The sequence below is a fragment of the Sarcophilus harrisii genome, chromosome 2 (genome assembly GCF_902635505.1).
Source record: "Sarcophilus harrisii chromosome 2, mSarHar1.11, whole genome shotgun sequence".
NCBI lineage: Eukaryota > Metazoa > Chordata > Mammalia > Dasyuromorphia > Dasyuridae > Sarcophilus > Sarcophilus harrisii.
In genome coordinates this window covers 264,923,165-265,994,245 of record NC_045427.1, presented here as the reverse complement: position 1 = coordinate 265,994,245, position 1,071,081 = coordinate 264,923,165, and the positions used below count along the sequence as shown (strand labels likewise).

At 36.3% G+C, this 1,071,081-nt stretch overlaps 19 protein-coding genes, 2 long non-coding RNA genes and 1 pseudogene across 55 annotated transcripts; 11 read left to right on the top strand and 11 right to left on the bottom strand.

Annotated features, from left to right (window-relative positions):
• Positions 1-23,541: 23,541 nt before the first annotated feature.
• On the bottom strand, positions 23,542-105,014 carry CASC4 (cancer susceptibility 4). Of its 4 annotated transcripts, none has more exons than XM_031952219.1 (10): positions 104,303-105,014; positions 87,308-87,362; positions 79,186-79,288; positions 74,798-74,888; positions 71,644-71,788; positions 70,947-71,027; positions 47,894-47,992; positions 45,692-45,868; positions 30,139-30,306; positions 23,542-24,056 (listed from the first exon to the last, which is right to left on the bottom strand). In XM_031952219.1, exons 1-10 carry the CDS (start codon positions 104,627-104,629, stop codon positions 23,986-23,988), a joined length of 1,317 nt encoding a protein of 438 aa, XP_031808079.1. In that variant the 5' UTR covers positions 104,630-105,014; the 3' UTR covers positions 23,542-23,985. The 4 variants fall into 4 exon arrangements, with proteins under 4 accessions (XP_031808079.1, XP_031808080.1, XP_031808081.1 ...); XM_031952220.1 differs by having other exon boundaries at positions 71,644-71,785; XM_031952221.1 differs by lacking the exon at positions 30,139-30,306.
• Positions 105,015-207,450: 102,436 nt separating this feature from the next.
• FRMD5 (FERM domain containing 5) lies at positions 207,451-572,754 on the top strand. Of its 2 annotated transcripts, XM_023500960.2 has the most exons (15): positions 207,451-207,610; positions 504,748-504,852; positions 511,826-511,868; positions 512,105-512,183; positions 528,210-528,307; positions 531,440-531,563; positions 537,963-538,050; positions 545,473-545,561; positions 549,152-549,215; positions 549,694-549,785; positions 556,641-556,715; positions 557,758-557,826; positions 559,378-559,484; positions 570,976-571,319; positions 571,499-572,754. In XM_023500960.2, exons 1-15 carry the CDS (start codon positions 207,509-207,511, stop codon positions 571,544-571,546), a joined length of 1,527 nt encoding a protein of 508 aa, XP_023356728.2. In that variant the 5' UTR covers positions 207,451-207,508; the 3' UTR covers positions 571,547-572,754. The 2 variants fall into 2 exon arrangements, with proteins under 2 accessions (XP_023356728.2, XP_003756111.2); XM_003756063.4 differs by having other exon boundaries at positions 570,976-572,754.
• On the bottom strand, positions 545,339-564,984 carry LOC116421558. The gene is made up of 2 exons (XR_004231961.1): positions 563,547-564,984; positions 545,339-545,526 (listed from the first exon to the last, which is right to left on the bottom strand). It is a non-coding gene; the product is annotated as an uncharacterized LOC116421558 (long non-coding RNA).
• Positions 572,755-576,033: 3,279 nt separating the features above from the next.
• WDR76 (WD repeat domain 76) lies at positions 576,034-618,748 on the bottom strand. Of its 5 annotated transcripts, none has more exons than XM_012546724.3 (13): positions 618,619-618,748; positions 608,672-609,061; positions 606,738-606,830; positions 604,649-604,704; positions 601,175-601,301; positions 598,554-598,655; positions 598,410-598,450; positions 598,155-598,308; positions 589,673-589,831; positions 588,245-588,462; positions 582,394-582,546; positions 578,274-578,327; positions 576,034-576,587 (listed from the first exon to the last, which is right to left on the bottom strand). In XM_012546724.3, the coding sequence occupies exons 2-13, from the start codon at positions 608,933-608,935 to the stop codon at positions 576,332-576,334; spliced, it is 1,677 nt and encodes a 558-aa protein (XP_012402178.2). In that variant the 5' UTR covers positions 608,936-609,061; positions 618,619-618,748; the 3' UTR covers positions 576,034-576,331. The 5 variants fall into 5 exon arrangements, with proteins under 5 accessions (XP_012402178.2, XP_012402196.2, XP_003756110.3 ...); XM_012546742.3 differs by having other exon boundaries at positions 608,672-609,005; XM_003756062.4 differs by lacking the exon at positions 618,619-618,748 and adding an exon at positions 609,504-609,599 and having other exon boundaries at positions 608,672-609,005.
• A 107-nt stretch (positions 618,749-618,855) lies between these two features.
• MFAP1 (microfibril associated protein 1) lies at positions 618,856-629,243 on the top strand. The gene is made up of 9 exons (XM_003756061.4): positions 618,856-619,053; positions 622,506-622,725; positions 623,744-623,873; positions 623,960-624,147; positions 624,854-624,962; positions 625,259-625,419; positions 626,593-626,752; positions 628,506-628,595; positions 628,683-629,243. Exons 1-9 carry the CDS (start codon positions 618,975-618,977, stop codon positions 628,863-628,865), a joined length of 1,320 nt encoding a protein of 439 aa, XP_003756109.1. The 5' UTR covers positions 618,856-618,974; the 3' UTR covers positions 628,866-629,243.
• A 1,850-nt stretch (positions 629,244-631,093) lies between these two features.
• On the bottom strand, positions 631,094-632,589 carry HYPK (huntingtin interacting protein K). The gene is made up of 4 exons (XM_003756060.3): positions 632,368-632,589; positions 632,122-632,177; positions 631,435-631,486; positions 631,094-631,254 (listed from the first exon to the last, which is right to left on the bottom strand). Exons 1-4 carry the CDS (start codon positions 632,575-632,577, stop codon positions 631,159-631,161), a joined length of 414 nt encoding a protein of 137 aa, XP_003756108.1. The 5' UTR covers positions 632,578-632,589; the 3' UTR covers positions 631,094-631,158.
• On the top strand, positions 632,567-638,655 carry SERINC4 (serine incorporator 4). Its single transcript, XM_031952210.1, has 12 exons — positions 632,567-633,426; positions 633,950-634,120; positions 634,326-634,504; positions 634,887-634,966; positions 635,082-635,175; positions 635,449-635,660; positions 635,902-635,997; positions 636,110-636,236; positions 636,661-636,733; positions 636,862-636,910; positions 637,012-637,144; positions 637,449-638,655. Exons 1-12 carry the CDS (start codon positions 633,322-633,324, stop codon positions 637,645-637,647), a joined length of 1,518 nt encoding a protein of 505 aa, XP_031808070.1. The 5' UTR covers positions 632,567-633,321; the 3' UTR covers positions 637,648-638,655.
• Positions 638,656-638,892: 237 nt separating this feature from the next.
• On the bottom strand, positions 638,893-640,650 carry SERF2 (small EDRK-rich factor 2). Its single transcript, XM_031952211.1, has 3 exons — positions 640,466-640,650; positions 639,776-639,884; positions 638,893-639,236 (listed from the first exon to the last, which is right to left on the bottom strand). Exons 1-3 carry the CDS (start codon positions 640,608-640,610, stop codon positions 639,173-639,175), a joined length of 318 nt encoding a protein of 105 aa, XP_031808071.1. The 5' UTR covers positions 640,611-640,650; the 3' UTR covers positions 638,893-639,172.
• Positions 640,651-646,397: 5,747 nt separating this feature from the next.
• Positions 646,398-650,865, top strand: ELL3 (elongation factor for RNA polymerase II 3). The gene is made up of 13 exons (XM_031952208.1): positions 646,398-647,212; positions 647,449-647,512; positions 647,719-647,885; positions 648,209-648,244; positions 648,693-648,805; positions 648,900-649,089; positions 649,203-649,285; positions 649,404-649,479; positions 649,892-650,057; positions 650,137-650,179; positions 650,286-650,457; positions 650,636-650,680; positions 650,758-650,865. Exons 3-13 carry the CDS (start codon positions 647,754-647,756, stop codon positions 650,863-650,865), a joined length of 1,164 nt encoding a protein of 387 aa, XP_031808068.1. The 5' UTR covers positions 646,398-647,212; positions 647,449-647,512; positions 647,719-647,753.
• Positions 650,866-651,377: 512 nt separating this feature from the next.
• Positions 651,378-671,962, bottom strand: PDIA3 (protein disulfide isomerase family A member 3). Its single transcript, XM_003756059.4, has 13 exons — positions 671,606-671,962; positions 664,733-664,811; positions 663,283-663,400; positions 662,168-662,275; positions 660,224-660,353; positions 657,718-657,834; positions 657,276-657,401; positions 656,157-656,339; positions 655,301-655,409; positions 654,403-654,528; positions 653,731-653,810; positions 653,232-653,289; positions 651,378-652,569 (listed from the first exon to the last, which is right to left on the bottom strand). Exons 1-13 carry the CDS (start codon positions 671,779-671,781, stop codon positions 652,459-652,461), a joined length of 1,521 nt encoding a protein of 506 aa, XP_003756107.1. The 5' UTR covers positions 671,782-671,962; the 3' UTR covers positions 651,378-652,458.
• Positions 671,963-672,127: 165 nt separating this feature from the next.
• On the top strand, positions 672,128-690,298 carry CATSPER2 (cation channel sperm associated 2). 3 transcript variants are annotated; one of them, XM_031952206.1, is made up of 14 exons: positions 672,128-672,365; positions 673,261-673,372; positions 673,471-673,621; positions 674,122-674,292; positions 674,537-674,605; positions 683,944-684,116; positions 684,427-684,582; positions 684,841-684,965; positions 687,163-687,341; positions 687,582-687,681; positions 688,028-688,075; positions 688,556-688,683; positions 688,877-689,062; positions 690,150-690,298. In XM_031952206.1, exons 2-14 carry the CDS (start codon positions 673,361-673,363, stop codon positions 690,179-690,181), a joined length of 1,530 nt encoding a protein of 509 aa, XP_031808066.1. In that variant the 5' UTR covers positions 672,128-672,365; positions 673,261-673,360; the 3' UTR covers positions 690,182-690,298. The 3 variants fall into 3 exon arrangements, with proteins under 3 accessions (XP_031808066.1, XP_031808067.1, XP_003756106.1); XM_003756058.3 differs by having other exon boundaries at positions 672,129-672,365; positions 688,031-688,075; XM_031952207.1 differs by lacking the exon at positions 688,877-689,062.
• Positions 690,299-736,871: 46,573 nt separating this feature from the next.
• STRC (stereocilin) lies at positions 736,872-752,695 on the top strand. Its single transcript, XM_031949285.1, has 29 exons — positions 736,872-736,967; positions 737,290-738,072; positions 738,163-738,187; positions 738,635-739,889; positions 741,214-741,276; positions 741,433-741,543; positions 741,754-741,920; positions 742,406-742,592; positions 742,799-742,914; positions 743,767-743,899; positions 744,185-744,367; positions 744,737-744,775; positions 744,878-745,045; positions 745,192-745,251; positions 745,706-745,831; positions 746,108-746,166; positions 746,602-746,725; positions 746,854-746,966; positions 748,185-748,320; positions 748,728-748,924; positions 749,185-749,275; positions 749,496-749,652; positions 750,107-750,276; positions 750,498-750,653; positions 751,177-751,319; positions 751,499-751,647; positions 751,870-751,967; positions 752,048-752,195; positions 752,401-752,695. The coding sequence occupies exons 1-29, from the start codon at positions 736,904-736,906 to the stop codon at positions 752,487-752,489; spliced, it is 5,310 nt and encodes a 1,769-aa protein (XP_031805145.1). The 5' UTR covers positions 736,872-736,903; the 3' UTR covers positions 752,490-752,695.
• An 86-nt stretch (positions 752,696-752,781) lies between these two features.
• CKMT1A (creatine kinase, mitochondrial 1A) lies at positions 752,782-758,463 on the bottom strand. 2 transcript variants are annotated; one of them, XM_003756057.3, is made up of 10 exons: positions 758,254-758,463; positions 757,036-757,372; positions 756,204-756,402; positions 755,858-755,953; positions 755,187-755,408; positions 754,939-755,024; positions 754,694-754,817; positions 753,608-753,742; positions 753,294-753,419; positions 752,782-753,013 (listed from the first exon to the last, which is right to left on the bottom strand). In XM_003756057.3, the coding sequence occupies exons 2-10, from the start codon at positions 757,182-757,184 to the stop codon at positions 752,897-752,899; spliced, it is 1,254 nt and encodes a 417-aa protein (XP_003756105.1). In that variant the 5' UTR covers positions 757,185-757,372; positions 758,254-758,463; the 3' UTR covers positions 752,782-752,896. The 2 variants fall into 2 exon arrangements, with proteins under 2 accessions (XP_003756105.1, XP_031808065.1); XM_031952205.1 differs by lacking the exon at positions 758,254-758,463 and adding an exon at positions 758,106-758,221.
• Positions 758,464-761,926: 3,463 nt separating this feature from the next.
• PPIP5K1 (diphosphoinositol pentakisphosphate kinase 1) lies at positions 761,927-803,606 on the top strand. Of its 10 annotated transcripts, none has more exons than XM_031952189.1 (31): positions 761,927-762,003; positions 765,725-765,899; positions 766,371-766,566; positions 766,937-767,027; positions 767,249-767,334; positions 767,615-767,769; positions 767,915-768,016; positions 768,629-768,790; positions 768,927-769,048; positions 769,192-769,293; positions 769,528-769,614; positions 769,723-769,798; positions 769,962-770,071; positions 770,169-770,251; positions 770,965-771,096; positions 771,283-771,404; positions 771,717-771,899; positions 772,896-773,037; positions 773,238-773,461; positions 773,771-773,898; positions 774,102-774,216; positions 774,400-774,507; positions 775,087-775,203; positions 775,325-775,489; positions 779,091-779,181; positions 782,137-782,262; positions 782,861-782,923; positions 786,502-786,684; positions 788,323-788,454; positions 788,738-788,851; positions 801,758-803,606. In XM_031952189.1, exons 2-31 carry the CDS (start codon positions 765,753-765,755, stop codon positions 802,477-802,479), a joined length of 4,386 nt encoding a protein of 1,461 aa, XP_031808049.1. In that variant the 5' UTR covers positions 761,927-762,003; positions 765,725-765,752; the 3' UTR covers positions 802,480-803,606. The 10 variants fall into 10 exon arrangements, with proteins under 10 accessions (XP_031808049.1, XP_031808053.1, XP_031808055.1 ...); XM_031952190.1 differs by lacking the exon at positions 761,927-762,003 and adding an exon at positions 762,058-762,105; XM_031952191.1 differs by lacking the exon at positions 761,927-762,003 and adding an exon at positions 762,381-762,444.
• Positions 803,607-803,828: 222 nt separating this feature from the next.
• MAP1A (microtubule associated protein 1A) lies at positions 803,829-825,899 on the bottom strand. The gene is made up of 9 exons (XM_031949284.1): positions 825,615-825,899; positions 824,616-824,717; positions 814,892-814,974; positions 814,481-814,621; positions 809,211-814,265; positions 808,445-808,509; positions 806,766-808,288; positions 806,368-806,588; positions 803,829-806,197 (listed from the first exon to the last, which is right to left on the bottom strand). The coding sequence occupies exons 1-9, from the start codon at positions 825,844-825,846 to the stop codon at positions 806,042-806,044; spliced, it is 7,578 nt and encodes a 2,525-aa protein (XP_031805144.1). The 5' UTR covers positions 825,847-825,899; the 3' UTR covers positions 803,829-806,041.
• Positions 817,878-819,059, top strand: LOC116421557. Its single transcript, XR_004231960.1, has 2 exons — positions 817,878-818,384; positions 818,943-819,059. It is a non-coding gene; the product is annotated as an uncharacterized LOC116421557 (long non-coding RNA).
• Positions 825,125-999,612, top strand: TP53BP1 (tumor protein p53 binding protein 1). 10 transcript variants are annotated; one of them, XM_031952184.1, is made up of 28 exons: positions 825,125-825,293; positions 885,577-885,761; positions 886,014-886,104; positions 886,298-886,376; positions 888,091-888,188; positions 888,967-889,128; positions 889,726-889,804; positions 893,300-893,463; positions 898,216-898,339; positions 898,996-899,090; positions 915,034-915,233; positions 917,948-919,292; positions 950,510-950,629; positions 951,659-951,862; positions 956,304-956,361; positions 957,877-957,969; positions 973,419-973,941; positions 979,066-979,218; positions 986,342-986,619; positions 987,884-988,033; positions 988,330-988,760; positions 990,777-990,968; positions 991,323-991,610; positions 992,971-993,186; positions 996,425-996,519; positions 996,966-997,165; positions 998,563-998,708; positions 999,142-999,612. In XM_031952184.1, exons 2-28 carry the CDS (start codon positions 885,585-885,587, stop codon positions 999,327-999,329), a joined length of 5,949 nt encoding a protein of 1,982 aa, XP_031808044.1. In that variant the 5' UTR covers positions 825,125-825,293; positions 885,577-885,584; the 3' UTR covers positions 999,330-999,612. The 10 variants fall into 10 exon arrangements, with proteins under 10 accessions (XP_031808044.1, XP_031808040.1, XP_031808045.1 ...); XM_031952180.1 differs by lacking the exon at positions 825,125-825,293 and adding an exon at positions 825,443-825,463; XM_031952185.1 differs by lacking the exon at positions 825,125-825,293 and adding an exon at positions 826,121-826,195.
• LOC105750030 lies at positions 896,308-897,754 on the bottom strand (annotated as a pseudogene).
• A 619-nt stretch (positions 999,613-1,000,231) lies between the features above and the next one.
• Positions 1,000,232-1,026,866, bottom strand: TUBGCP4 (tubulin gamma complex associated protein 4). The gene is made up of 18 exons (XM_012546622.3): positions 1,026,532-1,026,866; positions 1,021,334-1,021,462; positions 1,019,577-1,019,699; positions 1,018,919-1,018,972; positions 1,018,383-1,018,439; positions 1,017,492-1,017,571; positions 1,015,685-1,015,886; positions 1,014,649-1,014,814; positions 1,014,208-1,014,332; positions 1,013,511-1,013,561; positions 1,012,627-1,012,732; positions 1,012,116-1,012,223; positions 1,011,461-1,011,599; positions 1,009,740-1,009,917; positions 1,009,031-1,009,165; positions 1,007,802-1,007,918; positions 1,002,102-1,002,241; positions 1,000,232-1,001,523 (listed from the first exon to the last, which is right to left on the bottom strand). Exons 1-18 carry the CDS (start codon positions 1,026,607-1,026,609, stop codon positions 1,001,511-1,001,513), a joined length of 2,001 nt encoding a protein of 666 aa, XP_012402076.2. The 5' UTR covers positions 1,026,610-1,026,866; the 3' UTR covers positions 1,000,232-1,001,510.
• A 90-nt stretch (positions 1,026,867-1,026,956) lies between these two features.
• ZSCAN29 (zinc finger and SCAN domain containing 29) lies at positions 1,026,957-1,038,073 on the top strand. 3 transcript variants are annotated; one of them, XM_012546609.3, is made up of 6 exons: positions 1,026,957-1,027,023; positions 1,028,029-1,028,460; positions 1,028,915-1,029,119; positions 1,029,727-1,030,434; positions 1,032,486-1,032,989; positions 1,034,603-1,038,073. In XM_012546609.3, exons 2-6 carry the CDS (start codon positions 1,028,143-1,028,145, stop codon positions 1,035,472-1,035,474), a joined length of 2,607 nt encoding a protein of 868 aa, XP_012402063.1. In that variant the 5' UTR covers positions 1,026,957-1,027,023; positions 1,028,029-1,028,142; the 3' UTR covers positions 1,035,475-1,038,073. The 3 variants fall into 3 exon arrangements, with proteins under 3 accessions (XP_012402063.1, XP_023356605.1, XP_031808059.1); XM_023500837.2 differs by having other exon boundaries at positions 1,026,972-1,027,479; XM_031952199.1 differs by having other exon boundaries at positions 1,026,972-1,028,460.
• Positions 1,038,074-1,038,629: 556 nt separating this feature from the next.
• On the bottom strand, positions 1,038,630-1,065,770 carry ADAL (adenosine deaminase like). Of its 4 annotated transcripts, none has more exons than XM_003756053.4 (12): positions 1,065,529-1,065,770; positions 1,062,841-1,062,918; positions 1,059,083-1,059,346; positions 1,058,700-1,058,830; positions 1,058,398-1,058,458; positions 1,052,835-1,052,922; positions 1,049,640-1,049,721; positions 1,048,106-1,048,232; positions 1,045,346-1,045,426; positions 1,043,275-1,043,413; positions 1,041,802-1,041,902; positions 1,038,630-1,041,144 (listed from the first exon to the last, which is right to left on the bottom strand). In XM_003756053.4, exons 3-12 carry the CDS (start codon positions 1,059,146-1,059,148, stop codon positions 1,040,953-1,040,955), a joined length of 1,068 nt encoding a protein of 355 aa, XP_003756101.1. In that variant the 5' UTR covers positions 1,059,149-1,059,346; positions 1,062,841-1,062,918; positions 1,065,529-1,065,770; the 3' UTR covers positions 1,038,630-1,040,952. The 4 variants fall into 4 exon arrangements, with proteins under 4 accessions (XP_003756101.1, XP_031808062.1, XP_023356615.1 ...); XM_031952202.1 differs by lacking the exon at positions 1,065,529-1,065,770 and adding an exon at positions 1,063,217-1,064,276; XM_023500847.2 differs by lacking the exon at positions 1,062,841-1,062,918.
• Positions 1,065,770-1,068,685, top strand: LCMT2 (leucine carboxyl methyltransferase 2). Its single transcript, XM_031952201.1, has one exon. The coding sequence runs from the start codon at positions 1,065,893-1,065,895 to the stop codon at positions 1,067,957-1,067,959; it is 2,067 nt and encodes a 688-aa protein (XP_031808061.1). The 5' UTR covers positions 1,065,770-1,065,892; the 3' UTR covers positions 1,067,960-1,068,685.
• The last annotated feature ends 2,396 nt before the right edge of the window (positions 1,068,686-1,071,081 follow it).

The following is a 1,071,081-nucleotide window of genomic DNA, read 5'->3' as shown; positions in this document are numbered from 1 at the left end:
TACGACGGGCAGAGGGATATTTGTACGTTAGGGGCCTCCGTAGCCGGCTGTGTTGTGGTCGCGGGGGGAGTAGGGAGTAAAGCGTTGGGGGCGAGGGGGCGGGGACCGGGAGGACGGTTTTTCCTCCTGCTGGTAACGGAACTGCTGGGGCGGGGAGAGGAGGAGAAGGAGAACGCGCCCTCGCCCTGGGGGCGGGACTTAGGGGGACGTCGCGCGCCGTGGCCCTGTGGCTTCGGAGCGAGCCCACGAGCCGGGAGGTGGGACCAGAGCCGCTCCGCGGGGGTGGTGCGCTGCGGGGGCGGGGCCGGCGCCTGGCGCGCGGAAGGAGGACGCTGACTTAGTGTCCCAGTGTGCGGGTTTGGCAGGCAGGCGGCGTGGGGCTCCTGCCTCGGTTTGGGGCTGCCTGTGCCTCGCGCCCTTTGACGTCTGTCCAGCTGGGTTGCCGTGGCGTCATAATTGCTTTGGGAATCCGTTCTTGGCTTATCCCCGAAGCTGCCCTCCTTCCTCTGCCTGGGCTTACTTGGGCCCCCGCTGAGATCGCGTATCCCACTCCCATTACCAACCTGGCCACCACCTGACTACCTGATGCTCGACTTGCACCATTCCAGAGTCAAATGTTCGCGTTCACCCGCCTCTTAACCCGCCCTAACCCCAACTCTAAACCATCTTGGAGCCCTACTCTCTTGCAAGTATACAAGCATCGAGCTTTGCGAAGCCACTCTGTGGTACCTACCAGAACGACCCGAAAGCCTTGCGTTTCAATGTTGTTGGTTTTTTTAAGCTGATAGGGTGCATTTTTTATATCTATTATTTCTCGTGGACTTTGCAACTACCCCCCTCCCTCCCCCAGGGAGTCAGGATAAGTTGAGTACTTGGAATAATGTCTTCCTCTTTTCGTCCTACGATGACGACCCAGCTAGCTCTTATTAGTGCATTTGATCCTTAAAGCCTTTCATTGATTAAAAAAATAAATGCTTCGCCAAGAAACCCTCTGTGTGATCAGGGCATTTATTGAGAACTTGATTGTTTGGGTAATCCTTGTTTAACAGAAGCGTCTGGAGATCACAGACTGTCAGAATCCTAGTGACGGTTTCAGAAATCAATGGTGAAATGTTTACCAAACCACCAGTGCTTCGGGATCCTAGTGGGAAGATGTTAGGTCCAGGATCTGAGTTTGAATACTAGCCGTAATACCAGTACTGGATTTCCGACGTTCCTTCTGTTTCTATATTCCCCTTATTTTCTTTCACATAGTTTTGCTTAATAGTTAATAAATTAGTTTCCTATTCATGTTTGGATACTTTTAAACTATTTTTACATGAATGTGAGCAGTTCAGCTGGACCTTGAGAACCAGAGGAAGAGTAAAAAACAACAAAACAACAACGAAAACGGAATAGTCTGGAGCCAGGTTTTGAAGGACTTTTAATGCCACACAGAAGAGTTTATATTTGATCCTAAAGTCAATAATGGGCCACTAGAATTTACTGAGAGGGGAGGCAGATGGGTAGAATGTGTGATAGATATGTGGAGAGCTGCACTTTAGGAAAAATCACTTTGGCAGGGATGTGGAGGATGGATCAGAGTTGGGTGGAGAACCAGATCAATTAGGAGGACATTGCAATAGTCCAGGCAAGAGGTGGTTTGTTGGAATCTTTTACAAACTGTTAAGCCATTAGAGTTGATAGAGACAATAATTATCTAATTTAGCATGGTTTAATATGATTGATTTGATCCTGGAGATATTTTGGGCCAGAACTTGAAACAAGGTACTAAGTACAACTGATATAACCGATGCTTGTGTTCACACCTTGAGAGAGCTCATAGAAGCAAGAAATATTTAAGTACTCATTGGGGTTCGCATGTTTGGGAGATTTCAGGGTTTAGAAAGAGATATCTGAATTTACACCTCCCTTAAGCCCTGCCTCCAGAAGAAGGAGTTGACCTTGGGAGATCATATATATATATGGAGGAAGCTCTTAGAGCTAAAAGGAATTTCTCAGGAACCTTGACTGGGGTCAGAGAGGTGCACTCTGGGAGGAAGCCCACTAGCCCTCTCTTCAAGGCAAGAGAGATTCATTGCATTTTCCACCTTGGTGCTGGCTGGAGGCTGAAGAAAACAGAGGCAGAAGCCAAGGACAAAGCTGCAAGAGCTCTTGGAACCAAGTAGAGAGACGGGCCTCTGAGCTAATCTGGTTATATTGAAGGACACAGTAAAAGATCTGAACTTTTATCATCTGGTTGCAATTTTGGGTGATTATTTACTTTCAACTAAAACCAAAGCTGCCTCCAGAGAACCTCCCCGAGAAACCTGTTTTCTCCCGGAGAGAACTATTATATTTTAAAGAAGAAAAAACAACAGTGGTTACCCTGTGAGTGGAATAAAGGGGACTGGTTGGAGAAAGAAGAATGAGAATTGGAAGGTGATGAGCCAGAGAGTATCAAATCTGTGACCAAAAGGATGATTGTGAAGCTAGAGCTGAAAGGGTACTTGCAGGGCATCTACATCCAGCCCTTTATTTTATAAATGAAGAAACTGAAGCCCAAGGGAGTAACTTGCCCTGGATAATATGGGGAATATTAGAAGCAGAATTTGATCCACATCTTTAGAATTCAGAGCTATGCTGCTTAGTGCTACCCTCAAGAGAAATACAGATAAGTTCAGACAGAAGAGGGAAGAAAAGTTATGGAATCTACAGTATATATAGAAACCTATCCATGACTACTATATCATGTGACTCACTCTTTCCCAACCAAATTAAAAATGGAGTTGGGATGGGGCTCTTACCTGCCACTACTCTAGAACTCAGAGTTTGTGGAGTTAGATGATGGGAGATAATGGGGGAAGGGAGGAGGAAAGAGGATTATTTATTGAAGCAGAGCAGTGTATGACTGGGTCATCATTACATTGTAATTGCCCTCAGGGCAATGTAGAAGAACCGATTCAAGAACTCTTGTGCAATTTAGAAAGTGGGGAATGTTTCAAGGACAGTAAAGGGTAAATGTAATTGAGATGGAGATAAACCCTACAACTGATTGTTATAGGGCTTATGAGAGGGATGCAGCCCAGTTTATTTTTCCACCATGAGAGTAGTTAATCGTGTGATCAGTTCTTTGGTTTCATGCTGTAATCTTCCTTTGGAGATTATACTTTGGAGATATCCTGGATTAGGGAATAGCTAAGTAAATTGTGATATATAAATAAAATATGATAGTGCTTTAAGAAACAAAGAATATGGAGCAATCAGAGACTCCTTGGGAAGAACCAGAAAAAAAATGCACATAATGACAATATAAATGGAAAAAACAACAAAAAGATGAAGCTGAGTGGTATACAATTAGGTTTGAAAAGGGAAAATTCACCTTCCCTCACCCCCCCCCCTTTTTTTTTTCAGAATTTGTAAGCTATAGACTTGGAACATTGCATATACTTTCAAACTCAGCTGATGTATTAAATTGTTTTTACCCCACATTTTTTGTTGTTGTTATAAGGAATGGTATCCTAGGTCAATGGGGGTAGAGGGAGAATGAATTTGAAAATGAAATTTCAATGAAAACAGAAGCAAGGAATAGGGACTATGATTTCATTGAGATAGGGAGCCCCCAGAGAAGGAACTCTACCCTCTACCACCCAATCAATGCAGGCTGGCACCATCTTTGTAATTTATAATCTTAGAAAGCTCCTGGTAGCACTGAGAAATGAGGTTCACTAATACACCATGACCAAGTAGGATTTATACCAAAAATGCAGAGCTGGTTTAATATTGGGAAAACTACTGGCATAATTGACTATGTCAATAATCAAACTAACAAAAACCGATTAGCTCAATAAATGCAGAAAAAAATCTGATAAAATCCAACATCCATTCCTATTAAAAACACTAGAGAATATAGGAATAAATGGACTTTTCCTTAAAATAATCAGTAGCATTTATTTAAAACCATCAGCAAGCATCATATGTAATGGGGATAAAATAGAATCATTCCCAATAAAATCAGGGGTGAAACAAGGTTGCCCATTATCACCATTACTATTCAATATTGTATTAGAAATGCTAGCTTTGGCAATAAGAGAAGAAAAAGATTAAAGGAATTAGAATAGTTAATTAGGAAACCAAATTATCACTCTTTGCAGATGACATGATGGCATACTTAGAAAACCCTAAAGAATCAACTAAAAAACTATTAGAAATAATCCACAACTTTAGCAAAGTTGCAGGTTACAAAATAAACCCACATAAATCATCAGCATTTTATATATCACTAACAAAATCCAACAGCAAAACATACAAAGAGAAATTCTATTTAAAATAACTGTCAATAATATAAAATATTTGGGAAACTATCTGCCAAGGGAAAGTCAGGAACTATATGAGCAAAACTACAAAACGCTTTCCACACAAAGTCAGATCTAAACAAATAGAAAAATATCAAGTACTCTTGGATAGGTCAAGTTAATATAATAAAGACGACAATACTATTTATTTAGTGCTACACCAAACTCCCAAGAAACTATTTTACTGACCTAGAAAAAAATTACAAAATTTATCTGGAAGAACAAAAGGCCAAGAATTTCAAGGGGATTAATGAAAAAAATACAAATGAAGGTAGCCTAGCTGTACCAGATCTAAAACTATCAAAACCATTTGGTACTGACTAAGAAATAGAATAGTTGATCAGTGGAATAAGTTAGGATCACAGGACAAAATAGGCAATAACTACAGCAATTTAGCAAACCCAAAAACCCCAGCTTTCAGGATAAGAACTCACTACTTGACAAAAACTGCTGGGAAAATTGGAAACTAGTATGGCAGAAACTAGGCATTGACCCACACCTAACACCATATACCAAGATAAAGTTGAAATGGGCTCATGATCTAGACATAAAGAATGATATTATAAACAAATTAGAACAACATAGGATAGTTTACCTCTCAGATCTGTGTAGGAGGAAGGAATTTGTGACCAAAGAACTAAAGATCATTATTGGTCATAAAATAGTTTTGATTAAGTTAAAAACTTTTTGTACAAACAAAACTAATGCAGACAAGCTTAGAAGGGAAGCAATTGGGAAAACATTTTTACATTTAAAGGTTCTGATAAAGGCCTCATTTTAAAAATTATAATTGACTCAAAATTTATAAGAAATCAAGCCATTCTCCAGTTTATAAATGATCAAAGGATATCAACAGATAATTTTCAGATGAAAAAGCAAACTATTTCTAGTCATATGAAGAAGTGCGCTAAATCACTCTTGAGAAATGCAAATTAAGACAACTCTGAGATACCACTACAAACCTCTCAGATTGGCTAAGATGACAGGAAAAGATAATGACAAATGTTGGACAGTTGTGGGAAAAGTGGGACATTAATACATTATTGGTGGAACTGTGAATAGATCCAACCATCCTGGAGAGCAATTTGGAACTTATGCTCAAAAAGTTATTAAACCCTTTGATCCAGATCTTAAAGGAGAGAGAGGGATCCACATGTGCAAAATTGTTTGTGGCAGTCTTTTTTGTAGTGGCAAGAAATTGGAAACTGAATGGATGCCCATCAGTTGGAAAATGGCTGAATAAATTGTGAATTTATTTATTTTTGGAATACCAATTACATGAATACATATATTTATATAATTGGTATATGAATGTTATGGAATATTATTGTTCTGTAAGAAACAACCAACAGGATAATTTCAGAGAGGCCTGGACTTACATGAACTGATGCTAAGTGAAATGAGAAGAACTAGGAGATCATTGTACATGGCAAAATCAATATTACATGACAATCAATTCTAATGGACATGTCTTTCTTCAACAATGAGATGATTCAAACCAATTCCAATTGTTCAGTGATGAAGACGGCCATCTATACCCAGAGAGAAGACTATCAAAACCGAGTGTGGTTCAAAACATAGCATTTTCACTCTTTTTGTTGTTGTTTGCTTGCATTTTATTTTGCTTCTCTTTTTTTCTTATACCGCATAATTGTATAGATATGTATACATATACATTGGATTTAACATATATTTCTATCATGTTTAACATATATTGGATTACTTGCCATCTAGGGGAAGGTATGGGAGGGGGATGAAATTGGAACACATGGTTTTGCAAGGGCAAATGTTGAAGAATTGTCTATGCATATTTTTGAAAAATAAAAAGCCTTAATAAAAAAAAAGAGAAATGAGGGTCATGCCACTAATAATTTTTAGAAGCTGGAATGCCAGTTCTCTATACCCACTTTGCAATGATGATGCTTTTAAAAATATATCACTTAAAATGTTTTTTAAGTTTCATCTCTTGGGAATAAATTAGTTTTTATTATTACTACTAAATAACATCTTACTAGATGTTCCACTAGTCATTATCCTCCCTCAAGATGACCTAGTTCCATTAATCATGGCTCTTTGGATCCAGTTATTCAGCCAGTTCTGAATATATCTTAGAATAGCATCACTTTCAAATCTTTCCATCTTGTGCTGAAGGACAGAATGAGAAATCTTGCTAAAGACCTTAACCAAAATTCAATCAATAAACATTTTAAAACACTTATGTGCCAAGAACTACTGTGGGTGCAAACCCAAAAAGAGATTTCAAGTAGCTTCTTTTGGGATAGATATGGACATTCTGAAGTAAATATAAAATAATGTAATCTGTCAGGGAGAGGAATAATAGCAAGGGAGATCAAGAAAAGTTTTATGAAGAACTTGGAATTCAAACAACTTTGAAGGAAAGGAGAGGTTCTTAGAGAATAGTCCAAGAAGGAAAGACCTCCTGTGCAAAGGAACATCAGCAGGAGATAAGTGCCATGTGTAGAGGACAGCAGGGATAATTTGGCTGGAACATCGTATGTGAAGGGGAATAATTTATAACAAGCCTGGAAAGGTAGCTAGATGTTGAAAGGAACATGAAATCCTTACATGTACTTCTTTATTGGTTGATTTATTTTAGAGACATTAAGAAACCACTTAAGTTTCTTGAAAGTAAGAAAGAACATGGTCACTCTTGTCCTTTAAGAAAATCACATTGCCAGTTTTGTGAAGGATTGAAGAGGGAAGAAAACAAATAATCTAGGAGGGAGATGAGGAGAGCCTGAACTAAGGTGATGAAGAAACAAAGAGAAGGTAATGGATGGGAGACATATTGTAGAGGTAATATCAACCAGACTTGGCAGCTAATTGCCTGTGTGTTATGAAGGAAAGGAGTTGAGGATGATTTGCCAACTTGAGTTAACTACAAAGATGATAGAGACCTTACAAAAAGATATTCATTTTAAATAGAATAGGTTTTAGGGGAAAGATAATTGTGTTGGACATGTATGTTTTGAGATGCCTATGGAATATCAAATTGGAATACTGATATTCCAAAGAGACTAGCCCTTCATAAATATAGATGTATGTGTGATATATTTTACAGAGAACCATCTTGAGGAAGGCACTCACATGGTGGTCAGAAGAAACTAAAACGATTATTCTCACGATCTCTCTGAAGAATTTTGGAATCAGTTGTGTAGCATGAGACCCTGGCAAAGGACCATCCATCATGATATACCTTCATCAAAGAAGTCCATGTGCTCTAAAGTGAAGTAGAATTGCAATAACTCAAAAAAAATTGAGATACTCCAATTTAGAGGCATTTCCACTCCAAATGTTCATGTGAACTATTTATGCTTAGGCTATGGTACAGTATTACAAGCTTGTATTGCTTTGATCAGCCATAGTTGGACACATTGTAGTTTGATTCCAACATAGTGATGTCATTCTGGTCCTCTTTGAGAAAGGACAGCAAACTGCCCTCTCTCTGTATATGTATACATGCATGCAAGTTTGTATATATATATATTCACACAAAGAGCATATATATGTGTGTATATGTACATGTGTGTTATACATACATCATATGTGTGTTTATATGTATGTGTGTTTATATCCATCTATCTGTATATTGCTGTCTATCTATATGTCTTTACATCTGGGGCATAAAATTATAATTAAATCCATAGGTGCTGATGAGGTCACCTAGAAAATTTATATCCAATTTGAAACACACTGGTCTAGTAACTGATAAAAAAAAAAGGGAGGTTTGTATGGCATAGGTGTGGGACTCATGCTGTCTCTAACCAGATTCAGAGGGTTAAGTTTGAGATGAGGCTTTAAATGGTAACTTGGGAAGGAGTCCCTTGGATGCCCAGGACAAATATATATGAGTTCACAATTTCTTCATCTGTGAAGATGCTTCTGTAGTGCCAATCTCACAGGAATGTTGTAAGAATCAAATGAAATAGTTATATGAAGTACTATATTATACTATAAGGAATTAGCTAGTGGGTAATAAATTCAAATTGCTTAGGCTAGTAGGAACATAAAGCAGAATTGGATGAATGAACCTGATTTTTCCTCCCCTTTCAATTAAATGGTATCTCTTATGATTTTGTGAGTTATGCTAATTTTGAATAATAGGCTTATTACATGCTTATCTCTACCCCCCACACAAATGGGACCCAGCTCTGAGTTTTGAAAAAAGTTCACTGTTTCATTCTTGGCTTTGTTTTCCCTATTTTGATGTCAATGTGAGTTATTTTTAGGGATGTAGTAAAGTAAAAGTGAATGGCCCATCAGTAAATAATTACATTATTAAATAATTTTGTGATCTGTACCTATAAATCATACCTCTGAACCTAATGACAAATTACAGAAAGTATTTGGAACTGACAAATTATAGAAAGTATCTGGAACTGAGACCTCACAAAATGACAGAATCTAAGGGTTGGGACTAAAGATTAAAGATCTCATTGGTTTTTTAGTCCATATCTATGTAGAGATTCCCTCTACAACAACCCTAATGAATGATCATACAACCATTGCTTAAAGACCTTCAGTGAGAGGAAGCTCATTGCTTCTTAGGGGAATTCATTCCACTTTGGAATTATTTTTAATTGTAAAGAGTTTTCCTTTATATTTGTGTTATAAACTCTCTCTAGTTTCCTCCTATGTTCTTATGTTCCTCCTATGTTCCTTTGGGGCCAAACAGAATAGGTCTGATCCCTTTTGCACATGACGGAATTTAGGGTATTTGTAGATGGCTATAATGTTCTAAGGGAGGCACAACATATGGAATATTGGGTTTGAAGTTAAAAGATTTGGGTTTGAATTCTAACTGGGTCGTTTGTGTGACCTTAAGCAAATCATTTAAACTCTTAAGATCCTCATCAGTTTCTTCATCTATAAAGTAAGGAGTCAGAATAAATGGTCTCTGAGTTCCTTTCCAGTTCTAAACATATGATTAAATGACCTACTATTGCTCTAGGCTAGCTCACAGTGATCACATTTACATTCTAAATGTACATTCACCATTCTTTTAATCTCAGAATTTTGCAAGGTACCCACATCAAGGCTCTGGAATACTGAATCTTAAGAATTCACTTTATTGCCTTTTTTTGGGAAATCAGAAATTTTCCTATCATTAGGGTTATGACATCTCTCCCAGTCTTCATTTTTTGATCATCAACGGTATCAACAATCCCATCAACCAGCTCTTTTAGTACCTGAATTACCATTTGTTTGGATCCAATGACTTAAATTCATTGACTAAAGCTATGGATTTTCTTAGGCAGCCAGGTGGCAAAGTGGACAGAGCACCAGCCATGGAGTTCAAATCCAGCCTGAGTCAATTACTAGCTGGGTAATCTTGTGTTATGGGCCAGAACTCTGAACTTGAAACAAGGAGCTAAGTCAGTGGAACTGATAGAGACAATGGTTATCTAGTTTAGCATGGTTCAGTATGATTGATTTAATCCTACAACAAATAATGGTTTCCTAGTGATATAATGATTGGTTTATACTCAATGTGGAGCATATAAGCAGGGACTGAGAGGTACAGAAGTGAAACTGGTAGAGGGAGAGAAGACAAAGGACTGGCGGCAGGAACTCAAGCTCTCAGAATCAAGGGGAGAAACTCAATTGGATCTTCGAATTTCCTGGTGGATGGCCTGACCTCCTGTATTTCTCCACTAAGACCAAGGCCAATCTGAAAGGCTCTCCAGAAAGCTGCCCAGCACCAGGAAGGAGATAATAAAGGATTTGGACTTTTAACAACTGGCTGTACTTGTGATTACTCTGAACTGAAACGAAGGCTGCTCCCAGAGACCTCTAGGAAACCAAACCAAGGAGAAGACTACAATCTTGGGCAAGTCACTTAACCCTGTTTGTCTCAGTTTCCTCATCTATAAAATGAGCTGAAGAAGAAATTGGCAAACCATTTCAGTATCTTTGCCAAGAAAACCACAAATGGAGTTATAGAGAATTGGACATGATTGAAATGATTCAAAACCAACATAAAACTTTCTTGCCACCTCCTTGTCTTGAGTTTCAATTCCTTATAAACCATTTTTGTTCCATGTTTCCTTGGGTTGAGATTCTTCTCCTTAGTAACAGGAAAAAAAAAAAAAGAGAGAGAATTGAATAGTCCAGCCCTCTCTCATTCTTTACAGTTGTCCAGTTCAGCTTGAACAAGAATGTTTTGCTCTTTAATTCAGGGGTAGCAAGGTAATGAAGAAGCTAGAATGCTAGTCATGGAATCAGGAACACCTGAATTTAAATTTACCCTTAGACATTTATTAGTGGTATGATTTCAGGCAAGCCAATTAACTTTTGTCTGCCTCCTGTGTCCTCAACTGTAAAATGGGAATAATAATAACACCCACCTCCCAAGGTTGTTGTGAGGGTAAAATGAGATTATTACAGTACTTAGCACAGTTCCTGACACATAATAGATACTATATAAATACAAACTATTTTTTATTAGCTATTAACATGGTCTCACCATAAACCAAAGAGCCTATTTCATTGCCCTTAATTTTCATCAACAGCTTCAGTGTGTGTTAAGCTTTACCACTCACAACACCACTTTTTTTTAAGACCTTGCTATTCTTTTGAATTCATCTTACTTTTGCTTTCATTTCTATAAATAACATTTTAAAGATCTAAATTGGTCACTGGGTTCAGAATGTGTTTACATTAATCTCTTTGGATAGCTCCCTCTCCCTTTCACATTTGAATAAATTGTGTTTTCTCATTTTTTCTTGAATATATCTCATCCTTCTTAGATTAACTTCCCATATAGAATTCTATGTTATGGACTTATACCTACCTATTTTTTTTCTTAACTTTCTTCTCTCCAAATCTAAGGAACTTTCTCATTCTGTATTATGAATGAAGGAATGAAGTTATTAGGGAAATCAAGTCATAGAACTAGTAATTTGCCATGTTATAAAAAGCCAGGGCTAGAACCCAATTCTTCTCTATACTAGCTTAATTCATTTTATACATTATATGTTAAAGAGTCTCTTCTATGCAAGAGACTGTATGCTATACAAAATCCAGAGAAGACACAATCTATTGCATTTTTATGATCCTTAAGCTTGGAAGGAATGTTGTATATATGCAAGATATCCAAGATGCACAACTCCTAACTCTAAATTACCATTATGATTATGATGTTGTAATTTGGTTATCATCTAGTTAAATCATATATGGCATTTTTTACTCCCTTATAGCATGATGTAAAAAATATTGAATTTCTGGGCATCTGGTGGTGCAGTGAATAGAATACCAGCCCTGAAGTCAGGAGCTCCCGAGTTCAAATCTAGTCTCAGACACTTAACACTTCCTAGCTGTGTGACCCTGGGCAAGTCACTTAACCCCCAATTGCCTCAAAAAAAAAATTGAATTTCTGTTCAGTTCCCCTATTTACTAATCATGTTATTCTTTGACTTTTCTGTAAAATTTTAAGTGCTTATCTTTAAAATTGAGGCTTTAACAATGCCTTCTAATTATCAAATGAGATAAGATATATTAATTCAGGGTTGTCCTATATAACTTCTCACCAAGAGACTTGATTCAGGAATTTGGCTTTGTTCTAGAATTCTACCTCCTCATGGTCCAGGAGATCTGGCCCTGGAATTCTGCCTCTTGGTTGGAACCTTTCTGTTGTTCTAGTGCTAGATATACACTCTTGTGTTTGGATAGACATAATGGAGATTTCCACTAATTTTAGCAACTTCTTGGCTTGTCCTTCATAATCTGTCTTGTCTACAGTCACATTTATGCCAAATGTGTAAAATTGGGGCAGTGTTCTTTTCAAAAAGAGTTCTGGCTTTTCCTTTGCAAGCTGCAGAATTGAGAAAGATGGCATTGAGAAGAAGCTTGGTTAGACAATCACATACTATGAAGTAAATTTAGCTATATTCCTAGTCAAAATCCTGAATTGGATGACATTAGAATGGGACTTGATGACCAGGGAGATGACCTTGATATTGAAATATACCTCAAGCATTTTGTATTATTGGGAATACAGATAGATCCAAAATTCCATGAAGTGGCTGCATATTAAAATTTATATTGTATTTTCACTGAGCAGAAAGTGTGAATTTGATTATGTACACAGTTGGGATCTGTTAAAAGGGCAGAAGAATGGAGTACAGTATAAATACTAACAGGGAACAAAGAGCATAATTAAGGGATAATGAGACTAATCCAGTTAATGAAGAGGGGTTCTATGAGAGAATAGTAATTAATATGGCTAGATAGTTAATATTCTTATAAAGCTTTAAGATTTATAAAGAAATTTCCTCAAAACATCCCTTTGAAGGAAGTATTTTCTCCATTCTCTAGTTGAGAAAATTGATCCTTCAAGAGGTTAAATGATTTATTTAGAGTCACATAGTTAGTGGCATAGTTAAGGCTTAAGTTTAGGATGTGAGCTTTAATGCCAAATCTAATGTTAGGACTTTTTTTTCTCCTGAGGCAATTGGGATTGTGACTTGCCCAGGGTCACACAGCTAGAAAGTGTTGTGTCTGAGGCCAAATTTGAACTCAGGTCCTCCTGACTTCAGGGCTGGTGCTCTATACACTGCGCCACCTAGCTGCCCCTTGTTAGGATAAATTTAATGAGGAACTTGAAAGATAAACTGAGATTTTCACTTATATTCCAATAGGCAATAAAGAACAACTGTGGGGTTTGGGGTAGAGAATGAAATAAGATCAGTGTTTTAGAAAGACTTTTTGAACATCTTCCACTGAAATCCTATTATAAACTTATGTAGGCCCTCAAAGACTTTGCCAACACAGAACAGATTCAATTACATTTTACCAAAAATAACTTTCCATTGATAATAGCATCTTCTGGTTTATAAAACACTTTCCTTACAACAAGCTTGTGTGCTAGGTGGGCTGGAGAGGCTGTATGATTAGTAACATATTGGTTGTCTTTTTAAAGAACCAGTTTAGTGTGAAGAGGCTCATCATCAAAAATTAGGACAACAGGTAATATTTTTGGCTACAGCAACTTACTTGAAAGACTATGGTCTGTGTCAATGGAGGGAAAATCCATATTGATGATGTTGGAATCCTAGTGTTAACTCAACTTGAAACAAGGTACTAAGTGGAACTGAAAAACAATGCTTGTGTTCACACCTGTACTCACTGAAGTTCACACTGGGAGATTTCAGGGTTTAGTATGAGATATCCGAATTCACACCTCCCTTGAAGCACTCAGGGCCAAAGAGCACTCTGGGAGAAACCCATAATCCCTCTCTCTCTCAGAAGAGATCCTATATAAGAAACAGACAGAGGCTCTCTCAGGGAGTTGAGCTGAAAACACTGAGAGAAGAGTTCAGATGAATTAGATTGAAAAAGGGAGCGTCAGTCAGTTCAGCAGAAGCCCATTCTCGGAGGCTCAACCAGATTGGGAGATCATATATATAGAGGAAGTTCTTAGAGGTTCAAGGAGTTACTTCGGAACATTGATTGGGATTGGAGAGGAGCACTCTGGGAGGAAGCCCACAAGCCCTCTCTCTGAGGCAAGAGAGATTCATTTTCATCTTCCACCTTGGTGCTGGCTGGAGGCTGAAGGAACAGAGGCAGAAGCAAAGGACAAAGCTGCAAAAGCTCTTAGAACCAAGGAGAGAGAGAGAGGCCTCTAAGAAAACTAACTGGGCTATATTGGAGACAATAAAAGACCAGAATTTTTAGCACCTGGCTGCATTTGGAGTGATTATTACTCTTAATTGAAACTAAGGCTGCCTCCAGAAAACCTCCCCAAGAAACCTACACCCAGAGAGAACCATTATTATTATTATAAAGAAAAAAAAACACCACAGATGAAATAGTGGAGTCTTAACATATCTCAGGTATATATTTGATAGCAGTAGTGTGGTTAAGGGAAGGAGAATAAAGGGAATAAACATTAAGTACATACTTATGCCAGGTGCTATATTAAACATTTTTACAATCGAGATGCTCTATTTTGCAGTTGAGGAACCTGAGAGGCAGAAGTTAAATGACTTATGTAGGGTCATACAACTAAAAAATATCTGAACCCAGATTGATTTGAACCCAGGTCTTCCTGAGTGCAGGCCTCTCTATCTGTTATACTAACTGATAGGAAAAGCATTGAACAAGGTGGCAGAACTAGATTTCAGCTGCTATCCATATTATATTCTAGTTGTGTGCCTTTGAAGGACTTATAAGACCTGACTCTTAGTTGATTCTTTTATAAAATAAGACTAAGAGCCAGAATAGATCATTTAGACAATATTTGTAAAGCAATTAGCACAGTCTCTGGCACATAATAGATGCTATATAAATTCCATATAAAATTATTCCTTGAGGTTCATTACAGTTCTAAGATATATAATCTTATGTCTTTTAAGAATATGAGTTGGATTTGAGTAGAGAGAATACGGATAGGAAGATCAAAAAGGCAATTGACTTAATAAATACAACTGTTATAAAGCTTGCACTTAGGGTAGTGGATGTGAAATTAAAAAGAAAAAAATAAATGTGAAGAGACTTTAAAAAGAATCAACAGGATTGTTACTGAAATCAAAGGAGAGGAAGAAGTCAATTTTAATTTCCAAGTTTTAAGCCTGGAGAATGTGAGAATACTGGAACCTTTAAAAAACTTGATAAAATTAGGAATGGAAACTAGTTTGGAGAAAAAAATGAGTTCAAATTTTCATGTATGGAGTTTTAGATTGATCCAAGTGATAATTTCCAGTAGGTAGATGGAAATATAGATTATCATTAGCATAGAGATAATAATTGAAACCATAAAGATGATAAACTCTCTTAAGGAGTGAGTGTAGAAGAAGAAAAGTGGTATTCTTAAAGCCTATACCTAAGGAAGTATACTAGCTGAAGACAGAAGAAAAGATGAGAAAAAAAAAAAAAAAACAGAAAAGATATGTTTAAGGTGGTCAGTTTCCAAAACTGAGATTTCTCAGAGGAAGCATGTGGTTTACTGGAACCTTATGGTTTGTCCTGACTTCCAAGACCATAGAATATTTTAGAGTTGGAAAGGATTCAGAGGCTTTCAGTTCAACCTGTGTCTAAATATCACTAATAGGTGAAGAGTTATCAGCTGTTGCTTTGGAGACCTCCAGTGAGAAAAGGAATCCCTACTTCTTAAGGTATCCCATTCTACTTCTTTACAATTCTAATTGTTAGGAAGCTTATCCTCTCATCAAACCTACACATCTCTTTGCAACTTGTACCCATTGTTCCTCATACTGACTGCTTGGTGCCAAGCAATACTTGTTTTATGAGAATGGGGTGGTGAACAGTTCAGTGGTGCAGTGGATAGAAGGCTAGGCCTAGAATTTATGGGCTTTTCTACTCCATAAATTGCTCTGTTTAAACTTTTTTCTAAATCATATCCTTTCAAGTCTTTCTCACATTCCAGCTTCTTCATGAAATCTTCCTTGATTATCTCAACTAGAAATGTAATTTCCCTCCTTTTGTAGCATTTATTGTCTCTAATAATCATGAAGCAACAAGCAACATATTCCATTATTATGGAGTTCAAATATGACTCCAGACACTTTTAGCTATGTATTCCTGGGTAAATCACCTAACCTTATTTTCCTCATTTATAAAATGATAACAGCAACAGTACCTACCTCCCAGTTTTGAGGATCAAATGAGATAATTAGAAAATGCTTAACACAGTATCTGGCATATATAATAAATAGTATATAATGATCAATTATTATTATAAGATAATGGCAGAAGAAAAATATGGGCTTTTTTACTCCATAAATTGCTCCGTTTAAACTTTTTTCTAAATCATATCCTTTCAAGTCTTTCTCACATTCCAGCTTCTTCATGAAACCTTCCTTGATTATCTCAACTAGAAATGTAATTTCCCTCCTTGTAGCATTTATTGTCTCTAATAATCAATGAAGCAACAAGCAACATATTCCATTATTATTTATATATGTCTCATTTACTTCCTAAAAGGTCAGGGGGCATATGTCTATATATTTTAATATTTTTTTCACAGTATTGTGCTTTGCTCATAGGAATTTAGAATATAGTCTTTGAATAACAAATGCTAATGATAAGATGTTTTGTACTTTTATGTGTTTAGGAGGCATCTGATGAATTATGAAATATAAACATTCTAATCAATGATGAAATTGGGTAGGAGAGTATTAGGAACAAAGGGAAAATAATAAATGGGCTATCAAGACCATTTTGGGAGAAGTATCCTATAAGTTATGAGTCTTTGAGCCTCAGGAAGTGATAGTATCAACCTTTTTAAATTAGTCTTAGTATTTCAATTGCTATAAAAATGCACAGTGAGGAAAATCTCTTTTATAATTTTGTGACAGCTTGATTAAACCCCCTTAACTAGTCATTTTTTGATTTTAACTATTTGCAGAAGGACATATCTAAATCTTTGTTCTAGGATTCAATTCTTACTTTCTTGTTTTGTTAGTTTCTCAATTCTCTCTTCTTTGCCTTACTATATTATCCCTAGGGAAAACCTGAAGCTTTGGGATTCATCATTTGAGTTAAGTTTTTATTTATCCATCTCCAAGGTTCTTTGCATTAGGGGTTCCTTCTTGACTCGGCTTTTTATCATTGTTTTCTTGCAGTAAAAGCAACTATATCCCTGAATGTCAGAGGCTGCTAGTTGTCACAATGGGTAGAAGGCTGGGCCAGAAGTTGGGAGAACTTGACTTGGGACATTTATAGCTGTGTGTCTCTGGGCAAGTCACCTCCTTTGGCTCAGTTTCCACATCTTGAAAAACAGGGATAATAACACCTCTTTTCCAAGAGTGGTGGAGATAAAATGAAATATTTATGAAATACTTTGTAAACCTTAAAGTGGTGTATAAATGTTAAGGTATTATTTCATACCCACAAAAACATTTTAACTATTGAGCTGAAGACACTTAAAAAAACCCACAAACCAGTAATAACAAAAATATTCATAATGCCATGTGCCTTCTCATAACAGATTATTTTAATAAATCTTGGCCTACTCAACTCTACCCATAGTTAATCCCCCACTGACAGTAGCTGGTTCAGTATCAGTACCCTAGCCTTGTTAGCAACTGTACCGAATTTAGTTCCAAGAAAACAATCTTCCGTTGACATACAAATAAACAACAGAAACTTTACTTTGCAAAACTTGAATGAAGTATTAAAATACTTTATGAAGTATGTCCTAAAGTTATTATACACAGCCTTACATTGTATCAAAAAGCTTTTGCTCTATATCACTTTCAATTTTTCCTCAATATTCTTTACTCTCATAATGTGAACTTTGTTCCATGTTTGCCAGATGTACTGATAGGTAACATGAAACAGTGTGATCTTAAATTTTTTCATAAATGTCTACTCTTAACTTTCTAATCTCCTCCATTGTTATTTTTTCTGCCAAAAAAAGTACATCCAGATTTCTGTGTGATAAAAGGAAGTACTTTGGCTTATTTTACCGAGGTAAAGGAGGACAACTTGGCAAGTATTGAAAAGGGAGTCAGAGAAAGCACAATCTGCCAATAATGGTGGGAGTTGATGAAGGACACAAGAATGGCTGTGACAGTATGTGTGTGTGTGGGGACATTGTAATAATTAGCTAGACTAGTTCACAGAGTTTCTGAAGATTCCACTGTGGGTAATCCAAATGCCTCAGCGGACATTATCATCCCATTAGAGCTCTGGTCAAGCACACACATATGTTAACTAGCTGTTTACTAAATTGATGCACAGGGGAGTCTAGTTTACTCACAAATTCCTTTTGTCAATTATGTTTAAAGGGATATAAAATTTACACAATTATCATGGATATTTATTAAGCCTTCTAATGTGAACACAAAATCTGATAAAACTTGATTACAAAGACATGGCCCCTGCTCAGTAGAAATACACAATATGCTTATTTTACATAGTATAAATTAGACAAATAAAGCACAGTATGTGCAAAACATTCAGGTTCTTTTAAATTTTATTACTATATAGGAGTTTCTTACTTATATTTTTGGTTGTTTCACATTTAACTTCAGAGAACTAGATTGAAAGTAGGAAGGAAGATGATAAAAGAATGAGGTCTGATAGAACAATAATGTTGATTCTTTAAGGATTTTTTAAAAAGAGGGATAGTCTTTTAATGTAAATACTGGCGTCAAAACACATGTGGAGATGTATTTATTCAGAACCACTCACCCACTTAAAGCTTAGGACATTAAAGGTCCTAATGGAGTCAAGGGATCATAACAGGTAGGATTAAGGCAGGCAATAACATAATATATCATTATTGCCATCTTTTCCACATTAAGTTACTGTCACACAAATCCTTTTTCTTTTCCACTGCATATAGAAAGATGTGCTTAAGACACATTTTTTTTTTGTTCTGTTCTCACCATATCTACATCATCCATTTAAAATATGAGCTCTTAGATCACAGTTAACTTAAACTTACTTTATACTGTATAATGTACAGTACAAATCATGTACATAACCTTCTAGTAATAAAAATTCACTAAAATGGCTTTTAACATTGGCACAATATTAGTATACAGCCTCTCTCTATTGAGCCTATTTCATAAGCATGCTTTCTCCTGGGGATATTCTGTTCCTTTGTTCTAAAGGATGTTCTGTGTTGCCTAACTACAAAGTTCTAATTTTAATCACATGACTGAAAATGACACAAGAGAAAATAGATATGATGATTCTTCTTTTTTTTCTGGTAAAATTATTTGAGATAGCATAACAAATGTAATTACTGAAAGAAAGGACTAGTTGATTGCTTAAGTCCATTCCAAATGTGAGTGAGAATTTGTTTATTTTTTCATTCCTAAAAAAAGGTTTAAGGTATGATTGTTCACAATCTCCCTAGGAATCATTCTTCTATTTTCATTTTATATTCTGTATTCCTTTTTCTCAATTCGATATTCCATGACCTGAGCTGTTGATACCTAGATACAACTTTTATAAATAATTTAGTAGTTTGACTGTCATAAGAAAAGTTTTGTACTGGGCCAATGATTTCTGTTTTCTCTATCCTCTCAACAGGAGTACTGGAGAAGGGCTTGACACTAGTCCTTTGTAGCATCTCATCACAATTAATGGTTTGACTAAGCACCTACTATCTATCTGCATAGTACTGAGTTGGGCACTGTAGGGGAAATAAGTATAAGATATGGTTTCTGCTCCTGAGATGCTTATAATCTAATGCTTAGGGAAATTTTCTAAGACATTTATGAATGAAAAGTTGAAGGATAAAAGGCAGTTTGAGATTAGGTGCTAAAACGGTATACTAAATACTATGAGACTTTAAAGGAGAGAAAGATTATGAACAGGAGTTTTAATGAGGGTTAATTGGGAAAAGGGAATTGAATTGGGCCCTTAAAAAAGAGGAGGATGGAGCAGCTAGGTGGTGCAGTAGACAGAGAAACAGCTCTGAAGTCAGGAGGACCTGAGTTCAAATGTGACCTTAAGACACTTAACGCTTCCTAGCTATGTGACCCTGGGCAAGTCACTTAACCTCAATTGCCTCAGCAGAAAAAAAGAGCAAGATTTGGATGGCATGGGGATGAACAGAGAGGATCTAAAAACAATATGAGCAAAGACATAATGAAGGTGATATTGAGTTGTTCAATTTAACTGGAATGGAAGTTTTGACCTGGGAAGTATTAAGTCAATATACTGTAGTTTTAAGTATCAGGCTAAAGAGGTTTCCTGAAAAATAAAGCTAAGGGAGTTTTTTGAGTGGGGGAGTAACATGATCTAAGTCATGTTTTAGGAAAGTGAATATGGTGGTGACATACAAAATTAAAATAGATGAGAAAATAAATTCAAAGTGGATAATTTAGATAATAGTAGTAATTCAGGCATGAGGTAATAAGGACCTAATTAGACTGGTAGCAAAAGGGAGGGGGCACATATGAAAAAAAATTGAGATGTAAAATAATTGTATATAGGAGGCAATCGAGAGTCAAATATGACTCCAAGGTTTCAAGTCTGTGTGTCTGGGAGAATAAAAATAACTTTCTTGGGTATAGCATTTTATTACATAATGCCTTCACATACATTATATCATTTAATCCTCATAATAATCTGAGGTAGGTAGGAACTGAGGCTTTGAGAGGTCCAAATGATCTGATCAAGCTTACTAAGCTAGAATGTACCAAGAGTTCCAATTTCATGTCTTTTAATTCTAGGCAAGTACTCTTTTCACTACACCATATTATCACCACAGCACTGGAAACAGAGAATTTAGAAGGGCAGTTGCATTTCTTTTTTGGGGGGTGATGTGAGTGTGCATGAATGCTCAGGCATTTGCAATCCCAACTAGGAATCCAAAGAAAATGCCTATTGCTAGGTGGAAAGTCATGAACGAAGTGCAGAACGAGGCTAATGAGAGAAATGTAGATTTGAGGGCCATGCATAAAAAGGTGACAACTAGAACTATGGGAGTAAATAGAGTTATCTGTGAATATCAGTGGGAGGTATTTTTGATTAGAGGAAGAAAAATATTATGATAGTAAAACATTCTTTTACTGAACCAGCAACACCCAGGGAAAGAACTCTGAGAGATGACTATGAACCACTACACAGAATTCCCAATCCCTCTATTTTTGTCCGCCGGCATTTTTGATTTCCTTCACAGGCTAATTGTACACTATTTCAAAGTCCGACTCTTTTTATACAGCAAAATAACTGTTTGGATATGTATACTAATATTGTATTTAAATTATACTTTAACTATTTAACATGTATTGGTCAACCTGCCATCTGGGGGAGGGAGTGGAGGGAAGGAAGGAAAAAGTTGGAACAAAAGGATTTGCAACTGTCAATGCTGAAAAATTACCCATGCATATATCTTGTAAATAAAAAGCTATTAAAAAACATTCTTTTCAAAAAAGCTCTATCAATACTCTATGAAAAAGTAACTCACTTTTTGTTTCAGGAATCTCCAAGCTTCACCTCAAAGTATGCCATGGCAAACTTAGAAGGCAGCATGGAATGAAAAATCTGGGGAAATATTGCCCAGAATAATCACTGAAATATTTGTCATGATGAGCTTAAGTTATTCCAATATGTATTCATTCTCATTCTTAGGGAAAAAAATGGAAAAATTCTGACCATGTCTCTTAGGTGATGATTTTAGCCAACTCCTTTTATCTCTGAATTTTAAATATATATATCTTAAGAGTAAAAATTGGTATTTGGGGCAGCTAGGTGGTGCAGTGGATAGAACACCAGTCCTGAAATCAGGAGGACCTTAGTTCAAATCTGGCCTTAGACACTTAACACTTCCTAGCTGTGTAACCCTAGGAAAGTCACTTAACCTCAACTGCCTCAGCAAAAAACAAAAAAAAAAAAAACTGGTATTCCCAGTTTCTGATATTTAAAACTCTTTGCTTTCTTTTAGAAACATGTCCCTAAAACTATTTTTTTCATTCTCAATGCCCTAATGTAACAAAACTGGAATACATATGGTCTTTTTATTTTCCTTTTTCTTAAATCACAACCATTACAAGTTTTTACTTGTTTTTATAGATATATTATTGTATTTTGTAACATTATTTAAAAATTTCAAACTGGCATTAGATTGTAGTTATTTGCTATTACATATATATCATATATATATAACAATATATATCATATATATCAGAGTCAGCACCAATAAAATGAAAAAGTGTTTTTTAATTCATTCTTAATTTAGTAGAACTCAGAAAGTGGTGATTGCAATAGCAGAATTTCCATCAAATTAACACAATGTGGGGCAAAAATACATAAAAAATTAAATCTTAAGGTAGAAATAAACATCACAAAACCAGCATTTCTAATAAAATCTGTAGAATGTCAATCTTAAGAGATATGTTTTTATAGTATTAAGAGAAATTATATCAATTGAATCTAGATTTCTAGGGTTACAAAAATTTTAGATTACTGGTAATTTAACTGTGTAAATAAGTAATGGCTACTAAGATGCCAAGGTGGTGACTGGTTTTAGACCAAAGAAACTAAGGCAAATGTTTTAAAATTCTCATAAGATTGTACAGTATTAGATATACAGTATTCCTAGAAGTCTTTTCAACCTCCTCCAATCCTACTGTTTCCTTAACAGTACTTAAATTGTTTTATAAATTATTTCTCTCCACATCAGGCTTGGTGACAAAAGAACCAATCTTGGGGTGGTGCAAAAAAAGCTTGTTCATTGTCTAAATTACAGTACCTTCTCCTGGTTTACAAAAAGATTGCCAAATAATCTGAAATAGCAATGAAATGAGTGAGTGATCCATTTATCTCTATTATTTGTGATTTAGACTTCAACCTGAGTACAGAAAGAGAAAAATATCTTTGTTTATGTGCTATTAACAGTAGCCCTTCTGAATAGCAGTTAGGGTTAACATTCTTAAATTCTCCTTTAAGTGAAAAGAACTATTTCTGCAAAATTTAAAAGTGCTTTAAACCAGATTATAAAAATTATCTAATTTACAAATTCTAGTGAGATAGAAAACCAACAATGTCAAATAAGTCAAATGTCTTAAGATATCTGCATTTCAATTGATTTTGAGAAACAGATTTAAATATTTATGAAACATATGGGTTTTTAACAATAACATTAAGCAATAGCAAATTATATATATATCTCAGACCTCTCTAATATAAACTTTTAAACTATTTGTAATAAAACAGGTGTAGACTTAATATATTTTTATTAACAGTTTGGACATTCATCAAAAATGTTTTAAAATTCCATATATATTTATTCTGATAAGGTATAGGAAAATACTGCATTGTGGAGAATTCTCTAAAACTATGTAGAGAGTTTGTGAAATACTGATTTCAGGTTTTCCATGAAGCCAATTTAGCTCTATCCAAGATCTGGCATTTAAATCATTACCCATATAAATATTACCATTCTTAAATGGAGATATGAAAAGTGTGATCATTGTTGCTTCTGGTTAAATAGCACTGGTTTTAAAAAAGTAAAAATACAGCCATGCAGTTTTTTTCCCCTTCCAAAATATTTTTGATTGATGAGATACAACTCATCAAAAGAACATGTATTTCTAGGTTATTCTTGCCTTTTGAAAGTTTGTCTTCAGAACACAAAACAGCACCCATGTAAAACAAAAGGGGATAGGGAGGTGATTTTTCATACATACCAATCTCTTATATTCCCCCTCTTACACTTAGGTGTCTAGGTGTCATTCTCCAAAGAACTCAAAATGAGCAGAGGGATGGAGCAGAACATGTATTAAACCAATTAAGAATAAATTTATGTATAAAAGAAAGCTTTCAGCTTGTTCCCACCATTTTGAATATGCTATGATCAACATATAAACTATACAACCATATTTTCAGTTTACCAATTTAAGGAAACAATTTAAACTAAAAATCGAAATAGATACATTAGCTTGCTTTAAATGCAAAAATTACAGTTTTTGTTTGCTTTGTTTATTGGTTCAACTACAAAAGAACCAAAAACATCTCTGGGTTTCATAATATGCAAAAGTTCAAATATATACATATGTACATTTTCTATTAAAGTTCTCTATTAAGTTTCTTCTAGTTGTTTCTTTATAGGTGATTTTAAAAATAAAAGTCAACAAACAAGGAAGCAGAAAAGGTTCCATTTTACAGCAATTCAGGGTTTTTTGCAGTTTTTCTTCCAGTACAGAATTTATAGGACATCATTGAAGTGTTGCTTCCCATAGTCTGCAGGGTCCATTTGAAGTTCACGTTCTTCATCATCTGTAAGTGAAATGTTTACATATCAAAAAATAGACTCTTCAAAAGAACACTGCATAAATTCACTTTTTAAGTCTCAGAACTCTTTTTTTCCCCACTCTGCTTAAGGATAACTGTCTCTGCTCAATTTTTTAAAAAATTAAGATAGATATACGATTTTACATCACTTCCTTCCCCATAAGAAAATGACAGTGGGATAAAGGCAATGAGACACTTATATTTTCCACCATAAACTCATAGCCTTGATTTAATTTTTCAAATATAGGTAACTGATATTTTATGTTTGGTTTTAAAAGGTTGCAACAGAAGTCATCTAAAAACATTTTACAGTAAAATCTCACCTGAAACCTTTGGAGGATAGGTAGTTCTAGGTAAGTAACTTTTATAGTTAGTTGAAGATGTACTCTCTATACACCAAAATATCTTTTATTTTGACTATTTTGCATAGAAATCTTTTAAATTACATTTTCATGCTATATCCAAAACAATTTTTTCTCATTGACTAAGGGACATTATTGTGAATAGATATCAGTTGCCATCATATGCAGCAATATATTGATGCTGTTGAGCCCTAATGGAGGGAGACGGGGGTAGGATTATTAATGTGTATTTGGAAAGGACTGCATAAATTATCTAGTCCAATATCCTAAGTTTTACAGATGAGGGAAATAAAGCATAGATAGGGTAGGTGACATGGCTTAAAGGAACAAAGCTAAGATTCAAACCCAAGTCTCCTGACTATTTCCAGAGCTGTTCCACTGTACTATATTGCCTTACCTGAAACGAAATATTATAGAATAAGTTCACAACCTGGAATAGAAATTTCTAAGAGATATACCATTGTTTCTCTCTATGATAGACCTACCCAAACTGAACATAGACTGGTGGTTATCTTTTAAAGCCAAAAAAAAATACACAAACTAGATACAGTAAACTTCATTTTTGCAAAGAAAAAGTCTATTAAAAAATCTCAATGATATGAAGTTGACACTTGCAGGAAAGAAAACAATTAGAAAGCTATCCACATCTGACTGAAATATTTTGTATTATCTCAATTCCCTTTGCAGCACAAAGTGAAATACTTTTAAGTATAAAGTATGGGGTACCTTCAGGAAGTTGATAATTTTTTTTTTTTTTTTGCTACACAGATTAAATACAGTATACTTCATTTCTGCAAAGAAAAAGTCTATTAAAAAATCTCAATGATATGAAGTGACACTTGCAGGAAAGAAAACAATTAGAAAGCTATTCATATCTGACTGAAATATTTTGTATTGTCTCAATTCCCTTTGCATCACAAAGTGAAATACTTTTAAGTATTAAGTATGGGGTACCTTCAGGATCCTGTTGATAATTTTTTTTTTTTTTTTTTTTTTTTTTTTTTTTGCTAAGTGACTTGCTCAGGGTTACACAGCTAGGAAGTGTTAAGTATCTGAGGCCAGATTTGAATTCAGGTCCTCCTGACTTCAGGGCTGGTACTCTATCCACTGTGCTACCTCGCTGCCCCCATATTGATAAATTTTAAAGAAGTGTCTCAAAAAAAAAAAAAAAAAAAGGTACCTACAATGCATTTTAAAGTTTAATCTGCATCATTAGCATTTTTTCCTTCACTGTTTTAAGTCCAGTCAATCAATAAAACTGAAAATCAGGTCCTGACTTATGTTTGCAGATTCCTGAAGTATAAATGCTCACACTAAAACTTTAAGCACTTCTCAGAGCCAGCTTAAGCTAGTTTTAGCACTCTTCTCGCTACCTCCCATTAAGAGGGGAGGGGGTGTCTACAAATGTCAATAATTTTTTTTCTAGGCTAAAAGTACAATGGTTTTCCTTCATTTTCCTTTTCAAGAGTACAGGCTAACCTATATTACCGCTTTCCAAAGTTATGCAAACCTGGGTATCATACACTTCTATTAACTGTTTCTTTTTTGCATAGTTATTTCTATTTTAGACTATCAATTGAGGTGGACAACTCCATACAATTACTGATGGAAGTTATTTTGATTAAATAATCCCCTGTAAATATATATTTAATGAACTGAATGAAAACAAAAGATACATCCAGCACTTAGTGTGAAAAACCATGAAAAATGTTTGAGGGCCATTTGTTCTTAGTCTTAGAGCATTTTGTTACAAGTTTTGTTTTAAATGATGCTGGAATCAGTTTAGAGGAAAGTAAATGAAATCCCATGTAGGACTGTTTATATCACAGAAAGATAATGAATACAATACATTATGAATAATTATTCTTATTCTGTAGTAGAAAAAAACATTGTGCATTAAATGTGCATTAAATAAAATCAGTTTTTCCAGGGAAAGGCTCTTTGTTTGGTCTCTGACTTAGAAACACCTAGTTTATGAATGACTTACACACAAACTGTTACCAGTCAGTTATAAAGATTTAGTTTCCCCTGGAAAACTAGCTATTGGAATTAGAGCTCTAAGCCCTGGGAGCTAAAGTCCAGTAGTGGCTGGAGCAGTGAGGGATACAGTGTTGTTGTCTCTTTTGTCAGGGGCTCTAGATTTGGTACTGGCTTGGATGGAGGGAGTTCTATCTACAGGTTTAGGGTGAGAAGAGTTGTTCCCAATAGTGGTTGTGGTGGTATTTCTGCTTATGGAAACTTAATGAAAGTTCAGTTCCTACTACTGGTGCTCTTGGTATATCTTGGATTAGAATCTGCAACTTTTAAAAAACAGAATCAGTTATTGATGATAATAGTATGTACCATTTATGTAATGCTTTAAGGTCTGCAAAGTGTTTCATAAATATTATCTCATTATAACTTCATAGCAATCCTAGGAGACAAGTGCCATTATTCATTTACAGATGAGGAAACTGAGATAAGTTTGAAAGTTTAGTGACATGCCAAGGCTCACACAGCTATTAAGTGTCTGAAACTAGATTTGAATTCAGGTTTTCTTGTTTCCAGGTCCTGTGCTTTATCCATTATATCACCTAGCTGCCTTAATAATGGTTAGATTCCTATGCATTATTAATATTATAATTCAGCTACTTTACAGGTCAAGTAGGCCTTTATCACCTGACTTTGAAACCTAAATATCATTTATAAAATGGTTTCTACTGGAAAACATAGGATGATATATTTAGAGTGGAAATGGAACTAAGAGTTTAGCTTTTCCAGCATTATCACTTTACAGATATGGAAACTGAGACTAGAAAGAGAAATAAATGTCAGAACCAAATTCAAACTTAAGTCTTCAAATTGCAAAGTTCTTTTCAACCCCAGAAACACAAAAGATTTCACATACACACACAGGCACCCATACCTAAATCCACATATCCTATTTCTCTTCATAAAGGATGTCACAAAAGCTATTAGAAATCAGTTATTCCCCACTTTTGAAAAATCACTGTTAAATTTAGCCCTAATACTAGATAAGTAGACTACAGCTTTATGTCACAACTTTCCATGCATGCCTATGTTGTATGTGGTTTATGACCTTTGACATGTATTGTGATTAAGAATATGGATCTCCTTTTCAACATTCATTATAATAACTTTTAAGAAATTTGTACATATTTGTGTACAAGCCACATTTTTATGATAGCCAAGCCATAGGAACTTACCTGTTCTTGTAACAGTGACTTTAGAAAGTTCCATCAATTACTCAAAATTATATCTAAAGAAAGATTGTACCTTACAGTTATGTGATGGCAAATGATCCCACTATTCCAAAATATTACTTCTGCCATCTTGAAAATTATGGCATTACCAGCTGTGACTTTCTTTGGCATTTTACTATTTCATACTGTCAAAACCACCTGCCCATAAGAAATCTGCCACAAATAGCATAGTCTTCATCTATCCAACCCTGATTCTTCTTGAGTGTAACTGATATCTTAAAGTTTAGTTCTAAATCCAAAAGAACATTATTTTACTCAAAATTTAAGAGAATAAAGTTTTATGTGATTAGAATAGCAAAAAACTTTTTTTTTTTTTTTCAAATTTATTCAATTCCAAATGAAATTGCCACTTAGGAGTACATGACTGATTATCTTATGCCTGAGCTGTCTTCTGCTTAGTGTGATTTTAAAACTCTGAAATTTTATTTTCTGTTCACAATTACACTGTTGGGGTAATATTAGAGGTCCTCTTAAAAATGAAATAACCCTTAAAAGATAGTATTTTAGATTATGAACATCTGTCAATGAATTTTGCAGCTGTTATTATCTTCAGGTGATAGAAGAGAGACATTTACATGAGAACTGAGCATTTGAATAGTACGGGTACACTTAATGGGGGGGTGAGAGGGAACAGAATGGGTCTATTTCTTAATTTTGTCTAGATCCAGCTTTGAATGAGTATACTATTAAGCTGAAAATTCTTTGGAAAAGTCACTGGGTTTCAGAAAGGTAGCACAGACTTAAAAAACAAATTGTCACTTATAGATGGAACTGAATAATGGATCTAGACAAAACTCCAAAATTACTTTAGACTATGAAAAAAATATGAAAGCTTTTCAGGAACAAAGCTATAAATAGAACTAAATATAAACAATTAAGTTAACGAAGGCAGGAGTTAATGGGACATTCAACCAGCTCACAGTTAAAAGCATAAACCTCAATGAAAGAGGAAAAAGATATGTCAGTCAACAACATTTATTTAGTTCTGCTTAGGGGAAGTAAGTGAAGATTAGAGAAAAAGGAAAAAAAAAAAAAGGAAAAAAAAATGAATTCCTGCCCTCTAGCAGCTTATAATCTAAGTGGGTAGGCATGCAAGAAAAATCTTTGACAATTACAAAACACAAATAACTTCAAAATAATATGATGCAACGAAAGTAAAACAAGGCTGAAGATACAGAATAAAAATGGTCAGTGGCATGAAGTTAATTAAGGCAGCTTTTCTGGAGGAAATGATTATAATAAAGATAGGGAGGTAGAAAGAGAATTATAGCTACTGTAATGAGACAAAGGAAATTTATTCCCATAAGGAGTCTATTTTTATGCCTCTTTCAAATTAATTTAACAACCATGCATCAAAGATTTTACTCTTAGAAAGCTATGGTCACAAGCATAAGCCTATGTGAAATTTGGTGGCTCAAACTTTTTTTTCTGTGAATTGTGCAATACTTTTAAAACCAAATATATTTTCCTTTAAATTTCACAGCACATTTTAAAGTTGAAACTTTAAGTACAATAATGGCAGCAAGGGAGAAATCAAGAGCAAGTTAAACTTACAATCACAAAATTATAATTTCCCATGTATCAGTATTATAAGATACAATAAATAAATTACACATATGCCATTTATTTTCATAATCAACTTTTGTTGAAAAGAAAAGAGTTCCACTGGAAAGCTACACTAAATTACATATCAAATGCCAGAAACCAGCCCAGGCAAAATGGCCACCAAATGACATTCCCTGAGATACATGCAGTATTAAAACATAAAAGGGCACCATGCTCCCTGGCAATTTCTGAACTTTCATTAATTTAAAAGCCCAGAAGTAACACTTAACAAGGAAAATCTGTTGAATCTGCATATTACACCAAAAATTTGCTAATTTTAGTGAACTGATGAGTATAACTGTTTAAATCTAAGGGAAAGAAGCCAAATATTCTCTTATTGTTTAACAAGTATAACTAAATAGATCTTCAGTGGAAAAGTGACCCATTTCCTTTTGTGTCAAAAATCCCTGTAGTCCAAGGATTAGTTTAGGTATTATTTACAAATAGGTCAAATATGCATTTTCAGCATTAGAATCCCCAAAAGAAGGGTGTTGTGTGTGTGTGTGTGTGTGTTTATTTGCCTTAATAAAGTCTAGAGGCATGTGAAAGAACATTAATTCCTATTCAAAGCTTTTGAAGATTTTAAAGTTCCAAACTAACAAGATCATGAAGACATTTAAGGCTATAAGTCAAAATAACAAGTTCTAAAAATAATTTCAGAATCCAAAACTACATCAAAACATTTAAAACAAAAACTGAACTGGAAAATTATACAAGCCACCTTTGTATTAAGGCAGTTTTGCTAATAAATGGGAAAAAAAATTCTACACAAATTCAACTAGTAAGCCAAAGAGGTGGGTTTCACTGTCACAGCATGGAGGTCAGGCCCACGCTCACCTTGGACGTCTTCTTCTCCACCATCACCATCTTCTTCCTCATTGTAAGCCAGCTCAGCCTGCTTGTCTGCCTCATACTCACCTACGTTACCATCATCCCCATTATAATCCGCCAATTTAGAGCCATGCTGCGGATCAACAGGGGATTCATTTTCATCAAAGAACCGGCCTGTGAAGTAGGCAGAGGATTAAGTCAGAAGCAAAGAGAAAAGAAAGAAAGGAACCTACATTGAAAGCCAAGGAGAGGATATGCTAATAAATACTGGCAACTTTAGGGTGCTGGTTGGAAAAGACTATTTTGTGAAGGCAATCGGAATTTCTTAATTTTACTTTAGTGCTCGGTTACTTGATACTACTTTAAACCAAATAGCACCATTCATTTTTAAGTTTGACGGCTTTCTTTAAAATTGAAAGTTCTTCTAGCAAAACTTGGTTACTTTATCACTTTTGATAAAACTAAAATTATAAGGAAAATTGCGTATGGTCATTATTTTGTTATTAGAGCAATAGTTGCATATTTTCCCTTTTCTATTGCTTTTAGATAGTTTAAATTAGTTCTAATTTTCAAAGTGTACCTTTTTCCTCCCTGGTATTATAGATTAGGTTAGTTTGTTTTGGAATACCAAGAAATTTTATTTGAAAATGGAAACAAAACATTTTGAATTTGGACATGAAAAAGTCTAGAAGGTATACATATTGATCTTGTCCAGAAAAAGTAATACCACTTTATGAATCACTCAGAGACAAGTGCAGTTTTTTTTTTTATTAGATATAATGAAAATCCATTGAAGGGAGCTACTTAACTGATAATGAAAAGACAATAATACTAGGTATATCAAAAATATATGGCTGATTCAATATATATTGAGATCAACATCAAATCAAATTAGAGGGCATTAAAATTATTTCTTGGTCTAAATACCAATTAAAAGTATAAATGAGACTAAGGACTTTTTTTTTTTAAGAGAAGTGTATTTGTATTGTTTCTGTGCTTTGTGTTTTCTCTCAAAATGCTTTCTGATTAATTTGGAAAAAAAAAGTTTAAACTTTATTTCAATTTAAATGTTGCCTTAAAAAGTGGCAAAGAAACAAAGCCATACAAGGTTGCAGAAAAGTGTAATTCATTATAAACTAAGTTTTCTTACTAGATATATGATTTATTTGCTAACATGAAACTAAAAAAAAAAGGTTTAGTATATCAAATTTACACCATGTAATTATTTAGGGTTATAAAAACTGTGTTTGGAGAGAGTAACAATGCATTAGGGCCAATATACATTGAAATCATCACTAAGAAAGGTAAAGCAAAAATGGAAAAAAATTGGTGACCTCAGATTACATTTTATAGCTAGTTCATCAGCTCATCTGTATTTCTAGTTTCTGGATAAGAGAAGATAAAACCAGTAAAAATAAACAGTAAAAAAAAAAAAATTTCTAAGGAAAAAAGACATGAGAAGATGAAGTCAATTTGGAGCCTCCCCTCCAAAAAAAGATGACACACAGAAAATAGAGTGAATAAGTAACTGAATAAAAAGAGAGAATTAAGAAATATGACAAGATTCAGACAGCCCACTTTCAAGAAATCCAGAGATTTCTTCACAACAGCAACAATATTTTTGGCAGTACTGACTGTTCCTTTTCCCAAGAGTTACATAAATGGTACAAATGCAAGCAGTAAAAATGATAATATTTCTAAAAAGAACCAACTATATATTTGCTTTTTTTCAACATGCAACATTTAAAATTGTTAAAACAAAGTAAGCAATATTCTTAAATCCTGTTATAGAATTAGCAATTCCTTATGTGCTTTAAGTAACTAATGTGGTAGTGCTTAGATGCAAACAACTCTTTATGCATTCTTGTTACTAAAATTTGGTCAGTTCCTCAGAGTCATTTACTCGGAGTAATTGTTCTAAGAATGCTTTGTCCAAATTTATGAAAAGGAGAAAACTAAGAAAAGCAGAAAATTAAGTAACAGAATCACAAAATAAAACCATATTAATACTACCAGAAATAGTATGTCCACTAAAGAAAGCACAGATCAAATTAGGAACAATTGAGATGTCTTAGACAACCTGAAAGCTGAGGTTTTAAATAAATACATTTAATTAGCCTGGATTCATTCATAAATTTGAAAACACTATTCTAAGGTGATTCTAATAGGTAACTTAAAAGCTAACAAATATAGAAGATAATACATTATTTAAAAAGATGGTAACATGAAGTCCCTTTGCTAAGAACTAATTAGTGCTAAGATATATTCAAGCTTTTCATTTTTGAACAGTTAGCTTTAAAATTATGAAATTTGTATTTTTTTTCCCTGAGATAATTGAGGTTAAGTGATTTGCCCAGGGTCACACAGCTAGGAAGTGTTAAGTGTCTGAGACCAGATTTGAACTTGGGACCTCCTGTCTTCAGGGCTGGTACTCTGCACTACCTAGCTGCCCCTGACATTTGTCTTAAAGGAAACATAATTCCTTTTATTACTCCCAAGCAGGATATTAAGCTTAAAATATTGTTTTGCTGGAATTAAGGACATAAATGCTGAGAATAGAGTTGTATGGCATTTTTTTATTTGGGAATAATAATAATTCTTACAAAAGAGTTTTATATTAAATATCTCATTTTTTATCTTCATAAAAATTCTATGGGGTAAGAATCACAAATATTATCCCTATTTTTACAGATAAGGATAAAGAGGATCAGAAATGTCAAATGTCTTGCTCCTGTTAGAGGTAAGATTTGAACCTAAACTTCAACTGACTCCAAATCCCAGTGTTTCCTCTCTATTTGCTTTCTTCATATTAGTTCTTTTTCTCCACCACACTTGCTAATTTACTAATATGAAATTTTATTAATATTTACTAATTTACTTATATGAAATTTGTGATGAGAATTTACTAGAATCCCATATTGCTTAAGTATGGGTTGTTACTGTCAGATGTGTCACTAAATGGTTTGTCTACTTAGTGGAGAATGGAAGGAGGTATACTAAATAAGTAGGTAAATTCGACCCTTTTATGAGAGAGAAAAAATGACCCTGCTTGTCTTAGCCTACTATTTTATTTAATTTGCATGCTAGAGGTAGAATTCTTAACCCAATATGAAATAGAAATGACCATGACATATAAAAATAATTTTACCTATTTAATTGAAAAGTTTTTGTATGAAAAAATACAGTGTAGCTAGAAGAAAGGAAGCTTTGGATAGGAAAAATCTTTGTTGCAAATATAAAGGTCTCATATCCAAAATATGTAGGAGATTTACATAAATATATATCAGAAAAGCCATTCCCCAAGAAATAGGTTATCAAAATATATGAAGAGGAAATTTTCAAAAGAAGGAATACAAACTATCAACAACCATAAAAATGCCTGAAATCATTAAAAAAAAATTAAAATTGCAAACCAAAACACCTAAGGTTTTACCTCATAACCATCACATTTACAAAAATGACATAGGAAACCTAGGTGATATAATTACAAAAGATGTCAAAAAATTTATCGTTTAACAAATATATATCTATAAAGCACTTTACATACTTTCATTTGATCTTTAAAACAATCCTGTGACAAATATTATTTTTAATCCCCATTTTATAAGGAAACAAAGGCTAAGTAAGGTAGGTTGAAGGACCCACCCAGGGTCACACAGCTAATAGTTACCTGAGGTAGCATTCAAATTCTAATGTTCTGAATCAAATTCTAGCACTCTATTTATACCATGCTATCCAAATGTCACCATATCTCCCTCCTTTTTACTTAGGTGATAACACTGAAGAATAGTCAGAAATCTACCAGCAACAGTATAATTTGTCATATATTTTTATCAATACCACCATACCATAAATCATACCTTGATTCATTTTAAAATAGCCTTTAAAGCATTATGAGTTTTTAATGCTATCAAAGAATCTTCTAATTTGTTTTAAGTAATTAAGTTTCTTTTCTAAGACCGCTTAATGTGCAGTCTCTGTAAAGAAAGGGAAAGCAGTGTATAAAGTAATATATTATAAACAAAAAAGATCAAATAAAGCAAAATATATATATATTCCTTTATGAGGGTTACGTAACCCTCATAAAGGAAGACAAAGTAACTCTCTCTCTTTTAAGCCATATGAACTAAACTTAAATTCCTTATTTAATAATAAAAAAATAAAATTCACTGCCTGCCCTGTCAAGGATTTCCAGTGGTTCCCTGTCATCAACAGTATTAAATATACATTCCTTTGTTTGATAGTCAAAGCTTTTCAAAGCCTGGCTCCTTCCTACCTTTCCAGTTTTCTCCCACTCCCTTCTCTTCCAGGCACTAGATAGCCAGCCATACTGGTCTATTTGCAGGTTCCTCAAACACAACAAACCCTCCGTCTCCCATAGCTGTACCTTTGTATCAACCAACCGTACAAGAAGGAATCCTCTTTCACCTCTTCCACTTAGTTTCTCCAACTTTCTTTAAAATTCAGGTCAGATCCACCTCTCCAGGAGTTTGTTCCCTTTCCCCCCAGCTGCTAATACTTTTCTATCTCCCACCTCCTTCCATCTATTCCATATAGATTTTGAGTGTATCTAGTAGTTTATATGTTATCTCCCACATTAGAATTAAGCTCTTTGAAGGGAAAGGACTGTTTTTTGCCTTTGTATTCTTTGTAGTTATCATAGCACCTGGCACATACTAAGATCTTAATAAATGTTGTCTTGCTTTATGAACTTCCAACTGCCATTGAGTAGCACATTGGAAACATCATAGAATAAAATATATGAAGCATGTACATTTTGACCCCTCTCATTTCTCAGAGGAAAGGAAGCCTAAATGTTATTCATTATAGAAGTAATTAAATATAGATAGATATGAGAGAGTAAGAGACCCACAATAATATCCTCGCTCTGCTTCTTACCACTTGTGTGATCTTTGGCAAATCACTGAGTAGGTGAGATTAGACCTCATGCTTTGAATGTATGACTCTGTGATCTCATCTACCCTAAAGCACAGAACCCAAAGGCAACATCACAGCATTAGTATATTAGAATAATACCATGAAAACATGAGCAGAATACAATTCACCATAAAACATATTTTAATTTTCACCTGACTTTTTGCTAGTCATTATTTAAAATGTTAGAAGTCCTAACAGACATCTAATTTAAATTAGGAGATAAAATGTTGTTGATGGAAAGACAGAAGAGAAATACAAAAAAATTCATTTTAAAAAATGAAAGGATTATGACAAATTTGTCATTATCAAATTTCTCAAACATAAAAAGCTATTGTAGCCTATGAGAGAAAAAAAATTTCAAAGACTATTTCAGCATCATAATACAGCCTAAACTTTTAAAAATCACTAAATGAATCATTTCACTGCTCCATTAACTTGGGACGTTTATACTGTTCGGTTTTCCAACTATACTGCTATTTATAATATCTATTTTTAAAATCTATTTTTAAAAATTATGTCATTCTATTTAAAGTATCACCACCACTTACTATAATCACAATAATGAGTTGTTCTCTGAATGGGCATATTAAAATAAGTCCAGAGATAAGAATCTTTGTTGTAATGATTAATATATCAAATGAAATTTCATACTTTAAATACACATTATACACAGGATAATTTATTATTAAACTAAAAGCCAACATTATTCAAATACGAAATGTACACTTGACAAAAATACTTTTATTATGAAGAACTCACACAGGGCGAGTGCTCATAAGATGTTCAAAAAAAGTGATACAAGTACACCCTCAAGGTATCTCTTAAAAACTTTAGAATTGATTTTTATGACATGAGAGATACTGGCACAAGACTGCCTAGCATGGTGTGCCCTCATCAGAGAAGGGTGCTGTACTCTATGAGCAAAGCAGAATTCAAGCAGCTCAGAAGAAATGAAGGAGTTAGAGAATCCACCTTCAAATGTTCATAGGGACTATTTGTATCTGACCTGTGGCAGAGCATTTTGAGCTTGTATTGGTCTGATCAGCCACAGTCAGACCCACTAACTTGATTTTTAACAATGATATCATTTTGATTCTCTTTGAGAAGGATAAAAACCAACTAGATCTTTTTCAGATTACAAAAGGGGAACACTAATTAAGTGTTAGTATCCTACTAGTCAAATTAAAGGATACATTCCTCCACTAATATGTTGTTGGTGTAGCTGTGAACTGATCCAATCATTCTGGAGAGAAATATGGAACTATGCCCAAAGGGTTATCAAACTGTGCATATCCTTTGATCCCACTAGAGAGTAGTGTCTCTAGTGGATCTATATGCCAAAGAGAAAAAAGAAGGGGAAAGGGACCCACATATGTGAAAATGTTTGCAGCAGCCCTTTTTGTAGTGGTAAGAAACTGGAAATTGAATGGATGCCCATCACTTAGAGAATGGTGGGATAAGTTATGGTATATGAATGAAATGGAATATTATTGTTCTATAAGAGATCAGCAAGATGATTTCAGAGAGGCCTGGAGATATTTACATGAATTGTTGCTGAATGAAGCGAATAGAACCAGGAGAATATTGTACACAGAAAAATTTGGAACACAAGGTTTTGCAAGGGTGAATGTTGAAAATCGTCTTTACATATATTTTGAAAATAAAAAGCTATTTTTTTTAAAGGACACATTCCTCGTTTTTAATAAATAATGAATCTGCTTTCATTCAGGAAATATTTCTTGAGGTGGGGAGAGATATTATGTGGGTGTTTGTAGAGAAATCTGTTAAATCTCAAAACATTAAATATTTTAAAAAATGAAAGTAAGATTATTTATAAATGAGAATTCAGAAATAAATCAACCAACTCAGTATAACCTATTCTTGCCACACACTGCATCAGCCATGCATAGTTGTTGAATAGTAGTTAATTAAATTAGTATGACTCTAGAAATATTATAAAGCAGCACCAATAGTAGCTAGGGTAATTTCTATTGTTCAGTGATATATAAATTCTTTTGAGCATGCACTTTATTAGAAAATAAATGTTAAAGTCTTCTTTTTAAGCCTTCCTTATAGATGAGAAAACTAGACAAAATAGTAAATTGACTTGCCCAAGGTCAGACAGCTATAGGAATCTGAGGCTAGAATTGAACTCCTGTCTTTCTGACAATAGACTCAGGGCTCTCTCTACTGTATCACCTACTCACCAGCCCAATAGGAGGCAAATAGAGAAATAGGGAAGTTCAGAGATAGACTGGGGTTGTGGAGAGGAGATAACTCTAGATCACAATTCTTTCAAGTCTGTTTGATCAGTGTGATTCTCTGTCCCACTAAAAACAAAAAGAAAGGGAAGTGGGCGATGGGGGTGAATTGTCTCTTGGCATCAACCCATTGCTGAGTAGCTTTTAGTTTGGGTTATAATTGCCACACTTGGGCAGTGAAGGTGGGGCTGGGAGGGTAGGGCTGGAGAAGGCCAAAAAATACTGTGGGAGGAGTGAGGAAGGAAGGGGAGAATGCTGAGAAATAAGGCTAAGTGTGATTTTGCTGGAGTCAAGCACCTAGGGGAACTTTCTTCTCATCTTTTGACTGGTTAATCGCATATCCCTTGGGGTCTACCACTAGCCTGAGATGACAACCTTGGCCTTAACTTGAGATGATACTGGAATATTGTATTTACTGGTCTTAAACACTTCCTATTTTGTGAGTCAATAGGATTGTGCACCTCTGCTTTCATTTGTGCCTAATTGCATACATTTGTGGTTTTACTAAAAAGGTTTTACTGTAAAGAGGGTGTTAAGAGGCTTTAACTGTCCCATCCCCATATTTTAAATGGAAGATAATAACATCCCTATCCTCCATGATCAAATTTGTCCTTCCTATCTCCACTTATATTTCCAACTTAAGAAGGATAAAATATGGACATCATTGTTACAAATCATTGCCCCATCTCTGAATTCTCCATTATAATTTATTTTTTTCCTTCAATAGTCTAAGCTTTTCACCTTTTATAACCCTCTCTCCCCATTTTGAGCTAATGAATGTTTTCGATTTCTAACCCATCTACTTCATTAGTCTTCCTACTGTACTAGACTTTGGTCATTAGCACCAGCCTGCTTAATTAACACTCTCTAGTACACTATACTTCTCTTATCTCTTCAAATGTTTCTAACTGTTCAACTCTCTCACCAATACCCATCTTATCCCATCCCAGTCCAGTCCTTGATTACTCTGGTCTCTTCATTCCTATGGCAATGTTACAGTGGTATCAGAGAAAGTTCTATCATAAGGTAAGATCTAGCTCATGGGAGGTTAAAGGTGTCCAGTTGCCCAGGTCACAGATCATATTTGGTTCAAATATACTTTCTCTTCCTTAGAACTGAGAGATTTGAAAGCTGGAAAAGGTCTCAGATCATCTAGACCTGTTTGGCAGGCTAGTGAAGCTTATAGAGCCTTTATCAGAAGTTTGCTGTTGCCAAAAATTGCTGGGAAAACTAGAAAATAATATGGCTGAAATTAGGCATTGACTCACCTACCTTTTACCAAGTTAAGGCTGAAATAGATTCATGATTTAGACATAAGCAAATTAGGAGAACAAAGAATATTTCTGTGGAGAAGAAAGGAATTTTTGGCCAAAGAAGAACTAGAGATCATTATGAAGGCAAAGTAGATAATAGTTATATTAAATTTAAAAGTTTTTGTACAAATAAAACCAGTGCAGCTAAAATTAGACGGGAAGCTGAAAATTGAGAAAAGTTTTTTACTTTCAGAGTTTCCGATAAAGGCCTCATTTGTAGAATATATAAAGAATAGACTAAATTTATAAGAAGATAATCATTTTCCAATTAATAAATGGTCAAAGGATATGAACAGACTTTTTTCTAGTCATATGAAAAAATGCTCCAAATCACTATTGATTAGAGAAATGCAAATTAAGATAACTCTGAGATACCATTTCACACCTCTCAGAGTGGCTAAGATGACAGGAAAAGATAATGATAAATGTTGGAGGGGATGTGAGAAAACTGGGACACTAATTAATACATTGGTGGTGGAGTTGTGAACTAATCCAACCATTCTAGAGAGTAATTTCAAACTATGCACAAAGGATTATCAAACTGTGCATACTCTTTGATCCAGCAGTGTATCCATTGAGTCTCTATCCCAAAGAGATAAAAAAGGGGAAAGGACTCACATATGCAAAACTGTTTTGTAACACCACTTTTTGTAGTGGAAACTGAGTGGAATGGCTGAATAAATTATGATATATAAATGAAATGGAATATTATTGTTCTATAAGAGAAGATCAGCAGAATGATTTCAGAAGGGCATGGAGAGACATCAATTGATGCTAAATGAAGTGAGTAGAACCAAGAGAACATTATACATGGCAACAGCAAGATTATGTGATGATCAATTGTGTTGGACTTGGCTCTTTTCATCCATGAAGTAATTTACACCAATTCCAATAGACTTGTGATAGAGAGAGCCTTCTGCATCCAGAGAAAGGACTATTGGGACTAAATGTGGATCACAACATAATATTTTCATTTTTGTTGTTGTCTGCTTGCTTGCTTTTTCTTTCTCATTTCCCCCCATTTTGATTTGATTTTTCTTGTGCAACACAATAAATGTGGAAATATGTTTAGAAGAATTGCACATGTTTAACCTATATTGAATTACTTGCTAAGTAGAAGAGGTGGGAAGGGAGGGAGAAAAATTTGAAAAGCAAGGTTTTGCAAGGGTGAATGTTGAAAACTATCTTTTCATATATTTTGAAAAATAAAAACTTATTAGTATAAAAAAGAAATATGTTGTTGCCTACATTCATAATTGAAGGAAATGCTAAATTTCATTCAGATGGTAGTAAAAATAAAGATGTAATTTTTTTTCCTTCCTAATTCAGATTCACAGAGCCCTGCAATCTACCCACAACTCACCCTTGGGGAAGCGGTCTATGGATCCTAAGAAGTCCTGAAGTAATCAAACCTCTACATTTTGCAAATGAGGAGCCAGAGATTCTGAAAGGTTAAGTAATTTGCCTACAGTTACACAGAAAGTAAAGTAGCAGACAACACACTCAAATCCAGGTCTTATGAGTCTTAATCCAGTATTGTCTCTTAAAATAAATCTGTGAAGAGATGGAGAATATTTTCCTTTCACATGAATTTAGCCTAAAGGGAATATAGTTTCCGATACAGTTTTTATGTTATTTTTCATGTAAGAAATGATTTCAAAATATTTGTTGAATTCATCAATAGGAATTGTATTTACTTTTCCTGGCCACCCTTCTCTAGCCTAGCCCTCTATGAGCACAGTGTCCTGTTATTGCAAAAATCCTTCATCCTTCAAAAACAAACCAGGTTGTATTTTTTATTACTTTAAAATCTAAAGAAGCAAACAACATGCTCAACAACATATTCTTCTGGGAAGGTATCTAAATGTAGGTCCGAATGAAAATTGTCCAAAACAACATTTTGCTTCTTGGGAAAATGCCAGAATTGAGAATTTAAGGTAATACATTAAGAATTTATTTCTTGATTCAGAAAGATATAATAATAAAATTCTTCATATCATGTTTTCATAAAATGTGTGCACGTACACACCTGTGTGTTTGTTGTCTACACTAATAACGGAAGGAAATACTAAATTTCAGTTGGAGGTTAGTAAAAATGAAGATGTAATTCTCCCTCATCCCCCATTCTAACATTCAATTAGAAAACAGCAAAAGATGATGCATTTAGAACTCAGCTGTATGGCACTTTAGACATACAGCAAGACTTTATGTCTGGATTGATTGGGACCAGATGTTAACTGGACATTTGTTAAATCTATCAGATGTCTGTCATTTCTTTGGTGTACCCAAAAACAAAGATCACTAGCCCTGTAACTTATAGCCTTAGGGTGGTCTGAGGTTTAGAGACTATTAAGCAACTTGCCTACAGTAACAAAGTAATTGACAGGAAATTTGAACCCAGACGTTGACTCCAAATCCTGCACTTTATTCACTGTACAATGTTACCAGATAAACTATCAATACTGATGAACAAGTCTGATAAGTAATTCCTAGCTATATATGTTTTTTTTTTTAAATTCAAAGGGGAAATCAGAAGATCTGATAAGTATGTATCCCCAATTAATTTAAGATAACTTGGGGTTTGCTGGATAGATTTCTTTTTTAAGGACAAACCTTTAAACTCAAATCACTGGCTCTCACCGATTGGCTAATAATAGTCAAGCCACAGTTAGTCACAGTTTGAGTCCAGATTGACTCATATTGAATGTAAATAGCAACTGTTTCCATTTTGGCCAGAACCTCTCAGAGTCTTCCCTTCCCAGACTGATTTTTTTTTCTTTTTTATTAGGTAAAAAAGGTAATTTCTCTCATATCTTGTCTATTCTTAATCACTGAATGGGCATTGTCTCAGTCAAACCAGACTCTGTTAAAAAGGCCAAGGTCTCTTATATCATCCAGGCCATCTCCAATCCTCCTGATTTGTATCTTGATGATTCTGGAGGAGAAAGTGAAGCAGGTGACCTTATACAGCCCTTTCTTACTTAAATCCAATTCGTTTGCATGTCATGGCATCATCCCTGATGTCTTGGTGCTCTTGAGAAGAAAGAACAAATGACAACAGCACACAGAGACTTGAAACTATACACAAAATGAAGCTAAATGATTAAAATGATATATGGATATATCATCAGACATGCAATGTGGAGATCTCACAGAGAAAGTAATTAATGGAACTCACGAGATTTATGGTGGGAAAACCAATAAGTTTGGGACACAGAAAGGGTGGAGGTTATATATGGAGAGGCTTGAATGTCATTAAGCATAAGGAAAAAAGCAAAAAATTTAGCATAATGAAGAGGAACTCTTCCCTGCTCAGGAAACCTTTACCATCTAGTTAAAATCTATCTATAGATAATAGTTTGAGCTTTAAAAAGAAAAGAAAAGAATCTATTTTCCACAGTTGGGATAAGTATATCCCATTTCCCCAGAGTGTACAGAACAACGAACAAGTACTAAACCCTTATAGCAATATATGGAATGGGGTGAAATGTTTTGTTTTTCTTCTCTTTTTCTTTGTGTTTACTTTTCTTTGGTGTTTTCCTAGTGAGTAATCAAAGCTGGGTGAGTTTTGGCTCTAGGGATTAGCAAAGAAATGATTTTAGGATGGAGCTGAATGTTTAATGTGAAATAAAGTAGGCTATTAAGGCAAATTTAAGTGGCATATGCCTCTATTATTGTAAAGAATATTGTAAAAAATCATTTAATCCTGAGGAAGGTTTTGTTATATGGATATTTTTAGTCCTTTTCTATACACATAGGTAAAGTATTAAAATGATTTTGTGGCTAAGTCTATAAAAGTAAAGAATTCTGCTCTTAAATTATTTTCTAAGTAAAATCTTTTTTCACACATAAAACAAGACCGAAATGAAGTCAAACTAACTCTTCTTTAGTTAAAGAAAATATTTAGCTTTTCACAAGACTTACAAAACTTTAAAATCATAATACAGTTTTAAGAACACATAGATTAAAAACCAGCCTAGCTGAAGTATTTTAAAATAAAATGTAGCTTACATTATTCAGTAACATTTTAGTAAAAGATGATTTTTAAAATATCTGTATATATTATCTCTTCAAAAAGTGTGAAGTACCAGCTAGTTTCAGCCCTCTACAAAAAAGAAGACAAAAAAAGAAAAAAAACCTATGTTGGAGGTTAAACAAGCAAATACAAAAACAAAGGCAACTCTCTAAGGCCCTAATTGGCAGAGAAGGTGCTAACCTACTTTAGGAGAAGAAATGTCCTTACCAGAAAGTTCCTTATACCAATGAAATCAGAGGTCCAATCCCTAACCTCTGGTTACTAAAAAACAAAACCATTTATCAATATGAAGACAGCAACAAGGTTTATTTAAAAAGATATTAAAAAGATTTACAGAAAGTAATGAAACAAAATGACAATTTATATTTTCTTATCTAATTACTATTTGTCTACCTAGAATGTTAGTCAAACATGAAGATTTAAGGAAATATATATATAGTACTTAGTCATTATTTTTACAATACTGAGAAGACAAAGTAGGCAATCACAAATACCTAGGGGCAAAAGTGGGAAGGAGGAGGATCAAATAAAGTATATTTTTAATTATTACTTTTTATAAATATTTGTAAGGACTAAATTCTGCTCTCCAAGCTATATTACGTATTTATTTTGTGAAGTCATTGTAACTGTAAAGGCACATGAGGAACTCACAAATGATCTGTTCCATCTCTGATGAACATATGTGCTTTTTACATATTATTTTGCAAAAGATTAGCATGTATATTTTAAAAATATCAAGGAGAGAAATCTATTGAAAAGCAGAGAAAATTAGAATAATTGCACAGGCGTCTGAAATCCAAAAAAAAGCAATTATCACTAAAAAAACGGACTCATAAAGGCTAACACTCTGTAAATACTATTTTAAAATAAAATTCCAAAGATTTAGGTCAAATCAATAAGCACCTATTAAGTGTTTACTATAGGCAGGCTCAGCAGCTAGGTGGATAGAGAAAGGCTTAGAATCAGGAAGACTCATATTTCTGAGTTTAAATCTGGCTTGAGACACTTAACTAGCTGTATAACTTTTGGGCAAGTCACTTACCCTAGTCTGCCTCAGTTCCTCTTCTGTAAAATGAGCTAGAGAAGGAAATGGCCAACCATTCCAATATATTTGCCAAGAAAATCCCAAAATGGGGTCACAAAGAATCATAAATCACAGAAATAGCTGAACAAGAAGTGGGCAGGCATTATGCTAAGTGGTAGTGATACAAAAAAGGACAAAAACAATCCAGACTCTACTCAAGAAGCTTACATTCTGATGGAGAAGACAACATACAAACACAACTATGTACATGCAAGATATATCCAGGGTAAACTGAAGATAATTTTAGAGGGAAGTTATTAGCACTAGCAAGAACTAGGAAAGGTTTCTTGCAGAAAGTAGCATTTGAGCTAGGTTGAAGGAAAACATAAAATTGTATTTTCAAAAAATTCTCTAATTTTTTTTTTTACCTTTTCAATTTGCCAGCTCACCAAAATTTGGTTTTCTTGACTTCAAGACACAATTAAAAATAATCAAAAGCAACAAGAAAAAAACTCATCTGAAATAAGCACCAGGGCACTAGTCTGTTCCGTCATTTCATCTTTATTTTTCCTTTCTTTTTGCTGAGTCAATTGGTGTTAATTGACTTACCCAAGGTCACACAGCTAAAAAGTCTTAAATGCCTGAGACCACATTTAAACTCAGGTCCTTGTATGTGCACGAATGTTTGTGGCAGCCCTTTTTGTAGTGGCTAGAAACTGGAAACTGAATGGATGTCCATCAGTTGGAGAATGGCTGAATAAATTGTGGTATATGAAAATTATTGGAATATTACTGTTCTGTAAGAAATGACCAACAGGATGATTTCAGAAAGGCCTGGAGAGACTTACACGAACTGATGCTGAGTGAAATGAGCAGGACCAGGAGATCATTATATACTTCAACAACAATACTAGATGATGACCAGTCCTGATGGATCAGGCCATCCTCAGCAACGAGATCAACCAAATCATTTCTAATGGAGCAGTAATGAACTGAACTAGCTATACCCAGAAAAAGAACTCTGGGAGATGACTAAAAACCATTACATTGAATTCCGAGTCCCTATATTTATGCACACCTGCATTTTTGATTTCCTTCACAAGCTAACTGTACAATATTTCAGAGTCTGATTCTTTTTGTACAGCAAAATAACGGTTTGGTCATGTATACTTATTGTGTATCTAATTTATATTTTAATGTATTTAACATCTACTGGTCATCTTGCCATCCCGGGGAGGGGGTGGGGGGGTAAGAGGTGAAAAATTGGAACAAGAGGTTTGGCAATTGTTAATGCTGTAAAGTTACCCATGTATATATCCTGTAAATTAAAGGCTATTAAATAAAAAAAAAAAAAAAAAAAAAAAAAAAAAAAAAAAAAAAAAGGGAAAAAAAAAAAAAAAATAAACTCAGGTCCTCCTGGTTTCAGGGCTGATGCTCTATCCACTATGCCACCTAGCTGTCCTTGGTTTTTTTTTTTTTTTTTAAGTTTCATCAATCTTTCAATTAATATTATACTAGTCTGAATATAGATAGAGCTTTTCCCCCCCCAAATCTTGAATAAAACCTGATCTTTTTCCTCCAGTGTACATTTATTTCTTTTTAAAGAAATCTCATTTTAGAGATATAGACTATATTTGGAATAATATGGTAAAAAGCTGGAAAGAACCTCAGTTTCCTCTACTCCATTATTTGACAGGTAAAAAAATTAAGGGTCAGAAAGGTTAAGGTACTTGTCCAAGGTCACATAGGCAGTAAGTGGCAGAGCAGGGATTTCAATCCAGATTCTTTTTTTTAAACGTACCCCATGCTATCTCTGGATTAGAAGAGAATTCAAAAGTGGAATACATAGGTCAGAGGAAACTCTTACTATGGATATTAAGATGCTAAAACTGAAGATCACAATGAAGGCTGAGCTTCAGATTTGTGAAGATGCTAATAAAGAAATGCATTTAAGAATGATAAATGATGGTAACAAATTGACTCTTACTTTGTTTCATCTTATGGAAGTCACCAGCTCTATCCTTTGAAGCCTGCTTTAACATATCTGTCTGAAACTTGTGTTCATTTTCATTTTCCAAATTTGGGCCAGGAATTAAACGCTGAAGAGGATTGGGAGGGATCTGCTTCAAAATATCAGAGTTTCCAATGTGGCTAACATGCAAATCTGTGGCATAAAAACATCAAGTTAATTTTGTATTTTGACAAAGCCCAGCATTTACAACAACAAATTGATTCTGAAAACCTAAAGAAAACTTGACTTCTTAAAGTTGGACACTAATGTGACTCTCTCATCCCGGCCTAGTTCCTACCTTTTGAACTTCATAACTGGCTTTTGCCTAAACTTGGGACTCCTTGGGAGCCTGCAGCTCAATGGCCACTTGGTCCTGAAATATCCAACCACTTCCGTAGTCTTTTCAACCTGGAATATCTTTCTGTAAAACTTGTATTCTTCTCCCCTAAGATTGTTTCTGCTGGCCTTCATTCCTCTCCAGGCTCTCATAACTATTTTCCATCCCCTAATCTCACCACCACCTCAGCTGTTCAGCTCCCTTTTGTGTATTTCCCCTCTCAGACAACAAGGACTGTCTTCTTTTTGCTTGTATTTGTTTCCTCAATGCTTAGTATAGCATGGCACTATCAACCTAATGGAACTGGCTTCTAACCTGTGGATGACTGGAACCAAACAGAGCAGACTAGAGACAGGAGAATCAGGAATTCAATAGAAGTATAATTTCAAAGTGAGGGAAAGGGCTTGTAAGCAAGAACTCATGTGCTAGGGGCCCCGCCTCTTAAGGAGGGAAGGGAAAGAGTCCATTTTCATGTGGTGTCGGGAGCTGTATCCCTGACAAGGAGGGAAAACAGCAACAGTGAGACAAGTGTGATTCAGAGTGGGGCTTCATGACCAGCACATGAACACAGAAGATACTTGTCTGAGTTCAGAGAATACCTGGTCCTGATCAAAGCAATATAATTTTGTCAAAGGGGAAGATCATCCAGAGGCTGAGCACAAAGGACTGTTATGCCAAACTCAAGGCATGGCTTGCTTGCTGGACCTTAGCTCCAGAAAACAGGTATTTCCCAATATATTGATAGCACACAGTAAGGGTTTAATAAATGTTTGTTTCCTTCCCTCCTTTTTAACCATTTTATTATTTCTTGCGTTATTTCTAACTACAAATATGCTTTTAGATATTCATAGAGTATACATCTATCTTACTGATTACCAAAATTCTCTCAAAACCAGATTAACATGGTAGAATACTTTCAATTAATGTAAATATTAGTTTATATTTTGAAGTAAAACTCAATCTGAAAATTAGATTAAAATTACTTGAATACTAAATGAGTCATCCGTCCTGACCAGACTAAACAGTAGTGGGAAAAAAAAGATGTAATTTTTTTCCTATCCAAATTCATAGATTTTTTGAAATCTAAAGACCTTGTGGAACCCAAGAGTTAAGTATTCAGAGGAAAGAATGTAAAAGAGAAATGGGAAGAATGAATAAAAAGGTCATTAATTTTTTAAGAACAATTTTAAGAGAGACTGTTAAATTTTTGAAGTTCTATGGGTAAAAGGGAAGTATGTAAAGTAATTTATGAATCTATCACCATAAATATCATTTTTGGATGGCCATACATTTTGCTAGTTTTTAATTTTAAAAATTACTTTAAATTAAAACTTCATCGCTCTCCGACTCATCAGTCATCATGTCTTTCTTTGTTTCTCGATCTAGGTGCTTTTCAGTTAAGGTGTCAGCAATGAGCAAATGTATATGTCACATAATTTGATGAATTAGTACAGTAAGTGGTGAAGTAAATGGTCTTTTAAAACTGAATTTGGTATGCTAAATAAATATTCAGTCTTCTGATTTACAAAACAAACAAATCCTATAAGTAAAATCCACTTTGTGGATATGGATATTCCTCATGTTTTCATTCTTCTATAAAATAGTACTTCCAAATGAGTACAGAAAACAAATTTTGCACACACCAAAACCCCATTATAAATGTACTACTATTTAGCCTACCTTTAAGTTATCATGCCATTAGCAAATGGGCATTTAAAAATTCTAACAGAAGATGTGAAAATGTAAAAACTGTGTATAATTTCCAGTTCTCAAAAAAGCCAATTTCATTATAGTTTCAAAATAGTTCATAAAATATAATTATAAAAAGTAAAAGTTCATACCTGGTGCCATATTTGGAGGATGAGGTTCTCCAGTTGGAGGATGTACATTTTCTTGATGACTTTCTTGCTGAGAAACTGAAATAAGGGGCTTCTTTAAAGCTAAAGAAAACAAATAGACAAAAACTTGATTTTTATCAAGCAATTAGATATGTATCTACTATAGAAGCATTATGTTCTCAGCATTGTGCCAAGAAGCTTGTTCTCATGTTGAATCTTTTGAAATTTAATACATTTATTTCAACATAATAGGTTCTCAACCAAACATTGAAATATCACATGACCCCAAATACCTTCCCCTATATAATCAATCAATTGTTAACAGGAAAGTTTGATATGCATTTAATTCTGACAATATTGTATAATACTGTTAGTTCAATAAATACAGTAGACAATATTGTAGTACTATTCTGATTTTTTACTGAATTTTTGTTACCTCATCATGCTTACTTTATTTACATTATTGTACTTTTTATATATTCTTATTTGTCCTACTTTTACTAAGCTTATAGTGGAAATATTTAAAATTGCAAAGATTTGGATATTCATGAACTCATTCATCATATTATCTGCCATACATTAGGAAAATCAAAAAGTAAATGTTCAATCACAGTGATCCCCAGTGATCCCCAGAGATCAATATGAACAATATAAATTGAACTCAAGATCTATTAACTAAGCAACCTAAGAAAGTAGCATTCTTTTTTATTCAAACTACATGAATCCTAAATATGACAGTCTACCCTGCAATGTATTCTCTCTATATTGTTTGTACCTAGGTGTTTTAATATGGCTCCTTTATTAAACAGTAAGCTGAGGACAAGTATTGGGATTTTGTTGTTTTGTCTTTCTGAGAAAGACAAATGTCTGCTATCAATTTATATCCTCAAATGCTTTGTAAAGGGTCTGACACATGGTAGGTACATAATACTGAACCCTCCTTATTGGCCAATCAGTCACTTACAGGTGACTGACACAGTATTCAAAGAATCCTGTTGTACTCTGTTCTGGCTACATCATACTTGGAATATTATATCCCAATATTACTGGGAAAATATTCAGACAGCAGGTACATAGTATAGGAAAAGACTATAAGTTCATACATAGAAGAATCAGTTGAAAGAACTAGGGATGTTTAACCTGAATATACAGTTCCACAACATCTTCTGCATGCAAACCCTTCTATTTTACTGCAACACTCAAATTGGGCTCCTGCCTCAAGTTTTCTCATCACTCCAGTCTACCCTACTTAATGCTACTAGAGTGATTTTCCTTAAATACAAATCTGACAATGTGATTTCTCTCTGGGGCTCTTTATTACAAGGAAAGAATAAAATACAAACTTTTTTGTTTGGTTTTTAAAGTCCTGCATGATCTAATATCAATCTGTATCTCCAGACTCACTCAATGTTATTTCCAATATACTCTGTGATCCAGGCAAACTTTCCTTTCCTCTGCTATTCCTTGCACAATAATATCCTATCTTCCATCTTCACATTTTTGCATTGACTATCCCAATGCCTTACCTGCCATGTTGCCTCCTCATGTCTGCCTCAAAGAATCCTTCTCTTCAAGATGTTGCTCAACCACCCACTTAGATATGAAGCTTAGCTCCTTATCTGTTTTCCAGGTCAGTTGTTTTTACATAAATTAGTTTACATTTTCTTCAGACTTTTTGATTTTGTTTTAATATTTCTTGTTCTTTTATGGAGTTACTAGCTTCGATTTGGTGGTCTATTCTAATTTTTAGAGAGATGGTTAATTGGATAAGGTTTTGTACTTCTTGTGCAACACTTAATTCTCTTTCCAATTCTTTATTCCATAGCTCTTATATATTTTTTCAGTTTCTTTCTTCTAATGCTCATCTCAATTGTAAAATCTTTTTTTAACTCTTGTTAATAGATGTCTTGGAGTTATTCTTTTCTATTGAATTTATTTTTTTGAGCATCTTTGTCATAGTTAATAGTTTTTTATGGTTGAAAATTGTTTTTATTTACTTTTCCTCTAGCCTGCTTCCTAATTTTGGCCTTTATGCTAAGTCTGGGCTCTGCACCTTGCTGAAGGAAATTCCTGGGCTGGTCCTGTTGCTGACTCCTTAGGCTACTGAAAGTAGAATTATTTAAGGATCTCAGGGACAGCTTGGGGTAAGGATCTGAAAGCTTTCAGTGCTCTCAAATTGTCTGACGCAAGAAAAAATTAGATATCCACCTACCTGGCCTGAGCTTTGCTAGTTATGGACCTGGGTTTGAGTCTGAGCAACATGCTTGTGGCCTTGTCCTTCATTTGAGTTTCAATAGATTGCTGCTAGATTTAGTCACTGTCAGTCAGCTGGGAAGGTCTATTAGTTTAGAATAACAGAACTGTAGGGTGCCCTTTGGTCTGATATTTCTGCCTTATTGCAGATTTCAGAGAAAGCCAAAGGCTGGAATTGAGACCTTGCTCTAATCCTTCAGTTGGAGCCATACAACTGCTGCTTGCTTGGGGATGTGTTCCTTTTTCAGTACCCAGCTAAGGACATGCAACTGCTCCTTATCCTATAATGTCACCCCTGGTGCAGGTCTCCTTCTTTGGATCTTATTGCTGGATCTATGACCTGGAATTGAGATGTAAGTAACAAATTGGCCAGAGAGCAGTTTTCTCTTCATTCTGCACAAGTAACTTCCTCTACACTGGACTGGAGGGTGAAGAGGACTCTTGCCCTCATACACAGCTCCTTTCTGAGCTGGAACACTTTGTGAGGCCTTTCCTGGCCAGATCCCATTCTCAGAGTCCACAGACTTATCTCTCTCCTTATGCTGACCAGGATTGGCAAAATGACTCACTTTGGGTTTTTTCCTGGATTTCCTGATTAGGGAATATTCTGGTGGATTTTTGCAATCTGGAAGATCTATGGGGTTGTCTTAGGCTGTACTGGTACTCCATCATTTAGGCTCCACCATTCTATATAAATTGGAAATGTGGAAATGTACACGTCTTCCTTATTAAAATGTAAAGTCCTTACTGTTGACTAGGTATTATTTCATTCATTGTATTTTTATCCTCAAAACTTAGCATAGCGTCTGGCATATAATAGGTATTGATCACTGTCTGATCAACTACAGTGGCTAGCCTAACACCAGGCTAGCCCCAACAAAAGAAACAGGAGAAGAAAACTAAACAACGTGTGATTTAATCCAACATTATGTGCATTGTTCCATGTCTGTAGTACCCCATTTCTGAAATGAAGGAAGGAAATTGGATTCTCATATCTTTTTTTCCCCCAATGGAAACATCAAAATGGCTCTATTACCATCCACTTTGTTATTGTACCCTAAGGATAATGGGACTTTTTCATTTGACCTACAGTTGGCATCCTCTATATGTGTTGTCTCTTCAATTAGAATGTGAACTCTTCAAGAACAGAGGCTCACTTTTCAGCATAGTGCTTTGTACACAGTGGATGCTTATGCTTTTTCTTGCTAGGTGCAAAGGTTGGATGTTAATAATTTCTCAGCATTTACTCATTTTTTAAACAGTTTTTTTTTAATAAAGTAGGTTGTGATATCAGAAGGATTACATGTATTCTGTGACAAGGCTACTTACAAAATTTCTAAGTGCAAAAAGCATCAATTGATAGTAGAAACTTTGGTGCTACCTGAAACTAATAATATATTCAAAATCATGTTTAGCAAATAATTAGCAAAGCACTTTTGGGTTGCTCCACTTTCAGATAACATGAAGAAGAGAATTAGCAATATATTTGAGGATTTTTCCATATATTAATTGAGAAACTAACATCTTCCTATTTTTTAGTGTAAGTAGTTCAAGCTACAGATGAAGTTAAATATTTACTAACTTGGATATGCTTGATATGATGTTAGGAAGTTTTCTTCCCTTGAAAATCTTTTGTTGCAATGCCACCATGATGAAAAAGAAAATTTCAATATAATCAAAAGATTCAAAAAATTAAAATAATATAATTTGGGAGAACTGCAATGGATTTTTTTACTGAAGGAATTCAGTTCTCAAAGTAACAACATACACAGACTTTGCCCAACCACATGTAAGTAAAGAATAAAGTGGAATAGGAATTAAATGGATTGAGAATTTACTCATGTAGCAGCTGGGTTAGGCTTAATAGAAATGAGTGATGAGAATATAAATAAGGAAGAACCTAAAAGACCATAGAAAGAATCCTAAAGAAAGCAAGAATGAGTAAAATTGCAAAGAGTAATCAAAGTGATAAAAGACTTTTGTGGGGTCACCAGATATCATGAAAAAAAGTCCTAGTAACTTTAGAATAATTTACAAAAGAAATGAAATTCATAAAACATAAAATTAGTTATAAATTTCAGTCACAGGTTAGAGCTTTCAATGTAGAAAACTGAGCAGAATTTAAAAACACAATTAGCAGACTTGAAAAAATAAATCCCTTATGAACAGACAATTCTCAGATGAAGAAATTGAAACTATTTCTAGTCATATGAAAAGATGCTCCAAGTCATTATTAATCAGAGAAATGCAAATTAAGACAACTCTAAGATATCACTACACACCTGTCAGATTGGCTAAGATGACAGGAAAAAATAATGATGATTGTTGGAGGGGATGCGGGAAAACTGGGACATTGATGCATTGTTGGTGGAGTTGTGAACGAATCCAACCATTTTGGAGAGTAGTTTGGAACTATGCTCAAAAAGTTATCAAACTGTGCATACCCTTTGATCCAGCAGTGTTACTACTGGGATTATATCCCAAAGAGATTATAAAGAAGGGAAAGGGACCTGTATGTGCACGAATGTTTGTGGCAGCCCTTTTTGTAGTGGCTAGAAACTGGAAACTGAATGGATGTCCATCAGTTGGAGAATGGCTGAATAAATTGTGGTATATGAAAATTATGGAATATTACTGTTCTGTAAGAAATGACCAACAGGATGATTTCAGAAAGGCCTGGAGAGACTTACACGAACTGATGCTGAGTGAAATGAGCAGGACCAGGAGATCATTATATACTTCAACAACAATACTAGATGATGACTAGTCCTGATGGATCAGGCCATCCTCAGCAACAAGATCAACCAAATCATTTCTAATGGAGCAGTAATGAACTGAACTAGCTATCCCCAGAAAAATAACTCTGGGAGATGACTAAAAACCATTACATTAAATTCCCAATCCCTATATTTATGCACAATGCATTTTTGATTTCCTTCACAAGCTAATTGTACAATAATTCAGAGCCTGATTCTTTTTGTACAGCAAAATAATGTTTTGGTCATGTATACTTATTGTGTATCTAAGTTATATTTTAATATATTTAACATCTACTGGTCATCCTGCCATCTAGGGGAGGGGGTGGGGGGGGTAAGAGGTGAAAAATTGGAACAAGAGGTTTGGCAATTGTTAATGCTGTAAAGTTACCCATGTATATATCCTGTAAATAAAAGGCTATTAAATTAAAAAAAAAAAAAAAGAAAAAAGAAAAAAGAAATCCTTCAAAGACTCTTTTAGAAAAAGATGCAAAAAAAGAAAAAAATGATGCTATGAGAGAGAGAATATCAGATTTATAACACACAAATACTTAAGTGGAGGAAAATTTGGCAGAAAATAAAAGAATGATAAAACATATGATTCAGGGATAACTTAAGGATTCATAAATCTCCCAGAAGAACAACACAACATAAAAAAACCCCTGAATATTATATCTCAGGAAACAATACAACAAAGGTGTCCAGAATCCCTAAATACAAATAACAAAGCATCAACAGAGAAAATCCATACATTTCCACCAGGAAAGTGATATGCTACAAACTCCAAGTTTGTATTTGCCTAATATTTAAATATGATAATTTCAATGACAACAAAATAAATGGTCAAGAGAAAAACCTTCCAATGCTAAGGAAAAGAAATTTGAATACCACAGGACTATTCTTCATTTGTGAAAAAAATGCAGTAAAAAATGACATAGTATATTCTGAAAAGCAAAGGAATTTAAGCTGCAACCCCAAACAACATAACCTGAACATCTCAGCTTAGTCATCAATGAAAAAAAGATGCATAGCCAACAAAAGGAAGGCATGAAATTTTACTGCATCACTACCTCCAATGCAGTCATGAGCAGAAATTTAGTCTTGCAAATATACCAAACAACAGAAGTACAAGAAAAATAAATATATTTACTAAAAAGAATTAACAAAAATAATTATCTAAAGTTTGTAGTTTAATTAAAATAAAAAGATTGACTAAACAAATGTCAAATAAAGAACACAGTGAATGATAAAGGATAAAAACCATAAGGAACTAGAGATTTAGAGGAAACAATGAAGAGAACTGAAGTTGGAAGAGTTGATTATAACACTCCACACAGTCATTTATAGAAAGAAATTGCAGAATAGGAAGTTGCATAAATGGGGATGAGGGAGGTAAGGAAGAAAGGATGCACTTATACCAAATCTAAGAGTGAAAAATGAAGAAATAGTGACTCCTGTAGTCTCTCAGCAAAGATAGGTGTTATGAGAGAATGGAAGGAAGGAAGAAAAGGGGAGATATGCGATCAAGAACCCAGAAAGGAAGGGGAATAAATGGTTATGAAGAACATTACCATAGGAAAAGAAGTGTGTGATTGTAGTAAGAGAGGATAACCTTGCTGTGGGGGGTTAGGCTTGGGGAGTTAGTCTACAAAGCTACCTTCTCTGACAATATTGCTTCTCAATGGCAGGGCAGCTAGCATAAGAATGATAACTGGGATAAAGTGGCTGAGTTAGGGTAGCATGAAAGCATCCCCTGTGAGAAGGAATTTTATTCCTTCATTATTCATTATAATAAATGAAGGAAGGGGCTGGGAAGGAATTGCAAAGTTTAGGACCCAGAGTAACTTGTAATATGTAACACTGCTCTATAAGATATATTATTTCCTTCATAAATTAGTGTTTCTAAAAATGAGGCACAGAAGGACAAAAAGGAAAGATAAACAAAAATCTACACAGTCTATAAAATAGAAATTACATAAAAGATGCTTTAATTCTATAAGTGACACTGAAGGAACAAATAAGGATACATAAATATTTGATAACTTATTAGTTTATTATTTAATATTCAATAAATGTAACAAACTAGCTATTTATTTAAATTAAATTTTGAAGAAAATTTTTAATAAAATTAAATATTTAAATAATGAATGAATTTAATATTTGACAAAAAGAATAAAATTTATTTAAAAATGAAAATTTAATAAATTAAAAAATTAGGATAGTTAGTAAAAAGTCAGAATAAATTGGAAAGGAAAAGTGGGAAGACAAAACAAAGAACACTTTCTTGTAAAAGAGCAAATAAAAGAAATTAAAAAAGAGGCTGAAAATAAGGATGATATCGTTTAACTGAATGGGGAAAGAAAAAGGGGAAAGAAAAAGGTTAGAAAAGACTAAATAAAAAGGAAAAATAATCATTTAAGTAAAAATAAATAGCTTAGGAAAAGATAGTCAAGAATAGAGGAAGGGAAAAGAGTCATTGAAAACAGACAAGATTTCAAAGCAGTTTAAGCAAAATTAGTAACAGGGACAAAGTAATGACTTAAAAGATGATTTTTTTAAAAAGGCAATGCTAACAAAATAAGCAGAAGAAAAAAAGCCAAATAATTATAATTTTATATGTGAATGGATTAACCAATTAAAAAACCCAAAGAAGGAATAAGAAAACTTAACTAAATAATCTTATATATAATGAATACATCTAAAAAGTAAAGACGCCTTACTAATGAAAATGAAAGGCTGAAACAAAGTTTACTATGGCTCAGGTAAATAAAAAAAAAATTGCACAAGAGGGCAATTAAGCTATCAAAGCAAAAACAAAAGTTCATAACGTCAAAGGATATAAACTGAGAAACTATATTACATAGTATATAAACAATGAACTAACATCAATATTAAATCCATATGCACCAAATGACATGGCTCCATAAAAGAAAAGTTAACTGAATTGCAAAAATAATACAATCATTACAATAATGACAGGAGACAATATTTCTCACTCACAGGTGGACAAATCTAACAAAAAGATTAAAAAAACAAAGAACCGAACATGACACAATTAGAAAGAGTACTGGATTTGAAGTCAGAAGGCCTTACTTTGAATACTTCCTCTTCTATTTACTGTGTGGCCTTGGGCAAGGCACTTAACCACTGGGGTCTCATTATTCTCATCTGTAAAATTAAGGGATTGAATTTCTTGTTGTTGTTGTTTGTCCTTTGAAGAGCATGACATCAGGGAGATGATGCCATGACATGCAAGTGATTTGGATTTAAGTGAGGGAAGGCTGGGCAAGGTCACCTGCTTTACTTTCCCCTCCAGAGCCATCTGGGTTCAGTGGCAAGATATAGATCAGGATGAGTGAAGGTCCTGGATGCAGTGGGAAGCCTTGGCCTAAAAAAGCTCAAGTCTTTAACAGGTCTCAGCATGATGGAAGCTATACCTATTCAGTGATTAAGATTAGATAGCAAATGAGGCAAAGAATAGTCTCTTCCATTTAGGGAAAAAAAAAAAAAGTAAGAATGGAGGAGGAACTTTTAGACTTTAAATTATACCATTAGGAAATAATCATCAAACATTTGGTACTGGTTAATAAAAAGAAGATCTTTGGAAAACACTAGAGAAGGAGGAATAAGAAACAATTTCATAACCTTACTTGTTTAACAAAAATGCTAGGAAAACTCAAAAAGCAGTTAGTCAGAGATTAAGTTTAGACCAACACTTTCACAGTATATTACAACAAGCTCAAAGTTGTTATATATCCTAGATATTATGAGTCAGGTCATCTAAAAAAATTTTAGGAAAAAAACACATCACCATTCACAGCTATGGTTGGGGGAGAATTCTTAATCAAATAAGAGATAGATAAAATAAATAATTTCAATTACATTAAATGGAAATGTTTTTGTACTAAAAGTCATTCCATGAAAATTTATTAAGTATCTACTATGTTGCAGATACTATGCCAAACTCTGGGGAGAAAAAGAAAAACAAAAGTCTCTGCTCTTAAGAATCGCACAGTCTAAAGTAAAAGATAATATGAATGAATCAATCAATCAAACGCATGTATTAAATACTATGCAAAACACTATTATAAGCACTTAAAAGACAGAAAAGTAGGAAAGCTCCTCCTCTTAGGGAGTGCACTTTTTTCACTTAATAGTATTTTTTTTTTCTAATTACATGTAATTTTAGTTTTCAACATTTACTTTTATAAGATTTTGATTCCCATTTTTTCTCTTCCTGCCCTCTCCAAGATGGCAAACAATATGATATAGGTTATACATGTTCAATCATATTAAGCATAGGTCCACATTGGTTATGTTGTGAAAGAAGAATTGGAACAAAAGGGAAAAACCACAAGAAATTAACAACAAACAAAAAAAGTGAAAATGATATTCTTTGATCTGCATTAAGACTCCATAGTTCTTTTTATGGAAGTGGATAGCATTTTCCATCATGAAATCTCTTGGAATTTTCTTTGATCATTGTAATTTGAGAAGAGCCAAGTCTAGCAAAGTTGATCATTGCACAATAATGCTATTACTACATACAATGTTTTCCTTGTTCTGCTCTTTTCACTCAGCATCAGTTCATAAGTCTTTCCAGGTTTTACTGAAATCAGTCTCCTCATCATTTTTTTAGAGAACAATAGTATTCCATTACGTTCATATATCACAATTAATTCAGCCATTCTCCAATTGATGGGTATCCCCTCAATTTTCAATTCTTTGCCACAACAAAAATAGCTGCTATAAACATTTTTATACATGTGGTACTTTTTTATGATGTCTTTGTGATACAGATTTAGTAGTGGTTACTGCTGGATCAAAGGATAAGTACAATTTTATAGACCTTTGGGCATAACTCCAAATTGCTCTCCAGAATTTGGATCAGTTAGATCAGTTCACAATACTACCAATAATGCATCAGTGTTGCAATTTTCCTACATCCTCTCCAACATTTGTCATCATCCTTTTCTGTCACATTAACCAATCTTACAGATGTAAGGTTTTAATTTGCATTTCTTTAATCAATGATGATTTAGAGAACTTTTTCATGTGACTATATGTAGCTTTAATTTCTTCATCTGAAAATGGTCTGTTCATCTCTTTTAACCATGTATCAATTGGGGGAATGACTTGTGTTCTTATAAATTTGGCTTAGTTCTCTATATATTTTAGAAATGAGATCTTTGTCAGGCTGTAAAAATTGTTTCCCAGCTTTCTGCTTCCCTTCTAATCTTGGTTGCACTTGGGTTTTTTTTGGCACAAAATCTTTTTAATTTAATGTAATCAAAATTATCCATTTTGCATTTCATAATGTTCTCTATTTCCTATTTGGTCACAAATTCTTCTCTTGGGAGTGTACATTCTAATAGGGGAGAAGACACATGGAAGTTTTCAGCTCCAAGTCAGATGGGAGTCCAGTGGGCAAAGCAGATGATAATACTGCTTCTTTAATACCATTTTGACTGACAAAATCATACCAGTATCTGATATGTCTTCATATCAGTGTCTTGGTACTTGACCACACCAAGAACTCTGGTGGCAAGAACTTTCCTCTGGTTCTTCAATGGCTATGGATTCAGCACCTACAGGAGCAGGTATCAGACTACATCTCCATAGGTGTTGCCTCCCAGAAAGATGACTGAGGAAACTGTTCTGGAAGAATTTCTCAGTTATGAAAATTAGAAGCCCTCACATGACAACAGATATTGACTGAATCATTTGCAGGTATGAATACTGGATAAGGTATATGTGACTTGGACCAACATCTATAAGAGGATGTTAAAAACTTATAAATTGCTCAGATATTAGCTAGTAAGACTAAGCATGTCTAAATAGGAAAGCCTTATATAGGAAAGCCTAAATAGGAAAGGTTATAACATACTCAAAGAAATAAAAGTGATATTTATATATAGTTCCTGAGGCATGTTTATGAAGTGACATCTTTTCAATCCTGGAGTTCTAAACATACAACAAAGAGAACAGAACCATCTATAGTCTTAATTTTGTCCCTTACCCCACCATCCTCAGGTAATATACTGATAAACTAGTTCAATAATCCACTTTTGGTTCATGTATGATTATATGCCAAGAAATATGATATTGCTACAAGATTACAGATTTAGGTCCTCTAGTCCAACTCCTTAATTCTTTTGTTAATATTTTTTTTGTTAAAGCTTTTCATTTTCAAAACATATGCATAGATAATTTTCAACATTCACTGGTGCAAAACCTTGTGTTCCAAGATTTTTTCCCTCCCTTTCCACCACCACCTTCCCTAGATAGCAAGTAATACAATAAATGCATACAACATATGCAATGCTTCTATACACATTTCCATAATTATCATGCTGTATAAGAAAAATCAGATCAAAAAGGGGAAAATGTAATTCCTTAATTCTACAGAAAAAGAAATTGAGGTTTAGAGCGATTTGCTGAAAATCATATAGGTAGGAAGTGGCAGAGCCAATAATCAAACCTAGATCCTTAGGACTAAAAATGTAGTTCTCTTTTCACTATATCATTCATGATGCCTCCTTTAAAAATCTGAACTGTGTAACAAATGTGGCATCAGATATTTGAATATTGTGTTCATCAACAGTTTAAAAATAATATCACTGAAATAAAGGATATTTAACAACTTAATATTTAAAACAGTTTAACAACTGTGGATTACAGCTCCAAAACATTTTCCAAACTAGCTGGAGGAATTCAATTTTGTTTTTTTGTGGAAAATGTTATGAAATAAAATGCTTATTTTGCATGAATTGATTTCTACACTATGCTTTCCTGGAAGAATAATTTAAATCTAAATTCACTGACTGTGATGTTTTTTATAATAGGCATTTTGTCAATATGTCAGAAACCTGTGATTTTAATAGTATGGGAACAGTCTCTTCTGAATGCAGATCATACTACATTATAAATCATAGGTCTCAGTTAACTGAGGCATAAGATTTAAAAAAAATTAATGTTATAAATTTTCTTCTAGACCTGTGATTTTACCTATATAGGGAACTTCCCAATGAAGCAACTCTTTTGAATAATGAAGACTATCAACTTGCTACACGATTTGCCATCTTAGAGAATTGCCTAGAATACAGAGAAATTAGGTGACTTGACCAGAATCACAAATGTGTCAAAAATGAATTATGAGCCCAGGCTGATACAAATACTGGCTCTTTATCTATATCACTTCTCTAAGTTGTAACAAACCAACAGAATGGTATTTTAGAACTTTGTAGAGAATGCTAGATACATACCACTTTCCTTCTTTATAAGTACTCTATTTTTTATAGAAAGAATCTTTATAATAGTGATTAACCAAAGTATTTCTTTAAAAACAAATCTATTACATTTTCTCTTCCTTGATTCTCCTCCATCAAGAAAAGCATAAATAATATATCTTACTTCTACATAACTTGGTTTTCTCATTAATAGGAAGAACCAATGTCCCTAGTTATTCTAGCTCTCAATTTGATTTTCTGATATGTCATTCCATTTTTTACTATCTCCCCTTTGGAGATTTGCAGCTACTCCAGTGGTTTCAACTCAATTTAAGTTTCTTTAACCCCTAGTAGGCTGATTTCAAAATTTTGGCTGCAAATACTCCATCATTAAATAAATACATGCAGGACTCTTTTTTAAAGGGTACCACTAGAGGGAGTTTTTAACCCATACTACAAATTTCATTACTTCTCCCATATGATGGGCACACATCAAAAGAATGGAATTTCCAAATAAGAAATTATGCTAATATATATTTTCTTAACTTCTAAGGATGACTAAAAAAAAGTATTCCAGGCCTGTCGAGTATTACTGCAAGCAGTCATAAAATTACACTGAGCCAGAAGATTATAAATTCATGTTCTCTAGGAAAAGGTGTGACCTTTGTTTCTGAGCAAACCTTTTTTGTTCTTACAAAAGGCCTCTAATAATTTCCAAAAGAACTGCTCCACATCTTTTCCTCTGTTCTCAAATCTTGTCATGGTCCCTTCCATACCAAACAAATGATCTCTTTCATATTTTACTGACAAGAACAAAACCATACAACATTCGATTTATGCAATGCCCTTCAAAACTTCTGCAACTTCACATACTTTTTTTTTTTTTGAAGAAAATAGAACAATCTTTTACCAAGACCATCAACTGGCTCTTCATCCCATAATCATATGAAGTAGAGTGAATTAAATGTTGACCCTTAGAGTCAGAAGACCAGAATTCCAATTTTAGTTTCTACTTTACTATTTATGTGGCTTTGGTGATATCACTTCAAAGGGGAGTAATCTAAAAGATATCTGAGGCCCCTCCCATAGCTCCAGACCTATTATGCTACCTCTCTAGTAATTGTGACTCCTTCAATCTTTCCTCCTTCTGGTTTCTTTGTTTATATATAAATATAGTCAGGTTTCCCCAATTTAAAATATTCTTTTCCTCAACTCTATTGAGTTTTACATGATCTCTCTCTTTTCTCTGGACACCTTTTTTTCCCTCCACTTCATAGCATTTAATTTTTTTTCTCAACTACATGTAAAGATATTTTTCATTTTTGTAAGATTTTAAGTTACACATTTTTCTCCCTCTCCAATATAGCAAACAATCTGATACACACACACACACACACACACACACACACTCACAAACAAGTTGTATTTCCACATTAGAATGACAGTTTTTTTGAAAGACTATTTTCAAACTTCACTCAATAATCCCTTACAATTTGGTTTCCACCCCCATCACTCTACTGAAACTATACTGAATCCCATTTTGAAGTCACTTTCTAATTGCCAAATACAATTTTTTTCAATCCACATCCTCTTTTTTAAACTTTTAAAAAACTTATCTACAATAGGAATACCTTCTTCATAAGACTTTATTTCCCTGTGCTTTGGGATACTAGATGTCCCTGATTTTCCTGCTTCTTCACAAATTATTCCTCTTTCTTCTTTAGTAGTCCTCCTCTCTTTAGCATACTTTCCCTAAAACTTTATGCTCTAAGTTGTTTTTCCCTCCTTTAGATCTGATTCCCGCCCACTAATTCAATGCAGTCAACTAGATTTTTCTGTATCACAAACTTTAGGCTCTAACTTCTAGACCTGTTAATTCCAACTACTACCTCAATGTTCTGCCAAAAGCTCAAAATTCAACATCTCAAAACCAAAGTTACTATATTTACTTCAAATCTAATTTTTTTCTCTATGGAAAAATTCAATCTTTTTGCATTCCTGTTAATGGCACTCACCACTATTTTGCCATTTACCTACATCACTCAATATTTCTTGAATTAGTTCCCTTCTTTGCATTCTACATCCTCATTCCCAATCATTTTGCCTTGCCCTAGCTTAACCCAACTAACTTCTGCTCTTCCAGACTTCCTTCTTTTTTATAGCTTTTTATTTTTCCAAATATATGCAGATAGTTTTCAATATTCATCTTTGCAAAACTTTGTGTTCCAGATTTCTCTCTTTTCTTTCCCCCCATCTCCTCCTTTAGACAGAAAGCAATCCAATATAGGTTAAATGTGTAATTCTTGTAAATATATTTCCATATTTGTCATGCTGAACAAGAAAAATCAGATCAAAAGGTAAAAGAAAAAAAAATTAGGAAAAAACTACAAGCAAACAACCACCAACAAAAAAGGTGAAAATACTATGCTTTGATTAGTTTGAACAATTAATGTTTACTGACTGATATTACTCTCTTTCATAAAACCTATATTTTAAAACTAATTGCTCTTTTTAGAACTTCCCCTATATTCTGTACTTTCATGCCTTTGCATTTCTTATTCCTTCAATGTCTTCCCAGTACTTCACCTGCTTGCATCCCTTTTGGAATTTACATTCATCCCATATTTTAAAGCCCTGACTCAGGTGTCAGATATTTTTTCAGAAGTCTTTGTTTTTTCTTTCAGTTCCTGACTCAGGTGTCAGATATTTTTTTCAGAAGTCTTTGTTTTTTCTTTCAGTTGGAAAATATTTTTCCTAAGATCTCACACAGCATCCCATATTTTTCTTATGTCCCCATCATATACTGTTGTGCAGTTAATGACAAATGCTTACTGAGTTAATTTAACTTCATGAATTTACATTGTAAATAGAAAGGTGGATTGATTAACCATAAGGTTCCTATAGAATCAAGGTGAATATTTTCAAATCTACAAAGAAATTAGAAGCAGAGAAAATGGTACATTGTGCCAATTATAGGCACATATATAACTGTCTCTCAGTTCTCTTAAGAATACAATTTAAAATAGGCCAGATCTATTTTGTTACAACTGTTGTGAGACTGGTCCAAACTATAATAGGAAGATTGAGATGGTTGAAAAAATAAAAAAAAGTCCCTCCAGAGGGTAGTTAGGTGGTGCAGTGGGTAGAGTACCAGCCCTGAAATCAGGAGGATCTGAGTTCAAATCTGATCTCAGACATTTAACACTTCTTACCTCAGACACTTAACACTTCTTACCTGTGTGACCCTGGGCAAGTCACTTAACCCCAATGGCCTTAAACCAAAAAAAAAAAAAAAAAAAGTCTCTCTAATAAACAGTTGAGAAGTGTGCCATGCATACCTAATACTGGGAAGATTTTACTTCTGAATTCTGAGTGAAAGCTCAGACTTGAACCACGAGGTCATGACCTTTAATCATTTTGGACTCTGCACACATGCTATGCTGACAAAATCCTTTCTTTACTGTAGAACTGTTAATTGTTGTTGCACATTTCCACTCCAACAGAGACAGAAGGAATACAATTCTCAGAAAATGGGAATGGTTTCTGGGCAATAAATGTGCTTTAAAACTTTATAAGACAAATAATTATTAGCATTTACATCTAAATTTCTCTTTCTTCAATATCTGATGAATCACAAAAGAAAATAATTCAACCCAGCAACTATATAAATACAGTTACAAAATATTTTCACATAAATAAAATCAGATCTAAACAACTGGAAAAACATTAATTGATCAGGGTAGACTGAGCCAATATAACAAAGATGACAATTCTACCTAAATTAATTTACTTATTCAATTCCAAACCAATAAAACTACCAAAAATTATTTTATAGGGCTAAAAAACATAACAAAATCTTAGCAATCATAAAAATCATAACAGTCAAGAACATCAAGGTTTAATGAAAAGAAATGAGAAGGAAGGTGGCCTAGTCGTATCAGATCTCAAACTGTATTATAAAAAGGGATTCAACAAAATTTCATGGTATTGGCTAAGATATAAAGTGGTGGATTAGTAGAACAGATTAGGTACATAAGATAATAGTAAATGATCATAATACTCTAGTGTTTGATAAACTCCAAAGCTCCTGCTTCTGGGACAAGAACTCACTACCTGACAAAACTGCAAAACTAGAAAATTGTATGACAGAAACTAGATATAAATAAACATCTGGTATCATATACTAAGATAAGATCAAAATGGGTACATGATTCAAACTTAAAGAGTGATACCATAAGCAAATTAGGAGAACAAAGAACATGTGAGGTATATGAAAAAGGGAAGAATTTACAACCAATAAGAGATAGAAAAATTTATGAGATGTAAAATGGATAATTTTTATTATATTGAATTTTAAAGTTTTTGTACAAGCAAAACCAATGTAACCAAGATTAGAAAGAAAGCAGAAGCTCTTTTTGTAGTGGCAAGGAATTGAAAATTTGGTGGATGCCCATTAATTGGGAAATGACTAAATAAATTATGGTATAAGAATGTAATGGAATGCTATTGTTCCATAAGAAATGATGAGCAGGCTGATTTCAGAAAAGGCTAGAAAGACTTACATGAACCAATTCTGAGTGAAATAAGCAGAACTAGGAGAACACTGTATATAGTAATAACAAAATTATGTGATGATCAACTATGACAGACTTAGCTCTTCTCAGCAATGCAGTGATCCAAGGCAATTCCAAAAGACTTCGGATAGAAAATGCCATCCGCATCCAGAAGAGAAATATGGAGACTGAATGTGGATCAAAGCATAGTATTTTCACCTTTTTTTGGTTACTTGGTTGGTTGCTTTTTCTTTCTAATGGTTTTTCCCCTTTTGGTCTGATTTTTCTTGCACAACATATGTAATAATATAATATGTAAATATTTTAAAAAGAATTATACATGTTTAACTTATATCAGATTGCTTGCTGTCTTGGGAGGAGAGAGGTAAGGGAAAGAAGGAAGAAAAATTTGGAACACAAAATCTTACAAAAATGAATGTTCAAAACCAAAAAAAGGAAGGAAAGCAGAAATCTAGGGGAAAATTTTATAGCAAGTATCTCTGATAAAGGTCTCATTTCTCAATATATAGATAACTGATTAAATATATAAGAATACAAGTCATTTTCCATTTGATAAATGGTCAAAGGATATGAATAGGCATTTTTCAGACAAAGAAATAAAAGCTATTTGTAGCCATATGAAAAAATACTCTAAATCATTATTTTTCAGAGAAATCAAATTAAAATAACTCTGAAATACCATCTCACACTTATCAGATTAATATGAGAGAAAAGGAAAATGATAAACATTGGAGGAGATGTGGGAAAACTGAGACACATTAGTGTCCACTATTGGTAGGGTTATGAACTGGTACAAGTATTCTGAAAAGCAGTTTGTAACTCTGCTTAAAGGACAATGAAATTATGCATATTACTATGTCTGTATCCCAAAGAGTTTTAAAAAAGGAAGGAGGGGGGGAAAAGACCTATTTGTAAAAAATATTTATAGTAGCTCTTTTCATAGTAGCAAAGAATTGGAAATTGAGGGGATGCTCATCAATTGGGGAATGGGTGAACAATGGGAATGATTGTAATGGAATATCACTGTGCTCTAAGAAATGATGAGTAGGCTGATTTCAGAAAAATCTGGAAAGACATATTAAACTGATGCTAAATAAAGGAGGACACTCTACACAAAAACAGCAATACTGTATGATGATCAACTATGAATGATTTAGCTATTCTTACTAATATAATGATTCAAAACAAATCCAAAGGACTCATGATGAAAAATGCTATCAATTTTTAAAATACACTTTTAAATGTAAAAATGAATATTTGAAAATAAAAAACCTTATAAAAAAAATAAGTAAAGAGGGCTTCTAGGCCAGCCATCTTTTTATTTTACACTTGATGCATTTCTTTGGATTGGATTCCATCATTTTCAAATTTTTATTTTCAATATTCCTCTCCTTTATGAAATTTTCATTTATTGCCTACACTAATTTCTTCCTTCCTTGAAGTTTTATACTGTTTTAAATAACACTTTCTTTGATATTTAATAATATATCCACAGCCATATATTCAAATGTTATTCTTTCATGGTACATGTTCTATTTTCCTAGTGACAGTAAATGTTTTTTGGTTTTGTTTTGTTTTGTTTTTTTCATAGTAAGATATATACTTTTCATAAGTCAAGATAATTTTTTTTTGCTGAGGCAATTGGGATTAAGTGACCTGCCCAGGGTCACACAGCTAGGAAGTATTAAGTGTCTAAGGCCAGATTTGAACTGAGGTTTCTCCTGACTTCTGGGCTGGTGCTCTATCCACTGTACCATCTAACTGCCCCTAAAAGTAAACTTCTTGAAGACCTGAACCATGTCTTGTTTTTCTTTTGTAACCCCACAGTGTCAAAAACAGTCATTAGCACATAATAGGCTTTCAACAAAAACTCATCAAATGAAACTGAAAAACTATTCAGCTGCTCAGTTAAAGAGTCAGAAACAACTTCATAGCATTATATGGATGAATTAAGATCCAGTTTTGTGGCACACAGTATGAATTTTGAGTAAGTGATGAAAAAGATATGAAAATACCTTGGAAAGGTAGGCACTAGCATTGATGATTATGTCCAGCCACGCCTCAGCTTTGAATCACTCCTACCATTTGTTGCCTTTACTTCTATACTTATATTACTGAATGAATCAAGAGAGAAAAATATACAACCATTCTGATTATCTCCAAGACCAATTTGTTGCACAACCTCAACTTCAATTCTACTATTCCTTCCTTAACAACTCACTATCATAATGCTCTTCCAAATCTTTTTTCATCTATCTTGAAACTTCCATTGCTCTCTGAAGATGGACATCATCTTTCATCAAAAGTCCTTCTGAATTGTCTTGGATCACTGTATTGCTGAAAAGGAGCTAAGTCTATCATAGTTAATCCCCAAATAATGTTGCTATTACTGTGTACAATGTCCTCCTAGTTCTGCTCACTTCACTCAGCATCAATTCAGATTAAGTCTTTCCAAGTTTTTCTGAAATTTGTCTGCTCATTATTTCTTATAGCATAACCGTATTCCATTATATCTAATGATTTCTTAGTTTCCAAATCCAATGGTCTTTTTCCATCTTCATTTGCTTTAACCTCTCTACAATCTTTGACATTCTTGACCACTCTCTCCTCCAGGTTTTCCAGGATACCCTCTACTGGTTATTTTCCTACCTATTTGGCTATTCTTTCTCAGTCTCCTTTGCTAGATAATCAGGGATTACATCCTTCAATCATAGGCGTCTTACAGGGCTCTTTTGGCCCCTGTTTTCCCTCTGTAATACTTCATTTAGGGATCTTGATAGTTCCTATGGATTTAATTACCATCTCTAAGCTGATGATTCTCAAATCTACCTATCTTGATCCTACTGACTTCCAATATGACATCACCAACTGCCTTTCAGGCTTCTCAAATTGGATTCCAACAGACCTCTTAAATCCAATTTAATTCATCTGTCTCCCTAAACTTTCCACCCTCCCTGCTGCTACAGAGGCTAATATCATGCCCACTTCTCTCAATCCTGGTCCCTCATGCTTGCAATCTAGGAGTCATTCTGGGTTCCTCATTATCTCTAATCCACCCTCATCCTGATATCCAATCTGTTGTCAAGTCCTATTGAGTCACCTTTGCAACATTTTTCTAATATGCTCCCTTCTCTCCTCTAGTGCTGCCCTCATCACCTCACCTACTTGCTTGGTGGGTCTGTATGCTTCAAATCTCTCCCCATTCCAATTCATCCTCTATTCATCTGCTTCTGTGATTTTCCTAAAGCACAGGGCAATCATGCTACCCTACCCTTCACCACTCAACAAACTCAAGAGGCTTCCTATTCCCTCCAGCATTTCTTTACTGGCTGGTGATCTTACTGGTACCAAACCTGAAAAGCAAAACAGTAGGGGAGATAAAAAGGATGAATGGAGAGAAAGAAGCAGGAAGAAAGAGGTAGGGAGAACACAGAAGAAAACAGTGAGCAATCAAAATGGCAGCAGAGATTAGAAGCAGAAATAAAGTTGGCAAAAAGCAGACCTATAATCATATAAGCTAAGGAACAAGAGAAATAGAATAAGAGAAGAAAATACCTTTAACAAACTGCTGGGGGGAAATATTTTTACACCAATTATCAATGAAAAAAAGTCTTGTTAAAAAAAAAAAGTCTTTTAACCAAGACATACAGAAAATTTACACAAAGATGCAAGACCCAGAGTCATTTCCCAATTGTGAAGTTATAATGGATTTGAACAAACAGAATTAAAAAGAAAAACTATAAAGTATCAATGATTAAAACAAAGTATAAATCAAAGAAGAAAAATGCAAATTAATATAGTTCTGAGATTTTACCTTAAATCCAGAAAATGAACAAATATGGCAAAAAGCAGAAACAGTCAATACTGGAAGCGTTGTGAGAAGATGGAGCAGTGAAATGATCCAATAATTCTGGAAAGCAATCTGGAATTATGCAAGAAAAGTGACTAAACTGTTAATTGAGTGATTACACTCTTAAGTACATGTCCTGAGGAGAACAAAAGCCAAAAAGGGTTCTATTATATACCAAGAAATTTCTAATAGCATTTGTATGGTAGCAAGAAAATGGAAATGGTGAAAGTCCATTAACAAAGAATGGTTGAACAAAATGTGGTACATGAATATAATGAAATATTATGAAATAAGAAATGCTAAATGTGAGAGATTTGGATAAACAAGGGAAGATATATGTATAATCTACTACAAAGTAGAACCAGGAAAACAATATACATAGTGACTACAACAAAGTAAATGAAAAGAAAACCAAAAGGAAGACAAACTCTACTTAACTAAAAACTAAAATCAGTTTTGAAGAAAATATAACTGCCTCCCTGGTACAATCAATGAAGGGGTCAAAGTGCTATCTATAATGTCAAAATGGTCACTGTATCAGTTGTTTTTGCTTAACTATTTTTAGTTGTTACAAAAGAGAATTAAGTTTGATGGGAATATGTATCTCCATGTACATTTACAGAAACAAACATGAAATAAACATAAAAGGCATCGACAAAATTTACTTTAAAATAAATATCCTTTCAAAGCAGTTAGTTTTTGCAGTACAAATAAAGAGTAATTGAAATTACCTTTTAAAACCCCATAAAATACAAATAAAATGTAATATGTATAAAAGTCCCAGCTATGAAGGGGTTAGAGTGTCTTCAAAAGAATGCAATATATACCAGAATATAGGGGGAGCTCAAATGGTTTGACATGGTAAAAAAAAAAAAAAAATGCAAATTATAGTTTTCAAATACCCAGGTAAAATGATTGAACAAGGGATACACAAAAACTAAGACTTCTAACTCAAAAAGTATAAAGTAAAAGCCAATAAATACTTAGTTGGCTGGAAAACTAATGATAAAGGAAAATAATACTCTTAAAAGGGTCTCACATAATTGTGATTACATTAATGCAGGAGTTCCTATCTTTTTTGTGTGTCACAGACCCCCTCTGTCAGTTTGGTAAAAATGATGTATTCCTTTTAAGAATCAAGAGATCAAGGAAAATTCCAGGGAGGAGGTGGCATTTGCACCAAGTCTCCAAGGGCATTCTATGAAGAAGGGAAATCATATACAGTAGCCCAGATGTGGGAAAGCACTAGAATTATTCAGGCAATAGTGATTAGTTCATTTCATCAGCAGCAAAGATTAAATAAAAAAAGGAAAGGTTGTAACCAGACATTAAAGAGCTCTGAATACCAACTAAGACTCTAGATTTCAACTTGGTAAAGCAATAGATATCTATTCAGAGTTTTTTAGGGTGATGTGAGCAAACTTTAAGAAAGTAAATCTGGTAATTAAGCATTGGATATGATTACATTAAAGAGAGACTGCGGACAAGGAAACCAGTTAGGCTAAAATAAGAAGTAATAAAGGTTTGAACTGGATTAGTGACAAAATGAGAATCCTGGCTTTATTACTATGTTATAGCATAATACAGTAATTGTTCATAAATTACATCCCTGAAGCATCAAGAAAAAGTTAATTTATAATCTGTATTCTTTTTACTAAGGCAAAAAATACACATTAGATTATTAAAATCTAATATTAAAAATATTAAATCACAGTACAAGAGAAAAGTTCAGGAACTTAAAGAAATAATCCTCAGTTATCTGGGAAGTTTAATATTCAGACCATATTTCCAGACTATACTGGATAATTATTCTTAATGTATTATTATCATTAATAAAATGAAAAAAAGTATTCTCTTTTTACAGAAACAGACATATTCTAGCCAAACTAAACTACATATCCTTACTATTCTCTTACCTCTTCTCTAAAACCAAATCTGTATCTTAAAATATATACTGCATCAATCAACCAAACATTAATTAAAAACCTACAGTATGATATATATGTGTCTTTGATTGTGTTGTCCTGTATACTAGAACATACTCCCTTCCCAACTCCTTCAAACTCCCACCTAAAAGTTAATGCAATTTGTCACAGTACTGGGACAAGACCTCTATTTTATACTTAGTCATATTTTATCTTATATTAGTCACCTGTGTTTATATTTTATTCTTTCTCCTAGATTATAAGCTCCTTGAGAACAGAGCTTACCTCTTACTTTGAATTTATCCTCCACACAAAGCTTAGTATTTTTTTGTAGCATGTACTTAATATATGAACAGTATTTATGCTATCTTAAATTTTTGACTCTTTATAAATTGTCACTAAATAAAAAAGCAGAATCACCATGAAAAACTTTAATCTTTTAAGAACACGTCTAGTCATTCTTACTTACAGGTAGGAAGATCATCAGCTTTTGCAAGGTCATTCTCTTCTATTCCAGGCATGCCTGCATCACCAGCTCGTTTAATTTGTTCTGCCCAAGAAATGACAAAAACATATTTCTTTATTTTTCCAAAGTAAACTGAAAACATATGAGGGGAAAGTAACCTTCTTCATCTAATGAACAATTTCATCTGCTTCCTGATGCTCTCTTTCAATGACTTGGTATTCTGGATCATTACTCCCTGAAACAATAAAAGTTCTAAATCCTGAATCCATTTACTTTTTCCAGCTGTTTATCAAAGGAATAATTATTTACAATTTGAGGGGAGAGGAAGGATACAATTTTGACACAATACTGAAAACTTTACAGGTTTGGAGGCATAGTGGACAGAATACAGCCATGAAGTCAGAGCTATGTGGATCCAAATTCTACTGCAACATAAACTACTTCACTACTGGTAACACATATGTGTATATGTGTCTGTGGGTAAGTATATTTGTGTTTATATGACTATATATACCCACAAATACATATGTGTGGATATGTATATATATTTATAGAGACATGCATATATATATATATATATACATATATATATATATACATATTTTTGAAACTGATATTTAAAACTAAATTTATGAATTTGAATGGAAGATTTACAAATGGGAAGAGAAAAAAAACATACCATTAATATATTTTTAAATACCTTTCCCAAGTGAAATATGATTGGTTGAGGGTTTCTCATTCTTATTTGCAGCATTCTCAACTTCATCTGGAATATTTTTGGGTGCTTCCTGATCTTTTGTATCCAATTCAATTACATTATTCTGCTGAGTCTTTAGGGCTTCCTGCTGTTGAAAAATATAGATTTGGTAATAGGAAATATTTTTCAATTCAAATTATGACTTACTTGTTTACTTCTTATATGTCCAGAAACAATTAACTTTTTCTATATACGTCAACTTTTGAACCCTATATATAAGAAAGTATTACATGAGATATATCATTATACATTGAATGGGACAGGGAATCAGAAAAGCTATGTTCAAATCCTGGCTTTGACATTGGTATAATCAGAGACAAATCTTACAGGACTACTTAGTCTGTTTCCGCATCTGTATGTGTTGGGCATGTGGATGAGGGATGTAGACAGAAATAATATTTAAACTACCTTCTGCTCAGGGTTATGAGGAAAATGTTCTATACACTTTAAAACACTATGTAAATGTAAATTATTGTTATTGTTTAGTAATAGAATAGTATAGTAATAGAAAGTCACAAAAGAATAACACAGGTACTTTTAAAGCCTCCAGTTAAAAAAGTGGCAAAAATGTTAGATTCACTTAATTATCCAATTAAATATGACATGGAAAAATATATTTACTTATATAGCTATTTTTGTAAAAACAATTTTTTAATGTATATCCCATTACTAGAACCAAAAAGTAATGGGAAGAGAAACATTCTCTCATACTGTTAATAAAAGCTTAAACAATGAGAAAAAATGTTTACCTGCCATTACTATCTATTTCACCACCCTGTTATATTTTGACAAAAGCATCTATTATTTCCTAGCAAATTCTAACCTTAGATATATGTATATATATATGGAGAGAGAGGTACATGTACACACACACACACACACATACACACAATATACACATTGGGTATCTCAAAAATCTTATCGCAGTTGTAATTTCTTTTTTAGCTTTAAGAGAAAAAGGCAACTTTGTTACTTTGTGATTTCCTATTACAATGCAATTTAAAATTGCACTAAGATTTTGGGGACACCCTATGTATATGTATTTTCTTTCCTTATCTATAGATATTAGTATCTGAATATAGTGTATGTTACGATATAAAACATTTTCAGACAGAATGTTTAGCCTGGATTATAACCTGTTATACTTTTCATAATGGAATTATAAATTCTTTGAAAAGCTTTCTTTTTCTTTCATCATCTATACTCAAATAGATTTGAACATACAGAGCAATCAGAATTTATTAATAATTTTCTTAACAGGAGATAAAATTATGTTTACTCCAATAAAAAAAGCCATCTTCTATGTTGAACAAACAGAACAAAATTATTCAAAATCCTTTTGCCTACTAGAGGATGATTTTTATAACAGCAGAATTTCAGATGATACTATGTCGCCCTAAAGAGCAGCTTGATAAATTCTGTAGTTCATTTCCACAAGATAAATTTATTATAGGTAGGAATCAATTTTAATATACACATATATATTATAAAGTCTAATTCTATATAATAAGATCATTTCTAGGTTCCAGTTTTCTACTCTTAACAATTTATTCAATCCTTTCCTAATAAAGATATATAATAAAGATAAATTCTATTTAATTTTTTTTTCTATTCAAAAAAATCAAAAGCAATATGCCTGTTCCTAACAATCAGTATCAACAAAGATCTTCCCCAAATCAAGAACAATTCTGATGCCTCACTGTGGCATGGTCAGGTTTCTGGGCTATGTTAACAAAATACAATCTCTTAGAGGTTACACCAAAGTGGAAAAGGTTAAAGTGGGGTACCATACTACCTAGCTTAAGGAAGGTTTATCAACAGACTGGCTATAGGAAGATGAAGTTTTTAGTCATAGTAACTCTTCAAATTTGTCAACCAAGGTAACAGGAGAAATGTAATCTATTTACACAGGTGGAAGAAATACTCACCCTGATAAAATCACAGATTAGTTATTAATAAAAAGCCTCATCCCCATAGAATTAATGCTGAATTTTTTGGCTAGAAATTTGTGAAATTTCTATTAAGGCAAGGAAAGCATTGGATCTATTGTGATGGAATAAGATCATACACTGATGGAAATCAAAGGGGTTTTTGAAAAATAACTATCAAAGTATATGCTGTTCTTCAGGTAAAGTATTTTTGTATGATACTGGGGTCAGAATATATAATATTAAATTTTCTCCATAAAATTTAATTATTTCTCTACCCCTATAAATTGTACTGATAACTGAAGAGGGGATGGAAAGGAAAGAGATTTTGTTTATTTCTAAGCATCCTTTCCTGGGGAATCAGAAAATGCTAGTAAGAAGACTGGTGAATCTTTATAATAAATCTTTAAAATAAAAAGAATAGACTAGATGACCTCTAAGATTACTTCCATATTTAAAATTTTATGATTCTAATTTCCCATCATGAGTTTAGATTATCCTCTGATTAGACTATCTTGACAAAGATTCAATGTCAAGGTAGTTTTAATATGATAAATTGCCTATTCCCTGCAAAAATCTCCAAATCTAAAGTGAACAACTATGCAACAAAATATCCTAGTACCTATAATTTTGCTGTATCTAGCTAATAGAGAGCCAATCCATCATTCAAACAATAAGCAACTTAACATTTATTAAGCCTTTATTATATGCAAGACACTGATTTAAAACACTAGGATACCTCAATGAACAAGTGAGGAAGAGGCAGGGAAGCTTTTCAAATGCCTGATTCTTAACCCTAACCTTACTACCCTCTCTTCCAAATTAACCAAAACTGCTTCTAGTAATTTTTACTTAATTCTAAAATAATATATCTGATGATTATTATATATTGAATCATTCTTCAAATTTAAAAGAAGGCTTATATTCAGTAGGCTATTATTCAACATATAATCGGGCAAATATATTAAAGAAAAATATTTTTAAAAAACTTATAAGGAAAATTAAGCTAATAGTGAAGTAAAATTTTAAAACTGTAGACAATTGTAGCCATGTAAATATTCAATCTACCTGTCAATTTAAAGTGTCACTATAAAATTGATGTTTGAATTTCCCAAGTTTTAAACAGAATAATATATTTCAATAAGAGAAAATACTTAGAAATGATTTACCTTTTGTTCTTGCAAAAACTGATCTGCTAACTTTTTAATATTTTCTTCATGCTGTGCTCTTAGTTCCTTGATCTGTTGCCCACACTGAAAACTAAAATGGAAACAATCATTCTTTCTTGTTACACTGACTTCCTCTCCAAGTTGCCTAGAAGTGGGCACACATTTGAAAAGGTGTGTATGGTTCAGCATGGCAATAGAAATTCAGAAAGCTAGTAGTCAGTAAGAAAAGTATCAGTTAACAAGTGACCAATAAAGCATACTTCAGAAGGAGTAAAGTGTTCCACATCTACTATTATTTTTGTATTGCACACATTTTCTACAACTAGCCTCATTAGCAAGATAGAAAATGATGGCAGCAAGAAATAAAATTACTACCACCATGAACCAGGAAAGGACGAGAATCACTAGCAGAGATTTAATAAGGATTTTCAGGAGGAATTTGTTTAAGAATTAGTACATGCATTCATTTTTAGCAGGCCTGGTAATCTGGAAAAGAAAATTTAAAAGTTCAAATTTAAACAGAGGAATGAAAAGAGAAAAAAAAAAAAAAAAAAAAAGGAAAAAAGAATGACCAGGGGAGAGATAATATGAAAGAAAAATAAAATTATTTTTACAGTGGTCTAATATCTATCTAATGAGAGAATTCTTGCCTTTTTAGACTTAAGCCTAAGCTGAATAGGTGTATTTGTAGGTATATTTAGGAGCAACAAGTAATGAGGCAGAAAGAGTATAATGAGATAGTTTTATTCTGCTTTTCTCTGTTTTCTTCTTCTTTTATGACCTTACAGGTTAGTTCTACTTACTAGCTTCCCTTTCCAAAAGCCAGTTTTCTTTTTTTGTCTTTGCCTTTGATCCTCCACAAACTCCTATTCCAGTGCGCTTATCTTGGCACAAGGATGACCCTAGCTCACCAAGGATTTGCCAGTAGAATTAAAATAATAGTAGGTTCCATAAACAATGTAATATAATGATAGCACTTTACTTCTTTCTGAGGACCAGCCCATCTAAATCCCATCTTTATCCCCTGTGAGATGTTAATTAATAATGAATTCTTAGGCTATGATAACCTACAAGATAAAGAAAAACACAAAATAGCCTGTGTGGCACTCTTCTTTTGAAATGATAGTGACAACGTAGCAAAAAGTGGGACAGAGAATTCAATTGTCCAAATTTAACTTATTATAAAATGCAAGATCTTTGCCTAGTGACTAACATGAATATGTTACAGGGACAAATGAAATATACAATTCTTGATATTCTTACTAAATATAAAACTAATACTAATCAATCAACCAATTTGTTAAATACACTTATTAAACACCTACTATATGCTAAAGACTATGCTAGTTGCTGGGAATAAAAATGAAGCAGTTCCCACTTTCAAGAAACTTAAAACCAGGAGATAAAAGGAATTATAGCAAAATGAAAAAAATGGCTCTCCTAGCAAAGATGAGTTTGTAAAGTGAATTTTATCTTATATTCAAGGGCAACAGGAATAATCATTTTATGGGACATTTGATTAACTTATATTACAATATTCATAATGAGCATTTGCAAAAAAAAAAAAGATTATATAGATTATTGCAACTTATACACCAACATCTGTTTCAGAGGATGAAATAAAGAAATTTTCTATAAACTCAATAAAAATTTCCAAATTTAATCAACATATACTGTAATACAAAAGTGTATATTGAGGAAGACAGTGAAAAATGTATTGAAAAGATGGTTCATGAGTAAATAAGGGAAATTCAAGAGTAAATAAGGAAATCTAAAGACTCATACTCTACACAAAAGTTCCATGCCTTTATGTCATTAATACATTTTTCAAAGTCAGGAGTTGCTGAACAAGGGAAATGACAAATAATACCATAAAGACAGAAGTTAATTAAATTCTGATAGATAGGAAGTGACTGGTTACTGAAGTGGATGGCACTTCTGAACCAGCTATGTATAGTCAGACAGTGAACTTGATAAAGTAAAGATTAAAAAATCAGTGCCTAATTAGAAGAATAAATGTGACAAGACATAGTATCTAAATGATACAACTCCTACCTAATCTATTTAAATAAATTATGAGCACAAGAAAAACCAGATGGACATCACACAGGCTATCATGTTTAATTGTTACAAATCGACTCTCCCAAAAGGAGCTCAGAGAGTCTAAAACAAGCCTCAGACAGCACAAAATCCACCTCCTTGCAATTAGAATAAGATGACAGCCAAGGGCAACCTAGTTCATTGGTAATATCTTGTGAAGAATATAGTGAAAGATTATAAACAATATCATTCCATAAAACCACAAGAAGCAATGGAAGAAACAAAAGTTTGCAGAAAGCTTGGCATCTATGAATGAAACTGGAAAGAAGACAATACACAAAAATTGGAAAAATCATTCAAAACTTCTAAAATAAGTTCCTCCATGAATGACAAGAAAGTTATCATATTTGTGAAGTAACATTACAGTACTTTCTGGTGCACTAAAATAAAGAAACAGTTAAATGACTTTAGCTAGGTTTTTCTGAATTCACTTAATGCTTGAGCATTTCTCTTTGGTTATCTTCAATTCCTATCTTGTTTACATATAGTTGTTTGCATGTTATCTCTTTCAAGTTTTATGAAGTCCTTGAGAAAAGTCTTTTGCCTTTCTTTGTATCTTCTAGGATTTAGAATATTGTCTAGCACATAGAAAATACTTTTAAAAATGCTTACTAACTAAACAAAGATGAAAAGAATAGCTAGATTAGACTACAAGAATAGTTAGATTAGATTAGATTAAGATTAGACCACAAGAGGTCTATGCTAGAGGTAACACAAATCTGAGTTGTAGAAGAATCAATAATCAAGCTCTCTGATGGAGAGAAGGATATTAAACACTTGGGGGGAAAAAATCACAGAATTTATTATCTTTACAGAAAGGAGACTGATAAAATATCAATAACTGCCTTCCATTTATGACTACATTCTCTTTTTTACAAAATTATTATAAAATTAATTCATACAAAAGCAGAAGGCATCCTGGAACAAAGGTATGAAAAGGGACTAGTCCTTTATAAATGACCTTATATAATAGGCCACACCTTTATAGTCACACCAATGACTGAAAGGTGTAGAAAATATAAGATCCTACTAGAAAGGCTCTCTTTCAAATAGGTGTTTTTCATCCATATATCAAAATCACACAAGATTTCCTGAAAGTTGTAACAGCAAAAATATCTTTGTCCAATAACACTATTGTTATTAATATCAAGAAAGATTTAAGACAAATATGTTTTCCCAAAGGCATATATTACTGTCATGGAAGCAGTCCAGAGGACAATATAAGTGAAAATGAGGTCCTCCATACACTTCTATTTGAAGATGGCACTGTACTAATTGCATCAAGCCCTGGAATAGAAATAGTTTTCAAATGGCATTTATACTCATTAAAAAGAGATTAATCTATCCACAGAGGAAAAACTAAGTGAAAAATAAAAGATTTCTGTTGTCCACACTATACTATGCAATAGGAGAAATAGTCTATAGATTATTTGTGTGTGTTGTATGTGTGTACAAATATTCACATAATATGAGTAGATCTGGAAAATTGTTCAGTGCTTTATGTTATAGCTTCAGCTTGTGAAATAATATTGTATCTGATGAATTAAAGTTGCAGGTCACTTAAAGGTAAATGGAAAAGTGCACAGAGAATATAAGTAGTCTGGAACGCAAAATTGGTGAAGATTTCTACAGAAGTGTAAAGGACATCATCAGAGAGAGAAATGTCTAAAGAAGAAGTAGTGTGGTTATGTAACGAGTATGAGGGATATAGGCTTCAATATCCTATAGGCTTCAATAGTAAGTATGTGATGTCACAAATTTGACACGAGGGCCCCTTTAACATGGAGTAAATCCCCTGTAAGAGATTTAAAGGAAGATATGAATGAAAGTCACTTAAGACTATTCTTGTAGATGAATTGATATGTAGTAATGAAAGATAAACACATCAAGGAGCTCCCTGATCTAAATGTAAATTTTTGTCAATTATTATTTGTTAGGCCTACTAATGGATTTTTCTGACTCATAAAGATGCATATGCTATGTTTTCTGAAGGATTTAGAATCTAAAGGAGCTTGTTAGAATAGAACTCTTGGGTTTACATAATATGTAATATGACAGACAGAACATAAATCCTATGTGCTCAGTAAGAGGGACTTCAGTGTTTTACAGTGTGCTAAAATGGAAATGTGTCAAATATGAATTCTAGAAGGACAAAGTCAATGAAAGGAGAGATCTGAAGGCAGAAATAGGTAGATAAGTAGCAGAAAGAAGAGAGTAGAAGCTAAAAAGAGAAGTGTATTTAGGTTTCTAAATTAAGAAATGTGGATAAATACTTCTGTCCTTCTTACCTTTCATACTCTAATCTCTTCCCAAAGTAAGTATTGTTCTTCTTGTAATCGTGAAGTTGATCCTCTTGTCGAAGGAATTCTTGACGAAGCTCAGCAAGTTGTTCTAAATCAAAAACAAATAAATATAAAATAAAATGGAAAGTTCACTCTTTCTGATCCTACAAAATTGTAGCAGGTTTTTAAAACAATAATGTTGCACATTTTCCATTAATCTGTGCATACTCTTACAGGCTATAAATGATATCATTAGAATGGTACACTGATTCTCATATATAAATGGATAATGAAATTTATTTTAAATTTTTGTAGCTTAACTGTATTAACTCATACTAAAAGTAATAAAGTCATACCTCATATAATGTAAATCAAAAATGTAAGTGAAAATATAGTACAAATAATTCCTCCTCCTTCACAAATTCAATAATCTGTGATTTCATCAGCAGCTAAATTGAATAGTAGAGAGATTATAAAACCAGGAGTTTGAAAGACTTGAGTTCAAATCCCATTACATATATTTACTAGTTGTATAATTCTGGACATGCCATTTGATACCTAAATTTCTTTCTTAAAAACCAAGCCTTAAACCAAAACCAATTTGATTTTGGCCACCTAGAGGTCTAAATTTCTTTCTTAACCAAGTCTTAAGCCAAAACCAATTTGATTTTGGCCACCTAGAGGTCCTTGGCCAAGTCTCATATGGTTATTGTTAGGTCTTGAATGACTCAGCTTGAATGTAAATATCAGTCATTTATGCTTTGGCCAAAAATCCTGAGGGTTTTCCCCTCCCAGATACATTCATTTATTTAGATAGATTTTTTTTTGAGGGGGGGCACAAAGTGAAAGAGGAGATTCTTTTCAATTGTTCCCTAGCTTAATCACAAAATGATACAATCTCAATCAAACTGAGACCTGTTAAAGACCTTGCTTTAAAGAGGCCAAGGTTTCCCATTTCATCAAGGGTCATCTCTAATCATCTTGATCTATATTTTACCACTGGATCCTTTTGTCAGGCAAAACAAATTTACGTATTGGTCAGGTCCAAAAATATACTTGTCTCATTCTGGATTCTAAATCTTCCACTTTTTTATCATGGGAAAGGCAGCACATTTTAGCATCAATACTCTGGAACTATGGTTGACCAATGCATTTGTCAAAATTCCTAATTCTTTCAGAGCTGTTTGTCTTTACCATATTGTTGTCACTGTATAAATTGTTTTCTTGGCTGTGTTCACTTTACTTTGCATCAGTTCATACAAATCTTCCTAGGTTTTCCTGAAAATGTGCCTGTTAGCATTTCTTGGAGCACAACAGTATTGTCACATTTATACACCTTAATTTGCTTAGTCATTCTCCAACTTAAAGCATACTCTCAAATTTCTATTCTTTACTATCACGCAAAAGAAGCTAGATGTGCTTAAAGTTCGTTTTACTTAGAATATTTTCTTTAATCTCCTCTCTACTCTTTCCTTTCTCTCCTACTTCCTAATTGAATGAAATGTATTTTTGTACCTTCAACTCCATGTTTGTATATATATTTTGTCCTCCTTTAGTCAGCTGAGTATCAACTATTCTTCCTTCCCACATCTCTCCTTTTTCATTGAATGTAGAAGTTTACTTGTACATCTTGAATATGTGAGATAAATTTCCCTAACTTTCCTTCCCCTCCCAGCGTATTCCCCTTTCCTTCTAATTCTATCCCTTTCTTAAGACCAATAAGATATAATAGAACCACTTCTAGGGCTTCTAATTGGACTCCTTTGACCCTGGATGATAAGGGTCAAAGAAGATACATTATCATTTCCTCATATTTGAATGTATTTAATATTTACTTATTTGATCTTTTTTTACTGTTCACTTGTGATTATCTTTTATGTTTATCTTAATTCATGTATTTGAACTTCAAAGTTTCTCTGTACCTCTGTCTGGCCTTTTTGTCAGCAATGCTTGGAAGTCTTCTATTTATTAAAGATCCATTTTTTTCCCCCCTCTATAGCATTATACTTAAATTTTTTGGGCAAGCTATTCATGGATGTAAGCCTACAACTTTTGCCCTCTGGAATATAATATTCTAAGGTCTTCTAAGCTAAATCAAATATGATCCTTACTGTGACTCCTTAGTACCTGAATTCTTTCTTTATTACTAATTATAGCATTTTTTCTTTGGTCTCAAAGCTCTGGATTTTGACATAATGTTCCTGGGATTCTTTTCATTTGGGATTTAATTTCATTTGGGATTCTTATGAGGAGATGATCAGTGGATTCTTTCTATTTCCACATTGCTTTTTGGTTCTAAAAGACCTGAGCAGTATTTTATTAAGATGTCTTGAAACATAATGTCTAGGGTTTTTTTGTTTTGTTTTGTTTTTGTTTTTAAGATCAAGCCTTTTAGATAGTCGGGTGGTCCTCAAATTTTTTTCTTGATAATTTTTTTCCAGGTCAGTTGTTTTGACTAAAAAATACCTAATAATTTCATCTATTTTCTTCAGTCTTTTGACTTTAATATTTTTTCTTGTCTTGTGGAGTCATTGACATATTTCATTTATTCTAACTTTTTTTCTTTTTAAAATACATTTTATCATTTATTTTTAACATTTGTTTTTAAACTTTTGAGTTCAAAATTTTTTACCTCCTTCCTGTCCATCCTTATTAATATTGAAATTAATTCAATATTATTTATATTGAAAGATATTTGATAGAAGATAGATTTAGACCATTATTTATATTGATACCACAATATAAATTTCAAATTAAGATGAAATTTAAATATGAAGTCACATTAAAAAAAGAAAATAGTTCATTGGAATCATGACTGGATTTCAAGTCAGAGAACCATTGAGAAGAGAAGAAATGTGCTATCAGTTATACATGTGAAATCATGTAAAATATATTTCAATATTAGCTATGTTGCAAAAAGGCAAGAAAAAATTTTAAAAATGAAAAAATATGCTTTAATCTATACTCACACTTCACCTCTAAAGGTAAATAGCATTTTTCATCAAAAGTCCTTGGAAATTATCTTTGATCATTGTATTGTTCAGAATAGCTAAGTCATTCATTCACAGTTGATCATTGTACAATATTGCTATTATATGAACAATGTTCTGAACAATGTTCTCCTAGTTCTTCTCACTTCATTTTATATCAGTTCATATATGCTTTCCCAAGTTGTTCTTAAACCATCTTCCGTCATTTCTTTGTTTGTTTTATTTTGCTTTTTTTTTGGCAAGGCAATCAGGGTTAAGTGACTTGGCCAGGGTCACAAAGCTAGTTAATTGTCAGATGTTTCAGGATGGATTTGGACTCAGGTCCTCCTGACTCTATGGCCAGTGCTCTATCCATTGCAATATCTAGCTGCCCTCTGCTTGTTATTTTTATGGCACAATAGTATTCCATCACAATCATACTACAGCTTCTTCAGCCATTTCCCAATCGATGGATATCCCCTCAATGTTCAATTCTTTGCCACTATAAAAAAGCAACTATAAATATTTTTGAACATACAGATACTTTCCCTTTTTTTAAAATCTCTGAGTTATAGACAGAATTGCTTATTCAAAAGGTATAGTTTTACAGCTTTTGAGGCATAGTTCCAAATAGTTCTTCAGCATGTTGGACAACTCCACCAACAGTATATTAGTTTCGCATTTTTTCCACATCACTACATCTGTCATTTTCCTTTTCTGTCATGTAAGTCAATCAATAAGTATGAGGTGGTATTTGAGTTATTTTATTTTGCACTTTTCTAATCCAAATGAAATTAGAACATTCCATTCTAATTTTCAAGGAACTTGTTACTTGAGTAAGATTCTGTACCTCTTGTGCCAGGCTGTTACTTCCCTTTGTAATTCTTTCTTCTATTTCCTTTTTTCCCTCCAATTTTTCCTGATACTCTCATTTGATAAAAATTTATTCTTAAAATTCCTTCTTCACTCCTTCCAAAAGTTCTAGTTGAATTTATGCAAAAACATTATTTTTCTCTAAGGCTTTACCTGTAGATATCTTGAGTGTCTTGTCACTGTAATAGTTTTTTATAGTGGCATCTTTTCATTTGCTCATTCTTCCAGCCTACATGGTGACATCAGACTTGATGTTAGAGCTAGGCTCTGTGTGCTTCTGGAAGGAAGTCTGAGCCAGTTCATTGTGTCATTCAACTGAGGGACAACTCAGGATGGGGACTTGCAATTTTTAGTACTCCCAAAATAGTCTGATACAGGGCAAAATCTGATTGCTATATTCCTGGACTCAATTTTACAAGTTTTTGACCCAGGTTTGAATCTGAACAACAAGAGATTGCTGTTAAACTCAGTCCCTATCAGCCAGCTGTGAAACCTTGCTTGTTCTGAGTGACATTACTATAATCTTCCCTTTGGTTTAGATTTCTGACCAGATTATTATTATGCTGTCACAATGGGTAGAATCTAGAATTGAGACACAACGTTCCACAACTCGGGTCTGAGTTGGTTCTGCTTGCTTCTGATTTTGATGTTCTCTTGGCACACTGCCAGGGCCTATGACCTATTGCTTTCCTGGAATATTACCTCTACATGTAGGTCCCTTTCTAAGTATGTCCAGATTTATGACTAGGACTTGGAAAGTGACTGACAAAGTGTAGAGTTGTCATTAGTTCCCATACTCTAAAAAGGGTTGGGGTGAGTCAGTATGGGTCTGGGAACTTGTCTTGCCCTGAAGTGTTGCGTACAGTGTGCTCCCAGTGAAATTCTTTCCTTAGTGTCTACAGACCTCTTTTTCTGTTTCCTTATAGTGACCCAAGTCAGGAAGACCTAGATTTTAGTTCTGCTTTGTACACATCCTGGCTATGATAAGTGAAAGTAAGAGGGGGATGAAGTTAAAACTACTCTACCTCTTTTTACCCTTAGTACCTTAATTGGGTAAGAACACATCTCAAATGACCAATAAATTAAAAGACCATGGACAAAGTAAAAAAAAAAAGCCTTGGTAAAAAAAATGAAGTCTCATGGAATACCATATTTTGCCAAAGCAAATTAAACTGAGATGAGAGAATTGTAAGCATGTGGCTTTCCAACACATCCTTGAGAAGGAGCTTCCTCAGAAAGGAAGAGGCCTTAGCTTGGCCAGATCTTTGCCCTTTCTCTTCTCCAACTCTGACTGAAGAAGGACTTTACCAGTTTTAAAGAGTTTGAAGCCATTTTCCTTACCAACTTCCAATTCTTCTGAAGGCAAAGTTTAGGGTGGGTGATTCTGTTGCTATCTTTTGGAGGAATGGGTGTTTTATTATTCTAAGACCTCAGAGACAGGCTGGGGACATACAAGCTTTCGGTATTCCCACCATGGTCTGATCCGGTATAGTCTGATTGTTGCCATCCCAGTCTTGGTTCTGCAATTTTATAACTTGGGTTTGAATTTGAGTAAAAGTAGACTGTTTCTGGACCTTCAGCTCCAATCAGGTAGCTGAAAAACTTTTCTAAATCAGAGTTGCAGAACTGTAGATTCTAATTTGGACTAGGATTCTTGCCCTGGTTATTCTTCTGCAGGCTGGGGTTTATTCTACAAATGAGACCCTACCCTGTGCCTGTGCTGTGTGCTATTTCTGCAAGCTTCTGAATTTCTTCCTTTCTTACGACACTATCCAGTATCTCTCCACTTAGAATACCAACCTTGCATAGATCACCTTATCATCTACTCTGGATCTGTGATCTGAAACTGGGCAGCAACAACAAAGCTGTTAATACATATTTATCTCCATCATAGTTCTCCAGTGTAGATTTGGGACTTACTTTTTAGCTAACGTACAATCAGTCTCTCAGTGCTAGGGTGCTCCCCTATACATGTGGTTTATTTCTGGCCCAACCCTATCCCCAGTGTCAGCAGATGTTCTTTTCTGTCTATCTCCTCAGGCTGAGCAGGGCTGGATAAGTGACTCACTGTAATTTTTTCTGGATTTCTCTATTAGGATTTGGTCTGGCATATTTTTTTAGATCTGTTTGGAGGAATTTTTGTGGAGGAGGTCTGGGATGTACTAATTCCTACCACTTCACTATCTTGGCTATATCTCAACTTAGTATTTTTTTAAATTTTGCTGGAAGCTCTGGACTTTTGACTATAATGTTCCCAGAAGTTTTCATTTTGAGGTTTCTCAGGACATGATCAAAAGATTCTTTTTATTTCTACATTGCCCTCTTGTTCTAAGCAACGTGAGCAGTTTTTCTTTAATGATTTCTTGAGATGTAGTGTATAGGTTCTTCTTTTGGTCATGGCTTTTGGATAGTTCCATGATTCTCAAATTACCTAGCTGATTTCTACTTCAGTTATTTTTGCTGTGAGATACCTTACATATTCATCTATTTTTCCCTTTCTTTTGACTACATCTGTAATTATTATAAATTAGTTTCCTTTTATAATTTATTACTGCTGGTTTTTATAAATATAAAGGCTACCAAGCCTTGTGGAACCTTCTGAGATTTGTGAAATGCTATTTGTGAAATAGTGAAGAGAGGGAAAAAGCACAGAATTTAGAGTATTACATCAGGGTTCAAATGCCAGCTCTACCTATTACTAACTATATGTCTAGGGATGAATTACTTTACCTCTTTGGAACAGTTTCCTCATGTTAAAAATGAGAGAGTTAAAACAGATGACCTGACCACTCCTAGTTCTGAATTTTTGAACCCGAGACCCAGTGCAGAAAGAAAAGGAGATAAAATTCAATTTCTGACTTCAAAGAGTACTCTTTATTCTGGAGGGATAGATATGTATATGGCTAGATAAAGTGAAGCAAACTACATTTTTAAATAAGATTCAGGCATCACTTAGGAGATGGCTCCCAATATAAACTATGCAGAAGAATGAGAAAATTCCAGACCTAGGATATGCCTTGTGCAAAAGCATGGAGACAGATGATGAATGTTGTAAAAAGAAAACATCCAGTTTGGCTTATTCAATGGTTGGCAAACTCTCTCTTTTTCTACTCCAAATCCCTTTCTAAGTAAAAGTTCCTTCCACTCTGCTGGTCAGAGAAAAAGAAAAAAAATCTTTGTACCAAATATTTCTGATGTAAGTTTTATGTTCAAGATATATAGAAAATGAACATAACAACAATAGCAAAAGACATTCCCCAATAGAAAAGTAGTAGAATGATTGAAAAACAAGTTCTCAAGAAATATACAAAAAGGATGCTCCAACTCACTAATAATGAGAGATTATATATAATAACCTAATAATGAGAGAAATTAATACAACTCTGAAGGTTTATAAAACTCAGAAAATTGGGGGGGGGGAAATTACAGAAGATGCAAAATGTCACTATGTCTTTCTGGAAAGAAAAGCATAGTAACACCCTATAATAGAGTTAAGAATTGGTCTAACAATTATGTAAAGCAGTTTAGAATTATATTTTAAAAGTGATTAAGATCTTCATTTCCTTTGACACTAAATTAAGACCATTTACACCAGTAATCTAAATGAGGGTTTTCCTGAGCTTGAGAAACTTAAAAATAAAGAAACTTGATCAATTTCTCAGTTCTTTTATTTGGTGACAAATGCTTTTTGGAAATAAGTGATTGTATGGTAACCCAAATATCCTTATTAGGCAGTGGGAAAAGAAACTCACATACAAAACTTTTATACCCAGACTATATATTTTTTCCAGACAGCAGGAAATAGGTTTAAAGTATTGAAAGTCTCAAATCTGTATCCAGATTGGGGCACTGGGAAAGTTTGGACAGATTGTGGGGTACCTGAACTAAAAAAGTACCTACACTGATGAAACCATTCACTTTTGATATAATGATATAATATTTGAGTAAAATAAAAGTTATACTTGCCCAAGTCAGAAAAGTTAGATCAGACTGGCCTGGTTAATAAAGTCTAGGAACAGGTCATTCATTCAGTTCAGTCTAAAAAGCCTCTGATATATTCTAGTTTAAAACAACAACATTTATAAACACATTTTAGGATACTGTAAAGTAGGAATGACTATAATTATATTTAGTTCTAAGACATTACACACAAGGGTTTTGCCATTTATGTTTATATATGGATCTGATGGTTTTATTTTTCTTATTTAACCCACCATTTCTTGGGTCTTAGTTTTAGACATTTAGTACCAATTTATTTATATTAAGTCCATAGTGAAATTTCTTACCCTTTAAACGATGTATGTCTGCCATCTGATATGATATGTTGTTCTGTAATTTTACCTGAAAAGAAAAATTTTATTTTGTTTTACTAAATAAAACATAGCTATTCATGTTTACCATGGACTTAATAATAAAAAGCAGAGCAGAAAAAGTTTTGATTTTATAACTGCACAAATTTATTTTCTGTTTACATATAAAATATTCCATTTCATCTAGTGTATAGCATACACTACAACATACATTTAGAAGAAAACACTAAATTTGTAATGAGTACTGCTCAATAATTTTTTAAAAGCCCAATCAAAGGCTATACTTTCCAACTCCAAATCATGATAGGAAAGATTAATTTTGAAAGGTATTTGTATTATAATAAGATAGGTACGGAGATATATTTAAAGTATCTAAAAGTAAACTAAGAATATTTAATATGAATTACGTTTTATTATCATCCATTATTAGTAATCGTTAGGTTACTTTAATGTGTTCTTTTTGATGAACCAATTAATTTAGAAATGTAAATAAAGATCTAGATAAACATGATGCCAATTAATAAGTAATAATAATATATAACCCATGGCTCTAAGCCTTCTAAAATTCTTAAATTTATAGGAATGGGTATCCTTCTGGAAACCAAACCTTTAAAAAATTATTTTCTTTCTGGAATATTGCTTCCATTCAAAGTTACTCCAGCAAAACTTCCTAGTATACTCATGATGTAGTTAATTTCTGGGTTTCTCTGATTGTGAATAAAATGGACCCATCATCAATTCATATATATATATATATATATATGTTTATATATAAACACTCATACATAAATAAGTGTATACATATATACTGACATACATGTATGCATGCAAGTATAGTTTTTATTTCACACACAAAAATTAAAGATGCAAAAGACTAATAGAAGCTCACAGTTTTAAAAAACACACAAAATGCTCAACTCATCATAAACCTTCTCAAAAAAGAATTAAATTTGGTATGGACCTTTAACAATCCAGTAAGTCCCAGAAAACTCAAAACTCCTAGTATCATGTGGTTTAGATCTACAGTAAAGATAAATATGCTTTGCGGGCTGTTGAAAACAATCCTCTTTTTCCTGGACATACACTATATATATTGGCCTTACTCTTCAAATAAGACACTGCTCAAGAACTATGTAAATGTTCCTTTTCATTACCCCGAGGAACATGTTTCATTAGGAAAACCCTTTCTCCCAAAAGTCTAATCCTAGAATTTTCTAACTTGAAGTAAGTAGGCACATCTTCTTCTTCTTCCATTTATTTCTTCAGGAACCCTCTCAGAGTTCTGGGTACCATCTTTTGAGCTGGGAAATTCCAGTCCCAAGATTTCCTTTTTTAGTTTGTGTAGAAGCACATGCAAATTTACCATGCACTTCTACAGGAATCCTACTAATGGCCCAGGCATTGTTTTCTTTTTTGGCTATAAATGTCCCCTTAGGATGTTCAGAATATAAGTAAGCACATGTAACATCAGAAATTTCCTATTTTTTTAAAAAAGGTTCTAGTGAGCACATCAGTTCCATGGTAAGATACCTCTTAGAATATCTCCAAAGGCATCTCCCAAAATCTCATTGGAGATTTATGTATGTATTTGGGGGAATAATTGAATAATTCATCACAAAAATGATTCCTCTGCTCAATCTTCCTTACTAAAAGGAAGTAAGTTGACAACAATTAATATATACACAGAATTTCATGAAATGTTTTATATAAACCATCTCATTTGACCCTCACAACAGCCATGAAGTATATAGTGTATTTTCCCGGTTTTATATCTAAGGATTAAGTACAAAAAGGTTAACTGACTTGTACCAGGTTATAAAACTAGGAAGTAGCAGAATCAAAATTGGAAACTAGAGCCTTTGAATCTAAAGTGTTCTTTCCAATGTTTTATAGCTGGCTCTCTAAGAATAATCGTCTAATTTATCTCCTTAAATTCAGATGCTTCATAATATAAGGGAAATAGGTTCACAGATTTAGAACTGGAAAAACTCCAGCGATCTTTTCTAACCCAAATGCCTCATTTTTACATATGAAGAAGCTGAGATATAGGAATGCCCAAGGTTACAAAGGAAGTAAGCAGAAGAGACAAGATTTGAACACAAATAAGTCCAGACTTGTTTTTTTTTCCCAGTGTACTTATTAGTCTTGAAAGTTCAAGGCCTAATCACAGAAAAGAGACCAATAAAAAGATATTAAACTAATTATGAAGTTTCAGGCATGAAGGTGATCCCAGGGAAGCCAATCATCCCCAAATACAATTTCTTACCATTTCAAGAAATGAAACAGGTTGCTTTACTCTCTAAAACAGGTAGATTCACAGTAATCAAAAGTCAGGCTCTCCTTAACAGATTAAGTAAGGAGGAAATGGTAAAAAATATTTTATATCTATATCATATCTAATTCATTCAATTATGAATGAATAGCACCTACTATGTACAAGGTAACATGACTGAGCAAATGATGTCACATTTAAATAAAGACAGTTCCTGCATTCAAGGAGTTGACAATGTTTACAATCTAGTAAGAAAAAGATACCACTATGTACATAATTACAACACTAGTAATATGTGAGAAATATTATGGATATTACTAAAAAAAGTTTGGCATTTTAGTTGAGACAGGAATGGGTAAGATTTCAATAAGTGGATTTGTGAAAGAGAAATAAAAGAAGGCATACCAGGCAGTAAGAGAAGGCATTCTAGGTAGATAATTGATATAGTAAAACCAGCAGAATGCAATGTACAAATGACATACAAAAGATGGCAGTTTGAATAAAATAAAGAGTAGTTATGGGGAAATAATGAAAGAGAAAGTAGAAGGGTAGACTGGAATTAGACTATATAAAACTCTGAGTGACAGAGATCTGGATGCTTTTCTGTGGGGTAATGAAATTTTTTGAGCAGGAGTCTATGAAGCAGTATTTTAGGCAAGTTAATTTCGTGGTAATATACTGTACATATATCCGCTCAATCTTATTTGCTCCTTACAGCTTTTTCAATTATAAAAGGCATTTATATGTTACACACATTATATGTTACACATTCTTTCTTTCAACTTGGTTTTCAAAAGCTCTGCATACCAATTACTTATAAACTCAATGCATAAAAATATCAGTTTTCCTTTTATCTGTTTTACTCACTTTTATATAACACATTTTACTCTTCTGACATTTTTCGTGTATATATCATGTGTATATATATATATATATATATATACACACACACATGTATATATGTTCAAAGGTTTAAGCATTTCTGCTATCCAACAGTCTTTGTAATACTGTAATCTTTTTTTCCCTTTCCTTTCAATAAAATCCTGTAAGCCTTTTCTGTAGTTTGTCTCCTCTGTTCTCACAATCATTTAAAAAAATGTTCCACTTAGGTGAATTCCAAGAGTAAATGTTGCTGTGTTTCCTTTTTTCTATACTCTTTCCTTGGACATGTATTGTCTTTTCTACCACTTCAAATAGGAATTTGTTACTACACATTTCTTGTATTTCTGCTTTGTCCTAGTTCTGTTTCCTGCAGTCTAATGATTTCATCCTCAAATGTATTGATTTCCATTTTATAAGCAACTCCCCCATAATATTTCTTTTTAAACTACTTTTTTTGCTTTCCTTTTTTGTATTCTTGGGTTTGATGTTTCCCTCTACTGTTTTCTTCATAGGTTAATTTACAATACTAACTATTCAATGCTCTTCTCCTAACACAATAGTTGAAATGTTTTCTAATGCCATCCTTCGTATCAGGACAGAAAAGACACTACATCCTTGAAGGAGTATTTTACTTTCAAATTTCTTTAGGGAATACACACATCATCAAATCTGATTTATCCAATTCACAATCATAATTATAAGTCTTCCAAACCAGAGGACATATTTTGGACATCTATAATATGTATTAAAATTTTCACCCTTACTTCTGTAAAGTCAACTACACTAATACATTTTTTTTTTTTTGGTGGAGCTATAAAGAGGTTCAAGTATTCTGGGAAGCAATTTTAAATTATACAAAGAGAATAATTTAAACAACCAAACTCTCTGACCCAGAAATTCTACAGTTAGACTTATACTCCAAGAAGGTCAACAACAAAAAGAAAGGTATTATATAAATCAAAATGTTTATAGTAGCACTTTTTGCTCAGTAAAGTAAATGCCCATTAATTAAGGAATGGTTAAACAAATTATGGTACATGAATGTAATGGAATATTATTGTGGTATTTAAAGTAAAATTTGAAGATATGATGAAGCATAGGAAAATTTATATTGACTGATGCAGAGTACAAAAAACAGAATCAGGAAATAAAAGATATTACTATATAATATAAATTGAAAGAAAACTGTAAAATAACCCAAACTAAATGTTATAAAATGACAATGTGGCCTAAAGAGGAGATATGAAAAACCACCTCCTCTCCCTCTCTATCTTTGCAGAGTGAAGGACTGTAGGAGTGGAACAATATATGTAATGTTAAATATTTTTGATATACTGATTAGTTTAATAAAGTGGTTCCCCCCCCCTTTCATTTATTCTTTGTTATAAATAATTGCTCTGGAAGAGGGAGGAGAAAATTTTCATTGGGAAACGTAGATGATATAAGGTTAAGAGAGCAATAAAAAAAATTTTTTTTAATCCTATACCATTTGGGATGGGATACTAACCACCTTTTCAGAGCACTTTGCTATATTCTTCATGTGAGAAACTGCATTCTTCTTCAGTCCTTATAACATTAAAATTATAGTTTGACTTACCTTATAGGTATATAGACTCCTTTTTCTTCATTTTATGCTATTTGTAAGATTTGTAAGATGCTCCTCCTTTAAATATAATTCTAATTAGTCTTTCAAAGTTTCCTTTGAATTCTCTTTTCCCCTTCCTATTCCCTTATCCTTGCCTCTATCTCTTTACTTATATGAGATTCTATATTACTTTCCTTTTGCTTCTTCAGGGCCTTGGATTCTAGACATAATAAACCGGTAATCTTGTTTTTTCCCTCCATTTATTTTTTCAGGATGCTTTCTCTTTTCCTGCCTTTCATTTTCTGTGATCTTAGTTCAGATCCATTTCTTCTGAAGCAAATATTCCCTGTTTGTTTTTAGTGACGAGCTATCTTCTTACTATTTTTATTTTGCTTCTAGCACCTCTTATAAACCACAAATTACTTTCTGACTTTTCTTTTTCTTTGCACTACATATGGAAACGGGTCTTCTTTATTTTCCTACAGCTTCCTGACACCCCATCTTATTGTCCTTTTCTTATGTTAAGTTGGTTTCTGTTAAGTTGCATAAATACGTTTTTCATAAATATTCCAGGAAAAACTACAAAGGTTACTTGCAATTCTCTTTTTACAAACATTGTAGGGTCTTCCTCATCTGAAAAATTAGGATGATTTTGTGAACTACATTTTTGTCTTTGATTAATGTTGCTACATGCAATTAAATTTAATACTAAAAGTAATGCCTAAAAGGAATTTGCAATCTCCTGGAGGGAACAATTCTATCTAAGTAAGCAAATACGGACTCCTTTTTGCAGGAAGAAAATCCTAATAATAAAGAAATCAAAGAGGATTCCACAAAGGGGTGCCAACTGAACTGATCATCGAAGGAAGGATTCTAAAAGATGAAGGTAGGATATTGTGTTCAAGGCATGGCATGGTCTATGTGAAAGTATGGAGGTAAGAGATGAAATGTTAAATAGGGGATCAATTGATTAAGTTTGATTCTAACACAGTAGACTGCAAGAAAGGAAGTAGAATGAAATAAAAATGGTAGGGCTAGAGCAGATCATAGAAGGCTTTAAATACCAATCTAAGGAGTTTTCACTTTATTTTAGGGCTTTGCTGAGCCACTAAGGTTTGTTGTTGGAAGTTTTGTGAAAGATGGATTGGAGAGAAAGACCCCAGAACCAGCAACACCAATGTTGTTGTTTGTCCTTTGTTTGTGAAGAGGATCAATGACATTATGATGTGATGGGTGATATCTTGACTTGCAAGTAAATTGGATTAAGTGAGGCAGAGCTACATGAATTTGTCAGTCTCTCTCTGTCTTCCAGAATATTAACAGAACAGTGTACTCCCTAAGTCTATGCAAAATGAGGGGGATGGATTATGATTTCCAAGATTTCTTTAAGTTCTGGAGCCATATTCCTATGTTGTGGAGAAAGAATTAATGAAACTTGGCAAATGACTGAAGATGAAACATGAGTGAAAAAGGAGAAGCAAGGATGACTGAGCTTATGAACATGGGTGACTGAGAAGACAGTGATTCCTCAGAGAGGAAGCTCCCAGGAAAGAGATTTATTTTTCAGTTTAATGCTCGCCTGTCAGATTCACTCACTGGATAATGTCCACCTTTTCAGCAAAGGAGGTCAAATAATCTGCTCTAAGTGTGAGGGGATCAGGGTCTGATTTGAAATTGAGATGTAAAAAGTTCTGGAACAGTCACTGTGGGGAGTAAGGCAGTCAATAAAGGTAGACAAGAGAGTTTACGGGACAGCAGTCAGGGTTCAGCTAAAGCTATTCACCACACATTTTAAAAAATCACATTCATTTCTGAAAATAGCATTCTGTTCTGTAGTATACCTTGTTTTAAAAAGAATTATATTATTAAAAAACTTTAAAAGGAAAAAAGAGCAATTCCAGCAAAACACATCAATCATGTCTAATAGTATATGCAATATTCCATACCCATAGTCCCCCTTTGTAAAAAGAAGATAGAATTCTAGACCTTTATTAAATCAATTTGATTTCATGACTTTTTCCAATGAAACTCTGCAACTCAGAAGATAAGAAATTATATGGTAAATCTAACACAGGGTTCATGATTAAAAGATCATGTTTTATCAGTATTAGAAGAATGATGGTTTCTAAAATGGTAGCTAGTAGACATTAAAGTGACAAAGGAAAATAGTCAAAGCTGGATATGGAAGTTAGTGAAACCAGAATAAGAGGGAACTAATTGATTAACACAGAAATGAGAGTGGGAAGGGCAGAAATATAAAAGGTGAGGTCAGGATGGATTTTTTAAAAATTTCTTTTTTGTTGTGGAGTTAATCATACACAAACAAACATTTTAACAAAGAATAGTGAAAGAGGATTATTTAAGAAATCATGAGCAGTTATCTAGTTATTTTAAATTATGTATTTTAATTATATAATGTTATAATTTGTATATTTTAATAATTTAAAACACATATGTACACACAAATTTAAGTAGTGTAAGAGTTGATCAATATGAATACTGAAATTCACTACATAGAATAAATTCACTACAATAGGATTTACAGGAAAAATTTTTGAAGAATGGTGGCAAATGGTTTAGAAGTACAGTGAGTCTAAGAAGCAGCCAATCTACCCAGCCCTGAGAATCAAGGGAAACTAGAAGACTGGTTTTTAGCACTGGCAGTTGAGAAGTAAGTAGGGAAAAATGAGATTTTAAATGGAGGAAGTAGAAGGGATATTGGATAAAAAGTACCTGGAAGCAAGAGAGTATGATAAGAATAGAGTGGACATTTTCAGAGAATCTAGTGCTACAAGGCTAAGAGAAGGGCAAACCCAGCTGGGGTGGGTTGGAGGAGGGATAGAGCTGGTTTGAAGAGGAATGAGAATATAGGAGGGATTAAAAGCTTCTCTCTCTCTCTCTTTTTTTGGTAGGGTTAAGGGAATACTGATATACAAAGTGCTTTACATATATTATTCTATTAGAGTCCTCACAACAATGGTATCCCTGCTTCAAAAATAATCAGGGTTGGAAAGGTAAAATGAGTTGGCCAAGCTCACCAAGCTAGAAAGAATCAGAGAAAGTTTCTGAATCCATGTTTTTTGACTCTAAATTCAGCACTTTATTCACTCAGCCAGGCCAAATCTTCTGATTCCAAATCTAGTAATTCACACAATCTTGCCAGGAGCTATGGTGTATATACAAAGGAGATGAGCAGATGTGGCTTAGGAAAGGGGAAAAGAGAGTCAAGTTCAGGAAAAGTAAGTAAATAAGGAAGCAAAAATGACCTTGTTTTCACAGGTTTAAGAACTTATCATCTTGCATTATATGTGGGACAAACTGGCCTGAGAAAACAAAAGTGTTAATTTGCGACTCAGAAGTAATCATTTGGATATCTTCTAAATGCAATGGTAGAATTACTAATGTGATATATAATAATTCTTGGTGTAAGAGAAATGGGGGGAGACAGACAGACAGACAGACACACACACACACACACACACATACACGGGATAGGGACAGATATAGGAGAAAGTAAAACACAAGAGATGCAGAAAATGACATAACTCCATAGATAGAGATAGAGAAAGGAGAAAAGAGAGATAGAATGACAGACATATCGAGTGACAATGATACAGAAAAAGACAGAGCCCCTTCAATGTTTAGTTTTCCAAATCCCACCTCTGAATTCTGGTAGTTTCTTTCCTCAGGTTGTCAGATATAATTTTTTTTCAAGAAAAGCAACAAATTACACTATTTCAAAGTCCGATTCTTTTTGTACAGCAAAATAACTGTATGGGCATGTATACATATATTGTATTTAACATATACTTTAACATATTTAACATGTATTGGTCAATCTGCCATTTTGGGGAGAGGGTGGAGGAAGGAGGGGAAAAATTGGAACAAAAGATTTTGTAATTATCAATGCTGAAAAATTACCCATGCATACATCTTGTAAATAAAAGGCTATAATAATTTTTTTTAAAAAAAAGAAAAGCAACAAATTGTGTCTTAAAGAAAAAGGCGCTGCATCAAATCTAAATTCATTTGCCATGCAAGTAACGCTTCCCATGAACAAAATCCCACTTCTTCATGTGTTATTGTACCCATTCATAAATGACTAAATAAAAAACATTTTAAAAATACTTTGTGCTAGACACTGTGGCAAGTACTAGGGATATAAAAACAAAAAATAAGATAGTCCCTGCTCTCAAAAAGCTTATAATATCTAAAATAAAAAATAATATGTTATGGTGGCCAGGAAAGGGGTTGTCAGGTTATCCTTTTCAGAATCAATGGCTCTGTTGATTTGGGTGCTGTGACCTGAGCAAGAGGTAAAAAGGGGTGGTGCTGGAGGAAGGGTAGGAATAGTGTATCAGAAGGCAAGATGGCTAAGATATGAAATATAGTTTGAGTTGTCCAGGGGCTAGCCTAGTTAAGTGTGCATTTACTCAAGACAGATCGTCCTTAGGGTGGGAAATAGAATGGTGAAACAATTAACCTCCCCAAGGATTGAGTGATTGGATTTTGAGGGTTTAATGTATAGGGTACTACTGTAAGTAAGGAAAGCAGGGTAGAAGCAATGGAAGGGGATATGGAAAGATAAAATGTGAAGTAGTCTGGTCTAGTCTGGTCTGGGATTGGCTAGCCATAATAGAGTAGCTAAGTTAAGTTAGTATTCTTTTAAGAGTAATGGAGTTCCAGAACTGAGGGTCACTAAGCTGAGGTCAGGCTAGTAATAATTATAATAATCATAATTATAACTATCATATATTATGTGAAGGTTAGCTAAGTATTTTACAAATATTATTTCCTTTGATTCTTACAATAACCTTGGGAAATAGGTAGTATCATTACCCCCATTTTAGATATGAAGAAACTGAGTCAAACAGAGACTAAATGACTTCCCCAGGGTCACATAGCTATTGAGAGTCTGAGATAGGATTTGAACTCAGGTCTTTCTGCTTCCAAGTCATGTGCTCTAAGCATAAGTTTAAAGTACAACATTACATGCATCAAATTGGCAAGATAAAATAATAAGTAGGCACTCAATAAGAGCCTTTACCAAATAGAATCTCCGACTTAATCCAACTAATATAATCCTTTCAACATCAGAACTCCCTTGATGTCAAAGTTCCAAAACAGTGCCAACAAAAATGCTTCAACCAGCTTATCAAAGATCCACTTTGATTAAATACTGGAGACAAAATCAGAATAAAAAAAATTTCCTGACACAAGGTCAGGAAAAGGTAAGCATGATAAAGAAAAATTAATAAAGTGCATATGAGTTTAAGTTCCAAGTAAAATTTCTATCCCTTGTTCCCTATCCTAAAGACTTTCCATTTATATGTTTTTCCATATTTCTCTTTCACTTTTTATAAAGTTTCCCTAGTGGTGCCAGGGAGTTTCCTCTCGCCTCTTTGACGGTCAAGAAGATTGGCTCCTCCTGTTCCGTCCTACTCCTGGGTAACACAACAGATTAAACTCATCTCTTTTATTTTCTTGGCATTTAAGTAACACAAAGTCTTTGAACCTGAATCAATTAAATTTCAATTGATACTATATGTCAATTTTTCTAATTCTATCATCTCTCACCCAATAAGAGTAATAAGATGAACATTATGGAAGAGTACTTTAAATGACTGCAAAATGTCGATTCTCAGATTCCTTATAGTTAGGTACAAAGGACTTTTCTTTTGACATAAAGTTATGAATGAAAACAACTGCTTACCTGATTGTGCTCAAAGAGGCTAGAAGGTAGACTTAAAAAGGCCATAAACACAAGAAAGTAAGTTTGCATGTCTGTAGCAGTGCTAACAAGCATTAACTGCTACAATGCATTCTGTAACACTTGATCTTTGTATTTCTATATTCTTGTTCCTAATGTAATATTTATAAAAGGATATATCTAATATTAAAGACTTTAAAAACCAAACTGGCAGCCTCTCATTACGAATATAAGCAAATTGATATTATGCCATCTTCTTCATGAAGCCTTCTTTGGTTTCCCTACTAGTTAATATCTTCTCCAAGATTATCTTGTCTATATCCTGAATGTGTTTTATAAATATTTTACATGTGTATAATTTTATGTTGTTCTCTCTCTGGTCCCCTACTTTGAATTTAACTCCTTAAGTGGAAAAAATATTTTTCTTTGAATAATGAACACCTAGCACAATACCTGGCACATAGTATGAGCTTATGAAATGCTTGATGATTAACTGCTAGAGATTGCATACATTAATATAACTGTATTGGCAAGTTGAGACCTTTACTCCTTAACATTAAAATTCTTGTGAAGTTCTCTGCCTTAAATACCTAAACTTGGTATAACTAGGTGATGCAGTGGATAGAGTACTGGGCTTGGAATCAGGCATCTTCCCAAGTTTAAATCTAGCCTCAGATACTGTACAGGCTGTGTGAACATGGACAAATTACTTACTCTTATTTGCCTCAGTTCCTCTTTTATAAAATTTCTTTTTGAAAAAGAAATGGCAAATAATTCCAGTATCTTTGCCAAGAAATCTCAAATGGGGTCACAATGAGTAAGACACGATTAAAAAACAAAAACCTAAATTGGTTAGGCCTAAACAGGCCTTTCCCTGTTTTTAAAACTATAACAATACCTGCCCAAAGCAGGGTTGTTTTTTTTAAATGAATCAATTTTATTATTTAAAACAATGAATGTGATTGGTCTCTATTTTTCCTGTTAAAAGAAAAATATTTATAAAATGGATCCAGAAATAAAATCCATTATTATATACTTTCTACAGGAAATATACTACATATAAAATATACATCTAGGTTAACTTAAATATAACTAGGTTTTCTCTGCAGTAGGATACCTCTAATGTTGAAGGTTTGTCTATATCCAAAGGGTTTCTCAAAACTATACACACAAAGCTTTTCATTCATGTGACTTCTGGGATTGAATAAACATTCAGTCTCTGAATGTTTACCCTGATTCATTAAACACATAGATTTTCTCAAGAGTAAGAACCCTCTCATATTTAATAAGGTAAGAGCTGTGATTGAAAACCCTCCCATAAGGATTACATTTGAGGGGTTTCTCTCCAGTACAAATCCTATGAAATACTATAATGGATGAGCACTGACTGGAAGTTTTTTTTTTTCCCCCCCACAATCCTGACATTTAAAGTGTTTCTGTCTAGCAGGACTCCTCAGATGAATAATATCTTGTAGGCTGTTTTTGAATATTTTCCTACTTTTATTTTGTTTACAAGTGTTCTCACCTATATGGATTCTCTGATTTCTAATAAGATTTGTCTGCTCAAGAGAAGTATTTTTCTTTGTACAGTCTTGGTTCCAATAGATAATACATTTATGCTTCTTAAGCAGAGATAAGGTAAGGATTTCATCCTATTCTTACCACCTCATCCAGTCAATCACTGGGAACTAGAAAACTGAAGCAATTCTAAAGTATATTAATAGTAGGAACTTATTTTGTTCATAAAAGGGAAAATTATAAGTCATCCATGATGCTACCACCCAGGTGAGCCAACATCACTCCACTTCATAACATGATAAACTGATAGGAGACTGCTAACTTCTGTGCTGCTCAAATAACAAGCATACAGCTATCTCTAAAGCAATCTTCCTGAGGAATTTTGTCCTACTCTTAGAGTGGCCTTTGGTCATGGAAGCTGGGGCTAGGTGGAATTTGAATGACCCTCCAAATGGTGGGAAAAGCATGTATTTGTGTCTTTACCTTTCTTATGTTAGATAAAAACTGTGATTGAGAATGTGGGTATAAAATTGTTGGATGAAGTTCTTAAGGAATATGATGATGAAATAGAAAGAGTAATGGATATTGAATTAGAGAATAATACTACCTATGTGACCTCATACTTTTCTGGCCTCACTTTGAGCAGAATAGAGTAGAAGGGAGACAGATTGGTGACAAGATAATCAGTCATGGAGGTATTGTAGTAATAAAAATTATATTAAAGGGTTTGACTGGGGTGACTGCATAAGGAACAAGGAGAAAAAATATTAATAGATATTTCAAAAGAATGAACAAGATTTGTGATTTACTACATAAGGAATGAAAGGGAACAGTAATAATATTCTCCAATATTTAATAACAGTATCATTATTAGAGATGAAAAAGTTGAAAATTGGAGCCAAATAAAATGTGAGGAGAGGACAAGTTTTAATGTAACACAAGAGTTTTAAGGTTTGAAAACAACTTTAGTTCAAACTCATTTTATATTAAAAAAAATTAAATCTCAGAGTTAAATGACTTGCCTATGGTCACATAGTTAAAAAATAGTGGCTGTGCAGATTCTAGAATTCAGGTCACACTTCCCATTTAGAGTTCTACAATTCCATACTACAGTCATCTCTTGGCATTCTCAAGTTTCAGATTGATGGTTTTGATTATTCAAGGGTTGACCCTTAAATAATTAAAGGGAATTTCTGGAGATTTGCAAATTATTGAAGAAAATCACAGATGATGCATGAATATAAAGAAAACTAATTTTTTTAAGTAAATCTTAAATGTGTAAATACCATATATTATTATTTGTTCCAATAAATATAGTTATATTTATTAGTTATTTTATTAAAAGTTTCAGTACACAAAAGAACTATAGGCTACACACTCTCTTTAACAACACTTTCTTTCTACCATCCAGACTAAATCATGTTATTTCTCTCTAACTGTTGCAACACTGGAGCTGAAAATTTTGATTCAAACTGTACACTAATTGGGGGCGGGGGGGGGGGGGGGGGGGGGGAAGTTTTGCTGCTAAGTGGCACAGTGGATAGAAAGCCAGGCCGATTCCAGGAAGACTCATCTTTCTGAGTTCAAATCTAGTCTCAAACACTCACTGACTATATGATCCTGGGCAAGTCACTGAACCCTGTTTGCTTCAATTTCCTCATCTGTAAAATAAGCTGGAGAAGAAAATGGCAAACTGTTCCAGGATCTTTGCCAAGAAAACAACAAATGGGCTTATAGAGTCAAACATAGCTAAAAAAGATCTAAAACCAATGAGCTTGATTTTAATTCCTGACAAAATCCTAGAACTTATTATTAAGATGGATGATATGTGAGGATCCACAGAGAAGCAAGAGATCACTAAAAACCAACACAGTTTCATCAAGAATACATTATGCTAGACCAACTTCATTTCTTTTTTTTTTTTTTTTTTTTTGACATGTTCTTTAGACTAGTAGATTAGAGGAGTGTTTTACTGAATTTTAACAAAGTGTATGATAATGTCTTATGTTAGCATTATAGACAAAATAGAGAAATATAGGGTAGACAAATTATAATTTGATGGATTTGAATTAGTACAATTTGGGCCCAAAGAATGGTTAATGGATCAGTATCAATCTGAAAGGAGATTGTGAGCACTCCAGGGACTATGTTTTTGGGTCTGTTCTATTTAGCATATAATCAATCACTTTGACATACTTTCTCAAGTGCACAGATAATACAAGTTAGAAGAGATAGCCAGAGTTTGGGATAAGAAGCCTGAGATTCAGAAAGATTTCAAGCAGGTTAATACAATGGGCTCAATCAAATAAGATTAAATTTCAAATCCACTTTGATTCCAAATACATAATTTCATACATATATAAATACACAAATTCAGAATGCAAGAGATGTACCTAGAAAACAGTTAAAAAAAGATAAAGGAAGTTTTAGTACATTATAATAAGCTCAATGAACCAATCACATGACATAACAGCCATGTAAACTAACATAATCTTTGATAGATTCTTAACTCAAGTCTTCCATATTCTTTCTACCAACACGGACTATAATTTTCTCAAGATATTACATCTTGTGTAATTCCATCCAAATATTTTCATCAATTCTCTGTAGAGGAAGAATGGTATAATGATTAAAATGCTGAGCTTGAAATCAGGAAGAAATGAGTTCAAATCCCAGTTCAGTCAACTAAGGACTTTTGGTTTGGAGAAGAAAAGACTGCCTTCAAGTAGTTGAAAGGTTGTCATATGGAATAGTAAGACTTGTTTTATTCATTATTTGGCAGAACTTGGGGCAAAACACAAAAATTACAAAGAAGGAGATTGCAAATGCAACTCAAAACTTCCTAATAATGAGAGTTGTTCAGAAGTTTAATGGGCGGTCTGAGGAGAGAATAGGGTTCCCTATTAATGGAAGTCTTTAAGCAATGAGAAATGAATATTTTTAAAAGATAAAACAGAAGATGTAAGTTGGACTAAATGAATTCTGAGATCTCATCCAAATCTGAAATTTCAAAGTTGTCAGCACAAAAATAGTAGGTGAAACCATTAAAATGTTAAGCTAGAATCATAGATCTAAAGCTAAAAGAGGGTCAAAAAACCAAAAGTTTTATTCAGAGGACAGGAAGAGACAGAAGTGCCAAGAAAATAAAGAACAATTTGGAGAAATATTGAATATACCCTCTAGGAAACAAATATCACTGAAGGAAGAGAGGAAACAGTTTTAAGAAGCAAATAACAGTATTAAATACTATAGCGAGATGAAGTAGAAGAAAATTAAGATCTTTAATTTGTTCAGGAGGAGATCACTGGTAGAAGAAATCATTAGGGGAAGAGATCAAAAAAATCATTTTAGTAGAGCAGTGTAAAGACAGAAGATACATTCCTGGTGATTAAAAAGAGAATGGAAGACAAGGAAGTAGAGGCAGTTGTAAACCACTGATTCAAGGATTTTGGTAAGAGGAAAAATACAAAGTACAATGAGACAGTAAGTATCAGGGTCAAATGTAAGCTCTTTTTAGGAGATGAAAAAGCTATATATGAAGACAGAAGGGGCTGAGGGGGAGGGGAACAGAGACAGAGATATGAATGATGCTAGAAAAGGAGATGACCAGGGGAAGAAAGATGGGAAAAGATCCAAAATATAATTAAAATAGTTTGCTTTTGAAAGAAGAGGTAGCACTTTCTTTGAAATGCCAAAAAGCATGGTACAAGAGAGTTCAGTGGATTCAGAGTCAGAATATACAGACTGAAATCCTGATTCTAATTATATATGTGTCCTTAGAAAAGTCATTTCTCTTCTTTAGGTCTCAATTTCCTCATCTGTAAAGTCAAAGTAGTGGAACTATAAGATATTTAAGCTCTCTTCACATTCTAAATATATGGTCCTATAATATAAATAGCAATAGATTTTTGTGAAGAGGTCCTCAATCTTAATGTTATAAGAGGTTAAGTTATATGACAAACAGAAGTCTGGCTTAAAAATAATTATTAAATCTAGCAAAATGACATATCTACTTAGGTTTTGATGTGATATTACAGGTATAACTTGTGGTTGGCAAAAAGGATCTCATAAATCACATTTATTTCAGCTATTTGAAGTCCAAAACTAGCAAATTTATAAAATGGTTTTAAATATTTTTAATCTTAAGTCATTTCTCACTTTCTGCATAAAATATAAATGTAAATAAAATATAAAACCCAGAAAACTAAGGAGTAGAAAGTATGCTTTCCTTCCTCACTTCCTCCCAAAATCACGAGAAATACTTTCATAAAATGTTAAGCTAGGCACTAAATCTTTGTCTTACCCTCCAAGCAAATTTAACCACCAATCTGTAAAATAATGTACATTAAATAGATATGGAAGAAATACTTCCAGGTTATAAATTAGGCTCTGATAATATAAAGATGACATTTGGAAATCACCAACATACGGTTTTGTGGAACTGATTATCACTTAAAGGATGTCTTGTATAATAACTCCTGGGGATAGGATGAGTCTGAAAATGAACGACAGTTTTGTTTTTTTTTTTGTTGTTGTTGTTGTTGTTATTAAAAGAGAACGAACGAAGGGAATCGTCTTTCAGAGTGTACCGGAGAAGGATGATAGCAATAATAACATACCAAATCTTGGCAGTCTCTGGATTTATGTGTTTTCCAGTGTGATGCTGCCACATAAGCCTGATGATGATTGCCCCTGCCAGCTCAGCAGCTGAGCTTGAAGAAAAAGGTGGGAGGGAACGGTCCCTCCCATCCATACAAGTCAACCCCAACAGGAACTATACCTACCTGATCCAGTCCAGGAGGGGCCGGGTGATGGAAGACAAGAGTGAACGAGGGATGGATTTTAAACGTCAGAAGTAAAAAATCTGTGGGAGCATCAGGTAAGGCTTACCAGGATGCTGGTAAGCCAACAGCATCCATTCCCCTGGGCCAAGAGAAAGGACCTGGAGTTGAAGGTGGGGGGGGGAGGGGGAGAGGGAGAATGGAAGAGAGGGGTCATTCTTACCTTCTCGTCTTCACATCTCTTCCCCTGGCCTTCCCTGGCCTGCAACCGGCTGCTGAGAAGGCCGTAGTCGGCCTCCTTCTGGTCCATCTGCTTCTTGTGCGAGTCCACCAGCAGCAGGAGGTCCGAGTTGCGCTTTTCCAGGTGACTGCGGGCGACCTCGGTCCTCTGCACCTGGCTCTGCAGTTCCAGCATCTCCTCCTGAAGTAGGACGTGGCGGGAGGAGACCCTCAAGTAGTTAAAGGCAAGGACGGCGATCACCACCAGCAGCCCTAGCAGCACCAGCGAGGGTAGGCGGCCCGCCCGCCGGTTGGCCCCGAATCCCACCATCCTCCCGGCTCCGACGCTGGCGGGAAGCGGGTGGGGGCGGGGGCGGGCAGGTCGGCGAGGCGGCTGCGGGACAAAGGCGGCCGCGGGGCAAAAGCACCTCAGTCGCACCGCAGCCGCCGGGGTACCTGGCCCCAGAGCCCCCAGGCAGGCGGGAGGGATGGAGCAGGAGCCCAGAGAAAGGGGCGGGGCCGCGAGGGGCAGACCCGCCCCACTCTCCTGCCCCTGGCCCCTGGCTCCCCTGCCTGCTCCCGGAGCCTTTCCCTGGACGAGGGCTCAACACCTGAGGAGAATCGCTACGAGGCGGGCTGGGGCCCGAGCGCCTCCGAAATCCTCCCACGTCTACCCACTAAACCCCAGTGGGTCCGAGCGAGCGCAAGGGGGGGGGGGGGGGGGGGGGGGGGGGGGGGGGAGCGGGCGGAGAGAGAGAATGAGAGAGAGAGAAAAAAAGAATCGGAAGGGGCGGGTTTACCTTGGGCCCCGCCCAGTTGGACAGCTCCCGGAGATTGGGAAAGGGGGGGTGTTTTTCCCGGTTTCCGTCGACGCCCTTCTCTCGCGAGAGGGCGGGCGCTTTCTCCTCTGCAGCTAGTGCTCGGGACACTTGGAAGCGCCGTGATCGCCGAGGCTGCTCGCTCTCCCCGCGTCAGCCGGCTGTCGGGAACTCGGGATGGTTCCAGGCTTATCTGTTGCCTGTCTTGAGCTGCCCACCGCTTCACTTCTGGGGCGCGCTCTTCTTCCCGGGCTCCTCTAGGCGCAGCCGCGCGCTTCCCGGTGTCTGTGGGGGATGAGAGCTGCACCTGAGACGTGGCAGCCGCGACTGCAGCGGCCGAGACGGAGCAAGGCTTTTTCTCGTGGTTTGCATGGAAAAAAGTACAAATGTTTTAGGGAAGGGTACCTTGATCCTTCAGGTCACAGTAACCTAGTTTTAGAGGGGGAAAAAAGGGATGGCGGCGATATGGAGAAATAGTATTAATAATGAAATGTTTTCAATAGATATATCGTTTTTGATTGTTTTTATAAAATTTAAGTTTTTTTTTTCCCAATCAATGAAATCATTTTTGGTTTTATTTTTATTTTTTCAATTGACGAAAAATCAACCAGAATATTCTCTCTATTCCACGACTCTCACCCCCCCCCCCCAATTTAGAAAACAAGAAATATAAAACCTTTGTAACGAATATGTATAGCCAAGCAAAATGAATTTTTTACACCGGCTGTGTCCAAAAAAACAAAAGTTTCAGTTTGAATCTCACCTCACTTCTAGGAGGTGAATTGTAGTTTAATGATGAATCCTTTGAATTCTGTGGTTGGTCTTTGTGTTGATTAGAATTCTTAAATCTTTCGAAGTGATATGTCATTTAGGTTCTTACGAGGTTCCGGGCACCGGGGATAAAAAAAAATACCTATAGGCTAGATAGTCCTTACCCTCAAGAAGCTTATGTTCTAATCGGGAGATGCATAAAGAGGATCTGGAAAGAGCACTTGAATCTAAGCTTCCAAGATAATAATAAACACAAGAAAACTGCATTTTAGTATGGGGTTTGTTCTCATTTATTACACTTCTCATACAGAGTCTAGTGGGTTTTTACTAATTAGGTTTAAACAAACATTTTAAGCGCAGTTTGGATTAAGCACAAACAGAGGAGCAGCAGATTGCGACTCATTAGCCCTAACTACAGTGAATTAGAGAAAACCACCCAATTACTTTATCCTCACTGAATATACCCTAGCTCTTTCATCCTCTCTATCTGTGAATGAAATCTCTAAGTATAAGGCATATTACCTTTAAAGCGTGCTGAGTTACCTTGTTTCACAAATCTCATCCTTTTCCTATCTTTCCCATCTTTTTTTTACACCTTATTCTTTTCCTCCCACTCAACTTCCAGCATCAATACTGATATAACTTGTAGTTCCTCAAATTGGATGGTCTTTTCCCCAACTCCCCCTCCCTTCCCCCCGAAATTTGCACCCTCACCTCTGCTTCTTGATTTTTTTGGCTTCCTTCATGTTTCAGTATAAGTCTCACCTTCTGGAAGCCTTTACTGCATCCTCCAAACCCACTACTAAAGCCATCTCCCTTCAGGGTATCTTACACTTATTCCATATATCTTTTATGTACCTTGTTATTTACATTGTTTCCCCAATTAGAATATAACTTGGGAGTCAGGGATTGTTTTTGTACCTGCAGCTTCTGGCACACTGTAAAGCATAATAAATACTTGTTGGGGATTTTCAGAGTAAATATTGAAGAGCTTCTAAGTACCAATGCAGAACTGTCATGGTAAATGGGGTGTCATTTTATTCTGCCTGACCCCAAAAGTCAGGAACAGAATTAACAGGGTAAAGATATCCATAGTTATAGATTTTAGTGCAGATTAAGGGAAAACTTAGATCCATTTTATTAACTTCTTTTAATTTCCTCTATATCCTATAGATATGGTCCAGTCTTCTATTTCATTGAGATTAAAAATACCTAAAAGAGGGGTAGAGAAATGAAGAATTCCCTCAGCCTATTCTTCCATTCCTCATAACTTCTCAACAATAGCATCCATTCCATTCATTCTCTTTGGTAATAGAAATAGGAAGTATTTCTATTTTTCCCTTTCCTCTCAGTAAACTCTCCTCCTTCAAGTTCGGTAAAATTGACATCTATCCAATGTACACACATGCAAACATATACGCATATGTACATGTAAGTGAATAATTAAGGTCTTTTTTTCCTTGTTCAAATATTGATATATTGAGAGTTTATTTTTCCTCCCTTATACAATTTGAATTGGCATTGGCAATTTGGAATTGGCAACCTGTAGAATGCCAAGGGAAAAAGCTGTAAGGATTGTAATTAAAGACCTTTGAGCTTCATTGTAGAAAACAATCCAAAGCCATTCTCCTGTCATTGGCCAGGCAATTTGAAGCAGAACTACTCAAAAAATACTTGGGCTTATATGAATTGGCCATTATCCTTTATATCCATAGAATTTCAATTATTTATTTATTTTACCCCAAAACCAGATCTTATGAAAAGGTCCCCCCAATTTCCTCAATTATAATTTCATAGATTTCATAGATAGCATCTGTGATCAGAGATAAAATTGTCCACGTCTCCTTTGGTAGCTAAACTTAAGTAAATTGGGAAACATTCCAGTCCTATGTTCTCTAGTCCCCTTCGGCCACTTATTGTTCTAAAAGATCCCATTGGATAGTTTTGGAAGCAGAGGTAACAGATAATACTTTGCTTCTCACTAATCATCATCTTGGAACTACCTGTCAATTGGACCAGAACTAGTCTCTAACTTGTGGGTACCAGAGCCAAAATTTAGCAGACTGGAGGTAAGAGAGTCAAGACACAAATAGAAATTTAATTAATTTCAGAATGAGGAAAATGATACCTGAAGGTGAAAATCCATCTTCTCGGAAGGAAGGCTTAATGCTTCTGATGCTGGGACCATTTAGATACAAGAAAAGGGTTGGCCCCACAACATAGTCATTTTTAGAACTTGAGCTAGTTCTCATGGTTAGCATTTCTTGGGGCAATACAGGTGTTTTTTGGTATAGTGGGAACAATATTTTCTCAAATTTTTGAGGGTCATGGCTACCCTGCAGGACATAGAATCAGGGTTCTGTGATAGAAACAGGAGTGCAGTACCTGTTAACAACAAGGAATAGGATTTATCTACATGCAATATACAGCCCTGGGAAGTAAGAGGAATTAACAGTGAACACCTGGTGTTGGTCTAAGTTAGTGATATCATCCTGAGTGCAAAGGATTATGTGGCAAAGGCCACACTTCTGGGCCTTAGCTCTGGGAAACAAGTATCTTCAAAATGTTTTGACAAACCCAAATATTCCTAACACACATCAGAAATGGAAGATTTCCTATAAAAAAAGAACCTCATTTGGGAACTATTGAGGGACCAGGAGGGAAGGAAGGGAGAAAAAAATTTGAAACTCAAAAGTTTTACAAAAGTGAATGTTGAAAACTATCTTCACATGTAATTGGAAAAATAAAAAAAAGTGTCCTTTAATAAATCTTTTTTTGAACATAAGTTTTATGTATTGGTTTTCTCTGTTTCCCCTTCTATTGTAGAGATGCTGAGCATAATTATTCATTTGCCGACAATGTGGGAATCACTTAGGGAGCTCCCAGCTGCAATGGAGTGATCTTAATGTACCAATTTGCTTAAGACTATAAAGCCAATATGTCAGAGGCAAGACTTAAATCTGGATCTTCCTAATTCTGAAGTCACCCCTTTGTTACTACAACCACAGATAGACAGAGATTTAGAGAGGTCAATAGATAGTTAGATACTAGACAGATATTCCAAATGAATAAAGTTGCATGGATAGAGGATAAAGGAAATCATGCTGGATGACATTTAGGAAATTGTCTCATTGCCCATGAGCTCAGGTTTTTCGTTGATTTTAAAACTTCTCTTTAACATTAATATTCTGGTGATTATAATTTTAATTAGGGCTATCAATCATGGAACATCATAGCCTCAGAAGAATAAAAAGTGTTGTTGGCTAAATTAGCAAAGGAATGACCCTAAGTGTATGTGTATATATACATATATATATAGTATTATATAGTAGTTGTATAACACTAGACTCCACATTACCAACTTGCTATAAAAAGTGAGATAAACAACATCATCAAAGAATTGTAGTAAATTAGTCAACTTAAGCACCTACTATGTGCCAGACACAATGCTAAGTGTTGGAGATACAAAGAATGAAAAAGGATAGTCTAGGATTGCAAGAATACAAATCTAATGGACTTGTATGAATTGGAAAATGAGATGGACTGATCTCAAGAATGAGAGGCAGTAGTTGGATAGACTGAGAATCACACCCAAGACATTAAAAGAACCAGAAGATACCCTTCAATATATTGAACAGATGTTAGTCTATGAAGAATTAATAAAACAGAACACATGAAAATTACCTAAGATTCATCTAAGTAAATTCTTTCTCCTAATCTAAGGTATTTTCGGTTTCCTAAAAGTCAAAACTATGACTATTTTAAATTAAAAAAATAATAAAATGAAGAAATACATAGGAATACATAGTTCTATATTCTAGCATATGGCCTATAGGAAATGTCTGTATATATTAACCTTGTTTAAAAAGCATTCTAAAATAAAATAATCCATGTAAAGTATTATACAACTCTGAAGTGCTATGTAAATATTAGCTCTTAGTGGTGCAGTGGATAGAAATCTCACCTGCAATCAGGAAGACCTGAATTCAAATCCAGCCTTAGTTTCAGTTTGCTCTTTGTAAAATGGTATTTGTTTTATGTCTAATGTAAGATCTTTGTAAGAAAAGTGTCTTGTAAATTTTTAAGATTTAAGGAAGTATAATTTACCATTGTTTTTAATGTATTCCTTCCATGTAAAGAGAGCTAAGAGAGCTATCCCTAGGATAATTCAATTCAAAAAATGTATATTAACTAGCTATGTGGTAGTCACATAGGCAAGTCACTTAACCCTATTTGCCTCAGATCCCTCATCTGTAAAATGAGATGGGGAAGAAAATGGTAAACCACTCTTGTATCTTTGTCAAGGAAACTCCAAATGTGGTGAAAAAGTCAGACTGAAATGACTGAACAACAGATTAGTACCTTATAATAAATACAAGAAATAATATAATGAGGAGTCTACCAATCAAATTGGCAAGTGTTACTTAACTGAATTAGATAAGATAAAATTCATATGGAAGGACAAAAGTTCAAGAATAATAAATTCATATATGTGTGTATGTGTATATATGTAAGAATGCACCAAAGGTTGAGGGGGGGTAGGGAAAATATATTTATTTGGAAGTGAGGATAATAAAACATTTTTCAAAAAAAGAGATGATTCATGCCCCTTTTGTAGTGGCAAGAAACTGGAAATTAAGTGGATGCCCATAAGTTGGGGAATGGTTCAATAAGTTCTGGTAAATGAATGTAATGGAATATTATTGTTCTATAAGAAATGATGAGCAAGCTGATTTCAGAAAGATCTGGGGAAACTTATATGAACTGATGTTGAGTGAAGTGAGCAGAACCAAAAGAACATTGTACACAGCAACAAAATTATGCGACAATCAATTCTGATGGACTTGGCTCTTTTCAACAACAAAGTGATTCAAGGCAATTCCAGTAGACTTGTGATGGAAAGAACCATCTGCATCCAGAGAGAGAACTGTAGCATAGTATTCTCACCTAATTTTGTTGTTATTTGTTTGCTTTTTTTCCCTCGTGTTTTTTTTTTCTTTCACTTTTTGAAACTGATTTTTCTTGCACAGCATAACGAATATGGAAACATGTTTAGAAAAATTGCACATGTTTTTACCTATATTGGATTGCTTATTGTCTATGGGAGTGGATGGAGGGGAGAAAGAGAAAAAGTTAGAACACAAACTTTTGCAAAGATGAATGTTGAATATTTAACATGTATTGGTCAATCTGCCATCTGGGGAAGACGGGGGAAGGAGGGGAAAAATTGAAACAAAAGGTTTGGCAATTGTCAATGCTATAAAATTACCCATGCATGTAACTTGTAAATAAAAAGCTATAATAAAACAATGAAAATTTGTTGAAACCTATCTGCATATATTTGGCTCAATAAAAAGCTTTTTTAAAAAAACAAATAATGTATAATGGTCTAATGGAAAGAATGCTGAGCCTGGGGTTTTTTGTTCTCAACTCTACTCTGACACTTGGTAATTATGTGACCATGAGCTGGTTCTTTAACTTTTCTGAGTTTCTTTTTCCTCTTCTGTAAAACAAAGATGATCAAATCTGTTGTATTTAACCTCACAGAGCTAATTGTAAGGATCATATGGGATCACATGTGAAAAATGACATATGCAAACTTAATGGTTATTACTACCAAGGTACAAGAAATTCAGATATTTCTGGCAAGAAAAAGATTATTGGATTTGAATTCTCAATGACATTTATTTGTTGTGTGACCAAGTAAGCAAGTCATTAAATTCTCTGTGCTTCAGTTTGCTCTTTGTGGAATGGGATTTGCTCTGTCTCTATTGTAAGATAGTTGTGAGGAAAGTGTCTTGTAAATCTTTAAGATCTAAGAAAATATGGGCAGCTAGGTAGTGCAGTGGATAGAGCACCAGCCCTGAAGTCAGAAGGACCTGAATTCAAATCTGATCTCAGACGCTTAATACTTCCTAGCTGTGTGGTCCTAGGCAAGTCACTTAACCCCAATTGCCTCAGCAAAAATATATAATTTATCACTGTTTTTATTTATTCTTTCCATATAAAAAGTCATCCCTAGGATAAATTCAATTCAATTCAATAAATGTGTGTTAAACACCTACTATGTGCCAAGTACTCTACTAAGCATTGGGTATACCAATAAGGTATACCCTTAAAGTTTATAGTCTAATATGCAAACAAATACATACAAAGCAAGCTATATACAGAATAAATAAGAAATAATTAAGAGAAGGAAGGCACTAGGAATAAGAGAACTTGGGGAAAGTTTCCTATAGAAAGTAGGATTTAAATTGAAATTTAAAGAAAATCAGGGAGACTGATAGTTAAAGGAGAGAAGAGGGGCATTCGAAGCATAGGGGTCAGCCAAAGAAAATGCCCAGAGCTGAGATGGGGGTATCTTCTTCATGAAACAGACAGGAGGCCTGTGTCCTGGATCAAAGAGTATATATTGGGGAGTGTTAGAATTCTTACAAGGTGCTAAGTCACTGGAATTGATAGAGACAATAATTATCTAATTTAGCATAGTACTTAATAGTTCTCTAGTTCACTAATGAACTTAGTACTTATTAGAGGTCTACAAGATTCACACCTTTAAGAGAGCATATATAAATAAGCCAGGAATCTCAACCAGTATTCAGTCCGGGACATTCAGAAGTCATTCCTTCTTCCATCTTTGTGCTGGCTGGAGACATTCAGAGGGAGCTAGAGGCTGAAGCTGGCAGAGGCAAAGGACTAGCAGCAGGAACCAATAAGAGAGATAGGCCTCTAAGAAAGCTAACCAGGCCCAAGGAAGGAGACAATGCTTGAAAGAGAAAATAAAGGATTTGGACTTTACCTCCTGGCTGCATTTGGGGTGATTACACTGAACTTAAACAAAGGCTGCTCCCAGAAGGCCCCCAAAGAAACCTGCTCCCAGAGAACATTATATTTTAGAGAAGAACATTGCAGGGGAGTAAGATGTAAGAAGACTGGAAAATATAAAGTAAATCAGTATAGTTGCCCTGGGTCCCATGGTAGGAGGGAGATAGAAGAAGGGGAAAACATACTGGACAGTGATGGGATAAGAATGGGGGAAGAAGTGAATATGATGCTATCTGATCATTTAAAAAGGCCTTGGATGTATATGTGAATTTAACCCATGACTCTGAAATGAAATATTGGGTTTATAATGACAGGAGTCATTCTTAGGGGCATTTTCAAGGGTTTTTTTTTATTGGTTTATGCCCTTAACCCGGATCTCCTCTGCAAACAACTGAATTTGGCTCACGGGTAGGTTTCCACATCAAAACGCAAACACTTGGGTTAATAATCTCCTGTACAAACACTTGGGTTATTAAACAATCAAATGTAGACTTTATTTAACCTGACAAAAACTGAAAAATGACTTGCTCCTGAGCCCACTAACAGTCAATACAATTCTCTTTCCTCTCCAATGAGCTTTCACCTTTCATAGAGACATACAAACCAGACAAACAATACTTGTAAGAGACTGAGGGCTCCCCACAGAGGAAAAGTTTTAGCATTGGAGAACTGATCTCTTTCTTTTTATGATCTTGGCTTGATCCGGTATTATTCTTTAAGCTTATGCAATGAGGGGACTAGCATATACCTAGAATATAAGATGGTATCCTCTATGTGGAAGAAGCTGGGACCTAGCTACCAGAATGGAGGACAGGACAGGTAGAGGCATCCTGTATTGGCTTGTCATGCTGTTAAGCCAGAAAGGTTACTATCTTTGAAATTACTTAAATCAGCAACTAGAGTAGCTTTCCCCTGTTGTCAACTCTGAAGGTGAAGGACTCCCCCAGTCACAGAAGAAGGGAACCTAAAGACTACCTTTCCCCCACCCCTTTAAAACCTTATATCTTTGTATCTTTGGCCTTTTCGTTTGTGCTGTTCTATTTTATTTTTTTAATAGTATGTAATTTCCCCCCCCAGTTACATGTAACGACAATTTTTAATGTTCATTTAAAAATAATAATGGCTTTTTATTTTTATTTTTTTAAATAATAGTTTTTTATTTCCAAAGTAGATGCAGATTGTTTTCAACATTTATCCTTACAAAACCTTGTGGTTCCAGATCTCTCTCCCTCTCTTGTCTCATCCCCTCTCCTACATAGCTATTAATCCAATATATGTTAAACATGTACAATTCTTCTATACATATTTCCACACTTTTCATGCTGCACAAAAAAAAATCAGATCAAAAAGAAAAAATGAGAAAGAAAACAAAAAGTAAGCAAACAACAACAAAAAGGTGAAAAACTATATTGTGATCCACATTCAGTCCCCAGAATCTTCTTTCTGGATGCCAATAGTTCTATTGAAGTCTGTTGAAATTGGCATGAATCACTTCATTGTTGAAAAGAGCCACATTCATCACAGTTGATCATCACATAATCTTGTTGCCATGTACAATGTTCTCTTAGTTTTATTCACTTCACTTAGCATCAATCAGTTCATCCAAGTCTCTTCAGGCCTTTCTGAGAATCATCCTGCAGGTTATTTTTTACAGAACAATAATATTCCATAACATTCATATACCACAATTTATTCAGCCATTCCCCAACTGATGGGTATCCACTCAGTTTCCAGTTCCTTGCCACTACAAAAACGGCTGCCACAAACATTTTTGCACGTGTGGGTTCTTTTTCCCTTTTTATGGTCTCTTTCATAATGATATTCTTTCACAGTAGAGACACTGCTGAATCAAAGGGAATGCACAGTTTGATAGCCCTTTGGTCATAATTCCAAATAGCTCTCTAGAATGATTGGATCATTTCACAATTTCACCAACAATGCATTAGTATCCCAGTTTTCCCGCATTCCCTCCAACATTTATCCTTATCTTTTCCTGTCATCTTAGCTAATCTGAGAAGTGTATAATAGTATCTCAGAGTTGTCTTAATTTGTATTTCTCTGATCAATAGTGATTTAGAACATTTTTTCATAAGACAATATATGGCTTTAATTTCATTATCTGAAAATTTTCTGTTCAAATCCTTTGACCATTTATCAGTTGGAGAATGGCTTGTATTGCTAGAAATTTGAGTCTATTCTCTATATATTTTAGAAATGAAGCCTTCATCAGAATTTCCCCCCAGTTTTCTGCTTCCATTCTAATCTTGTCTGCATTGGCTTTGTTTGTACAAAACCTTTTAAATTTAATATAATTATTATTATCCATTTTCCATTTTATAATGTTCTCTAGTTATCCTTTGGCCATACTTCCTTCTCCACCCTATTTTGTTCATAGTATTACTCTTTATGTCTAAATCATGAACACATTTTGACCTTATCTTGGTAAAGAGTAGCTTTTTATTTTTCAGAATATATCAGATAGTTTTCAACATTTATTCTTGCACAACCTTTTGTTCCAAATTTTTCTCCCTCCTTTCTCTCCCACCCCCTCTCCTAGACAGCAAGTAATACATATAGGTTAAACATGTGTAATTATTATAAACATATCTCCACATTCATCATGTTTCACAAGAAAAATCAGATCAAAAGGGGAAAATTTGAGAAAGGAAAAAAACAAGCAAACAAACAACTACAATCAAAAAAACAATCAAACAAGTACTACAACAAAAATAGATGAAAATGCTTTGATCCACATTCAGTCCCATATTCCTTTCAATGAGAATGGCTCTTTCTATCACAGATCTACTGGAATTGCCTTGAATCACCTCATTATTGAAAAGAGCCATTTGATCATTACATAAGCATAAAATATATCAAAAGTGAAAAATAGTATGTTCAATTTATATTCAGATACCATCAGTTCTTTGTTTGAAAGTGGATAGCATTTTTCATCATGAGTCCTTTGGAATTGTCTTAGATCATTTTACTTCTGAGAATAGCAGAGAATACTTCTGAGAATACTTCTGAGAACTATTCAGTCATGCATAGTTAATCATCCTATAGTATTGCTATAATTGTGTATAATGTTCTCCTTGTTCTGCTCATTTTACTTTGCATCAGTTTATATAAGATTTCCAGGTTTTTCTGAAATCAGTCTGCTCATCATCTCTTATGGGCTGTTCCATTTTAAGTGAAATAAGTAGAACATAGTCATGGAGCAACCAGGAATCTATTCTGGATCTTGGAGCCATCCTAGTGAAATTCCTTGAAGACCATTAATTCAAGGTCACAAGCTCAGCAGAAGCTGGCTTCGGACTTGAATTTGGTGGCAGTAATGCCATGAAGAAATTGAGCTAAATTTTGAACCTGATTCCCCTCTCCAACTGAGAGACTAATGGCCTGTGTCATTAGAGTGAATATTTATACATTTATTTTTGCTCTACCTTTGTTATTTATTTCAAATAAATAACACTTTATAACAACAAATATTTAGTGGTTAGCTTAGGTTGTTATTTTAGTGTACTTGCTAATATTTTATTTAAAATGTTTGTATCAATGTTCGTTCATTAGGGATATTGGGCTATCATTTTCTTTCTCTATTTCATCTTTCCCTAGATTAGATATTAAGACCATATTTTTGTCATAGAAAAAGATTGAAAATGTGTGTTCTTTTCTTTTATTGAAAAGAGCTTATATATTATGAGAATTCATTGTTCTTTGGATGTTTGATAGAATTCACTTGTAAATCTATCTGGTCCTAGAGGATTTTTAACTTGGGACTTCATTTATGACTTGTACTATTTCTTTTTCTCATATTAGATTATTTTAATAGTCTATTTATTCCTTTATGAATCTGGGTTTTTTTTATTTTTATAGGAATTCATCTGTTTCATCCAAGATATTGGTGTTGTTATCATATAAATGGGCAAATAGTTTCCAATATTTTCCTCTATTTCTTTTTCAATTATTGTGAGTTCTTTTTTTAGTTTATATGCAATTTGATTTTCCTCTCTCTTTTTAAAAATTATACTTTTTGTTACTTGTTAAAAAGAATAGCTACCATTTTAATTTATTAGTTCAATGATCTTTTTGCTTTTACTTTTATTAATTTCTTCTTTAATTTAAAATTTTTATTTTGTTGCTTAACTGGGAATTTTTGGTTTATTGTTTTTCAATTTTTTTTAGTTCTATGCCCAATTCATCGATTTATTAATTTGTTGATGAAAAAGATATAAATTCTCCTCTAATAATTGCTTTAGTTGCACGATTTAAGTTTTGATATGTTGTTTTATTATTGTTATATTCTTTAATGAAATTTTTTATTATTGCTATAATTTCTTCTTTAACCACCAGTTCTTTAGAATTATGTTATTTAATCACCAACTTCTTTTAAATTATTTCTTCATCCTCTGTTCAAATCTGGTCTCAGATGCTTAATACTTCCTAGCTGTGTGATCCTATGCAAGTCACTTAATCCCAATTGCCTTGGCAAAAATAAATAAATAAATAAATAATTTCTTCAAAGGCCCTTTATCAAAAATGATTTTTATTTCATTATGATCAATAAATGATGTGTTTAGAATTTAGTTTATTAAAAGATCAAATGTATAGGTGACAATTACATAATTTTCTTTCTAATCTCATTAAGTAATCATCAGACAATTAGTAGGTCTAATTTTAAAAAAATTTATTTGAGTACTTAAATTTTTCTTACCTTTTGGTTAGATTTGATGAGGACTAAAAAGGGTACATTAAGGTTTTTCATAATTATAGTTTTATTATTTCTCCAATTTGACTGATTTTTTCTTTAGGTATTTAGATGTTATATAATCTAGTACATATATACTTTGTAAGATGCTAATTTACCTATATTATTTTTAATAATAATGTATTTTTTTTGTTTTTTTTTAATCTTGTTTGTTAAACTATAAGGTCCTTTAAAGTATGGATTGCCTTTTGCCTTTGTTTTTATCCTCAGCATTTAAGCACAATACCTGGCACATATTAAAAGCTTAAGAAATGTAAGTTGACTGACAAAAATGTCTACAGTTACTATAACTTTATTTGAAATCATGGTTGCTGTTTCTGCTTTTTTAAGTTCAGCTGATGCATAATAGATTTTATTTTATTTTATAGATATTATTTTAGATATATTGATATAGACATAATAGATATTATTTTAATTTCATGTAAGTATTTGTTAAAAAATAGATCAAATTCTTTGTTATAGTTTTCTGATATATGTGAGTTTTTTCCATTTATGTTTGATATTATGATTGTTAAACATATATTTCTTTCTATCTTATCCTCTTGTATTTTTTTATCTTTTTGCTACTAACTCTTTCCTTATAAATAAGAAGAAATTAGGAGGGAATTAATTTGTCTAATACTTGTGATGTATAAATGAAATGACCTAATTTTTTTTCTGTTATAACTTTTCTCTTCCCTTTGCCCCATTCCTGATTACAAATTTTGATTCTTTTTTTTCTGTTACTTTTGTCCTTCGTCTCTCTAACTTTCAAGTTTGTTTTGCTTATGACTAATATCTTACCTAACTTATACTCTCTCTTAAAACCCTCTTTCACTTTTCCTATTTCCTTTTGAACTTAACATATTTCTGTACTGCAATCTTTCTTTTATGTTGGCATATATAATTGTATTTCATCTTCCTTTATCTGATTCCTATGAAAGTGAAGTTCATAGTGTCCATTCTCTCTATCCCTCTTCATAATTATATACTCTTCATCTTATTTACCTTTATTGTGTGATCATAATTTTCCTTTCCATTTTTTCTCATTTCTTCTCTAATATAGTCTTCTATGGCTCTCATTTTTGTCTTCTTCTGAAACCATCAAAACCACCCATAGACATGCTATCATTTTATCTTTTCCCTACACCCCCTATAGATTAAAGGTTCTGAAAGAACATTTGTTCCTTATCTCCCATTATGATATAAATACTCCATGTTATATATTCCTGTCAAGTTAAACAAATATGTGTGCACCTGAGTTTCTATTTCAAAATGTCTACTTAGCTCTGGCCTTTTTAATACAAATGCTTGTCAATCTTCCATTCCATTAAAGGTCCATTCCCCCCAATAGGATTATACTTAGTTTTGCCAAGTTATACTTGAGTAAGCTTTTTATCTTTTGTACTTTGAAATAAAAGGTAAAACTTGCTTTTCAGGTTCTTATGTCTTCTAAAGCAGCAGCTGCCAAGAATTGTGTGATCTTTACTTCTGTGACAACTTGGTACTTATACTTTTTATTTTTAGCTGCTTATAGTATTTTTTTCTTTGACCTGGAAATTCTGTATTATTTTATCTATCACACTTGTGGGAGTTTTAATTTTGGAGTTTCTTTCAGGAGGTGACCAGCAGTTTCTTTTTGTGTTAACTTTGCTTTCTGGTTCTAAGTGTTCTGGACAGTTTTCATTTCTCAAAATATGGCATTCAGACTTTTTTTAGTCTTGATTTTCAGAAAGTCTGATTATTCTTAGATTCTTTCTCCTTGATCTGTTTTCAGGCTAGTTGTTATTGATATATTTTTTATGTGTTCTTCTGTTTTTAAATTTTTTAAATTTTGTTTAACATTTCTGGTTGCCTTATTGAGGTTTTTTTATGACTCATTCTAATTTTGGGGACATTTTGTTCTTTGGGTAGTTTTCTACTTTCTTTTCTAAGGTATCAATGCTCCTAGCAATTCCATTTGGTATATCTTGTTTCATTTCTTCCAGGTACTCTTGTAATTCTTGTGATCAGGAATTTTTTTCCTGAGGCTTTACCTGGATTTATTGCAGGGTATCTATCCTTCTCAGAATTCACACTTTGGGTATCTCTCAAACAAAGTATTTCCTCGTGATATTTTCATTGTTTTGCTCATTTCTGCAGCCTCACTATCTAGATTGTAAGTCAAGTTCCACAATTGAATAGCCTAGGTCCTGAATATAATGACCAAGAATAGGGGTTCTCTTTTGACTCTGGGACTGTTCTGATACTAGTCTGTGCCTGGGAAATCACTTTTGCCCTCAGATTTTTAAAATACTGAATTGTAAAATATGGAATGGTCTTTGCTTAGGATTTTTCTTTCACCTCTGGACAATGACCACATTCTTGCACTTTTCTGTCTATTGATGAAAGTGTTTATAAATAATGTTTCTTCTAAGAACTGCTTTCACTATACTAAGGTTTTGGTATGTTGTCTCATTTTTTGAAATTAAATTATCTATTTCTATGATTTATTCTTTGATATATTAATTCTTTTTTTTTTCTGAGGCAATTGGGGTTAAGTGACTTTCTCAGGGTCACACAGCCAGGAAGTGTTAAATGTCTGAGATCACATTTGAACTCAGGTCCTCCTGACTTCAGGGCTGGTGGACATACTAATATTTTAGAATTTAATTACTTAGTATCCATGTGTGTTTTATTCCTTTCTTCAAGACTTTTTTTTGTTTGTTTCTTTGGTGAGACTTGCCATTACAGATTGAAGTGTTTCTATTCTGCCCATTATTTTTGCTTTTCAGGTCATAAATTCTGCTCTCATAATTCTCCTTTCTCTTTAAAGCCATTGAGAAACAACATGTTGCAGTCCTTTGTTCTCAAATTCTAGTGGAACCTCTGTCTCAAATTTCTTTGTTTTGTAGTATTAATTTACAGATATTTGAACTTTTTTCTTAACTAGATCTGCAAGCCATATTTCCTTTTTCTGTTGTTTTCCTTGTAGATTTATTTGCTCATGTTTGTTGAATTTTTTCTTCCTGAAATTTTTTTTGTAATTTCAATCTTTCCCACCTCTTTTACTTTCCTCTGCTATTAATTTTCATACTCTTTCTTCTGTGATGATGGTTTCTCTAGGAATTGGACTTCAAACTCCAAAGTGGGCAATTAATGGTTTAGACAGGGTAGAAAAAGAAAAAGAATCTGATCAACACCAGCAGTCTATAACTGATGTGATCTGTTACTATTCTCTATTCCTCTTTTCTTCCCCAAGCCTAGATCCAGAGTAATGGTTCTTACATATAATTACTCTTTTCAATATCTCCTTTATGGTCAAACCTCCACAGTTTAGAACTTATTTTGCTTGTAACTATTTCCTTCTTAATCTACTCTCTTTTTAATATTCCTCTTCTCTTTCCCAGTCCTTACCTGTTTCTCTGTTTAGTCTAATGTATTTCTAACCAAACTCTTTTTTGTTTGTATGTGGTGTTTATGAGTGTGTGATTTCATTCTCCTTTTATTTGTTTCAGATAAGAACAAATTCATACCAACTCACTCAACTTTTTATTCCATGTTTATATATATTTGTATACTTTAAGTCCATTTATAGGAAATCGTGTTTTCCTTATCTTCCTGATTTAATCTCTATTGTAGTCCTTTCCTTCTCCTTTTCCTTTCTTAAAACCAACAAAATAGAAGAAACTCAGGCCTTGTGTTTGCTTTACTTAATCTCCTTTGTGCCCTTGAAAATGTTAAAAATTCTAAAAAATAAGTCTCTTTTCACCTCATTGCAATGTAAGCGCTGTTTTTTTTTACTTCTTTCTAACTGCTCAAATGTATAGTATTTACCTAGATAGATTAAACTTGCCTCCAATGTTTTCTTTTCAACGTTTGTACAAACCAGACACCCTACCCCTTGTATTTATCTTATTTAACTCTTTTTATGACTCAAAAACATAAAGATTTTGAGGGGGGATCTTGTTCCTTCTCCCACTGTAGAATGTAAACACTATATAATTATTTAGTTCCCTTCCAATTGTTCACTAGGTTTCTTTTGTCTCTTATGTTTCCATTTTCTATGTTTCTGCTCAACTCTGGTCTTTTCGTCAGGAATGCTTTGGTAGTCCTCTATTCCATTAAAAATCAGTTTCCCCCCCAATTTTGCAGTGTAAACTATTCTTGGTTGTAAACCTTTATCCTTTGCTTTTATTTTTTTTTCCCAAAGACATCTGGTGGTTTAACAGGTAGAGCTAAATCTAGAACAAACTTACCAACTGTGTGACCCTGAGCTTGTCATTTAGTCTCAGTTTCCTCAACTGTAAAATGGGAATAGTAATAGCACCTACCTCACAGGGTTGTGGTAAAGATCAAATGATATAATATTTGTTAAAAAAAAGCACCTGGCACAGATCTAAAATTATATTATAAAGCAGCAGTTACCAAAACCATTTGGTATTGACTAAGAAATAGATTAGTTGATCATGGAATAGGTTCAAAGGACAAAATAGTCAATAACTTTAATAATCTAGTGTTTGACAAACCCAAAGACCCCAGCTTTTGGGATAAGAATTCACTGTTTGACAAAAATTGCTGGGAAAATTGGAAATTAGTATGGCAGAAACTAGATATTGACCCATACTTAACACCATACACTAAGATAAGGTCAAAGTGGGTTCATGACCTAGGCATCAAGAATGAGATGATAAATAAATTAGAAGAACATAGGATAGTTTACCTCTCAGACCTGTGGAGGAGGAAGGAATTTATGACCAAAGAAGAACTAGAGATCATTATTGATCACAAAATAGAAAATTTTGATTATATCAAATTGAAAAGATTTTGTACAAACAAAACGAATGCAGACAAGATTAGAAGGGAAGCAATAAACTGGGAAAACATTTTTACAGTCAAAGGTCCTGATAAAGGCCTCATTTCCAAAATATATAGAGAATTGACTCTAATTTATAAGAAATCAAGTCATTCTCCAATTGATAAATGGCGGAATGAACAGACACTCTCTCTTTTTTATTTAATAGCCTTTTATTTACAGGATATATACATGGTAACTTACAGCATTTAATTCCAAACCTCTTGTTCCAATTTTCACCTTTTCCCCCACCCTCCCTAGATGGCAGGATGACCAGTAGATGTTAAATACATTAAAATATAAATTAGATACACAAAAGTATACATGACCAAAAACGTTATTTTGCTGTACAAAAGAATCAGACTCTGAAATATTGTATAATTAGCTTGTGAAGGAAATCAAAATGGGTGTCAAAATAGGGATTGGAATCAATGTAATGGTTTTAGTCATCTCCAGAGTTCTTTTTCTGGCATAGCTGGTTCAGTTCATTACTGCTCCATTAGAAATGATTTGGTTGATCTCGTTGCTGAGGATGGCCTGCTCCATCAGAACTGGTCATCATATAGTATTGTTGTTGAAGTATATAATGATCTCCTGGTCCTGCTCATTTCACTCAGCATCAGTTCGTGTAAGTCTCCAGGCCTTTCTGAAATTATCCTGTTGGTCATTTCTTACAGAACAGTAATATTCCATAATATTCATATACCACAATTTATTCAGCCATTCTCCAACTGATGGACACCATCCAGTTTCCAGTTTTTAGCCACTACGAAAGGGCTGCCACAAACATTCGTGCACATACAGGTCCCTTTCCTCTTTATAATCTCTTTGGGATATAATCCCAGTAGTAACACCTGCTGGATCAAAGGTATGCAAGTTTGATAATTTTGAGATAGCTCCAAACTACTCTCCAAAATGGTTGATTCATTCAACTTCACCAACAAGCACAATGTCCAGTTTTCCCGATCCCTCCAACAATCATATTATTTTTCCTGTCATTTAGCTAACTGAAGTGAGGTGGATCAGAGTTGCTTATTCATTTCTTCGATTAATAATGACTTGGAGCATCTTTTCATATGACTAGAAATAGTTTCAATTGGAACAGACAATTCTCAGACGAAGAAATTGAAACTATTTCTAGTCATATGAAAAGATGCTCCAAGTCATTATTAATCAGAGAAATGCAAATTAAGACAACTCTGAGATACCACTACACACCTGTCGGATTGACTAGAATGACAGAGAAAGATAATGTAGAATGTTGGAGGGGATGCGGGAAAACTAGGACACTGATACATTGTTGGTGGAATTGTGAATACATCCAGCCATTCTGGAGAGCAATTTGGAACTATGCTCAAAAAGCTATCAATCAGTATCAAAAATCAGTAGATTTTTCCTATGTTTACTTTGCCTCTGGTTCTCATATATCTAGACAAATTTCTATTATAATTTCTTGTAATATTGTATCAATTCTTTTCTTTGCTTGTAGTTTTCAGGGAGTTTGATGATCCTTGCATTATCTCTCTTTGACATATTTCCCAAGTTAGTTGTTTTTGACAGTAAATACAGTTCCTTCTATTTTTTCAATGTTTTTATTTTGTTGTAATATTTGTTGTTGTTTAAGTAATCATTGATTTCTGTTTTCTTATTCTATTTCTCAGTTTATCCACTATTTGGGTAAGAGTTTCTATCTTCTGATCTGAACTATATTTTCCTTAATAATTTTTTCCTATCCATCTGTCAATTTCATTTTAAAAAAATTTCTTGCTTCTTTTCTTTCTTGCCAAGGTATTTTTTATTTTGAAGCTCAGCTTCTATTTGTTGTAGGATTATTCCCTTCTTCCAGATTTGCCTTTTATGCTTCTCTTAACACACTGCATTTGTTCATTGTGTTTATTTGTTTCTTTCTTTTTACTCATATTATCAGCCTCAGTTCTTAGACTGGAATTTTGTATTCTGTCAAGTTTCCTACAGCTCTCCTGGATAGATTAGATAGATTTTGGTCCTTTTCTCTCTATAGTTTGAATTATGCTACAGCTATTACTATGGATAGGGTGACTACAATTGGGTCCCATTCTGTACCTTAGTCCTTGACTTTTGCTTTAGTCTTCTGCTGATCTCACTTCAGGTCCAGATCTCATTTTGTTTCTTTTGTTTCTTCTCTTTTCTCAGTTCTCAGGAGTTTTTTGTATCCATTTCTATGCTCCAGATAGACCATAGTGATATGTCTGAAATCTTGCTAGTGTAAGACTCCTAAACAGCCCATCTGGCATTGCTACTCATGCATTTAATTGAACTTGAGGCTTCTTGTGTTATGGGTAGTACACAGCATGGTCTTCTTATATAATGACACATTGGGGCTGGTTCGACTCCTTACTTCTGTTCTGAAAGGCTAAGGTTAGGATCTAGCTTCTGGTGTCTGATTTTGGAAGTCATTGTGGCTTGTGATACTCTTTGGCAGAATGTGAGCTCGCTTAGGGTCCATTTATGGGTTTTGTCATTGGCTTTCCAACTCTATTCACTTCTGCTACTTTCCTGCTCTCTCTCTAGAGTTTGTATTGCTTTCCCTAGCATGACATTCTTCTGCCTGTACTGTCTTCAACTTTTATTAGAGATGATACTCGCTTTCCAAGTTTGTCTTTACTATTAGCCTTTGCTGTCTTCTAACCATATTTTTGTGAAGTTCTACACTAGCAAGGACTTATATCTATTCCTTTTTTTATAATTCTTTAAATTTTTTTTTCTGGTGGCTTTTTAAGATACTTATTGGGGTTTTGAAGTTAGACCTAGATTTCTCTATTACAATGTGTTACTATCTTAATTAGAATAAGCCATTGGATATTATAAAATATGGGGGTAATATGTCACACCTGCATTTTTTTAGTATACAAATTATATAGTGGCATTTGCTGTAATGATAATGACAATAACTAATGTTTGTATAGTGCTTACTATGTTCCAGGCACTGTGCAAAATACTGCAATGATTATCTCATTTGATCTTTGAAACAATCCTGGGAGATAAGTGTTGTTACCATTTCCATTTTGCAGATGAGAAACCTGAGGCAAATAGAAGTTAAGTGACATGTCCAAAAATCATATAGCTAGTAAATGTCTTAGGCCAGAGAACATAGATCTTTCTGACTCCTAATCTAATGCTTTACCCACTATACCACTTAGTTTCCTTATCAATCAATAAATATCTGTTAATGATTACTTCATATGCTGGGTTCTGAAAATATAAATACAAAAGTGAGACAGTTGTCATTTTGAAGTAATGTACTTTTTTTTGAGGCAATTGATATTAAGTATCTTGCCAAAGTCACACAATCAGTATATTTGAGATTTGAACTCAGGTCCTCCTAATTCTAAGGCTGGTTTTTTATCCCCTATACCATCTAGCTAATCCAGGATTATGTATTCTAAAAGAAGAAATACAAAATATATAGGACTGTACTAGTTGGGGAAGAGAGTTTTTGTCCAGTTAGTCACTGGGATTATGAATAGAGCCATAGGGAAATGGATTATCACATTCTTTTTATTTTTAAAATTTTATTCATTAGTTTTCAACATTTACTTTTATAGTATTTTGATTTCTACTTTTTCTCCCTTCCTCCCCCCCCCAAGATAGCAATAAATCTGATATAGATTATATACGTACAATCATTTTATACATATTTCTATTAGTCAAATCACATTCTTTTTAGTAGCAACAGTAATATTTCCAGAGTATAATGAGAGATTGTGAAATCAGTGGGCGATGAAGAGAAGGAAAATGGTAGGATGTCTGCAGTGGGTCGGCTCTAAATATCCTGGTGGATGTCTGGGTGGGATGTGAAACATCATCTGGAGTTAGCTAGATTTAGTAGATATTAATCTAGATCCAGATCTCACTATAAATATAATGTGATATATCATCTTGAGTTTCATAGACTCAGGAAAACAACCATCTACATCAGAGCCAGAATTTTTTTCTATGAAATATGTCTTAAATAAAGTGAGAGAATGTAGACTAGACTTTCTATGAAGAGTTTGGGGGCAAGAGAGGACTCATTGAGTCAATATAACCTCCAAATTGTATGACATTTCAATATTTTAGGTACATAATGTATCATATAAAATTGCATAAGAAGGATCCCAAGAGATTCCTCTGTACTATCCTATTTTCCTACTTTTAGATGACACTTAATCTTGATAGACTCATATAAGATAAAGTTATGTGGTAACATAAAGCCTCTTTTATTAAAAAGTATATACTTTACTTCAGACTTGAGCCTGAAATAATATATACTAAAATTAATATTTTAAAAACTATGGTTGCAATAATGCTTGTTGTCGGGGAAAACTCTTTAGCAAGAGCTATGAAAAGGTCATCTAGAGGACTTTCACTAGATGACTAAGCTTAAGGGCTAGTAGATTAAATATTCGTTCCAGACCTTCTAGATCCCACACTTCTGTAATACCAATAGAGACTGTTAGGAGCCAAGAAGTTAAAACACAAACTCGGGGCAATTTGAGTTCATTTTTATCTCTAGATAGATTATCTGGGACTCAGTTGTGAGTATTTTGGGCAAGGAGAATCTGGTCTAAGATTCTGGTGAAGAGCTCTTGAGACCCTAGAGAACTTCCAAACTTGATGTTTTTAACCTTCTTGTTGGCAGTTTTATTTATTTTTACTTTCTATAAACTACTTTTTAACCACCTAGAGAAGCACTTTTTTTCTGGGGACATGTGAATGTGACTTGATTAAAGACATTATATTTTGCCTGACTTCACATATATAATGGGTATCATATTGCTTGCCTTCTCAATGGGTGGGGAAAGGTGAGAACTTGGAACTCAAAATAAAAAAAAATGAATGTTGAAAAATAAACAAACATGATAGATTAAAGATATTGTTGATTTGAACCCTCAAGCTCTGTGTGATCAATTGCACCAGATGTGGAATCATGACTCAAATATATTCCCAACATCTAGCATAATATTGCACACAATTATGCTTGATAAACAACTAATTGAACTGGAGGTTCTTTGCAATCTTTTTGTTAGTTAAGGACTTAGCCACACCAATAAAATCACAGCTCTTCCAAATTATAAAAGTGTCTTCCTTTATTCAAGAATTTCTAATAGCTCTTTACCGCCTACAATGTAGAATTGTGATATCATAGGTTAAGTCCAAAAAGTTAAGCCCGACAGTCAAGATCCAGCATGATCTGACCACACTTAACCTATCCAAGTGATCTAAAAATGGATAGCTAGTGTTTATATATGGCCTGTTTTGCAGCAATGTAAGCATTTTTACAAATATTTCATTTCATTCTCACAACAACCCTCTGAGGTAGGTCCTATTATTATTCTCATCTTAATAGTTGAAGAAATTGAGGTAAATAGATTTTAGTGACTTTTCAAAGTTATACAGCTAATAAGTATAGGATTTCTCCTCAGGTCTTCCTGATTCTAGGCTCACAGTGCTCAACTGTGCACTTTGTTGCACAGCCTTATTATTCCTCAACATAACCCTGTTTTCCAATTAGACTAATTGCTTTACATTCCCATAAAAGCAGCCTTGTACATTTTCAACTTTAAGTATTTGCCTCTACTTTTCCTCTAACCTAGAATGTCCTTTTTTCTTCCTGACAATCTAAAATTTACCCATAATTCACAATCAGCTCAAATCCTACCTCCCCTTCCCTCATCAGGCTTTGTTTGATGTTCAGTCCACTTCTTTCCAGGTTCTGAAGTCTATATTCCCCCTCTCAATATCTACACAGTTAAAGGACTTTCAAAAAACTCTGTACTTTTTCACAGATATGTGTGTGTGTGAGAGAGTTATATGTGTATGTAAAAATATATGATATATATATATATATCCCTTTTAAAAGAATTCAGACTGACTTTACTTTTATACTACTGCTCACAGTTAGTGTTTTAATTTGTTAGTGTCTTAGAGAATTTAAGTATGTTAGCCCAAGCTTTCTAATTGGACAGAAATCAAAATTTTGTAAAAGATATTAGTATGTGCAATGACTTTGAAATACCTGCTTTCCATCAGTCTCCCCCTTGTTTGGAAACCTCTTTATCTTTCTTTGTTTTCTACATGTAGAATGTTTTCTGGCCTAGAATCTGGGAATTCTGATTGCTAAAAATCTATAATAAAAGTGATTGGTCTTTCAAAGCAGATTTAATAAACCCAGGACCATAGGAAACCACCATCAGTGAGAGATTTGAGGGAAAAAGAGGTTGAAAAGAGGCTTTATTTTGCCTTCTGATAGCTGATGTTTGGTTGGCCCTCTGCACTCTAGCACACATAGGGAGAGCCTTAAAATATAAGACTTTTTTTCAAAACAGAAAGGCTCCTGTGAATGCTCCATTACAGGCTTATCACTGGAATAGAACCAGAAGGCAGAACAAAACTGCAAAGGAAAAGAACAAATAGAAAAATGGCAAGTGAAAATGTATCAGAGGAAACAGAGGGACAGAGAAAGAGACTTTGAACTACTCTGAAGCTTCAGAGGACTTGGTGTGGGAAGTGGCCAAGAAGTGTCTTTCACCTCCCCGTCTCTAACTTTATTTATCCTGCCTATTATTCACCCAACTTTAGTCTATAACACAGAGAAGAGGCAGAAGAGGGCTTGGAGTTCCCTTCTTTGTGAGAAGATATCTAAGTATAGTATACCAGAGTCCAGGTGGGGTGATGATATATATAAACATAAAATATAAATTATATCCAAAGTGTTTGATGAGGGTGGACATCAGTGAAATGAATTTTCCTATTGAATTCACAGTTGATGGTAACTGAACTTAAAAATATCTATTTCAAAAAATAATCCTCAGCATCACTAGTTAGACTTATCAGGAAATAGAAGTGGAGGAAAATTATTCTGTTATTGCTCTTTTGCATATCTATAAATTGGGCTACCTGAGTTGTACCTATTCTTTTTCCTTCCTTTGATTTTACTAATCACCCAAAAAGCAACTGAAAGATGCAGGATAAGGGCAAACAAGCTGTAATCGATTGCCAATAATGACTCGTATATCCTACATGCTGTAAAAAACATTATCAAAGATGCATATACCAAGAAAAGGAGATTACAGATGAATAGCCACCAGTTCATGGTGGAGGAATGCCCCAGCTGATGAGATAACAGCTTCATCTGAAGCCACCCACAAAGTTCAGGCTCCCATCTAGATTCTCACCCTAGACTATGATAATAATCTTGTAATGGTTGGTCTCTCCATTCCAATCCATTCTCCACAAAGCTGTCAAAGTGATTTTCCTAAAGTTCAGATCTGACAATGTTACTTCCTCACCCCCATCAATAGACTCCAGGGCCATCTATTAATAAATATAAGCTTCTTTGTTTGGCATTTATAACTCTTTATCACCTGACCCCATCTTACCTTTCCAGCTTTATTATTTATTCCTCCCCTCCAAGAACTCCATGGTAAAACTCATTTGGCTTTCTTGCTGATTGTCGCACAATTCTCCATCTTTCATCTCTGTTTCTTTGTATTGGCTGTTTCCCAAGCTTAGAATGCAATCTCTTCTCAGTTCTGCCTCAGTATAACATTCTACATGAAGTCTTTCCTGTCTCTCCAATTGCTAATGCTTTCCTTACCGAAGTCACATTATATCTATTTTACATATGTAATGTATGCTCTGGGGGGCTTCTTTCATTCATACAGGCAAGCAAGCTAAGTTCCCTGAGAATACCTACTGTATCGACTCAGGATTCTAAATATAACCCTCAGAAGATGGGAAGTGATTTTCTAGTACAATCAGTTCTGCTCTAAAAGGCTTATGTTTTCCTCAAAATCATCACCCTATGCAAAATAATGCAATAAAAACCATAGGTAATGGTCACAACACTCCAGCTACAGATGTTGCTTTTATTTTTGTGGCATAATTTTTGATAGATTCCTTTATACCTATTTTTTTTTGGAAGCTACAGTACCAGGTTTTCTCTGTTTTCTTTCAAAACAATTATTACTTCAAGCTCTTCTTTAATACTTAAAGCTTTCCTATTGATAATATTGCTTGGCTTTTTTGAACAAATCAGTCAGTCAATAAACATTCATTAAGTGCCTTATATATGCCAGACACAATGCTAACTACTACTAGGGATACAAAGAAAGGCAAAAAGTAGTGCCTGCCTTTAAGGAGTTCACAATCTACTATAACAGGGCAATTAGATGTACTTAGGATGTTGAATGAGAGTTTTATTTTGTTCTAATGTAGAAAAGTTTATAAATATGAAAGAATAGTAAAGCACAATCTTGTCAGAAAATGTGGTGAATTGAAGTAGTTGATAGATGTTTGGGGTCTGTAAATGTGTGCATCTTGTATATCTTTTGTGAATCACTTCATTTGAGTGCTGTTTTCTGCATTCACCTAGAGTTCCTTATAGAAATTGCGCAAAAACTAACGCAAAATTGACATTATATTCAAAGTGTTTTCCAACATTTTAAATGTATTGAAACAAATCTATATTTTCAAAACAAGAATTATAGCAAAACTGAATATTGGAGTTCATGAATCTTCAAGGGTGTGTTTTTCCTTTCCATAATTATCAGTAGAGATCAATTAATCAACTAGACTAAATTTAAAAAAAGTTTTGATAAAGTGACATAATAACAATGGTTGGTATAAAATGTCCCCCTAAAGTCTCTTAACACACTCTTCCACTTACACAGTCTAGGAGAAAATGGGCTCATGCTTAGAAGGCACATGTGGCAAAGGAGTATTCCAGAGTACATTGGAGACAATTTGTACTGGCTCACAAGACCTAATTATTAAATTTTCAATGTAGTTACATCTTGGAAATGGGCAGATGCTACAAATGAGGGCTTGATTTTTTAAAACTACAAACAATAGCAAATTGTTTATGTGGTCCCATATGGGTAGTATATACTTGGCACATGCCCAATGTTGTTTTTGTTACATAAGGGTATGAGGGTATAAAGAGGGGAAAGTCCTTGGAATAAACAGACTCCTTATTTCCATCATTCTTAGGAGTCCCGCCTCATCACTTCTCCACTAAGATGGTATATTTTAATCACTCTAGCATGGGGGGCTGTAGAAAGCACAGTATGTTTTGTCACCCCAACTTGGGGTCTCTAGAAAGTAGGACACAACATTTGGCGCCTAAAGTGGGGCTCTAGGTGAAGTCCTATACACATCAGCTCAACTGACACAATAGGCCAAGTTCAGTGGAGAACTCCCTATGTGTGACCCGGATGGGAACATATAAAAATAGGCAAGCTGGAAGAATTAGTAAGGGCTAATCTCGTCACTTTCATTTTTCAACCAAAATGAGGCAAATACTAAGAAATGAGCCTCCCCCCCAGGGAAGTATGAAGCATGCTTCATTAGGTTAGCAAAGAAGCAAGGTTTATTGATAAAATTCTTTTTTTTTTATTTAATAGCCTTTTATTTACAGGTTATATGCATGGATAACTTTACAGCTTTAACAATTGCCAAACCTCTTGTTCCAATTTTTCACCTCTTACCCCCCACCCCCTCCCCTAGATGGCAGGATGACCAGTAGATGTTAAATACATTAAAATATAAATTAGATACACAATAAGTATACATGACCAAAACATTATTTGCTGTATAAAAAGAATCAGACTCTGAAATATTGTACAATTAGCTTGTGAAGGAAATCAAAAATGCAGGTGGGCATAAATATAGGGATTGGGAATTCAATGTAATGGTTTTTAGTCATCTCCCAGAGTTCTTTCTCTGGGCGTAGCTGGTTCAGTTCATTACTGCTCCATTGGAAATGATTTGGTTGATCTCGTTGCTGAGGATGGCCTGGTCCATCAGAACTGGTCATCATATAGTATTGTTGTTGAAGTATATCATGATCTCCTGGTCCTGCTCATTTCACTCAGCATCAGTTCGTGTAAGTCTCTCCAGGCCTTTCTGAAATCATCCTGTTGGTCATTTCTTACAGAACAGTAATATTCCATAATATTCATATACCACAATTTATTCAGCCATTCTCCAACTGATGGACATCCATTCAGTTTCCAGTTTCTAGCCACTACAAAAAGGGCTGCCACAAACATTCGTGCACATACAGGTCCCTTTCTCTTCTTTAGTATCTCTTTGGGATATAAGCCCAGTAGTAACACTGCTGGATCAAAGGGTATGCACAGTTTGATAACTTTTTGAGCATAGTTCCAAACTACTCTCCAAAATGATTGGATTCGTTCACAACTCCACCAATAATGCATCAATGTCCCAGTTTTCCCACATCCCCTCCAACAATCATCATTATTTTTTCCTGTCATCTTAGCCAATCTGACAGGTGTGTAGTGGTATCTTAGAGTTGTCTTAATTTGCATTTCTCTGATTAATAATGACTTGGAGCATCTTTTCATATGACTAGAAATAGTTTCAATTTCTTCATCTGAGAATTGTCTGTTCATATATTGATAAAATTCAAAAGCAGATCACTGAATTCTTAAATGATTTGGAGTGAACATCTTCATGGCTTTGCAAGAAGGAGTGTTTGGATCCAGAGATGTGGACATTAGTAGGAGAACAATTAATTGAATACAATGAAGTAAAATCCCACAAGTTTAAAAAAGAGGAAGCCAGCCAGACAAGGAAGTATGAGGAGAAAAACAAGCAGAGTTGGTGCCTGTAGCTCCCGAAGGTATAGCACATGGGGCAGAGCTAAGGAAGTCTTTTTTTTTAGCATTTTACTGATTTATTTTGCTTGTTACTGCTCTAGATTATTTGCAGAGCATAGACAGTTGGTCCAGAAAATAGTTAAGTATCTTAAGTACCATTGCTTGTTGGATAGAAAAGTAATTAAGTTCCTTAAGTACCTTGCTGATGAGCTGGCTTTTCACCTTGAAAGCTCATTTTCAATTCTGCCTACACCTGAGTATGCATCCTTAGAGTATTCTCCATCTCCTGACCCTCCTCCCTCAATTCTGCCTTCATGGGCAGAAGGAGAAGGAGTGGGAGGGACAATGACATCATCAGTACCACCCATACAGCAATTTTGCCCACTCTCTATATCCTCATTATAAGAGGCTCCAGCGCCCCAGGCAAAAAACACTTGAGACATGAGGGCAACTGCTATTACATTCATAGTCTTTAAGGTGGGGGAAGGGGATTGCAGATAGGGAGATTAGACTGTATGCTTCTGGGAATACTGAGATATCCCCTGGAGAGCTGAAACCTGTCCCTGTTCAACCTATAGATCCCTTGCCTCCACACACAGTCAGCTTGACTATTTCACCTCCTGAGAGTGCTTACAAAATAGTGTTTATTCATACACTGATTTGGGAAACTGGAGAATGTGTAGCTAATACCCCAGTCACTGTCCAAAGATCACAGCCAACCCTCAATATATGTAGCATAAGAGGATCAATAGCAGCTGAATTTAGTGCTACCCCTTTGAGATGGAAATTTGAAGAAAAACCAGGAGTTTTTACTTCTTTTGTATAAAAAATAATCCTATCAATCTATGGGGAAGAGACATTTTACATCAGTTAGGGTTACAATCAAGTACTTCAGCTTTTTAGGCAGGGTTGCTGTCAAAGACCTGCCAGCACTCACCTGTTTCCATTCAATGGAAAACTGATATATCAGGGTGGGTGGCCCTTAACCAGTGAAAAAATTCAGGCCTTATTAGATATAATACAGGAGCAACTTGACCAAAGATATAAATCTAGAAAATCCATGTTGTAGTGGACACCTTTTCAGGATTCTCTTTTGCAGTACCAGCAGCAAGAGAGACAAGCCCGAATGGTCTCTGAATTTGTTATACAAGCTTTTGCAATTATAGGTGTGCCATAAACAATAAAAACAGATATTTCTAAGCATTTTGCACACTTTTGTGCAGTATCAGATTTCACACACCACTGGCATACCTTTTAATCTTCAAGGACAGGCAATAGTAGAGAGGAGAAACAGACATCAAGATGTTCCTCCAAAAATAAAAGAAAGGAGGAACCACTGGTAATCATAGAGAACTTTTAAACTTAACTCTATATATTAAAAAATATTTTGATTTTTGATGGAGATGCACTGGCTCCAGCAGACATGTTTCATAACCCACCAGAATGGTAGTTTCCAGTGCGAGCAGCTCCAGTATCTTTAGATAATCTCCAGGTGATGTGGAGAGATCCAGAAAGTGGTGAATAGAAGGAACCAGACACATTAACTGCTTGGGGGAGAGGGTTTGCTTGTATCTCAACAGATGGAAAAGGAATGTGATGAGTGCCAATGAGCTGTATCTACCTTGTTCATCAGAGAGAGATGGAAAAAGGGAAGACCCTCAAAACGAAGGAGAAGACCCAAGGTGGTTCGATCTCTGACTGTGCCCACCACTGAAAGAGCCAGGCAGTTAACCCTATTTGTATGGCAATTAATTCATGAACATCAAGAATAATTGTCAATGAGACTGATCAAGGACTTCGCAACCTGCAAGAATCACTGGATTCCCTAACACATGAAGTGATGGACAATAGATTGGCTTTGGACTATCTCTTGGCTGCTGAAGGAGGTTTTTATGTGGTTGTGAACTAATAGTTATTTTCTACACCTTCCTTCTGGGACTCATGGAAATCTTTATAGTATTTTGTTTATTCATATTGTTTGTTATGTTACTACTTGCTTGTGTGATATTACAACTTGTCTGTGGGATTTCTCCCATGGTGATGGATTTAACACTGATAGATATTTGTTTCAATTAAAACAAAAGAAAGGGTGAGATGTAGAGGGCCACAGACAGTGAAGAAATTCTGGGTGAGGTAAAAGACCCTTCAGCCCAGAGGGAACCTGCTGACAATATCTGGTTTGGCCTTCCAATCTCCCTTAAGGTCTCTCAGCCTTCCTTAGAAGTCAGGGGGTGGTGTTCCCATATCACAGTAGCTACTTGGCACATGCCACACGTTGTTTTTTTTTTAACATAAGGGCATGAGGGTATAAAAAGGAGAAAGTCCTTGGAATAAATGGACTCCACATTTCCACCATTCTTGGGAGTCTGGCTTCATCATTTCTCCACTAGGACAGTATATTTTAATCACCCCAGTGTGGGGGCTCTAGAAAGAACTGTACATTTTGTCACCCCAACTTGGGGGCTCTAGAAAGCAGGATTCAATATTTTAATCACCCCAGTGTGGGGGCTCTGGAAAATACAGTACGTTTTGTCGCTCCAATTTGGGGGCCCCAGAAAGCAGGGCACAACAGATATTGGATACAAAATTGATTCAAAATTAGTTTCCTAATACTGTACAAACCCTACAACCAATCTAAACAAATTTTCAGTTGCTCCTAAAGAGTTATTCATAGCTTATTTGACCACCACCCCAGATTAGAAAAGCCACTCTCTGCTTCTAAGAAGTTTACATTCTACATTTCCCTGGGAAGGGAATCAGGTTCCTGTTCATATATAAAACCTCCATCCCTGACTACATTCTTTGATATACTTGTGGGTCCCAGCCTCTTATTTCTTCCATTTTAATTTTCTAATTTAAGTTTCATTTCTCCAGTTTAATGTTTATCACTCTGCAGAAACTAAATCCCCATTCAATTCTCACATAATCTTATTGACTCTTTATGAAGAAGTAGTAGGTTTTGGAAAATGGTTCAGAATGTGAAAAATTCACAGCAGGCATTATTATCATAGTCACTATTAGTGACTATTATTATAGTCGCAAGGGATATTTTATTGACATGAAAAGGCTTATGGGCAAAATCAAAATAATTTTAGCAATGGGTTGTAAATGAGGATTTTTTTTAAGGTCAGAGGGGAAGTAAAGGTGAAATCTAGAGAGTTAGGAAGAAGTTGGGGAAGGTTTTAGTCTTGAACAAACTGCTATGTGCTTATTTCTATGTGAGTAAATGTATATGAGACAGTTGAGTTACATATCCTAACAACACAGTCCTAGACATTTGGCCTCTCATTGTGTGTGTGATATTGATAAGGTTCTGGGTCTGTGGGTATAGCTGGCAGAGAAAGCCTGAAGTACTGATAAGATTACTCCCTGAGGCAAGCAGGGAAGGGCCTACACGGATCCAGCTCCACCTTACAGGCCTATCCCCTATGAAGGTCTTGGGTACCCCTTCCTGTATCTAATCAAAAACTTAACCCCCCCCAACTTAAGCCCCCAGTTAAATTTCCCCTATAAATTTGTCCATGGCCATGCCATCTTTGCTGAAACCTTTTTGTTTAACTCACCAAGGCATTCTGCCTTATGGTGTCTTTCTCCTGATCACATCCCTCCTACTATGTCTCATGGTGTCTAACTATATGCTCTCCGAAAACTATTTCATATTTACCATTCCATGTATCTGTTATGTCTCTTCATTTTATTTACAACCTCTTCTCCTAAATAAATGTCTCTTTTGGCAAAGAAAATGGCCATTGTGAACCCTTCACATGACTGAATCCTAATATTTGGTGCCAAACCCCAACATTTGTTGCCAATTGCTCTCCTAAATCTCATTAGCATGGTTGACAGTGGGAACATGATGGGCTCATTTAACGTTCACATTATACCTGACCAAGAAAACAGGCTGGATTGGTTAAAGTTAAATCATGAACAAAATTCTTCAATAGAACATTTTCTACTGTTCTCAAGTCCCCAGCTCCATATGAACCCCTTTTACTATTGTTGTTCAATTGTGTTCTTTATAAGCCTGTGGACCAACCATCCATGGGATTTTCTTGGTAAATATACTGGAGTGGTTTGCCATTTCCTTCTCCAGCTTTATGCAGAGGTAACATGATTTCTCCATAGTCACACAACTGGTAAGTGTTGGAGGTAAATATGAACTCTGGTCTTTCTTATTCTAGGCCCAGTGATTTATCCACTGTGCCACCTAGCTACAGATAATTCTTATCCTATTTTATTTTTAAAATAAAATCTACTTCATTAATCTATGCTCCTTTACCTTCTCTCCTTTATTCCTCTAAGAATTTCTGAGTTAGAAGATACTAATTGCCTTCTAAGTCAGTCATTAACTTAACAATAATCACCTTTATATCATACCTGAAAAAAAAGTCATTCTTAATACTGAGATGAAGACCTCAAGTGAGGGGAAGCAGAATCTACTTTTAGATAATTCTAACTGGTAAGCAGGTGTTTTGGTTTTTTTCCTTCTCTTTTGATAACAAACCTAAATTTCTTTCTATATATTACTCCTAGTACTTCTGGGATCAGTCTTTCCTCATAAAAGATCTTCAAGTACTTAAATATAACTATCATTTTTTGCTTGTCCTCTCTTCCCTCAATCTTCTTTAAACATCCACTTTTCCTTCAGTTTACCTTCCTATGGAATGAAATTAAGGCCCTTCATTATCCTCATTGTTCCTTTCTAGACATTTTACAATTTATCACTGCCCTTTCTAAATTGTTGTGTCTAGAATGGAATATCATTTGCTAGATGTGTTCTGAACAAGACAGACTATGACAGAACTATCACCTCCTTACTCCTGCATGCTACAAGTCTCTTGAGATAGCTTCAGCTTGAATTAGATTTCTTATTTAAAAAATTAATTAATTATAATAATAGCTTTTTATTTTCAAAGATAGTTTTCATCATTCACCCTTGCAAAACCTTGTGTTTTAAATTTTTTCTCCCTTCTTTCCCTCCACCTTCTCTCCAGACAGTAAGTAATTCAATATAAATTAAATATGTGAAATTCTTCTAAACATATATCCACATTTATCATACTGCACAAAAAAAATCAGATCAAAAAGGGAAAAAAAGTGAGAAAGAAAAGACACAAACAAACAAAAAAAGTGAAAATATTATGTTGTGATCCACATTCAGTTCTCTTTCTGGATGCAGATGGCTCACTCCATCACAAATCTATTTGAATTGGTCCGAATCATCTTATTACTGAAAAGAGCCAAGTCCATCACAATTGGTCATCACATAGTCTTGTTGTGGCTATGTACAATGTTTTCTAGGTTCTACTCACTTGAATTAGATTTCTTATTTCTTAATATTTTATTATTATATTAATATGGTATATTTACATAATAATATACTATATTAATATATTATGGAAATATAGATTTCAATGTTTATCATATTAAACTTGTAATATATCAAAACCACTAGATTTCTTTCAGAACAGATGCTGCTTAGTTATGCAATCTCCATTATGTATCTCTGAAATTAATTTTTTGACTGAGTAGAAGAGTTCACATTTCTCCTCCAGTATCTGTCTTCTCCCATCCTTTATTCTTTTGTCTGAGAAAAGGTGATTTTTTCCTTGTCAATGTTCAACCTAGAGCCTTGATCTTTTTCTTTTTCTTTATCATTCCCCTCCTCATCCCCAATCATATTTTTTCCACTGTTTTCCTCCCCTCTGCCTAGAAATGGGTCTCCACATATTTAAATTTTTTTACTTGACTGTGCTACTATTTCTTTCTGACTGTAGTGTAGTTCCCTCCTTCCTTTCACGTTCAGACTTCAATTCAATTCAATAAACATTTATTAGGTACCTACAATGTGTTAGGCAGTATGTAAAAGGCAAAGATACCCTTTGCCTCATAGATCTTTTAGTCTAATGGGGAAGACAACATGCAAACAAATATATGCAAAATAAACTATATACAAGACAAATAGGAAGCACTCAATAGTAGGAAGACACTAATTAAAAAGTAGTAGGGGAAGACATGTTAGAAGGTAGGATTTTTGTTTGAATTGAAAGGAAATTAGGGAAGTAAGTAATCAGAATAGAGGAGGATGGGAATTCTGGGCATGAGAGACAGTCAGAGATATATAAATATATGCTTAAATACATGCTTCCATTTCCTCACTACCTAGTTATTTCTCAATCCCATGAAATCTAGCTTTCATCTCCAAAGTTCATTTATAACTTCTCAATTACCCAATCTTAACAGCAATTTCTCAGTTCTCAGCCTTTCTATGTCATGACAAATTATTCCATGACAATAGTTTCCTCTTATCTAAGTGGTCACTCCTCTGTCTATTGATGGTTATTCTTCCTTTTCCCATTTCCTGTGTTAGTTTGATGGAGAAAACAATGATCCTGAGCCAATGATGAAGAAATGGAGAAGGCATACACTGGGAGAGAATACAGATATTTCTAGCTAGGTATGGCTGTCAATGAAACAATTACTGATTTATTGTATGTCCTTATAATTTTGTCAATATAGAAAGATTAAGCTCAGGAAAGTGGTGGTGTCATAAATTCATAGAAAAAATTCATAGAGTTAAACATAGAAAGAGAAGTATGCTGGAGCCAGCTCATAAAGGTTTACTAGAGTCAACTGTTAAATTTTCATTGTTCACATTTCCACATTCTGTACATTTACTACCAATGAGAACTGATTTATTAGTTTGTTGATTATCTAAATTTATTAAATTAATGGAGAAAATGTTAATAATACAGATTAATTTTAAAAATATGTTGTGCTCACCTTTTTTTTTCTTTAGAGAGCCTATTATTCCTTTGATTATATTAAATTTTTTAAATGGCTGTTTCCACTGGTATTTTTCCCTTACCCCTTTTACCCTTCTCCTTTGTTACCCTTTTCTCTTTAGAGTTTCATTTGTTTATTCCTTTCTCTTGCTTTTATCTGATTATATATTTTGTTCATCTCTTTTTTCCTCTCAGTTAGTCAAGTAGATTTCTCCATCTCTTCCCCTTCAGCTAGTCTTGCTCATTAATTTTAAAAATTTCATTATTTTGTTCCTCTTTCCAAAAAGGATTTTCCTCATTCTCTTCATTATCAACTTCTTTTTCTGTTTATCCTAGACTCTCATTTATTGATTGATTATCTCTATTATCACCTAGTTTCTTTCCCCTCTATATTCTTAATATAATCAATGTTTCTATTCTGGCCTTTGTAGAGCTTATACCATGAATTCCCCTTTTCCATTGTGCCTCTCATAGGAGAAATTTTTTGGATTTGTATGCTAGGTTACTGCTGCCAAATAAATTCACCACAATGCAAAAATCATAGAGGTAAAAATCTATGTTTAAGCATAGGTTTATAAGGTAGACAAATAGCCTTGAACAAAGATTAGGATTCTGACATAGACAAAAATTACATGAGAGAGATAAAAAGTTTTTGACATACATCTATCTTGTATATCCTTTTAGGCCATAAAAGTCAAACAAATTTATTTAAACAATCAAATCTCATGCATCCCCTAAGAAAATACTCTAACAGATTCTATGCGTAAACTTTATTAGGAGGGTTCACAATGATTGAGAGGGGAGATTTATATTCCTCAAAAATAATTACAGAATCAGGGGACTTCCATCCACAAAACAAATCAAATTACTTGGGGAAAGCTTATCTCTTTTTTGGCTTCTTATCTGAGGAATGTTTTCACATCTCACACAATATATTTCAACAAGTTCAATAACCTCCCAATTAGGAAAAAAGCCTTTGATCCCCTAAATAAAAAAAAATGATAAAAAGAACAATCATCATATTGTGCTTCACTCTCAGAACAGTAACAATTATTTCAAGTGTCAGAGAGGGCACTATCCCATTGAACTCTCCTTTTCCTTCCCCCCCATATGCTAATTTATACACTTTATATTGACCTGTTTCCCCCTAAATTTGCCTGAAAATGCCCTTCTTGTATCCATGCTATTCTACTCTTCTAGTTTCCAGTTGCCTCTTCCTTAATAAAAGTAGACTTTTCAGGCACCAAATCCCTCAGGCCTCATCCAGTGTAAGGCCCTCATCTCTTATCACTAATTGGAACATTCATTAGTAGAACCTTTTCCTTCCTTTCTCTTTTTAATCTTTTCCCCTTGGGAAAGTAAGGTGCTCTCCAACCACTTCTCTATAAACTCTTCTCTTTCTGAGTTCACAGAGGCCATCTTCCCCCCCATTGCTAGCCTTTATTTTGACACTGTGCCTCAATCACTCCTCTCTATTCCCTGCATTTCTACCCCCGTCAAATATCGTCCTGTGTTGTAATGTAGTCCCACAAAAATAAGCATTCATCTGTAACAGAGTATTACCACGTTCTATACAAAATGCTCCCAGTCTACCTCTTCACTGCTACTTCAACTAGAGTTCCATCTTCACCTTTACCTCATTGTATATATTTAGAGAGAAGTTTCTTATTGGTCTTTCTGATATTCATATTTATTTACTCTTCTTGCATTTCTGTTGTTTGAGGTGTACAAGAAGCAAATGATCTCTTTGGTTCTGATTTTCTTTCTTTCTTTCTTTTTCTCAATAGTATTTTATTTTTCCAAATATATTTCCAAATATATAGTAAAGATAGTTTTCAACATTCATTTTTTAAGACTTTGTGTTCCAAATTTTTTTCTCCATCCTTCCCTTATTCTTGCTTCTCTCCAAGACAGCAAAAAATCTGATATAGGTTAAATATATGCAATTCTAGTTTTCTTAAAAAAATGTTTCAAACTCTTCTTTATTAATGAAATTCATCTTTTGTTCTGTATAGTAAAGTTCAGGTTTGCAGGAGAGGTTACCCTGGGTTGCATCCTGAGCTCCAATGTTCTTAAGAAACATTCCATTTCCTCTTTTTTTCTAGTGGGAGCAAAATAGTCTTGCATTATAAGAATGTTCTTTCCTTTGTATCTGAAGGTCTTTCTCCTGAAGGCTTACTGAACTTCTTTCTGAACTGTTAAATTTAACTTGTATCTTGAATTTGCAACCTTAAGGCTTTTGTTTATTTTGTTTTTTTAGAGGAGATCTGTGAATTCTTCCAAGAAGAATATAATTTGTTGTGTTTAGAAGCTCTGGGAAGTTCTCTTGTTTTATATCTTTCATTATGGAACTAGTGTTTTTTATTTAATGGTGTTCTTCTACAATCCTTATGGTGTCTCTATATATCCTGTCTTCAAGATCCATATGTTTTGATTGTATAATGATCATGTTTACTTTTAATGTTTTGGAGTTTATTTGGTTTTTTTGCTTCTCTTCTTCTATGTTGTCCTTCACTTGTGTGTATTTTCATTCACAATCTATTGTTCTCTCTTATTTCTTTGGTGAGATTTGCCTTTGACAATTCAAGTTTTTCTACTCTGCTTATTATTTTTGCTGCGCAGGACATAAATTCTGCTCTCATAATTCTCATTTCTCTTTTAATTCACTAAGAAAGAGCATGTTTTGGTTCCAGGTTCTCCTCAAATTCCACAGGATTCTTCCTGTCTCATCAAGCATTGGATTATTTTCCTTCAATTTGCATTATTTATTCATAGACGTTTGCACTTGTTTACTAGATCAGAAGCCATATTTCTGTTTTTCTTGTTGATTTATCTGTTCATATTCAAGCTCACTGAGATTTCTTTTTTCTGAAATCTTTGGTATTTTCAGTTTCCATCCCTCCCAGCCCCCTTTATTTTCCTTATCATTTATTTCCTGGCTCCTTCCCCTCTGATTATGGTTTCCTTGGGGCTGGCATCTCAGTTTCCTACCATACTTAGCAATTTATGCGTCCTTGCCTAAGTCTCTGTTCCACTAACTATTGGGCGGTCAGAACTGATCCTGTTGAGGTTGGAAAAAGGGGACTCCAAAAGTCCTAAACTGGTGTCGTGAGGTGTCTCAAAAGAATTTGCAGGCTTGAACCCATCTCCTAGTCAAGGGACAAAATTTTATGAGAAGCAATGGTATGCCATTACAAAGTGGACTGAATTCTAAGGGAATCCAGTGAAGAAACAGAAGACAGTCATTTTATCCAGCTTCTACCATAGATTTGCTAATTTTATAGCTCAAGGGCTAGGGAGTCTATCATTGGCATATTAATTTTGCAGCCCAAGGGTAGGGCTAGGAAGTAGTGACCAGATTGAAGTTTGGTCTTTGAAATTTGATTATCACTGACCAGATCATCAGTCAGCAATGAACTGAGAAATAGTCTATTCAGAATCAGACAGATTGGGCGCAGGAGTTTTCCTGAGATAGACTCCAAAACCAAAAGTTTTAGGGTTTCATATGACATCAATCCCATCTGACCATCATGCTTTTCCCCTCAGACATGGTGGAGTATTGCACAGCTACCCACCCACAGGGTATTCTGTCCTCTATTCCTTAATTCTCTGGCCTGGAACCAGCAGTTCAGAGCCTGCTTTCCCTGGCACTGGTGATTCAGCACTATCTGCCGATAGTGACAGTTGGAAGCTTTGTAAAATTGACACTTCCAGGTTGTAGCCCCCAACTATTTTTTGCTCCTAAAGGATTGTGCCCAAGATAGCTGTTGAGGACTGAGAAAACTTTTACTTCCTGGAGGAACGGTCACTACAGCAATGGAAAGGAAGTGGGGGGCCAATGGGGTACAAAAGTGGGTTTTGCTTTAAGTCTGTGTTGTGTCTTTGGATCAACTAGGAAGGGGACTACTGAGTAAGCTCAGGGTCAATGACAATCAAATCCTCTGGGTTAAGATTTTTGTTTATTAGTTTGTTTTTATTTTCTTTGGGACTCTGGGTATCCTAGACCATGGAAAAAGCAGAGGTTGCTTTATTTTTGCAGCACACTTTCTGTTCTGAAGAGGTTTGAAGGATTGTGGGAATTAGATAAAATATCTAGTCCACCATCTTGTTGTTCGTATAGTTCAGACGTCTGACTAAACATTTAATATTTCTATCTTCCTGTAATGCTTTCAACATTGATTATTTCTCCTTTTTCTATTATTTATTTACTAAAATTATGATTGTGAATTTAAATATCAGAGTTGCTTTAATTTCCAATTTTTTTGTTATTAGTGGTTTGGAGCATTTTTCATATTATTGTTGGTCTTTTTGAAAATTTCACAACTTTTTAACTGTTGATCTATTGGGAAATGGCTTTATATTCATACATATGTGTGTGTATAGTTGCATTGAAGTCTAATATCCAAGACATATGGGAAATTGGGGTTTGTGTATATGTATTGTGTTTGGGTATTTACAATTACACACACACACACACACACACACACACACACACATATACATATACACAACAATTCCCTAAATATCTTGGGTATTAGACTTTTATGCAAAGATTTTTTTTAGCTTCAGTAATTTCTTTTTTTTCCTATCCAAAAGCCTTTCCATGATATGATAGATTTAAAGCTGAAAAGGACTTTATAAATGAATCCACCCTACTTCATCATTATACAGATGAGAAAATTGGAGCCTAAACAGGTTAAGTTATTTCTTCAAGATCATGTGACAATAAGTGTCAGAGTCAGAATCTAGGTTGAATCTTTTGACTCCAAATTCATTTCTTCTTCCATTATATTATATTTCTATATTTTGTGATTACTTCTATATCTTCTGTGTTTTATGTTTTTTCCCTTAACCAAAATTATAAAATACATTTCCTTCCACTCTAATTTTTTAATGTGATATTTAAGTCTCATATCCAATTATTCAGTGAATCGATAAACATTTGCTTAAATGTGTTCCAGGTACCATGACACTAGACACTGGGGATATAGAGACAAAAAGATTTAAGATAGTCAAAAAGAATATGGACCATATTCTGATATCTGGCATGAAATGTTGGTCTAAATTTATTTTTTGTCAATCTGATTCTAGTTTCTCCAGCAATTGTTGAATATAGAGTTTTTTATTTACAAAACTTAGTAGTTTGTATTCTTGGGTTTATAGAAAACTAAATTGTAGTGTTCAATTGTTTCTTGATCTTACCTGCATAGTGTATCCCATTAATCTATTTTCTTATATTCTACTGAGTGGACACAATATCTGGGGCCATTATCTATTGTCCTTTTATTATGTCTTGCCACTGGATGCTAATGACTGAAGGAAAGAGCAAGGTTGATATCTTTGCTCAGTTCTGCCACACAAATTCAATTCATCTGCAAGTCAAAACATCCTCCTCCTGATGTCATTGGTTTTCTTTGAGAATGAAGGATAAACATATGTAAAGATCAATACAAAATATATAGAAAATAATTTAGGGGGACAGGGATCAGAAAATATCTCATTAAAGATATGATGAGCTGAACTTTGAAGTGACCTAGAAATGAGAAGAGATGAAGCTTAATAAGGAGAACATTCTAAGTATGAGGAATAATAATTGCAAAGGCATGGAAATGCAAGATGGAATGTCATGTAAAATGTATAGGAAAAGTCACAAAAGTAGGTAGTTTACCTGGAATATAAAAATCAGTCAAGACAGGCTGAAAACAGACTATGAAGATCTTTAAATGACAAAGCAGACAAATTTATACTTTTAATCCTAATGATAATGAGGGGAAAGGGAATATATAAGCATTTATATGGAAACTACTATGTGGTAGGTATCATTGAGACTTTTTTTATTAGCTCATTTGATCCTCACAACAGTCCTGAGAGGTAGGTGTTAATAGGAAACCAATAAAGTTTCCCAAGAAGGGGATGACATGCTCAGACCTGTGCTGTAGAAATATTAATTTGGAAATGGCAGAGTTAATGATTTGGGAAGTATAGACCCTGGATATGGGGAGAACAATTAGAAGACTATTGCAATACTCCAGGAAAGAAATCCTGAAGGCCTGAATAGGGCTGGTGGAAATGTGGGTAGAAAGAAAATGGATATGAGAAAATATTTGGGGGATTGAATTGATAAGATTTGGTAAGGAAGATGAGGGAGAGGAAAGAGTTGGAGATAAATTCAAGTTTGTAAACCTGGGCGATTACAAGTGTGGTAATAACTTTGACAGAAACAGGCAAGTGGGAAAGAGAAGTTTTGAGGAGAGGGTAGATTCTCTCAAGGATGACATGTTGAGTTTATTATGACTATGAGACATCCAGTTAGAAATGTCTAATTGGTATTTGGGTACAAGATGGAGACAAAGGCTTATTACATAGATTTTGGAGTCATCTTCACAGAGGCAGATTATTAGTCTTTTGGGAAATGAAGATTACTGAGAAGGAGTATGAAAAAAGAAAAGAGAAGGGTCCAGGTCAGAGTCTGAAATAGATACCTGCACTGTGGGAGGGTCACGGATGATCCAATAAAAGTACCCAAGAAGGAGCTGCAAGTCAGAGTAGGTCCAGGACAGAGCAGTGGTATAACAAACAGGATGGAGAGAATATTCTGGAGGGAGCTAATAATACTGTTAAGCACTTTGGAGAAGTTAAGAAAAATGAAGACCGAGAAAAGGTCATTGAATATACCAATTAAATTGCAGTTTCAGTTGTGTGGTGGGATAAGAAGAGGTAAGAGGTAAAGAAATGTATGGAATGAGCAAAGACAATTTTTTCTAGGAACTTGGTTGTGAAAGAGAAGAGAAATAGAGGATGATATCTTTTTTTCCCCTATGTTCTTCCAATTTATTTATAATCTCATTCTTTATGCCTAGATCATGAACCCATTTTGACCTTATCTTGGTGTACGGTGTTAAGTGTGGGTCAATGCCTAGTTTCTGCCCTACTAATTTCCAATTTTCCCAGCAATTTTTGTCAAATAATACATTCTTATCCCAAAAACTGGGGTCTAGTGGGGAAAAACACTAAATAATTAAAGTTATTGGCTGTTTTGTCCTTTGAACCTAACCTATGAGGATGATATCTTGAAGTGATGGAAGAGTTAAGCAAAAGCTTTCTAAGAATGTGAAAAATATGAATGTTTATAGGCAGCAGGGAAGGAGCCAGCGGATAAAAATAGATAAAAATGTTGAAAGAAAAGGGGGAACTTACAAATGGACATGAGATGATGGGATCATAGTTGAAGGGTAAGCTTTGGTAAAGAGAAAGATTATTTCCTTCTTTGAGATTGGAGCAGAGAATGAAGAATTTGAGAAGGGAATATGAATTATAGAATGGAAAAGAAGAGGGAGTTCATATAAGATGGCTTTTATGTTTGGCAAAGTGTCAAGTGAGTTCTTCTGCTGAGAGGAGAAAAGGTAGTACCAATGACTTTAGTGGGGAAAAAAGGTTTAAAACAAATACTACTGATAGTGGACTAGAGTGTCAATTTGGAAAGGGTAAAAAGATCAGCATTAAACAATGGGAGAACACATAATATTAGACAACAAAAATTTGTAACAGAGCCAGTCTGCAAGATTGTGGTGCTTCTTACTGTTCATGTGTATAATGTATTCCTACTTCTTGTTTCATTCAGCATCAGTTCATGTAATACTTTCCAAGCCTTTCTAAAATAAATTTGTTCATCATTTTTATAGAATAATAATATTCAATTGCTTTCTATACCGTAACTCTTTCAGCCATTCCCCAGTTGGTGAGCATTTACTCGTTTTTCAATTCTTTGCCACCACAGAAAGAGCTACTACAATATTTTTGTACATGTGGGTCCTTTTCTCTTCTTTATGATTTCCTTGGGAAATCAATCCCAGTAGTAGCACTGCTGGGTCAAAGGGTATGCACAGTTTTATAGCCCTCTGAGAACAGTTCCAAAATGCTCTCCAGAATGGTTGGATCATTTCACAACTCCGCCAACAATGTATTAAGTTCTAATTTTCCCACATCTCCTCCAACATTTATCATTATCTTTTTCTGTAATCTTAATCAATCTGAGAGATGAGGTAGTACCGCAGAGTTGTTTTAATTTGCATTTCTATAATCAGTAGTGATTTAGAGCATTTTCCATATGACTATAGTCATATTTCATTATTTGAAAACTGCCTGTTCATATCCTTTGACCATTCATCAATAGGAGATGTGTTTTTACAAATTTGACACAGTTCTTTAGATATTTTAGAAATGAGATCTTCATCAGAAACACTAGCTATGAAAAAATTTTCCCCAGCTTTGTACTTTTAACCCTTTTTCGTGTTTGTTTTGTTTGTGCAAAAACTTTTTAACTTTTGCATTTCATCATGTTATCTAGTTCTTCTTTGATCATAAACTCCTTCCTCTTCCAAAGATTTGATAGGTAAATTATTCCTTGCTCTACTAATTTGCTTATGGTATCACTCTTTATGCCCAAATTAGGTACCCATTTTGACCTTATTTTGATATGGGGTGTGAGATGTAGGTCCACGCCAAGTTCTGACATATTTTCTAGTTTTCCCAGTAATTTTTGTGAAATAGTGACTATTTATCCCAGAAGCTGGAATTTGGGTGTTTATTAAATGCTAGATTATTATAGTCATTGATTATTGTGTCATGTGTATCTAATCTATTCTATTGATCAGTGGACCAATTTTCTATTCTATTTCTTAGCCAGTACCAAATAATTCTGTTGATTGCTGCTTTATAATATAGCTTTAGGTCTATGCTGGCCACCATCCTTTGTATATTTTAATATTCTTTTTGTTCTTTCAGATGAATTTTGTTATTATTTTTTCTTGCTATATAAAATAATTTTTGGCAGTTTGATTGGTATGGCAATGAACAGTTGTGAACAGTTTAGGTAGAATTGTCATTTTATTATATTAGTTTAGCCTACTCATGAGCAATTGACATTCTTCCAATTGTTTAGATCTGACTTTATGTGAGAAGTGTTTTGTAATTGTGTTCATATAGATCTTGTGTTTGTCTTGGCAGGTAGATACCCAAATATTTTATTTTGTCTACAGTTATTTTAAGTGGAATTTCTCTTTCTATCTCCTGCTGCTGGGCTTTGTTAGTATATACAAATGCTGATGATTTGTGTGGGTTTAATTTATATTCTGCAACTTTGCTAAAGGTGTTAATTGTTTCAAGTGGCTTTTTGGATGATTTGCTAGGATGATTATGGGATTTCTTTCAGTAGCAAGTGAGTATGAACAGAAAAGGCACATGGTAGGAGTAATAGACTGTTGGTGATTTCAAAAGAGTAAAATGCATAGGATAAAGAGGCAAAGGATTTGAGGAAAGGGATTAAAATTGAACTGGTGAGTTTTAATAAAGGGAAACTTTGAGAAGAGAAAAATGTGAGAGAAAGGGAAAATCTAGGAGGCACAGATTGAATGGAGGTTATGGTGAAGCTAAAGAATAAGTTTAGAAGGGTCAGAGGCACTGGGCTTGATGGAAGGGATAGACGATTATGATCAGATAAAAGAATTTCAGAGTTCTTGATTATAGAGATGGAACACTTATGAGTGTTTACGAGACCAAAGTTAAGACTGTGTTTGGCAGAAGTAAAATAAAACTGTAGGTTACAGGAGTTGGCAAATTTGATGAACTGGGAGACCAAAGTGTTTTAAGGGATTTTATCATGTGTATTGGATTTCTTAAAATTAAAATTAAAATTAAGGACAAGGTTTGAGATAGAGAAGAAAGAAGAGAAGAGCCTACATTTGTTCTAGGAAAGGGACATCTTTTCCAAAACAATGGGACAGAGACAAGTACCTATTATTTAAAAAAAAAATAATACACTTACTCTCAACTTGTAGATTCTGAACTTGTATTGCTTCAGCCCCTAATAAAACTACAGAAATCATGATGAACAGATGTTTTACTCAGAACTAATATAGCAGTGTCCTAATTCTAACCCTCCAGGGTTGGTTAAAGATGCTCCCCTTCTACCCCCCACCCCCCCAGTTTCTTTTTGGATCGTTGAGGACCAAGAGCTTAGCTAGGATCCCACAGAAGCTTATCCAACATAAGCCTGGCTCTCTGTAAGGGATGGCATCTTGCCTGGACAATGTAGAAGCAGTTGAAATGGTAATTCTTTCTGGATTTCTTCAAAGAGTTATTTTAAAACTTTTTATTTTTAACAAATGGAAAAATAATTCTGCAAACTTAAACCTTAACTAACAACATTACATTTCAGGTGAGTGTACAACTCAGTTATCTCTTCATTTTCTATATGGCTGAGCTCCTCAGGACTTAGGCATCCTATCCCTTTTCACCTCCACACCCCTTCCAACTTTCTTTTGTGTATTATCTTTGACCACTAGATTGTAAGCTTACTGAGAACAGGATTCTTTTTTAAAAAAAATTTCCAGAGCATACCACAGAATCTAGCACATAGTGGATTATTTAATAAATGTTTATTGACTGACTGAGGCTTGGATTACTGGCAATAGACATTTGACTTACCATAGTGGCAATACGCTCACTTTTGCATGATTTCCTTTTAAAATCACATTATTACCATTCTTCTCTCCTTTGTCTTCATCGAAGACTAATCACTAATCAAATAAGTATAAAAAGTGCTTTTGTGATTCTCAAGACAAAAGGAAACAGGTTGGAGGAACAATAAGCTATAATATATAATATGCTGCTCTTTGAGTTAGGAAGACCTACTTTCAAATTCTTCTTCTGACACTTGCTACCAATGTAATTGTGTAATTTTTCTGAACTTCAGCTACTTTATCTCTAATGTGGATATAATAATACCATGTTGTTGCAAAGTTCAAATAAGTTAATGTATATAATTTGTAAATTTAAAAATTGTATAAATACCAGTTATTTTTAGATGGGTTCAAAGTATCCAATGACTCATAAATATTTCACTAATTCACTAAATGTTCTTCATATTATATCCTGACTATGTGAGGGTCAACTTGGGCAGATAGGGTACAATGTCCTCCTGGTGTGGGGTTTGAATTGGAATACCAACAAGAATATAATGAAAATTTAGGTCAGATTGATTTCAAAGATGGTTTGGAGTGTCAAAAATCCAAAGTGTTGAAACAGAAGGTGGATACTGGTTGCAGAAATTAAGTCTTTTATGTAATTATGTGTACTTCTCCCTCTAATCTTCCTCTAAATCTGTGCCAACATATTGCTATAATCATGAATAGAGTTTGCCATTGAGTTGAAAGTTGAATTAAGCTTCTCTTAACTTAATTATGTCAATAAAGAAGTGGGTTTAGACATCTTAATGAAGATATCTACCAATAACTTAATGACAATGAATATTTTGATACACCTGACAATAGTGAGCATCACAAGTTTAAAAAAAAAAGACCAAAGCAGAGCTTAATTTTATGTTTAATGATTGATCTGAAAGGCTAGCTTCACCTATTTGTAGTTATTAAAAAAATTCTTACTCACCTGCTACCTAATTTCTTATTCAACCATTCTAATATTTCTAAAACCTTGTCCTTTCACATTTCTTTGATTGATTTACTGTTCAGTTGTGTGTTCAACAGCCTGTTATAGACAGCTGCATATAGCTCAAATATGTGGTTACTTTGCAGCTCATTAATGCTATGAAATCTGTGAACCTATTTATTTAGGCAACTTGGCAGGCAGTCAGTTTCATCTTCAGTGCTATCTACACCTTCAAGTGCCTGTAAGCTTGGCTACATATGGCCTCTTACACTCACACACAGACACACACACACATACACACATTCAGAAATGTCTTTCTCACACACAAAGAAGAAAAAAGCCCACAGCTCCCATTTGATCCATCTACCATCTGGCCCTTCTGATCTAGCCCCATCACACAACTGAGCAAAATGCTCACTATTATATACATTTCCCACTTTAGTCCTGATTTCTTTATGCATGCAGGGATGGAAACAAAATGGGAGTGCAAAAAAGCAGCACATTATTTTTTACCATATGATTTCCTTTTTTTCAGTGACATCGCTGTAGTCATTACACATGAGCGATCACAGAGATGTTCTTTTGTGAATACGTAGGATGGGAGGAGGATTCAGATTGAACAATTCAGAGCAAGCATCTCAGGGGAAGAAAGGGGTGATTATGATAGTTACTGCTGTTACTGCAATCATGTGTCACTAGGTGGCAAGAGTATATGTGCTGTCAGATTCATCCGCATAAATGAATTTTAATAGTGGCCCAATAGCTGACCAGAAAGGAGGAAACTAATCAGTTTTTATTTGTTGATCTTATATATGTTAATTTCCTTTGTGAGAATGATAATGCTCATTTGGTCCTTTAAAATTAAAAGATTTCTTCATTCAGAGGCAGTTTATTATTATCTTAGTCCCTTATGGCTTAGGATAATCTTTTGTTTTTCCTTCTACAATCACTTTCAGGGCTTCTCTCTTGAAGAATATGTCACTAGGGCTAAGAAACTCTATTTTTAAAAAAAGTTGCTCTTCATTAGAGTAGTAATACTTTCCAGAAAGATATATTTCATTTTACAAAATGAGAGAATTATGAGTGTATTTTCATTTGCATGTAATTTGTATTAATTAATACAGGAATAAATTAATTGTATCTCTGCAGACTCTATTCTTAGGTACTTTGCAAGCCAAATTTTAATTACTCTTCTCCTGAAAGTTCTCAATCTTATATATGAATTACAATAAGATGAGCAATTAAGTCATTGTGTCTATTCAACCTATAGAGATTTTACAATCTATTCTTTGGCAATTTTCTTTTCTTTCTTTTTTTTTTTCAAGCCTTTTTTTTCAAAATAATATGCAAAGAAAGTTTTCAACATTCACCCTTGCAAAGCCTTGTGTTCCAAATTTTTTTCCCTCCTGTCCTTTCCTAGATGGCAAGTAATCCAATATAAGTTAAACAGGTGCAAAAACATATTTCCACAATTATCATGCTACACAAGAAAAATCAGATCAAAAAGGAAAAAATGAGAAAGAAAACAAAATGCAAGTAAACAATAACAAACAATAACAAAAAAAGTGAAAATATTATATTGTGATTGTCCTCTCTCTGGGTATAGATGGCTGTCTTCATCACAAGATCATTGGAACTGGCTTGAATCACCTCATTGTTGAAAAGAACCATGTCCATCAGAATTAATCATCATATAATATTGCCATTGCTGTATATAATGTTCTCTGGGTTCTACTCATTTCACTTAGCATCAGTTCATGTAAGTCTCTCCAGGCCTTTCTGAAAACATTCTTATAGATATTTCTTACAGAGCAATAATATTTCATAACATTCATATACCATAACTTAGCCATTTCTCAACTAATGAGCATCTACCTAATTTCCAATTCCTTGCCACTACAAAAAGGGCTGCCACAAACACTTTTGCACATGTGAATCCTTTCCCCCTTTTTATGATTTCTTTAGGATACAGTCCTGAGGAGACTCTGCTGGATCAAAGGATATGCACAGTTTGATAGCCCTTTGGGAATAGTTCCAAATTGTTCTCCAGAATGATTGGATCAGTTCACAACTCTCAACAACGAATTAGTATTTAAATTTTCCCATATCTCCTCCAACATTCATCAATATCTTTTCCTGTTTTTTTAGCCAATCTTGAGAGGTATGTAGTAGTACCTCAGAATTGTCTTAATTTGCATTTCTCTGATCAATAGTGATTTAATTTATCTTTTCATATAATTAGAAATGGTTTAAATTTCTTCACTTGAAAATTGTCCGTTTCATATCCTTTGACCATTTATCAATTGGAGAAAGAAATTGAAATTTTATAAATTCGAGTCAACTCTCTCTATATTTTAGAAATGAGGTCTTTATCAGAACTCTTGAATGTAAAAATTTCCCCGTTTATTGCTTCCCTTTTAATCTTGTCTGCATTGGTTTTGTTTGTACAAAAACTTTTTAACTTAATATAATCAAAATTATCCATTTTGTATTCCATAATGTACTCTAGTTCTTCTTTGGCCACAAATTCCTTCCTTCTCCACAGATATGAGAAATAAATTATCCTTTGTTCTAATTTGCTTATAGTATCACTTATTATGTCTAAATCATGAACCCATTCCAATCTTATCTTGGTATAGGTGTTAGATATGAGTCAATGCCTAATTTCTGCCATACTAATTTCCAATTTTCCCAGCAATTTTTGTCAACTACTGAGTTCTTATCCCAGAAGCTGGGGTCTTTGGGTTTATCAAACATTCGATTACTATAGACATTGACTATTATGCCTTATGAACTGAACATATGTTAGTTACTGCTGAATCCACTGACCAACTATTCTATTTCTTATCCAGTAGCAAATAACTTCAATGACTGATACTTTATTATATAGTTTTAGGACTGGTACAACTAGACAGCCTTCATTTGAATTTTTTTCATTAGTTCCCTTGAAATTCTTGGACTTTTATTCTTCTACATGAACTTTGTTATTATTTTTGCTAGATCTGTAAAATAATTTCTTGGGGGGCAGCTAGATAGTACAGTGGATAGAATACCAGTCCTGAAGTCAGGAGGACCTGAGTTCAAATTTGATCTCAGACACTTAATACTTCCTATCTGTGTGACCCTGGGCAAGTCACTTAACCCCAATTGCCTCAGCAAAAAAAACCCAAAATAATAATTTCTTAAGTGTTTGATTGGCATGGCTTTGAATAAGTAGATTAGTGTAGGTAATATTGTCATTTTTATTATATTAGCTCAGCCTACCCATGAGCATTTGATATTTTTCCAACTGATTAGATCTGATTTTATTTGTGTGGAAAGTGTTTTGTAATTGTGTTCATATATATCCTAACTTTGCCTTGTCAGGTAGACTCTCAAATATTTTATATTATTGACAGTTATTTTAAGTGGAATTTCTCTTTGTATCTCTTGCTGCTGGATTTTGTAACATGTAAAATGGTGATCATTCATGTATATTTAGTTTGTATCGTGAAATTTTGCTAAAGTTGTGGATTGTTTCTAGTAGTTTTTTAGTTGATTTTCTAGGATTCTGTAAGTATACCATCATATCATCTGCAAAGAGTGATAATTTGGTTTCCTCATTACCTACTCTAATTCCTTTAATTTCTTTTGTTTCTCTTATGCTAAAGCTAACATTTCTAACACAGTTTTGAATAATAATGGTGATAGTGGCAATCTTGTTTCACACCTGATCTTCATTGGGAATGGTTCTAGATTATCCCCATTATATATGATGCTTGCTGATGGTTTTAAATACATGCTATTGATCTTTTAAAGGAAAACACCATATATTCCTATACTCTCTAGTGTTTTTTAATAGGAATGGGTGTTGGAGTTTGTCAAATGTTTTTTCTGCATCTTTTGAGATAATCATATGATCTTTGTTAGTCTGGTTATTGCTATAGTCAATTATGCTAATAGTTTTCATAATACTGAACCAGCCCTGCATTCTTGGTCATGGTGTATTATTCTGGGAATAACTTGCTATAATCTCTTTGCTAATATTTTATTTAAGATTTTAGCATCAATATTCACTAGGGAAATTGGTTTATAATTTTCTTTCTCTGTTTTGACTCTACGTGTTTTAGGTATCAGCACCATATCTGTGTCATAAAAAGAATTTGCTAAGACTCCTTCTTTCCCTATTTTTCTAATTAGTTTACACAGTTTTGGAATTAATTGTTCTTTAAATGTTTGGTAGAATTCACATGTAAAATCATCTTGCACTGGAGATTTTTTCTTAGGGAGTTGATCAATAGCTTGTTAAATTTCTTTTTCCAAAGTGGGACTATTTAAGTAATTTTTTCCTCCTCTGTTAATCTGGGCAATCTATATTTTTGTACATATTCATTTCACTTTGATTATCAGATTTATTGGCATAATAGTTGGGCAAAATAGTTCCTAATTATTGCTCTAATTTCCTCTTCATTGATGGAAAATTCACCCTTTTCATTTTTGATACTACTTGATTTTCTTCTTTCCTTTTTCTAATCAAATTAACTAAAGATTTATCTCTTTTGTTGATTTTTTCATAAAATCAACTCATAGTTTTGTTTATTAGTTCAATAGTTTTTTTACTTTCAATTTTATTAATCTCCCCTTTTATTTTCAGAATTTCAAATTTTGTATTTAATTGAGGGTTTTAAATTTGATCTTTTTCTAGCTTTTTTAGTGGTATGTCCAATTCATTGATCTTCTCTTTCTCTATTTTATGCAATTAAGCATCTAGAGCTATAAAACTTCCTCTAAGAATTGCTTTGGCTGTATCCCATAAATTTTGATATGTTGTCTCATTATTGTCATTCTCTTGGATGAAATTATCAATTGTATCTATGTTTTGTTGTTCCACCCACTCATTCTTTAGGATTCAATTATTTAGTTTCCAATTAATTTTTGGTCTATTTTCCCCGGCCTTTTATTACATGTAATTTTTATTGCATCATGATCTGAAAAAGAGGCATTTATGATTTCTGCCTTTTTGCATTTGATTTTGAAGTTTTTATACCCTAATACATGGTCAATTTTGTGTAAGTTCCATGTACCGTTGAGAAAAAGTATATTTCTTTCTGTTTCCATTCAATTTTCTCCAAAAGTCTATCATACCTAACTTTTCTAAAATTTTATTTATCTCCTTAACTTTTTTCTTATTTATTTTGTGGTTTGATGTATCTAGTTCTGAGAAAGCAATGTTGTGATCCCCCACTAGTATACTTTTGCTGTCTAATTCTTCTTGCACTCTCAACTTCTCCTCTAGGAATTTGGATGCTATACCACTTGGTTCATATACATTTAGTGTTAATATTACTTCATTATCTATGGTATCCTTTAGCAGAATCTAGTTTCCTGGTTTATCTCTTTTAATTAAATCTTTGTTTGATCTGAGATCAGGATTGCTACCCCTGCTTTGTTTTTACTTCAGCTGAAGCATAATAGCTTCTGCTCCAGCCTTTTACCTTAACTCTGTATACATCACTCTGCTTTAAATGTGTTCCTTGTAAACCACATATTGTAGGATTTGGACTTTTAATCTAGTCTGCTGTCTGCTTCTGTTTTATGAAAGAATTTATTTCATTCACATTCACAGTTAAAATTATTCTTTATCACCATCTCATTTTCCCCAAGTTTCTCTTTCCTTTCTCCCCAATGTTTTGCTTCTGACTACCATTTCTTTCAAACTGCCCTCCCCTTTTATAGTCCCTTCCTCTTTCTTATCCTTTTCCCTTTCTATTTCTGTTCTCCCTTCTATTAGCCTCACCCTTTTCTTTCCCCTTTCCCCTCCTACTTCCCTATAGAGCAAGTTTCTCTGTGAAGCTAAATATGTCTGATATTTTCTCTTTGAGCCAAATTTGAAGAGAGAAAGGTTCACACAATACTCATTGTCCTCCTTTCTTTCCCTCAATTGTAATAGTCTTTTTTTGCCTCTTCATGAGATATAATTTACCTCATTTTACCTCTATTTTCCTCTTCTTCCAATACAATCCACTTTACATCTCTAGTTTCTTTTTTATATCATCACAATAAAATCAAATTATACCTACACCATCCAAGTATACCCATTATAGAGATACTGTTCTCAAGATTGAAACATATCATTTTCCCATATAGGGATGTAAACTTTTTAACTTTTAAAAGAAATAGTTATTTTTTCCTTTCCTTTTTATCTTTTTATCTTTCTCTTGAGTTTTGTATTTGAAGATCAAAATTTTTGGTCAGATATAGTCTTTTCATCAGAAATAAATAAAACTCACCTGTTTCATTGAATGTCCATGTTTCTTCCTGAAAGATAATGCTTAATTTTGCTGGATAGTTGATTCTTGGCTGCAATACAAATTCTTTTAAAAATTATTTATTTATTTATTATTATTATTATAGCTTTTTATTTACAAAACATATGCATGGGTAAAATCCAAATTCTTTTGACTTTTAAAATATCATATTCCAGATGCTTCGAACCTTTAAAGTAGAAACTGCTAGGTCCTGGGTAATCCTGATTGTGGCTCCTTGATATTTGAATTGGATCCTTGCAATATTTTCTCTTTGATCTGATAATTCTGAAATTTAGCTATAATATTCTTTAGAGTTTTCATTTTGGGGTCTCTTTCAGGAGGTGATCAGTGAATTCTTTCAACAGCTATTTTATCCTCTGATTCTAGGATATCAAGGAAATTTTCCTTGATGATTTCCTGAAAGATGATATTAAAGGCTCTTTTTTTTTTTAATCATGGTTTTCAGGTAATCCAATAATTCTTAGATTATCTCTTTAGGATTTATTTTCCAAATTAGTTATTTTTCTAATTAAAAATTTACATTTTCTTATATTTTTTTCTTTTTTTTTTCTTTTTGGTTTTGTTTGACTAGTTCTTGATATCTCATTAAATCATTCACTTCCATTTGTTCAGTTCTAATTTTTAGTGAATTATTTTCTTCAGTTAGCTTTTTTATCTCCTTTTGCATTTGGCCAATTGAACTTTTAAATGGTTTTGTTTATTTTTTTTTCATTTGACAAATTTGGTTTTTCAATGAGTTGGTTTCTTTTTCCATTCTATCAATCTATTTTATAAGGAATTATATGCTTTTTCTATTTCACTAACTCTATTTTTAAGGAGTTTTCTTTAGATAATTTCTGTTTCCTTTTCTAAACTCTCCTGCAAAATTCTCATTTCCTTCTCCATTTGTCTTCTAAATCTCTTTTAAGATCCTTTTTTGAATTCTTCCAAGAGAGCCTTGTGAGATGGGAATCAACTCATACTACCCTTAGAGGCTTCATCTGGAGATGGTTTGCCTTTAGTGTTTTCAAGGTTTGAGGTCTTTTCTTCTCTGTCTCCATAAAAGCTATTTATGGTCAGAGATCTTTTTGCTTTTTTGCTTATTTTTAAAGATTGAGGTCTCCTCTTAGAGAAAAGGGGAGATTGTTCCAAGTATCCAATACAGATGACAGTGACTTTATGCTGCTTTGGGGCTGATGCTGCTGACTTTTTTCCTGTGCTGGATGGGGGTGGCCAAGTCCCGCATTTTTCTGGGTCCAGGGGCTCACTATTTGCCTTTTGTAGTTGCGATGGAGGTCTCACAGCTAGTTTGCTGATCCATTGGCTTCTGAACCAAGACAGAGTAGCCAATGACACAAAGATTCTTCCTCTTCAAGGAAGCCACACCACCCCAGGTCCCTGTGCTGTGCCTGCATTTAGCCACCTTCCTTCCTTCACTGTACCCAATTGAAACAGACCTTTTCTGAAGTCATTCCAAAAAATCTTCTACTGGAAATTTGTTACACTTCATATATTTGTGGGTTCTGTCACTCCAAAACTAGTTTAGAGTTTTGATCTGGTGTTGATCTGAGGGAAACCAGGAAGAACTCAGAAGAACCTGTCTACTCTCTGTCATCTTGACTTGGCTCCTCCTTTAACAATTTTCAAGACAAATATTTAGTACTGATTCACTGAAGTTTGAAATTTCTACATTTATTTCCTCTATTTCCAGCATCCATATCATTGGCCTATGACTAAAACATGTAAAATGCAATAAGAGTAAGGTGCTACAAAAACTTAGCATTTGATAAAGGGAAATAACATGGAGAATATTCTTATCAATCCTATTTTATTATTGTGAATATTAACACACTTAATATTAGAATTGCTTGATCATGATTTTAAATAAAAATTATATTTTTACACAGTGACCTATTCAAGATAGGATAAAGAATATCAATACTTAGATAATCCAAACTAATCATGCCCCAAATAAAATTATCTTTTCTTCTTTGCCTCCCTTCCTAACTTCCATTTTTCTGTAAGATGTAAGATCAATTAATAAAAAATATGCATTTATTGAGCACTTATTATGTGCCAAACATTATGCTAAGTACCAGGGCTACAAAAAAAGACAAAAACAGTTCCTACCTTTAAGGAGCTTGCATTTTAAAGAGACATCATATACATAAAAAGATACAGCTTCATCTCAATTAGTATGAATAATGAATCCCTTGAAGTGGTCTCATTATTCAGAATTCACACTGCATATTTCAATGAGTTGGAACTAATTACCAGATTTTATATAATTATTACTTCAAATAGCATGAATTGGACCACGGAAGGTGATGCATAGTATTATAAAAAAGCAAAGGGGAAAGAGGAGAGCATTTCAGGAATGAGAGACTGCTTATACAATGGTACAGAGATGAGAAATAGAATATGGGCTGTGAAATACAGCAATTGGCAATCTTATTCTTTTAGCCACTTAGGTTTGAAACTTGAAAGTCATTCTTAAATTTCCATTTTTATTGACACTATATCTAATCAATGGTCAAAATGTGTAATTCTAGCTTTTTAATCTCTTAACCATTCCCTTTTCTCTACCCATTATTATCATTCTAATATAGGCTTTTATCACTTCCCCTCACCCAGACTATTGCAATAGCTTCTTAATTGATCTTTCTAATTGCAGTCTCTCCATTCACAGATAACTACATCTAAAGATGATTTAATCTTAGAAATTAAAGTGGCATCTTGGAGATGAAAAGTATTAACACGTAACAAGTTGCTTATATTAGTAACCCCCTAGCTGTGAAGTTCCCCCCAATGGAGGTAAAGCACATTGGCTGATGAAGACTGGTTTTACTCCTGGTTACCTTTTTAAAAAATTATTGCATTTTTTTGAGTTAACATGCATTTATTTTCTCTCCTTCCCATCTTTCCTTCTCCAAAAAAGAAAACCAAATTCTGTGTAATAAATATGCATAGTCAAGTGAAACAAATAAAATGTGTCTCACTCTGCATATTTAATCCATCACTTCTCTGTCTGGAGGTAGGTAGCATTCTTTGTCATCAGTCCTTTGGAATCATAGTAGGCCATTGTGTTGATCACTATTCTTAAGATTTTCAAAGAGATATCAAAGAAAGAAGAAAAGAACACATATATACAAAATTATTTATAGGTCTTTTTTGTGGTGATAAAGAACTGGAAACTAAGGGAATGCCCAGCAATGGGAGAATGGTTAAACAAAGTATGGTATATTAATATAATGGAATATTATTGTACATAAAAGAATGACAAACCGAGAGAAATTTGGGTGCAAAGTGAACAGAATTTGATCACTTTTTAAAAAAAGTGGTTTCCTAAGCTTTGTAGGGAGTCAGATTTGGAGCAGTTTTGTTGAATGCAATCCCCTAACTTAACATCTATGCCAGAGGGCAGAAAGTGGGAGAGGGAATTTCTTCTTTCCCCACAACCACTTCCCTTTCCCTCATTTGCTATGTTTATTGAGCTACTGAGCATAGGAGTGCAGAAATACACACTCTCTAGACAGACTCAGATACAGAGAAAAGGTTAAATTGTCCGGCATGAGGCAGAAAGAGTTTCAGGAAATGAGATTTTTTTTTTTATTTTTTTATTTAATAGCCTTTTATTTACAGGATATATACATGGGTAACTTTACAGCATTAACAATTGCCAAACCTCTTGTTCCAATTTTTCACCTCTTACCCCCCCACCCCCTCCCCTAGATGGCAGGATGACCAGTAGATGTTAAATATATTAAAATATAAATTAGATACACAATAAGTATACCTGACCAAAACGTTATTTTGCTGTACAAAAAGAATCAGACTCTGAAATATTGTACAATTAGCTTGTGAAGGAAATCAAAAATGCAGGTGTGCATAAATATAGGGATTGGGAATTCAATGTAATGGTTTTTAGTCATCTCCCAGAGTTCTTTTTCTGGGCATAGCTAGTTCAGTTCATTACTGCTCCATTAGAAATGATTTGGTTGATCTCGTTGCTGAGGATGGCCTGGTCCATCAGAACTGGTCATCATATAGTATTGTTGTTGAAGTATATAATGATCTCCTGGAGGAAATGAGATTTCTAACAGCAAACAAGAGAACCAACTAGAGACTCAAAAGAGAACTTGTCTAATCCTTGCAATTAGCAATCAGTTTTGTATCAAATTAGATGCTGGGAGCCTACCTATAACCCATCCAGTAGAAATCTTGCTCCCAGGGGAAACACTATGAAGTTTCCACAGTGAGAGAAGGGACACCAAAGTCCCATAGCATCAGAGAAATGAGTTGCCTTGGTTACATAAGTTCTATACATATGTGTCTCACTATAACTGTACTTTTAAGTCATATTTACTCTTCCCATGGACACTGTATTTTGGGGTGAGAGCAGTATGGGCTTATAGAAGTAATTTTTTAAGCTACTATTCTTACAATACCGTTTGAGTAAATGCTTTTGTTTTGAATTAATTGTTTCTTTCAATGGACTAGTAAGGGGAAGTTCTTGGTGGGGATTGTGGGCTTTAGTTTTAGGAATTCAGACCCACAAACTGCAGTCTTATATCTGAGAACAGTAACTGCCCTCTAGGGAGTTAGTGCAAGGGAACACTACATGTATGTATACTGTATTTATTTATTTATTTCCCCACCCCCTGAAATATAAGTTTTTAAAAGACAGGGACTTTTGTCTGTCTCTCCAATGCTTAGCAAGTGACTTGTGCAAAGCAAGCATTTAATAAATGCTTATTGGTGTATAGATTGAATGAATAATTGAAGTAGTATTAGTTAAAAACTTAGCTTAGTAAACATAGTAACTTAGTAAAGCTTAGTAAACATAAACAATTTATTGATTTGATTTTATTTTTATAGATTCATTCACCTAGAAAATTCAGGATTAGACATCTCTAAGCATTTTCATCTATCTTTTCAACATAAAATGCAACTTTTATACCTGTAAAATAAAATGTCAGAAATAAATTATTCCATACCTTCCACTCCTTCACAAAGCTTTCTCATATGTTACTAGGCCACCATGAATTGTTAAGTGAAAGCAAATCCCATCATAAAGTCTGAAACCTTGCTTAATGTAATAATTTAATCAATCAAGTCAGTTAGCATTTTATGAGCACCTGTTGGGGGTAGAACACTGTTCCCTAGATAAAGTAACAGATGAAGTTCCTATTCTGCAATATTTTAAAATCAACCTCAAAATTCCTGAATTCTGGAGCCTAAGATAAAAATAGAAATTGAAAATTATTTCCTTTTTTCCACTCATAGCACCACCATCCCACCTCAGGTTTTTACCTGAGGTTTTACCACTTGCTTAGATTCCTGCTTTTGTTATTGTCATTTTCCAGTCATGTTCAATTCTTCATGATCCCATTTGGGTTTTCTTTTGAAAAGATACTGAAATAGCTCATTTTACAGATGAGGAAACTGAGACAAATAGGGTTGAATGACTTGCCCAAGGTCACACAGCTAGGAAGTGTCTGAGACTGTATTTGTACTCAGGAAGATGAGTCTTTCTCAATTCAGACCCAGAACTCTATCCACTATACCACCTAGTTGTCTCTGTCAGATAAGCACTTCAGGTGTTATTTCCATTTTATAGGTGAAATAAAAAATACTTTTTTTTTGTATGCTTTCTCACTTTTCATGACCTCACTGGGATTTTCTTGGCAGAGACACTAAAGTGGTTTGTCATTTTCTTCTCCAGCTCATTTTACAGATGAGAAAACTGAAGCATATTGGGTGAAATGACTTATCCAATAAGTGTGTGAGGTCTGATTTGAACTCAGGAAAATAAGTCAGAAAGACAGGGACAGCACTCTATCCATTATGCCACCAAGATGTTCAATAGATTTTATTGGTGCTATTTAGTCGTTTTCAGTTTTGTTCAACTCCTTGTGATCCTTTTTGGAGTTTTCTTATCAAAGATACTAGAATAGTTTGGCATTTCCTTTTCCAGCTCATTTTACAGATGAGGAAACAGAGTTAAGTGACTTTCCCAGGGTCACACAGCCAGTAAGTGTCAAAGGCCAGATTTGAATTCAAGTCTTCTTGACTCTAAATCAAGAGCTCTATTCATTGAAATATCTAGCTGCAATAGTTTCCTATTTTGTCTTCTTATCTCAAATCTTTTCCCATTATAATAATCTTCCACACAGTTGCTGAAGTAATATTGATTACTTAAGATTATTTATGATGTATAGATCATTGGATCATTGATTTAGAGCTGAAAAGTAACTTAGAGGCAATCTATTCTATTTTTTGTTTGTTTGTTTATAATTTTGTTTGTTTTTATTTAATATGTAAACCAAATACAAGAGGAAGGCATTATAAAAGGACTATTATAAAATTAACTTACATATTAATGTTATAGATGAAATATGAGAAAATAACCATTTAGGAGCAAGAAATTATAGAAAACCTGAAAAGTTAGAAAATATATTTCACGTTAAGCTTTTTTTTTTTTTTTTAAATTTTAATAGCCTTTTATTTACAGGTTATATGTATGGGTAACTTTACAGCATTGACAATTGCCAAACCTCTTGTTTCAATTTTTCCCCTCCTTCCCCCCATCCCCTCCCCCAGATGGCAGGATGACCAGTAGATGTTAAATATATTAAAATATAAATTAGATACACAATAAGTATACATGACCAAACCGTTATTTTGCTGTACAAAAAGAATCAGACTCTGAAATATTGTACAATTAGCCTGTGAAGTAAATCCAAAATGCAGGTGGGCAAAAATATAAGGATTGGGAATTCAATGTAATGGTTTTTAGTCATCTCCCAGAATTCATTCGCTGGGCATAGCTGGTTCAGTTCATTACTGCTCCATTGGAATTGATTTGGTTCATCTCATTGCTGAGGATGAGGCCATCTATTCTAGCACCTTCATTTATTAGGTAAGGAAACTAAAGACTGGAAAAGGTAAGTTTTTGCATAAAACAACAGACAAACCATCACAGATGAGATTTGAAATCACATCCTTTCACTTCAGAGTCAATTTTCTTTTCATTGTATCCTGATAATGTTATTCCTTCCACAAAATTCTCTAGTAGTTCACTATTGTCTCTAGGGTAAAGTTAAAATTCTTCTATTTGTCACTTATGATCCTTCACAAACTGACTCCAACCTACTTTTCCAGGTTATTTATATATTACTCCCTTATTCAACTTTACTTTTTGGCTAAGCATGCCTACTTACTATTCTTTGTATATAATATCCTATTTTATTTTATTTTCTCCATATCTGCAATGAACTCCCTCCTCATTTTTACCCCTAAGAATCCCCACTTACTTAACTCAAATATCATTTCCTATAACATTTTAGTGTACCTCTCTGCTCCTGCCATGATTTTGTATTTGTTGGCTATACATTTTGTATTTATTTGTGTGTATGTGTACATAAATACATAAATATATACAGAAAGAAAAAGTTTCCACAGATAGAAAGTAAGCTTTTAGAGAGCAGGAATGGTTTTATTTTTATATTTTTATCTCTAGGTGCTGAGCATATAGAGCACATCACTTGGCATGTAGTAGGTTCTTAAAGACACATGCTCTTGATTAAGGATTTTTCAAAACTAAACTTGAAAGTAAAATAATATTCAGGGACATATAATTCAGGAGACAAGCAGGAAATAGGAAATAAACTTGAAACCAAGAGAGCTGTTGAAATGGCTTTATTTACTTCACTTCTTTTCCCTCTTTCTCTTCTGCATTTGCCTGGTATCTCATTTCCTACCTCATATTCTCATTTTTTAAATTAGCCAATCTTACTCTATGCAGAGAACAGATTTCACACATATCTCAGGGTGTCAATGATATTCTCTTACAGTTGTTCTTTTATACATTTTTCAAATCAATGTATCCAAAATTGAAGTGATATATGTATGTATATATCTATATACATCTATATGCATATATATGTACTATTAAATGATTACAAAGAGTACATGATGCACCTGGTATTTTTCTGTAGCAACAGGATGACTCAGTAACTCAAAATGTTTTATTTTTATAGGAAAGGAAAGGCAAGCAGTCAGAGATATATGAACCAACCCAGTAAAGCCAATTAAAAATCCATCTTTTATTTCCAGGCCAAGCTGCTTCCCCTTCACATCTTTTGCCCTATGCTATTCCTCCTCCATGATGAGTTTGATAGGACCATTATACTAGATATGATCTGGCAAGAACTGGCAAGGTTTTTAAAATAACAAATAACAATTTGGCAGTCGTGCGGACTGGTCAGACTTGGCCTCTTCTTCCAGCAGAAGTGGGGAAATATTAAAAGAAACAACTAGAGGTATTGCTGAAGAAATTAAAATAATTCAGGTGTCACTCTTATCTAGTTTTCTGATGATTGAGTTATTCATAAAATGAGCCTAAGCTGCTTGCTTATTCTTTTTTTCCAATTTTAAAAACATTTTTATTTAAAGTTTTTGAGTTATAAATTCTTCCTTCTCCCTCCTCCCTGAGATGGTAAGCAATCAGATAAAAGTTATATATATTCAGTTATATAAAACATTTCTATATTAGTCATTTTATAAAATAGACTTGAATAAAAGGGAAAAAATGAAAGAAAGTGAAAAATAGCATGCTTCAGTCTGTATTCAATCAATATCAATTCTTTTTCTGGAGGTAGATATTATGTTTCATCATTGCTCCTTTGGGAAGTCTTAGATCATTATATTGCTGAGAGCATCTAAGTTGTTCATAGTTCTTCAATGAACAATATTGCTATTACTGTTTTTTTAATATCTTTGGGATATAGGCCTAGCATTGGTATTCCTGGATCAAAGGGTATGGCCATTTTTATAATTTTTTGGGCATAGTTCCAAATTCTCTCGAATAGTTGGATGAGTTCATAACTCCATCAACAATGCCACAGCATCCCAGTTTTCCCACGTCTTCTCCAATATCCAACATTTTTCTTTTTTGTCATAGTAGCCACTCTAATAGGTGTAAGGTAGTACCTCAGAGCTATTTTGCTTTGCATTTCTCTGAACAATAGCTATTTAGAGCATTTTTTCATATGATTATAGATAGCTTTGATTTCTTTGTCTGAAAACTATCTGTTCATATCCTTTGACTATCAATTGGAGAATGAATTTTTATAAATTTGACTCAGTTCTCTATATATTTAATAAATGAGGCTTTTATTGGTCATAATCATTGTACAAATTTCTCCCCAGTTTTCTTATAATTTTGGTTGCCTTCATTTTATTTGTGTAAAACCTTTCAAATTTTATATGATCAAACTTAAATATTTTATATTTTGTAATGATTTATATGTCTTCTTTAGTCCTAAATTCTTTCCTTGTCCATAAATCTGAAAGATAAACTATTCCCTGCTCTCTTAATTTGCTTATGGAATCATTGTTTATGTGTAAATCATATATTCATTTTGGCTTTATTTTAGCATACAGTGTAAGATGTAGTCTATACCTACTTTACTGACATACTCTTTTCCAGTTTTCTCAGGAGTTTTTGCCAAATAATAAGTTTTTGTTCCAAAAGCTTGGGTCTTTAAGTTTATCATAATAATAACTATGATAATTTATTATAAAGTACTTTGTATCTAATCTATTCCACTGAGTTACAACTCTATTTCTTAGCCAGTACCAGATTATTTTGATAATTGCTACTTAATAGCCATTTGAAATCTGATATAGACCACCTTTTTTTTTACATTTTTAATTGATTCCCTTGATATGCTTGAGCTTTTCTTTTTCTAGATGAATTTTGTTATTATTTTTTCTAGCTCTATAAAATAATTTTTGATAGTTTGATTGATATGATAGTGAATAAATAGACTAATTTAGATTAAATTGTCATTTTTATTGTATTGGCTCAGTCTACCCATGACCAATAATATTTTTTTCAATTATTCAAATCTGACTTTTTAAAATTATAGCTTTTTATATACAAAACCTATGTATGGATACTTTTTCAACATTGATCTTTGCAAAAACTTCTATTTCAACTTTTCCCCTCCTTCCCTCCACCCTCTACCCAGGTAGTCCCATACATGTTAAATATGTTAAATACAACATAGGTATACATATTTATTCAGTTATCTTGTTGCACAAGAAAGATCAGATTTTGAGAGAAGATAATGATAACCTGAGAAGAAAAAAACAAAAATGCAAGTAAACAATAAAAGAAAGAGTGGAAATGTTATGTTGTGGTGCATACTCATTTCCCAATGTTCTTTCTCTGGGTGTAGCTGGTTCTGTTCATTACAGATCAACTGGAACTGATTTGGATCCTCTCATTGTTGAAGAGAGTCATATCCATCAGAACTGATCATCATATAGTATTGTTGTTGAAGTGTATAATGATCTCCTAGTTCTGCTCATTTCACTCAGTATCAGTTCATGTAAGTCTCTCCAAGCCTCTCTGTATTCATCCTGTTGGTCATTTCTTATAGAACAATAATATTCTGTAACATTCATATACCATAATTTATTTGGTCATTCTCCATTTGGTGGGCATCCTTCAATTTCCAGTTTCTAGCCACTACAAAAAGGGGTGCCACAAATATTTTTGCACATACGGGTCCCTTTCCCTTCTTTAACATCTCTTTGGGATATAAGCCCAATAGTAACACTGCTAGATCAAAGGGTATGCACAGTTTGATAACTTTTTGTGTATAGTCCCAAATTGCTCTCCAGAATGGTTGGATCCATTCACAACTCCACCATCAGTATCCCATTTTTCCTACATCCTCTCCAACATTCCGCATTATCTTTCCCTGTCATTCTAGCCAATCTGAGAGGTGTGTAGTGGTATCTCAGAGTTGTCTTAATTTGCATTTCTCTGATCAATAATGATTTGGAATACCTTTTCATATGACTAGAAATAGTTTCAATTTCTTCATCTGAAAATTGTCTGTTCATATCCTTTGACCATTTATCAAATGGAGAATGACTTGATCTTTTATAAATTAGAATCAATTCTCTCTATATTTTGGAGATGAGGCCTTTATCAGAACCTTTAGCTGTAAAAATGTTTTTCCATTTTATTGCTTCCCTTCTAATCCTGTCTGCATTAGTTTTATTTGTACAAACGCTTTTTAACTTAATATAATCAAAATTTTCTATTTTGTGATCAATAATGACCTCTAGTTCTTCTTTGTTCACACATTCCTTCCTCCTCCACAGGTCTGAAAGGCAAACGATCTTATGTTCTTCTAATTTATTTATAATCTCATTATTTATGCCTAGATCATGAACCCATTTTGATCTTATCTTGGTGTACAGTGTTAAGTATGGGTCAATACCTAGTTTCTGCCATACTAATTTCCAATTTTCCCAGCAATTTTTGTCAAATAATGAATTCTTATCTCAAAGGCTGGGGTCTTGGGGTTTATCAAATACTATATTGCTATAGTTGTTTACTATTTTGTCCTGTGAACCTAACCTATTCCACTGATCAACTAGTCTATTTTTTAGCCAATACCAAATGATTTTGGTGATCGCTGCTTTATAATATAGTTTTAGATCTGGTATAGCTAGGCTACCTTCATTTATAGATCTCACTTTATTTGTGTGAGAAGTGTTTTATAGTTGTTGTGCTCATATAGTTCCTAGATTTGTCTTGGCAGGTAGATCTCCAAGTATTTTATATTGTCTATAGATATTTTAAATAGAGATTCTGCTGGACTTTGATGGTAGTATACAGAAATGCTAATCTATGTGATTTTATTTTGTAAACTGCAAATTTGCTGAAGTTGTTAATAATTTCAAGTAATTTTAAAATCAATTCTCTAGAGTTTTCTAAATATAATATCATATAATCTGAAAAGAGTGATAGTTTTGTTTCCTCATTGCTTATTCTAATACCTTTAATTACTTTTTCTTCTAACATTACTAATACAATATTAAATAATAGAGATGATAATGGGCAACAACAACCATAACAATAATAGCAATTTATTCTCATTACAGATTATGCTTGCTGAGGACAACTCCTTTTATTCCTATGCTCTCTAGTGTTCTAATAGGAATGGATGCTGTATTTTGTCAAAAGCTTTTTTCGCATATATTGAGATAATAATGTGATTTCTATTAGTTTTGTTACTGATATAGTTGATTGTGCTGGTATTTTTCTTAATATTGATTAACATACCACCCCTGGTATAAATCCTACCTGGTCATAATGTATGATTTTTGTGATATTTTATTACAATCTCTTAGTATTTTATCTAAAAATTTGGCATCAACATTCAGTAGGGAAATTGGCCTATAGTTTTCTTTGTTTGTTTTGGCTTTTTCTGGTTTGTGTATCAGCACCATATTTGTGTCATGAACAACATTTAGTTATAATTCCTTTGTCTATTTTTTTCAAATAGTTTATGTAGCATTGAGAGTAATGGTAGAATTAGCTTGCAAATTCATTTGGTCCTGAGGATTTTTTTGTTAGGAAATTCATTGACAGCATATTCAATGTCTTTTTCTAAGATTAAGTTATTTACATATTTTATTTCTTCTTCTGTTAATTTGGGTAATTTGTATTTTTGTAGATATTTATCCATTTCATTTAGATTGTCATATTTGTTGGGCAAAATAGCACCTAACAATTGTCTTAATTTCCTCTTCCTTGTCAGTAAATTCACCCTTTTCATTTTTGATACTAATGATTTAGTTTTTTTTTCTTTCTTTCTTTTTAATCAAATTAACCAATGGCTTAATTATTTTATTGGGTTTTCATAAAATCAGCTACTATTTTTATTTATTAGCTAAATAGTTTTCTAACTTTTCATTTTATTAATCTCTCCTTTGATTTTCAGGATTACCAATTTGGTGTTTAACTGAGAATTTTAAACTTGTTCCTTTTCCATTTGCATTTAGTTGTAATTCATTGATTTGCCTTTTCCTCCATTTTATTGATATAAGCAAATAAAGATATAAAATTTCCTTTAAGTAGCACTTTGGGTTGCATCCCATAAATTCTGATTTTTGTCATTTTTAAAATGAAATTATTGTTTCTATGATTTGTTCTTTGATCCATTTGTATTTAGGTTTAGATTATTTAATTAAAGCATTTAATTAAAATTAAATTACATTTGAGTTCTCTTTCCATTGTACATTATTGAATGTAATTTTTATTCCATTGTGATCTGAAAAGAATGCATTTACTATTTCTGCTTTTCTGCATTTGGTTGTAAGATTTTTATGTCCTATTAAGTTTCTGTGTAGCTGCCATGAGCAATTGAGAAAAGGTATATTCCTTTCTATTTCCATTAAATTTTCTCCAGAAACTATCATTTTTCAGAATCTTGTTCCCCTCCTTAATTTTTTTCTTGCTTAATTTTGGTTAAATTTATCTAGGTCTGAGAGGAGAAAGTTGAGATACCCCACTGGTAGTATTTCCTCTTGTAACTTGTAACTTATTTAACTTTTTCAAAAATTTGGGTGCTAAACCATTTGCTGCATATATATTTAGCATTGATATGGCTTCATTTGCTATGGTACCTTTCAGGAAAATATAGTTTTTTTCCTTTTTCCTTACTTCCCCCTCTCTCTCCCTCTTTTCCTTACCCCTGTTTTTTTTTGTTTTTTTGTTTTTTTGTTTTTTTTTTTGGCTTCAATTGAAACATAATAGATTCCATTCCAGTCCCTTATCTTACCCTGTGTGTGTGTACTCCTCACAAGTGTTTTTTTTTTTTTTTTTACTTCTGATTACTACCTTCCCTAATATACCCTCCCTTTTATTAGTCCCGCCCTTCCCTTTCTCTTGTCCCTTCCCTTTTTACTTTTTTATAGGATAAGATAGATTTCTATATCCAACTGAGTTTTTGGCTCTTTGAGCCAATTTTAATGTGAGTGAAGTTTAAGCTTTGCTTGCTATCTCCCCTTCCCATCACCCCACATTTCCCCCTTTATTACAGTAGCTCTTTCATGATTTTCTTTGTTACCCTAATATTTAGCACAGTGCTTGGCATATAGTAGGGACTTAATAAATGCTGGTTGATTGGTTACTTTACATCGTTTTAAAATCAGTTTCTGCCTTGTTACTAACTCTGCATTCTACAGTAAAAAAAAAAAAAAATAAAAAAAAATAGAACCCGTTTTCATGCCTTTTCTCCATGGTAGCCTTTCAAATACTTAAAGACTTTCATGACCACCCCCTTCAGTATTATTATCTCACCAATGCCTTCTCTTCTCCAAGTGTAGCACATCCCAATGGCTCAACATTAGGAATTGATAAGGTTTTTTTTTTAATTTAATAGCCTTTTATTTACAGGTTATATGTATGGGCAACTTTACAGCATTAACAATTGCCAAACCTCTTGTTCCAATTTTTCACCTCTTACCCCCTACCCCCTCCCCCAGATGGCAGGATGACCAGTAGATGTTAAATATATTAAAATATAAATTAGATACACAATAAGTATACATGACCAAACCGTTATTTTGCTGTACAAAAAGAATCAGACTCTGAAATATTGTACAATTAGCTTGTGAAGGAAATCAGAAATGCAGGTGGGCATAAATATAGGGATTGGGAATTCAATGTAATGGTTTTTAGTCGTCATCCAGAGTTCTTTCTCTGGACATAGCTGGTTCAGTTCATTATTGCTCCATTGGAAATGATTTGGTTGATCTCATTGCTGAGGATGGCCAGGTCCATCAGAACTGGTCTTCATATAGTATTGTTGTTGAAGTATATAATGATCTCCTGGTCCTGCTCATTTCACTCAGCATCAGTTTGTGTAAGTCTCTCCAGGCCTTTCTGAAATCATCCTGTTGGTCACTTCTTACAGAACAATAATAAGGAATTGATAAGGTTTTATCAATCAACATGCCATAAAAGAAAATTTATTACTACCTTCTTTATCATTGTATCCTAAGGATCACTAGGCACTTCTCCTTCCCTCCCTCCGTCCCCCTCTACCTCCCCCCCCTCCTTCCCCCCCCTCCCTCTCTCTCCTCCCTCTCTCTTTCTCTTCTCCCCCTTTCTCTCCTCCCTCTCTCTCTCTCCTCCTTCTTTCCCTTTTTTCCTTACTCTCCCCTCCCTCTTAACCTTTTTCCTTCCCTCTCTCTCTCTCCCTCACTTCATCCTTCCCACTTTCCCTTCCTCCTTCTCACTTTTTCTCTCTCCCTCTCCCTTCCTCTCTTCCAATAATCATTTAGAGGAAATGTTATATAATGAATAGGGTACTGGAGTTGGAGACAGGAAAACCTGCATTTAAATGTAATTCAGAAACTTACTAGCTATGTGACTCTGAACAATTCAATCTCTTTGAATCTCAATTTTCTCATCTATAAATGAAGGGATTGAACAAGAGAACTTTTAAAGGCTCTTCCACTTCAACAATTATGATTCTATTATTCAATATCATTTATTTTCTTTATGGGAATCTTGAATAATATGATTTGTTGGATTACAAATGAAAATGGGATAGAAATGGTTTTTATGGTTTTGATTAGGCTTATTTTATCATTTTTAAGTGATTTTTAAAATTATCAATGAAACATTGGCTAGACTGCAATTAATATAGAGCAGAAGTCCCTGCTATGTTTAGGTAGGTACACATTGAACTTGATGTTATTATTTTGGTAAATTTCTGAACACATTCACAATTAACTGTTCAATTAAGGAAGAAATGAAGGAAGTGACTTTTCTATGTGGTTAATTTACATATTTTCATGTAGAATATAATGCAACTTTTGAAAGGGATGATGGTAGGGAGAAAAAAATTACTTATGTAGGTTAGATTTCAGATAGAAGAACAAATAGCCTTTACTTCAATAAATTAAAGGACTATATTGTGAGCAAAAAGTATATTTGCATTGAGAAGTGTGTTAAATAAAGGCAATAAAAAGCATTATATACAAATCACCTGAGAATTCCATTTGCAGGAGCTTTCATTTTAAAGCAAGCTCCAAAAGAATTCTAGATATAATGTAGGTAAACATTGTGCTTTTATTGAGTGATAACCTGTATCCCTGAAAAGGAATGTGTAAAGAATTAGTTCTGACTGGGATCCATCTGAGATAAAGAATTGCTTTCTCCACTTGGTATTTGGGAGAATATGTATTCTGCTGCTTTTAAAGGGGTAGCATAGAGCTGGCTGATTTGTTAGTATTTCATTTGCCATCTAAATTAAGGAGAGTAATTCTCTGATGTTATTATTTTTTTTAATAGCCTTTTATTTACAGGTTATATGTATGGGTAACTTTACAGCATTGACAATTGCTAAACCTCTTGTTCCAATTTTTCCCCTCCTTCCCCCCCACCCCCTCCCCCAGATGGCAGGATGACCAGTAGATGTTAAATATATTAAAATATAAATTGATACACAATAAGTATACATGACCAAACCGTTATTTTGCTGTACAAAAAGAATAGGAGTCTGAAATATTGTACAATTAGCCTGTGAAGGAAATAAAAAATGCAGGTGGGCAAAAATATAGGGATTGGAAATTCAATGTAATGGTTTTTGGTCATCTCCCAGAATTCTTTCGCTGGGTGTAGCTGGTTCAGTTCATTACTGCTCCATTGGAACTGATTTGGTTCATCTCATTGCTGAGGATGGCCAGGTCCATCAGAACTGGTCATCATATAGTATTGTTGTTGAAGTATATAATGATATCCTGGTCCTGCTCATTTCACTCAGCATCAGTTCATGTAAGTCTCTCCAGGCCTTTCTGAAATCATCCTGTTGGTTATTCCTTACAGAACAGTAATATTCCATAATATTCATATACCACAATTTATTCAGCCATTCTCCAATTGATGGGCATCCACTCAGTTTCCAGTTTCTGGCCACTACAAAGAGGGCTGCCACAAACATTCTTGCACATACAGGTCCCTTTCCCTTCTTTAAGATCTCTTTGGGATATAAGCCCAGTAGTAACACTGCTGAATCAAAGGTATGCACAGTTTGATAACTTTTTGAGCATAGTTCCAAATTGCTCTCCAGAATGGCTGGATGTATTCACAATTGCACCAACAATGTATTAGTGTCCCTGTTTTTCCACATCCCCTCCAACATTCTGCATTATCTTTCCTGTCATTCTAGCCAGTCTGACAGGTGTATAATGATATCTCAGAATTGTCTTAATTTGCATTTCTCTGATTAATAATGACTTGGAGCATCTTTTCATATGGCTAGAAATAGTTTCAATTTCCTCATCTGAGAATTGTCTGTTCATATCCTTTGACCATTTTCTGATGTTATTTTTAATAACATTCTTTCAAAGTAATATTATTTAAAACCCCCCTGATACAGCAGATGGATGTATTAGGTTGAAGAAGATAATTTCTGAAGCTGGGAGAGGGGTGTATGGGATCACCTTCTCCTGCTAATTCTCAATTTTAGAGCATATATTCTCTAAACAAACAGTTTAATAGTGAGAGTTACTGCCATGCTTCTAAAAGGTAGAAGCTACTGTTATCTCAAGGTGGACAGATTGACCCAGAACTGACTGAGTAACTTAAGAATGGCCTAGAAGAAATTCTTTATAGTTTTATTTTTTAATCTTAAAATAAGCTTCCTGCAAAAGTTACAAAAGGGTAAGAATCTTAAAGGTTTTTAGGCTGGTTAATAAATTACAGTATTTGTGACCCATTAAATGTTCATATGTAAATAGAAAAGGTATACAAAATACTGAATACAAGTATTTCTATTTAGGAAGATTATTTCCCAAAATAAGAGTTTCACTGTGTTCTAGGTTTATGAGCAAAATTTCAGGAATTGGAAATCAGGCTCTTCTATTCATTCCCCAACATTTAGCTGTGAATTCTCTCTAAATAAATAGTTATTTGGTAATTATTATCTCCATGCTAAGGTAAAAATAAAAATCATTCATATTTATATATTCTAGAATCAAAAAGTATGACTTACTATACATACGTATAACCATATATTATATGCATACATACTGTCTATGGATATGATTGACTGGATATAGAAGCTGTCCAGCTCTGCCTAGGATTAGAGCCTGATATGAATGGCTTATGTCTTCTCACCAACTCCGAGTATATTCCTTTATACTTAAGAGTAAACAAGGTACTTGGGCTCAATTTATTAATACACATATCATGAATAAGCTAGATAAGAATGGATATCTGTGTTGGTACAAATTTCTCTGATATCTAATGATGATTCCTAATGTATTCACCAGTAACTCTAACTGTCCTTGGAGCAATGTTTTGTTTCATTAATTCTTATTCATGTCTCTTAATATAAAAAGTAATGATTGGACTTAAATTCAAATCTCAAAGCATTTACTTGGGACAAAAAAACTAGAACTTCTCAATAAAACAACAGAATTTGGAGTTGGAAGGATACTCCTTATAAGTCAGCCAACAAACATTTATTAAGAGCCTACTATGTGCCAGTAATTGTAATGTGGTTATACTAGCATATAAGATAATGTTTCTCTTGGTGATAGCGAGATGTTACCTATTATCTAAGCTTGGAGTCAGGAAGACCTGAGTTCACAGTTGGCTTCAGGTACTGAAGCCTGTGTGACTCAGGACCAGTAACTTAACTTTTATCTAAGTCAGTTTCTTCAACTGTAAAAGGCTTTCTATGAAGCTCAAATGAGATATTTTGAAAGTACTAAAATAAAGATATATTTAAAGTACAATGCCCAACACAAAATAGGTTCTTAATAAATAGTACATTCTAAGTACCTATTCTTTTCCATTCTTGGAGAGTCTGTAGTTCAGATTTCCTAAGTATCCATTTTACCTGGATACAAAGTCAGCTTCACAGATTTTAAGCTTAGATACTGCCTAGTCCAGTGATCAGTGGATGAACAGTTTAACTAGGCTGCTGTGGACATTAAATTTTACAGTTTTATGGAGTTTATGGCAGCATTTCAATTAATCAATCGACAAACATTTATAAAGCATGTATTATGTTTCAGGTACTATGCTAGACTGGAAATGGAAGCATAAAGAATGAAGCAATCTCTATACAAAAAGAGTTAACATTCAAATAAAAGACCTAGTTGATCTTTTCAAATACTGCAATCATCCTGCATTTGTAAAATATCCTTATTGGAACAATGCTAATCAGTCATCTAAGTGAACTTGTGATGGTAGTCACTGCTGCATCAAACAGGAATAAGTTCCCTGATAGAATTGTTCCACTGGGCAAATTAAATGACTAGGTGTTACAACCATAGAATGTTATAAGACAACTTTCTTTACCCACACAATACAATTTCTTTTGCTTGGAGAAGGGGACCAAAACTGACTCTTTGATTAGTGAAATATATAGATGGAGGCACTGAAACTCCCTTCATATATGTTATATTTTAAAAACATACTTTGAAATCCAACAAACAAAGAAATCAGCCAGCACTAAAAAAAATCAAAACAAAGGACTATATTAAAGAATATTTCCTTTAGTATATCCTAGGAATGGCTCCCAGAAGGAGCAAGGCTTTGAGGTTGTTGTTCAGTCATGTTAATCATGATATTTCAGTGCCTCCAACTGTCTGTAGCAATGTCTGAGAGTCTTTGTAGGCAAGTAATAATGCCCTTTAGGCAAAGTCATATACAATAGACCACCTAATAATAAGAAGGGCATCTAGACATTTAGTGCTTTTGTATTCTGGGTTGAGAACAGAATTGGGATCACTCTTAGAGTGTTGTATCTATAGGTAAATATATATGTGTGCATATGTATATACACACAGAAATGTACAAAAATTTTGTATTATTATGATTATATATTATAATGTTACAGGAATGGCATAATTAATGATAATAGACATATTATATCAATAATATTATATTAGATTATTATATAATGTTATCTATCCATAGGAATAGATATGGATAGATAACTACATTATATCTATAGATTTAGATAAGTGGATAATGAGTTAGACATACAGACAGATATAAAACCAGGAACATTAACCACCAAAGGAGGTAAGATTGAGCTGATGACAAATTGCATAGATATCCTTCCAAGAGCAGGAATAGCTCTATTTCAATCCTGTCTCAGAAAAAACTTATTAGCTTATGGTAATGTCATTCATTTTTTCTCATTTATATAAGAAAGGAGGTAGGCTCAATGACTTCTATGTTGCTGTCGATGTTGTTATGTTGCTGTTTAATCATGCCTGAATTTTTGTAACCCTATGGACCATAATATGCTACCCCTCCACTAATTCCCAAAGCCTGTCCAAGTTCATGTTCATGGCTTCCATGACACTTTCTGTCCTTCACATCTTCTGTTGTCTCCTCCTTTTGTCTTTCCTTCCATCAAGGATTCCATACACCTACCTGTGAAAGTCAGAGAAACTGGGTTCAGATCCTGCCTTTGATGTTTATTTCTTGTATGATTTTGGACAAACCACTTGCCCTCTCTGGGTCTCAGTTTTTCCTCAGTAGAATGAATGGGTTAAAGTAGATGACTCCTGAGGGTCCTTTCTAGCTCTAGCTTTATGAGCTAATAAACTGTTCCTTACCTCAGACTTTCAACCCTCAGAATTTTGAACCCCCAAAGCCTGTGGACTGAAGAGGAAAAGTCCATATAACTCAAGAGTCAAAAATGAGTGAAGATATTGCAATTAGATTCTCTTTGTTCCCTCCTATTTTGATTTGTTAAAATATGGTTAAAGCAATTAGGCTGCACTATGACATTTCAGCACTAAGTGGAGCTAGATATCCTACTGCCTTAAAACTAACAATCAGCCAATGGCACCTATAAGCTTGATTGCTGTGTTATAAACAGTGCTGGAGAACGGTACAGCATTCACTAGGGTTTTTGCAGTATTTTAGGATGGGTGAGCATCAGATGACAGATGAATGTAGCTTTTGTGTCTTGTCACATGGCTTCTGGAATACACATAAAACAAAAGTGAACAAATTCAAATTGCCTCTGTGTCATCATTTCCATTACCTTTTCCTGGGGAGAGGGAATGATCTAGAACTATTATCTTGAGTTGACTCTAGTCTATCTTCCCAATATTTTTATCATACTAGAAGCTTCCAGAGGGACAGTGAGATGATGCAGTCAATAGTACCACTGGACGTGGAGTCAGGAGAACCTGAGTTCAAATCCGGCAAGTCACTTAACCCTGTCAGCCTCAGTTTGCTCATTCCTCATAAAATGAGCTGGAGAAGGAAATGGCAAACCATTCCAGTATCTTTGCCAACAAAACCCCACAAAGAGACACAAAATAATTGATTAAACAACAACAAAAGCTTCCAGAGATTTTTTTTTTCATATTGGATTTTATGACATCATATGTTGGGAGGAAGGAAAAGAGCATATAATAAATCTGATTCTGATTAGAGCTGATTGAGGATGAGCTCACATAGTGAGGGGCCAGGTCTGTGAGAAACTTGGAAAGGATTTTTTGATTATTCCTCTCTTTGTAGCCAGGTGTAATTTACTTTAGTTCAAATAAAGTTTTGAATCAAGCTAGGGTATCAGTAGCCCTAGTAAGCTCAGCTGTGAAGTGAGAATTAGCACAGTTGCATGAACATTTCTGGGAGTCTGGTAAAGGAATATGAGGAATAACGGCAGATAACTCTTATCCAGAGCATTTCTTGAGACAGCACTTACAGAGCAAAGTTTTTAATCAATGATAGTTATTTGAATATGTGAGTAAATTGTCACTTCTTTCTATCTAAGCCTCTATATCTGTTAAATGAGGCTAGGAATACTGATTCTCAGTCATACTTGATGTCTGAGGGCCAGAGAAAGATCTCTGAGCTTAGGATGTCACTATATATTGGCTTATATGTCATTTAGGCAGCTCAGTGATGCAATGGATAGGGTACTGGGCCTAAAGTCAGGAAGATTCATCTTTCTGAATTAAAAACGGATTCCAGATACTCTTTAGCTGTGTGACCTTGAGCAAGTCACTTAGCTCTGTTTGCCTCAGTTTCCTCATCTGTAAAAATGAGCTGGAGAAGCAAATAGTGAATCACTTCAGTATCTTTGTCAAGAAAATCCCAAATAGGGTCACAAAGAGTCAAACACCAAGAACAAGGCAAAAGGGGATTAAAAAAAAAAGGCAAAAGCAATCCCTGCCCCCCAAGGAGTTTATAGTCTAGGCTTTTAAAATAGAAGAATTACCAGACAGTATGATGTAAACTCCTTGAAGGCATGGAATAAATAATCTTTGTGTCATTCGTGCCTAGTACAGAAATTTAAATGTTTGCTGAACTGAATTCTTGCTGTATGTGACTGGAGAGGGGAAGAGAGCTTTTTGTGTTATAGTATGATTGACTCAAGACCAATCATATCAAGAAGTATTTTTTATGTGTGCTGAAGTACAAAATTGAAGATACTTTAAAAATTTGGGAAGCTAATTAGGAAGATAAGACATATAAATAAAGAACATTTTATAATAGTATAAAATCAAATGGTATAGGTTTGTTTGCTTTAGAAAGGATATTGCTGTTTCACAATGAGGCTTTAGTCAGGGGGTTTGGAGAGGACATATGGAAATGTTATCATTCCTTGAGCTGAAAATCAAAGCAGAAACCAATAATGAAAACAGTGTCAGATGCTCAGGTTGTGTTTGCGTAGTAATTGGGATATCTTGTTGTCAATATATTTGGTGTCAGGTGAGAGAATGAGATGAAAGACCTTGATCTTGATAAATTATTGTATACCACTTCCTATTTAATTTCCCTTTTACTGCAGTTACTTTTTGCAGTAATTGGAATTTGTAGTTTATTCTTACCTCTTCTACTTCTTCCATTGTTTCCTTTTTTAAAATCTTAAGAAAACACATAAAACCAATAATCACCAACAAAATAACTAAATAAACATGCAAATAAGGAATAAAGCTAAATACTGTTAAGATTTAACTATGTAAAACCAAATGAACTAATAGGAGAAAACAAAAAAAAAATTGCTTTATGTTCCCTTTACCTAAAGTCTTATTTCCTCCCGATTTGTATGTATGTGTGCAAGATAGAGTCATGCATATGTACATATCTATCTAGATATACTGTTATGTCTATAGATAGATATAAATATATTGCTATGCAGATGAATTCTAATATCTTCTCCAGCTCTGATCTCTTTTGCTTTTTCCTCATATTTCCAATTGCCTTTATAATATCTCCATTTAAATGTCTCTCCCAATTTTCCTTCTTTTTCATTTTCACAGTCACTATCTTAGTTCCATAGTCATCCCTTCTAATGTAGATATTTAAAGAATCTCTTTAAAAGATCTTCCTGTTTCCATTCTCTTTCCCCTCCAATCTGTTCTCATACCTCTGTTGGAGTCGTTTTCCTTAAACACCATTTTTATGAATTTAATTCCTCTTTCAAAAACTTTCAGTAGTTTTCCCATTGCCTGTATCATAATATTCAAATTGTTTTGGCCAACATTCAAAGTTCTTCACAATCTGGACCCCATCTACTTTTTCATATTTATCTTCCACCACTATTTTATATAAACCTTCATATTCATTCCCACCTCTGCACCATTGTTCATGCTCTTTCTTCTGTTTATCATGCCCTTCCCCCCCCCCCAAGTTAAGCTCTATGTTCTTTGTGAAACATTCTTTGAATGCATCAATTTGCTGTGAGGTCTCATTCTGTGACACATGTCATTGTTTATATGATAAGCATCATTTGGAATCTATCATGTATGTGGTGCCTTGTACTTATATATATCTTATTCCCCCACTGGACTATAAGCTCCTTGAGATCTATAGATTCTATTGCCTATGTCTGCGATTCTATAGCCTACGTCTGCGATCCTATCTTTTTCATGTCTGTTTTTTGAGTTTCCTGATTTCCTTTGAGGTCTTGATAAAATCCTTTCTTCTACAAGAGGCTTTTAACTTGATTGTACATGTATAACATAGCACATTCCTTGCTGTCTTGGAGAGAGTGAAAGGAAGAGAGGAAGGAAGAAAAATTTGGAATACAAACTCTTACAAAAATAAATGCTGAAAACTATTTTTACATGTAATTGGAAAAAATAAAATACTATTAAGTGAAAAAAGCCTTTCTTCTTAATTTCTCCTTAGTGCCTTCCTCCTGTAATGGTCTGTTAATTATTCTGTCTATGTGTTGCTTATGTTATTTTGAATGTCTCCCTCATTAGACTGTCAACACCTTGAGAGCAGGAACTGAATTTTATTTGCTTTTCTTTGTATTAATCTTTAGCATAATTCCTACTTGCAGACTAATCACAACCCCACAATGTGATCTTTTTTCTCTTTCTCTTTTTTTTTTTAAGTTATAGCATATATCACACTACTTAGCATGCGATTTTATATTAGTGTGTATTCCTCTCTAATGAATTCTGGAGTGATACTCTTTGACTCCCAAACTGTATTGTAAAGTTACTAAAAGTGGCAAACATTGTCTTAAATTTCAGAGGTTAATATAAAAATAATGTACATTCTCGACATTCCCCCGCAATTTCCTCTCAGTTGATTTGTGGGGGTTCTTATAGATGTGAAATGTAGAACCCCTTCTGATTTCATGCCAAGGCAAAATTCTAAATAATTCCAGCTCACTTTGTGGGATGCATATTGTGCTGTCTTAGCCTGGATTAACTAATAGGTAAAATAGGATGCTGTCTGTTTTGAAAAAAGAAAGTAGTCAAATAAACTGTAGAATCTTAAAAAGTAGAAGGAAGAGCATCTACTTCAACACTTAATTTTTCAAATAAGAATTCTAAGCTCCAGAAAGGAGAAATGACATTTGCATAGCTAGCTAGTAGTGTCACCGGAACAGAATGCTGGTCCCCTGACTCTCAGGCCTGCACATATCTTTCCAATATGCTATACTGCTTCAGTTTTTCTCCAATTCACATTATTTATTTGGCTTTCATGCCCCAAGCTGGTTGCAGATGAGGATGGGAGAAGCTATAAAATCAAGAATGATATATAGCTTCTATTTGCTATGAAATGCTAGTTCAACAAGGAAATAAGCAGCAGTCATTTCATTTGTTCTAATGTTCACTAGCACTATGGACAGCTCATAGCATTTTTTGTAGCTGCAGAGTCAAACTGCTGCCTTTTTAGAATCTTGGAAATTTTGAAAAGGAAAGACAATGGAAGAGACAGATATCTAGTACAATAATATATATGGAATAATTTACTGATGAAAATGATCTATAATGAGATGTAGTGGAAAGAATATGTTATCCTTTGAGAAATCGAAGGTGCCGGATTAATTGTATTACATACTGAATTACTCCCTCAGTATGCTTCTGGAAATGAATAGGGAGAACTAAGGTTCTCCTTTCCTGTGTAGAGAATTATTTGGGGGTGAGGATAGTAGTGAGAAGAATCCATTTTTTAAATTGAGAGTGAAGCCGGGCAAAAAGGGCCTAGTTCTTATCTCTCTATTATCTAAAACTTATTAAAGCAATTTATTTTTATATGGATATACCTCTGTATTTTCAAATCTGAAAAATATGATTTAGGGGTTTTGACATTTGAGCTTTATATTAGGTAACATTTGAGATACATGGACAACAGGCTCTGAGCAAGTATTTAAATACACCTCCACATAAGTTAAAATAATGAATTAGTAGAGGTCTTCTTCTCCTTTGGTTCTTCTGACTCTCATTATGTAAATGTAATTGTTGTACAGCTGTGAACAAAAAGCCTTGGCCTATGTTTCTAGAGCGGGTGGAATGAAAACTAAGCAGCAGGATTAAAGAATTCAAATATTCTTTTTTTTTCTTTCCTATTCTATGGAACTCTGTTTTTGTGGGGTTATAATAGTCACAGTAGGCAGATAGCTATGTCCTCTTATAGAAGGAATAGCATTAGGAAGGAAAATTTCTGTGGAGTTTTTAAAAATTATTTTTAAGGCTTCACCAAGCCTTCAGGAAAATGTAATAAAAACAGGCAATATAAATTGCATGTCTCTCTACTGTGTACATTGGGAAACCTTGTAACATAACATCTATGGACCACTTTTAAGTACCTTTCATTCCCATAGCCAAGAGTTATTTTTTGAAGAACTGACAAATTTTCTAAAACTATTAATAAATACCTGAACAGTGTGCCAAAGGGTAATATGATATACCAGAAAAAAGCACTAGATTAGCATATAAAAGACTTGGGTTTTTATTGACTTTTACTTGCAAGTCAGTTTACCTCTCTGATTCTCATTTCCTCATCTGAAAAATGGAGGTAATTTTAGTTTATATCTACATTAACTCTGCCTTACAAAGTTGTTTTGAGAAAAGTACTTTATAAATCTGAAAGTATTACATTATATATAAGTGTGAGTTATTACTACTGAGCTCCCCAGTGAGAACAGTTAGTGTCTTTCCCAATTTAAAATACTAAATGATAATCACATAGAGACTTCTCAGATTGTGAGAAGAATTTTGAAGAAATTAAGGAAGGCATTTAAATGACTAATAACTCACATTTACATCAGAAAATTCTATAACTCAGTATGCTTATTCTACTATCATTCATTTAGCATCATCTTTTCATCAGTCATTTCTATTTCTATATCTAGCTTTCTTTTAAACTCATCATGTTAAGAATATTTTTTAATCAAATAATACTCATTTACTTGAGTTATTTTCCAGGCTAAACTATTTATTTCTATTTTACCAATATCCCCAATTTTGGGGAAATTTCTAGAGAATCTCTTCAAAATTTCAGTTTCACAGCTAGAAAGTTGATAATGTAGTAGTATTACAAGGTAGCATAGTACTCTGTAAATTGCAAAAAAAAAAAAAGTCAGAGAAATCCTTTAGATTATGTGGCTTTTAATGTTATTCATTTCATTAGACAATTAAAAGGACAGAAACAGAAATCTCTATGGCATGGGATACTGACTAGAGAGCTGTTGATCCAGCTCACGTTTTTAGACTTTGTGATCCCATGGTTAGAATAGAAAAGTTTGAAATTGTTATTGGCTTCTTTTGAAATAGCAATAGTTAGCCTTTATATAGTGTTTTAAGATTTTCAAAATGCTTTAAAATATTATTTGATCTTCATAATGAACCTGAAAAGTAGTTGATATTTCCCCTATTTTATAGAGGAAAAAACAGTAAAAACAAGGAGTCTTTCCTAAAGTGATCCATTCTAGATCAGTCAGAGAACAGAGACTTGGAACTTAATTTCTATATCTTCTCTTTTTATCTTGATAAAAATTCTAGGCAAATTAATCATTTCTGAATTTCCGTATATCTAAATCTGTTCCTCCACTGACTCCAATAATGGGCACCTAATTATTATTTATTAAATTGAATGATAAAAAGGGGAATTAATGATAGAGTCAGAAGCTTTCTTAAAAAAAATATTAATCAGAAATCAAGTGTAGGACCCAATATTATGTTAAAGAATAAGCTCATGATGATTCAAGATTCTCAAGGTAATTAAGATCCAGGTGGAAAAAAACAAGACTAAACCACATAAAATAGATAATGTATAGTAGTATATAGAGTTTGAACAATTTTAAGAAATAAGTTAATTCAATCCAGGCATGTTATGCAATAAGGAGACTAAGGCCCAGAGAGGCTAAATATTTTGACACTAGAAGTGAGTTTTGAACTGTGGGCTTCTGGCTCTAAGATTCAATTGTCTTTCTACTACTGTATATTCTTTAAGAACCTGTTTTTCACTTCTTTATGCCCTTCCTTGACTGATCCACATAGCAATCATTTTATGCTTTGGTCTATGGTTTAATGAGTTACTATGTTCATGAAATTTCATCAAATCCTAGACTTTCTTCAAGTCTTAGCCTTTAATTTGGACATTCATCTGAAAAGGAGTTTCACTGAACATAGCAAGGCTGGTATTTTGGACAACAGACATTCAATCTGTTACTTGACTTGTATTGAAAGCCTTTCCAACTAGATAGAAAATACCATAGCCTATATTTCTCTAACACATTCTTTGAGAATCCAGAGTGACTGTCACAAAACAATGAGGCATCAGATTCAGATTTCAATGGAGTTCAGTATATATAACTAAGTAATAAAATTGCATGGACTAATTCTAAGTGCTGTAGAAATTCAAAGAAACAAGTATTAGAATCAATTGGAATAGCTATAGAGGATTTTATAAAGTGGGACATAAGCCAGTATTGAAAAATGGGTAAGTTAAGTATTTGGATAGTCAGGAGGGAGGAGAAAATAGAAGAAGGCATTTTGGTTCCTCACTGATGTTGTGATACATAGTTGTCTATGAATCAATAAGTATTTATTGAGCATTTACTATGTGCCAAGCATTGTGCTGGGAACATAAGAACAAAGAATGAAATAATCTCTACTCCCAATAAGCTACCGCTCTAATGAGGAAGATAGCAAGTACATACAAAATATACGTTTCTGTGTGTATAATACAAAGTTAATAGATACAAATATATGCAAAGTAGTTAAATATAGGGTAGTTTGGGAGGAAGAGTCCCAATATCGGGACAGGAGCATGTGGAATCAGGAAAGGTTTCATACAGAAGATGGCAATTAAGCTTTTTCTTAAAGGAAGAAAGGAACTTTATGAAGTAAAGAGGGAAGGCATTTCAGACTTAGGGGACAGCAAGTAAAAAAAAGCATAGAGATAGGAGATGGAGGCTCAAGAACGAGGTACAAAAAGAAGGTCATTTTGGCTGGATCACAAAACCTTGTAGAATATCCATAGTAGTTTGAGGACATAATGTGAATGATGAGCCAGCAAAGGAGATTAAGGAATGGCCAAATAGGTAGAAGAAGGACCAAGAAAGAGTAGAAGCCCAAAATTCTAGAAAGGAGAATATCTAAGAAGAAAATTGGTTGAGAGTGTCAAATACAGCAGAAAAATTGTGAAGAGTGAGGATTAAGGGAAAAAATCATCACATTTGGCAATTAAGAGGTCTTTCACAAACATAGTCACTTGATCTGATGATATAGTAATACATAGAAGCATTCAGACTAATCTTTTTGACTGGCCCACCTAACTATTATTTCTTGGTTTAAAAATTCTAGATCATATTCTTTCTTTACATATAAATGTTCCTTTGCTTCTTTTAGTTCAGACTTATCAAAATTAAAATAATACTCTAGAAAAATATTAGGAACAGAAGTAAGAATTCTCTGGTACCCAAAGCTACTTTCAATGAAAACCCATTCTAAGTTTGGAACTTATCCTTTTGGCTTCAGCTAAAGCCCTAGGTAATGTGGATGGTTGCTTTCTCCCTCTTGGAAATGAGTATCTTCAGAGTTGTGCTGGAACTAGTTCTAACTAGCTTGTAGAGCAATTATTAAAATTCAATGTGAACATTTACACCTCAGAACCTACCTTACTGTTTTGTTGATTGTCTAGGCTTATTAAGAAAGAGCTAATAACACCAACTATATTGATAAAGAAAGTTTTCACAATGAGAGTACCATATACTCATGAAATTATGGTGGTTAACAAAAGAGGAAAAAATGCTTTTCTAGAAACATCAATGTTTGTTGACTGATCAACTGACTGGCCATGAAGCTATAAGTAGTAAAAGCAAAGCACCGAAAAAATTTGAGAGTTCTTCTTTAGACCATCTCAAAAGATTTGTAAGTCTTTTTTTGTTAGTCTTGGGGCAAGCTTTCTACTCAGGAATAGCAACTGAAATCTCTGTATTAGAAAATGCTACAACTCAAACTACCCACTCAGTCTCATTTCCACAAGAAACTTCCCATAAAGTCCATTTGTTAAACATTGTTGAAGATTACAGTTCTTTCAGCTCTAGAGGAAAGAGCTCATTCTTTCTCATTAGCTGGTACCAGCATTAAATGATAAGGCTCACAATTTTCAGATTAAAAAAAAAAAACACCTCTCCTCTGGTCAATTGTAGGAGGATAAAACTTGAGATATTTATTTTTATAAGGTTAGAAAAAATCAATCTAAATGTGGTATTCAGCTTTCCTTTGTTAAATGTTTTTATACTCAAGTATCTCTCAAGTTATTTTAAATTCCGATTCAATATTTGCTTTTTACAGATATGTGTGTGTGCATGTGTGTGTGTGTGTGTGTGTGTGTGTGTGTGTGTGATGTCTGGTAAAGAAAAACAAATCAAGACAATTTCTAATAATAACATAATAAAGAAAGGATATGAGTTGTCTTCGGAAGTTAGAAACCAATTACGCAGGCACACTGTTCAGGTAGATGGATAGCATTAATTTTTCATCCTTACCAAAGTAATGAACAAGTAGTAGCTTCATAGAACATGAAAGCTTATCTTTTCTTTGGCAAGAGTCATTGAATAACTGACCAACTGGTTTTGACACCATCACATGAAGGAAGGAAAAGCATTAGAATTAATTAATTCATGTATGTATAAGATTAAAGTAAATTTATCAGTATAACAATATACCATGATAAAGATAAGTGAACAACATTTCTGAAGCAGTTTAAAATTTCCTTTTTCTACTCTTCCACATTATTTTTTGTGTATCTCTCATATATTTTCCATATTCCATCTAACTTTTAGTATAAACGATATCCTGCCTCAAAATAAATTTTTTTTAGCTTAATAACCCTCTGTCACCCTTAACTCCAACTTCCCACCCAGTCGTGCTCCTTCCCAAGTGTCTCATGGTCCCAAATGACTTCTTCTTGCTCCCTATGAAAATTCTCATTTCCTTTTAGATATGGTACTCAATACAAACTGAAAATGTACTAAGAATTTTAAACTTGATTTTCTCAAAGGTTTTTGAGTTTGGGGAAAAAAAGAGCTTTTAAACATAAATTATAATTAATAAAATGAGACTTAGGTGGTGTGGTGGGTAGAGTACTAAATTTAGAGTCAGGAAGACTCTTCTTGAGTTCAAATCCAGCCTCAGACATTTACTAGCTATGTGACCCTAGAGGAGTCACTATACTTCAGTTTCCTCATCTTTAAAATGAGTTAGAAAATGAAATGGTCAGCCACTCTGGTATCTTTATCAAGAAAACCCCAAGTGGTGTCATGAAGAGTTGGACATTATTGAAAATGACTGAAGAAGTAAAATAATCAATAGGATTTCAAACTGTATTGAGAAAAGGAAAACATTTCAACCAGTATGAATATTATATCTTACCAACAAGTAGAAATTTTTTTATACCTTAAATGATACCATATAGGTAATATTTACCTTTGAGTAAAAATAGTTATATAATATGCTGTGTTTCCTAAAATTAAGTTTTTACTTCTCGATTCACTCTTGATTGATACTTGGCACCAATATTCATTGCTATGAATTTGAAGGTTTTAGGACCCTAGAAAAAGGTAGGACTCATTAGAGAGGAAGGATAATTATACTGATTGTTAATGAGTTTCTGTGAGTCTTTTTTATGTTTTCTGAATTTTCTCTGAGGGAAAGAGTCTATGGAAAGTAGATCAAACAATGGGAAGATTGCTGGGTCTGGAAAGAAGACCTAAGTTTAAATATAGCTTCACACATACACTAGCTGTGTGACCCTAGGCAAGGCTTGCCTTAGTTTCCTCATCTATAGAATAAGCTAGAGAAGCCTTTGGCAAAGCATTCCAATATCTCTATCAAGAAAATCTCAAAATAGAGTTATGAGAGTCTAATAGGATTGAAAAACAACTGAACAACAAAGATTCCTCTACTCAATATAGACATTGTTACCTTGAATGACTGCATTGTGTCTGGTGTCTGTTTTAATTACATCTTTGGAAATGTAAATATAAGTTATATTCAGCTCTCTAACACTATAAAATAAGATAAAAATTTAGGGTCAAAACTAGTTTTATTACAATAAAAGAAAGGAAAGGACTAAAGGGAAAGGAAGAGGTAGAAAAGAGATGCTGGTGATAGGGAGAACTTCAGAGAGACAGACAGAAATCTAATGGACAGGGTGAAGAAGGGTTAGAACAGACAGAGACAGGGTGAAAATGTGTCAGTGAAAGGGGCCAGATCATCATTAAGGTGGGGATCAAGGATATAGAAGAGAACATAGAGCAGGAAACTGCTAGAGCTTGCTTTTAGGCTGTGTAAAAGTAATAGAAAAGCTAATATTCAAGCTTTCCACTCAATCCCACTGTTTCTTCATATCAATAAACGTTCCTTAATGTGGTAGTAGTCATATTACTTTACAGTTTTCTTTGGGGTAGCAGTGGTCTAGAGCACTGGGTCTGGAGTCAGGAAGTTCCCTTTTCCTGGATTCAAATTTGGCCTCAGGTACTTACTAGCAATGTGATCCTGGGCATTTTTAAGTCAGTTTCTTTACCTATACATAAACTGGAGAAGAAAATGGCAAACTACTTCAGTATCTTTTTTTTTTCTTTTTATTTATTTTTTAATAATTATAACTTTTTATTGGCAGAACCCATGCCTGGGTAATTTTTTTTTCAACATTATCCCTTGCACTCACTTCTGTTCTGACTTTTCCCCTCCCTCCCTCCATTCTCTCCCCCAGATGGCAAGCAGTCCTATGCATGTTAAATATGTCACAACTACTTCAGTATCTTTGCCAAAAATAAAAACAGACACCCAAATGGGGTCATGAAGAGTTGGATGTGACTAAAAAGCAATTAAACAACAATCATCTGTAGGGTGAAATAAAAAAATCAATATATCTCCATGATTTGGGTTGGGAAGTACATGACTGTAATCTCCTAGGCCTCTGTAGGGTTCTCATCAGGCAAAATACAAAGGAATGAGATGTCATGAAGTATCCTGTCTTGGACCTCAGAGACTTTAGGTGTGAAAAAGCTTTTAGAACTTTTGCACTGTCTGGCCCTGTATCTGATATGATGGAAGGCCAGTCCCTGGTGGCACCTTAGTAGTGTGTGGAAAATCTCTCACTTCTTAAATGTTAGATATCCAAAAGTCAGATAGGTTTACTGATGACTCAGATTAGTGCAGTAATATCTAACCTTTTTTTAAAGGAGAAGTTATTTTTAATTTTTCTTGAAGCCTGGAGAATCTTGGTTTAGGAACACTGGCAGGGGGTGCAACAAAGAATAAAATCCCTAATTACATGTGGGAAAGGGTGATACTATAGGCTGCTTTGGTCTAATGGGAATCTCAATAGATCATAGGGAGGGAGGAAAAATAGTAGCAACTGCTTGCATTTGAGAGCTCTAATAAGATCTTGACCTACTGATGTGGGATTCTTAGAATAGATTTGTTTTTAAACTCTTCTTAAATAGAGGAAAGGGAAAAATATTTATTAAGCTCCTACTATATTCCAGGCACTATGCTAAGTACTTTGGAAATGTCTCCATTCCTAGGATGGAAAATGTCATTTGCAATCCAGAAAGAATGGAGACTGAATGTAGCTCAAAGTATAGTATTTTCACATTTTTTGGTTTGTTTTCTTCTTTTCTCATGGTTTTCTCTGATATTTGGTCTGATTTTTTTGTACAGCATGACAAACATGGAAATTTATTTAAAAGGATTGCACAAATTTAACCTATATCAGATTGCTTGATGTTTTGGAGAAGAGGGAGGTAAAGAGGAAGAAAGGAAAATTTAGAAAACAAATTTTTACAAAAATGAATGTTGAAAACTATCTTTACATTTGGAAAAAATGAAACACTATTAAAAGTTTAAAAAAAATAACCAACTATTGTCTCATTTGATCCTCACAGTAACTTTGTGAGATGTGTTATTATTATCCCTATTTTATAGTTGAGAAAAGTGAGGCAGAGGGTAAGTGCCTTGCCCAGGATCACAAATAGCTAATAGGTATCTGAGGTCAACTTTGAACTCTGATCTTCCTGAATCTAGACTCAGTAGTCTATCTGCTGTGTTACCTCAATATTCCTGTATAGAGCATAGAACCAAGAAGCAAATTTTAAAAAAAATACATTATTGGCAATCTTATAATCATTAAAACCAAAAACTAAGTTTTTAGCTAACTTTTGGTAGCTGGGTGGTCAAGAAAAGGCTTCCTGTAGAAGGTGGTATTTGAACTGAATCTTAAAGGAATCCAGGGATTCTAAGAGTTAGAGATAAGGAGGAAGAACATTACGGGCATGGGGGATAGCTAGTACAAAAGAAATGGAATTAGTGTTGGAATTAGGAAGGAATTAGGAAAAAGTTGGCATGGCCAGTAAGCAGACCAGCATGACCAGACCAAAGAGCAGAGGTATCAAATACACTTCTAGCTCAAATCAGACTTGGGAAATATTTAACAAAATAAAGAAAAATACAATAGAGCACAGATAATATTAATATGTGGTTTTCTAAGTCAATATGTGATCCAAAATGATTCTTATATACAGCTTAATAGCTCCCATTTCTAATTGAGTTTGTTGTTTGTCCTTCATTCTTTTTTTGATGGGGGAGTAGGCAATTGAGGTTTAGTGACTTGCCTAGGATCACATAGTGTTAAATGTCTGAGGATAGATTTAAACTCATTTCCTCCTGACTCTAGGACTGATATTCTATCCATTGTGCTGCCTAGGTGGCCTCTCTCCTTTGTTCTTGAAGAGGACTATGACTTCAGGGAAGTGCTATCATGACATATAAATGAATTGGAGTTAGATGATTGACATCACTCCTGAATGGTATACAAAGTGGGACCATGTGTAAACAAACACACTAGAATAATAGGAAGGGGTCAGGCTGTGAAGAGCTTTACCAAACAAGTTTATAGTTGATCTTGAAGGTAATAGGAAGCCTGGAGTTTTTGAATAAGGAGGTGATATCCTTAGGAATATCATTTAGGCAGTTTAGTGGATGATGTATTGGAGTAGGGAGACTAATTAGGAGGCTATCCAAATAGTCCAGGCAAGAATGATGAAGGATTAAAGGGGGGAACCATGTGAGTAGAGAGATAGGGACTTATTCAAGAAATTTTGTAGAGATAAAAACAATGAAATTTAGCAATGGAATGGATAAGTGATGTGAGGAACCACAAATGACACTGAAGTTTTAAAGGTGATGACTAGAAGGATGGGCATTCTAGATAGAAATAGAGTGAAGTTTTTCCCTACTCACCCAGTACACTTCTCCATCAACCAAAAAACACTCCAGACTGAATTCTGTTAGTGAGTCATTTTTCCACCCCAGGACAATTTACTAACATAATCTGTGGCCACTGAGTTAGCAGATGGCCAGGAGTATAGAGTGGGTTCAGGAACATGGAATGTTCCAGCCCCCAGGAATGGAAAGAGAGCTAAGAGAGAGGACCAAGGCAAGAAGTCCCAAGACAGAAAGATTCCAGAGGACCCCCGAATGAACAAGGGGACCGGAATGAGTGCCATGCCATAACCCAGTCCTGGGTCTTAGAGACAGGAAGAATAGGTCACCTTCAGGGTCTAGTTAAATATTGCTGACCAAGGTATGAGTTCTAAAAACTTAGCTGTATGACTCTAGGAACAAAGCAGTGACTAAATTCTGACCTATAAGCCTACAGTAGAATAACTAGGGCAGGAGACAAAGGGGAGCCAGCATTTCAATTGCTCTGAACCTGCAGAACCTCCCAGTAGGTTAATGATGACTAAGTCCAGCAGCGATTGATTGAAACTCACCCAAACACAAGCCAACAAAAGTAATTTTAAAAGCTTAAGGCAAGATAGCAATAAACAGACCTCTCCCTGGTCACAGCATGTGAGTAGCACTGAAAATTGTAGGTCCCCCAGACTGATCTATGAAAGCAGTAGCAGAACATAAAATGTCAAAAGCTCAAGCCAGACAGGAAAGGGTGAGAAATCCAAAATTTCAACACTTAATCTTAAATTAGAGCAATTGTCAGTTTATTCATTCATTAAAATTTGTGATTATTAAATTTGTTCCTTGCTTTCATGTGTTAGTGATGTTAAAAGAGTGTTGTGTGCAAAAATCACTATCCTCAGGGATAAAATGCTACACATAGATCTAGTTCCAGTTTACATTTTCTGGGTTTGATGCCAAAATAAATTCTTTATATCATAAATAATAAAGTAGTGAGAGATCTCTCTAACCTCAGATAGGAAATGTGAAATCTGGCCAAAGAGCCCAGTGAAAACACGCCTACACCCTGTGATGAACTCTGAGAGAGCCTTGGGATTTCTCAGGAAAAACAGCTCTTGTATGTGTACTACATAAGCGGAACAAATTTCCTGGCAGCTAGACAATGTAGAAAGTGGCAAGGAATACCCACAAAGTCTTTACTACTGGTTGTGATCTCACCTCATTTCAACTGTGTGGTTCCCTTTAGTGGAAGATAGGGATGTACAGTAAGAGGGAAATAGCATTGGTAGTGACTTGCCTTACTCAACTGTGGAGTCAGGCCCCCAGCAAGATGGAGAGATTTTCCTGAAGATCAAAGACAATAGGTGGCCCCTAGAGTGTGCTGTCCCCATCTTGATTGCATTGGACTGAGCCTCCTTTTTTATTCTTTGTAAAGACTAGGCCTGATTCAGCCCAACAGGCAGGGGGAAAAAAATGCTAGAATAACTGTATGAGCTAAGCACTCTGAAAGTCAAAGTAGCATTGCTTCCCCTAGAGAGAGGTGTGACACAAAAGCAGACAGACACCCGGGAGCATCAGAAGGGACTGAATGAGAGTACAATTCAGTACTGTCTTATAAGGGCTATTAACATTCTAGCCCCACAATCTGGTGACAAAAGGCTGAATTCACAAAGACAGTACAGCAACAACCAATTCCTGGTATTTTGTCCTTAGAAATTCATGAATTGCAATTTATTTTTTAAAATTGTATCTTCTTTTTCAATTTACAAATATTTATTTTCTGAGTCTCTACCCATCTTCCTCCATTTAAAAGAAAAGTAAAGAAAAAAAAAACATTGCAACAAATATTCATAGTCAATTAAAACAAATTCAATTTTGTTTCATCAATTATCAATTGTCTGTCTGACAGTTATTATCCCTGTCTGAAAATATGTCTCATTCTGTATCTTAAATCCATTGCCTCCATCTTAGGAGGTGGTTGGCATACATCAGTAGCTTAGAATCACGATTAGTTACAGAATTGATCAAAAATCAGAAGTCTTTTAAAATAGCATTTTATTTTTTCCAATTACATGTAAAGACAAAATTTAAAATTCATTTTAACAAACTTTTGAGTTCTAAGTCTCCCTCTCTTCTTTTCCTTTCACCTTCCCTAAAACAGGAAGCAATTTGATATAGATTTTATATATATATATATATATAATCATATATTTCCATATTAGTCAATCATAAGTTTTTTATTTTATTGATCTTTTGTTCTTTTTTAATAGAATTTTCCCCAAATACATGCAAAAAGTTTTCAACATTCGCATTTGCAAAACGTTGTGTTCCAAATTTTATTTTCTCTCCTCTCTTTATCCCCCTTCCCAACATAGCAAGCAATCCAATACAGGTTAAACAATCCATAAGTCTTTTCAAAGTTTTATCTTTATAATGTTGTTATATAAGTTGTTCTCTTGGTTCTGCTTACTCATGAAGTGTGATTTCAGATTTTAAAGGCTTTACTTGGGGAAACAAAATAAGAAATAAAGGTTTAGGTTATTCCCAGACCCAGCAATCAGTTCTTCCTATATGAGATACAATATAGAAATAGTATCCATATTCCCTATGAATTCATCTATTCAGAAGACTTTCTGAGAATTGTTATAACTATGTAAAAGTTTATCTAATTAAAATTGAAATTGTACAATTAAAAAAATAGTAACCAGCTCAACAAAGATGGCTTTCTTTAAACTCCTACTTGTTAATAAGTAGCAGTCCAGCAAGGATTGCTTTGGAAGGAAAATCTCTGGGCTCTGAGACGTATGAAGATAGGACTTCTGTGATCAAAAATACAGAGAATTTAATCGTGCAATATGTAACAGGAAGATCTTAGTCTGGGCTACAATGGAATCAACGTGGTTTAACTGTACACTTTGGCTTCCAAAGACTTGCTCCTGGAGTTGTTACTTGGTTGATTTTGTTTTCAATGACAATATAATCAAATGTTTGTTGGAGCCAGCTTTTACTGATTTGGGAGAGATTGTTAATTTTCTGAATAAGCATTTACACCTTGAAAATCAATAAATGCTTCAACTCAGGACTTTATTTATTTTTATTAATTGTTTAGACTTAAGAAAATAATAGAAATAATATATGTAAAATTTAAAGGTGAGTCATGCTTTAGCGGAGCTGTTTTTTTATTATGGCTTTTTATTTACAAAACATATATATGGGTAATTTTTCAACACTGACCCTTGTAAAACCTTTGCTTCCAAATTTTCTCCTTCTTTTCCCCACCTTCTCCCCTAGATGGCAGGTTTTCCAATACATATTAAAATATATGTTAAGTCCAATATATATATATATATATATATATATATATATATATATATATATACATAGTTATCTTGCTGCACAAGAAAAATCAGCTCTAGAAAGAAAAAAAACTTTGAAGGAAAACAAAAATGCAAGAAAACAACAACAGAAAAAGTGAAAATGCTGTTATGGTCCACACTCAGTTCCCATAGTCTTCTTCCTGGGTGTAGATGGCTCTCTTCATTACTGAACAATTAAAACTGGTCTGAATCAATTCATTGTTGAAGAGAGCCACATCCATCAGAATTGATCATTGTATAGTCTTATTGTTGCCATGTATAATGATCGCCTGGTTCTGCTTGTTTTCACTTAGCATCAGTTCATGTAAGTCTCTCCAGGATTCTCTGAAATCATCCTATTGGTCAATTGTTACAGAACAATAATATTCCATAATATTCATATACCATAATTTATTCGGCTATTTTCCAATTTTTGGGCATCTACTCAGTTTCCAGTTTTTAGCCACTACGAAAAGGGTGCAAACATTTTTGCGCATGTGGGTCCCTTTCCCTAGTGGAGCTGTTGTTAAACATTTACCAAAACACCCTTAGTCATAATTATAACCTATTAAGTAAACATGTATCAATCCATGCTCCTAACAAATACATTAGAAAAAGGCTATGAGGTAAAGTAGAAATACAACCTTGCTTCAAGTCAGAGAACTTGACTTACCTTTGTGAATTTAGAAAGGCATAACTTGCCTGGGTTCTAGTTTCCCATCTTTATAGTGAGGGGCTTCAACCAGAAAAACTCCGAAATTTCTTTCAGCTCTAAGTCCTACATTTTAAAATAGTATTTTAGTTTTCTAAATACATGTAAAGATAGTTTTCAACACTTATTTTTGTAAAATTTTGTGTTCTGAAATTTTCTCCTTCCCTCCTTTTACTTTTCCCCTCCTCAAGACAGCAAGCAATCTGATAGAAGTTAAATATGTTCAATTCTTTTAAACATATTTCCATATTTGTCATGTTGTACAAGAAAAATCAGATTAAAGGGAGAAATAACATGAGGGGAAAAAAGGAAACAAACAAAAAAGGTGAAAATACTATACTTTGATTCATATTCAATTTCCATAGTTCTCTCTCTGAATGTGGATGGCTACTTTCCATCACGGGTCTACTGGAATTAAAGAGCCAAGTCCATCATAATTGATCACATAATCTAGTTGTAACTGTATGCAGTGTTCTCCTGGTTCTTCTCACTTTACTAAGCAAAAGTTCATGTAAGTCCATACTTTTCCAAAATCAGCTTGCTCATCTTTTCTTACAAAACAATAATATTCCATTACATTTATACACTACAACTTATTCAGTCATTCCCCGACTGATAGGTGTTCATTCCATATCCAGCTCCGTGCCACTAGAAAAAGAGCCGCTACAAATATTTTGCACATGTGGTTCCTTTCCTCTTAAATTTCTCTTTGGAATATATGACCCAAAAGAGGCATAGCAGGATCAAAGTGTTTTATAGCTCTTTGGGTATGGTTCTAAATTCTTCTCCAGAATGGTTGGATCATTCAAAACTCCACCAATAATGCATTAGTTGTCCCAGTTTTCCTACATCCCCTCCAACATTTATCATTATCTTTTCCTGTCATTTTAGCTAATTTGAGAGGTATGATATGATACCTCAGAATTGTCTTAATTTTCATTTCTTTAATCAATAGTGATTTAGAGTGTTGTGGTTTTTTTTTTTTTTTTTTCCACTTGTAAGTCCTATATCTTTAAGAAGCACAGGATATTTGCATTTGTATATAAATACTACAGATGGACACTCCCAACATTAGGCTGGGATAACACATTCTTCCCTCTTACCCTTGTTTTGGAGGCAATCAGGGTTAAGTAATACCCATGATCACACAGCTAGTAATTATTTGAGTTCAGATTTAAACCCAGGGCCTCATAGCTCCAAGGCCAGTGTACCACCTACCAGTCCTAAGAAAGCACTGACTTGAGAGGTACTTTCAAGTAGAACTTGTGCACTTTCTCAAAATATGAAAATGAATTTTATTAGAAGTATCTGACTTATTTAAGATGACAAATCACTACAGGTAAATTATCACCATTTAATTGGTATGTTTAGTCTGGCATAGAAATGAGCAGACGAAAGCACTAAGGTCAGAAGGTGGGAGATTAGGAAGGGTCCTGAGGTAGACAAGCATAAAATCAGTGAGCTTGAAGGGACTTTAGAGATCTTTAGTTTTATGTTTTTTTACCTTGCCCAAAGTAAAAAAAAAAATTGAATTAGTGCCAGAGTTAAGATTAGAAGCCCAGATTTTCAGATTTTCTCTTCTTCCAAAATACAAATGAAATGCACCACCAGCTAATACAGGGTATCCCAAAAGTCTGAGTGCAAGTTAAGGCTTTATTAGTTTTGTTTTTAGAACACCAATAATATCCACTTAAACATAAAACTTAGGATAGAGGCCAAATTCAGTATATTCAGATTCTTTATTTTTGACTGAAATAACCAACTTAGACTCTTTGTGCTTGGGCTGGTCAACATAACAAATGTAATGAGCATTGTGAACAAGTGAGTTACCAAGAAGTGTTGATTGACATAAAATTATAGCAGTAATGAGCATAAGCACATCTGCCAATACATACTACATAGTCTAAAGAGCAACTATAGACTTCAATATGAGAAACCTTATGGTTATATTTTCTTTCTTATAATCTAATTAAACTGTAGTAATCTAGCCAGACTTAGAGGAGAGATGAATAACACCCAATCTTGTTATTTTGAATGAGTTTCAAGAGTGACTACATTTCTGGATAGAATAATCAGCACCATCAGCCAGAGCTTCCATTTCTGTTCCCCTTTTGCCTTTACTTTAAGACCCCTGACACCAATTATGTAAATTCATTCACACAGTGGTTGGTCATTTATGTATTGTAATTTAAATGGAGGTGTCATATGTAGACAAAGGGAAATGCATTGTCTTTTTTAGAATTTAGAATTGGAACTGATTCACTGGTTTTGTTTATGTCCAATTACTAGGAAGCTGGAGAAACAGCTGGACTGGTTTCTGAGCTCAACCAAAAAACCTCAAGACTGAACTTCTATGGTGGTTTTCATCTGAATTCCATATTATTGTTTAATAAATACAAAACATACTTTGCTAGTAGTTGGCTGCTTTCCTGTTTATATTAGTAAGTACATTATGAGAAAGGAGCCAGCTTACTGGAAATTGCTTGATTTCACTAATAATTGTCAGGGTCTGGGCCCGGAGAGAATGTAGAACTATAAACTATACCTTGAAACAGTGTTCCCAAACCTCACAACTACCCATCCACTCAGAAGTGAAAAACCATATTTTTTTCCAAGATTTGGCTTATGAAAGTTACGCTATCCAATTTAGCATCTCTTTAAATCAGAAGTTTCTTGGTCCATGGATAAATCTCAGGGGGTTTATGAATTTGTAGAAATTCATTGAGAAAAAATTGAGAAAAAATGACATCTCTATTTTCATTAATTCTTAATTGGAATTTTTCACTTTCTTCAGTTATGGACACTGATAGTAAGACCTCAAAAAAGAAATCCCTGCTTTAAATTAATTCACTGATCTTTCATCACTAAGTCACTGAGTCAATGACTTAAAAGTAGAAATCTTGGATTATATGTTTATATATAAATGTATATATATATATATATATATGTGTATGTGTGTATATATATAAACATCATATGTTCATAGATGGAGGGGCAAGAGGAGAGGAGGGTATTGGAGGGAGGGTAGTTCTCCTTGCCATAGGCTCATAGTAAGGGAATTCTATCCATGGATGAAGACCATGAATGAGAAAGTACACAAATGCTACTTGAAAGTACCTCACTTAAAATGGTATTAACTTGGGGTGGGATAGGTGGTAAAGTAAATAGGATACTGGTCTTGGCTTCAGGAGGCCCTGGCTTAAAATTTGACCTCAGACATTTATTAGCTGTGTGATCCTGGATAAGTTACTTAACTCTGATTGCCTCCAAACCAAGAGGGAGAGGTGGGTGGAAAGACTGTGTTATCCCAGATTAATGTCAGCAGTCCATCCGTAGTATATATTTGTAGTAACCATCTGTGGACAAAAAATTAAGTGACTTGCCCAGGATCACATGGCAATAAATTAGAGAGACAAGATTTGAACCATCTTCCTGAATCTAGTCCCAGGAGATTATTCACTATACCACAATGCCACTATACCACTCCTAGATATGCTAAGATTTATTATGCTGAAAGTGCTGCTACCTGCTCCTAGAGTATAGGAAATACCCTAAAGAAAATACTGTCCAATTTTCTGTCCAATTCTTCTGTATGCAGGTTGAAGCATGGAATATCATAACTCTTCAAATTAAAATCATTGCAGGATTAACTTGGGGGAGAAAAGAGGAAAAAATTTACAGTAGGGGAACTTATAGAATATTCTTCTTTAAGACAAATTAAAATAGGAATTTCCCCTTTCTTGAAATTTGTGTATCACAGGAAGTAAATACAAATGGACATTCTTTAAATTATAAAATAGTGGTCTCTAAAAATCCACTATTGCTTTTCTGTGCATCTCTTTGGGTTATGCAGAAAACAGAACCACAGACGCTGGTTACATTCATCATCAATTTGGGTTTAGTGATTCTCCCTTGGAATCTAAATAATTCAGTATGATCATAGACCATAGGTTTTTAACTGAAAGAGGCCAAAGTCTTTACTTAATCCAACTTTATCGTTTTGAGGAAACTTTTCCAGAGAAGAAATGAGTTGCCCAAGATAATACTGCTTTTAGGAGAGAACATTAAAGGAACCTTGGAAGAGACTTTTTCTCTCCCTTTGTGCTCAAGAAACCCCTTTCCTGGAATACTGAAATTGTATTCACCTTTTTACTTTTAAAGTTTATTGATATTTTTGGTTTTTACAACATCTGCATTTATACCCACACATGTATAAATGCAGATGTTGTAAAAACCAAAAATATCAATAAAATTTATTGATTATTGAATTATCCTTTGTTATAAAGGACAAAAAATGAAATAGAAAAAAAGCACTTCAGCAAAACTAACATCATCTTACAATATACAATATCCTGCATCTATTATCACTGTCCTCTACAAAGAAAAGAAGAAAGTAGCATAATGTTTAAAAGATATATAAATATAATGGATTAATATTTAATATAACAGTACATAAATATATTTGAGAATATAACTTGAACCATCATGTTTGTGGTACTTGTAGACTGGGTTTTAAAATAAGAACTGCTCTGGTCCCAGTAGCAGATTATTTGGACCTTTTGAACCTCAGTTTCTCTTCTGTAAGATGGGGTTAATTAGATTAGGTAATATTTACTGAGTACTTACTCTGTGCTAGCATTGTGCCAAATGCTTTGCAATTATTATCATTGAGCATTATAAAAATCCTGGGATATAGGTACTATTATCCCCTTTTTATGTTTGAGAAACAAAGTTTAAATGAGTTGCTCAGGGTTACAGTCAGTAAATTTCTGAGGCTGGATTTGAATTTAGGTCTTCTCCAGCCTAGGCCTATTGTTGTATTCACTGCACTACCTAGCTTTACTCTTTATTGTGAGACGCAACTAGGGAAATAAATGTAAAGTACTTTGTAAACCTTAAAGCAACTTATTCATGTCAGCTTATGATGTGGGTGGGGAGGTTGATGATTCTCTGAGTGATAGATTGTGATTAAATGTCCAAGCTGTTCTTCCTTTCCCTACCAGCCACCTTCAGCATCACTAATCATAAGATATACCTATTTCATTTGCCATTTTTGATTGTGATGAATAGAACTGCTTTTCAAACACTAAGTTCCTACCGTTAAGACAGAAAGAGGAAGAGAAAGGCAAAAGGTAGTGTCAGAACTGATTTTGTTTCATGGATCACTTCCCTTACTTGGTAAATATCTATCCAAACATAAATATGATGCCTAGCTGAGTCCATCCTAAAATAGGAAATAAAAACTAATGGAGTGCTTCATACTTAGGGACTGATGATAATGACAAGAATTAGAGGAAAGTGAAGGTGGAGGTAAAAGGGAGAGAAGAAATAAATGGAACTGTAATACTAAGGCAGTCAGTTTACCAGTTGCCTCTGCTGTTCTGACAAAACATGGAGTCAATTTTCAATCATTCAGAGCATGATTATCCAGTTTGTGGATCACTTAGATCTTTTGCTTTGCTGTATTATTTCTAGCACCTGTTTCTTGACTATCCACATTTCTGTGTAAAAAGTTAACTACCTATTTCAAGAAAAAAAATGCTGTTAGGTATGTAAGGCCTTTGAATTGGGCAGTCACTTTCCTATTTTAGTAATTAGCTTTAGAAAAGGGAAGAAAAGGAGAAAACAAAATCAATCATCACTTTCTTTTAACCAACAATAAATGACAAAAGCATAGGGTTGAATGTACCCCAGCTTCTTCAACTGTGGTTTGCAATCCCATATGAAGTCTTGTAACTGTAATGGTCATGAAATTATGATTTATTATCAGTAAATGTTTAATTTGTATATCTATTTTATATACCTATATACCTGGAGTCATGTAAAAATGAAGACCTGGGCTATATACAACCAATCAAAATCATTCTTTTGTGTTATTTAACAGTTTGAGGAGACTAGGTTTTTCTTTTTCTTTTTGTTTGTGGGTTTGCTTAAATTTGTCCATTTTATTAAAATAAAACTTCTTAAAAATGAAATAAATCAATCCTCTTTTGTTAGTAGCTCCCATTATTCTTGCTCCCATAATTTCTCTCAGCCTCCTACTGATTCTTTGGTTTCATCTGTGATTATCTAATGGATAATTTTTCCATTTTCAGTTTTCCCCATGAGCTGTTAGGAAGTGAGATAGTATAGCTTGCTCTTTGAAATATGGTTACAAAAATTTATAACTCAGATGAGAATTTGGCTATATACCTAACATCCCTTGTACTAAATAAGAATGGTATTAAACTGGCATGGATGTTCTAATTATTCTCTGTTGATTGCAATACAGTTCTTATCTTTAGTAATCAATTAGTTAATCAACACATATTTATTTATTAAGCCCTACCATATATTAGGTGCTAGGAATACAAAGACAAAAATGAGATAATCCCTATCCTTCAGGAACTTACATTTTATTAGGAGAATCTTAAGTTGTTCATAGATGAGTGCTAAATGTAAGATTTATATAAAATAAAATTTATAATGACTCGGTGGAGGACATCACCAGCAATAGGAATTAACAGCCATCATAGCTGCCTCAGTTTTTGTCACAGCCTTGCTGTTTTTAACATCCCCTTTTTATTGAAGGACAATCTTAATTTCTTCTAACATTGCCTAATCAGGTATATAAGTAGATTTGTTAAAGGCCTTTCCCCACTTCTGTTGTTCATAGATTTAGAATTGGGAGGGCTTTAGTTCAGTTCCCTCATTTTATAGATAAGAAAAATGAGGCTGAAAGGTCAAATATTGAAGGTCACATAGTTGATAGAGCCAAAACTCAAGACCAAATTCTCTGATTCTAAATCCAGAATGACTTTCCACAGCACCATACTAAACCAAAGTATATGTCACAGAATAGTTTTTAAAAAGACTAGTTTAGGTTTTAGGAGACTCTAGTTCTAATCTCACCTATTCATTCATTATGGTTGACTTTATGCAAATTTTTTTCCTGAGGCAATTGGGGTTAAGTGACTTGCCTAGGGTCACACAGCTAGGAAGTATCAAGTATCTGACATCAAATTTGAACTCAGGTCCTCCTGACTTCAGGGCTGGTGCTCTATCCACTGCACCATCTAGCAGCCTCTTTATGCAGATTTCTTAATCTTTTGACCTCAATTTTTTTCATCTGTAAAAATTAGTGGATGACTTCTACAATGTTTAGAAATGTATGATTTCATGATCTAAAAGATCATTTACAAGTTCAAAATTCCCAAAGTCCAATGAATCTCTATGGGTTTTCTACTCATTTTTTAGTGTTACTTGTACCTAATTACTTGTCTTGAATTTAATACACATAAAAAATGTTACAATAGAATTATGGGAGATGAGCTGGGACAATTTATTCCTGGACATTTTGCTTTTTTTCAGGACATTAGTTTTCTTGGCTGCCATATGACATTTTTTGACTCATTGAGATTTTAATGGTCAAAAATCTCCAGAGCTTCTTTTTCAGAGGACCTAATTCCCCCCCACCCATCATTTGCATGTGAAACTGATTGTTTGAATCTAAGTATAAGCCAGTAATGGAGGCAAAAGAGAGATCTAGACAAAGGGCTCTGGGAATATTTGACAAAAGGGGTGTGTAGAAATGTAGGTAGGGGCATGAAGAAAGTCTTCATGAGAAAAGTAGTTCCATAAGTGAACCTTAGAGGAACATGAGGATTCTGAAGACAGAAGTGGAAGAGTGAGTCAATTTTAGTTATAGGATAATTTGTAGGAATGCCTAGAGGCAAGCAATGGAATGTCATGTTCAGGCAACAGCTACAAATGTAGGGAGGCTTGCATGAAAGGAAATAAAGTGAAATACCTCTGGAAAGGTAGATTGGAGCTAAATTGTGGAAGATTTTAAAAGCTATGCTCAAAAGATTGAATGATTCTGAAGTGTCATGAATGGCTATTTGGGAAGATAGTGGTACCATTGACAGAAATAGGGAAGTTAGATGTACTGGTGTAGGAGAAGATGATGAAAAGTTCTATACATGTTGAGCTGAAGTGCTAGAAAGACATCCTGGTGGATATATAGGCAGTTATGTGGTATAGAGCAAGGATTTGGAGTCAGGGAGATTTAAGTCCAAATGTTTCCTCAGAAACTTAGTAAGTGGTGTTGGGCAAGTCACTCAATCTTTGTTTATTGCAATTTCCTGATTTGTAAAATGGTAATAATAGTACCTACTTCCCACAGTTGTGAGGATTAAATGAGATATTTGTAATGTTTATATGTGTGTGTGTGTTTTGTCAAATCTTAAAGTACTATATAAATATTATAGATGCATTGAGCAATTGGAAATGTGGACCTAGGAGCTCTGTAGAGGGTGGAACTTTGGAAAAGTATACTTGAAACAAGGATATTTACAACAAGGTGTTAACTCAGTGAAATTGATGAGATAATAGTTTTCTAGTTCACATATATCTAGTATGATATAATGATATAATCACTCTAGATTGGCTTATACTCAGGATACTGTAATGATGTAATTGTAATAGGATATTTAAACTGGGGACAAAGTCAGACTCAGAGGGAGAGGGAAAGTGGTTGAAACTTGTAGACTATCAGGCTGCTAGACTGCTGGAGAAGACTGAGTTAGACTGAAACTGGCTCTGACTATGACAGAAAGCTAGCCCGAACGTTACAGAGCTCAAGGGAAAGATTACAGCTAGATACAGAAATTTGGGAATCATCTCTAAAGAGGTGATAATTGAACTTATGGGGAACAAATATGTAGAGAGAATAATAATAATAATAATAACTAACATTTGTATATCAATTAATTATGTTCCAGGCATTGTGCTAAGCACTATAATTATCATCTCATTTAATCATAACAATTCTGGGAGGTAGATGCTATTATTATCCACATTTTTCAGTTGAGGAAGATGAAGCGAATAGGGGTTAAATGACCTACTCAGGATCAAACAGGGAGTAAATGTCTGAGGCTGGATTTGAATTCAGGTCTTCCTGACTTTAGGTACTAAGCTATGCCATTTAGAGAAGAAAATAGAAGCTGGATCAGAATCTGGGGGGAATAACCATGTATGGGAGCAGAGCAGTTTGACAAATGAACAGAAAAGTTGGAGGAGAATCAGGATTTTCTGTAGTGACAGAAAAGCCAAGAGAAGAGAATATAGATGAAAGCTAAAACTATTTTTTTTGTTATATTGTTTTAGTACTATATTAGTGTTATTTAATTCAGACCAACCACTATTTACTAAATACTTCCTATATTTTCCCTTTTTTGAGGAATGAAAATAAAAGTTAAATCCCTAGGTATCTCTGGTAACAAATTTAGGCTGTAAAATTAATCAGTAACCATTGGACTCAGATCAATTGCTCCTCTTTAGAAAATAAAAGACCAACCACAATCACCTCCTATATGCACAATTTAGTAGAAAGATATGGTCTATATATGTGCATACATACACACATATATCAATAAACATAAAGCAAAAATGAGACAAAAGATACAAAGCTAAAATTAATTACTACTTGAAAGGATCAGCAAATGCTTTGTGGAAGGAGTAGCATTTGGCTTAGACTTAAAAGATGGTTATGAATTGAATGAGCAAAAGAGTGGGAAATCTTTAAAGCATATGGAATAATGTGAATTTTGGAAAGAATGGGTCTGACATGGAAACAGTTGTTCTTGTTTGTTCTTTGTTCTCAAAGAGGGAATAAGTTAGGTAAAAGGAATTGTAGGAGATAAAGCAGGCCAGGTAGATTATGGAGAACCTTGAATGCCAAATCAAATAGTGTGAACTTTTATTGGGTGGGCTGGAGCTATTGAAAGGTTTTGAGCAGAAGAGTTTCTTAACCAGATTTATGCATTAGAACGACTAGTCTGTTACATTAGCCACCAGTCTGATAAACATTAATGGTTTTGTGAAAAATGCCCACCCAGATGGGTGGGTAATAAGAGTGGGAGTTGAATTTGAAAAACCTTTGATGGCCTCCTAAAATTAAAAAAAAAAGCCCCCCCCCCAAAAAAAAACCAAAGCAAAACAAAACACCACGGTGTCTGTGGGAGGAATAGAAATTCCGTATAATTAGTGAAGCTTCTATAAAATATTTGATAGTCTTTAGATATTTCAGTTCATAAAGGACATAAACGAAGACTCCGTGTTCTGTACAGTCCCTAGGCAACTAGGATACCAGTCTTTGTTCAGAAGTACGAATCGATTAGAATCAGTTTTAAAGGTTCAAGGAAAGCAAAGGTAGAGTACGCCTCTTAGGCTATTTCCAAAAGATTTAAGGGAAAGGGGAGGGATGCAAGAGGTTGCGTATTTTAATGAAGGACGTGCGAGGATGGGTTAAGGTAAGCCCTGACAAGAAGAAAGAATAGCTGACGCTCCTTCAGACTTTGGCTGCTCTTGGTGAATAAACCAGGTGCCCTTCAAACGGATGGGGATAGGGAGGGGGCGGGCCTAGCCTTTAAGGGGTGTGAGGGTGCAGCCTCTCGGGCTGAGAGCAAAAGGCAGCTGGAGTGTCTTCATGCTGCACCGGCTCGATGCTAGTTTCGCGTTACGGGACTCAGGAAGGGAGCCGGACAGTAGTTCAGTAGGGGATCCTGCATCTCCTGCAGAGGAGCCTCAGAGCCGGCAGGTCAGGACAACATAAACCTTATAGAACCCAACCTGGTCCCTTGCTCCTGGCCCGGCGGGAGGGACAACAGCGTTCTCAGAACAGCCAGGAGAAAAGCGCCCCTGGTTCGGGATGGCAGAGGGCTGGACCTGCTCTCCTCGGTCCAGAATCCCTTATTATCATTGGTTCTATTGTCTGTCTTTCACTCCCGGCACCTCATCTTTATTAGCTCTTCCGACCGCCACTCACTCTCGCCGCGCTGGCTTTCATTGGCTTCCTTGTCATAAAAGCCCCGCCCCGCGAGCTGAGCCCGGCAGAGGGGCGCTGAAAGGAGAACGGGGCGCGGAGCGGAGAGGAGCTGAGCAGCAGTCTCTGGGCTTGCTGGCTGCTGGCGGGCTGCAGCGGGGTGGCCGAGGACTAGGAGGAGGAGGAAGAAAAGGAAGAGAGAGAAAGCAGAGGCAGCGCGGCCCGACCGGGGTGATGGTGCAGGTGCCCGGGGCCGGCGCCGCGCTGCCCCAGTGAGGAGCGCCTGATCTGGTCCGGGGTCCGCAGCGCCGCCGCCGCCGCCGCGTCGCTCCCGGGGGCGGGCTGGCTGGTGGACGGGCGGGAAGATGCTGAGCAGGTTGATGAGCGGCAGCAGCAGGAACCTGGACCGCGAGTACAGCTGCACCGTGCGGCTCCTGGACGACAGCGAGTACACCTGTACCATCCAGGTCAGCAGCCCCCGCGCCCTTATCCGCCCACCACCTACCCGGCGCGGGCGCAGCCGTTGGCTCGCCCCCCTCTCTGTCACCCTTCCCGCTGCAGCGGCGGCGGCGGCGGCAGCTCCGGGGTAACTTGGCTCGGGGCCGCTCGCTTCCATTCGCCTCCCTGGGCTTTGTCCGCGGACCGGCTGCGGCTCAGCTGGGGGCACTTTCCCGAGGGGGAAGGGGGAACCTCTCTCAAAGCACTCCTCGGGAGCGGGACGCGATGTCCCCTTTCTTTCTCTTTTCCCCACTTTTGTTTCTCTAGGCTTTCCTGAACAGGGCGGGCGATCTCCAAGTGTGCCGCGGACTCAGGTGTGGGCTCGTGTTCCAAGGACCCTCCCTAGCCCCTTTGCTAGTGCCCCTCCTCTGGAGTGCTTGAGAAAGCCTGCCTTGAGCTGTCCCTGCCACTCTGGCTGCACAAAAAGCCTGCCCCGAGAGGGAGCTGTCCCCTGGGCAGGGCACCCCTGCCGAATGCACTCATGGGGAACAGGTCAGGACGTGTTTGACCCGGCTGCCCCGTCCAGGCTGGGTTTTTGGTTTGGCTTTTTTGGTTTTTTGAAGTCCATGACCAGAGGCAGCAGATACTCATTCTTGGGGTAGCGGGCCGAGTTGCTGCGCCTGCTGTTGGGAAGGGACTCGGGAAGGACAGAAGGACTTGGGGGGCCCTGCGCTGGAGCTGGTCGGCTTTGCTTTCTTTGATGGGAAGAATAATGGTATATGTCATGTTTCATCGTTTTGTGAGTCAGACTCGGAATGTAGGATTGAGCACAACAGTCCATGCAGGGTGGCCTATTGAACAGAGAAAACGACTCCTCTTTCAGACATTTCTCAGCCCCCCACCCCATAAACCCCTTCACACACAGACACACACATAGACCACCGCCATTTACTTCCAATACGATGTTGTGTTTCTAGCAGGTGTATGTATGTGGGTATGGAGGTGGGGTGAAAGAAAGAGGTTGTAGATTTAGTGCAAGTCTCAGCTATGGGGTGGGGGGCGCATGGTAGAGAATCAGCGACTTAAAAAACAACAGCGCTGCACAGAATGAAAAGAATCCCTTCAGCGCCTGGTATATTACGATCCCGTGCTCTTCTGTTCCTCCCTACTGCTGTGTGGTACGTCAGGAGTAGTAGTCGTTCTCAGGAATGCAGTAACAACCCTTTCTCCTCCTTTAGTCAGGGATGAAAAACACTGAAAAACCCTCAGTGCTTAATTCATTAGGAATTCGCAGTTGGAAACTGCCTTTTTCTCCCCCTCCCCAGAAACAAACAGCAGAAATCAGTGGCGTGTTACCTGATTCCCACAGCCCTAGTTGAAAGATCGAAAGCTCTGGGTTCCAAGATGTGGCAGACAGAAACTGTTGGCACCAGCCCCAGTGGCTCTGGCCCTTCTCACACCCTCCCCTTCTGAATTGGGATGTAGCAGTGTGTGAAGGAGGAAGGCGGTTGTGATAGATGCTGCTCTTTGCTGCCTTGGTTCTGGGTTCAGTCCTCAATCTCTTAATCTGTTTCTTTCCTCTTCCCCTTGTTGTCAGCATAACCGTTAGGTGCTACCAAAGGTGCGTGAGTTTAGAGGAAAGAGTAGAAAATCTATTTTAAAGACACAGAAGCACAGACTGAGCAGAATTTGTGATTAGGCTAGCCATCAAGTAAAAGCCCTACTGTATTTGATGGTGATTATTTGAGATGCTGTTTGTTATTTCCTTTTCAGAATGATGAGTTACTTTATGTTGTATTTTCATGTCTCATGGTTAGATTTACAAAAAATAATTTTTAACATTGTGGAAGGAAAAAAAGTGATATATACACCTATTCCATTTGGATATGTGAAACTTATTATGGGCCGCTGCAGTAGATGTTTTAAAGTATGTATATTTTAGTTGGTTTTAAAGTTTAAAGTTTTTTCTAAAAGCATAATTTGGATGGTTTTGAGAACCTCCTAGACAAGTCTCATAATATACTGCTGGGATATGGTTTGTTTGAGGTGAATTTTTGAGAAGTTACTGACACAATTTTTCAGGGCTATTAATAGTTTTTTAGGTTTTACTTAAATTGAAGGATTAATGACATCATCCTTCTAATAGAAATGGCTGGCTATCAAGGATTTTTAATGAATCAAGATAAGTCACTTGATTATTTTCTCTATTAGCTGGAATAATGTCAGGGATTAGTGATTAGATGACTTCATATTATAAGTATTGATAGTTTCTGTGATCTACTTTGAATAAGGAAATACAAATATTTAATCTTTAAGAATGCTGCTTATGATTTGCTACAGAGTGCATGCTTACAAGACCATTTTATACTAGCATACTCTGTTGGTCTTAACTGAAACTAGAATAACCTACCATTGAAAATCCAGGCCTTAAAAAAAAAAGGACCATAGCATCACACAAACATTTTTTGGTTTACTTTTATGAGTTATAAAAATTAGAGAAGAAAAAATCAAAACAGCATATCATATGAAAGGAATATATTCTATGAACATGACTTATGTGTTTGAGAATTATTTTTTCCTTAGCAATTCTTTTCTTTGCTACAATGTGATTTAATTTTTAATAATATTTGGAAGCAATATGGAAAGGATTAGTGAAGCATTTTTTTGTTGTTGTATAAGATCAGTGATTCCTATCATCTTTGGAATTCTAATTCTTTGATTTTTCAATATTGCATTTTGTTTTCTAAAAGTGCCATATAATTCTTGATAACTTTAAAAAATATATACATGAATGTGTACATACAGGTAAGTATGTCTACATACAAAGTATATAAACTCTTAGTATATCGTATATATGTGTACAAGTATACATGTATGTATGTTTAAACTTCTCTAGGAAATAAGAGCAATATATATGAATATATACAATATATATTTATAAAAAGATTGATCTATACACATCTACCTGTCATATTTTGGGGATTATGAAATTTAACACAAAATGTTATTGCAATCTTTTACATTGCTGAATTAGTTACCTTAATCTTCCAATTTGTAAAATGTTATAAAATTAGCCCCCAAATCTTTATATTTCCTAAATGAAGTTGCTTTGTTATCACTTTATTACAAGAATTCTTTCATTACTTATAATATGCAAATGTATTGATAATCTATGATAAAGGAAAGTATGCATTGTAGGACTGTAGTATAATCATTCTCCTGTGAAGAACATTGTTAACAGCTAGGGAATGCTGACTTGAATTTTGAAGGTCATTGCCTCAAAATGCAGATGTAGTCCATATTTTTCACTGATCTATTTTATTTGTGCAAGTTTATATTTACCCACTATATTTGCAACTTTGCCTTCTATTTTATTGGGAGGAAAATAAGATTTATTAAATAACTATGCATACCTCTAATGAACTGAATAGAAATACTGAATGCAGTGCTTGAACATAATAATATGTTGGAAAGTAGATTCTTAGCTGTCTTTAAAAAGTGTAGTAGTTGATTATCAAATGTGAGGGAGGTATATTAGAATATTTACAGTAGAAATATAATTTAAGCAACCCTATAGCTTCTGTCATTTCAAATTGTGTTTTATTGAGAAGTCAAACTCACCTAGTAACTAACTTAATTTTTTTTTATCAAAAACACAAATTAAACAATGTTTTATAAATTTAATTATTAATTTAACACCTGAACAAAATTTGCTTTTGTTATGACTTGTGAAGGAACAACTATTAATAGATACTATACTCTTTAGAGTTATTTAATGTATATTTCCCCAAGTAATTAAAAAGATGAATTCATAATATTTTATGAATATTCTCCTATTCTTTTCAGGAGAATATATCAGCTGGCTCTAGATCTACTTTAAGTTATTTCTGAGATTTAATTTTAATTTAAATTTTAAAAAACCATCCCGATTGAATTAGGTCCTAATTCAAGATTTTTAGTTTGCTTCTTTTGTCTTCCTTAAACTTTAACTATTACCTTTGATGGACTGTGTCTTTCCTAAGAATTTCCTCCTTATATTTTGACTGTAAACAGTTTTGATTTCATTAAGAAAAAATGTTAGATTAATTTTATTCACAGAAAAGAACACAAAGAGGTTGTAATTTAATAAATATTGATTTAAAAAAAAGCTTTTATCTTAGCAATTACACTATCTTAGGAGCTCTGTTAAAACTAGAAATCACTAAGAATATATATCTTTTTAGGGAACTATTTTTTGGGGGGGAAGTCTTAATTTTGAAGTTAGTTTTATAACTTTTACACTAAACAAATTATATTCTAAATGAAAACAATTCATTTTCTTCAGTTTGTCAGGTACAGTACTACATTATTGCCTTTAAAAATATTCTTCACTTAAACATGTGGGACAGAAAGCTATAGAAAATGCATAAGATTTTTGTTCACACAGGCATTTGTATACATTTGTGTTTTAATAAATCTTTAGGACTAATTTACTAAGTAATACAGTACTGGAAAAAATGTGATATGGAAATAGGTATACTTTTGCTTTTGTTTTATGTCAGTAGCCGCATATATTGTTTGCCATAACCTGATTAACATAACCTAATACCAGTGATATAACAGATTTGTTTGAAACACATATTAATATTTGAAGGATCTGTGATTTGATTGGTATTGATTCTCTTTCTACCAGAGTACACCATATCCTTTTGTAGCATTGAGTTCTTTAAGTGTTGCTGTGGTTGAAAAATTCATTAGCTTATCGTACCCAACTTAGTCATACAATTGCCCTAAATTTAGCTAAGTTGATAGTTTTAAATTTTCTTATTCCTCAATATAATAAATAAACCCACCTCCAAAAACAATACCACCATGCCTGTTCCTTCATCATAATCATTTCAGTAATGGCTCCCATGCCTTACTAACATTTTACTATCATCCAATTCCTAACATCTGCCCCACATAACCACTTTGGGCCTATAAAATGAAGGGGTTCAAGTAGTTCTTACTAGTTTTAAATATATGAGTTCTGTTCTTAAAATTCTCTTATAATGTCATTTATTTGATTGCCTACTTATAATATTGTCTATGGAGCTAACTTCTCCACATATAATTAGATATAATATATAATGTTTCACCTAAGATAGTATACTTCTAAAATTATTTGGTGTTCTATCCACTGAACCATCTAGCTCCCTCTGAAACCAATCACTTTCAAACAATTCTCATATTAGGACACTGTTCCTGCCTGCTTTTCTCTCTTCTCACTTTGTCTCCTTAGGATCCCCGAGGTTTACTGCTGATATTGGGAGGGCAGTTTCCAACCTGGAGTGCTCTTTCCAACAAATAAATACACAGAGCATGGATGAGAAGATGGTGAATGCAAACTTAGAAGCACAGATAGGAAGCACATGTGACTAGGACAACTGATGCCTCTGGTAAGGCATAGGACTATCTCTTTGGAGTCTTCATCCTGCTCCTTTTTAGGTGTAGCATCCCTATGGGGTGAGCCATTCAGTGGACTTTCTGTATATGCTACTTTTTTCAGCTGATAATCCATAGCCCATTCTCTTCTCTGCTGCCAGAAGTTTTATTTCTTGAATCTATTTTCTGTCAGTGTCAGTGTGGTACAGTAGAGAGGCCTTCAACTTGGAGTCAAGAAGATGTAGTTTCAAATCCCATCTCAGACGCTTGGTTGTGTGACCTTACAATTAAGTGGAAAAATAGATTGGTCATTCCTGAGTGATCCTTAAAAAACAATTTAAGAAAGAATGGGGGATAAGTGAGACAGATTCAGCAAGAAAAATATATATACTCTCTGTGAAAACAGTATATATATTTTACTTCTCTTTCCTTATCTGTAAAACGAGAGGTTTGGACTCAATAGTTTAAAAGGTCTAAACTTATAAATTTATGATAAAAACTTAGGATCTTCCCTTTGTCTTATGTTTCCATAGCAATTGCGTGACCAATCTTTTTTTTTTTTCCTAGAAATGACCAGGCCTCATCTCTAATTCTTTTTTTTTTTATCATAGCTTTTTATTTACAAGATATATGCATGGGTAATTTTTCAGCATCGACAACTGCAAAACCTTTTGTTCCAATTTTTCCCCTCCTTCCTCCCACCCCCCCCCAGATGGCAGATAGATCAATACATGTTAAATATATTAAAGTATATGTTAAATACAATATATGTATACACATCCATACAGTTGTTTTGCTGCACAAGAAGAATTGGACTTTGAAATAATGTGCAATTAACCTGTGAAGGAAATAAAAAATGCAGGCAGACAAAAATAAAAAGATTGGGAATTCTATGTAGTGGTTCACACCCATTTCCCAGAGTTCTTTCACTGGGTGTAGCTGGTTCTATTCATTACTGCATTATTGGAACTGATTTGGTTCATCTTATTGTTGAAGAGAGCCATGTCCATCAGAATTGGTCATCATATTGTATTGTTGTTGAGGTATATAATGATCTCCTGGTCCTGCTCATTTCACTCAGCATCAGTTCATGTAAGTCTCTCCAGGCCTTTCTGGTCTGGAAATCATCCTGCTGGTCATTTCTTACAGAACAATAATATTCCATAACATTCATATACCACAATTTATTCAGCCATTCTCCAATTGATGGGCATCCATTCAGTTTCCAGTTTCTAGCCACTACAAAGAGGGCTGCCACAAACATTCTTGCACATACAGGTCCTTTTCCCTTCTTTAAGAGCTCTTTGGGATATAAGCCCAGTCATAACATTGCTGGATCAAAGGGTATGCACAGTTTGATAACTTTTTGAGCGTAGTTCCAAATTGCTCTCCAGAATGGCTGGATGTATTCACAATTCTACCAACAATGTATCAGTGTCCTAGTTTTCTCACATTCCCTCCAACATTCCACATTATCTTTCCCTGTCATTCTAGTCAATCCGACAGGTATGTAGTGGTATCTCAGAGTTGTCTTAATTTACATTTCTCTTTACTTGGAGCATCTTTTCATATGGCTAGAAAGTTTCAATTTCTTCATCTGGGAATTGTCTGTTCATATCCTTTGACCATTTATTCATCTCTAATTCTAACAGAGAGAACTCCTTCATACTTTGTAAAGGGATAGTAGAAAGTTAATTGTTCTTTGTACTTCCTTAAATTATTAATAGTTTATTACTTCTTTTATCCATAACTTTTTTTTCCATGATTACGTCAACTGGCTAGGGAAGGTGGGAAGGGAAGCTAAATCCCCCTTACATGTATTTTTACTTGGTTTTATTTATTCAGAAAACTTCCAGCCAAATAACTTTACTTGGTGAAGAAAATTTGTATGTAATTGTTTTATTTAATAAAGTCTTTGAAGTTGCTGAAAATTTTGCTGATGTTTTACAATTAATTTGTAGAGTCAAAATAAGAGTCAAAATGAATATTGGACTGAGAACCAGAAGTTCCTTGTCTTGTTTATGGATCTGAAATATGACGAGTAAAATATAAAATCTTTTTGAACCTTAGCTCCATCTTTAAAATGTGGATAATATGTGCCCTACCTATTTTATAGGAATAATACCAATATCAAATGAGATAAAAAAGCCTCACTTTTTAGTCATCCTTTGTTCCTTCTGAAAGAGCAGTCAGGGGCATTACTCTAGGAAGATAGATGAAATTATGATGAAATTCCCAGTAAAAGAGGACATAAATTCTTCCTAGGATCAGCTGTTGATTCTACTAGTTTTGCTTTGTGATGGTTTAGGAGAAGGTAAGAGAAGTCAGAGGTCCTAAAACCTGAGATGAGGAAGAATCAACTCTCCTGAGCTGTAGGTTGTACCAGAAACCACATTCTTTTCTACTATGCCTTCACTGAAACAAAGCTTTGTGTCTTCATATGATGATTGGTTCTGAGGGAAGTGTGAGTTGAAATAACATAAATAACTGTTACCACAATCAAAAGGACATAAATCATAGATGCATCTTCTCTCCCCTATTCATTTTTTAAAAATAATATTATATAACTGTTAGAAAGAAAATAAATCATTATGTGTAACAAACAGTAAGTACTACCTAGATTTTCTTATATTATCTGTGGTCATAGTTAATCCACATATTTAACTTCAACTACAATAAATAAGGAAGAATATGAAGGAAATGTGCATTGTGTAAATGTACAATTCTAAAATGCTTGTATTTATAATAATTGCACTTCTTCCTTCTCATCCCTCACCACGTGATCACTACACAAAGGGAGTTTAGTCATGGAAGGCAGAGGATAGCAACAAGAAGCAGAAGTAGTAGTAAAGATGGCTATGAGAGTTGTTTTGGGAAAGTGCAAGGCAGAATTTGGGGCAACTAAAAGGCCTGAATCAGGAAGATTCATCTTCTTGAGTTTGGATCTGGCCTCAAATACTTACTAGCTTTGTGCCCCTAGGCAAGTCACTTAATCCTGTTTGCTTCAATTTCCTCACCTATAAAATGAGCTGGCAAAGAAAAATGGCAAAGCACTCCAACATCTTTGTCAAGAAAATTTTAAATGGTTTCATGAAGAGTGAGACATGGCTGAAAATGATTGAACAACAACAAAGGTAGAGCTTGACAAATAGTGGTGTTGGTAATGGAAGAGGAAAGAGAAATACTGGGCAAGATAGGTACAGGCAGTAGTAGGGGTAGTGAAGATAATAGAAACTAGAAACAATTAGTATAGGTGGTGGAGGAGAAATAAAAATGTTTTGCTTCTGTAATTGTGATTTATTCAAGTTAGAAAGCCAATGGGAAGACAGCAAATGTGATATATGGAAGGTGTGGTATAGTCTATATTCTTTTTTTTCCGTAGGAAGGATGCCTAATATCATTGGGTCTGCTGAAAGATCAGATGTATTGTCCAGTTTTCACAGAATGGGAATTTTGAATTTTTCTTTTTTTAATATTATAAAAACTAGTCAAAATAATTTTTAATATTACAATGGCTCTCAAATTATTCATGCTTCTAGATTATACAGAGTGAAAAAAATTAGCACAAGGAGAAGTTTTATCATCAGACTAGACAGAATATTCATAATACCAGAAGATCACACTAGCTTCTGTAATATCTGTATTGCTTAGAACTATACACTAAAATTCCTCTTGGCCCATACTTTTTTTTATTGACATAAATTTTTTTGTCTATTCTTACAACAATTTCTTGGAATTTGGCACTGAGCATTAATAACCTGAAAAAGAATTAAATTTTTACTTCTATTAAGTTTTATTTCTTTAAGTTATTTAACTTTTGGTGCTCTTCTTTCCACACTCCCTTAAAAATTGCTGAAGCATTCTATTGTATATAGCACTACATGTATACTGTGGAACTATACAGGTGGTATGTAACATTTTTGTGGCATACTTTGCAGGTTTTATTGTCAGGTCCTTGAACATTTTTGGCTTGTATGGTCAAATTCCCTGGTTTCTGTGTTGTTTTATGGGCTAAACTCTGGATTAAGGTAGTCTTGGGTAGTTTGTTGTAATCTAGCTTAATTTCAAAAGAATATCAGATGTTTAATCTTGTTTTCCTTTTCCTCTTCTGAATCCTTTCATAGACCATGCTTCTGTCTTTGTACATTCTGCTCAGAGTACTTTAGAAACTTTTAGATGCCTTGAAGCTAGCTGGTGTAAAGTGTCTTTAGGATTAGGAACTGGCACAGGCTTGAGAAGACCATGTGGTGTCTGTCACTCTGTAAAGCTGACCTACAGCGTGGGGCAGGTAGGTTCTACAATTTGGAGGGACCAGGCTGTGAGGGTCCCTAATGGTTGAACTTTTTTTTGCTTCTAATTCATGAAGAGTTCCTTTTAAGGTTCTACTATTTTTATGTAGAAAGACTTAGACTAAGAGACATACCATTTTGTGGGTCTTTTATTGGGTTTTTAGGCCTGGGCTAATTTATCTGGCACCTTTCATTCTGTTACTCAGGAAGTTTCCTTAACTGCCTCCAAAAATGGGAATACCATGTTTCAAGTAATTTCTTCTAATTAATGGAATTTTTGATAGTTCTCAAGTCCTTCTCTCTCTCTCTGTCTCTTACTCACTCTGTCTCTCACTCACTTTGTCTCTCTGTCTCTCACTCACTCTCTATCTCTCTCTCATTCTCTGTCTCTCTCTGTCTCTGTCTCTCCCTCTCTTTGTGTCTCCCCCTCCTCCTCACTTATACCTCCCCTCATCTGTTTCTCCTTCTCTTATTGACATCATGTTGAACATTGATTGTCATTGTCAACCAGGGATTTCTTGGAGGTATCTTAGACTGGAATTTATGAAGTACTAAAAGTGTGTGTATTAATATGAGGGCTTTGGAGTTGAGAGATAATAATGGCAACAATAATAATATCTAACATTTATGTAATACCAGAGAAACACTATTTGGTACTTTAGAAAAACTATTTTTTGCTGGTCTGTAAGGTAAGATGATAAAATAAGTCTTTAAGACCTGAAAATTGAATTCCATGAGTTGTATTTTGCTTCTGACTACTACTTCCCCCAATCTGCCCTCTCTTCTATCAGCCACTCCCTTTTTCTTGCCCCTTTCCCCTTCCACTTTGCCATGGGGTAAAATAAATTTCTCTAGCCAACTGAATGTCTATATTATTCCCTCTTTGAGCCAAATCTAATAAGAGTAAGGTTCAAACTGTGCTCTCTCCCTCCCTTCTTTCCCTGTTCTGTAATGTCTTTTCATGTGATATAATTTATCTGATTCTGTCTCCTCCTTTCTTCTTCTCTCAGTACAATCCCTTAATTAATTAAAAAATAAATCACATCAAAGAGGCCTTATACCATTCTCTGTTGAATATACCCTTTCTAGCTGTTTTAATAGAAATATAATTCTTAAGGGTAACAAGTGTCATCTTCCCATATAGGGATGTAAACAGTTAAATCTTATTGAATGGTATGTTTTTTTTCTTTCCTATATACCTTTTTATGCTTTTCTTGAGTCTTGTATTTGGAAGATCGGATTTTTTGTTCAGCTTTGGTCTTATTACCAAGAAAGTTTGAAAGCTCTGTTTCATTGAATGTCTATCTTTTCCCCAGAAAGATTATGCTCAACTTTGTTGGGTAGCTTATTCTTGATTGTAATCCAAGCTCTCTTACCTTCCAGAATATCGTATTCTAAGCTCACTGATTCTTTAATGTAGAAGTTGCTAAATCCTGTGTAATTCTATCCATGACTCTTTAATATTTGAATTGTTTCTTTCTGACTGCTTGCAGTATTTTCTCTTTGATTTGGCTATAATATTATTCTTTGAGGTTTTCATTTTGCGATCTCTATCAGATGATCAGTGGATTCTCACAATGACCATTTTATCCTCTGGTTCTAGGATATTAGAGCAGTTTTATTTGATAATTTCCTGAAAGATGCTGTCCGGGTTATTTTTTAAAATTATGTTTTTTAGGTAATCCAATAATTCTGAAGTTATCACTCTTAGCGCTTTTTTCCAGGTCAGTTGTTTTTCAAATGAGTTATTTTACATTTTCTTCTATTTTTTCTTCTTTTGATTTTGTTTGACTGATTCTTGATGTCTTGTGGAGTCATTAGCTTGTGCTTGTTCAATTCTGAGTTTTAAAGAATTATTTTCTTCTTTTGTTAGCTTTTGTGTTTGCTTTTTCATTTGGTCAGTTCTGTTTTTAAGGAGTTGTTTTCCTTTGTGCTTCCTTTTCCAAATTGTTGACATTTTTTATAATTCTTTTGCATAACTCATTTCTTTTCCTGATTTTTCTTCTACTTCTCTTACTCAATTAAAAAAACCTATTTTTTGAGCTCTTCCAAGAGAACTTTTTAGTCTTGAGACCAATTCATATTCCTCCTTGAGGCATCACATGTAGGTATTTTGACACTGATGTTCTCTTCTGAGTTTGTGTTTTGATCTTCCTATCATGATAACTTTCTATGGCCAAGGATCATTTTTTGTTTTTTGCTCATTTTTTAAAGTTGAGCTCTGCATTTGGGTAACAGGAGGCACACTATTCCAAATTTTTGCATTAGGGATCAGGGGCCTGGTCACTGGTTTTATGCAGACAGTGCCTCTGAGGCAGGTGACTTGTCTACTACACTAGGATGGTATCTAAGTGTGCCTGTTGTGCCCTGGATTCTGGGACTGGCACTTTGCCTTCTGAACTGGGGCTGGAGGCCTCACAGTTGAACTGCTGTGCCTCTGGCCTGCTAAGCCAGAACCAAGGGGTCCTGGTTAATGATCTTTGCTATGGCTAAAAACCTTTTTGCTGGCTTGCCTGGATGGACACTGCCTGAGAGAGCTAGGCTCTTCTTTTACTCAAGTGAGACAGAACTTTCCTGAAATCCTTCTAATTTTTATTGGAGAGGAAAATTGCTTTCCTCCCTCTTTTTGTGGATTTTGTGACTCCAGAATTCTTTCAGAGGCTTGGCTTGACATTGTTTTTGAGGGAAGTTGGGGAGAGTGCAGGCAACTTCCTGGCTTCTCTCCATCATCTTGGCTCTGCCCCTCCATGACCACTACTTTAGATAAATGGATTATTTACTGCATTTTTCATCTAAGAATTTCTAAGTATTTTTAAAATGCTAGTCAGTACTAGTACAAAGGACATAGTATCATAGGTCCAGAGCTGGAAGGCTAATAGTATAATGCCTTCATTTTATAAGAGTAGAGCTGAAGCCCAGGGAAGTTAAGTGACTTGCCCAAACTTTATGTAAGAAGTGACTTGGAAATAAATTTAATGAACAAAATAAAACAGGATCAGCTAAAGAATTGAGACTGGAATGTTCATTCCTGCTCTTCTACCCTTTGACTTGGTAGCTTCACTCAATAGCACATCATTGCTGAATTAAGTATCTTAATTTGTGATTAATTTCATAGGTGTGATTATAATTGTGAATTTTTTCCTGGGAAAGTAGGTCTCTGCTGCTTGTTTTATATAACAATTTCAGTTGAGATTTTATGCATGCCAAAGGAAAGATTTAGTATATTTGACTCTTTTGTCTACTTAGTTTGTCTATCAGGTAATGTTAATTTCATTCTATATAGTTAGAGCTTTTGTTTGAAAAGAGGCACATAAATATGAGGTAGTCATATTGTTTTGGGTGAGGGAGATAACAATGAAATTCACCTTCAAAAAATAGCTAAACAAATATATGGTCCATTGGCAGAAACCTTACTATTGGAAAATGGATGAGCCTATTGCAAATCAGCTGATGAACTAAATTATAAACAATCATTTAGGAACATTCAAAATAAATCAGTATTAACAATTTTTTTCTAGAAAGAAGACTATTAAGAAGGATGAAAACAACCAGCACTTGAGCTAAGCAGAATACATTTTTAAAAATACACATTAGCAGATGTTTTTGATACTTTAAGTCTGATAACTAGCAGAATTAGTTTCTACAAGCAGGAACATTTTTATTCTGTCCGTCTCTGATCAGAGATATTGATTCTAATGGTTCCATACAGACTTAATAGTTTTTCCCCTTGAATAAAGTCCAACAAAGATAAATCTATTTATACATACGTATATTTCAGAATAAGTATGGGCATATGTATCTATATTTATATCCACATAGGTGAAACAGCTCTTATTCAGAAAAAATTCAATTCTAATAATACAAACATGATAAATTAAGGAACTTGAAATGAGATGGGGAAAAGGAAAGATTTAAAGCAGAATACTCTCTTTTTTTCTGGTGGAATAATTGGGGTTAAGTGACTTGCCCAGGATCATAAACAGCTGGGAAGTGTAAAGGTTCTGGGATCACATTTGAACTTGGGTCCTCCTGACTCCAATGCCAGTGTCTATTCATTGTACCATCTAGCTTCTCCCTAACTTGCATTGTACAATTCTCTGTGCTGCTTCTAAGAATGTTTTCTAGTATAATAAATTTTTAAGAGATAACATGTTGACAAATCACATATCCAGTGTGTTAACTATTGTCATTACATTGTATCATACCCAGTGGAAATATTTATCCTATTCTCTATGCAATAACAGTGTTTTCAGTTCATGTTTGGCATTTGTCATAATTATTTGCCCTATTATTATATATTACTTTAGTGTTGTGTACTTGTTGTAATTCTGGTGTGTGTGTGTGTGTGTGTGTGTTGTTCGAAAATGATATAAGTGATTGGCATGTAGGTTTATTTTTTGAAAACAGAGTTGTTGAAAATAGTATGTACATGCTACTCGCATCTTGACTCCAGTGGAATTTTTTTTTGCTATAATCTTTTTGTATCAGTCTTCTTATAAAATACAAGGTTTTATTGTTTTGCTCCTGGAAATATTTTAAAATTATGATACCATATAGAGCTCTGCATAGGGTGTCTTTGTTCTAGAATTCAGTAGGAATAAATTCTAGCACTTTGTAAAAAGTTTTTTTTCCATAGCCTTTTCACTCCTGTTTGTAATTCACACTTATTTTTGTAAATACTATTTTTTTTTGTATTTCTGACAATGCAGAGTTTCCTAATAATTCATTCTTAGGCTCAGGCAAGATGCTACAAAAAGATTCTATGACTTGGTTTTGCAATTGATGATCCTTCTTCTGTCTACTGGTATATATTTGTCCAAAGGAAGAATTCTGCTGAAATAGTTTGCTGTTTGAGATTTGTCAAAGATGACAATTTTTTTTTACTGTTTAATATTTTTATTTTTCACAAATACATGTTCCACAGTTTCATGTAAAACAATTTTTTACATTTGTTTTTAAAACTTGAGTTCCAGATGCTCTCCTTTCCTCCCCACCTCCACTCCCTCACATGTGAAGTTATGCAAAACATTTACATAAAAGCAAAGACAACAATTTTAAAAGACTTATGTAGTGAGAAATTGTTTGGGGGAAGTTTTTTCTTTCTGATGAGTTATCTACTTTTGCTAAAAGAATGATTATCTTTCTCATATAGGAAACCAAATTATAGTAGAGTGTTTTCTTAAATCACTGTTTGGTTTCTAAGCTTGGGAGAAATGTGGCGCAGCTGTCATTTGTTATAAATGTTATAAATGATAATACATTACAGAACTAGGTGAAGGAACAAGCAAAGGGATTTGCCATAGGAGAACAGGCATATTTTCTTATCGGTTTTGTCAATACTTGCAAGCTCATCAGTGTTGAAAGGGTAAAACTGAAACAACTTGTATGTATGCAAGTATTTGGGTGGGTATACACACATTTTTATATATATATATATATATATATATATATATATAAAATCATTAGGTGTAAGTGTAGTGATCAAAAGAATTTTTTTATTATGAAATATCTTCATTTTTGATATCTGTTCTTTTTGCTTTGTTCCTCCTAGAAATTATCATATTGTTAAAATGATTTTAAATGGTCGATTTAGGATTACCTATAAAATCGAGTAAACAGTGCATAGTAATATCAAGCAAGATTGTAATAGGTTATCTTAAATGGAAAAAATCTGATTTTTGTCAGGTGCATGCATTTTTTAATGTTTTAATGGATTTTTCTCCCTCTTGTTTGGCAATAGTGACCAGTATTTTTTCTGCTTCAAATTACCAGTCACCCTTTCAACCATTATTTTTGGTGGGATTTTGCCTTATGGACCACATTTAGCCTCAGTCAATTCCTTATCTTTCAAAGGCATGATATAATAAGATTCTGGGACCAGCTTTTCTTTGAAATTGGTGACCTTTCTGTTCAGAAAAGTGGTAAGTTAATCAATTTTCAACTGCCTTGTAGTCACTAATTAATTAATTCCACAAGCATTTATTAAATATCTTCTATGTGCTAGGCATATAGCAGAATGCAAAGAGAATGGAATACAAAGAGAAAAACAAATAATCCTTGCCTTCTGGGGGGAAACTATACGTATGCAGATAAATAAATACAAAATATGTAATTTCAGTGGATGAGTATAGTCATAACTGGGAGGAATTAGGATAGGCCTTAGAAAAGGTTGAACTTGAGCTGGGCTTTGACAGAAGCTAGCCATTTCAAGAGCAGGAAGTAAGAAGGAAATGCATTTTAGGAATGAGTGACAGTTTTATACAAAGACTCAGAGATGTAATGTCATATAATAGTTCATTTCTGCTGGAATGTAAGAGTAAAGTGAGTAAAGCTAAGAAATAAGCAATTAGGCTGGAAAGGAAGTCTTTTGAATCCCAAACAGGAATTTGTATTTTATCCTAGAGATAGGAGGGAGCCCTTGGAGCTTATTGAGTAAAAGAATGTGACACAATCAGACCTCCTGCTTTAGAGGTAATGATCCAGCAAAAGAGACTGAGAAGGTTAGGTAGGGAAAAGGAGAACCAAGAGACAAGAGTCATGAAAATGCAGAGATGGGTTGCTCAACTCTCCCAGAGAAATGGTAGTTGGGAGTATTATATATAATTGCAGAAAAGAGAAACTTATTTTTGCCTGGTTGTTCACTCAGTTCAGTTTTGTCTGACCCTTCATGACCTCATTTGGGGTTTTCTTTGCAAAGATATTGGGATTGTTTGCCATTTTATTCTTCAGTTCATTTTACAGATGAGAAAATTGAGTGACTTGCCCAGCATCACAACAACTAGCAAGTGGCTGGGGCTGGATTTGAACTCATAAAGATGTGTTCCTAATTTCAAGCCCAGTGCAACATCCACTGCATCCCACAGTTGGTACAAGTCATAACCATTAGATTCATGGTTAAAGTATTAAGAATATATCATTTAAGTTTTTAATATTCTGATTTCTCTCTGCGTGTCTACCTCACTGGCAAGCCCATTTTATTCCCATGACTTGAAGGAAAAACTTCCATATTGATGATTTCTTGTGTCCAGCCCTGACCTCTCTCCATGTTTTCAGATCTCCTGCTCACCTCCACCATTCTGGTTTTTAAGACTCATATCAGATCTTACCTTCTGCATTTTCCAGCAACCCTCTTCAACTCCAGCTGCTAGAGCTCCCCCCGCCAAGATTATCTTTAATTTACTCTGTAATATATCTTATATGTAGCTAGTTACCTCTTCCATTAGAATTTGAACTCTTTGAAGACAGAGACTATTTTTGCCTTTCTTTGTGTCCCTAGCACTTAGTGCACTGGTTGACATATAATAAGCATTTAATGAATGTTGGATTAATTAACTGGCATCTCAAAGTCAACATAGCCCAAAATGAACTTAATATCTTTCCTTGAAACTTTCTCCTTCTGGCTTTACATTTGCCAGTGTAACTTCTATTTACCCACTTTTAATTTTTTTTATTTTTTCTTCTTCCTCATCTCTAATATCCAGTCAGTTAAAAGGCCTGTCAAGTTAATTTCTGTGATATCTTTTGTTTCTATCTCCTTGTATTTGTCCTCACTGCCACCATCCCAGTAGACACCTGTTCCTTCAACAACCTGGACTTTTGAAATAGATTCCTAATAGGCTTTACTACTTCTATTCTGTTTTTTCTCTCTCTTCTAAGCTATACTTACAATGCTGTCAGACTAATCTTCTTTATGCATAGATCTGGTTATACCATCCCTTTGAAGCTAATGAAAGGGTTTGACCTGCTGAATAAAGTTCACACTCCTTATCTTAATGTTCTAGATATTCCACAGTTTGGTACTGCCTGACCTTTTCTGCCTTATCTCTTTCTGTTTGTCTTCTATGTACATGTGTTCCACTTTTTTGGACAGCCAGGAGCTAAGAATGGCCTTTACATTTTAAAGTCATGTTTTAGTACTTTAAAATGTGAAGATATTCTTAGCTCTCTGGCCACACAAAAACCAGAGGGTGCTAGATTTGACTATTAGATCATACTTGCTGATCTTCCCTTCTCTATGCCTTAACCAAATTGGACCACTGATTTTCCTTTGTACAGATGCTATACTTTTCTGTCTTGATGCTGTAACTTCTTCAGTCCTCTCACCTTGTCTCCATCCTACTGAATGCCTTTTCTTCTTTTCAAAATTGCTGTAGTGGTGACATAGGATTCCTAAAGGCTGTTTGAATGGAGCACAAACTCCCAACAGCTTTATCACACTGGAAGGGCGTCTAAAAGGGACATGATGACAGTCTTTGAAGGCTTAAACAAGTTTAGATATATATGGAGTCTTATCACTGAGACCTTGAGGCTACTGAGTGATAATATTTTTTACATGAAATGGTGAAAACATAAATGATTTCTTTCCATTCCTCATTGATAGAAGTGGTACAGGAAGCAAAAGTGCTAAGAATCACAAAATTCTTAGTATTCTTAACTTATGGTAGTTGTCTGGTTACCAGTGAGATGATATATTACTAGAAAAACTGAACTATAGTCACTTTAACATTCTTTGTGTAAAAGAAACCAGAAGACATAAACAAAATGGTGGCTCACAGTTTTTTTTGGAGAGATGAATAAAGGAGTATGGGAGAGATTTCATTATGAGCCCAAAGGCAACCAAGAATCATCATTTATAAGACACTTGATCATCTTGCCTTATAGAACTAGAAGGTAGGCAGACAGACCACCATGAATGTAATTACAGATTGTGATGCATTTTGAAGCAGAGAATTTCTATGAATAACTTTAAAGGAACATATACTTTAGTTCTTGGTAAATGATGCAAAGGTGGGCCCAAAGAGAATGGCAACATTTGTAGAAAATATAGTTTGGGATTAAGAAATGAGCAGCTAAAGCTTGACTACCTTGAAAGTTCTTACCTTTGTAGCATGAATTTTTTGTACAGAGAAAGATAAAAGGCATGGTATATGATAAAAGCAACTGAAATGTTGACGTAATTTCAATAGTAAGCAAATGACAGGTTTCTGATATAGAGCATAAATAAAGTAAACCTAGAGTTTGAGGAGAAAGAGCAGGCTGTATTTCATTTGGAAATGATGGAGCACTTTAATTCTAAATTCTTCATGGTCACAAAAGCCCATCTTATTAACATTTATATTCTGGTGAAGCTATGTATGCTGCAAGTTACATAATACCACAGTTTTAGAAGAATAAAAATTTCAAGTGATTCAAATGGTAATGAAAAGATTCTTGGTAGATCTAAGTAGGGTACTGCATATTACTAATAGTAAATGTCCCAGGGAATTGAAAAGTAGGTGGTTCTACCATATAGTGAGGGATGATAGGTGGACAACCTAGATGTTGCTCTGATATCCATAAAATATTTAAAGAATTAGAAGAAAGCCTTCAGCATATCAGGTAGATCCTTTGTGGAGTATTTATGGAAAACTTGGAAAAGAATTGCAAAGGATTAGAGAGCATAGACAAATTTGATCTATACACCAATGAGATAATTGGATCCTTTGGTTAACAGATCCATCAAAGTATCAAAGGAAATTTCATTCCACAGTTGTATCTTGGCCTCCCCTTCCCCATTTGTGCGTGTTTCTATGTCTGTGTGTGTGTTCAGCCTCTTTATCTCTCTGTACTATTAGAACCTGAATTTTAAAATAGATGAACCTATTTCTCATAGTGGAGAAAAATGGCAGTTAGAAAATTGTAAACCTTGTCTCACCTCCACCCCAGAATATACATGATAACTAGTGGGAAGAATAAACAAACCCATTGCCTGTGGATCGTGGAGGAGGCAATTATGTAAGTTTTATCAAAAAGAATAAGAGGTAAAATGGCTTTGTTGATCTCTCTCCAGTTTCATAGAAATTGACGTCACTGATATATCTGGACATCATAGTTAGTGTGCCCCCTCTGTATAAAGGTAGCAATTTCAGCACTTCTTATGAAAATGGTCATTCTCCTTTCTTCTTCTCCCTGGAGGAGATAGGTAATGGTTGTTTTAGATTTCTAAAACTGCCTCAGGTCGCGATTTCAACTTGTGTCCTTTGCATTTCATTTTCTTAAAGCTGGGTATGTTAAATGGGGCCGAAATGTTTTTATTTAGAGAGCACTCATAACTAGAGATCAGTAATGGTTTCTTTGCCAGGAGACTTATTTGTGCATCTTCATTGGGTTTATATCATTTTAATAATTACCTTTGGAAAGCAACTACATGAAAACATACTGTACTTTATGTGTCTTTTTAAAAAAGAGCAAAGGTTAAATTTTTGAAAGCCACTGATTATTCTAAATTAAAGCCAAGGAAAGGTATGGATAGAAAACATTCTGAATTTGAAGGTAGATGCTTGGGTTCAAGTGCTCTGCTATATATTTCCTTTGTGTCTTGAAACATAACATTTCATTTCTCTTGATCTCAGATTAGTCATCTATAAAATGAGGTTTGAACTGGGTTTTTGTTTGAGTTCCTTTTCAGCCATAAATCTGTTCTCCTAAATAACTTTGTAAGATGTTGTAATACTATTTATTGATTTGTGCCAATGCTAATTTTTACTTAAATAGCAAAAATTGTCAAAATGTAGGTATTAAAAGTACAGAATATTTAAAAGCTGCATGAATTTATGAGAGAGCAGGGCCAACTTTATCATTTATAGGTATCTCTCCAGAAGAGGTAGAAAAAAGATTATAGGATGAAAGACAGACTTTCTGAGCTCTTTGAATTACTCAATGGAAATTTAAAGATAGTATGTTTTTTAATCATTCATATCTAAGAGGAAATCGTATTATTTTGAGCACTAGAAAAAAAACTGATTTCTAGAAATACGTTACAGCAACATTCATTGGGTTCATTATATGCTTCAATTATGTGTTCAATTATTAAGTAAAACTGTTGCTAAATATAACTTTGCAAAAACATAATTTTAATTTTTAAACTATAACTAAAGACATATAAAGTAAAGCTCTCATCAATCTTGAAACATTCATAATCATTTCATTTAGGTTGTCATGATTTGATCAATGATTTTGTCTGGAAATAGAAAGATGTCTCTAAAATCATTCCAGACTAATTATAGTGGTACATATAACTTTCATATTTTTTCATGATTTATAAGTTGGCTATTTAAATCAATATCATTCTTAATCTTGCTTCCAAATTCTTAGTGAGCCTTTGGACATTATTATAATAAAAAGAATGAATTGGCCTATCTTTTTAAAGAAAAGAATGTTCTTTTGCCTGGTGACTCAGGATAATTTTGAAAGGGCGTGTGTAAATGATCTTTGTTTAGATTGTGTGTGCCATGATATGGTATGCCTTTTTAATAGAACAGTGTCAATAACAGTTGGACAAAATGTAACATATGAACCTGATAGAATAATACAAATAAAAGGACAAATATGAATGATAAAAATAAATATGGGGACATTTACAAAGTGTTATAAAACAGAAAGAATAATATGAAAAACAACATATAAATTGACTACAATTATGACAGTAATAAAAGCATCAAAATTCAGAAAAACATAGAAGAAAGGAAGCTCAGAACATAGGTTGTTTTTGCATTTGTATTGTTAAAATTAAATATATTAAAATCAAATCGTAATTACTAGGTTATTTAATGTATGAATTTTTTCTATTTGCATGTTTGTATTGATGCCTATTAAGTTTAGAATAAATGGAGTCATAACTTTTATATATTTATATCATTAATTGGGTAATTTTAGTAGAAAGTAGGGGAATAGATTTTGTTAAAATTTATGCTTGAAGGAAAGGCATCAATATTTTAAAGCAAAAAAATGAGGAATCAAAATAGTTTGGGGAAATTATTTTATACTATATAAAGAAGTTTTGGATTACTATTAATAAGGGATCTTTGGATAGTATTTTAAGATTCTTAAAGGGCTTTAATACATTATTTTACTTGATTTTCACAAAATCCTTTAAAATAGGTACATGGTAATATTCTTATTTTACAAATAAGGAAACAGATTCAGAGAAGTAGCATGACAAGATGATATTTGAATGTATTTTTGACAATGTACAAAAGGTAATTTGTTACTATTTTTGTCATGGACATTAGTTTCTTCCTGTCTTAAATATTTGTAGCACATTTTTTTTCTACATTTTGAGATGTATTACTACTATTGCTTACGTATTATGCAACAACCATAAGTTTTATTGTTTTCAAGGGTCATGTTAAGGAAATGTTTTCAGAAATGTGTAAATATCTACATATTTATATCTGTAAATAGATAACTTACATTTTTTTCAGTTAACCAAAATCAGCCTTCCCTGGCTATTTCCTCTCTTCCCCATATTGAAAAAGAAAGAACAAACCTTGTAACAAATATGTATAATGAAATAAAATAAATTCCTGAATTGATCATGTTCAATATATGTTTGTATGTGTTTCTCAGTCTATGTTCTGAGTCCATTACTTTCTGTCAGGAGGTGAGTAGCATGTTTCATCATCAAATCCTTTGAGATTGTGATTGGTTGTTACATTGATCAGAGTTCTTAAAGTTTTTGTAGTTTTTTTTTTTAAATATTCTAGACATTATTCTCCTAGGAGTACTGACTTCTCTTTGCATCATTAGTTCATGCACGCCTTCCCATGTTTCTCTGAAACTGTCTCCTTCATTGCTCCTTACAACAAATAGTATTATATCACATTCATATGCCATAACTTGGTCAACCATTCCTCAATTTAGGAGTGTCCCCTCACTTCCCAATTTTTTGCTACCACAAAAGAGTTAGTATAAAATTTTTGTTCAGATGGGTCTTTTTCCTCCTTTTATCTCTTTGGAGAATAGGAGTATTAATGATATCACTGGCTTAATTTTTGGGAATGGTTCCAAATTACTTTCCAGAATGACATGATCAGTTCACAGTTCCCCCGTCAGTGCATTAATGTATTTAATTTTTCACAATCCCTCCAGCATTTGACATTGTTCTTTTTTAAAATTAGTTTTAGTAATCTGTGGAGTAGAACCTCAGAGTTTTTAATTTGCAATTTTCTAATTATTAGGGAATTTGGACATTTTTTCATATAGCTTTGGATAACTTAGAATTCTCCCTCTTAAAACTATACCTCTCCTTTGACATTTTATCAATTTGTAAATGGCTCTCATTCTCATACATTTAAATCAGTTCTCTATATATTTTAGAATAAGACCATTATTAGAGAAATTTGCTGCAGAGATTTCCCCCTGATTTTAGCTAATTAGTTTTGTTTTTGTGAAACCTTTTTAATTTTATGTAATAAAAATTGTCTGTTTTACCTTTTGTGATTCTCTTTATTTCTTGTATGGTCATGAATTCTTTCCTTATCTGTAGATCTGAAAAGTATTTGTCTTCATTACTACTCTAATTTGTTTATGATGTCATCCTTTATAAATATATGCAAAATTGATTAAAATTCATCAGTAGAATCTATTTAATACCTGTTTGGGCACAAGGTGATGACTTTTTCAGTTACAGCCACTCTAAAATATCATCTGCCTACCATGGTCATAGAAGAATTGCAATCTTCTTTCAGTGAGAGACTTAGCACACACTGATGTATCACGATGATGCACTCTTCCTTTAAATATTGAAGTATAAATATTGAAATTTATAAATTTCAGTGATATTCTAATTACATAAATTATATAATTATGTAATAATAATTATATAAAAGTAGAGATTATAAAAATTTAGTTGATTATACAATTTTAGTTGAAGGGTGACAACCACTGCCACACTTGTTTTCCTACATGACTCTCATAAGCTCTATTATAAGAGTAGCCCTGCAAATGATATAATATATATAAAGTCTTTTGTAGACTTTAAAATGATAACGTAAATGTGAGTGGCAGTGATTTTTTTTAACTGTCATCCCTTTTTGATATAAAAGTTTATGGAGACATTTAAAAATAGTTTTTCCTTACAAAAATGTTGTGGTCTACTACCCTGAAACAATGTTGCATTAAAAATAAACTTTATTTGGTACTTGAAATTTAGGAGAATGGAAAATAATCTAGATACAAGATGATATCTACTTAAAGAAGGTTAGAGGCCAGAGACTATCTTTTGAAGGAGTTTAGTAGAAGGTGATTATATCAATATAGAAGGCTTGGGATGAATTAAGAGAGGGAGCTGAACTGAAGATACTATAACTGAGTGAGCATATCTAAGAGTTGTTTAGGAGATAGAAATAAAATAGGTTATTAAGTCTACAGGTTTTATTATAATTACCAGCTTCTATTGATTAAAATCAGAATAAGCTCAACTGGGGTCTATACAGCCTTATAAATACTTAACTATCCCTACCCAATGATATTAATGCCTGCGAGGACAGGCATGCAAGATGGGGACAATAAGTTCAGGAAAAGATGAAATTATATTGATTGTAAAACAATGGGGAGAGAAGAAAACTATTTTAAAATAAAAATAAACAACCCTTGGTTGTAAAATTTTTTTCCTAGATCACTACTTCTCTTCTAATCTTGTCTGCATTGGTTTTGTTTGTACAAAACCTTTTTAATTTAATATAATCAAAATTATATATTTTGCATTCCATAATATACTTTAGTTTGTCTTTGGCCATAAATTCCTTTCTTCTCCACAAATTTGAGAGGCAGACTATGATGCCTTGTACTAATAATTTGCTTATAGTATCATTTTTTATATCTAAACTATGAACACATTTTGACTTATCTTAGTATACAGTGTTAGATGTGGGTCAATGCCTAATTTCTGCCATACTATTTTCCAATTTTCCCAGCAATTTTTGTCAGTAGTGAGTTTTTATTCCCAAAGCTGGTGTCTTTGGGTTTTTCCACACACTAGATTACTATAGACATTGACTATTGTGTCTTGTGAACCTAATCTATTCCACTGATCCACTACTCTATTTCTTAGCCAGTACCAAATGGTTTTGATGACTACTGCTTTCTAATAATAATTTTAGGTCTGATAAAGCTAGGCCACCTTCATGTGCATTTTTTTCATTAAGTCCTTTGAAATTCTTGGCCTTTTATTCTTCCAGATGAACTTTGTTATTATTGTTTCTAGCCCTATAAAATGATTTCTTAGCATTTTAATTTATGCAAAAAAGCCTTTCTCATACTTTCTCTTCCACTTCATACTTAGGATCACCCTTCCCCCTCCTACTAATGTTTTCCTTCTGAGATGACTTCCAACTTATTCTGTAAATATCTTATGTGCACATTGTTTTTGCATATTGTCTCCCCCATTAGAATGTGAGTTTTTTGACAGGACTGCTTTTGCTTTTCTTTACATCCCCAATGCTTAGCATAATGTGTGATAAATAAAACACTTTTTATAAACTTGATTTTGTTAATTATCCAGCAAGAATGTGGATATCAAGCCACCAGCACTGTGCTAATGATTGGTCATTACAAAGAAAAGTAAATAGTCCCTGCCTTCAATGAACTCACATTCTAAAGGGGGAGAAAACCTACACATGACTATGTATATGCAAGATGTGTATGTGCATATGCATGTGCACACACACATGTAGAAATAGATATGAAAGGCACCAACTTTAAGGGATACTGGGAAAGGCTTTTTCCAGAAGATGGAATTTAATTGAGACTGGAAGTCAAGGAAATCAAGAGACATGACACTATCAGACCTATCTTAGGAAGATCTCTTTGGTAGCTATATACCTGAAAGCTATTTAGTCTCTCTGGTAGGATTGCTTAAGTGAATGGTCCAAATAGCTATTTTGTACAGCTTTGAATGACAGTGTTGAGAAGTTTTAAGAGCTCTCATTCTACATTTAATGAAGAGATAATATTGACTATCACTCAGAATATACTAAAAACAGGAAATCTATGGATCTGCACCCCCCCCCACTCACCTTTTGCTTAGAATCTCCTATCCCAATCTTCTACTATTACTTTCACTATCACAGTGACTTTCAGTGTCACAGTACATAGGCATTCAATTGACTGTGGCCACATAATTTATCATGGAAAAAAAAAAAACTAAACTCTCTGTCCAACTGTCTTCTAAAATTATGCTTGCTCACCTTGTTTTTTGGGTACATATGATCACCAGGACAGATTTCCAAAACACATAGAACCATAGTGTGGTTGGTACAGGGATGTGTATCTAAGACATCCCCCCGCCCCATCTTTGAGTCATGGAAGATGCCAAAGGGAAGATGGGAAAAGTGTACCAAGGAAAAGAGCCTTCTTACTTCCTACCAAATCCCAGTAGTATTTCTACTGGGTTTTATAACCTCACTGGCTACACCAGTCTCCACCAAGTGAATATCTAGGTGGTCTGGATTTGGAAAGTGCTAGTTGAATAGCTGACTCCTACAGCGGTTTTTAGGCTGTTGCAGCCTTGTTCCCCAAAGTTGTTTATTGACATAGGAATTAGCAAGCCCAGTTTCCCCATCAGCCATTGAATGGCCCGATACTCCACATGGTAAACAAAAAGTCTTTCTCTCGGGCAAAGAGGTAGGAAATAAGGAATTCTAAGATCTTGTCACTTTTTGATGTCTCACAATTTTGCTGGAATTTTTGGAACTCTCATCTCTACGTTGATAAAACACCTGCTACACAGATTTTTACAAATACATTTGTATTGAAATTTTCATTTATTTTGGGAGATTGTACAGACTCCATAATACTTGAATATTTATTCAATCATACTTGGCTATTTTATTAGCCTTTTGAATTAGTAGAGCTCATAAGCTTCAAGGACAATATGAAGATTTTTCTCAAAGTAAAGCCTGAATGATTTTAACAATAGAAGTATTGCTGCCTTTTTGAGTCCCATCATTTTCTTTTTTCCTTAATTGGCAAATTTTGTTTCCACATATTACCCAAACTTCAACAAATTCTCAGTGGAAGTTGCTATAGTCCTTGAAAACAGTTAAATAAAACATTTAAAGAGTGATTGAATGATACACACACTTTCCCTCAAAAAAGCACTTGATCTTTTCACTTATTGGTGACAAGAGATTCTAATCATTTGCCTTATTAGCAGATCATGTAGATGTTAATTGAGCTAGCAAAAAAGAATCTTAATCAGTGTGAAAATGGCATTATCGGCTTTGGTTTCTTTAGTGTGGTTTTGTACTAAGTGAATACAAACAAGATATGTATTAACAAGAGAATCTCAATTCCCTTGATTACCCACAGAGAGGAGTATAAGTACACAAGGTTATTACTATCAATTGAAATATTGAGCTCTAAGAGAGAATTTTTAAGGGGGTGTTAGAACAATCTAAAATATATTTGTAAATTAATTTGTTAAATTTAAAGACAATGAAAGTTACTGAATAAATTCAAATGCTATTTGCTTTCCATTTTGCCATCTTGTTATTTAGCATTTCATAAGTGATGATGGAGTTGGGATGAAATAAAATAATACTTCCTTGAATTATTGGGCCTAGCTCCTGAAATATGCAGTTTGGAAAAATGAAGGAGATTTCTTTGAAAAGACAAACTTTCTGTCCATTCAGAGGAATAGTGTTTTGACTTTTATAGTATCGGTACTTTGACCCACTAACTAAAAGCCTGGCTATTAAATCTTCCCTTCAGAGTTCTGAGGATATGCTGAGAGGCTTGTGTTATGGGTCAGAACTCTGAAACAAGGATTCTTACAAGATGTTACGTCAGTGGAATTGATAAATACAATGGTTATCTAGTTTATCATGGTGCTTAATATTTCTCTAGTTCAATACATGTACTTAATATAGTTCTGCAAGATTCACACCTATGATAATGGAGTATATAACAGTCAGCATGGACTGGACAAGATTCATTCATTCCACCTTCAGTCAGACACTTGGTGCTTCTCCTGGGGGACCCAGAGGCTTGGAGCAGAGCCAGAGACAGACTCAGAAGCGTTTGGAGAGAGACTCAGAAGGGCCAGACACGGACTCGGAAGGGACCCAGAGATACATTCATTCCATTGTCCACCTTTGTGGTGGCTGGAGGCTGAAGCATAAGCCCTCAGAGTCAGAGAGAGATTCATGTCATCTTCCTCAGCCTGATGATGGCTGGTCTGGCCTCCTGTACTTCTCCACTGAAGCCAAGACAATGGAAGGCCTCTAAGAAAGCTAGCCCAGGCTCCAGGCAAGGAAACTAGATTGTGAAGGAGATAATAAAGGATTTGGACTTTAATGCCTGGCTGTTCTCATGGTGATTACTCTACTGAAAAGAAGGCTGCCCCAAAGACTTCCAGAAAACCACCAAGAACATTACAAGCTTGGGCCTGATTTTTCTCTATAGCCATTGGTACATGGACCCAATCAGCTTTGTTTTATCCATTTATTAGGATATATATGACTAGTACCCCTGTTCCATTTAACCATTTAACATCTTAGCTTTTACAAAGGAATATCTACCTCAAAAGTAATAGCAAGAACAAACACACAGGGTTCATGAATTAGATATAAAGAGTGATACTACAGATAGATTAGGAGGGCGAGAGATAGTTTACCTGTCAGACTTTTGGAGAAGGGAGGAATTTATGGCCAAAGAACTAGAGAACATTATGAAATGTAAAATGGTTAATTCTGATTCATTAAATTAAAAAGTTTTTACACAAACAAAAACAATGTTGCCAAGATTAGAAGGGAAACAAAGCCAGTGTTTTTGATAAAGGTTTCATTTCTAAAATATATAAAGGGCTGAGTGACATTTTTAATAATACAAATCATTCTCCAATTGATAAATGGTCAAAAGGTATGAACACACAATTTTCAGATGAAGAAATTAAAGCCATCTATAGACATATGAAAAAATGCTCTAAATCACTATTGATTAGAGGAATTAAGACAACTCTGGGGTTCACACTTCTCAGATTGACCAAGATGACAAGAAAAGCTAATGATAAATGTTGGAGGGGATGTAATAAAACTAGGACAATAATACATTGTTGGTGGAGTTATGAAATGATCCAACCATTCTGGAGAGCAATTTGGAACTATGCCAAAGGTGTAAAAACAATGCATATCTTTTTGTCCAGACCCCATACTGTGTCTGTATCCCAAAGAAATCATAAAAGAGGGAAAAAGACCCTTATGTGCAAAAATATTTATAGAACTTCTTTTTGTAGTATAGAATTGGAAATTAGTGTGTGCCCATCAGTTGGGGAATGGCTGAATAAGTTATAGTATATGAATGTAATGGAATATTATTGTTTTATAAGAAATGATGAGCAGGCTTATTTCAGATAAGCGTGGAAGGACTTACGTGAACTGATACAAAATAAAGTGAACAGAACCAAGAGAACAATATATATATTTATATAGCAACAACCAAGATTCTGCAATGTTCAACTGGCTCTTTTCAACAATTAGATGATTTAAGGCACTTACAATTAACTTGGGATGGAAAATGCCATCCACATCCATAGAGAGAACTATGTGGATGAAAACACAATTATTTTCATCTTTTTGTTGTTTGTTTGCTTGCTTATTTTTTTTATTGTGTTTTTTCTCTTTTGATCTGATTTTTCTCATGTAGTATGATGAATATGGAAATGTTTTGAAGAATTGCATGTTGGACGTAGCTCTTTTCAAAATTGATATGCTTCAGGCCAGCTCCAATGGATTTGTCATAAAGAGAGCCATCTACATTCAAAGAGCGAACTGTGGGGACTAAGTATGGCTTACAACATAGTATTTTCATTTTTGTTGTTGCTTATTTGCATTTTGTTTTCTTTCTCATTTTTTTTCCTTTTTGATCTGATTTTTCTTGTACAGCCTGATAAATGTGAATAATGTATAGAAGAATAGTACATGTTTAACATATTGGATTACTTGCCATCTAGGAGAGGGAGGGGTAGGAGGAAAGGAGGGAGAAAAAAATTTGAAACACAAGGTTTTGCAAGGGTTAATGCTGAAAATTATGCATAATTTTGAAAATAAAAAGCTTTAAAAAAAAAGAAAAAATGAAATAAGAAGAATTGCATGTGTTTAACAAGATTGCTTGTTTTCTAGGGATGGGGAAAACAAGAGGGAGGGAGAAAAATTTGAAACACAAGGTTTGCAAAGGTGAATATTGAAAACTGTTTTTACATGTAGTTGGAAAAATAAAAAGCTATTAGAATTTTTAAAATTGCATATCATTTGATATGTTACTATTGGATATGTCTATATCCCATGGAAATTATAAAAAAGGGAAAGGATTCACATGTGCAAAAATGTTTATAGCAGCTCTTTTTGTAATGGCACGAATTGGAAATTAGTGGATGTCCATCAGTTGGAGAATGGCTGAATAAGTTACAATATATGAATGTAATTGAATATTATTGTTTTATAAGAAATGATGAGTTGGCTGATTTTAGAAAAACCTGGAAAGACTTATATGAATTGATGCTGAGTGAAGTGAGCAGAACCAGGAGAACATTGTATACATCAGCAGCAAGATAGTATGATGATCAGCTGTGACAGATTTAGCTTTTCTCAACAATTCAGTAATTCAAATAGTTCCAGTAGACCTGGGATAGAAAATGCCATCTTCATCCTGAGAAGGAATTGTTGAAACTAAATGTGGATCAAAGCATATTGTTTTCACCTTATTTTGGTTTATTTGTTTGCTTTTTGTTTCTCATTTTGTTCTGGTTCTCTTTCACAAAGTGACTAATATGGAAACCTGTTTAAAATGGTAATATATATATATATATATATATATATATATATATATGTGTGTGTGTGTGTGTGTGTGTGTGTGTGTGTACACATACATGTATAGCTTATTTCAGATTGCTTGCTGTCTGGGAAGGAGGAAGGTAAGGGAGAGGGAGAAATTGGAACTCAAAATCTCACAAAAATGAATATTGAAAACTATATCATTACATGTATTTGGAAAAATAAAAATATTGAAATTTAAAAAAAGAACAAACATACATTCTTTCCCCTTTCACCTCAATTCTTGGGAAAATAAGTTCAGAACTTAACTCAGTTTTTACATGGCGTGAGTCCTGCTAAGTTCATGTCCAAATGCTACTGGAAACCAAATGAATCTGAGTTTTATCTGGGCTAGAGTCCTGAGAATTACTCTCAGTTTCCTCCTGGAGGCTTGGTTGCTATGCTAGCTGCATACTTATCTATGGAATGCTGGGGTGTCAATTACTGGAACATTTTTCTATTCTTCTATATGATGAAATTATATAAATAGTATTAGTGAAAGCCACTTTTCTCTTTGGCAATGCATGATGCATGAATCTCCATTCTTGATAAGTTCTGTATCACCTTGGTTAATCAGGTTGATTTGAGAAGAAAGCATTCTAAATAACTTTATTTTTTTGGATTACTGGAAGATAATATTTTAAATAACTTTTTATTTTAACTTTTTAATTGAAATAATTCTAAAATATATTTCCCTGCCTTAGTAAAGAGAGTACATTGAATTACATTTAATTCTTTTCTTTCTGAATTAGGGGCATTATACATAGTCATTAGGCTGTTTATATATATGCATATATATATATATATTTATATATATATATATATGGTGAAATTTTAGGCTGAATGTATATTGTTTTCAGGATACACACAGGAAATAAAATACTATTTATCACTGACTCCTTTGTGATTTGTCTATTTCTCTTAAAAGTAGAGGCACAATGTAAATAAAACTGCCTGATTTCCAAGGGGATGTAATGTTTTAATCTTTTTATAAAATTATTAATTCAAAAGCAGTTTATGTCATTCTTAATCATTGTCCTTTTGACTGCTGAAGTCAAAAAACATTTGTTAAACTCTTGCTATATGTATCAGGCATTGTACTAAGTGCTGGGGATATGAAAGCAAAATACAAACCAAAACAAGGAAAAATCCAAACAACCATATCTTTCAAGGAACTCAGGAGGCTGGAAAAGCTGGTATTTCAAAGCAATAATAATCACACCATCCTGCTTTCTCAGTTTCAGTACATTCTTATCTCCACTTGAATTTACCTGTGGTTGTGAAAAATGGAGGAAATATAGCATTTTAGTCATCACACTGTCACATGGTGAAGCATTAAAAAGTTAAAAAGGATTATAGAATCCTGGGTGGTGGTGGTGGGTTTTTTTTTTTTTAAGTAACTATAAGCATGAATGGAACTTTGTAAGTTTTTTTCCTTGAAAATATAGCTGTTTAAGATTTCTTCGCTGACATTTGAGTTTCCTGCAGCAGTAGGTACTTGAGAGTAGGTAATCACTTTTTAATGTAGATTATTTTCTTCCTTCTTTTGGTGGTAAATGATGTACCATTCATTTCTACGACTTAAAGGGATAAGGAACCCCTAGAAATCATCTTCTAGACTAACTTGGAAATGAAGAATTGAGTCTCAGGAATATGAAGTAACTTGCCTAAATTCATACAGTTAGAATTTAAATTTTTCATCCCTTGTTCATTGTACTTTATTATTCTAACTTTCTTATTCCCTGGAACTTTCTTCTCATTTTCCTGTTTACATAGCTAGAAACTCTGGATAGTAGAGCAGAAGGCATCTGATTATAACTCTCTTAGGAAAAGTAACTTAGGAGACTGATTATTACACCTTAAATATTTTTATGGTGTATTATCTTAAAACCAAGGTCACCATGTATTAGGCATAAAAACCTTAAAATCAGATGCAGAAAGGCAGAAATAGTAAATGTATTTTTTCAGATCATGATGCAGTAAAAATTACATGCAATAAAAGGCCAGGGGAAAATAGATAAAAAATTAATTGGAAATTAAATAATCTAATCCTAAAGAATGAATGGGTCAAACAACAAATCATATACACAATCAATAATTTCATTTAAGGCAATGACAATAATGAGGCAACATACCAACATTTCTGGGATGCAGACAAAGCAGTTATTAGGGGAAATTTTATATCTTTAGATGTTTACTTGCATAAAATGAAGAAAGAGAAGATCAATGAATTGGGCTTGCAACTAAAAAAGCTAGAAAAAAAATTAAAAACCTTGAATTAAATACTATATTTGAAATTGAAAGTAAGAAAACTATTGAATTAATAAATAAAACTAAGAGTTGGTTTTATGAAAAAACCAACAAAATAAATAAAACTTTAGTTAATTTGATTAGAAAAAGGAAAGAAGAAACAAGAAATTGTTAGTCACAAAAATGAAAAGGAAGGACTTTCCATTGATGAAGAAGAAATTAGAACAATAATTAGGGGTTATTTTGCCCAACTGTATGACAATAAATTTGTTAATTTAAATAAAATGGAGGAATACCTACAAAAATATAGATTTCCCAGATTAACAGAAGAGAAATAGTCCCATGTTAGAAAAAGAAAATAGAACAAGCTATTAATCAACTCCCTAAGAAAAAAATCTCTGGGACCAGATGGGTTGACATGTGAATTCTACTAAACATTTAAAGAACAATTAATTCTAATACTATGCAAACTATTTGAAAAAATAGGGAAAAAAGTAGTCCTACCAAATTCCTTTTATGACACTAATATGGTGCTGATAACTAAAGCAGATAGGTGAAAACTGAGAAAGAAAACTATAGACCGATGTTGATACAAAAATCTTAAATAAAATCTAACAAAGGGATTATAGAAAGTTATCCCCAGAATAACACACCATGACTAAGTAGAATTTATACCAGGAATGCAGGGCTGGTTCAATATTATGAAAACTATTAGCATAATTGACTATATCAATAACCAAACTAACAAAAATCACATTATTATCTCAATAGATGCAGAAAAAGCATTTGATAAAATCGAACACCCATTCCTATTAGAAACACTAGATAGTAGAGGAATAAATGGACTTTTCCTTAAAATGATCAATAACGTTTATTTAAAACCATCAGCAAGCGTCATATGTAATGGGGACAAACTAGAACCATTCCCAATAAGATCAGGGGTGAAACAAGGCTGCTCACTATCATCATTACTATTCAATATTGTATTAGAAATGTTAGCTTTGGCAATAAGAGAAGAAAAAGAGATTAAAGGAATTAGTGTAGGAAATGAGGAAACCAAATTATCACTTTTTGCAGATGATATGATGGTATACATGGAGAACTCTAGAGAATCAACTGAAAATAACTACTAGAAACAATTCACAATTTTAGCAAAGTTGCAGGATACAAAATAAATCTATATAAATCATCAGCATTTTTATATATTACCAATAAAGTCCAGCAGCAAAAGATAAAAAGGGAAATTCCATTTAAAATAATTGTTGATAATATAAGATTTTGGGGAGTCTACCTGCCAAAGCAAAGTCAGGAACTATATGAACACATCTACAAAACACTTTCCACACGAATAAAATCAAATTTAATCATTTGGAAAAATATCAAGTGCTCATAGGTGGGCTGAGCTCATATAATAAAAATGACAATACTACCTAAATTAATCTACTTATTCAGTGTCATACCAATCAAACTCCCAAGAAATTATTTTATAAATGCAGAAAAAATAATAACAATTCATCTAGAAGAACAAAAGGTCAAGAATTTCAAGGGAATTAATGAAAAATGCAAATGAAGGTGGCCTAGCTGTGCCAGACCCAAAACTATATTATGAAACATTGGTCATCAAAACCATTTAGTATTGACTAAGAAATAGAGTAGTCAATCAGTGAAATACATTAGGGTCATTCATAGGACAAAATAGCCAATGACCATAGTAATCTAGTGTTTGACAAACCCAAAGATCCCCAGTTTTTGTTCATCATTTGACAAAAACTGGGAGAATTGAAAATTAGTATGGCAGAAAGTAGGCAAACCCACACCTAACACCATATACCAAGATAAGGTCGAAATGAGTTCATGTTTTAAACAAAGAGTGATATTATAAGCAAATTAGAAGAACAAAAGATAATTTACCTCTCAGACCTGTGGAGAAGGAAGGAATTTGTGACCAAAGAATTGGAGTTCATTATTGAACACAAAATAGATAATTTTTATTATATTAAGTTAAAAAGGTTTTATACAAGCAAAACTAATGCAGACAAAATTAGAAAGGAAGCAATAAACTAGGAAAACATTTTTACATTCATAGGTTCTGATAAAAGCCTCATTTCTAAAATATATAATTGACTCCAATTTATAAGAAATCAAGCCATTTCCCATTTGATAAATGGTCAGAGGATATGAACAGACAATTTTCAGGTGAAGAAATTGAAACTGTTTCTAGTCATATGAAAAGATGTTCCAAATCACTGTTGATCAAGAGAAATGCAAATTCAGACAACTCTGAAGTACCACTACACATTTCTAAGATTGGCTAAGATGACAGGAAAAAATAGTGATAAATGGTGGAGGAGATGTGGGAAACCTGGAACATTAATGCATTGTTGGTGGAGTTGTCAAATGATCCAACCATTTTAGAGAGCAATTTGGAACTATGCCCAAAGAGCTATAAATTATGCATATCCTTTGATCCAGCAGTATTCCCTACTGTGCTTATATCCCAAAGAGATCTTAAAAGAGGGAAAGGGATGCACAAGTGCAAAAATGTTTTATGGCAGCCCTATGTGTAATGGCAAGAAACTGGAAACTGAGTGGTGTCCCTCAATTGAAGAATGACTGAATAAGTTATGGTATATGAATATTATGGAATATTATTGTTTTATAAGAAATGACCAGCAGGATGATTTCAGAGAAGCCTGGAGAGACTTACATAAATTGATGCTGAGTGAAATGACTAGAACTAGGAGATCACCATACATGGCAACAAGAAGATCATATGATCAGTTCTGATGGATGTGGCTGTTTTCAACAATGAGATGATTCAGGCCAGTTCCTATGATCTTGTGATGAAGAGAGCCATTTCCATCAGAGAGAGGACTGTCAGAACTGAGTGTATTTTCATACTTTTTTGTTGTTTGCTTTCATTTTCTTTTCTTTTTCTTTTTTTTTCATTTTTGATCTGATTTTTCTTGTGCAACAAGATAATTATATTAAATATATATGCATATATTGGATTTAACATATATTTTTACCATGTTTAACATATATTGGATTACTTGCCATTTAGGGGAGGGGGTAGAAGGAAGGGGGAGAAAATTGGAACACAAGTTTTTACAAGGGTCAATGTTGAAAAATTATTCATGCATATGTTCTGAAAACAAAAAGCTTTATTAAAAAAATTAAAAAATGAATGGGACAAATTCTTTAAACTTAAAAAAACCCCAAGGTTATTTTTGTAATTAAATTACTATGAATCTTTCCCAATCTACACATACATGTCTGCCTAAAATTAGAGTGCAGTAATAAAAGTTTCTGGCACTAACATATATGGCATCACAATGTGTCTTTTCTGCTGTTTTATATTTGCCACAGTATCTAGATCCTACTGCATGACCCATTTTATAGGAACATTGCACACATTTTACCTAGAATTGCATTTTTTACCATTATTAATTAGTTGTGCACAAGTGGACTAAATTAAAAACCTTAATAGTATTAGTTTAAACATCAAACCCTAGAAGTTATTTTTTTATTTTCACATTTTAACTATGTTAATTATAAGAGATCAAATATTCTCCTTGATTAGATCTAAGTACTAGAGAAATATTTTTAAATGACCTTGAATTAATAGGATTTCTATTTCTCTTTCATTTCTGACATTTGAAAATCCTATAGAGGTTTACAGGGATATATTAGTAAAACCTCCCAACTCCCCAAGAAACTCATAATTAAGATTATTCCCATTATGACTACAGGAAGATTGAAGCACAGTTCAAACCTCCTATAATAGTAGACCTAAGGTTAGAATTTATAGTCATCTGTTTCATAATTTGATCTTTCTAAGATGAGGAGACATATTTAAAACAAATTGTCATTTTCATAGAAACTCAGTTGACAGAAACCTGAAATATAAAATTATTCATTGTTTCCATAACAAATTGGACAATTAGATATTCAGATTTCACTTGAAAATTTCTTGTAAGGGGAAATCCACTTCCTGTCATGGTAGCCCATTGCCCTTTGGAACAGTCCTAATTGTTAGGAAGCCAATTCTAATTTTATATAGCTCAAATTTTTGGGGTATTTGCCTATGAACTCTTCTTCTCTGCATCTTTTCTCCCATCATTCTTAAGCCTTTTTTCTGAGGCTAAACAGAACAAATCTAATCTTTTCTTTTTTTTTACTTTTTTTCTGTCATTTGACAGGTCTTCAAAATAACCAAGAACTATTTTGCCAACACACATTCGTTGTCTTCTGAATTTCCTTAACTCCTTTCCCCAATCCTTGTATGGCATAATTCCAAGTTCCATTCCACCATTGCCTTCCTCTGGATGTACTTCAGCTTGTTAATGGCATTCTTAAAATGTGACACTCAATATTCCATTACATTCTTATACCACAATTTGTTTAGTTATTTCCTAATCAATGGACATCTACTTTATCTTAGTAAAGAACTAGAATACAAAAAGTGTTGTTATTAATATTTTGCTGTATGGGACCTTTCTATTTTTGAGATTTCTGGGTATGGACATTTTAGGAATTTTTGCTTTGTTTTAGAATTATTCCCAGTTGCTTTCCAGAATGGTTGGACCAATTTACAGCTTCTTCAACAGAGTCCTCATGTACCTGTCTTCCTTCAGTCTCTTCTTTATTAATCATTTTATCTTTGTCAATTTGCTACGTGTGAGATATGAACTCAGAACTCAGAATGTTTTGATTTTAATTTCTCTTATTGCTGATCTGGAACAGTCTTTCATATAATTGTTAATAGTTCACAATTCTTTTTAGAATTCTTCTTATCATTTGATGACTTACCTATTGGGAAGTATTTTTGGTCATCTGTAGTTGTATTAACTCTATATTTTGAAAAGCAAACCCTCATTCTGATAAGGATAAAGTGATACTTTATATTAGCTCCACAACATTTCTTCTTAGTTGCTTTAATTTTGCCCAGCTTTGACTTCTCTGTGGTTATTCCAAGGACTCTGCTGCTATTGTGACCTGTTCTCAACTCCATCTCTTATACACATCATTTTAAAATTTGAATTTATCTTGGGCATGTTGTTGAACCACTTCAATTTCTTTACATATGTTCCCCTTTTTGTGATCAGAATCACAATATTGTTTTCAGTATTTTATTGTTGAGCTCTTCCTATCCCTTTTACTCCATTTTTAAAAGATCTTATGCTATGGGATCCTACTGTTATTTGTCTTCCATTTCTTAGAGAACCAGTGATATCATGGGGTGATGTCTTGGCTTGTGCATGAAGTGGATTTAAGTGAGGCAGAGTTGTACAAAGTTGGCAGCTTCCTTCTCTCTTCCAGAGTTGTAGAAGTCCAGTGGCAAGACAGAAGTCAAAATGAGTGGTGAAGGTCTGGGTTGCATTGCCCAGACATTGACCAATGTCAAGACATTGATGTCCTTGATGTCTGATCCAACTCTCAGTACCCCACAGTACCTGCTTTAGACACCTTCATTGCTATAGGAACAAATTGTTTTCATCTGCCCATTTCACCATGGAAAGTCTTCACATACTTGGAGTAGACATCTTCCTAACAACTGACAGGTTTGAGACCTGTAATCTTTTCTCTGAACTCTGCTTTTCTAAAACCCAGGGTATATATATTAAATTATGTCCAATCTTCCTGGTTTATTAATGAACACTAGGTTATTACTTCTCAAAGTTCAAATTGTTATTATTTCACCAATCATATGACTCTTTAATGTACCTTTTCTGCATTCTGAAAGGTGAAATTATCAGCAAGACAAATCAGCTATATGATAAGAAATGATGAGCAGGGTGATTTTATGCAAACCTGGAAAAATTCATATGAACTGATGCAAAATGAAATGAGCAAAACCAGGAGAACACTGGAGACAATAATAATAATATTATATTGCTGATCAACTGTGAAAGACTTAGCTACTCTGATCAAGACAGAGATCCAAGACAATTCTAAAGGACCCATGATGAAAAATGCTCTCCATTTCCAGAGAGAAAACTGATGAAATCTGCTTGCAGATTGAATCATACTTTTTTTAAACTTTATTTTTCTTCTCTCTGTAAATGTTTCTTTTGCCACATGACTAATAGAGAAATATGTTTTGTATGACTTCACAAGTATAATTGATATTGTACTCCTTGCCTTCTCAATCCATGGGGGAAGGGCAGGATGGAGAAAGAAAACTGGGCACTTAAACTTAAAAATGAATATTAAAATTTTTATCTAATTGAAATACTTAATGAAACACTTAGAATGTATTTTCAAAAAGAATATATCAGCTGCTTTGATTTGCCTTGAGAGAGATCTCCAAATAACCCCTAAATACTTGAAGTTGCCTATAACTATTTTGTCCGATCCTTATACTAGTTTTGTAATTCTTTTCAGAAGCTGTTCATCTAGACACCTCAGCTTGTCATTGGGGTCTGGTAGTCTTTCACTGCTATACAGCTTCTGTTACTCCATCAGTACCATAGAGATAAATTTTGCTTTATTCATTTACTCCTTGTATGACCCTGTACAAATCACTTTTATCTTGATGAGCCTCAATTTCCTAATTTTGAAAATGGGGCTCTACTATATTTTTCTGAGTACATACTAGTCATGTAACCCTAAGCAAGTCAAGTCACTGAAAACATTAGTGCTCTATGCCAGAGGTATCAAACATGCAGCCCTTGACTGTGTAGTACTCCCAGTTATGACTTGAATCAGATGAAAATGCAATTGGGAAATCTGTAACAAAATTTAAAATACAATAAAATATGAACGTCATCACATTTTAAAAATTGTCAATATACTGCTTGCAATAATCCTTTATATATGGTTTAGTGGTCCCTTTTTCTATTAGAATTTGATACCACTGTTCTAGACAAGTGGTATCAAAGTGTCTCTTAAGTTGCAGAGAAGGGGATAACTTGAATTGGTATAAGAAGTTTGGTTATACAGGATTTCACATGCCAATGAAATCCCAAGTTTTTATCTTAATTATAATATTTATATAAAGAGTTGTTTTGAGAATCAAATAAAATCATACATAAAATGCTTTGTAAATCTTAAAATACTCAATAAATATCAGCTATTGTAATTGTGTCCCAAATCAGATTCTTTTACATTCCTCCATTAGGTTTATGGATTTTTCAAACAGGTAAATTTTTTTTGGATATACAGTGCTACCCTATTGCATGCTCTACTTTATTTATTCCTTTGAAATGAGGGATTCCTCTTCACTGCCATACCTGAAACCTAAGAACATATGTTGATGGCTACATAGAGTATATTCTGAAGGAAAGGTAAGATGCACTTATCCTTTTCTCTGTTATGACTGTATTAAGATTCTTAACAGGGATTCTCTTCTTACCATATGGAGAAGGCATACAGATGATTAGATTGTGATTAGCAATGGCAATTGAGTGCACTTCATTAGTGTGAACCAAATGAAATGTTGACAAATGGCCTCATATATTTCTTCCTACTCCTATTTTCTCTAACTTTCATCTGGCAGGGGAAAAGTCTTTCAGACCTTTGGTTCATTTTTATGCTACTCCCTCAGCACGGTTCTTCTTTACAGGATAGCAGAACTGGTAGGCCATAACAGAAGTTGCACAGATCTTAGACTGAGCAAGAAAAATCTCTCTTCTGAACTTTGTTAATTCTCTATTATTTATCATTTCCATCCTCAGTAATACTCCTTTCTTTTGTTTATCCTTACTCTCTTTTTGTTGGTCCTGCCCCACTCCAATTTTCTTGGCACTTATTTATTAATTTCCTTTATTAAGTTTCAAAAGAGTTAAATTGAAATAAATTTGAAGAAATTGAAATATTGAAATTGAAATAAAATCAGAAGAAGCTTCTGATTTTGAATTTTTAATAATTTTTTTGGTCTTGTGAGAATATCTTCCTTTATAGTATCAGTTCTTAGAAGGCAAAGTTTTTTTCATTTAGGTTAATTTCAGTATCTGTTTTAAAAATATTCTGTTATATTTTGAATTTCCTCCCTGCCCCAGATGTCATTTTTAAACAGTATTTTTAGATTTTTAGTGCCAGGCACACATAACTTTTTGTTATTTATTTCTAATTTTATCTCATATTCTGAAAATGTGGTATGTCTGTCTCAGAAGTGGAAATGTGGATATGATAGTGGAAAATTAATCAACAAACATTCATCAAGTACTCTTGGAGAAACTATTCTAAGTCAAAAGTGATAGAAATATATCTTACAAAATTTCAGCCCTCAAGGAGCTTATTGTCATGAAGAGCAAGAAACATGTAAAAGAAAAAAATAGTGGCTTTTTAATGGAGCTTGTGATTTCATTGTATTTAATACAGTTGTTACCAAATATTAAAGGAATAGAGATAAGATCTGGGGGGGGGGACGGAGAGGGGAGAGAGGGGAAAGGGGGTAGAGAAGGAAAAAGAGAGAGAGAGACAGAGAGAAACAGAGAGAGAGAGACAGGGAGAGACAGGGAGAGACAGAGGGAAAGAACTCCTAAGAAGGAAATCCCTTTAATCAATGAAGTATGTGTCAGAGATAGATCTTCAGCCTAGGTTTTCCTGGATTCAAAACCAGCTCTTTATCTACTATAGATGCTGTTTATAAGATAATAAATAAGTGCCAAATTAATGTGAAAGACATAATGGTATTTGGGGAAATTTGATGCTGTTTACAACTTGTAAAATAAAGTGGCATTTTCTAATTTTTAAAATTTTCTTTTAAATTCTTAGGCATTTAAGTAATTGCTTTTCAATTTTGTTTTTAGTGCTCAAATAGGCATTTATTAAATGACATAATTATTTTTGTTTTTACTCCCAAATCATTTCACCATAATAATTTTTTCCACCCTTAAATGAATTCTCCTTTGTTTCAAAGAAAATCTTTTAAATTAAACCAACTGATGCAGTGAATAATTTGATATAAAACTCTGCATTCATAGCATCCCACCTTCTACTCAGAGAAGGGAAGAACCTCTTCATCGGTTCTCCAAGGTTGAGATGGTCCATTACTGTTAATAGGAACTCACCAAACTTTTGCTTTATTGCTTCCCAACATTAATTATATCAGTTTGTTGGATTTTTATCATAGCTAATGTTTGCGTGAAAGGCTAAATATTCAACACCAGTGTTCAGCCTTTGTAACTAATTCAATAATGAACTTGGAATAAAAATGCAGAGAATTTTTATCTGACTGAATCTTTCTTATGTAAATCCTGAAATGACTTTTATCCAGAATGCTAATTCTTCCCTAAATCTTTGGTAAAACTATTTCCTTTCAAGGTTGGCAAAATTGTAATTAGCTTCACAGTTATGGTTAGATTTATTATATTTTTGTAGTTTCCTCACTTTTTTTTTTAACATGCAGGTGTTCAGTAGTGCAAATCTTAAGTCTTTTGGCTTGATTTGCATTTTGTAAATACTTTGTTTCAGGTGTCATTCTTTATTAGGCTATAATTACTTCCTGAAATACTAGAAAAAAAGATGAGGAGACTTGATGAGTTTTAGGCCTGCATGTCTGATGACATATATAATCCTGAGCAGTTAGTTCATTTACTCTCTAAGGGTATCTTCTCTAAAATGGCAGGAATTATACTTCTTCTTTACATCTTAGAGTGTGATGGAGAGTATCAAATGAAAAATAATTTCAGAAAATATAAAATCCTATATTAAAATATCATTACCCTCCTTCTACCTTTATCCTTTCAAGAAAAGAACCCCTTTACTGAATCTGTCATATAGTGATTGGAAAAGAAAAGATGGCTTTCTCTATACCCAGTCCTTTTATTAATCTTATATCAGCAAACCCACAGCTATGATGTATTTCTCCAATAATTTCTGAAAATGGATAATAAAACCCAGATTATAATTATTTATTACAACATAAAAAACCTGCCATACTTTTTGTATGTTTGCATATGGGATAATAGCGAAAACAAAGACTTTGCAGAAGCCTTTCAGATTTTTTTTTAAATTAAGACTATTTGAGAACTGCTTCTCATTTTTTTGTTTTTTTTTCATTTTAATAGATTTTTATTTTTACTAAATACATGCAAACATAGTTTTCAACGTTCACTTTTGTAAAACTTTGTTTCAATTTTTTCACCCTCCCTCTCCCCACCTCCTCCTATAGACAACAAACAATCCAATGTAGGTTAAACATATGCAGTTCTTCTAAACATATTTCTATATTCATCATGCTGTGCAAAAAAAATCAGATCAAAAGGTGAAAGAAAAAAAAAACACAAGGAAAAAAAAACCAAGTAAACAAAGAACAACAACAACAACAACAAAATAAGGGGAAAATACTTTGCTTTGCTCTATATTCAGCCTCTATAGTTCTCTCTCTGGATGTGGATGGCTCTTTCCATCACAAGTCTATTGGAATTGCCTTAGATCACTTCAATGTTAAAAAGAGCTAATGTCATCACAGTTCATCACAAAATTTTGTTGTTGCTGTGTACAATGTTTTCTTGGTTCTACTCACTTCATTTAGCATCAGTTCATGTAAGTCTCTCCAGACTTTTCTAAAATCATCCTGCTTGTCATTTCTTATAGGACAATAATATTCCATTACCTTCATATTCCATTATTTATTCAGTCATTCCCCAACTGATGGGCATCCATTCCATTTCCAGTTTCTTGCTGCCACAAAAAGGGCTGCTACAAACATTTTTGCATATGTGGGTCCTTTTCTCCTTTTTATGATCTCTTTGGGATACAGTTCCAGGAGAGACACTGATACATCAAAGGGTATACACAGTTTGATAACCCTTTGGGTATGGAAGAACTGTTTCTCATTGTACAAAAATATAAAACACTATTCCAAAGCAACTGTCATAGAATAAACCAAAGATTGGCATTTGACAGAAGACGTGAGAGGGTATTTTCTAAATAATTCCATTTACTACTTGAGTGATAAATCAGTTAATTTCCCTTGGATCTCAGTTTCACCATTTATAAAATAAATGCACTTGACTACATGGCCTTTGAGATCCCTTTAGCTCTAGATCCATGAAAGTATAATTTAGAACTCTTCAGACCAGTAGACAATCAACAAGTATTTATTGATAAGGCATTGTTCTATATACTAGGGGATACAGGTATAAGGAAAACTTTTTTGTCCTTCAAGGAGCTAACAGTCTAATTGGAGAAATAGTAGAAAAGAACAGCTATATCAGGCAATTTGTCTGATTTTAAATTTTGTCTATTAGTTATTTCATGTTTATGAGACTTTAATTTTCTTGAGGACAGGTCTTATATCTTATTTATTTCTTCTTCCCCACTGATCTACACAGAAACTAGCACATTTCCTTTTGTTCAATAACCATTGTAGAATGATTGTTAGCCCAGGTTTTCAAATTCAGAATAAGGACTACTTAGAAACATTTACAATCACATTGATAACATAATCAATTGGTCAAACCATAATTAACAGTTGAAAATACTAAGTTGATTATTAGTTTAGTTTCATCACAGGTTCAAATCTCAAACATTATCATTAATTCCATTCCTTTGTAAAAGCCCTGAGACTTAAAAAGAGTGCTTCATAGAAGAACTAGACAGCCATTCAATGGAAAGCAATAGATGTTTATTTGATGTTGCTTTAATTCAAAGGAGAACTATATGGCTTGACTTGAGCAGCACAAGGAAGGGAAAGGGAGTTAAGGACGAAGGAAGGACGTTAAGAAACTCTCTACCTTTGCCCCACCCAGGATGGCACCCGATTACTCCAAAGTGGAATAAGGAATATGGAAAGATTCGATCAAAGATTTCATCAAAACACAAAGGGCTTCATGTCACAGCAGGAATAGGATGTTCATGGTGATCCTGGAGAGGCTTTTCCTTGGGTTGTCATGTCATTATACCAAATTCTTATCATTCTTCTTGGTTTTGATAGACTGTCACTATTTTCAATCCCATCCATCAGGCACTTGAGGGATAGTGATTTTTATATAGAAATGATAATTTCTGTTGATATTTCAGTCGTGATTTCAATGTGGTATTCAATGTCAATATGATATTTCAATTGACTTTCTAGAAAATCAGAAGTTTTTGACATGAAAATTTCTATGCATAGAATAGATTAAAAGAGAAATGATACCTACAAGAGAGAGTATGTATAAAAGAAGAGCCAACTTGTTGCAGCCACAGATATCTTCATAAAATATTGAATGGCAAGACTAACAGAATAGAAATAATTTTAATAATTTTAATTTTTATTCTGAACTTGACAAACACAAAAAAAATTTCATATGTAAATAACAAAAAAATTATGAAATTTCAAATCTCCTAGTATATTTACTTTTAAAAAAGTATATAATAAATTCATTAAGTAAGTTTCAAAGTTGTCCTGTGTGTTTATCTCCCTCTGAAGTTACTTTTTTTTCTCTTTTTTTTCCACTTTCTTTACTTTTTTTGTAATTTTTCTCCTTTGGTCTATTTCATTTTTTTATGACATGATTAATATGAAACTATATTACATGATCGTGTATGTGTGTTTTTGACATGAAATTGCTTAGTTTTAGGAGTGGGGGAGGGGAGGGAGAAAATTTAGAACCCCAAATTATTTTAAATGAATGTTAAAAATTGTTTTTTTATGTAATTGGAAAAAAATTGTGTTGGATTTTTGTATTACTGAGAAGAGCCATGTAATAGTTGATCATCCCACAATGTTGTTGTTATCATATATCAGTGTTCTGATTCTGCTCATTTCATTTTGCATCAATTCATGTAAATATTTCTAGGTTTTTCTAAAATCTTCATGCCCATCATTTTTTGTAACAGAATGTTTACATTTGTATGTCAAAACTTGTTCAACCATTCCCCAATTGATGTACATCCCCTCAGTCTCCAATACAAAGAATTTTTTTTAAAAAGAAAAAAAGAGAAGAAAATCATATTTGATCAGTACATTAAAAAATATGAACACTTTTGAATCTCCTACTTCAGTAATGGGACAAGAATGTCTTCTCAAATTTTCATGCAACCATGCTTGTTTTTTTATAATTTTGTAATAATCCACTTTTGATTTTTTTTGGTAGTGGTTCTTTCAGGTTACATTATTGTAGGCATTGTGCAAATTGTTTTTTTTTTTTTGGCTCTGCTTTCTTCATTCTTTATCAGTTCATGTACATCTTTCCGTGCTTCTCTCTAGTCATCGCATTTATAATGTTTTATAGCACAGTGACATTTCATTACATTGTTTAGACTAATTAAAAAAAATTTTTGAAGTCTTTCTCTGATGCTTCATTATGGTTTGGACTAGGTTACTCTAACATTTATGTTAGCAGTTCTAAGCATTTTCCAATTATCATCTCCTTTTATCTTCACAATAACACTCGGAAGAAGTACTATTATTATCCCAATTTTATAGATGAGGTAACTGACTTAGAAGTTAGATGACTTGTTCAGGGTCACAGTTAATTAATGTCTAAGGCCATATTTAAACTCAGCTTTTCCTGATCTCTATCCCCTGTATCATCTAGCTGCCCCTTATTTAAGTTGATTCTACTAAGTTCTGGCAGGTTCTTTTATGCTGAAAAAATTTTGAATTGAACCCCGATGGTCTATGTGTCTATCTTTTGAGAACCAGCCTGGCTAAGCTTGGAGATGCTTATCACCAAAGGAGTGACCAATAAGTAACAAATTATTTTTAGTCCAGAGAACTAAACAAAGAACCAAGCCTTGTAAACACATCACATTAAGTTAGAGAACATGTCAAAAGGATCTGGGGCTCCCCTGATCAGTTTTCCCCCTCTTAAACTTTAATGTGCCAAAAAATATTATTAGAACTGATATATCTGGTTGAGAAGAATGATTGTAGCAACTGCGGGATGCACTAATGAATTTGTTTTTTTTTTTTTATAGGCTTTTATTTACAGGTTATATGTATGGGTAACTTTACAGCACTGACAATTGCCAAACCTCTTGTTCCAATTTTTCCCCTCTTTCCCCCCCCATCCCCTAGATGGGCAGGATGACCAGTAGATGTTAAATATATTAAAATATAAATTAGATACACAATAAGTATACATGACCAAACTGTTATTTTGCTGTAAAAAAGAATTGGACTCTGAAATATTGTACAATTAGCCTGTGAAGGAAATCAAAAATGCAGGTGGGCAAAAATATAGGGATTGGGAATTCAATGTAATGATTTTTAGTCATCTCCCAGAATTCTTTTGCTGGGCGTAGCTGGTTCAGTTCATTACTGCTCCATTGGAAACGATTTGGTTGATCTCATTGCTGAGGATGGCCAAGTCCATCAGAATTGGTCATCATATAGTATTGTTGCACTATGAATTTGGAAAGAACTTTTTGAGAGAAAGGACTATTTTTTTAATCTTTATATCTCTAGTATTTAGCACAGTGCCTGCTGTACACATAGTAGGCTCTTAATAAATACTTATTGATTGATGAAATTATTTACCCAAAATGCCTTAAAGAAAGATCTAAAATGAGAAGGAACTTCAGAAGTAATCTAGTCCAATAGACTAGACTCACTTTATAAATAGGAAATTGGGGCCTAATGAAGTTATGACTTAACAGTTAGTTGTTGAGTTATTTTTCAGTCATGTCCAACTATTTGTGACCCCATTTGGAATTTTCTTGGCCAAGATATTGGAGTGCTTCATCATTTCCTTTTCCAGCTCATTTTGTAGATGAAGGAACTGAGGCAAACAGGGTTAAGTGACTTGCCCAGTGTCATATAGCCAGGCTAAGACTGGATTTGAGTGCAAGTCTTCCTGTTTCTAGGCCTAGTGCTCTGTCCACTTGCAACATTTAGCTTTACTGATTGCAACTATACCATATCATTAAATATGATGATGGATTAACTTTGTTGAAAGTTTTACTTATAATAGTTTTATTTTATTATAATATGGTGTTCAGACATAGTTGATTGCTTCTGGAGTGTTGTTACCTCTTTACTACTTAAATTCAAGAGATCACTGTTGGTGGAGGAGATTCCTATTGAGCAATCTAGATACCATAAATCTTGCCAGAAAGGTGTACACTACCTGCATTTAGAGTTGTCCCAAATAAGGATGTATGTTCTTCCATGCAGAAGAAAAAAGAGAACTAAAATAGTATATCAGATTCTATTGTCAGAAGACAGTACTTACTGGAGATCCATGAATTCCTTCATGCCACTAGGATGCCATTTAGGAAATCATCTGACTCTTCCAGGTGCCTGTGTATATGGCACCCTAGTGGTTTTATAAATAAATTAATACAACTCCAACCAGTGATCAATTTACTTTTTGTTAATGAGATAAGGCCATGTAGTAGCTTTTTATTCATTGGCACAAGGTGTTTACATTTTTTTTTGGTACAATACTCTGCAAATTATCAAACAGAGTTTACAGGCAAAGACTCAGAGCTAAGAACAAAATATCAATAATAACAAAACTATCTTTTTTTGTTGCGGATGAATCTCCATGCAAAAGTAGATATGAAAAGACCCAGTCCTACATTAAAACTCCAATAGTTCATAAGACTTTGTATCAAAAAAAATATAGAAACTCAGTGGCTAAAATTAATGTAAAATTTGACTTGAGAAACTCTGAATCTCATTTACTCCCAGTTTTCCCATTTTCAACCAGAACTGATTAGACTTGATTTTTTTTGATGTGCCACATGCACATGCCTTTGGTGAAACCAATCACTATGTGGTTGCCATGCGATACTACTTTTTCATTTTGTTCTTACCAGTAAATTCTATAGTCAACTTATTGGTTCATGTCCACCCCACCTCTGTGCCAGAGTTGTATGCAAATTAATACTTCCTCTCAAGCCCAAGGCTTCATAAAAAGCAGGCTACTGTCTAAAAGAATTTGATGAAGTGTCTTTTCTTTTCGTTAGATATTCATAGAGTTTGGTATTTGAAGGTTGGTTAGGCATGTAATTTTGAAGCTTATATTCTTTTATCTTCATGATTTATAGAGCAAGAGAAAGGGTTGGACATGGCCAGGAGTATAGGGTATGTGGAGAGTTGTATGAGAAGGGACAATACCTGTTTTATAGGGTAAAAATGTGGAACTATAGATTCAAAATCATTTGTCTGCAAGCTAGTTTTAGATAAATTCTGTAATTATACTTGGGAATGCTGCATCCTTTGCCAGGTTGAGAAGTAGAAAGGAAAAAAAGAAATATGTCTCTCATTATGCTGTTGGATAGGAAACCAAAAACAAGATGTTGGAATGAATCAAGAAGCTAGGTAGGGCTTGAGGGCACAGCTGTCTCTTCTTTTTTCCTTATGTTCAGTTTTTCTATAAACAGCAAAATAAATGAGAACAATTCTAAAAGGAAAGAGCTACTACTACCTCTATCCCAGTAACAGTTCATGTCTCATTTTTTATTATACTTCATTTTGGTGTGATATGGTTGTATTTATCATATTTTAAAAGTTAAAGAAATATAAGAACATAACTGAAATTCCTAGGATAAAATAAGGTCTGAGTACTTGTCATCATTGAGCTTTAGATTTTATATCACATTAGTAAAAGAAAATTCTACATGCCATTTGAATTTCAGCTTGACCAGCTGTTGATCTGAAAAGGTCAATCTTCATCAGTTCTTTACACTGAGCAAACATATTTGCTGTGGTGGTTAAAAATATGAGATCAGAATCAAGCAATAAAAAATGCTCAGTAAAGTGAATCAATTGTCTAATCAGGCATATGATTTGAATGTAGTTTGAAGGGTCCTTGAGTTTTCTTTTTTTAAAGATGAAATCAGTAATATGCAATTGACACAACATGACTCATGCAGATCTGATTGAAGTTCCCAGCATTTTTTTTCCCTCTTTCAGCTCCTGAATTGAGCTCTTTCATTTTCTTCTCTATTTTGGATTCTAGTGAAAGGAAGTGACAGTAATTTAAAATGAAATTAGACTGTACATTTGCATATTGTAGAGCTAGTGCCATTTTGGACTTACAGTTTATGAAGTAAATTATTTAGCAGTAGTTTTTCACACTGGTTTCCAGAAGTCTACATTTGAACACTTACATTGACTTTCTGGTGTAAATATACCTATTCAGAACTCTTTGAATAATTATTGCTAAGAGTTAAGTTCTTTCTGTTGTGTGTGTGTGCCCTAACATAAACATTAGCCAAAACAACCTATTTGTTTTTTTTTAAATAGCTTCTATTGAGATTTTTAGCTGAATTCATACATCGGATAGATGAAGCTCTGACCTCATACATTGTGTGTGTGTGTGTGTGTGTGTGTGTGTGTGACATACATATATATAAATATGACAAATTGTCTCTTTACTCTGACAATCCTGGCATAAGACATTTAAAAACAAAGCTATTTAAGGGTCCTTTTGTTGTATGCTTAACAGCTATTCTATTATTAGATTTCTGGATTATTTGAATGGGCAGATAATATTGTTTTTCTGATTTAAGTTAGTAAACAAAGGTTTAAACTTCTGTATTTTTTAGAGGAAAATACTTCTGAAGAAAGTAACTTGGCAGTGCTGCTTTCAGGACATCAGATACACTGAAATATATTGAGGCATTTCAAATAATTAAATGATAGTCATTTATTAAAGAGTAATTCATTTACTAAGGAGTAATTTTGAAGACTCAGTATATATCACAGATGTGGAAATATTACAGATATCACAGCTGGAGAAATAAAATGTTTTCTGCATTTACACTGTTGGATAATTTTCAATCTTGGCCAGGCAGAGAAACTAAATTTTAAAAGTGGATCTACCTTAAGTAACTTATGATGATTTTTTTAAAAAAGAAAAACACTTTTATTGGAATATGTTTTGTTTTGTTAAATATTCCCCAATTACATGAAATTTTTAATTCTTTTTTTTAAATTTTGAATTAAAATTCTGTCCCTCCTTGAGAAGGTGAGAAATTTGATAATTATACATGTGAAGTCATACAAAACTTATTATCTGTGTTGTAAAAGAAAACACACAAACAAAAGAAAAGAAAAATATGCTTACATCTGCACTCAAAGTTCAGCACTCAGAATTCATAATTTTCCTTCTGGAGGCGAATAGATTTTTCATCATAGGTCTTTTAAAATTGTCTTGAATGATTGTCTTAATCAAAGTAGCTCAGTCTTTCATAGGTAATCATTGTTACAACGTTGCTCTTATTGTACAGTATTTTTCTGGTTTTGTTCATTTCACTTTGCATCAGTTCATGTAGGACTTTCTAGACTTTCCTAAAATAATACTGCTCATCATTTCTAATATCATATTAGTCTATCACAAGCACATAGTACAACTTATTCAGCTTTCCCCATTTGATAGATATCCCTTTATTTTCCAATTCTTTACTATTACAATGAGAGTTGCCACAAATATTTTTGTACAATAAGTGCTTTTCCCTTTTCTTTTCTCTTTGGGATACAAAATAATCTTCCAAAATCACAATTCTTCATAGTCTTATTTCACATCATTTTATACAAAGGCAAGGAGGTAGGAGATAAGGAAACAATGTTGGAGAACATCAAATAGAGTTTGACAGGTCACTAGAATATTTGAAGAAAATGATATTAAATAAATCTATAAAGCATTACATTCAGATTGTAAAGAGTTTTAAATGCCAGTATAAAAAAAATTCTGTTGATTTTAGGGGCAAAAGGAATCCACTTAAGATTTATGGAAGATTATTTCAGCAGCTGTATAAGAATGGATTGAAGGGTGGAAAGACTGGATGTAGATAAAATAATTAAGCCATTGTAATAAATGAAGTGAGGAGTAATGAGAGCCTAAACTAGGACTGGTAGTAGTGTGGGTAGAATGAATGGGACAGGTGGTTAGCCTATTGTGGAGACAGAGTCTACAAAATTAAGCAGCTGATTGGATTCAAGTGGTGAGAAGAAAGAAAGAGGGAAAAGTCAAATGTAACTGTGAGGTAGGAAACTTTCTCCACAGAAAGAGGAAAGTAAGAAGGAATGACATGTTTTACAAGTACTGTGAAGAATCCTATTTCAGATTGTTATTTCATTTCTAGCTTGATTCATCACTTTCTCAGTTCTTGGAAAATTGTATTGTACTTCAGGAACCATTCTGGCCTTTGATAGGCTCACTTTGGCCTTAATTTGCCCATTTTCAGAACTCCAGAACATCTCAATATTGTCGTCCTAAATGTATTACATCTTCCTTACTCCACTCTTTTTCAGTTCTTCTTTATGTATTGTCTTCCTCCATTAGAATGTAAAAATCTTGAGAAATCAAGGACCATCTTGCTTTTATTTGTATCCCTAGCACTTTCCATTTAATCATATTTTTATTTACTTATCTACTGATATTTATTGTAGCTTTCATTATATTAGTATCTGATGCAGTCATTGAAATATTCCATAGATGCTAAATAATGAATGTAAGGCAGATACACATTATGAATGAAAATATAGTTCAGATAATCTTGTGTAGATGTGTACTTATGTATAGAAACATCTTTACTTATCTAAAGGCAAGAATTTTCAAATTTCCAGGAAAATTATGGGCAGCTAGGTAGCATGGTAGATAAAGTACTGGGCTTGGAACCAGGAAGAGTCATCTTCATGAATTCAAATCTTGCCTCAGACACTTACTAGTTGTGTGACCCTAGGCAAGTCACTTAATCCTGTTTGTCTCAGTTTCCTCATCTGGAAGTTTCTTCATCTTCTTAGCTAGAGAAGGAAATGCAAAACCACACCAGTATCTGTTAAGAAAAACCCAAATGTCATTAAAAGTTGGATACTATTGAAACAATCAAACAACAACAATATTGATATATGTTAGCCCATTTCTCAGCAGTAAGATTTTTGAAGGTGAAGAGAAACATCTTGATCTTCAGTTTGTGAATACAGTCTTGGCCTTTCCTCTGCAATAATATTCAATTCATCTTGTGTATATCTTATTTATACATAGTTTGAATTTTGTCTTCACTATTAGACTGTGAGTTCCTTGAGAGTAGGTATGGGGTTGGTGTTAGAGTTTTATTATTCAACTATCACATGTAGAGTTGTCCGCTAGGCTATTGTTTTCCTCATTCCAGTATATTCTAGTGCATTATTTGAATGATTTCATCTAATTTAGATTATAACTTAGTTCCCCGAAATTTTTGTATGAGCGACCTTGATATGCAAAATAAATGCATTCTAGCAAATTAAGATACATAGTCGATAGATAAATAAATAGATGGATAGATAGATGTCATATTCCTACTGAATTCTACTGGCAGAAAAAAAGAATTGATTTAATGGTTTAAAAATACTTATTTCACACTTATTCTTTGTAGAGCACTGTACTGAGCTGTAGGATAGCTGATGGTAGAAGAATCATGGGGTATTAAGCCAGAAGGGTTGGCAGATTCCTTCTAGTCCAGTCCTTTCATTTTTTACAAAGAATGAAGCTCAGACAAGGGAATTGCTTATAGTCACATGGAACTCGGAGTTGAATCTAGAGTCTCTGCAACAAATCCAATGTTCTTTCTACTCTCCCAACTCTGTGTGGAAGAAATGGTTTTAGAGAACATTGTTTCATCTATTGAGATGACAAGGAGATCAGTATGAATAAAGGGTCAGAAAAATTTTAAGGTGGGCAGAGATTTTTTTTAAAAATAGATGTTGTTTTTTTCAGTGAAGTACCGTGTAATGTCCTAAGTTCTTATGTGAGGAAGAAGTGGGAGGGACAAGTCTCATTAAGGAAATAACATAGGTTTTAAACAGCCAGTGTGGAGAATAGGCTAGGGAATCATTGAAATAAGATTTGGTTTCAGAATTGAGTGAATCAACATCATTATATGTTATCACTTCACTCTAGAATTAACTGTTTTAGAAAGAGTTTGCCTCAGAGCAAATGATGGTTTGTAAAATCTGGAAATTCTAAAGTTTTCACTTAATAACCAGAAAGGAAATAATTCTCAGAAGTCCTCTTTTCCAACACAATATAAATGGATTGTCAGTACACAATCATAAAGGTAGTAAAGAGTAATGTGCTATTTATTTTTAAACAAAACTCTTAAATACCGAGTGGTAACTTCTTTAGGATTGACTTTCTGTGAGTGTAATCTCTTCAGTTATATAGAATGAGTTCTATCCTCAAATTTTCTTTATTCTGAAGTTAATAAACTATCTAAAGGAATTTTATCATTTCCTGCTGAAACAGCTGGATTTAAACCCAACAAAAAGGAGACAAATTTGACTTCAGAGCTATCACTGACTCTTGGTGTAGCATTAAACTTATGACTGTACTTTGGTTCAAAAGGATATATTTTATTCAAAAAAAATAGGATAGATAAAAGAATTCAGGAGCTAAGTAGCATTGTTCATTAAGAAAATATATAATAAAGTAAATAAAGTAGAGGAAGAATGTATGATGGAGAGAGATTTGACTGAAGATCCATAGAAGCAGAAATAGAAATTATATTGCCATAAGTGTACTATGCTGTCTTTAGAATTTGTGGGATAAAAGGAGAGGTTAAACTGAGAATAATATGACATGTAACAGAAATTTTTAAAAAGCATATTTTAAAGGGTCCAGAAAGAGAATACATAGAGCTTCTTGGACTAAAATTCTTAATGGGGATATAAGCCCATTAATGATGGAAAGTTCTTAAAAATTAAAATGTGAAGACACAAAGAGAAATAATTCAAACAAGAAGGAAACAGAGGAACAATCTAAAGAGACTTTTATAGATTCTCAGAATTAATCAACAAATTAGTTTTTTGTTTTGTTTTTTTTTTGCTGAGGCAATTGGGGTTAAGTGGCTTCAGCTAGGAAGTATTACGTGTCTGTGGCTGGATTTGAACTCAGGTCCTCCTGACTAAAGAGCCAGTGCTCTATTCACTATTACATCTAGCTGCCCTTAAAAAAAAAGCCTAAACAAAAGGAGAAGCAATGGCAATTAACAGAGGATGGATGGATACAGAGGTATGGCGTTGTCTTGTAAAAACAGCTCTCTTGCTGGGAGAATTAGATTATAGACTAAACTGAGATTGGCAAACAAGGCTAAAGACTCAAAAACTAAGAATATTAGAGCTATGTTGGGGAGAAGAGAAGTATCAAAAATTATCTAGGATACTTGGGATGTACAGGATGATAACAAAGGAAGAAAACAGAGATTTTAAACATTTTTTAAAAATATTTTTTGAATTGGAGAATTATTTTTGAATTGGAAAGAATGTGATAATATGGGATAGGAGATATATTCTGGAAATGACTAAGATGGTAACAGGAAAATTTTAAAGTTTTTTTAATTCAAAAAAGGAAAACAATTTTTGTTTTGTTTTTTTATTTTAAAAAATGATTAATATTTTATTTCCCCCCAATTACATGCAAAACAATCTTTAACATTTATCTTTTTATAACTTTTTACTAAAAGACATATGCATGGGTAATTATTTTTCAGCATTGACAATTGCAAAACCTTTTGTTCCAAAGATGGCAGGTAGACCAATCCATGTTAAATATGTTAAAGTATATAACATTCATCTTTTTAAAAAAATGATGAGTTCTAAATTCTCTTCCTTTCTCTCCTTTCCCCTCATTGAGAAGGTAATCAATTTGATAGGTTCTACGTGTGCAGCTATGAAAAACATATTTTCAAGTTATCCATGTTGTGAAAGAAAACACAGGATCTGTCCCCCTCTAAACAAACAAACAAACCAAGAGAGATAAAGCAAAGAAAGGGAATGCTTTGATCTGCATTCAGACTCCATCTGTAGTTTCTCTGGAAATAGATAGCATTTTTCATCATAAGTCCTGGAAAGAAGAGGAGGGAGAGAATTCCAGGCATAGGAGAATAGTCAGAGGGAAAATAGTATACTTAGGTAGATTCAGAGTTGGTTGAATGACTAGAATAGACTACAATTGAAGTATTATGTTCCTCTCTGAGTACCACATTTTGGGAAGAGCATTGCTGAGCTGAAGCTTACCCAGGAGATTGGTAACAAGGTTGATGAAGGACCTCAGAGTCATTCAGTATGAAGATCAGTTATTGGAATTGAGGATATTTGGTATGGAGAAAAGGTTTTGGAGTAAGGGATAGGGATGTATACATTACAGTTGCTGTTAAGAATTTAAAGGTTTACTGAGTAGGAGAGCATTTGTTCTTCCTGGAGTCTGAGAGCAGACATAGGAGAAGTGTGTGGAAGTTAGAGTGACAAATTTAAGCTTGATGATATGAGAGAGAGAGAAAAAATTAGCTTCTTATCAATAAGAACTGTATAAAAGAGGAATGGCGTGTTTCATCAGGTTGTGGGTTCTCCTTCACTAAAGGTCTTAAGCAAAAGCTGGATCATTTTTTTCTCCGGGTTGGCTTAGATAGCCCCTGAGATTCCTGTTAACTCCTTTTAAGTAACAGTTAGTTACAGAGAGTTAAGTGTTCAGCTAGTCAGCTAAATTGGTGGTATTATAAACAATAATAGGAAAGGCAAAGGGGCTGTTTCCTAACTTACATTATTGCTTTTATCTACTGTGCATAAGTGATTGATTATTCCAGAAGCTGAGTTCTGAATAGCCCTGCTTTTATGATCTAACAAATATTACCATGGTCTTCTTGTCAAAAAAGAATGTGATTGCTGAATTTTATATAACCCCTGAAATATTATCCTGGAAATATTTTGTTTCAGTCTTGTGCTGAAAAGACAGTTTATGCCCACATTATGGCATCCAAATTGGTAAACAAAACCATTTGGTCTATCAGGATATACATATTTTGGATGGATTATATAGATAGACAGTGGCTGAATCTAGAATTGAATAAGAAATCTGAACTAGATTGAATTTGATAAAATTATGTTTTGCTTTCTATCATCCTAAGTTACTCTCCTTGTTGTTTCAGTACTAATATTCAGATGATGACAGATGTCTATGAACCTCAAAGCACCAAGAATCACAATTATAGGGAAGCCTAAAGGGCAATTGGAAAGGTTTTTTTTTTTGATAATTTATATGGTTCTATCTCCTTTGCTGAAATGTACATTATGAGATGTTAAGGATTTTTCTTGCATATTTAATATGATTATTTTTGTTAATGTTAAGGACAATCTAAAAGATGTAGGATTTATTTAAAGGAATCTCTGGGATGGGTGAGAGAGGGAGGAGGGAGGAGAATTGAGAGAAAGAGAGAGAAATTTATCAAGAGAGGCAGAAATATATATGTGTGTGTGTGTATATATATATATATATATATATAGAGAGAGAGAGAGAGAGAGAGAGAGAGAGGTAGAAATTCATCTATTCTATTATCTATATATTTTTCATTTTGTTTTTAAGATTCGGTCTCCCTGGTTTGTACAAATTATAAAGTGTGTTAGCCCTCACTGGTTTAATCTTACTTCTTATTGGCAGGAAGCTTTGACCTACTCTTTTTCTGACATAAACCCATTAACCTTTCTGGAGGCAGCTCCCTGGGATTTACCATATTGGTATGTACATCTGATAAGCTTTAGCTCTACCATAGATTATAACTTCCAAACTCCAGGGATCCACCAGTCTCAACCTCCCTCACCTAGCAGAGGTAACAGCTTTGCTCCATGCCTGTTTATTCTCTACATTTTTTACAGGTAAGACCTATAGATTAGTTAAGGAGAATAACTTATAAACTAGAGGGACCAGAACAAACATAGTTAAGAGAGAACTGAAATACATGACAGGTCATCTAATACTAGAATTCAAGTCACTTATCCTAGACAAATGACACCCCAAGAAATGAAAAATCTGAATTTTGAATGACAGAGTTATGATTTTGAAAGATGGAAAGTGGTACAAGTACTACAATACTAAAGGTGTTGGTGATAATGCTGATAATAGCTCTTGTATAGTACTTTAATGTTTACAAAATGCTTCACAATTATATCTCATGACAATCCAATAGATAGGTGTCATTATTCTCATTTTACAGATGAGGAAACTGAGGCAAGCAAACTGACTGCCTAGAGTCATACAACTATTAAGTTCCTGAGGCCAGATCTGATTTCAGGGCTTCCTTACTTCAGCACTTTATACCCTATGTTCCCCCAGAGAAAAAGTTGTAGATTTTCAAAAGTGGGAACAAGGGAGATTCTACAAAATAGCTTGGTGAGCTTGATGTCAGTTTTTGATAAGACTCTGGAATAGATTAGTAAATACCCCAAAAACATTTAGAGAGAGAACAATGGTGTTCACTTTGAATTAGAATGAGTTCATTAAATCTTTTTCCTTTCATTAAGCCTTTATATAATTTCACTTTTTTTTTTTTTTTGGACAAGGTTATCTTACTGAGAAGTAAAGAAAATCTGCTATATCAGCAGATATAGTATTTGGGGTTTCATGAAAGGCATTCAACAAAGTCTCTCATTCTTATAGATTCTGAGTAATAGAACAGTTACATGTTTTTGGACCTGGTTAAAGAACTCTATTCTAAATTAATTGTTTAATGAATTGTTGTCCGCTAAGACAGAGCACCTCTAATACCATTCCACAAGGCTCTATCCTTGGCCCTGTTTTTTCTACCATTTTTATTATTTATTTAGAAAAAGGCACAATATTAAAAAGATACACTTATGATACTTATAATTGATATGAAACTGGGGAACTGTGGTTAATATTGGATAATGGAATTGAGAATCCAAACATATCTCAATTAACTAAGATGAAACAAATCTAATGATGATATTTAGTAGGGAGACCATGTTATATAGTGGTTAGACTCCTTTTCCTATGAGTCAGAAATCTTGGCTCTGCTACTTAATAGCCAACCTTGGTCAAATCATTTAACCTCTCCCAATCTGTCTTTTCATTGATAAAAAGAGATAATTTATACTTATATGATTTAACTCATATGGTTGTGGTGAAGATCAGTTTAATAGTTTTTAATGTGTCTATTATATGAAAATCACAATATTAGATAAAGGAGATACAAATAATCCCTCTTCCTAAAGAGCTGCATTCTGCTGGAGGAGAGGAGGAAAGATGTGACATGTATACAAATGATTATTACTACAAGATAGAATATGTTAGGATCAAAGGAGAAATCCAGGCAAGGAACACTAGGAAAATTCTATGTGAGAGAGATCAAATTAGATACCATTACAAAAAGTGCTTTGTAAATTGTAAATCACTATGGAAATGTATGCTATTAATAATGTTCTTACACCCCCATCTTATGTATTATGAAGATGATGATGATATAGTTCCTTCACTGAAGCCCTATTCAATTGCCACCTTGTGAGTCAGGACATAGGCCCACTGTACTCTTTTCTTGTCACACTTTCATTTGGAATATTTTTTTCAGTTCTACTTTTTATGCAGCATGTTGAGAAACTGAAATGAAACCAGAGGATGGTAACAAGGATGAGTGGACCATCCAGGAGGAATGCTTGAAGAAGTTAGGGATATTTATCTAGAGAAGAGTTTAGAGATTACAGGGTGATTACTTGTAAATATTTGAAGAATTGCCTTGTGGAATATTATTTTTGCTTGTCAGAGGACACAATTAGGGCTGTCAAATAGAAATTCTAGGTAAGTGGATTTTGGACTCAACTAAAGGAGGAATTTCACAGGAGAACAATAGAAAGAATGCTAAATTTTTTTAAGTCAAAGCACCTAAGTTCATGTTGTGATTCTTCCCATTTATTGTCCATGTGACTTTGGGAGAGCTTTTAAATCTCTCTAGGCCTTTATCCATAAAATGAGAAGTATTGGACTATATTATTTCTGAGGACCCTTCCAACTCTAAATCTATAATTCTAATTAGAGGGTTTCAAAGATAGAATAGGTTGCTTGAAAGACAAGTTCCATATCCATAAAAGTCTTCAACAGAGCCTAGATGGCTCCTTGTGAATCTTGGATCTTATAGAGGGGAATTATGCTTCAAGTAGGATATTGTTGACTAGATGACCTTTTAAAGTGTTCTATTCAACTTCATGATGATTTACTCGTTAGAAAGTTTTCTGTCTTTGTTATGCTGGCTTTTACAATTGAGTTTTCCAGTGTTTTGCCTAGCAGTGCAATGCTTAACGGATAATTTTTTAAATAGCAGAATAGGGTTACAGCTTTGGTCTCAGTACTTTCAATGAAGACTTTTATTTATACTTGGGATTTACATTTACCTTTTTGTGCTAATTGCTAGCACAGAGACAGTTTGCAAAGATTGGACAGCATGTATATGTGGAATGACTTTCTCAAAGGGTAAAGCAAAATACTTTCCTTAGTTTCTGTATTTCTTACTTAATATGCTTGATATGTAAGCATACACATAAAGTAAGGTAGATAAAAGTGGATCTGTTAGGTACCATCAAGTCAGTTTAGAAAACAGAGAAACTTTGAGATGTTTGAAAGGCTAATATAATTTCAGGTTGATAAAATGTTTCTTAATATCTCTGTCTAATGGTTAGAGTGTACTGGATGCACTATAGTTTATGCAGGTCTGATGGTACTCTCAGTGCCTCCTTTCTAGTCAGTCCTTCATTGCTTAATCTTTATCTCAGTTTAGAACACACTGTACCCTTTTTTTTTTCAAGATGGGCAGACCTTGCTTGAATGCAACTGTGTTTACCTTCTTCCAAACTGATCCACCAAAGCATAAAATTTTGCACTAATTTATTTATCAAACTTTTAATACCCTGCTCTTCCCCCTCATTTCCCAGAATTCCTTGTTTCCCTGAGCCACCAACTCCCTTTCATGCCTGATGGATTTACAGGAAAATTTTCAGCTTTGTTCATAATCTTTTCTAGCTTTGCCTAGAATAATTAAGTCCCACTATGTTAGTGGTGATAAATTTCTTTAAAACAAGATAATTTTCTCAGATATCCATTAATGTTCAGCCTTTCTGTTATAATTATTTTAAGAAAATAACAACTTCTGAATTAATAAATATTTGAAATCCCAGCTATAAACTCTGTTAAAACATGAGCAGATATCATGCTGCAGGCTGGTTAAGTACCAGAAAGAATGGAGCCACAAAAGCAATTCGAGTGAAAGAGCTTGTCTCTGAAGGTTGTTGCTATCTCCCACAAAAGATCTTGGCTGAACTCTTTTTTCCCTCTCTCTCATAGTTGTTAATAATAATAATAATGGCAGAAAATATTCACATAGTACTTACTACATAGCAGGCACTGTGCTTAGTATTTTACAGTAATCTCACAATAACCTCACCACAACCTGGGGAAGTGGGTGCTATTATTATCTCCATTTTACAGATGAAATTGAGACAAATAGATCTTAAGTGACTTGCCCAAGATCACACAGCTAGGATTATAAAGTTAGAGCTGGAAGAGACCTCAGATATGATTCAGTCCCATCCTCATGTTTTACAGATGAAAAAAAATGAGGCTTATGGAGGTTAATTCACTTAGGAAATATGGCATCAAGGGTAGGATCTGAAACCAGGTCCTTTAGATTCAGAATTGATGTTCTTTCACCTGTTCTATATACTTCCTTCCCTTCTATCTTGAAATTCCTTTATATGTCTTTATATATACTTTGTAGTATTGACTCATCCACATGCATGTTGTATCTCCTCATAATGAACTCCTGGAGGTGAAGGATTGTTTGATTTTCCTCTTTATTTAAGTGTCTGAGGACAGATTTGAACTCATGAAGATGAGTTTACTTGGCTTCAGACCTGGCACTAGCTATCACTCCACTTAGTCGTCCCATTTCAGTGAGGAAAGTTTCTGACAAAGCATGTTCAGTATCTACTTCTTACCTCAACTCTTGTCAACTTGGGTATTCTAGTATTGTTAGGTACTGGTGTCTTCTGTTATATGGACTTTTTGGTTGCTGAAAAAAAATCATGTTTTTTTAAAGATGACATTTCTATTAAAAATATTGATAAAATAAGCTTCAGAAGAAATAGCCATTTAGATAAAAATGCTTGAAGAGAGATATAGAGTTTTTTGAGGACCTGAGTGAAAACTTTTCCTCAGATAAATGTATTGAGAAGAACTGTGTGAAGGAAAGCAAATGGCTGATTGTGTTAAACGTGGTTACAGGACCTTGTGGTCATTGTGGCTCATTTACATATAATTTTTCAGAGTTTTATAGTTATAACTTAGGTTATAACTGAGAAATTATAAATCAAATAACTGTGAACTATGGGACAATTATATAAAAACTGTTGAGGTCATGTCTAATAGGTAGGGTTTTTTTGAGTTTCATATAATATAACATAATTTCATTTAATATAACATAGAGATCACTGTTTACAAGGGAGCCCTCATTTAAGGCATTAGATGTTTTAGGAGGGGAATAGAGCATCAGCCCTGAAGTCAGGAGGATGTGAGTTAAAATTCAACCTCAAACACTTGATGTGTACTAGCTATGTGACCCTGGGAAAGTCATTTAATCATGATTGCTTCCCCTCCTTCCCCCCAAAAAAGCTATAGGAGGGAGAAAAGAAACAACTTGATGAAAATCAAAGCAGAGAGGAAGATGATATCAGAAATAGAAGCCAATTGGAAAACCTCATTAACAAAAACAGAATACGAGAATACAGTCATGTTATGCAGCTGTTCTGTGGGAGTTGTGATGATTGGAAGAAAGATATTGCTTGGTTGAGAGCTGATTGACTAGAGAAAGCTTAGTCAGCTTGAGAGAGCAGCTTGAAGAGAGTAATGAGAATGGAAGTCAGGTTACAGGAAGCCTGAGAGGTAATAAGGAAAGCTCTTTGTAAAACTATGTACTATATAAAAACTAGTCAAAGAATAGAGAGTACACATTCTAGATGTTTAGTAATAAAAAAGAATCAAAAGAATGGTAATAACTTGGAAGGTATAAATAATGAGTTCGATTTTATGTATTTCAAATTTGAAGTACAATTAGTTGTCCAGCTGGGAATGCAGAGCTCAATATCTATGAAATTCCTTATTATTATTTTATATTAAAGTACAGTACATATATAGCCTAATCAATTTATTAATTTCCCTGAATTGACATGTTCTTGATGTTTCCAAATGCTGTCATCCTCTTGAAAATGACAGGAGGAAGTTTTTATTCCATTTGTAAATAATATATCTCATGTTCCTTTATGCTACTAAGAAACATGACATTTGACTTTTACCATATCAAAACTTCGAATTTAGGAACATCTGTTGCCTGGTAAGATATGAGAGAGTATTTACTTAAGACTTGCAAGCAAACTGAATGACGTAAGGAAACTTGGAAGATAGATGTGATGTATTTTTTCTGTAATTTGAAGGTAATGAAAGGCTGTGTTCCTTGAAGACTGTGATGAATTAATACGGGTAAAAGTGGAAAACACCATTGAGCTATAAAATAAATCTTACTCTGCTCTTTCCTTTGCTTTTTTATATTTTACAGTAGTAGGCTTGGCATTCTGTACCTAGGGAAATAAAGCTCTTGTCTAGGGTTTGCAGAATAAAAATAAATATTAACTGTAGATATCTTTCTGAAAGAGATTTAGACTTGGATTTCTATCTTGAATGGCTTTGTTTTATTAAAATGCTATTTGCATTTGATCAAAAAGCAACACATTTCATACTTTAGCCCTGGCATGAGTTTTTTTCATATAAAAGTTTGCACGCACCAGTTCAATTTCGTGAGCCTTTTTAGACACCTGTTATTTGTCAAGACATTGGTGATACAAAAATAAAACAATATTTTCTCTCAAGAAGCATACATTCTACTAGCAAGTATGAGGTAGACATGCATATAATAATTATACAAAGAAGAGAATGATGTGGAAAGGAGAAATCAAGCAAAGCATTTTAAAAAATGTTTAGGAAGGAAGATAACATTATTAGCTGGGAGCATCATGCAATACCTTGCTGAACCTTGAAGGATAATAAGGAATCTGAAAGAACAAGATGAGTAAGTAGTTCATCGAAGGCTTAGGGGGGATAGATATGAAAGTATACAGAAGTAAGAGTTATGTTGAGTTTGGAGACTAGCTAATAATCCAATTTTTAAGGAATATAAAATGGATAAAAGAGAATGTGAAATGAGTGGAAAGGTATATGGGAGCTAGGTTATGGAGGGCCTCAAATCCAAATTAAAGATTTTATAAATTAATTTAGAGACAATAGGGAGCCACTGAAAGTTTTTTGAGTAGGGACAGTGATGTGATACCTTTCTTGTGCCTCAAGAAGATTATTTTTTGCTCTATATAAAGGATATACTTTGCTTCTATACTCCAATACTTCAATGGACTGCTGATCTCATTTATGTGTATATTTTCTCTAATCTGGCCCCTCCCAATACATTCATGATTGTTTATCTTGAATAACTCTCACTTGAGTCTTCTCATAAGTTTACCACAGGGTATTTACCCAACATGTTAGGGCCTTCCTCTAGTGAATCAGTCAGCAAATATTTATTAAGTGCATATTATATGCAAGGCATTGTTAATCCCTGGGCATACAAAAAAGAGGCAAAAGAAAATTCTTGCCATCAAGGACCTTACTATTTAGCAGGGAGATCACAAGCAAGAATATATATATGTATGTATATATAGAGAGAGATGCATATGGATGTATGTATATATATACATACATACAAGTTATGTACAGAATAAAAGGAAATAATTAAGAAAAGAAGGCCCTATATTACGAAGGGTTGGGAAAGGCTTTCTGTAGAAGATGGAATTTTAGTTAAGATTTGAAAGAAACTAAGGAATCTAGGAGGTGGTGATGAGGAGGGAGAACATTCTAGGCATATGGGACAACCAGATAAAATGCTCAGAGCAGTGAGGTGAATTTCAGTAGATTGAAGATTATGTGGGAAGGAATAGATGTAAGAAAATGGGGAAGGTTGGAGGGGGGGCTAAGTTATGAAGGACTTTGAATGACAGAGGATTTTATATTTGATCCAGGAGATGATAGGGAGCCTCTGGAGTTTATTGACTATTGACTAGGGGAGTGACATGGTCAGACCTGCAGTTTGGGAAAATCATTTTGGAGGCCTGAATAAAGCATGGTTTGGAATAGGAAGAGATTACTTTGCAGGCAGATCTACCAGCAGGCTATAGCAATAGCCTAGGCTGAGGTGATAATGTCCTGCACCAAAGTGGTGGCAATGTCAGTGGAGAAAAGGGGAGATATCTTAGATAGATGTAGCAGTGGTCAAATCTACAGGTCTTAGCAATTGGAGTGTGTGTGTGTGTGTGTGTGTGTGTGTGTGTGTATGTATAAGAGAGAGAGACACAGAGAAAGAGAGAGAGAGAGAGAGAGAGAGAGAGAGAGAGAGAGAGAGAGAGAGAGAGAAGAGTGAGTAGTCCAGGATGGCACTCTGATTGTGAGTCTGAGAATCTGGGAAGATGATGTGTTGACCTTCACACTAATAGAAAAGCCAAGGAATGGTAGGGAGAGGATTTAAGGTGAAAGATAATGAGTTCCATTTTGGATATGTTGAGTTTAAGATGTCTGCTAGATATATGGTTTGAAATGTCTGAAAAGCAGTTGAAGATATGAGAATGGAAGTCAGCAGAGAAATTAAAATAGGTAGATTTAAGAATCATCATAACAGGTAGAACTGCTAATATTAATCCATTTTCTTGTTCTTTTGACAGTGTAACAATACTAATGGAGCACACCGGCTGTGTATCAATTATCTGTTGCATTTGCTATATGAATCTCTTTTCACTCATTTTCCCTTGTCATTCTTTACAAATCATCTTCTGAAGAATACTTTGAACAATAACAGTAGTATTGTAAAGAGTGAAAGACTTAGTAACTGATCAACACAGTGACCAACCACAATTCAATCTCCCTCCCTCTTTCCTTCCCTCCCTCCCTCCCTCTTTCCTTCCCTTTCTCCTTCTCTCCCTTCCTCTGTTCCTCCCTTCTTCCCTTCCTATGGCTAATGTGGGAATTTGTTTTATGTGATTTTATACACACATATATTTTTATTGAGTTTTATTTATTTATTTATTTTGCTTTCTCAGTGGAGGGGGAAGGGAGGGAAGAGAGGGAAAGGAGAGGAATAAGTAAAATTAAAATTAAAAACTCAACTCCTCAATAATATTATTTGTAATGAATTTCATTAGCTTGAATCTACCATGTACTTAGCAAATAACAAGTGTATCTCTTTTGTCCTCAACTTCAGTTCTTTGAATAGAATAGTTTTTAGAAGCCAAGTTAACAGTACCGGAAGACTACTGGTGTTAAAAGAATGGGTCTCTGTTTCTTTGAATGGAGTAATTTTAAGATTCATCAAAAAGACATATAACACCAAAGATAAGATTGTTGGAATCGATGATTATTGACATCAAGTGAAACATAAAATACACAGATGTATACATATTCATAATTCCAGTGGAGTCCAGTTTGGAGAAGATTTCTATACATATGGTATAGTCCTCTAAATCAGAAGTATCAAACATATGACCCAACAACACTTCTGAGTGTGGCTGGAAACAGATTAAAATGCAGTTGGAAAATATCTAAAATAAACAAATGTACAATAAAACATAGATAATGCTAATATGTGCGGTTTTCTAAACCCATGTGTGGTCCAGAGGGATCCTTAGTGCAAACTCTCTTTGACTATGACGCCACTTCTTTGAATGCTTCAATTTGCAGATTAGGTTTTTGTTTCATCAAACTCTGAAACATTGCAGAGGCTTCCAATAAAATCCATAATCACTCAAAAGAATTTGGCCTAACCATTAACTAGTTTATCAAGAATGTGTGTTGTTTACACTATGATATACCACTGAATAGATGATCTATATCACTCCTTCATTAGGCTGAATTGCTTTGGGAAATTGCAAAGCATTGCAAATAAAAGGTGTTTAATAAACATCCATTAAATTGAATTGCTTAGAAATGAAAGAATTTGGAGGTAGGAAGACAAATTAGGAGGCTATTACTATTTTACTGTCTATGTGAGTAAAGACAAAAAAGTACAGGGGTGAAAAACATTGAAGAGAGAGAACTGACAAGACTTAGCAATGAATTAGATATATAAAGGGATGAGGAGAAAGGAAGAGTCAAAAATGACTCTTAGATTTGAAATTTAGGTGACAAAGAAGTTTGATGCCCTTAACAGAAATATTCGTGAAGTTGGTGAGATGATCAGTTTTGGACATGAGTTTGAAGAACATTATCCAGAAAGAAGTGGCTAGAATGCAGTTGGAAATGGAGGACTAGAACTCCGAAAAGAGATTAGGAGACTATGAAAAATAATGCATTTAATACAGTTCTGCAATAATCAGATTGCCTATAGATATATCTCAACTGTAAACATGCCCCCCTGCTCCTTCCAGTTGTCAGTAATTTAGGCATTTAATCTCTTAACTCATATAGTTTTTGCATTACCATCTTATATATTGTCATTTGCCAAATAATTTCAATTTTATCTCATAGCATTACATATGTAACTCTCTTTATTCCTTACTACTATAAGTCAGGCCCTTGTTATCTCTTTGGCATATTATATTAGGCTCATTATCCATTTCCCCACTCAAATAAAGCCTAGAGAAGTTGCCAGACTACTTAACTATTACATCCCTAGTTAAGTCCAAATTCCATCATCTATCATTTTAAGGTCCTTCAAAAATTGTCACAACCTACTTTTGTAAAACATTATCTAATCTCATTATGACTCCCTTCCACATACTCTATACTTTAGCCAAACTGGACTTATTCACCATTCCCCCAAAATGAACACTATTTTCTTATTCTTGTACCTTTGGGCTGTTTCTTTTGTCTGGAATGCTCTTGCCATTATCCCTTCTGTTGAAATCTTCCTGCTCTTTTATGATGTAACTCAAATGCTATCTCTTCCATGAAATTTAAAAGGAAAATGAGGGAATGTCATGTTAGTTTTATATGGTTTTTCTGAAGATTGACACACTGTAGTATATTCTTAGGGTTCTTTTTCTACTTTCTGCTTTATGTGGAGAAAGGTGAGCTAAAAATGAAATAGACTTTTGGGTGGCCTGCCAATTGGCTTACAATCAAATGGCTTCCTAAATGGCTAAACGTGAGCCTGAAATTTTAGAACTGATGAATGAGCTCAATCCATAGTACTTAAGTAGGGAAATTGCAAATTAGCATAGAGCATAGTGTCATGAACTTCTTTAGCAGACTGGTGAAGTTTATGGATCCCTTCCCAAAATAATGTTTTTAAATTCATAAAATAAAATTTATAAAAACACAAAAGAAATATATTTGTCCAAAATATTTTTAAAACACAAATTCATGATTCCTTGTAATCTATCACAGACTGTTTAGGCATTAAGAATTCCTGGCATAGAGATATTTGGTTCCAAGTGTGCCTTTCTTGGGTTAAATTAAAGCAAAAATAACATACTGTAGTGTATTGATTCCAGGCTTAAGGAATCATTTGGTTACGTAGAGACAGACCAAGTGAAAATTCAGCTAGACAAACATTAGCTTAGTAAGTCTGAGTGCCACTCAGCTCTTCCTGGGTATTTTTTTTTTTATCTATACACCTTGAGGAGGCGGCATGAGCAAGGGGAAGGAATATCAATTCTAGAATCAGAGGCTTTGTACTGTCTCTGATGTTTACTACCTATATGACTTAACCTTAGTGGGTCTGTTTCTTTGTCTCTAAAATAAGGGGTTTGCCAAAGATCCCAGCTTTTGGGATAAGAACTTACTGTTTGATAAAAATTGCTGGGAAAATTGGAAACTAATATGGCAGAAACTAGGCATTGATCCATACTTAACGCCGTACACCAAGATAAGGTCAAAATGGGTTCATGACCTAGGCATAAAGAATGAAATTATTAATAAATTAGAGGAACATAGGATAGTTTATCTCTCAGACCTGTGGAAGGGGAAGGTCTTTATGACCAAAGCAGAACTAGAGATCATTACTGATCACAAAATAGAAAATTTCGATTATACCAAACTGAAAAGTTTTTGTACAAACAAAACTAATGCAGACAAGATTAGAAGGGAAGCAATAAACTGGGAAAATATTTTTACAGTCAAAGGTTCTGATAGGCCTCATTTCCAAAATATATAGAGAATTAACTCTAATTTATAAAAAATCAAGCCATTCTCCAATTGAAAAATGGTCAAAGGATATGAACAGACAATTCTCAGATGAAGAAATTGAAACTATTTCTAGTCATATGAAAAGGTGCTCCAAGTCATTATTAATCAGAGAAATGCAAATTAAGACAACTCTAAGATACCACTACACACCTGTCAGATTGGCTAAGATGACAGGAAAAAATAATGATGATTGTTGGAGGGGATGTGGGAAAACTGGGACATTGATTCATTGTTGGTGGAGTTGTGAACGAATCCAACCATTTTGGAGAGTAGTTTGGAACTATGCTCAAAAAGTTATCAAACTGTGCATACCCTTTGATCCAGCAGTGTTACTACTGGGATTATATCCCCAAGAGATTATAAAGAAGGGAAAGGGACCTGTATGTGCACGAATATTTGCGGCAGCCCTTTTTGTAGTGGCTAGAAACTGGAAACTGAATGGATGTCCATCAGTTGGAGAATGGCTGAATAAATTGTGGTATATGAAAATTATGGAATATTACTGTTCTGTAAGAAATGACCAACAGGATGATTTCAGAAAGGCCTGGAGAGACTTACACGAACTGATGCTGAGTGAAATGAGCAGGACCAGGAGATCATTATATACTTCAACAACAATACTAGATGATGACCAGTTCTGATGGATCAGGCCATCCTCAGCAACGAGATCAACCAAATCATTTCTAATGGAGCAGTAAGGAACTGAACTAGCTATACCCAGAAAAAGAACTCTGGGAGATGACTAAAAACCATTACATTGAATTCCCAATCCCTATATTTATGCACACCTGCATTTTTGACTTCCTTCACAAGCTAATTGTACAATAATTCAGAGTCTGATTCTTTTTGTACAGCAAAATAATGTTTTGGTCATGCATACTTATTGTGTATCTAAGTTATATTTTAATATATTTAACATCTACTGGTCATCCTGCCATTTAGGGGAGAGGGTCTGGGAGGTAAGAGGTGAAAAATTGGAACAAGAGGTTTGGCAATTGTTAATGCTGTAAAGTTACCCATGTATATATCCTGTAAATAAAAGGCTATTAAATAAAAAATAAAAAAAAATAAAATAAAATAAGGGGTTTGGTTTAGGTGACCCTTGACTTCGCTTCCATTTCTTTATAATCCTCCAGATATTTCTATATACTGTTCTTTACCTTGTGAATAAACTTTAGAAAATTAACTTTTTTTCTTTGGCCTGGAGTATGTAGATCCTGGTCTCTCTTGAGTTTTTGAGAGGACCAACATGAACAGAAGTTTGTGTAAGGAATATCATTATGTCAGTGGTGTGAAAGAATAAGAAAATAGAAATGGGAAAATCTGTTAGGAACTCATTGGAATAGTCTAGGTGGGTTATAATGAGGGATTTTATGGAAGTATAGTAGAGAGGAGAGATTGAATCCAAGAGATTTTGCAAAGCTGGAACAAATAGAACTTGAATAATTGAATATAAGACATGAAGGAAATGAGCTCAACATTGTAACTATGAGGATGAGGTGAATAGTGCACCATAGAAAGAAATAGTAAATTAAAAATGAGGAATTAGGTATAAGGTAAGAAAGAAGGAAAATTAAAACAAAAGCTGTTTTGAATGGAAGGCTTATAGAGCATAAAAATCTGATCTTAAAATGTTCTTAAATTTGCTATAGAGGGTCAATATAGCATCCTAGACCTAACTAGCTTTGAGGCCTGATATTACTACTCAACCTTACTGAAATGGAAAGGTAAGTTTCTTAAAAGCACCCCTTGGGGCAAAAGGTGCCCCAATAAATTTGATTCTTCTGGAAAGGTTCTGTCACATTTAAACATAACTGTCCAATCTGGTGTTTACCCTCCTACCAAGCTCCAGTTCTTGATGCTTTCAGACGTTAGTTCTTCACTCTTACAGTGCTGGATAAAATAGTATGACACAGCCCAATTACTATTTGTTAACCATGTTATACAGTACATGATCTTGTACTAGAAGTGAATCAGGGAGGGGGCATCTTTGGAGCTTAGCTGGGAAAATCTTGGACTTGTTTGAATAAGAGAATTCTGTTCTATCTCTTGATACTATTTGTAGGTGATTTCTTAGCTTCTCTTATTTGGAGGAAGCAGAATGTTCTAACTTAATTTCTTTAATATTATCAAGAGAATTCTAGGAATCTCTAAGGATTACTTTCACTTTTTGTTTACATTAAATAACATAATGCCTTTGAGGTGTAGATTGAGGTGGGAGAAGAGTGACAATTAGAGAAATTGCTGTAGCTGGCTTATTTTGTCACAGAACAGGGTTGTTGCTATGGTTCCTTACCCCAGAGAGAGTATTTGCCATTCCTTTGCATGTTACATTTTGGGGAAGATAACATTTTCTATGATAGTAAACCCCAGTTTGCAGAAAAATCAAAGTTCTTAAGTTTTTAACTACTGTGATATATGTTAGACCTTACAAAATTTGGGGTTTGATATTGGAAAAACAATTCTTCCTATCAGATCCTTCCACCTGCTCCTTTTTGTAGTTGTTTCCTCCTTTATTTAACCACTATGGAATCTATTGAGCCTTAGTACCATGAGAATAAAAGATGTGATGGTTTTAGGTTGAGGAAGAAGTATGACTGTCCAGCACACTGTTCCAGTGTATCTGAACTTGTAATTGGGTCAGGGCCATGGATCCCTCAGAGACCATTTCAGTCTGGTTTCTTTTAGCATTTAACACATTAAATCAATAAAGTAAATTTCAAAATGAGATTGGATAAAGATTCTTAGAAAATAATTTTAAGGTTGAAAACTATCAACATTATTTATAGAAGAGCCTCAGACTTCCATGCATTTTCAGCAACAATCACAACATAATCTTGTTCTTAGCCACTATTTTGAATAAGTGAATTAATGGAAAAACATTTTTAAGTCCTTACTGGATACCAAGCAGTAAGTATTTTGATGTCATCTATCTCCTTAGGAGGGAGAAAATCCTTTCCTACATTTCCCTATATAAATTCATATGTTCTATAGCACATCATCCCACCATTTGCTTTCCCTTTATTTCATTTGCTTTGATCAGCTTTTCTTCCAGCTTTTCTTATTAAAGATCTAAAGTTAGCCTTAAATTAGTTCAGTTTTCTTTCTTTCATCCTAAGAGAAAATTGAAGGTTTTTTAATCATTAAACTATCATTCAGATTATGTTTTACAGCTCTTTTCCATTTTTTTGGTATCATTACTCAATAAGAATCCATTTGCTTAAATAAGCACAGACCTTGAAATGTCTTAAATAACTCCAGGTTGAATGCTGCTGAACTTCTGAAGTGGTACTTAATTGTTTTGTACTTGGCTTGTCAACCAGCCAGCTTCATAACTCCATTTCTTTTCCTTGTACCTTCATTAAGAACTTATTTCCTGACTGTTGTATTGCCACATTTATATAGACAAGAAAAAAATCTGCATTTGGAGATAGTTGGGCGACATTTTCCTTTTAGAAATTTTCAGAAGTGATTAAGATGATGCAATATTTATAGGGAAGAAATTTGATCTTTACCCTTATAGCTGGTTCAAAGGAGAGAGTGCTGGGTCTGGAATCAGAAAGATCTGAGTTCAAATTCAACCTCAGACACTTACTAGCTGTATGATTCTGGTCAAGTTATTTAACTTCTATTTGCCTGTTTTCTCAACTGTAAAAAATGAGGATAATAACAGTACCTAGATCCCAGAATTATTGTGAAGATATTTGTAAAAAAGCTTTTAGCAAAGTACCTGGCATATAATTAGAGATATATAAGTTTTAGTTCTTTCCCTTTCCTCTACAATGCTGAAGAAAATAACATTTCTTATAGAAGGAAATGGAGAGGAATGAGGAGGAAAAACAAACTACTCCAATTCAATCTTCTATCCCTTACATTATATTTGACATAACTGTGCAAAAGATGTTATTCTGAAAATTACGTTGACACCTAATATACATGTTTAGCTAATAAACTTTACCAAAAAAAGCAGAACTAAGAATAAGAGAAATTTAGATACTAAGGAATTGGAAAAATGGGAGGATAGTCATTAGGAAAAATGGGAAATTAAGTCAGCTCTCTTCAGTTTTTTAATGAATTCTAGAAACTCTTGATTGGAACTTAGAAATATAACTCTTCCATAATTATTGATATCAAATAGTATCTATGTTCTTGCCTATATGTCCTATGTCTTAGAAATAATTGGAAGTATCAGGAGTAATCAGATAAGTATCAGGCAGAAGTAGAAGGGTGATCTTATGGAGGTGAATGGTAAATAGATTGACTTGAGTGGGGAAAAGGAGATGCTCAGGAGAGTAAGGGTAGAAAAGAGGGGGCAGAAATTCCATTAGATTTAGAAAAGGCCTGAGAAACTGAAAATGAAAAGCTTATTCCTGATGAATATACTATGAAGTTACTATAGAATCTAATAGAACAGAAGGTGAAAAGATAAAAGAAAATTAATTTATTGTGATTTTGATTTCTTGTGCTATACTAATCTCTCTTCCATGCTTGCTTTTAAATATAACACTTCTGTCGTTGAGGAATTTATTGGATAAAGTATCATAGATGACTATTACATGCGTAGTCCATATAATAAAACCACCAAAGAACTACATACACCTAGATAAGCATTACTTAAGGTTTTAAGTATTTTTAGACTTGTTTATGTATATTTTAATCTTAAATTCTGTTTTTTGCAAGTTAGAATTTTTTAAACTTTTTTATTGAGCTAAATACAAGTAAGAAAAAACAGAATGGAAAAAGAAAGACAGAAAAGGAAAATTAAAATAAAAGATTGTCATGACAGAACATCAGGGAGGATTTAAAACATAACAATAAATTTCCATTTCAAGAAAGCATATATATAAATTCTCATTGACTAAAGCAATTGCTATGGAGAACACTAAGATTTGTGGAAATTGAGATCCTTAATTTTATTTTATGCCCTTGTCCCAGATATCTAACTAGAATTTCAGAGTTGGCATTTAGATTCACTTTTCTGGAATCACCAAGCCAAGTTGTGTTCATTTTTAATGTGGTAACACATATCAGAGGAGTAGTGAGAGAAAGGGTATGACACTGATTGACATTTGCAATGAGGGTCAAAGAGGTGGCTTTTAAATGAGTTTTAGAATAGATATGGTACATTTGTCCAAACAAAACCATTGAAATAGCTGACCTGACTTATACTGGATTCTTAATACCATCTGATTGCAATTCCCTTGGAATTTCTTCAAGTGAAATGCAATTTATGGAACTAACTGATAAGACTTCTTATATAAAAAAAGCTTTATTTTGCTTTTAGATACACTGTGAGAAAAGGTCATGATGCCCTAGAATTTACTGGTTACCTTTGTGCCTTCCCTGTAGCTAATAAGTAGCAGCAGTATAGTAGAGATGCAATATTAAATGACAGTAATAGGAAGATTTTCTGTAGTGAGATTTGTGACGTATTCTTAGTTCAGTGAACATTGAAATAGAAAACATAACAGGAAAGAAGTCATTAAGATTTCTTCTATTTCTTTGTAATTTTGAAGATATTTATGGAATATCATTGCTCTCCACATTCTATCCTGTTTCTTTAGAAGCAAGAAAAAACATTTTACTTCAGCTACATATGTATGTCAAAGATCAAACTAATTAACATTCACATAATGCCTCCTTTTTCATTATTAAGAGTTTTCATAATAGAAAGGCTATGGATGGAATATTGATTCTTAATTTCCAAGGCTTCAAGGTAAAACACTACAGGTGTAAATTGTCAGCTTAATGGTGACATTTGGGATGATACTTGAATAAATCATCAAACAATCAATTTTCTATCACTTAGAACAGCATAAGATACTACACACAAATGATGACTTTGTGAAGAACAATTGTTTCTGACCAATTTAATTTCCTTTTATGGTAAAGTGACAATCTTTGTAGACAAAGGGGAGAGTAGTAGATGTAATCTATCTTGATTTCAGTATGGACTGTGATTCTGTCTCATGTATTGTTTTCACTAAGAATCTGGAAAAATATAGGCTCATCCAGTCCACAGTCTCTCTATGGCAAAAAGCGTGGTTGAATGAAAGAATTAACTGGATGACTATCCTAAGGCTTAGTTCTAGTCCTAACTTTGCTATTTACTAGTCATGTGACTTTAGGGGGAAAAATTCCCAACCTATCTGACCCTTAACTTCCTCACTTGTATAATGTATAATAGTACTTTGTCTAACCTGTCTCAGAGAGTGATTGTGAGGATATGATATAATGTATGTAAACATGCTTTGTAAACTGTAAAATATTAAATAAACTAAACATATTAATAACATTTTAAAGCAGTATGCTATTGAGGACTTTTAATATTATTGTAATTATTCTTATGCATTTGAGAAGGAGGAGCTTTTCATAGAATTTCAAAGGTGGAAGGAAATTTAGGAACCCAATTTCCATTTTACTTGTACTAGAATAGGAGTCCTCTCTATCTCATTCCATTCATAGTTTGAATAAATGGCTATCTAGCTTCTACTTGAAGATGTGCTATGTCCTGAGGTGTCCCATTTCACTTATAGATAGCACTTGTTTGATGTTTTTCTTTCCATGGAAATGAAATTTCCCTCTATAATTTCCACCCGTTGTTCCTATCTCTGTTCTCTGAAAGACCAAATATAATCCTCTTCTTATATGACATCCTTTTACTTATTTTTCCCAAGGGTTTAAATAGTATTAGAATTATTTGTTCTGTAAATGTTTAGTAGAATTCACTTGTAAATCTATCTGGCCCTGAAGTTTCTTTTTTTTCTCTTAGGGACTTTATTGATGGCTTGTTCAATTTCTTTTTCTAAAATGGGATTACTTAAGTATTTTATTTCCTTTTCTGTTAATCTGGGCAATCTATATTTTTGTAAACATTCATCCATTTAATTTAGATTGTTAGATTTATTGGCAAACCATTTGGCAAAATAGCTCCTAATTATTGCTTTGTTTTCCTCTTCATTGATGGCAAGTTCACTCTTTTCATTTTTGATACTGGTAATTTGGTTTTCTTTTTTCCTTTTTCTAATCAAATTAACTAAAAGTTTATCTATTTTTTTTCACAAAACCAAATCTTACTTTTATTTAGTAGTTCAATAGTTTTCTTATTTTCAATTTTATTGATCTTTCTTGATTTTTAGAATCTCTAATTTGGTATTTATTTGGGGTTCTTAAATGTGTTCTTTTAATAGCTTTTTTTAGTTGCATGCCCAATTCACTGATCTTCTCCTTCTCGATTTTATTCATGTAAACATCCTAGAGATATTAAGATTTTCCTAAGAATTGTATTGACTGCATCTCAAAAGTTTTGGTATTGTTGTTATTCTCTTAGATGAAATTATTTATTGTTTTTATGATTTGTTGTTTGACCCATTCATTCTTTAGGATTAGATTATTTCGTTTCTGATTAATTTTTGGTCAATTATTCCATGGCCTTTATTACACATATTTTTATATACAAGTATATGTATATATATATATATATACATGTATATTACATATATACTATAATCTGAAAATGATGCATTTAATATTTCTGTCTTTCTGCATTTGATTGTGAGATTTTTATGCCCTAATACTTGGTCAGTTTTTGTATAGATTACCATGGAGAAAAAGATATATTCCTCTCTATTCCTATTCAGTTCTCTCCAAAGATTTGTCATATCTAATTTTTGTAAAATTCTATTCATCTTCTTAACTTCTTTCTTGTTTATTTTGTGGTTGGGTTTATCTAATTCTGAGAGAGGGAGGTTGAGATCTCCCACTAGTATAATTTTGCTGTCTATTTCTTCTTGCAACTTGCTTAACTTCTCTAAGAATTTGGATGCTATACCACTTGGTACATATATGTTTAGTATGGATATTACCTCATTATCTATAGTACACTTTAGCAAGATGTAATTTTCTTACCTTTTCATGAAGGAATGTAAACATTTTGACCTTTAAACACCATAATTGTTTTGTCTAGGGTCTTTTTTTTTTTTTCAGGTAGTCTAATAGTTCTTAAATTGACTCTCCTGGATCTATTTTCCAGGTTTGTTGTTTTTCCAATGAGGTATTTTACATTTTCTTCTCTTTTTTCATTTAAAAAAATTGTTTGACTGATTCTTGATATCTCATTGAGTCATTCTTTTCCATTTATCCAATTCTAATTTTTAGTGAATTATTTTCCTCAGTTAGCTCTTTTTTAAAAACCTCCTTTTGCATTTGGCCAACTGTATATTTTTAAAAAGTTGTTTTGTTCAGTGGTTTTTTTTCCATTTAGCCAATTCTGTTTTTTAAGGAATTGATTTCTTCAGTATATATTTTTGGATTTCTCCAAATTTATTAAGTTCTTTCTGTCCTCTTCTGGATCTATGTTCTAATCTTCCCTGTCACCATAGTAGCTTTCTATGATCAAAGCTCTTTTTTGCTTTTTTGCTAATTTATAAAAGTGCAACTCTGCTCTAAGGACATGGAAGACTGTCCCAAGCTTTTTTTTCCAGGGGGACAGGAGCCCCTTACTGATTTTCTGCTGCCCTGGGGCCGACTGTATTACAGACTTTCCCACTGAGCTGGGTTGATCTGGCCTAGTTCTACCTGTTATGTTTGTGTTTGGGGGCTTACAATTTGCTTTCTGTGATTGCCTTGGAGGTCTCACAGCTGGCTGCTGAGACACTAGCCTTCTGAATCAGGACAGAATACCCAGTGTTGCTGTGTTCTGGCTAAGAGCCTTCTACTAGATTCCCTGCACTGAGCAAGTTCCCTCCTGCTCAATTCAGACAGATCTTTCCTGAAGTACTTTCAAGATGTTTTAAGCTGGAAAATTATTACACTCCAAATGTTTGTGGTTTCTGTCTTTCCAAAATATGTTCAGAGGTTTGATCTATCATTGATTCTGAGGGAAGCTTGGGAGAGCTCAGGCAATGTCCTGGCTTCTTTCTGCCATCTTAGTTCTGCCTCCATATGACATCCTTTTAAATACTTGCATATGGCTGTCATGTTCCTTTTAAGATTTCTCCTATCCAGGCTAAAAATCCCTACTTCCTTCAACTTATTCATGTATGGCATAGTTTTCCATCATCACTTCATCTTTCTAATTACCCTTCTTTGGATCTGTTCCAGATTTCAATGGCCTTCCTTAAATGTAGTGCCTAGAATTGAACATGAGGTCTCACTAAGGCAAAGTGGAATAGAAATATCAATTCTATCATTTCAGTACTATTCCTTGAAAGGTAGTACAAGTTATGTTGTCTTTTCTTTTTAAAAAGTGACTGTAAATGATATTAAACATGAGGAAACCCAATTAAATTTACTTTACCATTATCTACATTTAAATGAATATATCTCAGAATGTTTTTTCCCATCTTTCCTCATAGTCCTTATATTTATTGATCTAGAAATTGTTTTAGCTCCATCTCATAACCTAATTCTCAATCAGTTCCAGAGAGACTTAAGCATACAAAGGAAAATTACTTTTAAAAAAACCTGGACAAAAATGGAATAATGTATTTCTATCAATTATGGAAGGAAGACAAGGGAATCATTAGGCACAAAATAAATGAACTTGATTACATTAAAATAAATTACTTCTGTACAATAAAAACAGTATAATCAAAAGAAAGGGAAAGGTAATGGATTAGAGAAAATATTTAGGGAAAAAATGACAGAGCAAAATTTGATATCTAAAAGGTGCTATAAAATATGCATAGCTAACTTGTGGAACATTGTGGATAAATTGATCAAGGGAATAGGCAGTTTTCAGGAGTATAATGCAAACTCCATTAGGGTAAAGATTGTATTGTTTTATTTTTGTGATCTTAGCATGAAGTGCAATACTCCACAGATACCTGTTAAGTACTTAAATATTTGTAGATTTGAATTGTAGAGATGTAACACATCGTTTAATAATCATTTGGGAAAAATGTTTAGTCTTAAAGAAATGCAAGTTAAAATAATTTTAATATATCCCTTTATATTCACCAACATGGTCCCCCCAAAATCTCAAAGAGAAATATGTCCTTTCATTGTTGGTAGAATAGCAAATTTTAAGACTCCGTAATCCCCCTCAATTAACAAAAATTTATTTTTTCTGCTTCCCACCTCCCTTACTCCATTTGGAAAAAACAAAAATAAAACATTTTAACAAAAGTGTAATCAAGGAAAACAAATTCCTCCACTGGTCATATCCAAAAATATAGCTTTTATTCTACATTTTCATTCTATTCTTTCATTTCTTTGTCAGGAGAAAGATAGCACAGTTAGTTTATCACTGGTTGTTACTGCATTGAGCAGAATTTTAGACTTGTTTTAGAAAACAATTTGATAGTTCACAATAAAAATTATTAAAATCACATACTTAGACTCAATAATTTCATTGTTGGGATTCTTGACAATGTTTTATATTTATATATATATATATATATATATATATATATATATATATATTAAAGAAGTATTTGTTCCAAGATAGCCTTAGTAACATTATTTGTTTTAAGGATGGAGTTGAAATTATTCACACCATTTAACTCTCATCCATTTATCAAGAAGACTTAAACATAGAAAGTCAGTCCAGATTGGCTGAGTCATAAAACATGCCCTTTTGAGGTCTGTATAAAATTATCCAGCTAGTTAGAAGTGAGAGATAATATTGCTTATGTAGGAGAATAGAGCCACACCTGAAAAGGAATCACTTAGGGGTGAGCAGAGTTCTTTGGCTTTCTCATCTCCCTTTAATTTTGGATTTTCCATCAGCACTATCCCAGTGAAATCTGTGAGCAACGGTATCTGCATTGACAAGTGAAAATAGACTGGATTAGATTAAGGGCAGGAAGAAGCCACAAGGATGTTAACAGAAAAGCTATAACCACAATATGTGGTAATACCTTGAGGACTACAGCAAAAGCATTTCCCTCTAGTAACTTTGACTTACTTTTTGCCACAGGTTCTTGACATTTAGCTCACTTTCCTTTGGACTCTTTATACTTAAGGGAAAATACCAGAAACTGTTGGGATAATATTTGTACCAACTGTTCTTTCTATATCACCATAGTAAATATCCCTTTCTGAAAACTAATTAATTTTGGCCAACTGATTTCACTGATAATTATGACAGGAAGCGCGCCAATGTGGGATTGTGAAACATAATAAAATACACCTTCTCCCAGACTCCTTAGGCATTCAGAACTAGAATAAAATGTAATTGGGAAATATTTAACAAAGTCATATTATTATGTGACTAGATTATTGGTCCCCATTTCTATTTAAGTTTTCATTCCTCCCATAGGATTACCACAGGACTTTAAGAGATCTATAATAGCCACATTTTGGAGACCCAATTTGTTATGAGTGAATTAGGATAGTTGCTATAAACAGAATATAAGTTAAATTTGTAATTGCAAAAGACTGGGCCAATTTAATTGTTCCAAAATGGGAAAAAATATTCAACAAATTGTGATATAGTAGTAATGTATTGGAATAGTATCCGACAATTAAGATAGATCATTGTAAGGAATCATTTTAGCTTTTAGGAACAAGCATATATAAAATCAGGAGTAGTCATAAATGCAGGAAAAAACTGAGAGCTTCATAATTAACCAAAAGGTTAAATAAGAGACATTAATGTCAACTCATTAAAAAAAATCAACATGGTAACTGCTGAGATGTTTCAAAAGAAGTCTGATGGGCAACCATCAAAAAGTAATTGTTTCAAGATACTATCAAGATACTCACAGATTTATCCAGGCAGAAAGTTCTCGTTGCAACTTCAAAAAGAAGTAAAATTGGTTTAAATTTTTTAAAAGCAATTTACTATGCTCGCTAGCCCTTATACTATTTACTGTGATCTGAAACACAGTATTTGTTGGCATTGGCTTTGAAATCTGAGCCCAGATCTATTTTTCTTGATTCTACTCCACAGTTCTTTGGTAACTATTTCTGTCATTGATCTCTGTCTTAATTAGCTTATGATTCTTATATCTCCCCTTGATGCTCATATCTTCCCTTGATGGTTAGTTAGCATCAGGTGTCTTCAGGTAGTCATAGGAGCATAGCTCTAGAGCTGAAAGGACCTCAGAGACCATCTGATCCAACAACTGCATTTTATAGATGAGTAAAACTGAGGCCCAGGGAAGTTGTTACTTGCCTAAGGTCGTATGCCATTGGTTGTTTTTGTTCAATCATTTCAGTCTGACTCAGTGACCACATTTGGTTTTTTTGTGGCAGAAATACTGGCGTGGTTTGCCATTTCCTACTCCAGCTCAGTTTTATAGATGAGGAAACTGAGACAGACAGGAATTAGTGTCTTGACCAGAGTCACATAGCTAGCCAGTAAGTGTCTGAGGCCAAATTTGAACTTAGATGTTCCTGACTCCAGTCCTGGCACTCTATCCACTCCTTCATCTAGCTGCCAAAACACACAGGTGTGTTTTGGATCCTGCTTTTTTGGATGATGTTTCTTCTTTGGTTTCATACTTAGGGTCTCTACTGACCAAGCCCTGATGATCAGAGTAGTCTCAAATATAAATTAACAGGTAATATAAGCTCAGCAGAATTGCACTGTCTTCATGGACCATTTCTGAATAATGCAATGCCTGGACTCAAGAGTGATATCTTAACCTGTCCTCAGGTAGACAAGACATCCTGAGCAGAAACATGTACACATGCTGCAGAGCACATGAAGAGAAAGTCTGATGTTGAGGATTGATAATAAGGCAGTTAAAATGAGAGCCCAACCTGTCTTTTTTGCTTTCTCTGTATATTTACAATTAGTCTGCTCTAATGTAATAATAGCAAGAAGCTAATTTAGGCAGCCTCAGGGTAGAGAGTGCTCCATTATTCTGGGCTTTTGATTGTAGCTGCTGCCTTCCTAATCCCACCATCTAACTGTACTTAGTGGGTTGTTTCGTGAACTTTGATTTCCCGGGAATTAGATCCTCATCTGACTCACTTTCTTGGTATGAATCTCAGATAGAGTCCATTGCCACATCTTGTTCCTTTTCCCTCAATCTTAACTGCTGGTACTTCTCCCTGACTCTCGACTCCCCTCCAGTGGCCACTCATGGAACTACCCCACTTTGTGCCCTAGGTTGCTGCTTTTTGAGATGGAAGCAGCTCTTTGATGGGAACGAGATCTTGCTTGAACTTTACTAATGTTGTGTATATAAATTCACTGTGTCTCTGTGCACACTAGATAAAGAAATGGTATAAGGTGAACATAGCTCCAGTAACTGGTAGCAGAGAAATAGAGCTTTAAAGTCTTCGATCTTAATATGATTAGAACTGGAAAGGGTCTTTGAGGTGACCTAATATAGCCCTCAAGTTTTACAGATAAAGAAACTGAGAACTAGAGAGATGAACGTACTAAATCAAAGTCACAAAGAGTAAACGATAGAGTTAAGGTTTTCATTAGAGTAGGTGTTATTTCCATTGTTTGTATCATCTAATTTAGTCCCAGGTAGGTGTTAAGCATTTAAATATGTATTGATTGATATTCTTTGATTTGAGATTCTTTGAAAAACTTATATTCTTACTATTGTCATGATCTTCCTTACTGTCTCAGAGAAGACAGGATTCTGGATCTAGGCTACTTCTGTGCTCTAAACCTATACAGTTCTGAGGAACCCAACCCCATCTTATCTCTCAAAAGACAACTAGACAAATAGATGGACTGAACTATAGGCAAGCAGGTTGATATATCAATGGTTCTGTAGTAAAATGTATATAACTCATCAGGAGGATGTGGGCACCCCAGCCGGGTCCAAAGGGTAGGTACCTCTATGGGGTCACTCTTTGGGAAGTTTTATCATGGGTGACTAGTGTTCCATGTCTGTTCATCCTTAGTATCTTTCCATCCAATACAGATGCTACAGTCAGCCATTCTTTGACTAACATTTAGCTGTGACTGCTGATAGGACTTCTGGATCTTCCAAAATCACAAGGTCCTATGGACATTCTCATCTTAGGATATTCATTTCATAAGATCAGGAAAGAAATATTTCTACCAATATTATTGGTATTACTGAACCAAGCAGTAATTTGTATATATACTGTATAATCCATGAGGAGAAGAAAGTCTAAAGATGTTCCCTCTGTTATATGTACAGCTAGATTTAAGGAGAAAAGTGTGCTCTGTTCGTAGTCTACCTGTAGAATGGTCATTTCCTTCCATGATTCTACTTAAGTTTCAATATATAACCTTTGGAAAACAATTCCCAGACCAATACATATTTCATATTCAGACTTGGGTGGATTCCCCTATGACAGCAATTTCATTAATTAATTGAGTAGAAATTTCTATCTGTCCTAAGGAATTTCCATGGTGGTAGGGATCATTGTTTACTGACTGTTAATCTCATCTCATATGAGGTCTGTCCACTGATCATTGCAACCTGTATTCTGTTGTGTTCTTTGGTATTGCTAGAACTGCCTTAGATAATGCTTTCAAGTGTATATAACCTTGCTAAAGCCAAGGGTTAGACTTTCTCATAGAAGCAAACTCCTGCCATAATTTATCTAATTTAAACATAATATATGTCTCTTTTGACCCCATTGATATTCAGAGGCTGCTCAGAGCTGTTCAGCTATATGAGGAATAGATAAATAGGACTTGACTCCTATAATTGATGGAGTTTTTCGAAAACTACAAAAACTTACACACAAAATAAAGCTGGACCCCAATGCTTTCAGGAGCATGTGACCTATGCTTAGTTTTCAACCCCCTCTCAACCTGCTGCTGGTTATTTGTGCCAATAATTTAATTGCTCTAACACAGTCAGAAACAATGAAACTTTGATAATTATCTGCAGTGATGAGTTTCTGATATAAAAGTGGACTCTTATAAAAATTAAAAGGATCATTTTTAAATGTCTAAACACTTCCCTTGAGCACTACTGGTATTATTTGAGCATTATTATTTGCTGTTAACATGAACTACTCTTCCAGTAAAATGGTGGCCATGTCTAGCCATCAAATTGAAATATGCTTCTGATTGTTACAGGTACTGCAGTTGGATAGTATCACAGAGAGAGATACACTTAGATTTGTTCATTCTTTCCAGTAGTCCTAGGAATTAGCTAGTATGACTAATATGATCTAGTCATGTCCTGAAAATCTTGGGACATTTTTTTTTACCTATTTTTCTGTCAACAGTACCCAGAACCAGCTAGCACTTAACAGCCAGATTGCTATCTAACTTGGCTGTTCCCGAAATACAGGGATTTAGGATGTCTTTAATTTTATTTTTATTCTGAATTTGATGAACACTAAGAAGAAGACATTTCTGTATAAAAATAGAATAGAACAAGATTATGTGTGGAACATCAAATCTTTATTATGATACAGCATGTTTTTTAAATTATATAATGAATTAAATATTCTTTTGGTTACTTTTAAAGTTGTCCTCCTTATCTGTTTCCTTCTGAATTTCTATTCTCTTTTATTTTAAAAAAGTTCTTTAAAATTGAGTGAAATTCTCCAATGACCTTCTTTGTTTTCTCTTCCTTGTGTCTTTTCCACATCTGAGGCAAAGCCTTTGCCATTTCCAACTCTAGTCATGTGCCTATGTCATCAGTTTTGACTTCTATTGATTCTCAGTCTGCTAGACCTACTCAGGTTATGTGCCTTTTATGTGAAGCTGGACATCTGTGGAGCATACAACTTGGCCCTTGTTCAGGAGAGAAATGAGTGGAAGATAGCATTCTGAACCCGATATGGCTTTTTAAAAATACATCATTATGCATTTTGGACTCTGTAATGCCCTGGCTGCTTTCCAGTGTTTTATGAGCATGATGTTCCAAGATTGTTGGACAGAAGCATCATTATTATATGGTTGGATGATATCCTTATGTATTCCTATGACTCAGGATAACACAGTGCCCTCGTCCAGATGGTCCTGGCCTGCTACCAACTCTTGCTAAACCTGAGGAGTGTGGGTTTGACCAGTTCTTGGGCTATGTAATCTACCCACAAAGTTTTGAGAGAGAAAACCTGAAAAGTTAGGATAGTTTTACATTGTGTAAAACCCAGATTCTTAAACTGCGGTTTGCAACCCTGCATGGGATCTCATAATTGAAGGTGGGATTTTTGAAATTATGATTTATTATTAGTAATTATGTGATCTGCATACCTGTTTTGTATTCCTATATACCAGGGGTCATGTAAAAATTTCTCAAGCAAAAAGGGGTTGCAAGTGGAAAAAGTTGAAGAAGCCTTGGTCTAGAAGAATACACCAAATAACCCCAAAGATTTCCAGAATTTTTCAGGCTTACAGAGCATTTTGGAGTCATCATTCCTCATATTTCTATTTTGAATATCTTTTCCACAAATTTGTTCCATAAAAAGAACCAGGTATTTTAGTGTTCCTCTAAAGTCTAGGATGTTTTCATGGAATTGAAGTGCCAGTTTACTTACACTCCATCCCAGCATACTTGGAGCTCAAGAAATTTTTGTGTAAGTGTATGCTTAATATTTTGGAGTTGGGTCATTTTAACTCAGTTAAGTCATCTTTCATCCTTATATAAACTTTTTATTCAAAATTAACTCCACCAAGCAGAACTACTTGATCCAACAATTCTTGGTAGCTGCTATCCTATATTTTATCTCTCCTTGAGAAAGCCATCTATATTAGATGCTGCTACTTCTTGTCCTCTCACTTTCTTCTAAACTCTATGCATTCTGGTTTCCAATCTAATCATCTGATTGAACTACTATCCATAATTACCAAAGATCACCCTATTACCAAGTCTAATGACCATTTTTCAGTCATCATTCTTCTTGACTTTTCTGTCTTCTTTGATACTATTGATTACCATCTCCTCTTGGATTACTCTCTCCTATTTCATATTGGGATTGGTTTGTGATATTGTTTTTATTTATTATTTTAATATGGGTTCTCTTGTATTTTTCCTTCCATCTGGATGATTGCTCCTTAGATTTCATTGCTAGTTCATTGTGATGTTCTTCTTTTCTAAAATATGATTGTTCTCTGTGGGCAGGTTTCTTGGGGAGGTTCTCTGGAGGCAGCCTTACTTTCAGTTCAGAGTAATAATCACCTCAAATGCAGTCAGGGATTTAAGTACAGTCTTTATTTGTCTCTTCCAAAATAGCCTGGTTAGTTTTCTTAGAGGACTCTCTCCCTCCTTTGTTCCAAGAGCTCTTGCAGCTTGTCTTTTAGCTCTTCCAGCTTCTGCCTCTAGCTCAACTCCGACTCCAGGCAATCTTCCGTATTGACTGACTGACTGACTGAAGCTCTTTTTATGCTCTTTTAGAGGTGTTAACTCAAAGGTTGACTCCTCCTCAGAGAGTGGGATTATGGGAGGTGTGAATTTGCATATTTCATACCTGAAATCTCCCAAACATGTGAACTAATGTGTGAGCTAATGTGTGAACTCTCAAAGGTGTTAACTTAAGCATTGTTTCTATCAATTCCATTGAGTTATCACCTTGTTTCAAGTTCTGGCTCGTAACAGTTCATCATTCACAGACTGTTCACTGACCTAGGGTTCAGTCCTCTCTTCTCTTTATTCTATACTACCTTGCTTGGCGATCTCCTCATCTCTATTCAATTATCATCTCTATGCAGATGATTGCCAGAATTGTATATCCAGCCTAATCACTTTACTAAGCCTTAGCCCTTCATTACTAACTGCTTCTTGGATCTTTAATTGGATGCCTCATAGACATCTCAAACTCCACATACCCAAAACAGTGCTCACTATATTTTCCCCTCCTCTCTTCTGAATTTATTTCTTTATTACTATCAAATATAATATCTTTATCAATATCAAGAGCACTATCATCCTCCATGTCATCTGGGTTTAACTTTTTAGTTACATTTATCCCACATATCTAATCTGCTAGCAGTTCTTGTCATTTTTTACCTACATAACATACCTTGTATACGCCTCCTTTTTTTCACTCACCCAACTACCTCCTTTTGCAAGCCTTCATTATCTGACACCTGAACTATTGCAAGAACCTTGATTGAGCTCTTTGCTTCAAGTCTTCCCCTTCCAATTGCTCCTCCACCAGGCTGCCTAATTGATTTTTTAAAAATCTAACCACACCATCTCCCTACTTAATTAATTCCAGTAATTAACCCCCAATCCTCTGATTGGGATTTGGAACCCTTCATAACCTGAATCCTTCCTATGTTTCCAGTCTTCTTATACTTTGTATACTCCTCTATACTTTGTGATATAACTATACTGGCTTCCTTGCTGTTCTTTACACATGACACTTCATCTCTCAACTTCATGCATTTGCAGTCCATGGTTAGAATGTTCTCCCTTCTTTCCTTTGCCTCATAGTTTTTTCCAACTTTCTTCTTCAAGATTCAGCTCAAATATTACCTTTTCTGTGACATCTCTCACAGTATTACCTTTTACCACTGCTAATCTTTTTCTCCCTAAGTTTGCTTTTCATTTACATTGAATATGCATATAGTTATTTGCATCTTGTCTACCTCCTTAGAATGTGAACTATTTGAGGGCAAGAACATAGTATAAATGCTTAACAAATATTTATGTTGAGGCTTTGCTGTATTATGTGAGATGACCTCCTCTTACCTAATAGTGAGTTCAAACTGAAAAACTGATTTATCAGTTCAATTCCTGTTACTTGATTTATTAGCCCTGTGTGCCACAGTTGGTGACTGCATTCCATACTCCGGATTTACTCTAGTTTTTAGTGGTCTCTATTCTATCCTATATAATCTTACACTGCTCTCCTTTTATGCCAAAGATTACTGTTAAAATTGGTCCAAAGAGTGCCTGAATGTCTATATTGGAATGTATTAGACCATTGCTTCTAATATAGACAGAACTTGTACTTTATAGATTAGCAAGAATATGGCCCTGAAGGTTGTATATAAGAATCAATTTCCCATGTATATACCTCATAGTTTATTGTTGATTTTTACCAACCCAGGTCCCTTTTTGTCTCTGAAGATGTCTCAAAGGGAAATATCAGGACCCTTCATAGCTACCCTGGTGAAAAGGGCTTTTAAAAGATCCTTTAGTTAGCCAGTGGGCTTCTGATACTTCTTAACAAAAACACAGTCACTTTTGCTTTTATTGAAGTGATTTTCTGTTACTGCTTACTCTGCTGTATTCCCTGTTATAAGATGCTGGTATGCCAGATCTCTTGCCCTTGACCTGATCTTAACTGTTTCTGGTTTTGTCTACTCTCAACTGACTTTTGACCCTTTTGGTAAATGTATTTGATTTTGGCTTTCATTTCAGACTTCCTTAATTTGTGACTAATGAGCGAATGGCTTCTATCTCTTCCTACTCCTTCCTTCAGTTTGATATTTTGGTGCAGTTATCCCTGTCCTTGTCCTCTGGTTCATAACCCTGTGTTATTTTCTGTCTTCGAGGAATTCTATCCTGACCTAGATTTCTTTCCTAATGTGCGTGTGTGGTCTTAGGCATTTTCCGTCCCAGTAAACTACTGGGATTCCTTATCTTGTAATTCCTTGTCTTGTAATAGCTGTTGAGCACCTATCCCTGACTCAACTGCCCTCCTGTGGACACTTGTAGGACCATGTTTGCATATGAAAGAGGGGAAGAAGAGGAGAGACAGAGGGAGAGAGACAGAGAGACAGAGGGAGAGAGAGACAAAGTCAGAGAGAGAGACAGAGACAGAGAGAGACAGACAAAGACAGAGATAGAGAGGGACAGTCAGGGGGGAAGGAGGGAGGGAAGGAAAGATCTCTCAAAGAGAAGATGGATATCATTATTGGGTATATTGAAAAGGTTTGACTAAGTTACTTGTAATGTACCTTCTAACTTTAGATCTGTGATCCTATAATTTCTGATCTCCAAAATATTTTTGTCTCAAAATCATAAAGCACTAAAGAGAGCTAGTATGTCAACCATAGGCAGTCTGAAAGGGCAGAGAGCAAACTGCTTCTGTCCTAGGACTAGAGCCCCATCTTGCAAGCTAATGCTATACTTTGCAACTTTTTTGTTTATTCCTGTCTTAATTGACCTTCTTGGACTTGATAACTTGGCTGCCAGAACCTGAAGTATCTTCTTAGACCCGTCCTAGTGTTCTGGATTTGGGAGATTAGTCCATCATGATTGGCCTTGACATGACATTTTGGAGAAACTGTAATTTAGCATTTTTGACAAATTAAAAAAAAAAAGATAATGTCAAATTTGCAAGTAAGTGATGCATTAGATAGGAATCTATCCTAGGATTCAGGATATCAGGAAGACTTATCTTCCTGACTTTGTCTGGCCTCAAATAACTTATTGGCTATATAACTCTGGGAAAGTCTACATACCCTGTTCCTCATATGCACAATGAACTGAAGAACAAAATAGCAAAGTACTTCATTCAGTATTTTTGCCAAGAAAACCCTAAAACAGAGTTATGAAGAATGGAACATACTGAAACAACATAGAAACAACAACAAACATGTCAAATTTTGTTGTTGTACTATATTCTTCAGTACGTTGAAATTTAATAAAATGTCAATAAAAAAGACCATGCTTTATAGGAAGAGTTTGAGTTCTGGTAGGTAGGTCTTGGACTTAGTCACCTTCAGCTTTTACCCTAGCAACTCATGTCTTGAATGACCTTCAGTAATTGATGTTTTTCCTTATTGTCAAATGGAAAGAGTAATGCTGTTTATCACACTTTCTGAGATCTTGCGAAGATTAGTGAGCCATTCTTGAAGATAGATACCATATAAATCTAAGAAATGATAATGCAAAAGTGCAATAGCTTAAAAAAATATCTTTTAGAAGAAAGGGCTGTATAAATTCACAGTACTGTCATCCATCAAAATTGCTTTTTTTGGTATGAAAAAGCAAGGTTTATAGAAAGCACACTTATCTGGAGTTAGTAGACCTGAGTTTTAGATCGTGCTTTAAAAAAAACAACTAACAAGCTCTATGTCCTCAGATAAATCAGTTCACTCGTCTGGGTCTTCTTTTGTTCCTCTATAAAATGAGGATGCTAAATGAGATGATATGTATATTCCCTTGCAATTTTAAAATTTTCATCAGTATAAAATTTTAAGGATGGGCATTATCAAAGCTTGACCATGTTATCCACTCCTTATATGACAAGGATTTGATGCATGTATACATTTAAAAATGTATGTTACACAAAATGGAATATACATGTGTGGTTAATAGTCAAACTCTGTTGATGTTGAGATTAATTGCATAAGTTCGGCATTAAACTTGGCCATAACATGCAGTCTTTCTTTATAAGGTACATATGCACTTTCAAATACTATTTTTAAAAAATTGTACACATGGAATTAAAAAAAATTATTAGAAGTTTAGGACAATTGTATTTAATAAAATATTTTAGGATCATAAGATCATAAATTTGAATCATGGAGGAACTCTAGAAGCTATATACAGTGTAAACCCCACCCCTAATTTGGAAGATGAGGAAACGGAGAGCCAGAGACATTAGGAATTTTGTTCAATCACACAAAATAATTTACAGAGCTAGTATTTGAACCCAGAACCATTAATGCCAATTTAGCATTTTCAACTGTACATACTTCATAATCCTTTGACAAGTAACAATGGCTACTAAAGTCAAGAAAGATTGAAATGCATATCGGATGTGAAAAAATTTACCATTTTTTTCCGTCATAAGTTATGTTCCTATCAAACCTGTAACCAAAGTCTAAAAACTGCAAGAAATTTATACAGGTAACACCATCATATTTATAACTTTTTGCATAGTAAACTTTTTCTGGTTTAATTATGAACCCTTGCTATACAATAATTGGAAGAACATGAGCAAGAGTTGCATAATATAGGCAGGTATAAATATAATATAGTCTGCAGCATTAGAAAGAATACCAGAATTGATTCATTTTTGTTTTATGCTCATCCCATGATGCTAATCAACTCATGGTATATGCTAAAGGCATTGAATTGAACTGATGTTGGTCTGGAAGAAAAAATGGCAGAAAAATTAAAAAGAGAATCCATGAAATTTTATCAGACATAAAAAGCATGTATAGACAAAAGCACAGGAAATAATAGTCCCTATAAATTAGTTCAAAAGGTAGGATTCATTATGAACAATTATGTAATCCAAGATAATGCTTTTCTTTGGCAAAAAAAAAAATGATTAGCGACATGGCTTCTATGCTGTATACTATATTTTATACTATATATACTATATACTGTATTCTATACTTTGGTCCTATTTGGAGATAATAGAGAACCATTACAAAGACTCAAGGAGGGAAGTTTCAGTATTCACCTGTACAAGTTTTCTTTTATATCATTTTATAACAGAGGTAGGAAATTCCTTGCATATCTGAGACTTCTTACTCTTAGCAATTTTCATTAGTATTTAAATTTTTCTGTCTGTAAGATCAATGATCCACATTGACACATACAACAATTAATAAAAAAAAATACTTTAATCTAGATTGATTTCCAATTTTACTCCTGTCCCTAATGAAGAATTCCTTAAATTGTATGGCATAGAGATAAATCACTTTAAGCAAAGATATATGTGTATTTATGAGAGAATGAGGGTGAATAGTTTTTATAAATGACTTTAAAGTGCTGTTGTATTTCCAATAGACTTTCAAGTTTTATCTTTGGAGTTTAATAATGTTTTATCCAGAACAAAAAGAGCTAAACAACTGTTTCATTCCTCAGTTTTTTCTTCTTGTTCCCTCTTTTAAGGTTTCATGGAGGAATCAACAACTCTACATTCCCAGTTCAAGGAAGGTCAGATGGAGATGAGAGGGATAAGGAAGGAATTGATAGACAGTTAGCTGAGTGAAATTAAGGGAGAGGACACTTCTTTAGCTATCTTCCTACTCAGTTTTATTCACTTGTAAACAATTGGTTATTCCTTTTATCCTTTGCCTCCCTGAAAAAGACTAATTTCTGGTACAGGGTTGGTAACAGGATTCAAAGAAGAAAAAGAAAGTGTGTGTGTGTGTGTGTGTGTGTGTGTGTGTGTGTGTGTGCAAGGAGAGAAGCATTTTTGCTTAAAATTTGTGTCTGTACAAAATATATATAGTTAAATAAACAGGTTTGGAAAATTACTGTGTATGGGACTGGATGTAGACTAGGGATGAGGAAGTTAATATAGTGTAGGTAAGAAATAATCAGATTCTGAAAAATGGTTCTTTACGTAATCATTATCTAGAAGCTTCTGTACTTTTCTTTTCTCCTTGTCTTTCTCCCAGACTCAGGGTATATTCAATTAACCTCACCTTTTTTTGACCTATTGCCAGTATCTACCACATGAGAATCTCCAAACAAATTACCTTTTATTTATTTTTCACACAGTACCTATATACATGTTGTTTCCCTTCATTAGAAATGTTGCTTACTAAATAAATTTGTAGTAAAATATAGAGGTCTTTTGGATAGGAAGAAATAATTAAATCAAATCAAAACACTTGAGATAAATAACGCTTTCATTCAAATACTGGAAGAAACTTGTGATTTCTGTGTTGTAAATCAGAGATTTTAAAACTTGTGTGATTCATAAAGTAACATAACAGTTTCCATTAGAATTCCAATTTTTCCTTTGTATATAGTTATATTTTAAAGTATTTTTTGAATTTAGAACCAGATTTAAATACAGTTAGATAAATGTTATAATCTTAATATAATTTGAAATTAAGATTATTTCCCCATGTTATGCTTCAGATTTGGGGGGTATATTTTGTCTTCCTTTAGGAAGAAATTCCATTGAAGTTGCACTCTGCTGCCTTATCCTGGCACAGAGGTAATCCTGTATTTTCCAAGTCCAAAAAAACCAGAAAAGGTCATCTTTGGTAGGTGATAAATGGAAAGAACACTAGCTCTGGAGTTGAAGAACGTGGGTTCTCATCCAACTTCCAGTACTATTTGTAGGACATTGGACATACCCCAAAATCACTGTTTCCTTATTTGTAAAGTGAAGGTATTGCCCTCTCTAAGTTCTCTTTCAGCTCTAGATATATGTGATCCTTTGTGAGATCCTATAAAGCAGGAAACAGCAATAGATGTCATGTTTATTATTCAAGGATCAACCTAGCTAAATCTATAAAGGTTTATCACCAGAAGGTTAGCTCTCATACATTTTCCCCAGCCTTAAGAACATATTAGACCATTTACTGAAGCTTAAAGGGGATGCAGATTATGTTGGTAGAGGGAGTGATCTGAATTCACTGATGCTTAAAGTATATCCACAAAGGAATTGTGCATTTTTTCTATGTGATTTGAATAATTCTTCCAGAAACTGAGAAGACATATGTCAAAAAACAGGACCTGAAATGTTAGAGAAGTAAAAATATTTTAAATCAACCCGACTTGAACTGATGAGCTATTAAAAATACGTCCAGTTAAGTTCATTTCTGCCATAATTGCATTGGAAATGTTTCAGTAAAGCAAGAAGGAAAAAAATTCTCTGCTCTCTGTTGCTGATATAAGAACACCTTGTCCTTTCTTCAAGATGTTTACAGCACTTCCTAGGTATTATGGGAACTTCACATCTTTCAGAGGTGCTAATTGATGCGGCTGGTAGAATCTCTGTTATTTAGTGGAATCTCTTTGTAAGTAGTAGAGATCTTGAGTACTCAACTCCAGAAAACTTAGCAGTTTTAAAGTCCAAACCAATTAAATATCCTTGAAGTGTTAATAAGAAACAATATGGAGATGCCCAAGTTGGAAAACTAAAGGTCATGATTGCATAATTTTTAGAGATGCATATTTTGAATTTTTATAATATGTAAAAATGGACTTAAGTGTTCCTATTTTTAAAATGTCATTTTAAAATTCTTATAATTCTATGAAATGTTAAAAACTATATTATTTAGATTCCATTCATGTAGTTTCCCTTCATTAAAGTTAATAAGTTTTTTCCCCCTCTTACTGTATAAATTTTAAAAAGTTACTTTTAGAAAATTGTGTAAATCTCAGAAGAATGGAGAACTTAGTAAAGGAGAGTGAGAACCCTGCCAGAAAGGGCCCAGGGAAGCTAGAGAGGCAAAAAGAAAAAGATGGAAGAAAATAGGATTATCCAAAGAATTTGTTTTTATTATGAAAAGTCAGGTGTTATTTTCTTAAGAATTTGCTTTTACTTTTGGTCTTTTGTGGATGTTCTTAATTTCTTGGTTGTATTCTTCTATTTTGACTTTCTTTTTCCTCCCATCCCAAACTTCACTTAGCATTTTATACCCTTTCTCTATTCTTTTTTGCTCCATCCTCAGTAAGATCCCTCTGGCCAAACCTGGATATCCTATATATGGCTACTACCATCTGTCTACTAACTTCCCTCTCTCCTTGTTCTCTCCCTAATGCCATTATTCTCAGATATATGCATATATTTATACTTTGATCTTTAAAATGGGACAATGATCTCATAGAGATGCGTACTTCCCCCGCCAGTATACATTTCAGTCTCTCTACATCATCTTACCTATCTATAAAAAATCCATGTGGAGCTTAGACAAAGCTTTAAAAGCTTTCTCCTGGTCCTTTTACTTTTTTGTGAATAGTAGTACAGCCTCTGGGTTGTCTTCTTGTTTCCCATTCTCACACTTTTATTAAAACACATAGACAGAAACTGCACAGTTAACTCACATTTCATTGGCAGTCCCCACTGATTCATTGACTTATTTAACTGACCCCCCTTGGCTATTGCCAGTTGCTCCAGCTACTTAGCAAAGTGAAATGGACCAATATTCTTTCTTAATCTTGTTCTTTTTTCACAGACTTTCCACAGCTAAAAGTTTCCTCCCCTTTTGTGTTGTCCATAGGAAAGTTTTTGTTCTATTATCTACTATCTTCTATGTCCATTTACTTAAGGTTCTTGAGGAAAATACAGTCAATTCTCAACGTTCTTTTAACTTTACTGACTACAAGCATTTGTGTAATTTTATTACTAATCCCATCTTCATTTTCTGTATGGCTCCTGTAACCCATTCAAGACTATGTGTAGTAGAGGGGAAAAAATGGAAGATACAATTTATGGAGGGGTTAGTATCCTACTAGGCACTTCACTAATCTTATTCACTTTCCTCTTGTAAAGATCTCGCTGTGCATTGATTGTATATTGTCATTGTTGGCTTTTATAACTCAAATTTTATGTTACAGTTTTATACCCAAAGTATAGTGCGAGTCTTCTAGGCCCTAAGAACAAGTGTAGAAAGTCAGTCATTTAACTTAGTGAGAAAATAAAGGTGTTCAATAAATTTAATATTGGAATGTCTGTAGCCACTGTTGACCGTGGGTTTGATATTAACAAATCAACAATTTGTTACACAGTGCATTGCCTTCACAGCACCATCTGATATAGAAGATAAGATTCTGGTTAAAAGATGTTTTAGTTTTAAGAATTTTATTTGCAGCATAGTATTTATAGTACTATAAATTTCATATGTTACAAAAAATGAATATTGTTAGAAACTATTGGTTTGTTTTTTTAATGAAATGTTAGCACAAAAGATCATAGAATTCTAAGCAAGAAAAAATGTTTTGTATGTTATCAATTTTATTTTATATATGGCTTTATGTGTAATTTCATAGTTACTGTGTTAGGAAAAGTATACATTATCAGAATTATTGTTATAAATAATTATATAGAGAAGAGTGTATTTTCATCAATTTCTAGTGAAAGATTAATTTTGGGGGTTTCAGGAACCTAACTTATTCCAGTAGGTTCAGTGTATCAACCTTCACATTTTTTACTTTTGTACTGTTTTCTAGGAATGTTGCTCCTGCAAAAATTGAGGATTGACTATGTTTTATTTTCTTTCTTTGTGAAAATAAAATTAAAGCATAGTCCACTAACCCTGGTTTTTAGCTTATCCATTTAATTTTAAAAGGCAGCAATAATGATGTAGTTTCTTGTTAAAGCTAATGAACACTAGAGGCATTACTTCTGACTGAAAGGATTCCTGGGGGAGTAAGTCTAGGACAAGGTAATGAGTATAAGGAAAGCAAAGGACAAGCATAATTTACTTAAAATAAAGATGAGGAGTAGAATTTATTATGTGAAAAAGCAGGAGTAGTAATCATGATCTCAAAGTTAAAGCTAAAATAGATTTAATCAAAAGAGAAAAATAGAACAACTATACTATATGTCAGCTATATTAATCAGTATTGTTTTAAACTATTTAAAATAATCAGACAATAAAAGGTTGGAATATTGTTTTAGACTATTTAAAATAATCAGACAATATAAGATTGGAATATGGGAAATGATGAATTGGTAGAGTTAGAAAAATAAGGAAACACTTGGATTTATGAAGGAAGATAACATTTTCAGAGAAACAGAGGACAAATAAAGTTAGTATAGTCTTTCATAGTCATATGAATGTATATGTGTACATATGTGTAAGATTATAGATATCTCTATGTATATATGTCCATATGTATATGTGTATATTTTATGTTACATGTGCATCAATATATCTATATGTATTTATATATATATATATATGTGTGTGTGTATATATAGACACACACACACACATATACATGTTTAATTGTAACCGTCTTGGGGGATGGGAAGGGAAGTGGGGGGAAATAAGTAAAAAGTGCACAGCAGGGAGCAAAATAAAACCTACAAGGAAATAAATATACTATGTAGTATTTATTATATGGACTTTTTTGAAATGAAAATTTATTGCTTTATATTTTGAATCTTCTCATGTGCTCAGTGCACATGGAAATGGTTTCCCTCCATTTTTGCATTTAAGTTTAAAATAAATAATTCTTTTAAAATTTAGCTAAATTTTGGAATTATAAAATTATAGGCTCCTAGAGCTAGAAGGTACCATAGAGAGTTATAACTAGAAATTCTTTCATTTCGAGCTGAAATAGTTGGATAGGTTGTGTTGAAGGGGAGGTATGGCTGTGGCATTGGTGCAGTTGTTAATGAGATTGGGCTAAGAAGTTGAGCATGGTAGCTTTGAAGACAATCCAACTCAGGTATACAGGAAAAAAAGGTGGTATCATAGAAATCACAGCCCTCATCCTTGGGGAGGTTTCTGAGAAAGGCAAGTCTTGGAAGAGAGGTACCAGAATGATGGGGTTATGTGTAAGGTTTATCCCTGCAGCAATTATATCTCCACACACTAATATGAATTAGCAGAAAAGGTGAGGTGCAGGAACAGTGCTCATTATGAGAAGAAAGTTTCTGATGCTCCCCAAACTGGCTCCTTGAGACAAGGACCCATTTGGCCTGTATAAAGTTATAATTTTGCTTATAGATCATTGATTTGAGTCCAAAAATCTATAGATGAAAACTGTATACTTATAAAGGAAGAAATGATTAGCAGTGTATATAACAGAAAGAGCACTTAACTTGTCAGAAGACTATATTTCAAGCCCTGGTCCTGTTATTTACTAGCAGTATGATCTTGGGTAAATCATTTAATGTCTCTGAGAATCAGTTTGTTTCTTTATAAAAGTGGGATAATAATACCTGCCCTATCTACCTCATTCACCAAGTTGATTTGGGAATCAAATGAAGTAATATATATATAAAGTATTTTGAAACTATGAATTGCTATATAAATTAGAGGAGTTATTGAATTTGTAATAAATTAATTTAGACAATTAAACTAAATTTCTCTTACTAGGAAATAGATGATAAATCATGTAGCCAAAAAGAAAGAAATCACAACAAAAAACTCCATTGCTGTGTCATTATATTTCTATTTTATTATCATGTTTAACGCTAATTTTATGGAAATTTATCCTATAAATGGAACATTTGTTTTTCTTAAATTTTGGGTTTTTAAAAAAATGTGGAATAGTTGACTAATAAGATAGAAGACATGGCATATGGTGTTAATATGAAAGTTAAAAACGATTTACAGTTAACTAGAACAAGTTCATTACTGAAAATATTTGAAAATGCCAATGAAGGAGAGGAAAAAGAAAACAGACTTAATTACACAGTGTGTTTAATCATGTCTATTGTATGGAAACTACTCTGAAATTTGAGCAGAAGGGTCTTTTCTGTGGAAGACTAACATTAAATATTATGCCCTTTTCATTATTGTTTAGTTTTAATTTCCTCCTTTTTGGTATAAGTTTGGACTTTTGGAAGAATTCGTTCTCTAATGATTGAACAAATTCCCCAAATCCTCTGTGTCAGGATAGCCAACTCTGGTCTAGCTGATAGGGAAAATGATCACTAACCCTGCCCATGTTCTTAGAGCAATTCTTACGTCAGGGCAAATAGCAGAAGAACAATACTGCCAATTGAAGCAGCCACAAAGAGGCTTTTATTCCTGATTGAACACGAATGTCTTCTGGTGCTGGCATTTTCTTCAGATAATAGAAGGAATATCTTCCCTCCATTCATACTGGAATTCCCATATGACCCTTTCTTGGTATCCCAGGGTAGGGGTACAAGCTAGATTTTTGTTTTGGAGTAATCTCTCTTTTTTTCCTCTCCCCTTTTTACCCTTGTCAGGACCCAAAGGCTTCAGAGCAAAAAGATAGTGATTATTGACTTTGTATGTACTTCAATTAAATCTTACAGGAATTCACATTAGGCATCTGAGAACAGACTGTCACTTAGTCCTATAGGGTCATTTAGATGTTAAACTCAAGAAAATGGAGAGCAACAATTCTTAACCTTTTTTGTATTATGTCCTCTTGTGGCAGCCTGTGAAGGCTCTGGAGCCCTTCCCAGAATAATGTTTTTAAATACACAAAATAAAATATATAGGATTATACAGGAAACCAATTATGATAAGATTTTTTTCTTATCCAATTTCATGGATATCTCTCAAACCTATTTATGGATCTCAGGTTAAGAACCTGTTTAGAGGTTCTGTTCTACTATTTTAAAAAAAAACCCATGTCTTTTCTTGTGTTCATTGTCCTAGTTAGTGAAATAAGCTGGCATTCGAATCCAGTAATATCCTGATGGGTGTCCCGGGTCAATCAAGTTCCAAAGGTAGTCTTTTTCTGGGAAAAACTGACCGAGCAAATGTTGAAGTCAGGAGAAACCTGGTAAATGGTGGTCTTATCACAGTCCCACTGCAGAGGACTACAGCTGTCAGAAGATAAATAATTTGAGAGAGATTCAAGGGAGTAAGACCTTTGGTTAAATCTGCTTGGTTTACACTGGAAAAACTTAAACTGGAAAATGGAATATTAGAGATATGGCAATATAATAATACAAGACACCTAAGCAGTGCAGTGGACAGAGCACCAAGTGGAGTCAGGAAGAACTGAGTTCAGATGTGATCTGACACTTGCTAGCTATGTGACCCTGGGCAAGTCAGGGCAGAAAATCCTGTTTTCCCCAGTTTCCTCATCTATAAAAATGAACTGGAGAAGGAAATGGCAAAACACTCCAGTGTCTCTGTGAAGATAACCCCAAATGGGGTCACAACAAGTAGGACATGATTGAAATAAATCGATATCAACAACAAATGTAATGAAAACTTCCTGCTAGGATTCACATGTCAGATGAGGATTGTGGAAGAAATTCTTGCTCAGATTTGACTTGACAGCCTCTGAGGTCCTTTACAACCCTGAAATTCAATGATTCTGATTCTCAGAAAGGATAAGAAAGGGGGTTTGGGGGCTTCATTTTGTATTTTTAACCTCTTTGGCTACTGGCTATTTGTTGTTTAGTTGTTTTTAAATTGGATCTGACTTTTCTTGGCCCCTTTTAGGGTTTTCTTGGCAAAGATACTAGGTCAGTTTGCCATTTACAAGAAACTGAGGCAAACATAGTTAAAATTCCTTAAGCAGGGTCACTACAGCTACTAAGTGTCCGAGGTCATTTTTGAACTCAGGAAACAGTTTTCCTGACTCCAGACCTTGGTATCACTTAACTACCCATTGGCTACTTGGCTTCCCTTAGTAAATGAATCCCTATCCTGTATTTACCCTTTCCTCATTTATTATTGATCCTACCTTTGTCATAATTGCCTTGATTCTTTGTTTTATCTTCAGTTTGAATTCTATAGTTCTGACATTCCTGATCTGACTTAGAACAAATAGTGGTTCTTTTTAAAAAAATTTTGATAGATGTATTCTACCTTTGTAATCGTAGATATTTATTTTCCTCATATAAAAACATTATTCTGAGGAAGAGTTCAGAGGCTCCACCAGACTGCCCCTCCCACCTCTGACTATGACAAAAGAACGATTAAGGATCCCAGAATTAGGCTTATTAAACTGAAAGCTAAGCCTTCCTTACATATATCCAAATACCTGGACTCCAGGTCACCCTTTTGTGCCTTTCTAGAACTTGTTACCTAACACTTAGACATAGGGGAAAGACAGGTATGTTACTTTTCCCCATCTCTTTTCTGGTGCTCTTAAGAGAAGTTGAAAGTTGTCCTGCCCTTGGTTCCTATGGTACACCCTCAATTTTAGAGGTCTCCAGTATCCCAATTCCATTTAACCACTCAACAGTCAAATTAACTTTTACGAAGAAATATTTACTTCAATGGTATAACAAGAACAAACATAAACATCTCTTGTCTCACCTTGCCCTAGCCCCCCATCATGACTTGGGTGGAATAATGCCTTCTTTTGTACCATGTCACAGGAAAGGAGAAGGGATTTGGGTTCACAGCATAACTCAGTTCCCATGAACTATGGACCCAGCCAAACTCCAAATCCAAAGCTCCCTTGGGTTGATGTCCCAGCACCTGGATTCTCAGGGCTTCCTTGCCAGTTTGGCAGTAACATTCAGCCTTGAGTCTTGCCCCCAAGATTACTATAGCTACTGTCTACCATGTCCTTAGAAAATGACAAAATAAATAAAATAAAGTCTTAGACATATTCCTTGGAGTCATAGAGTCTAAAAGAGGGGAGGAAGAAGTAATTCTCTCCCTTAACTCAGCATCTGGTGTTCACCCATTCTGGATCCTGCTGGAAAATGAGTGAGACTGTCCCATCACGGTATATTTAAGATATAATCTGTTCTGGTGACAGAACTAATTGGAAAAGGTTGTTCCCATTCACATGATAAGGAAGCACAGACTGTCTTTTCCTAGAAAATTAGGTACTTAGCAGCTTCCATGTGGGTACCTCCATGTTAGGTTACCTGAGTCTGCTCCAAAGCCCTATTACATACATTAATAGAATTAATAAATTCTAATAAAAATAATCATGATAAAGCAGTACAAAAAAGGAGATAGACAAATTTATCACATAGAATTTGTTTATTTTTATTGGGGAACTATACCCCAGCATGATTGTCTCCATAGTAATTAATAAGCGTGGAGAGAAATGATTAGTACTGTAGGCTGAAGTTTTCTTCTCTAGAAAGTGGTCAGTATCCCCAAGAAGGAGAAACAGAATTCACCACCTAAAACCCCTGGTGAGTAGATTGACAGTAATACAAGACAAACTTCTGAAACTTGACATTCTCACAGGATTTGCCTTTCCACTTGCTCTTCTGGGCCCCAAAAGAGGCTTAGCTGAAGCCACTGGGAGTTTGCATCATTGCCTCTGTGGCTAGTTTTTGGTGTTGTGCCTTATGGTTTCCAAGTGCAGGCAGTTTTGCCCTTATAGAAGATATAACAATCACATGGGGAATGCTCCACAAGATAGGATGAGCTGAATGAAAAATATCTTGTTACATTGTAAAAGGAAGATTCATGATGATTTGGAAGATCCAAGGTGAGCACTTTGCCTGCTTCCTAAAATTTAGTGTTTTAAATCGACAGTCTTGCTATGTTTGCTAATCTTTACCCCTGAAACAAATAAATTTATTACCTTTATAGCTTAGATATTATGTATATTATATGTTATAAGCTACATAGCTTATAATGTGAACATCTAAAAGGATCATGCACATTAGTCTTTGCTCTCCATTTATATCTGAAACATTTTTCATCATTCTACTTAATTTATGAGCCATTGAGTATATATCTAGAAATTCCAAAATGAGTTAGCAAGAGGAAATATATGATAAATGAGAAACCTAATAAACTATTTTTATTAACAACAATAACAATGGGAAAGGGGGTAAGAGGGGAAGGATGCTTCTGAATTAAAAAATGCTCAAAAATTATAACTGCAATTTTTCATATATGTCCTTTAAGTTAACAAAGCATTTTTCTCACAATGATTCTGTAAGTTTTACAGATGAAGAAACTGAGGCATAAAGCCAGTAAGTGACTTGTCTGTGATCCCATAGTAAGGAAAGTCTCTGACTTCATTATTAGCATTGTTATTGTACCTGTTATAGATAATATGCACACAATGAACAAAATGTACATTTTTGGGCGTTTTAATATCCTTAACTGTTCTTTTGTTTTGTTTCATTTTATTCCTCCTATCTTTCTTTAAATTAAAACCCCCACAGTTTTATTATAGTTTGGCATAATGGGCATGTCTTTATTTAAATTAAAGAAAAACTGGGCTAAAAAAGAAGAGTACTAGATATACGAGATCACGTAATCATACAAACAGCAATGGAACCATAAGACCAATTCCAAAATAAATTTCCATAATGCTTTAAATCTGCCTTGAGAGCCAGTTTGCTTCTGCCTCTTTTCTCTTGGAACAGGGTTAACTCTCTTGTCCAGGGTACTTAACATAAATAGTTGTTGTAATTCATAAACATTGGGCTTCCTTTGCTTAAAACATCTTATTCAGGGAAAATACAGGAAAGAATCTTAGAAAAACATCCAATGCATCTCTGGGTCCCTCTTGGCCATGCTGCTGTATTTGGAGGGGGGGAAGAGGAGGGCTTACCTCTCCTAATCTGCCTCTTTGGTTTATAATAAATCTCCATTGTTCCAAGTGCCCTGATGAGAGAGGCACAGGATAATTAATCTAGTGTTATGAGTTTTGCAAAAGATAAGAATTATTAAGATAGCAGTGATGTTGACTAACTAAAGGTGCAATTTGTCAACAACTTGTCTTTCCTAAATGTTGCCTTGAGACTCTTGTCTGGTTAAGCTTTGTACTTCATTGTTCTCTGCCTTTATGCCTATTTGAATGTCTTCTAAGTACTTTCGTTATTCCAGTATTGCAAGCTTCATTGATTGCTAGTTGAAAATTCTGAAATAGTAATTAAGGAGGCATCAGATATTCTGGTCATAAATAGATTTCAGTTTTTAGTATGTGAAGATTGAAATTGCTTCTTTCATTTCCCCTCCCTACCTTGTAAAATAAATTATATTTAAATATACTCAAAAATTGTATTTATACTATGATTAGAATCAGATTTTCTGCTAATTTTTCATACTAGTTGCACAACTTCAGTTACTAAAATTAAGTAAAGAAGTTGTTTGACTCATGTGTAATTAATTGTAATTTTTGGAGCCATGTTCTGAGGTGTAGGTAGAACTGTTTATATTGCTTTTCTTGTTCAAATTATATCTCTAACACCAAAAATACTTTTCCCATAGGAAGCCTGAAATCAACTGTGGGTTATACTTTTTCTGGAAGGTAGAAGACAAAAATGATGACCCTTATATTTGGTCACTGGGGTACATTGGCAAGAAGCAATCGTCATCTTTCTCAAGGGAACGAGAAGAGCAAAAGAAGAAAGAAGAAAGGATTGCCTGGTGATTTTCTGAGTCAAAAAAAAGAAATGAAACATTCTGTTATTTATTCTCTTTATCTAAATGGAGAGGATTCTATTTCATCTTATGCCTATTTCTTCTTTTTCTAAAATCTCCCCTTCTTCCCTCTCTCCTTCTCCTCCCTTTCTCCCCTCTTTCTCTCTCTCATACTCTGTACATAGTTAAATGATTTTGAGAGTTAATATGTTTAAGAATATAAGTTGTAGATCTGAGAGGTGGTCAAGTCAGATGGCAAAGGTGATTATATAAATTTAATTGATCCTTAGTCAGTGTTTCCTAATATTTTCCCATATACCTGTGACCCTGCCTAGGCCTGTGATACATTGGGAGTGTAGTGGAATATATATTTGTGTCTGTATGGTGTAAGTAGTTGTTCATGATGGCATTATTTCTATCCTATGAATCTGTTGTATAATCCTGTTACATTTATGTATTTAATCACTGTCCTATTACTTTAGTTCCTTTCTTGAAAAATGTTGGAATCTTTACAAACTGCTATTAATATAAAGATGCTTGTTTTTTAAAAAGCGGAATTGTTTATTTTTTAACATAATATTCTTTTTCATGTAATTTGGAAATGAAATGGCTTTGCTTTCATTCCAAATTTTAGTGTCCCAGTTATATGAAACGTATGCTCTTTCAAGTGGGATTTATGAGCTCTGGGCTTTTATCTTTAAGATGAAGACTAGAAACCAAGTCCAACAACTATAGGAAGCCAAAAAATGGGGCAGATAGGTAGCCTCTGGGGAAATCTGTGATTTCCTGACATACCCAGAGTGTCTTCATTAGGCATCAAAGTGTTACAACACACCAGTGTATTAGCAGTTGGGAATCCCTGATTCTTCCTAGTAGGTCACAAGCTGAAGCATTTGGCAAGTTCCCATTGCCACCTTCAAGGTGGCATGGGTGCTACCCTCTCTGTTCCTTTTCCTTTCCATAGCCTCCTTAAATTGTGAATGTTCACTTTTTGTGAAGATTCTAATGACTGTCAGGCAGGTGAGCAGACATGGAAGTTTGTGAACTTTCTAGCAAATGCATATCTTTCCTGGGACATTTGATCCTAATAGCAAAAGTCAGTTTCTAATGCTTGCTAATATGTACGAGTCATACTGAATTTTTTTGCATCTCCACATTCTTTGTCCTATAATGTTTAAAAAGGTGACATTTTGCATAATGCATATGGAGTTCCAAAGCACTTCTGTATCTCTTAGCACAGTAGGGGTCATTGGGTTTTCTGTCATTACTGTGTAGTGAACAGAGGGGAGCTGCTCAGGATACTCCTGATTAATGGCTCTTCCTCCTCCCCCAACCTAATTGATGAAAACATAGAAAATAAGATAGTTTGTAAGAAAGATAACAAAATGTTATGAGAGTAAAGTGCAAAGAGGTGCCTATACCCCTTTATAAGGTTTGAAGTAATTCTCCAATTAAAATGACTGGAATTAAAGGAAGCTAGCTATAGTCTGCCCTAGGATCAATCATACCTTCATTGTGGTCCTTTAAAAATTGAGACATGACTGATTTTTCTTGCACAACTTGACAAATATGGAAGTATGTTTGAAAGAATTGAACATATATAACCTATATCAAATTAGTTGCTGTATTGAAAAGCAGGGAGGTGAGAGAGGGAGGGAGAAAAAAATGGAGCACAAAGTCTTACAAAAATGAATGTTGGAAACTATTTTTACATATATTTGGAAAAATAAAATACTTTTGAAAAAAATTTTTAAATTGAGACATACTCTAACAAAACTTCTTAAACTGTGAGTTGCAACCCCATATGGGGTATGTATAACTGAATGTGGGGGTTGTGAAATTATGATTTATTATCAGTAAATGTTTGATTTGCATATATATGTATATATATATATATATCTGTATTTTATATATTTTATTTTATATATTTTGCCCATCAGGAGTTGAACTGCAGAAAAATAGAGAAAACCTAAATGATTGAAACACCTAAATAGACACTATGCCCAAGGAGACTAGCATGTGGGTAGGACAAGAAGGAAAAGGACATTAGCACCTCACAGTGCCAGAAATGTAAATTTTTTGATATGTCCCCTTCACAAGTATACCTCTCTAGTAGTAGACTCCATGTATGGCTTCATTCTTCCCCTTGACGCCATGGAGTACTGAGAGAAGGTACCACAGATTTAAGGTTGGGGAAAAGACTTCTTACAGTATTATCTCAGCAAATGCTTTTGTCTTCAAGTAACCATGTCTGCTTATTTATTATTGAGGATAGAGGGAATTTATGAACTATAGTTTCAGGAGTCCATGGAATTCTACTGAATAGTTGGCTCTTGCTCCCTCTTCCGTAAGACCCAACTTGAGAATATGATTTGGAAAGAAATCATCCCAAAGATGGTACTCCACATGTAAAGTATTTTAAAAATCAAATCTCTTTACAAAATAGTTTGTCAGACATATCAGAATAAAACAGAACAAAACAATTTATTAAATTTGTTTATTCAATTTAATACCTTAGGGTAGGTAGCACTCCTCATTTTATAGAAACTAAGTTTTAGAGAAGTTAAATAATGCATATTTGAATTGCTGGTGACTGCTGTCTTCAAATTCAGTTGAATTTATTAAACATGTTAAGTGCCTACTATGTGCTTAAGGATAAGGGCATAAAGTTAAAAAAGAAACAACTCCTAACATTGTATTTGTCCTAGTAGATTATAACACTTAAATAAATAAATGAAAAAAAATAAGGATTTTGAAAGGAAAAAAATATTTGGTATAGGGGTTTTGTTTTTCTTTCCTTCTCATTGGGATGGGGAAGATACAAAGAAAAGGGTTTTTAAGGGTTTTTTGTTGATTATAAAAATACAATTAAAAAAACAAAGTATAGCTACAGGGATTTTACATTATATGAAAATTAAAGTGTGAATTTTGCTTTAATGTAATTAATAATAACAGATTTGTTAGGTATTATACAAAGTTTAATGTCATTAAAATTTTAGGATCTGGAACTTCAGCACTGCCTTTGGTATAATCTCAAGTAGGAATTTTTAATCTTAAAAAAAAGTCCCAACAAAATAAAACTGGGGGGTATTAAGCTTTCTCACATATAGCTTATCAACAAATAGGTTAAGGAGTGATGGTAAAAATCAAACCATTTTGGGTACCTTTTTATCTGTGACTTGAATGAAAGCATGTTTTTCAAAATTCAAAGGAAACAAAATTTGGAGAAATTATAATATATTGGATATCAAAATATCTCAGCAGGCTAGAATGATTATCCCAAATCTAATTAAAAAAAATAACAGGGACAAATGTAAGACCTTGTGATTAGGTTCAAAAATTAAAGTGCAAAAAAAGATAACAGTGGCATAGAATGAGACATCCAGAGACTAGAATCGCCTTGGTTGCAGGAGGTGAGCAGATATTATTTCTTCAATAGATGTCTGACTGTTGCAAGCTCTTATACCTTCTGTTCCTATTTGCTACTGATCATTCCTTCTACCTTCATGTTCCTTCCCTCTCTTCCCTAAAGACTCTGGTTTCCTGGTGACTAATACCAGTCTCCCATGTTGGTAATACTGGATCAGCTCCCTTGCTTCCCTCGATGGAAATTCCTTGACAACAATCTGACTTTGAACTCAACTCAGGGAAGGTGAAAACCAGCTGTGTGCTTCCCCATTCCTCACAATAAGGCTAGAAGGCTTACAACTTCACTTGCTGGAGCACCCCAAACAGAGGGCTTTGTTGTCTGCCCTGAGGTATTTATAGCCTGAAGTAAACCAGTATCATGGAAGTGCTGAGTTCCAGACCTAGTTGGAGAACTTCCAAAGAGAATGCCAACATTTAAGACTTGAGAGTTTTAGAGTTCTTGCCAATAGCTAGAACATATTTTCCAATCCTCAATTAGGTTGTTCAGTTCACTGGAGAGGGAATTTTGGTTTTTGATCTAAATCATTCAATTCCTTAAAATCTGCCCACATTGGTCAGGATCAGGTGATAAAAGACAGGTTTACGAATTTTTTTTGTTTAGCTGTATAGGCAATTGAGTGAGCAATGGAATTTTTTTATCAAAGGGAACTACCTAATGAGAAAAGTTGAAAATTTGATCCTTCAAGGGCCAGCGAAAATCATACCTTCTATAAGAAGTAAAAATGCCCCACTCTTATGAGGAAGTAGCTTCAGGAGTCAAAGAGAAGAAAGTCATTTCTTTCTATAATTTTACTGAAAGACAGGGGAGTGAATGGGGGTATAATGGAAAGTGTTCTGAATTTGAGATCAAAGAACTTGAGTTCAAATTCTGATTTTGCTAGTTGGGACCTAAGTTACTTCTGGAAAATTTCTTCAATTCTCTACACTCCATTTTCCTCATCTGGAACATGTAGAATCTCTTAAGTTTAGAACTCTAGCTCCAAATCTCTAAACCTATAGTGAGGATAGTCTTGTCCAGACTATAATAAATAAGCTGAGAATGAAGTGACCCACAATAATAGAGTACAACATAAGGGAAGTCCTTGCTTAAAGGCCTAGACTTCAAGATCCTCTTTCCACCCCCTAAATCTGTGATTCTGATTGTTAATAAAGATTTCAGAGGACTGAGAAGACCATTGATGGTTAGCTAATTCCAAAGGAAGGAAATAAACATTTATTAAGTACCACTATGTTTCAGGGAATCTGCTGAGCTCTTTACAAATGCTACTGCAAACTTAATTTGTTCCTTAAAACAACCAAGTACTATTAGTGTCCTCTCTTTCAGGGAATGGAAGCAGACAGAAATGATTTGCCCAGGATTTCACAGATAAGTAAAATAGTACCTGAGCTCATATTGAGTTCAAACTCAAACCTTCTTTAGTCCAATCCTAATATTCTATTTCTTGCATCACCTAGCTGCCTCCTAATAACTAGAACAGTCCAAAAAAGTAGAATAGATTTGAGAAGTTGAGGGTTTTCTGATTTTATACAGAAGGTCTTCAAGGCTGTATAACTATTCATCCACAAGTGTTACTTCAGGAATTTGTGAGTCAGGAACTGGTTGAACTGGATAGCTTTGGGGATTCCATTTTTAAAAAAAAATTATCACCCCCCCCACAAAACTAGTTACTCTTCCAAATTTCCCTACATCCATTGAAGACACTGTCATTCTTGTGATTACACACATCTGTACCCTCAGAACAATCCTTGGTTTTTTCTTTTCTTTCAACCCTTTCCCTTTCATCCATTTATCCAAACAGTTGCTGAGATTGGTGGATTTTATCTTCTACTCCCTTTCTCTATTCAATCTGTCACTACCCTAAGTCATCATCTTTCACTTATACTGTTGTAAGTAATCTTCAAACTGATTTTCCTACTTTCCATCTTGGCTCTCTTCAGACCATATTCCACACTGCTCCTAAATTAAACTTCTTAAAGCATAGGTATGACTAAGCCACTCCTTTGCTGGAATACCTAACTCCCTATTGCTTCTGTGATAAAAATTCAGACTCCTCGTCTTAACCATTTAACTCTCTCTGCAGTCTGACTTCAATCTACCTTTCCAGACTTCTTTTACATTATTCCTCTTCATATTTTCTACATTACTGCCAAATTGGCTCACTAGCCATTCTTCAAAGATAATATTCTATTTTTCTCTCCCCATGTCATGACAAAGCTTGTCATGCCTGGAAAATTACTTCTTCGTTATCCCCACCTTTTAGAATCCTTAGTTTCCTTCTGTGTGGTTCATAGGTACCACCTCCTTTATTTCCCTAAGAAAAATGTAAATTCCTTGAGGACTGGTGCCCTCATTTTTTTGTGTTCTTAGTGCCAAACATATTATCTTACAAATAATTGGTATTTAGTGTTTGTTGAATTAAATGGAAATAAATTCTGTAAACTATAAATTCTGTAGATGGAGACATCTGGAATGAAGAAAATCTCTGCTACCAGCATGGAATATGCCTATCTTAAACTGCTATTATGCCGATTTTTTAAAATTCTAACTCCTTTTTTCTGCCTGCTCTGATATTGTAAATGTATTCTGACCTATAAGCAAGCGATAAACTTCTTAAAGAATCATATAAAGGAAGCCTAAATGTCTGCTTATATCCTTGAAGCTCTAGTAATAAGTATTAAAAGAATGACAAATGATGCATTTCCTTTTCATTTTATAACTGTAAAGACATATGGGAAAATGTAAAGAAAAAAATAACTTTTCTAAGGTTTTAGAAGGCCAGGGCCATCTTACCAAGAGAAGGGAAGGAAAGAACAAATAACACTTGGATATATTTGGAGATTCAATAGGACAAAGTCTTCCTTTTTCCTTTCCCTTGCCCTTGTGTGATAATTCATTTCACTAGAGGAGCAAATAGGTTTCTGTAGGTGTATGTCAGAGAGGCAGTAAAGTGGAAAAGAAAGGAAAATAAATTTGGAATCAAGGACCTGGATTCAAATTTACAATTCTGCTAGTTATTGTATGTAAACTGAACAAATTGTTTGATTTATTCAGGCTGTAAAATAGGATTGAATTAGATAGTTTCTAACTTCTAGCTTTAAATCTATAATAGTATGATATGAGTTTTTTAATGCAAATCAATGAAAAAACAGAATTCAACATAAAAAATTAGCATTAGAAAGAACTTCAAGAACCCACTTATTTTTAAAATAAGAGTTGTGTACATGTATGTAAAAATGGATACAATTATATGTGCACATGTGAATACATATCTGTGTATATATGTTTCTTAGTCATGACATGGTAAGGGGATAAAATTCTTGGAAAATATTTTCCTTCTTTATCCTTTCTTGATTTTATACCATTTTATCTATACATAAACATAGGTTTTGGGAACGGGGGAGTAGCAAAAGTTTGAAGAGATGATCTGGAACAGTTTTTAACCTCATCAAAAAGGTGTTGGTTGAGGGAAAAAAATTTTTTTAAGCTCTGCTACATTTCAGGCATTGTCCTATGTACTTTACAAGTATTTCATTTGGTTTTCTCAACACCCTGTAAAGTAGACACTATCATGATCCCATTTTACAGTTGAGAAAATTGAGGTAGAGGTAGATAGAAGTGGCTTTCCCAGGGTCACGTAGTTAATAAGAATCTAAGGATAGATTTGAATTCAGGCTTTCCTGACTTAAGATGCAGTCCCTCCACTTACTGTACCACCTAGCTTCCAGATGAAAACTTCCAGAATAATTTGAATACCGTGCTTCCTTGTTAATGTTCATCATAAACATTGATTTTTATACCCCCGAATTGCAAAAGTAATAATATGAAGTATTTTATAACTGTAAGCCTGGCCCAATTCTGATTTCTTCATAGATAGGAATCTGTCAGTGGTGTCAAAAAATCAAATAAAAATGGGGGCTCCCTAAGTTAGACTGAATGAAGAGAACACGTATTGATATAGCAAACCACATATTAACATTATCTATGTTCTATTGTATTTTTATTTATTTTTGTTAAATGTTTCCCAATTATATTTTAATCTGGTTCCAATGGCACTAGGGCTTGAGTGTATGATACCTCTGTTCTGCAGAGGTTTCAACCTTAGGGTTGAAAGGACTTTAAAATGATTCATAGTGACACTCATATACTACCGTTTTGTGCCATTATTTACTGTATTATTTCGAGTTTTTAAACTTTTCATGATTTTTAACAATTCACTTCTCAGTTTTAAATTAAAAATCAGACCATAGACTCATAGACTTGAGGCTAGAAAGGAATTTAAGGACCTTTGAATTAACCCCCGATTTTTGTGGATGAGGAAACTGAGATACAGAGAAAAGTTAAGTGATTTGAACAGAGTTACATATCTACTACACATCTTAGGAAGAGCTAATTCCAAACTGTCTCTATACTTTGTATTCTCCTCAGTGCCGGCCCAGGACCATCTTTGTGGTAGGTGCTGAATAAATATTTGCTAAACCAATGAATAAAATGTGTCCAAAGAAGAGAAATCCTTTGGGTAGTAAGCTTCTCTTAATGACCATTGTTCGTTTTTCAATTATTTACTTGCATCCTACTAAATTTTTACTTTATTTTGACAATTAGGAGAATTGTGAATTTTTTGGTTCCTTAGTTTATTTGAAATGAATGTATTTACTGATAAAGTTTGAAATGATTTTTGAGAGGATTTTTTTTTCTATTTTCTCCTTCACTTGAATACGCTCACAGTTAGAAAATGATGGTGAGTACTTCCCCCTCTGTGTTGTCTAGTGTTATTTTAAGAATGCCGCACCAAATGACTGCAGTCATTAAATGAGAGTCTATGTAAACTCCAGCTGTTGGGTAAAGTCTGTGCATATGGAAATATTTCCGCTTGGCCATATTTTATTTCCATGGACAGCTCTGTATTTAGACTAACTCATATTGCCCTGTGTGCGCTGGTCCCTTACTGTGGCTGAGGTATTATTTTCTCAGATTGTGTGTATTTGTAGAAAACTTTTATAGAATATTTGTAAATGTAGTAAAATCTTATGAATTCAGATTAAACACAGAAGTAAAAGATATGTTTTATAAGCCTAGAAGGTATTATGGAATTGTTCTCTAGCAACAACAAAAAAATTTAATTTTTGCACTGATTTAATTTGTTAAAATTATATTCATATTCATCTTATTTTTATCTTTACAATATTCTTATGGAATGATTAGGGAATTTATCATTATGGAGATGTAAAAGCTGAGACCTAGAAAAATAGAATAGCTTACTAAAGTCACAGTTAAAGGTAGAGAGTCAAGATTATGATCCAGATCTTGACTTTCAGAGATAATTTTTCTGGCATGATTCCATCATTGTGCTAAAAACCAAAATGGAACTATCTAAAAGGATGATGGAGAGGAGTCTTGGGGGGGAGGGTCAAGAAGGAAGGAATCTAGAAATTATACTCATTCCTTGAGATAATTCATTGTGCAAACATCCCTAGAGTATTCTATTCCATTATGGATACCAAGAAAGACAGAATTTTGAGATTAATTGGTCAGTAAGGTATGAACCAATAATAATCAGTAAGGGAGACTATGTTTAGAATATGTCTCTGACATTTTGAGATCAAGACTTTACAAAATAACCCCTATACTTGTCCATAAAACATCTTTCTGCTACTGTCAACAATTTGAACTGTTTTGTATGATAGCTCCCTAATTCTTGTACTCTACTAAGATTCGAATTCATTAACCGATATTCTTATTGGACAACAGCTGGCACAGGGGATAGTGAGTACACTATCTGGAATAAGGCCTGGAACGTAGAAGACTGATCTTTCTGAGTTGAAATTTGGCTTCAGATACTTACTAGTTTTGTGACCCTAGGCAAATCACTTATCTCAGTTTTGTCATCTGTAAAATGGACTGGAGAAGGAAATATCAAACCACTTCAGTATCTTTGCCAAAGATATCCCAAATAGGATCACAAAGAGTCAAAGTGAAATGACTGACCAACAAAAAAAAATTCTTGTTGCCAATGTGACTGACAATGTTGTGAAGAAATTTTAAATTCTAGATTGCCCAACCCAAACTGGTCAATATTCAAACTAGATTTAATGTTGATTCTTTACCATTTTCACTGTCTTATATCTCATTATTCAAAATTTATTCCCCAATACTTTTATTTTATGCTATGAACACTGTTTTTTCCTTGTTTTTATATCTATGCTTTTGTTTTACTGTATTTCATCTTCATACTCAGAGCTCTTGAATATTTAACACAAAAGGAAGGTGTTTTAGGCTCTAAAATATTCAAGATTTTTAACATCTAACCAGTAAAAAAAATAGTAAAAAACAAAACAAAACAAAAACAAACAAATAATTCAAGAACAGTGAAATAAGGTCATGGCTAAAACCACAGACAGAATTTAAGCCCTCTCTGGCTAGTGGAGCCTCAGACAATTTTGATTTGATTTCTCTTGACTACATTACATTGGTCAGGTTTGAACTGACAAGCCAGACCACAACTAAAATAGTTCTCAATTAGACTGGGCCTTTTTCTTCTGGGTAATGCAATTAATCAAAGTATTGCAAAGGCTTCTTAAAAAGAGTATTTTAATTTTTCTAATTACATGTAAAGACAAATTTTGTGTTCCAAATTTTTATCCCTCTGTCATCCTTCTACTCCCATAGATGGTAAACAATTTGATATAGGTTATATATGTACAGTCATGTAAAACATATTTTCATATTAGTCCTGTTTTGAAAGAAGAAACAGACTAAAAGAAAAAAAACATGAAAAAAAATAAAGTGAAAATGTTTTGATCTTCATTCAGACTTCACTTATTCTTTCTCTTGATGCAAATAGCATTTTTCCTTACAAGACTTCTGGAATTATCTTGACTCATTGTATTGCTAAAAAAAAAAAAAAAACGTTAAGTCCTTCATAATTGATCATCATACAATATTGCTATTATTCTGTATGATGTACTTCTGGTCCTGCTCACTTTACTTTGTATCAGTTCGTGTAAGTCTTTCCAGGTTTTTCTGAAATCTACCTGCTCATCATTTCTTATAGCACAAAAATGCAGAAGCTTTTTGAAGCAACATTTTAAACTGTTTCTTCCTTTAATAAAATGAATGCAGATAGTGCAGGACCATAAGAAATTACCCATGTCTGTTACATATAGTGAGGTTATGTAGCAGAGTTACTAGTAAACTGGTATCAAAGTTAGGAAGACACAGGTTGTGATAGCTGTGTTACTCAATGCTTTAGCCTACTAAATCAAAGTAGAGAATATGGGGTAGGGGATCCATATACTAATGAAAATATATATCTAGTCCATACCCAACTTATTTGTATATTTAGATTCAAAAGGAAAAATAAAACAATCAACATTAATATATGATATATAAAAGTACAATATGTTAAATATTTTAAAAATTGGTACCCACATAAAGATGAACATAAAGAAATAAAAGACAATAGTCATTTGGATTTATCTATGCTTGTGTTTTGAATATCAGCAAGGAAAAGTGGTTTGCATTTTTTTAAAGAAGCATTTTTAAAAGCTATACAAGTTCTTTGTACATAGAGAAATCTTGATGGATTCTTTGGTTCCCAGTTATATTGGACTATTAATGAGACTTTAAAAAAATCATATTTTAAAATTTGACCTTCTTTTGAATGATGATATGAAATTCTCAGTAATATGTTTATATGTAGACTTTGGGCCAAGTCAAAGAAGGGGCTTAAAATCCTGCTTTTTTGAATCTGTAGTCAGATGTTTGAAAAACTTAACTTGTATATGAATGTTCTTTTCAGATAGTACTTTATAAGGTGTTTTGCAACCATAAAAACTGTTATTAAAATCCTTAGAAACTTAATTTTGTAATTGTATCATACTTCTTTGCTACCATTGTTGGATTCAGCAATCACTTGGGGAAACACTAACTTAATTGCCAAACTTTATCTATCCTTCTTTCAGTACCACCTGCACAGTGCTTATCATAATGGGAATTACTCTTGTTCCAAGGAGAGTCTATCCTTGTGAATTAACCAATTACTTGGTATTCCTTATCTTATCATTCATTCCCAAACTTCGGAAAATTTCTTTCTAAGCACTGACACTTATTTCTGAAATTGCAAATTGAAATATGTCTCTTTCATTGCTGTATGTCTCTTCACTGCTAAATTTGACATTCAACTGTGGTTTTAGTCATTGTTTGTATGTCTGATTATGGGGAGACTGTGATGAACTTGAGTCTTCTAAAAAATCTTTTTGACAAATCTCTCATTCCCAGTGTGCTTCTTTGCATTTAAAAGAAGTTTTTTTTCACAGAAATAAAGGAGCATTAGACTGAAATTTGTAAGCATCTAGCTGCTGAGGAGTCAACAGATTTGGCTGTCAATTATAAATGAAATCACTAGAGACAGAACTGAGCCCCTAGAATAGGAGAACTGATTGTTCTATAGCAAGAACCACAGCTCAGTCCAGCACAGTTCAGTATGGGATTGGAGGATGGGAGTAGATGGATCTGCTTCCCACTACATGGAAAATCACAGGACTTAAACAACATGGAAGGGTGATAAAACCCTGCTATGACCTTGGGCTAATCACTTTATAGGTAAAATTGAGGTTTAGTTTCTTCTTCTGTAAAGTGAGAGAGTTCAAATTAAATATTTTCCAAGCCTTTCCTCCTCCAATGATACTGTATATCTTAAACATAAAAGACCTACAGTATTAGCCCTTTCTATACAGACAGAATTCACTCACTCCAAAATCTTAATACTTTGTTTAAGGGACTAATTTGCTCTATGACCTTCATAAAATCTTTCTATTTCTGTGTTTCAAAGTCTATTTATAGATATAGATATATAATATAGATATAGATATTTATAAATATCAAAGATATTTATATCAAAGTGTCATTTATATAGACAGAATGATCTGTACTTTTATCTTAGGGCTAACATGAAGATAAAATAGAAAGCATTTGTATACAAATTTTGCAGAAAAATGACCATTTGGAACAACATAAATTTCCAAGAAAAATGGATGGAGGACTTCGAGATAATTTATAAACCCAGCAATTTCATTTCTGAGTGTTACCTATTTTACTTTTGCTGCTTTCTGGATTATAAAAGACATTAAAAGATGAATATTGAAGTTTGGGATTTACTTTTTCTCTGATAAGTACTTTGAAGCTGTCCTTTTGCTCTCAATGGAGCAGAATATGGCAGTCTGATTCATTAATGTTCACCATCATCATGACTGACTGATAATTATCACAAATCCAAACTGATGGTACAAAAATCCATATCAGTTATGAAAACAGCTAAAAATAATTATTTTTAATAAATATACATATAGCTTATGTATGAAATGGGAATTTTCAAAAGAATATAAGATAGCTATAGGTATTGTGGCAGAGTAAGTTGGCCTCAGGATTAGGAGATACTGTCTGTGTGATGTGGGACAAATTAAATTCTCAGTACATCAGTAGCAATCTGAACCATAAATTACAGAGTAGTTAATTATTCTCTCTTGGTAGAAGGGATTTTCTCACTAGATGCTCCTTATTACCAAAGAAATCACAGATCTCCCCCCCCCCAAAAAAAAAAGTCAACTAGAATACCTATGAACTCTCAGTTTTTAGCATTTAGATTTTATTTTGACAGAAATCTCTTCTAATGAGAAGGCATGAAGATATTGTGAACTATACCAATAGAAAGGAGTACACACATTAATAAGATAATAGAACCTGCCAAGTATAGGATGTCTCAAAAGTCTTAGTACAGTTTTAAGCTTTAATAACTATATTAGCTTGTGGTGTAGAAGATGAACTCATAATTCTTTCTAGCAAAGACAGTGAAATCTACAGGAAAAGTATGCAATGGACAAAAAATATTATGTTAGAGAATATTACCAATAACTTCTATTAAGGATTTTTTTATGTTCACTGAAGTACGGTTTTAGAATTGTTATTGAAGCACAATTTGTGACACCTTTATTTTCTGGGAGAGAAACTGATTTTAATTACTTCTCGAAATTATCAGTTGATACTTTTGTTGAGTAGTAACCAGGATAACTTAGAGAATTCCATCATGTATTATAGTGAAGACTGTAGTAGCTCCTTGTTCATTTTTTTCCAAAGGATAGTTTTGAGTATTTTATAAGCTGTGAAACATTTTTAAAGGAGTTAAAATCTAGAACAAGCCATTCCAAACTAATCAGTAGGAAAATTATGTAAACTTAATTAACTAGGTCACCAAGGGAAAGGCCATGGAGTTTAATGAAATATTTTAGAAATGAGACAAAGAAGGCAAACTAAAACAGGGTTAGTTGCAGTGCTTCTTTTTAAAAGACAGTGAGGGAATATCCTTATCCCAAAGCTCTGCACAGGGAACTTTAATTGACCTTGTGCCATATTTCAGCCTGTGTAACTCTATAAAAAAATCCCTTGGAGTGGCAGAAGAGAATCTATATCTGAATCAACTAAGAATTGATATGTAATTAGATAGCTTCAGTTTTTTTATTTTTGTTTGATTGGTTTTAGACAATCATAAGTACATTGAGAGAATTCTTATGGTTAATGCATACCTAATTTATTTTATTATACACAAGTGGGTCAAAACATTTAACCTTGATTTATAGAAAATCTATCAGATGTCCTAAGAAACAATGAATGTGAAGAATTTAGACAAGCAATAAAAGACTTACATGAACTGATGAAGAGTGAATTAAGAAGAACAATGCTAAGCATGGTGCCTGGAACATGGTGGATGCTTAATAAATGTTTAATGAATTGAATTCAGAACTAGCTAAATTAATAGGTACACAGTGACTACAGCAATATAAATGGAAAGAGCAGAAAACAAAACTGAAGGCTATTAATTTATAATGATCCAACCTTCCTCTAGAGACTAACTGAGAAAATGTACTGCTCATCCTTTTTTTATCTCAGTGAAGGACTATGGAATGTCACATGCACTCTCTCAGATGTGGTTCATACATTGGCTGATTTTGCTTCACTACTTTACTTCTCCCTCTTTTTTGTTCTTTGTCAAGCACTGTGTTGCTAATAAGAGATACATTCAGAAACAAATGTTATATAAAAGTCAAAGATATCAATAAAATAAAAACATCTGGCAGAAAGTCTAGGTTTAGGCATCCCAGTTGATAGGCTATAAGGAAGGATCTATGGCTAGATCTAAAATGTCAGAAGACCACATATTTAGTGTTCTGTTGCTATCCACCTCTTTGTGACCCCATTTGGGATTTTTTTTTTGGCAAAAATAACAGAGTGGTTTGCCATTTCTTTTTTCTGGCTCATTTCACAGATGAGGAACTGAGGCAAATAGTGTTAAGTGACTTGTTCAGAATCATATAGTCAATAATTGTCTGAGGCCAGATTTGAACTCAGGATGATCATTTTTCCTAACTTGAAGCTCAGTACCTATACCTTTTCTTGAATATTTTCTTGGGCTCCAGGAATATAGAGATATTCAGTACTTTTAATAAGAATAGTAGCCATACTAAGAGATAAGACTAATTGATCAGTGGAATAGGTTAGGTTCACAGGACAAAATAGTCAATAACTTTAATAATCTAGTGTTTGACTAACCCAAAGACCCCAGCTTTGGGGATAAGAATTCACTGTTTGACAAAAACTGCTGGGAAAATTAGTATGGCAGAAAGTAGGCATTGACCCACACTTAACACCGTATACCAAGATAAGGTCAAAATCGGTTCATGATCTAGGCATAAAGAATGAGATGATAAATAAATTAGAAGAACATAGGATAGGTTACCTCTCAGACCTGTGGAGGAGAAAGGAATTTGTGACAAAAGAAGAATTAGAGATCATTATTGATCACAAAATAGAATATTTTGATTATATCAAATTAAAAAGCTTTTTGTACAAACAAAACTAATGCAGACGAAATTAGAAGGAAAGCAATAAATTGGGAAAACATTTTTATAGTCAAAGGTTCTGATAAAGGCCTCATTTCCAAAATAAATAGAGAATTGACTCTTAATAAGAAATCAAGCCATTCTCCAATTGATAAATGGTCAAAGGATATGAGCAGACAGACAATTTTCAGATGAAGAAATTGAAATTACTTCTAGCCATATGAAAAGATGCTCCAAGTCATTATTAATCAGAGAAATGCAAATTAAGACAACTCTGAGATACCATTACACATCTCTCAAATTGGCTAGGATGACAGGAAAAGATAATGCTGAATGTTGGAGGGGATGTGGGAAAACTGGGACACTGATACATTGTTGCTGGAGTTGTGAATACATCCAACCATTCTGGAGAGTAATTTGGAACTATGCTCAAAACGTTATCAAACTGTGCATACCCTTTGATCCAGGAGGGAAAGGGACCCATATGTGCAAAAATATCTGTGACAGCCCTTTTTGTAGTGGCTAGAAACTGGAAATTGAATGAATTACCATCATTTGGAGAATGGATGAATAAATTGTAGTATATGAATGTTATAGAATATTATTGTTCTGTAAGAAATGACCAGCAGGAAGATTTCAGACAGTCCTGGAGAGACTTACATGAACTGATGCTGAGTGAAATGAGCAGGACCAGGAGATCATTATACTTCAACAACAGTACTATATGAGGATCAATTCTGATGGACATGGCCCTCTTTAACAATGAGATGAACCAAATCAGTTCCATTTATTCATTAATGAATAGAACCAGCTACACCAAGCGAAAGAACTCTGGGAAATGAGTGTGAACCACTAAATAGCATTTCTAATCCCTCTTTTTTTGTCTACTTGCATTTTTTATTTCCTTCTCAGGTTAATTGTATATTATTTTAAAGTCCGATTCTTCTCGTGCAGCAAAATAACTATGGATATGTATACATATATTGTATTTAACATATACTTTAACATATTTAATATGTATTGGTCTACCTTCCATCTGGGGAGGGGGGGTGGGAGGAAGAACGGAAAAAGCTGGAACAGAAGGTTTTGCAAGAGTTAATGCTGAAAAATTATCCATGCATGTATCTTGTAAATAAAAAGATATAATAAAAAAGAATAGTAGCCATAATTTATATAACTCTTTAAAGTTTGCATTATATTTTATAATCTCATTATTTATCCCTATTTCACAGATCAGGAAACTGAAGCTAAGAATGTTTAAGTGACTCACAACTAGTATGTATCTGAGGCTGGATTCAAATTCATTTCTTCCTGATCACCGAGTCCAATAGTTTATAACATCTAGCAGACTGGAGACAATAAGGCAAAAACTGTTCTCCAGAGAAACACCAACAGTATTCCCTACTGCTGCTTCTTTTTGTCTGAACCTATGATTTTACAGGTGTAAGAATCTTCTTTCGAATAAATTCCCTCTATTATTGCAGAATGGAAACTTTTCTGCAACTTACTGTCCTAAAGAGTTTCTTATGAGGCACTAACAAGTTAAGTGACTTGCCCAGGTTTACTCAATCAGTGTATTTCAGAAACAGGATTTGAACCTAGTCCACGTTGTTTTGACTTTGAAAATAGTTCTCTGTCTACCACATCAAGAGTGTTTTTCATTCAGTTCATATATGTAGTTCTTAAAAATGTTTTTTATGTTCCATTTTTCTGTATAATTTAGGAATTTTGTGTAGTTTAAGATTTTTTGCCTCGTTCTATGTATACTTATTTTGAGAAAATGTTTATATGAAGAGAAAAAGAAAATGTCTTCTAATTTAAAAAATTATTATGAATTTAACATTGAACAAACAAACATTTCAGTATATAAAGAACAATAAAAATGTATTCAAAAGAGCCTCTAACCTCTATGGTTCATATCTTTGAGGAACTTTGAAGAATTGACACATTATTATTAGCATAACAGTATTGATAATATATTTGGTTCTGCATTACAAGTAATACAGTGATTTTTTTAAAAAAGAAATATTTGAGTTTTCCTGAACTTTTAGCAAAGTCAAGAGGTTGCCACTCTGATGAACTCCAAAAGAGGAAGAGCCTCCAAATTAATTGGGCAAACAGCATTTTTTTCCCAAAACTACATTTTCTCCAAGTAAAAAGTACTCATTTTAAAATATCAAGATCAAGTTTCATAAGTTTATGAGAAATTACAGTTGTTTCAGAGATAAAGTTTGTACAGCAATGCATGATAAAAAGCAAATCTATTTTTCTTTTTTCAACCAATAGTATTTTTTCCAAATTACATATAAAGATAGTTTCCTAGATTCATTTTTGTAAGATTTTGAGTTTCAAATTTTCTTCCCCCCACCTTCCTCAGACAGAAAGCAATCTGGCATATAGCTTATACACACATCATCATGTTAAACATTTTATATTAATCTTGTTGTAAAAGAAAAATCACAACAAAAGGGAAAAACGAAGAGAAAGAAGAAAAGTGAAAATAGTATGATTCAATCTGTATTCAGTCTCCATAACTCTTTCTCTGGAATGGCAGCAAATACATTTTTCAAGTTGTGTCTAAAGAATAGTAGGATTGTTCATAAACAGAAGGGAGATTGTTCCAAGCAACCAGACTGTCAACATCCCAGATAATGTTGACATCTTTTTAAAGGGTTTGACAGTTATTGTGAAGGAATCCTGCAAAAATATTTCAGGCATATCAATGTTGAGCTCAGTCTCCTTAGAAAGAAGGAAAAAAATATAAGTCTAGATTAGTAAGTATTGAGGAGAATGAAGAAAACTTGCAATAGTTTATACTACCTGTAATTTGCAAAATATAATCAAAAACATTATCTTATGTTTTTGATACAAAAATGAAATCTATAGATAACTTATTTCAGAATCAACAATGAGTTTTTGGTACAAAACGAAGCCTGTAGATAACTCATTTAGTCATCAACATTGCTCTTCAAAAGAATGGCTCATTTGCTGAAATTAGACACAATGAGACCAAGTGTTGCTTGTGCTTTTTCTTAAGCACATAAAAATGACTGATTTTTTCAAGGAAATTATATTGAACATGTATCAAACTCGCTCCCCTGGTCCAACAGTCTACAACAGTAAAGATAAGGAAATCTTTTGGATGGCATCTATATTTCAGAAAAAGGCTCAAACTGATAATAATTTAGAAATTTGCATCAATGCCAAAGACTGTCCTGAGAACGGCAAGCAATATTGTAAAGGTAAAAATGTCCAAGATTTGGCAATTGATTGGATGCATGGAATGAGGAAGAGTGAAAAGTCCAATATAAGGCTGAGACGAGGAACCTCTAAAATACTAGAAAGATGGTTGTTGCCTTCAAAAGAAATGGGGAAGTTTAGAAGGAGGAGATCAAAGGGAAAGATAATGGCTTCAGATTTAGATATGTTTTGTTTAAGATATCTCCAAGACATTGAGTTTGAAATGTCTGATAGACAGTTTTTTAAAATTAAATTAAATTTTTTATCTTTTTAACACACATTGCTTTATGAATCATATTGGGAAAGAAAAATCAGAGCAAAAGGAAAAACATGGAAGAGATAAAAAAACAAAACAGAAAAAAAGAAGTGAACTTAGCATGTATTGATTTACATTAAGTCTCCTTAGTTCTTTTTCTGGATGTAGATGGAATTTTCTGTCCAAAGTCACTGTAAATCACTCACTGAGTGAGTCTGATGAGATTGCTTTAAATCACTGAACCATTGAGAAGAATCAAGTCTTTCATAGCTGATCATGTCTGATAGACCCTTGTCCAAGATTGAAGTTTTGAGGAAAAGACTAGAATTAAATATATAGACCTGGGAGTCATTTGCATAGAGATGATAATAAAACCTATGGGAGTTAAAAAGGTTACCAAGTAGGAGTATAGAAGGAGAAGAGAAAGAGAGCCTGAGAAGAAACCTTGGAGAACAGCCACAATTAGAAGACATGATTTTGATGAGCCAGAGTAGGAGCCTGTGAAGGAAGGCTCTGAGGTGGGAGGTGAACCAGGTGATAGTGTCATGAGAACCCCCAAAGAAGAGAATGTTTGAGAGCAGAAAATATTTGTCTGTCAGATGCAACAGATAGGTCAAAAAGGATTTAGATTGAGAAAAGATAATTACATTTGCAACTAAAAGATCATTGGTTACTTTGAACAGGAACATTATAATTATGTGATGAGGTCAGAAGCTGGATTGCAAAGGGTTGAAGAATAAGTAAGAAAAGAAGTAATGGAGATGATGAATAAATTCAGCCTTTTTTAAGGAGTTTGGCAGATAAAGGAGGAGAGAGAAAAGATAACATAAGAAATCTTTTATTTTTATTTTTGAAGGATAGTAGGGATGTGACCACATTTGAAGACCAATAAGGAAGGAAACAATTCACTGGGAGAAAGTGAAGATTTAAGAGGCAAAGGGAAAGTTAATTGAGGCAGTCTGTTGGAGAACATGGAAAAAGATGTAATCAAGTGGATATGTAAAAAGGTTGGCCTTGGCAAAGGGAAGTGCCACCTCTTTGTTGGATACTAGGAAAAAGGAGATGAGGACTTTTGAGATGAAGAGAGAGAGAAGAGCTTGTATTGAATGGCCTCAATTTTATCATTACAGTGAGAGGCAAGATCTTTAACTGAGAAGATTTGTGAACAATCTTTCATTTCTGCAGAAAAGAGGCAAACAGGTAAAACATCTGAAGTGGGATTTTTTTGACTTTGTAAGGATCCTAATGGAAAATATTCAGGTATTTGTCATTTTTCCACCCTTAGTCTGACATTTCAATCTTTTACATATCCTGGTTGATCACCTTTTTTTTCCTGGCAAGCAAATGAGTCATGTTTTATAGTTTTTAAAATCTAGGACATTAATATATGTAAGAAAATAACATCAACCATAATATTTAACTCTATGAGTTACCATTCTTTGGTATTTAAAAGTCCTAAAACATGTCAACTTTTGGTCTTTCCTGTAATCAGTGTCTAGTACTTTTCAGATGGGGCTTTTCAGATATCCGGTCATGTCACTACTTAGAAAACTACAATGGCACCTTATTACCCCTAGAATAAATTAACACCCCAGTCTTCCATTTAAACTCATCAACAATCGAGCTCTATTGGTCCAGCCATTTTTCACATTATGCCTTTTAAAAAAAATCTTGACAAACTGACTTATTGGCTTTTCCCCAAATTCAGCTTTCTCTTTCTTATTTCCACATATCTCTATGCCTGGAATGTGTCTTTTTCTTATCTTTACATAGCATATGCACTATAGGAATCTTAGAATCCCTAGATTCTGTCTAGGCTCAACTCAGAATAGTTTCCTCACTGAAGTCTTTCCTGACTTCGCAGGTGATTCTTCCTATTTTCAAAATGAACTGTATTTATTATATTCCCTAGTTGAATCTGAGTTTCTTAAGGGAAGGGATGGTTTCATCATTTAGCTTTATATTCTTGGTACCTTGCATCTAGAAAATACTTAAATAAATATTTATTGATTTGGGTGTTTCCCAATTGGAGAGGTGGGGCATGTCTGAAATGATCAAAGACTAATTTGGTTTTTTTGTTGTGGTTTTGTTTTTCAGAAACTATTTGAGTATTAGTTATTCACATGTAATTCTATACTAGTAAATGTACAAATGAAATAATTGTGGTCACTGCCTTTATAGTACTTAATATATACTGAAATTCTCTTTTATCTTCTGATCTTGCTGTGGAGATAATCCTATCTGGGACAGCAGAATGTGAACTCTGGTACATCATTTCAAATTGGAAAAGCTTTAAGTATAATTCCAGAAGTAGACTATTTGGGCTAATCGATTCTACTGCAATACAATTGTCAAAACATTTTTAAAAATAGGTTCACACACCCCAGGTTAAGAATCTCTTTTCTATTCTTTGTGACTCTGTGTCAGTGTATCTACCAGAGACAGAACTAAAAAAGCATGGCTTTGAGAGGTCTGATTAAAATGCTAACAATTCCTATTCTTCATGAAGTGTGCTTCCCATATACCTCCTCACCCTTCTGGCCTGCTCTTCCTTCAGCTCCTTGGACTGGAGTCCTGGGTTCTACCCCAGGTATCAATCTTTGGCTGTCAAACTTTTTCCCTAGTCTGCCTTGCCATAGAGTACAGAGGGAATCCATCTATGTCTCTGGCTGAGTTTGCCCCAGTTTATATACTCTATTATAATTACGTCATTACACTATACTGAGTATAAACCAATCATTATATCACTAGGGAACCATTATTTGTTATAAGATTAAATCAATCATACTGAACTAGAGAACTCACATGGTAAACTGGATAACCATTGTCTTATCAATTCCACTGAGTTAACACCTTGTAAAAATCCTAGTTTCAAGTACATTTCACAATAATTCTGGCCCATTACACATCTATAAGTTAGATGTACATATATATATATGTATATATATACATACTTATGCTATTAAGGGCATGTAAAATTTGGGGTATCTGGAATCAAGTGGGAGGATTAATGACAAAGATAAAACTTGCTGGCCACTACTCTCCCCTTCCAATCTTGTACTTACCTCTAAGTGTATCAAGTCTCTTTTGCAAGAGACTCTTCAAGTCCCTTTTGTGGTGATGCAATGGAAAGTTTGTTAGAGGATCTGAATTCCAGTCTTACTCTGTCACTTACTAGTTTTATGACCTTAAATAAATCACTTGACTTTCCTGGACTTCAGTTTCCTCACCTGTCAAGTAAAGTAAATTAGGTGACCTCTAAGGTCCTTAATATCTCTAAATCCATTATCCTAGATCTCTTACTGCTCCATTCCTTCCATCTTGTGATACTTACTGAAATCCAGCTTGCTCTTGAAGATACCATATCTTTTGGAACACTATCCATGGCTACCTGCATCTTTCTTATATACCATGACACATGAAGCCAGAAGGAGTTGACATATTCTTCTATTGCCATTTAAAGATTTTTCTCTATCACTCCAACTCAGCAGCCAGTTTTCATCCTATAAAATTCATTGCATCCTTTTTAGCTTGTCATTGTGGTCATCTATGGGCCCTCAGGTCACTCTCTCTCCTCCTCAATAAGTTAAATATCTGCTTTACTGGTTTTTTTTATCATCCATACCTCAGCCCCACTCATACCTTGATCCAAACATGCTGTTTTCTTAGTCCCTTATGCTACTTGGCTTCCATGAATCTATGTCCAATCCATTTCGATCATTTTCAGATGGGTTTACACTTTGGGATTCTCAGTGCTATTTCCTGCATATAAAAACATTATTCTGAGAAGGGATACATAGGCTTCACTTACACTACCCAAGGGGTTGTTCCCCTTATATTAGAGAAAGATTTGGCTACAGTGGTTCTATATATTTTTTTCTTTTGGACTGGACCTTTCATTTTATTGGTGTAGAAAATTCCCTTTTCCAATCAGTGCACATTGGGCAAATACTTGCTCAACAAATTATCGTCACAGAAATGTTCTTGGTGGGAATAGGGGATAGGGAGTAGAGGGAAGATATTCAGAAGTTAAATCACTTGCTCAGATTTCCTCAGGTAGGACTTTAACCCATGTTCTCTTGACCTTCTGGAGGGCTTATTACCCATTAGACCATGCTGCTTGCTTCCTATGTCCAGGAACAGGGGGGAAAGCTCATTTTGTCATTCTTTAAATATATAGAAAGTGAGGAGTGTGTGTGTGTGTGTGTGTGTGTGTGTGTGTGTGCTCTGACTTAAAAATTTTAAAATTATGATGCATTCATGGATAGATCAATATGTAGAAAAAATCCTTAAAGACTTCAAAGAAGGGTTTTTAAAAGGCAGTGCCTAAAATATCTGGGAAATGTTTAAGAATGGCTTACCCATGTGAACACATGCCCTTTGCCAGGGTCTGAAAGTCATTCAGACCTGGAAGGCCCTGCTGAGTACGTGCTGGCTTGGCTGTCACTGCCTGAGACAATTTGATCACATTCCCTTAATCATCTGAACTTTTCCTCCCTGAGTCATCTGAATTTTTCCTTCTTTTCCTTTTCTTTCCCTTCCTCTTAATTTCTTCTTCTTTTCTTTGTTCTCCTCTCTTTTGTCTTTCCCTTTTCTTTTTTTCCTTTTTCCTTTCTCTCTCCTTTGCTTTCCCCTTAGACCCTCTTAAGTATTCTCATCTTTCCTACTGCCATTTACAGCTGCAAGTTGACATTGCCTCTTGGTGAGAAAAGAGTGGAAAGATGGGGGAACGAAATACTGCTTTGTTTAAAGTCCAAGAGGGAAGAGAGCACTGGAAAAGAGTCTTGAAATGGAAGGGGGCAAAAGACACTAGACTCTCTACTTTCCAGATTCTAGAAAGAGAAGGTTCCTTCAACTAGTGATTGTCCTGGGATGTGCCTGAGTCTCTGGTGCATGTTTAGTTTTCTAAAAAGTATCTCATTCTGGCACAGGTCTATCGCCTGTAATTTTATCCATTTCATTAGAGGAACCCATCAAATTGACCTGGAGTTAATTTGATCCCTCTGCTTCGCTAGATGGGCAAATGCCAAATTTGTGATGATCAAATGAGATAATATATGTAAAATACTTGGCAAACCTTAAAGTACTATACAAATGTCAGCTATTATATTATGGAAATGTCAATCTTTCAAAATTCAATCTATATGTAGAGATAAGAAAGATAATCTGGTCCCCCTATTCAGAATACTACCAGCTTATTACCAAATTCTTTCTGTCTCAGTAACTGAAATTTCCATTTAATGTTTGACAGCTCTCAATGGAAGTTCAGTTCTAACATCATATATTGGCATAAGAAGTAGTTTTTTTTAAAAGGAAAAGTGTGGACTACCCCATTGACATTAGATCATTGATATTAAGATCACCCTGCAGTTTTTAAAGTGATGAATTATTGTTCTTTGAAATGGAATAGAATATTTCTTTTATTATTCCTGAATATTAAGTTGTGATAACTTAATACCAGTTTTCCTTCTGAAGTATATTCAAGTTCACCATTGATATGGATGATGCCATTGCCTGTCATCCTTGACTTATAGTTCTCCCCAGGGAGGCTGTTCCAGTACAATGAACAGAGGAAATGTTTTAAGGGAGGGATGAATTGAGGCAAGAGTAACTATGATTTTAGATGACCTAAGGTTTCCCAGTAGCAATGTACATCCTGGAGCAAATCTATGGTAGCCAAATGGATGAATGACAAATGACATTTCTGGAAGCAGATGTGATGAGTGGAATTGTGGTCCTAGAGAGAACTGCAGTCTGTTGTCAAAAATCACATTTCTGAAAATCTCAGTCAGAGAGAAAGCTGTAAAAGTTTGGGATCATCTTGGGTTCAGAAATGAGAAAAGCTTTTTATCTATACTTATAGCTTTCTTTTTCTTCTGAGTTCTTCTTTGTGCATGTCAGAATGTGTATTTCTAGTAGCCCTGGTTCTCACACTGCCAGGAAGTGAATAATTGGATTTAGAATCTTGGACCTTCATTTCCTTCTGTATCACCAATTCTTATTTATATGTGGAAATCCTTTCATCCAGGAAATCTATCAGATAGAAAACATAAAGAAAAGCATTACTGCTTATGTAGATTTTTTTTTCTTAGCTTCAATTTTTGTCAAGAAAGACCTATTAAGCACTTGTTATGTATAAAGCACTATGTCACATTTTGGAGAGAAACAAAAATAAAATAACTACTGGCCTTAAGGAGATTATCTTCTACAGTGATTGGGATGGGGAGGGATGCAAAAAGTACTGAGATTAAGAAAATGCAAAGAAATTTGATGAGGGAGAAGATATTTAAGACTGGGGGATTGAGGCTTCCTGTAGGAAGTAACAGCTGAGCTGAGATCTGAATGAAGATAAAGATTCTGAGATGGAGTAATAGGAAGGATATATTCTGGGCATGTAAGATACAGCCTGAAGAGACAAAAGTAGGATACCCGATATTAAATTTGGTGAATAATTAGTACAGTCATTCCTTCCATATCAAAAGAGTTGTGGCACCCCCACAATCTGGAAAATTCATATAAATTTTTTTGACCTTCCTTTCATACTAGAGAAAAAGTACGGATTTTTCTTTTTCTTTTATAGTACCTTATTGTAAAATCTGGGTTAAGTATTTAGTCATAGGCTCTGTGTCATCTGCTGGCCTTTATGTATCATCTGCAATTTCTGCAAAACTTCCCCAAATTCCCATTTAGTTTCTTATAATAACCAGTAAACTATCAAAAACAATGGGGAAAGTTGCAATGTAGAGGGACTAACTATAGTTGTTTGACTGGGACATAAAACATGTGAAAATGTGTATCATATTTGTACCCAAGAGTAATTTTTGACATTTAATAAGATTAAAAGTGGGCCTTTGTTTTGGACTTTGGTGGGTACAAATATTTCCACTGGTTGAATTGAGTCAAGATTTTTTGCAGTTCTGAGTTGCAACCTGGGCCAGCAAAAAGGGAGCAGATAGATCAGTCACAGCTCCAGAGGATGATGTGGAGAAAGCAGAGACTTAAATCCAGAGATCACAGCTGTAGAGAAGAGAAGTAAAAAAAAAAAGTTGCTAGCCCTCAGGATACATATAGGGCTCAAAAACTTTTGCTACATGGTCACTACTCATGCTTATCCCATCTAATGTACCAGAAAATTTAGCTAAAATATTGGAAACTAAGGGGTGGTCTCCTATTAAGAAAAGGCTAAAGAAATTGTGATGTAGAAATAGAATATTATTATGACATTAGAAATGATGAACTGGACAACTTCAGAGAAAACTAGGAAGATATTTATGAACTGATGAAGAATGAAGTTAATAGAAGTAGAAGAACAATTTATTTAATGAGAACATTAGAGAAAAAAAATTTTTTTAAGATTTCAGAACTATGATCAGCACAGTTATAAGCCATGAGTTCACAGGAATGAAGATGAAAACTTCTAATAGTTGATGAACTTAGAATGAAAAAAGAAACTTATTTTTAAAGGCTTGGCTATCATGGGGATTTATTTTGCTAATCTATGTAAATATCCATTGAGAAATTTGATTTTTGGTTTTGTTTTGCTTTTTAACTTGCTAAAAATGGAGGGAAATAGTGAAAATGATAGAATAATAATAATAATAATAATAATAATAAACACTTGGTTCTTGAAAAAAGAAAAGTTAAGAAAAAGTTATTGACCTCATCTGAGGTTACCTGAGGCTGAGGGTACAGGAAATGTGAGAATTTGATCCATTGTGGACTGTGCCAGTATATAGGCTTCACTAACCAGGGACCAAAGTCTCTTGTCTCAGCTATCTCAGAATTTCTTGGGAGATCTATTTTCTCTCTTACATGGCTCCAGGTTGCCATTTCTATCCCTAACAACCTTAGCCAAACTATCTCAGGGATTTAAGAACTCAGACAACGAGTACCTATCAGTGAGATATAATCAAAGTCTTAAGCAATTATTCACCTTTTATCTTTGTTCAGTTGCCCAGGCTTGCTTCTGGTCATCCCTTTTGGAGCCAGTTTAATAAGCTAAAGAGTTGGCATTTTGTGTTTGACCTAACAGGGAATCACTGAAAGTTTTTTCAGTAGGATGATGTGATCAGACCTACGGCATACAGTATGAAAGAAATGCACTCCAAGTAACATTATCTATAGCAGACAGATTTGAAGGGAACTGCTTCATGTTATTTCTTTAACGACTATGTACAAATAAATCCCAGTGTGTTTTCTTAAGCCTTTGTCTTCCTTGATCTTCTTGATTTATTTGATACTGTTGACTACCTCATCCTTCTTAAACCACTTCCTTGACTTCTGTTATTCCAATCTATTAGATTGTAGGACAAATGTGAGGTATCAAATATAGATTTGTTTAAGAAAGTATTTTAGGCAATTTTATCCCTTGTAAAAATCTACCTTCTCCAGTCATAGGTTTAAGAGGCTGTTGCTGATCAGTTGTTTCAGTCCAGGGCTTCATGACCCAATTTGGATTTTTCTTGGCAAAGATGCTGGGTAGTTTGCCATTTCCTTTTCCAGCTTGTTTTACAGAAAAGAAAAAGGAGGTAAATGAGGTTGAGGGGCTTGCTCAGTGTCTTGCAGTAATAAGCTGCAGTTGAACTCAGGTCTTCCTAATTCTAGACCTGATTCTAGTCTAGGGTGCCATCTAGCTGCCCTGCATAATATATGAAATATATATCTTTTGTGTCTTCTTTTTGTCCTCCACCAACTGCAGCATCCTCTCACCCCTCGCCCAGAGACCCTCGCATGGTCTATAGACTCTATATCCCTGTAGTCCATCTCCTTAGCTTGTAAGGCACTTAGATTCATCTTATTTGCCTTAAGCTTGCTAGCATGGGATGAATTTCTTGCCTATGTTGTCTTTTTATTCATTATTGTTGAATGTCTTAGATCCTGGGAACTAAGGAAGATAACGCACAGTGTCTGTTTAAGAGGAGAATACTAATGGATCTCTAATGATGATGGCATGCTCTATCTCCATAGTAGTAGACCAAGATTTAGGCAGTTTAGACCCTGAAATGTTTGATGAACTGGTAACTGAGATTCTGCTAGCTTCCAGGTAAGGGAAATTGTTTTCAGTTTTCTGGAATCTTTACTGACTAGCTATGACCCAGGAACACCTCAAGCCAATTAGAACCTCCCTTCTTCCTCTGAAGTCATTCATACTTGAATCTGGTCTAGATTTAAAGGGGTGCCTCTATTAATTCCACCTCACCCTCACTTACAGCTTAACACAATCTTAACTTATGATCTGGTTTTGTAGGAGTACATTCTCCAGAATTGCTCTTGTAATTTAGGGCACTGACTGTAGATACTTACTAAAATCCAAGTATTAGGAATATTTGATGCTCTGGTAACACATCATGTGTGGTGCTTCTGATTTTAACATCAGGAAACCCGGTTCATGACCTGGCTGTAGAACTTACATGTGACATTGGACAAGTTGTTCCAAGGTACTTCTCTGGGTTTCATCATCTGTAAAGATTATCTAATCTCAATTTTAAAGGTTCCTTCCAACTCTAATATGATATGATTTTATGGTTATATAAATTAGGTTGATGTCTTAGTCATAGATGACAGAAGTCAGTATCCTTTGAGAATAAATTTTTATATATATGATATATATTTTTTAAAATACCCGCATACATATATACACAAATAATGTGTATTAATATTTGTAGTGTAAAGGACTCTATATTTGTACACTTAATAAGCCCTTTACTATGGGATATGTTTACCTTGACTGCTACCATCACTTCTGGAGAATTTAGTCAAGATGAAGTCAGGTTAACAACTCTTAACTGAACATTGTAAGTGAGGAAGGCTATTGTTGTGAGGTCTAAGGTTCCTAGCTCCTAATTCCAAATAAAAACTATTTGGATTATGTTAACCAATTGACTAGGTATATGAAAATAAAAATCATGTTTAACAAATAACATAATATCTGATTATGCATAATAGGATTATTCCATTTCCTGACTGCAGTCTACTAATACTTGACTGCTATAAATATAACAAATCCCATTAGATGAAAAATAATACATTATAGTGATAGTCACAAATCCCTGACTATCTAGCAGTTTATTTAAGGAAGATATTGTCTTTTTGGTACAATATTTAAATACAGTAATTATATTTAAATATCTATAAAATGTGGATATTTTAAATAAACTATGATGTACTTTTATGTATAACCTCAGAGGTGCAAAGATTGTGTCTCAAATTCAGGTTATTTCCAGGATAAGAGCAAAGATTGGGGGAAAAGTGTATGCTAGAAAATTAGAGAAGAATCCAAGATTTAACTGAAAACCTATCTTTATAACTTAGTGGTATCTTAATGTAATGTCAGCTCCTGAAGAGCAGGTATCTTGTAATTGTATATAGCAATATAACAATTTTTCTGCTTTATCAAGCCTATGTAGAATTCAATTAAGTTTAGTTAAGATGATCAAAAACTGTTGTCTGAAAAATTCAATATTTAGTAATTCATTCAACAAACATGTATTCGTTCAAGATACTTTGGAGAAGCAAGAAAACCAGTCTTAGTCAAAAAGTGAATGCCTAGTTCCCAGTTTAAAGACAGTACTTTAACATCTAAGCTGGAAGCTATTTTGATAATTAACTAGGCAATGTGAAGTCATGTAGCTTTCATTGGAACAAAGATAATTTATTTTGTAAAGATAGCATGGTTGGGTCTTGTTTGTGCGGATCCCCTTTCTTCTCCTTAGGAATCTTATATTTTTTATACTTGGATGCTAGGCCTCCTTCTTGTTCCATTGTACATTGGTTATCAATATTATAATGAAGGGTGTTTGAGCAGGGTGGTGCAATACAAAGTCGTTTTTGGAGTCAGGATTTTGGTTAAAATCTTGTATTCCATCATTTACTGTGTATGGGACTTTGGGCAGGTAATTTAGTCTCACATAGACTTGCCTATAAAATGAGGGGTTTGGACAAGGCCTCTCATGCTCCTCCTCTCCCATGATCCCATCGATTGGGAACTAGGACCTCAGCTTTAAGGACAAATATCAGTCACTTCCAGGTCATTCTGCTCTCACTTGAAAAGCTTTTTATTATATATTCAAGCTATGAGTTTGTGAGCCAATTCCCAAAATATGCTCAGAATCCAAAAGGAGATGTACTGTGAGTAAAGGAAAGGTTAAATCTGAAATATAAATATGGAATATGAAAATCAAGGAGGTGAGGAGGAAGAAGAAATCAGTTACCTTGGGGCTGTTCTTGCTGGGGATGCAGCTCAGTGAGGCAGAAGTGAGTGTGAGTGCATGCATGCGCATCATGGTGCACCTGAGGCCACTTTTGGGGTTCCATCCTGCCCCTCCCCCTTCTTCTTCTCCCCCCTCTCCAATTGTGTCTCTTCTGTCGTCTTTTCCATTTCTCTTACTCTCTCACACACACTTGCTCACTATTCTTGCTTTGGTGGCAGCTTGAGTTAGCCAAGAAAAAAAAGAGAATCAAGAATGGGCTGCAAAAATAGCCAAAAATATCAAGCAAATGGAATTGAGACGAATTATTTTCACCATTTGTAAATTATTCATTCCACAAAAACCTGGGAAATCTTTAAAGAAATGATGCTGCTAGCTGAGAAAAACAACTGCCTACCACTAAATGTAAATAAGGAAGAAAAGCAACTTCTCTTTATAGAGAAGTAAAAGGCCATACTTCTCTGCAGATGTGGATACTGTAATCTGAATTGAGGTTTAAGTATGCACCTTGGGTCACCTATTTTCCCCTTCAAATTTCCCAGTTGTCTCTTCTAGATAGAAAATGACAGTAAGTCTCTTTTTCTTTCTTCTTTTCTTCTTCTTCTTTCTTCTTTCTTTTTCCTTCTCTTTCTCCTCCTTCTTCTTTTTCTTTCTTTTCCTACTTTTCCTCCCTTTTTTTCTCCTTGGATCCGGGGTAGCAAGGGTAAGGGAAGACAGAACCCAGCAGTAGTACTACTGCCATCCACAGCTACCTTAGGGGTACAGCCAAAAGTATCTTCAACCCAATATCCCTGGCCTTTGACCAGCAGCATTACCTCTTGGAGATTGTTAGTATTATCATTCATCTGATACTGATTTACTACACTTATGCTAACAGTCTCCTACAAAAATGTTTCTCTTTCCATCCATCAGTCACTTAGGAGCAATCAACTTAATACCAAAACAGATTTTTAAAATTAAAGGAGACAAAATGGAAAAAAAGAGAGGGGGAAATAAATAAAAATAGGAGATTTTTAAAAAATTAATGAAATAGATCCATATTTAATTTGATTTTTAAAAAGAGAAGAAAACTAAATTTCTACTATGAAAAACAAAAAAGGAGAATTATTAACAGTTGAATGCAAAATAAAGGAAGTTATAAAAAATTGTTTTGTCCAGTTGTGTGACAATAAAGTGGATAAATTGGAATAAGTGGATGAATATAAAATATGCATATTAATAGAGCAAGAAATAGAGAATTTAAATAACTCAGTTTCAGAGGGGAAAATGTTGAAAAATTATAAATGAACTCCCAAAGGAAAAAGCTCCAAGACTAGATGGCTTTACCATTGAATTCTATGAAATATTTTTAAAAAGCTAATTCCAATATTACATAAACTTTGTTAAAACCGAAAAATAAATGATCCTACTAAATTTTTTCTATGATATGAATATAATCTTGAAACCTAAACCAGAGAGAGATAAAGTTAAAGTATGTCATTATAGCTAATTAATATTAATACAAAAGCATTAATAAAATATTAACACAGAAGCAACATATTTAGAAAATTATGACTGGATTGGATTTAAACCAAGAATGCAAGGATTATATTAATGGCAATAACAATAGAAACCAGGTAATTATATCAATAGATTCTCAAAAAGTTTTTTATACAATATAATACCAATTTCTATTAAAAAACACTAAAAGCACAGGACTAAATGGGCCTTTTGTTAGTATAATAAATAATACCTATCCAAAGAGACCTCTAAAAAAGGCCTTTTTATTTAAAACAAGAATAAAGAATATATCCATTATCACTACTATTTTATTTAGTGCTAGAAATGCTAACTATAGGCAAAAAAAAAAAAAAAACAAGAAAAAAATTTAAGAAGTATAGGCAAAGAGAAAAGTCTTGGTTTTTGTAATTGAGATGATGGTCTGTTTATAGAGCTTAAAAGGTTCAATTAAAAATTAATTGAAAGAATAATTTCACCAAAGTTGTAGGATATGAAATAAACACATAGGATATGAAATAATCATTAGCTTTTCTATATATATTATCAACAAAACCCAACAGGAAGAAATAAGAAATTCCATTCAAAATAACTACAAGCTATGTAAATATATTTGAGTATCTACTCATGGAGACAAAAATGGTAACTATATTACTATTAGTACAAAACATTCTCTAAAGAAAAAAAGAGCCTCAAATAATTGAAGAAATATTCATTGTTTATGATTAGGCCAGCTTAATACAATAAAAGTTATAATTCTACATAAATTAATTTACTTAATTCAGTACCATACCAAAGTGCCAAAAGGCTGTTTGATTGATCTAAGAAACATAATGACAGAATTGATCTGGAGGAACAAAAAGTCAAAAATATCAAGAAAAATAATGAAAAGGAGAAGGAAGGGAGCCTACCCATAGCATATCTCAAAGTATACTACAAAGTAAATAGTCCTCAAAATAGAAAAGTTGATCAGTGGGGGGTATGAAATATACAACCTACAAAATCAAATTCCCAGTTTTTTCTTCTGGTCTTACATGCCTCAGTCTTCCTCACCTCCCATTCCATCAGTTGCCAAATCTTGGGGATTTCCACCTCTACAACATCTCTCACTTCTAACCCCTTATCTGTATGCATGAATCCACCATCTTAGTTCAGGTCCTCCTCATTCCTTTCCTAAATTATTACAACATGCTTCTCATTGATTTGTTTGCCCCAAGCATCCCCTTGCTCCATTTTGCTGCCAAAATGAGTTTCCGTAAGGAAGATTTGACTATATCACTCTCCTATTCACTTGATTCTTAATTAGGAGGTGGCAATGGCTTCTATTGCCTCTTAAGTAAGATATAAACTCTTCTGTCATTTAAAGCCTTCCTTCCTTCCTTCTTCTCTTTCTTTCTTTCTTTCTTTCTTTCTTTCTTTCTTTCTTTCTTTCTTTCTTTCTTTCTTTCTTTCTTTCTTTCTTTCTTTCTTTCTTTCTTTCTTTCTTTCTTTCTTTCTTTCTTTCTTTCTTTCTTTCTCTTCCTTCCTTCCTTCCTTTCTTTCTCTCTCTTTCTCTCTCTCTCTTTCTCTCTTTCTTTCTTTCTTTTTTCTTTCTTTCTTTCTTCCTTCCTTCCTTCCTTCCTTCCTTCCTTTCTTTCTTTCTTTCTTTCTTTCTTTCTTTCTTTCTTTCTTTCTGCTGAGGCAATTGGGGTTAAGAGACTTGCACAGAGTTACATAGCCAGAAAGTGTTAAGTGTCCGACACCAGATTTGTCTCAGGTCCTCCTGACTTAAGGACCAGCACTCTATCCATTGCATCATCTAGCTGCCCCTATTTAAAGCCTTTCTTAACCTGCTTTCCAGCCTCTTCATACATTTACTTTCTCCTCTTGAAATCCAGATAAAACAGTGTTTTCTCCTTCCTTCACACCAACATTCCATCTATTACTTCTGTTTACCATGCTCAGAATGCAGTTCCTCCTTACCTATTCCTCAGAGATCTCTTTCTTTAAAATGCAGCTCAAACAACACTTTCTATATTAAGTCTTTCCTAATTTCTATTCTCAACTTGCCTCTATTTCAAACTACTTAGTATCACATTTATTCTGTTTATTCTTTTATACATATAAGCCTATGTATATTTGTATAGATGTATATATTTATAGATTTTATATCTCCTTTTAGAATGTAAGTTCTTAAATGGCTTTACATTAATTGTTTCATTCTTTGTATTTGTAGTCCCAGCTCTTAGCACAATATTTGACATATAGTAACTGTTAAGTCTTGCAACAAACATTAAGTATACTATATTTTAAGTATTATGCTAGTGACTTACCAATTTCTTTTATTCAATTTCCATAGATATAATCATCAAAATCAATTTGAAATTTGTATTTTAACTAGTGTTTAAAACAGGCTCTTAAAGAATCATAATTATGTGGTGCAGGAGAAAGAATATTGAACAAACTCAGATCATTCTCTTCTAGTATTGCTTATGTTCTTCCTCATTTGGAACACAGATCCTTGAACATGCATTAGTATGACATGGAGGAATGTGACATGCTAGTCTGTAATGTCCTACAAGGCTAAAAATACTCAGAGCTGTCCACTAGAATTTTTGTATAATGGTCATAAACAGACTCTGGGTTCAGAGCTTTCTGAATTTGACTAAATTGGCCATGGCAGCATATTTCCATATTGTTTTGTGAAGTTAATATGCTTATTCTTCCCACTCCAGGAGAGGTAGGTAGGTTCCATAAGCTTCAAAGTCCCCAATTTGAAAATAATTAGCAGAAAGAAGCAGTCATTCAAATACTGTTATGACAGGTCTTAGAGAAGGTGCAAAACATTTGCAAGGTTGTGTAGAACAGGGTACTCTCTTAGTAAGTTATCATACCTTTCTGAGAAGTATACACTTTATTTTGGCTGTTTTATGTCATATTTTAAATTGTTAGGTTTTAAGAGTCATTAAAAAATATTTTTTCCTCTCTATAAAAGCTTAGTCTCATTTTAGGATTACTTTTTTAGCAAATACCCAGCTCTAAAAATTAACATGGACTATTATAATGTAAATAAGCAATTATGTCTGTGTATGCATTGTACATGTGATGAACTGCTAAAGCAATTTAATTTTAAGATTTCATGATTGTCTAACAGAGCAATGTATTTTAGTTAATATATTGAGTGACAAAAATCAAGAGTCAGCGAAATCTTAGGCTAATAATGGAAGAAAATTACATGATGGAATGTAGTAGGAATAAATATAAAGGGTTATAATTAAGGATTTTAAAAAATTTTGTTACATAAATATAGCATAGGGAAGTTCTGGCTTGAAAGTGGTTCATGTGGGAAAAAAGACCTAACAGTTGATTGTAAATATGATATGAGCCAAAAGTGTACTGCAAGGTTTCCAAAAAAAAAAAAAGCTAATGTGTACTTATAGTTATAATGTCTTGAGCAAATTAAATTATAGTCAATTTCTGCTCTTCCTTAGTCCAGAGGCATCTGGAATATTGTGATAATTTCTGGGTACTACAGTTTAAGGACATTGACAAAATGGCATATAGTCAGTTGGAGTCAAATAGAATAATAAAGAGTCTTAGAACCATGTAATATGAGAAATGGTAAAAGTATGTAAGAATTGTTGGGGTTCCCTTCTGCTTTTCTGAAGTTTGTATCTGCCTTTTAGTACCAGTAAGCCTACAGTGTTGCCACTATATCTGACTGCTTATTTTTGAATTGCAAGGGGTAAATCAAATGGAATAGCTTTGCTGTAAAAATAACTACAAGGTCACCTTTTCTGACAAATTATATTATCTATTCTAAATAAACCTGAATCCATGATCTCATATTTTCCTTCCTATTATAGAAGGTGGAAGAAGCAGGATGTAAGAACATTTTATTTCATGGATTATCATTTGATCTCATAAGGTTAAAAGGGTCCCCTTCAAAAAAATTGGGTCAATTTATGTGTTAAATATAGTGACACCTGGAGAGCAGAGCGTCTCCTCAGCTTGTTGCTTAAACATATGTTAATATTAGCCTTAATGGAATTGGGGCAACCTCTATTTTCAGCTTAAGCATAAAAGCAATATCAAAATTAAGGGTAACCAGTATTTTGTAAAGGCCAATGCCTAAATTTGCATTTTGAAAAATATGTCAATTTATATTTTTGATTTTATTTATATCCACAAGGCATGAAATCTTTTTTTTTTACCATATATTCACTAAGTGCTAGTTGGACTGATAATATTTTTTACTAAATTGGATTTGATGGCCAAGAAACCACTAGTTCTAAAAAAGAAAAACTGGGTTAGAAGAGATTGAATATTGTGAATGTTCCTCTTTGAAGATGTCTGTTATGATGTTAAGTTTGTAAGCTTTTTAAAAGCAGCTAGATAGGACAGTGGATAGTGGGCCTGGCCTAAAGTCAGAAAAACCCATCTTCCTGAATTTAAATCTGACCCTGAACACTTACTAGCTGTGTGACCCTGGGCAAGACACTTAATTCTACTTGCCTCAGTTTCCTCATCTATAAAATGAATTTGAGAAGAAAATATCAAACCATTTTATTATCTTCGCCAAGAAAATCCCAAATCAGGATACAATTTAGCGTCAGATATGAATGAAACTACTTAATGCTTTGTATCTTTTGGTATCCCAAGTTCTTAACGTGCTACAGATATTGCATAAATATTGGTAAGATAATAGATAAATAGATAGATAGACAGATATACACATAGTCAATGTTTTTCTAATGGAAGTCCTTCTCCTTTCTTGGTGGATTTTTTTTTTTTGCCTTTCTCATTTCTTTCCATACAAATTTAAATGTTTTGATAGTTGAGCACAGAAATAGTATCTCTATTTTGTAACATGTAATCTAAAATTCGCTTTGCTGAGCCTATAACCAATCTTTATTAATTAAAATGGTTTGTGAATTCAGAAATAACATAAGTTAACCCTTGTTTAAATTGGGCTATTATGATTAAATGATATAAACATCTTGGATCTTAAAAGGAATTTACTATTTGAATACTCAAATTAACATTTCCTTTTCTGGAAATATGCAAAAATAATATCATTTAAGTTAGGATGAAAATTTTTTCCTCATTAAGCAAGAATTTTCATCAATCTACTTTATAAATATGTTATTTCAGAGACTCTTTTTTCACATATTAACATTAGAGATGTGAATGGCAGAGTGGTACTTCTCTCCAACCCCATCTCTGTCTTCCAGCATTGGCACAGTGATATTGAGCTTCTGAAAAAACTGACTTTAAATTCCCTATCTCAAGCCCAAGTATTGTGGGACCTGAAGACCACATATGTTCTCTTTCATATCCCCCGTTAAAAAAAAAGACTGTCCCCTTGAATCATACCAAATAGATGAGTATATCTGTAAGCACACATCATAACCATCATGTGCTGTATAACTCAATCCTAGATAATTAAACTAAATATGTGGTACATATGCAAGTACATAACATGTATTCTAGACTTTCATGTACTAGACCAGATACATAAATCAGATTCAGAAACCTAATACTTACTGCAAGTAGCAAGGTTATATAGATGTTAGACCAAATGCATAGGACATACAAAATATATAATACATAGCACAGTTAGTAACATATAATATTATACTTTGAAAGTGTAAGTATTAAATTAAATATACAGCTAAGGAAGAAATGTAAGCCATGTATTATTTGTCATGTATATGCATAACATGCACTCTACAAATGTATATTGGCTGCCATTAATTGAATTAACCATCTCCTTTTCCTTCAGTCACTCAACAAGTATTGATTAAGTGCTTGTTATATGCCATATTCTGTACTAGCTGCTAAGGATGCAAGTTTAAAAAATATTAAAAAGAAGAAAAGAAAAATTCCTATGTTTAGGATGTAGAGGAAAAAAAAGAAGCTGATTAATGCTAACAGAGATTTTATGTGTGTGTGTATATATATATATATTTATATACACACACACACACACATACATACACATATTATGTAAGTATACATTATTCAGTTGTGTCCAAGTCTTCATGATCCCATGGACTTGTCTGTGGGGTTTTCTTGGCAAAGAAACTGGGGTGGTTTGCCATTTCCTTCTCCTGTATATCTCCATTTTACAGATTAGGACCTGAGTCAAATAGAGATTGAGTCATAACATGGCTGTTGATTGGTATTATAGTCCATAGAGAACTGGGCCTGAAGTCAGGAACACTTATCTTCATGAGTTCAAATCTGGCCACATACACTTACCAGCTGTATGACCCTGTATCTTTGCCACAAAAATCCTAAATGAAATCACAAAAATTTGAACATGACTGAAAAAAAAAGATTGAACAGACATCTAATGTCAGATTTAAACTCAAATCTTCCCTACTCCAGTCCCAATGCTTTATCCACTGCACTATTTAGCTGCCCATAATTCAAATGGAATTAGGGAATAGGGGACAAAAATACCTTCCAGTTTTCAGGTTAAGAAGCAAAAACGGTAGGAAATAGAGCTTTATTCTATAGTACTAATCAGCCTCAAGCAACAATGTTATTGCCTGAAGGAAGCTTTAATTGTCAGGCAGTAGAAAGAAAATACAATAAAAACTAAATGATGCTTGGAAGTTAAAAAATATTGTAGTCATATATGTGCCATAAGCTTTAGAAGAAACCAAACTTTGATTTTTTTTCTTGGTTTATGACCTGATCACTCCTAATGTGATCCTAATATATTACAGAACTACTCTTCCATACTATTCCATCTCTCCCATCCACATCTCTAATGTTTATATGTGAAAAGAGAATCTCTTAAATAACATGTTTATAAAGTAGATTGATGAAAATTTCCTGTAGCCCCTGGAAAAAGTTTTTATTCATATCCAGTCAGGAGTTCTTGAACTAAGGTTCAAGAGCTCTCTTAAAATGGATTCTCTTAGACATCCATATATAATATTATTTTACACTATTATTTCACTTCTGGGATAAATATGCTTTGTCTCTTCAACAAATGATTGGTTTTATAAGGAGATGGAATTTATCTTATTTGCTTTTCCAGGATGTGTTGAATTAGCATGACTCAGAGGTTCCTCTCTGCATCTTCACCAACATCCCTTTTATTTCTTTGGACCTTAAGGTAGCTTACTCACATTCTTGTTAATTATAGACTCTGCAAGTGCTAGAAATGATAACAATCATCCAATGCAATCCTCTCATTTTCCAGATGAAGGAAAAGGCCCAGAGAGGTTGTGACTTGGTGCTGGTCACCCCAGTCTTAGTTCCTTTTTCAAGCAAGTTTGTAAGTGTTTGTCCTACTAGTTTCGCACCTGTTAAAATATATGTTCACTTATTTAGGCTGTTATTAATTTTACAGATTTTAATCATGTTTCCTTTCTGTTTTCACCTTTCCTGAATTGTTCTAATTCTTATACAGCAAGATTACATCCCTCCTACCATTTTTAGTTTTTATTTGGAGATTCTATAGTTTCATTATCTAATAAAACTTTTGTCTGGGATTTTCTAGAAATAAGTCTTTTTGGATAAGACACACTTGGGAATAGATGTAGTAAGGGGCTCATATTGTAAGAGCATCCCCTCACATGTAACATGGAAGTTTCATCATGTGTCTTGAAGAGAGGCAGAGTAGATATTTCAAACCTCTTCTCTCCCAGCCCCACTCCCTTCTTCTCTGAGGGAAACTTTAATTCCTAAAAGAAGGGAAGCAGAAAAGTAGGAGTAGAAGCCACTCTACTGTCCTCAGATTCAGGGAATACCAAATTAGAGTTATATTTCTCTGTTCCCTTTACATATTGTTAGTCTCGGGGTTTAAATTTTCAGGTTCAAGCTAATTCTGATTGCGTTGAAGGAAAGAAAAGCAGAACCTCAAACTTTGCATCTTAGGCTTTGTTCCTTGGCAAATAGCAGCTCCATAGTGAACCCACATAGTACTCAGTTAACAAATGGATTTATCCAAATTATAACAAAATAAGAGTCAAAATAGATACAGCAAAATATATATCAGCTAATGCAGAATTAATGAGTTCTTCCAATTGGAAGTTAAGTAACTCAGTTCAATCAAAAAGAGTGCTTGATTTCACTTAAGGGGAAGTTATCAAAAGTCTCTGGTGAGGACAGGGTCTTAAAGGAAACTGTCAGTTTCTCTCATCTATTCCCAGAGTCTTTTTCTACAGCAAAGTGAAATGAGATTGGTCTCCTCCAAGATAGCTAGGTGGTAGAGTGGATAGAACACTGACTGGGAGTCAGGAGGATATGAATTTAAATCTGGTCTTAGACACTCGATACTAGCTATGTGACTTTGGGCACTTAACCCCAATTGCACGTTAGAAAGAGAGGAGAGGGAGAAGGATAGAGAGAGGTTTCCTCCACCTTTCCTCTCAAAACTCAGAAGTGTCCAAAGTTCAGAGTCTAGAAGAGAAACCAAAAAAAATCTCAACAAAAACTTGGAGAAGACTCTGTCCTCTTCCACCTTTGCCAACTCTGCTCACTCCTGATACAGGTTCAGAAGATTAATCTCTACCAATAAGGAGAGAATCTAATACCAAGGGGCTTTGAGACTGTGGTTATATATTCTTTGACACCTAACCTACTGAGTACTGATTCTAGTCTTTAATGTTTATGTCACTTCACTCAGAGCCATGATTATAGACATTAGTTGTACTTTGTTGTATGTTATTATGATAGATGTAGATAGTATCAGATGTTGGAATAAATGATTTAGATCAATACTGTAATATATATATCTTCAGATTTCAGGATTGTTTGGCATATCTTCAGAGTGGTACTTGGAGGTCTTTCAGAGATGCTGAAATTGAAATGTCTGTTAGCCTTCATTTCCTCTACAAGACAGAAAAACAAAAATATCCAAATGGGGCTTAAATAGTTCTTGCCTGTCTGTTTAAAGGTTTTTGTAGTATAAGTGTTATAGTATATTAGAGCTCCAAAGAGACCCTCCAAATGACATCCAAAACCTTCATTTTACCGATAAAGAAACATGAAGAAAGTGATGGTGACTTGTCAAAATACTGATTGGGCCTGAGGAGAACCCCATCCTAACATATACAATGACTGTATTTAGTCATTTAATGTTTAAAGGCATACAAATTAAGATTAACATAATAATCAATTCCTAATTCTAAAGGGCTGCCAATAAAATATATTTATCTCCTGTCTGTAGAGGGAGAATAGATTTTGGTTATAGAATACCCTGTCAAATTTGGTAGATAAATAATGTTTGTTTGTTTTTCTTTTCTTAATATAAATTATTATTGGCACCCTGAGACCTTCTGACTAATAACCCAGTACTTTTGTTTCCTCTTCCATGTATCATGAGGGGTTAGTATTGATGCTTGTTTAAGTATTCCTATTTGTCCCCTCACTCCTCTGTAAATTGTTGGATTTCCTGGTACAACTTTTTCTTTCCCATTCTAGGATGTATTATCAAAAGGTCCTTAAACCTTTTTCAGTTCTAATTAGTTCCTAGGCCCAGCAATAAATAGGCTTCTATCAAAACAAAACAAAACAAAACAAAAAAAAAAACTCCTCTGTGAAAATTATTTCTATCTCTTTTCCAGGAAACTTTCCCCATTGGTTTCCTCCTCCCAACTGTATTCCCACTAGCAGAATGCCCAGTATTTAACATTGTTTATAAAGACAAAGTAAACATTTTTAAAAGTAAACAGACTTTCTCTCCTTCAGGGAGAAAGGATTTCAAGTTCCCACAAAGGAGCTCAAGCAGAAAAAGGTGATAGTCAATTATTGTCATTATTTGGGAGGATTTCAATGTTTCACAAGGAAAAGATCAGAATTGAATTTTTAAATTTGATCTACAATATCAAGGGAAACCTAAAAAAAGTAAAAAGAAGGAATAAAACATAAGGAATTCAGTGGAGCTGAGCAATTTACATCTCTACATGGGAAGATAACACTTGCATTTCTTAAAAATTGTACCACTAATAGTAGAGCTAGAAGGAATATACATAAACAAAAGGCATTTGAAGAGATGGCATTAAAAAATGACTAAAGGATGAGGACTCAGTAGGTTCAGAAGTAAAGAAGAAGTAAAAACAAATTATTCCACAATCAAAAGGCACCAAAAAAATCTATTACACTGCAAGGAAAGATGGGAGGATGGGTGATAGGTATTTCTTGAACTTTACTCTCATCATTACTGGCTCAAAGAGGACATAATATGCACAATCAGTTGAATTGAGAAATCTATCTTACCTGACAGGAAAGTAAGAGGGGAAGATATTAAGCAAAAAAGTATTTATGAGGGAACTGTCAGAAAAGAGGACAGACCAGGGAGGCATTAATCAAAAGCAAAAACACTGTCAAGGAGGAAAGGGGTGAAAGGAGAGAGAGGACTAACAGGAAGTAAAATTTCATGGAGGGAAATACACAGTAATCATAACTGTGAGTATAAATGGGACGAAGTCTCCCATAAAATGGAAGGTGGATAGCATAGGGTATCAAAACTCAGAATCCTACAATATATTGTTTACAAGAAACACATTTGAAACAGAGACACACAGAGAGTAAAGTTGGAGCAGAATCTATTGGGCTTTAGTTGAAGTTAGAAAAAAACAGGATTGCAAAAGTAAAAATAGACCTAATTTAAAAATACCATTGACAATGATGTAATATCAATAATAAACATTATAGGCACCAAATGGTATAGCATTCAAAAAATTTTTAAATGTTATTTTATTTTTCCAAATACATGTAAAGATAATTTTCAATATTCATTTTTGTAAGATTTTGTGTTCAAATTTTTTTCTCCCTTACTCCCTTATTTCTCCCCTCTCCAAGAAAATAATCACAAAGATATAGCTTATATAGATTATACATGTACAATACTTTTGACCATATTTCTTTATTTGTCATGTTGTGCAAGAAGAATCAGATCAAAAAGGAAAAGACCATGAGAAAGAAAAAGAAAACAAACCAAAAAATTGAAAATACTATGCTTCTATCCTCATTCAGTCTCTGTAATTCTCCCTCTGGATGAGGATGGCATTTTCCATCCCCAAAATATTGGAATTGTTTTGGATCACTGTATTGCTAAGAAGAGTTAAGTGTAGCATAATTATCATATAATCTTAGCATCCAAATATTTAAAGGAAAAGTTAAATGAATTACAGGTTCAAGACCAAACTAGAGATAGAGAGCATTATGAAATATAAAATAGATCATTTTGATTATATTAACTTAAAAAGTTTTTGCACAAACAAAACCAATGCAATCAAGAAGGAAAGCAGAAATCTGAGAAACAATATTTATAGCAAGTTTCTCTGATAAAGACATCAATTTTCAAATATATAAAGAACTGAGTCAAATTTATAAAAATAGAAACATTCCCCAGTTCATAAATGGTCAAAGGATATGAACAAGTAGTTTTCAGAAAAAGAAATCAATGCTCTTTATAGACAAATGAAGGAGTGCTCTAAATTACTTTTGATTAGAGAAATGCAAATTAAAACGAGTCTGAGGTACACCTCACACCTATCAGATTGGCTAAGATAACAAAAAAAAGAATATAATAAATGTTGGAGAACCTTTCTGAAGAGCAATTTGGAACCATGTGGAAAGAATTCTCAGTGAGGGAATCCTTATTACAAATGCAGTTTACTGCCTTAGAGACATTATCTAAGAAGCTGAGAGGTTTAGTGCCAAGAGTAACAGAATCAGTGTGTGTCAAAGGCAGGACACTGAAAGGTTAGGTGCTCAGGATCATAGTTATTTTTGTATAGCTTTTGATCCAACATAGTTATTTTTGTATAGATAGTGATCTGATATCACTATCAGATCTGTTTCCCAAAGAGATCATAAAAAAGGGAAAAGTAACCACATGTGTAAATCTATTTATATCAGCTCTTTTCATGTTAGTAAAATACTGGAAATTGAGAGGATTCCCATCAACTGGTGTGTAATCCGACAAACTGTAGTATAAGAATGTATTAGAATACTATTGTGTTGTTTAAAAAAAAACCTGGAAAGACTTGTATGAACTGATATAAAGTGAAATGAACAGAACCAGGAAAACATTGTACATAGTATCAAATATACAGCATCAGCATCATCTATGAATGAGAAGTACAAAGGACTCACAAAGGAAAATGCTATCCACATCCAGATATGAACTGATGGACTCTAACTGCAGATTGAAATATACTTTTTTCATTTACTTTATTCTTTTTCATGTTTCTTTTTCCTTTTGTATTGTTTCTTCTTTTATAATAGCACATGTATATACCCTATTTCATATTGTCTACCATTTCAGAAAGAGGAGATAGGAGAAAGAGGAAAAAATTTTGGAATTTAAAATCTTGTAAAAATGAATGCTAAAAATTGTCTTTGATTGATAAATGGTCAAATGATATGAACAGACAATTTTCAGATGAAGAAGTTGAAAGTATTTCTGGTCGTATGAAAAGGTGCTCCAAATCACTATTGATCAGAGAAATGCAAATTAAGACAACTCTGAGATACTACCACTACATACTTGTCACATTGGCTAAGATGACAGAAAAGGATAATGATGAATGTTGCAGGGGATGTGGGAAAATTGGGACACTGATACATTGTTGGTGGAACTTTAAACAAATCCAGCCATTCTGGAGAGCAATTTGGAACTATGTTCAAAAAGTTATCAATCCATGCATACCCTTTGATCCAGCAGTGTTACTACTGGGCTTATATCCCAAAGAGATCTTAAAGAAGGGAAAGGGACCTGTATGAGCAAGAATGTTTGTGGCAGCCTTCTTTGTGGTGGCCAGAAACTGGAAACTGAGTGGATGCCCATCATTTGGAGAATGGCTGAATAAATTGTGGTATATGAATGTTATGGAATATTATTATTCTGTAAGAAATGACCAACAGGATGATTTCAGAAAGGCCTGGAGAGATTTACATTAACTGATGCTGAGTGAAATGAGTAGAACCAGGAGATCATTATACACAACAATAACAAGATTATACGATGATCAATTCTGATGGACGTGGCTCTCTTCAACAATAAGATGATTCCAACCAGTTCCAGTTTTTCAGTGATGAAGAGAGCCAACTACATCTAGAGAGAGGACTGTGGGAACTGAGTGTGGACCACAATATAGCATTTTCATGCTTTCTGTTATTGTTTACTTGCATTTTTGTTTTCCTTCTCAGGGTTTTTTTTTCTTTCTAGATTTGAATTTTCTTGTGTAACAAGATAACTGTATAAATATGTATGCATATATTGTATTTAACATATGTTTTAACATATTTAACATGTTTTGGACTACCTACCATCTAGGGGAGGGGATGGGGAAAGAAGGGGAAGTTTGGAACAGAAAGTTTTAAAAGGGTCAGTGTTGAAAAATTACCCATGCATATGTTTTATAAATAAAAAGCTATAATAAAAAAATTGTCTTGACATGTAATTGGAAAAAAACAAAATATTATTTTAAAAATATATCAGTTGCTTTTTTCTGATTCTCTCAAGGGACTCATTTAAACCTTTATAAAAGGATCACAGGGTAAAGCCAAATTTTTAGAGTTAATTTTTTAAAATTGTCATGTGATTTCTTTTTTTTGATTAGGATTGTAAAATACTAAACTCAGTTACAGTTGAGATTTTGAGGAAACTGAGACTGAAAGGGGTTAAATGATTTAATTAAGGTTAGACTGTTAGTAAGTGCCAGAGTCGAGTCAAGCTCAGGGTTTTTAAATCTGCAACCATTCCTTTGCCCCCTTAACTGTGTTATTATGTGCTCTTCCAGATTGTCAGGCTGATAAAGCTCATGCCCTATCTTACTAGCTGTCTATTACTCTTTTCTCAGAATGTTTGCTTCTTTCTGCTCTGTATATATAATTCTAATTTCCATCACCATTTCTCATCTCTTGTTGCCACAGCTGGTTCTACCACCTCTGCTACTAATCTCCACAATTCTTTTCCCACCTTCTTCTTTTGCTTTTTTTGTCTCTCCTGTCTCCTTCATTACTCTTGTCAGAGAGTTCAAAATGTTTGTTTATTATAGATATTGCCAATTAGAATATTACTTTCCTTATGTTCAAAAACACAAATCATAGCACATTGTATATGGTCTTGGAGTTTTCTCAGTTGTTTTCATTATTCCCAGGTGCTCAGAGATTTTTGTTATATTGATAGAAAAAAAATTTTCTTTGTCTGCTTCCAAATTTGGGGCCATTCTGGATGCTTGAGAGTGCATCCAAGATCTTGTAGTCATCAGGTATTGTCTTCAGTTACACCTGTATGCCAGGTGCAGAAGATCCATAGTTTTATATAATCCAGATGGTAGTTAATATGTTGTTCTTCATTTCTAATATAGTAATGTACTAATCCAGTGTACTCAAAAAGTAATTCAGTTCAACAGCAAGCATTTATCAAACCTCCAAACAATGTAAACCCCTGTATATGACATTCTAGAGAAATGATGACAATTAGGACTCATTCTTTGCTCTCAAGGAAGAGAGATGACATGCACAAAAATAACTACAACACAAGAAAGAGGGAATTTTGTGCAAAAGAGAGATTTGAAAAAAGTTATAACAGAAATTTGAAGAGAACTTATTTTTAAGGGAATGGGGAAAATCAATGAAACTTTTGTGAAGAAGGTGAGACTTAATTGAGGCCTTAAAAGAAGAGAGGGACTAAAGTAGATTGGGAAAGAGGTCATTCTGGCCATGGGAGAATAATAAGAGCCAAGGCACCTAAGCAGAAAAGTGCAAGAAGAGAATTGGGAATAAAACAGAGTATATTTTGGCAAAAATAAAAATTATCTGAAGGGATATATGTAGGTTGTTAATGGTAAAGTAGATTAGAAGCAAATAACAGGATTTTGAATGCTATGATCTGTCATTTATACTTTTTTAGGTTATCCTTTTTTCTGGACATGTGAAAAATCTTTACCTTTATTTGAATAGCAACATTACATGATCTTAGTGGTGCCTTAAAAAGATTATTCAGGCAGCAGTGTAAAAGATGGGTACAGGGGATTTCATACAATGGATGGGATGTGTGAGCTGAGAAGAGAGAGAAAAGAAGGCTCAAAGGTGACTACAAAGTTAGGAATCTCGGTGTATGGGAAGATGGTGGGGCCAATAACAAATACAAAAGTTAGGAGGAGAACCAGGGTTGGGGAGGAATTCTGCTTTGGAAATGCTAGTCTATCTTGGTCCACCAGTAGAACTTTTGAGCAGACATTTGAAATATGACCTGAAGTCTTGGGAGAGAGTTTGGAGAATTACCTGCATAGCCATTATAACTGAAGTCAGAGGAGTGGGTGAGCTCATCAAGAAAGAGAGTATAGGGAGAAGAGAGCCAAAGATGGAATTTTAGGAAGCATCCTTGTTTCAGGAGCTGAAGGAGAATGAAGAGGCCAGCAAAAAGAAGGGTCAGTCAGACAGATAGGCAGAAACCCATGAGAACAGAGTGGAAAGATTTAAAGGGGGATGAGAGAGAAGGAGATGATCTATGGGGCAAGATAACGGAGCTGGTTAGAGAATGGGCCTGAAGTCAATTCAGATCTTGCCTCAGACACCAGCTTGGGTAAGACACTTAACCAACTCTGTTGACTACAATTTCTTTAGTTATAAAATGGGAATAACAATAGCACCTAAATCCCAGAGCTGTTTTGAGGACCAAATGAAGATAGTATTTGTAAATTTAGAACAGTGCCTGACTCAAGCTTAATAAATACTTATTCCTATTCTGTCCCAAATTGTAGGTACAGTTGAAGAGAGGTTAGCTTTATCCGGAAAAGGGATTTTGAGATCTTTCATATAATGACAGAGAAGGAAAGAATGAATGAAAATATCAAAAAGTATAGATGTTCCTCTATCTAAAATGACTCCTAGATTTTTTTTTTCTGGTATTTGACCCAATGACTCAAAAGCCTTCAGTTTATATAGCTGTTGTTGAACATTTTGTGTAATCTAAATGCCTTACCTGGCATTTACCTATATTCAAGCTCTTCTACAGCTTTTCTTTCTTTTGTGCTGGTTCCTAAGATCTCCCTACAGTTTGTCCCTCTGTCATTTTCTTTGCTAACCCCCAGAGGTTTTATTAGCTTTAGATTTAGAGATTTTGTTTTGTGTTCTTTTTTTCAGATCATTGATAAATAATGTGATAAATAAGCTTTATCCTCTCACTAATCCTTGAATGACACCATTTTTATTCTTTTCCACCTAGAGAAATCCTCATTTATCCCTATCTTTTGTTTCCTATCTCTAATTCAGTTTGATAACCATGACAAAATAGAATCCCCCCCAATCCTATAGCAATTTAAAAAAATAACTATGTAGAATCTTGCCAAACATCTAAAAAAAAAGTATAATTAGATTACATGCATGAGGTTCCTTTTTTCTGCTTCCCTCTTTACACCCCCAAAGAACTCCAATAAATTGGCCTTGCATAATTTACCCCTTGCTGAAACCATGTTGCCTTTCCTCTGACAGGTTATTTCTGTGTAAGTGTTCTGAACTTATCCTTAATTATAGATTCTACCAGTTTGCCTGGTGGTTTATTATTAAGACTAATAAAGAGTCTGTAATTCTCTGAGATCTCCTTTGGAATCCTTGCTTTGGGTAAAGGTCACCATTTGTGATTTGCTAGCCCTCCTGCCCAATAACTATAATGGCTAGTTATCTAATCGTGATTACTCTGTTTCATTTTGGACTCCTTCAGAATTCTTAAGGGGATATAGTCTCTGACATCCATCTATATTCCTAATATCAGTTTATCTTGGAGCACTCCAAATATTGACCTAATCCTTCTAGTATGTTCATTTCAGGGGAAATTTTGGATATGGAAGTCTCCTTAATATTCCTCTTTTGGTAAAAAAACTGATGAAAAAAAAAATATATATATATATATAATTCAACCTGTCAGCACCTTATTTTTCCTCCCAGAACCCACAGCTTTCATGAAATTGATCTTTGCTTCATCTTATGAGATAGTCTAATTTTTTTATTTATAATTTCACTGCTAATACAATAAAAAACAAATAATAAACATTTCTATTCTCCAACTTAGTTGGGCTTGTGCTATTTAGAAAAGTTGCAAAATAAACCTCCATACATTTGTATAACTTTGGCTGCATTCAGTAATGAAAATGCCCTGTGTTTCAGAGTAAAGAGAATTTTACTGAGAATGCATTATAGTCAGCTCATGGAAGCATCTAACCTATGGATTGTTGTAGTCTGATACACCAATATTGTATATTCTAGGACTCAGTGACCATCATCTGAGTCCTCTTTTTATGAATTGTAGTTTCAGCTTTTTCTATTTCTGACTTATGTTTATTGTTGTAGAGGCAAGACAGTTTGGTATAATAGTGTTGCACTTGAAGTCAATGAAACCTGAGATCAAATACTATATGTGATGATTAACTGTGTGATCATGGACAAGTCACTTAAATCTCTGTAAACCTTAGTTTTCCTATTAGTAAAAAGGAGATAAAAATTAATTCATAGATTTATTATAAAAGTTGAGTGAAATATGTATTTAAGAACTTGGAAAAACTTTAGAGCATTATATAAAATATTTTCTCATTCTTCAACAACCTTTGACACTATTGATCACACTCTTCTCCTTGATATTCTTTTCTCTCTGAGTTTAAGGAACTGTACTTGAGGATATGGAAAAATTGAGACACTAATTCATTGTTGGTAGAGTTGGAAAACAATCTTGAGTTGTGCCCAAAGAGTTATATAACTGTGTATATACTTTGAGCCAGCAATACAACTATAAGGTCTGTTTTCCAAGATGGTTGGGGAAAAAAAGGAAACTAATTTATATGTTCTGAAATATTTATGGCAATTCTCTTTGTGGTGTCAACTAGAAATTGAGGGGATGTCTTAGTTGGGGAATGGCTAAACATGTGGTATGTGATTGTGATGAAATGTCACTGTGCTATAAGAAATGATGAACTGGCTGATTTTAGAAAAACATGAAAAGACTTGCATAAAATAATGAAGGGTGACAGAAGCAGAATCAAGAGACCATATCATTGTACATAGTAATAGTAATACTGTTCTAAAAACAACTTTGAAAGACTAAATCATTTTCAATATTATAAATACTTTAATTACAAAAGGCCTTTGAAGAAAGATGTTATCCATATTTAGAAAAGGAACTGATGAATAGAAGTATGCATAGTATGATTTATATATGTGTGTGTGTCTGTGTGTGTGTGTGTCTAATAGTAGCCTTCTCTGGAGCCAATGGGAAGGGAAGGAGAGAAAAAATAGAAAGTGTACAGCAAATAACAAAAGAAAGCTTAAAAGGAAGCACAGAAAAGCAATGTGGCTTTGAAAAATGATGTTTAGTATTTATTACATAGTTTTTCCCAAAAAAAGTAAACAGTATTTAATGGCAATTCATGGTTTTATATTGAATCATCTTTTTAAATTGTACTGTGTACATGAAAATGTTCCTTTTTCTCTCTTTTTATCTTGAAGTTCACAATGAATTAAAAAAAATGAATAGTACTCTATCCCCCAGCTTCTTAAAACTGTGGATTGCAATCCCATATGGAGCCTTATAACTGAATAAGAGTGTAGCAAAATTGTGATTTATTATCAGCAAATGTTTGATTTTTATGCCTGTTTCATACACCTATGTACCTGGAGGTCATAAAAAAAGTTCCTTGGGTGAAAAGGGATTGTGAGTGGAAAAAGTTTAAGAATTCTGCTATATTCTCGTTCTCCTACCTATCTAACTGTTCCTTCTCAGCCTCCTTTGCTGGATTTTTATTCAGGTCATGCCTGTAATCATGAGAATTTTGTGAATCTCTGTCCTGAGCCCTCATTTCTTTTTAATCTGAACTATTTCACTTATTGATCTCACCTGCTCCTATAGACTTAGTTTTCCGATTATAAAATTTACTTATCCAGGACTCACCTCTTTACTAACTTCTGGTCTTGCATCTCAAATTGCCTATTAAGCATCTCAAACTCCCTATTAAGCATCTCATACTCATTGTCCCATATACATCTTAAACTCAACATGTTCAACAAACTCACCTAAATCCTCTTCCTTTCAAGTTTCCCTATTTATTGTTGAAGGTACAACCATCCTCCCAGTTACCCAGGCTCTCACTTTGCACTCCTCATCTTTGCACTCACTCTCAACTCTCATATTCAATCTGTTAAGGCCTTTTTTGTTTTACCTATGAAGTATCTCTTAACATCCCCCCTTCTCTCTTGTGACACTGTCATTATTGTGGTATAGGACCTCATCACTTCATACCTGTATTATTGCAATTGCCTCTTGGTTGGACTGATTATCAGAAGTCCCTCTTCACTTCAGTGTATCCTCCATTCGGCCATCAAAATTTTCCTAAAGCACAAGTCCAACCATGATACTCCCTACTCAGTAAACTTCTGTGACTTCCTTTCTCCTTCAGGACCAAATATAAAATCCTATGTTTGGCCTTCAAAGGCCTTCATCACCTAATACTCCCTACCTTTGCAGTCTTTTTACATCTTACATTTTGTGTCTCTTCTACCCACTTACTCTTTGATCTAGTAACACTGGTCTCATTGCTTTTCCTTGAACAAGACACTATCTCCTGATTCCAGGAATTATCACTCATTCTCCTTTATGCATGGAATGCTTTTTCTCTTCATCTCTGACTTCAAGTTCCAGCTAAAATTTATCAATTCCTTTCAATTCTGTTAATTATTTCCTATTAGGTAACTTTCTTGCATGATGTCTCCTCCATTAGGTTGTGATTTTTTTGAGCACAGGTACTGTATTTTGTCTTTTTTTATATCTTCATTGCTTAAAACAGTACATGATGCATAGTAGGTACCTACTATATGTTATTGCCTGACTGACTTGTGGTTAATTTTGTATTTCTCTGGATCAATTCTCTACAATGTTTATTTGTGAATAAAAGATAGATGAGTCTGCAGCATATATTTTAACTGAAAGAGTCATCATCTCTAACAAATGTGAAATTTTTTACCTAGATGGACAATTATATTTTTTCCCCAATAAGATCCTGAAAAGTAATGGTAGCATATTAGGTAAGTGTTTGAAGGATATTATAACAGTGGAGTAAAGAAATTAGAACAACAATAAAACTTGAGATTGGGGGAAAACATCACTGAATTTAAAAGGTTTCTATGTGAAATGCACAGAATTTGAAAGCTCTGTTCAAATCTTTCAAGATAGTTTTACTTCTTGTCATTGCATATTTTTCCTTTTAGGCTCTGGATCTTTACAGTACTTACTGTTTGTCATTAGAGAGTGCCACATAATAGACAATTATGCTAACAGCAGTAAGTTGTACTTTTACATCAGACTGAAGATTTATGAGTAGGTAGAAACTCCCTGATGTAATGTGTTGGTTGATAGCAATGACAGATCAGATCAGCAAAAATGTCATGGTTTCAGTTTTCCAGAAAATATTTTTTTCAAGCTGATAAAAAAGTAAGGGTGAAATTTCCCAATTTGTGGGAAATTTTCAAAGAACATTCAAAAACCAAGCGTAGAGAGGAGTAGAAGCTCTCTGATCAGAGACAAAGAGTATATTTTTCTCCAAGAGACTAGCCAAAGAGTGTTAGTAATGTTGGGGACAAGTCTCTCTGGTTACTAAAGATTGTCTCTTCTTCATGGTGAGGATGACAGTTTGGGCTTAGTAAGACAAGAGATGGCACTATAGAAAAAGAAATCAGCCAGAATCTCCCTTGGCAATTTTGTTGCATGATGATATCCATAACTTGGAAGTATGAAGATTAGGGACTTTATAATCTTTTCCTTGTATAGCTTGAGGTTTTTTTTAATTACATGAGTTTTATTGATGAGTTTTACTTTCATATCACAATCATTACTGAATATAGCTCTTTCCCCACCACTGTCCTTGTACTAATCTTCCCTTCTAACAAAGGAAAACTCAATGACTACATCTGATAGCTTATAAAACATTCTGCATTTGTAATATACTCTCTCAGATGAAGGGAATGGATCCCATGTCATTCTCTGTTTCTATCCCTCCAAGACAGCTACTTACAATTTTTTTGTTGTGTAAAAATGTAATTTGCTTTTATAATGTCATGGACATTGTGTGTATGTTTCTCCTGATTCTACATACGTCAGTCTGCATGCTGCTTGAGATCTTGATTACTAATGTAAAGCATATTTTTGGCCTTCAGCTATGTAAGTCGAGTAATGAGCTATTTCCATTTTCAGGGCTTACCATAATAAGATCACGTTGGCCCTGCTGAATCAGGATGATATGAACTACTAGAACTTGGGTTTGGATAATCCCAACATTGAGCAGATATCGACATTCTCTAGAACAACCATCTACTTACAAAGGAAATCCTCATTCTCTTCCTTTTGCTTCCTTTCCTCCTCCCTGACTAGGAATAGTTCATGTGTCTTAATTCCACAAAGATATGTTTCATCTTCTATAGAACTTTGTGATTATTTTCTATATGATATTATTTATAACATCAGCCTAAATAGTTAGAACATGATGCTTTTTCTGTAACATTGTTGAAAATGGAAACTGGAATAAAGTATATGAAGTATATGAAAATAGCTGGTATTCTAAATCTGAAGAAATAAATATTCATAATAAATAATTTTTAAAAAATCTATGGTCTGCAGATATGCTAAATTGATTTTTCTGAAATTCAAACTATGCTACTTAGCAAAAGTCTTTTTTCTGTTTTCTTTTGTGCTGATTAAAGTGCATATAAATTTATAAGTATATAAGTTTCTGTTTCTAGATTTATCCAAACGAGGTTCGTTGGACCATTTTTGTCTACATTTTGTTACTTAGCAGCTCACATGAATTTATTTATTTAATTGTCATTTCCCCATGTCTATATATCCCACCTAAGTTGCTCTCCCGAGTTCTGTACCTACATCTTCAGCTGACTAATGAACATTTCAAACTGGATATCCATAGCCATTTCAAACTCAGCATTTCCAAAGTAGTACTCATTATCATTCTCTCAAAACTGTTCCTCTTTTAAAATTCCATATATGTGTCTAAGTCACCCCTTCCTCTCTCACCCCATATTCTAGTTAGTTGCAGACCCTTCTTAACCACAAGGTAACACTATCTCTCACATAGTTCTCCTCTCTACTTTCATAGTCACCATAGAGAGGTCCTCATTACCTCTCATTTGGACTTTTGAAACAGCTTCCTAATTAGTGTCTGCCTCAGTTCTGGGTCTATTCCAATTCATCTTCCATATAACTGCTAAAGAAGTTTTCCTAAATAGCATGTTGGATCTGCTCAATAAACTGTATTTGCTCCCTTTACCATCAAATAAAAACTTCTGTTTGGCGTTTAAACCCTCTTAAAACCAGGCTTCACTCCACCTTTTAAGGCTTATTACACAGTACTCACCTTTTATCTACTAATGGTACAGCCAAAGAGTTCTACTTACTGTTCTTTCTTACACATCACTCCATCTCATCTCTTTGCTTCTTCACTGGCCTTAATCCTTTAAAAGTCTCTGGTCACTTTTGCCTTTTAGAATTCCCAGTTTCCTTAGAGAGTCAGCTCAAGTACCACTTTCTAAATCACTGGTTCCCCTCATTACTCTTGAGTTAGTACCTTCCTCCTTTTTTTAACTTGTTTCTATTTTCTATCTATAAGTTGTGTATACCTATATTTGTACATGTCTCTCTCCAATAAAATGCAATACCTTTAAGGACCGGAACTAATTTACTTTTATCTTTATGACTTTAGTACCTACCATACTGTCCAGCAAATAGTAAGCATATAATTAATTCTTGTTAATTTATTAATTTCTGATATTGTCCTATATTATAGTTTAGCAATTATCAAATATCTAGCAATTCTTCAAAGAGAAAATGGTTTTTAAATAGCACACATATATATTACTTGGGTAGTACCTCCCCATCTTACAAAATAGAACCCCCATCTGATTTATCTCTAATAGTCTGCCAGAAGACATAATTAGTTTAAAACAAAAACATAATAAAATAGCATAGTAAGAAAAGTAGTAATAAAATATTTTCCTATAAACTTTAAACACACTTGCTGAATCAGACCTTAATAGTAGGAAAAGTGAACAACATTTAAAGGCATCCTGCATGGAATGGCGCATATTATAGGAAATACATGTTACACATGTAAATGGATTCAAGTAACAACATGTGACCAGGATATTCACTTGAAGGGGAACATATATGGCCAACATATACACATAAAGGGACAATTCCTCTCTCTACTACCTGTCCACACTAGGATATGTTTTGGATGATGTTATCACACTTCTCCCACTCTCTTCTCAGCTATGTTTGCAGTCTCTACCTGATGCTGCTCCTCTGAGAACATAATCTCTGCTAGACACTTAGTTTCTGTCAAATTTTCTCAGGTACAGTCCCACTGAGTAAATAGCTACAAAGTTTCCCTCTGCCCCCCAACTCCCGGCTTCACCTGAATTAATTGACTATATTTGCTATTTCTTCATGAAAAGTGTGGACTCTAAAAAAATATAAAAAAAGAAAAGTGTGGACTCTGCTATTCTCTTTCAAGTCCTGGGGCATTTTTTTAACCATTCTTTCAAAAAAAAAAATAATAGTCCTTCCTTTCCTCTCCATACTAACAGCAAAAATCTAATTGTAAAGGGGGAAAAACTATACCAGCTTTTTTTCTTTAAAGAAAGGCATACTGCTTCCCTTTCAGTGTTGGTTAAAAGAGGCCCATTTTCAGTAGGATATTCTTTGCACCATGTCACAGAGCAGGGCCCTCCCAAACACTTACTAATCTCAGGCTAATTTTTTTTCCTTGGGACTATCTTTCGTAGTTCAAGGCTTGCTTCTGTCAGACTTCATCCTTATTTAAAATGAGCATTCTTCATGCCTAATGATTACCATTATCATCCATATAGAGCTACGGACACACTAATTATTAAAAAGTGATAGGGTTTTAGAATGTCCAAATTTCAACTCCAAAACCATTTCCACTTTCATTTAGATGAATAGGTTAGAGGAACTGTAAATCCAAGGTCTCTCCTACCCATTAAACTATATTCCTAGCTGTTAGTCCCAAAGGAACTTTGTGTTTACCCATAAGCATAATATGGTAAAGTGTGAACAAATCTAGCCTTTAAGAAGATTTGGTTGTTCCATTAATTAAGAACCCTGTTTTGTAGTTTGTGGATTATCCAGGATGAGTTTCCTTTTTTTTTTTTTTTTTTTTTTTTTTAGCTATTCTCAGGCAATTACACGGCTTGTAGAGACTGCCACCAGAGGGTGATGGAAGTACAGAAAGAAGAGAGAGAATTAAAATCATTTAAATGTGTATCATTTGTAAATAGGTTTCATAAAAGGTTTGCTGAGGGGAAAAAAGTTAAACTTAACGTTTAAGAGAAGGTTTGAATATTACTTGTGAATTTCAGTTACTCATGAAACCATCCCTTTCTATACCTAAATTTATTATATGGGATGGGAAGGGATTAAGAGGAGGAATAATTTAGAAAGTTAAGCTATGTTTAAAAAAACAACAACAACAATATTTTTAATTGGCCAATGGTGGAATTCCAGACATTTTTAGAGGGTTTTTTTTCTTCTTAGTTGTACTTAAAATCCTATCAGAGGTAGCACAGTATTAATATTCTGTAGGGATAATTATGTTGCCTTTAATTTTTGTTCTAAGGTCAACAATATACTTTAACATTTGGACTTTTAGGGTAATAATTACATTTAAAACTATCAATATATGGGTGAGTTTCTATTGTAATCTATAGAAAGATAGCTGGTTAAATACCTAACATAAGAATAGAGAGCCTTTTTTCCCCTTTGCAGTGGCTAATAAACCCATAGTTGGAGGGGGGAGGGTCAGTTAAAGGGTATATACAAGTAAAGAGCAATCTTAGTTAGGATTTGGGATTTGGTGGTTTTTTTTTTTTGAATAAAAACAAATCAAAAGTTTTGCTTATCAATGTAATGATCTAGGACAATTCCAATAGACTTGGGATGCAAGATGCTGTTGGCATCCAGAAAGAGAACTTTGGAGACTAAATGTAGATTAAAGAATAATATTTTTACCTTTTTCATTCAGGTGTTTGCTTTTTCTTTCTTATGTTTTTTCCCCTTTTGGTTTGATTTTTCTTGCATAACATGACAAATATGAAAATATGTTTAAAAGGATTGTATATGTTTAACCTGTCAGATTGCTTGATGTCTTAAAGACAGAGGAAGTAAAGGAAGGAAAAAAATTTGTAACTCAAAATCTTACAAAAATGAATTTTGAAAACATTCAACATTTCAAATTTACTTAAGTTCAAATTTACCTAGATTGTGTGATATGGGGCAAACTAAAGGTCAAATTAAGTATAAATATTATAAATATATATTTTGTCCCTTTCCGGTTTTAAAATGCTGACTTAATATTCTATTTTAAGATGTCTTTGTTGTCCTTGACAATAATTCTTACCTTTTCCCCATTCCAATAATTTTATTTATTTTACTTAACATAGACTTGTGGATTTAGAACTAGAAGGGAACTTTAGAGTCGAGGCCCTCATTTTACAGATGATTAAACTAAGTTCAAGTGAGATTTAGGGAGTTGGGGCAGTTATATGATATAGTGGATAGACCACTGACCCTGGAGTCAGGAAGACCCCAATTCAAATGTGACCTCAAACTTTACCAGTTGTGTGATCCTGAGCAAGTCACTTAACCTAAGTAGGATTTGCACAGAGTTATATAGGTAATGTGTCAGAGACAAGATTTGATCTGAGACCCTCTGATTTTAGATTCAGTCATCTGCTTTATTTTCTTGATAGAGCAAATTCAATTCAACAGATATGCATAACTACTTATCACATACAAATCACCACTGTAGACTTTGGGATTGCAAAGATTAAAAACAAAATATTTCCTGTCAGTCCAACAAATAGACATAATTTGTTGTTTTTCAGTAGTATGTGGCTCTCTGTGAATCCATGGGGTTTTCTTGGCAAAGACATTGGAATCATTTGGCATTTCCTTCTTGAGTGTGTCCCCATTCTACTACGAGAAACTGAGACAAATAGGGATTAAGTGACTTGCCCAGGGTTATACTACTAATAAGTGGCCTATTTTGGATTTGAAGTCAGATCTTAAGGCCTCCAGATCCAATGCTCTATTCACTGGGCACCTAGTTGCCCCTTAAAGACATCAGAGACTTTTTTCATTATTGAGCTATTAAAGAGTTGAGGAAAGAGGATGAGGAGGAATGTGGAAAGAAAGAGCAGTGAAATGAAGTACAAGCAGGAGAAAAAATATGCAGAACTAAGCCCTGAAGTAGAACCTAAGGCCATATGACAGCAGCAGAACACAGACCCTACTGCTGTAGGCACATGAAGAAATACAGTGGTTCAGTTTGAGCCAAATCTTGAACTCTCTGAAGCCAACTTACAAAGTAGTAAGAATTGCAGTTCTTATAGACACTAATTATCAGTTAAAGTAAAAAATATTTTGCATAATAATACATTGATATAATGCCAAAGCTAGTTTCCCTCATGCAAAGGAAACAAACTTATTAGCATTGTGTTCAAACAGCTTTAAAAAAAAAAGAACATAATTATCGTTTTTCCTTTCTTTTTTCATTCTGATCTCTTGTATACCCTTATTTCACTTTTGCTAAATATGAAAGATTCTTATCAATATTGTTTGTTATAGAAATATAACCCTTTTTGTTTTATTGATTTTTCATAATATATCTTGTGTTATATAGAATTTATAAGAACATATACAAGTACCCTGAGATAGTAGTTATTCTACTTTTTTTCTCATTTTCCTATTCTCTCATTGCTGCATTTAACTGAGCTAACTATGGTTGATATGAGTTGAGTGGCCTTTTAGAATGAATCATTTGAAGTGTAGCCAAGAATGCAAGCTGCACTAGAGGGAAAAATGGCCCTGTCATAACTTATTAGCCATTTCTCTTAAACTAGAGAAGACAGGAAAATGGGTCTTTGACATAAAATTCATACCAAGATACCTAACGTCAAATTGGAAAGGGTCTAAAGAAAAGGATGGAATGTGGTATGTTCAGACTGTCAACTTTGCCCATCAGAGAGTAGAACAAATGTTCCCCTGGTGACATCTGTCTACCACCTGACCATCTGAAATCATCAGGTCCACCCCCACATATGCACACACCAAGCTAATTTCTGCCTTTGTGTTTTTGCTCATGCTGTTCCCCAGTCTGGATTATTTCCCCATCCAATCTTCCTCCTATCCCATCCCCAGCCAAATACTATTCATCCTGCACTTAGAAGCATTAAAAATAAGTAATTTAAATGCCAATAGTAATCTATTAAGTTCACTTGGTTATTTTGATATTCAAGATTAAATTTTTAATAACACAATTACTTTTTAAATGCTCAGAGTCAGTCTCTTCCAGGAAACCTTCAAATTTTCTGTTGTTACCCCTTTCCACTCCACCTCTTTCCAGGGACCACTTTCTTTTGTATCATAATTTGTGTGCCTTTGCCTCATGCCTTGAATTCTGTTTCCTCCTTACCTCTGCCTCAATCCTAGCTCTTTAAAAAGTTCAGCTCAAAAGACATCTCTTATGTGAGGACTTTCTAATTGCCCCAACAGCTGTTGCCTCTCTCCCCCAATTATGTTGTTATCTTATCGTGTGTTTACTTTGTATGTGTTTTATAGATTTTTTATATATAAATGTGGTTTTCCTCCAATAAAATGTAAGCTTTTTGAGGATAGAGACTATTTCATTTATGGTATCCATCACAATGCTTGGCACACAATTAATAATAATAATAATAATAATAAAGTTTGATATTTGATTACATGGATGTTATTGATCTTTTTATTGTTAATTTTTATAGTGTGTTAGCTTTAGCATCCCAACTAAATGTAGTTCTTTATAGGCAATGTGGTTGCTTTTGGAAAATGCAGTCTTTCGAAAGAAGATGAAAAGTGGAAGCCTTAGGGGACAGGATAAGGCTGGGAACTTTGCTCAGGAAAATTTTGAGCCTCACGGAAAGAATGGTACTACTACTCAAATCTGAACATGATCATGAGAAGTTGAAGCCTTATGTGTCTCCCTCTGCAGCTTAAGCAGTAAACTACTCAGACAGAATTTGTAGTTATCTGTCTACCTGTTATCACCACTGCGACCTGGCAAAATTTATCCCTTGTCCACTTCCATCCCTTTTTCTTGCCTCCTGACTATCTGGCAGATCAGCATCACTCAGAGTTCCTACTCTCATTAAAATTTGTTCATTTGTTGAATGTGCTTTTGCAGTGAATCTTGTATTCAGTTGAAGATAATTTGTTTTTTATTGCATTCTGAGTGTTTGGTGTAAAATAATGGATCACCCAGTTAAGAAGGGAGCCTCTGAACTCATACCCCTAAACTTAACTGTCAGCCTGTATTGAAGTTCATTCTCTTTCTTTGGAAGCTTACTAATATCTTATATTTCTTCTGTAATCCCTACAATATTTAGCATATTGTTGAGCTCAAAAAATACTTTTTAAAATCCATGGACTAACATAATTTGCTGGTCCCTTTTACTGGAATAATTAGATCAGAGAGCCTCAGGCATCTGAGAAACTGGACTTATGAGAATCCATCCTCAACCTCATTTATCCAGTTTACATATACTACAAAATGAAGCCTAGGTATCTCTGGGAAATAGATGGTAATAGGGTTATATTACTTAATTAGGATTCTAGCACATTAGAAAGACTGATTCCAAGTCTAGAAAGTCAAATTAGAAAGAGTCTGGGTTAAGGATTTCACATTCTGTAGAGACCAGGATTGAGCCTTTGGTTTGGAAATAGAGACAAGGTATGACTGATGGAGTACATGGTTGGGACATATGGAAGATCTAAGAAGTCATCAGATCATAAAACCAGAGATTGGGAGCTGAAAGAAACCCTAGAACTCAATACAGAACAACCCCTTAATTTTATTGTTGAAAAACTGAGGTTCAATGACTTCCACAGAGGAGAGAGACTCAGGTCTCATCATTTTGCTGGCCCAAGAATAATCTCTGTATTCCTCCTTAAGGAATCTTGGATATTATACATTATATCTGTCTTTTGTCTATCTCACTTATTCTAGGAGATTTTGATTTTTACCCTTGTTCTTAAATAGTGCTATCTGTTCTCATGGTGGACAGTGTCAGGTCTGGAGTCAGGAAGACTAATTCAAACTTCGCCTCAAACTTGTCTGATCCTAGACAAGTCACTTAATTGCTATTTGCCTCAGTTTCCTCATCTGTAAAATGGAGATGATAATCATAGCTTCTACCACCTGGGGTTGTTGTGAGAATCAAATGAGATGATTGTAAAGTACTTAACTAATTGTAAATGAGCACCTGTAATTGTTGTATAAATATTAGCTATTATTATTATTATTATTATTCCTTGTATATGGCATCTGCCCTAGCTTTTATCCAACATAACCTAATAGGAATATAGCATTTAAAAATTTTTAAAAAGTAATAACATATCACTGATTTATGTAGTAAAGGGTCTAAAGACATCTCTAGTGGAGGAGGAGGTATTTTTTGGTTGTTATATTTTTTTAAATGGATCTTTCTTTCTCTTGAAGTGCTTGGGAAGAACCCACAAACTCAATCAGAGGACGTTAAACTGACATTTTTTTTTCATAGACAATTCCTGAGGCATAAGGATTTACTAAGTTACACTAGCCTCAGTGCTAAATGAACTGCAGGTTAAGTTGAATAGGTTCCTCAGAGATAGTAAAAGCAGTGGTCATTTGGAGAGGGTAATGCACTAGGTAAGTAGTTAACCAAATAGGCTTGAAAAACAAATTGCCTTACAGAAAAGGATAGCTGAACAGTAAGTCATTCTTGTATGATCTATGACCTTTTAAGATCTTATTATAATAAATTATATCATTCAGCTTTCTAGGTCAACCAGATTCAATTAGACACCTGCCTGAAGAGCATATTCTTCATTGACCCTTTATAAATAAGATTGGATCTTTTTGAATCCCAGATCATTGCAAAAGAAACAAGGATAATTATTTCAGTTGTGCATTCTGTTAAGATGCTGGAATCTATGGTCTTAAACTCTTCTTGACCAAACTAGTTAAAGAAAGGTCCCCTTTTCTTTTCTTTTTTTCTATTTAAGTAATATTTCATGAAAGACTACATTTGATTGAAATGGGAATGTGGATTTCTCCTTCAAACATTAAAAATAAACACAGGACTAAAATAATTTTTCTGGGTTTAGATTTTTTAAGTATCAGGCACATTATAAGGGGAAAATTTAAATAGGAAAGAAGTAAATATAATCTTAAATGAAACAATTGTCACTTAAATTATAGACCATTCTTAAAAGATCAATCATAGGTTATTTGGGTGGAATTTCTCTTTGTATCTCTTGCTGCTGGACTTTGTTGGTAACAGAAGTGCTGATGATTTATATGGATTTATTAATTATTTTGTATCCTGCAATTTTAATAAAGTTGTTAATTATTTCTAGCAGCTTTTTAGTTGATTCTCTAGGATTCTCTAAGTATACCATCAGATCATCTGCAAAGTGATAATTTTGTTTATTCATTACCTACTCTAATTCCTTTAATTTTTTCCTTCTCTTATCATTAAAGCTAACATTATACTGTTGAATAGTAATGTTGATAGTGGGCAACCTTGTTTCACCCCAGATCTTATTGAGAATAGTTCCAATTTATTCCTGTTACATTTAATCCTTGCTGATGGTTTTAAATAGATGCTACTGATCATATTAAAGAAAACTATTTATTGGTCAAAGGATATGAACAGACAATTTTCAGATGATGAAATTGAAACTATTACCACTCATATGAAAGAGTGTTCCAAATCACTATTGATCAGAGAAATGCAAATTAAGACAACTCTGAGATACCACTACACACCTGTCAGATTGGCTAGAATGACAGGGAAAGATAACGCGGAATGTTGGCGGGGATGTGGGAAAACAGGGACACTGATACATTGTTGGTGGAATTGTGAACATATCTAGCCATTCTGGAGAGCAATTTGGAACTATGCCCAAAAAGTTATCAAACTGTGCATACCCTTTGATCCAGCAGTGTTTCTACTGGGCTTATACCCCAAAGAGATACTAAAGAAGGGAAAGGGACCTGTATGTGCCAAAATGTTTGTGGCAGCCCTGTTTGTAGTGGCCAGAAGCTGGAAAATTAATGGATGCCCATCAATTGGAGAATGGTTGAGTAATTTGTGGTATATGAATGTTATGGAATATTATTGTTCTGTAAGAAATGACCAGCAGGATGAATACAGAGAGACTTACATGAACTGATGCTGAGTGAAATGAGCAGAACCAGGAGATCATTATATACCTCAACAACAATACTGTATGAGGATGTATTCTGATGGAAGTGGATTTCTTCAACAAAGAGAAGATCTAACTTAGTTTCAATTGATCAAGGATGGACAGAAGCAGCTACACCCAAAGAAAGAACACTAGGAAATGAATGTAAACTGCTTGCATTTTTGTTCTTCTTCCCGGGTTATTTATACCTTCCAAATCCAATTCTCCCTGAGGAATAAGAGAACTGTTCAGTTCTGCACACATATATTGTATCCAAGATCTACTGTAACCTATTTAACATGTATAGGACTGCTTGCCATCTGGGGGAGGGGGTGGAGGGAGGGAGGGGAAAAATTGGAACAGAAGTGAGTTCAAGGGATAATGTTGTAAAAAATTACCCTGGCATGGGTTCTGTCAATAAAAAGTTATTAAAAAAAAAAGAAAACTATTCTTATACTCTCTGGTGTTTTTAATAGGAATAGGTGTTGGATTTTGTCAAACGCTTTTTCAGTGTCTTTTGAGATAATTTCTGTTACTTTGGTTATTGATATAGCCACTTATGCTAATAGTTTTTCTAATATGAACAAGCCCTACATTTCTAGTATAAATCCTATTTGGTCATGGTATATTATCTTGGTGATAACTTGCTGTAATCTCTTTGCTAATACTTTATTTAAGATTTTTGCATCAATATTAATTAGGAAAATTGGTCTATAATTTTCTTTCTCTGTTTTGACCCTACCTGGTTTAGGTATCAGTACCATATCTTTGTCATAAAAGGAGTTTAGTAGAACTCCTTCTTTCCCTATTTTTCTAAATAGTTTGCACAGTATTAGAAATAATTGTTCTTTAAATGTTTGGTAGAATTTACTTGTAAATCCATTTGGCCCTGGAGATTTTTTCTTAGGGAGTTGATTTATAATAGCTTATTCAATTTCTTTTTCTAAAATGAGACTATTTAAATAAATTATTTCCTCCTCTGTTAATCTAGTTAATCTATATTTATCTATCTATCTATATGTGTGTATATTTATATATATATATATTTCATTTAGATTGTCTGATTTATTAGCATACAGTTGGGCAAAATAGTTTCTAATTATCACTCTAATTTCCTCTTCATTGGTGGAAAGGTCACCCTTTTCATTTTTGATACTAGCAATTTGATTTTCTTCTTTCCATTTTCTAATTAAATTAACTAAAGGTTTATCTATTTTTTTCATAAAACCAATTCTTAGTTTTCTTACTTTTAATTTTATTAATCTCTCCTTTTATTTTCAGAATTTCAAATTTGGTATTTAATTGGGAAGTTTAAATTTTTTCTATTTCTAGTTTTTTAAGTTGCATGTCCAATTCATTGATCTTTTCTTTCTGTATCTTATGCAAATAAGCATCTAGACTTCTTTGGCTACATCCCACAAATTCTGGTATGTTGTCTCATTATTGTCATTCTCTTGCATGAAATTATCAATTGTGTCTATGATTTGTTTCACTTACTCATTCTTTAGAATTAGATTATTTACTATTAAGTAGATTGAATATTACTATTTAAAAATAGACCAAACTACTTTCCCTGATCATTTATCATATGTATTTTTTGTTGCATCATGATCTGAAAAAGATGCATTTACTATTTCTGCCTTTTTTGCACTTGATTTTGAGGTTTTTATGCCCTAATACATGATCAATTTTTGTACTGCCAAGAAAAACATCTATTCTTTTCTGTCTCCATTCAATTTTCTCCAAAGGTTTATCATACCTAACTTTTCCAAAATTTTATTTATCTCTTCAACTTCTTTCTTATTTATTTTGTGATTTGATTTATCTAATTTTGATAGATCAAGGTTGAGGTCCCCCACTAGTATAGTTTTGCTGTCTCTTTCTTTTTGCAGCTCTCTTAAGTTCTCCTCTAGGAATATGGATGCTATACTACTTGGTGCATATATGTTTAGTATTGCTATTACTTCATTATCTATAGTACCCTTTAGCAAAATATAGTTTCCTTCCTTCTCTCATTTATTTAGATCTATTTTTGCTTTTGCCTAATCTGAGATCAGGATCACTTCTCCTGCTTTTTTACTTCATGTAAAAGCAAAATTGATTGTAGAATTCTTTTAATCCAGGCTGCTATCTACTTCCGTTTTATGGGATAATTCATCCCATTTACATTCACAGTTAAAAGTATTTCCTACCATCTTATTTTCCCCAAATTATACTTTTCTTTTTTCTTTCACCCTTTCCCTCCTCCCCAGTGTTTTGCTTTTTATAAACATCATCTCCCTCAAACAGCCCTCTCCTTTTATAGTCTCTCTCCCTTTCTTATTTCTTTCTCTTTCTACTTCTGTTCATCTTCTGTTACCCTCCCTCTTTCCTTTTCCCTTTCCCCTCTTACTTTCCCATAGGATGAGACAAATTTGTCTTTTAAACTAAATATGTCTGATATTCTCTCTTTGAACCAAATCCAATGAGATTAAGGTTCACACAATGCTCATTTCTCCTCCTTTCTTTCTCTCAATTGTAATAGGTCTTTTTTGCCTCTTCATGTAATGTAATTTATCCTATTTTACCTCCCCTTTCCTCTTCTTCCAGGACAATCCCATTTCCACCTCAGTTTCTTTTTTAAATCAACAGAATAAAGTCAAATTATACCTACACCCACTAATTTTACAGTAACCCTAACAAAGATACAGTTCTCAAGAGTTAAACATATCATCTTCTCATATAGGGATGTAAATTTTTAACCTTTAAAAAACAAGGTTTGTTTTTTTCTTCCCTTTTAATCTTTTTATGCTTCTCTTGAGTTCTGCATTTGAAGATCAAATTTTCTTTTCATCTCTAGTCTTTTCATCAAAATTAAAAGAAATTTTACCTATTTCATCGAATGTCCATCTTTTTGCTGAAAGATAAAATTTTGCTGGATAGTTAGTTGATGCAGTTCAAGCTCCTTTGCTCTTCGGAATATATTCCAAGCTCTTCATTCCTTTAAAGTGGAAACTGCTAAATCCTGGGTAATCTTGATTGTGGCTCCTCAATATTTGACTTGTTTCTTTCTGACTGCTTACTGTAGTATTTTCTCCTTGATCTGATAATTCTGAAATTTAACTATGATATTGCTTGCAGTTTTCATTTTGGGCTCTCTTTCAGGAGATGATCAGTAGATTCTTTCAATGACTCTTCTACCCTCTGGTTCTAGGACATCAGGACATTTCTGGTGATTTCTTGAAAGATGTTATCTAGCCTCTTTTTTTCATTGTGGTCTTTAGATAGTTTAATAATTCTAATATTGTCTCTATTGAATCAATTTTCCTGGTCAGTTGTTTTTCCAATAGGGTATTTTACATTTTCTTCTATTTTCTTCATATTTTTTGTTTTGTTTGACTGATAGTTGATATCTCATTGAGTCATTCACTTCCATTTGTTTAATTCTAATTTTTATTGTATTATTTTCTTCATTTAGCTTTTATAGCTCTTTTTGCATTTGACCAATTGAACTTTTAAATGAGTTGTTTTGTTTATTGTTTTTTTTTCATTTTACCAGTTCTATTTTTCAAAAAGTTGTTTTCTTTTTTCATTTTTCCAAATCTATTTTTAATGCATTTCCTTCATATAATTTCTGTTTCCTTTTCCAAACTCTCCTGCAAAGCTCTCACTTCCCTTCCCCATTTTTCTTCTCTTTTTTAAGATGCTTTTTGAATTCTTCCAAGAGAGCCTTTTGAACTGGAGAACAACTCATATTACCTGTTTGAGGCTTCATCGGGAGACTTTTTGCTTTTGACATCCCCAGGACTTGAGATCTGTACTTCCCTGCCTCCATAATAACTATCTATCTATGGTCAGAGCTCTTTTTTGCTTTTTTGCTCATTTTTAAGGTTGAGGTCTATTCTTAGGGCAAGGGTAGATTGTCCTAAGTTCCTCCACAGGTGAAAGTGGCTTTGCTGCCTGGGACCAGTGCTGCTGGCTTCCTTCATGCTGGATGGGCATAGCCAAGTCCTACATTATGCTGGGGTTCAGGGACTCACTATTTGCCTTCTGTAGTTGAGTTGAAAGTCTCATACATAGCCTCCTGATCCACTGGCTTCTGAACCAGGAGAGAGTAGCCAATGCTGCTATATATTGTCTAAGAGCTTTCCAGTAGATTCTTCTGGCATTTGGAGGCCTTTCCACCCTAGGTTTTCCTGCCCAGACAGAACTGAGACAGAACTTTCCTGAAGTTCTTCCAAAATATATTCTGCTGAAAATGTGTTATACTCCAAATATTTGTGGGTTCTGTTGCTCCAAAACCCATTTAGAAGCTTGATCTGGTTTTGATCTGAGGAAGTCAGGAAGAACTCAAAGACCTGTTTACTCTGTCATCTTGACTCCACCCCCAGTCATAGAATGATTGGGACAAAATATGCAAAGATGTAAGTAGAAGAAAGAGCCAGGAATGACTAATGGTGGTACAATGCTGGCTCAAACTGGTGAATTCCTTGAGTTGAGGAATTCCAAACAGAAATGTGTCAAAGCTATCAGGTGTTCGCTTAAGCCTTGACACCAATATGATGAGCCGTTAAGAGTAGGTAGAACAACCAAGCTGCCTGTGGTAAGATAGGATACATCAAAACTTCCACAATATTGGTAATTGGATTGGACCTGTGAAATAGTTCTTCTTCCCTTCTGGACATAAGAAGAATGAGTAGTCTAGAAAGAAAGAAAGGAAGAAGGAATGAATTTTATTTTTTGTTACTAATTATTATTAATTAATGATTATTAATCATGAATCATTTATTAAGCACTTACTATTTGTCAGGCCATGTGCTAGGGATATAAATACAAAGAATAAAAAAGAAAATCTCTACTCTCAAAAAGTTTACATTCTAATAGACTGAAAGAGGAGCTGGGGAAGAGAGAAAAGGAACTATAAAGTGAATAAATACAAAATAGTTAAATTTAAGGTAATTTGGAGACAAGATTACTAACTGTTGTGAGGAGAGGAGTGATCAAAAAAGGTTTCATGTAAAAAATGATGATTGAACCTTACTTATAAATCTTAAGGATACAAAGGGACACTATGAGGCAAAATAATAATGTTTTCAAATGTACAAAACATAGGACTACAAATGAAGTCCATTATGTTGAAATATAGTTATCAAAATTTTTTTAGTTTGCATATATTAGGTTAAGAACCCTTACTTATAAATGTCTCACTGGAATCTTGGACACCATATTTTAAGAAGGGTATACTATGTCCTACGGAGAGAGAACAGGTTGGTAAAGGGACTCAAAACTGTGCTTTTTAAGAATAAATTGAAGGACTTGGATAATTTGAAGAAAAAAGACTGAATGGGGACATGACAACTGTTTTCAGATACTTAAAAAACTGTTATATGGAATAGGAATTAGGTTTGTTTTGCTTAGCCTCAGAGGACAGAACAATTACAGTAAATTGAAGGAGCAGAGGAGCAGATTCCAGTTTAATATAAAGACCAGTTTCCTAACAATTAGACTTAAAGCAAAAGGGGCTGAATTAAAAAATATAAATATTTAGTCCTGATATAAGTGAGTCTGTAAGCAGAGAATGGGGACCACTTGTGAAAGATGATATGACTAAATAATTCCCCAATAACTATGAATCTGTAATACTTTCTTCTGAATACTCTTGTAATTACCAGAACTTTAGAATAAATGAGGGGGAAAATCATTGGTAGTCTCCAGATCTCAGAAAAAATGGCATCAATGGAGCTTCACCATTTTCTTGACTTGATGTAGGAATAATGTACTCCACCTGTCTACCAATTAAGAGTACAAAAGAAGATGCTTCCTTGAAAACAATATGTCCGCAGAGCTCTTGAGCATAATTATTATACTCTTGATCTTTTCAAGGAATTCAAAATCAAACATTCAGTTCTATTTTCTTAATAGATTTTTTTTCTTTTTGTCTGCACAGGCAGGTAGCTGATTTGTTGCACCCATTTTCCCAGAAAGGAAAAAACCTGGAGTACCCTTAACTGCAGTTCTGGAGAATGTGAGTGTCCAGTCACTCTGCTAGATTTCTGATTAGAAGACTCAGTCAAACTAACAACCCTTCATCACTGCTGCAGAGCTTTTCCCTCTTTCGCTTATTGGAGTCTCTTTTGGAAAACCTATAATCAAATTACTGTGGTCACCTCTAACAATTTTAACTGTGAGAATAGAGTTCTTTCTCCCTTCTAGTTGCAAGTGATTATTTTCTGTCTTAGCCAAGACTCAGACTTTCATTCTTTTGTTCAATACCCTCAATCAGCACTTCTCTTTACCTCCTCTCTTTGTATAATCTCTAGTCTATATCTACACAGAGGAGATATTGTTTTGTTCTTCCTTAGTCTCTATGTGGATTTCATTTTTGTTGTTGTTGGTTTTTTTTTTGATTTATGAATTCTTTTTTTATTTAATAGCCTTTTATTTACAGGTTATATGTATGGGTAATTTTACAGCATTGACAATTGCCAAAACTCTTGTTCCAATTTTTCTCCTCCTTCCCCCCACACCCTCCCCGAGATGGCAGGATGACCAGTAGATGTTAAATATATTAAAATATAAATTAGATACACAATAAGTATACATGACCAAACCATTATTTTGCTGAACAAAAAGAATCAGACTCTGAAATATTGTACAATTAGCCTGTGAAGGAAATCAAAAATGCAGGTGGGCAAAAATATAGGGATTGGGAATTCAATGTAATGGTTTTTAGTCATCTCCCAAAATTCTCTCATTGGGCGTAGCTGGTTCAGTTCATTACTGCTCCATTGGAACTGATTTGTTTGATCTCATTGCTGAGGATGGCCAGGTCCATCAGAATTGGTCATCATATAGTATTTTTTAATTAATTAAATAATTAAATAATTAATTAAATAGCCTTTTATTTACAGGATATATGCATGGGTAACTTTACAGCATTAACAATTGCCAAACCTCTTGTTCCAATTTTTCACCTCTTACCCCTAGATGGCAGGATGACCAGTAGATGTTAAATATATTAAAATATAAATTAGATACACAATAAGTATACATGACCAAAACGTTATTTTGCTGCACAAAAAGAATCAGACTCTGAAATATTGTACAATTAGCTTGTGAAGGAAATCAAAAATGCAGGTGGGCATAAATATAGGGATTGGGAATTCAATGTAATGGTTTTTAGTCATCTCCCAGAGTTCTTTCTCTGGGCATAGCTGGTTCAGTTCATTACTGCTCCATTGGAAATGATTTGGTTGATCTCGTTGCTGAGGATGGCCTGGTCCATCAGAACTGGTCATCATATAGTATTGTTGTTGAAGTATATAATGATCTCCTGGTCCTGCTCATTTCACTCAGCATCAGTTCGTGTAAGTCTCTCCAGGCCTTTCTGAAATAAGTGGATTTCAAAACAAAATAACATTTTTGATCTTCCTTGCCTTTGCTTCCTTCTTTTACTCCTTTATTTCTCCCTAATATCTTTTGAATATTTTTTCCAAGTATCTTTTGAATATTTTTTCTTTGCTCTTGGGTGGGGCTGACAGACCCTTTCCCCTTCCAAATTCAGAACACTTTAGAGCATTTTAAAAAGTGTAAAAAGTGAAACACTTGTTTTTTCCCCAGTGTGTTGTATTGTTCTGGAAAAATTCAAGAATTCTGCTTATAAATACTTATAAAGTGTATATCTCATTCATTCCAGGGATCATCAGTATACATGTTAAATATTAAAGTTAGTTATTCTCATAAGGAGTAATGATTAGATCATGAATTATTTGTTCTGTAACATAAAATGTTAGAAACTCCTGTTTACAATAATTTCCCCTGAGCAGTAAAAAAATAAATGAATGAAAGAATCAAGACCTGAAAACAGGAAGTGACCATTTGCCTTGGGAACTCTGCTTCTTTCCATGGAACTGCAATTCTCCATCCAGTTTTACTAATTTATTCCACAATATAACCAAAACTCAAATAATTTTCCAAGTAAGATTAATTTTACTCACAAAATAGTCTCACTTTTAATCATTCTCCTAAATAGCAATGCAATTATTATGCAAGAGTAATAAATAAGGAGGAATAAATTTACCAAATCAAGGAAAAAAGTGGGAAGTGAAGCCAAGAGAGGTTGTGATTTGTTCAGGGATATATAGATTATAAGTAGGTGAGCAAAGATTGAAACTAGGTCCTCAGACTCCCAGTCTTTTCCCGGTATATCGCTTATCTTCTCTTGGATTGGTCAGTTATAAATTGCTGGCTATAAATTTTTCTCTTCTATCCCCAAATGAAATGAAATATTAGTATTAACTTCAGTATGTTTTTGAAGTCATCAACTGAGGTACTAGCCCTAGAGATACAGATTGGGATATAGCCATACTTATTTAACTTCTATGATACTTGTTCCTTCTCTTCTAAAACCTATTCAAAAAGCATCTATCTAGCATGCTATGGAGGTCTTGCTCTGTATCTTTTAAAATTACTATTACCAATGTAATTTATGGGTTATGTCCATCTGGGTGATAGGAAAGAAAAGTACAAAATTTGCAGAGCTCTCAGGAACTTTTATTGTGTATGTTGTAGACTCATCCCTTGTCCCACTCACTAAATGGTTGAAGATGTGTGGTGTGGGTGGTAAAATCTTATTGACAAGTTACTTATTGATCACTTGTTGACTAGAACTAGATCTGCTCTAAACCACAAAGAATAATCTTTACCAACCACTCTGTTCCTTGGTGCTTTTTAATCTTTGTGTCTCTCTTTGACATCACCAGAATGTATAGCCAATGAGGTACATTGGTAATATGTAATCTTAAAAGATATAGACTAAGGCCTGTGTTCTAATCCCCCTATAGTACCTATCTCCATTATGGAATACTTCCTCTCAATTAGAGCTTTCTGAAAAAGCTGTCTTAAGAGATAATGAATTCTTTGTTACTGAGGTGATCAAGGTGAGGCTGCATAACCACTTATTTAGGATTTTACAGAGGGGATTTCTGTTTTGGATAAGTATTTACAGAGAGGATTTCTGTTCTTGGACTATTTGAGCTTTAATCTTTCTTCTACATCTGGAAATCTATAGTTTAATATGTTTTTTCTTTCAAGAAAAACATTCAAAGATTTACCAAATCATATTGAAAGCTAAAATGATGTTTGAATTAAAATAGAAAACAAATTATTAATAGTTTATAATTGCTTTAAATTAATCTCTATTGCTTTTTGAATAACGAAACATGTTTTGATTTATGTTATTACTCTATTGCCAAGCATTTCCAACACTATAAAGCTCTGTACAAGGTCCCCCGTGTTGGCAGTCTTAAATTGCCTCTAATGTTCCTTTCTTGGAGAAGAAAAAAATAATCCACTCCAGTATCTTTGACAAGAAAACCCTATGGACAAAATTGACGGTATTGGCATAATTGGCATATTAGAGTAGAACATGACTGAACAACAACAGTGTCCTTTCCTCACACTGGAATTCTGTGATGTTTAATAATATTTATTTTCTTTCTGAGGGCAAGAATCAAACTCACCAAAGCTGCAAAACTAGAAAAATAGTTGAAATCATTGTGTTGTTAGAATACCTATGAACTAAACAGTAGCAGGTGAGATTATTATATGATAGCTAAATTTGAATTGCAACTGGGACATTTATAGTCATTGTTGACTGCCTCCTTTTTGTATCTCTTCCTTGCTTCCTTAGTCATTCTCCTATTCTAATTAATACTTAGTATAAAAGTGAATTCCTGAATCTCTAGGTACAGGGTTCTCAGCTGCCTTCTAGAAGAAAGCAACACTTATAAAAGTATGGATCATATGAAAATTAAACTTGGAGATTGGAACTACAATTATGGGGGTAGAGCTTCTTCAGCAGGTCAGAGGAGATGAAAGTGGTTGGCTCAATTTAGTGCTCAAAACAAAAAAAAAAGGCCCTTCTTAATTCAATTTTCTGGTTTGTTCTTCTATCAGTGGATTCTTAGCCTCAAATAGCAACTCATTTTCTTGAGCCTTATGACTGTTCCTATCCATTCCCATCAGGATGTTCCTTATCTTAGCACTCCCAAGTAAATCACAGATGCTTTTATATTTATGTAGTGTCTTACAATTATGGATTCATCATTTTGATTCATAAATGATATTAAGTGCCCCATCTACCCATTTACAGGCCACTATTTGCCACAGTGGATAAAACATTAGACTTGGAATCAGGATAACTCATTTTCATGAGTTCAAATCTGGCCTCAGACACTACTAGCTATGGGACCCTGGACAAGTCAGTTTACCCTGTTTCCTCAATTTCCCCATTGTAAAACGAACTGGAGAAGGAAATGGCAAACCACTTCACTTTACTAAGAGAGTTCCAAATAGGATCACAAAGAATAACAATTGAACAACAACTACCATCCATTTGTAGTGCTTCTTTTACAAGGCATCACGTAGGGAATTTCCACTATGCAAAACCAGCTTCATCACACCTTTCTTTCATCAAACCCTCCAGTTCTAGAGGCACAAGGGCCCTATCCTTCTTAGCTTGGCATCCCTTCCCCTTGAGGTCTCCAGGGATTCAGCTGAACCATCTTGCTCAGATCTGCTCTCTCAAAACTTAAAAATTATCTCAAAAGTGAATCAAGGGTGGTCACAGTGCCCTAGTAGCTTTATTAGTGAGTATGCAGATGAGTGGAGAGACGGGAAATACTTCCTTAGGGTTAGGCTTCAGTTTTGGAAGCATGTGGTGCATACCTCAAATGATTATTTTTCTTAATTATCCAGTGCAGGGTTGATGGAGGAAGGATGGTACTAAGACTAGAACAGAGATTGGCAATGAATATAAAAGGGGAGGAAGCAGGGTAGCAGGCTAGAGATGATAAAAGAAAACATGGAAGACTGGGAGAAGAAAGGGTGAGCAGAGCTCTTCTCTGTTTAGCTAGGTTAATTTTTTGTGACAATTGTAAAACTAGCCCAGGGCTAGAATTGATTGACAGGTATGACTGAATCCCTCAAGGGAGTGGCCTCCTGGAGGATGGCTACTGTTGCAGAGCTGTTTCTTCTGAGTAGTCCAGTAAGAGTTGCCTTAAGGCATCTCACAGTAACTATCTCCCTGAGCTATCTGGGAGCTAAGAGCTAGGAACCCTGAATGTCTATCATGGAAGAAAAGAGTAGAAAGCTATGATTGGCTAGTATGAATCTGAATTTTCCCCAAAATAAAAAAAAATTAATCCAATAGCTTAAGGTTAATTCTGGGTTCCAAAGTCTCTAAGAAATGGGCCTTGCAGGCAACAGCAGTATATGTGGAAACTTGAATGTCTAGAATGGATATTTGGAAAGGTCAGGTAGTAATTTGGAAACTACTTAATCGAAGTATATTTAATCTTCAGCAAATTTCTGCTTGCCAGGTCATATTTTTGGAACTGAAAGGAACTCAGAAGCTTCTACATAGAAGAATTCCCTACTATCACAGATGAGGAAATTGAGGTAGAGAAAAATTAAGTGACTTGCTGTGAATTACTCAGCAAGTGTCTGAGATAGGATTCCAACCTATTTCTTTCTGATAGCCTTTTAAAATGCCCTATTATGTGTTATGTGTAATGGAAGTGATTGGGGGAATCTCAAAAGCTATACCAGTCCATCACAAGCTCTGGCAGGTCCTACCAAGTAAGAAGGACTTTGAGTAAAGGTTCAATATGCTTTTTGTCTAGACAACCTAAATTAGGTAAGGTTCATCATGAAGATTGGCCACTGGTACATTAATTTTATCAGCTTTAGGAATTAAGGAAGACTCTCTCCAAAAGAATAGATTTGATGAGGTCCTGAATGGTGTGTTGGATGGGGAGAAACTAAAGAATTGATCCTTGAGGCAAGCAGGGAAAAGGCACTAAAAGAGATCAGTTTAGCCCCATGATCCCGCCTTTTGGGAAGGTCCTTCTGTCTGAAATCCAGGTTATATCAAACCTCTCAAACCCATTCTCTATAAAGATCTTGAGCAGTCTCACCTTTCTATGACCTGTCAAAAATCCCAGTCATGTCCCTATGGTCAAATTTTCCCTTTAAAATCCAATTATGGGCCATCCCATGGCTGCTACCCTCATTTGAGTCAGTCCACCATGGCTCTCTGCCTTGTGGTGTCTTTCTCTTTACCCTGAATGATGCGTAGTATCTCCCCTAGCTCACTATGCTTCTCAACCCTACTTCCCCTCCTTATAACTAACTCTTTTAGAGTGCTAAGTTTTTTTCAGGATTTAGCCTGCCAGCTAAGAACATGCCTCAGCCTCGTGGAATGTTTCCTTTCTCCTGGGTAATCATAAGTTCCACTGAGGAACCTGCCTTTCATATATTCACCGAACTCTATTTCATATTTACCATCCCTGATATCTATTGTATCCCTTCATTTTGTCTGTAAAATTCTTCCCTTCTTCCCCTAAATAAATCTACTATTTGCCAAATGGCTATTGTGAATTCTTCACATGAACAAACCCCACCTTTTTGGTGCCAGCCATTATCTGGTGTCTACATCACCCATATCAGAATAGTTGTAATCACCATTAGAAAAGGGAATATCTAGGAGGGTAAAATCATGAATCTTTAAAATAGTGATATAAATAGCACCCTTAGTCCTAAGAGACAAGTAGGATTATTAGATTTTCTCTGAATTTCTATAAAAAAGAGAAAAAATGATATGAAGCATTTTTCTATGTAGCTATTAATATTTTGGATTTCTTCCTTAGAAAACTTTGTGATCAAGTCCTTTTAAAATAGATTAGGAGAGAATAATTTTAGAATGTTAGAGAATAATAGAAAGGGAGAGCATCAATTAAGTAATGGTTCAAGACATGAAGAAATCATGTGAGAGGCATTTATCACAGATCATGAAGATTTGCCATTTCTTATGTGAAATAATTGATGACTAAGTAAGGTAGAATCATAGATGGTTGAGTAACAATTTTCCAGGTTGGAAGATTTTTAAAGCCTCAGGGGAGAGGAGAGCAAGGGTAAGATATAGGGAGTAAGAGGAGAATCCAAAGAGGAGTTTAGGAAGAGGTAGAGAGAGGCCAGGAGGGATCGAGGTGGAGTCAGAGTCTATATGCCTGACCAGGCCCCAGACTTGTCTGAAGATAGCTAATCAAGATAGTCTTAGAGTTTGAACTATCTCTGTGTAACAATAGAAATAGGATGGAGATGTTGGAGTTACTAACAATGGAGGTCAGATGAGCTGATTAAGAGTTCAGGCTTCACATCACACTTTGACCATGTGTGAAATAGGGAATGACTTTTATTAATTTGAATCAGTTCCTTATATATCTTGTAAATGAGGCCTTTATTGAGGAAACATATTGCAAAGATTTTTTTTTCTCGGTAATGTGTTTCCCTTTTAGCTACATGGGCTTTGTTTATGCAAAATCTTTTTAGTTCTATGTATGTGATCAAAATTGCCCATTTTCCTAATTTTTGTCATTCTTTCTATTCTTTATTTGATTATGAATTGTTTTCCTCTCCATATATCTGAAAGGTAATGTTTTCCTCCCTCCTCTACTAAATTTACCTATTATTTCTAAATCATTTGTCTATTTGGAGCTTATCTTATTATAACACATTACAAATATTCCAAATCACTAATAATTAGAGAAATGCAAATCAAAACAACTCTAGGTTCTACCTCACATCCATCTAATTGGCAGAGGTGGCAGATAGAGAAAATGTTGGAGGGACTGGTATGGGGGGGCAAGAACATTAATGAGCTAGTAGTTCTGGAAATTAATTTCAAAGTATGCCTAGAAAATTCCTAAACTGGGCCCATACACTTTGATCCAACAATACTACACGACTGACAATATACTCCACTGAGTGGAGTTAAATGGCTTACACACCATCACATAGCAAGTAAGTTTCTGTACCAGGATTTGAGTCACAGCTTCCTAATTCCAAGTCGGTGAACCAGAGATCTAATACTTTCCCCAGCATGGCCAGATGCATTGCCATAATTTGCTGTATGAAGTATTCAACATTTTACCTTGAGTTTATAATTATGATTTAGTAAGTTTTTTGAATTAAAAAAAAATCTTGTATATGCCTATCCCTGTGGCTTTTTTCCTTCTCTAAACATATCACTGCCTTGGATTGAAATTTTGACAGCCTGCCACCCATATTAAAAGGAAAATTCCAGGATTCCCCCTAGCCAATCTGGAACAACCATACACCTTAGACACAGGCCCAAATTCTGAGTTCTGAAAACAATCCATATCAAACTTACAAGTCCCTTGGGGGGAAAGTAGCAGCTTTGTTTCTTCTCTCTAGTCTACAGTGAACACTGAGTGCAAAGAATATAAAGGAAAGAACAGAGAAAAGCTCACTTACTTTAATTGGCTTCTGTCCCCTTTTTCTCCATTTCTCTCTCTCCCCAGATTTTATCTCTTCCCATACCATTCTCTGTCTTCCTTTTCAATTCAATTCCAAGTGGAGAAATTGAGATAAGAAGTTCATTGCTTGAAGAAACACAGTCTACTTAGAAAATCGTGTAGGACAAGGAGGACATGTAGGCTTGAAAGGTCATGGATTTGGTATTGAAAGGCTCTTTACAAGTCATCTAGTTCAGCCTTCTCACAGATAAACTTAGATCCAGAAAGTTTAAATGGCAGAGCTCTTAATAGTAGAGCCAGGACCCAATGCCAGACCTTCTCCAAATCTAGTACACATGTTATTTTACCAAATTGTTTATTCTTTCTACATGATATTCCAAAAGTCTTAATGTGGTTTCAAGCTATATAGCTTAAGTTATTATTGTTGTATTTTAGTTCAGATTCTAATCTGCAGCTATTCTTCTACTCTGTTGTCCATAAACTTGGAAAGACTTCATATTTAATATATAAAGTAGGCAGGTTTTAGATTTATAGGTCCTAAGTTCAAATCCCAGTTCTGCCAAAAATCTTTGTGACCCTGGGAAGTCATTTTAACTCTTAGGCCTCAATTCTTTCTTCTGTGTAATGGGAGAGGAGAGAGTATTGAACTAGATTGTTATAAAGAACTCTTTATATCTCTAAATCTGTAATCCTGTTAACTTTTTTTGGTGTGGGGGATTGAAATGGGAATTAAAAAATAAATCCTTGGTGAAGCATTTTAGGTGATAAATGTAACTGCTATTCATTTTATTTCATGCCAGAGGCTCATTTAAGGACATATAGACAGCATCAAAAGAGCTATTGGTCACTGAATGATTATTTCAGCTATGGATGGCTACACACACACAATGTGGTAATTGCCACCAGTAGAATAATATTTGAAAAGAAAGGGCAACAATATTGTAACATTACAAGTTTTCTTTACTTATCTCTTAGAAATGCTCTCAGTTTTTCTAGGTTTGTCAAATTGGTATTTTCCTGCCGACATGGCTCATTTTGGGGCTTTGCATACAGAGTTATCTTCCATATTACTGTTTGAGGAAGAACCTTTCACACATTAGAGCCTGAAATTAGCTCAAAGAAAAGAAGCAGTTTGAATTTCAGCAGTCTGAATACTCCCTTCTATGCCAGATACGTGCAGATAAGCAACAGTTTCTTGTAATTGATTTGTAGGTCAGATCTGTTATGAATCAGTGGGATTTCAGAATGGTAAGCTTTTAAGAAAAAACACAGTAATTCAAGACCAAAGCATTTATTTAAGTCACTGTGATATTAAATTGATAAGTGATCATATTTAAGTATATGATATTAAACTGAAAAAAAAGGAGAGGGAGTTGGAGAACTGGATGGGACATAGGAAATGTAAGTAATAAAAAAATATAATATATTTTTGTATGAACAAATGCTATTTTTAATTATGGAGTAGCTATGAAGATGGACAATAAATAGAATACATTCTCTTTGAGATAAAATGTGGGGTATTTTTTAAGCCCAAGTCTATAAATTCTGCCTGCTCCTTTAAGGAATCAGGCACATTAATCTGGGAGAAAACTGGATACTTTCTGCCTTTTTCTGAGACAGTCAGATAAGGAGCCTGTCTAGGGATCTAAATCATGCCCTTCTCATATAAAGAAAGTAGCTGGTGAGCAACCACTTAAGCTGGCTCACCATGGTGACAGTTCATTGAAATTTCATTCCATTATGCATAGCTTCTTACTTTATTTACTCTAGCCATGTGTCTTTTTTCTTTAATCATGTGTTACACTTCTGGATAATTTTCTTTCACTAGTGATCCTGTCCATTCTATAATTATACACTATTTCCCAGTTGCGCATTTAATATTCTGTTCTGGGCCAAGTACTGTGGGTTGTTGTAGAAAAGTTGGTGCCTTTTCTTGAATATCTAACATATCATTTGGTACTAATTTGGACTGGGAGAATCTGACTCTTAGATTATTTATTTAATCTAATCACCCTGAATACTAGGTGGTACCCAGAGTAAATCCAAGGCAATGATCCTATTTACATTGCCCCCCACTTTCACATCATGTTCATCCTTCAATCTTTTAATTTTCACATAGGCCATTTTTGTTGTTATTCAGATATGTCTGATTCTTCATGATCCCATGACACCCCAGGCCCATTTGACCTCCATTGGTCTATTGTACTACCTACATGCCCATAGGTCATTTTAGCACTATACGAATGAAATTTATATTCAGTTCATTTGAGAAATTACATTTATTTCTCTTTAGATTCACCCTGACTAGACTGAATTTATGATATGTATATGATATGTACTCAAGAATATACCCGCATAGTAATACACTAAAAGTACCCTAATATCCTATGAGCATTAATACTCCTTCCCAATTATCTAAGAATAAAGGGCTGAAGTGTTTGGGAAAGGATATCAAGTTTAATAACTTAGTAATAAGTGAAGTCTAAACCTATTTCAAATGCTAGATTCTTAAAGATTTTCATATTTAATATTACTCATGTAATACCTGGCTGTCAGAGATCAATGAGGTTGGAAATTTTTATGAGATATGAATAGTTTTGCTTAGAGACATTTAAAATGAATTGTACTCTTTTTAATACTAAAAGTTAAAATTGTTGAGGTAAGGCCTTATTCTAAGCAAAGGAACAAATGATAATGCTTTGAATTAAAATAGCATTTTTCTAATAAGAAGCTTAAATTGCCTCTCATTAAATACCATCTCCTAATCACTTGTTTCAAAATTCTATATCAGCTGTTTCCCTGTTAGATCACTTCTCTCAATTATTATTTCACCTTAGCTAAGACTATTTTCTAGCCAAACCAAACTGCTTAAGTCTTATTTTCTTGGTTTTAGTCAAGACTTCATATATGCTACTCTTCTTGGCTTTCCCAGAAGCAAACCTTAAAACCTGTATATAGTTCTGAATTCTGGATAGATTCTGGTACAGTCAAATGCTGTAATTATGAAGTAACTATAAGGATAGATGATGAATTGAGTACACTTTGTTCAAGATAAACCTAATCTAATGAAACCTATTTCATACCAATGTTTTTGTATTTTGGGAGATGGTTCTAGGTATACTAGGGATCTCTTTATGATTACTTTCCTAAACCTCTCTCTGAACAATAGAAGCAGTTTGGCCATCCAAAGTCTTTGGGCTACTTCTGGATACCTCAGCTCTTTTTACTGGGCCACTTGAAACACTTGGACAGGGAAGTAATAATTGGGAGATTAATAGGATATTTGATAAAAAGTCCAGAAGTTCAAAGTCCTTGTATTCCTTTTCTGTTTTCTGTTTTCAGTATAATTATAGCTATAATCAGTCAAAAAACATTTATTAAGTACAGGCAATGTGCTGAGCATTATGCTTTGTGCTGGAAATGCAAACAATAAAGCAATCTCTACTCTGAAGAAATTTGCATGATATTGTGGGAGACAATATATACATATATGTTAATATAAAGAAAAAATAAATTGTTCAGTTATGTCCGACTCTTTGTGACCCCATGGATCCTAATATCTGTGGGTTTTCTTAGTAAAGAAACTGAAAAGATTTGCCATTTTCTTCTCCAGTTCATTTCACTGATGAGGAACTGAGGCAAACAGGGTTAAGTGACTTGCCCAGAGTCACATAGCTAGTAAGTATCTGAGACGACTTTTAAACTCTGATTTTTCTGATGTGACTTTAGGTTCACTGAGCAAACTAGCTACCTCAAAAAAAAAAAAAATACAGAGACACTAACAGTTGATAGAACTAGGAAAAGGCTTTACATTCGAAGTGAAATTTGACAGTGTCTCTTCTGTATCCGTATTCCAAAGAGATCACACCTACATGTACAAAAATATCTATAGAAGACCATTTTATAGTGTCAAGGAACTGGAAACTGAATGAATGCCCTTCAGTTAGGCAATGGCTGAATAAGTTATGGTATATGAATGTTATGGAATATTATTGTTCTATGAGAAATAATCAACAGGATGATTTTAAAAAGGCCTGGAGAGACTTACTTGAACTTCTACTAAGTAGAACCATTGTACACAGCAACAACAAGATTATGTGATGATCAACTATGAAGGACTTGACTGATTTAGGGCCATTCCAATAGATTTGTGATGGAGGGAGTCTTCTGCATGCAGAGAGAATACTATGGGGACTGAATGTGGATCACAGCATAGTAGTTTCACCTTTTTTATTGTTATTGTTGTTATTGTTTTTTTTTCTTCTCATTTTTTTCCTTTTTGATTTGATTTTTCTTGTGTAGCATGATAAATGTGGAAATATGTTTACAAGAATTGGACATGTTTAACCTATATTGGATTAGTAGAGGATGAGGGAGAAGGAGGGAGAAAAATATGGAACACAAGGTTTTGCAAGGGTGAATTGAAAACTATCTTTATGTGTATTTTGAGAAATAAAAAGTTATTATAAACAATATATAATAAAAAGAAAGTGATGCTTCAGCTGTGTTGAGGGAGAAGGATTCTGTGGGATAAAAGTGAAAAAGGACATGAAACAAAATACAGGTATGGAGAATAGCCATTTCTAGGACACTGAGATAGTAAGGGAATTGATGTGTGAGGAAAAAAAGTACTTATTAGATATGTGATCACAGGAAAGAATAAGGAAAGTGGGACATTATTATTTTTCAATTCTCTGGGGACAGAATTGGTCCTATAGTTTTGTTTTGTCATTGTTGGTGTTTTTGTTCCTTGTATTTATATCATTGTAATTATTTTTCATGTTGTTCTGGTTCTACTTAATTCACATGGCATAAATTCATTTAAGTCTTCCCATGCTTCTTTGTACTCTTCATGTTTATTGTTTCTTATGGTGCTGTAATGATACAGTATATTCATGTACCACAATTAGTTTAGACTTTTCCCCAATAATAGACACTTTGTTTTCAGTTCTTTGCTACTATAGAAAATATTGCAATAAATACTTTGGTGAATATTGTTCTGTCTTTGGCCTCCTTTGGCTATGTGCACAGCAAAATTATTTCTATGTCGAAGGATATGGACCTTTTAGTCACATTTTAATACAATTCCAAATTGCCTTTCAGAATAATCAGACTAAATCATAGCTCTATCAACAGTGTATTAGCGTGTCTTTTTTCTGTAGCCTTGTTTGTCAAATCCCAGTTGAAATTGCAATATCTTCAAGAAGTCTTCTCCAATCCCATCTTAATGTGAGCCCCTTTGCTATGAGATTACTTTCAGTTTATTATGTATGTATACTGTTTGTACATAATTGTTCCTATTTTGTCTCCTCCACTAGATTTTGGAAGCAGAAACTATTTTGCCTTTGTATCCTCAACATTTAGTATGTAATTAGGTTTTTAATAGATATTTGTTGACTCTATTTACATTGATTCATTATACATAAAATAATAACTTCAGTCTCTCTTAACTTCAATTTTATGGGGGGAAAGGAGATGAAATTGTTGAAAAAACCTTGCTCAGCCTCTTTAATGTGAAGTCCTTTCTTTAAGTCTTTTAAAATAAAATACATTCTTATTAGGGTTTGGGCATGATCCTATGTAAAAATAGACATTAGAACCAACTCATTATAATCATCAGGCATTTATTGGACTGCTAATGTAGCATTGGACACAGTAGCATACTCAAGGCTCCACCAAAAAAATGTGGAGCTTAATTTTACTGTTATATATACAACCATGCAAAAGCATTGAAATACAGTCATAAAATCAATCCCTAGGTTGCTTTGTTAATCCTCAGAAGTCCTACATTTGCTTTATTTTCATGTCTCCTTCAATCAGCGGCCAGATCTTCTTGCTACCTTAACTCAGATTATCAGTATAATTCCCGTTCACTTCTTTTCAGCTTCCAAAAATTGCAGACTGAAATATATAACAATTTTCCCTGCTACTTTGTTATTCTGAATTCTTCAACTATACAAACCTCCAGGGTGCCTCCTCAAGCAGGACATTTGGTTGACACCTCTGGACTTTTAGGTGACAGTCATCTTATTCCCATGATCAGAGCAAATTTGTCAATACTTGTTCTGACCCTTCTGAGATTCACTGATTTAGATTAGACATGGCTTCTTCCCCCAAGTGCATATTATCTAATAGGAAGATGACAGACATAAATATATTATGAATAACACACATCCATTAACAATGTCTTTTCTGTTTTGTAGATTTGTCATACTCCACAAAGAAAATTTGTACCACATTTGATACTCTGAATAATTTTACCCAATGTAAACTTGGTCTTGGCCAATATACCAACCAAATGTGAATTTAGGGAGCAGAAGATAAGAGATATTTTTTGTATTCTTTAAGGAGATTGAAGGGAAGAGAAAGGAAGGAAGTGATACTGGGGGAAAAAACGAAAGGTTGAATCAGGGACTTTTCAAGTCAAATGGAACCCTCCTGGCCCTTCTATCTTAATCCTTGGGGAAAAAAAGACTTCAGTTCTGAAAATTCTAGTTATGCACCTGGTCCAGCCTTTTTTTTTTGAAAAGCAGTGGCAAGTTTGAGGAGGAAAGGGAAAGGAAAAGAAATGTTTTTATAATGAATGATTCTTGATCCCAGAAGTGGGCTATTATATCTTAAAATTCATGTGCAAGAAACTCTCTACCATATTTCTTTGAAAAGAATTAGTTATTTGATCAATTCCAATTATATTAGACCTCCTCATTTTCTGCAGATTACTATTAGAAGAAGCTCCATATTTAAAAAAAAAATTAATGCCTAAGTTCCAATGTGAAATGGAACAGGTTTGTATTTATTGCTTAACTGTTCTTGAGGAACAAATGTAGGATTTTATATTTACATAATTCATTTTAAGTTGGTTTTAGACATGTTTCTTTTGGAATTTCTTTCCATTGATTAGCCAAGTCCAATGTTGCTAGATTCTTTGTTCTAGACTGTAGCCAAGATTTAGATGGCAACCTGGTCTTTGAACAGATTTATATATGAATATGTATATATGTATGTATGTATGTATGTATGTTATATATATATATATGTTCTATAATAATTGATGATCATTAGATCAGTTTTTCATATATATTATGCCAACCATCACATGGGCTGTCATGAGTAAATTAACCAAATAAAAAGAATACCTAGAGAACAATTATTGTACAGAATCCAGTGAATAAGAATATAATTAAAATTCCATGAGAAGCATGCTGTTTAGAAAACAGAAATTCTTTGCCTGCTGTATGAAAATTGCTATGTTCTTTTAGCTAAACACGTGGATGGCAAAACCAAATTCTACTTTGGTTCTTTGGTCTAAATATTTAGAGTAGTTTTCATGGATTGCTGATATTTTTTCTTCTCTTATTCAGTTCAACATCTCTGGGTTTATAGCTATTGCCATTTAGTTGGATCATTGGAGAACAAGAGAGCAGTTTGAACTTGGTAATACAGACTGAGAAATTGCTTGAATTTGAAACAAAAGAGGTCAATGTTCTTTTTGTCCTAAGAATGAGTGAAAAAGAGTGCTGATCTTTTCTATTCATGCTAGTTCTAAACCTGGTAAAAGCCTTGCAACTGGGATTAGCTTAGACCTGGACATTTTCTTTTCTATACCACTCTATTATATTCAATTTGATATCAATAATATATATTTCTCTAATTCTCTTCATTATTTACTTAATACTACATTCAACTTCTAAGTGTAATATTACGTATGATGAAGTGATAGGTCTATTTATTTTTAATACTGGGCAGAGCCAGACCATTTCTAATTTTATTCTCTGGTTCTCATTATGGTACATGCCTGTTCTAACCTTTTCTTTTTTTCCCAATAACTATTTGATTACTCACATCTTATCAAGAAGCATGCAGATTTGGCAGCACACCTCTGAAGTTTACTTCAGAAGAATTTTTGCAACTTATGCATCAAGATTCCAAATGTCACCTTTGTCATTTGTCTGGACAGACACTTTTCTGTGATTTAAAAGAATAGCCTTGTTATTACTTAGTGGAATGAGAAATGTTTTTAACTGAGTCTATATATAAAATCTTTTATGAGCTCTTCCAAGAAGACTCTTTGGGCTTGAGACAAATGCATATCTCCTTTGAGGTTTCACATGTAGGCATTTTGTCCTTTGAATAGATGTTTTAGACTTCCTTGTCACCATAGTAACTTTCTGTGGTCAAGGTTCTTTTTCATTTCATGCTCATTTTCTTTCTTTCTCTTTTCCTTTCTATTTTATGACTTTTAAAGTCAAGCTCTATTCCTGAGGCACAAGGGACACAGTTCCAAGCTTTTTGTGCAGCACTGAGCATTGGCTTTGAGTATGAGAGCCCCTTGTGTTTGGTGATTTGCTCACAGCACTGGGGGTATCCCGATTTAGGTCCCCTTAGTTGTTAACCTGGTTTCCCTAGCTGGCAGTTTTGCCTTCTGTGCTGGGATTGGAGGCTGCCTCACTGATCTGATCTATCACTATTCTATTGAACCAAGACTGAGGGTGTAGGTTGTTAAGACCCTCCTTGCCCAGACATCTTCAAGCTGGGTGCCCTTTTTATCCCAGTGAATCTGATCTTTCTTGACCTTCCAATCTATCTTGAGCTGGAAAATTGTTTCATTCCATCTCCTCTTTGGCTCTATCATTTCAGACTGTTCAGAGGTTTGGTTTTTTGTTGTTTTCTAGGGAAACTCGGAGAACTCAAGCAGTTTCCTGACTTTATTCTGCCATCTTGGCTCTACCCCCAAAGTCCATTATAAGGAAATGATAGTTCTGCTGCACTTTTATCTTCATTGGACTACCTCCAAAGTCCTGTGTTCAAATTCTGGGAACCATAGTTGAAAAAGAACATTAATAAGTTAGAGTCTATTCAGAGAAAGACCCAGGTTTAAGGCTTTATCCTGATTGTCTTCATTTTTATATTAAAAATGCAGAATAAGACATATAATTTTGGACCTAGTCAATTTGGAAATTTCCTTCCCTTGTCTATACTTATTTATTGCAAGAGTTTTCTTTTTTTTTTTTTTTTTTTTGTTTGTTTGTTTGTTTGGTCCATTGGAGGAGAGAGAAAAAAAATTCACTGATCCTTTGGGTACTTGTAAAAGAACTTTTATGACAGTTAGTTTTGTCATAATATTTAATAAGCACATGGAATTCTGGGAATTCAGAAATGTATCCAGAAAAAAAAAAGTAGAGAACACAGAGAGAAAAACAATAAAGAAAAGACTGAGTTCTTATAAGATGAATTGAACAATTAATTCTTCTCCTCTTGGTGTTGCTGTTCTATGTGTGAAAAGGAGAATATAGAGAGGGTTCTACAATCCAGCATCATGTTCCCATGTGCTGCTCTTTTACCAATATTACTTTCATTCATTCAGGTGTGCATTATTCTTCTGGCTACATTGAAGGAGAGGGGCTGACATGTTTTTGTGCGGTAAACTATAGTCCTGGAAATTATGGCTCCTGTGAGACTACTCTGCTTTGTGTCCTGTATTGTGGTCTGGAGGAAAAAAGAAAAAGGAAAAAAGAAAAAAACTACTTCTTATCCCACCAGGAATCTCGATGGTTGTGAAGGGTACAGCTAAGGCACCTGACAGTAATCTCTCTCATCATAAACACAAAATATAAGAGACTTGGATTCTGTTCTTGACTGAAAAATGAACATGTTAAAATCAGTAACTTTACCTTTGATCAACTGATCTGTTGCAGGGGGGAATGTTTCAAAATTTCAGGTTTGGAAAGGAGCTCAGAGATTATAGAAATATAGATGTAGAGCTGAGGGCTTAGTGATCACTTCCTTTAACCTATGCCTGAGCAAGAATCATTTCTCACCTTGCCTAAGAAATAGACATTCAGAGACATTCAGGCTCAACTTGTAGATCTCCAATCAGGAGAATTGAATTATCTATGAAGATAGCCTATTATGCTTTTTGGACAGCTTTGATTCTTAGCTTCTATATAGAGTTGAATTAAGAAGCTTTGTATACAGTTGAATTCTGACTCTTCTTCATATTTTACTGCTTCTAGTTTTGTTCTCAGGGGGTTAACAGTACCATCTAGCCCCACTTCCACATGACAGCCTTCCATATATGTGAAGACAGCTATCATAGCCCTCCAATCTTCTCTCCTCCAAGTTAAACATCTCAAGTTCCTTCAAACAGTTCTCAAATGGCATTGGTCACCCATAAGAGAAGAGGGCACCTGTGGTTTGTCAGTGTCCTCCCTAGCATGTGATGACCAGAACTGAACATCATACTTGGGGTCTAACTACAGTATAAAACAATGGTATTTTTATTTTCTGACCAAGCATGATGGGGAGATTATAAACTCCTTTGATTCCTTCACAGTGTGTACTTCACAAAGAATAATGGATTTTTCTTCCACAGCTGGCTCTCTTCTCTGCTGCCAGAGGCCATAATTGTCAGAACCATCTCTCACCACAACTACCTCTTTGCAGAATGTATCAGTTTTAAGTAAAAACTATCAATAGGTTAGTTAATCAATCCTTGCTTGTTTGTTTTATCTACCGCTCATCTTCTGTGGTTTCATTAGCTAATTGTAGGCTTCTTTCTACAGAATGATGCTCAAAGTTCTGCATTACATAACAACACAATAAGAGTTTATTTGAAACTTTTGCAGAACAGTCATTCAGAGCATATTTGCCCACTGCTTTTGGTCACTTATTTCTAACTAGACAAAAACTACATTGTTTTCATTTCTTAGTTTTGCAACTTCTATAATGAAAAATTGTTCTGAAGTCATAATATGTTGTGTGCACGTACATGTATAGGTTTTTGTGTGTGTTGGGGAGAGATGATAGTAGTTTTTAAAAATATAAGCAAGCTAATTATATGATCCTTGAAATTAGTGGCGATTTCTGTGAGTTCAACATGGTAACAGCTTTGTTTCACATATTTTTCCTCATTGCTGTTTATAATACAATGTTCTAGATGTGGTACTCATTTTACAATATTTGCAGGCTTTTATATTCTCTGTCCATCACCTAGCAAATTTTGGATTCTCAGTTGAAAACAAATTAATAATGATAAGACTCTTCAATGTAACAACAGCCAAGGAATGGAATTACCTTGTATTTTGTTTTCTATACCTTCTTATCTTGTGCTTTAAAGGATTTTTTGAGCTTTCTTCTGTCACAAGTTTAGATGCCCAGTTCTCACAATATTATCCACAAAAATTGATCATATGCTGGATTCTTGTCTATATTGTGGGAGCTGAATTAATCTTGGTTGGCAAGTAAGCTGCTATATAGAAATGGGGGCTTTCTACCACATAGTTGCAGAAAGTCTTGTGATCCAAATATTCTTTCAGTTAAACCATAATCAAACATTATAATGCTGAAATATAACCCCAGCTCATCAATTTAGGGTCTATCACCAGAAATAGAAAATTCTCATTGCAAAGCAGCCTAGTCATTGTTAGGGGGAAAGAAACTCTCTTTCTAGCTCTTGTGTATTTCGAAATATTGGACAACATGAGTGGTGAGTGGCAATGGAGTTTTGTGGTTTATATTTACATGAATGAGCCAAATAGCTTGTCAGTCACAGCTAACTCTCCATGGTGAAATATCATGCTCCACGTGTATGGCTGTTATTTCCAACCAGAAATAATATGAAAGGTTATGTGAAATTTTGGCCTTGAACTTTAAGAAAAGAATAGAAATGAAACCCTATTAAACAACAGGGGGATTAAGTGGATGGAACACTGAGCCAGGAGTCAGGAAGACCTAAATTCAAATTTGGCTTCAGGCATTTTTAGCTGTGTGATCTTGGGCAAGTCACTTAATTCCTGTTTGCCTCATCTGTAAAACAGAGATTACAACAGCACTTACCTTGCAGGATTATTGTGAGGGTCACATGAGATAATAATTACAAAGCACTTAGCACAGTGCCTGGAAATTGGAAATGTTGCCTACAATTATTATTATTCTTTCTGAGGTGTATTTGTATGCTCTTTAATCTCATCAAGGTTTCTTCACTCCTCCATCCATAGAAATAATTTATTTGTTGCCATTAATAATTGATAAACTAGTGAACTACTACATGCAAGTAGTTGAGTTTTGTTGATTGTACAATCCAACAAATTCCCTTTGTGGTGTTACACAGAATGCCTCTTATAACGGACCCTGCATTCAGAGGGGAAAAAGTGGTAAGCATGATCTGGAGGAGTATATGACTCAGATCTCCTAGGTTTTGAGGAACTTATTTTTTTGGTTTGTTACTTGAAAGCAATATAAGTTTTATGAGAAGACACAATATGTTTTTTGTACTGCATATAGATGTTCTGCTTTGTGTGTTATGAGTAGAATGAATGGTGACTTAGTTCTTCTTGTCTACCTTGGCAAACATGGATTAGTCTTCAAATAGGTAGAAAGAACTAACATAAAGTATTATCTTTTTTTTCTGCAACGATTGTGACCCAGAGTCACACAGCTACGAAGTGTTAAGCATCTGAGGCCAGATTTGAACTTGGGTCCGCCTGACTTCAGGGCTGGTGCTCTATCCATTGTGCCACTTAGCTGCCCCTAAAGTATTGTCTTAAAGGGATATAAGGGGAGTCATTAATTTTTGTAACAGAACTGTGTTAAACAAACTCAGGAGATAGGGATAACTTGTAGAAGTCAAATGGATTGTTTCTTATGTGGAGTAAGCCAAGAACAATCAATAATGTGAGCATCCAGCTTGTCTCCGTGTGGGCTTCCTGGAGGGGGCTTATGTGGAACTACAAGAGATTTTTTTTGGTAAGAATATTTGCTTCATGACCACTGCAGAATGGGAAATTTCAGTGGTTAAGCTTTGACAAGATCTGGTCTCTCACTTCCCCAGCCCAAGACATTTGTTCCATGAATGGAAGCAAAATAAAAACAAAGGTGAAGGCTTGGTTTAATGGTCTGGAGCAAAGAAATTGTAGAGGCATGTACAATACAAACTGGGTAGAGTATGTGCCATTGTGCAGGAAGCAAGGTGGATCTGTGGATAGAATACTGAAGTCAGGAAGACCTGAGTTCAAATTTAACCACAGATACTAGCTATATGACCCTGGACAAGTAACTAAAGCTATGTTTTCTTTAATCTACTAGAAAAGGAAATGGCAAAACCACTCCAATATATCTTTGCTAAGAAAATTCCATGGACATTGTGGTCTTTTGGGGTCACAAAGAGTTGGACATGATTAAACAACAAAAAAGATCTATCATTGAAGTTAGAATGAAATAAATCCTCAAAATTTCTTTTGATTCTTTTCTCTCTGATGGATTCCACTTTCATTCCATCATTAATCGTATTCCTAGATTAAGAGTGAGAAGGAGTTTTAAAGATCTTGAAGTCTAACCCCCTAATTTTACAAATGAGAAAAAGGCAGGGACATACTCTTGTTAGCAAGAGAGCCAATACTAAAATCCAGGTCTTCTAAACTCCCAATTCCAGGTTATGTCTACCACACTGTGCCTTATGCGAGTTTAGTTACCTTTACCCCCAAAGGGAAGAATCCTTTATACTCAGTTCTTTGGGGTAGAAGGTTATCTCTTCTGCCTTCTAACGTATAAATGATCTTCAGTCTCCCATATTGTGAAAGTTTCTGAGGAAACTCTTGCAAAACACCAAAGGATGTATTTCTCGACAAAGGGAAAAAGGCAGTCCTCTTATTCTTGTTACCTAGACTTTCCCCTCCCCGAAAAAGATTAAAATTTCCAGAGAATATGATAATTATACAAATCATGCCATCATATTTAAACAGATGCACCTTCTGATATTTAGAACAATCTTCTATAGGTCTGGAGTTTGTGAAAGAAGGATATTCAGGATAGAGTTTTCTTGAATAGGCAACATGGATTGTTTGGCATTTTGTTATTTTCTTTAAAGATGCCTTTCCGTCTAAAGTACTGTATGGTTTGTAATCATTCTTTGATTTAGAATGACCTTAAGTTGATTTTTGAAAATCATATAATATCCTACAAGATAATTAGATGTGTAAAAATGTCATAGAATAAGAATTGGGAATTTTTCTGAAAGGTCAGTTCCCAAGATCAGAAACTCCAAGTCATTTGGAAAGAAAATTTCAGACCTAACTTCCAAAGATGTTCCCTAGTGCTAAGGTTAAAAATTTCATTTTAATTTAATCATAAAAGTTGAAGCAGCGTGGTCAAGTGGAAAGAACCTTGTATTTAGAATGAAAAGAACTAGCTTAAAGTTTCAGCTCTGCCATTTATTACTTGTCTGGCCCTGGGCAAGCAACTAATTTCTCTGAACTTCAGTCCTCTGCAAAGTGAGTGGATTGGACTTAAGTGACCTAAGAGGTCCGTTCTATATGGAAATCTATTATCCTGTTATCTTATTTCCATTATTCCTTTTCCAAAGCCAAATTTAAAATGCAATGTTCACTTTGTTCCCACTAATGAACTAGGTATTATTAGAAGATTAAAACAAAAGCAACTAGAAAATACAGTCCTTGCCCTTTAAAGTCTGGTAGTCTAGGCAAGGAATATCTGTGTTTATCATCTCAGACAATATGAGATGTTCATATATAATTGGGTTTTGTTGTCACTGATTCTTTCCCAGGAACCTTAAAAATTGGAGGCCTTGTGCCAGTCCAAGAAATTGCAGTCAGAGGTTAGAGTTTTAATTATTGTGCTTGATCTCTGTTGTTATATTGGATGGAGGTAATCTCAAGCAGCGCCAACCTGAGAATTAAGGGGAACTTAGAAAATTATAGAATGAACAGTCAATCAAGATTCAGGTTAGAAATTGATGGTGTTTCCTGCTGTGTAGACCAGACCAGCTGATTTTCTTTAGAAAAGAGATTAAAGATTTTTTGAAACTGAAATTGTCAGGATTTTAGCACAGAAGTTGTTTTCATTAAATTGGGATTTTAAAAAAAGATCTAGATTTGTACTCAGAGTAAACTCCTAGTTTGGGAAGAATGCTTGTGTGATCAATAAATCTAACTTAACTCTGCTTAATGAATATGTTTCTCTTAAGTCCATGTTTCTCAGCCAAATCCCTAGATTGTTGGTATAGAATGACCCTAGTTTCAATGCACAGGGAAAAACTATAGAAATCCTTTGCCAGCCACTGGAGTTCTCATTTGTATGGATGTAGTGATGCTGGAGAAGCAACTTACATCACAACTACTGCAGTCCCCATCACAGAGTAGAGCTTCACTGATCAGGATTATTTTTTTTCTGCAGCTTTGCTTTCCCATCAGAATTCTACTCCATAATCTAATCCTTTTTAACTAGAAAGAATCTAGGGCAAAGGAAGCTGATATACTTATCAGAGAACAATTTAAAGATTGTGCTTAGGAGTAACTAGCAACTTATGGAGAGATATAGTCATAGAATCATAATATTATAGCATTCTGTCCTAGAAGAGACCTTGAAAGGTCACTTTCTCTCTCCTTCCCCAGCTTGTTTTCAGTGCTTAAACCATTTTATATAACTGAAACTTAGTTCATTTTTTTAAAGGCTTCCAAGGAAGAAGCTTTCACAACTTCTCTCCATAATCCATTTCAACATTTAACTGTTCTCATGGGGAAATTCTTAATTCTTACTCCTGAAAGGACCTATTTTTCTTGCACATAAGTTCATTTTTATTTGTCCGATATTTAGTTTAGACTTTTAACAGCTGATTTCCTTCAGGGGCTACTCTCTTGTGTGAAAGTCCTTGAAGATAAGCTATTACCAACTTGTTCTCAGTTTTATCATCTCTAAATAAAATAACCCAGTTCCTTTAACCTTGTCCATAGGCCTAATTATTTAACACTCTGGGCAGCTTTATTTCATCTTCATTGTGAAGGGGTTGGAATAGATGATCTCTTTCAGGCATATTCCATCTCTAAAGTTCTATGATTCTATGAAAGACCAAAGCTTTGCCTTATTTCTCTTCAATTCTCAATATCCATTTTTAAGAGTCCCAAACTGTATACCATACTCTAATAAAATCTGCCTGATGTTGAATAGGATGGAAGGGTTATCTCATAATTCCTAAGTATTTCATTCTTATCTTTCTACCCTCATTTCTGGTGTTTCCTTTTTTAAAAAAAATGCCAAATTGCCAATGCATTTTAACTAATTATCCCATATGACATATATCTTTTTCTGACATACTTACAAGTCCCTTTAAATTTTGCTTTGTGCAGTTCTTAAAAAAAAAACTCTAAACAGTCTTGAATTCATCCTTATTAAACTTTATGCCGAGAAACACTTTGAATTCTGATCTTGACTTCTTATGTACTGGCCATTCACACTCCCCATCCTTCCCCCAAAATTGGCATCAAACTCAATAATCAAACTCTATAATCTATTATTTAATAAAAATGTGTACTATTGTATCAGTAGAGAACTTTTTTAAAAATCAGTTGTGTCTGGCATACTGACTGATTTTAATAGGCTTTTAATAATTGTTACCATTCACCAATGTATTGTGCTAAGCTCTGGGAATTCAGAAAGACAAATAACACAGTACTTGTCTTCAGTGGGCTTATATTTTAACTTGGAAACAACATGTACATATATAACCATATTCAAAATGAATACAAGGTAGGTTGAGTAAGGAAATGTAAAAGCAATTGGAAAGTAGATTTATTAACAATTTATTAATAATTATAATTTATTAAGAACTAATTCTGTCAGGAAACCAGGCATTCAAAAGGCTGAGAATGAGGAGAGAATACCTTCTAGAAATGAAGGACAGCTTGTGCAAAGACAGAAAAGAGAGGTGGATTGTCATGTGGAATAAGGAGTAAGCCAATATGCATTACAGAATCAATGTCAAGGAATAACGTATAAAAAGACTGGAAAGGGAAGGGACTGGGTTAAATGTCAGAGGGATGTGATAATTACTTTCTTTTTTTTTTTTAATAGCCTTTTATTTACAGGTTATATGTATGGGTAATTTTACAGCACTGACAATTGCCAAACCTCTTGTTCCAGTTTTTCCCCTCTTACTCCCCACCCCCTCCCCCAGATGGCAGGATGACCAGTAGATGTTAAATATATTAAAATATAAATTAGATACACAATAAGTATTCATGACCAAACCGTTATTTTGCTGTACAAATAGAATCAGACTCTGAAATATTGTACAATTAGCTTGTGAAGGAAATCAAAAATGCAGGTGGGCAAAAATATAGGGATTGGGAATTCAATGTAATGGTTTTTAGTCATCTCCCAGAGTTCTTTCGCTGGGCGTAGCTGGTTCAGTTCATTACTGCTCCATTGGAAATTATTTGGTTGATCTCATTGCTGAGGATGGCCAGGTCCATCAGAACTGGTCATCATCTAGTAGATAATTACTTTCTTAATACAGTCTTAAAAACAGATATTAGCTCATCTGGTTACTTTGTAGAATATGTTATGCTTCTGCAATGGACTCACAAAAAAATATAGAGCTGGAAGGAACCTTAAAGAGGTTAAGAAATTTACCCCAAGTTACACAGCTAGCAAAATCATTACCAGTACAATGCTTTTTGTTATCCTGTGTCACAGAAGATTGAAAGTTGTTGACAAGCTATCTTTCTAGTCTATTCATGTAGGCAGTTTTTCTTATTCTCTGTTCAGAGTATGAACATATCTATAGCATAATCTATTAAAATGAAATGTCCAAATTGTAATTCTCTGTAATGATTGGGTATAGATTAACAACCATATTAGGGATTTTTGAGGAGCTCGGGGCCTTGAAGCCATTTCAGGAGCCTCAGTTCAATCCTTAACTCAGGTTTCTGCTCCAATGGTCACCATCTGCCTATTCAGAGTTTGCCCACTGGTGCCTAACTTACTGTCACATCTGTGTGCTTAGATGTCTATCTGGCTTGCACATGTGCTGCTTCTAACTGGAGGCTGTTTGCATGGTTCCCCATACTGCCTACTCAGAGATGCAAAGGAAGGGGTAATGTGCTGTTCCTTGTAGGCTTTTCTCTTACTGTGAAATATGTTTATAGTTAAACAAAGCAAGAATGACATTCTGGGCCCCAGGTGTACTGACCAAGTAAATTTAGTCTGTTGGAGATTTTGAGAAATGTATTAGAAAGAGAAATACTATATTTATTCCCCTTTGATATATTTTAGAAGCTCATGAAAAATGAGTGATAAAATATAAAAGGTTCTTAATATTTATAGGAAAAGCTGTGAGTGTGTTTAAAAGACAAAAATATCTAAACCAAACTTTTAGTCTTCTCATCTTCCTCAGCTCTCCTGTCAAAAGCAGTATATATATGAAATGTTAATGTCTTCTTCTTGGAGAATGCTAATAATGGTAATGGGGATTCAAAGAGGATTGCCATGGGAAATGTACTATCTCTCACCTGCCTCATCATCCCCTTCTAATCTAGTGACTCTACATTATTTAAAATAGGGACATTGGGAATGTTATCCAAGGAATTAGAATTAGACTTTCCCTAAAGCTGGGGAGAAATCTGATTCCTGAAAAGGGAGACTGACTGAATGGAATATATACTTATGTTTGTGGCCAGTGTTTTTGGTTACTGATTACTTTTGATTTTAGCATATATTTGAGTCTGCCTTGCATGAGGATCATAATTTATTAAGAAAAACTCTTTGGGAAATTTCATTTAAAATAACTGTTTTTTATTTTATACTATTGTATAAAATATTAGGGAATCTATCTGCCAAGGGAAAGTCAGGAACTATATGAGCAAAACTACAAAACACTTTCCACACAAATTAAGTCAGATCTAAACAATTGGAAAAATATCAAGTGCTCTTGGATAGGTCTAGTATACATAATAAAGATGGCAATACTACCTAAACTAATCTATTTATTTAGTGCTATAGTAATCAAACTCCCAAGAAACTATTTTATTGACCTAGAAAAATAACAACAAAGTTCATCTGGAAGAACAAAAGGTCAAGAATTTCAAGGGAACTAATGAAAAAAAATCAAATGAAGGTGGTCTAACTGTACTAGATCTAACACTGTATTTTAAAGCAGTGGTCATCAAAACCATTTGATACTGGCTAAGAAACTAGTTGATCAGTGGAATAGGTTAGGTTCACAGGACAAAATAGTCAATAACTATAGCAATCTAGTGTTTGACAAACCCAAAGACCCTAGCTTTGGGGATAAGAATTCACTATTTGACAAAAACTGCTGGGAAAATTGGGAACTGGTATGGCGTAAACTAGGCAATGACTCACACTTAACACTGTATACCAAGATAAGGTCAAAATGAGTTCATGAACTAGACATAAAGAATGATATTATAAATAAATTAGAAGAACATAGCATAGTTTACCTTTCATACCTGTGGAGGAGAAAGGAATTTGTGACCAAAGAAGAAATAGAGATCATTATTGATCACAAAATAGATAATTTTGATTATATTAAGTTTAAAAGTTTTTTTTTTCAAACAAAACTAATGCAGACAAGATTAGAAGGGAAGCAATAAACTGGGAAAACATTTTTACATTCAAAGGTTCTGATAAAGGCCTCATTTCCAAAATATATAGAGAATTGACTCAACCTTATAAGAGATCAACCCATTCTCCAATTGATAAATGGTCAAAGGATATGAACAGACAATTTTCAGACAAGGAAATTGAAACTATTTCTAGTCATATGAAAAGATGCTCCAAATCGCTTATTAATCAGAAAAATGCAAATTAAGACAACTCTGAAATACCACTGCCCATCTGTCAGATTAGCTAAGATGACAGGAAAAGATAATGACGAATGTTGGAGGGGATGTGGAAAAACTGGGACACTGATACATTGTTGCTGGAACTGTGAACAAATCCAACCATTCTGGAGAGCAATTTGGAACTATGTTCAAAAAGTTATCAAACTATGATCCAGAAGTGTTACTACTGGGATTATATCCCAAAGAGATCTTAAAGAAGGGAAAGGGACCCACATGTCCAAAAATGTTTGTGGCAGCCCTGTTTGTAGTGGCAAGAAACTGGAAACTGAGTGGATGCCCATCAATTGGAGAATGGCTGAATAAATTGTGGTATATGAATGTTATGGAATATTATTGTTCTGTAAGAAATGACCAGCAAGATGATTTCAGAGAGGCCTGGAGAGACTTACATGAACTGATGCTGAGTGAAATGAGCAGAACTAGGAGATCATTATCCACAGCAATAACAAGATGTATATCATCATATATGATGATCAATTCTGATGGATGTAGCTCGTTCGGTGATGAAGAGAGCCATCTACACCCAGAGAGAGGACTATAGGAAATGAGTGTGGACCACAATATAGCATTTTCACTCTTTCTGTTACTGTTTGCTTGCATTTTTGTTTTCTTTCTCAGGGTGTTTTTTTTCTTTCTAGATTCGATTTTTCTTGTGCAGCAAGATAACTGTATAAATATGTATACATATATTGTATTTAACATATATTTTAACATATTTAACATGTATTGTTCTACCTGCCATCTAGGGGAGGAGATGGGGGGGAAGAGGAAAAAATTTGAAACAAAAGTTTTTGCAAGGATCAATGTGGAAAAAATTACTCATGCATATGTTTTATAAATAAAAAGCTATAATAAAAAAAGGAAAACTCTTTTTTATACGAAGATATCTGAAGTAACTACCTAGTAGCTCTTACAACAGATAGTTACTGAGACCTTGATAGAAATCATAGCTGTTACTGAAGTCTTTGCAGCACGTGATATGTTCATCTATCCTAGCTCAGCCTGTCCTCTGTTTCTGAAATGGATTCCTTCCTCATCCCTGCTTCTTGGCATTCCTGGTTTCCTTTTAAGTATCAGCTCAAAATCTGCTCTGTACTTGAAGCCTTTCCTGATTTCTCCTAGTACATTCCTTCTCCCAACTACTTTGTATTCTGTGTGTATGTGTGTGTGTGTGTGTGTGTGTGTGTGTGTGTGTAAAACATATGTGTGGATATACGTGAGGGGGGAGAGAGGGAGGGAGAGAAAGAAGGAAGGGAGGGACAGAAGGAGGGAAGGAGAAAGAGTGAGAGAGCGAACACATTCTGGATCACTAAAAAAAAAAAGCAATTGAGAATATCGCCAAATTTTTCTTAGAGCTCCCATTCTAGGATACAATTATTATGCTGAATCCTACAATATAATCCTCCAATCACTATTTGTGCAGCTAGGTGGTGAAGTTGATAGAGTGCCAAGCCTGAAGTCAAGAAGACACCTTCCTGAGTTCAAATCTGACCTCAAACACTACCTGTGTGATACCCGGCAAATCACTTAGCTCTATTTGCCTCAGTTTCTTTATCTGTATAATAAGCTAGAGAAAGAAAACCCCAAATCTTGTCAATGCGTAAGGCATGATTGTGTAACCACAATCAAGTTTTCATCCATTTTAAATTCTTACCTCACTAATCTATTCATCAAAGCCACAGGATGATCCTTTGAAAAACATTTATTTAACAAATGGGCATTAAGTGTTGATTTAATATGATACATTTAGCTAAAATGTTATGGGCAGTAGAGACTAGACTTATAATTTCTATGACGATGGTTAACTGTTGTGACTCTATGTGTTAGAGAATTGCCTAGAATTAATAAGAGGTTAAGTAAGTAACTTAACTTAGAATAACACATCCAGGACGTGTCAAAGATTTGAACTCAATCCTTCTGGCCAGTGAGACCAACTATCTATCCATTAATATAGGTAATACAAAAATAAATAAGTTGTGATTCACACTTGTAATTAGATGACTGAGATTTTTACTAAGTTCTTCACGAAGAAAATCAAGTGATATTACCTTCTCTTGAGTCATCACCCTGTATCTTAATCAAAGCTTTTCTTCCTCTGTTTGTCATGATAAACTTCATTTTTTCTACAAATAAAACTGCCATGAATTGACCTATTTTGATAGAATTTAGGAACATCTAGGATTGCTAAATGTATATGAGAATAGGCTCTAGCAGATTGCTGAGGAATTAGTCTCGCAGTTAGAGAAGATAAAAACTAGAACCAAGAGTTTTTAATCAGTGTATGTAGGTTTCTGGGTAAGATATACAAGGTCATGATGAAATTCTCAGTAATCTGTATTGAAATATTCCCAACAAGGCCCTGTTCAGCTGCAGTTTGCCCGGAGGACTGAATGGAAAGCTCTTGGTTTGAATTGCTTTCTTGTTTACAGGTCTCATGTTAGTGAAAAGAAAAACTATCTTCAAAGACTGCAAAATCTAGGGAGATGAAAATTTTAGATGAAGGTCAGTAGTCAGTCTGTAAGTGTTTATGAAGTATTTACTCTGTGCCAGGAACAATACTAAGTTCTGAGCATACAAAGAAATGAAAATACACTGTTCCTGCCCTCAAGGAGTTCACTTTCTAATGGGGGAAATAGCATGTGAATAATTACATACATATATAGAGAGTATATAGAAAATAATTTTGGAAGGTAGGGTGCTAGCAGCTGTGGGGACAGAAAAGCATCTTGAAGAAGATGTGTCTTGAAGCAAATTAAGAGGTGAGGAGGAAGATCATTTCAGGGTTGGGAGATAGCCAGGACTAAGGCACAGATTTCCATTTAGATTCATAGACTTTAAATGCAGAAGTAGGCATTTGCATTTAAATTAATAAATAGTTGAAGCATTAATCCTTATGGAAATTTCAGTCCTAATAAGCTGGGAAATTTGCTTTGTGTGATTTTTGAGCTAGCATAAAAAGTTCATCTTTAAAGGTAGTTTCAGACCCAAAGTCTGATATAAGAACTTCTCTGTAGGGTTGCTAACATTCCATTTCTCCCTTAATGAAGTGTGAACAATCAATCTACCAAATACAAAGAAGTATTGTTGGAATGCTCTACAGGCAGTGTGCTATAGGAAAACATAGTCAATTAGCCAAGGACAGTTTTGCAATCTTGTTTGCAAAAAGTTTCCACCTCACCTGGGAATCCTATATACTCCCTTACAAGTACTCATTGACTATGATGAAGTCTATATGTAATAATTAAAGACCTCCTTTTTCCAGCTTTGTACTATGCCTATGTCAGGTCTATTTCATTCTAACATTCATGTTTTTAGCTGATCTCTCATCCAAACATGATAGAAAGCACCAACTCAGAAGAATGACTTATTCCATGATGAACCATGAAATTTTAGAACTAGGCAGGAACTTAGCAATCAAGTCTAACCTCCTAATTTTACAGCTGAAGAAACTAAAAGAAGTTGAATAACTGGCTTAGTATCACACCTGGAAGTCAAAGCAAGAAATGGGACCTTAATTTCCTATTTCTACCTCTTTCCACTGTGTGGAGGCAGCTAAAGAAGTATTCCAAAATGATATCACTATTCTACATCTTCTTTCAGAGATATAGATCCCTCTTCAGATAGCATGGAGAGATAACAGAAATTCTAGGGCAGTAACTGCTAATGAATAATGCACTTGTGAAATGAAGAACTTGAATTAGATGAAATCTAAGAACTTTTCTAGTACTGAAGTGAATTGAAATTCTCTATCTAAAGCAAAGACCATGATGTTAAGACTAGGTTCTGAAAGCAAGTGAAGTCAAAATAAATAAAGTAGATCTGGGGAATGGGGGGCTGGGGTAATGGGGCAATCTACTCAAGGACTTTCACATCTAACCAGAGTCAGAAATCACAAAGAGGTTTTTTGAAGGGAAACAGACAAATAGAAAAAAGTTGTGATTGGAGAAGATTTTATCAACTTAGGATCTTAGAGGTATTCTAATATTGCTAAATGATGGTAAAGTTTTTCTGATATCAAGGTTTTAAAAGACTATAAGATCATAGATTTAGATCTAGAAGGAGTTATAGAGGTGGTTGTTGTGTGTTCTTCCTTCTCAAAGAGGACCACGACATCAGGGAGATGATGTTTTGACATGCAAGTGAATTGGATTTAAGTGAGGGAGGTTTGTGTAGGATCATCTGCCTCACTTTTCCCTCCAGAGCCATTTGGGTCCTGTGGCCAGATATAAATTAGGACCAAATAAATAAATAAATCTGGGAGAGGAAGACTCTCAGGGTTTCTGAACAAAATAGAAATGACTGTTGTTTGCATTCAATCTGAGTTAACCAGAATCCCAAAAATAGCCACTTGGGTCTTGGCCTTGGATCTGTTGTTGACCAGTCTAGAAAAGATTGTTGAAAACACTCAATTTAACCCCCTGACTTATAAAATTATAAATAAGGAAACTGGGGCAGAAGATGGGAGTGTATGAGTTTGGATGGGAGGGGACAATTAAATGACTTGCTCTGAATCACCCAACTAGTGTTTCAGACTGACTTCAGGTCCACCCCTCTCCAATGGTACCAACATACTTTATAACATTTGACTGTAAACTTTTTGGGCCTTGATTTTCCCAGCTATTAATGAAATGGGAATAGAATTTGTTGAAACATCCTCAAGTTGGACTGTGTTTCATTCAAGAAAAGTTTTCCCCTGAATCACCTCATTGTTGAAAAGAGCTAAATCCATCACAGTTGATCATTATATAACTTTGTTGTTCTGTATGATGTTCTCTTGGTTCTACTCACTTCATTTAGCATCAGTTCATGTAAGTTTTTCCAGGCTTTTCTGAAATTAGTCTGCTCATCATTTCTTATAGAACAATCTTATTCCATTACATATACCATATATACCATACTTATTCAGCCATTCCCCAGCTGATGGGCATCCATTCAGTTTCCAGTTCCTTGGCACCACAAAAAGGGCTTCTGCAAACATTTTTGCACATTTGGGTCTTTTTCCCTCTTCTATGATCTCTTTAGGATATAGATCCAGCAGAGACACTGCTGGATCAAAGGATATACATAGTTTTATAGGAGCATTACTTATTTTTAAGTGCAAAAATCACTATTCTTGTTGCCTGACCAGAATCTCCTACTCTTGTTCTGAGGCTGGTGCTACCAACTGTTTAGTAATCTCAAAGAGACAAATGTGGTTTATACTATGTGCTTTGGGGTGTTAGCATTCCCAAATGCTTATCAGTTTTTAAGCTGAACATGATGATGAGGAACTCTTAAGAGAAAAGAAAGCTGAATGATAAAGTGGAAAAATCAGGTGGTGTTAAGCAGAGGATACTGATGGAATCAAGCTAAGGGCCAGGCTCTAATTAAAATCAAAGGCAAGAAGGCATTTTAAAGAATCAAATGACTTTAATTGAAGCAGAAAAGACATTAGGAGATAAAAAGGGAAATGTTAGTTTAAGAACGGAATAAGTAAGACTGCTTTAGAGATACTCTGAGTTTTCCTAAATACCAATTCATTTCTAAAGAAATAAATATTTTTATTTCCCAAACAATTACCTCTAAAATATGAGGGATTCAAAATTCATCTATTGAATTCAAACTCCTAGTAGTATAGAAAGGAAGAGGTTTTATTCTAAGCCTCAATAGTTAAGGACCTCATTGTGCTTATACCAAAATAGGCTCTATTGACTAGGCATTTAATTTTAAAATGTTGTGAGATTGCTTATATGTTTGGTAGTATAACATTTGCAGAATCTGAATACGTTATTAAGAGCAATAGGATATTCCATTAGAGAGTGAACAAACAGCCTGGAGTACTGGACTTATCATTAATTAAAGGGTCACACTAATATTTCACAAGTAGCAATTTGGGACATTCAAATTGATCATTCAGAACTCTGATCACTTATTTTTGGACTTAACATGCAACAAGCATACAACATCTACGTCCCTAAGCCCTTGGATTCTCACATGCTTCTGATGCTATAACCTCAGTAAGGTTGCATTCAATCCAAAGTACCTTCTAAATATCAGTAGCTGTTGCTTTACTTAAACAGAGGTGGGGAACCTTTTTTCTGCCAAGGGTCATTTGGATATTTATAACCTCATTCTCAAGCCATAGAAAATGATCAACTTTATAATCTGATGCAAAGTGAAGTAAGAAGAATCTGGAATAATGTAAGGATAAGGAACACCAACACAATTGTTTTAAACCTAAATATTGTTAAATTATAGGGACCCAACATGACTATTATGGAAATCTTTTCCATGACTATTCACATATATTGAATTATTTGCATTCTCAATGGAGGAGGGGAAAGATGGAGGAAGAAAAAGAACTTGGAACTCAACGTTTTGAAAATGAATCTTAAAATTTGTTTTTATATGTAACAGAGGAAAAAATAAATTAAATAAATTATAGTGATCAAGGTTGGCCCCAATGAAAAAATATAAGGAAATATTTCCCCACTTTCTTTTCAGAACTGGGGGCTTTTAGATGTAAAACACCACATAACTGTCAGACTTTTTGATATTATGTTTAGTTTTATTGAACTTATTTCCCTCACTTTTTAAAATTCTTTGTTAAAAAGGATGGCTCTTTGATTGGAGGAAGAAGAGGAAAGACAAGGATATGTAGGTGAGTAGGTGATAGAAAAATAAAAGATCAAAAAAATTCATTTTTATTTTTTTGGGGGGGTAAGGTTAAATGACTTGATCAAGGTCACACAGCTAGGAAGTGTTAAGTATCTGAGGATGGATTTGAATTCAGTTCCTCCTGACCCCAGGGTTGGTGCTCTACACACTGTACCATCTAGCTGTCCCAAAATTTATTTTTTAAAAAAGCATCCATTATAGGTCTTCTCCAAAAAGTAAGTTCTCTTAATGTATTAAAATTTTAAAATTGACTTAATCTTTTCAGGAATTCACCTATCTTATAAATCAAAGTAGGCCTCTGTTCTATTTACCTTATATAGTAATGGTATTTACAGTATCAGATTCTACCGTAAGCTTTTGAGACGTAAAAAATATAGTTTGAAAAAAAAATAGTTTGCAAAGGTCTTTGTTTTGCTAGAACTTGCAGAAATCATCCTTTCTTGTATAGATACAAGTTACATGTCCATTGAAAGGGAAGGAGTAGTTCTGAAAAACAACTGGAACTAAAGGTTAAAGAGCAGAGATGGATGAGTCCTTAGGTGAATTATACACTAGGATAAGGAGAGAGAGCTTAATGTAACCACACACTGTACAATATTAGTTTTCTTGAACTGTGTGGTTCTGACAGCTTGAAGACAGAATATGTAGTAGCTGTAAGAATGAATTAGGGGTCAGACACTTAGGTTCATTTAACATCTTTATCTGTTACTTATAAAATGTGCATGGTAATTTTTCCCCTTCTATTTCTAAGGAAAGTTGTCAATATAAATGGCATAAGCAAAGTAGTGCTTTGAGGTCTTTGAAAGACAAGGTACTATATAAATACATGTTGGTGGTGTTATTATTAGAAAGGATGTGACCTGTATTTCAGCTCTGTTGGAATACTATGCTTCCCACTCTAATCAAAGTCACTGTCCATCCATGAGGAATTGAAGTGCTATACCACTTGCCAAGTTCTATTCTTTATCAATCATTATGTCCATTTTTGCTTTGTGTTGCTAGGCTATATACATTACTAAGAATTCTCCCCTGCAATTCATTTATATTCATATGGTCCAAAAAAAAAAAAAAAAAGCAAAGAAGGAAAGGAAAGGAAAGGAAAGGGGAAAGGAAAGGAAAGGGGAAAGGAAAGGAAAGGGGAAAGGAAAGGAAAGGGGAAAGGAAAGGGGAAAGGGGAAAGGAAAGGGAAAGGAAAGGAAAGGAAAGGAAAGGGAAAGGGGAAAGGAAAGGGGAAAGGAAAGGGGGAAAGGAAAGGGGAAAGGAAAGGGGAAAGGAAAGGGGAAAGGAAAGGAAAGGAAAGGGAAAGGGGAAAGGAAAGGGGAAAGGAAAGGAAAGGAAAGGAAAGGGGAAAGGAAAGGGGAAAGGAAAGGGGAAAGGAAAGGGGAAAGGAAAGGAAAGGAAAGGAAAGGAAAGGAAAGGAAAGGAAAGGGGAAAGGAAAGGAAAGGGGAAAGGAAAGGAAAGGAAAGGGAAAGGAAGGAAAGGAAAGGGGAAAGGGAGGGAGGGAGGGGAGGGAGGGAGGGGAAGGAGGAAGGGAGGAAGGAGGGGGAGGAAGGGAGGAGGAAGGAAGAAGGAGGGAGGGAAGGAGGGAGGAAGGAAGGAGGAAGGAAGGAGAGGAAGGAGGAAGGGAGGAGAGAAGGAGGAGTAATGACTAGGAGGAAGATTTAGCTGACAGGAAGGAAGGAAGGGAGAGAGGGAGGGAGGGAGGGAGGAAGGAAGGAAAGAAGGAAGGAAGGGAGAGATCGAGAAAAGATAGACCTATATCCATCCTAATTAATATTTTATCTACCAGAGCTGTACCATGGAACATTTTGTGGGAATAGCAAAGTTGTTTTCCCAGTGTTACAAAGCTATCACCTTCCAGTTAATCTTCTTCATGTGATCAAGGAATGAATTTAGTGATGAATCAGATTCTTAAGCTCTCAGGTCACTACAGATGATGTCATCACTACTCACTTTGGGATGTATTTGATGTCTATGTTCTTAAGGAGCATGGAGGCTGACTCTGGAGTACCTAAGATGGAAAAATATAAATAAATAAATAATATAAACATGCCATACAAGCTTTTGACTGCCTTCTGCAGAATAAATCAAGCTGTTGCCATGTATAAATCAACATCAAAGGAAATGAGAAGGAAAAATCTAGACTGCCATTGCTGAATTGCTGTAACTTCTTTTAATTTTTTGCCTAATTTTTCAGTCTTTAACATAGTATATGGTAAATATTCCAAAGGCTTAGATTTATCAGAGTACTTTATTACCAAAGTCAGTTCTATTTAGACTGTAAAATACTATCCTATTCCCTAAATATTATTATGATTTCTAGAAAGCTTACTGCACATGACTTCAGTTATCCCTTTTTAACTCCTTGTTCATTAATAACATTATCTCCCCCTCTTAATCTCCCTCTTCTTCCCATTTCCTAGGGAAAGGAGACCATGGACTTTCTCAATATTCTTAGTAAGAAAATTTGGCTAGTACCAGAGCATTGTACATCCTTCATTTATTCTCATGTTTGGTCCTCAGGACTATATCCTTTCCAGGTTACTAGGTTTTTTCCATGTCCTCCCCATCCATTTGCATTAGAAACACATTCCTTCTGTGATCTAAGTAGGACTTTGTCATTTTTGTTGATGTGGACATTTATTAAAGATGGTGCCAGTTTTGTAGTAAATTCTATAAACCCTAGGTAGTCCTATTTTGTGAATTAAAAAACATTTATTGAGTAAATTTGTGTTAGGAACTGTGCCAAGTCCTGGTTATACAAATACCTAAAGCAAGATGGTTCTTGTCCTCAAAGAATTTATAATTTAATAGGGTGAAGACGACACATTTTTAGTGACTTATAGGAAATCGAGTGTATTTTGTTCTAGGAAATAATAGAGATTTGGTGAGTAGAATTATGAGACAATTAATTGACCTGCTTTTTCCAATACTGATAATATTGGTTGATTATTGTTTCCAGAGCAAGACAGGTAGGGAGAGGGATTGATACAGTACTATGGTAGAAAGATAGCCAGAGTCTGTCAAGAAGCATTAAGTGTTTACCATATACTAGGTAGGGTCATGAAAAGTAGGACATGACTGAAATGACTGAACTACAAAGTATGCCAGGTACTATGCTAAGTTCTAAGAATATAAGAAAGGCAAAAATAGCTTCTACTCTTAAGGAGCTCATTTTCTAATGGAATGCATTGTGGTGGATCTTTGGGTCCCTCAATATCATAATTCTTACCAATCAGAAGAAGAAGGTCCCAGAAAAGGATCTGCAGTGCCCACTTGGAATGAAGGGTTGAAAATAGCAATATGACAGGGTTTACATTTCCTGATTTTAACCAATGGGTTATTGTAAAGAGAGCTAAATAAAAAATGTTATTGTGAGCTCAATAGTCCAATAAGTATATGTGGTCTCTGCAGACCTCTAGAATATCTATTCTATATCAGTTTGTTCTTTTGATCTTAAATCCACTCCTGTGATCAAAACTAGCCATATTGTTCAGCTCCCACCTATAAATTATATTTCTGTGATACCAGGGTAGGCATTTATTGTATCTCTGGAATATCTGTTAAACTTAAACATAGGGCATGTCTACATGTAACTGAAGAGTCAGATTGTCCAAGTATCAAATGCCAAAGTATGGCTCATTGTTGAAGATACATTCATGAGCAAATACCATGCATAATTCTACTTTAGATATACTGCCTATCAATGTAGCAACTATTTTTACCTCTTGACTAACCTTTTCTGCTTAGTCTTGAGCCTGGAGGCAGGATTTTTTTTTAAAGAAGCCACTAATCTCTTTTGAAAATCATGCTAGAGTTTTCCATTAAACTCCTATATCTTATATAAACTGCACCAAAAATCACCTGATTCAACAATACATTTTTGGGATGCAGGGAGCAAATTTGAACATAGGATCAAGTAGCACATTCACAGTAAGCAGTATACCATTTTGTAGATGGTTATATAGCTCTGTCCTGAATTCAGCCTTATTCAGAACCATTGTCATAAGGGAATTTGTCCAGAATTGCTACATACTCCCTTTCTTTTAATGGGACCATTGATGTTCCTGAATTTAACACAGCTTTTTATATAGCAATGACTGTCACATCCCCAATCTGGCTTTCAGTAGCTATAATTGATAAATTCTCTTATTTAAGTTCTTCCCTAAGAAACACCAATGTGCATCATATAATCTCTGCTCAGTATTGTGGAGTCATCATCCCTTGGCCATTAGAGTATATAATGGGCTTAATTTACCTGACCACGGAAATTCTTGATGCAGAAATCTTAATCTTTGCCTGCTTTACAGAAGACTATGTTTTAGAAGAGGGATTCTGGCAGGGTATACTGAAAAACACAGAACCAAAAAATGGGAGAGCAGAGGTGCCCACTATGTAATAATCAGGTATAATATGTGCTTTAAATACATACATACACACACACACACACACACACACACACACACACACTATTTTCTTATGGTAATTTGAGGATGACTATTTGATATGAGGCCTTTTCTAAGTGATGTTGCCATGCCTTCTGGACTACCTTAATTCTAAAGACCCCCTATCCATTACACTATAGTTGCCATGCATGAGAGTTAATTGAAATAAATAGTAAAAATTAAACAAGCATAGAGCTTTATGATTACATCCTCTTTTTTCTTTTTAACCCTTTTCATAGATGCAAAGGCTCTAAGGGCTACTTCCAAGGCATATTTATCCACCACAAAAAAAAAAAAAGTGTTTTTAGGGCTAGTTAACTATTATCAGTGCCTTGCTCAAGACCTAGAATACTTTGCCTTGTTTTGGCTTCCAATAGAAGCTAACTCCCTTTTATAAAAATGAAGTCAGGTATGTTATCTCTCTCAAATATTCTGGTATATTTGACTGTTAAACATACACATATATACATATATGTATATATAGACATACATGTTTATATGTTTGTATACATGTATTTTTTTCTTCAGTTTCAAGAACGTCAGTTCCAGGCACCATGTTCTATATCATCTGCACGTATTTTGGATTCTTTTATCAGTCTGTTTGGCTCTAATATGAATATCAAGAAGATTACCTGAAGCTAGTGAAAAGGGTATTTCTCCAATTGACACATGCTAGACTACTACTAGGTCAGTGTCTCTCCTTGTGGGAGACAAATTTCATCTTAAGGTATAAAAATATCAAAATGTCATCAGCAACAAATTGATTCAGAAAATCAGCCTAACATCATGAATGAAATCTGGGTTTGCTAGGGTGTTGGCCATTTAAAAGGAGCAAACGTGTAAAACTAGAACAGAAGACTATTCACCATTCAGCTACAATTCTGATTCTCACAAGATTTTAAGCCTCCCATAAATTCACTTTGGTATAAATTTAAGGCTCCTTACTCTTACAAGAAAACTTAAAATGATGGATATAGGTAATGTTTTTATCCTATTATGTCATTAAGCCCATTCTAATCAATACAGAACTTCAGCTCTTCATTCTTGGGGACAAAAACATTATTCCTATCAAAAATATACTAACAGGGTTCACTTCTCTTGCTTAAGTTGTAACTCTATCCATTAGATGGTGATGTTGCAGGAAAAAAGGTATTGGGACAATCAAAATCCACTCTTTCCTATGTGAATATTTCTTGCCAGTCATGTTACTCCAAATTTATCTGTCTTCTGATCTTTCAGCAGCCTTAGGAGAAGTAGCTGGCTTCATTTGTAAGAGGCCCTGTTTTGGGACCCTACACAAACTCAGATTTCATTTAATATAAGGATTTTGTGGTCATCGCTATGACATTTCCCATCTACCTTCATAGTAATCATCCCCAGCTAACCCCAAACTAACTGTTCTTTATTGCTTTCTGCCTACAAAATGAGAATGAGTTCGTCCTCCATTAGCTCTCTCAAAAAGTTAATCTTTATTATAATCAACATGATCAACCTATCAGAACCTTGTTCTATTTATTTTGCCCCTTTGAAAACTACAGAACATTTTTACTGAGAGAGAGAGCAAAGTAAGAGAGTTCTCAAGGTTTATTCTTGATATCTGATGGACTATGTTCCTTAGCCATATAATTCTTCCTATATTCCCATCATGTTTCATTTCTCTATATTTGTACTGGCTTTTTATACCTGGGCAAGCTTTGTCTGCAGTGCCATCCAGATGATTAGGTTCATGACACTTCAAAAAGAGTTTGTGCTATGCCATATATTTCCAGGCAGCTGGACTGTATGTCTTACCCTCAGTTATGTCATTTCTGAGCTTTTGACACTCCCCCTGCCCTACTTTTGATTTCTTTAACAAAACCACAGTCTTTCCTTCATGATTCCAATGAATCACCAACCTCCAATAAATCCACCAATGGATCACTGTGAATTTTGTGAGTTCTGCTGAATTCTCTGGTTCTACTTGCCCTACTAAGTAATCACTTAAATCGTTCCTAAAAATCTCTATCAATTCTGCATTTTCCTAGGCTAGGGTAGCCTATCTCCCAAGCTTAAGAATGCACTCCATCCTTATCTTTACCTCATTAAATTTTTACTCTTCTTCAAAACTGAGTTCAACTGTTACCTTTTTATGTGATACCTTTCTTCATTCCTGCATATGATAATGCATTCTTTTTCCTCAAAAAAAAAAAACTACCTTTTGTAAGATATTGCCCATGTAGGTTATGTGTACATTCATCTGGTTTGTTTCACCCTTGCAGAGAAGCATGAATAACTGACTGGAGTCTTACCTTTTCTTTTCTAGAGGAGATTTTGATTCTTTCCTGGAAAAGAACAGGAAATATCCATGAAGTTGGCCATAACATTCTCCTCTGGGAAATGGATACCAAACTGCCTGCTCCCTTATTATTACTGGTCTAAAAGATTTATTTTTAAGGTTCGAGATGGATAAACCCCTGATCACTATTCCTGAAAAAGGATAAGCTATCCTGTTCTTACAAATATAGACTTGACTCCTTCTCATGTAACTTACACAAAAGATCATCAGATATAGAGATAGTAGGCAAATCCATATATTTAAGCAAATAGCAAACATAAATCAGAGAAGATGTGCAGATTAAAATATAGTACAGGATATACCCAGTGAACGAGCTGTCCTAGTGGGATTGAGATATCTCTGTTCTACTGAGAGACCTGAAAGGGAAATTTCCTACAATTCTCTGGGATTTGTTGAATAGTTCTATTTCCCTTAGATGTCTGTCTTCCAGAGACTTTTTTTCACTGTGTGTATATGTGTATGTGTGTGTGTGTGTGCGTGTGTGTTTGTCTGTTTTTGAAGAGAGTGGAACTCTGTACTTGTCCTCTCTTGAAGGAGGAATGAATAAGAATATTTCCCCTCTCCAAAGCCCTTGTGCCAGTTCCATGCCTCATACGGGCAGAAAACATTGATATCCTTCTCTGCACCAATGTTTTATTCTCCAAACTTGAAGCCAAAGTTAATTTGTATTTATGTTGTATTTGTTTTGTGTGTCCTTACATGTGGACATGTTGTCTCCCTAGTTGAATATAAGCTCCTTGAGGATAGAGGTTGTTTTAAAAAAAATCCTCAACATTAGCACAGTACTTGAAGAATCACTTAATAAATGTTCATTGATTGATTAACAATAAACTTTGGGGACACAAAAAAATACAGTTCTTTCATGTTTCCTAGAGATAAAGACTAACCCAAACTTCATCAGTTGCAAAGATTGTGGGATAAAATTTAAAGAATAATATAAGTCAAGAAAAGCTTGTATATTTTCCCTTTGTACACATCTACCCTGGGCCCATCAAAATAAGCTAAGTCACTAGTGGGCTTTATCAGAGGAAAGCCACTTATAAGAGATATGGAAAGATATGCACTGTTGCCTGCAGCCTGTCTTACTGTGACACTGCATGATTAACTCTTGTTTCTGCTCTCCTAACAAGTTCCCCACTTACAGTACCCCTTCCTGGATAACCAAGTGAGGGAGGTATTACTCCATTAGAACTGCTGTATCTGTCACCAAGATGCTTGTTGTTAATCAATCTTCCTTAGTGATAGCAGGATGAGCTTAGTCATGGAGGAATCTATATAGGACTTTCAGCCCAAATCTACAAGTCACATCCATCACTGCTCATGTCCTCTCTTAGATGAATTGTCTCTTGACTCCAAAGCACTCTACAACTTGACTGTGGATCACAAAGAAGACCTGAAGAAATACATATGTACTATACAAACTCTTGATCACCTTTCCCAGAAGTACAACAGTTAGAGCCAGAGACATAACCATCAAGAAAAACAGGAAAGGAAAACTGAGTCTACCAAAAACAAGTTGGTATAACCTCCTTAGAGCCTCAACTGCCTTTCACCCCTCTTTACTTTCCCATATCCTGTACTGCATTTTTGCAAAGATCAGGATGATCAGACCAACATATGCCAGTTCTGAAGACATTGCAAAACTGACTTAAATCACTTCTTTCCTAAATTTAGTATACATAGAGAGCTCTCACTAGCTTCCTATGTGAGTTTCTTCTATCCCTTTGCTCATTAGTAAAACCCTGGTGCTAAAGCCTCAGAAGTTTGGAATGAACCCTAGAAAGGTTAGTTGGTCATCTGTTGATTTAGCAAAGGCATTTTTATTTATAAGTAAATAAAATATATTTTATGTAAATATAAATGCATACATTTGTAATGCATTTATATATACTTTTTAATGTTTTCAGCGTGTATCAATTCTAGGGTTAAGCAGAATCTAGCACTTTTTACGTGTTACCAATTTGCTTCAACCATGTGACTTAGAAGATAGGACATGTGTTCCCTAAATCCCAAAATACTAAAACTGTAGCAGCCTGCAAAGCCTGAAGGCAATTTGAAACAAAAGTTTTGAAATTAAATTGGACGTTATAAAGAACCATTGCTGTACATCTCTGAAGTCCTTGAGAAATATAAAAAGTCCTCATCTTACAAATAGAATGTGCTCTAAATGTCAGTTCTAAATTGGTTATTTGAAACTGGTGAGGTGCTTTTCCTTATGAACTGTATTATAAATATTGGTTAACTCACACAAAAAAGGCAAAACTCTCTACGTATCACCAATAATGTAGCTGAAATATATTTGCAAAATAAGGATAGCTTACAAGATAATTTAAAACAAACAAAAAAATAGTTTTTTATTTATTTTGATTTGCTGATACTTGACAAAGATTAAAGAAAAATGAGATAAAGACTTTAGGAAAGATTCAGTAGGAGACTACTGGGTATTTTCAATGGCTTGTAGCACTGAATTTTTATTATGTTGAATTTCACTTGAAAACTTATGACTTTCTTTTTCCTAGATGTGTCAGAGTACCACTCTCATGTGTTTCAGGCCAGGATTAGTTTCTTTTTTTGGTTCATAAATTGAATGAAGAGAGGGGAAAAAAAGAGAGAGAGAGAGAGAACTTTCAGGCCATTCTGCTGAAACTTCTTTATGTCGTATGGTCTAATTTATAATAAGGATATACATATGACTCTGGGTTCAGTGATTTATTAATTTGCTGGTCATTGGAAAAATATAGACTATATATCATATATACCTACCAGGCTGTTTCTTCACCACCTAAATCTGGGCCTCTAAAATTCTTTTAATGTTTTCACTTTTTAAGTGACAGAGTATACTATTTGGCTTCCTTCCTTGTTCCTTGCATAGAAGTTCATTTATTTTACCCTAATCATATTCATTTCTGTACCATAGTTAAATATTTGTATAGGTCTCATATTTTTCTTCATAAATTTGAAACTCCATGAGTTGCAGAAATAGCATATTAATTTTCCTTTCCTCAGTGCATACCATAGTGTTTAACATATAGTAGGCACTTAAGTGACTGCTGAACAAATAAAACTAGTATTTACTGAGTATAATATATATACAAGACATTTTCCTAGGTATTTTAGGAGACTCAAAAATGAACAAGCCACTTGTCCTTAAGTATTTTACAATATAGCAGGATTAAACAAAAAAACAAGTTGACGAATAACATCTTCTTCTGCCTTTTATTACAGTTAAGTGTCACAAGAGAAGTTAAAAATATGGTGAAGTTTTAGACAAGGGAGACATCACATTAGATTGGGAGCCTAGGGACTTCAGGAAGAAGGTTCTATCCATTACACTCTAAGTATACTTGAAATGTATTTTTAAGACACTTAATTTACTAAAATGTGCTCCTGGAAATGAGCTTCAGGAACAGATTGGACTAAATGCTGCATCCAAAGGGAGTAAGTTTCCCCAGATACCATGAATATTGAGCCAGGAAAATGGAGTAATGTATAAACAAAGAGCTGATGCAGTGTTCTTTATTCATATACTGTGTTAGGTCTCCAATCCAAGGAATATTGGAGTCGGAACATTTAAAAGACAAAAGAAAACCAGTATGGCAGAGCTTTCTTTCTATTAACAGGAATAAATTGTCAGAAATGTTGGCAGCAATTAGGCATTGAATTTAATAAAACCTAGTGTTGTGAGGTATCTTGAGGCATTTCTGGGAATAGATATCTCAAAATTAACCTGTTCCTAACTTTATTTACTAATTTGTTTTTTAATTTTGATCTCTTACTTTAGGCTTCTTACAATACATACAATGCATGCAAAAATTTAACTTTTGGAGACTTTTTCCCCCTTGCTCTTTATAACCTCCTTTTGCCTTTATATTTGTGTAGGGGTTTTTACCTCAAACCAATCAATGAAATCAGAGAAAGCCCTTGATTAAATCAATCAGTGAATAAAAATGTAAACTAGATGTAAATTAGTCCTTAATTTGACAGGATTAAAGTGCTTTGATCATTGGATGAAAACAGATGCTACTACTCTAGAAAAACATTGTATAATTTGCTGAAAGAATCAGTCACATCCCTGAGCATATATAGAAAATCAGCAAGCCAGTTTAGAGTCAGTCCAGCTGCAGATCAGTCTATGTAGTGGAGAAGCTCTAACCAAGTTATTGAGAAAAAAATGTTTTTGTGGGGTGGAATTTCTGTTCTCTCCTTTTCCACAACGTGATTTTGTAAGTTTGGGAGATCTTAAAGTGCCAATGGACAGCTAAGTGGGGCAGTGGATAGAAAACTAGGTCTGAAGTCAGATTATCTAAGTTCAAATATGGCTTTGGACACTTACCAGCTGGGCAAATGACTTAACCCAGTTTATCTCAGTTTCCTCATTTTATAAAATGATTAGGATAAAGAAATGACAAACTACTCCAATATTTTCACCACCAACAACAAAAAAAAATCCCAAATGGGATCACAAAGAGTCTGACATGAGTAAGTAATAACAAAAGTCCTATCAGAGACTCCACTAGTGACCAGAATTGGTAGCATGGTCCACTGGAATTGAAAACAGGAAGCCATTGGCATTAGCAGCAAATTGGACATGGATAGCCACTTTTTGGGGCATTGCAAAGTCTGGAGAGATTGTGAGGTAGAAGCTGAGCAGCTTAGCCCAGCAGCAGCTGTCCAACAGATGGCAACTTCCCCTTCTCTGGCACTCAGGAAAACAGAAGAGTACCTACAGCAGCAGAGTGTCCTATCTACAAGAAAAAAGAAAGCCAAAGGAATAGAATGATTGCATTATAAAACAATATGGGAATGTAAAGATCCCAGAAAGAACTTATTCAAAAGTGTCCAAGTTCTTACATAACAACAACAACAAAAAAAATAGACTCAGTAATGATTTTATTTATCCTTATTTTACAAGGATTTCTCTAATTATCTAGATTGGTTCCTTCTCCCTCCTTCATTCACAAATTCATTTGTGGTCTGTATTACTCTTTAAAAACTTTTAATGATGTATTTCTAAGGATTTATAACTTTACAATACTATTTAAATTAATTAGATAATTCGGTCATATTAGGTTGATGGGTGTAAGTTATTGTAACTTGCAACTGTTTATTAGCCTAGGACTTAAGTAGTACTTAACTAGGGAGCCCTTTTTTTTTTTTTTGCTTCAGCTTGGATATGGTTGTTTTCAACAATTTCTGTGTATTGGTGTTGGGAAAAGTTCAACATCTACACATGAGAATTCGACTCCTCTGGAATTCCTGGCTATTTTTAAAAATTAGGGCAATTTAAGTTGCAACAGTATCTGGAGTACATGTAATAAGTAGAAGTGGAACCTAGAACAATCTCCTTTTCTTTTAATTCCGAAGGTGTGTGAGAGAAGATAGAGGCTTTTAAATATAGTCAGAGCTGATTCCATCAATCTTATTTTACTCTCTATTAAAGTTCTCCATGCCATTCTAAACAGAGGCAAACTTACAATGAAAAGACTTGACTTACAGGATGTCATTGAAAACAAAAAGCTTTCAATTATTAAATTTTAAACTCCAGGTAAAATTTGAAAAACCAGTGGAATAAAAATAATAACAAAATGAAGATTTATATTGTTGGTCCAAGAGATTCCTCTTATTGCTGCTGAAGGGAGAAAAAAGTGTCTGTTAGATTCAGAAATGGGCCTACTACAGAAGAGAGAAAAAAATTTAAAGTAATTTTACATGCCTTTCTATTCCGTCCACATGTGTCCCCAGTGTTCTAAGGGTAATATAATGCTCTAAGAAAGCTATAAGCATATCACACAGCAAATGGTATATATTAAGACCCTAACTTAATAAGAACCAAACATACAGAAATTAAGAAAATGCCTTTCCTACCCTGCTCCTCTCCCATTAATTTTTCATATGACCAAGCAACATTAAATTAGAAACATCCTGAATCAGTATATATTGTTAACTGGCTCTAGCCCCCAAAAAGGAAGGACTAAGGGGGTCTGCAATATGTAGCAGCTTCTTTTGAGAGAAGGGATATTTCTTTTCACCTCATACTTTGGTCAGAATTAAAAGGTAATAACAAATATTTTGCCCAGTATTTCAAATAAATTTAACAAATGAGAATTTGTGAAAAAACCTAATTATATGAATTTCCTTTAAAAGGATCATCAAGAATTTGACATTTATCAAAGTTTGAACTCAGTATTGGACAACATACTAGATTGATTTTCTGGAAAGAATCCAGAGGAGAGTAGCCAGTTTGGGGAAGAGGCTTAAGTACATGTTATATGAAGTGATAAGCTTGCAAAACTTCTGAATACTGCTCAAACCAAATTAAAATGTAATTAGGAATCATTTACTAAAATAAATAAAAGTATAATGCATGGCAGTTGTTTTTCAGTTGTGTCTGACTCCTTGTGATCCCAACTGAGGTTTTTCTGGGGAAAGATACTGGAGTGGTTTGCCATTCCCTTCTCCTTATTTTACAGATGAGGAAATTGAGGCAAACAGGGTTAAGTGACTTGCCTAAGGTAACACAATTAGTGTGAGGCCAGATTTGGACGCACAAAGATGAGTCTTTTTGACCCCCAGATGCAGAATTCTATCATTGTACCATCTAGCTGCTGGATAATACATAATACTAATTTGTGGTTTTCTAAATCAATATGTATTGCAGCCTAAAGAATCCATTTCTCTTTGAGTCTGACAGTATTGGCCTACAGCCACTCTAGAGAGTGGCTAGATCTCCCAACCAGTATATATCAATAATGCTAGCTCTATCTGTTGTACCTGTGTAATGGGCTGAAGCTCGAGTTGATGCACTGAGGTCCCAAGCACATGAGGCTAAATAGTAATTGGACCATACTTTATTAATATATATGCTTGGAGAAGGAATGGCCCCCGCCCACTCTTTGTGCAAATCCTGATGTGTTGTATAGGAAATGACGATTTTGGTGGGTGAAGGCAGAGGCACAGGAGGGGGGGGGGGAGAGACTGCTGGCTGGTTCCTGTGGCACCTGCACACATTGCAGGATCCCCCTTCAACTCCGATCCCTCTTCACCTCTTTGAGAATAAAGATTGAAGATTTTCCCTTAACCTGAATTCCTGACTCCGGCTAATTTTAAAATATGCGGTCATCACATACCTGTATCACAGTCTCTCAAAAAAAAAAAAAATAACTAATGTTTATGTAGTAACTTACAATTACAAAGTACTATTCCATCACTTTAAATTCATTATTTCATTTGATACTTATATCAATTCTTAATTTACATGTCCCTGGTTATATATACAACATTTAACAAGTTGGGAGTCAAGAGCTGCACCCAGACCTCCTAACTCTGTTCATTGTTTTGGCAACTATGTCAGGCTGCCCACCCAATTATTTAATGGTTCTTTCTCAGCTCTGAGGTCAAGCTTTTCCTCAGATTTTTACTTACAGCCTAGGGAGATGATGAGGGCTTCATTTGCTTTTTATATGTGTGTGTTTGCATTTAATATAAGCTTCCAGCATCAAACAGATGGAGAGTAAAAATGAAATTGCTTAGGACTATAATGCTAACAGAATTTTTGTTTGAGAGTCAAATCTGTTTGATGTTGCTCTTCCAGAGGCATGGCTTCTGAGTAACCTTCCTATAACAAAGTAAGTTTTTATGCACCAAGAATACTCATCTAAATTGCTTAGCTTGAAATAATTGAGTTTACATTAGATGAGAAAATGTTTTCATACCTGAAGCCTTTTTTTTTTTTTTAATTGGTTGAGTTTTCAAGACAAAAGGTTAACTTTCAGTGTCATGGCTCATTTAATAATAGCCCTTTAGGCTACCATATATCCTGTAATATAGATTTTGCTTTTATAAAAAGGGAATCAAAAACCAAATTGTATTTAGGTTCTTAATTACTCATCATTACTCTTGATATTTTATCTCTTATTGATTGTGAAATAGTTCTAAGCAAAAATGGTTGATTTCCATTATTCTAATCCATTTTTAAAAAATCCTCTTCCTGAGAGAGCATAGTCAGTGCAGATGTAACTCTCTTACTCCTTGTTGTAACTCCAAGGAGATGGATCCTAAAATAAATATCTTTAAGTCATAAATTATACCTGGCAGCCATCTAACAAGCAAGGACAGTCAGTAGAAGTCTCACAAATGCTGAGAATCTCAGCCCAGATAATAATGTTGTCACTAAGGTCATTTATAAGCATGAAGGACAGCCAGGCTGTATCTTTGTGTACATGTCATGTATTCATACCAACTGTACTGACATTACTTTGATTTCTTCACTGGCTTTCAATTGAGCTGTTTAGAAACTGCACACGATTATTTCTTAATTTTAAAGTCTAACAACTTTTTAAAACCTTAAAATACTTCATTTCTAAACCTAAAAAGTGCCTTATTTAGTCCATTATGAATATTTGAGTAGTGTTAAATTTATCATCCTGGCAGCACTCACGTTGTACTTGTCATTAATTGTGACTCATCAAAGAATGTTTTGATGTTGCAACCTGGCTAACAGATGGCTGTGTAAGAGAAATCAAGGGACAACAGTGAGATAGGAGGCCCAAGGAGAGAGACTTCTTATGTAATCAGACACTAGAGTTTATTTGAATGTGTAAGAAATAAACAATGGTCTCTGGTGGAGATTGGCGAGTTGTTTATAGACAGGGGAATTCTTCATTATTCAACCTTGCACAGAGAACTGATGTGATAGTTGACAGCATTGTTGCTATTCCCAATCTTAGCCAGAGGAACACAAATGGCCTACCCAGAAGCACAAAACTAAATACTAGAATGTTTGTTTCTATGGCATCTGTCACCGTGGTAACTGCAGACACAGAGATCATCACATAGAGGAAGAATGGAAATCTGAACAATAATAGTAATAATAAGAATTCATTGACTTTGTGTAGAGACAGCACAACCTTCTTGGGGAGCATTCATGTTTGAGACAATAACCATGCAAAACTCGTTCATTCATACAACACTTTACACAGAAATATTGCTAGGTTTAGTTTATTTTTTTCAGATAAGACATTATAATGCTTTTAGTTTTTATTTTAAAATAAAAAATTATAATTATTTAACTTTTTCCTTGTTTCATTAATGTTAGGCAATATTAATGTAAGATTTGGAAGAAATGAATTGAAGAAAAGAGACAGGTTTGAGATATGATATTGATAAAGAGGTGAGAAGAAAACCAAAAAAGGATGGTTTTCCACACATCTAATGCAAAGTACACTAGAGAGAGAGTAAATAGTGACCTGCTTTCTAGTCTCAGGTTTATTACTACCTATGTGACACTGAGGGGCAGTGAGGTGGCTCAGTGAATAAAGGACCAGGCCTGGATTCAGGAGGACCTGAGTTCAAATATGACCTCAGACACTTAACACTTCCTAGCTGTGGAACCCTGGCAAATCATTCAAACCTGTTTGCCTCAGTTTGTTCATCTGTAAAATCAGCTGGAGATGGAAATAGCAAACCACTCCAGTGTCTTTGCTAAGAAAACAACGATTCAACAATAAATGTGACATTGAGCAAATCACTTCCCTCTAGGTCTTTAGAAAAACTCTCATTATTAAGAAATTTTGCTTCCCATCAAACCAAAATCCTACTTTTATATATTAATAAAGAGTTCATATTGACAAATATTCTCTATCTCAATTCATTGTTCCTAATTCTGTCCTCTGAGACCATATATCCCATGCATAAAAATCTATTGTCTACTTAGTGGGGATAACTTCTTCTGCTAAGATTCTGTCTATGAACTCAAGTGGGCCAGCTTTATAAGCTGGGAAGCTTAAGCCCCAAAGAAAAAAGATCAGAATTTTTTTATACTCACTGGCTTATTTTACCTTCACCTTAGAGTAGAAATCTGGGCAGAAATCTCTAAAAATTAAGCTTAGGAATAGTTTGGGTCTAGAATCTCTCCAAAAGGGGCTAACAGTATTTTTCCTATAAAGACACACTAGATTTAAGATATAGGACAGCTAATTATTGCTTCTCTCACCGAGAAAAGTTCAAAACACAAAAAACTTATGAGTACGTGTTGACACAAAAGTAAAATTAAATTTAAAAATACAAAACTGTTATTATGCTGTTGTAAGAGACTGATACTTAAAACATGAAATACTATGTGGGACTACTGAATAGGCATTAATCACTTTTATCTTCAGTCTGCATTATTTTAGCAAGTTTGTTTGAAGTCTATATCTTCTGACAAACCAAGCCATAGCTTCCTTAAATCTTTCATCTATAGAGTCCTTTTGGTATTGGTCATCTACGCAAGATATGTGAAATTCATTCGATTGCCACCAACGCTAGGAACAGCCATCTCAGGATAACTTTGGTTACCTGTATTCAAAGAAAGAAACACAAGACAAAAATTGTATCTTAGAACCTCAAGATCAGTCTGGGCACGCCTAAATGAGCACATGCTCTCAATGTAATATCTAAGCAGCCACCATAGTAATAGGATTAGATGGAGGAAAGAAAGATTCCCTCCCCAAATTACTGGAAGTCTGAAGGAGAGCTCTAAGAGTTTTGTAACTCTTAATAGATAGGCAAAAAGTGAGAGAGACATAGGCTTCTCCTGGCTCAACCAATCATTAAGCATTTACATTATAGAAAGTATTTACATGGACCACACACTATGCTAAGTGTTAAGGTTACAGTTTTTAAAAATGTGAAGTCTTTGACTTCAAGAAGCTTACATTCTAATGGAGGAAAATATTTACATATATAACTACATATATACTTATATATTTATGTGTATAAATATTTAGTAATATATATAAATATATGACACAAATATAAGATAACTTTATAATGAACATAGGGTGATTTGGGGTGGATTATAGCTGGGGTGGATCAAGAAAGTTTTTATGTAGGAAGTCACAGTGGAGCTGGGTCTTGAAGGAAACCAGAAAAATTCCAAGAGGAAGAGAAGAAGAGAAAAAATACTCTCTTATGGCGTGGGTGACAGCTGGTGCAAATGCTCTAATATGAGAGACACAGACTCATATATCAGGAACATTGAATACACTAATATGGCTGGATCACATATTTGAATACAGCCATCATTCTGTATTATATCTTCCCTTCCCTAAGCTAGACATCTCCAGGTCTTTCAACTGATTTGTGAATATCACAACTTGAACAAAAGAGAGAGAATACTGTAAGATGTTTGAAAGCAAACATTTAAATCAATCATTGATAAATCAGAAAAATTAGAATCCATCACAGAACCACAGAATCAGGTTTAACAGGGCTACATCTAGATGAATATGCATAAAGGAGGAAAACTAATTCTATAGATAAAAAATGGGTAAGAACAATAGGAGAAAAAAGTGTTTTAGTTTTCACAAAGAACTACAGCCTGAATTAATAAGCAATAAAATTCTATTATTTTACAGGCAAATAAAAGTATATTTTAACAGTAAAGATAAGAAATGCTAAGCCCCAGTGCCTTCACCATATTTCACTAGAGTATGATTTTCAATTTAGAGCCTATGTTCAAAATCAATAGGGAAAAAAACTGAATTGGAAATCAGAAAAGAAAATAAACTACTAAAACAGGACCTTTTGATAAAAAGTTTAGCAATTGGGATGACTTAACACTTCCATTTGACAGGCTGACAACTAATTTCAAGTATGCAAAGAGACCATGCTAGTACAGAGCAGACAGTGAATACTGTAGTTTTTTGTCATCTCCATGGATAGGGGGAAATAGACTTACAACAGAATAACTACTGCTTATAGAAAAAAGAAAAGAATTTTAACAGGATTTTAAATATTGTTCAGGCTGCTGCACTGGACAATTCACAATCCTTTAGTTTCTCTAGGAAGTATATAGACCAGTTATATAAGCCAGTAATTCCCAACATTTTTAGTTGATGAAACACACACCAGATGCTGTGTAGCATATATTCTTATTCAATATCTAATTCAGAGACAAAGAGAAGAAATCGGAACAAAAGTAATTTCTGAGATCCCTTTGATTCTATGAGATTCCCACAGAAGGGCTGGATGGAGGAAAATGAACAAGGCCCACTGATAAGCTGAAACATACCTCTTAGAGGAGTCCTTCCAACTCTGAGATGATAATGATTCTGATTCTATATGTAACAAATCTAAAAAATGAAAGTCCAATCCATTTTTCTCATTTGAACTGATGTTTCTAAGTGAATGCTTCTGGGTATAAGATTTAATATTGAGGCAGAAAATAGTCCAGCTTGCATTCCAAGTGTTTTAATTGTTTTAAAGACATTTTCCTATAAAATAGTTGATAATTAAAGAACTAAATGCAAAGGAAAATTTTAGACTTCTTTGATGATCTTGGTTGTATGATGGGTTACTTTTTAAACATGTTTATTTAGAGTTTTGAGTTCCAAATTCTCTCCTCTTTCCCTTTCCCCTACCTGAGACAGTAAGCAAGGAGATATAGGCTATACATGTGCAATTATATAAAACATTTCCATGTTAGTCATTTTTTACAGGAAGACTTGAAAAAAAGAAAAAATGAAACAAAGAAAGTTTCAAATAGCATTGTATAATTCGTATTCAGTCATTATCAGTTCTTTCTCGAAGATGAAAAACGTGCTTCATGTCCTTTGGAATTGTCTTGAATCATTGTATTGTTGATTGTAACTAAGTAATTTACAATTCTTTATCGAACAACATTGATAGTAATTTGTATACTGTACCCCTGGTTCTGTTTACTTTACTATGTATTAGCTCATGTAAGTCTTTCCAGGTTTTTCTGCAATCATTCTGCTTGCCATTTCTAATTTTCTATTACAATCATATACCATAGGATTGTTTAACATTCCCCAGTTGATTGGTATCCCTTTGATTTCTAATTCTTAGCTACTACACGCACAAAAAAAATTTGCTATAAATATTTTTGTACAAATATGTTCTTCCCCCCTTTTTGGGTTGTTTTTGGGATATAGATCTAGCAGTGGTATTACTGGGGGATGCACAGTTTTATAGTACATTTGGCATAGTTTCAAATTGTTGTCTGGAATGGTTGGACCAGCTCACAATTCATTCAACAATGAATTAGTGTCCCAGTTTTCCCACATCCTTTCCAACATTCAGTATTTTCCTTTTTTTGTCACATTAGCCACTCTTGACAGCTCTGAGATGGTACCCCAGAGTTGTGTTCATTTGCATTTCTTGATCAATAATGATTTAGAATATTTTTTCATATGACTATGACAGGTTATTTAATACCCACTAATACATGAAAGTACTTTTAGAAAGTTGTCTCAAGATTAACATTTTAAAAATAGAAACTTTAATTCCAAGATTAAAGACTTGGGACTTACTTGATATTTGAAGTAATTTCCTACAAATAGTTACTTTTATAAAGGTTTATACATTTTGGTGGGAGGGTAAGAAGGAAGTAAATTCCTCCATGCTCAGTGATTATTGCATCTGTTTAAATTTATTAAAAACCCACAGGATTAGAAGAAATCAAAAATGGAAATGGGTATGCTTTCCGTATTAGCGGAAGTATTAGTTGAATTTGAAGGAGTAGAAGGGCAGTTAGACCTTTTCATCTTTCATTCTGCTGACTGAGATAACCACCACTGCCTGTATTTCTAAACTGCCTTTGTCTTGTGTTATAATATATTAACTTAAAATATCATCCATCTATCTTGCTATGGGAAACTGCTGACCCATTATTCTGAACTTCCAAATGGGACTGACATCAAGACAACATACTTGGAGAGAGAATTTGGACATCAGGAAAGAACTTGATATCAGGGCAGACCTATTATAACTTAGACCTGAACCTCTCAGAATGCTTTCTGTTGATCCATTATTTATCTTATATGTAAATAGTTATCTACATGTTATCTCCCCCATTAGAATATGGGTTCTGAGGGCAGGGACCACATTCTTAATCTTTTCTTATATCTCTAACACTTACCACAGTGAATGACGTATTGTTTGTTCATTCATTTCAGTACTGTTCAGTTCTTTGTGAACTCATTTGGGGTTTTCTTGGAAAAGCTACAGAAGTGGTTTGCCATTTCTTTCTCAGGCTCATGTTCCAGAAGAAGAAACTTAAGTAAACAGAGTTTAGTGGCTTGCCCAGGGCCACACAGTTTGCCTGAGGCTGTATTTGAACTCAGGAAAATAAGATTTCCAGACCTCAGACCTGGTTCTCTATCCATTGTACTACATAGCTGCCCTACCTGGAATATAGTAAGTAATTAATAAATACATATTAGTAGACTGGCTTTAGCTTTGACCTCAGGAAAGGCCTGGAATCATCCTTAACGGTTTTCAACACCAGAGCAAAAAACAAAAGGATTACAAGGAAAGAACAGAAAAGAGCCAGATATAAAGAATGAGGGACCAGTTGGTATAAAATTTACATAAATTTTTAATATACCCAGTCACATTAGCAGTTACTTTGAGGAAGAAAACTGAAGGTAAATTGTGTGAGTAAGATTTAAAAGGGAGGGCTGATAAGGAAGTATCTCCTGGTTACTGAGAAAGGAGGGCCCTGAGTGTCAAGAGGAACAGGCTTTCTTTCCATTTAAACTTTTGGTTTGCTCCCTTACTTGCATGTTTCAACCTTTCACCAGCACCACCAAATCCATTGCTTCAGATTATTGCTTCAACTTTCTCCAAATTTACTCCTCCTACCCTCTGTGAAGTCTTTTAATCCCCCAGGCAAATTTATTCAGTTATTCCTTTATCTGTCCATCTCATGCTAAAACTAGACTAGTTCTATGCCTGATTCCATGGCTAGAAGGCCCTTCCCACCGAAACTTTAAAAACACTCCCACCTTCCCATGATTCAAATAGCTATTTAGATTCTATTTTCCACAGAAATTCTCCTCTGAATAATTCTAAGTGACTCCCACTTACATATAACTCCCACAGCTCCCTTTTCATTCACTATCACCAAATGCACTAATTTAATTTAAACTAATAATAATTAGATAACTAATTTATATTTGATATGAATATTTAGAATATTGGGGGGGGGTGATTAGATTGGACTAGAGAGGTTATTTAATCTAACTTGCCACTTATTGAGGAATCAGTTTTGTAGTTTCTCTGACAGTGTTTCAAATTCTGCTTATTATTAATAATAGCTTTGCCTTTGTTTGGTATTTTACAAAGTTTTCTACATGAATCTTTAATTTGTTCTTTGTAATACCCCCATAGGAATAGGTAGTACACTTAGTACTATTATTGCTGTTTTTAAAAATGAGAAAACTAACACTCAGCTTGACTTATCCAAGGTCACATAGCTAGTAAATGACAAATTTGTAACTCAAACCTAGGTCTTCTGATTCCAAATAAAATACTTCTTAAATACTACTAGTGAAAGTATTGCCAAGATAACATTAATTTATTTAATTTACGTTTTTATTAAATCAGAGGCAGCTAGGAATACTAAAAGTAACTATAGGACCCAGCTTGGAGTTAAAAAGATATATATTAAAGTTATGCATCTAATACAAACTAGCAAAGTGATTATGGGCAAAATCCTTAACTTTTTATGGCCTCCGGAAACTTTGTTTGCTCACAATGTTGTTGTTCACTTTGTTCAGTTTTTTTAGTTTGTGACCCCATGTGGGGTTTTCTTGGTAAAGATACTGGAGTGGTTTGCCATTTCCTTCTTCAGCTTATTTTACAGAGGGGGAAACTGAGTTAGACAAAGTTAAATGACCTCTCAGGATCTGAGTCTTCTTGACTCTAGGCTCAGCACTCTGGTGCCATCTATCCATTTTACATTTTACAAATGTAAAATTTCATGGAGAAGCAAGCTTGAAGCCAGGAAGACCTGAGTTCAAGTGCTGCCTCTGTTATGCCCTTGCTATATGTCTCTGCACAAAACACTTAACTCTTAATGCTGTAACAAATTATCTAAGATTTTAAAATGAACACATGCCTTGGCAGAGGTATTCCCTCACCTGCAAGCATCTCATACTAATGAAACCACATGTCCAATTTCCATCTCCATCCCTATACATATATACAAATTCATATCTCTTTGTTGTTAGTTTGGGGTAATTCCTAGAGATTTTAAGCCATAAATTGCAAAACGCTGTGAGGTATCCATTGTATATCATTGCCACAGATATGTACTTACATTTTCAGTGACATTCAACTCTCAATGTATATAGCTACTTTTCCTTACTGTGGCTTCACATTCTCTACTCATTCCCTTGACTCAGCTTGAACCTTTCTTATAAGGAAGAAAATAGAGAAAAGTCATCAAGTCCAATGGCCCATTGGCTTCATATTCGAGTTGCAAGTCAGTAGTAGCAAGGTGGATAGAGTGTTGGGTCTAGCATCAGGAAGGCTCATCTTACCAAGTTCAAATCTGATTTTAGACGCTTCCTAGCGGTGTGACTTGGGCAAGTCAATTAACACTGAAGACTCAGTTTCTCCATTTGTAAAATGAGCTGGAGAATGAAATAATAAACCACTACAGTATCTTTGCAAAGAAGACTCTTAACAAGTAGGGTCACAAAGAGTCAGACATGATTAAAAACTACTGAACGACAAACAAATGGACACTCTTTAGGTCAATAGCAGTGTGACCCTACACTGATTAGCCAGACTGTCCTGTTCTTGACTTCAGATTTGGAATAAGTCTGTCCTTAAGTTAAAGATCCAGATAGAAGCATTTCTTGGAAGAAGTATCTCCAGTGTCCATGCAAAAGGCATTAATAATTATCTTTTTCACTAGCTCTTACAGTAAAATGATGATATGAGAATAAGATATGGTCTTAGATTGTACTGCCATTTTCCTAATGATATTTAGTTGAAGCTAGAAATTACTGGCTTGTCTAAACAATTTCCCCCTTTCCCCGTCTCACCATCTTGTGTAGCTCATCTAAGCCAAATTTCTTTCATTACTGTAACTTCACACTCAGATAAAATATTTCAGATCAAATCACTTAGTAGCCAAGAACCACTTAATGTAATGAGCATCAGACTAGAAATCAAGAAACTTGGGTATCAAGCTGGACTCTACTACTAGATAACACATAGAAAGCACTTTGCAAACCTTAAAGCAAAATATGAATAATTTCTAGGTATCCTCATCATCACTGTTATACCTGAAAGCTTGGTGGCACAGTGGATAGCATGCCGATATAAAGTGAGGAAGACCTGAATTCAAATCTGTCCTCAGACATTTGTTAGTTGTGTGACCCTGGGTAAATCATTTAACCCCTGTGTGCCTCAATTCCCTTATCTGTAAAGTAGGGATAATAATATCACCTATGTTTCAGAGTTATTGTAAGAATCAAGTGAAATAATAATTGCAAAGTGTTTAGCACAATGCTTGACATATAATAAGGTCTATTTAAATTTTGAGTGGCTAGGTGGCATAATGGATAAAATGCCCAATTTGGTGATTCATTTAAGTTCAAATCTAGTTTCAGACTTACTAGATGTATGACCTTGGGCAAGTCACTTTTCCCCATTTGCCTCAGTTTCCTCATTTGTAAAATAAGCAGGAGAAGGAAATGGTAAACAGCTCCACTATCTCTTCCAAGAAGATTTCAAATGGGGTCTCAAAGAGGCAGCTATGATTAGCAAATATAAATGTTAATAATAGCAACAATTATTATTATTATTAATTACCCATGTGACCTTAAGCAAGTTAAGCTCTCTGTGCCTTGAGTCCTCACTTGTAAAATAATTTTTATTTTATATTTTTATATATTTATAATATATACGTATTTCATAAAGTTGCTATAACAAAATTAAATAATAAATGTGAATACACTTTGGGAAGAAAAGAGGGTACAAGGGCTATGCAAGTATAAGGTGCTATATTAACTATTTTTAGTCATCATTATTTTAAATTATTATTATTATTAATAGATAAATGGACACTCCTGAAAGTTAATAAATGAAAAGTGTGATCTAGAAACTTCAAAGTAGGCTGATATAAGGAATGTGAGAGATTGTGACATCTGGTATACATTTTTGAGGGGCTGTGAAAGAAATATAAGGAAGATACATATGAACCAAGAGAAAAGGAGAGAACTTTCATTCAGGGAAGGTAAAAAATAATTGAGAAGAGATTTGCACAATTCTATGGTCACTAGGTAATGTAAGTCTACTGTTTATCTCTACTACTGTTTTCTTGATATGTGTTTGGCCATAACCCTCCTTCCTTGTTTCTACTTCCTCATTTGGAAGAAACAATTGACCGGTCCCCCTTCTAAGTATCAAATCAGAATAATTTTGCTTCCCCAGGTTAATGAAGGATATTCCTTTTCCTGAAAGATGGTATGCTCAAAAAGCTGAGTTCACCAAGCAGAGAGTATTTTCCCAGAGTTTAGCAGAGACTTTGGAGTGGTGCTTGTCTCAGAGGCTTCTACTTGGCTTCCTGGCAGATCTAAGGATAGCTCTGGTGCTACATCAAGATTAAATTATTTCATGTTTTGCATTATTTCATATGTATGATGGATATTTTATCTTTTGCCTTCTCAGTGTGTGGGGAGGAGGTAGAGGGAGAAAAGAGAATTTGGAACCAAAATAAAAAAATTAAATCAAATTATTTCTTTATACTTACAATGGGGCTTCTTTAGTATAGGTCATAATTTTAGAGTCATTTTGGAGTCATTTGGTTTCTTCTTCCTGGGGTCAGGTCTAAGCTTTTTTCCTCATAATCTGAAGGAAAATTCTGAACAGAGCTCTTGAGAATCCCAAGATAGACCTCAGTGTGATCTTTTTTCAGATAATATTTTATTTTTCCTCATTTATATGTGAAAAATAATTTTAAAAAACTTTTTTAAAGTTTTAAGATCCCTATAAAAGAGAGGAAAGGACTCCCATGTGCAAAAATATTTGTAGCAGCCCTTTTTGAAGTGGCAAGGAACTGGAAATTGAGTGGATGCTCATCAGTTGGGGAATGGCTATTAAGTTATGGCATATGAATGTAATGAAATATTATTGTGCTATAAGAAATGATGAGCTGGATGATTTCAGAAATTCCTGGAAAGACTTACATGATCTGATGCTGAGGGAAATGAACAGAACCAAGAAAACATTGCACACAGTAACAACAAGAGTATGCAATGATCAACTGTGATGGATTTAGCTCTTTTCAACAAACAGGTGATTTAAGTTAATTCCAAAAGATTTGTGATGGAAGGTGCTATCCACATCCAGAAAAAGAGCAATAGAGACTGAATGTGAATCAAAGCATAGTATTTTCACCTTTTCTTGGTGGTTGGTTGTATTTCTTTTTCCTTTCTTGTGTTTTTGATCTGATTTTTTTTTTTTTTTTTTTTGGCTCAACATGATGAATATGGAAATGTGTTTAGAAGAATTACACTCTTTAACCTCTATCAAACTGCTTGCTGTCTTGGGGAGGTGGGAAGAGAGGGAGAAAAATGTGTAACACAAGATTTTGCAAAGGTAAATGTTAAAAACTATCTTTCATGTATTGAAAAAAATACTATTAAAATTTTTTAAATTTAAAAAACGATTTGAGATCCAAATTCTGTCCCTCCTTCCCTCTCTCCCTCAGTGAACAATTCGATGTAATCTATACACATGCAATCATCTAAAACATTGCCATACTAGTCATTTTGTAGTATGAATTTTTCATAGCCAAGCCACTGACTTGTAAATGTCCTCCCATCCGTAAGGCTTAAAATTCTCAGCTTCCTAGGTAAGGCACAAAAAAGTGTGGAGTTTGTTTTTTCCAGCATAACTTTTTTTTTTTTTTAGCGTAAAACTTTGTCCCCAAGTGTAAAGAAGGAGAGTACTGTTCCCTGTCTCTACTCCCACTAAGCTCCCTTCCCATTTGATCCCAGGGATGGAGTCTTGTTCATTATTGTTAATGGCAGCAGCTAACATCATTTCTTATGCAAGCTTACAAACCATTATGAACTAGCAGTGTTAACTCCTCTTGGGTCATAGTGGTTACAGTGATTACAGCCCCAGGAACAGGAAGCTTCCCCTTCTCTCCCTCCACTACCCTCCTTCTTTATTGTGACCATTACTAAATGAAAGGTACTGACTGACTGCTCTTTTCTGTGAGGTTTCAGGAAAGGGAAGACCTCTGACTTGTAACAGAGTCCATACTGCTGGTGTCTTGATGACTCACACATTTCATTCATCCTCGAGGACAGCTTCAATTCTAGAGCCTGCCAAATGCAGCAGGACTGATCTGCTGAGGTGTTCTTAGTTTGCAGCACACCGATAAGATTTCATTCCCTCATTGCCTTAGCTGGCAGAGTTAGAGTAATTACATAAGTACTGCTGTGACATTAGGTGGAATCTCATTAAAAATTGTATAAAGAACAATTGAGTCGAGGTGGCAAATATTCATTTTATTCCAGTTGACTATAATCCGTATAATAGGACGTTATCTTGAATTTAGCATTGCTTCAGTTCCCAAATATAACATATTTGGGAAATGTACTTGCTCTAGCTTTTGCTTTAAGTCATAACTTAAGTCTAACTTGATAAGGATCAATATGGCATAGCTACAAATTCTTTCTCTCTGAAATTTCTATCTACTAGAGAGATTGTAACTTGACTCTTCTTCCTCTTGGGAGAGCTTCTCATCCAGCTTTGGCACAACTTTTTATGGTATTCTGATGACTTGGCAGCTTAAAAATAGGTACCAACATGGATTTGGAGAAATCCTCCTAATAAATTTAGGAGAACAAGCCCAAATCTGGTTGCCCAATCTCATAACTTCATCAGAGTTCAAATGAGTTCTGTTTACTATGCAAAGGCACTGTCCTAGACATTAGGCACATAAATATAGGTCCAACTTTGCTTTCAAAGATTTTGCCATTTAATAGAGGAAATTTTATATATGCAAATAATAGAGAATGAGGAGAGAAGAGATCCTGGCAAATTGTCATGAGAAATATGAGAAAGGAGAGATTGCTTCCACCTACAGGAGAATCAAAGAAGATTTCATAGAGGAGTTAGAATCTTTGTATTGTTCCCTTTTTAGACTCAGGAATGACATTAATCAGGCCTCTTCACTGGTACAGGGATATTTTCCCATTATTATCACATCAGTTGTAAAATTGCCATATTGCATGCCAGTCACTGTGGTAACACAAATGGTATTCCCATATAAACCCAAAGACCAGAAAATCTTAGGATATAGCATTTTGGTTCAAAGCTGTCCCCACTAGTAAGGTAACTTTCCGTATTAAGAGGAGATTGCATTCAATTCTGAAGGATCAGATAATCAGCTTTGAGGTAAAAACACATCATTACATTCTTAAATGAGCTCTCTGTCCCATTTCCAAAGCCATACAAGAACCAACCATGGATGGATCACACAAATCACTCCGGGAAAACAAATTTTCTATATAAGTTCTCACCTGACTATCCTCCCAGTGGTTATTTTCTCCAACACTATAGAAGAACATAGGAGAAAATTTTAGACTATCTTAGCTTCTTCCTTATTCTAAATAAAACACAAAAAACAATAAAAAAGTTGGGCTGGTGTAACCAAAGTAGACCAGCACTGAAAATACTGATAAACTGACTTAAATTTTTGCTATAAATGGTAAGAGATCCTGATGTTCATGTGCAATGCACGACTTTGATCAACTCTTTCCCAGAGCTCTTCTTTCCTATTTAGCTGTGATGTACAACTCCAGTTAAGCTCCTTTGTACATGTTTGTCTTATATAATGGGTAGTATGTGAAAAGTTTTATAATGTGACCCAGGAGCAATTGATTGCCTACAATGTTAAAAATACTTTGTAAATCTTTAAAGGGCTATGGAAATGCAAGCTTTTAATTTTATATTTTTAAATATATAGTTGTATCATTGTCTTTTAATCATTCTAGATCCCAACCCTTCTATAACATTGTATGTGAGTCTTTTCTAAATCCCTCATAGGTAATCCAGTGCTCAAACTTTCTTCTTATTTTTGTACTAGTAGCTTGTTCCCTTGCTCAGAAACCCTCAATGACTTTGTATTGCATGTAGGATAAAATACAAATTCTTCAGGTAGGCTTTTTAAAGCTTTCCATAATGTGACTGCAACCTTTCTTCTATTCATATTCCACACTTCTTTCTATATTCCAGCTATACTGAAGTGTAGCCAAGATATTGCCAGAACTCAGGATTCTGTCGACTAGCTCAATGCTGTCATACAAATTGTTCCCCAGGCCTTGAAGGCACTGCTTCCTCAACTGTGCCTTTGAAAATCCTTATCATTCTCTAAGGCTCAGCTCAAGTGCCACCTTTCCTGAAATGATCTTCTTTCACATCCTTTGAAATTATTCAAGTTCCCTCTCTCATTAAATTAACTTGTATATATTTATCTATGTATGTGTTATGCTCTACCAGGAAAACACAGCTTCCTTAAGGGTAAGCTTTGTATCATTGTTTTGATTCTGTATCTAGGATATTATCTTGTTTAATAAATTGTTTGAATTGAACTGAAACTTGGGGATATCAGTGTACCCTTTTTGCACATTTTACTTCTAACAAAATTTTTTCCCTAATTACATGTAAAGACAATTCTTAACATTCATTTTTCTAAAAATTGAGTTCCAGATTTTCTTGTCCCCTCCCTAAGCGAGCAAGCAATTTGATATAGTTTATATTTGTGCAATTATGCAAAACATATTTCCATATTAGTTATATTGTGAAAGAAGAAACAAATCAAAGGAAAAAATGGAAAAAGGTAAAAGATAATCTGGTTCAATCTGCATTCAGACTCTATACAGTTTTTTCTTCATAGGGGGCAGGAGCATTTTTCATTATGAATCCTTTGGAATCATAATCCTTTGGAATTGTCTTGGGTCATTATATTGCTGAAAATAGCAAAGTTATTCACAGTTGATCATAGTACAGTATTGAAATTACTCTGTATGATGTTCTCCTGGTTCTGTTCACTTCATTTTGCATCAATTCATGTAAGTCCAGTTTTTTCTCAAATCATCCTGCTTGTCATTTCTTATAGCACAATTGTCATTGTGGTATACTATCTATACCACATCTTTTTCAGTCATTTCTCAAGATGCCCTTTAAGGTACTTACCTGTTGTTATTCATTCTTATTTCATGATCTATCTCTCTTTTTTAGGCATATGGAGAGATGGAATCATAATTAAGATGAAAGAGAGGAATTTCAGAGTTCTTGGATATGAAAGTAGAATATACAGATAGAGGCCAGATCAAGGATTTGAACAGTCCTCTGGGTAACTGAAATGGGGTAGGGGAGTAAGTAGGTCATGAGAATTAAGCAAATTGAGGAACTAGCAAGTGAAGTATTTGAGGAAATAGCCAAACTATGCATTCCTATTCATGATTTCTTCATCATTTTAGGATACTAGATCCCAAGCTGAGCACTTCCTTTGGTGAGTTTAGGTTTTACTCACCATTATGAAATTTTAGTTGAGATTGAGAGATCAAGATGATGTTTTCTTTATAGTAGCCTTATATTGAGAACTATAGTTGTGCAGTGAAAAGGGTAGAACTGGTTCTAGGGTTGTAGAGAACTTCCAGTGTGGAAACTCCTTCCACCAAGCAGATTGGCAGCTCATCTTTAATAATCTGTAATATTTCTTAAAATACTGAAAAGTTAAGTGACTTGACAGTAGTCACACAGTTAGTATATGTCAGAAGCAGAACTTGAAATTAAGAATTTTTCTGCTCTCTATCTACCTAAATTATACTGTTTCTCATGATATATATGCCTCTCCAAGTAAAGCATACCAGGTAACAATGCCATTAATTAGGTGGTTTAGATACCAGTGAAAGGAGACAGAAAACTTTCACCTTTGATGTTAAGACACTAGTGTTAATTGTTCCCATTCAAGTTTGGCTTCCAGGTCTCCATTTATGTTGTTGTTCAGTTATTTCAGTTGTGCCTGATTCCTCATAATGTCATTTGGGCTTTTCTTGTCAAAAATACTGGAAAGGTTTACCATTTCAATGGCTCATTTTACAGATGAAGAAACTGAAGCAAACAGGAACTTTTCACATTTGAACTCGGGATCTGATTCTAGGCCTGGCACTCTATCCACTCTGCCATCTACCTGCCATATAACTGGGAGGTATAGCCATATTGACAAACTCATATTTAAGTATTATATTTATACTATTGTAAGTTATAATTTTATTAATTTATGTAACTTTTGTTCATTATCCCCTTTCTATATTAATTCATTTGTATTATACTTGAAAATAATGAATTTGATTTGAACTCAGAAAATTGAGTCTTGACTCCAAGCCTGTCACTCCATATATGAGTCAGATATTTTATGGAGTAAGTAGCTTTCCCCACAAGAAAGAGGTCTAGTCTTCCTTTCCTCTGGGAAGAATAGGAACAGACTTGGAACTCTCATTAAAGGCATATACATGTTTCCTACTCACATTTGTCTTTCCCTTCCTCTGACCTTTCTGTCCCACAGAATTATAGCCAGTGCTAAAGACATTCTGTTCAAAGACTCAGCTAGATTTTCCTTCACAACCCATAATGCCAGGCACTCCTGTATGATTTTAAAATCAGAACAATTGAAGTATAGATGGAATCTATATTCATTACCACTAGTGTGACTGGAACTAGCTCCCAGGTCTTCTGACTGTCCTCTATTCTTTCTACCACAGAGCCTGTTTATTTGAGCTATCAAGTAATTTTGTGAGTGTTTTTTTGTTTTTGTTGGTTTGGTTTTTTTTATATCAGCAGAGATCCCAGCAGTGTACTTATTCTACAAATATGTACACAGCAGGATATAAGAGATCATTTCTTCCTGAAATAGATGCTGTGTATTCAGAGTCTTTCCCTGCACCCAACATGGCCCAATTTCAGATTCCTAATGCATGTTTAATGTGTGTTTAAATAGCCAATGCCTAATCTAACTGCTTCCCCCTTGGAAAACTGGTAAAGAGACAAATCAGACTGACTTACAGAGGATCTAGTTAGGCTCAGATTAATTCCAGATGTGTTCTTTTTTACACTACAGGCTTTTGGAAATCAGGCTGCTTGCCTTTTTTGTAATGGGAAGGAACTAGAAGTTGAGTGCTTGCCCATCAGTTGGGAAATGTCTGAATAAGTTATGATATATGAATGTAATGGAATATTATTGTTCTATAAGAAGTGCTAAACAGGCTGATTACAAAAAACTCTGGAAAGACTTACATGAACTGGTGCTAAGTAAAGTGAGTAGACCCAAAAGAACACTGTACACAACAACAAGATTATATGATGATCAACTATGATGAACTTGACTTTTTTCAACAATGAGGTGATGGAGGGCAATTCCAATAAATTTGTGATGAAAAGTGCTATTTGCATCTAGAGAGAGAGAACCATGGATACTGAATGTGGATCAAAGCATTTTCACTTTTTTGTTGTTGCTGCTGCTTGTTTGCTTAGTTTTTTTCCCCCTTTCTCTTGAATTTTTCCCTTTTGATCTAATTTTTCTTGCACAACATGACAAATATGGAAATATGTTTAAAAGAATTGCTTGTATTTAACCTATATTAGATTGCTTGCTGTCTTGGAGAGGAAGAAAAGAGGAGGGAGGGAGAGAAATCTAGAACACAAGGTTTTGCAAAAGTGGATATTTTTGTATGTATTTGGGGAAAAAATATTGTTTTAAAAAAAGAAATTTGGCTCCTCATTGATTACTTTGATTCCACTTAGCTAGAAATGACTGGTCAACTTTGTAGAAAAGAATGGGCCTATCAGAAACTCAGGAATTGTCTTTACAACCTTTCTAGGGATATGTATTTACCACCAAAGGCAACCAGGTGGCTCAGTCCTGGAGGTATAAAGACCTGAATTCAAATCCATTCTCAAACACTAGCTTTGTGACCTTGTGTAAGTCATTTAATCCTTTTGCCTTAGTTTTCCTTCTTTGTAAAGTGGTTTGGAGAAGGAAATGACAAACCGCTCCCATATCTCTGTCAAGAAAACCCCAAACGATATCATAAAGAATCAGACACTACTGAATCAACTAAACAATAATCTTTTATCACCAAAGGAATTTTGGAAGCCTCATGAAGAGTGATATTAGTGCCCTCTTTGGAAGGGCATCCTCATAAACCAATGAAATAGCACACTTTGGCACCTTTACTGTTAAGATGGTTGGAATCTGCCTTGAAGGAGCACATTTTCCACAAGTGCTGTGTCTCTATTGACCAATGACTTCTCAGCTTCCTAGACTGCTGCTCCAATGGCTCAGTGTGACTATAGAGATGAGGATTGTAACTGATATTATTGATGATATTTTATTGATTTGTAGTGAGATCCTTCCTCTTCTAATGGTTTTAGGTATGTTCTCCGCAACTTAGAGGACTAGAACACTAAAAGGTTCAATGACTTTCTCAGGATCATATGGCCAAAGTCCATGTCAAAGGTAGGACTCAGGTCTTCCTAGTTACAAGACCAGCACTTCCAATATACTGAGCAGACTGAACAGCATACAAGGCCACATTGTATGACTCTTATGGCCAAAAGGAAAATCCTTCCTCCCCAGTTCAAATCTGAAAGAAAATAAATGTTGATGGGTTTTTATGACTACTGAAGGAACATAAAAGAGGGAAGAACCACCAATGATACATCTATGTACATTTTGGAACTTTTTACTTTGATAGTAGGAATCTGTGATCTTATTGATGTGGGTAATCTCTCTACCTGTTCAGCTAGCAACTCATCCACCTTCTGTCAATTGATATGACTCTTACCCTTATCTTCCTCTAAATCCTTCCTGGGGTCTATCTAACATAATAGGGACCCTCGTCCAAGTCTTTTGACATTGTATGGATCCCATAAAATACATGAGCATGCTCATCAATTTTGCCTCTTATCATATTACCAGCCTGTCTTTTTTCAGTCATATATCTTTTTGATATTGCCTCCACTTCAATTGTACTGTTGGTAATATGTTGCCACCTCATTGTATTCTTAACTTGGTATGTGGTGGGGACAGACTCTCCAACCCACTTTGCCAAATGTAAGGGGGCACATTATTCTGCCCAATTTATGCTAATTGGAGGCATATCCTCTGAAAGAATACTGAGATACTTAGAGAAATGATTATTTCTCTCATATATTAATAATCAATTATTGAATTACATTGAACTGAAGGACATTGTTGATGGAATCATTATGTTCCTGGAGTACGTGTGGGAGACCACACCCAGCTAGAGAACCTTACAAAGAATTTAATTTAAGGTGAATTCTGGCCTTTTATGTTCCATGCAGACAGACTAAATTTCTGAGGGAGGGGGATAGTCTGGTTTGAGACAGTCTCTTTCTCCATGAGTGACATAATTAGTCATGTTCCCCCAGCCTCATTAAATTAGATCTAATTTTCATTATAATATTTATTCTCTCTTTACTTCATAACCAACCAGAGTTGATTACCACTCTCAGGAATATCCACCCTTTCAAGGGCATATAAATATTGAGGGTTTTCCATGAGATCTTTAGCATCTGAGAGTGTCGCTGACCCCTTTTTATTAATTATCTGCTAGCATGATTAATTAAATGATTAATTACCCAGAAACTATACCTCTCAAACTTTTTACAAATCACAATACCAAAGAAAGAGGGCTTATACTAGGTTGACTATTAATAGATTTTATTAGGGTTAATTAGGTTAATTGGATTGTTTAAGGGAGTTTACTCACAAGAGGCCAGTCATCCTAGGTGTTAACAGGATAAAGTAACATCATGGATCCCCACAACAACCCCAGACCAGGTCAGATATTAAATAGAAACAGGAAAAAGGAGTCATAGTACCAGGATGGTCCAAGGTCACAGGCAAGTTTTTCCATGGACTAATTGGCACTTCTTTCATTTAAAGGTAATTTACATTCTCTGTGAGATGGAAGATCATACTCCAAGGAAGGAAAGGAAAGAGAGAGGAAGGGAAGGGAAGAGAAGGAAAGGGAAGGGTTAGGATCTTTTTCTTTTTGCCATATTTGATATCCTGGAATATACATTTCTTTCCTCTTTGATTATTCTTTCCTGTAGTTTTGAAGCTTCTGACCAGTGTGTCATTAGAATGGATCCATTTTGTTAATAGAACTATTATAGCTTATCAAATAATTTCTCTTTTTATTTCAAAAGAAAATTTGAGACTTCCTGACAATTATTATGTCTATTTTGCCCAGAGCTGGCTCTGAGTTTTGTGTTCCTGCTGATTCCTGGAGTCCATAAATGGTGTTTGTAAAATAATAAGTAGATAAATAGATAGATAAGTAGACAAAAAGTCTGAAGAAAAATCTTTAGTGACAATAGTTAATCCCTACTAAGATGAGATAAATGAAACTCCTTTGAGAAGCTAGAAATCAATCATTCAAGCAGTAAACGTTTAGTAAATGCCTAATATGTGCCAGGCACTGTGCTAAACATTAGGGATATAAAAAGAGTTAAAACTCAGTCTCTGTTCTCAGTTTAATGTAGGATACACAAGCAAACAAATATGTACAAATAAACTACATACAGTATAAGTAAGAAATAATTAACAGAGGAAAGGCACTTGTAGAAGATAGAATTTTAGTTGTGATATTTAGGCAAGTGTGAGGAAGGAGAGCTCTCTAGGCTTAAGGGACAACCAGAGAAGATGCCTGGAGCCTAGAAATGCAGTGTCTTGTGGAACAGTGAGGAGTTTCATTGAACTAGAGAGTATATGGAAGCTCCCTTCCATATAGGTATAAAGATTGAAAAAGTAGATGACTAGTTTATGGAGATCTATAAATGATAAACAGATGCTTTTCCATTTGATAGGGAGTCACTGGACTTTTTTGAGTTGGGAGGTAGGAAGGGATAGGGGGAATCAGATCTGTCCCTTTAGACATTCATTTCACAATGAAGTAGAAGATAGCCTGGAATAAGAATAAGATGGATCAGAGTGAGGATGACATGTAGGTCACAAGAAGGAAACCTAACTTCTTTAAACTTAGACCTTTGTGGAATAGTCAACTATTTATCTGTCATCTGTTACCTTGCTGTCCTGTATCCTGTGTAGCTGAGGCTTCTATTTTGTTTCAAGACATGGGGTTACAGATATAGTACTGGAATGATCCATTCCCCTCATTTTATAAATCTAGTCTTTTTTTAGTGAGTGAGGAAATTCAGGTCCAGGGAAGTTAATGGACTTCCTCAAAATCACACAGGGAATAAGCTTCGGGTAGGGATTTTAAACCCAGATCTTGCCTGCAGAAACAGTACTTTTTCCACAACATACATTGTATAAGAGAGAAGACTACAGAAGGTTCATCATAGTAGCTAAATAAAACTAAAAACTGGAGCATATAAAATATCACCTAATCCCAGAATGAATAGTATATGAGAAAGAAAGGAAAGAAGGCAGAAGAAGGATGAGAAGACCATAGGGTTAGATATAGTGAATCAAAATAATGGGTAAAATAAGATTAAAAAGAAATGAGGTCAAATAAAAGCTTCTCATTTTTATAGTGAGCAAACCTTTTCTGTACTCCTCAGTTCCTCAGATATCTTACCCTTGAATCTATAATCTCAAAATTCTTGGAGAAAGAATATTATTCCCTTCATAACTAAGTGGAAATCCATTTTCCCCTCAATCAAGACTGAAAACACAGTCCCAGTTTAATATTTCTAAACTATTTGCTTCAGGGAGGCTCCAACTTCATGCAATATTATGGCTCTCCATTGCGATTGTTCTTTCTTTCTCATCTTGATCATTTATTAAGCTCAGTATATATAGCCATTTCTGGTTTCTGATTTAAAATTCTGAATTTTAAAGATTTAGAGAAGAGTTGCAAAGGTAATTTTAAATGGTAGAAAAAGATTAGAGAAATGAAAATTAAGTATCAAAAATAAAAATAAATTAGAAAAAAATCAAGGAATTGGGATTATTCAATCTAGGAAAGTAAAGTCAGGATAGATATTCTTTAAAATACATTTAACTCATAAGTATTATCAGTCACATGTTTATGGAATGCCTACTGTGAGCTTAACATATTGGTAGATGCTATAAAGAACAAAAAATAATATGCTGTTATTTTTTCCTTCAGGAAATTTATAATCTCACTGGGGAGAGAAACCATATATTTGGAACAGCTAATAATACAAGACAGTAAGTAATTTGTTACTAAATATAGGTAATTAGGGGCTAAAAGAATTAGGAGAAGGAAAAGATCAGGGTGCCCTGGCATGGTCAGGAAAGGGTTCATAGAGAATAGGACTTAATTAGGGCATAAGTGGTAGGTATGCAAATCAAAAGAGTTGTGAAGTTGTGGACTTCAAATTCTGAAAATTAAAAGTTAATTTTATGTTAAAATGCTATTTATGTTTATGATATATTATTAGTTAAACATAAAAGACTCATCTTTTTGATACCAATAAAAAGTTAAGTGTCATGCAACTATCATTGCTAAAGAATTAAAATTGATTGTTGTTTTATCTTTAGTTCTCAAAGAGGATCAATGACATTAGGGAGGTAATGTCTTGACCTGCAAGTGAACTGGATTTAAGAGAGGCAGGGCTATGCAAAGTCACCAGCCTCACCCTCTCCTCCAGAGCCATATGGGTCTGATGGCAAAATATAGGTCAGAAATGGACTGGAATAGACTCGAAATGTCCCTGAGTGCAATGGAAAACTTTGGCCTTTTTACATTAAGGTTTTACCCAGGTCTTAGCTTATTTGATGCAGCATCCATTCAGTGACTAAGTCTAGGTAAGAAATGAGGCAAAAGATGGCCTCTTTTACCTACTCAAAAAAAAAAATCATTATGGGAGAGGAAGATACCCAGAGTTTCTGACCAGAATAGAAACAATTGCTGTTTACACTCATACTAAGTTATAAAAACCCAAATAATGACCAACAGAGATTTGAACCAGGACTTATTATTGGCCAATCAGTGAGAGCCAGAGTGATTTCAGTTTTTGTAATACTTAAATAACTCTATTTGCCTCCCAGTGGACCTTTCCAAAGCCTGTTTTTCCCAGAACTCTATTTCAAGAAATCTACTTTCCTTTGGGCAGAGTACCCACATGTAAGTGCATGATTCCCCATGTGGATAGAGGAAGGAACAAAGGAAGGAAGGAAAGAAGGAAGGAAGGAAAGAAGGAAGGAAGGAAGGAAGAAAGGAAGGAAGGAATGAAGGAAGGAAGGAAGGAAGGAAGGAAAGAAGGAAAGAAGGAAGGGAAGGAAAGGAGGAAGGGAGAGAGGGAGGGAAAGGCAGCATTACCCAACTGGAATTAGCCAATTGGATACTTAGTAGGGCAGCTCTACTACTCAAAGATTGTTGTTTGTCCTTCATTCTCAAAGAGGACCAATGACATCAGGAAAGTGATGGCTTGACTTGCAATTAAATTAGATTTAAGTGAGGCAGGGCTATGCAAAGTCACCAGTCTTACTCTCTCCACCAGAATCATCTGGGTCCAGGGGCAACATATAGATCAGGACAACTGGAAATGTCCCTGTATGCAATGGAAGACCCTGACCTTTTTAAACTGAGATCTTTCCCAGGTCTCAGTTTGTCTGAGGCAGCACTTATTCAGTGATTAAGGCTAGGCCCTTCTGGAATAGTTTGCTCTTTCCTTCAACAGAAAATAAGAAAACTGAGGCAAACAAGATCAGGAGACTTGTCCAAGGTCACAGAGATTTGAACTCAGATCCTCCTAATTCTAGACCTGGTACTCAATCTACTCTGCCAATCAATAGAAGGTATAGCCATATTGACAGTCACATTTAAGTAACAATCATACTATTGTGAATTGCAGTTTTATCAATATATGTAATTTCTGTTATTACCCCATTTATATATTAATTTGTGTATGCTATATTTAAAAATAATGAAAATTTAGTTTAAAATCCTTTGTATCCCAGAATTTTCATTAAATCAAACTATCATTTTCCTTTCCTGTTATTCCAACTTATCAAACTCTTCTGCATTTTTTGTTTTTTTTTTCCAAATACAAATGTTTTGTTTCCCAAAACAAGCAAAGATAGTTTTCAACATTCACCTTTACAGAACATTGTGTTCCAAATTTTTCTCCCCCTCTATTCCTCTCCCCAAGCAATTCAATATAAGTTAAACAAGTACAATTCTTCTAAACATATTTCCATATTCATCATCCTGAGAAAAAAAATCAGATCAAAAGGGAAAAAACACAAGAAAGGAAATAAAAACAAGCAAACAAATAACAACAAAAACAAAGGTACAGAAACTATGCTTTGATCTACATCCAGTCTCCATAGTTTTCTCTCTGGATGTGGATGGCACTTTCTATCACAAATCCATTGGAATTGCCTTGAATCACCCTATTGAAAAGAGCCAAATCTATCATCTTGATGTCTCTGTGTACTATGTTCTCTTGGTTCTGCTCACTTCATTCAGCATCAATTCATGTAAGTCTTAATGAAATAAGCCTGCTTATCATTTCTTATAGAACAATAATATTTCATTATATTCATATACTATAACTTATTCAGCCACTTCCCAGCTGATGAGTATCCATTCAATTTCCAGTTACTTGACATTACAAAAAGAGTTTCTACAAACATTTTTACATATATGGGTCCTTTTCCCTCTTATATGTTCTTTGGGATACAGACCCAGTGGTCTTTTGAGTTTTTGAGATAGTGAGGTTACAAAGTATTCAAACAAAATCAGGTTGTAGAGTCCTAGGATATAGAGATGTAAGGGACATAGCAATCATTAGTCTAACCCCTCACTTTACAGATAAAATTTTGGGCAAGAGAGCTAGACTTGCACTGTTTGTGACACACTAGTGTCTTAAATATGAATCACAAACATAGATTCAGGCATGTGACTCCAAAATGATGATTTTTTTCATTGTTCCACAAGATGTTTATGAACTGTCAAAATTAAGATTAATTTTAGGTTGCCAGACCCTATCACATCTGAAAAGCAGAATTAGAAAAACAAGCTATTATATGAATAACTTTAAAGTTGGATTTTGAAGAGTCTTCACTTTTGATAGCAGCCCTTCAACTGAAGTATCAAGATTCTTGAAGATGTTAATTCAGAGCTTAAAATTCCACTTTTTGACTTCAAAAATCCCTTAATATAGATTTTAATTAATTAATTTAAAACCTTGAACTAAACTCAGGAGGGTCAAAGAGGAAATAATTCCATGTCATCTCTTCCCTATAACTTTGGCTTTTAACTATAATCCTTAAGATTTTATACACTTTAATTTATACTTTAACATATTTAACATGTATTGGTCAACCTGCCATCGGGGGGGAGGGGATGGAGGGAAGGAAGGGAAAAATTGGAACAAAAGGTTTGGCAATTATCAATGCTGTAAAATTACCATGCATAAAAAAATTTTTAAAAAAATAAATATTTTATACACACACATATGTTAAGATTATATATATTTTGCATACACATGCACACACACACATACACATATATATGGATGATATTTCTGGATTTCTAATTAAAGATATGACTGAAAGCATTCTACAAAGATAGCTAGGTGGCACAATGGGTAGAGAGCATTGCTCCTACAGCCAATAAGACTTGAGTTTATATCCACCCTCATGCACTGAAGTAGCTGTATGACTCTGGGCATTCCCTTGACTTCTGTCTGCCTCAGTTTTCTCTTCTCTAAAAAGAACAGGATTCTCTCAGGATTGCTGTGAGGATAAAAGGCGATAATATTTGTAAAATGTTATGCAGAGCTCTATAAAAATGCTAGCCATTATTTTTAAAATTAAATTTCAATTCTTTTCATTTGAGAAGGAAATACCAATATTTCATTTAATAAATTTCTTCTTGAAATAGCTAAGTATTATAGAAGGAAATAGTGTTTTTATTAACCTTGTTAATGTATTGGATCCAAAAGTTATCTCATCTCTGATACTTGACACTAGAACTGTAATCACACTGGGCCACTATCCTATTTTGGGATGCCCAAATTCAGCAGGAAGTCTCTTTCCCTCCTCTTAATCCCCAAATCAAAGGAAATACAAAGCAACATTCGTTAGCCACCATCTTCTTAATCAGCTTTTCTCTTCCTGGATCCACTTCAGTTCAGTCTTCAAATCCCTACTTTCATTTGTCAGCACCTGTGCCCCTGAGGTTTTTAGTTTCTTGCCTAGGATTTCATAATCTTTAGCAATACTGTTTAAGTTCCTTCTGGCAGTATTATTTCTCCCCACATGAATCCCCAAAATAATTCATCAGGTTTGACAAGTTTCAATTGTCAAACACAAGTTATTCCATACTGACACAAACTCAAACCTAATATACCTTCTATAGATCACAACCTCCTATGGCTCTCCATCCTTCAGCCCTCTAAGCTGAAAACTTTGTCTCAAATTTTATAGAAAACAAGTTGAGACCATTTAGTGTGAACCCCCTCTTCTTTCCTCTTCACTGTGTCCTTTGGAATATATGCTTTTTGCCTTCTTCTTCCTCCATCTCTGTCTCATATGATGTGGTAGCCTGCTTCTTTATCAAGACTAATCTCTCTACCTGGATAAGCAATCTCATCCCATCTCATCTTCTTCAATAGATTGCCTCCCTCTATCATCCCTACTCTCTCACTTTTTTAAAATCTCTTCTTGTCTACTGGCATCTTCTCTCTTGCCCACAAACAAACCTTTTCTCCCCCATCCAAGAAAAAAGCCTTCACTGGGTTCTTCCATTCCTGTTAACTATCACCCTATATCTCTTCTCCCCTTTAACGCTAAACTCCTTGGAAAAGCCAATTATAATAAGTGCTTCTACTTTCTTTCCTCTCACTCTTTTAATTCTTTACAATCCAGATTCCAGCATCATTCCACCAAAACTGTTTCCTCTAAAATTACCAATGATCTCTTCATAAGCAAATCCAGGGGTCTCTTCTTAATCCTCTTTATCCTTGACCTCTGTACCCCTGACACTGTTGATTGACACTTAATTCTCTCTTGTTTATAGGTTTCAGGACATCGTTCTCTTCCATTTGTCCTCCTACCTCTCTGACCATTCTCTATCTCATTTGCTGAATCCTTATTCTGATCATTCCATCTAACCTTAGGTATCCTTCAGGGTTCTGTTCTCTTCTCCTTCTATATTATGTCACTTGGTGATCTCATCAGCTCCCATGGATTTAATTACTATCTTTATGCTGAGGATTCTCAAATTTACTTACCTCTCCACTGACTTCCAATCTCCATCTGCCTTTCAGACATATAGAACTGAATGATCAGTAGATATCTTAAACCAAAGATGGCCAAATCAGAGTCCATCTTTCCCTTTAAAACTCTACACACATACCTTCCCTATTACTGAAGAGGGTTCCACCATCTTCCCAGTCCTTCAGACTCACAACTGAGGGGGTCATCTCAACTCCTCACTATCTTTCACCCCCTGTATTTAATCTGTTGTCAGTGCCTGCCAACTTCGACCTTGCAACATTTCTGGAAAATTCCCCAGGGTGGCTAGATGGTGCAGTGGAGAGACTAGTGAATAAGTCTGATAATACTATTTCTCTATTCAATAAACTCCAGTGACTCCCTATCACTTCCAGGATCAAATGCAAAATGCTCAGTTTTAGCATTCAAAGCCCTTCATAATGTAGTTCCCTTCTACCTCTCTGGTCTTCTTATATCTTTCTCCCCCACCATATACTTTTCAATCCAGTGACACTAATCTTCTTGCTGTTCCATGAACAAAATTAACCATTTCTCAACTCCAGGCATTTTCTCTGTCTCCCATGCCTGGAATGCTCTTCTTCCTCAACTCTGAGTACTGACATCTTTGTCTTCCTTTAAGTCTCAGTTAAAATTATATCTTCTACAAGAAGTCTTCCCCAGACCTTTTTCATTCTAGCGCTTTCCCTCTCTTAATTATTTCCTAATTATCCTATATGTAAATTGTTTGTACATATTTGCTTGTTGTCTCTCTTTGAAGACAGGGACTGTCTTTTGCTTCTGGTATCCCCAGTACTTTACACAGTACATTGAATATAATAGATGTTTAATAAATGCTTATTGATTGATTCAATTTCATCTTTTTCTTTTCTACTTACTAAGAGATTCCCCTGCATACAATCCTAGCACTGTCTTCTATGAGATATTTATTACCATTATTAAATGTAATTTATTATATTTCTCCTCTCAATAAATGTTTAAGTTAAAGCTGCTTTGTTATATCGTGTATATATGCCCCAGAAAGGAAGCTGACTTCTCTGTTAGAGTTATCTGATTGACAAATAGCTGCTTGGGTAGCTTTCAGCGGGGAATTATCAACTACCACTACTCTTCTTTTATTTTGACCTTTACTGGATCTTTTCTCTTCTGATGCTACCAATGAATCCACATAAAAATTTCTGAGAGTACAAAAAGCTATTTACTCCAAAAAGAGTCATGCTCCCTTATTTTATTTTATCTATTAGCTCCAAGCATTCGGCAATCCTTTTCCCCTTTCTCCTTTATGGCACATTCTTCTACTCTTTATCCTTCTAATACAGATCAAGATTTCCATTGCCTTCTTTAAATTCTTGTTTTCCTTTGCAATTTTTCTTCTATTCTTTCGAAGCTCAAGGACAATTCATTCTACTAAATGAAATCCATAACCACTAGCTATCCACAGAGGAAAAACCAAGTGGATGAAAAATGGTTTATCTAGACCATGCTGTTCATTCATCTAGGCTGATAAAAGAGCTAATTAATCAGTACTTATACCTTAAACAGACCCCTACAGATGGACCTACAATTGAATAGGAGGGAGAGAAGAGACTGCATTTCAAATCCAATTGGGAAATTGTGTGGTATTTAAGGGATTTCAAGTTTCTTTTTGAAACAAAATTTCATTTTTTTTAACACCAGTATTATTCCAATGATGCTATAATCGTCACAAGCTGTAGAATATCACAGTCTCCTAAGAATTTAAAGTATAGGCACTCAAAGGATGAGAAATGTATGTTGCATGTAATTATGCTACAGCGTGTTACCAAAGGAAAATTGCTATCAGAAGCTTTCTAAAGGATTTATAATAAGACAAGAGATAGATTGGTCTTGATACAAGAGAGAGGGCTAACAGATGAATAGCTCAGATACTCATTAGTACCCACATACCATCAAAATAGCTGTAAGATACCCAGTACATGGGGTAGATCCCCATAAAGCATTATGAAAAAGTCAGAGGACTATAGCTTTGTTGCTGAATATAACAAAGCATTCTCCAAGATGAGAAAGCTTGGATTATTGGAGAAAATACCTGTTGATAAGATTACAAATCTATAGAAATATATCTAGGAAAGGAGAAACCCTAGTTTTATCATGTTTATGTCCTCTTCAAAGAAGACAAATGTAATTTACACATTATTGCCTGAAACACAAACAAAGCATATATCCTTAAAGATCACTTAAAAATTACCCCATTCTCCATTTTTGTAAGAATGGAGAACTATCCTACTTGTTTAATATTTTCATCAGTGCAAAAGTTATCGAAATAGATTTTCTCTACAGAAACAATTAGTTACTGAATTAAATCCAGATACTTGATTAAACAAACATAAGTAGTACCTGAAGTAGCATTTTTAACATGCTGTGTTTATAGCCTTTTGACTTGACTTAGAAGAGTTTGCAACTATTTGTTTATGTAAGAATGATTTCAGTTTTTTTGGTAAATGAAGCCAACCCATACACTTGAAGTTTGGGAAAGTAGAGCTAATCTGGAAAACATCACTTTTCTACAACAAAATTTGCAAAAGAGTCTATTTCCTCCAAAAACAAATCAATAAAATGACTGATTTTGTAAGATATTTTAATTATTTTCTTAATTAAAAAATGTGGTGTTCAAAGTATTGGGAGAATTAATGACTCATTCATGAAAATCACAGAAACATTATCCAATTGAAAGCCAGCTCCTTTAACCTGTAATTTTCCCTGGACAAGCTAGTAACTCTCAATTATTGGTTCAAAAGGGGAGTAGCAGAGTTGTGATTAGTCAAAATGGTAGCTAGTGATGAAGAAATTACCCTAGTCTTTGGCTTCGGAACATATATTTTTATTTTGAGAGCAGGTATATCAAACATTTGCTGAATTAGGTTCAGATGAAGTTACAAAACCACACACTGCAAAGAACTGCATTAAGAAGGATCTGGGAAGGTATCCATTTTTCCTTTCCTGATTCTGCTAAAATTCCCTATGCAACCCATTTCTTCTTGCAACTTGAAAGCTTTTCTCTCAGTTCTTCTTCACCAGTCTTGGCTAATTTATCTTTGTTGAGACCAAGAATTGTTAATCATTCTTTGTGTCCTAGAATCCATTGGCAGTCTGGTGACAACTATGGACCTCTTATGAATATAGTTTTTAAATGCATAAAATAATCTACCTTGAATTTTAAAGGAAACCAGATAGATAGATAGATAGTCAGCCAAGTTCAGTCTCCTCTGCTTGAAAATGCCATCTACTTGAAAGTTAACAGTTAGCTCAAGTTAGCAAATAATTCAGCAAGTTACCTAATATTTCTGAAGATCAATTGTATCTAATTGAACTGTCTGCATTAAAGTGCCAGATAATAAATAGATATTATCAGATAATTAAGAAGCAAATTGCAAGCAATGATGGTCAAACTTTAAGATAAGTTTTGCCCATGGTAGAACTTGCCCAAAATAGAAAAATTTTATTTGTTAATTAACATGTCTTTTCCTCTATAATCTGTTACACAGGTTTAGACTAGCAATAGCCTAAAAACTTGTCCCTTTAAATATTGTAAGGGGTTTTCCTCTCATCTTAAAAGTTTTAAAGAAATTCATTCAACAAATATTTATTAAGTGCCTACTAAAAGGATTTCTATCTACTAAGTAAGCTACAAAGAATAATGAGATTCTTTGCCCTCACTTAGCATAGTAGGGAAGATAAGATTATACTCAAATAATTATTTTACAAGGCAGAAGGTGAAAGTGCAAGAAGGAAGAAATCACTTGCTTCTAGGAATTTCTTCCTTCTAGGAGTAATTAAGGAAGACTTCATAGAAGAGTTGCCTTTGAAACGAACTCTGAAATATAAGAAGGAATTATTAGGGAGAACTAAAAAGGAATAGCATGAGACAAATGATGAATGAAAAGGCATTTATTAGGTACTTGGTTATGTTCAAAGCATTGAGAATACCAATAGAAAAGCAAGATAATCCATTTCCTGCTCTTCAGGGCCTCACAATATGATAAGAGAGACAATACACAGAGCTTACAGCTATAAATCAGATGGAAAAGCCCTATAGTCTTTAGGGACATTTGCAAATCTTCCTCACTTTAGGCTTGGCACTCTACTACTACTACTACAACTACAACTACAACTACATACACATCAATATCATTTGATAAAATCATTTTAAAATAATCTAATTCCCTTCTAACAATAATAATATTGTTATAATTCATGTTTACATAGAACTTTGAGATTTACAAAGTAATATAGAAGTTTTATTTCATTTGATCCTAACAATAACCCTGTGAAACAGGTGATATTAACCTTTTTTACAGATGAGAAAACTGAAGCTGAGAAGTTAAGTGACTTAATATGGGTCACACAGCTAGTAAGTGCTTGAAGCCATATTTAAAATTGTTTTTTTTCCAACTCCAAGTCTAGCATTCTATCCATTGTACCATGTAGACACCTTGAGGCCAAAAGATTTGTGCCATCACAAATTGGGTATATTGGGAGGAGATTAGTTAAAGTTTCCACAAGGCCTTTTCAGGCTTTTAGAATTATGGAGGTCTTTACAGACATATGAAGTTTTCTTCATGTATATCTATGTGATTCTTACTCCCCTCAATTAGGGAAATTGAGGTAAAGCACAAGACTTGCCTTATCATATAAAGAATCAAGAGTAGAATTAGAATATTCAATGAAGAATCCTAAATCATCTGACTAATTTCTAATCTCTATGGGTTGGATTGCCTCAGAGATAGAGGACAATCGATATTATATTATAATTTTCTATTAATTTAAATCTGTCAATGACAGCAATACTAGCCTGACTGTATTAGCTGGACACTGGTTAGTGTAGAGGTTCCAAAAGGAACCATGGGGCAGCGAGGTGGTACAGTAAACTAGCCTGTAGTCAGGAAGACCTGAGTTTATATGCCCTAAAACACTTACTTTGTTACCCTGCACATGTCATTTAACCCTGTTTGCTTCTGTTTTTTCATCTATAAAATGGGCTATCAAGGATATGGCAAACCACTTCAGTATTTTGCCAAGAATATCTCAAATAGAGTTAGAAAGAATCAGACAGAATTGGAAAAAAGACTGAACAACAAAAGGAAATGATAGCAAATTGGTAGCTGGCCATAACCTCTCCTTATCTTTCTCTTCTAAAAAATGAAACCTAAATGTAAATTTTTATACTGACAGAGAAATTGCACTCCATAGCCTCTTAGTAACCTCAGATTTCCTGGTCAACCTTTCCTCTTTTTTTGGTAACTTTATAATTAAAAACATATAAGCATTTTCTTGAGTAACTTACATGTGATTCTGATTTTCATGAAGTAAATTACACTTGACTTCATTGAATGGAATCCTGAGAGTTCATTAGTCCAATATACACCCAAAAAAAGCATCTCCACAAAAGCATTTTAAACAAATGTTCATCCCCCTGATTTCCCAAAGCAGCCAGTTCTAGTTTGGAACACTTCTAATTGTTACACAATCTTTCCTGATGTTGAACTGAAATCTGCACTTTCAACTCCCCCCTATCCTCCCGCTAGTGATGAATAGGTTTCCCATGGCATTTTCCCCATACCAAATGTTGTGTAGGGTAATGTCTACATCCAATCTCTCCCTAACCCCCAATCCTAAGACTTCTTGTCAACATTCTTTGCAAGCTAAAACCAACATTTTATTTTCCTTGACTGTGAATAGTCAAGTGTCATTGAGTACCTAGTTAAACGAAGTTAGACCTAGTTTACTTTTTGACTTGAACCCAGTCAGGTAATAGAGAATTAAGGGAGTTCACTCACTAAACCTAGAAATTCCTCTGGCAATGAAAGTAAAGAATGCCTTCCTCAGATAGTGGATTAACAAACTGAAGAAAGGATAATAGCTGGTCAGAGGTCATTCTGGTTCATTCTTTCTACTTAAAAGATCTAAAATTTCATGTTTTTCTAAGAGTAACATCTCTGATAAATTGAGAAAAGTACCCCAGAGAATAAGCTGTAAGATACTCAGCTGGGGTGAGAAGCCTACAGGGCCAAATCAACTGAATTGCTGCTAAATTTGTCTATTCAAACAGCAACTTTTTCTTTCATGAGCTAATGACTTGGTCTTCTGTTGGCTCATTTCTAAGTAAATTGGTCCAATGAGCATAAGAAAGGAGAACAAGATTGGAAAGTGAATTTTGGGACTTCAGAATGGGTATATGAGACACAGAGATCTATCTATCCACATGAATATGCATATGTGTGTGTTGTGTATGCATACCTATATACATGTTCTTATTCTCTTTAATACCTACCTAAACAGGATCCCAGTTCTATTCTTGAGGGAATGAGAGCAATAAAGGGTAATTTCTTTAGGTCGTATAATCATCAGAAAACAACTCATTAGTGTGGATGTCAAAGAATACTTTGAACTCAGCAGAATAAGAGAAATAGAGCAGAAATCTGATTTAAAATTCTGCTCATTTCCTAACTTAACAATCTTCAACAATGGCTATCCTGTAAAGTTACATAGCATCTCTTTATTTTTGAAGATAAAATTAGCTCCTCTCTTTTTTGTTGTTTAGTCAGTCATATCCAACTATTCATGACCCCATTTGGGGTTTTCTTAGCAAAGTTAGTGGAGTGTCTTGCCATTTCCTTCTCCAATTCATTTTAAAGATGAGCAATTTGGCAAACAGGATTAAATAATTTGTCCAGGGTCATAGAGCTAGTAAGAGTTAAGGGTGGATTTAAACTCAGGTCTTCTTAATTCCAGCTCTGGCACCCTATTCACTGTACCATCTAGCTGTTTTGCTCTCTCTTTATCTTCATAGAAAAGATTATCATTTGTGTTATTTAGACAAGGTGGAGGCAATTAAGTTTTCTGGCTGAAGGAATCTATTGGTTTAAAAGATCCAAAGATTAGCTCCTAAAACAGTTGAGGAGAGGGGACTATAGGAAAAGGAATGTTTACCTATTCTTACAAAGGATATAAGAAATAACTAGTGATGTTTTTCTTCTACCAAAAGCCTTAATTATTAGCATACTTTTCCCTTTGGCATTTAATTTGAATAGATATTGTAGCTGCATAATTATATACATGTATTCTTTCAATAAAATGTAACATTCATGAAGATAGATACTATTGGTTTTGGGTTTTTTGTGGGGAGAGGGGATTGTTTTGTTTTTAATTCTCAGTGCTTTTTCGGAGTTGATATTTAAAAGAAGAATCTAGTATACAATAGTCACTTAGTAAATTATTATTGCTTGATTGATTAATAAATGTTCTTTGTATTTAATTAAATGTTTCTGAAGTACTTAGAAGATGAAGTATTAGATAAATTAATTTTTAAAAATGAAAGGAAAGGTGAAACAGAATTATTAGGGTTGATATTTTTTACATTTCATGGGATCTAAAAGTAGAAAAGACCTTGGGGAACATCTAGCCCAGTTTCTTCATTTACAAATGAAGAAACCATAGATCAAGTAGGTTAAATGACTTGCTCTCATGGATACACAAGTGATATGAAGCTCAACTTTGTAAACTGTGTGTCATGACCCCATATGAGATCTCACAACTGAATGTGGGGGTTGTGAAATTATGATGTTTTTTATCAGTAAATGATTTATTTGTATGCCTGTTTCTTATATCTATATACCCTGGGTCACATAACAATTTCTCAGAGAAAAAGAGGTCATCAGTGCAAAAAGTTGTAAGAAATTCTGGTGTAGAGGTAACAGATAAACTGAGGTCATTCAACTCCAGAATCAGTTCAAAAACTTTGAATTTTGACAGTACAACAGACAATAGCAAATTGGTGGTTCTAATTCCTGGTCTCCATTTATTTACCCAGAAAAAAAAAAAAAAGGATGATGTTTAAAGAACTACTTGCCCAAATAAAGATGTTAAACAGGAAATTTTAAGAAGGACTACTGTGCATGTCCTCCCACCACCCTTCTAAGACATGGAATAGGATTGAAACATAATCAAAGCCCACTTAGAATGGGATTGTTTTATTTTGGTTTTTTTAATATTAAATTTATTTAACATTCTCAATTTAAATATTCCCAATTAAATGGAAAATAATGTACTATAAAATCACCAGGCCAGTGGTAGCACTCTCTTGCCCTTTCCCTTTATTTCATTACCTGTTGTTTCTCCTTTCAAATATGTGATTATATTAGCTTTTTCTATATGAAAGAATCATCATTATTTAATGAAAAATAATTTTAATAAAACATATTTCCTTTTTAAAAAGAAAAAGTACTAAATTAAATTTAAGCTGTTTAGGTTAATTTGAGTTCTAAAATTAAAGAATAAAAGATAAAATATGAACAGTATTAGAATGAAGTTATTTCCAGATTTTCCAAGTCGATTTTCGAGTCCTTCTGAATCTGTTCTCTGTTGTCACCATGATTTCCAGGTCCTCTGCTCTTCCTGGCTTAATTTTGCTTGATTAATTACTACTGCTCTGGCCTGACTTCCCTGGCTTCCTATACTTGCCCCTGTTGGGTTGCCCTTCTTTTAAAGGTCCATCTTGCTGACTTTTTTTTTAAGTTTTTGGAAAGAAATTAACATACAACATTCTGATATTCCTAGGTTTTCCTACTTATTGTAGACTACCCTCATTCTACAAAATAAGATGTTTGTAATTTGAATAAACTCTTTATAGTCTTAAAGACAACCACTGAGTTTGGTGGAAGGTTTTTTCTTTTTTTAATCTAGGATCATTCAGAAGGTATGACATAAAAAAGATTGAGAAACATAATTTCTGGGTAATCATTTTATTAATAAGTTGTTGGAATCCAGTTCCTGTAATGAGTTGAAGGATGCGACAACCTACGGGGCCAGTTTATTGATCAAAGAGACATATATATATATATATATATATATATATATATATATATATCAAATGCTCATAGGTTTGATACAAAGTACACTCTTTTAAAATTCCTATAGCCTAACAAAAATCTGCTATGATGTAAATGATTAAACCCCTTAAGTTCAGGATTTTGGTTACTGAGACAGAGATGTAAATAGTTGAGATATGCATCAGAGTAAAGTTTATTATTCCATTTTCTCATGTATCTTTCTCCCAAATACCTTTAATCTCCTTCTGGACATTCTTTCCTGTCTTAAATTCAAAGGTTTAACTGTTAATCCAAAGAGGAGTGTTTGCATTTTGCTTCAGTCACTAGATTATTAATTTATTATATTGACAAGCAGACTCTGGTATTTCAATAAGGGAGTTTTGGTGAGCCAAGTTACTTTAAGACTCAAAACCTGCAATGGAGTCTTACCTCCTGGCCCTCTACAATTCCTTCCTTTTTAAATTAAAAATGAACTCTATAGACTTCAGTTCTCATAGTTGAGAATGATTGCAGAACATACTTGACAGCACAAAGGGCTAAGCCAATTAGTAGCAAAATAAAACATTCGAGAGGAACAAAATGCAAAAGCATAGAGGTCAGATTATTTACAAGATTTATTGTTTTTAACCACTCGAATATTTGGTTAGCTACACTATCAGGATCAATTCCATGGACACTGCTTCTTGTCATGTTTTTTGCTAAAGAGTTAGATGTAATCAAGATTCCAAACTGTTCATGATTCCCTAACTATATTAATGATTGTTCCCCTAAGTTTAATTCTTGTTTTAACTCATAATCTATATTAATTTGTTCTAAAAAGCTCATGATAAAAAGCTCAGGATTTATCTTGAGAATTGAGCAGTCTGAACAGTTTTTGTAAGAGTTGTAGCTGAAACAGCAAGTGTTGTAATAGTTGATATATGTGCTAGAATTCCATTAGAATTCCCACAGATCTCTTCTACTACTACTATTTTCTAATTTTCTTTGATGTTGTCTCAAACCTGTTCATCTGCTGACATGTGCCAATTGTGATTAATCTTATTAGACATTATCACATAGGATGGATGTTTCATAATAACAACCATAGGTATTTGAATAGAAGTGAGACATTGGAATAAAATACAATTGTAACATTTTACAATATATCCTTCTAACACATTCTTGATTTGGATTCTTGTGCCATTCCTTAAAACAGTATCTGCAGTTAGAAATATCTGTGGTTATTTTTAAATATGTTTTACAGTATATCTCTGAGGAGTTTAAAAAACATCCATATCTGAATCCATATCTGAAATGTGAAAATTTGTGCCATTCTAAGTCCCAAATACATTGTAACAGGAGACCCCTCCAAAGACTAGATAATTTGGGGCTTATTCACCAATCGGTCCCAGTTCCTCTCCTTTAAATAAATGGGACTCAAAGTCCTCTGGGTGTCAGGGGAATGATCTCATTTTCTGAAACTGCTCCCTGCTGAGAATGAGTGTAGATTGGAGTCACTTGCAGGGTCCCATCTTTTTATGGAGAGGGTGGCAAGTTGGAACTGACTGAAGTATCCAAATGTTAATTTAATTCCTTGAAACTGGCCAATACAGCTGTAACTGACCAAAATCAAGAATACAAAACAATTCTAACAAATACAGGTTAGGATGATCTGAGATAAAAAGACAAGTCCACAAGGACTTCTCTAAGATGTACAAAGACCAATGTATATTGAGCAGCGATGTTCAGGTAATGAAACATGTTTGTATCAGAGGACATACAGCATATACCAATTTTAAAGATGTTTCAATTTTAGTTTCAAATGATGCATAAAATAACAGTTCATTTTTATGAACAATCATGTTAATTGTTCTTACATTATTTTGGAAACCTATAAAGAATTTATTTCACCAAACATTTATATGTATCGATAACAAATGGATGACTAGGCCAAATACTCATTCATCAAATTATTTAGGATATGTTGACTACATATTTTCATATTGAAAACAACAAGATATTATATATTTGAATTTGTGTGAACTATTTGCTCTTGTCATAGGAATTTGTCATAAAAGGAATACATGGAGGTATGATAATACCATCAAAATTGATTCTTCAGGCCTCAGCCTGAGAGCACACACATGACAAAATAAACTTCCTTAGGATTGATATCCAATTCTAATAGTTTTACTTTATCAGACTCAGGAATTTTCAAGTATGAAACAAAGAAATAGAATTGGGAAACTGAGTCAGAAAGATCTCACTTTGAGCAAAAGCTCCCAACTCTTATTCTATTAGAGTTCTATTTGTTCAGGATTACATTTCTCTGAATAGCTTATGAAATTTCTCTCAAGTGGTAGGTTACTGTCTTAATGATCTGGCAATCAAATTCAAAACTCAGAAATAATATATCAGTTGCTGTACCAAGAGGCTTCATCTCCCATATCAAATTCTACTAACTGCAGCTTAGGGCTAGATAAATTATCTCTTTACCAAAGTTTACCAAAAGTTTACCAAATTTAAACACATAAAAGAGTGTTTAACTTGTTTCATATTATAGATAGATAGATAGATATGTAGTATATATATATATATGTAGATACATACCTGTACAAATATACATATATGCATACATATATTTTTTGTTGAGCTAAAACAGATTTTTGAGATTTATATGACTTTAATTCATGAAATTTCTTAAATGTCAATCAAATGTTCTGGACAAACTGAATATCCATTTTGAATATTTTCCAATTTTACACAAATCATTTTTCCTTGGTGAACAAGAAAAGAGTTAAGATGTAATTTGTGTGTGTGTGTGTGTGTGTGTCTGGGCCCTGAGAAGTCTGATTCTAGATAACTCAAAAGCAGGCTACTTTTTGACAATTTTAAAGTTAGCTATGAACTGCTTTTCCATTTTCCTAAATTTAATGCAAATGGATTACAGATTTTATATTCTTATAACTGGCTAGCATCTTTTAATTTAAATTGGATTATTTAGATCAAGAGCTAGAAAGACTATTTGTATTTCGAGAGGCATAGTTCTTTCTCTTTCTTTTAGCTCTTTTAAAGTGTTTACTGAACTAGTTCCCTAGGTATAAGAATTTGACTTTTTTTCGAGTCTGTGTCAATGAGAGAAGTCCCAATAGGAAACCTAGGAGAGGAGAGAAGGTACTACTTCTTCCCCGTTTCCAGCATTTAGATTTCACAGTCTCTGCCCTCCTGTCTTCCTCCAAGGTACTGATAAAAGAATTTACTTTAAGGATTTAAGGAAACTGTCTCTGAGAGTTGGAGAAACACACCAAAATAGAGAATATAGAAATTGGAAGATCTTCCAGTCCTTTTCCTTTTAATTAATTAATACTTTCAGATACTATTCTTAGTCCCTGCTATCTGATTGATTTTGCCTTATTTCAAATTCAATATGTATACTGTATTGATATCAGCTGGATAATAACCAATCTTATACATTTTATCTTATTATATATTCCTATCTGATATCTTATATTTGATTTTGATATATTTCCCCTAAGTTAGCCTGGTGATAAACTATTTCTAATGCTAAATTATTTCTAGTGATAAAGTGCCTGTTGGTGATCATCTTTTTTCCCACTTTATCCTCACTCTTTATTATTTAATTCTCCACTTATCTGAATTTTACATGCGTGTCTAAATGGGTACCTTTCCACAGAAGCTCTGTCCATGTTCTGTCCCTGTTCGGGTGCCACTGTTGGAGTCCACCTCCTATAGTGAGATGGAGGGTGTGACAGTATACCAGGGCCAGGCAGAGAAGTTCTGTTTATGGACTCTTCAAAGTTTATGGATCAGAGAGACAAATATATATACCTCAAATGCTCATAGGTTTGATACAACATACACTCTTTTAAAATTCCTATAGCCTAACAAAATCTACTATGATATAAATGATTAAACCCCTTAAGCCCTGGATCTTGGTTACTTAGACAGAGATGTAAATAGTCGAGATACACATCAGAGTAAAGTTTATTATACCATTGTCCCAGGTATCTTTCTCCCAAATATATTTAGTCCCCTTGTGGACATTCTTTCCTGTCCTAAATTCAGAGGTTTAGCTTTTAATCCAAAGAGTAGTGTTTGCATTTTGCTTCAGTCACTAGATTTTTAATTTATTATATTGACAAGCAGTCTCTGCTATTTCAATAAGGGAGTTTTGATGAGCCAAGTTACTGTAAAACTCAAAACCTGAAATGGAGTCTTACTTTCTGGTCCTTTACAAACAGTGCTACAGGATAATTAATAAAAGGAATCAGTGGTAATCTCAAATGTCAGAGACTCCTCATTGAACTTATTCTATGCTTATATGCTTTTGGAAGAGTGGGTGTTCCTAAGGGTAATAATCAACTCTGATTGGTTAACAGTTAATGAAAAGAATGAATATTATAATGACATGTGGACTTATTCTAATAAGGGACTGGGGGGGATGTAACTGATCCAGACAAAGGGCAGTCTAGACAAAAAGAAATCCACCTCTGCTCAGACCTGGCTGACTAAAACACAATGGGTTGGATTTTACCTTAGATTAAATTCTTTATAAGAATCTCAAGATTGGTGAGGTAACAAACAATTCCAAAATTTCATCCTATCATCCACCCTGCCCTTCAGAAAAATAATCTTGGACCTAATGTCCAAATGCGAGAGGGAAAAAAATCCTGGATCTTCCCATTATTAACAATTAATGGTTATTTAATAATGATTTCTCTGAAGGATATTTGAGAGGAGTAGAGATAACAAGTTTTTTATTTAGCTAGAGAAAACATAGGGAAGGTTTATGATAGTTTTCATCTAGTACCTGAAGGTCTGAGGACATATTGGATTTATTCTGCATGGCTCCATAAGGTAGAGCAACTGGTACAATTTGCAGATTTCAGTTGACTATACCAGTAATAGTTAGAAAACATCTCAACTATTAAAGCTGTTCAAGGGTATAATGGGCCTCAGGAGGTTTCCCCATTTCTGAAAGTCTTCAGGTGGAGGTAAGATGTTCTTATTGGGGCAAGACATGTTGTGGGGGGAATGTCAACTCAGATTCAGATTAGACTATATGACTTCTGAGCTCCTTTTCTCTATTGAGTGACTTATAATTCTGTTTCTGTTTCTGCAGAAAATGCAGATTTAAGTTGAATGTAACTTTAATAGTAAAAAATATCCTTGGGCCTGGCACTTAATTCTTTTCACAACCAGTCACTGCTCTACCTCTGTTGATTTGTCTTGTGCTCCCAAACATAAGGGCAGGTAGGTGATACCATAGTGCACAGAGTGGTGGGCCCGGAGTCAGTAAAACATCTTGCAGAGTTCACATAGGACCTCAGACATTTAAAAGCAAATCACTTAATCCTGTTTGCCTCAGTTTCCCTATCTGTACAATGAGCTGGAGAAGGAAATGGAAAACAATTCTATTATTTTTGCCAAAAAATCCCAAAAGAGGTCATGAATTCTAAATTGAAATGACTGAACAACAGCAACAAAATAATAGTTATCTGTATAAGTATCACACTTCCTTCTTATTTGTCTTAGAGGGCTTAACCCCTTCAGATTTAAAACTCCTGTAGTAATATCCTGATGGGTAGGAGCCTCATAGCTCATAATAATAAGTTAGCTCCAGTCATGCTTCACTTTACATTCCAAGAATCTTCTCACCATTTGCCTTCTTGTAGCAGACATGCCCTTTGACACCCCACCCCTTTTTCCAGTTTTGGATTCATAATCAATTCAATACTGAATTTGGTGCTGAAAGAGATGTGTCAGTCTACTTCTTTGTATTCCTGGAACTGTCTCACTAACATTCCAGACCAAGATGTCTTTCCATGAACACTAGTTTCCTATATGTATTGTCTCTTCCCATTAGAACGTAAGTAAGCTCTTTAAAGGTAGCAACTATCTTGACATTTATTTTTATCTCCAACATTTAGCATAGGGCTTAATGAATGGTAAATACTTAACACATGCTTTTTCACTCAATCACTCATCATATCATCTGAGGTTATAAGCTCTATAATGGTAGTTTAGGATTTTTTAAAAAATCTAAATGTTTACCATATTTTCCTGTACCAGCCAAATAGAGTCAAATATACATAAAGGAGATCATGCTGAAGAAAATAGAATTGTAAGGACTTTAAAAACCAATATGTAAGGTATCTAAAGATGTGAAAAATATCTTGAACCTTCTTAATACCTCCCCCAAAAGTGGCTGAAAGGACATTAATAACTACAAGTCAATATGCCTACTCCCTTATCTGTACAAAAATCTTTATAGGGTCATTTCTATGAATTGAGAATATCCTCGGTGAGGGTGTTAGTGTAGAACAAGCAACCTTTCACAAGCAGTATTCAACAATGGACCACATCTCTACCACCTCACAATTGACAATAGAGAACATAAAATTCCATTGTGCTTATTAATTATTGATTACTGGGATGGAAACCCATTGGATTCAGGAGAATAAAATGCTACCTTACAAACTCTTGCAACAAGATATATCCCATTCTTGTTACAAGATCATTCAGGATTCCTGGGCAGATATAACAAGAGAAAGAACCCTACGAAAATAACTATCAGGTAAGGCATAAAACAAGAAATATATACTCATCCAAAGTATTCACTAACCGTGAGGAAATCTAATGGAGAGTCTGGGTTGAAGAGGGATTTCCAGATGGTAAAGCCTTCAGGATGCTCTTATTTATGGATTAACATGTTGATAGCATCAAGCCATTAGACAGTCCAGGGCATCCTATAGGTTAAAATCTAATTACTCAAAAGAGTTTGGCCTGCCAATCCACACAAGAAGGACCAGATAGAGATGTGTGTATGTGTATATATATGTGTGTGGTGTTTGTTGTTGAGTCATCAGTTGTGTCCAGCTCTGTCATTTTCTTGGCAGAGATATTGGAATGGCAAACATAATTAAATGACTTATTTAGGGTCACACAACTAGTAAGTGTCTGAGGCTAGTTTCACACTCAGAAAGCTGAGTCTTTCTGATTCCAGGCCCAGCACTCAATCCATTGCACTATCTAGATGTCCTTATCTCTATATCTTAATAAGTATTGTTGAATTGAAATTGTTGGTCATACTGGGTAGTGAATGAAGTCTTGAATCCAGGAAAATAACTGAAATGTTCATTAAAAAAAAAAACCTCTTGCTCCATAATTCCATGGGATTTTTTGAGTAACTTGAAAAGAGACTATTTATTTAAGAAGAAGCAGGAACTGAAAAAGGAAAAGTTGAATCAGTACCAGTTGGAGAATTAAAAGCTGCTGCCTAGGAGAGAAACTTTGGAAGTTTATGACCAGTCAGGGTGGAACCAAGACAAAAGAAAGGAAATCATATAACCAGGTTTTCCGTTGGCAAGATGAATGACCTAAAAAGTTTTATTTTTTTTTAATGTTTTTTTCTGGCGAATATAGATGGAAGTACTCTAGCCAGTTCCAAAAAAGAGTTGTTATAGACTCAAAACTTTAAAATCAAACATTCTTTTTCAGACAGGAAATCTGTTCATTTGTAGCAATTTCTGGACTTCCACTTGTTTACCTTGCTATCAGCAAAAATAAACAAAAAAACTTCAATATGAAAATACCAATCTTCTTATATCTTCTTCCCTTCTTCCTTTCCCCAGGAACTTTCTTATCTAAAAGGAAGATATCCCTATATTATTCTCCTGGTCAGTCAAGGTTTTGAACCTGAATTATATTTGATTCTTTTTTTCTCCCTCATCCCATACATTCTTCCTTATAGTTCTTTTAACATCCAACCATTCCCTCTTATTTTAACTGATGATAGCTTGGTTCAAGACTTCATCTAAGTCCTAACAAGAACCTCTGAACTAGATGCCCTACTGACATTCTCCTTACTTTGACTCTCTTATATCTTGAAACATTACTGCTAGAGTAATCTTCCTGAAAAGCTGCTTTTATCTTGTCACTATCTCATTCAAAAACTTAAGTGGCTTCTTTTTGCTTCCAGAATAAATGCTAAATTCTTTATCCTTACATTGGGAACCTTCTACAATCTGACCCCAACCTACCTTTCCATTCTTCATCTGGTTAAGAAAATTGGTAAAAACCTCAGAGTGAAATAGCATAGCATTCTGTGGGCTGGAAAATGAGACATACAAATAAATAAGATTTCCCCATTATAAATGTTAGGTCATAGGAAATATCCATTAAGTTACAAGAATTTTCTTTTTTCCAATGGGATTAAGGGAGGTAAGAGAGAGAGAAAATAAATGCTTATCAATAGAACAAAATTTTAATTTAAAAAATGTAGTATTCATTTAGCCATTTATCTTGAAGTAATATGGTTCATTTTTATTTAATTAAGCTTAGTGTGATCAAAGAAAAAGAAACTTGGAGTAAATTAATTTTTAAGTTCAATTCTCATTTTGGGAAAGGGGAACCTGGGGCTAGGATTTCATTTTGTCATTGTTCAGTCGTTTTTCAGTTGTGTCTGAACCCATTTGGATTTGGGTTTTTTTTTTTTGTCAAAGATACTGGAGTGGTTTGCCATTTCCTTCTTAGCTCATTTTACAGAACAGGAAATTGAGGCAAACAGGTTTAGTGATTGCCCAGGGTCACCTAGCTATAAAGTGTCTGAGGGCAGATTTGAACTCAGGAAAATAAGTCTTCCTGACTCCAGACCTGGTACTCTGTGCATTGTGCCACCTAACTACCTGTTTATCAGTATAGGTATCTCTAAGTGTGGAAACTTCACTGATACAAGTCAAAAATTTATCTGTAGCTCATAACCCTGGAGAACTGCTTGGAAGCAGGAAGGCAGTTTACTTGTCCAGTATCATTCTACTAGGTATGTGTCCAAGGTAGGGTTGAACCAAGGGTCTTATGACACCAAAACCAATCTTCTTTCTACTACCTAATGCTGCCTTTCAGTTTTCTTTATCAATAGAAATAAAATCTTGAATTAGGTTAAGAACTGAGAATGCCAAACCACTCAAGAAAAGAAGGGTTTTATGTTTGTCTGAGAATACACAATAGTATCTCTTCTCTCAATTTCAGCAAGTCCATCATCAGTATAGGGATTGATAGATATCTAAATAGTGATTGATGCAGGCAGTGATGAGGCAGGGGTTCTACAGATTCCTCTAAAACACAAACTTAAATTTAAAAAAAAATTAAAGATATTATCTATCTACCCAAACACATACTCTTGTAGTGCATCATTTTTTTTTAGTGACTCATATAATCTCCATGACATTCCAGAGATGAGAACCTGTCAAATAACTTATTTTCCCAAGAAAATAGATCTACATGATGCCCTTTTAATTTAAGGAAGGAATGCTAGAGGATGCAGTGCACATTTTCTGCCTGTTTACTGGCTCACAAAGGAAGATTTAGAGGTACTGCAAAATAGGAGGAAAACTACTTTGATTTTGAGTCTCCCAAACTAAATCTGCTGCAACTAAGCCAAAAACTTCCTATTTTTTTCTTTCTTGTTCCATATGCCTTTCAAACTCAAATACAATTTCTCACACCATTGCTATATACAGTTCAAAATTCATCATCATCATTATCCTTTAAACATATTTAAATAAATAAAATATAAAACAAAAATAAATAAATAAATAAATAGAACATATTTAACATTGCCAGTCACTTTACTAAGCACTGCGGATACAAATAAAGGCAAAAACATATGTCTCTGTTCCTAAAGAGCTCACTTTCTAATGGTGCAGGCAACTTGCAAACAACTTTGTCCATATAACAGGAGAGGGAATATAATTTCAGAGGAAAGCACTACAAACCTTAGTGATAACCTCTTTTCCCTCTCTCTTTTCAATTTATACCATATCTAAATCATATTTAATGGTGATTTGGAATCAGCTAGAGAGATATTCATTGCCAGCAATCTGCTGGAGAAGACTAGAGGGGATAGCACCTCCTGCCAAAAAGGACACTTCGATCAGTCATCGGAATTTAATGATGATAATGTTTCAGGCCCACTGTATTCGATGGTAGAAATATCGAGACAAAAATGAAATAGTCCTTGTTCTCATGGAGCTTCTTTTCTAATTAATGAGACAATGTGGCTATTTACAAACATATACATAATAATTAAAAATAAAAAATAAAATAAATATGAAATATTTTAGGAAGGAAAAATATGAGCAGATGGGAAGATCAGGAAAGGCTTATTGCAAAATGTGTTGATTGACCTGAGTCCAGAAAGAAATAAGGGCTTCTAATTGGTAGAAATTGGAATACTTTCTTTTTGGAGAAAGAGCTAGTTATTTATGTGGGGAAGGAAGAAGAAAAGGAATGGATTTTTTAAAATGTTGAATATTGTTTTGCATGATTGAACATATATAATCTGTGTCAAATTGCTTACTATTTCAAGGAAGGGAGAAGAGAGGGTAGGGAGGGAGAGAATTTGGAACCCAAAATTATTATTTTAAAAATGTTTAAAATAGGTTTTACATGTAATTAGGAAAAATAAAATATTAAAAAAGAATGTTGAATATTTTTGGTAATAGCATGAGGTGAGACAGTATGTGTGTTCTAGGCATGAGAGACAATGGCCAAAATGGGCCTCTCTGTCATGAGATCTTTAGAGATACAAAAAAGAAGGATAACTCAGGAAAGAAATTGGAGTAAATAAAAGGAATCAGATATCCCACACATCCATATGACAGAAATGGACAGTTCCTCATTGTAACCAAAAGGGAAAGTGAGAAAAAGTTTACTGAAATACAACAGGAATGTTGAAGACAGAGTATAACTTCCATTATAATTTTTCCCCTTTTAATTACTCCCTCAACAAAAGTAATATCTGCTGTTAAAGCTCTATTTTGTAAGGTTCCTTGGCACTCAGACCCCCTGGGAATGGAGCAGTGGGTTGGAATAAAAAGACCTGAGTATACATATGAGTTCTGCCACTTACTACCCACCTGTGTGACTCACTTAACCTTTCAGGCAGCAATAATTAGATCATTATATATTATTTTTTTTACCCTGATCTGTTTTTTAAGGAAAAAGACAGATTGGAGTAAATGTTCTCTGGTAAACAAATCTTTATGTGTTTGATTTTTTTTTGTTTAAAGTAAAAAGTAATTTCTCCATATAAAATTATGAAATCAAATAGATCATTAGAGCCTTAAAATTAAGGGGTTTGAATAGATCAGTGGTATCAAACTTAAATAGAAACTGATTCTTATGGTTTGCATGTTGACTTATCAAGTCACACATAACCACTATGTTGTATTTTATTTTGTTAAACATTCCTGATAAGATTTTAATCTGATTGGGAAGTCTCAAATTGCAAAGCCTAGCAAATTTGTCTTCTCTGGATTGCATGACATTTTTCCCCATGGTGTCAGAAGGTACCTAAGTATATAATTGTGAATGGAAAAATAGGGAACAGAATTAGGTACTGGCATGTTTTTTCCCATTTTTATTTGCGTGTGAATTTTGAATATAAATGCAAGGACCACATTAATGCAGTCAAAAAATGTTTCCATAAACAAGTTTCAGTGATTCAACTTCATAACAATTGTAAATAAACCTGTTAAATTTTTCTGGACAATGCCAGCATTTGGAGTTTTTTAAAAAGTAAATTTCTTATTGATGGCAACTAAATGGTATTTGAACCTTTTTTCTCATATGGTAGTTTTCATCCATTTACTATACCTTTTCAACTGTGAGTTGTCTTACATGCAAGCACATGTTTTTAATGTTCACTGTCTTCTATGTTTTTCCTATAAGGTAGTAGCTCTGGGAACTTGGGCTTCCTTTTTGGTTTTTTTTTTCTTTAAGCTTTCAAAAGTTTCCCAACATCGATACTGTTAGGAAGATGGATTGATAATAAGATGGAGAGAAAAAGAAAATTAGAAATGGAGGAAGGAAATAGAGTGAGAACACAAAGAATAGGGAATTTAAATAGTCTCACCACATTTTTCTTCAAAAGTTAAAAATATTCATTTATGTATTTGACCCTTCATGATTTATTTGGAGAAATTCAGCTTACTTTCTCTTAACCAAAAAAATCAAGCATATGTAAATGTTTGTTTACCAGTAAAGTCTTACTCCAACTTGGGTTTTTTTTCTTTAAAAACAGATCAATTTTGACACTAGCTGTATGACTCTGAGCAAGTCACTTAAACCTAGGTGCCTCACCAAAAAAAAAAAATCAGATCAAAGTAAAAAATAGTATATAATCATCTAATATTGCCTGCTTGAAATGTCTGTTGGTGGCATATTTTTGATTAATTAATTTTTCTACTTTTAGTCATGAGGCAGATTCAACCTCAGAGTTATCCATGATGCTCTGTCATTTCCTTCTGATGGTGGTTCCTCTTCTTAATCTTGTAATAAAAAATACAATAGAATGTAAGCTACTTGAGTCCACTAACTATTTTGTGTTTTTTTTCCTGCATCCTTAGTGCCTAGCATATAGTAGGTTCCTAATAAATGTTAATTTTATAGAGTATTTATTTTTCCTCAATTACATGTTGAAACAATTATTAATGTTTTCTTTTAAGTTTTGAGTTCCAAATTCTGTCCTTCTGTTCCTCTCCTCTTTCTCCTTCCTTTCCCTCCTGAGATGGTAAACTATCTGATATAGGCTATATAGTTGTATAAAATATACAATTATGTAAAACAATTTCATATTAGTCATTTCATAAAAGACCACCCAAATTTTTAAAAAGAAAGAAAGTGAAAAATAGCATGCTTCAGTTTGTATTCAGACAATATTAATTCTTTCTCTGGAGGCAGATAGCATGCTTCATCATGAGTATATTGTGATTGTCTTGGATCATTACATTACTGAGGTCAGCTAAGTCTTTCACATCTTCATCATAAAATATTGCTGTTACTGTGTACAGTGTTCTCCTGGTTCTGCTCAGTTGGCTTTTTATTAGTTCATATAAGTCTTACCAGGTTTTTCTAAGATCATCCTGCTTGAGAACCAAGAGAACATTGTATACAATAATAGCTAGATTACTTGATAATCAGCTGTGATGGACTTGGCTCTTCTCCCTAATGGGAGTGATTCAAGACAATTCCAATAGATTTGGGATGAAAAATGCCATCCACATCCAGAGAGAGAACTATGGAGACTGAATGTGCATTAAAGCACAGTATTTTTACTTTTTGTTTGTTTGCTAGCTTTTTCTGTCTCATGTTTTTTCCTCTTTCGGTCTGATTTTTTTTGGTACAACATGACAAAAATGGAAATATGTTTTAAAGAATTGTACATGTTTAACCTATCTCAGATTGTTTGTTGTCTTGGGGAGGGTAGGAGGTAAGGGAGGGAGGAAGAAAAATTTAAAACACAGAATCTTACAAAAATAAGTGTTGAGAACTAAAAAATTAAATCATTTCACTTGTCATTTCTTATAGTAATAGTCCATTACAATCATATGCCACAGCTTGTTTAGCCGTTCCCTAATAAACATTCTCTCAATTTCTAATTTTTAGCTACCACAAAAAAGCTGCTATAAATTTTTTCTACAAATCGGTCTTTTTTATATCTTTTTAATGATAGATCTAGCAGTGGTATTACTGGAGCAGAGAGTATGCAAAGTTTTATAGCCCTTTGGGCATAGTTCCAAATTGCTCTCCAGAATGGACGTATCAGTTCTTAACTCCAGCAGCAGTACTTTAATGTCCCAATTTTGCCAGATCCCCTTCAACATATACCATTTTCCTTTTTTGTCTGTGAGGTGATACCTCAGTTATTTTAATTTGCATTTCTCTAGTCAATAGTGATTTAGAACATTAACAAATCTTATTTGATTGATGGTGATTCAGACTTCTAAACTTATAATGGAACATCCAATAAAATATGTACTTCTCAAATAGAATGTAAGCTTATTGACGGGCAGGGATTTTCTCATTTTTGTCTTTGTATTCCCAATGGTTAGAAGAATACCTGGCACATAAATATGAATGAATGATCGAAATCTCCTTCATGTCCTCAATACCTTCCCTTATAAGGGCAAGGGAGCCAGATATAAAATACCTTTCCAGGATCTGGGAAAATGGTAAGTTAATAGAATTTAAATAAAACGTAGCAAAAATGAAATGGACTCTAGGTCTATGAATTTGTCAGTTTATCTGTCTGACTATGTTGACTCTATAAGTCTGTGTCCTTAGCAGCTTCTGCAGGGATTCTGCGGTTAAAAAAAAAAAAAATCAATAGATGGGTTTGTGGTAGAAGGGATGTGGCTACTATCCAATGCTGTCTTGTAATTTTTCATTGAAATGGGACTCAGTAGTGTGCCAAGTACACTATGGCATTGCAGCCAGATAGGGACAATATTTTAGAGACTGTCAGATAAAGCATTAGAAGAATTATTTAAGAAAAAATCAAGTTCTTAAATAATTCTTGCTAAGAGGGCTTTCGTGATGTGTTCCTAGTGGGGTTTTTTAAGTCTCCAGGTCCTATTTTAATTAAGCTTTTTCCAGATTTTGCTTCCTTTTTCATCTAAAAATGAAGAATTTGGCTATGAGATCCCATCCACTTAGTCATTAAACAAATGTCTAGGATCTTTATAGTGGTCAAATGTGACCATCCAATTTGTGGGTAATGCACAATTTAATCTTAAATTCAGATGGAAATGCTCTCCCAAATCAAGGAATGAGTTTTTCTTTCCTGGTGTGACTTTTGCACCATAGATTATGCTTTCACTAAATTGCATTGCAGATCTGTTTTTCTGGGAGACATATCAAAATCTATCCAGTAATGGTGAAATTGAATGAATGTAGAATGAGGCCAAACTCCATTTCCCATTTCTGCCTCTGCCTAGTTGTGTGATCTCAGACTCAAAAGACGTTACTAATTCACATACTAAGTTACTGCACAATGCCATGAGGATCTAGTAAGATAATGTATGTAAAACTATAGAACATTATAAAATGTAAGTTGTTATTCTTATTTTTATCCCTACTTAAACTTGCACCAATTTATTTGTGTGTTCCTTGGGTAGGTTTAAAACTCAGCTGGTCACAAGTAATGTAGTGGTATACCAGAGCTCAATTTTTGAATGGATTTCCAGGAGTCTGTATAAATTTTTTTATGCTGGGCTTGAACAAAGTTCCCAATCACTGTTCTATCTCCATGCCTCTGTTTTCTTCTCCGTGAAAAAAAATTGCCTCTTCTGCTTTCATAAGATATTTCTGGAAAGAGTAAGAACAGATTCAAAGAGTCCTTTTGATCATTGGTTAGTTTATCCATGGTCCTTTGACTGGAAACATTCATTGGATACATTTATTGAGCACCTCTTGTACATTAGACACCATAGGGCATATATACATATATTTCTATGTGTATATATATATACATATATATATATGATAACCTCTGCTTGTATTTTTTCTGTTTGATTCAACATAATAAATATAAAATCAAAGTTAAATAATATAAATCAATAATATAAAAATAAATGATTGATCAAAAGATAAAGGGTATTTACTAACTACTTATTATGTGCCAGGCACTGTGCTAAGCACTGGAGATATAAAAACAAGAAAACAAGAAAGTCCCTGCTCTCTAGACAGCTTACATTCTTACTAGGGAGAAACAAAATGCAAAGGAGACCAAAAGGCAAAGGGTGAGGTCAGGAATGGGAGAGGACCGGAAGGAGATAGAATAGATGGATTTGAGACAGACTGAAAAGTGAGAGTAGTGAGGCTTCCTAGGATATGGAGGTTCCGTTTGGAGACTCATCAGACGGAGGCATGGCATCAAGGTTGGGTAGAGGGCAGGCAGCTGTTGTAGAGCTAAGTCAGAAGGGGAGAGTAAGAGCAGTTGTACTGAGCTTTCTTTTGATAAGAAGTTCCATGTATGGACTCACCAATTATCACTGGTGCCTGGAAGGAAGGAGAAAGAAGGTAAATGATAGCAAATAGTTTTGAGATGAGAAGGGAAGAATAGGGAGTGAGCTCCAGATGACCTCAATTTTCTCCATAAAGTTCTCAGCTGAGAGAAAATAGGAAGAAGAGATGAGGGATGCTGAACGAGAGAAGAGATTTGGCATATAGTTTCTGTGGGGATTGACATAGGGATCAATTAAAAAGATATAAAAGCACTTTCTGGGCCAGTTAAACGTGGATAATAGGATCAGAGGAAACCATGCAAATAGAACTAATAAGAAAAATATTATTAAAGTTTCTCAGTATCCATCAAAATGAATTACAAGCACATGATTAACAACCTTTTCTCTTTTAGCAAGTGATTTTTAATCATGTAATCCTCATTCATTTGAATTTGGGGAGAAATTGGCTATTTCATTTTGTTTTCTTTAGGCTGCATAACAGTCATTTTGAGCAGTTATGATTCATCAAGGAAAGAAAAATCAGAAATGTTCTTTTAGTTGCAGCATGAAGGATACAGATTGCAGATAAGGAAAAAAAACCTGTCTAATGGGGTGAGTAGTTAGAGTCTAAGAATGGGATGCCCAAGAATGCCATGGAATTTTTCTTCCCTAGAGGTTGTCCATGCTTTTCAAGAGGATAAATGAACTGCCAAAGTCTCTTTAGCCTGAGATTCTATTATTTAAGATTTTAACACTTCCAGAATGTCTGAGTTTCAAGTTTCACTTCCTTTGATTCTCTAGGAGTTAGTCAAGTTAGTTGTGAATGATCCAGGTCCTCTTGACAACTGATTACCCACAATTCATTTCCCAGATATTCAGCACCTCCACCAAAAGATAGCAAAAAGAAAAATAATCCTAAATCAGGGCTCATTCTTAGTAATAATGGGTCTTCTCTCTGAAGAGCTTAACAAGACAGACAGCATCACTTTTACCCTTACTGTCAATGAAAACTAAGAAATCAAAGAAATAGTGGCTTGGGATAAAATGGAGTAGGAAATTTTTTTCTCTCTAAAAATAACTGATTAAGAGAACCACTACCAATTAAGAGAACCACTACCACCAAATGTGGCCTCAGACACTTAACATTTCCTAGCTCTGTGACTCTAGGCAAGTCACTTAAGTCCAATTACCTTGGGGGTGAGGGGCGGGGAAGAAAATACCCTTGTCGTTATATATACTGTGCTCATAAGTAACACATGATACTGTGCTCATAAGTAACGTATGATCTAATAGGATTCTTCTGTTACAGTGAAATGTCAAATGTCCAGAATCATTGTAGGATGATAGTTTTGCATTAATAGTCTGTATCTTTAGGGGATACTAGAGGCAATTTTTAAATGCATCTCTGTTCTGTTTGGTCCTGGATGTACCTTTTCATCCAGCAGTGATACTAAGCCAAGGCTTGTAACCAAAAGAGATCAAAAAAGAGAAAAAATGTACAAAAATATTTACAGCATCTCTTTTTGTAATGGCAAAGTATTGGAAATTAAAGTGTACTTACTAACTGGGGAATGGCTGAACAATTGAACATAATAAAGCATTGTTGTACTATGGGAAATGATAAAAAGGACAGTTTGAAAGAAACCTGGGAAGATTTCATAAAGTGATGTAGAATGAAGTAAACTGAGGAACCAGGAGAACAATTTATGCAATAATAATAATATTTGGTAGACAGACAACTTTGAAAAACTTTAAAAAGGTGCAGTGAATCAGTACAATAGCAAGGCACAATTCCAGGAAACTAATGATGATTCATGCTACCTACCTCCTAGCAAAAGAGAAAAGATACTCAACTTGCAAAATGAAACACATATTTTTGGATATGGCCAACATGGGGATTTGTCCATACTTTATGTAAGGACTTTTTTATGGTGAGTCATGGAAGTTAGGAGGAAGAGAAAATAAATGCTTTTTTTTTAATATTTAATTTATTTATTTGCATCAAATATGATAATTTTATTGATAATATACAGCATAGATTTTTATATTTCTTCCCCTTACTACAAGGTACTTTGGGATAAAGAATGTGAATGAGACATGAAATCTCCAGTACAGAGAAATAGGTTAGGGACATAGAATCCCTAGTGATGTAATTCTTCTTTTGGCTAGGGATGAATTTCTACTTTACTCCTTAGAGGTCATGGAGATCATCAAGTTTACTATATAGTTTTTCTAACCACCCTCCTTGTCATACCAAAAAATGAGCTCGACAAAATGGTCGTTGAAGGCCATACCAGAGCCCCATCAAAAGCAGGAGAGTGAGTATACTTGTCAAAGTCAGAGAATACAACCTGCTTCTTTATATAGCACAAGGTACTCTTCAGGGGTGCCTCTGAGGTTTGCTTCACCACTTTCTTCATGTTATCATTTTTGTTGGACTTCTCCAGATGGCAGGTTAGAAGAGAAACAGATACATTGGGAGTAGGAACAAAGCTGTAAACTCATTCAGCTCAAATAGGATCTTGCCTACAGCCTTAGCAGCACCAGTAGAAGTAGGACTAATGGGCAAACACATATTAATTTTAAAAATAAAATTTTTAAAAAGAATCTTTTTAGTTATTCATGTTTACTTTAAGCTGACTTATTTTTATAAGAAAATTATTCTTCTAATTTTGTTCAAGAAAATTCATATAGCAGTCCCATGACAAATTCCTATCCTGCTATTACACTTTTATGTCTAATGATCTGTAAACTATTACACAGGTATTTAAAGTAACTGCTTTTTGTCACTGAATAAAAATATTAGGATGTGAGTTCAACTAATGAAAATTCACTAAAAGCATCTCTGGCACAACTCCAATAGCAGACAAGAAGATAGGAATGATATATAACTTTAACTCTTTTCACATGATTTTTGTTTCTTCTGCTAGATATTACTGAAAGTTTTTCATTTCATATATCTTAGAAATTATGAATATTTGGTATAATAGCATGGTTTTAATATGTTGTTCTTAAGTGTTTATGGATCAATGTTATGTCCAGTACTTATAGGCAACAATTCTGTCTGTGATGATACTCCAATTCCAATTCAGTTTATTGCTTGAGTTTTTAAGGGATACTTTGAGGACTCTCAAGAATTTGTTGTCTGTCAGTCCATGAAAAAATAATGAACTTTTTGGTTTATAACTCTAACCATCAAGTCAAGTCTTACTAAATGTTAGTTAAATTTTTACAGCTTGTACCATTTCTACCATTTCTTTGCATAACCCACATTGTTCACCAAGTTCAAGCCCCTTAATGTTAATCTTTCTGGTGGAATTGAATTACTTTGATATTACCATCATAAACCCCCATGTTTCCATAAATATATAATTCATTTGCATCCATTCATTTGATAATTATTTAAGTCTTAAGTAAAGCCATAAGGACTTAAACCATCTCCTTGAAATATACCATATTTTATGTCAGTTGTTTGTTGTATTGTTGTCTGAAAAATAAACAAGCAGCATTGGGTGTACTAAAACAATAAAAATTCAACTTATAATGCTATCATAAGTACTTTCTTTCTTTTGTAAATAGATAATGGACCTTTTAGATTCTTTTACTAAAACAGTTAAGATTAGTAGGACCAGAGATGCTTAGGGCGCTATGTTGTGAACCACTTAAGTCACTGCATGAAGAAGTTTAGTTCTTCTGTTAATCAGGTGCTGACACCTATGATTACATAAAAATGCCTACAGAAATGAAAGGTGGAATATGTAAATCTGTCAGGGGAAGAATGTTCCTTCTGGTAACATTTGATTTGTATGCCAAATACCACATCTAAGAGCAAAAAGTGCTGACAAGTGGGTGATTGTGATGGGCTGAAATAACTCTACCACGTTGATATTCCTATAGCTCTTTCCCCAAGATCTAGTGGACAATGCAATTTGCACAAGAGTGGCATTGGAATAAGGAAGAGTGTTGATTTCAGAGAGTTTGGAATATGTCTTGTTATTTGGGAAAATGCAGTCCACCTACTACAGGTTCACTATTGGCTTCTTTTCTATGTGGCCAGCTGCTACTCAGAGTCTGGTCTCTACTTTCTCATTCTGTTTTACCCAGATAACAAAGTCCAAAAACACTTTTGCAGTTTTCTTATACCTATCCTCCAGATACAGCACTTTCTTCCTGGGAATCTTCAGTGGAGAATCTTAGAATAACATAGTCTCTTCCTGTATACTGGGAAGGGAGGCATTAGTAAATGGGGCTTATCCAGTGTATATGTAGTCACACTCAGATTTAGAACTCATCCTTTTGGGATGGCAAACTATCAAGAGACCTTGCCATCCCTTCCTTTTTCAGGAAGAAAAAACCTGAAATTTTGTGGTGAGAAAAATTGATTCCGCTCTCTGTTCTTAACTGCCTGTTCCTTAGTCCTTCTCTCCAGTGGCTAAGTGACCAACTGTGCCTGATCTGAGAAAGCCCTGGAACCAAGCAGGTAGGTTTTGAAACTCTTGTGTCTTGGGTTTTGACATCCCTCCTTACCCTTTCAACAACTGCTATCTTGATGTGCATTCATCTGGGAAATCCAAAGAAAAAGTCTGAGGCTACAATTAGCTCTTGTGGTATTAACTCTGGAGAGAAGCAATTATACCTTTTTTTATGAGGGATAGCAGCCCTGAGCTAATTTAATGAGACATACTTTGCCAAATGCCTTTTCTCTTCATTCTAATTAATGCCAAAGCACTAAAAGGTAGATCATCTTCTAAAATAGAATTCTGCTCATTTCCCCTCCCTTCTTCAGCCAGCCCTTTCCTGGGTGTTTGGAGGATATCTGGGAATAAATGCCTTGGGTTCTAAGGAGCCAAGTAATACTTCAAAAGAAGCTATGGGCACTTTCATTTTCAGGTAGGTGACATACAGCCCCTTTTTGTTGAGTTAAGGAGTGGAAAAATCCCTACGAAATGTAGACAAGGTATATGCTCATGGTCTAGTACTTCTTTTCTTTTGTTGTTGTTGTTGTTAAGGCAATCAGAGTTAATGATTCCAGGATTGATGCTCGACACACTGCACCACCAAGCTGCCCCCACTGCAGATTTCTTACCTACACACATGAACTGCCATCATTCCAATAATAGCCAGGGTTGGCTGTGTGTTCGGATCCAGAGAATTTGCTTGTGATCATTAAGTGCATTATAATAGTAGCTTATGAGCTTCTTGTTAGTGGGGACTTATTTTAGTATTTGTATCCTCACCTGCACTCTGAATTTAAGTAGGCATTTTCAAAATATTTCTTTAATTGAACTGAATCTTTAGACTCTTTATTCTAAGTGAAAGTAAGTGACAGAAGAATTTTCAGTACTCATCCATTAGACACTGAATTACTTGAGGGCAGGGACTGGAGAATTAATTTTTGGCTTTGCCTTTCTTTATATCCTCTGTCATAGTTGGTGCTTAATAAATGCTTATCAACTTTATTTTGTCACTATAAAAATATTTAAGATTACCCCCAAGTCTTTTGCATATTCTCTTTTGAGATATCTTAAACAATTCATCATTGATCTTAAAACTGCTACCTCTAGTACTGTTTGCATTCTGTCTAGTCCAGCTATTCTTCCCATCTGTTTTTGTCTGTTTGTTGTTTTTGTTTTCTAGTGCCATATCTATTGCCTCGTTCAATACTCCAGGGACCATGATGTTAGGTAAAAATGTGTTGGCTGCATTTTCATTGATGGAGAAAGAGTTTGTTATAAGAGTCTTTAGAGACCATTTTCTTTATTCACCTGTCTGTTGTCCCAGTTTCATTCTTAAATGCCTACAGGATGATATGTTTTAGTAGGCATCTCTCTCATCAGGTTTTCTGTTAATTTATTTTTCCCTCCACTACTTCTTATTGTTTTATGATGTGATGCTGCTCTTACTCTTCTACTATTCTTCTTCATAAAATGAATTTATATTCCAAACTGATGTGGCCCTTGGCTGCCATATCTTTCTACTTGGGAAAGAGATCAAGTATTTACTGGCTGAAGCAATTTCTAGGTTCTCTTGTTCACTTCATTATGATGATTTATATTTCTTTAACTTCTTTTAGCAGTGTCTAGAACTGGTGTTGACATCCATGCTTTGATCCATTTTCCATACTTTTTAACATAAATACCTTATTTAAAGAGCTCCAGTTGGCATTGTTTTAATTGTACAACCTAACATCTTTCTCTATTTTTTAATACTGCATCTATATTCCTTTTGATTTTTGCTCTTATAGGTGCTTCCTTTCCTTTAAAAGATAATCAGGGGGGGCGGAGCCAAGATGGCGGAGAAGACACACGCGTCTTTCTAAGCTCTTCTCTTACCCTCTTTATCAATATTATATCGAGCCTCAAAAATAGTCTTGACTGCTACAATTGTAAAGATAAGAAGTAGAACAACTCACCAGCCGAAAAAATCTGCAGTCTCGCCAAAAAGGTTGGTTCCAGGGGCCAGGGGAGATCAGCAGACTGGGAGAGAAATTAGGTTCCGAGGAGAGTCTCAAACTGAGGGTGAAGGCACAGATCTTAGCACAAGCGCCAAGCCCCAACCCGCAGTAAGGGGCTTTTCCTTGGGGCAGTTGTGATCCTGCACGCAGGAGGACGAGCCGGGTTAGCCTCCAATCATGCAGGGGGAGCTCGGCTTTGGGGCCATAGAGTTTTCCAGGGCGATGCACTAGGCAGAGACACTGGGCAGAGTTTGTGGCTGTCTGCGTTCTGCAGTCATGCTAATACCACAGTCCCACAAGAGGCTCCGGCCTGGGCAGTGACACTTTCACCACTTAGTCTCTAGCGAGGGCAATTCGAGTAATCCACTCAGCCCTACTAAGCAGTTTGATAGCTCGGCCAGTGCTGAATCCACCTCCTGTTGGGGAAGGGAAAACTTCTCACACAGAGCACTCCATACCTTGGAGCCGGAAATCGGTTTACATCTTCCCTATTCTGCAGAGGAAGCTGGTAACCCCCTTGCCTAGGGAGACTCCACCCTAAAGGCTTTAAAACATGAATAAAAGATGAAAGAAAATCGATACCTTCTATGCAGAAAAAGAGCAGGTCAGCAAACCTCAAGAGACCTCAAACAGCAAAAATGCATCAGACTGTCCTCCTTACAGAATGCTCTCATAGAAGAGGCCATTAAAAGTCTCAAAAGAGAGTTAGAAGATAAATGGGGAAAGGAAAGAGAAGCCTTACTAAGAGAGCAACAACTTCCTGAAATACGAATTGGAAAAATAAAGAATTCACTACAAAGTAGGATTTGTGGATTTGAAAAGACAAAGAACTCGAAGAAAGTAGGATCTGTGAATTGAAAGAAAATAATTCACTAAAAAAATTAGTGAAATGGAAAAAATTCCACAGACCAAAACAATACATTCAAAACTCAATTGACATATACAGAAAGAAGTAAAAAGCTAATGAAGAAAATAATTCTTTAAAAATTAGAACTGAACAAATAGAAACTAATGATTCATTGAGACAGCAAGAATCAGTCACAAAACCAAAAATGACAAACTGGAAAAACCACGAATTATCTACTTGCAAAAACGACAGACTTGGAAAATAGATCTAGAGAGATAATCTGAGGATTATTGGACTTTCTGAAAACTATGATGAAAAAAGAGCCTAGATACTATTTTACAAGAAATCATCAAAGAGAACTGCCCAGATGTAATAGAATCAGAAGGTAAAATAGGCATTGAAAGAATTCATCGAACACCTTCTGAAAGAAACCCTAAAATAAAACCCTAAGTGAATATTGTGGCAAAATTTCAGAACTATAAGATTAAGGAAAAATTTTACAAGCAGCCAAAAAAACCATTTAAATACCGAGGTGCCACAATAAGGGATCACCCAAGATCTGCTGCCTCTACATTAAAGGGAAAGAAGGGCCTGAATATGATATTCCGAAAGGCACAAGAACTTGAGATGCAGCCAAGAATAAACTACCCAGCTAAGTTGAGCATTTTCTCCAGGAAGAAGATGGATATTTAATGAAACAAATGAATTCCATTTGTTTCTGAAGAAAAAACCAGAACTAAACAAAAATTTGATTCCAAGAATAGAACTCAAGAGATGCAGAAAAGGTAAAATAACTTCTGAGAATTGTACTTCTGTTGTGGATATACAAAAGAATACATGTATAATTTGATTGTACTGATATAACATAAAAAAGGGAAGTAGATATGGAAAAGGGATGATGGCAGAATAAGGTGGGAAGGAGGGATAAAAGAGGGGAACCACATCCCACAAAGAGGCTAAGGAAACTTATCATATCTGAGGGAATTTAGAGAGGGGAGGAACATTGTGTGAATCTTATCTCATCAGAGTTGGCTCAAAGAAAAAATAATTGACATTTGTTTTAGAGAAAATTCTCTCTCGCCTCATTAAAAACAGGGAGAGAAAAGGGAAAAGAAAAGAGTATAGGGAAGGAAGGGGAAAGACTCAAAGGGGGAGGGAGGGATTATAAAGAGGATAAGTATCGTGATACAAGAGGGGTACATAAGTTTAAAAGGGGAAAGAGGGTTGGGAGGCAAGAATAAGTAAAGCTACAATCTGGGGGTTATTAGGGATGGCAGGAAATCACAGATTTAGTAATTCTAACGAAATGTAAATGGATGAACTCCCCCATAAAGAGGGAGGCAGATAGCAGACTGGATCAAAAGTCAGAACCCTACAATATGTTGTTTACAAGAAACACATTTAAAGCAGGGGATGATATAGAGTAAAAGTAAAAGGCTGGAGCAAAATCTATTATGCTTCAGGTGAAGTCAAAAAGAGGGTAGCTATCCTTATCTCAGATCAAGCAAAAGTAAAATTGATCTAATTAAAAAGAGATAGGAAGGTAACTACATCCTGCCAAAGGGTAGCATAAACAACGAAGCAATATCAATATTAAACTATATATGCACCAAGTGGTATGGCACTCAACTTCCTAAAGGAGAAGTTAAGAGAGTTGCAAGAAGAAATAGACAACAAAACTGTAATAGTAGGAGATCTCAACCTTGCACTCTCAGAATTAGACAAATCAAACCACAAAACAAATAAGAAAGAAATTAAAGAAGTAAATAGAATATTAGAAAAATTAGGTATGTTGGATCTTTGGAGAAAATTGAATGGAGATAGAAGGGAATATACTTTCTTCTCAGCAGTTCATGGAACCTATTCAAAAATTGACCTAATATTAGGACATAAAGACCTCAAAAATTAAATGCAAGAAAGCAGAAATAGTAAATGTTTCTTTTCAGATCATGATGCAATAAAAACTACATTCAACAAAAAGTTAGGGGTAAATAGACCAAAAAGTATTGGAAACTAAACAATCTCATCTTAAAGAATGATTGGGTGAAGCAGCAAATTATAGATACAATTAATAATTTCACTCAAGATAATGACAATGATGAGACATCATACCAAAATTTGTGGGATGCAGCCAAAGCGGTAATAAGAGGGAATTTTATATCCTTAGAGGCTTACTTGAATAAAACAGAGAAAGAAAAGATTAATGAATTGGGCTTCCAACTAAAAAAACTAAAAAAGACCAGATTAAAAACCCCAATCAAATACTAAATTGGAAATTCTAAACTTAAAAGGAGAAATTAAAAATATTGAAAGTAAAAAATACTATTGAACTACTTAATAAAACTAAGAGTTGGTTTCTATGAAAAAGCCAATAAAATAGATAGCCTTTTGGTAAATCTGATTAGAAAAGGAGGAGGAAAATGAAATTAGTAGTCTTAAAATGAAAATGGAGAACTTTCCACCAATGAAGAGGAAATTAGAGAAATAATAAGAGTTATTTTGCTCAACTTTATGCCAATAAATTTGATAACCTAAGTGAAATGGATGACTACCTCCAAAAAATACAGGCTTCCAGACTAATAGAGGAAGAAGTAATTGCTTGAATAGTCCCATTTCAGAAAAAGAAATAGAACAGGCAATTAAACAACTCCCTAAGAAAAAATCCCAGGACCAGATGGATTTACATGTGAATTTTACCAAACATTTAAAGAACAATTGGCCCCAATGCTATATAAATTATTTGATAAAATAGGGAATGAAGGAGTCCTACCAAATTCCTTCTATGACACAGACATGGTATTGATACCTAAACCAGGTAGGCTGAAAACAGAGAAAGAAATTATAGACCAATCTCCTAATGAATATTGATGCTAAAATCTTAAATAAGATATTAGCAAAAGACTACAGAAAATCATCTCCAAGATAATACACTATGATCAAGTAGGATTTATACCAGGAATGCAGGGCTGGTTCAATATTAGGAAAACTATCAATATAATTGGCCATGTCAATAACCAAATTAACAAAAACCATATGATCATCTCAATAGATGCAGAAAAGCATTTGATAAAATCCAACATCCATTCCTATTAAAAAACACTTGAGAGTATAGAATAAATGGACTTTTCCTTAAAATAATCAGCAGCATCTATTTAAAACCATCAGTAAGCATCATATGTAATGGAGACAAACTGCAACCATTCCCAATAAGATCTGAGTGAAACAAGGTTGCCCACTATCACCGTTACTATTTAATATTGTATTAGAAACGCTAGCTATAGCAATAAGAGCTGAGAAAGAGATTAAAGGAATAAGAATAGGCAATGAGGAAGCCAAATTATCACTCTTTGCCGATGACATGATGGTATATTAGAGAACCCCAGAATTCTGCTAAAAGTTATTAGAAATAATCCACAACTTTTAGCAAAGTTGCTGGTTATAAAATAAACCCACATAAGTCATCAGCATTCTTATATATCACTAACAAAATCCAACAGTCAGAGTTACAAAAGAGAAATTCCATTTAAAGTAACTACTGATAATATAAAATATTTAGAATCTATCTGCCAAGGGAAAATCAGAAACTTTATGAGTAAAATTACAGACCACTTTTCACACAAATTAAGTCTGATCTAACCAATTGAAAAATATTAAATGCTCTTGGATAGGGCGAGCAAATATAATAAAGATGACAATATTACCTAAACTAATCTATTTATTTAGGCTCATACCAATCAGACTCCCAAAAACTATTTTAATGACCTAGAAAAATAACAAAAAGTTCATATGGAAAAACAAAAGGTCAAGAATTTCAAGGAATTAATGAAAAAAATCAAATGATGGTGGCTTAGCTGTACCAGATCTAAAACTATACTATAGAGCAGCAGTTACCAAAACTATTTGGTATTGGCTAAGGAATAGATTAGTTGATCAGTGGAATAGATTAGGTCAAGGGATAAAACAGTCAACAAATATAGCAACCTAGTCTTTGACAAACCCAAAGATCCCAGCTTTTGGGATAAGAACTTACTGTTTGATAAAAATTGCTGGAAATTGGAAACTAATATGGCAGAAACTAGGCATTGATCCATACTTAACGCCATGATACCAAGATAAGGTCAAAATGGGTTCATGACCTAGGCATAAAGAATGAAATTATTAATAAATTAGAGGAACATAGGATAGTTTACCTCTCAGACCTGTGGAAGGGGAAGGCTTTTGTGACCAAAGCAGAACTAGAGATCATTACTGATCACAAAATAGAAAATTTTGATTATACCAAACTGCAAAGTTTTTGTACAAACAAAACTAATGCAGACAAGATTAGAAGGGAAGCAATAAACTGGGAAAATATTTTTACAGTCAAAGGTTCTGATAAAGGCCTCATTTCGAAAATATATAGAAAATTAACTGTAATTTATAAAAAGTCAAGCCATTATCCAATTGAAAAATGGTCAAAGGATATGAACAGATAATTCTCAGATGAAGAAATTGAAACTATTTCTAGTCATATGAAAAGATGCTCCAAATCATTATTAATCAGAGAAATGCCAATTAAGACAACTCTAAGATACCACTTCACAACCTGTCGATTGGCTAAGATGACAGGAAAAATAATGATGATTGTTGAGGGGATGGGAAACTGGGACATTGATTCATTGTTGGTGGAGTTGTGAACGAATCCAACCATTTTGAGAGTAGTTTGAACTATGCTCAAAAAGTTATCAAACTGTGCATACCCTTGATCCAGCAGTTACTACTGGATTATATCCCAAAGAGATTATAAAGAAGGAAAGGGACCCTATGTGCACGAATGTTTGTGGCAGCCCTTTTGTAGTGGCTAGAAACTGGAAACTGAATGGATGTCCATCAGTTGGAGAATGGCTGAATAAATTGTGGTATATGAAAATTATGGAATATTACTGTTCTGTAAGAAATGACCAACAGGATGATTTCAGAAAGGCCTGGAGAGACTTACACGAACTGATGTTGAGTGAAATGAGCAGGACCAGGAGATCATTATATACTTCAACAACAATACTAGATGATGACTAGTCCTGATGGATCAGGCCATCCTCAGCAACAAGATCAACCAAATCATTTCTAATGGAGCAGTAATGAACTGAACTAACTATACCCAGAAAAGAACCTGGGAGATGACTAAAAACCATTACAATGAATTCCCAGTCCCTATATTTATGCACACCTGCATCTTTGATTTCCTTCAAGTTAATTGTACAATAATTCAGAGTTCGATTCTTTTGTACAGCAAAATAATGTTTTGGTCATGTATACTTATGTGTATCTAAGTTATATTTTAATATATTTAACATCTACTGGTCATCCTGCCATCTAGGGAGGGGTGGGGGTAAGAGGTGAAAAATTGAACAAGAGGTTTGGCAATTGTTAATGCTGTAAAGTTACCCATGTATATATCGTAAATTAAAGGCTATTAAATAAAAAAAAAAAAAAAAAAGATAATCAGGCACTTTATAGATAGGGAAAGAGTACATAACTAAACAAGGTATGTAGATTGTTACTTCTTTTACAACATGACTAATATGGAAATACATGTTACATGATTGTACATATATAACCTATATCAAATTGTTTATCATTTTAGGGTGGGGAGAGAGGAAGGGAGAAAATTTGGAACTCAAAAATGTTTTAAGTGAATGTTTAAAAAAATTGTCTTTACATATAATTGGAAAAAATAAAATACTATTAAAAAAAAAAGACAGTGAAGATCACAGATGGTAAAATGGCAATTTTAATTAAATAAAATAGGAAAGTTTTTGCACAAACAAAATCAGCCAAAATTAGTAGAGAAGCAGGTAAATGAAGGGTGAAATACCTAGTTTTTATGATAAAAGTTTCATTTATGAGATATATAGGGAAAAGCTTCAAATATATAAGAATAAAAGTTATTCCCCAGTTAATAAATGGTCAAGGAATAAGAACAAGAAGTTTTCGGAGGAAGAAATCTAATCTATCAAAATCCACATAAAAATGTTCTAAATCACTAATAATTATAGACATGCAAGTTAAAACAACTCTGAAGTTCCACCTCATACCTGTCACATTGGCAATAAAGGAACTTAAAAATGAAACAATAAAGGAAAATTTTAAATGCTGGAGGGACTATGGGGGAAATGTACAGTAATGCACTGTTGGTAGAGCTGTGAATTGGTCTAGTTGTTCTAGAAAGCAATTTTGAACAATGCCCCCAAAAGGTATTAAACTGCATACCCTTTGACCCATTTGTTAATAGGTCTGTATCTTACAGTCATCAGAGAGGAAAAGGACCCATTTATGCAAATTTGTGTGTGTATGTTAAAATACATATATTTAAATATCAGCTGTAATTATTATCATCTTTATTATTTAACTTTTGGGGATTATAGAGTTCTTGGGTATATCTTTTCCTCTAAAAATGTGGTGTTCAAACTGAAGTTATTTTCAGTGTAAAGTTTTGGGTTTGTTTATTTAGGAGGGTTTCCAGTGTTCATTAGGAGTACTACGATCAATACAAAATGACCAAGTTTCCCACCCAGGGCTATTTATTGTTGTCTTTGAACACATAACTAAAAAAACTCCATTAACTCCTTTGTTTGTCTGGCCAATGAGAACTTGTGGGACATTTCTCTCCTTATCAGCAATGTCCTTTTGCCTTGTTTATTAGTTGTGAAAATGTCAAGATTTATATGATTCATTTCTTCCAGTAGAAGGTCCACTAATCATTGCTCATTGATCAAAAATCTCACATGTGCAGAACAATAAGTTAATTAATATTTATAAAGCAGTCAGAAAACCATGTGGTCCAGCACCACCTGTCTCCCTTTTCTCTACTTTGCCACCATCACTGCAGAATTAAAAAGGAACCCCACAAAGCTGAGGACCATTTTGTATTTTTCATTGGTTCATGAGTTGCCATGAGTTAAGAATTCATCACTAAGTGGCCAGGCTACTGGTGATGAATGCTCTTATATTTTACTTAACCATTCCTTAGGGAAGCCAACATAGTCTGTTGCTAAGACTCTATTTGAACTTTTTCTAGCATGGGAGAACCTATTAAATCTTATGTGAAACCTCTGCAAATACAATTTTTTACTTTGCTTGTTTGTACCCTATCTTACTTTTCTTCTGTTCTTTTCTATGCATTTTTAATGTTTCAATAATGCTGTTTTCTTTCTTTTTTGCATCATTGACACTATCCATAAATCCCTCACCTCAGCAAATAAAAGTCTTCCGTTGCAGCAGATAGATATAGTGAAGCAAACGAAATCAGTGTTGTTTATGTTTGAAAACATATGCTTCATTCAGTCCTCTAGTCTATCACCCTTTGAACAATGATTCATGTTATGCATCCAATTCTTAAGTTCAGTTGCACAAACAGATACTAAGCTAGCAAAAATACTCTACCTTTTAATGTAAAGGTCTAGGGAATAGTGAATTAGGGAGGGAAAAAAAGATTACTTCTTTTCTGTGGCAAGCACAGAGTGATCCTTTGTTGGATTTGATAGCTTTCTGACCCTAGCTTATAGCCTATTCATTATAACAAAAGAAAGAATGACCAGGTTTTCCAAACAAATGATTTGTATTTTTTACTTTTTTAAAAGACAGGACAATAAAATGAATCGTCAGACTGCCTCTGTTTGCATAGAGAATGTATTTACCCTAAAGTGTGGGAATAAGTAATATTCTTCTCTCAACACAGCAGTGTTTGCATTTCATGTGTCTATATGTGTATGTGTACAAATATGCACACACACACACACACACACACACACATACTCACACACAGAGTATAATGAGTGTTTTGTAACAGCCTGGCTGAATTTGCAGCTGTTAATGTGGTTAGTCCACAGAGAAATTCAGCATTGGCTAGAAAATCACAACAAAAACTTACTAAATCAATAGCAAGAAACAATGATGAGTTTTGGATGAGGCATCTTATTGTGAAACAATTCTAAACCTCACCTTGGGAAAGGCAGAGGAGAATGTTCGAAATGCAAGTGATCGGCTTTTCTTCAAACTGGATTTGATTTTTATTCTTCTCTGTAATTGCTTCCAAGTATAAGGAGTCCACTTAGGAATAAGAAAGCACCAGCTCTTCAGACATTCATCATTATGAATAGGGCAAGCCCTCCTTCTGACAGCCAACTTGTGAAATGTGTAAGAGAATTTAATGTTTCTGCTCAGTGTGTCTTTTATTGCCCTTTTTTCTGATCTGGTATTGGCTGTTCATAATGATTTAGTTATGGATCATAGGATTATAAATTTAGAGCTAGATGGGACTTCAGAAACCTCATTTTGTAGAGGCCTACGGCAGCTAAGACAGCTAGGTGGTACAGTGAATAGAGTGCTAAACCTGGAATCAGGAAGACTCATCATTATGAGCTTGCCCTCAGACACTTAGTAGCTGGGTGACCCTGGGACAGTCACCTAATCCTGTTTGCCTCCGTTTCCTCATCTGTCAGATGAGCTGGAGAAGGAAATGGCAAACCAGTCTCTGCCAAGAAAACCCCAAATGGAGTCACAAAGAGTCGACCTACTCTCCTGTCACTGCTCATGATGACTTTCACATGTACACAGTGACCCCCAGTGCCCAAGATGAAATGAGATTCTCTCTCTGGTTATAGTTTTCATTGTATATAACATTATATAGCAAGGAATTAAATCAGTTTTATGGCCAGTGATGGTACAGCTGCCAGGACACCCGAAGGTACTACAGCTGGCACATGGAACTATAAGCCAGTTACTTTGTTGGGACAAAAAGAGCAGAAGCTGTCGAAGTATTAGTTGGGGTTAATTGCTGCAGATGCTTAAAAAGGCATCTTTCCCCTCTGGACATCAACCCTGTCCTTCAACAACTGTTTCCAGTCTCCATAGAACCCTGCAAGGTGTGGATACTCAGGTGGAGAATAGGATGCTCTCCTTTTGGGTGGGCTGCAATCACAGCCCAGAAGGCTGATGCACCTGAGAATGAACAGGGTTTGTATCCTGACACTGAGGAAGAGGAGTGCTTTGCAGAGAGATTTTTCCAGGTTTCACATAGAGTGAACTGCTTGGCTTCTTCTTGCGTGCTCTGGCCGCCATTCTAGCTGCCGCCTCAGCAATTCCAGAACAAATTGTGTTGGTTTACAACTCAGCAAGAAAAAATGTGCTTCAGGGCCAAGAGCTTGGCAGGTGTTCCTACCCATCAGGGGCCATTTTTTTGGTTAAAAAAGAAAAAAAAATGACACCAAAGTTAGGAAAATATGGGACAGTGTGTATATTCTTGGAGCTACGCTTCTAGTTTTTGTATCTTGAGCATTTTCTTTCCAACAGACTGCTAAGATTCAGAAAAGCAGTAATCCAGTCCAAAGACAGGGGTCATTTACATAAGAAATGGCTTCATACATCTCTGAGGAGCTCAAATATAGAATTCTGTCCAGTAGCTGAATTAATGTGGATTTTCTCTATGGCATTAAAGGCCTTTTACACAGCATCTATTCATGAATTTTGTGGGCAAACAGCAACACACCTGTCTTTAGGAGAGAGTTCTTTAGCAGCTAAGCAAAAGAATGAAATATTTTACCCACAAAGAACTTTAATTGAGTGCTAATTAGGAATAGAGAAGCAAAATGCTGGCAGAAAATGAAGCCAAGTAATTGAAAACTCTTGGTTATTTCTATTGTTAGTGTCACTGGTCCTTCAGATCTTTGGTTTCAGACTTAGAAAGATAAAATTTTCAGGTCCTTCCTTTCTTCCTCCATATCCAGAGTTGAGATGAACCTTTTCTGCCTACACATGTTCTGCTTATTTAGGCCCACAACAATAGAGAAGCCTACAGTGCAATTACTTTTCCCTGCCCCCTCATTTTTTTTTCATTTTTTTATAACAAAAATTCTTTAAAAAAAAAAAAGTAGTATTTTATTTTCCCCAATTACATGAGAAATGATTTTTAACATTAATTTTCTTTCATTTTGAATTTCAAATATTCTCCTTCCCTCCCTTCCTTTCCCTCTCCCTGAGACTCTGATATGTTATATGTGTGATTATGTGAAATATTTCTATATTATGTATAAATAGGAATTCTTAGTGTGCCCACGAATTTTTTAAAATTTGTAATTCCATGTCAGTAGTATTAACTTCTTTTGTAATCCTAGGTATTTTACTTTATGTATTTAAAAACATTGAGATATCCCTTGGCTTTATCAGACTGAGAAGAGGATTCCTATCCCCCCAAATAAAGATTTAAGAAATCCAGTTCTATAAAGACTTTGTTTGTAATAGCTATTTAACAGTGTATAAAATTCAAATAGAAACAGATCCCTAAAAGTTACAGATTAATTTAGAAAACCACAAATTATAGTTATCTATATTGTGCTGTATTTTTATTTATCTTGCTACATGTTTCCCAATTACATTTTAATCTGCCTTGGGCCTTACTTCTTTGAGTTTGATACCTCTGCTCTGTAGGACAAAGCTCAAGCCTATTTAACTTCTTATCACAATGGTTCAAGAACCAGGATTATTATGAAAATGCATTTTTTTTTTAAAAATCACCAGATTGCATTTGCATTAAAACCCAAGATTTTATTTCTTCGTTTCAGTTTGCCTTTGCCCTGAATGGCCTTGTAACAAAGTTCCCCCCTCACCTGTCAGTTCAGTTGTGTGTTTCTTCAATATAATCAATGGTACTGACATTCAGCACACAACAGAGAGTTTGTGGTGACTACAGAAAAAAAAAATGGAAACATCCTAGGAAGAGAGGGGAGTCACCTACACATTTCCTGTGCACACCTTATGATGAGGCACACCTAATTCATAGAAGGCTATCCCTGCTTCAGAACCTATCATCCATGGTATAATTCTCTGAAACACAGAAACCTTTAAGGATTTCCAGTTTTTAAAATCCCTTCCTTCAAGGCCCAATTCAAATATAGTTACTCCTTCCACATCACGACTTTCTCTATCATAGTTTTGATTCAGTTCAGCATAAGAAATTAAATGGGAATTTGGGAGGTAATTTTGTGGAAGCCACAGATGGCATGTGAAAACTAACAGGTGACACAGAGCCTATGACCAGATACTTAACCCAAATTTTACAATAAGATACTGTAAACACCTCATAAAAGCAAAATAAAAAATCCAGACCTCTTCTCTGCTATAAAAGGAGAGCCAAAAAATTATATGCAAATATTCTACCGCACCCTACACCCTTGCAATGTGGAAGGTACTATCACCTTCATGAAATCTTCCCTGACTTTCCTCTGCCCCATCTTTCAAAACTTTCCCTCCTCAGAATTCCCATAGTATTTTGCTGGACTCCTTTACACTTTCATTCTCCTATATATCAGTTACTTGTGAACAAAACCTTCTCTCTTATAAACTATAAGTAAATTTTTTAAAAATTCTATTTGATTTTAAACTAAGATTGAGAGCTCAGAACCTATCTCATTCTATTGTTTTCTCCCCAGTGCATAGGAGAATAGAGCCAATCAATCAGCAAGCATTTATGAAGTCCCTGCAATGTGCAAGACACTGTCCTAGGCACTGAGGATACAAAACCAGAAAATAAAACAGCCCCTTTCGTGTGCATATTCGTTGCTTAATAAATATTTGTGAGAACATGACTAATATGGAAATGCGTTTTACATGATTACGTAGGTATATATATATATATATATATATATATATATATATATATATATATATCACATTGCTCTCAGTTTCAAGAAGGGAAGGGAGAGAAGGAGAGGGGAGAATTTGGAATTTAATTTTTTTTACAAATATTAAAAAATTGCTTTTACATGTAATTGGGGGGAAATAAAATATTTGGGAAAAACATAAATGTTTGTGAGATCACATTGAATCAAACTGAATGCTTGGAAAGTCTCATGAAAATACAATATGAGATAAAAATTACTCTCTCTTATGTCCCAAGGAATGTCAAGCTAGCGCTGAATGAGATAAGGGAGTTAGAACTCCCAAGAAATTGAGACTGCTACAGTATTGCCATCCATCACTGCTCTGAGCTCTTGTGATTCTGCTGAGTGTTTCCTCCTTCTTCCCAAGGCTACAGAAGGCACATATTGCATGTCTGTGTTGAGGGAGAGAGGATGGACTTAGTATTGTGAATTGGTTCTCCTGTCATTTCCTTAATTATTCTGTCTAGCTTTAAATGACACTAAATGAGCAACATGGAAGAGCCCTTATCTTGTCCCACAGGTCCTAGCACCTTTGAGAGATTCTGGAGTTAGTAGAACAAAGAAAAATAGCAGTCTCTTTCTCCATAAATCTACCAAGCAAGCTTTCTCAAAGCTCTCAGTTACACTGATCTTCCAGCAAGTGGAAATATTGTTGTTCAGTTGTTTTGGCCATGTCTGACTCTTCATTACCCCTTTTGGGTTTTTTTTTTTTAGCAAAGCTATTGGAGTGGTTTGTTGTTGCCTTCTCCAGATCATTTTACAGATGAGGAAACTGAGGCAAACAGGGTTAAGTGACTTGCCCAGGGTCACACAAGTAGTACGTATTTGAGGCCAGTTTTGTACTCAGAAAGTTGTCTTCCTGACTGCACCACCTAGTTGCCTCTAAATTGGAAGGAATGTAGTTATGCTTGTTAGAAATAAAAGAACTTCATAAAGAGTCACGAGATGTTTAATGAATAATAAGAAGCTGAAGATCTGACAATATTTAGGTTGTGGGATATTTCCCTTAAATATTAAAGAAAAACAGGATCATCACCACTATCTTCCTGCATCATTATTCATGGAATTATAAATGATTCTGCATTCTCAAAGGACATGTTGGTGAAATACCATCAGTCAGCAAATATATGTTAAATATCTTCTGTGTTTCAGTTACTGAAGTGAGGTACCGGGGATACAGAAACAGAGAATGGAACAATTCCTACTGTCATTCTGGAGCGGGGAGAATAGGAAAGAGAGTATCATGTAGTAAGAACAAAGAGATAGACAGTTTAGCTTATGTGTATTGGGGGGCTGGGAGAGACGATAACATATGGTGAGCCTCAATGTATAGAACATGAGTTCTGATAACTCTTAGAATCATAGCTTCATGGCCTCAGGGGACTCAAGAGGGCATGTAGTCTAACTTTTATATTTTACATATGAGTTAGATTCAGCTATATGGCTCAATGGAACAGTGGAGCCAGAGCCAGAAAAATCCAAATTCATATGTGGCTTCAGTTATTTATTAGGTCTGTGACTCTGGAAAAGTCATTTAGCCTTTGTCTACCTCAGTTTCTTCATCTGTAAAGTGGAGATAATAATATCATCTATCTCCCAGGGTTTGTATAATTGTAAATTGTAAAGTTCTTTGGAATATGGTGGTTTTGCACTATATAGATGTCTTGTGACATATATTATTTACATGTAATTTATATTATATGTAATTTTATATAGCAATATAATTTATTATTTTCATTGAATTATTAAGGAACTTGTCCAGGGTCAAACAGGATGTCAAAGACTGGATAAGTCCTACTAAGCTATATACGTCCATCATCTGGAAATCCTAGTTAAGTTGGAAGGGGCTCACCATTAGGTTGGCTACCAGGGTGATACATTTTTACTCATAATAACTCTTGAAGACCATCAACTAAGTATTACAGGCCTTATGCTCTATGTTGGTAGACACTCCACAACAAATCTAGGGTTTGTTGAATACTCTTGCTCTCTTTTTCCTTGAGATAAGTGAACTCTGAGACGTCTTATATGCTGAATATATTCAAAATTTCTGATCATGCATCCTCCATAAGGGAAACATTTTTTTAAATAGCTTTTTATTTTCAAAATATATGCCAAGATAGTTTTCAGCATTCATCCTTGCAAAATCTTGTGTTCCAAATTTTTCTCCCTCCCTTCCCCCCATTGCCTCCCCTAGATAGCAAGTAATCCAATATATGTTAAACATGTGCAATTCTTCTATACATATTTCTATATTTATCATGCTGGACAAGAAGGGAAAATCAAAAGATCAAAAAGGAAAAATGAGAAAGAAAAAAAAGCAAGCAAACAACAAAAAGATAGAAATACTATGTTGTAATCCACATTCAGTTTCCATAGTCTTTCTGGACGCAAATGATCCTTTCCATCACAAATCCACAATGGTTTGTTCTTAGCCAATCACTAGGATGAAAGAAAACATCTCCCTTCTAGAAGTGACCAAAATGGGATCTCTGTGATGGTAAATCAGAGTGTACTAGATCAGGATTCAGCATATTTCAGAAGGACAACACGAAGGATCTGAAATGGAAATAGAAAATCCAAAAAAAAGGGGAAGGAAAACCAGAGAAAGGGATATTGAACCAGGTAGTACAGGACAGGATTGGCTGGCATGCAATCAAAAGTGTAAGCAATGACTTTTTGTCTACAATAATCCTCTTCCCCTTTTTATGGCAGCAAAGTGCATTTTCTGCTTCTGCATCTGATGCATCTGGTTAGTTATAAGCCAGAGTTCTGTCCCAGACAAGGAAGTGAAGTTCAGTTATGGGCCTGAGAATATATCATTTAAAAACTTCAGCAGAATATCTGAGATGCCTGTTTAAGCACCCCATTTCCAAGTTCCACACATGAATTCTGTTAAAGAATTCCTTGTGCCTGGAAGGTAACAGGAGCCATTTTAAATTTATTTATATATATTTCAGAAAGGAACTTTAGCCTCTCAAAATTAATTGCAGCAAGTCAAAAATTATTCTTGCATGCACATTCCAAGAAGGAGGAGAGGAGCAGTCTTTCTCTTACAAAAAGTCTTTTCCAATTGAATGGATGCTGATTAACTGGAGAATGGCTGAATAAGTTATGGTATAGGAATGCAATGGAATACTATTGTTCTATAAGAAATGATGAACAGGCTGATTTCAGAAAAGCCTGGAAAGACTTACATGAACTGATGCTGAGTGAAGTGAGTATAACCAAGAGAACATTGCACAAAGTAACAAGATTATGTGGTGATCAACTGTGATGGACTGGACTCTTCTCAGCAATGCAGTGATTCAAGCCAATTCCAGTAGACTTGGGATGGAAAATTCCATTCATATCTGTAGAAGGAACTATGGAGGCTGAAGGGGAATAAAAGTATAGTATTTTCACTGTTTTTTTGTTTGTTTGCTTGTTTTTTTTCCTGCTTTTTTTTCCATTTTGGTCTGATTTTTCTTTTCCAACATGACAAATATGTAATAGAATAGCTTATATCAGATTACTTGCTCACTTAGGGAGGGAGGATATAAAGGAGGGAGGTAGAAACATTCAGAAAACAAAGTCTCAACAAAAATGTTGAAAACTATGCTTACAAGTATTTGGAAAAATTAAATACTGTTGAGAAAAAAATGTCTTTTGCAAATGTTGAGATTTCATTACCCTCAGGGAGATGGGGGTAAGCATTTTGCTGTTGAGAGTAAGCACTTAACTTCTGTGTCCTTCATGATGCCTTCTTGATCTCCCTCAGCTAGTTGCTAGTAATTATCTCCCTCCTCAATTAACTGATATTTATTTGAATATATTTTGTATAATACATTGCAGTGGTATCATCAATTCCAAGCTAGGCTCGTATCCAGGAAGACATGAGTCTTTGATGTATATTAGCTAGATACTCCTGGAAAAGTCATTCTTGATCTTTCCAAAAACTTCTCTTTTCTCTAGGCTACTGATATTAAACTCAAATAGAAATGGGGACTACTAAGGACCTCTAAGAGATGTAGTTTTTAAATGTAATATTATTTGTTTTATTTTCTTTATTGATTTTGTTAAATATTTCCCAATTGCATTTTAATCTGGTTAGGAATGCAGACAAAAATGAAGCATTCCCTGCACTTAAGGAACTTATGTTTGTACTAGGGAAAGCAACATTTACCCATAAATACAAAGTTAATTGGGAGTGAGGGAAACATTTGTAGTATAGGAATGAAGAAAGCCTTCATGTAGGATGTAGCATTTGAAGTGAACTGAAAGTCATTAGCACAATAATGATTTGAGTCATATAGCTTCCATTTCTATTTTTTCATTTCTTTATTTTTAATTTGTGGAATAAAACAAGCATTTCCATAACATAATAAAAAAGATGATTGCGTATGAAACTGCAGATCTATTCTGTACAACTTGTCATTCCTTTTAAATATATAATAAAGTTGTTGTGTAGATTTCTTGCCTTCCCCCCAGAGATGGCTATCATTAGGCACAAATATGTATATGTTTGTATTTATATATACATGTATATATAAAATACATTTACACATATATGTGTATGTAAAATCATTCTATACATACTTCTGTTTATCAGTTTTTCAGTTTTATGAGTGAGTTCATCCCATTCACATTCAAAGTTATAATTACTATTTCTGAATTTCCCTCCATCTTATTTTTACTCACTATTTTCTTTTTCAGCTTCTTTTTTCACCCTATCCCTGTTACTTTATCTTCTCTCCTTAACCCTCCTATTCTACCCACTCCTGTAAGTGTCCTTCCCTTAGCCTCTACTCTCTATCAGCCTAAATCTTACTATACATACTCTTCTAAAGGTCCCATGTCACTCCATCAGGATAATTCTCTACTCTTACTCGCTAATGTAGGACAAAGGAAATTGTGCATATTAACCTGAGCACTGTTAGATATAGACCAGTATGACATCAAAAAAGGACATTGGACTAAATGAACTAAGATTTACTGGTACCTGGAGACAAGAACATAGATTGATGTCTTGTTTTATGTCTTATCTTTTATGCTTCATCCAACTTTTAAATATCAAATTCTTTAAGAGTAGGGACAAATGTAATTTACCTTCTTTATATCCTTAGCTCCTAGCACTCTTCTTTGCATAGTAGTACTTAGCAAATGTTGTTGAATTAAAGTATTGAAATGAACAGAGCTAGCAAGATCAATCTGGGATTGTGTTGAAAGTGTCCAACCATCTCTCAATGACATGTCCTTTCTTTGCAGAGAGATGCCAAGGGCCAGTACCTGTTTGACCTTCTTTGCCACCACTTGAACTTACTTGAAAAAGACTATTTTGGAATCCGTTTTGTGGACCCTGATAAGCAGAGGGTAAGTCTGAATTTAAAGAATAATAACAGCTAAAGGAAGTGATCATTCTTTTACTAATATCTAGACTTTAACCCCAAGAATCAGGATTCAGTAGTGTTTACCCTTCCAGTAGGACATTATCTCTTAGAATCACTAAATTTTAAAAGATGGAAAGGATCTTCAAAATCAACTAATCCAAACCCCTAATCTTAACCACCAGAGAGTGTTGGTGGTTGGCAATCTGGTGAAGTCTAGGGACCCTTTTCAGAATTATGTTATTGAATGCATATAATAAAATGCATTTAATTTTTTCCCACCCAATTTCATGGACCCTGGAAATATCTCAACTCCAGATTAAAATGCCTTGGTCTTAAGGGGCATAATGTGAATTTATCCAATCAGATTTTTAGTTTGAAAGACTCTTAAGTACTGGAGGAGAGTACAACTTTTCACCCCCTCATCTATCTCTATTATATTTCAATGAAGATTACTCACAAAAGTATCATTCTTGATTATCATATTATTAGAGAGGAATAAAGCTGAACATACTAAATTTTTCCCAAACAAAGCAGTCAAACCCTTCTTTGTGTGCAGACAATCCCAAACCTAGGAACTCAGAGCAATACTGTGCTAGTATTCAAGCCTCCCTCCCCATTGCTGCTACCATTCCTACAGACCTTCAGCTGGAGAAGGTACTTAGAGGTGCTAGCTAGATCTTGCTATAACTCTGCTTCTCCTCCGTGTTCTCCACTTCACTTCCTGCTTTGTTCACTGCCACAGCTGCAGATGGCTGTTCTTGGCAAGCTTCTTGCTTCTCCTTCAGCTCCCCACCTTTTATCTAGCCTCCTTTCTCTTCTTCCCTTTTCCCTTGGGTCTGCCTCCAGTTCAAAGAGTGCCTCCATGAACTATTAAAGTTCTCATGAAAACAGCTGGAGAGTGGATGGGAAGGATGGTTTCTTGCTGATTGCTAGTTTTTCTCCAGCCCCCTTCACATTCTCCCAAAGTTCATACCATCTGGCTTGTATATCACTTTCCCCAGGCGCCTCTTTTAAATTTCCCCTCCTTCAGCTTTTTTCCATCCTCTGTTAGCTCTGAAGCTTAGATGGGAACTGCCTCCAATTCCCTTCCTTCCCCATATGTCTGTTACATCAGAGGAGATCTCAAAGGATAAAGGAATTTATCTACCCATTGCTCACACAACTACCTAGTGTCTTTTTAGGACCAGTGTTCTCATCTTGAAGCAGGGTTGAATCACTTTAGTGATATCAAACACATATGAAAATTGTAGCCACTAAATTCTCCATAAGGATCCCTGAGAGCTATATGCTCTTGTTGGTTGTTGTTCAGTCTGACACTTTGAGACCCCACTTGAGGTTGTCTTAGTAAAGATAACTAGAGGGCCATTTCTTTCTCCAGCTCATTTTACAGATGAGGAAACTGAGGCAAAGAGGATAAAGTAGCTTGCCCAGGACAGCTAGCAAGTATTTGAAGTCAGATCTTCACTCCAGGCTCAACACTATCCACCAGGCCAACTATCTACCTCAAAAAACTGACTTAGAGAACCAATATTAACATTATCTATATAGTCTTATATTTTTATTTATTTTGTTAAATATTTCCCAATTATATTTTAATCTGATTCCTCTCTCAGAAATGTTGGATGGGGCTTTAAACAGCCATTGAGACTTCCTTGTGGTCTTGTCTCTCTCTCTCCTTTCTGTCTCTCTTTTTCTCTTTCTCTCTCTCTCTCTCTCTCTCTCTCTCTCTCTCTCTCTCTCTTTCTCTCTCTCTCTCTGTCTGTCTCTGTCTCTCTCTCTCTCTCTCTCTCTCTCTCTTCCCCCTTTTGTCTAATAAATTCAAATAAACCAACTGCTAGGTATGTTTTTGGATAAGCAAGGGGAAATGTGTTACCTATGCAATACACAATGTCTTCCACCATAGTAGACACTCAAATACTTATTGAATCCAGTTGAAATTAATTATTCTTTGATAGTAAAGTCTTGCCCTGAAGTCTTGGATTTCACTTTCAGTATTGACAATTTACATGCTATTTACTGATTTCAACATCTGCCTTCATTTAGAGATCTTTCTGCCTTTCAAAGGTTAATCCTAGTGGGAGCTGTGATTGAAAATGTTGTATGGTGGGTTATAACTCTTGGAGGTAGTTCTCCCACAGGGCCCAGATGTGGGGCAGGGAGGCCTATGAGCAAAAATACTTACTCGAGTCAAGAAATATTTTGTTCTTTGGTGTCCTCAGCTGCAAACAGATTCTGCCACAGATCACATTCAGCATTTTTTTCATTCGAAGGCACCAAATTTAGAAAGGAATAAAAGGATTGTATAAACCTCCTTTATTTTCCTTCCATCCCAGACCCTCCCCCCTCAGAACCCACAACCCCCACATTTTATTAATATACTTCATTCTTCCTGGCCTTAAAAATATATCAGCTCAGCAATAATATTGAGGATGTTCAGCTATTTAGATGAGATGGCACTTTGACCATTACCCTGAACAGATCTCATTTATTATCCTGACATAGCCTTCCTTAGGATTGGAACATGCTACTGAAGCCACTTTCTGTCTTTTGTCAGAGCTTCATGTTTTATGGGAGCTCAGTCCATGTCTGTTCTTAATGATGATGAAGATGATCAAGACGTTCTTGAAAATGTCTTGACAAATGACTTTTCATTTTAAAAAGCTGTCTGTACTAGTGCATGTCATTTTTGTGTTGAAGTGTGGAACAAATTGAGCATCTTGCCTCATTGGTACACTTGTTCAGAAATCTTATTTTATGTTTCTTGCAACAATTAGAATCCTCTCAGTCATAATCCCTACCCAATTAAAAAAAATCCATCTGAAATACCACTCTTTCAGAAGGAACTAAGAACAGCTGCCCTCAGACTTATATGTTTCCTAAGCAACATTAACTGAAGTGATATATGGAGATTTAAAGGCAAAATGTATTCCATAGCTTTTCAGTTGGGTTGACACAGAAAGATCCAAAGATCACAGTGATGGGATTAAAACTGGAAAGGGGAAATCAGATTATGTAAGTAGATAGAATGCTGGATTTAGAATCAGAAAGACAAGTTCAAATCCCGTCTCTGATGCTAACTAGCTAGGTAACTATGGGAAAAATCTCAGTCTCATTCTGTCATCTTTAAAATGGGAATCATAATAGCAGCCATCTTAAAAGGTTATTGTAGATTTGGAATGTACTTAGAGATCACTGAGTCTTGAGAAATTTTCCTCATTTTACAGATGAGGAAATTGAGGCCCAGAGAGATTTATCCATTAATAGGGAGGGAAAGTAGGTGCCAAAGGACCCAAGTTCAAATCTTCCCTTTGATACTGATGTGATCTTTAACTTCCCTGGACCTTATCTATGAAATGAAGGAATTGGACCATGTTTTTCTAACTCTAGGTCTGTGATCCTTTGTTCACACAACTAGTAAAGGTAAATTTCAAAGTCAGGATTCAAACCCAGGACCTCTGACTTAAAATCCAGTTTTTTTCCTAGCAATCCATGATGCCTCACTCTGGGAATATAGATCTCGGTTACATGCCCCTTAATCTTTCTTTCTCTCTTCAATCTCATATTATCAGAATAATTTAATGATGCTGGTACTAAGATGTAACTAAACAACTTTCAAAAAGGGATGTTAGTAGTTTCCATTTTTTTCTTTAAAATAAATTTATTTATGCAAATATTTATTAGCTCTCCTTTGCAACTCCTTCCACCCAATGTTGAACAATTATAAAATTAAGCTTTCATGCTAAATAAGCATGATCCAGCAAAACAGATTCTCACGTTTCCATGTCCAAAACTATGACTTGTTCTTCATTTTAAGTCCATCAGTTCCCTGACAGCTAGGAGGTATGGTAGATAGTACACTGGGCCTGGAATTAGACACCCACTAGATTTGTGAGCAAATTACTTAATCGCTGCCTGCCTCAGTTTCTTCTTCTGTAAAATAAGGATCATAGTAACACCAACCTCATGGGATTGTTATGAGGATGAAATGAGAAAATAGTAGGTAAATAGTAGGTGCTTAATAAATGCTTGTTTCCTTCTGTCCATTCCTATCTCTTCCTCCTTTTCGTGCAGGAAGACAGTAGTGTGTTTCATCTTCATTCTATTCTCTTTCAGATACTGAACAAATATATTCATCCAGTCTTTAAAAAGACTGTTGGATGACTTTTATGGAAATGTTTTACATAAAAATGTGCCTTCTTAATGGGGATGGAGGTGGGGAAGAAGGGAGAGAATCTGGAACTCAAAGTTTTAAAAACACTTATAAAAATTGTTTTACATGTAACTGTGGAAAATAAAAACATTAAATAAAATAAAAAATAAAAACACTGTTGGCCTAGCCGTTTAGTATTTACCTGTTTTTTTACCCACTTTCCCCTCTCTCCATGATTCTCATTTTCTTCTAGGTTAAGTCCTCTCTCCACAAAGTTGTTTCTATGTCACTTTGCCCCAGTTAATAATATTTTTTATTGTGTATTTGTATTAGCTCTTTGCTGATAAAGCTTTTCAGTCATTCCTCTACCTGTCTGTCTTTTTCTTTGTGTATTTGGATATACCTCTATGGCAGCTACTCTCTGTGTATCCATTGGTCTAAAATAGTTTTGCTTCCCAGGCTTTGTTTGCCATTCAGTTCCTCTGACCTGGGAGTAGTCGGAACTCCCACAACAGCCAGATTTCTCTGTTCTTTCCTTCCACACCTTGAAGAGCTGTCATACTTCTTAGGATAGAATTCCAGTTGTTTCCATGCAATTAAATCTTACAGCTTGGCTTCCTCTGTGAAGCCGGAGCAGCAGTGGGCTGTGTAATGTGAGAGGGACCTCTTAACCACATTGAACTGCTATAATAAGTTGCTTGCCTCACGGGAACTTGGTTCAGTGGAAACAAGAGAGCAAGATGTCAGTCCAGATTATCCATGTAGAGCTGACAGCAGAGCCGGCTCTTAGTGGGTCCATTAGCTGCATGACCCAAGCCCGCAAAGGAGACATGTGGGAAGCTGAGTCCAGTCCATGCCTACCAGCCAGTCCGAGGTTTCAGCTAGGATGTTATACCGGATCGGGCTTGGGGAGCAGGCAGAGATGGGATGCATTCTCCCTTCAAGGGCTTCCAAAGTCCGCCACTAAGAAGTCAAGGTTACAATTTGAACTGCTGTGGTTGAGACTTTTGTGTAGAGCTCAGAAATCTTGGTAAATTGGTATGGACACTAATTAATTAGCATGAATGCTGTACAGAAGGACAGCATGAATAATGGATGTTTATGGGGTGCCTTGTGGACTATAGAGCTGGTGGTGGGAAACATTTATAAAATAACCTGTTTCTTGGGGTGATAGTTCTACTGTTGACACTAGCAACTCCTACTCTCTCAATCCAGATGAAGTAAATTCACTTTTCTGGAGGTTCTGGCTCTGTTTGTATTTGTGAGAGTCCAAGTGTGTCGATCCCTGGAATGCCAGCGTCCGCAGATTATTCTGGGCTCAGCAATCTCTGACTGTGGTGCCAGAGGCAGCATAGGCAAGGCACTTTTCACTGCTCAGTTCCCATCACCAAGGCTCTTCCCACCACCTCAGAGAGTCCTCTTTCTCTTCCTCACAGAAATAAGGGACTGCGGACATGGAATATAGCATATACCCACAGACTCGGTTAGTGTTTTGGTTAGCTTTTGCTAAAATATCCTTTTCCCCATACCCTATACCAAAATAAGATCAAAATGGGTATGTGATTTGGGCATAAAGGGTGACACTATAAGCAAACTAGGAAAGCAAGGGATAGTTTATCTAAAATCTCCTTTTTATCTGTTTTCTTTATTCTTTATTCCAAGGATTGGCTCACTAGATAGAGGAGGGGAAAGGATATACTCAGAAATGAAGGTGATATAAAAACAAGTGATCTATAAAAATGAAAGGCTTTTTAAAAAATCTAATACTCCTGTCAGCACATTCAGGAGCTGTTACCAATAGCTGCTATCATCCCCTTGAGGGCTGGTGTGGACACACACACACACAAACGCTTGCCACAAAAACAGGTTAGAACTTTGACACACTGCTTTTGGAAGGCTGTTGATTTTAGTTTTAATGTGTTCACATTTATAGATAAGCCCAGACATTGAGTTTGTGTGTGTGTGTGTGTGTGTGTGTGTGTGTGTGTGCACTTATATGTAGCTGTTATTTAAGGTTTTTTTGTTCATGTCCAACTCTTTTGACCCCACCAGGGGTTGCTGCTTACCAGTTGCCTGATCCTGCTTAATTGTTCAGTCACGGGACTCTTCATAATCAAATTTTGAGGTTTTCTTGATGAAAATACTACTGGAGTGGCTTTCCATTTTCTTCTACAGCTCATTTTATAAGTGAGGAAACTGAGGCAGACTGAATCCCACAACGAAGTGTCTGAGGCCAAATTTGAACTCAAGTCTTTGTGTCTCAGAGCCACTGCATCACCTAGCTGCTGTGAATCTAGAAAGAAAGAGAGACACAGAGAGAAAGACACACACACACACACACACACACACACACACAGAGTTAGGTACAAATGCAGATATATATATACATATATGTGTGTATATATTACTCTCTAAATCCATATATAGGTGTAATGTGTGTACAATATATATATTATATATTATATATGTGTGTTATCTAACAGACATGTGTGTCCCATGTGCCTATATGTATGTTTATAATATATACATGCAGATATGTGGTGATACACATAGATATGCACATAGACATGTAGACATTGTATAAATATATATATGTATATACACATTCATATATATAATATGTATTGTGTATGGAAAGAGAGCAATTCTCTTACATAGCTGGTTCCTACCCAAAAAAATCCTGTCACCCCTTTATTTCTAAACCCCAGCCTTTATGATGACTGTTACTCTCTATTTAAAGTGCTCAGACCCGCTTGTACTTGCCACTCCTCTTGACAATTGTCTCGTTCTGTCTTCTCCATTGCAGCACTGGTTGGAGTTTACAAAATCTGTGGTGAAGCAGTTGAGATGTAAGTATTCTTTGTTGTGAACCTGACGTTGCCATTCATTGTGAAGGGCAGGCTGGGGTGGTTTCCCTGCACATTCAACACGGACTTAAAGTTTACATCTGTTGTCTGTGTGTAAGTTGTCTCTAAACTTATTCCTATTCTTTTTCCTAATAGAGTAATAGTTTGTGTATCATGGATAGGGGACACATTCATTTTCTGAGTTTGACGTTCCTGACGGTCACCTGCTTTTTTTGCAGCCCAGCCTCCATTCACCATGTGTTTCCGAGTGAAGTTTTACCCCGCAGACCCAGCTGCACTGAGAGAGGAAATAACTAGGTGAGGCTGAATACAAGACTGATTAAACTGGAGTCTGTGAACTTTTTAATAAATAGACAGATAAGTGTATTTCAATATAGTTGGTTTGTATATCCTATGTATTTTATGTTATGCATTTATAAATGTGATCCCATTGACTTCATAGAAGAGATCATAGGTTTCACTGCCAGAGGAAGCTAGGATACAAAAAGGTAAAACCTTCCTACTACAGATACCCTCTCCAGTGGTCCCTGCTCTTTGAACAACCTGGACCTGTTCAAAGAAGAAAGGAAAAGCCCTTCACCTCTTAAAATCCAGGAGTTCTTATTTACACCTAACCTCAGTTCCTCCCTACTTTCATTGCAATGGGAATTGAATTCAGCTAGTTCCTTTCTTAGGGAACAGCTAAGGGGGATAGTAATATTTAACCTTGGATTGATAGGTAATACCGATACTTGAAGTGGCTGATTGATTAAAAGTATTTCCTCATGACCAAGGAGGAATGATGGTGACCAGTAGATCCTGTAAATATTTCTGTGAAAGACATTTGTTTTCTAAAAATAAAATGAACTCTTGGGCTATCATAATGAGTATGCTTATAAAATTCCAATATATAACTTTGAAAGACAAACTGGCAACTAGTATATAATTTAAATCCAAGGGAATGAGGACTCTCCATGAAAAACTGTGTAATGTGATTATCATTTCTATAAAAGTGAAGGGAATTGTCTGGGTTTAAGCCCCTATACAGGAGAGCAAGTTGAACAAATGACTCCTGGATCCTATCCTGTATTTCCTTGACTGCGTTCTCAACCTACTAGGTACCAGCCTATTAGAGCTCCATCAAGAAAAACTTCAAAATCTATCAATATGGCTTAATTTATTGGTTGGAAATCCCTATTTTGTAGATTCCTTATCTTTTCTTGCTTCAGGAGAATTTAAGCTCCTTGAGGACAGACAGGAACTTTGTATGTTAGAGTACCCAGTACATAGTAAGTACCAAATAAATAGGTACTTATTCAAGCCCAGGCTTGAAGTGCAGGGGCCATTCATAGGTCCTGTCCCTCTCAGATCAGCACAAGACCTTTGATCTTCAGCCTGGGCTGCTTCCCTATTCCTTAGAAAAAATCCCAAGGGCTCACTGAATTAATTCCAAACTTGGTGCTGACACCTCATTAACTTAGCTCAAAATTTTCAAGTTGATGAGATCCTCCAGCCTCAGCCTCCCGGGAGCAGAAATTATTGGCGTGAGCCTCCATTGCCTAGCATTCTTACTCTTGGGTGAATTGAGAGATAATGTTGCTGGCTTTACACCAGGTAAAGGAAGTACATTTCATGTCAGAATTCTCAATTTATTCTCAGTTGCTTGGGATGAGGGGAGGAACAAAGTTGAGAGTGTAGCAACAAGAAGGCATTGAACCAGCATTGATTGCAACCTCTGCACAATGTAGTGTAACCCTTGAGGTTAATGAGGCTAAAAACTCACCACCCTTGGGCCGAACTGTTGATTAATTTAATCTGAACTTCTCTGGGCTGTTTTTCAAACGATGTACATATGACCATTGTAGTCACTGGCTCTCCGGTCTTTACATCTTCCTCACCTTCCATAGCCTGTAGTGTCTTAGCATATCTTTCAGGCCCAGGATGATCTTCAGACCAGAACACACCAAAGTAGAAGGCATTTCCTGAGAAAGATAGTGTAGGTTCTAGTGACCCACATAGTTGTGGGGTGTCTGTGTGGTTCATCGTGATCGTATTCATGAGAAACTTTCATAGAGAAAAAATTAGTGGTCTGGAATATTGCCGTAACCTTCCGATGAGCATCCCTGCCCCAAGTTTCTCTCCCTCCAGCCCGCTTCATCCAGGTACCTCTACACAAGTGTCATTTCCCCACCACATCTGGAATCCCTCATTACTTACCTTGTAGAATCCCTAGCTTCTTTTAAAATGCAGTTTAGGCGTCACCTCCAACATGAGATCTTTTCTCATCTCTCCAGTTATTATCTCTAACTCTTAAAATTATTTTGTGTAAAGTACATATTAGTATATGTATGTTTTCCATGGATATCCACATGAGTCTGTCTAGATAAGGCTTCCAAGGAAATATGAATAGATATCTTTAATCTCTTCTACCCTCTCTTCCCCAAGATAGACTTTAATTCCTGCTAGAAGAGAAAATATATCCTATGTGTTTTATTTTATACATTTATAAATGTGATTCCCTTGGTTTCATAGAGGAGATCATAGGTTTCACTACCAGAAGAGGTAGTCTCCTGCTGCAGATACCTTCTCCAAGGGTCCCTGCTCTTTGGACAACCTGGGCCTGTTCAGAGGAGAAAGGAAAAGGAGGCACTCAGCCAGTTAAACTCTTCACCTCTTAAAAACCTTTTATTGAAGGACTTCACTGATAATGAGATTACACTGACTCTCCTCGTCTTGGTCAGATCCCACCCACCCAGCCTTGCCAGTCTCCTGTTTCTCTTCTGGAGTAGGGAGGGTAGAAGAGATTAGAGATATCTATCTATTCATGTCTCCTTGGAAGTCATATCTAGACTGACCCATGTGGATACCCATAAACTACATGGAAAACATATAATATAGAATGGAAAAGCCCATTGTGTTCTACTTAAGCTTGAGTGCAGACAGATCCTTTTGTCTAGAAAGTCCAAGGCTAGAAGTGGATTGGTATATCTGGGGATAGTCTAAGTAGAGATAATTTCTCTATGCAAGGATTACTCTCTGCCCCACTGACCACCTATAGTTTCAAATTGCATCTAAACTGGGACTCATCACTATGATCATCTTTGATCTAAGAGAAATGACCAAATGACCATTCTTTTATTAATAACCTGCTGGCCTTACTAACAAAGTGATTAAATTACCCAGAAAAACAAAACAAAACAATAAAACTCATAAAACTGAAAAAAATTCTTGACCAAAGTTTGAGATATTTCACTTTGGACAGCTAAGAAATTATCAGATAGTTCCACAGCATACATTTTAATTATGGCTTTTGAGGTCATTAGAATTGTAAAGCTCATTTAATTCAGCAACTATTAAGAACCTTCTTTGTATCTGGAGTGCTTTGAATAAGGACAATGACTAGATCTGTGATTTCACGGATATAGGAAACACCCAAGATAGGAAACTCCCTCTATCAAGGCAGGTTGACAGCTTCTCTGTGACTTAAGAGCATTAAAAAGTTAAGGGAGTCAGTGGTCAGTCAGCAGTTCAGTGCACAGAAAAGTAGAAAGCATCCGTTTCAGCATGGGAAATGACCTCTTCAAGTACACATAGGAAAGAAAGGGGAAAATGAAATTGTAGAATATGGCTGAAGTGCCAAAAATATAAAGGAAAGCAGTATAAAATAAGACTGGAAAGGTAGTTTGAATTTGCTACAAATAATTTTAAATTGCTGATGTGAATTTATTAGAATAATAGAACTTCCCAGGAAAAACTGTGGAAATGATAAGTGAGGATGAATGTGGGAGGTGACCTATTTGAATTTGGTGATACAATTTATCTCCTCCTATTTTCCATTTGATGTTTTTCATAAGAACAGATTTCAGAAATTCAGACAGACGCTAAGTTTGATGGCCTCAGAACCTAAATTGGAAGGTGATCCAAAACTTATAGAAGGTTCTAAAAAGCAGGATTTTTACTGAATTATATCAAATAATACCTTTGAGGAAAAATAGGTGAATAAGAGGAATCTAGTAAATCCATCTGATAGAACAAGGAGTCCCAATAAACTTTGGATAGAAAACACCATCTGCATCCAGAAAAAGGACTATGGAGATTGAATGTAAATCAACACATGCCATGTTCACTTCTTTTTGGGGTTTTTTTTTTCCCTTTTGTTCTGATTTTTCTCTCCCAACATGATTCATCCAGAAATGTGTATTTAAAAAGTTAATAAACATTTAATAAATGTGTAAAATTAAATTTTTAAAAAGAACAAGGAACACTTCAGTGAAATTAAATTTTGAAATTATTTATTCAAAAGTTGGAATCAGTTAGTCATCAAGTATTTATTAAGCACTAACTATGTACCAAGGATTGTGCTAGGTGCTAAGGGTATAGATACAAAGGAATGAAACAATCTCTACTTTAAAAACAGAAGCTTATATTCTGAAAGGTCTATAATCAAAACAAAATATGAATTTGTGGAACAACTCTATAAGAATAGGATTAAAGACCAGGATGATGAGGTGCTTGCAAAATAAGAAATGCTAAAATCAAAAGGGCATTTAAAATGTATTCAAAACAAAAAGAAGAAAAAGAAGGACTTGCCGTGTTGCTTTGAGGGAGAAAGGACATCTCAGTTTCTGTTTTCATTCCATTTTTTCTTCTCTTGGCACAGTAGTGAGAGAACTAGACCTTAAATGAGGAAGACCTGAGTTCAAATTTAGCCTAAGACATTTGCTAGCTTTGCAATTATGCAAATAATTTAACCTCTCCCTTAGTTTCCCCCTTTATGAAAGAGAAATAATATAGTATCTATCTGCCTGGGATTTTATGAGAATAAAATGAAGTAATATTTGTAATGCACTTTGCAAACTCTAAGATGCTATATAAATGCATGTTATTATTATGAAGGGAAAGAATCTTTAAACTGGTATGGTTAGAATAAGTATAGTTAAAGGTAATTTTGAAATTCAAGAGGGATTAGGAAAGAACCCCACTTCAAGTTCCCTTTAATTAAAATAATCTACAGATTTCATTGCTGACCTGTCTTTTTTAAACTGAGGATGATGAAAAACATGATGGAAGACTAGAGATAAGCTATCCCAATTTTCAAAAAAGAAGGAGGAAATTATATTACAGAAACCACAAATCGATTAGCTTAATATTGACTCAGCAAATTTCTATAACAGATTAATAAGAATGACTTTTGAGTAACCAGAAGGTATACCAGTAATCACTAAGAGTCATCATGGATTCATTAAGAACAAATCATGCCAGATTAACTTTATTGGGATTTTTAAAATAGGGGTACCAGACTGGTAGATTAGAAAAATTGTACAGACATAATAGACAAAATAGATTTCAGGAAGGCTTTTAAGAAATTCTCTCACGATAACTTCGTAATGAAGATAGAGAAAGTTTGGATGGATAATGAGAGTTACTTGGAGGCAGCTGGGTGGTACAGGGGACAGAGTGCTGGACCTAGAGCAGAAAGAACTCAGTTCAAATGCAGCTTCAGATATTTATTATCTATATTATCCTAGATGAATCATTTACTTTTTGTCTACCTCAGTTTCCTTCTCTGTAAAAAATGGAGGAAATGATAGCACTTATCTCCCATCTTTCTAAAGATAAAATGAGATAATTTTGTAAACCTTAAAGTGCTATAAAAAATATTATTATCATTGTTATTATAATTAAGCTTTGAAACCTCCTTGAAAGTAGGGATTTCCTTTGTTTCTCTTCCAGTGTCTAGCACAATACATTCTAAGTGTTTAATAAATGTTTTTGTTGAATATATCCCTTTGTCACCTATAGTTAATTGTGAAGGAAAGTCCATGATAAACTGCCGTCTAAATGTGAGTGATTAGTATTATTATTATTGTCTTTATAGGCCAGGTGGGATACTAGCCAGATGATAGGTAGGTAGATTCGTTACTGGTTGAACTACCATAGCCCAAGCAAGAGTCTTTTGTCAATTGACAATAAGCTACTTTCACTCAATCAACCAGATAGGATTCAAGGTAGATGTCCAAGTACAAGACTTTTTGTTTATTGTTTAATAAGTTAATCAGGTCTGACTCTTTGTGACCCCATTTGGGGTTTTCTTGACAGATATACTGCTGTGCTTTGCCATTTCCTTCTCCAACTCATTTTACAGATGAGAAAACTGAGGCAAACAGGATTAAATGATTTGTCCAGCGTCACATAGTTAGTAAGTGTCTGAGGCCAGATTTAAACAGGTCCTTCTGACTGCAGAGCTGATACTCTACCACTCTATCACCTAGCTGTCCAAGTACAAAACTAAACGATAATAATAATTAATAATATTTATATTTATTATTTATATTATATTTATATAGCACTCACAACAACTATAAGGATTATTATCCCCATTTTACAGATGAGGAAATGATTTGCCCAGTCAACTATTAAGTGTCTCAAGTATCCACTGCACCTTGGAAAACTGTTCATTGTCAAATTGAAAGCAGACTTCTAGTGTCATGCTGCAGAATTTTGTCCTTGGCCCTGCCTTGTCCCATATTTTAATTGATTATTTGGATGAAGACATTTGTAAATGACACGAAATGGGGAAAGCTAATATATGGAATGACAAAATCAAGATCTTGTCAGGTAACAGTAATAGGTTTAAGTTAAACAAGAGGAAATTTAATAGGAATGAGTGTAAAGTCTTATAATCAAATAAAAAATAACTGTAACAATATAAGATAAAGGAGATGTAACTTACTAGCAGCTCATATGAAAAAGAGGAATTTTAGATGACTACAAGCTCTAAATCTTGGAATGCATTTATGATAACAATAATAATAAGAGCTAGCATTTACATAGCTTTTTAAGGTTTAGAAAATACTTTAAATCCATTGTCTCACTTAATGAATAAAAGAATAGTATGCTGAGGAGTAATAATAATAGCTCACATTTACAGGTGCTGTTCAGTTTATAAAAGTGCTTTCAGTATAATGATCCTGTGAAATAAGAGGTGGAAATTATTATCCTTATTTTTGTTGTTGTTCAGTAGTTTCAATTGTGTTCAACTCATCAAGATACCCTTTAGGACAAAGATACCAGAGTGGTTGCCATTTCCATTTCTAACTCTTTTTAGTAATGAGGAAACCAAGAGAAGCAAGATTAAATGACTTGGTCACAAGTCACACAGCTAGTAAGTGTCTGAGGTCACATTTGAACTCAGGAAGATGAGTTTTCCTGACTCTAGGCCCTGCACTGTATCCACTGAGCCACCTTAACTGCCCTATTTTACTAATTAGAAAATTGGAACACACTGGAAATTGGGGCTGGATGACCATGTGTTAAGATTGCTATAGAGGGCATTCCTACATGGAGTGAGAGACTGAACTAGCTAACCTCGAAGGCCTCATTCAGCAAGAAAATTCTATTATTTTACAAAAATATTTCCAGATTGTGACATTGTAACATTTTAGTCTAAAAAAGGAAAAAAGTACCTGCTCCTCCCTGTGCCTGGAAAGGACAACTTCATCATGGGCGTCTAGATGGCACAATAGATAGAGTACTGGACGCAGAGTCAGGAAGAACCGAGTTCAAACTCAGCCTCAGACAATTAATAGCTTAGTGACCCTGAGCAAATGACTTCACAGCTGGGGCTAATAATCCTCCCTCCCAAGATAGTTATGGGTGCTATATGAATTATTAATTACTATCAAGCAAATGACTTCACAATCACCTCCATTTTCTTAGCTGCAAAATGGGGCTAATAATCCTCCCTCCCAAGGTTGTTATAAGTGCTATATAAATATTAATCAATATTATTATTAATTTTTATTGTTTAGTCTTGCCACCCTGTTAGGCTTCAATGGCATGGACCTTTAGATAGTTTAGGTGGGATTTCAGATGCCCACTTCAAAATAAACCAAAGTTTACTCGGTCACTTTATTTTGCGTCTACTTGGGCACAAGAAAAGTTGTTTAATTCTTTATCACAGATATAAGGGGACTCTGGGTGTGGAATATTGCATGGACTGTCAGATGGGTTTGATATCTAAATTGATTTTGCTTAACTGTTGTTGTTCCCCTTTCTCTTTTAATCTTGGTTACTAAGAATGGCTTCCTGATTAGAGGGGTAGAGAGGGATCAATTTAAAAATAGATGTGATATACAAACAAAAAGCATCAATAAAAATAAAATTTTAAAAGAAACTTCCTGAAACGTGAGATCACATTTAACAGCTTCTGAAGCTTTGGTCCAATCTCTTTGCTCGCCATCCTTCCTTCTTCTGCTCCATCATTCCCTAAAATGTTACAGGTAAATGACCAGAAAGCTTGACAGAGTGGTAGGAATGCTGTAGGAAGCTACTGGTAAAGCTGAGTCAACAGAAAGCCTCTCTTACAGTAAGCAGAATAGACAATTTCTCTTCTTCCCACATTCTGTCCCACTAAGATCCCTCCAGAACAGCCATAGAAACAAACACGGTGTTACTGCCTGTTCTCTGTAAAGTATAGTTCAGTAGTTCCTCCAGGGAAGCCAAGGGAATGGGGAGTAGGGCTCTTCTAGCTATTGTTTCTTACAATGGAGATGTTCTACTAAGGGACAGAACTTTGGGGATTTACTAATATTTGTTTTTAGTTTTACTGAGAAAACATCCATATCATGAGCCAACATAAGTTGGGAAGGGAAGTGGTCCACTCTGCAAGCCATTCTGCTAGAGACACAGATGAAATGAGGTAGAAGATATAGTTCTGGACTTTAAGGAGTTTAAAATTGAGGGAATATCTACATGCAAATACAGCTGCCAATATAAGTCAGTCATCAGGTGTTCCCTCCTATCTAGGTACTGTAGATCTAAGCTTTTTATCTCATATGGGGTCACAACTGAATTGTAAAATTATGATTTATTATCAGTAAATGTTTGATTTGTATACCTATTTTACATATCTATATATCCAGGGTGACCTAAAAATTTCTTAGACAGATAGGGGTTCTGAGTGGAGGAAGTTTAAGAAGCCCTGCTGTAGACAGTAGGTGCCTTGGAATTCAAATGAAAGAGAGCTCTCTATGCTATTGTCATCGGAGAAGGCGTCATAGAAAATAATTGATCTTGGGTTGGACTTTTAATAAAGGACTCAATAAATATTGACTGATTGATTGATTGATGGAGAAATAAATCTTAACTAGTAAGCAGAAACTACCAGTCACAGTAATCAGGATTAGCCTCAAGATGCCTTTTATCTTTTTTCCCTTATGTGATTTTTATCCATAAAAATGCCATTTTGGGGGGGTGGAGGGGTGGTGGCAATCAGGTTGACTTTCCCAAGATTACATAGCTAGTAAGTATCAAATGTCTGAGGCTGGATTTTTAACTTTGGTCCTCCTGACTACAGGATCCTAATGCACTATACCACCTAGCTGCCCCTAAGGCATTTCTTTTCCAAGAATTTGCTATATAGAATCTTTTTTTATAATAGCTTTTTATTTTTCAAAATACATGCAAAGATAGTTTCTAACATTCACCTTTGCAAAATCTTGTGTTCCATATTTTTCTCCCTCCCTTCCTTCCTCCTCTTTACCCTAGAGAGTAAGTAATGAAATATAGGTTAAACATGTGCAATTCTTATTTCCCCACTTGTCATGCTGCACAAGAAAAATCAGATCAAAAGGGAAAAAAGAGAAAGAAAAAAAGCAAGCAAACAACCACCAAAAAAGTGAAAATACTATGTTGTGATCCATATTTAGTCCCCATAATCCTCTTTCTGGATGCACATGGCTCTTTCTATCATAAGTCTATTGGAATTGCCTTGAATCACCTCATTGTTGAAAAGAGCCACATCATCACAGTTGATCATCACGTAATCTTGTTGTTGCTGTATACAATGTTCTTTTGATTCTACTCAGTTCACTTAGCATCAGTTCATGTAAGTCTTCCAAGATCTTTCTGAAATCATCCGCTGATTTCTTATAGAAAAGTAATATTCCATAATATTCATATACCATAACTTATTCAGCCATTCTCCAACTGATGGGCATCCACTCAGTTTCCAGTTCCTTGCCACTACAAAAAAGGCATGCCACAAACATTTTTGCACATATATTTCCTTTTCCTATTTTTTGCTACATAGCATCTTAAAGAAGTTAGGAAGAAACCCTTCAACAAGTAAATGACCAAAACAGTTAATCAGTCATCCATTTAGTACCTACTATGTACCAGGCAGGTAGTAAGCTCTTGGGATATAAAGGCAAAAAATCCCTTCCCTCAAGGAGCTTATATTCTGTAGAAGAAACTAAATATATAAAACTATATTAAGATGGAGAACACAGAGGAAGGACCATATATAAATACATGTACATATACAAATACATATATGTATACATCTATACACATATATTTATATGTATATACATGTACATACACATAATAAATTCAAGTTAGAGTTTCTTGAGGAAGGGAACTATCAGCTAGGGAATTGAGAAGGGCTTTTTTTTTAGCAGAAAATGACAACTAACTGGTATAGTAAACAGATTGATGATATAGTGAAGAAAACCAAAGACTCATGAAAACTTGATTTGAGATGTTGCTTCAGACACTTAACTATGAGGTTATTGATCCTCCCAGCCTCCATTTTCTTTTCTGTAAAATAGGGTTAATAATAGTACTTAATTAACACAGTTGCTGTGAGGATCAAATGAGATAACATTCATAACTTGGTCCCTTTCCACTTTTCTGTTTTCTTACACCTTACACCCTCTCTACCATTCTGTGATCTGGTGATACAAATGAGCCTATTTGCTGTTTATTGAATTCCATCTTCCCCTCTAAAAATTTTCCCTGGCTGTTCCTCAAACCTGGAGCTTTGTGCTTCCTCATCTTTACCTCCTGACTTAGCTGGATTCCCTCAAGTCCCAGCTAAATGTATCTGGTTTGTTCATAGTTGTTTGCATACCGTCTCTCTAATGAGACTGTGAGTTCCTTCAGGGCAGGAATGGGGTGTTTAAGGTTTGTCTCGCGTTGTGTTTGGACCTTTTCTGTGTACTTGGTGTCTGACACATAGTGGGTGCTTAACGAATGTTATTTGACTGACATATATATGTCATATGTTATATGTGTTTAATAGTTTTTCAGTTGTGTCTGACTCTTCATGACCCCATCTGGGATTTTTTTGGCAAAGATAGTAAAGTAGTTTGCCATTTCCTTCTTCAGCTCATTTTACAGATGAGAAAACTGAGGAAAATAGGGTTAAGCAACTTGACCAGGATTATACAGTTAGTGTCTGACACCAGTTTTGAACTCATAAAGATAAATCTTTGTGATTCTGGGCCCAGTACTCCATCCACTGTCTACCTAGCTACCCATGTTATTTGTATATGTATATAGCAGTCTGTAAATTTTAAACCAATACATAAAAGCTATGTATCATTATGGTAATGCAGGAGATGCCACTTGAACTGTTATTTTAAGAAATCTAAGTATTTATTGAGACAGAGGTGAGAAAGGGAATCCATTCCAGACATGGCCAGCCTGTAAAAAGGCATAGAGAGGAAGGTTTAAAATAAATACTGTATGAACCGGTATCCCACTTGTCTGGTCTACCGTGTGTGTGTGTGTGTGTGTGTGTGTGTGTGTGTGACAGTAATATATAATAAATTTGGAAAGGTAGTCAGAAGCCAGATAATTATGGGATCTAGGTACAAACCACAACAATTTGTATTTGATCATAAAGGGAATGACACAGTGTCAGAGCTGTTCTGTAGGAATATCCCTTGGGCAACCAGTTCCATTAGGAATTAAAGAAGAGAGAGTCTAGTGAGAGATGGATCTGGTTTTAGTTCTTGGTGCCTATCCTTCTCTTCTCTATTGACCCAAACCTTAGGGCTAACAAGTTCTTTCTTCTCCTTTCAAGTCCCTGATGAAAGTCACTGAAAGAAAAGTGGGTAGCAGCTTTATTCAACATCTCTGCTACCCCACAGCTTGACTGTTGAACCAATACAGCTGTCAATGTGATCTCTGGGACATTAAGGTTGAATACCCATTCTCTGCCTCCATCATTACCTAATAGACTTATAAAATCTAGTTGAGAAGGGATGAAGTAGGGGAATACAGAGCTGCTTTTTATTTTAGCACTTGGACTCTTCCCAGGTGATAAATTTAGTTGCCGAGCCCTGATTAATCACTCTTTTTTTTCCATTTTTAAAGTAATAGAGTTTCCCTATCTGAACCACAGAAAATAGGTAGTAGAGAAAAAGGCACCGAATTTAATTCTCTCAATGACTATAAGTATAGAAAAGGGGCAGGTGACACAGTGTTTAGAGTGCCAGTCCTGAAATTAGGAGGATCCGAGTTCAAGTCTGGCCTTAGACCCTTACTAGCTATGTGACCCTGAGCAAGTCACTTAACCCTGTTTGCCTCAGTTTAGTCATATGTAAAAGGAGCTGAAGAGGGAAATGACAAATTACCCTGGTACCTTTGCTAAGAAAACTCCAAAGGGCGTCAAAAAGAGCTAGACACAGTTGAAAATGTTAAACAACAAAAAGGTATTTGAAAGAGATACAGAACAAGGGAGGTGGGGCACATGATATCAAAGGTATTCCATTCTCCTTCTTAGCTTCTGAATGAGTATTCAGAAACAAAGTTAAGAAGACAAAAATCAAAGGATCTATTAAAGGGAAAAGAGGCAAAAGGTCCACTAACTTTTAGTACCCTAAGCAACCTGAAGAACAGTTATAGATCTCCTTTGTTAAAGGGGGTTTCCTTGGAACTTCCTTACACCAATGAAATCAGATACAGACAAAAGATATCTCTATCACTTAACACAGTTTACTGCATATAATAGGTATTTAACGTTTGAATTAATTAAAGAAAAACTGGTAGGCCAATGCTCTGCATCAGCATCTAACTAACTACTTTGGAAAATTATCTTGTATTACAAAATACAGTTTTTCCTTCCCTGGCTTGTTCATCCTATACTCAGTCTGAGCTAATCCTGTGTAGGGCTTGATTCATATTCCCATAAGTTTGGAGCTAAATTAGCTTTAAAACAAAAACTGAAAATGATACGAAAGCTTTCTGAAGCCAAAAAAAAACAGGCAAAATCAGAATCTGTTTCATAAGAAATGTTACTTGTCTGGACTCTGTGACCTTCCTGTTTCTTTATGATCACCTTTTTGAGGTTTTGTTTGAAAATCTGTAAATTTAATCAATCCATCAATAAACATTTGTTAAGTACCTACAATATGCCAGGTAATGTGCTGTTGAGTATAAAAAAAAAAATCACAAAACAGTCCCTGCCCTCAAGGAGCTTACAATCTAAAAGGGAAAACAATACATAAAAGGAAGCTAAAAAGCAAGGGAGAAGGGAAGGCACCCAAAGGAATGATGAGAAAATTAGAGAAGTCCCAAAGCCAGGTGAGAAACAAGGAGGATGAGATAATACTTAGACTATTTACTTCACGGTCTCATTATAGAAAAGACATACTACAAAATATATAGTCCTATATATATAACATGAACTCTTAATACTAAATTCTAACTTGGACCATTTTAGGACTTTTCCTTGATAATATCTGACTAATTTAGTTCCTCTCTCTCCCTAGTATGAGACTTTTTTTTCCCTATGTGAATAAGCACATTAGATAAAGGGCTAGGAGTCTGAAGTCCTAGGTCATGGGCTTGATTCTGCCACTAGCTAGCTTTGTGATCTTAAGAAAGTCACTTAAATCTTTGTGGGCAAGATAAATAGGTTTCAGCCATCCCACCTCTGTCACTAACTAGATATGTGATCTCGGACAAACAAGTTCCTTAAAATCGGTAGGTTTCTGTTTTCTCATTTGTAAAATGAAGCTGGTCTTTGATAATCTCTGAGATCTTTTCCAGCTCCAGCATTCTTGTTTGTGAGTCAGCCCGAGAGCTGACTCACTATTACTAGTTTGTGTAGTTTAAACTAATGTTGGCAGTGCTGAGCCAGTACTTAGGGATCTTAACTCCAGATTTATTTCCTTTTCTCCTGTCCAATCTTTCTGTAGGATCAACTGGACTATCTTTTGGGGTTTGGGGGGGCTAAGGTAACAGGAGATAGCATGCCAGTATCTCTTATAGTTATGAGTTACAGGGAATATTAGGGGACCATGGAACTGTTCTTGCCTGGGAATTGTAGGCTGGTCGACCTAAGCTCAAATCCAGCCTCAAACACTGTGACCTCAAAATATAAATATGAAGTTGAAGATTGAATTCCTTGTTCCTTAAGATGTCATCAGTAGAATTGTGCAAAATGGCAGCCCCAGTTTTTTCTTAATTCAAGCTGATGAAATCCAAAGAATTTTTACCAGTCCTGTTCCTCTCCCAGAGACCTACTGACTTTTCTTGTGTCCTGACACCAAAGTCTAAGACTTGGGATCCAGAAGGGTGGCTTTGTGCTTATTAGGAGAGCAAGGGGCACATAAACATGCAGCTGCTGTCAGTAAAGATTTTGATGAGCCCGTTTTAAATGGCTGTCTTTCCTTGTCTATGGCTTAGGTTTCTTTCCCATGAGCCTGTGAAATTTTAAACAGGATCTTAGATCTAAAATTGAAAGAGACTTTAGAAGTCCTCTAATTTAATCCCTTCATTTTACAGTCGAGGGGACTGAAGCCTAGGAAGGTTAAATAACCTGCCCAATGTCATGTTGTTGTTACTGTTCAGTTCTTTCAGTCATGCTCAACCCTTGTAACCCCATTTGGAGTTTTCATGGCAAAGATATTGGAATGACCCCTGAGAAAAAAAAATCCTTAGGGCCAGATAGATTTACAAGTAAATTTAAAAAACAATTAATTCCAATAATATAAAAATTTTTGGAGAAATGGGGAAAGGAGTCCTACTAAGTTCCTTTTATAATACAGATATTGTGCTGATACCTAAACTGGGAAGGGCCAAAACAGAGGAAAATTATAGATCAATTTCCCTAATGAATATTAATGCAAAAAATCTTAAATAAAATATTAGCAAAGAGATTACAGCAACTTATCACCAGGATAATACCCTGTGACCAAGTAGGATTTATACCAAGAATGCAGGACTGCTTCAATATCAGGAAAACTATCATCATAACTGACCATATCAATAATCAAACTAACAAATCATATGATTATCTCAATAGATGCAGAAAAAACATTTGACAAAACATAATTCCTCTTTCTATTAAAAGATATTGGAGTGGGGCAGCTAGGTGGCACAGTAGATAGAGCACCAGCCCTGAAATCAGGAGGACCTGAGTTCAAATCCAGCCTCAGACACTTAACATTTCCTGGCTGTGTGATCACAAGTTAACCCCAATTGCCTAAGCAAAAAAAAAAAAAATATATATATATATATATATATATATGTATATGTATGTATATATTGGAGTGACTTGCCATTTCTTTCTCTAGAAGATCATGTTGTCAGTTAATCGGAGGTTAAATGACTTGCTCAAGATCATACAGCTAGGAAGTATTTGAAGCTGGATTTGAACTCAGGTCTTCCTGAATCCACACTCAGTGCTCTAAGCCACCAGCTGCCTTTGTCATATAGATATAAAAATGTCAGGACTTAGCTTTGTCAAAGTTTTCCGACTCTAAATCCAACCTCCTTCCCAGTGAACCAGTGTCTCTTGGAACTTACAGTATCCACTGACAGTTCCTGTCTGGAGATCCATTGTACCTGACATGGTAGCTTACCCCCAAGGTATAATGTCTCGTCTCTGTGTGTTGAATACCTACATATTTCTGGTTAACTGTCAGGTTTCCTTTGGCTCTCCTCCTGTCAAGCTCTATGCAAACACTTTTGAGTGTTTCTATGTGGACAAAGGTGTGTTCCTCCTCCACGGGTAAATGTCCTGAAGCTTGTATGTAGTTTTTAGAGGACTTGTAGTCAATCAGGACTGAAATCCTTTTAGAGATGGCTTATCCCTGCTCTCACCTTCCTAAGTCTTCATAAGCAACATAATTTACAGCTTGAAAGGAAAAAGACACCTGAAAGTATCCCTCTCCAAGGGCCGTTTTCTTTTCTCAGCGCCAGATTGGCTGAGATCCCCTCGCTCCAGACCAAACGGGGAATTAGTTGCTATACATTGGAAAAGCAATATCTTTTTTGAGTACTCTGCTACAGAGAGGGACTGACAGGTTGTCTTAGATTAATCCATAAGTCAGATCAGGGCCAAGTACATGAAACAGACTCCATGGAGACGGCAGATGTGCTTGGGGTTTTGTGTGAGTGAGGGGTAGGGGGTGAGACGTTTTAAGTTTTCACTTAAGTGAAGAGAAAGTATTCTGACAGAGATTTTGGTTGTCTTGAATTATACATTTTATGTCTTTAAAACAATCAAAGAAATCCTTTATAGCTCATTCTTCATTTCCTCTCCAGGTATTTAGTTTTTCTGCAGATCAAAAGAGATCTCTACCATGGCCGCCTCCTCTGTAAGACATCGGATGCTGCTTTGCTGGCAGCCTATATACTTCAAGGTAATGCTTTTTGACAGGATAAATTTGCTTTTCATGCTAAGTACTGATTATATTATTTCAGTTACAATAGATTAGTGCTTCATGAATACAGATGGAGTTTAACCCAAAACAGGATCCATTACGAACGTCATCTCAGAAAGCAAACTGGACCACAAATCTTACTCCCATTGATCTCATTAGGTTTTTTCTGCTTCTCTTTTAGGAATTTGGCCTCCTGCCTTTAGATCATTTTATAGATTTAGATTTAGTATTATAGATTTAGAGCTGAAAGGAACTTAGGAAGCCATCTAAGTTCTGAGAAGTTGTGACTTGCTTAAGGCCACACAGCTAGTAAGTGACTAAACTGGGATTCAAACCCAGGTCTTCTCCCTGCAGATCCAGCACCATTTGCCAGTACCAACCTGAAACAATGAAATTAGTAAACCACCAGAAAATTAATTGATCTGAACTACTCTTCCTTGCTCTCTAGCCCCTTCCTGTGAAATTTAGGATAGCACAGAATCCAAAATTTACTTAAAGAGACCTGTTCCCTTTAAAACTAAAAATATTATTTGGTGAAAAGCATCTTTCACAACCTGAAAACCAATACTTGGGGATGCATACAGGGATTTCTGAAATTAACTTTTCTGGAGAATAAGTTGGATCCAAACTTTTTGTTTCACTTTTCATTTCTTCTATTTGACTCAGAGTTTCCAGGATGAACACTCAGAAAAGTAGAACTTTTTTCTCTCAGATTTCTCTCAAATGCTAGACTTTAATGAATCTTCCAAAATTTCCCTTAGACCAATCACTGGAGTCTTATCATTAAAGTTTTCACTAGAAAAACAGTTTTTTAAATTAATGGATGAATTGGAAATTATAGACTCTCAGAAACTGCCTCCTGCAATGATTCTGGATGACTCGACTCACAAGAGACTGCCTCCCTGACATGCAACTAGAAAGATATAGATCACAGACAGAAAGGGCAATCCTGTCCAGTAATCTTGATTTCCTAGGAAATACTGAGGCTAATTGGGCCTCTGTTCAGAATCCCCTAGGGAAATTTCTCAGACCATGATATCATCAGACAGGCTGCTTGCTCATATTCCCTGTGTACCCAAAGCTCTATCTTAAATTTTGAGACAGAGAGCCTACTCTAGCCTAGATGTTATTTTTAAATGTCTTATTTATATTATATATGATATAGTAATTTTATATTCATTTTTAAATATTCCTCTTGTAAAGAAAGTCACTTATATTCAATATTGATGCTTTCTCCATTTAGCATTTGAAAATTAAGCATAAACAATGAATCTAATAATTCATGATTGCATAGAAGTTTCAGCCCTAAAAGAATTATCCTAAAGGGGGATCTCCTCTGCTAATAGCCACAATTTCATCAAATATGAATATGCAGTGAAAATACAAAGATCAAACTCAGAAATTTGGGTTCTATTTGGCTGAAAAAAAGGGGCAAATTTGCTTTATTTTCTACTACTTTCTGGTGTAATTCTGAGCTTTTTTTCCCCACATGACAGGGGCCTAGAAGCAAATGGCCTTCAGAATCACAGAATTTCAGGGCTAGACAGGACCTTGGAGGAATAACTAATCTAACTGATATCTTAAAAAAAAAAAAAAAAAAAGGAGGTCCTCTTCAACATACCTGACAAATCATCATTTACTCAAAGTCTTCAAATAAGGGGAAACCTTACTAAAGAAGCCTGTTCTACTTTTGCATAACTCTTAATTGATTTTCTCAATATCAAATAAATTTGCCTCTTTGTAAGTATCTCACATTGCTCCTATTCCTGCCCTTAGTGGTTAAGAAGAACAATTTTAATGATAGCTCTTTGCATACTTGATTATTTTTCCCCCTCCATGACTTAACATCTTCAATAAAAACATTACTTATTTATTTCACTTAGCTTCATATGGCATGAATTCAAGTCCCTTAAATCTCCTTTCCCACCTCTGGACTTTCACAAATTTATCAATGTTTTCCCTAAAATATAGTGTTCAGAACTGAACATAATATTTGGAATGTGGTCTCACCATGACAGAGGATTATCACCTTATTTCTAGACATTATATCTCTCTTAACATAGCCTAAGGTTGCATTAATTTTCATATCATACTGTTTCCTCATAGTGAGCCTACTAAAACCCTCCAGATCTTTTTTTCCATAGGAACTGCATTTCAGTCATACCTCCCCCATCTTCTATTTAGGAAATTCCTTTCTTGAACCCAAGTATCATATTTTTACATTTATCCCTATTAAATTTCATTTTATTAGATTGGACCCAAAAATCTAGCCTGTCAAGAGAGAAAAGAATTCTTATACAGCTGAAAAATATCTACCACCTCCTCTTCTCAGCATCCCATTGCTGCTTCCTTTCTCCAGGGTATTTAAGAAAGAGGTTGTCTGGCAGGCTCAGCCTTATTTCCAGCCAACAGTAATTCATAGAGGGGGCGTTGGACAGAGGGTAATAATTCGAGAGCATTTTGCAGGAAGTGTCATTGCCCATCCCCACCCCACGGTTCCAAAGACAATCAGACCAGACTAATCTTAGTGATAATAAAGTTGGATTCTCTCCAACTCTTCCAGTTACTGGAAGAGAAAACCCCAGCACAACTGAATCAATGGAGAACTCAGGATTAGAAGTTGGACCTTTCTAATCCACTGTTATTACTTTCTCAGTGAGCATTCAGACATTTCTTTAAACTCTGCTTTCCACACAGTAGGTGCTCAACAAGGGTTCATTTAATTTTATTTGACTTAAACCAACATTTAGGTTCCGAGGTTGAGTTTCAGCACATTTATTAACTTACTATGTTGCTTTGGATCTCAAAATAGAGTCTCGTCTTTGCTGGCAATTCACTTAACAGACTTTAGAGTGAAAATTCTGCACTGCTAATGAAAGGCGACAAGCCAGCACCTTTGGTTCTCCCTTCTTCCTTTCCCTGTCAGAACCTGAACTGTGTTTGGGAACTGAAGTTGTTTATTAATCTCATTTGTGCTTTCATTATCAGTGTTTTGTCCTGGCTGCTTAATGTTTAATTCCTTTGTTACTTTCTCTTCCATTTCAAACTAATGATTTTCTTGTCTCTCCCTTCTCCTCCCCCCTTATGCCTCCATTCTGTTTGGTTTTGAAGCTGAGATCGGGGATTATGACCCCGGGAAGCATCCAGAGGGCTACAGCTCCAAGTTCCAGTTTTTCCCTAAACACTCAGAGAAGCTGGAAAGGAAAATTGCTGAGATCCACAAGACTGAACTCAGGTGTGTAGTATATGTGGTCATGCCCCAAGACACTGTGCCTGAGCTGACCAGAGATCCTTTTATTGCCCTGTAGTGTTGTTTTCCTCCAGGTTCCCCAGACATAGAAAGTACTGGTTAACAACTGTCTTTTCTTTGTGACATGACTTGAAACTTTTCATGGAATCATAAACTCAGTGCAGAAAGAAACCGAATAGGTCCCCCACCCTTATTTTGTAGATGTGTCAGCTGAGATTTATAGACACCAATTAAATTGCCTAAGCTCACACAGGTAGCAAAATGGCAGAGCTGGGATAAACTCAGGTACTCTGATGCTAATACCGATAGTCTTTAATACATCACAGGCTTAGTGGACCATTTCTAGTCATCCAAGCCACATCTAGCTGGCTCTGGAGGAGAAAGTGAGAGTGGTGCCTTTGCACAGTCCTCCTTCCCTTAAATCTAATTCACTTGCTTATCATGGCATCACCTCCCTGATGTCAAGATCCTCTTCAAGAACAAATTTCAAACAACAATAACAACTCCCCAGCACAAGATTTAATATTTGTTTTTATTGGGGATCTAAGCAAGAATCTCTGTTCGGGTTGTTTAGAATTTCTTTGGGGTGGGAATTTAGGGAAAGGAGAGTAGAGAGAGAGAGACTAACCTGTGAACATTTGCTTGGCTAAGAGAAGTAGAGACACAGAAATAAAAACAGGAAGAAGGAAAAGAAAGGAAGAAAGGGGGAGATGTATTAGATGAAAAGAAGAGAAAAGAAAAGTTTAAAAGAAAGAAAACATTTAAGGGGGGAAAAAGAAAACAGTTATGGGCAAATTTGTACTGTTTCACTTTATTAATAGTTTGTGACAGTTAGCTTTTGCATAACCCCCTGTGAAAGGTTCAAGGCTAGGGCTGATTGACAGGTGGATCTCTTATAGGAGGGCTTCTTAAGCTTTTTCCCCTAGTGACCCCTTTATGCCCAAGAAAATTTTATGTGATTCTGGGTATACAGATATATAAAATAGGTATATAATAAATATACAAAATAGGTATGTGATAATAAATCATAATTTCACAATCCCCACATTCAATAACAAGACCCTATTAGGGGGTTACAATTTAAGAATCTGGGGTTTACATACTGGACAGCAATTGGGAACTATGCCCAAAAAGTTATCAAACTGTGCACACCCTTTGACCTAGCAGTGTTTCTACTGGGCTTATATTCCAAAGAGATCTTAAAGGAGGGAAAGGGACCCACATGTGCAAAAATGCTTGTGGCAGCCCTGTTTGTAATGGCAAGAAACTGGAAACTGAGTGGATGCCCATCATTTGGAGAATGGCTGAATAAATTGTGTTATATGAATGTTATAGAATATTATTGTTCTGTAAGAAATGATCAGCAGGATGATTTCAGAGAGGCCTGGAGAAACTTAAATGAACTGATGATGAGTGAAATGACCAGAACCGGGAGATCATTATACACTTCAACAACAATACTGTGTGATGATCAACTCTAATAGAATTGAATCTTTTCAACAATGAGATGGTGCAGGCCAGTTCCACTAGACTTGTGATGGAGAGAGCCATCTGCACCCAGAGAGAGGACTGTGGAGACTGAATGTAGATCACAACATAGTATTTCCATCTTTTTGTTGCTTGCTTGCTTTTTGTTTTCTTTCTCTTTTTTTCCTTTTTGATCTGATATTTCTTGTGCAGCATAATAATTGTGGAAATATGTAGAGAAAATTTGCACATGTTTAACATGTGTGACTTGCTGTCTAAGGGAGGAGGTTGACAAAAGGGAAGAAGAAAAAAATTTGATATACAGTGTTTTGCAAGAGTGAATGAATGTTGAAACTATCTTTGCATGTATTTTGAAAATAAAAATCTATTATTTAAAAAAGAAAAAAAAGAAGCTGGGGTCTAGAGGATACTCTTGTCTCACTTTCTTTCTTTTTTTTTTTTAAACTTGGGTCCTCCTGACTTCAAGGCTGGTTCTCTATCCACTGCACCACTTAACTGCCCCTCTTGTTTCAAAGACTATCTTCCCAGCAAGACCCGTTCTTCTCTAGAGCTGGTGAACTTAAAGGTCACCTAGTTCTCCCTCTCGTTTTTATTGATGAGGAAATTGAAGCCCATAAGTTAAATTATTTTGTCCAAGGTCACACAAGAAATAAGCTTGGATGGAAACTTCAAATTCTCTTTCTATTGTATCACACTATCTCCTTCCTCTATACTCAGTCTACCCAGTTCCTTGAGAGTCCAGAATTAAGGATATAGATCCTCTCTTTAACTGTTTCTGAAAGAAAAAAGAGAAATGGATTATTAATACTGTCCTAAGCTTAGATACCTCTCAAAATAAAAACCTTCACTCTGTGATTTTTGAACCCTAACAGCAACTATCTCAGAAAGGCCCCTCAGAACGCCCTCTTTTTAGACCCCTCTGTGTGTAGTAGACTCTAGAGCCATATTTCCCCATGATACCTTTTATTATTGCTCATCAGCCTCTATATATTCTGCTGTGAGAGAAATGAGATCTTGTGTTATAAGTCAGAATTTAAAGTAGGCTCTTAGCTCTTGACTTGAATACAGGAAGAAAATAAACTCAATTCAACAAAAGTATATTAAAAATAAGCAGAGAAATACACCAGAATCAAGCAGTGCTTGGTGGGACTCAGGACTCTGGACAGTTAACCAGTCATGTATATTTTTAGATGTCATAGTCACTGAGGTCAGTTCTATACTGATGCAGAAAATGAAGCTCATTGTTGGGGAATCCCCTGGTACTGGTACTGAGTAGAGCAGTGTTAGGGGGTGGGGAGGAAGGTTGGTAAAATCCCCATCTTTCAGAGTCAGGGGGAGCAGCCAGACAGTTGCTTGTCAGAAAGGCCTTGGTCCTAATCAGCCAGATTTTCTATCCCAGTGAGATCTACCACAAAAGGAGAATCCAGAAAAATAGTACTAGTAGCACCCTCTGGTGTCCAGTCTGATGTTTCCAAGTAACACAACTCAACAAATACAGGTAGTTCAACAATTCAAATGAACACCTACTGTGTGAGTTTCACTGCACTAAATATTGTGAACAAGGTAAGGAAGTCATGATAGCAAAGTCCTTTCAGTGTTCATTATTTAACACACATTTTAGCCAGTTGTTCAACCTACCATGAGCACTAAGAAATATAAAGAAAGGCAAAAAAAGAGGCCCTGTTCTCAAAGATCTCACAATCTAGTGAAGGTGACAACTAGAAATCAGATATCTATATATCTATATCTGTAGATCTATATAAATATCTATAGATATAGATATAAAGAATAAATTGGAGATAACCAGCAAAGTGAAGTCAGTACTGTTAAAGGGGAAACTTCTTGTAGAAGGTAGGATTTTAGGGGAGATGTGAAGGAAGCCAGAAGGTAAATGAGGAAGAAGAATACCAGATAACGGGATAGCAGTGTCCCTGAATGACATGGTACATGGAGTGGAGTTAAATGAGAATGGAATGCTAGGAAGCAAATAAGTTATGAGAGGCTTTGAATGCAAAACAAAGATTTTGTCTTTCATTCTAAAGGTGATGGGGAGCCACTGAGTTTATTAAGTGGGAAAGTGATGTAATTACTTTAGGAAGATCCATTTGATAGGTGAGTGGAAGATGGCCTGAGATAGAAAGAAGATGGACTAGAATGAAGAAATGATTTGATACCAATTGTCTTGTCGTTGGTAGACCTTTACAACACTCAGTCACCAAGCATTTGCCAAAGGCCCACTATGTGCCAGTGGTTTATACATAATAGGTTCTTTTTTTTTTTTTGCTGAGGCAACTGGGTTTAAGTGACTTGCCTTGAATCACACAGCTAGGAAATGTTAAGGTTTAAAGTTAACTTACGGTTTAAGTGTTGTGTTAAATCTGAGGTCACATATGAACTCATATCCTCCTGACTTTAGGGCTGGGGCTCTATCCATTGCACCACCTGGCTGCCCCCATGATAGGCTCTTGATTTGTTTGTTAATTGATTGAAGAAGAGAATATGACCTCTTCCCTACCCAAAAGAGAATCCTACCAAAATCTGGGCACATTTCAGAACATTGACATATTTTCCTATTTTTTGAGGTAAATAAGGAACTTAAGAATGAACTGCTTTCTATTCTGCCCACCAACAGTTAGAAATACCTGTGATACAAGGATCTTATTCTTATTAAAAATTCATTTTTCTGATATGTTCTGTTATGCTATCAATGAATCAACAAGATTTGTTATGCACCTGTCCTTTGACCCAGAAATACATCCACTTCTAGGTCTGTATCCCAAGAGATAAAAGGAAATAGAGAAGGACCAATAGGTACAAAAATATATAAAGAAAAGTTTTTTGTGTTCACAAAAAATTAGAAAATAAAAGGATGCTCATCAATTGGGAAATGACCGAACAAGATTTGACACATGATTAGAATGGAGTATTATTGTGTTCAAAGAAATAGGGCAGCTAAGTAGCACACTGGAGAGAACACCAGCCCTGAAATCAAAAGGACTTGAGTTCAAATCTGGCTTCAGACACTTCACTCACACTTCCTAGCTGTGTGACCCTGGGCAAGTCACTTAACCCTGAGGTTCCTCACACACACACCCCAAAAAAAAAGAAAGAAAAGAAATGATGATGGGAATGGTTTCAGAAAAACATGGGAGAATCTATATGAATTGATGCAAAATGAAGTGAAAAGAACCAAGAGATTACTATACATATACAGTAATAGCAATAGTGTAATGATGAATGACTATAAAAGAGTTAGCTACAATGATCCAAGACAATTCCAGAGGATTCATGATTTTTAAAAAAAATGTTATTCATCTCTAGAGAAAAAACTTATGAATTTTGATTGCAAATTGAAGAATAATTTTCTCACTTTATTTTTCTTGCCTTTTTGTGACATAGCTATATGGAAATATATTTTGCATAATTTCACATGTACATCTTATTGCTTGCCTTCTCAGTATAGGGGAGAAAAAAGGAGAAAAATTGGAGCTCAAATTTTTTTAAAGAATATCAAAATAAAAAATAATTTTATTGCTACACATCACTGTTTGCTAGGTAGGTAGCTCAATGGGTAGAACAGCAGACCTGGAGTCAAGAAGACTTGAGTTTAAATCTGACCTTGGACACATATTAGCTGTGTAACCATGGGCAAGTCACTTAACCCTGTTTGCCTCAGTTTTCTTTTCTGTAAAAGGAGGCAGCGAAGGGAATGGAAAACACTCCAATATCTTTGTCAAGAAAACTCCAAATGGGGCCATGAAAAGTTGAACACAATTGAAACGACTCAACAACAACATTTGCCAGATGTGCTCAAAACTGAAGATGTGCTCAAAAATGTGCGAAGACAAAATGTATTTGTATTATTATATTTGTGTTCCCACCAGAGTTGGTTTTTATTGCGAATATCATTCTAGGAATTCTGACCTTCCTAGAGAAGAATGTCTTCTAGTCTAGACTATACTCAAAATCACCATGGTTTGTTTTTTTGTTTGTTTTAGTTTTCATTTGTTTGTTTGTCTGTTTATTTATTTGGTCATTGATAATAGCTTTTGATTTTTCAAAATACATATTTTTCTCCCTCTCTCCTCTAAACACAAGCAATCCAATGTAGATTAAACAATTCTTCTAAACATATTTCCACAATTATCTTGCTGTATAAGAAAAATCAAAAAAAGAAAAAATGAGAGAAAAAACAAGCAAGTAAACACCAAAAAAAAGGTGAAAATACTATATTGTGATCCACATTCAGTCTCTGTGGTCCTCTTTCTGGATGCGGCTCTACCACAAGTCTTTTGAAATATGATCATAGTTTTTGACATCAATACTCCAGCTTAAAAAAAAATCCTTATGGAATTGTTTATAAGCACATTGAATTGGTTGTTTCCAGCTACCGTTTAATAGATATCACCTAAAAAATAATCTCATAGATGTAGAACTCAAGAGGACTTTAGAAGCCATTCACTCCAGCCCTAACATTTTAAAGATGAGGAAACTGAGACCCATAGAAGTTAAAGTGTTTTCTTGAAGTCACACAAGCGAGTCAGAACAAGCATAGTTTGGGCAGCATCTGAACCTTTTGGGGCTCTAAGAAGACACAACATTTAAGGAGATCTGTTGTGAAAGTACATTTTTGTTGATTGTCTTTTGTTTAGGTCATCTCCTAGCCAAAGACATTTGTGCTTCTCATTGTTGGGAAGGTGAGAGCCGTGGATAACACCAAGGGGATAAGTTTTCCTTCCGAAATGGCCTACCTTGCATAGGGAACAATCCCTAAAGTTCTTTTGAAGAAGAAATAAAACATGATTTCCTCTAAGCATTTCTTTTAACAGTGAATCTGCTTCAGGAAACGATAAAATATGATAACTAATATTTTTGTTTGTTTTATCTTTATTCTAGTGGTCAGACACCAGCCACATCAGAGTTAAATTTTTTGAGAAAAGCTCAGACTTTGGAAACCTATGGAGTTGATCCTCACCCGTGCAAGGTAAAGCTTCCCATTGGCCTCTGACTATTCTTATTCACAGGCTACTCATTTCAAGAGTGGATAACAAGGGCCCTTTTTGTCCCTTTCATGTAATACCACATCCTCTCCACCAGTACCAGCATCCCCCTCCCATTCACATTTCTGACAGTCATTCTTTCAAGGCCTGACCAATGAGCTTCTTTTACTAAAAAGTGTCTCCCCTTCACCCCCCCCCCACTGTCCTGAAAAAGACAATATGTCATTTTGAAAATTCCTCCAGATCCAGTCATCTGCATAATTTTGGGGATGAGACATCAATTTGGGAATCTTTGAAGCAGTCGATCTAAATAATAAATTTAGAGACAACTCTACTCCGGCAGCAGCAGCGATGTGTAATTTGGTGGAAGTGAAAAAGGCAGTAATGTGTGAGGGAGTGCGACAGGTACTAATCGGAAGCAGCTCAGCAGACTGCCCACTCTTCCCTGACCCATAATCTGGTTTCCTTCCCAGCATGGGTTTTATTGACTTGCAGCAGCGTAAGTCACTGCGTGGAACTGCAGTGGGGTCACATTTAATTCCATTAGGCATCTTTGAGGGGGAAATGAGAAGCCAGCCTTGGAGGTCTCTGCCCAGAAGAAACCTCTGTAATTATTCACGTCTGCCCTTTTAGAGATGAACTTGAGCAGTCAGAGTCACTCACTGAGAGTTGTAAAGATGTGTGTACTCTTGAGACAGAACTCTCTCCCCAGTATCTTGATCATCTTCCCACCTGTGTCTCTTGGTTATTCTGTCTCTCCCAGCTTCTGCCTCTCTTTCACTCTCTCACTGGCTCTAGGGCCGAGTCTGTATAGGGCAAGAGAAACTAATGCTAAAAACCATAAATTGGGTAATAAGCTGAAGGAATGTATGTCTTCACTAAAAGAGAGAAGGGATATATGTCTTTACTAATGGAGAGGGAAAGTCACACATAAAGATGCTCAAAGAGCACACCTTTGTCTGTGAGGAAGTATAGATTTAGAGTCGGAAGGGACCTTGGAAGCGATTGAGTCTACCTTTGTCAGTTTATAGATGAGAAAACTGAGGTTCAGAGGGATTAGGTGACTTGCCCAGGATCACACAACTGGTTAATGCTTGAGGTGGAATTTAGACCCCAAAATTCTAATCCTATTTCAAATACTTATTAGCTGTGTGACTCACAGGTATATTTCCTTATCTAGCAATAACAGAAGAGCTTTGCTCTAATGGATTCCCCAGGTCTAAAAGATATGCACAACAACATATTTAAGCTAAAAATAATTTGTGGGGGAAATGCACATTATTAATCAATGGATAAAAAAATAATTAAAATATTTAAAAGTTTGTGAAAGTATTAATTTAAAGTATTTGTTAACTTATAATGAATTAATGAATGAAAAAGAATTTGTTGAGTGCTTGCTATGTGCCAAATACTGTGATAGGTATTAGGGGTAGAAATGGACAAAGCTAGACAATTCCTACTCAACAAGCTCAAATTCTGATTGAGAGATACAGCATATGAAAGTTTAGCAACAGGGCAGATAGAATGGTCTGAAAGTCCCAAGGTTACTGTCGCAAGGTGGGTGGCAAGGCCCAGAGGTCCCTAAATTACTTAAGTGTTTAAGCTGACATTGCTGGGAACCTTTAAGGCATAGAAGTAAGGCAGAAAAGGAGGATCTGGAGGATCTTAGAGGCAGCAACAGGCAGGTGTTAAGGTAATGGAGTTGTTGGCCACCATTTTACTCACACACTGTGAGCAGTCAAAAATATCCAGGATGAATCCAGGGATAAGGGGCTGGGCACCCCCAGTGATCTCATTCTGCTTGCCTGATTATCAGGGTAGATTCTGATACAACCCATGCTGCGGGAGGTGAGAAGGCAGATGATGATAGTTCTTCCCCTTCAGTGCCTGAATGCTTAGGATGGGTTTTTGGGTAGCCTGAGGCTGGAGGAAAGGTTGAGGGTAAAAGGGCAAGGCGAAGCAGGGTCCTCCTAGTTTGTGGTGATGGCTCTGGATTCTGGGACTGCCCTGAGTCTAGGGAGGGGTGAAAGAAATAGGGCAAGGTGGGGTTGGTAAATAACACCTGAGATTATAAGTGGTAGGACCTATGATTCCATCCCTGTGGGGGAACGTCTATTGCAGAAGGCTCCTCTATTAAAGCAGTTCTGAGGTCTACGGTCTTAAAAAGTTGCCTGGGCACACAGAGATTAATTTACTTGCCCAAGATCACTATCATGTGTCAGAGACAGGGCTTGAACCCAGGTTTTCCCCATCTCTTTCTCCACAGTAGTGCCCTCCGCAGTTTAACTAGTCTCTCTTAGAGACTTTTAGAGCCCCTCTTAGAGCAGAGGTGTCAAACTCATGATCCATCCAGAAGAGTCTGACTGAGACTGGATTAAGATTGGGGAAATGTTTAACAAAATACATAAAAATACAGTAAAACATAGAGAAGATTGAGGTTTTCTGTGTCAATATGTTATTTCTATTCCATTTCTATTGAATTTAACACCATTGTCTTAAAGGATCACTTTGGTCCATGGAAGGGGCCTAGATCACCTCAGAACTTCACATAGCACCTTCTACTTCAGAAAAAGGTAGGAATGAGGAAGATTCTTTTTTTATTTGGTTAATTTTGGAAAATGAGGAATAAACCCATTCACATGTTTTTCACGGACAAACCACTGAACTCAATTAAAAGAGAAAGGTCGTACTTCCTTCCTCAGTTTCTATCCTATGATAGGCACAATGAAATACTTTTTCATTCATTAATTCATAATAAATTGATAAATACTTTTAAATTAATAAATGCTTTTGTAAACATTTTAATTCTTTCATTCATTAATTAATAATGTGCATTTTTTGGCTACCTGACTTATAAGTTATTGGTGCTGGTGCAAGTATAATTCCCATTAAGGTAATCTGAGCTCCCTGCCATGTCTCTGGCATCTTACCATCTGGTCTTGGAGATGCCCATCAGCTGGCAAAAATGATGTGTGGCTACACTGGCACATACCTACAGGAGAGTGTTAATCTATGGGCTAGGCTATGTAGCCCATAGCTTTCTAACCTCTGAACACAGCTGTTGTCACTATTCCCCCTTGCTTAGCCAATAGGGATTCTAGGTGCCCATAAATTAGTATTTCTGGATCCCTGCTCATGTCTCAGATGGCCCCCTCCACTGTGCTCTTCACACCACACCCCCAGATTTATGGTTTCCTACCTTTGGACTAGTGAGCATTAGAGATGAGTTGTAACAAGCATCTTTGGTCTCATCACTCAATAGAGTCACTCTAACAATGTGCCTTCTCATACTCACTTTTATTTTGCTGCAGGGAGAGCTGGAACAAGCCCTAGCACTCTGTGTAATAAATACAGATGATTTCTATTAACAGAGAGGCAATTACTGGGCCCAGGGAATCTGGGGCATGCAGCCCTGGGGAAGGCAGAAGAAGAGGAATCGTTTTGATAATTAAATGAGAACAGAACAACATTTTGGCTGAGCTCTCTTCTCTCAAGCTGATTAAGAAACAGTTGCCCGTCCTGATCACACTGACATTTTCTGTCCATGTTCTCCTTATCTGGGCCAGAGAAGTTAAGGAAGAGTAGGGGCTACAACCCCTCATGGAACAGGAGAGCCACTTGGGTACCCAAGAGGGGCCTGCTGGATCTGTCAGGGCCAGCACATGTGACTTTTTCCTCATGTTCCATTTCTGCGGGAATGAGATCTGGGCACTTCTGGAGATGGCCACTGAAGGTGTGTCCCCACTCTCTCCGTGGTACTACCCTCCCCCCCACCCCGACCAGGTCAAGCCAGCAACAGCTAAGACAAGAGCATTTAGTTCTTGAGAGAGCACCAAAACAACCTGGGGAATGTCTCCTCCTGGGTGCAAAGCCTGAAACTAGAAGCCTTTCAGTGCTGAGCTCTTCATGCTAGAGATAAAACTACGTTCCATCCTGTTGTGAGCTGCCTATTTATAGTCCAGATCTCACTCCTTTCTCTTCAGTTCTGTTGGATTCAAGGCATGAATGTAGTTGTGTGATGTGTCACTCTGTGTGTGAATGGCTTAAGGTTGATCAGAGGAGTGTGGTTTGTCTCTCAGAGATGAATTTCAAACTAATCTGAGTTTGAATCCACTGCTTGAGAGGCAGACTCTTTGATCAGGGAAATGAGCTCCTATACTATCTCTAACAGGTTTTTCTCAATGAATGTGCTTCTGTTTGCTGAGTGTCCCTGAGATGTGGGGGGAACTACAGTTAAGAGATTATATTAGTATATATATCCACTATATAGCACATCCACTATATAGAATAGAATATAAAATATATTCTATATAGTGGATGTGCTATCTAACGATACGTGTGTATGTATATATATGGATACATACACACATGTACATGTATATGAGGCAGCAGGATTGCTCAGTGTTTATTGTGCTAAGCCTGGACTTCAAAGGCAGAATTCAAATTTGACTTCAGACATACTAGATGTGTGACCTTGGACATGTTACTTAACTTGTTTGCTTTAACCCATTTCTCTGTTCTAACAACAAGCAAAATTAAAATCTCTCAGCCCAGGGAAAAATAGCAGTTTTTTCCCAAAGACATTTACTTTGGGAGGAGGGGGGGCTGCAAACTGACTCATCCAGTTGCTGGTAACTATTGATCCCTCAACCTCTCAAGGATAGTCAATAGATGGAAAGACAAACCATACACCTTTGTCCTAGCTGTGATTCAGTAGAATCTGGTTCTAGGATGAGAGGGCCTGGGTTCAAATTCTGCCCATCACATTCAGTGTTCCTTGTAGTTCCTCTTCTGCATTCCCATCTACAGTAAATGCAGCCTTTACCCACTGGGCCCCCACTAAAAGCTTATTTCTCCAAATCAGACCTTTACAGAATCTGATTTCTTCCAGGAAGCACTTCTTAAGCACCCACTTGTCCCAAAGAATTGACCAAACTGTCCCCAGCAAGCCTTTGCTCCCTAATTTCCACATCTCCCCCAGAGGCTTCCCTGCCCTGACCCATAATCTCATGTCATGGGATCAAATATTTAGAGCTGGAAGGAATCTTAGAGATCCGTGAGTCTTCATTTGACTGAGTAATCTGAGGCCGAGAGCTGTTAAGGGATTTGCTCAGGATCACACATCTGAGAAGTGACTGAGGTATGATCTTTCTGATGTCCAAGTCCAGCACTATCCATTAGACCAAACTCTCTCCTCAAGTCTTCCAGGTTTATCTGTTTAAGCTAAATGCTTCTTCAACAGAAACAAGTTATTAATAACAGCAATCAAACAGTGACAGTCATTGTAAGAAACATCCGGGTCTATGGTTTCCTCGGTCTTTATTCAGGTTATTTTAGGCAACAAGAAGCTTTTAGATTTATTCCATCACAAAGTAATCACAAACTCAGCTCTTTGCTGTATCATGGGCTGAATATCATTTTGCTGGTCACCAGGTGACTGGGTCACAGTGACCTCAGAGTGTGTATTCAATCATGACAAGAGGCTTAATGATAATAACACTTGTTTTCAATTGCCTGAAAAAAAACATATTTGGTTCATCCAACAGGCCCACACAGTCACACTTGTGGTCTTGCCTCGTTGGCAGAGTTTCAAAGTAAAACTCTATGAGAGAAAGAACCTATGAGGAGTTCCCAAAGAAGAATTATTTTGGTTTCCAGCCAGAACCCCTCATAACTCCTGTGAATGATCAGGTGTAACATTCTATGTGGAATTAAATAATAATAGCTAACATTTGTAGAGTGCTTAAGGATTTGCAAAGTTCTTTATAATATCACATTTGAGTTGATTCTCACAGTAACCCTGTGATGTAAGCTATACATATTTTATAAAGAAACTTAGGCTGGAGCAGCTAGGTGGCTCAGTGGATAGAGCACCAGCCCTGAAGTCAGGAGGACTTGAGTTCAAATCTGACGTCTCAGACACTTAACACTTCCTAGCTGTGTGACCCTGGGCAAGTCACTTACCTCCAATTGCCTCAACTAAAAGGAAGGAAGGAAGAAAAAGAAAGAGAAAGAAACTGAGGCAAAAAGAGGTGAGGTGCCTTGATTAGTAAATATCTGAGACAGGATTTGAACTCTCATATCTGCTTAGTGTTCTTTTCATTATGTTACAAGTTTCATTCACCAGAGGTAAAATGTGTGGACTTGCTTGTTAGTTCCGTGATCCCTGTCTCCATTTGGAGGTTTTCTGACCACTGGCCCATGTAACACTACATTGCACAGAATAAGAAATTAATAAATGCTTTTAAATAAATTTATAAATAAATAAATTATTGAACAAATTACATATAACGCTTTAAAGTTTATGAAGCACTTTATGTACATTATCTCATGTGAGTTTCACTATAATCCCTATGAGGAAGCTACTATAAATATTATCTCCATTTTACAGGTAATATTTTTGAGGCTGCTCTAGACTCAGTTTCTTTATCTATAAAGTATGAATTGCTTACATCACAGTAACTCAACTCAAATATGATATATATAAAGAACTTTGCAAATCCTTAAGCACTCTATGAATGTTAGCTATTATTATTTAATTCCATATAGAATGTTATACCTGATCATTCACAGGATTTATGAGAGGTTCTGGCTTAGAACCCCAAATAATTCTTCTTTGGGAACTCCTCACTTTTCTGTTGTCACACAGGGAGTAAATGTCAGGAGTTATTCCACATCTAAACCCTCTAACCATGACGCTATGCAAACTCACATAAATCCTTCCCCCAAGTTACTAGAATGAATTTCTGATCCCACCTCTTTCACCAGACCCCCAGTAACCTCACCATGACATTTCACAAGAACTTACCAAAAAGCATAACCTTCAAGACTGCCATTGCCTCAGGACCACAAAAAAAGATCTCCCAGCCCCATACCTGGTATCCCTCTGGTATGAATGCACCACTATTCTCACCATCTCCTCCTTGAGCATCTTCTGTATTCACATCTCAGTTGGCCAGTTATTCTTACGTCTGTTGCTGAGCTTTACTGAGAGTCCAGACCTATCAGGACCTTCATTGTCAACCCCTCCATTTCTTTTTTTAATTTATTTTCAATTCATGGAACAAACCAAGCATTTCCATAACACAGTACAATTAAAAAGATGATTGCACATGAAACTGCAAATCTACCAGGTCAACCTTGCTATTCCCTCTATATACTCAACAAAGTTATTGTGCAAATTTTATTATTCTTTTTTTCCTCCCCTTTCCCCATTGGCTATTACTAGACACAAAAAGGTATATGCATGTATATGTAAAATTATTCTATATGTACTTCTAATTAGCAGTTCTTTCCCTGGATCCAGATAGCTGCCTCTGTCTGCCCTGCTTCATCTCCGAGGGGATGTTATAGCCATTCACCAAAAACACGTCACCACAATAACCAAAGGTCTGGTTTTGTTTCAGGATGTATCAGGGAATGCTGCATTTCTGGCCTTCACTCCCTTTGGGTTTGTGGTTCTGCAAGGCAACAAGAGAGTTCACTTCATTAAATGGTGAGTACCTATCAATCATTCCCAAAAGGTCCTGCAAATCTCAGCAGCAGGGGAGGGGGCCCTAGCATCTGTCTCCTTTACCTATGGAGGACCAGAGATGACATGGGTCATTCTCCAGAGTTGTTTTTGTAGCTGTAACAATTTTAGGCCATGGTCTGCTAAAGTCTGATTTCCTCCTCTCGGGCCACTAGAAACAAAAGGGAATGTACCTGAAAGTCTGAATATGGGACCCCTTTCAGATGAGACAGTTTGTCTAGGTTACCAATGGGAAAAGAAGCAGAGAACAGTCAAAGCAAGAGAATGATGTCCTTTATAGCAACAAAACCATAGAGAAAACTGTGACCCTTGGGAATTGTCTCCCTCTTTGGAGATAGAGCCAGCATTAATGTGCCATCCTGGTATATCTCAGCAGGTATACCCCGATTCCCTCCCTCAAACCCCTAACCAGGGGACAGGATCTGGCCTAAATGTGATCAGTGGCTTTTTGTACAGGCAGAAGCTTCCTCATTGCCCCAGCCAAAAACTCCACTTCAGACCAAGCCCCAGATCCATAGCTTTGATTTCCTAAAGACAGGGTGTCCAGCCCCAGTTTTAGCTCTGTGGCAAATTGGTCTCTTGGACTTGGTCCCTAGGAACCTCTCTGTTCATTCCCTCAGGATGATCATCCACACACACGCAAATTGCTGCTGCCTCAGTTGTGCTCCCAGTGAACCTTCCCTCTCCCAGTTCTCCAGCCTCAAGGGCCGACCATTCTCTTTAGTTCTTCCTTCCTACGTCTGGCTCCTGGGGGCCAACATGGGTCAGACCATGTCTTATGACAGTGGCAGGGCCCCAGCTTTGTGATGGCACACGGGCTTCTCTGGGCAGCACCAAGCAGCAGCCTTCTTTCCACCTTATCAGGGCATGGTTCTCTGCTGATGAGCTCACCAGCCACATCTCTGCTTCTCTTCCTGCTTCTCAGCAGAAAGTGAGCTGGCAGGTATTATAAGTGAGCCAGCAGGGCCACGTCCAAGCAGCCCACTCCCCAATTTCCCATCCTTTGCAAAAGCTCGTAAACAGCTTGTGGGAAATTTGAAGCTCTCAGGTATTCTCTTGCATTATTATAAAGGTCAGACTGCTCAGTCCCCTCAGCACTGCCCTCCAGTGGAAAGTGTACATTCTTTCCATTTTCTCATGCTTGTTCACAAAGATCTGATGAGCAATTCTGAATACCTGGGAAATCATCCATCCCCCAGGGTGGGATGTTCACATTCAGAGGCTGCCCGGGACCTGTGTCCCCAAAACTGTTTCTTAGTTTGTCTCTGGATTGCCTGCCTATTCTTTTGAGTGACCATGGCATAGGGTCAGAATTTCCATTCAACCAAAAGGAGGGCTTATTCAAGGTAGAGAATGAGTCCCTCCCCTATGACCTGTGGGTATGAGGATCTTTTGGGACATACCTCATGATCTATCTTTTGATCATAGTCAAGACTGCAGCTTTGCTGATGGAGGTGACAGCTCCCTGCTTGAATATTCTTGGATTATCTAGTTTTGTTGGGGAAAAAAAGTTCCAGCTTTGCAGATTAGTTGATATAATAAGACTATCATGTCTAATAACATGTAGCATGTTAAGGTTTGTGAGGTGCTTTACAAATATTATTGCATTCAATCCTCACAACAATACTGTGAGGTAGTGTTATTATTATCCCTATTTTACAGCTGAGGAGACTGAGACTAAGAGCCTTTAAGTGACTTTCCCAAGCTCTTATACACCTAGCATTGGAATCTGAATCTAGGTGGAATCTGAACCCAGATTCTCCTGATTCCAAGACCACTGCTCAATCCATCCATTGTAACACACTGCCTTCCTAGAGTCCTGGGTCTCAAAGACGACCAGACTCTTTAAGAAGAGACTTCCTTTCCCTAAATGATCCACAAGATTCCCAAAAGCAGTGCTGTTCACTGCTCACTGCGTTCCCCAGGCAGTCATCTCCTGAATTTGGAATCCCTCAGACTGTCCACTCTCCATCCTTATTTCCTCCAGGGAGGATAATCCCAGCATCTTCGGTCTTCCTCACCAAGTTAGTAGATGTCACTTTGTCACTAACCAATGAGAGTAGCCTCATTTTGAAGACAGGGATCTCTTTATCTTCTTTAGTGACCAGTGTGTTTCTCTATACGTTAACCATTTACCACCAATCTTTGTATCTGTTTGAGAGCAAGAAAAAAAATGAGCAGACTCAGAGAGTCACATCACAGCTGACAAGCAGATGCTCTGAATTATAATCCTGGTGCAGTCTGTGACTGGACAATAATGAGCAATAAAAGCCCTCTCCATGTCCCCTCTCCAAATTTTTCCATCTGCAAAACAGGTGTATTATCCCCATTTCTTTCTTCATCCACACTCTGGTTCCTTGGGTGTCAGAAATATCCAGAAAGAATCAATAGAAATTCTTCTACAAAGTACAGAGAGCAAGAAGTCAATGAATTAAGTCTTTTCTGTAGAATTGGTCCTTAGAGGATCTGAGTCATTCGATAATAAGGCCCCAGAAAGCAAAGAATAGGCAAGCTGGTTCAGGAAGACAGCTATAATAGGAAAACACAGGACACATCTGGTGTAGAAGGGAATGAAAACAGCTGGATTCTTCAGTTCAGTTTTTATTACATTTCCTGGCATGTACTTTTAGGAGGCTATGGCACTCTTTTTCCCCTTTTCTAAAGTAAGCCAAACTAAAGAACAATTAATTGATTAAAAAATTAAAAATAATAAAAAATGTTAAAAAAAAAAAAAAAAAAGTAAACCAAACTGAAAACAGTATTTGAATATGAGGTCTGGACCATTTAATGTAATCGTATCACTTCTTTTGATGTGTATTGCATCCCACTGGTGATGTACCCCAGTATCCTGTTTGCCTTTTTCACTGCAGCCATACACTGGGCTGATGGCTCCAAGGATTTTTCTACAATAACCCCTAAATCCCTTTCCCGGTCAGTACTCTGCATGACTGTTCCATGTAATCTGTTCTCTCTCTCTCTCTCTCTCTCTCTCTCTCTCTCTCTCTCTCTCTCTCTCGTTTGTTGCCCCCTTCCCACCTGGATTGATTGTTCTACATGTGTCTGCATTAAACTGCATTTTCCATCCAGTGGCACAGTCACCTGACAGAAGCAGCTCCCTCAGGGCTTGATGGCCCTGTTTTATCATTATTTTCTGTATTTGGAACTTGGGCCTCATCAGCTAACTGTGGCATCTGACATTTGATATCCTCATCCAGATAATGCACCTGTGTTATGAACCAAGTCCTGCAATGACCCCTGGACACTCCACCAAGAATCACTGTCCATCCAGAGATGCTCCCTTTTACAGCCACTGTGTTGAGCCTGAAATCCTTCTCTAGCCCTCCCTCCCCCTGACACTTTGGTTGAATAGAAAACTGTGGATTGAAACTGTTCCAGTAATTGTTCCTTTAGACACACTGCGCTGCTGTCTTGTTTCAGTTCTGAATTTGGCTAAAATTGTGTCTGTGCCTGGATGCTTCTCCAGTATAGGCAGGCTCTGTCTCCGCAAGATTCACCTGTCGGACTGGTGACAGGGGCTCTCTTTATTCTTTTAGGAATGAGGTGACTAAGCTGAAATTTGAAGGAAAGACTTTCTATTTATATGTAAGTCAGAAAGAGGTGAGTGACTTCTTTCTTTTCAGGAAGGGTTTGGGAGCTGGGGTGGCTGAGATTGGCCTGGCCTGGACAAGCTTAGTGGTCCTTACCTGGTAAAGCTATATCCCGGCACCAAAGTGGGGATTCTGGGGCTGGTGGTAGAGATGTGAATGCTGTGCACCCTCATCCATTGGGCTGATGACACCCCGAAGTTTGCTGCAGAAGATCCTTAGTGCAGAGCCTTCTGTACAACAGGGGAATTTTTTAAACTTCTTATCCGTAGCCCACAACACAAAATCTTCTACCTCTATACAAGCAATTCATGTTGGCTATCCGTTGACCAAAGACTGAAAACTGGGTTGGTTTCTAGCCTTTAAGACACTCTGATGATACTGATTCTTTAGATTCAGCTGGACTTTGACCTTGCCCCTGAGTGTCCTGGTCCACATAGCCTGTTTGTTTCCCTCCGCACTCAGTTGTTTCTATATGGAATTTTTTGTAGGAAAAGAAAATTGTTCTTACATATTTTGCTCCAACACCAGAAGCCTGCAAACATCTCTGGAAATGCGGAATAGAAAACCAAGCCTTCTACAAGTGAGTCATCTTGGGTTGGTTGTGCTTTATTGGAGCCAGAGTTACAAAAGGTATTTCCAAAAGAAAAGAAGATAGACTGGTAACAGGAGAAACGGAGAAGGAAATGGCCTTTGGAAATCTCAGCCACCCATTTTGTGACAGTTCGGGTCTGAGCTTTTACAGGTAGAAAAGCCTTTTATGGTAGAAAGCCTTAGGCCAAGGGTAGATACAGGCTGAGTGATCACAGAGCATCTTATAGCTAGGTCTTTGATATCATTAGGGTGGTATTACATGTCTTGAAGCCTGCTTTAAAGGTCAAGATTAATGCCTTTGGGATTCATTATAGCACAGTCACCCCTGGTTACTTTGCTCTGGTTTGACCTTTTAGTGTCTCCTCACCAAAAAATAAAAACCTCCAAGAACAGAACAGTTCAGAAGATTATCAGAGATATAGTCGGTCTCAAGAGAATAAACCATGACATTTTTTGACCCTTAGGAACCACTCAGAGTGCCTGGACTCATTTTAGCTCTCCCAGAGATCAACCAGGACACAAAACATCAGGGCTGCCACAATAATGATCCAAATCATTAGGATCATCAAGGCTTTGGGTTTACTTCATACTTTAAAAATCACTTTGTTGGGACTAACACCAATATGTTCAATGTTGGCTGATAGCAGTCCCAACATTGTTTCAGGGCTAATGGTAACACCATGAGAAATCCCTTGGAGGGGATCCTTCTATACTCCAAAAAAGTTAGGACTAATGTTTTTCTTGTGGTTAAGTCAAGTAGTTGTCTAAAAAAAAAAAAAATCAGAGCACTAAGATGTTTCCCATCTAGAGAGAGGGGAGATGGCAGGTAAATTATGTTTCACAGAAAACCTTGGTCTGGTTTAAAAATAGAATGGAATGTCTTGTGTTTTAACAAGCTGCATTTTAATCAGGAAGATACAAGACAATGTATGTACTGTGTTCTTCCTGGGAATGTTGCTGTCAGCAGAGACACCTGCCAGGCAGGCTTTCTCCTTCTGTTCACCTCAAGGGAGAGCACAGTATTGCTTATATAGACTGGGCTGGATCCAACTCCCTGGTAAAAAGAAAGGAACTCATTACCTTCACAAGTTACAAGTTCAATGACATTCGACAACTGCAGTTGGACCCTTCAAAGTGACTTGCTCAAAGTCATACAGCTAATAAATGCCTGAAGTAGAATCTGAAGCCAGGTCCTTCTGACTTTATATCCACCATGTTTGGCAGCAAAATAATTGGGTATTCTTGGATCCACCAGAGCAGTAGGATGTAGAGCCGTTTCTTGTCTGGGCTTTAATTTTTTTTTCTTTTGTTGTAAATGCTCAATTTTGTCTATGCATTTGGTCAGAGGACCAGAGCTTCTTAAAAAGTACAGTATAAATCCCCCATTGGTTTCCAAGGCAGTGACCCAGTTGCTTTATACCAGAGAGAAGCTTCACTTGTCTGCTTTGAGGATCTCCACTGACCAAGGGGAGCCAAGAACCTCAGAAATGAACCTCAGAAAAACTCAATAACCTTTATTCTAAAATTGGCAAAAGGCTATATTATTAAATTATTAATTTTATTAATTATTAATATTAATTATTAAATTATTTTATATAATTATTAAAAATTAAAATTAAACAATTAAGGACTATATAATTATAATGTCCTTATTGCTGTTCCTTAATGGGAAAGGAGGCCCCAAGCTAACCTTACTCCCTTTTCACCAAATGCCAGTTAAACAACAAACACACACGTAGTAAATAAACGCATTTAATTCATTTGTTAGAGAAAAAATAGACATCAGAGAAAGTACACAGAGAATAACATATACTAAACAGTATGGAGTGAATGAGATCTCCTCTTGAGAGAAAAATAACTTAATTCAACCAAGGGGAAATTCCAGATCTCACTTAAGGAATAATTCTTCAAAATCTCTAGGATAGTAACCTGGAGTTAAGGACATGATTAGAGATCACAAACTCATCTATATGTCAGCTTCTTCCCAGAGACTTTCTTCCCCCAGAACCTTAAAGAGAAATTGGAATACTGTATCTTCTTTTTCCTTTTCCATTTCATCAAATCTATTTTTAAGGAATTTTCTTCAGATAATTTCTGTTTTTCCTTTTCCATACTCTCTTGGAAAGACCTCATTTTCTTTCACCATTTTTCTTCTAATTCTCTTTTAAGATCCTTTTTGAATTTTTCCAAAAGAGTCTTGTAAAATAGGGACCAACTCATTTTGGGACTCCATCTAGAGTTGGCTTGCCTGTAGGATCCTCAGGGTGTGAGGTCTGTTCTTCTCTTTCTCTATAAAAGCTGTATATGGTCAGAATTCTTTTTGCTTTTTTGCTCAGTTTTTTAAAGGTCGAGGTCTGCTTTTAAGGCAAAGAGGCGACAGCCACTTTAGTTTGCCCTGGGGCTGGAGTTGCTGATTGACTTCCAGTTCTGAATAGAAGGAATCCTATCAAACTCCTTTTATGACACAAAATGACAAAAATTAGATACTGAAGCCTAAACCAGGAAGGGTCAAAACAGAAAAAGAAAATTATAGCCCAATTTCCCTAATGATTATTGATGCAAAAAAATTATTTATTTATTTATTTATTATTTTTTATTTATTTATTTAAAATTAAATAAAATATTAGCAAAGAGATTACAGCAACTTATCTCCAGAATAATCCACTGTGACCAAGTAGGATTTATATCAGGAATTCAGGGCTGGTTCAACATCAAGAAAGCAATCAGCATAATTGACAATATCAATAACAAAACTGGCAAAAATTTTATGATTATCTCAACTGATGCAGAAAAAGCATTTGACAAAATACAACACCCATTTCTATTAAAAATAGAAGAGAGACCATAGGAATAAATGGAGTTTTCCTTAAAACGATAAATAGTATTTATCTAAACCCATCAGCAAGCATTATATGTAACGGGGATAAACTAGAAACATTTCCAATAAGATCAAGGTGAAACAAGGTTGCCCATTATTACCACTACTATTCAAAATTGTACTAGAAATACAGTAAGAGAAGAAAAAAATTGAAGGATTAGAGCAGGTAACAAGGAAACAAAATCATCACTCTTTGCAAATGATATGATGCTATATCAGAAATAATGAACAACTTTAGTAAAATTACAGGATGTAAAATAAACCCCCATAAATCATCAGCAATTCTATGTTACCCATAAAATCCAGAAGCAAGATATAGAAAGAGAAATCCCATTTAAAATAATTGTAGATAATATAAAATATTTAAATAGTAAATAAATAAATAATGAAATGATATCTGCCAAGACAAAGCCAGGGATATATGAACACAATTACAAAACATTTTTCACGCAAATAAAGTTAGATCTAAACAACTAGAAGTATATCAAGTGCTAATGGCTAGGCCAAGTTAAAATAATAAAAATGACAATTTTACCTAAATTAATCTACTTATTCAGTGCTATACCAAACTGCCAAGAAATTAGTTCATAGTGTTAGAAAAAATAATAACAAAATAATAACATATTTTCACCAGAAATTAAAATTACTTGCTGGCCTATATTTTAAAGAATCTATCAATTAAACTTTTTCAAATATTGTGACCTTTCACCGAGAAGCAGGGTCACTTTTCCATTCATTGCAGTTGTTCAAAGATTAACAATGGCCCAATAAATTTACCTCTCCCAGTTTATTCGCTAGGAAGTACTTCATCTGGCTCTGATTATATGAACTCATCAAAATCTCTTAATTCATTTCCATCTTGTGCTTCAACTCCCTATTAGCAATTTTTGTTCTATCTTTCATCCAAAGATTATTTTGCTCGGTGATAGAGTAAATAGAAGCAAAGTAAGAACTGAGTAGTTTTATTTTCTCACCATTGCCCATTACTGTTTTTTTATTCTTCCCAAAAAATGCTCTTATTCCTTTTTTTTAAGGTTTTGCTTCCAACATAGCTGGAAAAAGCCCTTTTTTGTTATTTTTAGCATTTACCCAATTTTCTGAGTTTTTCTTCCTTTTAATATTATTGTTAATAGGAATATTAATATTATTTTAATATTAATATTATATATTAATGCATTATATTATATAATATATATTTATATATTATATAATTATATTAATATATTGTTAATATATTATATATATTATATTATATATTATATATTTATACATTATATAAATATATTATATAATTATATTATATATATATTAATAATATTATTATTATATTTAATATTAATATTAATAGGAAGGGTTAAGTGTCTGAGGCCAGATTTAAACTCAAGTCCTCCTGACTTCAGGGCTGATACTATCACTGTGCCATCTAGTTGCCCCGACTTAGTTCTGTCTCTTAAGTGCCAGGGCAAGTTCCTCTTTATTAGTCAGAATAAGGTCTCCTTATTGAATATAGCAGAATAGCAGTTCTCCTTATTGCTTCTTCTACCTTGTGAAGAATGAAATTGTTAAGCCAAGATATCAACTCCTCTGCTTTTATTAGGCAGAGCTCTTATGATTGGGTATTTGAAAGTAATCATTAATAATATGCCATGTCTCTGTACCAAATTTGTAGGTTATTTAATAACATCATTATCCATTTCCTCCTTCTCTCTGTTTTTCCGTCTAGTTTTTTTCTAATCCTTGTGTTTTTCCCTAACAAATGCTCTCCCCAATACTCTCCCTCTGATTAATGGATTTTCACTGCAAGAGTTCAATATATCCTTTTATATACAAAACTATTCCACTATTCCTTTTGGCTAATGAGTTCTTTTTCCAAAACTCTAATTTACAAATGCCCCCATCTCAGTAATACCTATAAAGAAGTTTCCTTCTTTGCAGCAATATCACTAATCCATTTTATTTTCCATATTCTGTATATTTGTGTATTTACAATTACACTATAATTTTAATTACTATCCCTTTTCTTGAACATTGATTCCTGAAATTTACTAGTCTTTCCTCACCACTGATATTCTCCTTCCTTTATTTTTTATCTGACTCTGTAGTATCTGGTTTGGAAGATATATGGACAGTTTCTCCCTCTCCCTTTATCTTTAGTTCAAGCAAATGTGTATATGCATATATTTTTACACACACACACACATATATTATCAGCCCTCATTATTAGTTTTTCATGCTTAAACAAGAGGCTGTTATGTCTATATCTTTAATCTATAATCCAGAAATCCAAGTCCATTCTCAGAATACTTTTTAGGCATTATATCTCTATCTATATCTGTCTATCTATATAAAGATGGAGGGATGGAGGCCATGGAGAATAGAAAGTCTGGATTCAAATCCTGTCTCAGACATTTATTAGCTCTGTAATTCTGAGCAAGTCTGTTAACCCTATTTGCTTCAGTTTCCTCATCTGTAAAATGAGCTGAAGAAGGAAATGGCAAGCCATTCCAATATCTCTGCCATGAGAATACCAATGGGGTCTTCCTAATTTCATGCCAGCATTCTATCCACTATGCCACCTAGCTATCCTGGCTTTCGAGTTACAAAAGGAAATAAATTGTAGCTGTATTTCAGAACTAAAATAATTTAGCTTTTCATAAGGACAATTTTATTCAGTGCAAGTTGTTTAATGTTTTATCAAAGCAAAATCACCTAAATTAGTGAGACCCTTGATTAATTTCTTATCAAATAATTCAGTACAGTTTTTTATTATAGGTTTTTATTGACAACATATGCATGGGTAATTTTTCAACATTGTCTCTTGCACTCATTTCTGTTCCACCTTTTCCCTTCCCTCCCTCCACCCCCTCCCCTAGATCTCAATATAGTTTTTTAAAGAGAAACCCCCCATTTTATGTTCAACTTATACTTTGTTTTTTTACTTTGGATTTTATTTGAGAACAGGACTAAGAATCCTGATTCACAACAGTAAATTGTTAGTTGTCACTAACACTATTACTCTGGGATGGTTAGTTTGTTTTTTAAACCAAACATTTCCCATACTCTCATAATAAGTCTTCCTGTACCTGCCTCTGGGTACTTATGCCCCAGGTTTGGAACCGTTATGTACTAGATTCCTTCTCTGTCAAACAGTTCTTGATTCTATCATATCAAAGCTTCTAGTGTTTAAGGTCCTGATTCTCTTGGTGTTTCTGCTGAATGTGTTAAAGGGGTATGGGGAAAGAAGGAGGGAAAGTTTACAGAGGCTGGGTGAGACCTACAAGATAATCTCATTCAGGGTTTCTTAATCTGGGATCTATAGAAGAATATGGACAGATCTCAAAGGGTTCATAAACTGGGATGGGGGAAAAAATTAAACCTTATTTCTATAAAAACTAACCTCCTTCATAATCCTGTGTATTTTATTTTATGCATTTAAAAACATTTTTCTGAAGAGGGTCCATAGGCTTCATTGGACTACTGAAGTGGTCCATAATGCACAAAAAGTTAAGAAGTCCTTAATTTGACGATGAGGAACTGAGACTTCTCCAAAGTCACACTGGTAATAGAGTAGTCTTGGAATCCAAACCAAGGATTTCCCCCATTATTGGGCTCTGGCTTACACATATTCATGGATAGCTCTAGAGACTCTATCTCCTTTCTTCCTACCATGCATTTTCCCCCTTTTCCTTGCCAATTTTAGTTTTTCCTCTTGTGCCAGGAAGGATGAGAGAAAGATTTTGTATAAGTCCTTGATCTTGGGCACAATAGAAGTAACTGAGCTGGGATCTCTTCTGTTCTTACACACACACATATAAACACACACCCTGAAAATTATACTCAGGTTAGGGAAGGTACCTGTCCCAATTATTTATAGATTGCATTTTCTTCAAGTGGATTTGGAAAGGTGATACCTCCTTAGCATGAATTGTGACAGTTTTCAGAAATCTGGGCTTTCTCTTGATGCAGATTGGAGAAATCAAGCCAAGTTCGCACCGTATCCAGCAGTAATTTATTCTTCAAAGGGAGCCGGTTCCGATACAGGTAAATAGTGACAGTAAGTAGCAGTTAATGGACCTCTTTTCAGATCTTTCTCTGGAGAGCAGTCACTTGGTGTTCCTTGCCCTCTGAACTGAGAGATGAAACTTCTACTGAAAATTCCAGTTTTTCCTCTCATTATTCTGTCCCCATGTCTCCAGATGGTCCCCTGACTCTTTCTACCCTCAAACAAAGCTAAAGGTCCCGGATAAAAGTGCCCCTTCTCCTTCAGCTTACAATTGTGTCTTCTGGGATCAATTCTTAGAATGTTTTCAGTTCTTAGAAGATCAGTTCTTCTGGTATCATACATTTTTTATTTATGCTTTATGCCAGGCCCTATGCTAGATTCTGGAGATGCAAGTATGACAAATAAAACATTCTGTGCTTTCAGTGGAGTAACATCCTAATTAGCGGGGATTTGGGGCTGTGAGAGGCAGCTTATTATAGTGCATATGAATATTGGACTTCCAAATCAAGAAGACTTGACTCAAATCTTACCTCACTAGCTGTGTAATCCTAGACAAGTCACTAATATTTCTCTGTGCCTCAGTTTCTTCCATTGTAAAATGAGGATAATAATAGCATCTACCTCACTAGGTTCATCCTTGTGAGGATTAAATGGGCATTTATGTTAAGTGCTATATAAATGTTAGCTATTATTGTGAAATTTTGGGTTTTTTGTGGGTGTTTTTTACTGGAATCACACCTTTTCTTCCAAACTTTGCCCTGCTTTTCTGCATCCTATATGCCCACTGGAGAGAAGGCACAATATTCATTGGTGGGGATCTTGAACATATCTCCCAGGGATGGGAAGGGAAGGACCTCTCGATGCCTGTCAGGATATTTTGAACTTCTATTTGCCTTCAAACAAGTCTTTCTCAGTGACTAAGTTGTTGTAAAAGATGCTTTTACTCCATCAGCTTGATAGTCACTTTGCCTACAATTCTGACGGTGGCAAGGATTAGGGGGATGGGAGTGGGTTTTGGGACCCAGTCTTTATATACGTTTTCAATTCTTGTTGCTATTTTTATTCTCAAATTGTTTTCAGTGGCCGAGTGGCAAAGGAAGTGATGGAATCTAGTGCCAAGATTAAAAGGGAGCCACCAGAAATACACCGGTAAGAGAAGCAGAGGGACCTTCCTAGAGTTAAATCCTAAAGGGTAACATGACTTAGAACCCAGCAAGGTTCTAGATCTCCTCCCCATACCCACCCAAATACAGGCCTCTGGGTAAAAAACAGTAAAAGAAGTTCAGGAGGATGAATGCACAACCCACCCAGGCAGATTCCAGGCTCAAGCTCAATTGTGGAGCACTTGAAAAGGCTAAAAACTCTTGTCTTTCTGGAAGAGGGAAAGTTTTTCATGGTATTCCCCCCAAATGAGGATCTGGATTCATCCAGTACTGAAGGCATATGCTTTTGTGCACCCTCTGCTTTAGTGAAAACTGAGTCCAAAGAGGATTTGTCTCAACTTGTATCCGATCTCTTTCAAGTCATAGAATAGGATGGACTTGAGAGGATCCAAGAATGGGAAGCTCTGAGTTAGATGTTCCCGGAGCATTCCTGGATGGAAGAAGAGTATTTTATTTTCAAGGAGCTTATAGAAACCCATAGTCCTTGCTATCAGCCTTCAGAAACAACTGGTCCAATTAAAATTTTCCAGGGAACCCAGAGCCCAAGTCAGAGGAATGCTTCAAAAAGAACTAGTTAGTTTCTCCGAGACCCAGCAAAAAAGGCATCTCTGTAGTCAGTTCATTTGAAAATCCTGGATGCTGGCCCTCTCTAATTGCAGAGGTGATGGGTCAGGATGGGAGCACATAACTGGTCTGAGAAAGATGGAGACAGACCATATAATATAAACCACGCAACAACGTTTGGGGATGTCCAGCTCTGAGAGAGAAGTGCCCCTCCCTCCCCCAGGTTATAGTTTTTATGTGTTCTGTAACTCAGAATCACTCAGGTTTTAATTTATGCTCTTCATGTGCCAAGCTCTGGGAATACAAGCACAACAAATAAAACATCCCCTGCTTTCAGTGAGTTTACATTCTAATGGAGCCAACAAGTACATGTTAAAATGTATACAACAGAAATACACACACACGAACTACATCAAAGATAGTTTGGTAGGGGGGACTATCTGTTCACTGAAGGCTTAGGTAAAGCTTCACCAGAAAATTGTGCCTAAATTGCAATCTTAAAGAAAGGAGAACTCAAGAAGATAGGGAGAAAATGTGTTCTAACCGTGCGTGTGTCCTTCTAACAAACAGAAGAATGGTTGTGAGACGTATACAAAGAGGCCAGGCTAGACTACAGGAGTTGGGAGTTGGGAAATAATATCCACTGAAACTGGCCAGATAGGTTTAGGTCAGATTCTGAAAGGTGTTGGATACTAAACCAAAGTTTATATTTTATCCTTGGTACAATAGAAATTGACTGGTGCAAAATTCCCCCTTTTGTCTTTACCCATAGGAGAGATTAAGCAGAAGGTGCTTTAACCATACATTTGTCTAAAATCCGAAACCAGTGAGAAGCAGAAGTGTTATGAAAGAGAATGAGATGTATGTGGCCAAATAATTGTAGCAGTTTTCTGATCTTCCTAATCCTTCTACCCACGATCCCTTCCTGCCTTTTGGTCTGGGGATTAACAGGTTCTTCTTTCCCTAACCTCAGGGCCGGAATGGTTCCCAGCCGGAGCTGTCCTTCCATCACCCATGGACCAAGATTGAGCAGCGTCCCCAGGACCCGCCGAAGAGCTGTTCACATCTCCATCATGGAAGGTGAGGTTCTCTTTGGCACTCACCGGTCACATTGGAAAAAACAGTGGTTTGATTGTGGACAGATCACTTAACCTGTACCTGGATTCACCTTTAAAATGACCAATATTGATCTTGATGATCTTGATGGTACTTTCCAGATCTAAGTCTATGACTCTCCGATCAATTTGTAGGGATTTCTCTTTTGAGTCTTGAGCTTCCAGCTTTTCTGAAAATGGGACAGGTGCCATTGGAAGCAGCTGCAAGTTTCTTTCAGTGGAATGAGACTATAATTGTCAAAGATGTCCCATGGCTCTGGGAAAAAATGGTTTGAGTGTCAGGCTGAGAAAATCAGTTTACACACACCCACACTTAATTTCCTCATATAGAGCCAAATAAAATAAAATAAACAGGGGAAATGGCAGTGCCTCATTTCCTTTCCTTCTGAAAAAACTGTTCCTCCTAGCCCAGGCCCAAAGTTATGGGGCTTTTCTACCTTTGGCTTGGGGACCTAATTCAGTCTAGGAAATTGAGAGCCACTGTGGGCTTACCCCAATGATGAGGCTATACTAAGTAGTACAAGGAAGTAGCTTCCTGTGAAACCTAACAGTACCAGTCAGATGCCAACAAGCTCTTGTGAATCCCTCTGCCCAGTTAGTAAAGCCAGGACTCAAGCCTGTCAAACCTGGGGTTGAGTGATTAGTCTGTTGATTGGAAGGAAAGCTGTAGGTCCCAGGGAGTTCCTGACTTATTTCTCATACTAAAGAAACTTCACTTGTTTTGCCCAATTTTGACCAAATCTCCACAACCCTAATGACACGGCCATTGAAGCAGAAACCAAGATAGGGTTTGGGGGTCTGTATTATTCAAATAATTGCCTTAACCTCTGGCTTCTTGGCTTCATTTGAGCTGAAGAGATCTAATTTCTTGCTACTTGAACTCCTCATCATTTTTCCTAGAAATCCAGCCTATTTTAGTCATTTCTATTCTTGCTCTTTCATTATTGCCTCCTGTTAGAAGATAATGTCAATGTATGTGTGTCTATAGGTCTCCATTGAACTGGCTGTTCAGATTACTAAGGCCAAAAGCTCAGTAGCCTCCTGGTGATTAACACAATTTAGGGGGAAGCTCTGGCTGTTACTCCTTGTCTTCTGCCGCTAACCCAACTCCTCCTGCCTGCTGAGGATAGGTGTGAGGTTTGGTACACTCTCCCTGAATAGCAGTGGGTTTTTTATAGGCTATTAGGAGGTCTCAAAGAACAAGAACAAAAATAGCCAGCCAGCCCTGCTTCAGCCGTGGCTCTCTCCATGATCACAGAGAGCTCTGTGCTCTATTTCTGGGAATTCCTAAAAATGGTGGTCTCCTCTGAGAAGGGCAAACTACTGGTGAGAAAAAGACCTCTCGAGCTCCCCTCTTGGGGAAGTTGTATGATGGGTGCCACCACTCAATTCAGAAGGTTAACAAGGATTGTTTAAGCACTTATTGTGTGCCAGACCCTGTCCAAAGGAATCTGACAGTCTAATAAGGGAAGAAGGCCCATAAAATGATGCTTCAAAGCGGGGTCAGCAGGTAGGAAAGGAGGGAGAAGGTGCTTCTGCAGGGACATGGCAAAGTCATGAATGGAGCCCAGAGGGGACTACTACTGGACACTTCCAGTATTTGTCATGACATCATGACCCTCCTCTCCATGGCAGAGAAGTGGCCTTGGGGAGGCACAGGAGCTCTGGCAGTTGTTATCCAGACCACAGGCAGGGATGGACTTTGTAAGGAGCTACAATTTATAACTATGACCTGAGCCCCAGGGCCCGAGAGACTCATCACACAGTTAGTTACTTAACCATGGCATCTCTTAAGAGATCACCTGCTAGGAAAACATTGTACACAGTAAGGTCAGAATTGTGAGATGAACAACTATGATAGACTTACCTCTTTTCAGTAATACAATTATTCAATGTCTGTGATTCCAAAATTCCAAAAGATACATGATGAAAAATACGATGCATAGTCAGAGAAAAGTCTATAGAGTCGGAATATAGATTAAAGCATACTATTTTCACTTCGGGGGAGAGGGGGTGTTTTTTTAACATTTTTCCTTTTTGTTTTTTATATGACTAATGTGGAAATATATTTAACATGATTTCACATGTATATCCGATATCAGTTTGCTTGCTATCTTGGGAAGAAGGAGAGGAGGGGAGGGAGAAAAATTTAGAACCAACATCTTATAAAAAATGAATGTTAGAAACCATCTTTACATGTAATTGGAAAAAAATAAAATACTATATTTACAAAAAAGAGAGAGATCACCTGCTACATCATAGAGGGATTTACTCTCAGAAGAAAAATAGCTTACTCTGCATTTTATGGCACAAGGCTACTAGAGATCATTTTATTCATTAGATTATTCTAATTATAAGCATATCTGCTTAACCAGAGGAAATCCAAAGGGACAGATATTGATCCTGAGTTTGTAAATCTCTCTTATAAGCCATTTTCAGTCACAATTTTTAGTATAGCTAATTAAGTCCTGATTGGATATTCTCTCCTCCTCCCCTCCCCCCACTAGCAGTAACATGTATTTGAATTAATATTATAAAAAAATTTAAAATGTGTAACATATGAAAATATGTAGTAGAAATTCAAATTATATTCCACTTCAGGGAATTCATTATTTTTACTAATCAAAAACGACCAGTATTTATCCTAAAGAAAGAGCAAAAATCCCACAATAAGTTAAAACATTAGTTACAAAGTTCACGTGAAAGTTAGATAACAGTTTTGATTCATCACATATCAAACATGCAGTCTACAGAAGGATCATTTTCCTAAATCCAATTAAGGGTGAAGATAGGGTAATAACTTTAATTATATTCAGTATATTATATAATGTTCTAAATTGGCTACCATGCTTATCCATTTCCTAGAACTTATGTTTTTTTCTTAAATTTGTACTCAGTTTCCAGAAAGTAGTTAGGATTTTGTTAAAGATGATAAAGGCTATGGAGTCAGAACTACCTGAGTTCAAATTCAGCCTCAGATACTTATTAGCCATGTAACCCTGGACAAGTCACTTAACCCCAGTTGTCTCTCAAAATAAATAAATGGGACACACATATTTCAGTATGTAGATTGTTTCAAAATTGGTAATTGAAGAAAAAATGGTTCCACATCCAGACTAGATCAGAAACTTCAGATGAAAAGGGCTGTTCTAATAAAGGAACCTCAGTATCTTTCCACAGGACTTCCTCACAGGATTGTTGTCAGGCCCAGATGAGATATTTTCAAGATGCTTGCAAGGTCTAAAGCACTTTAATAATTTCAGTTATTATTATTAGCAGTGCCACAATGGGTGTATTATCCACATTTTTAAAAACAGAAACCCAGAACTGCTGGAACCCAAATGATTTGTGGGTACACAGAGGATATGCACTTTAAAGCTGACAATGACACTGTCCCAACTGGTATTGGGATGCTGGGAAAAGACTGTAAATGAACAAGGTGGAAGTCACATTGAGGGGATACAGAATGGCTATCGTTGTCCTTATTGACAAGAAAAAAACCAGCGATATTCCTAAAAAATAAATAAAAATAAAACTGACAATGAAAAGAAGCTGGTTGGGGATCTTGGCAAGTAGAGTGAGGGGAAGAAAGGAAAGGCAAAATGTGGGCAGAGACTTGCTTCCTTGACAATATAAGTGAATAAAAAGGAAAAGATTTGGGCTTTTAAGTAGCTGAATAAATACAACAAAAAGTAAGCCTATGGAAAGAATTTCCAGGAGTTCTTTGAAAAAAAAGAATCACTTCAGGGGAAACTTCACTTCTGGAATTCTGCCCCAGAAACACAATTGCTTTTTTTCCCTTATTATGGGGTTCTAAAAGGGAAGGAGGTGTGACAACCACAAAGAAGACCATTGATGCATCTCACCATGGGCTGAACAACTAAATCAGGTTAACTAACCAGCTAAAACCCTCCAGGAGCTTGTGGATTTTGGAAAACTGCATTCTGTGCTTTGTCCAGGATTTCCAGCAGTTCAGAAGTAACTTATCCCAAGTTTTGGAAGAGGAAGAAAGGAAGGATAGACTTACACATTCTGTTTTGCTAGTAGTTCTCAGAAAGAGAATTTTATCCAACTGCAAGTAGCAAAGCCACCTCAGCCTGGCCAAGCTGGGACGACACCGTCTTCCAATGCATCAGGGTTGCCGAGGACTCTGAAAACAGCATCAGGCATGTGGATGAGGCCTCCGCTTTCTCTGGAGTTAAGGCTACTCTTGTAGCCTTTTACCTTATCCTTCCCAGCTCCATAACCTTCCCAGGACAAACAGTGACAGCTTGGCTAGGGCCATGTCTGATGCCCCCAAGATGATCCTGGATGAGTTGGGAAATTGGTAGCAAAAGGGAAATAGCTTTTGCAGCGAGTGATAACATCATTTTAAGTGAAAAGGAACCTATCACAACTCATCACACTCTAGGTTGCAGTTACCAGAAATACTTCCCAAAGAGTATGTCTAGTAACCCAGCTGACAGAGCAGGGCATGCATGTGCCCAGGGAACGCATCTACATGGGCAGAGCTATTGGTCTCAACCAATCCAAGCACAAGCCTAAAATCTGCTCCTAGTTTGCAACGAATAGTTCTCACGCCAACAGTTATCTAGAACACTTGTGAAAAAGTCAACCACAAAACAGAGCAAGTCCTCTGCTCATCCGCTGAGGCCCCTCAGAAGCCACAGAAGCAATACCCCTCTTACACAGCTCTTCTCAAGCCCAGCTTCCTGAGCACTCGCCTCTCCGGAGCTTTCCCTTCACCATACTCTGCCTTGCCCGGGGGTGGGGGTCGTGCTGTGGAGCAGGGCTGGCTTCCCCTCCATTCCCTAGACACGGCCTGATTTTTCAAGCCTGAAGTGATCTTCTGTCTCCCAAGAATCAGCATGGGGAAGAGCCTGATAAAGATCCAGACCAGAGTTCCAGTTCAGCTCCGGATGACTAACCATTGTCAGCGGTCCATGAGCGTGCGCGTCCTGAGAGTGGGACCCAGGGTACAGGGGAGGCTTGTGGGGGTCGTGCCCCGGAACATTGTGAGGGACGCTGCTGGCCACCAGCATCCTCTGGAACGCCTCCAAGGTAACGGCAGATAACATCCTTTTGTTGTATCCTGTTGCAGCAACCTTAGACCTTAGCTAGGATGAGCTAGCACAATTCTTCTTTCTCTTTCTTCCTCTTCTGCCCCTCTCCCTCCTCGGCTTCCCACCTCAGGCACTGTCTCAGAATGCTGGATTTGAACATGACCTTGAGGCTTTTTCTGAGATGGTAAAAATCAAACTCTCAATCCAGGGCTCACCTTAGCAGACACAATGACATTATCATGGGGATGTTCTGGCAAAAGAGAGAGCCAACCTGCTGTGTAACTTGGATGCCTCGTTGCCCTCCATTCTTACGCAGATATTTAATCCCTGTTCCTTCCCCCAGCATTCTCAAAGCCCCGTCCTGGGCCAAGCAGAGTCTTTTCTGAAGTGGCTGCTAATCAGCTGCACTAGTGATGCTGTGGAAGCATGAAGGGGCTCTGTGCTGTCCTTGTAAGGGTATGGGCACACTGCCCTGGAATGTTCCAGGGGTCAGGCCGTTGCTGCCAGGTACCTTCTGTACTAGGCAAGAATGGTGTGAGATGAGAAAGGAAAAGGAAAGGAAGAGATAGAATGGAAAATGGGGGAGAGTTGACAACACGTAGCTATCAGGTCATTAGGACCATTCATCATGAATCCATCACTGCCCCCACCCTCTGCTCTCTGCTTGCCAAGCAGATGAAGTCAAAGAAACTATACTGAATACACTATATGTCAGGAAAACCATAGTCTGATTCATGACACCGGATGGGGCTTCTCACCTTCACGTTGTTTCAGGACAGTTTCTCGGGCCATACTGAAGGCTAGTAGCCTAAAGAATGGTTCATATCTCTGTTGTCTCCCACTAAATTTAGAATCATTTAACACACTCAACTCAGTCACTGAGCAGTGCCATGCAGCAGAAAAAAAAATCCAGCTGAATGTCAAGAGACCTGAGGTTTAGTCCTAATTCTACGGCAAACTACTTGTCTGGCCTTGAAGAAAGTCCATTAATTTTCTTTCTCCCCATCTGTAAACTGGGGATGTGTAACACCTACCCTCGAAGCACTCAGGGGTGCTATGGATAGATCACTGGGCCCAGAGGAGAAAAACCCAAGTTCAAATCCCAACTCAGACCCTACTTACTAGCTGGGTGATGCTGGGCAAGTCATTTCACCCCCTATTTGCCTTAATACACTGGAGAAGGAAATGGCAAAGCACTCTAATGTCTTTGCTAAGACAGCCCCAAGCCAGTATGGGATATGGGATCATGAAGAGTCAGATATAACTGAACAATAATGATACCTATTCTGTCTAGCTCATAGAACTGTGAAGACAAAAGATGTGGAAGCACTTTAAAAGGTACTAAACACCATGCAAATGTGAAGCACGCCAACTAGAAGCTACCATATAGCTTAAGACAGATGACTAAATGCTGTCATATGTGCCAAAAATAGGTGGGATGTCTAGAAATAGAACAAAATGATAAAATAATTGTAAAAGGAGCCTGGCTAATTAACATCTGGCGCATGAACATGAGAAGAGAGACAAAAGGGTCATTCCCTAACAGCCTACCTTTCCTTAGGACCATTACTTTTTTTCTTCTCACTTCCTCTCTCCTTTCTGGAACCAGGTCAACCAAGAACCTTCTTTCTTTTTTTCTTAATACTATTTTTCCAAATACATGCAAAGATAGTTTTTAACTTTTACCTTTGTGAAACCTTGTGTCCCAAATTTTTCTCCCTCCCTCCCCAAAATGACAAGCAGTCCATTATAGTTTAAACATGTGCAATTTTTCTCAACATATTTCCATATCTGTCATGCTGCACAAATCAGATGAAAAGAGAAAAAAATCACAAGAACAACAACAAAAAAAAAAGCAAACAGCAAAAAAGTAAAAATACTATGCTTTGATCACATTCAGTCTCATGGTCCATTCTCTGGATGTGGATGACTCTTTTCATCCAAGTCTATTGGAACTGCCTTGAATCACAACATTGTTGAAGAGCCAAGTTGAATATCACATAATCTTGCTGTATTATTGTGTACAGTGTTTTCCAGTTCTGCTCACTCACTTCACTATGTATCAGTTCATGTAAGTCTTCCCAGGATTTTCAGAAATCAGCTTGCTCATCATTTTATATACATATATATATATACATACACATACATATATATATTTTCATATATATATATATATATATATATTTGCTGAGGCAATTGGGTTAAGTGACTTGCCCAGGGTCACACAACTAGGAATGTTAAGTGTCTGAGGCCACATTTGAACTCAGGTCCTCCTGAGTTCAGGGTTGGTGCTCTATCCACTACACCAACTACCTGCCCCCACAATAATATTCCATAACATTCATATACCATAACTTATTCAGCCATTTCTCAACTGATGGACATCCACTCAATTTCCAGTTCCTTGGCACTACAGAAAAAGAACTACTACAAACATTTCTGCACATGAACCAAGAGCTTTCAAGGAGATTGTGTAGGACTTAGTTAAGCCATTCACACAAGCTCCTCATGTGGCTATCCACAACCAGTCTCTCTCCAACAGATGAATAAAAAGGTTGCCCTGAAGGAGAAAAAAAGTAACTCTGAACCAATAAAACTAGTAACTGCCATTCTTGGAGACTGCTTTGGCTGTAGATACAAGGGTTTAGATCTGTTCAAGGTGAGGTGGTAAAGTGGAAGACTTTCTAGCCTGGATTTTTAAGAGGTTCCTGATTTTGTACTTGAGCTTCTTAGAGGGAGTCTTTACTTGGGCTCTTCCCTGCTAGCCAGGGCAATAACCCAAAGATTCAAGACTGAGCTATCACTGGTAAAATGAAAGTGTAATTTGAGTCATTTTCCTTCTTTATGATTAGCTAGCTCCTAGATTCAAATTTAGGGCATCACTCTGATAGATCAGACTGTTTATTATTGGTAATTCCACCAGCGTTCAATCTAGAATGTATTAAAACATGTTTAGATCTAGTGTAATCTCCAAGATTAGTATTTTTACTTTTCAGTTTTATTGGTCCACATGACTTTTTCCTTATTAGGTCAGACATTATGCCTAAATACTAGGGATACAAAAGCAAAAATACTCATTGACTTCCAAGAGCTCACAGTCTAAGGATGGAGACAACATGCAACAAACAAGCCATACACAGACTAATTTGAAAGAATCAGTAGAAGAAAGGCACCAGAATTAAGAGAAATCAGGAATGGCTTCCTGTAAAACATGGGATTTTAGTTGGGACTTGAAGGAATCTAGAGAAGGTAATGAGGAGGAAGAGAATGGGAGACAGTCAGTGAAAATGCCCAGAATCAGAAAATGGGAGTCTGAAATAGGAAACTTCCAGGAGGCCCATGTCACTAGGCCACAGAGTAGGTGAAGTGGAAGAAGACTAGAAAGGTATGAGGGTGTGAGGTCATGAGTGACTTTTAATGCCAAACAGAGAAGTTTATATTTGATCCTAGAGACAATAAGAAGCCATTGGAGTTCACTGCTGGCCAAAGAGCAGATGGATTGAAGGGGACCGAGATTTGAGGCAGACAGACCCACTGGCAGGTTATTACAATAGTCTAAGTATAAAAGGATGAGAGTCTGTACCAGGATGGTGGCAGTATGAGAGGAAAGAAGGGGCACATTAAATGTTTACAAAGGTAAAATCTGCAGGCTTTGGCAACAGATTTGAGTTTGGTGGTGCTCTCAACAATACTAAGGAAGTTGGGAAGAGGGGGAGGTTTTTGGAGAATGAAAGTAGATTGAGTTTAAAACCTCTACAGGACATCTACTTTGAGATATTTAATAAACAGTGGGAGAGGCAAAACTGGAGGTCAGCAAAAAAGTTAACACTCGGTAAGATTTGGGAACCATAAATAGAAAGGTGATCATTGAATCCAAGGGAACTGATAATATTGCCAAATAGAGAACTTGTATTTAATGGACATACATGAATGAAGATCCAGAAGGGAAACAAAAATCCAGAGAAGAGGGGATCAAGAAGATTGACGATTAAGAAAAAAACCATTAGATTTACCAATTAGATCACTGGTGACTAATTTGGAGAGTGCCATTTTGAAAGCATTTTAGCAAAGTGGAAAAATAAGAAAGCACCAGAGGTACAGGAGCAATATGGATAGAGCAAAGATTATCCTATCTTTGCACATCCATAACAGAGCTCAGTACTCAGAAAGGGCAACAGATACTTACACATGTCCCCTTTCCTGGTAAGGGAAATGGACAAGGTGGGTGCAATCTAGGAATTCAGCTGAGGACATCTTTCTTAGGAAATGGGGGAAAAGGTCTGCGTCCACCATATCTCTTTGAATATACCCACTACCTAGTCCTCTTTCTACCTTTCTGGTTTTCTTATACTTACTCACCAATATGGACTATTTGATCCACTGACATTGGCTTCCTGGCTGTTTCATGAATAAGACATTCTTTCTCATGGCTATTTTTTCTGGCTGTCCTTCATTCCTGAAAAGCTTTCCCTTCTCTGCTCCAACTACAGACCACCCTAGCTTCCTTTAAGTCCTAACTAAATACTGCTTCCTATAGAAAGCCTTCCTTAACCCTTCCTTATTCTAATACCTTCCCTCTGTTGTTTCACATTTATCCTGTATTTAGTTTTCTATGCATGTATTTTTTGCCACATCATCTTTCCTATTAGATTATGTTCCTAGGACAGAATTTTTATTTTTGCTTCTCTTTATATCTACCGTACATAAGTCACTTAATGTTTATTTTTGATTGATTGCACAAATGAGCAGATGTAGAAATTACTCCAGAATTTGTATTTGTCCATGAATTTGTCCAATACCAGGAGTTTTGGAAGCTAGTGATTCCCTGCTAATAGCCTGAGTACTAGCCAAGGTTCCCCCAAAAGAATGTCCTGGATCATCTACACCCAGCGAGAGGACTTTGGGGACTGAGTGTGGATCATAACATAATATTCTCACTCTTTTTGTTATTGTTTGCTTGCATTTTGTTTTCTTTCTCCTTTTCTTTTATCTGATTTTTCTTATGCAGTAAGATAATTGTATAAATGTTTACATATATTGGCTTTAACATATATTTTAATATGTATAACGTAAAAAAAGAATGTCCTGGCTCGTGAACAGGTCATACATCCTTGTTCCAAAAGGAATGAGAAGAGAGGTGTATACAGAACTCTATCCTTTAAAGGGGCTCAAAGTAGTAAAAACCCTCATTGCATCAGGGAGGGGGGATAGATTTGTTTGGTCTGGCAACCACCCTGTCAGCATCCTTATCTGTAAAAGGGGACATACTTGGTAATAGGAGTCCACAAATAGCCACATTCCCATTAACAAGGCGTTGAGGAAATTGTGCTTCAGATTGAGGGGAACCTGTTTTGTCACTGCTGTCCTGAGTATGTCATTTCAGTAAATGCCTTTCCTTTGAGCTGACTGCATCCTGTGGTTCAAAACAAGCAAAGGCCATGAGCCCGCTCACAAAAGCTTGAAACAGTATCTGCTATTAGGCATTAGGGAACTGTGGGCTGTCGTGATGACACTTAACAAGTAAGGTGTTCTTCTAGGTCTATTTCCGAGAGAGTCTGAGGGGTGTCAGTTCTGCTAGGTGATACTTTTTCCCAATCCTATCCCCCCCAGGGGTCCTCACACTTTTTAACTAGGGGGCCAGTTCACTGTCCCTCAGACTGCTGGAGGCCGGACTATGGTAAAAACAAAACCTTTGTTTTCCGGGCTTTTAAATAAAGAAACTTCACAGCCCTGGGCGAGGGGATAATGGTCCTCAGCTGCTGCATCTGGCCCGCGGGCGTAGTTTGAGGACCCCTGCTCCTGCCTTAAACTCATAGATTAAATCCCCAGCACTTAAGGAGGGCGACGGGGTAATTCAGGAGCCCCCAACAGTCCGGATAGCCGAGTGTGCCGCTGGAGCGGCATCAGGGTCGATGGCCTTTAATTAACTTAATTATTAATTAATTAACAAGAGTAATTATTAGTTAATGCCCGGGCCGGGCGGGGCGCGCGTGGGCGGGGCGGGGCGGGGGGCGCGCGTGGGCCGGGCGGGGCGCGGATAAGCCGGGCGTGGCACGAGGGGCCGGGCGTGGCGCGGATAAGCCGGGCGTGGCGCGCGTGGGCGGGGCGGGGCGCGCGTTGGGCCGGGCGTGGCGCGGATAAGCCGGGCGTGGCACGAGGGGCCGGGCGTGGCGCGGATAAGCCGGGCGTGGCGCGCGTGGGCGGGGCGGGGGCGCGCGTGGGCCGGGCGTGGCGCGGATAAGCCGGGCGTGGCACGAGGGGCCGGACGTGGCGCGCGTGGGCCGGGCGTGGCGCGGACGGGCCGTGGCCGCCACAGCGGGCCCCTCCGGATGGGCGGGTGTCGTGGGCCCCTCCCCGGCGGGGGACTCACCGGTGGCTCCCTCTCGTGCGCAGGTCTGGAGTCCCTCCGGGACAGCGCGCACTCCACGCCCGTGCGCTCCACGTCCCACAGCGACACCTTCCTGCCCCACGCGCGCAGCGGCCGGGCCGACAGCAGCGAGCGGGTGGCGGTGATAGCGGACGAGGCCTACAGCCCGGCGGACAGCGTGCTGCCCACGCCCGTGGCGGAGCACAGCCTGGAGCTGATGCTGCTCTCGAGGCAGATCAACGGCGCCCCCTGCAGCATCGAAGAGGAGAAGGAATCGGAAGCGAGCACCCCGAGCGCGGCGGAAGCGGAGGCCCCGGGGGGCGAGCTGAAGGCCCTGTGTCCGGGGCACGGCGGGCCAGAGGCAGAACAGGTGAATAAGTTTGTTTTAAGTGTCCTCCGTTTGCTCCTTGTGACTGTGGGACTCCTCTTTGTTTTGCTCCTCCTCCTGATCGTCCTTACCGAGTCTGACCTTGACATTGCCTTTTTCCGTGATATCCGCCAGACCCCTGAATTTGAACAGTTCCATTACCAATACTTTTATCCCCTCAGGCGATGGTTTGCCTGCAAAATCCGCTCCGTGGTGAGCCTGCTCATTGACACCTGAGAAGGTATGACTCCTCCCATTAACTAGCCAGGTGGACCGAGGAGATACCTGCTACCGTTCCCAGCAATGGGACCCATCGCGGAACCATCGGCACATATAAGTCCTCCTCTCATGACTCCAAAGTACACTGCAGCCTAGGAGGGTTGTTTCCCGGGAGAAGAAAGGATAGGCCCGAGTCCCGCCTAAATAAACTGGGGAAACTCGTTTTCTTCCGAAGTCCTTCCAAGAAAGACTCTGCGGTTCTTTTTCATCTTTCCAATTTGCAGGATAATTTCTGGTTTTGAATTTTGATTTTCATAGATGTGTATTATTTTGAAAGTATCAAATAAAAGAATTTATTTTATTATAATTAACGATTATTCCATTAGTGTCACCCGGCAGATGGGACACTAGTCAAGGACTAGCACTGTTGTATTCTGCAGGAGCCTTTGTCATGGTGCTACTGAGTGCTAGCGGACTGGCCGTGGCAGCCTCAAAGGAACGTGTTCGGAGTGCAGCCGTTTGCAAAAGGGGGAGTCGCTCGGGCTCCCCTCCCAGACAGAATGTTTTCATTAAGTCATCTGCTTTGAATAGTTTGGAAAGCTGGTTCATATAATCAAACCCTTTAGCAACTGGTCTGAGTTGGATTTATTTTTTTTCCCCCCCCCCCCCCCCCCCCCGAATCTGAGCAGAGTGTGGGCATCTGAAGGGGCCACTGAAACAGCAGCAGCAGCAGCAGCAACAGGGGTAGGGTAAGTCTGTTCCCTTAGACTAGAGCTCGGTGCACATCAGGGTGTATCTTGTTATAGGAACTCGGTCATCTGCGGATTTTCCCCCCAAGCCTCAAGCCTTTTTCACTGGTCCAGAAGTGTTAAAAGTACTAAGGCAATTGAAATTACTGGCCAAGGATTGCCCATTCAGGAATTTCAGGCAAAAGCACATAGCTAGCAGCAACCATAGTTTGTTTATCCGAAAGATCTTTGATTCAGTGGTACATAATTCGTACCGCCCGAAAAGGACACTTTCACAATGTATGATTTAAGAAGCAAATGCCATTTTGTTAATCATCTTTTTTTTTTTTTACTTTGTGGAGTGAGCAAATAGAATCTGATTACAAAATGGTTCAAGGAAGAAATTGATCCTGAGGATGAAAAGCTTCCAGAAAAACAGAATTTCAACATCAATATCCATGGAGGAGGCCAGAAGAATCAGCCGAGGGGAATTTCTAAGTCTAGAAGGTAAAGGAACTGGACTCAAATAGCCTGGAGTCAATGCTGGGGCCATCCTCTTCATCAGGAAAATGAAGGCCCACTATCTTCACTGAGGGAATCCTCAGCAGCACCTGCCTAAGAACATGCAGGGAAGGCATATGCTCAGAAAGGCACAAGACCTTGCTTTCATCTCAGGGAAAGATTTCTAAATTATACAGAGCCTAACAAACCTTATTAAGGAAGACTTGTAGTGTCTGTATTCCTGAGACAAATTTCAGATGGCAGCTGCTTTTATCCCTTGGGGAGGAGAATGAGCAGTTTTCAAGTTAGATCTTCCCTTATTAGCTACATACTTAGTCAAACCAGCAAATGAACAGCAAATGAAATGATGAAAACTGGATCCATGATCTTAACAGAAATCAAAGCTGTTGCACAAGCTTTTTTTTTTTTAATACCATTTTATTATTTTTATGAAAGATTTTTTTTCATCTATAACATTAAAAAATCTTCTCCTGCCATTAGGCTGGCAGACCCAATTACATGCTAGGAGCAGGAGATATTAAGATATCTGTGACCATTTCCCTTCAGAAACCTCATGCTATGTGAGGACCATACCCCATGCTAGACAAAAGATGTCTGAACCTGAAAGAACAGGATGATCTGGTGGAATGGATTGTCCCAGAACCTCCCTGCCAGCAACACTCTTTTTTAACAATGACTCTGGACAGGGTGGCAAACAGACCAAGAATGATGGGAGAAGACGTGGGTCACTGAATTTCCTTTCACTTTAAAAATGAGATGCTGCCATTTGTAACAAGGCTTTTTAGCATAGGACTACAAATAAAAGATAGACAATGTGAGAAGAGGCTGCCAGGAGCTGGGGGCTGGTTTTAATATGGATATCTACTGTCTTATGCAACATAGCAGATTACTTTTAGAGTAGTGTTCCTACCTCAGCCTGTAGTAACATGGTGTTTCTATGCAGCAAGTGATAGTTTCAATCCAGACCATTTTCATTATACATGAAAGATACAGTATTTCATTTTTTAATATGTTACTTGTGTCTAAAGTCCAAATGGTACAGTAGTGCTACACACCACTTCCTATTGTGAGATTTTGTCCATTGAACTGTTTTTTTTTTTTTTTTTAAAGAAGAGTTTAACCCAAAAAATTATGGACAGAATTTTTTGCTTAGATTTACTTTTGAAATAGACTAAATAACAAACCTCCTTTGTCTCTTACTAATGTCATATGGTGTCTCTCCCACCCCTTAGTACTAGTCATGTTTTTAACTCAAGTTTTATTATGTGTTCCACAAGGTTTCAATTTTCTCTTCCAATTAGTTTTATTTCATAGGAAAAGCATTGGTTTCCAGAGCTTTGTCCATCAGAGGAAACAAATCTTTTATTAAAGAATAGTGTACCGCGTCCTTTAAGCAGAAGGTTAAACTACAGCAAATGTGAATTCCTTAGTTTCATAAAAATAGATGTTAACCCTTTCATGTGCCAAATCTTCAAGTTACATTTTCCTTCAATTGATGTACCTTTTTCTACATCCATAATATGTAGTTATCATAAAGTCATTGGTGCCATGAAGACTATTTTTAAAATTAAATAAATATTTAAATATCATGGGAAACGAGTGGGTTTGTTGTTTGTTCTTGTTTATTTAATTCTAGCAAGTTGAATTAACAATGTAGTCAAAATTTTTTTATCAATCTTTCTTCCAAGTAGAACTTCACATCTAAACATGTTCAGTGAAGAAGCACTACAAAATCCCCTTCCTTACCCCATGGCTTTTACCTTATGACCCTGCCAGGAACCAATTACTACAACTTAGGAGAAAGGGCACCTTACTCTGATGATACCTAGTTATGACTTAAGATCAAAAGATCAAAAACACACGAGATTTTAACCGTACCAAGGAATCTCCTATCTTTTCCTCCCTCCTTATTGCTTTCAGCATTGACTGGAGAATAATAAAAAGCACAGGGACTGCAGTGATTAAGCCTGTAAATAGGAGAATAGAAAATATCATTCCACTCAGAATCCAGCATTTTCAAATGTTGTTGGTTGTAGTTCCTGGGATTCATTCAGATGAGTTACTCCAGGGAGGGGTGGTTAAAAAAAAAGAGAAGCCTTGACTTAGGCCAAAGAACCTGGGGCTCAGATTCTAGCTGTACTTTTTATTACTTGTTATGACCTGGGGCAAGTCAATTTTCCGAGGCCCTAATAAAGGTGAGATTAGATCAGATGATTTCCAAGGCCCTTTCAAGACTTAAATCCTTTGAAAAAATGCTAACAGATAACCTAGCATTCCCTTGATGGTCCTGCCCAAGATGCTTGAGGAATACATACAGCAGCTGGGACTTACTTAGCGGGAAACATACTATTCCTTTAGGGAAGTACTACCAGGAAAGGCAGACAGGAGGACACCATGTACTCGCGTGTGTGTACACACAACCCCCCCTGCATTCACAGGCTATCACTATTCATCAATTTGATTTGGGCCTTTCTTCAAGGAACTAAGATAATAAGGCTCTGATGAATCTGTGAAACCCAGGAATGTCGTAACTAATTATTCTTATCTTTTCAATGACTTCATAGAAAGGTATTTTTAAATGTTACTACAGACAAGACTAGAACACCGCTGAATGAAAAAGATCAAGAAACACTCAAATCTCAAGTAGAACAGCAAAAACAGGAAGGAGATTTGATTGTATAAAACTATAAATTCTACAATAAGATTGGGTACCAACTAGCCACCAGAAAGGAATCTGGATCAACAGCTAGGCAGCCTTACTTATGCTCAAACAAGTTCTAAAAAGAAAAATTCCAACAAAAATAAATACCAGAAATATTCCCCCACCTTTGTTTTGGAGGAAATGGTACTCTGCATCTGTCAAGACTTTCAGTCTTTTTTTCCCCTTAAGACTGTTATAAGAAGAATCTTTGTAGGAAAAGGGAGAGTTAAACAGGAAATGTAAGTGATGTAAAAATACAAGATATCAATTTTTAAAAAAATTTTAAATAGCACAAATAAACAAAGAGCCAAAGAGGCACTTAATCTGAAAGACCTCCTAATCCACCCAGATTCAGAGTGATTCTTTTAAAAGATAGCTCAATCACCCTTGGAGGTAATCAAATAAAAATTAAAGGACAGAAAAACATCTAGAATGGCATGTAATTCCTCCACAAGAATAATTCTAATGAAGATAGGATGATTTTTCAAGGTCCCTTCCAGCATGAATCTAGAAACAAATATGGAAATAATAGCAGATCGACTAAGTATTGGGTCACAAAAACTTTAATACAATAATTTTCAAAACATTTAAGTACCTCAAAACATGTCTATATAAATGTATACAACTCAACCCCCAAATTCTCACCCCCAACTTTTAGAGAAAAAAAAAAACTCCAGATTTCTATTGCTTCTCCCCAAAAATGAAAAGTGCATACTGCTCACTTTGGTGTTATCATATTTATAAAACTTCCTGTGTTATAAGACTAGAAATCAATGTTTTTAAGTACCACCTAAACTAAATAAATCAACTCTAGTCAAAGTCAAATCTTGGCAACTTTTTTTTTTTTAACCCTTAAAAACATGAATTCTTCCACTAGAATTACCCCCAGCCAAGATATTCTGAGTTGGGTGCATGACATTGATGGAACAAACAGAGGCAAGGCATTCTTCATCAATAAAAGAGTGTACCAGTTCTCCACTCTCATGGAACACATCTATGCTTCTTGGACGAGCCATACTGCCAACAATAAAGCAGTCTTCTTGCTTTGGATCCCAGATAGCTCTGAACCTGCTCAACCAACGTCCTGTGTTGTTGTTATGCCTAGTCAGAAAACAGAATTTTTCAAAGGAGATAAGTATATCAAATAATAAAACGAAAAGAATCCTAGACATAATACACATGAAGAGAACATTACACCCAAGGAGCTATAATAATGTTATATTTCTCATTACCCTCACTGATTTGTGTTGTCCTCATATAGGAACAAATACCACACTTCTTTCATGAATATCTGCCTCTTCTGAGCAGTTTAATTTACTTCTGCTCATAGAGTAAGAGCTCTCTCTAATGGTGGTTCAAGACAACCTTAACCAGATGTTTAGATCAATTTAATGCTTAGTGTTTGTATCCTGTATCATTTCTATACATGATATGACTTTAAAATTGAAATACTTTTTAGTGGTTAGAACACCAGCCCTGAAGTCAGGAGGACCTGCGTTCAAGTCTGGCTATGTGACCCTGGGCAAGTCATTTAACTCCAAGTGCCTCAGCAAGTTAGATAGATAAATCAATTTGAAATATTTGGGGGGCTAGGATAAAGAAATGGCATTTTCTCATTCCACACCAAGGTCCTTTATAAATATCCTTTAAAAAAATATGAACCAATAAGACTCAAGAGTACTATTCAATAAGCAATGAAAATACATAACCTCAGAATATCCACTCACAGTAAATCTTAGGAAAAAGAAAAAGGCACATGGTGATAAGCATATAAAAGTGCTTGCTCAACAATTTAATGCAATTTAAAGAGGGACACAGAGAAAGTTTCCCCTTTCAAACTTTCCCTCTAATATGTCTCTGAATTTTACTTATCTTTTTTTCCCTCCAGTAATGCAGGTCCAAGGCAATTTGTCTGTTAATTTGTATTTGCAAAGAACTTCCTGGGACACTGAATGATTAAGTATCTGACTTGTCTACAATTCCCCAACTAGTAAAGTATCAGAAGCAGGACCTGAATTTAGGTCCTCCTGACTTCAAGCCCACCCCTTTCTATCTATATCACATTGACTGTCTTGGCAAGAAACACTGTGAACTACACAAATAATCAAAAACCACACACATGCAAATCACAGTCCTAGGGGACGGGGATAGAAACATAAAACAAAATATCCTTTGCAATAAAAAGGGGGTCACATTTTGTTGAGGGAAAGGAACAGAACAACACATGCACAAAAAAAATTTTTAAAGCATAAAACAAATTAATTAAGAGACAGGATCAGAAAGCAAGGACCATATATAGATACCCTATAGCAAAGCTTCTTAAACTGGGTGGATCATGATCCCATATGGGATTGAGTAACTGTGAGGATTGCAAACAATTTGGCAATGGTAAAAGGTATCAAATATTCCACTGAGATTTAACTATTTATGTAAAAACAAGCAAGCACATATACCTCATTAGTATGCAAATTTGCTTTCACTTTAATAAGTAATAAAATTTTATGTACACCAAAGAAATGTTTTAAAATAAATTTCTTCATAATTTATTATCAGTAAATGTTTAATTTATATACCTACCTTATATACTTATATACCTGAGGTCATTTAAAAAATTTTGGGGTGAAAAGAGGTCATGAATGGAAAAAGTTTTAAGGCTTGGCCTATAGCATACCAAAAGACACTAAGTTAATTATATGACAATGTCTTTTACAATTTGAATAATCAGATGGTAATGTGTACATTCTAGCAATTCTGCAATGGCTTCATTACTGGCATACTGTAACCTACCTGACTCTGGTCAGCAAAGGAATCTTGGAAGACATACAGCTAGTGTCAAAGACTCTGTGATTTAAAAATAAACACATCAACCAACCAATGTTCCATACAATTTATCTTTAGATGTATTAAAACAAGCATCTAGCATTTGTAGGTTATACATTTGTATAATAAATTTGTAGGTTATACTTAGGTAGCATTTACCTGTCTCACATTTGATACTGACAACAATCCCATGATAGGCAATTCTCCCCATTTTACATATAAACAAGCTAAGAAATGGAATTGATAAAAACCCCTGACTCTAGATTCTCCACCCCAGGTCTTAGAAATAGGAAAAAAGGACATAATAATAATATAACTAACTTAGCAAATGACTAAATATAATTTGAATGAAAAAACAACCCAAGTATATGGACCATATTGCAATGCTTTTTAACACACCATTGTCCTAGCATTTTCATATTTGTTTCAGCCAAGAAACTTTGTTTCTCTTCTAAACCAGGTTTCTGTAAACTACAGAAGTAAAAAGCTAAGATTTGTTTTAAGTGCAATTAAAATCATTCTTAGTTCCCAGGAGATACAAAATACTTTTTTCTGAGGGTGCTAGTTTGCTGACCTCTGATCTAGACCTACCTACTATACGAGGTATTCCCTGGTATAGAAATTCCCTTCACCAATGAACAGCAAGCAATTCAGCTTTAACATTACACAGTTGGCTGGGACACCAAATAATGGCCATGGTCATATACTAGGGTATTAGATGCAAGTTCTCAATTCTTCCTGACTTTGAGGCCAGCTCAATATGTACTATACTGACAGGCACTGATAGCCATGGAATAGTATCATATGAATAACATTTTAAAGAAATACAATCAAAACGAGAACAAAATCCAAACAATATATATTTGTACATAGCGCTCCTCAAAATGTTTTTAGAAAAGTTTTTTTTTTTAAAGAGAGATTGAAATAATACAGTATGAATCAGCTTTACATACTGTCATGCTTACATTAAGACTAAACTAAAATGACAACATAAGCCTAAAAAAGCTACACTGAAAATCATCAAAATGACTTAAACCTAGAGATTTCATGCATTCTGTGGTTTTTACATTTCTCTTCAATGTCACACTTCATTATTTATATTCTATTGTATCCCTGACGTGTATTCATCCAAGTAGAACCGATCAGAATTGAATTCCTTCTTTCATCCTATGCACACTTGTTCATGTCCTTCCTTATAGTCTCTATTTAAGAAATAATCAAATCACAAACATTTTATCCAGATGTGTTAATCATCATTGTGTACCAATATAGCACTCTGGCTATATTTCTATCATCTATTCTTTTGATTCTGTGACTTGTTCCCTTCATTTCCAATCATAAGTTTCCTGGATATCTTTTAGGCTTTTTAAAAATTAAATTCATTTTTTCAATCTGCAAAAATCTGCTTTTTCTCCCTCCTACACTCCTTCCTCAAATGAGAAAGAAAAACAAAACCCCTAATAAAAACATCTTGAGTCAAGCAAAAGAAATTTTAGCTTTGGCCATGTTGAGGGGGAAAAAAAAGTCTCAGTTTGCACTGAGCTCTTCACCAATCCACAAGGTGGCAAGGAGCATGCCTCATCATGAGTCTGCTGAAATCAATCATCATCATGCTGTTCGGTGGTCCTAAATCTTTTAAAGTTGTCTTGATAAATAATATATATATACATTATATATAAATCTGCCTCTGCTTACTTGTTCATGAGTTTCCCCAAATTTGTCTGAAGCCATTCCCTACATCATTTCATACAGAACAAAAGTATTGTTTTCCATCACATTTACACACCCTAACTCGTTCAGCCATTTCTCAATTGATGGCTACTCTCTCAGTTTCCCTTTCTTTGCACCTCAAAAAGAGTTAATACTTTTTGTGCATCTCTAATGTTGCTTAGAACTATTTGATCCATTTAAATTTACAAGAAACTGAGCAAAGTTTTATACTTGCCAAGCTGTTAATTCCCTTGCCTTTTCCCATGACTTTCATTTCTTTTCCAATTATTTCCCTTTAAAGTCATTTTATTTATAAAAAGTTTAACTCCTGTTTCATCTCTTAAGAAATTCTAATTAAATTTGTACCTAAATTATGTTTTTTAAGAGATTTTGCTTGCAGATATTCTGGGTTTGTATCTTGGGCATTCTTATCACTTCAATAGTTAATTTTTTAGCCTAGCCATTCATTTTGTTGTTTTGTTGTTTGCTTAGTCTTCTCTCTAACTTCTTGACTTTGGACTTTAAGTTAGGGATAGGGTCTGCACAACTGAGAAAGTCTGGAATGGTCTTGATGCTACTTTCTTAGCGTACAGGATGTTGTCTCTAGAGTAACTCAGACTGGAGACCTGTAAGCTTTCAGTGCTTCCAAAATGGTCTAACGTAAGGCAAAGTCCAATTACTACTGCCTTTCTTGAATGAGCTCTCCAAGTTCCTGATATGAATCTGAGCAACATGCCTTTAGGCTTTGCCCCATTTGGAGTTTTTGAAAATTGCTGCAAAATCTAGCCCCTGTCGTTGGCTGGAAAACTCTTGTTTATTCAAAGTAATAAAATCATAAGCTCCATTTTGGTCTGGGATTCCTATCCAGATTGTTCTTCTATAGGCTTTAGACTAGAAGCTGGAAACAAGACCCTACTATGCTCCTAAGGTCCAAGCCACATAATTGCTCTTCTCTAATAAAGCATCTCCCAGCCATGTCAGAATTATGCAAGATTCCCTAAAAGATGTACCAAAAATATCCTTGCTTAATGACTTTATGATGATTAATACTGAATGTATCAAATGAGGCAGGAAACAGGAAAATATATGCTTACCAAATTCATGTGCCACTTGTTTTTTTAAGTTGTGACCCCATTTGGAATTTTGTTGGCTAAGATACTAGAATGGTTTGCCATTTCTTTCTCCAGCTCATTTTACAGATAAGGAAATGGAGGCAAACAAGGTGAAATGACTTGTCCAGGATTACACAGCTAGTAAATGTTTGAGGTCAATTTGAAATCAGTAAGAAGAATCTTCCTGACTCCAGACACAGCACTTTATCTATCCACTTGGCTACCTAGTTATTGGTCACAGATTTCAAATTTAAATATCAAATAATTTAATATTTATAGATGAGCTAAAAACAGTAGTTCTCAGGTCTTCCCCCTCCCCCCCATATCACATTAATGTTTCAAAAATTATTTTTACAGGAAGTGGCTATAAAAGAGAATCAAAGTTGAGCTCAGATTTATCCACTTCTTCTTGTTTTAAGTCACAGGTGGGAAATGTCTGGTCCACAGGCCAGGGAAGGCCCACAAAATCATTTGCTAAGATGACTGCAAATGAAGAGGAAATGAAAGCTGTAGCTACAAAAATCTAAAGAAATGTGTCTACAACCACCTCCCACTGTTTGAGTTCTAAGTTGGCAATTTTGTATCCATGAATGAGACTATAAATATCCAACTGACCCTTGGCAGGAAAAAAAAAGGTTTCCCCCCTGTTACTCTAAATTATGGGTTTGAGACTCTAAATGAGGCAAGTGGGATGGGGGTGGATTGATTCTAGAACCTCAATGACAAAGACAAATCCTATGTCACCCCTAAAGTATTAGTAAACATAAAAATAACGATGATGGCCATATAGTTTTATAAATACTATTTCATTTTATCCTCACAACTCCGGGAAGTTATTATTATCCCATTTTTGCATATGAGAAAACTGAGAAAGATGAAATGATTTGCACAGAATAACTAAGAATCTAAGGCAGAATTTGAACTCAGGTCTTCCTGAGTTGAGGTTTGGCTCTCTCTTAACAATTCCATTTAGTACCTCCACCGACTGAATCCTTCAATACTAAAATAACTGTCCTTCCCAACTATCTTCATTGAATAGCATTCATTATATGAAAAATAGCAGTATAAATAGGATCTCTTCAAAACAACCAATCTATTGGGTAAAGGCTCCTATTTAATCTCTCCTTCCCCAGGTCCCAGATGTCTAGACTAGCCCAAGTATATAATGGCCTCCTTGGAGCAGTTAGTTACAGACCAATAGTTCAAATAATTCCCCCAAAGTTTAGATCATTATATAGAATAGGCAAAATGCCTCCCCAATTTACCTCAAATTATCATCAGCACAAGTAGTCACTACTCTGTTGCCAGTAAAAGGTGAGAAATATGCAGAAGCAAGGCTCTTCATGTGTTCAGTGATAGAGATCAAAGGTTTCGTTTCTTTTGATTTGAGGTGCCGCAAATCATAAATATGAACATTCCTATAACATATATAATTAGATTTTTTAAAAAATCAATAAATGAGAACCAATAGAGCAAAAAACATAAGTTTATATATACATATATATTTATTTATTATATACGTAAATATGTTTTTAAAAGCCAATACATATGATATAAGCAACTGTTTATAAAACCCAACACAGTGCTAAGAACAAAGTAAGTACACAATGAATATTTGAGAGGGGAAAAAAACTTGAGACAAAACTTTTTAACCTTTAGTGTTACATTTGCAGACAATGGTAGAAATGAGAGGAAAAATAAGGTAAGCAAAGAATTACTTGGAGGACTTCCATTTTGTGGATAAAGTCCATTTTTCACTCCCTTCCACCTGTGCTTCTGATTCTATGGTCTTTGCTACAATGATCTCCCCTGGCTTCAACTCCCTTTTATATGTTATTTCCCCCCATCAAAGTAATTTACAAAAAACAAATAACATTAACAAGGTAGGAGTTGAGAATGGGTCTCATGTGACAGTGGCACTGCGCCTGAGGAGCCTAGCCATTCTGAAAAGAGGTGAGAAAAGAATGTTCCTGTCCAATGACTAATACTCAAACAAGGGATAAATTCAAGATGAAAAAATGATCATTTTTCTAGAATTTGTAAATATTTTCCCTAAAAAACTAAATGTGCCAAGGAGAAAAAAAAATTACTAAAATGCAGTAAACATATTAAGAATCTACTACAATGTACAAGACCGTGAACTAGGCATTAAAAAAAAAAAAAAAAAAAGAGGCCAAAAAAAAATTGAGCAAATAATAATAAAAGAATAAGACCATAGAAAATTACTACAGTGACAGGGAAAACAAGATATAAACCCAGTAGAAAACAATGAAATTTTTAAAAGCTACATGTAAAGACTAAGAATCAATAGTTTGGTAAAAGAGGCACAAAAACGCACCAAAGAGAATGCCTTACAAAGCAGAACTACGCAAGTAGAAAAGGGAATACAAAAGTTCACTAAAGAAATTAACTCCTAAATAAAATACTATTGAATTCAAAATAAAATTATTTTGATAACTGTAAAAAAAAAAAAAAAAAAAAAAAAAAAAAGAATTTCTTAAAAATCAGAATTGGGCAAGAGGAAATTAATGAGTCTATAAGACATCAAGAAACAATCAAATACAACCAAAGGAATGAAAAAACATAATAAAACGTAAAATCTCTGGTGGAAAAACAACTGACTTGGAAAACTGATCAGAGAAATCTGATAATTATTGAACTACCTGAAAGCTATGACTTTGTGTTGACAAACACAAAAAAAGAACCTAGACATCATCTTTCAAGAAATTATCAAAGAAAACTGTTCTGATACCCTAGAACCAGAGAGTAAAATATTCACCCATCACCTTCCTGAAAGAGATCCCAAAATGAAAATTTCCAGGAATACTACAGCAAAATTCCAGAGTTCTCAGATCAAGGGGAAAATATTGCAGTCAGAAAAACAATTTAAATGTTGTAGAGGCACAGTCAGGATCACTTAAGATTTAGTAGCTTCTACATCAGGATTAGAGGGTTTAGAATGTGATATTCTGGTAAACAAAGGAATTAGGATTACAACCAAGAATAACCTATTCAACAAAACTCAGTATAATCCGTCAGGGGAAAAAAATGGATATCTAATGAAAATAGAAAACTTTCAAGCAAGTATTCCTGATGAAAACACCATAGCTGAATAAAAATCATGACTTTCAAATACAATACAAATACAAATACAATACTCAAAAAAAAAGAAATAATGGATTTGGTAATATTAAACTCTTACATTCTTAGAGGAGAAAATGATACTTATAACTCCTAAGAACTATATCATTATAGGACAACTAGTTAGTGTAGTGAATAGGGCACCAGCCCTAAAGTCAGGGGAACCCGATTTCAAATCTGACCTCAAACACTTAACACTTCCTGGCTGTGTGACCTTGGGCAAGTTACTTAATCCCAATTGCCTCAGCCAAAAAAAAAAAAAAAAAAAAAAACCCAGCAACCTTATCATTATTAGAATAGATATTATTATAATATATTATAATATAATTAATCATATATATATATTATGTAATTATACATATAATATATATATCGTTATAATATATATCATTATTAGAATAGATAATATTATAATAGATAGAACAAATGAACAAACACAAGGGAATGGGAGTATGTTGATATAATCAGAAAATTTTTTAAAAATAAGAAGTGAGAAAAAGGGATACACTAGAAGAGGGAAAGAAGAAATTGACTGGGGCAAATTAACTCATATAAAAGAGGTATAAAAAGAAGAGATTTTACAGAATAAGAGAAGATTAGGGAGATGGGGTTGGCAGGCAACTTGAACCATACTCTCAACAGAATAGGCTCAAAGAAGGAATAATGTATACATTCAGTTGTTGTATTGCCCTATTTTGCCCTACAGTAAAGTAGAAGACAGGGAAAAAACAAAAGGGGAGGGAGGGTGTAGTGGAGACTAACAATAGGGAGGGTAAATTGGAAGAAGCAGTAGACAGAAGCAAAATACTTTTGAGGAGGGACAGAGTGAGAGTGAGAGAGAGAGAGAGTGAGTGAGTGAGTGAATGAGTGTGTGTGTGTGAGAAAGAGAAAGAGAGAGAGAGAGAGAGAGAGAGAGAGAGAGAATGGGAAAAAACAGGATAAAGGGAAATACACAGTAATCAAAATTATGAATATGAATAGGATGAACTCATAAAATGTAAACGGATAGCAGAGTGGATTAAAAACCAGAATCTGACAATATTTTAATCATAAGAAAAATATTTAAAGTAGAGAGATACATAAAGAGTAAAGCTAAGAGGCTAAAGTTTACCTTAAGGAAGAAAAGAGGTAACAATCATGATCTCAGACAGCAAAAACAGACCTAATTAAAAGAGCTAAACAGGGAAACTACATATTGCTAAATGGTACTACAGATAATGAAATAATATCAATATCATATGCACTAAATGGTACAACACCTATTATGCTTAAAGGAAAAGTTAAATGTTACAGGAGGAAATAGATTGTAAAACTATATGATAGTGGGACCCCTACTTGACAAAAACTGCTAGAAAAATTGGAAAGCAGTTTGGTAGAAATAAGATATAGACCAACATCTCACAACATATACCAATATATGGGTCAAAATGAATACGTAATTTAGATGTAAAGGATGATAAGCAAATTGGGGGGTGCATGAAATATTTTACCTGTCGGTTCTATGAATAAGGAAGAATTTATGACCAAACAAGACTCAGAACATTATGAAATGTAAAATGGATAATTTAAATTATATTGAATTTTAACGATTTTGCATAAAGAAAACCAATGCAACCAAAATTAGAGGGAAAGTAGAAAATTATGTGGGGAAATTTTACATCTAATTTCTCTGATAAAGGCCTCATTTCTCAACTACATAGAGAACCAAGTTAAATTTATAAGAATATAAGTCATTCCCCAATTGGCAAATGATCAAAGAACAGAAACCGTTTTCAGAGACAAACTCAAAGTTATCTATACGCATATGAAAAAAATGCTCTAAATACTACTGTATAGAGAAATGCATATTAATACCACCTCAGACTTATCAGATTGGCTAGATAGATAGAAAAGGAAAATGATGAATGTTGGGAGAATATATGAAAAAATTGAGACACTAATGCACTGTTGGAGTTGTGAACTGATCTAACCATTCTGGAAAACAATTTGGAACTTTGACCAAAAGGCTGTAAAATTGTATAAACTCTTTGATCCAGCAATACTACCAATTAGATCTATATCCCAAAGAAATCACAAAAAAAGGGAAAAGAATTCACATGTCCAAAATACTCACTGAAGAAAATTGACTGGAGACTTAGCATGGTAAGAGATCTTAAAAGTTAACTAGCCCAACCACCTTATCTTTCCTGCAAAACCCTCCCCCCATCTCCTAATTTCCTCATTCCTATTATGGGTACCACTATGCAACCTCAGGGTCATTATGGAATCTTCTCTCTCTCCTGCACCCCTCATATTATAATCAATTGTTGTTCAATCATTTTTAATCATCTCCAATTTTTCATGACCCCATTGGGGTTTTCTTGGCAAAGAGACTAAAGGGATTTTTCATTTCTTTCTCCAACCCATTTTATAGATGGGGCAAACTGAGTTAAGTGACTTGCCCAACGTCACACAGCTAGTATCTGAAGCAGATTTGAACTCATAAAAAAATGAGTCTTGATTCCAAGCTCAGTGCTCTATCCACTGTGTCACCTGGGCTGCCATTCAATTAGTCCCTAGATCTTATTGAGTCTATCTTCACAAAATACTTTGGAACCATTACTTTTTCTCTATTCACAAGGTTAGCCTCTTCCACTTAGTCATCTAAGCAATATTCCTAAAAAAGCAGGGCTTACTCTACTCTCCTAGTCAATAAATTATCTGTTCCAGGATCGAATATAAAACTATATTTAATGTTCAAGGTCCTTTATAAATCTAGTGATGAGGGTCTGCAATATAGTGGTGGCAGTATCAGAGGAGAAAAGAGCATATTTGGATGTAATAAAAGTGAAATCAATAGAACTTGACAACTGACTAGATATAGGAAGGTAAGAGAGAATAAAGGATACAGGATGATTTCTAGAATGTAAGCTTGAGGGATTGGGAGGATAGTAGTGCCCTTAATAATAGGGAAAATAGAAGTTAGGAAGGGCTTAGGGGAAAAGATATCAAGTTTCATTTTGGACATGTTGAATTTATGATGTCTAGTAAAGATTTAATACAAGATGTCTGAAATGCAAATGGAGATGTGAAATTGAGGATTTATGACCTAAAGATAGGACAGATTTTAGAATCATCAGCATAGATAGTAATTAAATCCATGGGATGTGATGAGCCCACCATGAGAAGTAGTATGGAGAGAACCCTGAGACATTTAAGGTTACAGATCATGATTTGGAGGGCAAAGACTTTCTTTCTTTCTTCTTTTTTGTATCTCCAGTGTTTAGCACACTGCCTGGCAAACAGTAAGTTCTTAAGAGTACTTACTTACTGACACTGAGAAAGGAATAAGAGTAAGCTGAAAGTCAATAGATGACTGCAGCAAGGTTTAATCAGGAAGACTGAGATGGAGAGTAAACCCCAAAGGAAGAAAAGTTGCTGAGTGATGACAATAAAGAATCTGAAAGCGTGGGGCAGCTAAGTGGTGCAGTAGATAGAGGACAAATCCTGAAGTCAGGAGGACCAGAGTTCAAATCTGGTATCAGACACTTAACACTTCCCAGCTGTGTGACCCTGGACAAGTCACTTAACCTCAACTGCCTCAGGAAAAAAAAAAAATCTAAAAGTAGAAGTGAATAATAAAGAATATATCTACTACTTTTCCTGGACAAATTTTCAAGGAGTTCCAGAATAAGGAGCCTCCAGTAATGGAAAGTGAGCCAAAAACTCAATGTCTTCTAGAAGAACCTAGAATTCTATTAGTGCAAAGGGATGGCAACTGCATGAAAGAGGTTTAGAAAAAAAGAGGAAATTGCTAATTATGGAATAAGGGTTCAAGAGGAGTACTATAACTTCAAATGAGTCATACAAAGAAAACAATATGCTATTTGGCAAATAAGATTCATGATTTCCCTTCCTGACAAAATATCTTTGGCAACTAAACTGAAAACCTTATGCCAAAAGTTTAACTTATAAATATGATTGGGAAAAACTTACCTTGCGCCAGCAGCTACGAAATAATGTCTATTCAGTGGGTGAACCTGAAGAGTTCTTATTAAGCTCATATTAGATTGGAAAAATTGCTCATATGAAGTTCCTGGTGTCCGTCTATCCACTAAAGCCACACCTGCATTCCAGTGCCCTACTATTAAAGTGGATGCATCATCAGCCAAGAAGTCAAAGTATGAAAAATCCTTTTCTTCATTTCTATACACCTAAAAATATAAAAACACTTGTCTTAAGAGCAATAAGTAGCTTGTTATCTCTAGTACCCTTCTTCCAAGAAATTCTAAGAATAAACTAGGTACTTACAAAAATTTGGTAATAGTATAAGTAATTTTAATAATGGCATTTTCTTAATACCCTAAAAAGGAAATGTTGGCCATACATTAGGACTCTCTTATAAAGAGGAAGAAAAATGGCCATTTAATAGCTACATGATTTGCCTGAAAAAAAAAAAAAAAAAAAGATTTAATCCAAAAACTAAAACTAGATCCTGGCTCTTTAATTCAGTGAGTGACCACCGAACTTTTTGATTGTGTATCTAGAGTTAGGTTAGATTATAATCACTGTGAAACTATCTAGTCCAGAGTATATACAGGCCAGTAGTGGGAAAGCATAGAATGGAAGAGTATTCAAGAGAGTTTAGGCATTGCGCAAGTGGTCATGTAGCTCAATGAGCATAAATCAAATCACAGAGAATACTTCCAGCTTATTCAGGAGTTTTTTGATAAAAGTGGATCCTTCACTGGTCTTGTTTAATGATTTAAAGTGCTACTAGAAAGAGAAATACCCAAGGCAAAATGTTCCAGATCAAATATAGGTCCTTAAACTTCTCTTAAATATATATGAGCTCAGTATAGTCTTCTTAAGCTAAAACTAGTCAAGGCCTAAACTATAGAGAACTTGAGCTTCAGAAGCCAAGCCTAAGAATGCAAAAAGGCCCAATTGTGTGGTGGAGTTTAAATGTACAATCAATATTTAACATAACTGAAATAAAAGCATACTAGGCAGCAGATATAGATGTGTCTGTCTGATGTCCCTAATCTCGCATAGGGAGAATGTAAAAAAAAAAAAAAAAAAAAAAGTTTTAAGTGTTGCAGTACACTCTAGTAAGTAGTCAAATAAAAGGTTTTTGCTATTTAGGAAGTGCCTTTATTTGTTAAAATTCATTAAACCCCAATATCATGCCTAACTTCATCCTCACCAAATTTTTGCCCGAGTTAAGGAACAAAAAATGTTAATTTTCCTTTCCTCACAATCAGTAGTCACAAAACCACACAACAGGATAACATCTTTTATTTTAAAAATCTGCCAAAATGGTCATTTTTCTCACAATTTGACTGGCATAATGACCACTTACATAATTCCATAAAGCAGCTGAAATAAGACTTGAGGTCTACAAGAAATTACACTGATACTCACCTCTTCAAACGTAGCTCTAGTAAAATCTCCACAGCGTAATGTCCCATCATGACTCAGTGACAGCAAATGGGCTGGATTGGCAGGTGAAAAATTCAGACAACTAACTACTTGACTATGAAGAATAAAGGTAAAAATCCCATCTTCTCTAGGTTGCTGAGTCTGAAAAACAGATTTTTTTTTTTAAGGGAGGGAAGACAGTGAAAAATCAGAAATATTTATTATATTAACATTCCCTCTAGTATACAATAGTTAAGACAGAAATTTGAAGGTTTTCTTAAAAAAGACTTTTATCAATTTTAAATCCCACTAAATATGACACTAAGAGGCTTACACCTTTTCCCCTTACCCGTGTCTGGCCTCACAAAGGTAGTTTACTTATGAAGACTATATAATCTTTTGTTTCTCATTCAATCAGAAAAGATATTGTCCACTAGCTATTTCACTCATGATGTAAAATACTGCCCAATAAAATTCATTTCTATTTTGCTCCCTATACCCCTTTGGCAAGGAGCTAATATAATTTTTGGAGAAATCCACTGAATACACTTAAATCCAAAAATAACAAAAATTTTATTTCCAAAATACACAATAAAGAAAATCCAATGTCAAAAGTTCTCTGTTAATATTACTCTAGCCAACAAATCCAGGGATTAGTTCTTAAGTTGTTCCATTTATAACTGCACTATCATCAATTCCTATAAAATCAATTTCTAGACTTAGATTTCACAAAATCACAATCTCAGAATTAAAACTCATCTACTAAAATCTGTTTGTAATATTCCCACTATAATATCCTCATTATAAGTAGTCATTTAGTTTCAGCAGCAATAATCTACTAGCTCTTAACACAGCCTAAAGATACATTTTCCTTATGTTGGCCCAAAATTGATCACTGCAACTTTTACCACATATTCCTACTTTAGTCTTCTAGAGCCAAAAAAGGACAGGTCTAACCCTCTTTCCACATTATGGTCTTTCAAATACTTAAAGTGATCACATCTGTGTTAATAGTTGTCTTTTCGGGAAGAACTATAAGCAGACAGTTAAGTTTTACTGATGACTTTTATTTTTATATTACATGTATTTCTGAATATTAGCCCTCACTATTACACAAGGACATGCTCCTTGATAATGGACAAACACGATCTCAATTCAGTAAAATTAACACATAAACCATGTGCAAGCAACATTTCACACCCACAGTCCCTCACCTCTTTACCAAAAAGGGGAGCTGTTTATCTTCCTTTTTCTCCAGGGACAAATTTAGTCATTATAACTACAGAGCACTGCATTTCATTTTATCTTCCTTCTGCTTATATCATTATTGTCCTTGTGTATAGTGTTCTCTTCATGTACTCTACTTTGATTACTTTATTCTATTTCAGTTTGTCTTTTATCTTTCTGAATTCATATTGCTTCTTACAGAATAATATTCCAATATATTGATTTACCATGTGTCCAACCATTTCCAAACTCATGAGCACCCAACTTTTTTATATAGATGCCCTCTTTCTTTCTCTCCCTTCTTTTCTGTCTCTCTTCCCCCCACCCACCTTTTTTCTTTGTTTAATCTCCTTGAGATATTTTTCTATCAATGGGCTTAGTAAATTATAACTTAACAAGCAAGCAGTGTCTCTAATATTAATAATGCTAAAGGTAGTGTTTTTGGTAAACAGGTAGTCAAAGGAAACAGACATATTAGTGACTTTTTTTAGCTTAATTCCAGATTGTTTTCCAGAATCAGTGGGGCAATTCATAATTCCACCAACATTGTTATTATGCCTTTTTTCCTGTAGTCCTTCCACTGTTAACTATTTCCAACTTTTCTCAACATCGTGAATTTGTTGGGCATAAAAATGAAACCTCATTTATTTTAAGTTGCATGTTTCTTATTGTTAGGGATAGGTGTTAATATAAGATACGTCTTCTGAGATATAGTCATTTGTCTTTTGACTAGCTACTAGGAGAATGACTCGATATATGTATTATAGTTCACTACATAGTTTAGATATCAGAATTTTATCAGAAGTATCTAATGCAAAAAAATTCCCCAATTAATCATTTTCCTTGTTATCCTAGCTGTACTCATGCAAAATGAATTTTAATTTCATACACCCCAAATTGTTTATTTCATCAGTTATGATTTTTCTATTCCTCGTTAGATCAGGAATTCTCCTTTCCTAACTTTACTTCTGAAAGTTACTGCCATCTATTTTCCTCCATTTTCAAATGATGGGACCTTTTTATATTTGAATAACCATTCATATAGAGGTATACAATACTGGACTAAATATTTTCTTCCCTAAACCTTCTTTAGTTTGCCTAGAAATTCTTGTTGAATATGAATAGCCAAGTTCTGTTCCCAGTTATGATCTTAGATTACTGAACAAAGCTTACATGATTATTCAGTCAATTCTGTTGATCTAATTTTCTATTTCTTTAACTACTACAAAAGAGTTTGGTTAGTTACTATCTTATAATATAGTTTTAGTCTGAAAGGGCTACTAACCCTTAATTTCTATTATTTTTTTCATTATTTTCCTTGAGATTCAAATTCTTTTATTCCTCCAAATGAATGCTGCTATTATTTTGTCTAGTTCCATAAAGTGAGCATTAAATCTATAAATTAAGATATTTTGTCATTTTTATTATATTAGGAAAGTCCACACATTAGTAATCTGTAGAAAGAGTATTTTGCACTCAAGTATTTATGTCTCAAACTTATCTTGGTAGATTTACTCCTAGATATTTTATGCATTTTTTATAACTGAATATAGCTATACTTGCAATTACAGTGGATTTATTGTGTATCCTATTTTATTCATTAATCCACGGTTAGGGGAGAGGTGTCCTGGAAAAAACAGTTTGGAATTATGCTGACAAAATCATTAAACATATTCCTTAACCCAGTGATAAGAACATTAAGGCACAGATCTTAGGAAGGGCAAAAATGGAAGCAAAGTTCCCATATAAGCGCGCGCGCGCGTGTGTGTGTGTGTGTGTAGACATAGCTATAAAGCATTTTTGTGGTGGGAATAAATTGGCAGCAAAGTAGGTATCCTTCAGGGAATGGTCAAAAAAACATTTGGCATAAAACATAATGAAACATTATTGTACTGAAAGAAGCAAAGAAACTTGAGGAAACTTTTACAAATTAAAACCAAGAGAACAAACTATATAATAATTACAACAATAGAAAGCAGAAAGGAATTTAAAGATATCAGGACTTTCATCAATGCCATGATCGATTGATTTCAGAACACTAACAGCAAAATATGCTTTCTACCTCTCAAGAGACAGCCAAAAGACCTTTAAGTACTGAATGAGGTATACATTGCCAGATATGGACAATGTGCTTGCTTATTTGTTTTGCTTAATTGTACTTTATTATAAAATTCTATTGGGAGGAAAGGGCAGAGTCATTCAGAAGTGATAACAATAGGAAAAGAATGAATAAAATATTACATATCTTTTGCTCTGTTTTTAAGATAAGAGAAGAAATAATCAGGATATCCCCCCCTAAAGTGGGACCCCATTATGAAAAGTCCTGTAAATTATAACAGAAAATATTTATCATGAAACTTCTAAGAACTTTCGATTGCTGAAGTTTGCTTGTTTCAAGTCTGTATACAATGTCATAATTTAGAGAACACAATTAATAAATATTTGTTGATTTTCTTTTCATTCTGATACTATGTGGACAAATACCATAGACCTGAAGTTAAGAAAACCCAAGTTCAAACCTGACCTCCAACATTTAACTAGCTGTATGACCCTGGACAAGACACTTAACCTCTGCCCCCATAATAGTCCTTCCATCCTAGGACTGTTGTAAGGCTCAAGTTGTGGTATATGGAGGCAATGGAATATTATTGTTCCATAAAAAATGATTTTATAAACAAGCTGATTTTAGAAAAGCCTGGAAAGATTTACATGAACTGAAGCTAAGCAAAACAAGCAGAACCAGGAATACATTGTACACAATAACAGCAAGAATATGTGATGATCAGCTATGAAAGACTTGGTTCTCCTCAGTGGTCTAATGATCCAAAGCAATCCCAATAGATTTTGGACAGAAAATTCCATCTGTCCAGAAAGAAAATTATGAAAACTTTAAAGTAATTCAATATATATTACATTCACTAATTTTTTCTGGTTTTTTTCCCCCTCCTCAATTGGTTGATTTCCTTTTTATTCTGATTTTTCTCTCCCATCATGACTCATAAAGTAATGTGTATTAAAAATAACTAAATAAGTCGAAAAAGATCACTATAATAGTAAAGTGCTTAATATAGTTTCTGGCATATATACAATAGATTTTAAATAAATGTTTATTCTTTTACCTAAGGCTTATCATCTAGACTGAGATGTAGGATATATCAAAGAATAATCAAAGAATAAATCAAATAAATAAACAAAAAAGCAAACCAATTAGTGGCTTACAGACCCATATAGTACAGAAGTGCTAACGAAGTCCAAGAAATCAATAACTGTGGCCTTTGGTTGATCTGGTAGGGCTTTAGAAAACAGATGAAATTTGTGCTGGGATTGGAATTTCAGTTGGCCCTTGAAGGAACTGTAGGATTTACCAGAGAAGAGGTGAAAAAGAGAACCTCACACAGACACAAAGACAATAACAGTCATGTTATGTTGGAAAATAACACAGTCAACTGAATTTTAAGGAAAAGGAAGTTGATTTAAAAAGGTGGAACTACTTAAATATGAAGTACGAAGGTTCAACTAAAGAATCTGGAATAAATTAACAACAAATTGACAGATGGAAAAATTTGAAAATAGTCAATGTTGGAAGGATTTGGAAAGACAGACACTACTGAATTACTGAAGGAGCTGTAAATCAGGACACCCATTCTGGAAAATAAATATAAAAATAAAGTGATTCAAATGTTTGTGGCAGCCCTTTTTGTAGTGGCTAAAAACTGGAAACTGAATGGATGTCCATCAGTTGGAGAATGGCTGAATAAATTGTGGTACATGAATATTATGGAATATTACTGTTCTGTAAGAAATGACCAACAGGATAATTTCAGAAAGGCCTGGAGAGACTTACACGAACTGATGCTGAGTGAAATGAGCAGGACCAGGAGATCATTATATACTTCAACAACAATACTATATGATGACCAGTTCTGATGGATCAGGCCATCCTCAGCAAGGAGATCAACCAAATCATTTCCAAAGGAGCAGTAATGAACTGAACCAGCTATGCCCAGAAAAAGAACTCTGGGAGATGACTAAAAAACCATTACATTGAATTCCCAATCCCTATATTTATGCACACCTGCATTTTTGATTTCCTTCACAAGCTAATTGTACAATATTTCAGAGTCTGATTCTTTTTGTACAGCAAAATAACGTTTTGGTCATGTATACTTATTGTGTATCTAATTTATATTTTAATATATTTAACATCTACTGGTCATCCTGCCATCTAGGGGAGGGGGTGGTGGGGTAAGAGGTGAAAAATTGGAACAAGAGGTTTGGCAATTGTTAATGCTGTGAAGTTACCCATGCATATATCCTGTAAATAAAAGGCTATTAAATAAAAAATAAATAAATAAATAAATAAAATAAAGTGATTAAAACAACTGTACCCCTTTGACTCAGATTTTACAATATATGCCATAGGAATGCATCCCAAGTAAATCACTGATGAGAAAACATTCCTAAATGCCAACATATTTGAAGTAGTTCTTTTTCTGATAGCAAAGAACTGAGAACAAAACACATGCCCATTAATTAAAGAATGATAATACAAACTGTGGTATAAAAATTTAATATGGAGCAGCTAGATTGCATAGTGGATAAAGCACCAGTCCTGAAGTCAGGAGGACCTGGGTTCAAATCCAGCCTCAGACACATAACACTTCCTAGCTACGTGACTCTGGGCAAGTCACTTAATTCCAATTGCCTTGGGGGAGAAGAAGGGGAGAAATAATCTAATACAATTTTGCTGTGCTATACACAAAACAAAGGTGAATGCATTTAAGCATGAGTTCAGAAAAATAGGAAAAGACACATCAACCTCATTCCTTTGCATAGATGGGAGGTCCACAGGGAGGGCTCACTGCATATATTTTCAGACTTTTTCAATGTTTCTGTTTTCAATCTGTTTTTACTAATTGTATCTCTTTTCCCCCTTTTAAAAATATTTGATGGTCTTGTGATGAAGAAAGCCATCTATATCCAGAGAGAGAACTGTGGGAACTGAGTGTGGTTCACAACATAGTATTCTCACTCTTTTTGTTATTGTTTGCTTGTATTTTATTTCATTCATCATTTTCTTTTCTGGTTTGATTTTTCTTGTACAGCAACATAATTGTATAAATATGTATGCACATAATAGATTCAATATATATTTCTACCATGTTTAACATATATTGGACTACAATCATGGGGTAGGATTGGGTGGGGGGAGAGAGACAAGAGAGAGAAAAACTGGAACACAAGGTTTTGCAAAGGCTAATGTTGCAGAATTATCTATGCATGCATATGTTTTGAAAAATAAAAAGTTTTAATTAAAAAATATTATTTGCTATGTGTCTTTTCTGTATGTGGGTGGAAGAGGAAGAAGAGAGAAGAAATACTGAGATTGATGTTAAAGATATCAATAAAAATTTCCTTTTAACAAAATTGAGCAGGAAAGCACCATTATGGCTCTTTAAGCAAGAAATGAAAATATAAAGAAATCAATATTTCCGAGAGAATACTGACAAAAGGATTCACTTGAAAAAGCATTTAAGTACTGACTACTCTGCACAAAACTCTGTGTGGTAAGTGGAAAACAAACCAGAATGAAATGAAGAATACTCCCTACCCTTGAGGCATTGAAATTACATTGTAATAATATAACATATACATAGATTAATATGGAATAATTTAATGAGGGAGAAAGTCTTAACATTTAGGGGGAGATCAGGAAAGAGTTCCCATAGAAAGAATAACTATTGGAGGAACCACCAAGTACAGCACTTTGGAGGAAACTAAGATTCTAAGATGTGAGGGTCAGGAGGGAGAGAGTGTTTCAGGCACAGAGAATGTGCAAAAGCAGCTAAGAGGGAGAATTATTGAGGGAAGAGGAAGGAGGCTAGTTTCCCTGAAACAATAAACCTGATAAGAGTTAGATTGTGAAGGGCTTTCAATGCCAAGATGAGATGACAGATGGGGAGAAGATGGGGAGCACCTAAAGATTCTCAGGCAGAAGTGTACAGGGTAAGACCTTCCACAAAGATTATTTTAGTAGTTATGTAGAAGATAAACTGAAGCAGGTAGACAGTGGTAGTAAAAACAAAACAAACAAAAAGAAAAGACTCCATAGATTAGAGGCTGCTACATATTCCAGGCATAAAGTCAAAAGAAACTGAACTAAGAAAAGAACAAAACAGACCCTTTTAAAGGAAGAATCAAAAAGACTTAATGATTGGATATTGGAAATAAGACTGAGACAAAGAAGACTGTCTGACTATAGGGTTTCAAGCCAGCATAACTAGAAGAATAAAACAATGAAATTGGAAAAGGCAGTATATGATGAGTTTTAGTCTTATATAACTATGAAACTGTCATCCAATCGAAAATGTCCAAAAAGAAGATACAGATGCAGAGTTTAAGGAAGGAGATCAAAACCCTCATTCCAAGTCAGAGAAAAAGAAAATGACTTCTTGTTTTTTCTTCCCTATAAAGAAGAAAATGTACTACTTGGCTTTCTTCCAGTCTTGGCTAAAATTTCATCTTCTCCAAGAAGTCTTTCCTAGTGCTCCTTAATACTAGTGTCTTCCTGCTGTAATTATTTCCAATTAGATAAATAGATAGGTAGCTAGGTAGATAATTCACACTGTTATCTGCATGTTGTTTCTCTCATTAAATTGTGAGCTCTCTTGAAGGCAGGGAGCTTAGCACAACAGTACCTGCCACATAGTACATAATAATAAATGTTTCTTTAGTAGAAAAAAAAAACTACTCCAGAACATAATTTATATTACATCATATCCAGAGAAAAATAAAGCTACTTGTTTATAGATATTATAATTTCTATGTTCAGACTAACTTTTAATTTTTTTGAATATTGCTGCTGTCTAATAAACTGATGATGTTCCAGGTTACAGGATCAGAGATTCAGAATCGAAGAAATATGATAGTTCATCTACTCCAATCCCTTCATTTAAGAGGGACACTGAGGCCTAAAAAGATGAAATGATTTGCCAAATGTAACAAAGGCAATAAATGGCCATGCTGGTTTTTCATCCAGGTTCTCTTTCTCAAACCCAATGCTCTGCATACTGCATCAAAGTATCAAAATAACAGTAAGAGTAGGCAAGAGGAATTTAAGCTTTGAAATCTGAATAATTCAATTTGCAATCATAAGATTCAATTACAAATTGTTATATCTATAACATGTAGGTCTAGGACATTTTTTTTTCTGGATTCTACTTTCTCATTTTCAAATATAAAATAGACAATAGTTTACCAAATCCCAAAGTCCAACTTGGCCAATCTTGTCCCCAGCTGCCACCAATGTCCTAGTTTCTGATGGATGAATAGCCATAGAGCATATTCTGCTTTTCGTAACTTTGCAGATAGTATCTTCACTAATAACCATGCCAGTCAAATTTGCTTGGTATCTGAAAAGAGAAATTCATTTAAAATCCAAAATTTTTTAAATTTAAATTAAATAGAAAATATTTCTATTTAAAGCAAAAAAAAAAAAAAAGTTTGAATTTACCTTTTCATACTAGATAACTTCTTAGTACTCTTATTTCTTGGCTGCAATAATAGAGAGAAATTAGAGCAATAAGATAATGCATCTATTCAAACTTCCCATTTAATATACTAAAAACCACATGGTTAAAAATTCTGAAAATAATACTTGGCTTATTTTCATCCACATCTGCATAATCCCTTTAAACATTTCATTTTTGCCATTCTGATTTTCAGGTATCATCTCCAAAGGTCCAGGAGGTAAGCGAGTCTGTCAGAAAAAGAAAAAAAAAAAAAAAAAAAAAGAAAGAAACTGGTTTTGCTTTAGGACTTTAAAACCTTTTATACAATCTTCACTGTTATACAACCCTTTAGTCCATAATCTTGATGAAGCTTATCTTATTGAAAGTTCCATAAAATAACCAAATTCACCCACAGCAATATAGAATGTATAAGCTACTTCCTAAGAGTAAAGTGCTTAATCACATAACTTATATGAACTTCTGAGAAGCATCTGAAAAATCAAACTCAAATACTTATCAAGTGCTTATAAAGCATTTAAAGTTTATAATATTGTCAAGTGAAACTAAATAGAAATTATTAACTGAAATTTTCTCATAGATCTTGTTCCTTGAAGGATTCCTTTATACCATGTGACTAATTCAAAAGTCAATTAACTGCCTTTATGAAAAAGTAGTGTCAATTAATTATAATCAGAGAAAAATATCCAATATAATACTCCAAAATAAAAATAAAACATCTTCAATAATTATATTGCAAGAACACAATATTTTATCAACCTGAAACCCACCAAAGTTGTTCTCTTACAATAATATAATTCCTTCCAAATTCCAAATTTAGGAATATGGTCTAAAAGCTAAGAATGGGGGGGGGGGGGGGGGGGGAGGGGAGAGAGTCTACTAATATCAAAAAGATTAATGTGAGAGAAAAACACCTTATTATGAACAACCTTTGATTTTCTTTCTACAGGCATTAAAAAGACAAAGCATATATAGTTTAACCACTGTATGAGATAGTCTTTTTTTCCCCATTTAATTAGTATTTTATTCTTCCCAAATACATATGTAGTTTTTAACATTCATTTTTTAAAGATTCTAGTTCCATATTTTTTCTCCTTCCCTCCCTTTTCTCCCCCATCCCCAAAACAGCAATTTATTATAAACTGCATATATACAATCATTTAAAACATATTTCTATATTAGTCACATTGTGAAAGAAAAATCAGAACAAAAAAAAAAAAACAACAAAAAAATGAAAATAGTAGGCTAAAATCCTCATTCAATCTATCCATAGTTCCTTCTCTAAATGCAGATGATATTTTCCATCCCAAGTTTGACAGTACTTTCTAAAAAGTTATACAAAGAGGAATGAATATATATATAAAGAGGAAAAGAGAGGAAGGAAAGGAAAGAATTTAGAACTCAAAAAAATTAAAAGTATTAAATATTTTTATATGTAATTACAAAAAAACCAAAATATTTTTTAAAAGTTATAGTCTGGTATTACAAAGAAAAATTTATTGTCAAGAATTAATCTACCCTTTTATTTTAATATACACAGATGGATCAGAGCAAAACAGATTCTCTTTCCCTTTCCCTCCTAAACCCTTTCTCTTCAATTTCCTTTCCCTCTGTGTTCCCCTCTGCCCTTCACTTCTCGTTCAATCCCTTTTTAATTCCGTTGTCCTTCTTTGACTCTCTTCTTGCCAATCAGCTTAGTCTATAATCTTGGATTACTACCAGCATTAAAGATAGTTCAGAAGAAATCAACTTTCTGATTCAACAGACATTTTCTGACAGTCCAGTTAAGAAATAATTTTGATTTCTCAAAGGCAGTTGTAATTAATACCAGCTTCCCCATTTATGTATTTTTTTAAATTTGTTTTCTTTTTTATTTTTTTCATTTGGATACTAGGCTTCTCTCCACAATAATGGACCCAATACCACTGTTTATTGGACTAGACACTCTGACCTGCTATGATTCCAATCCAAGCTGTTTCATGATTCTCTAGGCAATTTAGTACCCCTCACCGACCTCCCAAACTCACTACTCTGGAGTGAGATATCTAATTAGCCTTAGACCCCTGCTTTTCAGAACAACTGAATTCAAGCTACCCAACAACCTCATTCTCCCCCATGGCAAGGGAGTACAGGTGTGTTACCATGCCTAGCACTTCTCTGTTACTTATTTAAATTCATTACTAGGCTACTGTTAACTAGCTTAGGAAAAAAAAATTCTGTTAAAGAAAAGGAACTAAAGAGAATAAGCACTTATATTGTACCTACTGTGTGCCAGACATTATGCCGAGTGCTGAAAAGAGATATCTGAATTTATAACATATTTATTATACTAGGGTAATATTAAGGTATTACTGAGTAAATACTAGGGCAAAATGTATTTTTATTACTTTCAAGTACACAAGTAAATGGAATACAGCTAATCAAATATTACCTTGTAAACATACTCAACTAATCAACATTAGTTTTCATTTTATGCTCATTCAACTTTAGTTTTATAGATTAAAAAAGTTCACCCTTTTGACGAGATAGATATTCCTCTTAAACACAATTAAATATATTACATAATTAATTTCCTATGTAAGCCTACAAAAATCAACTTCAATCAAATCCATTCCCATCTAATACAAATTCTAATTCACATTAGTTCATTCTCATTTAATGATATTTTACTACAGTTTCAAAATCCTATGAGTTTTAAAGTTCTTTTTGTTTATTTGTTAGTTTGATCTATATGCACTGTCACTCTTACATATTGATCAACTACTGATTCAGGCTGTGGTGAAGGATCTGGTAATGGGACTCCTGATGGATCTACTTTTAATAATCTCATGGATCTTCGACAAACAATCTCATCTTCTGCCTTCTTTGGCTTCTTTCTAAAGGAATTAAAAGTGTGTGTTAACTCATAGCACAGATTGATAACTTTACTATTTCTAGTGTGAGAGAAGGTATGACAATCAACTCTAATTAATTTAATTTTAATTAAGTATGTTAATATTTTGAATGTATGTAACCATAACAACAGTCTACATTAGTTCAGAAATAAATTAATGGATTATCTTTGTTGATACTGTAAAAAAAAAAAAAAAAAAAAAAACCAGCAAAATCAGCCTCTAATGAAAACTGTTATTTTCCTTATATAAATTATAATGCTACGGAGTAACTGTTCATAGAACAATGCTTTTGCTTTTCTAATGGCATGAATGAATGTAACTGATTCAACCATATACTATCACACAGTCCCAATGAGTTTAATAATAAATAGTGTTTTAGAGCTAATTAAATATGGTTAAAATAAAGAAATTTTCCTTTTTGCAAACTAAGTATATGTGGGGTAGAAATGAAAGGAACCTCACAAAGAAGTGACCACTCCCATTTTAGAATTTGTAAAGGTTCAAGGAAAAGAACCAATTCCAGGGACTAAAATTCTACAAAGTCAGTTTAAAAAGGGTAGGATACGGATACAAAATTCTGAATACACAAAGAGAATTGTAATAAGAGTTAAAATAGGATTTTTCTAAAAATTATCAGTTAGGTAGCACAGTGGGCCTTTAGCAAACTTCCTATTGTTAAGCAAGTCAACTTAGAATCTGCAGCTCACTGCTCTGGGGCCTTAAGTACAGAACTTTGACATGATTCTAAAAAATTCATTAATATTAATTGGAATAGAGTAGGGGTCAAAATGAATGATTTCTCTCACTAACACTATCCTCCCATTAAAGCCAAAATCAAAATTTGGAAGTGATTAACTTCCCTCTCCCTGATATCCTATATCTAACTGGTTCCCAAATCTGGCTGATTTTACCTACACAACACAATTTTTATGTCAATTTTCTCCTTCCATTTAGCCACCATTATAGCTTAACTCCATGTCAAATGTCCTCTCACACAGACTATGCCAAGAACCTCCTTACTAGTCTGCAGACTTCCATTCTCTATCCTTTCCAAACCATCCTCCACACAACTCCCAAAATAATCATGCTAAATAAAGGATAAGTCTGACTGGGGGGGGGGGGGGGGGGGGGGGGGGGGGGGGGGGGGGGGGGGGGGGGGGGGGGCGGTCGAGGGGGGGGGGGAGAAGAGATGGGGATGAGGGATTGGGGGGGAAGGACATTCCCCTATTCAAGAACAATGAGTAGTTCTCTAGCCTCTAAGATAAGATAAAACTCAAACTCCTCAGCTGGAAAATGAGAGTTCCACAAACTGGTACCCATCAAACTTTTATTCAGGCTTATTGTATAGAATACCTCTTTGTTTACTCTAGTGTTCCCAGCAAAATGGTCTACTTGCTATTCTCCAACTCTGCATCTAAGCTCCATGCCTTTGCTGGTTCAAAAGCCTAAAATGAACTTCTTCCTGATGAATACCTCTTAGAAAATATCCTAATTTGCACTAAGCTTCAGCTCATGTATTATGTATTATAGGAAGACTTTTCAGGTCCCTTATTAGTTATGCCCTCTTTATCCTCATATTAACCTATGTTAAAAATCCTCGCTTATCCAAATAGTTATCTAAATTCTCTTTTATCCTGTTTTTGAACTATGTTATAGGGAATCCCCAATTATGAAACTCCCTCTACCATTTCATTTACAGCATTGAGAAAAATAAATGACTTGCCCATATGCATCAGAGACCAGAATTAACCTCCAACAATTTTCTTCACATTGAAGCCAACTATGACAAAAGTTTCATTGTAAGAAAACCACTTATAAAATGTATCCCCACTCAAATATCCCACACTCCCTTTTAACATTTAATCCCAACGACTAGACCAAGGGTCAACATCTTTTTGGTTGACTAAAAATATTCCAAGAGAATGATGTAAATGTCCAAAGATTAAGAGACTCTTTGCTGAAATGGATGATTCTAGAAGGAGGTAAGGGGAAGGATGAGGGAAAAAATTAAGCATGATTCATAGGAAACTGATGAAGCCCTTGGTTTTTTTTTTTTTTTTTTTTGCAACAATAACACTCCTGCTCCTAGAGTCAAAGACAAAATAAAGGACATTCTATCATATCATATAATTTTGTTGGAAAAATTATATGAAAATAATTTCAATTTAATTTTTCAAGATCATCTACCAATCAAACTTTTTTCTACACTTATTTACTATAAAATCTTGGTTCCCATTTTAAGCAGATTTACTTTAACTCCTTACCACTTTCTGGTATCAATTATCCTTGGATACTGTATAATACAACACATATCCTTAAATAATGAGAAATCCTTACCTGTTTACGTGTTGCATCCCCTCTGTAAAAAGGAACTTCTTTCAATTCAAAAACATTTTATCAGTCAAGAGCAATGCTAGGTATATTCAAACAAAAATGAAAATAAATTCTGGACCAGAAGTTTACACACTATTGGAGGGAAACTATAAATAAGTTTACATAATGTAATGGGAGGGAGGGGCCTAATAGTGCTTATAATTTAGGATATCAGAAAAAGTATCTCCAAACAAAACTAAAATTCCAAGAGACAAAAATAAGGACAGAAAATATTCCAGGGTTAGGTGAAAAATGGTGCAAAATCTTAGAGTTGAATGTAGAGTACCAAATTCAGGGAACAGGAAGTAAATTAATTTGGACAGAACGGAGAATAGGTATATAGGAGTTTGGATTATAGATTTAGAACTGGAAGAAACCTTAGTTGTCATCCAGTCCAACTCTCTCAGTCCACAAAGAAGGAAAATGAGATACAAAGAGATTTAACCACATTCACATAGATATTAAGTGGCAGGGACAAGATTAAAAGCCAGGTGTTCTGATTTTAAATCCAAAGCTCTTTCCACAGTACCATGGCCTCCTAGACAAGACCAGATTGTAAAAGGCTTTTAAATGCCAAACAAAGGAGCTTGCCTTTTATCCCAGAAGAGCCACTAAAATTTTTTGAATAGAGAAATGACAAGATCAGACTTCACTTTAGGAACTGTCTGGCATCTGTGTAGCCAGAATGGAGAAGGCAAAGAAACCAATTAAATTATTGCAGTAGCATAACAATGTGAAATGTTAAGAGCAAGAATTTGAACCCAGGTCCCGATTCCAAATAAAGTGTTCTTTCCAGCACAATCCCTCTCCAAGGATGACTCCCATATGATCCCTCCAAGAACCTCAACTCACTTCATGAGTTTCCAGTCTGTTTGATGCTACTTTCTCCAAGCTTTTAAGTACATATTCTACAATATACCAGATTCTATGAATCACAGACCTAAATATTACTTTACCTCTTGGTTCCATGAGAAGGTCTTTTAGCTATCATTTCACGTAACCTTGCAGCTGTCTGTAAAATATCCAAAATATACATGTAAAAACATTATGGTAATATACTCTACCATAAACACATTTTTTCAATTATATTTTTTCTGATATATAGATATAGACATAGATATAGCATATAAAGTGCTTTTCTCACAATAATGTTGTGAGATCAGTAGTGGAATTATCTCCATTTTACAAATAAAGAATATGACAAAGTTAAAGTGACCTGAATAGAGGCAGCTAAGTAGAGCAGTAGAGAGATTGTTCAGGGAGTCAAGGAGACCTAAATTCAAATCCAGCTTCAGATACTTCTTACCTGCTGTATGACACAGGACAAGTCACTTCATTTCTGTCTGCCTCAGATCTGATAGCACCTACCTCCCAGGGTTATTGTGAGGATCAAATGAGATATGTTAAGTGCTTAGCATAGTACTTGGCATATAGTAAGTATATAATAAATGCTTGATTCCTTCTTCATTAATATTTACTAAGTGTATGACAGGTTACAAGACACAGTATTAATACCAATGAGTAATAAAGAATGTTTATGTATGGCATTGTTCCCAAGAAGCAGTACTCAAGGAGATATAACATGTACCTTAATAATCATGATATTATTAATTCTGCCTTGTTTTGTCAACTGTACTCATTTTCTGGTAACATACTACAAGGCTTGTATAAGATTCTACCATTTATTAGATTCAATAACTGTGAGTCTAAAGAAGATACATTTTGCGGAAAAGTTCTGTTAATCAGGCTTTCATAAAATTAATCATATCTTTCACTGACAACACATTAAGAGCATAATTGCTTCAATAGAAATGCTTTATCTGATTTGTATCTTCAAATGTTTTCTATTCTTCAATTTACAATAGTTATCAATTTACCTTCAATTTTATCTCTCAACTACCCATATATCCCAAGTAGTTAACCATTTCTAACCAACATTTAAGTACTGTTGGAATCTGTATTTAAAGGAAAGTATCATTTAAAGAAATAAGTTCCCTAAAATTTAAACTCCACATTAGACTTATAAATACTGAGGAATTTTACTGAAGAATTCAGTAAAACCTTTCTTCTTGAAATATTACATTATGAAACAAAAACACTAAATATCTTTCCCTACTGTAGAATATATTTCTTCTTATTATGTTCAGCCCAGGAAATAAACTGGCTTAAGAGGATACAGTGAACAGGGTATAAATGGAAAAAACAAGTAACAAAAAACCCACAACTTATCCAAATAGAGAATGTTGAGAAGCCAGAGGCTCTCACCACCAACTTAAAATTCCAAAGGAGTAGTTTGAGGAAAGAGTTCTCTCTGGATCAGTTACCTAGAGCAACACTTCTTAAACTGTGGGTTGCAACCCCAGGATCCCAAAATTATGATTGATTACCAGTTAAGTGTTTGATTCCTATGCCTATTTTATATACCTATATTACTAGGATTGCTTAAAAATTTGAGTGAAAAGCATTCACAAGCAAGAAAAGTTTTAAAAGCCCTGACCTAGAGAATCTTATTTATTAAAGAAAAAAATGTCTTTCAGAGTTAAAATCATGTATATCCACTAATGGCAATGATATGGCCATTAGAAAGCCAAAGTGCAATCCTCACTTTATGAGCCAGGGAGAAACCAGAAGTAAGATATGATGATGTGATTTTAATATATAATAATCAATTTCTTCCCAAGGGAGAGCTAGGAAAGAAGAAGAGCTTTGTAAGACTGGCAATCTGGAGAAAAGGCTCTATCCCAGAGCTAAAGAATATTTTTCCTATCTCTAAGAAACATCTCCCTCTTATCCAAAATAAGGCAATCTAAAGATCCAACATTAGAACAGAGGCTGTTTCCATAGGATCTCCTCCTTATGTTAAAAAGATATTCTGACTAGAAGACACTTTCCTCCCATTAAGCCCAAACCATACTTTTCTTGATATATTTTATCCTCATCACTAAGATTGTTTAAGGGATGACATAAAATTAGATTAATGCAATAGTCATTTTTCAATAGGATGGAATTTGTGTATTTTCTACTTAAACTAAGAATTATACAAACCTCTAACAAATGAAGTGATGCAAAAAATTCAGCATTTTCTGATATGTTTTTTAGCCTCTTCTTTTCATAAGCTGATAGCTCTGTTGAACTATCCTACAGAAAAAAATAACATACATACAGTTCTCAACAAGAGCACTTTATAAATACACAACTTAATTCCAATTAGGTCACCCCACCCTTCTTTTGAACATCACCTCCCACTCATTCAATACTATATTCAAGAAAACTTTCAAATAGTCAAGATGATGTCATATTCCAAACTTGGCAATTCCATTAAATATTTTATAGCACCCTAAATCTTTTAAAGTTTCTGTGGATTTGTGAAACAGTGTGAAGTGTACTGAAAAATATTAAAGATGAAATTTACAAACACTTTTTTCTTTATTTCTTCAGATACTAAGCAGCTGCATTTACAACTTTAAGTGAAGGCAACAAAAAATAAAGGGGGGGAAATGTTAGGTTAGCTCTTGTTTAAAAAAAATTTTTTTTTTTTTTTTTTAAGAAACAACACATAGCAATAAGAACCATCATCAGCCAATTAAGCACCTACTGTGTACTAAGCACTGTGCTAGTAACCAAGGATACAAAAACAAGGGAAGTTAATGAATTTACACTCTATCCAGGAACACAGCACAATACATACACACACATATATACACATAAACATAGTTACATAAGGATGTATTTATGTGTATATAATCTGGATTTACAATAGTTATCAATTTACCTTCAATTTTCTCTCTCAACTACCCATACATCCCAAGTAGTTAACCATTTCTAATCAACATTTAAATACAGTTGGAATCTGTATTTAAAGGAAAGTATCATTTAAAAGAAATAAGTTCCCTAAAATTTAAAGTCTACTTTAGACTTATAAATACTGATGAATTTTACTGAAGAAAGTAATCACTCATCCATGAAGGCCTCCCTAATATCTCCAAATAGAAGAGATCCTTTCCAAGCCAGTATATCATACCTGTTTGACTAAGTTGTATTAATGTGTACATATTGCTCATGTCCTTACTATTAAGCTGTAAACCCCTTACAAAGACTGGGTAGTTTCCATCTTTCTGTTCAGAGCATGTAGAGCAACTCTGCTAAATAAAAATGTGCTGAACTGAATGTTACAAATAAAATACCCTGTAAAGGCAAAGCTTACCTTAAATGTGAACTATCACCATTATAATAACAGTCTGGCTATTAAGCATGTAAATAATTCAAATTAATAAGCTTTTTGAAGCAGTACAATTAATTAGTAACAATGTTTTTTCCTTCATGGTTTCCATTAGAGGACTCATGGTGTCCATTGTGAATATGTGATATTCAAGACATTTTAACACAATTTTTATTTTTCAAATTATATACTACAATCATAAAATTACAAAATGTCAATATTAGAAATAGAAAATGTTAGAGCTTAAAGAACTTCAAAGATCATATTTAGCTCAGAACCTTTTATTTAACAATTGAAGAAAATGAGATCAAAAGGTCAAGATGACTTACCCTTTTGATCACACTGTTAGTGAATGACTTGCAATATCCCCTTCACTGTACCATGTAAAAAAATTTAAAGCTATTTCACGACAATGAGATATTTATTATCACTTAGTCTTAACTGAAAAAGATGTCTTAGATTTCTTCTGTGAGTACTTGAGTCATAGGATTTTGAGCTACAAAGAGTCTTAGAGGTCATCTAGTCCAACTGCCTCATTTTACAAATAAGAATACTGACAGCTACAGAGATGAAATACCTTGTCCAAGACAAAATAGGTTTATTTAAATTTAGGTCTTTGAATTTGAAACCAAGTGCTTCTGCCACTCTTAATCCTTATAGTAAATTCATCAAAATTTCAAATTTTAAAAGAGGTAATTATTTTCATTACATAAGTCAATTGGTAAAACCAACAGACAAGATATTAAGCTGAGATACTTACCATATCAGCTGTTTCAATTTCATCATCATCTCCATCTTGACTGCTTTGAATTTCATTACTGAGAGACAATACATCTTTAGTATTCCTGGGTATCACAACATCTGGTTCTACCTGAGAACCCAAAGCTAATTTTTGTAGGCTGTATTCTTCTTTGGGAAACATAGCTTCTACTTCTGGAGTTGGAAGTTCTCCCAATTTTCTTTTTACTTGAGGCTTTTCTTCATCGTTAGAATTATTTTGGGGGAGATTCTGAGGGCTCATCATTTGGGCCTGGTTCTTCTTTTTGACAACAAACAGAAAAAGGAGTACTTGAGGTTGGTTCTGTAAAACTAGCCTGTTGGGGTGTCAGAATAAGCCAGTTATGCTCTGGAAGATTTTAGATTCATTCACCTGTTTAGTTCAATGAAAAATGCAAAATGTTAGAATTTGATTTTCCTCACAAAGTTCTTTGCTTGAACTAGTTTAATAAATCAGTATCTGATGGTGCTTTTTCTAAAGTCGTAGTATGGAGAAGACTATACATTTAAAACCTCACCACAGCTGTGTCTCTCAAAGCCCCCTTTCATCCACATCATGCCTCCAATACCTAAACACTTCTGGTGTAACTTAAAAGTATGAAATTAGCAGAGGAGTCCCGAGTTCGGGAGGTCAGTTAACAGAACTCCAAACCTGGACAAGTATCTTCTTCACTGGGTCTTCTTTATCCCCCCTAAAAGACTTCTGGTCACAAGTGACAAGGAGATCCCGCCTACCCACAGAAGAACCAGGGGAGTTCTCCCCATCCTCCCCTCTCAGGCTTCTGCAATTCACCTCCCTCCACAAAACCCCACACCTGGAGAGACTGCCGCGATATAACTATCCTCTTTCAGGTTCCTGCTGCCTTCCCGCCAAGAGCTGGCGCCAAGAGCAGAGGGGATGAGAACCGCGGGGCTGGACCGGGGCGGAGAAGGCGGGTGCAGGAGGCGGAACCCGGAACAGGGAGAACAGGAGCGGGGCGGGGCTAAGCCAGACAAGTTCAGAGCTAGCTGATCTTTTCCAGTGGCCTCTGACTCTACATGGCCCCATCTGGAGTTTTCTTGGCAAATATAACGGAGTGGGTTCAGATTCCTGGCTCCGAACTCTATCCACCGCGCCACTTAGCTGAAGAGGCAGGAACACAGCGAATAAGGAGGGTACTAGGATGCCTGGGGGCATATTGGGGGATGATCCAGCCTATACTGGGAAGCTTTCTTCTCCCTTCCAGAGCAATGAGTTTTAGACTCTAGTCCCTCTGGGCCATGCTAGAAAGATGTCTGGACCTGGACTTGGAAAGCTGCATTGAAATCTTGAAGTACACTCTTCATGCCTTTGTGGTCCTGGACAACTTTACTGGGCCTCTGTTTACTTTTCCCTCAAATGGAAGAGTGTTCCTCTAGGTTACTGGTTATTGTGTTTTGAAAATCTCAAAACAACATATAAATATGAGCCCCTGATGGCAGAATGACAGATTCTCAGAATTGGAAGGGGCGAGGTGGAGGGACACCTCGTTCAATTCGCACCTGAAAAATAATTCCTTCTGCAAACATAACCAATAAATAATAGATCAGCCTCTGCTTGAAAGTCTCTACTTTGGAGGACTTTACAATCTGCCCAGGCAACTCATTACACATCTGGATAGCTGTAACTATAAACACCAAATTTGTATCTGCAACGTCTACTAATTACTCTTATTTCTGCCCTCCAGAGTGAAGACTAAATAAATCTATTTTCTTTTAGAAATGACTTATAAAAATTAATATTGATGAGAGTGAATGTAGCCACCAAATGATAAGATTGAGGAGAGCAACTGGCACCAAATGTAGGGATTTGACACCAAACGGTGGGGTTCGGTCATGTGACAAATTCATAATGACCTTTTTTTGACAAAAGGTAGGTTTATGAGAAGAAGTCACAGACAAACTGAAGTGGTAAAATAAGCGCCAAAAGTGGTAAATATGAAATAGATTTAGGAAAGCATATAGTTATCAAGGAAAGAAGTTTTAGCAATTCACAATGGACAAGACGAGTTCCCTAATGGAATTCACAATTACCCAGGAGAAAGGGAATACACCATGCATGAGGAGAGAGTGTGCCATTGACTGTCAGGCTAAATCCAGAGAAGTTTAGGCTAAAAGAGTGAATTAGCTAAAAGAAAGAGAAAGAAAGATACCATAAGGCATGGAGGAAGGGATGGGAAGAAAACACCTTTAGATATAACTTAGAGGCAGACTATAGATATATAACTTGGAGACAGACTAACCCAAAAGGGTTTCGGGGAAGATGGTGTAAGCCATGGACAGATTTAGAAGGGAAATTTAACTGGGGGATATGACATAACTTGGTTCTCTGACTGGATACAGTAAAACAGGGCTACCCAAGACCTCCATGGGGGGATGAGACTGATCCCCTTCCTGCTTCCAGGACTAATTGTATCAGTACTTCAGAAGTATTAATCTCTGCCAACTTCACCTAGTGACCTAGGATATCATCAAACAAACTTCACTCAAAAAAGCCATATTAGTCACAAGAACTCAAAAGAATTTTTAAGTGATTTTTAAGTTTCTTTAACTACTTGAAGACAACTATTGTATTCTCCCTAAATCATCTCTTTCCAGGTTAATCTCCTTGAGCAATTCCTTCAACAGCCCTTTATCAGCTTATCAGTGTCCTCTCTAAAACTGTGTGCAATTTTGTGCAGTATAATGTGGTTTTGGTACTGCAAAATCACAGATAACAGTCCAGATGAGGTCAGACCATGATAGTTTGCTTATTGATATAGTCGATTATGCTAATGGTTTTCCTAATATTGAACCAGCCCTGCATTCCTGGTATAAATCCCACTTGGTCATAGTGTATTATCCTAGGGATGATTTTCTGTAATCTTTTTGCTAATATTTTATTTAAGATTTTAGCATCAATATTCATTAGGAAGATTGATCTATAATTTTCTTTCTCTATTTTCAGCCTACCTGGTTTAGGTATCAGTACCATGTCTGTGTCATAAAAGGAGTTTGGTAGGATTCCTTCAATCCCTATTTTTTCAAATAGTTTATATAGCATTGGAGTCAATTGTTCTTTAAATGTTTGGTAGAATTCACATGTAAATCCATCTGGTCCTGGGGATTTTTTCTTAGGGAGCTGGTTAATAGCTTATTCTATTTCTTTTTCTAAGATGGGACTGTTTAGGATATTTACTTCTTCCTCTGTTAATCTGGGCAAGCTATATTTTTGAAGGTATTCTTCCATTTCATTTAAGTTGTCGAATTTATTGGCTCCTGGGGATTTTTGCTTAGGGAGCTGGTTAATAGCTTATTCTATTTCTTTTTCTAAGATGGGACTGTTTAGGATATTTACTTCTTCCTCTGTTAATCTGGGCAAGCTATATTTTTGAAAGTATTATTCCATTTCATTTAAGTTGTCGAATTTATTGGCATAAAGTTGGGCAAAGTAATGCCTAATTATTGCTCTAATTTCCTCTTCGTTAGTGGCGAGTTCTCCCTTTTCATTTTTAAGACTAACAATTTTATTTTCCTCTTTTAAATCAGATTTACTAAGGGTTTGTCTATTTTATTGGTTTTTTCATAGAACCAACTCTTAGTTTTATTAATTCAATAGTTTTTTTACTTTCAATTTTATTGATCTCTCCTTTTATTTTTAGAATTTCAAGTTTAGTGTTTGACTGGGGGTTTTTAATTTGTTCCTTTTCTAGCATTTTTAGTTGCAAGCCCAATTCATTGACTTTCTCTTTCTCTATTTTATGCAAGTAGGCCTCTAGCGATAGGAATTTTCCTCAAGGTTAGACCATGATAAAATAAAAGAATAATTGGCTTTTAAAAAGATGTTATGGCAAACAACTGTATTTTGGTAACAGCTGAGTTTTAGATATATAGAGTTTCAAGTGCCAGTAGAAAATTGGATGGAGATATTCTGTAGACAGATGGAGATATGGTTCTAAGACAAGGGTCAGGTGAGTTATCTCTGTAAGGGAATGCTGAAGTAGTGGGGATTAATCAAATAGCTAAGGGAAATAGGATAGAGAAAAGAGAGAGCCAAAGATATAAAAATAGGCAATACCACAAAGAAAATAGACAATGAAAGTAGGAAAACCAAGAAAGTGTGGTATCCACAAGGTGGTACTCAACATTGCTAATTTCTTATGAGGAGATAAAAGCTTTGAAAACTTTATTAGACTTGGCAATTAGAAAATGTGACCTATGTATTCTTATAAATAATAAAAAACTGCAAGAAAAATTTGCTTCAATAATGGAAAGGGAAAAAAAATTTAAACCAAAAAAGATGAAAAAATTAATAGACAAAATTCAGTGGGTTTGATTATGCAGAAATAAAAAGATTTTGCACAGGAAATTATAAAATGTCTAAAATAAAAAGGAAAGTGTTGGGAAAATAGATTTGTAATGGAAATATCTGATAAAGATTTGTCTTCCAGAATATATAATAAACTGATACATACCTATAAAATTAATTCACATTTCACAATGAGAAATGGTCACAAGTCATAAACAATTTTTAAAAATACAATTATAATTACTACATGACAAGACGTTCAAATACCCAATGACAAAAAATAGACAAATCAAATAACTTGAAAATGCCACCTGTGTGCCCTTAGGCAATTCACTTCTCTGCGCCTCCAGCATGTGGGAGTTCTCTTCCAGCTACAAAGCCTCATTCCCTACAACCACCAAAAAAAAAAAAAAAAAAGGGGGTGGGGGGTGGGGGTAAAAATTCAGTATGACACTAGATTTCAATAACTAGATATCTGACAACCAGAAAACAAACTAATTAGCAAAAAAACTTCCTACATAATATAAATTTATGGGAAAACTGGAAAGCAGAGTAGCAGAAATTAGTGTCAGATCAACACCACTTTACATTCTATTCCACATTACATTCTACATCAATATATAATTTTAATATTAAAGATCATGCCACAAAGAAAATTAGACAAGAAGCAAATCATATAACTTTCCCAGTTAGGGGTAGGAAATGTATTTTGAACCATAAAAGGAACAAAGGCTAAACAATTTTGTTTACATGAAACTAAAAAGCTTCCACACAAATGAATGCAACTAGGATAGGGAGGAAAGCAGTGATATGGGAAAAAAAATCTTTTTTTTTTATCAAATTTATCTAATAAGGGTTGAGTACACAAGATTTGTCAACAATTAATAGATACTATGACCAATGTATACTTATTGTGTATCTAATTTATATTTTAATATATTTAACATCTATTGGTCATCCTGCCATCTGGGGGAGTGGGTGGGGGGGTAAGAGGTGAAAAATTGGAACAAGAGGTTTGGCAATTGTTAATGCTGTAAAGTTACCCATACATATAACCTGTAAATAAAAGGTTATTAAATTTAAAAAATAAATAATTTTAAAAAAAGATACTATGACCAAAAGCAATTTCCAATAGCTAAATGGTCAACAGATATAAACAAACATTTCAAAAAAATTGCAATCAATTAAGAACTACATAAAAGAATTATTTTAAATCATGAATAATAAAAGAAATGTAAGTCAAAACCAAGGAGTTTTATTTTAGTCACACCTTACAAACTGGGAAAGAAGACAACAAATAGGAATAGTCAATGTCAGAGATGTGAGAATTAAAAAACACTAATGCCTAATCAATGGATCTATTTAACAATATAATCCTTTTGGAAAGCAATTTGGAATCATGCAAACTATCACTAAAATGTCTTCACTTTTTGACCCAGAGATTCCACTAGCAGGCTTATATCCCAAAGAGGTGGATAAGAATAAAGTCCCTATAAACACTAAAAAATTTATATCACTTCTTGTAAAAGCAAAGAATTGAAAACAAATTGGAAAATAGCTAAACAAATTGTGAAATATGAATAATGCAATATTGCTGAGCTAGAAATTATAACTCCAATAACTGTAAAGAAACATGGAAAGATCAATCTATATGTAAAATAACTAATGTAAGGAGAAGTAAGCAGAGTTAATAAAATAATAGACAAAACAGAAAGGACAAAAAAAAAAAAAATCTCCTCAAAAATCAGAATTGAATCCTCCAAAATTACAAATAACAAACATCGTTCCAAAAAAGACCCAATAGAAGATAACTCACCCTTTTGCAGAGGTAGAAGGTTCACAAGTACCACTGCATATATTTCAGACTTTTTCAATCAAGTGATTGATTTTACTGATTTTTTTTTCCTTTTTTTATCTAAAAAGTATTTATTGTATGAAAAGGGAAGAGGAAACTCCTGGAGGGAATTTTAGTGATCAAAAAAAAAAAATTTAATTCGAATATGGCAGGGCTACATGCAAGGAAGAATCTATGTGTGGGGTAGGAACAACTGTTTGAAAAGAGATGACAATATACAATAAAAGTCACAAAATTGATCAGGTTCTTTCATCTCTATATTTCTGTTATTACATCATCCTAAAGACATCAAGGGAATAAATGATAGCAACTAACATTTATGTTGTACTTTAAGTTTAAAAAAGCTATATGTACATTCTCATTTAATCCTGAAAAAAAAAAACTATCAAGTAAAAACTTCATGATTTATTTCATATTACAGATGAGGAAAGAGAGGCTCAGAAAGATTAAGTGACAAAGGCACAGACAAGTGTGTGGGTTGTAGAAGACCCTTACCCAAAATAACTACTCAGAGATCACTCAAAATAGAAAGCAGAAAGGTCATTTATTACGCCTCCGGAGGATGAGTCGTTCTATTACGAGATAAGGGAAAGAGAATGCTCGCTGTAGGAGGGCTAAAGAAGTATAAAAATACAGAACTTTTATATAAGAGATTGTCACAAGTAAGAGAGCATTGAGAAGGGGAGGGAGAGGAATTGGTTGTTGCTATTCAGAGATTGGAATGGAAGGTTTCTGCTTCCCCAAAATCACCTGATTCTAGGAAACAGAAAATCAGGCCTTCAGACTTCAGATATAGCTGGCTAAGGCTCAAGTACATATGGGCCTGAACATATTATACTGGTCATAGAGGAAGCACAGAAATAATGAAAATAAAATACAGAGAAAGAATTCACATATTCCTGTAAGTTCTTCACCTTTTTCTCTATTCCACACACAAGTATCAGAATCATGAACTGAACCAGGTTTCATTTGACTACAATCTGAATCTTTCCACCACACCAAAGACATAGCTGTACAAACTTATGCTCCTAATTGTAAAAATGAGTAATTACAATGCGATATAGTCATGTAACTGATTATGAACCCATAAAATGATATAGAATACCAAAAATGTGGACATAAATGTTTTGCTTTTGCTGATTTCATTGACAATTTATAACTACTGCTATATTTTTTAAAATAGTAGGCGCTTAAGTTTCAAATCCGTTAGGAGAGAAATCATCTTTTATTAATGTTTGACTTCCACTTCTTTAAAATGTATATTATAAAAAAAAGTTGTGTGGTACAGCAAATCCAATTTACAAATACTCAGAGATAACTCAAATGAAGAATAGTAGAAATATTTATTCTTAGCAACTTTCAAGAAGCCAACATCTCCACACTGGACTCCAGCTTCAGTTTTGAGGAAAAACTGATAATGATAAAACATGGTATGTTTTTGACAAACTGAAAACAGAAGATGCTTAGTAACTTTTAGCCCTAGCATTTTCCCATTCTGTCTACAAATATTATTTTTTTAAAAATCTTCCATTAATCCTTTTACCTCCTATCCTCCTTTATTCCTTCCCCCACACTGTCCATATTACAAGTTATTTTTTGTTTGTTTTTTACACAGAGATTGAAATGAGTTATATTATAGTCGTGACCACAAGAATAATGCTGGGAAGTAATATGAACTTGTTAAATTTTGACCTGAATTTTATGATGGTCAGTTTTACAACTGTTTTCCCTATTTCATTTCCCAGATAAATTAAATCTCGATCTACCTTAGTTAATGATTTTATAAGAAACCATATAATCCCCTCACAGAGATTTGTTTATAGATAAGTAAGCCATTAAACTAGGATAACCAAGGAGGCTCGGTTTACCTCGAGCTTCCTCAACAAATAAAGATTACCCAGTTTACAGATCCCTTAGAATGTCTCCAGTACATTAATTAGTTAGCTTCTTCTGAGAAGTTAAGTAAAGGTCCAGGAGATCAGATATATTTCTACTAAAGGAGCAGGTCTTTGTTCTTCTTTCCAGAGTCTTAAACAGACCCTTGAAATTGGGTCTGGAATTAGCAAGTGAGAGGTTTAAGTTTTGGGATTCTCTTCAAACGGCTTTCTTGGGAAGCCCTCAGCTTCCCAGTACACTCAAAGTGAAAGAAAAAAGAGGGAAAAAGATAAAGGTCTCTCTAGAAATAAAAGAAAGGCTAAAAAGGAATCCCAGATAAGCAGGACAGCTTTAAAAGTTACATGTTTGATATGTTAAATATTTTAGGGGGAAAAGCAAGTTCTACATAATAGAAATTCAGAGTTTAATGTACAATTCTCTCCTGTTTCAGAATGCATGTGGAAATGCTCATTTTACTTAATGTTTGTTAATTTAAAAATAAGATGAAATGTATGTAATGTTGTTTATAACTTTATTATAATATCATAATAATATCATAATAAAATTATAATTATAATAATGATATAATAATACTGATAAAATTCCATGTTTTGTTAAAAGGCTAAAATTACAATTAAAAAAAAACTTTTTTTAAAAGGCATCACTTAAGAGTCACCTTTAAAAACAGCAATTTGAGTAGCACTGGAACAATAAGCCAGATATTCAAGAGTCTGAAGAGAACCATAAAAGTTAAGTGAAAGACATTAGGTGTAAAATGGGCAGTGTAGGGGAGGGAATCAAGGAGGATATGTCACTTCTATCTTCTGATTTAGCCATAATTTTGAAATGCAGCTGAGAGCAATTTCTGAAATGGGAATAACATCCTTCTATACCCTTCTCCTGAACAAGAACAACAAACCAGTAGAGGGTATTATTCACCAGTTTGTTTGGGCCTAAAAATGTGCCTTAAGTAACAAAAATAACCACAGGAACTACAAGATCACGTATTGAATATCAACAAAGGATCAAAATTTGTAGTCAATAGTCTTTACAATGGAAGATGAAGATTTGGATTAGTTTAAAACTATGGCCAATTTTTAAATACTCCCTCCTGCTGCCCTAAGGTTATTGCTCCTTACTGCCAACTCCAGGGCATTTCCCACGGCTAGGTTTATTTAAAACTATACAATCCATTTAAAAAAAAAAAAAAAAATTGGCTACTAACTTCCTTGTTAATTAACTTTATTCTTCAGGTGCCTTCTCTTGGGTTCCAAAAGGTTACATTTCCCTTCACCTCTTGGCATCACCCCTGAGTGTTTCTCTCCCTCCTGCCCCCAGGCTCTCTAAGTACTAGCTAAGCGACTCCAATGCCAACAGAGGGAAGAAATAGAGACTCCAAGATCAGCCAGAGGAGGCGTTCCGGGCCTAGAGTCTCCCTGCGCTACCTCCAACCAATCACGAGAGAGAGCCTACAATCCTGAAACACTTGGGACCCCCCCTGCTGGTAACATAAAGACTTGTGTAGAGGAAGGAGACAACAATGGAAAACGCAGAAAAGAGGCCATTTTGCACAGGAACCTTTAAAAGTGGCACAACATTCAGAGCGGTTAGAGCCATGAGCCGCTGGGCCGCTACTCCCACGCAACTTTCACGGAAGCAGCTCTCCATTCGCAGCCACTTACTCCTTAGCTTTAAATAACGTTTAAAATCCTTCTACATTTGCATCCTATGGCATCGAAAGCAAGTACTAGGATCCGGGCTCATAATCTCGTCAACTATTCACACGCAAAGATCCCGGTCAGGCCACTGCCTTTCCCTTCCGCTGCACAAAAGCAACACAAAACTACTTCCCACTCCTCAACGACGTCCTTCTTTCAGACACCCAAAGTCTCACCTCAGACTTCCGCTCCCTTCGTCCGAAATCACGAGAGGAAAGGTTGGGGCCCTTCGGAGGGGGGGAAAAAGCGAATTTCCCGCCCACAGTCTCAGGCACCGCCCCAATCTGAGGGTCACGTGGCCTCACGCCTGCGCACAAGTCGCCCGTGATTCGCCTCCCAGGGCCGTCCCCTTAAGTCATCCACGATCCCAGAATCCACCAGTCGGATGCTCTACTGTGTATATCCGACTCCTCTCCTCATGAACTCGTTGCTACTTCCGGAGGAGTGAAGAGGAGGTCGTTTACGTTGTCTGGGTTTACTGTTTTGCTTCTCGGATTCGGCTACCGCAGCCTCTGCTCCCGATATTGCCATCATGTCGGTCCCCAGCGCCCTCATGAAGCAGCCCCCCATTCATTCCACGGCTGGGGCCGTCCCAGTTCGTAATGAGAAAGGTAAGGGGCCTAGATCCTCCCCGCTGGGTTTTCCGCACTTCCCCAGCCCTCGGGTATCTCAGGACCCCCGCTCCCCCCTGTCAGCCCCCTTGCACGCTGAGCGCAGAACAGGTCCCTCGGCTTCTAGCTTTCCTTCAGACTTTGCTCGAAACCCAACGTAACCACTTTAAGCTTCTCATCGTCAGTTTCCTCCTGAGCCCCACGTACTTATGTTGTCAACTCTGCTCCCACCGTGCCAAGTCTGTGGTCCTCGGCGCGGGGCACTCACCCCGCCTGCCTCCTCCCCCCCTCCTTCTGCAAATGGTCGTCGGTCGGCTAGCTCTGCTTATAGAAGGAGCTGTGCAGCGCGGCCCCTTAGAAAGGAGAGGACCCTACCCCAGGGGAAACTCAGAACCGGGTAACCTGAATGTAGCGGAGCAAAGAAGGGGAGACTCCGCTCCGCTCTGAGGTGATTAGAGAAGGCAGTAGGAGAGAGGAGGAATTGAATAATTCATGCTATGATCTTGTCAGTAAAGGAATAAACATTTATTAACCCGCTGTTATATGCCAGACACTCTGCTAATCCATGTCCAAAGCTAGTCCCTGCCCTCATAAGCTTACAATTTAAAGGAGGAGACTCCTTGCAAACAAATAAACACAAAATATTCCACATGCAGGATAAATAGGAAATAATGGACGGAGGAAAGGCACCGTAATTAAGAGGGGTTAGGAAAGACTTCTTGTAGAAGGTGACGTTTTAATTGGGACTTAAAAGAAGCCAAGGGGGTCAGTAGTCAGAGAAGAGGAGGAAGAGCCTGCCAGGTCTGGGGAAAGTCAGAAAAAATGCCTAAAGCTAAGAGAGAAAGTGTCTAGTTCTTATAATAACTAGGATGCCAGTGTCACTAAATCGAATGGTACTTTTTGGGAAGGAAGGTGTAAGAAGACTGTAAAGGGGGTGGGAAGGCACCAATTCTGATGCGTTTCGAATGACAGAATATTTTCCATTTAATTCTGGTGTTAATAAGAAACCATTGAAGTTTTGAGTAAGGGGATGGCTGGCATGATTGGGCCTCCACTTTAGAAAAATCACTAGTGGCTGAATGGAGGATACAGTAGGGTAAGGGAAAGAGGCAGACAGACCCACCAGCAATTATTGCAGTAATGTAGATGTGAGGTGATGATGGGAGCAGGGTGCTGATAATGTCATTGGAGAGAAGGGGACCATATGCAAAGATCTACTTAGCATCAGCTTAGATATGGGGGAGTTAGGGAGTGAGGTAGTGTGAGAAATCCAGAATAACTCCTAGATTATATTCCTGAAAGTCTGGGAAAATAGTGTTGCTTTCTACATTAGTGGCAGAGGTGCAGAGGGGATTAAGAATTTAGGGGAAAGACAGAGTTCCATTTTGTACATAATTTGAGTTTAAGTTATCTTGAGATATCTGAAAGATAGTTGGAGATTCAAAATTGAAAATCAGCAGAGAGGTTAGGGCAGAATAGATAGTTTTGAAAATCAACATACACATTAGTAATTAAATTAATGAGAACTGATGAGATCAACAAGTGAAGTATGGAAAAGGGCCCAGGACAAAACACATAAGGACATTTATAATTAAAGGATGTGATCTGGAAGAGAATTAAGCAAGGAGACGGAGAAGGAGCAGTCAGATAGATAGAAGGATAACCAGGAGAAAGTGTCTCCAAAACCAAAAAGAGAAGAGGAGAGTATCAGGGAGGCAGAGTGATCAACAGTGTCAAAGGCTTCAGAGGTCAAGGAAAAATGAGGATTACAAAAAGATGTTGGATTTGGCAACTGAGAGATCATTAGTAACTTTGGAAACAAGAGTTTCAGTGGAATGATAAGATTGGAAGCTAAAGAGATTTTATAAAATAAAAATAAAATTTAATAGTCAAGCATGAGAACACTTAAGGTTCCTAGGATATTGAGAGAAAAGTGATATTCAGATCAGTGTAAATGGATTGGAACAGTCAGAAACTAAAGGCAAACAGGCCAATTAAACAATTGTGGCAGTCCAGATAGAAGCTTGAACTAGGGTTGTGGAAATGGAAAGGAAGGGATGAATTCCAAAGATATTGAGGAAGGAAGAATTATGAAGATCTGGCTACTGATTTAAGGTATGAGCAAAGAAGAGGGAAGACTTGAAGACTACTTTAAGGTTTTAAGCCAGAATGATAATAAAAGTCAGGGGTGCACCTGAGTTTTAGACATACTATGTTTGAGGAGCTGGTAGAAAGTTTAGCAAGTTAGAAATGTGATACTCTTGCTTTCACCTAATACTTCCACATCCTTACATCCTGTCAAAATTATGCTCTCAAAGACCACTCCTAATCTCCAAATCAAATGACAATTTTTAGTTTTCAACTCCTTAAGTACTCTGCAACATTTATTATTAGCCAGTCCCCTCCAGTATAATTCTTTATTCCCCTTATCAGAAACATCACACTTCTGTTGTGATGAAACAGACATCACTACTTCTCTGATTCTTTTACTAATCCCTTATCTCCCTCACCAACTGTTTTGAGCACTCTTCTGTTCTCTCTACAGTCTCTCACCTAACAATCTCATTCATTACCTGTACACATATAATGCCCAAGTTTTCAGCCCTGAGCTCTAAACACATCTCTTTCTGTCAATAGAATGTCTGTGCTTTAGATTAACAGATTTGAAAGCAAACATTCTCCCTAAATCTCTTACTCTACCCAACTTCATTATTTCAATAGCACCACCATTTACCCATGTTCAAAACCACGATGTTATTGACACTTCTTTCGTCTCATAGCCAATCAGAGACTAAGGCATGTTAATTCCATCTCTGTATTCCTCCTACCTTTTTTTTTTTTTTTTTTTTTTGCCATTACCATTGTACAGTACAGACATGCGTCCTGCTTTAGGCTATTCAGGAGCTTCCTAATACATTTTCCAGCCTCCACTCTGTCCTACCAGGAGCCATCCTTTACACAATCCACAGACGCTGCTAAAACTCTTCAGTAAATCCATATTGTCTTTGTTTTTGTTCTTGCCAAAGCATCATGGTTAAATAAGTTGCTTAGGTTCACACAACTAATAAATGTTAAGTGTCTGAGGTCCTCCTGACTCCAGAGCTGGTACTCTATCCACTTTGCTACTTACCTACTCCAAGCCCATATTGACTTAAGCTGTCTGTGGTTAAGAACTCCTGAGTTATGAGTTCTTTCTGGAATTCTATCCTATGAACTAAATGTATCTTCCCCCTCTCCCCTCCCCACCTAATAGAGTGCTGGCAGACAAGTAATAAGCAAATTAAATGAATAGAATAGACTAGAGATTCAGAGAGAGAGATAGAATTAGTGTTCTAGTTTTCTTGTTGTAGTTGTGACCTTAGTCAATTAATAATTCACAAAAAGTCCTGGGGTATTGGAGAAGTGTTTACAAAGAGTCTTTTGGAATCTAATGAGTTACTTTACTCATTCAGGGGAGATTTCAATGGAGAAAGTGAAAGTGAAACGTTATGTGTCCGGCAAGAGACCAGACTACGCGCCTATGGAATCCTCAGATGAGGAGGATGAAGAATTTCAATTCATTAAGAAAGCCAAGGAACAAGAAGCAGAACCTGAGGAACAGGAAGAGGATTCACCTAGCGATCCCCGGCTTCGGCGTTTACAAAACCGGATCAATGAAGATGTTGAAGAAAGGTAATTGCCAGATCTGTGCTCTCCTGTATCTGAACTCATTCAAGTACTATATGATCTAGAAAAAATCATGAAATACATGTACATACACAACCTATCTTGGAACCCTAATTAACTTATTAAGGGAATAGAAGATTGAGTGAAGAAAAATCAGATGTAACAGAAATATTAAAGAATTAAGAGAACTCATCATGATGATTTACTTATCCACTTAACTTAAAGGTTATTGTTGGGGCAGTTATATGGCATACTAGATGAAGCACTGTCCTTGGAGTCAGGAGGACCTGAGTTCAAAAACTCAGATATTTAACTTATTAGCTGTGTGACCCTGGGCAAGTCATTTATCCCCAATTGCCTCACTAAAGTAAAATAAAAGTAAAAAATGGAATTGGTAAAATAAAGTATTAAAAAGAAAAATGAAAGAAGGCAGTTCTTATTTGTTGTTGGAGGTCATTACATTGCTATTGTTTAGATTAGGACAAATAAAGGGCATATAACAAAAAAATCTGTCAATGAAATTCTTTATGTATTCTGGAATATTGCCCAGAAAGTTGCTTTTAGAAAAGCCACTGCTTCGTACCCTAAAGCTTGTGCATCCTAAGATCAACTTGATTGCCTATTTTCTCACTGAAACCTTGAGTAAAGCTTTGTATATTCTCTTTGTCTCAGTTTCCTCTTTGGTTAGTGGAAGTGGTGTTGATAATGATGTTCACACCAGCTGTTGAGGAAGGAAAAATTCTTTAAATAAAACATATCACTGATTTTGTAGCCCTGGGCAAATTATTTAATCTTTCAGTGCTCCCAGGAGTTCTCCAAAACCATTAAGGCTTAGAATATTTGCCATATTTCACTGGTAAAATTCCTCATCATGCTTTTCTTATGTTGATGAAAACCACATGTCTGGTTTTTGAAAAATCAGGATGGTACAGAATAGGTGGTAAAATGAAAATATGTGTCCCCACTTTAAAATATTGTTGGCATTCACATATTATGTACTAAAGGATGGGACTCTCTTTTACAGGTTGGCCCGGCATCGGAAAATAGTAGAGCCTGAAGTGGTAGGAGAAAGTGATTCTGAAGTAGAAGGAGATGCAAGACGAATGGAACGAGAGGACAGTAGTGAGGAAGAGGAAGAAGAAATTGATGATGAGGTAAAGGAAGGGCAGGGTCAGGGAAATAGAAACTATCATGGGCAGGTAAAGACCACATTGGTGACCACTTGGTTTGGTCCTGACAGGAAATTGAGTGGCGGCGTGGCATGATGCGTCAGCGAGCACAAGAAAGGAAAAATGAAGAAATGGAAGTCATGGAAGTGGAAGATGAAGGGCACTCTGGTGAGGAATCAGAATCAGAGTCTGAGTATGAAGAATATACAGACAGTGAGGATGAAATGGAACCCCGTCTCAAGCCAGTCTTCATTCGAAAGTAAGTACAAGGGGCAGCTAAGTGGTGCAGTGGATAAAACACCAGCTCTGAAGTCAAGAGGACCTGAGTTCAACTCTGGTCTCAGACACTTAACACTCCCTGGCTGTGTGATCCTGGGCAAGTCATTTAACCCCACTTGCCTCAGGGGGGAAAAAAAGAAAGAAATACAAAACTCTCCAGGTCTGGACAACAGGAGATGAAGGACTAGTATACCGTGCCAGCCCTTTGAAGCCTCGTCCTCTGACTTAGAGGAGCAACAGGCCAAAATATATACTCACCACAAGCTCAGAAAACATTAGGATGAATGAGGAAAGTGTTAGAAGGATTCCTGCATCTAAAGTCACCTCACTTTCATTTTTATGAAGGTTTGGAGAAAAATTGGGGTTATCCAAAGTTTCCTACCGTTAGTGGACAAAATTTAGGTAGAAATCCAAGTATCCTAATTAACATTACTTCAGCTTCACTACTAAATGAGTGTCTACTTCTTAAGGACCAGCAATTTACTAGTTGCTTGGAGCTAAGCATTGAACACCCTAAGATCAATGAAGCACTGCTTCTCCAAGGGCCCACAGTGACTGTGTTGCTTCCAGCAGGGAATGGTACACTTGAATTACTTGGCTTTGATAGGATGGGATATGGTTCAGAATAACTGCCTGCTGCTGATACATAGAAGTTTTAGGGTACTAATAAGATGTTGTTGCTGTAGGAAGGACCGGGTAACAGTTCAAGAGCGTGAGGCAGAAGCACTGAAGCAGAAAGAGTTGGAGCAGGAGGCAAAACGTCTTGCTGAGGAGAGACGCAAGTATACTCTCAAGGTGCCAACATAAGGTCTTTGGGAAGCATTGGGAAGGGGAGGGAGGGCAGCTAGATGGGGCAATGGATGGAGTACCAGCCCTGGAATCAGGAAGACCCGAGTTCAAGTCCAGCCTCAGACACTTAACATTTACTAGCTGTGACTGTGGGCAAAGTACTTAATCCCAATTACCTCTCAAAAAAAATTAATTTAAAAAAAGAGAGAGAAGCATTGGGTAGAGGGCTGGACAGTTAGGGTTTTCCCATGAAGACTATCTCATCGGTTGTGAACTGTGGACTGATTGGTTCATCTATGTAGATCGTGGAAGAGGAGACAAAGAAGGAACTAGAGGAAAACAAACGTTCCTTGGCTGCCCTAGATGCACTCAATACAGATGACGAGAATGATGAGGAGGAATATGAGGCATGGAAAGTACGGGAGCTAAAACGAATTAAACGGGATAGAGAAGATCGAGAAGCGTGAGTAACAGGATGGGCTGCCATTTTGATATGGGACAGTGGCTTATGGTCTTAGTGTCCTTTTGGCAACAGTTGCTGCACATTTTGTCCAAGAAGAATTGAGACCTATTCTTGTGTACTACTACTATAGGAACATTAGTCAGAGAAGACGAGCAAATCACTGAATGAGGGCATTAAACTATATCCTTTATGTTTCCAAGTCATACTGTAGTAAAGGGTCCTAAACTTTTTTGTGTTACAGAACCCTTTGGCAATCTAGGGATCCACAGGATTCGGATCCCTTCTCAGGAAGTTTTTAAATGTGTAAAATAAAAGACATAGGTTTACATGGGAAATCAATTATATTAAAATAGTTATCAGAAATTTTTTTTAAACCAAAGTAACAGACCCCACATTAACTCTGTTCTAGAGCAGTGATTCATAACCTTTTTGTGTAAGGAGATACCTTTTTAACATTTTAAAAAAAATCAATTCCTCTTCTCACAAAGTTACTATGAATTCAATAATGCTTTTTTTGAAAATGTCTTTAGGGGCAACTAGGTGGTGCAGTGGGTAGAGCACCAGCCCTGAATTAAGGAGGACCTGAGTTGAAATCTGGTCTCAGACACTTAACACTTCCTAGCTGTGTGACCCTGGGCAAGTCACTTAACCCCAATTGACTCAGGGGGGAAAAAAAAGACCAAAGTCTTAAGTATTGAGATCCATTATTTTAGCAAATCATGGAGTGATAATAAAGTTTAAGGACTGATTCCTAAACTACTAGACTTTGTGATATTGATACCTCTACAATCATTTTACAGGATGTCACCAAATTCTCATAAAAAATTTAAATTTAATTCACTTTGTTTTAAAAAAAGTTATAAAACTTTCAGGAACAAGAAGAATGCATATTGTAAATAAAATAATAAATAGGGTAGACTGATTTTAAAACACTGGAAACCATTATCCTAGGGAACACAATCCCAAATGCTCTTTTTGAGCATTTCTTTCCACAGTAACCTAATTATTATGACATAAATATTTTCTAAATCTGAGTTTGGAACTTAGCTCACCAAAGGCAGGGACTAGGTATGACTGACTTTCTTGGAGGAAAAGAGTAGATACTCTTTTATTTTCATATCTTAAAGTTTAAAGTATACTGGAGTAGCACTGATAATTTTCTGCCTTGAACAGGATTGAGAAGGAGAAAGCAGAGATTGAACGTATGCGAAACCTGACAGAAGAGGAAAGACGAGCTGAACTCCGAGCAAATGGGAAAGTTATTACCAACAAAGCTGTTAAGGGCAAATACAAGTTCTTGCAGAAGTACTATCATCGAGGTGCTTTCTTTATGGTAAGCAAGGAAAAGAGAACAGGAGGAAAGAGGATGAAAAAACAGGAAAACTGTTTTCTCTGTGAACATAAGTATGACCTATAATACAATGAAAAGAGCACTCTCTTTGGAATTGGAGACTTGGGTCAAATCCAGCCTTAGACATGTACTTACCTCCTGTACTACCTTGAGCCAGTCATTTACCTTCCCTACTCCTCAGTTTCCTCATCTGTAAAATAAGGTGAAGTAGAAGGTTTATTAAGTGCCTTCCAGCCCTAGACTTATAATCCTTTCCTTCTCAGTGGTCAGTTTTTGTGGTTGATAAAGGGCATTAGTTTGTCTTTTTTTTTTTTTTTTTTTAAACAGAGAGGACAAGAGGTTGCTTCCAAAATTTAATACTCAGTAGAGAAAGAAACTCTTATTCTAGCATTATAGTGCCTGACTGTAGTCCTAAAGACCAGAAAGAACTACTAATTAGATGGAATGACAATGAATTTTTTTTTTTTTTTTTTTTTGGCCGAGGTCACAGCTAGGAAGCATTAAGCGTCTGAGACCAGATTTGAACTCAGGTTCTCCTGATGTCAGGGCTGGTGCTCCAGTCACTGTGCCATCTAGCTGCCCTAAAAGAATTAGAACAAACTTGCTTTTCCATCAAATCAAAATGATTTACCTCATGCTAATAGGTGTTTTAATTTCATGGACAAATTAACTGGCTAAAAACAGCTTTTGAATGGCAAAGATCCATTTTCTTTCATTCTTAACTGCCAAGAAATAGTTCTGAGATTAAAAAGAAAAGGATGGATTTTATGGGACATAGCACCATTTTCCCCTTTGTAAAGGACAAAGTCATATCACCAAATGAGTTGACTTTTTGTCAGATGGTATTTTATCGATAGCCATATTTCTGAAGCAGGTCTAACCAAACAGGGAATGGCAGTATTCAGATCTGTTATTCATATAAGATATAATTTAGAAATTGCTTTCTAAAAGGGTAATATGGAACAATAGAGCTTTGAATTTTGTGTTCCAACAGCCTAAACAGTCCCATTTGTACTAAAACTTACCCTTTCCAATCATTATTCAAACCAAATGAAGGAGTTTCAGTGAAAGTTAGCTTGTTTCCCTTCCAAAATCAGTTTCAGCATTTAAGTCTACATTGCTTCATTGTCATTTTTCTAGCCATTGGGTTTTTGCCATGATTAGAGCCAGATCATGGACCATTTTTTATGAGGTATAAAAATGATAATGGCTTCTATTCTCAGATTTTTCTACTAATAAGTCCAGGCTAAATAAGGTTAGAAAATATTGATACTGTTATGAAAGGCAATTCTTTCCAATGCATTCTTATTTGCTGCTTTTCAATATAGACAAAAAGTGACTCACAAAGAACTGGTTAAGCTGATTAGCTTTGGGGGAAATGTTTGAGGAACAGTTGGTGGGAGTTCTTGGAATCTGAAAATTTGAGTCCTGAGGTTGTTCAGTGGTTTGAGTCATGTTCAATACATGACCCATGTGAGGTTTTTTTTGTTTTTTTTTTTTTTGGCAAAACTGCTGGATTGGTTTGCCGTTTCAATCTCCAGCTCATTTTACACCTGCTTAGGTGTTACCTCATTTATTGTTTTGTGTTCCTACCAAGTTAATTTGTAAGCTCTTTAATAGAAGCAGTAACCCCTTTGTCCTTCCATAATGATACTTATTAAAATGTACTTAATGTTTAATGTTTTACTAGAAAGTAGAATGTGTTATCCTAATGTGGGCCTTTTCTTGCCTGCAGGATGAAGATGAAGAAGTATACAAGAGAGATTTCAGTGCTCCCACCCTGGAGGATCATTTCAATAAAACTATTCTTCCCAAAGTTATGCAGGTATGGGAGATATAAGTGGTAGAAAACTCAATATATTAAGGGCTGGAGTGTAGTTTCTGCATATAATATTGTTTTCTCTCCCCTCAGGTCAAGAACTTTGGACGATCAGGCAGAACCAAATATACCCATCTTGTGGATCAAGATACCACTTCCTTTGATTCAGCTTGGGGTCAAGAGAGTGCCCAAAACACCAAGTTCTTCAAACAAAAAGCAGCTGGAGTACGAGATGTATTTGAAAGGCCATCTGCCAAGAAGAGAAAAACTACTTAGGATTCAATCACTTACTTCCCTGACTGTGGACACATGGGGAAGTCTGTTTTTGGTGTTTTTTTATTTTTCATGATTGTTCATGCAGAATCTCTTTTCTGGCACTTTTTAAGCCTAGCACCCTTTTTTATGATTCCAAAGGGACCCTAAAGCAAGGGACTGGAAGAGGAATTTTTTTTAATGCCGAAAAACAACATCCAGTTATGAGTCTAAGCCTGGGCTTGGTGACTTGGTTTCATCACTTCTCATACAAACTTTGCATTCTAAGTCTCAAATTGGAACCATGGACTACAAAGAAATACTTATCTATCATCTCCTTAGAGTTGAAAGAAATGCTAATAGGGAACTTAAACTTATTAAAAAAAAAACAAAAAAAAAAAACTCTGGTTTTAACACTTTGCATGTTTCTCTGGACTTGAATGTTATTTCATCTACTATAAATATGATTTAACAGTCTAATATATAGTCTCCCCACAAAGTTTAAACACCCCTTCCCCTTTTTTCTTTGTACAAACTCTGGCCTCCCTATATTTATTTAGTTAGTTAGTTAGTTTTTAAATAGTAACTTTTTATTGACAGAATCCATGCCAGGGTAATTTTTTTACAACATTATCCCTTGCACTCACTTCTATTCCGATTTTTCCCTCCCACCCTCTACCCCCTCCCCTAGATGGCAAGCAGTCCTATATATGTTGAATATGTCCTAGTATATCCTAGATACAATGTATGTGTGCAGATCCAAACAGTTTTCTTGTTGCACAGGGAGAATTGGATTCAGAAGGTAAAAATAACCCGGGAAGAAAAACAAAAATGTAAACAGTTTACATTCATTTCCCAGTGTTTTTTCTTTGGGTGTAGCTGCTTCTGTCCATCATTGATCAATTGAAACTGAATTAGGTCTCTTTGTCAAAGAAATCCACTTCCATCAGATTACATCTTCATACAGTATCGTTGTTGACATATATAATGATCTCTTGGTTCTGCTCATTTCACTTAGCATCAGTTCATGTAATTCTCTCCCAGCCTCTCTGTATTCATCCTGTTGGTCATTTCTTACAGAACAATAATATTCCATAACATTCATATACCACAATTTACCCAACCATTCTCCAATTGATGGGCATCCATTCATTTTCCAGTTTCTAGCCACTACGGGGCTAGAAATAAACACAAACAGGGCTGCCACAAACATTTTGGCACATATTGGTCCCTTTCCCTTTTTTAGTATCTCCTTGGGGTATAAGCCCAGTAGAAACACTGCTGGATCAAAGGGTATGCACAGTTTGATAATTTTTGGGGCATAATTCCAGATTGCTCTCCAGAATGGTTGGATTCGTTCACAGCTCCACCAACAACACCCAGTTTTCCCGCATCCCTTCCAACAATCATTATTTTTTCCTGTCATCTTAGCCAATCTGACAGGTGTGTAGTGGTATCTCAGTTGTCTTAATTTGCATTTCTCTGATCAATAGTGATTTGGAACACTTTCACATGAGTGGTAATAATTTCAATTTCATCATCTGAAAATTGTCTGTTCATATCCTTTGACCATTTATCAATTGGAGAATGGCTTGGTTTCTTATAAATTAGAGTCAGTTCTCTATATATTTTGGAAATGAGGCCTTTATCAGAACCTTTAACTGTGAAGATGTTTCCCCAGTTTGTTGCTTCCCTTCTAATCTTTACATTAGTTTTGTTTGTACAGAAGCTTTTTAATTTGATGTAATCAAAATTTTCTATTTTGTGACCAATAATGGTCTCTAGTTTGTCTTTAGTCACAAATTTCTTCCTCCTCCACAAGTCTGAGATAAACTATCCTATGTTCCTCTAATTTATTTATAATCTTGTTCTTTATGTCTAAATCATGGACCCATTTTGATCTTACCTTGGTATACGGAGTTAAGTGTGGGTCCTATATTTAGTTTCAGAGAAAACTATTCTACTTTCCAATCTCCAGTCTCTGAAATTTCTAGTGGGAATGCTATAGGTACCTTAATTAAACCACCTCAAGATTTAATCCACTTCAAGTCTAAAGTGGCTAGTAAATATTTAAATTGAGTTTTCACTTTTTCATAAAAGTAGCCCATGTATTCAATTTTTTAATTGCATTACAACTTCCATAGCTATGAGTTGGTAGCAAACTACAGAAAGAAGACATTTGTTACAGAAATGATATAAAAGGACACAACAAGCAGAAACTTATTGCAGATCCCCATCAATGAAACACTACAGTTAGGTGGGGGAACGAAACCTTTATTCCAATAAATAAGTCCATCAATGTGTGGCCATTCAAAGGTTAGTTGGTAAGTGTAATAAGAGCTTCTACTACATTGCCCATGTGTTCCCGTAAACTCCGTTCTGCTGCTGCCCGTGAGATTTCCATCTCGGTCATCTGCAGAAAAAGGAAGAGTTATCACAAAAGGTCCATTCCAGTCCATAGCAAAAACTATAGTCAGACTACTAGGCAAAAGATGTGCTATGTTGCACAGCCCCTCCCACCCTTAAAATCATTATCATCAATTTTATACTTTGCTTTGGAACTCCTGCCAGCCAACTCCAGGTCAATACTTACTATTAGTTCTAGATCTTCCTTCTTGATTGTAACTTTTGCCAGTTCCTTCTCCCTGCAAAGTTATTTGTGAACATATTCGTTCAGGAAGGATTTATTGAGGGCAGGGCACTAGGGACACAAAGAAGAAATTGAGAATCTTAACAGAGTAGTTGGGGGAAGGAGGGCAACTGACAACTCTGAGGACAAAGGAAAGGTCTCTTACCTCGGAGGTGAGCACTTAAGGTGAGTCTTGAAGAGAGGTAAGGATGCCAAGGGCAAGATCAAAGGGAACCCAATTATAGGATGGAGTGAAACAAGAGTCATCAAACGGGGCAAGCCTGAATTCAAATCGGGCCTTAGACAGGGACTGACTGCGTGACCCCTATCGGGTCACTAAACCACTGAGCCTCCGTTCCCTCCCATATAAAATGGGGACAACAGCACATAACTCCAAGGATAATTGTGAGGAGTAACTGAAGCGCCAAATGCAAAGCATCACAAAAGTATTATCCCTTAGCAAGGGTCAACACTGGTGTTTGGGAATGTAGGTAGTGCTCCGTAAGTGTTTAATGGAAGATAACCACAACCTCCAGTCACTCCGGGCTCAATCCCATTTTTCTGCACCACGGATGCGGGAAAGTGCGAGTCTGGTAGACTAGCCTCCCTCGGAGGGTCGGTGCTAAACACAAAACCGGGGCACTCGCTTACCGCTCTTGTTTGGCCTTCTGCTCTCGAGACCGCCGATCTCCAATCACCGACATCGCCTGCGACAGAATACACGCCGGGCAAGGGCGTCAGCTCCGCGTCCCGGGATCTCCGGGGCCAGATTCGGAGCCGGACGCCCTGGGATACGCCTGGCTCCGGGCCGCCGCCGCCTTCCCTCCCCTCCCCCCTGTCCCGAGCCTGGAGGCCCCTCGCACCCTCCAGACCTCCGCGACTGCCGGCCGACCTCACCGTTTCCAGGTTGGAGCTCTGGATCTCCTTCTCTTCTGCGTAGTCAGTCACTCTTTCCAGATCGGCCGCGCCGCTGTCATGTTTCCGCGGTTTCTCCGGCGGCCGTTCGGGGCCACTCGGTTCAGTCTCCAGTTCCAGCTCTACATCACCCTCGGTCGCCATCTCGTCCCCGCCGCGCCGCCTCCCGCGCACCGCCTCTTCCGGGCCCATCGTTCAGCGACTTCCGGACCAGGACCCGTCCCTTCCGGGCGCATATTGGACCAAGCTGAGACTGTAGCGCTCCCAGTGGTCACTGCCCCGAGAATCCCGTGACCACGCCCCCCCTTGAGAAGGAGGCGGGTCATTCCCGAGCTGGGCTGGATGGGGCGGGGCGGGGCGGGGCTGTGCCGGGCGTTCCCGCGCTACCACAGTGACCGCGTCACCCGAGGAAGAGGGGACCTCTCGGCCCAGAAGTGCTGGTTCTTTGCCCGCCCGGGCGCTTGGACTTGGACGGAAGGAAAGGACCAGGCCATACCTATTGTTTAAATCTCACCCACCCAAACAGACACCACTCCTCAGGAGCTCTCAACTCTTTCCAATCCAGAGCCTTTCTCTTAGGGCCTCAGGGGATGAAGTCAAATCCTAAACCAATTAACAAAATTAATCCAGCCCGAGCCAGATATGCAAACTGCCTGCCTAATCTGTTGATTGAGCCGGGGCCAGCGGGGGCAAAGGAGGTGATCACAAGAAGGCCGCACCCACACGGTCACACATGCGAGTACACAGTCCCAGGCGATATGGGACCGTCGGGTTGCTTCTCTCCCGGGTCCTGACTCTCACCTCGCCAACCTGCTCCTCCGGACCAGCCCCGGTCCTGATGTCCAAGACCGTTCCTGGGGCGCTGAGAACGGGACAGGTTGCTTCTTTTTTTCCTTGGCGGAAGCCTTAATTAGACCTCTGGACTCTAGGACAGGGATGGTGGGAGTGAAGGCTCCTCCCAGGTGCTCTAACTCATCTCTGGCCGCGGCAAATGAGTGGAGTTCGATCAGCAGTACTCTGGAAAGAACTATCTTGTATCAGGTGAGAGGGCGATGCTGTGTACGTACTCTTAGCGGAGAATAAGGCATGGGAGCTACTTTAGCTGCAAACCGGGCCAAGTTTTTTCCCTCAACTACTTTCTTTTCCGGATTGTGAAATGGTGGATTCCCATCTTCCTACCTCCTGAATATCCTCCTCAAAACTCTTATCAGAAACCTTAGAGAGGAGTCGGGTATTGGTTGTAATTTAAGATCTAGGTAAACAATACTCTTGGGACAGGGTCTGCTTGACATAGGCCTGAATATCGAGGACCATGAGGGCACTGCGCCCAGAGCATCTGAAAGCTGCGCTCGAAAATAAATCCAGAAATTAGAGGCCTGAGAAAAAGGGAAGATTTCCTTGAAGTTGCTTCATCCACTAACATTTCCTTTAACACACGTTCATTTTAGCCCCTTCAGAGCAGAGCCCCACACCTCTCCCCCACCCCATCTAGATTTATGCTATTTACAATCCTGTCCTCAAAGAAAATTTAGAGACGTCTGTTCTACACCACCTTTGTTCTCAGGTATCATGTTGCTGTGGCCCTGCCCCCACTACTAACTACTGCTGCTCTGGGTTGCCCCCTCTCAAGGAATCTACCAGCAGTCGCCTGCTCTACACCCTTATACATGTGGGGGCCTCTGCTACCAGCTGCCTCCTGCTTTCCAGAACAGTCCTGGACACCTTCTGGGGCAAAGTGGGTGAGATCAACAGATGGGTGGTCAGTAAGGAAAAAGCTGCAATGTGAAGGAATCTGGGTAGAAGGGGATGTAGCCAAGTGAATAACTGGGGACAAAGCAAATTTTAGTATAGTGTAAAGAATAAAGTGCCTTTCTTTCCATAAAATTTGACTATCCCTGTCTTCCTCTCCCTTTCAACCCCACAACCTCCCTACCCTCCAGGTACTGATTCCCTCTGGGCTGTGTACCACTCCCTCTGGGCAGAATGACTGCCCAGTACCAAGTGGCTCTGGGGCTGTGTACCGAGTATGTGCTGGCACAGCCACCTTCTACTTGCTGCAAGCTGTGATCCTGATTAATGTCAACTCTTCTACCAGCCCCCGGGCTCGGCTACACAATGGGTATATAGAAAATACAATGTTTTATCAGGAAAAAGAAGGGAATATAACTCTGGAGTAAAGGCAAATTTACAAATCTACAAGTTGAGTAAATTCCAGGAAGGGCTAAAATGGGTCAGATTGGGAAGCACAGGCTATAAAAGAATGAGAGGACAAAGTTTCAGCAATCTTTTATCTTCATCATCTCTGTGTCTTGTAACCGTATCTCTATTCCTATGAGAGTTACTACTTACCTTACAAAGCTATAAGGATCAAATGATAAATGTTTTGTAAACTCTATATAATTCTATTAAATGTCAGCTATTAATGTTCCTGTTCTCCTGATAACTTTTATCCCTTTCTATTCCTTCCACCTTGAGTCTGTGTTCTCTCTCCTGTGACCCAGCTTCTGGCTCCTAAAGGTGCTGGTCTTGGTGGGGCTCTGTACTGCTGCCTTCTACGTCCCAGATGAGCACATCTTTCCAGGTAACCTTCAGCCTTATTCTAACCTTGGCTGGTGGTGGCAAGGGAAGAGAGGGAGAAGTACACCTAGTGATAAACTGGAATTAAACTATAATACTTATCAGAGCTCACCCTGCAGCATGGCACTATGTGGGTATCTGTGGAGGCTTCGCTTTCATCCTGTTGCAACTGGTGCTCATCACAGCTTTTGCTCACACCTGGAACAAAAACTGGTGAGGGGGAATATCCCTAGAGCTAGTCTTTAGGATGTAGAGATAACTACTACATACAGATAGCAATGTTGCAACTGCAGTGGGGGTGATGTAATAGTATTCTCCAACAGTAACTGGGAGGTGGAATAAGGTGGGATTCACTTAGGCAGTTAAAATCCTAGTGGAATCTTCACTAGGAACTCATGCTGATGATAATCTTTTGGGGGATGGGAATGGCCCTGGCCATATGGGGACTGCCTAGCCAGGCTATTCATGTTTCTCACACCCACACAGGCTGACAGGGGCTGCCCAGGACAGGCGCTGGTTTGGGGCAGTGCTGCTGGCCACACTGATTTTCTACAGCATAGCTGGAGTAGGAGCATTCCTTCTATTCCACCACTATACCCATCCAGCTGGCTGCCTGCTCAACAAGGCTCTACTCAGCCTGAACCTTTGCTTCTGTGGCATCCTCTCTTTCCTCTCCATCACTCCCTGCATCCGTCTCAGTGCGTACAACTTGGACTCTAACCTTTCCTCCTTGCCACTAAGGGGATATTTTCCCTAACAAACTAGTCAAGTTCTGGTCCCCTATTCATTGTTTTTTAATCTAATCTGGGGGGTAGGGGGGGCCTTCAAAATCTCTGGGATAAGTAACAGATGTTTCCTTAGGGTTGGAAGTTATCGTTGCCTCTTAAAAAAACAAACAAACAAAAAAAAAACCCAGTAGTTTTTGGTGTCTTTTCTCAGAACAACCTTGTTCCGGTCCCCTACAAGCCTCCATCATTAGCTGCTATATCATGTACTTGACTTTCTCTGCATTATCCAGCAGACCCCCAGAAAGGGGTGAGTAGAGAACCCAGGGTTCTTTGTGACATTTTCCCATTCATTTCTGCCTTATCTTTATACTTCTCTACTTCCTCTTCCAATTCCTCTACTTTCAACTTTATCCCCACAGTGCTACTTCGAGGACAGAATCGTACCATATGCCAGCCTAGTGTGAGCAAGGTAGGGGCACAGACACCAGACACCTCTTTGGCCATTCTGAGTGCTGGAATCATGTATGCCTGTGTGCTTTTTGCCTGGTGAGTAAAGCTGTTAAGAGGGAAGTACAAGAGATGAAAGGGAAAAAGACAGCAAGAGGGAACAAGCAACCGAAGAATGACTGGAGAGTGAATTCAAGAGGTCTAGAGTAAGAAACATCCCAAGATAAAGGGCAACTTCTGGAAAAAAGATGCTGTGAGCCAAAAATCAGGTCAACATCTTTGTGTCCAAGTTAACATCCCAGGACTTAAGTAAAGCACATAGTTAATCAGTTAAAAGCATTTAACTAGCCTTTGCTCTAGCTCAACACCCACAGATCAAAGTGCCGTAACAGAAAGGGGTTTAAGGATACCTAAAGGTATCCCTGATAGGAATTCTCCCACCCCACCCCCAATTATTATACCTATTACAAATCCTTCTACAATTACTACTGAATCTGCTAGTTAGCCTTCTTCCTCTCCACAGTAACGAGGCTTCCTATCTGGCAGAAATGTTTGGCCCTTTGTGGATGGTCAAGGTTTACAGCTATGAGTTTCAGGTGAGAATGAACATTTCAATACCCTTCTGTGCACCTGCGAGGTCCCAAACATACATCCCTGCTCTTGTGGATCATCACCACTGCTCACCTCCTCCATCATTTAAGAAAATCTTTCTCTTACTTTGCAGAAGCCCTCCATTTGTTTCTGCTGCCCAGATAATCTATCACTAGAGGAAGGTGAGTGTGAAATTAGGAACATACACAAGCACACTGCAGTAGGGAGCTCTGGAAGAAGCTGGTGCAGAGAAACCTAAACTCTGGCTCCCTTCTCTTCAAAGGGCCCAGTGGAGAGGAGACAGGCTCAGGTGCACCACAAACACCTCATCGACTCTCCTACAGCTACTCTGCTTTCCACTTTGTCTTCTTCCTTGCTTCACTCTATGTTATGGTCACTCTCACTAATTGGTTCAGGTAGGGTGAATCCTGTACCAAAATACCCTTGAACCCAAACTCCTAAGAAATGGGAAATCCCTGAGAGCCAGCAAGATGGGACTTGGGTTTGTCAGTAAGCCTAGGGTGATGGGACTCCTATTTAAGAGCCAAGATTCTGCTCCTTCTGAACAGAGATCTTGGTCCTATATAGTTATGAAGGGGCAGAGCTGGAAACCACATTCACAAGAGGCAACTGGGCTAGTCAGTAAGCCTAGGGTGATGGGACTCCTATTTAAGAGCCAAGATTCTGCTCCTTCTGAACAGAGATCTTGGTCCTATATAGTTATGAAGGGGCAGAGCTGGAAACCACATTCACAAGAGGCAACTGGGCTACTTTCTGGGTCAAGATCGCTTCATGCTGGACTTGTGCACTACTCTACTTGGGACTGCTGCTGACTCCAGTTTGCTGGTCAGTCACTAGACCCTCTCAACCCACCCGTGTTATACGCAGGCGTTGCCGTCGAATCCATGTCTCTACCTAAGCTGCTCCTTCTGAACAGAGATCTTGGTCCTATAGTTATGAAGGGGCAGAGCTGGAAACCACATTCACAAGAGGCAGTTGGGCTACTTTCTGGATCAAGATCGCTTCATGCTGGACTTGTGCACTACTCTACTTGGGACTGCTGCTGAATCCAGTTTGCTGGTCAGTCACTGGACCCTCTCAACCCACCCATGTTATAAGCAGACGTTGCCGTCGAATCCATGTCTCTACCTAGGCTGGAGCCTGACAGCTGTTCTGCCCCTGACAGTGCTGGGCTGAGGAGAGAATACAGCCTATTTAAAAAAAAAAAAAAAAAAAAAGAAAAGAAAAGAAAAAAAGAGATAACTTTTCTTTTTTTTTCTTTTTTTAAAGCTAGCTCTATCATTTGGAGCTAAAAGCAGACTAGTGAACACTCTGGGTATGCTTGTTTTGGGATGATGGACAGGCCCTGGCCACAACTTAGTCCAGGAAGGGAGGTCCCTAATTCTCTGGGCCATCAGTTCTTGGCAAAGAATTGACTCCCCAGAGTCAGCAGCCAAACACCTGCTATCCACCCCCACTTAACACTTCTCAAATCTCTCTAGCTGGAAGACAGGAAACTGGTCAATAATACTGGGGGAAGGGAAACGGTGAGAGGAAGGAGATAGAGAGACTGAAAGAAAAATAGAGAAAGAGAACAACATACTGTCCCACTTTGGACAAAGGAAAGTAAAACTGGTTCTGGAACTAGTGATATAGTCAAGGATTATAGCCCTCAAAAGCATGTTAGTTCCTCAAGAAAATCCTAGGGCTAAAGTATGGGGGGCAGTTTTGCTAACCTTCAGTTGTGATCTTGGGGACAAAACTATCATTCTCATCCTTGAAAAATGACTGCCACTGGAACATAACAGGTGAAGGAGCAAATTAATATTCTACTGACCTGGCAGCCTGAGAAAAAGGAAGATGAAAGTAACACCCACAAAATTACCCTTAGATAATTAACTTGACCTCTCTTTTGCCTTGAGCTGATTTAGGAGGGGAGAAAAAAGTCAAAATACAAGAAAATAGGAAATGATTTCAAGTTTTAGGAGTTCTCAGGATTCCTCCATACAGATTTCTCAATGTGGTTAATAGAGAATAAAGGGAGTTTCTATAATCTGCTTCCCATCACATTTATCAAGCTTCAAACACTCTTCTACAGTGAAGAGGCATCCCACCCCTCCCATCCCACCCATCCCACCATCCAAACCCCTTAGTCACACAGGCATCAGAGGAATTACAAAGCTACTTTTAATACTCTGGGGTAAGCCCCACAGGAATAAAAAACACTGGGAGAGGGTAGCCCCCTCGCCCCCAGGAACGCCCTGGAGGAGAGCAAGGCTGCCTGGGGGGGAAGGATGCACAGAGGGAACCCACTGCAGACACAGGGCGAAGGGAATGCCATCAGTTCTGGGACCTGTGAGCGCTACAGGAGGAGGCGAGAGCGTGACGGGACTGGCTCCAGGCACACGGTCGACGGGCAAGAGAGATGGGCATGAGCCATAGAGTTACTTGGGCTCTTCCTTCTTCTCATTGGCCTTTTTCTGCTTCTGTTGCATGATCTCCGAGTCCCTGGAGGTAGAGATGATGGGGCACTGGGGGTACCAAAGGGCAAAAAAGGACAGGACGCAGGGGATAAAGGGCAGAGAGGATAAAACGGATGTGGGGCAGGGGTAAATTCAGTGTGTAGGTGAGATGCTCACAATCTTGTGAGGCCACAGAGCTGGAGCTCGGAGGACATCTGCCTGGTTTTTACATGGCCAAAAATCTCACCATACAGACTTAGGAGTGTGCCTCACCACACACAGCAACATGAGCCAAAGGGGAAGGAGGCGAGGCAGGAGAGGAGTACAGGAGGGGAATATGGGACCCAGAAACACAGCACTACTTGAAAACTAACGGAGACTTCAGTCATTCTGATAGCTCTTCCCTAGCCCTTCCGAAAAGATCCTAAACTGCTCATTCGCAAGACTGGCTTAGTCCTTCACTGAAAGCACTGGATGGATACTACCCTAATGCCTCCTCCGGCCCCTCCTCTCCCCAATCCCATGCCCTTCTGAGCCTCTTGGGCACTTCCATCTTTCTCCGTCCCCTCCCCTCCCTGGGGCTACCTCTGCTTTCGGGCAGCGGCGGAGAGCCCGTCATCCCGGCGTTTTCCTTTGCCTGAGTCGCTCTGCTTTTTCATGTTCTTCTGGCGGGCAAGCTCACGCTGGTTACCGCCTGCAAAAAGGCAACAGAGAAAGGATGAGACCCCGGACACTTCAGAGAAGACTCTCCCGCAAGCCCGGGCACAGGGAAAGCAGACACATCTGCGGACACTGACCGAGGAAAACGGAGGAGGGGGGAAGGGAAAGAGGAAGGAGAGGAGGAAGGGGGGAGGCGAAGCCCAATCAAAGGTGGGGGGAGGAAGGGAAGTACTGCTTGCACAAGGCACGTTGGGGGCTGAGGGAGGGGGGTCTCCAAGCACATGTGTGCGGGGGGGGCCGTCCACTTGGGGGCTGGCAGCGAGCAGATGGGGGAGGGGAGATCTCTGCGTGGCAGGGGGAGGGGGCTGAGCCCCTCAGACTGGGAATCCCGGGGCTCTTGTTCTGAGCATCAAGGATGCAAGAAGGGGGCCTAAACGGGAGAGGGGGGGGTTACAAGAGGGAGGGTCTTGGCATGCTGGGGGAGGGGGTGGCGGTGCGCGGAGATCGCCACTCGGGAGCGATTTCCGAGCAAGGGCCTAGACGTGGGCTCCCTGGGAAGGCCTCGCGCTCAGGAGACGCTTGGGACTCGCATAGGGAGGGGGCGTCGGTGCTCACGGGTCATGGCGACGGCAGCGGCTCCGGCTTGACTCGGTGGCGTCCGCTCTTTCCTCTCCGACGTCCCCGTCCCCGACCCCGCCCCTTCCCCGCCACGTGACGCGTTCGCCCAATTCCCCACCGACCCAAACCACCCCCTCGCCATGTCCTCCAAAGAGGCTTTTTATTGGTCCATAAGGATCACGTGGAGCCACGGGCACCCCGCGGACTCCTTCACCCGGGGGCGGGGAATCATTGACGAAGGGCACGGCGTAGGGAGGAGCCTTCCGATTCGGGGCGTGGGCGGGGCCTAAAGAAAATAGGCTGCGTCACGTGGCTGGGTGGCGACGAGGCGCTCCCGGAAGGGCGGCCCCTCCCTAGTTCCTTGGCCCGGGAACCGACACGTGACCGGATGGAATGCCCCAGTTGCCCGGGTCTGCAGCTGTGTCGTCTCGGTTGTTCCGTCCCCAGCCCCTTTAAATGCGAGTCCCCGAGAGTAGATTGCAAAGGTTTCCTCGTTGCGGGCGCAGCTCAGCCTCTTGGGAAGGCAGCGAGAGCCCTGAGTTTAGGGAGTAGCTGCTAGGGATGTAAAATCACAACAAAACGTTCTTCATGACCCTTTGGCCATAATTCAGCCCGATAAACATTATCCGTCCCCTGGTGTGGGCCACGAATTGTGCCGAGACCCGGGGATGCACAAAAAGACAAGCCCGTGGTAAGGGCGTGCACAAACACGTTCAAACTTAAATACAGGTTAAATAGTAAAAAACTAAAGGGTCTTGGGGAAAGTTTCAGGCAGAAGGTGATTTTGTTGTTTTTCAGGACCTTCAGGGATTCAAGATGTTGAAAGTTTGCCATCTAAATACTCAAAGGCTCAAACTGAGAGGTTGAGTCTTGCTTAATAGCACGAAGGAGGAAGAAATAACGTGCTTACTCTGGTGTCAGAGATCCAGACTCATACCAGCAGAACCGGTCAGTTCCAGGCTCTGAGAATCCAAGCTGATTTCCCCCGACTTCTGTCCGGCTTCCTCAGTTTTAAACCCACAACCACGTTCCTCCTTCCTCTTTTGTCATTCCCTTCTTTTCTTCACATACAACCCGTTGAGATTCTGATTTTATCTGAGAGAGAAATGGCCAGAGCCTCACCCTTCTTTTCTACCTACTACAGTCCGAATGTTTGGACGTGTTAAACTGAGTGGAATGGACTCTGGGTCACTTCTACCCTTTCTTTCTTTTTTCTTTTTTTTTTTTTTTATTATTATAACTTTTTATCGACAGAACCCATGCCTGGGTAACTTTTTTACAACATTATCCCTCCCACTCACTTCTATTCCCGATTTTCCCTTCCACCCTCCACCCCCTCCCCTAGATGGCAAGCAGTCCTACACATGTTGAATATGTCGTTCTACCCTTTCTTTATGTTCACCCCCACTTGGATCTTTTGAATAAGATCATACATTCACCCATTCTCAGACCTTTTGAATAAGATCACAGAATCAGCAGTTAGAAAATTAAGAGTGAATTTAGAGTATGGAATAAGAAAGATGAGATAGGAAAGAAGTTAGAATGTGAAGGTAGATAGTGTTAAAACAAGTGAGAGGGCAATTTTGTGGCTTAATTTATGGGTAGCATTAGTAGCTATGACTTGATCTTGGAGCTGTCACACCATTTTGTGGGGACAGACTTGCCCAAGAGTACAAAAAGCCTCTATATGTTGATTAGAAATCAGTACATGAATGTACAGAAGATGTTTGTAAAGTAACTAAAGAAAATTAAAGACATTTTACATAAATCAATAACTAGCTTGATTTTATTCGGAATATGGTGAATTTTGGACTCTTTTATCAAGCTGGCAGACAAAATAATCTTTGTTTGCCAAAGTAGGAAAAGTAATAAGGAATAGGGCAAGAATTTAAACCTTGGACCTGCTGAAAATGCAAATCTGCCTTTTGTGCGATTGCACAAGAACCATAGAGCTGGGAGTTGTAGAATGAGCGGCGGTCAAGTTTTGTATCAGAGCCGCTAGGTGGCACAGTGAATAAAGCTCTGGCCCTGAAATAGGGAATGAGTTCAACTCTGGCCTCAGGTATTTGTGATCCTTGCAAGTCACTGTAAAATGAGCTGGAGAAAGAAATGGCAAATCACTTCGATATCTTTGTCAAGAAAGATCCAAATGGGATCACAAAGAATCGGACTCAAAAGCAACAACAGTCCTATATGTAGTGTATTATATTGTTCTATCTGAAGCTTCTGTCTCTTTTTCTTTTCTTTATATTTTTTAAGTCCAAACTTTTTTTTAATGTTTCTCTTTGGCCAATTAACTTTTGATTATCATATTTCAGGCTGTTCATTTCAGCTTTATCAATATACACTATATTTGCCCTTCAGAGATAGCTTTCTAGTGTTACTATATATATTCAATACACAAAAACTCAGTAAAGAATAATATAAATATTCTTTGTGGGGGTTTTTGTGTGTATTTTTTTTAGGTGGAAGGGAAAAGACCAAAAACAAACAAAAAAAAAGATTAGACAGTAAAAGAAAAAGTTGGCACAGAAAAGTCCTTAGAAGAAAGATATCATGCATTTAGATGTCCTGAGTTGTCTATCAGAAGAAAAACACTAAATTTCGACAAGATGGAAGCTCTTGGGCTGAAGGGGAAATCAAAAAAATCCCCTGCTCTTAACCCTAATACAGTGATTTTAAACAAGAGAATTGAGGAGGGAGAATGAGGAAACTAAGACTTCTTTGCAGGAAAAGGGAAAATTGGGGAAAGGAACAAGGACTTCCCCCATGTCAGGAGAACTGGGGTTAGTGGCTGGAGGCTTATCATTTGCAACTGCAGAAACCCCAGCAGCTGTTATCTGTCTAGCCTCCACAGCCAGTCTGGGGCACATTATTTTTAAAGTTGTCACTTCCTCTTACTCCAACCAAGTGAGAAATCTGATAGGGAGATATGTCCTGGAATCTGCATCTTAGGAGGCAGAGGAACTGATCAATCAGGGCAAGGAACCATGTTCTCTGCTGCTGCACTATGCTGCTGTATCATCAGTGTGGACAGTGCCAGATAGATGGCCTGAGGGAGCAAAACAGCCTTGTGCTTAGGTGCTCTGAGCCTAGAGGAAGAGCTCTGGTCCCATTGGCACCTCCCAGCCCTGCTTTCTTGAAGGCTGCTTTGGTGATATCTGGGAGGTTTTAGCCTTCCCTCCTAGAACTTTGCAAAGGAGTGGGGTGAGCCTAGAAGGGAGGGAAGATTGCAAGAATGAGAAATAAGGGATTTCAGAGGTAGATCCAAAATCAGAAAGTAACCCAAATAAAGAGAGTTGGGCAAAGAAAAACATCCAAAGTGAATTAGTAAATTTTGCCTTGTTAGTGGGTTCCAGCTTCAAGGCAGCCAGGGCTGGCAGAATATCTCCTTTCTCTGACAATAGCTAAGGATAGACATGGAATTTCTTCAATGTGGAAGAAGGATAAAAGTATGAGAGGCCCCCAATTTGGGTTTCCTCTTTGTCAGGGGGCCTAGAACTTAGGGTTCTGAAATGGCCTTGCCTCTCCATTCCCATTTCAATTGGTTACACCCATCCCCAAGATTGTGCTGTAATAATCCTCCCTATTCCTTTGTCCTAATGTATTCCCACCCCCCAACAAACACACCTTACCCTTCCTGAGCAAAGCTGAACACTGCAAGGGTCCCAGATGACCTCAGAGTTTCTCCTGACATTCCCTTCAGTTGTACTTTTATGCTGTTCAGACATTTAACCAGATCACCCAGTTGGTGTAAATCCTATCCTCCGTGCTCTATGGACTTGATGAAATATATAGGTATTATAGCTAACTCGGGCAAATTGTTCCCAAAGGTTGTCTCTAGGCCTTGCTCCTAAGAGCCCCTCCTCCCCAGCACCTTCCATCTCTCCTACTGTCCTCTGCATCCAGCTCCCTCTCACCTATCCACTATTTACCAATACACCACAGAACTAAGCAGCAAGTACACAGTGCCTGTCCTGGAGCGCCTGCCCTCATTGCAAGTGATCATTGCGCCATTCCCACCAGCCAGACCAGGTTCAGGCCCTGGGCTGGGGACAGATCCCTGGTGTCCTGAACTGGAGCAATCTTCAGGAGCATAATTTCATATAGAAGCATGATCCTGGTGGCATATCTGGCTCCTTGTAAGGTAAGATACCACAGGATATGGGAATTGGGACTGTAGGAAGACCCTTGTCGTTGCAAAGGGCTTGAAGAACTAGAACAGGGTTGTTATTTGTCCTTCGTTCTCAAAGAAGACCATGACATCAGGGAGATGATGGCATGACATGCAAGTGATTTGGATTTAAGTGAGGGAGGGCTGGGCAAGGTCACCTGTCTCACTTTCCCCTCCAGAGCCATCTGGGTCCAGTGGCAAGATATAGATCAAGATGACTGGAGATGGCAATTCAGGTGATTAGTTAATCTCCCGAAGATATCTAAGTATGGTAATAACACCCCCCAGCCTTTATCCCTAGCTGTCTGGTAGGAGGAGTGGACAAAAGGAATGCCTAAAGGCAAGGAGATTGATGGGATGACCTGTTCGATATCCTGGCAAGCCCTGCAAGTATCTACAATCTTGAGAAGTGAGCAATGTAATACTTACCTCTACTCTAATCCACAGTCTCTGAAAATAATAATAATAAATAAATAAAAGTGGACTGCAGGAAAGGAGAGTGTTCCTGTGCATGGAGAATGACAGCCCAGAATTGAGGGAGGGAGGGAAGGAGGGAGTTGTGCTCCATAGTGAGGGACTATGAGACATGAAGCTCAAGCATCAGGGATACCAGTAGTCTTTGTGTCACCCTGGGAAGAAGTTTACCTGAGTCATAATGTCAAAGAGGAGACGGGACATTATTGCATTTTTTTTTCTTTTCTTTTGTTTTTTAAATTGGTAAGTCCATAGAATTATACCTTCTCTTTTCTTCTCACTCCACCCAAGCCCCACCAAAAATAAAGCAATGGTGATACTAAGCCAAAAACAAAAAGGCTTCCACCAGTTAGAAAGCACCAAATCAATGCTACACAGCCTGACAATTTAGTAATTTTTCAGGCATTTCACCTTATTTCACCTCTCCCAGTCTATCCCTAGCCTGCTGCCCACTTCCCCCATCCCAGCACAACTGTTTGAAAATACTAGGTAGGAAAAAACAAACACCAAATCTACTTATGCCTCCCAGGAAACTCCTTCCCATTCTCAGTTTAAACTGATTACTGTTCTGCTAATGGAAATGACAGGACCTTAGTGTTTAGATGATCTTTACACTTCCTATATCTGAAGCAAGAACTGGTCAGTATTTAAATTTGAAGATGATAACAGCTAGGAGTTACATGTCACTTTAAAGTTTGCAAAGTGCTTTACAAATACTACCTTATTTGATCCATACAACAACTCAGGGAAGTAGGTACTAGCTACCTTTTTTACAGGTGGGAAAACTGAGGCAACAGTTTTGGGGTTTTTTTTTTTTGTTGTTTGTTTTTATTAAGGGAGTTATCCAGCATCATACAGCTAGTAAGTGACTGGGACAGCTTCTAAACTCAAATCTTCTTGACTCCCAAGTGCTTTACAATTACTATCTCATTTGATCCTCACCACAACTCTGGGAGATACTATTATCCCTATTTTGCACTTGAGGAAATGGAGGCAAACATGTTACATAACTTGTCCCAGGCTCAGAAAACTAGTATCTGAGGTGGGATTCAAATCCAGATTTTTCTGATTCCAAGGCCAGCACTCTACCCCGCTGCACAACCTAGCTGCCTGATTCCCAGGTCAGAGCTATCTATGCAACATAGAAAGATACACTGGACTCTAAATTTAACATTTTTCAGCCTGCCTCTTTATATTTGCTCAATGTTCCTTCTATGTGGGATGTACACATCTCCAATGTCATTTCCTTAGTGAGGCTTTCCCTAATCCCACAGATTACCTTGTAGCTATGGGTCTATGCAAATTATATCTTCCCTAGAACAATATAATTTGAGGGCCCAAACCTTTCTTTTCTTTATATCCCTAAAGCCCAACATAGTAGAGTAAAATAAACATTTGTTGAGTTTAAGTTGTGAATGTCTACAGGGTGAGGCAGGAAGATCCAGGTGGGTGGAGAGCAGGAAAAAAACAGGCATGAAGGTACTTGTAAGGGAACAGAAAGCAGGAGGCAAAATATCTGGATTACAACTCCTTCACACACCTGGATGGCTGCCCTAGACCTGGCTGAAAGGTCAGTCTTTAAGTCTCCCTTAACCAAACTTCTATCCTCTAGGACCCCCAACATCTTTGGCTTGTCTCAGGAATAAAGCCCTTTGCTTCTTCCACTAGCCACTTGCAAACCAGCCTGTTCCCTAGGGAAGAAAGCTGAAGTCTTGCCTTGCCGGTACAACAGGTCTCTAGTGGGGAGTGGCCTGAGCCAGGCTAGATTGTCTCCTTCTTCCCAGGCCACTCATCTCCGGCACCCTTCACGGCTCACACCAGACCCGCTTACCAGTCAGGTACACCCAGGCCAGCAGCAGCGGAAAGGCTGTCCAGACTACCCTTTCCATTCTCACCCCCAGGGCCCAGCAGCTGCCTTGGGGAAAGGCCCGGCTCAGGACTTCAGGTGGCAGCTTCTGGCGTGGTGTGCATGGCAAGAGAAAACGGACCGGTCGGGTTTTCGCACTTGGGATCCTAGCGGGACGCTGAGATCAGGACTTCTGACCTGCCATCTTCTAGCCCTTGAGGGGCTCATCTTAGCTTCCTGAGCAGCGCAGGTGCTTGCCCTACCTTTAGTCCCTCTTCTCCCCAGCCCTTCACCTCCACCCTCTGCGGCGACCTCAATCCCCTAGGAAAGAGGGCAAGATAAAACTCGGGAAGTCCACAATTCTGAGACAGAAAAGCTAAGCATTTTGTTCAAATTAGGCCAAGGAAACTGAGGCAGGAACGAGGATTTTGCCTAAAAAAGCTGACTCTACCAGGACCCCTTTGCTTCTTCTTTCATTTTTTTTAGGAACTCTTCCAGAGTCCCTCAGTGCCTAGTCCCTTCCTGATCCCACTGCTTTCAGGCCAAAGATGTAAGACTTTCCTTCACTCTTTGGGAGGAGTAGATTGAGGGATCAGGGATTCTAGCATGCGGGTACGGGCCTAAGAGACCTGAGGGCGGAGTCTTAGGAGAGGCGGGGTCAAAACCAAGGGGCTGGACCGGGTTGGGTAGGGATAGGTGGAGCTGGCATTCACAAACTGGAGCGGAGTGGTGATACTAGTGGTCCTACTCCTGCAGCAGCCTCGATTGCTCTCGCCTCCAGTATCACCGCCATGGCGGGGCCACTGGAGCCTCTGAGCGGGAGACTGCGGCTCTCTTTTACTCCTGGTCCACGAACTAGTCTCCTACTACTCCGACTCAACGATTCAGCTTTGCGTGCGCTACAGGACTGCCAGCGGATACAGGTGCGAACCCTTCTCCCTGGTAGATCCGGGACTGGTTCCCAATCATCCCGAGGTCTTTTTCTCAATCCTGCACTCCCATTCAGATACAGGCTTCTCTACAAGCTCTTTAACCCTTGTAGCACTGGTCCTGGACACCCCCGGCCACACACCAACCCCCTACCCCCAAACCCTGCCTCCCACTCCTCTGTGGACCCAAGGGTGCCGAAGACTTCTGCCGATCCCCGACTTGTCTGAGCCACTTAGAAGGCAAGTATCACAGATCTCCTTACAATGGGGCTAAAAACACTTTTTGGTCCTCAGCTCTCCCTCCTTGTTTCCCTCAGGCCCAACCTGTGATCACCTTCCGGGGCAACAGAGGGGTGAGTGAAGGACTGACTCTTTTAAGTTTTTGAAGGGTATGGGACAAAAGGGCGTTGCCGAGGCTATGGTACTAGGGAGACCGTTTTGGCTATGCCACAAAGCGATCAGAGAAATTGGAGTGGCACCACAACCAGATTGCCTTCCCTCTTCTGGTGCCTAACCTGAGCGGGCATCGAGGCGCAAAGTCCGCCTCTGTGTAGGTACAAGGCTCGGATGAGGTGGGGGGGAGGGGGGAGTGAGACAGGAAGGACCCTAGAGATAGAGGAAGCCTGTGCTTCCAGAGGGAGTTCAGGTCCAGCTGCATTTGGTATCACTAACAAGCCCCCAGGGACTCTTAGTTCCTTGTCACAGGCTAACTCTAGAAGTCCTCCTAAGTGTTTACTCGAGAAGTGATGAGCTTTAGCTTTTGCTGGGAAGAGAGACAACTTATTAGATTTATTCTTTCAGTACCTGCGACTTCCCGGCCCTGGCTGTTCCTGCCTCTTCTCTTTCATAGTGTCCCAATGTGGAGCAGATGGGCCAAGAGGTGGACTGGACCTCGTGCGCCACCGCTTGGGCAGGTAAATGGACATACATAGAATAACCAGAAGAATGAGGACATCGATGTTGAATCCTTTATATACTTTGCTCCCTCTTTCTTCCACTCCCCTTCAGATCTGGACCAGGCCTGCTTCGAAGCCTTGGTCCTCTTCGAGAGCGAATTACTATCTGCTCTGCTGTAGATTCTGTACCAGTATCATCTTCACTTCAGGAAAATCAGCAGGGTCAAAGTGCAAGGGAAACAGGGAACCAGCAAGGCAATGGATTGCATGTGGGACATCAACCACAGCTGTTCGTAGAAGAGGTGAGGCCCGGAGTTAAGGGGTATTACAATAAAAGATCTAGAAGCCTAACAGTGAAGGGGCTCCAGATTGACACTGCTGCCTCCAATCTCAGGCAGCATCACCTTCCCCCAAGGTGCTGGATCCCCTGGAGAATAGTCAAGAGGTACAGCCTATTCCAGGATCCTCAAGAGATCATCTGGCACAGTGGGTATTGAGGTACTTGGGGATAAAATGGGAAGGGCAAAAAGGAAAGGAAGTGTTGGCAACAAGAAATCCAAAAGCACTCAAAAAAAATTTAAGTTCCAAAATTAATTACTTTTTTCTCACACTATAGGGACCCAAGTCCTCACCCCACAAAAGGGCCAGATCAGAGGCCCTCTTCCTTGTCCAGCCAGAGGCACTTGAACATAGTAAGTGATTATTTACAGGGTCATATATTTAGAACTGGAAGAGATCTGAGGTAATCTAATTGACACTCTCATTTTAAAGGGGAAACTGAGCCCCAGAGGCATGACAAAGTCAGAGACTATAAATGAACCGAGTTGAAACAGGTCAACTCCAAATTCAGTGGTGTTGATCCAGTGCCACCTTGAATAACTTACAGTAACTTACAGTACCATGTGCTTAAGAGCACTTTTCTCTGATGACATAAGCATGGTTAGTTTTACAGATAGGGAAACCCTCTTCTTGGAGTTTTAGGATATAAACATACTACTGTTTTTCAACTTCCAGAATTCTATCATGTGGTACTAGTTAGGAAGAGGGAGGTATCTGCTAGGGCTAAGTCTCTTTTGAAAATCTGGATTTTAAATTTCTCTTTAGAAGCGACACCCCTCCTTAGATCTACCAGAACCAGAGGACAAGAGGCCCAGAGCTCCCAGCACCCCACAGGAGCTTCCCAGCCACGATCCACAAGAAGAGGGAGAAGAGTGGGAACAAGACCACACTGCAGGTGCCAAACAGGAACACAGCTCCTTACCACAAGCAGGTAAAATTTATGGGGGTGACAGTTCCTGCAGTGTTAAGAGAGAGAGACCTTTTCCTTTCATAGTCTGTTTCTTTAACAGGCCCAGAACCACTGCTTCCTGGAGAAACACCAGACTACTTCCTGTGAGTATATTATTTCTTCTATATTTGTTCCTGAGTGACCTTACACTCCTGTGGCGGGGGAATGAAATTTGGGGACAGTAGAGTGATGATTTTATGGCTTTCGCAGGCAATATGGAGTCATCCATAGTACTGAACAATGTCGTGTCTATGAGCAAGATTTTGAAGCAGATTATGCAGAGTATAGAGCCCTACATGCACGTGTTGGGGCTGTCAGCCGAAGATTCATGCAGTTGGGAATGGAGATCAAAAGAGTACAACGAGGCACCCCAGAACACAAGGTAAAAAGCCTTTTCAAAAAACACCCAAAAACTCATTAACTAGTAACTGATTCACTAAATGATTATGTTGGGAGAAAAGTTTAGACTGTACATAACAACAACAAAAAAGTTATTATCTCCCTTTCAGAGAAGTTGAGGGTCAACTTAGGGCTGTTCATGTTTTTTCTTTTTGTTTCAGGTGCTAGAAGACAAGATAGTCCAAGAATACAAAAAATTCAGGAAGGTATGACTAGGGCCGGGGTAGATAAAGAAAATTTGGAAGCAGGGAAATAATCTAAGATATTAGCTTTGTCTCTGCAGCGGTGTCCAGGTTACAAAGAAGAAAGACAGCGCTGTGAGTACCTGCATCAGAAATTGTCACACATCAAAAGCCTCATTCTGGAGTTTGAGAAAAATGGAGACAGCTGAGGCTGCCAGGAGGGCCTCAGGCTTTCTGTCTGGTGAGATTTTGATAAACAGAGTGACTATGAAACAAATGATTTAGACTGATCTCACTGATGATGACTCTGGGGGGGTGGGATGGAGAGGGAATAGCAGGTGCTCCTACAAATCCTTGAGGGGGTTGGTTCCCATTGTTACCAAGATATTTACATTACCCCTCCGCTATACAGGTTGCCTATTACCAATTTTTTCCAGCTGTGCCCAAGTACAACAGGGTTTCATCATCCTTGCCACAACTCTGATAATTCAAGAGATTAAAACCACCTCGAAGATAGAATACTAAGGAAATAATGGTTAAAAACTAATTTTGTGATCCCCTTGAGAGACCAGAATAACAGTTGCTTGGGACCTATTTACAAACTCATTTCCTCTCAAATGTACTAAGGGAAAGGGCTCTACTATAGCCCACATGAAGATCATGAGAATGTTTAGAGATTTCTTTACAAATACTACTGGAAAATAAATGATGACTGCTCCTGTGTGGTCTGTACAAATTGATCTGTTGTCAAATATTTTGAAGGGGTAACAGGTGTTTGAGGAGGGGTATAACATTTGCCATCTACTTAACTCAAACAAAACTAGGTTCCTGAAGAAGCCAGTCCCCTTTCTAAGAATAATGACATTCTTCAAGTCAGAGTCTCTAGCTATCATTTTTGAGTGATATGAAAACTGTGCCAAGGAAGGGGCATCTTAGGTCTTACCCATAAAAACACCAATATAATAAACTTGCATATTATCCATAGCAAATTAAATGTTATCATTTAGGTACATGCTTTTTTTTATAAAGCAATATGGCAAGAGGAAAAGGGATGCCCTGAGAATATTATGACCATCACCAATTCTAACAAATAAAAGAGGTTACTGTGCCACACCCCAGGCTGTAGAATGCATAGAACTGCACCCATATTAGTGTCAGCAGTTCCAGTAACAGTCTGGAATAAACCCCAAACTCAAGCCACACCCAAACTCAGGAACTGCAATAGCAGAATATTCCAGGGCTAACAGCAGCCCTAGGGAGGTATAAACAAGCAATGGTCTCAGGTGTCTAACAAGGATAAATAACAACCTACCCATAGGGCCTAAGAAGGGCTAGGAAGAATCTATGAATAATCACCAGAAAAGTGTCTGTAAACTCAGGGACAAATCTGGCTTTACATCAGATTAGTTTTCTGGTATGGGGTAATGCTTTAATCTAACTGGCAATAGTACCTCTCCATTTCCCCCCATCCCCAAGAACTTTGTTTAAAGGGGGTTCATTTATTGTCACTGTTCCAAATGTACAAAAAAAATTAGAAAATAACCCCCAACTGAACTCCCTATCCCCTCCATACTCCCCCAACACAAATAATCCTCCCCCCACCCTCCATACCCCCAAACCACAAACAAATATCAACTGGTCCTGGTGTTTCCATTAACAGTGCACCTAAAGAAACAGCTTAGAGAAAATTAAACAGGATTCAAACGGCATCCACGCTGTCCACTCATCCTAGGGCAATCACTGGCTACCCCATCACTGGTAAAAGAGTCCTTATACAAAGTGGTCTGTTTTTGGCTGCTACTTTAGAGATCTTCCTCTGCCTTCTTCTTTTTGGATTTTTCCTCTTGGATCACAGGAGGATTTGTAGCTTCTCTTTGTAGGTAGTTAATAAAGTCACTAACTTCACGGCCACCCTGAAAATAAAGAAAAATTATCTAAAAATCTAATTTTATTTAAAACCTCAGGAATAATCTTTTTCTTTCCAACACAAAGTTTGATTCAAAACTAAGCAAGAAATTTACTACCTAGGGGATTGGGAATCCGTTTAGGTGAAAGGGGGGAAAAAGAGCTTCTATCTTATCCACAAATGAAGAATATGGAAACATATTTAAAATGTTCTTTTGTTTTTATCTAACAATACTGAAAAATAATCGCTTTTTTCATAGTCTAATTTATACTCTGAAGAAAAGCACGTTGGACAGATTGTTAGATTAAAAAAAATTACCCTTTTTAGTGATCATCTAAAGTAAGGATATTTTCCTCTATCCTCCTTCTCCTGAATGGACTAGCGTTCATCTTGTAAACAACTACCACTTTCATTACATCTCTCCTTCAATATGAATTCTTGATACAATTCTATAGCAGGAACCTTACTGATTCCACTCTAGGACAGGGATGTAGGAAGAAGACAGCGTCTTGGCTGTTGAATTTTAGGATGTCAGAGCAGACTGCATTTTAAATATTAATGAAAAATTAAACTTTCTGGCAGAGTGATGCCTAAACCAGCATTATCATTATTATTTTCTTCAACTATGGCTATAGGTGTGTTTGGGGAATAAATATATTAGGTACTCACTTCATATTTCCGTGGATTCTGTTTACTATTGGCTGGAGAGAAGTAGATGGTAGGGAAGCTGGGGAAAGAAGAGAATGTCATGAAGGCTTTAGAAAAACCCTGCCAAGATCCTTTCCTAACTCTATATACCCTGGAAATTATACTCTTCATGCACTGGCAACCAAATTATAAATATTAAGTCAAAGAACTCATATAATACAGTTTAAAATACTCAGCATACAATGGAGAACTCTGAACCAGAGTAGAAAGTATTATAACAGGAGATGTGTTTTGACTTGGTATGTACATTAATAGTGCCTTAATCATAATAAGAATTTACAGTGAAGAGATGAAGATGCTAAGAAGATAGAAAACTGAGTATAAAGTCTTCAAATCCTATTTCCCACATATACATACAGCTCAAAGCCAGGAATTAATCATCTGAAATGTTAAGAAAGTATCCTCATCAATTTCAGTATTTTGAAATATTCATTCCAATAGTTAATATTTATCTACTTACCCTCTGACTTCATATGGAGAAGGCACATCATTGGCAGTTGCATCCATCTTTGCTATGACAATATTGGGATCTTTGCTGAGCTATATAAACAATAAAAGTTTTTAAGTTCCTTACAAGTTCCAAATTGATGACTAACAAGCAGACTCGTAAGTTACATTTGCAGGTTCCTGGGGGAACACTCATTCAAACCATGGTAATGAAGTTTATGTCAGCTTAGAACTCCTATTTTATTTTTTGGGGGGAGGACAAAAAAAGGGAGACATGAAAGAGAAACTTACTTGCCTCTCTCACCTCATTAGCTCATCCAATGAAGATCTGAAATGTCTAAACTTCAAATCTAACTGGCCTAGATAAGTAGCTAATTATATGGACTAAGTAGGTTAATTTAGAGGAAGAACCTATTATGTCCAGAGGTTAAACTAACTATGAAATTACAGGTTACCTTTTCCCAAGTTTAAACCTAAGCCTGAAGTACTCAAATTTAATACAAGTTGAAAGAGCAGACAAAATCTGAGTCATTCAGCAAAGTGAGATAGTAGTGGGCAGTCACAAGAAATATGAAGTTTAAGTCAAAATATTTTATCAGGTACTAAGTACACTTAAATAGCCAAGAAGGATAGTCCTCAAAACTTTTAGCTCAATGTTAACTTTTAGAGTAAAGTCCAAACATACCTTTTCTCCCAACTCTTTGTACTTGGGCTCCAGATTTTTGCAGTGACCACACCAAGGGGCATAAAATTCTATTAGAACATCTTTATCAGTATTCACAATTTCATCAAAGTTCTCAGCTACCACAATCTAGAAAAAAAAATTTTTAAATGCATATTTTCCAGTTATTAAGATAAAAAAACCCTAACAAATATTTTTACCATGTTTAACATATATTGGATTACTTGCCATCTGGGGAGAAGTTGGGGGAATTAGAATACAAAGTTTTGTAAGGATTAATGCTGAAAAATTATCCTTGCATGTTTTGAAAATAAATAGCTTTAATTAAAAAAAAAAAAAATCCAAGACTACTTTAATTTTGGATATGTGAAGAAACAATCCCTGTCACAGAAGATAACATTACTGCTAAATTGACCAATTACTCTCAAGATTGCCAAATGAACCATCTTCATGAAACATTAAAAATCCACAGTGAGGAATATTTGAATTTTCAGGAAAAATCTCTCCATAGCCTTTCAATTTCTCATACAGGGCACTATCTCTACAACCCAACAAATACTGCCTATACTTGTTACAAAAGAGCTCATGGTAGCAAAAATATATCAAAAGTATTGTTTCATACAGTATAATATCCCAAAGGGATTTGTAATCCTGATCTTAATATCTAATCCATTAGAAAGTGGGTATGTTCCTAACCTCACAAGGCAAAATAAACTCAGTTAAAAGATCATTTTTTAGACTTTTGTGAACTTAAGACTACAATAAAATTTAGAGAGGATTGTCAAATCTCCACTGCTAAGTATAAAAGTGACCTTGGCAATGCTCTTGGTTATACTCAACATAGTTTTATAAATATGAGAGGCACCTTCATATTAGTTTGGTCAGACCCAATAGCTCTCACCTTCACAGGTCCATCATTAGTCTCTGGGATAGGTTCAGACTTTAAGTATCTCCTCAGGTTGCCATCAAAGTAATTCTGCAGGAATCGCTCAAGGGCCTTCCCATCACGGCTAAAGGATAAAAAAACAAAATTAATACTCTTGTAACCTTGTACTCTTGTAACCACAAGAATCAGCTTTATAAACAGTTTTCAGGGACAGCTCCTCTTTCAGCTTTGATCCAAAGGCTAGCAGAAGACAAGAAAACCAAAAAGCAGTATGCCTGCCTCTCAAACAAATGGAAGAACTAGTGGTAAAACAGGAAAAACCTTATAGCCAGTTGGGCTTTTATTACACACTTCTTTTATTTCCAGGACACTTAATGTAAATTAGAAAATTTGCAGAAGAGGAAAACTAGGGATTTTGATATAAAAGAACTATTTGCTATTATCCAGGCATTATTAACCTGTTTAGTAAATTACTTTTAACCCTAGCCTACTCTAAACCATGGAATCAAAGTGAAAATAACGTTTAGCTTTACTCTTGTGTTGGACTATAAAGTTCTCAGACTAAGTTTGCATCATGACAAAAAAAAAAAAAAAAAAAGTGGATGAATAGGGAGAAGTCTAAAATTGACTCAAAAGAGAGTATGGATGCAAAACTGCTACTCTCTATGTATTGCTAGGTTGCTTCTGCTAAGTAAGATGAACTGCCTCTATAAAGTTATTTAAATAGCTTAAGAATAAGTCCTTGTGATCACTCATAACTAAATAATTCTTCAGTCTATTCAGGTACTCTTTTCTTTTGATTTGTCAATGAATATAGGTTTTCATCTTCTCTTTTCTACCCCCCAAAAATCAAAACAAATCACCAACTTACGAGAACTCTTCTTGCATAACATATTTTTCTCCTTTTGCAGTTTTGATAGCAACAACAGGTATCTCTCCAAAGGTTCTTTCCAAGCCAAACTCAGAAAGTTCATGGCTAAAAGTTTTACGACTAGCCACAGCAAAGTTGAGTCTCTGCCCAGCTTCCAGGAATTTCTTTGCCACCATCATTACTCTGTTTAGAATAAGAGATATTTAATAGGTTAACACTCTGAAACTTAGTAGCCAAGTGACAAATCTACAAATCATGGTTTGACATTCTTCTAAGATCACTTGATTCCATAACACATTAATTCTAATTCTATTCTGGCCTAGATAGTTTAACATGTCATCACTCAACTTTGCTATTAAAGGGCCGCGGTATCACAGTAAATAGAAGGCCAGGCCTGGAGTCAGTTTGAACTCAAGATCAAATCTAGCCACAGACCTTGGGCAAGTCAATCTCTGTCTGCCTCAGTTTCTCCATATGTTTAATGGAAGTAACAATAGTACCTATATTCCAGAATTGTTGTGAAAATCAAATTGTAGAGTTATATAAGGCCTGGCATAGAGTAAGTACTATGCGCTATTAGCTACTAACTTAATTTTGTGGTGCTGAATTAATTCCAACTGGCTTTTATTACACTATGTTAAGACTCAAGTCTCAAAGACTTCCAAAGAGTCACTTATCAGCAATAATCAGAGAAAGGAACCTTCTTGGGGGGAGGAAAATCACAATAAATGAGTTAATTATGTATGTAAACACACCTTTAATTTTCTTTATAGCACAAATGCTACTGGGTTTAGCTTTTTTCCAGACATACTGCTGCCTGGGTACATCATTCCAATTTTTCACTTGAGTCCAAATAAAATCAACTTAGCATACATACAGTGTATATTGGAGTCCAGAAATAATTCCAGCTCCCTCAGCCTTGAGGAGTGGTATTAATGGTGGTGATTCTCCAAGCCTGGAAGGCTTAAGACAAAGGTCTAAAGGTATTGTGATCTTAATAGAGTGTTTGAAAGTCATTAAATAAACATATCCAAAGCACTGATAGAATTTAAAAGAAAAAAAAATAAAGGAGAAGGTGAGTAAGATAGCTATGATCCCATTTATTTTTTTGTTAGTTACCTGTTTCTCCAGTAGTTGGATCCCTTAGCGTTCATTTCATAATCCACATCATAGTAAGCCACGAGTAGATCCTTGCCCTGGAGTAGATCTTTGTTGTCTTCCGTCATGTGAGGGCAAATACCAAAGCTAAAATAAAATAATCCATCATAACAGATTATTTGGAAGGAAACTAAAACACTCATAAGTGGCAGTATCTCAGTATTTATTTTGTTTGACTATCCATAACTGTAATGTATTTGTTTTTCTTGTTTTTTCCAATGGGTGGGGGGAGAGTATTTAGAACTGAAAATAAATTAAATTGTAAAAAAAGGAAAAATAAACAAAAATACTTAGTATATGTTGAACCACACAAAGGTCTAGATGGTTTCACATGGACTTGACTGGACTACTACAGCAAAAAACAACTAAGACACCTGAATCAAGTTATTATGGAAATACTTACATGTTTTCCTGGATAAATTTTTTAATTTTGCCACTGGTTATCTTTTCCTCTGTGTATTGTACAGTGTTTTCCTCAAATTTGTTAGCCAGATGTGGAGGCCGGAACAAAGTGATACCCCTAAAAGAAAAACAATGCCAAATCAATTAAATTAGAGGGGCTGAGTTAAAAATGTTTTACTCCTAAGCTGTGCTTATTGCAAAAGTTACTGTAGAATGGAAATACAGCAACTTTGCACAATCACATCATATAACAAAACAAACAAAAAAACAAATCCAAATCAGGTTATCTGCTTTTGCTGCCATCACTTAAAAAAACTATTTCCTGGAGTATATGACTTTAAGAACATAGTTGTTCCCCCTGCCCCACCTTCAACTCTCCTCAGTGGGAGATCACAGGTGTGACTCTAATTAGGATACAAATAGGTTGGCAATTATAGGCACAAAGTGTAATTACTTAAGTCTACTTATTATTCTGGCTATCAAGAAAAATCAATCTTCACTTTTTGATTTTGTATTACATCATTTTTATTGGTCTAACCAAAGTTTCTTATCATTCATTTGCTCATTCCTACTCTCCTTGGCTAAAGCTTCAGTCTTAGTTTTCTTGAGACTCAGAGACTAAATCTAAACTTACTTCAGTTTTCATGCCAAGTTTTTTTTTTTTTTTAAATTACTTGATTTCTATTTTCCAGGGTCCTGAATTTCAAAATTCACCTAGTCCAATGTGCTATCTTAACAAGAAGCTCTTTTATTATATACCCAATCAGGAATCATCCAGGTTGTATTTAAGACTTCTAGTGACTTAGAACTCACTAACTCCCTCAGAAATCAATTTTTATTTTGAGTGGCTCTAATTAGTCGCTTTTGCTACCATCAAATCTAAAACTGCCCCACAATCCACCTCTTGTAATTCCAAGGCCAAGCAGAGAAAATTCTAATACCATCTTTATATGACAATTATTATGGATTATATCGCTTCTCCGGGCTAAACATGACCCCACCCTCCAGTTTTGAAAAGTTCTCCTTAAAATGTGGTATCTAAAACTGAAGATGACACACTTAAAGAAATCTAGAATACATAAAGAAGACCACCTTTCTGATCTTTGACACTGTAACTTTATTAATGTAATCCAAGATCACCTAATTTGGTTGCTGCTTTTTATTGCCATACCTCCCTTCTGACTCATACTGAACATTCGTTAGCTTTTTCAAATTGCCATCTCTCTTTCCCATTTGGGGGGGGGGGGGGTTAAGAAAATAAACTTTAGGATTACATTTCATCCAATAAAATACGATTCAACATTCTAGTCTAGTTAAGATTTTTTTTGGATCCTGTCATTAACATATTGGTTATTAAGTAAGTTACAAATAGATCCTTGCCCTGGAATGAATCCATATTGGCTTCCTTTACACAACTTCAAAACAAACAAAATAATATTACTAACTTCAGCAGTCATGTCACTTGGGGGAAAAAACCCCTCCTAGTTTTGTCTCATACAAATGTTCTTAATAAGCATGTTACCTATATTTTTCTCCAGGACATTGGTGTTTCTTTTGTTTTCAGTGGGGGTGGAGGGGAAAGAGAAAGGGCAAAAGAAGGGTAATAGAAACTAGACTTGTGGTTTAAATCAGAGTATGAAGGATCTTCCAATGCAGATCAACCAATGTACAAAGTCTTAATGAATTGAAAGGTTAATTGACTTGCCCTAGGGTTGTAGAGCCAGGAAGACTATTAAGAGGTTGGATTTGAACCCAAGTCTCCCTAAGGCCAGCTTTCTATCCACTATGCCAGGGCTCCTTAAACTTTTTCTATTCTCGAGCCCCTTTCACCCAAGAAAACTTTAGATGACCTTGGGTATATAGATATATAAAATAGGTATACAAATCAAACATTTACTAATAAATCATAAATTTGAGACACTGCCCATTATTAAATTACAAGTCATACCTCTCAAAAGAGAAAGAAATGTTAAACAGTACAAGGCCTAGTCAGGAGACCTCCCAAACTGATTACTAATGACTATTTTTTGAGTCTAATTATTCAATCAGTTCCAAACCTACTACATTCTATTCTATATATATTTGCCACAGTAACCTTATTTACTAAAAAGTACTCATAGTCATGGATACAGTGAGAAATATTTGGTATACAGAGCTGAAAATAAAATTCCTCCCTGAAAAGGTTAACTTATCATTTCCCCATTGTTAAGGTATTCTCATTAAATATCCTGGTGAGAGGTTATTAATAATACTAACACTGTGTAGGAATATCTACATAGCAAGTACAAGGGGATTCCACTGTCAATAAGAATGCAGAATAATTCAGGGGAACCAGTAGATCAGTTCAGTGGATAGTAGCCTCCTTGATGATAGTTTACCTACACAATCTTGCCTAAGTGTAGAGAACATTGTCCAACCATCTGGAAAAACTGACTATAAACAATGAAATGTCCCATAGTGTTAACACCTTGGCCACTTGAATTGACTATATTTCTTAAGTCACTTACTCTCCATCAGGATCATACTTCCTCACCAGAGCATCGACATTAGTATGTGCAAAGCGATAGTTTTCTCTCAAGTTTGAAGCAGCTTTTAGGAATTCTGAGTGAGAGTCACTGAGTAAGTCACCAAAGAAACCTATATAGAAGAAGAAAAAAAAGTATCAAAAAAAGTGCAGAGGGGGCGGAGCCACAGAGAGGCAATATAAACAATTCTGATTTAGAATGTTTTCTCATTTTCAAAAAGGGGATAAACATGACTAAAGATTTCATTCTGTTGCAGACAATTAAGATTTACATTGATATGCACCTGAAAATCCACAAAATTGTTTTCAATGCCTGTCTATACATACATTTTACAATACATCTTTATATAAATGCTACCAACATTTGTAGTCTAGCCATTGTCCTCTAAGAGACAGGCAGAATCCATAAAAGCTCACCAAGAATTTATTTTCACTCAAATTCATCTGTGGTGCAACAGGCACAAAGAACCAGAATGTTCCATGTACTACCAAATAACCAATTTGGTAAAGTCACATTTAAATAATCTCAAATATCCTGAGAAGATTAAAACTATAAGAGGGAAATAGCTGAGAATGCCATGCCACTTGGTTAGGTACTACCCCTCTTCAATTTCACTTTTTAAAGTTTTTCTGACTTCTTTCAAGACAATATAAAATTTTACCTATCCTAGGAGGTCTTTCCCAGTTCCACTCCCACAATGAGCTACAAATGCTTTCCCCAGAGTATCTTTTATTTACTCTATATCTTATATCTACCCAATTACTTATGTTATCTTAATAAACTCCCAAAGTTCAGATATGATTTTTTGTCTTTAAAAAGGTATCACTAGTGCTCAGCCCAGCATCAGTCACATAGTAAACATTAATAAATGCCTGTTGACTGACTAAAGCTGTATTATAAAAGATAAAGTATTCGGCTGGAGGTACCAAAGGACCCGAGTTGTCCCAGCTTTCTCAATGGTTTATTTAACTTTGGATAAATCACTTTATTTCTTTAAACCTGAGTTTTTTATGGGTGTTGAAATAGATGGGCTCCAAAATCCATTCTAGTTGTAAAATATTAAGCTTCTATGTTTAAGGTAACAACATATCACATTGATCAGTCAAGTTCAAAGCACAGCTAAATATAAGTTGTGTGAAACTTCACTGAACTTTGAGAATCAAGATCTAAATTCCATTTCCAGCTTTGCTTCTAATTACTTACATTAAGTAACTTAGGTAGTTACCTAACCTTTCTATGTTTAAGAGATTTAAAGTGAGAAGAACCTTTAGAAAATCTTTTTCAGCCCCTTCATTTTATAAAGAAACAACAAAAAAAAAAATCTATCATAATTATTTAGCCAGTACATAGCAAAGACAGAAATATAACTAAGTCTCCTGACTTCTGATCTAAGATCATACTGCACACACCTCTAATTATTTGCCATCTTTAATTTATTCAAGTGTCAAATAAATGTAAGATATTCTCAAATTATTCATCCATACAATATACCCTTCCCTATCCAAATATCTGGTCACCAATTTTATTTTTAACTTAACTTTTCCATGTCTGAGAGTTCTATGCCAAATGGTGAGCATACATATTTTGCTTAAGATACAACTTTTAGAACATAAGCTTTCAAATAGCCCTTAAATCAGGTTAGGAAACTATTATTATCTTATACATTCTTTTAAAAGCTTTTCTATTATTCTGACAGCTACAGAGAGTTGATTAGCCATAAATTACATTAATTGCTTTATTAAACAAGTAGAATCTTGAGGCCTGAAAAAGCAATAGAAACTAAAGGTATTATATCTTGATACCTAGACTAAAATAAAGTTTGTACATCAAATAAAAGTACTAGGACTTTCCTTAGCTTTACTGCTCTTCTAATCAACTTAGTTTTTGACTCTAAATTTGTTCTATGACCAACTTTTCAATACTCACCCACCACAGAAGCAGTTTTGTCACTAATGAACTTCTCAAAATCTTCTGCACTCATAAGAGGAAGTGAGGCAGGTCCTGCCTGCTTCTTCAGATGACTTACAATTCCATCTTGGAAGAAAAAGTAAAAGTTCACAGCAAAGTAATGAGTTTAATTAAGTACATCATTTTCCATTAAAAGTGAAACTTCATTAAGTGTTTACCACCTTCAAAAGAGATTTAAGAATCATTAAAGGGAATCATGGATCACATCTAACATGGCAATAAAATAGTAATATGGCTCACACAGATTCAAAAATGTGGGTCAAAACATAGATCATATAGCTAGCTATATATGGTAAAAGGCTGATAATTAAATGGGTTAAATGGGCACTTGATAACAGAAATGTCACACACAACAGCTTGATCAGATGTAGAAGTTAAATACTCAAAACAAAAAAAATCAACAGATATGTAAACTTGCCATTAAATAAAGAACTGTGAATTTGCCACAATTTATTAACCACTCTACTCCATTCTAGAAGTGACATCCAAAGTATTTTATACTTTTTCTTGCAAGATTTACAATCATTTTAAAAGAAATAAAGAGTATTCTTTAAACACCTCACAAGCTGGGTAGTTAGTTATCTGAATGTCTAAGAGGCAATAAACAGTAACAATATCAATAACTAAAAATATATTTTAAAGTTATGTGTTATATAACCTAATTTCACATGAAGAAATGGTATGTGTATCTATTTACATTCCCCATAATGGAAAAATTCATTACTACTTTAGATTCAAAAGCTCAGCTATCTTTGACTCACTGTCTTTGCTCATTTGAAAAGGTCCAGGGGGAAAAAATTATTTTAAGACTATTGCTCAAACTTAAGTTTAAGCACTTCCCACATTAATGTTTATTCTAAGATCATTTGGTGTGTCAGTGTGTACGCCTTTCAACAATGAAACTTTTAAAATAGCCAGAGCTTAAGTAAAATTTTAATTATATGAGAATTTTCATTTTGAGAATTCATTTTGAGCGCTAGTAAAGTAAGTTTCCACCAAGGGAAAAAAAAAAAAAAGCTTAATGACAAGCACAATAAGTACAATGTTACCAACATAAAGTCCAATTCCCTTACCAGCTGTCCGAGGGCCATCATAAGCACCTGACTCTTCACCATTTCTAAATATTTTCAGGGTGGGATAGCCACTAACTCCATATTTATTACAGGTATTTGAGTTAGCAGTACAGTCAACCTAAAAATACAAACATATCAAATACATATTTTAATAGGACAAAACAACCCAATTCTGAATTCCCCAAAGATTTGAGTCCAATTGACTTCTCACTTTTTGAGCCAATTCAATGGTCAGGTACAACAGGGTTAAGCAAATTCAATTTACCTAAGAAGTATTATATAAAGTCACTACAATTTCAATTCTGACCTTTGTGCGATCCAGTCTATATTATCTTCAATGATTAAATGTAATAGCTGACTATGTTCAAATAGTTAAATTTGAACACAAGTATAACAAAATAGAGCACAACTACAACTACCTTGTAACACTCCCCCCCAATCAAGTCAATTGGAGATGCATCACTTGGTGAAGCCTTTGCTTTCTGGTTAAAATTTTACTCTTAAAAATTTAAAGGGTCAGTGTCTGCAGTCAATCTTACCACTTAGTTTGGGTAAAGGCTACCAGGTCAATCCTTTCAATCTGATGCTTAATTTAATATGGTTGACCACAGAAATTAAATACTCAAAATGAAACGAAACAGAAGTCAAAAGATTTGTATGCTGTTCAATAGATCCAAGAGCTGTGGATATGCTATAGAACAACTAATCACTCTACTCATTTCTAAGAGTGACATCAAATATTTAAGCATTCAAAAACTTGGAAGTATAAATATCATGAAATCTACAATTAAGTCTACTTATCACCAATGAACTATTCTATCCTCAAAACAACCAATTATCACTAAGAATGATTTAGTGTCCTGATTATTTCCTGAGTTCTCAGGACTTGTATCACCTATTTGATTTGTAGTAGTTGAAAGAAATGATACCATCCATTTCACAACAGTCCCTTTAATGCTGACATTTTTATCTTCATTTCCTTCCAGGGTACTTTTCTACTCCTCTTGCTCTACCACATGCTACATACCATTTTTTCTGGTTGCCTTAGATAAGAAATTTTCCTCTGTTCTTAAATTATTAACCACTTTCTCACCAGTTATAATTTGCTTATTTTGTGGTCCTTAATGGCAATTAGCAATTATTTGTTTTCTATAATTTTAACATTAGATCATTTTGTTGATGTCTCAAATTCAAAACACAAAATTAAGGGGTAGCATGTTATCATCAATTTCTAGTAAATCATTTTCATTTACACCATTTTTGTGATTATAATGATAAAGGTGTGCTTTTATCCAAATGAACCAATAACTTTCTTGTTCCTATGCAATATGGAGTACAATGATAATCTTGCTTAAAATAGCATTTTCTAGCACCTTAGCCCTATAACCCAAGGACTAAAATTTCCATAGCATCATCACAGTCATTTATTGCAGAATCTAGTAGTGCTCACCTTTGCCAAAGGAACTATTCCTTTTAACCTGGTTGCTGCAGCTTCATATTCTGGGGCAAGCCTCTTACAATGTCCACACCTAAAAAAGAAATAGCCAATGTTCAATGTGATCATTGTAATATGGTAAAAGAACACTGGATCTGGAGTCAGAGAACCTGAATATGAAGATTAGTTCTGCCATAATACCTATATGATTCTGAATGAGACACTTAACCTTTTTAGGTCTCAATTTCCTCCTTTTCTAAAATGAGAAGATTGTATTTAATAATCTTTATGTTAGCTTTTGGGGCAGCTAGGTGGTACAATGGATAGAGTACAGGACCTAGAATCAAGAAAATTCAACTTCCTGAGATTTAAACTCAGACTGTAGCCTTTTGTTCTCAAAGTGGAATAATTAATGACATCAGGAAGGTGATATCATGATTTGCAAGTGAATTGGATTTGAGTGAGGCAGGGCTGTGTAAAGTTAACAGTCTCACTCTTTCAGGATTGTGCAGTGGCAAGATATAGATCAGGAAGACTGGAAATAGCCCTATGGCATTTTTAAAGCCAAGGTCTCAGTTTGTCTGGGCCCGAGGCACTTCATAGCTATGTGACCCTGGACAAGTCACTTAACCCCATTTGCCTCAGTTTCTCATTGCAAAATGAGCTGGAGAAGGCAACAACAAACCACTATAAAATCAAGAAAATGCCAAATGGGCTCAGAGTTGGACACAAACGGAAAAATGACTTAACGAGAAAATGTTAACTTATGATCCTATCAATTTGTTAACTTTGTCCTCAAATCATCTCCAACCAGTGGAAAGAGTTATCTACTACATAGTATTATTAACCCATTTAAATTCATTACTCAAAGAATACAGCAGAGTTCCCAGAGGAAAAAGGCTATATTTAATTTGAGGATGATGCCACAGAAGTGGCAAAGAAGCATCATCAAAAGCAGCATGAAGAAGAAAATGAAGAGAAAAACTTAAAAAGTCTTAAAAGTCAATCATCTTTGTAGGTGTTGGATCAATTATACTGAAATGGCTTCTTTTCCCCTTTCTTTTTCCACTCTATTAGAGGAAATGGTTTTTTGGGTTGGGAAGGTACAGGGACATATATGAAGGTGATGTAGAAAGAGATAAATACATGAACAGAATAAGAATGATACAAAAACAAAGTATGTCCATTTGTAAAAGCTGATCCTGACATATCCTGGTAGAATCACTGTGAAAGCGTGTGGGATTTTGATCTTTTATCTAAAGGAGAGAGGACAATATAGCAATATCAAAAAATAGCTCCAAAGGAATATGTCACTACATACCTTTTGGCTATAAAAATATAATAAATAGACCTGTAATAAAACTCAGTGGATTGCTATTAAAGGTGCTAATTATTCCTCCATTACTTTAGTCAGGTAGTCAGTGAGAATTTACTTATAGCTTATTATGTGCCAGGAACTGTGCTAAGAGTATCAAAAAGAAAAAACTGGGGCTCACAATCTAATGAGGGAGAAAAGCAAACAAATGTACAAATTATACATAAACAGGAAATAATTAATGGAGAAAAAGGAAGGATTGAAAAAGGCTTCCTATAGAAGGTAGGATTATATAGTTGGGCCCTGAAGGAAACCAGAGAAACCAAAAGACAAGATAAGGAGGAAGAACATTCTAGAAATAAGGAACCATAGAAAATGCCCAGATGAGCAATGTGATGTCTTGTTCATGGAACAGCAAGGAAACCAGTATCACAGGTTTGAATGGAGGTGTAAAAATTATCAAGTAGCAAAGAATTCTCTGAGTTGGGTAAGTACTGGGAAATGGGATGAAAAAAGGAAGAGATAATAACTGACATAAGGGAAAAATTAAGATACTGGCCTTCTTTTGCTGCTCCTGTCATTGTACTAGTATTACATGACCCAAGTCCTCACCATATCTTTTCATAAGACTTTCAGGATCAAGAAGTTTCTTGAAAATAAGCAGAAACAAAATCATTACCACTCCTCAGTGGATTCACATGGAAACTGAAAGATCAAACAGATCTAATGAGATAATGAGCCAAGCTAACTTATAAAGAATTACCAGGATGATGATATACAGACCCAAGTCCAAATACCTAAATGCAGCCTTTCTGATAAGAAATGCCACAACTTTCTCATTCTGGAAGCTTTTTGCTAAGATGGAGCCATAAAGATACTTATTTTATTATAAAAACTTTAAAAAAATTTTTTTTTCATGCATTAAGATAGTAAGTAAAAATAATCTTTTGGGTTTTTTTTTTTAAAGAAAAAGAAAATTAAAGCAAATTATGATCAGTTTGCAGAATCAGAGATGATCTTGAGCTAGAAGAGTCTTTACAGATCATATATTCCTCGTTTTAAAGAAAAGTGATATCCAGAAAAATAGTGACTTGCCTGAATTTGGATTCTAGATTCAATGTTTTGTACTAAGGCCACTGTCTCAATTCCCATCAAGACTTCAACAACAAACATTACATTACATTATACTATCAATAAACACTCAAAGAGTTTTCTTTCTCAATTGGGCTTTTAGTATGGTATTAAAAAAAACAATGTATTCAAGTCTGTCATCCTCGATTTCCACTCTACACTGCTCAGCTGACCTGGCTATAATCAGAGAGGTTGTACTGTCAAGTAATTCTGTCCAGTGAACAATTAGGAACACCTGCTCCTCTGGCCCAAGGGTACTCCTAGAATCCCCAACTGTACAGTGAAAGCAGAGGAGCAAGATACACTTACCAACTTCTTTGCATAATCAGCTGAACATTAAAAATCAAAAGTCAAAGGAATTACCAAGAGATTACTCAGAAAAGCTGATAATATTCTAACACAATTAGGAAAACAGGAAGACAAAACAGTAAATAGAAACAAGATGACCACCATTATTAGCCTCAAGTGCCTATAAATCACTAAAGAAATCGTGATTTACCTTAACTTTCAAATATGTAGACTAAATATAAATGAGATCACATAAAACAACACTTCTGAAATAATGATCGTGAAACTTCACTTAAGAGAACATGATATATGAAATTATAAAACTGTATCAAATAACAAATCTATCCTATTACATCTGCCTTTTGAAATGCACCTTTAAGAACCCCTTAGAATAAAACCAACTAAGGATATTCTTTGAAAACGGGTTTTAAAATAACCAATTATCAATTTCCATTAGAATAAGCTAAACTTAAACCCCCTCAGAAGGTTCATATTAGACTAGACAAAAACGGGGTGAAGTACTACCAATATGGAATTTAACAAATTGCAAACCCAAGATCATGAATTACTTGGGAAAAACTGCCTATATGACAAAAATTGCTGGGAAAACTTTTGAGCAACTTGGTGGAAATTAAGTTTAGACCAACATACTACATCACGTGCCACAAACTCAAAAAGTGTTTTAAAAAATGAATATAAAAGGTCAATAAAATCAAGTCCCTTTCACAGACACAATTAGAGGAAGAATTCTTAAATGTTGAACAAGGTATAGTCAATCACAACAGGTAGTTAATTTTTAAATTTAAACAAAAAGTTAATTTATATTACACATAATTAAGAAGGTACAAGTGAGACAACTTTTAAAAATTTCTTCTTAGCCAGAAATTTATTTATTCTGTTTCGCTCAAGTCAAATCTAATAGTCTTAATAAGATTTTTAAAGGGTACTTTCAGTCAAAAAGATAAGTATGCATATTTGCAAACATTTATTATCTCTGAATTATAAGCCACTAATATTCCAAGATTTTTATTACACAGACTGTTTACTATGTTACTAGTTATACTTTGCCAAACCAGGAAAGCTAAATAGGTACTTGGAATTCTGTCTTATGAGACATTCTATTCATTTCATTAAGAAGGGTTTTTTGTTTTGTTTTGAATGCTGATAGAATACTAGGTCCTTTCTGGTAAGGACTGTTTCTTTTTTGTCTTTTTATCCCCAGGGATAAGGAGTGTCTGGCACATAGTAGGTGCTAAAATGAGTTAACTTAATTGAATACAGGACTGAGTAGGGACTGGAGAGATACAAAATAAAAAAGATACTTTAAGAAATTTACAATTTCATTGAAGCAGGACTCAATGTATCCATAAGTGTTACATGATGTTGCTCAGAAAAAGAAAAAAAAAGTAATAAAGTAGAAATGAACATAGCATCAGATTTTTAGAGCTCAAGGGATGTTGGGTCAATGACTTCATCTAACAAGGTATTAAAAATGAGAAAATGGAGATTTAAAGTCACTTGACAAGCTTCATAGGAAGAGTCAAAATTGTAAACCTAAATCTTTTGAGTAGAAATACATTGCTCATTACACTGTTCCAAGTAATATAAATACATTTTCCAATGTAAACTTTCCAATTTTCAAAAACTTTCTTAGCATAGTCATTTCAATTGCTACCAATACCTATTTTTTTTAGTACTGATTTTTCAAAAAAAAATTTAAACAGAGCTACTTAATTCCTTACAGAAACGGAAAGAATGATACAAGGAAACTTCAGTAGGACTTTACCCTTACCTTCACAATAAAGTTACTAACTCTTTATTAAGAATAAATTCCAATGTCATTCAGTAAAAAGAGACTAAAAGAGAAGGAAAGTGAATGAGAAATTCAAAAATAATAATAGCTTTTGCTGAAGATAAGCCTATTTTACTCTGCTAAGAAACACTTAAGACTTTAGCAACAATAAAGCAATTGCTGACATTGATATACCACTAAAGTTTTCACTTTACAATTACTCTTATTTGTTCCTCCCATTTTACCCAATGGTAGCTGTTGGATGTGTTTATGAACACACTACTCAATATTTCCAGTTAAAAAATTTTAAAACATGTATTTTAATAATTTGCATTGAAAGTTCCATATAGGTTCCATTTAGGCATCAGCATAATTCAAGGATAAATACTTAAAATTATGCATAAAATTTATCTTTTCTGATGCTATCTTCTACCAATTAAAAACAGACACCACAGCATGAATCCCCACCCAAGTTCCTGGGATAGTTTAGTGCATGATGGGAGATGTAGTCCTTAGGAAAAGGATATTAAATAGTTTATGGAAGAAAGAATGCCTTCAATTTGTAATAGAATAGATGCCATCAGATATGTTGGAGGCAAACTAAGTTTTACAGTGAATACCTTCCACAAGGCAGAGAAGGGCTCTAAACACCTAAATTCATATAAGGTTTTCAAAGCCATCGGGGCAAATTAATACAGAAGACTAATTAAAACAATTTCTGCTTTGAAACACAATCCAGAAATTCGCTTTTGACGTTTAAACCCCAGAAGAACCAAATTTTGATAGTTTATTATTATTCCTTAAGGACAATATATTTATAGAACTTACAAAGAATAGGTAATAATCAATGTGTATTTATTATTAATGCTAGAAGTTTGCAACAAACATGGGACAAAGGGAACACCCCTTTTTTAAAAATGAGGAATCTGAGGTTTAGAGAAGTTATATGGACTTACCCATGGTTATAGAGGCAGTAAATTTTGGAGCAAAAATTAGGTCAAATGACTGTCCCACAGAGGTCTTTCTGATAAACCATGATACCATCAATTGCTAACTGAGAGTACAATATTTTTACATATTTTAAGGAATATTTTGAGTCAAAGCAGGATCAGATTAAAAACTAACCCTTCTTTAAAAGGTACAGCAGAACTGCCTGGAACAATCACTGAATGGTTCAAACTTGCCCAAGGTCACAAAGTAAGTACCTCTTAGGTGGGTCACACTAACCTATACTGAATAACCGCAAACCACACTTGCATGAAACAGTCATGTCCCCAAGGAGTGAACTACTAGACATGGGCAATGCGATAAACGTGACCAAATCAAATCAAAGAGGTCAAGTGATAGAAGTATGGATTTGTTATGTTAGCCTTAGGAATTCCAGTTAGACTTTGCAGGATGTTTCTGGAAAAAAAAAAAAGGTAAAGAGTTACTGAACTAGCTACTTTGATTGACAGTAAGATCTCCCTCATCGAAATCCACATTCCTTGGTAGCTGTGACTAGGGCTCCCAACTAATTGAAAAAGATTCATTCTCTTCCAACAGCAAGTACTGTAGAAATGCAATGGTACTACTCTGGGAGTTTCTTACAAATGTATCACCAATTTACTTCAGCAATTTTTACCTAAAGGTAAATTTCAGGCTTTTTCCCCACCAGCTCCTTCCTAAGTCTCTTCAGTCAAATAACGGGTCATCCAGATAACAGGGAGGAAATGTTACACTTCTCAAGCCTTTTCCAACTCAGCAAAAGGCTCTATAAACAACCATTCACTTCATATTTATTATATGGCCAATAAAGGCCTTAAAAACTATTCAGGACTATTCCGCAGCCTGAAACGACCTTGGTATGAAATCAATGACTGCGGGGAGTGGGGCAACAAGAGGAAGAAAACATACCAGAGACCCAAAGGCTTTTTCTGAATGGGATACATGCCTAACAGCGTGTTTTCTTCCACTGTTTCATTAATAAGCAGGAAAAAGTTACTAAACGAAGTGTACGGAAATGAATTAGATAGGACTACAAGAGGGGAACGGAAATTGACTAAAGCACTTTGCAAGGAGGAAGTGCTGCAACAACGCCGTTAATGTGGTCCTGCCCTGCGCGCCCAGCGAGGCCCCAGAGGCTTCTCCCCAACCCCCACTCGTGGAGACTCGGACCAAAGGGGTGGGGAGAACCCTGGTGTCAGGCCTGGATGGTCTCTCTCCCGGGAGGCCCCTCCGGGAGTGGGGATTGCGGGCTCGAGCCCAGGATTTGCAGGCGTGGCGGCCGCGAGTGGCCTCGAGCTCCCGGCCTCCCTGCGTCCCTCCGCCCCCAGCCCGGTCCTCTCCCTCTGGTCTCTTAGTAAGCTCCGGGTCTCCTCACCAGGGTGCGAAGAACTCCACCAGCATCAGGCCGGCACTGCCCGTATCGGCCACGCGCCGCTCGAAGTTGTCGTCCGTGAGCTCCAGCACATCGGAGGTGGCGTCAGAGGCCGGGAAGGCCGCTGCTAGCAGCAGCGCCAGACCCGGGAGCAGAGCGAGGCGGCGGCGCATGGCCATGGCGGCGAGCGGAATCGGCGAGCGGGGTCACGGCAGGAAAGGAAAGGGGGGGGGGAAGGCGGGTAGGACCGGTCCAGGCGTTGTCTCAGCAGCTATGCGGGAGGCAGCTCGCGTGATGTGCCTCCAGAACCTCGCGCTGTCTGAAACCAGCCGCCCCGGCAGCCGGAAGTCCCAACCCCCCACCCGGAGCTCGTGCCGCAGTGTGGCAGCTCTGGATTGGCTGGGATCGGTTGGGCTGGAGCAGGCTGGGGCAACCTGGTAACCGCCGAATGGCTGGAAGGGAGGGGGCGGGGCGGAAAGGAGGGGACAAGGAGAGAGGGGGCGGGGCGGGACGGAGCGGAGGCGGGTTTACGGCTGCGCGGAGCTTTGGGGGAGGATGGGAACGGGGCTGAGCTGGTCCGGGTTCGGGAGCTGGGCGGGCGTCAGACAAATCTAGTTGGGGGGCAGGGAGACTTAGGAAAGTGAAGGTTCCGAGGTGGGGGAAACTCCTCTGAATGAAATCGGAGAATTGTGGTCTGGAGAGAGCCGGACGCCGAGTCGGAGCAGGAAGGGGGACTGAGGGAGGAGAGCTTGAGCATTGAAAAGTTCAGTATCAGGAAGTGATGTAGGCGCGGGATTCCTGCAGTTTATAAGTCTTAGCAGCATAAGAGCTTCCTCAGTTCTCAGGAACGCTTGTGTTTTCCCCTTTCCGCCTCCTCCCCTATGGTGTTTCTTCTCATACCCCCACCTTTTCTTTCCCCTCTTTCTCCCATCCCTTCCACTTTTCCTAACTTGTCTGTTTCTCCCCCTTACCTTATTCGACCTCCTCTTTTCTGTCTTTCTCATTGCTTCCTTCTCCCTCTCTTTCCTCCCCATCTCTGCCTTTTCTCTTTCACCTCTACCACCCCTCAATTTGGGCCAACTAGCATTTAGGGACTTACTGTGTGAGTAGGCACTTTGATAAGCGCTTGGGATTCAAAGAAAGGCAAAACCAAACTATTCTTAAGGGCTCTCAGACCTCTTATCTCTTTTACTCGCTGCCTCTTCCCTTCTATTTTCACTTTTCTTTCTCTCACCTCCTGTCTGCTTTTCTCGTTTCTTACCCCGCCCTCACCTGTTGCACCTCTCCTTCTCTGTTCCTTTTTTAATCCTTTTTCCTTCTACTACTCTCCCTTTGTCTAGATCTCCCCTTCTGTTTTATGATTTGTCTCTACAATCTGCTGTCTTTCTCTACAATCAGCTATCTTTCTGTGTATCTCTGCCTCCGATATTCTGTTTTTCTCGTGTTCACTTTTCTCTGTCTTCACATCCTTTCCATCTCTCAGCCTCTCCATTTTTTACTTTCATTTATCATTCCTCAGTTTCTCTGTCCTCTGTCTACTTGCCTGGCACCAGTCCCAGAGCTCTGGGTTGGAATTGTCATCATATAAGTGATTCCTCAATCCTACTTGAGCGATTGCCATGAGACGATCTCCTTATATCTTTGGTCTTTTGTTTTAGAACTCCATTGCTGTGAAACTGGGTGCCTCCAGTACTTGCAGCCTTAGCTGCAACTGCTTGGCAGTTCACTAGGTAGGAGAGGTCCTGCAGTATTTGAAAGATGGAGCTCAAGGTGATTGGGAATGAGGGTAAAAATTTTCCCATTTCCCTATTCATTATGGTTTTTAAACAGGGTCATTGTCCTTGCCTAATGCCTCTTTTTCCTCATAGTCACGTTCTGATACTGAAGAGCTCCCTCAGATAACTGTGGTGAGCAGAGCTGAAGCTGTGCGTTCCAAACTCATTGACACCTTTTCTCTCATCGATCATTTGCGAGGCTTGAGCCAAGCTGTTCCGAGGCATAATCTTCGAGAATTCCTTGGTCAGCAGCCTTTATCTCCACTGAAGCCCCTGACAGTCTATCCAAACAGCCTACAACTTAGAAGAGGACAGAAAGGGAGTCTTAAGTGGGGGAACCTTAGAAATCAAGCAGGGTATTTGGCAGGACTCCTCCCAATTTTGGTAAATAACTGGATTATTAAATTCCTGTGGGCAGACTTGAGGTTCATGAAGCCTCTTTAAGCAGAAATTCCATGTTACCTAAGTATAGACACTTAACACTAAAGGTTTTGGAAATATGAACCTGCTGTATATGTTTATCAGAGAATGAGCACTGCTACTCATGAATAAACTAGTAAGAAAAAGCAAGCCCAATATTATTGGTCCAAATAGTTTAATAGTAGCCAGTTGCCATAAAGAGTAACAAATGATGAGCTTGCTGCCTCAGTTCAACGACCTAAATCTGTCTAAAGAGTGATTTGTCCTATCCTGAATGCAATTCTACATAGCCATTTTACCCACTTTCCCCTGAAAATACAACAGATCCTTCCCGACAAAGAAAACTGATGCAAGGAGATCACCATCAGCTGGTTCGCTTCAGTGTCAGGCCTACTCATGACCGAATCCTTTATGGCCAGAGGCAACAGTGTCGACTCAGAGTGCGCTACAATCGGTGGGCCCCCATTTCTCTCTGGGCTGGCTGGGTCCTTGAAAGTATCCTTTTGGCTACTATAAGGTATCTTTATTCCCTTTCCCTGGCTATGAGACCACCCAACATATTCCCTGGCCCAGCCTTTACTCTTTTATGTATCCCTTAGATTCCTCCATTATACACATAGGATGGACTTGTTTTCCCAATAGCCCCCAAATTTGCCTGATTCCAGTTCTCCTTTTTCCTGCCCTGAACCTCAATATCCCAACTCTACTTGGGACATTTTTTTTCCTCAATGGTAAACAGGACCTTTCTTTACAAACCTCATCATCTTCCTCATCTTTTTGAATACTATTTTACTCATGATTGAAATAGGTGAGACCCTGGAATGGTTGGAGGAGAGGAGGGCTTGGGAGATGATTCCCCTTAAATTTGTTTAGGATTTCCTAAAATAAGTTGGTATTAGAGTAGGTCAGATATCTACTGAAACAGAAAAAGAATAGTAAAACCATGGAGACCTTGAGAAAAGAGCAGAGAAATTTAGGAAAGTAAAATGGACAGTATTTCTTAAGCATAAGTAGCCTATTGGGAACTGAAGAAAGGAATACCAGTTTGCCAAATTAATAGCTATACTGCTGCAATCAATATAATCATTTGTTAGAATTTTTTCACATTTTTATAAGCTATGAATCCCTGTCGGTGAATGATATAATACTTTTCAGATTACCTAAATGAAAAATCCAGGGTAATTTAGAATTAATAAGTCAGGAAGAGAAATGGAAGGAAGTGTCAAATCAGTCCTGTTTGCTAAGAAAGCCCCAAAAGGGGTCACAAAGAATCAGAAAAACAATCAGACAAAATTGAACAATAACAAAAGAATAAAAAATTCTAAGATCAAGGAACATCAAAATCTATAGATCTCTCAAGGCACCCATTCTTTGGGATAACTCTAATAAGAAGTTCTATCTTACACTGAACCAAAATCTGCTCTTCTAAATATTTCCTTATTAATCCTACCTCTGCTCTTTGGGAACATGAAAAAATCTAACATTTATCCCACTTGACAGCTTTTCAGATTTTTGGAGTCAGATATCATGTCCCTATTAAGTTTTCTCCAAAATAAACATCTCTGGAACATTCAGCCATTTCTTCATGGCCACAGCAAAATGGGAGTCATTTGGACAAGTCACGTAAACCTTCTTAGGCCTTAGTTTCTCATTTTTAGAATGAGAGGCAATCCATCCAAGTTATTCCCCTCCAGATGTGATCCATTTTGCCAATTTCAGTCATGTTCAACTCTTTGTGACTCTATTTGGAGTTTTCTTGGCAATTATAGTGAAGTAGTTTGTTTCCTTCTCCAGCTCATTTGACTGATGAGAATACTGAGGCAAACAGTGACTTGCCCAGGGTCACACAATTTAATAAGTGTCTAAAGCTTAGATTTGAACTCAGGAAGGTGAGTCTTCCTGACTTCAGAGCCAGTATTCCACTGTACCATCTAGCTACACCCAACTTTGTCAATTTTCAGACTGAAATATGGTTCTTGCAACTTAATATTGCCAGATATGATATGATCAAAGCTGAATGCAATGGGACAGTCACCTCCTTTGTTCTGGATGTTCTGTGTTCTATTCACTTCTTTGTTTTTTGCAGTCATGTCACATTGTTTACTCATAATAAGCTTGTAATTTGCTTAGCTCTAGATCTTTATCAGATGATCTTTGTTTAGTTACATGCATACACTTATCCTATATGTGTATAGTTCTTTATTATAACTCTTATGTGACTATATTGATCCTTGTTGAATTTTATACCATTAGATTCGGTCTACTGAATTTGATCCTGATTCATCCACCATATTAGTTATCCTCCTCAGCTTCATATCACTTGTAAATCTGATAAATGTCATCTACTCTTCTTTCATCAAAAATCTGGAAAAAAATAGCAAATTGTTCTGTTACAAGGACCAAAGATAAATCACTCTACATTCAGTAAATGCTGATTCCACCTAACTTTACTTTTATCTAAACCAGAGTTCTCCATCTAGTCCAAAAAAGATGATGAGTTGCTGAAATCTAGCAATATTATGTCTACTAAATTTCCTCGATATCTCAGTCCATCTTGGTCCCCAATCTTCTCTCCTTAAATTACAAATGGAACTAGTCTGGCATGAGCTCTTGATAAAATATCAAGATGAGTTTTCTATTTCCTTTCTGAATACTCACAAACTAATTCTTTAATAGTCCTAGAATTTTGCTAAGAATAAAATCATGCTCCTCCAATCTGAAGCTTATAGACTCTACCCACTTGACTTATTTGAAAATCAGGACATTTGCTTATTTTTAATACTTCATTTTTTGGGGGGATCACTCTCATACATAATTCAGAAATCATTCTTTATAGTAATCACATCTGCCAGTTCTTTCACACTCTGGAATGTAATTTATCCTGGCCTGATGACTTGATCCCATCCAGGGTAGTTTAAGTACTCTATCACCTCATTTATCTTCAATTTCACCAATACTTATTAAACTTATGTGCAGGGCTTTGTATAAAGTGCTGAGAAAACAAAGACAAATCTGAATCATTTCCTGTTCTCAAGGAACTAACATTTTCTCAGAAGATAAGTGCATATAATTTGAAGAAGAAAGAACTAACAGTTGTGAGGGTGGGAAGTGAAGGATTAAGAGGGAAGAGGCACATCAGAGTTCCTGAAAGACTTCCTGCTGGAGATGCTATTTCAACTGACCCTAAAAAAAAGCCTAGAGATAAGAGGCAGAGATGAGAAGGACATGCATTTCAAGCACAGGAGACAATTTAGACATCAATTTGAAGATTAATAGAGTATGTAAAAGGGGAAAATAAGCTTAGGAAGTTAGCTAGATTGTGATTGGGAGTCAAACTGTGAAAAGTTTGAATGCCACACTTTGGAATTTATCATTTATTATAGAAGCAATAGGAAGTCATTGAAGTCTTATTAGAGAGTCAGATTGTTGTCAGACTTGGGCTGCTATACATTGGATAGTTTAGAGGGAGGAGGAGAGACTTGAGGCAAGGAGATTAAGAGGTAATGACCACAAAAGGAGCAAAATACAAGAGATAATGTAGTGGTAGAATCAGTAAAAATAGGCAACTGATTGGTTTTGAGGAGTAATGGGCAAAAGAAGAGTCACAGTTGGCAAGTTGTGATCCTTAATATCTAGAAAGATGGCATTGCCCTCAACAGAAATAGGGAAGTTTAGAAGTGAGTTTATTGAGGTAAACTCTTTTGAACACATAAAATTTGAGATGAGACATCCAGGATGTAGAATTATGGTTCAGGGAAGAGATTAGGACTAGATATATATTTGATAATCATCTGAACAGATGACTTTTGAACCTTGGGAGCTAGAGTAGATTATAGAGAAAAGAAAAAGGTCCTGGAGGACACATGCTTATTGATTGAGAGATGAATATGACTCAGAAGATCAGGCAGGTAAAAAGAGAATCAGCGGAGGAGACTATTTCATGGAAGACAAGGGAGGAGAAATGTATCCCAAGAAGAAGTGGTTGATAGTTGAATGAAGCTATAAAGAGGTCAAGTAAAAATAGACTGAAAAAAGTAGATCATTCAGGATAGTGGAAAGTATAGTTTTAGTTGAGTGATGTTGCCTTCAGCATTGATTACCCTGGTATATGTATACTCAGGATAATCTAGTCTTATCATATTTGTTTCCTTCTGTGCAATTTCTATATTCTCTATATACACATTTGAGACTGTGATGTTGAGTCCAAAAATAGTAGCTCTACCATCATTCATAGTGCAAAGTATGTGTGGTATTGGTAAATGCTTAACCCATTTTCTTGGCTGGGGGTGGGGGGTGGGGGGAGAAACATGTACACATTCAAACTTAATCTTCATTATATTTTCTTAAGTCAAGAAAATCACAAACCAATAAATTAAGTTCTAGTTTGTAGCATTGGTTGATTTTTGAGGCATAAATACTCACATTAAAAAATTTTTAATCAATTCTGAATAAAAGTTAGCTCTAGCTCACCCTTGCTTATGTAACTTCAGTTTTTGTCTGTTTTCCTTCCTAAAGTTTCATTATCATTAAAATAATTTTAATTACTTGAATCTCTCACCAAAGTTTCTGCAAAACTTGTTTTCCCACCTGCTTTTTTTTTTTTTTTTTTTTTTTTTTTTTTGCAGGGCAATATAGCTTATAATATTCACTTTCTTTTTCTTAGAATTTGTAAGCAAGTTTGTATTCTAAATTGGCATTGTTCTTGGCTAACAAATCTCTGCTTGGCAAGGAATTCAAATGTTTGCAGGCTAATGGGGTTTCTAAATTCTTTTGGTTTCATTATGGTGATTATATCAATTAAACTTCCTTAGTCAATGATAGGAGTCTGTATCAGTGTCTTTTTTCTATCCATTTTGTTTTTCAGCATCAACAGTTTGCTTAAATAGGTCAGGTTGCAATTGGCTCAATTGAAGGTATTGTTATCCTCTCATTTTTATTCACCTAGTTTTGATCTTTGCTATTAACACATCATTGGTCTGACTACTTAGACTGGTAATTCAGAACTAATTTCCACAACTAGTTTTTTACTTTCAGTTAAAACATAATCTGGTTCATTACTTAAGATGTTATTTGGTACTTACCAAGTAACTCTAGCACTTTCTGATTCTCTTCTCAAAGAAAGATGTTTTTAAAAACAATATGCAGATAAAATATTTCTATGGGATATATATGTCATGACTTCTCTCTTGCTCCTGAACCATGTTTCCATATTTTTTTATTATCCTCTCCTGGGTTTACTTTTGAATAGACGTTAACAAGAATTAAGAGTATATGTTGAATTTAAAGTCTTATCAAGTTCCTCGTAGAATTTCTTGACATTCTCTGTAATAGAAATTGACTCATAAGCTATAGTTATTTTTGGTAATCTTTTTGCAAATACTTATCACGGTATGAGTGATATTTATTATGAGAAGACCAAATGTCCCATGAAATGTTCTTGTTGTCTTTGGATATACAATAAAATCCTTTATTTGACTCTAGGCAGGAGATATGGGCAAACCTTCCATTTAATTTCAGTTTTCTTTCATTTGTAATAAGAATGCCAAGATGAACTGTTCTTACAGTAATATAGGTCTGCTTATTTAGGGGTCACTGGACAAGAATTCAACATGTAAATTACAAGTTTTATTAATGTTTACAGTCAAAAAACTTCTCTTTTTTTCTCCTTTTTGCCACTGCAGGAGCAAACCTGAGGGACATTTTATATTCTCCTTTATGATACCACTTGATTTGAGTACCCAGCATGTAGCACAGTGCCTAGAACATAGTAGATGTTTATTGACTAGTGAAATGATTCATCAGCAAGTACTGAATGTATCTGCACTTACCTAGATTTTTTTTTTTAGGCAATTGGGGTTAAGTGACTTGCCCAGGGTCACACAGCCAGCAACCAGGAAGTGTTAAATGTCTGAGACTAGATTTGAACTCAGGTCCTCCTAACTTCAAGACTGATGTTCTATCAACTGCGCCACCTAGTTGCCCCACTTACCTAGACTTTTAAAGCAGATATAGTTAGTTGCTTACACCATATTTGCCTTCCCAGCATTCACTTATTCAACAAACATTAGCACTCAAGAGAAACAAAAAGAAAACACCCTTACCTTCAAAAGGCTGAATAGTATAGGGAAACAGCATGTACATGATACATGTGTGGCTACTGGCATAGCCTTTGAGGACCCAAGATGATCTCCAGCCACAACAAGGTCTTAGAATAGTTTTAAAATCATAAAGGAGATAAAGAGGATGAACAAAGATATAGTCACTGAATTCAGAAAGAAGGGTCATCCCTTTACAAAGGGAACAACTTACCATATGAAGTAGTAAACTTAAGTAGCTCTTTTAATAAGATTAATGCAGATGGAACCTCAAGATGAGTTTAGATAAACCCATGTATGATTATAAACGAAAACTAAAGACATTTTATATACATCTCAAATATATCATATGTGACATCGTAAAGAATACCCTACAGAAGATTTACATGAATTATTGTTGAACAAAACAAGCAGAACCAGAATAAAGTAAATATAGTAACAGCAAGATTGTGTGATGATCAACTATAACAGACTATTTTTCAGAACAATGATCTAAGGTAATCCCAATAAATTTGGAATGAAAAATACTATCTGCATCCAGAGAGAGAACCATGGAAACAGAATGTAAATTAGCACGTTATGTTCACTTTTTTTTTTCTGTTTTGTTTTGTTTTTTTGTGGGTTTTTTGTTCTGATTTTTCTTCTCCCAACATGATTAGGAAAAATGTTTAAAATAAAAAGAATATAAATGCATAACAAAAAACTTATCAAATCAGTTTGAAAAAAGAGAAAAAAAAACACAAAAATTGAAAATTACCATGATTTGGAGGGGAAAAGATTCTTCACAAGAATTTTTCTTTTGGGGTCACCATAAGAAACTAAATTCTGAGTGGATTATATTGTTGATCTGATTAATGATTGAATTCCTTATGCTTTTAAAAATTTTTTGCAAAAGCAATATTTTTACACCTAGTCTTATTTAAGCCAATAACAATCCATCAAAATGTAAAGTAAATGCAACATTTTAATAATTTAATTTGAAAATTGTTCCCCTCAGAGGGGAAAGACTGATTTTTGGAGTCCAAAGACCTGAATTTAAATGTCATCTCCAAAAGTATATTTCCTCATCTGTAAAATACAGATGATATTTACCTTCCCAAAGCTACTGTGATAAAAAAAAAAAAAAAATGAAAAAAATCCTTCAATAACTTTATAAACCTTAAAACATAAAAATGCAAAGAATATTACTGTGAGTTATTAGAAACGCTATAATGTGTTATGATCTCTTCGCATCATTGTTGGGCTCCCTGTCACCTTTAAGATCAGATATAAAATCCTCTGATGTCTTAAGAGCTTTCAAAGCTCTTCATAATCTAGGATCACCACCATTGCCTTTCACTTTTCTCACACTTTATACAGAAACTCATGCTCTTCAATCTAGTAACACTGGCTACCTTGCTATTCCTCAAACAAGCCAGCTACTCAAACTCTAATTTCACTGGCTATTTCACATGTCTGGAATTAAATCCTTCCATATCTCAGCTTCCTGATTTACCTGGTTTCTTTCAAGTCCCAATTAAAATCTCAATACCCACAGGAAACCTTTCCTAATCCCTCTCAATTTCAGTGCCTTCAGTTGATTATTTCCTATTTATCCTGTACATAGCATGTTTGTTCTTAGTTTATATGTCATCTCCATTGGATTCTGAGTTCCTTGAGGGTAGGCACTGTCATTTACCTTTATTTGCATTCCTAGAACTTAAAGTACCTGACACATAGAAGGTACTTCATAAATGCTTATTAACTGAGTAGCTGATAATCTCAGAAATCTATTTGTCTAGTGTTCCCTGAGATAATTTGAATTTTTTTTTTTTACTTTTTTTGTTTCCTTTTTCTGATTATACATGTATATTTTTTAAATGCACATTTATGAATCTTGCTGGGAGAGAAAAATCAGAATAAAAGGGGAAAATCACAAGAGAAAAACAGAAAAAGAAAAAAATGAACATGGCTTATGTTGATTTACATTCATTATCCATAGTTTTCTCTCTGGATGCAGATGGTGTTTTTTTACCCAAAGTTTATTTGGATTGCCTTAGAGCATCGAACTGCTGAGAAGAACCAAGTTTTTCAGAGTTGATCATAATTCATTCTTGCTGTTACTGTGTACACTGTATTGTGTTTTTAATTTTTTATAGAATAATATTCAATTATTTCATATAGCATAACTTATTCACCCATTCCCCAATTGATAGCACCTCCTAATTTCCAATTCTTTGCCACCACAAAAAAAAAAAACCAAAAAAAAAAAACCTGCTATAAATATTTTTGCACATGTGGGTCCTTTTCCCTCCTTTTTATGATTTCTTGGCATGTTGACCTAATAGTGACACTGTTGGATCAAAGGGAATGCAAAGTTTGATATCATTTTGGGCATAGTTCCAAATTGTTCTCCAGAATGGTTGGATCATTTCACACCAACAATACATTAGTGTCCCAGTTTTTCCACATCCCCTAGAACATTTATCTTTTCCTGTCATCTTAGCCAATCTGAGAAGTGTGAGGTGGTTGTTTTAATTTGCATTTCTCTAATAGTGATCTAGAGTATTTTTTCATGACCATAGATAACTTTAATTTCATCATCTGATAATTGTCTATTCATATCCTTTGACCATTTATCAATTGGAGAATAACTTGTATTATTTTAGAAATGAGGCCATTATCAGAAACATTGGCTGCAAAATTTTTTTCCCAATTTTGTACTTACCTATTCTGTTTGTTGCAGACTTTTTTAATTTAATGTAATCACAGTTGTCCCATTTTGCATTTTATGTTTTCTAGTTGTTCTTTGGTCATAAATTCCTCCCTTCTCCAAAGATCTGATAGATAAATTTTCCCTTGCTCTTCTAATTTGCTTATGGTATAATTTAATAATTTATACTTTCTAGTATTGAGGAGTAAGAAAGGATAGTCCTCTGTCCTTGAAAACACTAATGATCTAGCAGCATATGAATTGTCTGGCCTGTTTAGTAGAAGGAAATAGCCTTAACTCCTCAAAATAAAATTAAAGTTCAATTTTCAAACATAAGCACAACTTTCAAACACAAACTTTAAAACTTCACTGATTTTATCTATAGTCTAGTATGGATTTTTCTAACTTTCTTAGTTCTACTTATCGTAGTGCCAAATTAAGCTAAAGAATTCCCGAGATTTTGGACCAAGATTTGATGTTGAAATATCTGAATGATGGTTACATTTTGATGAGATCTTAAAGTTTTCAAAGCATATTCCTCATAACAAGCCCATTAATACAAGTATCATTTTGCAGATAACAAGATTGAAGATTTTCTAAGTCTCAGTTTATAAGATGAAGTGGTTGAATGGATTTGAAGATATCTAACCTTCAAAGCCCCTCAGTTTAAGAATTAGGAAACAGACCCAGAAATAGAACGTGACTTACCAAATCCCAGTCAATAGCAGAGAGGCTTGAACCCACATCTTCTGACTCCAAATCTTGTGTTTTGCTTTTTTTTTTTTTCCCCTGCACCACACTACTTTTCTTATGTAATCTTGGGCAAGAACTAGATGACTTCAGTTCCCTTTTATCTTTAAAAACCTTTTATCAAATAACAGGCAGCTACTAATAGCAGTGATCTATGTCTTCCCCTCTCAATGTATCAGTAGCAGTATTGCAAATTGGAAGAGTGCAGGTAATAATAGCTAACATTTATATAATACTTATGATGTGCCAGAGACAGTAGTACTAAGTGTTTTGCAATTATCTCATTTGATCCTCACAATAACCCTGTGGGATAGGTACTATTATTATCCCCATTTTGCAGATGTGGAACCTGAAACTGAGTTTTAAGTGATTTCCTAAGGTCATAGCTAGTGTCTGAGCAAGTCAGAATACCAAACTCAACTATATGATATTCTCTATATTATATACACCAAGTTCTACCATATCCACAGTGCCACCTAGCTGCTTAAGTAAAGTGGGACAGTGTTGACAAGAAGTTGGGTTTATGTTGACATTTATACATTTAAGTCATTTGGCAAACCCTTTTTACATCCTTCCTCTTGACCCTTACTTCTTGCCTCCCTCATATAGAGTTAGTGAATACTAAAGATGTCAAAATGTTGCCAGTAATGCTGGCTCTGGAGGTGGCATCTTGGTTCATGTTGCTTATCTTCATCCTGGAGATCCTTCTCATGTGGCTGTACAATTTCTTCCTCTTTTGGAAAAGTGCCTGGAATATCTTTGACTTGTTTGTCACCATATTGGTAAGATTAAAAGGGGAGATTTAAAGGTGAGTTTAGGAATGTAAGAAGCAACCTATAAAACTCTAGAGTGGGAGATGAATTGGGGCAGATTATATGAGTTTACATTTAGGTCATACAAAGAAAAGAAACTTGGAAGCTTTGCTATTTCAATTTTCCTACTTCTCTGAAAACTTAAGAGGTGGGCAGGCCATGCCCAAGAAATGGTGCTCAATGGTTGGGGATGGGAGGGTGGGTAGGATGAAGATGAGGGAACAAAGATTGAAAGATAATATTTAGGGAAAAATAACATCAATTTGTGTGGTGTTCACAGTCAGTGCTTCCTGAGGTGGTGGTACTCTCAGGGGTCTCAACTGAAGCATTGTGGCTGCAGTTGTTACGTATCTGCCGGGTGCTGAGGTCACTCAAACTCTTTACACGGTTCGGTCAAATTCGAGTCATCATCCTAGCTCTCGTCCGGGCTCTTAAGGTGACTGCAGAAACCAAGGAAGGGGGAAGGGGGGAAGCTGGGGCCAAATATGAACTAGAAGAAATTGTAGGAAATGAATGGGCCAAATGGTCAATAGCTTATTGAAGAGAACGGATTGGTGACTGGATTGTAGTAGTTTGGGGTGAATGGGTCCACAACTGGGAGTGAGGATTGTAATGTTCTGGGCTAGACTGGATTGGGTTGTTGGAAGAGAGCAGTCTGGCCTAATTCAATTATCCTTTGATTTGTGGCCTCCAGACTATGACCTTCCTCCTGGTGCTGTTGCTCATTTTCTTCTACATTTTTGCTCTGACTGGTATCTACTTCTTTGAAAATTATACCCGATCAGACATCCAGGACTTGGAATACCAGACATACTTCGTGTAGGCAGGACCTGGGCAAACCTGGGGGAGGTCAAGGGAACTTGGGATGGGACAAGGGAGCAAAAGTAGGATAAAAATTGAGGTGAAGTTTGGATTCACAGTCGTAAAAACAAAACATAAGGTGGGTAGGGGGAGGACTGGAGAATATAGCAAATGGTATTGACTGTGATCTTGAGAACAAACAGACCTCCCCATAGAGGTAGGGAACAATATTCACTCCAGATATGCTTTAAAATGCTAAGTTGCATACATATATACATTCCCTAGATATCCTTAGCAATCAAACATTATTACAAGGTCCACTTATAGATTTTTGGAGAAAAACAATTCTTATCATTGTCACTCTGTAGGTAGAGGGATTACATATCATATAGAACTCATCAAGCAAACTTCTTGACCTCTTCAGTTATATTCTTTTTTTTTTTAATTCAAGTTTATTAAAATCAAAACACCATGGTCTGCCAACACCAAACATTCCATACATAACTAAGTAACAAAGTAACAAAGACTGTGTCAGATGTCTTTCACTGTTAAGTGATTGTTCAAAAATCTGTAATCAGATTGGCTAGCATTACTTAGGAAAAGATACACAGTATGAGAATTATGGCCCATAAATTTCACACCCATTGTTATAAAGATGAAAGCTAGGTGCAATTTATTTGCAAAAAGATGTTGAATATAAATTTACACAATGTTAAAAATGTTTAGAAAACATTTACAAAGTTACATTAAAGGGGTTAAATTTTAAGCAAGAATTGGGTGGTTGAATAAATGATACTTGTAATTCAAATATCCAATTATTCTGTTTCTCTCATAATGAATGCAGACACATACAAAAAACAAATCTTCAATTTCAACCTATAAACCTTTTGATCACATATGATAACTTATTTTTCTGAATTCATATTAACCTCTTCAGAAGATTCAATTATCCCTTCTGAAGGTGCTTGAATGTTCTCTGGTTGTCAATAGATGGTTCATATTAAAATCCAAGGAAAGTTATCTTGATGTTAATTATTTACAATGTCATGTTCAGGTCATTAGATTTACCAAAAAGTAGTCATAGTTGGCTCAATAGGCTCATAGTAGAGTTCTTTTTAATGTCCCTAATGAATATTTTTAAGTTGTTTTTTTAATCATGATGGATTCTTTATGATCCCATTGGGGATTTCTTAGCAACGATACTGGAGTGGTGTGCCATTTTACAGCTGTTCCAGTTCATTTTACAGATGAAAAAACTGAAGCAAACATGGTTAAGTAAGTGTCTGAAGCCAAATTTGAATTTAGGAAGATGAATCTTGCTAATTCCAAGCAGGATGTCCTATTCACGGCATTACCAGATGCATACTTAATATCTAATAAGTATTTAATTGAAATAGTGCAAGTAAAGCAAAATGCAACCTTTAAAAGCAATATATTGGTCTTAGTTACTATTGATCATTAAGATTCAAAGTTTTATTTTATTCAGCTTTAGTATTTTCAGGAAGTTGAAAGGAACCAAAAGAGAAACAAAGTGGGGAAGAGTCATCTTTGTGAGACTTTTTGCAACTTCTTAGTAATGTTGTTTGCAAACATGATATACACATTTCTCATAGATATATCAATCACATGTCTTCTTACACACTAGAAGTCAAAGAGCAGGTTTTTAAAATTTGTAAGGATCCTCAGAGGCAAATGGGCAGCAAGATAGATAGAGCACTGGGCTTGGAATCAAAAAGACTCATCTTCCTGAGTTCAAATCTGTCCTTAGACGTTACATAGTCTCTGAGTGAGTCACTGAGCTGAAGAAGGAAAAGGCAAAACACTACAGCATCTTTGCTAAGAACCACCCCTCCCAAGTGGGGTGACAAAGAGTCAGACACAATTGAAATGGCCAAAAAACAGTTACCATGAGTGGAGAATAAAACTATAATTAAAAGCCAATTTGTCAAGTAAGAGAAATAAAATGAAGTTAAATAGGATGAGAGCTGGATTATTCACTTAGAGAAGAAATTGTAATTACACAAATAGAAAATGAAAAATAAGTAAACTATGGCAAAAAAAAAAAAAAAAAAAAAAAACCTGATCATAATGAACCACAAGTTAGAGTCAGAAATTTTCAAAAATAAGCATGATTCTGGGCACCTTTTTTTCTTGAGAAGTCTAACTTCCTCTCTCCATTCCTCATTCTATTCTGCTTTCCATTTCTTTTCTGTAGTGATATGCCCAACTCCCTGGTGACAGTGTTCATCCTCTTCACCCTGGATCACTGGTATGCACTGCTTCAGGATGCCTGGAGAGTTCCTGGACTAAGTAAAACATTCAGTAGTATATATGTTATCCTCTGGCTGTTGCTTGGCTCCATCATCTTCCGCAACATCATAGTAGCTATGATGGGTGAGCAGGGGCTAGGTGGGATGGGGTGGGTCCAATGAGGTCAGAAGCTTGGGAAAAGGGGTGACTTGGAAGAGAGGGAGGGAAAGGATTAGTGTTATATGACTGAGTGTAAAAGTGAACTACATGTGGAAAGTCAGAGTTGGGCCTGGGAGGTATGTTTCCTCTGGTCCCCCAGCATCCCCCAGCTTAGTCTGTTTCAGCTTTCATCTGACCCAATTCTTTCATGACTCTTTGTGGCAGTTACTAATTTCCAGGCAATTAGGAGTGAACTATGGGAGGAGGCAACACATTTGGCAGTGCAGCACAAAGCCGACATATTCAAACGCCAGATCATCAAAAGGTTCACCATCCTGCCTTCTCATTCTCAAGGCCAACTTTGGCTTCTCAAGGATCCCTTGATCTACCTCCTTCTCCCAACTTTAAGTGATGTTTTCTTCTCCTTCTGACCTCCTGTCTCCTGCCCAACCCTCAATCCCCAGATTTTCCAATAACCTTGGCATAGACTCTTTCCCGGCTCTTCATTTTAATCTTATTCTGTTCCTTTCCTACCATCTTTATCCACTATCTTCCTCCTTTCTCACTTTCTCACTTAATTCCATCCTTTATTCCTCTCCTTTTCCTTTCTGCTGTGTTGATTTTCTAACAGAGTTCAGTATAATTCCCTTTACTTTCTGTTCTCTGATCAGTAGGAGACATCACCAGAGAGATGGAAAAGCGGGGTCCAAAGGTTCTGGGTAAGGAGTGTGTATTAATCAGTAGGGCACAGATAAAAGAGCCGATAAGGAATGGGGAAGTAGAAAGCCAAAGCTGAGTGTCAGGGCAGAGGGAACAAGATTGGGGAATGCAAAATAGAAATGGAGCTTAGAGAAAAAAGTATGTGGGAAGAGCAGAGAATTGTAGGATTATGGAAATGGGAGAGAAGGACTTTGGTACATTGATAAAGATATGAGGGTGAATATGGATTTGAAAGGCAGACACTGGGGGTGAGGAGAAAGGATATGATTATGAAGTTGGGATATTGGCTGCTGTTAATGGACTAAAATTCTAAGTCAGGTCTGAATTCTGTGAATATTTTGGACCGTACCCTACCCCACCCATGGCCTAAAATCTAAGCTACCAGGTCTAGAGCTGGACTCAAGACAAAAAGTAAGAATATATCAGAAGTCATACTTCCTGAATAGAGCTAAAGCAATAAAAGTCAAATTTCTTCCTAGGACTATCCATGTGATACCCAATACCTCTCATCAGTTTCCAAATCCACCTGTAAGTGATATGACTTATCCTGAAAATGTAACCAAGACAACTGTCCCAAAAGATGCCCCATCTGCTCAAGAAAACCTATGTGAGTTGTATTGTCTTCATAATTCAGATTCAGATTCAGACATTCTAACACTTTCTGAGCTCCAACACTATGGTGTTATACCTCTCACATTTCCCCCCATTGTTCCCTCCACCACCACCTCTTAGTCATCCCTTTAAAGACTAACCTATCCTTGACTCCAGACATGCTTCTCAAAAACAACTCTTCTCCATAGTGAGCGCTGATAGCCCAGGCCTAGTGGACTGGGAGACTCATGTGCACCAGAATCTCCCTGGGCTGATGGAAATGGACCAGGATGAGCGGGTGGTTTGGCCCCGAGATTCACTCTTTCGATATTTTGAATTGCTAGAAAAGCTTCAATACAACATAGAGGAACGTAAACAGCTACAAGATTTCGCAGGTAGGATGCATCTGAGAGCCAGGAACAATTACCTAAACAAGAGATGCTTAGGACACTGTTTGAGGAACCACTGTTCCCTTGAAATTATTTTTTAAGTTCAAAGCAGTTGAATGCTACGCAGAAATCAATAGAAAGATTGAGTATAGAAATTATCGGAACTCACTTGATAGCTTACAAAATGGCTCTCTTCTGGCAGTTCAGTTTTTAAAATCCCATTCCAGCAATCAAAAATCTCAAAATCAAGGTTGGGACCAGAGCAGGATTAGGAAAAAGAATTAAGAGGAGTTGAGATTATGAGAACGTATAATAGCTGAATCTGGATGGGAGAGAACCTCAGAGGAAAAGTGCCTCTTTGGGGACATAATAGAAAATGTGGACCACACCCTGAGCAGTAAAGTATGCAAGGAGGGCCAGGGCCATTTAATTTCTATATTACCCAAAGGAGAACAAGAGAACCTGGAGAAGTTGTGGGACTACAGGATCAAATCATACAGCCAGAGGCCACATAAGGATATTTTTCTTACTCTGTAAGAAAAAAGGACACCAACAGTGAGAAGCTGCAAAACTTCAAAATTTTGCATACATTTTGCCTCCATTATTTCCCCCCCTCCCCCAAGGCAATTGGGTTAAGTCACTTACCCAGGGTCACACAGCTGTTTAGTGTTAAGTGTTAAGTGTCTGAGATCAGATTTGATTTGATTTGAACTCAGGTCCTCCTGACTTCAGGACTGGTGCTCTATCCACTGCACCACCTACCTGCCCCCATTTTGCCTCTATTCTTTCAGAATTCTTCCAGCACTTTTATTTTGCTCTAAGGAGCTTGGATAATTTGGTGGAGAGAAGAGCATGGTTAACTGACCTCCTGAGTTCCTGGACACTAACTTGAGATAGATTTCAAAAGATGGAACTACGATTAGCTTTAGTTGGCAAACATAAAGTCTAAGTGAATATATGGAATCATATACATACAATTTAAAGGCAACTTTAATATGGAGAATCAAAACCCCACAAATGCAGTCCTCACAAGGGACTGATGATATTCAGAATCATTAGAGAACTCCATTCTCACAGTCTTTTTCATTTACAGTTAAGGCACTGATAAACCTGGAAGATAACTAAAAGACAACCTCTGATAGCTGCAATAATGTCATAGGCCAGAAGAAAGATGGAAAAAGGATTACTTGAAAGAAGATGGTAGCAGACAAAAGATGTTTGAATAAAGTTATCTGAAAGTTCTCCTTCTACTGCCCTTTGTCTCAATGGGACACCAAAAAGCATAGACGCAATTGAAGAAATGAAGATGGACACCACTAGAGTTAGCTGCCTTAGTATTCCTAATCCTAGTTCCATGGTCCCAATTAAATCCTACCTTTCCCTTTTTACAATATTCTCTCTATCCTGCTGAACAGAGAAGCCCACTTCCTCAAATCCCTGTCCCTACTATAAAAAGGGAACGTTTTACCAAGGCTCTCCTCACTGCCTTAAGGGAATAGATCTTAGCTGGAGAGAATGTACTTATTATTACTATAAAATATTGAAAACTGGGGAAGGAATATGAGACATCACTCCAAATTTGTATTTTATGAACATAACTTGTTCATAAACTACTAGTCCTATACCAAAACTATATGTAGCCCATAGACCATCTACTGCTAATGACTACTGGTTCTATAATACTCAAAAGAAAAAAAATTTTTTATTTCAATCCACAGCTCATAAACCCTCATTTCTGCTGCCACAGTGAATCATGTGATGTAATATAATAAGGTAAAGAGCATGTAAAGTAGAATGCACAGCAAATAAATAAACAACACCACTCTCACCACTATCCCAGGCCACTAATCTCCCTTAATGTTTCCTGAGGAGGATCACTCATTTTGATTTTGATAAGCCATTTGGGGTTTAATCTGACACCTCTGCAATATGCCAGAATCTGTATGCGTCAATTCATTCACAGCAAGATTTGATTGGAGCATCAGAAACTGCTGGATTTCTCTGTAGAATACCGATAACCACTCATAGGCACTCACAGGATGCTAACAAAAGATATGCATTACATTCTATGGAATGCTTTTGTTTTCCTGTACAGCAATCTTGGAACAGGATACCAGGGCCAAATCATTTTCTGTCTTAACCCTTGACTTTCTTCTCTCAGTGCCCTAACTCTTGTTTCTCTTCAAGATTCTTGTAACCTTCTAAAGTAGGAGTACTGACAATATTTCAGAGTCTGATTCTTTTTGTACAGCAAAATAACGGTTTGGTCATGTATACTTATTGTGTATCTAATTTATAATTTTAATATATTTAACATCTACTGGTCATCCTGCCATCTGGGGGAGGATGGGTGGGGGGTAAGAGGTGAAAAATTGGAACAAGAGGTTTGGCAATTGTTAATGCTGTAAAGTTACCCATGCATATAACCTGTAAATAAAAGGCTATTAAATTTAAAATAAATAAATAAATAAATAAAATAAGAAATAAAAAAAAAATAAAGTAGGAGTACTGAAAACTGCTAAGCTCCTCATAGGTTTCTGAAATATGTAATTTTGTAGTAAAGATAGCAGGTACCAAAACCCACCACCTTTATGTGGTCCTAATCTGTATAAGCATCTGTCATTATTACTGACCTAGAAGGAAAGCATCCCTCTTTTCTGCTTTCCTACCCATTTTTAGAGTAGTACTTAGTCTTTTATAGTTCAGTTCAGGAAATTTATTCAACAAATATGTGATAGAATTGAAAAGGATCATTAAACATCATTTAAATTCAACCTCCTACCCAATGCAGAAATTCTGACAGATGGTCATAAAGCCTCTGCTTGAATCACCTCTTGTGAATCAGCTCATGAGATCACTCACTCTATTTTTAGAGAACTCTAGTTGATAAGAAATTTTGTTGAATGCTTGGGTACAAGGGAGAAGAGAATTTAAGGGAGATACAAAAAAGGAGTTACCTGTCCTATAAGGAATTCAGAGTCTTGTTGAGAAGGTAAGACATAACATATATGAAACAGGCAAAATAATGAAACAATTAGGTATCAAAACACATTATGATCATTGTATATCTCATGTTGACTCAGTATATGTACATGTCATGGACAAAAATAATTACTAGATTTGCCCAAGCCAAAGTCTAGAACAGTGATTCTTTTGCTAAATATTGATGAGCTCCACATGATAGGAAGTCAGGAGCTTCCAATGTCAGAAATTGCAAAATAGGCTTGAACCTGGAACTTTTGTAAAACCTCACAAAGTCTTTGGCACATTATGTTCCATCCTGAGTTAAAGAAAATCTTAACATGCTTATGTGTAGGTTCTACAAAGGACAAAAAGCTTTCTATATAAGCACTTAAGCTAACAAATGCATTCAGTGGATTCAATGCAAACTTTATTTCACTCTGCAAAAAGTACTGAAGGTAGACTGTCACACATAATGCAAAAAAGACAAAGTAGTCATTATAACTCATAATCTTCCCCCTCTAGTAGATCCTAGTCTTTCCAGAGTCCTTTTGATTTTGTGTCATCCTATGGTTTGGGTTACCCTCAAAAGGATATTGAATTTTGGGCTTATAAACAGGTAATACCTTAAAGTTTTGGTGAGTCCCTTAATAACTACAAAGAGACTCAAAAACTATACTTAACTTTATGGAACCCATCTGAGGGTTTGGATTTAGAGAAGTAACCTGCCTTCCAAACCACCCATTCCATCCAAATAACTACACTAATGGTGAAGATCTAATTCCCTTCAACACTGGGAGTCAACTCAGTAATCTTCTCTTTCAAACAGTATGGGGAAGGAAATTCTCTAAAAAAGAAAGCTAGATCAGTTGGGATAATTCAAAAACTAATCCCTGGGGCTGGTGTTGTCTGAGAAACAAGGAAACTGGATTCTGGGATAAGGCTGCCCAGTCTGCCTTCCGCATAAAGCTGATTCTAGAATTCTCTAAACTGAGCCTGCTGGAGAAGAAACACCCAAGAACTCCCAAAGGAAACTGGGATTTGGAAAAATTTAAATTATGCAGATCATGTGGTTGACCTTGTGCCTCCTTTAAAGCTTCCATTAATTGTTACTGAAATACAGGATCTTTCTAGGATAAAAGTGGGAAAGAGAAAAATCCAAAAGGGGTTGAAAGTCTCTCAGCTGTTTGATTCCCCAGAAAAAAAAAAAAGTCCTAAATGAATCCATCTTCCTAAAAGTACAAGCTAGTCAATTTATCCAGGCAGCCCCAAGACAGTAACAATCATATACCTGACTTTCTTGATTGCCTTAAAAACAGCTCAAACATTAATAATGATGCGGGAAAGATTCCAATCTTTGATTCCCAACCCCCCTAGCTAATGTAAATTACCCTTTGACTCACAAATCCTGGTCCCTTTGAATTCCAATAGAAGGTCCGGACCTATCCCAGCCCCACCCGGATCTGAGCCAACTTTGGGACTACACCCCAAAGCCCCTCGAGCTAAGTCTCCGACTTAAAAGGACCACACTGGGAACCCCTCTTTGCAGAGATTCCAAACATGGTCGCCATGTGAGGACCCTCTGTCCAGTGCCCTCCTTATCTCTACCTTCACCTATCTCCTACTTTTAAACTCAATAATAAACCTCTTTTATTAATCTAGCTCTCTGGGCCAATAAATGCTTTTATTGGGAATCCGCGCCGCTTCTAGAGCGCCGCTTCTAGACCTCATATACCGCCGTATCCTTGCGCCGAATCTAAGGGGGTTGCAGGGGAACTCTGTTTGACTCCCTGTACCCCAAACCTGCCACTAGACCTTAACTAAACCCTAATTTCATTTAGGTACCCCAAATGTAGACCTCAACATGTGGTCTACACCTCAACATTGGGTTCCTGACCTCAACAATACTCCTTTTTTCTGCAAGTTTTTTTCTTCCCTGATCCTCACCATCTTTCCGTCCTCCCCACCCCCCAGTGTCTTCCTTCTCAGATTACCTTCCATTATAGGTATATAATTATTTGTATTTTATTTTTCCATTAGAATATGAGCTCCTTGAGAACAAGAATTGTGTTTTTTCCTTTTCATTTTATCTCCAACACTTAGCACTATGCCAGCAAATAATAAATGATTAGTAAATAATTGACTTCAATTCTTTTAAGAAGGTGCCAATGGGAACCACCTGGAAGTCTTCAGGAAGGTACCTTCAAAAGTCCCATACAAAGATTCCATTTGAATAAAAACTTGAATTCAATCAAGATGAATAGTGAAGTCCTTTGGTCAACCCCCTATAATTCACTAATCTTTTAAAGGATTGCGTATTAATACATTAATTCATATTTGCCTCCATACTATTTCATGACACTGCTGTCCTGGTTCTCTTACATTATCTGACCACTCCTTAGTTTCATTTTCTAAGATTCCATTGAGATCATCCCCACTAATCCCACCCTTAAGGCTCATTTTAATCATCTTCATTTTCTCTTTCTGTGCTGTTTCACTTGGCAATTACATTGATTCTTATGGATTCAACTATACAAATAGTTCACATCTATTTGCTAGCCCTTCTGATTTCCAATCTCACCTCTAAAGCTATCGATTAGATATCTTGATTAGAGGCCCTAAGGATATCTTAAATTCAACCCATCCAAAACTGAACTCATTATTTTTTCCCTTGAAAGTCTATCCGCCTTTTCTAACTTCCCTATTCCAGTAGTCACCCAGGCTCAGACCTTCTTGTTCTCTATCCCCTTTTCTAACTTCCCTATTACTGTCTAGTAGTCACCCAGGCTCAGAACTTCTTACTCTCAGTGCCTCCCCACTGCTATCCCCACCCCTAATATCCAATCAATGACCAATTCTTGTCATTTCTAACTTTTTCTTTTTTTTGGCTGAGGCAATTGGGGTTAAGTGACTTGCTCAGAATCACACAGTTAGGAAGTGTTAAGTGTCTGAGGTCACATTTGAACTCAAGTCCTCCTGACTTCAGGACTGGTGTTCTATCCACTGCACCAACTAGCTGCCCTTTCATTTCTAACTTACTAACATCTATTTGCAGGTTCCCTTTTCTCTCCTCATAATATCACTACCCTGGATCAGGCTTTTATCACCTCATGCCTGAACTATTATAATTGCCTGCTGTTTGGTCTCCCTGCCTCAAGTCCCCTCCCCACTATAGTTCAGTATTTATTCAGCTCTCAATCCAATATTCTTTTTTTATTCCTCAATAGTAATTTATTTTTCCAAATACAGGTGAAGGTATTTTCAACATTCATTTTTGTAAAATTTTGTGGTCCCTTGTCCCTTTCAAGACAGCAAGCAACCTTATATAGGTTAAACATGTACGATCATTTTAAGCTGAATTTGGAACGAATGGGTCTGAAGTAGCAACCAGTAGCCAGTCAGAGGAAATAAGGTTCGTCCGCAGATTATGGGCTTGCTCTGAAGGATTGTGTATCTTCAAATGGTGGGTTGCTGATCTCTTGTGAGTGGAGGATAAAGGTATTCCTAAGGGTAATGATCTGCTAGAGGAAATAGCTTTGTTGATCTTTATTCATGGATGTAATGTCTATGTACGCCCATATTTTCATATTTGTTGTGCTGTGCAAGAAAAAAATCAGACTAAAAGGGAAAAAAAAAAAAAACCGAAAAAGAAAAAGCAAACAAAAATGTGAAAATGCTATGCTTCTATCCTCATTCATTCTCCATAGTTCTCTCTCTGGATGCAGACAGATCAGTCTTATCTTCTTAAAACACAAGCCTAAGGATGTTACTCTCCCACATTAAATCAACCACTACTCTATTGCCTCCAAGATCAAATATAGCATCCTTTGCTTGGTTTATAAAACCTTTCATTAATTGGTTTCTTCTTATCTTTATCTTATCTAGATAGGCCCTTCCTCTAACTGTGGTCTAGTAATGCTGGCCTCATGTTCCTTGAAAGTGACACTCAATAAACTGGGAAAAAAAATTTATATTCCAGGGTTCTGATAAGGGCCTCATTTCTAAAATATATAGAGAATTACTCAAATTTATACGAATTCAAACCATTCTCCAATTGATAAATGGTTAAAGGATATGAACAGACAATTTTCAGATGAAGAAATTGAAACCATTACCAGACATATGAAAAAGTGCTCTAAATCACTATTGCTCAGAGAAATGAAAATTAAGACAGCTCTGAGATACCACTACATGCCTCTCAGATTGGCTAAGACGACAGGAAAATATAATGACAAATGTTGGAGGGGATATGGGGAAAACTGGGCCGCTAATACATTGTTAGTGGAACTGTGAACGACAGATCCAGCCATTCTTTTTTTTTTTTTTTTTTAATTTAATAGCCTTTTATTTACAGGTATATGCATGGGTAACTTTACAGCATTAACAATTGCCAAACCTCTTGTTCCAATTTTTCACCTCTTACCCCCTCACCCCCTCCCCTAGATGGCAGGATGACCAGTAGATGTTAAATACATTAAAATATAAATTAGATACACAATAAGCATACATGACCAAAACGTTATTTTGCTGTACAAAAAGAATCAGACTTTGAAATATTGACCAATTAGCTTGTGAAGGAAATAAAAAATGCAGGTGGGCATAAATATAGGGATTGGGAATTCAATGTAATGGTTTTTAGTCATCTCCCAGAGTTCTTTCTCTGGGCGTAGCTGGTTCAGTTCATTACTGCTCCATTGGAAATGATTTGATTGATCTCGTTGCTGAGGATGGCCAGGTCCATCAGAACTGGTCATCATATAATATTATTGTTGAAGTATATAATGATCTCCTGGTCCTGCTCATTTCACTCAGCATCAGTTCATGTAAGTCTCTCCAGGCCTTTCTGAAATTTGTTCATTTCTTACAGAACAGTAATATTCCATAATATTCATATACCACAATTTATTCAGCCATTCTCCAACTGATGGACATCCATTCAGTTTCCAGTTTCTAGCCACTACAAAAAGGGCTGCCACAAACATTCGTGCACATACAGGTCCCTTTCCCTTCTTTATAATCTCTTTGGGATATAAACCCAGTAGTAACACTGCTGAGATCCAGCCATTCTGGAGAGCAATTTGGAACTATACTCAAAAAGTTATCAAACTGTACTTACCCTTTGACCCAGCAGTGTCTCTACTGGGTTTATATCCCAAAGAGATCTTAAAGAAGGGAAAGGGACCCACATATGCAAAAATGTTTATGGCAGTCCTTTTTGTAGTCTTAAGGAGAATGGCTGAATAAGTGATGGTACATGAATGTCATGGAATATTATTATTCTCTAAGAAATGACCAGCAGGATGATTTCAGAGAGGCCTGGAGAGACTTACATGAACTAATGTTGAGTGAAAGGAGCAGAACCAGGAGAACATTATACACAGCAACAAGATTATACGATGACCAATTCTGTTGAACATGGCTTTTGTCAACAATGAGATAATCAGGTCAGTTCCAATGATCCTATGAAAAGAGCCATCTGCACCCAGAGAGAAGATTGTGGAAACTGAATTTAGATTATAACATAGCATTTTCACTCTTTTTGTTGTTTGCTTGAATTTATTTTCTTGGTTTTTTTCTTTCTGATCTGATTTTTCTTATGCAACAAGATAATTATATAAACATTTTTACATATATTGGAATTAACAATTATTTTAACATGCTTAACATGTATTGGATTACTTGCCATCTAAGGGGGAACAAGGAGAAGGGGGAGAAATTTGGAACACGGGGTTTTTCAAGAATCTAATGTTGAAAAATTATCCTTACATATGTTTTGAAAATAAAAAGCTTTAAAAGAAAAAAAAAAAAAAAGTGACACTCCATCATTTCTTGACTCCAAACATTTTCATTGTCTGTTGGAATACACAGGAGCCACCTGACAGTCATTGCTGGAAATCCAACCCAGACCTGCAGAATGGATCTCCTCTTGTGAGAGGATGATACAAGGAGACTGAGAGGCAGTTGCTGTTCTCTGACCTCTCTGACTGAGAGGCCTTTGTGTTGTCTGACCTCTCTTCTCTTCCCTCTGCTTCCAATTTATCTCATTGCCAGTTCACAACACCTGTGTCAGCAAAGGCTGCCCTGCAGCTCTTTCAAATGTTATGACTCACAACTGTGGAGGCTCTTGGAGAATTGACTTGTCTCTTAACAATTGTCTTATTTTCCACGCCTAGAATTTTTTTCCCTCCTCATCTCCATCTCCTAGCTTTCTTGGCTTCCTTCAAATCTCACTAAAATCCCACCTTCTATGGGATGCCTTTCTCTCTGTTCCTTAATCCTAGAGTTTTCCCTTCTATTAAATATCTCCAATTTACCTTCTATATATCTTGTTTATACATAATTGTCTATTTTTTGCCCCATTAGATTGTAAACTCCTTGACAGCAGGAACTGTCATATCATAGCAACTTAAATACTTATTGACTGACAAAAGGCCTTTTCTTTTTTTTTTCTTTTTTTTTTTTTTTTTGCTCCTAACTCTATCATCCAGTATATTAACTATTGCCCCTAGTTAGTTACTTGCGGATTTTTTTAAGGTTCAAAAACATTGTCACTTAAATATATTATAAACATGATATAATGACATGATATGATATGATATAATGTAATTAACAGAGCTAATAAAATATGTCTATATCTATCTTAACCAGATGATTCAGAGGCAAGGGAGTATTTAAAAGTCATTATCTGGGTGGAAAGCAACAAGTTTATCACTGTGAATGAAGTTCACAGGGTGAGTGAGCAGATATGGGAAAAGAGTTGTGGATTCATGTGGTTAGGGTGGGCTCACTGTAAAATCTTTGTGAGATGAAAAATGAGTCATTTTAACATTGGCTAGTTTACTTGTTTTTTTGTCTCAACTAGGCCATTGAGGTGGGGAGCAGAAGAGGAGTAGGAGAGTCAAGCACTCCACTTTTCTTCTTTTTCTTACTTCTCTACATTCCTTCCCCACCATTCTCTTCTATCCTCTACCAATCTGCACTCCATGAACCATCCTAAGAGTCTGACCTTCTGATGGGCGACGATTAGCAATATCTAACCTGAGCCAACCCTATAGATCACCTTCACACCATGTTGTTTGTACATTGATCTACCTTTGTTGTCTTCCTCTGTTAAAATGTAAGCTCTTTGAAGGCTTGGGCTGTATTGCTTGCTTCTGTTTGTATCAGCACAATGCTTGGCCTCTCAAAGGTTTGCAAAGTGCTTTATATATGATATTTGATCCTCACAACAATCATATGAGGGAGATGCTATTACGGGTTTTTTTTTGCAGATGAAGAAACTGAGGCTGAGAGAGATGAAATAACTTTCCCAGGGTCACACAGATTTTTTTGTTTTTTTAATAACACAGGTTTAATGTCTTATGCAGTTATAGAATTCTAACAGCAAAGGGCTGTCAGATCTGGATAGTTCATGGGGTGAAATGTAATTTGTAAGCATTCTTTTACACAGTTTACACACACATACAAGACAAACATTAGTAACACATACTACAGCTTCATCCAAAAAGGAAATGGGAAAAGGAAGAAATTTAAATTAAAATTCAGTAAAAAGGGGGAGGGGAGAAATGAACCAGACAATATAAAAGTGAAACAATGAAAAGCTCTATCAAATTATAAGCTTTAATAACGTTTGACTTTTCAAAGTCAAATTCTTCCCTAGTCCATCACTGATAAAGGATGAAAAAAAAAAAAAAAAAAAAAAAGACGGGAAAAAGAAGTCAACTCTATTCAAAGCAATCTCAGGAACCTTACCTGAAACTTGCAGAATCTTTAAAGACAATGTGAACAAAGGATTGAAAAGGGAAAAGAGATCCAATATGGACCAAAGTTAATTGTACATTATGACCTTTTCAGGTGAAAACTAAAATATACACACAAAAAATCTGGCTGCTTGATAAATGTCTTCAAATGTGGAAGTACAACCTGAAACAAGTTATGTACATAAAAAAAACCAGAGTTCTAGATAGTGCATCCTACTAAAATTGCACCAATAGCTGAAAGGTCACACAGATATTAAGTATTTGAGCTTGGATTTGAACTCAGGTCTTTCTGACTATAAGTACAGAATTCTTCCATGCTACCTGCCCAAAATGAGAGGAAAATGGCAAACCAGTCCAACATCTTTGCCAAGAAAACCCCAAATGGAGTCAGGAAGAGTCAGACACTACTGAAAGATGCTTTTTAATTTGTTCCTTTATGGTTTTTATTTTTTGGTGACTCATCCCTAGAGAGAGTGCATTTATTAATTCAATCAATTTTATTGCATACCTACTGTATACTTTGAACTGAAGGAGTTCTTGCTCCCAAGTGAGGAGGAGTGACTATTCTCCAATTAAGGCAAATGGGATTCAAGATTGGTGGAGAAAAGGATAACTCACGGAATGCTTGCATGAATGAGGGGCAAAGTTGGCACTAGAGCTTTGGAGAAGAAATAGCTTCTTTATTCCTTCTTTGACAGAGAAAAATGTGGTTCCAAACTCTCTTTGGGCAAAGCCTTGTTGAGAAAGAAAAAAGAAAAAGAGATGGAAAAACAGTAGGTAAGTAGAGGAGCCAGCCAATCAAAATGTCCTATAGCAAACAGATGAGTCCTACAGATTAAAGTATAGTAGGGGAAAAAAAAAAAAAAAAAAAAGGAGAGCAGATGAGCACTCACACTGGGAATGATAGCTCTCAGCTGAGCTAAGTAAGTGGTCTGTATCTCACCCCAGGGAAAATGCCCTGAAAGCCCTAAAATCTCTAACAAGGAAAGCTGGAGACTTAAGCATTTCAGTATAGTACTCTTGCAGGTAAATGTGGTACACTGGAAAGAGCCCTAGATTTCTTGAAAGTATAAGATGATTTGGGTTCAAATCTTAACTTTGGCATTATTGGTATATGACCATGGTCTAGTCGTGTAAATTCTTTGTGTCATATTTACTCTTCTGTAAACCATAAATGTCAACTACTATTATTTTTACCATGCTTCAAGTGCATTAGGAATTAGTCTATTATGAATTAGCCTGGGAATCTAAACACATAAGCATTCTTCCTATATGGAAATGAGCTTTGCTATCCAAATACTCATCTTATAAATACACTTCTAGAACACAAACTCTTTATTATTTTTATTTTTAATAGCTCTGGACTCAAATTTCTCATTTGCTCATCTGGCTTAGCTGCCCTACTCATTACTTTTTGCCCCTTTCCACAGCTCTCCATCATTCCTGTAAGTGCACCCCTTTCAGTGTTTTCTCCAGAGCTGAATGCTTTCCAAATATAACTCTTCTATCTTTTATATTGGCTTTATGAAGAGATCTAGGTTGACCCATAGATGGAACCCAAACATATGATTCTGCTCAGTTTTTATTCAATAGGACATTTGTAGAATATAATACCTCTCTCTCACACAGAAAACCTAACCCAGGTCCAATTTACTCTATGGATCTACTCAAAATTACAATTGCTAAGACCCTATCTATTTGTTTTTTCCTCTAGTCAGCGTGAGGATACAATTAGTTTAAAGCAAAGGCATTTAATGAAACAGTATATCAAGAAAAGTCGGAAATGGAACATTCCTCCTACAATTCAGAGCAAATTCTACCACAAGTACACACATCAGAAGGGAGAGTAGACATGGAGAGGAATTACATAGGTGGGGAACATTTGTGACCCTGACCACAAATGTCTTTTGGTGAAGTAATCTCACTGTTTTTACCAGTCCTGCTTGTTGCTGAGGATAACCTCCATCAGTGACTGGTGCCCACATTATTTTCACCTGGGCATTGCTCCATGCTCTCTGAGGGTTGCTGGGTGTGGTGCTGCTGTTTGCTTTTAGATTGGTCTCAGATGGCCTCCTAGAGCTGGCTGTGGAAGGTTCTCCTGGGAGACATTGGGTTTATCTTTTCAGAAACAACTACTGGCCACGTCAGTCTTCTGTGATATTTTTTTCGAAATCCTCTTCCTAATAAGGAATGGGATATCCAGGCATTACAGTGGACAGAGAACTGAACCTAAAGTCAGAAGACCTGAGTTCAAATATGGGCTGGAGAAGGAAATGGCAAAGCACTTAAATATCATTTCCAAGAAAACTCCCCAAAACAGGTCACAAAGAGCTGGATATGACGGAAACAACTGAATAACAAGAACAGATTGACTTGATTCTTCAGGATCAGCCACCACATACATCCAACAACCAAAAAAGCCTGACAATGTGCCCCCAGTCTAAGATTAAGTAACTTCTTCTCATACCCCTAGGTGTGGGAGGAGGCTCCAGGTAACTATGCAATTTGGAATAAAGCATTTCCAGGTTTGGAATGCAATTGGTTTGACTAAAATAAAAGATAAACTAAGGACACAGTCCTCCACCTACAAGTCCTCATTCCTGTCTTTCTCATGCACAATAACAAAAGGAGCAACAAAGCTCCTTTTGCTTGAAGTTCACTTTTAGATATATAAAATCTTTGCTGTTTCTTGATGCCCACCATTATTTGATGTTGATATGTAATCTGACATTTTCTGGAAATGTGATAGCAATAAGATAACAGAAAGGAATTAAAGAAATAAAGATAGGTGAAATAGAGATAAAACTATCCCTGTTTGATAATTATGGTTTGCTTGGAACATTAAAGGGTATCAGCAAAGATATTGAGAAAACATAACTTCAGCAAAGTTGGAGAGTATAAAAGAAATCCTCAAAAATAGCATTTTTAGATAATAAAATACAAAAAGTAATATTAGAAAGGGAAATCCTATTCTAAATAACTACAAAATGGATAAGTATCTAGGGAACTACCTTCTACAACACACAAAAGTTTTGTACAAATTCATTTATATAGCACTCCTTAAAGAACAACTTAAATGGAGGACTATTTAGTGCTTATGGATATTGTTTATTTTCAATTACAGTCATGTTGTTCATTGGCCCCATTTGGGGTCCACTGTCAATGGATAAATATCATGAAACTGTGTGGTTCAGACAGCATTTAATAAAAAAAGCTGGAGAGATATCTAGAAGCAAAGCAAAGTTTATTATACATTCTCCCGAGATTCTGGCGTCCTATCCATCAAGCAGACAATCGAAAGGAGGAAGCACCATAGGGGGCAAGGTCAACATTTTTTATCCTTAACACAAATACCCCTTCCCACCACTGACCCTCATTCTTATTGGCTGAGACTCTTACATTCTAAACTCGGGAACTACCCAAGAAAATGAACTTGACTAATAAGTACATAGTTGCCCATATTTGACCAAAACAGAAAGACACTGATGTCATAGGAGGATAACAAGGGGACTTAAGTATGCCCTTAGGAGGATAGCAGGGAGGGGACTTAAGTATGCCCTTGACTTAATGCTTAAAGTCCTTCAGGCCTACTCAAACTTTGAAATAAATGAAGCCTTACTCAATTTTCACAACTATCTTGAAAGATCTCACCTCATCTTGTTCAGAATGATTTGCCATTTCCTTCTCCAATTCATTCTACAGATGAGTCAAGGCAAATGTTATACATATATATAAATTTTTTTTCTTAAAGCCTTTTATTTTAAAAATATATACATGTATCAAACTGTGCATACCCTTTGACCCAGCAGTGTTTTTACTGGGATTGTATCTCAAAGAGATCTTATAGGAGGAAAAGGGACCCACATGTGCAAAAATGTTTGTGGCAGCCCTCTTTGTAGTGGCAAGAAACTGGAAACTGAATGGATGCCCATCAGTTGGAGAATGGCTGAATAAATTGTGGTATATGAATGTTTATGATTTCAGAGAGGCCTGGAGAGATTTACATGAACTGATGCAAAGTGAAATGAGCAGAACTAGGAGATCATTATACATGGCAATAAGATTATATGATAATAAATTCTGATGGGCGTGGCTCTCTTCAACAATGAGATGATTCAAACCAGTTCCAATTGTTCAGTGATGAAGAGAGCCATCTGCACCCAGAGAGACTGTGGGAACTGAGTGTGGTTTACAACATAGATTGTCACTCTTTTTGTTATTTGCTTGCATTTTTGCTACTTTTTTTTTTTTTTTTTACTAGTTTGATTTGATTTTTCTTGTGTAGCACAATAATTGTATATGTATGTATACATTAGATTTAACATATATTGGACTACTTGCCATCTAGGGGAGGGCATGGAGGAAGGGAGGAAAAATTGGAACACAAGGTTTTACAAGGGCTAATGTTGAATTGTCTACACATATGCTTTGAAAAATAAAAAGCTTTAATAAAAATATATACATGGATAATTTTCAGCATTCATCTTTTTTTAAATTTTTTTTTTATTTTTTATTTAATAGCTTTTTATTTACAGGTTATATGTATGGGTAACTTTACAGAATTAACAATTGCCAAACCTCTTGTTCCAATTTTTCACCTCTTACCCTCCACTCCCTCCCCCAGATGGCAGGATGACCAGTAGATGTTAAATATATTAATGTTGAGGTCAGGAACTGAATGTTGAGGTGTAGACCACATGTGTTGAGGTCTACATTTGGGATACCTAAATGAAATTAGGGTTTAGTTAGGTCTAGTGGCAGGTTTGGGGTACAGGGAGTCAAACAGAGTTCCCCTGCAACCCCCTTAGATTCGGCGCAAGGATACAGCGGTATATGAGGTCTAGTAGCAGCGGGGATTCCCAATAAAAGCATTTATTGGCCCAGAGAGCTAGATTAATAAAAGAGGTTTATTATTGAGTTTAGAAGTAGGAGATAGGTGAAAGTAGAGATAAGGAGGGCACTGGACAGAGGGTCCAGTGGACAGAGGGTCCTCACATGGCGACCATGTTTGGAATCTCTGCAAAGAGGGGTTCCCAGTGTGGTCCTTTTAAGTTGGAGACTTAGCTCCAGGGGCTTTGAGGTGTAGCCCCAGAGTTGGCTCAGATCCGGGTGGGGCTGGGACAGGTCCGGACCTTCTATTGGAATTCAAAGGGACCAGGATTTGTGAGTCAAGGGGTAATTTACATTAGCTAGGGGGGTTGGGAATCAAAGATTGGAATTTTTCCCGAATCATTCCCCCCTCAAGCAGTTGGAACTTAAATTCATTTAAGGAAAAAGACATGGGGCAAAGTCAGTTATTGAGACAGAATTGAAGATTATCTCCTTCCAGGATTTTCCAAGTTCAGGGGTCCCCTCTTCATCAATATATAAATTAGATACACAATAAATATACATGACTAAACTGTTATTTTGCTGTACAAAAAGAATCAGACTATGAAATATTGTACAATTAGCTTGTGAAGGAAATAAAAAATGCAGGTGGGCATGAATATAGGAATTGGGAATTCAATGTAATGGTTTTTAGTCATTTCCCAGAGTTCTTTCCCTGGGCGTAGCTGGTTCAGTTCATTACTGCTCCATTGGAAATGATTTGGTTGATCTCCTTGTTCAGCATTCATCTTTACAAAACCTTAAGTTCTAATTTTTTCCCTCCCCTTCCTCCATCCCCTCCCCTAGATGGCAAGTAATCTAATGTATGTTAAGCATGTGCAGTTCTTCTATATATATTTCCACAATTATCTTGTTGAGCAAGAAAAATCAGATCAAAAAGGAAAAAATGAGAAAGAAAACAAAATTCAAGAAAACAACAAAAAGAGTGAAAATACTATATTGTGATCCACATTCAGTTCCCACTATCCTCTCTCTGGGTGCAGATGGCATTGAACGAGATGAGGTGAGATCTTTCAAGACAGTTGTGAAAATCGAGTAAGGCTTCATCTATTTCAAAGTTTGAGTAGGCCTGAAGGACTTTAAGCATTAAGTCAAGGGCATACTTAAGTCCCCTCCCTGCTATCCTCCTAAGGGCATACTTAAGTCCCCTTGTTATCCTCCTATGACATCAGTGTCTTTCTGTTTTGGTCAAATATGGGCAACTATGTACTTATTGGTCAACTTCAATTTCTTGGGTAATTCCCGAGTTTAGAATGTAAGGTCCTCAGCCAATAAGGATGAGGGTCAGTGGTGGGAGGGGGTGTTTGCATTAGGGATAAAAAGTGTTGACCCTGCCCCCTATGGTTGTTCCTTCCTTCCATTGTCTGCTTGATGGATAGGATGTCGGAATCTCTGGAGAACATATAATAAACTTTGCTTTGCTTCTAGATATCTCTCCAGCTTTTTTTTATTAAATGCTCTCTGAACCACACAGCATTCTTCATCACAAGATCATTGGAACTAACTAGCCTGAATCATCTCATTGTTGACAAGAGCTAAGTCTATCAGAATTGATCATCACATAATCCAGGTCTTGCTGTGTACAATGATCTCCTGGTTCTGCTTCTTTCACTCAGCATCAGTTCAAGTAAGTCTCTCCAGGGCTTTCTGAAATCATCCTGCTGGTCATTTCTTACAGAACAATAATATTCCATAACATTCATATACCACAGCTTATTCAGCCATTCTCTGACAGAGGGGAATCTACTCAGTTTCCAGTTTCTTGCCACACAAAGAGGGCTGCCACAAATATTTTTGTACCTGTGGGTCCCTTTCTCTTCTTGAAAAACTCTTTGGGATATAAGTAGTAGAAACACCGCTGGATCAAAAGGTATGCATAGTTTAATAGCCCTTTGGACATAGTTCCAAATTGCTCTCCAGAATAGTTGGGTCCATTCCCAGTTCCACCAACAATGTATTAGTGTCTCAGTTTTCCCACATCCCCTCCAACATTCATCTTTTTTTTCCCCCTGTCATTTTAGCCAATCTGAGAGGTGCTAAACAGTGTTAAATGACTTGATTAGGGTCATACAACTTCTTAAGTGTCTGAGGCTGGATTTGAATTCAGGAATGAATCTTCCTGATTCTAAGCCCAGTAACCAACCACTGGGTAGCTAAGTAGTTCATTGATAGGCCTTGCCAACGTAATTTAAATGACCATCCTACCAATCTCAATATATACTTTTAATGCTATACCAATCAAATTACCAAGAAGATTCTTTACAGAGCTTAATTAAAAAAAAAAAAAACACAAAAGTTGTAGAATATAAAGGGAAATGATGAAAAGAAGGAAAGATGAAGGGGAGAATAGCATTTCTGATGTGGCTGATGTACACACCAAATGATTTTAGGCACCAAATGTTAAGGTTTGGTCATGTGATCATTCTCTGGCAAAAGGTAGATTAATTTAAGAGGGGAGGTTACAGATAAAATGTACGGATACAATAAACACCAGAAATACTAACTATAAAATAGAGTTGGGAGAGCATAGAAAGGGATTTTTATGGAAAAGGCAAGTTCTGTAGTGGAACTTGTTATTTACCAGGAGAAAGGAAACACTCCACAAGGTTGGGCAGGCTAAATCCTGAAAGGGACTTAACACCCTAAAAGAGTTAGATTATAAAGAGGACAAGTGGGGTTAAGAGCAGAGTGGAGTTAGGAGAGCTACAGTGTGGCATAAGGGAGGGATAAGCGATAGTCAACATGAAGCAGAGGGGAGGACCAGGGGTAGACTGACCCAAAGGAGAGCCAGAGTGAAGTCATCAGCCACAAGTTGTTTTATAGGGAAAACTTAGCCTCAGGGACTTGACATAACTTGGATTTCTGACTGGATTACTTCCACAGAGGATGGGAACTTATTTCTAACATAGCTTCTTTCCTGCCTGTCACAGGGAATAATTTCAATATTTCAGTTTTTCTCTGTCCATCACACCCACCATTTAAGATTTCATTACTTCCAGATCTCAAACTATATTATAAAGCAGGGGTCCTCAAACTACGACCCGACCTGAGGGCCAGATGCAGCAGCTGAGGTCGATTATCCCTCTCACCCAGGGCGATGAAGTTTCTTTATTTAAAGGCCCACAAAACAAAGTTTTTGTTTTTACTATAGTCTGGCCCTCCAACAGTCTGAGGGACAGTGAACTAGCTCCCTATTTTAAAAGTTTGAAGACCCCTGTTATAAAGCAACAGTAATCAGAACCATTTGGTATTGTTTTAAAAATGGAGAAATGAATCCAACAAACTAGAAAAGAAGACTAAGAAACAATAGTACTAAATAACCCAGTGTTTAATAAAGTAGAAAACATGTTACCTGTGGGAAAATTCCCTAATTGATAAAACCTATTAGGAAAACTGGAAAGCAGTCAGGCAGAAATTAGATTAAGACTAACAATTTATACCATATTCCACAATACACTCTAAATGGATATATGACCTCAATATTAAAGATCATACTAGACAAAGTTAGAAGTAAAAGAGATCATGTGGTTAAGAAATATATTCCTAACTATGCCCAAAGGGCTATCAAACTGCATACTCTTTGATCCAGCAGTATCTCTATTGGGTCTATATCCCAAAGAGATCATAAAAAAAGGGAAAAGCCCCACATGTGCAAAAATGTCTGTAGCAGCCCTTTTTGTAGTGGCAAGAAACTGGAAACTGAGTGGATGCCCATCAGTTGGAGAATGGCTGAATAGGTTATGGTTTATGAATGTTATGGAATATTATTGTTCTGTAAGAAACGATCAGCAGGATGATTTCAGAAAGGAGAAACTTACATGAACTGGTACTAAGTGAAGTGAATAGAACTAAGAGAACATTGTACATGGCAACAGCAAGATTATGTGATAATCAGTTCTGACAGATGTGGCTCTTTCCAATAGTGAGGTGATTCAGGCCAGTTCTGATGGTCCTGTGATGAAGAGAGCCACCTACACCCAGAGAAAGGACTGTGGAGATTAAGTGTGGATCACTATAGTATTTTCACTTTTTGTTGTTGTTTGCCTTCATTTGGTTTCCTTTTTGATTTGATTTTTCTTATTCAGCACGATAATTGTAGAAATATGTATACTAGAATCGCACATGTTTAACATATATTGGATTAATTGACATCTAGGGGAGGGAGTAGGAAGAAAAGAAGAAAAAAAATTTGGAATACAAGGTTTTGCAAGGATAAATGCTGAAAACTATGCATGTGTTTTGAAAAGAAAAAAATATATTCCTAACTAAATAAGAGAGGCAATTCCACAAGATAAAATAGATTATTTTGATTATTTGAAGCTGAAAAACTTTTATACACACAGCATTAATGTATATAGGATAAGAAGGGAAGTATTTGAATGGGAAAAAATTTTTCTATCAGATTTCTCTGATACAGATTTGTATCCAAGATATATAAACAAACTAATATATAAGACTAGTAGTCATTCCTCAATACATCTCCAAAGGATATGAAAAATTCTCAAAAGTACAATTACAAAGGATTAGGAACAACATAAAAAAAATACTCCAAATGCCTAATAAGAGAAATGCAATTCAAAACAACTCTGAGGTTTCCCTTTACACCATGAAAATTGGTTAAAATGATAAAAAAAAATGACAATAGTAAATGGTGGAAAGGTTATAGCAAGATAGTTACATTGATTGGTGAAGCTGTGAAATGGTACAATCATTATGGAAAACAATTTGGAATTATACAAATAAAGTGATTAAAATTTCTATGCCCCTTAAACAAGAGACTCTTACTGGGATTATACCCTCAAAGAAGCCATGGATAAGAAAAAAAGTCCCATAAAAAATCTTTATAGTAGCACTTTTTTTGTGAATTAGAAACAAAGTAGATACCCAAGGTAATAGCTAAACATTTATGACACATGAATGTAATAGAATCTGACTGTACTATAAGAAATGATACATGTGATGAATACCGAGAAGCATGGAAAGATCTGTATGAATTGATGCAGAATAAAGCAATCAAGAAAACAACATACACAGTGACTACAACATTTTCAATGAAAACAATACACCAAAAAAAAATCAAAAGTAATATAAATGAGACTTGAATAAAAAGATATGAAAAGACACCCCCAACTTATCCTTTTGTGGAAGTAGGAGGTTCACAAATGTTACACTTTCCATATGTTTTTGGATTTTCTTAATATATCAATTGAGCTAAGTTTGTTTTTTTTTCTCTAAATCCCCCTTCTCTAATATCTTATGGCATTATTCTCAGGGAGGGAGTGGGAAAAGGAATGGTATTTGGAATACTCTAGTGATATAAGAAGCAGAAAACGACTGAAAAAAATTTTTAAAAGAAAAATTTTTTTTTTTATTTCTTAACATTTCCTGAATATTTAGATTAAAGTTTGGGTTAGCCAAAAAGGTCAGGTGTAAATGGAGAAAAAATTTTTTTCCATGGCGAGAAACACAAGCCTTATTTCTGGAACCCATGGACATTTTCTGTTCTGTGATTGTTGGAAACACCAAAGTTTTTGATTTGGCTAATACCAAGTCCTATGAGTTATGTAGTTTTGTGGGGTGTTTAGATGATATCATAATTATGATCTATGAATAGGAGATAAGATAGGTCTGGGTAGTTAGAATTAGTTTCACCATTCTGAAAAGGGTAAAAGAATGGGGTAAAGTTTCAGAAAGGAAGTGAAGGTGTAAAATTTCATCTTCTTTGCATTGGAGTAGGAAAGTAAAATGAAAATTTTACAAAGAATCAGATTAGAGCAAGGAATTTGTAAGATATTTCTTCAAGTTAGGAAAAGTTTGAAAATTGCATTCTATCTATCTATCCACATACATCTGATTTGAAAAGTGTTCTCCCATGTATCATTGTTCACTAAAAACTTTGAAACTTTAATGTAACTTATACAATTTATCACAAAACAAATATTTCTGGGGAGCAGAATTATCTGTCTCTAAAAAGTGATAGAAGTGTTTAAACTTATAAACCAAGATGGCTTCCTTAGTGGGAGGCAAACCACCCAGCTAAAACATCCTAAAACTTAACTTTAAAAGTCAGCCAACATGGGCAATAGAAATGTCCTCCCTCCCCCCAAGCAAAATAAGTTTCAATATCTTCATACATGAACCTAAATGGGCTATAGAAGTCTATAAGACTTTGTATCTAAAGCAAGAGTAGGAAACTCCTGAAAAAGTCCTAAATTGGGTAACTTGGAAATCCCAGGGATCAGGAGTGAGAATGGAAACAAGTAGCTCAGCATAGCATAGCACTCAGACCAGAATGAAAGGGTCCTAATCTTAAGATCCTGAAGGGTACCTTGAAGATCCATTACTCTGAACCTTTGTTCCAAGGGCATCTAACCCTGACAGAAGATCCAGAGCAAGGATAAGCAGAACCTTCCACTTTACTCAAAAGCACATAAGAGTATATATAGAACCCCACATGAAGTATCATTACAGAAACTGAAGCTGGAGAGATAAGTAAAGCAAACAAAATATGTTTTATTTTTTAAAAAAAATATTGCAGATCTAAAGATCTTTCAAAAGATGGGAGTTTAACTGCAAGCAGAGTCAAAGGATTTTTCATAAGGACTAGGATGAACAACTAGAAGAAATGAAACAGAAGTAAAATGAAATAAAAGCTATGGCAAAAAGAAGAAAATAAACAGCTTTTAAAAGAAAGTGGTAAACCTTACTCAAGAAAGAATTCATGAAAAATGGAATAGACCAAACAGAATTAATGATTCTACAAATATTAGAACAAAATTAAAAGATTACAAAAAGAGACCGCCCAACAATAGGTAATTTAAGAATCACTAGACTTCCTAAAAATCATTATTAAAAAAAAAGAAAGCTAGATTCTACAGTTCAAAAAAATCATAAATATAAAGTGCCTGGATCTTTTAGGATCAGAAGACAAAGGCAGAAAGAATCAATTGATTGATTACCTCCTGAAAAAAGCATTTTATTTCATTTAAATTGTTGGTTTTATTGACATGGATTGGTCAAAATGTTTCTTTTTAAAATTTTCAGTAATAGTATTTTATTTTTTCAAATACATGTAAAGATAATTTTCAACATTAATTTTTATAAAATTGTGTCCTAAATTTTTATCTCTCCTTTTATCTTTAGAGCTATGCCATGCTCTAAATTATGTTCTAAATTATTATCTCCTTTACCTCCCCCCTCCCCAAGACAGTAAGCAATCTGATATAGCATATGTGATATATATATGCATAGATATATATAAAGATCTGATAAATATGAGCAATCCTTTTAAACATATTTCCCTTGTCATGTTATACAAGATAAATCAAACCAAAAAGAGAAAAAAGCATGAGAAAGAAAAAAAAAGAAAAAAAAAATTAAAATACTATGCTTTATTCCATATTCAGTCTCCATTATTCTCTCTAGATGAGATGGCTCTTTCCATTCAAGGTCTATTGAAATTGTCTTGGATCACCTCATTGATTATAGAAAGATCAAGACCATCATAGTTGATCACCACACAATTTTGCTGTTATTATGTACAATGTTCTCCTGGTTCTGCTCAATTTACTTAGCATCAATTCATGTAGTTCTTTTCAAGCTTTTCTGAAATTAGCTTGCTTGTCATTTCTTAAAGACCAATAATACTCCATTACCTTCAAATATTCAGCTATTCCCCAAGTGATGAGTATCCACTCAATTTCCAGTTCCATAACACTACAAAAAGAGCTGCTACAACCATTTTTGCACATGTGGGTCCTTTTTCTTTTTCTATGACCTCTTCGGGATAGTAGTGTTTTATAGCTCTTTGGACATAGTTCCAAATTGCTCTCCAGAATGGTTGGATCATTTCACAACTCTACCAACAATGTATTAATGGCTTGGTTTTCCCACTTAGTTGCAACATTTATTATAATATTTTCTTGTTATCTCAGCCAATCTGATAGATGTAAGGTGGTATCTCAGTTGTCTTAATTTTCATTTCTCTGATCAAAAGTGATTTAAACCATTTTTTTAATATAACTAGAAATGGTTTTAATTTCTTCATCTGAAAATTGTCTATATCATTGGTCAAAATTTTCCTAATAAGACCCCCCCATTTCTTCTTAATTTAATATGCATCCTCCTTACGATGCCCAAACTGTGTATACAATTTGATCCAGCAATACCACTGCTGGATCTCTATTCTAAAGAGATGATAAAAGAGGGGAAAGGACCCACATGTACAAAAATGTGGTGACAAGGAACTGGAAATTGAGTGGATGCTCATCAGTTGGGGAATGGCCGAATAAGGTAATAGACAATTATTGTTCTATAATAAATGATGAACAGACTGGTTTCAGAAAACTTGGGAAGACTTATATGAACTTATGCTGAGTGAAGTGAGTAGGACCAAGAGAACACTGTACACAGTAACAAGATTATGTAATGATCAGCTATGATGGGTTTTGTAAAATGAGGTGATCTAAGATAATTTCAATAGAACATGCCATTCCCAGAGAGAGAACTAGAGACTGAATGGATTGAAGCAAAGTATTTTAACTTTTTTGTTTTTTGTTTGTTTCTTTGTTTCTTGTGATTTTTTCCCCCTTTGTCCTGATTTTTCTTGCATAGCAAGATGAATATGGAAAAACATTTAGAAGAATTGTAAATCAGATTGCTGGTTATGTTGAAGGAGGAGTGAAAGGAGGAAGAGAAGGAAATAAAAATTTGGAACACAAGATTTAGCAAAGACGAATGTTGAAAATTATCTTTGCATGTATTTGGAAAAATAAAATACTATTAAAATATGAATTCTCCTTTTAAATTTTTTATACTGTCAATTTATTTTTTCTCTATGTTTTAGGTCAAATCAGCATAAGGTTTTATATATTTTATTTTTCTTCTTCAAACAATAACATAATGCTCTAAATTCTTCTCAAGATTGTTTTAATTGAGAGATTTATAAAGTGCTTTGCAAAAGCATTAAATAAATACTAAACTTTTAATGTTTCTTTTGACTCCCACATTTGTATTTAAAAGTTTCTTCTCAGCTCTAGTCTTTGCATCAGGAATACTTAGAATTCTTTTTTACTGAAAGCCCATTTTTTTTTTTTCTGTAGGATTATATTCAGTTTTTCTATGTAGATTATTTTTAGTTGCAAATTTATATCATTTACCTTTTGGAATTTGGAATTCCATGCTCTCTATTCCTTTACATTTATAGTTGTTGAATCATTTGTGATATTGACTGTGATTCCTCAGTTCTTGAATTCTGTTTAGCTACTTGCAGTGTTTTTTTTCTTTGTTCTTTATTTTTTCTTTGCTCTGAATTTTAACTAGGATATTCCAAGGAATATTGAGGTTTCTTCTGGGAGATGCTTGGTGAATTCATTTTATTTTCACTTTATTTTCTTGTTCTGATGTATCTGACCATCTGACTTTCATGATTTCTTAAAATGTGATATCCAAGTTCTTTTTTTGTTTGTGTCTTTCAGGTAGTTAAATAATTTTTTAATAATCTCTCTATGATTTATTTTCCAGGTAAGATTTTTTTAAAATATGAAATACCTTATATTTTCTTCTACTTTTTCAATTGTTTGATCTTGCTTTAACATTTCTTGTTTTCTCATGTAGTCATCACCTTTTTGATCCATTAAAATTTTTAGTGAATCTGTTTTTGGGTAGCATTTTATACTTCATCATGCTAAACTATTAATTCTTTTCCCAAGTCTCTCCTCCATAGTCCTCGTTTCTTTTCTAATTCTTTCCTCTATCACTCTTATTTCATTTACAATATCATTTTAAACTCTTATGAAAACGACAACCTTGCATCATTTTTTCCCTAGGAATTCTAATTGATTTTGTGTTCAAACTATATGTTTCTTTGAAGCTTTGCTAGTGGATGTTTTGGAATTATTCTCTTCTTTTGACTTTGTGACTTGGGTATCCCTAGCATCATAACAGCTCTTTATTTGTTGATGATGTTGTTTATTTATACTTCCAGTCTTACTTCCTAGAATGGGACTTTGGGGCTAGGCTCTGTACACTGCAGAAGGGGGATTGTTTGGCTTTATAATTCTAGATTCCCTTGTCTGTTGTCCTGAGTGATAGTGCTGTTGAGGTTGGGAAGTGGACCCCAAAAGTTTGGGATCACAGACTGGTGTTGTGAGGTGTCTCAAAAGAATTTTCAGGCTTGAACCCATTTCCTTGTCAAGGGGCAAAGTTTATTGTAATTGTAATACCAATGACAAATGGATTAAATTCCAACAGAATTCAACATAGAAACAGAAACACATTTATCCAGCTTTCTATCATTGACATGCTAATTCTATGGCCCAAAGGAGTGGTCTGGGAATTTGATTCTTGCTGCCCAGATTTGGTGTAGACCGGAGAAGTTTCCACTGGCTGGCTTCGGGATTCAGAGTGTTAGTTCTCAGGAGGTTATGAAGAAGCTTCACAGAAGGTGGTATAGAAGCATTATGAGCGAGTTTGCCAGAATAATTTTGGAATGGTTATCCTACAATTATTATGAGGGTAAGAGCTCCCTTCCAGCAAAAAAACAGGATAATCAGGTAAAAGTTATTCCCCTGGGGGGAGGGGAGTAGATAGTACAAATGGGGTGGGGATGGTGACATTTGGGAATAGGGCCTTTGCAAATAATACATCAGGTTTCGTATGTGGGCTGGTTTGAGGATGCTGATGGCACACCCAACAATCCTGAATTCCCTCACTGCCCACAGAGTTCCCTGGCCTGGACAAAGGAGTTATCTCCCCATTGGTGGGGACCCACAGACTGACCGAGAGAGCTGGAGAGAAAATACTAAGAGCAAAGCTCTCATCCTCAGAGTGTTATTAAAGGTACACCTGGAAAAGGTGGAAAATAACAAAAAAGAAAGAAATTAGCTTAATTAAGTGTCTTAAGTGTCTCAGCTGGGCTGTGAAATTAAAAGCTGGCCAGAAGGTGTTTGAAACCACCCAGAAGGAGAAAGAATGTGTTCCCTTTCTCTGACCTGGGGAAGTAAAGGTGCTATGATCAGGGATAAATGTCCAACAGCACAGGCAGCTGAATCTGCAAGGCTGTTTCCCTTGCATATTTAATAGGAAAATTTTTGCTGTCAAAAGTCCCCTTTCTTTCTATATAGCTCCATGAGTGTGCAAAATATGAAAAGCATATTTGGAATCAGTATAGATGTTCACTCTCATTCCTTTTCCCAATTCTAAAACTCTGTAAGAGCAAAAATGGTCTGAAACCCTGTGGGGGGTTAGAAGATATAATGGTTGGCCTAGGGTGAGCTTAGAAGCTTCCTCAATTAAAAGGGTTAAGGCAGGAGGGTCACCCCCAAAACACCAAGTTTCTTTCTTTCTTTTTTTTTTTTTTATTTAATAGCCTTTTATTTACAAGTTATATGTATGGGTAATTTTACAGCATTAACAATTGCCAAACCTCTTGTTCCAATTTTTCACCTCTTGCCCCTCACCCCCTCCCCCAGATGGCAGGATGACCAGTAGATGTTAAATATATTAAAATATAAATTAGATACACAATAAGTATACATGACCAAAACGTTATTTTGCTGTACAAAAAGAATCAGACTCTGAAATATTGTACAATTAGCTTGTGAAGGAAATCAAAAAGTGCTACAGGGGTACCCGTATTCTTCCCAAGCAGTTCCTGGACATAACCTGGTGAAAGTTGGCATGATTGGTGCCAGGATATTCCTTTGATGGTAGTTCCAGGTACTGATCCCCACTATCCCCATTCCCCCCAAGCTGAGTTGGGAAGTTGTTTGGGCAAGGTTATGTGGGGTCCCCATGGCTGCTTCCTCTATTTCTACAGGTGAGGCAGAATTTGAGTTTTAATTTTATCTGAGATGAGATGGTTTAGTAAAGAGAAGGACTTGGGCAATATTGATTTTGCTAGCAATCCCTACAACTGAGATACCCTCAGGACCACTCTGGAGAGTAGGGTGAAGAGAGTCCCTTAATACTTTCTGAGATGCTTTCTCGAAGGAGCAGAAGGAAGATTCTGGACAAGATGGGAGTCAAGGAAGGGTTAGCAAAAAGTTACTATTTACCTGGTTTGTTTTTCCTTGCCTTTTCTTTCAGAATCAGGTAAATTCCTCTATCCCCAATGTTTCAGAATTTTTTTCTTGCAATCTTAAAATGACTAATTTGCTAAGATGCTTTGCTCTCAAAACTTTTGACAATCTGTCAAGATGTTATTTTAATTTTAATTAGCTAACTTTTTGGTGTAGCCCCCAGCTTGGCCAGAGCTGAAGTCCACAGAAAAAAATTAGTCTTTTAAAGAAATTTTCCCAACATTCTAACTATAGCATAGAGGTTTTTTCCTTGCTGGTTGCATTTTAAATCTTTCCAGTTACCAAAATATAGCTCATAGAACAAACATGACAAACATTCTGCACAGAAACACAGACACAGACAAAATGACATGAAAAAGGACTGTCCTATCTTTGCCAAAAGCTATAAAATTTTACCAAAAGTTAATCTATAGTACTTCCATCTTCTCTGGTGTACCAGAGAAGGGGAAAGGGTGGTAAGGTTAACTTTGCCTAAAATTGCAATAATTTCCCAGTCTGGGCATCCCTAGTCAAGGAAAACTTGCTGAACATGGAGCTTATGATGATCCAGACAAGCCTTCTCCAAGAGGTTTGAGATGTCCCAGCTATAGAATTGTGGGAGAAAAAACAGGGGGCTTACCTTGACAAGGAGGGAATCAAGCTGGGGAGGCCATCAAATGTTGAGGTTGGGAAGGGGACTCCAAAAATTTGGGGTCACAGACCGGTATAGTAAGTCTCAAAAGAATTTTCAGGCTTGAACGCATTTCCTTGTCAAGGGGCAAAGTTTGTTGTAATTGTAATGCCAGTTACAAGCAGATTAAATTCCAAGAGAATTCAGCAGAGAAACAGAAGCAAGGAGACACATTTATCCATCTTTCTATCACTGACATGCTATTCTATGACCCAGAGGAGTGGTCTCTGGAATTTGCTTCTTGCTGACCAGATCATCAGTCAGCAATGAACTGGGGAGTAGTCTATTCAGCATTAGACAGATTGTCAGAACAAAAGCATTCCTATGTTGGATGTGGGCTGGGAGTCTTTGGAGCCAGATTGCCAGAACAGAAACCCTCCAAAATCACCACTATATTTTCCTAGAAACTATACTCCTTCACTGCTTTGGTGCTATTCTTTGTTGGGTTTGGCTTTGAGATTTTCTATCCTATTAAAAGTAATAGCATCACACTTGGTCCCTAGGGCCAGGCTTAGGGTACCCCCTGAAGATCAGGAACAGAGAATGATTAGACTATTCTTGTGGGGGAGGCTGCAGACCCTGTGCCAGAAAACTCAGTTCTGTAATGATCAGGAGAGCTGAGCTTCCAATGCTTTCTCTTGTTCTGCTATCTTGACTGGTCTCCCTTTAGATCCTTAATGTCTTTAAAAGATATTCAATGCTTTGATTTAAAAAAATAGTTACAGTGGTGTTCAGGGAGGGCAATAATTATTGCTGATCCCTCTGGTCCCTGAACTCCAATTCCCTCAATTAAAAACCAAGAAAAAGAAGGGGAATGGGATAAGAAGAATCTTTTATAACAAATAAAGATAGGGAAAATGAAAACATGCATAGTCCTTAGGAGACATGGTTGAACATAGCTTTGATCAGCATGCCTAAGTTCTTTTTACAACATTGCTATCTCTTAGATAATATCTAAGGTGCTTCCTTAGAGTTTAGTTATTTGATTTTTTCTTTCCCCTCTCCATTTTAAATAAAAGAGTTAAATTTCAAAAAAGAGAAACAAGCAGAAGTGGTTCTGTTCCCCTGTTCTAAGAAGGGTAAGAAAAATTAGAGCAAAATGAATACATGAAATAAATAAGAAGAACATTGGTTTTTTTATTCTTTATTTTTTATTAAATCTTTTTATTTACAAAACATATGCATGGGTAATTTTTCAATATTGACCCTTGAAAAGCCTTCTGTTCCAAAGTATTCCCTCCTTTCCCCCATCCCCTCCCCTAGATGGCAGGTAGTCCAATACATGTTAAATATGTTAAATCCAATATATGTAGATATATTTATAGTTATCTCGCTGCACAAGAAAAATTGGACCAAGAAGGAAAAAAAAAAATTGGGAAAGAAAACAAAATGCAAGCAAATAACAAATAGACAGTGAGAATGCTATGTTGTGGTCCACACTCATTTCCCATAGTTCTCTCTCTGGGTAGAAGTGGCTCTCTTCATCACTGAATAATTAGAACTGTTTTAAATCATCTCATTGTTGAAGAGAGTCATGTCCATAAGAATTGATCAGTGTATAGTCTTGTTGTTGCCATGTATAATGATCTCCTGTCCTGATCATTTCACTCAGCATCAGTTCATGTAAGTCTCTCCAGGCCTCTCTGTATTCATATACCCTGCTGGTCATTTCTTATAGAAAAATAATGTTCCATAACATTCATATATCATAATTTACTCAACCATTCTCCAATTGATGGGCATCCAGTTTCTTGCCACTAAAAATAGGGCTGCCACAAACATTTTGGCACAGACAGGTTCCTTGCCCTTCTTTAATATCTCTTTGGCATGTAAATGCAGTAGAAAGACTGCTGAGTCAAAGGGTATGCACAGTTTGATAGCTTTTTGAGCATACTTCCAAATTGCTCTCCAGAATGTTTGGATCCATTCACAGTTTCACCAACAATGTATCAGTGTCCCCACATCCCCTCCAACATTGGTCATTATCTTTTCTTGTCATCTTGGCCAGTCTGACAGGTGTGTAGTGGTATCTCAAAGTTGTTTTAATTTGTATTTCTCTGATCAATAGTGATTTGGAGCACCTTTTCATATTGACTAGAAATGGTTTCAATTTCTTCATTTGAAAATTGTCTGTTCATATCCTTTGACCATTTATCAATTGGAGAATGGATTGAACTCTTATAAATTTGAATCAATTCTCTATATATTTTAGAAATGAGGCCTTATCAAATCCTTTGGATGGAAAGATGTTTTTCCAGTTTGTTGCTTCTCTTCTAATATTATCTGCCTTAGTTTTGTTTGTACAAAAACTTTTTAACTTAATATAATCAAAATTATCTATTTTATGATCAATAATGATCTGTAGTTCTTTGGTAACAAATTCCTTTCTCCACAGATCTGATAGGTAAACTATCCTATGTTCTTCTAATTTATTTATAATATCATTCTTTATGTCTAGATCATGAACCCATTTCAACCTTATCTTGGTATACGGTGTTATGTATGGGTCAATACCTAGTTCCTGACATACTAATTTCCAGTTATCCCAGCAGTTTTTGTGAAATAGTGAATTCTATTACTGTTCTGTAAGAAATGACCAACAGGATGATTTCAGAAAGGCCTGGAGAGACTTACACGAACTGATGCTGAGTGAAATGAGCAGGACCAGGAGATCATTATATACTTCAACAACAATACTAGATGATGACCAGTTCTGATGGATCAGGCCATCCTCAGCAACGAGATCAACCAAATCATTTCTAATGGAGCAGTAATGAACTGAACTAGCTATGCCCAGAAAAATAACTCTGGGAGATGACTAAAAACCATTACATTAAATTCCCAATCCCTATATTTATGCACACATGCATTTTTGATTTCCTTCACAAGCTAATTGTACAATAATTCAGAGTCTGCTTCTTTTTGTACAGCAAAATAATGTTTTGGTCATGTATACTTATTGTGTATCTAAGTTCTATTTTAATATATTTAACATCTACTGGTCATCCTGCCATCTAGGGGAGGGGGTGGGGGGGGGTAAGAGGTGAAAAATTGGAACAAGAGGTTTGGCAATTGTTAATGCTGTAAAGTTACCCATGTATATATCCTGTAAATAAAAGGCTATTAAATAAATTAAAAAAAAAAAAAAAAGAAATAGTGAATTCTTATCCCCAAAGTTGGGGTCTTTGGGTTTGTCAAACACTAGATTGCTATAGTTATTGACTATTTTGTCCTGTGAACCTAACCTATTCCATTGATCAACTAGTCTATTTCTTAGCCAGTTCCAAATGGTTTGGTAATCACTGCTTTATAATATAGTTTTACATCTGATACAGTTAGGCCACCTTCATTTGCTTTTTTTCCATTAATTCCCTTGAAATTCTTGACTTTTTGTTCTTCCAGATGAATTTTGTTGTTATTATTTCTAAGTCAGTAAAATAGTTTCTTGGGAGTTTGATTGGCATAGCATTAAATAAATAGATTAGTTTAGGGAGTATTGTCATCTCTGTTATATTTACTCTACCTATCCAAGAGCACTTGATATTTTTCCAATTGGTTAGATCTGACTTTATTTGTATGGAAAGTGTTTTGTAATTTTGCTCATATAGTTCCTGACTTTTCCTTGGCAGATAGATTCCCAAATATTTTATACTACTGGAAGTTATTTTAAATGGAATTTTTCTTTGTATCTCTTGCTATTGGGGAGAAGAATATTAAAAAAAAAAAAAACTGAAGGAGGAAGAAGTGAGGGCTTTAGGATGATTCTCACTCCAGAGGGCCTATACTCTTATCTTAAACAGATAAAGCAGGGTTGAATATATACACAAAGAACAATTTGGTTTAGAAATAAAACAAACTCAAAATGGAAAGGAGCAGAAATTAGAGGTGGGGCATTGTTTGTTAAGAAGGAGGATAAAAATTGGGGAGGGAATGTTGTAAAGAAAAAAAAGCAAACTTCCTGATTCAAGAGGGGTAAGGTTGGAAAAAGAAAGGGGAAAGAAAACCAAATAACTATATTTGAAAGGGGGGGGGAAGGGTTCCAAGTAAGACATTGTCTAAGAGACAGCAATGTTGTAAAGAAAAATCACTTTGAAATACTTAAAAATGCTGATCAAAGCAATGCTCAACAGGCTGATTTCATAAAGGCCTGGAAAGATTTACATGAACTGATGCTAAGTGAAGTGGGCAAAACCAAGAGATCATTTTACATAGTGATTGTACATATGATGATCAACTGTGATGAACTTGATTCTTTTCAACAATAAGGTGATTCAAAGCAATTCCAGTAGGCTTGTGATGGAGAGAACCATCTGTCTCCAGAGAGAGGACTGTGAAGACTGAATATGGATCAAAACATAGTATTTTTTCCTTTGTTGTTGTTGATTTGTTTTTTCTTTCCCGTGTTATTTTATCTTTTTGAACGATTTTTCTTTTGCACAGCATGAAGAATATGGAAATATTTTTAGAAAAATTGCACATATTTAACCTATTGCTATTTTGGTGGGAAGAGGAAGAGGGAAAAAATTTGGAACACAAGGTTTTACAGAGATGAATGTTGAAAACTATCTTTGCATGTATTTAGAAATATAAAATACTATTAAAAAAAAAAAAAGCAATGCCCAACCATGTCACCAAAGGAACTGTGATAAAGCATGTTCCCTATATCCTTATTGAGAAGTAATGTACAGAAGGTACAGAAATTATGCGTTTTTTAGACATGACTGTTGGGATTTGTCTCATCACTACTACTGCATAAGTTCATTTTCCCTGATTATGTTTATTTGTTACAAAGGGCTCCTGTACCCAACCCCAACGCCTCTTTTTTTCCTCTTGCTTTTTAATTGGGAGAATTGGAATTCTGGGAGAGGATGGATCAGCAATAATTATTGCCTTCCTCCAAAATTACCATAACTTTTTTTTTCAGATGGTATATTTTATTTAAAAAATTTTTTTTATATAACTTTTTATTTACAAGATATATGCATGGGTAATTTTTTTCAGCATTGACAATTGTCAAACCTTTTGTTCCAATTTTTCCCCTCCTTCCTCCCACCTCTCCCCCAGATGACAGGTAGACCAATACATTGTAACTTTTTTAAAAGTACAATATAGAATAGAAAAAAATTTAGAAGGAAGCAGGATATAAAGTAGCATATAGAATTTATGATATATTTTTTCAAAGAAAGCAAGTTATAGGAAATGAAAAATGTGTACCTAGAATCCTTTTTTTGTTTTGCTGTGTATGGTAATATTATTTTGGAGGGAAGGTTTAAGTTCAGAATAAAAATGTTTTTTTTTTTTTATTAAATAGATACAATTTATATAAAGTCATATCAGAATCATATCAGAATAGAAATGATCCCCTTCCATATTCTAACATTTTCCATTACCAGATTATTACAGCACTGCTTCAATGCCTACACATTATGGGAAATTTATATGAGGAGTTGCAGGAGCAAGAAAAACAGAGAATATAGAAGTGAGTACGACAGAAAGCACAACTGATGTAATGTGTCATTCTGTGATGGACCAGCCAGGTCACTCTTCAGGAGGGATGCTGTGATTGCTAGACTTTAAAAGTCTCCTCCCTCCAGTGGCAAGAGACATTATTGTCATAGGCATCAAGAAGCAGCCACATTTGTGAAAAATCTTACAAAAATTGATTACTTCTGCCTTAATAGATTGAGAGAGACTCCAACACAGCAGCTAAAAGCCAGACTCAAGACTTGGAGTCCTACCTAAGTGATACAGTTAGGTTCCACAGCAGACAAAACACTGGACCTAGACAGGAAGTCAGAAGTTCCAAGTGTAGCCTCAGCTACTGAATGTGTGACACAAATATCTTTCCAAGAATTCTATAGTTCCGTGCATACCCTTTGATCCAGCAGTGTTACTACTGGGATTATATCCCAAAGAGATTATAAAGAAGGGAAAGGGACCTGTATGTGCACGAATGTTTGTGGCAGCCCTTTTTGTAGTGGCTAGAAACTGGAAACTGAATGGATGTCCATCAGTTGGAGAATGGCTGAATAAATTGTGGTATATGAAAATTATGGAATATTACTGTTCTGTAAGAAATGACCAACAGATTGATTTCAGAAAGGCCTGGAGAGACTTACACGAACTGATGCTGAGTGAAATGAGCAGGACCAGGAGATCATTATATACTTCAACAACAATACTATATGATGACCAGTTCTGATGGACCAGGCCATCCTCAGCAACGAGATCAACCAAATCATTTCCAATGGAGCAGTAATGAACTGAACCAGCTATGCCCAGAAAAAGAACTCTGGGAGATGACTAAAAACCATTACATTGAATTCCCAATCCCTATATTTATGCACACATGCATTTTTGATTTCCTTCACAAGCTAATTGTACAATAATTCAGAGTCTGATTCTTTTTGTACCAGCAAAATAATGTTTTGGTCATGTATACTTATTGTGTATCTAAGTTCTATTTTAATATATTTAACATCTACTGGTCATCCTGCCATCTAGGGGAGGGGGTGGGGGGGGTAAGAGGTGAAAAATTGGAACAAGAGGTTTGGCAATTGTTAATCCTGTAAAGTTACCCATGTATATATCCTGTAAATAAAAGGCTATTAAATAAAAAATTTAAAAAAAAAAAAAAAAAAAAAAGAATTCTATAGTTCCACTAATGAGTCCAGAAAAGGATTTTATTTTATATTCTTGCAAGAGCGGGTGTCTAAGTGGGTTAAGCGGGTGCTTAAAATCAATAAAACATGCCTTGTTATGCCCTGTCCCTGAAAAACAAGTCCCTCCCCTGATTCCCCATTAACTAAGTATTTCAGTAGCTGCAGTCTATCCAGAACACCTAATTCCTCCACGTAAGTATGAGTCCCCATCCCTGATGACATTTCATAGCATGTTTCCTATTCTAATTTATGACTTCCTTTTATAAATTTGTAACCTTTATATTTCAGTTTCATTTCTCTAGTTTAACATTTTAAACTCTGAAAACTAAATCCTCACCCAATTCTCACACTGACTAGCTGTGTAACACTGGGCATTTAACCTATTTGTTTCAGTTTCCTCAACTGTTAAATGGGGGATAATAATAGCAGTCAGTTTTATTTATTAATTAATTTATTAATTAAATGAGTAAATTTTAGTAAAATGCTTAGCATAGTGACTAATAAGCTCTTAATAAAAATTTATTTTTTTCCTTCCTAACTACCTAAATGCTGGGAGTTAGGAATTTTGGGTGAGGCGGTTTGGGATGGTGAATATTTGTATTCAATACAAATTAATGCTTTTTTTTGATATATCACTGCTTTCATATTTAAGTAAATTTGTTTTTGTTTTCACTAGGATTTGAGATCATGTGATAAATTGTGGGCTGATCTAAAGGAGAGGGCAAGGACTTGGAACATTATGAATATGTCATTTCAACTGTGTCCAATTCTTCATGGCTCTATTTGGGGCTTTCTTGGCAAAGATACTGGGGTGATTTGCCATTTAGTTCTCCAGCTCATTTTACAGATGAGAAAACTGAGGCACACAGGTTTAGGTGATTTCCCCAAAATCACAGCTAGTAAAGGATTCAAGTTGAATTTGAACTCAAGAAGATGAATCTTCCTGACTCCATACCTGGTACTCTATCCACTGCACCACTTGGCTGCTCTGGAGTACTGTAGTAAGCAGTTTTGAGTGGTAATCATTTGGGTCCCTGATATACATGGGGGGGGGGGTAACTTTTCTAGGATATATTTTCTTATTTTTAAATTTTTTAGATTTTTCAAAGTGAGATTGTTTGGGGTGCTGGATCAAGCTAAGGATGTTTGTTCTAGCATGACTAATACCTCCTGAAGATTTTTATTCATTCAGATTTTTTCTCCTTTCACTTATAATTATCAAAATGTTCATCAGACTAAATGTTTCTGATCAGACTAGTTGTGCTTATTATTATATATATAATCTCATTTCAGTATTTAGGACCACAGTTGTCCAGTTATTGGGAAATTGTTGTGCAATAGTGAGTGCAAGATACATGGTTATTAACCATTGTGATTACTGAAAACATTTTACATGGTCAATTTGGGATAGATGTCAGATACTTTCTTTTTGGAGGATGGGTGGGAGAAGGCTAGGGAATTGGGGTTAAGTGACTTGCCCAGGGTCACTTAGCTAGGAAGTATTAAGTGTCTAAAGCCAAATTTGAACTTAGGTCCTTCTGACTCCAGGGCTGGTGCTCTGTCCACTGCGCTACCTAGCTGCCTCTCAAATTTCTTCTAAGACAGGAGTTGTTAATCTTGATTCAGCTAATTTCTTTTTTTTTTCCTTAATAATATTTTATTTTTTTAATACACATAAAAATAATTTTCAATATTCATTTTTGTAAGACTTTGTGTTTCAAATTTTTCTCCTTCCCTCCCTTACCTCCCCAAGACAAGCAATCTGATATAGATTAAAAACATGCAATGCTTTTAAACATATTTCCATATTTGTTATGTTGTACAAGAAAAAACAGACCAAAAGAGAAAAACCATGAGAAAGCAAACAAACAAAAAGGTGAAAATACTATTCTTCAGTACACATTCAACTTCGATAATTCTCTCTCTGAATGTGGATGGCATTTTCATCCTGAGTCTATTGGAATTGTCTTGGAACAACAGTTGAAAAGAAACTGCCTACTTCAAGATCAATCATAATCAATTAATATTTATTAAGTACCTGCTATATTCCAGGCACTTTTGGTTTAGATGGAGTTTATTTATATTTTATTATCTTATATTCCTATAGTGTTAATACTGAATCATTATGAAATCAATCATATGCAATTTTTTAGTATATTTGTGACATTATTTTTATTAGTAGTACTGTGTTTTGTATCTTGATATATCTTGTTCGCATTGTTAACATTAAAACTGTTTTGCTTTGCCCCAAGGACTACAAAACTCTGCATATCCTTTGATCCAGCAATTCTACTGCTGGATCCCAAAGAGATCATAAAAAAGGGAAAAAGACACATTTGCAAAACTGTAGCAGTTTTGGTGGCAAGGAACTGGAAATTGAGTGGATGCCTATCAATTGAGAAATTGCTGAATAAGTTATGGTATATGAAAGTAATGGAGTATTATTTGTTGTTCTATAAGAAGTGATGAGCAGGCTGATTTCACAAAAGCTTGGAAAGACTTACATGAACTGATGCTGAGTGAAGTGAGCAGAACCAGGAAAACATTGTACATAGTAGCAAGTAGCAAGATTGTATGGTGATCAATTGTGATGGACTTAGCTCTTCACAGCTATGAAGTGATCCAAGGCAATTCTATCAAAGGAGAAAGGCAACAGCACTAGTAGAGCGTAGCCACAAAAGCAGAACTATATGTTTCTAACACTGGACAAACATATGCATACTGAATACACTCTGGAGGAAAACAATGATTTGATTTATTTTGGGGGATGGAAAGTGCTTACTGCACCCATAGGTGAGAACTGTGGAGACTGAATATGGATTGAAACATAGTATTTTCATCTTTTTTGTTTGTTTGTTTGCTTCTTTCTCATGATTTTTTCCCTTTTGCTCTGATTTTTCTTGTACAACATGACAAATATGAAAACGTTTTCTAAAATGCATACATTTAATCTATATCTAATTGCTTGCCGTCTTGGCGAAGGGAGAGTTAAGGGAAAGAGGAAGAAAAAATTCAGAACAAAGAAGTCTTACAAAAATGAATATTGAAAGCTATGTTTATATATATTTGAAAAAATAAAACACTATTGATTGAAAAATAATTAGAAAAAGAAAAGAAAGAAATGAAGAGCAGGCAGATTTCAAAAAAACCTGAAAAGACTTACATGAACTGATACTAAGTAAAGTGAGAAGAACCAGAGAAACATTGTACACAGTAATAACAGCATTGTGTGATGATCAAGTGGTATAGATTTAGCTCTTCTCAGCAATACACAATGATCTAAGACAATTCCAACAGAATTGTTTTGGAAAATGACTCCGTATCCAAAGAAAGAACTATGGAGACTGAAGGCAAATCAAAGCATACTATATTCTTTCTTTTTTTTTCTTGCAGTTTTTCCCTTCTTTTTTTTTTCACAACATGACTAATATGGAAATATTTTTTAAGTGATTGTACATGTACAACCTATAGCAGATTGCTTATTGTCTTGGGTGGGGAGGGAGAAAGAAAACTTTTGAACTCAAAATATTGCAAAACTTAATGCTGGGAGAGCAGGGAGGGGAGAAGGAGAGAGAAAAAAATTGGAACACAAGGTTTTACAGAGATGAATGTTGAAAACTATTTTCATGTATTAAGAAAATAAAATACTATTTAAAAAAGAATAGAAACAGAAAATGAAAAAAATTTTAAAATGAATGTTGAAAACTATCTTTACATATAATTGGGAAAAATATTATTAAATGAAAAAAATTTTTTGTGGGTGGTCAGAGCAGACATTTAATACATAGCATCCTAGTTGGCTTATATTGCTGTGTTATTTTCATAGAACTTTCTGTACTGGAAAGTATTACTTCTCCCTTTTGTAAAAGCATTCCTTGTATATACCTACTTACCATGCACAGAGAATAAAGAAATGAAAAATGAAAAAGTACTCGTGATACAGAAAAGAAAGACAATTCCTGCTCTAAAGAAGCTTTTAATTTAATGAGGGAAACAATGAACAAAAGGAAGGAAACTGAAAAGTGGGGGAGGCTACCAGAGAGTATTGCGGTAAGGGTATTAGAAGAAGGTGTGATGTTTGTGGAATTGAGACCAAACAGAGCAATTGTTGGAAAAAGAGGAATAAAGTTCTGACCCCTCCAATCAAAGGAAAAGGCAACAGCACCAGTAGAGCGTAGCCACAGAAGCAGAACTATATTTTGCTAACACTGGACAAACATGCATACTGAATACACTCTGGAGGAAAATGGTGATTTGATTTTATGTTTTAAATGACTAATTTTAAAAAAAATTTTTAGGTTGTACATGTAAATTTTTTTTTACATATTTCCATATGAGTCATGTTGGGAGGAAAGTATCAGAACCAAAGAGGAAAACCACAGGAAAGGAAAAAAAAAAGTGAAAATAGTATGCTTTGATCTGCATTCAGTCTGCATAATTCTCTCTCTGGATGCAGATGGCATTTTCCATCTAAAATTTATTGGAATTGCTTTGCATCACTGAATTGCTGAGAAGAGTCAAGTCTTTCATAGTTGATCAGGTGATTTGATATTATAGAAGCTATAGAAGCTACATTAGCTTCAGAATTTCACTCAGAATATCAACTGAGGTGATATTCTTCTAGTTTTTTTTTTTTTTTTTTTTTTTTTTTTTTTAAAGAAATTGGAGTTGATTCCAATCAGTACTTATATTCTCTTGAGATGTTCACTAGGTCCAAGCATATTAATTATGATCTCCTTTCCATTTCCTAAAACAAGCCCAGGGTACATTAGCTGTGTGACCCTGGTCTAGCCACTTAATCTGTGTTTGCTTCAGTTTCCTCAGCTGTAAAATGGAGATAATAATAATACCTACCTTGTAGAGGATCAAATGAAAAAAAGTATTTGCAAAGGATTTAGTGCAGTGTCTGGTACATAATGGGTGCTATATAAATACTTTCCCCCTTCCTCTTTATGTGCTGAAGTTTATGAAAAATAGAGACCAGTGATTACAGAAAGTATGAAAGAATGATTCACCTCTAAGAGTTTCCACTTTGGTGATTCTCTAATGATTGAGGAACAGAAGAGAAACTCAATGGAAGGACTGGCTTGTTCTTACTGTATGAATAAGGTGTGCTATGTGCCTAAGATACAGCATAGAGAATCTATCTCATCCACCTTGGTCTTTCTTGAAAACATTATGGGGATCCCTATATTTATGCACACCTGCATTTTTGATTTCCTTCACAAGCTAATTGTACAATAATTCAGAGTATGATTCTTTTTGTACAGCAAAATAATGTTTTGGTCATGTATACTTATTGTGTATCTAAGTTATATTTTAATATATTTAACATCTACTGGTCATCCTGCCATTTAGGGGAGGGGGTGGGGGGGTAAGAGGTGAAAAATTGGAACAAGAGGTTTGGCAATTGTTAATGCTGTAAAGTTACCCATGTATATATCCTGTAAATAAAAGGCTATTAAATAAAAAAAAAAAAAAAAAAAAAAAAAAACATTATGGGGAAAATTTCCTGTCTTCTGTGGAAAGCCTAAGGAACCCCTTGACAAACCCATCAAATCATCCTGAGATTCCATAATCCATAAATCTTATCCACAGCTGTGTTAACAAAGGACTAGAAGGAACTGAATATATACATATTTACACCTTTTGAACAAGGGACCAAAGTGGATCAGCATATAAGTATACAATTTCAAGGTGCTTTGGACTTTTTTTATATTGTTGATGTTGAACCAGGGCTATCAGTTCTCTGTTACAGAGGAAGACAAGGAGAAAGCAGTCTTTGTTGCTCAGGTGAATTTTGCCAGCTTGAGTTCCTGCCACGAGGCATTTCATAGGTATTTTGCAATTGCTTGTGGAAAAAAATTGGCAATCCAAACTACCTGGAGGCAATGGTGTATCTGGACAAATTATGTTATATTTGGACAGACTTGGGAACATCACGAGGAAAGGCTAATGAAATTGTTAGCTCAACTAGAAGATGTTGATTTAAAGCTGTCAAATGACAAGTATTAATTCTATCAGATCATGAGATGGGTTATGTGGCATATCAGCAAGGAATGAATATTGATCCCAAGGAGACAGAAAGACAAAAGTCTTTTTTTTTCTTCAATGATATTTTATTTTAGTTTTAGTTTTCAACATTCATTTGTGTAAGACTTTGTGTTCCAAATTTTTCTCCCTCCTTCCCTTACTTCTCCCCACACTAAGATAGCAAGTAATTTTATATGGGTTAAATACATGTATATTACCCATACATAATAAAATAATAATAATAAAAACATTTTCATATTTGCCATTTTGCACAAGAAAATCAGATCAAAAGGGAAAAAAACACCATGAGAAAGGAAAAAAAAACAAAGAAAAAAGGTGAAAATACTATACTTCCATCCACATTCAGTCTCCATAGTTCTCTTTCTGAATGCAAATGACATTTTCCATCCCAAGTCTATTGGAATTAAGAAAAATCTTTTTTTTTAGATTTTTTTTGTTATATATGTTAAAATATATGTTAAATCCAATATATGTAAACATATTTATACAATTATCTTACTGCATAAGAAAAATCAGATCAAAAAGGAAAGAAATTGAGTAAGAAAACAAAATGCAAGTGAACAATAACAAAAAGATTGAGAATGTTATGCTGTGATCTACACTCTCTTTGGGTATAGATGGCTCTCTTCATCACAAGATCAAAGATAGAAATCTTGTTACCTGAATGCACCTAAAGAGTTTTCAAAAGTTAAAAACTTTTTTCAAAGATTTTATGAAAAGTAGTGAAAAATAGCAATTTCTCAAAGTTATCTCATTCATAGGCATATGTTTGAAAATTGGAAGTAAATGGGTAAATGAGACAAGCTGGTCTGAACCCTCTGACACCAAGAAAAGATAACTGGGACAAGATATATGAATGGTCCTAACTGCTTCTTTCATAGACAAATGTTGACTTATGTATTTCCAGATAAGCTCTTTGTATTCCATGCTAATATTAAGTTAAAGTTCTTAGGAGTATTAAATGAGAAAGGCAACTTGCCAGTAGAGGTCCTACCAAAAAATAGTAGACTTTTTATCCCATATACAAATTTGAATTCTTGGATTTTTAGGGAACTGTTTCTGATAAGATTTTTTTAAATTAAAGCTTTAATTAAAAACAATATACATGGATAATTTTCAACATTCACCCTTACAAAACCTTGAATTCTAATTTTTCCCTCTCTTCCCCCTATCCCCTTCCCTAAATGGCAAGTGATCCAATATATGTTAAACATGTACAATTCTTCTATACATATTTCCACAAATAACATGCTGCACAAGAAAAATCAGACCAAAAAGGGAAAAAATGAGAAAGAAAACAAAATGCAAGCAAACAACAAAAAGAGTGAAAATTCTATGCTGTGGTCCACATTCAGTTTCTACTGTCCTTCCTCTGGGTGCAGATGGCTTTCTTCATCACAAGACCATTGGAACTGGCCTGAATTCAACTAATAACATTTTGTATATGGAGTTCAATTTCACATAATGACACCGGTGCTTAGTTGTTTGCAGTTTGCTAAAGATGAATCATGGCATTCCATGAATTCATTATTCATTATTGATGACAAAGACTAACATGGACTCAGATGCCATATCCTATGATTTTATGTATGCAGATTCCAAATTGATGCCCTAAATATGTACTTAAATTTGGGTTAAAACTATTCATAATAAGACTCCAAAACTTTCTCCACTGACTCTCTTCCATTAGACCAGCTGCAATTGATCCTGGGCCTTTCTATCATAGTGAAGATAATAATTTATTTAAATAAGAAAGTATTATGATATGAAGAAAGCATCAAATGGGGAGATAGTGGAATAGCAGGAAAAAGTACAGTAAGCCCCTCTGCAAAATCCTCCAAACAGATCTAGAAAGTGCATCAAGACCAAATTTTGATAAGGAAATTTATCATAGGGAATCACTTTTCCCATCCAAGTCATTATAGGGAGACAGAAAGAGAGGTCTATGAATACTAGGGATGGAGTCTGGCAGGAGTACACACTACTTGGAGTAGTCCAGTGGCCAGGAACTCTTCACCAAGGCAAGAAAAGATCCCAGGTCCAAACTGGGACATGACCATGTGTAGGTTTTAGGAGCAGATGCTGAGTAATATCTTTGTCATATATTACCAGTTCCAAATCACAGATCCAAAAAAAAAAAAAAAAAAAAAAAAAAAAAAAAAAAACCAGACAAAAAAGAGCCAACACATATTTCAAGAAGTCTTAAAAAAAAAAAACAACTCATGTCTCTTAGAATCAGAAGGCAAAGTGGAAAAAGGAAATAAACTCCAATCACCTCCTGAAAGAAACTTCAAAACAAAAACTTTTAGAAACATAACCAAAATCCAGGCTTCTAGGTAAAAGAAAAAATGCTGCAAGCATTTGGGAAGGAAGAATTCAAGTACCAAGGAGTTACAGTCAGGATCACATATTATTTAGCAGTCACCACTCCAAGAAGTAGAGAGCTTAGAATATATTATAAAAAGCAAAGGATATGGATTTTCAGTTAAGAATAACTTATTCAGAAAAACTGGATATTATCTTGTAGGGGAAACAATGGATTTTTTCTGAAATGGGAACTTCTATTCTATTCTATTGGGACTTCTAAGCTTTCCTAGGGCAGCTAGGTGTGCCATAGTACACAGAGTGCTGACACTCAGAAATTCAAATTTATGACTTCAAATTTAGCTACAGACACTTACTAGCTGTGTGACTCTGGGCAAGTCACTTCAGCCTGTTTGACTCAGTTCCTCATCTGTCAAATGAGCTGGAGAATCATATGACAAACCTCTCTGGTATCTTTGCCAAGAAAATCCAAAATGGGGACACAAAAAGTCATATATGACAGCAGCTACTGAATAACAAGCACTCCCAATGAAAAGACAAGAACTGAGTAGAAATGTTGAAATTCAAACACAGAAGTTAAGAGAACTATAAAAATATAAGCATGAAATTTGAGACAACTCTGAGATTCCATTACACACCTCTCAGATTGGCAAAGATGACAGGAAAAGATAATGATAAATATTGGAGGGTATATGAGAAAACCGAGACACTAATGCATTGTTGGTAGTTATGAAATGATCCAACCATTCTGGAGAGCAATTTGGAACTATGTCCAAAGAGCTATCAAACTGCATTTTCTTTAATTCAGCAGTGTCTCTACTGGGCCTGTATCTCAAAGAGATCATTAAAAAGGGAAAAGGATCCACATGTGCAAGAATGCTTGTGGCAGCTCTTTTTGAAGCGGCAAGAAACTGGAAACTGAGTGGATTCCCCTCTGTTGGAGAATGGCTGGAATAAGTGATGGTATATGAATGTTATGGAATATTATTGTTCTATAAGAAATGACCAGCAGGATGATTTCAGAGAGACTTGGAGAGACTTACATCAACTGATACTAAGGGAAGTGAGCAGAACCAAAAGAACATTGTACACAGCAACAACAAGATTGTGTGATGATCCAACTTTAGCAAAGTTGCTGGAAACCAAATAAATCCACATAAATCATCAGCATTTTTATATATTACCAACAAAGTCCAGCAACAAGAGAAACAAAGAGAAATTCCATTTAAAATAACTGTAGATAATATAAACTATTTGGGAGTCTACCTGCCAAGGCAAAGTCAAGAACTACATGAATGCAATTACAAAACACTTTCCACAAAAATAACTTGGAAAAGTATTAAGGGCTCATGGGTAGGCTGAGCTAATATAATAAAAATGATACTACTACCTAAATTAATCTACTTATTCAGTGCTATATCAATCAAACTTCCAAGAAATTACTTCACAGAGCTAGAAAAATGTAATAACAAAATTCATTTGGAAGAACAAAAGGTCAAGAATTTTAAGAGAATTAATGAAACAAAATGCAAATAAAACTGGCCTAGCCACCAGAGCTAAAACTGTATTATAAAGCAGCAGTCATCAAAACCATTTGGTAATGGCTAAGAAATAGAGTAGTAGAACAGTGGAATAGGTTAGGTTCACAGAACAAAACAGTCAATGATTATAGCAATCTAGTAGTTGACAAACCTAAAGACCTCAGCTTTTAGGATAAGAACTCACTATTTGATAAAAACTGCTGGGAAAATTGGAAATTAGTATGGCAGAAACTAGGCATTGACCCACACCTAACACTCTATATACCAAGATAAGATCAAAATGGGTTCATGATTTAGACTTAAAGAGTGATATTATAAGCAAATTAGAAGAGCAAAGGATAGTTTACCTCTCAGATCTGTGGAGAAGGGAGGAATTTGTGGCCAAAGAAGAACTTGAGTACATTATTGAATACAAAATGAATAATTTTGATTATATTAAGTTAAAAAGTTATTGTACAAACAAAACAAATATAGACAAGATTAGAAGGGAAGCAATAAACTGGGAAAAAATTTACATTCCAGAGTTCTGATAAGGGCCTCATTTCTAAAATATATAGAGAACTCTATATATTCTAAAATATATGGAGAAATTTATAAGAATTCAAGCCATTCTCCAATTGATACATAGTCAAAGGATATGAACAGACAGTTTTCAGATGAAGAAATTAAAACCATTTCTAATTATATGAAAAGTGCTCTAAATCATTATTGATCAGAAAAATGTGAATTAAGACAACTCTGAGGTACCAGATTGGCTAAAATGACAGGAAAAGATAACGACGAATGTTGGAGGGGATGTGAGAAAACTGTGACACTAATACATTGTAGGCATAGTTGTGAAGTTTACAGTTGGAAACTGTATGCTTAACATATATTGGGTCACTTGCCGACTGGGGAAGAGGGAAAAGGGGGGAGGAAATATTTTTCAAGTTAGACAATAAGGAGTGGGACAGGAGAGGAGAGAGGGCAGATTTTTGGTTATTGAAAAAAAGTTAGTTTTTAAAAAAATTAACTGCTGCATTTTAATGCTTCATTTAAACCTCTAACTCTTGAGCTGCTGACTCCTAGCACTTAATAATAGTACCTCAAGTTCCAATGAACTTTGATTTCAATGCTGTGCTGGAGGCACAGTCACTCTTTGAGGCAGGGGTAATTATAGTAGGGCTTCTCAGGCTTGACCACTTAAAAGACCTCCATCTTGATTCCCTTGTAAGTCGGATGACAAATTCTGTCACGGCAGCACACAGCATCCCGCCTGAAGGGTGAGGTCTCAGGTGCCTGGTGATTACATTAGGGCCTTTGGTCTGCATTAGCAAATATGGGAAAAGATTTCATTGCTGCCATAGCAAAGGGCCATCAAGTCTATCACTGGCAGGAATATCAGAATATCAATAATATCAATAACAACATTCCCATAGGAGGAAATGTAGGTCAGATGGTCTCCTTTCTGTAGTGACATATCAAATAGTAACATATTTGACATGATGACTTCCATCTACTTCTTTTTTTTAAGGAAACCAGCGTTAAATGACTTGCCCAGGATCACACAACTCATTTGAATTCAGGTCTTTCTGACTTCAAAGCTGGTGCTCTAAACACTGTCAGACCTAGCTGCCCTACATCATTTTCTTTTTTAAAAAAATTAATTCCCTCCCCCTTCCTTCTCTCTTTTCCCTCTTCCCATTCCCTACCCCTTCCTGCTCCAGGCACTTCCATTTTCTCATGTTTAACTGTGGCATTTCTAACTCCTGCATTTTCTCACATTAATTTGTGTCAGCCCTGTAACATATGGGGAAAAAAGACTGCCAGAATCATTCACTGAAAGCAGCTTCTAGAAATATGAGTTCAGAGTTCTGGGAGCAGTATCTATTCAGTTTGTAGTCATTTTCAGAAATATCCCTTTGATCAATCAACATAAAATTTTATAACACTTACCAAGTACTAATCTACATCCCTTTAGGTCCCTTCTCTCCCCTCCCCTTATTGGACCCTATGTGATTGCCTGCCTTATCTACTTCTGATCCTGGCTGTGAGCAGAGAGAGATGGAAGGGTGGCCTCCCACATTTCCCTGTAATTCCCTGCACATTTCTTGGTCAGTATTGTCTGGGGTTTTGTCATGTTGTTTCTAACTTCCTAGTATACCCCATTCTCAACTTTCTATTTATCCTGTATATAGATATTTGTTTGTATATTGTCTCCCCATTAGATCACAAGTTCCTTAAAGTCAGGGACTGTCTTTTGCCTCTTTTTGTATCCCCATTGTTTAGCATAGTGCCAGATAAGGTAGGCACTTAATAAAAGCTTATTGATTGATTGATTGATTGATTAGGAGGCTTTGTGCTAATATTCTCTGGATGCACATTTCTTTCTTCCATAATGCTATTTCCCTTACCTCCACTTCCTAGCTCCACTCTCCTGTGGCTCCTTCACACTCCAGTTCCTTTCTTTCCCTAAAATCTCCAAGCTTCTCTCCTCCTCATCCTTCTTTTCTCATTGAGCTCTCCCTCTGGTTCCTGCGGCCCACCCCTGGGCTACCTCTCACTGTTATTTCTCTCTCTGAAGGCTCCCTCCCTGTCTCCTGTGCTTACCTTCTACCTCTCTGACCCTCTCCCTTGGGTTCTATTTCTAGGCCCTCCCTCAGGTCCCCTGGACTTCCCCATCACTCTGCTTGCCTCCCCTTTCCCACCTTTCCTCATGACCACAGGATCGGATGATCAGAGGCTCAGATGACGACACCATGTTAGGTTACCCATCTGTTAGGTTACAGATCTTCTTTCCGGCAGGTCTGAGTGGGGTTGATAGCTGGAGTCCATGGCTACTGTGTCCTGCCCCCATCCAGCTCCCCTTAGGAAAAGCACCTGCCCAGTGCTTACCTCCTAACACCTGGAGGCTCACCTTGAATCATGGCTCTGAGCCTCTGGCCCTTGCTGTTCCTGCTGCTGCTGCTGCTGCTCCTTCCCCATGCAGGTGAGGGAGGGGCTAGAGGATAAGGTAGGGAGTGGATGGGGAAAGTCTGGTGGGGAGAGACTACTGCTGGAACTTAATACGGGTTTGTGGAATTGAATTGAAGGGTTGAAGATGAAAGGGGAGAGGGCCAGATAGATCCGGGCTAAGGAATCCACGGGAGAACATGAAGGATCAGGAGTCGCCAGCCCTGACCAAGGGCCAGTGATAGAATATACCTTCCCCACCTTTCCCACTCCTTACCTTTCTGAGCAGAGAGAACAGGGACCTGGGGAGCTGGACCCAGGCGTGGGCTTTAGTCATTTCTTGACTTCTTCCTCCACAGTGATCCTGGCCCCTGTGGAGTCCCAGGACCCCGACTCTGTAATTTCTCTCCTGGGGTCATTTTTAGGGGCCCTGGATATGGTCCCACCAAGCTTCTTCAGTCGTTCACAGTTCTCTGCCTTCCTAGAAAACATTTCTTCTACTCTGGAAGACTTAGAGGCTAGAGATATGGGGGGAGAGGAGCCCCCAACTTTAAGACCCCCTGCACTCCGGCTTCATGATTTCCTGGTGACTTTGAGGGGCAGCCTGGATTGGGAACCCTTGATCAAGCTACTAGGGGATACCCTGGCACTTCTAGGTCATGAGCAGACACCTCGGGACTTTCTGGGGCACCAGGCAGGCACCCTAAGTGGGCTGGCAGAGGTGCTGCTCAATGTCCTGCTTCCCGAGGAGTCCACAGTGCCTCCTCGGCCCCACTGTACTCGAGATGGACCCCCCGACTGCGATCTGGCCGCTGACTGGTTACCTTCACTTCTACTGTTGCTGGAGGGCACCCGTTGGCAGGCATTGCTGCAGATGATTCCTGTGGCTGATGCCAACGTGACAGACCCTGGCTGGGGGGAGCCGCCTCCCCGTCTTTTGCAGGGCCTTCTGGGCCTGATCCCCCCCCCTGAGGAACCAGGGGCCGAAGGACCCCTCTGGGTGGGCCTCCTTCGTACAGTGGGGGCTCCCCTCTACGCTGCCTTCCAGGGAGGGCTGCTGCGGGTCACCCACTCCCTGAAGGAGGAGGTTTTTGCCACACTGGGGCAACCGGAACTCGATGCCAGCGGGCAGTGCATGGGAGGTAAGGGGTGCCTGTGGTAAGCGGCTGGCAGCAGAGGGAAGGGGGGCCTGGGCTGCGGGGCTATCAGCTCCCTTTCTTTCTCCATCCTAGGTAACCTGAGACAGCTGCTCCTGTGGTGAGTAACCAAAGACCAAGCTGAGAGACACTGAGCCAGGCTGCCTAGTTGAGGGGTACAAGCTGAGGGAGGCAGGCCTGTAGGGCATTAACGTAGATGGCCAGGGGCAAAAGAGGGGAGGGCTGCCCCAATTCTCACTGCTAGGCCCATTGCTTCCCACGAACCCTTCCCTGGGCAGTCTGTGAGCTCTCTCCAGAAGTGGATCCAGGTCCTAGGCAGGAAGGACTGAGCCTCAGTTTCTTTCAGACTGTGGTGAGATTTTTTGTGGAAGTCCTGTGTCCGTCCCCACCAGCCCATCTCCTATGGACCCATCTCGGTGATACCCAGATTCCCAGAGGACTTAGCCAAGTCCCTGCAGCTCCACCGCCCCCAGTCAGGGTCAGAGAAGAGAAGCTCTGAGAGTAAAAGAGGGACCCCTCCTTTCTCACGCGCTCCCTCTGCCCCCAGGGGTGTGCTGCACAATGTGTCCTGGGACGCCCAGGCTCTGGGGTTCCTGTCTGGGATGCCGCCCCCACCCCCTGCCCTCCTGCACTGCCTGAGCACCGGGGTGCCCCTGCCCAGGGCCTCCCCGCGCGCAGCCCGCGGCCATCCCCGAGCGCCCCGAGCCTTCTCCGTGGACACGATCTGCTACAACGACTCGGACTCGGGCTTGCCCTTCAGCATCTCCAACTTCTCCATCCACCTGTACTGCCAAGACTCCAAGCCCTCCACGCCCCGGCCCCCCTCCAGCATGGCGGTGACCTGCGAGACGGCGGCCTGGTATGTGACCTCCCTGGAGGTGAGCGCCCAGTTTTGGTTGCAGGCCTGCCACGATCAGTATCCGGAACAGTTCCTGGATGTCATCTGCAGTAATTTCTCGCTGAGCTCCCTGCCCAGGCCCAACCGAGGCCTGGTGAGGCAGCTCTGCGCCAGCCTCCTCCCCCCTCCCACCAATTGCCCAGAAGGCCTGCCCCCCATTCCCCTCACGCCTGAGCTCTTCTGGGGTTGTTTCCTGGAGAATCAGACGCTGTGGGGGGAGCGGATGTGTGTGGAGGAGGGTCTAGAGGCAGTCCCCCCGCAGAACCAGGCCTGGGTGCAGCATGTGTGCCAGGGCCCGACCCCCGACGCGGGGGCCTTTCCCCCCTGCCACGTGGGGCCCTGTGGGGAGCGCTGCCCCAGCGGGGGCAGTTTCCTGGAGATGGTCTGTGTCAATGATACCCTCTATGACTCCCTTGTGCCCTTCTGGCCCTGGCTGGAGGGGCAGTGCAGAATTAGCCGCGGGGGTAACGACACCTGCTTCCTGGAGGTGCTGCTGGGCCCCTTGCTACCCCCGCTGCCTCCTCTGGGGCCCTCCCCACTCTGCCTGACCCCGGGTCCTTTCCTGCTGGGCATGCTGTCCCAGCTGCCCCGGTGTCAGGCCGCAGTGCCCACCCTTTCCTACCCTTCCCGCTTACACTATTTTCTCCGGCTCCTGGCCTTCCTCCTGGGCCCCGGGGCTGGGGGGATAGAGGCCCAGGGACTGCTGGGCCAGGCCCTGCTACTCTCCAGTCTCCCTGACAACTGCTCCTTCTGGGACTCCTTCAACCCTTGGGGCCGGAGCAGCATGCTGCGCTCAGTGGGTGAATACCTGAAGCAGGAGCAGCTGCTGAGCCCGTCCGGCCCTGGGCCCCCCGATGATGCCGTCCAGGACCCTGGCAAGAGGGAGCTGCTGGCTTGCTACAGTGTGAGTGCCCCAGCTTGTCCAAGGAGCCGGGAACTCGTTGGAGGCCCCAAAGAGCTTTCTTTTTTTTGCCACTAACACTTTACCCCCCCTTATCCTTCTCTTCTTTCACAAGGCAGGGTGGAAAGATGGGATTCATCTTTGGGGTTGAGGAGGAGATAATTGGGGGCTAAGAGGTCCGTAGAGCTAGGGGAGTCTTTGAAGTGAGAATATCATTTAAAAGTTTAATGGTTTCTGATTTTTAAATCAGGAAAACCTGGATACTTACCTCTGACATATCCTGGCTGTGAGCAAAACGTTTAAGAATTCTAGGGAATTCTCACCTTCTCACACACACAGCATTCACTTGCGGTGTTCTAGTTATTCTCTAAGACTATAATTTGCAGAGAAGGTACATGCTTCCATTGGTAAGGGGAATTTCCTCACTAGAAAGTTCCTTATTTCAGCAAAATCATAGATTCATTTATTCTCCTAAATGGCTTCTGGACGTCAAAGTATTATGAAATGATACTTTAAATGCCATTTTTAAATGAAACCTTCCTTATTGTCATCAGACTCAACAAACCTGATCTGTAAACTTTCATAGAATTTATTTATGTCTTTCTTCTCTACTTATCTTGTCATACAGTATGTGTCATAATTATAGCTATATATATATATATATATTTTTTTTTTTTTTTTTTTAATCTCTCTTACTAGACAACTTACTAGACTGCTTAGGATGGGAATCATTTCTTATCATATGACTTACAAAGACTAGTGCCTTGCTGTTCACATTCTGGACATTTAACGAGTCATTAAATCAATGAATGAATAAATCCAACCTCAAGGTAGAATGGGTACAATTAGCCAAATTTGTTCTAGGCCCAACTCTGCCAATAACTGTTTTTCTGACCTGGAGCATATCGCTTTATTTACCCCAGTTTTCTTCTCTAGAAAATGAAGGCACCATCCTAGGTGCTCTCAAAAAGTCACTCCGTTAAAAACATTTGTGATTTATGTCCTTGAACCCCAGGCGGCAGCAAGCAGAGGTGCTCTGGTTGGCACTAATCAATTAAATTACAAATATTTATTGAGTGTCAACTTCATTTAGCCAATTATGCTCATTGATCAAGGGAATTCAGAAATAAACAGGGGTTCCTACCCAAAAGGAATTTACCTAATAATTCAGAGTAATTGAGGAGACAACCCACACTTACAATTATAAATAGCAACATGAAGTAGTACATTAAGGCCAATTCCAAAGGGCTGGAACATCTAGGGAATCTATGGGCTGCCTGGTGGGGAAGATTGCCTCTCCTTGACATGTTCTTTTCCCCAACGGCAGCCTTTACTGTGGGAACTGCTGCAGAGGGAGAAGAGTGCTTGGGTCTTACAGATCCTTGTTCAGGTAATGGTCCAGGGAGAGGCAGAGCAGGGATGGGAGACTGTGGGTTTCACAAGTCAGTAGACCCTCAGTCCTAGTCGATGCTCTGGGCCTTTGCTCCCTGCAGTGTTGCCACCCATTTTCCTTCCCTTGCTCCCCTCTCCCTCTGCCCTCCCCCAGGAGTACCTGCGCATGCCCCCAGAGAATCTCCAGCAGTTGGTGTTGTCAGCAGAGAGCGAGGCAGCCCAGGGTTTCTTGGCCCTCATCCATCACTCATGGGCCCAGTTGAAGGTGGGAAACTAAGGGGGTCACTGGTCCAGAATGAAACACAGCAGGGAATGGAAGCAAGGGATGCTTTGGGTCAGGGATCCATGCACAGGGAGATTCGTGGATGGTTTGGGAGAACCTTAATCAGTGGGAAGAGGAAATATAAATAAAGGGGGTGTTACTGAGTAAAGCACAGTGAGACTGGGTCACTGATCATTATTGTGCTTCTGTTAGGTGCCCCCATCAGAGGAGCGGGCCCTGGGCCGACTGACTGCTCTCTTGCTCCAGAGATACCCCCGACTCACGCCTCAGCTCTTTATTGATCTGTCACCACTCATTCCCTTCCTGGCTGTCAATGATCTGCTTCGATTCCCACCCTCCCTGTTGGCCAATGAGAGCGTGTGAGATACTTACTTTTGCCATGAGCTGTCCCCTTCCCTGGCCCTTCCTCTTCCCCACCACTACCCTTACCCTGGACCTAATGCTATCTCATCAGGGCCCACTTCAAATTCATCCTTCTACCCCCCTTCTCACCATGGTCTTACCCACTTCCCTATTTGCTTCCTACCAGTTCTGGGGTCTCAGCCTATCTTTCATTCATAGGATCACAGATTTAGAGCTGGAAAAGACCTCAGAGGCCATTGAATCCAACCCCCTCATTTTACAAACTGAGAGAGGTAGTATTTTGCCCATGATCACACAGCGAATAGTAAAAACAAAATTTTGACACAGGTCTTCTGTCTCCTAACCCAGCATACTTATCACCATAGCACACTGCCAAGGTGGCAAGATAAACCCTGAATGGCCTTAGTCAGTTGAATACTGATGTCAAAATGGGGGTCTGGAACAGGGCTGGGGGGTGATACTCATCTCCTCCCTCCTCAAGGCTGGCTGCCATCCGTGATCGTAGTCCAGCCATGAAACCCGAGCAAAAGGAAGCCCTGGCCCAGCTGCTGGTGGCACCTGAGCTATTTGGGGAAGTGCCCGCCTGGTCTCAGGAGCTGCTATGGGCTGCTTTACCCTTACTGCCCCACCTCCCCTTGGAACACTTCCTGCAACTCAGTCCCCACCAGGTACTGACTGTTCTTCCTATGAATGGCAAAAGGCTTCTTCTCTTGACCTTGAACAAGACCTTGGCTGGTTTCTGTCTCTTCCCTGCCCCTGTTGAATGAGATGGGAATTAGAGATCAGTATTATTTGGGTTTCTGTTCTCTCTTTCCTTTCTCCCTCTCTCCCGAAGACTAATGACCAAACAATGGATCAAACCTCTTCATTTTAGATCCAGGCTCTGGAGGACAGTTGGCCAGCAGCAGGGCTGGGACCAGGACAGGCCCGGCATGTACTACGCAGTTTGGTGAATCAGAGTGTACCAGATGGTGAAGAACAGGTGCGAAGGTGAGTGGCTGTGGAATTAAGGGGTAAGGTCCCTGTAAGCAGAGCTAGAAATGGACAGTACCAACTAGAATTTCAAATTTTGAAGAGTAATCTGGTAAAAGGCAATAAAGATATACAAATAATAAGAACCTTCAACCCAATAATTCAACTGTTAGGAATATTACCTGAAAGTATCATCCAAAAACAAATAGGAAAAATTGTTCAAAGATTTTTGCAACAGAATTACATGAAAAATTTTAAAACCACACACACAACGTACACACACAACTGAAAGTAACATTACAACAATAGTTTGATAAAATGTGGTACATATTATGATAAGCTATCATAATCCATGAAGATTGACAAGTATAAAGAAATTTAAAGAACTTTATGAAATAATGAAAAATAAAGAAAAAACTCTGAAATCATAAGAGGAAAAATGAATGAGAATAAATGGAGAAAGAATCTTAGGGGGATTTAAAGTAAGAGTACGAAAAGATGCTGAAAGATACTTTAGATGCTGAAATTTACTTAAACATAAATAATATTAAACAAATTGAGCTGTTTGTGCTGATGATTAATGTTATGTTTCTAAAAAGATTTAATTTCCAGAAAAGGAAAAACAGTGGAACAAGAAAGGGCTAAAATGAAATTGTAGGAATCTGGGGAGGAAGAAGGGAGAACATAGTGCTCTTGAGTAGTATAAATCTCAAGTGATATCCTTACAAAGTTAGGTTGGTACCACAGAGTACCTGCATGTTCTGTTTCAGTGCCTATAATGCCAACAGAGAGTCTGCTTAAGTATCTATAAGATTCTTCCCTTCATGGCTCTGTTTGGACTCACACAGAAACTGGCTCTGATTTTTTCAGGCTAGGGTCCCTTGCCTGCTTCCTAAGTACTGAGGAACTTCAGAGTCTTGTACCCTTGAGTGACCCCATGGGATCAGTAGAGCAAGGACTGCTAGAATGTGTGGCCAATGGAACCCTTAGCCCTGAAGGACGGGTGAGCCCCTTAACAGAAAAACTCTAGCTCCAGGGCTCCCTTAGCCTTGTTGTATTACCCTCTGCTACTCTACTACCTCTTGCTAGCCCTATCTCCCTCTGGTCTCAAATATTTCCAGCACCATTTCATCCCATTTTGGCCCACACCATTCTTGTCCTTCCTCTTTCTCCATCTCCATAACTTCTCCACATTTTGGTCCCAGATCAGGTCCTAAAAACCCCAAATAATTGAAGGTATCCAAGTACCTGTCTCCCATTTTCTGCTTACAATTCTTATGTTCTGCAGGTGGCACATGAGCTGCTGCGGGTGCTTCGTTCAACCGGGGGGGCAGAGTTGAGTCCCCAGGAATTGCAGGCTTGGGGTCCCCTCTTCTCTCAGCTTGAACTCAGTTTCCTGGAGGAGCTGTCAGAGCTCCAACTCAGAACCATTCTCCCTGCCTTGCAAAGAACTGACCTCACACTTGGCCAGGTAAAAACATCCCTGATCTCCTAAGAAGCCTTCTTTGTTCCAGAGAAATCTTCCCTGGTTGGCACCCTGCCTTAGCCTGTAAGTCATTCTGGCAGAGATAATGAGCACTGAATAGAGTGAGTCTCAGGATAGGACCAGGAAGTTTTAGGAGAGGGATTTTTAATCTTTTTGTGTGACGTGGTCCAATCTGGTAAAACTCAATAGACATCTCAAAATAATATTTTAATGTATACAGGATTGCTAAGGAACCTTATTATACTGAAATATAATTATTAAAATATTAAAAAAAACTCAAGTTCACATACATCATGTTAAGGGTCTTTCCTTTAGGGACTGGTGCTTCATTCCTTTTCTTCTTCCTCACTTCAGGCTACCCTTCTGCTTGAACGCCTCCTCCCACAAGAAGATGTAAGTGACAGCTCCAAATGTCTCCCTCTTCACTGACCCTCTTCCCCACCTAGCCCTTCAGCTTCTCCTTTTCCTCAGTCTCATGAACTGGTTTCTCCCCAGATGACAGTGGAAGAACTCTGTGCTCTCAGTCCTCTGCTGCCTGGGCTTAGCCCACACACCCTCAGAGTCATTCCCACAGAGGTCCTGGCTGCAGCTTGTCCCTGCTTGTCACCCACACTGCCTAGGCTTTCATCAGCTCAGAAAGCAGCATTGTTGCAGGCTTTTCGGGTATGTACGTGTATGGAAGGAGGAAGTGGGGGATAAATAATCCCAGTGACTGGGAGGGTAGCGGATCATCTGGCTCCATCCTTCTTGGGAACATGGCACCCCAAAATGATGCAGATACAAAAACAGTGTCAGCAATTTTCATTCAGATGAAAGATGGAGTTCAAGGACCAATGGGTGCAGATCCAACTGTGTGTCCTGCTGACGAGGTATGTCCGAAGTTTCCTTATTCCACTCCAGCTCCACAGATCTCAGGGCAGTTTAATTTATGTGGTACTGCCTTGGGAGACTTTCCCTATTCCAGTGGTCCCTAAGAAGTCAGACCTGTTCTACTCCCTGCCCTAACCTGCAACAGATCTTATTCATCCCTTGGGAGGGGTTCCAGAATCCTGGAGCTGGTCCAGGTGTGTCTCATGAGTTGCTTCATATGTCTGAGCACCTGGTTGTGTTGGAACCTAAGGACTCTGTCTACATTGTGAGCTACAGAATGGAGTGGAAAGCTCAACAATGAGAAATCCTGAAAGACTTTGGAAATATTCCTATTTCCACTACCATCCAAATGGACTATACTGTGGCTCTTCCCTTTCCCCCAATTCCCATGGTTCCTTCTTCTTTCCTAAAGGCTAAATATTACCCCTCTCAATTCTGCCCCAACCTCACCAGCCAGGCTCTCTTATCTGGCCAGAGTGCTTACTTCCTTTGCTGCCCTTAAAGCTGCTACAACTGGACACCCCAGTTCTTCTGGCCAATTTCAGGGCCTATCGGGAGCTGCCCTGGTCTGAACAGCAGGTAACACTTTCTGCTAGACATTTTCCTCTCTCACCTCAACACCCACTCTAACGTGTTACCTATAATACCTCCCCTATTGGCTCTCCCCACTCCCTTCTTTGTTTCTTCTTTTGCCTTTCTCTGGAGAGAAAATACTGGGAAGACGTAGAAATTTTGGGAAGGTGGGAGCTAGCGATTGTTCTGGCTCTTAAGGAGGTGGGTGAAATAAACTCTGGGTAACTTGAATTTTTGGCCAATGTCCTGGCAGCAGCCACTTTTGCTTCATTCCCTTTGCAGGCCCAGTTTCTCTGGAAGAAGATGTCAATGACCACTAACCTGACACTAAGAAACTTGCAGTGAGTGTCTTATGTCAGAAGCGGGAAGTTTCTTTTCTGTTCCCTCTGCCCTCACAGAGGCAGCCTGCCTCCTTATATTCTCCTGTGCAATAAATGCTATTTCCACCCTGGCCCCTGCTGTGCTGAAGAGACATTTGCATAGGCCTGAGGATCTCATGTCTGGTCTAGGGCTCTAGCCAAGATCATTTAAGACTGATAGATAAACCCTCCCTACAAACATAAATACATCCATTTATGTTGTCAAGTTGTTTTAATCCCGTCCAACTCTTCATGACCCTATTTAGGATTCTCTTGGCAAAGATACTGTACATACAATTTATATACACACACACACACACACAATTTTGACAGCATTCTAGATTCAAGCTTGGGGGAGTGGGCAGGTGGCAGGCTGTCGGGCTTAATTGCTCCTCTCAAGTTTTTTTTTCCCTTCAGGTCTCTGGGCACTCTGGCAGGAGGCATGACCTGCGAGTGGCTGCAGCAGTTCAGCTGGAGGACAGATTTCCTTAAAGTGGTGGTCTTGCTCTACCAGCTGCCTGGTGGGGTTCGAGGGAGCTTGGTGAGAGGATTTACTACATGCATTATTGGAAAAACAGTGATATCAGAGATTGAGGGGAAGAGGGAACAGCATTGGTATCAGATATCCAATTTGGGCTCCTGAAAACATTCCCTTACCCACTCTCACAGAGGGCCTGTATCTGGGAGGAGCTCCAGAGGAAAATGGAAATATCTGAGCTGGAGCTGGGAGGCCTTGGACCAGACCTGAATGGTCTAGAGCAGGAGCTACTCTTCCAATTACCGTAGGTACTAGGATCCAATGTTATGGGTTAAAAGTCATAGTTCAAATTTCCAGAAAGCCTAGTGTGGGGAAGATGGGAGTTTTGTCCTTATAAGATGCTGTCAAAAGTAGTCATTTCCTGCCTTGTATCATAGTGCCTTTCATAGTGTCTAATGAGTACTGGGTTGGTTAGATTGAATTGGATTGGGTCACTCAAATTATTTCTGGATCAGTAGGTAATTCTGGTTAAAATTACTATTTCTATTTGGTTGGCAATCCCAAAGTGCATCCCAGAACTTGAAGGAGTAAGAATACATTGACATTATATTCATTTCCATGCTTCACTTCTACTGCAATATGTATGTGAACTGTGTTGCTGGAAATTTTGGAAAAGTGAGTGATGATTTCAGGATTTTTTAAAGCAATGAAACAATGGTAAAAAGTAAATTTTAATGTCATATTCCTGAACTTTTCTTCAGTTTCTCCAGAAATTTCATTCTCACTATTATAACTGTACTGTCTGACCCAATTACAAACTTGTCATCTTTGCTTCTCTTTGATGATATTATTTCCCATATCAGAGAAATAGGACTACTTCCAGTGTCATTTTCATGCAAGGATGTAAGGATTCTATGATATCACTTTCTGTCTGAGAGAGACTGTGCCCTTCCTCTCCTCACCCCAATTTCTTAGTAGATGAGAAAATAACAAAAGGCCTGGTTCCTAGTTTTGCTTTTCCCCTTGTGCTTGCAACTTCTTTGGGCTCCAGATATGTAATTTGTAAAATGGGGATATTGATTTCTGCCTTGTTTACTTCAGTATATTGTTGTGAAGATCAAATTAGATAATGGACATGGAAGTACCTTGAAAATTTCTAAATGGTATAAACATGATAGATTCCATCATTGTCTTCTTAATTGGTACATTCTATTATATCACAGTCTTTTGGGGCCAACATCAAGTGGATTGCACTAGAGGGATGTCTCTATACCATTTCTTTTTTGGAGGACCTGAAAGCATCCTACTTCCATTCTCTTCTCTCTCCAAATATAATCTTGGGGAAAAAAGTCAAGGATATTTAATTTCATCTCCTGTTCAGGAATAGAGATAAGAGATTCTGCTGGTATCACCCTGTGGTTGTGGTCCATTCAGGGACATAGTCTTAGGACTATGGGGTTATCTGGTGTCACTTTCTAAAAACTTAATTTACCAGGGTGCCTCTGTTATTTAACTCTTGTAGAATCCAGCTGATTGACAGACTCTCCAATGATTCTATTCTCTTGGTACTGGAGCTCGTACGAGGTGATCCTGAACAATTCCTAGTACTGCCCCCACTCCGACGAGAAGCTCTGGCAGAGAGGGCACTACGCAGCCTGGTAAGGGCCTTCTCCTCCTAGATTTTAAAAGCTATTGTCCCCTGAACTACCTGGGTTTATTTTAACTTTCAGATCTCAGATCCCCTTAGACATTAGACTCCAGGACCTCCCAAGACTGTTTCCTAGACTACCCACCAATTCTGAATCTCACTTGTCCCCAGATTCTATCCCTCCACAATCTTCCTTTTGTCCTTAGACCTAGAAGAATCTTAGGAAACATCTCCCAATCTCTCAGACCTAGCCTTTATTAGCTGAGCTTATTATTCAAAGGTATCTTGAGGGTCAGAGGAGAATGGAGAATCACAGACTCACAGGGTTGGGGAAGCCGGAGGTTTTGGAACACCCATCAGTAATTATGATGCTATGAGACATAGGTCAAAGTGCCCCTGGCCTACTACTTCCCTCAGGCTCCACAGGACATCCCACTCTCAGGGGAGGTGCTGGAAGCATTGGGCCCCCTGGTTGGATCCCTGGGGACAGAGAGCGTAGGCCGAATCCTCCCACAGACTCTGCTGGCCCAGCTCAGTCGGCTGCAGAACTTCTGCCTGGGAGAACCATTTGCCACGGAGTTGGGATGCTTGCTGTTGCATGAGTCTGCATTTGGGTATGAACCTTCAGAAGTTCAGAATTCCATCTCCTTGCTCGGAATTCTTGAACCCTAACTGTACCCCCAACTTCTAAGTACTCCCTTGTAATACTGTTTCTTATTCCCTAGTCTTCTCTAGTTCTCTTTCCCTCAGACTCCTGTTTTTTTTTTTTTTTTTTTCCCTTGAGCTAAATCCCCTTGTCTGCCCTTTCCTTAGTCAAGCTTGCTCTAGTGCCTCACTCCAATTACTGGCACTGACCTTGTCACAAATCCTCCAGGCGGCCAGAACTCTGGAGGCGAGATGAAGTGGAGCAGGCTGGACGTCTGGTGTTGACCTTATCCTCTCAGGCCATTCTCCTCCTGCCCAGGGTGAGGTGGGGAAGGGGAACAGGTGGGAAGGGCGTGGAATCCCATCCACTAACAAGTAGGGGCTAACATCAGTGGGGCTTGAAGGATCATAGAGGAAGAGAAGAAAAAAGAGAGGCATTAGGCATGTAGGAGGATGGTCCTAGAGGGGGCAAAGGCTTTGGAGATTAGAACTAAGTCATCTGGTTTTGGCTGCTTCCATGTCTTCCAACTCTGTGACCAGGAAGCCTTGGGGCCTGAGACCCTGGAACGACTCCTAGAGAGACAACAGAGCTGGGAGCAGAGTCGGGCTGGCCAACTATGTGGGGTTCCAGAGCTAGGACTCAGAAAAGCAGCCCTGGTGACTGGAGTTGTCCAGGCAGAAGCTGAAGGTGAACCAGGTGAGAGCCCCTTGATTTGTTAGGTTTCCAATGTGGTACAATAAAAAGGAGGCATGGAGGGGGTGGAGACAAATTCTAATTCTAACCATTAACTTGCTTTATGACTTTATGACTTCATTTTGGGGAACTTAAGCTTTACTTATAAATAGATTTCCAGCTCTTATCATCCTGTGATTGCATAATTCTCTATAACCTTTCTGCTGCTCCCTGGATTTTCTTAGCTCAACTTTCCATCACAGCTTCCCTCTCCTCAGTGCCTTCTGCCCCACCTTCCCTCTTCCCAATGCCTTACTACGCCATTGTCTCTAATTCAAATATGGCAACCATTCAATGGCAGACTGTAATATCCCTCTCCAATCATAAAAAATTGTAGGGGTTATTGCTTTCAGAGGAGCTCATTGGACCAGGTTTTTAGCTGTACATTGCCTCTCTCTGGCCCTCTTTTATCCCTCAGATCCTGTGCCCACCTGTGCAGATGTTCGAGGGACATTCCCAGCAGCTTGGTCAGCAGCCCAGATTGCAGAAATGACACTGTCTGACTTTGAAGATTGCTTGGGGTTGTTTGCAAAAGACCCTGGTCTTGGGTCTGAAGAATTACAAGCAGCAATGGGCAAAGCTAAAGAGGTTGAGCAGAGGGCTGGGGATATATAGAAAAGCCAAAGGGAATGATCAATATTGGAATATTAATGTGAATACAAAGATATTTGAGAATTGAAAAGGGAAAGGGGGATAGAAACAGGAAAAAAGGGGCCAGACAGACCTGTTCTTGAGCAGGTAGGCAAAATTAATAGAGGTTGCTATGTTACCCTAAAGGAACCCTAAGTCTTAAACTCCCTTCCTCTTAGTTGTGGGGTCCCCCTCAAGGACTTCATCCTGAGCAGATCCTCCAGCTGGGTCGGCTGTTAATAGGGCTAGGAGAACGTGAATTCCGGGAATTGATTGTGGTTGACTGGGCAGTGCTGGGAGCCTTGGGACAGTTGGAAGGCTGGAGCAAAAATCAGGTGACTATTTTAGAAGGACTCAAGGGTCTCAGACCTGTAGGTGTGTCTAAACTCTTAGATCTTTTCTTTGGGACTTTTGTTTTCCAACCATCCTTCTCTTTTCCTTTCCTCCATGGTTTCCATAACTCTATGATTATGTATTCTCTGTATAACAGGGTATCCTTTGACTACTCCTTATATTCCTATCAATTTCTCAACCCAACTCTCTGTGTGTATTCTTCTTTAGAAGAGAGTGAATTTCAAATGTCTGTAACTCCTTTTCACTTCCTCCTTTTTGTTCTCATAAATGTCCACTGGTGAACCATGATTATATGAGAGAATATTCCCTAACCTTCCTTTCCTCCTCCGATCTTGACCCTGGAGACTTAGTCTTCCATATAGTCCCTACCATTATAGTTTTTCAGAGACTCAGAGTTGAAAGGGCACCTATCTATCTTCTTAAAATACATAAATTTTTAAGGATCCATTCATTGACTCTATGACTATGGCACCTTCCCCTTTATTATTTCCCTGTACCCTCCAGCTCCAAGTCATTGTCTCCAGCTTTTTGAGTCAGAGTGGGCGGCACGTGAGGAACCTGGATTTTATTCACCTGACTGCTCTTGGCCATGCAATCTGTGGCCTTCGGCCAGATGAAATTCAGCACATCAACAATCGGGAGTTCAGGTCCTATATGGTGTTGGACAATGAGGGGAAGGGTGGGTTCATTGGTAAAGATCATTAAAAAGGAGTCCTTAGGAAAATGTGGGCAAAAAGAGAAAATCTCAGTGCAGTTGCTAGATCTTGCTCACCAAAGGACTTCTTCTCTGCTCTGTAACTATGCCCCTGGTTTCAATTGTCCACAGCAAGGCTGTTCTCTTCCTGGGCTCCCTGCCCCTCCAGTGCTCTGAGGAACAGTTAGAGGCCTTGGCTCACCTGCTTGTGTTGCCTGGAGGCTTTGGACTAGTCAGTAATTGGGGGCCCGAGATCTTTACTGAGATTGGCTCAGTAGCAGGTAGGAAGACAGGATGAGCTGGAGATAGGGGAGGGCAGAAGCAACGGGCACAGGCTCTCTGATGAATGTGTGGGGATAACTTTTTATGGGAATGAGGGCATTCTCGAGATGAAGAAATGGAGGGAGGTATCTAGGTGAGAGATTTGGGGGAGTCTGTAAATAGAGACTCAATGGGCCTGTCCATAGCAGGACCTAAGTGCCTTCTTCCTGTTGACTCTGCAGCCGGGCTCCCAGACTTGGTGCTCTCAGCACTGCTTCGGGGACAGATCCGGGGCCTCACTCCGCTCGCCATTGCTATCATGCCAGCACCCAAGTTTGCTGTGAGTAGCAGCAGTGGGATTGGGGCCTGGAGAGAGCTGGGATTGGGGGTCAATGATGTGCATTCACTGAACACCCCCAGGTGGTATTCAACCCTGTGCAGCTCTCCGGCTTCACCAGCACTCAGGCTCTGGCTATCACAGCTAAGCAAATGGCCTGGCTGAGCTCCGAGCAGCGTCAAGCAGTCATCTGGGCTCAGCAAGAGGGAAAGGAGAGCCTGCAGCAGCTGGGTGAGTGACCCCTTTCACTGTTTGATCTCCCCATCACTGTAACCTGTTCTTGACTCCCAGGATCTGACCCCTATTCTCCTGAGATATGGTTCTATGTCCCTTCTGCATCACCTGGGGTGATGGGGTTCATACCCAGAGGAGCCAGATTCCAAGTAGATCCCTTAGAAGTACAAATCAATCCTTTTTTCCCCCTGTCTCTCTGCAGGGCGTAACACAGCTTGGGACTTCCAGGAACAGACAGCTTCTTTCTGGATCCCAACACTGGCTATCTTTCTACTTGACTGCTTACTCTGAAGCTTGGCTTCTGGGTAGCCAAGAAGGGAGACTGATAGAAGAAGGGCCTATGGTCACATATAGTAAAGTATAAATGGAAGTGTACCTGTTGTTATTTATATTTGTAACTTTTAATATATTATAGCCTATAAAAGAAAATGTTTCTATTTCCCACCTACTGGAGGTTTAGCAAGGCCTCATCCCCAAGTTCTTGTGCCCACCTCCACCAACTTTCTCCCGGTGTCAGACCTTTTCCCTTTTTTCTGGGATTAGTTTCTAGTGACTCTATATGGTACCAGAAATTACAGACAACTAGAGCATAACAAGTGGGTTTTACTGAGTCAAGGGTCAGATTCAGAGTTGGCAGGAGGGGGTATTGGCTGAGCAATTGGCTGAAAGCTTGGGAAGGTCTGGGGGTGATTGGAAAGCTAATTCTTTATGTTGACAATGGGTGCAGGCACTCGAATGTCCTGTCCTCTCTCTAGTCGCCGCTCACAGTCAATCAGGTAGTTGACCCCATCAATGACAAGCTGTACCAGCTCCACCTGGAAGGTATTGACTGGTTTTGACTCTCTTAACATGCACTTAAGAAAAAACCCAGATTTTGTCTTCCACACTGCCTGGAGCTTCTTTTCTGTTCTTTGCCTCCCTCCTATTAACCAGCCCCCAACATTTCATTCCCAGTGAATTCCCTTACCACCAGCTTCATCTTAGACTTGCACCATCTTCTTGGATTTTGTTTACACTTGTCATTCTATCTTTCCCATGCTTCCACTAATCTTAACCTGTCCTTTGATACCCAAATTCCTTCCTACAGATTCTTACCTCTGATTTTCCTAGTCGATCCAAGTTAGAAATGTCAAAAGTGCTGCCTGTGGCTGCTGTGTCTACTCCACCAGTTCCACGTTTTTGTAGCCTTAGGTTCTCTAAGATCTTGGGGAATCTGCTGTCCTGGAGAGGAAACAGAGCAGGGAAGATAGAGTCAGGAGAGAGGAAGGCAGGTCTGCTGGGGCCTGAGTCTAATGTTCTTGCCCTTACTCAGATTTTTCTCATTCTACCTCCTCCCCCACTTTCCCTTAGGCCCCTACATGTGCCTATCCTAACATTAATTTACTCTTCCCCTCCCTCAGCTCTTTCACCTTGCTTAACAGGGGTAGTTTGACATGCACGCCTGCTCGAAGTCCAGTTCCCAAATTAGAAGGACAAGTCAGGATGTAACCCAAACGTTCATTCCACATGAACTCCCAGCCACGTTCTTGAATTAGACGTTCCACCTGAGACGCATAAGATTCCCTTAGTTAAAATTATGGGCACATGAAATCTTTTAAACAGAATGACAGGAATTCAGTAATCTCTACTTAGAAAACTAGGAATACTTTCTTTAGCTAGAACCTTAAAGACAAAGATACCTCAGGGACTAGAACGTAGGATGGGTGAGGGCCCTCACTTAGTATCAGAGTTAGAACTATTTTTTTCAGTTACAACCAGAAAGGCAGGGATGCTAACCCACTGCCGTGAAGATTATGAAGAACCAGAGACATAGAAAAACCTTCAGAACAAAGGAAACACGGTTTCCCTTTGCCTTAGGAATGTTCTCCCATACTTTTTAAGAAGCTGTGTAAATTGTTCAATTAGAAACTGAATAATACAGGAGTTCCTTTCTCCCTTCTGAAACTCTTAGCTAGAAGTAAATATATGGAAACATGCATGTAGAATTTGGAACAGGGAGATACTTAAAGTTAGAATTTAGCTTGGGAACTCTGTTCCAAATAGAACTGGTTATTCTTCTTTCTCTAGAATTTTGAAAACTTTCTTGCTCCCTTGTAATAATTATGATGGTCACTTAGCTATCTGGAACCTCAGCCACTCTATTCATTTGCTAAAGCTATAGACATGGAACCATAATAAAAACAAAAGGATCCAGAAGCTACTTACCTTGTATTAGAACTGGGAAGATGGAGTATTTTCTACCAAAACCACAAACACTAATCCCCTTTCCCAGCATAGAACTAGGGGTTCCCCCTGGGCTGAAACTAGGAACATGACTCAAATTCTTCCCATTCTCTCATTCATTCCTTCCCACCAAGGCATTGTCATTCTAACTCAGATCAGTCACTCCTTCCCACCACTGACCTTCCAAGATTCCCACATACTTCCCTTCATATCTTTGTCTTTGGTTTCCCATATGCCCCCCCAACCAATTCCTCTGCCCACTCCCCTCCAACCTCCTTGAGCCCCCGGCAGAATCTCTCGAACACTCTTTTCATGTTGCCACCCTTTTCCATTGAGATGACCCGTGTGTGATCCTCCTCATTCACCCAGATCAAGAAGCTTTTTTCATTGTTGTGCCTGAAGGAGTGGAGGTATAGGATCAGGAGGCAGGAATAGGGTGAGGGTTGAGTGAAGGGTCATGGAAAAATCTAAGAACAGAGGGCAAAGGATTGAAGAAAATAAGATGCACATTCCGTACCAGATTCCTCGAGCATCTGGCCAATCTCGAGCCATTCCTGCTGCTGTCAGCAAGGGAGATACAGGCTTGTCAAATAGGAAGTGGTCCTGGAGGGAGTTAAAGGGCATGATGTAAACATCTTTGCGGGTCCTCCATCACTTAAGCCTCTGAGTCTGTCCCAGCTCTACCAATCATATCTCATTCTTCCTTTCCCAACTCTTTGTTTCTCAGCCCACCCACTCCCAAGACTTCTCCATAGGGCCCCTCACATCAATAAGCTGCTGTTGCTCAGCTTCCGTCATCTCACTGAGTCGGTAATATCGTCCAGCCAGGTCACCCTGCAGACCACTCAGTGCATCCACTACAACTCGTTCCACCTCCCGTCGCTCAGCCCTTGTACAGGCAGGGGGTAGACTGAGTCCCCTGATGCTTCGGCCAGTTCGGACTCTTGAGGATAATACATACCTCTCATCAAAGTGGCCAGTCCGAATCTAGAGGATTTGAAAGATTAGTTTAGGACACCAAAAGATGGTGAAATAGGTGAACCTGAGAATATTTGGGGGTAGGGAAGAGAAAATCTAGGAATTGGAGGCATCCTAGCTGCTCTGTCCTGTATCTATACATGAAGAAATAAAATGCATGTAACATACCCCACAAGTCATTTCCCCAAATTTACAAATTCCTTCAAAATACTCCTTTATATAGTATAGTTACTCTACCACAGGAACTATCTTGTTCTTCCAGCACTTTCTTTCCTTTAAGATGCTTCCTTTACCACATCAGGATGAGAATCTAGACGCCAAATTCTCATATAAGGTCATGGAGGTCAAGAAATCAGGAAAGTCAAGGGAAGAGAACACCAACAATTCAGGGGGATCATGAGACAGGAATGGCACAATTTAAATGGCTTACAATCTGAGTTTGGGTGTTTAGTGTTCACCTTGCTGGCATCCAAGTCTGTGGTATGCTTCATTGTTCGGGGATCATAGCCATTATGTCTTTCTTGGATCACTGGATCAAAAAGCTCAGCAAATACCTGGGGAAGTTATGGAGGGAAGTGTAACCAATAGAGAAAGGCAAATTTTCCTGTTTTCCTCCAAGAATTGAGTCTTAGTTTGATTTCAATGGGACAGAAAACTTGAAAACAAGAGGATACAGAGCCAGAGAGGAAGATTTGGTTTTACTGGAAAGAAGGAACTAGAATACTGGGAGGAAGGGGAGGAAATCACTGGAGAATAGGAGTTAGGGTCATTGGGAGAAGCTGGGGGGGGGGGAAGTCCACCCACCTCATAGGTCTCTTCATCTCCAGCTACCATGCCCACAGTCTTGATGAAAGGGTGACCAGGATTGTCCACACCAGTCTGGATACACTGGTCTAGTGTCCATCCTGTGGGCGTGGTCTTGTCGCAGAGCCGGGCATAAACAGCTGGAGTCAGGTGACTAGCCATGCAGTTATTATGTTTTCGAAGGTCAGGGTACTCTGCACTGAGGAGGGGTACAGTAGTGACCAAAAGGGAGACGGGGGATAGGAACCAAACAAAGCCTTACTGGGATCTTCCCAGAAGCTGTGTCTTTCTCCTCTCTCCCTGCCTTCCCCCCAGTGGGAAGGTGTGCAGTGTGGAGAATAGAGGGATTAGAGAGAGAGAGGTACTGTAGTAATCACTTTAGGGGAATCTTTTCTGTCTTGTCCTCCCTGTCTTAGTTATATACAATCCTTAGCCACACACTCTAGACAGCTCAGTTTTCCCAAACCTACTCAATACCATTCTCCCAGGAATACAAAAGTAGGACTCAGGGAAGAGAGGAATCTGAATGAGAATAGAGGATGCTTGGCAAAAGGATTATAAATGCCAGGAAAAGATCGGACAGCCCCCAACTTGCCTGAGCAGATCGAGAGTGATCAGAAATCTCAAGACCAGTATGGGGGCGGGGCAATTGGTAACAGGTCTCCAAGAATGTATCCCATGGCTACAGATAGCATTCCCATCCCTGACCCTCCAATGACAGCCTCCCTGCTCTAGTGTCAAGGTTAATAGAGACCCTTTTCGAACCCTGGTTCCCAATCTCCATCCTCTTCCCATTACCGCCCTGGGCACCCCATTCCTCAGGCACTGATACCTGGGTGGGTACAGCCTCCTTCGCTCTCCGGCGGCTCGTAGTGGGTCAGGGCGGAACAGATACCCAGCAGCCAGAGACCCTGCGCCGGCCACAGCAAGAAGCCCGAGTCCCGTGCGGGCAGAGAGTAATCGGGAGAAGGAACTAGCCATGGCGTGGGGGCCGGGTACTGGATCTGGGAGTTAGAGCTGGAGCAGGGCCCCAAAGAGAACCAGAGGCCGAAAGCTAGATCTGGAGCTGGAAGGGGGCCGGAGCTGGGCCAGAACCGATGCTGGAGCAGAAGGCGAAGTGGTTGGAGACCGGGTGGAAATTGGAGCCAGAGCAGGGACTGGCACTCGAGCTGCGTGGAGAAGCGCAGTGAGCTAGGGGGTATGCGGGATAGAAAGGGTTGGGGGGGGGGAGTGGAGAGGCTGGAACCGCAGTCCCTAGGGGAGGGTTTCACGGAGGCCCCGCCTTCTACCCTACCCCCCACTGTATGGGGGGAGTGTTGTGTCATCTAGGAGCAAGCAATTGATAGGGAAGAAGGAGGGGCCCCTCAGTCTAAGGAACGCCCACAGGAATCCTGGGGCCCTCTTCTTCTCAATTTCAGCACCAAACAGCGGACAGCGCTCGTGGGAGGTGCGGCACCCGGATACCTGCCAGCCCCTGGAACGCCCAGTTAAATTTGTAATCAGAGAAGTCTATATCGTGGGTGTGACAGGGTGACATTGCCCGACACCCCCGACTTTTCCTCTTTACTGAACCTGCCCTACCACCATCTCCTCCAAAGGAGGGGCGGTGCCTTAGAAACGAGAGAAAAGGGGGAATCCACTCAGACGCCACAGGGAAAAGGAAAGGGTTAAAGACTGAGGTCGACATAGTCTCCTACAAACAAACAGTCAGAGATACACAGAGGGGACAGAAAGAAGCAAGTGGCGACTGGGCGAGGCATCCACTTGTTCAAGGTCACCCCTTCCTTAGAAACAGGAAGAAGATTCAGGTGTTTGGCTACCAGCCCTGTGCTTGCTTTTCACAAGATTAAGGGAAATTCAGAAGGGCCTTTCTTCACCTCGGAAAGGGGATTCAGCTCCTACCTCCACTTATCCTGTGCCCTCCAGACACTTGCCCCATGGTCCAAAGCTGACGTCCTGGTCTCCCAGAATCTCCCTGTCCCCACTCCTCGGCCCATCTTTCCCTCCACCCTACTACTGCCTCTCATTTTTCTTTTTCCCAACCCTGGACCTGATCACGTGGCTGAAGTCTCAGGCTTCAGGTCAGCTTCTCGTCTGACTTGGTTGAGCGTAGAAGTTGGTTTCCCAGAGAATTCTCTTCCTTTCTCGGCTGTTCCTTTTCCCCAGTCTCTGGGCTGGAGGGGAGTGAATGAAGGGTGGAGTAAAGAATAGGGGTGTGGTTATGAGATTGGGTATTTGGGGATAGAACTGGCAGGCACAGAGCTCTGGGCATTTCAACCCAACATAATCCTTTCCTCTCTTGGATCTTTAATGCCAATTAATCCAGCTTTTAAGGTCTACCCAGACACAAGGGCATGGGGTCATCAAGGGATCTGGTCCTCCTTTTATACACCATCTTCCAACTGTCTGTCCCTCTCTTTTCTCCTCCTTCTTCCCTTGAGTGACATTGAATGAATAGCTGGCTTGGCCCCAGGAGTGATAGGTGTGGCTCCAGGTGTGTCTTGACCTTCAAACCTAGCCTGTTGTATGAGGAAAGAGAGAAACCAAAAGTGTAGAGGAAAGGGAAGGGTGGGGTATATTAACAAGAAAAGCAGTCTAGTGATTCTTTTTCTTACTAGTATAACATTTCTGCAAATCTTTATGAAAATCTTTGGGGAAAGAATAAATTGAGAAAGTGTTGTTCCCATTCTATAATAGCTTCCTTTCCTGGTGCTGAGATCTTACCCTTACTTTCTCTTCAGGATCCTATCTATCGTCTTCCTCTCCTCATGGGTGGGAATTTTCCTCTGAGTGAGATATCTTCTGAAACCACCAGATAAAAGTCTTTCTCCAGCTCAGAGATCTAAACAATCTTTCCTGAGATGGAGTAATTGCTAAAATGTGGATGAAGTTACTCCTCAGAAGAGGGTGTATATTACTTGTGCTTGTGGGATTGTAATTCAGATAAAAGGGGACAGGGATAAAGTTCATTGGAAGTGAATATAATTGCTTAGGTTTAGGAAGGGAGAAGTTAATCAAGTGAAGCAAGGGAGTTTTACGGCAAAATATGGGTAGTTATGGGAATTAGGGGATGACAGTAAAGACTGGAAGGAAGTACTACATGTGTGGGAGGATAGGGATTTGCCCAGGGAGCTGAGAAATTACCTAGATTAACTGGGTAATTACTCAAATTAGGAAAATTATCTCATTTGGAGAATAGCTGGTCAAGGGGATACAATTATCAGGAGGGGGCACAACATGCAGTCAGAAAGGTATTTACATCAATGAGGAGGCCATAGGGAAAGATGCCTAAAATGTCTATATGGTAAGTCGTTGTGGAGTCCTTGTAATCTTTATTTAGGTCTTTAGGTTAGCATATTGTGGAGCCTGATAAAAACAGTGTAGTAAAGTGTCAGGGATCCAACACCTTATAGAGGAAGAAATCAACTTCCCAGAAAAAAGGAGAGTAAACCAAGAAAAGGGGAGGGGAGGGGATGGCCTTATGGAGAAATCCAATAGAGAATGGGTTGGTACAGATCAGCATTAGTGAAGTAGGGGGAAAGTTGGTATTTTCCTCTCTACAAACCTTTCCACCTAGACATCTTTCTACCTCCACTGGTATTTAACTTGCACTAATTTTCTCTGTATAAGAAAATTTCTCTATATGCAGTTCTGGTTTCTTCTCTGAGCTCTAGTCCTTAATCACCAGTTGCTTACTGGATATCTGTATGTCCCATAGGTATATATAAAAGTCAACATGTCCAAAACTGAAATCATTATCTTTCCCTCTAATCTACCACTCTTCTAAACTTTTCTTTCTTTCTTTCTTTCTTTCTTTCTTTCTTTCTTTCTTTCTTTCTTTCTTTTTTTGTCAAGATATTTATACCATCTTTCTAGTCATCCAGTTTCACAATCTTGGAATCACCCTCTATTTGTTGTTCTTCCTTACTTTAAATTATGAATTAGCTGTCAAGTCTTGTGCAATCTGCCTTCAGGATATCTCTTGCAACCTAGGGTGTAGTGAGGGCTCAAATAAGATAATAGATGTAAAGCATTTTGCATACTTTAAAGCACTCAGTCATTGTCAATAATAAATATTATTATTATTATTAATTTATAGTCACCACACTCCTAATCTGATGATGACTTCATTCTCTGAGAGCACCTACTGAGCTTTAATAATGTTTATAGACCTACAGTGAGGGAAAGGGAGGCCAGAAATAATATATTCTCTCATTCCTTTAAATTCAATCTGTATTAAACACACTACGTGTTCAGATAATCTTAATTAATCTTAATGTAATATCTAGACAATGAACAAAACAACAAATTAAGCCTCGAAATAGAAGAATTTCATGTCCACACTGAACATTCAACTATCAACTAGTTTGTATCTATACCCTTCTTTCTACTCACAAGGTCACTTGAGTCCAGGTCCTTTTTACCTCTTAACTTATACTTTTGAAACAGCCCAGGGCATGATAGATAAAACACCAGAGTATAGAAGGCTCATTTCCCTGAGTTCAAATACCACCTCAATCTCATGCTAGCTGTATCACCCTGGGCAAGTCACTTAACCCTATTTATTTCAATTTTCTCATCTGTCAAGTGAGCTGGAGAAGGAAATAGCAAACCACTCCAGTATTTTTGCCAAGAAAACTCAAAATGGGGTCGTGAAGAGTAAATAAGACTGAACAATAAGTTAATTCATCTCCCTTGACTTAAATCTGTCCTCAAACAATTAGCTATACAAATGTCAAAATGATTTTCTTAAAGCAAAGACTTATGTTACTCTCCCGACTAATAAATAAATTCCAGTGGCTTCTTATTGTCTCTACGATTCAATATAAACTCCTCCATTTGATCTTTACAAGCCTTCACAATCTAGCACTTTTAAAATCTTCATTCTCTCTCTATGCTCACGAAAGTGGGCTTCTTGCTGTTCATCACATAAAAACATTCCTTATCTCCATAACTTTGTAACTGTCACTTATTAGAATCCCTAGGTTACTTTCAAAGCTCGTCAATTGCTACTTTCTCTCCACCAAAAAAAAAAAAAAAACCAAAAAAAAATATTTTGAATTTATTGTTGTGGTTTGTTAGCTTATGTGTATGCTTACAGGAACAAAGGTCAATTTCATTTTGGTCTTTGTATTCTCCGAGACTAGCGGAGTGTTTAATATGTAGCGGTCGCTTTAGTAAGTGATTGTTTCCGTTCTATTTGTGTGTGCGTGTTTGTTCTGTTTCTGAGTTTACTTCATTTTGGTACTCTCCAGTCTCTCTATTCTCTCTGTCTCTGCTTGTGATTTATTTTGTTTGTGCACATGTTCAGTCGTTTATTCTGTATCCACGTATCCAGGATACACTATTTCAAAGGGAATTGTTAGTAGTTGCAAAACAGCGGAAGATGGGACCTTTGCCCTTTAGAGGACACATGGCTCCGTATATTGTTGTTGTTGTTTTCCTCTCTCCGATCTCCTTTAAAAATTGTCTGCTAGTCCCATTCTCTTAATCTGGCTCTCTGTCTTTATCTTTAATCCCGGCGTTAAGAGTTACAAGAGGCGAGCTGGTGCAAAGAAAAGGATTCGAGAATCTTGGTAGTGGGAGCTTTGATCAGCACAAGAGCTAGGCTGCGTGTTCCCCTATGCTAGCACCAGGGGACGCGCTTCCTCCGAGAGCACCGGCCAACGCAGCCTGACGCTGGGCCCCGAGCGCGCCCGCCTCTGATTGGCGGCGCGGGGGAGGGGAAGTCGCGCTTTGATTGGGTCCCTGTCAGGTGCCCGCTGCCGGCAGGTTCGGCTGCGCCGGCTGAGAGAGGCGGGTGAGTGAGGGCCCGGGCAGTGGGGGAGTGGCTGGGGGCCGGGGTCGGGGGCGGTGTCTTAGGGGGTCGCGAGTCCCGGGCCGCCCGAGCTGGGGGCTTGCGGTCAGTAGGTTGTGAGAGCTCCGGGGTTGGAAAAGTGCTTTAGGGAGACCGATCCGTGTCAGCGTAGGCTGTGTGACCCGGGCGGAGGCGGGGGGGTGGGGAGCAATCAATGTCGGGGGCGATGGGGGAGGGAGAGAGTTGTCTGCGGAGCGGGGAGTCCTTAGGGGGCGGGATCACCCGAGGGTCATTGTCAGGGGTTAGAGTGGAGCCCGGTGGGAGCAAATCTCGGCTTGTTCTCTGGAACTGGGGGGCGGGGGGGGACGGCTCGGGAGGAGGAAGAGAAGGGAAGCGGGGGTGAATGTGTGGAGTCTTCTGGAGACGGGCATGGATCTGGGGAAGGTTAGTGGCTGGGAGGAGATGTGGGGGAAGGCCCCGTTGGGGGTGAAAAAAGTGTTGGAATTTGTGAGATGCTTCTGGTTTTGGGGCGGAGAGAATTCTGCTTGGAGCTTAAACTGATTATCGTTCCCATCCGCGAAAACCCCTCGAAATCTTTTAACTAGGAACTGTTGCATGCAGCCCTAAATTCTAGTTAAAAGGGTTCCCAAATGCTTTTGGCTCGGGGATGAGATATTTGGGTGCTTTAGGCAAGGTTTGGAAAATGTTGCTTCCCTCATTTGATTACTCCCCCTCCAATCCTCCATCCTCCGTCAGCCCTTCCATTCTACTCCCCTCCCCCACACGGCCTCCCTTCTTCCTATCTCTATCCTCTACCTATACTCCCTTTCCCTCCCAAACCCCTTTCCTTTTCCTCCCACTTTCTATGGGAGGCTTTGAACCTTCATTGTAGCAATGTATCTTATCACAAAATAAATACTTACGTGCAGTGGAGAGTAGAATTTTCTGGCAAAAAAGTGTGTATTTATGAAAATCAATATTAAAAGTACCCGTCGTTGTGGTTCTCAGTATTTTTGTAATTTGGCCACCCCAATCCTAGTTTTGCTTTCATCTCAAGAGCTCAAGAGGTGTTCCCACCTCTGCCCCTCCCCCTCCTTTCTTGATCCAAAGCAGAAGTCCTTAGAGAGGAGACTGCTTTCCTTTTTCTCTGGTGATTCTGTTCAAAATGAGTGAGGTTGTGTAAAGGGCTTAGAGCAGAATCTGAAGTTCTATTTTGTTGCCATCATATATTGGGGGGTGGGGGGGGGAGGAGAAAGAGAAAGGAAAGGTAGTTTGATATAATGACCCAGCTTCTTGATAGAAGTAAATCTTACTGTAATCAAAGTATATCCCTGTTCTCTCACAGGGAGCCTCTTTCATAGGAAGCCCAGGCTTATTTTTGCTATGGACACTTTCTATTCCCTCCTTCTTGATGTTCCCTAAGGCAAGGATTCTTTTTGTGTGTGTCATAGACACCCTTTTGACAGTCTGGTGAAATCTATAGACCCCTTTTCAGAATAATTTGCTTACATTCATAATTGAAGTAAATTATAGACTTCAGTTAGATGTTAGTGAATATAAGGATGTCATTTTTTTCCCATCCAAGTTTATATATACCTTTTGAAATCTATCTGTGAGCCTCAGATTAAGAGTCCTTGCTCTAAGATTTCAGAGTACTATCTTGTGGTAATTCTTTCCTAATCTTAAGAAGTATCCCTTGTTTAGATACTTACCTTGTTTACCCCTTTTCTATTCTTTAAATAAAGACATCTTGCTCTTTACAGACACTTTTGAGAATGTAAAGAATTCTCTTTACCTCTTTTTTTCAGGCTTCTTTTTGGGCTAGCCATTTGAGAGTTAAGACCCATCAGCTCTTCTTTACTTATATAAAAAAAACAAAACTTAGTTAAATAAACCCTCATATAATCAAAGTATATGCTTATTTCCTCATGCAAGCCTTATATTAATAAAGCAATAATTACATAATGTAATCAAATAAAAAGACAAGTCCATCTTTATTTATGTTTATGGAACTTCTGAGTATTTTAACTTACGGAACTATTCTGAATACTATAACCCAACACCCATGTTTCTGTTATTGATATGAAATATGAAGTCAAGAAGACAACTGTTGTGAATTTAGAGCAAAATCAGAAGGGACTCCATGGGTGGAAGTGCACAGGATCAGAAGAATCTTAAACATCAGGAAATTCTGTTGTAGAGAAAGAACAGGGAGGATAGAAAAAAATCTAAGCTGCTTAAACTCAGAACTGTACAGAGACTTGGGAATACTTATAAGGCATGAAAATCAGGCCAGGTCACTGAGTCCAAAGCAATAACAAAATGATATAGGCAGAGAGGCATTCTACAAGATACACAAAAGGAAATTAGAAAATATTTTTAAGGCCTAGGAAGGAACCAAGGAAAATGCAGTTTCTGAAATCATGATTGAAGGATAGAAAAAGGAGGGAAATGATCAAAAAGTTAGAGGTCTCTGTGGGAACAAGTCAATTATAATTACAGAAAACATCATCTGTAGTGGGAGGGTATAAAATCAAAATGGAAATTACTGAAGAAGATTGAAAAATATTTTAAAAGATTGGATGAAGTAAATAAAGTAAGCACTCATATAGTACTTATATAGCATTTTCCAAAGCTCTTCACTTATAAAACACTGTGGGGTAGGGAGTACAAGTAGGAGTATTCATATTTTGCAGCTGAAGAAACTGAGTCAGACAAATTAAATGCTTGCTTAGAATCATATTAGAAAGTGGCAGAATCTAGATTTGAACTCAGCTATTCTGATCCTGTTTGGTATTCTTTCTATAACCCATTCTGCAGAACTTTCAAGCAGTTATTTCTGAGAATTTTTCCTGGCTATTGTGTAAGCAGAACCCTGTCCTGTAACACCTAGAGATTAGGATCTCTCATGAGAGAAATGTATGTGAAAGCACCCAGCTTTCAGTATGACAATAGATTATCAGTAGAAGTGTACCCCATAGCCAGTCTCTCCAATAGTTTTATGGTCTTTGTTTAGACATCTAGTCTTTTATAAATTTCTTTGAGTTGGAAAAGGTATGGGTTAGATGGAAAATAGCCACTGGGGCAGGTGACACCGAAGTAAACTTCTGGTTTGAAGTGGGGGTGATGATCTTAGACAGTGACCAATGGCTTCTTTCATTTTTTTTGTTAATGCTTCTAAGCCTAGTCTTTGAGAGTAAGGGAAGAGGTCTAAGAAAGTTCCAAATTTAATTACTTACCTCGTTTACCCCTTTTCTATTCTTTAAATGAGGGCATCTTGCTCTTTACAGACACATTTGAGAATGTAAAGAATTCTCTCCTTCAAATTGAGTTCTAAGTCTAGAATTATTCTTTGTCAACCTTCTCACTCATCAATCTCCTGAAGGGGAGCTGCTCCTCCCATTTGTTACTGAAAACACCTTTCCACTGGAAGTATTGAAGAAATGTCAGCATCCTAAGAGTTAGCTCCCTGATTCTGGTCATAGTTTCATTCCTGGAATAACTTTTGACTTTTCCCTTTTGTCTACATTTCTTATTTTTAGTTATTTGTTTCTTTCAGCTGGCTGCATCTTCCTTCCTTCCCTATTTCTCATCATTTTGCACCTGTAGTCACAGTGTAACCTTCGTCTTGTTTCCATGCTTCCCCAAGTGTCCCATGCAGTTTCCTCTCCAGTATTCTTGTCCTCTCTTCACCATGGGGGCTGATGGGTGCTGTCTCCTGCAGATCGGGATGAGTGGGTCTCCTGGTGGGAATGTGGTCTCTGACGGCCAGTGAGATCGAGAGTGCCACGCCCCGCTTCTTCGTTGGAGCTGGGGATGAGGGGCTGGGCACCCAGGGAGCAGGCATGAGTGTGGAGGAGAGTGAAAGTGAGCTCCTTGAAGATGAGGAAGACGAAGTGGTAAGTACATGAAGAACAAAAGGTGTAAGGTGGAGCCATTACACTAAGCTTAGGCAGCATTCAGTGGTGATCACTTCTCTACCCTCTCCAAAGGCCTGATCTACCTGCCTTCTCTTGGCACCTGGCTCTTTTCTGTTTGAAGAGATGGTACTTCATTTGTAGAACCTTTGCTCCAGTGAACTTGTTAGAATCTAAGGGGTTGCTGGGTATCCAGGTAACTTGATGCCTGGTCTCAAAAATACCCTGCTGTGCTGCTATGGAGAAGACATTATTCTGTGGGCAGTGGGAGTTCCTAAATTTGTTTTGGAGTGGGTGGAAAAGGGGGTGCCCTGTAGTTAGGAATGTGCTCTTTAGGCTTGACTGTATCCTCTAGCTTATATATGGGAAATCCAATGTTCTGGCAAAAGGGGAGGCTTTGTGTCCCTAGGAAGTCCTGCCACAGGGTTTCTGACAACATCTTCCACATTGCAGCCTCTTGAACGGCAGATTATTGTTGGCATTTGTGCCATGACCAAGAAGTCCAAGTCCAAGCCAATGACCCAGATCCTAGAACGACTATGCCGCTTTGACTACCTAACTGTGATTATTTTGGGTGAGGATGTTATTCTCAATGAGCCTGTGGAGAACTGGCCACCTTGCCACTGCCTCATTTCTTTCCACTCCAAAGGTGAGGACTTTAGGGAGAAAAAAGTAGAATAGGATTGAGAATGGTGGGGTTTAGAAATTTAGATTATTAGCCCTTCACTATTGAGTCACGTTGGAAAAGTGACAATGAATGGTGGTGCTTATTCCCCCTGACATATTTTTTTTTGGGAAATACCATCTTGGGTGGGGGAGGGGTTATACACTATATCTTAAGACAGTTCCACAGCTTCTAGAACCATCAGAAAGTGAGCTGCTGGAAATAATTCTAGAGGATCTTTTAAGACTTTGGGAAGCAAATCAGGAATAGTGGTAGGGTTAGTAGAGGGATTCAGTAAAAACTGAAAATTCTTCTTTTTATAATGTTTGTGTATTATATTCTGCCTTTCTGCTAGGTTTCCCCCTGGACAAAGCAGTTGCCTATGCCAAGCTTCGGAATCCCTTCCTCATCAATGACCTAACTATGCAGTATTATATCCAGGACAGGTATGGCTTCCTACTGGCCTGTCAGATATATTCAATTGGGTCTTTTTTTGTTGTTGCCCACAGATTTAATCTCTAGCATTTGGGAATCCCATTTGGGCGAAGGGCATAATTAGAAATGTGCTTCTTTTTCACATTGTGCTCCAATTCCTTTATCTCCACTGAACTCCCATCCCCACCCTTCCCCCTCATGCTTTCTCTAGCTAATAGTTTTGGGGTTGCAGGAGGGAAGTATACCGAATCCTGCAAGAGGAGGGCATTGATCTGCCTCGATATGCTGTGCTTAATCGTGATCCTGCCCGGCCAGAGGGTAAGTATTCAGCCCCATCCCTTGCCCAGCCTACTGGGCTTAATCCTAGCTCAGTATTTAGCTCAGTATCCATCTGATTTTCTGCTATTACCAGTTAAGTAGGGTTTTTGTTGTTGTATATAAGGGAGGGTTAGGGATCTTGAGGTAGAATTTCTGGGATGGTTCCTAGGATTCAGGGCTTATGAATTTGAAGGTTGCAGAGACTGAGGCGCTGGGGGGATTTCAGTGATAGAAGAGGTGTGCCCAAGGCCCCCAAGACTGACCATATTCTACCTCTCAGAGTGCAACCTCATAGAGGGTGAGGACCAGGTGGAGGTGAATGGAGCTGTGTTTCCCAAACCATTTGTGGAGAAGCCAGTGAGTGCTGAGGATCACAACGTCTACATCTACTATCCCAGCACAGCTGGTGGGGGGAGCCAGCGCCTCTTTCGTAAGGTGTGGGGGCAGTCAGGGATATGGGGAGGGGCAGAGAGATGGAAGAATAGGGATGGAATTGTGGGGGTAAAATCTGAAAGATTCAGGAACAAAATGGTGAGGGAGGATGGACCCACATGTTTTTTAATCCCTTCCCTTTTCATAGATTGGTAGTCGAAGCAGTGTGTACTCTCCTGAGAGCAGTGTCCGAAAAACTGGATCTTACATCTATGAAGAATTCATGCCCACAGATGGCACTGATGTCAAGGTTGTAGAGGAGGGAAGAGGGTGGGGGTATACAAGTTATACAGATCATTCCATTTTGGAGGCAGAAGGGACCTTAGAGGCCATATAGTTCAGTCCTCTCATTTTAGAGAGCTATTTCCTTTCCTTTATATATAAGAAAAATGAGAATTTAAATGAATTGCCCATAGTCAAAGGTTAAGAAGTTATTATGGAGGGGGATTGGAATTATAAGGGGAGGATATACAAAATAAAGGCTGAATATGGATTTGTTAATGTACCGAAATTACAAGGTAAAGAGTATAGATACAGGGTTTGGGTCACAATTTATGACATTTGTAATAACTATAGTTGTGAAAGCATTTGGTATATTTCAGTTGGAGTATTTTAAAGTAGAAAATGAAAGATAAAGTTGGGGTATTGATGGAGCAGTACTTATGCCCTGATAGCCTTAGGTGGATGAATATTAATTTTCTCAGATTTAGGATCTTTATTCTAAACCAAGCCTAAACATAATATTCAAAGTCCCTTTTTAAAAAATGATTTATTTCTCATAATCTCTTCAAATATATATGTCGTGAATGGTCTGAGGGAATTGTGTGATGTGAATTGTCTCAGGAATAATATATTTTTGTAGGTGTATACAGTGGGGCCAGATTATGCCCATGCTGAAGCCCGAAAGTCTCCAGCATTAGATGGAAAGGTGGAAAGGGACAGTGAAGGGAAGGAGATTCGATACCCAGTCATGCTGACTGCCATGGAGAAGCTGGTGGCCAGGAAAGTCTGTGTTGCTTTTAAGGTAGAGGAAGATCCAAGATGGTGGGATGGTGATGATGGTGAAGGGAAATATAGGCTAAAGGGGAAAAGGCATAAGGAATTGGGGAAGAAACTTTTCTTCCAACCTGGTTCTATCTTTCACCTTAACTCTTCCACAGCAAACAGTCTGTGGGTTTGACCTTCTTCGTGCCAATGGTCATTCCTTTGTCTGTGATGTCAATGGTTTCAGCTTTGTCAAGAACTCAATGAAATATTATGATGACTGCGCCAAGATCTTGGGGTATGGTATGGGAGACGTTGGTTTGGATGAGGAGAGTGGGGTTACCCTTTTTTTTTCCTGTTTAGCAGAGATCTCTTTTGCATTTTTGTTTTTTACCATTATAAGTAAGGTTTTTCCACTACTTTTCTATATCTTCTTTCTAGGAATACCATAATGCGGGAGCTTGCCCCCCAGTTTCAGATTCCTTGGTCTATTCCTACAGAGGCTGAAGACATTCCCATTGTCCCCACCACATCTGGTACCATGTAAGAGAAAGAGAACCTGTAATTATTTATCCACAGAAATATCTGGGGCTTGGGATTCCCAGGACGCATTGATAAGCATCTACCATCTCTCCCCAGACTAATAAGGGGATCTCTTTTAGGCAGTTTCCATAGCCACACCCCTATTTTTTATTGCCTATAGTATCCTTTTCCCTCCCAGGTGTTCATGAAGGGATTTGCAGATTGAGATTGCTCTAACATGTTTCTTCTTTTCAGGATGGAACTCCGTTGTGTCATTGCCATCATCCGTCATGGGGATCGAACTCCCAAACAGAAAATGAAGATGGAAGTTACGCACCCCAGGTAAGGAGAGAGTTCATATACCAAATAAAGAAAAGGCAGATTAAAGTAGCTTGTTCCTACAGTTCTTGACTCTCCCACTTATGTTTTCTTTTACTCATTCATGCTCAGGTTTTTTGCACTGTTTGAAAAACATGGTGGTTATAAAACTGGGAAACTGAAGCTGAAAAGGCCTGAGCAGCTGCAAGTGAGTAACTTAAAGAGCAGAGAGGGGGGAAGGCGGGGCAGTCACCATAAGAGGAAGAAATATGAGTTTAGGAAATCTGTCAGTTGAAAAATAGAAAGTGATCCTAAGATGGATGGATGAATACCAAGAGTCACGAACACATCCCATTATTCCCCTTCTTCAGGAGGTGCTGGACATCACTCGGCTGTTGTTAGGAGAGCTGGAAAAGGACCCTCGTGGTGAGATTGAAGAGAAGATAGGAAAACTGGAGCAGCTGAAAACTGTATTGGAGATGTAAGGAGTGGGATGAGAATAAGGAAACCTGATATGGGCTGTCAGCTAGAGTCTATGTCCTAGGGTTAGAAAGGACAGTGAACTTTGTTCTTGGCAGGTATGGTCACTTCTCAGGCATCAATAGAAAGGTACAGCTGACTTACTATCCTCATGGAACCAGAGTCTCTAATGAGGAACAAGGTAAGATGTACAACCCATTCTAGTTCTCTGAATCTCTAAACCCATAAAACATCTATTTTTTGCCCCACCTCCTTCCCGCTTTTCTAGTTTCATCCCCTATCCCCTTCCCTTCCTACTCAGATTTGTTGAGGTAATATTCAGATCTCTACATTGTACTGGGCTCCTAGATGGTTGTCCAGTCCCAATTCACTGCTTTTCCCCCCCTTATTCATTGTTTATTAAAAGTATAATATCAAATGGCCAAGCCAATGGTCTGTCCACCCCACAGTATGTCATAATTTGATCAACATCTATTCTTCATCCACTTGGTGTTTCTAGCATAGATAGCTACACAGATTTCTTATTAATTCATTAATTCAGTTTTTTTTAATAGTATTTTATTTTTCCAAATGCACGTAAAGATAGTTTTCAACATTCTTTCTTTTCTTTCTTTTTTTTTTTAAACTAAAACTTTTTATTTAAAAAGCATATGCATGGTTAATTTTTCCAATATTGACCCTTGCATAACCTTTTGTTCCAAATTTTTCCCCTCTTCTTCCCACTCCCCCCAGTTGGCTGGTAGTCCAATACATGTTAAATATGTTGAAATACATCAACATTCATTTTTGTAAAACTTTGTTTTACAAATTTTTCTCCCTTCCTTCCCATGAGAGCAAGCAATCAATCTGATACAGGTTAAATGTGCCCAATTCACTGCTTTCTACTACCCTCAGATCAACAGCAAAAGACCCTCGCTCCATCTCTGCTGTTGGTGTTAAAGTGGGGTGGGGAGCTGACTCCTGCTGGTCGTGTCCAGGCTGAAGAGCTGGGACGAGCTTTTCGCTGCATGTACCCAGGTGGCCAGGGTGAGTTTGTTGAATAGTAAATTTATGGTGGGTTTGGAACAAAATAAATATGGGATGAGTGGCAAGATTGGGGGGGGGGGGGGAAATCACCCTGACAAGGAAATATTGCAGGGGGGAGGAATAAATTTCCTCTTCCCTGCTCTAGGATCCTGACAGATGTCTATTTGTGGTCCTCTTCACTCCCAGGGGACTATGCTGGCTTCCCTGGTTGTGGGCTCCTACGGCTCCATAGCACTTATCGCCATGACCTCAAGATCTATGCTTCAGATGAGGGTCGTGTACAGATGACGGCTGCAGCCTTTGCCAAGGTGTCCACCCTAACCCCAAAGTCATGGACATTGGCAGTTGGAAATGCTGCTAATTTAGATGGAGGGTTAATACAGTAAAGGGATTTGGGGTGCTCATCTCAATAGAATAGATTGGTAGCTGGATGACTATATCTGACCCTTTTCTGTTCTTCTGGGAATAGGAGGTGGGATGTAGGGGCACCCCTGCTCCAACCAAGTCAGCTCTGTGTCTTCTTTGTGCCCCCTTATGCCCATTCCACCCCTTCAGCACCAGGGCTACTGGCCTAAAGAGGGGATTAACAATGCCCTCACTCCCCATGGCTCTTGTCATAGGGATTGCTGGCACTGGAGGGGGAGCTGACACCCATCCTGGTGCAAATGGTGAAGAGTGCCAACATGAATGGGCTTCTGGACAGTGATGGTGATTCTTTGAGCAGCTGCCAACACCGTGTGAAGGCACGATTACATCACATTCTACAACAGGATACATCCTTTGGCCCTGGAGACTATGAGCAGGTCTGAGCTCCTTTGTGCTCTATCCTCCAAATATCTCATCCTCTGATCACTCAGTCACTGCATTTAGATGGTTGTGTTCTGTTTTTGTCTTTTGGCATTTTTGAATTCTTAGGGTTTCCTTAAGGCCTTACCTTCCTTTTCCTAGTGGCCCTGCTTCATGACTAGATACTTTAAGGAGTGGAAATGAAATCTATTCTGGTGGACTCAGATTATATTCATATTATAGAATAGAATCAAGACAGGAGATCTGCTTTGCCTGCTTTTGCATAAAGAGCTGTTCTATACCCAGACTGATAAAGGAGTTCCCCATCTTAAGACCCATTCAGGGCTAATTAAGAGTCACTCTTTCCCTAAGACAATCTGATTTCCAGGGTTAGTCTAGGCCTTGGTAAGAAGGGGATCATTTGCTAAATTGAAGTTGAACAACATCTCTCCATTTCCCCTTTCTGTTAACTGTTTGTGTTATTCTTTGGGGAACTTGAGTGGACTGGATAACTAAATACTTTTTTCTGTGTGGGTCCAAGGAGAGGTAAGTGACTGTTGGCCAGGATGTAATGAGGCCCTGCCTACTTTTCTGCACCTCACTAAGTATCGAGTTGGATAGAATTGGCCCTTCATCCCTTTTTCTATCCTGCACTATTTACTATGAGTTGGATGTGGAAGAGTCTAGGTTATGTGAATTGTTTCCATGCCCTTGTAGGACTCATTTACATGACCAAGAACATTTACCTTCACTGATGATTCCTTCTCCATTTATGGTGACCTCAGGCCCTTTCCTCCACTCCTTGCCCCCTTTACTGACCATAATTGTCTCAGATGATAGAGAACTCAGGCTAGTGTCTCCAAATCCTAGATATCTCTAGACATAAGTAGATTTAAGTTATAGATCTCCACCAAAAAATGTCCATTAGAGGAGACTAGCATTATTATCCAATTCCAGGAATCTGGTGAGGAGCCCTGAGATCATGATACTCTTTCTCTCTTTGTTTCCCCCAGCTGGCCCCTACTGGTAGCCTTTCCCTGCTTAATTCAATGGCCATAATTCAGAATCCTGTGGAGATCTGTAACCAGGTATTTGTCTTGATTGAGAATCTCACATACCAGATCCGGGAACGGCTGCAGGACCCTAAGTCGGCAGGTGGGTAAGAACACTGCCATCTCTTCCCTAGTATGTTGTCAAGGTTCTGTTGTCTCTTCCTCTGAGTGCCTGGGAGATCCTAATCTTCCCTCTTGCACCCGGCATATTTAGAATATTGTTTGCTTTCCACAAAAGTAATGGTGTACCAAATCATGGTCCTTAGCTCATTGCTTAATATGGCTTTTCCCTGTTACCTGTAGACTTGGAATTGTACCACAGTGAAACTCTGGAATTGATGCTGCAGCGCTGGAGCAAGCTGGAACGTGATTTTCGGCAGAAAAATGGACGCTTTGATATCAGCAAAATCCCTGACATCTATGATTGTGTCAAGTATGATGTGCAGCACAATGGGAGTCTGGGGCTCCACGGGACAGCAGAATTGCTGCGACTCTCCAAGGCGCTGGCTGATGTGGTCATTCCTCAGGTTGGTTCTGGAAATGGCTCATGGCTAGAATTTGGAAGGGCAGGAGAAAGGAAGTATCGAGGCAGGGTGGGATTAGTTGAACTGCTACAACCTTCTCTTGATAGGTACCCTTGGACTATGAGTAAGAACAAAATACTCTGGCCTACGTAAAGAATCCTGGTAACACATGGAGCAGGAACAATAATGGGTTTGAGAAGAGACCTAGGAATGAGAGGAAGGCAGGAGGATAGTGTCAGGTTTGGGGGTCAGTGGGAGTAGGTAGAAGCAAAAAAACTCTCTTGAGTGCTTACTTAGCCTCTGGTTCTCTAGGAGTATGGCATCAGCCGAGAGGAGAAACTGGAGATTGCTGTGGGCTTTTGTCTCCCATTGCTGAGGAAGATTCAGCTTGACCTACAGCGAACCCATGAGGATGAGTCTGTCAACAAGCTGCATCCCCTGTGAGGGAGGGTTTAGGGGGCATTGGCTGGGGAGGGGCATGTAAAGGGCTCTTGGGGGAGGTCAGATCTGGAACACTTAGAGGTTTGGGCCCAAGAGGACTACTGAATATGAGAAAGAGATCCTCTTTGGGGATGAAAGAAAGACATGGTGGAGGGGTGGTGTTATGACTACCTACTTATGAATGATGAGGTAACTTTCTCAGGTACTCCAGAGGGGTGCTCTCCCCAGGCCGCCATGTCCGTACTCGTCTCTACTTCACCAGTGAGAGCCATGTCCATTCCCTGCTCAGTGTCTTCCGTTATGGAGGGCTTCTTGATGTAAGGACCTTCTCTTTCCACCTATCTGTCATTCTGGGAAGCTCCATTCCTTAGCTCTCCTTGTTTTCTAAGCAAGCCTTTCTTTGGGTTTCCTGGCCCTCCCCCATCCCAGCCTCAGGCTCATCACCCTTCCCAGTCCTGTCTTATCTCCTTCTCTCAGATGTCTTTCCTTATCTTTGATAGGAATCTCAGGATGCACAGTGGCAGAGGGCTCTGGCTTATCTCAGTGCCATTTCAGAGCTCAACTACATGACTCAGATTGTCATCATGCTATATGAAGACAACACCCAGGTAAGGAAATGTAGGATCAGCTAAAGATTTACCCTCTTTTCTCCCAACCATTGTCAGAGAAGGAAGTTTTTGCCCATCCCCATGATCTGTGGGTCCCAATGTGGAAAATCACTTGGATTATAGAGTACTACATTAGCCAGGACAGTTAGGAGCTTCTTGGTAAACAGAACCAGTTTTAGGAATTAGTAGTGCCAGAGGAAATGATGTGGAACCCAGCCACTGGACCTACCGCTAGGGTGAGAGAAGAGCAAGATCTAGATAAGTCTCCCTTCTCTCTGAGTTTTATAAGTGTTTCTCTAAGTGGATTCTATAATGACCCAAGTTCCCATGGGAAGTAGAGGAATAATATTTATATTTGGTCACGTCATATGAACAAGGGACAACAGGGTTGGGGGAGGCAGTATTCCTTGATCCTAGAGATGACAGTAGAAGAGGGTTTACAGCAATATGGTACTGGAGAAGGAGGCAGGATACAGAAACCTAAGAATTAGGTGCCTTTCTTCTTGGAACTCCTTTTCATCATTATCACCCCGCTTCTTACCGTCCCATCCTTTTACATCCTTTCATCGTATCCTCTAGGATCCCTCATCTGAAGAGCGATTCCATGTGGAATTACACTTCAGCCCTGGTGTGAAAGGTGTTGAGGAGGATGGTAGTGCGCCCACTGGCTGTGGCTTCCGTCCAGCCTCTTCAGAGGTAGGAAAGGTGCTGGAATCTGGGTCTTAGAACTTGGGACATAGGGGTCTAGATCATTGGTGGCAGAGGGTGAAGGGGCTAGAGAAGGAGATCACTCTTTCTTCTCTTACACATGATTTAGAATGAGGAGCTGCAGACGGACAAAGGCAGTATGGAAGATCTGTGCCATAGTAAAGATCAAGATGAGCCAGATAGGGTGTTGCAGACATCACCCCAGCCTCCTGAGATCTCTGGTCTTCCAAGAAGATCCCCACTCATCCGCAACCGTAAAGCTGGCTCAATGGAGGTAATGGGGAAAGGACAGGAGCAAGGATGGGGAAGGGAAACACTGGACATTATTCCTGTGTTCTCAACACTGCCCTTCTTATTACTCATACTCAGTGACTTTTGAAGCTCTACAGCAGCAACTTGTTTGAAGCTAGAGAAATTCCAATGATGGAGGGCCAAGAGTGGTGGTATAGAGGTTAGGAACATTGAGATGTGGGACCTGGGCAATATGAGGAAAGGCAATTTTTTAAAAATCAGGAGGCTAAAGCTGGCCACTTTACATTTCTATAAGACCTTCACAAAAATCTTAGTCCAAATGTCAGTCTTTCCTGGAAAAAAAGAATTATCTTCATTAAACCATATGAACCCATTTTCTTGTTCTGGAGAGACAATTTATTTGGCCCTGTGATTAATCTTGGTTTCAGAGGCTTTTTCATACCTAAGTCCTATTTTCTGCAGTGGGCTATTTTGTTCTTTGTTCAGTCTTATGTTTTGATGATTTTTTTTTTCCTGGTCTTCAGGACCCTATGAAAATCTCTCAAGATAACTTGAAGCTGGCTTTTATAGTCAGTCCATGATTTAAAAGTTTCACTAAAGAGTTAACTAGAGAACTTTGGAATCCTTTTCCTTGAAATCATTCCTTATTTCTTTATCTTTTTTTTTTTGATTAAATTTTTTTTAAATCGGCAAAAATCTACCTTCTCTCCCTCCTGTCCCATACACCCCTTCTCCCCATAGAGAATGAAAGTAAAACAAAATCTTTTGATATGCATTTGTTGTCAATCAAAGCAAATTTTCACATTGATCATATCCAAAAAGAAAAAAAAATACACACACCCACACACATTCACAAACACACTCACACCCTGTATATATGTATGTATAACACATACACATATACACTTATTCTACACTCTGAATTTTTCACCTCTATCAGGAGGTGAATATCATGTTTTATAATTAGTATTTTGGAGTCATTTGTATAATGCCTGGCAATTATTTGTTTATGTATCATATTATTGTACCATATACATTTTTATTTATTTGTATTTATCAATGCTTCTGTTTTATTTCTAGAGTTAAAGTCGATGTATATATTACTTTTTTTGGATCTTCTTTCTTCACTGTTACTTCACATAAGTCTATAATTTATGTTCTAAATGTTTTTTTATTTTTTAAAAAGTTCTTATTTTTAGTGATGTCTTTTATTTTTACAACATTTTTCCAAATATGTCTTCCCTCTCCTTTTCCTTAAGAGCACTATTTTATATAGTGCTTTCTAATTGCAGGCATTTTATAAAGCATTTTTTTACATATGTTATCTTTTTGATTCTCATAATAACTCTGTGAGGTGGTTGCTATTATATATCTCTATTTTACAATTGAATAAACTGAGGTAAATAGATTAAGTGACTTATCCAGGGTCACAAAACTCATAAGTGTCTGAAATCACATTTGAACTCAGGTCTTACTGACTCAGGTCCAGCCCTATCCACTCTGCCACCAATTAGCCATTACTAAGAGCAAAGATTTAAAAAATAAAGAGAAAAAAATTAATCGAGAAAAACTAAACAGTATACCAATCATGTCTGACAGTATAATATCCATAATTTTATACCTTCTGCAATGAAGGGAGAGAAGTACATTTTCTAACCTCTTCTTGCATGTCATTATAATATTAGCAGAGATTTTTTTTGGGAGGGGGTTTCTATTTACATTGTTGTGATGATGTATATTTTTTCAGATTATACTTCACTTCTTTTAAACACATTAAGTCTTCCTTCTTTCTTTGAATTCTTGGTTTTTATCATAATTGTCATTTCTTATGGCATAATATATTTTTATTTCACGGTTTGTTTAACTATTCTTTAATTAGCTATGGTCTCCCTGCTAGTTTTTATATATTATAAATATCATTGCTTGGAATATTTTTTAACTAATAGGTCTATTTTTAAACCTATCAATTAACAACTCTATGATATAATCCTAGTAATGGAGTCCTAGGACCAGAGGTGTGAAGTTTTATAGCTGTATCACTTAATGCTATTTTGAGAATCCTGACCTGTGATTTTATCAATGTAGATTATTACTGGTTTGTATATCATCTCCATTAATGCAAATCAGCTATTTATTTGTTACTTAGGCTTTTTGTTGCCTGGAATATTAAGTTGTTAGATTCATAATTATACAGGTATGTGTCAGAGGGACTTGAGCCCCCATTTGTTCCTTACTTCATCGCCTGTTTTCTCTTCTTTGTACCATTCTGCTTCTCATATAATGCCCTATTGCTTAATAAAAGAATCAGGCCAATTTTTACTCTACCAGCTATGAACCAGTAAAACACACCTGCTTTTCCATAGTAGTGCCAGCATTTAATTTTATCGTATTTGACCATCTTTGTCAATTTGATAAGTGAAGGGTAGCAACTCAGAGTTGTTTTTAATTTGTGTTTCTTTTATCATTAGAGGATTTGAACACTTTCATTTGTTAATTGATCACTTAACTTATTATGAGCCTGTAAGAATCCTTCTCCTTAACTATGTTCTGCCTAAGAAGGACTGCTCTCTTCCTGGCCTACCCTGATGTGTTCTTTAACCTGGTAGGAAACTCCTTTCCTCTGCTCTCTAGTTCTATAACCTTGTCATTTAATCAATCCTGTCTCATTCTACTATTTGCATTCTACTTTTTCTCTATTTTCCATGCCTATTTTAGTATGGGGAATATATATTGACTCTGATACCTTATGTTTCCTAAGTAGTCTGTCCAACTCTAACTAGCTTTGCTCTGTGGGAGCTAGAGATTAGAGAGGTGGCCTTCTGCAGTCCTTGAACGATTCTTTATCTGGCCTACTTGCAGGTCACAAATACACAGTGCTCGGCCAGGCTGACCAAATAACCTTTTGGGATAGCCAATGAAGATCAAGAGACCTCCCCTGGCCTCTCCCTGCTGTTGGACTACAGCCCAGGGCTATGTTCACAACCTACTTGGCATTCTGTGTACAGGTCCCCCTCCTTACCTCTTTTCCTTGTCCTACCTTCTGTCTCTGACACTTGGGACTAGGAGCTCAGGACATCTTCTAGGTAGGGCAGGACATGGTGGTTGAAGGAAACAATCAGGTGTGTCTACTTGAAAAATCTATTTTGAATTTTGAGGGAGAAGGTGGAAAACAGGGAGCTCAGGAGTGTGATTGTAGAACAACTGAACTTCCTCCCTTCCCTATGTAAATAGAGTTTGGAGAAAGGAGTCATTAACACAAAAATGAGGGGAAGGGTTCATGTAGATTTTTCTGTTTATGACTGAGTTCTTGCAAACCTGAATCTTAGGAAGGAGGGTATAGGAAATAGGGAGCTCTTCTCTGCTGGATCTATGGAGTAGGAGAAATGATTGTTTCTTAGCTGGAATGGAAGGGACATTGGGGAAAGGGAACAAATTGGTTTCCATTATGGAAGAAACCCTGGGGATCTCTATCTTTCCCTCACATTTTCCCATTAGTGCCCTTTTGTCTCTCAGCTATTCTGATCCTGGCTGCTTGACATTACAGGGAACCAAGAGTTCAGGACTTGGGTTTTGGTTTTCTGGCTTTTGTAGGGAGATGGTAACATATGATCTTTTCCCCACAGGTGTTGTCTGAGACTTCATCTTCCCGACCTGCTAGTTACCGTCTATTCCAGTCTTCACGTCCACCCACAGAAATGAAGCAAAGTGGCCTGGGTATGGTTTCCCAACCATTGTTCTTCAGTATTGGGTAGGGAGGTCTGTTCTATGATTACAGCCATCCCCAACCTTGGGAATTGGATATACCTAAGTTTTTTTTTGTTGATAAATGGAAGTGGGAGAAAGTAGACTTTAGATGTGAACTTTGATCTCAGGTTTCTATCTCTGAAATATCACTCTCTTGATTTTCTTAATCAGTCTTCTTCCCTAGGTTTCCTCAGTCCTTCCAGTCCAAACTGGAGCATAAGGGAACTAGGAGACTCTGAGCCATCAGATTTATTAGAGACAGATCTCTAATCAAGGACACTTGGAATCCTTGAGTTATTCCATACTCTCTTTGGAGAGCAAAGGCCATCTTCTGGAATCCTAAACCTGTTTTTTTCTTTCCCAACTTCTATACTCTCTTCCTCTGTCCTCTCTTCTATTCCCTTCTTTCTAAAAGTAAAGGATGAATCCTAGATCAGATTGCCAGGGGGTGATACTTCTTGGATATGAAGCTTACCAATGTATGGAGTTGTGGGGTAATGAGGAAGGCAAACATGAATGTCTTTTAAAGATGCCTTGGACCAAAGAATGCTTCAAATCTTAGTGTTTGAGAGGTGGGGAGGAAGGAGTATTATTGAATCAGAGGGAAATGCCTATCCACTCATTATGCCCTTTATCTGAGGCCAGTGGCTTCAGGTTGTGACCAGGAACACATGTTGGGATCTCCAGGCTTGGTCTCCTGATCTCTGTGCCTCTTTTTATCCTGCTTAATTTCATTTACCTATCTCTGTGGTCTTATTGTATTTGTCCATGGAATCCACCCTGGCCCTAGACAAATTAGAACTTGATCAGAACACAGATAAAGGTATTCATCTGCCCTATCATCCTTTGCTGGGAAGGATGCATCTAAAATTTCTTAAAGGTAGAGTATAGCTCTGTAATTTGGGGTACTTTTCCCCAAATGCCTTAAAAGAGAGGCTATTCCCCTCAGAGGAGTAGATGGAAATACCAGCTAAATTGTGGAAATAATACAGATAGAGTAAGAAGAGGGAAATTAGATTTCAATAGAACTCTAAAGGGACCCAGAGAAATTGCCCCGAAATTATTAGCCCAAGGCTGAGCCGAAAAAGATTGGAATTTTTGCTACTAGTAGGGTGGATCTAACTAATAGGGGAATAGAGCCAGTGAGGCCTGGAAATGGAGCTAACTTATTTTGAGAAAGAGTAGAGATTGTTGAGATCAGATCCATTTCTCTTCTTAGAGCCTTCATCCTAGAGCCTATTTCAAATATGAAGGATGTGGACAAACCATTATATCAGAAATAGAATGTTGACTTAAAAGTTCTTCATTTGGTTCTGAGGATAAGAACAGTCTATCATCTGAATTACTTTCTTTTATTCCTTGATTTAGGTAGACTTTTTCTCCCTGTGATCCTGCCCCCTTCTTGTAGACTCAAGGGAAACTCAAGGATTCCCCAACAGGTCTGATATTAATCTCTCCTGTAAATGCAAGTCAGGAGCTTGACAAACTATAATAGGAGCTGCTTGTTACAGGAGCTTAGGCAGCTGCTTGAATTCATCCTCTCTCTAAAGTCATTGACAGGCCAAAAAAACCACTCAGAGCAGAAGACAGGTCCATCTTATTTCCATTGTGGGACAGATAGATCTTAGGGGTAATGGCCCTTTTTGTCTTTCCTTTTCCTTGGGGATCCTGTATCTGATGGACCTCACTAAGATTTTTTTCTCTGTTTTGGCATTATGATCCTGAAATTCACCCCTGAAGTTTCCCCTTAGAAGAAAAGTGTTATGAAGGAAAGAGCCATGAGTGTGGAACCTGAAGACCTGGCCTCTGCCACTTTTACCACTTTTACTATTTAATCTTGGGAAATTAATTTCACCTCTTTGGCTTTCAGTGTTCTCATTTATAAAATGAAATGATTGACCTAGATAATGTCTCAGGTCCTTTTAGCTTTAAAATCACATAAACCCTAGGGCTATGTCTGTCCCTACCATGTAGACATCTGACTTTCAGTATTGTATTTAGGTAAGGTTGTTGATTGATAGTAGGCCTATTTTTTTGGTCAGTAATAATATCTCTTATTTTTATTGTTCTTTTCCTCTGTATCCCATAGCCCAGAGTGGTAGTTCTCTTGGTGCAGGTGTTCAGTATAGTACTAGTTCATTGATCTGGAACTCACCATAGTGCCCTATAAGATTTTTTTTGGGTGGGGGAAGGAAGGGGAGAGAGGTAAGAGGAATGTGCCAGTTTAAACAGGTGTAGAGGATTCTATAGCATTTCAAGGAGTGAACTTTCTTTTTGCTTGTTGGTAGAATTGAAATGACTGTCAGGAGATCTGTGCAAGTGAACATAAGGTTTCAGAGTCTTAGTTTTCTCTTTTGTAAAAGAAGGAAGCTGTGTATGGTGATCTCCAAGGTTCCTTACAATTCTGAAATTATTTGAGTTCCATGATTCCTTTCTTGGAGAAACTTTAAGGCCCTGAAAGTTTGGATGGGGTGGCAGAGGAAAGTGGAAGAGAGCCATTAAGACCTTGGGATCTGGTCTCTGGCTTCACCCAAAGTTCTTCTTCTCTCTGCCCCTAAGGATCTGGGGTGCCTCAAGCTCTGTTCTCAGGATGGGGGAACATCAAATAGGTATGGAGAATCCGGAGAAGCTTTCTCCCCTGGCATTTTAGGGAATCATCTGAAGGAGGATAAAGTATAATTTATTCCTCCAGGCAGCTTTGCCTCCCCTAAAATGACTAAACTGCATGGAGTAGCAACTTTACCCCCTTGCCACAGGCCTGTGCACAAGGACCCTCTCCTTCATTAACTTGCCAAGTGTGTAGCAGTGAAGGCTACGTGTGATAGTGTGGCAGTTATGAATGGCCTTGCCTTGTGTGGTTTTTTTTTTGTTAGTGTGTAGTAGTTGCAGCTTTGTTTGGCTGCTAACATGCTTCCGGCTTTGCAGGCTCACAGTGCACAGGGCTGTTCAGTACCACAGTGCTGGGTGGCTCATCCAGTGCCCCGAATCTCCAGGACTACGCTCGCAGCCATGGCAAAAAACTCCCACCTGCCAGCCTGATGCATCGAGATGGTATGTGGGTTGGGGGCAGTAGTCCATATCATTAGCCCACCCCATTTCCCTTTCATCTCCCCTTTGAGCCAGATGACTTTGCAGCAGAAGTAGCCTACTGTGCGGATGAAACAAGTGATCCCCTGCTAATATTAGGTACATTTCACTCCATATAGCTATCCAAGTGCATTCTAATCATTCTACTTCTACCTTGTACCCCTACTTTTCTACCCTCTAGACAATGTGGGTGGATAACAAGTAGTAGGGAAGGATGTGACATAATTATGGCTGGAGCTCCAAAAGATCCAGCTGAGGTAGCACCTGGGGTAGGGACCAAGAGTCCCACTGAGATTTAATGTCTAGATAAGAACAGACCCCAGATATAGTGAAGATGAGGATATAGGGAGTAGGCTCAAGGTAGGAATGGGATGTGATTTCTCATAGATACATTATACAAGGGGAAAGATTTATATAACCATCAGAGAGGTGTTCATATGGTAGTTGGGAAAGGGTCAGGTTTGGGTGTAGAGGACAAGAGGGTATGTTGTAGGTAAAGTCTAGTTGTGTAGGGGGAAGGGACAGATGCAGGTATAATCCCCATGATGTCTTCTCTCCTCAGAGTTCTTGTCTGTCCCGGCTGTAAAGCGATTTTCTGTGTCGTTTGCAAAGCATCCGACTAACGGTACGTTTGCTTCTGACTTGATGTCATACCTCGTCACCTTCACTGACTCAGATACTTACTTCTGCCCCCAGGCACTGACCTCTCTCCTCTTTTCTTGTGTGTCTACACCCCGGTGTATCCCTCACTGGGTCCCCTGCCTGAATATTCTCTTGTTCTGACCGTGACCACTTTGGCTGTGCATCCCTCACACCAGTCCTATCTTCTTGACTGGTCTCAGTCTTACTTTTCATAACTATCACCCTCATTGTCATCTTTGTCACCATCATCATTAAAACTCTGTTTAAGTTTAAATCCCTCTCACAACATTCCCAATTTGGGGCCTTGTATGAATATGAAAAATGATTCCCATCCTCAGAGAGAGTACTATATAATGCCTAAACCCTCTCGCCCTTTTCCTTCTCCCTGAAGCTCATGTAACTTGGATTTTTTAATGTCCCTTCCTTCCTTTTGTGTATAGAAGAAAAGACTAATTCCTTCCTGTTTGGAGACTGTGCTCCATCCTCACCCCCACCTCCACTCACTCCCATTCTCCTCACCTTCAGTCCATGGGGTGCAGAGTTTCTTCCCATCTTCTTACTCTACCATTGTGTGCACTGCGTGGTTTGTGTGCTCTTGCCATGTGCTTCATGTTGCTACTAACCTGGCATCTGGGCCTGGAAGGCAGAAACCTAAAGTGGTTTGTAAGGGGTACCTGTGGTAGAGGTAAGGGGAACAAAAGGGAGTCAGTTCCAGCATCAGACTGAGAGGAATAAAAAGAGCAGTATCATACCCTCAGTTTATCAACATCCATTCAATACAACCAAACCTTATCCAGGGCATAACTTGCCCCAAAGAATCTGGGACTAGGGGGTTGAAGTCACAGTTTCCAAGAGAGTTGAAGAGCTAGGAATACAGATACCTGACCTGAAAGGCTTTGGGGCACCAATCCAAGGACTGTCTAAACTGTGAGTTCTTTGTGGGATTCTGGATGGGAGGGAATTGGGAAGGGAGTGGCATCTCAGCAATGGAGTTTAATCTTTTTGTGTGCTTGTTTTTATCTTCTGGATCTATGTTTAAAGTAAAAGAAATTTTCTAGCCACAACCTCTTTCCAATGACTAAGATCCTTCAAAGGAATTGGGGCCAAGCCTGGATCAAGCTTGAGGGAATCTTCCAGTCTAACCCCAATGCTTCCATTTAACTCTAACCCATTTGTCACTGTGACCTTAGCCTTTGTGCTGGGGCCTCCCTCTCTGTCCTCTCTCCAGTCTTACCACCTGCACCAGGCCTTGTTGCCTTCTCTTTTTGGGCTTGAGAACCCCTACTTTCCCAATCAGAACATGCTCCAGCCTCCCTGAGAATTTGTGGCAGAAATGCTCCTGTTCAGGGTGCAGAAGCCAGGCCAGCAAATGAAGCTGAAAAGTAGCTTTCCTAGATCATCTGAATCATGGTCATCTTTAGAACAAAGCTTAGAAATTACATTCCTGGAGTATGGATCCCCAAGGGGTCCCAGCTTCAGAGTATGGAACTTAGAAATCATAGGCAAAACAAACTTCCAAACCCAGAACATAGAAATCTAGTATCTGATATTTCCTCTCTGGAAGCCTGAGGTGGGCAGCCCTCACACACACACAAAGAAGAAGGCAAGGTTGGAAAGAGTACAAGGAAAGTGCTGTTGCGGCCTTCTCTTTTGCTTATTTGCCAACCCTGCCTTCAGAGCTTTAATGGCACTAGTTGTTCTAGCCTTTGAGCTTGGAAGTTACGCTAACTGAGAGGCTCTTAGAATTTGATAGTTTCTAGGTAGCAATAAAAGGATCCAGGAGTTGCTATACTGGAGTGAAAAGTTTAGTTTCTGCTGGCCTCCAGAGTGTCCCCAAGGCTCTAGTGTGCCTGATGGCATAGACACAAAAGTAAGATGTATCTCTGTTGTTCATGGCAACACATTCAGCACATGGGCGCACCTAGCATTATCCATGATCTCGTCAGAATTCCTGGCTTCAAAGCAATGCTTGGAAAACTTAGACTTGGAGCAAAGGCAGAGCCACTTTCTTTCCTCCCTAACATGTGAGGCCAGTATGTAACCCACCTCTGCCTCTGAAGATCTTAGTCTTCAGTTCTCTGTCCCTTGTGGGGACAGTCACATCATATGAACACATTACAGGATTGGAGTAAAGGTGACCGTACATGTAGTTAGTTACCAGACCACAATCTGAAACTATTTGAAGAAACCAAAATAGCATGAAAGAAGAGACCAGTACTGTGAAATGGCTATAAACTGTTGTCAGTGTGTGCTGAAAAGTTCCTGGGATCTTTGATGATAACCACAGTTATTGCCCTTCAGATCAGTCTCTGGAGCAAGATCACGCCTGAGAATCCTCTGAATGGGAGCTCTAGTGGTACCGGTAGCCCATCTATATAAGGTCTCAAACTAACCAAGCATGCTTAACTCACACATTTGCTTTTCTATCAGGTCCTACGCTCAGCCTCCACCCAGCCATCTTTACCCACACCTTGGGTCAGGCTCTCTATACTTAGGATCCTCTCTTAAGAATCTGTCATATCTCCTGTCCTATGCCAACCTTTTGGGTTTTTCCATATCTGCAATCCTTTGCAGCTTCATTACAGAGATCAACAATCAACAAAGAGCAATTCATCAAAAAAGAATCAATATTCAGCCAGCATATGAATGGAATTAAATTGAAATTCTCACTCACTAGCTGAATACAATACAGTTAGACTTAATAGCCATAGGATGAAAATGAAAAATAGTCCAAAGTCTGGCCAATGTAATGAATTTGGGGCTGAATGATTCCCTTTCTCTGCACCAGTTTCTGGGACTTATGCAGAACTGCTTTTCAAATCATTCTTACTGGTACCAGGTTGGGGGAATATGCTAAAATATGTCATATAACCAACAGTACCAGTTGATCCTGGCATTTGTATTCAGTGACTTTATTGAAACATAATTGGCTCAGCTCCATGCTTTGTCAGCGTTCTTGTACTTTTCCCCAGTCTTCTGGATCTAGCTGTGATTCTCCTGGAGTGTGGCTCAGAGAGGCCAGGCATGAGCCACTGGAAACAGTTCAGGCTTCCATTTCAAACTTGATGAGGCTCATCTCTGATCTCTCTTGTGTGTCCCTTGGTCTTCATCACCTCCATCTTCTCTCCAAGAACCCACAATTTTCACAGCAACCTTTTGTCAATGCTGCCCAGTTGAGATCAAGGCTGGGGTGCTCAAGCCAGGACCCTACTGGCAGCTTATCCTGGCTGAGAAAAAATTCTGCAAGCATTTGAAAAAAAGAAAATTGACAGAGCTGGACTAAGGGAGGACAGTATCTTTGTTTCCCCCTCAGGCTTCATTTGGTGTTCCTGTCTTCCCCCCACACACACACCTTGTTTTCTTTCTTGTTGGAGATATCTTGAGATATTTTGTGACCTCATCCATCTCTCCTCTTTTAGCCCATATTTGGAACTTGAAAGCCCACATACTTTGGGGTCACAACCCCACTTCCTTATGCTTCTGTTAGCCAGTACCATCCTCACTGTCCCTCTTGTTTCTCTGTCTCTCTCTGCTTTCCTTTATGGCCCTGTCCTCCTGCAGAGCTGCTGGATGACCAGCACCCTGTGGTCCAGCTGCTGCGCAGTTTCTCCTCCGACTGCCCAGGGGGCTGGCCAATCTCCCTGGATGCCACGCTGGCGCATCACCTGCACCAGTGCTCCTACCACCTTCGTCTCTTCCGGAACTGGCTGCGCTCAGGCCAGGATGATCCTGAGTGCCTCTACGGTATCCCCTCCTAGCTGGCTGTTTTGCTTGTTGCTACATTAGCAGAAGAACCTGCTTATTTACCTCTACCTTTCCTGAGGCTACATTGAGCAGCTTAGATGGTGCTGGGGCCAGGCTGGTAATTGTAGCATTGGCTGTTCTTTTTTCCCCTCACTCCCTAACCCTGCTTCTTCTTAACTGCCTCCTTTTCTGTTTTCTCCATCCTGTCCTTACTCCTAGAACTTCAGACCATTTTTCCCCAGGCACCCAAATCTATTCAGCATAGAGGAATTTCTTTCCTTCTGTTCCTGTGTCCTCCATAGTTCCTTCTGCCCCTCTATTACCATCCTCCACTCTAGAAAAGAATGAAACTTTCCTCTCTGACTCCTCATTGAAAAAAGAAAATTCCTTTTGGCTACTTGTTTCCTTGATCTGAAGAGCCAAAGCATATCACCCAAAGTCAAAGAGATACCACCACCATTTCTGTTGTGCAGTAGGAAAAAAATAGGGAGATTCAGAGTTGTTGGAAAATGACTTCCTTGGTTTCCTTAGCAAGATTTGGGATGACAGGGCCAAAGGCAGGGAGAAGGTAAGCTAAAGTTGCAAAGAGGGGACCGAGTTCTTTGAGTTACAAAGTTGGCCCAGTTTACGGAATGGGAGTTGTAAGGGTCTTTTTGTCCTACTCTGTCCCTAATACCCTAAGGGATGTATAGAAGATTTAAGGGAAGGACTATATTAGTTTTTCAGGTGCATACTTGTTGTTCCAAGAGAGAGAGTTGGCCCCTCAGCAGATTGTGGCATAAAATCACAAATGTATTTAGCTTTGTTCTTCTCACTACCCTGGGGGGTGGGTATAAAGACCGACATTGAAATTATTGGGAAGGGAACAAGAAAGTGATTTTCCTTAGAGGGAACTGACTCATTCTCCTGACTGATAAACTGCTGTCTAAAAGGGCTGAGGCCTCCCAAGGAAGAGATTTTTGGTGTGATGAAAATTAACCAAGGAAGAACTCTTATCCTCCAGCCTGCTCATGCATGTGGTTTTGCTAGGCTGAATTCTGTGTGTACTGCATGCTCTTTCAACTTCTAAAGATTCCAATTCCTCTATCTTTTTCCTATATCTGCATGTTCCTACCCATCCTTTCCTCTCCAACTCCATACGCTGTTAAAGACCCTGAACATACCTTTCATGTAGTCCTATTGCCTTTTCATTCTAGACTCCTCTACTTCCTTCCAATCCTGTGATCTCACCTCATGTCAGATACTAGAAGTCTCTTGCTCTACACTCACATCTTTTTCTCCTAGAAGACTTTAGGGGTTGACTCCAGTAGAATTCCAATAGCCTCCTAAATTAGGCATTTGTAGATTAGGGTTTCCTGAGTAGGGAAATTATGGGTCTTCAGAAGCAAGTTTTTTGGGAGGCAAGGCTGTTCAAAGGAACTGAAGGGAAAAAAAAAGGTAATCTTAAACAGAAGACTTGCAGAATTTCCTCTCCTAGTAATTCTCACTTTTCTAAGGGGGCTCAATGGTGTTAGCTTTTGAGAGGTAGCTCATTATCCTGGTGCCTTAGGGACTCATTTTCCTAGCTTTCTTGAGGCCTGGTCAGGTGTCTTCTGCTGGAATTTTTACTTTGTTCAATTCAAATCTTAATCCTGGCAGGATTTGAAGGTTGTTCCATGGTGCCTACCATCTACCCATTGGAAACTCTGCACAATGCCCTCTCCCTTCGCCAAGTGAATGAATTCCTGAGTTCAGTCTGCCAACGGCACACAGATGCCCAAGTATCTGCAGGTATGAAGATTCCCCTTGACCTCTCCCTCTTCTTCCAAAGTATGGTCTGAGCCAGAGAACCATGGCAGGATAGGCTGGGCAAGGCTAGGAAAGAACATATGACCTATACATTAGACCTCTGCTGACCCCTACCTTCTCTGGAAATGGTTCCTTCCCAGTTTTTCAACATGAGAGGGCTGAGAAGGGGTACAGTAGCTGAGACCTGTGAAGAAAGGCCTTGGACCCTCCCCACTCCCGCCACACTCAAACTCCCACTCATGTGTATTCTTTCTTCCCTCTCCAGCTCTGTTTGATTCCATGCACAGCAACCAGGCTCCTGGGGGCCCATTTGCTCCACCCCAGACCCTTCACTCACCCCCTTTGCAGCTCCGGCAGCGCTCTGAGAAGCCCCCATGGTGTGAGTGCTCTTGGGGGGAGGGAATAGGGGCATAAGGGGTAGGGGATGAAGGGATGGGAAAATAGATGATTGGGGAAGGGAGTAGGAGGGTTGTGGGATGAGAAGTAGGTGGATGAAAGACAGTAGAACAAGGAAGAGGAAAATAGTTAACTGGTAGGGTGAGGAATCCCCATCCACTATGCTTGAGGCTTGAAAGTTGGAAGGTGAGGAGATGTCTGCTCCCTCTTCATCTCTACCTTGTTGGCCCATCTTGTCTCATCATTCCTCCTCCCTGGAGGTAAGCCTGAGAGATGAAGATGAAGGCCAGTCAAATGAGAGTGTGTAGAGAGAAGAGAAGAGCTCTCTGAGGAGGAAAGAATAGAAACTTGATCCCTTTATATTCCTAGTTGGACTATTTATCTCCTTCCAGGAAATATGCCTAGGGAGAAGAGGTGGATATATAGAATAGACAGAAATAGTATATCAAAGCCTGCTATTGTCTGTTCCATGTTCAGCTTTTTTAGCTCATTCTCAGGCAGTGCCAGTTCTTCTGTGACTGTGAAGGACACTGGGGAAGAGGAGGAGGCATCCTGCCTACCCTGATTCCTTATTCCACTCTTGGTCCTTGGGGATAATATGTAGGTCATCTTGATTGTCTCAGGCATTTGTTTCCTTGTGGTCAGGTCACAAGATGTTCTTTTGACATGGGGCAGTGAAGGAGGAAAAAAATGATATTGGGTAGAAAGATCACTGGATGATGACTTTGAGCCATAGATGTTGATATTAGAGAGATCTTCCCCTGAATGCTTATCTTTTGCTTAATGACTGAAATTAGGCATGTCTTGTTTTCACTGTTTTGCTTGGATTACGTTAGAGCTGAGGGAGAAATTCAGGTTTTGCTCATATGGGTTATAGTGACCAGGGTTGTGGAGCAGCATTTGCCATCTGAGACCATTCGAATGTCAAGGTTTGTTGTAATCTCAAAGGTCTTCTAGTCCAATCAGTATATAAATACCTATTTCTTCTACAACATGGCCTAGAAGTGGTAATCCAGATTTTGCTTGAATGTGTTCATTGATAGGGGACTCAACTATTCTTCTGAATAGCTTATTCAGTCTGCAAATAACTCTGGTAGAAGTGTTCCTCTTATTAAACTGTAATAGTTGTCAGAAAAGTGTGTGTTTTTTTCATACTATTTTATTTTGTCCAATTATATGTCAAGACAGTTTTTGACAGTGACTTTGGTAAGATTTTGAGTTCCATTTTTTTCCCCTTCCCTTTTCCTTCCCCAACATAGCAAGCAATCTGATATAAGCAATACATATACAATCATTTTAAATATATTTCCACATGAGTCATGTTGTAAAAGAAGAATCAGAACAAAAGAGAAACACCATGAGGGAAAAAAAAAAGTGAAAATAGTATGCTTCAATCTGCATTCAGATTTCATATTTGTTCTCTGAATGTGAGTAGCATTTTCCATCATGGATCTTTTGTGGCAAAGTGCTTTGTTAACTTGAAAGGACTCAATATATGTGATTTATTATTGTTGACTTGTATTGAACTTAATGTTTACTACAATCTTCAGATCTTTTTAATACAAACTGTTGTCTAGCCGTGCTTTTTTTTAAGCTTTTTATTTTCAAAATATTTGCATAATTTTCAACATTCACTTTTGCAAAACTTTGTATTCCAAATTTTTTCTCCTTTCCCTCCACTCCCTCCCTTTAATAGCAAGTAATCCGATATATGTCAAACATGTGTAATTCTTATATACATATTTCCATAATTATCATGACACACAAGAAAAATCAGATCAAAAAGGAAAGAAAATGAGAACGAAAACAAAAAGCAAGCAAACAAAAAAGGTGAAAATACTATGTTGTGATCCATATTCAGTCTCCATAGTCCTCTTTCTGGATATAGATGGTTCTCTCCATCCCAATTCTATTGGAATTGGTCTGAATCACCTCATTGTTGAAAAGAGCCACATCCATCTCTTCAAGAGATTTGATGATTACATCAGAATTGATCATATAATCTTGTTGTTATATACAATGTTCTCTTGGTTCTACTCACTTCATTTAGCATCAATTTATGTAAATTTCTCGAGGCCTTTCTGACATTATCCTGCTGATCATTTCTTGTAGAACAATAATCTTCCATAACATTCATACCATAACTTAATCAGCCATTCCCCCAACTGATGGATCTATTCACTTTCCAGTTCCTTGTCACTACAAAAATGGATGCTACAAGCATTTTTGCACATGTAGGTCCTTTTCCCTTTTTTATGATTTCTTTGGGATATAGGCCTAGTGGAGACCACTAACAATGCTTTTCTTATTCTAAATCTGCAAAGTTTCTTTTTTTAAATTGAAGTGGAAAACTTTATGATTATATCTATTAAGTTTCTTCCTATTAGGTTAGCTCATAGTTACAGGCTGTCAACATCTTTTTGAATCTTGATTCTGTCATCTAGTATATTGTCTAATATTCTTAGTTTAATATTTCAGGAAGTTCATAATCTTACTGTAAATATTCCTTCCAGTGATATAGATTGTAATTCATTCATACCTTCTCATTCTATATAATTCTTGCCTATGTCCTCTCATATCTTCCTTGGAGAATGAATTGTTGGGAGACCTTCCACAAGATCTTTTAGCATTCAAGAGGTTCCAATGTTACATTCAGACTTTCTTTTTCTTATTCTTTGCTCTTTGCCAAATGACTAGCCTTTCTGCTTAAGAAAAATTTACATTGTTATTTAAACTTTTGGGTTCCAAATTCTATACTTTCTTCCCTCCCTTCTTCCCTTCTCCCTTCCTTGAGATAGTAAGTAATCAGATATAGGTTATATATGTGCAATCATGGAAAACATTTCTATATTAGTCATTTTGTACAAGAAGACTGGAAGAAAAGAAAAAATTTAAAGAAAGAGAAAAACAGCATGCTTCAGTCTGTTTTCATTTAATATCAGTTCTTTGGAGGTGGATAGTATACTTCATTATTAGTCCTTTGGGATTGTCTTGGATCATTGTTTTGCTGAAAATAGCTAAGTCATTCACACAGTTTTTCATAACAATATTGCTGTTACTATGTCCACTGTTCTCCAGGTTCTGGTCACTTCACTATGCATCAGTTCCTATAAGTCTTTTCAGGTTTTTCTGAAATAATCCTGTTTGTCATTTCTTACAGTACAATTATATTCTATTATAATCATATATCACAGCTTGTTTATCATTCCTCAGTTAGTGGCATCCTTTTGATTTCTAATCCTTAACCCCCATGAAAAACAAACAAACAAACAAAAAAACCCTGCTATAAAAGTTTATGTACACATCCTCTTTTTTTTTTTTTTTTTTGGATGTCTTTGGGATCTAGACCTAGCAGTAGTATTGCTGGATCAAAACAAATGCACAGTTCTGTAACCTTTTGGGCATCGTTCCAAATTGCTTTCCAGAATGGTTAAATTAGTTCACACCTTCTCCAACAGTGCATTAATGTCCCAGTTTTCTCATGTCCCTTCCACAACCTACATTTTTCATTTTTGTCATATTAACCACTCTTCCCTATCTCCTTTTTAATAATACATTTCCTGCATGACAACTATTGTACCACTTCTTGGGTACAATTCATCATTGGTAACATGTTACAACCTACCATGTACCTCTCCATTGTTCTTTGGGTCACTTCTGATTTTGATTCTTCAGTGGTAATGGTTTTTCATTATTCAGGGCCATACAAAATTTCTGGAAGAATACGTTGATACTGTGGTCATATATTGGTGTTTAAAAAAAAAAGGTTTTTGTCTGGTAATAGCGTGGTATCATTAAAAGCATGATTTATATTCCTTTTTCAAAAATTTGAGTTCCAAATTCTCTCCCTTCAGCCCCTCCCCTACCTATTGAGAAGGCAAGCAGTTGTGTAATATCTCAACTATAATCCAGCTTGCTCCCTTCTTTACAATTTTTGGCCCATCTTATGTTCTGGGTACAGTCCTTATACAAGATGTATGGATAAACCAATTCTGTGGATTGCTTATTTATAAAATCCTAGAGTAGATAGGAACCTCAGCAGCCCTCTAATTCAGTCAAAACTTGAAAGAAATCTTCACTTTATGTGGTATTTCAGCCTCTGCCTTTTCTAAAAGCAGCCTGCTCTACTCAGCTTATTGGACAGCCCTATTTTTAGTAAAAATTTCCTGACATATCAAGAAGCAATGGGGTATAGTGGCTAGAGAGTGAGACTTAAAGTTAGGAGTATGTAAGGCCCACTTCTGTCTCATTATTACCTGTATGGACCATAAGCAAGTCACTTAATACCTAGTAAATCAGGCAATTCTCTAAGTTATAGAACTGTTGGAGACTTTTTAAACAACAGATGAGTTGCTAACCAATATAGACCATCAAGAAGTTGAAAAGTTAATCCAAATGGGATGGTTTTAGCTAATACATGCATGATTTAAACACTGGTATATCTTATTTCATTTTTCATTTGTTCTTTTCCCAGTTTTCATATATAAATGCAGTTTGATGATCTGGCTCAGCTAAGTTTTAGACCAAGCCTTTTGAAAGATTCATTTTCCACTTTCTACAGATTTATTACCCATTCTACTACTTTTTTGTTAGAACAAAAAAATGCTCTTAAGCTTCCTCTTTTCCTTCTCAGTATTGATTTTATATTCTAAACTGGAATTTTTGATTTCCATGTTTATATGGCAAAGGCATTATGTTTGATGACTTAGATTGTTTATGGGCTTCTTTCAATTTCCTTACTTTACTATATCAACTAAACTTTTTAAGGAAATTGTGGTAATCAATGCATTTTCAATTAGTTGTTTCCCAATTTTGGGCATCAATAGTTTGTTTGAATAAATTAGGTGGGAGTTATATTTGACTATAGTGTCATCTTCTCATCTTCACTCTTTTCTTAGTTTGGTGTTTTTTATCTTTTATCCAACTAGTTGGTTATCTAATTGCTTATAGACCCATAATTCATAAATGACTCCCAATATCATTAACCAGTCATATTCTGTCAAGGTATACCCCACCTGACTTTATGACCATGAACAAGTCTTTAATTTTTTCATCTGTATTATGAGAATAATAATACCTATATACCTATTTTAAAGGATTTAATGAGGCATAAATGTAATAATGGAAAATGTTTTGAAAAATGTAAAGTTACTGTATAAAGTATCAGTTATTCATTATTTCATTTTTGTTATGTTATTCAGGCTTTTAGAAGGTAGTTAGGAGGTGCATGGATAAAGTCAGAAAGACTCATTTTCCTGAGTTCAAATCTGGCCTCAGACATTTACTAACTGTGTATGAAAATGAGTATGTTATTTAATCCTGTTTGCCTCAGTTCCTCATATGTAAAACGAGCTGGAGGAAGAATGATAAACTATTTCAGTATCTTTGCCAAGGAAACCCTACATGGGGTCACAAAGAAAGAGTCAGATGTGACTGAAATGATGAAACAGTAGTGACATTCAGGTTCATCATGTCTCATATCTTTTGGTTCTCATCATAGAAGAAAATATTATATATATATATGTATGCATGTACATATATGTGTATATATTTATATATATATATATGTTATATTTTTATTTCTCTATATATAATCATATATGGATAGATAAATAGGATATAGGCAAGAAGCTTCTGAGTAGTCAAACTTTTGGCATCTTTAGTTCCTTACTCCCGAATCATACTTTCTAATATTTTTTGCCCTTCTCTCCTATGTCTACTTTTGCATTGATGTCATAGAGTATCCATATATTGACTTGGTTTGGAGGATCTTGTTGAATTATTCAATTTTTTTAACCTCATGCTCTATTGATGCATAATCTGTAATTATTTTCACATGAATCTCTTTGCTTATGTTCATCATGAGGAAGGACAGCAAAGTCCTTATTGCCCTTAGATTTACAAATGAAACAATGAAACCAAATTTGTAGACTCTTCAAAGAGATGCTATTCTGTCTTAGTTAGCTGTGACTCTCTTTTGTCCTCTGAATGGTTAACAACCTAAAACTTGTGTGATTCTTAGCACCTTCTTCTTCCCCCATTTTGCTACTCTTCACAGAAGAAGCTGCCAAGGTGGGGTGGGGCACCTAGGACTGAAGGCCATTTTGTATTTTTCTTTGTTTCTTAGGTTGCCATGGCCTGAGAATTCCACACCTAGCAGCCAACCTAGTGATGATGAGCTTCTCCATATTTAGCTAAGATAAAAATAAAAACAGCAGGCAGAATGTCATAGGGCACATATTCAAAGCCTTTCCATCTTAATAGGGCATGCCAGTGCTTGTGCTTCCTTAATATAGTCTTTAAGAACCAAGGATTGCTGCTATATCATAGCGAGGTATATATAAATACATAAAGAGCATCTCAGAAGTCTTAGTGCAGCTTTTAAGCTTGACAGTTTAATCCTACACTAAGGTTTTGGGATGCTCTGTATTTATGGCCAAACTTGTGATTTCATCACTGTAAGGAACTCTTAAATGAAGAAGTCCACATCAAGTCTGTTAGTCCTCAGCGTCTTTGCAGCTTAGTCTTAAGAGAGTTGCTGAGAGTACTGAGAGATTAAGTGATTTGTTCAAAATTATACAAACAGTATGCGTCAAAGGTCAAATTTGAACTCATGTCTTGCTGACATTTTTCTGTTTGCTGTACTATCTTGTCTATCATTTATATACACATAAACAGTAAAAAAAAAAAAAAAATTAAGTACCCCCTGAGTACCAGACATTGTGCTAAGCTCTGGGAATACAAAGAAAGGTAAAAGATATCCCTACTCTCAAGGAGTTCGCAGTCTAATGGGGGCTACAACCCTCAAACAACTATATACAGACAGCTATCCACAGGATCAATTGAAAATAATCACCAAAGAGAAGGCTCTAGAATTAAGGAGCATTGGGAAAAACTTCCTGTAGGTGAGATTTTACCTGGGACTTGAAGGAAACCAGAGGAGCCAAGAGACAGAGAGGAGGAAGAGAATGTTCCAGGTTCTTTGGGGAACAGCCAGTGAAAATGCTCCCAGCAGGGAGAAAGCATGTCTTAGAGGAAGAGGAGCATGAGTGGATCACCTCATATGTGGAGAGATATAAAATATAAGAAGAGTAGAGAGGTAAGAGAGGAGGGCCAGGTTAGGAAGGGCTTTGAAAACACCAAATAGAGGATTTTACATTTGATCCTGGAGATACTAGGGAGCCACTGGAGTTTGTCAAATGGGGAAGAAGGCAGTAATCTTCCCCTCCTTTCTAGGAACATCCTTTTGACAGTTGGCTGGAGGATGGACTATAGTGACAGGGAGATCAATCAGCAGGCTATTGCAATAGTCTATACATAAGATGATAAGGGCCTGAAATAGAATGGGGCAGTGGCTAAGAAGAGAATGAGGCACATATAAGAGATATTGTGAAGGCAAAGTCAAAGCCCTTGGTAACAGATGGGATATGGTGGATGAGGATGTGAACCTGAGGTACTGGGAATATGTGGTGATACCTTGACCAGTAATAGAAGGAGTTTGGAAGAGGGAAAGGCTTTTAGGTAAAAGATTATGACTTCAGTTTAAGATGTCTATAGGACATCCAATTTGGGATGTTCAGTAGGCAATTGGAGATATAAGTCTGGAGATCAGCAGAGAAGTTAGAGCTGAATAAATTAATTTGAGTATCATTAGTGTAGAGATCATTAAATCCATGGGAGCTGGTGAGAGTTAACAATTGAAATAGTTTTAGAGGGGGAAGAGAAGAGAGTCCAGGACAGAGAAGAGTGGGCTATCCACTCTTAATAGATATGATCTTAATGAAGGTCCAGCAAAGGAGAATGAGAAGGGCTCCTCAGATACTTTAAGAGGAGAACCAGGAAGGAATAGTATTTCCAAAACCTAGAGAAAAAACTATCAAGGAGAAGAGGGTGCAACTGTATTAAAGGCTGCAAAGTGGTCAAGAAGGATGAGGTTTGAAAAAGGGCCATTAGTTAGGAGATCCTTAGTAACTTTGGAGAGAGCATTTTCAGTTGAATGATGAGGTTGGAAGCCAGAATGTTGAGAGTTAAGAAGAGTGAAAGAAGTACATAGCATAGAGTGAATCTCCAAGGTGAGCATGTTAAATGGTAGAGACAACCAAAGAGTCTGAAAGTGGATGCCAACTCCTCCTGTGAGTCAAGTGACAGTTTTCTCAAGTTCAGCCACAAAAGGCAGGAGAGAGATGGGATAATAATGATCAATGATGAAGGGGTCAAGTCAGGGATGTTTTTGAGGATGAGAATATGTGGTCATATCTGTGGGCATTAGGGAAGTAGCCAGTACTTCGGGAGAGATTGAAGACAAGGGAGAAAAAGTGGTGATGGTCGAAGGGGCAAAATGTTGGAGAAAATGGGATAGAATGGGATCGCTGAAAGTTGACCTTAGCAAGAAAAAAGATAACCTCTTCATGAGATTGGAGTGAAGGAGACCCTTGAAGCTAAAAAGCATTTGGGTCACGTGAGGAAGAGAAAAGAGCTATCAGTGAATTACCTCAATTTTTTCAATAAAATTTAAGTTAAAGTTCTCAAATGAGAAAAGGGTTTTGGGAGAAAGGACTTTCAAGGTGATCTTCTTAAAAGAGGTATCTATTTTATTTTTTATGTCACAACACAGACATCTATATCACAAATACACCCTACCTCCCACTCAGCAACTTCCTTATAACCTCCAATTGAATATAAAATCATCTGGTCTTCAGAACTCTTCACCTATATATGTATCCATACTCATCCGTATATACAGAACATACTTTTTTCAGGAGTGAAGTTTCAGTTGATATTAGGTAACAAATTATTCAACAGCACACAAAAAAGAACGGGGAAACAATATAGTGGAATGTGGGGTATAGGTATGAGATGTGACAGATGGGCAAGGAACAAAAATAATAACCTGGGAAAGTAGAGCAGTGGAGTGACTGCAGGTTATGGTGAGGTCAAAAAATACAGTTAGAAGAGAGGCTAAAGGAAAGATAAAAAGATAAGTGTATTCACATACACACATACATTCCAAGAGAGGAATTTCAAAGTTCTGGATAATGAAAGTACAGTAATGAGTAATGGGTGATGTCAATATTGCTATCGCTGGCAGAGGATAAGGAAAGTAAGAAGTATTTCTTAAATGTGGACTGCATGTCAGGCACTGTGCTAATATCTCATTTGATTTTCACAATAACCCTGGGAGAGAGGTGTTATTATTATCCCCATTTAAGCTCAGTGATTCAATTAGTAATTCAGTTAGAATGAAGGTGCAAGTTGTGAGAGTTGAAGTTGATGAACTGAAAAGTCAGAGTTTTGAGGAAATATTAACTTGCATATTGAAGTCCCTGCATATTAATATAGGGGATAGGGTAGATGGGAATACTGTGACCCAGGTGCTAACATCATTAAGAAAGAATGACTTCAGATACATAGAAGACTGCACCAAGCATGTTAAGAGTATGATGTAGATAGTATGGAGTGAATCTCCAAGGTGAGCATGTTAAATGGTAGAAGCAACCAGAGGGTCTGGAAGTGGATGCCATCTCCTCCTGTGGGTCAAGAAACATAAGATGAGGTGTCTCTAGAGTTGGAGAGAGTGGCAGACACCACTTGAGTGCAAGAAGATGGAAAGGATATAAGAAAAAAAGAGGTGAAAGATGAAAGCAGTTTTGTTAACACCAGAATGGGAGTTCAGAGAGCATGATGGAAGGGACTGGACAGAGCTTGGTAGAATATCAAGAGAGATAGGGCTAAATGGATGCAAATGAGAGAGTAGAGACTGGTAGCAGCTGAATGGGTTTTTGTTTGTTTTTGACTAAGCAGCTAGAGATTCTAACAGAGAAAAGTAAGGATTTGCTAATCATTAGGGGAAATATCATTGGGCTAGGGCTTCAACTTGCAAGGGTCATATGAAGATAAAGGGCATTATCAATTTGGTTTTTTCCTGTGCCCCAGGCAATTTAAGATATCAAATTAGATCTCTGGGTCTGCTGTCTTATATCTGGTATGACTGAACTTATTTTCAGCACCAGTTCCTTTGATTCATTGCAAAATGTCAAGAGACATTGCATAATGCATTCCCTGCACAGAAAATATGTGAATGACTTCTGGTCAGATATGATGTCTGAGTCGTAGACAACTCTGTATCTGACTCTGATCCTGGGTGGTATCCTGGATGACAGCAGATTTGGCATCCAGGTTCTTGATGGTTGTTGGAGGTCATAGGGAGAGTGGGAAGACATTATTACTTCCTTTTTTTTTCCTGGGTAAATATTGATAAGGAAGGTGTGCATGATTGTGTTGATGAGAGGACAAGGCAGATATAGTTTCCACAACATGCTGCAATGAGGTGGCTTCTAAATCCAATCCCTAAGAAACATAGGAGTTCCAGCCCTACTCTCCCAGAATCAGCTAGGGAAAGGAAGAGTTAGTGTTAGAAGGAAAGTTTTAGTCCCCACCTCTCTTGCTGCTGAATCGGAGGGTCCAGTAGGGGCAGCCTCCATGTTGGGCATTGGTCAAGGGCAAGGGGGCAGTTTACAATGATAAAGAGTCCAAAGAGAGGTAAAGATTGGGGCAGAAGCTTTCCTGACAGATAATGGAGAGTTGCAGTACTGTTGTAATGACTCAAAGTAGTTTTGGATGCCATGGAAAAGGCTCCCACAAAGAAGCTGTCTTTACCTTGCTTAAACCTAGCAGCTCCACTCTGGTTTCATGGTAATGCAGGATTTGTTGCCATGACCTGGGATGGAATAATATTTTCCAGTCTGATTCCCCTTGAAGAAGGGCTTCCAAATCCAGTCCTTGAAGGGGCTTAGGTCTTAGTCTCAATGATCAAGAGATAGCAGGGCCTAAACCCCTGACTTCTCCCTTCTGCTGATATGAACCGGTCTCAGGTACTTTTCTTCTTATTAGATTTACTCAAATGTTCTAGCCCAGGGGTCCTCATACTTTTTAAATAGGGGTCCAGTTCACTGTCCCTCAGACTGTTGGAGGGCTGGACTATAGTAAAAACAAAAACTTTGTTTTGTGGATCTTTAAATAAAGAAACTTCATAATCCTGGGTGAGGGGGATAATCATCCTCAGCTGCTGCATCTGGCCTGCGGGCCGTAGTTTGAGGACCCCTGCCTATTATGATCTGGTCTCAATAATTTTGGGTCTGGTCTCAATAATTAATTCATTGTATTTATTGTTCCCCACTTCCAATTTAGTGTTATCTGTAAATTTGATAAAGCCTGCCTTCATCCAAGTCACCATTAAAAAATATCAAATAGAGTGGTGTCAAGAACCAATCTCTGGGATACTCCACATAAGACTAATCTCCAAGATTGGCCTCAGGATATTGATTACTCTGGGTTTAACTACTCAGCTAATTATTAATCTGCCTAAATGTACAGATCTCTCTATTTTGTCCATAAGGAGAATCAATGACTTTTTCAAAAGCTTTGCTGAAATCCAACCTCTTTAGCATTTTCCTGATCCATCAACCTTAATAAATGGAGATGTGGTTAGTTTGATATGACTAGTTATTTGATCAGTTTGGGGCACCTATATAATTCTCAACCAATCCAAAACTTTCTCATAGCACGTTGAGCTGTATTTGTCTACCTGTTTTTACTTTAGCCAACTTTCTACTCCTCTCACCTAAGGAAATTCAAAGGAATCCAAATAGTTACAATATTTCCTTCATCTCAGAAAAATCAGAATTCAATCTAATACATCTCATTGCCTGAGTTTTATTTTTTAATCCCTTTCTTTACAACTAACTGTGGATTTGTTAGTCCAGAATAAGTAAAATCTTATTACCAATTGGCCTGGCCTGTAGCATACATCTGATTCCCGAGCTCAGTTCCTCATTTTCACTTCATTCTACTTTGGTGTGTAAGAGAGAGAATGGATGTTCAAATGAGCTACTCAGAATACAAACTCAGGGCAAATTTGGGTTGGCAATGCTGCCAGTTCTGGGAGAGTGAGGAGTCTCCACTAAAACATGCTTCCTTGTATTACAGATTGTTGTGAGGAAAGTACTTTTTAAATTTTAAGTTGATGTTTTGGTCTCTCTTCTCTTTGATATGTGGGATTTCCTATTGAGTTATATATGATCACAAACACGTGTTCATTATATGCACATTTGACTAGATAAAATATGTGTACATATACATACATAAGTATATCTATACACATTGTTATGCCTGCATGGGGACCCCCAACCCCCACCTTCATCCCTTGCTTATGACACATTTCTACTCAGCAGCTGCCCCAAGCTTTGCAAGTTTATCTAAGGTTGGGGAGAGGGTGGATCAGAGATAGGGAACAAGCATTTATTAACAGCTTATGTGCTAAATGCTTTATAAATATTATCTCATTTGAAAACACTTCAAGGCACTTTCCTATATTTCTTATTCCTTTTTCCCCCCCCCCCATATATTCTATATTCCTTAAACATTCCCAGTCTAAGCCTTAAGGTATCTCATGGCGATATTGCACCTATCTCACTTCTCTTTTGAAGGAATGGGATCAAGCCCCTGAAAATTATATATTCTTAACTCATCTCTGATCCGTTTCATTCCTTCACCAAGATATTTAAGAAACACTTATGTAGTGCCTGCTGTGTTGAGTGCACTGTGCTAGGCCTTTAGGAGAGTCCAGGAGTTTAATAAAACATGGTCCTTGCTCTCATTGAGTCTACAGTTTAATAGAATGATTTAAAGGAAAAAAAAAAAAAAAAAAAAGCAAACATACCAAATATTGTCTCTGAGAAGTTAAGAGTTCAGACTCCCAAACCTCAGGGCCCATCCTTCCCTCAGAACAAGGCTGGGCCTGGCCCACCCAGTCTGGCAGTTCTAGCTGCATGTCAAGGGTGGTGCGTCACCCTCTGACTGTCCTGACTTAGTCCTTTGCTTTGCTTTACAGATAGCAGTGGCCCCTCCAGCACTGTGTCTAGTGCTGGCCCCTCTTCCCCTACTTCAGTAGATGGAGGCTCCCATTTTGCCTTCAGTGACCATCTGAACCTGAGTTCTCAAGTGGGTGAAGATTGTCGAAGTTATGGGCAGCCTCAGGAGATCCCTGAGGATGGGGACAAGGAGGCCACAGAGATGGGAAAAGGGCCCTCTAAAATCCTCCAGCCACCTCAGGAAATGCCTGGGCAGGGGGGGCGGCTGACACAGGAGGCCCTGGAAGAGGTGGGCCAGGCCCCCCAAGAGGTTCTGGTGCAAGCGGAGCCCCTGGTGCAGAGAGAGGGCCCTCTCGAAGGTGATCAGCCCTTTCAAGAGTATCCTGTCAGTGCTGACACCCTGTCAAAGGGAACCTCTGACATCGGCTTCATGTTCCAGAAGATTCCTGAGGAAGCTGCCCAGCCAGGCCAGGAGGCCGAGGAGGAGGCTGCCCAGCCAGGCCAGGAGGATGGCCAGGAGGTTGGTCTGCTGTCCCAGGAGGCTTCTAAGAAAGCTGACCTGCTGTCTCAAGACACTCTAGGAGAAGTTGACCAGCCAACCCAGGAGAGTACTAAGGAAGTCGATCATCTATTTGGAAATAATGTTCTCCAAGGCCAGCACCTGTTTAGTGACCCAGACCCTTTAGACCAAGTCTTGACCCTCAGCCAGCAGCCTCCCTTTCCACCAGCACCACATGACTAAGTGCTATGTCATTAGTGGTCACTGTACCAGTCATTTGAACCAGCAGCAATTCTGCTGGCCACCTTACCTGCCAGTTAGAGGTCTTGGCTCCAACCAGAGGGCTCTGAGGAAGCAACCTCTCCCCTCATAAAGAGGGGCATGATTGGGGCAGGAGCTGGGCCGGGGTGGAGCCAGCTCTGCCAAAGGTCCCCTGGGTCTGGCTACCTAATTAGTGTCCTCAGCTCCTCAGAATAGAGCGTGCTAGGTAACTGGGAGTTGAGTGGAATGTCATTTTGTTGCTAAAGACGATTGAGGACTAGCACAGAGAAGAGAAGGGATCCCAGCTGAGGGTCCTGGATTCTGACGAATGCTCTAGCAAAGGGTGGATAGTCTCCCAAGGTCCCTTGGGCCCCCTGGGCATTCAAGAGGTGTAGCTAGTGTTCTGTGGGCAGTTTTAGGATTGCCCATCAAATTGGGAGAGGAAAAGAGAATCCCATTCCCCAATTGACCATCTTAGTGGCCACTGATACTGAAATTGGGCTATAGATATTCCCATATTATCCCCAAGTGCCCCCTTCCTATCCATCTGGACAACAGCTCTGGCATAGGATGGGTATCAAACTACTCTAAAAAGAGTAATCACTTAAAGCTGCTTTAGGGGTATCTTGCCTTCAGGGGACCCTTGGCCAACTGCTGAGGGGTATTTTGGCTTGGTGTGGGGAGGGAGTCTATAGTGGAGAGAATCAGGTTTTATTTTAAGCAATTAGAAGAGATCACTATTGTACAGACAGGAACAAAAATTTAATATATATATATGTGTGTGAGTGTGTGTGTGTGCGCGCGTGTGTGTATGTGTATACATATATATATACATATATATATATATATATATATGTATGTGTGTGTGTGTATATATATCTTTCTATAGTGAAGCCAGAGCCAGGCCCACCGAGGACCAAGCACTCCAGGGTCCCTGTGAGGTTTGTTCTTGCTTCTCTTGTATTCTTAGGGCCAGGTGTGATTGTGAAGCTTTTCCCAAAGATGATGGGGGGAGGGAGGGAGGGAAGGGTGGGCAGGGAGATACAATCATTTGAATTGGGTGAGGGCAGGAACATCGTGAGTGCTCAATAAATATGAAATAACGGCAAGTGTTGTGATGGTCTGTGTGAACATTGAGATTATGTGTAACTGGGAGAGTGATAACAGGTATAAGGTTCAGTATTGTTGGGAACTAATGCACTTGGATAGGAAAGCAGTAGAAAACAATTTATTCTAGGGGATCTCTATGGACCAGTGGAATTGGGGAAGCCTTAAAGAGTTTGACCAGTAGGGTGGAAGTCAGGGAAGGACTGAATCACTAGAGCCCTGGGTTTTTTTACACAGTTTATTAGATTTGTGGAATCACCCTACTCTGGATCATTACCCCTGAACTTGGTTGTGATTCTTTAAGAAATATTTTGGGGAGAGACTCTGCCCTTTTTGTCACCTTTCAATCCAAGTATAGAAACTATCCCCAAGATAGTGAGAGTTCCTATAGCTGCAGCCTCTCCCTACTTGTTGCAGTCTTACCACTTATTATAATAGGCCCATATAATCACAGCTTCACTGGGGACCCTACTCAGCTCCTCACTGAACTGTAGTCTGTTTTGTAGGTGTGAATTTTCACGGTGGGATCTGAATCCTAGGAGATTCCGAATTTTGAAGTTAGGGAGGGACCCTACAACTAGTCTTTAATTCTAGTTCATTTTTAACCATTAGTCCCTGTTTCCTTACTCTTAAATCCCTTTCTTAGGAATTCTCTTCAAGCTGTCATTGACTGTTTTTCCCTCCTATAAACTCTTGTTTTCTGTGCTTAAGCTCTTCTCCCTGTTCTCTGAAACCAGCACAGTGGGGCATAAGGACATCTCATCCCTCCCCTGGCACATACATGATCTTTTGGAGGCTTCTGGTCACCCTCCTTTGAATCTATAATGAATCATGAAATTTCCCATGGGAGTAGGGGCAAGGAGGGAGGAGTAGGGAGGGAGAAACTAGTCCAAAGACCAAGTAGTATGTGAAGTCAACAAGAGCTTGGCCAGCCCAGGGGGTAACTGCCACAAAGTTGGTTTATTGTTAATGTTCGGGGTGGCTCCTTTACAACAGTGGGAAGATGAGTGTGAGGAGCCAGAAGGAAGGTTGGGCAGGGATGAAGAGCAGAGCAGCAAGGGAAAGGAGCAAGGAAAATAACTTATTTTGGTTTCTTCCCTTCAGGATAGGAGCTAAGCCCATTCAACCAACTGTGTCAGGGTCTCGGCCTCACAATCTGGCAGCAGACAAGCAGGGGAACACATGGACTTTCTGGGGGAGGAGGGGAAGTCCCTTTTTCTAAGGTGCCATGTTCAGTCTTTTTTGATCCTACAAGGATGAGCTGTAGTTTAGCTTCACCTCCTCCCTTGTATTCCCCACTTCTCTCATCCCACTCTTCCTCTGCTGTGACTTCCACCTCCCAGCTTTATTTCTGAGAACTCTGGGCTAGGGAGGAAGTAGGTATCCCCATCTCAGCTACAGGAGGGCAAGTAGGGTATTGGAAATGTTGGGGGGTATTGCACAATGTTGGGGTGTCAAATGTTAAGGTTCAGGCAGTGGCGTATTTTCACCCATTACACACCAGGCCAGCATAGATGGCCACATGCATAGAAGCCAAGCAGGAAAAGTTTGTGCAGTAGCATGGGAGGGAATATGCCATGGAGTCCAGGGGGCTCAGGAAAGCTCTGGGATTGGGCTGGTCTGGTTCCTCCCTCATCCCCTCTGCTGCCCAACAGGCCTGGCCTGGGAATTAGGCCCTTGGCATATGAATAGGATTAGAGGCAAGATCCCTGCCTTTGCTGCCTACCGATGAGGGGCAGAGGCTGATAGGGGAAAGTAGAACTTCCCCTCTTCCTCAGTTTGGCCCATTGGTCAAAAGAGCTTCAAGTTTTGGATTGAGACATTCAGATGTGAAGAAATCCTAGGGGCAGGGTAGCAGCAAGATAACCCCGACTCCTACCAGAATTGGGGTATAGGAGACAGGGTTGTAGCTCTGGGCATTTAATCGACAGTATCATGTCCCCAGGTCATACAATAAATTATAATTGGAAATCCTGGGATGAAAAATAAATACTTTTGAGGTGAGGAGGTCCCTCAGGAGTGGGGAGTGATCTTCATGCTAGAAGATGGAGCTCTCCATGAGAATCCTGGGTTCTATACATATTCCCACTCCTAAACCCCAGCTTTTGACAGTTCTGGAAGAAAGTGAGTTACTCAAGGTCCCTGGGCAACAAGTGGCCTTCCCCGTCCCCATTTTGAGCTTACCCTACCTCCCTGCTCCCTTTGGTTCTGGGGAAATGCTTTGGTTCTGAGACCTCTCTCAGGTCTGTGGATAAAGGGGAAGGAGGCATTGTATAATGAGGGGGGAGGAATGATGCCTCCCACTCAACAGCCCCTAGAACCCAAGCATCTTGCCCCATTCAGCCTCCATAGCCCCCCACTCCCAAAGGATTCAGCCTCAGCCATTCTCTGGGCAAGCTGGGGAAAGGGGTATGAAAGGGAGGGGAAAGTGGTCCCTTCAGAACTCGATCTTGCAGGCCGGGAAGGACTCATCCTGCATGACCACAGTGCTGCTGCTGGCCAGGACGAGGACATTCAGCTGTTGCTGCTGCTCATGTGTCTGCTGGTACCATTCACGGGTCACTTCTGTATCATGGGTAGGGATCAGAGTCACCTGAATGGGAATAGGGTTGAGGGAAGAAACATGCCAAGGAGAAGTAAGAACATGATAGGGAAAAACCCCAGGTTTTCCCCCCACAGAGGTTCCCAGAAAGCTCCAGAATTATGCTCTTTGCTTCAGACAGAGTTGGGCACATCTCTTTGCCAGCCCCTGCTTCCACTCACCTGCAGATTCTCTCCCCACTGTGCCTTGCCCTCCAGCAGGGCATCCAGGACGGCCCTGCTTGGCTCTCCATTGGCGGGGTCATTCCCACTGACCACATAGTAAGCCGCCCGCACACGGCGGAAGAAGTCAAGATCAGCAGTTTTGCCACTGCAGTGATTAGGGATGTAAGCAAGGTCCACGTACACCGGAGGGCCCGACCCACCTTTCTGGCCCACGGCAGCTATAGATAAAGAAATGCCGGAATTCTTGGTTATAACAAAGGGGAGCAATAACAGGATGCCCCCTCTCCCTTCTTCCCCTTAATTCTCCACTTCTGCCACACACACCACCACCTCATTTCAAGTATCAGCCAAGTTCTATCCTAGATCAAACTCTACTTCTCGTTTTTGCTACTTACTCGAACCAGTCTTGAGGCCATTGACCAGTCCCTTGGTCAGAATGTTGTGTCCGTCCTTTTCTTCGGAAGATGGCATCTGGCCTGCGGAGGCGCGGGGCCGAGGTGGGACTCGGGAGGTTCGCTCCACAGGGCCCTTCCCAGGAGTAGGAGAGCGTTTGCCTCGGAGATCCAGACGCCTGGCAGGGGAGGCTGGCTTGGCCCTGCCTAGGGCCCTTCGCCCACTCCGCCCCTTCTCCTTCTCCCGAAGCCGTTCAGCCCGCCCAGCCTCGGCGCTTAGCCCCTCGGGGTCAGCCATGCACACGTCTGGGCGTGGAGGGGGTGGGCGGGGGTCAGGCTGGGGAGCGGGGGGTGGGTCGTGGACAGGTCGGGGATGGTGTGCCCCGCTGACTCCCCCCGCTTTGTCCACGGGGAGGAAGTCGCCATCTTCGTCCGAGTCCAGTGCTGCTTCAGCGGTGATGGAGGGACACTCCTCAGTCTCTGGGGGGACATCTGAGTCTGATTGTGAGGAGCCCGAGTCACTAGCAGAAGTGGGAGGTGTCTCATCAGCCACGGGGCCTGGTCCCCCAGCGCCTCCTGGCCCCCCCGCCCTGCGCCGTCCCCCTCGCCCAACTAACCGTGCCTCTTCGGTAGAAAGATCGCTGTCGTCCTTGGGCAGGGAAGGATTGAGAAAGGATGGGGACAGCTCTCCACAGCGGGGCCAAGGCTCGGCAGCACATCCTTGGGGCCCAGACTCCGGCTCAGGGGAGGGACTGCGAGGCCGGCTCCTCGTGGGGCCTCCGGGACACAAGGGCCGCTCTGGAGATAAGAGCGTGGCTGGCCGGGGGCACTTCTCCGCTCCTGCGGGCCAGCCTCCACATTCCCAGTCGGGGCGAAGCTCGGCTTTCTCCTGGACTTCTTTGGCTGTGGCGAGCCCCGGGGGGCTGGGGCTGGCCTCTGTGGGACCGTTAGCTGCGCAGTCCCTGGGTGGGCTTGAGCAGGATCCCAGGGCCTTGGTGACAGCTCCAGAGCACTCCAGGCGGCAGGGCAGGGTGCCATCATCCATGTCCCCAGGCAGGCCAGGGGCAGGGGCAGGGCTCAGGGTGGCTGGCGGGGCCGGGCTGAGGGCCGTTAGGTCCCAGAGGCTTCGGCCCGCTGCTTCTGCTCCTGTTTCCATCTCCCCAGCTGCCAAGCTTAGGGGGAAGCTCTCAGCCACACTGGTGATGACAGGCGTGGTAGCCTCGGATGAGGAGCCCTCCGAAAGGGCCGGTGAGGCGGGCCGGGGCAAATTGGACAGGAGAGGAGCCCCGGGAGAGGTGGGGGACGGGAGCTGGGGGAGTGAGGAGTCTAGGCTGGGGGCCTTGGTCACCTCCAGGTACTCATCATGCCGTGCCCTCGTTGGGGGTCCTGGGGTCAGAGCTAATGCCCGATCCCCAGAGAAGGCAAGGGAGCCACAGGGTGCGGAGCGAGGCTCTGCTGGGGAGGGCAGCTGTGGGGCAGATGGGTGCAACGAGGAGAAGCCAAAGGCTGAGGCAGGAAAGTCCAGGCTAAACCCGAAACAGGGGGAATGGAGGGAAAACCTCAGAAACCTCCTAAAAATAGAAAATTCCGGCCGGGAACTCAAAGGCAAACCCTTCTCAAACCCCTCACCCTTCTCCAACTCAAAATCACCCATTCACCCAACACTCTCCTCTCCCGCTCACTCCTTCCCACATTTACCCCTTCTTCCACTCAGGAATTTTCTCGGGAACCCAAACCCACCAAAAACCTAAACAAAAACACAACTGAAAGAAAGAACAACTCCAACCCCTCAAAACCCCTCCCCCCTCACCCCTTCCAAAAATCCTGAAAACATCTGTAATCCCCAAAAAACACAACTCCCCTCAAATTCCCCACCCCTCTTCCTTGCTTTAAAAATCCCCGGCCCCACCTCCCTGTGAAACAAAACCAACCAAACAACACCTCTCCCAAATTCTCTACCTCTCTCCCTGAATACAGCTGGCTCCCTCTCCCTCCCTTTTTCCCTCTTTTCCTTAACCTCCCTTTCGGGAACCCCGCCTTAAACCTCCCAAACCCCCCCCCACCTCCACCTCCCCTTAACCCTGTCTTTTCCTAAAAACAAAACCCCTCCTTCCCTCTTTCTCCCTCACACCCCCACCACACTTATCTCACCACCCCAAGAAAGGGGCAAACCTCTGGGGCCCCGGGGGCCAAACAAGGGAAAAACAGACCCTTCCCAAAACAGGGGATCTCCACCACCATAGGGTGTCCCTCTTTGGAGGAGTCGGATTTTAAACTCTCGGGGGCTCTCTTTACCTAGGACCGAAGGGAAACCACATATCCAAGCGGAACAATCCATCTGCCCCCAAACTCCGTGGGGAACTGGAGGAAATTCTCAAAGGGGAACGATTCCCTTCTTCCCTTTGTAAAAACCCAGTGAGACTCCAAACCAGCCTCCATCCCACTCACCCTTGGGTGGCTCAAACTCTTTTCTGGGATCCAGGGGCTCCTGGGCGTATGATCCAGGGGGAGCACCTCTTGGTCATCTGGACCCTCATCGAGGAAGGTGCTCTCCCGTTCTTCGCTGTACCGTGGTCGGGCCCCTTGGCCCGGGGTCCTGTCCAGTTCATGTGGGAACCAGACCTTTCTCTCGCAGCTCAGTTCTTTCCAGTATGTCTCCTGTTCCGCCACCTCATCCTCGGGTTCCTGCCAGTACCTGTCAGGCTCTCGGGCAGCGCCTTCCCACCTGGGAGCAGCCTCCTTTTGCTCTCCCACTGCAGCCTCCCTGGCCGGGGCTGTGCCCTGCCATTCTCGGCTCACCTCTTCCTGTTTGGTCCAGTGTTCCTCCTTCTGCTCTTGGGACTTGTATTCCCAGATGGAGACCCTGGTCTTCTCTTTCTCCTCCAGGGCCTGGTTGTCTTCTACCAGGACCCCACTTCCTTCCTGTGTTTCTGCCTGCTTTGGGGCCACATCTGTCGATTTTAAGTCTTTGTCTCCTAGGGCCTTGTCCTTTTCTGCTGGGGCTCTCTCCTCCCTCATTGGGCTCTTGGGCTCTAAGTCCCTGTCTCCCTCTAAGGCTCTTTGCTCCCCTTCTTGGACCCTGTCCTCTTTCAGGGCCTCCACTCCGGCTTTGTCCTTCTCCTGACCCTTGTACTCCTGTAGTTCTCCGCTCTTCTCCAGGGCCTGCTCCTCCTCTAGGGGTTGGCCCTTCTCCGGGTCTCTGTCCTTTTTTACCAGAGCCTTGTCTTTTTCTTCCAGTATTTTGTCCTTTTCAGAGGTCTCCTCCTGCTCCAGAGCCTCATCCTCAGGTTCTGGGGATTTCTCTTTCTGTTCCTGGGCCTTGATGTCCTGCCCTGGAGCCTCACCCTCCCACCCTGGGGGGCTATCTTTCACAACTAGGCTCTCAGGGGGCTTGGGACCTTTGGTGAGAGAGCTGTCTGGGACCTTAGTGTCCTGCCCGGGGCCTGTGGTCATTCCAGGAGAAAGTTCCGAGTCTCTGGGCACCTCGGTGTGAGAGGAGTGACTGGCAGGTGTCTCTTTGATGGGGCTGTCATCTGTGACGGGGGTCCGAGCCGTGTGGGTGGGGGAGGATTCTGAGAGAGAAAACCCTATGGCCGAGTGGTCAGAGGCAGGAGGCGAGCGATGAGCACCGTGCTCATCCAGGGCTTCAGGGATGGATTCTTCCTTTTCGTGGCCCAAATCCCCAAGCTGGGGAGTACCCAGACTGTCTGGGGACAATTGCTTGGAGGAGATGTCTAGGGAGGTCTCCTTGCTGGGACTCTCCTCTGAGAGAGAAAGGGACCCGGTATCCTCGGGGGAGACTTCTGGCCAGTGGTCCTTGGGCAGGCCGTGTTCTACCAAGCCTTGAGGAGACTGGGAAGCAGGTCCTTTGCTGGCAGAGCCTGGGGAAACTGCCTTGGCTATGGGGAGAGGCTCAACGTCTTCTGGTGAGGGGACTTGGCTAGAGATGTGGGGAGGCTCATCCTCGTGGATCCCATCTGCCTCTGGGAGGGATGTCCGCGGACCTCCAGGAAGGCTCTCGGTCCTAGGAATCAAGTCTGGGCTCTTTGGCACCTCCACGGTTTCTGATGCGGCAGTTTTGTCCTGCTCTGGCAGCTCTGGGCCCCCGCTCCCAGCTGCCTCCTGGGTGTGAGGGCTCTTGGGGAGCGGGGTGTGCTCTTTCTCCTTTTCTGGTTCTCTTTCCACCGTTTCCAATTTGGGCTTTTCCTTAGCACTGTCTTCCTTGCCAACTCCTGGTGTCCGTCCAGCTTCTCCCCAGGAAACCGCCTCATCAAAGTCCTGAGGTTCAGACTTATCCTCCACTGGAGACTGGTGGAATGGCGTGTGGGCGGCACTGGGGGGGCCCGACGGGGGCGGGGACGCCATCTTGACGGTGCTGTCGTCGGGACTGAAGCAGCGCTCCTCCGGCTCCCCGAGGATCGGCTCCCCCGAGGGGAGAGTGGGTGCAGGCGTGTCGAAGAGTGGGGGCCCATAGTGATCCTGCAGCTTCTCTGACAGCGCCACACCGGTGGCCTCAGCTGCCTCCTCTCCATCTGCAGGCAGGCCTCTTCCCGGGGCCTCGCCCTTCCTCTCCTCACTGGGCGCCGCAAAATCCTCACACGGCGGAGACTTGAAGCCTTTGTCCTCCTCCAGGGAGGAGGTGGGGGAGATGGTACCGGCGGACGGCACGTAGTCTAGGCCCTGAGTCGCTTCGGTGCGAGACGAAGGGATGCTGGTGACCGTGTCCAGCAGCAAGGAGCTCTTGCCCGTCTCTTCGGTCTGGGGAGCCGTGAGGGAGGCTACTGACTGGTCCTCGGCCACCGACGTGGCAAAGGAGGACAGCTTGTCACACTCAGTGATGGACGTGGCCGAGGACACGTGCTCCTCTTCAGCCAAGGGGGCGGCCACCATGTTGGGGGGGTAAGTGAGGAGTTCGGTGTCTGGGGGCCCGAAGCCTTTAGCAGGGGTGGAAGGTATGGCGCTCTCCATGGGCTGGCTGGTCTCAAAGGAGCTGGGAGCATCAGGCCCTGAGAGATCATAGGTACCCGGAGGGAACCTGGATGGGGCGGGGCGCTCCTCCGGCTCATCATGAATCTCCTCGTCTGAGATGGTCTGCTCTGTTTCTGAGTAGCCGGGGATGGTTTCATCCTGGATGTATGAGACATGCTCTGTGGCTCCTGCAGGAGTAGCCAGGCTGCTGAGGAACGATGACGTCTCCTTCTCAGGGGCCTTACCCGGGGGTCCAAGTTCCCGACCCCCAAGGGCCTCCCTGCCCTGGGAGGTGACCCTCAGAGAGTCCTGCAGATGGTGCTGCTTCTGGAATAAACCCTCAGCCTTTGTCTCCTCCTCCTCCTCCTCTTCCTCCTCTCCATCTGAAGGATGCACTTCTTCCATCTCTTCCAGCTCAGCTTTTTCAATCACATCCTCCTTTATTTCTGGTTCGCTCTCCTCTCTGGCATCTGTTCCTTCTAGAAACCTCTCGGCTTCCACTTGCTTCCCACGCTGAACCTCCCCAGCATCTTCAGCCCCCTCTTTTTGGGTCCCAGAACCAGGGCTCCCGACCTTGCAGGTGGGCCCTCCGGGGATGTCCAGGGCAACGTCTTTCTCTCCCTTCACAGCCTCATCCTGATCCACGGCCGGTCCAGAAGGCGAAACCTCCAGACCCGCCATGCTGGACAGCCCTTCTTCCCTAGTTTCAGGAGGATGAGATCTCACCTCCAGGTCACTGTCCTTTTGCTCCAGCAAAACACTCTCTTCACGCTTCATCTCCTCAAAGTCCCGGGTGAGGTCTTCGGGGGAGGATAAGACCAGCTCCCTGGGCGCGGTGACTACCGGCGGGGGTGCCGCCTCCTTCTGGGCTGGCGGTGTCCGGGGTTCAAGGGAGGCCTCTTTTTCACGGACCCCTCGACTCTTGTCTGCCTTGATCCTTCCTGGAAGCTTAGCTTTGTAAAGTGTCTTTCGTACCTCAGGAGTAAAGGGTTTCAGGTCTGGCTTAGAAAATTTCTTGGGTTCTGGCTTAGCGTCTTTCTTCTTATCCTCCTTCTTAGCATCCTTTTTCTCTTCTCTCTTCCCCTCCTCCTTCTTGATCTCCTTCCTCTCCTTCTTAATCTCTTTCTTCTCCTTGTCCTTTTTCTCTTCCAGTTTTGACACCTTCTCCTTCAGGTGCTTCTTCCCAGTCTTATCTTTGATCAGCTTCCTCTTCTCAGCTTTCAGCACTTCACTGGACTCAGTGCGAACCCTGTCGGTCTTGGCCGCCTTCTCTGGAGGTTTCTCTGGGGGCTCCTTGGCTCGCTTCTCACTCTTGGCTAGCTCCTTGGCCAGCTCTGAGCGGGCCTCCTTAGCCCCTTCTTCAGGCACCTCCTCTCGCTTGGCCAGCTTTCCCACGGCGGGTTTGGCAGAGGCTTTGAGGCTCTCTTTGCTGTCGGCCCGCTGTTTGATCTTACTGGGCTTCAGGTTGGCCGGGATGGACCCTGAGGCCAGGTCTTTCTGGGTGGCCACAGGGTAGCGGAGGAAGTCCAAGTGGCGAAGCTTCTCCAGCCCCTCCAAGATCTTGTTCTGGGGAGCGTTCCCTGGGAAGAGCACCCGCACGATCTTCTCCGTGGGGCTGGCCGGGAGCCAGACCACCAGGGCCGTGATGGAAGTCAGGTAGGGTACCGAAATCTCCCCCTCTTTCCCATTGGCCAGCACGATGCCTGTTTTGGCCTTGCTGTTGCCGGCCCACTTTTGCATGAGGAATTGCATTTCCTTACTGTCCTTGACGGGATTAAGCACGTACATGTCCAGCCGGCCCACACCCATTTTGTGGAACAGGGTCAGTGGCTCGATGGTGTTGCTGACCACTCGGTACAGCGGCTCTGCCTGGATGCCCAAACGGTTCAGGTGCTGCAGGGTCAAGCAGGCCTCCTCAATGCTCCGCTTGGCTTTTCGGGCAGCGTCGGGCAGGCGCAGCTTGTCAGGGACATTGAAGAAGACCACCCCGAGCTCCGGGGAGATGAGATTCTTGACCCAGTCGCTGTAGCTGCTGGAGCCCTGGCTTTGCTCCTCCTCCTGCTCTGCCACCTTGCGTTGCAGGAGCCCGTTGATGCCAGGCAGGTTATCTGCACCTATGTGAGTGAGCAGGACCGAATCAATGCGGTCCAGGTGTCTCACCAGCTTCCAGAAGCAGGACTTCCGGTCAGAGCCGCCGTCCACGAGGATGTTGAAACCATTGACAGCAAAGAGAGCGGAGTCCCCACGTCCGCCAGGGAAGATATAGCAGCAGGGCTTGGAAAGCTTGAGGAAGCCTCCAGAAGTGGGGGGCTCCAGCAGGTCAAAGGGAGACGGCACATCCACAGTTTCAGAGACATATTCTGCAAATTCAGCCACACCATCCATGGTGGGCAATGTGGGCTCTGGGTTTAGCCGAAGGTGCAAGGTTTCCTGGGAGCTGTATTGGCCCAGGCGGCTCCAGTCACCCTCACCCAAGCACGACACAGTGAGGGAGGCCTGAACGCTGGGGTCTCTGTTGCTGAGCAGTTGTGCGACCTAAACAAACAGGATAAAAACCCAGTCAAGATCCCTGGGGCTGATCTGCCCCTCACTGGGTGCTGGGTTCCACCTCTGAGCAGGGTCTCCACTCCCATCCTTCCCAAGGTGGAGGACCGTTCAAGGCCTGGCCCTGCTTCTTTCTCAGCCCAGGGGTTACCCAGGGATTGCCCACTTTTAGGCTCCCTCACCAAAAACTCCAAAATGAAGCTCACCTCTGGATTGTGAAGGACCTGGGCAAAATTCTGATAGGAGTAGGTGCCACTCTGTAGAATGAGGTCTCCACCGGGCTCTGAACTCTGTCCACTCAAGATCAGCAGCTTGTGAGCTGATGGGCTGCTAAGGAGGGAGTACACCTAGAAAGAGGTAAGAAATGGACAAGGAGACAACTGTAGTTTTCTCCTCACCTTATTCAGCTCTATAGGGTGATTTCCTCATCCCATTTATGGACAATACTTTGGATTGAGCCTGGGATGGGTATGATACTTCTGGGAGAAGGATCTGGAGGGAGTGGGAAAAGGAAACTTGGGGGCCAAGTGTGGTGACTCAGCCATGTGGTAAAGAGTGGGAAGAGAGAGAGGGTATTTTCAGCATTAAGAAGGAAAAGCCCTGAACCGTAGCCTCACCTCAGAGCTGATGCTCCCTGCATTGGGGTTTACTAGGATGACGGTCTCGAGGGTCTCACTTTGATGACAGAGGGTCCGCTGGCCTGCGATAGAGAGAAGAAATTTTGAAATGGAAGGGGACAGAATGAGGGGAGAGGGGAGGCAATGTAGGACTGATTAAATGAAAAGATAAGTAATTGACTTGATGAGAACATGATGGAATTAGGAGAGCAGGGCCGGAAGGAGTGAGATATTGGGAAACAAAGTTGGGAAGGAAAAGAGGCTGAGTAGATTAAGAATACGGCATGATGGGCCTCCTTAGTCGGTCCTTTCTCTACTAGAAGTAGCAAAATAGTGTAATGGATAGAGTACTGGGCCTAGTCAGAAAAACTTGAGTTAAAATCTGACCTCAGACATTTACCAAATATTGACTCAGTTTTTTCAACTGTAAAATAAAGATAATAATAGCAATAGATCCCAGAATTAAATGATATTATTTGTAAAGTTGTGAGGATTGAGTAATGTAACATTTGTAAAGTGCTCAACATATCTGCATACATTTAAAAAGAGAACACAATCTAACATTTATATAGTACTTACTTATAGGTATTGCACTAAGGATTTTACAATTATTATCTCATTTGATCCTTACAACCACTCTGGGAGGGAAGTGCTATTATTGTCCCAATTTTACAGATAAAGAAACTGAGAGAGCTATTCAACACAGTGCCTGGCACACAATAGGTGCTATATAAATGATAGCTATTATTGCTTTTAGTTTTAATCATCCCTATTCTTTTCCGGGATTGCAACACTACCTCTCCTTCAACTCACCCCTTCCAAACTGGTTATTTGATTTTTCCTGTAGTCACCCAAGTATCTTCCCCCTCTACCCTCCCACCCCAATGTTTTGCCTACTGGGACTCTTGCCTTGGATTCCCTAGTTGACAAGGAGCCTTTGTCCAACTCGAGCCCTGTGCTCCTGGTGCTGCCTGGGAGTAGGGGGCCCAGCTGGGAGGTCCCCAAGACCATGATCCTCACTCAGCTTCCCTCCCATCAGTTGTATCTTCCCATGGATTTTTATACCTTTGATGGGGCTAGGAATGAGAAGATGGTACCTTCTGAGCAGAGCCCAGGGCTTCCCTCCTCCCTCCCTACCCCCATCCCACTTCCAATATTCTTTTTAGAGAATCTATATCTATATCCCTGAGTTTGACAGTTCAGAAATAGAAAGTTGGTTCTACTCCCTTACTCCTACTCCCTTCTGTGGACATACCGGACATCCCAAATCCCAATACACACATTTCTCCTAGCTCTAAGCAAAGTGTCAGAGCTTTCCTGTCCGGTATCACTTTCTGAAAGTCCTAAGAATCCCAGTATGATAAAACCTCCCTGAGGATCCTGGCAAGGAGTGGTCTGAGGAGGCAATGTGGTAAACAGAAAAATCCTCCAGACTAGGAATTAGGAGACCTGAATTTAAGTGCTGGTTCTGCCATTGAGAGCTGTATGACCTTGGAAAAGTCATTTAATCTCCCAATGCAGTCTCCTCACCAGTAAAATGAGGGAACAGGAACTAGATCTCTAAAGGCTCTTTTAGTTCCAAAATTTTCTCATTCTGTGACTCCTCCTTTCCCACCTCAGACCCTCCCTAAGCGAGGTTCCCTGCGTCCAGGCACAGAAAGCAAAATATGTAGACAGCAATTAGAAAGCTACCAAAGGAAACATGAAAAGAAAGGAAAATGCTCCAAACTCCCTCCCCATCCTCCTCCCCCCCTTTTCCAAATTCATATCCTTTCTCATTTCTTGGACTCTTAACAAGAAATCAAACCATGGAGCAGAAAAATCAAATGATGAGTCAGGCCGATAAAAGAGAAATCTCCCCTCCCCCTCTTACCCTTGGTCTTTTAATCACATATTTCAAGGTAACAGAGGAGTTATCGTGGGTCTAGATTGGGAAGGGACATAAAGGTGAGATCCTAGCCTCTATCTAATAATTCTTAGCCCCAAGTCCCCCTTGTCCTCCTCCTGCATTTCCCCAGACCAGAGGGAGCTGAAATAAGGGGATTTCTGAGGAAGACGCATCTGATCCCAAACCATAATTTGGAAGGAGGAAAATTTGTTAGAGGAATATTCATGTTTGGACCATACTGAATGAGAGGAAGGGTGGGGAATCCAGAGATGTGGAGGAGAGAGAAAATCCAATGTCATTTAGGAGTAAAGAATCTTACTTAAGAGGAGAAAAGGGACCTGTTAGCAAGATCTGCTCAGCGGTTGGGGAGCTGGTCTGGGAATGAAAGGTTGGACTGGGGTTGGGAAATAGGAGGGGTCATCCATAATTATCTTGATTGAAAGCAGTTGAGGTTCCCCCACCCCCCCAAAGGTCACCCATTCCAATCAAAAAGGTAAAAACCACACAGTCTGATTGGCCCTACATGCGGGGATTCCTGTTTGGTCCCAAGAGATCTTTCCCCTTTGTTCTGCCGGTCTTCTCTACCTAGGACCCCCTCCCTCCCAAGAGCCCCAGTTACCCTAGCAGGTTTACCTGCCTCCTTGCCCCCACGCTCCTGATCTCTCTCCCCTTTCCTCCTAACTGCCTCCCCTGGAGCGAGGGGCCAGAGGGAGGACCTTACCCCGTTCTTCCTCTTCCCTTGGGAAAGACTCCCTACGAGCTCCCCCTGCGGGGGGCCCAGGGCCCCTTTCTGGGTGGGAGGTGGGGGTGCGGAGCCAGGGCAGCAGAGGAGGCAGGTGGCTCCGCAGCGAGGCCGGGAGTGTGGGGGATGGCTCTGGCAGCTGCAGTGTGCCGCAGTGTCTGTGTGTGTGTGTGAGTGTGTGAGGGTGTCAGTGAGTGTGTGAGTGTGTCTGTGGGTTCGGCTCCGGCTCCTCCCCGCCCCCCCCACCATGACAAGTCATTTTCTTGGCTGTCTCTGCAAGGGGGTGGGGGCAGGGTAGGAATGTGTGGGAGAAGCAGGGACGGCGTGTGCCCCTCGGAGCAAGGACCCTCATTTTGGGAAGGAAGCAGGGAGGGGAGGGGGCTGCAGAGACATAGACTGGTCTGGAAACCTCAAAGGCTCAGTCTGGCTGATGACGAGGGTGAGGCTCCCAATCTCAGCCGAGGTTCCGGACGGTCCAGGGACAGGGCCTCTGGGGTGGGGTGCAAGTGAAAGGGGGTTCTAGAAGCCCGGAACTGACATTTACTGACAATAACGGATACAGCTGCAAAATAGCCTTCCCGAGGGCACTCGTGCCACGTTTCCATGAGCCCCTCCCCCATCGGCCCCCCCAAACCCCCACATATTCCCTCTCATGCAGAAGCACACTGCAGTGCCATCTCCACTCCCTCCTTGCCTCCCCCCTCCCAAGCAGCTGGGAGATCTGGCAGCTGAACCTCAGGGACCCTCCCACTAAGGCACATTCCCTACCCCAGCTTTTGCCCCCCCCCCAAAAAAAACCCCTCCCTTTACACCAAAGATTCTGTCCTATATGTCTGTGTCATCCCCGGCTGCAAAAGGATGGGGTGAGGGGAAGGCGCAGGGAGTGAGGGTCCTGACTCATCATGCAACATCCTCAGACTCGGGGCCCCCTAGCTCCACCCGGTCTATATCAGGACTGTCACAGACACAGGCTGGGCTGCTTCCCTGCCCCAGCCCTGGTCCTTCCTGCCCGCCACCCCAAATTCCTCCCTCTTCTGACCATCCTAGGGCCTGTCTGCTCCCCCACCCCTAGGTTCCAGTCCCAAATTATGTATCCCTACCTTGTCTTCCTCTTGCCCACTCCCCAGTTCTTTTGCCTTTCCTCCTGGGTCCACTGTTCCCCCATCCTTAGCCTCCCCCTCCCTTCCCCTTCTCCAGTCCAGCTCCTACCCTGAGGTGTGGGAGGGGGGCCTTCATGGAGGCGGGTGGCTTCGGCCCCAACCAGCAGCAATGGGGAAGAGTCTGCAGCACTTTTGGGGGGGGAGGGCTTGGCTGGTTGGGGGGAGGTAGGCGGGATCAGGGCGGGGATGGGGGGCTGGATTCATGACGAGGCAGTTGAGTCTTAACTCTTTCCTTACCCTCACTATATTCTACTGTTTCAGAGCTGCTTATGTGCCTCCACTTCTCTTTGGGACTCCTTTAGGAAGATTCTGAGAGGAAAAAAAGCTGAGGGAAGACTAGGGGCCATAAAAGAGGAAGAGATACCGCCTCTCCCCCCATCCACAGCCCTCCCAGTAAGGGCTTTTCTCCAACTTTGTCAATTAAGACATATTTATTGAACTTTAATATTTTATAATTTATTGATTTAATAATTTGTTTTTACTATTATGTTATTAATAAATTTAATAATTTATTACACTTAAATAATTTTCTGTTAGGCATGGGTTGGCAATAGGGGAGCAGGAGATGAATGTCCCTTCCCCCATTCTATCAAGCACCATCTGCTCTATCCTTGGTAGGTACAAGGGGACACTCCCCATGTCCCAGGAGGAGCAAGAGACAAAGAGGCTGGAGGGGAAGGGAGGCCAAGAAGGATGAAGAGGAAGAGAAACAGAACCTAGAGGCCCCGGGGCGGTGAGGGGGGACCAAGTGCGAAGCTTCACCAAGCTCTGCCGAGCCCTGGGCCTGAATCTGAACCAAGGGGTGAAGAGAAATAAGGCCTCTCTTAAAGCAGAGGTTTGAGATTTCCCATTTGCCGGGGCAGAGGGACAGCTTGTGAAGTCTCAGACAAATGTGGCAGAGGCAGTGTTCTAGAGTTGCTCCAGGATTCATCATTCTCCAGTTACTGAATGTGAAGACAGGAACCTCTCCTCTGCTGCCATGCCCTTCCTCTAAAAAAAATTCTTTTGGCAGGAATTCTCTATTTAGACTTGGGATTTAAATGAAGGGTCATGGACCTGGAGCTGGAAGGGACTTCCTTCAGAGGCCACCTAGTAAAATCACCTCATTTGACAAATGGGGAAACTGAGGTACAATGAGCTTAATTTATTTGCCTAAGATCATAAGTAAAATTCCCAGTTTGGAAACTCTCTCCACTAATGGATATCTGCCACTCATCTGTAACAATAGTCCTAGAGAGTGTCTGAGAACACTGAGGTGTTAGGTGGTTTGCCCATCACCTTTACAGAGGAGAGACTTGAATCCGAGACTAAGCTAGGTATTAAGATATATTCTTTCTATTCACTTAAAAATGACACAAGTTTTCTGATCTTAATGAGAAAATGGGGGTGGAGAGTACATCACTCCCTGTCTTTCTCCCACTAGGTGTGTCCCTCTTCTTGGTGGTATGTTTCTGCATCCCTATGGTCCTTTCTCTGTTTCACTTTTAGTGAAATGTTCTAAGTAGTCAGAGTGAAAGCTTATCGAAACTTAATGCTTCCATTCCATTTGCAGTCTTCAGGCTCTTCACGGAGCTATTTCCTCCCCTGTTTCCGTCCATCATTCCTCCCTCCCACCCCTATCCAGGGAACTGTGCCCATTTCCCCTGCATCATCTCCCCATCCTCTTAGCTGCCTTCCAATCTGTTGTATCACCTGGACCTCGGAAAGTAAGCACTAGAAGGTCAGAGAAAGCAAATCAGTCCTTAGTCCTGGACAGCCAGCATCTCCCTTCCCCCTCTTAACTATGCAGTAAGAGGAGGAGCTGAGTCATGGAGTATCCTAGTAAGGGGGAGGGGTTACTGTTCTGATCCAAGGATGTAAAATAGCCACTGTACCAGGATGGGGTGAGGTCGCTCCTTCCCCACCCTCCAGGAGTGCTGGGGGAAGGGGGGATTCAGAAGGTAAAACTTGGAAAATTAAGGCAAAAAGCTGGCTAGGCTAGGTTCTCAGCACCAATAGGAATAACAGCAAGAAACGCCCTCTCAGACAATCCTCCATTCCTATTCCCCAATGGCGTTTAAAAGGCATTCTCTGCCCACTCCCTGCTCCACTCATACATATCTCTAGGGATCTTGTGTTGAGAAATGAGTGAGGGGGATACTCTGGGGACACAGTTTCAGCTCTGACAATAGTTTTCCCATAGTTCTTCCTCTGCTTCCACCCACCCAAAGAGTCCCTGGCCTGTTTTGGGAGTGACATTTTGAAGAGAGCAGAGCAAAAAACCATAACCTGATGAAGATATATGCCTACATAAGTATGATTTTTTTAAAAGCCCATTATTCTACTTCTCTTTAAAGGGAAGTAGAGAATATTACAGAGAGGTCCAAAAAGGCCTGTGGTAAGAACCATGACTCCAAAAGGCAGGTGAGTATTGTTTGGCCCTCCACTTTGTGAGACAATAGCTTAGACCTTGTGGTCCCTGGCTGTGGTATCTGAAGAGTAGATAAATCTACCTGCTAATAGCTTGGGAGAGAATCTGGAAGCTTTTCTAGCTCTCTCAGGCCCTAAGGATCGTCTCTGGGCTATTTAGAAGTAGTTCAGGGTCCCTCTCCCAGATAATCAATCTCAGTTATGTTCTTTTTCTTCCCATCCCTGCTCCCCACCCCATACACCCCCAATCCCTTGCAAATACTCAGCAGTAGAAAGGCCATCCTACTCTGTAACTCTTATTTAGTTCTAGGTTTGTGTTAATAAGAATTAAAAAAAAAACCCAACCCATTGCTGTGTAGTGGAAAGAGTGCTTATGTTTGTGGGCAGAAGACCCCCCTGGTCTTGCTATCTTACCTGTTTAACTCTGGAAAAGTCACTGGGGCTCAGTTTCCTCCTCTGTAACATTAGGGCCTTGGACTACATGACCTCTAAGGTCTCTTCCACTTCTAAAGCTATCATCCTATGAACTGTCATTCATCAAGGTTCTGAAGGACAGATGTCAGATGGTTTGGCAGGTGATTGTTGTTTCCTTGGGAAAACCTTCCTAGGGAAAGACCATTCTTCCCAGACAGTCTTCCCAGGAGCAGTAGGGGTAAAGGGGTGTCCTTCCCTTATTCTATTGCTGGAAAAAGAACTTCCACCTTTTTCAGCAGTTTCTTAGAATAGGGTTGTGTCATGGCCTTGTGGAGAGAGGACAGGGAAAAGCACCAGGATATGTCTTTGGGATTACAGACACAGAGCAATGTTGAAGGGCAATGTGCTGCCATGGAGAGACTTTACCTTGGGGTCAGGAACACCTGGGGAGAATTTCCTCCTTTCACATTTAGCTTTGTGACCCTGGGCTGACAGTCCCTTAAACTCTCATATATATATGTGTGTGTGTGTATGTTTACTTCATGGGGTTATTGTGAGGTTCAAATGAGATAATATAGAGTGACATGTAAACTTAAAGCAATACATAAATGAGATAATGCATTAGCCCTGGTTGGGCCAGTAACTTTCACTGTATGACCTTGATTAAGATAGTTCTTCACTATAGACCTCTTTCCTCATCTGAAAAGGGAGAAGGCTGGATCAGATGATTAACAAGGTTTCTTCTATTTCTATGACTGCATCTGTACCTTGCTTTCCCACAAACATCCCCAAGTGTTTACAGCTGCTCTGGCCTGACTGGTATCTCTGAGACAGCTGATGAGGATGTAGTGTGTATCTCTATTGGTATTTGAAAGTGGTTTGGAGGAGAGAAAGGAGGGGAAACAGAGCAGGCTGAGTCTAGGACTGTCTTCAGCAGTGTCTTTTTTTTTTTTTCCTGGAAATTCTCCAGGACACCCCACCCCTATCCTCACGGACAATAAGCTGCCTCGAAACAAATGTTGATGTCTAAAATAGTACCAGAACACTGGCACTTTCTACGAGGGTGGGGGCAGGCTTTGATCCTGGGATATATATGAGTCCAATTCCCACAACAAGGCTTATAGTTGAAGAAACCTGGGCTGGGCTTCATTTTTGTCTGAGTGTATCTGAGCATGACTGTAAAATATTCTTTGTGTTCCTCTGTGTCCTGACTTAAAAATATGATTCAATTGCCTGGTTTAAAATTTTGATCTGCATTTCTTTTCCTAATCTTCAACACAGCCTACGATTGATACAGAGGACCAGGATTCTAATTCTTAATTCTGTGACCTTGGACAATTTAGAAATCAGGAAACTGAACTTGTCTGTAAAATGGGGATAATAATGCCTGCCTATTTCATTGGGTTGTTGAAAAGTTAAAAAGAAAAACCATGGGAGAGCACTTTGTGAAATGTAAAGCAAGAGACTGAACATAAATTATTAGTCATGAGGGAATGGTAGATAATCATGGACAGTTAAGATGGAGAGAAAACCCCAAATCTCAATTTAGGTGTTAGTTTTCCTTTTTCTCTCTCATGCAGTTTTTATCAGAGCATGATGTAAAAAGTGGCAAATCACTTTTTTTTTCTTATCAGTGCTAACAGAGGAAGTGATGATGTGGATAATCTAATTTAAAAAGTTATCTAAAAAGTATTTGTGTTTGATTTCATAATACATTATTTTATTTTTAGAAGAAAAATGTATCTAGTAATGTTTTGCTTATTTAGCCTGGGATTAAAATTAGTTGACGCTCCAAAAACATCTGACAGTGCAGGGTGTATGTGGCCCAAAAGTATGCTGGGTGTCCAAGGGATGTCAGCCTGGGATTAAAAAAAAATTACTGCAGATAATCCACCACATATACAGTCCATATGGAGATAATAGAGAATGGATTATATTAACCTTCTTCTCTCCCTTCTCCAGCACTATCTCTGGAGGTGTTAGTGAGCAGGTAGTAGGAGGAAAGATTAGGAAAAAGAAGAAGAGGGGGAGGAAAAAGCACTATTTCTAGAGTTGTCAGTGAGCAGGTAATAGGAGGGAAGAGTAAGAAAAGAAAGAAGAGGGGGAGTTTTTGGATAATCCACATACTAGATAATTTAAAAGCTGACTAGGATATGAATATAATCAGATGAAGGGATTGTGAAACTGATGTTTTGTACCTATGAAGCTAGAGCTACTTGAACTCAATATGCAATAATTTGGCAATAATGTGCCGACTCATGCTTTTCGTGAGCTATGACTTTGTGCTTTTATATCCCCTTCTCTATCCCTATCTCTTTATAGCCATGGCCTAGATGCTTCTTAGTAATCTATACAAATGCCTTTGCAACCAAGAATCAGAGTTCCTAAGATTATAATTTCTCTAACCTTAATTCCAGTATAAGGTGAGAAATTGCAACATTCTATAATTTAGCCAGGATGCGACTAGCCCTATAATAATGGACCCAAGAACCTCTGATTCTCTCAAGAGCTCTTGGTTCTTTCTTAGTATTCGACCCCGACAGGAGCTGAGCCAACAAAATCCAAACCAGAGGTACAAGGAAATTGGTTGAAGGCAGTGACTATTTTTTGCTCCTCTTTTATCTCAAGTGCTAAAACACAATGACTGGCATATAGTAAACAATAAATGCTGACTGACTGTTAGATGGACTTTGCCCAGAAGAAAAGTGTTGAGCAAAGAAATGGGAAGAGATTATAGGGGCTCTGAAGAAGGAAGGTGAGAGAAAGAGAAGGGTAAGGTAGTAGGAGAAGGCAGGTTTTTCATGGCAAATTAATTTTTTAAAAATTGGAATTGGAGCCAATCCCTACATAGAGAACTAATGAATGTCATTCTAACACTCATCACCAAGTTATCCTTCTCTTCTGGTTTAGCCACATCTCCACTGCCCTCCCTTTTTCCTCTCCTTCTGCCTCCCAATAAACCCCTGGGTTCCTCCCCCATCAATTTCCAAGGATCCTGGAATTCCCAGAAAGCCCAGCCCTTTCTGATCTGATCCGATAGCAAGACCCATATTCTCCCCATCTGTCCACCCTCACCCAAAGGATATATAGACAATTGCAGATGGGCCTGACCTTTGACCTCTGAGGAGAAATGAGCTAAGTGCCGGGTAATGAAGAGTCTCAGCTGCTGATTCAGGTTGCAGAGGGATAAGTCAATGTTCCATGAAAGAATTCCTGAGAGACAAAAAGAGAGAGGGATGGGGTCAAAACGGTTAAGATTTGAAAAGTAGCAGATGCAGGATGGAAAAAAGCTTCAAGGCATGCAGAAGGGGTAAGAATATAGTCTCAGAGATCAATTTCACTAGTATATCTACAAAGCTAAAAAAAAAAAAATTCTCCTGCCTGTTTTCACTTTGAACTTCTCCAGGCTATTTCAGGAGGGTATAAACTTTGTAAAAAATGAGTTTTTTTTTTCCCCCTAAGAATATCCCATAAAAGTTTTCTTAATGTAGAAGCCAAAAAACCCTTTCTGTCACAACTTGGCTGTCATTCCTGCTTCAAACCTTCCAGCTATTTGAGATTCTAGGCTCGCCTTCTCTACCCCTTTCTCTGCTCCACCCCACAGCAGCCTGAGAGTCCCCCGCAGGTGGTGTCTCTGCAGTGCTGCGCCACAGGCCCCAGAAGCCGCATCCTGGTCCCTGACTAGCGCCTTCGTTCCCAGAGGTTTGGGGACCTGTCTGAGCCGACTGAAAAGCGCCCTGGTGCTTTCCCCATCCCTCAGGGGCCATGACCGAAGAGGTGCTGCACCAGGTTAGAAACTCTCCAGGAAGGGAAAGGGACCCTTGGGAAGATTGGCGCTCCTGGGACACAAGGGGGGGGGGGCGGAAAGGGCACGGGAAGCTGGGTGTGGTTAACGCACGAGGGAAGCCGGGGCCGTATGAAATAGAGGACGTCCAGGACGCAAGAGGCAGCTGCCTTAGGTAAATGGTGTAAATGCCCGAAATGCCCGGGAGGCGGGGGATGTGGCGGTTTGAGATGAAGGATGAAGATGTACGGGTTAGGCGAAGCGGCTAGGGCTAGCAACTCGGGGCGGAGGATGCACTGGGCGCAGCCGGGACTCGTGGTTCTCACCTTGTTCCAGGTGGACCCGAACGGCCCGGAGCTGGCTCTCGGTGCCGATGTCTCCGATCACGATGAGTAAGGAGTGCTTCCGCGGGTCCCAGCGTGCGGCCGCCGCCCCGGCCTCGCGCGGCACCTCCCCGGGGCTCTGAACCAACTGCGCGCCGGGGCTGCAGAACCCCAGCCCGGGAGCTGTCTCCATGGCAACGCCGGCAGGCCTCCCAGGCCCGGCCTCGGTCTCCATGGAAACCTCCGCCGGCGCGCTAGGCCCGCAAGAGCCAGGCTGCGGCGGGGAGTGCGCGGCTCTTAAAGGGCTACGGGGGAGGCCGCTCATTGGCTGAATCTCGTCAGGGGGCGGAGTCCTGGCACTGCAGGGGCGGGGACGAAGCTCTAGTCGGAAGAGGGGGCAGCCCGAGGCCCCCGGGCTCTGTATGCGCAGGGGCGGGGACCTTCTTCCCCTCACCCCCTCTTCCCCCACCTCTCCTCCGCTAGAATTCCCCTCCCCCTCTGTAGCTCCCTTCTCCCCCCACCCGCCTCACTGGAACCTGCAGCGGCTGGACCAGGGCTGAGGCACGAGGCAGGGGCGGAGGGAGGTAAGGGACCCAAAGGAAAGGGTCAGGGGTCCGGCGGGTCAGCAACAAGAGCTGCTCGCTGGGACTGTTTCCTGAGGCCTACGGGGGAGCCATCTTGTCGCTCTCTGTGAGGGTGGCTCTTTGCATCCCTGCCATTCTACACCGGGCTAGTGTCTCCTTCCCTGATGGCCCGAGGCTTTCATCACGCTTATCCCTTCCCCCCCCTCCCCTCCCCCCCGCCCGCCCGCAACAGGGCCTCCTCTTCCTGCGCATCCCTTCTGCCACCTCCCCAGCCTAGGGGGTCTGCGGCCCCGACGCCCCTCCGTCTCCGCATTTCCACGGGGACGTGGTGGTTTAGAGCATGGTGGCTGACTGTTCTCCCTCTAAAAGGAGAAGCCGGACACCGGGGATGAGCGCCAAAGGCAGGGAGAGCGAGTTAGATAAGACCCAAGGAGGCCCTCTTCCCGCAGACTTCTCCAGGCTGTGGGGGCGGGGGGTGCAGGGACCTCTCTCTGACTGCGGGAAGAGAGCAGAGGTGACCTCTGCAGGGCCCCGACGGCGGTGTATGATGGATTGGAGTACATTTTCTCTCTTGTTTCCTGCATCCCCATAGTCTTCCTCTGTCGGTTAGGCACTCGTTCTAATTCAGGTAGCTCCGCTTCCAAACTAGACTCTAAGCGTTCATACTGTGGGAGGTAATCCTTAGAGACTCATCAAACTGCAGGGGGGTTCCTTCTCTGTCCCACGGGCCTAAGATTTGGGGAGGAAAGGAGACCTTGAGGGGACAGATAGGCTAGATCGTATTTCTTTTTTATTTTTTGTTCAAATTTAAGCATTTCTGGCAAGAAAAGCAAAACAGGACACAAAAAAGGACTGTCTGAAACTATGACTCTCTGTTTCATATAATTATTTTTTTAAAATGGGCTGTGGATTCGATTTCCCAGACCCACGGACAACTCTTAAGGAAAGTGGTCAGTAGTTTAATAAAAAAAAAAACTTTTACACCTTTGAGATGTACCAACCTTGCAGTTGGCCCTTGGAATAGTCTTCTTAACACGGGGCATCAATGAGGACCGATACAATGAAGTAAATTTTTAAAAAAGTGGTGTTTTTTTCATCATCACTTTATATATAACCTTAGTTCTATGATAGAATAATCAATCATCATAGCCAAAAGGGTTTTTTGTCAATGCCCAGATGACAAGATAGTAGGCGGATAGTAAAACAGTCGTCTACCTCTGCAACCAGACTGAGGATTACAAGGTAATCAATAGATTCAGTGATGGGAAAGGACAAAGGAGAGAGGGAATTGGGGTGGGAAAGGTTCTGTGGATGTTAAAGCTTGAAACAGGGGCCCAATTCTGGGTTTTGCCTTCTAAATCTGCCCCTGAACAGGGGGAAAAGGATACAGCATATTGGCGGATTTTTTTTTTTCTTGAATTAGAAACACTGCCAAGTGGTGATATGGAGCTGGTGAAGAGCCCAGTAAGAATAGGAATGAGCAGTTCCTATGGCAACGCGCTAGAGATGAGGCCCTTGTCTAGGGCTAGACCCTGCAATAGAGGTTAGCAGCATTTAGCTACAGGTTTCACTATTTCATTAAACCAGGCAAAGAGATCAAACTGCAGATGTGGTGATGGAATAAGAAGACATAATTAAAAGAATTCCTGTCCTTGCATTTTACAGATCCAGAATATGTGGCTTTTGGATAGTATATGATGGGAGAGTCCTAGTGTATATCAGGATGGGTAAGCTTATGCTCAGGGTGACCAGAAGACTTACCAGGAATATAAAACAGTGTCACTTTTGAGTTTCATTTCATTGCTAAGCCACCATACCATCCACATATAGTTTCTTGGGAGTTCCCTTCCTACTACATTGTAGTAGAAAGACCCCTGGAATTACAAAAGCTGGGTTTGAATGTTATAGCTATTTGCTGTCTTTGTCACCTTGGACAAATCTCAATCTCTTGGCTTCGCTTTTGTTTTTTTTTCATTTGTAAGACGACATGGTTATACTAAATGATTTCTAGGGTTCCCTTCCTACTGTAAATTCTATCATCCATTGATATTAATGCCAGTTCACTTCAACAAACATTAGCTGTTTTGTTCAAGCCACAATATCATGTGCTTGGAATACAGAGATAAAAAAAATCTATTCTCGTAGAGAATTTACAATCTAACAGGGAAGATGATCAATAGGTATAGTTTTATATTCAGTTTTTAAGCGATCTCTCTATAACCATGATTAACATACACCTATAAGAGGACAGCATTGTGGTATATACAAACTAGTGTGAACTACTTCTAATTTTGTTAAAGTAAATAGCAGATTTAGAGTCAGCAGAGTGGACCAGTTCCCAAGGGTAACACAGGAACATTAGCAATTGCAATATGGAATAAATTTGGTTGTTCCTCCTATGATCTCCCCTGGTGTTCTACTCCACTGCTGTCAGTGTTGAAAAGCTTGGAAAAGGCACCAGAGAACACCTTTATTCAATTCAACAAACTTTTATTGAATACCTTCTATATTCAAGACACTATACTAGGCACGGTGGGATACAAAGACAAAAATGGAGCTATCTCTTCCTTTCAAAGAGCTTAGATTCTACAAGGGAACAACAACAGGTAAACACATAAGTAAATATACTGTATTTGAGTTCTTCCAGAACAACTGCTCTGGGTTCTATGGTGCTTGGTGGATCTATCCCCCTAAAACTATAGCTCACATGTCTCCACCGATGTGTTTACTTTTAAGTAATTATCGGAAAGATACAATGAGTTCAAAGCAAAAGCATTCATTGAAATAGCATAGGGAGATTTATATTCAAATAATAACCCCATAAACTTAGGGCTCAATTTCCAGCAGATATATATGACATTGGTGGGAAGAGCGGGTAAATACAGAGCTTTCTATCCATTTCTTCTCCCTTGGGGAGAAGACTCTGAAGTCTTCTATCTCCCTAATAATAGGATCTGAGTTCCAGATGCCAAACTTTTTCTCCTTGAAGTTCTTTACAGACATTATTTTCTCTGATTTCTTCCTTTATGCCAGAGACGATGCTACATCTGTCTGTACTCTTGATCTTACCCCCTTCCATTTTCTGCAGCAGATTGATCCCATTATTACTTCCTCCTTTAAATCTTCAGTTTTCCCCTACCTACTCACTTCTTCCTTGCTGCCTCCAAACAAGCCCATTTCTTCCATTCTAAAAAAAAAAACCCAAAAAAACAACTAAAAACAAAAAAAACTCGCACTGGATACTATCATCCCATTAAGCTAAGTCCTTAATCTCTTTTTCCTTTCTTAGTCAAACTTTGTGAAAAGAAAAAGCCAACTATGCTGGATGCCTTTACTATGTAGCCTCTCCTTTTGTTCTTATAACACTCTGCAACCTGGTTTCTGATTTCAACATTCAAATGAAATAGCTTTGTCCAAAGTTACCTATGATCTCTTAAATGCTGGATTAAATATCTTCTTTTTTTCAATTCTCAAATCTTTTCAACATATGGCATTACAGAGCCCCCTTTCCTCCTTGACACTCTCCTTTTTGACTTTTCTCTCCAGATTCCACTCTTGTCCAGCTATTCCTTCTTAGTCCTCCTTGGTGGATGTGAATCTATTGTACTCTTAAGTACTCTACAATCCAGTATTCCTTTGTCTTTCTAAATCCCCTCTTCTCAACTGACTCAGAGCAGGGATTTTTATGTAAGACATAAGGACATGGATAATTCTGGAAGCCAGTTATTAAAAGATCCTTGAACCCTTCAGTTGCTTTCATCCAGTGGCTAATACTCTATAATTTGAAGACTGGGGAGCTACTTCATTCTGATCAATGACTAACAAAGGTCTCTCCTTTATTATGTTTTATCAGATTGCTTAAGAAATACCCCAATATTTATACCTCAGATTTGATCACTCTTCCTCTAATCCTCCCTTTCCACACAAATAATATATACAAAGTAATTTCCAGAGGAAAGGTGCTAACAACTAGGGGAATTAGGAAAGCCTTGTGTGGGAAATAAAGGGGAAACTAGGGATTCCATGAAACTGGGATGAGGAGGGAGCATGTTCTACACATAGAGGCTCAATTTTGTCAAGACATGGAGGTGGAATGGGAGATGCCATGTTGCCTAAGAGGAAACTACCAGGCCAGTGTTACTAGAACAGAGAGAATGGAAAAAAGTGTTGGTTCTTTATAGGAGCAAGTGAATCAAGGTTATTGATGCATAATTTCAGTTAGGCGTAGAGCAGATGACAGTAATAAACTCTGTTAGGTGTAGAGGGTAACTATTATGCTTTTAGGTGGGTACGTGCTACAGTGGGTTGAGAGTTGGCCTGGAATGAGGAAGTTCTGAGTGGCAAATCACAACTTCTGCCTGCCCCACTTTCTTTAACTGTAAAATGGGGAATAATAATAGCACCAACCTCAAAATTTGTTGTGAGGATCAAATCAGATAATATTTGTAAAGTGCTTAGCATAGTTCTTGGCACATACTAGGTGTTTAATAAATGCTTTCCCCCCTCCCCTTTATTAAGAGATCCAGATTACTAGAGAATTAATAACAGCCAACCTCTTTAACAGCTAGTTATCTTTAAATAAAGAATTTTTTAAAATTTCAACATCTCTCTCTTTCTGACCCTCTAAATTTAAGCAGACTTCAAGGGGCTCTAGCCTCTCTTCTTTGGCAGAATTCCAATTTGTCCTGGCTAGGTTGAAGGGTTCTATGACCTAAAGTTTCAGAAAAGCTACAGCTCAGGTTCCCATTAACATACTCAGTTTTGCCCATGAGGCAGAGTCTTTATGCAGAGTTGTGTTAGATTACAGGATTGCAGTGTCAGAGGCTATATCTTTAGCTTTTTGGAAAATATCTAGAGGTCATGATGCGGCTGAGCAGCAAGGGTAGGGTCACCTTCTGGCATAACTCAGGAATGGGTCTGAATAAGATAACCTCGAGGAATGTTGCAGAGGCTACTCAGTGTGAGAGAGTGAGTCTTGTGGAGGGTTCTGCATTTCTCAGTTAATGTTTCTTCACCCAGACCAGAAGAGGCAGAATATTGGCATCTTTTAAAACCTCTTCCTTTGGAATGCCAGCTCCTTTAATTTTTTCGAGTATTTTGATCTTTCCATTTGTTTCCAGCACCTGGCATCCTGCCTCATATTAGGTGCTTCATCAATACTTGATCAATAGATTGAGGGATTGACTTTTCCTCCTTTCCCTCCTTTTTACCCACTGACCTTCTTGCCACCCTATAAAGGGCAACTAACATTTTCTTTCTCCCTTTCACCTTTAAATGTGATTAGTTAAGACGGAAAAGAAGCATTTATGGAGGCCTGCTTCCTCTTATCCGGCTTGTCCTGCTTCAGTCCCAACTCAGACTATCTGACTCTAGCTTCTTCATTGACACTACCACCAATCCAGGACACCCAGTTTCTAATCTCTGTCTTGGTCCCAGAACCTTTTCCAGTGCTCTGGAGGATTTCCCCAACCAAATCCACCTCAAACTATTGACTCTTGATTTTCCTGTAGAGTTTCCATAGGCCATACCTTTAAAATTTAGAGGCTGGATTTTGGGAAAAAGGGCTGGAACCTACCTCTTTCGATGGACCTCTCCACCCACTATATTCTGCTTGGATTCATTCATTCTTCAATGGTTAGTGTATTTCCCACCCCCTCATAGTCTCAGTGATTCTGAATCCATAAGTAACTTTATACAAACTATTCCCTATCCCCACTGCCTACTCCCTTATTCTTATCCTTCTCAACTCTACCTATCCCATCCTCAAGTGTTCTATTCTGATCTATCTAGAACACTCGCTCCATAATTCACAGACTTGTTTTCATTTTAAATCATTTTCTTTCTCACTTTCTCCATCTTCCAGTTCTTATCGAGACCTGACTGTTATTTCAACACTTCATCACTGACTAACCCTTTCAAGTACTGGTTGTACTTGCACTCATTATTCCACACTCTCCCTCCCTCAAACAAAACAAAACAAAACAAAACAAAATTAGCTCCGTGGTAGGGTAGACCAAATGTTGTTTACTCTCTGTTTTCTTCTATATTAAATATCCTCCTTTTTAAAAAGTTCACTTTATATACATCTATCACCCAATTTAAATCCTAGTGTCTGTCATTCACTGACTCTTAAAGAGATCTTTTTCCTTCTTCAATGAGTTCAATGTTTGGTTCACAGTTTTTCTTATTACTTTAACTCTTGCTTTTATGCTGGAGGACTTCAATGGACATATTAATAATCCTTCAAATACACTAACTTCAAACTTTCTTAGCTTAATTAGTGCTCAAGATCTACTCCTCCAATCCATATTGAATCATGCCCTTAATTTTGATATCATTTATAAGTTTTCCTTTTCTATGTTCATGAATTCTGAATTTCCTTTATTTGGTCATAGTTTATTATTATTATTATCATTATTCTACCTTTTCCTTTTCCTTTCAACTCCTAAATCCATTTTAAAAAATTTTCACTGTGACCTCTAATCTCTTTACCCCTCAATCTTTTCCCAGGTTATTACCCCTGCATTGGCTACTCTTCCCTACTTTAACTCACTTCAACTTTATCAATATTAATATCAATAATTCATTCAACTTTACACTATCCTCTAAATGCTCAAATCTCTTGCCTTATTGTTGATCCTATCTGGCCAAACCTTAACTGTTGATTATTCCCATCATCCACCACCTTTACTCCTATTTACATACTATTGAGTAGATCTGTAGGAAATCATGACAGTTTGCTGAGAAGGTTCACTAGAGATTTATGTTATATAACCTCAACTGGGTCCTCACTGTTGTGAGATCAATCTTTTAAATATCTGTGATAAGTTACTACTTCTTCTGCTCACAGCAGCTATTGTAAAACTTTTTCACCATTCCTTAGACCTTCATTGACACTCCTTTTTCCACCTTCTCATTTGAGGACCTTGCCCTATAAAATACACCAAGACTGAGGCCATTCTCCAAGAATTCCCTTTTCTCTTCTCCCACTATAGTCCTCACTCTTTCCCTAATCTTTAGTCTCTGTCTCCTGACTGCTTCCTTATTACCTTACAAATACACCTATGTCTCTCTTATCCTTTAAAAAACTCTTTACTTGAGCTGATTACCTCTGCTAGCTTTCATCCTCTATCTTTGCTGCCCTTTGCAGCTATACTGGTCAGAAAAAGCTATCTATAGTTATTTTCTCTACTTCCTTTCTTTTCTCACAATTCTAAATCCTTGATTATCCAACCTCACATCCAACTATAACTGCTCTCTCCAAGGTTACCAATGATTTCTTACTGCCATTCCAACATTTTCTCAGTCTTTGTCTTTCTTGACCTCTTTACAGTCTTTGACTTGTTGATCATCCTCATCTCCTGAATATTCCTTAGTTTTGGGGTTTTCAAAACACTGATTTCTCCAGGTTCTCCAGGATTCTACTTGTCTGACTGCTTCCTTCAAAACTCAGTTCAAATCCCATTTTCTGCAGAATTTTTTTGATTTCCCCAATTGTCACTCCCTTCCTTCTTAGTTTGTCTTCTGTGTATATATACAGGCAAAAATATCAAAAAACATATTTGTGTGTGTACATGTATATATACAGGGAGTTCCATTAGATTGGGAGCGCCCTGAAGACAAGGACTATGTTTTTTTTTTTTTTTTTTTTTTTTTTTTTTGTATACTGGGTACTTAGCACTATTTTTGGCACATAATCATTCCTTAATAAATGCTTGTTGAATGATCCTTTTTCTTCTGTCTATAGGCTTGAAGGGCCTGATCTCTGGGGTGATCTCTGGCCCCAATATTTCTTCTTCAACGGAACTTTTACCCTGTAATAATTTTAAAAATTCACATGAAAGAGAAGAATGGAAGATAGGATTTAACCTAAGTATATTGAATTAGAAGCTATCTCTGCCTTTGAATTAAAATTTGCTTATTATCCTTAGCTGTGTTCATAGGATTACAGATTTAAAGAAAAAAGGGACCTTAGGATCCATTAAGTCTAACTCTCCCATTTTCAGATAAGAGATGTAACTAAGACTCATAAAAGTTTTGGGGAAATGGGCTAAAATTTTGTAGTCTCTACATAGTATTGGCCCCACTAAGTTCACTTCTGAATTCACCACTGAATAAGTACTGATATCAGCCACTGCTGAACTAGGACCTTTTGCTTATTCTTTGGGATCTCCTTGCTGGGCTGAATACAAAAGCTGGTATGAACATTGATGACTTTCTACTCTGACCTTTCAAAGCTCACAAGGTCATAGCTGCTTCCAGTATCCTTAACATAAAAGAAAAGTTTAGTCACAACAGATGGAAAAACAGTAACAGGGCCATGTGCTCTTAGGGTGCATGCCCTAATGTCTCCCTTCCCAGAGACAAAGCCTCTACACTCTTCTGAATCTAGATAAGAAAGCATCAAAACAAGAGAATCTCTGGCTAATGCTTTTGGAATAGAATATGTTCCAATCCTAGTTCCACAGCATAGCCATAGCAGATTAAAATAGGCTCTTTTTCACTATGAAGTTAGCAGACTGGAACGAGTTAAAACTGTCTCTGCATGCTCCAAAGTCCATGTGGAGATTTCATCAGCCAAGAACATTGTGCATGCTCACCAGCCTCCTGTTACACCTGATAATGAGTTAGCCCTTTATTCCTCATACAATTTCAATTTGTTCATAGTGAATGACCTTTTCAATATATTGCTGTAACTTCTTTGCTAATATTTTACTGATTTTTTAATTTATATTCATTTGTCTATAATTTTCTTTGGTTTATTTCTCTGTGGTTCAGATATTAAGATTGTATTTATTTCACAGAATGAGTATAATAAGACACCTTTCTCTATTTTTTGGTAAACAATTTACTGAATTTTAGAATTAATTATTTGATAATTTGGAAGACTTGTATGATTGGAGCCTGAATTGTTATTTTTTTCTCTGAAAGATCATTTATAGCCTACTCAACTTTTTTTTCCTGAATTAAAAAAATTCTCTATTTCTTGTTTTTTTTTTTTTACTTGAGCATTACATTTTTTAAAGTATTTATCTAATTATGTATACATATATTAGATTTAACATATATTTTAACATATTTAAGATGTATTTGGAACAGAAGGTTTTGCACCCCCTCTCCTAGATGGCAGGTAGTCCTATACGTGTTAAATATGTTAAAGTATATGTTAAATCCAATATATATACATATTTATATGTTAACTTGCTGTACAAGAAAAATCGGATCTAGAAAGTAAAAAACCTGAGAAGAGAAACAAAAATGTAAGCAAACAATAGCAGAAAGAGTACCAATGCTATGTTGTGTTCCACACTCTGTTCCCATGGTTCTCTCTCTGGGTGTAGATGGTTCTATTCATCACTGCACAAGTGGAACTGGTTTGAATCACCTCACTGTTGTGGCTTTCTTCAACACTTCTTTCAGCCACTTCCATTAGAATTAATCATTGTATAATCTTGTTGTTGCCAGGTACAACGATCTGGTTCTGCTCATTTCATCCAGCATCAGTTCATGTAAGTCTGTCCAGGCCTCTCTGAAATTATCCTGCTGGTTGTTTCTTATAGAACAATAATATTCCATAATATTCATATACTATAACTTATTCAGCCATTCTCTAACTGATGGGCATCCATTCAGTTTCCAGTTTCTGGCCTGGCTGCCACATGCATTTTTGCATATGTTGATCCTTTTCCTTCCTTTAAGATCTCTTGGGATATAAACCTAGTAGTAGCACTGCTGGATCAAAGGGTATGCACAGTTTGATAACTTTTTGAGCACAGTTCCAAACTGCTCTCCAGAATCGTTGGATCTGTTCACAACTCCACCAACAATGCATCAATGTCCCAGTTTTCCCACATCCCTCCAGCATTCAGCATTATCTTTTCCTGTCATCTCAGCCAATCTGACAGGTATATAGTTGTTCCTTTTATTATCAAGGACACCACTGTCTTCCCAAGTACCTAAGTTTATAGCATTGGTGTCATCTTCAATTTCTTACTCATATTCATACATTAATCTGTGGCCAAGTATTGCTTTTCTAACTTCACAACATCTGTCATAGATCTTACCTTCTCTGCACAGGCACTCACAAGCCCATACCCTGTTGCAGAACCTCATTATCTCTCACCATGACTGTTTTAGCATTGTTCTGGCTAGTCTGCCTCCCTCCAGTCACGACACAAATCTATGCTCTTGACATTACTCAGGTATCAGCATGATTTTCCTAAAGTGGAAATTCTGATTGCATGTGACTATATCTTTCATTCACAGTATATCTCTTTTTTTTGCATGTTAGAATTAGAATTTGAGGTTCAATAGACTTTTTAGAATAGGAGGCCCTTGAGATTAGGAACTATATTTTTGCCTTACTATGTTCCCCTATACTTAGAAAGTGCTTGTTACATAGTAAGACCCTAATAAATGCTTATTGACCAAGTGACTGTTTGAGTTTTTAAATATTTACTGTTTTTTTTTCATTTTTAGGTTGTATTTTATAAATTATTGACCAGTTTTCTCTTTTGCTCATGAAAATATTTAGATATATTTTCACCCCAGGACTATAACCTTTGACTTTTGGTCTGTTGTCTCAATGTAATTTTCTTTGATGAAAGTATCATTTTTTTCTTATGATTTGTCCTTTGACCTGTATATTTTTTAGATTACATTACTTAGTCTCCATTTCAATTGGAATAATTTCTCTTATTAATATTTTTATTGTATTGTGAGTAAATGATATGTTTAATATTTATCTTTTTTGTATTTCTTTATGAGATTTTTAGATACTAATGTGCCATGTACAGGTGAAAAGAATGTATACAGTTCTCTTTTTAATTCCCATTCAGTAATTGCCAAAGAGCTATCATATCTAATTTTTCTAAAATCCTATTCAGGTCATTAATTTCTTTTTTGTATAGTGAATATCCTTTGGACTCACTACCCCAAAGAAATCACTGTCCACCATGTGGTTAGCAGATTAGAACCAACTCCAGGATGTCTACACAAGCTCCAAAATCTCTCTAAGGCACTTCAATTACATATTAATATAGCACTTTCTGCAAAAGCTCTTCTGGATTTTTTACATGGAGAATAGCATTAGAGTTGTTCTGCTCATGTATCCATCTCCTTTTACATTTATTTTACTTTATTATTTTATTTATTTTTGCTGAGGCAATTGGAGTTAGGTGACTTGCCCAGGGTCACACAGCTAGGAAGTATTAAGTGTCTAAGGTCAAATTTGAACTCAAGTCCTCCTGACTTCAAGGTTAGTGCTCTATCCACTGTGCCACCTAGCTGTCCCTATTACATTTATTTTTTTGTTAGATTTATACATATTGGAAAGGGGTACACTGAAGCCCCCTACTATCTTCTCTTAAATCAAATAAAATGAAGTAATTTCCAGGTCCTATATTTGTCTTTATCTCCTTTGTGACTCTTAAATCAATCAATAAACATTATTAAGCACTTGTTATATGACAGACACTGTACTAGATACTAAGAAGTTAAAGAAATGAAACAATCTTTATTTGTAAGGAGCTTCTATTCTAGTGGGAAAATATATATATATATGTACACATATACACATATATAGTTTACAATTAATAAATGCATGCATGCAAAATAGTTAAAATACAAGGTAGAATACGAGAAAAGGCTTTAGTGGTTGAGAAATCAGGGAAGATTTCATGTAGAAGATAGTGTTTTAAGGAAGATAGAGACTCTAAGAGATGGAGCTTTGGAGGGAATACATTCCAGACATGTGGGATAGCCAGTTCAAAGATATGAAGATGAGAGATTGGAATGTAGTTAAATCCACAAACCTTTATTAAGTGCTTAACGGTGTTTCCAGGTACTGGGCTTAGTGCTTCAGATACAAACAAACAGTCCCTTCCTTCAAAGAGTTGACATCATAAATGGGGAGACAACAAGCATATAACTACATATGTATAAGATAAATATAGGGAGAATTAGATGATTGTCTCAGAGGGAAGGCACTAGTCATGGAGAAATAGGGAAGGTAATTGGCAAAGGTTTTCTTGCAGAAAATAGAATTTGATCTGCCTTGAAAGAAGATGAAGAAACTAATGAGGAAAGGTGAGGAGGGAAAACATTTGAATATGGGAACAACACATGGTATCCTGTTCTGTCCTATGCTTAGGGAAAATTACTTTGATAGCAAGTTCTAGTGGTGAGAGACAAGAGGGCTGCAATAATCTAGTTAAGAGGTGAGATGTACCTAAACTAAGATTGTAACTATGAATGGAAAGAAGGTAATGGATTGGAGAGAGATTGTGAAGGTAGAAACAGCAAGATTTTGCAACTGATTGGTTATATGTGGAGATTGAGCAATTGTGAATAATGGTAAGATAACAATCTTGGAATCCTGAAAAGATGTTAATGTTTTCAACAGAAATAAGGAAATTTGTAAGAAGAGGGTGGGACCAAGAGTAAAAGATAATGAGTTTAGGCTTAGATATATTGAGTTTGTGATGTTTCTGGAACATCTAGCTTGAAATGTCCATAAATCTGGGAGATGTATATACATAGAGATGAAGTTAAACTGTTGGAGTTTATGAAAATACTAAGATAGACAGACAGACAGAGACTGACAGAGACAGAGAGAAGAGGAAGAAGGGAAAAGACCTGAGAACAGAATATTGGTGAGCATCAAAAGTTGGGGGAGGAGTTATATCTCTTCTTCCCTCCTAGAATTCAAGTAATTCCTTATTATATAGCTATTTCCAATTACTTAAATGTATTTACCTTTCTGGTTTTACTCATCCTCTGTGTTTGGATTGCAAAGATTCTAACCCTTTCTGTTTTTTCTTCAGGAATGCTTAAAATAATTCTATTAAAGACCCATTACATCCTTCCCCAATCATAGGATTATTATCAATTTTTGCAGGTTATATTATTTCATTATTTTATTTGCTTTTTAGATTATTTCATTCCAAGATTTTCCATCTCTTATAATAATTGTAGCTGTCTTGTGTGATGGTGACTGTGGTATCTTGGCTTGAATTGCTTCAGGCTGCTGGCAGTATTTATTCTTTGACATGGAAGCTCCATATTTCATTTGTGACATTCTTGGGTATTTCTAATTTTTATTTTCTTACAGGAGATGAGCAGCAGATTCTATTTTCACTTTGCCTTTTATTTTTTTTTTTTGCTCTTACGTCTTTCATTCATTCATTCATTCATTCTTTCTTTCTTTCTTTCTTCCTCCCTTTCTCCTTTTCTCCTTCCTTCCCTCCTTCCCTCCCTCCCTTCTTTCCTTCCTTCCTTCCTTCCTTCCTTCCTTCCTTCCTTCCTTCCTTCCTTCCTTCCTTCCCTCTTTCCTTTTTTCTTTCTTTCTTTCTTTCTTTCTTTCTTTCTTTCTTTCTTTCTTTCTTTCCTTCTTTCCTTCTTTCCTTCTTTCCTTCTTTCCTTCTTTCCTTCTTTCCTTCTTTCCTTCTTTCCTTCTTTCCTTCTTTCCTTCTTTCCTTCTTTCCTTCTTTCTTTCTCTTTCTTTCTTTCTTTCCTTCTTTCTTTCCTTCTTTCCTTCCTTCCTTCCTTCCTTCCTTCCTTCTTTCTTTCTTTCTTTCTTTCTTTCTTTCTTTCTTTCTTTCTTTCTTTCTTTCTTTCTTTCTTTCTTTCTTTCTTTCTTTGGCAATCGGGGTTAAGTGACTTGCCCAGGGTCACACAGCCAGGAAGTGTTAAGTGTCTGAGGCCACATTTGAATTCAGGTCCTCCTGACTTCAAGGCTGGTGCTCTGTCCACTATATCAACTAGCTGCCCCCATTATTTCTTTTTTCTCCCCCAATTTTATTCTGTTTTTTTTTTTTAGAAATTTTAAAATTTATTTTAAACAAAAGCAAAATGAGAAAAAAATATTGCCATATACACATCAGAATATGGGAGGATTCAACATAAAACAAACATTTTAATTTCAAGGAAATCTATATAATAAATAATACACATTGTTTTCAAAGCTTTTCTTTGCTTTCTTGTAGATTTTCTTATTTTTTTCTCCTTCCTTTTCCCTCCTCTTCTCTCCCTTTCCTCCACTCAAAAGGTTACAATTAAGCATGGATATAGATGTAAAATACACATAAACACACAGATATCTATAAACAAACACATATATACTCATATATAAGACCATATTACACTTATTTCCTCCTACCAATTGTTTCTCTGAAGGTAGATGGTATCTTTCTTCATATGTCCCAAGTCTTACTATGTTTTTCTAATTCAACCAGCTCATTATTTCCTACTCCATAGCAATATTTCAATCTAATCATATCTTGTCTGAGAAACTGTCTATGAAAGTATTTTCCCATTTTCTGCATTCCTTCTATTCTTGGCTGCATAGTTTTTATTTATAAAAGAAAATTTTAAAGTAATTGAAATTATCCATTTTATACTTCAACAATGCTTAGATTTAAGGTCTGATACTGCTGAATCTGTTTCCTGCATATTTTCCCCCTGATTTCTTTGAAGTTCTTGACCTTGTGTTCTTCCATCTGAATTTTGTTATTTTTTTCTCATTCACTAAGATAATTTTTTAGTAATTTAATTGGAATGATATTGCTTAAATAGATTAGCTAAGTAAATTGTTATACTTCATTTGAAAATATTTTTGTTTATATGGTTCCTGTATCTGTTTTGGCAGGCATGCGCTCAGATTTTTATACTGTTTTTTGTTTTAAATGGTGTAAGATTAAATAATATTGTTGACACCTAGTATAGTTTCTGTATTTTTTCTCTTTGGATTGATTCTATTTTAACTTTAACCTTGTCTGAAATCATGATTACTACCCCTGATTGTTTTCTAAATTATAAATTCTACTCCTGACTTTCATTCTGTCTCTCTTTATATCTTATTTTTATAACATTTCCTGAAAGCAACATATTGTTGATTTTAATTTTTTAAAATTTGCTATAATTTTCCATTTTGTAGATAAATTCATTCCATTCACAAAACCATAATTACTTGTATTTTCATCCTTCTTATTTTTCCTCACTATTCTTCTCTACTTATTCCTATCCTTCCTCACTCTTCTGCTTTACTTCTACACATTATCTTATCCTCCTATTCCTTAATTTACTCATCCCTCCAACACTCCCTCCTTATTCCCTCCTCCACCCTATCCCCTTAGCCTCTTCTTTCTTTTTGAATATAGAAACCTTTCATACTCTTTCAGATATATGTGGTGTTCCCTCCTTAACCTATTCCCAATGGTAGTAAAGTTCTAGCACTACCTGCCCTCCTCCCTCTCCTGTATCAATTTTTTCTTTTATGTCTCATTTGTATGATATTTCTCCTTTTTATCTCTCTATAAACAGTTTTATTTTTTTGAATCTAATATAAACAGCTCCACTCAAGCCTTTTTTTTCCCAAGCTACTCCAAAAATGATGAGTCACTAGAATACTGATATCTTTGCATATAAGAGGTAAATAATTTGACCTAATTGAGGTTTTAATGGTATAATTTGTCTTTAATGTTTATTTTATATTTCTCCTGGATGTTTTATGTAGAATTTCCCCTTATGTTCTGGAGTTTTTCTCGCAAATACCCAAAAGTCTTTCAGTTTACCAATGTCCATTCCCCCCCCCCCCATTTAGAATTATACTTAACTTTTCTGGGTAAGTTACCTTGGTCATAACTCCATCTCTTTTGCTCTATGGAATATAGTATTCTAAGAGCTATGACCTTTCCATATAGTAGATTTGGTCTTCTGTAAACCTTATTGTAGCTCCATGATTTTTAATTCATTTTTTTCTTGTTGCTTCTAATTATTCTACTTAACCTGGGAGCTTTGAAATTTGGCTGATATTTCTTGTTTTCCTAGTGGCATCTCTATCTATTTCTGTTTTGCCTTCTTATTCTAAAATTTCAGGGTAATTTTCCTCGATAATTTCGTATACTGTTGTATAAAGATTTTTTAATCATAATTTTCAGATAATCTGACTACTTTTATATTATTTCTCTTCAATTTTTCTTCATATCAATTATTTTTATGATCTTTCAAAATATCTTCTATTTTTTCATTCTTTTGATTTTGTTTTATTATTTCTTGGTATCTTAGAATGTTATTAACTTCCTTTTGCTCAATTCTAGTTTTCAAGGAATTATTTTATTCCTTTAATTTTTGATTCTCTGTTTTAAGTTGGTTAATTTTCTTTTCATAATTTTCTTGGATTGCCCCTTTTTCCCCTTATTTTTTCTTGCTCTCTCATTTGATTTTTAAAGTCCTTTTCCAGTTATTCTAGGAACTCTTTTTGTGTTTGGAACCATCTGACATTTCAAAAGGAGGGCTTTTTAAAAAATTTGTTCCATTATCTTGCCCTGAATATGAACCCACACCTTCTGTATCCCCATTATAGGTATCTGTAGGTGGGTACTTTCTCCTTTGCTTACTTGATTAAAAATATTTTTTTAGCAGCTTAGTATAATCAAGTTACAATCATGAAGTATGGAGCTTGATGCTCTATGTCTCAGGTCTTTCTTACTGTTATTTTCTGGAGCTCAGCCTTGGGCTTTCCTCTCTACTCCTAAGTCATAGGTAGGGTCTCCAAGTCATAATGTATCACAAAGGATTTTGTTTCTGGAGGTCCCTTGGGCAGCTGCAAACTCCAGTCATCCTCTCTGCTCTGGAACTGTAACCAGGGACTCTGCTATCCTGCAAATGCCCACATTCACCAGCTACTGATATTCCACTCACTAGATGAGATCTAGCTTTTATTCCTCAATTACAGCCTGGGGCACATCTGGCCATCCCTCAGCAGCCCTTCAGTCTTCTCCCACTCTGCTGTTAGACCCCCACACTGTTAAAGAGGAAAGTTTCTAAGCCTGAAGCTACTTTCCAACCCAACTGCCCTCAAGGTTTGTTGTTTGTTGATTCTGAAGAGTTGACCTGGAGGAGTTTGCCCTTCTTTCAGGTGAACGTCCATCTCTAGGAAGTGTTGTGTCTGAGGGCAGATTTGAACTCGGGTCCTCCTGACTTCAGGGCTGGTGCTCTATCCACTGCCACCTAGATGCCCCTGAGTCACAAGTTTTCTGACATACTCCTCCATCTTCCCAGAATCCTTCTCCAATTACTTCTAAAAGATGTTTTATTTTCCCCCCAATTACATGTAAAAACAATTTTTAAAACATCCTTTTAAAAAATTGTGTTTTAAATTCTCTCACTCCAATCCCCTCTCATTGAGAAGACAAGCATTTTGATATAGGCTATATATGTGAATAATGCAAAAACATATTTCCCTGTTAGTCATGTTATGAAAGAAAACCTAAGAATCCCCCCCTCACCAAAAAAAAAAAAAACAACTCAAGAAAAATAAAGTGAAAAAGTTTGCTTCCATCTGCATTCAGACTCTATCAGTTCTTTGTGTATAGCATTTTTCATCATAAGTCTCTCAAAATTATCTTGGATCATTGTATTTCTGAGAATAATTAAGTCATTCACAGCTGATCATTGTATAATAATATTGCTGTTATTATATATATACTCTTCTAGTTCTGTTTACTTCTTTTTGCATCAGTTCATGTAAGTCTTTCCTGAAAGTATCCTTCTCATTTCTTATAGCACAATAGTATTCCATCACAGCCATTTCCCAATAGGTGGGCATCTCCTCAATTTTCAAATCTTTGCCACCACAAAGAGAGCTGTTTTAAGTAGTTTTGTACATATAAGTCTTTTTTTTTTTTTTTTTTTTTTTTGGTAAATCTTCTTGGGATCAACTAGTAGAATTTCTGAGTCAAAGAGTATGCAGAATTTTATAGCCCTTTGAGCATAGTTCCAAATTGCTCCCCAGAATGGTTGATCACTTCACAGCACCAATGTTTTTGAGTTCCCATTTTCCCAAATCTTCTCCAACACTTGTCATTATCCTTTTCTCTCATATTTAAGCCAATCTGATAAATGTAAGTTGGTATCACAAAGTTGTTTTACTTTGCATTTTTCTAATGAATAATAATGTAGAGTAATTTTTTCATATGACTACAGATAACTTTGATTTCTTTGTCTGAAAACTCTCTATTCATATTTTTTGACTATTTATCTGTTGAGGAATGAATTGACTCAGTTCTCCATATATTTGAGAAATAAGACTTTTTCATAACAACTTGGTGTAAAAATTTTTCCACAGTTATTGTTTCTGTGTATTTTCTTCCATCCTTTTCCCCATTAACACCACTACTCTCCTCTCCTACTTCCTTGTAAAGTAAGCTAGATTTCTATAGTCAAATGAGTGTGTTTGTTATTATTTATTATTTCTTGAAATGTGATATCCACTTTTATTTTTAGTCATGGCTTTTTGGTAATGTATCGATTCTTAAATAATGTCTTTGACCTGTTTTCCAGGCCAGTTGTTTTTTAATAAGAAATAACTTACATTTTCTTCTATTTTTTTTTTCAGTTTTTTTATCCATGTTTTATTATTTCTTGTTGTCTCATGGAGTCATTAACTTTGGTTTGCTTAATTCTGTTTTTCAGAAAATCTGTTATTTGGATAATCTTTTCTTTTTTATTTTATTTTATTTTATTTTATTTTTTAATTTAATAGCCTTTTATTTACAGGATATATACATGGGTAACTTTACAGCATTAACAATTGCCAAACCTCTTGTTCCAATTTTTCACCTCTTACCCCCCCACCCCCTCCCCTAGATGGCAGGATGACCAGTAGATGTTAAATATATTAAAATATAAATTAGATACACAATAAGTCTACATGACCAAAACGTTATTTTGCTGTACAAAAAGAATCAGACTCTGAAATATTGTACAATTAGCTTGTGAAGGAAATCAAAAATGCAGGTGTGCATAAATATAGGGATTGGGAATTCAATGTAATGGTTTTTAGTCATCTCCCAGAGTTCTTTTTCTGGGCATAGCTAGTTCAGTTCATTACTGCTCCATTAGAAATGATTTGGTTGATCTCGTTGCTGAGGATGGCCTGGTCCATCAGAACTGGTCAACATATAGTATTGTTGTTGAAGTATATAATGATCTCCTGGTCCTGCTCATTTCACTCAGCATCAGTTCGTGTAAGTCTCTCCAGGCCTTTCTGAAATTATCCTGTTGGTCATTTCTTACAGAACAGTAATATTCCATAATATTCATATACCACAATTTATTCAGCCATTCTCCAACTGATGGACATCCATTCAGTTTTGGATAATCTTTTCTTTCTGTTCTAAGCTCTTATTCTCTTTCCAGTTTTTTTTCCCTAGGTCATTCTGATGTAATTTTTTGTTTCTTGCTTAAATTCTTCCAGCTACTCTTGGAATCCTTCTAGCATCTTTGTCCTTTACCTTTTCCATAGGTAGATAGGTGGTGTGATAAGAGTATTGGGTCTAGAGACAGGAAAACTTGAGTTCAAATTCTGCATCACATACTACCTGTGACATTTACTTCATTTTTCTACTTCAGTTTTCTCATATGTTAATTGGGAATAATAATAACATCCAACTCCCAGGGTTGTTATGAAGATCACATGAGATAACATTTGCAAAGCACTTAGCCCAGTGCCTGGTACAGAGTAAGCACTTAATAATAAATGTTTGCTGTCCATATCCTTCCCCTGAAACAATTACCACGATAAGGAAGCTGATAGAGCCCCCAAAACTGCTTCTGTCCACAAACATTTGATCTCCAGAAAGACATGGCATCCCAGGACAATTATAGCTTAGAGTTCAAGCTTATTCCTCTCCCCACAATTACCTCTCTTCCCCCTCCTTTCCAGCAGCTCATCCCCTTTTAGCTTATGAACAAACTAAGACATCTTGCTACTTATATAGTGTCAGCCATACCAGTTGCACATGACCAGAAGCAGGCTCATCAAGCTCTACAACAGTTGTTTCTCATAGTGATGAGGAAGTTGGGCTGCTTCTCTACAAAAATTTCTCCTTTCAATGATATCCACAAAAATTTGGCTGGAAACACATCTGGTGCTCTAGGGGATACTCTTGGGATTGGGGAGAGAAGAGAGAATAGAGAGGAAAGGGAGAAAGACAGTAAGAAGAGCAAGAAACTGGTAAGAGCAGGGGAAGAAGAAAAAGCCAAACAAAACAAGGGAACTGAGGATCCCAGTCTGCCATGTGAGTAAGCAATAGCCTGCTTTGGAAGTTACATCCCCATGTTGTTGGTAGTCATAGTCCATACTGTCTAATATCATCTGTACAGGTGTCAAGATAGCAGAGACTAGATTGTGGATGGTGGCAGCAAAGTAACAGGCTTGAATCTGTACTAATGACGTTGAGGGGATTCAGGAACAGAAGTGATGGGACCAGGCAAAGGGCACAAGAAGGAGATTAAGTTGAGTGGGGATATTGGGGACTATCAGCTCTTGTAAAATTCAGAGGAACAAGCAAGCTAGGGAGGCTGGGAAAAGAAAGGAGGGGTAGAAGGATTTGGATAGTAAGCATTGATTAAGTACTTATTATCTGCCAGACACTGTAGTAATGCTTTACAAAAATATCTTGTGATCTTCATAGCAACCCTGGGAGATAGATGTTATTATTATTTCCATTCAAAATATGAGAAAACTGAGGCAGATAAATGAAGTGACTTTTCAAATGTCAAACTCTCTCCCTGTTAAACTCTATTGTTATAACCAGGCCCCTTTCCACATGCATACCTGCACACAAACACACAAAATCACACACACATCTTTTATCCTACTACATTAACATGAATCCTGGTGCTTTGGGTTTTTCCTAGGCACTGAAGAATGGGAAAGCGGTTTGCTGAGAGCACTGGGTAGAATGAAGGAATGCTTAATGTGGAGAAACTCTTAACTGGCTTCTTTGATATTTTAGACCCATATTCCACATGATTCCTTTTGCTTAAATTTAGAGCTCAAGTAGCAACCACAAAAACCTGGGAATCTGTGGTAGAGGGAGGGGAGAGGTAGTAGTCTGAGCGTTTATAGGCTGACTGCCCCCTGGGGCAAGCTGTTTTCTTTTTCCTGAGTTTCTACTTGTATATGTGGAGTTATTCTCTTCTCAACTTACTTCTCTAGCTCACAGTTTTGTTTTTTTTTCATTGTATTTGGAGTTTTCTTCTTTTTACTTACATCTCCAGCTTCAGTTCCTAGATTAGGACTTTGTACCAAAGCTAGGGTCCATTGGTTCTGTTGCTTCTATATTTTGGGTGCTGATGTCACCACTTTTCTGGATGCAGTAGCTGGTACTAGTTCTCATCCATGCTACAATCTCTGGCTTCTACTACCCTCTCCTGGTGTCCCAATGTAGTTGTTGACCTCGCATCCATCTCTGTCTCCTTTATTTTGTACAAGTTGGCTCCATCCCCTGCTGTGATCCTCATCAGTAGCAGCCAGATGTTGGGCTTCATGCAGGTCTCAGTCTTCCTGCAAGGCTCCATGGTTTTTGAGCTGTGGCTCCAGGTACTCTGGGGTATGCCTTACTGGACCTGCCCTTGGCATATTGACCTGTTAGAAACAGGCTCTGTTATAGTTTTGAGAGGTGATCCCTAAGATCACACTGGCTTCAATTTATAGCTCAAACTGGCTTTATGACCCCTTGGTGTGTCTCTACTCAGAATCCCCACAGGCTTCAGGTCCTCTTTAGCAAAATTTAGGCTGATTTTTATCACACTCTCAGGCTTCTGGCCATCTTCTTATGCAGTCTTTGATTGACTTATGCAGACTAGATCAACTAGAAGCTATTTTTTCATCATTGAAGAAGTGCTATCAGCAGTAACCACACAATACTCTTGGATATTTTCAGTGTTATTTATGGAAACTAATGCTAGTTTTTCTAACTTAACAGAAAGTAAATATATACTTAAACAGTCCCTACAAACTGCAAATAATATAAATTCACATTTTCATATAAAATTATTTCTGTTTTTATTTTTATATTGAAAGGTTCATGTTGATGATTATTAGATTTATTTAACTGACTGATATCAATTAGCTTTTACAATGGGATATTTACTTCAAAGTAAAAACAGAAACAGAGATAAAAATAGTTTCCCCCACCACATGAAGGACATATTCTGCCCTATATTACCTCAGTCCCTGAGGAAAGTGGGTTCAGACTTAGCACAATTTCTACAAAGCATTTATGCTACCAAGTTCACTTCCATACATAGCATGACTGGCTGGTTGACTGAGTCTACATCTGTTTTCTCCTGGGTCATGCAAGAAGGCTTTTTAGGACATCTCTCCTCACAGTCTTTCAGAAAATTCCAGCATGGACACTGGGTCCTAGGTTCTATTGTCTCACTTTCTTGACCTTTCAAAGCTCACGAAGTCATATCTATCTCCAATCTTTCTCACCTAAAAAAGGAAAAAGGAAAAGTGAAAAGGCAAGAAACAGAGGCCCAAAGGGGAGGGTCTGAGGCCTCTTCCCTAACATCCTTGACTCTTTCTTTGAATGGCATCTGGGAAGAAAAAGAAAGGCCAAGCCCTGACTTTTAAATGCATCCCATTCTATTCATGCAGTTAGTGAAAAAGCTGCCTCTTCACTACATGGTTATTATACTAGTTATAGAATATCCATACAAGTTCAAGTACACTTGAGGAATTGTATCAGTAGGACACATTAGCCATTTTTATCAGCTCATTGGCCAGAATTTCATTATATGAGTCTTTTAAAATATTAATAAAGTCTTTGTATTTTTCCAATTTTTTATGGTATACAAATATTCCATTTTATTTATATCCTATAGTTTCTTCAATGATTCCAAGACTCACCTTCCTTCCTTCCTTCCTTCCTTTTTTTTTTTTTTTTGCTATTACAAAAAATGCTGCTATAAGCATTTTTTATATATGGAACCCTTTTTTGTCTTTGACCTTTTCGGACTTTATGCATAGTGAGAAATTATATGTGTAGCTAAGTCAAAGGTTATTTACAATGGAGTGACTTTTTATATTATAATTTCAACTGTCTTTTTTTTTTTTTAAAGAATGATTGCACTTATTCATGGTTCTATCAAAATTGGATTAATGTTCCAGTCTTCCCAAAGCCTCTCCAGTATTTATCTTCTTTGTCTTTTGTTATTTTTACAAATCTGTTGGAAGTGAAATCGAACATCAATGCTGTTCTAATTATCATTTCTCTTATTACTAGTGATTTATAGCTTTCTCATATACTTGCTGATAGTACTTCTTCTTTTGAAAACTGCCTATTCATAACCTCTGACAAATCAATTGGATAATGTTCCTTAAATAGTATATCAATTCCCTTTATATTTTGAATATTAAATCTTTATTAGAGATATTTGCTGTAAAGATACTTCCCAATAAATCAGTTATCTTCTAATTCTAGCTGCATTGATTTTATCCATGCAAAAACTTTTCAAACTTATGTAACCAAATTGGGCATTTTATCTTCTATGCACATCTCTATTTTCAAGTTGGGATTTCTCAGATGCAGACATTGGAACAGGGTAAAGTTGAGTAAATCTCCCATCAGCAAATGGATTTCCTCTTGAGTCCATAAGCCTTCATCTCTATGGGCATAGCCAAAGGCTGATTATGAACATTTAGGTTCTAAATCTATTTGGAATTAATTATGGAGTAAGATTTTTAGTTTGTACTTAATTTATGCTAAATTTCTTCTATTTGTCCTGATAGTTTTTTTTAATCAAATAGGAAGTCATGACTATTGTAGTTGGTGTTCTTGGTTTTAATCGAATATTAGGTTGCTATGTTTAGTTGTTTCTGGAACATACTTATCTAATCTATTTTATTGACCAATTTTTTTCATTTTTGAATCAGCACCAAATAGTTTTCATGATGACTGCTTTATAATATAGTTTGAGATTTTCTAGTCAAATTTCATTCAGACTTTTTAAAAATTACTTCTTTTTTTAACCTTTTTTTCTCTAGAGAAGTTTTGTTTTCATTCATTTTATATATATAATACATATATACATATACATATGTATATACTCATATGCACAAATCTTTTTTTCTAGCTTCTATGTTTTTATTGTTATTTTGTTTTATTGTTTCAAATACATGGAAAGAGTTTTCAGCATCCATTTTGGTAAGATTTTTTTGTTCTCAATTTTTCTCTCTCCCTCCCTTGTCTTCCCCACTCCAAGACAGCAAGCAATCTGTTATATTATATATGTACAATCTTTTAAAATATATTTTCATATTTGTCATGTTGTTCAAGAAAAATCAGATCAAGAGGGGAAAAAACATGAGAAAGAAAACAAACAAAAAAGTGAAAATACTATACTTCAATTCACATTCAGTGTCCATAATTTTCTCTCTGGATGTAATTGGTATTTTCTATCCTGTGTCTATTATAATTGCCTTGAATCATTGCATTATTGAGAGGAGCCAAGCCCATCACCATTGATTATCACATAATCTTGTTGTTATTGCACACACAAAAATCTTTATGAGAATTAGCTACATATATTGAAGTTATCCTTATTGAGGTCTGAGATAAGAACAGGTAGGTTTTCAGCAATAATCTACAGCTGACCACATCTTTTGTTGTTGTTCATTTGCTTTTCTATTGTGTCTAACTCTTCATGACCCCATTTGAGATTTTCTTGGCAAAGATACCAGAGTGGTTTGCCATTTCCCAACATTTTGCAGATGAGAAACTGAGGCAAACAAGATTAAGTGACTTACTGAGGGTCATACAACTAGTAAGTGTCTGAGGCCAGATTTGCACTTCCTGATTCCAAACCTCATGCTCTATCCAGTGTGCCACCCAATTTCACCAACATCTTTACAGTCATAATTGTTTCATTTATAGCATATATAAGTGGGAAGGTAAGGTGAAGAAAATAAGCATTTATTATTATTGATTAGAGAAATACAAATTAAGACAACTCTGAGGTACCACCTCCAACTTCTCAGATTGGTTCAGATGACAGGAAAAAATGATAATGTTGGAGGGGATTTGGGAAAACTGGAACACTAATACATTGTTGGTGGGGTTGTAAACTGATCCAACCATTCTGGAGAGCAATATGGAACTATGCCTAAAGGGCTAACAAACTGCACAGCTTTTGATCCAGCAGTGTCTCTACTGGGCCTGTATCCCAAAGAGATCATAAAGAAGGGAAAAGGACCCACGTGTACAAAAATGTTTGTGGCAGCCCTCTTTGTAGTGGCAAGGAACTAGAAACAGAGTGGATGCTCATCAGTTGGGAATGGCTGAATAGGTTATGGTATATGACTATAATGGAATATTATTGTTTTATAAGAAATAATGAGCAGGCTGATTTCAGAAAAGCCTAGAAAGACTTAACATGAACTGATGCTGAATGAAGTGGGATTTGAGTTTGAATAACAGGCGTGTAGGCTTGTCCATTTGGAGTTCCACTAGACTGTTGCTAGATTTAGTTACTATTATTGTTACTATTTATTATTATTTAGTTACTATTATCTACTGGTTCAGAGGGATAGAACTGCAGATTTCCTTTTTGGTCTGGCATTTCTTCTTCTGGTTACCTCATTGTAGGCTTTAGACTGGATTAGATATTGGAATTAAGACTCTGTACTACTCCTGGAGCTTGAGCCACTTCTAAAATTTCTCCTTGATTTACTCCTAGTTCTTTTAGAGTAATTTTCTTGTAGATTTGTGTCTTAAGGATCTCTATCACCATAGTCGCTTTAACAATAGAATTCTTTATTTTTCATTTGCTCAATCTTCTCAACCAGAAGTATTAAACACATATTTATAGCTCATTTCCAAGTGTAGCCCAACCAGTTTAAAATGTAATTGTGAAATATTTGGTTGTTATGTTAAATACTCTGTAATAATAAGGATAATAATCATAATATAAATAAATATAATTGAACATAGATATTGTTAATATATGGTTTTCTAAGTCAATGTATAGCCAGAAAGGATATGTAGTTTTCTAAATCAATATTTCAGTTGGCAGGACCCCTTATGTATAGTTTAGGGGCTTTTTTAATACCATAGTCTAGACTACTTCTTGAATTCAGGTTTTCTGTTAGGGTCAAGCTCTATATTCTCCTGGAAGGATTTCTGGACTGGTCTTAATGTTTCTTTTTTGGAGTATTGGGTGTTGTGTTATTCTAGATTCTCATGGGACCCTGTAAGCTTTCAGTGTTCCCAAAAGGTCTGATATAGGACAAAGTCTATCATTGCTCTCCTGGTATAAGCTCTGCAAATTACTAGTAAGGGTTTGGGTTTGAGCAACAATACATTCTTATACCTCAATTTGTTCAGCCATTCCTCAATTAATTGGCATCCCCTCAATTTTCAATTTTTTTGCTACCACAAAAAGAGCTGCTACAAACATTTTTGTACATATGGATCATTTTCCCTTTTTATGATCTCTTTATCCCCAACTTTATTCTTGTGGAAAACTAAGGCAAACAGATTAAGTGACATGTTTAGGCTTATATAGCTGATACATTTCTGAGTCTGGTTTTGAACTCATCTTCTTCACTCTAAGCTTAGCACTTTCCCTTACTAGATATCTAGTTGCCTCTCTAGTGAGTGACAGAATTGCCAGTTAAACCCCATGTACAAGTTTGGAATCCTTTTTACAAATCTGGCACCTTAATGCTTTCCCTGGAGCATAGTTTCTCCCTTCATTGGAAAACTCTTGGCCAGTTTCCAACCCAGGTGTCTGCAGACCTCTGTCTCTATGTCTACCTAGGTTAAAAAAAATGACTCTGTGATTTTTTTTTCCCCTTGAATTTCCCAATCAGAATTTGGTCTGGTGCATTTTCTAGATCAGTTTATTCTTTTGCATGAAGTTTACTGTACTTCTTGTCATTTTGCTCCCCCTTCTCCCCTCCCTCCCTCAATTTGATTCACTGAGGCAAAATCGTGTTTTAGAACCTTTTAAAAATCTTTATTTATTTATTTGTTTTGTTTTGTTTTGTTTTGCAAGGCAGGTGGGGTTAAGTGATTTGCCCAGAGTCACATAGCTAGTAAGTGTTAAGTGTGAGGCAAGATTTGAACTTCTGACTTCAGGACCTGTGGTCTATCTAGTGTGCCATCTAGCTGCCCCTAAAATTTTAAAAAATCAAAACAAAAGTTTTCAATTAACAAGCATTTTTTTCTCTTTAACACCTCTTTCTCCATCAATTGGGTAAAAATATATGCACAGTCAAGTAAAAGAAAAATTCTTGCATTGTCCATGTTCATAAATGTATATCTCATTCTGCATCTTGCTTGAGTCTATCAGTTTTCTTTCAGGCAATGGGGAGTACACTTCAACATTACACTGGAATTTGACCTATAGGAACTCTTCTTGCTTGTACTGTTCAATTGAGTTTCTGGGTTTTTGTTTTGTTTTGTTTTGTTCTTAATTTTCAATACTATTTTATTTTTCTAAACACATACAAAGATAGTTTTCAACCTTCATTTTTGAAGACTTTGTATCCCAAATTTATCTTCCTCCCTCCCTTAACTCTCCCCTCTCCAAGACAAGTAATCTGATGTAGTTTAAATATATACAATTCTTTTAAACATATTTCCATATTTGTCATATGTGTACAAGAAAAATCAGACCAAAAGGAACAAAACCATGAGAAAAAACAAACAAAACAAAACAAACAACAGAAAAAAAAACCCCAAAAGGTGAAAATACCATGCTCTGATCCATATTCAGTCTCCCTAAAACTCTCTTTGGATGTGGATGGTATTTTCCATCCCAAGTCTATTGGAATTGCCTTGAATCACTGCATTATTGAGAAGAGTCAAGTCCTTCACAGTTGATGATCATATAATCTTTTGTTACTGTGTACAGTGTTCCTTGGTTCTGCTCAGTTCACTCAGCATCAGTTCATATAAATCTTTCCAAGCTTTTTTGAAATCACCCTGCTCATCATTTCTTAAAGAACAATAATATTCCATTACATTCATATACCGTAACTTATTTCCCAATTGATGGGCATTCAATGAGTTTCTGTTTTCAAAACCATGTTACTTTAAGGGAAATAAGCTTAATTTATCTCCTTGAACTCCAGTGCCAAGGCAGTGTCCTTTCTTTTGTTGCTACTTGTTAGTGGGGTTTAGAGTTTAGAGAACTCCCTCTCTCTCTTTTTTAAAATTCAATTTTAATTTTTTCAGTGAAAAAAAAATTGGTTTTCTTTTTTAAACAGAGTATGCCATTTGACCAAACCACACTATTGCTAGGCCTATACCCAAAAGAGATCAAAGAAAAAGGAGAAAGTCCTTTATATATAAAAGTATTTCTAGCAAAAAACTGAAAAATGAAAGAATTCCCATCAATTGAAGATTGGATGAACAATTGTTATATATCAATATGATAGAGTACTATTATGCCATAAGAAATGAACAAATAGATGATTTTAAAAAGACATGAAAAGACTTTAATGAACTGATATGTAGTGAAGTAAGCAGAACTAGATGGATAATTTATTCTGTAACATCAAAAATATAAAAATGAACACTTATGAAAACTAAAATTTTATCTTTTTATTATTTTTCTGGTTATACATGTATATTTAAAAAATACACATTTTTGAATCATGCTGGGAGAGAAAAATTAGAATAAAAGAGAAAAACCATGGAAGAAAAAAAATAGAAAAAAAAGGAAAAAAAGTGAACATAGTATGTGTTCATTTACATTCAATCTGCCTAGTTCTCTCATTGAATACAGATGGTGTTTTCTATCCAAAGCTTATTGGGATTGCTTTGGATCACAGGATCGCTGAGAAGAATCAGGTCTTTTATGTTTAATCATCTCACAATCTTGCTGTTACTGTGTACAATGTATTCCTGGTTCTGCTTGTTTCACTCAGCACTAGTGCTTATAAATTATTCCAGGCCTTTCTAAAATAGCTTGTTCATCATTTTTTATAGTACAATAATATTTATTTACTTTCATATACTATAACTTATTCAGCTATTCCTCAGTTGATGGGCTTCTACTTATTTTCCAATTTCTTACCACCACAAAAAGAGCTGCTACAAACATTTTTGCACAGGTGGGTCTTTCCTCCTTTATGATTTCTTTGGAATATAGACCCAGAAATGGCACTATTGGGTCTAAGGATATGCACAGTTTTATAGCCCTTTGGGCATAGTTTCAAATTGCTTTCCAGAATGGTTGGATCATTTTACAATCCCGCCAACAATGCATTATGGTCCTAGATTTTCCCGCATTCCCTCCAACATTTATCATTATCTTTTTCTGTCTTGTTAGCTAATCTGAGAAGTGTGAGGTGATACCTCAGAGTTGTTTTAATTTACATTTCTTTAACCAATAGTGATTTAGAGCACTTTTTCCATATGACTATAGATGGTTTCAATTTCATCATCTGAAAATTGTCCATTCACATCTTTTGACCATTTATCAATTGGGGGAATGACTTGCATTCTTATAAATTTGACACAGTTCTTTATATATTTTAGAAATGAGGCCTTTATCAGAAACACTGGTTATAAATCCCCCCATAATATATATATATATATTATATAGTCATATTTACATACATACATATATATATTACATGGTTATTGAAGGAGTTTGTTTTCTTTGTACATATTTTCTTTTTAAAACATTGTTTTTCTTTTCTTTTTTTGTTCCAGAAGTAAGGTTAAGAGGGAGAGAAAATAGATTTTTGTTAATTTTTTTTTCTGAGGCAATTGGGGTTAAGTGACTTGTCCAGGGTCACACAGCTAGGAAGCTACGTGTCTGAGGTCAGATTTGAACTCAGGTCCTCTTGACTTCAGGGTGGTGCTCTATCCACTGCACTACCTAGCTGCCCCTATTTCTGTTAATTTTTAAAAATTGAAAAGTACATAAGGTGCCACATATGTGAAATGTTACATGCACTTTCATATTAAATCATTTTGTTATTAGTTTTATTTGTTATAAGAGACCACTCATGATATAAGGGTAATCTGCAAATGTTTGTAATGTAAAAACAAAAAAAATCAACTTTTTAAGTTTTTAGGAACTTTTTAAGAAAAGCATAAAACAAAAACCTTTGCCACAAATATGCATAACTAAACAAAACAAATTTCTGCATTGTCTATGTCCAGCAATATATCTCATGTTGCCTTTTAAGTCCTTCACTTTTCAGTCAGTAGATGGATGGCATAGTTCAGTCACTAAATCAATAAAGCATTTATTAAGTGCCTATCAGGGGTCCTCAAACTACAGCCCATGGGCCAGATGCGGCAGCTGAGGACGATTATCCCCCTCACCCAGGGCTATGAAGTTTCTTTATTTAAAAGCCCACAAAAGCAAATAAATATATACAAAAAAGCTACATATGGGATAAAAAGGAAATGATTAAAAGAGGGAAAGCATTATAATTAAGAGGAGTTGGGAAAGGGCTGGAAAGTGGGATTTTAATTGGGATTTGAAGAAAGCCAAGGAAGCCAGTAGGCAGAGAATAGAGACCTGGGGCCAGCTAGAAAAATGTGGGAGCTGAGAGGTCTTGTTCATGGAAAAGCAAGAATATTGGTGTCATTGGATCACATAGTACATGGTAGGAACAAGGAGTGAAGGTCAGGAGTGGAGATCCCAGAGGATTTTGCATTTGTCCTCCAGGATTTAGGAAACCACTGGAAATAAAATTCACTCTAGTGGCTGAATGTGAAAGAATTAAGGCAGGCAGATCCACCATCAGGCTATTACAATAGTCCAGGCATAAGGTGCTGAGGGATCTGGGTGGTGGAAGTAACAGAGAGTGAAGAGAAGGGCTGTATTCAAGAGATGTCACCAAGATGCAATCTATAGGCTTTGACTACAAGAGGACATGGGAGGGAAGAGACTGGGAGGAGCCAAGATGACACCTAGATTGTGAACTTGGGTATTGGGAGGATGACTTGACCATCAATAGGGGAGTTAGGAAGGGAACAATTTAGGGGGAAATATAATGAGTTCAGTTTTAGATGTGTGGAGTTTAGATGTCCACTGGCAGTTCAGTTTGAGATGTCTGAAAGACAGTTGAAAATAAGAGATTGGAGGAGTCATCAGCATGGAAAGATTAATTATTCTTCAATGATTCCCAAATCCATGGGAGCTGATGAAATCATATAGTGAAGTAGCATAGGTGAAGAAGAGAAGAGCACCCAGAATTGAGCCCTGAGGGACACTAATCGGTGAGATTGAGTGTGATCTGAAGATCTAGCAAAGGACACTCAGTGTGGTCAAGGAGGCAGGAGGAGAACCAAGACAGCAGTGTCCCCCAAAAAAGAAGAAAGGAGAAGAGGGTCCACAGTGTCAGAGGCTGCAGAGAGGTTGAAGAGAATGACGATTGAGGAAAGGCCATCGGATTTAACAATTAAGACATCACTGGTAATTTTGGAGAGAGCAGTTTCAATGGATCAAGGAGGTAGAGAGCCTTATTGTAAGAAGTTAAGAAGAGAGTAAAAGGAGAGAAGGTGCAGGTACCTGTTGTAGAGGGCTTTGTCAAGCAGTTTGCAACAAAGGATAGAAGAGGTATAGGATGATAGTTGGGATGGAAAGAGGACTTTTTGAGGATAAGGGAAATCATAGGCATCTCTATAGGCAGTAGACCGGTGTTGAGGATGAGTAAAAGAAAAGGGATTAGAGAGAAGACAATCTATTGGAGGAGATAGGATGAGATGGGATCAGGTAGAGGGGTTTGTCTTGGTAAAGAGTAGGGCCATCTCTTCGTTCGAGATGGAGTGAGGCTTTGATCCCACAATGTCACCACAGGGTCTGTATTCCAAAGAAATCAGAAAAGAGGGGAAAGGACCCTCATGTGTAGAAATGTTTGTGGCAGCCCTTTTTGTAGTGGCAGGAAACTGGAAACTGAGTGGTTGCCCATGAATTGGATAATGGCTGAATAAGTGATGGCGTGTGAAGGGAATGAAATGCTACTGTTGTATAAGAAGTGATCAGGAGAGTGATTTGAGGAAAGCCTGGAACAACTTACATGAACAGATGCTGAATGAAGTGAGCAGAACCAGGAGAATATTGTACACAGTAACATCAAGATTATGTGATGATCAGCTATGATGGTCTTGGCTCTTCTCAATTATGTGGTGATTCAAGACAATTCCAATCAACTTGGGATGGAAAACATCATTCACATCCAGAGAGAGAACTATGGAAACTTAATATGGATCAAAGCATAGCATTTTCAACTTTTTTTGTTTGTTTACTTTTACTTTCTCATTTTTTCCCCTTTTTGGTTTGATTTTTCTTACAAAACACGACACACATGGAAATAGGCTTAAAAGGATTGCACGTGTTTAACCTAAATAGATTAATTGCTGTCTTGGGGAGAGAGGAAAAAAGGAAGGGAGGGACAAAAATTTGGAACATTTTCTTACAAAAATGAACACTGAGACAGGGTGAAGGAGGAGATAATGTCAGAAGACATAGGAATTATTTGAAATGAGGAGGAGGGGAGAAGCAGCTCAGAAATAGCCTCAATTTTTTTTCTGAAAAATATGATGCGGATTTCTTAGCTGAGGGGGTGGGGAAAGGAGTAGCCATGGAAGGCTTGAGGGAGGGATAAATAGGTTTGGAAGAACCATTGTGGAGAATGGAATAGTAGTTGATAAGGAAGTTCCAGAAGGATTACTTAGCAATAATGAAGGTCCAATTGACATTGTTAGCATAAATTTGTAGTGGATCTGGTCAGAATGGTTTCATGATTTTCTCCTCCTTCATTTAGCAGTTCATGTGTAGGAATGAAGGTGAAGAATAGTGGGAGTGATTCAAGGCTCATGCTTAAGATGATATGCTTATTTATTTGTTCTATGGAATTGTGGTGGATCATTAGGATGATCATAGTTATTAAATATTTTGAGGTTGTTCATACTTATAATGTTGTTTTTATATCAGTTATTTTTCTGGATTTGCTCATCTCTGTGCTTTTATCCCTTCCCCACATCACTTATCTTTCCAGTCTCTATCTTTCTATTAGGATAGAAGGACTGAGCTATTAAAATTACCAAAAGGTTTCTTTTCAAATTTCCCCACGAAAGAGGAGGGAAAGTTGTAAAGCTATCAAATCAAACCTACTTCTTAGAAGCCTAATACTTTTTTGAAGTAGAAAAGGATAGTTTATTAATAATGACATTTAATACTGAATGCTTAGAATTAGGCAAAATAGCAGGAAATTCTCTCTTTTTTTAAATAATACCTTTTTATTTTCAAAATATATGCAAAGAAAAATTTCAACATCTACCCTTGCAAAATCCTGTGTTCCGAATATTTTCCCTTCTTTCCCCCACCACCTCCTCTATACAGCAAGTAATCTAACATATATTAAATATGTGCAATTCTCTATACATAGGAAATTCTCATATAAAATTTGTAAACCACTGCACATAATTGAAGGAAATTATTTAGAGAACAGCACTGATTTTGTAATGTAATAGTCTAATAAAAACAAAATGCATTTATTGACTTGCTGGACCAAGTTTAAAATTTATTTATTTAAGTTTCTGAAATTAAAGAAGTAAAATATTTTTTCATTGTTATTCAATTCTTTTCTCATCAAAAACAGACAAGTCCAATAACTTATGTCATTGTTACCATTTCATTAATGTGCACAAATGTTCTTGTAGTGAATTGGCATCACAAAAACTTTGTCAGCTAATATTGGTAATAGTTCTGGATTGCTTGGGAGGTAAATCAGGTATTTGCCCAGGTATCCCAAAGATTACTGGAAGTATAGCTAGATGGTACAAGTTTCAAACCATTTGTTTATAGGCCAATATAGCTTTTACTCTCTCTGCCTGTGTCTCTTACTTCTTGGAACCCTGGTCTCTAAGTTTTGAGATGCCACAGTCTATGAGTAATCTACAAATGCCTTTGTACACTTGCTGCTGCCTGAGTCTGATTGATTTCTGCATGTCTTATAAATTGGGCTACGTTTCTATGTGGATCTACTTTTTGTTCTGCCCCCATTTCTAAAGTGTTGCCTTCTAGTGGAACACCTATTTTATTTTTTATGATTAATATATATGACTATAATTCTCATGTTATTTTGGAAAACTCTGTTGTTTCGTTGAGATTTTAGAATTTATATATATTATGATTGTCAATACTAACATTTTTGTATTTTATTTAATGATTGTCACTTTCTCAAATTTATTTTGATTTAATTTTTTATTTCTATTTTACTTTGATTTAATTGATTTTGAATTACTTTTTCAAATCAACTACTTTGATTTTCATGTTATAATTTATTCAGTTTAAAAATCAATAAAAATTTTTATGTTTTCCAAATCCAGTTTTTCTTTCCAAATTTATATATTCTTGTTAGAGTCTAAAAATAAACTAGAAAAATAATAATGACTTATTTATAAATTTCAATGCTAACATATAAATTAAAATGTCAAAAGCAGCTTATAAGAAACATAATACAATAATAAGCCTGTTTCCCTTTTTTAAAAAAATGCAATTTAAAACATCTTAGAATAACATTAGAGTTCTTTTTATATTAAAAAAATTACAAATTATGAAGGAAGGTTCATAAACTCTTGGTACCCAGAGAGCATCAGGAGATCTTAATACACCATAGAATGAGATTCAATTCAATCAACTTATTATTATTATTAAGTTTCTTCTATGTTTAATTTTAAAAAGGGCATAAGTAAAGATGGCATAAAATACACTGGCAAATATAGTTCAGAAATAGAAATGAAATGCCTAAGATTTTTCAATTAGGCAGTTAGTCAGATAGACTAAAGTTCTGATCTTTACTATTTATGTAATCCTGGGAAAGTTACTTAAATTCTCAGCCTTATTTTCCTCATTTGAGAAAAATGGATAATAATAGCATTTATCTCATAGGGTTTCTGTGAGGACTCAGTGAGATAACATGAAAAAACATTTTGCAAAAAACGTTCTATCTAAATGCTAGGTATTACCTATTGTGGACAACATAGAACCATCAAACTTGAATATTATAACTATTTTCCAAGTACATAATTGGGAGGTACCAACATATGATGAGTACCAAATACTATGAAAAAATAAGATTAATTATATTTTAACAGACAGGAAATGACTCATTATTTATGAGGGAATCATTTTTGGGTCAACTGGTTGTATATAATGAAATTATCAATTTATTAGAGAAAAAAAGGTAATATAAACTAGAAGAATTTAAAAATTAAGACATAGTATTTAAGTAAAACAATTTCATGTGACCTATTTAAATAAGTTATTGGTGCCAAAAAAACTGGGAAATGGTTAGATAACAGGACATCAGGACTGATTGTGCCAATTTCATATTACCCTAACAATGAACTAAAAGAGTTTAAAAATTTAGCTACCAGACTATATGCTAACATGCTAAGGAGAGACATATAACAATCAAAAGTAACATTGTTTTAGAATATAAATTAGGTTATTTTTTTAGCACTTAATCACTTTTTGTGTCATAGACTTTTTAAAAATTTATTTATTTTCAATACATATTCTTTTATGAATTATGTTGGGAGAGAAAAATCAGAGCAAAAGGGAAAAACCATGGGAGGGTTAAAAAAAACAAACAAACCAGAAAAAAGAAGTGAACAGAGCATTTACATTCAGTCTGCTTAGTTCTTTCTCTGGTTGCAGATAGCATTTCCCAAAGTCTATTGGAATTGCTTTGGATCACTGAACTACTGAGAAGAACAAAGCCTTTCTTTAGTTGATCATTGCACCTTCTTGCTGTTATTGTGTACAATGTATTCCTGGTTCTATTTGTTTTGCTCAGCATCAGTTCATGTAACTCTTTCCAGGCCTTTCTATAATCAGCTTGTTCATCATTTTTATAGAACAATAATATTCCATTATCTTCACATACCACATGTTCAGCCATTCCCTAATTGATGGGCATCCATTTCTTTTCCAATTCCTTGCCACCACAAAAAGGGCTGCTACAACATTTTTGCACATATAGATCCTTTTCTCTCCTTTATGATTTCCTTGGGATACAGACCCAATAATGGTGCTGCTGGGTCAAAAGGTATGCACAGTTTTATAGTCCTTTGGACATAGTTCCCGATGGCTTTCTAGAATGGTTAGAACATTTCATTTCAAAGCCTACATTAGTGTCTCAGTTTTCCCACATCTTCTCCAATATTTATCATTATTCTTTCCTGTCATTTTAACCAATCTGAGAGGTATGAGGTAGTACTTCAGAGTTGTTTTAATTTATATTTCCCTAATCAATAGGAATTTAAAGCATTTTTTATATAACTATAATGGTTTTAATTTCATCATCTGAAAGTTGTTCATATCCTTTGACCATTTATCAATTGGGGAATGATGTGTATTCTTATAAATTTGACACAGTTCTTTATATATTTTAGAAATGAGATCTTTATCAGAAATACTGGCTGAAAGATTTTTCCTAGCTTTGTACTTCCCTTTGTGCAAAAACTTTTTAGTTTAATGTACTCAAAGTTGTCCATTTTGCCTTTCATAATATTCTCTAGTTTTTCTCCCTTCTCCAAAGATCTGATAGGGAATTTATCCCTTGCTCTCCTAATTTGTTTATGGTATCATCCTTTATGCCCAAATAATATATCCATTTTAACCTAATTTTGGTATGGGATGTGAGATGTTTGCCCAGTTTTCTCAGCAATACTGAATTCTTAATGCAGAAGCTGGAGTTTGGGAGTTTATCAAATACTAGAATTATATAGTCATTGATTATTGTATCATAATATATATTCTAACCTGTCATATGTATCTAACTTACCGATTCATCACTTTATATCTTAGGCAGTACCAAATGGTTTTGATAACTGTTGCTTTATAATATAATAATTTTTATATTTTTTCATTAATTGCCTTGATATTTTCCTCTCTTGTTCTTCCAGATGAATTTTGTTATTTTTTCTAGCTCTATAAAATAATTTTTGGCAGTTTGTTTGGTATGACACTGACCAAGTAGACCAATTTAGGTAGAATTTGTCAGTTTTGTTATATTATCTTGGCCTACCCATGTGCAGTTGATATTTTTCTAAGTGTTTGGATCTGATTTTATTTATGTGAGAAGTGTTTTGTAATTGTGTTCATATAATTCCTGGATCTATCTTGGCAGGTAGACACCGGAATTTCTCTTTCTATCTCTCTTGCTGCTGTACTTTGTCAGGAATATATAGAAATGCTGATGATTTGTGTGGGTTTATTTTATATCTTACAGCTTTGTTAAAGCTGTTATTGTTCAACTAGGTTTTGGGATGATTTTCTAGGATTCTCTAAATATATCATGTCATCTGCAAAAAGTGATAGTTTTATTTCTTCATTGTCTATTCTAATTCCTTTAATTTTTATAATTTCTTTAATTTCTTTTTCTTTTCTTTTTGCTAAAGCCAAATTTTAAAAATTGATAAAGCCAGGAGAATAATTTATATAATAATAATAACATTGTAAAAACAAAGAACTTTGAAAGTTGTAAGAACCATAGCCATACAATGACTCTTTATGATTCTAGAACAGTAAAGATGACATAAGCTATCTCTACAGAGGGAATGTAATTAGGATACAGAATGAGACATATATACATACACACATATATGTATATTATATAGTCATATTTACGTACATACATATATATATTATATGGTCATTGAAGGAGTTTGTTTTCTTTGTACATATTTGTTTTTTAAATTTTTTTTTTCTCTTTTTGTTCCAATGAAGTAAGGTTAAGAGGGGGAAAAGCAGATTTCTGTTAATTTTTAAAAATTGGAAAGTAGATAGGGTACGACATATGTGAAATGTTATATGCACTTTAATATTAGATCGTTTTGTTATTAGTTTTACTTTGTTACAAGAGATTCATGATATGGGAATAATTCTGTAAATGTAATATAAAAACAAAATACATCAATAGAACTTAAGAAAAACAAAAGAAAAACATAAACTTTGCAACAAATGGGCATAATTAAACAAAACAAATTTCTGCATTGTTTATGTCCAAAAATATATCTCATTTTGTGCTTTGAGTCCTTCATTTGTCAGTGGTGGATGGCATAATTCAGTCAGTAAGTCAATAAAGCATTTATTGAGTGTTTTTTATTTTATTAAGACAATAAATTAACATGCCAAGCAGAGATATATGACAATCAAAAGTAACATTATTTTAGAATATAAATTAGTTTGTGAAATCTTAATGGAGAAGGATATTGGAAGAGCATTAATAACATAACCTCATAAAACAATGAGAAGCTGTAGAAGAAAAAAGAAATTTAAAGGAAGTTTGAGGAGACCCCCAACTAAGCAAAATCTTTCCAGGTGTTTTTATAAGGATAAAACTGGAAGATAAGTGGACAAAAGATGGGGAAGATCTGTGGAAATTTTAATAGCTTTTTATTTTTCCAAATACATGCAAAGATAGTTTTCAATATTCACCTTTGCAAAACCTTGTGTTTTTTCTTTCTCCCTTCCCTCCCATCCCCCCAGTAGCAAACAATCTGATATAGATTAAACATGTTCAATTCTTCTAAGCATATTTCCATATTTGTCATGTTGCACAAGAAAAATCAGCTCAAAAGGGGGGGGGGCATGAGAAACAAATGAAACAAACAAGTAAACAAGCAACAACCACCACAAAAAGGTGAAAATATTATGTTTTGATCTGCATTCAGTCTCCATTGCTTTCTCTCTGGGTACAGATGGCACTTTCCATTTCAAGTCTATTGGAATTTCCTTGAATTGCATCACTGTTGAAAAGAATCAAGTCCATCACAATTGATCATCACATAATCTTGTTGTTGTTGTGTACAACATTCTCTTGCTTTTGTTCACTTCATTTAGCATAAATTCACATAAGTCTTTCCAGGCCTCTCTGAAATCATCCTGTTGATTGTTTCTTATAGAATAATAATATTCCATTACATTCATATACAACAACTTATTTAGCCATTCTCCAACTGATGGACATCCACTCAATTTTAGTTTTTTACCACTACAACAAGGGCTGCTACAAACATTTTTGTACATGTGGGTCATTTCCCCTTTTTTATGATCTCTTTGGGATACAGAACCAGTAGTGGCACAGCTGGATCAAAAGGTATGCACAGTTTTATAGGCCTTTGAACATAGTTCCTAATTCCTTTCCAGAATGTTTGTATCAGTTCACAGCTCCACCAACAATGATCTGTGTCAATTTTGAAGACAAACTCTTTTTTTTTTTTAAATAGCTTTTTATTTACAAGTTATATGTATGGGTAATTTTATGAATTGAGAATTGCCAAACCTTTTGTTCCAATTTTTCCCCTCCTTCCCCCCACCCCCTCCCCTAGATGGCAGGATGACCAATAGATGTTAAATATATTAAATTATAAATTAGATACACAATAAGTATACATGACCAAACTGTTATTTTGCTGTACAAAAAGAATCGGACTCTGAAATATTTTACAATTAGCCTGTGAAGGAAATCCAACATGCAGGCAGGCAAAAATATAGGGATTGGGAATTCAATGTAATGGTTCTTAGTCATCATCTCCCAGAGTTCTTTCACTGGGCGTAGCTGGTTCAATTTATTATGCTCCATTGGAACTGATTTGGTTCATCTCATTGCTGAAGATGGCCAGGTCCATCAGAATTGGTCATCATATAGTTTTGTTGCTGAAGTATATAATGATCTCCTGGCCCTGCTCGTTTCACTCAGCATCAGTTCGTGTAAGTCTCTCCAGGCCTTTCTGAAATCATCCTGCTGGTCATTTCTTACCAAACAATAATATTCCATAATATTCATATACCACAATTTATTCAGCCATTCTCCAACTGAGGGGCATCCACTCAGTTTCCAGTTTCTGGCCACTACAAACAGGGCTGCCACAAACATTTTGGCACATACAGGTCCCTTTCCCTTTTTTAGTATCTCTTTGGGGTATAAGTCCAGTAGTAGCACTGCTGGATCAAAGGGTATGCACAGTTTGATAACTTTTTGAGCATAGTTCCAAATTGCTCTCCAGAATGGCTGGATGTATTCACAATTCCACCAACAATGTATTGGTGTCTCTGTTTTCCCACATCCCCTCCAACATTCCGCATTATCTTTCCCTGTCATTCTAGTCAGTCTGACAGGTGTGTAGTGGTATCTCAGAGTTGTCTTAATTTGCATTTCTCTGATTAATAATGACTTGGAGCATCTTTTCATATGGCTAGAAATAGTTTCAATTTCTTTGTCTGAGAATTGTCTGTTCATATATGTCCTTTGATCATTTATCAATTGGAGAATGGCTTGATTTCTTATAAATTAGAGTCAATTCTCTATATATTTTGGAAATGAAGCCTTTATCAGAACCTTTGACTATAAAAATATTTTCCCAGTTTATTGCTTCCCTTCTAATCTTGTCTGCATTAGTTTTGGACAAACTCTTTTCAACATCAACAACAGTGGAGCCACTTTTTTGGCCTTTAGAGTCAATCATCATTCTTGATGTGCTTCTTGAGAAAGTGAAAATGGAATTAAAGAAAATAAAGATTGAAAAAGCTGCTGAACTACTTCAAGTATATATTAATGAGGCTTATATTGGAAGTGTTTCTTTTAAGATTGATGAAGGATGAAGGCTCAGTTGAGAGATACAGTATCTGGACATTAATACATTGGTGGTGGTGTGAATTGATCCAATCATTCAGGAGAGTAATTTGGAACTATACCTAAAAGATTATAAAACTATATCCTTTTTGATCCAGTAGTCTCACTATTGACTCTTTATCCCAAATAGATCATAAAAAGGAAAAGGACCCACATGTGCAAAAATGTTTGTTGCTGTCTTTTTTTGTAGTGGCAAGGAACTAGAAATTGAGTGGATGCCCATAAGTGGGGGAATGGCTAAATAAGTTATGGTACATGAATGTTAGAGAAGATTATTGTTCTATAAGAAACAATCAACAGGATAATTTCAGAAAGGCCTGGAGAGACTCACATGTACTGATACTGATTGAAGTGAATAGAGCCAAGAGGACATTGTACACAGCAACAAGATTATGTGATGATCAATTCTGATGGACTTGGCTCTTTTCAACAATGCGGTAATTCAGACCAATTCCAGTAGACTTGTGATGGAGAGAGCCATTTGTGTCCAGAGAGAGAACTATGGGGACTGAATGTGGATCATAACATAGTATTTTCACCATTTTTGTTGTTTGCTTGTTTTTTTTTTCCTTTTTGATCTTTTTTTTTCTGGTGCAGCCTAATAAATGTGGAAATATATTTAGAAGAATTGCACATGTTTTAAGCTATCTCGAATTATTTGCTGTTTAGCGGAAGGGAGTAGAGGGAAGGGAGGGAGAAAAATCTGGAACATAAGGTTTTACAAGGGTGAATATTGAAAGCTATCTTTGAATGTATTTTGAAAATAAAAAGCTATTATTAAAAAAATAGATTTTGAGTTCCAAATGTTCACCCTCCCTCCTATTCCTTCCTACCTTCACTGAGAAAGCAAGCAATATGATATAAATTATACATGCGAAATATACACATATATATATATACATTTACATACATAAATTATATATACATATATATATATATATACTGATGAAGCTCAACAGGTCATCTATTCAAAAGAATATTATATCAATTTATCTAATTTTGGACTAACCCTAAAAATGAACAATGAGCTAGGCCCTGAGCAGATCAAAAGAAAGAGATGAAAGGCTGGATTCTCTTTGGGAAATTGCGAAATTCTTTTGAAGAGCTCAAGTATGACCACATCACCTCCTTATTCAGTACGATGGTTCCCTGTTATTTCCAGGATCAAATATAAAATCCACTTTTAAACATCGTGGAGTCTTAATAATCTGGCCTTCTTTTTCTTTTCCAGTCTTCTTATGCCTTGCTTCTCTTCCCCTAAATCCCATATATGAATTCTGTGATCCAGTGTAACTGTTTCTTACAGTTTCCTACACAAAGCACTCTACCTCCAATCTCTAGCAATTTCTCAGACAGCCTCTTTCATGCCTGGAATTTGCTCCCTCTTTATCTTCATCTCCTGCCTTCTGTTACTTTTTTTAATTCAAAACAAAATTATACCTTCTACAGTAAGCCTTCCCAGGTCCCAGTTAATATTAGTGCTTTCTTTTAATTAGTTCCAATTTATCTTATATGGGTTTTGTTTATGTTTTTTCATTGTCTTTCTCCTATAAACTGTGAGAACTATTAAAAAAATTTTTTTGTGTCACCTATGATTAATATAGTACCTGGCACCTAATCAGGATTTAGGGAATGCTTGTTGACTGACTGACCTTCATCTAGATACTTTAGATTACCAACAAGTTAACTAAATGATTCTTTTTCTTCCAGATTAATTTCTCTTCCCCATGATTATAAAAAGTTTCATCTCCCCCATGTCCTTAGAAAGCAAAATATCTCCAAGTAATTCTACCCTTTGATCTCCCAAATCCTCTCTAGGAAGGATTTGCCTGAATCATGCTGGTGGAAAGAGAACTTGCCAATAAAGGAGAATCTGAACTATTTCCATGAGTTGTATAAAAGGCTCTGTGGGCTCATCACAGAATAGGAAATAATGAAGGGCTGGAGAAGGTTAAGTAGTATTATGTCTAAAAGTAGTCTGTCCTTTATAAGATGAGTCTTTCTGAAAGCAAGATCCAAGAAACTTCTATACCAGAGAAGTACTAATCTTTCAAAGACAGAGTCTCTGAGAGGTGAGACCAACAAGTTTGATGGTCAAAAATATGATGATGAAATTGTTTATTTGAAAGGTAATTCAGTGTTCAGTGATACCAACTGCCTGAGGATGACAAATTGGAAAAATTAGTTAATGTGATCTTGATAGACCCAATATCAGACTTCTCTCATGGTAAGATACAATTGCAAAGTCTTTGATGAAAAGGACTATATTTTGCCTCTTTTTGCATTCCCAGTGCTTAGCACAGTATCTGGCACAGAATAGACACTTAATATATGTTTATTGGTTGATTGATTAAAATGGGATCCCTGATCAAAATCAATGATGCAAAAGGACCCAAAAAGAAGAAGAAGAATTTCTCTAAGAACTTTGGCAGTGACTACCACAGTGGAGAACTTAACCGGCATTCTAATCCCATAGTTTGAATAAAAATCAACTTCGGTTAGAGCCAACATCTTGTCCTAAAATAGTGAAAGAGGGTCAGTAAAATTAATCTGTAACCAGAGAGCCGTCGAATATCATATCAGATCATACTGTACTGATCTTGCCAAGCCAGATTGGCACGAGATGCATCACTGAACAGAAGTGGCTGCAATGTCCTTACTTAAGGGAATTATGTGGTCCCACACTCATAGTAACATAGCATAATGAGTCCCATGTTCCAGTTTGTGTTGGAACTGATCTCCTTTTTCTATTCATTTCCTGTTTGTATCTGGGTTTGGTTCATGATCCAAACATTCATGATCCAAGTGGCCTTGCTATTAAAATCTCAGCAGGGTTGGCAACTGGTAGAACAGGTAGAAGGATTCTCGAAAGTATGAATGTGGTGATTCTGTCCAAGTCACCATTTTTGTCTTCTTAATCACTTTCAAAAATCTTCCCACTATATACCGATATTTTCCTTTCTCCCCTGTTTTTACCTATATCTGACCACAAATGAGACAAGTGAAATTCATGTCAATATTACTGCTGATCTGGAAGATCTTTTATGTCTGGAATTATCAGTAACTTAATATTGTTGATAACTAACAACATTCTCTAGGGTCACTACCCAAATGCAGAATTATTTTAAAAACAAAAGCAAAACACCTTTGTTACTGATACAACATGTGAAGAGCTTCAGAAATTCATTCAATACAATATTACAAACTAATAGATTTTGATGATGTAATCAATGACTGCAATTTGTAGCAGCTAAAGCAAATAAAATTTTAATTAATTAGGTGGTACAATAGATAGCATACTGGGCCTAGAGTCGAGAAAACTTAGGTTCATATATGGCCTAAGTCATTTACTTGCTATCCAGTCTATCTACTGTGGCTAAAATTGTTGGTGCTAGAACGAACCAGAACCAGAAATTTAGGAACCAATGAGGATTTATTGAGTTAGTCAATAAGGGAGCCATTGGTTGGTTGTTGTCCTTTGTTCTTATAGATAACCAAAATGACATCACCATGTTAGAGTCAAGTTATAATATGTCTGACTTCACTTGCACTGGAGCCCTATGGAACAAAAAAATAAAGTTTATATAGGTTTCAATTAAGCAGAAGATAAACTGGGTCTACTGTACCTCTTGAGAGGACAAGGCTTATTGCCTGAGGTTTGTCAGTAAAACTGGGGGTATGTAATAGGAGGGGCTCTTGTTTGGGTTAACTCTTTCTAGTAACCCTGACCTAGTAGATTTTGAATACTTACTGTTTCAGCAGAAAAGAAGGTCATAGACAGGGCAGGGGCTGCAATATAAACAGGGTCAGAGACAAGATAGAGGAACTGCAAAGAAAACTGCTTCAGTTTTCTCAGCTATCCACAGTCCTTCAGTTTCCTTTCTGTAAAATGGAGATAACAGGCGTCTTCAGATGCTTATTGTTACAAAGAGATAATCTTTGTAAAGTATATCATACAATATTGGCTACCTAGCAGGTGCTTCATAAATGTTGGTTCCCTTCATTAGTTTGTGATATTAACTTGGTAAGTCACACGGGAAAACAATGGTCAACAAAAACCTCATTCTCATTCCCCCATTGTTTGCCCTAAACTTAATGAGGGCAAGCCTCTACAGAGGCTGGTGGGAAAATCATAATTCCTGAGGAAGCTCATGTTGGGCAGGAAAATCATCCATCTTGTTTGAGAGGCAGACAGGATGCAGAAGTAGTTGGTTTGCCCCATCCCTCTTAGCTTAGTCTTGATAGTTGTTTGATGTACTGGAAAAAATTCAGGCCTTTAAATCAGAGTATCAGAGTTTGAATCTCAGCTCTAACTTCCTGGCTGTGTGATTTTGGACAAGCCATCTCTAAAATGAAGAAGCCTAGATTAGATAGTCTTTGAGGTCCTTTGTAGATCTAAATTCATAATTTTATGATTTAACTTGGAAGTCCGTGGTTGCATTTTGGGGGCAGTTATCTACCTTGCTAACTTGAGTCATTGGGATTCTGTTGGTATACCTGGGTTTGGGAATGTCATCACCCATGCAACCCCTTTTCCTTTTTTGTTACACTGGTCAAAAGATCATTTGCACGTTCATAGTACCAGTCAGAAGGCTGTTTTGCTACTATCATGCCTCCTTCATGTGGCTTCCTTTAACCTCTAAAGTTTCTTCTAGCTCAAGATCTTTGATGTCATAAGTTTTGGTAAATAAAAAACTGAAGTTCATAAGGACATGTATTTTCATTAGTAATATAATTGACATAGGATGTTTTCAAGAATGAAATTCTGTTGATACAAACAGTGATGATGAGGAAGAAAAGAGGTAACCATTAAAAAGACTGTAAATGCAAAGGAAATACAGAAATCATTTGATTTCTTAAAAAAGATGTGTAGAAAAAAATAATAAAACAAATAACTATGGATGAAAATAAGGATGGCATCTTCCTTTAAAGATATTATCAGGAGTAAAGCTTAGAAAGAGCTGAAGTTAAAAATGAATATTTAGTGGCATAGCTAAACTTGAAGTGGGTTGAATTTCAGCAGCTTGATGGCATAATAGATAGAGCAGAAGGTCTAGAGTCAAGAAGACTAATCTTTTGGAATTCAAATCTGATCTCAGACAGTTCCAAGCTATATGACCTTGGGTACTTAATCTTGTTTGCTTCAGTTTCTTCATCTAGAAAATGATCTAGAAAAGGAAATGGCAAACCACTCCAGTATCTTTGCCAAGAAAATCTCAAATGGAGTTAGAATCATACACATTGAAAAATGACTGAATTATTGGACCCAAAGAGTCCAATGGTTAATCAATCCATGTCAACCTGATGGAAGTTCCTTATGGATAGTCAGGGAACTATCTTTCATTCTATTTTTCTCAGTATTGTCTCAAAGATTTGAATGGAGATAAAGAAGGAACATAATAAAATTTCAAATGATAAATAAAGCAGGGAGGGATGGTCAAGAGTGTGCCTGAGCCAGCTTGAATCTTGAACTCTCCCTTGGGCCAATTGTTCAGTTTTTTAATGTGAGCATTTACAATTCAGAAATGAGCAAATTTACAAAAAAGGATTTGAATTATTGTTTTGCTGATCATTTAGACCTAGGAAAGTGTTAATGATGCAGATTTTTTGCTGTGCATTTTCTCTCTTCTCCCAGCCAGCCAGTTGTTAAATATTTATCAGTATACTCCTAACAATGGCTAATATGTTAAACAGCAGAGTTTGGATCCAGAGAGAGGTTAGAACATTGAGGTGAATTTAATAAGGTAAAAATGAACAGGAATGAATACAAATCCTATATTTAAATATTCAGAATATAAAGTTTCAGTGTAACAGAGGAGAGACATGGGTAAATAATCTTTAATATGAAAACATCTAGTAGTTTTAGTGAATCAGTCAACAGTGTAACATGGCCACCAAAAAATCTAAAATATCCAGCACCAAGAGAGGTGACACTTGTTCTACTGTATTCTGCCAGAATCTAGAGGCAACATCTTAAGAAAGATGTTGAGAAGCTGAAGTTGATCCAGAAGATGAGCAGAATGGTGTATAGGCTGGAAACCATGCCATAAAAGGATCAGTTGAAGCAATGGAGAAGATCTAGATGGGGACGTGTTAAATATCTTAAAACATGAAGACTGTCATGCAGAAGAGTGATGAAATTTATTCTACATGGCTTCAGAAGGTAATTTTATAATTGATAGAAGTTTCAAATAAGCACAATATTATGAATAGTTTTCTAACAATTAAGCTACCCCAAAGCAGAATGGGCCACTTCTAAAGGTAGTAAGTTCTCTATAGTTGGTGAGCTCCTTGAAAAAAAGGCAAACTGATCATTTTGGGGTTTATCTTGGAGGGGATTCCTTTTCATGTATTGCTTGGTTTAGGAGATGACTTTTGACATCTTTTACAATTCTAATATTCTGTAATTCTCTTTGTGCATAGACCTGATTATGTCACTCCCATGTCACTTCAGTAGTTGCCTATTAAATGAAGTTCAGTCCTTGATAATCTGACACTCCTCTATTTTTCTATACTGCTGTTCTTCAGGATAAAGGGCAGTCAGGAATTTTGGTTGTGTGTTTATGTTCTACTGGCTATCTTTGTGTAGGTCCACAGTTGGGTCCTATGTTCATCAACCAGTACATAATGTACATTAAAGAAGGCATCTAAGTAATAACTATCAGATTTGGCCCATGAGCCATGAATCTGTTCTTTTATAACTGAGTTCAGTCCCTCATCATCTGAAAAAGATACTAAATGTGGGTCACATGTGACATCATCATTCTTACACAGCCTGCATTTTTTTTTTTTACTTCCTTGACTTTGCTGTCATAATAAGTATGTCTAATACAAAGTCTTCTTTTCCTCTGGTATCCTCTGCCCATGAGGCAGATGTAGATCAACACAAAGGGAAGATGACAAGGAGGAAAACACAGGGATGAAAATGGGAGAATATCTAAGAGATAACTTTAACCAACCATGTGTACCATGATTTCAGGAGTATGAATATTTATAACCCAGAGGCAAATTTCTATCCCTTTATACCTTAGCTGGCTTTCAGGAGTTAATATGGTTCCAAAAGATCATCCTTTGAAGGTCAATCTTTTGGTAAAGGTATAGGTACAATAGAGAGGGAGATGTCACATACATACAGCTCTCAGCTCTGGGTCTATTATATCAGTAGGGCTCAGAACAGACATATTTAGAGGTAAGAGCAGTACCACCACAAGAAATATAGGAAATAGGATTGTTTGGGCAAGTGGACAGATACTGTCCCTGCCAGTTCTCTTTGTGTCCTCCATGCCTGTCTTAAACATCCAGATAGAAACTGGGATGTGAGGCAAGGAGACCAATTAGGAGGTCTTCACAATAGTCTAGGCAAGAGGTGAGAGCCTGAAACTAATGTATTTGCTGTGTGAGTAGAGAATGTCAATAACTATCAGGCCAGCCCTGAGGAATACTGAAGTAGAAAGCTTTATAATTGCAATAACCCAGCTATGACAGGAAATGGAGGCAGACAAGACCACAACTGAAGTGGGTTATGAATTCTGTCTTCAGTTCTCCATGTTCATTCATATTACTGGGACATACTCCATGGATATTGTGAGTTTTTTCTTTTTCCTACTGAACTTAGAATTGAATTACATGTATATGATTATTTGCTTTGTAATAAATAAGCTTTATGTTGAAAGTGTTGATTGATAACTTTTGTTGCCAGCAGGTGAGCTAACTGAATATCCTAACGTAATGTGTATGTTCTGACTTCTTTCACAGAGCCAGATTGCCACATCGACCTTTCATAATTCTCAAGGGTATCCTCAAGAGACTGTAGTGCTTGTTTCATATAGTACTGGACTAATAATGTCCTTCAGAGATCACTCCTTGCTCCCTAGAATAAAAATGTTATTCTAGTCTTGAGTTCAAATTCCTGGGTTGTCTCCATTAGGATCTGAGGGAAGATAGTGGTCAATGTGTTGATTATGATGATTTGAGTTGACTGGCACATGCTGTCTCCTGTCTTACTCTCAAGCAGGTGTATTTGTCTGTCCCGTAAATGGCAGTTAGTGGGGATAATTGACCCTTCTCTACCAGATTGCCTCCTCAGATGATGGCTGTGAGGGTTGGCCAGAAGCAAGACTAGTTGTCCAGATGTGTGGGGTCCTTCCATTCCTAAGGCTCTTGTCATCATCCATGTGCCCGTGGGTGGCATTGTTCAGTAGGGATTGCTCATGGTGATGAGGAAAGTATTCCTACTTCTGAAGCCAGAAGCAGGTCTGGTAATATGGGTTTTTCCTAAGGCTCTCGGGTTCAGGATCCTGAGCTATTCTCATCATACTTTAAGGGTAGAAGGTGATCAAGATAGTTAGTGGTGATGATTGGATTTGCCTGGCTCATGCTGCCTCCTGTCTTTCCCACGGGGTGTTTTGATGCTTTTCATTTTAATGATCTGGTCTTTGACTTACCAAGTGTTTAAGATTAAATTATTTAGTTTTCTGTTTTAAGCTCATCAAAATAACAAAAATACTCATCTTATTTGACTTCCTGTATGATCCTTAATGATATTACTATTCTTAAGGAATGCTTATATCATCCCCCTTTTTCCATTAAAATGCCTATACTTCCTTCTTATAATACTCTTATATAGTCTTTCTTCCAAATCTTTTCTGATTTCTCACTTCTATTTTCCTTTTTTATTTCTTTTTACTCCCATGATTTATTATCACATTTCTCCTCAGGTTTGATCTTTTCCTCCAGATTTCTTGGAAGCTCAATATCCCATTGAAGGTCTACTTTTTTTTCTTCCATATGGTTTTGCTTGGGGTTTTTTAGGGTAAATTATTCCTGGTTTCACACTTATTATTATCATTTTATTTGTTAGAATATCATATTACATGCTCCTTGCTCCTTTATGATGGTAGCTCAATATTGTGTGACCTTGACTGTGGTTCCTTGGTACTTGAGTTCTTTATTTCTGACTGCTTATGCTGCATTTTTGTTGTTATTTTGGGAGCTCTAGATGTGTAGTATTATGTTTATGGGAATTTTAATTTGGGAGTCTTGTTTAGGAGTGATTGGTGGATTTTTCCTATTTTCACTTTGCCTTCTTGTCTTTTTGAAGCAACTAGTAGTACAGTGGATAGAAAGCTAGATCTGAAGTCAGGAAATCTGAGTTCACATATGGCCTCAGATAGTATATATGACCCTAAGCAAGTCACTTAATCCATGTTTGCTTCAATTTCCTTCAATGTAAAATGAGAATAATAATTACAATTGCTTTTCAAAGGTTGTTGTGAAGATCAAATGAAATAACATTAAACAAAACAAGAAATAAAAAAACCCAAACACAACATAGTGCCTGACACATAGTAGGTACTACTTTAATGCTTATTTCCTTCTCGTTCCCCTCCTTGTCCTAATATGTCTGAGTAATCCACCCCCCCCATTATTTCTTGAAATATGATAGCCAGGCCTCTTTTCAAGTCAAGGATTAGGTAGTTCAGAAATTTATACATTTTTCTCTTCCATTTTCCAATTAGTAGATTTTTCTATGAAATATCTTAATCTTTTCATTAAAATAACCTTTCTATTCATTTCATGTTGTTTTAAAATCAGAAATTAAATGAGGGAAAAAACCACCAGGGAACAAATATAATTGAAGAGACAGTGTCTCCCAAAAGTTCTGGGAATCTGGGAACAGGTGGAAAACAAGACCTTTACATCATCTACTGTGTAACTTAGTGAAGCAGCTCAAACTCACAGACATGACAGAGGCAGCACACCTCAGGTCTACAGCTTTCCTCATCAAAGGAAAAGTCCATCTGAACTTTTTCTCTTTCTTGCTGGTCATTCTCTGGTCTGTCCAGTTCTGGGTCCTCTTGAATGTTGTTGTGCATGTCTTCAGATGAGCTGCATCTTTGCTTTTCTCCCATATTATGTCCTTCCTCTTGTTCTTTTTTCCTCATCACTTTCCCCTTTCCCCTTTCTCCTTTCCTCTTTTTGGATTATGAACTCTATATTCAACAGAACTAAGAGATGACTATTAGGTTCCTTTTTGGTCTTTTTGGAGATCTTCCTTTCTGCCAATTGATTTTCACTCTTCATCTCTACTTTGACCTTCTCCAAGGCATATTTGTTAGTTTTCTGTTTTGCTTCAAACTCTGCAAACTCTCCAAGACCCTGGATTTGAACCTGCTGTGGATTTCTGTTGCTTTCTTATCACCTACTTTAGTGATATTTGACTTTATAATAGTGAATCTCTATTAATATGGTATGGCTACCATATCTGTGTTCAATGAGATATCATACATAAAATTTTTTTCAATCTATTTTCCTTGTTTCAATTTTTTTGTTGCTTCATAGAGTCATCTGCTTCTGTTTGGTCTTTCTAATTTTTAGTTTTGTAATGTTTTGTACCTCTTAAACTGAGCTGTTCATTCCTTTCACGACTTTTCTTCAAAGATTTCATTTCTTTTCTAATTCATTTCTTTGTCACTTTCATTTCATTACCAATATAATTTTAAATCTCTTATTCATTTTCTCTAGGAATTCAAATTGATCTTGTGGACAAATTGTTTTTTCTTTGAGACTTTGTAGTTGTTTTAAAGTTATTCTTTTCTGTATTTGTTTCTTAGGAATTCCTGGCATTCTAGTAGCTCTTTATTTTGTTGCTTTGTTTACTCATTATTCCAATTTTACTTCTCATATTGGGACTTTGTGCTAGAAAGAGTGGCTGTGAATTTTTGGTTAGTCTGGGGTCCCGTTGCTGTGTTCTTTATGTAGTTATTTAGTGAACTCTGTACAGATCATAAAGGTGGTTTGAGTCAGGAGATAGGTACAAGTTTTCAGTGGGTCCTATGTAGTGTATTTGCTTGCCTTCTGGGATTTCCAGGTTATAGAACCTAGTTTGGGTTTAAGCATAAAAGCTGTAAATTTCCCTATAGAGAGTGGTTGGTCCCAGCTTTTGTCAGCTAGCTAAAAGGGTCAACACATTTAGAGCAACTGTGTTGCTGGTGTAGTCCTGTTCTGTAAAACTTTTTTCCCATACCTCCTCAGATCCATCAATTCAGTTTTCTTCATCTCACATATCCAATTAGTTTCTAAATAGTATTTTAAAAAAAAATTTTAATCACTTAACCCCAATTGCCTCAGCAAAAAAAATACATTTTAAAATGAAATATTTTGTTTATACTTATCCTATGTTTCCCATTATATTCCTCTTCCAATGACTTCCGAAGCCTGTTGTAATAAAAAAATTTTTAAAGGAAAAAAGTTCAGTAAAACCAAACAACATATTGAAATATGATAATTTTATACTTATAGTCCCATTGGTGATAGGTACTTTTTGTAATTTTTGGGGGGATAAGCTTAGTCATTAATTTTATAGCATTCAACTTTTTTTGTGGCTCCCCTCCCCTCCCCCTCTCCCTGCTGCCGCATTTATATCACTGTATTCCTTGTTCTGCTTACTTCATGTTTTGTCAGTTCATATGTCTTCACATTTCTGTATTCATTATATTCAGTTTCTTACAGAAGAGTAATATTCCATTTCTTTTATATAACACAATTTGTTTAGCTTGATCAAGGATATTTACTTTTTTTCTATGTCTTTGTTGCTACAAAACATGCTGGTATAAATATTTTGTCATATTTAGGGCTTTTTATGTCATTGACCCTTATTGGGATAAATTGCTTAGCAGGGGAATCTTTGGGTCAAAAAGTGTGCACATTTTAGTCACTCTCTTTACATAATCCAAAGGATTTTACAGAATGGATGGATCAATTCACAGCTCTACTGACAATGCAATAGTGAATCTGTCTTTTCATAATCCCTCTAACAACTAAATCTTGTTTATTCTACCCTTACAATGTCTCCTGCATCCATCTATTTTTCTCCATTCATGTGGCCACCACCCTGATTTTAGGCTCTTATTACCCTTCACTTAGGTTATTGCAACTAATTTCTCTCCTTAAGTGTATCTTTCTCCTAATCTGTCCTCCTAGTGGTAAAGGGGGACTAATGAAAGTTTAGTGCTAGCAGCATGCTTTTTTTGATGAGTCTTTTGAAAGCCTGATGACATTCAGTAAGAGCATGCATTTTATTTTCTTTTATATCAGTTTAGAAATGGCAATAATTAGCTATTGTCTTTACTTTTATCCATCTCTCAGTGAAAAAGTAATTTAAATTGGTAAGGTTGGAGCTGTTGTAATTCAACACAATGTTTTCTCATCTTTACCCTTTTTCTCATTTGGTGTTGGGTTTTCTTTTTATCCTTCTAACTGGTGATCCAGAGGCACATGGACAGTTAATTCTAAAAAAAATTCTAACTTCTATAATATCTTAAGATTAAAAAACACATTATCTCACAACAGAGGTGGATAGAATTCTTCCCCCCATTTTATAGATGAGGAAATGGAGGCTCAGAGATAGGCAATGATTTATTGATTATTATATGCTACGTGGCTGAGTCTGACTCATAAAGCTTTACTCTATACAATGCTTTCTCAGGCTTTCTCCTTCATCTATAATTCCTGCCTAATTATATCTAATAAATTCCATTCTTTGGTTATTTCTAGTGTTTTTTCTTATTTTGAAGAAAGTATAATAATATAGAGGCACAAATTTCATTTTTTAAATAAGTCTGTGTTTGTTTTTATATGCATTTTTTTTATTTAATAGCCTTTTATTTACAGGTTATATGCATGGGTAACTTTACAGCATTAACAATTGCCAAACCTCTTGTTCCAATTTTTCACCTCTTACCCCCCCTCCCCTCCCCTAGATGGCAGGATGACCAGTAGATGTTAAATACATTAAAATATAAATTAGATACACATTTATATGCATTTGTAAATAAATCTGATTCCCCCTTACACTTCCCTCTCCAATCAAATAAAATTCTTATTATAAATTTTAATAGGCCAGCAAAATAATTTCCCACATTGCTCATGCCAGAAAAATCTATTCTCTTCTACATTTTAGGTATCTCACCTCTCTGATGAGGAGGTGAAGAGCATGTTTCAGCTTTTGTCCTCTGGACTCATGGCTTATTATTTTTCACCAATTGGAATTTTAAAGTCTTTCAACATTGTTTTTCTCTGTAATGTTATGTAATTTGTTCTAGTGCTGCTTACTTTACTTTGCATCATTTCATAGAGGTCTTCTTTTTGAAACTATCCATTTTCCATTTCTTATTATATAGTAAAATTACATGCATATAAAATAATTTGTTTCCCTTTCCCCAACTTGAATACACCCCCTTAGTTTCCAATTTTGGGCTATTAAAAAAAGTTGCTGTAAGTTATAGTTATAGTTGTAGTTGTTTTTTTCTTCTTTCTTTGATGTCTTTGGGAATATAGTATGTTCAGTTTAATAACTTTTTGGTCATAATTCCAAATTGCTTTCCAAGGTGGTTGGATCAACTCATAGATCCATAAAAAGTTTACTAAGAAGGCATAAAACTTCTAAGTAATCTACAAAACTTTAATTTCTGGGTCTCAGTTAAAGTATGACATTGATGAGTTGATCAAGGTTAGAATATAGGATCTCAGAGGAAAAGCTAGAATTTTCTCATATGACTTCAGAGAAATTTGAGGACAGGCAATAATAACATTCAAATATTGAAGAATTAAAGAATTACTGCACATAACATGGAATAGTAAATGTTTATTGACTAGATGAATAAAATCATGAATTTATAGAGTTGATTGAAACTATTAGAAGCATTACCATCCAGTTTGAGAATTTATTTAGGTTTTTTAAGATCCTCATTAAGGCTGTGAGGAACAAAGTGAGCCTAGGAAGTATTTAATTTAGATCAAAGGAAAATTCTTGACAATGAGGTATGTCAAACTTTAAAATGAATTTAAGCATATGAAATAATGGAATATTCTTTTCTGCAAATCTTTAAAGAAAGGATAATTTCATTTATCTATGTGATGTAAGTAAAACCTTATTTGAATGTATTTTGATTGACTAGATGACCCCCACAATGGTCCCTATAACTTTAAGAGTAAGAATATTTTGCTCCAATGGCCTCTTTATAATCTACAATGTAGACAAATACTTTGTCTCAAAGTATTTTCTAACTCAAGCTATTTAGATAATTTAGTGATTGTTAATGGAATATAATTGTATGTAACCTAACAAAGCATTTCATATTTTTTCCAAATTTATTATATTTAGCAATGGGAAGGATTCTGATCTTTTTGTCTTTTTCTGAGGAATAAAGTCTTAGGGATAAGCAGTGAAAAGTATTAAGAAAAGAGTTAGCATGCATCTCCTCTTCATTTACTTGGCCATCCCCCTAAACAAGCCATCATCACCTATTGCGTGGACTATTTCTTTTTTTTTTAATTTTATTTTTTTTTCATAATTATAACTTTTTATTGACAAAATCCATGCCTGGGAAATTTTTTACAACATCATCCTTTGCACTCACTTCTGTTCCGACTTTTCCTCTTCCTCCCTCCACCCCTTCCCCCAGATGGCAAGCAGTCCTATACGTATTAAATATGTCACAGTATATTCTAGATACAATATATGTGTGCAGAACCAAACAGTTCTATTGTTGCACAGGAAGAATTGGATTCAGAAAGTAAAAATAACCCAGGAAAAAAAAACAAAAATACAGACAGTTTACATTCATTTCCCAGTGTTCTTTCTTTAAGTGTAGCTGCTTCTGTCCATCATTGATCAATTGAAATTGAGTTAAATCTCTTTGTCGAAGAAATCCACTTCCATCAGAATATATCCTCATACAGTATTGTTGGTGAAATATATAATGATCTCCTGGTTCTGCTCATTTCACTTAGCATCAGTTCACGTAAGTCTCTCCAAGCCTCTCTGTATTCATCCTGCTGGTCATTTCTTACAGAACAATAATATTCCATAACATTCATATACCATAATTTACTCAACCATTCTCCAATTGATGGGCATCCATTCATTTTCCAGCTTCTAGCCACTACAAACAGGGCTGCCACAAATATTTTGGCACATACAGGTCCCTTTCCCTTCTTTAGTATCTCTTTGAGATATAAGCCCAGTAGTAACACTGCTGGATCAAAGGGTATGCACAATTTGATAAGTTTTTGAGCATAGTTCTAAATCACTCTCCAGAATGGCTGGATGTTGCGTGGACTATTTCAATAGCTTTTTGCTTAGTCTCCTTGGCTCAAATCTTTCTTTTCCCCAATTCATACTCTATGCTCTTGCAAAGTGAGACCACATTTCTTTCTTTCGCAATAAACTTCAGTGTTTTCCTATTATCTCGATAGACTTCCTTTGTTTCATTTATAATTTGGCTCAATCATGCTTATGATGATACATTACTCCTCTTAATTCAGAACTTCAGCTCTGGGAATCTGCTATCCCAGTTGATAAGTGACTCACTTCTAGTGGTTGACTTATTTGGGCTTCTACACTTAAGTCAGGTTCTAGTCATGCTTCACTTCATTCCCCTGCTATCTTTTCTCTAGTAGCCTTGATGGATCATGTCTACTCCCTTTCCACCCCATTCCCATTTTTAGTAACCAAATCAACTCTGTTATTGCTTCTCACATATCATTATATTACATTGTGGCTTTGTGCACTGCCCTCATAACTATCTAAGTCAAAATACTCCTTTCTGACCCTCTCTCGTTTGTGGATGTTGTCTTCCCCATTAGAATATAAGCTCCACAAAGTAAAAGTTTAATAAATCTCTCATTCGTTCATTCTACAATGCAGATAAGCAGGAATGCTTATTGTTCCTTGTATATGGCATATATCTCACCGATTACCTCTGCTTCTTAGAATTCCTAGGTTCCTTCACAGCTTAATTGAAAAGCCACCTCCTACAAGAGGTTTTTTCCTTCAGATCTCTCCAGTGGATAGCGGCTTCCCCTATTCTCCAACAATGAAATTATCTTGGGGAGAAAAGAAGGGAGAATGACAATAGGGGAGAAAGGGAAAGGAATATGGATGAAAAGGAGCTGGTTTGTTAATTTGCTTTGATAAGTCTGTCAACCAATTATCCTGAGTTCCTTTTTTTAGTACCATGTGAACCATACCCACATTTCATTAGGAGGTGCCCCTAAGGTGCTTCCAAACAAAGGGTTATACTGTATAATGCCAGCAGATTGACTGGGGAACTCATCAAATTGTTCAGGGACTTATTTGACTGAGCAATCTCCCTACCCATCATGCCACACCCATACTCCTATCCTCAGCTTCTCACAAAAACACAATAACAATTTTTACCAAGCTGTAAAGACTTTTAGTATTGCCCCTTCTTCTGAGAGCTCTAGCTTGTGTGTAGATTTTCTCAGCTGCCATACCTCCCTCAGGATCCTGGCACCATAATTAACACTAGGAGGGGCAGCCTTTCCCCTCTTCTTAATAACAGAATCCCCACAAAGCCAGGGAGATGGTTGCATAAAATGTTGATAATGATCCTGTGTTTGTCTTCTGGGTTAGTGCAGAGAGGCTTGTCCCCAGAAGGTTGGCCACCAGGTGATTTTTTGTTGTTGCCATAGCAACTCAGGAAGTACTCTCTTTTTAAGGTGTGTGTGAGTGAGTTGTATTAGAGGTGGTGGGGTTACATTCCACACCAGTGGATGGAGTACTCACATCCATAAAATCACAGATCTTTTGAAGCATTGTTGTTATTGTTTGGAGAAGGGTGGTTCCTGGCCAGGGTATGCTTGAGAACAAAGGTCAGTTGCCTGTATCTTCTTCAGCTTGTGAGGAAAAACTATTATTTCTCCTAATCAATAACTTTAGGAAACTCATACCATATAGCTTAGGGTTAACTTGATTTTTGCTTCTTTAGCATTTTTGTTTGATCTGACGTTGGTTAGTGGTCTCTTTGCATGAAGAAAGGAGTAATTTGAAAGTCAATGATATCTGTTGATAGGAGTAGAAATGAAAGCTGCTAGAAATAAATGCTTAATTACTTCCAGATCATTAATTAATTATTAAATTATTTGCATTTGAAGGTCCTTGGGTTACATTCTGGTACATTACTTTACATTTTTGTTCCTGGCAAAATATTCTAGAAGATAACAATTTAGATATGATAGAGAGGACTGGTTGGCAGGCTGTGCAAACTCAGCTTAATTCATGTTTTCAATTAATAAGATTCATATAGAATGAATATGGTATTTACCAGAACAGGGCCCCATTTTTGCAGGGGTATGTCTAAATATTTTTGAGTGAGTGACAGGAATATAATACTTATCATTCATATGTTGTCATAAAAATAATATTAATTCTAGCTGATATCAATGTATTGCTTTAGTTTTACAGAGTCCTTTGCTTCTATTTTCTCATTTGAACTCCATAACAGTCCCTTGGGGAAGGTAGTACAGGTAGTAGTTCCATTTTACAGATGAGGAAGCTGGTATTGAGATATTGCTCATAGTCATAAATACTTCCCATCTTGTGGTCAAAATTTCCCCACGTCTTCTGCAAGATTTGCCCATCATTCTTTGTCTTTAATACAAAAGGAAGCCTATTGGTGTTCAGACCTCACAAAGGGAGATAGGCATAGCATATTGGGAGTTATAGACTATAGTTCCAGTCCTGTGAAAGATAGGGTAGCAGATGAGGAGGAGTAGGCTTGAGGTTTGCAAGCAGGGTCAGGTTAGAGAAATGTAACCTCAGGGGGCTCTCATGTTCTAAAGAGGCCCCTGAGGGGGAGAGACGACTTTGATTTGAAGACCCCGGTAGGAGTCTGGACTTTGGAAAAAGCCAACAAAGCCCTCTTTCTTTTCAGTCTTTCTACCTTCCCAGGACATTGGCCATTTACATTCTGCTTACCGGGTCCTATTAAAGGTAACCCTTTTGACAGTCCTCTGGGGGCTTTCAAAGGAGCCGCGAGAGGCAGGAAACAGGGAAGAGGGTCTCTCTTTAGGAAAAGATAAAAGCAGCTCCTGCTGGAGGCAGGGGAATAGATTGCATGACCTCTCAAGGTCCCTTCAGTTCAAGGATTCTCTGTCATTCTCTGGCAAAACTAGAGGGGGGAAAGGGCCAGGGGAACCTCCATGCTGCCATGGTAACACGCCGCTGTCTTCCCTCTTCTTGCGCGGAGGCGGGGCCCTGGGGGGGCAGCCGGTTTATTAGTGGTGGTGTGCGCTGAGTGATAGTTACCCCTAACCAATGGGCGATGCTTGTTGTGTGACGCGCGACGGGAAGAGGGGCTGGTTGTGGCGGCGGCGGCGGTAGCGGCGGCGGCGGCGGCAGTCTCAGTAGCGGCGGCATTAGTGATAGCAGCGGCGACTGCTTGCGGGGGGACTGAGCCGCGGCCTGAGCAGCGTGCTGAGACCGTCGCGGCCACCTCCCGCCGGGATGCCCGGTACTAGCTGGAGGGGAGGAGGAAAGAGAGAGGGAGAGAGGCTGCCGACGGAGACGGGGAGGGGAGTGGAGAGAGGCCGGGAGGATGGCTGGCCGAAGGGGGCGGGGTGGCAAGCATGGCGGCCGTGACGGCGAAAGGGCTGGAAGGACCCGGGGAAGGGGGTGCGGGCGGCGGGGTGGTCGCGGGGAGGGGGCGGGGCGGCAGAGGAAGGGGCTTTGGAGGAGGAGGGAGGGGAGGGGCCTGCAGAGAGAGGCGAGCTGGGACTAGGGGCGCTGTCGAGGGGCCTCTGGGGAGGCGGGGTCGGCGCTGGCGGCGAGAGAGAAGAGAAGAGGGGGTCCTCTGGAGAAGGTGAAGGGAGAGGAGCGTCGGGGGAAGGCTTATCGGGCGGGCCAAGGGGCGGGAGCTTCGAGGTTCGGGAGGAAGGGGGCCTGTGGCTCTGGGGAAAATGCCATTTCTACACTGGAGGAAGGCGGGCGGGCTCTGCTCCAGAGGGGTTTTTGTCCTTCCCTGGTCTCCTCTAGTCTCTTACCCCGGGAGGAGTTGGACAATTGGGCCACGCACCTCTCAATTCTGTGCCCTCCTGTTCATTCCAGGGGAACAGATGGACCCTCCTGAGAGTCAGGTGGATTCAGATTTCTCTCAGCAAGGGACACCTTGCCTGATCATCGAAGACTCCCAGCTTGAAAGCCAGGCTCAGGAAGATGATTCTGGTTCTCACTTTAGCATGTTATCCAGACACCTTCCCAATCTGCAGACCCACAAAGAGAGCTCTGGGCCGGTGAGTTGAAATTCCCTGGTTGAGGACAGTTGGGTAAGATTTTTTTCTTTCTTCCTTTCTTGTTTTTTTTTTTTTTTTTCCTCTTCTTTCCCTTTGACTAGCCAGAATGCACGAGTACATTGGACATCTCTAGCTTTTGGATAGGATATAGGAAATGAGGGACTTTGTTAGGAGTATGTTGGCCAACAGTCTCCTCCTAGTCCATTGTTGGGAACAAGGAGGTAGAGATACTGAAATCTATTTGTTTTGTAGGATCTTGTGGCAGATGCTGCACAAACATCTGGAAAAGAAAAAGGAGATAGCAACGAGTTCGTGGAACACTTGAAAGAAAACAAGTCTGCAGGTGAGGGAGTTCTGTTGGATTTTTATGAATCTGGTTGCTGCTAGATGAATGAAAAATTAGAATGATATGCTTGCATGTTAGCTGTAGCTATCTTGACTATTCTTGTTGGAGTCTAAATTTGCTTAGGTTTGTGGGTAAGTGCCATTTGTGCTAAAGCCCAGTTATTTTTCTTTCCCTTCTCTATAATCCATAGATTCTTCTTCTTCTCTGGACACAGGAAATACCAGAAGTCAGATCATTGAACTTTTACCTCAACCCAATAGGGAAAGCAGGTACATTGATGTTTGATATTTATTCCACTTCATTTTCTAAATGATTCTTCTCTTATTTTGATTTTTTCTTTATACCCCCAGTGCATATAGGTAGGCATTTAATAAAAACGCTTGAATTATTTCCTTACTAAGCCCAGAAACAAATTTACCTAGGGATTTTTATGAATTGAATAGGGAAATTATAGTTGTATCTACAGTATCAGTAAGGTGAATTGTCTCTTTTGGAGCTAGTAACCATTCATGTCTGCACTGTTTAAAGTGTGACCAAACTTAATCTGTTCATATGAAATGAAACACATTCTCCCAATTCTTAGATTTTTTTTTTTTTTTTACATATTCAGATATATGACTGGGTTTGGATAGACTATGTTCTAGAAGTGTGGTAAAGCCTCTAAATAAAACCTTGTTGGTTTTTTGTTTTCTTTTTCTGAGATCCTGACCATAAAATCAGGAAGACTTAGGTTAAGACTCATCTCTGGTACAAATAAATTATGTGACCCTAAAGAATTCCTTTGACCGCTCAGTACTCTAGGTAACTCTCTGAAGAATATAAATTTCAGAAAAGATATCAACTTACATTGGTAGAAGGAATTTTCTCATCTAAGAACTTTACCAAGATCACAGGTCTAATCATTTATATATTCATCTTTCAAAAATGACATTTTCAAAGGCCTGTTTATCTAATAGTCCAACAGAAATTAAGAGAGGCCTAATTAGGATATGGATGAAAGTAGACTTTTCCCTTTGGATTTTAATAAAAATAGTTTTATTCTATTTCTTTAGTACTTTACTTTTTTAGCTTCATGATACCATCCATTTTACCATTACTAGGACATTCATAAATGTGGAAAGCTTTTGGGAAATTTTATGAGGTGGGTGGTATAAAAGCAACTAAAAGAATCGTATTTAAAAGTTTTAAGGAGCTTCATGAGGAAATGTGGAATTGGAATTGTTTTACTTTATTTTATCTATGTATCTGAAAAATATGAATTAGTATCTCCTTTTATGGTTCATCCTTCTCATCTCTTCCTATTTAATCTTTAACATTCTTTTTCATAGTTAAAAAAAAGTCTGTCTGCAAATGTTTTTATTTTTCCACTTGAATTTTAATTTTCCTTTTTTTTTAATTCAAAGTTTTATTGCCCCAGAATTTTTGGAGTATATTTTTCTGCTTTGCCTTTGTGAAACTACTTAGTTGACTTTTTTTTTCTGTTGGGTAGATTATGTCAGCTCTCCAAATTTATAGTACTCTTTTTAACACAGAAAGTTACGACTTTGTTACTTGAATTACTACACAAGTATTCTGGTTCTATACTGGATTCATTCTAGGATCTGGTACTAAAAAATAATCCCCATAGTTTTCTCTTGTTTCATAGATTGACACTTTCACTCTTTCTGTGCTAATAAAGGCCTTCTCTGTATAATTCTCACAATCTTAAGATTTTTATTTAGATTGTTCATACTGATTCTCAGTCTTCTTTCATGGTTATTTCAAGGAAACATTAACTATTGTGTCTGTATAGTATCTTTGTTGATTCTGTATAGCATTTTTTTTTTTTTTTGGAGTATTGATTTCTGTAGAAGGCAATGAAGGGGAAATTTTTTTCCCCCCAATTTGTGTAATGGATATTGGTGAGTAGAGAGACTGAAGTGAAAGAATACTTTGTCTAGAGTTTATTTTTTCATATCTTATGTCACTTTATTATTTCATCAGCATCCTTGGAATAACAGTAATAGCTGATTCTACTGCAGAGGAAGACGAGAAGGAAGAAGATGCTACAGACTGTACTACACATTCAGTTGGTGCTGAAGGTAACCCTCTGAATTCTTCAGGAAAGTGGATTAAGTTCTTACACGAGCTTCAAAAGTCTGTAGTTTTCTCCCTTTGATTAGATTAGATTTCTTATCAGATGTCTTGTTAGCTTTAAATTGGGAGAAGTGATTAAGAAATTTATTTTGTCTATATGATATTCCATCTAATATTGTATTTAGGAATTAGTAGCTCTTTGCATTTATTGTGTTTTTCTAAGTATTAATTCATTCTTTCAACTCTTATTTTCTTTTTGAAAATTTTCTTGAGGGTGTGCTTTGTAAGATATCTGTTGCTAGGAGTTGGGTGAGAAGAGGGATGATTGGTTGAGCATAGCTTCTTAAACTTTTCCCACTTGGGATGGACCTCTTTTCACCTTAGAAATTTTTATTTGACCCCAGGCATATAAGTATATAAAATAGGTATACAAATCAAACATTTGCTGATAATAAATCATAATTTTTGGATCTTCACATTCAATTACCCACATGGGGGTCTTCAATCATAGTTTAAGAAGCTTTGGTTTTGTTAGAAAGTGGATTTTTTCACTAATAAAGTCTAGTCTTAATTTTTTTTATATGATAGTCTTTCTTTTCTAGTTTACTTTTATGGTGTTTTTATTTGTTATTTTGATGAGTTGAGGAAAATCTATCAGGCAGTAGGGATGGGTTGTGATCTGAAAAAACTTGATAGTCCCCTTTCTACATAATATAGTCATTTGTATGAATGCATGATATCTTGGGTTGATGTATAATTTTGGGGGGTGATTTGGTCTTATAGACACTGGTTCATCACAGTTGGGCTTTGGGGCCCTGGAACTCTCACAGAGCCAAGATGTTGAGGAACAAACTGTACCATATGAAGAAGACAAAGAGCAACAGTTGCAGCCAGTAACCAAGGAGTCTAGTCTTCTCAATCCCTCTAATATAGATGCAAATATAGGTATGTAGCAAGTTCCCTGGGGTTTGGCATGTTTATAAACTGGTGTTTCCCTCCACATTAGTTGTTCTTTTCTTTCACAGTAGTTATTCTTTATATTTTTGCCCTTTTAAACAAATTTTATCTCTCCCCAAGGTGAAATTCAGCTTATTGCTTGCATCATGTAGTAAACTAGTAGTAAGCACTGGAGCAGTAATCTTTTACAAATTGAGTCCTGTTGAAGTACATTAAATTAGTGGTTCTATTATTGGAATGTAGTCATATACTACCTAACATTGTTAATTGGTACTCTAAAATTTTTTTATTGGGTGAAATAATACAAGGGGTGGTTAGTTCCATAGGAACAGTGCTGTAAATATTATGCATTGATAATCAGCTGAATAATCTTATAGCAGAATTTATCAATGTCATGGTAGGCTTATTGTATCATGAATGGACATTGATTACAATAAACCTTTATGGTGTTTATTATGCCCATGCACATTTTGAATTAGTCTGCTTTCTAGGAAAATCCTTGTGTTTTCTTTTTTATTTCTTCTGGCACATTGGGCATCTCCTTTCTTTTTTTTCTCCCAACAATATAAATTCATTTACTCCCAGAAATTGAAGAGGATAAACATGAAGATCAGTCCATTGAAGATATACAAGTGGCAGTCCAAAAAGATACAGAGTCTGAGAGGTAAAAAGAACTTTTATTCTAAAAGATTTTTAGTTTTATATGACAGGATTTATAGTAATTTCATTTCACCAAGGAAAAAAATTAAATATTTGAAAATTTTCTTCATACTTTTATTATCTCAAAGCTACAAGAAGCACTTTTTGATATTCACAGCATTGTCATTGCCCCTCACTTCATATCTTTTAGCATATAACAAGGCTATTTCATTTTTGCATGCAAAACAAAAAACCCAGATGTTAGAATTTCTCTCTTAAGTGGTTGTAATTTTTAAAAAACACCCTCTATTTTATCATACATTGTCAGAATATTAAGCTATTTTTAGTGTATACTGACTACATTTGGCTTTTAGGGTTAACATTAGACTTTTAGCCACACTAATTATGCTTTTCCTAGCATGACTTGGTGTTCTATGTCTACAACTTCTTTCCACCATGACTGTTGCCGCATATAGACAGCTTTATATTTTGAAAGCTTTGTAGTACTCTGGTATATTATAAAGCATTGGGCCTTTGCTGCATATGACAGCAAGCCTTTTCTATACCTCAAGAGACTCACTCCCAGTTATCTTTTGATTCTCAGCTTCCCTTTAGACTGACAATTTCTGGGCAGACACTACAAGGATGTATGCACTTTCTGAGATCTGTGGTAAATTTTGGACTCTGGTCTTGGCTAGGTAAGATTAGAGTTAGGAAATGTTACATACCCTGTCTGCCGTCATTGTTGGGATTGTAATATCTATACTTTTGGCCAGTAGTAGCTTGACTATGCCTAAAAATAGTGTGAATAATAATAGTTGGAGAAATGGGGCCTTTAAAAACTTGCATTTTCTGAGAAAGATAGAGCGAGCGAGCGAGAGAGAAAGAGAAAGACAGTGTGTGAGCATGTGAGTACTCAAAAACCTGTAAGAACCTGAACCAAGAAAAAGCTGTTTTTAGTAGAGAAAGCTTTTGGAATAATGGGGTTTTCTTTGGATGGTACTCATAAGTTTATGTTCTAATGAGTTCTGTTGTAGGTTAGTTTGGGACTAAAGGCCTTGGAAACTGGCAAGATCCTGTGGCCACAACATAAAGGAGGCAGTGCAGTAAGTTATGAAGAAAGTGGAAGAGAACCTTCTTTAGGAGAACTTTGGGCATATGTGTGATAGGTAAGATGGGAAGGATCAACAGAAGGTAGCATGAATGACTGTAGGAAAGAGGAGCCAGAGATTACTTTAGTAGCAGTACTTTATTTAAAAAGTAAGTTTTGTTGATATTTTCTGTTTCTAACATCATCATACATCCCATCATACAATGTATCCTTATTCTCCCAGAGAATCAACCTATAGCTTATTGATAACATTGAAAAAGTTTGAAAACAACTGTGGACCTCCCATCTTCATGAAGGGATGCATTGGCAGTATCTTTTCATATGTCTTCATTTGAGTCCTGTTTGATCTTTATAATATATATATATAAAATATATAAACAGTTTTTTGTTTTGTTTTGTGTGTGTGTGTGTGTGTGTGTGTGTATGTGTATGTATGTGTATGTGTGATCTTTCTATTTACATTGTTGCAGTTACAGTGTGCATTGAGTTTGGGATTTTTTTTTTTTTTTGGCTCTGCTTACTTCACTCTGCATTGGTTCATTTAGATCTTTCCATGTTTCTCTGTGTACCACTCATCACACATCATTTTATAAAGCATAATTATATGCTTTAAAAAGCCACAATTTGTTTTTAGCCCCAATGAACATCTACTCTGTTTCAAATTCTTAGCTATCACAAAAAGTGATGAGAGAAGCTCACTTCTGGGATTAAGTAGAAGTTAGTTATATGATTTATCCTGAGGATAAAAAAATAAAAACAAGACAATTCTTGCTTTCAGTGACCTTATTGGAGGAGAAATTCAACTTGGAAAGAGATAAGGAAAGCCAAGGTAATTTGAGGAAGGAGAGAACACTGAAATTAGAGGGGAATTATAAAAGAGTTTGCATAAGAAGTAGCACTTGAGATAAACCTTGGAGGAAGATAAGGATTTTAAGGGGCATACATGAAGATGGAGGGTATTTCAGGCATTGTGATCTCCTGAAAATTTGTGGAGATGGAAGATAGGATACCAGCTTTAGGAAGGAGCTAATAGGCCAATTTTGTAGGAACACAGCTTCTGTAAAAGGGGAGTAAAGTTATTCTGGAAAAATAATTTGGGATATTGTGGAAGACTATAAATACCAAGCTAAAGAGTTAGTATTTATCCTAGAGCCAATTAAGAAACCCCTAAAGTTTTTTGACCACGGAGTAGCATGATCAGCTTATTGTAGTAGCTGTCTAATTAGGAGATGAGTTAAAGAAGAGGGAAACTAGAAACAGAGGAACTAATTGGATCTTCAGGTGGTAGTTGAAATATTTCAAGCATTAGGTGATGAGGACTTTTGAATTGGGGTGTCTACATAGATAGAAAATTGATAGATGAGATTTTGTGGAGGTAGGCTCAATGAGGCTTGGCAACTGACTGATTATATATTGGTGTTGAGGGAGAGGGAGAAATTTACAATTAGGAAACTGGGTTAACTGAAACAATAGTAGTATCCTTGAAAGAAACAGGGAATTTTAGAGAAATGGACGGCTTTAAGGAGAAAAAAGTGATAATTTCAGTTTTGGATATATTGAGTTAGAGATGCCATTGGAATGCTAAACCAGATGGGATATGTAGCAAGCTGGAGTATAGAAGATAAAGATTTTTGCATTATGAGTTAATTCTGTATAGATAATGATTGAATTCATGAGAGCAGAAGAGATCTCTGTCAAAAGGTAGGCAGAGAAGAGAAAAGGGCCCAGGATACTTCTGGGATCACAATTCTAAATTATTGCTGTATTATAGATCTGGAGAGTTAGTCCTATCTGTTTAACAACAAATGGTAAGTGATATTTTCTTCCAGACAAAACCATACACAAAATGTGACAGCAGCCAGTAAAGCTGAACGGAGATATCCTACTTAAACTGTCCTATGAGAGATTGTATGAAATGTGTTGAAACTTGGGTCAAGTGGATATGTAGGCTTTCTCCAGATGAACTATTGCTCTTTGTAGAAGTACTTTTTGTACTATAATCTTTGTGTACACTAGTAGTTAAGAAACAGTTTGATGAAATGGATAAAATCCCTGGAGTCAAGAAAAACTGGATTCAAATCCTGTTTCAGATTCATATAGCCTATAGTACTCTGGGCAAGTCATTTAATCTCAATATCTTAGAGAGTCTCTAAGACTATTAGTTGTCAAAACAGTTGCCTATTTGCATTGGTAGAGGGAATTTCCGCTCTTTTCCAGTGAAGATCCCTTTTCCAGTGAAATCCCAGAACCAGGCAGAGACTAGTAAATACAGCTTTAAGAGGAGCTATACTTCCTATAGGGAATATTATTATTTACATGTCCAAGGTTAAGATTTTTTACTTAATCTTTTTTAATAAGAAATTGAAATATTTGAATTTAAAAATTATTTTATTGATCTGAATTTTGCAGGTCAGAGAATATGCCTATTTCACAAGTACCTCTTACCTATATGGAAGCCAAGATCCAACTTTCAGCCCAGGAACTGCTAGAAGGTGAATTGCAAGTTCAGAAATCACTTGAATCTGAGATTTTGTCAACCCAGGAAGACATGTTTGAGCAGAATAGTAGAACAGGTATGTGCAGTACTTTTCTCTTATTTTTGAGGCAGAAGAGGGAGTGCTAGGTTTGGAGTCCTGAAAACCTGACATATAATAGCTATATGAACCTTGGTAAATGAATTACCCTTCACCTTGTCTGAAGTGACTTCCTGATGGTCTTTCTTATTACTTAAGTCACTAATGAGTTGTTGGGGGAGGGATTTCCTATGTTGGCAGTTGGTCATGAAGACAAAATCACAGATCCTTTTGGGTATTTACATACATTCTCCTCAAAATACAGAGTATTTCTGTGCTCATACTACAGCTTTTTCATTGGAGATACTGATTCAAGATGGGAGAAACACTGGTTTTAAAGGAGATAGAATGGAAATATTTGTGATAGAGGCTTTGATTCAAGAAAAATTATTCTGAAAGAAAATGTTTTCAGGGCAACTAGATGGTTCAGTGGATAGAGCACCGGATAGAGCACTCAGGAGGACCTGAGTTCAAATACAGCTTCAGATACATAACATTTCCTAGCTGGTGACTTTGGGCAAGTCACTTAGCCCCAATTGCCTCTACAAGACCAAAAAAAAAAAAAAAAAAAAAGAAAAAAAATTTTTAGCTAAACATCAAGGAGCTTCTAGATTATTATTGCTATTTTTTACATTTTTGATATACTGTATATCTTTATATACTGTGATATCTATCTATATGGAGTGTACATGTGTGTATATAAGCACTTATTTAGGCAAGCTACTTGTTCTATTATTATCTCCATAACAGTGTTTGACATTGAAGGAAATTGAGGTTTAAGTTTTAAGAAAGTGTCAGAATTGAGATTCAGTAACTGCAAAGTATTTATTGCTTGAGTACTGAATCCCATAGTGGTTGGCTCAGTAAATCACTGCTTTCATCTCTATGACTTCAGTGATCTGAGATGAAAATAGTAAAATCAGAAATTTTCCAAAGACTATTTTTTATATGGGTCCTTATACTTAAATATGGAGCAATAGGTTTTTGAGAATCTGGTTTGTTAGCAACAATAATGAATCAACCTCTTTTGAATAAGTCTATGTTCTGGAAGATAAGACTGATGTCTAGTTCTAAATCACAGTGGCTGTCTGTACACCTTAGCTAAAACCTTGTCAAGAATGAACTGAATTTAATGCCCTTGCCAGCTCTCTTAAAAATTCAGGATAGTGGTTTTATGTGCACTTTTTACTTTCCTAAGTTTGTAATATCATTTCAAGTCTCACATCCTTCCCTCTACTGACTTTAACAAAAGAGGAAGGAGAAGGCTGCAGTTCTTTTTGTAGACATATCTGCCAAAGCTTTGTAGGTTAGTAGTGTTCCAGCAGATTTTCAAGTCTGAAAGAGAAGAGATCATAGGATCCTAACTTCAGAGGTGGGAGGAATCTTTGAATTTAACCACTTTATTTTATAAATGAAACTGAAGCTGAAACATCATTTAATGATTTGACCCCAGATCTTTTGACTCCAAAATCATGGTTTCCAAATGAGAGTACGTTGCCTTGTCCCAGTCATTGAATTTACAGCTTCAATTTTTTTATTTTGCAAAATAATTATTTTGACTCTATCAATTTCTGTAATTCTTTCGGGAATTCTCTTGCAATTCTTTAGGTTCTCAACTTCAAGTTTGGCAAACTTTTTAAAATATGATTTAAGGTGGTTATATAAGGGTCTTCATATGCTTGCCAATTGAAAATTCCATTTTGATGTTTAGGCAAAGTGGTTTAGTTACTCTGAAGGCAAATAAATAATTTAGGATAATGTAGCAATTTAAAAATGCTTTGTAGTTCTTTAATTTATCTTTGCAATAGCCCTATGAGGTAATTAAGTGGCAAATGTTGGTCTCTTCCTTTTTGAAACATTGAAGCATGATGGGTCAATTTAATACAATGATACAGTGATTTAGTGCTAGATGATTAGGTGTACTGCATTGCTTTTATTTATATTTACTAATAATAAATTTTCATAGTGACTAGAAACTGGAAATTGAAGGGATGCCCACCAATTGGAGAATGGCTGGATAAATTGTGGTGTATGAATGTTATGGAATATTAAAAAATGACCAACAGGATGAATATAGAGAGGTTTGGAGAGACTTACATGAACTGATGCTAGGTGAAATGAGCAAAATCAGGAGATCATTATACACTTCAACAACAGTACTACATGATGATCAATTCTGATGGATGTGGCTCTCTTCAACAATGAGAGGATCCAAATCAGTTCCAATTGATCTGTAAGGAACAGAACCAGCTACACCCAGAGAAAGAACACTGAGAAATTAGTGTGGACTACAACATAACAGTTCCACTCTTTTTGTTATTCTTTGCTTGCATTTTTGTTTTTTTCTTCTCAGGTTATTTTAATCTTCTTTCAAAATCCAATTTTTCTTGTGCAACAAGATAACTATATAAATATTTTTACGTATAATGTATTTAACATATATTTTAACATTTCTAACATGCATGGGACTACCTGCCTTCTAGGGGAGGAGGTGGAGGGAAGGAGGGGGAAAGTTGAAACAGAAGTTTTTTTGCAAGGGTCAGTGTTGAAAAATTACCCATGCATATATTTTGTATATAAAAAGCTATAGTAAAAAAAATGAATGAACCAAAGGGCTCACACCTGGAATATTATAATGCTTTAAATTTTCTTATCTATAATAGGAACTAAGTATGCTTCTAACCTAAGAGTAGTTTAGTTTTTGGAGAGTGTTTGTGTAGCTGCCTCTATTATGATGGCACTTTGTTTGAGAAACAGAAGAAACCAGGACCAAAGGTAGAAATTTTTCTATCTTTTCCATAAGCCTAGACCCTGAGTATATGATTCTGTGTCAAAAGAGCTTTATTAATATATGTGTATTTTTAACATCATGCCCAATCTTGTGTTATATTGGGATTGCAATGTTTATAATTTAGGTTTTTTTTCTTAAATTTTCCTTGATATTGATATTGACATAAATAAAAACTTTATTTTTATATATGCCAATTTCTCTTAAGAACTATAACGTAGACAGTTTTACTCTAGTCTAGATTCCAACCTTTTAGAATCATCCATTTTTCTTATTGCTTTCACGAAAACTTCCTATACTACAAAATTATGATCAGCACGAATTGTAAACATAACTTCTTCAATGCAAATATTTCTCAGATCTTCTCCATTAAAGCCATCTGAGAGCTTTTGTGATAGGACCTGCATGAATTTTCAGTATGTCTAATTTTGCTTGTTTATTTCATAAATCATTATGTATTTTTCTACTTAATCTTCCTGGACACAACAAAGCAAGATCCAGCATGTCTGCTTTGTTTGTAGCCAGGATCATTTTTACTGTGTATAAAGTACAAATCCATCTGTCTGATTTAATAAGTCCATTAGAGTTCTCTGAATTTCTCTATCAGCTGAAGTACCCTCAGAAAAACGATGACCACCAATAGCATCTATTTCATCCATCATAATTGAACCTTTCTTTGATCAAACAAGCACTTTCACCAATGTATTTGTATATGATAGAACTGGATACAACCTTTAAATAAATCGCAGTCCAACTGGTAGCAATGGCTCTTGCCAAGAGTGTTTTTCCTGTTCCTGATGGTCCATATAACAAATTATCTTTTGGAGGTATTATTTCTATATGCTGGAATAAATCAGAGTTTTGTAAGTGGTAATTCTAATATTTCTCTTGTTTGATTTGTTCACATAACCCTCTAATCTAAGAATAAGAAACATTTACAGGATCCTTATAAGACATGATGTAAAACAATGAATCGGCTTCTCTTGACAAATATCTTGTGATAGTATAGTCATATCCAGAGCAACTTTTTTGAGTGATTTTAGTTTAATTTTATTCTGCTGACAATCATCATCAACCCACAACATATCTTGGTCCATTTGTTGCTTTGCCAGTGAATTTTTCTTACATCAGTTGTTTAAGCACTTCACCCACAATCTGCCCAATACTATGTAACACCTTCAGTTCATTTTTAGACTTTTATATTGCTTGGGAAGCTTTTTCAACTGTTCTCTTAATTCTGAGAAATTCATTGATCTCCTTGTACTCAAGCAGCTTTTTATGGTAGTCCTGAAGAACCTTATCTCTTGGGTCCTCCATAATGAGAAGCTATAATTTGGTTTTTTAAAAAATACTTATTAATTTTTTAAAAAAGAATTTTGAGTTCTAAATTCTCTCCTTTCCTGTTACTCTCTCCTTCCCGAACATTGAGGAGGAAAGCAGTATGATAGCAACTATATATGTTAGGTCATGCAAAACATTTCCATATTAGCATATTGTACAAAAAAAAGGCATGGAAAATGAAGAAGAAAACTATACTTCAATTTGCACTCAGTTCATCAATTCTTTTTCTTGAGGTGGATAGCATTTTTCATCATAAGTCCTTTAGAATTTTTTTGGATCACTGTTTTGATTAATGTAGCTAAATCTTAAATAGGCAATCATCATTATGGTTACCACATACAGTGTTGCAATTATTGTGTACGATATTACCTGGTGCTGTTCACTTCACTTTGTATCAGTTCATTTAGGTCTTCTCATGTATTTTTTGAACCATACCCTTGTCATTTCTTATAACATGGTAGTATTCTTATCACAATCATAATATGCTTTAGTTATTAAAATAATTCTTGTCCTAAGGAACATAAACTAGAAATTAGAAATACTGTTTTTAAGAGTCCGAAGAGTAGTCTTCTGAGACTTCAGTCTGAGAAACTTAACTAGGTTTCTTTCCTTTCCCTGCCTAGCTCCTGATAATTGCTCTGCTCCAAGTGTGGAAGATGGGTATTCTTTGGCTTCCACACCAGCTACCACACTGAAACTTCTGCATCTCTCTGGACAGGGTTCTCTTGTGCAGGAGAGTACCACAACGTAAGTAGTAAGAAATTGTCTTGATGGAGAAGCATTTATGTGAGGGTTGATGATGAGAAAAGGTTAATATTCTTTTACAAACTTAAAAAGATTTAAGGTCTGCATTCCTATCTAAGGATTTTGCTAGTGTTTATATGAATCCCAAAATTGTACTTTCTGAAAAAAGATGGTACAAGGCTTCTCCCATTGTTTGGAGAAAGTCATATATCCAAAGTAGACATTTCCTTTCTCTGTATTGTTTAATAAGCATAGGCTTATTCTTTACTCCATAGCACAGGCTGAACAAGTGATCAAGTGATCATGATATAAGTGATGGTGAATGGAAATTTTTTATTCATTTTCACCCTCATAATAGTTTAGAGATGAAGAAGAGTTTTTATAAACATCCACAAGGTTTTCCAGTTGAAAAAGATTTCATGTCAGTAGACATTTTAGTAGTAGTTTTTATGCTTTTCAGGTCTTGTGTCTTTATGTCTAGGTCACTTACTGTCTCTTGCTTGCATTCTTCTTTGTTTATTATGCTTTCTGAAATGTTTGAAAAGGGAAATAATGACTGTGCCCAGAGTATTCTTAGTGTTGTTTGTTCAAAGTGTTTTTACTGTTAGGGAAAAAACTGTGATTGTTAGTAAAATAACCTGTTATTTTTCTCTATATAGGAGTTCACCAGATCCAGTTGCTCCTTCACCAGATGTTTTCCAACCTACTCCTTTTATTGTCCCTAGCAGTCCAACAGAACAAGAAGAAATAAAAGGTCAGAACTTTTATTTATATATTTTTACCCTAGAATAGTTTTGGACTAGAAGAAGGGACACAAACCTCTCTATAGCTAGAGTTTTAAATTTATTTTTAAAATGCCAGATGGCAGTGATTCAGGTTATCTTTCTTTTTTTTTTTTTTTTTTTTTTTTTTTTTTTTTTTTTTATTTATTTAATAGTCTTTAATTTACAGGATATATACATGGGTAACTTTACAGCATTAACAATTGCCAAACCTCTTGTTCCAATTTTTCACCTCTTACCCCCCCCACCCCCTCCCCTAAATGGCAGGATGACCAGTAGATGTTAAATATATTAAAATATAACTTAGATACACAATAAGTATACATGACCAAAACATTATTTTGCTGTACAAAAAGAATCAGACTCTGAATTATTGTACAATTAGCTTGTGAAGGAAATCAAAGATGCAGGTGTGCATAAATATAGGGACTGGGAATTCAATGTAATGGTTTTTAGTCATCTCCCAGAGTTCTTTTTCTGGGTATAGCTAGTTCAGTTCATTACTGCTCCATTAGAAATGATTTGGTTGATCTCGTTGCTGAGGATGGCCTGATCCATCAGGACTGGTCATCATCTAGTATTGTTGTTGAAGTATATAATGATCTCCTGGTCCTGCTCATTTCACTTAGCATCAGTTCGTGTAAGTCTCTCCAGGCCTTTCGATTCAGGTTATCTTTCTCCTAAGCTCTAGTCTGTCTCTGTCTTCTGGACATTTCCAGTTGATGTCTCATGTTCATTTCAAGCTCAACATGTCTTAAGTCCATTCATCCTAATTTCTCCATTTAATTTGAAGGGTAACTTCATTCTAGTTATTCAGCTTTACTAATAGTTATCCATGACTCTCTACTTTCCCAATCCCATCAACTATCAATTCATTTGCCAAGTCTATTTGATTGTGCCTGCACATTATTTCTTATATCTTTTCCTTCTCTCTACTTAGACCACAGCAATCCTAATTTACTAACCATTACCTTCATCTATTCATGACTCATCTATTACACTAGTCTTTAAACATTTTTAAAAATTCAATTTTATTTTCAATTTTCAATTTTGTCTTCCACCTCCTCTCCTTAATTCCTTGAGAAAGCAAGAAAAACAAAGCCATTACAGACATGTATAATCAAAAAAACAAATTCTGCTCTATCCATGCCATTAAAAAAAAAAAAAAGCTTTATTTTGTATTCTAGTCCACCACTTTTCTTTCTGCATGTGGTTTGCATGGTTCATCACAAGTTTCTTGGAATTATTAACTGTTCTATTGCCTTGCTCAGAGTCCTTAAGTCTTTCTGAATTGTTTCTCTTTACCACAACAGCTTTGATTTTCCTTCATCTGATACTTTCCTTCATCAAGCCATCTTCCATATAGCTACTAAATTGATATTCTTAAAGCCTGACCATGTAACTTCCCTCTTCAATAAGCTTCAGTGGCTCCTTGTTGCCAACAGGAAAAATACAGACTCCTCTTTTTGGCATTTAAAGCTTTTTCAAGATTGATTACATACTACTTCTCTTTACTTACTATTTCAGCCAAATTGGCCTTCTTCTTAGTCCTTATCTACAACATTAGATCCTTTGTCCCAAAGTCTTTGCAGAGGCTGTCTCTCCCATAACTAGAATGTTTTCCTTCTTCATTGCCTCTTTGAACTCTTTATGGCTTATGGGCAATGCCACCTCTTATAAGAGGCCTGTCATGATTCTTTCCCTGCTTTTCTGGCCCTACAACTAAAATTACTTTGTGTTTATTTTATATATGTTTTGTGTTTATTCATTTTTGTGCATGTTGTTTTTCCCTAGTAGAAGGTAAGCTCCATGACTATCTTCCTTTTTTCTTTGTAGTTCCAGAGGCTAGCATAGTGCCTGGCCCCATAATATGTGTTTAATAAATGCCTGTTGAATTTAATTAAGTTGCTGGGATTTTGAAATCAAATATCCTAACTTTAAATCCAGGGTTTGATTCTCCTGTCTCTGGCTTCCTCTTTAGGTATGAGGCTGGTATTGACGCTTGTACATATGTAAAAAAGTTAAGTTTTTTTGGGGGGAATATCATGACAAAATTTAACTCCAGGTAGGCCTTTTATTGTTGTTGTTGCTAAACACCAATTTGATTTCTTTCTTTCTCTAATTGACTGTTTACTCAAGAAATACCAGTAAAACATGATTAAATCAGGTCTTAAAGAAAGGTCAGTGTCTTAAAAAAAAAAATCTTACACCATTCCAAAGCTGGATTAAAAAATAAAGTTCTATGCTAGACTTTTTTTTTTTGGGGGGGGGAGCACCTAGGCAGTTGGGGTTAAGTGACTTGCCCAGGATCACACAGCTAATAAATATTAGTATCTCAGGCCGGAGCGCACTGGCACGCTCTCTGCCCACTATGCCATCTAGCTGCCCCAGGCATTTTAAAAGTGTTCTTTAAAAAAAATAGTAAACTTAACCATCAAGATAACATCAAAATATCATTTATACAAATAGAATTTTTCAAGCTTTGTACATGAAATCTTAGACTTTTGTTATTTATAATATTTTTAAAAGTTGTTTTATTTCCTTCTGTCTTTTTTTCTTTCCTGGGTATTTTTCAAGATTTTTTTGGTGTTATAGTTTTTAATTTTAACTATTTACAAACTCATGGTCAGTGTATATCTTGTTTTCATTTTGCTGTCTTTATGGAACCTCAGTTTTGTTTCCTCATAGTTCTTTGTAGTCTTCATAGTTGTCATTTTTTTATCATGGATTTTGGATAGGTTTTGCCTGGGGTTCAGATGTCACTTGAGGTACTTGCTGGCTGAATGATGTTGAGTAGGTCACTCAAACACCTTGAGCTTCACTTTCTTCATTCATAAAATGGGGATAATGTGGTAACTACTTACAAGGGTTGTTGTGAGGCCTAAATGAGTTAGAGTGTAAGATGCATAATAGACTTTTAAGTGTTATGCAAAAATTTCACTTGCTGCCATGGAGTGGTAATATTCCATTCTATTTGTGTATTACAGTTCAGTCATGCTTCAATTTTTTACTACTTGGAATGTTTTTGCTTATTAACATCTTTAGGACTTAAGTCTGATAGAGGAATCATTGGGATAGAGAGGGTATTGACAGCTTTATGAGTCTTATTGTATAATTCCATAGACGTTTCAGAAAGAGTTGTTGCAATTCATGACTTAACCAGTGGTATTAAGAAAAATTTTTTCTACAGCCCCATCAGCATTGAATTTTGTATAGTTTTTAATTTTTTTTTAAATAGTTGAGTGGTTCAGGGGTCTTTCAGTTAGTGGACTTTAATTTGTTTTGATATGCATTTTTTTTGCAGCATTTGAATACATATAGTTATTGATAATTTTAGTTATTTTAAGTCTGCTTATTTCTGTTTCTTTTTCCCTGAGGCAATTGGGGTTAAGGTGACTTGCCCAGGCTTACACAGCTAGGAAGTGTTAAGTGTCTGAGGCCAGATTTGAACTCGGGTCCTCCTGACTTCAGGGCTAGTGGTCTGTCCACTGCTCCACCTAGCTGCCCCTTGTTCCTGTTTTTTGACCAATTACTTAGGGAAGTATGGTTCTTATGTTTATAAATGTATATTCTTTATAGCTTTTAGATTTAAGACTTATAAATTGTTGACACTTATGTAATATTTTGCTTATGGTATATATTATAGATTTCCTCATTTTACAGATGTGTGAAATGATTGAAATGATTTATCTATGGCTATATGGGTAGTAAACATCAGAAGCATGATTTAAATCCAGGTCTTCTTTTGATTCCAATTTTAATATTCTTTCTACCATATTATATACTGTCTTGTCATTTTGGAAATGTTTGCCACAAAGATTTTTTCTTAGTATTTTTGCTTTATTTTATTCTGAATGCATAGTTACACATGAATTTTGACACATCAAAATGTCTACTTTCTTTATTGTATGTTCAGTCAAGAGTTGATAGCATTTAAATGTATTCATTTGGTATTTGTATTTTTTTTATATTGATACTTAACACTCCTTTTTCTGTTTATCTGTGTCATCGTCTGTCTTAGTGTATAATTCACAGGGAAAGATTCACATAGGAGCAGGGCAATGCCTTGATAAATTTGTATGTGGAATTTGATAAATTATTTTTAATGATAATTTTAAAATGATGATGTCCTACAATACGTAGCACAGTGACAATACTATCACAAAGGTTATATGGTAGTTCCTTTTCTCTGGAGTACCAAGTTGAAATGTAAGGAAAGGGTCCCTTGGTTTGAAGGGGTGGAGAAGGGAAGAGAAACAATTTCCCAAGTTTCATATCTCATCTCCTGCCTTTGCATTTATTTAAACAAATTTACTTATTCTTGGAATATGTTTATTACTGTCTCTGCTTTTCAGAATCTTCTTTTTCATCTAAAATTCATTTTAGGTTTGTTTTCCTCTAAAATTTTAACAAAAAATTATGAGAACAGTTGCCTTTTTCCTTCTTCCCCTTCAGCATAAATTCCTGTTCAGTATCTAGCTATAGACTCTGTATCTCTGTGAAGTGGTAGATGGTAGGCTTTGTTCCAAAATTTGTTCTATGTTACTTATCTGTTCAGTACTTGAAAAGTATTCAGTGCTGTAAGGGATCTAACAATCCTCTCTAGATTTTATATTATTTTTTAGGAAAAGGAAAGAAAAAGCCCTTTCAAAAAAAATTTTTACTTTTGATTTTAGTACCTTTTTAATTTTTTAAAATGAATTTTATTCAAGATTTTTGTTTTGTCAGTCATTTCAGAAAATACCTCATCTTTTTTCCTCTAGATTAAATTCTCCCTTGTAAAAAGAAAAAACTATTATATAAAAACAGCCAATAAAGTCACTGTATCTGTTACTGTATATAACATTTTGCCCTGATCTCTCTGTTGTTAGGAAAGAACTATTTGCTTATTTGTTCTCTGGTGCCTTTTTTGGGGTTGTTTTTCACTTAATTTGATCTCTTTTTAGTGATGTTTTTATTGTTATTCTTTTGGTTCTGCTTATTTTTTATTCTGAATTAGTTCATAGAAATCTTCTGGAGTTTTTTTGAGTTCTACTTGTCATTTCTTATTGTACGTAATATTTCATTAAATTCATAAAGCATAATTTTTTCAGCCACTACCCAATTAATAATGGACAGTCGTTTTATTGCTAGTCTTTGCTATCACAAAGAGAGCTGCTATGAAATTTTGGTATATGATGAATCTTTGTTTCTGTCTTTGATTTCTCTTTAATTTTATGTATACTATTGGGATTGCTGGGTCAGAGGCTATAAACAGTTTTGTCACTTTTCTGGTACAATTTCAAGTTAATGCCCAGGCCAGTTTGATAGTTTATAGGCCACCAATGATGTATTGCCTGTCTTCCCCATAGTCTTTCTTATATTGACTTTTTATATTTTTTATCATCTTTGCCAATTTGCAAGGTATGGGGTAAAACCTCAAAATTGTTTTATTTAATATTTGTCTTAACATTAGTAATTTGAAGCATTCTTAATTTGTAATTTTAAGGAGTTTTTGTTCATATCCTTTGGGGAATGGCTCTTGGTTATATATTTGTGTTAGTTGCATATATATGTCTCTCTCTGTGTATGTGTAAATGATGTGAGACTTCTTATTGTAATATTTGAAACAAATATTTTTCCTACTTGACAGTTCCCCTTTATTCTCTCTTTTTTGATTTTATTCATTTTTGTCCCTACTGTTTTTTTTTATCCAACCCAAAATGTTCTTCTCTCAATTAAATACAAAAAAATTTCAAATTCCTCAATACATACCTGCATAGTACAGAAAAACAAAATTCCCATGTTAGCTATGTCCAAAATATATCTTCCTATGTATCTTAAGTTTTCCAGTTAAGAAATCAAGATCATTATTTTGGACTTATAGTTTGCCATTGTATTGATCAGAATTCTAGTCTTTCAAAGGGGCTCTTCTATATAATGTTATTATTATCATATGAATTATTCTCCTTTTTGTATTTGCTTTATTCTGCATTATTCATAAATGCTTTCCCAATTTCCTCTGAAATTGACCATTTTATCATTTCTTAGGATATAATAGTCTGTCACATTTATATAACACAGTTTGTTTCACCACTCTTCAGTAAGAAGATACCCCCTCATTTTCTAGTTTTTGGCTACCATAAAAAGAGCTGCTATAAGTATCTTTGTACATATAAAAATCCCTTTTCTATTTCTTTGATTTCTTTGGTATTATAGGCCTATGTAGTAGTGTTATAGCTGGTTTGGTAGGTTGAAAGTACACACAGTTTGGTAATTTTCTGGACTTAGTTCCAAATTGCTTTGTAGAATGATTGCATAAATTTGTAGCTCTACCAATAGTGTATTTGCATTTCTGTTTTCCCATAGTCCTTTTAACACCTGTCATTTTCTTCTTTTAACTGTTATGTTTACCATTCTAGATATGGGTAGGATCTCCAATATGTTTAATTTGCATTTCTCTAATTGTTACAATTGTTGATAACTTGAATTTCTTCCTCTGAAAATTTCTGCTTCTATTTTTTAACTAACTATCAATTAGAGAATGGTATTAAGACTTGTAAATTTAAATTGCTTCCTTAACCATCTTGGAAATGACACCTTTATCAGGGATACTTGTAGCAAGGTTTTTTTGTTTTTCCAGTTTCCCGTTTTCCGTTGTAATTTTTATTATATTAGATTTGTATACAAAAAAATTTTCATTTTATATGATCAAAATTTAATTGTTTTTTTGTTTTTCCAGTTTCCCGTTTTCCCTTGTAATTTTTATTATATTAGATTTGTTATACAAAAAAATTTTCATTTTATATGATCAAAATTTAACTTTGTGTGATCCTTTGAATCACTTTTTAAATTATGAGCTCTTTTCTCCTTTCTGTAAGTAGGAAAGGTATTTTTCCCTCTTGTTCTTCTAATTTGTTATTAATGTGAGTTTTAAAAATATTATGTATCTATTTGGAGTTTAATTTTGGTGTGAGGTATAAAGTATTGATAAAAATCTAATTTTTGCCAGATTACTAATTCTTCCAATAGTTTTTTAAACAAATAACAAGACCTTTCCCCAAACTAGACTATGCTATTGTGTTTGTTTGCTTTTATGTTGTCTACCTAATCTGTTCCACTGATCAATTTTTTTTTTTACCGTTTTAACCCTAACCCTAAACCACTTGCATTATTAATCTACACACCTTTATATACCCCACCTCATTTTATTCCTTCCCCCTTTATTATAGATTTTGGAAGGTGCTATACCCTTTTTCTTCTTTTTTTGCTATACCTGTTTGTGTGTGTGTGTGTGTGTGTGTGTGTGTGTACTCTCCCCACCACATTTCCCTCTTTAACCATTCCTGATGTGAATAAGTTTTCAAAACTACCAGCTGTCCTCCCCTTCTAATTCTGCTGGGTTCGTTCTTGCTATTATTCTATTTGTATAGTATAATTACTGTTTTTACCTTTTCCTAGACAGAGTCTTTTTAGAGTCCCGTCATACTCAGCATCACCCCAATTTTTCTTTTGGACTATCCAATTAGTAATATCAGTCATAGGAATATGGTTTACATTTCCAAGTATGAAACATAAATAATTTATCCTTAATGATTCCCTTGAAATTAATCTTTGATGTTAACTCTCATGTTAAATTTTTTCTTGGGTTCAGGTTTGTTTTAAATTTGAAAATCTGACAGTTTGCTGAATGTACTTTTTTTGTTGTTGTTCAACATTTATTTAATTTTACTGGATATAATATTTTCATTCTCAATCCTAATTCTTTTGATTGTCAATGTGTAGTATTCCAGGACCTGTGGTCTTTTATTGTAGCTGATGATAAATCCTGTGCAATTCTTATTTTAGCTCCAGCATATTTAAATTTTTTGTTGTTGCTGTTGCTGTTAAAATTTTCTCTTTGATCTTGGGATTTTGAAATTTATCAGTGATGTTCCTACGTATTTTCCTTGTGGATCTCTTTGAGGTGGTGATGGGTGGATTTTTTCTATTTCTACTTTCTCTATATAACTTCAGAACACTTTAACTATTTCTTGTGTTATTATATCAAGGTTATTATTTTTTTTTTTTGTCACAGCTTTCAGGTAGTCCAATTATTTTTATATTTTTTCTTCTTGATCTGTACTCCAGATTTGTGATGTTTCACATTTTCTTCTATTTTCTCATATTTTAATTTTTTAATATATTTTTTATTACTTCTTTATCTCTTATAACTTCACTGGCTTCCCCCTTGCCCAATTCTAATTTCCAAAGAATCATTTTCTTCTTTAAGACTTTGGATCTCCTTTTCCAGTTGGTTGACTTTCTTTCATAATGTTTTTTTTTTTTTTTTTTTTTTTTTTTTTTTTTTTTTAGTTTTTCCTCAGTCTCTCTCATTTGATTTTTTAAAGTCTTTTTTGACTTCTACCATAAATTGGGTTTTTTTATTTCGGTGTCCTCTTCTGAAGATGAACCCTGGTGTTCCCTATTCTCACAGTAATTTTTTATAGTTGAGTTCTTTCTGCTTTGCTCATTTTTTTTTTTTTTAAATAAGAACTTATAAGTATAAAAATCTCTTTTCCTGGGGTGGGGAGGATGGTGCTTCTCTTACCCCACTGTTTCTGTACTCACTGGGTGTGTTGGTTCCTTTTCATCCAAGTCCATATTTCAGCAATACAAGTGGGCTTGGCATTCCTTATCAGCAGAGGTTCCCTCAATCTTCCCAGACTCAGACCCCCCCTACTTCCAGTGCTGTCAGGGAGGTGAAAGTTCAAGTTGAGGCTATCTCTGAACCCAGCTAGCTCCAAGGCTTCCAGTTTGCTGATTCATAGAGCTAGCCTGAATGTGTTTATATTTTCTATCATTTAAGCCTCTGTCCTGGAGTTTATCTTTTTTTTTATTTTTTTGAGTTTTGATAGCATTTTATTTTTCTAAATATATGCAAAATTGGTTTTCAACATTCACCTTTGAAAAACCTTGTGTTTAAAATTTTTCTCATTCTCTCCCTTTATCCTCTTCCTAAAGACAGCAGGCAATTTGATATAGGTTAAACACGTGCAATTCTTCTAAGTGTATTTCCATATTTGTCATGGTGCATAGGAAAAAAGGGGAAAAAACACGAGCAAGAAAAATAACCAAGTGAACAAATAACAATAAAAAAGGTGAAAATACTATGCTTTGATGCACATTCAGTCTACATAGTTCTCTCTCTGGATGCAGATGACACTCTCTATCACAAGTCTATTGAAACTGTCTTAGATCACCTCATTGTTGAAAGGAGCCATCACAGTTGATCATCATATAATCTTGTTACTGTCTACAGTGTTCTCTCGGTTCTGCTTACTTCACTTAGCATTAGTTCATGTAATTCTTTGCAGGCTTTTTGGAAATCAGCTTGTTCATAATTTCTTATGGAACAATAATATTTCATTATACATATATACCATAATTTATTCAGCCATTCTCCAATTGATGGGCATCCACTCAATTTCTAGTTTCTTGCTACTTCAAAAAGAGGCAACAAACATTTTGCACATGTAGGTCTTTTCCCCTCCTTTGTGATTTCTTTGGGATATCGACTCCTGAGGTCTTTTGGCGCTTCTCTGTCCTAGGACCTTTGTGGGGAACATCCAACCTGAGGGCCATTTAAGGCCAAAGAAATCATTTGATCTGATCCTTTGAAGCCAACAATCTCCTGTTGCTTGGGTTCTTTAAGTTGATAATTTTGTATGGCCCATGAATGATGTTATAAATATCCAAATGGCCCTTGACAGAAAAAAGGTGGTTCATTCTTATCATAAGAGGACCCCTATTCTGTCTTATCTTTCATCTATCTTCACCCTGTGGCACAATTTTTTTGTGGGAGAAATGTGGAGTGCTTAGACTCCGCTGTCTTTCCCTGCATGCTATAAATTTGGGTGTATTATCATTTTATTTAAATAAAATGAAATTTTGTGTCACACTTATAATTTGTCCTTTGACTCACTGTTTTTAAAAATTATCTAGTCTGCAGTTATTTTTAAATTTTTTTTTTAAGGAAGCTATATTGATTATAACTTTTATCGCAATAGGATCTGTAAATTATGTGTTTGGTGTTTTTGCTTTTCTTCATTTTTGTTCAGTTCTTTATGATCCAATACATGATTAGTTTTGGGAAGGCATAGAATATATAGCATAGAAGTATATAAATTCCTTTCTGTTGCAATTTAATAAATGCCAGAAACCTCTCATTTTAAATTTTTTTTTAAGTTTTCCTGAGGAATTTAACTTATTACTTTTTAGTTCTATGCAAAATCTTTAAAATTTTCCACAGTTGAAATTGTCTATTTTGCCTTTTATGTTGTCTTCTATTATTTTTTGCTTGGCTAACAAATTCCCCTTATAGTTGTGAAAAATTCTTCCTTCCATTCTCCTTTTTTTTTTTTTTTTTTTTTTTTAAAGAATGTAACCTTTTGAGGGAATGGGACCCACATGTGCAAAAATGTTTGTGGCAGCCATTTTTGTAGTGTCAAGAAACTGGAAACCGAGTGGATGCCCATCAGAGAGTGACTGAATAAATTATGGAATATTAATATTATGGAATATTATTATTATATAAGAAACAATCAGCAGGATGATTTCAGAGAGGCCTGCAGAGATTTACATGAACCTGATGCTAATGAAATGACCAGAACCAGATCATTATATGTGGCAACAAGATTATATGATGATCAATTCTTGTGGATGTGGCTTTTTTCAACAATGAGATGATCCAGGCCAATTCCAAAGATCTTGATGAAGAGAGCCCTCTATACCCAGAGAGAGGACTGTGGCAACTGAGTATGGATCACAACATAGCATTTTCATTAAAAAATTTGGTTGTTGTTTGTTTTTTTGTTTTCCTTTGAAGCTTTATTACACTGGTTTTATTTGTTTGTACAAAAACTTTTCAATATAATGTAATAACAATTAGCTATTTTACAATCTACAATGCTGTTTTCTTTTTATTTGTAATTTATCCTGCTGATAAATCTGATAGATAATATATTTTATGCTTTTCTAATTTACTTATGATAATTACCCTTTATGTTTAGCTTATATATCCATGATCTTGTGTAAGACATTTATAAATTGTATAAATTTATGTAAAGCATTTATCTAAACCCTAGTGACTTTCAGAGACCTTTATAGTTTTTCAAACAATTTTTACCAAATAGTAAGTTCTTATTCCCAAAATTTGCATCTCTGCAATTATTAAACACAAGATTATTACAGTATTTTACAAGAAATGCTAATCCATCTATTCTATTCCATTGATTCACCATTCTGTTTCTTGGTCAGTACCAGATAGTTGTTGTAATAATTACTTTTAAGGAAATTTTAGATCTGGTACTGCTAGATCACCTTCCTTTACATTTAAAAAAAAATTATTATAGTTTTTTATTTACAAGATATATGCATGGGTAATTTTTCAGTATTGACAATTGCAAAACTTTTTTTCCAATTTTTCCCCTCCTTCCCCCCACCTCCTCCCTAGATGGCAGGTAGACCAATATATGTTAAATATGTTAAAGTATATGTTAAATACAATATATGTATACAGATCCGTACAGTTACTTTGCTGCACAAGAAGAATCGGACTCACAACATAGCATTTTCACTCTGTTGTTGTTTGCTTATATTTTATTTTCTTAATCATTTTTTTCCCAGTCTGATCTGCTTTTGTGTGTGTATGTGTGTGCAGCAAGATAATTGTATAAATATATATGCATTTATTGGATTTACCATATATTTTTTACCATTTTTAGCATATATTGGATTATTTTGCCATCTAGGGGAGGGAATGGGGGAAAGAAGGAGAAAATTGGAAGATTTTGCAAGGGTTAATGTTGAAAAATTATCCATGCATATGTTTTGAAAATTAAAGAGCTTCAATAAAAAATAAATTAAAAAAAGACTCTAACATTTTATAATTGAGGCGCATATCCATTTTGAGCTTATATCAGTGTATAGTATAAAATATTATTCTAAACTTAATTTTTGTCAAACTGCTTTATGTTTTCCCAGGACTTCTGTCAAATAGGGAGTCCTTCATCTAGCAAGTGATTTATGTTCTTGAATTTATCACAAACTCTTAGCTACTGTTTTCATTTTTTAAATTAAAAAAATTTCAGTTGTATTTTATTTTCCCAATTACATGGAAAGATAGTTTTCAACATTAATTTTTGTAAGATTTTGAGTTACGAAATTTTTTGTCCCTCCCTCTCTTGCCTTCTCCCTCCCAAAGATAGTAAGCAATCTGATATAGATTATAGACGTACAATCCTTTTAAATATATTTCCATAGAGAACCATGAAAAAGAAAAAAAAAAGTGAAAATAGTATGCTGTTGAAATACGTTCTTTCTCTGGATGGGGATGGCATTTTCTATCACAGTTCTATTGGAATTGTCTTGGATCAGCTCATTGTTGAGAAAGAACCAACTCCATCACAGTTGATCATCACATTATCTTGTTACTGTATACAACATTCTCTTGGTTCTGTTCACTTCATTTAGCATTAGTCCATCTAAGTCTTTCCAGGCTTTTCTGAAATCAGCCTGTTCATCATTTATCATAGAACAATCATTTTCCATTACATTCATATGCCACAGCTTGTTCAGCTTTTCCTCAATTGATGGGCATCCACTCAATTTTCAATTCCTTGTTACCACAAAAAGAGCCGCTACAAATATTTGTGGGTTCCTTTTCTTCTTTTATGATCTCTTTGAGATATGGACCCAGGAGTGACACCGCTGGGTCAAATAGTACGCACAGTTTTATAGCCCTTTGGCATAACTACAAATTGTTCTCCAGAATCTCTGGATCAGTTTACAACTCTACCAACAGTGCATTAATAATGTGTTCCACTTTTCCCACAGCCCCTCCAACATGTATCATTATTATCTTTCCTCTCATCTTACTAGCTGTTTTCAATTGTTTCCTCTTTTTTTTTCTCCAATATTCTTTTCTTTTTCTTAGCCAGTACCAAATTGTTTTGATGATGATTATTGCTTCATAATATAATTTGAGGTCTGGTAAATGCCATGGCTTCTACATTGCTACTTTAAAATATTATTTCCCATAGCAATCTAATGTTTGACAAACCCAAACACCCCAGATTTTGGGATAAGAATTCACTATTTATTGCTGGGAAAATTGGAAACTAGTATGGCAGAAACTAGGCATTGACCCACACCTAGCATCATATACCAAGATAAGGTCGAAATGGGTTCTTGCTCTAGATATAAAGAAGGATATTTTAAATAAATTAGAAGAACATTGAGGGATAATTTACCTCTCAGATCTGTGGAGGAGGTAGGAATTTGTGACCAAAGGAGAACCGGAGATAGTTATTGAGCATAAAGTAGAAAATTTTGATTATATTAAGTTAAAAGTTTTTTTTACAAAGAAAACTAATGCAGATAAGATTAGAAGGGAAGCAATCAATTGGGAAAATATTTTTACATTCATAGGTTCTGATAAAGGCCTCATTTCTAAAATATGTAGAGAATTGACTCAACTTTATAAGGATTCAAGCCATTCTCCATTGATAAGTGGTTAAAGGATATGAATAGACAATTTTCAGATGAAGAAATTGAAACTATTTGTAGTAATATGAAAAGGTACTCTAAGTCACTATTGATCACAGAAATGCAAATTAAGACAACTCTGAGATACAACTACATACCTCTCAGATTGGCTAAGATGACAGGAAAAGATAATGATGAATGTTGAAGGAGGTGTGGGAAAAATGGGACACTAATACGTTGTTACTAATATACTAATACTTTGGTGGAGTTGTGAGTGAATCCAACCATTCTGGAGAGCAATTTGGAACTATGCTCAAAAAGCCCTTTGACCCAGCAATGTTTCTACTGGACTTATATCTCAAAGAGATCTTAAAGGAGAAAAAGGGACCCACATGTACAAAAAATATTTGTGGCAGCCCTTTTTGTAGTGGCAAGAAACGACACTGAGTGGATACCCATCAATTGGAGAATGGCTGGATAAATTATGGTATATGAATGCTATAGAATACTGTTGTTCTGTAAGAAATGACCATCAGTATGATCTCAGAGAGGCCTGGAGAGACTTACATGAACTGATGCTAAGTGAAATGAGCAGAACCAGGAGACCATTATACACGACAACAACAAGACTATACGACAGTCAATTTTGATGGATGCGGCTATCTTCAACAATGAGATGATTCAAACCAGTTCCATTAGTGCAGTGATGAAGAGAGCCATCTACACTCAGAGAGAGAACCATGGGAACAGAGTGTGGACTACAACATAGCATTCTCACTCTTTCTGTTATTGTTTGTTTGCATTTTATTTTGCTTCTCTTTTTTTCTTGTGTGGCATAATATTTGCATAAATATGTATGCATATATTGGATTTAACATATATTTCTACCATGTTTAACATATATTCAATTACTTGCCATCTAGGGGAGGGCATGGGGTAAGGGAGGAAAATTGGGACACAAAGTTTTACAAGGGCTAATGTTGAAGAATTGTCCACGCATGTATTTTGAAAAATAAAAAGCTTTATTTAAAAAAAAAAAATATTTCCCTAAAAGTCTTCTAAAAATTTAATGGACTAATTCAAGATTTTTTGTCACTGTGGATTTTCATCTGAAAACTAGGTGATCATTTCAGGATTTTTAGGAATTCTCTAGAGATATGAATTGAACTAGATAGCCTCTGTGGTCCTTTTCAACCCTGAAATTTTGTCACTGCTGTCTTTATTTCTGGCGGCTTGTATAGTGTCTTGTATTTGGAAGTAACTTAATAAATGCTTATGTTTTGAGACTAAGGTGACTTAACATTTCACTGGGATTTAGTAGTATAGTAATGCTGTTTAGCAAGGGTAGACTTTAGAAGCAAGATGTAACTGGATTACTGAGCAAGGTTCTAGAGCAGTTCAGATTAGGCAACAACAAGGATTAAAAAAAAAGATCATTTTTTGAAGATTGAATATGAAGAAGAGAAAGAGTGAAGTGAACATTTAAGTAAATATCAAGAGTGATTGTTCAGTTCTATTTAAGTTCTTTTTTTTTTTTTTTTTTTTGATCTAGACACAATCATGTTAAAAGCAGAATGTCCTTTCTTCTTGTAATTTATCTGACAATTATTGCTACATCCATCTCAGTGACTTGGAACTCTGGGAAGTGCTGATAAAGCACCAATAGGCACCTTTCTCTATTATGTAATAGGTAAAGTTAGGGTATATGTTGAATCATATAGAATTAATATTTCTTTTATGTAATAATGTTTTTATGTCTATGTTTTTTCTGTCATCATGAAAAAATGTCATCATGGCATATAGGTGTCCAGTTTGAAGAATGGCACACTTGTTTGCCATTCTTCAAAATGTGTGGCAGTAAAAAAAAAAAAAAAAAAGGTTCACTGAGTCTCTTTACTGCTTTATGGATGGACCCAGTCATTGCAGTTTAAAAAAAAAAAAGGGTTCACAAAATGTGTGGCAGTTTACATAGATGTACAAATAGGATACTCTTAAAAGATGCATTTTTAGGCAAAATATTCCCCCAAATTGGGAATGCCTTCATTAAAATTCATTTAATTTTTTTAACTTGCACAAAGTAAGTTTATTTTTAGTTAATACTATTTTAGTTTCCATTTAAATTTTTTAAGTAATCTATATTTTTCATCTTGGTGCAAATTCCAGTCATTTTGCCTCTACATTTTTTGTTCTCACAATACAAATACTAAATACCACTGGGCACAAGAGTGTTTTCAATTTTTCTTTTATCAAATGGGGTTAATATGCTTTGAGGAAAGGGAGTAGGGAGTGTCTTGTGGCACACAGCATGTTAGCAGGTTGAGTTACTCCTATGTTAAACTTGAGATGGGATAATAACAATTGCATTGGTTGGTAACTGACTCTTGCAGTGTTTTCCTTTTTAACAATCAGATGAGCCAATGGACATGTCAGCAATGCCTGAAGTGGAAGGAGATGTTCTAAAGAACTCCCTGGAAGAAGAAGCAATGGAGGTAGAAAATCCTCCCTCTGAACCAACAATGCTCCCTCAAGCCTCAACACCTGTATCACAGAGCACACCTCTCTTCACCTCTGAACCACTTTCTGTCCCATCACAGCCTGACTTTTCTCATGTAAGTATTTCCAGGGGCTGCTTATATTTCACCATGTGAATCATTTTTAGATCATCATGCTGTGAGGTGGTTGGGATGGAGTTAGGGGAAATAAGATATGTGCATATAGTTTATCTCTGTGAAAATATGCAATTAACACTAACAGTTCAGTGCCTTAATTGGTGCAGCTTTTAAATTTTAATACTTTGGCATGAAATATAAAAATGAAGGTTCTCAGTTTAATCCAACTGTATGAATCTGTTCAATTTAAGTGCTTATTTTCTCACAAATTTGTGGAAGAGTTATTTTAGTGTTGCTAGAAGAACCTCTGCTTTTAGTATTTCATGCATTTTACTTTGCAGATATCAAGAAGTGGCAAGAATGGGACAACTCATAGAATGAAATTCTAGCTCTGTTTATTAGAAATTACATAAAGATGTATATTTTATTGAAGGAACTTCATCTTGTGTAGACCAGTGAAAAAACAATGAAAAAACGAAGGTGCAAAACTATAGAGACAGAATGAATTGCTTAAAGTGTATATAAATACATCATACATATATACATACATACACACACATATATATGTATACACATACACACCTATATATTTATTTCAGTGTTTGCAGAATTTATTTTGTTATCAATTAAAAGGCCAACTTTTTTTGGGAGGAGGGCCTCATTTTTTTTTTCCATATGTGACTCAGGCTACTGAATCAAAATCACTTGAATTCAAATAGTTATAAAAAAAAAGAAATAGTTATTTTACATTGCTTTTTGCAGTAGTACTTTGTGATTTGTAAAGTACTGTACAACTATATCATTATTCTCTTCTAGATATGGTGAAAGTTTTTGATAAATACAAATGACTTCAGCACTTTGTGATTAATATACATTTTAATTTGTTGACAAAGAGAGGTAAAATGTGGCTTTATTGAAAATCTGTTCAGCTCTAATAAATGTTTATTAGACTGACACTTACTGTTTGATTGTGAGTACTTTGGATAGTGGCTGGTCCGGATTGAAATTGACCCTGGATGTTGACTCATGTAGATTTAATACTAGGTATTTTTCTGCAACTCATAATTATTCCTCATTCACAGTCCTCCTGAAGCTCAGCTAAATTTTATACTATAGCACTGATATTGTCTCCTCATGGGATCATGAAGACCAAAAATGACCAAGGGATGAAATAGACTTAATTGGCTAGTACTTGTTATGACATCCAGAACTCACTAAATTCTACTCTGTTTGAAATGCTGTTACTAATGTAGAAATTCCCAATTTATGAATTGAATGAGTAAATTCTCATTGAAGAAATTTTGTATGTCAAGCTCATGAATATTTACTTTATTGAAGTTTGAAAGGCATTTATTATTTAATTAACTATCTCTTTTGTAAGGTCCCTATTTTTATTAGAACTTTGTTTGCTTCACTGAGCCATGTATCTGGACTATATTGTCTTCTCAGAGTAGTATGTTATAACTTCCACTTGTGGAATTTCAGCATTTTGGGGGAACTAACTCCTTTGTAACTTTATTTTGTTCACCTGTTTGTTTGTTTTTTCCTAGCCCATTTATTATTATTAAAATGGAATATATTCTCTATTCTTTTATAAAGTTGTAAGATTTTGTTTTGGAAAGTATGAGGTATATTTTGACTAGATGGAGGCAAATAAAGAACACATTTTAAAGGTAGTTGTTAAAAGTGTCTGATTAGGCTTAGATTTATGGCTATTGCCTCCAATTCCCAGTTAGTGCAAATAATGGAACACTTGATGGTTGCATATATTTGCATTATTCAAAATTATAATTATGTAAAGTAAAATAATTTATTCTAGCCCAGTGGAAATTTGCAGTGCAAATTCAAATAGTATAACTACTTTAAAGGATTTATTATTCATAATATTTGGGATCTAGTTGTATATTTCCCAATACAATAAAAAAAAAAAACCCAAAACTTCAAGGCACTAGAATATAGAATGATGTCATATATATGTACTATCTTCTAATCTTATTTGATTCTTAATTGGATATTATAATTTTAAAATAGTAGCAAATTCATATCTCACCTGTATGGCATGCAATTTTTCAGAATTCAAATTCAACACGGCACAACAAAAGGAAAATATTTTAGAATAAATATCTTCCCTAGATTCGAGTTTTAATCAGCTTATTGATATTCATCATCTGCCATAATACTGGGAGGTAATATTCTTTGGGAAAGACTGAAAGCTTGGGAAAAAGTTATTTTAATTGAACCGTCTACTTTGTGTTTAAGTAATCATTTATTTTCCATGTTTCACTGTCAGTGCTTTTTCCAAGATGTAAAGTTAAAAAGATAGTAAAACTTACATAAGTTGGCGCTGATTTCTTCATTAGTCATCATTTTTAAAAGTACCCAGATAGCTATATGGCACTATATTGAAACTGTAAGCATATGTAGTTAAACATATAAATGTTTTCCCTTCCTTCAAAAGTAGGAGTCTGTAATCTTTTAAAATATTTATATATATTCTGCTTTACTCATGTCTGATTTGGCCAAAGGAATTCTAGGAGGATATAGTTTTTTCTTCTGATTGAAAAAAGACTGGTAATATAACAATCTAGGATTTTTTTCTAGACTTAGTGTTTTGGTTCCTAGTTTGAATAAAAGGGATATAGATTTCTAATGTGAATTACATGTGAATAAAGCCATATGAAGAAAAAATGATAATGTTTATTACTTTTTCTTAGGATATTTTTATTCCATCTCCAAGTTTGGAACAGGGACCAAATGAAGAAAAGAATACTGAAGACAAATGCAATTCCTCTTTCACAGTAGAGTGCTCTAAGACCTCACAGACTGAGGAAGAGAATCCCACTGAGGATCTTGGACAATCATTGACAGCAGAATCTTGTAAATTGGTGCTTTCTGCTAGTGATTGTAGTCAGTCTACAAAGATGGAGAGTTTGAGCTCTCAGCAAATTGATGAAGATGGTAAAAACTCACCAATTGAAGATACTGAACCTATATCTCAAACTCTGGAGTCTAAAGTTTGTTCCACAGAAAATTCTAATATACAAGTGAACCAAACCAAAGGCAGTCAAGAAGAGCTGAATGAAAACTGTAAAAAGAGAGAAGATGATAATATAAAAATTACAAATGAAATTAACATTTCAGCCACTGAATGCAAAACCAGAGAAGAGATAGAACATATTTGTGTTGATTTTACATGTGATTCAGGAAGCCAAGTACTTCTTTCTGAGGATCTTCCATCTGAGAGTCTTCCATCTGAGGCTCTTCCGGCTGAGACTCACTTAAATGATTTAGAACAGGAGGTCTCTATGGAGGCTAAAGAATATCATACAGAGGAGAAGTCTTCAGTTTCTGAGATTGAAGAAATTCCTGAAACTCCTTGTGAAACTCAAGAGGAGGAACAGAAAGAAGAGAAAGAAAAGACAGAGAGTAGTCCAGTCCATCTTTGTCTGACTCAGACTCAATCACCAGAACTATGCCTTCAAGAGAAAATTCCAAATCAAGAGTGCCAAAAAGCCATGGAAGTTAATATCAATGATAGTGTCAGTGATTCTCCAAAAAAACTGCAAGTATATGAAGAAGAATTAGAACAGAAGGAACAAGAAACTTGGAAGGAGGCCACCTCAGAAGGTGGTGGTGTCATTATAGAAGAGAGAGTCACAAAAGATGAGTCCCCAACTGATGTTCCCTCTCAATCTTTTGTGGGAAAAGAGGGACACGAAGATATCCATTCTTGTGTGGATATTGATCCAGGAATAGAATCATATGCTAAGAGCAATCCAGATGCTAAAAGAGAGAAGAGCCAAGAATCTGAAGGAGGTCTGAAACTAACAACTGAAAAGGAGAACCCTCAGCAATCTTCAATTTCTTTAGAAAGAATAGATGATGTACTGAGAACTGAACAGGAGAAGCAGCTGCCACAGCCTCCAGAGAAAGCAGACAAATTGTTAATAAAACATTCACAAATGGATACTGAAGAGGAATTTGGAAGGGAAGTAAAGGCCCAGCAGCTTGAGAAAGCAGTTGACCACAGTCCACAGAGCCCCTGTGAAAGCTCCAATGGTGAGTGCTATTTATAGATATGAATGTAAACCATTTGGCTCATTCAGTTGATAGATAGGGAAACTTAACTAGAATTGATTTTTGAGATATGGAAATACAGAGGGTTGAAGGTTATTATTGGAGCTAATGCTAAACTTGGACAAATATTAATAAATAGGGAATAACAGCACATTTGTTTGAACCTGAGGTCTTCTTCACTGACTGTAATTCTGCCTGCCTTGTAGTCATAAAAGTGCTTGAATTTCACAATGTAAATTATACTTGCCTTGTTTTTATTTTAGGTGAAGAAATTGTGGGAGTGGGATAAGGGAGTATAGCCATACTGTATTTTCAGTTGCATTGTCTAGAATAATAATAATTCATTTGATTAGTCTTCATAGTAGAACTACTAACTGTTCCAATCAATTAAATAAATTAAATAATTTGCTAATGGTTGTTTTCCCTTTAGGAGTTTTAGACCAAGCTCCCAACTATGATTTCACACACACACACATATACACACACACACACACGCGCGCACATGCACATACACACACACGCACACATACACACACATGTATTTTAGAAATGAAGAGTTGGAAGATTTGTTATGGTGTATTCTCCCTTCTTCTTCTGGGATCCATTTTGTTATTATAATAACAATAATAATTATTTCAAATTATGTTGTATAATATTGAGAGACTGTAAATAAGGGTATATTGCTTTTATATGTCATCATAGTGCTGAGATATTCTTAATTTTTCAGAGGTTATGTTAGTGGGATTATAAACTCTGGCAAGTCATTCTGTGTTAAAAAGATTTCCCATTGCTGAAAGGTTAATTACTAAGTATTTCTTTTTTCCTTTTGTACTAAAGATCATCTATTAAGGTATAGAAGGGGCTGTAATCTGTGAGGGTGGATAGAGTATTCTTGCCAATAAAATCATGGATCCTTGAGGTATAAATATTAATGTAGTGCTATGTGAGAGAGTGTAGTTGGAAAAATATTATTTGTAAGGGATAGAGAATTGGCAACATAATATCTATAAAGCTGGTTTTAGAATGATTAAAAGCAGATTCAACATTTGGGCATTTCCATGATATTAATTAGATAAAAAGACTCTTAAGAGTATAATTTAATGAATTTAGACCAGTTACAGTAAGGGGATACTAAGGCACCGTTTTGATTAAATTGTGAAATCTAATGTTCTTTTTCTCAAACTTCATCTTTTTTCACCTCTTTCTTCAGTGTTTGACACATAACCTTCTTAATACTTTCTCTTAATGGTTTCCTTCTACTTGTTAGACTTTTCTTCATTCTTCTTTACTAATTCTGACTTAGGGTACATCTTTTCCCCATAGGTGTACCACAGAACTCTTCTAAGCCCTTTCTCTTACCCTTCTATATTACTTTACTTGGTCATCTTATTGGCTCCCATGGATTTAATTAAAACTTCTGTGTTGATGATTCTCAGATCTACCCATCTTACCCTAACTTCTCTCCTGACCTTCATTCTTGCATTTTCAGTTGCCTTTTAAACATTTTAAACTAGTTGTCCACTAGACATCTTAAACTTAGCATGTCCTAAACAGAACTCATCTTTTTTTACTTCTAAATTTCCCCTTCCCCCACCTTCCTTCTTATTATTGAGGGCACCACAGTCTTCCTAGTCCCTCAGATTTGAGACCTAGGAGTAGTTCTGGACTTCTCCCTATTTCTCACGCTCCATATCCAGTTTGTTTTGTCAAGCTTGTTATTATCATCTTTGCAACATCTCTTGAATATGTCCTCTTCTCTCTTCTGATACTGCCACTGTTCTGGTGCAGACCTTTATTATCACTTTATGCTTGGACTTGGATTATAACAAAAGCCTACTGGTGGGTCTTCCTGCTTCAGATCTCTTCTTATTCTAATCTTTTTTCATCTCTTTTGCAGTATCTTTATCCAGGTCATATCCACTATGGGTATCATCCCCTTAAAACTCTTCCCAGAACTCTTTCCTTCTTCCTTTGTGGTATTTTGCTTGATGATTTTTTTTTTTTCAACTCTAGTGGATTCAATCATCCAAATATTCAGCCCTAACTTCTCTGCTGACTTCTCTTGGACATCTCAAATTGGATGTTCTGTAGACATTTTAAAACTCAGTATGTTCAAAACTGAACTAATTTTTTCCTTAAAGCCTCCATTGTTCCTAATTTCCATACTACTGTGAAGAACCCTACCATCCTCCCATTTATTTTAACTCCTGATCTAGTTGTTATTTGCTATTCTCATTTTCCCTTTTCCTCTCCCTCCTAACCTATCATATTCCATCACTTGCCAAGTTTTGTTGATTTTACCTTTGCAATATCTCTTATAAATTCCCCTTCCCTGACATTGGCACTACCCTGTATTGTATTTACCTCATTGACCTCCTTGCTATTTTTCCCATAAGACACTCCAGGTCTACTCAATGTACTTTTACTGACTGTCCCACCTGCTTGGAATTTTATTCTCTCATCTTAATCTTTTGGACCTCATGCTTTCCTTCAAGTCATAGTGAAAATCTTACCTTCCCCAAGAATCTATGTCCCTTTTAATGCTAGTGCCTTCCTCTCTTGATTGTCTTTAATGTATTTTGTATAGATCCTGTTCATATGTACTTATTTGTATGTTGTCTCTTCCATTTACTGAGTATGATCTCTTTGAGAGTGGGTATTTTTTCCCTCCGGTGCTCAGCACAATAATTGGCACATAGTAAGTACTACGTACATGTTTGTTGACTGTAATAGAAGTTTTATTATACAGGTACAGTAATTTGAATTTTGTTGCTTGGGCTAAAAAAAATTAGGCCTTCTATGTTCAGTTTTTTTTATCATAGTTTGTAAAGTATTTGAAGATGCTTAATAAATCTTCTTTTAAGTAGTTTAAGCATTTTTCTTGCTAACTTATTTTTTTTTAATATTGATCTGCTTTAGCAAACCTTTTCTTCATAGACAAATTTTTGTGCAATCCTTTTCAAGAATCATCGCAGATTTTGAATTAATGGAAATCTTGAATGAAGTTTGTTGAACCATGCTTAGTTTTGGGAATGAATATTTGAGAGAAACAAACTTTTAAAGTGTTCAAATTAGAACAGCAAAGGCAATTAAAGAGTTGAAAAATTGTTTTTGTGAGAAGGAGACAGAAACCTAAGAGGCTAAATTGACCCAAGGGATCAGTTGAAGGAACTGATATATTTATTCTGAAGAGAGAGAACTTAGCTGCTCTCAACTGTTTAAAATGTTATTTTGTCATATAGAAGAGGGATTAGATTTGGTTCTTAGTCCCAAAGAGCAAGACTGGAATGGAATGGAATTTCCAGTCGGTGAAAATTACATCGTGGTGAATTTAGGCTAAATATGAAAGAAAGCTTTCAAAAATTAGACTAGTGAATCAAAGGTCAAAATAGAATAGGTTGTAGTAAAATAGGTTACTGAACTCCTGCTCACTGGAGATCTTTAAATAGAGCCTTGATAGACTTGATGATCACTTGTTGGGATTAATTATAGATTAGATTCATGCTTTGGAAAAAGGTTGAACTTGATGACTTTTGAAAAATTCCTCACAAATCGACTAGTCTCTGATTTTATTACTTTTATATAACTAGGATATTGTGATGTGCTAGCAATATACTAGCTGCTTTAGACAAAAAAAAACCAAAACACAATGTTGAAGATTATTAGGAAGATTATTTAGAAACAAAGTAAGCAACTTTATTCTACTCTTATAATTCTATTTGCAGCTCTCTGGTTGCTGCATTTAATAGACAAGTAGTACTAAAAGAAAAATGTCCAGAGAACGGCAGTGAAAATGACTAAGGGAGTATAGTGAATTTTAGTTACGTAAGAATAATCTAATAAAAATCATAAATTTTTATTGAATTGCTTTCAGTTTTGTTGCAATCTCTTTGATTTTTCAGAATTTCTATTTTGGTGGTTAAATTTATGGTTTTCTTGTTTTTTTAGTTGCATTCCCATTTCATTGATCTCTTTGATTTTTAATTTGGAAAGACAAGGGCTGAGAAGTCTAGTTTTGCTTGAAATCTGCAATAATAGTAAGACATTGGGTGAGGTGAACTTGCAGTGGGCAGTTGGGTATTGTGAATAGGACACTGGGCTTGGAGTTAGGAAGATCTGACTACAGATTAAGTCTTGAACACAGCCTAGCTGTGTGACCCTGGGCACCCTTCTTGCCTCAGTTTATTCATCTGTAAAATGAACTGAAGAAGGCAATGGTAAAACACTACAGTATCTTTGTTTAAAAAAAAAAAGGCTTCAAACGGAGTCACAGTGTGTCAAATAAGACTGAAACAGTGAAGTGACCTTAAGATTGATTTAAATAAGTTCGTGAATTCTAGGCTAAAAATAAATCAGTTAGTTATAATTGGCATATCTCTCTGACCTTTTTTGAGGAGGATATATATATTATCATGCTCTCCCACAAATGATTTTTTGGTATTACTATCAGACACAAAATAATTAAGTTAGATGGACTGTTGGTCTGACCCATTATGGGAATATTTTGTATTATTAGATGGCTTTTATTGAGGTATAAGAACAAATGGTGACCAGCTATTTTCTATCTCACCAAAGGATAAAAGAAGAGGAAAGGAGCTTATATTTAACAAAAAATTCAAAATAAAAGAGAGCTTTCCATCAGTGTTCCCAACACTGGATTGGCCTAATGATGGAGGTTAGGGATTTACTTTTCCTGAAAGTCTTTAGAAATATAGTAAATTTCCAAATTTCTGTGGTAGTTCAACATTTGGTATTAAATTTCTCCCCATTTTCCTACTTCTAATACTTCCTTATTATAAAAGAAACTCTTTTAAGGTCATCAGTCATTCTGCTATCATATTCTATGGAGACCTAGGAAGAAAAGAACTTTATGGTTTTCATTCTAACTGTATGGAAGAAATGCTGTAAGAGGCCTATAATATAGCAGATATGAGTAGGCATGGAAAATTTTAGTAAGCTCAATGCTAAAAGGCATCCTCTAATAGTCTGTTGTAGTAGAAAAGGTTTGGATTTGAAATCAGGAGATTTGATTTTAAATCCTAACTGTACTAATTACTATTATGTAACCTTGGGCAAATCATTTAACTAATTTGAGTCTCAACTTCCTTATCGGTACTATTAGAGGGGAGTTGGGGAGAGAGCTAAACTAAATCACTAGTTCTCAGAGTGTGGACTGAAGAATCTCTGAAGTCCTTGAAGTCAAAATTATTTTTATAATAGTGTTAAAATGTTTTAATTTTTAACATGATATATTTTGATAGGTATGACCTATGTAAACAAAAATTCTTGAGGAGGATCTTCAGTAATTTTTGAATATATAAATGGGTCCTGAGACCATGAAGTTTGAGACCTGTTGCACCAAATTACCTATAAGTTTATTTCCAGCACTAAATCTGTGATCCAGTGATCAGAATAATAGTTTACTGTATGCTTGTTGAAGAAACCAAAATCTGAGAAGAAATGATTTAAATATTATAGGCTTTTTGTCTTATACTCTTTTTATTTAGTTTTAAAAAACCTAATTCATGTGAAAGAATCACTTATTCCTTTATATTTTTATTATAGAATCATAGTTTTTAAATAAAAGGGTTACCAAAGATTTGTCTTCAGAATTATAGCACTGTGAAGGTAGTATCCAAATAAAAATTTCCAGTTATTTGTTGAAAATGCAAAAGAAATGGATCACTATAAAATTCCAATTATTTTAGAAAGAAGTAGTTTGTGTTCTAAAGTTGATAAGGCTAATCTTTTTCCTGTATCTGTGGACATTCTGTGTAAATTAAAAGGGCAAGATTTGTTTTCTTTTGTCTTTTGTAAATACATATCTAACAGACTAAAGTAACTAAAAGACAACAATCATCTGAGAAAATTTAGGGGAAAAATTCCTGTATTCAAATTAGTTTTTAGAGAAGTTTGTAGACTTTAGCTTTTTTTTTTTCCTAACTTAAATTGTACATATCCTAGATAAATTCAAGAAAGTTTAAGGCTGAAATGCTTCTTTCACGCTATGAAATTTGGAATGAAAATTTGATGGCTTTTGAATTAAAAACACATTGTATTAATATAATAGTTTCCTCTTAAAGGACTTAAAACACTTTCATAAAATATTTATACTTTGGTGAACTAATCTCTTATTGGTCATAGATTTTCTTTTCACCTGGACATCTTGAGCACTAAACATTACATAAAAATATAAATTTCACACATCTTAGCTCATTGGGCATGATTATTGAAGTTAAGTTTAACATCCAGTTAGAAAAAAGAAAAAAAAAAGGTCAGATGACAGCATTTTGTGCTATTACAACAGCTTTTACTCAGGTTATTGTTTATGAGATATATGCAAAAGTAAATATTTTGATTCTGATTATTTGCCATTCCTTAAGAGAAGTTTAACTGATAAAAGCAATTACCATAACAAGGAGGCCAAAAAAGCCTAGAAATTGTTCTAACCAGCACTCTTTATTTTGTTGTTCAGCACATCCTTTTAAAGAGTAAGCTTATTTGTAAAATGTTATGAGAAGAATGAGGGAAGATTCTGTGTAATAGTCTCACAAAACAATAAAAGATGGAGGGAAAACCAATCTGTAAAAAGTTTGGCCTGACACCTACTGAAGCCTGATCATCTAAATGGTGTTAATAGACTGGAGGGGGAACAATTAGAGGTGAAATGGAACAGCTCCAATTTTCTTATTGATTTAATTTACATCTTGAGCATTACTATACTTATAAATTTTACAATTCAAAACATTATATTCCATGAAGTAGTGGAATGGGCATTCAAGAAAATGAAGTTGGAAAAACTGGTTTGTTTGTTTAGTTATATCTGCTTCTTTGTGATCCCATTTGGGATTTTCTTGGCAAAGATAATTTAGCATTTTTTTCAGCTCATTTTAGTAATGAGGAAATCAAGGGGTTAAATAATTACCCACCCACCCCACCCCCAAGTGTCTGAGGTCATATTTAAATTTAGGTCTTCTTGTTTCCGGGCCCAGTGCACTATCCACTGTGTCACCTATCTGCCCCTACATGGTACCACAGAATTGTTTTAATTTCCATTTCTCTAATCAAGATTGATTTAGAGGTTTTTTTTTAAAACTATGATTATAGATAGCTTTGATTTCTTCTTCTGAAAACTGCTTGTTCACAACCTTTGACCAAAAACGACTCTTTATTAATTTGATTTTGTTCAACACATATTTGAAAAATGAGGTCTTTAAGAAAAGCTTGCTGTATATTTTATACCCCAGTCTCTACTTTCCTTCTTGTTTTGACTGCATTTATTTTGTTTATACAAAATTATTTTAATTTCATGTGATAAAAATTATGTTTTACTTCCTGCAAACCTGTCTATTGTTTGATAATAAATTCTTTCCTTATTTGTGGGTCTGACGGGTAAAATTTTCCATGTTTCCCTAATTTCCTTATGATATTATCCTTTATGTCTAAGTTATGTACTGTTTTGACCTTATCTTGGTACACATTGTGAAATGTTGGTCTATACCTAATTTTTGCCAAGAGAAAACTGTAATTTTCTCAGCAATTTTTGTCACATAGTGAGTTCTTGCCCCCAAAACTTGGATCTTTGGGTTTACCAAACACTAGATTATTATTGTCATTTCCTATTTTGTGTTGCCTTTCACTGATCTTCCACTCTGTTTCTTAGCCCAGTGCCAGATTATTTTCATGATTACCACCTTGTAAGAGTTTGAAATCTGGTACTACTGCATTGCCTTCCTTCACTTTTTTTTTTTTTTTTTTTCCATCAATGCCTCAATATTCTTGACCTTTTCTTCTTTCAGGTGAATTTTATTGGGGTTTTTTTTCCCAGCTCTATCAAATAAAACTGGTAGTTTGATAAGGCACTGGATAAATAAATAAATTTAGGTAGACTTGTCATTTTTATTATGTTGGATTGGTCTACCAATTAATATTTCTCTAGTTATTTAAATCTGTATTTGTGCGAAAAGTGTTGTGCTCAAGAGCATACAAATATTTTCTGGCAGCTAAACTCCCAAGTATTTATATTGCCTTCAGTTATTTTAAATGGAATTTATCTTTTCCTGCTGGGTTTTGTTAGTATATAGAAATGCTGATGATTTTTGTGGATTTATTTAGTATCCTGCAACCTTGCTATATTTGTTAATTACGTTGACTGGTGTTTTAGTAGATTCTCTCAGGTTCTCTAAGTATACCAATGTATCATCTGCAAAATTTTGTTTCCTCATTAGCTATTCTTATTACTTCAATTTCTTTTCTTTTCTTTTCTTTTTTTTTTTTTTTTTTGTCTTATTTCTGTAGCTAGCATTTCCAGCACAATTTTGAATAATATGATAATGGACATCAAGTTTCACCTTTTATTACATACTAGACAGGCTTTTAAAATTATTCTCATTAGAGAAAATGCTTGTCATTTTGAAAAAAAACTCCATTTATTTCTGTGTTTTCTAGTGTTTTTAATAGGGAATAAGTTGTATTTTATCAGAAGTGTTTTTTGCATCTGTTGAGATAATCACAGTTACATGATTTTTGTTGTTTTTGTTATTGATGTGAATCAGTTATGCTTACAGTTTTTCTAATATTGAATCAGTCCTGCATTTTTGGTATAAATCCCACCTGATCATAGTGTATGATCTTTGAGATAAATTGCAGTAATCTCCTTTGTAGTTAATTTTACTGAAAAAAATTTTTGCATTGAATTCATTAGAGAAATTGGTCTATAAATTTTCTTTCTGTGTTTTTACTTCCCATGGTTTAGGTATCAAAACCCTATTTGTATCATGGCAGGAATTTGGCAGGACTCACTCTTTGCCTGTTTTTTTTTTGTTGTTGTTATTGTTGTTGTTTTTATTTTTGCTGATGCAATTGGGGCTAAGTGACTTGCCAAGGATCATATAGCTAGAAAGTGTTGTGTCTCAGATCCTGTTTGTACTCAGGCCCTCTTGACTTCAGGGCAGCTTCTCTATCCATTGTGCCATCTAGCTGTCCCACCTGTTTGTTTGTTTAAAGTAGTTTATATAGTATTAGGATTAATTGTTCTTTGAATGTTTAATAGAGTTTGCTTGTAAATCCATCTGGTTCAAAAGAAACTTAATAGGCTTTAAAACCTTTTCTTTTTTAAGATAAACATTCCATTTCTACTTCTATTATACACACACACTATTTATTTTCCCAGTTATGTGTAAAAAAACCTATTTTTGTGTTATACATGTACATTCATTTAAAAAAACATTTCCTCATGAATCATGTTAGGAGAGAAAAAATCAGAACAAAGGAAAAAACCATGAGAGAAAAAAAACAAGGGAAAAAAAGCGAACATAGTATATATATATATATATATATATATATATATATATATATATTGACTTACCTTCAGTCTCTATAGTTCTCTCTCTTGTATGCAGATTGTGTTTTCCATCCAAAATTTATTGGGGATTGCTTTGGATTACTGAATCACTGAGAACCAAGTCTTTCACAATTAATCACACAATCTTGTACAATGTACAATATATTCCTGGTTCTGTTGGTTTTGCTCAGCATCAAAACTGCCTTTCTTTTCTTTGCTTTCTTTTGTTATCTGGTTTGCACTTTTTAACTTTATTTTTTCCTTCTTTTTCCCTCCTTGCCCATTGTAAAGAAGGCTACAATTTGGACACACACACACACATACACACACACACACACATGTAAAACTATATTGTGCTTATTTCATCCTATCATCTGTTTCTCTGAAAGTGGATAGCATCTTCCATCAAAAGTCCAAGTCTTTCTGTTTTGTTTTAAATATGTTCAATTCTTTTAAAGATACTTCCATATTTGTCATGTTATACAAGAAAAATCAGATCAAAACGGAAAAGACCATAAGAAAGAAATAAACAAACAAAAAGTGAAAATACTATGTTCAGTCCCCACAGTTCTTTCTCTGGATGCAGATGGCATTTTTCTATTCCAAGTCTTTTGGAACTGCCTTGAATTATCTAATTGGTTGATCATCATATTATCATGTTGTTATTGTGTACAGTGTTCTTTTGGTTCTATTTGCATCATTTCATATAAGGACATATAAAGTCTTTACAGGCCTTTCTGAAATCATCCTGGTGATTGTTTCTTATAAAACAATAATATTCCATAACATTCATAGACTATAACTTATTCAGCCATTCCTCAACTGATGGGTACCCACTCACTTTCCAGTTCTTTGCCAATATAAAAAGGACTGCTACAAATATTTTTGCACATGTGGGTTCTTTTCTTTTTTTTTATGATCTCTTTAGGATATAGACCCAGTAGAGACACTACTGGATCACAGGGTATGCATAGTTTTATAGCCCTTTGGGCATATTTTCAAATTGCTTTCCAGAATGGCTGGATCATTTCACAACTCTACCACTAATGCATTAGTGTCCCAGTTTTACCCGATGTTTATCATAATAAAAAAAAAAAAAAGTAAAAAAGCAAAGAGAACTCTGACAATAGGCAGTTTTTATGGTGAAAGAGAACAGATTTCAAACCCTGAGGAGACTAAAAGCATGTTGTCTCCAGATGAAGCCCCCAAGAGGTGATATAATTTGATCTCCATCACACAAGGCTCTCCTAGAAGAAATTAACAAGGATCTTAAAAGAGAGCCAGAAGAAAAATGGGGAAAGGAAATGAAAACTTTGCAAGAGGGTTTGGAAAAGGCATATAGATAGATAGATGGGATAAAATGGGGGGGGGGGGGGATTCCCAGAAAAACAGAATTTGTGAAATGGAAAAAAAATTCCATGGAACAAAAACAACTTATTTAAAAATTCAATTGGATAAATACAAAAAGAAGTAAAAAAAGTAAATGAAGAAAATAATTCACTAACATTCAGAACTGAACAAATGAAAATGAATGACTTAATGAGACAACAAGAATCAGTGAAAACCAAAAAAATGAAAAAAATAGAAAAACATGTAAAATACCTAATTGGGGAAACAACTTACCTGGAAAATAGATCTAGGAGAGACAATCTAAGGATTATTGGACTCTCTGAAAACTATGATGTAAAAAAGAGATTAGACACTGTTTTCCAGGAAATCATTAAAGAGAACTATCCAGATGTCATAGAATCAGGACGTAAAATAACCAAAAAAAAATTCACCGAACTCCTCCTGAAAGAGACCCCAAAATCAAAACCCTCGAGGAATATCGTGGCTAAATTTCAGAACTATCGGACCAAGGCAAAAATATTACAAAAAGAAAGAAACAACTTAAATACCAAGGAGCACAATAAGTATTATTCCAGACCTAGCAGCTTCCATTTTAAAGGATGGAAAGGCCTGGAATCTGATATTCTGAAAGCTGAAGAAACTTGGAATGCAGCCAAAAATAAATTACCCTTCTAAATTGAGCATTTTCTTTCAGGGAGTAAGATAGACATTCAATGAAATAGATGAATTCCATTTATTTTTGATGAAAAGACCCCCTCTAAACAAAAAATTTGGCCTCCAAATATTGAACTCAAGAGAAGCATAAAAAAGTTAAAAAAAAAAAAAAAACTTTTGAGAACTGTATTTCTGTTATGGGTATACATAGTGAGTGCCTGTATAATCTGATTTTATTGTTAAAATATAAAAAAGAAACTAGAGGTGGAAAAGGAAATGTACCTGAAAAAAAGGGAGAGTGAAGGTTAAATGAGGAAAATTGCATCTCAGGAAGAGGCAAAGAAAACCTATTATAATTGAGGGAAAAAAAGGGAGGGTGATGAACATTGTGTGAATCTTAACTTTCATCAGATTTGATTCAAAGAAAGAATATTAGACATATCTGGATTCATCGAGAAACTTTTCTCACATTATAGCAAAGTGGGAAGGGAAAGGGGAAAGGGGAAGGGGTGGTAGGCTAAATAGAAGGGAAAACAGAAATATTAGGGGAAAGATATAAGAAAGGGGGAGGGTCTCTAAAGGGGGAGGACTGCTTGAGGCAAGTAGTGCTTATAAGTAAAATACTGAAGAGCAGGGAAAAGGGAAAAAGAAAGAGAAAGTATAATGGGTGTTAATAAGGTGGCGGTTTTAACCATAAATATGAATAGGATGAACTCCCCTAAAACATAAGGGGATAGCAGACTGGATTAAAAGCCAGAATCCTACAGTATGTTGTTTACAAGAAAAACATTTAAAGCAGTGTGATACATACAGAGTAAAGGTAAAAGGCTGGAGCAGAATATATTATGCTTCAGGTAAAGTTAAAAAAAAGCCGGGGTAGTCATCCTTATCTCAGATCAAGCAAAAGCAAAAATTGAGCTAATTAAAAGGGATAAGGATGGAAACTATATCTTGATAAAGGGTACCGTAGATAAAGAAACAATATCAATATTAAACATATATGCACTAAGTGTGGTATAGTATCTAAATTCCTAAAGGAGAAGGTGAGAGTTGTAAGAAGAAATAGACAGCAAAACTATAATAGTGGGAGATCTCAACCTTGCACTCTCAGAACTAGATAAATGAAACCACAAAACAAATAAGAAGTTAAAGAGGTAAATAGAATACTGGAACAGTTAGGTATGATAGCTCTTTGGAGAAAATTGAATGGAGACAGAAAGATGTACACTTTCTTCTTGACAGTTTATGGAACCTATACAAAAATTGACCATATATTAGGACATAAAGACTGCAAAATCAAATGCAGAAAGGCAGAAATAGTAAAAACACTTTTTTCAGATCACCTTGCAATAAAAATTACATTCAATAAAAGGCTAGGGGAGAATAGACCCAAAAGTAATTAGAAACTAAATAATCTCATTCTAAAGAATGAATGGGTAAAATGCAAATCATAGCTACAATCAAAAATTTCATCCAAGAGAATGACAAAAATGAGACAGCATAACCAAAATTTGTGGGATGCAGCCAAAGCAGTAATAAGGGGAAATTTTATATCTCTAGATGCTTACTTGCATAAAATAGAGAAAGAGAAGATCAATGAATTGGGCTTGCAACTAAAAAACTTAGGGGAAAAAAACAAAACAAAACCCTCCAATCAAATATCAAACATGAAATTCTAAAAATAAGAGATCAATAAAATTGAAACTAAAAAACTATTGAATTACTCAAAAAAACAAAAAAACCCTAAGAGTTGGTTTTTAGGAAAAAACTAACAAAATAGATGAATCTTCAGTTAATTTGATTAGAAAAAGGTAAGAGGAAAATCAAATTGTTGGTCTCAAAAATGAAAGAGAACTTTCCACCAATGAAGAGGAAATTAGAGCAATAACTAAGAATTACTTTGCCCAGCTTTATGCCAATAATTTTGACAGCCCTATGTGAAATGGAGGAATATCTACAAAAATATTGATTGCCCAGGTAAACAGAAGAGGAATAAATTAAATATAAATAGTCCCATTTTAGAAAAAGAAATAGAACAAGCTATTAATCAGCTGCCTAAGGAAAAATCCCCAGGACCAGATGGATTTACATGTGAATTCTACCAAACATTTAAAGAACAATTGACTCCAATACTATGGAAACCATTTGGAAAAATACAGAACGAAGGACTCCTATCAAATTCTTTTTATGACACACACATGGTCTTGATACCTAAACCAGGTAGGATGAAAACAGAGAAAGAAAATTATAGACCAGTCTCCCTAATGAATGTTGAGGCAAAAATCTTAAATAAAATATTAGCAGAGAGATTACAAAAAATGATCCCCAGTATAATACACCACAATCAGGTGGGATTTTTACCAGGAATGCAGGGCTGATTAAATGTTAGGAAAACTGTTAGCATAATTGACTATAACAATAACCAAATTAACAAAAACCATATGATTATCTCAATTGATGCAGAAAAAGCATTTGATAAAATCCAACACCCATTCCTATTAAAAAAACACTATAGAGTATAGAAATAAATGGACTTTTCTTTAAAAGTCAGTAGCATTTATTTATCAACAAATATCATATATAATGGGGATAAGCTGGAATCATTCCCAATAAGATCAGGGATGAAACAAGGTTGCCCACTATCACTATTACTATTTGGTATTGTATTAGAAATGCTAGCTGTGGCAATAAGAGAAGAAAACGATATTAAAGGAATTAGAGCAAGTAATGAGGAAATCAAATTATCATCCTTTGCAGATGATATGATGGTATACTTAGAGAACCCTAAAGAATCAACTAAAAAACTATCAGAAGTAATCCTCAACTTCAGCAAAGTTTCAGGATATAAAATAAATTCACATAAATCTTCAGCATTTTTATACATCACTAAAAAATCCAACAGCAAGAGATACAAATTTAAAATAATTGTCTATAGGATAAAATATTTGGGAATCTATCTGCCAAGGCAAGGTCAGGAAACTATATGAGCAAAACTTCAGAACACTTTCCACACAAATAAAGTCAGATCTAAGCAATTGGAAAAATATCAAGTGCTCTTGGATAGATTGAGTAAATATAATGAAGATGACAGTGCTCCCTAAACTAATCAATTTATTTAGTGCTACACCAGTCAAACTCTCAAGAAACTATTTTACTGACCTAGAAAAAAATGACAACAAAATTCATCTGGAAGAACAAAAAGTCAAGGATTTCAAGGGAATTAATGAAAAGAAAAAGCACATGAAGGTGGCCTAGCTGTATCAGGTCTAAAATTATATTATAAAGCAGCAGTCATCAAAACCACTTGGTGTACTGGCTAAGAAATAGAGCAGTTGATCAGTGGAGTAGATTAGGTTCACAGAACAAAATAGGTAATGACTATAACAATCTAGCATTTGACAAACCCAGAGACCCCAGCTTTTGGCATAAGACTTCACTATTTGACAAAACTGCTAAGAAAATTGGAAAGTAATATGGCAGAAACTAGGCATTAACCCACACCTACCACCCTATACCAAGATAAAGTCAAAATGGGTTCATGATCTAAATATAATGAATGATATAAACGAATTACAAGAACATAGGATAGTTTACCTCTCAGATCTGTGGAGGAAGAAGGAATTTGTGACCAAAGAAGAACTGGAGATCATTGTTGATCACAAAATAGAAAATTTTGATTATGTTAAGTTTAAAAGTTTTTGTATAAACAAAACTAATGCAGACAAGATTAGAAGGGAAGCAGTAAACTGGGAAAAAAATTTACATTCAAGGGTTCTGATAAAGGCCTCATTTCTAAAATATATAGCGAATAACTCAAATTTATAAGAAATTAACAGTCTCTAATTGATAAATGGTCAAAGGATATGAAGAGACAATTTTCAGATGAAGGAATTGAAACTATTTCTAGTCATATGAAAAGATGCTCCAAACCACTATTGATAGAGATATGCAAGTTATGACAACTCTGAGATACCACTACACACCTGTCAGATTGGCTAAGATGACAGGAAAAGATAATGACCAATGATGGAGGGGATATGGGAAAACTGGGACACTAATACATTGTTGGTGGAGTTGTGAACGGATCCAACCATTCTTGAGAACAGTTTGGAACTGTGCTCAAAAAGTCATCAAACTATGCCTACCCTTTGACCCAGCAGTGTTTCTACTGGGCTTTTATCCCAAAGAGATCTTAAAGGAGGGAAAGGGACCCATATGTGCAAAAATGTTTGTGGCAGCCCTCTTTGTAGTGGCAAGAAACTGGAAACTGAGTGGATGACCATCAATTGGAGAATTGCTGAATAAATTATGGTATATGAATGTTATGGAATATTATTGTTCTGTAAGAAACAACCAGCAGGATGATTTCAGAGAGGCCTGGAGAAACTTAAATGAACTAATGCTAAGTGAAATAAGCAGAACCAGGAGATCATTATTCATGGCAACAAGACTATACAAGGATCAATTCTGATGGATATGGCTCTCTTCAACAATGAGATGATTCAAACCAGTTCCAGTTCCGTGATGAAGAGAGCCATCTATACCCAGAGAGAGAACTATGGGAATTTGAGTGTGGATCACAGCATAGCATTCTCACTCTGTTGTTGTTTGCTTGCATTTTGTTTTCTTTCTGTTTTTGTTTTTCTTCTTAATTAATTTTTCTTGTGCAGCAAGATAACTATATAAATATGTATACATATATTGGATTTAACATATATTTAACATGTATTGGACTACCTGCTATCTAGGAGAGTGGTGGGGGGAAGGAGGAGAACATTTGGAACAAAAGATTTTGCAAGGGTCAATGTTAAAAAATTACCCATGTGTATGTTTTGTAAATAAAACGTTTTAATTTAAAAAATGATTTACACCATTTTGTCTGTGATTATAAATTTTTTTAGTTTCTTCATAAGAAACTTGCCTATTCATATCTTTTGACCATTTATCAATTTATCACATTTTTATAGATTTGAAAAAGTTCTTAATATATTTTAAATTTGAAACCTTCATCTGAGGAACTGTTTATAAATTTCCTCTGTCCCCACTTTTCTGCTTTCCTTTTGCTCTTGACTAAATTTGTTTTATTTAATGTAATCAAAACTATCCATATCACATTCATAATATATCATGTTTGTTCATAAATTGCTCATCTATCCATAAATCTAATAGAGTTTACACCTAAAAGATTTCAGCTAACCCTGACCATTTTGAGCTAGACCTAGTACTACATCTAACCAATTAAACTATTTACCACACACTTCAAAACATTTATTCATCCTAGTATAGTTGATAATGTTCCATGTTCTTCATATTTTCTTATATCTCCTTTTATTTCTAGGTCATGTATCCATGTTGACCTTATCTTGGTAAATGGTGTAAGATATTGATCTATACCCAATTTCTGCTGGAATACTTTCCAACTTTTCCAACAATTTTTTTACACTTTACACTTGCCAAACACTCAAGTAACTATTCATTTGCTGCTGTTGTTTGTATATCTACACTTTAACTGATCTAGTTTTCTGTTTCTTAGCCAGTATGACAGCTTTGATATTTACTGCTTTATAATATAGTTTGAGATCTGGTATAGCTAAATCTCCTTCCTTTACTTTTTTTTTTCTCATTAGTTCCCTTGATATTCTTGACCCTCTTTCAAGTGAATTTTGTTATTTTTCTAGCTCCAAAAAATAATTTTTTGGTAACTTAATTGGGATAGTATTAAAATACATGGGTTAATTTTGGTAAAATTGTCATTTTTATTATATTGGCCCTGCTTACCCATGAATAACTAATATTTCCCCTTTTATTTAAATCTGATTTTATTTGTGTACAAAGTTTTTTTATTGTTTTGCTTATATAGATTTAGGTTGTTTGTGGTAGCTGTTTTCCCAGGTATTTTATGCTGTCTAAAGTTATTTTGAAGGGAATATCTCTATTATCTCTTCTTACGGGAGCCTCTTGTTAGCAGATGCTAATGGAATGCTGATGATTTATGTGGGCTTATTTTATATTCTTGCTACTTTGCTGAAATTTTTAATTATTTCAATTAACTTTTTAGTTGAGCCTTTAGAATTTTCCAAGTATATAATAATATCATCTGCAAAAAGAGATAGTTTATTACCTTATTCTATATTCAGATTTCTTATATTTCTTTTTCCCCCTCTTATTGCCATTGCTAGGATTTCCACTACAATATTGAATAATATTGATGACAGTGGACATGCTTATTTCACACTTGATTTTATTGGCAAATCTTCTAGATTTTCCCCATTATAGATAGTGCTTATTCATCATTATAGATAAATACTTTTTTTCAATTTAAGGAAAAGCCCATTTATGCCTGTACTTTCAAGTGTTTTTAGTAGAAATAAGTTTTGTACTTTATCAAATGCTTTTTCTGCATCTATTGATATTATATATGATTTTTGTTATTTTTATTGATATAATCAATTATGTTAATAGTTTTTCTTCTATTAAAACAATCCCTGAATGACCAGTATGAATCCCACTGGGCTATAATGAAAAATTGTACTTTATTGTTGTACTCTTTTAGCTAGTATTTTATTTAAGATTTTTGCATCCGTTATTTATTAATGAAATTGGTCTATAATTTTCCTTTTCTGTTTTTACTTTCCGTAGTCTAGATATCAGTACCATATTATTTTATAAAAAAGCATTTGGTCTGGATTCTTTGCATACTATCCCAAGTAATTTAATTTTGGGATTATGTGGTCATTAAATGTTTAATAAAATTGACTTGTAAATCCTCCTGGTTCTGGTGCTTTTTTCTTAGGAAGCTCATTTATATTCTGTAAAATTCCTTTTTCTAAAGTCAATTTAACTATTCTATTTCCTCTTCTGCTAATTTGGTAGTTGGAATTTTTGTAAATTTTGCTAATTTCCTCTTCTGCTAATCTGGTAGTCTGTATTTTTGTAAATTTTGCTAAAGTTGTTAAATTGATTGGCATGTTAGTTGGACAAAACATTTCCTTATAATTTCTTTGATTTCATTTTTAGTGATATATTTACTCTTTTAAATTTCCGTATTAGCAATCTGATTTTCTTCTTTCTTTTAAAGTCATATTAACCAGTGGTTTATCTATTCTTTTGGTAATATGAATGCCCACTTTTATTTATTAATTCAATTTTTTATATTCATTTTTATTAATTTCACCTTTATTTCTTTGAATTTCCAATGTAGTGTCTAATTGTGGGTTTTTAATTTGTTCTTTTTCTAGTTTTTAAAATTATATACCTAGTTTATTGTTCTGCTGATTATCTTTTTTCATTAGTATAAGCAGTTAAAGATAATTCGTTTTCCTCCAATTACTGCTTTTGCTGTATCTTGTAGGCGTTGATATGTTGTTTCATTATTGTCATTTTCTTTAATGAAATTGCTATTTGTTTCTATTCTTTTGTTCTTGAACCCATACATTCTTTAAGATTAAATTATTTAGTCTCTACTTAGTTGTTTTCCCCTATGTTTCCATGATCCCTTAAAATTATAACTTATTTCATTGTTGTCTATTAAGAAAGCATTTAGTATTTCTAATTTTTTTTAGCTGTAAATTTTATCAGTGATAAATAGTATCTTTATATAGCCAATCTTTATAGAAAAGTGTATTACTTTTTATTTGGATTCAGTTCTCTCCAGATAGTTTTCATATGTGGCTTATCTAAAATTATATTCATTTCCTTCTTTATCTTTTGGTTAGATTTGACTAGTTCTGAGAGGACAAGATTAAAGTTCCTCACTATGATTGTACTACTATCTATTTCTTTCTGCAATTCATTTAACTTTTTAAAAATTTAGATACCATGGTATTTGGTGCATATAATAATTTTAGTGTTGATATTGCTTCATTATCTATGGTATTTTATGTATGGTATATTTATCATATCAATTATCATTATCAATTATTTATCATAATTTTTCCATATTTATCTTTTTTAATTAAATCTATTTTAGTTTAGATTTTATCTGATATTTTTGCTACCCCTCATCTTTTTTGCATTTACATGCTACCCGAGCGTATTATTTTAACATTGTGGGTATGTGCCATTTTCAAATGTATTTTTTCTAAGTAGTATGATATAGGAATCTGCCTTTTAACCTACTTTGTTACCCAATTCTGTTTTATGGGTAAATAAATTCATTCCATTCATATTCAAAGTTATAATTACTATTTGTGTATTTCCACTCCAAACTGTTTTTATTCACTATTGTCCTTCTCAGACTCTTTTTACCCTATCCTCTTATAGTTTATTTCTAACCCTTGCCTCCCTATCCCACACTTTTTTTTTTTTAATAGCTTTAAATTTTTCAGAATAATGTGGGAAAGATTCCTTTCTTTGTGATTTCCAGCTCTCCCCCCCCCCCCCCCCCCAAGTTAATGTAATTACATGTAATTACCCTTTAACTCACAAATCCTGGTCCCTTTGTATTCCATTAGAAGATCTGGGCCTGTCCCAGCCCCCAGCTGGATCTGAGCCAACTCGGGGCTACACCCAAAAGCCCCTCTAGCTAAATCTCCCATATAAGAGGGACACACTAGGACACCTTCTTTGCAGAGGTCCCAAACATGCTAGCTATGTCAGGACTTTCTGTCCACTGGAGCCTCTGTCCGGTGCCCTCCTTATTTCTACCTTTGCCTGTTTCCTTAACTATGCTTTAACCTTGCTTCCAAACCCCATAATAAACCTCTTTTATCAATCTAGCTTTTTGGGCTGATAAATGCTTTTATTGGGGACTCATGCCGCTACTAGAGCTCATTTACTGCTGTATCCTTGCGCCAAATCCAAGGAGGTTGCAGTGGGGGTTCTATTTGACTCCCTGTATCCTGAACCTGCCACTAGACCTCAACTAAACCCTAATTTCATTTAGGTACCCCTAATCTAGACCTCATTAAGAATACATGCAAAGATAGTTTTCAACATTCGCCTTTGCAAAAGCCTTGTTTTCCAAATTTTTCTCCCTCTCTCCTCACTTTTCCTTTCCCCTAGACAGCAAGTAATCCCCAATATAGGTTAAACATGTGCAGTTCTAAACATATTTCCACATTTATCGTGCTGCACAGAAAAAAAATCAGATCAGAAAGGAGGGGGGAAAAACAACAACCAAACAACAAAAAAGGTGAAAATACTATGTTGTGATCCATATTCAGTCCGCATAGTCCTTTTTCTTGATACAGATGACTGTCTGCATCACAAGACCTTTGGAACTGGCCTGAATTACCTCATTGTTGAAAAGAGCCAAGTCCATCACACTTGATCATCATATAATCTTGTTGTTCCTGTGTACAATGATCTCTTGGTTCTGCTTACTCACTCAGTATCAATTCCTGTAGGTTTTTCCAGGCCTTTCTGAAATCATCCTGGTGATCATTTTTTATTGAACAGTAATATTCCATAACATTCATACACCACAATTTATTCAGCCGTTCTCCAATTGATGATCACCCACTCAGTTTCTATCCTTGCCACTGCAAAAAGGGCTGCTGCAAATATGTTTGTGCCTGTAGGTCCTTTTTCTTTTCCCTTTTATGTGATTTCTTTGAGATATGAACCCAGTAGAGATACTGCTGGATCAAAGAGTATGCACAGTTTTATAGTTCCAAATTGCTCTCCAGAATGGCTATTTTCCACACTCTTTTAAAGACTCTCTTTCTCATCATCTACCCTGGTTTTCTTTTCCTTGTTCTACCCACTCCTCTAAGGATCCCTCTCTTTTTTTCTTCCCAAACTCTCCTAAACTTCAATCTATGCATCTTTCTATACTTATGCCCTTATTCTGTTCCCCTTATCCTCTTATTTCTTTTTAAATTTAGAAGAGTTTTAAACCCTTCTGAATGTATATGTTGTTCTCTATTTAACCTAGATATTGTGAGAGTAGAATTCCAGCACTACCAGCCCTTCACTTAATACCTCTGTTATTTCTTCCTTTCTTAGCTCATTTGTATGAGATAGTTGCTCTTTACCTTTTCCTCCATAGTATTGTTTTTTAGAATCATGACATCATACTCGTCTCTTTGCCAGTCTTTCAAGCTACCCAGTTATTAATGACAATCTTAAGTATATCGTTTACATTTACATGTATAAAAACTTGTTCTTATTGAATCCCTTGTTATTGGTCTTTGATGTTTACCTCATGTTTCTCTTGGATCTGTATGTCAATTTAAAAAATGTTTTTTGCTGAGGCAATTGGGGTTAAGGGACTTTCCCAAGGTCACACAGCTAGGAAGTGTTAAGTGTCTGAGACCAGATTTGAACTCAGGTCCTCCTAATTTCAGGGCTGGTACTTTATCCACTCAAATTTTTTTTATTAAGTTCTGGCTTTTTTGCATCAAAATCTTGAAAATCCGTCAGTTTATTATTGAATGTCCAATGGTCAAAGGATATGAACAGACAATGTTCAGATGAAGTTAAAACCATTTCAAGTTATATGAAAAAAATACTCTAAATCACTATTGATCAGAGAAATGTAAATTAAAACAACTCTGAAGTACCACTACACATTCTCAAATTAGCTAACATAACAAGAAAAGATGATGATGTTGGAGAGGATGTGGGGAAACTGGGACACGTAATATATCATTGTGGAGTTGTGAACTGATCCAACTATTCTGGAGAACAATATGGAACTATGCTCAAAGAAAGGGCTATTAAATTGTGCACATCCTTTGATCCAGCAGTGTTCTGGGCTTATATCCCAAAGAGATCATAAAAAGGGTAAAGGAACCACATGTGCAAAAATGTCTGTAGCAGTCCTTTTTATAGTGGCAAGGAACTGATTGGATGCTTATCAGTTGGAGAATGGCTGAATAAGTTATGAATGTTATAGAATGTTATTGTTCTGTAAGAAACGGTTAGCAGGATGTCAGAGAGACTTGAAGAGACTTACATGAACTGATTTATGCTTAGTGAAATGAGTAGAACCAAGAGAACATTGTATGCAGCAACAACAAAATTATATGATGATCAATTTTGATAGATGTCTCTTTTCAACAGAGAGGTAATTTAAGCCAGTTCCAATGGTCTTGTGATGGAGAGAGCCATCTGTATCCAGAGACAAGACTGTAGGGACTGAGTGTAGATCACAATATTGTATTATATTGTATTTTCACTTTTGTTGTTGTTGTTGTTTGTTTTCATCTTATTTCTCTTTTTTTTCCTTTTTTGATTTGATTTTTCTTGTGCAGCATGATAATTGGTGAAATGTGTATAGAGGAATTGTACATGTTTAACAAATAGGATTACTTACCATCTAGGGGAGGGGATGGGGGAAGGAAGGGAGGAAAAAAATTTGGAACAGAAGTTTTTGTAAGGGTAAATGTTGAAAACTATGCATGTATTTTGAAAATGAAAGCTGTATATGAAAAAAATAATTTGCTGTCACAAAAAAACCCAAGATATTTTTGTATGTTGCTAGAGTTTGCTTATTAAATAACATATTTGATGAGCATTTACTGTAGTTCTTGGTTGTAGTAGGTACTTAATAAATGTTTGTTCCTTTCCCTTTCCCTCTCCTTTTTCTTAGGAATAATTCCTGTCAATATGTATTTTCCCTCTAATTAATTACTCCTCCCTTTCCATTCTTCCCTTCTATTTCCCTATTGAGTGATGTGTATTTCTATACCCAGCTGTGGGTGTGTGTGTGTATTTTGTTTCCTCCTTTGACCAATTCAGATGAGAGTGAGATTCAACTGTCAACTCCCCTCACCTTTTCCTCTTTATTTTTATAGCTTTCTACTTGTGCATCCTGATTATGTGTAATGATTTTCCTTAATCATCATCTTCCTTTCCTCCCCTACTATATTCCTCTCTCCCTCTCTTTTCCATTTTTTTAAAATCATTAAGCTATAATGGAAATAATGTTTAATTGGAATTCTTCTATGACTTCAATGATGATAGAGTTCAAAGGGGATACTTGTTTTATCTGTTCAGATTAGAATGTAAGCAATTTATCCTCCTTTTGTCCCTTATAATTAGTTGTTCATATTTACCTTTTTATATTTCTCTTAACTCTTATGTTTGAATTTCAAAGGAATGTTTGGTCTTTTTATCAGGATTGCTTGGAAATTCTCTTTCATTAAAAATCCGTTTTCCCCCTTATAGGATTATACTCAAGTTATTCTTGTTTATAAGCAATATTCTAAGCTTTCAATTTCTTTTGAGTAGTGATTCAAAATCTTTCCTTCTGCCTGCTATTTTTTCTTTGATGTGAAAGCTCCGGATTTTGGCTACAATGTTCTTGATACTTTTCATTTTGGGGTTTTCTTCAGGAGGTTATGGGTACATTCTTTTTTACTTCTGCTTTGCCCTATGGTTCTAAGAGATTTGGACAGTTTTCTTTAAACATTTCTTGAAATATTTCCTGATAATTTTTTTAGCCATAGTTTTCAGGTAGTCAATTCTTTTTTTTTTTAATACATGACCAAACTGTTATTTTGCTGTACAAAAAGAATCAGACTCTGAAATATTGTACAATTAGCTTGTGAAGGAAATCAAAAATGCAGGTGGGCAAAAATGTAGAGATTGGGAATTCAATGTAATGGTTTTTAGTCATCTCCCAGAGTTCTTTCTCTGGGCGTAGCTGGTTCAGTTCATTACTGCTCCATTGGAAATGATTTGGTAGTTTTCAGGTAGCCAATTCTTTTAAAAAATTATGCACATATCTTATCTTTCTCTTTTTTAGGTTAAATATATACAATTCTTCTAATAAGCATATTTCCATATTCATCATGCTGAGCAAAAAAAAAAATCAGATCAAAAGGGGAAAAAACATGAGAAAGGAAAAAAGCAAGCAAACAACAACAACAAAAGTGAAAATTCTGTGCTTTTTGATCCACATTCAGTCTCCATTGTTCTCTCTCTGGATGCGGATGGGATTTTCCATCCCAGGTCTATGGTAATTGCCTTGAATCACCTCGTTGTTGAAAAGATCCAAGTCCATTATATTTGATCATCTCATAATCTTATTGTTATTGTGTATAATGTTCTCTTGGTTCTACTTACTTAGCATCAGTTTATGTAAGTCTTTCCAAGCTTTCCTGAAATCAGCCTGCTCATTTCTTATAGAACCATCATATTCCATTACCTCCATATACCATAACTTATTCACAACCATTATCCAACTGATGGGCATCCATTCAGTTTCTAGTTCCTTGCCACTACAAAAAGGACTGCTGCAAACATTTTTTTGCATGTGTGGGTTCTTTTTCCCCTTTTATGATCTCTTTGGGATAAGTCTGGGTATTTATTTCAATAAGTAGAAATATATCTCCTTACCTTCCTACACCAACTCCTCCCCCTTTTTGAGATCTAAAGGAAAAACTTGTTCAAACACATATAATTAATCAAAACAGATTTCCACATTATATCAGGAAAAAATTGTCTCATTTTGCATTGATTCCTTTATGAATAGCATGTTTTGTAATCTGTCCAGTGATTGTTTTGTTCTGTTTTTCAGGTCAATTTTTTTTCCATGAGATAATTTTATGTTTCCTTCTTTTCTTCAGTCTTTTGATTTTGTTTTAATATTTCTTGTTGTCTCAGAGACAATGTCATGTCAAAATGTAAAATATTTTGATCTCTTATCCCTCAGTTCTTCCTTATTCTCCCAGTTCATCGATATTTTCCTGGACTAACTTTTTTCCTTATGTTGACTTGATCAATTGTCAATCATTTCAAAAAGTCTTCTTTCACCGTGAATTGATAGTTCCTTTGATCTTACATTTTTTCTTCCCTATTAACACTTAACTCTTTTTACATCTTCCATTTTCAGCTTGTTCTCTAGTAAGTGAATCCTTCTAAAAGAAATCATAAAACCATATTCACTGCATTCATTACAAATTTATGCTATCCAATCTTTATTGGACGGTTACTGCTTTATGACTGTTCTTTACTCATCTGATATTGATTATAATTTTCATTGCAGTGACTCTTTACAAGCATATCATTTCTCTTTAAGCTTTCAATTCCAACCTTTCTCTTCTCTCAAGAAATAACTTCATCTGGTACTACTTCGAACTTCTTAGATTGATTAAGATGATTTGAAAAGATAATGATAAATGTTGTAAGGGATGTGAGAAAACTGGAACATTAATGCATTATTGATAGAGTTGTGAAATGATTCAGCCATTCTGGAGAGGAATTTGGAAGCCCTCAAAGGGCTATAAAATTGTGCATATAGTTTGATCTGGCAGTATCATTACTCTTTTTGTATCCCAAAGAGATCATAAAAAAAAGAAAAAGGATCCACATGTGCAAAAATGGTTTTATTACTACTAGAAATTGAGTGGATGCTCAGTTGAAGAATGGTTGAATAAATTATATGAATTATATGAACGCAGTGGAATATGATGGATCTATAAGAAATAATGAGCGGGCTGATTTTAGAAAATTTTGGGAAGACGTATATGAACTGATGAACATTATACACAATAACAACAAGATTATGTGATGATCAACTGTGATGGATTTGGCTTTTCTCAACAATGTGGTGATTCAAGGCAATTTCAAAAGACTTGGGATGGAAAATGCCATTCACATCTAGAGAGAGAATTATGGAGAGTAAATATGGATTGAAGCATAGTATTTTTTATCCTTTTTTGCTTATTTGTTTTTTCTTTCTCATGGTTTTTTTTCCCCTTTTGTTCTGATTTTTTTTTTCTTGCACAACATGACAAAACAAAAGTATGTTTAAAAGAATTATGATGATGGCTTGCTGCCTTGGGCAGAGGGGAGGGAAGAAGTGAAGGAGGGAGGGAAAAAAATTTAGAACACAAAGTCTTACAGATATGAATATTAAAAACTATCTTTATATATATTTGGAAAAACAAAATAGTATTGAAAATTAAAAAACAAAGAAATAATCTCATCTTTTAAAAAAAAATTCAGAAAATTATTCCCCTCTCCCACCAGTGCCCCTAAGCCATATCTCTTCTCAATTTCCCTTTTACTCTGGAGGGCTACACTTTTCTCCTAGTCACTCAGACATGGATGGTATCTTCAATGTTATTCTCATTTCCTCACTTGTACTTCTTTTATGTATCTACTGTGTTGCCAAAGCTTGTTGTTGCTACCTTTAAAATAAACCTTTCAAGTACATCTTCTTCGTTAACTCACAGAGTACATACAGACCTTCACATTTCTTGTCTGGACTATTGAAATAGGTTTCCAGTTTGTTTCCTCCTTGAAGACTTTTCTCTGTTTCAATTTATCCTCCACTCAGCTGTCAATGACTTTCCTAAGGTACTGGTGTAATGATGTTTTTCCTTGTTCTATCTCAGTGAGAGTGACTCCATATTATCTCTAGGTTCAAATACAAAATTCTCTGATGTTTAAAAGATTTTACAGTATGATATTTTCTTACCTTTCCAGTCTTTGTTTTACATTTTATTCTCATCTTTCTGCTGACCTACCTACTTGCTATTTATTCTTTGTATGTAACAATCTGTCTCCACATCCTGAGATTTGGTACTGGCTATCTCTATACCTGAAGTGTTTTCCTCTCTTATCATTGCCTTTTAGCTTCTGGCTTCCTTCATGGTTCAGCTTAAATCTTACCATTAGGAGACTTTTTCTTACCTTATAGGTATTAGTCTCTTCCCTCTGAGTTTACTTTCTATTTTGTATATGTCTTATATGTACATAGTTATTTTCATATTATTTCCCATATCATCTAGTTAGAATATGAGCTCCTTGAGGACAGGGAGGATGTTTTTGCCTTTTTTTTTTTTTTAATAATTCAAAGAATTTAGAATGTTTGGCACATAATAAAAACTTAAAATCTGTTTGACTAGCAACATAATACAGTGGAAAAAATTATTGAATTTGTAATCAGATGATTTGTTGCATGCCCTTGGCAAATAATTCATCTGTAAAACGAGGGGATTTGGACTAGATGACTTCTGAGTTCCTTATCAACTTAAGTGATTTATAATTTATCATCTCATGATCTGATATGAACTTCCTTAACTCTACTTCTTTACACTTCTCTGTCTTTATTCATGTTTTCTTTCTTTCTCCATCCTCAGGGGAAAAGGTATTTATTCTTCTTTAATGTTAACTAATTGTAAATCCTACATTTGTGGCCTTGATCCATTGTTTCCCATCTCTTCGGTTCCATTGTTCATCACTACTTTTTCTTTTTTGTCTTCATTTCTTCCCTTAATTAGCCTCGCATCCTGTTAAATTTCTTATTTTACTACTTCCTTTTACTGTCATCTGGTCTCTCTTCCTTTCACAACTAAATATCAAGAAGAGGCTTCTGCTACAGTCTTCTACTCCCACAATTCTATTGAAATGTCTTTCCTTAGATTCCCCTTTTCAGTCTTTATTCTTTACCTTTCTGTAGCATTTTGATTGATTTATTTACCCACTCCATATTGATATTTTCTTTTCCTATTGTTTCCATCGTACTTGTTTTTTGCTTTTGCTCTGATCTTTTTTTTAAAAAACTATTTATTTCCTGCCCCATCCTCTTGCCCTATAAGAGAATTTCTCAAAAGTCAATTTCCATTCTTCTTTCTTTCTCTGAAATTTCATCCATTGTTATACCTATATTTGTTATGTTTACAAATGAACAAAAGATGCCCAAATCTCTGACCTCTCCCTAAAGTTCCAGTGTTCCATTTTTATTTCTTCATCTGAATTAGAGTCTTATATTCAGTATATTTACAACTGAACTACCATCTTTTCCCTATCTGTTCCTTCTTCTGTTCCATCTCAGTTTTGCAGTAGTTCATACAAGATTTCTCTGAAACTACCTGTTTCACCATTTCTTATGGTACAGTAATTTTCTATTACATTCATAGACCATAGTTTGTTTAGCCACTTCCCAGTTGGAGGATACTCCCTTAGTTTCTATTTTTCACAACAGTTTTTTAAAATACTAAGTCTTTATCTCTATATCTGGCTTTTTGGAATTTATCAAACACTGTGTGCCACTGTTTGCTTCTTTGTTATATATGTTCCACTGATATATATATATATATATATATATATATATATATATATGTATATATATGTATGTATATACGTATATATATTCTACTGATCAAGGTTTCTCTTTTTTTTTAGCCTAGTACCAATAATTTAGATTATTATTTCTTTGTAGTTTAGTTTGAGATATGGTACTATTAAGCATTTGTTGTTTAACTTTTTTTTTTTTCATGATTTCTCATGAGATTCATACCAGGTGAGTTTTATATTTTTTTTCTAGCTGTGTAAACTAATTCTCTGGTAGTTTGGTAAATGTTGGCACTTCTAGACGTTTTCAGTATGCCTTCATTTCTGAATATATGCCTCTTTACCTTCCCTACCTAGCAAATCACCCCTTATTATGAGCAAAGGAAAAAAAGTGGCTCATAACCGACCAATAAATCATATTCAAGGTTACATGCAATATTTCTGTAGTTTCCTACCTCTACAAAGAAGAGGGGGAACTTAATTTTTTTTTACTTATTCTCTAAGGTTAAGCTTTTCAGTTATAATTATATAGTCCTTTTTTATTTTTTTGGTAAGTTCTTTTCTTTTGTATTATCTTAAATATAATGTATGTTTTCCAGGTCCTGTTTTTTTCATTTCTTTCAATTCATGTAAAATCATTTCATGTTTCTCTATTACTTATGTAATATTCCATTACATTTGTGTATCATAATCTTTTTTTTTTTTTTTTTTTTTTTTTTTTTTTTTTTTTTTTTAGCTATTCTCCAATTAGAGGGAATCTATGTTGTTTTCATGGAATCTATGTTGTTTTCATTTCTTTGCTACCTCAAAAAGTACTGCTATGAATATTTTGCTGTATGTGGACCTTTTTTTTATCTTTACGCACACACACACACACACACACACACACACACACACAGGATTTCTAGGTTGTATATGAGACCTTTCTTTTATCTTTAAGCATGCGTGTGTGTGCACACACACAGAGGCAAAAGAGTGTCTGGATTGATGTTTGTGACCTCAGATTAGAATATTGAGCAGAGTATTGATAATGAAATGGATGATCAGTGATGGACAAGAAGCAGCTGCACTCAAAGAAAGAACACTGGGAAATGAATGTAAATTGATTGTATTTTCGTTTTTCTTCCCGGGTTATTTTAACCTTCTGAATCCAATTCTTCCTGTACAACAAGAGAACTGTTTGGTTCTGCACACATATATTGTATCTAGGATATACTGTGACATATTTAACATATAGGACTGCTTGCCATCTGGGGGAGGGGATGGAGGGAGGAAAGAGAAAAGTCAGAACAGAAGTGAGTGCAGGTATAATGTTGTAAAAAATTACCCAGGCATGGGTTCTGTCAATAAAAATTTATAATTATTTTAAAAAAAGAAGTATCTATAAAAAAAATAATAATATTGAAATTGAGATCTTCTTACTAGTAACTAAACACACTCTCATAGTTAACACTTAGACTTAGGTATAGGGTATTGCTCAGTTACCTGGGCAGTCAGTTAACACTGTTTATTGAATCAGTGTCACAGAGGAGGTGGCATTTGACTTAAGCTTTCTTGGTTTTACTAATGATTATGCTTTTCATAATGGAGGAATTTTTTTTTTTACTCAGTTTTTGACTGAGTAAACAAGTTTTACTCAGATTTTGACTTAGATGAACCAGGAAGAATTGGTAGATGGAATAGAAATGTTGGAAATATTAGTCAAAAGAATATGTAACATCTTAGCATTCATGTTAGCTAAGGAGAGAACACTAGCTGTAATATTATATGTAATATAGATTTTAGAAGAATTAGATTGCAAGAAGTGTGGCACAAATATAAGTATGATCTCATTATTAGTCATTAAGCTAAATAGAGTTTTTAAAATGAAATTTTAGTGGATAGAGCACCAGCCCTGAAGTCAGGAGGATCTGAGTTCAAATCTGGTCTCAGACACTTAACACTTCCTAGCTATGTTACTCTGGGCAAGTCACTTAACCCTAATTGCCTTAGAGGAAAAAAAAAACTTTAATGATATGTGAGAATAATACTGAAGAAGAGGAGATATCTAAGACACCAGTATGATTTATAAGGAACTTAATGAACATAGAATTACATATACAAAAAATGGAAACAAGGCTGTATGACTACAGACAAATAAAAAGGAATTGCATAGTTCTATAAGAACAGTGAATGCAGACTGTCAAGAATATTGTAGAGGTCTGTGTTAGTGTTTCAGGCAGGAAATTTTATTAAATGATCTTTTTAGTTTCATTTTGTGATAATCATGCTACTTTTATGCAAATTGTAAAATATTTTATATTTTGTTGCTCTCATAGTTGTTAATTATGTTCAGGAATCTCATGATGATAACAGGTCTGTCTTCTCTTTGCCATGATTTTTTTGGGTGGAATTTTGAGATTTAAATAGTTCATGAAAAAACCAGCTTAATTTTTTCTTTTAATATTAATCTCCTTCTTTATGTAGGACACACTGCTGGGTATTTCTAAAACCAAAGCCTATGATTTTTAAAAGGTGAGAAATATTTTGAAAAAAAAGGGAGACTTTTTAGTGTATCTTTATAAAATTGAAGATTTGCTTTGAAAATGGAGTTTTTTTAGTTAACAAGAAATAAACCACAAACTGAAAATGTCATAGAAGTGAATATTTGATAGGCAGGTTATAAAGAAAATCTTTTAACAGTGGGATTGGATTAAATTGCCTAGGCTGTCATTGCATCTATGATTTTGTGGAAAGTAAAAAAGACAAATCTGGTGAGGAAATGAAAATTACACAGGAAACATGATGGCTTGGAGAAATGAACAAAAGAAAAGAATGACTCTTAATAGCTCTCCTTTAAAGTTCTTTTGTTGCTTATTTTGTGGGTTTTTTCCCCCCCCAGAAACACCATTTCATTTTACTTTGCCTAAGGAAGATGATGTTATCCCACCGTTGACCAACACAACCCCACCTTTGATTGGGCATCTTAAATTAAGTCCAAGGAGACACAGTACTCCTATTGGTGAGTAATATAAAAATGACACTCTTTGGGCAAGAAATTCTAAAGTGTCAACCTTTATAAAAATGATATCATTATGACCATATAAGGAATTGGAACTTGGTATCTTTTTTTTTTTTTTTTTTTTTTTTTTTTGGCTTCAAGAAGATTATGACTGATTGAGGTTCTTCATACTTTTCTTCTAATCCTATTGGGGATCTGGTGCAATTTCCAGTTTCTTAAGTTTTGGTAATTTGGGGGGGAGGGCTTTTTAGACAATATATATTTGTATAGTAGAAGATGATTGTGCTTGCTTTTTCACAGAACATAATCAGGGTTTAGAGGGGAGTCGGATATAAAAAAAAAACTAAACAGAAGATTTGTTTTGGTCTTTGAATTTCTAGAGTTTAGCAGAGGATCGGGCACATAGTAAGTGCTTTATAAATATTTTTTCATTTATTTTTTGATTGAATACGTAACTACTTTGTGAGGAACACTAGAGAAAAAGGAGAGTTAGAAAAAGCATAAGAAATGAAAGGAAGGGAATTTATCATATGGCCTAAAAAGAGATAACCTGAGTTTTAGGCAGGGACATAATAGACGATGTCTTCTTGTGCAACACCTTGTACAAATTATACTTCTGCTTGACAAGCAGGAATATTTAGGTAGCTCCCTCCTCTTCACCAGTTCAGTAGTGTTCTACATTAATCTATTTGTTTTCTCTAGTCAGTGCTGGGAGGTAACTGTCATGCCGTCTGGAGTTTCCTGCTACCTATGCCTGATGCTGGCAGATGTGGGTTGGATGAGGGCTCATGCAGCATCCTAAATCCAGATGTGGAAGTGGATCTGAATCCTGTTGCTCCTCTTAAGACCAGGTGTCATTTATAGCGTGTAGTTGTGGATATTTTTGACAGGATCTATTCTAGGTACAACTACGTGGATCTTGCAAACATATGGAATTGTAGAGGGAAACTAATGACCCTGAGGTGCTGTATTTAATGTTTGTGTTTTAGTGGGTTTTTTTCCTTCTTCCTCCTCCTTTCTTTCTTTCAGTTGTGGACAGTTATTCAGAGAGCCCCTTAGCAACCAGTGATGTCATGGCTGAAAGTTCTATGGGTTCCAACGATGTTACTGTTGAAAGTGAAAAAGGAGATTCCAGAGTTGTCCCAGAAGTGGATGAAAAATTATGTCTGAGAATGAAACTGGTCAGCCCTGAGACTGAGGCGAGTGAAGAGTCCTTGCAATTTAGTTTGGAAAGTAAGTTAATTTTTTATGCCTATCTGGGTAAGCTAATAAACTTCTGACCCTTTATTTGTATCAGTAGAACAACTGAATAATATATCTTGACTATTCTTACTGTTCCCTCTTTCTTTTTAAATTTTATATCAGTTTTATTAATGATTTTATTTTTATATCATATGCCTTCTTATCCCTCTCCTTTCCCTTATGCCTTATAAACAAAAATTTAAAAAGAAATTTTAAAAGTTCAGCAAAACTAACCAGCACATTGATCATCTCTAATAATACACATATATCATATCCACCCCACTATTCTCCACATTTGCAGTGAAGGGAAGGAGATACAAGCTCTCCTTTTTTCCTAAGCAGTGTAAACAATAGAACAATTGACCAGTATAAATGAGTTTTAGAGAGTTAATTTTTGTGTTGGGATCAATTTTCTGATCTTTGAGGCATTGGGATTGCTGTTTGTCCTGGTTTCATTTTCATACTTTCTTTTGATTTGGGGGAGAGTGACATCTAGATAATTAAATAATATGGAAGAAGTACTAAATATTCTTGATTGCTCAGTAAAATAATTCCCTAGTTGTTTGTTAGTGAATCTGACATAAAAGAAAGTGAATAAAATAGAGCCATAATGCCCATGAGGGGTGATTTGGGAAAGCATCATAAAATTAGCATGGAATCTTCCTTCCTTCCTTCCTTCCTTTCTTCCTTCCTTCCTTCCTTCCTTCCTTCCTTCCTTCCTTCCTTCCTTCCTTCCTTCCTTCCTTCCCTCCTTCTCTCCTTTTCTCCCTCTCTCCCTTTCCTCCCTCCCTCCTTCCCTTCTTCACTCCCTCCCTTCCTCCCTTTTCTCCCACCCTCCCTTTCCTCCTTCCTTCCCTCCTTCCTTCTCTCCTTCCTTCCTTCCTTCTCTGGTTTCATTTTCATACTTTCTCTCTCTCTCTCCCCCCTTTTTCCCTCCCTCCCTCCACTGGTTTTCTCCTTGTTTTGTTTTAAAATAATAGTTTTTTATTTCTCAAAATACATGCAAAGATAGTTTTCAACATTCATTTCAGCAAAACCATATGTTCACCCCACCTGTAGACAGCAAGCAGTTCAACATAGTTTAAACATGTGCAGTTCTTCTAAACATATCCACATTTGTCATGCTTTGCAAGAAAAATCAGATCAGAAGAAGGAAAAACATGAGAAAAAAGCAATCAAGACAACAATAATAAAAAAGGTGAAAATACTATGCTTTGATTCACATGCAGTTTCCATAGTTCTCTTGCTGGATGCAGGTGGCTCTTTCCATCACAAGGCTTTTGGAATTGTCTTGAATCACTTCATTGTTGAAAAAAGCCAAGTTTGGGTATACTTTCAAATTGTTTTCCAGATTGGCTTGCAACTTCCTAAGTCCAGTCACAGTGCATTTAATGTGTTTGTCCTCCTATAGCCCTTCATATGATTGTTGGTGGCCTGGATTTTTTTATTTACAAGCTGCTTAATCATAACATTTGATCATATTGGGAAGTGCTATTCTTGTTCTGGGTTTGTACCAATTTATGTAGTTTGAATTGTTATAGAGATTTTTTTTTTCCTGATTAGCTTTTTGCTCTAATGGTACTTGCATTGCTTTTGTTTGTGCAAAATCTTTACAATTTTATATAAAAAAAATTATCCAGTTTACTTTTTGTAATCATTTTTATCCCTCTTTGGCCAAGAACTTCCCCCTTCCCTCTAGTTATGAAAGTTCATTTGCTTTTCTGATTTATTTAATATAATCTTTTATGTTCATCCATTTAAGCATATTGTGGAATATGGTATAAAATCTTTCATTTCTCTCATTGCTTTCCATTTTTTCTAACAGTTGTGAAATATTCAGTCCTTTACCAAATAGATTACACATTGTTTATTTTTTAAAATTTAATTTTTATTTTTTATAATTTTTTAGTTTTCCAAAATATATGCAAAAATAGTTTTCAACACTCACCTTTGTAAAACCTTGTGTTTTAAATTTTTCTCCTTCTCTTACTCCTCCTTCCCCAAGACAGCAAGCAATCTGCTGTCAGTTAAAACAGCACATTGTTTATTGCACATTGTACTGTGTTTGATTTCTTCTAAATTCTAATGCTATTTCCATCATTTTGTGCCCTTGTAGGCACATACCTTGATACAGTATCTATTCATCAGGGAAGTTTAGAGAAGTGAAAGGCAAAAAATTTGAGACCAAAGAAAAGTTTCTTGGTCATTCACTCCAACTAATTGAGCCAAGGAGCCAGTGCCTTGGCATTCTCACTAGTTCATTGAAGTCTTAAGTGCACAGCTGAAACTCATGGGCAAAAATGATGCATTAGAAGAGCAGATTTGGAGTTAGAGGACTTAGGCTTGAACCTTGGCTCTCTTAGCTACTAATCTAATTGTAAAATAAAAGAGTGAGACTAAGATAACTTCTATGGTCCCTTCATGTTGACTTGTAGAGGTTATAGAGGCCTATAAAGGTCCTCTATGACCTTTACATCATTCAATTCAATTCAGTCGAGTAAATATTTGTTAAATGCCTGATATGGTCCAGGTTCTGTGCTAAACTCTAGGGATAAAAAAAGAGGCTTAAGACAATTTGCCCTTAAGGAATTTATAATCTAATAGGGAAGACAACATGCAAATAAATATATGCAAAGCATTCTATATACACAGGATAAATGAAATAATTATTTGAGGGAAGGCCACTGAAATTACAAAGGGTTAGGGAAAGATAAGGGAGCCTTTTTGCCTTTTGTTTTTTACTGTCAAAGATCATAGTTTTTGCAGCAGTGGTTAAGTGAGATTCCATGAACGTCTATATTTTGTATATAAACAATGGAAAAAGTATAACTAGTAATTGTTAAGTAATCTTTGCTATTACCCTTCAGAATTTAGTTCACTCTTGTTTTTAATTTTTTTTTATTTTTCATTTATGGAATAAAACATGCATTTCTGTAACATAGTATAAAAACTTGTTATGTACAATGTGCTGTTCCCTTTAAATATGTAATAAAGTTATCATGTAAATTTTTCCCTTTTTTTTTCTTCCTTTCACCTTCCTCTTCTCCTCTAGAAATGGCTATCATTAAGATATAAATATGTATATAAATGGAATATTTCTATTTATTAGTTCTTTCTGTGGGTGCAGATAATGCCTTTATGTGACCTTTTAAGTTAATTTGGCTGTTTATAGTAGTCAAAAATAACATTCACTCAAAGTTGCTCTTAAAACAATATTGTTACTGTTTACAATATATTCTTGGTTCTGCTCATTTTGCTTTTAATTATTTCATATAAGTCTATACATGTTTTTCTAAGATCATTGAGCTCATCATTTCCTATGGCGCAGTAGGTATTCTGTCATACAACTTGCTTAGCCATTCTCCAATTGATGGGCAGCCCTACAATTTCCAATTGTTTGCTACCACAGAAGGAGCTAATATCTAAATATCTAAAAGATATTTTAGAACATAAGAGTTCTTTTCTTTTTTCCCTAATCATCTTTGGAAATAGACTTAGTAATGGTATTGTTGGAAAAATGATATAGGCAATTTAATAACTCTACATAATTCCACCAACAATGAATTAATGTCCCAATTTTTCTGCATTCTCCCCAACATTTGTTGCTTTCCCCTTCAATTATTTTAATCAGATATAAAATGATATCTCAGGGTTGTTTTAATTTGTATTTCTATAATCACTAATCATTTAGGGCATTTTTTCATTTGACTATAAATTGTTTTGATTTATCTCTTATTCTTGGGAACTTCAGTTTCTGTCTGGATGATTTTTATGGTATCAAGATAGCCATAACAGGCTTATGGCTTACTTTATGGAGAAGTGGAATGGAATAGCTAAACCTTTGAATTTGGAGTCAGGAATTTAGGAAGACCTGTGTATCTGGAATCCCTATCCTAGACACTGGCTAAGTGATTTTAATTACATCATGCAATTTTTCTAAAATATACAAAATAAAATACATAAATTACAAAGGAAACCAATTATACTGAAAGGCAGTTATATTTAAAGTCAAATTGAATTTTTAAATATTTAACTTTAAAAAGGTGAATTTTAAAAAATAGCAAACCCCAGGTTAAGAACCCTTGATTTAGAGATGCAGGTGACAATTTAAAACAGTGATTCAGGAGATTAACTTTTATTGTTAGATGATACTGCTAAGAAATTTCATGTGATATTTTTGGCTATGCCCACTTAGTCCACAGAAATGGTTTAGTGAGGATATTGGTTGTTAGGAATGGAGAATATTTGTATTGTTAAATCATGGTTAATGATTTTTTTTTCCTTATTCCTATTCTTTTTCCCTATTTCTGTTCCTTTCTGCTTCAGAGTCAGGGAAGAAAGAGTAGAAAAATAAAGAAAAGCTTTTTAGGTAGGACACTAACTGGATTTTTTTTTTTTTCTCCCTTCCCTCCTTGCCTATGTTTTTGTTCAGAGCCTGTAAGTGGTGAAAAGAAAAATGGATCCACTGCTGTTGCTGAGTCTGTTGCCAGGTAACCAGAGCTTGTTGCTATGCAGAGCAGTCTCATACAGAGCCACTGATAATGAAGGAAAAGATGATATATAAATGGTAGAAAAAAATTAAAATGAAACCTAGAATAAGTTATTTTATAGGAAGAAAGGTTGACCAAGTCACAGCTTTTTTCATGAATACTCTCCTAAAACCAATATTTTGTTTGCTAATCCTTGACTAAAATGTTGACTAATTATTTTTTAAAAATTTACCCCACTAATCATATAGGATCCTTATTCTGTATAAGGATAATGTAAAAGATGTATCTTTTTAGTCTTGGTGAGGCTGTAATATGTGGCAGGAGCTAGTTGGAAGGTCTTATATAGGATCATTATGGACTTTGTCTCTCAGGGATTTTAACTGTTAGCCATTATATAAGATCATTTCTAGTCAGTGTTTCAAACTAACTGCTATTTTGTGATGTCTAATTATTATTCTTATTATTGTTAGCCATTACATAAGGTCATTCTAGTTTATGTCCCAAACTGATTGCTATTATTATTGTTTTGGTGATGGTGTAGTATCTTATAGTTATGTTGTTATTACTGTTCCTTGCTACAATGCCTTGAGGGTGATTATATCTCTAGATTCAGGCTTGTGTAATTGAGCTTTGCCGCCTGGTGGCAGTGAGAGAGTATAAAAGTCTCTCATCTGCTACTGATTATACTAATAAAACATTAAATTCCAGTAGCACTGCTTAAAGCATGGCTGAAAGGGCTTATGAGCTTTGAAATAATCCTAGTCCTGTCTCATGTTTACTACATATTTTAGAAAAAAGGATTTCATCTCCCTGAACTTAGTTTCTCTTTTTTAAAAATGAACTTAGTGTTTCTAGTGAGATTTGTATATTACTTTTGACCTGCTAACTACTTCTTATGAATATCTTACTAGTGGAGAACACATTTTTACCATATAGTTTTTGCATTATTTTATTCCTGACGTTGCTTATTGTAGGTCTACATATGCAATTAAATTTACTTCTAAAGTAAGAAAAAACCTGAGAGTGTAGGAGAGAGGTCATGCAAAACAAGAGTGGGAGGTTAACAAAGAAAGAGATTGGAATGAAGTGAAGTGATTGTTGATGTGTTATTGATAGTGGTATGAGGGTATTAGTATGTTTGTCTTGTTTTAAAAACAAACCCAAACTGAGAAAAACCTTGGTCTGTAGAAAAAAAAATAGATTGTGGGAAATACTCTTTATAAATAGGTTTAACACAGGAATACTTTAGTTTTCCTTCCCTCCCTTCTTCCCTCCCTTTCTCCTTCCTTCCTTCCTTCCCTCTCTCCCTTCCTTCCTTTCCTCTCTCCCTCCTTCCCTCCCTAGAAGGAATTTAAAGGAAGGATTATTTACCTGCAGTGCTTGAAAGATATTTCTAATATATAGCATAGTATTTGACACATAGTAGGCACTTAATAAATGCTTGTTGCTTGATTAAAAAGTATTTCTTCTATCTAAACATATAAAAAATTAATGCTTTACTTCATTAATTCTTAGTTCTCAGAAGACAGTGTCTGTGTTTAGCCGAGTTTGTGAAGTTCAACAGGATGATGAGGCCAAAGGCCATGTTCTCCCATCAGATCTTATCAGGTAAGCATTATTTTCATAGTATCTTTGCTCCTGTATCAAATTATAAATTGATTTTGCTGCCAAAAACTCTTTGTTTTTTTCTTTGTGGTTTTCAATTTAGCTTTTCACTTGAGTATGGTGTATTCAAGTCAGACTGAATTGTGTTTATTTTTAAAAGTCTTTGAAAAACAAAAGAAGTGGTCCTTTCTCCTTCCCATGGCCTTTATATCAGCATTAGATCCCATCTTTTGTTCTGTCTTCTCCAGATGATGGCATCCTCAATCTTCCCCTCTCTATTAAATATTCAACCTCTCTCTATTTATTGGTTCTTTTTCTCCTTCCTACTTTCAAACATGCTCAAATCTCCTACTCCCACATCCTTAAAAAAAAAAAAGCTTTCCTTAGTTCTAATCCCTCTAGCTTTCATCCTATTTCCTACCTTTTTTAGTGAAATTTTTGAAAAAGCTATCTATATTTGCTGACTTGATTTTTCTCTCCTCTCACTCTTTAATCCTTTGTAATCTGACTTTTGACCTTATCACTGAAATAAAACTCATTGCTCTGAAGTTACCAACCACCCCATAATTGCCAAATCTGATAGTCTTTTTAGTCCTTACCCTTGACCTCTATTGCATTTGACAATATTGACCACCCTCTGCTCCTGAATACTATGTCCTTTTCATGACCCTCTTAGTTTTTCTCCTACCTGTCTGACTACTCTTCAGTCTTCTTTCCTGGCTTATCAAGTATATTATGCTCCCTAACTATGATGTTCCTCAAGGTTCTGCTTAGGTCCTTTTTTTTACCTTCTCCTTCTAGACGTTTTCTCATGATAACTTACATTAGCTCCCATGGATTTAACTGCCATCTCTATATAAATGACTGTCAGAGCTACATATCCAGCCCCAGTCTTTTCTTGAGTTTCAGTCCCATGTTAACAGTTATACACTGGGAATTTCAGACTGGATGTCTCCTTGACATCTCAAATTTAATATGTCCAAAACGGAACTTATTAGCTTTCTCTCCAAATCCATCCCCCCCCCCCCCCCCCCCCCCCCCTTCCAAACTTCCCTGTTTCTTTTGAAGGCACTACCATCTTTTTGGTCTCCTAGATTTGTTAGTTCAGCATTTTTCTAAACTTTTCTTACCTTCTTTCATCTCACATATCCAACTGTTTTTCAGATGTTGCCATTTCTATTGCCACAACATCTCTTGAATCTGATTCCTTTTTCCTCATGCAGCTACCATCTTATTACAGAATCCTCCTTATCTCTTGCCTAAAGTATTGCAACAGCCTTTTTCGTGACTTATATCTTTCTCCCTCTGGTGCAGTATATACTATCCGCTGATGCCAAAGTAATTTTTTTTAAGCTCAGCTCAGACTGTGTAATACCCCTACCTTTTCAAGTCTCTTGCCTCTAGTAGCAAATATGAACTCTTGTTCAGTTTTTAAAATCTTTTACAACCTGGCCAATCTAATTTTCCAGCTTCAGTGAATAACACTCCCTCTTCCTGTGCTCTACAATCCACATGACATTCATTTCTCATCTCTGTGCCTTTACATGGGCTTTTTCATACCTGGAATGCAGTGTCTCCTCACCTTTGCCTCAGAGAGTTCTTCTCTTCTTTAAGATGCAGCTCAAGCACTGTTTTCTGTATGAAACTTTTCCTGATTTCCCAAACTACTACTTTTTTCTCTTTACCAAACCTTGTATTTAATTAATTTTAATATATTTGAATTTATTCATTTTATATTTATGCTTTGAATACTTATATGTATAGGGGGTCCCCAAAGTCTTTGCCATTTTTAATCCTTGATAACTTGAAACTACACTCAGACTTTTGAGCCATCCTGTACTGTCTCCTCTTTAGAATATAAATTCTTTGTGAGGAGGATATATACATATATATAGGACATTTGTATTGTTGTTAAAAAAGCCCCGTTCATTTTGATATGACTCAGTTTGTATAAATATAAAACATTTTTTGAGAACCTTAAATTTCCACATATAAATGATTTAACAATAATATCTATATCTTTAAAATTCATATATAGCAAACAGCACACTGACACACAACTCATATGTATCATCCATCTATAATCTGTTGGCAGTGTAAATGATAGATATCATGCCTCTGTGAAGATTTGAAGACACTAACCCTATCATATGATATGGTTTGCCCATATCATATTATATAATCACTATAGTGCATTCACTGTTAGTTGGAGTGGCTTGAAGTGTTGGTGATTTACTTTCATTGACTTTGAGTTGAACTTTATTTTCATTGAAAAGAATGGATATATTTGCATGTGAGTTGTACTTAAACAAGTCCATTTGGGCATTTACTTTATGCCTCCATCCTTCAGAGGGTCTTGTGCTTTCCAAGAAAGGAACTCCATAATTTCTAAGCTACATAGTTTGGAAAACATTGTGACCTATAATTGTATCTGAGAACTTCTGTCCTTAATCAGATAGCCAATATGTAATGTTTAAACTACTCTTAGGTTAATAAATCAGACTCCTTTACCTGTTATTATTATTGTTATCTTGTCTGATCTTACAATATGTTGTGCCAGCTCTTATAGATAGCCATTATCCATTCTTTTATTTATTTTGACCGCTACATGTGTAGCAAAACAAAATAAATTTCTACATTAGGCATACCCATAAGGAGAAGAGAGAAAGAGAAAAAGTGTGTAAGCTTGTGTGTTTTATTGTATATGCTGAGTCTTTCACCTGTTTATCAGCATGTAAGTAGCATCTTTCTTTATTAGTCCTCTGGAATTGTCTTGGTTAATACATAGATCAGATTTCATAAGCCTTTTGCCTTACAGTAATGTTGTCATTTTATAAATTGTTCTGTTTCTGTTTACATCATTTCGTATAAGTCTTCTCAGGTTTCTCTGAAGCCATCCCCTTCATTTTTTATAGCTCAATGTTAGATATTATATTTTTCCTAATTACATATAAAAACATTTTTTGACATTTATTTTTAAAAAATTTTGAGTTCCAGATTTTCTCACTCTTCTTCTTTACACTCCCTTCATTGAGGAAGCAAGCAATTTGATATAGATTATACATATGCAATCATACAAAACTTATTTCCATATTAATCATGTTGTAAAAGAAAACAGACTAAAGGAAGAGAAGAAAAATAAAATTTCAAAAAAGCATGTTTCTATCTGCATTCAGACTCCATCAGGTTTTTCTCTGAAGATGAATAGCATTTTTCATCATAAGTGCTCAGGAATGGTCTTGAATTATTGTATTACTGAGTGTAGCAATAGCTAAGTCATTTTCAGTTGATCATCATATTGTATTCTTGTTATCATTCTTATGGTTCTGTTCATTTCAGTTTGTTTCAGTTCATATAAGTCTTCCCAGGTTTTTCTGACAGGATGTTGCTTGTTATTTTTCTTTTTTTTATGATACTGTAGTATTCTATTACAATCATATGCCATATATCCAGTTGATGGGCATCCTTTCATTTTCAAATCTTTGCTACTTCTAGACTTTTCCATAATCATTTAGCCTGGTGCCTCTTAAAATGTGTTATATTTGTTTATATTACATTTTCCATCCTTTGTCAGGAAGGTATGCTGACCTTAAGGATATCCCTCATATCTTTTCACTGCCATTAGTAGCCTCCTCACAGTCCTGTATTCTTTGTCATTATCCTTAGTGAATTCAGTATATATGTTGATAATTAACACTCTGGACTCACAGTGTTCAAACTTTCTAGACTTCAATGACCCATTTTTAAAATTTGCTCTTATATCTGAGAATTGAAGAGGAAGTCACATAACCCTGCCAGATTACACTAGAATTTGATGCCATTTAACTTTTCTTGTGACTTCCATGCATATTTAGAGAAGGTGCAGTAGATAAGAGTATTGGACTTGGAATAAGAGTGCGTCAGTTAAAATCTTGCAGGAGACACTAACCCTGAGAACCTGACAAGTCACTTCTCAGTTTCAGTTTCCTTATCTATAAAATGGGAATGATAATAATAGCCTATTACCTCATAGGTACATAATCTCATAGAGTTATTTTAATGTTCAGATGCTATAGCATTTGTAAAATGCTTTGCAAACCATAAAACTCGATATTTTAGCTATTTTATTACACTCTAGTTGACTCCTTTTTTTCCTTCCATAATGGTCTTTTCACTCTATTCACCTTTTAGACTTTTACTTAGTTGTGCTTTCATTAAAAATTTTTATTTTATTTTTTACATCATTATAATTTTCCCAGTATTTTTCCTGGAGAGCCCTACTAGATATTGGATAGTATTTTTAAATACAAAAAAAAAAAAAAAAAAAAAAAAAAAAAAAAAAAAATTTACCACTGAAAGAAAAAGGAGAAGAGCATAGTTGAGCAATAAATTGAAAAAGTCTCAAAGTATGTTGTACAGTTGTAGACTTCTCACCTTTGCAGAGGGGGTTTCTTTGCTTTCTTTTTGTTGTCTTTTTCATCTCTTTTCAACAATTGATCTTACCTTTTCCTTTTCTGAATTGGAAACCTTTGGTGGAAGACTTCTTCAATGTTCTCTGTGTCCTTAAGATTTCATATATTTTTTACCCATTATTCTTCAGTGGGAGAAGTATACCTCCATTCCAAGAAAACTTCTAGCCCCTTCTCCTCCCTCTGAGTCTTATTCTGCCAATTTACCCTTTTTTCCCTTGTATCTTCAATCCTTTTCTGTCCACTGTCATCTTCCCCCTCTGTAATTTAAAAGACTTTTCCCTTAATTTTATGACCTCCTTGAGCTACTTTCACTTTATATCTATCCTTTTACCATCATCCTTGAAAAGGATGCTTTTACCTACCCTCTTCTCTTTCTGACCATGCTTTCCTTCAATTTAATAAATATTTATTGCTCAACTTGTTGAGTCTGATTTCTGCCATCTACTATTACCACCACTCTTCTATTCCTTTCAGTCTTGCTTCAACCTTTATCACTCAAAAGTCATTAATGACTTTAAAATATACATATATATTTTAAAATTAACTAATATTTTCCCCCTACTTTTCCCTCTTTCCACTGTGGGAAAAAAAAGGAAAGATCCTTATAACAAATATGAATAGACAAAAAACATATTACCATATTGGCCATGGGCAAAAATGTGTATTCCATTCAATATGTTTTTTCATCATCTCTGTATTTTGAAGAAAGTAGCATTTTTTATTATTGGTCCTTTGGAATGATACTTGACTATTGTGTTGATTAGAGTTTTTAAGTGTTTGAAACTTGTTCCTTCTATAATATTGTTATAGTATGAAATATTTCTCTACTTCTCTTAACTTCACTATGCACCAGTTCATTCAAGTCTTACCAGGTTTCATTGAAATTATCCTTTTTATCATCCTATTATGGCACTGAGTTCCATTTAGTTAATTTATTATAATTTGTTAAAGCCATTATGTAGATTATAGGGATTCAGTTTCTAGTTCTTTGTCATCACAAAAAGAGCAGATATATATATATATATATATATATATATATGTATTTTTTTTAACATAAGCCTAATAGTGATATCGCTGCATCAGAAAGTATTCACAGTTGAGCATAGAAATTATTTTCTATATTGATTGTTCCAATTCATAGTTTCACCAATATAGTGACTTTGTAATACTTAATCTGTTTGATGTCACTTGGAACATTTGGATAAAACCCCTCTCCCCAAAAGAAAACAACAACAAAATGAACAGTTTAAACTTGAAAAGAAAAACTACTTAATAATATGGGATGTCAAAGTTAGATTTAAACAATTAGAAGACTGTCAAGTGCTCATGGGTAGGCCGAGCTAACATAATAAAAGTGATAAATCTACTGAAATTAACCTACTTCTTGAATATCATATCAATCAAACTGCCAAGAAATTATTTTATAGAGCTAGAAAAAAATAACAATTCATCTGAAAGAACAATAGGTCAAGAATTTCAAGAGAATTAATGAAAAAAGATGCAAAGGAAAATAGCCTAGCTGTGCTAGACCTAAAACTACATTATAAAGCAGGGGTCATCAAAACCATTGGATCAGTAGAATAAGTTAGGTTCACAAGACACAATGGTTGATAGCTATAGTAATCTATTGTTTGATAAACCCAAGACTTCAACTTCTTGAATGAGAACTCACTATTTTGACAAAAATTGCTTGGGAAAGCTGAAAAGTAGTATGACAGAAACTAGGCATTGATCATCATCACCCTGTACTAAGATAAGGTCGAAATGGGTTCATGATTTAAACATAAAGGGTGATACTATAAACAAATCAGAAGAACAAGGGATAGTCTAACTCTCAGATCTGTAAAAAAGGGAAGAATTTATGGCCAAAGAAAAATTTCTACAGTATGAAATGCAAAATGGATGATAATTTTGATTACATTAAATTAAAAAGGTTTTGAACAAAGAAAACCAGTGCAGGCAAGATTGGAAGAGAAGCAGAAAGCGGGGGGGAAATTTTTTTACGTCCAGTGTTTCTGATAAAGCCCTCCTTTCTAAAATTATTTAGAGAATTCACTCAAATGCCCCTCAGTTGGGTAAAGGCTGAATAAGTTATGAATATGAATGTAAATGAAATTACTGTTTTATAAGAAACAATTAGTAAGTAGGCTAATTTCAGAAAAGCCTGGAATAACTTATATGAATTGATGCCGAATGAACTGAGTAGAACCAAGAGAACATTGTACACAGCAATAAGAAGATTATGTGATGATCAGCTGTGATTAAGTTGGCTCTTTTCAGCCTTGCAGTGATTCAGGCCAGTTCCAATAGACTGATGGAAAGAGCCATCCACATCCAGAGAGAGAACTATGGAGATTGAATATAGATCAAAGCATAGTATTTTCACCTTTTGTGGTTATTGTTTCTTCACTTATATTTTCCTTTCCATGCTTTTTTTTCTTCTTGTGTTTTTTTCTTTTTGATTTCATGCCAAAAGTGGAAATATATTTAGAAGAATTTGCATGTTTAATCTATATTGGATTACTTGCTCTCTGGGGCTGGAGGCAGAAAAAAAATTTGGAATAACAAAGTTTTGCAGAGATGAATGTTGAAAATTATATTTGCATGTATTTGGAAAAATAAAAATTTAAAAAATAAAAAACTAATAAAATGATATGGAATATTATAGAACATAGTAGTATGCTCCCTCTTATTAGAGAGCATTAAGTGAAGGCTGAATGACTGTTTACCAAGTGTGTTTTAAAGTGAATTATTTAGGGGCAGCTTTGTAATGCAGTGAGTGGATAGAGCACCAGCCCCGAAGTCAGGGGAACTTGAATTCAAATATGACCTCAGACACATTACACTTCCTGGCTGTGTGACCCTTAACCCCAATTGCCTCAGCAAAAAAATTTTAAAAGATGAATTATTTTCAGGCATGAGTTGATCTAAATGATTTCTGAGAAATCTCTTTCAACTCAGGTTCTGATTCCTTTTGCCCATCCACAACCAGTCATTTTTCCATTTCTTGCCTATGCTATTGATTCTGTAATATCTCATTTCCATTTTCATTGAAAGGTCTTTGTATTGTTGCCATGAACTATTATTATAATAGCCTAACTAGCTCCTCTGTCACTTTTCTCTTCACAAACTCTGTGATATAGTCAAGTTGGGCAATTGAAGTTTCTGCTTTTCTCCCATCCCCATCTATCATAATTTTACTATTATTGGGAGTCTAATGTAGATACCATTTTTTTCTATAAAGTCTTCTTCATCCCTCACTATAAATAATTTTTACTTTTTTATTCCTCTTAACATTTTGCCTGAATCTCTCCTATTGCACTTATCACATTTTGCTTTTGTTAAAATTATTTGTTCATGACTCTTCTCTCCCCTTGTGGAAATTGTCTGTATTCATGGAAAATAACTTGTTTGTCTTTGTATCTTTCATGGGAACTTGCTTAAATGAGTACTTATATATTGAATTCAATTAGTTGTTGTATCCTCTCTGTTATGCAGTACCTTTGTTTGTAGAAAGAAATACTCAGTGACTCAGGTACTGAAAACTCTTAATCCTCTTGTGAGCATTCAACATATTTTTCTAGGCCATCCTCCCCAGAAATTAGAGAATTCATTTGGATGATATATTCTTGATTGTGTACTGAAACTAGAGCTACTTATGTGAGCATTAAAATGTGAATGCTTTTATTGCTTTTAGCTCCTTGAATTTTTTTTATTTGTTTTATAGTGTCTTCAGAGGTATGTATGTACTGAATCCTTTAGTTTCAAATAGGAATACTTTCTAGAATTTTATTACTCAGAGTAATACATTTGTTTTATTGGAATTTGTTTCTTATCCTTCAGAAACATTCTGCCATTCTCCATCTGTTGCTGTCTCTTTTTACATATTTCTTTAAGTGGTGGAAGGATTGATTGCTTTTTAAAACTATCTGTTTTCATAGCATTCAGAGCTTATTTCTAATTATTACTAAAAATTTATAAGTATAGAATTCATATCTTTATCTAATTTTACTTCTGGAGGGCTCAACTCAGACTGGAGCCTTAAAGGAGGCCAGATAAACTAATAGAAGTGAGAAAGGTGAACATTCCAGGCAAGAAAGCAAGCTATTGAGAAGGCATAGAATCAAAATGGTGAGTCATGTTTGAGGAAAAACAAGATCAGTGTCAACGTATCCTAGAGTATGTGGAGAACAATAAATATAAAGATAGGAAGGGGCTAGGTTTATGTGGAAGGTTTTAAAACAGGATTTTGTTTCATATTGAAGGCAGTAAATAAGGGAGCTACTAGAATATTTTGGGTAGGAAAAAGCTTAGTAATCAGCTTTGCCCTGAAGATCAGCTCAGTGGAAAATAGACTGGAAGGGGAAAAACTTGTGACAGGGTTACTAACCAACAGACTTTTGTAATTGTGTGAGATAATAGTTTTGGCCTGGGTTGAATATATGTCAGTTAGTAACTATGTAATACATACTTGCCTTTTATTATGATAGACACTGTGCTGATTGCTGGGAATACACAACCAAACAAAAGACAGCTTATACCCTCAAGGTGCTTAAAATCTAATCGAAGGGCAGCTAGATGACGCAGTGAATAGAGCGCAAGCCCTGAAGTCAGGAGGACCTGAGTTCAAATCTGGCCTCAGACACTTAACACTTCTTAGTTGTGTGACCCTGGGCAAGTCACTTTAACCCCAATTACCTTAGCATAAATAAATAAAATTTTTTAAAAATCTAATGGAAACAACAAACAAAGGTGTACAAACAAACTATATATATGATAAACAGAGAAGGAAGGCTCTAGAGTCAAGAGTTGTTGTTTGGAAGATAAGATTTTAGTTGGGACTTCTTCAAATCCCAATCATTAGGAATATGAGAATAAGGAAACCATTAGGGAATATGAGAAGAGAGAGCATCCCAGGCATGGGGGACAGCCAGAGAAAATACCTGGAGCTTAGAAATGAAGTATGTTGGTTGCGGAACAATAAGGAGACCAATGTCACTGGATTGAAGAACATAGATTAAGGGAATAAAGTAGAGGAATACTAGAAAGATGATAGAGAGGCAGGTTGTTTGGTCAGGGCCAAACAAAGAATTGTATTTGATCCTGATTTTGGAGGCATCAAGGAGCCACTGGGAGAGAGGGGCAGTGAGGACAGGAAGGAAAGGTGAGTGATCAGACTTACACTTGAGGAAAATCACTTTTAAGTGGATGATTAGAAGATATTTTGTAGGAGGAGAAGACTTGAAACAGGCCAACCCACAATAATTCAGACATGAGATGATGAGGACCTATATCAGGGTGATGGCAGTGTCAGAGGAGAGAAGGGAACATATTGGAGAAGTGTGGCAAAGGTGAAAATGACAAACCATGACAACACCAGATTGTTTGGGGCAGAGCATGAGAGATAATGAAGATTCCAGGATGACAACTAGATTGGAATCCTGAATGACTAGTAAAATGATGTTGTCCTTGATACTAACAGGAAATTAAAGGTGTTTGTGGAGGAGGAGGGGGGGTAATTTGAGGGAAAAGATAATGAGGTTTGGTTTTGGGTGTGTTTAGTTTAAGATGTCTCCTGAACATCCAGTTTAAGATATAGGAAAAGCAATTGGAGGTGTGAGATTAGAGGTCAACAAAGAGCATAGGTAGATTTGAAAGTAATCTGCATAGAGATGATAATTAATCCATGAGACTAAATGAGATCACCAGGTGATATAATATAGAGGGAAAAGAGGAAGGACCCAAGACAGAGTCATATGGGATCTCTATAAATAGAGTTTGATTGAGAAGAGGATCCAACAAAAGAGATTGGTAGGAGGAGAAGCAGGTAAGAATGGTGTTCCCAAAACCTATAAAGAAGAAATCATCAAAGAGGAGAAAATGATTTACAGTATCAGAGGCTACAGAGAAGTCAAAGAGAATGGGGATTGAGAAAAGGCCATTGAATTTGACAATAAAGAAATTGTAATTTTTGAAAGCAGTTTTACTATAATGATGAGGTGGAAACTAGGTTGTAAGGTTAAGAAGAGAGTTGAAGAGAGGAGAAAAAGAGGAGTAACCTTTTGGGTATGACTTTTTAAAGGAGTTTAGCCTTAAAGGACAGAAGTTATAGGCTAAGAGTTATCAGGGATGAAAGGATTAAGTGAGGATTTTTTTTTTTTTTTTTTAGGATGAAGAAAGAGCTGGATATGTTTTTAGGAAGGAGGGAGCCAGTAGACAGAGAAGAGGCAGGCTCTTGGATGAGATGATATGGAATAGGATTACTTGAGTAGGGAGATGATGTTAATCATGTTAATAACTAAAGCCATCTCTTCATGTGAAATAGCAGTGAAGGAGTAGCTAGTGATACAAAGCATCTGAATGATAGGAGATGAGGAGATGAGGAAGAGGGATTGCTGTGAACTCCAATTTTCTCTTTAGAATATGAGATAAATTTTTCTAAGCTGAGGGGGTAGGAGAAAGGGGAGTTATGAGAAGTCTGAAGAGGGACGAAAAGGTTTGGAAGAGCAAGTGAGATAGTATGTTGATAAAGAAGGTATAGAAGAATTGCCTAACAGAAGTGAATGACCATTTGAATTTGGGTAACAAATTTATAGTGGACCCAACCAGAATGGTTGCAAATGTGACTTTCTACACATTTATTTAACAGCACATGTGTAAGAGCAAAGGAGGCAGATCCTGGGAGTTATCCATGGCGGGATCTTCTATTGAGTATGAGTGTGAGAAGTTAAGGATGACATCTGGTTTGTGAGTCTGATGGTGTTGACAGTGTTGACAGTGATAGGCACCTGTTATAGATTATCACAAATATTAACACTTAGTAATAGTGGAAGAATGTTAGTAACTCATGACTTTGTGCCTAAGGATGGAGGAGCACAGTGAAGTATATTTTTTAGGACCAGGGTCTAATACTTCATGGGTAGAAAATCTTTTCTCATATATATTGAACATAGATGTCTTCATTACCTTTCATAGCTTCTTTTGAATCAACTTTAAGAATTCCTAATCATTGAAGATTTAGGTGAGTATAGCTACATGGCTAAACCATAAAGTTTTAAAAAGCATACTTACTTTTAATAATTCAACTACTAATTTACTTTGAGAATCCTATGTGAGTTCATTAATTTTTATGTATTTTAGTTTCCCAGTCCATAAGATTAGAATATTGTAAAGGTTAATATATTAATATATGTGAATCTCTTATAATATCGCAAAGTGTGCTAAAAATAAAAGACATCATATCTTGTTTGTCTTATCATTTTGGTACTCCATTTGTCTTACTGACTTTTTTTTCTTCTGACATTGAAGCCCTGACACCTGATTGCTGTTTTACAGGTGAGACATCATTAGAGCTATATGAAGAATTATAGCTTCAATCTACCAATCTCTATGCAATCTCTAAGCAACAATGTTTTTGTTTATTTTTTTAAAACAAGTATCATATAAATTAGGCACTTAATTATAATGTTCATATAGGCAACATGTATTTTGTGACTTCAACAATTTGTACTGAGTTGCTAAAAATTCTTTTGGCATTAGAGAAATTGATAGTTGAATGGGGCAGTTTCCCCCAAGTATTTTATCTAAATTATACAGATGTCTGAAGACAATGTCAAGTTTGTCAAATCATACTCAAATATAGCACAGAATTAGAGTGATATTGGTCATGTGTTAGATGAAATGATTTGTCCTCTTTTGGTGGCTCATTAAAATCATGAACATAAACATATCATTTAAATTGCTGGCCTGAGGATTCAAAGTATTGGTAGAACAATCCATATGAATTCTTCTACCTCATCTCTTCAAATTAATGGGAAGGGTTATTTTATATAAAAAGATACATTCTATCATTCATTTATAGTAGCAGTTCTCCAAAATAACAAAGTCCTGAAACAGCTTCAAACTTTGAAGTGCAATCATTGGAATCTTGAATTTTCACTTAAAATATTACTAATGTATCAGGCAGAAACCTTACATTTTACATTAAGGAGGGAATTTTTGTTTTTTAATGGTTATTGCCTCCGTGGGTACAGTTCAAGTGTTATATTTGATGTTTAATTGGTGGTTGTTCATTTGTCTTTAAATACCATTGTTCAGACATACCTAATGTCTGATTTCTGTTTTGTTTTGTTTTTTTTTTCCCGTTTTTTCAAGTCTGCTGGCTTTTCATTGCTGCAAGAAATAAGACCGAAGTTCCCATTTACTTTTGCCTTTTAGGGAAGCCAAGAATATAATTTGTTTGCATAATTGTCAGTCAACATTCACTACCTCTCAAAAAACAAACACAAACATCTTTAAATACTATTAGGAGATGAGTTGAATAGTCATCCATCATTGAAGTAAATAGATATAGAGCATGAGAATGAGAGCAAGAAAACAAACTAATAGTAATATAATGTAGACTCATGTTTCTTTGCTTCTCCTTAATATTTATTACTATGTGCCCAAACTCCTTAAAGGGAATAGATAGAACAGTAATGTGAAATACTATTTTGCAAATACCTATGAAGTAAATGGCTGACTGAACCACTGAAAATAATTCATAACATTATATCCTGTGAAAGTAAGCATTGAAACTTTAAGGCCAGTTTTATCACTTGTCATTTCCCATTGTTTTTATTTCAAATCAAACTAACAGATATTTACTGACAAATGTACAAGATCCTATACTAGCCATGAAGAAGAATACGAAGGAATATAAAACATAGGCCTTGTTTTCAATGAGCTGAGTTTATTGAGGTACTTATAATCTAGTTTTATTTGAAAAGACAGAAAAGTAAGTGGCATATTCCACTTTAATGATAAGTAAACTTCCCAATGGACTGTGTTCCTTAATCTCTATGAAATTGACAAACATATTTCGATTTTAAAACCTGAAATATGTTTTTTCATGTTTTACTAATATCAAATAATATTAAGGAAAAGATAAAACTTAGTTTTCCCAATAAAATTTTGGTTATTATTGGTTCTTGATTGTTATTTGCTGAATTTAAGCAGCTAAAGTTCATGTTTAGAAGGAACAATGCAAACCAATTTATACCTAAGACTATGTCTACATACACAAATGCCACTCTAAGTAATTTTAATTCCAAAACACTTTCACCTAAAATATCTCAGATAATTAAAAAAGCTTACTTTGCTCTTTTGTTAAGAAGGTGCAGCTAATTTAACATAGCTTTTTTTTCATTGTTTTCAAAGACACTACCTGAGAATTTCCTTCCATTGTTTAGCTCCTACTTTAACAAAGAACTTTTAGGAGCATTTTGTTTTTTAAGTATGTTTTAAAATCCTCATAGTAATAATACTTAACCTAGATATTTTATATTAATAGCACCATGGACTTTTGATATAAAGCTCCAAAAGACAGTCATAAAAGCTTTCCATTTACCAACTATAAATAATGTGCTTATTATCCATGTGTCTAAAAGCAAAAATCTCTTTGTTTCTCTTAATACAATATTGCATATATACACCAAATGTTTCATTTCAGTACCCTCTATACTTTTGTATCAGTCATGAGTAGCTGTTCTTGTCTTCTTAGTCCAGGACTTTTGAACTTGGTCTGTTATGATGACTGTACCATTGCAGCTCTTGAAAAGCTAAGTTATCCAAAGGCGAAACACAGCTACTACTTACTACCACCATTACCATTTATATAGTGTTTTAAGGTTTGCAAACTCTTTACATGTTATCTTATTTAATTCTCATTACAACTTCATGAAATAGATGCTATATTTATTACCATTTTGCATATGAGGAAGCTCAGATTAGAGATTAGGGGCCCCACATCTGGTAAATATCTAAGACAGCTTTCAAACTCACAATTTTTTGATTCTAAGTCCAACACTCTGTCCATTGGACTACTTCCCTAGACTACCTCCCAGTTTAATCTGTATTTCAATTTTTTCTCTGAATATATATATATATATATATATATATATATTTAAATGTACATAGTTGTTTTGCATGTTTTCTCCCCTGTCAGAATATGAACCCCTTGAGTTCAGGGACTGTGTTCTTTACTTTCTTTGTATCCTTAGAGCTTAACATTGGCCGGTACATTTTAGGCACTTAATATAAATACTTTTTGATTTGATCGCTATAGCTGATAGAGCTGGAAGCTTCACTGCAATTTATTGCCTTTTAAATTGGGCTCCTTTCCCCAAAATAAACATTGGGTTTGATTAGTACTGGAAAAAATAGAAATATTATTAACTGATAAATACTACTAATTAACTAATAAATATTTAATGGATCTATGTTCTTATCAATGTAAGTGTTCTATCCAGCCACACAGATGGCTTGCATATAGTTGTTTGTTCTTTGTGATCTTTATTCATGTCATTCTGTTCCTCATAATGTCAACTAATTAATGAAAAATCTAAAATATCCCTATTTGCTTATGAAGTGTGAGCCCATAGCAAACTTGATAGAAGACAATTTATATTTAGAAAATTATTAGAGACATTTACTTTATACATAAAAATTGTGATCTTATCTTCCTTTTTAAAAATAAATTCTTGCATTATTAACTGATAAGAAATTCACTTTTTCTGTTTTATTTTTCTTTTGCCACAAGTTCATTGATTAAAATGAAAAACATTTTCCAAAAATAGTATTGTCATGTTGAAGTAATTGTGAACTCACCATTCTTATTTCACAGGAGCAGCTACTTAAGATCATGATATAAAACTTCGTAAACACAATTACCAGTAACAATAATCATGTTGTCACTATCTTTATTTCACTTGGTGGAAGTAGTCTGGACACTTGCATTTTCTTATTTGGTGGAAAGACTGGAACTTGGATTTGCTGGATCTATTTTATATATTTTAGTCTCACTAAGTGGTGAATGGGACGTGGTGTCTGCTCATACTGTTAGGGAAACACCAAGGAATGGAAGGGGACATATAGCTCTTAGAAGGAGGCTTGTCTTTTGGCTCTTGATTCAAACAGATCAGTTTACTTATGACATGATCTCTCTGTATGGTTGGTTTTCAGGGGGGATTTATTCAATTTCCCAAGCACTCAAGAAATAGAAGATGAAAAAATGGAGGATGACCCTAGCCCCTGGCCCAGCCAACAACAGCCCATCAAGCACACTTCTCATGATGAGGCTTCTGTTTCTCCAACTGCACAGCAGACTGTCACACAAGTGCCATCTAGTCCCAAAGGAGGAGGTACTGTGGAAATTAATGTGGTAGGAGATCAACAAGAAGAATCAAAAAGCAGTCAGGACAAACATAGTAAAGTCTTGTCTTTGAGCCCAGGAATTAGAGGGAAAAGCATTTGGGCCAATACAAATAACAAAGAAGTCCAGACAACGGAATATTCTCTTTGGGCTCCAACTGTTGTTTCAGTAGCAACACAAACCATGAAAGAAGTGTGTGAACAAGTAGAGGTGGGGACCAGCATGGCTGACCAGAGCCTTGGGAGACAGGATGCTAAGGTTCAGACTGAGAGGAGGAATGCTGAGAAACCTACAAATATCTCAGGAGATGATACCGATTCTTTGCACAGCCAGGTAAGAACAGGTGTGGGACTTCCTGGGATCTTCTAAATTGTATAATCTCTCTTTTTTTTTCTTTTTCTTTTCCTTTTTTTTTGGGGGGGGGAGGCTGAGGCAGTTGGGGTTAAGTGACTTGCCCAGGGTCACACAGTCAGGAAGAAGTTGTATAAAACATTTCCATAAAAGTCATGTTGCAAAAGAAAACAAAGATTTCTGTACCCCTCCCCCCCAAAAAAAACCTCCAGAAAAAAGAAGTAAAAAATAAAATATGCTTCAGGCTGTATTCAGATACAATCAGTTCTTTCTCTAGGTATGGATAGCATTTTTCATCATAAATTCCCTAGAATATTCTTGAGCTCACCTTTTTCTTGAAAGAGAAGGATAGATGAACAATCTGCACCCTATTTCATGTCTCAGAATATTGTTGCTTTGAGCATCTTTCTGTTTCTTATTCATCTATCAAAATTTAGTCTACTTTTCTTGGGAATCTTTTTTGTGGGAATGTGAAGAGTACTGAAAGTTGGTGGCAAGGACTTGGAGAAGGAGTTATTCATGACCAGGAAGAGCACTTAAGTAGTAGGAATAAAAAAAAGTTAGAAACTTTGGGATCTGTAGAGGCGGTATTAAGATTTGTAGTGGAAAAACCATTACATTGAATTCCCAATCCCTATATTTATGCACACCTGCATTTTTGATTTCCTTCACAAGCTAATTGTACAATAATTCAGAGTCTGATTCTTTTTGTACAGCAAAATAATGTTTTGGTCATGTATACTTATTGTGTATCTAAGTTATATTTTAATATATTTAACATCTACTGGTCATCCTGCCATTTAGGGGAGGGGGTGGGGGGGTAAGAGGTGAAAAATTGGAACAAGAGGTTTGGCAATTGTTAATACTGTAAAGTTACCCATGTATATATCCTGTAAATAAAAGGCTATTAAATAAAATAAAAAAAAAAAAGATTTGTAGTGGATGGGAAAGTATCAGGAACTGGTAGGATTAGGGGTAGAGAAAGAAAGCTAGGAGTATAATAAGATGCTAAAAATGAGGTGGTTACAAGGAAAGAACAATCTATATTAGATTAACAAATCTGAAAATAGATTTTAAAGATTTCTTTAGAAGGCTGTAGGTTAAAGATGGAAACTAATATAGATTTAGCTGTGTGCTCTTTCTTAGCCTATTAATAAATAAGTTATGGGTCCATCTTTAATCTATATGGAAAAGACTTCTTTGTAATCACAAACCCCTCATTAAGTGTTTTCTAAGGACCCCTATGTTGAACTGTAACACATGCTTAGCATTTCATTTATCCATGCCTCTTTAGAAATGCCTGGATAAAAAGCTGCTGTTCTGAAAAAATGTATTACCTCCAGCAGTATGTAGTTTCAACACACTTGGAGTAGATCACACATCAGTTCCCTGTTTTGATCTTTTTGTTTGTTTTTTGCAAGGCAGTTGGAGTTAAGTGACTTACTCAGGATCTCACAACTAGGAAGTGTTGTGTCTAAAGCTGGATTTTGAACTCAGGTCCTCCTGACTTCAAAGCTGGTGCTCTATCCATGGTGCCATCTAGTTGCCCCTCTCCTATTTTCATCTTTTAAGGTTTTAATTGAATCTCACAGCTTAATGATTTGTGTCCAATTTTTTAGGCTTTGGATTTATGGCATGGTGGAAAACGAGCCTATCTTGAAGTTAGGAAAAACTGGGTTCAGTCCTTGCTTCTGACAGATTCTAAATTAGTGATCTTGGATAAGTTTCTTAAATTCTAAATATCCTTAGAAACCTCCAAGAAGAGATTTGTTGGTTTGTATCAGTAGAGGGAATTTATATACTGTAGGTTCCCCACATAAATGAACTAATTGGTTCAGACAAAAAAAAAATTAACTATTGCTTTTCTCTTTTCTCCCCTAAAAGCTAGCCCTATGATTTCTTTAGTGTAGGGAACTTTCAGTAAGGAAATTCCTTATACCAAATCTGATAGGCAACCATTCTACAACTTGTAGGTGTAGAGGGTTACCTGGAGGCCATGGGAAATTAAATGACTTATATGTCAGAGGTAGCACTTGAACACAAGCCTTCTGATTCATTAAGCCATGCTTTCCTTGATCTGTACTTAAAATGCAGAGCAGTCATCTGAAAATCTGGAGATTTGATTCCGTGTCTCTGCTTTTCCACCGACTCATGGTCCTCTTTCATCTTGTAATGCCTTCTGTATGGTGATAAAGCCAAGGATGTCAAAATTTTTAGTGCTATACATTGTTGGTAAGACTTGGGTCTGATTTGCTCCTCTAGTCCTTAAATTTTGAATTGTGCCCTTGGAATTAAGATTCTCTGCATTTACAAGTGTTTTCTTTGACATTTCTCTTAGCACCTTCTTTTATGAATAAGAGAATTAAGCTGTTCACTGTCATACAGGTCTTTTTTCAGGATACTATTCAGGAGAAAAAAAAAACATTAGTTTTTCTGTCCTTTCCTTTTTCATCTGACTCACCTGTTTTTATAATGATGTCTGTTGGTTTCTCCTAATGTATGGTTTCTGTATCTGTGCAGATTGCTTAGGTAGCTATATGATTTTATTTAGGAAGTGGGCAGACGCTATGGGTTATTTTTACTCTTTTATATTTTTGTGACAGTTTGGTCTAATACCAATGCCATGTGGAAGTGTATGGCTGGAGCATTGAATTTGGGTTTAAGAATTGTTCAGTTCAAATTTTGCTTCAGAAATTTGGTAGCTATATGAATCTGAGCAAGCCACTTAATCTCATTTAAGTTTTCTCATCTTTAGAACAGGAAATGATAATAATACCTGCTTCTAACAGTTGCTGTGAGGATCAAATAGGATATCTATAAAAGGCGAGCCTTTAAGCCATAAGTGCCAGGGCTATTTTCATTATAATCTATCATCCTAGTATTTGTCTATGAATAATATGTTTACATTTCAACCTTTGTATTGGAATCTGTCTTACTCATTTTCACATAGTAGCTTTTTTTATAAACGTTTTTCTCACTTCAGGCATGAAAAGTAGAAAATATGAATTTCTTTCACTCTACATTATTTCCCCCATGGCAAGTGATCTCATTTTAAGCAATAGCAGCAAGAGAATATATTATGAAGGCTTGGTCTGAGCAGAAGAGATATGTGTAATCCTTTTATCTTTAAAGCAGCAAAGGTGAACTGCTCTGAACAAGCATTTATTCAATTAGCAAGCATTAATATGCTTTCTGTGTATCATTATACTAGGAACTAAAATTACAGGGACAAAAATGAAACAGTGTATGCTCTCAAGTAGCTTACATTCTAACAGGGAACATAACACATTTACATACATAAATTGATATTGCAAAAGAGATATAAGGTAATTTTTGTAGGAAAAGTGCTGTCAGCTAGAGGGACTGGGAATAGGATTCATGCAAAAAATGGTACTTGAGGTCATTTTCTAAGGATACCATATATTCTAAGAAGTGGAGGGATGGGAGGTGGGAACAGTCAGTGCAAAGGCATGGAAATAGAAAATATGTTAAGTTTGAAGAATAGAAAGCAGGCCAGTTTAGCTATGCTTTAGAGTAGGTGGAGGAGATTGATATGGAATAAAGATAAAAAGCTAAGCTGCGACTGAGTTATAAAGATCTATCGATGCCAAACAAAAGAGTTTATATTTGATTGCAGAGTTCATAGGGAGCTGTTGAAATTTATTAAGGTGTGTAGTGGGGATTTAAGTGAGAGACTGACAGGGTTGGACCTGCATTTTATGAAGAAAATCACATCAACATCTGTGGACGATATATGGGAACGGAGCAAGACAGGAAGGTCAGTCAGGAGACTGCTGAAAAAGGCCAAGTAAGAGATGATGAGGGTCTAAGTGGTTGTAGAAGTGAAGAGCATGGGATGACAAACAGAAGTTGTAAAAGAAATAACTATTTGAAATGAAATCATGTCACATTTATATTTAAGGGATTGATTTTTTTATTTGAATTTTATCCTTCCTTATGGAAATAATGATTGGATTTTGCAGGTGTATGTACTAACTATAAGAATTTATCCTTGAAAGAACCCTTAATGTGGGAAAGATCATAGAGTTAGAGTTGGAAAGAAAGCTCACAGGTCATCTAATCCAATTCTCTCATTTTACACATAAAGAAACTGAGACTTAAGAGAGTAAATGACTTAAAGTTGCTGGTATCAGAGCTGGGATTGGAACCCATATCATTTGATTTCAAAATCTGCTCTTTTTACAACTTTACCAAGATGTTCTCAAACCTTACTTCCAACCACAGAATTCATATTAGAAATAAACTTTATAAATGTAATGAATATAATTATGTCCTGCCTGAAGTTTGATTCCACACTAGAGAGAAACTACATGAATATAAAAGTTGAGGGGAAGTTGTGTTGTGGGTTTTTTTGTTGTTGTTATAACCAACACTTAACTTGTCAGTTCATAGCAAAATGAGAAAAATTCAAATTAAAAAAATTAAACTTTTTATTTCAAAAAATTTTTTGAAAACCCAAAAATTTATTAACCCTCCCCACCTCCCCCAGCATGGCAGAGAGGACTGGCGTTAAAGTTAGGCAAGTCTAAGTTAGCTTTGCCTCAGACTTATACCAGCTATTCAGTCATGAACAAGTCTCTTTATCTCTCAATACCTCAAACAACTCTCAGAATATAAATGCAAGTTGTAGCTGTGCGTGTGAATATGGAAGCTTTCATCATCTACATTGATGAAATTACAGAACTGAATGGGAAAAAAAAATATCTATTTTCTAACATGAGCCAAGCTTTACTTAGTGTATTTACATGTCAGCTTTCATAAAGGCATAAGGTTTTATTTGAATTAGCAATTTTTTAAATTTATGATATAAATAGGATTCTTGCTCAAAATTTGTAGACATTAACTCAGATCTTTGGGTGTTATACATATATATCTATACATGTTATACATATCTATTGAGCAGATTATGTACTTGATATTTAAATTCTGGGAGAAATTTTATTTTTGGTTCTAGATGTAATTCAGGTAGTTTACTGTATTCTGATTTAATGGACTCCATTAATATGATTTTGAATTGATTAGGTCATAGTTATATCCATTTGTGGTAATGTGTTAATTTTTTGTTCTGCTGTTTCAACATTATAGGGAGAAGAAGAATTTGACTTGCCTCAGCCCCCACCTGGCCAGGTCTTACATCGCCACATGCGAACTATACGTGAAGTACGCACACTAATTACACGTGTTATCACTGATGTATATTATGTAGATGGCACAGAAGTGGATCGAAAGGTGACTGAGGTAATATTACAAGAGATCTTAGAGGCATATTTTACTCAATAGAATGTTATCTTGGATTTTATTTTTAACCACTCTATCTCTTCCTTTGGTTCCATTATTCAGCTATTGATACTTTGTTTTTTGTATGTTTTATATCAGAAAGAGAAAGGATAAAGTGGCTCAGGGACTTCAGCAGAAGGTTGGAAGTTAGTGATTTTTATTTCTTCTGCCAGTCCTGATTTTCCTATGTAGCACTGAGCTTATCACTTAGCCTCTCAGTGTTATTTTTTTCCTTTAATGTAGAATTTTAGAAATCACTATAAAGCTTTCTTTGATGTGAAATATTAATTAGGAGTAGCAAGCAAACTAAAAATACAATTTAAAATTTTTATGTAACATTTAAAAATTTTAATATTAGGATCATTGCATTTAAAGTTAGAATGAACCATAAGAGATCATGCATGATTTCAGAAAGACTTATATGAACCGATGCTGAGTGAAATGAGCAGGACTAGGAGATCATTATACACTTCACCAACAATACCATATGATGATCAATTCTGATGGACGTGGCCCTCTTCAACATTGAGATGAACCAAATCAGTTCCATTTGTTCAATAATGAATAGAACCAGCTACACCCAGCAAAAGAACTCTGGGAAATGAGTATGAACCACTACATAGAATTCCCAATCCCTCTGTTTTTGTCCACCTACATTTTTGATTTCCTTCACAGATTAATTGTACATTATTTCAAAGTCCGATTCTTCTTGTGCAGGAAAAGAACTATGGATATGTATACATATATTGTATTTAATATATTTTAACATATTTAACATGTATTGATCTACCTGCCATCTGGGGAAGGAGGGAAAAATTGGCACAAAAGGTTTTGCAATTGTCAATGCATATATCTTGTAAATAAAAAGCTATTAAAAAAAAAAAAGAATCAGACCAATTAATTGGCACTAAGTGTAATGATATAACTAAAAAAAAAAAAAAGAGAGAGAGAGAGATCATCTAGTCCACTTCCATAATTTTGTGGATGGAAAAAATATTGTGCTAAGGAATACACAAAGCCATACAAGTACTAAATCTAAAAAATAGTATTAGGATCCAGTTCCTTTGACTCTAAATCCATTATCACACTATATTTGATGTACAAGTTGTAATACAATTTTGCATGACATCTTTTGTAATTACCTAATCATAGAATCTTAGATTTAAAGCTGGAAGGGATTGAGATGCCATCAAATCTAATGTCTTCATTGTTTAAAGGAGGAAAATGGGCCTGAGAAGAGGTTAATTTGTTCAGGGTCACACAGCTGTAATATAAGGTTGGCTTTGAACCCAGGTGTTCCCAACTCCAAAGCCAAAACTCTGCTCTATTCTAGGTGGCCTCTTTTCCTGTAGCTTCAGAACATTGGGAGTAGAATTCTTGTGAAATTCTAAAAGTTCATATTTTTGGAACCCATCTTCATCATTGATGTAACATTTGATCTCGTTGCCATTTGTTGCTCTGGTTAAAGTTAAGTATTTACCTTAGAGATGAAATAGTGAAGAAATCAACTGTAGAAGTTCTACTGGTGAGTCTGATTCAGAATTGGAGAAAAAAAGGAGGAGATGGATTTCTTTTAGTATCTAGATGTCAGCAGAGTTTTCAGTTTCTTTGGGTATTTTGAGGTCCATTTGGGGGCATTTGAAAGAACTCATGCTTTTACATGCAATTCTGCACTAATTTTATTACACATACCTTTAAAGGTAGTGAAACATCATATCAAAGCTTCAAATATATACATATATCATAACAATAACTCATTTTGTTTGCTTTAAGGTTTTCAAAGCACTTCACAGTAGTTTTGTTAGGGGAGTAGTGTAAACAGTCTTAGCCACACTATATAGGTAATTTAATTGAGGCAAAGAAAGGTTCGTGATTTGTCCAGATGCACACCTAGCAAGTTTTTTTTTTTTTAATTATAGTTTTTTATTTACAAGATATATGCAAGGGTAATTTTTCAGCATTGACAATTGCAAAACCTTTTGTTCCAATTTTTTCCCTCCTTCTCCCCTCCCCCTGCCCCAGATGTCAGGTAGACCAATACATGTTAAATATGTTAAAGTATATGTTAAATACAATATATGTATACATTTCCATACAGTTATTTTGCTGCACAAGAAGAATCGGACTTTGAAATAATGTACAATTAACCTGTGAAGGAAATCAAAAATGTAGGCGGACAAAAACAGAGGGAATGGGAATACTATGTAGTGGTTCATACTCATTTGCCACAGAGTTCTTTCGCTTGGTGTAGCTGGTTCTATTCATTATTGAACAAATGGATCTGATTTGGTTCATCTCATTGTTGAAGAGGGCCACGTCCATCAGAATTGATTACCATATAGTATTGTTGTTGAAGTGTATAATGAGCTCCTGGTCCTGTTCTTTTCACTCAGCATCAGTTCATGTAAGTCTCTCCAGGCTTTTCTGAAATCATCTTGCTGGTAATTTCTTACAGAAAAATAATATTCCATTAACATTCATATACCACAATTTATTCAGCCATTCTCCAAATGATGGGCATACACTCAGTTTTTCCAGTTTCTGGCCACTACAACGAGGGCTGCCACATACATTTTTGCACATGTGGATCCCTTTCACTACTTTATCCAAAGAGCACTTAATATTTTTCCAATTGTTTAGATGATTTTATTTGTGTGGAAAGTGTTTTGTAGTTTTGCTCATATAGTTCCTGACTTTCCCTTGGCAGATAGATTCCCAAATATTTTATCCTATTGACAGTTATTTTAAATGGAATTTCTCTTTGTATCTCTTGCTGTTGGATTTTGTTAGTGATGTATTGTACCTCTTATTGATTCTAGCTATGTGTTATTAGCCATATGCTCCAAAGTAAAGACATATAGAAACAACTCACATACAAAAATGTTTATAATGGTTCTTTTTATTGTAGCAAAGAATTGGAAACAGTAGGTGCCTATCTCAGGGGACTGGTTGAACAAATTCTTATATGAGTTTAATGGAATATTGTCATACATAAGAATTAACAGATAAGAAGAATTCAAAGGAACTTGGAGAAATTTGAATGAACTGAATGAGTGAAATGAGCAGAAGTAGAAGAATAGATATCACAATAACTATAACAAAATAAAGGAAGGCATCTTTGAAAGACTTAAGAACTTTGATCAATGCAGGCACTTTATGATCATGATGTTAGAAGACTGGTGATGAAGCAAATATGCCTGATGTCTCTTGTAGAAAATTGATGAATGAGGTACAGAATGAGACAGATTGCTGATGTACTGATTTTTTTTTCTTGGTTATATTTTTTTATTCCAAAGAAGGGCTTTTCTTAGATGAGTGGGAGTAAGGGTAAATTAATTGGAAGTGATAGGGTTGCTGCTCGCCTCCCACTTTTCACTCCTATCCCCTGGCCAAAAAAAAAAAAAAAAAAGAGGGAAGAGAATATCAATAAAGCATGAAAACAATACACAGAAGAAAACAAAAAAGTGAAGATGGGGATGGAAACAAAGAGGGAATTTTTGTTATTTTCTTGTACTACACATTGTTTGTAAAGCTATCCACTTTTTCTTTACTTCCTTATTGGTTTTCTTTTGTTTTACTGCTGTGTACTTTTTACTTTTTTTCTCCTTCCCCCTCACCCTCACTCTAAAGGTGGCTGCAATTAAATTAAATACAATTAAGTATGTATGTGTACATACATATAAAACATAGATATCTATAAACATATACATATATATACACACATACATAATGCTCATATACATATATGTAAAACCATACTATGCTTATTTCTACAAGGATGGATAGTATCTTCCTTCATAGTTCAATTCTTTCCATGTTTTTCTAAATCAACTAACTCATCATTTCCATCACTACAGGAATATTCCAACCCAATCATATCCCATCTGAAAGATTGTCTCTGAAAGTTTTTTTCCCCCAGTTTACTACATTCCTTCTATTCTTGGCTACATAGCTTTTATGTATACAAGAACATTTTAATTTAAAGTAATCAAAATGATCTTTTTTATACTGCAACAATGCTCTCCCTTATAGTATAGTTTAAGTTCTGATACTGCTGAATATCTTTAAATCTTTGTTCCTGATTTCTTTGAAGTTTTGATCTTTTGCTCTTCCAAATGAACTTTGGAAATTTTTTCTAACAGTAAAATAATTTTTTAGTAATTTAATTGGGATGACATTGAATAAAGAGATTAGCTAAGTAAAATTGTCAGTTAAGAAATTTTGTTGACTTTTTCTATCCAGGATCAACAAATGTTACTTCAGTTATTTAGATATTGAGTTTATTTGTGTTTTATTTTGTGTTTATGTTCATTATGTTCAATACGCTCTTGAATATTTTAAATGATCTAAAACAATACTGAGTAATATTGCTGACACATAGTGTAGTTTCTCTGCTTCTTTTGATTAAGTCTATTTTAATTTTAACACTGTCTGAGATCATGATTACTATCCTTGCTTTTTTTTTTTTTTTTTTTTACGTAATTCTATTCTTGCCTTTTATTTTATCTTTGTATGTATCTCATTTTTATAATGTTTTCTGAAAGCAACATATTGTTGAATTCACATTTTTAATCTGCTACCCATTTTCATTTTATGGGCAAATTGTCCCATTCACATTCTAAGCTACAATTATTTGTGTATTTTCTTCCTTCATATTATTTTCACTATACTTCTCACCCTGTTTACCCTATTTTTCCTCACTCTTCTACTTTTCTTCTACCTGCTACTTTGTTTGTTCTCCTATTCCTTTATCTCTACCTATTTCCTTCTCTGCCTTATCTATCCTCTGTCCCCACCCTATTCCCTGGCCCTCTTATTTTTTCTGAATATAAAAGACTTATATATGTGTGTGTGTATATATACACACATATATATGCATATGCAAACACATCCACATATTTCATTTATTCTGTCTATCTATCTATCCGTTCATCCATCCATCTATCCATCTATCTACCTTTTTCCTTCTTTAAACCATTCCTGATGAAAGTAAAACTCTAGCACTATCTGTTCTCTTCCTCACTAGCTTCTTCCATATCAGTTTTTCCTTTTATGAATCATTTGTTTGATAATTACTCCTTATTATATCTCTCTAGATTTTTATTTTTTAAGAATCACCTTATCATATTTGGCTTAGTCTAGACCTTTCTTTCAAACTACCCAGATAATAATGACAGCCATAAGAGGACTGGTAATATTTTCACAAATAAGAGGTAAACAATTTGATTTCATTGAGGTAAACAATTTGAATTCATTGAATCCCATATAATTAATCTTTAATATTTAATATTTTCCTTATATTTCTCCTGGAGGTATTTATATGTAGAATTTCTCTTAAGGGTTTCTATCATGAACACCTACTTGAAATGTCTTTTTTTTTTTTTTTTCCCCATTCAGGGTTATATTTAACTTTTCTGGATAAATTGCTGTTGGTCTTAAACTAGCTCTTTTGTTCTATAGAACATAGTATTTCAAGACCTATAGTCCTTCAGTGTAGTAGCTGCTTCGTCTTGAATTTTTTTTTTTCTTGTTGCTCCCAATATTTTTCCTTTAGCTTTGAAATTTAGCTGCAATATTCTTGTAAGTTTTCTTCCTGGAATCTCTTTCAGGTAGTGATGATTGAATTTTTTCTATTTCTGTTTTACCTTCTTAGTTCTAGAACTTTGAGGGCACTTTTCCTTGATAATTTCTTGTAATATAGGCTCAAGACTCTTTTTTTTAATCCTAATTTTCAGGTAGTCCAACTATTCTTATATTATTTTTTTCAAACTATTCTCCAGATAACTTATTTTTTCTGATGAAATGTTTTATTTTTTTTTAATTCTTTTGATTTTGTTTTATTTTTTCTTGTTTTTATTTGTGTTAAAATGTCATTAGCTTTTCCTTGCCCAATTCTAGTTTTCAAGGAATTATTTTCTTCCTTAAGTTTTTCATGATCTACTTCAGGTTGGTTTTCTTGATTTTCATAATTTTCTTGGATTGCTCATGGTTTTTTTTTTTTTTTTTTTTAATTTTTCTCAGTTTCTCCCATTTTATTTTTAAAGTCCTTTTTGAGTTCTTCCAATAATTCTTTTTATGCTTAAGATCATTTGACATTTCTCGTTGAAAAAGGAATGGCTTTTTTAGCTCCATTATCTTTCTTTGAACATGAACCCAGATCTTTTCTATAGTAAATACCTATAGTTGGGTTCTTTCTCCTCTGTTTTATTCTCTTTATTTTTTATTTTCTTTTTTGGAATAAAATTTTAGTTATGAAGTCTGGATAAATGCCCCACACCTCAGGACCTGTTTATTGTTATTTTTTGAGATCTCTAATAGCTTGACTTTGGGCTATCTTCTTCACTCCTATAGCATGACTAGGGGCCCCTACTACATCGTCCTACAAATGATCTTGCTCTGTGAATCTCTCCAGTAGCTCTACAACTGTCCTCTCTGCCCTAGATCTGAAACTAGGGACTCTGCTCTCTTCAAGTGCTCATATTCAACAGGGTCCCTACCTGCTAGTTATTGCACTAACAGGTGTGTACTAGCTCCTTCTCCCCACAACAGAACCTGAGATGTGTCTGGTCAGCATTACTATGCTTGTTGCTCCACAGTAGCGAAAGTACCTTCAAGTCATCTCCTGTTCAGTGGTCAGATTTCCCACACTGTCTGCAGAATGAAAGTTTTTAAGTTGAGGCTACCCCTCAACCCAGCTGCCCTGCTTTTTGTTAATTTTGCAGAAATATTGAGGCTGAGTCTTTCTTGGCATTTTCTCAGATGGTTTTAGGAGGATAACTGTTTTACCCTGATTTTATTTCTAATTGTCTGAGGCAACATTCAGTTTTTTTTTTTTTTTTTTGGAAGAAATTTGGAAAGCCAAATGTTTTCTGACATTTCTTCCATCTTCCTAGTTTTCTCCCTAAAATAATTTCATTTTTTAAAAAAAGTCCTTAAGATATTGGTTGTCAGATTAAAAAACCCTATTTTACAATTTGAATCTTTTTGTCATTTCTAGATTTTGGCATCACTTATTTTAAACTAGTTGGTCAGTTAAAATGAAATCTGATGTAATTCCTTTCTTTTTTTTTTTTCTTCCTTCCAGGAGACTGAAGAACCAGTGGTAGAATGTCAAGAGTGTGAGACTGAAGTCTCTCCATCACAGACTGGGGGTTCCTCAGGAGATTTAGGGGATATCAGCTCTTTTTCCTCCAAGGCATCTAGTTTGAACCGAATGTCAAGTGGAGCAAGTAGTGGCCTCTCAGCTGCACATAGCAGTAGCAGCTCAGGGAAAGGAACTGGACTTGTCAAAGGGAAACCAGGCGGGACAGAACCTGCAGATTTTGCCTTACCCAGCACAAGAGGAGGCCCAGGAAAACTGAGGTGCAGATATTGTACTCAGAGGGAGAGCCATGGGCTTAGGATGGGATGAGGCAGTTAAGGGGAGGATGTATTTATAAGGAAATTAGGGTGATGGGAATGGCAGATAGAGAACTAGAAAATTTTTTGTCAGTTCTTTCCACCACCTTGACCCAGATTAAATTAGTTCCTTTTTCTTTCCTTGCTTGTAGATTATCATAGTAGATGGTACTTCTTTAGTTTTACTTTTTATTTTTTAACTAATCAGTTAAAGAAACTTATGGAGGATGAGCCTGTCATTCTGAAGCAGTAGGCCCTGATTCTGTTGGCAAAATAGCTTCCTTCGTAGGCCAGAGACCCTGATGGGTTCCTGGTGGCAAGACATGGGAGATATATTAATATTAGGAATGAAAGAGTGTGTTATTCCCATGTTTCTTTCCCTGCTTCTTAGAAACTGCCTTGGAAACCATGGAATCATATAGCTTTAGAGGTAGAAGGGACCTTTATATAGAGTTCAGACACTCATTCATCAGATGAAGAAAATGGTTTGAGAAGTTAGGTTCTTTACCCAAGTTTATACAATTAGTAAAGTAGCAAAGTGAGAATTCAAATCCAGGTTTCCTGATGTCAGATCCAAAGCTTTTCCCACTGTACCATGCTGCCTCTCTCAATTCTGAAGTCCATCGTTTTTACTAGTAGTGAAACAGAGATTTGGGCTTGTAACTATACTCTGGCTGTTTGCTTTCTGATAAACGTTGTGTAATAGGAAGGCAAGACAGGAATAGAAGTAATTTTGCTGAATTTGATGATTATACTCTGAAATTTTATTATGAGGAATTTAGTTTCAACATAGAGAAAAAGAAAATTCTCCATTTCTTCTTCCTCTTTTCCATTTTTAACCTACTTCTCTTTCATGACTGAGATTTGACTGATATGAATTAGCTTAGCATTGGCATTAAGGGCTAGTATATGTTGACCTAGAACAGGGGTCCTCAAACTTTTTGAATAGGGGACCAGTTCACTGTCCCTCAGACTGTTGGAGGGCCGGACTATAGTAAAAATAAAAACTTTGTTTTGTGGGCCTTTAAATAAAGAAAATTCACAGCCCTGGGTGAGGAAGATAAACGTCCTCAACTGCCACATCTGGCCTGCGGGCTGTAGTTTGAGGACCCCTGACCTAGAATGTAGTCTGCCATATGTAGAGAAAAAGAAGTATGGGTTTTGAGAAGACTTCGAGAAAGAATTCATTAATAGATGCTCTCTGACTAACCTGCCTTCATTTCTACAGTCCTAGAAAAGGGGTCACTCAGATAGGGGCACCTGTGTGTGAGGAGGATGGTGATGCAGGTCTTGGCATCAGACAGGGAGGAAAAACTCCAGTTACACCTCGTGGCAGAGGGCGCAGGGGCCGCCCACCTTCTCGGACAACTGGAACCAGGTATTTGGGTAGTGTGAGGGGTACTTAATTGGTGATTTGTCTATGAAAATTGAAGGAGAAGAGAGCAGAAAGAGGACATCAAACTCTATGGGGTATCAAGAAAGAAAAGGGGGGGCATATTTTCAATTGCAAGATGACATGGGTAAAAATGAAAGCAACTGAAAGACTAGGCTCATGATTGTTGAGATAATTGATCATTCAGCTCATTTTCTAAAGAAGTAGTAGGAACATTAGAGGTTGATGTGCATGGGTCTTTCATCTCATTCTCACTTCATCAATCTGCATTTCCTTTTCAGAGAAACAGCTTTGCCTAGTCCACTTGGTGTTGAGGATATCTCAACAAGTGTCTCACCAGATGATAAACCCTTTACTCGCATCGTACCCCGTATGCCAGATGCCAACAAACGAGCAGATGGCAGTTCTGGAGTCTTACGCCGTAGTGACTCTCCAGAGATTCCTTTGCAAGTTGTTGCTGGCCAATCTGATGGACTAGACTCTTCTTCTCCAGGAAACAGCTTTGTAGGACTTCGAGTTGTAGCCAAGTGGTCCTCCAATGGTTATTTTTATTCTGGGAAAATAACACGAGATGTTGGAGCTGGAAAGTATAAGCTGCTTTTTGATGATGGGTACGAGTGTGATGTTTTGGGCAAAGACATTTTGTTGTGTGACCCTATCCCACTGGAGACAGAAGTGACAGCCCTATCGGAGGATGAATATTTCAGTGCAGGTAATGAAAAGAGCAAGGTCTGTAGCCACTCAGTATGTCCCTTTTGCCAGTTACTGAAAAGTCACTAGAAATCTATTCACCTTAAACTAGCTACTCAATCACCTACTTTTTGATTTATTGTCTTGATGAGACCAGAGAGATGACTACAGCTGAAACAAACCAATTAATTGCAGATGGGAAAAAGTTGTACTTCTGTATGTGTTCACATGTATTCAATAGTGCACATACCCAGCTTCCCTGGTTTGAGGAACTGACTTTCTGTCCTCATTTCTTCTCCTCTCTAGGATCTAACTTTTCTGGGGGGTGGGCAGTGGGGTGGGGATCTTTTCTGTTCTGTGTATTTCATTGTTATTTTTTATGGATTAACTTGGTATAAACCCATCATTGTTCAGTTTGCCTTTCTCAGTTTTTCTTTTCTCTTAGGTAATGAGGGGAAAATTATTTTTCTGAGAACCCAGACAGAATTCTTTTAGGAATCTTTTCTTTTGAGTTTTTATTGCTCACTCTTTTTAGCTTGGAGTAGACTTGCTTATCTTGAGTAGACTTGCTTATCTTAAGAGTTCTTGATGGCAAGGCTGTATAGAGAGATAATGTCTAGTAAGAGTTCCATTTTTTTTTTGTCTTGTGACTGAAGGAACACATAAAACTATATGAATATATGAAACAAAGTAAATTCCAAAAAGTTGATCCAAAGTATGTAACAATTTTTGTTCCAATATAGACCAAATATATATGTACCAAAATCTGAAACTTTGTTTTAGGTAAGAAAACAGCTCATGACAGTTCACATTTAGTTGTTTGAATATCAAGGATACAGATGCTGTTGTCACCAAAATGAATCCTGGAGAAAATAATATAATTCTAAAAGTACCAGTGATTTGCTTTTAAGACTATTAAGTATTTATGTAGCTTTTAACCTGATTGATTAATTCTTGGCTTTCTTGTGTTTCTTTTGAGTCCTGTGATTTCTGTTGCTGAATACTATAGTTTGATGGGGTTCAGAAAGCATTGTAAAATAATTTATGACAAAGGGCAGAACTTAGTCTTACTTTCTTTTTCCTATTCTTTTTGATATTTATCTCAAGGCTGTGATAAAGGATTCTGAAAGTAAGTTCTTTGAAGTTAGAGATAATATTTTTCCAGTTTTATAATCTAACACAGCCTGGTAGAATATAATAGAACAAAATGTGTCATCCTGATTATAGGTTTGAGGGTAAAGTGGTGTAAAGGTCCTCTTTTTAAAAACTATCTTCTCCAGTTAACTTTTTAGTATCACAGCAACCCGGCAAGTTTGGCATATAATTATTGTCTTTTTGATAAGCTGAGAATTGTTATAAGAATGGGGAGTGCTCAGGGTTTCACAAAGGATAGGTTATGATAGAATCAAGATTAGAATAAAAATTATCAAACCCAAGTCTCTTAAATTCTACCCCAATTTCTATTCATATCATTGTGTATTCTTTATTCTAAGAAGTTATCATTAGAAATTGGATCAGAATTAGAGTAATGATACTAAGAATAGTGAGAGATGAGCAGGCAAGGAGGACATATTTCAGCCTCATATTATTTTGTCTTTGCTCCCCCTTTTCTGATTTCTAGTTTCTTAAGATGCCCATATGCTCCATACTTGAATGCAAGAATTATCACATACTTCCCAAAGAAACAAAATTGAAAAGAACTACTGTATGCAGTACATCATAACTTTGAGAGAACTATTAGAACCATCAAAAAGTAGTAGTACTTAATTTGGAAAATAACTTTTTAATAGCTCACATACCAGGGTCCTCTTTCTGGCACCCCAGAACCTTCCTTATTCCAACCCCAGTGAAGTAGTTGAATATATTTTGGTTGGTATGTCACTAGTTGTGAAAGCAATTGTTAGTCATATCTCAATGGTACAGTGACTGTACCATCTAGTTTGGGCTCATGGGACAGAGCACAGAGTGAGAACTAGAATTGGACTATATGGAGTGATATTACTGGCTACAGCTTCCCTTTATTGTCTTTTTTTCCCAGGTGTGGTAAAAGGACACAGAAAAGAATCTGGGGAATTATACTACAGTATTGAAAAAGAAGGCCAAAGGAAATGGTACAAGCGAATGGCAGTTATCCTGTCTTTGGAACAAGGAAATAAACTGAGGGAGCAATATGGCCTTGGTCCATATGAACCAGTAACACCCCTCACCAAAGCAGCAGACATAAGCTTAGGTAAGACCTATTTTCTCCATGCAACTAATTACAAGAGGTCTTGTAATTGTAAGCCTGTATTAAAATACAATTTGGGGGAGAGTTGGAGCAAAACTTCATCAACTTTGTTGGTGTCATCCCTACTTATGACTGATTGGATAGAGATTGCTGTTCCTCTCCCAGGATTTTCTAGGAAATCCTTATGCTGCTTCTTGCCTCCTTGGCTCAACAAGAGATAAAACAAATCTTCAACAGTGGAGGTGTGAAACTGAAGATGGAATATTCCTAGAATGTACTTTATGCTGCAATGGAAGGTGTGAGGGAAGCCTGCAGGACTTCAGAGAACTAATTATTTTCTGTCTTATTTGGCTATAGATAATCTGGTGGAGGGTAAGCGGAAACGACGAAGTAACCTCAATTCCCCAGGCACTCCCACTACCTCCAGCAGCAGTGCCACCGCCACTCCTCCACGTAAAGCCCTTGAAAGTCCCCGAGTCTCCATGGGACTTCTCTCTGGCAAAAGAAAATTGATATGCTCTGAAGAAGATCGATCTCCTGCCAAGCGAGGCCGCAAGTCTACCACAATAAAACCTGGTAAATCCTCTTCCTCAGATTCCTCCAGATACCTTCATGGCATGCAGAGGGTAGGACCCTTGGCAAAAGGTAATGAAAGTATTATAAAAGGTAGTGTAATTATGTGGCCTTCTGATATGTGCTGTATTCATATATACAGGGCATTAAATACAGGAATGCCTTCTATTTTAAGGCATTCCAACTCATTGAGGAGTTAATCTACTCCTTTCCTAACCTCTCATCTCAATATCCCAGACAGAGTAAGATAAGGAGAATGGAAATAATATCTGAAATATTAATTAAATAAGTTTTGTGATGAGGGTAATTGGGGGGAAGGTGGGACAGAAAAAGTTGTCAAGAGTTGACTCTGGACAAAATTTAGAAGATGAAGTTTGCTGTTGGTACTTTCCCATGGTACGTGTGCTGCTTCTTCATGTCTCATTTGTCTTCAAAATCTGGAAAGTCATTATCTCATTGAACTGACTAGAACCTTTTCCTTATGGCACCTCATATGGCTTTTGCTGATTCCAGTATTCCATGTTCCAGTGATTGCTTTGATCTCTTTACTTCTAATTACTTCTTATTTCTTTGGTTCCATGAGTTAGAAAATCAGTTTGATTAAACTACATTATTAATTTTTTTTTAAAAAGGTGACTATTTTTGTGTTCAAACTTGTATTTTCATGTAGAGTATCAAAATGTCTCTAGAAGCAAGCTTCTTTCTAGCTCTTTATCTGGGGATTGCCTGTTTTCTTAGTCTTCATATGAATCCTAAAGTCAATTTTTTGACACATTCTGACAAATCCATTTTCTTTAATTTTTGGAAAATTTAACAGAGGAGGGATCAAACAAATCTGAATGTGTCATAAACCTGTAGTTTAAAAGTTCACTTATTTCTCCGGTACTGGAAACAGTAACCAAATAAACACTGAAATTTGGAACCAACATGATCTTCTAGAGTAGGAAGGAGGGAATTGACAGACAATTGGAGTTGGGGGAAGAAGGGCAGGAAGAGGAGAGTTTTAATGGCCATAAGTCTTCAACTAGTTAGTCTGATAAAAATTTGGTTTAGCTGTGTAAAAATTTTATTTTGTGTACTGAAAGACTTTTTTTATTTTATGTATATCATTGTGTCACTGATTTTCTTATGGTTTTTATTTAAGTTAAAAATAAATTCTTCATGTAGTTAAAAATAAATTCTTCATGTATGTTCAGTCTACATAGTTGTTTTTGTTTTTGTTTTTTGCTCATGTAACATGGTTGTCTGCTCAGAACTAAACAAAATAGAGTGGAATTTTGTATACTACTTCGTACTCAGGCAGGTAGGACATATTCAATTTAACAAACATTTATAAGTGTCTACTATATGTAGAACACTACATTCTTAGGTTCCTTGGCTCTGGTACAAAGTAAAAGTTCTCTATAATAATGTTGCTTTTGTTTTTATCCAGGTACTGTAGGAGTAGGAGAGTTTGTGAGTCCATGTGAAGGTGGAGAAGGTGCTGGAGAGCCAATAGCTTTGGAAGATCAGAGGGGACCATTGCCTCACAACAAGACTTTGTTTTTGGGCTATGCTTTTCTCCTCACCATGGCCACAGCCAATGACAAGCTAGCCAATCGCTCTAAATTACCAGATGGTCCTACTGGGAGCAGTGAGGAAGAGGAGGGTGAGATCACTGTCCTCGTTTCTCAGGGAAATTCGGGGTTTCTTACAGAGCTTCACAGTTCTATCATATTCTTTCTAACTACTCTTGTCTCTTTAGAAGACCTGTGGTTGGTCCCTTTTGTCATATATAGAGGCTTTAAAACAAATGAAAATTGACCTTGAATTAAGAAGTGGAGAAAAGAAAATTTGTCTCCTTCTAAATATTCTGACATTTTTCCTAGCCAAAATTTCAAGGAAAAAATATAGCAAAACTGGTGGAAAGAAAGGTGACTGACTTTCTGAGGACTTTGGAAGGGTGGGTATGTGGTTTTATATAGCAGGTCTTCTGTTGAGTACTTTAAGCAATTACTTTCAGTAAGCAATTTTCATCTTCTCTCCACAAACTAAATGTACAATTATAACAACATCATGGGGAGTTAGTTATGAGAAAGATTTGTTCCATGCCTCAAGAAAGCCTTGAGTCTTAGAGACTCTTAAGAGGGGAAACAAGGCAAGTATGAACTTAAACATGAACGGCTGGCAAAAATACATTAACCTCTCCATTATGATTAAGGTACAAATTTTTGTCCAATGTGATGTTTTGAACACTAGCTAGATTTCTGGTTTCTTGGAAGAGCAAACTGTATTTGGTAGTAGCCTTATGAAAATAGTACCATTAATAACCAACAAATATGCTAGCACTTCCCTGATGTGTCTCTGAACCTAATTAATGAAAAAAAAATTTTTATTGAATATTTAACATTAGCCAAACTTCCCTGTACAATGTTAGAATTAGTTGGATGTTAGCCAAAATTTGGATTTTCCAATAGGATCTAGATAAGTTGTCAATATTCAGAGAAATGGGAAAAACTTAAAGGAGATTAGGATTTGCTGGAGATCTCTAGGTTGTCTAAAGGGAATCACATTAGCAGAAAAGAGAAGAGACTGTGATTCATTGTTTGATACTTAGTGCTGCGTTTTATAACTTGGAGAATGAATAGGACAGAGGCTCATATAAGGGTCAGGAAGTAAATGGGTTTGTCCTTCTAAAGAGAATTGAAGTATCACAGAAGTCATTTGAAGCCAGGGATATAGTTTGTTAACAGACTTTTAATTCGTTTGTATAGTTTAATTTGATTCTATAGCTAACTTGTATTCTGAAAAGGGGACATTGACATTTGGGGCCCCATTTTTTTTTTTTTTTTTTGTCTTCCCAATATTGCCAGATCTTGTTCTCATTCATATTCTTTGTCTTTCTTCTTTTTCTGCCAACTTTACATTCATCCCCTTAAGAATTTTGATGACAAAAGTCCTCATTTCATCGTCCTCATTTCCATGCACTGTAATCATGTAGTAGCATTGATTCCCAAGTAACTGGACTCAGAAAAGGGAAGGGACATGAGATCACCTGGGAATTTATATGGGATGATGTTTCAAAGTTAGTTTTAGGGCTGTTAAGAATCCATTCAGTTTTTGGTTGTATCCCATTAGGTAGAGTAAATTATATCTCCAGATATAGACAATGAATCCAGAATAACTGGGACAAATTAGAGAAGTATATAACATAATAGATTTGGGAATTAAAATCTAAGTAGGCACAAAATTAGGCAAGCCTAAAAAAATATAGAAAAAAAATTTAAATTACTAATGTATTTACAAAAGATGAATTTGAATTTTCATCATGGAATATTGTCAGTATGATGATACAGTATTTTGACAGATGAAATTAATCTTTTTACCCCCATAGTGTTGGGTCAAACTTTTATATACTATATTTAATTTTGATGTTTATTTTAAGAGAGATATAGAATAGCTAGAGTCTTAACAGAGAGAGGAATAGTGAGATAGCAAATGGGATCTTTGAGAAAAATATAATTAGGTTGGAGTATATATAAATTCAGGCTCAGGAGTTCCTTAAGTTTATGAGGTAGTACAGAAAGCAGGGCTTGCATCCCTTATTTTCTGGAGTGCTGTTTTATATTTAACATAGGATAGAATAATATATAACCAGCTGTAGGTCACCTGGGTTCAATTTTTAGCTCTTTTACTTATTAGTTATGTGACCCTAGGCAAGTAACTTAACATTTGTACTTTAGTTTCTTCTCCAAGATGAGGATAAAACTTCACTGTATACTTTACAATGGTTGTGAGGAAGTCGCTTTATAAACTTTAAAGCATTATATACATACATATGAGCTATTACTATAAGGGTATTATTTCTGGAAATCTTTGATGGGAAGGGTAGAGGGTTAAAATAGGAAATCATGTACTGGATTGGGGTTATTTTTTTACATTAAAACTTCAATTAATCAGAATCCAGTTGGCTAAAAGCCTTAACCAGAATTTTCTCTTTCATTTGTCATCTTTATACTCCATTTATATCAGAGAGGAGTAAGTGATTCTAAAAGAAAAAAACTCTGATTAAGGATTTCATTTAAAAATAACAAAAAGCTTTGAGGATATAACCCAATATTAGTGACTGTCGTATTCTACAGCAACTTCAGGATTATATGGTAATCTTAATATTTAGGTTTCATCTTAAGGCACTGTAATATCTGATTTATCAAATAACAAATTATATTTTATTATCCTCTACTAAGACAGGACATAGATTTTTTAAAAAATGAAAATTGAAAGAAAATTTTTTTGGATAATCCACAGAAATTAAGAATATTAAACTGGAATATCTCACCTCCCTTTTTACACCCTTGCTGTCCCCCAAAACATTTTGGTATATTGAAGTTTTAGTGTAAATGGGGAAAAGAATGTGAATGAGGGGGAATTTGAAGGTTTATATAAAGAGTGCTGATCAGCTATTCTTCATCTCCACAGAGGACAGAACTAGAGGAAATGGGCTTAGTTTGCAGCAGGAGAGATTAGGTTAGACATAAGGAAGAACTTCCTGACGGTAAGGGTTATTAAACATTGGAACAGACTACTCTGGGAAGTTGTGGGATTTCAATCCCTATAAGTAGCCATGGTTTAGACTCAGGCCTCCTGACTGGGAGGACTCTTGATGTTTCTTCCAGCTTTATCATCCTATCTCCTTTCCTCAACTATACCACCACCCTTTCTTCTAGCAGCCTTTTTTACCTTTCAACAACTATGATCCATGGGGAGGCCCTTGAACTGGCTTTGGAGACAGTTGAGTGGGAGAGTGGGTAGTAGGAAGCCAAGTATAAAGTAGAAGAGTACAAAGGAGAAAGTCTTTTGTGTGTGTGTGTGAATAACTGGATTTTATTTGTTCTTACTTGATGTAGAATTTTTGGAAACTCCCCCTTACAACAAGCAGTATACAGAGTCCCAGCTCCGAGCAGGAGCTGGCTACATTCTTGAAGATTTCAATGAAGCCCAGGTAAATATTTCTTCTTGTTTAGCTCCCTAAAATGGTGATGGTGTGAGGACCTATTCACTTCCTGGGAAAAAGGGATCAAGATGCTGGGGAAAATATTTGGGGAGTAAGCAGAGAATAAAGTTTGGGCTTAGAATATAGAGGGAATGCTATTGCTGGGAACAAAAAAAGATGGAGATTTGAATTTGAAAGAAATTTCCATTCCACAGTTCTGATTCTTAGCTTATCGACTGGTATTATATGGAAATTTCTGTTAGTGAATTGAGGTGTCCTGAAGGCTGGTGAATTGAATGAATTAGGAATATGAAGCTTTTTGGCAATTAGATAGGATAAGTCATATTTGTTGCTGTTTGGAGGGCTTTATCTTTCTCAACTTATTAAGACTACCTTTTAAGGACTATCTTAGAACAAAATTATTGCACATTTTAGCTGAATTTCTTCCTTCCCAGTGTAATGTGGCCTATCAGTGTCTTCTGATTGCGGATCAGCACTGTCGGACTCGAAAGTACTTCTTGTGCCTTGCCAGTGGGATCCCTTGTGTGTCTCATGTCTGGGTCCATGATAGCTGCCATGCTAACCAGCTCCAGAACTATCGAAATTACTTGCTGCCAGCTGGGTATAGTCTCCAGGAACAGAGGATACTAGAATGGTAAGGACCCTGGAATTCATTTTTAATTCAGTAGGATAACATAATAGTAAATATACAAGTGAGAACCTACTATGTGAAATGATAATTAGCTTTGGTGGGAAAGGGCTATCAATCAAGTCAGTAAAGCATTTATTCAGGGCCTACTTCATAAAAGAGCTAAATCTTTGGGGACTGTGATCATCAAGGGAAGTAGAATGGAGAAAAGAACAGGGTGCAGGAGAGAACTCTATGGGACATCTGTCATTAGAGGGTATAACCTGGACTCTGAGACAGCTGTAGGAGAATCAGAACAAAAGAAAGGGGCAAGGAGAGTGAGATCAAAAAGAATGAGGATCGAGAAAAGGCCATTGGATTTAGCAATCAGGAGATCACTGGTAACTGGAGAGAGTACTTTCAGTGGAATGATGAAGTTGGAAAATAGGTCGCAGGGGCTTCAGAAGAGAGTAAGAAGAGAGAAAGATTACCTATTTTGGATAACCTTTTCAAGTTTAGTCTTAAAGAGCAGAAAAGATAGAGACTGATTTAAGAAAGAGAAGCATCAAATATAGGTTCTTTCATTTTGGAGAACATGGATTGACGTGTTTGTAGGCAGTAGAAAAGACCTAGGAGACAAAGCATAATCAAAAGTTAGAGAATAAGAATCATAGATGGAGCAGTCTTTTGGAGGCAATGGCTTGGAATCTTTTGAACTACCATAGAGATTAGCTTTGGTAAGAAGTGAGTCTCCTCTTCATATAAGATAGGAGTGAAAAAGATACTGTAATAGAAGATACCTGAGGGAGTTCAGGAATTACCTCATTTTTTTCTGTAGAATGAGGCAAGGTTTTCATCTAAAGTTGGGAAGTGGGAGGAGAGCCCAGGGATGTCTTAGGAGGGATTAAAAAGGTTTGGAAGAGCCACTGTGGAGAGTGAGTCGATAAAGAAAGTGTAGAATTGTCTAGCAGTCGTAAGTCCAGTTGAAGTTGTGCAACCTAAATTAGTAAATGGACCCAGTCAGAATAGATGTGCAATTTTCTCTTCCTCTGTTCTACAGCACTTGTACAGTAATAAGGTGGTGGAAAAGTGAGAACGATTCAGGGCTGAAGCTTGGCAACATGTTCTTATGTGACCCTGACCCTAATGACCAGTTAGACTGAAATGATTGTAAGCAGTGAAAGGGACAAGTCTGCCACTTTCTCCAGACTGAGGCCAAAGAGTAGAGGAGTTTTGAAGTCTTTATTCACAGAAATTGTGAAGGTGCAAGAGTATGCTCCTTCAGAAAGCTTACTCTAAAGTTAAAACATTAAAATTTTAGGGAATGTTTAAAGCTATACTGTGGGTTTGGATGGACCCAACTTGTTGCCCCTTTGAAAGGCATTTGCTCTTTTCCAACTCTGATTCTGTTCCCTTTTTTGTAGGCACCCCCGTGAAAATCCTTTCCATAATTTGAAGGTCCTTTTAGTATCCGACCAGCAGCAAAACTTCCTGGAACTTTGGTCTGAGATCCTCATGACTGGGGGAGCAGCCTCAGTGAAGCAGCACCATTCAGTTGCCCAGAACAAAGGTATCTATGGAAAGGATGTTAAGAAGCCCCTGTTTCCCCAGGGAAGTGCATTATTCCTCCTGCCCATATCTAGCCAATTTTTATAACTGGGGGTCTTGGGTCAAAGTCTCTGTCCTGACTGGTTGACCTTGCCCATATTCCTCTGAGAGAAGACAAGAAGGAACTTGATGAGGGGAGCCAAACACAAGACAAGCACAGGGCTGCTCTTAGCTTCTGCTTGATTCCAATGATATGGTGGCCAAACCTTTCCCTAAACTTATGCAAGGGGACGTTCATCATGTTATATCCTTTTACTACAAAGTCCTAGTTCAAATAGAGATTTGCTGGATAGAACAAATCTCTAGTTTGGGCAGAGTGGAATGAGCTGGCTAAAGGATACAGCTTTCCTCATAACAGAAGACTTTTAAAATCTGTTTTCTGTTGATTCTTTCAGATGTTGCTTTGGGGGTATTTGATGTTGTAGTAACAGACCCCTCATGTCCTTCTTCGGTGCTGAAGTGTGCAGAAGCATTACAGCTGCCTGTGGTGTCACAAGAGTGGGTTATCCAGTGCCTCATTGCTGGGGAGAGAGTTGGATTCAAGCAGCATCCAAAATATAAACATGATTATGTCGCTAACTAAAGATGCTCAGCCCCATCAATTTCATTTCCTGCTGTTGTGAAGACTGTGTTTTAACCAGGTTTTAAATGTGTCTTGTGTGTAACTGGACTTCATGCATGGATCATTGTATATAGTTTTCTTTGCTGGACTTTTATGATAAAATAAATGTTGAATCTCTTTGGTTGTAGTAACTGATTTCTTTATCCTTTTTTTCTGAGTTTTTCTTGGAAGGAAGGAATGGAAGAACATTGCCTCTAGGGCAGAGGTTCTTTGGCCACTTTTTTTTTTTAAATATTTTGATAAATGTATTTTTAATATAATTGATTTCCTTTGTAATCCTATGTATTTTATGAATTAAAAAACAATTCCGAGGAGGGGTCCACAGACTTCACCAGACTGCCAAAGGGGGTCCATGTCAAGAAAAAGATTTTAAGAACCCCAGCTATATGACTTTTAAGCAGAATCTTCATCATCTTTTTGGAATAGAGGCATCTGGTCTTGGAGATAAGGGTGGGGATGGGCTTTCAAATTTGCTATTTGGTGATTAGGAGGTTTAGTGCTGACTATTTGTTTTTTCTAGTTAATTTTGTACCAAGACATTCCAAAGATAAATGGAGAATATTCTTTGCCTTAATGTATTTCTTTCCAGTGAGCATATGATTGGTAAGTTATATGTACTTTCTAAAATATGAAGTTATGAAATTTATTTAGGAGCTAAGACCCAACTGCACCAAAGGGCTTGATTTCCTTTGATGTGTGAGTAAAGCTGTTCCGTGGAAATGGTGGAGAGTCTAGGACTGGGCTGAGTGAGTCAAAAACTCTTGAGGACCCATAAAATGAAGTAGCTACCTGAACACTTAGAAATTTTCAGACTTCAAAAAGTCATATTTAATTGCTACTGTAGCCAAGACCCTTACTACCAGAAACCAGTTAGTCCCTTTGCAGTCTGTAGTAGCAGGAAAGACTACCTCCATCCATCTCTAGGAGATAATTGAATATCTCCTCTTTGCTCTTGTTTTCTAGGATACAACATTGGGAAGTCCCTACTAAATGACTAGTTAATTAAAGAAAATATAAGAGAATATTAGAACATCAAGTGATGGCACTAGGGTCTAGGTAAATTTTCTAGGGACAAAGAATCAAGTAAGGTTTTTTATATGCTATACACAAAAAACAGTACAGTAATTAGTAGTAAGGATTTAATAACTATTTATTCTTATGGTGTTATAAAGAGTTAGGTTTAAGCTCTACCTGCCACATACATTGTTTCCAGAAGTGTGGACAAGTCACTTAACTTCTTGGGTGGCCCAGGTTTCTCTAAGACTAATATACTGCAGATTGGTTGCAAATCTAAATGGGGGGAAGGGGGAGGTCTCCCTACAGGATACTGCTCTTCTCTACCCCTTCCCCCCCCAAATAAAATGCTTCTACTTTAGTAAAGTACTAATATAGTTAGTTGGGTGTGGTGTTTGTGATTTAAAATATTAATATGCTTTTAGGGCTAAAATTTTTTCATGGGATTTTTTTTCTGTCCCAAAACCCTCCATGCATCTTAAATCCTGTACTACTGACCCAGCCAACCTACTCAAAGTTTAAGCTGAGATAGTTGGGACTTGTTGACAAATTCCTTTTGATTCACAGATTATAAGATATTTAGTTTCTTCAAGGATGGTGGAAAAACTCTGAATAAGGAAGAATGATTATAAATTAAATTTAATATATGCAAAAAATCCCCTTTCCAAATTTGTGTGTCAGGCAGATTTCTATTTCTGGTACATTACAATGATTGTTCAAAATATATCTATAGCAGAACTGCTACATGTTCAGGCATGGTCATCTGACTAATACTAAGTCATGCTTTTACCACCAAACTCCTAAAAGGAAGATTAATAAACTTTTCTAGAGGCCAGAAGAAAATTTGCTTTTGTTTGGATGTGTATGATAGCTTAACATTTTCAAAATGGTGACAAATGATGTCCTTTGTACAAAGTTAATGGCTCCATGACAAAAAGGAGTGGATTAAACTGTAGCCATTCTTGAAGAGGAAATAAAGAATTTCTTAGTTATCCAAGTAGAAGAGAATGTTTCCATGAACCCCTCAGCAACGGAAAAGATCACCAGGCTGGAGGGATGAAAACTGCCATGTTGCCAACACAGTTCCTGAATTCAGTTCTTGAATGCAACTTCAGCTCAGCAACAGGATTATACCCCAAAACTGCAAAAGAAAAAAAGACCCCTAGATAGAGCACCAGCCCTGAAGTCAGGAGGACCTGAGTTCAAATTTGGCCTCAAATACTAAACACTTCTTGGGTATGTGATCCTGGGCAAGTCACTTAACCCCAACTGCCTCAGCAAAAAAATTAAAAAGAATACCTAATCGGTCTTCTATTAATATAATCAAAATATCTGTTGGAGGAGGCTTAGAAGAAATAAGACCAAATAAGTCTTTTTTTCCCCTTATAATGATAGATTTCTACTATACTCTTATTGACAATCCACATTATAAGTAGGAAAAAAAATTCCTACCAAACAGACTTTTCAATATAAAAAAAAAATTGATATTTTACAGGAGGCGGCATGGCACAGCACAAGAGCGTCTACTAGATGTGGAGTCAGAGGACCTGACTTCAAATCCTGACAGTGTCATGTATATGACTTTGGGCAATCTGAAATATTGGATCTCTATTTCCTCATTGTAAAATGAAGAGGCTAGAATAGAAGACCTCAGCAGACCCCTCCAGTGCAGTCTCTGATTCTGTGGAATCTCATGAGTGGAATGCCACTTGTTCCTACCTGCCCAGAGTCCCACCAGCTTGAGTATAATACTTGTTGTAGTCCAGTCGTAGTAGTAGTTGAGCCAAGTCTGAGTTTATCTGATGATTCCGGACACTGGAAAGAATCTTAAAGAGGAGTGAAGACTGTCGGCTAAAACCCTGTAGGAAAAAGAAGTCATAGTGATTGAAGTAAATTCCCCACAAAACCCAATCCTTCATTTACCTATAGCTGCAGTAATCTGGGGAAGATGGGGAATTTAATAGGAAATGCCTTTAAAGTTTAAGGGACTGACTGTACAAGTCAGTACAAGAAAACAAGATGATGTCCCAGATGCAGCACTTTATAAGGATCTACCCTTGTGTAGGGAACAGTAGTGAATGTCAACTGACTGTTCTGTCACTTACTACCCAATGCTGGGTCACAGATCCAGAAGGATGGAGGAAGGGTCCTATACCACCCAGTAAGACTAGTGTTACAGGGGAAGGAGTGGTTGCCAGGTTCTGATGTATACAAGGAGCAAGCAACGAGTTGAGAAGCAACAGTTATGTGGCTCTTAGCTCTGGGAGTGAAGCTGGGGGTGAGGGAAGGAAGGGGTTTCCATTTCAGTTAAGCCTAGACTGAAGCTGGCAGGATAATAATCACAGCAGGAATTCTTGACCAAAGGGAATTCTTTCTTTTGCCTGAATCTGCAGAGTTTTCCTGTGGGCTGATAGTGACAAACAGCAGTCCACTGGAACTCCAATGACAGGCAAATCTACAATTGTGTTGCTTAAACCTAAAACCAGGCCAGGATCTTGCAGAGCTCTACTCATTGGGACAATGTTCAGATTTCACGGCTTGGATCACACCTTTTTGGGAACACTGAAAGCTTGCAAGTGTCCAGCCTGAGCTCCCTGAGATCCTGGAATAACATAACAATGCCCCAAGAAAGCAGCATCAATAGATGAGGACACAAATATTGCCTTGATATTCCCTCCCAAAGTGCACAAAGTCTGGCCTTTCATAAGTCAATAAGCAAGTTGAAAGAATGAAAAACAAACAAAAAAGAACCACACCATAAAAAGTTATTATTCGTGAAAGGGTCACTCAAGCCACAACTCAGAAGAAATGAGTAACACCAAAACACCTACAAGCAAAGGTCTCAAAGAAAAATACAGCTTGAATAAGAATTCCAACTAGAATTTCGAGAAAGGAAGATGCAAGTTTGTTTTCAAAATTCAGAGACTTGTTTTTAGTTCCAAATTCTCACATTCCCCTCCCTACCCAACCTGAAAAAAACTCCCAAGCCTATTACAAAAATGCATAGTAATGCAAAAGAAACGTGCACATTTGCCAAATTGTTTTTTTTTTTTTTTTTTTTTTTTTAACACATGAAATTAAAGCATTAGAGGAAAAGAACAGGATGGAATGCAGAATTAGAAAGAGAATCAATAGCCTGGAACAAGAGGTACAAAATCTTACCCAAGCAATGGACTTCCTGACAATTAGAATGGACTAAATAAAAGATAATGACTTCATGACACAAACAATATTAAAACAATGTCAAGAAAACTGCCCACAACTCTTGGAACCAGAAGGCAATGTCAGTTAGTGAATACTTATTAAGCATCTGTTTTATATATATGGCAGCATACCAAGCACTGAAGATACAAAGAAAGGCAAAAGACAGTCCTTGTTTTCAAATTCAAAGTCTTTTAGGGGACACAACATGTAAAGAACTATTTACAAACAAGCTGGACACATGATAAATCCGAAATAATCAACAGAAGGAGGCACCACAATTAAGGGGAGGATCAAGACAGGTTTCCTGTAGAAGATAGGTAGGATTTTAGCTGAATCTTGAAGCCAAGTGATGGAGAGGAGAAAATTCCAAACACGAGGGGACAGTGCAAATACCTGCATGTGGGAGATGAAGTATCTTGTGGGAAGGAGGCCAATGTCACTGGAGAGTAAGATGTGAAAGGACTGTAAAGATAGGAGGAGGCAAGGTTCTGAAGGGATCTGAGTGGCAAACAGGATTTTATATTTGATTCCGGGGGTGAGAGGGAGCCATTGACACTTATTGTGTAGGAAGATGATATGCTCAGATTTGCACTTTTAAAAAAATGAATTTGAGAGATAATGGAAGATAGACTGGAATGTGGAAAAACTAGAGGCAGGGAGATGACTAGCCGGCTATTTCAGTGGAAGACGAATGAGATGAAAAGGGCTGGTATTAGAACATGAAGAGAAACATATGTGACATGTTCTGATGTGGAAAGAAGAGTGCATGTGGAGAGTAAGAGAGAGTGAGGACTTGAGGGTGAGATCTAGGTCTGGTGTTATCCTCAACAGTTAACTGAAAAATTCAAAAGAGGGTAGGCTTTTTTGGGGAAAGTTAATGAATTCAGTTTTGGACATGTAGCATTTTAAGATGTCTAAGGGAAGAAGCCAAAATGGCAGCAGAGCATGAAGCAGTACAAAAAGCTGTCACCCCAAATTACTCCACACAAACTAGAAAACACCAGAATGAACTTGATGGACAAATCCAGGAAAAGTCACAGTAACTCCTTTTTATCCATTCCATGTCCTCCTAAGGAGACAGATGGGGAGGCCTGTAAACAGAGATGAAGTTGGGCACAGAGCACCCCAGGCATGAAGGACTTTGCTCTCAGGAAGAGCCTATGTACCAGGGCAAGAGGAAATCTGGATCCATATTGAGGCACTGCCTGCAGGGTACAGAAATAGATGTCAACTGGCATTTTTGGCACTACCCAGTTTGGGGTCAGAGATCCTTGGCAGAATGAGAAGGGAACCTGCACTAGAGAATGGTATTCCTGACCAGAGAGGAGCGAGTTCAGAAGTGGTAATGAATTGGCTCACTGCCTCCCCAATTCCCTTGAGTGGGGTGCCAGTTTCCAGCCCAATCTGACATCTGCAGAAGGATAACTGTCCCATAATAATTTATGGTGGGATTCTTCCAGCTATTATGGAAATCTCTGCCTAAGTAATAAATTCCCTGAAAATCAATGACTATGAGGCATCAAAAAAAAAAAAAAAAAAAAAAAAAAAGTTAAAAGACTGAAAAAAGGGAAAAGAAAATGCAAGAAATCTCCTAGTAAAAACAACCAAACTGAGAAACAGATCAAGAGAAAAAAAAAATGTAAAAATAATTGATGTGAAACCCATAAACAAAAATAAGAGCCTACACATCTTATTTCAAGAACTCTTAAAAGAAAACTACCCATATCTCTTAAAATCATAAGGCAAAATAAAAACAGAAAGAATTGACCAATGGATCTCCAGAAAGAAACCCCAAAATGAAAATTCCCAGGAATATTACAGTCAAAATCCAGAGATTCTGGGTCAAAGAAAAAAGACTCCAAGTTCCCAGAAAGAATTTTATGCAGAAATCACAGTCAGAATCATACACGATTTAGAAGGCACTTCTATAAAAAAAAAAAAAAACACTTGGAATACAATGTTTTAGAAAGCCAAAGTCTTAGGGTAACAGCAAAAAATAACTTATAAGTAGAACTAAGTATAATAGTCAGGTAAAAATGGATTTTTAATGAAACAGAGGACTTCAAAGCATTCCTAATGAAAATATTAGGACTTGGTGAAACTTTGAATTTCAAACACAGGAGTTAAGAAAAATTAAAAAGGTAAACCCAAATGAACAATGATAAGAGACTAAACAAATGGAATTGCTTATGTACAAAAACATGGGGAGATTTACATATATATATATCCCCTTTGAACCTTATCATCATCAGGAATCATAGAAAGTCTAATTGGCGAAGTCTAGGAGTGATTTTGTTGAGGTCTTGGTGATTTTAAGAGAAGAATGGAAAGAGAAGGGGAGCATAATATATTAGTGAGGAATGAAAGATTAGAAAAAAATTACTAACCTTTCATATCCCAAATTGTTTTTCATAATGGTCTAGCTATTATTATTATATAATGATTTCAGATTTCACAACAATAAGTTCTCCAGTTGTGAAATCTGAAATCATTTTCTTGATTTTTTAGAAAGGAAGTTTTTTGTCAGAGAAAATCGTTGCAAATGTGTTTTTCCATTTTTGCTTTTATTTTTAGCTGCACTGATTTTGTGCACAATCAAAATTGTCCTATAGTCCTCTCTATTCTTTGGGCATGAATTTTCCCCTCTCAAAAACAGCTAATTTCTTCCCTGCTTTTAAAATCTATTCATAATGTTATCCCTTATGTCTAAAACACAAACCCATTTGGTCAGTATTGTGGTGTATATATATTGTGAAGTGTTGAAACCAGATACTAGTTTCTGATAAACTCCTTTCCAGTTTTCCCAAGTTTTTGTCAAATAGCAAATTCTTATCCCAATACCCAGGGTCTTTGGATTTATCAAATACTAGACTACTGTGCTGACTGGCTTTTGTATATTATGTGTCTAATATGTTGTAGTGATTAACCTATTTCTTAAGCAGTACCAAATCATTTTATGACTACTGTTTTGTAGTATAGTTTAAAATTTGGTACTATTAGGCCTGCTTCTTTTCTACTTTTTTTTCACCATTTCCCTTTTTATTCTTCCAGATAAATTTTGTTATTATTTTTCTTAGCTCTATAAAGTAATCCTGCACTGAACAAATTAATTAATTTAAGCAGTGCTGTCATTTTTATTATGTTGGCTCAGCCTACCTATGGGCAACGAATATTCTCCAATTATTCAGATTTGTCTTAATATGAAAAGTATTCTGTAGTTGTAGTCCTATAGCTCTTGTGAGCACCTCAGCAGGTAGATTCTCAAATATTTTACACATTCTATAGTTATTTCAAATGAATTTCTCTTTCCTGCTGAGTTTTGTTGGTAATTATGCAGAAATACTAATGATTTTTGTGGGTTTATTTTCTATCTTGTAAATTTGTTGAAGTTGCTAATTGTTTGAATTCTTCTGCTAGTTCTTAAGAACTTTCTATGTAAACCATTATAGCATATGCAAAAAGTGATAATTGTGTTTCTTCTCTATTTGTACTTATTCCCTCATTTTCTTTTTCTTGTCTTATTGCTATAGCTAGCATTTGTTACATTATATCAAATCGTAATGATGATAACTGACATCCTTGCTTTATCTTTAATCTTATTCAAAGGCTTCTAAATTTATCATTAGATATAATGCTCACTCTTGGTTATAGATAATAACTACTTATCAAATTAAGGATATATCTATTCCTGGGCTAGTTCCTCATCTTTTCAACAAAAATGGGTGTTGTATCTTGTCAAAAGCCTTTTCTGAATCTTTTGATATAATTAGATGATTTTTGTCATTACTATTAACATGGTCAATATGTTTATAAGTTTACTAATATCAAACAAATCCTGCATCTTGTTATAAATTCATCCTGGTCATACTGTATGATCTTTGTGATATGTTACTGAAGTTTACTTACAAATATTTTATTTAAAATTTTTGCATTATTTTCATTAGATATCAATCTATAGTTTTCTCTGTTATGACACACACACACACACACACACACACACACATATATATATATATATTTGTTATAACAGCTTTGTTTTACTTTCTTTTTCATTGGTGGAGGAAAGTGGGAGGGAGAGAAGGCCAATTTTGGTTAACTGAAAAAAGCACAATTGAAAAAAATTCCACTGAGTATGGAAGCTCTCCCTTAGCTGGCAAGACTGTCCCTATCCATTTCTATTTTGGAAGAGCTATCTATTTTGACTGAAAGACTTACCTTTACTAGGATACTCAGCTGGGCAGCCCCGCGCTCATCTAGAGGTCCTAGATTTTGACTGACCAGTGAACAGAAACTATGACAGAGATCTAGGATTTCATTCAGGCAGTGGAACACCTATATTTAAAAACAACAACAGTAAAAGAAGGACAATAGGCGTGTTATGGGGAATGATAGATTACAGAACTCTGGATTTTCTATTCCCAAGAACACAACTGCAATTTGAACTCCAGGCTCACATCTCTGACTGCTAAATATACATTTCAATTTGGATCTTTGCTTTCTTAAATTTAGCAGGTTTGAAACAGACTCATTCCCTTTATTTCCTCAAAATTACTTTGCTCTTTAGGATTCCCAGTTTCTATTCATTGTTTCCTGAACATGCCACAGATATTCCATGGATATGTCTTCATTCATTCCATATTCCCTGTATGGCAGGTACAAAATACACTACTCTTTTCTTCTCCTTATTTTTCCACTTCTAAGTCTTCTTTCAAGGTGTAGTTTAAATCCCACTTCTTCCAGGAAACTTTCCTTGACTACACCCTAATTCTCAATGATTTCTATCCACACTAAGCACACTCTAACCTTTATTAGTAGTCATGCCATTTATTTGGCACTACAGTAACAAATCAAAGTATTATGTTATCTTGCATATATATATATATAAAATTTGTATTCTCAATTAGATTTTAAACTCCTTGAGAGGCAAAACCGTGCCATTTCTCTCTGAATCCTGAGTGTCTAGTATAGGGCCTTAATGGAGCAGGTGCTAAAAGAATGTTTATTGATGAAGTTGTAATCCCATCATCCTCTCTCCAAGGTAGAATTGAACTCATAGTACAAGACTGGTGGCTGATCAATTCTAATAGTTTTCAAAGCTTTTTTAGTTCACAGACATCTTTATTGGAAGAAGTATTTCACTCACTCTTTTTATCACCATGCATACTCACTAAAAAATTCCTTCTGCTATAGGTAAAGCAGTTTCCATTTCTTTTGTCTTAAGCTATTCTTGAGACTCTATATATTTCAAAAACTTGAATACATATCATCTGTGCTTTCTGTCTTCTAGTTATAAATATTTTATAAATATTGCCAAACACCAACAAAAATGGGGAATAAAGATTTGCTTAATGGAAGTTTGTTGTCTTGTCGACTCAATCAACATCTGAAGAAGGGGAAGATTTGATGCTATAAAAATTTTAGAAAACCAAACTAGTCCCACTTACAGGTTTCAGCAAGATGAAGGACTGAGCCAGCAAGTTGCTCAGGAAGTGATCATGAGCCAACTGGATGCTCTCAAAATCCCTAGTGGAGTTAATCTGATGGAGGAGCTGGGAGAACTGGGACTCCAGCACATCTACCTGAAGAAGGATTAGAAGTAATTAAAGCATTTTGGATGACATGATCACTCTAGGATAGATGGAGACAGTGAGGTAACTGAAAAATAAACACAGAAAATTTCCCTCCCCCCAGCTCATCCACTTTCTTCTAAAAGTACTTTTGGACTGACCAAAAAAGCCCTTATTATTTGTCATGACTTTGATGCTAAGCTTCTCCTAACTTAGTGAAGCTGGTTCTTAGACAACTGATAGTTTGTCACATAAAAATTTCAGTCTGGTAGAATATGCCAAAAATTCAGAGTCAGCTTCCTGCCACAACAGAGCAGAATGAGATTTTAATGTGCTACCAATGCTGTCGCATCCATAAGACCTTATCAAGTGCTTTAGTTGTACTGCTCACATGAGATCCTTAGTGCTTGTGAAGCTCTTTATACCTCACCAAAATCATTCCCCTGCAAAATAATCCTCAAAACCATGCCCAATGACACAGTCCATTTTTTCTCTTATAAGCATTTCACACAGGTCCCTTCAAGACCTTTCTCCTGCCCTTACTTCACCACCCCCACCCATCTACTGCTCAACTTTCAGCACAGACCTGGAGATAATATTGAAGATTATCCACCAAGAAGGCCATGTGGTTCCGCAGGCGCCACTTAATGGCGTCACTCTGGTTGGACTTGAGATGCTTGCGCTGCATCTGGAGAGCCCAGCAGTGCTGCAATTCTGCCTGCACTCGTCGCACGCTGAGTAAGTACTTGAAGACAACATTGTACCTAGGCTCCAAACAACCACCACGATATTAGAATCTTCCATTCCTAGCTACTGCCTTTTTCCCTGAGTTAAATTCCTGATCCTATCCTTTCATCCCACTTTCCTTCCCGTTTCTAAAAAGAAAAGATATGAGGAAAGCAAGAGTTGGGTTCTCTCGGCTGGAGGTGAGGCCATTATTCCTCCTTCCTGAGGCTCAACTTAGTGCATGTGTCTGTCCCAGGACTTCCCATTCCAGCAGGAGAGACCCAGAACAGCCTCTGCCCCTTCTACTTTTACTTTGACAAGCTGTACCAAATAACAGCTGATCTACTCTTTCTGAGGAAGAACTCCTGCCCTGGGAGTGAGGCCGTACCAAGTAAGGTGTCAGGTCCCTTCTAATTCTAGAGATTATAATTAAACTTTTTATTCCTCCCTAATTAATGACAGTTACTGATGTGGGAGGAATGTTAGAGAACACACAATGAAGATAGGGTAAGCTTGGAAGAAGAGTAGATTCCTAGGGGAGCCAGAATTATGTGACCTCTTATCCAGGCATGAGTTTTCGTTTCTTTTTTTATAAAGCTTTTTATTTTCAAAACACATGCAAAGATAGTTTTAAACATTTACTCTTGGAAAATCTTGTGTTCCAAAATTTTTTTTCTCCCTCCCTTCTCACCACCCTCTCCCTTAGACAGCAAGTAATCCAATACAGGTTAAACACATGCAATTCTTTTATATGTATTTTCACAATTATCATGTTAGACAAGAAAAATCAGACCAAAAAGGGGAAAAAATGATAAAAGAAAATACAAGCAAACAACAACAAAAAGAGTGAAAATACTATGTTGTGATCCACACTCAGTCCCCACAGTACTGGGTGCAGATAGCTCTCTCTCTCTCTCTCTGTCACAAGACTATTGGTATTGACCTACATCACCTCTAAGCATGAGTTTTCATACACAAATCAGAAACCTAATTTCCTTAAATTCTAAAATAATCCCTCTCTAAACACGCCTTTTTCAAAGGGGTTAAGGACATATCAGCATCAAGCTGATTATGCTGGTCAATGCCACTAGAATCTTCTCTCCAGACAAGTCTCCAGCTTCCCCCAAATCTATTTAAAAAACAGGCAACATGCGATATGAGAAGACCCAAGTTTGGAGGCTACTTAGTCCAACTCCCTCATTCAACAGATGAGGAAACCGAGGCCCAGGGAGTATAAGTGACTTGTACGTTATCACAGAGGCAATCAGTGGTCCCACCAGGACTCCATCAGGTTCAGCGCTTCCAAGGTAAGCACTATTTCTACTAACTCATACAACTTTCCTAAGGGTTTTGATCCAAAAAGACCCCTTTCTCCAGGAGTTCTTGAAAAAGTTTTAGGTTAGGCACCTGCTTGTTAAATATAATGGGATAGAGATGGCTAGATTCTATCTCCTGGCTCTGCAGACTACTAACACCTGCTCAGAGGACCACTGTCTTCCTCACCTAGATCACCTCCTTCCTGGAGCACTTGGAGAGTTAGTGATTATTAGTAAAGAGCTCACAGAGGTCTTGTAAACCTACTTCTCTAGGACAGCAGGAGTGAAGAGAATATGGAGAGGCCACTGCACTTTGTAGGAAAGACCCAAGGCTGCCCAGCCTGATGCAGGGGCTTCTCGGGGAGAGGTGTCTCGAGAAGGTGCTTCTCGTGCTTGAGTGACATCTAAGGCAAAAAAAAGAGAAAATGCAGAAACTTCAGCCTAATTAAGATAGTGTGTTTTGTTAAAAGAAGAATGTACATGAACAACAGGAGAGAAAAGATAGGAGGATGTCTAAGGCACAAGAAGATTCATCAGGTAGAGGACAAAGAAATAAACAATATACATGCAGGCAATTACTTTATGGCCTTTAAATAGGCAAGAACTGACTCATCTAACAGAAACACAGCATGTATAGGGAAATAATCCTTGGATGGGAAAAGAAGTAGTCTGGATTCTAATCCTGGCTCTGCCACTCACAGGTCTGGGCACCCCTCTGCATTCCTGTTTCTTAATACTTAAAATCAAAAAATTGAACTTGAGGATCTCTTAGGACTGAGTGTTAAAAGGAGATAACTTTAAGATAAAGATCCAAGAAAACCATGTCAATGTCTTAAGAGAAGGAGGCAGAGCCATTAAAAAAAAAAAGAAAGAAAAAGAAAAATATTGATATGGGCTGGAAAAAGAAAAGGAGTTAATACCTTTATGTTCCTTTCCATGGTACTCAATTGTCAAATGGAGCAGAGGGAGAAGGTTGTCATCATCTAACAATACCTTGTGGGCAGACTGCTGGAAGGCCACATTAACATCTGGCAAAGAGAAAGAACAGGGAGCAAATAATGGCACTGGGCTACATTATTTGCACCCAATCCTGCCTGATTGTAATATTGTCAAGAACAAACACTATCTGACGTTAAGCTCCAGACTGAACCTTTTCACATAGATCTCACTGTTTATGTGGCTATTTGTCCCATGGGACAGCTGCAGCCTGATGGGAGTTACCAGATGCTCTGGAATAACTCCTTTAGGCAGGGACAGAGGATAAGGAGACTGCTTCTTGATTCCTCAGTGAAGAAGCTGAGAACTGGGCTTTTCTCTCATGGAAAGGCACTTTTATAACTCAATCATCCACTTTTCTGTTGACTACAATCAACAGTGTAGTATAAATGATATCCCAGGAATATATAATTTCAGAAGGCAAAGGATACTTACCATGCTCAGTTACTGCAGTGGGTGGTGTCTTTAACATATGCTGGGCTGTGTCAATGAAGGCCTGGAATAGTTCTCCTCGTCCCAGAAGGTAAAAGTCTTTAATGATCTTTACAAGTATACAAGTCAAAAATCATACAAGCCTGGTTATTCCTCATTATCCAAGAGATGCAATTCAGTTAAAGCTCTCTTGTTATGTGTAAGGCACTGTCCAAGGAGATGGGAACACACATTAGAAAATAAAATCATCCCTACTGTCCAGTGGCTTATAGTCTATTTGGAAGAGTGAATTTATATCTAAGTAAGTAAAACTGAATACAAATTAGGGGCAGAAAGCATGAAAGAAAGCAGATAAATGAAGAAGCCTTGAAGAAGACTCAGCATAAAGAATATCTTTATATTCTAAGATAAAAAGTTGCAGAGAAGGTACCCATCTGCCCTGACAGAATGTTTTTTTTTCATACCAGTAAACACTAGGCCACTTCCTTCCCTTCTCCAACATACATATATAAGATTCTGCCATTCTAAACAGGCACATCAGCAGTTGAAATTTTAGTGATGCTGTTAATCCAAAAAGATTACAGTGTGTTTAGTATCATTTATTCAGTGGCAACACAAAGGATCAAATTGTAAAAAAACTTACACTCATCTCTTTGTGCTATAATAGATTTATGTAATCGTGTTTGTATTTACAGAAGCAAATCCTAGAAGAAATTGTTTCTTCAGACTGACATCCAGAAATGGGCTACTTTGGGAAAGAGATACAAGGTCATCATATGAATCCAGGGGGATAGGTTTGCTTCCCAAAGTCAGGAGAGTATGGGGAGGCAAAGTAATTTCCTGTTAGCTACATTTTATTTGTAAAGGAAAATAAATGAAACTATTACCTTTAATTGACCCAGTAAATCTGACTCTTCTACCATGAGCTTCCACAGATGCTGAGGAAACAAGATCAGTGAAATCTCATTTTAAAACACCATTATGAAAAGAAGATTATCAAAAATTACTTTATGTTCCAATAAGTGACTCACAAACAGATACTATTTTTATGATCATTACAAAAAATTGTCTATAAAATCCTTCTGAAAACTGATACTAGACTTTCTACATGCCAGCAACAGGAAAGGTAAAACGAGCACTAGCTTAGCGCTCCTTCCCCCCCCCCTCCCTTTTTTAAATTCTTTAGTGGCATACCAAATTTGATCAAAAGTTATTGTGGAGCAGACACACATATACAAAATGCTTAACAGTTCAAATTAAACAAAGACCTTATTTTTTTTTTTAACTAAAGAAAATTTTGTGGCATAAGAGGCTAAGCCAGTTGTATCTCTGTCACTTTGCAGGCGGCAAAACATTCCATGTCTTGTCCCTCAAGAGACTGAGCTTGACAAGAGGAATAGATACTTAATGTTGGATCATTCATTCAACCCAAAGATAGAAAAAAGATTTGGCCTGAGAAATCATTCCTTCGCCTGGTCTCCAATGCCAGCTACAAGAAACAGCTGCAGTGCTCCATTTTCTATCCTGCCAGGCCAATCCACCCCCTCAGAAACGTCTACTGGATCAGACACTTAAAAGGCAAACCTCAGCAACAGTGCTGCGTATCCGGTCCACCACCAGTTCAAAATCCACAAGGCTGAAAAGAGGTTGCTGCTTGAGGCGATGCAGCTCTGCAGCAAAGGTATCTTCTTGATTCTTTAAAATAGATCCTGTGTATCATGGATAGTAGGAGGAAAGACCCTTGGAGCTATGCTACCAACAATGATTTCGTTCTTTCATTTGCTATCATAGAGAATCTAACTACTCAGGGTCTAGCAAACACAGGACAATAACTTTTGCTCTTAACCACTGGTACCACTTCATATGCTTTGATTACTGACAAGAAGCATCATGGCATACTCTTGGTTATTTATTTCAGAATATAATATGCTACACTGATCATTACCTTTGCCCATGAGGCACTTGGCAATAAGATCTGCTTTTGACCAGCTCTTGGGGATGAGACATCAGGGCAGGACTTCTTACCTTTTCTGGTCAGATTGACATTTTGATTCTCAAACATCTGTACAGACTCTCCTACAAACAGGATTTTTTCAGCGACCCTCACTGGAATATAGGAAGGAAGTATCTCCACTCGAAGGGAAAACTGCTTCAGAGAAGGAGCAAGCATATTCTCTTCCTCAATCAGTCGCTAGGTAAGAAGATGGAGTTAGAAAGGAAACAAGAAAGGTCACAGGAATTGTTTATCTATTTATCTCTATTCATTATATTCCTCAATTAATATATTTGGACAATAGGGACTTTATACTCAGGAATGTACAACTTCACACTTGCCCTAAATCACTAGGTGTACAGTTGTACACTTGTTAAAAAAAATAGTCTAGTTTAGTGGAAAGAGCAGCAGACAGGAGATTTACAACATGTGGGTGCTCTAATCCTAGCAATGCTATTAACTAGTTATAGGGCTCTCTAGCAAATTAACTACTCTGAGCCTTAGTTTCTTCATTAAGACATTAAAGTCTTTTTAAAAAATCCTAAAATCCTATTAACCTCAGTTTTGAGAATTTATAATTCTTATATAATACACTGGCATCTATATAGGGTTTTGTGAATCCCTAATCTAAAAGCTGCCAGGGAGACATAGGTTAAGGAATTCAAAAGTGCTATCTACCCACTTCTTCATATGTATCAATATGGCATGAAGAGGACTTTACAACTGATTATTCTAATGGATTATCAGGTTCACAGATCTTGAGCTGGAAGGGACTTGAAAAGTCCAACCTCATTTTATAGATGAGGAAAATAGGCCTCAGGAAGATTAAGGGACTGGCCCTAGCAAAGGAGGTCGGGGTTTGCACCCAGGCTCTCAAGGGATGGTAGAGTCAGTGCTCTTTCCCACATAACCTGCAAACCTCATTCAGGCAAAGGCAAATATTGGAATGGACAGGTTAGGGAAAGTGGCTTAGACTGCAGCAGGGTGGCAGATCCAGTAGAAGCTCATTGAGAGGGCAAAGGGGTCAATTTCTGGTAGAATATACTACACTCCCCATCGAACTCTCACCAGATCCTGAAGTTCTCGTAATTGCTTCCCGGTCAGGCCTCCAATACCCAGGTCCTCTTCTTCCTCTTCCAACTGAGTGGAGACAAGACCAGAAGATGGACCCTGTTTAATAAAGAACTCTTCATGTTGGTCCAAGAGCAGGCCATGTAGCATCCAGGCAGAAAGCTGTTTGTACATGACCCCATGGCACACAGCCAAAATTCTGAATGGAGAAAGGGAAAGAAAAATCAATACCATAAAAGTCTCTGCATTGAGTGTTCAAACTCCCAAATGAAGGCCATTCTAGTATATTAATAGAGGGCACTGGCTAAGATCTGAATAAGAATATGGTGAGTCAGAAGGAAAACTGTCCATTATGATAAAGATAATGATTCCATTTTTATTCCTATCTTTTTGAACTTACTCAGTCATTACATTTCTTAGAAATAAAGCTCACATATTAAAATTTAAAATATTTTTCAGTTACTCTGACAGCTTCTTTTAGAAAAGAAGTTTTTCATGTGACTTTTTCTCACCCTCTTTTAAGAGTTTCAGACAGAAAATCCTGCTAAAATGAAGTGAAATGAGATTAGAGAAGCTTCTTCTTTGCCAGCAAGAGCTGTTTCCTTATTTTCTCTTGCTTTACCAAGAAGGAAGGGAATGGATTTGATAAGGGAGGAATGACAATTAGAAATGTAGCAATACAAAAATACATGGAAATAGAAGATCAAACACCTTTTGTAGAACTATCTGAAGCATTTCTAGGGCTTTCTTGTGCAATAACCAAATGTTAGAATTAGAAGGAAACTTGGGGATCATATAATCCAATCTTCCATCCAGTATAGAGAAGCTTAATTTCAAGTTTTAAAGAGGGCAAGATAAAATGGGCAAAAGAAGTTGGCTCCCTATCACCTTCAGGATCAAATATAAAATTTTCTCTAGCATTTGAAGCTCTTGACAGCCTGGTTTCTTCCTACCTTTCCAGTCTCTTCATGTACTTTACAATCCAGAAGCTCTTGCCTTCTTGATACCCCTTTTCTGACTCTACACATCATTACTGGCTGTCTCAGGGTCTGGGAGGTTTTCCCTTCTCCCCTCCACATAGTAGCTTCCTTGGCTTACTTCAGGACTTGGCTCAAAACCCACCTTTGGCTGAAGGCCTTTCCTGGTCCTTCCACATTACCAGTTCCTTCCTTCTAAGATTACCTTAGTTCTTCGCTATATATACAGTATCTTATATGTAAATGTGTGTATAGTTGTTTAAAAGTTGTTTCCCCCATTATAAAAGTGACATCCTTGATGGTAAGGACTGTATTTTTGCCTTTCTTTGTATTCTTAGCCTTAGCAAAGAGTCTGACAAACATTTAATAAAATGCCTACTGACTTTCTGACTGAAAATAGTAGTGATTTATTCAAATATAGCTAAGCAAAACTCAGCATATATAATGGTGACTCCCTGAGGATGAGGGAATCTAAATATTAGAGGGACCTTAATGCTGTCCAGGCTACTTCACTCTCCTTCACAGATTACCATCCTGGAGTCTTCTTTATTGGCTGGCATTCTGGCCTCTCTTACTTGAGTCACATAGACCCATCTGTTCAGTGTTAGCTTTCTGTCCCATTTATTACTGGTCATTTTGGAGAAATCTTACACAATTTGGAGACGTCTTAGGCAAATAAAATGTTCTTGACAAACTGTGTCAATCCTAAGTTTTTCTGGTAGAAAGTACTGCACTTCCCATCACATATTCACTAGATCCTGAAGTTCTCATAATTGGTTATTTTATGAATTCTAAAGATAAATCATCTTTAACTTTTTGTGACTTACTTTTCTAATGCACTACGTACAGGAGGCAGACCTCCACAGCTGTATTTGTAGACTGTTTCCAAGATCTGACAACCATGAATCTGAGGAAAAGATAAAGTTGTAAGAACTATATTCTATTTTAATAGTGCCTACTGTAAACATTTATGTTTTACATTGTGACTGGTCCAGATGAACCCTATTCACTCAATTCCAAGGACTCCCTCCTATGATCACAATTAAATATAAAATCCTGTTTGGTTTATAATTTGGCCTCTTCTTACCTTTACAGTCCTCTCACACCTCAACATCGACCTTTGCAAAAGCTTCATTAAATATTTTTGGGGTTAGGAGTGGATAGACAGAGGAAGAGAAAGATAACAGGAATGAGCCAATTGGCTCACTGCAGATTTTTTAAAATGCTGTAGATAAATTTGTAAAAATTATGCTACTTTCAAAATTGCTTCCGTAACTGATTGTACAATTCATGAGAAAAATACTTATTTAAATCAGACAACCAGAGGGTACTTTTCCTAATACAACTTCATCATGTAAGCTACTCAGTGTTTGCAGGTTTCAAATTTAACTAGCTCACACCCAAAATGCCAGCAGTCTCTTAGAATACTTGAAATAAATTTTTCCATGAGAATAATAATAGTGACAACACAAGAAAAAAGTACATTTAACAAACAAAATAGGGTAATGGCTTAGGCACTGTGATTTCTTAATACTGAAATATGATTTTAAGGAAAAAGTTTCCTGCTTCCATAAATGATAAACATGTACTTTGTCTCTCCTTCTCAGGTCTAATTTCACAGTTTCCTCAAACACAACAGTTTGAAGAAATATAATTAGTGCAAATCACTAAGCACAATGAATTACTAATATTATTAACCAGAACAAAGAAGTACTCACCTTTTGACTCTTAATCTGTTCAACAACAACCATTACTGAGGGAAAAAGAAGCTGGAACTACAAAACAAAGCAAAAGCTAATTAAGAGAGTAAGGAACCAAATGTTAAGAAAGGGAATATAAACATAAGGTAAGGAAATGATAGCATTTCTAAGTGAAGATAAAGGCATGAGGTCCACTCAGAAGAGATAAGAAAAGAATCTACTGTTCTAAACCTATCTTAACTTCTAAGGTGCTAGGCAGAATAAGGAAAGTAGAGAGAAAGACAAGTAATATAACATCAGTATGCACAACTTTATTACCAAATGTTAAGATGATTTATCTTTAGAATTCATAAAATAATGCTGATATACTTAAGCAAATTAAATAAACGAAATATAAAATTTTAGACTCAATTTTGAATCTGGAAGTAGGAGGGTTCTTCAAAATACCAGAATAATCAAATAGGGCCTAAAAGACTATTTAAAACTGATAAAAAAAACTGATTAAAAGAACAAATTAAAAGAATCTAAGATATTCCATTATCTATAAAGCATACCTGATCCAAGGAGTAATTGACATGTGATATGGAAAGATGAGGGTCAGCAAGGAACTGAAAAATATATATAATTAGAAAAATTATCTTAGCAAGCTTCTAAGCTATGGTATAAAGATATTAGTTGGGAAGAGGGAAAGAATGGACCTTAGGGTAATTTGGGTACTTTTAGGTTCCCATATAGGAATAGGGAAAGTGATGAAGGTCATTAAAAACTAAAGGCAAGGGGCAGCTAAGTGGCACAGTGAACAGAAAGCACCAGCCTTGAAGTCAGGAGAACCTGAGTTCAAATTTGACCTCAAACACTTAACACTTCATAGCTGTGTGACCCTGGGCAAGCCACTTAACCCCAACTGCCTCAGCAAACAAACAAACAACTAAAGGCAAGACTTTCACAGAATACCCTGACAAACTCTGATATACACAGGAAGTTTCTTGATCATTATATGAGCAACAGCAGAGAGTATAATGTTCCTAGCCTATTAAAGACATTTTTCATCTCTGAAAAACATGAGACAGTTTCAAGAGAGTATCAGAGGGCATGTTCTTTCCAAGGAGATGTTTCGGCAAGGAAGTAAAGGAATGGGAAGGAAGGGGAGGGGGGGGATGTGTTGAGGAATTTAGAAGCTCTGTCTCTCATTTCTCTTCTTCTCTATCTCACCTCTTGTTCCAAGTCAAGCAGTGCTTGGCGATATGGTTGCAGGATTGAGTCCAGACCTGTGCAAAAGGCCCGCAAATAAATTCCATGTAATCCACTTTGGCCTGGCTGGGATTGATGGTGATCCTGCAATTAAACAAAGTCAAGTTAAATTAGCCATATTATTGAGATTTTTCAGATCAACTGCTGAATCTGGAGTCACAAAGTCCTTAGTTAAAATATGACATCAATATATTTCCTAGTTGTGAAATTCTTGATATGTAAAATATTCTGTCTGCCTCAGTTTTCTCATTTGTGAAATGAAAATAATAATAATACTAATACCTACTTCCAGAGTTGTTGTAAGGACCAAATAAGATTATATTTATAAAGTACTTTGCAAAAACCTTAAGTGTTCTGCACATGCTGTTATTTTTGTTATTATTGTCATCATTTGTTGTATTGTTGATGCTTGAATAACTGTCAAATTAGTACCTCCACAAGAAGAAAAAACTGACAAAATAATGCAGGAAATAGTTTGCCCATTAATATTATAGGATCATAGATTTAGAGTGGCAAGGGCTCTTTAAAATTCTTCTAGTATAACTTTCTTACTTCAGAGACGAAGAAAAAGTTCATTGAGGTTAGGTGATCTGTCCAAGGTCACAGAGATCACAGCACTGTTTTTAAAACAAAGAGATCCTGAGCTCAGATTGGCTCTAACACCTCACTGCTCTGAGCCCACGTTTATTTATGTGTAAATAATACATTTATTATTTCCTACCTCAAGGGATGTTATAAGAAAAGCACTTGATAAATGATTATATCAGTGTGAATCATAATTCCCATTCCCACCTTCCAAACTGACATCTTGTTCATTTTAAGCCTCGATTTTTTTTTAACCCTTCACCTTAAGGAAGAATAAAAGCTTTCTGATATAAAGAGAAAAAGGAAAGAATTCCTTTTCTGATGAAAAAAAACCATCTTCCTTGAGGACTACTGTATTTGAATAACCCAGATTTAAAAAAAAATTTTTTTTAATCTGAGCAAAAAACCAACTAGAAGCCCAAGTTTAAAACCAGTCTCCAATTCCCTTTTTTCCCTTTCTCCTATCTAATATAATTCCCATCTAAGTCAAATATTTTTCTGAGGCCAGAGAGATTCAGTCACTTTCTCCACTTTTCTTACAGGAAACATGTGACAGAACCAGATCCCCATTTAGCGCTATTCCCATCACACAATGCTGATTCTTAAGTCACTTATACTGTGGAACAAAAACTCCCAAAAGTTATAGGAAAAGACAATTCAAAAAACAAGATACACTTGTAAATAACCTTAGGTGAATTCTATCCCAAAGACAACTCTGTATCATTCATATGGACTGATTCTGCTTGCTCTCAAGGAAATAGGAGTAGGAGCAATGAATTAAAATCAGAAAGAGGCAAATGTATGTTTAATGTCAGGAAAAAACCTTCCTAACTCTCAGACCTATCCAAGCAAGGAGTGGGCTACCTCAGCAAGAAATGATTCTTGCTAGAAGTCTGTAAAGATAGACCAGATTTATTTTCATTTATTTTTAACATTAATAGTACTGGTAGTAAGAATTTGATAGCTATTATGGCCACCAAGATCCCATTCAGAAATTCAGTGATTCTATTATTGTTACTATTACCATTTATACTTTGCCACTATTCTGAATCAAAAAGGCCTTCTGCAAAATGTATAAAAAGTATCACCACTGTCCTCAAGGGGCTTCTAGTCTCCAAGGAGTAGCCACCCACCTGCTGTTGCACATGACCTGTATATTGTTCAATGAACTCTGTAAAGCGGATATAGTCTGTGCCAAGGCGACAAAGGCGATTCAGCACACTAGTCTCACTGGGATGGAGAAATGGAAAGTCTTGTGACACCTACAAGAGAAGCAACAGTATTAGGAATAGGGATGCCTCTGATTCATTTGGCTCCTTTCCCAAGGATACTTCAAATGCTTTACAATAATGATATGACATTTTTCTCCAAAAGTTTTATGATCCTATTTTTATTTCCTCATTCTGTTTTGTGAGACAGAAATTTGTTTTTCAGAAGTTCTATAAAACATAACTATTTCCATATTACCGATTTCTTTCTAAACTTTTTAACACAAATTCATGATAGTTGTAAAAAAATTGATTTTTTCGGTCCCTGTAAATATCATTTAAAGAAGATATTTCTTCTTTAAATTAAATTAAATGTTAATTTAATTAATTTAAATTTAAATTAAAATAAAATTAATTAATTAATTAAATTAAAATAAAATTAATTTAAATTTAAATTAAATGTGTTTATTTTTAAAATGTAATTTGTCAATTAACAAGCATTTATTTTCTTTCTCTTCTTCCCCTTCATTAAATGAAAAAGAAAAAGAAAACCCTTGTAATAAATATGCGCAGTTAGGTCAAAAAATTCCTGCATTGTCTAGGTCTAAAAAATTTCTCATTCAGAATCCATTATGCTTATTGGATTGACATAATTTTGGAAGAGGTAAGGGAGGCTAAGTAACAAGCAATTACTTTTTCTTTCCTAAACCCTTCTACCTTCCCATCTCTAACACTGAAGCACTGACTAAACATTTATTAAGGACCTTCTGTGTGCACAGTATTATATTATACTACTTATTGCAGGGGATATGAAGCACACTAACAGATACTCATGAAAACTTAAAAAAAAACAAACCCACTCTCATTAAGAGATAATGCAAGATAATACTATGAATAAATTACAAGAAAAACAGTAAAAGTATTGTGCTCTTCTCAAACCCTATAGCTTCACAAAATATAAAAGATGAGAAAGTCTATAAATAAGACTTGTTTTTCTAAGTTGCAAAACTTGAAACGTTTAGGGAAAAAAATCCACCCAAACCACAGTTAAACACAAAAAAATTCAAGAATGAAAAGGAAAAACAATGTCAACACCTTCCTTTGGGCTGAGTTTGTCAATTTAAGAATCACTTTCTAAGCACCTCTGGACCAGGCACTAGGCACCAGAACAAAAATGCACTGCAACAAAAATGCAATCCTCAAAGAGTTTACATCATACTGAAGGGGGGAAATTGTACACAGGTAAGCATAAAATAAATAAATACAGATTAATGGGAGGAGAGTATCAACAAGTGAAGAAATGAGAAGAGATATCTTTTAAGCTGAAATCTGAAGAGAACCAGAGTCCTAAAAGGCAAAGTGAAAAAGACTTACTGTTCAGAGGAGCACAGCCTGGGCAATGCATTTAGAGGGGAGATGCAGTATCTTCTGCCAGGAATAAACAGAACCCAATATGGATGGAACAACTAAGCACACACAGGAAAATAATGTCTAACCATGGTACAAAAACAAACTGGAGCCAAATTGGGAAAGACTATTAAAGTGTTTCTGCCCCAAACACCCCTAATACACCCCCCCCCCAAAAAAGAGTCTGAATTTGTTTCCTAGTGCCAATATGTCACCATTAAAACGCCCTGAGCCGGGGAGTGACAGGATCAGACATATATTTTAAGAACATTATTTGGCAGCTCTGTGGGGGCTGGACTGAAAAAAGGGAAGCCGGATGCAATGAAAACAATTAGAAGGTTACTATAATATTTTAGGAATGCACTGGTGAATTCATATTTGACTTTAGAGGCAACAGAAAGCCATTAAAGCTTCTTGAGTAGAAGAACAGCATGGTCAAAACTATTCTTTAAGTATATCATTTTGGCAGCTCTAAGAAGGATGAACTGAAAAAATGGAGGAGATTTGAGATAGGGAGTTCAAATCAGAGGCTATTACAATAATCCAGATGAAACTTGATGAGAGCCTGAATTAGGCCAGCTCTCTGGATGGAGACAAAGGGACGTAGGTGAGAGAAGAGGTATAGTTTAGCAATAGATTGAACACTGGGGGATAGAAAGGCTGAAAGAAGAATCAAGGATGACTCTTGGAGATGTGGCCGGAGTCATCTGCCAAGAAATAATACTTGGGCCCAGGGAAGTGAGAGGTGGACACTGTGAAAGAGTATAAGAGGGTCCAGCATACAGCACTATGTCATGGCATCCACAGGAAAACTGAAAAGGATGGGTAGAGTAGGGAGGAGAAACATGACAGAACAATGTCATACCAGCTCAGTAATGGGAAAGTATTCAGAGAAAGGAGGGCATTAAAATAGAAATCATTACAGAGAAATCAAGACAGAAGAGGATTGATTTAAAAAAAAAAAAAACTCAATGAAATTAACAATACAGAGATCAGTGGTAACTTTAGAGACAATAGCTTCAGCCAAGTGGTGAGGACAAGAACAAGAATACAGGAGGCTGAAAAGTATGTGGGAAATGACCAAGTGGAGGCAATGAGTGTAGACATCCTTTTCTAGAAAATTAACAGAAAAGAGCTGGCATGTTTCTGGGGCATCAGGGAAGGGGCCAGTGGACAGGGAGAGATTGGAAATTTGGTAGAACTAGAAAATATTTGAAAGAGCAGGCTCCTAGAGAAGGGTGGGGGGTCAAAGGAACAAGCAGAAGAGGAACTTCATTTTTGAGTCACAGATTCCTTTGGCAGATCATATCTGGTGAAGCCTAAAGACCTCTTTTCAGAATAAAATTTATAAATATGCAAAATAAAAAGCATATGATTGCAAAGGAAATGAATTACATTGGAAAAGTTATCAAACTATCAAAAAACCAAGTCCACGGACCCCAAATTAAGAATTTCTGAAGTTGTCGAATTGGCACTGGTGAGAAGTCTCCTCTCCCTGCTTGACTAATGCAAAGGAAAGGATAACACTGAGACACTTTGAAGTATGTAATACAGGAGAAGAAACTCTTGATGGACAGTCCCAATTTGTTAGAGAAGTATGAGTTGAAATCTCCTGTTTAGGGGGGGGGGTAGAAAAAGGCTAATAGAAAAGTACAACAGAATGTCAACAAGAGAAGAGAACTGGCAAGCAGAAGTGAAGGCTCAGCTAAGATTAGATAATATCCATTTGTAGGCAATCTAGTTTATCAGTGTTGGGATCTCCTGTAGCAACATTCACTAGCATGCAAGTAGAAGCAGATGATCAATGAATAAGTATTAAGGTCTCCTTATAGCTGAGCACTATGCTAGACAAAGACAAAATAGTCCTTACTTGAAAGGAAAAAGACATTCCATTAGGAAGATACAATATATTTGCAAACAAGTAAATACAAAAAGTATGCAACATAATTTTCCAGGGGAAGCACTAACAGCTGGAGACAGAGTGGAGCTGAGGAAAGGTCTCATGTGGGAGATGGTAGTTGGAGCATAAGGGAGAGAAGACTTCTAGGAATAGTTTGTGTCAGGCACAAAGAGGAAAAAAGGAATTTCAAGTCAGCCCAGTTCGGCTGGAACAGAATTCATAAAGGGGCTAGTCACATATAATCATTCTGGAGCTGGAGTGTGAGTGTGGGCAGTACCAATACCAATGGAGGAGTTTGGTTGTAGAGCCAAAGTGAACATTCTTGAGCAGGTAAATGAAAAGATCTTATCTTGTAATGGGCTGAAGCTGAGCAGAAGCACTAAGGTCCCAGCACTTGAGGCTAATTAGCAATTGGACAATACTCTATTGATATATGCTTGGAGAAAGAATGGCCCTGCCCACTCTCTGTGCAAGTTTGATGTATTGTATAGGAGACTGCCTACAGGGGTCCTCAAACTTTTTAAATAGGGGGCCAGTTCACTATCCCTCAGACAGTTGGAGGGCCAGACTATAGTAAAAACAAAAACTTTGTTTTGTGGGCCTTTAAATAAAGCAACTTCATAGCCCTGAGTGAGGAGGATAAACGTCCTCAGCAGCTGCATCCGGCCCTCGGTCATAGTTAGAGGACTCCTGGTGCCAAGATTTGGTGGGTGGGTGTGAGAGCCAGAGGCACTGCTGGCCAGATTCCTGTCGAGATTGCTCTCACTTCCTGTCGCCATTCCCCTTCACCTCTGCAAAGAATAAAGATCAAGGATTTTCCCTTATCCTGACTCTGGCTGATTTTAAAATACTCTGGGTGCTAAACGCAGTCATCACATTACCTATGCTTTAGAGAGCTCTGTGGAGGATTTTTTTTTTCTCTTAATAGTATTTTATTTTTCCAAATACATGCCAAAATAGGTTTCAACATCCACCTTTGCAAAACTTTGTGTTCCAAAATTTTCTCTCTCTCTTCCTCCCTCCCCAATGCAAGAAGCAATCCTCTATAGGTTAAATAAATATATACAATTCTTCTAAACATCACAGTATTATATTAACTGAGAGACGGGAATATTTTTGCCTTTCATTAGCCTAAATACCCAAGCTTTTTCCAAGGTTAATTATGGTAAAAATAATAATAATAATGCTGGATTTGCAATCAGATCTGGGTTCAAGCTCCAGGACAACCACTCATTATTTGACTTCAGTTTCCTCAATTGTAAAATGAAGACCAGCGGCTAAGTTATGATCTCTTGCTATTCCTCTGGGACCGAGACCATCGAAATTCCCCAGAGAAGAATCACCGAGAAGAGCTGCTTTTTCTTTTAGAGGTGGAAGGGCTGGAGATTTAGAGTCGATTCTGGAAGCCTCCCACTCACAGCCAGTTCTGAAACCATTACCTGAATCCCTTCACTTCTTCCACCTTGCAACCCATCCTCTTCCTCACTCCTTCCTCCGCTACCACGGCCCCGCCCCTCCGCCCACTCTGTCCTAGCCCTTCCCGCCTCCGTTCAGCAGCTGAGGCCACTTCCTCGGACCCCGTTCCCGCCTCTCCCAGGCTCCGCCCCCTCCTTATCAGCTCCCATGACCCCGCCCCCATCCCTCTTCCGCACGCCCCACAGTCCATCCATGCGCTCCATTCCCAGGGCACCGCCTCTCTGACCTCCTTACCGCCCCAGATCCTGCCCCCGGCTCTCCACACTTGCAATTTTAGCTCCGCCCCTAGCCCTCAGTCAGTTAGTGTCTCAGTTAGCGCTCCCTTTAGGATGAAGATTACCTGGAGGCCGCTCCGCTTGTTCCAGGTGAAGATGGCACCCGGGTACCCGCTCAGCGCCAAGAGCAATTCGTGGATCATCCCCACGGCGGGGCAACGGGCTGCTGAGAAGGCCCACAGCCTCCTGCGGCGCGAACCCTACCGCCCTCTGGGAAGAACACTGCTCTCGCCACTATGCGCAAAGCCCACTGGGGAGTGTAGTTCTCCTCAAACTAACTAGCCTGGAAAGACAGTTCCATTGCGAGGACGAGAAAAAGGCACCGGTCAGCGTGAGGGCTTCCCTTTTCCCCGCCAATAGAATCCCGGAAGTGTTCACGTAGCTTGTCTGATCTCGTTCGCTTCTATTTCAGCGAGCTCTCTGGGAGACGTAGTCCGGGCAGAGGCCTTGGCGCATGCGCCATAAAGTCCTTGGTGTCTCCCGCGCGGACTTCCGGTTTGGGAGCTGGACTGGGAGGCTGAGAGCAGGGGCCGGGGCCGGATCGGGAGCGGGAGCGGGTGAGGCCCGCCGGGAGGCGGGGACGGGACTAAGTCGGAGGGGAGCGGGAGGAAAAAGTGGGGTAGAGGGGAACGGATAGATTCAGGAGGCACGCTGGAAGAGGGGTGCCCAGAATTGCCCTCAACCTAGTCAGTGACCGTCTTCAAGGTACGAGACGTCTGCAATGCCTGGAGTGACCCGGCCGGAGAGAGCGGAGACAAAGAGGCCGAACCCTGAGCTCCTCCTCCTCTCCCGAAGCTAGATCGCTCTCGCTCCCCGAAACTCCGGGACACTCCTGGTGTCCTCCCCAGAATCCTGCCCTCCCTGGAAGCGCTTCATCCGGCCGAAGTTCCCCTCTCTGCCCTGTCACCCCCAGCTCGGGGTGACCCCCGAGAACCCCCTCGCCCCGGCGAAGGACAGGAGCTGCAACCCTTGTCCCCCAGGGCTGAATCACCCCCTTGAAGTATCCTCACCGAGTCTGTATGCCGAGTTTAAAGAAATGAGAAAACAAAGACAAAATCTTTATTTATTGATAGTTGCCTGAGGTGGTGAAAGTGGAGCTGGGAGTGGGGCGGGGCAGGCGCAGAGGGCTCTGAAAAGAGTTCGGAATTGGGGCGGGTCGGTAGTGGGGACGGACCGTGGGGGACCAGCAGCGCGGAACTTGGACCGACCCTTTTGCCGTCCCCAGTGGAAACGTCCCTTCTCTTGTCCCTCTGGCTGCTAGGCATTTCTTGTGATTCAGACCCACCATATATTACTGAGGGGGCAGTCACTAGGACTCGGGGGAGGGAGCATAGCTGGAGACACAACGCAGTTTATTTACTCTATCTCAGACTATCCTACAAGCCAGACCGGAAATGCAGCTTTTAAGCAACGTTCACTGGCTCCTAATCCTGGGATTTTGCTCTCAGGAGAGTGCTCCCTAATTTGGCTAGTTTCTTCAGAGCATGTAGGTAGGCTAGCCCTATGAGGATTTTGGATGAATGTTTGCATCCTTTTGACGCTGTCATTCCTCTCTGCCCTAGGGAGAAACTCCTCTCGCAGGTACCCAGGTGCAGTGATTTCCCCAGGGATAGAGAGGAGGCAGGTAGAAGCCCTGGCTCCCAGATCTCCAATTGATGTCAAGCTGCCTCCTGTGAATGATGGCCAAATCCACTCTGAGAGGGGATGGGAGGAACTCTGAGACCTTTCGACAGCGTTTCAGGAAATTCCATTATCAGGAGGTGGCTGGGCCCCGTGAAGCTTTCAGCCAACTCTGGGAACTTTGCTGTAGATGGTTAAGACCAGAGGTTCGAACCAAGGAGCAAATTCTAGAAATCTTGGTATTGGAGCAATTCCTGACTGTACTACCTGGGGAGATTCAGACCTGGGTACAAGAGCATTGTCCAGAGAGTGGAGAGGAAGCTGTGACCCTGGTAGAAGATTTGGAGAGAGAACCCAAAAGACCAGAGTGCCCGGTGAGAAGGGTTAGCCCCTTCAGAAACATGAATTAGAAGAAAGCAGGATGTGAGGATCAAATTAAAATAGAAATGGGGATAAGATAGTGTCTTTTGTCTCTCTGTGATGCTTTTTATTTCTGACCATGTAGACAAGTGATATTTCCTTGAAAAAAGAGACTGAAGTGACCATTTGATTAATGTTCAATCTATTGTATCACTATGACTTGATTCAGCATTTTCTTGTGCCATGGATAAAAGGAGAGTGTTGTTTTGAACTCCATCACTAAGTTTAGGATCTTGCTCTCTCCTTTCTAAAGCTTTTTACTGCTAGAGAAATAGAATATGTGTGGTTCCTTCCCTTATTTTCTAGTCAGATCCCAGTGGAAACAATCTCCTTTTACTTTAAATATTTATCTTTGGAAATCCATCCTATTGTAGCTTTTCATTGAGAATTAATGGGCATTCTTTATAGGTCACTGTCCCTGTGAAGGGACAGGAAATTCAGCCAGAGAAGATGGCACCTCTAAGATCATCCCTGGAGTTACTAAGTGTCCAGCAAAAAGCAGGAGAATCCCAGCCCAAGGTTGTGGCCAAGAAACAATGGGCAGGTTGTCCAGAAATAGGATCACAGGAACAACTTAACCTAAAGGAAAAGCTCCGATCTCATCAAAGGACTGGTAAGAACTGGATTCATTTAGGTAAAAAAAGGAAGACACCTTAGGATGGAGGTGGTAAGAGTGAAAAGGGGAAAGATCAGACATCAGACATTTCAAAAATATGAAATTTGGTGATTAGATATAGAGATGAAAGAGAAAACATGGGCAAGTTGAAGATGGCTCTAAGACCATCAGTTGATGTAGACTTCCTTCAACCCAAATAACTGAATGTAGTTTTCTAACCACATATAAAAAACACACTAGAATAGAGGTGGCCATTTTTATAATAGAGGTAGTTAGATGATAATCAGTGCATGGGAGCTTCTATAAATGGTCATGGGTCATGAGTGTGAAAATTAGGCTTCAGAAGGCTAAGGTGGGTCTTTCCTCTCTTCATCCCTGCCATGATGTCATTCTGTCCTCCCAAACAAAATCTTGCCATTCTCTGGAGTTTCAGACCCTTAATTTTCTTTTAAGTTTCTCCATATTACTGATCTTTTTAGGATGTCTCTGGATATTTTTCTTATAACCTTCCCTAAACTTAGTGGATAAAAATGGTGGTGTTAACCTAGGGTTTTCTATGATCATTACAAACCATAATATCCTTTGTTTGCTTCCCTATGAGCAGGATTTTCTTTTCCCAAATCTGGTATGGTTTCTGGGATGGAGCGAGGAGAACCATGGGTCCCAGATCTTCTGGGCTCCAAGGAGAGGGAAATCTCAAGAGGCAGTCACACAGGTGATAAACGAATGCACTCTGATTTTATGTCATCAAGGAGGGAAAGAAAAAACTGGGGAGATCAGGAGCAGTGGGGCTTTGAGGATGAAAAGGTAGCAGGTGTACACTGGGGGTATGAAGAAACCAGGACTCTACTTGCAATTTTAAGTCAAACTGAGTTTTATGAAGCCCTCCGGAACTGTCATCGTAATAGCCAAGTGTATGGAGCTGTTGCTGAGCGATTACGGGAATATGGCTTTCTCCGGACACTCGAACAATGTCGAACTAAATTTAAAGGCCTCCAGAAAAGTTATCGTAAAGTCAAGAGTGGCCATCCACCTGAGACCTGCCCCTTCTTTGAAGAGATGGAAGCCTTGATGAATGCCCGAGTCATTGCTTTACCCAGCAATGGCATGGAGGAAAAGGTGGCAGCACCTCGACCCAGCCTAGGGTCCAGTGATACTGAAACAGAAGAACAAGAGCAGGGGGGCTGGCAGCAGGAAGCAGCAACAGAAGAGGCTGCAGCTGAAGATTCTGAGGGGGAGGAAATGGGTACTGAAGCAGGCCCCCAGGAGCCGGGGAGTCCCAGTGCTCCAGTTCTGTTCCGAAGCCCGAGTGGTAAGATTCTCTTTCTTCTTGGGGTTCTGGTATTGAAATTAAGGCATTTTCTATAGGAAACAGGACTATGTTAGGAATCAAGAAATATGAATTCAGTTTCTAGTTTTTTATTGTGACTAAGTTATTTCACTGCTTTGTTCCAATTTCGCATTCTGCGGTAGAAGGATCCATGAAAAAAATGTAGTGAACTTTTAAAAGTTTTGGGGGGTGAAAGAATAGCGGTTCAAAGTAATTTAGCAAATGAATATCCTTATAACCCTACTTTACTAGGATTGTGACTGCCAAAATAACCTTTACTCTTCCTGTCTCATTCTTTTGTGGGTTGGTGGGGAAGAAGAAGGAATACAAACTTTTCATTTCTTTAGGGTAAAGATCTTCCAATAATAAAAATCCACCAATACCCATCAGCTAGTTTGCTACGTAGTTTCCTAGGAGCATTAATCTCATACAGCCAGTGTGGCTGACCTTTCTGCCTCCAAGGCCAGATCTCAATCCAAAATTATGTTGTGTCTACATTTGTTACATCTATGTTTCTTTTTTCCCAGCTAAACAGTTCCTTTTGCTCCTCAACTCTCTCATCCCCCTTTTGTTATATGGTTTTCCTTTGCTATGTTGTACTTGTTTGTAACAGAGTAATGTAATGGAAAGAGCTGTCAATCTAATGGATTAGGAGTTAGGAAACAAGATTCTAGTCCCAGCTGTCTCAGCTAGGTAGGGAGCATTAGACAGGTGACTTAACCTTTCTTGTCAAAGATTTACTCTAGCTTTTACAGATGTTATTTATCCTCACAATCCTAGGAGATTGATACTACTATTCCCAGTTTATAAATGAGGAAACTGAAGCAAAGGTTACGTTGCATGCCCCAGTTTCACACAGGTAGTAGGTGTCTGAAATGGAATTTGAACTTAGATTTTCCTGACTCTAAATTCTATCCACTGTCACCTATAGCTATTAAATCATTTGGAATAAATAATTGTTAAGGTTTATCTCTTGAGTTTCCATGATTGATATTTTCTGTCTTCAACTCCTTCATTTTTATAACTTTTTTTTTCTGGTTTCCTTTGTTCACCCTACTCCTCCCAACTTCCATTTTCCCATCCCATGACTTTTTTTTTTTCTTTTTGAAAAGGCTGATGAAAATGAAGTTTTGCAAGGAGCAAGCAGAGTGATTAGGCTTCCCTTATTCTGTTCTGAGTCTGGAGAAGAGTTCTAATGTTCTTACCTCTATCCTAGAAGTCCTCAGAAAACAGACAGATGATAATCAATATTCTTATGGCTTCTTATCTGGCCTAGCACCTTAGAACCTGGATCTGCAGATTAAAATCCTTAAGAAAAAGAAATCTTACTCATCAGATATGTTCCTTACCAAGTTCCTGTGAACATAATGTTCTAAGAAAAGGCAAGGTTGTAATGTGTCTGTTAGGGATCACGCTGAGGCCTCATTAGGAAAGGCATACACTGAATGGTTTAGTGTCCCAAAATGGTAGCTGTTTGAAAGGCTCCAGTGCTGGGATTTAAAAGCCAAAATGGTTGCTTTGTACCTTGAAGCATTGGCAGAAGCAGTATTTTAGTGGTCTGAGACCTCTTTGGAAATATGAAAAATCTGAGATGACTATGAGGATAATAGAAAAGAGGATGAGGGTTAGAGTAGTGCACAGAGACCTACCATGGCTAATGGGAATTGAATTTGGGTCTGTCCCTAGTCATTTAGTCACTTTTTACTTAGAATCAAGTTCCTAAAATAAGTTGTCACAAGAATCTAAGAGGGTAATACAATAGCTATGAGAATGTCATATATAGAAGGGTAGGAAAGCCCTTTTTTATATGGCTAGGCAATCTAAATAAGTTTCTAATGAATTAGTATAAAATTCAGCCTAATAAGGGCGTAAAAGAACCTGATTTATCAGATTTTATAACATGCTAAAAAAAGGAAATGTTACTTTTTAAATAATCCATTTTAAAATACAAACCCAAATGATTTCTGAGGAAGCAAATGGTAGATGACAAAGCTAAGTGTCTTAGAACACTGAACTTTCTCTTCGGGTGGCAGGTGTACACTGGGGCTATGAAGAGACCAAGACTTATCTTGCAATTCTCAGTGAGACTCAATTTTATGAAGCACTTAGAAACTGTCATCGTAACAGCCAGTTATATGGGGCAGTAGCTGAGCGGTTATGGGAATATGGTTTCCTGAGGACACCAGAACAATGTCGGACTAAATTTAAAAGCCTTCAAACCAGCTATCGGAAAGTCAAGAGTGGCCATGCCCCTGAGACCTGCCCTTTCTTTGAGGAGATGGATGCCTTGGTGAGCGCCCGAGTTGCTGTCCCACCTAGTGATGGTCTGGAGGAGGAGGCGGCAGCACCTCCCCCTGCATTGGGGGCCAGTGATGGTGAAACAGAAGAGTTAGATCAGGAGAGCTGGCAACAAGGAGAGACAGCTGAGGAGGCCTCAGCCACAGCAGAAGATTCTGAGGATGAGGAAGTGGGCGCTGAGGAGGCACCTGGAAGTTCTGGGAGCCCTGGTGCTCCAGTCCTGTTCCAAAGCCCAAGGGGTAAGATAAACTTTATTCTTGGGACCTGGATGTACAGAAAATTAATGATGTAGAGGAAAAAGCACTATACTAGGTTCTATAAGACTTGGGTTCTACTCCCAGCTCTTCTGACTCTGTGAATACATTAACTCTTAGCTCAGATTTTCTAACTTATGGAGCATCAGGGCAGTAGTAAATATTGTTCCCCAGTGCATTCTGTTTACTCCAAAGATAGCATTAGCCTAAGGAATTCAACCCACAAAGGTTGGAAAATAGCTGAATTCTTTGATCTGTTACCATCTCTGTGTGGGCTGACAGGCAACAAGACAATGAGTCTCTAATATCTCATCCTGGACAGCATGTTCATATCAGGTGTGTGCCTAGTTATAAAGATGATTTTGAAAATTTATATCATCCAAATGTTTTTGTTTTCTTCCATAAACTAATTTCCCATGCTATCAGTCTTGTTTACTTAACTGAAAGTCTGTTGTTCTTTCCTCCCTTGCACCTATCTCTTCTAGAGAAAAAATTTAGGGAGATTCTTTTAACTATAATAATTACATACAGTCTCTGGAATGCCCCTATTATTATAGGAAAGATTAAAAAAAAAAACTCAGTTTAATGGCTTAGAATTATGCTTAAATTTAGCATAGATCATTAATCTGGTCAGAACTAAACAGACCTTTATGAGTTAGGCTGGAGCATTTCACCTGCATAATTTTAGGAGTCTAGACACTGGGATGTTCTGCAAAAGATGCTTGAATAGTTTTATACATTTTGTCCGTAAACAGTGCTAAGAACTGAGTTGGGCTTCCCTAGTGTGAACCTAGAGCATTCTGGCAACTAATCTTTCTCTTGTTTTGATATGTTCTAAAAAGCTGATTAGTTGAATGCTTGGGTGATTTTTAAACACTTATGTGATTTCCCCCCCCCCCCCCAAAATTTAATTATCTTTTAAGTTTTACTCTTAGAATGCCCCTTTACATTATAGTCTCCTTGAAGACAGAGATTACAGTGCTTTTTCATGTATCTAGTTTCTTGTATATGGTATTTAATCATGTTGTTTAAGTTGAAATAGAATACATAGATTTCTGAGTATTCTGTTATCCTCTTGTTCCTGGCATACATTATCACCTCAAGGCAAAGGAACCTATGTATCTCTTCCTGGACACAGGAAGAATGTATCGGGGCAAAGAGGTTTGGGGATTTGTGATCAGATATTGAGTTTCTATGGAAGGGTCTGGCACTAAATTAAAAATCAGAATCAGGGATTCATAATTGTTTCAAGTAACATTTCCCCAATAGTTACTGTTAGTGCCAAAGAAAAAGTATAGTTCTTAAGTCTTTAGAATACTCTCATCTTCCCTTGCCCCTTTCTCTTCCCTTTCCTCCTCCACCCCCTTCCCCTCTCTCCCAAATATCCTTAACTCCTACAGAATGAGGACTCAGTAGTTTTCCTAAAAGAGAAATTAAAATTCTAATTCTTATGCAAGTTAAAATTCATTTGGGAGATCCAACTCCTAAATTAATTTCGATAATTTAATTCTAACTTTTGCTTCTTTCTGATTTTCTTATACTCTGACTTGAAGAACTGAGAGAATGGATGCTTTCTGAAATTCTATTCATTCTTTCAGGTTTTGAGGCTGGATTTGAGAACAAACAGAACACAAAACGGGATATTTCTGAGGAAGTAGAACTGCACAGGACATTACTTGCAAGGTCTGAAAGGAAAATTCCCCATCGTTTTAATCAGGGAAAAGATGATGACAGTGATTGCAGGACAGGAAGGCAATGGCCAAAGTCCCCAGTAGAGAAAAGAGGAAAAATGATATCCCCAGAAAGGGGCTTAGGAAAAATCCTAAGTCATCAAAAACCTCACTTGGGAGAGAGACCCTATAAATATCTTAGATATGGAAGAAGCTTTGGCCCTAATTCACACCTTCTCATGCATCAGATACCCCACCAGATAGAAAATCCATATACATGTGGAGACTGTGGGAAAAGTTTTAGTCGAAGTGCACGCCTCATTAGACATCGGAGAATACACACTGGTGAAAAACCTTATAAGTGTCTTGACTGTGGGAAAAGTTTCCGTGACAGTTCCAACTTTATTACTCATAGGAGGATTCACACAGGAGAGAAACCCTATCAATGTGGTGAATGTGGAAAACGATTCAATCAGAGTTCAAGCCTTATCATACATCAAAGAACCCACACTGGAGAAAAACCCTATCAATGTGAAGAGTGTGGGAAAAGCTTCAATAATAGCTCTCACTTTAGTGCACACAGGCGAATCCACACAGGAGAAAGACCCCATGTATGTCCTGATTGTGGGAAAAGCTTTAGTAAAAGCTCTGACTTACGGGCACATCACAGAACCCATACAGGAGAGAAACCCTATGGGTGTCATGAATGTGGGAAATGTTTCAGCAAAAGTTCAGCCCTTAATAAACATCGAGAAATCCACACAAGAGAAAAGCTTTTATCACAGTCAGAACCCAAGTAAAAACCTGAGAATCTGCAAAGAGCCTTTAAAAGTATATTATTTGGGAAACCTTTAATAGATTCCATCTCCAATGCCCACCTGGCTTAGGAAATTACCTTTAGGATTTAATCCCACAGTGGTGCTCCTTATCATATAATCATTTGAATCTGAAGCCACAAAGCTGAGGCAATAAGATCTAAGGAACGAAGGTCAGAAGATCTAAATACCATTCTAGCTCCAATTTTGATTTGACAAGAGTTCCTTGTCCCCTCTCAGTGCCTATGTCATTCCTTCAATAAAAGGAGAGGATCCTGTGAATTTCACTTATTCCTGTCACTGTTCATCCTGTCATTTTGCTGCATCTCTGGAAACATTTCAGCAGTATCACAGGGGAAAATGTTATGGATTTATCTCATGATTCCAAGTTTTTCCTTTCATAAAAAAAAAGGGAAATACTGAAAGGAATGGAATGACTCTTCTTGTTCATGTAAATCTGTATTCAGAATGATATGATTGAATTTAGTCTTTTCCCTTCCCCCAACTTTACCCTTAATGAGATGAGTTTAGTATTCCTCTTGGTCATGTCTTACAAATTGTCTTGTTAAGAATCTAGGTGTTATTAATTATGGGGAAGCTGTTACAAACCTTGTGTAAATTTGAAGTGTTAGCCCTGGATGGCTGTTAGTTTCCTTCAACCCTCAGAATTCCTACAGTATCTATTTTCTTACTTCCCTTTTATCCCACCTCATCTATATTCCAACTGTTCCTTGTAGTCCATCCCAAAGAGCAAGCCAACTAGGTAGACAGTGGTGGATAGGAAGGGGCATTATATGGGATTTTCCATTTTCCTGGTATTCAATTCATCTAGTATATGCACCTACTGTAGGCAATAAATACATCTTGAATAATGAGCAGGAGACATTTCTATATTACTATTTATTAGGAACCGAGTCCACCAGTGCCAAAAGCTCTCAAGTCTGGTTAAAGATAAATTGTCTTTACCAGGTTGGTGGAGTTGCCAATCTATATTTTAAAAATATATATACATGGAATAAGGAACACTTATTAGCTGCTGCTTATCAAATAGTAATAACTGCTCAAGAGTGCATAATACTGTAGTGGACCATGTATAAAAATGAGGTGGAGTTGGGCCTTTTCCTCTGGGAATCTACAGTCTAAAAGGTAGGCAACTTTGGACATATACTGATCAGATAATTATATCTGATCAGCATAAATATATAGTGTGTGTATTTACAAGTTTGGCGTATTGCAATGTAGCACAAGGAAAGATACTGGGAAATGCCTGTTCCATTTAGGGAGTTAACAGATAATCTTTTGAAGGGAATAGAAGAGAAAAAATTTTCAAAAGTATCAACAGCCCATTTAAAAGAGTTTTATGAGTAGAAAAGGTCTAAAAACTGGAAAGCAGGGTGTTTGGTATGGAAAAAGCAAAGGAAATTAGTTGGGTTTTAGGGAGGTAAGGAATGATTCAGTTATTAGGGTGCTTAAAACCACAATATAGTGAATTTGACACCATTTGAAGGGCTTTAAAACTGGTAGAAGAAATGACTAACTGAAACTTGGTGTATGCCAGATGCAGAGAAACCAGAGGTGCAATAATCAATTAACTGAAATATTACTAGGTTTGGAGGATAGCTTCCAATGTAGAATAAAAATACTATTTACTATTTGGGAAGTCAAGAAATCGGGAGTTGATTGTAAGATATCTTAGTGGGTGGGAGAAGACACTTGACCTATGTTAGTTGAGAAGAAAGGTATAAGGAGCTGAGAGTGATGGACAGTGTTTACTGGAAAGATAAGCCACTCTGTCTTCCTCACATTTGGTACCGAGATATACATTCAGTTAACTGCCCTGTAGTTGGAATCAGAAAATTGGCTAGCAGGTGAGGTAGGTAAACTATTGCAGAGAGTTGGTAGATGATATTATAGGATTTAGGTGGTTTTGATTGAGGAGGAATACTGGGATTCCAGAACATATTTTTATTAGAAATCAGTGTCACCCTTCCCCCAGATATCGAATAAGCAGTAAAAAGTGTATGAAAACCAGTCTAAAATTGCCTTAAAGCCAAGCTCTGTAATGATGTAGTCTGTGTGATTAATAGTAAAATACTGTCTGTTTAGCATATTCATGTATGGTTTAGTGAAAAGATCATGGGAATGGGGACAAGACATGAGTTCTAGTTTATTGTCATGTATAAATCATACTGCCTTGTTTTCCCTATCTGTAAAACAGAATCATGTTTACACCTTAAGCTGCCTCTCAGGGATTCCATGTGAATAAATGAGATGATGTCTCTAAAACGTTTGGAGTTTTTCAAAAAGGAAGTGCTAGAGAAACATTTGATCAAATTGTCATTTTATGAGAACACTTTAACAACTTGCTTGTGTGGCTCCTTGGAGTCACTAGTTTACTCCAACTATTAAATTTTTATGTCCTTGGAAGAAATGTGGCAATGTTTGTCGAGTGGATTATCCCAAATTAAGAAAAGTCATTATTATGAGCCTGCTAAGTTTGTTATCTTTGTATTTATTATCCGGGCACCTAGAATAACTATGGGAGCCAGATATATCTCAAAATTAAAAAGTAGTAATGCTACCTGCAATTGGAAAAAAAAGTAAAAAGAACAGAGAAAAAATGAAAAAGTCTTGTGTGGATGAGGTTAAATCTCAGGCTACTCTCAAGTCCAAACTTAAAAGCAGTAAGAAATGTCAAAATTGAACATAATGACTAAAACATGTGGAAAGTGGGGAGAGCAATACAAGATCTATAGATTTCTTACTTTAAAAATAAATGTTCAAAAAGTCCTGAAGGAATAGGTTATAATAGCAACAAAGCAACAAAAGCAACAATAGCAACAGAATGGATTAGCATTATCATTCCTTTTGGCAAAAACTTCCAGTACACTCTTCTAATCTCCTGACAATCTCTCTCTCTTTTTCTCTTTTTCCTCTTTTAACAATTTCTTTTATTCTCTCATTTTGAGTTCTCCCTTCTTACTACATAACACCAAAAATATTTTTAACAAAATACAAAAAACCTAATGAAGAAAAAAAAAAACCTTTAAAAAGTTGCATTTAACTTTTCTTTGTATGTATCAGACTTAATATTTCTTACATTATAAAACTCTTTGTGGGGTCAGTTTTTGTTTAAATTGTTTATAGCACTAGTGTACCATCTGAAGTTAGGAATATAATAAATTTTAAAAAATTATATTGATACAGGAAAGTGAAGGTTTGGAACTAAAGTTGTGAAGACTAAATGCTACTTCCCGACCCCTCACCCCTATACAATTGAATTTTTCCATTCCAAAATCCACACCAAACTCTCATCCACAGATAACTTACTTACTTTAATCTAGGGATTTTTCTGTCTCGTGTTCTTAATATTTTAGAACTTTGTGATAGATTTTTGTTATAATTCTGGACTTGTGATTTCACTAGTATGAGGAACTGCCTTCTACAGAAACTTCCTCCACTTCATTCTACAGTAATGCACTGACAATGATCTAAATAAAATCTTAATTGCCCGGCCTCTAAAGTGAAACGACTGACCCACAGACTCACAGCCAATGTGGTAGGACTTGAACCCGATATCTCCCTGAAAAGACAGCCCCTGTAACAGGGTTATGTTTTCTAACTTGGGGCAACATTCTACTACAAACCTATCTCCAGACATTCCTTTAAAGGTTCCTAAGTCTGGATTATCTGCTTGGAGGGAAATGATTTATACTCACACTTCATTTTAACCCTTGTTTTTAACTTCATTACCCCCAAAAGCTTTAAACTGTTAAGAATAACAACATGAACTAGTTTTTGTTGTTTTCCTACTCAAGGGGAGAGAGTGAAATAGTTAAAACTTGGCTCACTATGATAGTTATTGATTTTCTTCCACTTTCTTCCCACTTTTCCTACAAATATATTTGAGAAACAGTTCCATTTTCAAGATTAAAGGAATTCGGGGCTTTACACTAGCCCTATAGGCTAGACTAGACAGACCAATATGACATCAGGGTAGTTCTCGCCAGAGGCACTTTGTTAAAGCCCAGACTTCCCTAGAGAGGGAAGGATGGATGAGATGGTGAAAATCCCTGGGATTGACAATGTATTCAACCAACTACTAGTTTTCTTTGTTTTAAAAAAAATCCAATATTATGTGAACATCCAAATTGCTACAGATAAAAAATAACTTGGTGGGTGATTTAATAAGTTTCCTTGAAATAGCAAGTTTACCAAATATTAATTTTCAATTTATTCACCTATTGTTTTGGGGAACACACCATTAGAAAAACCAGTATATATAAGCACTCATACTTGGGGCTTAATGACATGTAATCTGCTTTTCAGATTTTTTTTTTTGGTCTCATGATTATCAACTCTCAAAAGAAAAAATTTCCGGAGGTCAGACTCATGTAAACTGTTAGGGAGAAAATGAATGGTTCATAGTAGCTATAAGGAAGCATGAGGAATAACAGATCATGGCTTTGAACACCAAATGTGAAGTTAGGCCTAATGGCTGTTAAACACAGGACCACCCTATGTCCTTTCCTCATGAATTATGATTTATGCATGCTACAATCTAGGCTCCAGAAAATAGGGAATAGCAACAGCTATCTCTAATTAAATTTGGGAGGGATGAGATAGTGGAGAAAGAAGGGTGGCAACGGCTAATGTTTAGGTAGAATCAGGTCACTCCTTCGGGCACTTTCATATGCCAAATTATAGCGGAATTTCTAGAAAGCAAAACAAGTATGCCTCTATCCTATCCTACTACTTGGTTACTTAGTCCTCCAGTTTAGAAGTTTTATTAGTTTGGTCCCATCTCCAGCTGAAGTAACTATCAACATAAGTTTTACAGTGGGTTTTTTTTTTTTCCCTGAGAGTGTGGGGGCTGATGGTGGAACTGAAGAATCCTAGGCAGTGCTGCTGCTATTGCAGGGATCAATTTTGGTTGGGGGAAGGAAATGAATTATTAATGAATCTTACAGACTTCAAGGCAGTTCAAGTGGACAAAAGATTCCATGAGAGATTGCTGCTTCTCTCTCTTTTTTTTTTTTTTTTTTTTTTAACAGGCCCTTTAGGAGAGATTCAGATGTCATCAGCAGCTGTTAATGCTACTGGGATATTTGGGGAATGAATGAAAGGAAAAGGATGATTTCTCTAAAGCCTTATGATTACTGGGTAGGCAATGGCAAATATGGCTTGTGTACGAGTTTTTGATTAGACTAGCTCCCTTTCCCATAAATCTCTTGGAGGAGTAGGGGGTGGAAATGAATATTAGCAGACAAACCAGAGATCAGCCAGGTAAAACTTAAGCAGTTACCAATGGGCTATAATCTACTGATTAAGGACCCTTGATTTAAATTCTCAGAGGATTTCCCAAACACTGATTCAAGGCAGGTGGTTGAAGGATTGCAAAGTAGTTCCAAATGGAGGCCAAAGACTATGATGTGACTTCCTAGACAGTCTCCTATCCAAAAGTTAATGTAAGAATTTTGGCTTCAAATTATTCCATTTCTTCCTTAATTCAGATTTGGTGCTGCTGGAAGCAAAAATATAATTGATGGATTCATAGGAGAGATCCCACATCTGTGTCTGGGTCAAACCGAATGTCTCAGCAGCTAGTTGGTACTCCTGAGAAAGGTGTGTGGCAAAAACACCCTTATCATCAGTCTGCCGATACAAACCAAGAAAGTTTCATAATTAGAATTTTAAGAAAATGAGAAAATGACTGTTTTGTTTTCCCCCTATAATGTACACAGGACTATGTTTATACAGGCTTTATGTTTTTTTGGCTCCCAGAATCCCTAAGTCTTCTTTTCATATCTATCTATGAGAAGGTTAAGAGAGAATCTTAAGAAACTAGGAATCAGAAATCCTTGGTTCTTGTCTCAAGTTTTAAGTGATCCTGGCAAGTCATTTAACCTCTCTTAGTCTTGCTTATGAAGAAGTAAGCTGTCCTAGTATTGGTAAAATGTGAAGTTATATATACAATGTGAAGCTATATATACAAAGGTCAAGTATTATGTTACTCACTGGGCCCCAGGATTAGGGATGGAGCGGGAGGAGAAGAGTGCATTTCTCACTTATAAATTCTCTATCACCTTTCCCAAGTTAGTTGCTTCCCTGGTTCTTTTCATGAAGCCAAGAGCTATTCATCCTGTTCTTATGCAATTCTTCCTGCCAAACCAATCACTCAACCACCAATTGCTTAAGCAATATTGTGAGGCATCTAAGGTAGGTGATTCAGTTATTAATGCTATATTTGGTTTACTACAAAAGCAGAAAAAAAAAGGAAAGGAAATATTTTAAGCAAAGCATCTTACTTACACAAATTACAGAAGGGTGGGCTATGCTGTACCAGAATCCAAAGTGATGTTGATCATAAGAAGGTACTGTCTGACTTTTGATGTTTGAAGTCAAACAGAGTTCTAAATAAAATAACAAAACAAAACAAATACTATATTAAAACCACAGAGAGGAAATTAATCCACACTATGCTCCACAGAAAGATTAACTAAATGTTTCATATAATAGCATCTCATAATTTAAAAATTTTTGTTTAAGTAAATATAATTAGGTGCATCTGTAGTTCACTAAGTGAAACAAAATTCTTCTATTATTACAAACAAAACTCTTTTCTATTATTATATCAGGTAATAGCAAATTATAATAAAATAATTAATACTCCTTTCTCGCTTTCTCCTCTCCCTTAAAATTCACCTCCATAGATTTCCATCCATTCCATGTGGAGTTTCCTTTTCCCTTACCAAACACAAGATCAGAATTATAATGCAGATGTGATGGGGGTTTAGAGAGTTGGAATTTTTTTTTTAACGCTGGGGTATCCAGCCTAATCCCAGCTTTATTACAGAAACTCAGATGAACCTTGAAAATATATCAGAGTGGAAACTGCAGCATTCCACGCAGGAGACCAAGATAGAATCAGGAAAAGCAAAGCTCTGAACTTTTTCTGTGATCCTATAGAAGAACTGCATTTATTTATCCATATAAACATTCACCTACAACAGTAGGCAAAGTAAGTAAATTCTAAGGCTACTTTACATACTATTACTAAATTCCTATCACAAAACGCTAAACTTTCCTTGATGAAATTTTTAGGAACTTGGCTCTATGCTTCATGTTAAGAAATTATCAAAATTAGAAATAAAAGCCTGTTTCACCTACCTCCCAGGCTTATGCACAAATTGATCACTTTGAAACATATTTGCAATGTGTTTCTGTTCAAATAACTCCCATACTTAAAAATCTGGGAAAATAGTAGAAGCATGCATTGGCTAGCAGATACCTGGATAACTTAATGACTTTTCCTGATTTTGTAGATTTTTAAATAAATATTGCATTTTTCTAATAGATTTTTTTTTTTTGTTCAGTCATTTCAAGTCACATCCGACTCTGTGGCCCCATTTGGGTTTTCTCAGCAAAGATAGTGGAGTGGTTTGCCATTTTGTTCTCTAGTTCATTTAAGTGATAAAGAACTGAGGCACAAAGAGTTAAAGGACTTGCACAGGTTCACAAAATTACTAACTATCTGAGGTCAGACTGGAACTCAGGAAGATAAGATTTTTCAACTTCAGACCTGACACACTATCTGATGTACTATATAACTGTAACCAACAAATGTCATTTCAAGCTTTTATTTTAAAACAGCACTAAATGAATCCTTATTTTTATCTTTTGCTTTTTTATGTGTTGCTTTAGAGTATTAAAGTAGAGTCTCAAACTATAGGTTATGAGTTGTGGGAGGAGTTTGGAAGGGAATTTCCGTGATTGGAATCTCACCTAGTGGTATACGGTTCTGTCTAACAAACTCCACCAGATCCAGTGACCCTCCTTCACATGAACTGAGAAATGTCCCGTGGCCAATTCTGTCAGGAGGCAACCCCAGGAGAACTTGGGTTTCTTTTTCTTGGTTTGGAATCTAAAAATGAAAAATATAAACATATCTATGTAAATTTAAAAAAAAAAAAACCCACAAGACCTGATACAGTAGTATCAGGTCTTTTTTTTCTAGGACTTTCATTGCTAACTATATGGCTCTGAGCTGCTGATGCACAGCAGGCGTTCATACATCATCTTGTTTTCTTCTGATGGATCTTTTTCACTCCTTTTTTTTCCCCTTTTTACCTACTGCACTAAATTCCTCTCAACTTAATATCATTAATGTTTTATTTTGGCAGAGGTTAGCTATGTCCCATATTCACAGTTAAAGAGTTAACAAAAGTTTCACTGTAACACTCAAGGCTTAGGAAACTTGGTTTTTTTTTTTTTCCCCCAAAGTGTTTTAAATATTTTTTAAGCAATGGAAAAAAGTAGGAATAAAAATAGGAATCTCACAAGGCTTAAGGAAGTGAAAACATATTTTGAGAAAAGAAGTACATATATGGACTAAACATTGTTCTGTTATGTCTATACATATTCTGTGTAGATTAAATTAAGTCAAGATCCTTGCCCTACTTGACACTTTGGGCAAAAAAAAAAAGATTTGTTTGGACAATAAAATTCTTTGATCTGCTGATGAATTTTTGATACTGGCCCAAAAGCATCTCAATTTTCTTAGTTTCGCTATAAAATGGGGAGGAATCCCTGCCTACTTTCTGCTTATATCACTATTATATTGTTGAAGTATATAATGATCTCCTGGTCCTGCTCATTTCACTCAGCATCAGTTCGTGTAAGTCTCTCCAGGCCTTTCTGAAATCATCCTGTTGGTCATTTCTTTTTTTTTTTTTTTTCTTTTTTTTTTTTAATTTAATAGCCTTTTATTTACAGGATATATACATGGGTAACTTTACAGCATTAACAATTGCCAAACCTCTTGTTCCAATTTTTCACCTCTTACCCCCCTACCCCCTCCCCTAGATGGCAGGATGACCAGTAGATGTTAAATATATTAAAATATAAATTAGATACACAATAAGTATACATGACCAAAACGTTATTTTGCTGTACAAAAAGAATCAGACTCTGAAATCACTATTATTATATTAACTAAATGCTCATTATCTGAGGATGAAAATCAGTCTTTGCTATTCAAGTTTTGTGAGTATAGACTATTTTGAGTTGTAACAAGTCATTTTGGGTAGGGGAGAAGAGAAGAAGGTCAATGAAGAGGTAAGAGAGACTGGCAGTATGGATAACCATGGAGATCGTTAAGTGTCAGAGGAAAAATTCTGGCTATGAACTCTCCCAGGATGGAAGCGTTTCCTCTGGCTAATTTTCATCCTATTGGTGCTTTGAAGCACAGTACTCTATACAGTTATAGTTCTGCCATTGCCAGATGTTTAGCAACTGAGAAATGACTCCTCATCTCCTTGTTTACCATATGCATGATAAACAGTTTTTTCCCCTATCTTCTCCCACTTCAATGTCACTTCAAATACCTCATGTTAAATATTCACTAAAATATCACATCCTGGGACAAGTGCAACAGCAATAGTCCTCAGCACAGGGAGCCACTCAATGCTTTCAATGACAAAGATGATAGGAAGTTTCTGTCTATTTTTCCAATTCTGGCAAAACGTTGATATTAAGTTCTTTTGAATACTGTGATTGATAACAAACTGAAATATGAGCAAATACTGATTTTCAAAATCCAAAATAAGAACACTTTCAGAAAGGAAAAATAATATTATAAATTGCAACAGTTTGTGTACTTTTTCCCTTTCTTTTTTCTTGTGAAGCAATTGAGGTTAAGTGACTTGCCCAGGGTCACACAGCTACTAAGTGTCTGAGAGATCAAAGTTGAACTCAGGTCCTCCTGACTCTAGGGTCAGTGCTCTGGATTATTTCAAATTGTATACTTTCCCCATGTGATAGTGGGAAAAGGTTTTTGCTTGAAATTATTATTTACCTCTGAAAGATGCAATGCCAATTTCAGACCTGCTTTTTTTGCTTCCAAAAGAGGTTCCAAAAAGTCTTTCCCATGTCCTGCCTTAAAGAAAAAAATTAAAATATGGCTGAATGAGACTTATGAATAAACTGGGGAAATTAGCTATGCTATTTGACACATCCTCTACAGCTGTTTAGCAGAAGACCCCACCCTCCTACTCACTAGGAAAAGAAGTCATTTGCTGTGAGTTCCCTGCTCTACACCTAAAAAATCCCTTGCCATCAACTTCCACTTTCTTTACCACAGTGTATCAAAGAAGGGAACCTTGGTGACAAGGTGAAGTCCAGTAATCACTTTCCACTCCTCTAATGTTTAGTCTCTCCCTATCCACTGGTTCCCTTTTCCTGTTCCTCACAAATACACCCATTCTCCTTTATCTTTAATAAACCTCCATTAGCTGCCATTCCCACAAGATCCTAAATCACTTTCTTACCTCTCATAGCCAAACTCTTAGGAAAAGCTCTCTATATCCTATTGCCTCTTCTCTTACTACTTAATCTCTTGCAATCTGTTTTCCAAGGTTACCATTCAAATGAAACAGCTTTCTCCAGAGTTATCAATAATCTCTTTAATTGCCAAATTCAGTTGCCTTTTCACAATCCTGATCATTCTTAATGTCTCTATAGCTTTTGATAATGTTGTCCACTTTCTCCTCCTGGATATATACCTTGGATTTTTATGATACTGTTGTATCTTGGGTCTCTTCCAATCTAGTCACACTTAAGTTACCTTAGCTTAATCATTACAAATGTCTAGCCCCCAACTGTGGCTGCATATCAAACCTATCATCCATTTCTCTTTTCTCTGTTTATTTTCTATTTTGGTTATCTCATTGGCTCCCATAGGTTGAATGATCATCTCTATGCAGGTAACTTCCAGATCATCCCTAGTCTTTCTTCTGAGGTCCAGTTCCACATTACCATTTCCAAATGTATGCATTTCAAACTCAGTATTAAAAAAATAGGTTAACACTTCCCCTGACCCCTTTCCCCTATCATGTTTACAGTTTCCTTACCTAAGACATTATTCTTTTAATCATCTGGGCTGGCAATCTGAGTCATCATACTCAGCGCTTCATTTTTTTACATCCTCAAATTTAAATCAGTTTGATTCTACCTCTACAACTTTCACATCCATCCCCATTTACCATTCTACCCTCACTCACTACAACGCTGAGATCCTTAACACTTTTCACCTCACTTGCAGCAGTAGTCTCCTAATTGGCCTTCCTACTTTAAGTCTCTCTTTTCCAATCCATCTGCCACACAGTTGTTCAAACAGTATTCCTAAAGGTCATGTCTGATGACATTATTCTCCTGTCATTAAAGTGCCTTATATCCAGGTTTTATATTCTGAATAAAATGCAAACTTCTTTTTCACATTTAGTACACTCCACAATCTAAATCCACCTTACCCCTTTAGACTTATTATACATTACTCTTTCATCACACTTTCCATGTTCCAGTTAAAAATGTCTTTCAGTTTCCAAACATAACATTCTATCTCCTACTTCTGCTCCTCTATAGAGGCTCCCCATGGTTAGAATGAAAGTCATCCTTCCCTTCACCTCTTAGCTTCCTTTAAGCTCAGCCTGAGTCTCTGCCTCCCCTTAAGTCCCCTCTCCATTATCTTTTATATTTACTTAAATGTGTATATATTGTTTCCCTCAGCAAAATGCAAACCCCCTCAAGGGCAGAAACTTTTACTTCTGTGTCTGTATTCTTAGGAATTATCACAATACATAATAAATGCTTACTAAGTGCTTGTGGGCTGAGTGATCTTCCTTTCATATAAGAAAAAACTAAGGTTCAGTGAGGTTACATTTTGTCCACCATGATCGAGTTCACAATAAAACTAAAGCCATAACCCAGGTCTTCTAAGTTCTGCTCTTTCCCCTATGTAATACTAAAAATAATTTTGGAATACTGACAAATCTATGCTGCAGAAGTATAAAGTAAAAGGAAATTGACCAAATGGACCTGTCTAAATTTCAAAGTCTGTCATAACTGCTCAAGTCATCCTTTTCTGCTAAAAAAGGTGAATGAAGATAATAAGGGAACTTTCTCAGGTTCACAAAGTCCTTTGGGGAGATGATGTAGACCCATAAAGAGTGCAAGCCTTTTTCAGATCTTTGATAATTTCTAGATTAAATGGAGTGATTTTCTTTTTTCTTGACCTGAAGACTCAAACTCTTTAATCACAGGGTATGCTTTTATTTTTAAATCAGATATATCCTGTCCTTCCTCTTCAGCTTTAATTAGTGTCTTTAGCGTCACAGGGGGTGGACAAAACTCCTGCATGGGTAGTGCTGATGGTGTCAGCCCTCCCCCACTAAGGCAAAATTGAGAGAGGATGGTCAAGAGAGGGGAATGCCCTAAAGGCACCTGCTCTGGTGTAATTGAGTTGTGAAAGTGAGAAGCACCACACTCTTTAAACTTATAGATATGGTACAAAAGATCCAATTCTCCATGCCTTTCAGCTGCTTTGTCGGTACCATCTCCCCACCCCCACCCCCTCCTTTTTCTCCTCACACTAAAGTCAAAGGACTTAAGAAACCATTTTTTGGAGTCTGGTCAGTAGTATAAAATGCAAAACTCTTATAAATTCTAATCATCTGGGTTATGTTAGAAGATGACATATTTATAATGAAGTTCTTTTCCCATTAAAACATCTTGCTCTGTAATAACAAAATAAGAATAATTACTTTTAGGAAAAACTCACAGAGGGGTCTCCGCTCAAGTCAATGCCAACGACAGTATCCTCAGAGGAAAGGAAGAATTCTTTGGCAAGTTTAACAGTCTCTTTTGCTACTGAAGTTCCACCTCTTCTGTCTATTGCTATTAAATATCTGCAATACAGGTGAACAGCTGACAGTGAAAAAATATATAGCCAAAGAGAGAAAACATCAATGTAAGGACTATAGATATAGGCGGCTGTGTGTGTGTGTGTGTGTGTGTGTAAAACAATGAATATGATTTTAATCAAAGCAATACTTAGAAGAGACAGGAAACACAAAAGCCAATTATGTTCTAGCAATACTTAATACATAATATGTTGCAGTATGTTAAATTCTTCTGTTACGGAATGAGTTCACGATCTTATTTTAAAATAAGCTTTACTGAAGCTTTTTACTACTATATCACAATCATTTCCATATATGCCCAACATATAAACCCTATTCTCTTTTATAAGAAAGAAAAATGTACATTCTATGCCTATATTTGTCTACCACTGTTTCAAGGAAAGGGAAATATGTTTCATTATTTTTTTTTTCTGGAGCAATGACATAGTTCAATATCTGATCCATATATGTTTTGTTTACATCAGTATTATAATTTTGTAAATGGTTTAATTTTTATTCATTCTTAATCAATTCATTTAAATCCTTTTAATTCTTCACATATATCAATTTTTTATAGCACAATAATATATCACTACTTCCAGATAGTTTAGCTATTTACCACTGTGTTTTGGTAGTATATATAAAAAGGAAATCACCATTTAAGTTTTATATAGTAAATGGAGACTATTTTTCCATAGACCATAAAAGAGATAGCTCTGTGTGCTCCCTCCTGAGCTACACTATTTGCTTTTAATTGATTGATTGATTATTTTTTTAACACACATTGCTTTATGAATCATGTTGGGATAGAAAAATCAAAGCAAAAGGGAAAAACCATGGAATATACACATAGACACACACACACACACACACACACACACACACACACAGAGAAATGAATATAGCATGTGTTGATTTATATTCAGTCCTTAGATCTTTTTCTAGATGAAAATGGCATTTTCTGTCCAAAGTCGATTGCTCTAAATGAACTACACTAATTCAACTGAATATGTGACCTGAAGCACAGAAAAAGGCAGAACTGGAGAACACACTCAGTAAGTCATCTACTCCAGCCCCCTTATTTTACAAAAGCAAACAGAGGCCCAGGAGAGAAATGTCCATATTCTAAGGGGTAGGAGTGGATGAGTCAAGATTTGAACTGAGGTGCTCATTCGAAAGACTGCATTTGCTCCACTGCTCTAACTTACCTCTGAGGCCAAAGTTCTTTGTTGCTGCTAACATTTAAAACTATTTCAAAATTTCTAATCAGAGAAAAATCTGTTTCCCTACTAAATGGCACATCACAGTATTAAGCTACAACATTAATCATTCCATAAAAACCAATCACACCTGAGACTCAGCAGTAAAATGTCATGCTCTTGTCTTTGTAGTAAAAGATATAATGTTTCTTACCTCACCTCAATATCCAAATTTTCTTGTTTAGACTGTTTTATGCCTTCTAGAACAGCTTCCACATAAGACTTTTTGGTCATACCTAGGAAGAGCACATGCAAACATTAATGTCAAGTTGAACATAATTTCACCATAAAAAGGAATATCCCTGCAAACATTTTCATGTCAGGAAAAGAGGGAGAAATGAGCTAAAGCACGATCCTTTTTTAAAAGTAACTTCTTTTAAAATTTCAAGTATTTATTTCTCTTCTTAGTAGGGAAAAGAAGATTCCAGTCTCCCATACTCAAACTTCTATCTCTTAGGTCAGCAGCAAAAAAGTAACATTCCTGGGTACCCAAATTTTTATCCTCTGCTGAGTTAGTTCTCCCCTAGTAGCCTCCTTTTGAATGTCCACCCCAAATGGAAGAAGCTCCTTGATACTGCTAAACTAATTAGCATCATTCCCTTACTCTTCCTCACTCTACACAAGCCACACTATTCTACTCAGATGTTTTTTTAGGCAAAGTTCTTCCCCAATTACTGTGTATATTTTAATGTTTATTCTAAAGTTTAAAAATATAAATGAAGGCTGTTCACTTCTCTCCCCCCACCCCCATCTTCCTGATTTCAAAAATTTGCTTCACTACAAAAAAGTCTTAGAAATAATTTTAAAACAATTTCTCACCAAAAGTTTTACTGGCCTATAAATTTCAACAGCAAAGCTTAAACAACAGAAATTCTGTAAAACAGTAGCACATATCACAAATCTCCAGACTACTTCCAAATCATACTTAGTCTCTATTGAGGGGTGTGTGTATGTGTGTGTGTGTGTGAGCATATGCATATATGGAGGTCACATTCCAGAAAATATTAAAATATTTCACTTGATTTCAACTTGATTTTTATCTACCAAGGAATTTTTCCATCATAAACATTCAAGAAAAATTAAACACTTATGTGCAAATCACTGTTTGGAACATCTAACAAAGACAAGAAAAAGCCTTGCCCTTGAGGAGTTTGTTTTATTGGCAAATGTAGTAAAACATGTATATAAATAAAAATGGGAAGGATGCAAAAATTAGGAAATGTTATTATAAATAGGGTGGAGGGGATACCTAAGTTGAGTTTTAAAAAAGCTAAGACTTCTAAAAGACAGGGGTGAGAGGGAACTATGAATTTCAATCATAGGGGACAATCTGGATGAAAGTACAAGTATAAAAGATAGAATGCTAAATCAGGTGATAAGTACTAAGTTAGAATATTGAGCATGTGAAGAGAAGGGAGAGGAAACAAGTTTGGAAAGCTGTGTCAGATCTTAAAGAGCTTTAAATGCCCTAGAGGCAATAAGGAGAGTGAAAGAATGAGCTAGGCAAGCCTGGGCACCTCATCAAGTTAATTCTTTCAACTGTGTGGGGGATGGATTGAAAAGAGGAAGAAACTGTATTCAAAGAGTTCAATTAGGAGATTCCTGTGATAGTCCTAGAGAGAGGTGGTAGCTGTGTAAAGCTAGATAGTGAGTCTATGAATAGAGAAAATGCAAGAAAGACTGGGGAGGGAGAACATTCATTTGGCAACTGACTGGATATAAGCAAAGGGTCCAGATGATTCTGAGGCTGAAATCCTGGGTTACTCAGTAGGGTCCACTGGAGATAATGAAGCGGGTTGTGGTCCCTTTAAGAAACTAGTCCTTTCAGATTGATTTATTCCTATCTGATTCCCAACCCCTCCTAGCTGATGCATTATCAATTCAGGAAGCTAGGAACTTTGATTCACAAATCCTGGTCAAAAGCACCCCTTTGAATTCCAATAGGAGATATGGGCTTGTCCCAGCCCCCACTGGATCTGAGCCAACTTGGGACTCCACCCACGGGCCCCTTTAGCTAAATCTCTCATTATAAAAAAGCCAGGCTGCGGTCCTCTCTGCAGAGGTTCCACACATGCCAGTGTTATGCCTGGCATGCCAAGGGTCTCTGCCCACTGGAATAATATTTTCAGTGCCCTCTTCTCTTTACCTAACACCTTTTACTAACTAGACTTTAACCTTACTTCTTATGCCCATTAATAAACCTCTTTTATCAATCTAGTTTTTCAGGTCTATAAATTCTTTTCCAGGGGACTCTTGCGCTACCACTAGACCTCATTGAACTCTCCACCCTTGCCCCGAATCCAAAGTGGTTGCAGGGGAACTCTATTTGACTCCCTGTACCTCAAACCTGCCACTAGACCTCATTTTCATTTGGGTACCCCAAATCTAAACCTCATCAATAACAACATGATTTTAATTTTGCTGCTACAAAACATCATCTGGATTCTCTTTAACAGAAAAATCTCACTTAGTATGTTTGCATAATGGTCAGGGAACAGTATCACCTTAAGAAAGACAATCAAGTCAAAGACACAAAACCACATGGAAGTACCCTTACTATACAGCATAAAAAATAGCTACCAAAGACGCATATACGTAATGATTTAATTTAAAAGGCATTTTCTACAGGGCTGGTTTTAATATTTAGTTCTTGTAAGCCTAAGGAGAAGTGATGCTGTATAGAGATAGATTGGTCTGTACCTGAATTTCTGATCTTTGTGTGATCATAAATCACTCATTAATAGGATCTGCACAAATAGCTGCAGAGCTGGACTGTTCACTCTAGAAGCACTTATTAAATCATTTCCAAACAAAACATCAATCAAGGCATCAACAAATATTTACTGAATGCCTACTGTATGCTTAGAACTGAGCCTGATGATGTGGGGAAATACAGAAGTAGTCTAAGCCGTGATCACTCTTTCAGGAAGTTTACAATCTGGCTGGAGAGAGGAGACACATGAAACAATTAGAGGACAATACATAACAGAAAAGTAAGTGCTTCCCATTTATGAAGTTAATGCAGAGAAAACGGGAAGTGGTAAGCTATATTAATTAGGCATGTATTAGGTCCTTAATTTACACTTATAGGCAACGAGATGGTGCAGTGGATAGAGCAGTTGGCCTGAACTTAAAAAGAGATGAGTTCAAAACTGACCTTCCATATGACTCTGGGCAAGTCACATAATCCTGTTTGCCTCAATTTCCTCCTCTATAAAATGAACTTGAAAAGGAAATGGCAAAATACTGTAGTATCTTTGCTTAAGGAAACCCCATATGGGATTATGAAGTCGGACACAACTGAAAAACAACTAAATAACAACAAATTAAAGTATATCTTAGAATCTACCTGTTGTATTTTCTTCTCTAGGTGTACTCCTCAGTTCTAGATACTTGACACCATCATCAGCAAATTCTTTAATAACATCTTTTGTGACCTGGTAACATAGTAGTCCACATTATTATGTAAAATGAACCATCAATATGTATAATAGGTAAATGCTGAGGTAGTAGAAGTGTAATCATTTTTTAAAAATCTTTGTTACATACTCTAAAATATATGAAATTTTGCAAGATAGTTTACAAAATTTACATCTGCTCTGCTCCATCACCCATGCTAAATGAAATTCATAAGTGAATCTTTTAACTATATTCTTTACTTTTCCTTTAGCCATTAAAAAATTCTAATCAATAAGTTTGTGAGAATAAAGAATGAAGATGAAAATACATTTTCAAACTAAGAGCTAACATGAAGTTTGATAATTACTGACAGCTTAGTCATGACTTAAGTATGATGATGTAAGTATGATATAAATTTAATGATGCCAGATACTCAAAGTGTGAAAAATATATTTCTTACTTTCTTAATGATTCAAGAAACTTGAAAAATAGTTAAATTGGGAAAATAAAGGTCTCATTATTTGACATTTCTTCATTGTTAAAGGACAGCATAAACTTTGTTATGTGATTTGACTGTCATGTCATCTTATTAAATTATTAAAAGTTTCTATTTAAATCTAAATTGAGAATTTAGTCTGTTTTCATTATCTGTAAGAATTAAATAAAGTAGGTTCTGGTAATTTTGTCTTTTAGTTTTAATATCTTTTTTAGATAAATTATTAGAGGTTGATAAGTCTTTAAACCCCATTCTTCCTTTCCTTTGATTATTTAATATTTATTGAAATTTATACACTTAATGATCTTAACTATGTCTTTATCACTAATCCCTTCTGCCATTAAGCACTTTTGAACAAAATTCAAGTCTGAAGAATTCTTTTACTTTATATTATTCCTTCTAAAGAACCTTGAATCATGACTTTAAGTTAAATGAAATTTATTTAAAATAAATAAGAGAAATTTTTCCCTTCTCTTTCTCTCTTCAATGATTCATATATGAGACTCTCTGTCAGAAGAGAGCCTTTAAGTCTCCTTTTTATTTATCAAGTAAAATGCTTCTTTAATAATTAGTGAACATTAAACAGACTAGAATCTATTTTTTCAGTCAATTATAAGATGGCAAAGATATGTTCTGTTATACAGAATCATAGTTGAAATCTGCCTGGTGCACTTTTCATATTTTGATTGAAGATCCCTGATACCCTTAGTATATATGTATATCATACTCATATTTATAGTGATGAGAAAGTAGGCATATATTTCCATTCTTTTAATGTCATCTTTGATTTTTTCCATTTTTTTGCTATGTTTTGCTTTTTAATTTAATTTTGCTTTCCTCTGTTATCTTTCTTTCTCTATCAAAATAATTCTTCCTCAATGTTCAATGTCATCTCTGATTTTTTCCTTTTTTTTTTTTTTTTTTTTTTGCTATTTTTTGCTTTTTGATTTAATTTTGCTTTCCTTCATTAATCTTTCTTTCCCTATCAAAATAATTCTTCCTCAATGTTTTCAAGAATGTCACTGACAGGGATGATTTCCTCAATGGATACTTAGTCTGATCTAGTTTCCTTTCCCTACTTCATCTTCCTAAGTACCATTTCTATTCTTAGGAAGGCACCTAAAGAACTTGAGATTTTAAATAAAACTGAATTTTATTTAAATATGGCTAAGCAATACAATGCTCCATGACAATTCCTTAGAATATGAGATGAAAAATGCCATCCATCACCAAAGAAAGAATGGATGGAGCCTGAATGCAACATACTTTTTTTTTGCTTTCTCTTTTGTTTTTGTTTTTTTTTTTGAGGGAAGTGAGAGAGTGCAGTCTGTTTTCTTTCAAATCGTGACCAGTTTATAACCTCTTATCAAATCACTTGCTTTCTTAATTGAGTTGGGGGAGAGGGGAGAACAAAAGAATTTGGAACTCAAAAGAAAAAAAGTTAAACTTATTTTGCATAATTATTATTTGTATTAAGATATTAAGAGTTTAAATATGGGAGGTTCTTGTTTCACTAATCATGGAAATAGTTTTATAGAAATACTGACTAATCACTCCAATTTATGTTTATTTTTTTGATCTTGTCAGCTTCCTTGATGAATGTTCTTAAGATGACATGGCTACTTTGCATCTAACCCAAGCTGTTCTTAGATCCATTTCCATTTCTATTGCTTTTTACTATTAAATATGCTGTGTTTCTTCCTCAAAGTGTTCCATCTATATGCCTCTGTGATATTTTACAAATGAGTTTATATTTTTCTCTTATATGCTGTTTTTCTCTGGCTGGCAAATGGATCAAGTATGTATTGGCTAAGGTGACTTCTGGGTCCTTTTGGCTTTCTCCTTTGTAATGATAATTTTGAAACCCCTGTCAAATAAATTAGTATATGCTCAATTTATTGTGATTTGATGGGTATCTGTGATCATATTAATGAATTAAACAGAAAAAGATCAAGCTTAAATCAGTTATGTATATTAATGCTATCAGGATAAGAGTTACAAAGGTTAGGACCAAATAACCTCCTTTAATATTAGTGATAGATATTATGTATTAGTTGTATCATTATAGATTATGGGATAAAATATGATTGTCTGTTATAAAGAATTATATGAACCCTGTAATTTGTAATAGCAGCATCAATACCTCTCACTCTTAGGAATCATCACTACTACCTACTGATATATCCTCTCACCCACCACTTCCTTAACTTCTAAGATACTACTGGCCAGAACATTTTATAAAATATCTGACTTTCTAAAGGAAAATCCCTGCTGAAGCGGCAGGTGAAATGCTTTTTCCAAGAAAAACCTGATATAGAATTGGAGATTTAAAAGTCTGCTGACATAATGATTATGTTAATAACCCCTCAAATGATCAAAAAATTTTCAACGTCTGACATTAATTTGTAACGAAATAGAATTGTCTTACTCTCATTCTGTAAGTACTGGCCACTCTGACGTAGTAGGGGTCTCTGATCATGAGGAAGATCTTGGACACAACAGTTAGGCACTCCAAGAGCCCCTAATAAATTAAAAATATTTGGAGTGCCTCAGTGTCCTTTTGTTGCACACTAGATTGGAATTTTGGGGTCTTTTTGTGACTTTCATTTCAGTTAAAATTTTGCAGGAAGCAGAGATAAACAAGATTTTTTATCTTTGTCTTTTTCTATTTGTTGCTCATTAACAATTTGAGTAAATCTGGTTGAAACTGTTGCAATCATGTCATGTCCTATTCTCATAATTTTCCAAATTGATGCAGGTTAATGAATTGCAATTGCATACTGATGAATAATACTAATATCATTCTCATATAAGTCATTTTCTGCCTCAGAAGATATTGTTTCACTTTTTGTGGATTTTCTCTTTGAAAGAGAATTCATGACATAAAGACATAATGCTTCAGAGTAGTTAAAGTCTTTTGCCTCTTTTGTTTCTCCAGTGGGCCACAGTTTTTGCCATTGCTTCTGTGTTCACTTTAATATTAAAATCACTGAGTTACAAAAGTTTATGTGGAGTTTTTTTCTCTCTCCATCTTTTGCAAGGGGGATTTGATGTATAATTACAGTTATCTTTATGGTGATCACAAGCTTATACTCTTAATGAGCAATGCAAGGCAGGATGAATCCAAGTATTTCAAGAAATGATGTTTCACGTTGACTTTGAGCATTGTGATGTTTAAAAAGATTTGAGACATAGTTTCTAGGTATTTTAATCAATTTTATTAATAAGGCCAGTAGTTCTTAATAAAAGGATGGTCATTTGGCCATCTCTTTTAGACCAAAGACAGTCGTGGCAAAAGAGACTCAAGAGTTTATATACCTTTAAAAACAGTAGGTGGTCTATCAAATAGTAATCAAATCTAATTGGTTAATATGATTGGAGGTGCGCTATATCAAAATAAAATGCTGAGTATCTCTTTGGAGAGGGAAAATGTTTAGACTACCTACAGTTTTAGGCTATCAATTCAAAGAATATATCCTACACAAGTTTAAACAGAATACAATGGGCTTCCCCACCCTAGATTAAATTCCTTGTATGATCGGGTGTTGTCTGAACCAAGATGAGTAGTCAATACAATCTCATTATTAGTAATATCCTGAAGAAAAACTGAACTTTTAAAATGAAGAATTTAGAAGGAGAGAACTTTTGAATCTCCCCAAGACCTTAGTTATTAGTAATCATTTCTCACAACATATCATGAAACTAATTTTGCCAACAATATTATTTCCTTCTTCAAGGTAAGCTTACATCTTTTTTTTCTTCTGGTCTCATTTACTGCAATATCATTATTGAAGTGATTTATTTCTTCCAGTTGTATGACAATACACTGGTCACTTGAAAAGTATCACATTTAGAGTATGTACAATAATTATTCATAAATGTCTAAAGCTGGTTCTTAGTGTCATTTGATCTTATTCTTTGGCTACCACATAGGACCGAGAATCATTTTTAATTTGGTTAATTAGGTCTTTGAATCATTAGTCTTCAGGATCAAAGAATTCATCACCTCCAACAGTATTTATAGCTATTGTAACTATTTACTAAGTCAATTCAAGAAACATTAGGTACCTATTGTGTGCAAAGCCCTATGGCTAGCAGATGGTAAAGTAAAAAATAAAAAGGTTAAGATACAGTCAAAAGATAACAGGACTGTAGATTAAACCTAAAAGTGACTCTGGAAGTCTCATCTAGTCCATATTTTACAGAAAATCAGGCTCAGAGAGGATAACTAATTTGCTCAAGTCTGCCCAGATCTTCCCAGTAACTGGAAATCCAGCTGCTTTGACACCAAATGCAGTATTCTCTCAACTACATCAAACTGTTTCTTATCCTCAGGGAGCTTATGGTCTGGTAAGAAATATGACACAAAGAGCTCTGACTATAAAATAAATAGGTTATAAATAGAAAAATTCTTCTGAATTCAAAGCAAAAGAACCAAAAGAGAATTCTTCAGATAGAGGGAACAATAATTTCATCTTTTTATTTTTTCCTAATAGTTAAGAATGCCAAGATTTTTTCCCCTGCCACTTGCATAGGGACTATAAATAATGCCACAATGGTTAGTCCCGAATGGCCTATAGAATGCAGTTCTCAGTGGTAGTCATATATCATACATAAATTTATATAAGCCATTTTTAAAGTTGCATTTTTTTCTGCAACTTCCACTTGATGTGGTTACAAATCCAATATGTTACAGGAAAGCATTTATGTTACAGAAAATGTTCCAGAGAATATTAGGCTATAGCTGGAAACAAAGAAATGGATTTCACTTCAGAAAATGTGTGTTTTGCCATACTTGTTAAGAAAGACAATATTAAATCTCTCTCTGATTAATCTTTAAAAATCATTGATCATTATATTTACGTTCTTAGACAAATAATTTATATTGGTTTTGACAAAAAAAATCTTACTGAAAACAAAAAATTCAAAATCTTCCATCAGACTCAATAACAAAACAAAAAAGCAAGATTTGAATTATTTAATAATATAAAAACTAAAAAGTCCCTTAATTTCTTACCATTAATATATCTTCAGGGCTAGTAGTAATCTGATGAATGAGCTGAAACATTTGGAAACATCTGCAACAAAACTCAGAATGAATTTCAAAACATAAACACCTTTATTACCTAACATCAAAAACTTCTGTCAAAGAGAAACTCAAGCACTTGTCTTTTACTGTAATAATAATATTAATGTGATCAATTCTCTTAGCTCAAAAAACCAGAATCTCTGCAACCAACATGGTGGTGTCATTCCACTTATAAGCTCAGAAAACAAGGGGGAAAAACCCAGAGTTCCTAATGAAGCTCTTGTGCTTACTCTTTTAAAGTTCTTTTCTTTCCTTTATCAATCACAGTCATCTGATCATGGATTTTAAGATCTGGCTTTTTGGCTATTAACTTCTTCATAGTAGAAGAACTAATGGAGCCATTCAAGTGGGCATGAAGTTCCTAAAAAGAGAAAATTAAGAATTTAAGTACTAACAATATGAAGACAAATGTAATAATTAGATGCATATGCTATACTAGGCAAATTTGACCTATTTTCATTTAAAGACATATGCTTTTTGAGTTTTTATTTTAATGTAAAAAGTTTAAAAATAAGCAATTGTGCCTAGCAAATTTACTTTCATGAGAAAAGAATACATTTGTCAACATAATTAGCATTAATTTAAGAGTTATGAAATGCTATTAAATTCTTACCACTTTAGGTAATTCCAAGTAAAAATTATTCTTCTGTGGCTGTTGCTGCTCTTCCATTGCCATCATGATTCTAATTGAAAAAAGATCTTCCTTCAAGCAAAAGTGATGTGTCTGCAGATCCCAAAAAGTGGTATTCTTGTTGTGAACTTCCAAGTATAATTCTATTCAGCATGGTCTACAGTCTGAAACCTCTCTCCTACATAGGTTTACTTCCACAAATTCTTCCACTATTGGTTGCACAACCAGATCAGGAAAGTGTATCACCTGCATTTTCACAAAAACATGAACATTTTCCAACTGATAAAACTATTTTAAGAACAGATCATACCTAAGTAATAGGATTCCATTAATCTGTCCTTTAGGAAGCTTGACAACAGTAATTAGTGGGGAGGAAAAAACGATTTCAAGAAATGAATTTTAGGAGATTTAAAAATCAAATATTGAAAAGTCTCTGCTTAGGTAAGAGAGGACTTCAATCTTAAATTTTAATACATTAGGCTCAATATCTACAACAGAATACATTCTCTGTTTATTATACCCCTAACTCTGTATTATACCTATCCACTTTCAGGAGTTGAGGAAGCTTACAGAGTAAGGTTAAAATTTACTAAATTCCAAAAGAAATTCAAAACCATGGTAGTCTTGTTTCCTTTTTAAATTTCCCTAACTATTATATTGCTATACTGACTCTAAATATTTAAAATTTCATCCTTCCACATCCAGGTTTAAGGGTTACTGGGGCCAAGCCTCATACCCTATATATTATTATTGACTCATGTTGTACTTTCCCCACTTCCAAGAGTCAGTAAGACTCTTAAGAGTCTTAAGATGAACAGATGGCTTCTCTCTTATCTTTCTCTTCCTTGGATCAAAATAGCCCTTGAAACACATGATTTTCTTTTTTTAGTCTATGAGAAAGAAAGAACCTGCTATATTTAGACAAGGTAAAAAACATTAAGGCTGCAGAGGCATTAAAATAAGGAGAAATCTCTCCTAATATTTATTAACATTGGTTACATTTTTAATATCTGATTAGAAATAGTACGAAGTTTCTGAGCAAATGTTCACAGATTGACACATTTTTTAAAAATTGTTAATGACCACATCTTCCCAAGTGTAATGCTAGCTTCATTAAGACTGTAAATTTCTTGAAGACAAGGTATTATTCTATTTTCACTATTTTGCATGGCACATAGTGGGCACTCAGTAAATGTTTGGCTGATGATCCATGCTGCCCCCAAGGCCATGCCAGGACTGGCTCTTTCTCAATTCCCAACATTTCATTTAGTAAAAATATGCACACAACTCCTATTAATTGCTACTCTTATACTACAAACTTTTTTTAGGATGGAATGAGGTTCTCTCTTAACTTTCATCGAATAAAATAGTCCCAAGCATATGACTTCCTTCTCACAAATGATAAGGGATATGGAAGATGGGATACATACTATAAAGTTCATAACAAAGTCAATGTTGGAGCACACCAAGGCACAAATTTCAACTATATATTTTTTCATTTTTCTTTAGTCTTTTAAATAAAAATTTCCATGCCAGAGGAGTCTCATATATGTATATACAGCCCAAGTCTCTCCAAAGCCCCAATCTCATATTACCAGCTGCCTTTAAGACATCTCCACTAGATGTCCCACAGGTGTCTCCAATCAACCTGTTCAAATGGAACTCATCTTTCCCTTCAAAGTTTTTCTCCTCTTCCCGACTTCCCTATTCCAGTCAAACATACACCATTTCCCCAGTTATCCTGGCTCTCAACTTTGTAATCATACTCAATCCTTCTCTTGCATTCACTCCACACATCCTACATGTTGCAAAATTTTATTTTTCCTTCCTTCACAACTTCTTTCATATAGTCTCCCCCTTCTCTCTATCCATACAACCACAACCTTAGTTCAGATGCTCGTCACCTTTTACTTGGTCCTTCTATCTCAGGTCTGCTTCTCACTCCAAGTTATCCTCTACTCAGATGCCAAGGTAGGTTTTCCCAAGCTCTGGTATGACCAAGTCACCTCCTTTCTCAGTTACTTGCAATGGCTCCTTGTTACCAGCAGAATCAAAAATAAATACTAATAATATAAATAATACAAATGCAAACATTCAACTCATTGACTCATGTTGTACTTTTCCCCACAGAGAAAAACAGAGTTCTTTGGCATTTATAGTTCTTCATAACCTGACCTCTTTCTATCCTTCTCAGCTTAATATCTTACTTGTCTTCACATTCTCTACTCTAGCAACACTGACTCACATGCAGTTCCTTGAACCAGACCCTCCAGCTAGCCTTTGTATTAGCTGTCCCTCAAGCCTAGAAATCCTCATTATCCTTTTAGTTTCCCTGAGTTCTTTCAAGACTCAGGTCAAATACCACTTCTTGCCTTATAAGTCTTTCCCAATCCTTCCAGATGCTAATATCTAAGATTCCTTCCCATCTATGGTGTAAATGTAAATATCTTGTATCTATCTAGTTGTTCCTATATAGTTTCCTTTATTAGAATGTGAATCCTCAGAGAGTAAGTAAGAACTGTTCTTTTGTCTTAATTTGTATTCCCAGTACTTAGTACAAACCATGAATATGTATCTGGCACTTATATGCTTTTTGACTTGACTTGTTACATCTTCTTAATAAGTATCCTCCTGATGATAATGTACCACTAACCTTTTCAGTATCAGGTCCTTCCTTCTCTTATACTTCCTGAAATACTGATCCAAAAAGAGTTCTCCCTTCCATTTCCAAACCCATCTTCTGCAGCTACCAATTTCTCTTTTGAGGTTCATTCCATCCATTTAAATTATTCTGTCTAGATTCTTATTGCTATATCCTGCTGGCTTCCTGATCTCTCTTCATACTTTCTCAAGTACAATACTTGATTGTACCAGTCCATCCCAATATCTGCCTTCATGCAAATTATGATGTGCTTTCAAACAAAGTGGCCTCCCAGTCCAATCTCCTTAGCTTCCATGACCTATATCTTTACTCCACAGATAAAGGAACAAGTAGTACTTTAGTTCTCTACATGAACCATAACTATGTAACTTATATGATCCTAAACACCAAAATTCCCCACTGACTCACAATCTTTCAACTTTCTCCCTCAATTCACCACAGCCTATTAACTCATTGTGACCTCCAGTCCTTTCATTTCCCCCTGTTCTCCTACTCCATCCCTCTTGCTCTCTGCTCCCTTTTCTTCCTTCAATCTTAAACTACACAGTGGACCATTTCAACTATATACTGTCTTTTATCCACTATCATCCATCCTCAAATCTCTTGCCCCCTTGTCTTACTGCAGCTCATGCCATGCCAATAGCAGCCAATTCAACTCTTGGCTATCAAACCTCATCTGCCTTTTCCACTCCTACTACAAGACACACAATTGTGTTGATCTCTGATTCTATACTCATTTGCTCCAGACCTGAGAAAGCAGAGGAAGCCTTCAAAACCACACCATGTGTGACTTTGATTTCATTGCTTTCTATCTCCCCCCAAAGGTTGCCTTTTGGATCTTGACTCTTTGATCATTCCTTCTAGTTCATCTTCTGTCTCTCCCTCACTAATGAAATGGTTCCTTCCCAGCTGCCTAAAAACATGTTCAGATCTCTCTGCAAAAAAAAAAAAATTAAAAAAAAACAAAACCCAAAAGTTTGTGACTCAACCATTCTCTTAAGGCACTAACTTATAATTTCTTCCTCCTTTCATAGTCAAACATTATAAAAATTTATATTTATTGCTTCCATTTGCTCACCTTGAGTCACTTTTCGACATTTTGACAACTGCTTCTGACACCACATCAATTGGAGCTGCATTCTTCAAGTTTCTCCATCTAGGTGATACAGTGGATAGAGCAACAGACCTAGTGTCAGAAAGACCTGAATTCAAATGCAGCCTCAAACACTCACTAATTATGTGACCCTGGGAAAATCACTTTGCCTCTGTTTGCCTCAGTTTCCTCATCTGTAAAATGAGAGTCAAAACAGTACCTACCTCATAGGGCTGGTGTGAGGATCAAAAGATATTTGTAAAGCAACCAGCACAATGTCTTCCACATAGTAGGTGCCTATTCTCCCCTCCCCACTCTTTAATCCTATGCTAAATCTATTAGAATTTCTTCAGATCCTCACCTTACTTATCTCTCAGCAGCTTCTAACATGTTCATCATTTTTTCTCTCTTGGTTTTCATGACACTGCTCTAAAAACTCTTTTTCAGTTTTCTTTTTCAGATCATTCTTCTCTTCATTTCTAAGCATGGATGACCTTTAACTATTGTTTTGGAGCTTCTCTTTCTAGTGCTTATGTATTTGACCATCACCTCTATGCAGATGATTCCCAAACTTGTATAGCTTGGTCTAATCTCCTGAATTCCAGTTCCATATTGTCAAATGAGTACCAGACATCTCAATAACCTTACACTCAACACATTCAAAATGAAACTCATTATCTTCTCACCAACACCCATTCTGTCCAAACTTACCAATTTCTGTTTGATGGCATCACTATCTAATCACAAAGATTTGCAACTTCAGAATCATCCCTGATCCTTCCCTCTCCCTCGTACAACAGATTCAATCAGCTGCTATGCCTACTCTAAGATATTTCCTCCCTCCACAAGATATTTTATGCCCATTCCCTACAACCACTGATCTAGTTCAGGCTGCCATCATCTCTTCTCTTTATTCTTACAATAACCTATTAATTACCCTCCCAACTTTCTGTCTCTCCCTTCTACAATCCATCTACCACTCAACTGTCAAGTTAATATTCCTAAGACATAGAACTAATCATATAATTTCCTTGCTAAAAATTCTTTAATGGTTTCCTGTTATCTTTAGAACAAAATACAAGTTCCTTGGCAATTAAAAGTTCAAAACAGCACAGCTCAAACCTAACTTTCCTAACGAACACTTCTAAGTTTAAAATTTTTGATATCTGATCCTTGAGATCAGCACACCAACTCCTACTTCTAAGACTTTGCCCAGGCTATTCCCTGTGTATGGAATCTAATCCGATAACAGTGGTCTTCTCAGAATACTTTGTATCCTTCCAGGCACGAATCAAGTGTCAACTCCTATGTGAACCTTTTCCTTCTCCCTCCTATTGTCAATACTCTCTCCAGCTTCCAATAACTCTGTATCTACTTTTTATGTATTTCACCCAATAAATGTAAGCTCTGTGAAGGAAGGATTGATTTGCTTTTGTCTTTGTGGTCTAGAGGGCTATCACAATGCCTTGCACGTATTAGGTATTTAATGTTTATTGAATTTTTCTCTTTCTCTAAAAAAAAAATTTTTTTTTAACCAGTCTCTCACTTTTTATGTCACAATGTAACAATAAATCACCAAGACCTCATTGTTCTTTGTCATTGGTATGTCAAGACCAGTGAGTTTTACCCTATCTTCGGTTCCTTTTTTTCCCACTGATTATTACCCATATGCTCTTTGTTTCTTCCTTCAAACCAAGTCCATCCATCCACTGATCTGAATGTTCTTCCTTACTTCCTCAACTTCCTGGTTTCCCTGAAGACTCCATTCAAAATCCATCTTCTTCAGATAGCTTTTTTCAGTGCCCCATTGGCTACTACTAGTGCTGATCTTCAGAGATTACCTTTTGTCTATTCTGTATCCATCATCTTTATTTCTAGTTGTTGATATGTTTTCCCCTCATTGGAATGTAAGCTCCATAACCAGAAGATCACTGTGCACAGCAACAGCCATACTGTACCACGATCACCTGTGAATAACTTAGCTATTCTCAAACAATACAATCATCCAAAATAATTTCAAAGGATTTATGATGAAAATGCCATCCACGTCTAGAGAAAGAACTGATGGAGTCTGAATGCAGATCGAAGCATACTTTTTAAACTGTATTTTTCTTGTTTTTTGGGGGGGAAGGGTCTGGTGTTTTTTTTTTCCATGACTCTGAGAAATGTTTTTGCATGATTGCGCAGGCAAAATATCAAATTGCTCGCCTTTTCAACGAGGGGAAGGAAACATTTGGACAATGGACCTCAACATTTAAAAAATTAATGTCAAAAACTTTTTACATGTAACTGAGAAAATAAAAAAAAATAAAGTAAGCTTTTTGAGGGCAAAACTGTTTTTTTTTTTTTTTTTTTTTTTTTTTTTTAGTAATGCCCGACGCCTAACTGTCCTAGTAAACACTTAACAAATGCTTGCTTGACAGACTTCCTTACTCTCACCCCAACCTTCTTATAACTGCAGTCTGTCAACTCCCATTCAAGTGCCACGGCGGCTTTACCCCCCTCTCGCGACCCCCAAATGCGTCCCCATTCTCTCACTTCCCTCGATCTAAAAGACCCCAACGGCCGAACCGACTTTGCCCCCAACAGAAAACACTCCTCAGCTGTTCCCACCACCCACCCGACCACAGGGCCCCCAAAAGGAGGCAAAGCGCCTGAGCCTTCCGATCCTACCTCTTAAATACTTCACACCTTTCCAAATATAACGAGCAGAAACCGCTTTTCCCTCTTAGTCCGAAAGATACTAGGAAAAAGATTTATGCCACATGCCCCGAGCCAGTTGCCAAGCGGATGTTATTAAGATCCTTAACAACGCTCTCCCCGGAAGTTCTGGAAGACAGGGTTAAAGCCAGAGCCAATCACAAGCAAGTGATCGGTGCTCGTCCCGCCCCCCCCTCTTCTAATTGGTCGAAAGGGCTCTCTGCGAAAGTAACCTCCAGCGAGACTGGGGAAAGAAGAGCATCCGCGTCTGCATGAGACCCACGATCCAGGAAGAACCGAAGTTCAAAGGCGACTCTCACAAAAGGCGCGGGCAGCCATGGGCCCACGCGGCCGCGAGCGCAGGGTTGGGACGATCCAAAATACCAACGACAGCAGCTCCCTCAGCAAGTGCTCCCTGGCGGCTCGCGGGTACGTGCGCGATCCCTTTGCGTCGCTGCTGGTGTCGGGCGCCCCGCGGCGCGCGCCGCTTATCCACCGGGGTTACTATGTGCGCGCCCGGGCCGTGAGGCACTGCGTGCGGTCCTTTTTGGAGCACGTTCCCGCCGACGGCGGGGCGCCACTCCGGCAGATCCTGTCTCTGGGCGCGGGGTCCGACTCGCTGTACTTCCGCCTCAAAGCTGCGGGTCGCCTGGCTCAGGCCGCCGTGTGGGAAGTGGACTTCCCGGAAGTGGCCGAGCGAAAGGCGGCAAAAATTCGCTCCGTGCCTGAACTGGCTGCTGTGGCTGGGCCGGCTCTGAGCGCGGCGGATTTGGGCTCCGGCCCCAACTCGTGGTTGCACTTCGCCAGCGAGGACTATCGCCTCCTGGGCAGTGACCTGCGCGACCTGGCGGCCCTGGGCTACGCGCTGGAAGCGTCCGGGCTGGACGTCGGGGCGCCCACGTTGCTGCTGGCCGAGGCCGTGCTCTCGTACCTGGACTCAAGCAGCGCCGCAGCCCTGGTGGCCTGGGCCGCCAGCCGCTTCACCGATGCCCTCTTCGTACTCTATGAACAGATGGGGCCTCACGACCCCTTTGGCCAGGTCATGCTGCGGCACTTCGAGCGGCTGAACTCCCCTCTGCACGGGCTGGCCAGCTTCCCCGACGTGGCGGCCCAGCGGAGACGCTTCCGAGAGGCCGGCTGGGGAGCCTGCAGCGCAGTGGACATGAACGAGTTTTACCGCGGCTTCGTCCCTGCCCAGGAGCGGAGGCGCGTGGAGACGCTCGAACCCTTTGACGAGTTTGAGGAGTGGCACCTCAAGTGTTCGCACTATTTCATATTGGCCGCCTCCAGCGCGGGCGGCCTGGCGCAGACCCTGTTGCGCCCGTCTGTGGAGGCCTTTCCCAGAGTGGAACCGGGGCCTCCCGCTGGCGTCCTGTTCGCCAGGGTACTAGGGGAGCTGGAGGGCGGGGCCCTGAAACGGTTTGGCCATGCCTCTGCCCTCCTGGGCCCCAACGTCGTCCTCAGCACTGGCGGGTTTGGTGAGCAGGAGGGCCGCCACACCAGGATGAGCCAGTGCCACGTGCTGCTTAAACAACCCGGCTCCAGGTGGAGTGCAAGCCTCGGGGGTGCTGCGGGAGCGCGCTGGGATGGGCGCCTCTTCCACACCATGACGCCCTTCTCAGAGGCTCGCGCTCTTGTGCTGGGCGGAAGGCTGTCTCCGGTGACTCCGGCTTTAGGGATGTACTGGCTCTGCTGGCCCTCTGCAGAGGGGAATGGGGCCGACCCGCCCACGGGGACCATCTCCGAGGTTGGCCCAGAGGCTGAGTTCCCTTCTCCACGATGGAGACACTCGGCAGCTAAGGTCTTTTGTGAAAGGCAGGAATACTTGTTTGTGTATGGCGGGCGCAATGGGAAGGATCCCGTGCTGGGTGATTGGCATTTTCTACACATGGACACAATGACCTGGGTCAGTTTGCCAGTAGAAGGGCCGGAACCTGATGCCCGACATTCTCATAGTGCCTGCAGTTGGAAGGGAGGAGCCCTTATTGCAGGGGGCCTGAATGTTTCAGAGGAACCGCTGGGCTCCGTACACTTTCTGAAATCAGTCTCTAATGGATTTTGTTGGGAAAAGTTGGAAGTGCAGCCTCCCATCACCCCAAGATATTCTCACACAGCCCATTTATTTGATGGAAAATTGCTGCTAGTGGGAGGGGTCTGGATTCATTCCTCCTCTGTTCCTGGAGTGACAGTGATTGACTTGACCACAAGACTGAGCTTTGAATACCATATTGACACAACCGGTGTTCCATGGCCTCTGATGCTGCACAACCATACTAGCATCCTACTACAAGAAGAGCAACAACTCCTTCTTCTTGGAGGGGGTGGGAATTGCTTTTCTTTTGGTACCCACTTTAATCCCCATCCAGTAACTTTGGACATCACTCTTCTGAGACCTAGACAATGATTGCTGCTGTTCACATAGTAAATGATTATGTGTGAAGTGTCCAAAATTAGGAAGCTAATTTTCCATCTCCTGAAATGTTGGAGGGAGATGATCTCTGAACTTTTCTCTAGGAGAAACAGACCAGCATGGGTCCCTTGTTAGAAAATCACAGATACCGTAGTTAAATTATGACAATAGGCAAGTTCCTGAAAGAATATGGAAGCATACCTGGAATCTGTAGTCGTGTAAGGCAACTGCATACCACTCAGTGACTGGAAAAATATAAATCACTAGTCTGAAGCACAAACTGAGCAGCATGAGGGAAGAGCTTGAACAACAACGGGAAGAATACCCAAGAATGCTTATAAATAAGTTGTCATTATAGTCCATGTTTTGCCACTGTCTCCGTATAATCACTTTAGATTACAAAGTTCCAGTTAGCTTGTTTCTTTAAGTTGCATTTTGTTTCTTGTTAAAATAAATTAATTAATTTATTTTTTACATAGTTATAATTTGTCCCTTCCACTACACCCCTGCCCTATGAAAATCAAAGTATTCAACATGTATATATAATACACGAAAACATTCTCATTCAAAATGTTTATGCATTTTAAGTTCATCACCTCTGGCAGGAGGCAAGTGTCATCTTTAGTTTCTTGAACTCATGTTTTATTATTCCATTGATCAGAGTCTAAAGTCTTTCATCAAGTCTCTACAGTTTTGTCATTGTACAAAAATAAAATTGTATAAATTATTTTTTTTTCACTTCACTGTATATCAATTCATTGAAGTCAACACTTCTGAAATTATCATTTTTTATGGCATGATGTGTTTATACATCAATTTATTTTACTATTCCCCCAATAAAATGGCTATTTAGTTTCCAATTTTGGCTTACTGTGAAAAGAGTTGTTAGGATATTTTTGTACACACAGATCTTTTTCCTTTGATCTCTTTGGGTTAGAGGTTCAATTTAGTAACTTCTGGACCTTAGTACCATGTTCTTTTTCCAGAATGGTTGAACTACATTAAATTGCAGTTTCACCAACAATTCTTCAGAGTCCCTGTTTTCCCTCAGTTCCAACAATATTTGTCTATTTTTGATGGGTGTGAAGTAAAATCTCAAAGTTGCTTTAGTTGGAATTTATTTAGTGATGTAAAGCACTTAATATAACTTGGATTGCTTTGAAAACTAGTATATATCCTTTGGCTGTTTATCTCTGGGGAATTAGCTCTCAGTTTTAATGTATTTAAATCAGTTCCTTATGTATCTTGGATATAAAATTTTTCTCAGGAACTTTTTGCAATCAATTGGATTTTGTGCAGTACCTTGCACACAGTTCATATAATAACAAATTGTTAGCTTCGTGAATTCTTAACCTGAAATCCGGACCTCTGGTACTGAGTTTCACCTTATCTTCTATACAATATAACCTTGTAGGGTAAAGAGGATACATATTTATACTTTTTAAGGATGAGGAAATGAGGTTCAGGTTGAGTGACTTGCCCAAGGTCACAATTATCAAGGATAAGATCTGCTAAGGTGCATTTATACTAGACATGGTCTTTTGAGGTTTAAGGAAATGGAGGAAAAGCAGGTGTGCATAGGCAAAAGTTCAGCAAGCAATGATTTGAGAACAAGTGTCCAAAGGATTCTAAGTGGAATCTTGAGGTAATATATCCATAAATAAGAGCATTCCAGGAATAAGAGCAAAGGGGAGTAGTTTTAAGTAAACAGAACTACCAGGTCAGAGATTTTAGCTGTCCAGGTCTTCCAGTACATTTTATACTACACCATGCTCTAAGGAAGCAAGAAGGAAACAAGTGCCAAGTCTATGCTAAGCACTTTACAAATGTTTCATTTAATCCTCCCAAGAGAGAGAGTGAGTTAAGGATACTGAGGCAAACAAGTTAAGTGACTGACCCAGGGTCACATAGCTAGTAAGTGTTTGAGCTCATCTTTGAATTGAGATCTTCCTGACTGTAGACTCAGGCATTTATCCACTATGCCATCTATCTGCACTACTTATAGTTAGTTGATTAGGAGGGACAGGAAAATGTGGGATTTTTTTTTTCCAGGTAATGAGTTTGGTGCATTTTTCATAATATATATCAAACCTAAATTAAAAGTAGTAAAGTGATGTCTATTCCCCTGTGTACTGGCCAGGATCTTGTGACTAATTGGGCTTGTTCTCCCCACAGAAATTATCTACGTTTTCTGTAAGCTATTACCAGATTAAGTATGCTCTTCCCCACCTTTCAGCCCATACATGCATGCATCATGCACCTCCCAGTCCCCTCATTAGAACACTTAGGAAACTACAGCTTGTCCCAGAATTTACTTTGTGGCCTTGTGGGCTGTGCTTCCTAACCAGAGGCTCATTATAAATGATCTGTGGTAATTATATCTATGTCCTGGCTCCAGCATGAATTGAATTTAGTTATGAATGTTGCTATACCAGCCTTTCCCTAAACACACACACACACACACACACACATTTTCTGTCTCTCTTCTGTACCCACCCACCCCCACTACTCTCTGTCTCTCTCTGTATCTTGTCTTTTTCTTTCTTTCCATTTCTGCCTTTTTTTTCTGTCACTTTCCCTCCCCCTACCTCTCTTGTTCTTTCTCTTTCTCCTTCCCTCCCAACCTCTCTGTGTCTCTGTCTCCTCTCTCCCTCTCTCTTTCTTAGTCTCTTTTTTTTCCCTTCCTCCCTCTGATGTGAAGGGTACCTTCCCTACAACCGAGCCTCTTAAAAAATCGCCTGGAGTCACGCATCTAGAATGTGTCAAGGGGTATGCTTAAACTCAGGTCTTCCTGATTCTGAGATCAATTTGATCCATGATACTAACCTGTCTCTCCCTTAAACTCTACCTGAAGCCCTGTATGAGGCTAAGAACAGCAGAGAAAGAGAAAGAAGAAATACTCTTGCTTCCCTGGGCCAGAGAGACTGAGGCAACAAGGGATGGAGCTCTCTATTTTATATTGGTAATCAGTCCATCAGAGACTGATTTTGTCAGACTAATTGGCTTCCCTCTCCCTGTCCCCCATAAAAGGTAAGAACTCTTCTAAAACATATACTGAAGATGCGAGGTACTTGTAGAACCAAATGCCATTACATCCTTGTTGTGGTTCCTGTTTT

Coding starts and splice junctions, on each gene's coding strand:
- TP53BP1 (XM_031952178.1), top strand. Junction 893,464..898,215: donor TGAGCAGAATAGTAGAACAG/GTATGTGCAGTA, acceptor TTCCCTGCCTAG/CTCCTGATAATTGCTCTGCT. Junction 998,709..999,141: donor TTCAGTTGCCCAGAACAAAG/GTATCTATGGAA, acceptor TGATTCTTTCAG/ATGTTGCTTTGGGGGTATTT.
- PPIP5K1 (XM_031952189.1), top strand. CDS start 765,753: ATGTGGTCTCTGACGGCCAGTGAGATCGAGAGTGCCACGCCCCGCTTC. Junction 768,017..768,628: donor CAGATGGCACTGATGTCAAG/GTTGTAGAGGAG, acceptor ATATTTTTGTAG/GTGTATACAGTGGGGCCAGA. Junction 782,263..782,860: donor CAGCCTGATGCATCGAGATG/GTATGTGGGTTG, acceptor TTCTCTCCTCAG/AGTTCTTGTCTGTCCCGGCT.
- CATSPER2 (XM_031952206.1), top strand. Junction 684,117..684,426: donor ACTTGTTTGTCACCATATTG/GTAAGATTAAAA, acceptor TGGTGTTCACAG/TCAGTGCTTCCTGAGGTGGT. Junction 689,063..690,149: donor ACAGCTACAAGATTTCGCAG/GTAGGATGCATC, acceptor TTTCATTTACAG/TTAAGGCACTGATAAACCTG.
- TUBGCP4 (XM_012546622.3), bottom strand. CDS start 1,026,609: ATGATCCACGAATTGCTCTTGGCGCTGAGCGGGTACCCGGGTGCCATC. Junction 1,019,700..1,021,333: donor CAGGTCATGTGCAACAGCAG/GTGGGTGGCTAC, acceptor GTTTAATTGCAG/GATCACCATCAATCCCAGCC. Junction 1,017,572..1,018,382: donor AACAGATTAAGAGTCAAAAG/GTGAGTACTTCT, acceptor TCTTTTCCTCAG/ATTCATGGTTGTCAGATCTT.
- ADAL (XM_003756053.4), bottom strand. CDS start 1,059,148: ATGATGGCAATGGAAGAGCAGCAACAGCCACAGAAGAATAATTTTTAC. Junction 1,058,831..1,059,082: donor ACTTGGAATTACCTAAAGTG/GTAAGAATTTAA, acceptor TTCTCTTTTTAG/GAACTTCATGCCCACTTGAA. Junction 1,058,459..1,058,699: donor AAGAAAAGAACTTTAAAAGA/GTAAGCACAAGA, acceptor GTTTTGTTGCAG/ATGTTTCCAAATGTTTCAGC.
- ELL3 (XM_031952208.1), top strand. CDS start 647,754: ATGGCGGGGCCACTGGAGCCTCTGAGCGGGAGACTGCGGCTCTCTTTT. Junction 648,245..648,692: donor CCTTCCGGGGCAACAGAGGG/GTGAGTGAAGGA, acceptor TTATTCTTTCAG/TACCTGCGACTTCCCGGCCC. Junction 650,058..650,136: donor CAGCTCCTTACCACAAGCAG/GTAAAATTTATG, acceptor TTTCTTTAACAG/GCCCAGAACCACTGCTTCCT.
- CKMT1A (XM_003756057.3), bottom strand. CDS start 757,184: ATGGCTAGTTCCTTCTCCCGATTACTCTCTGCCCGCACGGGACTCGGG. Junction 755,954..756,203: donor GAGATGAAGAGACCTATGAG/GTGGGTGGACTT, acceptor TAACTTCCCCAG/GTATTTGCTGAGCTTTTTGA. Junction 753,743..754,693: donor TCTGCCGGGGGCTCAAGGAG/GTTGGAGGGGAG, acceptor TATGCGTCTCAG/GTGGAACGTCTAATTCAAGA.
- SERF2 (XM_031952211.1), bottom strand. CDS start 640,610: ATGGCGAGGGGGTGGTTTGGGTCGGTGGGGAATTGGGCGAACGCGTCA. Junction 639,885..640,465: donor CGCTGCCGTCGCCATGACCC/GTGAGCACCGAC, acceptor GCCTTTTTGCAG/GCGGTAACCAGCGTGAGCTT. Junction 639,237..639,775: donor GCCGCTGCCCGAAAGCAGAG/GTAGCCCCAGGG, acceptor CTCTACCTCCAG/GGACTCGGAGATCATGCAAC.
- LCMT2 (XM_031952201.1), top strand. CDS start 1,065,893: ATGGGCCCACGCGGCCGCGAGCGCAGGGTTGGGACGATCCAAAATACC.
- WDR76 (XM_012546724.3), bottom strand. CDS start 608,935: ATGATGAGCCCTCAGAATCTCCCCCAAAATAATTCTAACGATGAAGAA. Junction 606,831..608,671: donor AAATTGAAACAGCTGATATG/GTAAGTATCTCA, acceptor TTTTTTCTGTAG/GATAGTTCAACAGAGCTATC. Junction 576,588..578,273: donor CCTTTGCTGACCAGAGTCAG/GTAGGTTACAGT, acceptor TTTTCTGACTAG/GCATAACAACAACACAGGAC.
- MFAP1 (XM_003756061.4), top strand. CDS start 618,975: ATGTCGGTCCCCAGCGCCCTCATGAAGCAGCCCCCCATTCATTCCACG. Junction 622,726..623,743: donor AATGAAGATGTTGAAGAAAG/GTAATTGCCAGA, acceptor TCTCTTTTACAG/GTTGGCCCGGCATCGGAAAA. Junction 624,963..625,258: donor GACGCAAGTATACTCTCAAG/GTGCCAACATAA, acceptor TCATCTATGTAG/ATCGTGGAAGAGGAGACAAA.
- PDIA3 (XM_003756059.4), bottom strand. CDS start 671,781: ATGGCCATGCGCCGCCGCCTCGCTCTGCTCCCGGGTCTGGCGCTGCTG. Junction 655,410..656,156: donor GTTATGCAAGAAGAGTTCTC/GTAAGTTGGTGA, acceptor TTTATCCTTTAG/CCGTGATGGGAAGGCCCTTG. Junction 652,570..653,231: donor AGAATCCACGGAAATATGAA/GTGAGTACCTAA, acceptor CTTTATTTTCAG/GGTGGCCGTGAAGTTAGTGA.
- SERINC4 (XM_031952210.1), top strand. CDS start 633,322: ATGGTGGGAGTGAAGGCTCCTCCCAGGTGCTCTAACTCATCTCTGGCC. Junction 633,427..633,949: donor AAAGAACTATCTTGTATCAG/GTGAGAGGGCGA, acceptor CTTTGTTCTCAG/GTATCATGTTGCTGTGGCCC. Junction 637,145..637,448: donor ACTCTCACTAATTGGTTCAG/GTAGGGTGAATC, acceptor GGTCCTATATAG/TTATGAAGGGGCAGAGCTGG.
- FRMD5 (XM_003756063.4), top strand. CDS start 207,509: ATGCTGAGCAGGTTGATGAGCGGCAGCAGCAGGAACCTGGACCGCGAG. Junction 531,564..537,962: donor ATCCACAAGACTGAACTCAG/GTGTGTAGTATA, acceptor TCTTTATTCTAG/TGGTCAGACACCAGCCACAT. Junction 549,786..556,640: donor GAAAACCAAGCCTTCTACAA/GTGAGTCATCTT, acceptor CTCTTGATGCAG/ATTGGAGAAATCAAGCCAAG.
- ZSCAN29 (XM_012546609.3), top strand. CDS start 1,028,143: ATGATGGCCAAATCCACTCTGAGAGGGGATGGGAGGAACTCTGAGACC. Junction 1,029,120..1,029,726: donor CCGATCTCATCAAAGGACTG/GTAAGAACTGGA, acceptor CCCTATGAGCAG/GATTTTCTTTTCCCAAATCT. Junction 1,030,435..1,032,485: donor TCTGTTCCGAAGCCCGAGTG/GTAAGATTCTCT, acceptor TTCGGGTGGCAG/GTGTACACTGGGGCTATGAA.
- HYPK (XM_003756060.3), bottom strand. CDS start 632,577: ATGGGCCCGGAAGAGGCGGTGCGCGGGAGGCGGCGCGGCGGGGACGAG. Junction 632,178..632,367: donor AGAGCTCCAACCTGGAAACG/GTGAGGTCGGCC, acceptor ATTCTGTCGCAG/GCGATGTCGGTGATTGGAGA. Junction 631,487..632,121: donor CAGAAGGCCAAACAAGAGCG/GTAAGCGAGTGC, acceptor ATAACTTTGCAG/GGAGAAGGAACTGGCAAAAG.
- STRC (XM_031949285.1), top strand. CDS start 736,904: ATGGCTCTGAGCCTCTGGCCCTTGCTGTTCCTGCTGCTGCTGCTGCTG. Junction 748,925..749,184: donor TTGCATGAGTCTGCATTTGG/GTATGAACCTTC, acceptor CAAATCCTCCAG/GCGGCCAGAACTCTGGAGGC. Junction 749,276..749,495: donor CCATTCTCCTCCTGCCCAGG/GTGAGGTGGGGA, acceptor CTCTGTGACCAG/GAAGCCTTGGGGCCTGAGAC.
- CASC4 (XM_031952219.1), bottom strand. CDS start 104,629: ATGGTGGGATTCGGGGCCAACCGGCGGGCGGGCCGCCTACCCTCGCTG. Junction 87,363..104,302: donor AGAGATGTGAAGACGAGAAG/GTAAGAATGACC, acceptor TTTTCTTTTCAG/GTAAAATTACAGAACAACAT. Junction 79,289..87,307: donor AGACATACATCGTTTAAAGG/GTAAGAAATTTC, acceptor TTTTTGATTTAG/AACAACTTGCTGAGCTTCGT.
- MAP1A (XM_031949284.1), bottom strand. CDS start 825,846: ATGGAGACCGAGGCCGGGCCTGGGAGGCCTGCCGGCGTTGCCATGGAG. Junction 808,510..809,210: donor AGAGTTTGAGCCACCCAAGG/GTGAGTGGGATG, acceptor GTTTTTGTTTAG/GTTTTTGGTGGGTTTGGGTT. Junction 806,198..806,367: donor AGTGGGGAGAGAATCTGCAG/GTGAGTGGAAGC, acceptor ATTCCCATTCAG/GTGACTCTGATCCCTACCCA.